The 1,153,433-nt window shown below is 48.2% G+C and overlaps 3 protein-coding genes and 1 long non-coding RNA gene across 7 annotated transcripts; 1 reads left to right on the top strand and 3 right to left on the bottom strand.

Annotated features, from left to right (window-relative positions):
• Positions 1 to 236,081: 236,081 nt before the first annotated feature.
• LOC135921356 (collagen alpha-1(XVIII) chain-like) lies at positions 236,082 to 1,076,169 on the top strand. 4 transcript variants are annotated; one of them, XM_065455687.1, is made up of 29 exons: positions 236,082 to 236,220; positions 450,007 to 450,249; positions 715,865 to 715,906; positions 734,370 to 734,439; positions 745,624 to 745,662; positions 751,580 to 751,626; positions 752,798 to 752,860; positions 755,975 to 756,061; positions 759,805 to 759,867; positions 774,644 to 774,769; positions 798,536 to 798,694; positions 805,954 to 806,052; positions 872,705 to 872,824; positions 873,687 to 873,749; positions 960,156 to 960,266; positions 965,038 to 965,124; positions 982,601 to 982,711; positions 984,969 to 984,990; positions 986,234 to 986,307; positions 990,775 to 990,837; positions 992,238 to 992,319; positions 1,013,045 to 1,013,154; positions 1,028,305 to 1,028,433; positions 1,032,965 to 1,033,003; positions 1,033,470 to 1,033,535; positions 1,054,001 to 1,054,195; positions 1,056,559 to 1,056,674; positions 1,063,976 to 1,064,115; positions 1,065,075 to 1,076,169. In XM_065455687.1, the coding sequence occupies exons 2-29, from the start codon at positions 450,127 to 450,129 to the stop codon at positions 1,065,317 to 1,065,319; spliced, it is 2,691 nt and encodes an 896-aa protein (XP_065311759.1). In that variant the 5' UTR covers positions 236,082 to 236,220; positions 450,007 to 450,126; the 3' UTR covers positions 1,065,320 to 1,076,169. The 4 variants fall into 4 exon arrangements, with proteins under 4 accessions (XP_065311759.1, XP_065311762.1, XP_065311761.1 ...); XM_065455690.1 differs by lacking the exon at positions 715,865 to 715,906; XM_065455689.1 differs by lacking the exon at positions 745,624 to 745,662.
• LOC135921355 (uncharacterized) lies at positions 480,879 to 483,819 on the bottom strand. The gene has a single exon (XM_065455686.2). It carries the CDS (start codon positions 483,817 to 483,819, stop codon positions 480,973 to 480,975), a length of 2,847 nt encoding a protein of 948 aa, XP_065311758.1. The 3' UTR covers positions 480,879 to 480,972.
• On the bottom strand, positions 607,804 to 617,975 carry LOC135921343 (uncharacterized). Its single transcript, XM_065455671.2, has 6 exons — positions 614,322 to 617,975; positions 613,704 to 613,867; positions 611,634 to 611,882; positions 611,470 to 611,547; positions 611,209 to 611,352; positions 607,804 to 611,086 (listed from the first exon to the last, which is right to left on the bottom strand). The coding sequence occupies exons 3-6, from the start codon at positions 611,716 to 611,718 to the stop codon at positions 610,797 to 610,799; spliced, it is 597 nt and encodes a 198-aa protein (XP_065311743.2). The 5' UTR covers positions 611,719 to 611,882; positions 613,704 to 613,867; positions 614,322 to 617,975; the 3' UTR covers positions 607,804 to 610,796.
• LOC135921357 (uncharacterized) lies at positions 752,331 to 768,073 on the bottom strand. The gene is made up of 4 exons (XR_010570523.1): positions 767,989 to 768,073; positions 767,277 to 767,351; positions 757,482 to 757,577; positions 752,331 to 752,434 (listed from the first exon to the last, which is right to left on the bottom strand). It is a non-coding gene; the product is annotated as an uncharacterized lncRNA (long non-coding RNA).
• Positions 1,076,170 to 1,153,433: the final 77,264 nt, after the last annotated feature.

Here is a 1,153,433-nt window from a genome sequence, read left to right as displayed (position 1 = left end):
TCTTTTCTTCGTGTGTCCGTTCCTTTTTAGCGCTACCATCAGTTTTAAAGAATGCTTGACCTATACCAGTGAGAAGCGCGGTTCCTCGGTATCACTAGCAGGATCAGGCCGCACGCGTGGTTTGATAAAATCATAGTCCTGGAATTTGGGTGAAATTCAGAGATTTACACGTGGTTCTACTCCAGGCACTATTCAAAGACTGCAAATAAAAAGAGCTATTTAATTACAGGCACTCTACATTAGCCAGGTCTGTTTCAGTGATATATATACCGCGTGATATTGCTTGGGTGATATAGCTTGGGTGATATTGCTTCTGATAAAACTTATAACATGCGCAAAACAAATGCACTCACCATTGTATGATCCATGCTTCTTTGTATCCGAGTTCATCCCACATCGAAGACGGTGGCCACGAGCGCCGACTTTTTTTCTAATTGTTGTTTCGCCTATATTAATTCTAACACTCACAAAAATTCGTGGCCATATTGCTGCGTAATTCAATATGTAGGCGTCTCAGTAGGAATGACGAGCGCAAGCGAGCATTTTTCACGAGAGGAGTGCGCTGGCAAGAACGGACGGCAAGCACTCACGCGGTGTTGCACCCAGTCGGTGTGCTAGCGACGCATAGAAGGAAAGAGCGAAAGGAAAGGGTGAACGAAGAATGCGGCGTAAACGCCACTTTCCCCCGCTGAACCTAGCCCGACCGGGTTTTGGGGTGGCAGCGATGGAGGGCGACAAGGAGGACAATAGTGACCCCGCGGCATTCCCCCATCCTTCCGAGAGCACCCAATTCGACACAGCAGCTTATGGCTGTCTGAACGCTTGACTGATAGCATTGACCAGGCTCACCTGGGTGCGTGGGGGAGAGGCAATGGGGGGCTGAAGGACGGAAAGCTAGGCCGAAAAAAAAAATCCGGAATGCGCCGTGCCTACTAAAGGCAATGCAAGAGGTGGTTGACACGCAAATGCCAAAACGTGCAATTAATTTTTTTTTCTGTCAGGGGCATTCATACAAGGAGCTTACTACACATGCACGAACAAACAAATATATTAGAATAGGAGCATGATGTCGCCGCAACATGCCATGCATGCTAAACAAACAAACAATAGTTTCACTAATGCATATGCGCTCATTCTCGATGCAATATAAAACGGTTCCATCAGCTCTGAGGCACTGTAATTCTCGATTCTCCTCAGAATCTTGACCCACTAAAGCCGCGGAGCGTACATGCAAAAAATACAATGCGCAGGCAAATTCGCAATACCGTTGCTTCTTATGTTAAGCTCAAGTTCTTATTCACGATCAATAAAGCAGCGGCTAAATTTATGCGACTTCCCCTGCTTGCTACGTGGTACACTGGCTTTTCTCTTTAGGGGACACATTTCGGTAAAGGAGAAGTGGAACAATGGCGGTGTACCATTCATGGAGTTGACATGGGAGAACATATTTTTGGTTCCTGCGCAGTGTGCCTGTGATCAGTGCGTTAGTTTTCAAAACACGTTGTTCAGTCTCAGCAAGTCGTAGAGCACTAAAAGCCTACAAGGCGAAAATTAGCTTATTACGGGCCAATGTCCTCCAAAGAAATCCAACTAGTAACCCATATTGGCAAATCCATACGAAAGTCGCTCCAATAATTCCCGCCTTGTTGAACGGCAGTGCCAATATTGTTTACTGACTGTGTAAAGTGGGCCAACATTGGATCTCTATCAGAATGGCTCAGCCAATATTGTTTACTGACTGTGTAAAGTGGGCCAACATTGGATCTCTATCAGAATGGCACAGCCAATATTGTTTACTGACTGTGTAATTTGGGCCAACGTTGGATCTCTATCAGAATGGCACAACCAATATTGACACCACGCTGTTAACCTTAGGCCAACATTGGGCCAGGAACCAGAATGGCACCGCCAATATTGGAACCACGCTGTTAATCTTAGGCCGTCATTGGGCCAAGAAGTGCCAATATGTTTCCAACGTTGGCCCAACCTGACGTGCCACCTGGGCAGCTTGTATGCCAGTCAGTAGGCAGGCATGTGCGCATTCCACACTCCATTTTTAACAGGACAAACAAAATTAAGGAAATTGAAGCTTTAATTGCACTCGACATGACCAGATCGGTTTTGTCGTTACATTGATGAAATCAGTGGTGCAAAAGAGCAACGCATAGATGCATGGTGTACTGCTCGGCAGCCACAAAAATAGAGTACGAGATCTTAATCACCCGCTGAGCTTATGAGTTGATGACAAGTCACCGAAAAATATTGTAGCGCAGCCTTCATTCCGCTTCTAACTGGCCCAAGTTTGTGATGTCGCTTATATATACTATATATACATAATATACTCACGCGGTAGCTGTGCTAAAATAGCGGCAATTAGTTTCTGCTCTCCTCGACACTCTTAAGGTAGCGCAACTCTAGTTACTGTGTAACCGTAATTAACATGAGGTGAAGAAATATCATTCACCGATGTACTGCGGAAAGCCACTCGGTTGCTAGTTACCTCATGCATCTGCCGATTTCGGCACCACAAAGGCTAAATAAAAGTAAAAGCACTAAACAAAGACTGATCGCGGTTTCGATTACTGCAGATTTTTCATGAGGTTTTACACGTTCAACTCGGTTAATCGGCTGCGCGGACGTTTTCGTTTCGGACGGTCGTGATGCCCGTAGAAATCTATCTAACCTTTAAGCGCCCTACTGGTGTACAAAAGCTACATGTAAAGGATCTCCAATAAACGACAAGACTCTTAGTGGCATTGGAGGGTTGTCTGTAAGAGTTTTTACATGACTTTTAAGAGCCCTGTTTGTATTGGGAGGGTGCATATAGACACTCTTGACTGACCTTTAAGAACCCTATTGGTATTGGGAGAGTACCTGTAGGAATCCCTGACTGACCTTTAAGAATCCTATTGCTATTGGGAGAGTGCCTGTAGGAATTCCTGACTGACCTTTAAGAATCCTATTGGTATTGGGAGAGTACCTGTAAGAATTCCTGACTGACCTTCAAGAATTCTACAAGTCCATTAAGATAGCCCTGACGGATTTTTTGACCGGGACAGCAGAGGGTTTAACCGCAAGCTTTCGGTGCCACCGTGCCCAGTGGTCGCGTATTCCAATGGGTGGCCCTTTATACTGGATCCGTGCGGTGTCGCCACATGCAGAAGCTGTGTGGCACCCTCTGTGCTTGCTATCGTATGATGAGGTGGTCTGATGCGAGGCAACAGAATCTGAACAGCAGGTTGATGGTAGATGAGATCGCCGTGCTCGTACGTAGCCGCTATGACCACGTTGTGCTCCAGGCAGTACGCAGTGCGCAGGAGGCAGAACTGCACAAAGAACAGCAGAGGGTTTAACCGCATGCTTTCGGTGCCACCGTGCCCAGTGGTCGCGTATTCCAATGGGTGGCCCTTTATACTGGATCCGTACGGTGTCGCCACATGCAGAAGCGGCGTGGCGCCCTTTGTGCTTTCTGTCGTATGATGAGGTGGTCTGATGGGAGGCAACAGAAGCTGATCAGCAGGTTGATGGCAGATGAGATCGCCGTGCTCGTACGTAGCCGCCGTGACCACGTTGTGCTCCAGGCAATACGCAGTGCGCAGGAGGCAGAACTGCACAAAGAACAGCAGAGGGTTTAACCGCATGCTTTCGGTGCCACCGTGCCCAGTGGTCGCGTATTCCAATGGGTGGCCCTTTATACTGGATCCGTGCGGTGTCGCCACATGGAGAAGCTGTGTGGCACCCTCTGTGCTTGCTGTCGTATGATGAGGTGGTCTGATGGGAGGCAACAGTATCTGATCAGCAGGTTGATGGTAGATGAGATCGCCGTGCTCGTACGTAGCCGCCGTGACCACGTTGTGCTCGAGGCAGTACGCAGTGCGCAGGAGACAGAACTGCACAAAGAACAGCAGAGGATTTAACCGCATGCTTTCGGTGCCACCGTGCCTAGTGGTCGCGTATTCCAATGGGTGGCCCTTTATACTGGATCCGTACGGTGTCCCCACATATAAAAGCGGCGTGGCGCCCTTTGTGCTTTCTGTCGTATGATGAGGTGGTCTGATGGGAGGGAACAGAAGCTGATCAGCAGGTTGATGACAGATGAGATCGCCGTGCTCGTACGTAGCCGCCGTGACCACGTTGTGCTCTAGGCAGTACGGAGTGCGCAGGAGGCAGAACCGCACAAAGAACAGCAGAGGGTTTAACCGCATGCTTTGGGTGCCACCGTGCCCAGTGGTCGCGTATTCCAATGGGTGGCCCTTTATACTGGATCCGTACGGTGTCGCCACATGTAAAAGCGGCGTGCGCCCTTTGTGCTTTCTGTCGTGTGCTGAGGTGGTCTGATGGAAGGCAACAGAAGCTGATCAGCAGGTTGATCGCAGATGAGATCGCCGTGCTCGTACGTAGCCGCCGTGACCACGTTGTGCTCCAGGCAGTACGCAGTGCGCAGGAGGCAGAACAGCACAAAGAACAGCAGAGGGTTTAACCGCATGCTTTCGGTGCCACCGTGCCCAGTGGTCGCGTATTCCAATGGGTGGCCCTCTATACTGGATCCGTACGGTGTCGCCACATGTAAAAGCGGCGTGGCGCTCTTTGTGCTTTCTGCCGTATGATGAGGTGGTCTGATGGGAGGCAACAGAAGCTGATCATCAGGTTGATGGCAGATGAGATTGCCGTGCTCGCACGTAGCCGCCGTGACCACGTTGTGCTCCAGGCAGTACGCAGTGCGCAGGAGGCAGAACTGCACAAAGAACAGCAGAGGGTTTAGCCGCATGCTTGCGGTGCCACCGTGCCCAGTGGTCGCGTATTCCAATGGGTGGCCCTTTATACTGGACCCGTACGGTGTCGCCACATGCAGAAGCTGTGTGGCACCCTCTGTGCTTGCTGTCGTATGATGAGGTGGTCTGATGGGAGGCAACAGAAGCTGATCAGCAGGTTGATGGCAGATGAGATCGCCGTGCTCGTACGTAGCCGCCGTGACCACGTTGTGCTCCAGGCAGTACGAAGTGCGCAGGAGGCAGAACTGCACAAAGAACAGCAGAGGGTTTAACCGCATGCTTTTGGTGCCACCGTGCCCAGTGGTCGCGTATTCCAATGGGTGGCCCTTTATACTGGATCCGTATGGTGTCGCCACATGCCGATGCGGCGTGGCGCCTTTTGTGCTTTCTGTCGTATGATGAGGTGGTCTGATGGAAGGCAACAGAAGCTGATCAGCAGGTTGATGGCAGATGAGATCGCCGTGCTCGTACGTAGCCGCCGTGACCACATTGTGCTCCAGGCAGTACACAGCGCGCAGGAAGCAGAACTGCACAAAAAACAGCAGAGGGTTTAACCGCATGCTTTCGGTGCCACCATGCCCAGTGGTCGCGTATTCCAATGGGTGGCCCTTTATACTGGATCCGTACGGTGTCGCCAAATGCAGAAGCGGCGTTGCGCCCTTTGTGCTTTCTGTCGTATGACGAGGTGGTCTGATGGGAGGCAACAGAAGCTGATCAGAAGGTTGATGGCATATGAGATCGCCGTGCTCGTACGTAGCCGACGTGACCACGTTGTCCTCCAGGCGGTACGCAGTGCGCAGGAGGCAGAACTGCACAAAGAACAGCAGAGGGTTTAACCTCATGCTTTCGGTGCCACCGTGCCCAGTGGTCGCGTATTCCAATGGGTGGCCCTCTATACTGGATCCGTACGGTGTCGCCACATGTAAAAGCGGTGTGGCGCCCTTTGTGCTTTCTGTCGTATGATGAGGTGGTCTGATGGGAGGCAACAGAAGCTGATCAGCAGGTTGATGGCAGATGAGATTGCCGTGCTCGTACGTAGCCGCCGTGACCACGTTGTGCTCCAGGCAGTACGCAGTGCGCAGGAGGCAGAACTGCACAAAGAACAGCAGAGGGTTTAACCGCATGCTTTCGGTGCCACCGTGCCCAGTGGTCGCGTGTTCCAGTGGGTGGCCCTCTATACTGGATCCGTACGGTGTCGCCACATGTAAAAGCGGCGTGGCGCCCTTTGTGCTTTCTGCCGTATGATGAGGTGGTCTGATGGGAGGCAACAGAAGCTGATCATCAGGTTGATGGCAGATGAGATTACCGTTCTCGCACGTAGCCGCCGTGACCACGTTGTGCTCCAGGCAGTACGCAGTGCGCAGGAGGCAGAACTGCACAAAGAACAGCAGAGGGTTTAGCCGCATGCTTTCGGTGCCACCGTGCCCAGTGGTCGCGTATTCCAATGGGTGGCCCTTTATACTGGATCCGTACGGTGTCGCCACATGCAGAAGCTGTGTGGCACCCTCTGTGCTTGCTGTCGTATGATGAGGTGGTCTGATGGGAGGCAACAGAAGCTGATCAGCAGGTTGATGGCAGATGAGATCGCCGTGCTCGTACGTAGCCGCCGTGACCACGTTGTGCTCCAGGCAGTACGCAGTGCGCAGGAGGCAGAACTGCACAAAGAACAGCAGAGGGTTTAACCGCATGCTTTTGGTGCCACTGTGCCCAGTGGTCGCGTATTCCAATGGGTGGCCCTTTATACTGGATCCGTACGGTGTCGCCACATGCCGATGCAGCGTGGCGCCCTTTGTGCTTTCTATCGTATGATGAGGTGGTCTGATGGAAGGCAACAGAAGCTGATCAGCAGGTTGATGGCAGATGAGATCGCCGTGCTCGTACATAGCCGCCGTGACCACATTGTGCTCCAGGCAGTACACAGAGCGCAGGAAGCAGAACTGCACAAAAAACAGCAGAGGGTTTAACCGCATGCTTTCAGTGCCACCGTGCCCAGTGATCGCGTATTCCAATGGGTGGCCCTTTATACTGGATCCGTACGGTGTCGCCAAATGCAGAAGCGGCGTTGCGCCCTTTGTGCTTTCTGTCGTATGACGAGGTGGTCTGATGGGAGGCAACAGAAGCTGATCAGAAGGTTGATGGCAGATGAGATCGCCGTGCTCGTACGTAGCCGACGTGACCAAGTTGTGCTCCAGGCGGTACGCAGTGCGCAGGAGGCAGAACTGCACAAAGAACAGCAGAGGGTTTAACCGCATGCTTTCGGTGCCACCGTGCCCAGTGGTCGCGTATTCCAATGGGTGGCCCTCTATACTGGATCCGTACGGTGTCGCCACATGTAAAAGCGGCGTGGCGCCCTTTGTGCTTTCTGTCGTATGATGAGGTGGTCTGATGGGAGGCAACAGAAGCTGATCAGCAGGTTGATGGCAGATGTGATTGCCGTGCTCGTACCTAGCCGCCGTGACCACGTTGTGCTCCAGGCAGTACGCAGTGCGCAGGAGGCAGAACTGCACAAAGAACAGCAGAGGGTTTAACCGCATGCTTTCGGTGCCACCGTGCCCAGTGGTCGCGTATTCCAATGGGTGAGCCTCTATACTGGATCCGTACGGTGTCGCCACATGTAAAAGCGGCGTGGCGCCCTTTGTGCTTTCTGTCGTATGATGAGGTGGTCTGATGGGAGGCAACAGAAGCTGATCAGCAGGTTGATGGCAGATGAGATCGCCGTGCTCGTACGTAGCCGCCGTGACTACGTTGTGCTCCAGGCAGTACGCAGTGCGCAGGAGGCAGAGCTGCACAAAGAACAGCAGAGGGTTTAACCGCATGCTTTCAGTGCCGCCGTGCCCAGTGGCAGCGTATTCCAAGGGGTGGCCCTTTATACTGGATCCGTACGGTGTCGCCACATGCAGAAGCTGTGTGGCACCCTCTGTGCTTGCTATCGTATGATGAGGTGGTCTGATGGGAGGCAACAGAATCTGATGAGCAGGTTGATGGTAGATGAGATCGCCGTGCTCGTACGTAGCCGCTGTGACCACATTGTGCTTCAGGCAGTACGCAGTGCGCAGGAGGCAGAACTGCACAAAGAACAGCAGAGGGTTTAACCGCGTGCTTTCGGTGCCACCGTGCCCAGTGGTCGCGTATTCCAATGGGTGGGCCTTTATACTGGATCCGTACGGTGTCGCCACATGTAAAAGCGGCGTGGCGCCCTTTGTGCTTTCTGTCGTATGATGAGGTGGTCTGATAGGAGGCAACAGAAGCTGATCAGCAGGTTGATGGCAGATGAGATCGCCGTGCTCGTACGTAGCCGCCGTGACCACGTTGTGCTCCAGGCAGTACGCAGTGCGCAGGAGGCAGAACTGCACAAAGAACAGCAGAGGGTTTAACCGCATGCTTTCGGTGCCACCGTGCCCAGTGGTCGCGTATTCCAATGGGTGGCCCTTTATACTGGATCCGTACGGTGTCGCCTAATGCAGAAGCGGCGTGGCGCCCTTTGTGCTTTCTGTCGTATGATGAGGTGGTCTGATGGGAGGCAACAGAAGCTGATCAGCAGGTTGATGGCAGATGAGATCGCCGTGCTCGTACGTAGCCGCCGTGACCACGTTGTGCTCCAGGCGCATTGCGCAGGAGGCAGAACTGCACAAAGAACAGCAAAGGGTTTAACCGCATGCTTTCGGTGCCACCGTGCCCAGTGGTCGCGTATTCCAATGGGTTGCCATCTATACTGGATCCGTACGGTGTCGCCACATGTAAAAGCGGCGTGGCGCCCTTTATGCTTTCTGTCGTATGATGAGGTGGTCTGATGGGAGGCAACAGAAGCTGATCAGCAGGTTGATGGCAGATGAGATTGCCGTGCTCGTACGTAGCTGCCGTGACCACGTTGTGCTCCAGGCAGTACGCAGTGCGCAGGAGGCAAAACTGCACAAAGAACAGCAGAGGGTTTAACCGCATGCTTTGGGTGCCACCGTGCCCAGTGGTCGCGTATTCCAATGGGTGGCCCTTTATACTGGATCCGTACGGTGTCGCCACATGTAAAAGCGGCGTGCGCCCTTTGTGCTTTCTGTCGTGTGATGAGGTGGTCTGATGGAAGGCAACAGAAGCTGATCAGCAGGTTGATCGCAGATGAGATCGCCGTGCTCGTACGTAGCCGCCGTGACCACGTTGTGCTCCAGGCAGTACGCAGTGCGCTGGAGGCAGAACTGCACAAAGAACAGCAGAGGGTTTAACCGCATGCTTTCGGTGCCACCGTGCCCAGTGCTCGCGTATTCCAATGGGTGGCCCTCTATACTGGATCCGTACGGTGTCGCCACATGTAAAAGCGGCGTGGCGCCCTTTGTGCTTTCTGCCGTATGATGAGGTGGTCTGATGGGAGGCAACAGAAGCTGATCATCAGGTTGATGGCAGATGAGATTGCCGTGCTTGCACGAAGCCGCCGTGACCACGTTGTGCTCCAGGCAGTACGCAGTGCGCAGGAGGCAGAACTGCACAAAGAACAGCAGAGGGTTTAGCCGCATGCTTTCGGTGCCACCGTGCCCAGTGGTCGCGTATTCCAATGGGTGGCCCTTTATACTGGATCCGTACGGTGTCGCCACATGCAGAAGCTGTGTGGCACCCTCTGTGCTTGCTATCGTATGATGAGGTGGTCTGATGGGAGGCAACAGAATCTGATCAGAAGGTTGATGGCATATGAGATCGCCGTGCTCGTACGTAGCCGACGTGACCACGTTGTCCTCCAGGCGGTACGCAGTGCGCAGGAGGCAGAACTGCACAAAGAACAGCAGAGGGTTTAACCGCATGCTTTCGGTGCCACCGTGCCCAGTGGTCGCGTATTCCAATGGGTGGCCCTCTATACTGGATCCGTACGGTGTCGCCACATGTAAAAGCGGCGTGGCGCCCTTTGTGCTTTCTGTCGTATGATGAGGTGGTCTGATGGGAGGCAACAGAAGCTGATCAGCAGGTTGATGGCAGATGAGATTGCCGTGCTCGTACGTAGCCGCCGTGACCACGTTGTGCTCCAGGCAGTACGCAGTGCGCAGGAGGCAGAACTGCACAAAGAACAGCAGAGGGTTTAACCGCATGCTTTCGGTGCCACCGTGCCCAGTGGCCGCGTATTCCAATGGGTGGCCCTTTATACTGGATCCGTGCGGTGTCGCCGCATGCAGAAGCTGTGTGGCACCCTATGTGCTTGCTGTCGTATGATGAGGTGGTCTGATTGGAGGCAACAGAAGCTGATCAGCAGGTTGATGGCAGATGAGATCGCCGTGCTCGTACGTAGCCGCCGTGACCACGTTGTGCTCCAGGCAGTACGCAGCGCGCAGGAAGCATAACTGCACAAAAAAACAGCAGAGGGTTTAACCGCATGCTTCCGGTGCCATCGTGCCCAGTGGTCGCGTACTCCAATGGGTGGCCCTCTATACTGGATCCGTACGGTGTCGCCACATGCAGAAGCTGTGTGGCACCCTCTGTGCTTGCTATCGTATGATGAGGTGGTCTGATGGGAGGCAACAGAATCTGATCAGCAGGTTGATGGTAGATGAGATCGCCGTGCTCGTACGTAGCCGCTGTGACCACGTTGTGCTCCAGGCAGTACGCAGTGCGCAGGAGGCAGAACTGCACAAAGAACAGCAGAGGGTTTAACCGCATGCTTTCGGTGCCACCATGCCCAGTGGTCGCGTATTCCAATGGGTGGCCCTTTATACTGGATCCGTGCGGTGTCGCCACATGCAGAAGCTGTGTGGCACCCTCTGTGCTTGCTATCGTATGATGAGGTGGTCTGATGGGAGGCAACAGAATCTGATCAGCAGGTTGATGGTAGATGAGATCGCCGTGCTCGTACGTAGCCGCTATGACCACGTTGTGCTCCAGGCAGTACGCAGTGCGCAGGAGGCAGAACTGCACAAAGAACAGCAGAGGGTTTAACCGCATGCTTCCGGTGCCATCGTGCCCAGTGGTCGCGTACTCCAATGGGTGGCCCTCTCTACTGGATCCGTACGGTGTCGCCACATGCAGAAGCTGTGTGGCACCCTCTGTGCTTGCTATCGTATGATGAGGTGGTCTGATGGGAGGCAACAGAAGCTGATCAGCAGGTTGATGGTAGATGAGATCGCCGTGCTCGTACGTAGCCGCTATGACCACGTTGTGCTCCAGGCAGTACGCAGTGCGCAGGAGGCAGAACTGCACAAAGAACAGCAGAGGGTTTAACCGCATGCTTTCGGTGCCACCGTGCCCAGTGGTCGCGTATTCCAATGGGTGGCCCTTTATACTGGATCCGTACGGTGTCGCCACATGCAGAAGCTGTGTGGCACCCTCTGTGCTTGCTATCGTATGATGAGGTGGTCTGATGGGAGGCAACAGAATCTGATCAGCAGGTTGATGGTAGATGAGATCGCCGTGCTCGTACGTAGCCGCTGTGACCACGTTGTGCTCCAGGCAGTACGCAGTGCGCAGGAGGCAGAACTGCACAAAGAACAGCAGAGGGTTTAACCGCATGCTTTCGGTGCCACCGTGCCCAGAGGTCGCGTATTCCAATGGGTTGCCCTTTATACTGGATCCGTACGGTGTCGCCACATGCAGAAGCTGTGTGGCACCCTCTGTGCTTGCTATCGTATGATGAGGTGGTCTGATGGGAGGCAACAGAAGCTGATCAGCAGGTTGATGGCAGATGAGATCGCCGTGCTCGTACGTAGCCGCCGTGACCACATTGTGCTCCAGGCAGTACGCAGCGCGCAGGAAGCAGAACTGCACAAAAACAGCACAGGGTTTAACCGCATGCTTTCGGTGCCACCGTGCCCAGTGGTCGCGTATTCCAATGGGTGGCCCTTTATACTGGATCCGTACGGTGTCGCCAAATGCAGAAGCGGCGTTGCGCCCTTTGTGCTTTCTGTCGTATGACGAGGTGGTCTGATGGGAGGCAACAGAAGCTGATCAGAAGGTTGATGGCAGATGAGATCGCCGTGCTCGTACGTAGCCGACGTGACCACGTTGTGCTCCAGGCGGTACGCAGTGCGCAGGAGGCAGAACTGCACAAAGAACAGCAGAGGGTTTAACTGCATGCTTTCGGTGCCACCGTGCCCAGTGGTCGCGTATTCCAATGGGTGGCCCTCTATACTGGATCCGTACGGTGTCGCCACATATAAAAGCGGCGTGCGCCCTTTGTGCTTTCTGTCGTATGATGAGGTGGTCTGATGGAAGGCAACAGAAGCTGATCAGCAGGTTGATCGCAGATGAGATCGCCGTGCTCGTACGTAGCCGCCGTGACCACGTTGTGCTCCAGGCAGTACGCAGTGCGCAGGAGGCAGAACTGCACAAAGAACAGCAGAGGGTTTAACCGCATGCTTTCGGTGCCACCGTGCACAGTGGTCGCGTATTCCAATGGGTGGCCCTCTATACTGGATCCGTACGGTGTCGCCACATGTAAAAGCGGCGTGGCGCCCTTTGTGCTTTCTGCCGTATGATGAGGTGGTCTGATGGGAGGCAACAGAAGCTGATCATCAGGTTGATGGCAGATGAGATTGCCGTGCTCGCACGTAGCCGCCGTGACCACGTTGTGCTCCAGGCAGTACGCAGTGCGCAGGAGGCAGAACTGCACAAAGAACAGCAGAGGGTTTAGCCGCATGCTTTCGGTGCCACCGTGCCCAGTGGTCGCGTATTCCAATGGGTGGCCCTTTATACTGGATCCGTATGGTGTCGCCACATGCAGAAGCTGTGTGGCACCCTCTGTGCTTGCTGTCGTATGATGAGGTGGTCTGAGGGGAGGCAACAGAAGCTGATCAGCAGGTTGATGGCAGATGAGATCGCCGTGCTCGTACGTAGCCGCCGTGACCACGTTGTGCTCCAGGCAGTACGCAGTGCGCAGGAGGCAGAACTGTACAAAGAACAGCAGAGGGTTTAACCGCATGCTTTTGGTGCCACCGTACCCAGTGGTCGCGTATTCCAATGGGTGGCCCTTTATACTGGATCCATACGGTGTCGCCACATGCCGATGCGGCGTGGCGCCCTTTGTGCTTTCTATCGTATGATGAGGTGGTCTGATTGAAGGCAACAGAAGCTGATCAGCAGGTTGATGGCAGATGAGATCGCCGTGCTCGTACGTAGCCGCCGTGACCATATTGTGCTCCAGGCAGTACACAGCGCGCAGGAAGCAGAACTGCACAAAAAACAGCAGAGGGTTTAACCGCATGCTTTCAGTGCCACCGTGCCCAGTGGTCGCGTATTCCAATGGGTGGCCCTTTATACTGGATCCGTACGGTGTCGCCAAATGCAGAAGCGGCGTTGCGCCCTTTGTGCTTTCTGTCGTATGACGAGGTGGTCTGATGGGAGGCAACAGAAGCTGATCAGAAGGTTGATGGCAGATGAGATCGCCGTGCTCGTACGTAGCCGCCGTGACCACGTTGTGCTCCAGGCAGTACGCAGTGCGCAGGAGGCAGAACTGCACAAAGAACAGCAGAGGGTTTAACCGCATGCTTTTGGTGCCACCGTGCCCAGTGGTCGCGTATTCCAATGGGTGGCCCTTTATACTGGATCCGTACGGTGTCGCCACATGCCGATGCGGCGTGGCGCCCTTTGTGCTTTCTATCGTATGATGAGGTGGTCTGATGGAAGGCAACAGAAGCTGATCAGCAGGTTGATGGCAGATGAGATCGCCGTGCTCGTACGTAGCCGCCTTGACCACATTGTGCTCCAGGCAGTACACAGCGCGCAGGAAGCAGAACTGCACAAAAAACAGCAGAGGGTTTAACCGCATGCTTTCAGTGCCACCGTGCGCAGTGGTCGCGTATTCCAATGGGTGGCCCTTTATACTGGATCCGTACGGTGTCGCCAAATGCAGAAGCGGCGTTGCGCCCTTTGTGCTTTCTGTCGTATGAGGAGGTGGTCTGATGGGAGGCAACAGAAGCTGATCAGAAGGTTGATGGCAGATGAGATCGCCGTGCTCGTACGTAGCCGACGTGACTAAGTTGTGCTCCAGGCGGTACGCAGTGCGCAGGAGGCAGAACTGCACAAAGAACAGCAGAGGGTTTAACCGCATGCTTTCGGTGCCACCGTGCCCAGTGGTCGCGTATTCCAATGGGTGGCCCTCTATACTGGATCCGTACGGTGTCGCCACATGTAAAAGCGGCGTGGCGCCCTTAGTGCTTTCTGTCGTATGATGAGGTGGTCTGATGGGAGGCAACAGAAGCTGATCAGCAGGTTGATGGCAGATGAGATTGCCGTGCTCGTACCTAGCCGCCGTGACCACGTTGTGCTCCAGGCAGTACGCCGTGCGCAGGAGGCAGAACTGCACAAAGAACAGCAGAGGGTTTAACCGCATGCTTTCGGTGCCACCGTGCCCAGTGGCCGCGTGTTCCAATGGGCGGCCCTTTATACTGGATCCGTGCGGTGTCGCCACATGCAGAAGCCGTGTGGCACCCTCTGTGCTTGCTGTCGTATGATGAGGTGGTCTGATTGGAGGCAACAGAAGCTGATCAGCAGGTTGATGGCAGATGAGATCGCCGTGCTCGTACGTAGCCGCCGTGACCACGTTGTGCTCCAGGCAGTACGCAGCGCGCAGGAAGCATAACTGCACAAAAAAACAGCAGAGGGTTTAACCGCATGCTTCCGGTGCCATCGTGCCCAGTGGTCGCGTACTCCAATGGGTGGCCCTCTATACTGGATCCGTACGGTGTCGCCACATGTAAAAGCGGCGTGGCGCCCTTTGTGCTTTCTGTCGTATGATGAGGTGGTCTGATGGGAGGCAACAGAAGCTGATCAGCAGGTTGATGGCAGATGAGATCGCCGTGCTCGTACGTAGCCGCCGTGACCACGTTGTGCTCCAGGCAGTACGCAGTGCGCAGGAGGCAGAGCTGCACAAAGAACAGCAGAGGGTTTACCGCATGCTTTCAGTGCCGCCGTGCCCAGTGGTCGCGTATTCCAAGGGGTGGCCCTTTATACTGGATCCGTACGGTGTCGCCACATGCAGAAGCGGCGTTGCGCCCTTTGTGCTTTCTGTCGTATGACGAGGTGGTCTGATGGAAGGCAACAGAAGCTGATCAGAAGGTTGATGGCAGATGAGATCGCCGTGCTCGTACGTAGCCGACGTGACCACGTTGTGCTCCAGGCGGTACGCAGTGCGCAGGAGGCAGAACTGCACAAAGAACTGCAGAGGGTTTAACCGCATGCTTTCGGTTCCACTGTGCCCAGTGGTCGCGTATTCCAATGGGTGACCCTCTATACTGGATCCGTACGGTGTCGCCACATGTAAAAGCGGCGTGGCGCCCTTTGTGCTTTCTGTCGTATGATGAGGTGGTCTGATGGGAGGCAACAGAAGCTGATCAGCAGGTTGATGGCAGATGAGATTGCCGTGCTCGTACGTAGCCGCCGTGACCACGTTGTGCTCCAGGCAGTACGCAGTGCGCAGGAGGCAGAACTGCACAAAGAACAGCAAAGGGTTTAACCGCTTGCTTTCGGTGCCACCGTGCCCAGTGGCCGCGTATTCCAATGGGTGGCCCTTTATACTGGATCCGTGCGGTGTCGCCACATGCAGAAGCTGTGTGGCACCCTCTGTGCTTGCTGTCGTATGATGAGGTGGTCTGATTGGAGGCAACAGAAGCTGATCAGCAGGTTGATGGCAGATGATATCGCCGTGCTCGTACGTAGCCGCCGTGACCACGTTGTGCTCCAAGCAGTACGCAGCGCGCAGGAAGCATAACTGCACAAAAAAACAGCAGAGGGTTTAACCGCATGCTTCCGGTGCCATCGTGCCCAGTGGTCGCGTACTCCAATGGGTGGCCCTCTATACTGGATCCGTACGGTGTCGCCACATGTAAAAGCGGCGTGGCGCCCTTTGTGCTTTCTGTCGTATGATGAGGTGGTCTGATGGGAGGCAACAGAAGCTGATCAGCAGGTTGATGGCAGATGAGATCGCCGTGCTCGTACGTAGCCGCCGTTACCACGTTGTGCTCCAGGCAGTACGCAGTGCGCAGGAGGCAGAGCTGCACAAAGAACAGCAGAGGGTTTAACCGCATGCCTTCAGTGCCGCCGTGCCCAGTGGCAGCGTATTCCAAGGGGTGGCCCTTTATACTGGATCCGTACGGTGCCGCCACATGCAGAAGCTGTGTGGCACCCTCTGTGCTTGCTATCGTATGATGAGGTGGTCTGATGGGAGGCAACAGAATCTGATCAGCAGGTTGATGGTAGATGAGATCGCCGTGCTCGTACGTAGCCGCTGTGACCACATTGTGCTTCAGGCAGTACGCAGTGCGCAGGAGGCAGAACTGCACAAAGAACAGCAGAGGGTTTAACCGCATGCTTTCGGTGCCACCGTGCCCAGTGGTCGCGTATTCCAATGGGTGGGCCTTTATACTGGATCCGTACGGTGTCGCCACATGTAAATGCGGCGTGGCGCCCTTTGTGCTTTCTGTCGTATGATGAGGTGGTCTGATAGGAGGCAACAGAAGCTGATCAGCAGGTTGATGGCAGATGAGATCGCCGTGCTCGTACGTAGCCGCCGTGACCACGTTGTGCTCCAGGCAGTACGCAGTGCGCAGGAGGCAGAACTGTACAAAGAACAGCAGAGGGTTTAACCGCATGCTTTTGGTGCCACCGTGCCCAGTGGTCGCGTATTCCAATGGGTGGCCCTTTATACTGGATCCGTACGGTGTCGCCACATGCCGATGCGGCGTGGCGCCCTTTGTGCTTTCTATCGTATGATGAGGTGGTCTGATGGAAGGCAACAGAAGCTGATCAGCAGGTTGATGGCAGATGAGATCGCCGTGCTCGTACGTAGCCGCCGTGACCACATTGTGCTCCAGGCAGTACACAGCGCGCAGGAAGCAGAACTGCACAAAAAACAGCAGAGGGTTTAACCGCATGCTTTCAGTGCCACCGTGCCCAGTGGTCGCGTATTCCAATGGGTGGCCCTTTATACTGGATCCGTACGGTGTCGCCAAATGCAGAAGCGGCGTTGCGCCCTTTGTGCTTTCTGTCGTATGACGAGGTGGTCTGATGGGAGGCAACAGAAGCTGATCAGAAGGTTGATGGCAGATGAGATCGCCATGCTCGTACGTAGCCGACGTGACCAAGTTGTGCTCCAGGCGGTACGCAGTGCGCAGGAGGCAGAACTGCACAAAGAACAGCAGAGGGTTTAACCGCATGCTTTCGGTGCCACCGTGCCCAGTGGTCGCGTATTCCAATGGGTGGCCCTCTATACTGGATCCGTACGGTGTCGCCACATGTAAAAGCGGCGTGGCGCCCTTTGTGCTTTCTGTCGTATGATGAGGTGGTCTGATGGGAGGCAACAGAAGCTGATCAGAAGGTTGATGGCAGATGAGATCGCCGTGCTCGTACGTAGCCGACGTGACCACGTTGTGCTCCAGGCGGTACGCAGTGCGCAGGAGGCAGAACTGCACAAAGAACAGCAGAGGGTTTAACTGCATGCTTTCGGTGCCACCGTGCCCAGTGGTCGCGTATTCCAATGGGTGGCCCTCTATACAGGATCCGTACGGTGTCGCCACATGTAAAAGCGGCGTGGCGCCCTTTGTGCTTTCTGCCGTATGATGATGTGGTCTGATGGGAGGCAACAGAAGCTGATCATCAGGTTGATGGCAGATGAGATTGCCGTGCTCGCACGTAGCCGCCGTGACCACGTTGTGCTCCAGGCAGTACGCAGTGCGCAGGAGGCAGAACTGCACAAAGAACAGCAGAGGGTTTAGCCGCATGCTTTCGGTGCCACCGTGCCCAGTGGTCGCGTATTCCAATGGGTGGCCCTTTATACTGGATCCGTACGGTGTCGCCACATGCAGAAGCTGTGTGGCACCCTCTGTGCTTGCTGTCGTATGATGAGGTGGTCTGATGGGAGGCAACAGAAGCTGATCAGCAGGTTGATGGCAGATGAGATCGCCGTGGTCGTACGTAGCCGCCGTGACCACGTTCTGCTCCAGGCAGTACGCAGTGCGCAGGAGGCAGAACTGCACAAAGAACAGCAGAGGGTTTAACCGCATGCTTTTGGTGCCACCGTGCCCAGTGGTCGCGTATTCCAATGGGTGGCCCTTTATACTGGATCCGTACGGTGTCGCCACATGCCGATGCGGCGTGGCGCCCTTTGTGCTTTCTATCGTATGATGAGGTGGTCTGATGGAAGGCAACAGAAGCTGATCAGCAGGTTGATGGCAGATGAGATCGCCGTGCTCGTACGTAGCCGCCGTGACCACATTGTGCTCCAGGCAGTACACAGCACGCAGGAAGCAGAACTGCACAAAAAACAGCAGAGGGTTTAACCGCATGCTTTCAGTGCCACCGTGCCCAGTGGTCGCGTATTCCAATGGGTGGCCCTTTATACTGGATCCGTACGGTGTCGCCAAATGCAGAAGCGGCGTTGCGCCCTTTGTGCTTTCTGTCGTATGACGAGGTGGTCTGATGGGAGGCAACAGAAGCGGATCAGAAGGTTGATGGCAGATGAGATTGCCGTGCTCGTACCTAGCCGCCGTGACCACGTTGTGCTCCAGGCAGTGCGCCGTGCGCAGGAGGCAGAACTGCACAAAGAACAGCAGAGGGTTTAACCGCATGCTTTCGGTGCCACCGTGCCCAGTGGCCGCGTGTTCCAATGGGTGGCCCTTTATATTGGATCCGTGCGGTGTCGCCACATGCAGAAGCTGTGTGGCACCCTCTGTGCTTGCTGTCGTATGATGAGGTGGTCTGATTGGAGGCAACAGAAGCTGATCAGCAGGTTGATGGCAGATGAGATCGCCGTGCTCGTACGTAGCCGCCGTGACCACGTTGTGCTCCAGGAAGTACGCAGCGCGCAGGAAGCATAACTGCACAAAAAAACAGCAGAGGGTTTAACCGCATGCTTCCGGTGCCATCGTGCCCAGTGGTCGCGTACTCCAATGGGTGGCCCTCTATACTGGATCCGTACGGTGTCGCCACATGTAAAAGTGGCGTGGCGCCCTTTGTGCTTTCTGTCGTATGATGAGGTGGTCTGATGGGAGGCAACAGAAGCTGATCAGCAGGTTGATGGCAGATGAGATCGCCGTGCTCGTACGTAGCCGCCGTGACCACGTTGTGCTCCAGGCAGTACGCAGTGCGCAGGAGGCAGAGCTGCACAAAGAACAGCAGAGGGTTTAACCGCATGCCTTCAGTGCCGCCGTGCCCAGTGGTCGCGTATTCCAATGGGTGGCCCTTTATACTGGATCCGTACGGTGTCGCCACATGCCGATGCGGCGTGGCGCCCTTTGTGCTTTCTATCGTATGATGAGGTGGTCTGATGGAAGGCAACAGAAGCTGATCAGCAGGTTGATGGCAGATGAGATCGCCGTGCTCGTACGTAGCCGCCGTGACCACATTGTGCTCCAGGCAGTACACAGCGCGCAGGAAGCAGAACTGCACAAAAAACAGCAGAGGGTTTAACCGCATGCTTTCAGTGCCACCGTGCCCAGTGGTCGCGTATTCCAATGGGTGGCCCTTTATACTGGATCCGTACGGTGTCGCCAAATGCAGAAGCGGCGTTGCGCCCTTTGTGCTTTCTGTCGTATGACGAGGTGGTCTGATGGGAGGCAACAGAAGCGGATCAGAAGGTTGATGGCAGATGAGATTGCCGTGCTCGTACCTAGCCGCCGTGACCACGTTGTGCTCCAGGCAGTGCGCCGTGCGCAGGAGGCAGAACTGCACAAAGAACAGCAGAGGGTTTAACCGCATGCTTTCGGTGCCACCGTGCCCAGTGGCCGCGTGTTCCAATGGGTGGCCCTTTATATTGGATCCGTGCGGTGTCGCCACATGCAGAAGCTGTGTGGCACCCTCTGTGCTTGCTGTCGTATGATGAGGTGGTCTGATTGGAGGCAACAGAAGCTGATCAGCAGGTTGATGGCAGATGAGATCGCCGTGCTCGTACGTAGCCGCCGTGACCACGTTGTGCTCCAGGCAGTACGCAGCGCGCAGGAAGCATAACTGCACAAAAAAACAGCAGAGGGTTTAACCGCATGCTTCCGGTGCCATCGTGCCCAGTGGTCGCGTACTCCAATGGGTGGCCCTCTATACTGGATCCGTACGGTGTCGCCACATGCAGAAGCTGTGTGGCACCCTCTGTGCTTGCTATCGTATGATGAGGTGGTCTGATGGGAGGCAACAGAATCTGATCAGCAGGTTGATGGTAGATGAGATCGCCGTGCTCGTACGTAGCCGCTGTGACCACATTGTGCTTCAGGCAGTACGCAGTGCGCAGGAGGCAGAACTGCACAAAGAACAGCAGAGGGTTTAACCGCATACTTTCGGTGCCACCGTGCCCAGTGGTCGCGTATTCCAATGGGTGGGCCTTTATACTGGATCCGTACGGTGTCGCCACATGTAAAAGCGGCGTGGCGCCCTTTGTGCTTTCTGTCGTATGATGAGGTGGTCTGATAGGAGGCAACAGAAGCTGATCAGCAGGTTGATGGCAGATGAGATCGCCGTGCTCGTACGTAGCCGCCGTGACCACGTTGTGCTCCAGGCAGTACGCAGTGCGCAGGAGGCAGAACTGCACAAAGAACAGCAGAGGGTTTAACCGCATGCTTTTGGTGCCACCGTGCCCAGTGGTCGCGTATTCCAATGGGTGGCCCTTTATACTGGATCCGTACGGTGTCGCCTAATGCAGAAGCGGCGTGGCGCCCTTTGTGCTTTCTGTCGTATGATGAGGTGGTCTGATGGGAGGCAACAGAAGCTGATCAGCAGGTTGATGGCAGATGAGATCGCCGTGCTCGTACGTAGCCGCCGTGACCACGTTGTGCTCCAGGTGCAGTGCGCAGGAGGCAGAACTGCACAAAGAACAGCAAAGGGTTTAACCGCATGCTTTCGGTGCCACCGTGCCCAGTGGTCGCGTATTCCAATGGGTTGCCCTCTATACTGGATCCGTACGGTGTCGCCACATGTAAAAGCGGCGTGGCGCCCTTTATGCTTTCTGTCGTATGATGAGGTGGTCTGATGGGAGGCAACAGAAGCTGATCAGCAGGTTGATGGCAGATGAGATTGCCGTGCTCGTACGTAGCCGCCGTGACCACGTTGTGCTCCAGGCAGTACGCAGTGCGCAGGAGGCAAAACTGCACAAAGAACAGCAGAGGGTTTAACCGCATGCTTTCGGTACCACCGTGCCCAGTGGTCGCGTATTCCAATGGGTGGCCCTTTATACTGGATCCGTACGGTGTCGCCACATGCCGAAGCGGCGTGGCGCCCTTTGAACTTTCTGTCGTATGATGAGGTGGTCTGATGGGAGGCAACAGAAGCTGATCAGCAGGTTGATGGCAGATGAGATCGCCGTGCTCGTACGTAGCCGCCGTGACCACGTTGTGCTCCAGGCAGTACGCAGCGCGCAGGAAGCAGAACTGCACAAAAAACAGCAGAGGGTTTAACCGCATGCCTTCGGTGCCACCGTGCCCAGTGGTCGTGTTTTCCAATGGGTGGCCCTTTATACTGGATCCGTACGGTGTCGCCACATGCAGAAGCGGCGTGGCGCCCTTTATGCTTTCTGTCGTATGATGAGGTGGTCTGATGGGAGGCAACAGAAGCTGATCAGCAGGTTGATGGCAGATGAGATTGCCGTGCTCGTACGTAGCCGCCGTGACCACGTTGTGCTCCAGGCAGTACGCAGTGCGCAGGAGGCAAAACTGCACAAAGAACAGCAGAGGGTTTAACCGCATGCTTTCGGTACCACCGTGCCCAGTGGTCGCGTATTCCAATGGGTGGCCCTTTATACTGGATCCGTACGGTGTCGCCACATGCCGAAGCGGCGTGGCGCCCTTTGAACTTTCTGTCGTATGATGAGGTGGTCTGATGGGAGGCAACAGAAGCTGATCAGCAGGTTGATGGCAGATGAGATCGCCGTGCTCGTACGTAGCCGCCGTGACCACGTTGTGCTCCAGGCAGTACGCAGTGCGCAGGAGGCAGAGCTGCACAAAGAACAGCAGAGGGTTTAACCGCATGCCTTCAGTGCCGCCGTGCCCAGTGGCAGCGTATTCCAAGGGGTGGCCCTTTATACTGGATCCATACGGTGTCGCCACATGCAGAAGCTGTGTGGCACCCTCTGTGCTTGCTATCGTATGATGAGGTGGTCTGATGGGAGGCAACAGAGTCTGATCAGCAGGTTGATGGTAGATGAGATCGCCGTGCTCGTACGTAGCCGCTGTGACCACATTGTGCTTCAGGCAGTACGCAGTGCGCAGGAGGCAGAACTGCACAAAGAACAGCAGAGGGTTTAACCGCATACTTTCGGTGCCACCGTGCCCAGTGGTCGCGTATTCCAATGGGTGGGCCTTTATACTGGATCCGTACGGTGTCGCCACATGTAAAAGCGGCGTGGCGCCCTTTGTGCTTTCTGTCGTATGATGAGGTGGTCTGATAGGAGGCAACAGAAGCTGATCAGCAGGTTGATGGCAGATGAGATCGCCGTGCTCGTACGTAGCCGCCGTGACCACGTTGTGCTCCAGGCAGTACGCAGTGCGCAGGAGGCAGAACTGCACAAAGAACAGCAGAGGGTTTAACCGCATGCTTTTGGTGCCACTGTGCCCAGTGGTCGCGTATTCCAATGGGTTGCCCTCTATACTGGATCCGTACGGTGTCGCCACATGTAAAAGCGGCGTGGCGCCCTTTATGCTTTCTGTCGTATGATGAGGTGGTCTGATGGGAGGCAACAGAAGCTGATCAGCAGGTTGATGGCAGATGAGATTGCCGTGCTCGTACGTAGCCGCCGTGACCACGTTGTGCTCCAGGCAGTACGCAGTGCGCAGGAGGCAAAACTGCACAAAGAACAGCAGAGGGTTTAACCGCATGCTTTCGGTACCACCGTGCCCAGTGGTCGCGTATTCCAATGGGTGGCCCTTTATACTGGATCCGTACGGTGTCGCCACATGCCGAAGCGGCGTGGCGCCCTTTGAACTTTCTGTCGTATGATGAGGTGGTCTGATGGGAGGCAACAGAAGCTGATCAGCAGGTTGATGGCAGATGAGATCGCCGTGCTCGTACGTAGCCGCCGTGACCACGTTGTGCTCCAGGTGCAGTGCGCAGGAGGCAGAACTGCACAAAGAACAGCAAAGGGTTTAACCGCATGCTTTCGGTGCCACCGTGCCCAGTGGTCGCGTATTCCAATGGGTTGCCCTCTATACTGGATCCGTACGGTGTCGCCACATGTAAAAGCGGCGTGGCGCCCTTTATGCTTTCTGTCGTATGATGAGGTGGTCTGATGGGAGGCAACAGAAGCTGATCAGCAGGTTGATGGCAGATGAGATTGCCGTGCTCGTACGTAGCCGCCGTGACCACGTTGTGCTCCAGGCAGTACGCAGTGCGCAGGAGGCAAAACTGCACAAAGAACAGCAGAGGGTTTAACCGCATGCTTTCGGTACCACCGTGCCCAGTGGTCGCGTATTCCAATGGGTGGCCCTTTATACTGGATCCGTACGGTGTCGCCACATGCCGAAGCGGCGTGGCGCCCTTTGAACTTTCTGTCGTATGATGAGGTGGTCTGATGGGAGGCAACAGAAGCTGATCAGCAGGTTGATGGCAGATGAGATCGCCGTGCTCGTACGTAGCCGCCGTGACCACGTTGTGCTCCAGGCAGTACGCAGCGCGCAGGAAGCAGAACTGCACAAAAAACAGCAGAGGGTTTAAGCGCATGCCTTCGGTGCCACCGTGCCCAGTGGTCGTGTTTTCCAATGGGTGGCCCTTTATACTGGATCCGTACGGTGTCGCCACATGCAGAAGCGGCGTGGCGCACTTTGTGCTTTCTGTCGTAGGATGAGATGGTCTGATGGGAGGCAACAGAAGCTGATCAGCAGGTTGATGGCAGATGAGATCGCCGTCCTCGTACGTAGCCGCCGTGACCACGTTGTGCTCCAGGCAGTACGCAGCGCGCAGGAAGCAGAACTGCACAAAAAACAGCAGAGGGTTTAACCGCATGCCTTCGGTGCCACCGTGCCCAGTGGTCGCGTTTTCCAATGGGTGGCCCTTTATACTGGATCCGTACGGTGTCGCCACATGCAGAAGGGGCGTGGCGCCCTTTGTGCTTTCTGTCGTATGATGAGGTGGTCTGATGGGAGGCAACAGAAGCTGATCAGCAGGTTGATGGCAGATGAGATCGCCGTGCTCGTACGTAGCCGCCGGGACCACGTTGTGCTCCAGGCAGTACGCAGTGCGCAGGAAGCAGACCTGCACAAAGAACAGCAGAGGGTTTAAACGCATGCTTTCGGTGCCACCGTGCCGAGTGGTCGCGTATTCCAATGGGTGGCCCTTTATACTGGATCCGTACGGTGTCGCCACATGTAAAAGCGGCGTGGCGCCCTTTGTGCTTTCTGTCGAATGATGAGGTGGTCTGATGGGAGGCAACAGAAGCTGATCAGCAGGTTGATGGGAGATGAGATCGCCGTGCTCGTACGTAGCCGCCGTGACCACGTTGTGCTCCAGGCAGCACGCAGTGCGCAGGAGGCAGAACTGCACAAAGAACAGCAGAGGGTTTAACCGCATGCTTTTGGTGCCACCGTGCCCAGTGGCCGTGTATTCCAATGGGTGGCCCTTTATACTGGATCCGTACGGTGTCGCCATATGCAGAAGCTGTGTGGCACCCTCTGTGCTTGCTGTCGTATGATGAGGTGGTCTGATGAGAGGCAACAGAAGCTGATCAGCAGGTTGATGGCAGATGAGATCGCCGTGCTCGTACGTAGCCGCCGTGACCACGTTGTGCTCCAGGCAGTACGCAGTGCGCAGGAGGCAGAACTGCACAAAGAACAGCAGAGGGTTTAACCGCATTCTTTCGGTGCCACCATGCCCAGTCAAGGCAATGGAACATATAGGAACCATGATGAGGGAAAAATTTACAGAACAGAGAAATGGTACATGCAGTATGTCGGAGAGGGATAGCTTGGTCAATCCACAGCCTTCCCTTGGACAAAGAGAGTGAGAAAGGGCCAAGAAGAGGGTACCAAGTAGCACATCCATAGGCCCCGATGGTTTTACAATTACGTTAATAAAGAAATTGGGCCCTAAATCTAAGAAAACATTTAGGGAGGTGGTGAACAAAATTCTAATGGATGGTAAATTACCTGACAAATGGAGGCTAAGTAGGATGAGAATGATATATGAGGGAAAAGGGGACAAAGCTGACATAAATAACTACCGGCCTATAACAGTGACGTCGGTGGTTTACGGGGTGGTTATGCAGATTATGAACGACGGACCGCAGGCATGCGTTGAGAATGAAGGGGTACTTGGAGAGCTACAGAATGGGTTCCGGAAGCATAGGAGGCTAGAAGACAATCTGCTCTCATTAACACAGTGCATCGAAATAGCTGAAAAGGAACACAGGCCCCAATGGCTGGCTTTTCTGGATATCAAGGGAACCTATGACAGTGTGCTTCAAGAGGGCTTGTGGGGCATTCTGGAAACTTTAGGAGTGCAAGATGGAGAAACCAATTTCTCAAAAGATATCTATAAATGTAACCGGGTGATTATACAATGGGGAAAGCAGGTTTCGGAGCCTGTAATGATTCGGTGGGGGCTTAGGCAGGGGTGCCCATTGTCACTTCTGATGTTTATGCTGTACCTACATGGTTTAGAGGCCAAAGTACAGCAAAGCGGACTCGGCTTCAACCTATCATTTTTCAAACAAGGAAAATTGATTGAACATTCATTACCAGGACTGATGTACACGGATGATATTGTATAAATGGCTGACAATACAGAAGATCTGCAGGGATTGATGGACATATGTGGTACAGAAAGAGACAGAGTAGGCTCGAAGCTTAGCAAAGAAAAATCAGCAGTCATGATTTTTAATGATAACATTTGCGGCGAGCGTAAGATGCTGGAGGCCACGCTGGCGATAGTCGATAAATACAAGTACCTTGGGTGTGGATAAATAATGGCATTGAGTATCTGACAGAGTACGAAAAATATGTAACGACTAAAAGTAACATAAATGCAGCGATTATGAAGAGTAGGGCACTGTGAAACTACAATAGGTACGTGGTAGTACGAGGGATATGGAAGTGGGATTTGGTTCCTGGCCTGACTTTTGCCAATGCAGTTCTATGTATGAGAGGGGAGACCCGGCAACACTTGGAAAGTAGGCAACGTGGTGTCGGTAGGCTTGCTCTGGGAGCACATGGCAAGACACCAAATCTTGGGGTGCAGGGGGATCTGAAATGGTCTTCTTTCGAGGGCAGAGGGGCTAGTAGCAAGGTAGCATTTGAGGAGCGATTGAGAAAAATGGGGGAAATGCGGTGCGCTAGGAAGGTTTTCAGTTACTTATACGCAAGGAATGTTGACACAAGGTGGAGGAAGCGAACTAGAAAATTGACAAGCAAATACTTGGGTAGCAGTGGGGGGGAACAGGTAAGCAATCATCTGTCAAGAAAAAGCTTAAGGAGACAGAGAGGGGTATGTGGAAAATAGAAATGCAAACCAAATCAGCACAAATCAGCAGGAATAGCCAAAGAAAATACTTACGATAACTCTAAGAGAACCTCATTGCTGTTTGAGTCCACGTGAGGTGTACTGCGGACTAAAACGTACCGAGCCATATACCAGGAGATAGAGTTGTTGGGCGGGGCGTGTGGAGAGGAGGAGGAAACGGCTGAACACCTGTTGCTTGTAAACAACACCCTGCTATTGAATGTAACGGGGAACTATTCAAAGCTTTGGGTTTTAAAGACAGTGAAAGTAAAATACACTTTGCACAGGTAGAAATAACTAAATGGAGGTTATCTGATTGGTGGATAATATCAACGCAAAAGTAAAGGAGTAAATACATAGGTATGCATGCATATAGCCCCATTCAAGGCAAGGTGGCTAGGATTCAGAGGGTTGAGCCTCAATCATCTATCCATTCCTCCATCCATCCATCCATCTGTGGGCTTTCTGCACTCGGGAAGCAAGCGGAAAGCCAGGGGCGTCTGCTACGCGCTGCAGTTTTCTAGCGTTCAGTTTCTACCCGAGACACTTGCAGGCAGTTTAACTTCAATGGTGCGGCATGGAACCTACCCATCTTTAAGCGTTGTCTTAGTGCTGTGGCAGCAAGATAATGCAAAGATCAGGTGGCATCAGCGCGGCCTATTTCCTAGGCTAGAGTTCGGAAACGGTAATGTGGGAGCTGTACGTGCGTAGAAAGGAGCAAAATGAAGTCACACACACTAAGAGAGAACGAAAACAGTTATTCGCATGGGTAAGCAGGTAAAACGGTCATGCATGCAATACTTGAGGGTAACAAACGAAATTAAATTACTCGCGCAGTCATCTGCAGTACTTAGGTACAGTGACAGCTTCGCTCACCTCTACGAGCTTTCCATTCACGATTGCAGTGGTTTAGAGCTACTTCCAAATGTCATCATTCGACAATTTATGAGCCTCGACTAGTACTTTATTATCCAAAGAACACCGAAAGAGAGCTTAAGGAAAACGAGATAAAGAGTAGCGACGGCCGTAGCGACGGCCGACGGCCTGCATCATATTTATCAAGAAGTCCAGTAAGTACACTTGGCTCTGAATTTATAGAAGCGCGGAGGTGCTTAACTATGGAATGGGTGAAGAGAAGTGAGAAAGTAAAAAAACATCGGGAAGGGTGATAATATGTGGGGACGACATTACCTCGCATGACAGCTGAATACAAGAAGCGAGAAAGGTTATTAGAGTGGAGGTGATTATGTAATGCGGAGACGACGTTACTAAGATTACGCAGTATAACTGGAAAGGTGCAGGGGCTTTACTTTACGTATGATAGGTCAATCTAAAGAGAGAAAGAAGCGAGGTCTGGAGGTGATATGACGTGGAGACATCCGGTGATCCCGCCAGAAGCATTGAATCTTACATCTGCGTCATCTGCATCTTTCCAGCCCGTGCTCTTTTTAGAAATTTTGCATTTATACACATTTTCTTTTCTAGATTGAAATTAACATACAGCTATTACTGGCCCAGCCGTTCATGGATTTGTTATGTGAAAGTTTAATTGTTACACCAGCATTATTGTATAAACCGTGAGCCCTCTCTTAAATCATCAACGTGTGACTTGTCTGATGCTGTTATATGCAGATGGCCCGCCAGTGGGATAGTCGTAAGCATAATTTATTGCCTAACGTAGAATTGTTACGTAAACTCATTTATACCACATGCCGATGCTTGCGTTCGCATTAAATTACCACCCTTGATGCACTACAAACATTTCTTTGAACTTTAGTAGCAGTACTGCTACTGCCTTCAATGGTGGTGAAACGTAAAAAGTTTACATCCTTATAATTTAATAAGGAAATATAATTTAATAACCTAATAACTACCGGGCGTATGTTAGCGCTTCCACATTTCCAGTGAGCTTGCGTATCCAACGCGGTTTTCTAGCACCAGGCGTTGCGCTGCAGGCCCCGCTCCTTGCGCAACACTCATATGAGGAGGAGGGGAGGGGGGCTTCCAGCTAATACTAGGAGGAGCTTGCCTATCGGCCCTGCCTGGTTATTCTTGCCTCCAATAGATGACGCCACAAGCAGACGTGCTTCTCCTTGCTGCCCCTTGCCGGCGCTCTGAACAGCTCCGCAGAGCACGGGCCACGCGCTAACAGCTGCACTTTGTCTTTAGTTGTTCATTTATTGCACAATCCATGACAATTAATTATCTGAGCTAGCGTACGCTTAGTGCACAAGCGAGTAGTCACTTGTGTATTTGAGACAATAGAAAGAGTTGTCTTATACGCATTACACTAAAGAAAAAAACGTTAGGTAACAATAAACTACGTAAGCAACGAACGAAGGCGTGCCGTAACAATTGGGTTTGTCCTCTCGAGCACTCAAATGCATCGCGTTAACACTAATGTACAGTCTTGGTCAAAAAACTTGAACCCACCGTGAACGGCCGGGGAGCGGCTGCGCTCCGCTATCGCGGCGCTGCCACCGCCGGTGCGCGCCGCTGCTCGCTTGCGCCGAGGATAAAGAGGGCGAGGGAAGCATGTCTCTTACTCTCAAGCATGCTTTGATAACAGAGCTCGTGAAAAATTAGTGCAGCGTTCGTTCTGCCAGCTGCGAGGTCGTCTTGCGGCCGCCGTGGTACGGCGCTTCGTGCGAGTAAATGCGGTGGCCTGGGCGAAACTGCCTGTATTCCATGCCGCGCATTATAGCATAAAGATTTTCCTAATCATCGAAATTACCTATTACAATTTCATTTTACATATTCAAAGGCGAGAGCCCTCGCATTATGCTTTTAAATAAACATTTTGAATGTGTTTCTGAGTGCGATGAAAACAAAAGATAAAAAATAACTAACATCTCTCATAGTTGTCTAGCGTTGTTCCAGGTTTTATTGTAATATGCGGGCAATTCAATCATCGTTCGTTTAAAAAAAGGTCAGAAGCAGTAATTTCGACTATGAAGGCTCTCTTGGGAAAGGGCTCGTAAGCACCGTTATATTTCACATCCGTTGGCCGCACCTCTCCATTAAGGAACGACCAAACGAGTGCGTTTGGCGTTGAAGTTCTTTATTTAAACCTACAGTGAGATTATGAAAACTTTTCGGGACTAGAAGACGTTCGCCCTGCCTGAGTAGCCGACTGAGTTAGACCCATTCCCTCGGCATTTTGAAAAGTGCCCACTTCCTCATCTTTTTTAATGTCTTCGTGCACACTGCCTCATTGTCGTTAGGGCCCACTTCCATGCACACATGAGGTCAGTGTAAGTTCATCCCGTTTGCATTGGGCATCACGCGTTTGAATCGCGTAATGTAGACCAGTGCCACGAGATAATAGGATTCTCGCATAGTGAAGGCGTCACAGCGGCGGTGGTGTCGCTGTCACGGGTTCACTGTAAGAAGTATTTTATACATAGTTTACTGAGGTATCATTCGTCTCTGCGAGAAATGGCTTCACAAGGAGTTTAAAATATGGGTTATACGTATCGTCCTTTCTACTATAGACCTTGGATAGTTTACAGTCAAGCACATGGGCAAACAGCAATTGTGCGGGGCAGCCACAGACAAAGCCACACTCAATGCCTTGAAGGCATGCTGCCCCCCCCCCCCCCTGTGATTTTGTCGAGGCGCAGGTGCCACCCTGAAGCTTACGCTTTCTTGATTAATTTTCTACTTATGGCATTCATGATTACAAATACTAGGTGCCATTTGGAATGTTATTTAATATATCATGAAGCTGCTGAATTCAGATTTTAGCTACGATCCTCGCAATGTGCCCGTGTTCGAGCATGTGCAGGGCTATTCGTAGCACTGTTCCTTTACTTTGATACCGGAAAACAATAACTGATGATTACGATACTCAGAATTGGCAAATTTTAGTGTATCGCGTGTGACAGCGGTCGCCAGAGACCCCCGCCTTCTGATCGAGCATACGCTGCAAACGGCATACTCGCCAGTCGGGTGGCTTCCGCTTCGCCACCGTCGCGTTCGCGCCGCGCTCGCCGAACTAGATTTTCACGAGCGCTGTTATCAAACGACGCTTGAGAGTAAGAGCCATGCTTCCCTTGCCCTCTCTATACACGGCGCAATTGAGCAGAGGCGCGCGCTGACGATGGCAGCGCCGCGATAGCGGAGCGCAGCTGCTTCCCGGCTGTTCACAGTGGGTTCAAGTTTTTTGACCAAGACTGTACATTGGGAAGTGAAAGTCGACGGCTGAGAAAAGAGAGAAAGGCGAGACGTGTAAATACGCACCACAATATAAATATTTCCGCCAACAGCCAATTTTCAACGAAAAATTTTCTTGTAGAGACGTGGCTGATTTAAAACCACAACACTTACTCATTGTAAGTGTTGCTTAGAGACCAATTCAGTCTTCTCACTCACATGCCTCCCAACTGCACATTCATGATTGTTTGGCTCATTCGTATTAGCTGATACTCCGGGCACTAAAACATTAGAAATATCAAGTAGAGTCGCGCTTTCTAACACCTGCAAACAATCGCCTATACACAGAGCAAATGCACGTGCATATCACGGTAATATGATCGGCAGTGCACGAGCGGTAGCCTTGACATGATGTGTTGACTTCTTCCACTTCTGACTGTTCAGATGATGAAATATCCTTAAATAAGACAATTTGTTGATTTTTTCAACGCGATGGCGATTAGAAGCTCGTTTCGCGCAAAATCCGGTGTCGGCGTCTTCTGTTGGCCGCGAGCGAAAAATTTCGATAAAGTTAATAAAAAATTGGAGGACGCTTAAGCTTCGCCTTCAAGAGTGGAACGCGATAGCGTTATCGCACCCCGTTCGCACCGCCTACTCAAACGCGCTACGCCAGCCAAACGTCGCGATCGGCACAGATAGCCGGGCCGCGAGGCGCCATGAAGGCGGAAGCGATCATGCGGCGAGTGGCGTGCCACGTGTCGGGGCAGCGCCGTACATTTCGAGGAGGGGGCGGAAACGTACTTCGCTACTCGTGAAACTGCGACTTCTGTAAGTTACATGGTCATAATTACCGATATACACCGCAGTATAACTTTCTACTGCACGTTTCTAAGGCAACACCGCATTCACTAGAGGCTATTTTGTCCCGCTTTGAAGGAACGAACTCGTGGCTGAGTGGTAGCGTCTCCGTCTCACACTCCGGAGACCCTGGTTCGATTCCTACCAGCCCATCTTGCAAGTTGTTTTTTTATTTATGAAGTGCCTTCTGGATTTATCGCTCACGGCCAACGCCGCGGACGACGACGACACCGGGTTTTCTGCGACACGAGCTCTTTAACGCTGTCGGTTAATAAATAGACGCTACCTTGCAAATAAAATTGCGGGCCGGGGATTGGACCCCATAAAGTATGGATTGCAAGACCAGATGATGATGATGAAGCAACATTTACTGGGCCCGAAATAAATCGGTGGTGCACGCAGGCACCAGACGGGGTGGTTCCCTAGTTACGGGACCCATATGTTTCCAGCAGCTCCTGGCCCCTGTCCATCAGCGCGAGCTGAATGGGTAGGGCGGGGCTGGATAACAAGGTCTCCGATCACTCAAGGGGTTGGGGATTGGGGTGTTCGTGGGAAGGAAAGGAGGGGAGGTCTTGAGTTCTGTGCACTCTGCCAAGAGGTGCGGCAGGGTGCCCTTTTCTCTTCTTCAAAAAGGACAGAGCATATCGTATTTCGCAAGGACAGAGCATATCGTATTTCATCAGTACGGGATGCGCAAGCGATCCCACCTGCGCTCGACGCAGGATCGTCTGTTGTTGCCTGGTGAGTTTGGGATGCGGTTCTGGCAGTCTGCACCTTTCTTCTCGGTACATCCGGGTAATGTCTCGAAAGCTGGTAACCGGGTGCGGTAGCTCTTCCGGCTCGTGCTCGACCCGGATTGACATTTCTCGGGCATGGTAGTTGGCGATGGTGTTGCCTGCTACCTGCGAGTGAGCCGGGATCCAGATGAGCTCTATGTCTCTTCCCGGAGGCTTGTGCTTGTCTAGAATGGCTCGGGCCGTGCAGGAGATTACCCCCCTGCGGAAGCTTCTGTAGGCTGTCTTTGAGTCGGTGACTACGGTGTCTACGCTTGGCTGTGCGAGTGCGAGGGCCACGGCCGCTTCTTCGGCAACTGTGGGCTCTGTTGTCTTCAGGGACGCGCTGACCATCAGCCTGTCTTTTCAAGTAACCACCACGGCTGCACGGTCACTGTGTTTTCGGAGCGAGGCGTCCGGGTAGAGGACCCTGAAGTTCTCTTCCAGCTTACGGGCTAGCGCTTTGGCTCGCGCGGTGCGCCTCTCGTCATCCTTGCCCGGCGTCACGTTCCGGGGAAGGGGTTTTGTCTGAATGATCGTTTTCCAGTGTTCCGGAAGGGCCGTCATGATGGGTACTGGCCCGGTCTGCCATCCTATATTGCTAGGACAGCTCGTCCGTGTTCCGTGTGACTGAGACGGATTCTCTGATTAGAGAGGTGGGCTTCGATGAGCTCCTCCACCGTGTTGTGGGCGCCCATGTCTAGCAGTTTTTACGTGGACGAGTATATGGGCATGCCCAGTGCTTGTTTCGTTGCCTTACGAAGCATCGTGTTTAGAGTGTCCCTATTCGCCTTCGTCAGCTGGAGATACGCGGCGGAGTAGGTAACCCGCGACACGACGAACGCGCGTACCAGGCGCATGGCATCCTCCTCTTTAAGGCCTAGGTTTCTGGTGGATACCCTCCGAATCATACCAAGTATCTGTTCCGTTGTAGTCTTGATCTTTGTGATGGCGGCCTGTGCAAGAGCAGACGTTAATCCACTCAGCCAATGTCGGTCAATAGTGCGCTCACTCTTAGAAGGGGTTTTATAAGAACATTTCGGACGCTGAAGATGCGCATGCCTTCGATACTGCGTCCACTTCCTCTTCGATAGAGTCCTGCCAACAACAGCGTCCCATGATTTCCGACGCGAACGTAGCACGTTTACGCTATCGCCTTCCACTCTAAAAGAGAACTTTAAACGTCCTTAAGTGTTCTGCTAGCCGTGATATACTCACAGACCTTAATACTCACGTCTACTCACGCACACTCACTCACCTTCGTACTCACGTCTACTAACACTCTCACATTCGCACTCACTAGCTCACGTTCACGCTCCCCTCCGTTCACGCGCGTTTACACTCAGACTCAAGTTCGCACTTACCTGCACTCACTCAGAAACACTCACCACGTTCACACTCATTTCCACTCACAAACACTCACTCACGTTCATACTCACCTGCACTCACTCACAAGCACTCCACACGTTCACACTCACTTCAACTCGCACTCAAAAGCGCTCACTCTCGTTCATACTCACCTCAACCAACACTCACAAGACTCAGTCACGTTCACGCTCACCTACACTCGCACTACAGACACTCACTCACGTTCACGCGCACCTCCAGGCACCCACGTTCACACCCAGACTCAAGATCACACTTACCTCCACTCACTCACAAACACTCACCACGCTCACACTCATTTCCACTCACAAGCACTCACTGTCGTTCACACTCACCTGCACTGACTCACAAGCGCTCCGCACGTTCACACTCACTTCAACTCACACTCACAAGCCCTCACTCTCGTTGACACTCACCTCCAATAACACTCACAACACTCAGTCAAGTTCATGCTCACCTGCACTCGACTACAGAGCCTCACTCACGTTCATGCTCACCTCCACTCACCCATGTTCACACTCAGACTCAAGTTCACAGTTACCTCCACTGACTCACAAACACTCACCACGTTCACACTCATTTCAACTCACACTCGAAAGTACTCACTCTCGTTCACACTCACCTCCACTAACACTCACAACACTCAGTCACGTTCACGCTCACCAGCACTCGCACTACATGCACTCACTCACGATTGCGATCACCTCCACTCACCCATGTTCACACTCAGACTCAAGTTCACACTTATTTCCACTCACAAACACTCACCACGTTTACACTCAGTTCCACTCACAAGCACTCACTCACGTTCACACTCACCTGCACTGACTCACAAGCACTCCACACGTTCACACTCACTTCAACTCACACTCAAAAGTACTCACTCTCGTGCACACTCACCTCCACTAATACTCGCAACATTCAGTCACGTTCACACTCACCAGCACTCGCTCTACACGGACTCACTCACGTTCGCGCTCACCTCCACTCACCCACGTTTACGCTCACCTCCACTCACCCACGTTCACACTCAGACTAAAGTTCACACTTACCTCCACTCACAAACACTCACCACGTTTACACTCATTTCCACTCACAAGCATTCACTCACGTTCACACTCACTCACAAGCACTCTGCACGTTCACACTCAGTTGAACTCACCCTCAAAAGTACTCACTCTCGTTCACACTCACAACACTCAGTCACGTTCACACTCCTCAGCACTCGCACTAAGGCACTCACTCACGATCGCGCTCACCTCCACTCACCCACGTTTACGCTCACCTCCACTCACCCACGTTCACACTTACCTCCACTCACAAACACTCACCATGTTTACAATCATTTCCACACACAAGCACTCATACACGTTCACACTCACCTGCACTCACTCACAAGCACTCCACACGTTCACACTCACTTCAGCTCGCACTCAAAAGCACTCACTCTCGTTCACACTCACCTCAACCAACACTCACAAGACTCAGTCACGTTCACGCTCACCTACACTCGCACTACAGACACTCACTCACGTTCACGCGCACCTCCACGCACCCACGTTCACACTCAGACTCAAGATCACACTTACCTCCACTCACTCACAAACACTCACCACGTTCACACTCATTTCCACTCACAGGCACTCACTGTCGTTCACACTCACCTGCACTGACTCACAAGCGCTCCGCACGTTCACACTCACTTCAACTCACATTCACAAGCCCTCACTCTCGTTGACACTCACCTCCAATAACACTCACAACACTCAGTCAAGTTCATGCTCACCTGCACTCGAGTATAGAGCCTCACTCACGTTCATGCTCACCTCCACTCACCCATGTTCACACTCAGACTCAAGTTCACACTTACCTCCACTGACTCACAAACACTCACCACGTTCACACTCATTTCCACTCGTAAGCACTCACTCACAAGCACTCCACACGTTCACACTCACTTCAACTCACACTCGAAAGTACTCACTCTCGTTCACACTCACCTCCACTAACACTCACAACACTCAGTCACGTTCACGCTCACCAGCACTCGCACTACAGGCACTCACTCACGATTGCGCTCACCTCCACTCACCCATGTTCACACTCAGACTCAAGTTCACACTTACCTCCACTCACAAACACTCACCACGTTTACACTCAGTTCCACTCACAAGCACTCACTCACGTTCACACTCACCTGCACTGACTCACAAGCACTCCGCACGTTCACACTCACTTCAACTCACACTCACAAGCCCTCACTCTCGTTGACACTCGCCTCCAATAACACTCACAACACTCAGTCAAGTTCACACTCACCTGCACTCGAACTACAGGAACTCGCTCACGTTCACGCTCACCTCCACTTACCGCCGTTTACGCTCACCTGCACTAACCCACGTTCACACTCAGAATCAAGTTAACACCTACTCACAAACACTCCCCACTTTCACACTCATTTTCACTCACAAGCACTCACTCATTTCCACTCAGAAGCACTCAGTCACAAGCACTCCACACGTCCAAACTCACTTCAACTCACACACAAAAGTACTCACTCTTGTTCACACTCACCTCCATTAATACTCGCAACACTCAGTCACGTTCACACTCACCAGCACTCGCTCTACAGGCACTCACTAGCGTTCGCCTCCAATAACACTCACAACACTCAGTCAAGTTAACACTCACCTTGCACTCGAACTACAGGAACTCACTCACGTTCACGCTCACCTCCACTTACCGCCGTTTACGCTCACCTCCACTAACCCACGTTCACACTCAGAATCAAGTTAACACTTACTCACAAACACTCCCCACTTTCACACTCATTTTCACTCACAACCACTAACTCATTTCCACTCAGAAGCACTCAGTCACAAGCACTCCACACGTTCACACTCACTTCAACTCACACACAAAAGTACTCACTCTTGTTCACACTCACCTCCACTAATACTCGCAACACTCAGTCACGTTCACACTCACCAGCACTCGCTCTACAGGCACTCACTAGCGTTCGCGCTCACCTCCACTCACCCACGTTTACGCTCACCTCCACTCACCCACGTTCACACTCAGACTAAAGTTCACACTTACCTCCACTCACAAGCATTCACTCACCACGTTTACACTCATTTCCACTCACAAGCATTCACTCACGTTCACACTCACTCACAAGCACTCCGCACGTTCACACTCAGTTCAACTCACACTCACAAGCCCTCACTCTCGCTCACACTCACCTCCACTACCACTCACAACACTCAGTCACGTTCACACTCACGTGCACTAGCACTACAGGCACTCACTCACGTTCACGCGCACCTCCACTCACCCACGTTCACACTCAGACTCAAGATCACACTTACCTCCACTCACTCACAAACACTCACCACGTTAACACTCATTTGCACTCACAAGCACTCACTCTCGTTCACACTCACCTCCACTAACACTCACAAAACTCAGTCACGTTCACACTCACCAGCACTCGCACTACAGGCACTCACTCATGTTCGCGCTCACCTCCACTCACCCACATTCACACTCAGACTCAAGTTCACACTTACCTCCACTCACTCACACACACTCACCACGTTCACACTCATTTCCACTCACAAGCACTCATGTTCACTCTCACCTGCACTCACTCACTCACAAGCACTCCACACGTTCACACTCACTTCAACTCACACTCAAAAGTACTCACTCTCGTTAACAGTCACCTCCACTAACACTCACAACACTCAGTCACGTTCACGCTCACCAGCACTCGCACTACAGGCACTCACTCACGATCGCGCTCACCTCCACTCACCCACGTTCACAATCAGGCTCAAGTTCACACTTACATCCACTCACAAACACTCACCACGTTTACACTCATTTCAACTCACAAGCACTCACTCACGTTCACACTCACCTGCACTCACTCACAAGCGCTCCACACGTTCACACTCACTTGAACTCACACTCACAAGCCCTCACTCTCGTTGACACTCACCTCCAATAACACTCACAACACTCAGTCAAGTTCACACTCACCTGCACTCGAACTATAGGAACTCACTCACGTTCAGGCTCACCTCCACTTACCGACGTTTACGCTCACCTCAACTAACCCACGTTCACACTCAGAGTCAAGTTCACACTTACTCAAAAACACTCACCACTTTCACACTCATTTCCACTCACAAGCACTCACTCATTTCCACTCAGAAGCACTCACTCACAAGCACTCCACACGTTCACACTCACTTCAACTCACACTCAAAAGTACTCCCTCTCGCTCACACTCACCTCCACTAACACTCGCAACACTCAGTCACGTTCACACTCACCTGCACTCGCACTACAGGCACTCACTCACGTTCACGCACACCTCCACTCACCCACGTTTACGCTCACCTCCACTCACCCACGTTCACACTCAGACTCAAGTTCACACTTACCTCCACTGACTCACAAACACTCACCAGGTTCACACTCATTTCCGCTCACAAGCGCTCACTCACGTTCACACTCACCTGCACTCACTCACAAGCGCTCCACACGTTCACACTCACTTCAACTCACACTCAAAAGTACTCACTCTCGTTCACACTCACCTCAACCAACACTCACAAGACTCAGTCACGTTCACGCTCACCTACACTCGCACTACAGACACTCACTCACGTTCACGCGCACCTCCACTCACCCACGTTCACACTCAGACTCAAGATCACACTTACCTCCACTCACAAACACTCACCACGTTTACACTCATTTGCACTCACAAGCATTCACTCATGTTCACACTCACTCACAAGCACTCCGCACGTTCATACTCAGTTCAACTCACACTCACAAGCCCTCCCTCTCGCTCACACTCACCTCCACTAACACTCGCAACACTCAGTCACGTTCACACTCACCTGCACTCGCACTACAGGCACTCACTCACGTTCACGCACACCTCCACTCACCCCCGTTTACGCTCACCTCCACTAACCCACGTTCACACTCAGACTCAAGCTCACACTTACCTCCACTGACTCACAAACACTCCCCAGGTTCACACTAATTTCCGCTCACATGCGCTCGCTCACGTTCACACTCACCTGCACTCACTCACAAGCGCTCCACACGTTCACACTCACTTCAACTCACACTCAAAAGTACTCACTGTCGTTCACACTAACCTCAACCAACACTCACAAGACTCAGTCACGTTCACGCTCACCTACACTCGCACTACAGATACTCACTCACGTTCACGCGCACCTCCACGCACCCACGTTCACACTCAGACTCAAGATCACACTTACCTCCACTCACTCACAAACACTCACCACGTTTACACTCATTTCCACTCACAAGCACTCACTCACGTTCACACTTACCTACACTCACTCACAAGCGCTCCGCACGTTCACACTCATTTCAACTCACACTCACAAGCCCTCACTCTCGTTGACACTCGCCTCCAATAACACTCACAACACTCAGTCAAGTTCACACTCACCTGCACTCGAACTACAGGAACTCGCTCACGTTCACGCTCACCTCCACTTACCGCCGTTTACGCTCACCTGCACTAACCCACGTTCACACTCAGAATCAAGTTAACACCTACTCACAAACACTCCCCACTTTCACACTCATTTTCACTCACAAGCACTCACTCATTTCCACTCAGAAGCACTCAGTCACAAGCACTCCACACGTCCAAACTCACTTCAACTCACACACAAAAGTACTCACTCTTGTTCACACTCACCTCCATTAATACTCGCAACACTCAGTCACGTTCACACTCACCAGCACTCGCTCTACAGGCACTCACTAGCGTTCGCCTCCAATAACACTCACAACACTCAGTCAAGTTAACACTCACCTGCACTCGAACTACAGGAACTCACTCACGTTCACGCTCACCTCCACTTACCGCCGTTTACGCTCACCTCCACTAACCCACGTTCACACTCAGAATCAAGTTAACACTTACTCACAAACACTCCCCACTTTCACACTCATTTTCACTCACAAGCACTAACTCATTTCCACTCAGAAGCACTCAGTCACAAGCACTCCACACGTTCACACTCACTTCAACTCACACACAAAAGTACTCACTCTTGTTCACACTCACCTCCACTAATACTCGCAACACTCAGTCACGTTCACACTCACCAGCACTCGCTCTACAGGCACTCACTAGCGTTCGCGCTCACCTCCACTCACCCACGTTTACGCTCACCTCCACTCACCCACGTTCACACTCATACTAAAGTTCACACTTACCTCCACTCACAAGCATTCACTCACCACGTTTACACTCATTTCCACTCACAAGCATTCACTCACGTTCACACTCACTCACAAGCACTCCGCACGTTCACACTCAGTTCAACTCACACTCACAAGCCCTCACTCTCGCTCACACTCACCTCCACTACCACTCACAACACTCAGTCACGTTCACACTCACGTGCACTCGCACTACAGGCACTCACTCACGTTCACGCGCACCTCCACTCACCCACGTTCACACTCAGACTCAAGATCACACTTACCTCCACTCACTCACAAACACTCACCACGTTAACACTCATTTGCACTCACAAGCACTCACTCTCGTTCACACTCACCTCCACTAACACTCACAAAACTCAGTCACGTTCGCACTCACCAGCACTCGCACTACAGGCACTCACTCATGTTCGCGCTCACCTCCACTCACCCACATTCACACTCAGACTCAAGTTCACACTTACCTCCACTCACTCACACACACTCACCACGTTCACACTCATTTCCACTCACAAGCACTCATGTTCACTCTCACCTGCACTCACTCACTCACAAGCACTCCACACGTTCACACTCACTTCAACTCACACTCAAAAGTACTCACTCTCGTTAACAGTCACCTCCACTAACACTCACAACACTCAGTCACGTTCACGCTCACCAGCACTCGCACTACAGGCACTCACTCACGATCGCGCTCACCTCCACTCACCCACGTTCACAATCAGGCTCAAGTTCACACTTACATCCACTCACAAACACTCACCACGTTTACACTCATTTCAACTCACAAGCACTCACTCACGTTCACACTCACCTGCACTCACTCACAAGCGCTCCACACGTTCACACTCACTTCAACTCACACTCACAAGCCCTCACTCTCGTTGACACTCACCTCCAATAACACTCACAACACTCAGTCAAGTTCACACTCACCTGCACTCGAACTATAGGAACTCACTCACGTTCAGGCTCACCTCCACTTACCGACGTTTACGCTCACCTCAACTAACCCACGTTCACACTCAGAGTCAAGTTCACACTTACTCAAAAACACTCACCACTTTCACACTCATTTCCACTCACAAGCACTCACTCATTTCCACTCAGAAGCACTCACTCACAAGCACTCCACACGTTCACACTCACTTCAACTCACACTCAAAAGTACTCCCTCTCACTCACACTCACCTCCACTAACACTCGCAACACTCAGTCACGTTCACACTCACCTGCACTCGCACTACAGGCACTCATTCACGTTCACGCACACCTCCACTCACCCACGTTTACGCTCACCTCCACTCACCCACGTTCACACTCAGACTCAAGTTCACACTTACCTCCACTGACTCACAAACACTCACCAGGTTCACACTCATTTCCGCTCACAAGCGCTCACTCACGTTCACACTCACCTGCACTCACTCACAAGCGCTCCACACGTTCACACTCACTTCAACTCACACTCAAAAGTACTCACTCTCGTTCACACTCACCTCAACCAACACTCACAAGACTCAGTCACGTTCACGCTCACCTACACTCGCACTACAGACACTCACTCACGTTCACGCGCACCTCCACTCACCCACGTTCACACTCAGACTCAAGATCACACTTACCTCCACTCACAAACACTCACCACGTTTACACTCATTTGCACTCACAAGCATTCACTCATGTTCACACTCACTCACAAGCACTCCGCACGTTCACACTCAGTTCAACTCACACTCACAAGCCCTCCCTCTCACTCACACTCACCTCCACTAACACTCGCAACACTCAGTCACGTTCACACTCACCTGCACTCGCACTACAGGCACTCACTCACGTTCACGCACACCTCCACTCACCCCCGTTTACGCTCACCTCCACTAACCCACGTTCACACTCAGATTCAAGCTCACACTTACCTCCACTGACTCACAAACACTCCCCAGGTTCACACTAATTTCCGCTCACATGCGCTTGCTCACGTTCACACTCACCTGCACTCACTCACAAGCGCTCCACACGTTCACACTCACTTCAACTCACACTCAAAAGTACTCACTGTCGTTCACACTAACCTCAACCAACACTCACAAGACTCAGTCACGTTCACGCTCACCTACACTCGCACTACAGATACTCACTCACGTTCACGCGCACCTCCACGCACCCACGTTCACACTCAGACTCAAGATCACACTTACCTCCACTCACTCACAAACACTCACCACGTTTACACTCATTTCCACTCACAAGCACTCACTCACGTTCACACTTACCTACACTCACTCACAAGCGCTCCGCACGTTCACACTCATTTCAACTCACACTCACAAGCCCTCACTCTCGTTGACACTCGCCTCCAATAACACTCACAACACTCAGTCAAGTTCACACTCACCTGCACTCGAACTACAGGAACTCGCTCACGTTCACGCTCACCTCCACTTACCGCCGTTTACGCTCACCTGCAGTAACCCACGTTCACACTCAGAATCAAGTTAACACCTACTCACAAACACTCCCCACTTTCACACTCATTTTCACTCACAAGCACTCACTCATTTCCACTCAGAAGCACTCAGTCACAAGCACTCCACACGTTCACACTCACTTCAACTCACACTCAAAAGTACTCACTCTCGTTCACACTCACCTCCACTAATACTCGCAACATTCAGTCACGTTCACACTCACCAGCACTCGCTCTACAGGGACTCACTCACGTTCGCGCTCACCTCCACTCTCCCACGTTTACGCTCACCTCCAGTCACCCACGTTCACACTCAGACTAAAGTTCACACTTATCTCCACTCACAAACACTCACCACGTTTACACTCATTTCCACTCACAAGCATTCACTCACGTTCACACTCACTCACAAGCACTCTCCACGTTCACACTCAGTTCAACTCACCCTCAAAAGTACTCACTCTCGTTCACACTCACAACACTCAGTCACGTTCACACTCCTCAGCACTCGCACTAAGGCACTCACTCACGATCGCGCTCACCTCCACTCACCCACGTTTACGCTCACCTCCACTCACCCACGTTCACACTTACCTCCACTCACAAACACTCACCACGTTTACATTCATTTCCACACACAAGCACTCATTCACGTTCACACTCACCTGCACTCACTCACAAGCACTCCACACGTTCATACTCACTTCAATTCACACTCAAAAGTACTCACTCTCGTTCACACTCACCTCCACTAGCACTCACAACACTCTGTCACGTTCACACTCACCAGCACTCGCTCTACAGGCACTTACTCACGTTCGCGCTCACCTCCACTTACCCACGTTTACGCTCACCTCCACTCACCCAGGTTCACACTCAGACTAAAGTTCACACTCACGCCCACTCACAAACACTCACCACGTTCATACTCATTTCCACTCACAAGCATTCACTCACGTTCACACTCACCTGCGCTCACTCACAAGCACTCCACACGCTCACACTCACTTCGACTCACACTCACAAGCCTTCACTCTCGTTCACACGCACCTCCACTAACACTCACAACAATCAGTCACGTTCACAGTCACCTGCACTAGCTCTACATGCACTCACGTTCACGCTCACCTCCACTAACCGACGTTCAGACTCAGAATCAAGTTCACACTTACTCACAAACACTCACCACTTTCACACTCGTTTCCACTCACAAGCACTCACTCTTTTCCACTCAGAAGCACTCACTCACAAGCACTCCACACGTTCACACTCACTTCAACTCACACTCAAAAGTACTCACTCTCGTTCACACTCACCTCAACTAATACTCGCAACACTCAGTCAGGTTCACACTCACCAGCACTCGCTCTACAGGCACTCACTCACGTTCGCGCTCACCTCCACTCACCCACGTTCACACTCAGACTCAAGTTCACACTTACCTCCACTCACAAACACTCACCACGTTTACACTCATTTCCACTCACAAGCACTCACTCACGTTCACACTCACCTGCACTCACTCACAAGCGTTCCGCACGTTCACACTGACTTCAACTCACACTCACAAGCCCTCACTCTCGTTGACACTCACCTCCAATACCACTCACAGCACTCAATCAACTTCACACTCACCTGCACTTGAACTATAGGAACTCACTCACGTTCACGCTCACCTCCACTTACCGACGTTTACGCTCACCTCCACTAACGCACGATCACACTCAGAATCAAGTTCACACTAACTCACAAACACTCATCACTTTCACACTCATTTCCACTCACAAGCACTCACTCATTTCCACTCAGAACACTCACTCACAAGCACTCCACACGTTCACACTCACTTCAACTCAACTCAAAAGTACTCACTCTCGTTCACACTCACCTCCACTAATACTCGCAACACTCAGTCACGTTCACACTCACCAGCACTCGCTCTACAGGCACTCACTCACGTTCGCGCTCACCTCCACTCACCCACGTTCACACTCAGACTCAAGATAACGCTTACCTCCACTCACAAACACTCACCACGTTTACACTCATTTCCACTCACAAGCATTCACTCACGTTCACACTCACTCACAAGCACTCCGCACGTTCACACTCAGTTCAACTCACACTCACAAGCCCTCACTCTCCCTCACACTCACCTCCACTAACACTCGCAACACTCAGTCACGTTCACACTCACCTGCACTCGCACGACAGGCACTCACGTTCGCGCTCACCTCCACTCACCCACGTTGTGCTCTAGGCAGTACGGAGTGCGCAGGAGGCAGAACTGCACAGAGAACAGCAGAGGGTTTAACCGCATGCTTTCGGTGCCACCTTGCCCAGTGGTCGCGTATTCCAATGGGTGGCCCTTTATACTGGATCCGCGTACGGTGTCGCCACATGTAAAAACGGCGTGGCGCCCTTTGTGCTTTCTGTCGTATGATGAGGTGGTCTGATGGGAGGCAACAGAAGCTGATCAGCAGGTTGATGGCAGATGAGATCGCCGTGCTCGTACGTAGCCGCCGGGACCACGTTGTGCTCCAGGCAGTACGCAGTGCGCAGGAGGCAGAACTGCACAAAGAACAGCAGAGGGTTTAACCGCATGCTTTCGGTGCCACCGTGCCGAGTGGTCGCGTATTCCAATGGGTGGCCCTTTATACTGGATCCGTACAGTGTCGCCACATGTAAAAGCGGCGTGGCGCCCTTGTGTTTCTGTCGAATGCTGAGGTGGTCTGATGGGAGGCAACAGAAGCTGATCAGCAGGTTGATGGCAGATGAGATCGCTGTGCTCGTACGTAGCTGCCGTGACCACGTTGTGCTCCAGGCAGTACGCAGTGCGCAGGAAGCAGGACTGCACAAAGAACAGCAGAGGGCTTAACCGCATGCTTTCGGTGCCACCGTGCCCAGTGGTCGCGTATTCCAATGGGTGGCCCTTTATACTGGATCCGTACGGTGTCGCCACATGCAGAAGCGGCGTGGCGCCCTTTGCGCTTTCTGTCGTATGATGAGGTGGTCTGATGGGAGGCAACAGAAGCTGATCAGCAGGTTGATGGCAGATGAGATCGCCGTGCTCGTACGTAGCCGCCGGGACCACGTTGTGCTCCAGGCAGTACGCAGTGCGCAGGAGGCAGAACTGCACAAAGAACAGCAGAGGGTTTAACCGCATGCTTTCGGTGCCACCGTGCCGAGTGGTCGCGTATTCCAATGGGTGGCCCTTCATACTGGATCCGTACGGTGTCGCCACATGCAGAAGCGGCGTGGCGCCCTTTGTGCTTTCTGTCGTATGATGAGGTGGTCTGATGGGAGGCAACAGATGCTGATCAGCAGGTTGATGGCAGATGAGATCGCCGTGCTCGTACGTAGCCGCCGTGACCACGTTGTGCTCCAGGCAGTACGCAGTGCGCAGGAGGCAGAACTGCACAAAGAACAGCAGAGGGTTTAACCGCATTCTTTCGGTGCCACCATGCCCAGTCAAGGCAATGGAACATATAGGAACCATGATGAGGGAAAAATTTACAGAACAGAGAAATGGTACATGCAGTATGTCGGAGAGGGATAGCTTGGTCAATCCACAGCCTTCCCTTGGACAAAGAGAGTGAGAAAGGGCCAAGAAGAGGGTACCAAGTAGCACATCCATAGGCCCCGATGGTTTTACAATTACGTTAATAAAGAAATTGGGCCCAAAATCTAAGAAAACATTTAGGGAGGTGGTGAACAAAATTCTAATGGATGGTAAAGTACCTGACGAATGGAGGCTAAGTAGGATCAGAATGATATATGAGGGAAAAGGGGACAAAGCTGACATAAATAACTACCGGCCTATAACAGTGACGTCGGTGGTTTACGGGGTGGTTATGCAGATTATGAACGACGGACCGCAGGCATGCGTTGAGAATGAAGGGGTACTTGGAGAGCTACAGAATGGGTTCCGGAAGCATAGGAGGCTAGAAGACAATCTGCTCTCATTAACACAGTGCATCGAAATAGCTGACAAGGAAAACAGGCCCCTATGGCTGGCTTTTCTGGATATCAAGGGAACCTAACACAGTGTGCTTCAAGAGCGCTTGTGGGGCATTCTGGAAACTTTAGGAGTGCAAGATGGAGAAACCAATTTCTTAAAAGATATCTATAAATGTAACCGGGTGATTATACAATGGGGAAAGCAGGTTTCGGAGCCTGTAATGATTCGGTGGGGGCTTAGGCAGGGGTGCCCATTGTCACTATTGATGTTTATGCTGTACCTACAAGGTTTAGAGGCCAAAGTACAGCAAAGCGGACTCGGCTTCAACCTATCATTTTTCAAACAAGGAAAATTGATTGAACATTCATTACCAGGACTGATGTACACGGATGATATTGTATATATGGCTGACAAAACAGAAGATCTGCAGGGATTGATGGACATATGTGGTACAGAAAGAGACAGAGTAGGCTTGAAGCTTAGCAAAGAAAAATCAGCAGTCATGATTTTTAATGATAACATTTGCGGCGAGCGTAAGGTGCTGGAGGCCACGCTGGCGATAGTCGATAAATACAAGTACATTGGGTGGGGATAAATAATGGCATTGAGTATCTGACAGAGTACGAAAAATATGTAACGACTAAAAGTAACATAAATGCAGCGATTATGAAGAGTAGGGCACTGTGAAACTACAATGGGTATGTGGTAGTACGAGGGATATGGAAGGGGGATTTGGTTCCTGGCCTGACTTTTGCCAATGCAGTTCTATGTATGAGAGGGGAGACCCGGCAACACTTGGAAAGTAGGCAACGTGGTGTCGGTAGGCTTGCTCTGGGAGCACATGGCAAGACACCAAATCTTGGGGTGCAGGGGGATCTGAAATGGTCTTCTTTCGAGGGCAGAGGGGCTAGTAGCAAGGTAGCATTTGAGGAGCGATTGAGAAAAATGGGGGAAATGCGGTGCGCTAGGAAGGTTTTCAGTTACTTATACGCAAGGAATGTTGACACAAGGTGGAGGAAGCGAACTAGAAAATTGACAAGCAAATACTTGGGTAGCAGTGGGGGGGAACAGGTAAGCAATCATCTGTCAAGAAAAAGCTTAAGGAGACAGAGAGGGGTATGTGGAAAATAGAAATGCAAACCAAATCAGCACAAATCAGCAGGAATAGCCAAAGAAAATACTTACGATAACTCTAAGAGAACCTCATTGCTGTTTGAGTCCACGTGAGGTGTACTGCGGACTAAAACGTACCGAGCCATATACCAGGAGATAGAGTTGTTGGGCGGGGCGTGTGGAGAGGAGGAGGAAACGGCTGAACACCTGTTGCTTGTAAACAACACCCTGCTATTGAATGTAACGGGGAACTATTCAAAGCTTTGGGTTTTAAAGACAGTGAAAGTAAAATACACTTTGCACAGGTAGAAATAACTAAATGGAGGTTATCTGATTGGTGGATAATATCAACGCAAAAGTAAAGGAGTAAATACATAGGTATGCATGCATATAGCCCCATTCAAGGCAAGGTGGCTAGGATTCAGAGGGTTGAGCCTCAATCATCTATCCATTCCTCCATCCATCCATCCATCTGTGGGCTTTCTGCACTCGGGAAGCAAGCGGAAAGCCAGGGGCGTCTGCTACGCGCTGCAGTTTTCTAGCGTTCAGTTTCTACCCGAGACACTTGCAGGCAGTTTAACTTCAATGGTGCGGCATGGAACCTACCCATCTTTAAGCGTTGTCTTAGTGCTGTGGCAGCAAGATAATGCAAAGATCAGGTGGCATCAGCGCGGCCTATTTCCTAGGCTAGAGTTCGGAAACGGTAATGTGGGAGCTGTACGTGCGTAGAAAGGCGCAAAATGAAGTCACACACACTAAGAGAGAACGAAAACAGTTATTCGCATGGGTAAGCAGGTAAAACGGTGATGCATGCAATAATTGAGGGTAACAAACGAAATTAAATTACTCGCGCAGTCATTTGCAGTACTTAGGTACAGTGACAGCTTCGCTCACCTCTACGAGCTTTCCATTCACGATTGCAGTGGTTTAGAGCCACTTCCAAATGTCGGCATTCGACAATTTATGAGCCTCGACTAGTACTTTATTATCCAAAGAACACCGAAAGAGAGCTTAAGGAAAACGAGATAAAGAGTAGCGACGGCCGTAGCGACGGCCGACGGCCTCCATCATATTTATCAAGAAGTCCAGTAAGTACACTTCGCTCTGAATTTATAGAAGCGCGGAGGCGCTTAACTATGGAATGGGTGAAGAGAAGTGAGAAAGTAAAGAAACATCGGGAAGGGTGATGAAATGTGGGGACGACATTACCTCGCATGACAGCTGAATACAAGAAGCGAGAAAGGTTATTAGACTGGAGGTGATTATGTAATGTGGAGACGACGTTACTAAGATTACGCAGTATAACTGGAAAGGTGCAGGGGCTTTACTTTACGTATGATAGGTCAATCTAAAGAGAGAAAGAAGCGAGGTCTGGAGGTGATATGACGTGGAGACATCCGGTGATCCCGCCAGAAGCATTGAATCTTACATCTGCGTCATCTGCATCTTTCCAGCCCGTGCTCTTTTTAGAAATTTGCCATTTATACACATTTTCTTTTCTAGATTGAAATTAACATACAGCTATTACTGGCCCAGCCGTTCATGGATTTGTTATGTGAAAGTTTAACTGTTACACCAGCATTATTGTATAAACCGTGAGCCCTCTCTTAAATCATCAACGTGTGACTTGTCTGATGCTGTTATATGCAGATGGCCCGCCAGTGGGATAGTCGTACGCATAATTTATTGCCTAACGTAGAATTGTTACGTAAACTCATTTATACCACATGCCGATGCTTGCGTTCGCATTAAATTACCACCCTTGATTTGCCACACACTTACAACACTTACCACACACACTTACCACTTACACACTTACCACACACATTTCTTTGAACTTTAGTAGCAGTACTGCTACTGCCTTCAATGGTGGTGAAACGTAAAAAGTTTACATCCTTATAATTTAATAAGGAAATATAATTTAATAACCTAATAACTACCGGGCGTATGTTAGCGCTTCCACATTTCCTGTGAGCTTGCGTATCCAACGCGGTTTTCTAGCACCAGGCGTTGCGCTGCAGGCCCCGCTCCTTGCGCAACACTCATATGAGCAGGAGGGGAGGGGGGCTTCCAGCTAATACTAGGAGGCGCTTGCCTATCGGCCCTGCCTGGTTATTCTTGCCTCCAATAGATGACGCCACAAGCAGACGTGCTTCTCCTTGCTGCCCCTTGCCGGCGCTCTGAACAGCTCCGCAGAGCACGGGCCACGCGCTAACAGCTGCACTTTGTCTTTAGTTGTTCATTTATTGCACAATCCATGACAATTAATTAGCTGAGCTAGCGTACGCTTAGTGCACAAGCGAGTAGTCACTTGTGTATTTGAGACAATAGAAAGAGTTGTCTTATACGCATTACACTAAAGAAAAAAACGTTAGGTAACAATAAACTACGTAAGCAACGAACGAAGGCGTGCCGTAACAATTGGGTTTGTCTTCTCGAGCACTCAAATGCATCGCGTTAACACTAATGTACAGTCTTGGTCAAAAAACTTGAACCCACCGTGAACGGCCGGGGAGCGGCTGCGCTCCGCTATCGCGGCGCTGCCACCGCCGGTGCGCGCCGCTGCTCGCTTGCGCCGAGGATAAAGAGGGCGAGGGAAGCATGTCTCTTACTCTCAAGCATGCTTTGATAACAGGGCTCGTGAAAAATTAGTGCAGCGTTCGTTCTGCCAGCTGCGAGGTCGTCTTGCGGCGGCCGTGGTACGGCGCTTCGTGCGAGTAAATGCGGTGGCCTGGGCGAAACTGCCTGGCTTCCACGCAGCGCATTATAGCATAAAGATTTTCCTAATCATCGAAATTACCTATTACAATTTTATTTTACATATTCAAAGGCGAGAGCCCTCGCATTATGCTTTTAAATAAACATTTTGAATGTGTTTCTGAGTGCGATGAAAACAAAAGATAAAAAATAACTAACATCTCTCATAGTTGTCTAGCGTTGTTCCAGGTTTTATTGTAATATGCGGGCAATTCAATCATCGTTCGTTTAAAAAAGGTCAGAAGCAGTAATTTCGACTATGAAGGCTCTCTTGGGAAAGGGCTCGTAAGCACCGTTATATTTCACATCCGTTGGCCGCACCTCTCCATTAAGGAACGACCAAACGAGTGCGTTTGGCGTTGAAGTTCTTTAATTAAACCTACAGTGAGATTATGAAAACTTTTCGGGACTAGAAGACGTTCGCCCTGCCTGAGTAGTCGACTGAGTTAGACCCATTCCCTCGGCATTTTGAAAAGTGCCCACTTCCTCATCTTTTTTTATGTCTTCGTGCACACTGCCTCATTGTCGTTAGGGCCCACTTTCATGCACACATGAGGTCAGTGTAAGTTCATCCCGTTTGCATTGGGCATCACGCGTTTGAATCGCGTAATGTAGACCAGTGCCACGAGATAATAGGATTCTCGCATAGTGAAGGCGTCACAGCGGCGGTGGTGTCGCTGTCACGGGTTCACTGTAAGAAGTATTTTATACATAGTTTACTGAGGTATCATTCGTCTCTGCGAGAAATGGCTTCACAAGGAGTTTAAAATATGGGTTATACGTATCGTCCTTTCCACTATAGACCTTGGATAGTTTACAGTCAAGCGCACATGGGCAAACAGCGATTGTGCGGGGCAGCCACAGACAAAGCCACACTCAATGCCTTGAAGGCATGCTGCCCCCCGCTGTGATTTTGTCGAGGCGCAGGTGCCACCCTGAAGCTTACGCTTTCTTGATTAATTTTCTACTTATGGCATTCATGATTACAAATACTAGGTGCCATTTGGAATGTTATTTAATATATCATGAAGCTGCTGAATTCAGATTTTAGCTACGATCCTCGCAATGTGCCCGTGTTCGAGCATGTGCAGGGCTATTCGTAGCACTGTTCCTTTACTTTGATACCGGAAAACAATAACTGATGATTACGATACTCAGAATTGGCAAATTTTAGTGTATCGCGTGTGACAGCGGTCGCCAGAGACCCCCGCCTTCTGATCGAGCATACGCTGCAAACGGCATACTCGCCAGTCGGGTGGCTTCCGCTTCGCCACCGTCGCGTTCGCGCCGCGCTCGCCGAACTAGATTTTCACGAGCGCTGTTATCAAACGACGCTTGAGAGTAAGAGCCATGCTTCCCTTGCCCTCTCTATACACGGCGCAATTGAGCAGAGGCGCGCGCTGACGATGGCAGCGCCGCGATAGCGGAGCGCAGCTGCTTCCCGGCTGTTCACAGTGGGTTCAAGTTTTTTGACCAAGACTGTACATTGGGAAGTGAAAGTCGACGGCTGAGAAAAGAGAGACAGGCGTGACGTGTAAATACGCACCACAATATAAATATTTCCGCCAACAGCCAATTTTCAACGAAAACGTTTCTTGTAGAGACGTGGCTGATTTAAAACCACAACACTTACTCATTGTAAGTGTTGCTTAGAGACCAATTCAGTCTTCTCACTCACATGCCTCCCAACTGCACATTCATGATTGTTTGGCTCATTCGTATTAGCTGATACTCCGGGCACTAAAACATTAGAAATATCAAGTAGAGTCGCGCTTTCTAACACCTGCAAACAATCGCCTATACACAGAGCAAATGCACGTGCATATCACGGTAATATGATCGGCAGTGCACGAGCGGTAGCCTTGACATGATATGTTGACTTCTTCCACTTCTGACTGTTCAGATGACGAAATATCCTTGAATAGGACAATTTGTTGCTTTTTTTAACGCGATGGCGATTAGAAGCTCGTTTCGCGCAAAAATCCGGTGTCGGCGTCTTCTGTTGGCCGCGAGCGAAAAATTTCGAGAAAGTTAATAAAAAATTGGAGGACGCTTAAGCTTCGCCTTCAAGAGTGGAACGCGATAGCGTTATCGCACCCCGTTCGCACCGCCTACTCAAACGCGCTACGCCAGCCAAACGTCGCGATCGGCACAGATAGCCGGGCCCCGAGGCGCCATGAAGGTGGAAGCGATCATGCGGCGAGTGGCGCGCCACGTGTCGGGGCAGCGCCGTACATTTCCAGGAGGGGGCGGAAACGTACTTCGCTACTCGTGAAACTGCGACTTCTGTAAGTTACATGGTCATAATTACCGATATACACCGCAGTATAACTTTCTACTGCACGTTTCTAAGGCAACACCGCATTCACTAGCGGCTATTTTGTCCCGCTTTGATGGAACGAACTCGTGGCTGAGTGGTAGCGTCTCCGTCTCACACTCCGGAGACCCTGGTTCGATTCCTACCAGCCCATCTTGCAAGTTGTTTTTTTATTTATGAAGTGCCTTCTGGGATTTATCGCTCACGGCCAACGCCGCGGACGGCGACGACACCGGGTTTTCTGCGACACGAGCTCTTTAACGCTGTCGGTTAATAAATAGACGCTACCTTGCAAATAAAATTGCGGGCCGGGGATTGGACCCCACAAAGTATGGATTGCAAGACAGGATGATGATGATGAAGAAACATTTACTGGGCCCGAAATAAATCGGTGGTGCACGCAGGCACCAGACGGTGTGGTTCCCTAGTTACGGGACCCATATGTTTCCAGCAGCTCCTGGGCCCTGTCCATCAGCGCGAGCTGAATGGGTAGGGCGGGGCTGGATAACAAGGTCTCCCATCACTCAAGGGGTTGGGGATTGGGGTGTTCGTGGGAAGGAAAGGAGGGGAGGTCTTGAGTTCTGTGCACTCTGCCAAGACGTGCGGCAGGGTGCCCTTTTCTCTTCTTCAAAAAGGACAGAGCATATCGTATTTCGCAAGGACAGAGCATATCGTATTTCATCAGTACGGGATGCGCAAGCGATCCCACCTGCGCTCGACGCAGGATCGTCTGTTGTTGCCTGGTGAGTTTGGGATGCGGTTCTGGCAGTCTGCACCTTTCTCGGTACATCCGGGTAATGTCTCGAAAGCTGGTAACCGGGTGCGGTAGCTCTTCCGGCTCGTGCTCGACCCGGATTGACATTTCTCGGGCATGGTAGTTGGCGATGGTGTTGCCTGCTACCTGCGAGTGAGCCGGGATCCAGATGAGCTCTATGTCTCTTCCCGGAGGCTTGTGCTTGGCTAGAATGGCTCGGGCCGTGCAGGAGATTACCCCCCTGCGGAAGCTTCTGTAGGCTGTCTTTGAGTCGGTGACTACGGTGTCTACGCTTGTCTGTGCGAGTGCGAGGGCCACGGCCGCTTCTTCGGCAACTGTGGGGTCTGTTGTCTTCAGGGACGCGCTGACCATCAGCCTGTCTTTTGAAGTAACCACCACGGCTGCACGGTCACTGTGTTTTCGGAGCGAGGCGTCCGGGTAGAGGACCCTGAAGTTCTCTTCCAGCTTACGGGCTAGCGCTTTGGCTCGCGCGGTGCGCCTCTCGTCATCCTTGCCCGGCGTCACGTTCCGGGGAAGGGGTTTTGTCTGAATGATCGTTTTCCAGTGTTCCGGAAGGGCCGTCATGATGGGTACTGGCCCGATCTGCTATCCTATATTGCTAGGACGGCTCTTCCGTGTTCCGTGTGACTGAGACGGATTCTCTGATTAGAGAGGTGGGCTTCGATGAGCTCCTCCACCGTGTTGTGGGCGCCCCTGTCTAGCAGTTTTTGCGTGGACGAGTATATGGGCATGCCCAGTGCTTGTTTCGTTGCCTTACGAAGCATCGTGTTTAGAGTGTCCCTATTCGCCTTCGTCAGCTGGAGATACGCGGCGGAGTAGGTAACCCGCGACACGACGAACGCGCGTACCAGGCGCATGGCATCCTCCTCTTTAAGGCCTAGGTTTCTGGTGGATACCCTCCGAATCATACCAAGTATCTGTTCAGTTGTAGTCTTGATCTTTGTGATGGCGGCCTGTGCAAGAGCAGACGTTAATCCACTCAGCCAATGTCGGTCAATGGTGCGCTCACTCTTAGAAGGGGTTTTATAAGAACATTTCGGACGCTGAAGATGCGCATGCCTTCGATACTGCGTCCACTTCCTCTTCGATAGAGTCCTGCCAACAACAGCCTCCCATGATTTCCGACGCGAACGTAGCACGTTTACGCTATCGCCTTCCACTCTAAAAGAGAACTTTAAACGTCCTTAAGTGTTCTGCTAGCCGTGATATACTCAAAGACCTTAATACTCACGTCTACTCTCGCACACTCACTCACCTTCGTACTCACGTCTACTAACACTCTCACATCCGCACTCACTAGCTCACGTTCACGCTCCCCTCCGTTCACGCGCGTTTATACTCAGACTCAAGTTCGCACTTACCTGCACTCACTCAGAAACCCTCACCACGTTCACACTCATTTCCACTCACAAAAACTCACTCATGTTCATACTCACCTGCACTCACTCACAAGCACTCCACACGTTCACACTCACTTCAACTCGCACTCAAAAGCACTCACTCTCGTTCACACTCACCTCAACCAACACTCACAAGACTCAGTCACGTTCACACTCACCAGCACTTGCTCTACAGGGACTCACTCACGTTCGCGCTCACCTCCACTCACCCACGTTTACGCTCACCTCCACTCACCTACGTTCACACTCAGACAAAAGTTCACACTTACCTCCACTCACAAACACTCACCACGTTTACACTCATTTCCACTCACAAGCATTCACTCACGTTCACACTCACTCACAAGCACTCCGCACGTTCACACGTTCACACTCATTTCAACTCACCCTCAAAAGTACTCACTCTCGTTCACACTCACAACACTCAGTCACGTTCACACTCCTCAGCACTCGCACAAAGGCACTCACTCACGATCGCGCTCACCTCCACTCACCCACGTTTACGCTCACCTCCACTCACCCACGTTCACACTTACCTCCACTCACAAACACTCACCACGTTTACATTCATTTCCACACACAAGCACTCATTCACGTTCCCACTCACCTGCACTCACTCACAAGCACTCCACACGTTCATACTCACTTCAATTCACACTCAAAAGTACTCACTCTCGTTCACACTCACCTCCACTAGCACTCACAACACTCAGTCACGTTCACACTCACCAGCACTCGCTCTACAGGCACTCACTCACGTTCGCGCTCACCTCCACTTACCCACGTTTACGCTCACCTCCACTCACCCAGGTTCACACTCAGACTAAAGTTCACACTCACGCCCACTCACAAACACTCACCACGTTTACACTCATTTCCACTCACAAGCATTCACTCACGTTCACACTCACACACAAGCACTCTGCACGTTCACACTCACTTCAACTCACACTCAAAAGTACTCACTCTCGTTCACACTCACCTCCACTAATACTCGCAACACTCAGTCAGGTGCACACTCACCAGCACTCGCTCTACAGGCACTCACTCACGTTCGCGCTCACCTCCACTCACCCACGTTAAGACTCAGACTCAAGTTCACACTTACCTCCACTGACAAACACTCACCACGTTTACACTCATTTCCACTCACAAGCACTCACTCACGTTCACACTCACCTGCACTCACTCACAAGCGTTCCGCACGTTCACACTGACTTCAACTCACACTCACAAGCCCTCACTCTCGTTGACACTCACCTCCAATAACACTTACAGCACTCAATCAAGTTCACACTCACCTGCACTCGAACTATAGGAACTCACTCACGTTCACGCTCACCTCCACTTACCGACGTTTACGCTCACCTCCACTAACGCACGTTCACACTCAGAATCAAGTTCACACTTACTCACAAACACTCACCACTTTCACACTCATTTCCACTCAAAAGCACTCACTCATTTCCACTCAGAAGCACTCACTCACAAGCACTGCACACGTTCACACTCACTGCAACTCAACTCAAAAGTACTCACTCTCGTTCACACTCACCTCCACTAATACTCGCAACACTCAGTCACGTTCACACTCACCAGCACTCGCTCTACAGGCACTCACTCACGTTCGCGCTGACCTCCACTCACCCACGTTCACACTCAGACTCAAGATCACGCTTACCTCCACTCACAAACACTCACCACCTTTACACTCATTTCCACTCACAAGCATTCACTCACGTTCACACTCACTCACAAGCACTCCGCACGTTCATACTCTGTTCAACTCACACTCACAAGCCCTCACTCTCGCTCACACTCACCTCCACTAACACTCGCAACACTCAGTCACGTTTACACTCACCTGCACTCGCACGACAGGCACTCACTCACGTTCGCGCTCACCTCCACTCACCCACGTTGTGCTCTAGGCAGTAGGCAGTGCGCAGGAGGCAGAACTGCACAGAGAACAGCAGAGGGTTTAACCGCATGCTTTCGGTGCCACCTTGCCCAGTGGTCGCGTATTCCAATGGGTGGCCCTTTATACTGGATCCGTACGGTGTCGCCACATGCAGAAGCGGCGTGGCGCCTTTTGTGTTTCGGTCGTATGATGAGGTGGTCTGATGGGAGGCAACAGAAGCTGATCAGCAGGTTGATGGTGGATGAGATCGCCGTGCTCGTACGTAGCCGCCGTGACCACGTTGTGCTCTAGGCAGTACGGAGTGCGCAGGAGGCAGAACCGCACAAAGAACAGCAGAGGGTTTAACCGCATGCTTTCGGTGCCACCGTGCCCAGTGGTCGCGTATTCCAATGGGTGGCCCTTTATACTGGATCCGTACGGTGTCGCCACATGTAAAAGCGGCGTGCGCCCTTTGTGCTTTCTGTCGTATGATGAGGTGGTCTGATGGAAGGCAACAGAAGCTGATCAGCAGGTTGATCGCAGATGAGATCGCCGTGCTCGTACGTAGCCGCCGTGACCACGTTGTGCTCCAGGCAGTACGCAGTGCGCAGGAGGCAGAACTGCACAAAGAACAGCAGAGGGTTTAACCGCATGCTTTCGGTGCCACCGTGCCCAGTGGTCGCGTATTCCAATGGGTGGCCCTCTATACTGGATCCGTACGGTGTCGCCACATGTAAAAGCGGCGTGGCGCCCTTTGTGCTTTCTGTCGTATGATGAGGTGGTCTGATGGGAGGCAACAGAAGCTGATCAGCAGGTTGATGGCATATGAGATCGCCGTGCTCGTACGTAGCCGCCGTGACCACGTTGTGCTCCAGGCAGTACGCAGCGCGCAGGAAGCAGAACTGCACAAAAAACAGCAGAGGGTCTAACCGCATGCTTTCGGTGCCACCGTGCCCAGTGGCCGCGTATCCAATGGGTGGCCCTTTATACTGGATCCGTACGGTGTCGCCACATGTAAAAGCGGCGTGGCGCCCTTCGTGCTTTCTGTCGTATGATGAGGTGGTCTGATGGGAGGCAACAGAAGCTGATCAGCAGGTTGATGGCAGATGAGATCGCCGTGCTCGTACGTAGCCGCCGTGACCACGTTGTGCTCCAGGCAGTACGCAGTGCGCAGGAGGCAGAACTGCACAAAGAACAGCAGAGGGTTTAACCGCATGCTTTCGGTGCCACGGTGCCCAGTGGTCGCGCATTCCAATGGGGGGCCCTTTATACTGGATCCGTACGGTGTCGCCACATGTAAAAGCGGCGTGCGCCCTTTGTGCTTTCTGTCGTATGATGAGGTGGTCTGATGGGAGGCAACAGAAGATGATCAGCAGGTTGATGGCAGATGAGATCGCCGTGCTCGTACGTAGCCGCCGTGACCACGTTGTGCTCCAGGCAGTACGCAGTGCGCAGGAGGCAGAACTGCACAAAGCACAGCAGAGGGTTTAACCGCATGCTTTCGGTGCCACCGTGCCCAGTGGTCGCGTATTCCAATGGGTGGCCCTTTATACTGTATCCGTGCGGTGTCGCCACATGCAGAAGCGGCGTGGCGCCTTTTGTGCTTTCGGTCGTATGATGAGGTGGTCTGATGGGAGGCAACAGAAGCTGATCAGCAGGTTGATGGTAGATGAGATCGCCGTGCTCGTACGTAGCCACAGTGACCACGTTGTGCTCTAGGCAGTACGGAGTGCGCAGGAGGCAGAACCGCACAAAGAACAGCAGAGGGTTTAACCGCATGCTTTCGGTGCCACCGTGCCCAGTGGTCGCGTATTCCAATGGGTGGCCCTTTATACTGGATCCGTACGGTGTCGCCACATGTAAAAGCGGCGTGCGCCCTTTGTGCTTTCTGTCGTATGATGAGGTGGTCTGATGGAAGGCAACAGAAGCTGATCAGCAGGTTGATCGCAGATGAGATCGCCGTGCTCGTACGTAGCCGCCGTGACCACGTTGTGCTCCAGGCAGTACGCAGTGCGCAGGAGGCAGAACTGCACAAAGAACAGCAGAGGGTTTAACCGCATGCTTTCGGTGCCACCGTGCCCAGTGGTCGCGTATTCCAATGGGTGGCCCTCTATACTGGATCCGTACGGTGTCGCCACATGTAAAAGCGGCGTGGCGCCCTTTGTGCTTTCTGTCGTATGATGAGGTGGTCTGATGGGAGGCAACAGAAGCTGATCAGCAGGTTGATGGCAGATGAGATCGCCGTGCTCGTACGTAGCCGCCGTGACCACGTTGTGCTCCAGGCAGTACGCAGTGCGCAGGAGGCAGAACTGCACAAAGCACAGCAGAGGGTTTAACCGCATGCTTTCGGTGCCACCGTGCCCAGTGGTCGCGTATTCCAATGGGTGGCCCTTTATACTGGATCCGTATGGTGTCGCCACATGCAGAAGCGGCGTGGCACCTTTTGTGCTTTCGGTAGTATGATGAGGTGGTCTGATGGGAGGCAACAGAAGCTGATCAGCAGGTTGATGGTAGATGAGATCGCCGTGCTCGTACGTAGCCACCGTGACCACGTTGTGCTCTAGGCAGTACGGCGTGCGCAGGAGGCAGAACCGCACAAAGAACAGCAGAGGGTTTAACCGCATGCTTTCGGTGCCACCGTGCCCAGTGGTCGCGTATTCCAATGGGTGGCCCTTTATACTGGATCCGTACGGTGTCGCCACATGTAAAAGCGGCGTGCGCCCTTTGTGCTTTCTGTCGTATGATGAGGTGGTCTGATGGAAGACAACAGAAGCTGATCAGCAGGTTGATCGCAGATGAGATCGCCCTGCTCGTACGTAGCCGCCGTGACCACGTTGTGCTCCAGGCAGTACGCAGTGCGCAGGAGGCAGAACTGCACAAAGAACAGCAGAGGGTTTAACCGCATGCTTTCGGTGCCACCGTGCCCAGTGGTCGCGTATTCCAATGGGTGGCCCTCTATACTGGATCCGTACGGTGTCGCCACATGTAAAAGCGGCGTGGCGCCCTTTGTGCTTTCTGTCGTATGATGAGGTGGTCTGATGGGAGGCAACAGAAGCTGATCAGCAGGTTGACGGCAGATGAGATCGCCGTGCTCGTACGTAGCCGCCGTGACAACGTTGTGCTCCAGGCAGTACGCAGTGCGCAGGAGGCAGAACTGCACAAAGAACAGCAGAGGGTTTAACCGCATGCTTTCGGTGCCGCCGTGCCCAGTGGTCGCGTATTCCACGGGGTGGCCCTTTATACTGGATCCGTACGGTGTCGCCACATGTGAAAGCGGCGTGGCGCCCTTTGTGCTTTCTGTCGTATGATGAGGTGGTCTGATTGGAGGCAACAGAAGCTGATCAGCAGGTTGATGGCAGATGAGATCGCCGTGCTCGTACGTAGCCGCCGTGACCACGTTGTGCTCCAGGCAGTACGCAGTGCGCAGGAGGCAGAACTGCACAAAGAACAGCAGAGGGTTTAACCGCATGCTTTCGGTGCCACGGTGCCCAGTGGTCGCGCATTCCAATGGGTGGCCCTTTATACTGGATCCGTACGGTGTCGCCACATGTAAAAGCGGCGTGCGCCCTTTGTGCTTTCTGTCGTATGATGAGGTGGTCTGATGGGAGGCAACAGAAGATGATCAGCAGGTTGATGGCAGATGAGATCGCCGTGCTCGTACGTAGCCGCCGTGACCACGTTGTGCTCCAGGCAGTACGCAGTGCGCAGGAGGCAGAACTGCACAAAGCACAGCAGAGGGTTTAACCGCATGCTTTCGGTGCCACCGTGCCCAGTGGTCGCGTATTCCAATGGGTGCCCTTTATACTGGATCCGTACGGTGTCGCCACATGCAGAAGCGGCGTGGCGCCTTTTGTGCTTTCGGTCGTATGATGAGGTGGTCTGATGGGAGGCAACAGAAGCTGATCAGCAGGTTGATGGTAGATGAGATCGCCGTGCTCGTACGTAGCAACCGGGACCACGTTGTGCTCTAGGCAGTACGGAGTGCGCAGGAGGCAGAACCGCACAAAGAACACCAGAGGGTTTAACCGCATGCTTTCGGTGCCACCGTGCCCAGTGGTCGCGTATTCCAATGGGTGGCCCTTTATACTGGATCCGTACGGTGTCGCCACATGTAAAAGCGGCGTGCGCCCTTTGTGCTTTCTGTCGTATGATGAGGTGGTCTGATGGAAGGCAACAGAAGCTGATCAGCAGGTTGATCGCAGATGAGATCGCCCTGCTCGTACGTAGCCGCCGTGACCACGTTGTGCTCCAGGCAGTACGCAGTGCGCAGGAGGCAGAACTGCACAAAGAACAGCAGAGGGTTTAACCGCATGCTTTCGGTGCCACCGTGCCCAGTGGTCGCGTATTCCAATGGGTGGCCCTCTATACTGGATCCGTACGGTGTCGCCACATGTAAAAGCGGCGTGGCGCCCTTTGTGCTTTCTGTCGTATGATGAGGTGGTCTGATGGGAGGCAACAGAAGCTGATCAGCAGGTTGATGGCAGATGAGATCGCCGTGCTCGCACGTAGCCGCCGTGACCACGTTGTGCTCCAGGCAGTACGCAGTGCGCAGGAGGCAGAACTGCACAAAGAACAGCAGAGGGTTTAACCGCATGCTTTCGGTGCCGCCGTGCCCAGTGGTCGCGTATTCCACGGGGTGGCCCTTTATACTGGATCCGTACGGTGTCGCCACATGTGAAAGCGGCGTGGCGCCCTTTGTGCTTTCTGTCGTATGATGAGGTGGTCTGATGGGAGGCAACAGAAGCTGATCAGCAGGTTGATGGCAGATGAGATCGCCGTGCTCGTACGTAGCCGCCGTGACCACGTTGTGCTCCAGGCAGTACGCAGTGCGCAGGAGGCAGAACTGCACAAAGAACAGCAGAGGGTTTAACCGCATGCTTTCGGTGCCACGGTGCCCAGTGGTCGCGCATTCCAATGGGTGGCCCTTTATACTGGATCCGTACGGTGTCGCCACATGTAAAAGCGGCGTGCGCCCTTTGTGCTTTCTGTCGTATGATGAGGTGGTCTGATGGGAGGCAACAGAAGATGATCAGCAGGTTGATGGCAGATGAGATCGCCGTGCTCGTACGTAGCCGCCGTGACCACGTTGTGCTCCAGGCAGTACGCAGTGCGCAGGAGGCAGAACTGCACAAAGCACATCAGAGGGTTTAACCGCATGCTTTCGGTGCCGCCGTGCCCAGTGGTCGCGTATTCCAATGGGTGGCCCTTTATACTGGATCCGTACGGTGTCGCCACATGCAGAAGCGGCGTGGCGCCTTTTGTGTTTCGGTCGTATGATGAGGTGGTCTGATGGGAGGCAACAGAAGCTGATCAGCTGGTTGATGGTGGATGAGATCGCCGTGCTCGTACGTAGCCGCCGTGACCACGTTGTGCTCTAGGCAGTACGGAGTGCGCAGGAGGCAGAACCGCACAAAGAACAGCAGAGGGTTTAACCGCATGCTTTCGGTGCCACCGTGCCCAGTGGTCGCGTATTCCAATGGGTGGCCCTTTATACTGGATCCGTACGGTGTCGCCACATGTAAAAGCGGCGTGCGCCCTTTGTGCTTTCTGTCGTATGATGAGGTGGTCTGATGGAAGGCAACAGAAGCTGATCAGCAGGTTGATCGCAGATGAGATCGCCGTGCTCGTACGTAGCCGCCGTGACCACGTTGTGCTCCAGGCAGTACGCAGTGCGCAGGAGGCAGAACTGCACAAAGAACAGCAGAGGGTTTAACCGCATGCTTTCGGTGCCACCGTGCCCAGTGGTCGCGTATTCCAATGGGTGGCCCTCTATACTGGATCCGTACGGTGTCGCCACATGTAAAAGCGGCGTGGCGCCCTTTGTGCTTTCTGTCGTATGATGAGGTGGTCTGATGGGAGGCAACAGAAGCTGATCAGCAGGTTGATGGCATATGAGATCGCCGTGCTCGTACGTAGCCGCCGTGACCACGTTGTGCTCCAGGCAGTACGCAGCGCGCAGGAAGCAGAACTGCACAAAAAACAGCAGAGGGTCTAACCGCATGCTTTCGGTGCCACCGTGCCCAGTGGCCGCGTATCCAATGGGTGGCCCTTTATACTGGATCCGTACGGTGTCGCCACATGTAAAAGCGGCGTGGCGCCCTTCGTGCTTTCTGTCGTATGATGAGGTGGTCTGATGGGAGGCAACAGAAGCTGATCAGCAGGTTGATGGCAGATGAGATCGCCGTGCTCGTACGTAGCCGCCGTGACCACGTTGTGCTCCAGGCAGTACGCAGTGCGCAGGAGGCAGAACTGCACAAAGCACAGCAGAGGGTTTAACCGCATGCTTTCGGTGCCGCCGTGCCCAGTGGTCGCGTATTCCACGGGGTGGCCCTTTATACTGGATCCGTACGGTGTCGCCACATGTGAAAGCGGCGTGGCGCCCTCTGTGCTTTCTGTCGTATGATGAGGTGGTCTGATGGGAGGCAACAGAAGCTGATCAGCAGGTTGATGGCAGATGAGATCGCCGTGCTCGTACGTAGCCGCCGTGACCACGTTGTGCTCCAGGCAGTACGCAGTGCGCAGGAGGCAGAACTGCACAAAGAACAGCAGAGGGTTTAACCGCATGCTTTCGGTGCCACGGTGCCCAGTGGTCGCGCATTCCAATGGGGGGCCCTTTATACTGGATCCGTACGGTGTCGCCACATGTAAAAGCGGCGTGCGCCCTTTGTGCTTTCTGTCGTATGATGAGGTGGTCTGATGGGAGGCAACAGAAGATGATCAGCAGGTTGATGGCAGATGAGATCGCCGTGCTCGTACGTAGCCGCCGTGACCACGTTGTGCTCCAGGCAGTACGCAGTGTGCAGGAGGCAGAACTGCACAAAGCACAGCAGAGGGTTTAACCGCATGCTTTCGGTGCCACCGTGCCCAGTGGTCGCGTATTCCAATGGGTGGCCCTTTATACTGTATCCGTGCGGTGTCGCCACATGCAGAAGCGGCGTGGCGCCTTTTGTGCTTTCGGTCGTATGATGAGGTGGTCTGATGGGAGGCAACAGAAGCTGATCAGCAGGTTGATGGTAGATGAGATCGCCGTGCTCGTACGTAGCCACAGTGACCACGTTGTGCTCTAGGCAGTACGGAGTGCGCAGGAGGCAGAACCGCACAAAGAACAGCAGAGGGTTTAACCGCATGCTTTCGGTGCCACCGTGCCCAGTGGTCGCGTATTCCAATGGGTGGCCCTTTATACTGGATCCGTACGGTGTCGCCACATGTAAAAGCGGCGTGCGCCCTTTGTGCTTTCTGTCGTATGATGAGGTGGTCTGATGGAAGGCAACAGAAGCTGATCAGCAGGTTGATCGCAGATGAGATCGCCGTGCTCGTACGTAGCCGCCGTGACCACGTTGTGCTCCAGGCAGTACGCAGTGCGCAGGAGGCAGAACTGCACAAAGAACAGCAGAGGGTTTAACCGCATGCTTTCGGTGCCACCGTGCCCAGTGGTCGCGTATTCCAATGGGTGGCCCTCTATACTGGATCCGTACGGTGTCGCCACATGTAAAAGCAGCGTGGCGCCCTTTGTGCTTTCTGTCGTATGATGAGGTGGTCTGATGGGAGGCAACAGAAGCTGATCAGCAGGTTGATGGCAGATGAGATCGCCGTGCTCGTACGTAGCCGCCGTGACCACGTTGTGCTCCAGGCAGTACGCAGTGCGCAGGAGGCAGAACTGCACAAAGCACAGCAGAGGGTTTAACCGCATGCTTTCGGTGCCACCGTGCCCAGTGGTCGCGTATTCCAATGGGTGGCCCTTTATACTGGATCCGTATGGTGTCGCCACATGCAGAAGCGGCGTGGCACCTTTTGTGCTTTCGGTAGTATGATGAGGTGGTCTGATGGGAGGCAACAGAAGCTGATCAGCAGGTTGATGGTAGATGAGATCGCCGTGCTCGTACGTAGCCACCGTGACCACGTTGTGCTCTAGGCAGTACGGCGTGCGCAGGAGGCAGAACCGCACAAAGAACAGCAGAGGGTTTAACCGCATGCTTTCGGTGCCACCGTGCCCAGTGGTCGCGTATTCCAATGGGTGGCCCTTTATACTGGATCCGTACGGTGTCGCCACATGTAAAAGCGGCGTGCGCCCTTTGTGCTTTCTGTCGTATGATGAGGTGGTCTGATGGAAGACAACAGAAGCTGATCAGCAGGTTGATCGCAGATGAGATCGCCCTGCTCGTACGTAGCCGCCGTGACCACGTTGTGCTCCAGGCAGTACGCAGTGCGCAGGAGGCAGAACTGCACAAAGAACAGCAGAGGGTTTAACCGCATGCTTTCGGTGCCACCGTGCCCAGTGGTCGCGTATTCCAATGGGTGGCCCTCTATACTGGATCCGTACGGTGTCGCCACATGTAAAAGCGGCGTGGCGCCCTTTGTGCTTTCTGTCGTATGATGAGGTGGTCTGATGGGAGGCAACAGAAGCTGATCAGCAGGTTGACGGCAGATGAGATCGCCGTGCTCGTACGTAGCCGCCGTGACAACGTTGTGCTCCAGGCAGTACGCAGTGCGCAGGAGGCAGAACTGCACAAAGAACAGCAGAGGGTTTAACCGCATGCTTTCGGTGCCGCCGTGCCCAGTGGTCGCGTATTCCACGGGGTGGCCCTTTATACTGGATCCGTACGGTGTCGCCACATGTGAAAGCGGCGTGGCGCCCTTTGTGCTTTCTGTCGTATGATGAGGTGGTCTGATGGGAGGCAACAGAAGCTGATCAGCAGGTTGATGGCAGATGAGATCGCCGTGCTCGTACGTAGCCGCCGTGACCACGTTGTGCTCCAGGCAGTACGCAGTGCGCAGGAGGCAGAACTGCACAAAGAACAGCAGAGGGTTTAACCGCATGCTTTCGGTGCCACGGTGCCCAGTGGTCGCGCATTCCAATGGGTGGCCCTTTATACTGGATCCGTACGGTGTCGCCACATGTAAAAGCGGCGTGCGCCCTTTGTGCTTTCTGTCGTATGATGAGGTGGTCTGATGGGAGGCAACAGAAGATGATCAGCAGGTTGATGGCAGATGAGATCGCCGTGCTCGTACGTAGCCGCCGTGACCACGTTGTGCTCCAGGCAGTACGCAGTGCGCAGGAGGCAGAACTGCACAAAGCACAGCAGAGGGTTTAACCGCATGCTTTCGGTGCCACCGTGCCCAGTGGTCGCGTATTCCAATGGGTGCCCTTTATACTGGATCCGTACGGTGTCGCCACATGCAGAAGCGGCGTGGCGCCTTTTGTGCTTTCGGTCGTATGATGAGGTGGTCTGATGGGAGGCAACAGAAGCTGATCAGCAGGTTGATGGTAGATGAGATCGCCGTGCTCGTACGTAGCAACCGGGACCACGTTGTGCTCTAGGCAGTACGGAGTGCGCAGGAGGCAGAACCGCACAAAGAACACCAGAGGGTTTAACCGCATGCTTTCGGTGCCACCGTGCCCAGTGGTCGCGTATTCCAATGGGTGGCCCTTTATACTGGATCCGTACGGTGTCGCCACATGTAAAAGCGGCGTGCGCCCTTTGTGCTTTCTGTCGTATGATGAGGTGGTCTGATGGAAGGCAACAGAAGCTGATCAGCAGGTTGATCGCAGATGAGATCGCCCTGCTCGTACGTAGCCGCCGTGACCACGTTGTGCTCCAGGCAGTACGCAGTGCGCAGGAGGCAGAACTGCACAAAGAACAGCAGAGGGTTTAACCGCATGCTTTCGGTGCCACCGTGCCCAGTGGTCGCGTATTCCAATGGGTGGCCCTCTATACTGGATCCGTACGGTGTCGCCACATGTAAAAGCGGCGTGGCGCCCTTTGTGCTTTCTGTCGTATGATGAGGTGGTCTGATGGGAGGCAACAGAAGCTGATCAGCAGGTTGATGGCAGATGAGATCGCCGTGCTCGCACGTAGCCGCCGTGACCACGTTGTGCTCCAGGCAGTACGCAGTGCGCAGGAGGCAGAACTGCACAAAGAACAGCAGAGGGTTTAACCGCATGCTTTCGGTGCCGCCGTGCCCAGTGGTCGCGTATTCCACGGGGTGGCCCTTTATACTGGATCCGTACGGTGTCGCCACATGTGAAAGCGGCGTGGCGCCCTTTGTGCTTTCTGTCGTATGATGAGGTGGTCTGATGGGAGGCAACAGAAGCTGATCAGCAGGTTGATGGCAGATGAGATCGCCGTGCTCGTACGTAGCCGCCGTGACCACGTTGTGCTCCAGGCAGTACGCAGTGCGCAGGAGGCAGAACTGCACAAAGAACAGCAGAGGGTTTAACCGCATGCTTTCGGTGCCACGGTGCCCAGTGGTCGCGCATTCCAATGGGTGGCCCTTTATACTGGATCCGTACGGTGTCGCCACATGTAAAAGCGGCGTGCGCCCTTTGTGCTTTCTGTCGTATGATGAGGTGGTCTGATGGGAGGCAACAGAAGATGATCAGCAGGTTGATGGCAGATGAGATCGCCGTGCTCGTACGTAGCCGCCGTGACCACGTTGTGCTCCAGGCAGTACGCAGTGCGCAGGAGGCAGAACTGCACAAAGCACAGCAGAGGGTTTAACCGCATGCTTTCGGTGCCACCGTGCCCAGTGGTCGCGTATTCCAATGGGTGGCCCTTTATACTGGATCCGTACGGTGTCGCCACATGCAGAAGCGGCGTGGCGCCTTTTGTGCTTTCGGTCGTATGATGAGGTGGTCTGATGGGAGGCAACAGAAGCTGATCAGCAGGTTGATGGTAGATGAGATCGCCGTGCTCGTACGTAGCAACCGTGACCACGTTGTGCTCTAGGCAGTACGGAGTGCGCAGGAGGCAGAACCGCACAAAGAACAGCAGAGGGTTTAACCGCATGCTTTCGGTGCCACCGTGCCCAGTGGTCGCGTATTCCAATGGGTGGCCCTTTATACTGGATCCGTACGGTGTCGCCACATGTAAAAGCGGCGTGCGCCCTTTGTGCTTTCTGTCGTATGATGAGGTGGTCTGATGGGAGGCAACAGAAGATGATCAGCAGGTTGATGGCAGATGAGATCGCCGTGCTCGTACGTAGCCGCCGTGACCACGTTGTGCTCCAGGCAGTACACAGTGCGCAGGAGGCAGAACTGCACAAAGAACAGCAGAGGGTTTAACCGCATGCTTTCGGTGCCACCGTGCCCAGTGGTCGCGTATTCCAAAGGGTGGCCCTTTATACTGGATCCGTACGGTGTCGCCACATGCAGAAGCGGCGTGGCGCCTTTTGTGTTTCGGTCGTATGATGAGGTGGTCTGATGGGAGGCAACAGAAGCTGATCAGCTGGTTGATGGTAGATGAGATCGCCGTGCTCGTACGTAGCCGCCGTGACCACGTTGTGCTCTAGGCAGTACGGAGTGCGCAGGAGGCAGAACCGCAAAAAGAACAGCAGAGGGATTAACCGCATGCTTTCGGTGCCACCGTGCCCAGTGGTCGCGTATTCCAATGGGTGGCCCTTTATACTGGATCCGTACGGTGTCGCCACATGTAAAAGCGGCGTGCGCCCTTTGTGCTTTCTGTCGTATGATGAGGTGGTCTGATGGAAGGCAACAGAAGCTGATCAGCAGGTTGATCGCAGATGAGACCGCCGTGCTCGTACGTAGCCGCCGTGACCACGTTGTGCTCCAGGCAGTACGCGGTGCGCAGGAGGCAGAACTGCACAAAGAACAGCAGAGGGTTTAACCGCATGCTTTCGGTGCCACCGTGCCCAGTGGTCGCGTATTCCAATCGGTGGCCCTCTATAGTGGATCCGTACGGTGTCGCCACATGTAAAAGCGGCGTGGCGCCCTTTGTGCTTTCTGTCCTATGATGAGGTGGTCTGATGGGAGGCAACAGAAGCTGATCAGCAGGTTGACGGCAGATGAGATCGCCGTGCTCGCACGTAGCCGCCGTGACCACGTTGTGTTCCAGGCAGTACGCAGTGCGCAGGAGGCAGAACTGCACAAAGAACAGCAGAGGGTTTAACCGCATGCTTTCGGTGCCACCCCGCCCAGTGGTCGCGTATTCCAATAGGTGGCCCTTTATACTGGATCCGTACGGTGTCGCCACATGCCGATGCGGCGTGGCGCCCTTTGTGCTTTCTGTCGTATGATGAGGTGGTCTGATGCGAGGCAACAGAAGCTGATCAGCAGGTTGATGGCAGATGAGATCGCCGTGCTCGTACGTAGCCGCCGTGACCACGTTGTGCTCCAGGCAGTACGCAGTGCGCAGGAGGCAGAACTGCACAAAGCACAGCAGAGGGTTTAACCGCATGCTTTCGGTGCCGCCGTGCCCAGTGGTCGCGTATTCCACGGGGTGGCCCTTTATACTGGATCCGTACGGTGTCGCCACATGTGAAAGCGGCGTGGCGCCCTTTGTGTTTTCTGTCGTATGATGAGGTGGTCTGATGGGAGGCAACAGAAGCTGATCAGCAGGTTGATGGCAGATGAGATCGCCGTGCTCGTACGTAGCCGCCGTGACCACGTTGTGCTCCAGGCAGTACGCAGTGCGCAGGAGGCAGAACTGCACAAAGAACAGCAGAGGGTTTAACCGCATGCTTTCGGTGCCACGGTGCCCAGTGGTCGCGCATTCCAATGGGTGGCCCTTTATACTGGATCCGTACGGTGTCGCCACATGTAAAAGCGGCGTGCGCCCTTTGTGCTTTCTGTCGTATGATGAGGTGGTCTGATGGGAGGCAACAGAAGATGATCAGCAGGTTGATGGCAGATGAGATCGCCGTGCTCGTACGTAGCCGCCGTGACCACGTTGTGCTCCAGGCAGTACGCAGTGCGCAGGAGGCAGAACTGCACAAAGCACAGCAGAGGGTTTAACCGCATGCTTTCGGTGCCACCGTGCCCAGTGGTCGCGTATTCCAATGGGTGGCCCTTTATACTGGATCCGTACGGTGTCGCCACATGCAGAAGCGGCGTGGCGCCTTTTGTGCTTTCGGTCGTATGATGAGGTGGTCTGATGGGAGCCAACAGAAGCTGATCAGCAGGTTGATGGTAGATGAGATCGCCGTGCTCGTACGTAGCCGCCGTGACCACGTTGTGCTCTAGGCAGTACGGAGTGCGCAGGAGGCAGAACCGCACACAGAACAGCAGAGGGTTTAACCGCAAGCTTTCGGTGCCACCGTGCCCAGTGGTGGCGTATTCCAATGGGTGGCCCTTTATACTGGATCCGTACGGTGTCGCCACATGTAAAAGCGGCGTGCGCCCTTTGTACTTTCTGTCGTATGATGAGGTGGTCTGATGGAAGGCAACAGAAGCTGATCAGCAGGTTGATCGCAGATGAGATCGCCGTGCTCGTACGTAGCCGCCGTGACCACATTGTGCTCCAGGCAGTACGCAGTGCGCAGGAGGCAGAACTGCACAAAGAACAGCAGAGGGTTTAACCGCATGCTTTCGGTGCCACCGTGCCCAGTGGTCGCGTATTCCAATGGGTGGCCCTCTATACTGGATCCGGACGGTGTCGCCACATGTGAAAGCGGCGTGGCGCCCTTTGTGCTTTCTGTCGTATGATGAGGTGGTCTGATGGGAGGCAACAGAAGCTGATCAGCAGGTTGATGGCAGATGAGATCGCCGTGCTCGCACGTAGCCGCCGTGACCACGTTGTGCTCCAGGCAGTACGCAGCGCGCAGGAAGCAGAACTGCACAAAAAACAGCAGAGGGTCTAACCGCATGCTTTCGGTGCCACCGTGCCCAGTGGTCGCGTATTCCAATGGGTGGCCCTTTATACTGGATCCGTACGGTGTCGCCACATGCAGAAGCTGTGTGCCACCCTCTGTGCTTGCTGTCGTATGATGAGGTGGTCTGATGGAAGCCAACAGAAGCTGATCAGCAGTTGATGGATGAGATCGCCATGCTGGTACGTAGCCGCCGTGACAACGTTGTGCTCCAGGCAGTACGCAGTGCGCAGGAGGCAGAACTGCACAAAGAACAGAAGAGGGTTTAACCGCATGCTTTCGGTGCCACCGTGCCCAGTGGTCGCGTATTCCAATGGGGGGCCCTTTATACTGGATCCGTACGGTGTCGCCACATGTAAAAGCGGCGTGGCGCCCTTTGTGCTTTCTGTCGTATGATGAGGTGGTCTGATGGGAGGCAACAGAAGCTGATCAGCAGGTTGATGGCAGATGAGATCGACGTGCTCGTACGTAGCCGCCGTGACCACATAGTGCTCCAGGCAGTACGCAGCGCGCAGGAAGCAGAACTGCGCAAAAAAGTGCAAAGTGTTTAACCGCATGCTTTCGGTGCCACGTGCCCAGTGGTCGCGTATTCCAATGGGTGGCCCTTTATACTGGATCAGTACGGTTGTCGCCACATGTAAAAGCCGGCGTGCGCCCTTTGTGCTTTCTGTCGTATGATGAGGTGGTCTGATGGGAGGCAACAGAGCTGATCAGCAGGTTGATGGCAGATGAGATCGCGGTGCTCGTACGTAGCCGCCGTGACCACGTTGTGCTCCAGGCAGTACGCAGTGCGCCGGAGGCAGAACTGCACAAAGAACAGCAGAGGGTTTAACCGCATGCTTTCGGTGCCACCAGGCCCAGGGGTCGCGTATTCCAATGGGTGGCCCTCTATACTGGATCCGTACGGTGTCGCCACATGTAAAAGCGCCATGGCGCCCTTTGTGCTTTCTGTCGTATGATGAGGTGGTCTGATGGGAGGCAACAGAAGCTGATCAGCAGGTTGATGACAGATGAGATCGCCGTGCTCGTACGTAGCCGCCGTGACCACGTTGTGCTCCAGGCAGTACGCAGTGTGCAGGAGGCAGAACTGCACAAAGAACAGCAGAGGGTTTAACGCGTGCTTTCGGTGCCGCCGTGCCCAGTGGTCGCGTATTCCAATGGGTGGCCCTCTATACTGGATCCGTACGGTGTCGCCACATTTAAAAGCGGCGTGGCGCCCTTTGTGCTTTCTGTCGTATGACGAGGTGGTCTGATGGGAGGCAACAGAAGCTGATCAGCAGGTTGATGGCAGATGAGATTGCCGTGCTCGCACGTAGCCGCCGTGACCACGTTGTGCTCCAGGCAGTACGCAGTGCGCAGGAGGCAGAACTGCACAAAGAACAGCAGAGGGTTTAACCGCATGCTTTCGGTGCCACCGTGCCCAGTGGTCGCGTATTCCAATGGGTGGCCCTCTATACTGGATCCGTACGGTGTCGCCACATGTAAAAGCGCCATGGTGCCCTTTGTGCTTTCTGTCGTATGATGAGGTGGTCTGATGGAAGGCAACAGAAGCTGATCAGCAGGTTGATGGCAGATGAGATCGCCGTGCTCGTACGTAGCCGCCGTGACCACGTTGTGCTCCAGGCAGTACGCAGTGCGCAGAAGGCAGAAACTGCACAAAGAACAGCAGAGGGTTTAACCGCATGCTTTCGCTGCCACCGTGCCCAGTGGTCGCGTATTCCAATGGGTGGCCCTTTATACTTGATCCGTACGGTGTCGCCACATGCAGAAGCTGTGTGGCACCCTCTGTGCTTGCTGTCGTATGATGAGGTGGTCTGATGGGAGGCAACAGAATCTGATCAGCAGGTTGATGGTAGATGAGATCGCCGTGCTGGTACGTAGCCGCCGTGACCACGTTGTGCTCCAGGCAGTACGCAGTGCGCAGGAAGCAGAACTGCACAAAGAACAGCAGAGGGTTTAACCGCATGCTTTCGGTGCCACCTTGCCCAGTGGTCGCGTATTCCAATGGGTGGCCCTTTATACTGGATCCGTACGGTGTCGCCAAATGCAGAAGCGGCGTGGCGCCCTTTGTGCTTTCTGTCGTATGATGAGGTGGTCTGATGGGAGGCAACAGAAGCTGATCAGCTGGTTGATGGCAGATGAGATCGCCGTGCTCGTACGTAGCCGCCGTGACCACATTGTGCTCCAGGCAGTACGCAGTGCGCAGAAGGCAGAACTGCACAAAGAACAGCAGAGGGTTTAACCGCATGCTTTCGCTGCCACCGTGCCCAGTGGTCGCGTATTCCAATGGGTGGCCCTTTATACTGGATCCGTACGGTGTCGCCACATGCCGAAGCGGCGTGGCGCCCTTTGTGCTTTTTGTCGTATGATGAGGTGGTCTGATGGGAGGCAACAGAAGCTGATCAGCAGGTTGATGGCAGATGAGATCGCCGTGCTCGTACGTAGCCGCCGTGACCACATTGTGCTCCAGGCAGTACGCAGCGCGCAGGAAGCAGAACTGCACAAAAAAGAGCAAAGGGTTTAACCGCATGCTTTCGGTGCCACCGTGCCCAGTGGTCGCGTATTCCAATGGGTGGCCCTTTATACTGGATCCGTACGGTTGTCGCCAATGCAGAAGCGGCGTGGCGCCCTTTGTGCTTTCTGTCGTATGATGAGGTGGTCTGATGGGAGGCAACAGAAGCTGATCAGCTGGTTGATGGCAGATGAGATTGCCGTGCTCGTACGTAGCCGCCGTGACCACGTTGTGCTCCAGGCAGTACGCAGTGCGCAGGAGGCAGAACCGCACAAAGAACAGCAGAGGGTTTAACCGCATGCTTTCGGTGCCACCGTGCCCAGTGGTCGCGTATTCCAATGGGTGGCCCTTTATACTGGATCCGTACGGTGTCGCCAAATGCAGAAGCGGCGTGGCGCCCTTTGTGCTTTCTGTCGTATGATGAGGTGGTCTGATGGGAGGCAACAGAAGCTGATCAGCAGGTTGATGGCAGATGAGATCGCCGTGCTCGTACGTAGCCGCCGTGACCACGTTTCACTCTAGGCAGTACGGAGTGCGCAGGAGGCAGAACTGCACAAAGAACTGCAGAGGGTTTAACCGCATGCTTTCGGTGCCACCGTGCCCAATGGTCGCGTATTCCAATGGGTTGCCCTTTATAATTGATCCGTACGGTTTCGCCACATGCAGAAGCTGTGTGGCACCCTCTGTGCTTGCTGTCGTATGATGAGGTGGTCTGATGGGAGGCAACAGAATCTGATCAGCAGGTTGATGGTAGATGAGATCGCCGTGCTGGTACGTAGCGGCCGTGACCACGTTGTGCTCCAGGCAGTACGCAGTACGCAGGAGGCAGAACTGCACAAAGAACAGCAGAGGGTTTAACCGCATGCTTTCGGTGCCACCGTGCCCAGTGGTCGCGTATCCCAATGGGTGGCCCTTTATACTGGATCCGTACGGTGTCGCCACATGCAGAAGCTGTGTGGCACCCTCTGTGCTTGCTGTCGTATGATGAGGTGGTCTGATGGAAGGCAACAGAAGCTGATCAGCAGTTGATGGCAGATGAGATCGCCGTACTCGTACGTAGCCGCCGTGACCACGTTGTGCTCCAGGCAGTACGCAGCGCGCAGGAAGCAGAACTGCACAAAAAACAGCAGAGGGTTTAACCGCATGCTTTCGGTGCCACCGTGCCAAGTGGTCGCGTATTCCAATGGGTGGCCCTCTATACTGGATCCGTACGGTGTCGCCACATGTAAAAGCGGCGTGGCGCCCTTTGTGCTTTCTGTCGTATGATGAGGTGGTCTGATGGGAGGCAACAGAAGCTGATCAGCAGGTTGATGGCAGATGAGATCGCCGTGCTCGTACGTAGCCGGCGTGACCACGTTGTGCTCCAGGCAGTACGCAGTGTGCAGGAGGCAGAACTGCACAAAGAACAGCAGAGGGTTTAACCGCGTGCTTTCGGTGCCGCCGTGCCCAGTGGTCGCGTATTCCAATGGGTGGCCCTCTATACTGGATCCGTACGGTGTCGCCACATGTAAAAGCGGCGTGGCGCCCTTTGTGCTTTCTGTCGTATGATGAGGTGGTCTGATGGGAGGCAACAGAAGCTGATCAGCAGGTTGATGGCAGGTGAGATTGCCGTGCTCGCACGTAGCCGCCGTGACCACGTTGTGCTCCAGGCAGTACGCAGTGCGCAGGAAGCAGAACTGCACAAAGAACAGCAGAGGGTTTAACCGCATACTTTCGGTGCCACCGTGCCCAGTGGTCGCGTATTCCAATGGGTGGCCCTCTATACTGGATCCGTACGGTGTCGCCACATGTAAAAGCGCCATGGCGCCCTTTGGGCTTTCTGTCGTATGATGAGGTGGTCTGATGGAAGGCAACAGAAGCTGATCAGCAGGTTGATGGCAGATGAGATCGTCGTGCTCGTACGTAGCCGCCGTGACCACGTTGTGCTCCAGGCAGTACGCAGTGCGCAGGAGGCAGAACTGCACAAAGAACAGCAGAGGGTTTAACCGCATGCTTTCGCTGCCACCGTGCCCAGTGGTCGCGTATTCCAATGGGTGGCCCTTTATACTTGATCCGTACGGTGTCGCCACATGCAGAAGCTGTGTGGCACCCTCTGTGCTTGCTGTCGTATGATGAGGTGGTCTGATGGGAGGCAACAGAATCTGATCAGCAGGTTGATGGTAGATGAGATCGCTGTGCTGGTACGTAGCCGCCGTGACCACGTTGTGCTCCAGGCAGTACGCAGTGCGCAGGAAGCAGAACTGCACAAAGAACAGCAGAGGGTTTAACCGCATGCTTTCGGTGCCACCAGGCCCAGGGGTCGCGTATTCCAATGGGTGGCCCTCTATACTTGATCCGTACGATGTCGCCACATGTAAAAGCGCCATGGCGCCCTTTGTGCTTTCTGTCGTATGATGAGGTGGTCTGATGGGAGGCAACAGAAGCTGATCAGCAGGTTGATGGCAGATGACATCGCCGTGCTCGTACGTAGCCGCCGTGACCACATTGTGCTCCGGGCAGTACGCAGTGCGCAGGAGGCAGAACTGCACAAAGAACAGCAGAGGGTTTAACCGCATGCTTTCGGTGCCGCCGTGCCCAGTGGTCGCGTATTCCAAGGGGTGGCCCTTTATACTGGATCCGTACGGTGTCGCCACATGTAAAAGCGGCGTGGCGCCCTTTGTGCTTTCTGTCGTATGATGAGGTGGTCTGATGGGAGGCAACAGAAGCTGATCAGCAGGTTGATGACAGATGAGATCGCCGTGCTCGTACGTAGCCGCCGTGACCAGGTTGTGCTCTAGGCAGTACGGAGTGCGCAGGAGGCAGAACTGTACAAAGAACAGCAGAGGGTTTAACCGCATGCTTTCGGTGCCACCGTGCCCAGTGGTCACGTATTCCAATGGGTTGCCCTTTATACTTGATCCGTACGGTGTCGCCACATGCAGAAGCTGTGTGGCACCCTCTGTGCTTGCTGTCGTATGATGAGGTGGTCTGATGGGAGGCAACAGAATCTGATCAGCAGGTTGATGGTAGATGAGATCGCCGTGCTGGTACGTAGCCGCCGTGACAACGTTGTGCTCCAGGCAGTATGCAGGGCGCAGGAGGCAGAACTGCACAAAGAACAGAAGAGGGTTTAACCGCATGCTTTCGGTGCCACCGTGCCCAGTGGTCGCGTATTCCAATGGGGGGCCCTTTATACTGGATCCGTACGGTGTCGCCACATGTAAAAGCGGCGTGGCGCCCTTTGTGCTTTCTGTCGTATGATGAGGTGGTCTGATGGGAGGCAACAGAAGCTGATCAGCAGGTTGATGGCAGATGAGATCGACGTGCTCGTACGTAGCCGCCGTGACCACATAGTGCTCCAGGCAGTACGCAGCGCGCAGGAAGCAGAACTGCGCAAAAAAGTGCAAAGGGTTTAACCGCATGCTTTCGGTGCCACCGTGCCCAGTGGTCGCGTATTCCAATGGGTGGCCCTTTATACTGGATCAGTACGGTGTCGCCACATGTAAAAGCGGCGTGCGCCCTTTGTGCTTTCTGTCGTATGATGAGGTGGTCTGATGGGAGGCAACAGAAGCTGATCAGCAGGTTGATGGCAGATGAGATCGCCGTGCTCGTACGTAGCCGCCGTGACCACGTTGTGCTCCAGGCAGTACGCAGTGCGCCGGAGGCAGAACTGCACAAAGAACAGCAGAGGGTTTAACCGCATGCTTTCGGTGCCACCAGGCCCAGGGGTCGCGTATTCCAATGGGTGGTCCTCTATACTGGATCCGTACGGTGTCGCCACATGTAAAAGCGCCATGGCGCCCTTTGTGCTTTCTGTCGTATGATGAGGTGGTCTGATGGGAGGCAACAGAAGCTGATCAGCAGGTTGATGACAGATGAGATCGCCGTGCTCGTACGTAGCCGCCGTGACCACGTTGTGCTCCAGGCAGTACGCAGTGTGCAGGAGGCAGAACTGCACAAAGAACAGCAGAGGGTTTAACCGCGTGCTTTCGGTGCCGCCGTGCCCAGTGGTCGCGTATTCCAATGGGTGGCCCTCTATACTGGATCCGTACGGTGTCGCCACATTTAAAAGCGGCGTGGCGCCCTTTGTGCTTTCTGTCGTATGACGAGGTGGTCTGATGGGAGGCAACAGAAGCTGATCAGCAGGTTGATGGCAGATGAGATTGCCGTGCTCGCACGTAGCCGCCGTGACCACGTTGTGCTCCAGGCAGTACGCAGTGCGCAGGAGGCAGAACTGCACAAAGAACAGCAGAGGGTTTAACCGCATGCTTTCGGTGCCACCGTGCCCAGTGGTCGCGTATTCCAATGGGTGGCCCTCTATACTGGATCCGTACGGTGTCGCCACATGTAAAAGCGCCATGGCGCCCTTTGTGCTTTCTGTCGTATGATGAGGTGGTCTGATGGAAGGCAACAGAAGCTGATCAGCAGGTTGATGGCAGATGAGATCGCCGTGCTCGTACGTAGCCGCCGTGACCACGTTGTGCTCCAGGCAGTACGCAGTGCGCAGAAGGCAGAACTGCACAAAGAACAGCAGAGGGTTTAACCGCATGCTTTCGCTGCCACCGTGCCCAGTGGTCGCGTATTCCAATGGGTGGCACTTTATACTTGATCCGTACGGTGTCGCCACATGCAGAAGCTGTGTGGCACCCTCTGTGCTTGCTGTCGTATGATGAGGTGGTCTGATGGGAGGCAACAGAATCTGATCAGCAGGTTGATGGTAGATGAGATCGCTGTGCTGGTACGTAGCCGCTGTGACCACGTTGTGCTCCAGGCAGTACGCAGTGCGCAGGAAGCAGAACTGCACAAAGAACAGCAGAGGGTTTAACCGCATGCTTTCGGTGCCACCTTGCCCAGTGGTCGCGTATTCCAATGGGTGGCCCTGTATACTGGATCCGTACGGTGTCGCCACATGCCGAAGCGGCGTGGCGCCCTTTGTGCTTTTTGTCGTATGATGAGGTGGTCTGATGGGAGGCAACAGAAGCTGATCAGCAGGTTGATGGTAGATGAGATCGCCATGCTGGTACGTAGCCGCCGTGACAACGTTGTGCTCCAGGCAGTACGCAGTGCGCAGGAGGCAGAACTGCACAAAGAACAGAAGAGGGTTTAACCGCATGCTTTCGGTGCCACCGTGCCCAGTGGTCGCGTATTCCAATGGGGGGCCCTTTATACTGGATCCGTACGGTGTCGCCACATGTAAAAGCGGCGTGGCGCCCTTTGTGCTTTCTGTCGTATGATGAGGTGGTCTGATGGGAGGCAACAGAAGCTGATCAGCAGGTTGATGGCAGATGAGATCGACGTGCTCGTACGTAGCCGCCGTGACCACATAGTGCTCCAGGCAGTACGCAGCGCGCAGGAAGCAGAACTGCGCAAAAAAGTGCAAAGGGTTTAACCGCATGCTTTCGGTGCCACCGTGCCCAGTGGTCGCGTATTCCAATGGGTGGCCCTTTATACTGGATCAGTACGGTGTCGCCACATGTAAAAGCGGCGTGCGCCCTTTGTGCTTTCTGTCGTATGATGAGGTGGTCTGATGGGAGGCAACAGAAGCTGATCAGCAGGTTGATGGCAGATGAGATCGCGGTGCTCGTACGTAGCCGCCGTGACCACGTTGTGCTCCAGGCAGTACGCAGTGCGCCGGAGGCAGAACTGCACAAAGAACAGCAGAGGGTTTAACCGCATGCTTTCGGTGCCACCAGGCCCAGGGGTCGCGTATTCCAATGGGTGGCCCTCTATACTGGATCCGTACGGTGTCGCCACATGTAAAAGCGCCATGGCGCCCTTTGTGCTTTCTGTCGTATGATGAGGTGGTCTGATGGGAGGCAACAGAAGCTGATCAGCATGTTGATGACAGATGAGATCGCCGTGCTCGTACGTAGCCGCCGTGACCACGTTGTGCTCCAGGCAGTACGCAGTGTGCAGGAGGCAGAACTGCACAAAGAACAGCAGAGGGTTTAACCGCGTGCTTTCGGTGCCGCCGTGCCCAGTGGTCGCGTATTCCAATGGGTGGCCCTCTATACTGGATCCGTACGGTGTCGCCACATTTAAAAGCGGCGTGGCGCCCTTTGTGCTTTCTGTCGTATGACGAGGTGGTCTGATGGGAGGCAACAGAAGCTGATCAGCAGGTTGATGGCAGATGAGATTGCCGTGCTCGCACGTAGCCGCCGTGACCACGTTGTGCTCCAGGCAGTACGCAGTGCGCAGGAGGCAGAACTGCACAAAGAACAGCAGAGGGTTTAACCGCATGCTTTCGGTGCCACCGTGCCCAGTGGTCGCGTATTCCAATGGGTGGCCCTCTATACTGGATCCGTACGGTGTCGCCACATGTAAAAGCGCCATGGTGCCCTTTGTGCTTTCTGTCGTATGATGAGGTGGTCTGATGGAAGGCAACAGAAGCTGATCAGCAGGTTGATGGCAGATGAGATCGCCGTGCTCGTACGTAGCCGCCGTGACCACGTTGTGCTCCAGGCAGTACGCAGTGCGCAGAAGGCAGAACTGCACAAAGAACAGCAGAGGGTTTAACCGCATGCTTTCGCTGCCACCGTGCCCAGTGGTCGCGTATTCCAATGGGTGGCCCTTTATACTTGATCCGTACGGTGTCGCCACATGCAGAAGCTGTGTGGCACCCTCTGTGCTTGCTGTCGTATGATGAGGTGGTCTGATGGGAGGCAACAGAATCTGATCAGCAGGTTGATGGTAGATGAGATCGCCGTGCTGGTACGTAGCCGCCGTGACCACGTTGTGCTCCAGGCAGTACGCAGTGCGCAGGAAGCAGAACTGCACAAAGAACAGCAGAGGGTTTAACCGCATGCTTTCGGTGCCACCTTGCCCAGTGGTCGCGTATTCCAATGGGTGGCCCTTTATACTGGATCCGTACGGTGTCGCCAAATGCAGAAGCGGCGTGGCGCCCTTTGTGCTTTCTGTCGTATGATGAGGTGGTCTGATGGGAGGCAACAGAAGCTGATCAGCTGGTTGATGGCAGATGAGATCGCCGTGCTCGTACGTAGCCGCCGTGACCACATTGTGCTCCAGGCAGTACGCAGTGCGCAGAAGGCAGAACTGCACAAAGAACAGCAGAGGGTTTAACCGCATGCTTTCGCTGCCACCGTGCCCAGTGGTCGCGTATTCCAATGGGTGGCCCTTTATACTGGATCCGTACGGTGTCGCCACATGCCGAAGCGGCGTGGCGCCCTTTGTGCTTTTTGTCGTATGATGAGGTGGTCTGATGGGAGGCAACAGAAGCTGATCAGCAGGTTGATGGCAGATGAGATCGCCGTGCTCGTACGTAGCCGCCGTGACCACATTGTGCTCCAGGCAGTACGCAGCGCGCAGGAAGCAGAACTGCACAAAAAAGAGCAAAGGGTTTAACCGCATGCTTTCGGTGCCACCGTGCCCAGTGGTCGCGTATTCCAATGGGTGGCCCTTTATACTGGATCCGTACGGTGTCGCCAAATGCAGAAGCGGCGTGGCGCCCTTTGTGCTTTCTGTCGTATGATGAGGTGGTCTGATGGGAGGCAACAGAAGCTGATCAGCTGGTTGATGGCAGATGAGATTGCCGTGCTCGTACGTAGCCGCCGTGACCACGTTGTGCTCCAGGCAGTACGCAGTGCGCAGGAGGCAGAACCGCACAAAGAACAGCAGAGGGTTTAACCGCATGCTTTCGGTGCCACCGTGCCCAGTGGTCGCGTATTCCAATGGGTGGCCCTTTATACTGGATCCGTACGGTGTCGCCAAATGCAGAAGCGGCGTGGCGCCCTTTGTGATTTCTGTCGTATGACGAGGTGGTCTGATGGGAGGCAACAGAAGCTGATCAGCAGGTTGATGGCAGATGAGATCGCCGTGCTCGTACGTAGCCGCCGTGACCACGTTGTGCTCCAGGCGGTACGCAGTGCGCAGGAGGCAGAACTGCACAAAGAACAGCAGAGGGTTTAACCGCATGCTTTCGGTGCCACCGTGCCCAGTGGTCGCGTATTCCAATGGGTGGCCCTTTATACTGGATCCGTACGGTGTCGCCTAATGCAGAAGCGACGTGGCGCCCTTTGTGCTTTCTGTCGTTTGATGAGGTGGTCTGATGGGAGGCAACAGAAGCTGATCAGCAGGTTGATGGCAGATGAGATCACCGTGCTCGTACGTAGCCGCCGTGACCACGTTGTGCTCCAGGCGCAGTGCGCAGGAGGCAGAACTGCACAAAGAACAGCAAAGGGTTTGACCGCATGCTTTCGGTGCCACCGTGCCCAGTGGTCGCGTATTCCAATGGGTGGCCCTCTATACTGGATCCGTACCGTGTCGCCACATGTAAAAGCGGCGTGGCGCCCTTTGTGCTTTCTATCGTATGATGAGGTGGTCTGATGGGAGGCAACAGAAGCTGATCAGCAGGTTGATGGCAGATGAGATTGCCGTGCTCGTACGTAGCCGCCGTGACCACGTTGTGCTCCAGGCAGTACGCAGCGCGCAGGAAGCAGAACTGCACAAAAAACAGCAGAGGGTTTAACCGCATGCCTTCGGTGCCACCGTGCCCAGTGGTCGCGTTTTCCAATGGGTGGCCCTTTATACTGGATCCGTACGGTGTCGCCACATGTAAAAGCGGCGTGGCGCCCTTTGTGCTTTCTGTCGTATGATGAGGTGGTCTGATGGGAGGCAACCGAAGCTGATCAGCAGGTTGATGGCAGATGAGATCGCCGTGCTCGTACGTAGCCGCCGTGACCACGTTGTGCTCCAGGCAGTACGCAGTGCGCAGGAGGCAGAACTGCACAAAGAACAGCAGAGGGTTTAACCGCGTGCTTTCGGTGCTGCCGTGCCCAGTGGTCGCGTATTCCAATGGGTGGCCCTCTATACTGGATCCGTACGGTGTCGCCACATGTAAAAGCGGCGGGGCGCCCTTTGTGCTTTCTGTCGTATGATGAGGTTCGTATGATGAGGTGGTCTGATGGGAGGCAACAGAAGCTGATCAGCAGGTTGATGGCAGATGAGATTGCCGTGCTCGCACGTAGCCGCCGTGACCACGTTGTGCTCCAGGCAGTACGCAGTGCGCAGGAGGCAGAACTGCACAAAGAACAGCAGAGGGTTTAACCGCATGCTTTCGGTGCCACCGTGCCCAGTGGTCGCGTGTTCCAATGGGTGGCCCTTTATACTGGATCCGTACGGTGTCGCCACATGCCGATGCGGCGTGGCGCCCTTTGTGCTTTCTGTCGTATGATGAGGTGGTCTGATGGAAGGCAACAGAAGCTGATCAGCAGGTTGATGGCAGATGAGATCGCCGTGCTCGTACGTAGCCGCCGTGACCACGTTGTGCTCCAGGCAGTACGCAGTGCGCAGGAGGCAGAACTGCACAAACAGCAGAGGGGTTAACCGCATGCTTTCGCTGCCACCGTGCCCAGTGGTCGCGTATTCCAATGGGTGGCCCTTTATACTTGATCCGTACGGTGTCGCCACATGCAGAAGCTGTGTGGCACCTTCTGTGCTTGCTGTCGTATGATGAGGTGGTCTGATGGGAGGCAACAGAATCTGATCAGCAGGTTGATGGTAGATGAGATCGCTGTGCTGGTACGTAGCCGCCGTGACCACGTTGTGCTCCAGGCAGTACGCAGTGCGCAGGAAGCAGAACTGCACAAAGAACAGCAGAGGGTTTAACCGCATGCTTTCGGTGCCACCGTGCCCAGTGGTCGCGTATTCCAATGGGTGGCCCTTTATACTGGATCCGTACGGTGTCGCCACATGTAAAAGCGGCGTGCGCCCTTTGTGCTTTCTGTCGTATGATGAGGTGGTCTGATGGGAGGCAACCGAAGCTGATCAGCAGGTTGATGGCAGATGAGATCGCCGTGCTCGTACGTAGCCGCCGTAACCACGTTTTACTCTAGGCAGTACGGAGTGCGCAGGAGGCAGAACTGCACAAAGAACAGCAGAGGGTTTAACCGCATGCTTTCGGTGCCACCGTGCCCAGTGGTCGCGTATTCCATTGGGTGGCCCTTTATACTGGATCCGTACGGTGTCGCCAAATGCAGAAGCGGCGTGGCGCCCTTTGTGCTTTCTGTGGTATGACGAGGTGGTCTGATGGGAGGCAACAGAAGCTGATCAGCAGGTTGATGGCAGATGAGATCGCCGTGCTCGTACGTAGCCGCCGTGACCACGTTGTGCTCCAGGCGGTACGCAGTGCGCAGGAGGCAGAACTGCACAAAGAACAGCAGAGGGTTTAACCGCATGCTTTCGGTGCCACCGTGCCCAGTGGCCGCGTATTCCAATGGGTGGCCCTTTATACTGGATCCGTGCGGTGTCGCCACATGCAGAAGCTGTGTGGCACCCTCTGTGCTTGCTGTCGTATGATGAGGTGGTCTGATGGGAGGCAACAGAAGCTGATCAGCAGGTTGATGGCAGATGAGATTGCCGTGCTCGCACGTAGCCGCCGTGACCACGTTGTGCTCCAGGCAGTACGCAGTGCGCAGGAAGCAGAACTGCACAAAGAACAGCAGAGGGTTTAACCGCATGCTTTCGGTGCCACCGTGCCCAGTGGTCGCGTATTCCAATGGGTGGCCCTTTATACTGGATCCGTACGGTGTCGCCACATGTAAAAGCGGCGTGCGCCCTTTGTGCTTTCTGTCGTATGATGAGGTGGTCTGATGGGAGGCAACCGAAGCTGATCAGCAGGTTGATGGCAGATGAGATCGCCGTGCTCGTACGTAGCCGCCGTGACCACGTTGTGCTCCAGGCAGTACGCAGTGCGCAGGAGGCAGAACTGCACAAAGAACAGCAGAGGGTTTAACCGCATGCTTTCGGTGCCACCGTGCCCAGTGGTCGCGTATTCCATTGGGTGGCCCTTTATACTGGATCCGTACGGTGTCGCCAAATGCAGAAGCGGCGTGGCGCCCTTTGTGCTTTCTGTCGTATGACGAGGTGGTCTGATGGGAGGCAACAGAATCTGATCAGCAGGTTGATGGTAGATGAGATCGCTGTGCTGGTACGTAGCCGCCGTGACCACGTTGTGCTCCAGGCAGTACGCAGTGCGCAGGAAGCAGAACTGCACAAAGAACAGCAGAGGGTTTAACCGCATGCTTTCGGTGCCACCGTGCCCAGTGGTCGCGTATTCCAATGGGTGGCCCTTTATACTGGATCCGTACGGTGTCGCCACATGTAAAAGCGGCGTGCGCCCTTTGTGCTTTCTGTCGTATGATGAGGTGGTCTGATGGGAGGCAACCGAAGCTGATCAGCAGGTTGATGGCAGATGAGATCGCCGTGCTCGTACGTAGCCGCCGTAACCACGTTTTACTCTAGGCAATACGGAGTGCGCAGCAGGCAGAACTGCACAAAGAACAGCAGAGGGTTTAACCGCATGCTTTCGGTGCCACCGTGCCCAGTGGTCGCGTATTCCATTGGGTGGCCCTTTATACTGGATCCGTACGGTGTCGCCAAATGCAGAAGCGGCGTGGCGCCCTTTGTGCTTTCTGTCGTATGACGAGGTGGTCTGATGGGAGGCAACAGAAGCTGATCAGCAGGTTGATGGCAGATGAGATCGCCGTGCTCGTACGTAGCCGCCGTGACCACGTTGTGCTCCAGGCGGTACGCAGTGCGCAGGAGGCAGAACTGCACAAAGAACAGCAGAGGGTTTAACCGCATGCTTTCGGTGCCACCGTGCCCAGTGGCCGCGTATTCCAATGGGTGGCCCTTTATACTGGATCCGTGCGGTGTCGCCACATGCAGAAGCTGTGTGGCACCCTCTGTGCTTGCTGTCGTATGATGAGGTGGTCTGATGGGAGGCAACAGAAGCTGATCAGCAGGTTGATGGCAGATGAGATTGCCGTGCTCGCACGTAGCCGCCGTGACCACGTTGTGCTCCAGGCAGTACGCAGTGCGCAGGAAGCAGAACTGCACAAAGAACAGCAGAGGGTTTAACCGCATGCTTTCGGTGCCACCGTGCCCAGTGGTCGCGTATTGCAATGGGTGGCCCTTTATACTGGATCCGTACGGTGTCGCCACATGTAAAAGCGGCGTGCGCCCTTTGTGCTTTCTGTCGTATGATGAGGTGGTCTGATGGGAGGCAACCGAAGCTGATCAGCAGGTTGATGGCAGATGAGATCGCCGTGCTCGTACGTAGCCGCCGTGACCACGTTGTGCTCCAGGCGCAGTGCGCAGGAGGCAGAACTGCACAAAGAACAGCAAAGGGTTTGACCGCATGCTTTCGGTGCCACCGTGCCCAGTGGTCGCGTATTCCAATGGGTGGCCCTCTATACTGGATCCGTACGGTGTCGCCACATGTAAAAGCGGCGTGGCGCCCTTTGTGCTTTCTATCGTATGATGAGGTGGTCTGATGGGAGGCAACAGAAGCTGATCAGCAGGTTGATGGCAGATGAGATTGCCGTGCTCGTACGTAGCCGCCGTGACCACGTTGTGCTCCAGGCAGTACGCAGCGCGCAGGAAGCAGAACTGCACAAAAAACAGCAGAGGGTTTAACCGCATGCCTTCGGTGCCACCGTGCCCAGTGGTCGCGTTTTCCAATGGGTGGCCCTTTATACTGGATCCGTACGGTGTCGCCACATGTAAAAGCGGCGTGGCGCCCTTTGTGCTTTCTGTCGTATGATGAGGTGGTCTGATGGGAGGCAACCGAAGCTGATCAGCAGGTTGATGGCAGATGAGATCGCCGTGCTCGTACGTAGCCGCCGTGACCACGTTGTGCTCCAGGCAGTACGCAGTGCGCAGGAGGCAGAACTGCACAAAGAACAGCAGAGGGTTTAACCGCGTGCTTTCGGTGCCGCCGTGCCCAGTGGTCGCGTATTCCAATGGGTGGCCCTCTATACTGGATCCGTACGGTGTCGCCACATGTAAAAGCGGCGGGGCGCCCTTTGTGCTTTCTGTCGTATGATGAGGTTCGTATGATGAGGTGGTCTGATGGGAGGCAACAGAAGCTGATCAGCAGGTTGATGGCAGATGAGATTGCCGTGCTCGCACGTAGCCGCCGTGACCACGTTGTGCTCCAGGCAGTACGCAGTGCGCAGGAGGCAGAACTGCACAAAGAACAGCAGAGGGTTTAACCGCATGCTTTCGGTGCCACCGTGCCCAGTGGTCGCGTGTTCCAATGGGTGGCCCTTTATACTGGATCCGTACGGTGTCGCCACATGCCGATGCGGCGTGGCGCCCTTTGTGCTTTCTGTCGTATGATGAGGTGGTCTGATGGAAGGCAACAGAAGCTGATCAGCAGGTTGATGGCAGATGAGATCGCCGTGCTCGTACGTAGCCGCCGTGACCACGTTGTGCTCCAGGCAGTACGCAGTGCGCAGGAGGCAGAACTGCACAAACAGCAGAGGGGTTAACCGCATGCTTTCGCTGCCACCGTGCCCAGTGGTCGCGTATTCCAATGGGTGGCCCTTTATACTTGATCCGTACGGTGTCGCCACATGCAGAAGCTGTGTGGCACCTTCTGTGCTTGCTGTCGTATGATGAGGTGGTCTGATGGGAGGCAACAGAATCTGATCAGCAGGTTGATGGTAGATGAGATCGCTGTGCTGGTACGTAGCCGCCGTGACCACGTTGTGCTCCAGGCAGTACGCAGTGCGCAGGAAGCAGAACTGCACAAAGAACAGCAGAGGGTTTAACCGCATGCTTTCGGTGCCACCGTGCCCAGTGGTCACGTATTCCAATGGGTGGCCCTTTATACTGGATCCGTACGGTCTCGCCACATGTAAAAGCGGCGTGCGCCCTTTGTGCTTTCTGTCGTATGATGAGGTGGTCTGATGGGAGGCAACCGAAGCTGATCAGCAGGTTGATGGCAGATGAGATCGCCGTGCTCGTACGTAGCCGCCGTAACCACGTTTTACTCTAGGCAGTACGGAGTGCGCAGGAGGCAGAACTGCACAAAGAACAGCAGAGGGTTTAACCGCATGCTTTCGGTGCCACCGTGCCCAGTGGTCGCGTATTCCATTGGGTGGCCCTTTATACTGGATCCGTACGGTGTCGCCAAATGCAGAAGCGGCGTGGCGCCCTTTGTGCTTTCTGTCGTATGACGAGGTGGTCTGATGGGAGGCAACAGAAGCTGATCAGCAGGTTGATGGCAGATGAGATCGCCGTGCTCGTACGTAGCCGCCGTGACCACGTTGTGCTCCAGGCGGTACGCAGTGCGCAGGAGGCAGAACTGCACAAAGAACAGCAGAGGGTTTAACCGCATGCTTTCGGTGCCACCGTGCCCAGTGGCCGCGTATTCCAATGGGTGGCCCTTTATACTGGATCCGTGCGGTGTCGCCACATGCAGAAGCTGTGTGGCACCCTCTGTGCTTGCTGTCGTATGATGAGGTGGTCTGATGGGAGGCAACAGAAGCTGATCAGCAGGTTGATGGCAGATGAGATTGCCGTGCTCGCACGTAGCCGCCGTGACCACGTTGTGCTCCAGGCAGTACGCAGTGCGCAGGAAGCAGAACTGCACAAAGAACAGCAGAGGGTTTAACCGCATGCTTTCGGTGCCACCGTGCCCAGTGGTCGCGTATTCCAATGGGTGGCCCTTTATACTGGATCCGTACGGTGTCGCCACATGTAAAAGCGGCGTGCGCCCTTTGTGCTTTCTGTCGTATGATGAGGTGGTCTGATGGGAGGCAACCGAAGCTGATCAGCAGGTTGATGGCAGATGAGATCGCCGTGCTCGTACGTAGCCGCCGTGACCACGTTGTGCTCCAGGCAGTACGCAGTGCGCAGGAGGCAGAACTGCACAAAGAACAGCAGAGGGTTTAACCGCATGCTTTCGGTGCCACCGTGCCCAGTGGTCGCGTATTCCATTGGGTGGCCCTTTATACTGGATCCGTACGGTGTCGCCAAATGCAGAAGCGGCGTGGCGCCCTTTGTGCTTTCTGTCGTATGACGAGGTGGTCTGATGGGAGGCAACAGAAGCTGATCAGCAGGTGGATGGCAGATGAGATCGCCGTGCTCGTACGTAGCCGCCGTGACCACGTTGTGCTCCAGGCAGTACGCAGTGCGCAGGAGGCAGAACTGCACAAAGAACAGCAGAGGGTTTACCCGCGTGCTTTCGGTGCCACCGTGCCCAGTGGTCGCGTATTCCAATGGGTTGCCCTTTATAATTGATCCGTTCGGTTTCGCCACATGCAGAAGCTGTGTGGCACCCTCTGTACTTGCTGTCGTATGATGAGGTGGTCTGATGGGAGGCAACAGAATCTGATCAGCAGGTTGATGGTAGATGAGATCGCCGTGCTGGTACGTAGCCGCCGTGACCACGTTGTGCTCCAGGCAGTACGCAGGAGGCAGAACTGCACAAAGAACAGCAGAGGGTTTAACCGCATGCTTTCGGTGCCACCGTGCCCAGTGGTCGCGTATTCCAATGGGCGGCCCTTTATACTGGATCCGTACGGTGTCGCCACATGCAGAAGCTGTGTGGCAACCTCTGTGCTTGCTGTCGTATGACGAGGTGGTCTGATGGAAGGCAACAGAAGCTGATCAGCAGTTGATGGCAGATGAGATCGCCGTGCTCGTACATAGCCGCCGTGACCACGTTGTGCTCCAGGCAGTACGCAGCGCGCAGGAAGCAGAACTGCACAAAAAAACAGCAGACGGTTTAACCGCATGCTTTCGGTGCCACCGTGCCAAGTCGTCGCGTATTCCAATGGGTGGCCCTCTATACTGGATCCGTACGGTGTCGGCACATGTAAATGCGGCGTGGCGCCCTTTGCGCTTTCTGTCGTATGATGAGGTGGTCTGATGGGAGGCAACACACGCTGATCAGCAGGTGGATGGCAGATGAGATCGCCATGCTCGTACGTAGCCGCCGTGACCACGTTGTGCTCCAGGCAGTACGCAGTGCGCAGGAGGCAGAACTGCACAAAGAACAGCAGAGGGTTTAACCGCGTGCTTTCGGTGCCGCCGTGCCCAGCGGTCGCGTATTCCAATGGGTGGCCCTCTATACTGGATCCGTACGGTGTCGCCACATGTAAAAGCGGCGTGGCGCCCTTTGTGCTTTCTGTCGTATGATGAGGTGGTCTGATGGAAGGCAACAGAAGCTGATCAGCAGGTTGATGGCAGATGAGATCGCCGTGCTCGTACGTAGCCGCCGTGACCACGTTGTGCTCCAGGCAGTACGCAGTGCGCAGGAGGCAGAACTGCACAAAGAACAGCAGAGGGTTTAACCGCATGCTTTCGGTGCCACCGTACCCAGGGGTCGCGTATTCCAATGGGTGGCCCTCTATACTTGATCCGTACGGTGTCGCCACATGCAGAAGCTGTGTGGCACCCTCTGTGCTTGCTGTCGTATGATGAGGTGGTCTGATGGGAGACAACAGAATCTGATCAGCAGGTTGATGGTAGATGAGATCGCCGTGCTGGTACGTAGCCGCCGTGACAACGTTGTGCTCCAGGCAGTACGCAGTGCGCCGGAGGCAGAACTGCAGAAAGAACAGCAGAGGGTTTAACCGCATGCTTTCGGTGCCACCAGGCCCAGGGGTCGCGTATTCCAATGGGTGGCCCTCTATACTGGATCCGTACGGTGTCGCCACATGTAAAAGCGCCATGGCGCCCTTTGTGCTTTCTGTCGTACGATGAGGTGGTCTGATGGGAGGCAACAGAAGCTGATCAGCAGGTTGATGGCAGATGACATCGCCGTGCTCGTACGTAGCCGCCGTGACCACATTGTGCTCCAGGCAGTACGCAGTGCGCAGGAGGCAGAACTGCACAAAGAACAGCAGAGGGTTTAACCGCATGCTTTCGGTGCCGCCGTGCCCAGTGGTCGCGTATTCCAAGGGGTGGCCCTTTATACTGGATCCGTACGGTGTCGCCACATGTAAAAGCGGCGTGGCGCCCTTTGTGCTTTCTGTCGTATGATGAGGTGGTCTGATGGGAGGCAACAGAAGCTGATCAGCAGGTTGATGACAGATGAGATCGCCGTGCTCGTACGTAGCCGCCGTGACCACGTTGTGCTCTAGGCAGTACGGAGTGCGCAGGAGGCAGAACTGCACAAAGAACAGCAGAGGGTTTAACCGCATGCTTTCGGTGCCACCGTGCCCAGTGGTCACGTATTCCAATGGGTTGCCCTTTATACTTGATCCGTACAGTGTCGCCACATGCAGAAGCTGTGTGGCACCCTCTGTGCTTGCTGTCGTATGATGAGGTGGTCTGATGGGAGGCAACAGAATCTGATCAGCATTTGATGGTAGATGAGATCGCCGTGCTGGTACGTAGCCGCCGTGACAACGTTGTGCTCCAGGCAGTACGCAGTGCGCAGGAGGGAGAACTGCACAAAGAACAGAAGAGGGTTTAACCGCATGCTTTCGGTGCGACCGTGCCCAGTGGTCGCGTATTCCAATGGGCGGCCCTTTATACTGGATCCGTACGGTGTCGCCACATGCCGAAGCGGCGTGGCGCCTTTTGTGCTTTCTGTCGTATGATGAGGTGGCCTGATGGGAGGCAACAGAAGCTGATCAGCAGGTTGATGGCAGATGAGATCGACGTGCTCGTACGTAGCCGCCGTGACCACATAGTGCTCCAGGCAGTACGCAGCGCGCAGGAAGCAGAACTGCGCAAAAAAGTGCAAAGGGTTTAACCGCATGCTTTCGGTGCCACCGTGCCCAGTGGTCGCGTATTCCAATGGGTGGCCCTTTATACTAGATCCGCACGGTGTCGCCAAATGCAGAAGCGGCGTGGCGCCCTTTGTGCTTTCTGTCGTATGACGAGGTGGTCTGATGGGAGGCAACAGAAGCTGATCAGCAGGTTGATGGCAGATGAGATCGCCGTGCTCGTACGTAGCCGCCGTGACCACGTTGTGCTCCAGGCGGTACGCAGTGCGCAGAAGGCAGAACTGCACAAAGAACAGCAGAGGGTTTAACCGCATGCTTTCGGTGCCACCGTGCCCAGTGGCCGCGTATTCCAATGGGTGGCCCTTTATACTGGATCCGTGCAGTGTCGCCACATGCAGAAGCTGTGTGGCACCCTCTGTGCTTGCTGTCGTATGATGAGGTGGTCTGATGGGAGGCAACAGAAGCTGATCAGCAGGTTGATGGCAGATGAGATCGCCGTGCTCGTACGTAGCCGCCGTGACCACGTTGTGCTCCAGGCGCAGTGCGCAGGAGGCAGAACTGCACAAAGAACAGCAAAGGGTTTAACCGCATGCTTTCGGTTCCACCGTGCCCAGTGGTCGCGTATTCCAATGGGTGGCCCTTTATACTGGATCCGTACGGTGTCGCCTAATGCAGAAGCGGCGTGGCGCCCTTTGTGCTTTCTGTCGTATGACGAGGTGGTCTGATGGGAGGCAACAGAAGCTGATCAGCAGGTTTATGGCAGATGAGATCGCCGTGCTCGTACGTAGCCGCCGTGACCACGTTGTGCTCCAGGCGCAGTGCGCAGGAGGCAGAACTGCACAAAGAACAGCAAAGGGTTTAACCGCATGCTTTCGGTGCCACCGTGCCCAGTGGTCGCGTATTCCAATGGGCGGCCCTTTATACTGGATCCGTACGGTGTCGCCACATGCAGAAGCTGTGTGGCAACCTCTGTGCTTGCTGTCGTATGACGAGGTGGTCTGATGGAAGGCAACAGAAGCTGATCAGCAGTTGATGGCAGATGAGATCGCCGTGCTCGTACATAGCCGCCGTGACCACGTTGTGCTCCAGGCAGTACGCAGCGCGCAGGAAGCAGAACTGCACAAAAAAACAGCAGACGGTTTAACCGCATGCTTTCGGTGCCACCGTGCCAAGTCGTCGCGTATTCCAATGGGTGGCCCTCTATACTGGATCCGTACGGTGTCGGCACATGTAAATGCGGCGTGGCGCCCTTTGCGCTTTCTGTCGTATGATGAGGTGGTCTGATGGGAGGCAACACACGCTGATCAGCAGGTGGATGGCAGATGAGATCGCCATGCTCGTACGTAGCCGCCGTGACCACGTTGTGCTCCAGGCAGTACGCAGTGCGCAGGAGGCAGAACTGCACAAAGAACAGCAGAGGGTTTAACCGCGTGCTTTCGGTGCCGCCGTGCCCAGCGGTCGCGTATTCCAATGGGTGGCCCTCTATACTGGATCCGTACGGTGTCGCCACATGTAAAAGCGGCGTGGCGCCCTTTGTGCTTTCTGTCGTATGATGAGGTGGTCTGATGGAAGGCAACAGAAGCTGATCAGCAGGTTGATGGCAGATGAGATCGCCGTGCTCGTACGTAGCCGCCGTGACCACGTTGTGCTCCAGGCAGTACGCAGTGCGCAGGAGGCAGAACTGCACAAAGAACAGCAGAGGGTTTAACCGCATGCTTTCGGTGCCACCGTACCCAGGGGTCGCGTATTCCAATGGGTGGCCCTCTATACTTGATCCGTACGGTGTCGCCACATGCAGAAGCTGTGTGGCACCCTCTGTGCTTGCTGTCGTATGATGAGGTGGTCTGATGGGAGACAACAGAATCTGATCAGCAGGTTGATGGTAGATGAGATCGCCGTGCTGGTACGTAGCCGCCGTGACAACGTTGTGCTCCAGGCAGTACGCAGTGCGCCGGAGGCAGAACTGCAGAAAGAACAGCAGAGGGTTTAACCGCATGCTTTCGGTGCCACCAGGCCCAGGGGTCGCGTATTCCAATGGGTGGCCCTCTATACTGGATCCGTACGGTGTCGCCACATGTAAAAGCGCCATGGCGCCCTTTGTGCTTTCTGTCGTACGATGAGGTGGTCTGATGGGAGGCAACAGAAGCTGATCAGCAGGTTGATGGCAGATGACATCGCCGTGCTCGTACGTAGCCGCCGTGACCACATTGTGCTCCAGGCAGTACGCAGTGCGCAGGAGGCAGAACTGCACAAAGAACAGCAGAGGGTTTAACCGCATGCTTTCGGTGCCGCCGTGCCCAGTGGTCGCGTATTCCAAGGGGTGGCCCTTTATACTGGATCCGTACGGTGTCGCCACATGTAAAAGCGGCGTGGCGCCCTTTGTGCTTTCTGTCGTATGATGAGGTGGTCTGATGGGAGGCAACAGAAGCTGATCAGCAGGTTGATGACAGATGAGATCGCCGTGCTCGTACGTAGCCGCCGTGACCACGTTGTGCTCTAGGCAGTACGGAGTGCGCAGGAGGCAGAACTGCACAAAGAACAGCAGAGGGTTTAACCGCATGCTTTCGGTGCCACCGTGCCCAGTGGTCACGTATTCCAATGGGTTGCCCTTTATACTTGATCCGTACAGTGTCGCCACATGCAGAAGCTGTGTGGCACCCTCTGTGCTTGCTGTCGTATGATGAGGTGGTCTGATGGGAGGCAACAGAATCTGATCAGCATGTTGATGGTAGATGAGATCGCCGTGCTGGTACGTAGCCGCCGTGACAACGTTGTGCTCCAGGCAGTACGCAGTGCGCAGGAGGGAGAACTGCACAAAGAACAGAAGAGGGTTTAACCGCATGCTTTCGGTGCGACCGTGCCCAGTGGTCGCGTATTCCAATGGGCGGCCCTTTATACTGGATCCGTACGGTGTCGCCACATGCCGAAGCGGCGTGGCGCCTTTTGTGCTTTCTGTCGTATGATGAGGTGGCCTGATGGGAGGCAACAGAAGCTGATCAGCAGGTTGATGGCAGATGAGATCGACGTGCTCGTACGTAGCCGCCGTGACCACATAGTGCTCCAGGCAGTACGCAGCGCGCAGGAAGCAGAACTGCGCAAAAAAGTGCAAAGGGTTTAACCGCATGCTTTCGGTGCCACCGTGCCCAGTGGTCGCGTATTCCAATGGGTGGCCCTTTATACTAGATCCGCACGGTGTCGCCAAATGCAGAAGCGGCGTGGCGCCCTTTGTGCTTTCTGTCGTATGACGAGGTGGTCTGATGGGAGGCAACAGAAGCTGATCAGCAGGTTGATGGCAGATGAGATCGCCGTGCTCGTACGTAGCCGCCGTGACCACGTTGTGCTCCAGGCGGTACGCAGTGCGCAGAAGGCAGAACTGCACAAAGAACAGCAGAGGGTTTAACCGCATGCTTTCGGTGCCACCGTGCCCAGTGGCCGCGTATTCCAATGGGTGGCCCTTTATACTGGATCCGTGCAGTGTCGCCACATGCAGAAGCTGTGTGGCACCCTCTGTGCTTGCTGTCGTATGATGAGGTGGTCTGATGGGAGGCAACAGAAGCTGATCAGCAGGTTGATGGCAGATGAGATCGCCGTGCTCGTACGTAGCCGCCGTGACCACGTTGTGCTCCAGGCGCAGTGCGCAGGAGGCAGAACTGCACAAAGAACAGCAAAGGGTTTAACCGCATGCTTTCGGTTCCACCGTGCCCAGTGGTCGCGTATTCCAATGGGTGGCCCTTTATACTGGATCCGTACGGTGTCGCCTAATGCAGAAGCGGCGTGGCGCCCTTTGTGCTTTCTGTCGTATGACGAGGTGGTCTGATGGGAGGCAACAGAAGCTGATCAGCAGGTTTATGGCAGATGAGATCGCCGTGCTCGTACGTAGCCGCCGTGACCACGTTGTGCTCCAGGCGCAGTGCGCAGGAGGCAGAACTGCACAAAGAACAGCAAAGGGTTTCACCGCATGCTTTCGGTGCCACCGTGCCCAGTGGTCGCGTATTCCAATGGGTGGCCCTCTATACTGGATCCGTACGGTGTCGCCACATGTAAAAACGGCGTGGCGCCCTTTGTGCTTTCTATCGTATGATGAGGTGGTCTGATGGGAGGCAACAGAAGCTGATCAGCAGGTTGATGGCAGATGAGATCGCCGTGCTCGTATGTAGCCGCCGTGACCACATTGTGCTCCAGGCAGTACGCAGCGCGCAGGAAGCAGAACTGCACAAAAAAGAGCAAAGGGTTTAACCGCATGCTTTCGGTGCCACCGTGCCCAGTGGTCGCGTATTCCAATGGGTGGCCCTTTATACTGGATCCTTACGGTGTCGCCGAATGCAGAAGCGGCGTGGCGCCCTTTGTGCTTTCTGTCGTATGACGAGGTGGTCTGATGGGAGGCAACAGAAGCTGATCAGCAGATTGATGGCAGATGAGATCGCCGTGCTCGTACGTAGCCGCCGTGACCACGTTGTGCTCCAGGCGGTACGCAGTGCGCAGGAGGCAGAACTGCGCAAAGAACAGGAGAGGGTTTAACCGCATGCTTTTGGTGCCACCGTGCCCAGTGGTCGCGTATTCCAATGGGTGGCCCTCTATACTGGATCCGTACGGTGTCGCCACATGTAAAAGCGGCGTGGCGCCCTTTGTGCTTTCTGTCGTATGATGAGGTGGTCTGATGGGAGGCAACAGAAGCTGATCAGCAGGTTGATGGCAGATGAGATTGCCGTGCTCGTACGTAGCCGCCGTGACCACGTTGTGCTCCAGGCAGTACGCAGTGCGCAGGAGGCAGAACTGCACAAAGAACAGCAGAGGGTTTAACCGCATGCTTTCGGTGCCACCGTGCCCAGTGGTCGCGTATTCCAATGGGTGGCCCTTTATACTGGATCCGTACGGTGTCGCCAAATGCAGAAGCGGCGTGGCGCCCTTTGTGCTTTCTGTCGTATGACGAGGTGGTCTGATGGGAGGCAACAGAAGCTGATCAGCAGGTTGATGGCAGATGAGATCGCCGTGCTCCTACGTAGCCGCCGTGACCACGTTGTGCTCCAGGCGGTGCGCAGTGCGCAGGAGGCAGAACTGCACAAAGAACAGCAGAGGGTTTAACCGCATGCTTTCGGTGCCACCGTGCCCAGTGGTCGCGTATTCCAATGGGTGGCCCTTTATACTGGATCCGTACGGTGTCGCCTAATGCAGAAGCGGCGTGGCGCCCTTTGTGCTTTCTGTCGTATGATGAGGTGGTCTGATGGGAGGCAACAGAAGCTGATCAGCAGGTTGATGGCAGATGAGATCGCCGTGCTCGTACGTAGCCGCCGTGACCACATTGTGCTCCAGGCGCAGTGCGCAGGAGGCAGAACTGCACAAAGAACAGCAAAGGGTTTGACCGCATGCTTTCGGTGCCACCGTGCCCAGTGGTCGCGTATTCCAATGGGTGGCCCTCTATACTGGATCCGTACGGTGTCGCCACATGTAAAAGCGGCGTGGCGCCCTTTGTGCTTTCTATCGTATGATGAGGTGGTCTGATGGGAGGCAACAGAAGCTGATCAGCAGGTTGATGGCAGATGAGATTGCCGTGCTCGTACGTAGCCGCCGTGACCACGTTGTGCTCCAGGCGGTACGCAGTGCGCAGGAGGCAGAACTGCGCAAAGAACAGCAGAGGGTTTAACCGCATGCTTTCGGTGCCACCGTGCCCAGTGGTCGCGTATTCCAATGGGTGGCTCTCTATACTGGATCCGTACGGTGTCGCCACATGTAAAAGCGGCGTGGCGCCCTTTGTGCTTTCGGGAGGCAAGCTGATCAGCAGGTTGATGGCAGATGAGATTGCCGTGCTCGTACGTAGCCGCCGTGACCACGTTGTGCTCCAGGCAGTACGCAGTGCGCAGGAGGCAGAACTGCACAAAGAACAGCAGAGGGTTTAACCGCATGCTTTCGGTGCCACCGTGCCCAGTGGTCGCGTATTCCAATGGGTGGCCCTTTATACTGGATCCGTACGGTGTCGCCAAATGCAGAAGCGGCGTGGCTCCCTTTGTGCTTTCTGTCGTATGACGAGGTGGTCTGATGGGAGGCAACAGAAGCTGATCAGCAGGTTGATGGCAGATGAGATCGCCGTGCTCCTACGCAGCCGCCGTGACCACGTTGTGCTCCAGGCAGTACGCAGCGCGCAGGAAGCAGAACTGCACAAAAAACAGCAGAGGGTTTAACCGCATGCCTTCGGTGCCACCGTGCCCAGTGGTCGCGTTTTCCAATGGGTGGCCCTTATACTGGATCCGTACGGTGTCGCCACATGTAAAAGCGGCGTGGCGCCCTTTGTGCTTTCTGTCGTATGATGAGGTGGTCTGATGGGAGGCAACCGAAGGTGATCAGCAGGTTGATGGCAGATGAGATCGCCGTGCTCGTACGTAGCCGCCGTGACCACGTTGTGCTCCAGGCAGTACGCAGTGCGCAGGAGGCAGAACTGCACAAAGAACAGCAGAGGGTTTAACCGCGTGCTTTCGGTGCTGCCGTGCCCAGTGGTCGCGTATTCCAATGGGTGGCCCTCTATACTGGATCCGTACGGTGTCGCCACATGTAAAAGCGGCGTGGCGCCCTTTGTGCTTTCTGTCGTATGATGAGGTTCGTATGATGAGGTGGTCTGATGGGAGGCAACAGAAGCTGATCAGCAGGTTGATGGCAGATGAGATTGCCGTGCTCGCACGTAGCCGCCGTGACCACGTTGTGCTCCAGGCAGTACGCAGTGCGCAGGAGGCAGAACTGCACAAAGAACAGCAGAGGGTTTAACCGCATGCTTTCGGTGCCACCGTGCCCAGTGGTCGCGTGTTCCAATGGGTGGCCCTTTATACTGGATCCGTACGGTGTCGCCACATGCCGATGCGGCGTGGCGCCCTTTGTACTTTCTGTCGTATGATGAGGTGGTCTGATGGAAGGCAACAGAAGCTGATCAGCAGGTTGATGGCAGATGAGATCGCCGTGCTCGTACGTAGCCGCCGTGACCACGTTGTGCTCCAGGCAGTACGCAGTGCGCAGGAGGCAGAACTGCACAAAGAACAGCAGAGGAGTTAACCGCATGCTTTCGCTGCCACCGTGCCCAGTGGTCGCGTATTCCAATGGGTGGCCCTTTATACTTGATCCGTACGGTGTCGCCACATGCAGAAGCTGTGTGGCACCTTCTGTGCTTGCTGTCGTATGATGAGGTGGTCTGATGGGAGGCAACAGAATCTGATCAGCAGGTTGATGGTAGATGAGATCGCTGTGCTGGTACGTAGCCGCCGTGACCACGTTGTGCTCCAGGCAGTACGCAGTGCGCAGGAAGCAGAACTGCACAAAGAACAGCAGAGGGTTTAACCGCATGCTTTCGGTGCCACCGTGCCCAGTGGTCGCGTATTCCAATGGGTGGCCCTTTATACTGGATCCGTACGGTGTCGCCACATGTAAAAGCGGCGTGCGCCCTTTGTGCTTTCTGTCGTATGATGAGGTGGTCTGATGGGAGGCAACCGAAGCTGATCAGCAGGTTGATGGCAGATGAGATCGCCGTGCTCGTACGCAGCCGCCGTAACCACGTTTTACTCTAGGCAGTACGGAGTGCGCAGGAGGCAGAACTGCACAAAGAACAGCAGAGGGTTTAACCGCATGCTTTCGGTGCCACCGTGCCCAGTGGTCGCGTATTCCATTGGGTGGCCCTTTATACTGGATCCGTACGGTGTCGCCAAATGCAGAAGCGGCGTGGCGCCCTTTGTGCTTTCTGTCGTATGACGAGGTGGTCTGATGGGAGGCAACAGAAGCTGATCAGCAGGTTGATGGCAGATGAGATCGCCGTGCTCGTACGTAGCCGCCGTGACCACGTTGTGCTCCAGGCGGTACGCAGTGCGCAGGAGGCAGAACTGCACAAAGAACAGCAGAGGGTTTAACCGCATGCTTTCGGTGCCACCGTGCCCAGTGGCCGCGTATTCCAATGGGTGGCCCTTTATACTGGATCCGTGCGGTGTCGCCACATGCAGAAGCTGTGTGGCACCCTCTGTGCTTGCTGTCGTATGATGAGGTGGTCTGATGGGAGGCAACAGAAGCTGATCAGCAGGTTGATGGCAGATGAGATTGCCGTGCTCGCACGTAGCCGCCGTGACCACGTTGTGCTCCAGGCAGTACGCAGTGCGCAGGAAGCAGAACTGCACAAAGAACAGCAGAGGGTTTAACCGCATGCTTTCGGTGCCACCGTGCCCAGTGGTCGCGTATTCCAATGGGTGGCCCTTTATACTGGATCCGTACGGTGTCGCCACATGTAAAAGCGGCGTGCGCCCTTTGTGCTTTCTGTCGTATGATGAGGTGGTCTGATGGGAGGCAACAGAAGCTGATCAGCAGGTGAATGGCAGATGAGATCGCCGTGCTCGTACGTAGCCGCCGTGACCACGTTGTGCTCCAGGCAGTACGCAGTGCGCATGAGGCAGAACTGCACAAAGAACAGCAGAGGGTTTAACCGCATGCTTTCGGTGCCACCGTGCCCAGTGGTCGCGTATTCCAATGGGTTGCCCTTTATAATTGATCCGTACGGTGTCGCCACATGCGGAAGCTGTGTGGCACCCTCTGTGCTTGCTGTCGTATGACGAGGTGGTCTGATGGAAGGCAACAGAAGCTGATCAGCAGTTGATGGCAGATGAGATCGCCGTGCTCGTACATAGCCGCCGTGACCACGTTGTGCTCCAGGCAGTACGCAGCGCGCAGGAAGCAGAACTGCACAAAAAACAGCAGACGGTTTAACCGCATGCTTTCGGTGCCACCGTGCCAAGTCGTCGCGTATTCCAATGGGTGGCCCTCTATACTGGATCCGTACGGTGTCGCCACATGTAAATGCGGCGTGGCGCCCTTTGCGCTTCCTGTCGTATGATGAGGTGGTCTGATGGGAGGCAACACACGCTGATCAGCAGGTGGATGGCAGATGAGATCGCCGTGCTCGTACGTAGCCGCCGTGACCACGTTGTGCTCCAGGCAGTACGCAGTGCGCAGGAGGCAGAACTGCACAAAGAACAGCAGAGGGTTTAACCGCGTGCTTTCGGTGCCGCCGTGCCCAGCGGTCGCGTATTCCAATGGGTGGCCCTCTATACTGGATCCTTACGGTGTCGCCACTTGTAAAAGCGGCGTGGCGCCCTTTGTGCTTTCTGTCGTATGATGAGGTGGTCTGATGGAAGGCAACAGAAGCTGATCAGCAGGTTGATGGCAGATGAGATCGCCGTGCTCGTACGTAGCCGCCGTGACCACGTTGTGCTCCAGGCAGTACGCAGTGCGCAGGAAGCAGAACTGCACAAAGAACAGCAGAGGGTTTAGCCGCATGCTTTCGGTGCCACCGTGCCCAGTGGTCGCGTATTCCAATGGGTGGCCCTTTATACTGGATCCGTACGGTGTCGCCACATGTAAAAGCGGCGTGTGCCCTTTGTGCTTTCTGTCGTATGATGAGGTGGTCTGATGGGAGGCAACAGAAGCTGATCAGCAGGTTGATGGCAGATGAGATCGCCGTGCTCGTACGTAGCCGCCGTGACCACGTTGTGCTCCAGGCAGTACGCAGTGCGCAGGAGGCAGAACTGCACAAAGAACAGCAGAGGGTTTAACCGCATGCTTTCGGTGCCACCGTGCCCAGGGGTCGCGTATTCCAATGGGTGGCCCTCTATACTTGATCCGTACGGTGTCGCCACATGCAGAAGCTGTGTGGCACCCTCTGTGCTTGCTGTCGTATGATGAGGTGGTCTGATGGGAGGCAACAGAATCTGATCAGCAGGTTGATGGTAGATGAGATCGCCGTGCTGGTACGTAGCCGCCGTGACAACGTTGTGCTCCAGGCAGTACGCAGTGCGCAGGAGGCAGAACTGCACAAAGAACAGCAGAGGGTTTAACCGCATGCTTTCGGTGCCACCGTGCCCAGTGGTCGCGTATCCCAATGGGTGGCCCTTTATACTGGATCCGTACGGTGTCGCCACATGTAAAAGCGGCGTGCGCCCTTTGTGCTTTCGGTCGTATGATGAGGTGGTCTGATGGGAGGCAACAGAAGCTGATCAGCATGTTGATGGCAGATGAGATCGCCGTGCTCGTACGTAGCCGCCGTGACCACGTTGTGCTCCAGGCAGTACGCAGTGCGCAGGAGGCAGAACTGCACAAAGAACAGCAGAGGGTTTAACAGCATGCTTTCGGTGCCACCGTGCCCAGTGGTCGCGTATTCCAATGGGTGGCCCTTTATACTGGATCCGTACGGTGTCGCCAAATGCAGAAGCGGCGTGGCGCCCTTTGTGCTTTCTGTCGTATGAGGAGTTGGTCTGATGGGAGGCAACAGAAGCTGATCAGCAGGTTGATGGCAGATGAGATCGCCGTGCTCGTACGTAGCCGCCGTGACCACATTGTGCTCCAGGGAGTATGCAGTGCGCAGGAGGCAGAACTGCACAAAGAACAGCAGAGGGTTTAACCGCATGCTTTCGGTGCCACCGTGCCCAGTGGTCGCGTATTCCAATGGGTGGCCCTCTATACTGGATCCGTACGGTGTCGCCACATGTAAAAGCGGCGTGGCGCCCTTTGTGCTTTCTGTCGTATGATGAGGTGGTCTGATGGGAGGCAACAGAAGCTGATCAGCAGGTTGATAGCAGATGAGATTGCCGTGCTCGTACGTAGCCGCCGTGACCACGTTGTGCTCCAGGCAGTACGCAGTGCGCAGGAGGCAGAACTGCACAAAGAACAGGAGAGGGTTTAACCGCATGCTTTCGGTGCCACCGTGCCCAGTGGTCGCGTATTCGAATGGGTGGCCCTTTATACTGGAACCGTACAGTGTCGCCACATGTAAAAGTGGCGTGGCGCCCTTTGTGCTTTCTGTCGTATGATGAGGTGGTCTGATGGGAGGCAACAGAAGCCGATCAGCAGGTTGATGGCAGATGAGATCGCCGTGCTCGTACGTAGCCCCCGTGACCACGTTGTGCTCCAGGCAGTACGCAGTGCGCAGGAGGCAGAACTGCACAAAGAACAGCAGAGGGTTGAACGGCATGCTTTCGGTGCGACCGTGCCCAGTGGTCGCGTATTCCAATGGGTGGCCCTTTGTACTGGATCCGTACGGTGTCGCCACATGCAGAAGCGGCGTGGCGCCCTTTGTGCTTTCTGTCGTAGGATGAAGTGGTCTGATGGGAGGCAACAGAAGCTGATCAGCAGGTTGATGGCAGATGAGATCGCCGTGCTCGTACGTAGCCGCCGTGACCACGTTGTGCTCCAGGGAGTACGCAGTGCGCAGGAGGCAGAACTGCACAAAGAACAACAGAGGGTTTAACCGCATTCTTTCGGTGCAACCATGCCCAGTCAAGGCAATGGAACATATAGGAACCATGATGAGGGAAAAATATACAGAACAGAGAAATGGTACATGCAGTATGTCGGAGAGGGATAGCTTGGTCAATCCACAGCCTTCCCTTGGACAAAGAGAGTGAGAAAGGGCCAAGAAGAGGGTACCAAGTAGCACATCCATAGGCCCCGATGGTTTTCCAATTACGTTAATAAAGAAATTGTGTCCAAAATCTAAGAAAACATTAAGGGAGGTGGTGAACAAAATGCTAAAGGATGGTAAAGTACCTGACGAATGGAGGCTATGTAGGATGAGAATGATATATGAGGGAAAAGGGGACAAAGCTGACATAAATAACTACCGGCCTATAACAGTGACGTCGGTATTTTACGGGGTGGTTATGCAGATTATGAAGGACGGACTGCAGGCATGCGTAGAGAATGAAGGGGTACTTGGAGAGCTACAGAATGGGTTCCGGAAGCATAGGAGGCTAGAAGACAATCTGCTCTCATTAACACAGTGCATCGGAATAGCTGAAAAGGAACACAGGCCCCTATGGCTGGCTTTTCTGGATATCAAGGGAGCCTATAACAGTGTGCTTCAAGAGGGCTTGTGGGGCATTCTGGAAACTTTAGGAGTGCAAGATGGAGAAACCAATTTCTTAAAAGATATCTATAAATGTAACCGGGTGATTATACAATGGGGAAAGCAGGTTTCGGAGCCTGTAATGATTCGGTGGGGGCTTAGGCAGGGGTGCCCATTGTCACTTCTGATGTTTATGCTGTACCTACAAGGTTTAGAGGCCAAAGTACAGCAAAGCGGACTCGGCTTCAACCTATCATTTTTCAAACAAGGAAAATTGATTGAACATTCATTACCAGGACTGATGTACGCGGATGGTATTGTATAAATGGCTGACAATACAGAAGATCTGCAGGGATTGATGGACATATGTGGTACAGAAAGAGACAGAGTAGGCTTGAAGCTTAGCAAAGAAAAATCAGCAGTCATAATTTTTAATGATAACATTTGCGGCACGCGTAAGATCCTGGAGGCCACGCTGGCGATAGTCGATAAATAAAAGTACCTTGGGTGTGGATAAATAATGGCATTGAGTATCTGACAGAGTACGAAAAATATGTAACGACTAAAAGTAACATAAATGCAGCGATTATGAAGAGTAGGGCACTGTGAAATTACAATAGGTACGTGGTAGTACGAGGGATATGGAAGGGGGATTTGGTTCCTGGCCTGACTTTTGCCAATGCAGTTCTATGTATGAGAGGGGAGACCCGGCAACACTTGGAAAGTAGGCAACGTGGTGTCGGTAGGCTTGCTCTGGGAGCACATGCCAAGACACCAAATCTTGGGGTGCAGGCGGACCTGGGATGGTCTTCTTTCGAGGGCAGAGGGGCTAGTAGCAAGGTAGCATTTGAGGAGCGATTGAGAAAAATGGAGGAAATGCGGTGGGTAGGAAGGATTTCAGTTACTTATACGCAAGGAATGTTGACACAAGGTGGAGGAAGCGAACTAGAAAATTGACAAGCAAATACTTGGGTAGCAGTGAGGGGGAACAAGTAAGCAATCATCTGTCAAGAAAAAGATTAAGGAGACAGAGAGGGGTACGTGGAAAATAGAAATGCAAACCAAATCAGCACAAATCAGCAGGAATAGCCAAAGGAAATACTTACGATAACTCTAAGAGAACCTCATTGCTGTTTGAGTCCACGTGAGGTGTACTGCGGACTAAAACGTACCGAGCCATATACCAGGAGATAGAGTTGTTGGGCGGGGCGTGTGGAGAGGAGGAGGAAACGGCTGAACACCTGTTGCTTGTAAACAACTTCACCCTGCTATTGAATGTAACGGGGAACTATTCAAAGCTTTCGGTTTTAAAGACAGTGAAAGTAAAATAGACTTTGCACAGGTAGAAATAACTAAATGAAGGTTATCTGATTGGTGGATAATATCAACGCAAAAGTAAAGGAGTAAATACATAGGTATGCATGCATATAGCCCCATTCAAGGCAAGGTGGCTAGGATTCAGAGGGTTGAGCCTCAATCATCTATCCATTCCTCCATCCATCCATCCATCTGTGGGCTTTCTGCACTCGGGAAGCAAGCGGAAAGCCAGGGGCGTCTGCTACGCGCTGCAGTTTTCTAGCGTTCAGTTTCTACCCGAGACACTTGCAGGCAGTTTAACTTCAATGGTGCGGCATGGAACTTACCCATCTTTAAGCGTTGTCTTAGTGCTGTGGCAGAAAGATAATGCAAAGATCAGGTGGCATCAGCGCGGCCTATTTCCTAGGCTAGAGTTCGGAAACGGTAATGTGGGAGCTGTACGTGCGTAGAAACGCGCAAAATGAAGTCACACACACTAAGAGAGAACGAAAACAGTTATTCGCATGGGTAAGCAGGTAAAACGGTGATGCATGCAATAATTGAGGGTAACAAACGAAATTAAATTACTCGCGCAGTCATCTGCAGTACTTAGGTACAGTGACAGCTTCGCTCACCTCTATGAGCTTTCCATTCACGATTGCAGTGGTTTAGAGCCACTTCCAAATGTCGGCATTCGACAATTTATGAGCCTCGACTAGTACTTTATTATCCAAAGAGCACCGAAAGAGAGCTTAAGGAAAACGAGATAAAGAGTAGCGACGGCCGTAGCGACGGCCGAAGGCCTGCATCATATTTATCAAGAAATCCAGTAAGTACACTTGGCTCTGAATTTATAGAAGCGCGGAGGCGCTTAACTATGGAATGGGTGAAGAGAAGTGAGAAAGTAAAAAAACATCGGGAAGGGTGATGAAATGTGGGGACGACATTACCTCGCATGACAGCTGAATACAAGAAGCGAGAAAGGTTATTAGAGTGGAGGTGATTATGTAATGCGGAGACGACGTTACTAAGATTACGCAGTATAACTGGAAAGGTGCAGGGGCTTTACTTTACGTATGATAGGTCAATCTAAAGAGAGAAAGAAGCGAGGTCTGGAGGTGATATGACGTGGAGACATCCGGTGATCCCGCCAGAAGCATTGAATCTTACATCTGCGTCATCTGCATCTTTCCAGCCCGTGCTCTTTTTAGAAATTTGCCATTTATACACATTTTCTTTTCTAGATTGAAATTAACATACAGCTATTACTGGCCGAGCCGTTCATGGATTTGTTATGTGAAAGTTTAACTGTTACACCAGCATTATTGTATAAACCGTGAGCCCTCTCTTAAATCATCAACGTGTGACTTGTCTGATGCTGTTATATGCAGATGGCCCGCCAGTGGGATAGTCGTAAGCATAATTTATTGCCTAACGTAGAATTGTTACGTAAACTCATTTATACCACATGCCGATGCTTGCGTTCGCATTAAATTACCACCCTTGATGCACTACAAACATTTCTTTGCACTTTAGTAGCAGTACTGCTACTGCCTTCAATGGTGGTGAAACGTAAAAAGTTTACATCCTTATAATTTAATAAGGAAATATAATTTAATAACCTAATAACTACCGGGCGTATGTTAGCGCTTCCACATTTCCAGTGAGCTTGCGTATCCAACGCGGTTTTCTAGCACCAGGCGTTGCGCTGCAGGCCCGCTCCTTGCGCAACACTCATATGAGGAGGAGGGGAGGGGGGCTTCCAGCTAATACTAGGAGGCGCTTGCCTATTGGCCCTGCCAGGTTATTCTTGCCTCCAATAGATGACGCCACAAGCAGACGTGCTTCTCCTTGCTGCCCCTTGCCGGCGCTCTGAACAGCTCCGCAGAGCACGGGCCACGCGCTAACAGCTGCACTTTGTCTTTAGTTGTTCATTTATTGCACAATCCATGACAATTAATTAGCTGAGCTAGCGTACGCTTAGTGCACAAGCGAGTAGTCACTTGTGTATTTCAGACAATAGAAAGAGTTGTCTTATACGCATTACACTAAAGAAAAAAAACGTTAGGTAACAATAAACTACGTAAGCAACGAACGAAGGCGTGCCGTAACAATTGGGTTTGTCTTCTCGAGCACTGAAATGCATCGCGTTAACACTAATGTACATTGGGAAGTGAAAGTCGACGGCTGAGAAAAGAGAGACAGGCGTGACGTGTGAATACGCACCACAATATAAATATTTCCGCCAACAGCCAATTTTCAACGAAAACTTTTCTTGTAGTGACGTGGCTGATTTAAAACCACAACACTTACTCATTGTAAGTGTTGCTTAGAGACCAATTCAGTCTTGTCACTCACATGCCTCCCAACTGCACATTCATGATTGTTTAGCTCATTCGTATTAGCTGATACTCCGTTCACTAAAACATTAGAAATATCAAGTAGAGTCGCGCTTTCTAACACCTGCAAACAATCGCCTATACACAGAGCAAATGCACGTGCATATCACGGTAATATGATCGGCAGTGCACGAGCGGTAGCCTTGACATGATATGTTGACTTCTTCCACTTCTGACTGTTCAGATGACGAAATATCCTTAAATAAGACAATTTGTTGCTTTTTTTAACGCGATGGCGATTAGAAGCTCGTTTCGCGCAAAATCCGGTGTCGGCGTCTTCTGTTGGCAGCGAGCGAAAAATTTCGATAAAGTTAATAAAAGATTGGAGGACGCTTAAGCTTCGCCTTCAAGAGTGGAACGCGATAGCGTTATCGCACCCCGTTCGCACCGCCTACTCAAACGCGCTACGCCAGCCAAACGCCGCGATCGGCACAGATAGCCGGGCCCCGAGGCGCCATGAAGGCGGAAGCGATCATGCGGCGAGTGGCGCGCCACGTGTCGGGGCAGCGCCGTACATTTCGAGGAGGGGGCGGAAACGTACTTCGCTACTCGTGAAACTGCGACTTCTGTAAGTTACATGGTCATAATTACCGATATACACCGCAGTATAACTTTCTACTGCACGTTTCTAAGGCAACACCGCATTCACTAGAGGCTATTTTGTCCCGCTTTGAAGGAACGAACTCGTGGCTGAGTGGTAGCGTCTCCGTCTCACACTCCGGAGACCCTGGTTCGATTCCTACCAGCCCATCTTTCAAGTTGTTTTTTTATTTATGAAGTGCCTTCTAGGATTTATCGCTCACGGCCAACGCCGCGGACGACGACGACACCGGGTTTTCTGCGACACGAGCTCTTTAACGCTGTCGGTTAATAAATAGACGCTACCTTGCAAATAAACTTGCGGGCCGGGGATCGGACCCCATAAAGTATGGATTGCAAGACCAGATGATGATGATGAAGCAACATTTACTGGGCCCGAAATAAATCGGTGGTGCACGCAGGCACCAGACGGGATGGTTCCCTAGTTACGGGACCCATATGTTTCCAGCAGCTCCTGGCCCCTGTCCATCAGCGCGAGCTGAATGGGTAGGGCGGGGCTGGATAACAAGGTCTCCCATCACTCAAGGGGTTGGGGATTGGGGTGTTCGTGGGAAGGAAAGGAGGGGAGGTCTTGAGTTCTCTGCACTCTGCCAAGACGTGCGGCAGGGTGCCCTTTTCTCTTCTTCAAAAAGGACAGAGCATATCGTATTTCGCAAGGACAGAGCATATCGTATTTCATCAGTACGGGACGCGCAAGCGATCACACCTGCGCTCGACGCAGGATCGTCTGTTGTTGCCTGGTGAGTTTGGGATGCGGTTCTGGCAGTCTGCACCTTTCTTCTCGGTACATCCGGGTAATGTCTCGAAAGCTGGTAACCGGGTGCGGTAGCTCTTCCGGCTCGTGCTCGACCCGGATTGACATTTCTCGGGCATGGTAGTTGGCGATGGTGTTGCCTGCTACCTGCGAGTGAGCCGGAATCCAGATGAGCTCTATGTCTCTTCCCGGAGGCTTGTGCTTGGCTAGAATGGCTCGGGCCGTGCAGGAGATTACCCCCCTGCGGAAGCTTCTGTAGGCTGTCTTCGAGTCGGTGACTACGGTATCTACGCTTGGCTGTGCGAGTGGGAGGGCCACGGCCGCTTCTTCGTCAACTGTGGGGTCTGTTGTCTTCAGGGACGAGCTGACAATCAGCCTGTCTTTTGAAGTAACCACCACGGCTGCACGGTCACTGTGTTTTCGGAGCGAGGCGTCCGGGAAGAGGACCCTGAAGTTCTCTTCCAGCTTACGGGCTAGCGCTTTGGCTCGCGCGGTGCGCCTCTCGTCATCCTTGCCCGGCGTCACGTTCCGGGGAAGGGGTTTTGTCTGAATGATCGTTTTCCAGTCTTCCGGAAGGGCCGTCATGATGGGTACTGGCCCGATCTGCTATCCTATATTGCTAGGACGGCTCGTCCGTGTTCCGTGTGACTGAGACGGATTCTCTGATTAGAGAGGTGGGCTTCGATGAGCTCCTCCACCGTGTTGTGGGCGCCCATGTCTAGCAGTTTTTACGTGGACGAGTATATGGGCATGCCCAGTGCTTGTTTCGTTGCCTTACGAAGCATCGTTTTTAGAGTGTCCCTATTCGCCTTCGTCAGCTGGAGATACGCGGCGGAGTAGGTAACTCGCGACACGACGAACGCGCGTACCAGGCGCATGGCATCCTCCTCTTTAAGGCCTAGGTTTCTGGTGGATACCCTCTGAATCATACCAAGTATCTGTTCCGTTGTAGTCTTGATCTTTGTGATGGCGGCCTGTGCAAGAGCAGACGTTAATCCACTCAGCCAATGTCGGTCAATGGTGCGCTCACTCTTAGAAGGCGTTTTATAAGAACATTTCGGACGCTGAAGATGCGCATGATTTCGATACTGCGTCCACTTCCTCTTCGATAGAGTCCTGCCAACAACAGCCTCCCATAATTTCCGACGCGAACGTAGCACGTTTACGCTATCGCCGTCCACTCTAAAAGAGAACTTTAAACGTCCTTAAGTGTTCTGCTAGCCGAGATATACTCACAGACTTTAATACTCACGTCTACTCACGCACACTCACTAACCTTCGTACTCACGTCTACTAACACTCTCACATTCACACTCACTAGCTCACGTTCACGCTTCCCTCCGTTCATGCGCGTTCACACTCAGACTCAAGTTCGCACTTACCTGCACTCACTCAGAAACACTCACCACCTTCACACTCATTTCCACTCACAAACACTCACTCACGTTCATACTCACCTTCACTCACTCACAAGCACTCCACACGTTCACACTCACTTCAACTCGCACTCAAAAGCACTCACTCTCGTTCACACTCACCTCCACTAACGCTCACAACACTCAGTCACGTTCACGCTCACCTACACTCGCAACACAGACACTCACTCACGTTCACGCGCACCTCCACGCACCCACGTTCACACTCAGACTCAAGATCACACTTACCTCCACTCACTGACAAACACTCACCACGTTCACACTCATTTGCACTCACAAGCACTCACTGTCGTTCACACTCACCTGCACTGACTCACAAGCGCTCCGCACGTTCACACTCACTTCAACTCACACTCACAAGCCCTCACTCTCGTTGACACTCACCTCCAATAACACTCACAACACTCAGTCAAGTTCATACTCACCTGCACTCGACTTCAGAGCCTCACTCACGTTCATGCTCACCTCCACTCACCCATGTTCACACTCAGACTCAAGTTCACACTTACCTCCACTGACTCACAAACACTCACCACGTTCACACTCATTTCCACTCGTAAGCACTCACTCACAAGCGCTCCGCACGTTCACACTCACTTCAACTCACACTCACAAGCCCTCACTCTCGTTGACACTCACCTCCAATAACACTCACAACACTCAGTCAAGTTCACACTCACCTGCACTCGAACTACAGGAACTCACTCACGTTCACGCTCACTTCCACTTACCGACGTTTACGCTCACCTCCACTAACCCACGTTCACACTTAGAATCAAGTTCACACTTACTCACAAACACTCACCACTTTCACACTCATTTCGACTCACAAGCGCTCACTGATTTCCACTCAGAAGCACTCACTCACAAGCACTCCACACGTTCACACTCACTTCAACTCACACTCAAAAGTACTCACTCTCGTTCACACTCACCTCCACTAATACTCGCAACATTCAGTCACGTTCACACTCACCAGCACTCGCTCTACAGGGACTCACTCACGTTCGCGCTCACCTCCACTCACCCACGTTTACGCTCACCTCCACTCACCCACGTTCACACTCAGACTAAAGTTCACACTTACCTCCACTCACAAACACTCACCACGTTTGCACTCATTTCCACTCACAAGCATTCACTCACGTTCACACTCACTCACAAGCACTCCGCACGTTCACACTCAGTTCAACTCACCCTCAAAAGTACTCACTCTCGTTCACACTCACAACACTCAGTCACGTTCACATTCCTCAGCACTCGCACTAAGGCACTCACTCACGATCGCGCTCACCTCCACTCACCCACGTTTACGCTCACCTCCACTCACCCACGTTCACACTTACCTCTACTCACAAACACTCATCACGTTTACATTCATTTCCACACACAAGCACTCAATCACGTTCACACTCACCTGCACTCACTCACAAGCACTCCACACGTTCATACTCACTTCAATTCACACTCAAAAGTACTCACTCTCGTTCGCACTCACCTCCACTAGCACTCACAACACTCAGTCACGTTCACACTCACCAGCACTCGCTCTACAGGCAATCACTCACGTTCGCGCTCACCTCCACTTACCCACGTTTACGCTCACCTCCACTCACCCAGGTTCACACTCAGACTAAAGTTCACACTCACGCCCACTCACAAACACTCACCACGTTTACACTCATTTCCACTCACAAGCATTCACTCACGTTCACACTCACACACAAGCACTCCGCACGTTCACACTCACTTCAACTCACACTCATAAGCCCTCACTCTCCTTCACACTCACCTCCTCTAACACTCACAACACTCAGTCACGTTCACACTCACCTGCACTAGCACTACAGGCACTCACGTTCACGCTCACCTCCACTAACCCACGTTCAGACGCAGAATCAAGTTCACGCTGACCTCCACTGACTCACAAACACTCGCCACGTTCATACTCATTTCCACTCACAAGCATTCACTCACGTTCACACTCACCTGCGCTCACTCACAAGCACTCCACACACTCACACTCACTTCAACTCACACTCACAAGCCTTCACTCTCGTTCACACGCACCTCCACTAACACTCACAACACTCAGTCACGTTCACAGTCACCTGCACTAGCTCTACAGGCACTCACGTTCACGCTCACCTCCACTAACCTATGTTCAGACTCAGAATCAAGTTCACACTTACTTACAAACACTCACCACTTTCACACTCGTTTCCACTCACAAGCACTCACTCTTTTCCACTCAGAAGCACTCAATCACAAGCACTCCACACGTTCACACTCACTTCAACTCACACTCAAAAGTACTCACTCTCGTTCACACTCACCTCCACTAATACTCGCAACACTCAGTCACGTTCACACTCACCAGCACTCGCTCTACAGGCACTCACTCACGTTCGCGCTCACCTCCACTCACCCACGTTCACAATCAGACTAAATTAACACTTACCTCCACTCACAAACACTCACCACGTTTACACTCATTTCAACTCACAAGCATTCACTCACGTTCACACTCACTCACAAGCACTCCGCACGTTCACACTCAGTTCAACTCACACTCACAAGCCCTCACTCTCGCTCACACTCACCTCCACTAACACTCACAACACTCAGTCACGTTCACACTCACCTGCACTCGCACTACAGGCGCTCACTCACGTTCACGCTCACCTCCACTCACCCACGTTTACGCTCACCTCCACTAACCCACGTTCACACTCAGACTCAAGTTCACACTTACCTCCACTGACTCACAAACACTCACCAGGTTCACACTCATTTCCGCTCACAAGCGCTTACTCAGGTTCACACTCACCTGCACTCACTCACAAGCACTCCACACGTTCACACTCACTTCAACTCACACTCAAGAGTACTCACTCTCGTTCACACTCACCTCTACCAACACTCACTAGACTCAGTCACGTTCACGCTCACCTGCACTCGCACTACAGACACTCACTCATGTTCACGCTCACCTCCACTCACCCACGTTCACACTCAGACTCAAGATCACACTTACCTCCACTCACTCATAAACACTCACCACGTTCACACTCATTTCCACTCACAAGCACTCACTCTCGTTCACACTCACCTCCACTAACATTCAAAAACTCAGTCACGTTCACACTCACCAGCACTCGCACTACAGGCACTCACTCACGTTCGCGCTCACCTCCACTCACCCACGTTCACACTCAGACTCAAGTTCAGACTTACCTCCACTGACTCACAAGCACTAACCATGTTGACACTCATTTCCACTCAGAAGCACTTACTCACAAGCACTCCACACGTTCACACTCACTTCAACTCACACTCAAAAGTACTCACTCTCGTTCACACTCACAACACTCAGTCACGTTCACACTCCCCAGCACTCGCACTACAGGCACTCACTCACGATCGCGCTCACCTCCACTCACCCACGTTTACGCTCACCGCCACTCTCACGTTCACACTTACCTCCACTCACAAACACTCACCACGTTTACATTCATTTCCACTCACAAGCACTCCCTCACGTTCACACTCACCTGCACTCACTCACAAGCACTCCACACGTTCGCACTCACTTCAACTCACACTCAAAAGTACTTACTCTCGTTCACACTCACCTCCACTAATACTCGCAACACCCAGTCACGTTCACACTCACCAGCACTCGCTCTACAGGCACTCACTCACGTTCGCGCTCACCTCCACTCACCCACGTTTACGCTCACCTCCACTCACCCGCGTTCACACTCAGACTAAAGTTCACACTTACGTCCACTGACAAACACTCACCACGTTTACACTCATTTCCACTCACAAGCATTCAATCACGTTCACACTCACACATAAGCTCTCCGCACGTTCACACTCACTGCAACTCACACTCACAAGCCCTCACTCTCGTTCACACTCACCTCCTCTAACACTCACAACACTCAGTCACGTTCACACTCACCGGCACTAGCACTACAGGCACTCACGTTCACGCTCACCTCCACTAACCCACGTTCAGACTCAGAATCAAGTTCACACTTACCTCCACTGACTCACAAACACTCACCAGGATCACACTCATTTCCGCTCACAAGCGCTCACTCACGTTCACACTCACCTGCACTCACTCACAAACACTCCACATGTTCACACTCACTTCAAGTCACACTCAAAAATACTCACTCTTGTTCACACTCACCTCAACCAACACTCACAAGACTCAGTCACGTTCACGCTCACCTGCACTCGCACTACAGACACTCACTCACGTTCACGCTCACCTCCACTCACCCACGTTCACACTCAGACTCAAGATCACACTTACCTCCACTCACTCACAAACCCTCACCACGTTCACACTCATTTCCACTCACAAGCACTCACTCTCGTTCACACTCACCTCCACTAACATTCACAAAACTCAGTCACGTTCACACTCACCAGCACTCGCACTACAGGCACTCGCTCACGTTCGCGCTCACCTCCACTCACCCACGTTCACACTCAGACTCAAATTCACCCTTACCTTCACTGACTCGCAAATACTCACCACGTTCACACTCACCTGCACTCACTCCCAAGCACTCCACATGTTCACAGTCACTTCAACTCACACTCAAAAGTACTCACTCTCGTTAACACTCACCTCCACTAACACTCACAACACTCAGTCACGTTCACACTTACCTGCACTCGCACTACAGGCTCTCACCCACCTTTACCCTCACCTGTACTCACCACGTTCACACTCAGACTCAAGTTCAGACTTACCTCCACTGACTCACAAACACTCACCACGTTCACACTCATTTCCACTCAGAAGCACTTACTCACAAGCACTCCACACGTTCACACTCACTTCAACTCACACTCAAAAGTACTCACTCTCGTTCACACTCACAACACTCAGTCACGTTCACACTCCCCAGCACTCGCACTACAGGCACTCACTCACGATCGCGGTCACTTCCACTCACCCACGTTTACGCTCACCTCCACTCACCCACGTTCACACTTACCTCCACTCACAAACACTCACCACGTTTATATTCATTTCCACTCACAATCACTCACTCACGTTCAGCCTCACCTGCACTCACTCACAAGCACTCCACACGTTCACACTCGCTTCAATTCATACTCAAAATTACTCGCTCTCGTTCACACTCACCTCCACTAGCACTCACAACACTCAGTCACGTTCACACTCACCAGCACTCGCTCTACAGGCACTCACTCACGTTCGCGCTCACCTACATTTACCCACGTTTACGCTCACCTTCACTCACCCACGTTCACACTCAGACTAAAGTTCACACTTACCTCCACTCACAAACACTCACCACGTTTACACTCATTTCCACTCACAAGCATTCACTCACGTTCACACTCACACACAAGCACTCCGCATGTTCACACTCACTTCAACTCACACTCACAAGCCCTCACTCTCGTTCACACTCACCTCCTCTAACACACAACACTCAGTCACGTTCACACTCACCTGCACTAGCACTACAGGCACTCACGTTCACGCTCACCTCTACTAACCCACGTTCAGACTCAGAATCAAGTTCACACTTGCCTCCACTGACTCACAAACACTCACCACGTTGATACTCATTTCCACTCACAAGCACTCACTCACGTTCACACTCACCTGAACTCACTCACAAGCACTCCACACGTTCACACTCACTTCAACTCACACTCACAAGCCCTCACTCTCGTTCACACTCACCTCCACTAACACTCACAACACTCAGTCACGTTCACAGTCACCTGCACTAGCACTACAGGCACTCACGTTCACGCTCACCTCCACTCACCCACGTTCACACTCAGACTCAAGTTCACACTTACCTCCACTGCCTCACAAACACTCACCACATTCACACTCATTTCCACTCACAAGCACTCCACACGTTCACTCACTTCAACTCACACTCACAAGCCCTCACTCTCTTTAACACTCACCTCCACTAACATTCACAACACTCAGTCATGTTCACACTCACCTGCACTCGCACTACAGGCAATCACTCACGTTCACGCTCACCTCCACTCACCCACGTTTACGCTCACCTCCACTAACCCACGTTCACACTCAGACTCAAGTTCGCACTTACCTCCACTGGCTCACAAACACTCACCACGTTTACACTAATTTCCATTCACTCACGTTCACTCACCTCCACTCAATCACTAGCACTCAGCACGTTCACGCTCACTTCAACTCACACTCATAAGCACTCTCTCGTTCACACTCACGAGTGAGTGTGAATCAGTGCACTGATGAGAGAGTGTGCCGACCTATGCTTGTGTAGATCATCACGAAACATTCAGCCTCAAACATTCTTGTGCTGTCGCTGTAGACACCGTTACCACGCCAAAGATCGTTGATTCCAGAGTGCGCCCATCCACGTATTCTCGATACTGGTCGATAGAGTTGGCGTAGATAGAGTTGTCGTAAGCTTGTCCGTGAGTTTCGGTGGTGGCGTGTAGATAACGCGCGAGAAACTTAAGATGCGAGGAAGCCACTTTACTCCAATTTTGACTGTCTAACTAGCATGCTAGTTCTTACTCTCGATGATGTTCCGCGGTTGAAGTCCTTTTCGTGGAGGTTATTGACACAATGCAGACAGATTGGTCATTCCTTATGTATTTTACAGCGAAGCTGTATATGGTTAGGCTTCCGCCCAGTTTTGTTCTACGCCATTAGAAGCCGATCAATGAGTTAGCGGTAAGAGAGAAAATAAAGGAATTCCATATCAAGGTACAGAACAGGTATTCGGCTTTAACTAAGGAAGATGACCTTAGGGTTGAAGATGTGAACGACAATCTTATGGGCATCATTAAGGAGAGTACAATACAAGTCGGTGGTAACTCCGTAAGACAGGATGCCAGTAAGCTATCGCAGGAGACGAAAGATGTGATCAAGAAGCGCCAATATATGAAAGCCCTTAACCCTACAGCTAGAATAGAACTGGTAGAACTTTCTAGGTTAATCAACAAGCGTAAGACAGCTGACATAATGAAGTATATTATGGATAGAATTGAACATGCTCTCAGGAACGGAGGAAACCTAAAAGCAGTGAAGAAACTAGGAATAGGCAAGAATCAGATGTATGGTTTAAGAGACAAAGCCGGCAATATCATTACTAATATGGATGAGATCGTTCAAGTGGCTGAAGAGTTCTATAGAGACTTATACAGTACCAGTGGCACCCACGACGATAATGGAAGAGAAAATAGTCTAGAGGAATTCGAAATCCCACAGGTAACGCCGGAAGAAGTAAAGAAAGCCTTGGGAGATCTGCAAAGGGGGAAGGCAGCTGGGGGGGATCAGGTAACAGCAGATTTGTAGAAGGATGGTGGGCAGATTGTTCTAGAGAAACTGGCCACCCTGTATACGCAATGCCTCATGACGTCGAGCGTACCGGAATCTTGGAAAAACGCTAACATTATCCTAATCGATAAGAAATGGGACGCCAAAGACTTAAAAAATTATAGACCGATCAGCTTACTGTCCGTTGCCTACGAACTATTTACTAAGGTAATCGCAAATACAATAAGGAACACCTTAGACTTCTGTCAAGGAAAGGACCAGGCAGGATTCAGTAAAGGCTACTCAACAATAGATCATATTCACACTATCAATCAGGTGATAGAGAAATGTGCGGAATGTAACCAGCCCTTATATATAGCTTTCATTGATTACGAGAAAGCGTTTGATTCTGTCGAAACCTCAGCAGTCATGGAGGCATTACGGAACCAGGTGTAGATGAGACGTATGTAAACATACTGAAAGATATCTATAGCGGCTCCACAGCCACCATAGTCCTTCATAAAGAAAGCAACAAAATCCCAATAAACAAACGCGTCAGGCAGGGAGATGCGATCTCTCCAATGCTATTCACAGCGTGTTTACAGGAGGTATTCAGGGACCTGGATTGGGAAGAATTGGGGATAAAAGTTTATGGAGAATACCTTAGTAACTTGCGATTCGCTGATGATATTGCCTTGCTTAGTAACTCAGGGGACGAATTGCAATGCATGCTCAATGATCTGGAGAGGCAAAGCAGAAGAGTGGGTCTAAAAATTAATCTGCAGAAAACTAAAGTAATGTTTAACAGTCTCGGAAGAGAACAGTAATTTACAATTGGTAGCGAGGCACTGGAAGTGGTAAGGGAATACATCTACTTAGAGCAGGGAGTGACGGCGGATCCGGATCATGAGACGGAAATAATCAGAAGAATGAGAATGGGCCGTGGTGCGTTTGGCAGGCATTCTCAGATCCATAAGAAAGGAAGCGCCAAAGACTTGAAAAATTATAGACCGATCAGCTTACTGTCCGTTGTCTACAAAGTATTTACTAAGGTAATCGCAAATAGAATCAGGAACACTTTAGAATTCTGTCAACCAAAGGACCAGGCAGGATTCCGTAAAGGCTACTCAACAATAGACCATATTAACACTATCAATTAGGTGATAGATAAATCCGGCATATAACCAATCACTATATATAGCTCTCATTGATTACGAGAAAGCGTTTCATTGAGTCGAAACTTCAGCAGTCGTGGAGGCATTACGAAATAAGGGTGTAGACAAGCCGTATGTAAATATACTGAAAGATATCTATGGCGGCGCCACAGCCACCGTAGTCGTCCGTAAAGTTAGCAACAAAATCCCAATAAAGAAAGGCGTCAGGCAGGGAGATACGATGTCTCCAATGCTATTCACAGCGTGTTTACAGAAGGTATTCAGAGACCTGGATTGGGAAGAATTTGGGATGAGAGTTAATGGAGGATACCTTTGTAATTTACGATTCGCTGACGATATTGCCTTGATTAGTAACTCAGGGGATCAACTGCAATGCATGCTCACTGAACTGGACAGGTAAAGCAGAAGCGTGGGTCTGAAAATAATCTGCAGAAAACTAATGTTTAACAGTCTCGGGAGAGAACAGCAGTTTACGATAGGTAGCGAGGCACTGCAAGCGGTAAGGGAATACATCTACTTAGGGCAGGTAGTGACCGCGGCTCCGGATCATGAGACTGAAATAATCAGAAGAATAAGAATGGGCTGACATGCGTTTGGCAGGCATTCTTAGATCGTGAACAGCAGGCTGTCATTATCCCTCAAGAGAAAAGTGTATAACAGCTGTGTCTTACCAGTACTCACGCACGGGGCGGAAGCCTGGAGGCTTACGAAAAGGGTTCTGCTTAAATTGAGGACGACGCAACGAGTTATGGAAAGAAGAATGATAGGTGTAACGTTAAGGGATAAGAAAAGAGTAGATTGGGTGAGGGAACAAACGCGAGTTAATGACATCCTACTTGAAATCAAGAAACAGAAATGGGCAGGACATGTAATGAGGAGGGAAGATAACCGATGGTCATCAAGGGTTACTGACTTGATTCCTAGGGAAGGGAAGCGTAGTAGGGGACGACCGAAAGTTAGGTGGGCAGATGAGATTAAGAAGTTTGCAGGGACAGCATGGCCACAATTAGTACATGACCGGGGTAGTTGTAGATGTATGGGAGAGGCCTTTGCCCTGCAGTGGGCGTAACGAGGCGGATGATATATATATCATCAGTATATCATATATATCATCATAGCATTTCATATTATTATCATATATTTTATAAGTATATATATATATATATATATATATATATATATATAGCCGTGCACGCATATTCATATAGATAAATGTTTGTTCGTACCTTTGGTCACGATGACAACCGATAAAAAGCACAAATGTGATCAAAAGTGCAAAATGGGCGAGTTAATGGGTGTGGAAGCATGGCTAAATTCAGAGTGCGAACTACTAGGACACCAGCTAAGGCACAAGAAAAGACAGGTCACGTGTCCTGCCTTTTCTTGTGCTTTAGCTTGACACCAATTTGCGCTCTAAATTTAGCAATACATTTAGCAACCTATTCCAGAAAACACTCAGACTTGCTGGAGAAAATCCGGTAGATATAGGAGGAGACTTTAATGCCCCACACACCACGTGGGGATGCTTATATACCAGAGCAAAAGGAAGGGACTTATGGAACGACTCGCAAGCATTAGGCCTCACGCTCGTCAGAGACCCCGCCACTCCAACCAGAGTAGGCACGGCGCTAAACAGGAACACAACCCCAGACCTAATCTTCACCAAGAATATTGAAAAGGCGACGTGGTACAACACATTGGAAGATTTGGGTAGTGACCATCGCATATTGGAGTTACACGTCAGGAACGACAGATCAAATTAGTAGACTGGGAACTATTTCGTAGAACGCGAGAGAAGACACATCAACGATCAATCGCAGACATAGAAGAATGGACTAAGGAGCTCAGTGATAACGTCAAAGCTGCCACAAAAATGGCACCCCCTGAATCTAACTTGGATAAATGCGACAGCAGACTTCTCCACACGTGGGAAGCTAAGGAGTCGCTTCAGAATAGACTTGGCGGTGAGAAGCACAACAGAAAGTTAAGAAAGCGCATAGCACTCCTCAACAAAAAAATAGAACATGCTAAGCAATTGACGAGACAACAATGGGACGAGATATGTAATTCCATGGACGGACAATTAAGCACCGGCAAAACATGGCACATGCTCAGGTTCATGCTTGACCATGATAATAACAAGAAAAATCACATGTAAGTCATCAATAAAGTAATACACGCATATGAGGGTACAGAAGAGGAATTTCTCAATGAATTACAGCAGAAATACTTAAAACAGGCACCCCCTTGCATCTATTCTAGCTACAATGGGAATACAAACGCAAAATTAGACGAGGAACTCAAGGAGGCAGAAATCCGCGCGGCCCTACAAAAGTTAAACACCAAATCCGCCCCAAGCCCGGACGGTATAGCCAACAAGACTCTCAGGAACCTGGATGATGAATCGATAGCCGAACTAACAGAATACATAAACGAGTGTTGGGTAAAGGGAGAAGTGCCAGCTCAATGGAAGAAAGCGACGATAACGCTTATTCCAAAACCTGGTAAGAAGCTTGAGATAGACAACCTCAGACCAATCTCCCGAACATCCTGCGTCGGAAAATTAATGGAACATGTAATTTTAAACAGAGTTTCTAAAACTTCTTAGAGGATAATAACACATACCCAGATGCAATGATAGGATTTCTCAAAAACCTTTCGACACAAGATGCGATGCTCCAACTTAAGCATCAGATAATCGATTATAACACGCGCTCGACAAGGGCCATCTTGGGCCTTGATCTTAAAAAAGCTTTCGATAATGCCAACCACGCAACCATATTGGAAAACATCGAACGAATAGGACTAGGGCAACGGACGTATAACTACATCAAGAGCTTCCTATCAGATAGGAAAGCAGTCATCTCCGTCGGAGGACTCAAGTCGCCCGAGATCGACATAGGGAGGGCCGGCACGCCGCAAGGCGCCGTCATCTCGCCGATGCTGTTCAATCTCGTCTTGATGGGACTCCCCGAAAAATTAAATCTCATAGAGTCCCTGAATCACACAATCTACGCGGACGATATTACTATCTGGACCTGTGATGGCAGCGACGGATCAATAGAACAACGACTCCAGACGGCAATTAACACACTAGAGGAACACCTCATAGGAACAGGCCTCACATGCTCTGCAGAGAAATCTGAACTTCTATTGTACCACCCCACACTTAGAGGCAGGCTTCCCAAAGGATACGACAGAAACAAGGCGCATGAGGAAATCAAGCTACACACCAAGAACGGGCGGAATATCCCAGTAGTCAACCAGCTCAAAGTGCTGGGTCTGGTAATCGAGAACAAAGGCACAAATAGGGAACCGTAAAGAAGTTAGACCCAAAGGTAACAAATACCATGAGTATAATCAAACGAATTACTAATAAGCACCAAGGTATGAAGAAAGAAAGTATCATACGGCTGATACAATCATTCGTAATCAGTCAGATCACATACATAGCAGCCTTCCACAATTGGTTTGCAGCTGAAAAGCGTGAAATTAACAACATGATAAAAAAAGCATACAAACTAGCGCTATGGATTCCCATCAGTACGAGCACGGATCTCTTGCAAAATGTAGGACTCCACAGCACACTGGACGAACTCATAAAAGCACAACAAACATATCAAGCAGAGCGACTAACCAAAACCAAAACGGTGCGGCATATACTAAGCAAACTAGGAATGAATTATCACAATCTATACGGGGAAAAGAGGATGATAACGAGAGAAATTCGCGACAAACTCCTAGTACCAAATATACCCACGAACATGCATCCAGGTTACATCGACGGCAGACGCAAGAGTAGAGCAGAGAAAATTATCCGAAGCTTTGGGTCAGACGACAGAGCAACCTTCGTAGACGCGGCTGAATACCTAGACAGAAATAGCTATGTAGCAGTAATCGTAGATCACACCCAAAAACCCCTTACAAGCGTATCAGTTAATACCAAACATTCCGAGACCGCAGAGGAGGTAGCCATTGGTCTCCACTAATGCTCAGTACATCATTAGGGATTCTCAAGCGGCCATTAGAAATTATGCAAAAGGTAGGATCTCCCCTGAGGCATGGCATATCATCAGAGTCAATGAAGCAAAGTTCTCCAATACAGAGAAGAACGGCAGGCAATTGCTCTGGTTCCCAGCGCATACGACTCCAGACATTCCCGCAGTCAACCTCAACGAGGTAGCACACCGCGAAGCTCTAGGTCTTACTCGCCGAGCTGAGCAAAGAGTGACTTCCATCGGTCAAGAGAACGCGGAGGAGGAAATTTGGAGAGAAAAAGATATATTAACAAGATTTAGTGATATTACCAAATTCTATCAAAATCGCAGGCGAGTATTACCACCGCCTCACACTAAACTGAACAGAGCTGAGTTTGTTACTTGGAGGCGACTACAAACAGAAACTTATACGAGTCCAGAGCAACTAAAAACCTTCTACCCCGATATATACGAGAGCGATATGTGCAAGCTATGCAAGTCCGTTAGAGCCACCCTTCAACACATGTTGTGGGGATGTGAAATATACCAAAATAAAATGGCAGTCTCCCCAGAAAATCTACGGGTGCGGTGGTCGGCCATGCTGCTCAGCTCAGAACTCCAAGACCAACTTTGGGCCGCCCAGCGAGCCAAGGAAGCCGCACGGGAGCAGCAGCTCCCAGTGGCCATCTAGGCGGCCCCAGGCCCGGGCCTCCCAATCGCCGGATTCCAAATAAAGGTATCACATCACATGTGCTCGAACCTTTGTTCAAAATTCTGCGTCACTGCAGTGCCGTGTGCTAAACAGCCTCGCTGGTCATCCACTTTCATAGAGCGGAACAGCTCGTGATTTTGGGAAGAAAGGCGTTCATCGGCAAGGGCCTGCAACACAATCAGTCCTTGTGTAGCCACGGTCTGTGAACTTGTCCACACAGATTCATTCAATTCCTCAATATAACAAGAGACCAGCTCTGTCGCCAACTACTGCCCAAATCTTTCCGCTGCTGGTTTACATTTTGTAGCTGAATGGAGCCGAGTGCGTTAGCGAACCCCCACTTATATTTCCGAGCGCATATCGTACATTGCCAGGACAGAAGTGGTAATGGTTTCGTATTCGAGCGCTTTCCCTGAGGAAACGTGCGCCGCGCCGCCGGAAGCTCCATCTAGTTCATCTAGAGCAAACTGCTCTGCAATAGCGTCTCTAAGTATTCACCAAAGTTATGATATTCTGTATCATGCTAGCTTAGCGATTCCTGGCTGACGAATGCGCCTTTACGTTTTCAATGAAGAAATCGTCTGTTTCATCACAGGTAGTTTGGTCCCTGCTCTTGCACAACATTGAGCATCCGCGGTATTGCAAGCTGTCTGGCATACCTGTTCTGTTTGTTACTCAGTGGGCAATTTACCTAATGTGCATTACTTTGCTCATGTGACCCAGTGTTTGTTATATATACTGTTATTTATTATTTTCGTTAATACAAACTCGGGTGTTTCTGGGATACCACTGCTTATCTCTTTTGTCGCATGTATGTTCTTGCGGAAACCTGAAATAAAGTAATTTTGTACGCTGACAAATCGATATATCATCTACTACTTACACGTAGACCACGTGCTTACCTGAATATTGCGTGATATCTACTGAAAGAACTTGTGTCGTATTCTGCGATATGCTTTTTTTATTATTAAACCCGTTAGTACCCTTTTTCTATGGGTCGAAACACTTTTTCGGATTTTTTTAGGACTCAATTATTGCATGCGCAAAAAATAAACATATTATCTGATCTGACTACCGTGCTAGTACTAGACTAGTAGAAACACGCAGCTGCGAATTCCTACGTTTCACATATAATGTTGAGCGTATAAAAGTAATGAAGAGGATATAGAGTTGATATTACTGTTTCGAAAAAATTTACTGACACTATGTACAAGAGATCATAAAAGGAATCATATTTATAAAACAATGTATACAGGTACGACGATGGGCAGCTATCAGAACACCTCCTCCGCGTTTGGCCACACGATCCCGCCTAAAGATGTCAAAATCAGGGAGGAAACAATTAAGCTCTGTGTTATCGACGGTGGAATTCAGCCAAGTTTTTGTTAGTACAAGAAGCCTACAATCAGAAGAATCGATAAGGCTACAGAGTGCTTCGCGTTTGGGCAACAAGCTTCTAATGTTAGTATACACGAATGATACAGGGATGCTATCTGGTTTTGCGGTAGTGCGTGATGGTAGCTATGAAGTTGATATAACTCTATTTGTAGTGTTATCATACTTCTAAGTTCTGTTATACATGGTTAGTTTATCGTACCGGAGTTTGAAAGATTTCTGCTGCGACTTGCGCAACTAGATTAGTCGTTTACGTGCACGCCGAGTGTTAGCTGAGTAGTCTTCCGATATGCTGTAGCTGGACCCTCTAAGTTGCTTAGCATTTGAAAGAATATGTTGTTTTACTTTGAAATGTGCTAATTTGATAATTATAGGTCTATTTGTATTAGAGCTGTATTTGCCAATTCTATGAGCGCGCTCGATATCTAAGGGGTAAAACTTGATATTAAGGTTAGAAGTACAAAGTTCCACAATCTTCTCCAATTCTTGTCACGTTTCACGCTCAGTTTCACGTTTCACGCTCAGGCAGGGATATACGATCTCTCTAATGCTATTCACAGCATGTTTACAGGAGGTATTCAGAGACCTGGATTGGGAAGAATTGGGGATAAAAGTTAATGGAGAGTACCTTAGTAACTTGCGATTCGCTGATGATATTGCCTTGCTTAGTAACTCAGGGGACCAATTGCAATGCATCCTCACTGACCTGGAAAGGCAAAGCAGAAGAGTGGGTCTAAAAATTAATCTGCAGAAAACTAAAGTAATGTTTAACAGTCTCGGAAGAGAACAGCAGTTTACAATAGGCAGCGAGGCACTGGAAGTCGTAAGGGTATAAACCTACTTGGGGCAGGTAGTGACGGCGGATCCGGATCATGAGACGGAAATAATCAGAAGAATAAGAATTGGCTGGGGTGCGTTTGGCATGCATTCTCAGATCATGAACAGCAGGTTGCCATTATCCCTCAAGAGAAAAGTATATAATAGCTGTATCTTACCAGTACTTACCTACGGGGCAGAAACCTGGAGGCTTACGAAAAGAGTTCTACTCAAATTGAGGATGACGCAACGAGCTATGGAAAGAAGAATGATAGGTGTAACGTTAAGGGATAAGAAAAGAGCAGATTGGGTGAGGGAACAAACGCGAGTTAATGACATCTTAGTTGAAATCAAGAAAAAGAAATGGGCATGGGCAGGACATGTAATGAGGAGGGAAGATCACCGATGGTCACTAAGCAGTTTACGATAGGTAGCGAAGCACTGGAAGTGGTGAGGGAATACATCTACTTAGGGCAGGTAGTGACCACGGATCCGGATCATGAGACTGAAATAACCAGAAGTATAAGAATGGGCTGGGGTGCGTTTGGCAGGCATTCTCAAATCATAAACAGCAGGTTGCCACTATCCCTCAAAAGGAAAGTGTATAACAGCTGTGTGTTACCAGTACTCACATATGGGGCAGAAACCTGGAGGCTTACGAAAAGGGTTCTGCTGAAATTGAGGACGACGCAACGAGCTATGGAAAGAAGAATGATGGGTGTAACGTTAAGGTTAAGAAAAGAGCAGATTGGGTGAGGCAACAAACGCGGGTAAATGACATCTTAGTTGAAATCAAGAAAAAGAAATGGGCATGGGCCGGACATGTAATGAGGAGGGAAGATAACCGATGGTCACTAAGGGTTACGGACTGGATTCCAAGGGAAGGGAAGCGTAGCAGGGGGCGGCAGAAAGTTAGGTGGGCGGATGAGACTAAGAAGTTTGCAGGGACGGCGTGGCCACAATTATTACTTGACCGGGGTTGTTGGAGAAATATGGGAGAGGCCTTTGCCCTGCAGTGGGCGTAACCAGGCTGATGATGATGATTATAATACTACCGAGACCGATCAAGTTGTCGAGCGCTGTTTATTCCAAAAAGGCAACGCCCCCAGCTGACGTGCGCAGAAGTAGAAGAACAAGGAAGACGATGATGGCTATGTACAAATGAACATGACGAAGTACGTTAATAGTGCTTACACTAACTTCCCCCCGTCATGGAAGCGGCCGGCCTGGCCGCCGATTAGAGAATATCTAAACGGGGAGTGAAGGGCTGCACCGTGATACGTGAACAATTTCGGCATTCCGGCGGCGCCGGTGAGTGACGGAGTCTACTGGTGGACGAGATACTTCACTGCCGATGTTTGCTGCACGACGGTGTATGGGCCAATGTAGCATGGAAGGAACTTCTCACAGAGGCCTGGGGTGCGGACTGTAGTCGAAAGCAGGACTTCGTCTCCAGGGTGAAAACGTAGGTCACGGTGTTTGTTGTCGCAGTAACGCTTGCGCTCAGCTTGGGGAACCCACTATGCACGTAAGAGCGTCACATTTCCCTGCGCGCAGACGAAGCCCGCCGGGCAAGTCAAACAGGCTGTCGAGAATAAAGGGCTTTAAACGGGCGACATGCGAAAGTTCAGTGTTTGCTAACTGTTGGTTATTTGATGTGAGACGTGCTATGCGGTAGGTTAAGTCGCTGATACGCTCAGTAATAACATAGGGTCCAACATAGTGGGCCAGCAGCTTTTCACGTAATCCAGGTTTCTTGGTTGGTTTCCAGAGAAACACTAAATCACCAGGGTCATATATCACGTGTTGGCGTCGGCGGTCGCAGTGTGCCTTCAAGCGGTCTTGTGAAACAAGAGTGCGTAAAGAAGCAAGTCGTCGGGCTTCTTCAGCAAGACAGACTGTCTCTGATATACAAAGATTATCTTGGCTGGAAAACGGGAAGATAGTGTCTAGTGCATAACGAGGCGGACGAGCATAAAGAAGAAAGAAGGGACTGTAACCCGTTACTTCATGCTTTGAGCTGTTAAATGCGTACGTAATGAAAGGTAGCACGCTGTCCCAGTTCTTATGATCTGACGCGACATACATGGACAGCATGTTAGTAAGAGTTCTGTTCGTGCGTTCCGTAAGGCCGCTTGTATGGGGATGACACGGGGTGGAATGTCGAAACCTTGCAGCACATAGACGAAGCATCTCTTCGACCACGTTTGCAGTGAACTGCCGCCCACGATCGCTGATGATGACTCTGAGAGGTCCATGTCGTAGAATGACAAAACGCCGTAAAAAAAATACACACTTCGGTTGCAGCAGCTGTCTCACAGTAGCGTGTCAAGTGATCGGCACACACGATAATCCAGCGACTCCCATCGGATGAACGCGGTAAAGGACCGAGAAGGTCGATGCCAACTTGCTCAAAGGGAGTGCTGGGGGTGGCACTGGATGGAGGTGACCAGGAGGAGCACTCGTCGGACGCTTGTAACGTTGACACTCGCTGCAGCTAGACACATACTGGGCGGTCGTCTAGCGCATTTTAGGCCTGTAGAACCTCTCTTGAAGGCAGTAGAGCGTTCGCGCAGAACCCAAATGACCAGACGTTGGATCGTCATGCATAGCGCGCAAGACGGACACACGGAGACTCTCCGGGACCACCAGAAGATATCGTGGGCCTCTACCAGAATAGTTCTTTTGTAAAGAACGCCATCACGAACGCAGAAACGAGTGGATGGTGCTGATTGCCTTGCAGTAATGAGCAGGGGTTCTAAAGTTCTGTCTTTTTGTTGCTCGACCTTGAAGGTATTTATACCAAGAAATCCCGGCTCCAGTGATGTGATATAGCGGTCGAAGTTTACCGCGTCGCAGTCCGTCGTTGGAAGCGGCAAGCGCGAGAGGCAGTCAGCGTCGGCGTGTCGGCGGCCGCTTTTATAAGAAACAGTAAAGTTATATTCCTGTAAATGAAGTGTCCAACGCGCAAGCCGGCCCGACGTATCACGGAGATTAACCAGCCAGCAGAGAGGATGATGGTCTGTCACCACAGTGAAGGGGCGCCCGTACACGTACGACCGCAGGCGCTGTACTGCGCAAATAACTGCAAGACATTCTTGCTCTGTAACGGTGTAGTAACGCTCGGACTTACTTAAAGAGCGACTCGCATAGGCGACGACGTGTTCTTTGGTATGGACGCATTGAATAAGGACAGCGCCGAGGCCAATGCCGCTAGCGTCCGTATGAACTTCTGTGGGATCCGCATGGTCGAAGTGTCGGAGAATGGGATGGGACGTCAGACGAGACTTCAGCTCACGAAAACTAGCTTCACATTCAGGGGTATATTCAAAGGGATCACCCTTCTGGATGAGGCATGTCAGCGGATAGGCGATGTTGGCAAATCCACGAATAAACCGGCGGAAGTACGCGGAAAGCCCTAGGAAACTGCGTAGCTCTTCTACATGGCGACGTTGCTTGAAAGCTTCCGCCGTAGCAGTCTTCGCTTGATCAGGTCTTATACCGTCCTTATCCACTAGGTGTCCCAGAACGAATGTTTGGCGCTCTCCAAAATTACGCTTCTTCGAGTTGAGCACCAAACCCGCTTTGTCCAAGTATTCTAGTACAAGATCGAGACGTGCGTTGTGCTCACTGAACGTGCGCCCGAAAATCACTACATCGTCTAGACAGCGCATGCATGCTTCCCACTTCAAACCACGCAGGATGTTGTCCATGAAGCGCTCGAAAGTTGCAGGCGCATTACAGAGCCCGAAAGGCATCACAATAAATTCAGAGTCCATCTGGTGTTACAAATGCCGTTTTCTCCTTGTCTTCCTTGAGAATAGGAATCTGCCAGTACCCCGACCTCAAGTCAACAGGCGAAAAATAAGACGCTGATGAGAGGCAGTCGATAGCATCATCAATGCGTGGAAGAAGATATACGTCCTTTTTAGTGATGGTGTTGAGGCGGCGGTAGCCCACAGAAAATCGCCATGTTCAGAATCAGAATCAGAATCCACTTTATTTCCAACACACTGACGCTGCCCACGGACTACATGATTCTTGGAGTACATTCTTATTCAGCATTTTGTAGACTTGGTCATTGATCCCCTTGCGTTGCGATGGTGAGATTCTGTATGGTTTCTATCGCAATGGTTGGGCAGATCGCGTATCTATGCGATGGTGTATACGAGAAGGAAAAAAGAATGGTGCCCCTCTTGCTAGAAAAAGTCAAACAGTCGGGCATGTTTTGGCAGAATATTCGCCACTTCGTGACGCTGCTTAGTGCTGAGTGACTTGCTCACCATAGTCAGAAATGAGGAGTGCGCCGGAGGGCAGGCATTAACGAAATGGCGCTCATCCGTAGAATCAAGGGCCTCTGTAATAATGGTGAGCGATAGCACTTGATTTCATGGTGGGCGGCAAGTTTCAGACCCTGTGGTAGTGTTGCAGGTTCACTCGAACAGTTTACAGTCCATAAGTTAGTGCGTCCCTGAATAACTGACAGCGTGCAATACGGTATCAGTATATTCCTCTTGATGCAACTCAGATGAATGGGCTCCACGGTAGTGCCAAATGTTCCGTCAGTGGTAGGGAAACAGGCAACTGAAACAAACGTGGCGGATAACGGAGGCACAACTGTATCCCGGGATACACAAAGCACACTTTCACGATACGGTGGGCCTTCCATAAACGCAGCAGAAAAGCTTGTACCTACACTGATTTTACCCGTTTTGCAGTCGACGGGGGCACCACACAGTTTCAAAAAATCAAGGTCCAGGATTACGTCATGCGTAGAATGAGGTAGAACAGCGAACTCCGCGTTAAATATTTGACCCCCCAAGCTAACGTCTACATTACGCACGCCCGCAGGATACAACTCCCCACTCACTCCGCGAAACGTATCGGCAAGGTACCAGCGAAACATCACCTTTCGTCCTAGGAGGCTTTTCAACGCAAGACTCATCACTGAAACGGTTGCTTCCGTGTCCACTAATGCTATGGATGAAACCTCGTCAATTAATACAGATACCTTATTCTGAAGGTATCTCTGTCGATATCGAAGATTGTCCAGCGACCTCACCTCCAACGGCCGCGCTGGCTAGTTTTTCGGAGGTGGCGACGGGTAGCGACGCCACCGAGAGGGCGATCGGCTTACGCGAGGAGCGGGTGGTGGTGTGAAACTGCTAGCGGATCCTGGAGAACGGTTCCGCAGCGGCTCCGTGTGCTGGTGAGGCAAGCTTCCTAAATATGTGTGCGAGGGCGAATAATTTTTGCGCAGAGGAGCGCGGTGCCATCTAGACATCATCGATCGGTCGAACCTCGTTCGTTGGCGGCGATTGCAGTACCTGGCAATGTGACCGAAGTCGCCACAGCAATAACATACAGGTAAACGACGATCGATGAACTGCCCTTCGAAGAGCTCAGCCATGGGGGGTCGTGTAGCATAGCGAAGCGGCTGAGCCTGCTGCACAGGAGGAACGGTCGGTCTGCGTGCAAACCTGCTGGGGCGAGTGTGTTCTGCAAGTTGATGTTGGGGCATAAATGTGCCCTCACGTGGCCATGGAGCTCCTTTGTGGTTGACGTCTGTGATACATACTGCCGGTTGCCACGAAGCGCAGGGTGCGGCAGGCGCCATGTGTTGTGGGTAATAAGCATCAGGTTGTTGTATGACGCAGCAGTTCTTTACGCACAAACTGCCGCATAGTAGACGAAAGATCGGCGGACGGGCTCTCATCGACGCTGGCAATGGTTGTCACATTCGCCAGGCGTCCAAATTTTGGCGCAATGAGACGTGTTTTCAACGTCTCAAACGTACGGCAATTACGCACGACATCTGAGACGAAATCCACGTGTTCCCTGCTTATAAGGAAATTGTGGACATTTTCTGCAACTCCTTTGAGGAGATGACCGACTCGGTCTTCCTCAGACAAATATAAACATGAAGAAAGGGACTTAACCGAGGGGCCCGATTTTTATTAATCATATCGTGAGCAGCCAACAAACAAAGACACCAAGGACAACATAGGGGAAATTACTTATACGTAAAAAATTGAATTAGGGAATTTTATATAAATGGCTATGAAAGTAGATGACAAAACAACTTGCCGCAAGTGGGGAACGATCCCACGTCTTCTTATGTGATGCTCTCACCTGTTGAGCTAACGCGGTGCCGTTTCCCCATCTACTTTCCTCTTTACTTATGCTTTACTGTTGTAGAACTAACGATTGATGCCTTGAGGTGGCATGTGTAGGTTTATTGACCAGTTGGCTTCACCCAAACAGATCAGGTACTCATGACACCTGCAGCAGAAAGGATGTTCCACATCTGCCACCAAGGTTTGTGAGTGCTACCAAGGTTTGCCTTTGGATCCGAATTGTTGACAAATTCTACTTTGCCCAGCCATCTACTAGCCACCTTGTTGGTTGAGATGGAAAAGCGGCTGCCTCGGAAAGACGATGGTCCCAGCTTCGAATCCCGCAGCAGGAAAAATTTTTCTTCAACTGCGAGGCTTTTCATTCAAGGAATTCGTATGGGTTCCCTCTGTAGCACTAGCTCCGACCGGGTGGATGTCTGATTTTCCCTTTATTAATTACTTCTCTCCGCCTTGCGGTTTTGCACAGAACTATTACGCCAAAACTCTTGCCTTTGCTACCGGAACTACGAGGCCAGAACCGTTTATTAATTGTTCTATATTAAGTTACCCATCGGGATCAGGAAAACACATCTATCGCGGATACATTAACAAGTTTTTAGGCACGTAAGATTTACGAAATGGGTTGCAGAAATCTCCGAAAGCACTGCCAATATGTCCCTACTGAGATCGTCCCGTTTGCCAGTTCGGCGGCAAACGGGACATCAATTGGTTTCCCGCGCGAAGTGTACAAACAATGTCTAACTGATCGCAGGCAGAAGCTTACGCTGTAGCTTAAAGGTGGCGTCATATAAACGCTTTCAAACCATAGAGCAAGGCCGCTTCCAAGGTCGCCTATTTTACGCGCGGCTCAGAACTGTTCTTTGGCGGCCCGTCTCGCCACTGAGAATTTGTCTTTGAGCAAAAGTCTCTGTCAATGCACCCTCCTCACATTCGACGCCTCAGCCTTGCGTGGCGCATCATTAACAGTTCTGTCTCATTCGGAAAGACTTCTATGCATGAAACAGGCAGCCGATACTATTTTGCTGTACCTCCCTCCAGACGCGACTAGTGAACTCGCGGTAAGCGCTGAAAGCTGTTTCATTTCCTAATTTTCTATTTTTTTTCCACACTACTTGTAAGTGCTGTTCAATTCCTCCGAAAATATATCGTGTATCTAGCCGCGTTTATGGTCGCTTGCGCACGGGAGACTCCAAAACCACGACGTTAGAATCATTGAGAAATACTATGCCGTGCCACCTGCCGCGACCATCAAAACCCGTATACCGCGGATAATTCAAGCATCTTCCCAGGCATTTGAGACGCACTAAATTGACTTAAACTTACTCTACCGGCATGCCTCGCGCTGACTTTCTAAGGAGAGCCCCCTCCCCACCTCCCTCCTAAAAATTGCAGCGCTAAAGGAAGAGAAAAAGTGATGAGAAAGTTTGCAGTAGCACGTAAACAATAAGAAATAAATCACGTAACATCGATAGTTGCGAAGTTCGCATACAGAGTGTCATGAAGTAAAAAATAATGAAAAGCCGTAGTTTGCGTCCATTTATTCCTTCTACATTTGTACTTATATTCGTTTTCACCGGTTTCCATTTGTCCTCCTGTAGATCACGAGCATGAATTCGTAATTGTGAAAGATCGTCGGTACCCCTGTAGTTTTCGGCTAGCCGACTTAACGGCCATCTGGGCATGTGTGATTTCGGAACTACGATGCCAGAACCGTTTAGAAATCGTTCTATATTGAGTTACTCATCACAATCCGGAAAACACTTCTATCGCGGATAAATAAAAGACGTTTTGAGGCATGTAGGTTCCTCTGGGCTGTACTTGTAGGCGATGAGGTAGTCTCTCCGCCTATTGAACAATCTGACTCAGCTATGTCAAATGCTGGTTGCATGGTTGCCATAATCGGAAGTTCGTATCCCTCTATAAGTTTTTTTTACGATGGTGAGCTTGGAATTCGCCTCCTCCAGTGCACATCTGCAGGCTTGCAGTGACGCCTGTCATTGGCAAAAGATGCCAAGAGCGAGTGAGGCTATACTAATCCACGTGCAACCAAATTAGGAAGGCCCACTAAGCTTCAACAAGACACTCCCTCACCAGAGCAGGAATGGGCCTTCCTGGTGCAGTATTTGGCCACTCCCTCCCAAATGACTCACTCAATTACCCAATGGCCTTCAGTCCCCAGCAGATGCGGAGCACCTGACCAAGGCGGTGGTAAGACTTGTAACGCAGCAGAGGGTGCTAAGAATCTCTGGGTCCGGACAGGCGGCGAATGGCAACTGACCCTTGTAACGTTTAACGCCCGAACCCTCTCGAGTTAGGCTAGCTTAGCAGGACACTTTGAGGAACTATCAGGCATTGTTAGGGATATCATCGGCTTTAGTGAGATCAGAACTGGGAAGGCATTTGCACTGCAGAATAACGGACACGTCCTCTGCTATAGAGGTCTCCTAGATGAGAAGCATTGCGGAGTAGGATTCCTAATCTATAACGACATCGCGGGCAGCATTGACGAATCCTACAGCATCAATCACAGGGTATCTGTAGTCGTAATCAAACCTAATAAGAGGTATAGATTAAAGGAAGTAGAAGCCTACGCTCCCACATCCAGTCACGATGAGGAGGAAGTCGATCAGTTTTATGAAGATGTTGAATTAATGACGAGAAAAGTGTAAACTCAGTATGCGGTAGTAATGGGCGACTTCAATGCATAAGTGGGGAAAAACCAGGCTGATGAACAAGCATTTGGCTACTACGGCGTCGATTCTAGGTACGCTAGGGGAGAGGTGCTGGTGGAATTAACACAAAGGAATGAACTTCGAATAATGAACACCTTTTTGAGGAAGCGTAGCAACAGAAAGTGGACCTGGAAAACAACTAATGGTGAAATGAGAAATGAAATTGACTTTATACTTTCTGCTGATTCCAGCATAGTGCAGGATGTAGGTAAGGTAAAGTGCAGTGATCATATGTTACTGGGGGCTAGGATTCACCTCAATTTAAAGAGAGAAAGAACAAAACTGGTCACGAAGAGACAGGTCAACCTAGAGGCAGTAAGGGTGAAAGCAGGCAAATTCAGGCTGGTACTTGCAAACAAATATGCGGCCTTAGAACAGAGAGATGATGATGACATAGGGCTAGTGAACGAAACCATAACTAGGCTGCCTTAAGTAGCAGCAATTGAAGTGGGAGACAAGCCACCAAGGCAACCAGTAGGCAAGCGCTCTCAAGTAACACAGGACCTAATAAAGAAACGACAAAGAATGAAAGAGATAACATAGAAATCGCGGAAATGTAAAAACTGACCAACAAGGCAAAAATAAGGGGTATTCGAAACTACAACGTGAGAAAGACTGAAGAAGCCGTAAAAAATGAGCACAATCTGAAATCAGCGGGAAGGAAACTTGGCATACGACAAACCAAGATGTATGCACTGAAAGATAAGCAGGGTAATATCATCAGCAATCTCGAAGATATAGTAAAATCAGCGGAAAAATTCTATACTGGCCTGTACGATACCCAGAGGAGTCAGAATTCCTCCATTCGAAATAGTAATGAAGAGGACACAGGAACTCCTCTCACTAACGATGCGGTCAAAAGGGCCTCGCAAGACATGAAACGAGGAAGAGTGGCGGGAGAAGATGGAATAACAGTCGATTTAATCAAAGATAGAGAATACCTAATGCTTGGAAAACTGGCGGCTCTTTATACAAAGTGTCTATCGACTGCAACGGTCCCAAAAAACTGGAATAATGAAAACATTATACTAATCCACAAAAAGGGGTATACTTAGAGATTTGTTAGCAACGGGTGCAGGCGAATGGATAGCAGTCACAAGCGTTCGGCCAAGGACAGCAACCACGAGCTCATACCGGTAGCGATGGCGCTGTGGCGAAGGCAGGCTACTCTTCTTTGTTACAATCGCCGTCCGCAGAAAAAGGCGCCATCCTGGCGGCTTGAGGCGAAGAGACTACTATTGGGTCGTAGTACGACTTAATGCGAGAGACCTGGTCAAGTTCGCGGCCGCGATGGCGTAGGGCCGTCGATGGAGTGAGGGGCTCTACGACGTAATTAACGGAGGACGTTTGCTCGAGGACGTGATATGGTCCTAGCTATTTCGCGACAGGTTTTGCGGAGAGGCCGGGTGTGGTAGCGGGTACCCGAAGCCATACAAAAGAGCCAGGAGAAAAAGTTGGTGCAGAACGGTCCGCAGGTTGACGGGATTGCTGCTGCCACTGGTCCTCGGTGGAAAAAGAGCGGGCAAGCTGGAGGCATTCCTCGGCATGATGGGCAGCTTCAGATAGCGGAGTACTTTCGGACACGTCAGGTGCATATGAAAGAATGGTATCCAGCGTAGTAGAAGGTTCTCTTCGGTATAGGAGAAAGTAAGGGTAAAAGCCAGTAGTTGCTTGCGCCGCAGTATTGTACGCATACGTCACGAAAGGGAGAACTTGGTCGCAGTTTGAATGATCAGAGGCGGTGTACATCGAGAGCATATCGCCAAGAGTACTGTTGAAGCGCTCGGTCATGCCGTTAGTTTGCGGATGGTACAATGTACTGGTGCGGTGGACGATTCGAGATACGTCCAGTAGTGCCTTCAAAGCACCGGAAAGAAAGACGCGGCCTCTATCGCTCAGAAGTTCGAGAGGGGCACCGTGGCAAAGAACGAAATGTCCTAACAGAAACGATGTAACGTCGCGGGTGGTGGCAGTCGGCAGAGTAGCTGCTTAAGCATAGCGAGTCAAGTGATCCACTGCAACAATAATCCAGCGTTTGCCTGCTGGAGTGGAGGGTAGCAGTCCGTATATGTCTATACCAACACCATCAAAGGGCCGACTAAGACAGGGAAGATGTTTTGACGGGTAGACTTGTGCGGGAGGTAATTTTCGGCGTAGGCACTTACCACAGGAGCGAATGAACTTTTGGACGTAGCTATACATGCGGCGCCAATAAACTGGGATGCGTAGTCGAGCATAGATCTTGAAGAGGCTGGTATGCGCACACTGAGGGCCTGAATGGAAAGCGTCGCAGATAAGGTCATGGAGATGGCGGGGTATCACAAAAAGCCACTTGCGACCATCATAGAGCCAATCACGACGATTAAGAAGGCTGTGACGAATGCAGAAGTGGGTAGCCTGGCTGCGAAGAGCGCGAGAAGGTGAAGAGGTGGATGGATCAGAAAGGATGCTGATGAGAGCACTGATCGAGAGAACCTTGCGCTACTTCGACAGCATGTTGCGCAGTGCATGAGATGTAAATGTGGGCTCAAGGGCGGATAGCCAAACGCAGTCAGCGGAGACTGGTGAGCGAGAAAGGGCGTCAGCGTCCGTGTGTTTGCGGCTGGAACGGTAGAGAACGCAGATGCCGTACTCCTGTAGCTTAAGGGCCCAGTGAGCAAGAAGGCCAGATGAGTCCTTAAGGGTAGCCAGCCAACAAATGGCGTGATGGTCAGTGACGACATAGAAAGGGTGACCAAACGAATAAGGACGGAATTTCTCAATGGCCCAAATAATAGCTAAACACTCTCTCTCTGTAACAGAGTAGTTAGCCTCGGCCTTTGTTAGAGTTTGACTCGCGTAGGCAACGACATATTCATCAAACGCCGCTTTTCGTTGCGCGAGTACGGCGCCGAGTCCGACGCCGCTGGCATCGCTGTGGACCGTGTGGGGGCTGCAGGATCGAAGTGGCTGAAGATAGGTGGCGAGGTTAGCAGGCAGCGTAATCTCATTAAGGCGTCATCACAGGCGGGCGACCAAAGGGAAATTTCTTTGAGGCCACTTAGAAGGGCTGTCAGGGGTGCACTTATGGAAGCGAAATTTCGAATGAAACGTCGGAAACAGGAGCATAAACCAAGGATACATTGAAGCTCCTTTAACTTCTTTGGTTGTGGAAAGTCGGCGACGGCGCGGAGCTTGGCTGGATCCCGAAGGACGCCGTCTCGCGATACAACATGGCTAAGAGTAGTGAGCGTTCGGGTGCCGAAACTGCATTTCTTTAGGTTAAGTTGAAGTCTTGCGTCAGTAAGGCATTTCAGAACGTGCTCGAGACGGCTGAGATGTGTTCGGAAATCAGCGGAAAAGACAACTACGTCATCCAGGTAGCATAGACATGTGTTCCCTTTGAGGCCGCGTAAAATATTATCCATCATTCTCTCAAAAGTGGTTGGAGCGCTACACAGGCCGAAAGGCATTACGATGAAATCGTATTATCTGTCAGGTGCTACAAATGATGCTTTAGGTTGATAAGATGGTGAAAAAGGGACTTGCCAGTATCCGGAACGTACATCCAGCGAAAAAAAGAACTCCGCTGCCTGCAAACAGTCGAGGGCGTCCTCGATGCGCGGTAATGGGTAAACGTCCGTGCGCGTTATCTTGTTCAGACGTCGGTAGTCGACACAGAATCTAATAGAGTTATCCTTTTTCTTAAGAAGAATGATCGGTTATGCCCAGGGCCTGTTGGAAGGCTGCGCAACGCCACGCTTGAGCATGTCAGCAACCTGGTGGTCAATGACACGGTGCTCAGAGGTGGATACTCGGTAAGGGCGTTGCCGTAATGGTTCATGACTGCCGATATCTATCTGGTGAAAAACGGTGGATTTGCGGCCCAAACCGGAAGCATGGCTTTGGAAAGAAGCGCGGAACTTCTGCAGGATAGCGATAAGCTGGCTTCGTTCTGAAGATGAAGTTCCATCGTCGATGGAGCAGTGGAAAGCGTCGAGTAGTGACTGATAAACCACAGGTTCACAAGTAAGTGCGCCAAGGTCCGCACAAGTAGAAACGGCAGGAGCGTCAAAAATGCAAAAGGTGTCGACCGGTTGAATGAGGCCTTGGCACTCACAATGAAAGAAAGGTAAAGGGCATGCCGTGGGATTCATCATCATCATCAGCAGCCTGGCTACGCCCACTGCAGGGCAAAGCCCTCTCCCATATTTCTCCAACAACCCCGGTCATGTACTAATTGTGGCCACGCCGTCCCTGCAAACTTCTTAATCTCATCCGCCCACCTAACTTTCTGCCGCCCCCTGCTACGCTTCCCTTCCCTTGGGATCCAGTCCGTAACCCTTAATGACCATCGGTTATCTTCCCTCCTCATTACATGTCCTGCCCATGCCCATTTCTTTTTCTTGATTTCAACTAAGATGTCATTAACTCGCATTTGTTCCCTGACCCAATCTGCTCTTTTCTTATCCCTTAACGTTACACCTATCATTCTTCTTTCCATAGCTCGTTGCGTCGTCCTTAATTTGAGTAGAACTCTTTTCGTAAGCCTCCAGGTTTCTGCCCCGTAGGTGAGTACTGGTAAGACACAGCTATTATATACTTTTCTCTTGAGGGATAATGGTAACCTGCTGTTCATGATCTGAGAATGCCTGCTAAACGCATCCCAGCCCATTCTTATCCTCCTGACTATTTCCGTCTCATGATCCGGATCCGCCGTGACTACCTGCCCCAAGTAGGTGTATTCCCTTACGACTTCCAGTGCCTCGCTGCCTATTGTAAATTGCTGTTCTCTTCCGAGACTGTTAAACATTACTTTAGTTTTCTGCAGAGTAATTTTTAGACCCACTCTTCTGCTTTCTCTCCAGGTCAGTGAGCATGCATTGCAATTGGTCCCCTGAGTTACTAAGCAAGGCAATATCATCAGCGAATCGCAAGTTACCAAGGTACTCTCCATTAACTTTTATCCCCAATTCTTCCCAATCCAGGTCTCTGAATACCTCCTGTACACATGCTGTGAATAGCATTGGAGAGGTCGTATCTCCCTGCCTGACGCCTTTCTTTATTGGGATTTTGTTGCTTGCTTTATGGAGGACTACGGTGGCTGTGGAGCCGCTATAGATATCTTTAAGTATTTTTACATACGGCTCGTCTACACCCTGATTCCGTAATGCCTCCATGACTGCTGAGGTTTCGACAGAATCAAACGCTTTCTCGTAATCAATGAAAGCTATATATAAGGGTTGGTTATATTCCGCAGATTTCTCTATCACCTGATTGATAGTGTGAATATGATCTATTGTTGAGTAGCCTTTACGGAATCCTGCCTGGTCCTTTGCTTGACAGAAGTCTAAGGTGTTCCTGATTCTATTTGCGATTACCTTAGTGAATAGTTTGTAGGCAACGGACAGTAAGCTGATCGGTCTATAATTTTTCAAGTCTTTGGCGTCTCCTTTCTTATGAATTAGGATTATGTTAGCGTTCTTCCAAGATTCCGGTACGCTCGAGGTCATGAGGCATTGCGTATACAGAGTGGCCAGTTTCTCTAGAACAATCTGTCCACCATCCTTCAACAAATCTGCTGTTACCTGATCCTCCCCAGCTGCCTTCCCCCTTTGCATATCTCCCAAGGCTTTCTTTACTTCTTCCGGCGTTACCTTTGGGATTTCGAATTCCTCTAGACTACTTTGTCTTCCATTATCGTCGTCGCTGCCACTGGTACTGTATAAATCTCTATAGAACTCCTCAGCCACTTGAACTATCTCATCCATATTAGTAATGATATTGCCGGCTTTGTCTCTTAACGCATACATCTGATTCTTCCTGATTCCTAGTTTCTTCTTCACTGTTTTTAGGCTTCCTCCGTTCCTGAGAGCATGTTCAATTCTATCCATAATATACTTCCTTATGTCAGCTGTCTTACGCTTGTTGATTAACTTCGAAAGTTCTGCCAGTTCTATTCTAGCTGAAGGGTTAGAGGCTTTCATACATTGGCGTTTCTTGATCAGATCTTTCGTCTCCTGCGATAGTTTGCTGGTATCCTGCCTAATGGAGTTACCACCGACTTCCATTGCACACTCCTTAATGATGCCCACAAGATTGTCGTTCATTGTTTCAACACTAAGGTCCTCTTCCTGAGTTAAAGCTGAATACCTGTTCTGTAGCTTGATCTGGAATTCTTCTATTTTCCCTCTTACCGCTAACTCATTAATCGGCTTCTTATGTACTAGTTTCTTCCGTTCCCTTCTCAGGTCTAGGCTAATTCGAGTTCCTACCATCCTGTGGTCACTGCAGCGCACTTTGCCGAGCACGTCCACATCTTGTATGATGCCAGGGTTGGTGCCAGCGTTGGTGAACTGAAAGCGGATTATCGACGACCATTCTCGTGACGCTTCTGTGAAGAGTAAGGAGAGCAATGGGCAGCGGAGAACATCGGCGGCGAATGAACACCTCAGAGGGCGTAAAGAGAACTGTGCCATCAAAAATAGCGGCGCACTACACAGGCCCAAGCAGCGAAGAGCATTGTCTTCGGACACAAACAGTTTAGCACTAGAAGGGCCGTTTTCGATAGTCTAAAGGTCGGGAAGTGCAGAAGTTGCAGGAGCTCGGTGTGACAGCAGTCAATAACGGCGTTATTATTTGCATGGAAATCCCAGCCTAATATAATGTCATGGGAACACGAGGGCAGCACGACCAATTTGACGGTATACAGTTGTCCTTGAACGAAGACGCGAGCAGCGCAGGCAGCGAGAGGCGTAATATTTTCAGCGTTCGTAGTTCGAAGGGAGAAGTCGAAGAGAGGCGTGAAAACCTTTAGTGTGCGGGAGAGTTCGGCGTAAATTACGGATACGGCGGCTCCTGTATCAACAAGTGCCAGGACGGCGATTACTTCGACAGACGCCTCAATTACGTTAGCTGGAGAGGGACGAGGACTGGGGCACTGCGACGTGGACGCAGTTCTTGCCTCGGGAACTGCGGCCATCAGGTTTCCTGCTCGGTGGACATGGGACGGCACCACACCCGATAAAGCGAGCGACGATGGGGAGATGGTGAGCAGCGCGTAGACGCGGTTGGGCGGTCAGGGAAAAGGAAGAGGTAGGAAGACTGGAAGGCGAAGAGGAAAGCGGAGTGAGGAGAGGTGGCGCTCGCCGGATGTTCCGAGGAAGAAGCATGCAACAACGACAGCGGCGCGCCACGTGACCAGCACCACCACAAGCAAAACATATTGGGTGGTCATCGAAGGTACACCACTGGTGAGGGTAAGGTCAGAGTCATGGTTGAGGAGTCGGATAATGCTGTCGGTCGGGCAGCGGCATAGGAGTAAAATGCTGTCGGTCGTGAAGCGACATAGATGGCGGCAAAAGTGTCGGTGGTCGATGCATAGAAGGTGGCAAGAGCGTTTGTGGACGAAATCAGGAAACTGCTTCAGCGTAAGTGAGAGGTGCGAGTGAGAGGCACGAGTGATACGAGTGAGAGGTACGAGTGACTGGTGTCTGCTCAGCGGCTGGAGGAACGGCTTGAGATACTTGCTCTTGAATGAAGACGCGGATCGTAGCTGGCAAAGGGGGTGGTGGTTCCGGCACAGAAGATATCAAAGATAGCTGGCGGGCGAGTTCTGCGCGAACGAATTCATGAATGTTCATGAAGAGTGCCGCATGGTAGTCGTTAACTCCAATGCTTGACAGAGTGTCGGCGGGTGGAGTGGGACGTCGAGTGTGAAGCCGCTGCCTGAGCAACTCGTCATAATTCTGACACAATTCTATCACTTCAATGGGAGTGTGAGGACTCTTTGATAATAACACTTGAAACGCGTCGTCCTCAATACCCTTCATTATATGTTTGATATTCTCCTCCTCTGACATCGACGCGTTCACCCGTTTGCAAAGGTCAACATTGTCCTCAATGTAGCTCGTGCAGTTGTCTGCGGCCTCTTGGGATCGTGTGCGCCAACGTTAATCTGCACGAAGCTTTCGTACTGCTGGCCGACCGAAAACTTGGGTAAAACTGGTTTTCAAGAAGAACCACGAAGTGAGGTTGGTTTCATGGTTTAGAAACCTTGGTGTCGTAACGTTCGTAAGATAGACTGCTACGTTTCTCAACTTGGTAACACCGTCCCACTGGTTATGGGCACTCACTCACTCATAAGAGTAGATCGAATCTTCAACGTCTTTGTCATCTGTGCCGGAGAAGATAGGGGGATCTCGCTGACGCAAGGCACCAGCACAAACCAAGGGGGTCGGCGTCTTTGGAGGGGTTGAAGGAGTGCATGCGTCGTCGGGCATGATGAGGGGGTAGAGTGCGACTCCGAAGTTCCAGGGTGGTCGAAACTCAGCACGTTCACCACTTGCTAAGAAATTTATTAGCAACGGGCGCAGGCGAATGGGTAGCAGTCACAAGCGTTCGGCCAAGGACAGCAGCCACGAGCTCATACCAGTAGCGATGGTGCTGTGGCGTAGGCAGGCTACTCTTCTTCGTTACAGTGACGTTAAAGAACTGAAAAATTATAGGCCCATTAGCTTACTCCCAGTATTACATATTTACGAAAATAATCTCTAATAGAATAAGGTCAACACTGGACTTTAGTCAGCCAAGGGCTGGCTTCAGGAAGGGATGCTCTATAACGAATCCCATCCATGTCATTATATCAGGTTATCGAGAAATCCGCAAAGTACAATGAGCTTCTCTATATGGCTTTCATAGATTACGAAAAGGCATTTGATTCAGTAGAGATACCAGTAGTCATAGAGGCATTACGTAATCAAGGCGAACAGAACCCTTACACAAATACCTAGGAAAATATCTACAGAGGTTCTACATCTACCTTAATTCTACACAAGAAATGTAGGAAGATATTTATAAAGAAAGTGGACAGACAGGGAAACAATCTCTGCAATGCTAGTCACTGCGTTCTTCGAATAAGTATTCAAGCGATTAAAATGGGAAGGCTTAGGAGTAAGGATCGATGGTGAATATCTCAGCAACCTTCGCGTTGCCGATGACATTATTAGTAGAACGACAGAAAGCTGAGCTAGTTGGTAAGGATTCATTATGCAAAAAAGAGGTGAGGTGGGCAGACAGGACACAAGAGCAGAGAAGTGGACAACACGAACGCCAAGAATGCGTTCGTGTTGTCAACTTCTCTACTCTTGTGTCATGTCTGCACGTCTCGACTCTTTTTTTCATAATGACAATTTTCTATTCAGCAACAATGCAGACGAGTTACAACAAATAATTTAGGACCTTAACAGAAGGAGTGTAAGGGTGGGGAAAATTAATATGCAAAAGACAAAGATAATGATGAATAGCCGGGCAAAGGAACAACAGTTCAGGACCGCTAGTCAGCCTCAAGAGTCTTTGAAGGAGTACGCTTATCTAGGTCAATTGATCACAGGTAAGCGTGATCATGAGAAGGAGATTCATAAAAGAATAAAAATGGGTTGGATCGCATACGGCATACATTTTCAGCTCCGGACTGGAAGCTTACCATTATCAGTGAAAAGAAAGGTGTACAATCAGTGCATTTTATCAATGCCCACTTATGAGGCAGAAGACTTGGAGACTGACAAAGAAGCTTGACAACCAGTTAAGGACCGCTCAAAGAGCGATGGAACAAACATTGCTAGGCATAACGTTAAGAGGCAGAAAGAGAGCGGTTTCGATCAGAAAGCTAACGGGTATAGATGATATTCGAATTGACATCAAGAGAAGAAATGGAGCTGGGCAGGTCACGTAATGCGCCGGTTAGATAACCGTTGGACCATCAGCGTAATAGAAGTGGTACCAAGAGAAAGGAAATGCAGTCGAGGAAGGCAGAAGACTAGGTGGTGCAATGAAATTAGGAAATTTGCGGGCTCTAGTTGGAATCGGCTGGTGCAGGACAGGGGTAATCGAAGATCGCAAGGAGAGGCCTTGGTTCTGCAGTGCACATAAAACATACTGATGATGATGATGATGATGATGACAAATTCGACTTCGCCCTGCCATCCGCTAGCCGCCTGGTTAGCTCAAATGGTAGAGCGGTGGCCCCGGAAAGACAGTGGTCCCGAGTTCGAGTCCCGGGCCAGGCAGAATCTTCTCAACGAAGCTGTATACCTCTACCATCCAAGCAAGTTTTCGCGTCGTTGTTGTAAGCACAAAAATTCCCCATGCGTGGGCCGATCACTTAGATAGCGCAATGCGGGGCCTACCCGCGGCGGAGGTGAAGCAGGCGTTAAGCGCTCCCCATACGTGGGCCGATCCCGAAGATATTGCGATGGCGGGCCGAACCGCGGCGGGGGTGCAGTTCGCCATTATTATCCCACTAAAGACCAGCATGACCATATGGTCGCGTTAGTCTGTACAGTGGATTTCAATTAATTAAGATTACCAAAACGGCACCAAAATCGCCTTTGGCATGCCGTTACACAGATTAGGGTTCCATTTATGGATATCAAGTGGCAGCAGGTGTCAATTGTTTTGTGGGAGCCCCTCGCTAGGGCGGGAATAAGCGTTGCTGTGCGACTAGCGTCGCCATGCATCACTCCAAGGGGTAATGTTTTTTTTTCTCATTAGTTTCAGCAATAGTCGGATATCATTACCTCCATATTGCTCTTTGAATATGTGACCTTCGATGAGCATTTGTGAACGAATAATGTTTTATTTTTCCATGAACGAACGTGCTATCTTGCGCGTTGCCATATGGTCACGCTGGGCCTTTGGGCTACCTAACTTTTTATTCTTTTTTTAAAACTGCATTCTCATCTCTTGCACGGCTGCTGGCGCGTTCCCGCAGTGGTTATTTCTTATTTTAATGTCTGAGTAGGTTGATGTTGGAATAAATGGCGAAGATACTCGAAGAAGACGATGACGACGTGTCAGTGAATTATATCGACCCGCGAGAGGCATTCCCAAATAATCTTTATTTCACAACCTGCGTTGTTTTTCGGTGTCATCTGGCCGCGACTACATAACCGCAAATTATATTCGTGCAAAAATTACTTGACTCTTTGGGCGTGCGCATATGCGATGTTCTTCCTATTACCGACAGAGCTGTTGCCACGGATATTCAATTTGATGACATCTTTCCTAATAATGCAAAATTACTTCCACACGGTATTTTAGAAGGTATATTACAAGATCAACTGAAAAACCTTCAAACAAACGTTGTAATTGCTACAGATGCTTCACAATGTGAAGAAAACTCAGGTGTAGGAATATTTCCCCCGATTCTCGATTGGACATGTTCCCTTCGGCTGCCAGATTTCATACCGATTTTTTCAGCCGAATTCATGGCCGTGGTGCTAGCATTACGCAAATTAGGACCATCAATTACGTCAGCCATGATTCTTTATCATTGTGCTCATCCCTTACTGCTTCTAGTGATTCTCGCGTGATGAGGACATTTCAATCATTGGTACCAGGTTACTTGAGAATCGTGCGTTTGATTTGGGTGCCCGACCATAAAGGACTAAACAATAATGAAATTGCAGACTCTCTAGCCAAGGCATCGATAAGTGGCCCGATTCTTCCTTGCTGCCCTTTGACTGCTTATGTAACTGCAGCTAGATTTCGCAGGAGTATCATTATACAGTCAGTATCAGGCTCCGCAAATACTAACTCTGTGGATTACGGACATCTCCTGCACCCTTGGAACAGAGATTTTTGCCGAACACGGAAAATTGAAGTGTCCATCACGAAGCTGCGCTGCCGTATACCTGCATTGAACTTCTACATCCACAGGTCTACTCTGGTCCCCTCACCATTATGCTCATTCTGTGGCGAAGCGGAGACAATCGACCATTTCTTGTTGTCTTGCAGACATTTTGCTATTATAAGAAAGCGACTACTCGAAATCCCGCTTCGCTCTATTGGTCTGACTTTATCAGTGCCTGTGATCCTATCTTTTGGAGCCTCCATTGTTGGGTTCAGCAACAGAAATTTTTGCTTGGCGATCCAAAATTACCTCATTCAAACTAATCGATTTCCATGTTAGATTGATCGTTCTCCCTCCCAACCATAGCTTTCTTTTATTTCTTATCTTTTATTAATTATTTTTGGTATTATTATTATTATCTTATACCCGGTTTTCATCTGATTATTTCTTTTTTTCTCCAAACACAAAACGTTTACTTTTAAACTCACACGCCCAAATTGTTAACTCCCTTGTTATCATTATTATTTTAGGCACCTAATTAAACCGCCCGATTCTTGGCCAATCCCCCACTGTGGGTATGTGCCACGGCCACTCAGGACAACAACAACAACAACGGCTAGCACCTATTCGGATGAAGAGACGGCCGATGAAGACTCAGGTGGGCTCACTGACAATCTAATCGGGCGGCAGCTATAAGCCGGCACTGAAACCGTTTTCTCTGACGGACGCCGCATTGGTGGATCCGACCCGGACGATGCCGAACCCGGCGGACTGCGTGGCGGAACATGAGAGGTTTCTTTTGCTGTAGTTTATGCGGCCATTCCTGCGAAATTATGCACTGCTTCTGAAAGGACGTATGGTGATCTCCAGAAAAGCCTTGGCATGTTTCCCTACCGAAACTTTGCTGCTTACAGGGACTTTTCACGTGTTGAGTTGTTCGAAATCTTTTTTACGAAGCTGTCGTGGAGCTGCTAGTCGAACAAGCAAGAAAATATGCGTTATTTTTCAATATGCCCAATCCGGAGGTTATCAAAGAAGCATTAGGTTTTCTTGGAGTGCTCGTTTTGTCCGGCTAAAACCGCTTGCCAGGGAAAAAGTGCTATTGGGATAGCGGCAAGGATATGCGCAACACGAAGGCCTACAATGCTGTGCGAAGAAATCGCTTCGTACAGATAATGCTATTCCTGCACTGTGTGAAATGCAAGCCTAACGCTTAGTGACAAGTCGGCAAAGTTGTGTCCATTGATGGCACTATTGAAAGCAAGGTTTCTGGAGCACTTTCAACCTGTGCGTCACCTGAGCTATGACGAAAATATGATTGAATATTATGGTCCTCATGGCTGTAAACAGTTTATACCTGGAAAGCCTATCCAGTTCGAGTATAAATTATGGTGCCTAAATGCCAAGAACGGATATTTTGTAAACCTCAAAGTGTATCAAGGCATGCAGAGGATCCGGGAACATCTGAAAAATATGAAAAGGACTTCGGAAAAGCAGCGGCGCGACTTCTTGAAATGTTGGATGAACTCGCAGCAGAGACGCACGACCTTCCTTTCTTTTTCTATTTTGATAATTTATTCACAGGCATGCTGCTACTCAACCACCTCAAGGCACATGACTACGATGGCATGGGCACAGTGAACCAGAACCGTGTTTCGAAAGAGTGCCTTATCGCTCGACTACAATTCCTCAAGCGCGAAACTCACGGCCACGAAGAGCCCGTGCTGAGCGACAATGGGATAATTGTTGTGCGCTGGATAGACAATTCTGTAGTGACGATCGTAAGCACCATTCATGGCGTAGAGTCAATGTCATCGGCAGAAAGGTACTCTCGTGTTCAGAAGAAGCAAATCAAGGTGGCCCGCAAGAACACTGTTGCTCAGTAGAAGTTTTATGGGAGGTATGGACCAGATGGATGCAAATGTAGGCGCCCGTAGTATTGTAATCCATGGCAAAATGTGGTGGTGCCCGATTTTCACTTCACTTTGTAATGTATCTATCAGCAACGCTTGGGCGCTAATTGGTAGCACAGGGTGGAATTCGGCGGGCAAATTGCACAAAGCTACCTGATGCGATGGGACAATAAGCATAGAGGACCTGGTCAACGCAGAATGCCAAAGACTGGTGATGTCCTGACTGGTACACGGTATGACCAAGTGGCCCACTTTGTTACACCAATTCCTAATGGCAAGAGGTGGAAGTGTGCATGAGATAATTGCAACAGCACAGTGCACACAATGCACGAAGTATGACGACGGCATGTGTATTCCATGATTGAAACCATATCACGCAAAATAAGTGCTCGACTATTCGCTACGTGTATTTTTTGTGATGTTTCGTGGCTTGACATAAATGTTTTTCACTTCGCGTATTTTGCTGTAGCGTAAGGGCCCAGTGTGACCATATGGTCACGGGCTATATTTGAAAAACTAATGAGGCAAGAGTAATAATTTTTTGCGTGTAAATTATTAGTACAAAGGCAAGTTAATATACTAGATTTACTTCGAGATAGCAAGAACAAACAGAAAGCGGTCCCTAATGGATTAAGGCGCCCACATACACAGCTTCGCTGGTCATCGTTCTTCACAGAGTGGAAGGGCACTGAGATTTCTTCTTCAACTTCGAGGCTTTTCTTTCGAGGAACCCGTATGGGGGTTCCCTTTGTAGGACTCCCTACGAACGGGTGGATGTCTTATTTTTCCTTTAATATTTTCTTCTCTCCACCTTGCGGGTTTCTGCAGAACCATTACGTCAAAACAATAATGAAAACACGTAAGTTCAGCCGAGTGAAAAACGGATAACAACGCTCTAGCTCACATAGCATGGTACAGAGGTTGAAAGGGCACGCATTATTGGCATACTGCAAATATTGCACGTGCAGTGATTTAGAAAGAGCCACATTTAATTTGAAAAACTGGCGTACCATACTTTTTCAGAAGACGTTGGGCGTGAGCTCTTTGAATAAGTCATCATAAAGACCTCTGCACCCAACGGCATGTCTTCATATTATGCCACATTTCTTAACGAACGATTTTATTTTATTTTCTAACTTCGTCATTGTTTTGAACGTGCTTCGCAGCTCAGACGCTGCCGCATCGCTGTTATCGCTGGCACCACCACTCATTCCTGCGCATGATAGAGAGAGAGAGAGATAGAAAGAGAGAAGTGTTTATTATTCGAAAGAGTCTCCTGAGCGAGGCCCGGTATCACCCTGAGGTGGGGAGGCCCCTTATACCCCTGTTACACGCGCACTTGCAACGGCCGTTAACGCAAACGGCAGTTGAACGCCATAACGGCCGTGGGAACGGAACGGTGGTGGCTGCGCTCACACGGCACTTTCCATGTTCAGTTGGTTCACTTCCATTAGGACAATTTTTCACGTGACTCTTGAACTTTTTACCTCACCAACTCGAAAAAATTTTGCTTCTGGATTCAATCCGATTCATGGCGTTGCAAAATGGCTGCGTTTGTTATGGCTTCAACGTGGTGAAGCGTCCATTTCACGTTCCATCGCTTGTACTAACCGTAGCACTACTGTGCATTTCCTTTTTCATTCGTACCGCGAGTGACCGTCTGCGCGATTCAGCAGGTGCAGTATTGAACGTGGTGCGACTTTACGACGCACACCCTAGAACAGCTGTGGAATGGCCCTTAGCCGGCCGCTTTGTGAATGCGACCGTGATCGTGCACCTGACTTGCTACTCCTGGTTGCGCACTACGAGGCCTCATTGTCTGTAAAAAGGGCTGAACTGCAAGTTGTGGGCATTAAGAAAGCGTCAATTAAGAAGTTGAAGGCGGCCGAGAGGCGATGTCACAGCCTCGCTGCACTCGCTGTGGTGGTGTCTGCCAGGCAAAGGAGTGTGTGCACGCTTTCCAGACCACCGTCTTCGTATAACACCACCGTCCCGACGTTGTCGGATCAAGATTTCAAGGCCAACCTTCGCGTGACCCGTTTCACATCTGCCTACATCGTGAGCTCGTGTACCTTACTAGCACGGGAGGATACGAACATGCGAGCTTGCACACCCCTACACCAGCGCGTCGCCCTCTCGCTGTACAAACTGGCTGAACAGAGCTGGTTGAACAGCGCCGTCATCCTTGCGTGCACGGGCGCATTGTGTTTCTTAGCTCGCAGTTGAGCAAGGTAATCCTGCCACAAGTTGATAAGTAAATGCGTCAGTGACGCTGTCCAGGCGAAGTGTTTTTGCGCAGGCGCGCTCGCCTGCAGCGGGGACACGTTGCTGCTGGGGGCGGCCATCTTGCGTATTTCATGACAAACCGGACGGAAATGGCGGCGCAACGGAGACCGGCAAGCTCCGTTGGTGTCAATCGCCGTTGGATTTCCAACGGTGCTGGCGCTGCCGTGTAACTCCGCCTCATGGCCGTTAAGGCCAACTGCCGTTTTCCTTAGCGGCCGGTAAAGTGCACGTGTAATAGGGGTATTAGCCCCAGAACCATCTGGCTTCGACTGCCCTCTTGGCCCTGGCGACGAGTTGCTGCGCATGATTAAAAAAATACGAATGCAAAATGAAATCCAACGTTGCAAATGGGCAGCAGCAGTTTATGGCTTCCAGGCCGCCATGCCCGCCTCTGTCACTAGTTCATGCGGCTAACAGTGACAAAATGAAATATGAATAAGTCATTGCGAACGTGCAGAAGAACTTCTGTGGCCTTACTGTGAAACTGCGATGAAGTAGCAATGTCAGACGTTGGCAGAAGAATGCAACAACGTCCCTCGGGCGCATTTTACACAATAACGCCGCCGCCGCGAATCGGGCGACGGGGCTTGACTGGGCTTCGCACGTGCTGGGTCCTTCCGCCAGTCAAGGTACTAGCCATGGCGGCAGCAACATTTTTCTTTTATTTTTTTTCTAGGTGTGCTCTGCCATCCAGCGGAATGGGCGAATCTCCATATCTAGGCCACGAAACAGCTCGAGTGTCCATTCTTGTCGTTTACTATGGCTGTGTTCCAATACTCACTGTAGACGGCAAAATATAGGGGTACGTGGACAGCAGCCGTCTTAAGTCTCGTTCAAATTCTCACAAAGAGGTCAACGTAGACACCTTTGCGAATATAGCATCGAAGTCAAAGATGATGCTGGCTACTTTCCTGTCCGAACAAGATGGCGGCTGAGCAGGACGCCTGCAAAGCCGACAGGAAGGTTGTCTGCGCTTAAGAAAACGTAGATGCGATATCGCATGCCCTTAACGTAAAATATATCGTGTTTTTCATCGGTTTGCAAGCGCAAAGACCTAAAATACAGAAATAACCTGCGCTTTTCTCCACTTTTTCTTGTCACCCCGAGGTGGCGGAGTCTCCATCAGATACTCAAGCAAAACCTTGAGCTTGCTCTTCTGTAGAGGGCGCGCCACATATGTCAATCTTGCCAGACGCTGCCGCTTCAGACGTACGTCCATTACGATGTCGTCGTCTATCTTGCGAGCAAGAGTTTACAGTGTTTTCTAAACATCGGTGGGCACGTTCACCACTTGTCCTTTAATTGCAAACTCTCCTTGTCTGCGGGACAGGCGTATAATTGACATGAGCACGATCCTCGATCGGAGCCGCGAAGTGTTCTTCTACGACTTCAACAGAGGGAGGTGAGCCGGTATGGGCGGGTACACACAGCCCCGAGTCGTGGGCAGTACTCGTAACTTGCCCTCCAAAAGAAAGTCCTTGTACGAACTACCAAGCCACGAACGCACTCACGTCAACATGTTGGCCGAACATAGTCTGATAACACTTTCATTGGAGCTTCTCTTTAGACGTCGTGTTTTACACACCTGTCACCGTCGAAAGTTTTTTCAAGGCGTGTTTAAACCAGATTCGATCGCAGACCGAGCAGCTGTGGCCAACCTCCGCGTCCAGAAACGTTCTCTTGAATTTTGAATACGCCCCGGTGAAACTCCAAGGAGGTGCATGGCAACTCATGCATTCGTCCGCTCGGACGCAGACTCGGACGGCCTAGCTTGACGCTTACGAGCGGCCTCCAGTGCTTGATGTTCATCGTGAGTCAGTCATGAGTCAGCGCTCATGTTTCGTCTCTCTTCTTCGTCCATGCTTTTTCGTGCCCGCTGTAAGCAATAATAATGCGATCGTCATCAGTAGTTTGCTCTCGACGCCAACGATTAGATTCTCTCATCTGCTCTCGCCGAGGTGCTTCGTAGGGAAAGTCACTGGCCGCATTGTCCGCTTTCGCACGCGCGCGTTGTCATCGGTTATAGACGCGTGTCTGCTGGTCGATGCCTCTCCTCGTACTGGGCCTGTTCTTCGGCAGTGCGCGCAATGCGTGGTCTTCCCATTTTTCCTATTTTTGTTGGAATCGAACTGTTGCATTGATCTCCCTCTGCAGTGAACAATCCGGCTCTGACACACCGCAGTGCACGTAGCCGTATTTCCTTGCCACATGCGGAAACATTGGACTGTCACGTCCCCGTGTTTCCCTGCCGCATGCAGAACCGTTGGACTGAGTGCAGACGACAGCAGACGCAGCCGGCACCAATGGCGGCCAGCGCGGGTTCACTCCTCCACTGTGTAAGTGCAGTGCGCGGTGAAATCATTTGTCCTTTCTTTCTTCTACGCCGTACTATCATTCGTTATTTTTTTGTTCAATTTACAGACGTTAGACAGGCCAGATAACCCCCCTACGAGACCACGCAGCACCGCCATCGTTTTTGTTCACTTTGCGGACGTTAGCTTGCCTAGACACCCCGCCCACGTTGCGAGACCACGCATACAGCTCATTCATACAGGTCAGTCAGGTAAGCAGCTTTGCTCCAAAAGGAACCTATATGGAGAAAGTCGAACACATGAGCTCGTACTTAGCAATGCAACGCTATAGCCGCTAAGCCACCGCGGCAGGATCAAGTGAGACGAAATGAGAACACTCCAGACACTAGTGTGGTATGACTATTCCGAGAGAAATGATGTATTGCAATAAGGTTCTAAGCGAGTTCGAGGATTTTCATCAGAGTGGATTGGTATGGAAGAAATGTAGCTAATGTTAAGCGTTTTTGTTTTTCTTATTTTCTATCATTCTGCGTTCCTTCCTAAGCTTTTGCTTCCACCAAAATTTTTGTCCTGGGGCGTGGGATGTAGAAGCCTCCCCCCGTCCCCGCCCCCCGGTGGCATGCGAGCGATGGAAGACGGCACGCTTCCTCCCCATTTCCCTCCCTCAGATTAAGCAACGATTTGTTGAGTTGTGTTGAGTTGAGTGGTTGTAGGCTACTGGTGGGATTAGCCTTGCAGTAGCTGCCGGCAATAGCTCCACCGTAGCGACACTTAAAATACATAAATCATACAGATCAAACACAGACCTCACAACTACACATAGTCACTCCTAAGGTCACCATGTGGAGGCCAAATCCATGTTCTGCAGGTAATTTAAAAGATGGCGAGAAACCTCCTTCCTATCTAACTGGTTCCCGCGTGGGAAAACAATCTCCTGAAGAAAACTGTGGGAAATTCCTGTCTTCTTGAGGGAACCGAATCACGCACTCCTTTCCGCGTTATACAGAGTACAGCACATAAGGTAATGTTCTATGTAACCACACACACCACACGTTGAACATAATGGAGACAACGCCAGGCCATTCTTATACATCCACGCAGGGGTACGAGCAGAGACCGTGCGAATGCGGAGCAGTAAAGTGGTTTGGTTTCTTTTGGGACTCTTGGTCACACATGGCTTGTGAGCTGAGGTCCACAAAGAGCTGAAGTGGCACGACACCGCTTCTCTGAAGAGTGTTTTGTCCTCTTCACGCACTTTTCTCAAAGGATTCCCAGAGAATGCTCTATGGAGGAGGCTGTCCGCCATCTCGTTGCCTATGATACCTATGTGCGAGGGCACCCATTGGAATCGTAAGGAGAAGGCTTTGACATGTAGATTGTGCACCGAGCGTAGGGAGCTTAGACATATGGCATCAGTAGGGAACCCGTGCTCTAACCTTTGTAGGGCGGATTTCGAATCTGTAAGAATGACAACAGGTTCAGGCGTACGAAACCGCAGCTTCTTTAGAGCTGCCTCAATGGCAACGCTTTTGCCCGTTGTGGAGGACACGACTGCAGTGAAGCGAACCGACCAATCGTACTTCAAAGAGGGGATGTGAAAAGCAGCTGCATTAGATCCTATGACCTTGTCCACAGAGCCATCAGTAAAAATTTGAAGATGACGTGCATATTCAGTTTCAAGATGTTCCAGTGGCCGCCAAAGGAGAACTCCGCTTAGCACGAATGTGAAGAATCGTCAACGAACAATCGAGGCTCGCGAAAGACTAAGGTGGTTTCAACCTCTTAGTTCGACCACTAGCGTCAAAGACCCAGGTAACCAAGAGTATTAAGGGCCAAGTCGGGACTCAGATCGCTTTCGAAGGCTCTGTAGAAGGGCTCGCCCGCCTATCTTCTGTTTGAGGCGGCCAATTTGCATCAATAACCTTTGTGAAGCGACTAGGCTAAGAGGTCTCAATAGAGACTCATAAAGTACTGCATTGTTAGGAGCAGTCTGCGGAACGCCAAGAGCCCTCCTTAGGCCCTTTCTGTGCAAAACCTCAAGTCGTTCCAGCTGTGATAGTGAGGGGGAAATTAAAGGGAACTGGCACATTATTCGACTCGTCACTCGAGCGTCGTGCAGCCTGATCATTGAAGAAGTGTGATTTCCCCATTGCTTACTTGTAACTCTACGGATCACATTGAGACACGGAGATAGTGATGTCACAATAGAGTCCACAGCTCGCCGCCACTGTAGACGGTAGTCAATAATGATGCCCAGAAAGCGCTTGTGCTTCAATTGATGAAGGCAAGATTGATCAAGGTCTATCTTCAGCCGCGCATACCGTCTTCCTCTACCTGGAAACATGATGAAGCCAGATTTTTCCACCGAGAGAGTGAACCAAAAACCTTGAAGGTAATTTTGAACTGAAAGTAATGCCTGTCGCGCTATCAGAGGTAAACGCTTGTGTTGATATCCGCTTAACCGAATACAAATGTCGTCCGCATATATCGACATATGGATATGCCTGCAATGTTTTTGCACTTCGGCGGGAAGACCAGCCATTACAACATTAAACAGCGTCGCGGAAACAACACTTCCCTGAGGTACGCCTCGCGATGCCGCCCTTTCGGTGCTTATGTATTTCCTAACCGCACTTTAATTTTACGATCACTGATAAATGAGTGAATGAATCGCAGGAGATAGCCCTGTATGCCTATGGCTTGCAAGCTTTTTAGTATTGAGCTCTGAAGGACGCTATCATAAGCCTTTGATACGGTTAGGAAAATAGCTAGTGTTGAGAGGCCGAAAGCTCTTTGATGTACAATGCGGCTTATCAAGTCCAAGACGCTATCTTGCGTGCTTAAACCTGTGCGGGATCCAGTCATGCATGTCGGCAGAGCCCTTCTTTCTTCCATGCACCATGATAAACGCTTACTTGCCATCTTCTGCATGAGATTAGCCGCATACGACGTCAGTGATACAGGACGATGCGAGGCCAAGTCTGTCATTTTTTTGCCGGGCTTCAGCACTGGGACAACACAAGCCACCTTCCATGAAGGAGGAACGTCGCCAGTCTCCCATACTCGATTGAGATAGCCAAGGAGCATCTTCTGATTTTCTAGAGGTAGGTTCTGTATCATCTGGTTGGTAATGCCGTCAGGACCTGGTGCACATCGACGCCGCAGGCTGCTGAGTGCTGTCTGTAGCTCTCGAAGTGTGAACGGCGCGTCCATAACAGACGTAGATGTTGCAGACCGAGCACATGGATGAATTCCTGAGCTTGCACGTACAAATCCATCTGCAAATTTCTCTGCCAAGCACGCGAGAGGTTTCTCTTTGAGCACTGAAAGCGCTTCGAAAGGCTTGCTAGACTCGCCAAATGCTCGCCATCGGTGAAAAAACAGACAAGCTAGCGCAGAAGGACGCCCACTGCGACCTACAGAGCTTGTTCGTACGGCGTCGAATGGCAGACTTAAGCCTGTTGAAGGTCGTCTTCAAGGATCTGTCGTCCTTCTTCCGCATCAGTTATCGTTCCGCAATTCTCCGCGCTGCGCAAAGGTTCCTGAGTTTTAAATCCGGAGTCGTAAAATGAGTAGGCAACTTGACCGCCGTGGTAGCAGCCATCTTACCATAAATAATTCTGTCTATCACATCTCCAGAAAGATTTGCAAGTTTCTCCCTGTATTCGTCGCAATTAACAACATGGCTCATTTTAGCACCGCGCATATGGAAGTCGGCAGTAAACACTAAAATCGGATATTGATCACTTCCCATGCGGTTAGGTGCACTTGACCACTTTACACGGACGTCAGATGAATGCAAGGTTAGGTCTATAGATGTGGCTGAGGCTGGAGGCCAGAAGAAAGTGGGACTTCCGTCATTGGCCATGCACAGGTCCAAACTGTCGATAACTTCTACAAGTTTGCACCCGCGGGAGTCTGTTCCTGTCACCCCAGACAGAGTGATGGGCGTTGAAGTCACCGCAGATAATTCGGGGCGCTGGGCAACGGTCACAAAGCTGTTGGAGAAACAAATCCATTGCTACCTTCTTCCGCGGAGACACGTATACGGATGCAACAGAAAGAGTTCGGAAGCCGAGCCGTATCTTCACAGCCGCTACCTCAATACTATCGGTGCAAAGATCGGTGACGTTCACAGCCACATGAGGAATCTCTCTTCGTATGTAAAGGGCGGCACTTCCTGCGGGAAATGACTTTATGCTGCAATTCTTGTGTGTGACATATCCAGTCAAAGATCTCCCCCTTGGTAGGCGAGCCTCCGAGAGGGCTAATACTGGAACATAGTTTTCTTTCAAAAATAATTTCAGTTCTGCTAATCGACTTATAATCGCAGCGCAGTTCCATTGTAGATGGCACTTTTCGGTGATTATTAGTTGCACGAGGTTGAAGAAAACTAGCCATATTATCAGGTAAAATTCACTGCGAAGGCGGTAATCATGGACTCAAAGGAAAGAACGAGCTGTAGAAAGTTCTTCAGTGTGCCAGTCTGCATTGCTTGAACATATGTGCGGAGGACTTTAAAGAAAACTCACAGAACGCCAGACAGATCCCGATTTTTGAGCTCCTTATTTTGCTGGACGCACTGCCTCACAACTTCAACAAAAGATGCGGACTGGGACTCACTTTTGGCCGCTGCAGCTGGTTTCTTCGTCTCTTTTGAGGCAAGGGAATGTCCTCCTTGTCTTCGAGTCTGGCTGTGATCTGGTCGCTGAGGAACTTGGACACAATTGGCTGAAGCAGATCGAACAACCGACTCACCCACAGAGGACTTGGCCGTCTTGCAAAGGTCAGGTCGCTCACTGACGTTCCTTGTTACCACGCCACGAACTTCCGACTCTAACGCAGGGAACTTGTGACTTCCAGGTATCGGCTTCTCAGTAGGTCGTGGTTTGGGACCACTAATGAAGCACACTCGATGGTGTAAGGCGCTTACACGAAAAGGGCAGCCACCGAAACTCGCTGGATGGTCACCCCCACAATTAGCGCAAGCAAAATCTGCCTTGCAGGCTTTGTAATCGTGGGCGCCACCACATTGTTTGCAACGTTGATCTTTGATACAAACTTTGGCTACATGCCCAAAGCGTTGGCACTTAAAGCATTGGATAGGAGTCTCAACGAATTCTTTGACTGCATGCTTGGTAAAACCGAGGTCGATTTTTTCTGGGCGCTCGGTGTTGGAAGGAAACGTTAGCACAACAGAGTTAATAGGCTTTGCTGCCCATTCTTTTTGTGGAGTCTCCACCCGGCGCATCAGACGTTTCACGTGCAAAACACCTTGCGGTTTCAAGTAGTCAAGAAGGTCGCTTTCCGAATACCACACTGGTACTCCCCTAATAACACATGTGTTAGTCATGTAGGAGTGAGGCAACGGGGCTTTAACTCTTATGTCACCAATCTGAGAGCACCGGAGAAGAACGTCTACTTGCTGTTCCGTTACGATATCTAGATGAAGAGCGCCTTGCGTTGTGAAGCGACTGCGAATCAGAGCAGATCCCAGCAGGACTTTAATGGCATCGAAGAGTTGATAGGGTTCCGCTCTCTCGAATCTACACCTATTTCTGTTGGTAAAACTACCACTGGGATTACGACCATTCTTTGCTTCCGATGACTCACCACCTCGAAGCCGTGCTGTCCACTTCCGCCATATCAACCACTTCCTCGTCAGGGTCGACAATAGTTGAGTCGTCCCCACTGAGCAATGATGACGCACTGGACTGCTGATCGTCCCTGATGACTGGCAGCTCCACGCCTTGCGAAGCCACGGCTTCGCCTTTAAAGATGCCGGCACCGGAGCAGCCGTACCCTTTCCATAGGGACAGTACGGCCTTAAGGATGCGGCTGTTTTCCAGGGATATAAATAACTCACTCAATGTCTAGCAAAACTTATCGAAAAATTACAAAGCTGAGGTGACAACAGATCGAACCTAAGCAGCGATCTCCGGCTCACTGTCGCACGTTTTCACTCGCACATATAGCACACGGCGTGTGGCGACGGTTTTATAGCATTTCGATTTTATACGGAACCTCACGCAGACGCCGACAGTAGAAATCCGCCTAGAGTGTGCATATAATTGATATCGCAGTAATAATAAAGAACCGCAGACACTTTAGTACTTACGAGTTGGACTATACGAAAGCATCGAGTACAATATGTAGAGTTGGAAAGGGAGAAGTCCAGTGTTCAGGTTGTAATAGTTGGAGTGTTGCAGGGAAGCATCCTTGGACCACTCCTGCTCATAATGTTCGTAAACGATATGCAACAAAGTTCAAAACGGGCAAAATTTATTTCTTATGCTGATACAGCAATGTTTATCACTGCTACGTCAGAAACTGCACTAGAGCTTCAGGGGACCAGAGCATTAAGAGAATTTAAAGATTGGGCCGATGGAAACTGTTTGCGAATAAATGCCAGCAAGACAAAAGTTGTTGTCTATATACAAAGAGGCAAAAAGTTACGAAGCACAATTAACATGAAAATAGATACGGATCAATTAGAAATTGTTAACATGAACTCTGTCTTAGGCGTAACATTCGCTAAAGACATAAGTTGGAAACGATCAAGTGGAAAATGTAAGTAAAAAGCTATCTTCTGTTGTAAGTATAATAGGTCGATTGAAATCCTTTCTTCCTGTTAAAATTAAAATTTTACTTTATAATACTTTCGTATTGTCAGTTCAGCAATAGTGTAACCTCGTTTGGGGCACTACAGGCAAGGTAAACCTTACGAAATTGCATTTGCTCCAGAAAAGAGCCGTGTGATACATTGCCAATGTCCCTCGTTTATTTTCTACGACAAATCTGTTCTCAAAGTTTGAAATCTTGCCTGTATTCTCTTTATACAGTTATCGTTTAATTTGGACTACAGATCATACTTGAAATCTAACAACTCTATTGTGTTTACCATGGCTGATTGAAAAGCTAACCGTAGCATCCGTGATACTAGGCATAAAGAGGAATGGCACGTAAGCACACCTCGGACCAATTACGATAAACAACCAGTAACACTTACAGTACCCATTCTACTTAATCAACTCGAACAAGAAGACTTTGTTCATTTATGCAACTCCAATAAAGAAATGAGACTATTTTGTCAGTTATGCCAAATAGACTAGAATGTCATAACATATTTATTCACATATTACAGTCATGAGTGCATGTTAGCACACCTGTCCATATGTGTATATAGATCTGTGTGCATTGCTTGTGCATATAGTATGTAACTGAATGTGTGTATATATGCATAAATGCCAAATTGTATGTGTATATGAGTATGTATGTATTTTGTGTAATTTTATACTAGGTTTTTTCTTTTGTTAAAAGTGCATTTGTTTTCCATATTACTTTGCTGCAAGTGTTGCATCTTTTGTGATGCTTCTGCAGTGCTCTGCTGTCAAACGTATAAGCGGGCGGGACCGTCGTCAAGCTGTACCCCAGCTTCTAGCGCTGTCTTCTCTTTTTCAATGTGTAAATAAATAAAATAAGAAATAAAAACATCATTCATTCATTCATTCATTCATTCATATATTTCCGATTGAATGCCTCTCAGGGGTCCTTCCTGTCATACCTCGCGGGCAAGCGAGTGCGTTGAGACACTTGGCCAACGCCTGCTAGGTAGCAGAACACTTCGATTCGTGATGTCATGCCACCTGCCTGACTGCTACAGAATCTAATAGGGACGCTCCGAAGTAAACCACGGTCACTTTGACGACACCGCTTTCGTCACAACGGGCTTCGCAATGAAAATTTCGGTCCAGGTAAATAGCATGGGGTCATAAAGCAAAGTGCACAGGTCTATCAACAGGAGGTGTTACGGTTGGCGTGTAACACCCCCCGCCAAAGAGGATGCTCAAAGACCATGCCTAATCGAAATGGAGGATTGATTCCTAATTTGCTATGGTTGTGTCGAGTGGTTGCCGGTCTGACAGGGGTCCCTCAGTGCTGACAGGCCACTTTGCGTGTGTGCGACTCTGGGGCAGAACCCTTTTTACAAACTGTGCGACTCTAGGGGAGGACCCTTTCTGCAAACTGTGCGACCAAGCGGAGGACTTTCCGCGAACTCTCTGACTCTGGAGAAAGGATCAGCCACTTATCCCCGACCAGACTCCACGGGTTGCCACCAGAGGAGGCAAGCACGTGCAACATCGCCCAGGAGAAAAGGAGCAGCCGCAAAGCAACGACGGCGACTCAGTGCATGTCACGTGACGCTGACGTGAGCAAGATCCTGCCTACGATTTTAGTGGGCCTATTTAAGGGGCCCCGCAAATTACTTTTTCAGTTCATTTGTTCTCTTCTATTTCCTTCACCAACCGTTGAATAAACAGAGCAAGTGTCACACTAGAAATCGTCTCGTCTCTGCCTGATCGCCTTGGCCTACCGGACGCCTGCTGGGCGCCGTCAACGCCTAGCTACCCAATAGTAACGCCGGTCGAGGTTCGAGAAACGGCGTCTCAACAACTGGTTGGCAGCGATGGGATACGCTACCCAGGAGACCCCAACTATGGATGAAATCCAAGAGATCGTTACTACGACCGTGGCCTCACCCGTCACTGGCTTCAAAAGCGAATCTTCCACTAGTGCTAAACTTGAAGTGCACCGGCTTGAGAGACCGTTTATAGTGTCCCTGTATATAGTGTCCCTCCCACACGAACTCATTGCTTACTCTCTCTCTTATTCCCTCTTTCTATTCCCCTTTCCCCCAGTGTAGGGCAGCAAATCGGATGTTCTTCTGGCTGACCTCTCTGCCTTTCCTATGCTTGTTTTCACTCTAAGAGATCGTCTCCTCTTCGTCCCGGTGACAACGTTCGAAAAGAAGGTGTCAGGATTCACGACTGCATATGGTGAGTGCACCGATTTTCTTCACTAAGATATCACTGGGTTTTCCGTTTTACGTAAGCAGTGATTTTCGTTTAACCGTTGACGGATGTTTTGAGTACGTCGAGGTTGTTATAGAGTGAAGAGTTAGCAACACTAAGAGCAGCTATGAACTGGAAGGCACTAAAAAAGTCGGAGTTGTTTCACTTGGCCAGATAAGTTGGCCTCCAAATTGGCGAATCAAAGAGAAAGCCGGAGTTCATTGAGGCGATCGAAGCGATCGGGACAGATGAAGATGAACTGAAGGAATGCCTAGAGAGCATAGCGGATAAGGAGGAAGAGCGTAAGCACCTAGAAGAAAAAAAAGGGTAAGCGCCTAGAAGAAAAAAAAAGCGTAAGCGTCTAGAAGAAAAAGAAGAGCGTAAGCGCGGGCAGGCTGCTATTGGAATCTAACCTGGCAACGTTTAACGCTAGAACGTTATCTAGTGAGGCGAGTCTAGCTGTGCTATTGGAGGAATTGGAGGGCGGTATCCAGGATGTAATACGGCTCAGGGAAGTTAAGAGGAAGAAAGAAGCATATACAGTGCTGGAGAGTGGACAGTTCCTATGCTACCGGGGATTAGCGGAGAGACGAGAACTAGCAGTAGGATTCCTGATTAATAAAGATATAGCTGGTAACATACAGGAATTCTATCGCATCAACGAGAGGGTGGCAGTTCTTGTTGTGAAACTTATAAGAAGCAAAAATTGAAGGTCGTACAGGTCTACGCCCCTACATTCAGTCATGATGACCAGGAAGTCGAAAGCTTCTATGAAGATGTGGAATCGGTGATGGGTAAAGTCAAAGCAAAATAAACTATACTGATGGGCGACTTCAGAGTCAGTGTAGGCAAGAAGCAGGCTGGAGACAAGTTAGTGGGGGAATATGGCATAGGCTCAAGGAATAGCAGGGGAGAGTTATTAGTAGAGTTTGCAGAACAGAATAATATGTGGATAATGAATACCTTCCTCCGCAAGCGCGATAGCCGACAGTGGACGTAGAGGACCCCGAATGGCGAGACTAGAAATGAAATAGACTTTATGCTATGCGCTAACCCTGGCATCATACAAGGAGTGGACGTGCTCGACAAGGTGCGCTGCAGTGAATATAGTATGGTAAGAACTCGTATTAGCCTAGACTAGAGGAGGGAATGGCAGAAACTGGTACATAAGAAGCCCATGAATGAGTTAGCTGTAAGAGGGAAAATAGAGGCATTCCGGATCAAGCTGCAGAACAGGTATTCGGCCTTAACTCTGGACGAGGACCTTAGTGTTCAAGATATGAACGACAATCTTATGGGCATCATTGAGGAACATGCAATATAAGTCGGTGGTAACTCCGTTAGACAGGATGCCAGTAAGCTATAGCAGGAGTCCAAAGATCTGCTCAAGAAACGCCAATGTATGAAAGTCTCTAACGCTACAGCTAGAAAAGAAGTGGCAGAACTTTCCAAGTTAATCAACAAGTGCAAGACAGCTGAAATAAGGAAGCATATGGATAGAATTGAACGTGCTCTCAGGAACGCAGGAAACCTAAAAGCAGTGAAGAAGAAACTAGGAATAGGAAAAATCAGATGTGTGCGTTAAGAGACAAAGCCGGCAATATCGTTACTAATATGGATGAGATAGGTCAAGTTGCTGAGGAGTTCTACAGATATTTATACAGTACCAGTGGCACCCACGACGATGATTGAAGAGGGAATAATCTAGAGAAATTTGACATCCCACAAGTAACGCTGGAAGAAGTAAGGAAAGCTATGGGAGCTATGCAAAGGGGGAAGGCAGCTGGGGAGGATAAGTTAACAGCAGATTTGTTGAAGGATGGTGGACAGATTGTTCTAGAAAAACTGGCCACCCTGTATACACAATGCCGCGTGACCTCAAGCATACGGGGATCTTGAAAGAACGCCAAGATATTCTTAATCCATAAGAAAGGGGATGCCAAAGACTTGAGAAATTATAGACCGATCAGCTTACGGTCCGTTGCCTGCGAAGTATTTACTAAGGTAATGGCAAATACAATCAAGAACACCCTGGACTTCCGTCAACCAAAAGACTAGGCATGATTTCGTAAAGGCTACTCGACAATCTATATTCACACTATCAATCAGGTGATAAAAAATGTGCAGAATATAATCAAACCTTATATATAGCTTTTACTGATTTCGAGAAAGCGTTTGATTCAGTCGAAACCTCAGCAGTCAAACGAGCCGTATGTAAAAATACTGAAAGATATCTATAGCGGCTCCACAGCCACCGTAGTCCTCCATAAAGCAAGCAACAAAATCCCAATAAAGAAAGGCGTCAGGCAGGGAGATACGATCTCTCCAATGCTATTCACAGCATGTTTACAGGAGGTATTCAGAGACCTGGATTGGGAAGAATTGGGGATAAAAGTTAATGGAGAGTACCTTAGTAACTTGCGATTCGCTGATGATATTGCCTTGCTTAGTAACTCAGGGGACCAATTGCAATGCATGCTCACTGACCTGGAGAGGCAAAGCAGAAGAGTGGGTCTAAAAATTAATCTGCAGAAAACTAAAGTATTGTCTAACAGTCTCGGAAGAGAATAGCAGTTTACGGTAGGCAGCGAGGCACTGGAAGAGGTGAGGGAATACATCTACTTAGTACAGGTAGTGACTGCGGATCCGGATCACGAAACTGAAATACTCAGAAAAATAAGAATGGGCTGGGGTGCGTTTGGCAGGAATTCTCAGTTCATGAGCAGCAAGTTGCCATTATCCCTGAAGAGAAAAGTGTAAAACAGCTGTGTCTTACCAGTACTCACGTACGGGGCACAAACCTTGAGGCTTACGAAAAGGGTTCTGCTTAAATTGAGGACGACGCAACAAGCTGTGGAAAGAAGAATTGTGGATCTATCGTTAAGGGATAAGAGAAGAGCAGATTGGATGGGGGGGAAGAAACGCGAGGTAATGACATCTTAGTTGAAATAAAGAAAGAGAAATGGGCAGGACATGTAATGAGGAGGGAAGATAACCGATGGTCATTAAGGGTTACGGACTGTATTCGAAGGGAAGAGAAGCATAGCAGGAGGCGGCAGAAAGTTAGATGGGCGGAATAAATTAAGAAGTGTGCAGGGTCAACATGGCCACAATTGGTGCATGATCAGGGTAGTTGTAGAAGTGTGGGCGAGTCCTTTGCCCTGCAGTGGGCTTAACCAGGCGGATGATGATGATGATGATGATGAAGCGCCTAGAAGAAAAAGAAGAGCGCGACCATGTTGCTTGCGACGAACTCGGGATGAGGCGCCTAGAGATTGAGTTTCAGTTGACTCAAAATACCAGACTTAGCGCATAGGCACGAGAATGCGAGCGCAGAATAACAAACTTAAAGACACCTTATGCAGTAGGAAAGGACATAGGTCTTTTTCTGGCGCAGGTTGATGGCAAGTGTGCGAAGGCGAAATTCGCAAGAACACATGGCCGCAACGCTTGCTTACGTTAATTCCACGTGAGGTTGCTGATATCATTGCCCGCATGGGGAAAGAAGCAGAGGACTTCGATAAAGTCAAAGCGAATCTGATCAAAAAGTGTGGATTATCTGCAGAAGCATTCAGGCGCAAATTCAGGGAGGTTGGGAAGACGAAAAGTGAGTCAAACTCAAATTTCGCATACACCTTGGAGTTAAATCTGAAAGAATAGCTCAGAGAAGAGGGTGCACTCGGCGACGCCGGAAAGACAATGCAGTGCCTTGCTTTAAGACAGTTATACCGCCGGCAGCCAGAAACCGTCAAGTATTGGGTTGAGGATAGGCCAAGCGTGGACGCTATCACGAGAATGGCCGATATCGCGGAGGAGCACGCAACTCAATGCGCGTTCGAAGGCATCGAAGCTCATAAAAAGTGGATGAATAAATACAGACCCGCCAAGCCAGAGCCATGGTCAAAGTCGAGTCAGTATAAATCAGAAAAATGGTCAAATTCGGTGAAACTTAGTGAAGAGAACAGCAAGGGAAGGGAGGAGTCACCCGAACAGAGGGAGTAAGGCAAAATAAAAAGCTTTCGAAGCAAAGAAACCAGTAGCTTCCTACAACTGCCAGCAAATAGGGCATATCACCGTGGGGTGCAAAAATCCCAAACCAGTGTTGATTAAGTAGTAATGAGGAAAATCTGAAATTGCTAGAACCGTACATTCGAGACCTCATGGTAAACGGCCAACCATGTCGGGTGCTTCGCGACTCGGCAGCCACAATGGACGTCGTGCACCCGTCGTACGTGGAGGAAGGCCAGCTCATGGGAGAATGGGCTTGGATATGGCAACCCGTGGAGGTCGCCAGTGTTTGTCTCCTTGTGGCAAAGATTCGCATCGAAGGCCCTTTTGGAGTGCTGGACACTGAAGTCGCCATCTGGGAACATCTCCCTCCGCAGTATCCGTAATTGTTTTGCAACAAATCCGAGGATTTGCTGCGACACAGGGAATTTGGGTATGGTGAGGGAATAGTACAAGCCCTAACTCGTTCCAAGGCAAGAGAGCTCGCCGCCAAGGCAGTGCAGGAATGTCCAGTCGTGGAGGAAACAGGTTTGACGGAGGATTTGTCAACCAGCACCAAACAGGACAGCGCTATAGCGGATATTACGGAAATTACACTAGCTAATGAAGAGGTTAGGAAAGCACCGGAGCCTGAAATGTCTCGAGAGGCAGAATGCAGAAGAAAGTTATTGAAGGTAAGCCCTGCTACAATGACTGCTTAACAGGAAAAAGATTCCACCCTGCACAACCGAAGGCCAGACGCAAAATAGGGTGATTGCTTGCCCAAACAGGAGACGAAATGTTTCGAGGCCGGTTTGCAAGTCCAATTTCACCGGACCGGACATGGGAGAATAGGCGAACAAGAGCACCAAAAGGACTGAAGAACGACTCCCAGGAATCAATAAGCTAGGCCGATCCCTCGTTCAGTGGCTGCTGGCCCCCACGCGTCGGGAACTTCCTGCCCCGCCAGAGATGCTGTTACGGTTGGCGTGTAACGCCCCAGGCCAAACAAAATGCTCAAAGACCATACCTGATCGAAACGGAGGATGGATTTCTAATTTACTATGGTGGTCTCGAGTGGTGGCCGGTCTGGCAGGCGCACCGCAGGGATGACAGGCCCCTTTGCGTTTGTGCAACTCTGGGGGAGAACCGTGTTCACAAACTGTGTGACTCTAGCGAAGGACCCTTTCCGCAAACTGTGCGACCAATGGGAGATCTTTCCGCAAACTGTCTGACTCTGGAAAAAGGATCAGCTGCCCATCCCCGACCAGACTCCGCCGGTTGCCACCATAGAAGGCAAGCACGTGCAACATCGCCCAGGAGCAAAGGAGCAGCCGCGAAGCAACGACGGGCACTCAGTGCATGTCACATGACGTTGACGTGAGCAAGACGCCCCGTACGATTTTAGTGGGCCTATTTAAGGGGCCCCGCATTGTACTTTTTCAATTCATTTATTCTCTTAAATTTCCTTCCCCAACTATTGAATAAACAGTGCAACCTTCGCCCTAGAAATCGTCTCATCCCTGCCTGGTCGCCATGGTCTACCGGACACCTGCAGCCAGCCGACAACGCCACGCTCCCCAATAGTAACGCCGGTCGAGGTTCGTGAAACAGGCGTCGCAACAGAGGCGCTAGTACAGCGCCGTAGGTGAGACTCGTCTTGTGAGCACAGGGTCGTAGGTTCGAAATTCACGAACACTAGTATTTTGCTGTCGAATGTATTGTTATTCATTTATTTATAAGGAATATATATATATATATATATATATATATATATATATATATATATATATATATATATATATATATATATATATATACACATATATATATAAAGATGATAACGAGTATAACGATTACCAAGTTAGAACGCAGGCGAGACCTTGCGCGGGCGAGGAACGCGCGGATAACACAGGCCCCCGAGAGCGAGAGTAACGTGGCATCGCGGCGATGCCCTCTTTCTTCTTGCAACACCTGAGGCACCTCGGGTGGCAGCACGGAATAGGTGTACCCTTTCGCCCACTCAGCTCCATCCAGGCGCGCACGTCACGTGGCGTCGTAGCCAATGGGAATTTGGGTGCCATTTTCCTGTTACAGACGCCGGCTTTTTCACTCAATGGGCGATTTGATGCTTCCGCATCAATAAAAAATTGCTACAGACTCATCTGTGCAACCAGGTGAGACAACCTAGCGAGACAGATACATCGCAGCGCATGCAGGCTCACAACTGAGTGCACATTGGCATCTTGGTGTTCCGGGAAGTTTGATTTCACACACCCGTGAAATCAAACTTACCGGTTACGGTTAAAACCAAGTTTCTGATAACAAAGTCGGAGCATTATTTCCGGATTTCATTGCGATTAGCATTCTCTGCGACCTTCGCCATAGTTGCAGACCGCGTCCATCGGTCCATCCGTCCATCATTTTTCACACCTATTTTACACCGACATCGGTCACTAGGTAGTTCGTTGTCTAATGAGTAGGTCTAATAAAGTGTACGTTCGTAGTAAAGGGTGCGCTGTTGAAGAAACCGGGTTCAAAACCAACCATTGGACATTAAACATGCTTTCGTGATAACTATTCGAGGAAGCCAGCTGTCACAAGAGGTGGCTTAGGTAAAATTTGATTTGCCGTCGTGGACAGGCCTCCAAAGAGCTCCTGCAGCCACGATCATTACGAAAATTTATTTTACAAAAGCGTGCGAATTATGCACGCATGTGAGCAAATTCACCTTATCTAGAGAGATACCAAATGACAACACTCAAATAGTAAACATAAAACTTTGTAATAGTAGCAAAAAAGCGCGGTCATCCAGCTGTTAGCAACGCTAGCAGTTGTTTGCAAAGCGTGCTTCGCTTTAAAATTAATAAATAATTATGAAGACCCAGTCCCGGTTGCATTCCAAGAATGCGTTGAGCATCCTTCGGGAGGTGGTAACATAATGCTGTAGCATTATGCTACACTATGTGTTGCGCATGGTGCTCTCTTTGCCACCGTGGCTTACCCGTACCCGGAGCCATCTCGTACTTCGAGTTCTAATTCCTCAATGGCCTAATTGGAACACAGTGCAGTGTCTGCGATCGCATCTGCTCGAATAATGTGAGAACGTTCCCCGCGTCACCCAGTGGGAGCACATGGTGTACTGTACAATACTGCGATTTTCAGCGCTCGCCGTGGTGGCTTGGAGCCTATGGTGTTGCGCGGATAAGCAGAGGACGTGGGATCAAATCCTAGCCGTGGCGACCGCATTTCGATGGGAAAGAAATGCAAAACCCTCCGTGTCCCGTACATTGGTGGTACGTTAAAGATCCCCAGGTGGTCAAAATTAATCCGCAGTCGCCCACTACAGCGTGCCTCATAACGAAATCGTAATTTCGGCATGTAAAACTCCCGAATTCAATTCAGCGCTGTGGAAGACTACACTATCTTCATGGTCGGCCCACGAAAACGGCTAGAAACGAATAAATCGCAGTTAGTTCCGAATGAAAGATAACCGCCTTAAAGGTGAAAAAATACCGTTTTCAGTTTCTTGCCAGCTAGGCGTCGCAAGGCGGGTGCTTCTCATGAAGCATTTAGCCAAGGAGTAAATTATGTTCGTCATTTTCATCGACATTCTTTTCATTGTTTTCCTGCCTTGCATCGAAAACATTCACTAAATAAATGACTAATTAACTACATAAAATGAGTAAGAAATGGAACGACTTCATCATTGTAGCCGTATTGTTGCACACGGCAGGGTAAATGAAAAAGAATAGTATAATAAAACGTAGAGAAACTCTAGGATGTGATTGATATAATTCACTTTGCAGGTAAGTGCAAGGACATTTCTTCAGTAGTAATTTGCCTCCATTTTCGCATGCATGTTTTGCAATGATTTGCTGCACGAAGTCGCATGTATAGTTTCGAGAGCAGAACGTTGGGAAAAAGTGAAAAAAATGTGAAAAACTGCGCTCTTCAAGCAGGATGATACAGAATTAGTATGTGGGCTCGTTGCTGTGTGTGAGTGTACTGCGTGCACACGTGTCAGTTTCACTTTCCCGATGAAACGTACTTCCACGTGTTTTCTCAGTGACTGGTGCTAGAGGTGCGACACTCAAGCATCGGAGCTTTGCCGATCGGTATTCACGTGTTACTCTGTTCTGTTGCCAAGTTTGTAAAGTGAAGCGTTCTTTGAACCCAGTTCGTAACCAACCGTGGGACCTAATTCGGTCACTGGGCATGTGCCACTGGGTAGGTGCCGCTGTTCGATGGCACTAAAATTATTTAGAAACGTTACTGGGGTTGTGCAGAATCCAGCCGGCGTCATGCACATTCAGATAATCTTCTTGGAATTGCGACGAGGTGTACTGTCGTTCACAAAGTTGTGGAACGCTAGGTAAAGGCACTGCAAGGGCTGGCCGTAGCTCGGGGCTCGCTGGCGATCACGGCACGGTCCTTCGTCTTCCTCGTCAGTCGGCACATACACAGGGGCGCGTCTGCTTCATTACAGAATATATTTTCAAAAGCGCGTAGGGAGGAGTTCGCGGCACAGCCACCAGATGGCGGTGGTGGTGGGGAAAAACATTGCTGTCAAAAGAGAAGCACATGGAGCTATGCATGAGCCGGTCCTTACGGACCCGGCCCTTACATATACTAGGTGCAGTGGCATAGCCACGATTTTCGTTCGAGGAGGGGGGGGGGGGGGGGGGCTCACGTTGCAGCTCGGCCTCCTCATAAAATTTCTCAAGGGATCAAATACAATAATAATACCTGCATTGCCATTGCAAAAGACACTGCGAACGAATTCTTGAACGCTACGCGCTGTCAAGACTAGTCAAATATGTAGTTTTTCATAAAAGAATATACTCGTATGTCCCAGAAATTGTGCCCGAGATAACTGATATCAATGCTTCCATGTTTCTTGTCTATTTAATAAGAGAAAAAAAAGTATCACACGAAGTTTAGAGCTATATCAATTCAAAACCAGCACAGCAGTGCATGCTGCCCTTATGAAAAATGTAAAGACCATGGAATTAACAAGTCGAGGGCAAACATTTTAATGAAACTTTGTCATTCGAGAACCTTGTTTACATTTTTGTGCATGTGCAATGGCCTGGGAAATATCTCAATGACGCTGTCCTTCGTTCCCATCCCCGCAGGGGCGTCTGCGTCAGCAGGCGTTTGGTGCGTTGCGACACCACGGACCCGAGCACATGAGGGTTGGACCCTCCCGCGTGTAGCCGTGCGCGGCTTAGCCGTGTCCGGGGAAAGGGGGATCCTGGAGGTTGAGCCGATGCCGGGTGCTCGGACCTTTAAGGCCCCCCGGCGGAGGCAACACACCTCTTTGGCCTCTGCTTCACGTAGACGGCACCCCCGGACTGACCCACCCGGGGGAAATCGGCAGTCGCCTTTTCCTGTCCTCCTCTCCAATCTTCGTCTTTCTCTCTCGTCTTTTTCATCTTTCCTGTCTTCTCATCACTTCTCCTCACTTCCTAGTTTCTCGGCGGCAAGGGTTAACCTTGTGTAGCTAGCCAGCCTTGGTTATGCTGTATTTGGTTATAGCAGCGATGTACGGCTGGCGTTGGCAGGGTTTCTATAGCAGGAGCTCCTGTCACGTCCCCCTGTTGGGCTCCATGGTGGGTGGTCGGCATCGCGGTCGAAAACCCAACTATACCTATGGAAAACGCTTTTCCTAAACTCCCTGATCGCCCTCAGAAACGAGGGCGCACCGAAGAGGTCTTTCAGTTTTTCGGACGTCAAGTCCACAATTTTCCTCGCTTTCATGTAATCCACGCAGAAAAACCAGCTAAACAAGTACGAACAATCTCCCCGTTCCTAGTATCTAAGTCCCTTACCGAAGTTTTTGGCCCAGGATATAAGGTGTCGAGGATGGCTAGCGGTGACCTCCTCTTGGAGCTCCGCGACCAGAAGCAATTTGAGAAGCTGCCACAGCTAGTATCATTTGGGGAGACCCAAGTAGTAGTAACCCCGCACCGCACGATGAATACCTCCCGCGGCGTTGTCTCGGACGATGATTTGCTGGAGCTCACTGAGGCTGAGCTCTTGGAGGGCTTCAGCGAACAGAATGTTACAAATGTCAAAAGAATTAAGATAAGGCGAGATGGTAAAGAACTAGCGACCAAACACTTAATACTCGCCTTCAATTCAAGTGTCTTGCCCGAGTCAATCGAGGCCGGGTACATCAAGCTCCGCGTCAGACCATACGTGCCACATCCCCTAAGATGCTTCAAATGCCAGCGTTTCGGCCACAGTTCGCAGAGCTGCCGGGGCCGCCAAACATGTGCAAAATGCAGTGCCCTTGAACACGCCACTGAAGCTTGTGATAACTCTCTCCACTGTGTAAACTGTGACGGGGATCACGCCGCGTACTCGCGGTCGTGCCCCTCCTGGAAGAAGGAGAAAGAAATTGTAACCATAAAAGTAAAAGAGAACATATCGTTCAAAGAGGCACGGAGGCGGGTAGCTTACCTGCCAAAGAAAACCTTTGCCGAAGTGGCGCGTCAGGGGGCAGCGCCACAACGGCCTCCGGCGGCTATCCGACTCGCAAACAGTGAGTCGGCAGTCACGCCATCTGCCCCCGCGGCGGTTGCAGCTAGCGCTGCTCCGTCAACCGAGGAGAAGGCATCACCGACCCCGAAGGTGGGCGCAGCCGAGGCTGCCTCAACCTCCCAGGTCCCTTCCAGCGCTGGCAACAGCCGGCGCAGCCAAATCCCGCAGGTAGCCCCGTCCACCTCCGGGATGGTGGGCGCAGGGGTCTCTCCTTCCGAGGTGAGACTCTCTCGAAAAACTTCTCGCTCTCAAGAGCGCGTGTCCGGCGCCTCACAAGAGGCAATGGACACAACACCTATCCCCACGGCGCCCCAAGCGCCCAAGGAGCGGCGAGGCTCCCTCGAACGCTCCAAAAAAGGCAGAACCCCGGTTACAGGGCCTCGCAAGAGCTCTGTAATCTAAGGCATCACTTCTGTTTCCGTAAACTCAGCACAAATTCACTTTAAATATGGATACACAAATCATACAATGGAATGTCAGAGGTCTTCTGAAAAACCTTGATGATGTACAAGAACTCATCCACCAACACAATCCAAAAGTGCTGTGTTTAAAGGAAACACACCTAAAATCAAAACATACAAACTTTCTCCGACAGTACATAACTTTTCGCAAAGACCGCGATGATGGTGTCGCATCATCGGGTGGCGTTGCCATCGTCATCCATAAAAGCATTGCGTGTCAACGTTTACAGCTACAAACGCCTCTCGAAGCAGTGGCGGTTCGAGCTGTTCTTCTAAACAAACTTATCACTATTAGCTCTCTTTACATTCCCCCACATCACAAATTAACGAAACATGAATTCCAATCCTTTATAGATCAATTGCCAGAACCTTATGTTGTTCTGGGTGATTTCAATGCACACAGCAGCTTGTGGGGAGACTCTCGTATCGATGCGCGAGGTCGTCTCGTTGAACAATTCCTTTTTTAGTCCGGTGCGTGTCTGCTGAATAAGAAGGAACCCACTTATTACTGTCTCGCAAACAGAACCTTTTCTTCAATTGATCTTAGCCTAGTTTCCCCGTCAATTCTGTCTGAACTCGAATGGCAAGTTAACAAGAATCCTTACGGAAGCGACCACTTCCCAATCCTGCTTAGAACACCTGAAGTAAAGGAATATCCACCACAGGCTCCTAGGTGGAAAATTGACACTGCCGACTGGGAAAAATTCCGAACTCTATCTTGTATTTCGTGGGATGACATGTCCTCGCTAGGAATTGACGCTGCTGTCGAATATTTTACAGCCTTCATAATAGATGCCGCATCTAAATGTATATCACAAGTAAATGGCCTGTCGTGCAAACCGCGTGTTCCGTGGTGGAACGACGATTGTAGAATCGCACGTAAAAATCAGAACAAAGCGTGGGGGTTGCTACGCGCCTCCCCCACTGCGGAGAATCTTATTAACTTTAAAAAAGTAAAATCACAAGGCAGGCGAACCCGCCGTCAGGCCAGAAGAGAAAGCTGGCAAAAGTTTTTATCGGGCATCAACTCTTATACAGAGGAATCAAAAGTCTGGAACAGGGTTAACAGGATAAAAGGACGACAAACTTATTCGCTCCCCCTGGTAAACACACAAGGCGATACCCTACTTGAACAAGCAGACTCACTTGGGGAGCACTTTGAAAGTGTATCAAGCTCAAATCATTATTCGCAATCATTCCTGAAATATAAAAAATAGAAGAATGCAAGCCACTTACCAATAAATGCCGACAGAATGAACCGTACAATTGCCCTTTTAGTGCCGCCGAGTTGAAAGCGGCCTTGAGCGCATGCAAGAGTTCCGCACCAGGATCCGATAGAATCATGTATGAAATGTTCAAAAACTTACACAATGACACGCAACTTGCACTACTTACACTCTTCAACACTATCTGGGACGCAGGGTACCTTCCAACGGCATGGAAAGAAGCCATTGTGGTCCCTGTTTTGAAACAAGGGAAAGACCCTTCTTCAGTGGCAAGTTACCGCCCGATAGCCCTCACAAGCTGCATGTGTAAGGTATTTGAAAAAATGATAAATCCGCGACTCATACATTTCCTTGAACAAAACAAATTGCTTGATCCCTTTCAGTGTGGCTTCCGAGAAGGGCGCTGCACAACCGACCATCTTGTACGTATTGAAGGACATATTCGTGACGCGTTTGTACACAAACAGTTCTTCTTATCGATATTCCTCGATATGGAGAAGGCGTACGATACGACCTGGCGCTACGGAATCTTGAGAGATTTGTCAGAAATGGGCATTCATGGTAATATGCTAAACGTAACAAAAAGCTACTTGTCCAATCGTACCTTCAGGGTGAAAGTAGGCAATGTGCTGTCACGTCCTTTTGCACAAGAAACCGGTGTACCCCAGGGTGGCGTGCTCAGTTGCACACTCTTTATTGTTAAGATGACAACACTTCGTACTTCCTTACCACCGGCCATTTTGTATTCCGTCTATGTGGACGACATTCAAATAGGTTTCAAATCCTGTAACCTCGCAGTGTGCGAGAGACAGGTACAGCATGGTTTGAACAAGGTGTCAGGGTGGGCAGAGAAAAATGGATTCAAAATCAATCCTCATAAGAGTTCTTGTGTTTTGTTTACAAGGAAGAGAGGCCTGGTTCGGGATCCCTGCTTAGAAGTGTGTGGACAACAGATACCTGTAAACAAAGAACACAAATTTCTAGGTGTCATACTCGACTACAGACTCACTTTCGTCCCCCACATTAAACATCTTAAAGAAAAATGTCTGAAAACAATGAATATAATGAAACTTCTATCCCAGACTACGTGGGGTAGTGACAGGAAGTGTTTAATGAATCTATATAAAAGCCTCATTCGATCGCGACTAGACTATGGTGCCGTCATTTATCACTCTGCCGCCCCAAGCGCACTAAAGATGCTGGACCCTGTTCACCATCTGGGTATCCGTTTAGCCACAGGAGCTTTCAGAACGAGCCCCGTACAAAGTTTATATGCAGAATCGAATGAGTGGTCACTTCATATCCAGAGAACATACATCAGCCAAACATATTTTTTGAAAGTCCACTCTAATGCAGAACATCTCTGTTTTAACACCATTAATGACATGACACGTGCCACACTATTTCGTAATCGTCCTTCCGTAAGACAGCCTTTCTCGCTGCGTGTGAGGGAGCTTAGCGAAGAAATGCACGTTCCACTCCTCGAGCTTCGCCTAATGTATCCAGCCAAGCTGCTACCTCCTTGGGAGTGGCAGCTCATACAATGTGATATATCTTTCGTGGAAGTCACAAAGCATGCTCCAGAGATTGAAATCAAGATGCATTTCCGGGAACTCCAGCACAAATACTCCTGCACGGTGTTCTACACAGACGCATCAAAGTCACACGACGGGGTGTCCTATGCAGCCGTCGGTCCATCCTTCTCAGAATCCGACGTACTGCACCCGGAAACTAGTATCTTTATGGCTGAGGCCTACGCCCTGCTGTCGGCCGTAAAGCATATAAACAAATCACAACTCCCGAAATCAGTGATATATACGGACTCCCTCAGTGTTGTGAAGGCCTTGATGTCTTTCTGTAATCATAAAAATCCAGTAGTTATTGAACTTTACTCCGCACTGTGCAAATCATATATATCTAACCAACATGTGATCATATGCTGGGTGCCTGGACATAGGCGCATCGAGGGAAACGTTCTAGCCGACCAGATGGCCACATCAATCTCATTGCATGCAGTTAACTCTACTGCTTCGGTCCCTGTCACAGACCTGAAGCCTTTTTTAAGAAGGAAACTACGAAACCACTGGCAACGCATGTGGGACGAAGAAATAAATAATAAACTGCATGTAATAAAGCCACAATTAGGTTTCTGGCCTCCTGTAACAAAATCCCGCCGGACAGATGTCCTAATCTGCCGTCTAAGAATAGGACACACTTTTGGCACACATAACTTTTTACTCACAGGAAACGAGCCTCCAACCTGTGGTAGATGCGGGGAAAGGCTGACCGTCCTCCACGTTCTACTGGAGTGTCGGGAAGCCGAATCTGAAAGAAGGAAACATTTTCTCTTAGCATACCGGCAGCAGATCCCCCTTCATCCGGCTATGTTACTTGGTCCAGAACCACTCTTTGACACCAATGCCGTCCTAGGCTTTTTGAAGGATGTTGTATTGCATGTTATTAGCCCCACACATTCGTAGCGCTTCCTCTCTCCAGAGGATGCCGCTGTGATCATTATTTTGAATAGCACATGCCTCTAGGCCCTTGTGGTTCAAGGGCTCAGGCGAGGCAGCAGTGCTCCAAGTAATTTTACCATCCTATATATTTTATATTTTGCATCATTATTCTACGATGGATTTTAGTGTTTAGAGTATTCGTCATTAGTCATCGCCATAATTTTATAGCACGTAGATTTTACGCACTTTACAGCGACAATTTTTTAGGCCACTTTACAGCCAAGTCACATCTCCATAATACATCGTCAACATCACCACTTGTCATGGAGCTCTTTGGCCAAACCTGGCCCTTGCGCCATTAAACACCACATATCATCATTCGTTCTCATGTATTGCGCAGGAGCAGCTGTCACCGATCGTCTATTGTGAGTAATTGCAGCACCGAAATTATAGACTCAACAGAGAGCGCATATAAAAAGCAGGAGTACTGCAAAAAATACGAGGGCGAGTCAAATGGAATTGACCAAATGGGAATAAAACGAAGTACATTATTTAAAAGTAATCTCCATGAACATTTAGACATTTGTCCAACTGACTAACGAGTCACGTGATTCCCGTCTCATAAAATTCCTTGGGTTGCTGCTTCAAAAAGTCTGTAACTGACTCTTTCAATACATCGTCCGGCATAAATCTGGTCCCCTTGCGTTGTTTCTCTGATTTGCCCCAAAATGTGGAAGTCCCAACGCGACAGGCCTGCGCTGTATGACGGATGTTCCCATGTTTCCCACTTTGTGTTAACCACATTAGCGGCGTAGGGACGGGCATTGTCGTGGTGCAAGATGACCCCATTCGACTATTTTTCACGTCGTTTGTTCTCAATTGCGACACGCAGCCGATCCGGCACTGCAAAATATCGGAAACGATTGATAGTCTCTACAGATTTAGCAAATTCAATCAGTAATGGCCCCAGAGATCGAAAAACAAAAGTCAACAACACCTTTCTGGTGGAAATGACGGCCTTTGCTTCGTTTGGGGGCTTGTAAATTTGAATGTTTCCACTGTAAGCATTCCCGTAACAGTTGCGCCATGATTGCAGACAAAACGTCGTCACCGTCATTGCGATACCGGATGAGATGAGTCAAGACAGCGCCGAACTTCTCCGTCTTCTGGCGGTGGTTCAAAATCTTGGGCATCAACTGCGCACACAAGAGCGGATAACAGAGATGTTCATGAATTATTGAAAAAAAAACGAACTGGGACTGATTTTCACATGCTCTGGCAGTTCATCGATGCTTATCCCCCGTTCTTGTCTAATCAGCTCATAAACCTTTGAAACTGCGTTGGGGGTGATCGCACGGTGTCTTTGGCCCGGTCTTTGCAACTTTCACGTTCATCTTTGAACAGTTCGCTTCAACGCTTCACCGTGGCCAATGAAATGCAATGTTCAACGTACACGGCAGCCATACGCGACTAATTTCTTTTTGGGAAACACCTTCAACTGTCAAAAACCCACGACAACACGCTGTTCAGCTTATGGAGCTGCCATTATGTCACTTAAACAGTTTTAACCAAGTGTTTGAGAGTATTCAGGAACATTTATCCTCGCGCCTGTGTGTCACTTGTCTAAATGAGAGATACCTGTGTGCTATGCGCATGCCTCGCAGATAATTATAAGAACCATTATTGCGCGGGATGGGTTGGCTCACTTTCATTTGAGTCGCCCACATTAGAATTGCGAAGATATAATGGAATATACAAATGTTAAGGTACAGCTTGATAAAGGGCATAAAAGTGTCACTGAAAACGATGTTCATTGCACGTATACACAAAACCTCGCAACAAGATATTTAACTATGCGTATGAGTATCCAATAAATCTACGTATCTAAGAAAAGTCGCTGTATTTAATGCCTCACACAAGGCAAATAAACATGTTGCGCAATCACAGATCCCAAAATCCTAAGGCCCTCTCCCCCCTCCACTCACCCTGATGTATCGCGCGCGACGGAAGACGGCGCGCTTCCTCCCCGCTTTTCTCCCTTGCGCACACAAGACGTAGCCACCATCGTTGGCCCACCCATGACACCCCGCCCCCTTACGCTTTCACTCGAGCATGCAGCATGCGGTGCACGGTCACGGTATTATCGCATAGAACTTTATACGGAACATGACGGTGACGGCAGGATAGCGCCTGGAGTGTCCATATAATTGCTGTCGCAATAATATAATAAGAGTATCCGGCACATGAAGCGTCCCATCGGCAAATAACTTTTCCAAAATAAGTAACAAAATCGAACTTTGACCATGCGACTATTCGCTGCACTGCAACAATGTCTCCTTCTTTTGCGGGGCGGGGCACGGAAATGAGAAAAAAGAAACGCAATGGAAAGCATGTTGGGGGCCATGATCAAACGCCTACTTTGGGCACCTATAATGTGGCTACTGAAGGGATATCGCAGAAAACGTGATACGCTAGCTCCACAGAAATCCATACGCATTCTACTCTGTATCCTACACCGGAGAGACAAGACTTTCCGGAGAGGTTGCGCTCAAGTGAACGTGTTGCCATCCGTCGAGCCCCCACAGTGATGCCGGGGAGCAACCATTGTTGCTTTTTCTCGTCTGCTAGCCAGAAAGCCTTCATAAGTGTGCCAGCCAAAAATCCACTAAGCCAAAGAAAAACGAACGCGTATCGAAGAGCGCCCCGCGGTGGTCGGGGCTGCATAGAATAAAGTTGGAGAAGGGAAACTGTACCTTCCGTATTGGTGTGAAAATAAGCAGTGGAAGCACATGGATTTTAATTAGGTGGACGCCAGTGACAGTGCTCAATCTGGGAGCGGAAGTGCGTTTATTTAGAGCAAAATCTAATAAGGCCGCTTTTCGCCGGTAGCGTATGCTGATACGCACCGTGCTTGCCCTGCCGGCTATGTGGCATACCACAATCCTTGGCTGCCATGTTGCTGGTGCGTTTTAATTGCCAGGAGACCAAGGAGCCTATACTGACGCCCATACAAACAAGCCACAAACAAGCCACAAACAAGCCACGTGCGACTTTATTGGCAGAAGACAAGCAGTGTACATTCTCGTGCAATATCAGAAATGAAATTTGCATGTCAAGATACGCTGGAATCATTGACGGGAGCTCGTAAACGGTTCACCGTCGTCGTCGCACATGGTGGTCTCGTAACTAGCGACAACCAGCGGCGCAAGCAGATTGGACAGGGTGCCCCACCTGTTTGCAGCGGCAGTCGCCGTTAAAGACGAGCGACTTGCATGACGAAGCAATCGGGTGATGCAGGCATCTGCTGCCGCAGCCAACAGAGCAACATGGACTACCCGGCAATTTAGCGTTAACTTCTTTCCAACCTGCACGATTCTTTTCCTTAGAGGGCCGCTAATGTGTGGCTCACACTTCGTGTCCCACTTTGTCTTGATATGGACGAGTCGCTTTCGTGGGCATCACCTTCGGCATCCATTTTTGCGGGCCTATCCAACCATACGGCTATCAACTTCATACACTTCGAACCATGTGAGCACGTATGCTGGTCGCCTTCATGCCTAATCGCGGCCGAGAAACGCCAGAGGCACAATTTTCCTATGGCTGCAGCAGGAAAGGGCGAACAGGGAGCACGAATCACGGTGCGTGTAAATTGGGAGTCTACGTCGCTGTGCAGACTGCAGGAGTAAATGCCTACTTAGAGAGACTGCTTTCCAATTCAACTGACCAGGCCGCCACATTCGATTAGCATAACACGGCGACCGTAACCAAGTGAGATAACCGCGAAATTAAAGAGCAATCAATCGCCGCATAAGGTTGAGACAATACATTATACATTGGCTATGAATAATATGGCAGCAATGAGGATCTTAGGGTACATTCAGCCGCCTAGCTCTTGGCGTAGTGCTTGCCTTCGTCGCACGTGGTGGTCAGGTTAACGGGTGACAACCAGCAGTGGAAGCAGATTGGTCAGAGTGTCCCACCTGTTTGCAGCGACAGTCGCCATTAGAAATGAGCAACTTGCATTGCGAAGCAATCGGCTGACGCAGGCATCTGCTGCATCTGCATCAGCAGGCAGCCTACACAGCGACACGGACTACCCCACATTTTAGCTTGTTCACTCCTTTCCAACCTGCACATTTCTTTTCTTTTGGGGGCCACTAATGTGTAGCTCACACTTGGTGTCTCACATTGTCTCAATAAGGACAAATCGCTTTCGTGGGCATCACCTTCATCAGCCACTTTTGCGGGACTATTGACCCATGTGGCTATCAACTTCATACACTTCGAACCATATAAGCACATATGCTGGTCTCCGTTCAGAGCAAATCATGGCCGAGGTAAGACACAAGCCCAATTTGCCCATGGCTGCAGCATGAAAGAACGAACGGAGAACACCAGTTACAGTGAGTGTATACTGGGAGTCTATGCCACTGTGCGGACTCCAGGAACAGATGCTTACCTCGAGAGACTGCTTACCAGCGCCACTGACCAGGCCCCCACATCCGAGAAACGTAATACGGTCACCACAACCAAGTGGAGCAGCAAAATCAGATTCTGCACTCAATCACTTCAGTGTAGCTTGCGCAAACACCCAGGCTATCAAGGAAGAAGAGCAATCATCAATCAGACTAGAAATATGAAAAATGAGAACGCTTGCATTCAAGACAGAAGCCACTCTGCTCTGCAAGCATTGAAGGCTAAAAACATCAAGAAAAGTAAAATGGTGCATAGCATACGGTGCGTAGGTTAATGCAAGACGCGTGTCGATGCTGCATCAGTTATTTCACGTGAGGAATTGTGCATGACAACATACACTAGAAGATACTGCCAAAGATATGGTACGCTACCAGAGAGTGACTGGTAATAAGTATCAGCGAAAAATCGGTTGACCTTTATGTTGGATTTCAATGAATGATCTCTAAGGAGAAAGGGCAATGAAAAAGTTTGCATTTATAGAAAAAAAATTACACTTGGCCCAAATGGAATTGATATGGCGAGGCAGCTGATTAAGGGCAAACTGACGGAACTGTTTAGGCCAGCGTCGTCCGTGCTGGGTCAGAAGTTGCAGGTGCATCTGAGCACGGAGAATTTCTAGAAAGTCCTTTTTGAGTTACCTGGATGACTCAGCCAATTTGTCCGTGCTGGTGGAATGGTTGCTGAAGCTCTTTTCAGTCTTGACACAGTGCTCTGCAGACTTGATATCTCATGCGAATTCTTCTGCACACGCTTCTTTGTTCGTGGCGTAAAAGCCTTGCAAATTCAACTCCAGCCCATTTCTGTTGGTGTGGATAGGAGCTCCTGCGATGACCAAGATATGCTTGGCATGGACTCTGTTGGGGCAGAACAGTGGCATATGAGTTACAGCACAGATTAGCCAAACTCATGTAATGTTTTCTTTTATGCTCGAACCCAATTATACCGAACCACAAATATGAAAAAAACATTCATATCTGCTGCAAACGAATGACATATACCTCATGACTGGCAAGCCAATACAGCATATATCAAGCATATTTATTTATGAACCAGGTGTTGTTTTCCTTGTAGTAGCAGCCAAAGTCCACACAATGGCCTTGTTGTAGCAGGTAGCAGCTTCTGTTTAGTGCGTGGATTGTGTTGCTAATACTGGTGTCGTCCTCATTACTGCATGCCTGGAACAGCAATTTTGACTGCATCAGAAATTGAAAAAGAACAATATTGCAATATGAAATGCAAAAAGCTGTTGCATATATATTGTAATGGTTTGCGACTACAGAACACATGCAAATGTACGCTGTCTGTTCTAGGGTGCCTAATTAGCCTGTTAAATAAATATTGCTACTGTCCACAAAATTTATGTCTGCCTAACTACAGTGCATGTCAACAGCTGAAGTATTATTAGGATCACAAATGAGAACATTTGTGCGCTCCTTTATACACTGCATGTCAACAGATGAAGTATTATTAAGATCACAAATTAGAACATTTGTGCGCTCCTTTATACACTAGAAGAGATCACACTGCTGGCTCCACAAGCAAATGCATTGATGCCATGAAGCTATTGGAACTGATGCATTATTTTTCTGCACGAACGTAATGCACCACTTCACTACTGCAAAAATAGGTGCCCTGCGGAAAACCAAACTGAACAGCAAAATATTTGTAACCAACCATCAAGCTTGCAACTGTTTAATACAATAAATTCTGTATTTTCACTTCATTTTACCATAGGATTATTCGGTTTTGTGGACGAAAGAAGTTGCCGGCGGACTCGAAAAAGAGTTTTATATGTATATTGATAAGGCTACTCAGTCGCCTATGGCCACGGCTACAATAAGATGAAAAATGCGACGCGAATTCCGATATCGCTCGCTTATTCTTTCCTGATTGCGTGTGTATAACGAAAGCCTCCCAAGTAACGGTGTAATTAGGAAACAGCAATGGAGGATCTCGACTGTCATATGTTGTGCAGGATCTAGTTCGGTAACGTGTTTCCGCCTGTAAGTTAATGAGACGAATATTATATAACGATTCAATCAGCAGTATTAAACGACTCAACGTTATTGTCGTTGTCAGCCGCAGTAGAATGGAGCTCCCGTTTCGATGCAGACGTGTTCCGAATGGCTCACGACCGAAACCTAGCTTTCGGGCTTACATGTCCGCTTGCAAACACGTCACTTCACCCCAAGTTAAATAACACGAGACTTCGAAGCGCAGTGAACTAGTTTTAGCAACAAAGAAGCAAAGTGTACGACCGAATGAATCCGTGCCGCCGTGCACTCAAAAATAAAGGTAAAAATTTTAAATCCAGGCGACGGGTCACATGAAAGATCGATGACGCTGATCGCTACTTGTGTATATAGTGACAAATAAAAAATAAACTTACTAATAAATAATGCAATATCTAATTATCAATGATAATGTTGCCCTCCTTTTTTGTAATAAATATGCTTCGGTAATTGTAAGCGAAAGATTGCAAAATAAAATGGATGGATGGATGTTATGAGCGTATCCTTTGGAAAGGGGCGGTGGGTTGCGCCACCAAGCTCTCGCTATTATACTGCCTGATGTCCTACTTAAGTTAAACAATAAAAAAATAAATAAAAAAATAAGCACTATGAACTCCCACACCCAAATTTTCTGATCCCCCATTGCTAACTGTGCTCTTGTGCGTCTTCGTTTTTTTGTCGTTTCCCTACTTTTCGTTCACCAGTCCTCCAATCACCTCTTACTAATGCCTATTGCGGACATGTTTACTTTTCCACTGCTCCCGCTGAACCGAAGGGCTTCAAGGAGGCCAGTGGTGCCTAAATCGACCGCTGGGTAGATGTCTTCACATTCTAATAAAACATGCTCCACAGTTTCCCTAACTTTACCGCAGCAAGCACATGCTTCTTGTTCCTTCTTATATCATGCTTTATAGGTGCGTGTTCAAAGGCATCCCAGTCTCGCTTCGAAAACTAATGAGCTTCGCTTTGAGTTATCATAAATTGTTTCTTTATTGATTTCATTTTTTCCTCTTAAGTAGTTACTCATGGCAGGTTTCCTTTCCACTGCCGCCACCCATGAGATTATTTTAGTCTCTCTGACTTTCCGCTTGACCGTCTTTGTTGCTGCGTTGCACACCCTACAGGCCACGTACTTGCTGGTAAGCTTCCTAGTTCTTTTCCTTCACTGTGAATCAATGTTTTTCCTGTACAGATACCTGAACACTCTCCCAGCCCACATACTTTCTTCCATATTCCTCAGGCGTTCTTCATACTCAATTTTACTGCGGGCTTCCCTCACTTCAAAACTAGACTAGCCCATATCACCCTGCACAGCTTTATTTGTAGCCTTCCCGTGAGCGCCCAAAGCGAGGCGATGCACTGACCTTTGGTTCCCATCGAGTCCTGATTGTACCCCTGATTTAAAGCAAACAAAACTAAAATTGCGCTTATTACGGCGCCTCTAGTTGGAAATATTGGAACTAAGGTAAGCATCACGAAGTGATTCTATTATGCTGGTTTTATTAGCAGCGGCGCGTGGTCGATTTTTCGCCCTCTGTGGCCATTTGTTCAACTTCAGAGTTTGCGGAGCCTGGGGCTACCACAGAAAAACGCATGCGCTTTGGCTGGGTGTGGCAGCCCGCGCGAAGCCACAGAAAGAAAATTGAAGAGGCTCGATGTGTCCTCGCGAATAAAAGTAAAAGTAGAAAAATAATTAAGGAAGCAGTTACCTTTGATGGTTCTAGCGCCTTGACATGGATGCTTTGGCGCAAGTAAAAAATAATGTTGATATTCTTTTCTGTGGCATGACGGCACAAATGAACCACCACAATGCTTCGTCTCATTGGACCTCACTGCGTGCGTTGTGGACTTGACTGATAGTCTGTTGATTTCGCTTGTGTCATTGTACGGCCCGATGTACGACTTTAGAAAATCAATGCACTCTCGGCGTGAAATGTTTATAATGTAATGGGTGCACTGAACAGTTCCGATGGTAACGTCTCTTCGTAACCGAGGAGGCAGGTGACGCAGAGCAGGAACAGCTGGTAGCTCGAACGGCTCACACTCGTGCCAAGCACTGGCGATCCGGCTAGCCCACTGGTTGCACAGCAGGCATGGAAGAGACGATCTGGCTGGCCTTGTTCCTGTGCTCTTCTTCTCCATTACAATTACCCGCGGTGCAAAAGCGGAGCCATCCTGGCGACTTACGACGTGGAGACGAGCGGGTCATAGAATTGTTTCAGGCGGCGCATGTGAACAACTTCCCGTCCACGGCGGCGCTTGTCGGATGTCGATGTAAGCGGCTCTTTGACATAGTTGACGGGAGAGGTCCGTTCAACGATGCGGTATGGTCCATCATACTGCGAGAGAAGTTTTGTCGAAAGTCCAGGCGTGGTAGAAGGCACGGACAACAAGACAAGGGTGCCGGGAGCAAAGTTCGGATACGTAGCATCGCCATCACGATTGGCTTTTTGTCGTTGTTGGTCAGCGGAGGTGAACTTTCAGGCTAATTGACGGCATTCCTCGGCGTGTCGGGCGACGACGGAAACGGGAGCACATTCTGACGCGTCTGGTGTATAAGGCAAAACCGTATCGATGGTATGGGAAGGATCGCGACCGTAGAGAAGAAAGTATGGAGAAAATCCTGTGGTACTTTGTGTAGCCGTATTATATGCGTACGTGACAAATGGGAGGATGATGTCCCAGTTTGTATGCTCCGATGAAACGTACATGGCGAGCATATCACCAAGGGTGTGATTGAAACGCTCTGTAAGTCCGTTAGTTTGAGGATGGTATGCCGTGGTGGTCCGGTGAACTATGCGGCATTGAGCAAGCAGAGCTTCAACCACCTGCGACAGAACCACACGGCCTTTATCACTCAGCAGCTCCCGAGGTGGGCCATGACGAAGAATGAAACGATGGCGCAGAAAGGATGCAACGTCACTGGCGGTCGCTGCAGGTACAGCAGCGGTTTCGGCATAGCGTGTAAGGTGATCAACTGCGACAATAATCCATCGTTTTCCAGCGGGTGTTAGTGGTAGCGGCCCGTACAGGTCAATTCCCACACGGTCGAAGGCACGAGCAGGGCACGGAAGCGGCTGCAATAATCCGTGGGCTGGGTGAGGCGGAGATTTGCGGCGTTGGCATTGCGGGCACGAGCGGACAAACTTTTGGACAAAAGTAAACAATCTGCGCCAGTAGTAACGTTGCCGCAGGCGCTCATACGTCTTCAAAATGCCTGCGTGTGTACATTGTGGGTCAGTATGGAAAGACGCGCACATGTCGGAACGCAAAGTCTTAGGGATAACCAGGAGCCACTTGCGACCATCAGGCTGGTAGTTCCGTCGATACAAGAGTTTATCCCGGACAGCAAAATGGACAGCCTGGCGACGCAGGGAGCGGGAGATGGGAGATGCAAGCGAGCCAGAAAGGAGATACAAAGGAGAGGCCACCCAAGGATCCTTGCGCTGTTCTGATGCGAACGTGTTGATGTCGACCGAGGATACCGCCTTAATGGTGGAGAAGGAGGCCGTGTCGGCTGGCAGCGGAGAGCGGGACAGAGCGTCAGCGTCAGTGTGCTTGCGACCTGAGCGGTATATGACGTGTATGTCGTATTCTTGAATGCGCAGAGCCCAGCGGGCAAGGCGTCCAGACGGGTCTTTTAAATAGGATAACCAACAAAGGGCGTGATGGTCAGTGACCACATGGAAAGGCCTGCCGTATAAATAGGGGCGAAACTTCCCGAGTGCCCAAACGATGGCCAGGCATTCTTGTTCTGTGACCCTGTAATTGCGTTCCGCTTTGGTCAGCGCACGACTGCCGTAAGCAACGACGTACTCGGAGTAGCCAAACTTGCGCTGCGCAAGGACAGCGTCAAGGCCAATACCACTGGCATTGGTATGCACTTCAGTTGGGGCGGTGGGGTCGTAGTGTCGCAGTATAGGCGGAGACGTCAGGAGACGGCGTAAAGCAGGGGCGTAGCCAGGGGGGGGGCTTATGGGGCTTCAGCCCCCCCCGAAATTTTTTCGTGCTGTCGATGCACCGCCGACCAAAGCGACCCCCGGCGCCGGAAATCACTCTGGATTTTGTCTAGAATGTCTTTTTGACGCTCGAAAAGACATTTAACCGCGCAGATTGCGAACTCGGGCTGAATTTCGTGGCAACGCCCATACACCCGGAGTCACATAACGCCAAGCAGTCCCATTCGAGCACAAAGTTTCAAGGGCGCTTTGATGGTGAGCGGGCTCGCCGCGGCATCTCACTGAGACCGCGGAATCTATGGAGCGCATGGATATCAATTGCGAAACTTTATGGGTATAAATGTCGTAAGCTCTTGATGTGAAAGGTGCATTGACATTTCAAAAGTTGTGCTTTAGATTTTCAATTGCGGAACTTTGTGGGTTTAATGTTGTTATAAACATTTGACGCCAAAGTTCCATTGACTTTTCTAAAGTCTTGCATCGGAACATACAGCGAGACAAGCCAAATCAACACACTAGCAGACGAGTTGACAAAGCACACAGCGAGGTCCAATGAGACGAAGCGTTGGGGAGGTTCATTTGTGCCGTTATGTCACATAAAAAAAAATATCAACATTTTTTTTAACCTACGCCAGAACATCCATGTCAAGACACTAAAGCCAGCCAAAGTAACTACGTTCTTATTTATTTTTTCTACTTTGACTTTTATTCGCGAGGACACATTGAGCCTCTTCAATTTTGTTTTTGTTCTCGCTAGCCTACCCGCGGGCTTTCAGGGGGGAGGACTCTTTCTGGCTAGCAGACGAGAAAAAAAAAACAATGGTCGCTCGCCGCCATCACTGTGGGGAATCGAAGAATTGCACCGCGTTCCTTCAGCGGAACCTTTCCGCAAAGTCTTGTTTCGCTGGTGTAGGATACTGAGCAGTATGCGTATGGTTCTCAGTGGACCAAGCGTCACATGTTTTCTTCGGTATTCCTTCCGTAGCCCCATTAAGTGCCCGAAGTATGCATTCGATTCCGGCCAACATACTTTCCTATGCGTTTCTTTTTTTCATTTCGGTGCCTCCGCCCCACAGAAAAAAAATACATTGTTGCGGCGCAGCGAATTGTCGCATGGTGAAAGCTCGATTTTGATACTTCCTTTGCGGAAAGTAATGGGCGACGGGACGCTTCAGTTGCCGGATACGTTTATTTCATTATTGCGAAAGCAATCATATGGACACTCCAGGCGCATTCCTGCCGTCGCCCTCATGTTTCGTATAAAGTCCAAGGGTGATAACATCGTGACCACGCGCTGCATGCTGTATGTGCGAGTGAAAGCGTAGGAGGGGAGGTGGAATGGGTGAGCCGACGATGGTGGCTCAGTCTTGTGTGCGCAAAGGAGAAAAGCGGAGAGCAAACGCGCCGCCTTCCGTCGCGCGCAATACATCGGGGGAAGTGGATGGAATGGTGGCGGAATCTAGGATTCTAGGATCTAGGATTGAAAGTGGTTGCATTTGAGAAAGTTAAATGCTAGTGTCTGTTGGAAACAGAACTTTGATTTAGGGCCTGAATTTTGTTTAAAATATTTTGAAAAATTCGAAAGTTTGAAAAAATAGAAGCACGACGTTTACAAACTAATAGCATGAAGCATAATAGCATAATATCATGAATAACAGATATTGTGGTTCTGTAAACGGCATATATTATAACAGTCAAAGCGGACAAGTATGCTATGTCCATTTGCATCTTGCGTGAAGTGGTTACGTTGTGTACAAGGGTTCTGCAAAAGCCGTATTTCCACAATACTAAATTTTATTGAGATTCATGTGTAACATATCTATTTTGTCCGCTGTAGATGTACTATTAGATGCAATTCACAGAATTGTGATATCATTTCTGATTGTTGAGTCACAGAGTTTAAAACCTGATAGTTTCGTTTTCTGAAAATTTTCGATTTTGGCCAATTTTTAATAAATAATTGACCACCTAAATGAAAAATTCGAAACCAGCAGTCACTAGAATCAAACCTTTTCGTTTAAATGCAACAAACCTCCTCAAATTTGGTGAAGTGATTGCAGGGAAAAACGAATTCCCCTTCTACACGTATTTAATTAGGAGCACCCGAGCTTAAGCTTCCTCTTAAGGAGGAGGCCGAGCTGCAACGTGCACCCCCCCCCCCCCGAACAAAATTCCCGGCTACGCCACTGGCCCCATGTATAAACATATACATACATACATATATATATATATATATATATATATATATATATATATATATATATATATATATATATATATATATATATATATATGTATGTATATATATATGGGGCCAGTGGCGTAGCCCCCCCCGAACAAAATTTCTGGCTACGCCACTGGCGTAAAGTCACGAACGCGGTGTCGCATGCAGGACACCAGGAGGATAGGTCGTTGGCGCCCCTTAAGAGTTGTGTCAGAGGTGATATTATCGAGGCGAAATTGCGAACAAAGCGTCGGAAGTAAGAACAGAGGCCGATGAAGGCGCGGAGTTCTTTGAATGTCCGAGGTTTCGGAAATTCTGCCACGGCGCGAAGTTTGGATGGGTCGGGGCAAATGCCGTCTTGTGATACGACGTGACCCAAAATCATGAGCTTGCGCGCGGCGAACTGGCACTGTTTCAGGTTCAGCTGCAGGCCTGCGTTGGTCAAGGACGTCAACATTTGCCTAAGGCGAAGAAGATGCGTGCTGAAATCAGGGGTGAACACAACGACGTCGTCGAGATAGCACAAACACGTGCTCCATTTTAGGCAGCGCAAGATATTGTCCATCATTCGTTCAAAGGTAGCAGGTGCAGTGCATAGGCCAAATGGCATCACATTAAATTCGTATAAACCATCTGGCGTAACGAATGCAGTTTTAGGGCGATCAACTGCTGACATTGGGACCTGCCAGTAGCCCGAGCGTAAGTCCAACGAAGAGAAGAATTTAGCGCCTTGCAAGCTGTCCAGAACGTCGTCAATGCGCGGTAGCGGGTAGACCTCTTTGCGCGTTATTTTGTTGAGACGGCGATATTCGACGCAGAACCGAATGGAACCATCTTTTTTTGTGACGAGAACCACCCGTGATGCCCACGGGCTAATGGAAGGTCGAATGACGCCACGCTGAAGCATGTCGTTCACATGCCCACTGATCACCTGATGGTCCTGGGCGGATACGCGGTACGGGCGCTGCCGCAAGGGCGCGTTGGAGCCAGTGTCGATGTGGCGGCTGACGGGTTACGAGCGACCCAGAGTAGGCTGAGCGACATCAAAAGAAGAGCGGAACTGGGCAAGTAGGTGAAGAAGCTGGGAGCGCTGCTCGGAAGTAAGGTCATCGGCAATGAAAGGTGTGAATAAGTCAGGCGATGGCGGAGCAGAAGTGGAAAGTGCACAGAAGCCGGTGAGCTCTGCATACGAAGCATCCGGGACGTCGGTTATAAACATGTCATCAATAGGCTGAACATGGCCAAGTGCCTCGCCGCGAAGAGCCGTCAGGGCTGTAAGAAGCGGATTGCAGACAACGATGGCGCTGAAACCGGCTGAAATGTCAAGCGCGGCGAAAGGCAGGGGAACGTCTTTGCGGGTCATGAAGAGTGCTGAAGGAGTGAAGAGGACAGCGCCTTCATAGACAGCGCCACAGAAGGCGGGAACAACGGCAGACGAGTACGGCGGTATGGCGATGTCTTCTCGAAGAACTAGCTTAGCGGAAAGAGGAGTGGTGCCGACGAGGGGCACGTCACACAGAGGCGATAATTCGACTTCAGCACGTGCACAATTGACGACGGCGTTATTTCGCGAAAGAAAGTCCCACCCAAGTATCACGTCGTGAGAACAGGACTGGAGAACCACAAACTCCACATTTAAGAGAACGCCCTGAATAACAACTCCAGCTGTGCATGCTGCTGAAGGCTGAACTGGCTGCGTGCTTGCTGTGCGAAGACAAAACCCAGAAAGTGGCGTCTAACTTTTCGTAAAGCGCGAGAGAGGCGTTCGTTTAGGACAGACACGGCTGCTCCAGTATCAATTAGCGCAACGGTAGGGACGCCGTCAACAGTAAGATCGACAACGTTCGAAGGCGACAATGGAGGACTTGTACAGATCGATGGTGACACAGTTCTTGCCTCCTGAACTGCGGCGCTTAGTTTTCCTCTTGCGTGGGTGAAGGGCGCCGACGCACGACGGACAACGAGCGGCGACGCGGGGAAGGTGAACGACGTGTAAAGACTGGGCGCTCGGCTGGTGGCCTGTTCGACTGCCGACTAAGATAAGCGTCTTGAAAAGGCTGCACGTTGGCGTAGGAAGGCGACTGCACAAACTCATCAGAGTGCAGCATGCGGCGGCGACAGAGTCGTGCAACATGGCCGGGAATACCGCAGGCATAACATATGGGCCTGTTGTCTTGCGTGCGCCAAGGATTAGTAAAGGCAGGAGCAGGTCGATGAACGGGACTATGAACTGGTGGTGGCGGCCGAGGATGTAGGGCAACGAGTGGTTGACGAGGGGACTGCGCGGCGACGGATGCGTAAGTAAGTGGCGCGGCGGCATTGTACTGCTGGTGCTGCATTGGTAGAGCCTCAGCAACTTGGTCTTCAATAACCCGCCGGAGCGTAGGAGCGAGCTGTGTAGGAGGCTGTTGCGGCAGCGGCTGCTGTAGCTCAGCGAAAGGTAGCAAAGAAAGCTGACGTGCTACTTCCTCCCGCACGAAAGCTGGGATTTGTGTGAGCAAGGAGGGACGATCAGAGAAGTCCGTCATGGAAGAGAGGGCCTCATCAGCCACTGAGGGGTGCCTAGTCAACTCGCGCTGCCTCCTCAACTCGTCCTAGCTTTGGCACAAGTTGATGAGCTCTGCTACGGTACGCGGGCTCTTGGCGATCAACATTTGGAAAATGTCATCGGCGATGCTCTTCAAAATGTGTTTCAATTTGTCATTTTCCGGCATAGACGCATCCACACGTTTGCACAGGTCGAGAACCTCTTCAATATAACAGGTGAATGTTTCACCGGGTTGTTGCGCTCGCTCTCGTAACCGCTGCTTGGCGCGCAACTTGTGGACGGCAGGGCGACCGAAAACTGCAGCGAAACTGGTCTTGAATGCGGACCAGGACTGAAAGTCGCTTTCGTGATTCTTAAACCACAGGTGAGCCACTCCCGCTAGGTAGAATATGATGGCATTTAACTTGGCGGTATCATCCAATCGATTGTGCAAGCTCACCCGTTCGTACGTAGCCAACCAGTCATTAACGTCCTGTTCGTCCGTACCGCTGAAAACCGCTGGATGGCGTTGCGGGACAGCGCCAGAGCAGGAAACGGGTTGTGGTGGCGGCGTCGGCTGGGGAGAGTCAGGCATGATGGGAGGCAGAGTCCGATACCGGAGTTCCAGGGTGTAGATGTTCTTGAGTACCCCGCACCTTCCACCAATTGTAATGGGTGCACTGAACAGTTCCGATGGTAACGTCTCTTCGCAACCGAGGAGGCAGGTGACGCAGAGCAGGAACAGCTGGTAGCTTGAAGGCTCACACTCGTGCCAAGCACTGGCGATCCGGCTGGCCCACTGGTTGCACAGCAGGCATGGAAGAGACGATCTGGCTGGCCTTGTTCCTGTGCTCTTCTTCTTCATTACAATAAGAACAATAAATGCACAAAGTTCCGCAATCGAAAATCTAAAGCATGACTTTGGAAATGTCACTGCACTTGTCACATCAAAAGTTCGGGAACTTTATATCCATAAAGTTTTGGAACTTAAATCCATGCGCTGCGTAGATTCCGCCGTTTCCACGAGATGCGGTGACGAGTACGCTCGCCATCAAAATGCGTTTGAAACTTTGTGCTCGAATGGGGCTCCTTGCGTCAGGTGACTCCCGGTGCATGGACGTTGCTGCGAAATCCGGCCCGAGTGCTCAATGTTCGCGCTGAAATGTCTTTTCGATCTTGAAATAGATATTCTAAACAAAATCGAGAATGACTTCTGGTGCCAGGGGGTTGTTTTGGTGGCGGTGCATGACAGCACGAAAAAATTTCAGGTGGGAAGCTGAAGCCCGATAAGCCCCCCCCTTCCCTCCTGACTATGCCCTTGACTAGGTGGGATCTCTAATTCGGGACCCTAATGGCGTCAGCAGCTGCCCGGTTCGCTCGGCTAAGGCCCTTTGGGCCTGCCGGCCGCAGCAGCCGAGCAGGGTCGCCTCAAAATCCTCCCGAGTGGGGTTGGAGTCAGGCGCCGTAGCTGGGTTCGATGGGCAGGCCCACACCTTGTGGTACATGTCCGAAGACTTCTTCACCCAGTGCAGTGGACAACTACCCCTGAAGGAAGGATCAAAATGTTTGAGTGCTGCCGGGCACAGCAGAGTGTTCGTATAGAGCCGCTCCCCCGCCTGATATAGTCCTTTACTCGGGTGAGGGCAAAGGATATGCCCAGATTGATAATGGAGGACAATCTCTTTAAAAGAATACGCGGCATTGAATTCAAGATCTTTATCTAGGGGGTCGTGAAAGAAAGCTTGGAAAGAGAGCGCGTGGGAGTCGGCATCGGCTGCTTCATTCCCCTCGAGACCCATGCATATGAGTAGGAGCCCATATTATGTTTGATGAGCGGGGTCCACGGTGTAGGTGCAATTTTGAAATAGTCGATAGAGTAAGTATGGAGCGCAGCCCTGCTCGACCTTCCGATAGGCCCTTCGCTAGTCGGAGATAATTGTTTTGAATCTGAGTGGGTAGCAGCCAGTGCAATGGCGACCTCCTCCGCATGAGCTATGTCGCGGGCGCGAAATGTAAGCTCGTTAACTGTTTTATGCGAAGCATATTAAAGTAGGTTTCGGGCCTTCGCGCGACGCCCGGCGGTGGCAACCATTGACCCTGAAGTGAGGTCGCATGACATGACGTCACGTGATGACGTCACACAGGCTGCAGATGGGGCCTCATATCGCGCCGTCGGTCGCCTCCCGGCGGTGGCCACAATTGACCTTCAAGTGACCTTCAAGTAGGTCACGTGACATGACGTCACGTGATGACGTCACACCGGCTGCAGATGGGGCCTCATATCGCGCCGTCGGTCGCCTCCCGGCGGTGGCCACCATTGACCCTGAAGTGAGATCACATGATGTGACGTCACGTGATGACGTCACACGGGCTGCAGATGGGGCCTCATATCGCGCCGTCGGACGTCGCCCGGCGGAGGCCTCCACGCTTCGGTTCGCGCCGTCGCGCGCGACGCGGCGGCGGCGCCACCATCGCTGCATCACGTGATATGTGACGTCACGCCAGGGATGAAGCGGAGCGCGCCCGCCGTCGCGTCAATCTCTGTGCCCGCAACAGCGCCAGCGTCTTTGCTCCGGGCGTGTATGCGATCAAGATGCCTCAAACGCTAAGGATACGCTAAGGTTAAGCCTCCAATTTTTAGACTGGTTGACGACTGCGGCCGTGCACCATCCGCCATGGTGGGGGCCGGAGGCGTTCACGTAATAAGTGCCGGGTTTCGACCTATAACGGCGGCCCAGGGCTTTCGCCCGGGCCAGGTGCCGGCCATTCTCGTCCTCATGTGTCATGTTGTTAGGAAGAGGGCGTACGTGTAGGGCGCATCTCCACACGAAAGGGAGTCGTATTCGCTCTTCAATAAAGGTGGTTTGTTGGATGTGTAGTCTGGCAAGGAGGCGGCGACCCGGCAGTGCCTTAGAGAGACGTGTGTATTGGTTGGTTCAGTGAACCTCTCGGAGCTCCCGGAACGCGTTCACCATGGCCAGGCCCAGGAGACGCTGGTTGGAAGTGTTCGTGGAGAGGTCGCGGGCTCTCTTTATTTTGCGCAGGAGGACTTCGAGTGCATCCTCGTCTTGTTTTCGAAGGTGGAGGTAAGGAGTTACATATAAGATTTGACTGGTCACGAATGCATGCGCCAGCCGCAAAGCGTCTTTGCACCACAACTCCCCACGTTTGTTTGAAATCCGGCGGACCATGCAGCCCACCTGGTCCTCCACCTTACGGAATTTGGCCAGGGTAGTGTCTGACTGCCTACGTTGACAAATGAAAAGCCCAGTACCCGGACTTTTTTGTGTTCAGGAATTGGTCCTATCTCCAGAGAGAGCTCACGCTTTGCCGTACAGTTTGGTGAGGGGCGTATGTGTACAAAAAATAATTTTTAGGGGAGCATTGAAGGCCACAGTGGCGAGCATAACGGTTCACTATGGTCGCCGCTTGTGGCAGGTTGGCCTCAATGTCTCCGAGGGAGCCCTGCGCGGCCCACAGGGTGATGTCATCAGCATACAGCGCATGCTGCACACTAGCGACAGCACCCAATTAAGCCGGCAGGTGCATAATAGCCAGATTGGATAGGAGAGGAGACAGCACTGCACCCTGTGGTGTTACTCTGCTTCCAAGTCGGAACGGGCCATGTTCAGTGTCCTGGATCTTATTGTAGGATTCACTATCTCTCAAAAATTGCTGAATGTTTCTGAACGCGTTGCGTCTGCAGCCGGTTTGTGAAAGATGAGTGAGTATTACCTCATGAGTAACGTTGTCGAAGGCCCCCTTTAAGTCTAAGGCGAGTAGAACCTTATCGTACTGGGGGCATTCCGTCGAGTCACTGATCCATCGATTGAATTGTAGCGAAACATCCTGTGCGGGAGAAATCCGAACATGGAGTCTGCGAAGATGTATTGATTTTCCAGGAACTTGGACAACCTGTCGCGCACCATCGTCTCCATTAGTTTGCTTGCCCACACACAAGGTGTGATACATGGGGCGAAGGTTGTTCGTGTTGTTGGCCTTGCCAGCTTTGAGAATGAAAGGGAGCAGAGCGGTCTTCGAATCGCTGCGGAGTGGCGCGTCCCCGAGCCTGCATGAATTGATGTAATCCAATAAGGACTGGTAGGCCGGGTCAGGTAAGTTAGCGAGTAATTTGTAATTTTGTCCCGACGCGGGGCGGGGCCACCTTTCATTTTCGCCAGGGCCGGCCGCAGATCGTAGAGCCGGAACCTCTGATCCAGCTGAATGGTCTCAGAACCTACATCAAGGTACGTCAGTCGATGGGGGTCCTGGATAGTGCACACGTAATTGACCTGTAAGTTATGCGCTAGCAGAGTTGTGTTGCCGTGAAAGCTGTGTATGGCACGTTGTAGATGTTTCTGAGTTTCTGTAAGTGTATGCGTCGGGTCGACGAAGGTGCGGAAGAGCCGCCAGGAATTCCTGCTGGTCATCTGCCACGCCACCGTGTTGCAACGATCTACCCTGTTGGCGTCTGCGACCTGGGCCGCACACTCGGCCGCCTGCTGGGTGAGCTCGGCAATTCGAGCTTTAAGTTTGCGGTAATGCTTTTGTCGGCGCCACCGGCGGATGAGGCATTGCCGCGCTTCCCAGACTTAAAGGAGGTGGTTATTCACGTCCGATACCGGTTCGGAAAGCTGAATTTGGGCTTCGGTGGAGGGAAGGCTAGAAACTAATTGTTGGAACTATGACTGGTAGCCTTGATCGAGTGTGGATGCCGCTCTGTTGTAATTTCGCCTAAACTTATCAATCTGGGAGTCGCGCCTGTGTTGTGGAATTTTCTAATGACATGGTCCGAATTGTAGTGCTCAGGATGCAATGGTCGATACCGAGGGTTTTCTCGGTGTTGACTCGGTGTTGAATGTTGCGGGTAAAGGTCAAATCCGGACACCTATCCCGAGTCACGGAATCACCTATACGGGTTGGGTGGACGGGGTCTGTGCGAAGAATGAGGCCCAAGGTTGATGCAAGCTCCGCCAACTTGCGTCCCCGTTTCTCTTCACGACAGTACCCCCAGGCTGGACTAGGGGCGTTGAAATCACCCACAATCAAGAGGGGGTCCCGACCCACCATTCTTAGTGCACGGCTAAAGAGGTCCGAGAATTATACATTCGGCAATTTGGATGTGAAGTAGACATTTAGAATGCGCAATGGTGAGTACTGCTTGCGGAGGGGGATGAGAGTCACCATTACATGGGAAAAGTCAAGGTGGAGGTCTAAGTCGACCAGATTTGCAGCGCAATTTTTATGAACGCATACACAAGACGAGGGGTCCTGCTGAAACGTCGTATAGCTTCTTCCTGGCTTCGCAAGGGCCACCACGGTAGGTATACGCTCGAAAGTTGAAAGGAAAAGCCGAAGGTCGACCCGCTTAGTACTATTCAGTTACAGTGACGGGGGAGGCCAATTTAGATAAGGGGGAACGCCTACACCGAGGTTGTCCCGCCATGTTCAGATTTAGGGGTAAAAGAGGGAAGGTAGGTGTCACGGAGTCAGCAACCAGGGGCTGGAAATCAGCACCTGGGAGGGTGTAGCTGTCCTCATTATCGTCGAGGTCAGTTACTCGACACGACAATTTGGAGGGCCAGCCGGATACGTCTTTAAGAGGACTGGCCTGGCGAGACGTGCGGGGGAGATTCGCGACATGTTGGGTGATCATATTAGGAAAGGCCTCCATGACCTTGGCAATGATGCGTTCCATTGCCGCCCTAATAAGGGTCTCGAATTTGGCATTAAGACGGGTTTCAAGATTGGCCACGGAGGCCACTGACGTTACCGGCACCGCCACGTCGCTCTCCATGGCTTGTGCTTGGGGGGATCCGCTGCTTGGGGAGCAGCGGTTTTATCTTCGAATGCTTCAGTTTTTGCAATTAGCATCTCGTTTTGGAACCGGAGATATGCTACCAGTTTGTGAAGCTCGGCGTCGGTTGCCGAGCGAGGGGAAGGAAAAGGGGGCTGGGAGGAGGAGGCAAACCTACCTGAGCCGCTCACCTGTTTTCCCTTTTTGACTTTAGTTGCCCAGGCACCGCTCTCGCCTTGCTTGAGTTGGTAGCGGGTTTGCTTCCTCGTTCCGCCGTGTCGAGGTGATGGTGGCGCTTGGTCGTCCTTGACGTCACGCCCAATTGGGGACGCTTGCTTCTTATGGTTGGTGACGTCACCGTGGGGAGGTAAGTCACCACCGGTGGAATGATGCTGCTGACGTGGCCTCTTCCCCGTCGCGCCAAGTTTTCTGCCCCTTTTGGGCGGCCATCCTTGTGTCAGGGTTGTACTTGGCGGTGCTGTCTCTGGAGTTTGTGGCATGGCTGCCACCACAAGCAGCACATTTCGGCTTGCACTTATGAAGGGCCCGCACCCCGTCCATGAAAGGAGCCTGTAGTCCACACTGGCCGCACTTAAATGTCTTGCCTCAGATTTGGGCATGAGTCTGCTTTGTGGCTCACGGTGCCACACACACTGCATGCCGGGATAGTGCGCACGAAGGGCTGCACTTCGACAACGTATGAATGGTAGGTCACCATCCACGGCTTCACTTTTCCAGAAAAAGTCAGGTGAGCCTTACTGGAAGTTCCAAATTTGGAAATTTCCGAGATGGTGCCATGCCTCCACAGGATACCGTCTTTGAGAGTTTCCGCTCTTTCTTGATTTGCCACAGTGATGACGCCGCAGCAAATTTCTTCGCCATTTTGCTTGAGATTACCAAGCAGGCAGTCCGCCACGTAGGCGTTCTTGGTGCTCGCAATGAGTAGATTTTGCTCACGGGAAAAGACGAAGCTGAGTTTTTATTTATTCCAAAATACTGCAGGCAGCAATGCTGCCCTAGCAGGAGAGGGTTACATCAAGTGCAATGACAAAGATTTCACAAAGGAATCTACATTTGCACAATCAACAACAGACGCTGGCAGACAATTCCACTCTTCAATTGTGAGCGGAAAAAAAGACTTCTGAAACAATTTCGTCCTCGCAAAGTACGGGCGGATAACATTCGAGTGATTAATTCTAGAAGATCTGTGTTGTGAGCGGGAAAGATAAGTTTCGCGCGGGAGACCGATTTTGTTTCGATATATCAAATAAAGCATCTTTAGTCTCGCAATCTTTCGGCGTACACAGAGGGGTTCCAGATTCAGTCGCTGCAACATGTCAGTAACAGATGATGTAGACCGATAGTCAGACACAATAAATCGAGCAGCCAGGCGCTGAATTCGTTCTACTTGTGCGATATCTTTAACGTAGTATGGGTCCCATACTGCGGAAGCGTACTCAAGGACTGGTCGAACCAAAGTGCGGTATACGTCGAGTTTAACACTTGACGGCGAGTCTTTTAGCTTCCTGCGCAAAAAGCAAAGTTTATTGAACGCTGTTGTACAAACGTTTTTCAAATGTTTGTCCCATTTTAAGTTGCTTGTGATGGTTAGTCCTAAATATTTGGCAGACGTTACCGATTGAATAGCTTTATTAGCAATGCGGTACGTATGAGACAGTGGCTTTTTCCTTGTGGTTATTGTCATGGCAACGGTTTTATCAAAATTTATTTGCATACCGTTTCGTTCGCACCAGTCCGCGAGTGTACAGAGGCTATTGTTCAGTAGTATTTGGCAAGAGGAGCTCTTGACAGCACTATACATCACGCAGTCATCAGCGAACAATTTTATTGTAACAGAGTTATCGATGTTAGAAGCAATGCCGTTTATATAAATTAAAAACAACAGAGGACCAAGCACTGAACCTTGTGGAACTCCAGACAATACCGGCAGATCAGCAGACCTAACACCCGCACACTCCACAAACTGTGATCGATTACTCAGATAAGCCTGCAACCATAATATCAATCTCTCAGGAAGCCCGGCATCCCTTAATCTGTCAATGAGTAAAGTGTGTGGCACACGATGAAAGGCTTTTGACATGTCAATAAAAACCGCATCTATCTGCCAACAATTATCTAGAGCTGAAGCAAAATCATGTATAACCGAAATTAATTGTGTAGTTGTTGAGACAGTCCTCCGGAAACCATGCTGATACTCAACGAAGAATTTTTTTGATTCAAGGTACTGAGATATATGGTGAGCTATTACATGCTCCAGCAATTTACAGCATGTGCTTATTAGAGAAATTGGTCTGTAGTTACGAGCTTCTAGCCTGTCTCCCGATTTAAATATGAGAACTACTCTTGCCGTGAGCCAATCTGCGGGTAAGGAGCATTGGTTGAGTGATGCGTTAAACAGAATATAAAGGTAATGGGACACAATCTCCGAGCACCGTACAAGGAAGGCATTCGGTATGCCGTCAGCACCACTTGACTTTTTCACTTTTATATTTAAAAGAAGAGAAAGTATTCCTTCGCGACCAAGAACTAGGTCGGGCACTGAGTTTGCAACGGGCGGTGGGTCAGAGTATTGCGTTCGTAAATGTTGAGCATTTGGTCTTGTAAACGCTTGATGAAAAGTAGTGTTAAATTCATTTACAGCAAGAGTAAGATTTGTACACATGATACCATTAATCTTTAGATAATTTACGCGTGGTTGGGAACCTGACAAGTAGCGCCAGAATTTCTCAGGAGATTCCTTCAAGAAAGCTGTAAGAGTTTGGCCATAAAATTTATTACACGCAAGCTTCAATTTAGTAGCCAGCTGTTCTTGAAGGGCGGTTAATGCTGACGTAGTTTCACCCTTCCTTTTTCGCTTAATACGCCGCTTTAGATGGATTATGTCCCGACTAATCCATGGGTTCCGACGCTTTGTAATCTTTCTACGCAAAGGAACAAACCTGTCAATGCATGATGACACTAATTTCTTGAACTCGTTCCAAAGATGAGAAACATCGCCACCATGCTCAAAATCAAAAAGTGAGAAGTGCATTGCATCTAGGACAGATTCATCATCTGCAGCAGAAAAGTCATGAAAAGTTGCTACCGAGGGAGGTGCTTTTGTGCTATTGATCTTTAGGGTAACTTGAACAATCTTGTGGTCCGAGATGCCATCAGAAGTAATAACTGAGTAATCTTCAGGAAAATTTTTCAGAAAAACAAGGTCGAGAACCGATTGCACAGTTGCAGTGGTGTGAGTGGGAATAGTGACTATTTGTTTCATGTCATGAAAAAATGAAGAATCGAGAAGTAGGCGTGCGTTGTCTGCATCATCGGGCCCCGAGATAGTGAGTACATTCCAGTCTATGCCTGGCAAGTTGAAATCGCCAGTGAGCACCAGCTTGTGATTTGGTTTGAGCATGCGCTCTAGGTAAGCGGCCAGTGCTTCCAGGTATGACACATTGCTTTTTGGTGGCCGGTAAACCACGCCAAACAAGGTACAAATATTTTTGTAATTGATTTGACACCAGACACTTTCATGGTTTCGGATGCCCTCAAGCTCGACACATTGTACTTCATTTTTTGTTATTATAGCCACGCCCCCTCCACGTCCTTCGCGATCGCGTCTTATTATTTTGTGGGAAGGCGGAATAATTTCATAATCATTAATATTAGGTGTAACCCACGTTTCAGTTACGGCAAGTATATGTGGGTTGTGAAGAAAAAGAATATCTTCAAGCTGATTAGACTTATTGGCAAGACTTCTTGCATTAAGCAAGATAATTCGGAGTTCTTTCGTTTCGGGTCAGTTAGATGTCTGTGTAGATCGAGATTTATGAAGCGCGACAACCTGCGAGCTTACTTCGTCCCATTCGTATATGTTGTCGTCTACACGTAGCCGGTCATAGTCAAGTGAAATTTTTCGCGCCTCATCTTTAAATTGCTTACCATACCGCCAAAGATGAGAACGCTTAGTCAGCGTAGCCTTACAGTAATCGTGACAGATTGATATACCTGTTTTCTTGAGCTTAAAGCAATTCTTCAATACAGACACTTTTTCATTGTAGTCAAAGAAATTAAGCAACACAGGTCTAGGTTTATCGCTGATTCTACCTATTCTGTGTATCCGTTCGACTGTATTGGTGGTGACACCTAGTTTTACACAAAATATGTCATCAAGAACCCGCTTTCTCAAGTCACCAGCGCTCTCATTTCTTGGTTCTTCAAGGCCAAAAATCATAAGGTTCCTTCGTCGACTTCGGTCTTCCAAGTCATTTAGCTTCTTCTGTTGATTGTGTAAAGTTTCTTTCAAAGAGTTGACCTCTGACCGTAACTGAGCCAGTTGTTCTGTGTGTTTTGCAATAACACTTAGTACGTCGTTTAGTTTATCGAACCTATCATTCATAGTTTTTTCAAGAGATGTTTGTGAAACAGAAACGCTGGTTATCGAGGCCTGCAAGGTTTCTTGCATGTTCTTTAACATTAGCTCAATACCAGAAGGTCCGGGATTCACTTCTACATCCCCAGCCAGCAGTAGCAAAAGCACATTCCACGCTTCATCAATCAGTGACAAACATACAGCCGGGCACGGCAGGACAATAATGAACTTATTATTGCTACGAATACATATTAATGAGCGTTGTACAACAACCTGTACAAAAAGGAGCAACGGATTCATCGTTTTGCTCACGAAGGTCCCGCCGTGCCCTCTGATGTGGTCCCCGTCGGCGTGGCCTATATATCCTAGTGGCGGCGCTGATGTCATGTCCGGATGGTCTGGCCTCGTCATGAAAGCCCGTCTTCCGTAGGTGAGCACGTGGTCTTGAGCGTCGGCGATCGTTGTCGTTCGACCGCCATTTGCGCGCCGAGGCAGGCACGCAAGGCTAAGCCCAGCTAACCATATTGGAAGGCAGCCCCGATGGCCCCAGCAGTTCAGGGCTTGATGATCACGAAGAAAGTATCGGGATAAAACTTGGGGAGAGCTTTGTGCCTCCATGATGACTTGGGTTGGCGGTGCTTGGCCGTGCGCGAGACGGGACCGTGCTGAGGTGGGGTCGACTTGCTGGATGTTCGTGTAGCGCCTGCCCTCATTTTGGCGTTCTGGCGCTGAGAGCGGCTCTCGACTAGATCGAGGAGATTTTCGTTCCGGAGCGGGTCCGGTGGTGCCGAATTGGCTCCCTAGCTTGACGAACCGTCGACCAGGCCGGGCCGTAGCCGGGCCGTAGCCGCGTTGAGACAGGGAGTTCGCCATGTTGGTGCAGAGAGCGGCTTCCTCGCCGCTGGGTGCCAGCACAGCGGTGGCGCCTCCAAGCGCGAGTGAAAGTACGCTCTCCAATTGGTGAAAATTTGGTCCACCTTGATGAAAGTTACCCTGTGCAAGTTACCCTGTGTGCCAGGTAGCTTGCTCCGTCCGATAGATGCAAAATGGACGGGGTTCGACGAATTGGTCCGTGGCTCCAGTGAAACATTGTCGGAGCCTAGGTGCCACGCAAACGATTGCTTAAAGCTTCCGACGCGTCCCCCGCCAGATGGCACAGCGTGTTCGCAGGGAAGCGCGAAACAGGAGCCCGGCTGCAGTAAACGCGTCATGCATGATGCATTTCGGTGGTGGCTGTACACGGTGTGTCACTACATTGTGTCAGCGCTAATGACGTCTACGTCGACAGGGATCTTGAGATTGTTTCTTCCTTCGGCTTAGATAAAAAATACGGTGATCCCTAAAAATAGCACATGCGTTTCAAGTTTTAGTCGTATACGTACGAGGGCTCTACATGACAAAATATGGTGCCATCAAGAGACTACGGCGGAGATAAGAGGAAGCTTTAGCTCGGGTGCTCCTGTCTAAATACGCGTAGAAGGAGAATGCACTTTTCTCTGTAGCCACCGCATCAAATTTGGCGAATTTTGGTGAATTTAAAAGAAAAACGAATTATCTAGTGACGGCTGGTTTCAAATTTTTAATTTAGGTCGTCAATATCTTATTAAAGAGATGCAAAAAACGAAAATTTTCAGGAAACGAAACTCTCAGGTTTACAACGCTGTAAATGAGCAACGAAAACCGATATCACAATTATGTGAATTGCACCTAATAGTGCACTTAAAGTGGACAGAATTGATATGCTACACATGAATCTCAAAAAAATTACCTATAAGAAAATAGAGCTTTTGCGAAGCCCTTGTACAAACCGTAATGCATTTACGTAAGATGTGAACTGGCACAGCAAACTTGTCCGGTTTCAATGATCTAGTGGATGCCCTTTATAGAACCGCGATATCTGTTCTTGATGCAGAGCTATCAATATATAAAGTTCGTGGTTCCACTTTTTCGAAGCTTTATAGCTTTGAAACTTTTTTAAACAAAATTCAGGCCCTAAACCGAAATTTCGCTTCCAACAGTCAATAGAATTTGACTTTCTCTCTCAAATTCAACAAATTTCATTAAAATGAGACAAGGGGATATATCAGAAAAAAGGTTTTTGCGTCTTACATGCATTTGAATAGGCTGCGTTGGAGTTCGGCCCGAGCTAAAGGTTCCTCTTAAAGAGCCCCTCACCAGGTCTGGCCATTTTGAACTGACAAGCGTAGAGCACACATTGCGGGATAACGATCGTGTCTGCAAAGTCAGCTTCTGCAAAGTCATCTTCTGAAAGTCATTTCTGCAATCGCTACGCGCCATAGAAACATGTGAAATTTTAAACTGAACGCCTCTTTTCCTTCTCCTCGTGGCCGCCGCACTCCAAGCCGGAGGATGATGACGTACTCGTGTGCCTGCGCCTACGTACTGGTGTCCGCAGTGTGACGTCACTCGTAGTGACACGTGACTTTGAAAATTATTCAAGACAACATCTATTATCTATGCGATCTGTTTCTTGAACTGATGAATTGAATTTCAGAGAAATAATAAAACACACAAACGGAATGTCTGCTTGTTCTTTGTTTTACTTCGCACCGAAGCAAGAGAGAAGTACTTCTGCTGCTTCTGCTTGTTCCCACGGTCGTGCGTTCACGTGAGCAGGTACCGAAACTCTGCCACTCTCTACCGTGTCGCAGCACGCGATCGTGCTCTGCGATCCGCTTGTTCTGCCTCAGTATTCGTGTAGTACTGAATTATACCGCTAGTCATGTTTCCCTGTGCACAGCGCGCAAAATCGTGCGTTGCACGAACGAGACGACAGCTCGCGCACGACGCCGTCGGCGGAAGTGCGTAGCGCCGAAAAAAAGAACGAGAAAAAAAATGAAGGCGGGGCCTGTAACGCATGCGCCACGTGATCCTCGAGGTCTGGTATGCGAGAATGCAGGGAAGGAATTTGGCTTGCGAAAGTTAGACGGGCGAGTGGAGAGAGCGTCTTGCTTGGCGGTGGAGCCCGCCTGCTGAAATCCTGGGTTCGCGGCACTGAAATATTTCTATCTCGGCTGTTAACGAGCTGACATGAAAAATTTTAGCGGCACAACGCTCCCTAGAGGACACGTTACAACTTCCAGCGTATAAGCAAACTTTGCTATGGGGCCTGGTGAGGGCCTCATAAGAGCGTTCGTTGTTCGCAGGATTGAGTATTTGAATTTGATGATTCGATCAAAGCGAGTCTTAGACGAGGTGTGTGCCTAGCTAAGTACATGTATGGACTAGCGGCCGCTGTTGTGTACGCTTAACCTCCATGGTGTCTTGGTGGCCAAGGCATTGCGCTGCTCAGCAAGAGTTCGCAGGTTCTACTCCCGGTCATGGCGGCCGCGCATAAATGGCGGTGAGGGGTGGCTCTGGGGTGAGGGCGGCTCTGGGGTACAGTGATTTAGGTGCACTTAAAGTACCCCATGCAGGTCGTCAAAAATTTATCTGGAGACCCTAACTAAGGCGTGACTCGTAAACATATTCTCGTGACGGTGAAGAATTGGACCGTTGCACAACTGAGAGTCGCGAAACTGTTCATTGGGCAAACGTGGACCAACACACACAGGGTACACTCAAACACAGCGATAGCGGCGAGCTCAGGTGTGGATCCTCGAAACCTGATCTATGTGTCAGAAGCGTCGGCTATTTATACATGACTTGGTGTAGATACCCGCGCCATCATTGCTGGCACTCGCGCCCATTCTAGAATGTACTACACTAGTTGCGTCGCACGCGAGATCTGCTTAGACAAGGCTCAGCAACAACACAGACGACAGAGCGACAAAGTTGGAGAAAGGTGAGATAACTAAAGGGGCCTCTTGAGCCGAGCGGTAACATTTCATTGTAGTTAGCTGGTGTAAAATGATCACTGCAAAATATGAAAAATAAACACGTCTCAACTTCTTGTTTTTGGCACCTTAAATTCCAGAAATAAAATATAAACCCATGGTGAAAAGTCTTCCAGAGCCGGTCGCTACGGCTTGCGTCATAATCATTTTGTTATTTCAACGCGCAAGAGACCAGAGTATAATTATTTGTCTTTTTTGTTTTTGTTGTACAGCCGTCGATCTTGAAGTAAGGGAGCGTATAGTTACGTGTGCGCTAGAATGAAATGTGAACAACCTTGCTAGTGGGACATGACCGCACCCGTCTTGGATGTAAAGGAGGTCACCCTGGAGTGAGGAACCATAACTTGGATTATTTGCACTACGGGAAAGAAAACATTAGCGAACATACGTATTTTACAGGTGACAGGCCTAGGAAAATCATCAGTTCACCAATCAAGAGAAAGGACAGGAGCTGCCGCGAACACTGCCCTCAGGTCGCCAGACAGAAGGGGGAAAACTGCGGACACGTGGTTAGCGTACACGAACTGCTGATGGTTTTTTAGAAAAACCTGGATCTAGTTAAATATGAGGGGAAGATTGCTTAGGTGCGATAAGCAAAGGACGAGAGTGCGGCGATTTCTCAAGCGCATTTTTAAAGTCTAATGACAGGGCACTAATTGGAATAGTGCTAGGAATTTTTTAATGAATATCATAAAAAAATAAACATAACTGCGCTTGGAAAAGTCACGCTGGTTTGGGGAAAGTGTTTCACGCAAGATGGGAAGTTTGCCACATTAAAGTCGATGATGTTTCTTGAAAATGTTTTATATATGATAAGTGCGCCCGCGTGCTATAAACATTAAATTTCAATTTATGAAATTGGGGGTGACCAATTGGGGATTTAATGAGAAAGGGACGGAGAACTTGGTCAGGGAGCGCAAGTTCAAAAAGACAACGATGTCGCCCAGAGTCGCTCCATGAGAATGTTCGGGATTCTCTCTCTTTTGTGCGTGTGCAGTGGATGTGCTCGTGGCTTTGTCCATTGCTGGAAATTTGCGGGATGCAGGTTTGCGGGCAGCCTGCTTATAATCTTGCGTCGGTGCACGCTGGAGGCTTTCTACTTCCTATATGTGCCAATCATTAACTTCTGGACGTGTCTTGAGCAAGTGCTTCAATCATTTTTTATGAAAAGGCACAACATCGTAACTGTACAATGAATTCATATTTAATTACGTTGTGATTATGAGTACACACTAGAAGAGGGGGAAACCTTCATTATACCGCTTGAATTTCTTTCAACAGAGTCTATGCGGAGTCAATACGGAGTCTAGCGGAGCCTAAGAAGGAAATTATGCAACTTTGACAAGTTCATCGGCAGTCCATTAGAATTCACGCCTGCACTATATATGCATGGGCAGACACTTCACACAACCACTTGCTTGGGCAGATTACCCCATATTTCACTGCGGTAGAATAAATTCAACTGTGCTGCGTTCATAAAAATTGAAATCGCAGTGCAAGTAAACGGGCCGCTCAGGCTCGAGTATTACAGAACGCTGCAGTAATGACCATGTTCGGATATAACCAAAGATAAGGCAAGGTATGCCATAGATCCCTAATATGAAATCGAATGAAGCCGAACACTGCCTGTAAGAGTCCATTCAACCTTTGTTCAATGTTTATGCGTTGAAAATCCGCAATGTGCTTGAGTTAAAATGTCCCCTGTACCAAATCGACTGTAGCGCTCCAAGCCGCCGGCATTATTACCTGAACCACAATTCCGGTTTCGGTTTTGGGTGCGTGCGCTTTGAACGCCAGCTGGAACGCGGTACGCCAGATGCACTGATCGGCGCGGCATTTTTTTTTTGCATTGGTGGCGCCAGCATTCGTTGTTCTAGTGCTCAAGTCCACAAAGCATACTGTGAACCTCGGCTCATATCGGCCACTATCGCTGAATTCATGCGTATCAAAGTTTATGGAAACACTAATATGTGCGAGGTTAACTTGGTATCTTGAGCAAGGAAGTAGACTGCCATCATGTATGACCGCATTTTGTCCAAGGTTGAGTGCACAGGACAGTGTCTTGCACATAGCCATATCGAGCCCCATCGCGTCGACGGCCTTTCGACACTCGCGATCTTTATGGACGTTACCAAAGTATACGACTGTGTGATTCATAAAGGCATCATGAACGGACTACAAGACATGGGCGTCTGGGGAACTGCTCTTCGATTCGGCCATGCATTTCTCAGAGATCGATGTGTCCAAGGTAAATTCGTAACTATGATAAGCGAAAAGTAACGCATTTCCCTCAGCATTCCACAAGGAAGTGTACGATCTCCCTTGCTTTTTAACTTTGTCATGGCCCGCTTTCCAGGCACACTGCAAGAAGTAGGCTGTTGTTTTAACAAGAATTTACCCGTCGTATTTTGGCAGAATTTTGCCGTAAAATTAGACCTGACCATTTTTTCAGTTTACATCATTTGGTCATGTTCACGTATTATTACTGTTAAAACTACAAGCCCTACACTGTAAAAATTACGTACATTTTACAGCGAAATACCATAAAATGTACGTAGGCCTGTAAAATCAACGGTCACCTGTCGTATTTATTATCGTTATCATGCACTACAATTAACAAGCACCAGTTAAAAATATGAAATGAGATGTTTTTCTGCTCCCCTGATACCCTTCTACAACTTAAAATTCATTACTTGCAATATGCCATAGCTGCCTGCTTTGCAGTCTGCCATGCCTATAATGCAGCAGATAATTCAGTACTAAAGGCATGGCCAGTGTGACAGCCTTCATTTATTGAAAAATAATCAGTACTTGCTGATTCTCCTCTTGGTGAAAGACGACAGTAGGATAAAATTTGTGCAGTGAGCTTTGCCAACATGTCAAGTTGTGGGCGCACCTGAAAAGGACAAAAGTAAGTTGCACTAAAAGGACTATCGCAAGCAATAAAAAAGTTTTCAAAGCAGTGGAACCTAACCTAAGTCATCTTTGAACTTAGTACCACGAGAACGAAAGGCAGTCGTGGGACCAATAATGGTTAGCTGAAAGCCTGGTACAATTTGGTGTTGCTGGCTACATGATGTGACTATTAAAAATAAATTGTGGTTTTACATGCCAAAACCAATTTCTGATTATGAGGCACGCCGTAGTGGAGGACTCCGGAAATGTGACCATCTGGGGTTCTTTAACGTGCTTCTAAATCTATGTACACGGGTGTTTTCGCATTTCGCCCCCATCGAAACGCGGCCACCGTGGCCGGGATTCGATACCCCGACCTCGTGCTCAGCAGCCTAACACCGTAGCCACTGAGCAACCATGGCGGGTGAGGTGACTATATTTATTTACTTTCGTTTACAATGCCCCTAAAGGCCCTCGAAGGAGAGTATTACATAGGGCGGGGGGGGGGTCTACAAGAAAAAACACAAGTGTACATCCAGGTACAGCATACATAAAAAGAAAAACATTTACAAGATATTTCTGTCCCGCTCAACAAGGCAGTGTAGTTATCATATTAAACCAAGAAACCACAAAAAGGAAAAAACAACGTACATAAAAACATCACGAGCAAGCAACAACTCACCAAGCATCCAAAATATCAGGGAAACACACTTAATAAGAAAACACAACATTTTTAACAGCACGTCACAGTAGTGCAAATTGTTTCCTTAAATTTGGCTATCCCAGTTTCCATGGCTATGTATGAGGGTAAATCATTCCATCGATGATAATGCGTGGTACGAAGGATTGAGCGAAAGTTGATGACCGACACAAAATGCGTTTTACTTTGTTAGGGCGATCACGGCGAGGAAAGATAATCGGCGGTGACTGAAAAAAATCATCCCGAAGTGAGGAGTGGTGGAAAATTTTATGAAATAGTGATAAGCGAGAATGTTTTCGACGAAGGCTCTAGGATTGCTAATCGGCACGTTTCTTTAAAGATGTAACGCTGGTGAATGTTGAATATTCAGAAAAAATAAATCGAGCAGCACGGTTCTGCAGGGCTTCGAGGTTAGAGGCTAGATATACCTGATGGGGATCCCAAATTGTTGCAGCATATTCAATTTTCGGGCGGATGATTGTAATATATGCCTGTTTTCGCACGAGTGGTGGCGCTTGCTTGAGGGTTCGTTTAAGTATTCCAAGAGTACGGTTAGCAGCTGCCAGGGTTAAATTGATGTGGTGATGCCACGTTAGGTCAGACTGGAAATGAAGGCCAAGATATTTGTAGGAAGAGGAAGACTCAGTCGTGCTGTTATTAAGGAAGTAAGTGTTTTCAATTTGAGACTTTCGGCCGTTAAATGTCAATAACTTGGTTTTAGAGATATTATATGACATTAGTCATTTGGAGTACTATAAGGTAATTGTATCAAGGTCAGATTGCAAGCATTGGCGATCGGTATCAGAGGAAATTGTGCGCCAAATTACGACATCATCGGCAAAAAGACGAACCCGGGACGTTACGCAAGAAGGAAGATCGTTAATATATATTATGAAAAGTAAAGGACCTAGCACGCTGCTCTGGGGGACACCGTAAGTAACGTGGGCAAAAGAAAAATTGTAGTTGTTAGCGGAAGTAAACTGGAGCCTGGAGAAAATAAAAGCGTTTACCCATGCGAGGCATGCAAGTTGGAGAAGTAATCTCTAGTGCGGAACGCGATCAAAAGCTTTGGAGAAATCAAGGAAAACTGCATCTACTTGTAAACCAGTGTCAACGGATGAGTGTAAGTCATGAACAAACCGTGCAAGTTGAGTTTCACAAGAGTAGCCCTTGCGGAAACCATGCTGATACTGGTATATTATGTTGTGGCTTTCTAAGCACTTGGCAATTTCGGAGTGAAGGATGTGTTTCATGACCTTGCATATGGTACTTGTTAGCGAAATAGGTCTGTATTTGCATGGTGAAGAACGGTCACCTGACTTGAAAAACGGTGCTACCTTGGCTACTTCCCAATCATCGGGGATAGAGCCGGTCGCGAGGGATTGAGAAAAAAGGGCCGTTAGAATACTACAGATGCCATGGCGTGGATTTTTCAGTATAGTGTTATTGATACCATTATGATCACATGTAGAAGAAATTTTCAGTTTACTTAAAAGGGAAAATATGCCCGCTTCTGTTACATCCATTTCTCGCATGTCGATGTCAGATATACAATCCTTCGTAGGTGCGGTAGTAATATCCTCGCAGGTAAAGACAGCCGTGATTGTCTCATTTAGAAGTTCTGCGCATTGTGATTCCGGAAGTGAAGCGTTGCTGCTATCATGAAGAGTGATATCAGGATGTTGCTTGGGATTCACGATGCGCCATAATCTTCGAGAGTTATTTTTAAGCATAGATGTTAGCTTATGGCAAAAGAAACGACGGCGTGTGGTTTTAAGTAATGTTTGCTATTTTTTTATCGCAGGCTTTGTAACGCAGCCAAGACACTGACGTAACGTTTTTATCGGCCCGTCTGTAGAGTCACTTTTTTTTTACTGTTTAAACGCCGAAGCTGCTGCGTGAACCAGGGAGCAGTACGGTTGCTTTTTATTGTAATGGTAGGTATGAATTTTTCTATTAGTTCTTTGAGGAAGTTTTTAAACAGAAGCCAGTTTACTTCAACCATGAATGATAGGTGCCTGTCAATAAAGTGTTCTTAAAAACTCAATAAATCGGAATTCATACTAGCAAAGTTGGCTCTGTTGTAGCATCTGATTTTTTTGTTGGTGGCTTGTCTTGTGTTAAACGGGTGTGTGAGGTCGCCGGTGATAGGGCGTGGTTAGAAAGGCCATCTAAGTTGGTGATATCAGAGCAAAGGTCAGGATTGTTTGTAAGGATCAGGTGGAGAATATTTGCAGAGGTTGCCGATTGCCGCGTAGGTTGATCTATTACTTGTGTTAGCGAGTGGTCTAACCAAGTGTTAAGAAATTCGTTCGCTTCAGTATCTTTGCACACAAAAGTGAGCGTTGATCTGTCTATTGAAGGAAACTTTAAGTCGCCGAAAATAATTAATACCGAGTTGGGAAATCGAATTACCACATCATCCAAAACTCTGCGAAATTCGCTCGCAAACGTCCACGTCACATCAGGAGGGCGATAAAATACACAGATAACAAAAGACGTCGGGCCACATTTGAGGGAAACTAACACGCATTCAAGAAAGCAATTAACAGCGACAGAAACAGCCACTACGCCATGTTTTATGTCAATAAGAACACCGCCTCCCTTTCGCTGAAGCCTGTCAGTACGAAAAAAATTTAAATCTGTACCGCTGACTAAGACACAGTTGTCAGGAACAGTATCATTCGTCGAGGTTTCGGTGAGAGCCACTATGGAAGCTGAACAGGAATCTATGAATGAAGATAGTGGGACAGTTTTCTCGAGAACACTTCGTATATTTCTGTACAAAAAGCCACCATCACTTGAGGCCAATTGCGCGTTGTGTAAAGAAGATACTAATGTTGTAGCGGGGAAAGCATGCGTGCGTCATTCGGTCTTGTCATTAATGGCAGTGACATTTTCTGTGCCCCGTTCGTTGGTGTTAAGACGAACTGCGCAGTTCTTGTCCGCAGTTCGTCAGTTCGTCAGTTGAAGTTCTGCGCAGACTAGCCGAAAATTCGCCTAGTCTGTGCGCTCTTGCAGTGGTGCTCACAGTTCGAGCTTATCGGAGCAAAATTCACTCACATGTTTTTCAGATTGCTGGCACGTTACCGCTTCTTCGGTATCATCAATTCCAAAAAACAGAACATAGGCACGGCGGGAGCGGTTCTCTAAATCATGAGTCTTGTCTTGCATGGCCAAAAATGCTTTTTTGTTAGACTGGGGAACCAGCGCACAAGCTCCCACGCAAGCCTGTGACTGAAGTGCAAGAACTCGCTTTTTAAGTATGTCAACTTCATTTTGCAGAGTAATCTCCATGGTAAAAACTTTGTTGACAGAACCTGAAAGTTGTATGTGGCTTGATTCAAGCGGGTAACGGCGTCAAAAACCGAGTTCAATTTCTCTTCTTGCGCTTGAGTCATTGGCCCCGAGTTTTCCTGAATATTCCCGCAAAGCAATAACATGCTCCAGATACACAGCACTACTTCACGAACAAGTTTCAAATAACCAGGGGGCCACGACACTGCTATCAAGTATACATCATCACTCTGGAAGTTGCACGATGTGCAACAACTGACCTGGAGATACATAATTGCTTAGTGCACTGATACGGCAGCAGTGCTGCAGCCAATGCGCCGAGCAAGTGAGCAGGCTTTTGAAGGGGTGTGCCAAGTGACTCGGTGCCGGGTCACAGAGACAATGGCCGAAGGAGAACGGTGAACAGATGAACGGTTGAAGCTGAGGGGGTAGGCGGATTACCCAGGATAGTCAGCAGCACCAGCTGAAGGTACATAATTGATGAGTGCACCGACACGGCAGCATTGACACAGCCAATGCGCCGAGCAAGTGAACAGGCTTTTGAAGGGGTGTGCCGAGTGACTCGGTGCCGGGTTGAGAGACAATGGACGAAGGAAAGGATATTACTGGCGGCGGAGCACACGCAGCGTCCAAAGAGATGCTGGGCAAAGCCTGGATCCAGACCGTGCAGTGTCTGTTGGCCGTGGGAGGCCTCAGATGAACCGTTGAAGCTGAGGGGGAAGGCGGATGACCCAGGATAGCCAGCATCAGCACCTGAAGGTACATAATTGATGAGTGCACTGCCACGGCAGCAGTGCCGCAGCCAATGCGCCGAGCAAGTGAGCAGCCTTTTGAAGGGGTGTGCCAAGTGACTCGGTGCCGGGTTGAGAGACAATGGACGAAGGAAAGGCTATTACTGGCGGTGGAGCACACGGAGCGTCCAAAGAGATGCCGGGCAACGCCTGGAACCAGCCCGTGCAGTGTCTGTTGGCCGTGGGAGGCCCCAGATGAACCGTTGAAGCTGAGGGGGAAGGCGGATGACCCATCATAGCCAGCAGCAGCACCTGAAGGTACATAAATGATTATTGCGCTGACACGGCAGCAGTGGAGCAGCCAATGCGCCGAGCAAGTGAGAGGGCTTTTGAAGAGGTGTGCCAAGTGACTCGGTGCCGGGTTGAGAGACAATGGACGAAGGAAAGGCTATTACTGGCGGTGGAGCACACGGAGCGTCCAAAGAGATGCCGGGCAACGCCTGGAACCAGCCCGTGCAGTGTCTGTTGGCCGTGGGAGGCCCCAGATGAACCGTTGAAGCTGAGGGGGAAGGCGGATGACCCAGGATAGCCAGCAGCAGCACCTGAAGGTACAAAATTGATGAGTGCGCCGACACGGCAGCATTGACCCAGCCAATGCGCCGAGCAATTGAGCAGGCTTTTGAAGGTGTGTGCCAAGTGACTCGGTGCCGGGTTGAGAGACAATGGACGAAGGAAAGGCTATTCCTTGCGGCGGAGCACATGGAGCATCCAAAGAGATGCCGGACAGCGCCTGGATCCAGCCCGTGCAGTGTCTGTTGTCCAGGGGAGGCCCCAGATAAACAGTTGAAGCTGAGGTCGAAGGCGGATGACCCAGGATAGCCAGCAGCAGCACCTGAAAGTACATATTTCATGAGTGCGCTGACATGGCAGCAGTGCTGCAGCCAATGCGCTGAGCAATGAGCAGGCTTTTGAAGGGGTGTGCGAAGTGACTCATTGCTGGGTTGAGAGACAATGGAGGAAGGAAAGGGTATTCCTGGTGGTGGAGCACACGGAGCGTCCAAAGAGATGCCAAGCAACGCCTGGATCCAGCCCGTGCAGTGTCTGTTGGCCAGGGGAGGCCCCAGATGAACGGTTGAAGCTGAGGGGGAAGGCGGATGACCCAGGATAGCCAGCAGCAGCACCTGAAGGTACATAATTGATGAGTGCGCTGACACGGCAGCAGTGCCGCAGCCAATACGCCGAGCAAGAGAGTAGGCTTTTGAAGGTGTGTGCCAAGTGACTCGGTGCCGGGTTGAGAGACAATGGACGAAGGAAAGGCTATTCCTGGTGGTGGAGCACACGGAGCGTCCAAAGGGATGCCAAGCAACGCCTGGATCCAGCCCGTGCAGTGTCTGTTGGCCAGGGGAGGCCCCAGATGAACGGATGAAGCTGAGGGGGAAGGCGGATGACCCAGGATAGCCAGCAGCAGCACCTGAAGGTACATAATTGATGAGTGCGCTGACACGGCAGCAGTGCCGCAGCCAATACGCCGAGCAAGAGAGTAGGCTTTTGAAGGTGTGTGCCAAGTGACTCGGTGCCGGGTTGAGAGACAATGGACGAAGGAAAGGCTATTCCTGGTGGTGGAGCACACGGAGCGTCCAAAGAGATGCCAAGCAACGCCTGGATCCAGCCCGTGCAGTGTCTGTTGGCCAGGGGAGGCCCCAGATGAACGGTTGAAGCTGAGGGGGAAGGCGGATGACCCAGGATAGCCAGCAGCAGCACCTGAAGGTACATAATTGATGAGTGCGCTGACACGGCAGCAGTGCCGCAGCCAATGCGCCGAGTAAGTGAGCAGGCTTTTGAAGGTGTGTGCCAAGTGACTCGGTGCCGGGTTGAGAGACAATGGACGAAGGAAAGGCTATTCCTGGTGGTGGAGCACACGGAGCGTCCAAAGAGATGCCAAGCAACGCCTGGATCCAGCCCGTGCAGTGTCTGTTGGCCAGGGGAGGCCCCAGATGAACGGTTGAAGCTGAGGGGGAAGGCGGATGACCCAGGATAGCCAGCAGCAGCACCTGAAGGTACATAATTGATGAGTGCGCTGACACGGCAGCAGTGCCGCAGCCAATACGCCGAGCAAGAGAGTAGGCTTTTGAAGGTGTGTGCCAAGTGACTCGGTGCCGGGCTGAGAAACAATGGACGAAGGAAAGGCTATTACTGGCGGCGGAGCACACGGAGCGTCCAAAGAGATGTTGGGCAAAGCCTGGATCCAGCCCGTGCAGTGTCTGTTGGCCAGGGGAGGCCCCAGATGAACGGTTGAAGCTGAGGGGGAAGGCGGATGACCCAGGATAGCCAGCAGCAGCACCTGAAGGTACATAATTGATGAGTGCGCTGACACGGCAGCAGTGCCGCAGCCAATACGCCGAGCAAGAGAGTAGGCTTTTGAAGGTGTGTGCCAAGTGACTCGGTGCCGGGTTGAGAGACAATGGACGAAGGAAAGGCTATTCCTGGTGGTGGAGCACACGGAGCGTCCAAAGAGATGCCAAGCAACGCCTGGATCCAGCCCGTGCAGTGTCTGTTGGCCAGGGGAGGCCCCAGATGAACGGTTGAAGCTGAGGGGGAAGGCGGATGACCCAGGATAGCCAGCAGCAGCACCTGAAGGTACATAATTGATGAGTGCGCTGACACGGCAGCAGTGCCGCAGCCAATACGCCGAGCAAGAGAGTAGGCTTTTGAAGGTGTGTGCCAAGTGACTCGGTGCTGGGTTGAGAGACAATGGACGAAGGAAAGGCTATTCCTGGTGGTGGAGCACACGGAGCGTCGAAAGAGATGCCAAGCAACGCCTGGATCCAGCCCGTGCAGTGTCTATTGGCCAGGGGAGGCCCCAGATGAACGGTTGAAGCTGAGGGGGAAGGCAGATGACGTAGAATAGCCAGCAGCAGCACCTGAAGGTACATAATTGATGAGTGCGCTGACACTATAGCAGTGCCGCAGCCAATACTCCGAGCAAGTGAGCAGGCTTTTGAAGGTGGGTGCCAAGTGACTCGGTGCCGGGTTGTCAGACAATGGACAAAGGAAAGGCTATTCTTGGCGGCGGAGCACACGGAGCGTCCAACGAGATGCCAAGCAACGCCTGGATCCAGCCCGTGCAGTGTCTGTTGGCCAGGGGAGGCCCCAGATGAACGGTTGAAGCTGGGGGGGAAGGCGGATGACCCAGGATAGCCAGCAGCAGCACCTGAAGGTACATAATTGATGAGTGCGCCGACACGGCAGCATTGACCCAGCCAATGCGCCGAGCAAGTGAGCAGGCTTTTGAAGGTGTGTGCCAAGTGACTCGGTGCGGGGTTGAGAGACAATGGACGAAGGAAAGGCTATTCCTTGCGGCGGAGCACATGGAGCATCCAAAGAGATGCCGGACAGCGCCTGGATCCAGCCCGTGCAGTGTCTGTTGTCCAGGGGAGGCCCCAGATAAACCGTTGAAGCTGAGGGGGAAGGCGGATGACCCAGGATAGCCAGCAGCAGCACCTGAAGGTACATAATTGATGAGTGCGCTGACACGGCAGCAGTGCCGCAGCCAATACGCCGAGCAAGAGTGTAGGCTTTTGAAGGTGTGTGCCAAGTGACTCGGTGCCGGGCTGAGAAACAATGGACGAAGGAAAGGCTATTACTGGCGGCGGAGCACACGGAGCGTCCAAAGAGATGTTGGGCAAAGCCTGGATCCAGCCCGTGCAGTGTCTGTTGGCCAGGGGAGGCCCCAGATGAACGGTTGAAGCTGAGGGGGAAGGCGGATGACCCAGGATAGCCAGCAGCAGCACCTGAAGGTACATAATTGATGAGTGCGCTGACACGGCAGCAGTGCCGCAGCCAATACGCCGAGCAAGAGAGTAGGCTTTTGAAGGTGTGTGCCAAGTGACTCGGTGCCGGGTTGAGAGACAATGGACGAAGGAAAGGCTATTCCTGGTGGTGGAGCACACGGAGCGTCCAAAGAGATGCCAAGCAACGCCTGGATCCAGCCCGTGCAGTGTCTGTTGGCCAGGGGAGGCCCCAGATGAACGGTTGAAGCTGAGGGGGAAGGCGGATGACCCAGGATAGCCAGCAGCAGCACCTGAAGGTACATAATTGATGAGTGCGCTGACACGGCAGCAGTGCCGCAGCCAATACGCCGAGCAAGAGAGTAGGCTTTTGAAGGTGTGTGCCAAGTGACTCGGTGCTGGGTTGAGAGACAATGGACGAAGGAAAGGCTATTCCTGGTGGTGGAGCACACGGAGCGTCGAAAGAGATGCCAAGCAACGCCTGGATCCAGCCCGTGCAGTGTCTATTGGCCAGGGGAGGCCCCAGATGAACGGTTGAAGCTGAGGGGGAAGGCAGATGACGTAGAATAGCCAGCAGCAGCACCTGAAGGTACATAATTGATGAGTGCGCTGACACTATAGCAGTGCCGCAGCCAATACTCCGAGCAAGTGAGCAGGCTTTTGAAGGTGGGTGCCAAGTGACTCGGTGCCGGGTTGTCAGACAATGGACAAAGGAAAGGCTATTCTTGGCGGCGGAGCACACGGAGCGTCCAACGAGATGCCAAGCAACGCCTGGATCCAGCCCGTGCAGTGTCTGTTGGCCAGGGGAGGCCCCAGATGAACGGTTGAAGCTGGGGGGGAAGGCGGATGACCCAGGATAGCCAGCAGCAGCACCTGAAGGTACATAATTGATGAGTGCGCCGACACGGCAGCATTGACCCAGCCAATGCGCCGAGCAAGTGAGCAGGCTTTTGAAGGTGTGTGCCAAGTGACTCGGTGCGGGGTTGAGAGACAATGGACGAAGGAAAGGCTATTCCTTGCGGCGGAGCACATGGAGCATCCAAAGAGATGCCGGACAGCGCCTGGATCCAGCCCGTGCAGTGTCTGTTGTCCAGGGGAGGCCCCAGATAAACCGTTGAAGCTGAGGTCGAAGGCGGATGACCCAGGATAGCCAGCAGCAGCACCTGAAAGAACATATTTCATGAGTGCGCTGACATGGCAGCAGTGCTGCAGCCAATGCGCTGAGCAATGAGCAGGCTTTTGAATGGGTGTGCCAAGTGACTCGTTGCTGGGTTGAGAGACAATGATGGAAGGAAAGGGTATTCCTTGCGGCGGAGCACATGGAGCATCCAAAGAGATGCCGGACAGCGCCTGGATCCAGCCCTTGCAGTGTCTGTTGTCCAGGGGAGGCCCCAGATGAACCGTTGAAGCTGAGGGGGAAGGCGGATGACCCAGGATAGCCAGCAGCAGCACCTGAAGGTACATAATTGATGAGTGCGCTGACACGGCAGCAGTGCCGCAGCCAATGCGCCGAGTAAGTGAGCAGGCTTTTGAAGGTGTGTGCCAAGTGACTCGGTGCCGGGTTGAGAGACAATGGACGAAGGAAAGGCTATTCCTGGTGGTGGAGCACACGGAGCGTCCAAAGGGATGCCAAGCAACGCCTGGATCCAGCCCGTGCAGTGTCTGTTGGCCAGTGGAGGCCCCAGATGAACGGATGAAGCTGAGGGGGAAGGCGGATGACCCAGGATAGCCAGCAGCAGCACCTGAAGGTACATAATTGATGAGTGCGCTGACACGGCAGCAGTGCCGCAGCCAATGCGCCGAGTAAGTGAGCAGGCTTTTGAAGGTGTGTGCCAAGTGACTCGGTGCCGGGTTGAGAGACAATGGACGAAGGAAAGGCTATTCCTGGTGGTGGAGCACACGGAGCGTCCAAAGAGATGCCAAGCAACGCCTGGATCCAGCCCGTGCAGTGTCTGTTGGCCAGGGGAGGCCCCAGATGAACGGTTGAAGCTGAGGGGGAAGGCGGATGACCCAGGATAGCCAGCAGCAGCACCTGAAGGTACATAATTGATGAGTGCGCTGACACGGCAGCAGTGCCGCAGCCAATGCGCCGAGTAAGTGAGCAGGCTTTTGAAGGTGTGTGCCAAGTGACTCGGTGCCGGGTTGAGAGACAATGGACGAAGGAAAGGCTATTCCTGGTGGTGGAGCACACGGAGCGTCCAAAGAGATGCCAAGCAACGCCTGGATCCAGCCCGTGCAGTGTCTGTTGGCCAGGGGAGGCCCCAGATGAACGGTTGAAGCTGAGGGGGAAGGCGGATGACCCAGGATAGCCAGCAGCAGCACCTGAAGGTACATAATTGATGAGTGCGCTGACACGGCAGCAGTGCCGCAGCCAATGCGCCGAGTAAGTGAGCAGGCTTTTGAAGGTGTGTGCCAAGTGACTCGGTGCCGGGTTGAGAGACAATGGACGAAGGAAAGGCTATTCCTGGTGGTGGAGCACACGGAGCGTCCAAAGAGATGCCAAGCAACGCCTGGATCCAGCCCGTGCAGTGTCTGTTGGCCAGGGGAGGCCCCAGATGAACGGTTGAAGCTGAGGGGGAAGGCGGATGACCCAGGATAGCCAGCAGCAGCACCTGAAGGTACATAATTGATGAGTGCGCTGACACGGCAGCAGTGCCGCAGCCAATGCGCCGAGTAAGTGAGCAGGCTTTTGAAGGTGTGTGCCAAGTGACTCGGTGCCGGGTTGAGAGAGAATGGACGAAGGAAAGGCTATTCCTGGTGGTGGAGCACACGGAGTGTCCAAAGGGATGCCAAGCAACGCCTGGATCCAGCCCGTGCAGTGTCTGTTGGCCAGGGGAGGCCCCAGATGAACGGATGAAGCTGAGGGGGAAGGCGGATGACCCAGGATAGCCAGCAGCAGCACCTGAAGGTACATAATTGATGAGTGCGCTGACACGGCAGCAGTGCCGCAGCCAATGCGCCGAGTAAGTGAGCAGGCTTTTGAAGGTGTGTGCCAAGTGACTCGGTGCCGGGTTGAGAGACAATGGACGAAGGAAAGGCTATTCCTGGTGGTGGAGCACACGGAGCGTCCAAAGAGATGCCAAGCAACGCCTGGATCCAGCCCGTGCAGTGTCTGTTGGCCAGGGGAGGCCCCAGATGAACGGTTGAAGCTGAGGGGGAAGGCGGATGACCCAGGATAGCCAGCAGCAGCACCTGAAGGTACATAATTGATGAGTGCGCTGACACGGCAGCAGTGCCGCAGCCAATGCGCCGAGTAAGTGAGCAGGCTTTTGAAGGTGTGTGCCAAGTGACTCGGTGCCGGGTTGAGAGACAATGGACGAAGGAAAGGCTATTCCTGGTGGTGGAGCACACGGAGCGTCCAAAGGGATGCCAAGCAACGCCTGGATCCAGCCCGTGCAGTGTCTGTTGGCCAGTGGAGGCCCCAGATGAACGGATGAAGCTGAGGGGGAAGGCGGATGACCCAGGATAGCCAGCAGCAGCACCTGAAGGTACATAATTGATGAGTGCGCTGACACGGCAGCAGTGCCGCAGCCAATGCGCCGAGTAAGTGAGCAGGCTTTTGAAGGTGTGTGCCAAGTGACTCGGTGCCGGGTTGAGAGACAATGGACGAAGGAAAGGCTATTCCTGGTGGTGGAGCACACGGAGCGTCCAAAGAGATGCCAAGCAACGCCTGGATCCAGCCCGTGCAGTGTCTGTTGGCCAGGGGAGGCCCCAGATGAACGGTTGAAGCTGAGGGGGAAGGCGGATGACCCAGGATAGCCAGCAGCAGCACCTGAAGGTACATAATTGATGAGTGCGCTGACACGGCAGCAGTGCCGCAGCCAATACGCCGAGCAAGAGAGTAGGCTTTTGAAGGTGTGTGCCAAGTGACTCGGTGCCGGGCTGAGAAACAATGGACGAAGGAAAGGCTATTACTGGCGGCGGAGCACACGGAGCGTCCAAAGAGATGTTGGGCAAAGCCTGGATCCAGCCCGTGCAGTGTCTGTTGGCCAGGGGAGGCCCCAGATGAACGGTTGAAGCTGAGGGGGAAGGCGGATGACCCAGGATAGCCAGCAGCAGCACCTGAAGGTACATAATTGATGAGTGCGCTGACACGGCAGCAGTGCCGCAGCCAATACGCCGAGCAAGAGAGTAGGCTTTTGAAGGTGTGTGCCAAGTGACTCGGTGCCGGGTTGAGAGACAATGGACGAAGGAAAGGCTATTCCTGGTGGTGGAGCACACGGAGCGTCCAAAGAGATGCCAAGCAACGCCTGGATCCAGCCCGTGCAGTGTCTGTTGGCCAGGGGAGGCCCCAGATGAACGGTTGAAGCTGAGGGGGAAGGCGGATGACCCAGGATAGCCAGCAGCAGCACCTGAAGGTACATAATTGATGAGTGCGCTGACACGTCAGCAGTGCCGCAGCCAATACGCCGAGCAAGAGAGTAGGCTTTTGAAGGTGTGTGCCAAGTGACTCGGTGCCGGGTTGAGAGACAATGGACGAAGGAAAGGCTATTCCTGGTGGTGGAGCACACGGAGCGTCCAAAGGGATGCCAAGCAACGCCTGGATCCAGCCCGTGCAGTGTCTGTTGGCCAGGGGAGGCCCCAGATGAACGGATGAAGCTGAGGGGGAAGGCGGATGACCCAGGATAGCCAGCAGCAGCACCTGAAGGTACATAATTGATGAGTGCGCCGACACGGCAGCATTGACCCAGCCAATGCGCCGAGCAATTGAGCAGGCTTTTGAAGGTGTGTGCCAAGTGACTCGGTGCCGGGTTGAGAGACAATGGAGGAAGGAAAGGGTATTCCTTGCGGCGGAGCACATGGAGCATCCAAAGAGATGCCGGACAGCGCCTGGATCCAGCCCTTGCAGTGTCTGTTGTCCAGGGGAGGCCCCAGATGAACCGTTGAAGCTGAGGGGGAAGGCGGATGACCCAGGATAGCCAGCAGCAGCACCTGAAGGTACATAATTGATGAGTGCGCTCACACGGCAGCAGTGCCGCAGCCAATGCGCCGTGCAAGTGAGCAGGCTTTTGAATGGGTGTGGCAAGTGACTCGGTGCCGGGTTGAGAGACAATGGACGAAGGAAAGGCTATTCCTGTCGGCGAACCACACTGAGCGTCCAAACAGATGCCGGGCACAGCAGGATCCAGCGCGTGCTCTGTACGTTGGCCAGGGGAGGCCCCAGAAGAACCGTTGAAACTGAGGGGGAAGGCGCATGACCCAGGATAGCCAGCAGCAGCACCTGAAGGTACATAATTGATGAGGGCGCTGACACGGCAGCAGTGCCGCAGCCAATGCGCCGAGCGAGTGAGCAGGCTTTTGAAGGGTTGTGCCAAGTGACACGGTGCCGGGTTGAGAGGCTATGGATGCAGGAAAGGCTATTCCTGGCGGAGAAGCACACTGAGCGTCCAAACAGATGCCGGGAAACGCCAGGATCCAGCGCGTGCTTTGTATGTTGGCCAGGGGAGGCCCCAGAAGAACCGTTGAAACTGAGGGGGAAGGCGGATTACCGAGGATAGCCAGCAGCAGCACCTGAAGGTACATAATTGATGAGTGCGCTGGCACGGTAGCAGTGCCGCAGCCAATGCGCCGAGCAAGTGAGCCGGCTCTTGGAGGGGTGTGCCAAGTGACTCGGTGCCGGGTTGAGAGACAATGGACGAAGGAAAGGCCATTCCTGGCGGCAGAGCAAAGGGAGCGTTCAAAGAGATGCTGTGCAACGCCTGGATCCAGCCCGTGCAGTGTCTGTTGGCCATGGGAGGGCCCAGATAAACAGTTGAAGCTGAGGTCGAAGGCGGATGACCCAGGATAGCCAGGAGCAGCACCTGAAGGTACATAATTGATGAGTGCGCTGACACTATAGCAGTGCCGCAGCCAATACTCCGAGCAAGTGAGCAGGCTTTTGAAGGTGTGTGCCAAGTGACTCGGTGCCGGGTTGTCAGACAATGGACAAGGGAAAGGCTATTCTTGGCGGCGGAGCACACGGAGCGTCCAAAGAGATGCCAAGCAACGCCTGGATCCAGCCCGTGCAGTGTCTGTTGGCCAGGGGAGGCCCCAGATGAACGGTTGAAGCTGGGGGGGAAGGCGGATGACCCAGGATAGCCAGCAGCAGCACCTGAAAGTACATATTTCATGAGTGCGCTGACATGGCAGCAGTGCTGCAGCCAATGCGCTGAGCAATGAGCAGGCTTTTGAATGGGTGTGCCAAGTGACTCGTTGCTGGGTTGAGAGACAATGGAGGAAGGAAAGGGTATTCCTTGCGGCGGAGCACATGGAGCATCCAAAGAGATGCCGGACAGCGCCTGGATCCAGCCCTTGCAGTGTCTGTTGTCCAGGGGAGGCCCCAGATGAACCGTTGAAGCTGAGGGGGAAGGCGGATGACCCAGGATAGCCAGCAGCGGCACCTGAAGTTACATAATCGATGAATGCGCTCACACGGCAGCAGTGCCGCAGCCAATGCGCCGTGCAAGTGAGCAGGCCTTTGAAGGGGTTTGGCAAGTGACTCGGTGCCGTGTTGAGAGACAATGGACGAAGGAAAGGCTATTCCTGTCGGCGAAGCACACTGAGCGTCCAAACAGATGCCGGGCAACGCCAGGATCCAGCGCGTGCTGTGTATGTTGGCCAGGGGAGGCCCCAGAAGAACCGTTGAAACTGAGGGGGAAGGCGCATGACCAAGGATAGCCAGCAGCAGCACCTGAAGGTACATAATTGACGAGGGCGCTGACACGGCAGCAGTGCCGCAGCCAATGCGCCGAGCGAGTGAGCAGGCTTTTGAAGGGGTGTGCCAAGTGACTCGGTGCCGGGTTGAGAGGCAATGGATGCAGGAAAGGCTATTCCTGGCGGAGAAGCACACTGAGCGTCCAAACAGATGCCGGGCAACGCCAGGATCCAGCGCGTGCGGTGTATGTTGGCCAGGGGAGGCCCCAGAAGAACCGTTGAAACTGAGGGGGAAGGCGGATTACCCAGGATAGCCAGCAGCAGCACCTGAAGGTACATAATTGATGAGTGCGCTGGCACGGCAGCAGTGCCGCAGTCAATGCGCCGAGCAAGTGAGCCGGCTCTTGGAGGGGTGTGCCAAGTGACTCGGTGCCGGGTTGAGACACAATGGACGAAGGAAAGGCTATTCCTGGCGGCGGAGCACACCGAGCGTCCAAAGAGATGTCCGGCAACGCCTGCATCCAGCCCCTGCAGTGTCTGTTGGCCAGGGGAGGCCCGAGATGAGCCGTTAAGGCTGAGGGGGAAGGCGGATGACCCAGGAAAGCCAGCAGCAGCACCTGAAGGTACATAATTGATGAGTGCGCTGACATGGCAGCAGTGCCACAGCCAATGCGCCGAGCAAGCGAGCAGGCTTTTGAAGGGGTGTGCCAAGTGACTCGTTGCCGGGTTGAGACAATGGACGAAGGAAAGGCCATTCCTGGCGGCAGAGCAAAGGGAGCGTTCAAAGAGATGCTGTGCAACGCCTGGATCCAGCCCGTGCAGCGTCTGTTGGCCAGGGGAGGCCCCAGATGAACCCTTGAAGCCGAGGCGGAAGGCGGATGACCCAGGATAGCCAGCAGCAGCACCTGAAGGTACATAATCGATGAGTGCGCTGACACGGCAGCAGCACCGCAGCCAATGCGCCGAGCAAGTCAGCAGGCTTTTGAAGGGGTGCGCCAAGTAACTCGCTGCGGTGTTGAGACAATGGACGAAGGAAAGGCCATTCCTGGTGGCGGAGCACATGGAGCTTCCAAAGAGATGCTGTGCAACGCCTGGATCCAGCCCGTGCAGTGTCTGTTGGCCATGGGAGGGCCCAAATGAACTGTTGAAGCTGAGGGGGAAGGCAGATGACGCAGAATAGCCAGCAGCAGCACCTGAAGGTACATAATTGATGAGTGCGCTGACACTATAGCAGTGCCGCAGCCAATACTCCGAGCAAGTGAGGAGGCTTTTGAAGGTGTGTGCCAAGTGACTCGGTGCCGGGTTGTCAGACAATGGACAAAGGAAAGGCTATTCTTGGCGGCGGAGCACACGGAGCGTCCAACGAGATGCCGGGCAACGCCTTGATCCAGCCCGTGCAGTGTCTGTTGGCCAGGGGAAGACCCAGATGAAGCGTTGAAGCTTAGGTGGAAGGCGCATGACCCAACATAGCAAGCAGCAGCGCCTGAAGGTACATAAATGATGAGTGCGCCGACACTGCAGCAGTGCCATAGCCTATGCGCCGAGCAAGTGAGAAGGCTTTCGAACGGGTTTGCCAAGTGACCCGGTGCCGGGTTGTCAGACAATGGACAAGGGAAAGGCTATTCTTGGCGGCGGAGCACACGGAGCGTCCAAAGAGATGCCAAGCAACGCCTGGATCCAGCCAGTGCAGTGTCTGTTGGCCAGGGGAGGGCCCAAATGAACTGTTGAAGCTGAGGGGGAAGGCAGATGACGCAGAATAGCCAGCAGCAGCACCTGAAGGTACATAATTGATGAGTGCGCTGACACTATAGCAGTGCCGCAGCCAATACTCCGAGCAAGTGAGCAGGCTTTTGAAGGTGTGTGCCAAGTGACTCGGTGCCGGGTTGAGAGACAATGGACGAAGGAAAGGCTATTCCTGGTGGTGGAGCACACGGAGCGTCGAAAGAGATGCCAAGCAACGCCTGGATCCAGCCCGTGCAGTGTCTATTGGCCAGGGGAGGCCCCAGATGAACGGTTGAAGCTGAGGGGGAAGGCAGATGACGTAGAATAGCCAGCAGCAGCACCTGAAGGTACATAATTGATGAGTGCGCTGACACTATAGCAGTGCCGCAGCCAATACTCCGAGCAAGTGAGCAGGCTTTTGAAGGTGGGTGCCAAGTGACTCGGTGCCGGGTTGTCAGACAATGGACAAAGGAAAGGCTATTCTTGGCGGCGGCGCACACGGAGCGTCCAACGAGATGCCAAGCAACGCCTGGATCCAGCCCGTGCAGTGTCTGTTGGCCAGGGGAGGCCCCAGATGAACGGTTGAAGCTGGGGGGGAAGGCGGATGACCCAGGATAGCCAGCAGCAGCACCTGAAGGTACATAATTGATGAGTGCGCCGACACGGCAGCATTGACCCAGCCAATGCGCCGAGCAAGTGAGCAGGCTTTTGAAGGTGTGTGCCAAGTGACTCGGTGCGGGGTTGAGAGACAATGGACGAAGGAAAGGCTATTCCTTGCGGCGGAGCACATGGAGCATCCAAAGAGATGCCGGACAGCGCCTGGATCCAGCCCGTGCAGTGTCTGTTGTCCAGGGGAGGCCCCAGATAAACCGTTGAAGCTGAGGTCGAAGGCGGATGACCCAGGATAGCCAGCAGCAGCACCTGAAAGAACATATTTCATGAGTGCGCTGACATGGCAGCAGTGCTGCAGCCAATGCGCTGAGCAATGAGCAGGCTTTTGAATGGGTGTGCCAAGTGACTCGTTGCTGGGTTGAGAGACAATGATGGAAGGAAAGGGTATTCCTTGCGGCGGAGCACATGGAGCATCCAAAGAGATGCCGGACAGCGCCTGGATCCAGCCCTTGCAGTGTCTGTTGTCCAGGGGAGGCCCCAGATGAACCGTTGAAGCTGAGGGGGAAGGCGGATGACCCAGGATAGCCAGCAGCAGCACCTGAAGTTACATAATTGATGAGTGCGCTCACACGGCAGCAGTGCCGCAGCCAATGCGCCGTGCAAGTGAGCAGGCTTTTGAAGGGGTTTGGCAAGTGACTCGGTGCCGTGTTGAGAGACAATGGACGAAGGAAAGGCTATTCCTGTCGGCGAAGCACACTGAGCGTCCAAACAGATGCCGGGCAACGCCAGGATACAGCGCGTGCTGTGTATGTTGGCCAGGGGAGGCCCCATAAGAACCGTTGAAACTGAGGGGGAAGGCGCATGACCAAGGATAGCCAGCAGCAGCACCTGAAGGTACATAATTGACGAGGGCGCTGACACGGCAGCAGTGCCGCAGCCAATGCGCCGAGCGAGTGAGCAGGCTTTTGAAGGGGTGTGCCAAGTGACTCGGTGCCGGGTTGAGAGGCAATGGACGAAGGATAGGCCATTCCTGGCGGCAGAGCACAGGGAGCGTTCAAAGAGATGCTGTGCAACGCCTGGATCCAGCCCGTGCAGTGTCTGTTGGCCAGGGGAGGCCCCAGATAAACCGTTGAAGCTGAGGTCGAAGGCGGATGACCCAGGATAGCCAGCAGCAGCACCTGAAAGTACATATTTCATGAGTGCGCTGACATGGCAGCAGTGCTGACGCCAATGCGCTGAGCAATGAGCAGGCTTTTGAAGGGGTGTGCCAAGTGACTCATTGCTGGGTTGAGAGACAATGGAGGAAGGAAAGGGTATTCCTTGCGGCGGAGCACATGGAGCATCCAAAGAGATGCCGGACAGCGCCTGGATCCAGCCCTTGCAGTGTCTGTTGTCAAGGGGAGGCCCCAGATGAACCGTTGAAGCTGAGGGGGAAGGCGGATGACCCAGGATAGCCAGCAGCAGCACCTGAAGGTACATAATTGATGAGTGCGCTCACACGGCAGCAGTGCCGCAGCCAATGCGCCGTGCAAGTGAGCAGGCTTTTGAAGGGGTGTGGCAAGTGACTCGGTGCTGGGTTGAGAGACAATGGACTAAGGAAAGGCTATTCCTGTCGGCGAAGCACACTGAGCGTCCAAACAGATGCCGGGCAACGCCAGGATCCAGCGCGTGCTGTGTATGTTGGCCAGGGGAGGCCCCAGATGAACCGTTGAAGCTGAGGGGGAAGGCGGATGACCCAGGATAGCCAGCAGCAGCAACTGAAGGTACATAATTGATGAGTGCGCCAACATGGCAGCAGTGCCACAGCCAATGCGCCGAGCAAGTGAGCAGGCTTTTGACGGGGTGTGCCAAGTGACTCGGTGCCAGGTTAAGAGACAATGGACGAAGGAAAGAATATTCCTGGCGGCGGAGCACACGGAGCGTCCAAAGAGATGCCGGGCAACGCCTGGATCCAGCCTGTGCAGTGTCTGTTGGCCAGGCGAGGCCCCAGATGAACCGTTGAAGCCGAGGGGGAAGGCGGATGACCCAGAATAGGCAGCATCAGCACCTGAAGGTACATAATTGATGAGTGCACTGACACGGCAGCAGTGCCGCAGCCAATGCGCCGAGCAAGTGAGCCGGCTCTTGGAGGGGTGTGCCAAGTGACTCGTTGCCGGGTTGAGACAATGGACGAAGGATAGGCCATTCCTGGCGGCAGAGCACAGGGAGCGTTCAAAGAGATGCTGTGCAACGCCTGGATCCAGCCCGTGCAGTGTCTGTTGGCCAGGGGAAGCCCCAGATGAACCGTTGAAGCCGACGCGGAAGGCGGATGACCCAGGATAGCCAGCAGCAGCACCTAAAGGTACATAATTGATGAGTGCGCTGGCACGGCAGCAGTGCCGCAGTCAATGCGCCGAGCAAGTGAGCCGGCTCTTGGAGGGGTGTGCCAAGTGACTCGGTGCCGGGTTGAGAGACAATGGACGAAGGAAAGGCTATTCCTGGCGGTGGAGCACACGGAGCGTCCAAAGGGATGCCGGGCAACGCCTGGATCTAGCCTGTGCAGTGTCTGTTGGCCAGGGGAGGCCCCAGATGAACCGTTCAAGCCGAGGGGGAAGGCGGATGGCCCAGGATAGCCAGCAGCAGCACCTGAAGGTACATAATTGATGAGTGCACTGACACGGCAGCAGTGCCGCAGCCAATGCGCCGAGCAAGAGAGCAGGCTTTTGAAGTTGTGTGCCAAGTGAGTCGGTGCCGGGTTGAGAGATAATGGACGAAGGAAAGGCTATTACTGGTAGCGGGGCACACGGAGCGTCCAAAGAGATGCCGGGCAAAGCCTGGATCCAGCCCGTGCAGTGTCTGTTGGCCATGGGAGGGCCCAAATGAACTGTTGAAGCTGAGGGGGAAGGCAGATGATGCAGAAATGCCAGCAGCAGCACCTGAAGGTACATAATTGATGAGTGCGCTGACACTATAGCAGTGCCGCAGCCAATATTCCGAGCAAGTGAGCAGGCTTTTGAAGGTGTGTGCCAAGTGACTCGGTGCCGGGTTGAGAGACAATGGACGAAGGAAAGGCTATTCCTGGTGGTGGAGCACACGGAGCGTCCAAAGAGATGCCAAGCAACGCCTGGATCCAGCTCGTGCAGTGTCTGTTGGCCAGGGGAGGCCCCAGATGAACGGTTGAAGCTGAGGGGGAAGGCGGATGACCCAGGATAGCCAGCAGCAGCACCTGAAGGTACATAATTGATGAGTGCGCCGACACGGCAGCATTGACCCAGCCAATGCGGCGAGCAAGTGAGCAGGCTTTTGAAGGCGTGTGCCAAGTGTCTCGGTGCCGGGTTCAGAGACAATGGACGAAGGAAAGGCTATTACTGGCGGCGGAGCACACGGAGCGTCCAAAGAGATGCCGGGCAACGCTTGGATCCAGCCCGTGCAGTGTCTGTTGGCCATGGGAGGCCCCAGATGAACCGTTGAAGCTGAGGGGGAAGGCGGATGACCCAGGATAGCCAGCAGAAGCAGCTGAAGGTACATAATTGATGAGTGCGCTGACACTATAGCAGTGCCGCAGCCAATACTCCGAGCAAGTGAGCAGGCTTTTGAAGGTGTGTGCCAAGTGACTCGGTGCCGGGTTGAGAGATGTTGGACGAAGGAAAGGCTATTCCTGGTGGTGGAGCACACGGAGCGTCCAAAGAGATGCCAAGCAACGCCTGGATCCAGCTCGTGCAGTGTCTGTTGGCCAGGGGAGGCCACAGATGAACGGTTGAAGCTGAGGGGGAAGGCGGATGACCCAGGATAGCCAGCAGCAGCACCTGAAGGTACATAATTGATGAGTGCGCCGACACGGCAGCATTGACCCAGCCAATGCGCCGAGCAAGTGAGCAGGCTTTTGAAGGTGTGTGCCAAGTGACTCGGTGCCGGGTTGAGAGACAATGGACGAAGGAAAGGCTATTCCTTGCGGCGGAGCACATGGAGCATCCAAAGAGATGCCGGACAGTGCCTGGATCCAGCCCGTGCAGTGTCTGTTGTCCAGGGGAGGCCCCAGATAAACCGTTGAAGCTGAGGTCGAAGGCGGATGACCCAGGATAGCCAGCAGCAGCACCTGAAAGTACATATTTCATGAGTGCGCTGACATGGCAGCAGTGCTGCAGCCAATGCGCTGAGCAATGAGCAGGCTTTTGAAGGGGTGTGCCAAGTGACTCATTGCTGGGTTGAGAGACAATGGAGGAAGGAAAGGCTATTCCTTGCGGCGGAGCACATGGAGCATCCAAAGAGATGCCGGACAGCGCCTGGATCCAGCCCGTGCAGTGTCTGTTGTCCAGGGGAGGCCCCAGATAAACCGTTGAAGCTGAGGTCGAAGGCGGATGACCCAGGATAGCCAGCAGCAGCACCTGAAAGTACATATTTCATGAGTGCGCTGACATGGCAGCAGTGCTGCAGCCAATGCGCTGAGCAATGAGCAGGCTTTTGAAGGGGTGTGCCAAGTGTCTCATTGCTGGGTTGAGAGACAATGGAGGAAGGAAAGGGTATTCCTTGCGGCGGAGCACATGGAGCGTCCAAAGAGATGCCAAGCAACGCCTGGATCCAGCCCGTGCAGTGTCTGTTGGCCAGGGGAGGTCCCAGATGAACCGTTGAAGCTGAGGGGGAAGGCGGATGACCCAGGATAGCCAGCAGCAGCACCTGAAGGTACATAATTGATGAGTGCGCTGGCACGGCAGCAGTCCCGCAGCCAATGCGCCGAGCAAGTGAGCCGGCTCTTGGAGGGGTGTGCCAAGTGACTCGGTGCCGGGTTGAGAGACAATGGACGAAGGAAATGCCATTCCTGGCGGCAGAGCAAAGGGAGCGTTCAAAGAGATGCTGTGCAACGCCTGGATCCAGCCCGTGCAGTGTCTGTTGGCCAGGGGAGGGCCCAAATGAACTGTTGAAGCTGAGGGGGAAGGCAGATGACGCAGAATAGCCAGCAGCAGCACCTGAAGGTACATAATTGATGAGTGCGCTGACACTATAGCAGTGCCGCAGCCAATACTCCGAGCAAGTGAGCAGGCTTTTGAAGGGGTGTGGCAAGTGACTCGGTGCCGGGTTGAGAGACAATGGACGAAGGAAAGGCTATTCCTGGCGGCGGAGCACACGGAGCGTCCAAAGAGATGTCCGGCAACGCCTGCATCCAGCCCGTGCAGTGTCTGTTGGCCAGGGGACGCCCGAGATGAGCCGTTGAAGCTGAGGGGGAAGGCGGATGACCCAGGATAGCCAGCAGCAGCACCTGAAGGTACATAATTGATGAGTGCGCTGACACGGCAGCAGCGCCGCAGCCAATGCGCCGAGCAAGTGAGCAGGCTTTTGAAGGGGTGTGCCAAGTGACTCGGTGCCAGGTTAAGAGACAATGGACGAAGGAAAGAATATTCCTGGCGGCGGAGCACACGGAGCGTCCAAAGAGATGCCGGGCAATGCCTGGATCCAGCCTGTGCAGTGTCTGTTGGCCAGGGGAGGCCCCAGATGAACCGTTGAAGCCGAGGGGGAAGGCGGATGACCCAGAATAGGCAGCATCAGCACCTGCAGGTACATAATTGATGAGTGTGCTGACACGGCAGCAGTGCCGCAGCCAATGCGCCGAGCAAGTGAGCAGGCTTTTGAAGGGGTGTGCCAAGTGACTCGTTGCCGGGTTGAGACAATGGACGAAGGATAGGCCATTCCTGGCGGCAGAGCACACGGAGCGTCCAAAGAGATGCCGGGCAAAGCCTGGATCCAGCCCGTGCAGTGTCTGTTGGCCATGGGAGGGCCCAAATGAACTGTTGAAGCTGAGGGGGAAGGCAGGTGACGCAAAATAGCCAGCAGCAGCACCTGAAGGTACATAATTGATGAGTGCGCTGACACTATAGCAGTGCCGCAGCCAATACTCCGAGCAAGTGAGCAGGCTTTTGAAGGCGTGTGCCAAGTGACTCGGTGCTGGGTTGAGAGACAATGGACGAAGAAAAGGCTATTACTGGCGGCGGAGCACACGGAGCGTCCAAAGAGATGCCGGGCAACGCTTGGATCCAGCCCGTGCAGTGTCTGTTGGCCATGGGAGGCCCCAGATGAACCGTTGAAGCTGAGGGGGAAGGCGGATGACCCAGGATAGCCAGCAGCAGCAGCTGAAGGTACATAATTGATGAGTGCCCTGACACGGCAGCAGTGCCGCAGCCAATATGCCGAGGAAGCGAGCAGGCTTTCGAACGGGTATGCCAAGTGACTCGCTGCCGGGTTGAGAGACAATGGACGAAGGAAAGGCTATTCCTTGCGGCGGAGCACATGGAGCATCCAAAGAGTTGCCGGACAGCGCCTGGATCCAGCCCGTGCAGTGTCTGTTGTCCAGGGGAGGCCCCAGATAAACCGTTGAAGCTGAGGTCGAAGGCGGATGACCCAGGATAGCCAGCAGCAGCACCTGAAAGTACATATTTCATGAGTGCGCTGACATGGCAGCAGTGCTGACGCCAATGCGCTGAGCAAAGAGCAGGCTTTTGAAGGGGTGTGCCAAGTGACTCATTGCTGGGTTGAGAGACAATGGAGGAAGGAAAGGGTATTCCTTGCGGCGGAGCACATGGAGCATCCAAAGAGATGCCGGACAGCGCCTGGATCCAGCCCTTGCAGTGTCTGTTGTCCAGGGGAGGCCCCAGATGAACCGTTGAAGCTGAGGGGGAAGGCGGATGACCCAGGATAGCCAGCAGCAGCACCTGAAGGTACATAATTGATGAGTGCGCTCACACGGCAGCAGTGCCGCAGCCAATGCGCCGTGCAAGTGAGCAGGCTTTTGAAGGGGTGTGGCAAGTGACTCGGTGCTGGGTTGAGAGACAATGGACTAAGGAAAGGCTATTCCTGTCGGCGAAGCACACTGAGCGTCCAAACAGATGCCGGGCAACGCCAGGATCCAGCGCGTGCTGTGTATGTTGGCCAGGGGAGGCCCCAGAAGAACCGTTGAAACTGAGGGGGAAGGTGCATGATCCAGGATAGCCAGCAGCAGCACCTGAAGGTACATAATTGATGAGGGCGCTGACACGGTAGCAGTGCCGCAGCCAATGTGCCGAGCGAGTGAGCAGGCTTTTGAAGGGGTTTGCCAAGTGACTCGGTGCCGGGTTGAGAGACATTGGATGAAGGAAAGGCTATTCCTGGCGGAGAAGCACACTGAGCGTCCAAACAGATGCCGGGCAACGCCAGGATCCAGCGCGTGCTGTGTCTGTTGGCCAGGGGAAGCCCCAGATGAACCGTTGAAGCTGAGGGGGAAGGCGGATGACCCAGGATAGCCAGCAGCAGCAACTGAAGGTACATAATTGATGAGTGCGCCGACATGGCAGCAGTGCCACAGCCAATGCGCCGAGCAAGTGAGCAGGCTTTTGACGGGGTGTGACAAGTGACTCGGTGCCAGGTTAAGAGACAATGGACGAAGGAAAGAATATTCCTGGCGGCGGAGCACACGGAGCGTCCAAAGTGATGCCGGGCAACGCCTGGATCCAGCCTGTGCAGTGTCTGTTGGCCAGGCGAGGCCCCAGATGAACCGTTGAAGCCGAGGGGGAAGGCGGATGACCCAGAATAGGCAGCATCAGCACCTGCAGGTACATAATTGATGAGTGCGCCGACATGGCAGCAGTGCCGCAGCCAATGCGCCGTGCAAGTGAGCAGGCTTTTGAAGGGGTGTGGCAAGTGACTCGGTGCTGGGTTGAGAGACAATGGACTAAGGAAAGGCTATTCCTGTCGGCGAAGCACACTGAGCGTCCAAACAGATACCGGGCAACGCCAGGATCCAGCGCGTGCTGTGTATGTTGGCCAGGGGAGGCCCCAGAAGAACCGTTGAAACTGAGGGGGAAGGCGCATGATCCAGGATAGCCAGCAGCAGCACCTGAAGGTACATAATTGATGAGTGCGCTGACACGGCAGCAGTGCCGCAGCCAATGCGCCGAGCAAGTGAGCCGGCTCTTGGAGGGGTGTGCCAAGTGACTCGTTGCCGGGTTGAGACAATGGACGAAGGATAGGCCATTCCTGGCGGCAGAGCACAGGGAGCGTTCAAAGAGATGCTGTGCAACGCCTGGATCCAGCCCGTGCAGTGTCTGTTGGCCAGGGGAGGCCCCAGATGAACCGTTGAAGCCGACGCGGAAGGCGGATGACCCAGGATAGCCAGCAGCAGCACCTAAAGGTACATAATTGATGAGTGCGCTGACACGGCAGGAGCGCCGCAGCCAATGCGCCGAGTAAGTGAGCAGGCTTTTGAAGGGGTGTGGCAAGTGACTCGGTGCCGGGTTGAGAGACAATGGACGAAGGAAAGGCTATTCCTGTCGGCGAAGCACACGGAGCGTCCAACCAGATGCCGGGCAACGCCAGGATCCAGCGCGTGCTGTGTATGTTGGCCAGGGGAGGCCCCAGAAGAACCGTTGAAACTGAGGGGGAAGGCGCATGACCGAGGATAGCCAGCAGCAGCACCTGAAGGTACATAATTGATGAGTGCGCTGACACAGCAGCACTGGCGCAGCCCAATGTGCCGAGCAAGTCTTCATACGGCATTGCAAGTGTTTATATGCTACCCGCCGTGGTGGCTCAGTGGCTATGGTGTTAGGCTGCTGAGCACGAGGTGGCGGGATGTAATCCCGGCCATGGCGGCCGCATTTCGATGTGGGCTAAATGCGAAAACACCCGTGTTCTTAGATTTTGGTGCACGGTCAAGAGCCTCAGGTGGTGGAAATTTCCGGAGTCCCGCACTACGGCGTGCCTCATTATAAGAAAGTTGTTTTGGCACGTAAAATCCCAATTTTTTTTTTGTCTTCATATGGTAAAAAGCGTTCATGGCAAATACATCTAGCACTCTCAGAAGCCTGCAGCATGCCATTCAGAAGTTCAAGTTTCTGCCTTTTTTTTAGTCAATTGTTTTCTATATTGCTATTTTTTTAGTTCTTGAATACGCCAAGGTGACCATAAAATAAAATTTCGATGCGTAATTCAATTTTTTACTTGTTTGCAGAGCACCACAGTCATTGCTGTCCACTGTAAAAAGTAAGGAGTTCGTCGGGAAATGCAAAAGATATATTTATAGAACTTTTCATCACCAGAAGTATTTGTAATCAACTGGACCTATATACAGCCTGTCCCCATATAATGTCTCTCGCAGCAAGGCTTTTCATCGTGTCAGTAAACAATGGGAGGTATTTGCTTTCTTTGATCATGTACCTTATCTTCACTCCTGAAATGCTTCGAAAGGGAAATGAAAGGCAAGCGATGTTATAAGAAAATGTGCTGACGCAGACATTGCAGTTTGCTCCACAGATTTGGCTTTTTTATTCACTTCGCCGAAGTACGCCGAAGCAAGCAAGCCCCGTGAAACACATCTCAGCGGCGAACACTGCTGGCGGGATGCAAAACAAAGACTACTTGCACACTCGTTGCGGCAACGGTACCACGAATGACCGCACAATGGCCTGAAGTCATTAACGATGGGACTTACCTGCTCATCTACTAGATGGGGAACTTTTCTAATGTTGCCCACGTGCACGATGACAACATTTACAGTTTAACTGTATATCCAATCTTCAACACACCGCGTAACCAGCTCCCCGGCAGCCGCGTTCCCGCCGCATCCGACGCATGGCGACGCTGCCGCACCGCGACGAGATACGCATGCACGTTCATCGCGTGGACAGGCGCCGGCAGATGTGCGCGCGCCGCCGTCGGGCGTGCGACCGCAGAACTCTCTTCTGTTTCAGTATTTTTTCCCTTTCCCCGCCGGACAGCTGACGCGGCCCACATATAAGGGCACGCGACGGTTCTTTTCCGCTACACGCGTAACGCTGTATTTTTTACATTGCGTTGCGCGCGAGAAGCCCAGTACATGTTACAGTGCACATTGAAAGTAGGTTTTACGGTAGCTGAAATGTCCATATACGCATGTGACATCTGCATTTGGATTTCGGGGTACCAACACAAACATTTGCGCGGACAGCCCAAGGCGCAATCTCCACTCGAAGGCCACTTATCGACGCTTGGTCCACTTTTATCAGCGGAAAAATCTGCCTTCATGCTTTTCCTGGGAGTGAGTTGGAAGTCAACACCCCTGACTCTGAATATTAGAGTGCATACAATTCGTGGTGCCACTATAGATAGTGTTCAATTCCTGGGCGTCACCATCGACAGCAGGCAACTATGGCGACGTGCAGTTGAAAGTGTTTTGGCTGCATCAGTGCAAAGAGTCAACGAACTTCTTCGCATGGCAAGTGTACGTTGGAAAAACAATCCTACGTCCATGCTTAAACTGAACGCTGCACTAATAACAAATCGCCTTCTTTATAAGCTGCCGCTGATATCACCGCCACCAACTCAATTCGAGGGCTTGGAGGCAATGCACGGAAGGGGACTTCGCTTGACGATGGGAGTTCTTCAGGCGGCTTCAAACAAGAAAGTTAGTAATGAAGCGGACTCTCATCCACTGCGCCTTTTGGCATCTCAAGCCTTGCTGAGGCTGCTATTGAGGCTGGGCCGGTGCCCCGCAGGCGCAGCACTTCTTCGGCGGCTAAGAGTAAGAACTCGTTCCCATTTCCATGCGATGCGGAACACCTTCCAACTTTTGGGATTACAATGGGCTAAACGGGGTCGCCTCGACCTGCCAAGTTCGTTTTCGGACGATGTTACCTGCAGCCTCAGTCTATCACACCTTCCGGCGAAATGCACCATTTCAACCGCCGAAGCAAAGTTTCTTGAGCTGGACCATTTGAGCACAGCGTTTTAAAGCCACCTACAGGTGTACACAGACGGGTCGGTGTGCCCACAGACAGCTGCGCAGCGGCATTCTGCGTACCCTCCCTTAATGGGTCATGGTCTGGTCGCCTGGATAGCGTAGTTTTGTCTACAGCAGCGGAACGCGCCACAGTTACCGCGGCTTTCCGTAACCTACGCCCCTATACTGCACGAGACGTTGGAGTGCTGACGGACTTAAAGTAGCATTACAACGATTACACCATAGCCTACCTAGAGAGAAGTTTGCAAGGCAATATCTGGGACTCAATAAAAATCTAATGAACAAGGGATTTAACGCAACATTTCACTGGATCCCATTCTACGTATGAATTGAAGTAAATGAGAAAGCTGACGCTTGCACATATAGCGATAACATACGTCCCAAAAGTTAGCGTGCGAATTATTTATGAGAGCTCTAACGATGCAACCCGCAATCACTTTAGTGCGATCCACAAGACTGAATCGTCCTAAACCGACCCATTGACTTACTCGCGAAGAAGTAACGCTGTTGTATCGTATCAGAATCGACTCCGCGTACACCCCGGCATTCAAGACTAAAAGTCACGCCTCTCCGCGCCATGGGACATTTGTGTTAGCTTCTGAAACTTCATCTGCGGCACTTTCACTCTAGCCTTTATCTCTGTTTTCATCTTGTGATAATTTTGAGCCTACGCTATACCTTAATGTCAACGTCACCTTGTGTTCAATGAAGAAAGAAAGAAAAAAAAGAGAAATTGATATATGCAGAACAATCTTAAAACGGCTGCACCCTTTGGGTGCTCTCCCGTCTCTCTACTTCGGTCGACCTGACCGCCCGCTCTTTGCGATGCTAGAATAAACAAGTTGTTCTGTTAGCAGTCGACTCATGCTTTGCTGGGACCTTCGGATGCTTCCAGTGTGCCCCAGGCCGCCAGGCCAACGCTACCCTTGGGGCTTGCGACCCATTTTAAACAACGGGCGCCAACGGTCCGATTGCAACAACGGGGGTCAGCACTGAGGTTCCAACAGGGTGTATATTTGTCCCACAACAATAATCGCCATCTGCCTAGCTTGCGTTTCCTTTCTTGAAAACTCGGCGCTCGCTACTTTCCTGTCGAGAATGCTACGTCACACTGATGACGCGCGTGCCGTTCGTGACTGGGAAGTACCGGGCTCGCAGCGTTAAAGAAAGGAAACGCGGGCAAGAAAGATGACGATTATTGTTGTGGGAGAAATATACACCCTAAAGGGTGTAGCCGTTTTTAGAGTGAAGTCATCAGCAGCAGAGGTTAAAGTGCATCAATAGATCCAAGAAACTGCTCTGTTTAGGCTGTTTAATTTGGTATGGCCACTGTCTCTGCTCAAGACAGCACTTGCAGCTGCCAGCAGGAGACATGGGCGAGTCGCGTCTCAGTGAGCGGAACCGGGGTCCGCCGTGCGCACGAATAGGCCCGTGCACGGCGATGACTAAGCACCTAGGGTCCTACGGTCCCCGAGCGCCTCCGTCTGGGCCGCGCGTGAGGAGGCGCTGGCGACCCTCCTCCTCGGGCTGCAGTGCGCGGCCGGTGGCGCCGCCCCTCCGCGCGCGCGCACTGCTCGGGCCCGCCCCTCGTGGCGGCGGTCGTCCTCGCTGCTGCCACTCGCGCGGGCGGCTTCAAGCGGCACTACACGTGTGGGCCACTGTTGCTGGCCTTGTGCGGCAGAGCGGAACCACTTCGGGAACCTCGTGGCTGCTCCGATTGGGACGCCGGCGGGTGAGCTCGCTCTTCCCTGTCAACCATGCGCTTGAGTGAAGCTATTTACGAAGGGTTATTACTAGGGCTAATGAACGAAAAAAGCCAACAGTCCCAGCCGACTTAATGACAGTTGGCTTGTTTCGTGAAGTGCGCAAAAGAAAGACTGAAAAAAAAAGCCCCACAGAAAGTGCGAAAGTCCCTCATGATAAAACATCAATAATTTTGCTGTGTCATTCCTTATGCGTTGACTACACAAATTTCCTCGGAGATTGTCAGACGCGCGCACAGAAGTATGAGCCTACTGTTAAATCATAGATCTCCCTACTATGATTCGATGCCGCTACGACGTGAGCACTGCGTGATAAAGTGTGATTATGCACATGTGTCGTGCACTTTACTCGCTCCTCTCGACAGAATGAAAGCGGTTTGCTGTTCATGCCGGTGCCTTCATAACTGCAAGCGACTCCGTGTGTTCACGAGCCCACTCAGTCCAACCTCTGCTGCAGACGAGCTGTGACCGGCACTCTTTTGAAGGATGCATGTCATCCTCAAGAATACACCTCCTCAACTGTATTTTATCACGAGGGCAAACATCACCTTGCACACCTACGCGAATTCGTGTAAAATGTCATCCGAAAGCAGCAAATTTCTTACATCGCATGCCTCCGATGAGCAGGTAAACAGCAGCGTTAATAAGACTTACTTCCACTCAATTTTTGTGCTCCGTTTTTTGCAGAATTACGGGCAATTGAAAATTTTCGCGCTTCATACACGCGCGGATGATATTTAGATAGAAATACGCACCATTCATTTGCCGGAACAAGTTGCGGTAAGGTTAAATTGTGGAACGTCTGCTGCCCGAACCTCAATCACATAGTCGAAAGCGCAACAAGAAAAAAAAAAGTACTTTCACTGGTGCGAGTATTCAAGGCAGCGCACTCGCGACCTCCGCTCATCGGCTCAATCCGGAAGGCAGAATAGAAAACGGACACAGAAGTATAATAGCCACCACATGGCCGGCCTAGCTGGCTGTTAGCCAAACCTAGTTGAGCTAACCGGAATACATTAGCCTGGTCCTGTCGCGCGGCGGCAGAAGTAGCAGCTGGAAGCTATCGTGTGGTACTCTCTGCGCGCGAAACTGCAAAGTTGCCATTTAGTCACTCTTGCTGAGTTGATCGTGTTGAATTTCTTCGATGCTCTTTTACTGTAGGCGGAGAAAGTGTAGAGGCATCGTGTTAGACCTGTGATTTGCGTACTGGGCATTGCACCCTCGCAAGTTACGAAAGTCGGCGCTCAGCAGGCCACTTCAACTCAATCATTTCCGTAACCCCGGAGGGTAGTCCAATCTTTTCTGTACGCGGTTTGTTCGTGCTCGTCTCTCTTTCTTCATATCTCCCCCTTCCGCTCTCTTTTTATCCCCCTTAAACCTACCCTCTTGCAGGGTAGCCAACCGAAAGTACCTTTGGTTAACCTCCCTGCCTTTCTATGCATCCTTTTCTCTTTCTTCTCTGGTGTCTAGGGTGTGTTCTTTTTTAAGCGTAGTTTGCTTACCTCGCTGGCGTATAGAGCGGATCGTTGGTTCCTCGCCTGACAGGCACGCGAGCTAGGCTCCAGAATACAACACTGAATGTAACCGACTATACAGTGTTGGTGTGCGCAGCGATGTTTTGAGTAATAAAACAATAAATTACAACACATAACCAGTACATATTGCGTTGGCTCATAGGTATTTACAAAGTACGCAGAACTGCCTCTTAATGCAGTTGTAGCTAAGCTACGAATATGGCGTCAAACTACTTCATCAGTGCTCATGTGTCGGGAACGGACACCTAATATGTTCTCTGAAACACCGATATTGCTTTCTACAACGTATGAGCAAAGTATTGAGCCATTTCTCCAATGACTATAGGAAAGTAAGAGGTCTCAGGAGGGATCATTCAACGAAATACGTAGGCAAGATGGGTGAACAAACGTAAATATTTGAGCCAGAAATACTGAAGCTGAGTGTAAACGGAAAATGTTTGCAGAATGCTCACGTAATAAATGGCAGGGAAGTGAGTAGAACGTTTTACAATTACGGGACCTGAATGAAGGGACCGCTATCGGCCGGGCGTACAAGAGACGGCAACTTGAGAGTAGGTTTTTTGGTACGAAACGCCGCCAGATGACGCTGTTTGTAAAACTCATTAGGATCTTTACCGGCTTCGCAATACCGAATTTTTCTTCCACGATATTCTGCAGGAAATGGGGAGAATTTTGATCGACAGAAGGTCGATTACGCTGCAAATTATAATGGTAAAGTCGTCGTACACACCAGCTCGAGTCAAGCGACCCAATCTTATGTTATACGATAAAGCAGAAAAGAACCTTTCTTCTTTCACAAATAGGCACCTTACTCCTACAATGCAGAAAGCTCTGCTGAGAACTTTGCTGCGTTATACCTAGAATGGGAGCACAAATTCTATGCAAAATTTGTTTCTTAGTGTTTGAATACCGTGGAAAGTATGTGTCGTCCCTTCCATTTTTAATGTATTGCTTTTATTTCTCCGGTCTCTGTGCCAAGAAATAGTAGCTGATGGAATCGTGTTTATTATTCAAAAAATCAGCGAGACACTTACAGATGGGGAAAACAAATAACGGGGCCTGTATTCGCAAAATAAAGTAATTATGGTATAACTGCTCCTAAGTGGAAATGACATACTAGTCGGGATGACGCGCACATTATTTGCCAACCGATGGAAAAGAGGTCTTAATACTAATGAAAAGCTTTATGAATTCCGCATGGTACATTGGTGGGCTATTTGGTACTTCCCTTTACACAACATTTGTGAATTCGGCCTTAGAAGCAGAGGGAGTCTTGGGCCTCGATAATGCAATGATTGTTATTTTGTTTTTTTCTTTTTAGGCGCCAGCAGAGCAGCTCCTAAGATTCAGTGCGGCCGAAATACGCGAGCCTGGGTTAGAATTGGCCCTTGACACACTGAGGGGGAAATATCGGGTAATTGTTCCACTTCGTGACCCGAGGCTGGTCCCTATGCACAAAAAAGTTATTACCCTAAAATTGTTCGTAAGAGCAAATGCCAGCCAATCGGCCAATCAAGTGCTAACGTAAGCCAGACTCTGGGGCCGAATTCACGAAGCTTTTGTTGGTAAGTGTTCGTTGCCATCAGCCGGTAGCCTTCGTTAATAAGGTGTCCGGCAACAGAGCTGGCCCGAATGTGCTCTGACGAACTATTGTGACTGAATACCTTTTTTTGTGTGTGTGTGCGTGAATATGAGTCCTGATTCCTGCGCCCGCAACAGTGGCTGTACTTACAAAGCTTTCTTTTGTTTGTCGGAATTGATGAGGATTTACGAGATTCCTTCGCTAGTAACACATTCTGTATCACCATTGGCTACCGCCTCTTAGAAACCTATCCACTGTATAAGCGATGTGCATACGATCCGGGATACATTTATGGATAATTAGTCAGCTTTCACCACACTACAGCCTTGCTTCCAATAACATGTCGAGCTGCGCAGCTGCCCATGCGAGCGCTAGTAAAATTCCGAACTTTGGTGCATTGAGCCTATTGCGTGCGTGTTGTCCCTCAAGTTACCACACTTTCATGGGCGCGCACTCGCCACGTGTCGGATGGCCATCGACCTTACGGGGAAGCCACCTTGCCCTTTTGATTGGCGATCTCGAGTCGAAGCGGCGTCACTGAAGGTCGTTGAAACGAGAATACGTGTAGCAAGTTTCGTTGGAAGGCGCTCAGAGCTGCCCGACAAAGTAAACTGTGTGCAGTAAATTAGCACAATAGGTGCACGGCGATCAACCAGTGGTGGTTCGGAACCGAAGCTAACGTGGCTGTTTCGTTTTTCGAACTGTGCGCTTTTTTTCGTCTGTCTCCTGAGATTTCAATTAGTGTCTTCCGATAGGCGGTGTACCTAGCACCGAAAGTTCTTTTAAGAAAAAAACACAGCAGTCTGCACAGAAAGTGTTCATTTGGACCACGTTACTCAGGAGCACATTATCGATGAGGCAGGGGCTAGAGGAAGGGAATTGGCGACAAGGAAGGAAAAAAAAGAGATGAGAAGCCCCCTAACAAGCTAGTTTGATATATGTAGTATTTCTGCTGGATTTCGTTTACTCTTTACATAAAAAAGTAAATAACACAGAACGGAGATTCGACACAGAGTGAACGCATAGGATCGTCGCGTAGTTCTTTCACTGTGTGTCCCCCGTCTTTCCTCTGTTTATTTCTTAGTAAGCTATAGCATAGAGAAATGAATACAACAATAGCGGACACTCCCATAGAGCACAGCGGCCGAATTGACTACAGCGCACTAAGCTGTGGGTGTTAAAACCTGAAGCACACATCCGGTTTCGGTTTTGTGCGCGCGTGTTTTGAATACTAGCTGGTGCACGTCACGCCTGCTCCGTTTTTTTTTTGCTTTTGCAGCAAATATTTATTTATATATTTATTTTTATTTAATAAATATTTATTTGCAAATCATTTTATTAAGAAAAATTGATTGCGAACGATCTTCACAAGCCTCCATTGAATATGTGCCACGTGCAATTTCATAAAGACGCAAGACACCTTGTGAAATGAGGAAAAATTAATGTTTATTTTATTATTTGTAAATGCTCGTCGCGGGCTTTTTGTGCATTCATCCGGAGTTTTGGCACCAGGTAAGGAGCAGTAGTTTCCGCACGAAGCTCCACCAGACGACGTGAGCTGGAAAAATTACAAGCGTCATTTTGGTAATAACATGCAAGAATAATGCCTGTAGAGGCGAAGCGTGCGAAAGTGGTGAGTGGGCGGCATTACAAACAAAAGCAGTTCGTATTTACACACCCGGCTTAGAAAATACCCGACTCATCCCAAGCAATACCGTACATACCACAAACATTCTAATTCCAAGCATTCTCCTCTTCCTAATACTTATTTCTTGCACTTTCATAGCACGAATGCGCGGGCAATGGCGCGTTTCCCGAACTTGGCTACGACCGACGCGATAGTACGCTACGAATACACAGAGGTGGCCACAACACAGGCTCTCAACCAGAGCATGCTGGACGCTGTTGCACCTCAGGGCGATCCCTCCGTTAGCAACGCGTTTGTTGCATTGGTAGGCGATCCCACTGCAAGCGACCTGTCTCTTGCGTAGTCCAGGGTAGCGTACTTTACTGCTGCCGAGAAGTAGTGGCGCCTGCCTTTCGAAGCTCGACCGACCTTTCCTTATTGGGTAGCGTGGCGTTGTCGGCGAGCTGCAGGCATCCGGTAGACCATGGCGACCGAGCAAGGGCGAGACGACGATTTGCTAGTGCGAAACTTGCACTGTTTATTCAAAGGTAGTTGAAAGAAAATAAGAAAAGCATGATGTATCAAGTATGAAGTCTCTCACAAGTACATTTCGGAGCCCCTTAAATAGGCTCTCTACAATCGTGTGGGCGGGATCTTGCTTTCGTTGATCACGCATGACAGGCACAGAGAGAAGACCCCTCCTCCAGCAATACCAAGCACGGGAAGGAGAAGTCGATCCTCGTTTCGACGAATCCGGGGAGAGGGTTGGGTGAGTGACCTCTCCGGTAGCGTGGGGTCCGGCCATGAGAAGGGAAGGGGATGACGTCACACCCACGGTGCCCGACCAAGTTGAGAGGGGAAGGGGATGACGTCTCACCCACGGTGTCCGACCAAGTTGAAAGGGGAAGGGGATGACGTCTCACCCATGGTGCCCGACCGATTTGAGAGGGGAAGGGGATGACGTATGGCCCTTGGCGTCTGGCCATACCTAACAGACTCTCCGCTGGGGGAGGAAGATCCCGACGTGTAGGGGCCAGCAGCCGCTGTACGAGGGATCGGCGTTTTCGTTCAGGATTCTCCGTAGAGGTCACGAACCCTTTGTTCGTAGCAGGTAGATTCCGGGGAGTGGTCATCCGTCCTCGTGGCGCTCTTGTGACATTTCTCCCTAGTCCGGTCTGGTGAAGTTGGTCTTGCAAGCAGGTCTGGCCATTTGTCGTCTCCTGCGTGGGCAAGCAATCACCACAGAACAGTGCCGGACCCACAACCACAAAGCAGCGAGCACAAGGCCACTCTCCCCCAAGACACACTCGGCTTTTAACAAAAACGAAAACCCGCTACACCTTTCCCATTTCCAACGCGCGTCCTCCCCCCTTCAACACTAAAAACAGCCATTTCTTGAAAGCGTTAGGACGTGGTTATTAAAATCAGCTAACAATCGGCTTCACTTCGGGAACATATGAGTGCACGAAAGAAAAAAAAAAGCCACGGAAACCCGGATGCGTATGAGGTTTCGATACTCTAGGGGCAACGACTTAAACCGTCGGCATTGCCGTTAAGCTCACCCTTCATGAACCAGCGATATAGCAAGCTGGCTTCTGCATCGCCCAAACTATACGAACCTCATGTTTCCAACCTATCGCAGTGGCGTACTTATCGCACGTATTGGTGCCACTGAACAGTCTGGCCATCTTCACAAGCACGCAATCACAAGCGCGCTAGCCTTGTGGTAACTATTCAGAACGCGTACTTGCGTCGTAGGCAAACTTTTCATTACGCCGACTCACGTTTCTTCCTTTAGTCCCTACAGGACTCGTAGCTTAAACGAGCATCTAAAATTGCTTAATTTACGCAGTCCGCAGAACTCCTAACAAATTGCGTCTGCTAATAACTCGTTCTACGCACGCTCACTAGAGAAGTCAGAATACGGCTGCCCTCAACACACACGAGCAACCCAGTCATAATTCTGCTTCCTTCCGTCCACACAGGACACGCGCTAATGGAACTAAGAACGCTTCTCGGTGCAAATCATGCACCCACTGAAAACTTACGCGCTTAACCTTAGAAATAAAAACGCATAAAAAGAAGAAGGTTAACTGAAACACACACGCGTTACCATAGGCCTCTCAACGATAACCTTGACACTCAGGTTACTTACCCACAAAAATGAAAGCCTATCTACTTATTAATGAACACCTCGCGATACTACGCGTTTACAAAAAACGGCGTCTTTCAAATCTCGAGCTGCTCTAACAAAACACAAACAGAGCTCATACCTTACATATTGAAAGAAACTGTAGTCTCAAATCGCGAAAATTTCCAAATGTCCAAAAATAAAACAAAACACTTCATTTCTACGGAAGCTCCCTTGGTCTCCCCGTTTCAAACGTTTTTTGACTGACTCATACTTTGAGCCGTACTCGAGGGGGTGGCGGACCGAAAGCTACTCTGGCTACGGAGGAACAACAAAAGGGCTGACTCACTATCAGCTCCCCCAAGACGTTAGAGTCCCCTGCCAATTTGCGTCCTGGAACCCCGCTTTCATCATAACCTCGTTTGACCGCGTCGCTACTCCCATCTTGGTCTCGTCTTGCCACCTTGCGCTTCTTTGTACTGCACGCTGAGCCTCGAAAAGAACGACGGAACGACGAGGAATTTAACTGCCCCGCGCCCTTTTTCCGCGTCCGTGCAGAACATGCTTCTCGGTCCCCTTTTGACTGATGGCTCGAACGTGTTTGATGCGTCAACATCGTCCGAGACGATCGCACCTTTCTTTGTGCTGCGCCCTGCCTTTTCGCGCCTGTTGCCGTCTTTGGCTTCGCTACTTTAGCCATCGCATTCCGATCCTTACGGCGCTTCTTTCTGCCGCGCTTTCTTTTTGAATTCTCCTACCTGTCGCCTTCTGGCTTCGCTACTTTAGCCACCGCATTCCGATCCTTACGGCGCTTCTTTCTGCGGCGCTTTCTCTTTGAACTATCCTTCATGTCGCCTTCTGGCGCCTCGTGCTGGCCGTTACACCTCTTATCGGCCTGGATCGGTCTCTTGCCCGCACAGTCTGAGTGATTATCATTTAAATCGACTCTACCTTTGCGTCGACTGGCGGACAGCTCAACCGACTCTGGCACAATGCAGCAGGCTTTACTCGAGCTATGCAACTCGCACTCTTGCGAACTGCCCTCTACTGCATTTCCCAGCTCACGCTGTGCATCGACGCACAGGCCGGGTCTCGAGCGCTGTCTCACACGCACAGTCCAAATGATTCCTAATTAAATCATCCATCTCTAGGCTACCTAGACTGGCGGAGAGCCGCACCAATCCCTGAACCATGCAGTTGTTCTCTCGTGAGCTACGGAGCTCGCCATCCTGAGAACTACTCTCAACTGCATCGTCCAGCTGGCACCTCACTTCGGTACGCAGATCTGATTCGACATGGGTGCTCGCGTCCGTCAAGTCCGCAGTATTCTGTACCTCGCTAACGAACTCGCTACCATGAGATGCGACGCACACGCGTGGTAACTGTGCCAATTTGTTCGCAGCTGGCCTAGCTGTCTCTACAGTCCTCTGTTGGCACAGCACCTCGTCGCTCTAACTCTGGCCTTTAAAGGCCTCTGTTGCCACTAAGGCATCGTTAACAGCTAGCCCTTTCCGTTCGAGTATAACTGGGCCCCTAATCTCACAGGCAATACTTTTCTCGTCGGCTTTTGGCGAAAGTCTGCTAGATCATTCTCATTCTTTAGCTCTGTACTGCCTACAGAATTTTCATACAGGCGTTGTCTTTGTTCCTTTACCTGCTGAAAATATTGTATCTGCTTTTTCAATGCCGCTACCGCTTTTCTCGTGCTTTTGCCTACGTTCTTCTCTTTTCTCTTTCTCTAGACGCTTACGCTCTTCTTTTTCCTGTTGGCGCTTACGCTCTTCTTCTTCCTCTAGGCGCTTACGCTCTTCTTTTTCCTCTAGGCGATTACGCTCTTCTTTTCCCACTTTCTCGAGGCGCTTACGCTCTTCTTTTTCTTTAATGCTCTTGAGGCATTCCGTCAGTTGCTCGTCGTCTGCCCCGGTCGCTTCGATCGCCTCAATGATCTCCGGCTTTCTCTTTGATTCGGCAATTTGGAGGCCCAACTCTTTGGCCAAGCTCAACAATTCCGGCTTCTTTATTGCCTTCAAGATCATGGCTGCTCTTAGTGCTGCTAAACCTTCACTCTATACAACCTTGATGTACTCAAACTTCCGTCAACAGTTTAAAGATAAAATCACTGCTATGTACTTTCCAAAAAATACGTAAAAGCGAAGTGATATCTCAGTGAAGAAAAGCCGTGCACTCACCATATGCAGTCATTATCCAGACACCTTTTTTCCGAACGCTGTTGCCAGGACGAAGAGGCTACGATCTCGTAGTTTTCGTCCAAGTTGCAGTTTCCAGGATTCCGTATCGCAATCGCTGCCAGCCAGTTTGTTGTGCTTCAGGGGGGCGATCCCACCGCTAGCAACGAGTTTGTTGCATTTGTAGGCGATCCCACCCGCTGCCACCAGTTTGTTGCACCTTAGGGCGATCCCTCCATTACCAACCCGTTTATTGCATTGGTAGGCGGCCCCACTGCTAGCGACCTGTCTCTTGCGTACTCCAGGGTAGCGTACCGTACTGCTGCCGAGAAGTAGCGGCGCCTGCCTTTCGAAGCTCGACCGACCTTTCCTTACTGGGTAGCGGGGCGTTGTCGGCGAGCTGCAGGCATCCGGTAGACCATGGCGACCGAGCAAGGGCGAGACGACGATTTGCTAGTGCGAAACTTGCACTGTTTATTCAAAGGTAGTTGAAAGAAAATAAGAAAAGCATGATGTATCAAGTATGAAGTCTCTCACAAGTACATTTCGGAGCCCCGTAAATAGGCTTTCTACAATCGTGTGGGCGGGATCTTGCTTTCGTTGATCACGCTTGACAGGCACAGAGAGAAGGCCCCTCCTCCTGCAATACCAAGCACGGGAAGAAGTCGATCCTCGTTTCGACGAATCCGGGGAGAGGGTCGGGTGAGTGACCTCTCCGGTAGCGTGGGGTCCGGCCATGAGAGGGGGACGGGATGACGTCACACCCATGGTGCCGGACGAAGTTGAGAGGGGAAGGGGATGAGGTCTCACCCATTGTGCCCGACCAAGTTGAGAAGGGAAGGGGATGATGTCTCACCCAGGGTTCCCGACCAAGTTGAGAGGGGAAGGGGATGACGTAGGGCCCTTGGCGTCCGGCCATACATAACAACACTCGCAGAATTCCTTCTACTCACACTCAAGACAAAATGCGTAGGTGCCGTTCAGAAGACAGAATTTTCTAGTTACTAGTTGCTGGCGTTTGAGCTCCTTGGCTTATCTCTTGTGCGTTCTGCAAGCGCAAGCAACGCACTGCCGTGTTACACTCTTGACGATTGCTCGTCGCGTTTTCGACAAGCGTGGGTATCGAAAGAAGGCTTAAGTTGTTGCGGGGACATAAAAATTGCGACAAAGCTGTCGCAGTAAGATTCAGTACGCGCCAAACTAACTGTCATCACGGCCGAGCTGCTTTTCGCTGCGTCACAACAGGCGCGGCGAGCGGGCCTCATAACATAAAAGTACCGAAAATAATTTTCAACAATGTTGCGCGTCGGAGAAAGAAAAGCGCCATGAACTTGTCAGTGCATTAAAGGGCGAAACCGCGCACCAAGGCGGAGCTGATTTTCGCTAACCGAGTCACAGCGCCAGGTGCACCCACTGCGCTCGAAAGGCAGCCCAAAAACTAATGAAATTTGTTTCAATAATGTTGGCAGTCAGAGAAAGCGCCAAAACTTGTCGCAGTAAAATTCAGCACATGCGAAACTGCGTCACAGCACCCTGTGTTACTAGCGTGCCCAAAAACTACCGAAATTAGTTTAAATAATATTGGGGCTCATAGGAAGCGTTGCAAACATCTCCCAGTACGATTCAATAATTCAAATTAACTGCTCCACGACGGCGACGCTGTTTTGCGTTAACTGCGTCGCAAGTCTAGCCTAGGTGCCGTGCAGTAAGCCTAATTGCTGGAAGTGCGTCGCAGACTGTCGAACAAAGTTTCTCACCTTGCCATAGTCCAATAGTGCAGTGCTGCCTTGCCGAAGTTCTGAAAGAACGCAATAATTCGCCGGGAGGCCACCAAACCAGGCTAAATCCCAAAATAGAAAAACAGGCAGACGGGTGCCCGAACATTCCAACGCTCAGATGCACGGCCGGTCTCTCTCGCTACAGCGGTGCATCTGACGAATGACGCAAACATCTGGCTCGTCATACGCCGGTTCGCCTGCCGCTAGGCAACGGAAGTAAGCCGCAAAGTTTAATTTAATTTATACGCAGAGGTTTTTAATTTTTCCGGGAAAGAATAAAAAAATAGGACAATTTCTGTTAATCTCATTTCACATTCTTCTTTTTTTCGATGCTCGCGACCCCAATTCGTCGGCGTTAATACTATAGCGTGACGTGTTTGCTGTTTCCAATTTTCGCCGAGTCCCGCTCTGGTTCTATCCCTTTCTCTATGGCTACAGTATTTTTCATCGCGACTTTCTTGAGCACAGTGAGCATCATATGCATCAATCCATTCCAGTGTTGAATAGTTCATGATACTCCACGCATACAACTCTCCTTCCAAATCTGCGAAGCGAATTCATTATACAGGGTGTTTTTTAGACAATAATTTTTTTATGAATAGGTAATGAGCGCAGCGAGCGCGCGACATTCTTGCATGCGAGTTCCTGGGCGAGGCGGGCATACTTTACTGCTAATAGCATGAGCTTCAGAAGATTAATTATCAAAAACATAATTAAGTTTTTTTATTGTACCTTGGGGCCGCTTCCCAGACGGAAAATTTGAAGGCACTTACATTTCGATGCCGACCCATTTTTTGAAAATCTTGAAAATCGCACCTAAGTTTAGACATTCATAATAAAATTTCGAAGCTCAGTCGAGGAAATCTAAACTGAGCGCGTCCCGCTGGGCGACCGTCGACAAGGCCTTATAAGAAAGTCTGGGCTGAAGTGCGAATGATAGCATGCCACGGCGAATCCTGACCCGACACACTGCCCCAGAAGCTTGCCGAGCAAAGCATGGCAAGCTTCTGGGGTAATCGTGGCAGCTACTATCCAAACTTCCTCGCCCACGTCGCCACGGAGCGTTTAGGTCTTATATGATAGCGGGGCCGTCTTTTCTGCGCTCCCGCGGCCCTGTGTTTCGATGTCGCCTAGATTTGCCGTTGAAGTTCAATGATAAAAACTTGAATGAGGTGCGACTTCCAAGATTAAGAAAAAAAAAGTAGGTTCATTTCAATATGACTGTCTTCAAATTCGCCATTTCTACAACTTCTCCTAAATCACTAATAAAAAGTTCACTTGTTAATGAGTCTTCTGAAGCTAGCTTTTTTAGCGGCAAAGTATGTACGCCTCGCCTAAGAACTCGTCTGCAAAAAACGCCACGTTCTATGCGCTTATGGCCTTTTGATATCAAATCTGCATTGTCTATAAAAAAAGAAAACCTGTAGGTGTTGTTTTTTTCATCCGTCTTCTTCGGTAATAGTCCTGCCTCATATGGCAAATCAGTTCTGCGAAAGCCAGCAAGGTGAAAGGGAGAAATTGTCGTCCACCCGACTGTAGCACAAAGCTACAAAGTAAACATGTACGGGCTCCTCAGTAAGAAAGCTTCACAGTTGAAGAAACATGCGTCCTGGTACGGGTTACGAACCCGGGACTGAGGCCTTACTGGGCCGATCGGTCTACCAACTGAGCTGAGGCTAGCTGATCGCAGAGCGAGGCCCAATTATTCCACCACTCGCGGCACTGGCACACTGAATATGACAAATTAGTTCTGCGGACGCCAGCGACGTAGAGGAAAGTTCACGAAAGGGAGAAATTGTCATCCACCCGTCTATAGCCCTTTGTTTCACTAAAACCGTAAGAACAAGTGCATGAGTGGTGTATGATGTTACACTTCATATCCTCGATGACTTGTAGCTTGATTATAAGGAAGCCTTGCTCCTTATCACAGGCCTATAACTCTTATTGTACGATGTGCCCACGCTAGTTCAATATATAGTTCATATACAAAAGCAACTTTTAGGGCGACTTAAGTAAAACGTGTGTGGGATCATTGAAGGCAGAAGCATGCGACTGCAAATTTCTATCGCGTATACTGCGACTGAGGAATATTTACTTCTTGAATATTTGTTGGGTGACGGCTGAGATTTGTTCGTTGTCAATTTCGCTTCCACTTACAGCACTTTGCAGCAATAGCTGTTGGCACGGGTGGTCTGCGATGTTGACACTGAAAATAACACTACGTACACTTTTACTTAACGATAGACCTGCTAGCGAGAGTGGCCGGCCAATGCTAAGCGCACTTATGATTGCATGTTTCTTTTTTATTTACAAATACTGCAGGCCCAATGTGGGCCCTAGCAGGAGGGGCAAGAACGAAATCAAAGCTATATACTTAGGAATACACAGAGTATAAGAAATATTTCCATAGAGTGCATAAAACTAGTACGACAATATGTCCTAATTCCCACAAGTAATACATAACATAGACAAATACGAACATATATATATATATATATATATATATATATATATATATATATATATATATATATATAACAGTAAACAAAAAACATATTACACTTGAATATCAATCCTGAATGCTTTGAATGACTTTTATACAGCGCGGCGATAGTTTGTGAATACGGCCAGTGATGCGAGGAGCAGGTTCTACGTGGCAACAATCTTTATGAAAAAATGAAAGCCTTTATATTATGTGCAGGATTCTGCGAAACGCTCACCCTGCATAATTTCGCCGTTATCGGAAGCTCCGCCCCAAGCGCAATGAATAGCATGAAAAAAAGATGTTTAAGTGGTTGATTTGTGTTTTACGGTGCAAGAGTCATTGGAACGAAGTGCCGCTAAGGCAAAGATAACGATAAGGATCGCAAACCCGCCGGGACGCACAACCGGTGTCCAAGGCCACTTGATATTCCTAGCTGCTATAGCAGATTTTATCGCTTTGTTGGGGTTGCCGAAGGCAGCATGGCTGCTCTCTAATGTGTGCAACGAAGGCCTTCTTAACATCAACGATTTTACGTATACCCTTTTCAGGCATATCATTTCAATGACCACAATACAAACTAGTCTGCTTGCTCTTTGGCTCCGACAACGGGAGAACGACGAGAATGAGACCCTGGCGAATTCGAACGGTCGTTGGCTTCAGTGGTTGTTAAAAGTGCTTCTGTGAAAGTGGCAGATGTTTCGGTAGGTGCCAAACATTTTTTTGCAGAAGACCTTCAAATTATTTCATGCAGTAAGCATCAGTGCAAGAACAAAAAAAGAGAATAACATAAGTTATAATGGATTGAAGGAGTGTCGAGCCGCTCATTCCTCAAACATGCAGAATAGAGGGCGTGGCGTACTAAGTATACAAGCAATTTCCCGGCTCTTTGTATGCACGGTAATTGGCTGATTGTGAAGCGCTCCAATGCAGGGGCAATTAGCTAGTGATCTTCACACCCGAATGTGGGAGCGTTGACACCGTCACCAAATATAGGATGGAGATGATGTCGCACGGCGATTTGCCAGCTCTAAATGCCTACGACAAAGGCCCCGCAATGGCAAGCCCCATTTACCCAGTCTATGAATAGCACGGAGGCGGTGCCAAAAATTTCCCATTTGAAGAACACCCCAATCGTCAAAAGCTCGTGGAAGCCAGCGTAGTCAAATCGTAGGATTCGACAGAAAAAAACTGCTCCTTTGACGGAGTGCTTGTTCATTGCCGGGGTGTGCGTCACTTCTGGTATTCAATATGAGAGCGGGCCTGCGGAAAAATTACGCAAGAAACATGCTGACAGAAATTAGGGGCACCAAGGCAGCGAGCAGTTGCCGAGAGAGTGGGAATAGGAGAGAGTGAGAGCCTTCTTGGGAAAGAGTGCTAAACGCGTTCCTAATATCTAACAACTCTGCTAACGAGATTGAGCAAAAGCTCGTAGGTGGTTTAAATTCAGTTGAAACCGTATTGGTTGGAGAATATTGAGCCGGGCCAGCATTTGCCACTTCCCCCTTTTTATTGTTTAGTGAAGTGGATTTAAACACTATCTGAAATCAATCTAGGCTGTAACCACTAAACTGATAGATTAGTAGAAATCAGTGCAATGAAACTGTCAAGTCTGCGCCGCAACCACTTCATTAGTCAGTTAGTTAGAAAGCTATGTAGCTTTTTATGGCGCAAAAGCAACTACGGCTGTGATGCGCCATGCGCAATGACCACTTGGTGGTCGAACAGTGGGACTCGGCTGGTCGTATGTAGACAGTTGTCCTAGGCTTTAACTTAGTAAAAAGCAGAAGAATAAGGCGCTTTTCTTGTGTGTTTGCATTTGACTGCGGAAATATTTTCGCTGCAATATATCTCCAAGTTTGTTACCTCCAACCTGCCTCCTTCTTCATCATTGCCGATTATCACCTTAAAGAGGTCTGATGAACTTCACGGATAAAGAACTAATTTTACTGGGAGCGAAAGAGACAAACGACCTGCTAAGAGGGCTTTTCATTTGTCTCTCTTGACGATCCTGATATCATGCACCGTTCGGCGGGAATGGCAGGCCGGTGCGCCGGAATCAGGAATGCTGTGCCGGCATCAGGTGCAGTAGAGCTGGTAAATGGAAGAAAAATAATTTATTCAACAACCCGAAATCAAACGGGTCTTGTGACAGAGGTAGCGGGAGCGCCCTATAGATATCCAGAATATCATAGGTCTAACCACACGTCAGTGGACATATTAAAGCTGCTGTGGCGAAGCACGTGTGTCATTGGCAAATAATGCCAGTTTCTGCAGTGTATAGCTATGAGCCAATCCAGTGCTTCTTTTCATGAGCCTACTTCATCTGTCAGGGAGAAAACACCTGACGTGCAAACGCTGTTTTGCGTCTTCCTTTCTTGAAGCAACTGCAGTTACATTCTCAAGCACGCAGCTAAGAGAGCCTGCTGGGTTTCACAGGCTAGCTCCTTCGCATGTCCTCAAGATAGCTGCGGGGACTACCTGGCTGATCATCCTTGCATCGTACACGTGTCGGCGCGGCACTGACTACCCTGCTGGTCTCGGTGCGCACTCCGCCTAAACCGCCCTCAAGCTGAATTCTACGCAGCCGTGATTCGTGCTATAAAAGCCGTGCTGGTGTAAGCATCACAGCTGTAGCAGCAGCAGTTGCATTCTAAACCACGCAGCTAAGCGAACTTGCTTGGTTTCGCAGTTTAGGTGCATCGGCTGTGCTCAGGATAACTGCGGTGGCTTCCTGGCTGATCATCCTTGCATCGTACAGCTGTCGGCGCGGCATTGACTTCCCTGCCGGTCTCGGCGCGCACTCCGCTGAAACCACCCCCAAGCTACATTCTACGCAGTCCGGATTCCTGCTAGAAAAGCCGTCCCAGCGAGAGCATCACTGTTGTAGCAGCAGCAGTTGCATTCTCAAGCACGCAGCTTAGCGAACTTGCTTGGCTTTACAGTTTAGCTGCATCGGCTGTCCTCAGGGTAGCTGCGGAGGCTACCTGGCTGATCATCCTTGCATCGTACACGTGTGAGCGCGGCACTGACTACCCTGCTGGTCTCGGTGCGCACTCCGCTTAAACCACCCCGAAGCTACATTCTGCGCAGCACTGATTCCTGCTAAAAAAGCCATGCCGACGAGAGCATCACGGTTGTATCAGTATCCGTTGCATTATCATGCAAACAGCTAAGCGACCTTGTTCGGTTTTACAGTTTAGCTGCATCGGCTGTCCTCAGGGTAGCTGCGGTGGCTACCTGGCTGATCAGCCTGGGATCGTACACGTGTCGGCGCGGCATTGACTCCCCTGCTGGTCTTGGCGCGCATTCCGCTGAAACAACCCTCAAGCTGCATTCTATGCAGCATTGATTCGCGCTATAAAAGCCTTCCCATCGAGAGCATCACTGTTGTAGCAGCAGCAGGTGCATTCTCAAGCACGCAGCTAAGCCAACTTGCTTGGTTTCACCGTTTAGCTACATCGGCTGTCCTCAATATAGCTGCGGTGACTACATGTGTGATCGTCGTTGCGTCGCATGCGTGTCAGCGCGGCATTCACTACCCGGCTAGTCTCGGCGTACAGTCCATTTAAACCACCCCCAAGCTACATTCCACGCAGTCCGGATTCCTGCTAGACAAGCCGTCCCAGCGAGAGCATCACTGTTGTAGCAGCAGCAGTTGCATTCTCATGCACGCAGCTAAGCGAACGTGCCTGGTTTCGCAGTTGAGCTGCATCGGCTGTCCTCAGGATAGCTGCGGTGGCTACCTAGCTTGTCATCCTTGCATCATACACGTGTCGGAGCGGCATTGACTATCCTGCTCGTCTCGGCGCTGTTGCAATCCCAGCGCTGGCACCCGTTGTTGCAAATGCACCGCTGACACGAGCTCTTGCATCGGGGTCGCAAGCCCCAAGGGTAGCGTTGGCCTGGTAGCCTGGGGCACAACTGGAAGCATCCGAAGGTCCTGGCAAAGCATGAGTCGACTGCTAACAGAACAACTTGTTTATTCTAGCATCGCGAAAGAGCGGCCGGTCACGTCGACCGAAGTGGAGAGACGGGAGAGCACGTTACTTGGCGGAAGAAATCGGAGCCTCTCTCTTGGCGTCCGGATGCAGCTGCTTTTATACTCTCGGAGGTGGGGGCAAAAAGGAACGTCTTCGGATGAGGCTACGTGACGGCGGGGCACGGGCACGCTGAGAGATACGTTGAGACAAGAAGGTGACGCATCCACCGGCCGGCGCCGGTCAGACCTCCTCGCTTCACACTTGGGGAGCTCCTCTCCCCGGCGGCCGCGCTTCGACAAGTGTGGGCACAAACATGCACACACACACACACGCACACTGGAAGACACGTGGCATCGAAACATGCCTGGACGCGCTTGGCGGGGAGGCGTTGCGGTGGCGCTGAACGGGCCAACATGTCCGCCGCTTTGAACGAAGCCCCGGCGTCCGTTACATCCGCGCCGGCTATACCGCGCGTCGTAGGCGAAACGTATCAGCGCGCACTCCGCTGAAACCACACCCAAGCTACACTCTACGCAGTCCGTATTTGTGCTATAAATCCAGCCGGCGAGAGCATCACTGTTGTAGCAGCAGCAGGTGCATCCTCAAGCACGCAGCTAAGCGAACTTGGTAGGTTTCGCAGTTTAGCTGCATCGGCTGTCCTCAGGATAGCTCGGTAGCTACCTGGTTGATCATCCTTGCTTCGTACACATGTCGGCGCGCCAATGACAATCCTGCAGGTATCGGCACGCACTGCGCTGAAAGCACCCGCAAGCTGCATTCTACGCAGTCCGTATTCGCGCTATCAAAACCTTGCAGTCGACAGCATCACTGTTGTAGCAGCAGCAGGTGCATTCTCAAACGCCCAGCTAAGCGAACTTGCTTGGTTTCGCAGTTTAGCTGCATCGGCTGCCCTCAGGATAGCTCGGTAGCTACCTGGCTGATCATCCTTGTATCGTACACGTGTCGGCGTGGCATTGACTTCCCTGCCGGTCTCGACGCGCACTCCATGAAACCACCCCCAAGCTGTATTCTACGCTCTCCGGGTTCGTGCCATAAAAGCCGTGCCGGCGAGAGCATCACGGTTGTAGCAGCAGCAGTTGCATTCTCAAGCACGCAGCTAAGCGATCTTGTTTGGTTTCGCAGTTTAGCTGCATCGGCTGTCCTCAGGACAACTGCGCTGGCTTCCTGGCTCATCATCCTTCCATCATACACGTGTCTGCGCGGCAATGACTACCCTGCCGGTCTCGGCGCGCACTTCGCTGACACCACCTCCAAGCTGCATTCTACGCAGTCTGAATTCGCGCCATAAAAGCCGTGCCGGCGAGAGCATCACTGATAGCAGCAGCAGTTGCATTCTCAAGCACGCAGCTAAGCGAACTTGCTTGGTTTCGCAGTTTAGCTGCATCGGCTGTCCTCAGGATAGCTCGGTAGCTAACTTTTTGATCATCCTTGCATCGCACACGCGTAGGCGCGGCAATGACTACCCTGCCGGTCACGGCGCGCACTTCGCTGAAACCACTCCAAAGCTGCATTCTACGCAGTCCGGATTCATGATATAAAAGCCACGCCGGCTAGAGCATCACTGTTGTAGCAGCAGCAGTTGCATTCTCAAGTACGCAACTAAGCGAACTTGCTTGGTTTCGCAGTTTACCTGCATCGGCTGTGCTCAGTGTAGCTCGGTGGCTAACTGGTTGATCATCCTTGCATCCTACGCATGTCGGCGCTCCGATGACTACTCTGCCAGTCTCTGCGCTGTTGCAATCCCAGCGCTGGCACCCGTTGTTGCAAATGCTCCGCTGACACGAGTTGTTGCATCTGGGTCGCGAGCCCCAAGGGTAGCGTTGGCCTGGCAGCCTGGGGCACAACCGGAAGCATCCGAAGGTCCTGACAAAGCATGAGTCTACTGCTAACAGAACAACTTGTTTATTCTAGCATCGCAATAGAGCGGCCGGTCACGTCGACCGAAGTGGAGAGACGGGAGAGCACGTTACTCGGCGGAAGAAATCGGAGCCTCTCTCTTGGCGTCCGGAGGCTGCTGCTTTTATACTCTCGGAGGTGAGGGCAAAAAGGAACGTCTCCGGATGAGGCGACGTGACGGCGGGGCACGGACACGCTGAGAGACACGTTGAGACAAGAAGGTGACGCATCCGCCGGGCCGGCACCAGTCAGACCTCCTCGCTTCACACTTGGGGAGCTCCTCTGCCCAGCTGCCGCGCTTCGACAAGCGTGGGCACCAACATGCACACACACACACACGCACACTTGAAGACACGTGGCATTGAAACATGCCTGGACGCGCTTGGCGGGGAGGCGTTTCGGCGGCGCTGAACGGGCCAAAATGTCCGCCGCTTTGAACGAAGCCTCGGCGTCCGTTACATCCGCGCCGGCTATACCGCGCGTCGTAGGCGAAACGTAACAGCGCGCACTCCGCTGAAACCACACCCAAGCTACACTCTACGCAGTCCGTATTTGTGCTATAAATCCGTGCCGGCGAGATAATCCCTGTTGTGGCAGCAGCAGTTGCATTCTCAAACACGCAGCTAAGCGAACTTGGTAGGTTTCGCAGTTTAGCTGCGTCGGCTGTCCTCAGGATAGCTCGGTAGCTACCTGGTTGACCATCCTTGTATCGTACACGTGTCGGCGTGGCATTGACTTCCCTGCCGGTCTCGACGCGCACTCCATGAAACCACCCCCAAGCTGTATTCTACGCTCTCCGGGTTCGTGCCATAAAAGCCGTGCCGGCGAGAGCATCACGGTTGTAGCAGCAGCAGTTGCATTCTCAAGCACGCAGCTAAGCGATCTTGTTTGGTTTCGCAGTTTAGCTGCATCGGCTGTCCTCAGGACAACTGCGCTGGCTTCCTGGCTCATCATCCTTCCATCATACACGTGTCTGCGCGGCAATGACTACCCTGCCGGTCTCGGCGCGCACTTCGCTGACACCACCTCCAAGCTGCATTCTACGCAGTCTGAATTCGCGCCATAAAAGCCGTGCCGGCGAGAGCATCACTGATAGCAGCAGCAGTTGCATTCTCAAGCACGCAGCTAAGCGAACTTGCTTGGTTTCGCAGTTTAGCTGCATCGGCTGTCCTCAGGATAGCTCGGTAGCTAACTTTTTGATCATCCTTGCATCGCACACGCGTAGGCGCGGCAATGACTACCCTGCCGGTCACGGCGCGCACTTCGCTGAAACCACTCCAAAGCTGCATTCTACGCAGTCCGGATTCATGATATAAAAGCCACGCCGGCTAGAGCATCACTGTTGTAGCAGCAGCAGTTGCATTCTCAAGTACGCAACTAAGCGAACTTGCTTGGTTTCGCAGTTTACCTGCATCGGCTGTGCTCAGTGTAGCTCGGTGGCTAACTGGTTGATCATCCTTGCATCCTACGCATGTCGGCGCTCCGATGACTACTCTGCCAGTCTCTGCGCTGTTGCAATCCCAGCGCTGGCACCCGTTGTTGCAAATGCTCCGCTGACACGAGTTGTTGCATCTGGGTCGCGAGCCCCAAGGGTAGCGTTGGCCTGGCAGCCTGGGGCACAACCGGAAGCATCCGAAGGTCCTGACAAAGCATGAGTCTACTGCTAACAGAACAACTTGTTTATTCTAGCATCGCAATAGAGCGGCCGGTCACGTCGACCGAAGTGGAGAGACGGGAGAGCACGTTACTCGGCGGAAGAAATCGGAGCCTCTCTCTTGGCGTCCGGAGGCTGCTGCTTTTATACTCTCGGAGGTGAGGGCAAAAAGGAACGTCTCCGGATGAGGCGACGTGACGGCGGGGCACGGACACGCTGAGAGACACGTTGAGACAAGAAGGTGACGCATCCGCCGGGCCGGCACCAGTCAGACCTCCTCGCTTCACACTTGGGGAGCTCCTCTGCCCAGCTGCCGCGCTTCGACAAGCGTGGGCACCAACATGCACACACACACACACGCACACTTGAAGACACGTGGCATTGAAACATGCCTGGACGCGCTTGGCGGGGAGGCGTTTCGGCGGCGCTGAACGGGCCAAAATGTCCGCCGCTTTGAACGAAGCCTCGGCGTCCGTTACATCCGCGCCGGCTATACCGCGCGTCGTAGGCGAAACGTAACAGCGCGCACTCCGCTGAAACCACACCCAAGCTACACTCTACGCAGTCCGTATTTGTGCTATAAATCCGTGCCGGCGAGATAATCCCTGCTGTGGCAGCAGCAGTTGCATTCTCAAACACGCAGCTAAGCGAACTTGGTAGGTTTCGCAGTTTAGCTGCGTCGGCTGTCCTCAGGATAGCTCGGTAGCTACCTGGTTGACCATCCTTGCTTCGTACAACTGTCGGCGCGGCATTGACTTCCCTGCCGGTCTCGGCACGCACTCCGCTTAGACCACCCCCAAGCTGTATTCTACGCTGTCCGGATTCGCGCCATAAAAGCCGTGCCGGCGAAAGCATCACTGTTGTAGCAGCAGCAGTTGCATCCTCAAGCACGCAGCTAAGCGAACTTGCTTGGTTTCGCAGTTTAGCTGCATCGGCTGTCCTCAGGATAGCTCGGTGGCTAACTTTTTGATCAACCATGCATCGTACACATGTCGGCGCGGCAATGAATACCCTGCCGGTCCCGACGCGCACTCCACTTAGACCACCCCCAAGCTGTACTCTACGCTGTCCGGATTCGCGCTATAAAGCCTTGCAGTCGACAGCATCACTGTTGTAGCAGCAGCAGGTGCATTCTCGAACGCGCAGCTAAGCGAACTTGCTTGTTTTCGCCGTTTAGCTGCATCGGCTGTCCTCAGGATAGCTCGGTGGCTAACTTTTTGATCATCCTTGCATCGTACACGTGTCGGCTCGGCAATGACTACCTGCCGGTCTCGGCGCGCACTCCACTGAAACCACCCCCAAGCTGCATTCTACGCAGTCCGGATTCATGATATAAATGCCGTGCCGGCGAGAGCATCGCTGTTGTAGCAGCAGCAGTTGCATTCTCAAGCACCCAGCTAAGCTAACTTGTTTGGTTGCGCAGTTTACCTGCATCGGCTGTCCTCAGCGTAGCTTGGTGGCTACCTGGTTGATCATCCTTGCATCGTACACATGTCGGTGCGCCGATGACTACTCTGCCAGTCTCTGCGCTGTTGCAATCCCAGCGCTGGCACCCGTTGTTGCAAATGCTCCGCTGACACGAGTTGTTGCATCTGGGTCGCGAGCCCCAAGGGTAGCGTTGGCCTGGCAGCCTGGGGCACAACCGGAAGCATCCGAAGGTCCTGACAAAGCATGAGTCTACTGCTAACAGAACAACTTGTTTATTCTAGCATCGCAATAGAGCGGCCGGTCACGTCGACCGAAGTGGAGAGACGGGAGAGCACGTTACTCGGCCGAAGAAATCGGAGCCTCTCTCTTGGCGTCCGGAGGCTGCTGCTTTTATACTCTCGGAGGTGAGGGCAAAAAGGAACGTCTCCGGATGAGGCGACGTGACGGCGGGGCACGGACACGCTGAGAGACACGTTGAGACAAGAAGGTGACGCATCCGCCGGGCCGGCACCAGTCAGACCTCCTCGCTTCACACTTGGGGAGCTCCTCTGCCCAGCTGCCGCGCTTCGACAAGCGTGGGCACCAACATGCACACACACACACACGCACACTTGAAGACACGTGGCATTGAAACATGCCTGGACGCGCTTGGCGGGGAGGCGTTTCGGCGGCGCTGAACGGGCCAAAATGTCCGCCGCTTTGAACGAAGCCTCGGCGTCCGTTACATCCGCGCCGGCTATACCGCGCGTCGTAGGCGAAACGTAACAGCGCGCACTCCGCTGAAACCACACCCAAGCTACACTCTACGCAGTCCGTATTTGTGCTATAAATCCGTGCCGGCGAGATAATCCCTGTTGTGGCAGCAGCAGTTGCATTCTCAAACACGCAGCTAAGCGAACTTGGTAGGTTTCGCAGTTTAGCTGCGTCGGCTGTCCTCAGGATAGCTCGGTAGCTACCTGGTTGACCATCCTTGTATCGTACACGTGTCGGCGTGGCATTGACTTCCCTGCCGGTCTCGACGCGCACTCCATGAAACCACCCCCAAGCTGTATTCTACGCTCTCCGGGTTCGTGCCATAAAAGCCGTGCCGGCGAGAGCATCACGGTTGTAGCAGCAGCAGTTGCATTCTCAAGCACGCAGCTAAGCGATCTTGTTTGGTTTCGCAGTTTAGCTGCATCGGCTGTCCTCAGGACAACTGCGCTGGCTTCCTGGCTCATCATCCTTCCATCATACACGTGTCTGCGCGGCAATGACTACCCTGCCGGTCTCGGCGCGCACTTCGCTGACACCACCTCCAAGCTGCATTCTACGCAGTCTGAATTCGCGCCATAAAAGCCGTGCCGGCGAGAGCATCACTGATAGCAGCAGCAGTTGCATTCTCAAGCACGCAGCTAAGCGAACTTGCTTGGTTTCGCAGTTTAGCTGCATCGGCTGTCCTCAGGATAGCTCGGTAGCTAACTTTTTGATCATCCTTGCATCGCACACGCGTAGGCGCGGCAATGACTACCCTGCCGGTCACGGCGCGCACTTCGCTGAAACCACTCCAAAGCTGCATTCTACGCAGTCCGGATTCATGATATAAAAGCCACGCCGGCTAGAGCATCACTGTTGTAGCAGCAGCAGTTGCATTCTCAAGTACGCAACTAAGCGAACTTGCTTGGTTTCGCAGTTTACCTGCATCGGCTGTGCTCAGTGTAGCTCGGTGGCTAACTGGTTGATCATCCTTGCATCCTACGCATGTCGGCGCTCCGATGACTACTCTGCCAGTCTCTGCGCTGTTGCAATCCCAGCGCTGGCACCCGTTGTTGCAAATGCTCCGCTGACACGAGTTGTTGCATCTGGGTCGCGAGCCCCAAGGGTAGCGTTGGCCTGGCAGCCTGGGGCACAACCGGAAGCATCCGAAGGTCCTGACAAAGCATGAGTCTACTGCTAACAGAACAACTTGTTTATTCTAGCATCGCAATAGAGCGGCCGGTCACGTCGACCGAAGTGGAGAGACGGGAGAGCACGTTACTCGGCGGAAGAAATCGGAGCCTCTCTCTTGGCGTCCGGAGGCTGCTGCTTTTATACTCTCGGAGGTGAGGGCAAAAAGGAACGTCTCCGGATGAGGCGACGTGACGGCGGGGCACGGACACGCTGAGAGACACGTTGAGACAAGAAGGTGACGCATCCGCCGGGCCGGCACCAGTCAGACCTCCTCGCTTCACACTTGGGGAGCTCCTCTGCCCAGCTGCCGCGCTTCGACAAGCGTGGGCACCAACATGCACACACACACACACGCACACTTGAAGACACGTGGCATTGAAACATGCCTGGACGCGCTTGGCGGGGAGGCGTTTCGGCGGCGCTGAACGGGCCAAAATGTCCGCCGCTTTGAACGAAGCCTCGGCGTCCGTTACATCCGCGCCGGCTATACCGCGCGTCGTAGGCGAAACGTAACAGCGCGCACTCCGCTGAAACCACACCCAAGCTACACTCTACGCAGTCCGTATTTGTGCTATAAATCCGTGCCGGCGAGATAATCCCTGCTGTGGCAGCAGCAGTTGCATTCTCAAACACGCAGCTAAGCGAACTTGGTAGGTTTCGCAGTTTAGCTGCGTCGGCTGTCCTCAGGATAGCTCGGTAGCTACCTGGTTGACCATCCTTGCTTCGTACAACTGTCGGCGCGGCATTGACTTCCCTGCCGGTCTCGGCACGCACTCCGCTTAGACCACCCCCAAGCTGTATTCTACGCTGTCCGGATTCGCGCCATAAAAGCCGTGCCGGCGAAAGCATCACTGTTGTAGCAGCAGCAGTTGCATCCTCAAGCACGCAGCTAAGCGAACTTGCTTGGTTTCGCAGTTTAGCTGCATCGGCTGTCCTCAGGATAGCTCGGTGGCTAACTTTTTGATCAACCATGCATCGTACACATGTCGGCGCGGCAATGACTACCCTGCCGGTCCCGACGCGCACTCCACTTAGACCACCCCCAAGCTGTACTCTACGCTGTCCGGATTCGCGCTATAAAGCCTTGCAGTCGACAGCATCACTGTTGTAGCAGCAGCAGGTGCATTCTCGAACGCGCAGCTAAGCGAACTTGCTTGTTTTCGCCGTTTAGCTGCATCGGCTGTCCTCAGGATAGCTCGGTGGCTAACTTTTTGATCATCCTTGCATCGTACACGTGTCGGCTCGGCAATGACTACCTGCCGGTCTCGGCGCGCACTCCACTGAAACCACCCCCAAGCTGCATTCTACGCAGTCCGGATTCATGATATAAATGCCGTGCCGGCGAGAGCATCGCTGTTGTAGCAGCAGCAGTTGCATTCTCAAGCACCCAGCTAAGCTAACTTGTTTGGTTGCGCAGTTTACCTGCATCGGCTGTCCTCAGCGTAGCTTGGTGGCTACCTGGTTGATCATCCTTGCATCGTACACATGTCGGTGCGCCGATGACTACTCTGCCGGTCTCTGCGCTGTTGCAATCCCAGCGCTGGCACCCGTTGTTGCAAATGCACCGCTGACACGAGTTGTTGCATCTGGGTCGCAAGCTCCAAGGGTAGCGTTGGCCTGGTAGCCTGGGGCAAAACTGGAAGCATCCGAAGCTCCTGGCAAAGCATGAGTCGACTGCTAACAGAACAACTTGTTTATTCTAGCATCGCAAAAGAGCGGCCGGTCAGGTCGACCGAAGTGGAGAGACGGGGGAGCACGTTACTCGGCGGAAGAAATCGGAGCCTCTCTCTTGGCGTCCGGAGGCAGCTGCTTTTATGCTCTCGGAGGTGAGGGCAAGAAGGAACGCCTCCGTATGAGTTACGTGACGGCGGGGCACGGACATGCTGAGAGACGCGTTGAGACAAGAAGATGACGCATCCGCCGGGCCGGCGCCGGTCAGATCTCCTCGCTTCACACTTGGGGAGCGCCTCTCCCCGGCTGCCGCACTTTGACAAGCGTGGGCACCAACATGCACACACACACACACACACACACACACGCACACTTGAAGACACGTGGCATTGAAACATGCCTCGACGCTCTTAACGGGGAGGCGTTGCGGCGGCGCTGAACGGGCCAAAATGTCCGCCGCTTTGAACGAAGCCCCGGCGTCCGTTGCATCCGCGCCGGCTGTACCACGCGTGGTAGGCGAAACGTAACAGACCGCCCCGCCGGGGGAAGGAGATTCCGATGGTCAGGGGACTGCATCCGCTGTCCATAGGTATGTCGCTCGATGATGCTCATAACCGAAGTCGGTCGTCCTTCGGCGTTTCTTGAGCGCAGCGCACAGAGACGGCCTCTTTCTCACGTTCAGTTTCACACAGAACACTGCAAAGTGACTTCGGGAGAGTTGCCATTTTTGTTCTCGTTCCCAGCAAGTGTTAGAACTACGCCGAAACTCAACCGCTCAGTCAGCAAGCACGACACAACCCTCACTAAGCCCTGCCAGGCTCTTTCCCCTTTTTTACTACTGCCTAGTTCCTTACAATAGTCTAGCAGCACCGAGAACGCGTCCACAAGTTGGGAAATTGCACTAGAAAGCACGTCATCACTTTGAAACACTAAACAAAAGCAATATGTTAAAAATCCTGCCTCAGGAAGAAAAACATCCGTAGCAAACAACTCTGAGGCTGATTCCTACGTTAGGGGCTTCGACTTAAGCCATCGGCATTTCCGTTGAGACTCCCTTTTTTGTAACGCACCTCAAAGGCATGTTGTTGCAAAGCGAGGCTCCAGCGCAGGAGGCGGCCATTTTTGGGAGAGATGGTCTGCAGACATTGGAGAGGGCCTGTGATCCGTCTCAATGATAAACCTCGAGCCAGCTAGGTAGCATGGCAATTTCTGAACGGCCCACACGAGAAACGCACACTCTTTCTCGGTGGCGCTGTACGCCTGCTCACGACTGGTCAGCGTACGACTAGCATACTGGACGGGGTGCTCCAATTCTCCATTTTCCCGTTGGCACAGTACAACGCCCATGCCTCGCTCACTAGCATCGCACTGAACAACGAACCCTTTTGTGTTGTCTGGCGATCGTAGCACAGGCTGGCTTGTTAGGGCGCTCTTTGGGGCGCTAAAAGCTCTTTCCTTTGTCTCGTCCCAGACGACTGTTTGGGGCTCTGTTTTTTTAGAGCATCTGTCAGGGGAGCCGCGATGTCAGAGTACCTGGGGATGTACCGCTGATAGTAGCCGGCGACACCTAAGAACGACCGAATATCGGTCTTCGTGCGCGGCTGCGGGAAGTCTCGCACAGCGGCCACCTTTATTTCAGAGTGGCGGCGACGACCCCGTCCAATCACGTGACCGAGGTAGAAAACCTCGGCCTGTGCTAATTGGCACTTGGGAGCCTTGACTGTCAAGCGCGCTTCGCGCAGGCGGGTTAGCACTGCCCGCAAGTGTGCCATATGCTCAGACAAGGATGCGGAGAATATCGCTACGTCGTCTAGATACGGCAAAGCGAATTCTTGCTGTCCCCGCAACACTTTATCCATGAGGCTTGAAAAGCAGTATTTCTTCAAACCAAAACTCAAAACTTTAGGACGGAATGTCCCCATTGGTGAAATCAACGCCGCATACCTACTAGCCTCTTCTGTAAGTGGAACCTGCCAATAACCCCTGACAAGATCTAGGGTGGAAATAAACTAAGCGGTACTCACTTTCTCAAGGCGCTCCTCGATGTTAGGGATCGGATAAATTTGATCCTTAGTGATGGAATTAGGCCTGCGGTAGTCCACGCAAGGACGACGTTCCTTGCGCGGTACCTCAACTAAAATCAAAGGGGAGGTATAATCACTCTCACCCGCCTCAATAACACCGAGCTGTAGCTTTTTCTTTACCTCAGCCTCCCTAATATCGTGCTGGCGGGGTGACACCCGGTACGCCTTGGATCGTACTGGCTCTGGGGAGGTAAGTTCTATATCATGAGTAAGGACAGAAGTCCTACCAGGCCTCTCAGAGAACTGACCTTGAAACTCTTGTAAGAGCTGGTGTAGTTCGGTTTTCTTCTCAGGCGACAGCTGTGCTTTACTGATTAAGTCAGTAATGACTTGATCGGTGTCTTCCCTGTTCGTCACTGAGCCTAGTCCCGGAAGCTGGACCGGAAGCTCTTCGGGAACGTTTACCATCATACACACCACTGCTTCCCGTTGTCTATAGGGTTTGAGCAGATTACAGTGGTAAACTTGCTGTGCTTTCCGTTTTCCTGGCAGACTCACCACGTAGTTAACCTCCGACAGTTTTTGAACAATCCGTGCTGGGCCCTCCCACTGCACGTCGAGTTTGTTTTTTAGCGATGTGTGCAATATCATGACCTCATCGCCCACCTCAAAACGACTGGCCCTGGCTGTCCGATTATAATAAACCTTGGCCCTCTGCTGGGCCTTTGCCATTGCTTCACCTGACAACTCCTGTGCCCTTCTTAAGCGTTCGAGGAGCTTAAGCACGTACTCCACCACGTCTGGGTGGTCGCCCCTGCCTTCCCACTACTCTCGAAGCATGCGAAGCGGAGACCACAGCGAGCGACCGTACACCAGCTCAGCTGGCGAAAACCCTTTAGCCGCATGCGGTGTGGTCCTAAATGTAAACATCGCCCCAGGCAGGCAGAGCTCCCAGTCAGTTTGATGTTCAAAACACAATGCTCTCAACACGCGCTTCATGAAGGAGTGGAGCTTCTGAACGGAATTCGACTAGGGGTGGTACACTGAGCTGTGTAACAGCTTTACCCCGCCCCTTTCGAGAAAGGCTGTCGTCAAAGCGCTAGTAAACACTGTGCCCTGATCTGATTGGATTTCCGCAGGAAAACCAACTCGCGCAAATATGGACAGTAGTGCATTGACTATCTCAACTGAGCTGAGTTCTTTAAGTGGCACTCCTTCAGGGAACTTTGTCGCTGGGCAGATCACAGGCAGAATGTGTCTGTACCCCGTGGCTGTTACCGGCAGAGGTCCCACTGTATCAATAACGAGCCGTCTAAAAGGCTCCGTAATGATAGGTACCAACTTCAACGGCGCCCTCGATTTTTCCCCTGGTTTGCCCACCCGCTGACAGGTGTCACATGTCTTCACAAAGTGGTCTGCGTCCCGAAAACACCCTGGCCAACAGTACTCTTGCAAGAGATGGTCGTTAGTTTTCTTAACTCCTATGTGTCCGGACCACGAACCCCCATGCGACAAGCGCAACAGATCCTGACGGTAGCACTGAGGCACGATCAGCTGATCGAACTCCACTCCCCTGCGGTCTAGATACTTCCGGTAAAGGACCCCACCTCTTTCCACAAAACGAGCATTTTTCTTGGCGATACCTTCCTTGACAATGCAGGGTATCTTTTCTAGGCTGCCACCCTTTTTTTGCTCGGCTATCAAAGCCAACCGGCTGACTTTTAGCAACATATTAAGTCCGTCTGACGTAGGCGCGATGCGCAAATCTGCACATAGCTCTTTTACTTTCCCGTGTCGGGCATTTCCTCTACAGTATCTGGTGCCTTGAACCCTACAGGCTTAATTTTGTTCAGTTCGGACGTGCTCTGAATATCAGCTTGCTGCGCCTCTGACCCTTTTTCATTGTTCGACAACGTCGGCCCCGCAACTACCGCCTTTGCAGCGAGCTCCCGAACCTTCGATCTGGTTAAGGCCTGAACGCTAGCCTCACCAAAAAAAAGCCCCTTCTCGCGCAGGAGGTGATCAGACCTGTTCGAAAATAGGTACGGGTACTGGGGGGGCAGCATAGATGACACTGCCGCCTCCGTCTCAAGTGCTCCGAAAGGTCCTTCAGTAAGCACTTTTGCTACGGGCAGACACACGCTATGAGCTTCCACGCCTTGCTTGATCCATGCACACTCGCCCGTGAACATATCGGGTTCTACGTAAGAGGGGTGAACTACGTCAATTGTGGCTGCGGAATCACGAAGCACTCGGCACTCTTTCCCGTTCACGAGGAGGTCTCGCATGTAAGGCTCGAGAAGCTTCATGTTCTCGTCAGTGCTGCATAATGACAAAAACACGACTTTTGTTTTTGTTTCTGGACACTGCGCCGAAAAGTGACCCGGCTTCTGGCACGTATAACACACACGCACTTGCCTCGTTTCGAACCGCTTTCTGCGTTCGGCTTCGGCTGCCGCCGTCTCCTTACGTTCGGTCGGACTGCTTACACTCGCATCCGCACTACGTGTGTTCCCCCTTGCTCTCATTGGTGCGAACTTCGGCCTCTCAAACTTGGAACCAAATTCACCCTTTTGACCCTCCTTAGCTCCGCGAGCCCGACGCGTCACAAACTCCTCGGCTAGCTCGGCGGCTTTAGCCACCGTACTAACGTCTGTCCTACCCAAGACCCAGTACCGTACGTTCTCAGGTAGCCGACTATAAAACTGTTCCAGCCCGAAACACTGCAGCACTTTCTCGTGGTCACCAAACGCTTTCTCTTCTTTGAGCCACTCCTGCATGTTTGACAGAAGCCTGTAGGCAAACTCTGTATATGACTCACTTTTGCCTTTCCCATTTTCCCGAAACTTCCAACGGAACGTCTCCACTGACAGCCTGTAGTTTTTTAGCAGACTCGATTTCACTTTGTCGAAATCCTCTGCCTCCTCTCTCTCCAAGCGAGCGACTACGTCGGCCGCCTCGCCGGGTAACAAAGTGAGCAAGCGCTGTGGCCACGTTTCCCGAGAGAACCCCTGGTTCTCGCACGTTCGCTCAAAGTTAACCAGGAACAAACCAATGTCCTCTCCAAGCTTAAACGGCCGCATCAGGTCAGTCATTTTGAACAATACTCGTTCTCCTGCACCGTGTGCCTGACTTCCATTACGAGCGCGTTAAATCTCTACCTCGAGACGCTTCATTTCCAAAGCGTGTTGATGGTCGCGCTATTTTTCTTGTTGCTCTCGCTCTTTCTGTTCTTTAGGTTTGCGCTCCTGTTTCTCTTTCTGTTCTTTAAGTTCGCGCTCCTGTTTCTCTTTCTGTTCTTTAAGTTCGCGCTCCTGTTTCTCTTTTTGCTCTTTAAATTCGCGCTCATGTCGTTTTGCCCTCTCCTCGATGGTCTCAAGGCATTCCGACAGCTCGTCATCATCAGCTTCTAACTCAAGAATAGCCCTCAGCAGTTCTGGTTTTCTGAGTTTGTCTGAGACATCCAGACCCAACTCTCTTGCAAGCTCCAGCAATTTCGGTTTGCGCAACGACCTCAAATCCATGGCTGCTTGCAATGCTGCTTTCTCTACTGCCTACTATTGTCTGGCCGCAAACTAACCCGGCAGCAATGACAACCACTATTGCCAGCTCTGTTTCTGACACTAACAAAAGCCTGCGAAAACTCAGAAGAAGAAAGTCCCGCAGCCACCAAACCTCGCAGCCAAGAATTCAGCGCAGTCGTTCCGCTGCAGGCAACCATTCATCACACAGGGCTCGTTGCACTGCTCCCGGATGGTCGTTGTGCTGCTCAGCATGCAGTCAACCGCATATCATCGCTGCTGGCCTCCGTTGTCGCGATCTCACCGCTGGCAGACAGTTGTTGCAATCCCACCGCTGCCACCAGTTGTTGCAATCCCAGCGCGGGCACCCGTTGTTGAAAATGCACCGCTGAGACGAGTTGTTGCATCTGGGTCGGAAGCCCCAAGGGTAGCGTTGGCCTGGCGGCCTGGGGCACCACTGGAAGCATCCGAAGGTCCTGGCAAAGCATGAGTTGACTGCTAACAGAACAACTTGTTTATTCTAGCATCGCAAAAGAGCGGCTGGTTAGGTCGACCGCACTGGAGAGTCGGGAGAGCACGTTACACGGTGGAAGAAATCAGAGCCTCTCTCTTGGCGTCCGGAGGCAGCTGCTTTTATACTCTCGGAGGTGAGGGCGAGAAGGAACGTCTCCGGATGAGGCCACGTGACGGCGGGGCACGGACACGCTGAGAGACACGTTGAGACAAGAAGATGACGCATCCGCCAGGCCGGCGCCGGTCAGATCTCCTCGCTTCACACTTGGGGAGCGCCTCTCCCCGGCTGCCGTGCTTTGACAAGTGTGGGCACCAACATGCACACACACACACACACGCACACTTGAAGACACGTGGCATTGAAACATGCCTGGACGCGCTTGGCGGGGAGGTGTTGCGGCGGCGCTGAACGGGCCAAAATGTCCGCCGCTTTGAACGAAGCCCCGGCGTCCGTTACATCCGCGCCGGCTATAACGCGTGTCGTAGGCGAAATGCAACAGCGCGCACTCCGCTGAAACCACACCCAAGCTACATTCTACGCAGTCCGGATTTGTGCTATAAATCCGTGCCGGCGAGAGAATCACTGTTGTAGCAGCAGCAGTTGCATTCTCAAACACGCAGCTAAGCGAACTTGCTTGGTTTCGCAGTTTAGGTGCATCGGCTGTCCTCAGGATAGCTCGGTAGCTACCTGGCTGATCATCCTTGCGTCGTACACGTGTCGGCACGGCAATGACTGCCCTGCCGGTCTCGACGCGCACTTCGCTGAAACCACCCCCAAGCTGCATTCTACGCTGTCCGGATTCGCGCCATAAAAGCCGTGGCGACGAGAGCATCACTGTTGCAGCAGAAGTTGCATTCTCAAGCACGCAGCTAAGCGAACTTGCTTGCTTTCGCAGTTTAGTTGCATCGGGTCTCCTCAGGATAGCTCAGTGGCTACCTGGTTGATCATCCTTGCATCGTACACATGTCGGCGCGGCACTGAACACCCTGCGGGTCTCGGCACGCACTCCGCTGAAACCACCTCCAAGCTGCCTTCTACGCAGTCCGGATTCGTGCTATAAAAGCCGTGTCGTCGGGAGCATCACTCTTGTAGCAGAAGCAGTTGCATTGTCAAGCACGCAGCTAAGCGAACTTGCTTGGTTTCATTTGTCAAATCCTGCAACTGCTGCTGCTACTGTTGTTGCTGCTATCGTTTTTCTTTGCTGCTGTGCTCACACCGTGTTCATTATTTAGCCATTTTCGTAATGCCGACAAATGGTGAGGATTATACGCGAATGGATGAGCTGAAAGCTATATTCAAGCGTTGGTTGAATAAATTAGTCGGCAGGTTTGTTATTAGCATACAAACTAAGCTTTAGGACAAAGGCTTAGACGTCGACTTGATGAGAACTGAAGTTGGCTTGTGGATGACAGGCTGAAGCTCCTAAATGGAGTAGCGGAGTTAACCCGTTCTCAACAGCTCGAGTTCATTGCAGCAAAACGCGTTCTGAAAGCAGAAAACGACGCCCTTCAAAAGAAAATGGCTCACCTTGAGCAGTAATCAAGAGTAAATAGTTTGGAATTAAAGCGGGTGCCCTGCTATTAGGGGGAGGATTGCACCGCAATCCTGACTGCCATTGGCGACAATATCAACTGTACAGTCTCGGCCACTCATATAGACACAGTTCATCGCGTACCAGCATAGTCTGGCCAAAAGAGTGTAATCGTGCGGTTTAGCTCTCGAGCAAAAAGAAAAAAAGTGAATTTATGAAGAAGGCACGAAGGGCCCGACTGAATACCCGAAGTATAAGGTATTCAGGATAGAACACTCAGGTGATATTAATCAATGAGCATCTATCGCGAGACAATAAGTGTTACGACCTTAAAGAAGGAAAAAGCTTGGCAGTTCATCTGGACGGAAAATTGTCGGATCAAAATGCGGAAATCTACCGACAGTCGGGTATATCGCGTCGCTTCTGATTCTGATCTATCTACTGTTACTTAACTTTGCCTAGGACTACGAACTTTGTCTTTAAGTTGTGTCCAATAGCTTCGTACTTTCTACCTGAAGGACATGAGACCTATTTTTCATAGCGCTGCCATTCACTGATCCCTTTCCATGCGTGAAGTTTGCAAAAAAAAAAGCATGGATGGCAATACAAATTGTTTTATCATCCTCCCGTCTTAGTTTCTCTGTTATTTGCGTTATTGAAAGCTGGCTCTCCGCATCTCAGAATAACTTTTATAGCTTTCCTTCGTACTCTTCTGAATACTGCCACCGTGATAACAGTAACCATGGTGGTGCTGATATTTTTGTATCCTCATAGTTGCGTTTCCATAGGTGATCTGACTTGACACTCAACGAAGGGCACTGGGAATCTGTTTGGGTCGCATTTGACGGTACATTTTTAACGCGATAGCGTTAAGGAGCTCGTGTCGCAGAAAAGCCGGTGTCGTCGGCGTCGGCGGCGTTGACCGTGAGCGATAAATCACGGCAGGCGCTTCATAAATAAAAAGCAACTTCCAAGATTGGCCCGGTGGGAATCGAACCAGGGTCTCCGGAGTGTGAGACGGAGACGCTACCACTCAGCCACGAGTTCGATACTTCCAAGCGGTGCAAACGCGCCTCTAGTGAATGCGGTGTTGCCTTCGAAACGAGCCGTGGAAAGTTATACTGCGGTGTATATCGGTAATTATGAACATGTAACGTACAGAAGTCACAATTACACGAGTTGCGAAGTGCGTTTCCGCTGCATTTCTTCTGCGCTTTCCGCACACGCAGAGCCATCTTGCGGCAAACACAGAAGACCCCCTCCTCTCAATGTACGGCGCTGCCCCGACAGGAGGCGCGCCGCGCGCGCATTGGGACCGCTGCCAGGCACGTCGCGGGACTCCCTCTCCCCTGACGACGCTTCGCCGTGCTCCCGGTTTAGATTACTATCTATCTCTCTGCCCGTGCCGATCATGACGTTTGCCTGGCGTAGATCGTTTCCCCTCCGAGACACCGACTTCTTTGGTTCGTTTCGTTCGCTCAGGCGCACGTTTCGTTGCCGCGCCGAACGCTGCGTTGCTCGACGCTCACCGCGTGATAGGTGGGCGCTAAGTCCGATGCGGGGCGCATCGTAAGTGATTGCTGTGCCGTAGCGCATTGTCTTATACCCTTTGGCGGGTCGACGGGAACGCTGTCGCGTCCCACTCTTGAAGGCGAAGCTTAAGCGTCCTCCAATTTTTTTGTCACAGGATACGAAAAACCAGGAGTTCCAAATTAGTTGTATCTATCGTTCACCTTCATTTGGAAGCGCCTTTTGCTTAGCCCTAGGTGATTAGCTGCGTAATTTAAGATTCAAACAGAAAAATGTCGTTATCAGTGGCGATATTAATGTGAACGTTTTAGATACATACAACCCACTACATCATCATTACGTTAATTGCCTCAATGGTTTGCATATGAAAACCTAATTACTCTTCCAACTCGTTGTCCCACGATTAAAGAGGGCACGCTTATCGACCTCATATTATCCAATCTTACTAGCCCTGACTGTGGTGTTGTCGAAGCGTCAATAACTGACCATTATTCAATATTCGTGCGCTTACCTTCTATTACTGGCACTACCGAAATAAACTTCACCAGCAAAGAGTGTAAATCGTCAATTTTTATTGAAATAATTGCCGCTTCAGACTGGGCCCCTGTAATGGCATGTGATAACCCTGAAACTGCCTATAACACATTTTCAAATATAATTTCTAATGCTATTTTCGATTACACGGTAGTAACCAATTCTAAACTAAAACCTTTTCAGGTCCTCGTAACCCATGTTTATCCACCAGTTAGCTAGATTGTTTACGGAAAAAAAAGATAACCTTATCAGAACAACAAAAAGGGCTATTTAATACTGCACTGCACGAAATATATAATACATTTTATAACTTACTAGGAAAACTGCTCAAACAGGCAAAAACTACGTTAACACACCAAGCTTGGTGAGCTGGTGATTGAATATGTTCCTATGGGTGAGCAGCGCAACACGGACGCAAGACGAGAGGAACTACGTATGGTGTACTTGTATTGGGTACTTATTGTGTACTGCTCTCGTATTGTGTACTTCCTCTCATCTTTCGTCCGGGCTGCACTGCCCAACCATAGGAATAAAAACTGCATATTATGAAAATGAAATTAAGTCTGCCGGTAAGGATGTCAAAGCAATGGAAAGTATTAAACTGTTTATTAGGTCGATCCAATCATAATACCAAAATAAACATGATATAATCGGGGGATCTTCTCCTTGGTTATTCCTTGGACATTGCAAACTCCTTCATTAATTTCTTCTGTACAGCTAATGAAGAGTACGACAGTCCATTGACCGAGATTTACCCCCGTGTGCCTGATAGCTTTATCCTTTATCCCGCGACACCTGAAGACATAGACAGTCATTTCTAGTCTAAAAAATACAGGGCCTGGTCTTCATAACTTCAGCCCGTCTGTTATAAAAATGACAACGTACCTAATATCTGAAATATTCTGTCACATATTGAACCTTATCTTTACGACAAGAATCAATCAATGTTCTTTGAAAAAGGCTGAATAGTCCATTTTTCAGAAGGGAGATAAGCGTCTACGATCGAACTACCGCCCTATTCCGATAGTTTCTTTCTTTAGTAAAATTGATGAAAAAATAATCGTAATATGCTTATCAAGTTATTTATCACTCCAATTTGTGTTTAGGGAGCAATACTCAACTGATTTAGCATTAATATTCCTAACAGACAAGATTCGGCAGGCAATCCACTCTGGAAATTTTGCTGGCGCTATATTTATTGACCTTTCTAAAGCGTTCCATTCACTTGTTCATTACATACATTTTACTAAATTAGGCTCTATTGGTATGACTGTCCCGGCACTGCGATTATTACGTAACTATTTGAGAGATAGAGAATATACTGTATCAATATCTAGCCCTTACTCACACCCTAAAACAACTAACATTGGTTTACCACAAGGATGTGTATTAGGACCTCCATTGTTTTTAATATACATTAACGACCTCTCACAGTGCCTAATGTCCTCTGACTATATCCTTTACGCTGACGAGACTACTATCTTCTCCTCAGACAGAAGTCTTGATGAATTAATGTGCAAGCTTAACCACGACGCGGCTAATATTGTAACCTCGCGCCGACTAAACAGACTACACATTAATACTGCCAAATCTAACTTCGTCATTTTCTCAGCTAAAGAAAGCCTATCTCAGTGTCTCCATCGCTAGCCTTTGCTTCTAGCACATTTTATCCTACTGATAGCGTACTGTTTCTCGGCGTCATATTAGATAAACACCTAAAAAGTGATAAACATGTTTTATCTTAACAAAGAAGGCAGCGTATGAAATTAGAATACTAAAGTTCGCAATTTCTTTAATGTGAAGACACTCATCTCCCTCTACAACGCCTTTATTCACTCGATTAATAATTATTGCACATCATCACGGGGGAACACGTATTTATCCCCGCTACAGCATACCCAAAATCAAGCAATTCGCATCATTACACGTAGCAGCTACACATCGGAAGCGTCTCCATTGCTCAGCGCTAACGCTATTTCATCGTTACAGAAACTAAATAAATACGCACTTGGAATACTTGTTCATAAATCTGCCAACGGAAAGCTCCCATTCCCCAGAATTAGTAGCAGCCAGTATCCACATTCGACGTCTGTCCGTTTCACTTCTACCAACAGCTATTTACTACTAAAACCTAGAACTAATTATGGTAAATTTACTACTAATTTTTCAGTCACACTACTTTTGAACTCATTACCGTGTCACATTAATATACTCTCTCATTTTTACACATTCAAATGAAGCCTTCGTAAATTTTTACACTCAGTAAAATAACATCTTCGTTATCATTACACTTATAATTGCTTTGTGTCATTAACTATTTTACAGAGTTAGCTAGTGACTAACTTTATACAGCGTATTGTGTGTTTGCATATAGCTGCTTTGTATTTACATTTCCTACTTATTTGTAATGGGAGGTTCCCTGTACAGACTGGTGACTATGGGACCTCCCTCTGTATATATGTATAATCCCCATTTGTAGTGATATTACTATGCACAATAAAGAACTCTCGAAATCGGAAAGGGCGAAAGCTGGCAGTTTCTGCGTATTAGTAGTACTGTGCGACATAGGGCCACTCGCATATCCCGTATTTTGCGCCGTTAAGATTTGATAAGGTGGAAGCTTGGGCGATTTGGGGATTCAACATCGACATGTTTGCACAGCGCAAAATACCTTTGTATCAGCATGCCGCCTATTGCCCGCACAAAAACGAAATAATGTATCTGGCTATGATGCAATAGGGTTCATGCGTGACATAATGCAAAAGTTTGTTTTTCCATTACTGTTGCTCATGTATATAGTTCTGGTGATTTCGCAAATAAAGGTCACTTGAAGTCAGCGCCTGTGTTGTGTTCTTCCTTCAGTCCTCTTCTTTTTCGGTGTGTAAACACGCCGTTAAGATGTTTCCACACTAACCATCTCCAAACCAGACCGTAATACGGTACTGAGAGGCGGTTACTTTCACTGTGCGAGACCTCCTGCATGGCTTTACGAGCTGCTCTTGACGCCACGTTGTCCCGCAAGTGTGTCGCGTTCTCACGTTCGACTGTCACCTCTCTTTTTTTTTCTTTATTTCCTTCCTTGTTTCTGCATTCTCCCGTTTGATCTACTTCGGTCATTAACTTTTTCGTCCTTACCTTCCATTTCTCGCGCCATGCGTAGTATATCTTTCCTTGTGTTTCTCAAATTTCCAACTCTTCCGTGTGCATGTATAAGAGGGTGCACATACACTTCCATATAGCTTCCAATGTTTGACAGTGTAAGCTAACAGCACCCAATGATGAGATGGTGACACACACATCACCACGAAGTTGCAACTGCAATCAGGGAGATAGAAACACGCGTACCAGCGAGAGCGAGCAATTTATTCTGCACATGCAATTTATCTCGTCGCTGGCTTTATAGCATACACAGACGTCGCGTCACAGCTGCGTGTAAGTTGTTGCTGGGCCGCTTCAGCCGAGTCTGTCCGATGATTCGCGCCTAATTTCGCCGCGACGGTGACTCCACTGCAGTAGCGAGGAACCCAGGCGGTTTTCGCGAACCACTCTTGGCGTGGAGCGCAGCATCGTTAAGACGGTCCATATAGGCCCACTCATCGCAAAAATTCTGCCGTGAAAATCCAACACCAAAGACCATGCTATTGGCAATTATTTTCACTGCGTACATTGTTTTAACTAAGCATTACAAAGCAGCTTTGTTTTCAATAATGATATTGACGTGAACCAATTATTTGATGGATAAACTACAAAAAAGAGAAAAAAAACTGCAGCGTGAGAGAGTCAAACAAAAGTGCAGCTTTATTTCCGCCCGCATAACATAGTGAGTTTATGCTTGAATGTCTTTTATACCCGCCGAGCTGACTTAGTGAATATGGCGAGCACGAGGTCGTGAGATCTATTTCCGAGGGTGGTGGCAGCATTCTGGTGAGATGAAATAAACAAAACAAAAAAAAGGTTGAAACACGATTCAACCTCTACTTGACGCCAACAAAACAGTCTTCCTGGGTGAGATGGGCGTGATAATTGGGTGTATAAACTATACAATTTATTATGAGGGGTTCGCAGTGTTTAAATGACTGTCATTGTTTTCACCCAGAAGCGCAGCGTTTCTTTGACATCGTCTCATAACGGTAGCTCTCACGAGGGAAGAATGCGAGAATGCTCTGCTTACCGCCAATGCCGGTACCGCCGACCATATAGTGGTAGAACCGGTACCACCGCTACAACTGGCACCACCGCTATCGGCCCACATGTTTAAACTGCACAGTGCAGATCAAGATTGTAGTGCCGGCTGTCGATCCTCTGCTGATTCTTAATGCGCAGGCTGTCGAGCTCCCAGGCTTCTTCGGCTCGCTGGTGATAGGCGGCGACGTCGAGATTCGCTTCGTTAGTGACGTGTGGGAGCATGGCGTCGAGTGTCGTCGCCGGGTTTCGTCCGTAGGCCAGCTTGAACGGCGCGATCTGCGTCGTTTCTCGCACCGCCCCGTTGTAAGCGAAGGTTACGTACGGCAGGATGGCATCCCAGGTCTTGCGTTCACGTCGACGTACATTGCAAGCATGTCAGCGAGGGTCTCGTTCAGCCGCTCCGTAAGACCGTTCGTCTGCGGGTGCTAGGCAGTTGTCTTTCTGTTGCTTGTCTGGCAGTATCGCGAAATGGTTTGGGTCAGCTCTGCAGTGAAGGCTGTTCTTCTGTCGGTGATGAGAATTTCTGGGGCACCATGTCGCAGCGGGATGTTCTCGACGAAGAATTTAGCAACTTCGCCCGCACTACCTTTAGTCAGAGCTTTTGTTTCGGTGTAGCGGGTAAAGTAGTCGGTAGCCATGACGATCTACTTAGTTCCAGATGACGTCGGAACTGGTCCCGACAAATGCGTCCCTATCTGCTGACATGTTTGACAAGGAGGCTCGATCGGCTGTAGTAATCCGGCAGGCCTTGTCGGTGGTGTCTTGCGTCGCTGACACTCTCGGCATGTCTTCGCGTAACGGGCGAGGTCGATGGTCAGGCGTGGCCATTGATACCATTCCTGTATCCTCGATAGCGTTCGGGAGAATGCAAGGTGCCGAGCGGTCAGATCGTCATGTAGGGTGTGCGGTACTTCTGGACGCAGTGCTGAGGGAACAGCAAGAAGGTAGATGGCGCGGAATGGTGAGAAGTTCTTCTTTGCGAGGACGTCGTTTTGTAGGGAAAATGAAGACAATCCTTGCTTAAATGTCCTAGGGACAACGTCGGCGTTGCCTTCCAAACACTGGACAAGGTTCATTTAGCTCCGGGTCTGCTTGTTGCTGTTCAACGAAGTCTTCTGCGCTTGTTGTTCCCAGGAAAGGGTCGTCATCCTCGTCGTCTTACGGCGGCGGGTCAATGGGGACGCGTGATAGGCAGTCCACATCAGAGCGTTTCCGTTAGGATTTGTAGAGGATGGTTATATCAAATTCCTGGACTTTCAGACATTGTGCGAGGCATCCTGAAGGGCCTTTTAATTTTGCCAGCCAACACAAGGCGTGGCGGTTGCTTACGACTTTAGAGGACCTGCATGTCACAAAGGTAATGGCGGAATTTCGTGAGCAGCCCAAATGATGGCAAAGCATATTTTTTCGTCGTAAATAATTGGCGTCCACTTTCGACAGCGACCGACTAAGTTGAGCAGTGACCCTTTCGAATCCGGCTTTAGTTTAGACTAGGACAGCGCCGGGGCCTAGGCTACTACCGTCGGTGTGTATTTAGGTATCGGAGGACTTCGGTGAAGTGGGCGAGCACTGGTGGTGACTGCAGGCGCTGTTTAAGCTATTGGAAGGCTTCAGCTTGAGGCGCTTCCCACTTTAAATCGACGTCTGATTCCGTGAGAGAAGTTAATGCTCTGCTATGCGCGCAATGTTCTTGACGAAGCCTCTGTAATAGGCACACAAGCTAAGGAAGCTGTGTGCTCCCTTCTTGTCGGTGGGCTGTGTGGGAAGTTAGTGATGGCACATGTCTTCTTCGTATCAAGGCGAATTACATTCCAGATTTGTTGCTGACCTCGCGTAAAAACAGCAGCTCGTCGTAAGCGAAGCGGCACTTTCCGTCTTCAAAGTGAGCCTTGATGACTTGATGACCTCTAGTACTATCCCAAGCCGTTTAAGGTGATCGTCGAAATTCCCGCCGAAGACGACGACTTCGTCTAAGTAGGAGAGAAATGTCTGCCACTTCTGTCCTGCAAATACCGTGTCCATCATGAGTTGGAACGTTGCAGGCGCCGAGCACAGCCCGAATGGCATGACCTTGAACTCATAGAGACCTTCTGGCATTATGAACGTGGCGGTTTCGCGATCCCTCTCACGGACTTCTATTTGCCTGTAGCCAGTCTTGAGATCCACCAACGAGAAGTATTTAGCGTTGTGGAGCCGACTTAATGCGTCATCTATCCGTGGGAGGGGGTTACGTCCTCCTTCATGATCTTGTTCTGTCGACGATAATCGACGTAAAAACGTAGGGTTCCATCCTTTTTTTTCACCAAGACTACAGGAGATACCCACTCGCTTTTCGAAGACTGGATGATGTCGTCGTGCTTCATTTCGTCGACTTGTTGCCTTATAGCTTCTTGTTCTCGCTTCGACACTTGGTAAGGACTCTGGCGGAATGGTCGAGCAGATTCTTCGGTTATTATGTGATGTTTTGCAACTGGTGTTTGTCGAATCCTCGATGATGTCGAAAAGCAGCCTTTGTATCGTCGGAGAAGACTTATGAGCTGTTGCTGCTTACTCATGGGGAGACTTCGATTTGTGTCGAAGTCTGGCCGGGGTGGTTTCCACAAATTCCTTCAGGTATGCAATTGCCGTGCCCTTGTTGATGTTCTTGAACTCTTGGCTGAAGTTTTTCTGCGTCACTTGCGTTTGTCCTCCGTGCATTCGAGCGATCCCTCTTGCGAAGTAAATTTCATGGTCGAGCAGTAGAAGTTGGTCGCCATCGACGACGCCTTCTACGTCTGCGGTGTTTCGGTGCCGACTGGACAGACAATGCTGATGCAAAACGGGATGCTGACTTCATCTTCGAGCACATTCAAGGCCTGGCAACTGCAAGCACTCTCCAGTGGTATTGCTTGATCGTCGGATAGTGTTATCAACTTGGTTTTCAAGTCAATGATTGCGTCGTGTTGGTTCAGGAAGTCCATGGCGACAATGACGTCTCGTGAACACTATTGGAGGACAAGGAAGCTGGTAGGGTAGGTCGGGCCATGAATGGTAACTCTTGCCGTGCATATTCCAGTTGGTGTTATTAGGTGTCCTCCATCTGTCCGAATTTGGGGGCCTTCCCACGCAGTGTTGACTTCAACTGGGCGGCGAAGGGTCCACTCAAGATGAAGTAGTCGGCTCCTTTGTCTACTAACCCAGTGCTTGCGTGGCCGTCGAGCATCATGTCGAGGCCGGTGGTTCTTTGTTTAGCGTCGCACTTAGTTTCTGGCGTCGGATCGCGGCTGCATCGTGTTGACCTGTGGATGGAACGTCTCATCATTAGCTCTTCTTTTCTCGGTGTACTCTTTGCTTCCAGGCTTCGTCGGGAAGGCGGCGTCTCGTGGGTATGACGTAAAGATAGTCTTGTCCGCGTCTTCGTCGGTGGCGGAGGATCTTCGTCATTTCGACGAAGAGGAACTGAAACTCCATCGGTTGCTCTTCTTAGTTTTCCGGAAATGGGTTGATGGACTGGCCCCGGCCTGGGCCAATGTATGGTGGGCGTTGCGGGATCAATTAGCGGCCTGGTGATGGCAAACGGAGTGGTATCGCACAGCATTGCACTATCTTCGGGATCAGCCCACGTATGGGTAGCGCTTAACCCCTGCTTCACCTCCTCCGCGGGTCGGGCCGGCATTGCACTATCGTCAGCATCGGCCCACGCGTGGGGAGTGCTTAACGCCTGCTTCACCTCTGCACACGGGTCAGGCCGGTATTGAACTATCGTCGGGATAGGCCCACGTAGGGAAGTGCTTAACGTCTGCGTCACCTACGCCGCGGGACGGCCCAGCATTGCACTATCTTCGTGATCGGCCCACGTGTGGAGAGTGCTTAACGCCTGCTTCACCTCTGCCACGGGTCAGGACGATATTGCACTATTGTCGGGATAGGCCCACGTAGGGGCGTGCTTAACGTCTGCGTCACCTACGCCGCGGGAAGGCCCAGCATTGCACTCTCTTCGTGATCGGCTCACGTGTGGGGAGTGCTTAACGCCTGCTTCACCTCTGCCACGGGTCAGGCCGGTATTGCACCATCTTCGGGATATGCCCACGTATGGGGAGTGCTTAACGTCTGCGGCACCTCCGCCGCGGGTTGGCTCAGCATTGCACTATCTTCTTTATCGGCTCACGCGTGGGGAGTGCTTAACGCCAGCTTCACCTCCGTCGCGGGTCGGCCCGGTATTACACTATCTTTGAGATCGGCCCACGTATGGGGAGTTTTTTGCTTACCACTCCAACAACGACACCACCATTTCCTTGGACGGTAGAGGTATAAAGGTTCGCTGTAAAAGGCAGGTGACAGACATGTTGTGCAAGACAATCCACACGAGCCAAAGGCAGTGATAACGCTGTGGCAAGCAATAATTTTGTTTCCAGAGCTGTTCAACATTTAGGAATGGAAGCCTATGGAAACGACGAAGACTTGTACGCAATTTTCGAGACAAAAACGGTAGCTGTGGTAAAACTACGGCTACTATTGTATAAGTCGATACAACATGTGTCTGTCTGGACTCTCTACACGTAACGTAACTGTGTTCCCAAAAACGATTTTGAAACACAGTCATCCAAGCTTTCACGTGGTATCCTTAAAGGCACGAGCGTATCACTTGCGGAAGCGTTGGAAGCCGTGCCCGAGTCGTTTAATCGCCCACACCTATCGTGTCTGGTCATGTTGGTAACGTTTCGATACCGTGCTGCGTAAATACCTTTTTTTTAACGCCACGTGTAGGACAGTTCGACAGTCGCCCACCAGATAGGCGAAACACAAAACTCAAGATTTGGTTTCAGTTTTGGTTTTCTCAGGAGTACTCTTCAAATATTCGATTTTTTTTTAATTTACTTGCGAAAACGTAGCAATGGGTTGCTTTTTTGTTAAGCCATCGCTTTTATTGTCAGATTTTATTCATTGGACAACATTACAAGCCTGCGCATGTCTTTGCGTTACTGTAAAAAAATATATCGTGCCTTGTAGCATAGACATACTCAGGAATTCTGGACATTATACCTTCACCATCCTTTGGAACTGCACGACAATGCACATGCGTAACGGAGTGGAGAAAACTTTCAACAATTTTATTTCTATTTAATAGCCGAATATAAACAAGTTTCAAATGTGTGCGCCAACAGGCTAATTTCTTGTAACAACATATGCATTTACGCAACTTAGTCGGAACATTGGTGGTGCGTCAAAGCAAGGTTTTGGTCGGGGATGGGCGGTTCTATGACAAGACAGGAGCAAATAGTTTCACACGCACTCAGTAGAGGGCACATTGACTTGAAGAAGCGCCAAATGTAAACCATAAAGTGATTTATTACAGCTGGAGTTTAAACGGCAATTGCACAGCGAGTGTCACTGAGTTTGCACGCGCCTGTATTTCTAAGGCACCCGGGAAGGAGAGGAAGGTTATATGGGTGTGCATGCCTTGAGCGTCTGTGCTTGCATTTGCGTGTGGCCGCATATTTGTGCCTCAGTATTGGAATGTGTTCAGACGAATGCGTGTATGCATGTGCGAGCATACGCGTGGTTGTGTGTGCGCGCAGTTGCGTGTGCGTGCGTACAGTTTTGTGCATGCGTGGGCGCGTTTAAATTTGAATGCGCGTGACATGTGCCTCGTATCTCCGTGCGTGCGTGTCTGTGAGAGAGAGAGAGCGCAAGCAAACAAGCATTTCCCCACTTTCACCTAGACTTGGGGATGAATATAGAGTTTATTCAAACCCATATTTAAATCTACGAGACAAGAACGAATGACATTGCATTTATAGTATTATCTCTTTCTGAAAGCGAAATCATCATCATCATCAGCCTGGTTACGCCCACTGAGGGGCAAAGGCCTCTCCCATACTTCTCCAACTACCCCGGTCATGTACTAATTGTGGTCATGTCGTCCCTGCAAACTTCCTAATCTCATCCGCCCACCTAACTTTCTGCCGCCCCCTGCTACGCTTCCCTCCCCTGGAATCCAGTCCGTAAACGTTAATGACCATCGGTTATCTTCCCTCCTCCTTACATTTCCTGCCCATGCCCATTTCTTTTTCTTGATTTCAGATGTAATTACCACGTGTTTGTTCCCTCACCCAATCTGCTCTTTTCCTATCCCTTAATGTTACACCCATCATTCTTCTTTCCATAGCTCGTGGCGTCGTCCTCAATTTAAGTAGAACCCTTTTCGTAAGCCTCCAGGTTTCTGCTCCGTACGTGAGTACTGGTAAGACACAGCTGTTATAGACTTTTATCTTGAGGGACAATGTCAACCTGCTGTTCATGATCTGAGAATGCCAAACGCACCACAGCCCATTTTTATTCTAATTATTTCAGTCTCATGATCCGGATCCGCGGTGACTACCTGCCCCAAGTAGATGTATTTCCTTACCACTTCCAGTGCCACGCTACCTATCGTAAACTGCTGTTCTCTCCGAGACTGTTAAACATTGCTTTAGTTTTCGGCAGATTAATTTTTAGACCCACCCTTCTGCTTTGCCTCTCCAGGTCAGTGAGCGTGCATTGCAATTGGTCGCCTGAGTTACTAAGCAAGGCAATAGCATCAGCGAACCGCAAGTTACTAAGGTCATCATCATCATCATCAGCCTGGTTACGCCCACTGCAGGGCAAAGGCCTCTCCCATACTTCTCCAACAACCCCGGTCGTGTACTAATTGTGGCCATGCCGTGCCTGCAAACTTCTTAATCTCATCCGCCCACCTAACTTTCTGTCGCCCCCTGCTACGCTTCCCTTCCCTTGGGATCCAGTCCGTAACCCTTAATGACCATCGGTTATCTTCCCTCCTCATTACATGTCCTGCCCATGCCCATTTCTTTTTCTTGATTTCAACTAAGATGTCATTAACTCGTGTTTGTTCCCTCACCCAATCTGCTCTTTTCTTATCCCTTAACGTTACACCTATCATTCTTCTTTCCATAGCTCGTTGCGTCGTCCTCAATTAGAGTAGAACCCTTTTCGTAAGCCTCCAGGTTTCTGCCCCGTAGGTGAGTACTGGTAAGACACAGCTATTATATACTTTTCTCTTGGGGGATAATGGCAACCTGCTGTTCATGATCTGAGAATGCCTGCCAAATGCTCCCCAGCCCATTCTTATTCTTCTGATTATTTCCTTCTCATGATCCGGATCCACTGTCACTACCTGCCCTAAGTAGATGTATTCCCTTACGACTTTCAGTGGCTCGCTGCCTATTGTAAATTGCTGTTCTCTACCGAGACTGTTAAGCATTACTTTAGTTTTCTGCAGATTAATTTTTAGACCCACTCTTCTGCTTTGTCTCTCCAGGTCAGTGAGCATGCATTGCAATTGGTCCCCTGAGTTACTAAGCAAGGCAATATCATCCGCGAATCGCAAGTTACTAAGGTATTCTCCATTAACTTTTATCCCTAATTCGTCCCAATCCAGGTCTCTGAATACCTCCTGTAAGCACGCTGTGAATAGCATTGGAGATATCGTATCTCCTTGCCTGACGCCTTTCTTTATTGGGATTTTGTTGCTTGCTTTATGGAGGACTACGGTGGCTGTGGAGCCGCTATAGATATCTTTCAGTATTTTTACATACGGCTCGTCTACATCCTGATTCCGTAATGCCTCCATGACTGCTGAGGTTTCGACAGAATCGAACGCTTTCTCGTACTCAATGAAAGCTATATATAAGGGTTGGTTATATTCCGCGCATTTCTCTGTCACCTGATTGATACCCAGTTGAAAAACACAACAGGAAATTCTAACAGTCTGTCGTATTTTGGGACGTTGTTTCTGTAGTTCTGTTGCCTGTAGTTCTGTTGTCTGTAGTTCTGTTGTCTGTAGTTCTGTTGTCTGTAGTGTGACGTCCTGTAGTAGAAAGTTCTGTAGTTCTTGATCAATATTTAATTAAAAATTGACAGAGACGTCCGTAAGGTTATGTAAATTTGTTAGTACAAAAAAAGAAAAACATAACAGTAAAAAAAAATTAAAAAAAAAACGTCTTCGTCCAGGATTCGAACATGCGACCTCACGATTCCGAGCCCGGCATCTTACCACTGCACCACCCCTGCTTTTCTTTTTTTATTACCGGCTTGGCAAAAGAAGGTACAATGTGAGTATTACATGTCCATAAAAACAACTAGTCAATGCCGGATCAGTGTGGTGTGATAAGAACGATGTAGGCTAGTCACTTTGTCCAAAGCACTTAGCCAATCAGGAGGGTCACTCTGTGCACAGAAAAATTCGCGTATATATAACACACTTTCAATGAAATATTCATGTGCTGGGGCCTGAACAATGCGCTCATGTCTAATATCCATACGCGTTCGCCACACACTGTGCATGCACAAAAGCATTAACAGATCGACAGGCACTCCCTCTGGTTCCGCGCATGGCAGGAAGCGTATTCCGAAAGCACTTAACGGCAATTCCTTTTTAAGGCTACGTTTTAGAATACCCCACAAAAACACTGCGTCATGACAGTCCAAAAAGATATGCTCAATCGTCTCCGGTTTTTTGCATATAAAGCAATTCACAGACCAAGGTACAAAAATGCCTTTGCTTTGCAGCCACGGTTTCACTGGGAGAGTGCCTGTATGTAGTTGAAAAAAGAAAGATTTTACAGAAGCTCTTACCGGCATTCGTTTAACTCTCTTAAGAACATCTCGTTCTGAACCTAAAACAAATACTGTACGATACAACGGTACAGGCAAGAATACATCAACAAGATCTTTGTACAACTTCTTACTAGTAACAACGGCCAGATATTCACTGGAAAATCTTGCTTTTAGTATTCGGAAAGACGCGACCACTTCACGCAGAAAAGCACTTAAAGGCATTGGCCCCGTATACATGGACGACACTACATAATCAGGCAATGAATCACGCAGTCTAGCTTGAATCATTGTTCTCAGAAAAGCATCCTTTTGATCACGCAAAAAAAGAAACCTGCTTACAATCTGTTTGAGGAACAAATGTGACAACCCCAGCCCCCCATTCAACACTCTATGGAACAGATTACTACGACTTGTACGTTCCCATGTTGAGGCCCAAATGAACATCGCAAATACTCTATGTAGCTTTTGCACAGACATCCTCGTCAGACATAACGCTTGCATCACATAAAAGATTTTCGCGACTAAAAACAAATTACACACTGTGGCTCTTGCAAACATTGAAAATTTATGCCCTCCCCATTTGCCGGTCTGGGTTTTCATTCGCACTACTTCATTGTCCCAATATTCTTTGCTATCTCGATAATGTTCGAGGGGGACACCTAGGTAGGTGCCTGGAGTTACCGCCCATTGCATGTTACAAAAGGTCTCGGGCTTATATTGCCAATTCCCATGCCAAAAACCAAGACACTTGTTCCAGTTAATAGCACTTCCACTTGCAGTACAAAATTTTACAGCCTCTTGTACAACTGCTTTAACACTGTCATGGTCCGTACAAAACACTGCTACATCATCAGCATATGCTAAAACTCGAACTTCAGTTTTATGAAAAGTGTAACCCCGAATGTTTGGGCTCTTCAGCAGCCGCAAACAAAAGGGCTCGAGGTAGAGAGCGAAAAGCAGGGGGGATAAAGGGCAGCCTTGTCTCACAGACGACAGCACAGGAATACCATCACTTAACTGCCTATTAATTATCAGCTTCGCTATACAACCGTTGTACATCATTTTAACACCTTCTGTAATAACAGTTCCAACATTGATATGGTCTAGGATCAAGAACAGAACGTCGTGTACGACTTTATCGAACGCCTTGTGCAGATATAATTGCAACATGGCCACGCGCCCATACATTCCGTCACAGCATTCAAGGACAGTTTTAGCCATGTGAACATTGGTAAAGATTGACCTGCCTTTTATGCCGCATGTCTGATGTGGCCCTACAAGTGACTTAATAACACTTTAAGGCGCCGAGCTAAAATCTTCATGAATATCTTATAGTCCACGTTTGTTAGACTGATGGGACGGTATGATTCAACAGACTGTAACTTAATCGGATCAGTCGTTTTAGGAATTAGTACTACGTGGGACGCTCGGAAGGATGGAGGACTTGTTTTCGTTTCATAGAATTCGCTAATCAGTCTTTCAAGTGCGACTGCCATTTCTGTTCTAAAAGCTTTATATAGAGATGCACCGAGACCGTCTGGCCCAGGTGACTTGTGTGAACTAAGCTCCAGAATCGCTGATTCAATTTCCTCAGCCGTAATACTGGCTTCTAGAGCGTGCACAAGGTCATCCTCTAATCTCGGCATCAGCGATAGGAATTCTGTTCTGAAGTAGTCAGTGTCCGGAGTATTAAGGCTGAAATGCACCACCCCTGCCATGCTTTTCGAGTGTACGTTTTGGCCATGTGAATAGTACGACGTGCTGATGCGCTGATGTTTACATTTGCAATTTGAGAGCCAAGATCCGCTATCACTCCACCGCGTCAAGTGCCGCATCTCTAGAAGAGCAAGAGTGTTCGTACCATCAACAGGTACATCGTGCAGTGCTAGAACATCGATTTTGAAGTACGATATCCATATTAAATAAGGAATTCAGAAATAGACAACGTTGACTTTTAGGGTTATTACTGCTAGTTTCGACAGTTGTCTCTCGTTCTTTACACTTTTGAGCGCGCATATAATTCGTGTGTTCAATGCAAAATAGCTACATAAACATTCGTGGATGAGAGTTCTTTCTGACAGCATACTGGCTTCTCACGGCAGCACTGTACCAGATTAATGAGACCCGAGCGAGACAGCTTTTCACGCAACTTTGTGGAACAACCCAAATCTTCTTTTCCGCTTCGCATAAGCTTGTGAAATATTCCTGGGAAATTAACTAATGTGTCAGTGTAACAGCACATGTAAGTCCACAGGCCTGTGTGCCACATCTTACAAAAAAAAACGGATACGCAGCCATTCCCGCAGATGGTATGATTTTGATCAGCGGCCGATTTTGAGGAGGCTGGTAGGGCGTTGCTGGTGCCGCGTCGTCACGGCACAATTATAACTATTCGCCACGTCGACTTTAATACCGGTGTCGGTGCCATCAGTATTGCCGGCTTCAGAGAAGCGCTATTGAATACCGCGCAAGAGAAAAGTACAGTGTACACAACCGATGCGAAAACATACAATTTTAAAGGACCGCGACGGAAAGCGCTTCTGTTGCGACTTCGGAACTCTTGGCCGTCGCGACCGAATGTTTCTGCTGCGACGACAGAATTGGTGTCGTAACGTCGGAGTCGCTGTCAGGATATAAAGCTGTTGTTCCGACTTCAGAACTCTTGTTGTCGCGACAGAATGCTTCTGTTGCGAAATCAGAATTTCTGTCGTAACGTCAGAAATGTCTCCCAATTAAGAAATGTCAACAACTTCTGTCGTACAACAGAATTTCTGTAGTTGCGACAGGAATACATTTTGTCTTTTTCAACCGGGCACTACAGAAGCTTGTCGCATCACACAATTTCAGTGCACTTCTGTTGTCATCATTGGGTACATGCTGCGGCGATAGGTTTCCGTTGTGGAACAGTTCTCTGTAGTACAACAGAAGTTTGTCCATTACTTCAGGAACACTTCTGTCATGACAACTGGGGGCCTGTTGCAATGATAGGTTTCTGTCGTACAACCACATTTTTCTGTAGTACAACAGAAGTTGGTCGCATTACTTCAGGAACACTTCTGTTGTGACAATTGGGGGCCTGTTGCCACAATAGGTTTCTGTAGTATTTCAACAGCTCTCTGTAGCACTACAGAAGTTTTTCGGGTTTCTTCAGGAACATTTCTGTTGGGACAACAGGGTGCCTGTAGTGATGACAAATTTTTCTGTAGTACTACAAAAATCTGTTGTAGAGCTTCAGCTTTCTGTTGTAACAACAGACATATAACAGACTGTACTTCTGTAGTAGCAACAACAAATGTCTGTTGTACATCAGAAAAGTCTGTCGCTCCATCAGGAATCTGTAGTTACTACAGAAAAGTCCTGTTGTACAACAGAAATTTCTGTAGTACTGAACACAACCTCTGTTGTCATTTTCAACTGGGTAGTGTGAATATGATGTATTGTTGAGTAGCCTTTACGGAATCCTGCCTGGTCCTTTGCTTGACAGAAGTCTAAGGTGCTCCTGATTCTATGTGCGATTACCTTAGTAAATAGTTTGTAGGCAACGGACAGTAAGCTGATCGTTCTATAATTTTTCAAGTCTTTGGCGTCCCCTTTCTTATGGATTAGGATTATGTTAGCGTTCTTCCAAGATTCCGGTACGCTCGAGGTCATGAGGCATTGCATATACAGGGTGGCTAGATTCTCTAGAACAATCTTTCCTCCATCCTTCAACAAATCTGCTGTTACCTGATCCTCCCCAGCTGCCTTCCCCCTTTGCATATCTCCCAAGGCTTTCTTTACTTCTTCCGGGGTTACCTTTGGGATTTCGAATTGGTCTAGACTATTTTCTCTTCCATTATCGTCGTGGGTGCCACTGGTACTGTATAAATCTCTATAGAACTCCTCACCCACTTGAACTATCTCATCCATATTAGTAATGATATTGCCGGCTTTGTCTCTTAACGCAAACATCTGATTCTTGCCAATTCCTAATTTCTTCTTCAGTGTTTTTAGGCTTCCTCCTTTCCTGAGAGCATGTTCAATTCTATCCATATTATACTTCCTTATGTCAGCTGTCTTACGCTTGTTGATTAACTTCGAAAGTTCTGCCAGTTCTATTCTAGCTGTAGGGTTAGATGCTTTCATACATTGGCGTTTCTTGATCAGATCTTTCGTCTCCTGCGATAGTTTGCTGGTATCCTGCCTAACGGAGTTACCACCGACTTCCATTGCACACTCCTTAATGATGCCCACAAGATTGTCGTTCATTGTTTCAACACTAAGGTCCTCTTCCTGAGTTAAAGCCGAATACCTGTTCTGTAGCTTGATCTGGAATTCCTCTATTTTCCCTCTTACCGCTAACTCATTAATCGGCTTCTTATGTACCAGTTTCTTCCGTTCCCTCCTCAGGTCTAGAGTAATTCGAGTTCTTGCCATCCTGTGGTCACTGCAGCGCACCTTGCCGAGCACGTCCACATCTTGTATGATGCCAGGGTTAGCGCAGAGTATGAAGTCTATTTCATTTCTAGACTCGCCGTTCGGGCTCCTCCACGTCCACTTTCGGCTATCCCGCTTGCGGAAGAAGGTATTCATTATCCTCATATTATTCTGTTCCGCAAACTCTACTAATAACTCTCCCCGGCTATTCCTAGTGCCTATGCCATATTCCCCCACTGCCTTGTCTCCAGCCTGCTTCTTGCCTACCTTAACATTAAAGTCGCCCATTAGTATAGTGTATTTAGTTTTCACTCTGCCCATCGCCGATTCCACGTCTTCATAGAAGCTTTCGACTTCCTGGTCATCATGACTGGATGTAGGGGCGTAGACCTGTACAATCTTCATTTTGTACCTCTTATTAAGTTTCACAACAAGACCTGCCGCCCTCTCGTTAATGCTATAGAATTCCTGTATGTTACCAGCTATATTCTTATTAATGAGGAATCCGACTCCCAGTTCTCTTCTCTCCGCTAAGCGCCGGTAGCACAGGACGTGTCCGCTTTTTAGCACTGTATATGCTTCTTTTGGCCTCCTAACTTCACTGAGCCCTATTATATCCCATTTACTGGCCTCTAATTCCTCCAATAGCACTGCTAGACTCGCCTCACTAGATAACGTTCTAGCGTTAAACGTTGCCAGGTTCATATTACAATGGCGGCCTGTCCGGAGCCAGTGATTCTTAGCACCCTCTGCTGCGCCGCAGGTCTGACCGCCGCCGTGGTCAGTTGCTTCGCAGCTGCTGGGGACTGAGGGCCGGGGTTTGATTGTTGTGTTCATATAGGAGGTTGTGGCCAAGTACTGCACCAGGGTGGCCAATCCTGCTCTGGTGAGGGAGTGCGTTACCGGTTCTGGTCACCGGGATCAGGCCACACTCCAGGCCTGTTTGTGCAATTTCATCAACACGCGGATTTTTTTTAATCCGGTGGAAAATTGCCGGCACCGGGATTCGAACCATGGACCTCTTGCACGCGAGGCGGGTGTTCTACCTCTACGCCACCGCTGCACCCCGCTGCACCACAGCGGGGCGGTACCACCGGGAGCAGGTGGGCCCTCGGACAGTGGAGCCCAAGTGTCCCCCCTCTCCGCCTTTGAAGAGCACATTGCAAGTCTGCAAGGCAAGACCGCAGAAAGCCGCCGGGTGTGACACCACGACATGGGCGCCAACCATTGCCCGAAAATGGCGTCATCTGAGTGGACTCTCCCATTGGCCGAACATGACGCGACTTCCAGTCTTCGAAGGGTTTAAAAGAAGCAATTCAGAGATTCCAGAGCATTCCCTGATTGACCTCTCTCGAACTTCTTGCCGCGGGCCGCAGCGGCCGAGTTGCTGCCGGCCCGTAATGACTGTACGACTGTTACTTGACTCTCACCTCTCTGTATATTGTAACCAACAGTTACGACGGCCGTTTCTATGAAAACTAGTTTATTCTGGGCGAACCTGTGCCCGTCAACAAAAACGTCCCTTGAGCTTCGCTTCTTCTAACGTCGTTCTCTTCTTTGTCGCCTCCTGTCGCGTGCCAGTTTGATTCTCGCGCACGAGCCGCCGGTCTGTCAGCACCGGCCCAGCGTTTCCTTGCGGTGCTTTTCTTGACGCTTGCGGTGTGGCGGCTCTTTTAAACGCAGTTGGGATGTGGCGGTCGTCTTGTGTTCTCGCAATGCTGGCGGCATTAGCCCCCTCCGAAGAAGCATCGTCCCGATGCGTAGAAAAGGCCTATAGAGAAGCCAACTGCTTTAAAAGGACAGTGGTCAGGGGATGGCTGGTGCTAGGCTTGATCGTACGTGCAAATTCCGGTTGTCAATGCCTTTCATGGTAAGGTTTCATTCGTACTACGTGTACGACCTCTGGGCGAGTCCTGCGTCGTGTGGAGCACACTTGGCCTTCAGCAGTTACCTCGTAGTTTAAGGGACTTAGCCGGCGAAGTACTCTGTAGGGGCCAAAGTAACGGCGCAGTAGCTTTTCCGAAAGACCGGGCGTACGTATTGGCGTCCATACCCACACTTTGTCTCCGGGGTTGTACTGTACCTCTCTTCGCCCTAGGTTGTACTGGTTTGCGTCGACGTTTTGCTGTTGTATGATACGGTGCCTTGCCAACTGCCGTGCTTCTTCTGCCCTTTCTACGTACTCACTAGCGTTAGGGTCGTCTTCACTGCTGTTGTTTACAGGTAACATCGCGTCTAGTGGCGTTGTTACTGTCCGACTGTAAACAAGTTCAAATGGCGTGAAATGTGTCGTCTCTTGTACTGCAGTATTATACGCAAAGGTGGCATATGGTAGAATACTGTCCCATGTCCGATGCTCGATGTCCACGTACATTGAGATCATGTCAGCGAGCGTTCTATTGAGCCGTTCAGTCAGGCCGTTTGTTTGCGGATGGTACGCTGTGGTTTTTCTATGAGCAGTATGTGTTAGTTTCATAACAGACTGCATCAAACGGGCAACAAAAGCTGTTCCTTTGTCTGTTATGAGTACTTTAGGTGCGCCATGTCGTAACACTATGTGTGTGACAAAAAACTGAGCCACTTCAATGGCGGTTCCTTTTGTAAGAGAAGATGTCTCAGCATACCGAGTCAGATAGTCGGTTGCCACCACAATCCACCGCTTTCCTGACGTTGATACGGGAAATGGTCCAAGTAAATCCACTCCTATTTGTTCAAAGGGTGTTGCTGGCGGCTGTATCGGTTGCAGAAAACCTGCTGGTTTGAGTGGCGGTGTTTTTCGTCTTTGACAATCTCGGCATGATTTGACATAGTGCTGCACTGAATTCATCAACTTCGGCCAGTAATATTTCTGGCGGATTCTCGCCAGAGTCCTACTAACGCCCAAGTGGCCAGCTGCAGGATCATCATGGCAAGCTTCTAAGATCTCAGCTCGCAGCGATGATGGTACGAGAAGTAGACACGTCTCACCAGTGTGCTCGAAGTTTCGTTTGTAGAGGACGTTGTTCCGGATGACATACGAACACAATCCGCGGACGAAAACTCGAGGCACTTTGACTTGTCGACCCTCCAGGTACTCGATGAGCAGGAGTAATTCCGGATCTGTACGCTGGTGATGAGCCATTTCCGTCACATTTACAGCCCCAAGAAATGGGAAATCTTGCTCGTATTCAGGTGACGTAGATTCGATTGGTGCACGTGATAAGCAATCAGCATCATTGTGTTTAAGACCGGACTTGTAAATGACCGTGATGTCATACTCCTGCAGACGCAAACTCCATCTAGCGAGTCTTCCAGAAGGGTCCTTGAGGTTCGCCAGCCAGCACAATGAATGATGATCGCTGATGGCTCGAAACGGTCTGCCATATAAGTATGGCCGGAACTTACTGATGGCCCATATAACCGCCAGGCATTCCTTTTCTGTAGCTGAGTAATTTGTCTCGGCTTTTGATAAGGTACGGCTCGCATAGGCAATAACTTTTTCATCTCCATTCTGCCATTGAATAAGTATGGCACCGAGACCAACGTTACTCGCGTCGGTGTGGATGTCCGTTTCGGCATTTTCATCAAAATGGGCAAGTATAGGAGGACTCTGCAAACGTCGTCCTAGCTCAGAAAAGGCGTCTTCTTGTTCCTTCTCCCACACAAAAGGGACATCTTCATTTGTCAGTCGCGCGAGGGGTTCGGCAATCTTAGAAAAATTTTCTACGAAACGCCTGTAGTAGGCACACAGTCCCAGGAAACGTCTAATAGCTTTTTTGTCTCTTGGCTTCGGAAACATTTCTACTGCAGTGATCTTCTCAGGATCGGGGCGTACGCCTTCAGCACTGACAATGTGTCCGAGAAAGCGGAGCTCGCGAAAGCCGAAGTGGCATTTTTCGGGTTTTATGGTCAATCCCGCCGTGCGAATAGCATCCAGAACTGCTCTCAGTCGCTGCATGTGCTGCTCGAATGTAGTGGAGAAGACCACCACATCATCCAGGTAGACGAGACACGACTGCCATTTCAGTCCGGAGAGAACAGTGTCCATCATCCGCTGGAAGGTGGCGGGCGCAGAACGCAGACCAAATGGGAGTACCTTAAACTCGTATAGACCATCCGGTGTCACAAATGCTGTTTTTTCGCGATCTCGCTCGTCCACTTCTATCTTCCAGTATCCGCTTTTGAGATCCAGAGAAGAGAAGAAGTAAGCATTGCGTAGTTTGTCCAAGGTGTCGTCGATGCGTGGGAGTGGATAAACATCTCGCTTCGTGACGAGGTTGAGTTTCCTGTAATCAACACAAAATCGTAGGGTGTTATCCTTCGTTTTGACCAGGACTACCGGAGATGCCCACGGGCTATTGGATGGCTGTATCACATCGTCTTTGAGCATTTCCTGTACTTGACTTCTTATCGCTTCTCTTTCTTTTGGAGCCACTCGGTACGGGTGTTGGCGCACTGGTCTTGCAGGTTCTTCGACCACAATGCGGTGTTTTGCGACGGGAGTACGACGGACTTTCGATGAAGTCGAAAAGCATTCCGCAAACTCTGTGACCAAGCTCACAATCTTATCTCTTTGTGGTGATGACAGCTCTCGGTCAATGTCGATGGAGGTAAGGACACTGTCTAAAGTTACAGAAGCTGGTGATATTGCATGGAGGGTTGATAAATCCGCGAGTTGTACATAGTCATGAAGAGACGCTATGACTGTTCCCTTCGCCACGTGTTGTGCCTCGTTGCCAAAGTTAGTCAAAAGGACGTCCGCGCATCCGTTACGCCGGTGAACTAGGCCTCTTGCCACGCATATTTGCTTCTCCAGTAGCAGCCCGATATTTCCGTCTGCAAGTCCCTCATAGTCAAGGAATACGTCGCTCCTTACAACGACAGTCACACTGCACCGTGCCGGCACCGTCACGTGTTCATTCACAATACGGAGAGAGGAAATATGTGGCTGTTCTGTATCAGAAATGGTAACAGCATTTTCTGTGGAAAACAACACGCGTGATTCTTGTAAGTCGATAATTGCGCCATTCGTTTGCAAAAAGTCCATGCCCAGTATAAGCTCACGGGAACACTCAGGGAGAACAATAAAGCTGCTGACGTATGTAAAGCCTCTAATGCCGATTCTTGCTGTGCACATTCCAACGGGGTCGACTAAGTGTCCTCCCGCTGTACGTATTGGGGGTCCGGTCCAATGGGTCAATACCTTTTTCAATTTTCTGGCGAGTACACTGCTAATAACTGAATAGTCCGCACCAGTGTCTATCAACGCAGTCACTTCGAAGTCGTCGATGATGACGCGCAACTCAGAAGTAACGGCGTCATCACTGCGCTGGTTCGTCGGTTCGTCACTGCCGTCGTCTTGTCGGATTGGCGATGGAGGGCATTCGGTGTTCCGGGCTTCAGCGGCCTTGCCTCCACAGGTCGCTGGCTCTAGTTTTCCCGTCGCGGATTTTGGGAGCGTCGCCTCGGTGAAACTGAAGCGGGACGTGGACTGGGCGACCTATAACGCATAGGCACTGCCGATCGAGGTTCATGTTGCGGGGGGTTTCGAATACCTTGGCGCGTGGACAAAAATGCTTCGATTTCATCAGGGCGCTCACCGTTTCGGGGGCAAGGTGCATTCACAGAGAAACCACGCAGTCCCACTCGGCGATACTGGCATTCCCGGTATAGGTGACCAGCCTCTCCACAGTGGTAGCAAAGGGGACGCCGGTCTGCAGTGCGCCATACATCGCTTTTACGCGGCCTTCCTTCTGTCATGGGCGGCACATTGCGAGGAAGCATCTGGGGTATTGTGGCCGTTCGTCCAAAGTTGGCGCGTCCTAGGTCCTGGCGTAAAGCTTGGGCGTACGATATCCGCGGCTGACGCTCTGGCTGTGCGCGGGGCCGTACCTGAGGCTCTGGCTCACAAATTACTTGCCGGACTACTTCGCGAATGACATCGGCAAGTGAGGACAATGGAGGAGGGCTTTGAGCGAGCTGCAGTTTCTGCAGCTCTTCCCTTACGACGGACCTCACCATTTCGCGTAGGATGTCCATGTTGTTGGAGAGGGCTCCTGACCCAACGTCAAATGATGCGAGGCTTACATCTCTGTTGTACTGCCTCGCACGCTGCTGCAGCGTCTTCTCCATCGTCGTCGCCTCTGATCGAAATTCGGCTACAGTGCGGGGCGGATTACGAACCAGGCCGGCAAAAAGCTCCTGTTTCACACCGCGCATTAGGTGCCGCAACTTCTTGTCCTCAGCCATGTTGGGATCAGCTCGGCGGAAGAGGTGGTTCATATCCTCAATGTACATAGTCACACTTTCGTTGTTTCTCTGGTTCCTCGCCTGAAGAGCGGCTTCTGCCCTCTCTCTGCGGTCCGTGCTAGGGTACGTAGCAAGCAGCTCTCGCCGGAAGTCGTTCCACGATGATAACGACGCTTCATGGTTTTGAAACCACGTGCGCGCAGATTCCTCCAGGGCGAAGTACACATACCGGAGTTTCCTTGTTTCGTCCCAACCGTTACATCTGGCGACACGCTCGAAGTTTTCGAGCCAGTCCTCGGCATCCTCGAATGTGTCTCCGTGAAAGGATTCTGGCGTCCAGGGTGAATCAACGACGACGTGAGGAGGCATCACTTGAGTAGCCATTGCACTGGTACCTAGGCTGACTGCTGCCGCTGCCCTTGGTGAATCGGTGAGAGGACCAAACTCGGGGGCCTCACCTCGTATGCGGCGGCTCGTGCGTTGGTGGACCGGCGTTAATTCCGTTGGCTCCAAACTTCGGGGATCCGGGCTACCTTCCCTGGCGCGTGTGGGGCTTGAAGTCATACCCCGCACCTCCATCAGATATGTAACCAACAGTTACGACGGCCGTTTCTATGAAAACTAGTTTGTTCTGGGCGAACCTGTGCCCGTCAACAAAAACGTCCCTGGAGCTTCGCTTCTTCCAACGTCGTTCTCTTCTTTGTCGCCTCCTGTCGCGTGCCAGTCCGATTCTCGCGCACGAGCCGCCGGTCTGTCAGCACCGGCCCAGCGTTTCCTTGCGGTGCTTTTCTTGACGCTTGCGGTGTGGCGGCTCTTTTAAACGCAGTTGGTATGTGGCGGTCGTCTTGTGTTCTCGCAATGCTGGCGGCAATATAATGTAAAATAAATCCCCCAAAGATTGTTTTCATCCCGAAGTCCGTCCTTCAACCCCTACAATAGAATGTTTTTTAGGTGCACCAAATTTTTTTTAATTAGAAAAATGTACATCACGGTAACGTTATGTTTACCATAGGAGTGTACGGATTGGCAGCCTCTAGAGACAGAACGATTTCCGCAATTACGTGCGTAATTAGCGAAGTTACGGTAATCAACTTTCTAATTATCAACACTAGGTGGCTACAGCAAATGAGCACTTTGGAGCCCGTCCTGAACGCTACCTATCCCAACGACTACATTTTGAATAGCGGATTTTGTGTGGAAGCTATGAGATCAATTAGTTCCCCTTGGGAAGCTGCTTGAAACCGAAACTGTCTAAAAAAAGAGTGTGTCGTCGATGTTGCCGCCCTCACCCCCGCCTTTCGTCACGTCTCCGAGGTCACCGCTGGTCCCTCCCGCGAGCAGCTTGCGTTATCTCCTTGCTGTGTGCGGCGTTGGCCTAGCACTTCAACGCCGGCGGGCCGCCAAATTTACTAAGTCATTCCGTTGGGCGCCACGTGCCACTTCCACTGACGAAATGCCGTTTCAGGGGCAAAAATTCAAAGCCTTTCACTGGAGGGTGCCTGAGTACTCTGTGTACATTACGTACGACAATGATGGCAAGAATACAACATTATTAGAAAATATGTAATTCGAAAGCAAGATCAAATATTAATTTAGTGTAGTAAAAGGAAGTACCTCCACAGTATAGCTGTGGAGGGCGGAAGTAATGAAAAGGCTGAAAAAAATAGCCGTGTAGGTCTGTAGTCAACTGGATAGACCGTTCGCGTCTTGGCAACAGGATAAGGTTGCTCCTGAAGGCAGACAGTCTAGTGGGGAAGTGGGTCAGTCCCGTGGATCAGTCGATACCGCAAAGGACGCGATGACGCCACGCCACTGTACGCCAACAAATAAAAACAACTTTTTAAAATTGAAGCTTTCTTTGCTTCTTCCTTCCATTTTCACTGGTGCTGTCGCCGTCTTGCATGCCGTGTCGGATGGGGCGTGCAGAGCGTGCATAGAAGGAGCGTGGAAAAGAGGAATGAAGAGGAATTGGCAACTATGGCGTCGATTCTAGGAACGCTAGAGGAAAGATGCTGGTAGAATTCGCCGAAGGGAATAAGCTTCGAATAATGAACAGCTTCTCCAGGAACCGTAGCAACAGAAAGTGGACCTGGAAAAGCCCGAATGCTGAAACAGGAAGTGAAATTGACATCATACTTTCTGCTGATCCCAGCATAGTGCAGCATGTAGGAGTGATAGGTAGGGTAAAGTGCAGTGATCATAGGTTAGTGAGGGCTAGGATTAACCTCAATTTTAAGTGAGAAAGAATCAAATTGGTAAAGAAAAGACAAGTCTACCTAGAGGCAGTAAGGGTAAAAGCAGACTAGTTCAGGCTGGTACTTGCAAACAAATATGCAGCCTTAGAACAGACACATGAGGATGACATAAAGATAATCAATGAAACCGCAACTAGGCTGGCTTCAGAGGCAGCAATTGAAGTGGGAGGCAAGGCACCAAGGCAATCAGTAGATAAGCTCTCCTAAGTAACAAAGAACCTAAAAATGAAACGACAAAGAATGAAAGTGTCCAACTCAAGATATAAGCTACAATTCGGAGAACTGTCAAAACTGATCAACAAGGCGAAAATAACTAATATTCAAAACTATAACGTGAGAAAGGCTGAAGAAGCCTTAAAAATGGACATAGCCTGAAATCAGTGCGAAAGAAACTTGGCATAAGGCAAACCAAGATGTATGTACTGAAAGATAAGCAGGGTAATATCAGTAGCAATCTCGAAGATATAGTAACATAAGCGGAAGAATTCTATACTGACCTGTACAGTACCCAGAGGGAACAGGAGTACTTTATTCGAAACAATATTGAACAGTATGCATAAACTCGTCATATAACGAGATATGAGGTGAGAAGGGCCTTGCAAGACATGAAACGGGGAAAAGCTGCAGAAGATGGAATAACAGTCGATTTAATCAAAGGTGGGGGAGACTTAATGTTTTGAAAACTGGTGGCTCTCTATACGAGGTGTCTATCGACTGCAAGGGTCCCAGAAAACTGGAAGAATGCGGACATTAAACCACTCCACAAAAAAGGAGGCGTTAAAGAATTGAAAACCTATAGGCCCATTAGCTTACTCCCAGTATTATATAAAATATTTACCAAAATAGTCTCCAATATAATGAGGGCAACACTTCACTTTAGTCAACCAAGGGAACAAGTTGGCTTCATGAATGGATACTCTACAAGGAATCACATCCATGTCATTAATCAGGTTATCGAGAAATCCGCAGAGTACAATAAGCCGATCTATAGGGCTTTCATATATTACGAAAAGGCATTGGATTCAGTCGAGATACCAGCTGTCATAGAGGCTTTGTGTAATCAAGGAGTACAGAACGCTTACGTAAACGCCTTGGAAAACATCTACAGAGGTTCTACAGCTACTTTAATTCTACACAAGGAAAGCAGGAAGATACCTATGAAGAAAGGAGTCAGACAGGGAGACACAGTCTCTTCAATGCTATTAACTGCGTGCTTGGAAGAATTATTAAAGCTATTAAACTTGGAATGCTTAGGAGTAAGGATCGATAGCGAATATCTCAGCAACCTTCGGTTTGCCGACGGTATTGTTCTGTTCAGCAACAATGCAGGCGGGTTACAACAAATAATTGACAACCTGAACAGAGAGAGTGTAAGAGTGGGGTTAAACATTAATATGCAGAAGACGAAGATAATCATGAAGAGTGAATCATGATCATGAATCATGAAGAACAAGAGTGCGAGATCATCTGTTAGCCTCTAGAGTCTGTGAAGGAGTACGCTTAACTAGGTCAATAATTCACAGAGAACCCTGATCATGAGAAGCAAAATCATAGCAGAATAAAAATGGGTTGCATCGTATACCGCAGACATTGTCAGATCCTGACTGGAAGCTTACCACTATCATCTAAAAGGAAGATATACAATCAGCGCATTTTACCAGTGCTGACATATGGGGCAGAGAATTGGAGAGTGACAAAGAAGCTTGAGAACAAGTTAAGGACCTCGCAATGAGCGATGGAGCGAAGATTGCTTGGCATAGCGTTAAGAGACAGAAATAGGGTGGTTTGGATCTGATGGCAAACGGGTATAGACGATATTCTAATTGGCATCAAGCGTAAAATAGGAGCTGGGCAGGTCATGTGATGCGGCGGTTAGGTAACAGTTGGTCCATTAGGTTTAGAAAATGGGTACCAAGAGAAGGCAAACGCAGTCGTGGACGGCAGAAGGCTATGTGAAGCGACGAAATTAGGAAATTTCCTGGTGCTAGTTGGAATTGGTTGGCGCAGAACAGGGGTAATTGGAGATCGCATGAAGAGGTCTTCCTCCTGCAGTGGACATAAAACAGGCTGCTGATGATGATGACTACGCAGACAAACAAGATTAGTCCACGTACGGTAACACTTGCCATCAACTCGATCGCTACTCTCGCATGCACTATACAATGAAGACATTACATATTCGCAGACCGCATTACCGCTAATGGTCGTCAATCAAAGCAAATAGCCCAGAAAGCTTCGCTTACATCGATTCGCACAGTGCATGGGATTCGCAAAACGTTTTAGAATGTGAATTGATATGCTGAAGAACGGCGCTCATTAATGCAATATTTTCATTCTTAGTCAGCAAAAGTGGCTGTCGGGTCCACGGTAGAATTTATTTAAACGGCTTCAATGTCATGGCCATTACATCAGTGCCAACTTCCGTGCGATCGTAGGCGTCAGAATGGGATACAAGTGACACGGAAATCAGGAGGTTGACGAACGGGAAGAAGGCAGGAACTTGCAGAAGACCTCAGAAAAATGATATGACTTTTTGACCAGCTAGGTCAGGGGGCCGTGTAATTCCTTCTAATAAAAATCCCCCAACAGATGAACTGAGGCCGACAAAAGTGAGGGAATTTTGGGCAAGATGAAACCGCTGGAAATATCAGAACAATGCTAGCCCAAATCTAACGTATGACCTAAAAATAAAAAAACACAACGCTGACAGGGTGGCCTAATTTCGGGACAAATAAATTGGCTGCTGAAGCAGTTCACTGAAACCCGATGGTTTCAGCTTAACTGAAAAGGCGAGAAAGGCGACAAAGTCGGTGAGAAATGCGAAAAAGGTCGAGTTTTGAGAAAGTAAGGCGAGAAAGTCGCAAATATTGAAGAGAGGTCAAGTAGGTCCTTTGGCCGACGCCAGCGCCCGGCATTGTCAGGCGATTGCACGTATAAGCGAGATGCCTGGTCGTCAGTCGTTACAGGGTGGTTCGGGTCTGAAATATTGGATGAGGATTCCATCACATTAAATACGCTGCACTCTACAGTATCATTCTTCTACGGCTGGCACCGATTCCCAAGCAGTGAGAATGGGAACAAATTGTCTCACGTGCCGACTGTCGCCTTCCTGGAACTGCCAACATTCCTTACCCGCTGTAGTTGCTTAGTTTCTAATGGATGCAGCTGCTAATCACGAGGTCGCGGGATTGAATCCGAGCCGCGGTAGCCGTATTTCGAGGCGTGAAATGCGAAAACACCCGTATACATAGGGTTAGGCGAACGTTAAAGAGCCCCAGGGGGTCCAGATTATTCCGGAATACTTCACTATGGTGTGCCTCATAATGAGATGGAGGTTTTGGCACGTAAATAACTTATTATTTAACGTTCCGTATGGATTGCCTTGGCAGTCACACAGCTGTTGAATGCAAGTAAGTGTGAGTAGTTACGTGCGACGTCTTTGAGTATGTGGGTAGCGTTTATGGCGCTCGATATCTGCTCGTCTACATTGCGGCGATATTATAAAGGCGGAACAGCAACATGGCAGACAGCATGGGGAACAGACACATCCCGCACATATTAGTACACAATAATTTTAAATGGCGGTCTTTTTTCATGCACGTGGATAACCGTGACAGGAGACCACTTTGGGAACTAAGTGCAAGTAATATATATGTGATACCCAAAGGCGTATCTGGCCCGGTGGTCAGTAAATGTGGCGTAATGTTGCGAGCAGCTTCGGCCATAGCATACTAACGGACGACGACACAGAGACAGTTTGCATATTTTTTTTGTCGTGCCTTCTGCCGGGAGCCGCAAAACCAACCTATTCATGCATATATCCTAATACTTCAGCACATTGTTATGATTGGGGGTTCAATCCCATCGTTCGTAACCCGTTGTCAAGATTGGAGTCCAGCATGAAGTAGAAGGTAGCGGGCCCATGCAGTCGTCCAACTTATCCACGCTGAGGACGTTGATGAAGGGAAGGACTGCTTCTTATCAAGAACGAGGAATATGGGTTTATTTACAGTATTTCCATGCAGTTCATCAGTCTAGCATGACTGCGAGAGAAAGTACGTCAGTCTAGCCCGACTGCTTGAGAGAGTGTCTCAGTCTAACATGACTGCGTAACAAAGTGTATCGAGCGTCCGCACAACAGCCGTTTATAAACACTCGGTCCTCCCCCGATTCCAAGGTGGCAGAAACGTTCGTCGTCATCATCGTCGTTCGGAAACGTTCGTCGTCATCGTAAACACGCCACCTCTCCGCGGGACAGTTTACACACACGCACACACACAGGTTCTCGGTCCGAAACCGACCTCACACGAATTTCGTAAAACTCGGGGCGGACCCTCGCAGTGCGCCCTGGTAGTTATTGTCTTGCTTCTTGGTCGGCGCGTGCGATGAGGTCTCCGACGACCTTCCCGCGGCAACTCCCCCATTCATAGCAGATCAGGTCCGCGTTGGTGGGTTCGGCAACAATAGTTGGCCCGCCGAACTCATTCAGTCACAACGGCGACGAGGCTAGAGCGTAACGGTGGCGGTTTCAGCACAAAGCCTGCTTCGTCAAACGCATCCTAGCTGAAGTGACGGAGAGTGGAGGACGCGCGTATTGTTCCCGACACAAAGTCGACTTAGTCACGCCGTGGCTGGAGGTTGGCGGCGGCGTTCCAGGAAAGTTGCGGCCACTGTCGCAACTGGTTGGCAAAACTTGCACTGCAGCTGGCCGTTCTTGACAACATCTCGATTTGCAGCTGATGCAGAAGCCCATGAGTGCGCATAGCGAAGTCGCTGGGGAAATAACTGGGTGCACTTTAACGAAATCGATCGGTCAAAATCAAAAGCAGTCCACGACGGCGTCTCTCGTAGGCGTTCTGCGATGGTCGGAAGTAAAGAATGTGTGCTGACTGAGCAAAGGCTGCCACGGAGTGCTTCTGACGATTACCCAAGCTTGTTTACTCCGTAGCATCAAAAAGATAGAAAAAGAGCGAAATAAAAAGAACGGTATCAAAAGTCCAGAATCAATCATCGGTTGTCGCGACTAGACGCTCGTAGGATAAGTCATTTCCAGGCGAGGATTGGCTACGCTTTATCAAAAACACTGATAACGCCCGCAAGACAAGCATTGTGGTGAAGTTCAATGTGCAGGGATAGCTTTTAATTATTTTAGTTTTGTTCTGTTCACGTCGTCACCGCGGGAAGTTTAAAAAGTTTAAGTTCAGTACGCCACGTGGTGGCACTCATGCAAACCTCGTGCCCATAAAAACTGGATACGGTTAGAGATCCTTTGTCGGCCTCCATAAATTTTTGTAAGGCCCTAACGGTGAGGTTGTTACCAAAGCGACAAGAAACGCCCTTAAGGGTGTAAAAAGTTTAGTGTAGATGAACGCAAAGCACCTCCAACAGATTTAACGTGGTAGCGACGGCCAAGAACACAGTAGCAAACCTGAATGACCGAACTAACTTTTTTCTGGGCGAATATGTGACCAGAAAAACAGGCTACATTCAAAGCACAAGGACACCGGCGAACAGAGTCGTCGATCGTCGAAAATCTGATCAGCTGGTCAAGCGCGTCGGCTTTTATACGTGAGTCATCCAATGCTCCAGAGTAATCGCTGGTGCCCGCGTGTCTTCCAGAAAGTATGCACCTTCCGATACTTTCGATGTTTCCGGGCACGTCCTGCGCTTAGCGATAACATTTGTTAGACGGTGAACAGTGGTCAGCCTAGAAAGATAAAGAAGTGCACGTGTCAATATTCTCTTTTTCTGCGTTAATGTTTACTAAATATTTTTTTCTTAACAGTTCCTAATCTCTGGGTTTTATTTTTTACCTTGCATAGGCGGCCTTACGGTGGCTTCCTTTCGTATGATCTCATCATTTTGCAAACATTGTGTTTGTTCATTTATTATGGCCTATGTTTGTGGACGTAGCTTGAAGTGCAACGATGTTGTATAGAACTTTTGAAGTGCTTATTGGGCTGACCATCGTGCAAAACTTGCGAAATTCTTGAGCTGCTCTCCAGCTTCTATGAATAAGGAATGTGCACGTACTAAATAAATAGAATCATATTCAATGGTTTGCGTTCTTATAAAGTATTTTGTGAGCACTACGTAAAGTTCACCACTATTTCTTCCTTTTCTTTTTTCCTACGCTAATACGTGCGAGCGCACGCAGCTTTCACTACAAGAACGATGCTGATACTGATCACGTGACACCACCTCAAGTTTCATAATTTACTGCAGCGCTGTGACAATGCCAAGTTAATTGACGTCCTCGTTATTCATCCCCCCCCAAAAATAAGAGCAGCGAATTCAACGGTTTTTTGAAGTGACTGCGTTTGCAATACAGGCGGCGTCACGCTTACGCTTTTTGCCTTTCGGCGAGGATTAATGATTCCACTGTGTACGGGTGTCCTTCTTTTCCATACAGAGTTCTGCTGCTTCTTTGGGTATTTGTTGCCAGGCGTGTACCCGCTATACTACTGCTTTCCGTTCATAGCTCTGCTCATTGTTCTAAAACGGCTTTGTTGTCTAAGGAAACAAGAGCAAACTAGAAAATGAACACTGCGCATTTTTCCAGTGCCGTGTGTGCGTATTTTGTGCTAGTTTGAAAGATTCCTTATCACGCACCAACTGACCCAGTGATTTAGTGACCTTGGGCCGTATTCAGAAAGAGCGCTTACGTCATAATTGTTCGTAAAAGCAAAGTCCAGCCAATCCTGATACTGGATGCTATCATGAACGAAGGTGGCCGGCCATTGGCAGGGAGCACTTACGAATGAACAGCCCTCTTGATACGGGCCCTTCACGGCAAGTGATGTTATGCGCATGTTGGAAAGAGGCAGACAGACGCGGCAGATGGCGCACAAGCATTCACACAGTCGTACAGGCAGACGGGCGGTGAGAAAGCACATAGAGACGGACGGACGGGTGGACGTAAATTAGTTGCAAAGCAATCAGAAGATGAGGGGCACCAGGTTTTTATTCGTAAGTGCTTTTTGCCATTCGCAAACTGCCTTCGCTAATAATGTCCAACATTAGTATTCGCTGGCAGCTGATGTTACCAACAGTTCTAGCTTAAGAAGTTATTGGTGGATACCGGCCAAGGTTAGGAGTGCATAGACACTTATAACTCGTGCAGCCAGAAGTTGTCAACAATCTTCCATGGTCGCCCTTGTTGAAAGCTTATTTTTATATTTGCAGTTGAACAAACTGGCATTTCTTTCTATGTTTTGTCTGAGATGTTGTCACTGTTGTTGAACAAGAAAAAAAATAATTACCAGGTTTTACGTCCCAAAACCGGCAACTCAGCTGTGAGGGACACAGTAATGAAGGGGGTAGGATCGATTACAATAACCTGAAAATGTCAAACGTACACAGAAGGCGCGCTGCGCGAAATGTCTTGCATTACTTGCCACCAGAATGTGGCCTCTGCCGCTGGCAGTCAAACCCGGAACCTCGTGGCTATAGCAGCACAACGTCAAATCTGCTTAGCCACCACAGCAGGGCGCACAGATAAAGAAAAGGAAAAAAATGAAAAAGAAAGGAAGCAAAGGCAGTGAAATCCTGATTAATGTACATGACCTGTCTTTGAGCACAAATCTGAAACGTCCATACGCTGTTTTGATACTTCAACATTTTGATTTAAGCACGGAAGACCTAACGAATAGCCTGCAGTATTGTGTTTTTATACTTGGTGCGAGGCTTCAGTTGTGCATAGTTCATCAAAAAAATTGCACATAAATTAGGCACTACGCTAGTTAAGTGCTCACTGAAATAACATTTCATTGTTTTCTGTGCGCAAATGTGCTCTCTATGGCGACAAATAAACGCGAATAAGGTTTTCTCAATTTCATTGACGTGGTACTTCGTTTGGGCATTATAGAGGTACACTCTAAAACAAAATTACACCCTTTGGGTTGTGTCTTGCTACACAACGATAAAGGTCATCCGTCTTGCCCGCATTTCCTTTCTTTAACGCTGCGATCCCGGTACTTGAACGACATGTGCCTTATCGGCATGACATAGCATTCCCGACAGGAAAGTAGCGGGTGCGGCATTTTCATGAAAGGAAACGCAAGCAAGGCAGATGACGGTTATTGTTGTGGGGCAGATATACACCCCAAAGGGTGTACTTTTGTCTGAGTGTAAATACGCGCGCTTGCACATTCTGCTTACGTAGCCGTCTTTGCGAAAAAATAAATTTATACATGCAGAACTTATCAAATAGATGGTAAAAAAACGAGAAATGCAACAAGGCAAGACACCTGATATTATCGAAGCAAGAGGACACTTTTTCCACAGTTTTATCATGGACTCGCCTAACATTTAAAAAATATGGGGTTTTACGTGCCAAAACCACTTTCTGATTATGAGGCACGCCGTAGTGGAGGACTCCGGAAATTTCAACCACCTGGGGATCGTTAACGTCCACCTAAATCTATGTACACGGGTGTTTTCGCCCCCATCGAAATGCGGCCGCCGCGGCCGGGATTTGATCCCGCGACCTCGTGCTCAGCGGCCCAACACCATAGCCACTGAGCAACCACGGCGGGTCGCCTAACATTCCCGATCACTCGTGAAGTCCAAACTTATACATAGCGAATATGTCGAGCAAGGAATGTCCTGTAAATCGCGACTCAGCGTTGCCCACGAAAAGCAGGGTCGATTCTTTCCAAGTGTTTGACGGATGCAGGGTGACGCGGCGCGGTGCTTGCGCGTATCGCCAACGAGAGAAGGTGTCACCTCGATCCCGGTGCGTACAGGCGGCCCCGAGTAGTGTCGCGTCAGCTCGGTGCAGACGCCGCCTCGGAATCACCTTGCATTCCTACGCAGCCAGAGGGGAAGGGCGACGTGGAGAGAGAGGGAGAGGAGCGCTGTGGAGTTTCCGGGGCTCCTTGGCGTGCATGGCCAATGCAGAAGCACCGTCTGCGGGAGGCTAGTTGAGGCACGCTATATTTAGTGAGCCTTGTATTCCCGCGCCGGCTGGACGCTCCGGCGGGAACGGTGTGAGTGTATATGGTGTAGCACACTTGCTGCGCGAAATTCCCCCCCCCCCCCTTCCCTTCCAGCTAAAGACGAGAGAAATGGAAGCACGGTGCTAATTTTCTTGTGACTCAATTTCCGGCGGCTTTTATTACGTTGCCGTGGTGATTTGGTCTGATTAATAAGACTGGAGTTGCTCACACCGCTATACATCGTCTGTTTCTGTGGCAGAATTCGCACATTATGCGCTGGCTACCTCTCTTCGGCGCTGACGAAACGCAGACATTTATACGTGCGGCACAATAACTGCGCGCCGAGTACTTCAGCCTGCGCTGCGGATTTGTGTTCGGTCTTCCTCCATCAGGGCGAGATTCGCAAACCAGCTTTAATTGAATGAGCCGTCATCGTATTGTGTTGTCCACCGAAATTTGCTCTGCGCGTGCTACAACTGATGGGTCGTCGTCCATATATAAAACCGGAATGCACTGCAGGGTTATTAATAACGCAGAATATAGCGACGACCTCGACAAGCAGCATGAAAAAGAAATAGAGGCGAAGGCAAATAGGAAGGAATGCACGGGTCCAGAGTTGGACGACGGGGCCGGATTCCGTTCCCTGCGGTCTTCTGGCTGGCTTCCCACGCCCTCGACCCTGCAAAGCTCAAGCCTACCGGCAGGCTACCCCGCCTCTCGGGGGCCTGATTTCGAATCAAATTTACATTTTCCGCCTTAGCGGTAATGCAATCAGCGGAGATATTGAGATCGCACTTATCGCCGTCGATCAGAGGAAGAATGACGGTGACGGACAACGAGCAGCGCATTGGCGCGCCGTTGCGTCGGCCGTGGTCTTCTCGCGCCCTGTGCGCAGACACACAGTTGTGCGTCTGTCTCTTTGCGTCACTTGTCCCGCGGATTCCTCGCCTGTCACGACCGGTCATTCCAGCCCACGAACACTCTTCCTTCTTCGCTGCCGCTCCAATTCAGGAGAGTGCCCCCAGCTCTCCACGGTGCACGGTCTTTGTCGAGAGTCTCCCTCTGCCAGGACTTCGATCAATGAAGTAACAAACGCAGATGCGGTCTTTCTCTACCAAGTGCGCGACTCTTTATTTCTTAATTCTGTCACGTGTGCACCAGCTCAAGGTGCCTAGTACATCTATCTGTTAGTTGTTTTCCTCTCAGGAAGCAAGAACAGAAACACAAGCGATAGTTTTGAGCCCCTGCTTCCCTTGTTGCGTAGAGAAGGAAGAAAAACAAATGAAAATAAGAAGAGCACCGCGTTGGCTAGACACTACCGCTTTGGGTCGCTCAGCCAGCAGTTCCATAACACCATGATGATTCGTTTCTTTCCGTCTGTTAAAAGTCTATTCGTCTACGCCATCGCGTGTCGTTGGCATCCGTATCACTCATAGTGATGACTACCTCAAACAAGCTGTTGTAAATTAGACATACAGCGCGGATATGCAGAACGGACAGTACAGCATACACTCGCAGGACTGACCTACAACAAATTTATTGAAAAAAAAAACAATGCGCACAGCATGTGACATACACCCAATTGGAAAATTTGGCAACATATAGCACTTACTGCACATGCCGAAGAAAGCATGGCAAGAATATAATGCAAGCCACTGTTCATGACTGGCTGATTCTGGTGCTAACGAAGACGAAGACCACTAAGAAAGCGCCGAAAAGGAATACCAGTGAAATACAATCGTTTAATTACTTCAGCCCTCAATTTCTTTTGCCGATGTTGCAATTGAGGGAGTGCTTACGCACGAATTGCCAACTGCGCGAACTTTCCGGCTTCGAAGATTTTCAATATCAGCCTTTCATCGTGCTCGTTTTGTTATTATTTATTTATAGTATTCATAGGACCCTAAAAGCCCTTTTTGGATGTTGCTCATGTAGGGGGTGCAGTAAAGGTAGAAAATGTACAATTTGTCAACAGGAACACTGATGAAGCAAATAGATGGTGTACTCATGGCGCACTCATTAAATACAGGAGATCACTTCAATGTGGACAGCGAGCCAATATGCGTTTATCATTATAGTAATTCTCGTTCAGTATATTTTTTTTCATTTTCATTTATTTGTTGTTTGAGACATACAGCTGTCTCAGGTGATGCAGCAAAAGGCAGCATTCTTGCCTGACAAAGGCTGCAGCACCCAAAACATGTTGACACTCTGCAGCAAACAATAGCACAACAAGTGTTACAATTTTCAAAATATTATAACATATCAAAACAATAAAGAATTCGAATCTTATTCAGATCATGTTAAAAAAGGAAAACAAAACAATAACATTGAGGTACATAAGGAAATTATACAATAAAGCAGCGAAGAAAATACGTCTTAACAGATTTCTTGAACCTCAAGCTTGAATTCGAGGTTTGTAATTGTTCCAGGATTGTGGGATTATTGTTTAGTAACGCCGATATTTGAAAGTGTAATGCCTGTTTCCTGTAGTTCGTGCGAGTAAGCGGTACAGAGATTGGCTCATGTCTGAGATTATACGGAGTTTCTTTGGAGGCGAAGGTCTGATTAAACTGTATGTGATCAGCTTGACGGAGACGGCACGCCTCGAGCGATAGTGTATGCAAAAACAGGTGGTCTATACGAAGTATGCCAAGCTTATCAAAAAACGGTATAGTATGTGCAAGAACAGGTAGGTTACATATTGCCGTTACGGCTCTTTTTTGCAGCCTATATAGTGACATAAGGTTAGTTTTTGGTAGTAGTTCCCCAGACCAGAAGGGAATAGTGTAGACGAGAGTGTATTAGTGTGTAATATAGCTGTTTCTTTAAATTTATTGGAATAAGATGCTTTAACATGTTAATCATTCACGTCGCTCTACGAATGTCGGCTCTGATGGTCTCTACATGAATGAATCAATACAGGTTTTCGTTAAACCATACACCTAAAAATGTTACACTCTTCGTATTTTCTGTAATGCGCACCACAAACTTTAACTCGTTGTGACCCATCAGCCGCTTTCCTTTAGGTCTAAATATGACATACTTTGTTTTTTCGCAGTTGAGTTGTATTCTATTTGAATTTAGCCAACACTTTAGGTCCCCCATCCATCTATTGGCAGCGTTAAATGCTTCTTGAATTTTATGATCAGAAAAGAAAACGCTGGTGTCATCTGCATGCAAAGTTATGCACGGTGTGTTTGGGAGGTTAACAATATCATTAATATAGAGAAGAAACAAAGTCGGGCCTAGGATTGAGCCCTGAGGAACACCGCAGTTCAAGTCAACAAGTTGGGACTTAGAATCTTTTACGCAAACAAACTGCTTACGGGAGCTGAGATAGTTCTTGATTGAAGCATAAGCTACGCCTCTTATGCCATACCAGGGCAATTTTCGGAGCAAAATGTCGTGATTAATAGAGTCAAAAGCCTTTAAGAAATCCAAAAACACTCAAATAGTGTAAGTGTGTTTTTCAAAGTTCCTAATTAAGTTGTCTTTCGCATGCAAAAGCGCTTGCTCAGTAGACTTGTTTCTGAAACCCGAATTGTGCTGGTACTATTGCTTTGTTTTTGGTCAAGTGCCCAGCTATTCTTTTATTTAAAATGCGTTCAGGAATTTTAGAAAAGATAGGCAAGACCGAGATAGGTCTGAAATTATTGAGGTTATCTAACGCACCCCCCTTATGCAGTGCCACTACTCTCGCAATTTTCATGAGCACGGGAAATTCACCAGTCGATAAGACGAGGTTGCCGACATGCGAAAGCGGGTGACATTATACTTGCGCCACATTCTTTATAGGCTTTGTACTTATTTCGTCCGCTCCGCATGCGCAGTTATTCTTTATGTAGATATGACGTATGCTATTTCGGCTGGGCTTGTTGGGTACAGGAATATAGTAGGCATATCAGAAGATCTATTGTATGCTTCACATCGGCCTACAGGAGCATCGCTACACTGCGCAGCAGAAACCTGGAAATGCGAGTGAAATTTGTTGGCTAGGCATTCCCCTGATAATGTTATCCCGCCGATAACTATTGACTGAGGACAGTTCGCTCTGTTGCCCGTCATTAATTCTTGAAATGTTTTCCAAGGCAGTGAAGGATTGTTTGCAGCCGCAGTAAACTTATTCTGATAGTACTCGCGTTTAGCCTTCTTCATTTTAGAGTTTGTTTTATTTCGAAGCTGCTTGTAGGCTTGCAGGACTTGTGGATTTTTCGATTTAATGAATGTTTCAAATAACTTTTTACGGCGTTCAATTTCTTTATATAGTTCATAGGAGACCCAAGGCTTTCGAGTTTTTCGGTGCGTTTTGCGCGTTTCTAGTGGGAAACAAGTGTCGTAAATTTCTTTAAAGAGTGCTAAAAACTTACTGTAAGCTTCGTCAACATTTCGACCTCTCTCTATTACACTCCTATCGGTGTTAGTTACAAGCTCCTGGAACTTCGTGATGTTATTGTCACCTATTTTTCTACTTGCTCTAGCTTCTTTCCCATTCTGCGAAACACTACGATGGTTAGAGCGCCGTATAATGCAAACGATTGGCAAGTGGTCACTGATGCCTCTAGATAATATGCCTGAGACCATTTCATCACTTAAATGGTTCGTTATACACAAGTCTAACAGTGTACTTGTTTCGACATTCTTGTTTCGAATTCTTGTTGGCGCCTTGATTAAATTCCGGCAGCCATAGGAGTGAATAACATCTAGTAGATCACATTTATGATAGTTCTCAAGAAGGAGGCCAATATTAAAGTCACCAATGAGTAACACTGGCACTTTCAACAACAAGCTGTGCTCCAGAATCTTTCCAACAGTTTGCAAAAAATATTCACACTTCCTGCAGGTGGACGGTACAGGACAGCAAGAAGCAGGCCGTCACACTTAACCACAAGTGATTCGCCATCACCGTTAATCATACTGCACTCTTTTAACTCGTTGCACAATACGTCATTGCGAATATAGAATGCAATCTCACCACCTCTTCGTTTACATCGCGAAATAGGCACACAGCTGTAACCTTCAAGTTTGGGAATAAAATCATTAGAACTGAACCAGGTTTCTGTAAAGGCCAAGAGATTGAAACTATAGTGCAGATAGTCAAGAAGCATGTTAACTTCGTCAAATTTGTTCCTAAGGCTTCTAGCATTCATGTGAAAAACTGAGAAGCATTGCTTGTTATGAACATAGCTGCCCACATCTACTCGGAACGTTGCTTGACTTTACTATTGGTTCTCTCTTTGGCTAAGAAATTCATCCATTTTACATCAGTGTCACTGAAATTGTCAGCTTCTATTCTATCTTGGACAAGTCATCCTCTGATTGAATTCTAATTGCGCGATCCCCATGACGTTTCCTGACGAACAGCTTTCCTTCTTTTATCCATGTAAACATGTAATCCTCCTCAGGTGCCTTTGCTTTCATAAGCCAAAATAGTCGCTTGTTCGTAGCTGTAAAGTTCTTACGTAAACCCACAGTTGATTTATTCTCCCTCAGGACAGCCCTCTTATTGAGCCATTCTTCCCTAGTAGTTCGAGACTGAAACTTCACAAGTATCGGCTGTGTCTTTCCTTGTTTCGCTGGAAGTCTATGAACAGCATCGAGTTCCCTTGTAGTTATAGGCTGCAGAGCGAGTTCACTAGCAAGGATGTTAACTTTTCTGAGCAAGTCCTCATTCTCGGTGAACCTTATGCCGTGCATTTCCATATTGTGTCGTCGTCCATATTGCTCAAGTTGATTAAGGTCATTTCTGAGCTTTTTTTCTGTCTTCATAGTCCACTGACGCTTCAATGGCGGCAACTCCTTTCTCTAACGTTCCAATTTTGTTTTCGTGAGCTGTCATCTTATGCTGTCGCGTATCATACTTCTCGGAAACAAGCGTCACCAAGGACTCGATGCCGTCCACAATGGCCTTCAAATTCAGTAACAACTCTACATTTTTCTTTATTAAGTTTACTTCAAGCAGCTTTTCATTTATGGCAGCTAGCTCATTGAATACATCTTTGATAGTGCGTGCATCTGCTGAGCTATCAGGATCAATATTTGCTTTAGGTTTGCGGGCTTCACAGCTCCATTTTTTTCCTTTTTCGAGTCATGGTTATTTCCTCCTCCCCCAAACAACTTCCTAAGTGATACCGGCAACCACAGCTCACGCATAAAATGGAACGTGCATCGTCGGGAAATGATAGGCTACATGAAGCACACTGAGCAGTATCGGCCACTGCAGAAAATTTGTACACATCCAGCAAGGACACTCGCGGCAGCAGCAGGTGGCAATATCAAGTAGCGGCGGAGGAGGCTGAAGTTGTGGTGTATACTGACCTGCGTTTACAGGAAGAATTCCCCGGTTAGGAATGTAGCCACAGGACTAGTGCCGTGCCACTGCTGCCGCAGAGTGCAAATGCAGTCGAACTTCAGTTGACGTGGCTTCATATACTGGTTCCCGAGAGGCAGCTGTTCCGCAGACAGGCGATGCACTTCACAGCAGGTATGTACGGTGCATCAGTACATAGTGCCCGCCAGCCGAAGTCACCGCGAAGGCAGTCAAGGCACGTGGCAGTGATGTGACTCAACTTGCAGAAAGCCAAAAAACAGTATGCCTGGCAGATGAGTGCAGACATAGGGACCTGCGTTAACAGGAAGCATTCCCTGGTTAGAAATGTAGCCACAGGACTAGCGCCATGCCGCTGCTGCCGCAGAGTGCAAATGCAGTCAATCTTCAGTTGAGGTGGCTTCATGTAGTGGTTTTCGGGCGGCAGCTGTTCCGCAGACAGGCGATGCACTTCACAGCAGGTACGTATGGCGCATCAGTACATAGTGCCGGCCAACCGAAGTCACCGCGAAGGCAGTCAAGGCACGTGGCAGTAATTCGATTCAACTTTTAGAAGGCCAAAAAACTGTATGCCCGGCAGAGAAGCATAGACATAGGGACCTGCATTTACAGGAAAAATTCCCCGGTTAGAAATGTAGCTACAGGACTAGCGCCGTGCCGCTGCTGCCGCAGAGTGCAAATGCAGTCGAACTTCAGTTGACGTGGCTTCATATACTGGTTACCGGGCGGCAGCTACTCCGCAGACAGGCGATGCATATCACAGCAGGTACCTAGGGCGCATCAGTACATAGTGCCGTCCAACCGAAGTCACCGCGAAGGCAGTCAAGGCACGTGGCAGTAATGCGATTCAACTTGCAGAAGGCCAAAAAACTGTATGCCTAGCAGAGAAGCGCAGACGTAGGGACCTGCGTTTAGAGGAAGAATTCCTCAGTTAGAAATGTAGCCACAGGACTAGCGCCGTGCCGCTGCTGCCGCAGAGTGCAAATATGGCTGACACAGTGGCCATATGAGCCAAGGGGTGTCATGTACACTACTTACATTTCCTACATTGTCAATCAACTTCATTTTCTGCCTCCTTTGGCATTTTTTTCTTGAGACTGCTACATTTGGTGTTCGTTGTCTGAGGTGCTGTAACGTGAAGCTATTCCAAACAGTTCTTATACCATATATGCAGCCAGTCCTCCACAATTGTTCAAAAGTTTTTCGGGGCGTCCTGAATTGGCCTGTCTTTCACGTGACGTTGAAAAAACCACGAAACTCTGATATGATGTGTGCGCATTGATTACACACGATTAGACCGAACAACAGAAAAACGTTTCTTTCCGATTTTACGCCTTTCTCACTACTAGCCTTTCGCGATTGATCAGGATGTTTACGGTCTGTGCCTACTTCACCTGCCTGTTATGCATGCGAGGTCACAAAACAGCGAAAACTCACTACTTCAAAGTTACATGCACGCATTAAAATGCATTATTATGCCGAACAAAACGATTTTTTTGCAAGAGCCTAAACTGCACTAGGGCAATTGCTTGCGCTACTTGGTAATTCATGACAAAAACAACGTACAGCGCGAAGGACAACAAAACTACATTCAAAGGAATGGTGTTTGTGCAGGATCATGCCTGGCGCCGGCACTAAGCGATATTTATCTAGCTCATCATGATCGCAATTTTCAAGGTCGACTAGACGCGTCTCCGGTTGTCATAGTGTGCAGGTTTGTGGCCGACTACCTGGTACTTATTTCTTGCACTGATCACGCTTTCAAGTCTACTGCTTAGAGATCTTTAAGAAAGAGCTGCAACCTCTAGAACTTACGCATGAGGTACCCATGGATCATTCCTTGCTCTTTCTAGATCTCAGGCTGTGCCTTGCTAACAAACATGTGTGCTGGTGCTTCGAACCGAGAAGTAAGAAGCCACTCTTGTCCATTAACTTGGCACACTCAAAGCTCGTTAAACGATGTATTATGAAGTTATACCTCCTTAAGAGCCTCAGTAAGTCTTGCTCACATGGGATGCAACATAGTTTTGCCGCACAGGTTGATCGCCTTTCTTGGGCTGCTTGTCCTTTTGCCTTAGTTTAAGCCATAACGGAACAGCTTCTGAGGCGCACAAAACGTGATGAGCCCGCTCAGTCAAGGAGCCAGCCGGCTGAAAGGCGCAGGTTTGCAGTGCTACCGTATGTGCATGATGTCTCCCATAGGCTGAAGAAGACTGGGCAGCATGCAGGAATCAGTCGTTTTCTCAGCCACGGAAAAGCTGGCAAAGCTCTGTAAGCGTGTAATGCACCTAAGTCACGTCAGAGTTGTTGCTCTGTCGCGCACTGGAAACGTTTTGTGACATGCGCAACAAATGTGGTTTGCCAGATTCCCCTGTTTTGCGGCAGTAGATACGTTGGACAGACAGGCAGGTACATTAAACGATCGCTTAAGAGAACACTGTAACAACGTTCATAACACTCTTCAAGGCCACTTGTGCATCCATTGCCAGGACTGCGGCTGCGTCGGCTGAGTGCCCTTCTTGGAAGATACGGAAGTTTTAGCGAGACACAGCTCACGCGGTAACTTATAGAAGCTGATTTCATCAGAAAACTGGGTTGTTCGTGCGTATATATGTAGTGCCCCCTTTATCGCGCTGACACTTAGTGAAGTCATGTATCTCAGCAAATGGAAAGAGTAATGGCGTTTTTTTTTTCCAAGTGACCATGTTCTTAGTACAATGGCTTGCTGTCAGAACACCCCTTGTGACGGCCTTTCATTTTCTGCGCGTGCACCATCTTATATATCTATACACGATGTGGCAACGCAATAAAGTATTATTAGAGGTCAGCGCAGTGTGTGTCGTCTCTCGCAGTCTCTGTCCTTCGCATTGTACATCGTTTTTATGCCGAGACTGCGGAGTTCCGTAAAGAATAAAGCATGCCTACCCACCGAATGCTCTGACGCTGGCTAGTCGGGAATGCCCGTGAGAATGAATTTATTTAAGTGTAATAAAATTTTCTGTGCGGCAGTAACACACTGTCGAGACCGTTCGGCACGTATGCGACATTGCTCGGCAAACTCTTGTTCGCAGGCAATCTGTTTTAGCGGCATTTTGAACCTTCCGTGGCACGTCGCCGTGATTTTCGACCAGCTGTCACAAGCTTAGCAAGGGAAAGCGCGCCAATCACAGACGCAGGTACCACCCTCCTGATCATGTTAATTTCAGTACGCTACCTCAGCCTCACCGAAACTTTATCCACTCCTGCGTGCGTTTCGCGCTTTTATTTTGGTCACGCTCTTGTTTCCGTCTTTACTTCCCCCTTCCCTTCCCCTAGTGCAGGGTAGCAAACTGGAGGATTTAACTCTGATTAACCTCCCTGCCTTTCTCTCATTTGCATCTCTCTCTTCTCTCTCTCTCTCTCTCTCTCTCTCTCTCTCTCTCTCTCTCTCCTGCGTGCTCGTCGCCTCTTTTCAGCCAATTGTATGAAAAACCTGTCAAGGTGGGCGATGCTATACGCTTTGAAAGCAAAGAAAAGTGACCTCCTATAAACGAGGAGGGCGTTTGATTGGGCGGCACGAGCAAAGCTACAGGTCACCGCATGATCCTGGCGTCGCTGGTTGCGTAACTGTGACGTCAGCAGATTGGAATAAAAAACAGATTGGAATAGTTTTGCGTTAAACGGCCTCTGATACACCTACAAATGTTGTTAGGGGCTTTAAGTGTGCAAAATTGAGCTCTGACATTTCACTGTTGTGTGAATTTCTTCATGTTGTGCGATACCTTGTACAAGTATGGTATAGGGTCACTTCCTTTACTTTATTTATGGCGGCTGCATGGTTTTTCGCTGCCCCTACACCATATCTTTTGCACAGTAAGAATTTCGGCGACGTGGCGACTATAATGTGATTATTGTAGCCAAGACTATAGCCGGACGTTTCGACGGTCACTCAAGGGCTTCAGACATCGTGTGCGGGCACGATTTTTTTATGGCACTGACTAAACCCTTTCAAGCAGGGTCGTGTTAGCACTCCCTCGGCAGCCCTATCGAGCAAAGAACTAGGATTTCTTAAAATGTGTGAGGCGGGTGTGAGATGCCAAGCTGCACTTTGTTTTAATTTTCGTGCACGTAATATTTCCCCAATACGGGTGGGTTTAACAAATGCCCTGCAGCAATATTGTGTGGTGTAGCGTACAGCGCATCGAGGTACGGGAATGAGTTTGATTGCAACACTACACACTTTTCTCTGTATCTGCCCTCCTTCCCGACTTGTATCTCCGCGCTGTATTACGCATCACCAACCAGCCCAACTTTCCGCTCTCTTGAAGCGGGTGCAGTCGCCCTGGAGACATTGCGCTGCAGTTTGTAGCTGTCCTTTGAAATGCGTTTCTTCATTTTCTTTGTTCAAGTTCGACCATTCCTTCGTCGATTGCGCTTCTCGATATGCATTCTTTCCCAGCGCCTCGAAATTTGTATTTTCTGTTGATTAAGCCATTACATCTTGATAAGGTCCACAGTGAGATAAAGGCCTCACTGCTGCAAGAACTCTACTCAAACACAATCACTCTCTTCCACCAACCGAGTGCTACCAAAGAGAAATTCCCCTTCCTTCTTCACTTTTTCAACGTTACTTGTGCAAGCGTCCTTGTTATAGACACCTTCCTCGTGCATTGTCGTCAGAGCAGCTCGGAAAACTACAATTTCTTGGAGTCTCCCTGACATATTATACTCTAGCTTGAGTGCGCATAGCCTGTCTTATACGTCACTGTTCTATTCGCTACCAAGAGTAATAATTTTTTTTAATTATGAGGTTTTAAGTGCCGAAACCACTGTCTGATTATGAGACACGCCGTAGTGGAGGACTCCGGAAATTTTGACCACCTGGGGTTCTTTAACTTGCACCTAATCTAAGTACACGGGTGCTTTTGCATTTAGCCCCCATCTAAATGCGGCCGCCGGGGTCGGGATTCGATGCCGCCACCTCGTGCTCAGCAGTCCAACACCATAGCCACTGAGCAACCACGGCGGGTGATACCAAAAGTAGGCTAAAATAGACGTGTCAATGATGAAATGGCCGTTCAACGAATGTGTTTCGACACTATGTTCAGGAGTAGTTAGCATGTCGGTCGGTGCTGTCAATTTCTATTCCCTTAGCTCGTGCCCAGTGCTGTAATACCCATTTTTCACATTTCACGAGTACATCCTAGTGCCAAGCTTGTGCAGGAACATGATCAACAACTGAACTCGCAGGAGGGCGAGAGAAAAGAAAAAACTTCCTAGAGCGTGTTTGCGTCTATTCAACCGTGGTGCAGCTCAACAAACGGGATTCTTCCCGAACCAGAGCATAGACACTACCGAGAAAGAAAACGTTTACTTATTTATTTCGGAACAAAGTTCTTGTGAAGGAAAATGAGAGAGAGAGAGGGGGGGGGGATAGCTAAACGAGTCTTGGGGCGCTGTCTAATCCCGGCAAGGGTCCCCGAGGTCCGCTCAAGCATTTAAATGGGCCACAATATCCTACATCAAACGAAACTGTAACTCTGAGCGATCTGCCCACTTTATTATTGCGTTTACCTTCTTCAACCAGTAAATGCTTTCTTTCTAAATAAGCTTTAAGTGGAGTGCTGCTTTTCTTTTCTGCGTAAGCTTACTATAAGAGTCTGGCGGATTAGTATAGATGAGCCGCCCCGTTTACTGTCGGGGCTGGTCCGTTTATGCATGATCATGGTGTGGTGGTTAAGGCTGTCGAACGGCTAAGATAGCGATTGCTCCAGCAGGGCGTCGAGCGTGCTTTAAAAGCGCGCAGTGCCAACTTTATCCTCGTAGTCGCCACACTGATGGCGGCTTCACAGCATAAACGCGTAAGAGAAAGTAAACTGTGAAGACTCGGTTGGGGCTGGATAAAATCCAAGAACGAGCGAAAGCGTTGTCCGTGTTTCATGCGCGCCGTTGTGCAATAGCCCGCTAGGAAAGAGACACACTGCGGAAGAACCGTTTGCAGCCTGGGGCAAGTGCTAAAGAGGCAGTGGCGATGCACCCAGACCGGTCTAGGATGGACTAGGGGCAACTCGTGGAGCTCTGGGTTCAGACCTATCAAGCGAGTGTAAGTGACGCGATTGCGCCATTGACGCAACGTGTTTACACGGTGTAGAACTAGCTTCACTCGCCTGATATTTGCGTGCACAGGCCTGCTGCAACAAAATCTTAGAACGCGTAAAAAGCCTATAGTTTAGGATCATATAGGATTGCTCGAGGAGCGTCCGTGCAAAATTTGACGTTAGAAATGCGAATGCAAGCGCCATGAAAAGTTTACGAAAACAGCCGCTTTTGATAGCGAAGGTGTAAAAAAAAGAAGAAAGTACAAAATTCACCGCCGATTACAATACTCCCTAATGCGACAGTGGAGCGCAGCTCCGCACGTGTTTTCATTTCGCGTGTCAATATTTCCTATTATGTTTATATAGGAACACGGTTTCTGTTAGGAAGAGAATGGAGTGAGTAGCTTAGCTGGCGCGGACAATCAGTCTCCAGCGGCACATTGCAAACGGAGCGAAGTGTGGCGCGACTGCCTCGCTAATCGGTAGATCGCGAGAGGCAGCGCGTGGGTGACGTGTGGGTGCGATTTACAGCAGCCGCCATGCAGCTCATGCAGCGCTTTGTTTCCATACAGACGACGCGTGCTACTCTGGTGCCATATCGTATAAATCGTCGCCGCACAGCACGTCTTGCGTGGCATTGTGCTTTCCTTTTCACGCTTTCGTTCCACCAAGGACGAGTGCGGCCCCTTCGTTGCGGGTAAATCGTGGCACTAGTGTCAGCGGCGACAACACCCAACGGAGCGTCACATCGAGCCTTACTCGTAGCCGCTCGACATCGCTCCCATGCAGGAGCAGTGATCCCCGTCACACAAGCTGGCATGGGCACCGAGTACGGGGCACTCCGGGGCCCGCTCCCCCTCCGGAGATTGCGGGGCGCCACCGGTGGGGCAGAGGAGGCCCCCGCCCCCCACACACACCTAAAATTTCCTTCCCAGAGTTTTGTCCCCCACGTCATTTGAGGTTTATTTTGACTTGTCTCTACCTGTGCACCTACAATTTTATGGGGCTAATAGCTTACTGCATCACTGTTGGCGTGGACGTGGACGTCTTTTATTTCATACTTTCGCTTTATTTCTTCATATCCTGACAATAGGATCGCAAATGCATTGGAAGCATCAGCGGCAGCTTCCTCGTCCGTATTCTTTCACTTGAACATTGTTTTAAATTTCCACCATGAACACCATGCACATAAACAATATATTTAATTATATACACAGGACAAAGTTTAATATACTTTTGAAACAGGGAGACCTAGCCAATCAAAAATTATTTCTAACGCTTTGACTAAGGCTATGCCTAGAGAATAAGTACGCTGCTGTACGTTCACCTAGCTTCAAATTTCTTTGCGTGCTTTTTTGACCCTTAAAACAACCTGCAGGCTTTAGTGACCCCTTCGGCAGAGACTTTTATCAACAGCGTGTGAAATACACGTAAATGTTACGTGCTTCAGTATTGCTTCTCTTTCTAAAATTAAATTTTGGTGTTTTACGTGCTAAAACCACTTTCTGGTTATGAGGCACGCCGTAATGAAGGACTCCGGAAATTTTGACCACCTGGGGTTCTTTAACGTGCACCTAAACGGCGGCTGGTACACGGGTGTTTTCGCATTTCGCCGCCATCGAAATGCGGCCGCCACGGCCGGGATTCGATCCCACAACCTCGTGCTCAGCAGCCCAACACCATAGCGACTGGGCAACCACGGCGGGTAACTTCTCTTTCCAGTGAGCAATGCTAACGACTCATGTAAAAAAACTATATTTATTAACAATTTACAACATTTATTACTAATGGAAACATCGTCACTTGCACGTTTCAAGTGACGATAAATAAACCCCGGGAAATATATAAAATACCACCTGATTGCACCTTCACCCGGATCATAAAGCAGCGCCCTCGAGCAGGCTCCCTCAGAGTTAGTGAGAACGAAATAAAGGACATAAAAAAAAAACAAATCGTTATCGAGCCTTATCAGCCGCACCTCGGCGGAAGTAACATGTCGCGTTTGCTGCTGGTCCGAAAAAAAGCCGTGATAGCTATTGTGTTAGCGTAGATAAAGTGCACGGATGCTTCTTTCTTTATGGCGAAGGCTATTGTAGACTCGTGGTGAAGTTTGTGTCAGCAGACCTGGCCGCCGGATTGTCCGCCGAAGAGTCATCCCGCCATATGAAGATAGATTAAAGACAGAATAAAGAATAAAAAATGATTGATAGTGACAGTTAGTAAATGATAACGTTATAATACAGATTGGTAGATGTTAATAATGACTAGTAATTACAAAAATGACTACTAATCACTTGTAATAACTACTTATGACTTCAAAATGATCAATATGTCTAACGAATCCTTGTACTGACCCAATTGATTAGAAATGACTACAAATTTCTAGTAATGAGTAGTAACGACTAAAATGACTACTAATGATTTGTAATCACCACTAATGACTACAAAATGACCAATATGTCCAACGACGGCTTGTAATGGCCACAATTGATTCATCGTCATCATCATCATCCTGGCTACGCCCACTGCAAGGCAAAGGCTTCTCCCATACTTCTCCAACTACCGCGGTCATGTGCTAACTGTCGCCATGTTGTCCCTACAATCTACTTAATCTCATCCACCCACCTAACTATCTGCCGCCCCCTGCTACGCTTCGCTTTCTTGGAATCCAGTCCGTAACCCTTAATCACCACCTTTTGTCTTCCCTCCTCATTATATGACATGCCGATGCTCATTTCTTTTTCTTGATTTCAACTAAGATGTGATAAACTCGCGTTTGTTCCCTCACCCAATCTCCTTTCTTCTTATCACCCCATTAACGTTACACCCATCATTCTTCTTTCCATAGCTAGTTGCGTCGTCCTTAATTTAGGTAGAACCCTTTTCGTAAGCCTACAGGTTTCTGCCCCGTGCGTGAGTACTGGTAAGACACAGCTGTCATACACTTTTCTCTTGAGGAATAAAGGAAACCTGCAGTTCATGATCTGAGAATGCCTGCCAAATGCAACTCAGCCCATTCTTATTCTTCTGATTATTTCAGTCTCACCATCCGCATCAGCGCTCACTACCCGCCCTAAGTAGATATATTACCTTACGACTTCCAGTGCCTCACTACCTATCGTAAACTGCTGTTCTGTTCCGAGACTGTTAAACATTACTTTAGTTTTATGCACATTAATCTATAGACCCACCGTTCTGCTTTGCCTGTCCAGGTCAGTGAGTATGCATTGCAATTGGTCTCCTAAGTTACTAAGCAACCCCGCAGTGGCGTCTGCATCAGCAGGCGTTTGGTGTGTTGCGACACCACGTACCCGAGCACAAGAGGGTTGGACCCTCCCGCGTGTAGCCGTGCGCGGCTTAGCCGTGTCCGGGGAAAGGGGGATCCTGGAGGTTGAGCCGATGCCGGGTGTTCGGACCTTTAAGGCCCCCCGGCGGACGCAACACGCCTCTTTCTCCTCTGCTTCACGTAGACGGCACCTCCAGGCTGACCCACCTGGGGGAAATCGGTAGTCGTCTTTTCCTGCCCTCCTCTCCAATCTTCGTCTTTCTCTCCCACTTTTACATCTTTTCTGTCTTCTCTTCTCTTCTTATTACTTCCGTATTTCCGGGCGGCAAGGGTTAACCGTGCGTAATGTATCCAGCCTTGGGTATATTCATTAGGTTATAGTGGCGGTGTAAAGCTGGCGCCTGCATATTTTCGGAACCTGCAGCGTCCCCTTGTTGGGCTCGGCGGTGGGTGGCTACCACCACCGCCAAAATTTGAAACCATGTTATGGCAGAGCCTTTCCCCCGCCTTCCAGGTCGGCCTTCGAAACGAGGTCGCACCGAAGTACCTTTCGATTTCACATTCAAAGTAAATCCAGACACATTACTGCGTTACCATGTCATGCACAGCGAAGGAACCACCCCAATGCGACAACTCTCCCCCTTCTTAGTGTCAAAATCCCTCAAAGAAAAAATTGGAGAAGACTACAAAGCCTCTAAAATGACAAGTAGAGACGTTCTCCTGGAACTTAAAAAGAAAGAAGAATTGGAAAAGATGTCCGATCTCACCAGCATTGGTGACATCAAAGTAACGATCTCACCACATCGATCACTAAATACATGCAGGGGCGTGATCTCTGAAGAAGATTTTCTTAACTTAAGCGACGAAGAACTGCTCGAGGGTTTCCAAGAGCAAAACGTAATCAAAGTGCAGAGAATAACAATCAGGAGAAACGACGAACAAATCCCAACGAAACATGTGATACTTACTTTTGGCACAAGCATTCTTCCCAGTTCAGTCGAAGCAGGGTATGTAAAAATCAACGTGAGGCCATACATGCCGAACCCAAGACGGTGCTTCAAGTGCCAAAAGTTCGGGCATGCATCACAATCATGTAGCGGAAAGGCGACATGCGCAAAATGTAGTGCCAATGATCACCCTTCGGACAACTGCAATGCCCCTCTACGTTGCGCAAACTGCAAAGGAGAGCATGCTGCTTATTCGCGATCTTGTCCACTTTGGCGGAAAGAGAAATAAATAATTGCACTCACAGTGAAAGAGAAAATCTCCTTCTATGAAGCAAGGAAGAAACTATCTCACCTACCTCAAATGAGCTATGCCAGTGTGGCGCGAGAGGGGGCAGCACCACACCGGTTCCAGGGGTCTGCAGCGGTCACAGCTAGTGGACTAGTAGTACCTCCATACGCCCCCTTGGTGGCGGTGGCCAGTGCTGCGCCATCGTTAGCTAAGGCGGGCCCCCAGACTGCTGTGACGCAAGGCCCAAGACTTAATCGAACTCCGAGCCCTGTGACGAGCGTCTCACGGTCTCAGAGCCTCGTTCGATCCGCCAGCGCCTCGGAGAAGGCTATGGAGATCGACCCAAAAACCACGGCGTCGTCGACGCCAAAGGACCAGCACTCCCTGGAGTGCACTAAAAAAGACAAACGTCTCGTAACTGCGTCATCAAAGGGTCAGGTAACCCGAACAGTTACCGCCCTTGTTTAGACTAGCTATCTTATCATTACATGTCACCTATAACCTTCTAAAAAACACACATATAAGTGAACCGTTCTAATTGTTTGACAATGGCTTCCATCATCCATTGGAACTGTAGAGGTCTGCTACATAATTTAGGTGACATAAAAGACATAAATAAGTTCTCATCAGTGGCATTCTGCCTTCAAGAAACAAACCTAGGCCCCAAGAACAGTCAAACCTTTAAAGGTTTTACCGTTGTCCGAAAGGACCGCGAACGCTCTAGCCGTCTGTCAGGAGGAGCCGCAATAGTCGTCCAGGGCGGCGCCCCTACACGAAATGTTCAGCTGAATACCTCTTTCGAGGCTGTTGCCGTCACCGTTCTTTCGCATAAAACCATCACCATCTGTTCACTTTACATGCCACCCCATACACATTTTACTACCAGACAATAGGAAAATCTAATACACCAGTTACCGGAGCCTTTTGTTTTAGTAGGAGATTTTAATGCCCACTGTACCCTCTGGGGCAGTGATAGAACAGACCAAAGAGGGCAAGTAATCGAAGATTTTATTTTGTCTAACAGCAGATGTCTTTTAAACTCGGGTTCACCAACGTATTTTTCACCAAGCTCACGCAAATTCAGTTGTCTCGATTTAGCCTTCTGCTCACCATCTGTCTTTAGTGATTTTAAGTGGGAAGTCCTCGACACTTCATATGGAAGTGACCATTTGCCTGCATTTATCAAGCTAACATCCCCATTACCTACCCTAAACTCCAAGCCACGTCGCTGGAAAATACATCTTGCCGACTGGCCGCTTTTTGTGAAACACGCAAAACTCGAAGAAGTCTTTTCAAATGAACTCAGTGTAAATAAAATCAATGAAATGTTCACTGCGGTTTTAATTTCAGCGGCAGAAAAGGCAATACCACAAACATCCAACCTTCTGCGCAAAAAATCTACCGCTGGCGGACTCCCCAGTGCACAGAAGCAAAAAAGTTTCAAAATAGGGCCTGGGGCATGTTACGAAGACACCCCACCTACACCAACCTTTTACGCTTTAAGCAGGTCAAAGCCAAAGCACGATTTATCAGAAGGCAGGCAGAAAAATCATCGTGGAAAAAATACGTATCGTCCATAAACAGTTCAGTCACGTCCAAACGCATGTGGGAACAAGTAGGAATGTTTCGGGGAGATTACTCATCTTACACAACACCGTTACTTTAAAGTCCAGACACACAGACAACAATACAAGAACAGGCAGATATACTTGGCGACAATTTCCGTGATGTATCCAGTTCAGCAAATTATACAAAGGAATTCTTACTGTACAAACAGTCTGCTGAAAAACAGAGGCTGCCCACTAATGGGGCATCAAACGAACCGTCCAATTCCCCCCTCACACAACCAGAAATAAACAGAGTCCTTTCTGCAGGGAAAAACACAGCGCCAGGACACGACCATATTCACTACGCCATGCTGGCTCATCTATTCCAGGCGTCTGTAGAAGCTCTCCTTAGGTTTTTCAACATAATCTGGGAGTCAGGTATAATGCCCGAAGAGTGGAAAAAAAGCTAGAGTAGTTCCATTTCTAAAAGCCGGTAAATCCCCAACATCCGGAAGCAGCTACAGACCCATTGCCCTCACAAGCTGTTTGGCAAAATCATATGAAAGCATTATCAATATCAGACTCTCATTTATTTTGGAATCAAGAAACCTCATAGACCCTCACCAGTGTGGATATAGAAAGCGTTGTTCAACTACTGACCATCTTGTCCGTCTTGAACATGAAATCCGGCATGCATTTTCACACAAACAACACTGTCTTGCAGTTTTCTTCGATTTAGGAAAAGCCTATGATACACATTGAGATATGGAATCTTAAGAGACCTGGCTGACCTCGGCATCCGTGGTAAAATGCTGAAATGCTTAACTGATTTCATGTCTAATAGAACATTTCAGGTACGTCTGGGTACAGTTCATTCTAATACATTTACGCAGGAAAATGGTATTCTGCAAGGCTGTGTTCTCAGCACGACGCTGTTTATAATAAAGATGAATTCAGTTAATAAGATTATACGGTCGTCTCTTATGCACTCTGTTTACGTAGACGATCTCCAAGTGGCTTGCCGTGCTTCAAATTTGACAACCTTTGAAAGGCAGCTTCAAATGACAATAAACAAACTTACACAATGGGCCAACAAAAATGGTTTCCGTTTCTCCACACAAAAAACAGTTACTGTTTTGTTCTCTCAGAAACGAGGGCTACACAGCGATCCAGTCTTAAAACTGAACGACACCATACTGCCGGTGAAACAAGACCATAAGTTTTTAGGAGTCACCTTTGACACCAAACTTAACTTCCTAACTCACATAAAAGCACTAAACATTAAAGAAAATAAAGCTCTAAATATCCTTAAAATTTTGTCTCATAAGCACTAGGGTTCCGACCGAACGTGCCTTTACGTGTTTACCGGTCTCTTGTGCGTAGCCTTTTAGATTACGGCTCCGTGGTTTACGGCTCAGCCAGACAGTTCTACATCCAACGACTTGACCCAGAATATAACCTTGGACTGCGACTGGCAAGTGGTGCCTACAGAACTTCACCTATTCAAAGTTTATACGTCGAGTGCAATGAACCCTCCTTACAGCAGCGCAGAGCATTACTCACTTTTTCTTACGTACTCAGAATTCAGTCATCAGCGCAACACATATGCTACAGCATCCTCACCCAATGCAACTCACGCCTACACTATACAAATAAACCGAACATGATTAGGCCACTCGTCCTGCGGTATGAGCAATACTGCCGGGATTATGATATTCCCCATGAAGTCCTCCAGGATGCCAAGAAACCACAACGGTTGGCCCCGTGGTACGATTTGACACGGTTGTGCGACTGGACAATGACACATTTAAAGAAGAAAGACACCCCACACGAACACATTATACAAGAATTCCGTGCACTTCAGGACAAATATCAAAATAACATGCAATATTACACTGATGGCTCTAAAACAAAAAATCACGTGGGTGTGGGGGCCGTTACGGAAAATTGGGAAACAAGTATTCGATTGCCACCACACGCCTGTTTTCACGGCCGAAGTTTACGCTATATGGGTTGTTGTTAAAAAGATAATCACTGATAAACACAAACATGCACTCATATACACTGAATCTTTAAGCACACTGAATGCTCTACAGCTGAAATCTGAGTGTGAACCCCTGATAGGAGACATTTTAAATATGTTGGCGCTTAACAAATATGGGAGGTCAATTCGGTTCTGCTGGGTTCCAAGTCATGTTGGGATACCAGGCAACGAAGCAGCTGATAGATGTGCATCGATGGCAACGTACAAAGAGATAATAAACACAATACTTCCATACAAAGATAGCATCCGTGCAATTAGAAAAGCCTTAACGGCAAAATGGCAATGCGAATGGGACCGTTGTACCGACAACAAGCTACATCTCACGAAACCCATAGTTGGCGAATGGAAGTCATGTTGTCATCAGGAGCGGTTCATCGAAGTAGTTTTATGCCGACTACGCATTGGGCATACACACCTCACACACAACTACTTACTTACGAAAGAATACACACCAACATGCGAGAAATGTCAACAGCCACTAATAGTTATGCACATATTACTCACATGTACGCAGATTGAAACACACAGACGAAAATTTTGCACAAATTATATGAACTACACATACCTCTACACCCGGCTCTAATTTTAGGGGATGATCCGTTAGTCCCATTATTTGACGTCCGCGAATTTCTACACGACACGGGATGGTTACATAAAATATAGATTACTGATAGAGCTTTCTCCTTCATAAACTAGATTTTAAAACACCTCGTGTTTGGCGCAGCATAGCCTTAGTTGCTTTTGCGCCATTAAACCCCATTTAACTAACTTACTAAGCAAGGTAATATCATCAACGAATCGCAAGTTAATAAGGTATTCTCCATTAATCCTTATCCCCAATTCTTCCCAATCCAGGTCTCTGAATACCTCCTGTAAACGCGCTGTTAATAGCATTGGAGAGATCGTATCTCCCTGCCTGACGCCATTCTTTATTGGGATGGTGTTGCTTTCTCTATGGAGGACTGCGGTGCCTGTCGAGCCGCTTTAGATATCTTTCAGTATTTTTACATACGGCTCGTTAACACCCTGATTCCGTAATGCCTCCAAGATTGCTGAGGTTCCGGCTGAATCAAGCGCTTTCTGGTAATCAATGAAAAGTATATATAAGGGTTGGTTATAATTCACAAATTTCTCTATCACCTGATTGATAACGTGAATATGGTCTATTGTTGAGTAGTCTTTACGAAATCCTGCCTGGTCCTTTGGTCGACAGAAGTCTAAGGTCTTCCTGATTCTATTTGCGATTACCTTAACAAATACTTGTAGGCAATGAACAGTAAGCTGATCGGTCTATAATTTTTCAAGCTTTTGACGTCCCCTTTCTTATGCATTAGGATTATGTTGGCGTTCTTCCAAGATTCCGGTACGCTCGAGGTCATGAGGTATTCCGTATACAGGGTGGTCAGTTTTTCTACAACCATCTGCCCACCATCCTTCAACAAATCTTCTGTTACCTCATCCAGCCTAGCTGCCTTCTCCCTTTGCATAGATCCCAAAGCTTTCTTTAATTTTCCGGCGCTACTTGTGGGATTTCGAATTCCTCTAGACTATTCCCTATTCCATTATCGTCATGGGTGCAACTGGTACTGCATAAATCTCTATAGCACTCCTCAGTCGCTTGAACCATCATATCCATATTATTAATGGTAGTCTCGGCTTTGTCGCTTAACGCATACATCTGATTCTTGCCTATTGCCACTTCCTTCTTCACTGCTCTTAGGCTTCCCCCGTTCCTGAGAGCATGCTCAATTCTATCCATATTATACTTCCTTATGTCAGCTATCTTGCGCTTTTTCATTACCTTCGGAAGTTCTGCCCTTTCTGTCCTAGCTGTAGGGTTAGAGGCTTTCATACATTGGCGTTTCTTAATCAGATCTTCCGTTTCCTGCGATAGCTTACCGGTATCTTGTCGAACGAAGTTACCACCGACTTCTATTGCACCCTCCTCAATGAGGCCCATAAGATTGTCGTTCATTGCTTCGACACAAAGGTCCTCTAGCTGAGTTAAGGCCGAATACATGTTCTGTAGCTTGATCCGGAATTCCTGTATTTTCCCTCTTATCGCCAACTGATAATTCGGCTTCTTATGTGCCAGTTTCTTGTGTTCTGTCCTTAAGTCTAGGCTAAGTTCAGATCTTACCATCCTGTGGTCATTAAGCCTACCGTGCCGAGCACATCCACCTCTTGTATGATGCCAAGGTTAGCGCAAAGTATGAGGCCTATTTTATTGCTAGTCTTGCCACTCGGGCTCCTCCACGTTCACTTTCGGTTATCCCGCTTGCTGATGAAGCTATGCATTATCCGCAAATTATTCCGTTCTGCAAACTCTGCTAATACCTCTACCCTGCTATTCCTAGAAGCCTGTGCCATATTCCCCCACTGACTTGTCTCCAGCCTGCTTCTTCCCTACCCTGGGAATGAAGTTGTCCATCACTATTGTCACGTGGTCGTGACGTCAAAGAACACAGTAGCAGTACTGTGAAAAGAAAAACTAGCTTTTATCGGGCGAACCTGTGCCCACAAATCAGGCTACACTTAAAGCACAACGAGAGCGTCGAGCACAGTCGGCGATCGTCGTAAATCTGATCAGCGGTTTAAGCGCGTCGGCTTTTATACACAATCGTCGAATGTTCCAGACTAATCGTTGGGACCCGCGTGCCTTCCATAAAGTTCTACATCGTTCGCGTCAGGCGAATAAATCAGATAGCACAAGGTTCGGCGACAACAGACTGCGGATAGAAGACGATAACTTTCCAGAAACTTCGGATACATGCAAGCGCGTCCCGCGCTGTGCGATAAGATTTGTTAGGCGGCGAAACCTGGTCGCCCGATAAATATAAATACACGTGTCAATACCCCCCTCTTAAAAAGCATCGTCCCGATGCTACAAAGAGAGCGAAACACAAAGGGACACTTATTAAACATAAGTAACAAACAACGAAAAGAAACAAAGTCCAAAGGTCAGTTACGCGAAGTCCCAAAGTTCGTCAACGCTGGTGGTACGGCTTGAGCCGCACAACGTGGACAATTTCAGGTTGTGAGCGGCGCCGCTGTGACAGCGAAATGCCGTCTGGCACGACCTCGTAGTCCAGTGCACCAATACGTCGGATGATCTTGTACGGTCCGAAATAGCGTCGCAGTAGTTTCTCACTCAGTCCTCGTCGGCGTATCGGTACCCATACCCAAACACGGTCGCCGGGCTGGTACTCGACGAAACGTCGTCGGAGGTTGTAGTGTCGGCTGTCGGTCCTCTGCTGGTTCTTGATCCGCAGGCGGGCGAGCTGTCGGGCTTCTTCGGCGCGCTGGAGATAGCTAGCGACGTCAAGATTTTCCTCGTCAGTGACGTGGGGCAGCATGGCGTCGAGCGTCGTTGTCGGATTCCTGCCGTAAACCAGCTTAAACGGCGTGATCTGTGTTGTTTCTTGCACCGCCGTGTTGTAAGCGAATGTTACGTACGGCAGGACGGCATCCCACGTCTTGTGTTCGACGTCCACGTACATCGCTAGCATGTCGGCGAGGGTCTTATTCAGCCGCTCCGTAAGACCATTCGTCTGCGGGTGGTAGGCCGTTGTCCTCCTGTGCCTTGTGTGACTGTAGTTCAGAATGGCTTGGGTGAGCTCCGCTGTAAAGGCCGTTCCTCTGTCGGTGATGAGGACATCTGGTGCGCCATGTCGCAGCAGGATGTTTTCGACGAAGAATTTCGCCACTTCGGCTGCGCTACCTTTCGGCAGTGCTTTAGTTTCAGCGAACCGGGTGAGGTAGTCCGTCGCCACGACGATCCACTTATTTCCGGTTGTTGACGTCGGAAAGGGTCCCAACAAGTCCATCCCGATCTGCTGGAATGGTCGGGAAGGAGGCTCGATTGGCTGTAGTAATCCGGCTGGCCTTGTCGGCGGTGTCTTGCGTCGCTGACAGTCTCGGCATGTTCTGACCTAACGGGCGACGTCGGCGGTCAGGTGCGGCCAATAATACTTTTCTTGTATCCTTGATAGTGTCCGGGAAAATCCTAGGTGTCTAGTGGTCGGATCGTCATGTAGGGCGTCTACATGATGATCCAGGCTACACTTAAAGCACAACGAGAGCGGCGAACACAGTCGGCGATCGTCGTAAATCTGATCAGCGGTTTAAGCGCGTCGGCTTTTATACACAATCGTCGAATGTTCCAGACTAATCGTTGGGACCCGCGTGCCTTCCATAAAGTTCCACATCATTCGCGTCAGGCGAATAAATCAGATAGCACAAGGTTCGGCGACAACAGACTGAGGATAGAAGCATCGATAACTTTCCAGAAACTTCGGATACATGCAAGCGCGTCCCGCGCTGTGCGATAATATTTGTTAGGCGGCGAAACCTGGTCGCCCGATAAATATAAATACACGTGTCACTATAGTGTATTTTGTTTTGACTTACCCATCGCCGATTCCACGTCTTCATAGAAGCTTTCAACTTGCTGGTCATCATGACTGGATATAGGCGCGTAGACCTGTACGACCTTCAATTTGTACCTCTTATTATTCTAGAGCATTAACGAGAGGATGGCAGGTCTTGTTGGCGACAAGACCTGCCACCCTTTTGTTAATGCTATAGAGTTCCTATATGTTACCAGCTATATCCTTATTAATCAGGAGTCCGACTCCCAGCTCTCATCTCTCTGCAAAGCCCCGGTAGCACAGGACGTGCCGATTTTTAGCACTGTATATGCTTCGTTTGTCGTCTTAAGCTCACTGAGCCCTATTATATCCCATTTATTGCCCGCTAATTCCTCCAATAGCACTGCTAGACTCGCCTCACTAGATAACGGTCTTGCGTTAAACGTTGCCAGATTGAGATTCCAATGGCGGCCTGTCCAGATCCAGAGATTCTTAGCACCATCTGCTGCCTCACAGGTCTGACCGCCGCCGGGGTCAGTTGCTTCGCAGCTGCTGGGGACTAAGTGCCGGGGTTTGATTGTTGTATTGATATAGGAGGTTATAGCTATCTGCTGCACCAGGATGGCCAATCCTGCTCCGGTGAGGACGTCGCACTCTAGGCCTGTTTATGTCATTTTATCAACACACGGATTTTCCTTTTTTGTGTGGAAAATTGCGCGGCACCGGGATTTGAATCATGGTCCTCTTGCACGCGAGGCGGATGCTCTACCTCTTCGCCATCGCTGCATTGATTACAAATGACTAAAAATGCTTACTAGTGAGGAGTAATGACTGAAAATAACTGAAATGACGTGTAATTACTAATAATGACTATGAAATACTCTTATGTCTAACGACAACTTGTAACGACTGCAATTGATAAGAAATGACTATAAATGCTTAGTAATGACCTGTAATGACTAATAGTTACTGAAATGACTAGTCATGACAACTGATGACCAAGAAATGACCAATACGATGAAATAACGAATTGTGGCGAGTGCAATTCATTAGAAATGACTAAAAATGATTAGTAATGACCAGTAATGACTAATAGAGAATAAAATGACTTGTAATGACTACTGATGACTAAGATAGGATCACCATGTCTTACGATGGCTTGGAATGAACTAAATTGATTACAACTGACTAAAAATGCTTAGTAGTTAGCAGTAATGACTAAAATAAAGATGAGAAAGAGAAGAGGCAAAGGGAAAGAGGCGCATGATAAAAGGAGGAAGAGTAGGCTTTCACCATTCACCTCTTAAGCGAGATATTAAGAGGCCCAGTAAGTTTTTCCACGAAACCACCACAAAAGCGAATTAACAACGTTAGTGCAAAGGTTTAAAGGTGCATTTTGTTTCGTCCCAGTCACCATGTCTTTCTCTAATGAGCCGAAGGAAAACATGATCCTTGTCTTGGGGGCTGCAAATAACAGGAGGAAGGCTGCAGATATATATCAATCATGGAAGTGTGGCGGTAGACTAAACTCATCGACTGTAATCAGAAATGATGAAAACCTGAGACAAACCGGCAGCTTCCAGAAAAGGCGGCGGAGGGCCCTATCTTTGAGTCCTAGCCTGCACCCGGATGTTCTATCATTTGTGGCCTTATACCCTCATGTTAGCGTGTGGGACATGGCGGCCCTGGTAGCAATTCCCAAGTCATCAGTTTCGAGGTTTCTAAACCACTCAGCCTCGCACTCATACCACCTTAACCAGCACCAATGCTTAGAAGATAGGGAACTGTCGAATAGTCTAGATTTCTCGAATCGGGTCCTCACAAAATCCGATAAGTCGTCGGACTTTTTGAACATCATCTGCACAGATGAAGCCAGTCTTTGCAGCAAGGCCCAGATAAATTTGCATAATGTACGCTATTGGAGTGACTGCAATCCACACTGGGTAAAGCGCACTCGGCACCTGTAACAGTTCTCGTTTAATGTGTGGTGCGAAATAAACGACGGTGTTAAATTGGTCTCACCTTCTTTCATCACACGCTGACTGGACACCGTTACTTGGACACAATTCTTGAAGGAGTGGTGGATGAGTTTCTCAAAGAAGTGCCGCTGTCACGTCTTCCACTTCTGTAGTACCAGCAAGGTGGGGAGCCAGCATACAGCAGCAGCCGAGCACGAATCTGGCTGGATGCGACTTTTTATGCGCAATAATTTGGAAGGCATGGGCCTGTAAATTTGCCGCCTAGGTCACCTGATCTCTCTCACTATATTTATTTCATTTAGGTTATGCAAAAGTTTGCGTTTACATGATCGACACAACCACGTCAGATGAGCTCCAGGCAAGGATAACGGATTTCTACCATCAAATTCAAGCGTCGGTCATCATAAAGCCACATAAGATGTGACAAACGGGCTCAGTATTTCGTGGCTGCAGAAAGAGACCTATTTGAACGCGTCCTCCAGACGGCAGGTGGTGTTCAACAGCGCTGTCAAATTCACAGATAATAAGGGCCACTGAAATCTGATGGTTTTGTTTTTCTGATCTTTTTTTTGTGCAGACCTGCCTATTGCCGATTCGGCTAATTTAGAAGTGTTACATTTACTTTCTTGAACGAACCGGTTTTTCCTTTTCTCAACATGTGGGTCCCTTCAAGGTCTGTTTATTAACTTTTATTTTTTTCCTTGAGCTTGTTTTTGTAGCAGGTATACACTCTCATGAAAAATAAAACCTCATCTTAATTTGGATTTGGTCCCAAGAAAGTTTCGGGCGCAAAATATAGCCATATAGCTGCGTGCGCACTCATTCGATGTGTGGCGAGCAGAGCCGGGATTCTGAAACATTCTACGCTATTGCATTGCTTTTCGCGTATCATGCGTGGTCAGAGCCGCGCGTCGGCCGCGTTATCAAGGGGCTTTCATTTTAAGTGTGATTCGTCAAGCTTGAGAGGCAGATAAGAAGTGTGACGTAAAAATGAGAGGAAGGAATTGCCATAGAGAAAGGAATACAACAAGAGCGGACACTCCCACAGAGCCCAGCGGCCGAATTGACTGCAGCGCACCAAGCCGTGGATGTTAAAACCTGAAGCACACTTCCGGTTTCGGTTTCGTGCAGGCGCGTTTTGAATTCTAGCTGGTGCGCGTCATGCCGGCCCCGTTTTTTTTTGTTTTTGCTTTTGCAGCAAATATTTATTTACATATTTACTTTTATTTATTAAATATTTATGTGCAAATTATTTTATTAAGTAAAATTGATTGCGAACGATCTTCACAAGCCTCCATTGAACATGTGCCACGTGCAATTTCATAAAGACGCAAGACACCTTGTGAAATGTGGAAAAATTAACGTTTATTTTATTCTTTGTAGATGCTTGTCGCGGGCTTTTTGTGCATTCATCCAGCATTGTGGCACCAGGTAAGCGGCAGTAGTTTCCGCAGAAAGCTACACCAGACGACGTGAGCTGAAAAAATTACAAGCGGTATTTTGGTATTAACATCTAAGAATAATGCCTGTAGAGGCGAAACGTGCTAAAGTGCTTAGTAGGCGGTATTACAAACAAAAGCAGTTCGTATTTACACACACGGCGTAGAAAATACCCGACTCATCCCAAGCAATACCGTACATACCACAAACACATTCTAATTCCTAGCATTCTCCTCTTCCCAATACTTATTTCCTGCACTTTCATAGCACGAATGCGCGGGCAACGGCGCGTTTCGCGAACTTGGCTACAAACGACGCGATATTACGCTACGAATACACAGAGGTGGCCACAACACAGGCTCTCAACCAGAGCATGCTGGACGCTCGCAGAATTCCTTCTACTCGCACTCAAGACAAAATGTGTGGGTGCCGTTCAGAAGACAGAATTTTCGAGTTACTTGTTCCTGGCGTTTGAGCTCCTTGGCTTATCACTTGTGCGTTCTGCAGGCGCAAGCAACGCACTCCCGTGTTATCACTCTTGACGATTGCTCGTTGCGTTTTCGACAAGCGTGGGTACCGAAAGAAGGCTTAAATTGTTGCGGGGACATAAAAATTGCGACATATCTGTCGCAGTAAGATTCAGTACGCGCCAAACTAACTGTCATCACGGCCGAGCTGCATTTCGCTGCGCCACAACAGGCGCGGTGAGCGGGCCTCATAACATAAAAGTATCGAAAATAATTTTCAACAATGTTGGGCGTCAGAGAAAGAAAAGCGCCATGAACTTGTCCGGGCATTAAAGCGCGAAACCGCGCACCACGGCCGAGCTGATTTTCGCAAACCGAGTCACAGCGCCAGGCGCGCCCACTGTGCTCGAAAGGTAGCCCAAAAAGTAATGAAATTAGTTTCAATAATGTTGGCAGTCAGAGAAAGCGCGAAAACTTGTCGCAGTAAAATTCAGTACACGCGAACAGCGTCACAGCACCCTGTGCGACTAGCGTGCCCAAAACCTACCGAAATTAGTTAAAACAGTATTGGGGCTTATAGGAAGCGTCGCAAACATCTCCCAGTGCGATTCTTTAATTCAAATTAGCTGCTCCATGACGGCCGCGCTGCTTTTTGTTAACTGCGTCACAAATCTAGCCTAGTTGCCGGGCAATAAGCCTAATTGCTTGAAGTGCGTCGCTGACTGTCGAACAAAGTTTCTCACCTTGCCGTAGTCCAAAAGTGCAGTGCTGCCTTGTGGAAGTTCCGATTGAACGCAATAATTCGCCGGGAGGCCACCAAACCAGGCTAAATCCCAAAATAGAAAAAACAGGCTGACGGGCGCCCGAACAGTCCAACCAGTCCAACGCTCAGATGCGCGGCCGGTCACTCTCGCTTCGGCGGCGTGTGACGCAAACATCTGGCTCGTCATTCGCCGGTTCACCTGTCGCTAGGCAACGGAAGTAAGCCGCAAAGTTTAATTTATACGCAGATATTTTTAATTTTTCCGGGAAAGAATAAAAAATAAAACAATTTCTGTTAATATCATTTCACATTCTCCTTTTTTTTTCGATGCTCGCGACCCCAATTCGTCGTTGTTAATACTATAGCGTGACGTGTTTCCTGTTTCAAATTTTCGCCGAGTGTCCGCTCTTGTTCAATCCCTTTCTATATGGAATAGCTGTGAGCCGCGAAACCTGCCGTTGGTGCTCCTTCCGTACCATCGTCAAGGTGATGCGCTGTCCGGGCTTGCGTCAGGAAGATCAGTTGCTTTCTATGAGCTTGTTTAAGTGTGCTGGTATTTGATGCGGGTGGGAGCGCAGTCACGTGGTATTTTTAATATTTCGTAGGGGAATCGTTAGCAGTCGGAAAACATTATAAACCATTAGTGGGTCGCTGTAAACACCACAATTAGATGCAATTTGGGGATGCCTGCAAATGCTTCATTGACACTCAGTTAACTAAAACAGTACTTCTCTGGTTAGATAATTAATTACAATTGCCTAAAGAAGTCTCAGTAACGAAAAAGTCACTGGCGGCCACTCCACTGTACTGGAAACAATATGCACTAGTGAATAAATTTTTGCGCTAACAGGAAAATAGAGACTTAGGAGAACAAGTAAGAAACGATAGGTTGAACGCTGTGGTGGCGTGGTGTAGTGGGCAAGAACCGGGCTTGGTAGCTATAGTTCAGGCAATCGAAGCCTGGTCCTGGCATTTTAAGATCAATACATGCAACTACTATATATATACTATACTATACTACTATACTACCATACTACTATATATATATATATATATATATATATATATATATATATATATATATATATATATATATATATATATATATATATATTATAATACCGAGACCGATCAAATTGTCCAGCGCTGTGTATTCCAAAAAAGGCAACGCCCCCAGCTCACGCGCGAAGAAGCAGAACAGGGCAGATGATGATGACTATGTAAAAATGAAAACGACGAAGTACGGTAATAGTGCTTATAGTCGTTAATTGTCGTCGTATTATAGCGGAACCATCGGTTTCGATGCGGTGTGTAGCCGCAGGAGTTTGGCTCAACACAGGGGAACAGCTATCGAAACAGGCTTTGTGTTTTGCCAAGACCACCATTAAGGCTTCGGACTGCGAGGCTGTTAGGTCAGCACCAAGAACGGCTGGAGGAGGAAAAAAATCATCATAACCTGAGGTTGGTGGTGGCGATGAAGAAGGGCAAAGCGTGGCTATAGAGATAGGTTGAGTGTCCGCGAGGGTTGCCACAGTCATCCCTTTGGGCAGCATCACAGGATCTGGGGTCGTGTTGCAAGCAGACAGAAGTAAGCGGCCACGTGAAAACCGGACGAGACAGGTGGCAACGAAAATTCCGCGAGAAGTACAGCGGGAAGAAGGGGCGACTAGGGCCTCTCCGTCGGCGATCTGACTGGATGTTACGGCTAGAACGTCTTCGTGACCAGGACGCAGAACGCAGCCTGCAGCGATGGCCAAGTTCACGCATGAAAGTGAAGGGTCCGTAACAGGTGCAAGCTCTGTATCCGTGATGTGGACAACTTCCTCTCTACATGAAATGACGGCTGAAGCAGAATGTAGGAAGTCCCAACCCAGTATAAGTTCATGGATACACATAGAAAGGATGATAAACTCGATGGGGTGGCGTATGCCGTCGATGAGTACACGAGCAGTACACTGTCCGTCAGGGTGAATGAATGCATTATTAGCACCACGCAAAATAGGTCCAAGATAAGGCGTTTTTACTTTACGGAGCCGGGAACACAGATCACTCCGAAGAACAGAAACGGCGGCACCGGTATCGATGAGAGCTTACGCGGGAACACCTTCGACAGTCACAGAAAGCATGTTGGCCGGGCGAACAGGAGGAATTTTTGAAGACCAATAAGACGCAGTTTCCCCTCCAAAAACTGCAACAGTTGGTTTTCCGAGTGCTTGTCGACAAAATGGCAAGTGGGGCGAAGCGGTGATGTAGAGCGCTCGTAAGGGGATGGAGATCGACGTCTGGCCGAACGGGAACTATGAGGCAGATTGGGAGCAGCTGGTGGAGACGGAGAACGCTGTTGAGAGAACGAGTACGGTCCGGGATAGTAGTCGTCTGATCGGCAAGTGCGGTCTCTTTCGGGCTCAGCATAGCCTCGCCTTTCATCCTGCTGGCGACGGCGGCAGAAGCGAGATATATGGCCGCGCATACCACAGTAAAAACAAACCGGACGATGTGGACGCCGCTGAGGGTACGGTGGCGCAGCAAGTGCTCTGGTTCCCATCGAAGCCAAATGGTCATAGGAAACGCCAGTAGGCACGGAAGTCACGGTAGGGGTGCGTAGCGAAGCAACATCCGCGTAGGTAGGTGTGGGGCGCGCTACGGAGCAAGGTGCGTCGTGGGTGTAGTGATCGCTGTCAACTCCTGCTTTACGACCTCGCGCAAGTCGAAGGTGGGGGTTGGGGCGCAGGCAGCAGGTGGACGCCTTAGGTCTTGTAGTTGAAGCTCTTCGCGGATGATAGTGCGGATAAGAGCACGTAGATCTGGAGATTGGGGAACCTGAGGATCGCTGCTGTCATGTGGAAGACGAATAGACTGCAGCTCGTCGAGGCGTTGACACGTTGAAGTGATGTCTTGGACAGAAGCCGGATTTTGCACGACTAAGGTGTTCAACGCGACATGGCCAATGCCTCTTAAAGGCGGAACCGCATGGCGCGATTTCAGGCGCGATTGACGCGCGGATGGTGGGACGCGCGCGTCATTTTGACGCGTGCCCAGCAGGATCCATCATGAAATCGCGCCGCCGCATGCTGCTGCTCGGAGTAGAAAAAAAATTACCGACGATTACGTTACTTCCTAATGCGAGATTTGAGCGCAGCAAATAAGCTGTTTCACCTTTTCGATAGATTGAGGCAAAGAAATCGAGCAACACATGTATGCGCTATCACAGAATTTTTTTTTATTTTTCACACGTATTCCTTTAACAAAGACTCCACTAACAGTTCTTGACAGTCATGAAGGAAGCTTTGTGGTCGGAGAAATAGACTGATATATGTTCGACTTGGTACACCAATGCTTGATTCTCAAAGAGGTTCACAAAGACGTTCACAACTGGGCCCTTAATGCCATATTGGCCTCCGCCGTGCATCAGTCGTCGCACTTGCATGAATGGGATTCGCGGAGATACGAGTCTTACACTCACCGCATTAAGTTGTGGAAGGTGCGCTGGCCTCGAGGGATATTTGTAACCGTTTGTTGTCGAAATAACAACCAAAACAAGCGCGAACGAGACCGACCCAACAGAACCAAACAGGCGCGGGCGAGAGCTGTGGCGCGAGCAGACGATAGTACGGAACGAGCGGATCGGCTGAGACCAGACACGAGTGCGCATCGAGCCGTAAGGAGGGTCCGCATGACACCAGCATCGCGCGCGCACGTCACTGAAGGGGCCGCTCTCATTGGTCTCCGCCATTCGCGGCTCGTGTCCTTCGTCTCCCACTCCAGCGAAGGGGGGCGGAGCTGGTTACGAGGCCAACGCCGACGACGACGCGAAACCCAGGAACGGACGCCAAAGAGCTGCGCTCTAAAAAAAAAACGCGTCGCGTTCGCCAATCATAGTTCAGGTAAGTCATGTGGCATTTGGTCACGTGGCATTTTGGTTTAGGATTTTGCCACCAGATGGCCCTGCTCTCTGCGCATCTCGACGAAATCTCTCTGGCGCATTTATTTTTTTTCCTCGGCAGAACTGGCGCGTGCGTCAAAGAAAACACGTACTACCGTGATTTCGTTCGCGCATCGTGTTGGTTTGCGCATCGTATTCACCTAAAATGGATAAAGCAACCTTCAACGAGGTCGTAATAACTGAAGTGGAGAAGCGTCGCGTCCTGTGGGACGTACGCGACCGCAATTGCAAGAACATCAAACGTGACCTGGCTTGGCTAGCTATAGCAGATACCCTCAGCGTAGACAGTATAGCAAATGCCCTCAGCATCCCCCTTAATAGTAGCAATCGCTCTTCAACTCGGTAGTAAGCGGCTGACACTCTATTTTCTATGTGAAGTTGTAAACAAGCAGCGGCCTCTCAGCAAACGGAAGGTGCATAGTCGCTGTTTCGCACATAATCTTGCTGCTTGAAATTAAGCTTGATAAATACACTTCGGTCCAAAATGTCGCTTTCTAATTACGCTGAGATTGTTTTTATAGTAGTGTTTTGTAAGTTTAAGGGCCTATTATATATGCGGTGACAGAGACAATTCATGTCGTTGGGAGGTATGTTGTCTGGCAACCCTGAAGACGCGAAAGCACCGCTTCCTTTTTTCGTGCGGGTGCTCGCGTGTCGGCGCCAACGCGGGCGTTTGCCGCGAGTTGCGTTTTTCGCTCGCGAAAAACGCGCCATGCGGTTCCAGCTTTAGACTCTTGGGGAAGTTGGCGGCGCGTTCCCAGCTTCTGTTTGGCGACTTCTGCACGGCCAGACGAGGAAGCGAAGCTTTGCCGCAGCTTGGAGGTAAACGTGGACCAATCCGCGATGTCGGATTCGTGGTTGAAATACCATGTCTTTGCAACACCGATCAAGTAGAAGGCGACGTGCCTCAATTTCTGGGTGTCGTTCCACTTGTTGCAAGAACTCAAATGGTCGTAGTGGTTGATCCAATCGTCTACGTCATCACCGCGGAGTCCCGCAAAGACAGGCGGATCGTGCTGAGGGCTCGTCACAGTCCAAGAGGGTGCCGCAGACGCAGTGGTCTGTGTGGTAGGGTTAGAGGTGCCGGAAGGGCCGGGGTTGGAAGTGTCCATTGTTGTAGGGGTAGCTGGGTGCAGGCGGCGACCGGAACGGAGCTCCAGAGAGGACGGGAAAGCGAGAGGACGTCGCGATCTTGACCTACCTCCACCACTTTATAATATCGAGACCGATCAAGTTGTCCAGCGCTGTTTATTCCAAAGAAGGCAACGCCCCCAGCTCACGCGCGAAGAAGTAGAACAGGGAAGATGATGATGGCTATGTACAAATGAAAACGACGAAGTACGATAATAGTGCTTACAATCTATATATATATATATATATATATATATATATATATATATATATATATATATATATATATATATATATATATATATATATTTATATATATATGTGTGTGTGTGTGTTTACATAGGGCTTAAAAAGCTGGTCGCCCCCCACCCCCCAAGAGAAATGAGAAATTTCCGCCTATGCACGCTCGCACCGTGGACTGACCTGAACAGCTGACGCCGCGGGCGATCGTAGCCCTCCCACACCAAACATGTGTCATCCCCCCCACAGTCCCCCCTCGGAAGCGCAGATGATATCGCCCATGCCGCTGAAGTCACCGTAGCTGCCGCCAATTCAGCGCGTGCGATGGCCATCTCCCCTTCGTTCCTCTTCCACCTTCCTCCTCGCGCGCTCTTATTTCACTCTCCACTCCGCTTTCGCTCGGTTACGAGGTACGACGCCGAGGCACGCCGACGCTCAACGCAGGAACGGGCGCTTAAGAGCTGCACTCTAAAAAAGAAAAAAAAGAACGAAAAGGAAATCGCCGCCTTTGCTGCTCACCGGGAGTGACGCTTGACCTAGAACACGCCGCTCCTACTTATAACCTACGCGATAAGATGGTTCCAGTGACTGCCCGAACGCGTCGGAAAGCCCGGGAGGCAGCGTTCTGGGACTTCCGCGCTAGTGACAACCACCAGGTGCACGCGCGATCTGCTTCTAACAAGAAAACTACACAATTACCAGCCCTGTGGTTGTGCCAAGATTGTTTCAGTTGTATATACTACTCAAATAAATTTCGCCAAAAAGAAATTTCGCTGCACTCTCCGTAACTGAACGTTTTATTTCGGGCGCGTCGAGCGAAAGCTATTCATAAACTATGGTGGAATATAAATTTCGCTTCTCAACAATGAATCGCATGCTAGCTAGGCATTTCCCTTTGGCCGATCGATACGCGGGCGACCAGTGTTTTCTTGTTGTGGTCGTTGGCTCAATCAGTGCAGCTGCGAAAGTGGGAATGCGTGAACAGAAGTAATGGGCACCGGAACCCGTCAGCCGAAACCGAGTCAAGGTCGTTGCTGATCAACGTCAGGGAAATAATCTTTGTTGTTGTGGCTGCAATTGCGGGCGCATGTTTTGGAAAAGCGATGGCTGGTGAATTCTTCGAAACATGCAAATGCCTTTTCGGCTGAGCCTGCTCAAGGAGCCCTGAACCAACACACGTCACTGCACGATTGCGCAGAAACAGGGAGGCGCGTTCGCGATAGAGATAAGCATTGTCCCAAAGAGATCAAAGCGCTACTTCTTTCGGAAAACAAAACGTTCTGGTGATCACTCAGCTCCATAGACTTTGTTTCTACGCGCAAATCTTTCTGCAGCACGAGAGCTACGTCACACCGCGATCCCCTTTTAAAAAGAAAGCAATTTGTCCAAGAAAGATTACTCCGCTAGCACATTTACCCCATCGGACAACGTCGAATCTGAACAAGACCTTTTCAGTAACGCAGTTGTGCAACATTCGCGCGAACGCGGTATAGACACCGGCAGCGAGGAGCAGAATTGACGGGACTATCTTGCAGGAAAGCCGATCACCGCGCAGTGAGCGCAGGCTTCGTCCGCGACTGCATCGCGCGGCGGCTGCGTTCAAGAGCCCGCGACTGAGATGTGGCGGCAACTTCGACGATTCGCCCCCGCCTACTTTCGTGCGCGTAGCACGGTGTCCGACTGATGAACTGCAAAAGCGACGGTCGATGCAGGTTGCTATATTCCGACCAAAGCATCATTAGGGGCTTACGCGCAATCGATGATCGCGCCCATTCGTCGCTTGGTCCCGAATGCCAGTGTGCCGTTTCCTGCCACTGCGAGTATCGAAGATAAATCTCGATCGTCGAGGCAGTGTTTAGTCCGGCCCCCGCGGGGAACGATAGAACCACTTGACCAACCGGAGAGTAAAAAGGCATTCGTAGAGTGAAAGAAACACTAAGTGGATGAATGAAAGCCAACTAGTCAAACAGGCCATATACGGCGTCTGATGCTGCTTTTGCTAAGTTAAATTATGGTGTTATACGTGCCAAAACCACTTTCTTATTATGAGGAACGCCGTAGTCGAGGACTCCGTAAAAGTCGACCACCTGGGGTTCTTTAACGTGCACCTAAATCTAAGTACATGGGTGTGTTCGCATTTCGCCCCCATCCAAATGCGGCCGCCGTGGCCACTACGCAACCACGGCGGGTCATGCTGCTTTTATCTGTTGCGAGGTCATGGATTCGATTCCAGGCCGCGCCGGGTGCATTTTGGTGGCAAGGAAATGCACCAACGCTCGTGTACTTCGATTCAGCTGCACGTGGAGGAAATCGCGAGGGGGAGAAAATTATTTTGGAGAAGTACACTTCGGCAGCCCTGATAGACCGAGCGTTGCGTTGGTACGTGACAACTGACAGACAGACAGACGGACCGACAGACAGACAGACGGACCGACAGCTGGACAGACGGACAGACAGACAGACAGACAGACAGACAGACAGACAGACAGACAGACAGACAGACAGACAGACAGACAGACAGACAGACAGACAGATGGACGGACGCTGTCAAGAACGTTAGGTGGTTAGCGATGGCGCAGCGATGGCGTAAAGGTAGATCATTCGCCTCGCGTGCTAAAGGACCGTGGTTCAAATCCCGTTGCCCCTAAATTTTCCACTTGATGAAAAAAACCCGCGTGTTGCTAAAATTGTGTAAACAGGCCTGGAGCGTGGCTTAACCCTGGTGACCAGGACCGGTAACGCACTCCCTCACCAGAGCAGGATTGGCCACCCTGGTGAAGTACATAGCCACAACCTCCTATAAGAATCCAACATTCAAACCCCGGCCCTCAGCAGCTGCGAAGCAACTGACCAAGGTGGTGGTCAGACCTGTGATGCAGCAGAGGGTGATAAGAATCTCTGGATCCGGACAGGCTGCCATTGAAATCTGAATCTGGCAACGTTTAACACTAGACCGTTATCTAGTGAGGCGAGTCTAGCAATGCTATTGGACGCATTAGCGGGGTTTAAATGGGATGTAATAGGGCTTAGTGAGCTCAAGAGGGCAAACGAAGCATTAGAGTGCTAAAAAACGGTCACGTCCTCGGTAACCAGGGCTTATCGAAGAGACAAGAACTAAGAGTCAGATTCCTTATTAATAAGGATATAGCTGGTAACATACAGGAATTCTATAGCATTAACGAGTGGGTGGCAGGTCTTGTTGTGAAACTTAATACAAAGTACAAACTGAAGGTCCTGCAGGTCTACGCCCCTACATCCAGTCATGATGACCAAGAAGTCGAAAGCTTCTATGAAGACGTGGAGTCGCCGATGGGTACAGTCAATACAATATACACTAGACTGATGGGCGACTTCAATGCCAGGGTAGGCAAGAAGCAGGCTGGAGACAAGTCACTGGGGGAATATGACACAAGTTTCTAGGAATAGCAGGGGAGAGTTATTAGTAGACTTTGCAGAACGGAATAATTTGCGGATAATGCATACCTTCTTCCACAAGCGGGGTAACCGAAAGTAAATGTGGAGGAGCCCGAATGGCGAGACTAGCAGTAAAAAAGGCCTCGTACTCTGCGCTAACCTTGGCGTCATACAAAATGCGGACGTGCTCGGCAAGGTGCGCTGCAGGGACCATAGGATGGTAAGTTCTCGAATTAGCTTAGACTTGAGGAGGGAACGGAAGAAACTGGCACATAAGAAGCCGATCAATGAGTTAGCGGCAAAAGGGAAAATAGACGAATTCCGGATTGAGGTAGGGAACAGCTATTCGGTTTTACCTCAGGAAGAGGATCATAGTGTTCAAGGTATGAACGACAGTCTTATGGGCATCATTAGGGAGTGCTCAATAGAAGTCGGTGGTAACATCGTTAGACAGGATACCAGTAAGCTATCACAACAGACGAAAGATCTGATTAAGAAAACCAATGTATGAAAGCCTCAAACCCTACAGCTAGTAGAGAACTGGCAGAACTATCGAAGTTAATCAACAAACATAAGATAGCGGACATAAAGAAATAGAATATGAATAAAATTGAGCATTCTCTCAGGAAAGGAGGAAGCCTAAAATCAGTGAAGAAGAAACTAGGAATAGGCAAGAATCGGATGTTTGCGTTTGGAGACAAAGCCGGCACTATCATTACTAATATGGATTCGATAGTTCAAGTGGCTGAGGAATTCTAGAGAAATATATACAGTACCAGTGGAAGAGGGAGTAGTCTAGAGCAATTTGACATCCCACAAGTAACACCTGAAGAAGTAAAGAAAGCCTTGCCAGCTATGCAAATGGGGAAGGTAGATGGGGAGGATCAGGTAACATCAGATTTGTTGAATGATGGTGGGCAGATTGTTCTAGAAAAACTAGCGACCCTGTATACGCAATTCCTCATGACCTCAAGCGTACCGGAATCTTGGAAGAACGCCAACACATTCTTAATCCAAAAGAAAGGGGACGCCAAAGACTTAAAAAATTATAGAACGATCAGCTTACTGTCCGTTGCCTACAAAGTATTTACTAAGGGAATCGCAAATAGAATCAGGAACACCTTAGACGTCTGTTAAACAAAGGACCAGGCAGAATTTCGCAAAGGATGCTCAACACCATATTCACACTATCAATCAGGTGATAGAGAAATGTGCGGAATATAACCAACCCTTATATATAGCTTTCGTTGATTACGAGAAAGCGTTTGATTAAATCGAAACATCAGCCGTCACGCAGGCATTACGGAATCAGGGTGTATGCAGAAATACTGGAAGATATTGACACGTGTATTTATATTTATCGGGCGACCAGGTTTCACCGCCTAACAAATCTTATCGCACAGCGCGGGACGCGCTTGCATGTATCCGAAGTTTCTGGAAAGTTATCGATGCTTCTATCCGCAGTCTGTTGTTGCCGAACCTTGTGTTATCTGATTTATTCGCCTGACGCGAAAGATGTAGAACTTTATGGAAGGCATGCGGGTCCCAACGATTAGTCTGGAACATTCGACGATTGTGTATAAAAGCCGACGCGCTTGAACCGCTGATCAGATTTTTCGACGATCGCCGACCGTGTTCGCCGCTATTGTTGTGCTATAAGTGTAGCCTGTTTTGTGGGCACAGGTTCGCCCAATAAAAGTTAGTTTTGTCTATCACAGTATTGCTACTGTGTTCTTCACGTCACCACCACGTGACATCTGGTGGAGGTGCTTTTGGTCCATGTACCGGACGCCCCCGACAAGCCGTGATCCAAGCCCGGAACGCATAGACAACACCAACGCAGTCCCGGACGATCGAGCAAGCCGCCGTCTTCAACAACTGCCCCCGGAGCACGGACTTTTGCCCGAGACGACCAGAATGATTGCCACCAAGTCCACCCCAATGGCAGCCCCAGCATCCCCCGTCGTGCTGCAGCAGCCCAGGGAGCCCCCCACGTTCCGCGGTTCAACATTCGAGGACCCGGAAACCTGGCTCGAGACGTACGAGAGGGTCGCTGCATTTAACAGCTGGAACAGCGACGACAAACTGCGACATGTCTTCTTCGCATTGGAAGACGCTGCCAGGACGTGGTTCGAGAACAGAGAAGCCACGTTAACGACCTGGGACCTTTTCCGAAGCGGCTTCCTGCAGACATTCACAAGCGTCGTACGACGAGAACGAGCCCAAGCACTACTGGAAATCCGAGTGCAGCTGCCCAATGAAACCACCACGATTTTTGCAGAAGAAATGCGCCGCCTATTCCGCCACGCCGACCCGGAAATGTCCGAGGAAAAGAAAGTCCGGCTACTAATGCGTGGTGTTAAGGAGGAATTTTTCGCCGGTATGGTACGAAACCCACCGAAGACTGTCGACGAGTTTCTTCGCGAGGCCACTAGCATCGAGAAGACACTCGAGATGCGAAACCGGCAATTCGACCGCCGCACCAACGCTACAAACTGTGCCGGAGTAAAATCACTGGCCTCCGAAGACCTGCGCGAGGCTATCAGGGCAGTCGTACGAGAGGAGCTTCAGAAGATCTTCCCTTCGTCGCAGCCTCAAGTGGCCTCGATCGCTGACATCGTCAAAGATGAGGTTCAGCGGTCGCTTGGAGTTCCGGAGGTGCAACCTCAATTACCGCAACCCCAACCCGAAGCGATGACCTACGCCGCCGTCGTACGCCGTCAAGGCCCTCCTCAGCGACCGCACCAGGGGCCCTGTAACGCCGCAATTCCGTCGACCACCGCCGCCCTCGCCGACAGCGCGCCCACCCGTCGCCCAGCGGAGCTACCCGAGGAAGACCGACGTTTGGAGCGCTCCTGACCACCGCCCGCTCTGCTACCACTGCGGGGAAGCGGGTCACGTCTACCGACGATGTCCATACCGGGAAATGGGACTGCGAGGTTTCGCCGTCAACGCTCCGCGCCCGCAGCAAGGTGAACGCCCTCGCGATATCGCTGACTACCTCGCGGCTACTCAGTGGAGCTCTCGACGACCGTCGCGTTCACCATCACCAGGTCGCTACCTGTCGCCGCAGCGCCGACCATACACTGGCTCAGCTCGGGGCCGGTCAGCGAGCCCATATCCGGAAAACTAAAAGCAGCAACCGATGGAGGTGCGGTTGCTGTCCGTCGAACTGTCGAAGATCCTCCGCCGCCGACGAAGACGACGAAGAAACCATCTCGACGAGCTAATGACGACACGCCGCCGTCCCGACGAAGTCTGGAAGGAAAGAATGCGACGACGAAAGACGACCTGATGACGTCACATACCAGCCACAAGTCAACGCGACGCAGTCGTGATCCGACGCCAAGACCGAACTGTAATGCAAGACAAAGAGCCACCGACCTCGACGTGCTTCTCGACGGCCACGCAGTCACTGCCTTAGTCGACACAGGGGCTGATTACTCCGTCATGAGTGGACACATCGCCGCCCAGTTGAAGAATGTTAAGACTACGTGGGAAGGCCCTCAAATTCGTACCGCCGGAGGACACCTCATAACGCCGACTGGACTGTGCACGGCAAGAATTACCATTCACGACCGGACTTACCCTGTCACCTTTGTTATCCTCCAACAGTGTTCACGAGACGTCATTCTCGGCATGGACTTCCTCAACCAACACGGCGCAGTCATCAACCTGAAGTCGAAGTCAATAACTCTGTCGGAAGACCATGCGATACCGTCGGAGAACCCTCGTACTCACCACGCCTTGAGTGTGCTCGAAGATCAAGTGAGCATCCCGCCTCGCTCCAGCATTGTTATTTCGGTCGGCACCGAAACACCCGCTGACGTAGAAGGTGTCATCGAAGGCGACCAACGTCTACTGCTAGACCGTGAAATTTGCGTCGCAAGAGGGATCGCTCGACTGCACGGAGGAAACACGAAAGTGTTGCTGACAAACTTCAGCCAGGAGTTCAAGCACATCAACAAGGGCACGATGATCGCATACATCGAGGAAATTCTGGAAAACATCAATGCGTTTGTCCTCTCGGAATCCGCCGCATCTACCCCGACGACCATGGTTGCCGAACCAGACTACGACATTAATCCAAGTCTCCCCGTGATTAAGCAACAGCAGCTCAGAAGTCTGCTCCGGCGATACAAAGGCTGCTTTTCGACGTCATCGAGGATTCGACAAACACCAGTCGCCAAGCATCGCATAATCACCGAGGAGTACGCTCGACCACTTCGCCAGAGCCCTTACCGAGTTTCCCCGCGAGAACGTGAAGCTATAAGAGAACAAGTCGATGAAATGCTGCGCGACGACATCATCCAGCCGTCGGAAAGCCCGTGGGCATCTCCTGTTGTGCTGGTGAAGAAAAAGGACGGAACCCTTCGTTTCTGCGTCGATTATCGTCGTCTGAACAAGATCACGAAGAAGGACGTATACCCTCTCCCAAGGATAGACGACGCATTGGATCGGCTCTGCAACGCTAAATACTTCTCGTCGATGGACCTCAAGTCTGGCTATTGGCAAATAGAAGTCGACGAAAGAGATCGTGAAAAGACCGCCTTCATCACCCCAGACGGCCTCTACGAGTTCAAGGTTATGCCATTTGGACTGTGCTCGGCGCCTGCAACGTTCCAGCGCGTGATGGACACGGTTTTAGCAGGATTGAAGTGGCAGACCTGTCTCGTTTACTTGGATGACGTCGTTGTATTCGCCGAAAGTTTTGACGATCACCTTAGGCGGCTTGCCACAGTACTAGAGGCCATCAAGTCATCAGGGCTCACTCTGAAGCCAGAAAAATGCCGCTTCGCTTACGATGAGCTTCTATTCCTAGGCCACGTCATAGCAAATCCGGAGTACGCCCCGACCCGCAGAAAACAGCTGCCATTGCAAAGTTCCCGCAGCCCACCGACAAGAAGGCAGTGCGTGGATTTCTTGGCATGTGTGCCTACTACAGGTGATTTGTCAATGATTTTTCACGCATTGCTGAGCCGCTGACACAGCTAACTAAATGTGACGTCGAGTTCAAGTGGGAAACGCCACAGGCCGACGCATTTAAAGAACTCAAACGACGCATGCAGTCGCCGCCCGTACTTGCGCACTTCGACGAGCACGCCGATACCGAAATACACACTGACGCCAGTAGCCTAGGCCTCGGTGCCGTCCTAGTCCAGAGAAAAGATGGACATGAACACGTGATAGCTTACGCTAGCCGGTCATTGTCAAAAGCAGAAGGCAATTATTCTACAACCTAAAAGGAATGCCTCGCCATCGTTTGGGCCTCAGCGAAATTTCGCCCTTACCTATATGGCAGGCCATTCAAGGTGGTCAGCGATCATCACGCGTTGTGTTGGCTAGCCAACCTAAAAGACCCTTCAGAACGGCTGGCACGGTGGAGCCTCAGGCTACGAGAATACGACATCACTGTAACCTACAAGTCCGGAAGAAACCACTCAGATGCCGATTTCCTATCCCGCGCCCCCATTGACCCGCCGCCGCAAGATGACGAGGATGACGACGCCTTCCTTGTAATAATAAGCGCGGAAGACTTCGCCGAACAGCAACGAGGTGACTCGGAGCTAAAAGCCCTAATCGAGCATTTGGAAGGGCACACCGACGTTGTCCCAAGGGCATTTAAGCGTGGATTATCTTCGTTCACGCTTCAAAACAACCTACTCGTGAAGAAGAACTTCTCACCAGTCCGCGCCAACTACCTTCTTGTTGTTCCGTCGGCGCTACGTCCAGAAGTACTGCACGCCCTACATGACGATCCGACCGGTGGGCACCTCGGTTTCTCCCGGACGCTATCGAGGATACAATAAAGGTATTACTGGCCGCGCCTAACCGCCGATGTCGCCCGTTACGTCAAGACATGCCGCGACTGTCAGCGACGCAAGACACCGCCGACAAGGCCAGCCGGATTACTACAGCCAATCAAGCCTCCTTGCCGACCATTCCAGCAGATCGGGATGGACTTGCTGGGACCCTTTCCGACGTCAACAACCGGAAATAAGTGGATCGTCGTGGCGACGGACTACCTCACCCGCTTCGCTGAAACTAAAGCACTGCCGAAAGGTAGCGCAGCCGAAGTGGCGAAATTCTTTGTCGAAAACATCCTGCTGCGACATGGCACCCCAGAAGTCCTCATCACCGACAGACGAACGGCCTTTACAGCGGAGCTCACTCAAGCCATTCTGAACTACAGTCAGACAAGGCACAGGAGGACAACGGCCTACCACCCGCAGACGAATGGTCTTACGGAGCGGCTGAATAAGACCCTCGCCGACATGCTAGCGATGTACGTCGACGTCGAACACAAGACGTAGGATGCCGTCCTGCCTTACGTAACATTCGCTTACAACACGGCGGTGCAAGAAACAACACAGATCACGCCGTTCAAGCTGGTTTACGGCAGGAATCCGACGACGACGCTCGACGCCATGCTGCCCCACGTCACTGACGAGGAAAATCTCGACGTCGCTAGCTATCTCCAGCGCGCCGAAGAAGCCCGACAGCTCGCCCACCTGCGGATCAAGAACCAGCAGAGGACCGACAGCCGACACTACAACCTCCGACGACGCTTTGTCGAGTACCAGCCCGGTGACCGTGTTTGGGTTTGGACCCCTATACGCCGACGAGGACTGAGCGAGAAGCTTTTGCGTCGCTATTTTGGACCGTACAAGATCATCCGACGTATTGGTGCACTGGACTACGAGGTCGTGCCAGACGGCATTTCGCTGTCACAGCGGCGCCGCTCACGACCTGAAATTGTCCACGTTGTGCGGCTCAGGCCGTACCACCAGCGTTGACGAACTTTGGGACTTCGCGTAACTGACCTTTGAACTTTATTTCTTTTCGTTGTTTTGTTACCTAAGTTTAATAAGTGTCCCTTTGTGTTTCGCTCTTTGTAGCATCGGGACGATGCTTTTTAAGAGGGGGGTATTGACACGTGTATTTATATTTATCGGGCGACCAGGTTTCACCGCCTAACAAATCTTATCGCTCAGCGCGGGACGCGCTTGCATGTATCCGAAGTTTCTGGAAAGTTATCGATGCTTCTATCCGCAGTCTGTTGTTGCCGAGCCTTGTGTTATCTGATTTATTCGCCTGACGCGAAAGATGTAGAACTTTATGGAAGGCATGCGGGTCCCAACGATTAGTCTGGAACATTCGACGATTGTGTATAAAAGCCGACGCGCTTGAACCGCTGATCAGATTTTTCGACGATCGCCGACCGTGTTCGCCGCTATCGTTGTGCTATAAGTGTAGCCTGTTTTGTGGGCACAGGTTCGCCCAATAAAAGTTAGTTTTGTCTATCACAGTATTGCTACTGTGTTCTTCACGTCACCACCACGTGACAATATCTATAGCGGCTCCACAGCCACCGTAGGCCTTCATAAAGAAATCAACAGAATCCCAATAAAGAAGGACGTCAGGCAGGGAGATGCGACCTCTCCAAGACTATTCACAGCGTGTTAACAGGAGGTATACAGAGACCTGGATTGGGAAGAATTGGGGATAAGAGTTAATGGAGAATACCTTAGTAACTTGCGATTCACTGATGATGTTGCCTAGCTTAGTGACTCACGGGATCAATTGCAATACATGCTCACTGGCCTGGACAGGCAAAGCAGAAGGGTGGGTCAAAAAATTAATCCGCAGAAAACTAAAGTAAAGTTTAACAGTGTCGGAAGAGAACAGTAGTTTACGGTAGGTAGCGAGGCGCTGGAAGTGGTAAGGGAATACGTCTACTTTAGGCAGGTAGTGACCACGGATCCGGATCATGAGACCTAACTAATCAGAAGAATGAGAATGGGCTGGAGTGCGTTTGGCAGGCATTCTCACATCATGAGCAGCAGGTTGCCATTATTCCCCAAGTGAAAAGTGTATGACAGCTGTGTCTTACCAGTACCCACCTGCGGGGCAGAAACCTGGAGGCTTACAAAAAGTGTTTGACTTAACTTGAGGACAGCACAACGAGCTATCGAAAGAAGAATCATGGGTGGGTGTAACACAAAGGGGGGGGGGGTAAGAAGAAAGCAGATTGAGTGAGGGAACCAACGACTGTTAGTTACATCTCAGTTGAAATCAAGAAAAAGCAATGGGCATATGCGGGGCATATAATGGGGAAGGAAGGTAACCGATGGTTATTAAGGGTTACGGACTGCATTCCAAGAGAAGGGAACTGTAGCACGGTGCGGCAGGAAGTTAGGTGGGCGGATGAGATTAAGAAGTTTGCAGGGACAACATGGCCACAGTTAGCGTATGACCGGGGTAGTTGGCGAAGTATGGGAGAGACCTTTGTCCTGCAGTGGGCGTAGCCAGGATGATGGTGATGATGATGATCAGGTGGTCAAAAATATTAGTGAGTCGCCTGCTACGGCGTACCTCATAATCGGGTCGTAGTTCTGGCACGTAAAACTCCACAATTATTTTCTATTGTGTCCATCATTGCTTCAGTTTAAAATCGAACTCTAGACTAATAGCGAAGCTGTTTCCCAATACGTAGGAGACGCTTAGTCGCGTTCTTGAATAATGAAAGAATGTCGTCACTAAATGCCTTATTCCCTTGTTGTGAGGCAGACGCGGTGGAATTCAATTTTATAAAGTGTCAACCACCGTGTAAGCTTCTTCTCTTTCGGTGGCATGTCTAGATCAATGGGGCAATTGTAAATGCTGCATCTGCGAGCCACCGAACTTAATTCGTGCACGGCCATTCTGCATATGAAATGTGGTATGACGACTCGCAAAGCGACCATGAATTGAGTACTTGATTCTTTGTACCACATTCACGAGAAGGCGAGAATAAAATATAAAACAAACTTTGCTAGAAAAGCGGTAACTTGGAAGAGATAGCAAGTGAACGTGTGCGCCAGTGCTTGACGATTATATCCTTCGTTTATGTGATTTTGGTTTAACGACAGTGTAACATTATAAGGACCATCAGCATATGAAATCATTTCAGTTGTCCGCAATGTTCATTTGTGGACGGCTGTTCGGCATGTGAAATTCGACGTGAAGATTTTCAAAGTGACCAAGCCTTGAGAACATTGCTACGTTGTACGGTCGCGAAATGGGACGGAATTATGACCAAAGGATCGCTAGACTATGCCGCGAGATAGAGAAATAGATGGAGTCCCAGAACTGAAGAGTCTAATCGGAAGAACTTGCTGCGCACTTTAATTTCGTTTTCCTATAGTCCAGAATGACAGTGATGACAGATGGAACCAGGTAAACTTGATCATTTCTCTTCCCTGCTTGATTTGTGGTTTACTTGAAAACACACACACACACGGGCGCGCTCGCACACACACATGCACGCACAGACACTTAAGCACATACACGTGCGCTCTCTCTCTCTCTCTCTCTGCTACGAACATACACACGTACTCATAAAGGCACGGCATCCAAACACGCAACGTGTCCGCTGGGGCCAGCCGTAAGCTTTGCTTTGAACCATAGCCTGATCGATTAGACTCCCACGGGCAGTGCGGCGACAGGCAAGCGCTGCGCTGTTGAAAAAAAAAAGTTGAAAACTCGGCAATGTCAACAAGCTTCGATAGCTGCCTCTCATTATTCCTCATAAGCAATTCATGCAGGTTCATCATAACACGACAGCGGCTATACAGAAGTGTACCCGCGGAAGTCACGCGGAAATCTTAACTGCAAATGCAGAGCACCCCGCAGCAGTGAGATTGAGCACCTGGCGTGCGTGCGCGCCGCGCGGCGGCTATATATATATACATATATATATATGTATATATATATATATATATATATATATATATATATATATATATATATATATATATATATATATATATATATATATATATATATATATATATATAAGGAAGATTCGACATGCGATTGGCGTCGTGCACGAACTGGGAAGGACGGATCTATTCGTTCGAATCGAAGTCGTCGCTTCGCGCGACTGTCGCGTAGTATATGGGTGGAGTCCTATACGGCAGCGATCTTTCTCAGCGTCTTCTTCTCACTCGCATAAAGGCAGTCGCTTTCCGTCTGGTCTACAGCGGGTCAGCTGATCGAGCGACTGCCAGTTGGTCGTCAATTCATTATTTATTGTGAGAAGGAGACCGGCAGCCAGGCTTCCGAGACTGCTCCCTGGCGATCTCTGTCAAGAGATACCGCTAGAAAGAAGATGCAAGTGTGATGAGTTTCTTAGTATCTATGCACAGAATAATTAACTCTCATGAAAAGGCTGTAGTAGAAAATTGTTAAGTATAGTCAAGCTGCTGATTTTAGCTTTCGGAACAAACTTCCAAAGAATAATGTGCAATCGTATTCCAGTATCCTATGTGAATTGATATGCTAAAAATGTATGTCTTTAATACGACTCTTACGAACGATAGAAGTGGCAGACTGTATGCATCTGATTACGTGTGAAATAATGAATGTTACTTGGAATTGATATATGCATAATTTACATATATGATTTTAACGATGGGAATGAGAGGATGACGCCAAGAGCTGGCAGTACACTAAGTATGGACAGCTGGGCTAGTTGGTTGTGATTAGCATTATGAAACATCGTTCCAGCGCACAATTGGACACGGACGAGAAGAGAAAGACAACACGAACGCCAGTTACTTCAACTGAATTTTATTCATGAAAAACAGGGCTTTATGTACACAGGGGGAGGGAGGGTCGGCTGCTAGTGCGCAGGACCACCCAAAAATATTTCCTTGGTCTAGGCAACAGTCATCAGACGTGTCAAACCAAAAGAAGAAAGGAATAAAAGCAAAAAGTTTTAAAGAAAGGTGAAAGAACCTTTCCCTGTCTTTTTTACATCACTCAGTACAATCTTGCTCATCTCCCGCCCTTCCTAGCTGTTTCGACACATCCGTTTGCCCTGAGATAATCAAGTTCATTTTTCTCGAGTAAAACAGAAGGAGCACTGACACAGTAATCGTTTTCATTGGAGATACACAATGATACAAAAATTTCTCGGTTTTTCTGATTGCTATATTTGCGCAACACACGTGTTCGTTCGAAAAACACCTTGCATGCTGGCTTTACGAGCAATGTGAATGTGGTCGACTAAATGACCAGCGCCTCTTAGTGAAGTAGCATTCCTGCGATGCTTTAGCACGCGTTCATTCAGACAGCGCCCGGTTTGGCCAATATAGGATTTCCCACAGGCGAGGGGAGTACTATACATAACACCGACGTCACATTCAACGAGGGCTTTGGTGTGCTTTATTTTGCAGGCTGGCTTCTGGGATTCGTTTAATAGGCGACACATTCGTCCCAGCTTTTCCGGTGCTGAAAACACAACACGCACCCCGTACCGGTCCGTGAGAAACATGGTGCCAATAGGGCACTACGACAGGGTGCTTTAGCGGGCGTGCGTCTTTTTTTTATTTTGTTTTCAATTGTGCGCTGGAACGATGTTTCATAATGCTGGTAGTACACATACGGTGAGGAAGCGCTGAAGTGTAAAGAACTTCGATGAGCTTGTTATTCAGTCACCAAGAAATAGTGTAAGAAGCGACCTATTGATACTTTTCATGGAGATATCAGCGACAGCGTTTTTCAATGAGAAGGCGAATGGAGACCTTGGAATGAAATTTTTTGTATGAGAACGTACCGCAACGTGTGTAAACGTTGTGTCATCGTTCTCACCTCAGTTTTGCTTACATGGCTCATTTTTTTTTCGTTTTAAAACACGCCATGAACGTTATCCAGCTCGCGTTTGACGAGGAGGAGGAAAACATTATTACATGTTTTGTTGCAGGAGGAGGAGGAAAATGAAAGGGAACGGCAGGGACGTTGGCCAGTACTGGCAGACTAACCTGTGCTAGGGATAGGGGGGTAGAGGGATAAAAATGGGATAGAAGGAACAAGAAATTAAAGAGAAAAGAAAAGATGTGTGGAATAACGCGGTCCAACGCGCGTTCCCTCTATGTTCGTGGCCATAACTTTGCCGTGTAGCTTCAAATCAAGAAGGTAGGCGGCGTACTTGAGGCAAACAACTATTTGACCATTAGCACCATAGTTAATAAGCCACCATCTGGCTTATTTCAGACCTCGAATAAAGAAATGTGGTGTTTCATGACATAGAAAAAAAGGAAAATTGTTCAGCACGGACATGTTCTCGAAGTATTTGCAAAAATACCCTTTAATTAGCAAACAAACTGCTGTTAGCTTTTCAGTATGTCGGTGACTGTGTTTGGTAGAGATCCCTCATAAAATGTGAAATACAGTAGTCGGAAGTGTGTCGCTTCTAATCTCTCTCATAAACTCTACCTATATACCTACCGACTTACCGGAGCAGAGCAAGCAAATTGCACTTATTGGATGGTCTTTTCACAAAGATTTCGGCAAGTACGTGGGTGGCATGCCACAAACGGATTCCTTGGGGCACTGAGCAGGTCGGTTAATAAACATGTGGCCTATTAACATACCGAGTGTCCGTGAAGGCTAATAAAATTTAGTTGACATTCAGTGCTTGTGTCTCGTCCTTGTTACATTGTGGATGCATATGTTAGCGCTGTTACAATATTCAAATCAAGTATGCACCAACTCACCCAGAAAGAAGTTTTAATGATGTAATACATTAATGGCAGATATTTTGGTAATCCACTGCACAATCGCAGGGCTTCCCACTCAATCAGAACAAGGGGGCATAATTTAAAAGCTGGCGCACCAGAAAAGAGCATACATGCAAATTCTAAAATGGGCTGCGCGTACATTTTATAAATCATTAGTAGTGGGTCTCTCCGCATCCCCGACCGACTGTTGCATAGCTTACGTAGCATGCCAACTGCTATCATTCCTTTTTTAACTATGTGGTCAATATGGCCAAGCCAGCTGAGGGAGCCGTCATAGACTACACCTGCGTACGTTAACTCCACTTGAGGTATAGTCTCGAGACGGTAGGGTAGCAATATATTAACGGGATTGTTGAGGGGGGGCAACCAATATTGAGCATTTTCTCACGTTAAGTGAAATGCGAATCTTGTTTAACCAGCTTTCTATGGCGTAGAGATAGTTCTGTAGTCGATAGTGTAGGGAGGGAATATGTCTGTCTGATTTATAGAAAACACTATCGTCTGCGTATACGCATGTTTGTACATCTGGATGCCGCGGAATTGAACTCATCAGAACGTTAAATAATAATGGAGATGTGACAGCTACGTGAGGAACACCTCGTGATTCATTATATCTGCTCGAAGAAAAGCCTCTTGGAGAGTAGTAGAATTTCCGCCATTAAAAAATTCACATAACCAGTTTGTTAGGTACTTTGGAAGCTCTAGATTTCGTAATAACCATTAAAGTTACGTATTCTACTGCCATATAGGCTTTGTAGATGTCTAGTCTCACAATAGCACCTATCTGTCTTTGGCGCCGCACTACTCTAATGTTATTCTACTCTCTGAGTCCAAGTGAGCATGCCAAATTGAACATGATGGTCAAAATCCAATTTGCCTGGAATTAAGCAAGTCTTTGGTGTCTACAAGTTTTAGCATACGAGCATATAGTATTCTTTCAATAATTTCACCAAATTTTATTTTAGCGCGATTGGTCCAATGTTATCTATTGTACATGCTTCCTCGTGATTTTTGAGAACTGGAATTACTTTAGCAATATTCCATGAAGACAGAATCCATGAAAATCTAACTGAGTGATTTATAATAGGTAGAGGTCCATCTGGAGCATACTTAAATAAAATTTTGATCATGGCATAGGTTACCTCATCTGCTCCGGGAGCTAAATGTGGGAGCCGCTCCACGATTGCAGCCAATTTAATATGGTAATTTCTATAAAATCATCTGATGTCCTTCGCAAGCTGGACCAATCTGGCAAAATTGAAGAAAATCTAATTTATAATCCCTTTGCGATTTCTTCTAGTGACTGTTTAGTTCATTACGACTTAAAGCTATGGAGCCTATATTAATTGGACGCGACAGAACTTTTCTACTGCGGAGAAAACTAAATAAAGCGCGTTTATTTTTATTGTTATATAGGAAGTGAAAATGCCTGCAGTAGTATTCGCCTTCGGCTGTTGAAACCGTATGTTTAAAGACGGCTTAAAAATGTATAATCACTCCAATTTTTGGGACACGGGTTATGTAATAATTTTTTCCAAGCGGCTTTTCTCTTTCTATCATCATGATCGCATTCCTCATTCCACCAAGGGCTATGTGAATTTCTGTTGTTTAGATGAATCTCAAATTGAGACTTTTTGCGAGAACCTTCCAAAGCAGAACAGATAATCGTAGTTTTTTTGCTTAGTGCTAGCTCCAGACAGCGATGAAATAGTATTTCATAAGCATTTTCTAAAAATATTGTAATTATAGGAAGTGCACACCTGATCGCTCATAAACGTTACAGGGCGTGCTACCTCAAAAATTACTGGAAGGTGATCACTGCTTGTCGCATGGTCAACAGTCGACCAAGAAGATACGGAGACACTCGGGCCACAAAATATGAGATCTATTGCAGAGTAGCATCAACCACACATAAACGTAATAGATGCTGACACTAGACACGTTAACCTATCGTCCATAGCCCAGTTCCATAATCTGGTGCCGTACAAATCTGTTCTTAATCTCCATGATTTATGGTGAGAGTTGAAGTCACCTGACAGTAGGATGTCTCGTCCACAACAACTAAGAACCTTGTCCAGTGTGCGTGTGTCCTGTACGCCAAAGGGAAAATATGCACTATAGTATAGCAATATCATCAAGGCATATCATCAAGGCAATTTCATCGCTGATGATATTGCCTTGCTTAGTAACTCAGGGGACCAATTGCAATGCATGCTCACTGACCTGGAGAGGCAAAGCAGAAGGGTAGGTCTAAAAATTAATCCACAAAAAAACTAAAGTAAAGTTTAACACTGTCGGAAGAGAACAGCAGTTTACGATAGGTAGCGAGGCACTAGAAGTGGTAAGGGAATAGATCTACTTAAGACAGGTAGTGACCGCGGATCCGGAGCATGAGAATGAACTAATCAGAAAAATAAGAATGAGCTGGAGTGCCTTTGGCAGGCATTCTCAGATCATGAGCAGCAGGTTGCCGTTACCCGCCGTGGTTGCTCAGTGGCTATGGTGTTGGGCTGCTGAGCACGAGGTCGCGGGATCGAATCCCGGCCACGGCGGCCGCATTTCGATGGGGGCGAAATGCGAAAACACCCGTGTACTTAGATTTAGGTGCACGTTAAGAACCCCAGGTGGTCAAAATTTCCGGAGTCCTCCACTACGGCGTGCCTCATAATCAGAAAGTGGTTTTGGCACGTAAAACCCCAAATATTATTATTATTATTAGGTTGCCGTTATCCCCCAAGTGAAAAGTGTATAACAGCTGTGTCTTACCAGTACCCACCTACGGGGCAGAAACCTGGATGCTGACGAAAAGGGTTCTACTTAAATTGAGGACTACACAACGAGCTATGGAAAGAAGATTGATGGTTGTAACGTTAAGGGGGGGGGGGTATAAGAAGAGAGCAGATTGGGCGAGGGAACGAACGCGAGTTAATGACATCTTAGTTAAATTCAAGAAAAAAGAAATGGGCATGGGCAGGACATGTAATGAGGAGGGAAGATATCCGATGGTCATTAAGGGTTATGAACTGGATTGCAAGGAAAGGGAAGCGTAATAGGGAGCGGCAGAAAGATAGGTGGGCGGAAAAGATTAACAAGTTTGCGAAGGTTCAATACCGTCATTAGAAGAGTGGGTATCTGAACACCTAACACTAGTTTGTGGCGTGGGATCACCTGTTTAGGTCATTTTAGGACTAAGACAGATGGCTTGCATCAAATAAGATAGGTTACTAGAGATGACCTGGGATATATATTCCCCAAGGCTCATTGCCAGCCGTTCCATGACTTTTGTAACTTGCTTTTCTACAGCGGCCTCTATAGTTGCTATCAGTGATAAGTCTGAGGTAAGAGTTTGCCTCCTAGTAACCCCCACATAATCAAGCGCCCTTTCTTTCATGATGCTTACCCCCTGCTTTCTAGAGCAACGTCGTCTGTCAATTATTTCTACCACCTGCAATTTCTGAGCCCCTACAGAGCAGTTAGAATAATTGGCTGGGTGACTTCCACCACAGAGGCCGCATCGCTCATCTTGGGCACTTCAATAGCTTTCGTCGCGCTCTTCCACGCATTTGCAACAACGCTGACTAGACTTGCATCCTGCACTGCTATGGCCGTATCGCCCGCGATTACGGCATTGTAGCGGACGCGCATCCAGGGGTACAACTCTGAACACAAGGGGCCACAACTTTAGTTCTGCGGGACAGTAAGTTCGCGCGAATGTTGTAATCACCGAGTTTGTTGCGGCCCTCTTATTGTCTACCGATCGATTGCAGTGATAAACAGCAAATACTGCAGTCCCAGACAATCTCTTTAATGTTTCTGATATCAATAGATCAACATCGACATATCTGACTATTCCCTTGGGGTATACGAGGTGAGAAGAAATGAAGGCACTCACCGGCAGTGACGCGAACGATGAGCGGTTAAGCAAAAGCGCGGCACAGGCCTGGCCTGGTGATCTGCACACGATAACTCTGCGGCCCAACTGTCTCACTTCTGTGATAGTTTGGTATGCAGAGGTGGCAGTACGGAGTAGTTTCCGGATAACCTGGTGGTTGGTCAACCGTATAGAGCCTCCATTGGAAGGAACCAGAGCCACAGGGATGTGGCTCACGTCACTGCGAGTAAACAAACCCGGGCGTAATTTGTCTGTCGGAATAGCTGCTGTCCAAGGAGAAAAACCCCCGCCGGGGGAGTTTTTGGACATCAATTGACCTAGGATGAAGCAGGTGCAAGAGTAATAGGAAGCTCAACCAAATAGCCTAGAAAGGCCTAATACCACGCAAAACCTGGCCAAGCAATAGGAGCCGCAGACAAGTCCGAGGACCGTTCCAACGAAGCCCAAACGAAGAAGCCGTTGTTTGTTTGGCTCCTTATTCTTCTTCATCATCATGACCATTATCATCATAAGCTCATTCTATGTGCACTGCCAGGACGAAGCCATTTCCCTGCGACCTGCAATTACCTTTGTCTTGCGCTAAAAAATTCAAGCTAGCGCCCGCCAATTTCCTGATTCCATCGCCCCGCCTAGTCTTCTGCTGTCCTCGAATGTGCTTCCCTTCTCTTGGTACGTATTCAGTAACCCTAACGGTTCAACGGTTATCTAACCGGCGCATTACATGACTTTCCCAGCTCCATTTTTTTCTCCTAATGTCAATGAAAATATCGGCTATACCATTCAAACACTCGTGCTTGGAGGCGGATATATTCATACATAGCTTATATTTAACGTTCGACAACAGGAATACGAATACTTGAAGGGATGAACAATGGCAGAAGGAAAAAATGTAGCGGGCTCCATCAACTTTCCTTTTTCGAGCACTGTTTATTAAATTCAATATTTTTTTAACAGCGAAGCTGTATACCTCTACAGTCCAAGGAAATTTTCGTGTCGTTGTAAGCAAAAAAAAACACTCCTCATACGTGGGTCGATCCCGGAGATAGTGCTATGCCGGGCCCAACCGCGGCAGAGGTGCAGCAGGCGTTAAGCTCTCCCCATACGTGGGTCGATCCAGAAGACAGTGCAATGCCGGGCCGACCCGCGGCGGAGGTGCAGCAGGCGTTAAGCTTTCCCCGTACGTGGGCCGATCCCGAAAACAGTGCAATGCCGGGCCGACCCGCGGCGGAGGTGCAGCAGGCGTTAAGCTCTCCCCGTACATGGGCCGATACAGAAGACTGCAATGCCGGGCCGACCCGCGGTGGAGGTGCAGCAGGCGTTAAGCTCTCCCCGTACGTGGGCCTATCCAGAAGACAGTGCAATGCCGGGCCGACCCGCGGCGGAGGTGCAGCAGGCGTTAAGCTCTCCCTATACGTGGGTCGATCCAGAAGACAGTGCAATGCCGGGCCGACCCGCGGCGGAGGTGCAGCAGGCGTTAAGCTCTCCCTATACGTGGGTCGATTCAGAAGACAGTGCAATGCCGGGCCGACCCGCGGCGGAGGTGCAGCAGGCGTTAAGCTCTCCCCATGCGTGGGTCGATCCAGAAGACAGTGCATTGCCGGGCCGACCCGCGGCGGAGGTGCAGCAAGCGTTAAGCTCTCCACGTAGGTGGGTCAATCCAGAAGACAGTGCAATGCCGGGCCGACCCGCGGCGGAGGTGCAGTAGGCGTTAAGCTCTCCCTATACGTGGGTCGATCCAGAAGACAGTGCAATGCCGGGCTGACCCGCGGCGGAGGTACAGCAGGCGTTAAGCTCTCCACGTAGGTGGGTCAATCCAGAAGACAGTGCAATGCCGGGCCGACCCGCGGCGGAGGTGCAGCAGGCGTTAAGCTCTCCCCGTACGTGGGCCTATCCAGAAGACAGTGCAATGCCGGGCCGACCCGCGGCGGAGGTGCAGCAGGCGTTAAGCTCTCCCCGTAGGTGGGTCAATCCAGAAGACAGTGCAATGCCGGGCCGACCCGCGGCGGAGGTGCAGCAGGCGTTAAGCTCTCCCTATACGTGGGTCGATCCAGAAGACAGTGCAATGCCGGGCTGACCCGCGGCTGAGGTGCAGCAGGCGTTAAGCTCTCCCCATGCGTGGGTCGATCCAGAAGACAGTGCAATGCCGGGCCGACCGGCGGCGGAGGTGCAGCAGGCGTTAAGCTCTCCCCGTAGGTGGGTCAATCCAGAAGACAGTGCAATGCCGGGCCGACCCGCGGCGGAGGTGCAGCAGGCGTTAAGCTCTCCCTATACGTGGGTCGATCCAGAAGACAGTGCAATGCCGGGCGGACCCGCGGCGGAGGTGCAGCAGGCGTTAAGCTCTCCCCATGCGTGGGTCGATCCAGAAGACAGTGCAATGCCGGGCCGACCCGCGGCGGAGGTGCAGCAGGCGTTAAGCTCTCCCCATGCGTGGGTCGATCCAGAAGACAGTGCAATGCCGGGCCGACCCGCGGCGGAGGTGCAGCAGGCGTTAAGCTCTCCCCATACGTGGACCGATCCAGGAGACAGTGCAATGCCGGGCGGACCCGCGGCGGAGGTGCAGCAGGCGTTAAGCTCTCCCCATGCGTGGGTCGATCCAGAAGACAGTGCAATGCCGGGCCGACCCGCGGCGGAGGTGCAGCAGGCGTTAAGCTCTCCCCATGCGTGGACCGATCCAGAAGACAGTGCAATGCCGGGCCGACCCGCGGCGGAGGTGCAGCAGGCGTTAAGCTCTCTCCGTACGTGGGCCGATCCAGAAGACAGTGCAATGCCGGGCCGACCCACGGCGGAGGTGAAGCAGGCGTCAAGCTCTCCGCATACGTGGGCCCATCCCATACATATTCCCGAAGATAGTACAATGCCGGGCGGACCCGCGTCGGAGGTGGTGTTCGCTATTAAGGCGCCCACGTACACAGCACCACTGGTCATCCTTCTTAACATAGTTGAAGGGCACTGAAATTTTTGGTGTACTTTATGTACCCCATTATTTCCTGACTGCCAGATTAAACGCATTGTCCGTGCGCATGCAAATAAAAGCGCTCTTCAGCACGTTCGTTAACCTTAACAATCGTTCCCTTACGGACAAAAAAATTTGCTGGGCCCTGTTTCTAGCTGACATCAGCCCTAGTTGTTTAAACGCTCTAGTTTTATTAAAGCATACGGACTGCCTGAAAACTACATAGTCGTTGCCAGTTGCCTTCCTCACGTTTGTGCGCACACATTATTTTCATATCTCCTTTTATGCCCTTTTTTTCCCGTTCCCCACGTTGCAGAGTAGCGAAGAGGACAGCTAGTCTGCTCAACCTGTCATCTTTTCCCTCTCTAACATTCCACGAATGCACGGAACACGTGCGTTTTTTTGCATGTCGCCTTCATCCAAGTGCGGGCGCCACGGCAGGGATTTGATCCCGCGACCTCGTGCTTAACAGCGCAGCGCTATAGCCGCTAAGCCACCTCTGCAGGTCCACTTAAAGATAGGCCGTACTTTTTAGGCCCGAGATAGGCCCGAACTCCCTCTGGAGTTTTCCAGGTGGGGTTAAGCCCCCCGCCCCCCTCCCCCACGGGCGATGCCGAAGCTCCCTCACACATAAAGACACACACATAAAGTGTAATTACCAGATCTTTGTCACGCACAGAAATTGAATTTACTTTTGACTTTCGTTGACCTTTTCACGTGAAATATTACTGCGGCTAATAGTTTACTGCTTCATTGTTGGCACGGACATGCACGGCTTCTAATTCATTCTTACGCTTCATTTTTGAAAACCCTGACAGTATAGAACACGCGCATTAGAAGCGCTAGCGGCGGCTGCCTCAACCGTATTTTCTCACTTCAACATTGTTTTAAATTTCCAGTGCAAACACCATGCATATATGCAGTATATATGAATATACACACAGGAGAAATATTATTACATTTAGGCAGCCAATTTAGGTAGCCAATTAAACATTATTTCTAAAGGTATGCATAGCCTTTGCCTAGAGAACCAATATGTTGCTGTATGTTCGCCACGCTTCAAATTGCTCTGAGTGCGTTTTTGACAACGAAAAAAACATATACACTTCAGTCACCCCTTAGGCAGTCTTTTATCAATGGCGTGTGAAATGCACCTGAATGTTGGGTTCTCAGCATTGCTTGTCTTTCCAGTAAGAAAGGCTAACGACTCATGAAAAAAAATTCTAATAATTTGCAACTTCTGTTACGAATGGAAACATCGTCACTTGCATGCAAAGGTCATAAATATATACAGGGTGTCCTAGTTAACTATCATGCAACAATATTAAATATGGAGCAGTGCGTTACTCGAAGAAAACCTAGTGCATATTCTTTACAGTGCAGTGGAGTAGCTGCCAGTAATATTTTTGTTACTAAGATTTAATTAGGTCATTTTAAATAATTATCTAACTCAGGACGTGCTATCCCAAGGTTCAAAGCGTAAATGAGGCATTTGAAGGCATAGCCAAGGGACATCTAAATTTTGTATTTTCAGCGACGTAATGATTGCGTACTAATTTTTTTCCGACTGATATTTCCGACTTTTTCCGACTTAATACCACGTGACTACGGTCCCGCCCGCATCATAAAGCAGTGCCCTCGAAGAGGCTCCCCCTGAGTTATCGAGAACTAAATAAAGGAAATAAAGAAGAAAACCTCGTGATCGAGCTAGTGCCTTATCAGCCCCACGCCGGCCGATGTAACACGTTGTGTTTGGTGTTAGTTGGAAACAAGCTGCGCTAGCTGTTGTCTTAGCGTAGATAAAGTGCTCGGATGTTTTTTTTCCACAATACCTATAACTGACGACATCAATGCAAAGGCTTAAAGTTGCGTTTTGTTTCGTCCCAGTCGCCATGTCTTTCTCTAATGAGCAGAAGGTGAACATAATCCTTGCCTTGGGATCTGCAAATGGCAACAAGAGGAAGGCCGCAAATATATATATCAGTCATGGAAGTGTGGCGGTATACCAAACGCATCGATTATCATCAGAAATTATGAAAACCTGACACAATCGGGAGCTTCAAGAAACAGCCACGTAGGACTCCATCTTTGAGTCCTAGTCTATTGGCACAGATGTTCTAGCATTTACGGCCTCAAACCCTCATGCTACCGTGCGGGACGTGGCCGCCCAGGTGCCAATATCCAAGTCATCAGTTTGGAGGATTCTAAATGGCGGCTTTTCACCCGTGTTTAAGCAATGTAATATTTCTCCTATTGGGGGTCCTCACAAAAGCCGATGAGTCACCAAACTTTTTGAGCAACATCCTGTGCACAGATGAAGCCAATTGTCCCAGAAACGCCTTGGGAAATTTGCACAATACACGCTATTGGAGTGTTACCAATCCACACTGGGTAAAGCGCAATCGGTGCGAGTCCTAGTGTTCACTCAATGTGCATTTCGGAATTTACGCTGGTGCTACAATCGGTCCAATCTTCGATCACACACTGACTGGACAGCGTTACGGGAACGAAATCCTTGAAGGAGTGGTGGATGAGTTTCTCAGAGAAATCCCGCTGTCACGTCTTCCACTTCTATGGTATCAGCAAGATGGGGCACCCACACACATCAGCAGCCGAGCACGAAACTGGCTGCATGCGACTTTTCATGCGCAATAGATTAGAAGGCAAGGGCCTGCAATTTGGCCGGCCATAGGTCACCTGACCTCTTTTCACTCGAATTGTTTCTTTGGGGTTATGAGAAAGGTCGTGGTTACATGATTGAGAAGGACGTCTGATTAGTTCAATGCAAGGATAACGGATGCCTGCCGTAGAATTCCTGTGTCGGTCATCAAGAAAGCCTGTGTAGATGTGATAAAACAGACACACTACTGCGCAGCTTAAAAAAGACCTATTCGAACAAGGTCTCTAGCCTGGTGTTCAACAGAGCTTACGAATGATGGTCTGATGGTCTTTTTTTTTTCTGTGCAGACATCCTCATCGGCGATTCGGCGGATTTATACGTGGTTTATTTACTTTCTTGAACGCATCGGTTTTGCCTTTTCTCTATGCGTTGGTCGCTTCCCGGTGTGTGTATTTCGGCTTTTTATTTTTCTTACATGAACCTGATTTTGCTGCACGTATACACTTTCATAAAAAATGAAACGGTCACTTAAATAATAGGGTTTTACGTACCAAAACCACTTTATGAGGCAAGCCGTAGGGGAGGACTCCAGAAATTTCGACCACCTGGGGTTCTTTAACGTACACCTAAATCTAATACACGGGCGTGTTCGCCCCCATCGAAATGTGGCCGCCGTAGCAAGGATTAGATCCCGCGACCTCGTGCTCAACAGTCCAACACCATAGCCACTGAGCAACCACGGCGCGTTTCGGTCACTATAATTTGGCTTAAATGCGGAGCAAGTTTCTGTCGCGAAATATAGCTTAGCGCGCACTCTTTCGACGCAGGGCGAGCAAAGCCGGCATTTTGAAACATGCCTCTTACATTGCTGTTCGCATTTTGTGCGTGGTCAGAGCGGCCCTTAGGCCGCTTTATCAAGGGGCTTTTGTTATCAAGGTGATCAGTCGGGCTTGAGAGACGGATAATAAATGCAGTTGCTTTCAATCAGCTTATTTGAGGGCGCTGCTTTATAATGCGGGTGGGAGCGCATTCAAGTGGTATTTTTCATTATTCGTGAGGTTTGTTTGCCAGTCGGCAAAAATTTGTGCGCAATTAGTACGTCGCTGAAAACGCCGCTGTTAGATTTCATTTTGAGGTGCCTATAAATGCCTCATTGACACTTTGAAAATTAGGACAGTACTTCTCGAGTTAGGTAATTAATTGCAATTACCGAATTAAACCTCAGTAGCGAAAGAGTTAGTGGTGGCTACTCCACTGTACTAGAAACAAAATGCACTAGGTTTTCTTCGAGTAACGTAACTGCTCTTCTTTTACGTCTTGGTGCATGATAGCTGGGGAAGACTGCAGAATTCACTCAGTAAGTGAAATGAGGCCAGGCCAGATTCACTCGAAATTTATTTATGTATTTCAGAATACTGTCAATCCCGATAGTCATTATTACAGGAGGGGACACATGGTCGTCAAAAAAATAAAATATGAGCAAAATAACACTGAACAGACAAGGAGTTAGCATAGAAAAATATGGACACCTACATTCATTGAGTAACACATTGGTCTTCACACATTGGTCTTCACACAACTGTGTTGTGATTGCGACTGTTTCTTCTAAATGATTTGTAAATGTTTCTAATATGGGCTGGGCAGTAATAGCAGGATTTAAGCAGTTCCACTCACGCACAGCTCGCCGAAAGAATGAAAAGAAAAATGTATTGTTGATACAAAGACATTATTCTAGCGGGAAAGCGTGTTTATGCTGAGTCGGTCTGGTGTGCTTGTATTTTACAAAGGCCGCGGGATCCAACTTTAGCCCACTGTGTAAAACTAAGTATAGGAACTTTAATCGTTGAACCTTAGGTCGAATTTCAAGGGTAGCGAGGCCTGCCGAGAAATAAGTTCGGTTGGTGAATCTGTGCATTTAAAACGATTATAGATAAATCGGGCAGCTTTTCTTTGTATGCGTTCGAGCCTATGAATGTGGTTTTTGGTATGTGGAAACCGTACTATGTGGAACTATTGGAGTGCCGGTCTGATAAGGCTGACGTAAGTAGGCTGCTTTGTCTGGCTGGTGGAACGCGATAAGGTGCGTTTGAGGTTGAACAGTTTGTTAAGGGCTTTTGTAGCTACGTATGTATGTCCGCATTCCAGCTGAGGTCGGATGAGATGATTACGCCTAAGTATTTATACTGGGTGACGCTTTGGAGAACAGCGCCGTTGAAACCGCGTGGGAACTGCAGACTTGATTTTTTATTTGTGGCCGACATGTAGACAGTTTTGTCGAAATTTATCACCATTTGCCAGTCTGCACACCACCGCACTACCTTATTTAGGGAATTGTTCAATTTTTCTTGATCTTTGTGGTTACTCACAGTGTCATAAAGAATGGAATCGTCTACAAGGAGGTGAATGGTGACGTCGACTTGGTTTGGTATATCAGCTATATACAATAAGAACATAAGTGGGACCGGTAGAGAGTCCTGGGGAACGCCGGACAGAACAGGGACAGCATCAGAAAGGTGATCATTGTATTCTACGTATTGGGAGCGGTTTGACAGAAAGTCATTGATCCAACGAACAAGAGGGCCGTTACCAAGCAGGCGGTTAAGTTTGTGAAGCCATATAACAGGGGAAACACGATCAAACACTTTAGGGAAATCCATAAAGGTTATGTCTACATGTAGTTGCTCATTAATGTTTTGAGTTAAGTCGTCAAGGTTTCCACGAGTTGGGTGACTGTTGAGAAACCGTTTCGAAAACCGTGGTGGTTGGAATGGATTAAATTGTTTCATTCCGTGAATTCTGTTAAGTGTTTCAAGATTATGTGCTCTTGTATTTTGCAGCATGTGCATGTTAAGGAAATTGGCCGGTGGTTAGACAGGCAAGATGTGTCACATGATTTTAGTATGGGAATTATTTTTGCAACTTTCCAATCTGCAGCAAGGCGGCTCTCACGGGGTGCACCCTTAAGAAAATTACATGAAGAAACTTGCTTACTAGTGCTACGTGCGTTTTCAAGAAACTGTTCGGAATTTGATCTGTACCATTGCTTTTCTTTTCATCTAAATTCAACAAGAGAGATAATATGCCAGCTTGTGATATTTTTAGTGTGCCCAAAACGCTTTCTTGGCAGTGGCTAGGGATGTATGGTTGAAGTAACCATTATCGATGGTGTAAAAGGATTGAAAGTACTTTTTAAAGACGTTAGCTTTTTGCTTACTTTCCTGAGCATTCAGGGAGGGTACGTTAGAGCGTTTCACGCTTAGGTAGCGCCAGAATTTTCGAGGCGAGTTTCTTATAAAGTTGTCATGAATTTTTGAGGAAACTGTTTTTGGCACAGCGTATTTACTTTGTAAAAATACTGAAATACATATGTAAAAATACTGAAAAATATCTATAGCGGCTCCACAGCCACCGTAGTCCTCCATAAAGAAAGCAACAAAATCCCAATAAAGAAAGGCGTCAGGCAGGGAGATACGATCTCTCCAATGCTATTCACAGCGTGTTTACAGGAGGTATTCAGAGACCTGGATTGGGAAGAAATGGGGATAAAAGTTAATGGAGAATACCTTAGTAACTTGCGATTCGCTGATGATATTGCCTTGCTTAGTAACTCAGGGGACCAACTGCAATGCATGCTCATTGACCTGGAGAGGCAAAGCAGAAGAGTGGGTCTAAAAATTAAACTGCAGAAAACTAAAGTAATGTTCAACAGTCTCGGAAGAGAACAGCAGTTTACAATAGGCAGCGAGGCACTGGAAGTCGTAAGGGAATACATCTACTTAGGACAGGCAGTGACTGCGGATCCGGATCATGAGACAGAAATAATCCGAAGAATTAGAATGGGCTGGGGTGCGTTTGGCAGGCATTCTCAGATCATGAAGAGCAGGTTGCCATTATCCCTCAAAAGAAAAGTGTATAATAGCTGTGTCTTACCAGTACTCACCTACGGGGCAGAAACCTGGAGGCTTACGAAAAGGGTTCTACTCAAATTGAGGACGACGCAACGAGCTATGGAAAGAAGAATGATAGGTGTAACGTTAAGGGATAAGAAAAGAGCAGATTGGGTGAGGGAACAAACGCGAGTTAATGACATCTTAATTGAAATCAAGAAAAAGAAATGGGCATGGGCAGGACATGTAATGAGGAGGGAAGATAACCGATGGTCATTAAGGGTTACGGACTGGATTCCAAGGGAAGGGAAGCGTAGCAGGGGACGGCAGAAAGTTAGGTGTGCGGATGAGATTAAGAAATTTGCAGGGACGGCATGGCCACAATTAGTACATGACCGGGGTTGTTGGAGAAATATAGGAGAGGCCTTTGCCCTGCAGTGGGCGTAACCGGGCTGATGATGATGGTGATTTTACTTTTCAATGACGTCGTTAGCCGTGTTATTTTTGAGTCAGTTTTTTTTTACACATATGCGATTTTCTTCTTTTCCTAAGTCTCTTTATGTTGCGCTTCAAGTAGATATATTTTGACATATCCAAGGACTGCGTTTTCTAGTTTTTGTTTGAACTCGTAGAACAAAGGCGTTTATACAGTCCGTCACAATGGCTTTGAACTCGGTCCGCACCACATCAATAAACGACTGCTGGTAGGAAGTGAGGTGAAAGACCTTTTGATATTTGTAGGCAAGGTAGGTCATGCTAGTTGCATCTTCAGTATCTTTCAACGAGAGCACTCGCTGTATAGGACCGAGCGATCTTACAGGATTTGGGAATTGTAAAGAAAATGTTATCTTGTGGTCAGATAATCCTTCAAGAGGTTCAACGTGACCACTATTCCCAAGAAAATGGTCGCTAATAAACACAACGTCTAAGAGTGAACTTCAGGTACCGACTACCCTTGTTTGCAAATCGACAATTTGTGTCAGGTTATATGCTAACTGGACATCTGATATGGTGTCAAGCGTAAAATTTGCCGGGGTCATTAAATTTCACCGTATGCCAGGCAAGTTGAAGTCTGCCCCCTTTATTATTTTGCTGCCTTAGGATATGGGTTGTTGCATGCATTCTGAAAGAGATTCCAAGAATGGTGGCTCACCATCAGGTGGCCGATAAACTGCACCTATATGGAACACATCGTCTTTTAGACGGACAGTGCACCAAACAGCCTCGATGCCTGTAGAATCGGGCATGACACTCTAAGATATCCCTTGCCTAAACAGCCGTGCAACGCCCCCACCTCTTGTCTATCTTTGCGTACAATTGCATATTCCGGTGACACAATTTCTTGTTTTAAAATGTTCCAGTTCGAGTGAAGCCATGTCTCTGTAACGACGGCGATAACAGGCTGGTAAGCAAGTAGAACAGCTTCTAGTTCGCGGAATTTGTTCACCAGGCTGCGCGCGTTTATATTTATGATTGCTCCTGATTGCGGTTTTGAGCGCTGCGCGTCCGCATGCTGATGTGTTCTCCGTTTTTTTTTTTTTTACAGTCTACGATATCGTTTGAATCGTTGTCCCAAGTGAAAAGGCGGCCATCAATGCAGACTTTGTCGTAGACTAGAAATACCTTTTCCTTGTGATCACGGTTCGCTGTAGTTTTTTTCCCCACAACTTCTTTCTTCCCGGATAGGTCGCGAAAAATCTTCGCCGATTGAGTAGCCGGACGCTTTTAGCCTAGAACATCGTTTTAGAATAGTGAATTTGTAACGGTGATGAAGTAACTTCCGAATTACGGGTATGCTTTTATCGTCGTTGTTATTCGGCGTTTGGTTTCCGAGGCGATGGATTATTTCGATGCCTGGGGTAATAAAGTCCAGCACTTCCCCGAAAACTCTCTTGGAAACTGTTTTGTGCCAGAATCAATCAGAATCAAATCAGGATCAACTGGAGTCATGCGCAGCAGCTCTTATTCACGGACTCACAGAAAAAGAAAACAAAAGAAGCAGAGACAGAAATGCTGCAGTTTCGCCGGAAGGGTGAAGCAGTATTAGTGATTAGCCAAGGATTTGACAATTACGTGAAGGAAGGTTGCACGACCGAGAGGGCTCAGGATATGAAATTGAACTGCCGCCTACTATGATGTCTTGTATATACTCATGTAACGCCGTCACTTAGGCGCTCAATTCTTCGAGGTCACACGAAGTTTCTTGAAGTGCAAGGCATATATATATATGGGGTTCGGAACGCTCGTGGGGCTCTCCAGCCTCCCCCCCCCCCCCGGAAGAATGAGAACTCTCCGCCTATGTCCACTACAGTTTCAGCGAACAGGTGGCCACTGAAATACAATGTCGTGGCCTCTGTCCACCGCTTGGTTGTAAGGTAATCGTATCTCTGCTGCCAATTGTTCATGTAGGCGGTGGTGCAGAGCTTATAAGAGTAATTACAGGGCGGCCTTAGAGTCACAGAACATAACCCAGCAATTTGGTGACTGTTGCTGCACATATAGCACTGCACTAAGGAGGGCGGAAAGTTCGGACCATGAAATTTTGCTGCATTCTATAAGGTCGCAGAAAGGCTGTTAGTTTTTTTTTTAGATTGTCAAGATGTATCTTGATAATTTTTCAGCTGTATATTAAGAATAATTAGAGAGAAACAGGACGTCTGTAATGCACCTTGTAGCGTTGCGCTTTGAAAGTTTTTGGTGGACACGTCAGTGGTATCTACAGTTGAAACTGGATTTAACGAAGTGATGACCGCGCTCCGTTTATTTCGTTAAATCGACAAGTTCTTAAAATTGAGAAAGAAATTTTTCGGTCCTTCCAAATCTAAAATTGTTACGTAGCGACACGCAAAGGCTATCGCGGCATTATATTTGCCGCTAATCCAGCCATCTGTCCTATAAAGCATGAAATAAAACAGCAGCCACCGCTGCCCCTACCGAGGCAGTGTTGAGTCGGCTGTTCCGTGCACGGGTGCGGCGTGCAGCTTCGTCAAAATAAAGCTGGGGAGGTGACCATGGCGCCTGGATGCTCTGACGCGATAGCTTTAGAGCTCACGCTAGAAGAACCCGCCTGTGTCAAAATTAGAAAGAAATCATCGCCTTTTTTACTGATATATTTCAGGAAAAATTTCGTTAAATCGAGTTTAGCCAAGTTTGTTTTGTTAATTCTGGTTGGTGATAACATTGAAGTGTATGAGTACCTGCCGGGGAATGTAAATTTCTTCGTTAAACCGGAAACTTCGAAAAATCGGGTTTTGTTAGATCGAGTTTTAACTGTACTAATTTATTTATTCTAACCGTTATAGAATTCGAGAAATAAGCAATTAGGGATTTTTAGCCAACTAGACACTCTTCTGATTAACACTCCTGCCTTCTTCCTTTCTTTGTTCTTCTTGCGTCCAAATTGTTTTACAAGCACATATTACGAACCAATATATTATTCTGAATCGTACTTAAGCGGAAGCACCTAGCTCGGGTGCTCCTATCTATCTGCATGGGAAATCGGCAATTCGTTTTCTGAGCAACCACTGCCCGTAGTTTGATGAGCTATTCGAACTTAAAACAAAAGTTTTCAGAAAAAGTGAGAGAAAACAGTGATTTCAGAAAACAAATTTTTTATTTACACTGTCACTACTGCTTTGCTTTAAAAGATAATAATAAAAATATCGCGAAATTTCAAGTAACAAGAGTATAACTTTCTAACTTCCAACCTCAGCAACTAAAAACGATATCGCTATTCTGTAAACCGCAGCTAACAGTACATTAAAAGCGGAGAAAAGTATAATGTACGCCGCCCTGAAATATACCACTAACTTGGGGATATGAGATTTGCAAACCTTTTGAAATGTTGCAACAGATTCATATGTCGTAAATTGATAAAGTTTTGTCGATTTCGATGATCCAACGGATGCAGTTTATGCAAATGCGGTATTTTTTCTCGTGCTGAGTTACGAATTTGTAAACATCTGAATTCTAGCTTTTTTTTAATTTACCGATTTGCGGTAATTCTTGTAAAACATTTTATGAGCAGCTAAATCAAAATTTTTTCTGCTGCAGTCACTGCGATCTAACTTCCTTAAATGCAATAAATTTCATTCAAATCAGTTCAATGGTTTTCTCATGAAACCAATCCTGCGTCTTACATATATTTCAGTAGTGGGAATCGAAGACAGGCCCGAGCTAAAGCTTCTTAATGCATCACGCCTGTTCCAAGGTACATGTAAACTGGTAGCAAAGATTCCATAGAAGCCCACATATCAAGAAAATGGGCCTCGTTGTAACTGTCGACATGTACGTATCGTAATGACAACTAACAAGCAAAAAATAAAAAAATAAATAAAAAGTGACGTCACAACCTGAAATAGCAGTTACGTCAAGATCTTACGCTGCTTGACGCGAATGTTTGAATTTCTTTAGAGTCCGGCATTATGGCCGCTACGACAGCAGTTATTTTTCTTTTGAGGCTGAGACGAGCTTGCGACTCGCCTCAGCGGGAACACCAGCGTTTCCTTAAACTATTAAGAGTGGTGTATATCTTAATGTGAGCGTAATTAGGCTCTTATTGACGGCAGTTGGCCTAGTAGCTTCCTCATGAAGGTGAGCGAATAGGATGGAAATAGATGACACTGCCACAGATCTTTCAAAATCAACTTCACTTTTATTCGTCTTGAATAATGCATCCAATATAACTAACCAAACAAAACATGCTTCATTGAAGAAAAGTACTATGACCAGCACACAGTCGTAATGCAGAGCAGCCTTAAGAACCTTGCGAATCCTTTTTGCAGAATCATTTGCAAGTCCGTGCCACACCATGTAGTCATATACAACAGTTATCAGACAACAATGCCCAACGTTATCATTTAGGAAACATCCGGCTTACTAATTCTGCTGCCTCTTGAACACTCAGAGCCTGTGTTACGGAGAGTAAACAAACATAGCGTGACGTTTCATCGCGGAGCGTTCCGCATTTATCGTCAGAAGACAAGCGCGTCAGATGCCGCAGAGTGAACTTGCACGATAACAAAGAACCTGCACTCACATCTTTCGCCATCAAATGCACTACGCTCGCTCACGTAAAATTGGAAGTGAAGCGGACGGCACACTTTGAAGAAACACGCACAGAAATATTAATAATAATGAAAAACTCGGACGAAACGGCAGAGTTCATGCGAGCAACGCCATTCCTCACCACGTAATAACTGGTTTACACAGCCTTGCCAAGCCTTGCGCCAGAATCACTCTTTGGTAGGGGTTTCCAAGAAATAAATAATAAAATGTCAAATAGAAAATAACATTTGTTCTTTTTATAGTGCAGGAAAAGTGTCTGAAACGGAAAATTTACTCGTATGCCAGTATTCTTATTAAGAATTTTCAAACATTTTCTTTTTCACTTAGGTTTTCTTGTTTCTGTGTTTATCCCCCCTCACCTGGTCGCCCTTCAATCGCACAGCACTTACTGACATCCCTGGCGATATGTTTTGGCACGCTTGTCGTTCCGTGCTTCGCGACCTATTTAGACTGACCCTGTCCGTTCTATTGGAAACCCACGATACAGAACGCTGACTATACGCAATTTCGCGGCCATAGTGGTGCACACGTAGAAGTAAAAGCATTTCAGAAAAGGCAAAATCACCGGAAGCTTCGCGGCAACAGTTATCTCGGCTAGACATCTCATCCGGAATGCCGACGAGCTATCTGGCCATATGTCTAGCAAAATCGTTGATTCATTGCGAGTGGAGCAAATAGTTGACCGTTTTCGATATAAGCTGACATATTAGCGCACTCGTTCCCAAGTGCAGAGGCGAAGTGGCAGCCTCAGAATGTGCTTCTTTTTAATGTGTTTTCTTTGGTTCTGCATCATAGCATGCGTCACGGCCCGGATTTCGAATTCTTCAAGCTCGATACGCCACGCGGGGGCGAAAGAGAGGAACCTGAACGAAATTCCTCTAATTCCTGGGTATGACCTACAGGCACATACCCAATAACCCAAGTTGTTTTCAAAGAGGTTCATTGGCGAGTAGCACAGACCTAGTCGCAGGTACCCATGATAAGCCAAGAGTAAGTATGCAGAAGCTAAGGTTAATAGTGCTAGCGCAACATAGTTCGTGCTTAACCAGGGTAAACCGTTAGCCAGTTTTACCGCGCACTTTCAATTATAATGACCTTATAATTTGTGACTTCAATTAGGATTGCAAAATAATTTCATGTGTGCTTTGCGTCGCTTCATAGTTTGATACGCTTGTGCGTAATGAAAAATTCGACTCCTCGGTTCCCATTCTTCTCCTTTCACCCTAAAGCCAGCCTCGAAGTCACCGAGCTCCAATGCGAGCAAATGCTTCATCACATCGTTCGTCGTATGGCACGGACGCATTAGATGAATAGCGTCCTGCGCAACTATTAGCGATAACTTCTCACTCAGGTGCACGGCTCGATCACATTCTTTTTTTCTTTTCTTTTAGCGACCGGCACATCACCAAGGACACGCTCTGCCGCGCACAATTCCCGCGCTCTAGACAAGCATGCTAGGTACGGCACACACCTCCGCGCGTACTTGTGGGCCTTATGATGTGGCGCGTCGAAAGAAAATGGCTAATATAACGCTAGTGTGGACCGGATATGGCACCGAGACGTCTCTGGTTACACAGACCAACACACATCAGCTTCAGCGTGTGCACTGGGGGCATGCTTTTCAGCCCGTTTGTTTATTATTCTTGTTTTACATCGCTGTGGGGGGCGAGTACCATATATGCATTATGCGAGTTCCTGAACCACGATAGATGTCTATGTCCTCGTGGGCGTTCGTGCACCCGTTATAATGGGCCGTTCGTGGCCCAAGTCCAGATTTGTAGGCAGTCCTTCGGTCTGCTCGCAGATCAATCAGACGCAGAAGCTCATGGTGTATTAAGAGACCTTCGTGGGAGTATTTGGGGGTTTTAGAGTGCAGCGGGTGGGCACAAATCTGCAAAGTTTCGTCATTTGCCGAGCTTGAAGGTTTCGTACACGGAAGAAAATTCTATCGGTTTATCAATGTAGTCAGTGGGGCCAGTGGCCATACGCACAACGGTGACATGAATACACGACGTCTTCCATGCAGCGAGAAAATCAAGCAGCTTCGGGTGTTCCCAATTTTAACGAGACGTACAAAGAGTAACTTTGACTGCCATGCACAAGAAGATCCCGTGCGCTGCGTTGAGAAGGGAGAGGCACAGGCACGTACCCAGGGGGGGGCGCGGTGCCCCCCCCCCCCCGAAAATAAGCGGCATAACTCTCCCCCTACACCCCCCCCCCCCCGCCTTCCCGTCCAAGCCACCAATCCTCACACACATTCCTAAAGCGCCGCCAAATCAATGTTGAGAATTGACAGCTATTCGGTGGTCAACATTTTGCTGCCTTTTTCACTCCTTTTGGATGACGGTATTTATCGGCCTCTCCTGGGGTGTCAAAGCCAGTTTTCTCGTCAATTCGGTGCCCGCGCGATTAACTCGATATGCGTTCGGTTGTCACCATCTGTTCAACGGTCACGCGCATGGCTGTTGCTTCGTTAATTCAACCTTGTTTGTTTAGACTGATTCAGGGACCAGGAAAGAGATTCGGTTCGTAGTCACCTGGTCTGTGTGCTTGGGGAACGAGTTGCAGTTGGAGAAAACGCCAGTTGAGTTTAACTTTTCCCTTTGCTTACCAATTTCCTCGAGTGCCGGCTCGCCGCAACGCTCGCGAATCGTCGGAACCATATACCTTCGATATTGGTTAAATAAAGTGAAAATTCAAATTATGCGAAACAGCGTCAATCATCAAACCGTGCAATAACCCTTAACCCATAAGAAATATGACTGTCGACCACCCGCTTCCTCGAATGGTTTTTCCTTAATTGTACAGCACTTTTAGTGCGACATTGGTAAATGGAAACAAGAGTCGCAAGGAGTTGACAAATTATCCCAGGGCAACAGCCAAGCAGGAAGGACAAGCGAAAATGAACAAATTTAACCATTGTTTATGAAAATATTTATGGATCACCATATTTTTATTTAAAAAGAAAGTAGAGGAAACGCTCCCGGAAGGGGAGAACAATTCTGTGTATTTTGAATGACACTTCTACACATATCAGTCGAGCCGCCTGACATAGCCACTTCTCTGTTGTGCTTATGTAGGCATTTTTCTAACCTTCCGCGGTGAACGCAGTACGTCTAGAACCCCAGCGTCCTGCGCTCTACGTGATTGCACGAGACTGGCGGCCACACATTATTATGCAGCTTTCCAAATAACAATACGAGTTTGTTGTGGCATTGGTAGATCAGTAAACGAGGAATCCAAAAGAACTGCGATTATTCTGCGAATATATATTTCTCTATAATTCTTCCAGAGCTATTAAAAAAAAACGCCACTATAGTCGGATAAAATTTAATTCTGCACTCAAACCCCGGGCATGCCCTCATAACCGCCAGCCGCTGTTCCTCCGCAAGGCTGCAAATAATTCGTATTTCAATGTTTTCCTATTACTCAAATAAGGCGGTAATCCCCGAAATAAAATTATTAGCGCGTAATTTTGTACGTTTTCCCTCGCCTATCATAGTGGAATGGCGGAAGCCTAATTCTTTATTGAAGTGAAATAAAATGCTTGCTTCGCTCCAACCATTTGTTGTCAAGTTCCACTTCAGTTGGCAGTGAAATTTAATGTGTTAAACGGGCTCAGCAGGGAAATTAACTGCAGACTTCAAAAGATTTAATTAATTATGGAGTTTTGAGTACGAAAACCACGATCTGATAATGAGGCACGCCGTAGTAGGGGACTCCGGAAATTTGGACCGCCTGGAATCCTTCAACGTGCACCTAAATGCAAGTGGACGGGTGTTTTCGCATTTCGTCCCGATTGAAATGCGGCCGCCGTGGCCGGGATTTGATCCTGCGACCTCGTGCTTAGCAGCCCAACGCCATAGCCACTAAGCAACCACGGCGGGTAGACTTTTGAAGAGTGAAATGCTCAGGCTCCATACGCTTTGTCCATTTCTGTTGCACACCTCATTGCTTCCGTCGATCAAAATACTCTTCAAGAACAGCAGACGCTACGGACGTATCAAGTAGGACGCCATTTTGAAAAGGCCACATGACGACGATTTTGTTTGCTTCTGTGATTGGCTGGCAGAGGAACACAACCAGGCGCGGTCCGCGTGCCTTGGTTGCCAACTGCTGTTTTTTTTTAAAGTTGTATGCTACTATAGAAACAGGCCTTCGTCATGCAGCGGACATGAAATGGCCTGATGATTAGGAGAGAAACCTGTATTTTGCACTTTCGTTTGTTTACTTGTTCTTCGCAGTGTTCTTCCTGCGCTTCTTTCCTGCGAGTCCATTCGACGTGATTCCTTGTTTGCTAAGTAAAGAAGAGGTGTATCTCACAGGCGTACTACCTGTGAGATACACCTAATGTAATTTCTCTTTTGCGAATTTACGCGCCTTTATGGCAAATGGCGGGCGTTATTCACATTTATACTAGCATAGGTACCCCTCCCCGCCTCATTTGCACAGAAACGGTACCTTGGGCTGCCTGCCCCCCCCCCGAAAGTATATCCTGGGTGCGTACCTGGTGAGGCATCATCCACTAAATTGGAAGTGGCATGGGTCGGGGACGAAGCTCGACCATATCGAACAACCACGCTGGGGTAAAGGCTGAGCTGTGCCGAGCCGGTGAAGGAAAAAACCTTGACGCGGCAAGGTCCTTTAAGTGTACGCCCTAAGTGGTTTCCCACAGGAAGGGCATAGAATGACAGACCGTTAACATGTACGCCGGCATATCACTAAGCGACAACTGTTTCGCACTCCTGCACGAAATGGTTGACGCGCGATTGCTTGAATGACCAGGACGGACATGTTCCGTAGATCGTAAAAAAAGAAATAACCGTTCAACGTGTGGTTCACAAGTTGGCGACGTCGGGAGACCAACCTAACGACGCCTGTCAGCGACGCCTGTCCATGAGCGTTAACGCTCAGCGACTGCGGTCGGGAAGTCGAGTCAGAAGGCAAAGGGTGCTGTGAGCCATCGGAGGGGCCAATTAAGTTCCCATGAAAATCAGATTGGCGCGAGCTATTTTCTTTGCGGCATGGCATTTTATCTTCATTCGCACGACTGAAAGGAGCTGTTGAAGGCTTAGTTTGTTTTAAATCCGCCCCTGTCACAAATTGTCTTACATTGAAAAGGGCGCAGATATTGTGAGGCCAGCGCTATATTGTCTCTAGATGTCTCTGCCGCTTCTATTATAATTGGCGCTTAGTGACAGATCGTTTAAACATAGGTGTTTTTGGAAACAGTTTCATGAATGCATTAACGAAGCGCCGCCTAATGGAACCCCCTTCCTCCCCCCCCCCCCTTTTTTTGTTCTTGCGTTGAGTCAGCCGAGAGGACATTGAGAGGGCAGTGCTTCCAGTCAAACGGGAAGCGTAACAAGCCCCTTGCCTGCGCGCAGACGTCACCACAGGTGTTTCGTCTCCGCGCGCATTAAGCGGATTTCGTCTCTGTTTAATTAGGCACGCGCGCCGGGGGACGTATACGGCGCGCGTGGAACCACCGTCTCATCTCTCTGCGCCTCACCACTATGCCCGAACGCAGCAGTGCCCCAATTTAAGACACTGGTTTCCTTATACAGTCCCTCGACGAACGCGGCACGTGTTACGTTTGCGTTCATTCAAGAGGTCGGCCCGCGTCATACACACACGCGGTCCAAGTGATGCTCCGTTTAGTCACGCGGCTGTTACTCTTGGTTGAAGGCTGCACAAAGCTTTGCGGCGTCCCTCAGGCCCCGCGTGGCCCCCTTTCCCCTGTGTCGCCACGCTCGCTCCTGATGGAGCGCGTTGGGCGCGTGCTCGAGCAGAAGGCAGCCCTCGCCGGCTCATCGCCAGAACGCGGGCCTTGAACTCTGACCGGCGCCGAAGGAGACGCGCTTTTTGAAAGGCCGCTGACCCGCCTTCGTCGTTGTCGCGGGTTCAAAGCACCCGTCGTCCGCGAAGATGCGCGCCCCGCTTCGCGCCGAGAACGGATCGTCCGCGTGGTCGTCAGGCGCTCTGGGCGGAATAATCCAATGAATGGTAGAGAAAAAATGACAAGGGGGTTTGCGTGTTACTCTTTACGCTGCCTTTAGAGCTTGCAGCTTCTCCGCGGCTGGAAGAGCGAGAGATTCATGAAGACGTCAGCTCCGCCAATTGGCGCCAGTCTAATAATGCAGCGCCGAGCGGCAGGGGCTTATGCAACTCACTTCGGAGTAAAATGCACCCTCCTGCACTAGAATAATTAAAAGTGTCAGAGACCCTTCCGCTAAGAGAAGCGTTGCTCATTATGATTTTATAGGCTCCGAAGCCCTTTCTATTTAGGGCCTTGCCAAAGCACGATATGAACCGATCGGGCCGGGCATGATACGGCTTGAGGGACGGCATAAGTGGAGAGCATTCTCTCAATGCGCATTTCCTTGATTCTTCGGACTACGCGGCTTGCTGCCAAAACGCTTGGTCGATGCGCGTTCACCTCCCTCGATGAAAATCAAAATTAGCTTTCGCGCGTTGCACCCACCTGCGTTTAAAGGATGATTAGACATCTAAGTGACAATAACAGCGCTGTTGAAGCAAATCACGTTTCTTATTACCCGTTGCTATATTGCAGGGCTGAACGCTCGATTTCTTCATCGCGCACCGTGTTTTGTGCCTTGGTAGGACATGCATCACAATGACTGGAGGCCTGTAAGCCAGACATTTCGGAGCAAAGCCCTGAAACTCCAATTAGCTCTCTTGTTCACTACACAATCAACGCTTCGCGTACGTAACACGTATACGTACACAGATCAAACGGGACATGAAAAAAATGTGCACGCCATGATTTCGGCCGCCTCACAATTTCAATTTCCAATTCGTCTACCTTTCGTGATATTGTACGGGAATAAAAATGCAATTTCACAGGTTACACGCCTGCGATATCTGCGTATAGTGCTGCCTGGCTTAAGCTACGTGGAGTCAATTTTCCTTTTACCGTAGAAAGTCCACTTGCTGCTACCTTCCTTGAGTCATTCTGGTCTCATGCTTAGTACCCTTAGTGCCTCATCACATACATAACTTCCTGCGGCTTATCACATACTTAGTGATAATTAGACAGGAACAGCTCACGCGCTTACGTGGACTATAGCTGCAACTACAATGCAAGAATGCTAGCGTATTCCCAAGAAAGGAGTACCGTATAAATTACCGATGCTCGACAGACAGAGGTCGCTTTCAGGGAGTTTTCCTTTTTTCTTCTTCTTGTATTCGGATCGGGCCGGCCGAGAAGAGGCGCTCGCCTGGAACGAGTTTCGGCCCACGCTCCCGTCGTCGGCCTGTCAGATGGGCGCGCGCCTTGTGTAGGCGGCCAGCAACACGTGGTGGCCCGCCCGGACATGTGACGCGTCCAAAATGCGCGCCGCCACGTCTGCAACGGAAGGGTCCCCCCTCCGAGCCGCAAGGCCGGAGTTTTGTGCACAGCATGGTTTCAGGCAGTTGCGATTCCGTCAGTGTCCGTGGCACAGTAGCGCAGTAAGCGAAAGAGGTGCGAGAATTTCGCATTTAAACTTTAATGAGAGAAGAGTGGTATGTTCGTGACGAGGAACTGTGTATATGACCCACTACTCCACGAAGAAGCAGGGGGCGGCAGGAAGTTAGGTGGGCGGATGAGATCAAGAAGTTTGCAGCGATAGCATGGCCACAATTAGCCCATGACCGGGGTAGTTGGAGAAGTGTGGGAGAGGCCTTTGCCCTGCAGTGGGCATAGCCAGGCAGATGATGGTGATGATGATGATTATGATGACTCCACAGAGGGCTAGCGGAAGCAAGGATATACAAGGAAAGAAGGAGTGCGAAGAAGAAGAAGAAAATGATGAAAATGATAGTTATAGGATACAGCAAGCCATGATTGTAGGTTTGACTGCAATACATGCCTAGCGTCACAACACACCACACCGAGGTGCACAAGTGCTTCACCACACACGAGTGCTTGACAAGCTGCACTAGAGCCTAAAGTGACTCCCCCTCCCCCCCCACCCAAAAAAAAGAAATAAAAGAAGGTCCTTGTTGCGCGCCGCTAATTCGTAGCGTCATTCCTGCGTCAATTCATGACGACGCTGTAAAGTTGGACAACACAAGGACTCTTTATAGGCAAGAGGTGAACGTGCCTGTTTTGTCGCAGAAAATACTTGTTGTTGCTGCGACTATACGCGAGTGGGGAAATGACGTTTGCCGCGCAGATGTTCCGCTTTGGATATACCGCAGAAATGTCTTCTTGTACGTGAATGAGCTCATTAATATACTGAGTAGTGGTACGTAGCTCATACAGGTGTATACAGGGTGTCCCACATAACTTGAGCCAAGGATTTAAAAATCAAAGGCGTGTCGGAAGCGAATTGAACCGAACGCATACTATTCACAATAGGCGTTTGTAACTCAGATATTATTTTTGTTTTCCCCATACCTCCCTAATTGATTAAGTTTAATCACCCAACTTCGTAATAATTGGCTGAGGACCCCTAGTATGATGCGCACATTTGTAGAGCACCTTCAGAAACCACCAGTCGAGTTGTTTCCTTTACGATACGTCTCACGTAGTCTTTTTTTCCGAGTTGCAAAGAAAGCCGGCGAAATATGAAAAAAGCCTCGTGACGGAGCCCTTGCGCAGTGGTATCGCGCTGCTCTCAAGCCTGCGTTCGGTGAACAATGTCGGCTCCCGTCGGATGACGGCGAAAATGCATGCTGCTGGCAGAGCGCTGCCGATCAGATAAAGAACGTACTGCCGCTTCCTTGTCGCCTGTCACGATGCAGCCGACCTTGTTGACCGAGTGCACACTTGAGAGCAGCAAAATATCACAGCGTAAGCGCTCCGTCACGTGGCTTTCTTCCTATTTCGCCGGCTTTTTTTGCAACCCGGAAAAAAGGACTACGTGAGACGTATCGTAAACAACTCGATCGGTGGTTTCTGAAGGTTCTCTACAAATCTGCGCATCATACTTGGGGTCCTCAGCCGTTAAGTAAAACGTTGGGTGGTTGAACTTAATCAATTAGTGAGTTATAGGGAAAACAAAAAATAAAACGTCTGAGTCACTATAGTCTATTGCGAATAGTATGCGTTCGGTTCCATTCGCTTCCGAAGCGCCTTTCATTTTTAAATTCTTGGCTTAAGTTATGTGGGTCACCCTGTATATGGCGACGCCCCGTGTGATCTAGAAGACTAAATTTATTTTGAGCTCCTTGGAATTTACCTGTGGTGTTCCTGAGAACGGCCCAATTGGTTTCCCCCACTCATGCAAAACATTTCAGTCCTTTTGACCAGTACTTGCTGCCACTGACTGTGCAGGCCAAAGACATCTGAAGCAACGCCGCCACCATCACTTGGCATTAACCGAAACAGAAATGTTCAGAAAGATCTTACATATATACTTTCGTTTCACCTAAATATATGAACAAGATAAACCATGGGCACGGCCATGCAGTGAACGCACTGAACTCTGGATAGGTTAAACTAAGAGTAGACCCGCAAGAAATGATGCAACGAAAAACTCTGGATCGAGACGGAGACTACAGTGATAGAACAACTGGAAAAGAGAAAGCAGGCTAACACTAAACAGCTACATGGTGCCAGCACTGGCATGCACAATGTAGAAAATGCAACACTTTTTTGCACGCAATTCGTACAGTCTGATATCCAACCTACGGGAGAATCAACTCTTCCCCATGCATGTTGCCATACGCTATGTCTGCTGGGATGCGAAACGTGTACTCAAGTTTGCCTCCGAGAGTGGTATAAGACGGGCAAGCAAAATTCAGGTATTATACAGCCTCAGTCGAATCTCACACTTGGGCAGTGTAAAAAGCCAAAGATGGGGCAGGCGGCGAAGCAACGGGTGCGTCTGTCCTTGAGAGTGGTCCAGATCTGTAGTTATCATGAATAAACCTTTTTCCAGGCGTCTTCTCACTAGCTCGTTCAGAATATCGTGGCACCAGTTACCACTGCTCGATATAGGGACCCTAGGCGCCGACTCGCACTGCGGGCGTTGCTGGCCGGACGCTTTAGCGGCGGCCAGACTTGAAAACAAACAACGAAGACCTCGAAATAAGCGCACCTTCCCAGCTTCGCCGTCTGAGCAAGGCGTAGGCTGCAGGAGGGTGGTTGCGGGGGTCCCGCCGTGCACGCGGTGTTGCGCGATCGCTGCCTCGTCGATCTTTCCGCTAACGCACGCGGTCGCCACGCGCTCCCCCGCCCTGTGCGTGTTTAGTCGCACTCAAGCGGAAGGCAGAGTTTGCGTCGAACGCATCGGAAGGCGTGGAGAGTTGATTCTGAACGAATCAACTGTCGCGATGGAGAGAAGGCAAAAGCGGAAGCTGCAGAGAAAGAAATGTAAGCGCCAGGCAGAGGGACCGAGATGGTCTAAATAAATAAATTAAAAAAGTGCAGAAATAGAAATTCCTTATAAATACGACCGCCAGAATAGGTGCGCCTTTTCGCGAGTTGCACTCACTGAGGCTATACGTGACAGCGATTGATGGACATGCAGGGTACCAGTATAAACGACGCCATGTCAAGTATCATTCCTAGGGAGCGCACACCTCGGTACTGTAGTGTGTCTGGTCTTTCCAAACTGTTTCATTGGAGAGGGACAGATCGGTAAAGCCTATTTATCTGTACGTTTCATGTTTGTAAATTCCAATTGGTGAGAGAAACACATGTAGTCACATGAAAGCATAAGTGTTATAGGTAATAGGAATTACCCGTACATGTTGCTTTTAGCTTCATGTTTTCTTGATGAAAAGAAAAAGATGAGGCAACCGTGATACGTCTAAAAGCCTTTATGAGAACTGACCAATCATTCGTCACGGGGAAAATAACTACAATCCCTATTGCAAAAACCAGCGCCACTGGGACCCAGTGCGCAGGATTATGGGCCCAGTGCAGCGCGCTGGACGCTGGAACGCTGGGAAGGCGCGGCGTACTGGCAGGCACTGGCTGCTCGTGCGAAAAGCAGCTCTAGCGCGTTAAATCTGCGGTGCAAGTGAAAATCGATGGTGTGGCACTTCCAAGCATACTGCTGAATACGGACAGCAAATTTTTCTTTCTGGTACAGGCGTGAGTTTTAGTTGCTGGGCGATAGCGCATCAACCATGTCTGTACGAGACGTAGCTCTGCGAAACCAACTGCTTCTCGGCTTTGACATGGCAAATTATCCGTAAATTTCCGTGTTTTGGCGGTAAAGTGACGGGCTTGGGATCTGTAGGTCGGTCGTTCGAATCCTTGTCGGAGCAGTTTTATTTTTTACATTTTCTTTTATTTTATATATTTTATTTCAGAATACTGCCGGCTTCCATTTGGAAGCCCAGGCAGGAGTGGTACAAACATCATGTGATTTCAAACTTTTTCCTCAAGGGGATAAAAAAAAAATAAAAAGAGTAAGAAAACAACCTAATAGGCAAAGTAAACATATGCAAACACACAAAAGAAATACGATGATGCCGTCACATTGCTGCCAATAGGAAAGGCGTAATAAATGAGTCATCAGAATATGTAGCAAGCAAAGGTACAGTGAATGCATGACATTACAAGCACGTCTTTTATTTCTTTTCTTTTCTTTTATTGCACTAAAGCGCTCTTCCTTGCTTTCTGTATTCAAAATATAGATACGGTGTCTAGGCACCGCATATTTAACGCGCTAGAGCTGTTTTTCGCACGAGTAGCCAGTGCCTCCCAGTACGCCGCTCCTTCCCAGCGCCTTCCCAGCGCCCCAGCGTCCAGCGCGCTGCACTGGGCCCATAATCCGGCGCACTGGGTCCCAGTGGCGCTGGTTTTTGCAATAGGGATGTGTTTCTCAGCGAAATTATTTGCCTTTTATTGCTATAGGCTCGACGTTGCCATTTTTATTTTTCAATGTCTTGTTCACAGTCCTCATTGCATTAGCACCAAATAAAATTTTAGAGAGTAACCATTGCGCACACGGTGTAGTTTGATGGACATTTGAATGAATGGGTGACACCAGCCGCTCCTTATTTGCTGTGCGCATTTCGCCGAAACCTGTGAGTCCAGGTAAACGGCCAACTGTGTCTCTACCCAGCAGCGCTTCAACATGTGTGAAGAGAAATTTATTTATTGTTTACTAGAATATTTCCTTAATTGAAGGAGGGTTCACCCTTTGGCCGAATGGGCGATAAGCGAAAGCTGCGACACAGTCAGTGACACACGTAATTTTATATTTGGGCTTTGTGCGTGGCCATTAGAAAGTCTACCACGGCAGTACGTGACAATATTTCGCACGCTTCTTTCACGCGATGTGCGGGCGCATGTACATTGCGTTCTCAAAATTTTGGCTATGGCAAAATATTAAAACTTATGGGTATGGACTGTGGATTCTCCGACCTATTAACAACTACGAAGAATATGGGAGAAGCGCTGCGGGGAAATGCCTGACGGTGAAACAAGACGAAGCAGCCATGCGTGGGGCTCTCATGGAGAAAACACAACAAAAACGCACCCGCACACTGCCTTTCCATCTATGTAAATTTGCTACGCGACATGCGTGGCGAGCATGCACATTCACGTTATTTCTGCTTTCCAGCATGAATTGCTCTTTGTGTCCTTTGACCCACGACACTAACACTTAACGCGAATGGCCACAGCAAAGCACTGCATGCAATTAATCTTTTTTGTTACATGTTCAAAGCAGATTTTCTTACCCAGCTGTGAAATGACTGAGGCGCCTGGCGATGACTCCGCTGCACCTTACAATGTCCATCATATCGTCTTAATGTTCCTCATGCCTTTATAAGAACCGCATTCCGGCAGAGCTTCCGATCGAAACACAAAACACAAGCGCACTTTGACACATCTCTATATTACAGCTCAAACACACGGTCTCCTCGCAAAGTCTGTGAACGTTCCGGTGAAACGTCACCGTCACCATTGTACGGAATTGTGCGCAGTAATGAAATAGCTCTGCACGATGAAACTATTGCAGGATGCATAGGTGGCCTCCATATTTGTTTAACCTTTAACAAGCTTTTGAATAATCACTAGTTAAGCTACTTTCTCTCTTTGTCGCATCATGAAGTATGCGAGTGTCCTTTTGGAATCGTGAAGAGGGTACTTGTTCCGGCATCCGTTTTTTATGCAAAGAGATATCCACTCTTTGGCCCTTCTGCAGCAGAGTGGACACTTGGGCTAGTTGGTAGTCACTTATCAGTCAACACCTGTCCTGCGCACTGACTCTGCGTGTTTTCGTCACGTTTGCGTTGTTTCAAATGTGTTCGTCCTTCTAATAGTTGATCGCCGAAACTCCAAATAGCATGAACATCTGTCATCACTCAAGTGTTATCAGCGTTGCTCGTGTATTGAGAACTGTGATGCCATTTTATGATGTCTGCTAGGACAAGCCAGCGCCTTTCCTTAATTGGAACTTTGTTGAAAGGGGAATAAATACGCATGATTTTCCAACAGGCAGTTCTTTAAAGAATACGCTGAATAACAGCGCTGCAGATGTCGTATAGGGAAGCACCTTAGGTGTGGAAGGACCTGTTAAACGCGGGCTAATTGTCAACATACCAACCTTCTGCAGGAGCTTCAAACTAAGACAGAAATTAGCCTAATCTAAGCTAAGTCAACCTAAAAAAAACTAAAGCTTATACTGCCTAATCAAATCTTTTCAAGGCTAAGTGTAATGGCGCCTTAATTGATGCATGACAATATTTTGCCCCTATGAGTTTTAGTCTGGGTCAAATAAATGCACAGATTAAAGACGAACTTCTAGAAAATAGTATGGATGCTCGCAGCTTCCTCTTAGCGACAAGAAAATCGTGCGGCACCTCAGTGCTGCCAAGTGGGTACAACGTCTCGAAAAACGTGGTCCTCCGTATCTTTTCATCATTAGCCGCTCTTTTTCGCAGCGTCGGACCAGTGCAGGGCCACTTCTTTTCAAGAAGAACGCTACATAACTGCAAGCCTTTCATAAACGGGGGTGGCCTGCAAGAGGTCGCTGCATATGGCAGAAGTCGCCGGGGGGAGTTATTTCACGGAATTTCCGCTGCTATTGTCGCGTCGTTATATATTCCCGACAGTTCGAGAACCCGCTGTGGTTGCTCAGTGGCTATGGTGTTGGGCTGCTGAGGTCGCGGGATCGAATCCCGGCCACGGCGGCTGCATTTCGATGGGGGCGAAATGCGAAAACACCCGTGTACTTAGATTTAGGTGCACGTTAAAGAACCCCAGGTGGTCGAAATTTCCGGAGTCCTCAACCACGGCGTGCCTCATAATCAGAAAGTGGTTTTGGCACGTAAAACCCCATAACTTAATTTTTTTATTAAAGTTCCAGGGTCTGAGAACTGTTCGTGGAAAGAAGACCGACTAGTTACGTAAGCGAGTTTTTCTTTTTGCCTACTGTACCACGCCTACGGTCGCTACTCAAGCGTGGCGATAAGAATGCGCGCCGTTAAATGCCATCATCTTGAGAGTGAGGAGGGATGACAAGGCAGCACACCAGAACAAGATCTTTCTTTTTTTTGGATTCGGCTCAATTACGCAATACGTCACGCATCCGAAGGAAAGGAACCAACGCCACAGAAAGTTCTATCCCGTAAATATGTACACGGTTCTCTTCCGCGGTCGCGGGTAGCCTTAAGCTATGTTCACACTACGGTCGTAACGCGCGTAACAGCTCTTTCGGCGTATCGAACGTAACGGCTGTAAAAAGCGTTACGGCAGTTAAGCCGGCACTTTAGTTCACATTTACTGCTGCTTAAATCACGGCTTTTACAACAGGCCAATCAAATTTGGAGCTGCAGAATCGACGTCACCAGCGGTCCAATACGGCTCCTGTTAACATGCGAGCGCTGGCCGAGATCGAAAAATTCACGCTCAAAACAAACTTCTAGTCATGTATTCAATCGCCCAAAGACGACGAAGGCGATGCAGAAGGGTTTGGGTGCGGCAAGTATTTCTCGACAGGGCCGTGGACGGCGATTTTCACAAGCTTTTCGCCAAGATCCGAGTTGGTGACGCTGCGCTGTTTCATAACTTCATGCGCATGTCGCCCCAGCTGTTCCGCTTCCTTGAAAACCTAATGAGACCACTCATCGAAGTTCGGAACACGCATCTGCGGCCATCGATTTCCTCGGCGGATAAACCAGATGAACTGAAAACAGTCTCGCAAGGCGCACTGCACAAATTTTCACGAACACAGCCAACCTGATCGTGCACACGCAATAGCGGAATGACACTTCCCGCGCCCGGAGCTGTCTGCAGACGGGAGAACGGAAGTGTCGTCACCGGCTGTTGAAAACTGAAAGCTTATCGGTCATTGGCTGTGTCGCAACGGTCGTAATATCACAGTCGTAAATGTTGCCGACCCTTTAACACTCTCACCCACGATTTTTGCGTGAATTGCGCACGTTGGTACCTTTAAGGGCCGTTTATAGTCCGACGCAACGCAGGCGCGCGCGCGCGCGCGCGCACGCTACGTCACGTCGGCGAAAACGACACCTCTATAGTCGGGCGCACCGGCGCAGCTAACGTAACCGGCGGCTTCCAACGCGCGCCGACGGGCCCGGCGCCGATTTGGCTCCGGAGCCATTCGCGCGTCGAAGTCGGCGGAACTCTCGCACCACAATGCATTGCGCGCGAAGAAAAAGGCGCCAACACAACTCCGCAGACGGCTTTTGCGGACGGCGCGCGACTTGGCGAACCTTCTGCGCATGCTCCGAAGATAGCAGCCTACGGCGCGCGCGTTGAAGTATAGAGGGGATGGCATCTAGGCTGGCGCAGCGCAACCGACGTAGCGTGACTGACCGCGAAAGACGCTCGCCCGCGCGCCAATAACGTCGGACTATAAACGGGCCTTTACGTTCGCAGTCTGAACTAGACGCATGCGCTTGTTACGCTTCCGCTTAGAATGTTACGAAAAATCGGCACCTTACGAACGTAGTCTGAACATAGCATAAAGCTATGTTCACACTACGGTCGTAACGCGCGTAAAGGGCCGTTTATAGTCCGACGTAACGCGCGCGCGCACGCTACGTTACGTTGGCGAATACAACTCCTTCTATAGTCCGACGCACTGCAGCGCCGACGTAACCGGCGGCTGCCAGCGCGCCCCGACGGGCCCGGCGCAGATTTGGCTCCTGCTCCATTCGCACGCCGGCGCCGCCGACTGCGTCGACCCACAATGCATTGCGCGCGAAGAAAAAGGCGCCAACACAACTGCGCAGACGGCTTTTGCGGACGGCGCGCGACTTGGCGAACCTTCTGCGCATGCTCCGAAGATAGCAGCCTACGGCGCGCGCGTTGAAGTATAGAGGGGATGGCATCTCGGCTGGCGTAGCGCAACCGACGTAGCGTGACTGACCGCGAACGACGCTCGCCCGCGCGCCGATAACGTCGGACTATAAACGGGCCTTAACAGCTCTTTCGGCGTATCGAACGTAATGGCTGTAAAAAACGTTACGGCAGTAAGCCGGCACTTTAGTTCACATTTACTGCTGCTTAAATCACGGCTTTTACAACAGGCCAATCAAAGTTGGAGCTGCAGAATCGACGTCAGCAGCGGTCCAATATGACTCCTGTCAACATGCGAGCGCTGGCCGAGATCGAAGAAATTCACGCTCAAAACAAACTTATAGTCATGTATTCAGTCGCCCAAAGACGACGGAGGCGACGCAGAAGGGTTTGGGTGCGGCAAGTACTTCTCGATACGACCGTAGACGGCGATTTTCACAACCTTTTCGCCAAGCTCCGAGTTGACGCTGCGATGTTTCATACTTCATGCGCATGTCGCCCCCGCAGTTCCGCTTCTTTGAAAACCTAGTGAGACCACTCATCGAAGTTCGGAGCATGCTCCTGCGGCCATCGATTTCCTCAGCGGATAAACCACATGAACTGAAAACAGTGTCGCAAGGCGCACTGCACAAACTTTCACGAACACAGCCAACCTAAACGTGCGCACGGAATGGCGGAATGGCACATCCCGCGCCCGGAGCTGTCTGCAGACGGGAGGACGGACGTGTCGTCACCGGTTGTTGAAAACCGAAAGCTTATCGGTCATTGGCTGTGTCGCAACGGTCGTAATATAACAGCCGTAAATGTTGCCGACCCTTTAACACTCTCACCCACGATTTTTGCGTGAATTGCGCACGTTGGTACCTTTACGTTCGCAGTGTGAACTAGACGCATACGCTTGATGCGCTTCCCCTTATGCTATGTTCACACTACGGTCGTAACGCGCGTAACAGCTCTTTTGGCGTATCGAACGTAACGGCTGTAAAAAACGTTACGGCAGTTAAGCCGGCACCTTTGTTCACATTTACTGCTGCTTAAATCACGGCTTTTACAACAGGCCAATCAAATTTGGAGCTGCAGAATCGACGTCACCAGCGGTCCAATATACCAACATACGAGCGTTGGCCGAGATCGAAGAAATTCACGCTCAAAACAAACTTATAGTCATGTATTCAATCGCCAAAAGACGACGAAGGCGACGCAGAAGGGTTTGGGTGTGGCATGTATTTCTCGACAGGGCCGTGGACGGCTATTTTCACAACCTTTTCGCCAAGCTCCGCGTTGGTGACGCTGCGATGTTTCATAACATCATGCGCATGTCGCCCCAGCAGTTCCGCTTCCTTGAAAACCTAATGAGATCACACATCGAAGTTCGGAGCACGCATCTGCGGCCATCGATTTCCTCGGCGGATAAACCAGATGAACTGAAAACAGTCTCGCAAGGCGCACTGCAAAAATTTTCACGAACACAGTCAATCGTGCGCAGTCGTGCGCAGTTTACGTTCGCAGTCTGAACTAGACGGATACACTTGTTGCGCTTCCGCTTACGTATATTACCAAAAATCGGCGCCTTACGAACGTAGTCTGAACATAGCATCAGGAAAGAACAAATTCTTGGTACATCCCGCCCTTCCCCCTGTTTCCCCTGCTTGGCCTGGTCTGCTTTCTCTGCACGGTCATATTTTGAGGGCAGCTGTTTTCGTCGGCGCTCGCTGTGAATGGCGGGCTCGGGTTAACCAGTGGAAGCAGGCGCCGAGCGTTTGCCTAAAGATGTCGATACCCGAGTGCACGCTCTCTCGCCAAATGTGGCTGGGCGGAAATCGTGCGCCGCCGCCGGAGCATGTGCGGCCGTCATCTGCAATGCCCCGCGAGTTTACTGTCGCGTTGCCTTGCGCGACAAATTTGCGGAAAGATCGCCAGCAATAGCAAAGACGCCGAGATTCCTGAAGTTGGCCGACGAGCCGTCGCCAGTCGTCTCCTCAGTTATCACGAATTTGGAAGGATTCCCGGAAAATGTTCCTAAGAAGTCGTTAGCGAACTGTCGGTTAAGCTGCACGCAGCTCCTTGAAACTACAACCACCCGAGTAGACGCGGCATTTTTCTTCGCCGGTGTATAGCATGGCCCTTGCAAGTGGGCGGGAAGTGCGAGGAGGGAGGGTAGGGGGCATTGGGGAGGGGCAGGGTAGCGCGGTGCACTATGCGTCTAAAACAATTCAACACGGGATCAAGCTCAGACACAAAAAAATAAGTGTCAGCATTGCCTTCCGATCTTATACTTTGTGCATGCGCCTTGTGCAAGCAGCGGAAAATGTTCGAGGAAAACGTTGACGTTTGAAGACCCGCAGGGGGCGGGGAACTAGGGGGTGCTGAGGTGTAGGCAGGGTAGCGCTTTTCACTAAGCTTCTGAAACAGTGAAGTATGTGGCGGAGCTCAGCCCCAAAGAGAAATTTCAGAGTGCCCTTGCATGGCTAGACGGGACTTCTGCACGACATGCTCGCAATAACTGGTGCGCAAGAGTATCTTGGGGCTGTTCCAGGAACGGGTGTTGCGATTTGGCGTCAAGTCCTCCGAGCGCTGGGGAGCATAAACGCTGCTTCCTCTTTCGCATCCGCGCGAATGAAGGCACCGAGGCCGCCGGACGCTCGTTTGTGAACAGAGGCGTTTTTACCGCTGGCATACCAAACCAACGTTGCGCGCAGACTCATAAAAGAAACTCGCTCATAAACTGCAAGGGGCCATTCTTCTGACGCTGGCTCGGAATGCAGCTCCGATAGTATTTCCAATGGCACCGAATGCAGCGCAATATAAGTGTAACTATTTATATACGGGGCAGTATGTCTTATGTCCACGTGCGCTTACGTCCCTTAATTTCAGCTTGCAACGTTTGGGGAGTCTGAACCTGTCAGAAACTAGAAGCATTTCTTCCTAGAAAATAGATTAACCCCTGCATTGAAGAACAAAATAAGGAAATCTGTTAACCGTAGCCTTTGTGAAAAAGATAGGTTGTTAAAGGAAAATTGAAGACAGCATAGCGCTGAGACCCGTCTTGTATCAGCAGCCATGGCGTTCCGCTGCAGAACACAAGGTGTAATCTTGATCTTCGATTGAACGCAGTCTGATGAGGCCTGCGGGCAAAAAATGGCCTTGTACGTTAAGCAACTCCAGGTGGTGAGCATTATTGCGTAGCACTCTACTTCAGCGCCTTTCAAAGTACCTAGGTTGCTTTGGAAGGTGAAATTATTTATCGATCGAACACCAGCAGGGGTGACTGAATTCCGGGGTGGTGCAAATGTGTCCGTGCAGATATACTTAGGTGCCCCTCTAAATGGCATGGCGTGGCAAAAAATGATTCCGCCTTCAACGCATCTCATATAGGCAAGGTGCAGTTTTAAGGTGTTTTGATTAAGTTATCAAATACGGCTCATGGTGGTGTTGTGGAAAGGTTAGACTCCGGTAGGCCTGCAGTACGGGAGCCTAACCCTTTGCTATCCTTAAGTTCCGACATTTTTGCTCGATTCCATTCGTAAGCGTTCTACTCTCGTGTGTTCTACAACTGCGCATTCTGGTCCGCCAAGGTGGCTGCAAAACTTGCTGTTTTTGGAGACCAGTCGGATGAAGAATGCGTCGTTCATTATACCTGTCAAGGCGAGCCGGAATTGCTGCAGAAACCGTCGTACATAGATTGCGACTAGGCATGGACTACGCAGAGTGCTTCTGGTATGAAACGGGAACAGTTAATTGCCCAATTTTCTCTTGTGTGGAGTCTGACGATGATGTAGAACACCTACTCCTGCGCTGTGGCAAATATTCAGCACGCCGCCAATGGCTCTCAAGGAAACTGCAGATCCTAGAGCGAATACCACTGTAACTGCATATTGGCGGCAAATCCTATGGTTATATTGAAGGGGCTGACACTGTTTCGAGCTCGGCCCGTCGAATGTCGCACCGAATTCACACAGTACATCACCTCGAGCACTTCGCTCTGGCCGCCTTCTACTGCCCAAAGACGCGAGGGGAAACGGCGCTTCTTGTTAAAACTTAGAATTTTCTATTTTATATGCTAATATTAGGAGTATGTTTCTCAAGATACATGAATGAAGCACCCTAATGACCGATTTGAAAGACGATCTAATTGCTCTAACTGAAACATGGCTCAGTAGCCATATACTGAACTCAGAATGGTTTTAGTGGAAAAAAAGTATATTGTCCACCGTAGTGACCGCACAGATAGAATAGGGGGAGGTGTTTTACTCGCACTCGGCGGGCGCTTTGATTGCTACTGCGTACGAGGCATTTCGAATGTTGAATCTGTGTGGTGTTGCCTGAATGTATATTTCAAGCACGTGATTGTTGGTGTCTGCTATCGCTCCCTTTTCAGTGATACGGCTTTCTGTAAGAGCTTGCATGACAGCTTAAATCAAATCAGGGTTCGCTATCCCAATGCACAAGTCACGCTTATGGGGGATTTCAATTATCCTAACATTGTTTGATCGCACATGTGCCCTTTTTCTTACCCACCGACTGCTAAAGCCAACCAATTTATCGGCACCTGCATGGATTTGGCTTAGCACAAATCCTTACTTCACCCACACGTGTTACTCCAACTTCCCTTCTAGATCTAGTACTAACATCATCAGAAGATACCACATCATCCGTTATACATAAGCCTAGCCTGAGCGGTTACCATGTCTTGCATTTAACGTTCAGTTTGTCACTTGCGCCATCATCGAAATGCTCCAAGAACATCAGAGAATATAACAAAACTAATTTTACAGCCATTAATAACCAACTGGGCTATTTTTAGATTTTTAGATTTTTAGATTTCTTAGATTGGGGGGAACCTTCGGTTTCCCCCAATCAAGTTCCTCAGGACACTTTAATAAAGTTCTAGTCACTGTCACTGTCATATCCCTCTTAGGCATGTGTACTGCAATAACCAAGCTCCATGGTATAACAAATATTTAAATCGTCTTTCTAGCGAAAAGAAAATACATTTTTTTTTCAAACTGCGAAGCATTCATTAAAGCTTGGTCACTGGACAGCATACAAGATAGCTGCTTCAGCATATTCACGAGCACTAAAGTCTATTAAATTCTCCTTTTTTAGTGTAACCCTCCCGAACATTCTCAAAACTAATCCAAAACGTTTCTGTAGTATTATGAACCTGTAAACACCAATAAAGTTTCATTACTTGCACCCACCGGCGATCCTGTTTCCGACCGTCTTTCTGCTGCTGTACTAAATGATACTTTTGTCAAGTCGTTTTCTTCTTCATCCAAAGGCACCCAACGCCCGAAGCTTCAATTGTGCAATCATTTTGCTACGGATCCCATCGTGTTCGACTCGCGTGGCGTCATACTGGTTATCGACAATTTGAAACTAACATCTTCTAGCGAATTCTATCAATCTAAATGCACTTTCTCACAATCGTATCAGGATGGCGTACTACCTAAAGACTGGAGGACTGTAGTGGTCATACCAGTATATAAAGCTGGAGATAAACAGAATCCGTCTAACTACCGACCCATATGTCACATCAGTACCATTCAAAATAACGGAACATTTAACATTTACTTCTCTTGTTATTTTCCTGGAGGATAACAGTTTCTTCTCTTTAAGTCAGCATGACTTCCGAAAGTTTTTCTCTTGTAATACTCAACTACATTCCTTCACTAATGACTTGCACTTCTATTTGGACAGTGCTTTTTCAAATGACTGCATATTTCATGACTTTGCTAAAGCGTTCGATAACGTTAACCACTCACGGCTTTTATATAAACTAAGTGTTTTAAAAATTGACCCTTTAAATCTTCTCGTGTTCAAGTCGTCAGCACTAGTTACGCTAATTTTTCTACTGCAAGAGTTGGTTCTGTGGTTCATCAAGGATCTGTACTTGGCCCCTCGTATTCCTAATTTATATAAATGGCTTACCTACTGATATTACCTCTAGAATTTGTTTGTTAGCTGATGACTGTGTGATATAACGTAAAATAACTAACGATTACGATATTCACTCGCTCATTTTGGAAACTTCAGAGTCGTGAAGTTCGTTTTTGCATCGTTCGGCTAGTGTCACCCAAATGAAAACGTCTTTAAATTTCATCCCACTAGCTACCCGCCGAAAGCACACCCGCATTTGTCTGTTCCATAAGATTTTCTGCTTTAACTCTAGTCTTCGCTCCCGACGGATTCGACCAGCACCCTTCATTTCTCATCGCCGAAATCACCTACAAAAAGTCTCAGTGCTTCATTGCGACATCGCAGTATATGCACAATCATATTTTCCAAGAACTAATGAAATTCCCTACCCGCATCAATGAGAAGCATCACCAATTTCATTCAATTTAAGAAGGTCCTTACAATGCTGATCGCGTAATTACCGCTTTTGTGTTTTGTCCATTAACTTATTTTAGTATCCTGTTTTGGTTCTCCGCCTAACATTATTCATCAACTGTTTTATAACGTTTTAAGACAATTGTTAGGATTGTTAATCTTTGTTCCTGTATTGTTTTGTATTCTTGTATGAAACGCGCTTTGTGTTCTTTCTGATTATAGTGAATTGCCCTTTCCCACTGAAATGTACTCTGTACCCTGAGATTAAGATAAATAAATAAATAAATAAATAAATAAATAAATAAATAAATAAATAAATTTCTCCCTTGGGGCTGCGTGGCCAGCAGGAAGATCACAATACAGGCAGCGCGTGTATCCGTGGAATTACTTGAACAGAAATAAATAAGAAAGTTTGAGAATTCCAGGTGTAATTATATTTCAACACTTATTCATCACGTGTATCCACGGTTGCTCCAGTACGCAGTGCCCATGATTCTAAAGATGTGTTTGGACATGTTCTGTATTCCAGTGGCCATAGTGCAATTGAGTAGCTTATGGACATCTTTGCATTTTTTTACATTATTTTTCTCTCATTGACTCAAATGAACTTGTTTCACGACTCCTTCTGTGAGAATGAGCGTTCGTCAACTGTTCGCATGAGCTCTTCTTGAACTGATCTTTGGATATAGCTCCCGCTAGATGCTTTCTTTTTTTATTAGACGTTGGAGCAGAGGAGTAGCCGCCGCCTCTAAAAGGCACGTACGTCTCTTTACATATGTTCATAATTGAAAAAAAGAAAACACGCGTGAGCGTACAGTGGCTACTACATGGAGCTGGGTATTTTTAATGTTCCATGAAAATCCGCAAGCAGCGGTTCTGTTCATGTTCTAGTAGAAACGTAAGAAGCTCTTGAATGGAAACGGAAAACGTTTGTCTGGCGGCCCACCTGACAGGTGACAAAGTACTTCAGGTGAATGGAACGATAACTGAAAATATACGCAAATGACGTGTTAATAGTATTATTATTATTATTACTATTATTTCTTTTCTAAAGAAGTAAACACATAATAAAACTGAAAGACCGTGAGCAGAGAAATGCGGGGCAAATGCCTTCAAAAAACGTGTAATGAGTATTCTGCTTGTATTGACATATTTCAGAGTTCATTTCCTGTGTTTTCTATAAATGTAGGTAACCGCGTTGCATGATTAATTCACTTTTACGCCTACCTTATCGTTTCCTGTTTCCCTGTTTGTTTCTTGATCTCGCATTGTTTTGTCTACCACATATGTCTTCTTTGTGAGGATAATAGCGCGTGGAAAGACAAGGACGAAAGGAAGACCCGCCGAAATTATTGCGAGGCTTGGGGATAACTGCTTCAAAACCATCAATTGCCCTTTCCCGCAAAGAGTTAGCTTACGTACGTAATGGTGTGTAAGGTATTTTTTGCAAACAGTGCACGTATGATGATGTATGCGAAAAAGATGTATATAAGCGTGGGTCCTTTGCTCTAAATAAAGATTGTTGCGAGTAAGCGCCTGTGTGTATCACGTATTCCTTTCGTCCTTGTCTTTTCACGCGCTATAAGGCTCACGATGTCATACCAACAAGCCCAACTCACTGCATTCGAGTCTTCTTTGTACATTTTGTCTTGCTATCATTCTGTAACTGCACCTGTACGAAGGCTGCTAGCTGTTCCTGGGCACTATAAGAAACATTCTATTTATTACTATTGTTAATAATAATAATAATAATAATAATAATAATAATAATAATAATAATAATAATAATAATAATAATAATAATAATAATAATAGTCGAAGTATAAGACTTTTATTCAGCCAAAAATTGCAGGGTGAGCATAATAATAATAATATTATTATTATAGTAATAGTAGTAGCTACTCTGAAAACATATATGCACACCTGAGAGAAGAGAGAAATCGTGGAACAGGCTTGTAACTGCCTCCGAAAATATTTAACATGCATATAACACAAACATACCTGCAATAATATTTTATAAATTTGAGACCATTATCTCACAAACGTTAGGAAGGCCTTCGTAGTGTGGGACGCACAGGTAGCACTAACTAAAAAATTAAGTTATGGGGTTTTACGCGCCAAAACCAAGATTTGATTATGAAGCGCGTGGTAGTGGGAAACTCCGGAAACTTGGATCACGCGGGGTTCTTTTACGTGCACCTAAATCTAAGCACACCGGTGTTTTGGCACTTCGCCCCCATCAAAATGCAGCCGCCGTGGCCGGGAATTGACCCCGCGACCTCGTGCCCAGCGGCCCAACGCCATAGCTACTAAGCGACAAAATTAAGCAGATTAAAAAAAATCATTGTTATCACGGAATAGTTTGTTCCTGGCAACGGAACGTTGCTATGCTGCGCATATGCAACAACGCGTACATGGTCGATTTTCTTCGGAAAAGTGAAATGGCTTCCAAACGCTTTTATGGTCGAGCGATTTCTCCTGATAGGGAAGGCAGCGACCTTTTCAGGAGTGGCTATAACCACGAGTGTAAATGCGTTTTGATTTGATATGCATGCAAGATGTTTTCTGGTTAAATTTCCTTTTTTTTTTCAAAAGAATGCAGTGCATCTGCACGCTGCCATGTCGAGTCGCGATTCGCGCAGCCTTGCGTCTGTGCTTGTACGTTCTAAATTTTGACAATAACGCGAAAACACTGCATTGTTTCCTGGCTGCACGGCAATCTGCATGACGCACTACACGAAGTGTGGGGAAAACCTATGCTGCAAAAGCAAGTACAATTGCTTCTTTTTGTTCCACACTAAATCATAGGTGCACTAGTGATGTCACGTGCCAATAAATATCTGAGTATGAATCGCACTAAGTCTATCTTTCACGCTCAACTTCTTCTTTAGTTGCACGTTATTGCAAATACGCAACATACCCTTTTTCTGCAAATTCAAACGGCACAAATTTGCTAAAGTTAGTTTGCATGGGAGTACAGCTACTGTTATGCTTTCCTACAACTCCTTGGATAATATTTCGAGAAACAAAAAAATTGTGCAGTAGAGGGGTAATTTATTTATTCTTTTGTTAATATTTTAGTGCCATGTTGTCTTCTCAAGAAAACTTCAGGACCACTGAATATCTCATTTCTTCTTTTCTTCTTTGAGGGATCGAGTGTTATTTGGACGTAGAATGTGCTTCTCCTTAACGGTTTGTTAAGCAGTGCAATACACCCTTTCATGAACATAAAGGGCGGTTCGCGGATCTGTTTGCGACTTAGGCACACTGGCCTTGCCCGAATACAAACAGAGCAGTGACTGCAAGCGCTGAAGCTTTGGTGGCGGAAAACAGAAACAACACGTTGGCTGTAATTGAAGTACGTAGAGATATAGAGATGAAAGTAGATGGTAAAGGCAGTAAAATAAGCGAATCGGTTGGTTGGTTGGTTGCCCAAAGCTGGTGAAGTGGTAAAAGAGACAGAAAGGAAGTGTATAAAGGAAATCAAAGTGTAAGGAAGGTAAGATAGCGATGCAGGAGTAAGAGGAGGAAAGAAAGAAATAGGGAAGGTATGTTAATCATTAGTGCGTTTGGACGTTACCCTAGACTCATCATCATCATCATCATCATCAGAAGCCTGGCAAAGGCCTCTCCCATACTTCTCCAACTACCCCGATCATGTGCTAATTGTGGCCATGTTTTCCCTGCAAACTTGTTAATCTGATCCGCCCACCTAACTTTCTGCCGCTCCCTGCTACGCTTCCCTTCCCTTGGAATCCATTCCGGTACCTTTAATGACCATCGGATATCTTCCCTCCTCATTACATGTCCTGCCCATGCCCATGTCTTTTTTCTTGAATTTAACTAAGATGTCAATAACTCGCGTTCGTTCCCTCACCCAATCTGCTCTCTTCTTATACCCCCCCCCCCCCCCCCCCCTTAACGTTACAACCATCAATCTTCTTTCCATAGCTCGTTTCGTCGTCCTCAATTCAAACAGAACCCTTTTCGTAAGCCTCCAGCTTTCTGCGCCGTAGGTGAGTACTGGTAAGACACAGCTATTATAAACTTTTCTCTTGAGGCGGTAATGGCAACCTGCTGTTCATGATCTGAGAATGCCTGCCAAACGCACCCCAGCCCATTCTTTTTCTTCTGATTATTTCATTCTCATGATCCGGATCCTCAGTCACTATCTGCACTAAGTAGATGTATTCCCTTACCACTTCAAGTGCCTCGCTACCTATCGTAAACTGCTGTTCTCTTCCGAGACTGCGCAACATTACCTTAATTTTCTGCAGATTAATTTTTCTACCCACCCTTCGGCTTTGCCTCTCCAGATCAGTGAGCATGCATTGCAGTTGGTCCCCTGAGTTACTAAGCAAGGCAATATCATCAGCGAATCGCAAGTTACTAAGGTATACTCTATTAACTCTTATCCCCAATTCTTCCCAATCCAGGTCTCTGAATACCTCCTGTAAACACGCTGTAAATAGCATTGGTGAGATCGTATCTCCCCTGCCTGCCTGGCATCATTAAGGAGGCATCATTAAGGAGTGTGCAATAGAAGTCGGTGGTAATTTTGTTAGACAGGATACCGGTAAGTTACCCTACACTGCGGGACGGCAAAGACTGAAAAGAAAAAGGATATAGAGGGAGAGAGTAACGGGTGGAAAAAAAAAGCGGTCAGCTAGCTTTCGTGCGTGGAGAGCCCCACCAAGTCAAAGGCGTTCAGACAGCGCATGGTCTTTCTCAATAAAATCATGCAGTGTTACACGTGTACTATACTATGTCTCATTATTCCGTGCATATTTGTGGGCGTGACAATTAAATATCCTGCAATTGATGGCCTGGGTCTAGACTGCGCCAGGGGCAGCACGGAGACTCTGTCTCTCGGTAGCTGCTCGGGCTTGCTGTATGGCCCAAAGTTGCTCCTGGAGATCTCAGCTAGTCAGTGCGGCTCTCCACCGCGCCTCTTGGTCATTCTGGGGGACTCCAATTCTCCCCTGATCAATTGTACAATCGCAGCTCTGGGTTCGCTCCTCTATCATCACGAACTTTACATTTGGCATGAGGGTATAATTCCGGAAACATGCGGTTAAGATGCACCGTGTTCGTGTAAGTTCTGGTTTGCAGGCGCCGCCATTCAACCGTCTGAAACCTGTCCAGTTTTGAACTATGAGGTGAAAGTATACACTTCGACTTTCTGTAGAATTGAGTAATGTCACTGAATGAGAAGGGTCTATCCCTATCTTTCCGTTGCATCTCTTCCTCAATGAGAGCGAACCTAATCCGGCGCGGTTAATGAGTCATCGCGCAAGACGATGTGCAGACTCGTATAGGTTGGTAGGGGGGGGGGTGCGGTGGATTTGCACTCGCTATGGGCTGGGAACCAGATGATTTTCTTGTCATGAACTTCCTCTGATGATATGTGTTTGGCTTTACTGTGTAGGATTCTTGCAACCTCAACTGATATCCTTGCTCTGACGTAATTTCGTATAGCCGATTGAGAGTCGCTAATTATGTATCTATATTTGGAAGAAGCGATAGCCACAGCAATGGCGATCTCCTCCGCAACTTCAGATATCCTGATTTTGATTGAGCACTTGCGTACGCTTTCTTGCTTTGTATTGATCGCTACTACTGTAAACGCCTGGTGATTTGAATACTCCGTGGCGCCGGCAAGTAGTGCTTCCTCGTCATTGCCATAGTGTTTGAGTAGAGATTTAGCTCTGCTGGTTCTCCAGCCCTGATTGAATTCCGGGTGCATATATTTCGGTAAATTTGGTGTTTGAATCCTGCTCCTAATCTCTCTAGCCAAGGCAACATTGGGTACTGGCTGGTTTCGGTAATTTATTCGTAATTTATTGAGTATAGTTCTGCCACTCCAGGTGCCGGGTAGTCTTTCCAGCTGAGCTATCTGATGAGCTTCAATTAATTCTTCTAAGGTGTTATCCATGCCGATCAGCTTTAATCTCTCAGTACTGGTGCTTTCGGGAAGCCTGTGGCCTGCTTAAAAGCTTTCCTGATGAGTGTACTGATTTTGTCCTGTTCTGCCTTGTACCAGTTAAGGTGCGCAGCTACGTAAATGATGTGGCTTATAGGAAAAAGTGAATGAGCCTAGCTATGCTAGCCTCCTTCATTCCCCGATACTTGTTCGTGATTCTCCTGATCAGCCTAATGGCGTTAGTGACCTTGTTAACGAGCTTTCTAGACTTTTGCTGTTAGTTCCCTTTGACTCAATGTTGAGTCCCAGGACCCTAATTTGTTTAACGGTGAGGATGGCGCCGCCATTATTCGTACCAATCTGTATCTGCTCGTACTCTCTCTCTTTGATATATTCCTTGGGCTTTGAGGGTGGGTCTGTAAAAGAGAACCTCTGATTTCACTGAGGAGCATTCAAGCTCCGTGCCTGTAAGGTATTCCTCCACTTTATCTACCCCTTCCTGTAATTCCTGTTCTATCTCTCCATCACTGGCTTGCGAGATCCATATGTTAATATCATTCACATGTAAGGAGTGATTGATTCCTTCGATATCATCGAGCTTTTCTGACAATCCTATCATAATGAGGTTAAAGAGCATGGGCGAGATCACGGAGCCCTGAGGTGTACCCGAACTGCCCATGTCCCTTACCTCGGGCTTGAGTTCCCCCGTAGTGTGGGTATTCGTTATTCGTTATGAAGTCTCAGGTGTAATTGTACGCCCTTTCTCCTAGGTTTAGCTTGCTGACCCGACTGAGTATGGCCGAATGTGCTACTTTGTCAAATGCTTGCTTTATTGAGATCACACCCCAATATAGCTCTGGTGGACCTCGCTTTACTGTCTAGTACTTGCTGCCTGAGTGGCAGCATAAGGTCCTTATTAGAGAGTCCAGCCCGAAAGCCCAACATAGTATTTGGATATATTTCATTTTCTTCCAGGTAATTGTTTATTCTGATAAGGAATGCACGCTCCATAAGCTTTTCTGCGCAAGAGGTGGGAGATATCGGCGGTAGATTTGCGACATCAATTGACTTGCCATGTTTAGGAATAAGTGTAACCTGGGATTCCTTCCCTTGTTGTATTGCGCCATTGGCCAGCATTCCTTTATGTGTTTCGTGATATTCTCGATTGCCTGATCATCCAGGTTTCTTAGCATCTTGTAATTAATCCTGCCTGGCCCCGGGGCAGATTTTGTATTGAGTTTTTGCACTGCTGCTATAATGTCTTGTGTAGTTAAGTCCTCATCCAAGGGCTCGTTAGGCTTTCCCTTATACCGCCCATGCTCGACGACTGGGTTCGGGAGAAGGTATGTAGCGTTTGACTCAGTTGCTCATCTTTTTTCCCTTCGTGCCCGTGCAGAAGCTTTCGCAAATTATGTTTTGAGCTATCTTAGGATTGTCTGGATCTAGTAGGTATTTGAGTGTACGCTACGTGTGGCCAGCAAAAGTTTGTCCATCCATAGCATTGCAGAACTCATGCCATTGTTGCTTGCATAACTGCTTGCTATGTTCGCCAAACTTTTTGGTTAACTCATCTATTCCTTTACGTAGACGCCTATTGCACTTCTGCTGGGACCATTTATGTAACGATTGTTTCGCTTTCCACATATGTGCGAGGCGACTATCAACCTTTTCTACCGGTTGGTCCGCTGTGAGTGTGAGTGGCTACGCTTACGTCTTCGACGAAGTCTCTAGCCCATTGTTCTATCTTGTCGATCAGCTCTTGCTTCGTATTGTCTCGTATTTCGCGAAACTTGTCCCAGTCAATACAATTAAGGAATCCATTATTTTCGGCATCCGTGGCTTCTACGATCTTGATTTCTATAATTCTATGATCACTGCCAAGGTCTTCCAAGGTGTTTCTCCGTTGGAACTTTGCGACGTTGTTTACGATTGTAAGATCTGGAGTGGCACCTCGGTTGAGCCCGGTCCGTGTACGTATAGAGGGGGCGGGCTGATTTACGAGCGTTAACTCTGTATCTTCAATGTCATGCCATAACATTTTTCGCTTCACTCTCGAGTAACCATACCCCCAGGCACCGTGCGGGGGCATTGAAGTCTCGTTCTATGTATAAAGGACTAGTACCTGCCATAACTACAGCCTTTCTAAAGAGAGTTATGAAGCGCTGACTTTTGAGGGTTGGATTACTATATAAGTTTAGAATAAATATACTTGAAGATTTCCTCGATCCTGGAAGGCGCTATATATGTGCGTATATTGGGTGTTTCTTTTTTTCATTGTTAACATAAATTTTGATAATCGCACTGGCCATGTAGCAGAATTTTAATTCCTGAGCTTATACTATATTTACGCGAGTAATGTAAATAAAGAATTGGCCAATTAACAAGTTGTCGGTAATTTACATCATAATTATTATTTAGGGCACGTATTGCAATTTAAGAATCGTTGCCCGTGAGCCCACATGGAGTCCACACATTTTATTCACTTGGAATTAATTCTGAAGATGACATCAGTTTCGAGGTATGCGTTCCTTAGAATTAAGTGGAACGGGCCATGCATTTTTGCAACAAGTTTTACAGCGCTTACGTTGAAACTGGCGCTAGTTTCGATATTCGTTTCTTGAGAATGTACCTTGCATGATCACTGGCTTCAATTTGTACATTGAAATACCATATGGTAAAGTAATTAGTTAAAAAGTAGATTACGGAGAACGTTTTAGATATGCATTTATTATAGTATGCATTTTGATTAACTAAGTAATGTCGGCTTCTTCGAGTAACTCAGCTCAATGAGCAGATGTATGGTATATACCGGAGGTGACATTTAAAAATTTTGTTAGCGTTAAAAAACACCTTTAATATACCGCACGAATAAAATACGTTTCGAACAGTCCTATATTCAAAACAAACTACAGTGTTCATTTAATGGAAATGGCAACTAGATGTGTGTGGCGCTTGTGCAGTCCTAGCTGCAGCGAAAGGCGTTCTGAAGTGTTTCGAGCTGGTGAGACCTAAACTCAAGCTCAACTTCTTCAGTTGGCATAGGTAGTAGCATTGAGCACAAATGCTTGCAGTATGCCGCTACTCATAGGTTTGCCAGCAGCCACTTTCTCTTTGATGGCTTGCAAAATATTGGTCTTGTTGAATAATGCTTACGTGACGTCAAGTGTGCCGGCGAAGGATTTTCGCGCAACAAAACTACCTAATAAGGATATCATAAGAAGCCAACAAGCAAGGTCACGAAGGACAGCATAGGGAAAGTTACTTATGCTTGTCAATTGAACTAGAGAAGTGATAAATTAATGGAAATGAAAGGGGATGAAAAAACAACTGGCCACAGGTAGGGCACAAACCCAGGTGTTCGCATTACACGTGTGATGCTTTTGCTAACTGAGCTCCCGCGGTGCCGTTTTCCCATCCATTTTCTGGGGTATTTATGTTTTATGAACTAGAACTAAACCTGGGAGTGTTAGTCAGCGCAACCATTCAGGGCCTTGACTGCGGATTTGAAACATCCTTTCTCCCGCAGGCGTCACGAGAACGTGATGTTTTTGGTGTAGGCAACTGGTAAATAAACCTACACATGCTACCTGAAGGCATCAATGCTGCCCGATTCCAGGCTTCGCTATGTAACGGACGAGAAGAAAGGAAATAGAGGCCCGATTTTTATTGCTCATATCATAAGAAGCCAACAGACGAAGACACCAGGGATAGCATAGGGGGAAATTACTTGTGCTTTACCTGTACGCTAAAAGGCCGCAGTATTTATTGCGATAACACTCATATGGACACTCCAGGCTCATGTTTGCCGTCGCCGTCACCGTGATGATCCATATAAAGTCCAAGGGCGATATCATCACCCACGCGCGCCGTATGCTGCATGTGCGAGTGAAAGCGTGCGAGGCTGAGTCGACGCTCGCAGCTCGATATCACGCGCAAGGCAGGAAAGTGGGGAGGAAGCGCGCCGTCTTCCGTCGCGCGCAAGGAGCCAGGGGGAGAAGATGGAGGCGGGACCGTGCGGCCACGTGCGGTCGCGGTGGCTTCATCTTGAAAGTGATCTACTTGGGGGGCAGAGTCTAGATGGGCCAATGGCTTGTAGCTTTGCGTGTGGTGTGTCCCCGCAGCTTAGTTTGCGTTGAAGCGATAGACAGCATGAATGTCACTCCGCTCGCTGCTGCTGCCGCGCTTCTTCACGCTAGCGTTTCGAGGGCGAGTGTCTGCGGTCATGGTGCGTGATGTATGCATGTTTGCCTGTGCGCGCTGACAACATGCTTGTTAATTTAGTTAGCAAACGAGTGTTTAGACGTTTATATGGCCGATAAATCTATTATACTTACTTATTATTCTTGTCCACTAATTTGGTATCGCAATCAATGCTTCGCCTTTCGGGCGAAGCTGCGACTTTTTGTATACCCCCGATAGAGCGGTCACTAGGCGTGCTACTCCACAAAACAGTTTCTATATCACCCCTCGCCTAGAGGCCACCGCAGTGAGGTGATAGTGTGCTTGTATTTCAGTGCCATTCTACAAATTGCCCCTTAATTTCATCTCAGTATTATTCTATATACCGATCGCTCATTGTGAAGGTCATTAATGATTGCAGAAACCAATGTAATATGTTTCCATTTACGTAATCAATCTAATGTGGTTGCAGCTGCAGAGCTGTTCGACCGATTTCAGTGTCGTAGTTTGGACTAAGAGCCATGTACACTGCATACTTCATTTGTTTGCAGTGAACAGCAAACCAACAAAACCCGAAGGAGATTGCGGTAGTACGTTGACTTAAAGCACGCCCACGATATCTAGTTCCGTTCTTGCTTCTGACTTCGTGTTGAGAAATAAATGGGAAAAATAAACTTGGTCAACACTAAGAAAGAGATGAGCGTTTACGACGAGCCGACCATTGGACAATGTGGCTGCATCTAAGCCTCAGGACAAGGCCTGCGGGACGTAATGAGGAAGTCAGTAAGGTTCCGGGTGGCCAGACAATAGCTGGTCTAATGAACGGCTACAAACCTAAGACAGCGTTTCAAGCGAAGGACCCGTTCCAGCAGATATATAGAACAAGGGGACAAGCATGCGACGGTGGCTCACTCACGTAAGCTGAATGTGTACGCTGCAATGTTTGGGGTAGCCGGCAGAAGCCTGCGCTATCATGTATGTGCACGATTGGCTGATGTCTGAAGCGGGTCTAATATCTCCGGTCTACAAAACGGTATTTCTTGCTGTGACAAACCTATATTGTCTGTGCGTAATTACATTGCCGTGTTACAAAGTAGTGCACTCACTACACAACGAAACTTCTAAAGCTTCGGAGAAAGCTTGTTGAAGCGTATTTCTGTTTCATGGAGGAACTCGTGGTGTAATTTCTTTACGCTGTTTCAAATGCTTCATATTTTTTGGTGCCTTGATAGCTGTCAGCTCAGAGATTCGAAATAAAATGCATTTATGGCCCATTGGATCTCAGCAGTGCTGCAATTCTGGGAGATTTCACTCACAAAAATTTTCGTTCATAGAGAGAAAGAGAGAAAGGTCATAAGACAAAGGCAGAAAGGTTCACCGGGTTGAGCCCGGTAGGCTACGATGCACTGAGAAAAGGGGGAAGGTTATTGAAAGATGAGGAGGAAGAGAGAATTTCAACACTTTACAGTTACACAATCGATCATCGGCACACAAGCTTTCATCGCTGCGTCAATCACAAGTTGTCATATAGGCTGGTTGATCTCAAGAAACGCAAAAACCTTTTTGTGGCTTTGTTCGTAGCAGCCGCAAGAAGCCACGATACCAAGATCTCTTCTGTGACAGGCTTGTCATCTAAGTTATCTAAAGCTGTCCAAAGGGCAATCCGCTCATCTTCATATCTTGGGCAGACACACAGGACATCGTTTCTTCTACAGCACATGTGTTACAATTGACACTGTCAGCCATTCCAATTAGGAATGAGTAGGCGTTCATGAAAGAAGGTCCTAGTCGTAAGCGGCACAGAAGTGTTTATTCCCGTCTTTCCTTCGAGTAAAACCGGGTAAAAGTCATAATCTCATATGTGAGTTTATGGCATATAGGAGCCGGTTGGTGAAACTCTCGTGTGTTTCGTTTCCTTAGCCTGATAATAAGGCCAAGATCGCTGAGAAGCCGTGCTGCGTCCGTTCTTCACAATCGTATCGAAGTGTTTTACTTTGTGCCTATGCCGTACGGGCAGCTTTGTCGGCACTTTCATTCCCAGTAATGTTGCAGTGCCCAGGTTGTCTCTGAAATATTATATCGTGGCCTCTGTCTACCGCTTGATCCTAGTGTATTTGTATATGTGCCACCATTTGTGCGTGTGGGCCGCGACGCAGGGCTGATACGATTGATCGGGGGCCGGCTTTGAAACACAGAGGATAAAACAGTGATTAGGTGACTGTTGACTCGTATAAAGCACAGCACTAGGGAGGGCGAGATGTTCGGACCCTGTCGATGTTGTGAAGTGGCTTATCTTGAACTTCTTGCAGATTGAGAAGTTATTGAAAGGTCATCGGTCAATATCCAGAAATGACATGGAGGTCTCATTAAATGTTTTGGAAGTGCGTTAAAACTTTTTATTGGCCGAGAAATTGTTTTTTGAAGCAACATTGGGTAATTTCAATTTGAGAACCTCATGCTTTATTGTTGAAACCGTGTTGAATGTCCATATTGAAAGTCAATTATAACACCGTTTAGGCTGTTGTGGATGTCCACATCAAAAGTCTGTTGAAAAACTGTTCAAGTAACCTTGGCCATCGGTATTCAAAAAGGCGTTGAAAATGAATTGAAATATTACGCGAATATCTTAATCGGTGCTCGAAATAATGGAGACTGACCAGGGGCGTAGCCAGGGGGGGGGGGGCTTATGGGGCTTCAGCCCCCCCCCCGAAATTTTTTCGTGCTGTCCATGCACCGCCGACCAAAACGACCCCCGGCGTCGGAAATCACTCTGGATTTTGTCTAGAATGTCTTTTTGACGCTCGAAAAGACATTTAACCGCGAAGATTGCAAACTCGGGCTGGATTTCGTGGCAATGCCCATACACCGTGAGTCACATAACTCCAAGCAGTCCCATCCCAGCACAAATTTTCAAGGGCGCTTTGATGGTGAGCGGGCTCGCCGCGGCATCTCACTGAGGCCACGGAATCTATGGAGCGCATGTATATCAATTGCAAAACTTTATGGGCATAAATCTCATAAGCTCTTGATGTGAAAGGTGCATTGACATTTCCAAAGTTGTGCTTTAGATTTTCAATTGTGGAACTTTGTGGGTTTAATGTTGGTATAAACATTTGACGCCAAAGGTCTATTGACTTTTCTAAAGTCTTACATCGGAACATACAACGAGACAAGCCAAACCAACACACTAGCAGACGAGTTGACAAAGCAGGCAGCGAGGTCCAATGAGACGAAGCGTTGGGGTGGTTCATTTGTGCCGTCATGTCACATAAAAAAATATCAACATTTTTTTAAACCTACGCCAGGACATCCATGTCAAGACACTAAAGCCAGCCAAAGTAACTTCGTTCTTATTTATTTTTTCTACTTTGACTTTTATTCGCGAGGACACATTGAGCCTCTTCATTTTTTTTTGTTTTCGCTACCCTACCCGCGGGCTGCCAGAGCCAGCCAGAGCGCAAACGTTTTTCTCGTATGGCCCCGACCACCGTGCGGTGCACTTCGGTGCGCGTTCAGTTTGCTCTGGCCGAGTGGATTTTCACCGGACAGGGTTTTGGACGCTTTCTGGCTAGCAGACGAGAAAAAAAAAAGGTCGCTCGTCGCCATCACTGTGGGGACTCGAAGGATTGCACCGCATTCCTTGAGCGGAACCTTTCCGGAAAGTCTTGTTTCACCGCTGTAGGATACTGAGCAGTATGCGTATCCTACATGTCTTCTACATGTCTCATGTTTTCTTCGGTATTCCTTCCGCAGCCCCATTAGGTGCCCGAAGTAGGCATTAGATTCTGGCCAGCAAACTTTCCTATGCGTTTTTTTTTTCATTTTGGTGCCTCCGCCTCACATAAAAAAAAAATACATTGTTGCGGCGCAGCGAATTGTCGCATGGTGAAAGTTCGATTTTGATACTTCTTTTGCGGAAAGTAATGGGCGACCGGACGCTTCAGTTGCCGGATACGTTTATTATATTATTGCGAAAACAATTATATGGACACTCCAGGCGCATTCCTGCCTTCGCCCTCATGTTTCGTATAAAGTCCAAGGGTCATAACATCGTGACCACGCGCTGCATGCTGTATGTGCGAGTGAAAGCGTAGGAGGGGAGGTGGAATGGGTGAGCCGACGATTGTGGCTCAGTCTTGTGTGCGCAAAGGAGAAAAGCGGGGAGCAAGCGTGCCGCCTTGCGTCGCGTGCAATACATCGGGGGGAGTGGATGGAATGGAGGCGGAATATAGGATTCTGTGAATTTATGATTGTGCAACATGTTTATTTGCCTTGTTTGACGCATTATATACAGTTACTTCTTCTTACATACATAGACGCATTGGAGACTTATACGTATACTTAAATATCTTGTTGCAAGGTTTTGTGTATACATGCAGTGAACTTTGTTTCCTGTGACACTTTTTTGTCCTTTATCAAGCCGTATTTTCGCATTTGTATATCCCATTGTATCCTTGCATTTCTAATGTACGAGGGCGAGTCAAATGAAAGTGAGCCTAGCCTAACCGCGCAATAATGGTTCGGTTCATTGTCTGCGAGGCATGCGCGCAGGAGAACGGCATGTCTCATTTACAAAAGTGACACGCAGGTGTGAAGATAAATGTTCTTTAATGCTCTCATACGCTGGGTTGAATATGGTTGCGTCACATAATGGACACTTCAAAAGTTGAACAGCTCGGTGTCACGAAGTTTTTGACAGCTGAAGGTGTTTCCAAAACAGAAATTAATCACCATATGACTGCCGTGTACGTTGAACACTGCATTTCATTGACCACTGTGAAGCGTTGGAGCAAACGGTTCAAAGGACGTTGCAAAGACATTGCAAGACCGGGCCAAAACCTACGTGCAATCACCCCCCACACAATTTCAAAGGTTCGTGAGCTGCTGAAACAAGAACGGAGGATAAGCATCGATGAACTGGCAGACCATCTGAACATCAGTCACGGTTCGGTTCACGCCATAATTCATGAGCTTCTCGGTTATCGGCTCTTTGGTGTGCAATGGATCCCCAAGATTTTTATCCATCGCGAGAAGACGGAGAAGTTTCGCGCTGCCTTGACTCATCTGATCGGGCATCACAAAGAGCATGACAACTTCTTGTTTGCAACTGTGATCGGGGACGAACCTTGGTGCCACTACTACGAGCCTGAAACATGACGGCAAAGCTTACAGTGGAAACATTCGAATTTACCACGCCCAAAGAACGTAAAGGCCATCATTTCCGCTGGAAAGGTGTTGTTGACTTTTTTTTTCGATCGTCAGGGTCCATTACTGATATAATTTGCTAAATCTTGAGAGGCTATCAATTGTTTCCGATATTGTGAAACGCCAGAACGGCAGCGTGTCGCAATCAAGAATGAACAACGTGGAAAATTGACGAATGGGGTCATCTTGTTCCACGACAATGCCTGTCCCCACGTCACTTATGTGGTTAATATAAAACTGGCAAAGTTCAAGTGGGAAACGCTGCAACATCCGCCATACAGCTCAGACCTGTCACCTTGCGACTTCTACATTTTGGGGCAACCGAAAAAACAGCTCAAGGTAACCAGATACAGACTTTTCGAAGCAACAATCCAAGGAGTTTTGTAAGACGGGAATCACGCAACTCGTTAGTCAATAGGACAAATGTCTAAATTCTCATGAAGACTACTTTTAAATAAAGTACCCTGTTGCTGGCTCATTCATTTCACTTGCCCTCATATATCTTGCAGAACTCCTGCTTTTTATACGTGCTCTCTGTCGCGACTATAACTTCGGTGCAATTACTCACGATACACGATAAGGGACAGCTACTCCTGCGTAATACATTGGAACTAACGACAGCGTCATTGAGATTTTTCACTGGCCATTGCATATATACAAGAATGTAAGCACGGTTCTTGAATGACAAAGTTTCATTAACATATTTGTCCTCAACTTGTTCAGTTCATTGCCTTTTAAATTTTCATATCAGCGGCATGCACTGCTTTCCTGGTTTCGAACTGATATATTTCTAAAGTTCGTGTGATATTTTCTTTACTTAATAAATAGACAAAAAAACATGGAAGCATTGACGTCAGTTATGTTGGGCACAATTTTTGGCACATACAAGTATAATATTTTATGAAAAAATACATATTTTACTTGTATTTACAGTGCGTAGCTTTCAAGAATTCGTTTGCAGCATCTTTGGCAATGACAATGCAGTTATTATTCATGTATTTGATCACTCGATAAATTGTTTAAGAGGAAGCTTTATCTCGGGCCCAATCCGACGCGGCCTATTCAAATACTTGTAAAACGCAGAAACGCTTTTCTGAGATAATCCTGCTATTCGCTTTTATTGAAATTGGTTGCATTTGAGAGAGAAAGTTAAATCCTAGTGTCTGTTATATACAGAACTTCAATTTAGGACCTGCATTTTGTTTAAAATATTTTGGAAAATTCGAAAGTTTGAAAAAATAGAAGCACGGCGTTTACAAACTAATAGCTATGCATGAAGAACAGATATTGTGGTTCTGTAAACTGCATTTATTATAACAGTCAAAGCGGACAAGTTTGCTGTGTCAATTTGTATCTTACGTGAATTGGTTACGTTGTGTACAAGGGTTCTGCAAAAGCCGTATTTCCACAATACTATTTTTTTTTGAGATTTATGTGTAACATATCTATTTTGTCCGCTGTAGATGTACTATTAGATGCAATTCACAGAATTGTGATATCATTTTTCATTGTTGAGTCACGGAGTTTTAAACTTGATATTTTCGTTCTCTGAAAATTTTCAATTTTGGCCAATTTTTAATAAATAATTGACCACCTAAATGAAAAATTCGAAGCCAGTAGTCACTGTAATTAAACTTTTTCTTTTAAATGCAACAAACCTCCTCAAATTTGGTGAAGTGGTTGCAGGGAAAAGCGAATTCCCCTTCTACATGTACTTAAATAGGAGCACCCGAGCTAAAGCTTCCTCTTAAGGAGGAGGCTGAGCTGCAACGTGCAGCTATATATATATATATATATATATATATATATATATATATATATATATTGGGCCAGTGGCGTAGCCCCCCCCGAACAAAATTTCTGGCTAAGCCACTGAAACTGACCCTATAAACCTTCAATAGCCGAACTGTGATGAGTGAGGCTAGCTTAGCAGGACCCTTTGGGGAATTACCAGACTTTGTTTTGGATATTATCAGTCTTAGTGAGATTACAACTAGTGAGGCTTATGCACTGCTAAATAACGGTGATGTCCTTTGCTATAGAAATCTCCCTGATAAGAAATGATATGGGGTAGGATTCCTAATCCATAAGGACACAGCGGGCAACATTGACGAATTCTACAGCATTTATGAGAGCATAGCAGTAGTCGTAATAAAACTTAATAAGAGGTATAGGCTGAAAGTAGTACAAGCCTATGCTCAAACTTCCAGTCATGATGATGATCAAATAGATCAGTTTTATGAAGATGTTGAATTAGCGATGAGAAATGTACAAACATAGCATACGGTAGTAATTGGTGACTTCAATGCAAAAGTAGGGAAAGAGCAGGCTGGTGAACAAGCAATTGGCAACTGGAGCAAGCGATCGACGTCTATTCTAGGAACGCTAGAAGAGAGATGCTAGTAGAATTTGCGGAAAAGAATAAGCTGTGAATAATGAACACCATCTATAGGAAGCATAGGAACAAAAATTGGACCTGGAAAAGCCCTAATGGTGAAAGAAGAAATGAAATTGATTTCATACCTTCTGTTGATCCCAGCAGAGTGCAGGATGTAGAAGTGATAGGTAGGGTAAACTGCAGTGATCATAGGGTAGTGAGGGCTAGGATTCACCTCAATTTGAACAGAGAAATAGTCAAATTGTTCAAGAAGAAACAGGTCAACTTAGAGGCAGTAAGGGTAAAAGCAGACAAATTTAGGCTGGTACTTGCAAACAAATATTCAGCCTTAGAAGGGAAAGATGATGACGATAGAGGTAATGAATGAAACCGTAACGACACTTGCTTCAGAGGCATCAATTGAAATGGGACGCAAGGCGCCAAGGCAATAAGTAAGCAAGGTCTCCCAAATAACAAAGGACGTAATGAAGAAGCGACAAAGAATGAAAGAGCACAACTCTATAGATAAGATACAATTCGCGAAACTGTCAAAACTGATAAACAAGGCAAAATCAAGTGATATGCAAAATTATAACGTGAGAAAGACTAAAAGGCCGTAAAAAATGGACGCAGCCTGAAATCAGTGAGAATGAAACTTGACATAGGACTAACCAAGATGTATGCACTGAAAGATTAGCAGGGTAACATCATCAGCAATATCCAAGATATAGTAAAATAAGCGGAATAATTATATACTGACCTGTACAGTACCCAGAAGAAACAGGAGTACTTTATTCGAAACAATAATAAACAGTATACATAAACTCCCGCTGTAACTAGATATGAGGTCAGAAGGGCCTTGCAAGAAATGAAACAGGGAAAAGCTGCAGAAGATGGAATAACAGTCGATTTAATCAAAGGTGGGGGAGACTTAATGTTTTGAAAACTGGTGGCTCTCTATACGAGGTGTCTATCGACTGCAAGGGTCCCAGAAAACTGGAAGAATGCAAACATTATACTAATGCACAAAAGGGAGACGTGAAAGAACCTAAAAATTATAGGCCCATTAGCATACTTCCAGTATTATACAAAATATTTACCAAAATGATCTCCAATACAATAAGGTCAACACTGGACTTTAGTCAACCAAGGCAGCAGGCTGGTTTCAGAAAGGGGTACTCTACAATGGATCACATCCATGTCATTATTCAGGTTATCGAGAAATCCGCAGCGTACTATAAGCCTCCCGATATGGCTTTCATCGATTACGAAAAAGCATTTGATTCAGTAGCGATACCAGAAGTCATATAGGCATTGCATACTCAAGGAGTACAGACCCCTTACATTAATTCCCTGGAAAATATCTACAGAGATTCCACAGCCACCCTAATTATAGACAAGAAAAGTAGGAAGATACCTATAAAGAAAGGTGTCAGACAAGGAAACACAATCTCTCCAATGCTATTCACTGCGTGCCTGGAAGAAGTATCCAAGCTATTAACCTGGGAAGGTTTCCTAGTTGAATAGTTTAAATAGAAGGATCCACGGCGAATACCTTAGCAACCTTCGGTTTGCCGATGACTTTGTTCTATTGAGCAATACTGCAGACGAGTTGCAACGAATGATTGAGAACCATAACAGGGAGAGTGTAAGAGTGGGGTTGAAGATTAATATGCTGAGCATAAAGATAATGCTGAGTAACCGGGCAAGGAAAAAAGAGTTCTGGATCGCAAGTCAGCCTCTAGAGTCTGTGAAGGAGTACGTTTACAACTAACCACAGGGAACCCTGTCCATGAGAAGGAAATTCACAGAAGAATAAAAATGGGTTGGATCGCGTACGGCAGACATCATGAGCGCCTGGCGGGACGCTTACCATTATCATTGCAAAGGAAGGTATACAATCAGTGCATTTGGCAGAATGGGTGACAGAATGGGTAACAAGAGAAGGGAAGCGCAGTAGAGGATGGCAGAAGACTAGGTGGTGCGACGAAATTAGGAAAGTTGCGGATGGTAGTTCGAATCGGTTGGTGCAGGACAGGGGTAATTGGAGATTGCAGGGAGGGGCGTTCATCCTGCAGTGGACATAAAATATTATAATCATTATGATAATGATGATGAGAAATTGCACTGCAGGCACGTACCCAGGGGGGGGCACCCCCCCCCCGAAATCAAGTGGCAACCCCCCCCTTCCCTCTGCACCCACGCCACCACTCCTCACATATTCCTAAAGCGCCGCCAGATCAATGTTGAGACTTGGCAGCTGTTCATCGGTCAGCATTATGCTGCCTTTTTCACTCCTTTTATGTGGCGGTAGTTATCGGCATCTCTTGTAATGTGAAGGTCAGTTTTCTCATAGATTCTGCACCCGCGCGATTAACTCGAGATGCGTTCAGTTCTCACCATCTATTCAACCATCACGCGCATAGCTGTTGCTTTTGTTAGTTCAACCTTCTTTGTTTAGGCTGATCCTGGGACCAGGAGAGGGAAGCGGCTGTTACTCAGCTGGTCTGTACTCTTATGGAACGGGTTGCGGCCGGAGAAAACGCCAATTGCGTTTCACTTATCCCTTTGCTTCATTATTTCCTTGAGTTACGGCTCGCCGCGACGCTGGCAGATGCCTGGAACCTTATACAGGTGATATGGGCTAGATAAGGTGGGAAATAAAATAATGTGAAAGAGCGTCCATCATGAAACCTTCAATAACCCTTAAACCCATAAGCAAGATGACTGTCGCCCGTTACCTCGTCTGTTTCTCCCTAATTGTATAGCACTTTTCGTGCAAAATTGGCAACTGGAAACAAAAATTGCAAGGAGCTGAGAAATTAAGCGATCTACTAAGGGAGAGAGCCAAGACAACAACCAAACTGCCAGCAAATGCGAACAATAAAAACGTTAACCGTTGTTTATGAGTATACTTATGGATCAACATCTTTTTATTTAAAAAGGAAGTAGGGAAAACGCCGCCGAAAGTGTAGAACATTTACTTGTTTTGAATGACGCTTCTACAGTTATCGGTGCAACCGCCTCACGTTGCTACTTCTCTGCTGTGCTTACGTGGGTGTTTTTCTAAGCTTTCGCGGTGAGCGCAGTACGTCTAGAATCGCAGAGTCCTGCGCTCTACGCGGTTGTATGGGACTGGCGGCCGCACAGCGTTACGGAATTCGCGGAACTGTCAAAACTGATCAACAAGGCGAAAATACCTGATATTCGAAACTATAACATGTGAAAGACTGAAGAAGCCGTAATAAATGAGCGCAGCCTGAAATCAGTAAAAAGAAACCTGGCATAGGACAAACCATTACGTATGCACTTCAAGATAAGATAAGATAATATCATCAGCAATCTCGAAGATATAGTAAAAGCAGGGGAAAAATTCTAAGCGGGCCTGTATACAGTACCCAGAGGAGTCACGATACCTCACTTAGAAACAGTAGTGAACAGGATACAGAAACTCTCCTATAGCTAGCGATGAGGTCAAAAGGGCCCTGCAAGACATGAAACGATGAAGAGCGGGAGGAGAAGGTGGAATAACAGTTGATTTATTCAAAGATGTAGAAGATACAATGCTTGGAAAACTGGCGGATCTTTATACGAAGTGTCTATCGACTGCAAGGGTCCCAGAAAACTGGAAGAATGCAGATATTATACAAATCCACAAAAGAGGAGACGTTAAAGAATTGAAAAATTATGGGACCATTAGCTTGCTCCCAGTATTATATAAAATATTTACCAAAATAATCCCCAATAGAATAAGGGCAACACTGGATTTTGTCAACCAAGGGAGCAGGCTCGCTTCAGGAAGAGATACTTTACAATGGATCACATCCATGTCTTCAATCAGGTTATCGCGAAATCTGCAGAGTACAATAAGCCTCTCTATGTGGCTTATATAGATTAGGAAAAGGCATTTCATGCAGTAGAGATACCAGCAATCATAGAGGCACTACGTAATCAAGGAGTACAGAACGCTTACGTAAAAAGCTTGGAAAATATTGCTACATGCGTGTGATATTTGTTTCATCTTGGTGCGTAGGCGCCATCACTCCAGAAAAGAGGAGGAAGAACGAACTGGACTCGCGCTGTGAATCTAACCGGTCAGCGCTGCAACCGTTGTTGTAAATATATTCCGTAAATAGTTTCTCGTACTACTGACTCGTCCTTCGCGTAAGAATATCTACAGGGGCCCTACAGCTACCTTAATTCTACACAAGAAAAGCAGGGAGATACCTATAGAGAAAGGGGTCAGACAGGGAGACACAATTTCTCCAAAGCTATTCACTGCGTGCTCATAAGAATTCAAGCTATTAAACTGGAAAGGCTTAGGAGTAAAGATCGACGGCAGATATCTCAGCAACCTTCGGTTTGCCGATGACATTGTTCTATTCAACAACAATGCAGACGAGTTACAACAAATGATTGGACACCTTAACAGAGAGAGTGTAAGAGTGGGGTTGAATAATAATATGCAGAAGATGAAGATAATGATAAATAACCGGGCAAAGAAACAAGAGATCAGGATCGCCAGTCGGCCACTAAAGACTGAGGGAATACGTTTACCTAGGTCAATTGATCACAGGGAACCCTGATTATGAGAAGGAAAGTCACAGAAGAATAAAAATAGGTTGGATCGCATACGGCAGACATTGCCAGCTCCTGACTGGAAGCTTACCATTATTATTGAAAAGTAAGGCGTGCAATCAGTGCATTTTGCCAGTGCTGACATATGGGGCAGAGACTTGAGAGCAAGTTAAAGACCGCGAAAAGAGCGATCGAACGAAGATTGCTAGGCATAACGTTAAGAGAGAGAAAGAGAGTGGTTTGGATCAGAGAGCGAACGGGTATAGACGATATTCTAATTGACATCAAGAGGAAAAAATGTAGCTGGGCAGGTCATGTAATGCGCTGGTTAGATAACCATTGGACCATTAGGGTTACAGAATGGGTACCAAGAGAAGGGAAACGCAATCGAGGACGACAAAACATTAGGTGCAGCGATAGAATTAGTAAATTCGTGGGCGCTAGTCGGAATCGGTTGGCGCAGGACACGGGTTATTGGAGATCGCAGGGAGAGGCCGTCGTCCTGCAGTGGACATAAAACATGATGATGATGATGATGATGATGATGATGGAGGGGGTGGGCCCCCCCCGAAAAAAAATCCTGGGTACGTGCCTGTTGCACTGTGTTTTCATTTAAATACTTTTGAGCTATGTCTTATAGCTTTTTGCGACAGTTGGGTGAATAAGAATTTTTATTTTCATGAACTTTACCTTGAAGGTTCCATGGAGAAAGAGAGAGAAACAACTTCATGTAGTCGCCTGCAGAACGACACCATGACTAGCGCCGTGACGCGGGCCCTGACGTCTTCTCAGCGGGTGGTCTCTACTCAACTCCAGCGCGTGTTACTCCCGCGGTTGGTCGCCCTGAGGGGCAACGTTCCATCGGTTTTGCTTGGCCTTTTTCTTTCAAGAGCCGCCGAGGTTTGGCTTTCGTGGTCGTAGCATTCCGCCGCAGCCGCGAGTCGCGGCGGAATCGTTGTACTTGTCGAAGCTTCATCGAGGAACTTGGTGCAATCCCATAGGATGTGAGTCATGGTGGCCTTCTCCCGCTGGCACACGCACCACACATAACTCACATATAATTTCGGGTGTAGATGAATCATTAACACTGGGGTGGGTAAAGAACCAGTTTGCAATTGTCCGAACAGCACCGCCTCCGCTCGGCTCAGTGCGGGTGCGGGGGTGGGGAAGTCCTTCGAGCCAGGCGGTGGAACTGTGTAAGTTCGTTGAACGTCGTCGTGCGGTCCTTGGCACTACACCACGTTGGACGGTCGGTTGCAGCGGCACGGTTGGTTAGCGCTCGCGCCACTGCGTGTGCCGTCTCGTTGTGGTTATCGTGCTTCTCGGACGCATCGTTACCCGCGTGCGCCGGGAACCACTTGATTCTAACATACCGATTCCCTCGTTGCAGGTCAGCCGAGCACAGAACGCGTACAGCCTCACCACATACTTTGCGCTTTGTATAATTCCGCACTGCACTTCGCGAATCTCACAACACCGTCTGGCACCCGGGGTCGGCAATGGCCAGGGCAATGGCCACCTCCTCCGCCTGACTCACCTCGCGGACCCGTAAGCTCGCTGCTGCCCTCGTCGCGCCGGACGACGCCTCGATGACGGTAGCTACGAACACCGCGCAGTCTTCCTGGTATTCTGCCGCATCCACGAACCTTGCGTGCTCGTCCTTGGCGTGAAAGTCGATGAGGGCTTTGGCCCTCGCAGCTCTTCTCTCCTTGTTATACTCCGGGTTCATGTTTCTCGAGATGAGGTCCACCCGAATCCGGCGCCGGGTTCCGTCCGGGACAGAAACGTCGCTACCCGCCGTTATCGCTGCGGGCGTGAAGCCCAAGTATTGAAGTATGCGCCTGCCGGCTTCGGTCATAGAGAGCCGCTCCAGCTGGGCGGTCCGTTGCGCTTCCGCGATTTCCTCGAGGGTATTGGGTACCCCCAGACTCAGGAGCGTGTTGGTGTTCGTACACTCGAATAGTCCTTGTAAGCTCGGCGTATCAGGTCGTTGATCTTATTATTTTCACATTGCATCCAGTTGTGGAAGGCTGCAACGTGGGTGACGTGGCTGATTACGAAGGAGTGCACAAACCGAATCAAGCTTCCCTCCTTCATCCCGGCCTTGCGGTTGGCGACCCGTCTAATGAGACGTATTGCGTTGGTAATCTTGGCTGTAAGGCGGGAAATAGTCTCGCCGTTGCCCCATCGCTTGTCTATAATCATGCCGAGCACTAGGATTGTGTCGACCTCCGGGATCACTTGGCCCTTCCTCGTCACAATCTTGATGGCCTCGCAATCCCCCGATTCGCTCTTGTTACGTCTGACGTACTTCGGCGGTAACACCAGCACTTCTGACTTGCTCGGTGAGCAGATCAAACCGGAACCGTTCAGCTGGTCTTCGGTCGCGTCGACGGCTTCTTGCAGCGTGCTCTCAATGTGACCATCGCTGCCTCCCTGAACCCACAGCGTGATGTCATCGGCGTAGATGGTGTGCCGGACGTCCTCGACGCGAGAGAGTCGCTTGACCACCCCGATCATAGCGAGGTTGAATAACAACGGCGAGATGACCGAGCCCTGGGGGGTCCCGACACTGCCGAGCCTCTTCTCTTGGAGCCTAGATCACCGGCGCAGAGCTCGGTAATCCGCCCCGTCAGAAAATCCTTCATGTAATTGTACGTTCTTGCTCCCATGTTGAGTCTAGACACCTGGGCTAGGATCGCAGAGTGCTTCACCTTGTCGAAGGCGCTCTGCAGGTCCAGCCCCAGAATGGCCTTGTTGTCTTTCGTTAGGGTGTCATCGTCAATGATATCTTTCTTCAACAGAATCATCGCATCTTAGGTGCCGAGGGAACGCCGAAACCCGATGATCGTGGTGGGGTATAGTCGCGACTCCTCCGGGTAATCCTGCCACCTACAAATGAGGACGTGCTCCAACACCTTGCCCACGCATGACGTGAGCGAGATGGGCCGGAGGTTGTCCGTGTTCGGCGGCTTGCCTGGTTTGGGGATGAGGATTGTCTTGGCAGTCTTCCACTGCTGGAGCAGTGACCCCGCACTCCAGCACTTGATGTAATAACCGGTGAGGTTTTCGATGGCCACATCGCTGAGGTTCTTGAGCGCTCTGTTCGAGATGTGATCCGGGCCGGCCGCCGACTTGCCCTTTAGTTGGTGCAGGGCCGCTCGCACCTCCTCGACGCTGATGTCGCGGTCAAGCTTCTTGTTGGCTTGACCGCCGTACTCGGGATGCCTTTCCTTGGGTGTAACCAGAAGGTACTTGCTGATTATGCGTCTGATTACTTCGGTTTCCCCGTTTTCCTTGACTGCTCTGTGAATGATCTTTGCGAGGCAGTCGCGTTGGTGGGATTTTGTTTTAGTCTCGTGGAGCAGATGCCGCATCAAGTTCCAGGTTTTGCCGCAATGCATCTGCCCGTCCGCAGCATTACAGGTTTCGTTCCACTGTTACGTGCAGAGCAGCCGACAATGAACTTCAATGGTGCGATGCAGCTCCGCCACCTTCTTCCGTAGGCGCCGATTTAGTCGTTGTTTCTTCCACCTGTTTAGGATAGATTGCTTTGCTTCAAATGAGTGCGCGAGGGGGCGGTCAACCTTGTGGACCTGCCCATCCGTTTCTACGATTTTGGTCGCCTCCTTGACCTTCCCCGCGATGTGGGCTGACCATTCTTCTATGTTCTTGATTTCCTTCATCTCCTTTGGTAACAGGCTACGGAAGGCATTCTAATCCGTAAAGTTATGTTTTTCTGTTGTCCTCCGAGGCCTTGACCTCTTCCGGCATGATGACCTCTACGAGGTAGTGGTCGCTGCCGAGCTCTGACCCCGTGTTGCACCAGGAGATATTCCCCTTCTCGTCGTTCTTCACGAACGTGAGGTCTGGCGTCGTATCTCTGGACACAGAGTTCCCAATCCTTGTAGGATCAGCCGGGTCTGTGATGAGGGTGAAGCCCAGGTCTAATGTGTCTTGGAACAGGTCTCGCCCCTTGGCCAATTGCTTGTTATATCCCCATGCCGGGTGTGCCGCGTTGAAGTCCCCACAGGCGACGAGCCTGTGAGTCCCCGCCACGGTGCTGGTTCTGTGAAGGAGCGTCTTGAATTTTTGCTTCCAGTGTGAAGGGCTACTGTAGACGTTAAGCAGAAAAGGGCTGTTCGTTTGTTTTTGCCCGTAACGACCTCGATGAGAGTGTATTCAATTTTACTATTGTGCAACTCGTGTTCAATAAAGGTGAGTCCCTTGCGAACCAATGTGCATATCCCTCTACCGCCGCTGACCTTCGGAGACTTGGCGTATACCCGAAAACCGGGTAGCGACACTGCATCAGTGCGAGTCTCTTGTACCATGATTATATCGGGCTTGCCTGTTACTTGTGTTATGTGTTGCTGCAAGACTGCCTTCTTGCTAGCGAAACCGTTACAGTTCCAGTGCCAGGTCACGAGATCCTTCACTGCTGTAGTTATTGCTGTTGCTGGAGCGGCCATGATTGTTGCTCTTTGCACTGCTGCGTTATTTGCTGTATTGCGTTCGTTAACTGCTGACACGTCCGCTCGATGGCGGCGAACCTGTCATTAATCATCGTGGTGAACGTTGTCTTAATGCAATCTTCGAGCCCGTTGAGGTGTTCCTCGATTTGGTCGACCTTGTCTTTCAGGTTGTCCACCCGGTCGTTAAGCTTGCGCTCCTTCAGGTTCTCGATCGCTCGTCTCTTGGGTGCTGGTTCCTTCTCAGCGGATGTTGATGGTACAGCGCTGCTGATGCTGGGTGTGGGTTCACATGATACCGCTTGGGGCGTTTCGTTATTAGTGGAACGGGTCGTCAGAAGCTTCTTGATTTCCACGATCTCGTTTGCCATCTAGGTAATAGTGGCCTCTTGCCTACTGACTTTCATCTCGAGCTCGTTGTTTTTGCGCCTGAGTGCCTCGTTGGCTTCCTTCAACGTCCTCATTGCCTCGTCTTCACTCGTCGTGCTGTTGTTGTTGTCATCGATGGTCTTGCTGGTGCTAATGGCCTCGGTCGTTGCGGTGGTCGTTGCGGAATCGACGGTGGTGGTGGTGGTGTCACCCCCCTGATCTTTCTTGGCACCGTTCCTTGCTGCATCGGCCCAGCCCACGCGGTCACGTGACTGCAATCGCTTATGGCTAAGGCTACGCTGTATACTCTCGCTGGCCCTGCACTTCGAGACGGAACGTGACGCTCGGTGACCAGCTGGGCCGGCAGGTGTTGCGGTTGCTGACATCAGCGATGGAAATTCCTCAGCTCTGAGAGATGCTCGTTGTGGCTGCACTTGGTGAGAACGGGACCATAGCACACGGACCATGGAGCTTATTTTCCACATTCAGTGCTGCGAGTTGTCCATTATTCGCGCTCGTAGTGCAATCTGCTAGCCTCCTGTTTAGTTCAGGTGTCAGAGTGACCTAGCTTGAAAAGGCATTGGTCGCTGGTCTGATTCCCGGACCAGGACGACCGTTGCTTCAACTGCGAGGCTTCCATTCAAAGAAAGCCGTATGGGCTTCCGTTGTAGCTTTGTGCTACTGTGAGGTGGATGGTAATTTTCTTTTTCACCAGCTACGTCGCTTCGTTTAACCACTGATGCAGGATTGAGATGCTTCTTGTTCATGACAGAACAGGGGAACATTTAAATGTAGGTGCTTGTCGTAATGCACGCCTGGGTCACCCTGAAGCCCGTAGTGCACTTGCCTAGTGGACATACCAATTTTGGGCTGCAGACCATGCTGTTACAACAACCTGTATTTAAAATGTTTGCAAAAGGGGTAACAGCTGCAACTATTACGCTGCTTTTCGGTTGGCTTAACAAAAGTAAAGTTCGCGAAACTGACGGCGAAAAATCCACGTGGACGAAGAACACAGTATATGACGGGCCCTTGTTTTCCGTTGCGCCCCCATTGGAAGGAGGTGCCTCCGACTGGGATAGAACCCGCAACTATGTTTATTTGGTGCTCAGAAGTGCTATCGTCGAACAACTTGTAATCTATTTTGAAAATGTTCTATCAGAACTCTTGCTTTGGTTTTGGCATATGGCTTTAATATGGTCGTTAGTGCTTGCTATTTAAAGAGTTTTTACGTAGATGCTACGAGCATGGAGGCGGTGCAACACAACCGATATTTTTAATATTGGTGGACAGGAGAAGAACGTGTGACCAGCGCAATTCCCCGTTTTCTACTTACTTTATTTTCTCGGCATAGTTTATGATTTAATTGGTATACTTAAAACCGATAACTTATAGCATGTGTACGTATTCAGCCTTTCTGAAACTTTTTCATTTAGATAAAGAACGCATATGCGATTGTGAGCTGCAGTAATATTACACAACAGATAGCGTAACATTATCTATTGAAGACCACCGATAACATGAACAAGCATGCGCAAGAAGAAATATGGTAGATTTTAACATCTCCGCGAATAGCGAACATGCGAGTTTGCATGAACCAGTGTGACACTAAGTTTATTGACGCCCTAGAAGTGCTTCGAAAAATGAATAAAAAACGTGGAAAGTTCGTTCGATACGAGTGTTCCAGATGGCGGCAGTTGGAACTTTACATTGTTACCACACTGGGGCAACAGTGAGGACTGGGACCCACTCGCATTCGCTTTGTCTTGTTCGCTGAAACCCGATATGAAACATGTCTCGAAACAAACTTTTTCGCTGCGTTTGTTGGGACGTGCGTTGAGGTCCTAATATCTGAAAACTTCTCTGTTACGCCTCTTCGTAATCGAAGTTCCTTTCAAGACGTGGCAGTTTGCACAACAGTGGCGCGGACTAACCGCAGCATTTCGCAAGTTGCGCAGAATGCAAGAGGTCGGGATCTTGGCTGCAAGTCTGAAGTCTTGCCAGTCCGGCAGACTTAAAACCCTTTATTTCTGGGCTCAGTGCGTTTTCTTGCTTATTGCAACAGGTGGAGTCTGCAGTCTCAGTAAAGATCTGGACCAACATTTTTTTCTCTCTTTCACTTCTGAATTTATCGTCTTAATATTAACTATGGGAGTTCACGTGCAAAAACCACGGTATACGTTAGTGAGGCATGCCATAGTGGGGACTCGGCGTTATTGTGACCTGTTATGGTTCTGTAACGTGCACCGAAATCTAAGCGAGCCGAGCGTTTATGCCTTTCGCCCCATCATCGAAATGCGGCCACTGCGGCCGGGATTCGATATCGCGACCTCGAGCTCAGTAGTACAACGCCACAGCCACTCAGCCATAGACCTCAGACTCTGCCCAGGTGGCGCTGCAGAAAAACCCGTCACCAGAGCCCCCATCGCAGCCTTGGCAGGAACAGAGCAGTGCAAGGAGAGCTGTCCGCAAGCGAAGGTGCATAGGCCACAATGGACCCTTCTCTTTCGTTTGTGTTGAGGCACAGTTTCCTAAAAATCAAGGACCTGGAAAGCTTCTTCCGGCCATTCACGCTACGGAAAGGATGCGCAGCAGGGCTAAATACGTGTATAATATAAAATAAAGCCTCAAGTGTTATTTCGGCGTGCTGCAACTCGCAAGTACAGAGAGCATCAGGTTTGTCTATAGGCATATCAGCATAAAAATCTAAGCATTTCAAATTGGTTGATATTGAATATATCCTGAACACAAGACTTAAGTATCTCCTATATTTTCATGTATTTTTTAGTAATGTTTTGTCTCGCAAATATTTACAGAGTAAATCCTTTCATAGCCTTTTCCAGGGTAGAAAACAGAAAACGTTTTCTAAGGCAGCAAACGGCGTGCGATCATAACGAAAGTAAACTTCCTAAAGTGCCTACGCGCTGCATCTTTCTTTCTCGCAGGAGCTGCAGCATCGCTCAGTACCTAATTTGAACTTTTCGCAGACCCTTCGAGCAACAAGCGCGCACAAATAAATGTAAATAAACGCGAAATATTTTTTCTTTACACATGTGCGTTACTTCGCAATTACACATGCAGTGCTGCTACAGCAACTTTATTGCTCACATTTGAAAAACTTAGTCGAACAGGCTCAGCACATAGCGAAGCGTGCTTGTTGTATCGGCGCAGAACATACAAAATACCGAAAGTAGAAATGAGCTCGCGATACAACGATGCTCTAGAACAGGATTTTTAATTCATAAATGAACCAAAATGTTTGGTTAAGCTGACCTGCCAAATCTCTCCATTCCACTTGTTGACATATCGATAGCACATAAGCAGGATGGTTCGCAACGTTGTTTTTTCTGTTACCAGCGAAGTGGCGGCTGCAGATTCTTGAGTTTTCGCTTGGTTACCATGGTCCACCGTCAGGGCTACGCAACGCAATTACAGGAGGACAAAATTGTCGCACTTTCTCATGCGAGTCGCTTTGTTGTGGGTAATGCAAGTAATCCGATTACCAACAGGTTGAATGGCCCGTATCCAGCGCTCTCGCCTTTCCCCTTCATACGATGGGGATGGGAATCGGCAAAACTGAACGTTGTTATTCCGTCCTTCACGTTCATGGCAATTTACAACACAACAGTAGCGTCAATTGCGGCGTTTCTTCGTAGCGCGCGGAGCTATCCTGGTTGCCGTCGTTTCTGCGATCAGTCTGAAGAGTGAGCCAGCAAGCGCGGCCCGTCCGACTATCGTAGAAATCCATAGCTCTCTGTCTGGGTGTTAAATGCGCAAATCCCTCGCAATATGGACCAAAATCTAGTTAAATCGTTGTTTCGCAGTCTCTAGCTGCATAGGCAACTTAGCAACAGAGTCGGGCTTCGCACTACTCACTTACTGCCTCTTCGCACCGGCAGGTGGCGCTAAGCGTCTCGCAAAACTCCAGAGTCTGACGTCCATTGCAGCAGGTAGGTAGGTGTTTAGCGCGCTATATCTATCGTCGTTGAGTTTCCAGACGTTGAGTTTCCTAAGAAACTCAGTGTCTCAAAATATTCAACGTCTCAACGTATCAAAATGTTTGACTAAGAAACCACCGTGAAAAGCTCTGAACCGCTTAGGTGGCTACCAGCTAGAATGCTGAATACCCCGTGCTCGGTAATCCCTTTTTTTGGAAGGCTCCTAATAGCACTTACAGGACTCTACGGCTGAAGTGGTGCGCAAATTGCGCAACGCGTCACAGAAATCTCTTATCAAATTCTAGGTTCGGGCCAGTAAAGCGGCGGCGATTTTCTGTTGCCTTTCAGCTTACGTATCACCGATATTTGCGGTTATTTAACGATAGCAATACGTTGTGGCGTTAACCGATTTTTCAATTATTGGAGCTTACATATTCGATGAAGTGGAACCAAAGAATGTGGCCGTTTACTTCTGCGACAGGGGGTGTGGTTTGGCGTGCTGCTGATTCCAATGCATCATCACCAGCGTTCAGAACAGTTGGCTGAAGATGGGAGAAAGAGAGGCGCTGCAATCGATATGCCAAGTGGAATTAAGATTACCTTTGTGTTTAGCACAATACAGCGCTTGGAAGAAGAGCTGGGTATGCGAATGAGCCAAGACGTACTTATTAGATGGATCGCAACTCGGGCGATTTGGTACTAATTTGTGTTATTACAGCGCGAAGAAAAACGTGGTCATGTGAGGAAGCACATAAGACGTACTCAGACTCGCAACTGCTTTATTATGCAAAGTCCTACAAATAAATAGTCAACCGACATACAAGTGCCACCCCGTGTAAGCCAGAACGAGGGGGAACGAAACATTGCTGATACGTCACAAAACTCTATTTTCCAGGTGTTGGCAATGAATTAACGTATCGTGCTACACAGACATGAAAACTCCTGATCTGTGAACGTTATTGATCGTTGGCTTATGCATTCAATTTTTCTAGGCCGCGAGATAGCGGAAGTGTTCTATGGTAGAAAATTAAAAAAAGAAAAATGTAAAAGCCAACCGTTAATAGCCCTCAAAGATGAGCAGTTTTCGCATCTGCGTAGCGCTATACGTTGGATGCCGACACAAGGAAGAGGTTTTGCGTCGTATGTCGATAGGTGTGCTTGTTTAATTAATGAAGCGCCCAGAGAGTAGCACCGCATCAAGAGGTTACACAACTCAGGCAATACAGGCATAACGCTTCGACCAAACTCGTCGTCGTCGTCTTTCTGGAAACAGTGCGTACTGCTCGTTCTGCTCCGGTACACGCATGACAATTTTTGTTTTCCCGTTCATTCCACCTTAGAAAATCACTCGTGTACCTCGGTCCACCATTTATTTGTAGTACTTTTCAAGATACACACGTTGCGAGTCTGCACTTGCTTCCTCCCATGACTCCGCTTTTCTTCGCGCATAATTACATGGAGTGCTTATTACACGCACCAGTATATTTTTAGGAGATACAGCTTTGATGCAAATGAGTTAGCCAGATCGTTGATTAGCGCCTCTTCAGTTCATATCAGTGAGCTTAGCAGGCGACCATATTGATTGTCCCGTGCTTTTCTTTCTAGTTTTCCTGATATCAACCAATGCCATAGATAAAGAAACTGTGATTGGTGAAAAGAACCGGCAATGCAAGACGATGAAAGACATTAACAATGTCTTTCATCGTCTTTCATTAGAATAATTGCACATAAAAAACAAGAACAAAAGGTTCCGCTCATGATCATCGGCTTCAAGCTCCAATACGAGCCGAGCGCTGAGTGTTTATTTTTTTTTTATTCAGAGACTTTTAGAAGACCTCCATTACTGAATTAAATTTGTTTGAACTATGATTTACTGAGCTGCAGCAATGGGCTTCTCGAGAGAATAACACTGATAATGACAGTGGTGATTCCAATGATAGTGACGACGGCAGCAATAGTAATGCCTTTTTCTTATTGTGTAATGTCAGGAAAGGCAACAGTTTCACGTATGCACTAGCGTTCCATGCTCTCACTTTTCAGGAGGCATCATGCGATCGTGATCTTTTACATGTATTTCTAAAGATAACAGCACGTACACACAGTCTTCTTTTGCCGTTCCGCTAGTGTGTGCTGAATATTTTCGGTCCACATGACCATGTGGCTAGCCCAACAGCAAACTCTTTTCCTTTGCATCGTGTGGCCTCATGCGCGGAGGGCCTCGTGCTGCATCTAGATATTGACACGTGTACTTATCTTTATCGGGCGACCAGGTTTCGCCACCTAACAAATGTTATCAGTGCGGGGACGAGCCTGCATGTATCCGAAGTTTCTGGAAAGTTATCGATGCTTCTATCCGCTGTCTGTTGTCGCCGAACCTTGTATTATCTGATTTCATCGCTTGACACGAATGGTGTAGAACTTTGTAGAGGGCATGCGGGTCCCAACGTTTACCCCCGTATTCTTAAACACGCCTTCACTTGAAGCTCCTCCTCGACTCAGCCAAGTCGAGGCAACGGGGCTTCCTTCACTCAAGGCTCCGTTGCGTTTCAATAACACTACTTCACCTTTCCTCCGCCAAGCAATGCCTTGAAAATGCGCCCTCGACTCAAGTGAAGTGTATCGACGTAGAAAAGCGTCTGATATCGAGACTATTCTTCAATGTGCTCATTAAAAGTCCCATTATTTAAAACAAATATGTGTTTCAGTTCATTCGTCTTCCTAATCAAACAACTACACGGCGCAATGTACAACTTTAGCTCGGCAACGCTGCCACTGTGAGCGTTCTACTGATATAACAAGCGGGAGCTGTGTTTGAGGTCTGGCAACAATCGCATCCCAACAGCTGAGAGCATGGCGCATGGTTGAGAACCAAGATAATTTGCGCCGACATTTGTCCGCTGCTCTTTTTTTCCCAGTGTTTCATTGGTGACTGGCGTTGCGGTTGATAATCGCGGTTATGATGGGTGATTCTGTCCTCGTGCGTATGGTGACCGAGCCTGAATGACTTCTGAGACCACAGACGGAACGGCCGATGGGCAGCTTTGTTTACCTTCAAGACCGAGTGGTGCTGTGAGTTTGCTGAAAGCAACAACAGGACAGAATATAAGGGTGAGTGAGCCATTCTTTCATGGAAGCACAGTATGTCAATGCGGTTTTCTTGAGGTTGCCGCTGCGCTGTCGATAAGCCGCTTCCGATGTACACAAGCATGATTGACTGCAGTTGCTCATGCTGCGGGCATTAATTAGTACCTGAAACATATTCGAGGCAGCATAAGCTTGTCCAAAACATGTATTATTTTTTTTTTTTTTGCTAATGGGAACTTGTGCAAGATTCGGCACGACAATCTGTTGTTGGTTTCGCTTTTTTAAACGATAATGTAGAAGGTACGGATCGGCGCCTGCATCCAACGATCATTCCAGTATCGCGTATGAAATCTTTCGGTAGAGGAGAAGCAGTTATAGTATACATGTGGCAGAATGCGTATATGGTTGAGTGCGTAGCTCCGGCAAGTAGAAAAAGAAACAAGCGTCTTTTGAGTCCTGTACATTGTTTTAGAAGCCGTGGTGGTCAGTCGGCTTGCTCAACTTGTTGCACATATGGTCAACGAACCAGCACTGGTGCCTGCATTTCCTGTGCTTCCTCACTTCCCATATACGCTACGCAATGTTTTAATCTTCCGAAAATTCACTTGTCAATACTTCATCACCGCCATTTGTTTTTTCGTCTTAACTCTTTCAGTGTGCTATGTGGTAGCAGCTGATGCACGTTCCATTAGCTGGGCTTTCAAGTTCACGCAATGCCGACATATTTTTAGTTGTGCTACGTTTTTTTCATTTCCGTTGCTTAGGTATACTGAATTTACTTAGCGTGCGAGCGCCCTGTCTACATAAACGTTTTGGCATTCTGGTGCAGGATGTGGGCCTTGGAAGGACCAGCTGATGAAAAAATCAACGCCTGTGCTGCCCAGTAAGGCTTCTGGCAGACCTGAAAGCATCGATAGATATGGTGCCTGCCTGTTGGAATTGCACCAGCTCGCTTCCCTGAAAGAAGCTGGGTGCTGAAGAAGTACTTGACTAGCCTACCCGGTAATTAGTCGGTGCTTATTTTCATAAACTGAGTAAAAACATTCATGTTACTTGTCCCCACATTTACAAAATGGCGAAATGGACACCCTGTTATTTAGAGCCACAAACATGAAACAGCCATGTCAATAAAATTAAATTATTTTTTATTCACTTTAAGCTGTCATATAATTTTTGTTTTAAATCGCATGATTATGATGGGCGAGGTCATCAGTTGCCCGTGGTGCTTTGCAGCTGCGACAGGATCATTTTGCTGCGCACAATTTTTGAAGCAACACTTTCGTAGTATTTGTAGCCAGCACTTCAGTATTTTGTGGCATGCTGAAGCTACTTTAGCATGAGCAAGTGTAGATGAAAAATATGCCTTAGTTTTGATGGTTGATCTCAGCTTTTCTGAAATAACGGTAGTAATGCCCTCTATAATGTATTTTTCAGCATTGTCATTGTGACAGTCTGCATCACCATTAGGCCTATTTGGGGATCCCACAAGACACGCTGCTACCCTGGGTGTTGTACCTCGGTCAAGTGCTGAAGTTCTGCAAGCCCCATTGAAGCCAACTGTCATCCGCATCCAATGGAAGAAACTCATTGTTCGGGCCGTCATAATTTATCTTAAGCTGAAGCTAGAAGCAGGGTAGAAACAGCATATATTCTACAAGAATTTACCACTGCATGCCGTCGGGTGGCTACACCCGACAGACTACTGTCTTGAAGAGAGATGGTGTTTTATTTTAGAATATATTTGTCAGCAGTACTACTCCTTCTGTTTATATCCTTGGAAACAAACAAGCGAAGACACCAAAGACAACAGAGGAGAAATTACTTCTACTTACTAATTGAATTAAAGAAATGACAAATTAATGGCAATGAAAGTGGTTGAGAAAACTTGCCATAGGCGCGCGATGCTCTAACCAATGGAGCTACCGTGGCACCGTTTTCTCATCCACTTTCTTGTGTATTTATATTTTACTACTAGAACTAACTACTACTACTACTAGAACTACATAATTTCCCACCTGCGGCAAGTTGTTTTTTCATCCACTTTCATTGCCACTAATTTCCATGCCATTAAATAATTTTCCTTATGTTGTCTTTGGTGACTTTGCTTGTTGGCTTCTCATGATATGATTATTAAAAATCGCACCCTTCGGTCAACCCCCTTTCATCTCCTTCATTACTGCTTCTGTTTGTAGGATCAGAGTTCACGCTGTATTGCATACTATCAAAGTACAAAAAGGCGAGAATAATGTTAATTTATTGTTTTAGAAAAAAATTGGCACTTGAATTGACCAGAAATTATTAAGGGGTACATTCTGACTTAATAAGCATGACTGAAGAAAGGCCATCTGGATGAAAAATACAATGCCTTCAGCTACAACCTGTCTATGAAGGCAAATACATGCAGTCAAACTGCTTTTAGTGGTGACGTTTGAGCTGGTAGGATATGAGAAAAATGATAGATGCCTTAAGCAGAATATTTCGACGGCTATTATGGTGCAGCAGGACATTAACTGGACCTCTCCTCCACTTGCACACCAATGCAAGCGCAGCTCAAACTGCACAGTTGGAAAGGCAGTTGCTCTTCGTGCGTGTGTTGGCAACCTGGTTCCTGCAAAAAGAAGGGGTTGGTAATAAACATACAATGACGTTAAAGAATGTCCATGAAACTAGCTTAGGTACTGTATTCGTTTTCTTTAGTTTACATTTCGTAATAATACATTAGTTTAAAAAGTTTGTGTTGTAGAGCGCGATTTTTTTTTACATTAATTAGCTCATACTGTTTTTATTTATTTTTATTTGCAAAGAAACATTTTTCAGCTGGTCAACCGCTTGCTCAGCAAGACCGACAACAGCCATCTAACACTTACATAATGAACCCTATAGAGAGCTGGGATGTTCGCAATAAAGGTGTGCGAAATATATCTGCTACCACTTGCTAGCACTGTCTGTATTAGGTACTGTCTCTACACTGCTACACCTTTACTTATCGGAATAAAAAAATAATGTGATGCACAAAACTCTACTCTGTTGTATTGTTATTCTGTCTCTTTTATTCGAACAAAACATTACATTAACCTGTGCATACGTGCAGGTATAATTCTGAATGCCATTTCATGGTTGGTGACTTCCTCGTTGAGCTTGGATCTTCATAGGGATGACAAGCTAATTAAACTGAATGGTTTGAAGCAAGAATTACGTAATTATTGCTTATGACTTTAAATTGCACCAACTGCATATGGTCCGCGCGAAATTACAGTCCATTTCTTTTTTTCCTTAGCGCAACTAGCTGCATCAAATTAAAGAAAATTGCAAGAATTAAAGTGAACGCACCTGCTCGTTTACAAAGGTGCTCGCTTTGCTGCGGTGTGTTTCGCCGTCCTTGGATTAGCGTAGGCAGTGACGATCTGCCCGAGTACAAACAGCGCCGAAGGGGCGACGGCCGGCGCTCGCTTAAGGGACACACGCGCACAGGCAACACACCCACTGGTGACAGGAATCTTCGTAGCTGTTTTCTTTTTGCAAGTTCGAAGTCCGCCGCAGTTATGTATCGCGCCGTGCTTGAACTAATGCGGCTTTTTACGATGAGCCGCAAAAAACACGTGAATGCACTGACGCCGATAGTAGGTTCGGAGCACTGGCACGAAGAATACCAGTGTGCAGGTCATCAACTGGCTCATGCACGGTGTAAGACGACAATCACTGCACTAGCTCGCAGTCTTCTTGACAGGATGGCCGATCTGTCTCGGCGCTGCAGTGGAATAATTCTGCTGCCGAAGCGCTCCAGAGGACTGCAACGGTCCCTAAAACGAAGCCCTTGAAAATGCGCAGCACTGTTAACCCAAGAAAAGCTACGGAGGCAACTGGCGTCCATCGGAAAATGCTGACGAGGCGAGCGACAGATCGCTGCCTTGCAAGGCAGCCATGTTTACGCACTAACTTCACTCGAGGAGCGATTCAAGGTAGCTGCGAGGCTACCTTGAGATTCTCGAGTAAAGCGCTCGAGCTTTCCTTCACTCAAGGCGCGTTTCAAATGGAGGGCGATTTGTGAAATGGAAAACCGCCCTCAAGGAGCATTTCGAGTGGAGGGTCAAGTCGAGGTGCGTTTGTGAATACGGGGGTTAGTCTGGAATATTCGATGACTGCTGTATAAAAGCCGACGCGCTTGACCCGCTGATCAGATTTTCGACGATCGCCGACTGTGTTCGCCACTATCGTTGCGCTTTAAGGGTAGCCTGTTTTGTGGGCACAGGTTCGCCCAATAAAAGCTAGTTTTGTCTTTCACAGTACTGCTACTGTGTTCTTTAACGTCACTACCACGTGACATCTGGTGGAGGTGCTTTTGGTTCATGTACCGGACGCCCCCGACAAGCCGTGATCCAAGCCCGGAACGCAAAGACCACACCAACGTAGTCCCAGACCATCGAGCAAGCCGCCGTCTTCAACAACTGCCCCCGGAGCACGGACTTTTGCCTGAGACGACCAGGAAGATCGCCACTAAGTCCACCCCAATGGCAGCCCCAGCGTCGCCCATCGTGCTGCAGCAGCCCAGGGAACCACCGACGTTCCGCGGTTCCACATTTGAGGACCCGGAAAGATGGCTGGAAGCGTATGAGAGGGTCGCTAAGTTTAACAGCTGGGCAAACGAGGACAAGCTGCGACATGTTTATTTCGCATTGGAGGATGCCGTCAGGACGTGCTTCGAGAAACGCGAATCCATCTTGACGACGTGGGACCTGTTCCGGAGCGGCTTTCTGCAAACATTTACAAGCGTCGTCCGAAAAGAGTGAGCCCAAGCTCTACTGGAGACCAGAGCGCAGCTGCCGAATGAGACGATCGCTATTTTCACTGAGGAAATGAACCGACTGTTCCGCCACGCCGACCCGGAAATGTCCGAGGAGAAGAAAGTCCGTCTACTGATGCGTGGTGTAAAGGAGGAACTTTTCGGCGCAATGATACGAAGCCCACCGACGACCGTAGAAGAGTTCCTTCGCGAGGCCACCAGCATTGAGTAGAAACTCGAAATGCGGAACCGGCAATTCAACCACCGCACGAGCTCGACAAACTACGCCGGAGTTCACTCACTGGCCACCGACGACCTGCGCGAGACCATCAGGGCAGTCGTACGAGAGGAGCTTCAAAGGATGTTCCCTTCATCGCAACCTCAAGTGGCCACAGTCGCCGAACTTGTCAAAGAAGAAGTTCAGCGATCGCTCGGAGTTCCCGAGTTACAACCACAATCATCGCAGCCCCAGCCAGAAGCGATGACCTACGCCGCCATCGCCCGCCGTCAAGGTCCCCTTCCACGACCGCGCCAGGGCCCTGCAACGCCGCAATTCCGTCGACCACCGCCACCACCACCAGCACGCCCACCCGTCGCCCAGCTCAGCTACACGTGAAAGACAGACATTTGGCGAGCCCCCGACCACCGCCCGCTCTGCTATCACTGCGGAGAAGCCGGCCATGTGTATCGCCGATGCCCATACCGCGACTTGGGACTGAGAGGGTTCGCCGTCAACGCGCCGCGTCCACAGCTTGGGGAGCACCCACGTGACATTGCCGACTACCTCACCGCTACTCAATAGAGCCCTCGACGACCGTCCCGTTCGCCGTCACCAGGCCGCTAGCTGTCGCCGCAGCGCCGACCATACACCGGCCAGCCCGGGGCCGCTCTGCGAGTCCATATCCGGAAAACTAAAAGCAGCAACCGATGGAGGTGCGGTTGCTGTTCGTCGAACTGAAGAAGATCCTCCGCCGCCGACGAAGACGACGAAGAAACCATCTCGACGACCTAATGACAACACGCCGCCATCCCGAAGAAGTCGGGAAGCCAAGACTACACCGACGAAAGACGACTTGACGACCCGACGCTCCAGCTTCAGTTCAACACGACGCAGCCATGATCCGACGCCAAGACCAAACTGCAACGCCAGACAAACAACCACCGACCTCGACGTGCTTCTCGACGGCCACGCAGTCACTGCCTTAGTCGACACAGGGGCCGATTACTCCGTAATGAGTGGACACATCGCCGCTCAGTTGAAGAAGGTTAAGACTGCGTGGGAGGGTCCCCAAATTCGGACCGCTGGAGGACACCTCATTACGCCTACTGGAATCTGCACGGCAAGAATTACCGTTCATGACCGAACTTGCCCTGCCACCTTCGTTATCCTGCAACAGTGTTCGCGAGACGTCATTCTCGGCATGGACTTCCTGAACCAACACGGCGCAATCATTGACCTGAAGTCGAAGTCCATAACGCTGTCGGAAGATCGAGCGATACCACCGGAGAGCTCTAGTAGTCACTGTGCCTTAAGTGTGCTCGAAAGTCAATTCAGCATCCCGCCTCGCTCCAGCATTGTCATTTCCGTAGGCACCAAAACGCCTGCCGACGTAGAAGGCGTCATCGAGGGTGACCAACATCTACTGCTAGACCGTGAAATTTGCGTCGCAAGAGGGATCGCTCTACTGCATGGAGGGAAAACTGAAGTGTTGCTGACAAACTTCAGCCAGGAGTTCAAGCACATCAACAAGGGCACGACGATCGCATACATAGAGGAAATTCAGGAAACCAGCGATGCGTTTGTCCTCTCGGATTCTGTCGAATCCACCCCGACGACTGTAGTTTCCGAGCCAGACTTCGACATAAATCCAAGTCTCCCCGTGATTAGGAAGCAACAGCTCGGAAGTCTGCTTCGACGATACAATGACTGCTTTTCGACGTCATCGAGGATTCGACAAACCCAAGTCGCAAAGCATTGCATAATAACCGAAGAGTGCGCTCGACCACTCCGCCAGAGCCCTTACCGAGTTTCGACGCGAGAACGCGAAGCTATAAGACACCAAGTGGAAGAAATGCTGCGCGACGACATCATCCAGCCGTCGAAAAGCCCGTGGGCGTCTCCAGTTGTTTTAGTGAAGGAAAAGGACGGAACCCTACGTTTCTGCGTCGATTATCGTCGATTGAACAAAATCACGAAGAAAGACGTATACCCCCTCCCACGGATAGACGACGCATTGGATCGGCTCTGCAACGCGAAATACTTCTCGTCGATGGATCTCAAGTCTGGCTACTGGCAAATAGAAGTCGACGAAAGAGATCGCGAAAAGACCGCCTTCATCACGCCAGACGGCCTCTACGAGTTCAAGGTTATGCCATTCGAACTCTGCTCGGCGCCTGCAACATTCCAGCGCGTCATGGACACGGTGTTAGCAGGATTGAAGTGGCAGACCTGTCTTGTTTACTTGGATGACGTCGTCGTCTTCGCCGAAAATTTCGACGATCACCTTAGGTGGCTTGCGACAGTACTAGAGGCCATCAAGTCATCAGGGCTCACTCTGAAGCCAGAAAAGTGCCGCTTCGCTTACGATGAGCTTCTATTCCTAGGCCATGTCATCAGCAAGTCTGGAGTTCGCCCCGAACCGCAGAAGACAGCTGCCATTGCATAGTTCCCGCAGCCCATCGACAAGAATGCAGTACGTAGATTTCTTGGCATGTGTGCCTACTACAGGCGATTTGTCAAGGACTTTTCACGTATCGCTGAGCCGCTGACACAGTTAACTAAATGTGACGTCGAGTTCAAGTGGGAAACGTCGCAGGCCGATGCATTTCAAGAACTCAAACGACGCATGCAGTCGTCGCCCGTACTTGCGCAATTCGACGAGCACGCCCATACCGAAATCCACACTGACGCCAGTTGCCTAGGCCTCGGTGCCGTGCTAGTCCAGAGAAAAAACGGAGTCGAACAGGTGATATCTTACGCTAGCCGGTCGCTGTCAAAAGCAGAAGGCAACTATTCTACGACCGCAAAGGAATGCCTCGCCATCGTTTGGGCTACAGCGAAATTTCGCCCGTACCTATATGGCAGGCCATTCAAAGTCGTCAGCGGCCATCACGCTTTGTGTTGGCTAGTGAATTTAAAGGATCGTTCAGGACGGCTGGCGTGGTGGAGCCTAAGACTGCAAGAATATGATATCACTGTAACCTATAAGTCCGGACGAAAACACTCTGATGCCGATTGCCTATCACGCGCCCCCATTGACTCGCCGCCGCAAGATGACGAAGATGCGACGCCTTCCTCGGCATTTTAAGCGCAGAAGATTTCGCTGAACAGCAGCGAGCAGACCCGGAGTTGAAAAACCTCATCGAGTATTTGGAAGGGCACACCGACGTGGTCCCTAGGGCATTTAAGCCAGGATTATCTTCGTTCTCGCTTCAAAACAACCTACTCGTAAAGAAGAACTTCTCACCAGTGCGTGCCAACTACCTTCTTGTTGTCCCGTCAGGACTGCGTCCAGAAGTATTGCATGCCCTACACGAAGATCCAACCGCTGGGCACCTTGAATTGTCCCGGACGCTGGCGAGGATACAGGAAAGGTATTATTGGCCGCGCCTGACCGCTGACGTCGCCCGTTATGTCAGAACATGCCGAGACTGTCAGCGACGCAAGATACCACCGACAAGACCAGCCGGATTACTACAGCCAATCGAGACTCTTTGCCGACCATTCCAGCAGATCGGGATGGACTTGTTGGGGCCCTTTCCGACGTCAACAACAGGAAATAAGTGAATCGTCGTGGCGACAGACTACCTCACCCACTTCGCTGAAACTAAAGTACTGCCGAAAGGTAGCGCCGCCGAAGTAGCGAAATTCTTTGTTGAAAACATCCTGCTGCGACATGGCGCCCCAGAAGTCCTCATCACCGACAGAGGAACGGCCTTTACAGCGTAGCTCACCCAGGCCATTCTGCAAAACAGTCAGACAAGGCACAGGAGGACAACTTCCTACCACCCACAGACGAATGGTCTTACGGAGCGGTTGAATAAGACCTTCGCCGACATGCTAGCAATGTACGTCGACGTCGAACACAAGACCTGGGATGCCGTCCTGCCGTACGTAACATTCGCTTACAACACGGCGGTGCAATAAACCACACAGATCTCGCCGTTCAAGTTGGTTTACGGCAGGAACCCGACGACGACGCTCGACGCCATGCTGCCGCACGTCACTGACGGGGAAAATCTTGACGTCGCTACCTATCTCCAGCGCGCCGAAGAAGCCCGACAGCTCGCCCGCCTGCGAATCAAGAACCAGCAGAGGACCGACAGCCGACACTACAACCTCCGACGACGCTTCGTCGAGTACCAGCCCGGCGACCGTGTTTGGGTATGGACCAGTGGCGTAGCAACAGGGGGGGCCGGGGGGCCGTGGGCCCCGGGTGCAGGAGCCAGTGACGGGGGGGGGTGTCATATACGTCTGAAGACACCCCTCTTTCCGCCGGCTACACCCGGGGGGGGGGGGGCGACAGAAAACCTATGGGCCCCGGGTGCCAGACGACCTAGCTACGCCACTGGTATGGACCCCGATACGTCGACGAGGACTGAGTGAGAAACTATTGCTACGCTATTTCGGACCCTACACGGTCATCCGACGTATTGGCGCACTGGACTATGAGGTCGTGCCAGACGGCATTTCGCATTCACAGCGACGTCGCGCACGACCTGAAGTGGTCCACGTGGTGCGCCTTAAGCCATTTTACGGACGCTAACGAACTTTCCTTATTTTGTTTTTTTTCTTTGCTACGAGTGCTTATTCATTACTTTCGTTTGTTTGCAGCATCGGGTCGATGCTTTTTAAGAGGGGGTATTGACCCGTCTACTTATCTTGATCGGGCGACCAGGTTGCGCCACCTAACAAATGTTATCAGTGCGGGGACGCGCCTGCATTTATCCGAAGTTTCTGGAAAGTTATCGATGCTTCTATCCGCTGTCTGTTGTTGCCGAACCTTGTATTATCTGATTTCATCGCTTGACACGAATGGTGTAGAACTTTGTAGAAGGCACGCGGGTCCCAACGTTTAGTCTGGAACATTCGATGACTGCTGTATAAAAGCCGACGCGCTTGACCCGCTGATCAGATTTTCGACGATCGCCGACTGTGTTCGCCGCTATCGTTGCGCTTTAAGTGTAGCCTGTTTTGTGGGCACAGGTTCGCCCAATAAAAGCTAGTTTTGTCTTTCACAGTACTGCTACTGTGTTCTTTAACGTCACTACCACGTGACAATATCTATAGGATGTGTGTAATGTTTAAAACACAATGTCCCTTATAACCGTTTATGTTCCATAGATGTTCATATAACATGACATTTTAAACATTGCACGCGTTCTATAGACGTCCAGACTTGTCCAAACAACATTACAAATGCACAAACCATGGATAATTCAAGTCCCATCCAGGTGACGTTCACGTTAGTGAGGCATACTTTGGCAGAACAGACCTACTATCAAGAGAAAATTCAGTATATTTTTCGCAGCAGTCGCTGTGTGGCGGAATGCCCACACAGCGAGATCTGATACATCGCGTGTACACTTTAAGGCATACTTCCGCGACGGTGAAGCGTAGTGTGCTCATTCTGCTGGACCTCCCACTTGGGACACTGAGCATAATAAATTTACGAAAGTTTACAAAGTAAATTGTATTAAAAATAGTCACAGTAGATGTATACATATGACGTGAAGACGTGATGGTTTCAAACTATAATTTGAACAAGTGAGGAAGCATAATTTTGTCGCAGGGAAACTGAAAAAAAAATCGTGTGGGTTTGGGAGGCAACTATTCATGTGTGGTCCGAAATAGGTATTTTTGTCATGTTCTTGTAACATACATTAGGCGTCATGTGATCGGCAGTGCTGCGTCATATCCACGGGCTACCACGCTTCGTAATAAAAATTCTGTGAACATTTTCTAGGAGGGTTCACTGCCTTATATGAGCCTATGGTTCCGCCTTTTACTTCTGAAAAATTTCAGCACCACAATAAGTAAGAATGACATTTCATGAGTCATAAAACTTTGGGAATTTAGCGTTTTAAATGACATAGCCACATCAAATTTTAGCTACGAAACTTTAATTACACTCCCCAACCGACACGGTATCTTAACAAGACCTTCCATAAAATTTGTGTGCAACCAACCGGAACGCCGTAGCACGCACATCTCTACGTCGCCAGCGTGTAATGTCCAAAAAGAGTCGAATTTTAAACTACAATGAAGATCAATAAGATATCAGCTACTTGACATTTGCAAAATGCATGTTGGTAGGACGGCCTGTAGATGGTGCAACGAGACGTGACATGACACCTATATGTTTATAGTATATCGGCGTTTCACTGGGGTTCTGTAGTCATCTATGGAACATGAATGGTTACCTGGGGTGGTTGCTTTGTTCGCACTGGATTCTCGCTTGAGCACGTGAATTCAAACTATGTGACTAATATCGCACATGCATGGCCCGTGAAAGCGGAGGACAAACATGATCGGCAGATTGAGGGTCAGCAGTCCATTTGTTCCGTGAGCTGTTTTCCGCCGTTCGCCTGCCCGAGTACCAACGTCTCGCACAAAAGGGCGTCACGCGCATCTTCTCGCTCACTCGCGTTTCATGCAGTGCTTGATTCTTGCACTGGTTTTGCGCTTCAGGAGCTCGTAAGTTGCGCACTCCGCTTTTTACAGACTCTCCGGCGCCAGACACATTGCAATGACACGAGCAACCCTGCAAACGCGCGCTTAGGTGCACTGCATAGCGCGGCGTCTCAATAAAGAAACACCATCAAAGTAGCACCGATACCCAGCAATATGGACCCGAACCTACACATGGCACGAAGACAAGCAAGAGCAGAGTATGTACAAAGAACACTGGCAACTAGACACGACACAGTGTACGTAGACGCCGCTATCTACAGTCAGGACAGAAACCACAAGAAAAGCAAAGTCGCAACGGTGATCAACTCGACCTAAAAGAAATCACCAGCGCATCAATTCGGAACTGTACGGCATTTGAGGCCGAAGAGGCAGCCGTGGCTCTAGCGGCAGCGGAGGGCTACCGATCCAACAGGTCCTTAACCATACTCAGAGACTCACAAGCAGCATGCCGCAACTACCTAAACTGCAGAATCAGCCACGGCGCGCTCCGCATCCTCCGCTGAAGTGGCAAAACCGTCAACAACTAGGCCAAACACACGATAGTTTCGGTGCCGGGACATACCGACATTACGAGAAATCAGGAGACCGATATGATAGCTCGAGGGCACGCAACAAACCGAGCATCCAACAATCCCGACCCCGCTGAGGAAACCGAGCCGGTAGCCCAAAGCTGTTCAGAGATACTAAACTACTACAGAGGCATCAGAAGAAAATACCCGCCCCCTCACAAACAACTAAATAGAGAAGACGCCGTAGCATGGCGACAGCAACAAACGGGAACATTCCCGTGCCTAAACATGCTAAGCAAGATCTACCCCACGCAGTACGAGAGCAAGTGCCCAGGGTGTGGAGAGAAACCAACCTTATACCATACCACATGGGCTTGCCAGAAAACAGAAGGGCTAGCCATAAAAAAAACCCGAGTGCGGAACAGTGGGAGAGGATGCTTTCCAGTGACATCCTGAAAGTCCAACAAGGACTAGTAAGGCATGCACGCAGGGCAGCTACCCTCAGTGGAGCCCTGGACTAGGGGAACCAACCCTGGAGAGAAGATGGAAGGCTCCATCTGAAGCCGCAAAAATCACTGCAAAATAGAGCAAATAAATGTTTTTCATCATCATCATCAATACCAGAGCCGGAAACGGAGAAAAATGGTAACTGCTGAATGCCATATAGAAGTACGGGAATCGAACGCATATGCGAATCCTCTTGCGGAATCTCAGACGCAGGCGAGCGTTCCGTCGGACGCCGACAGGGCGAGCAAGAAGTGAACGCGTCTGCTCTCCACGGTTGCTGCGAACAGCAGGAAGGCGAGGAAAGGCGCCGATTGAAAGTGCGGGTGGCTCTTCACCAATCGAGCAGCGGGAATGGGCTGCAAGGAACGGGGCACTGTGACCTCGCTCGCTCGCGGCTTGGTTCGTTTCTTCCGTTTGTTCATTCGGGCTATTCGATTACACGGACCATCACTGTGGATGCTTTCTGCATAATTTTTTCTCGTATGGCACAAAAAAAGAAAAAGTACTTTGATGTACTTTGACGAAATGTGGCACTCTTCAGTGAACAAGGGACAATAATAAATGCATCTTATGCGTGTTTATGCTATTGTGTTAACTTGATTTTATCTTTTCATTTAGGTGCGAATCAAAATACAATTTTTGCAAAAATCGTGCCTTCTTCTTAGCAGTTTTCTTCGTTGTCACTATGTGCGGAGAATATTTAGGGCAGAATGTGCGTGACGAAACCCGGCACTCGCCCGCGTGGTTGCTCAGTGGCTATGGTGTTGGGCTGCTGAGCACGAGATCGCGGGATCGAATCCCGGCCGCGGCGGCCGCATTTCGCTGGGAGCGAAATGTGAAAACACCCGTGTACTTATATTTAGGTGCACGTTAATGAACCCCAGGTGGTGAAAATTTCCAGAGTCCTCCACTACGGCGCGCCTCATAATCAGAAAGTGGTTTTGGCACGTTAAACCCCATAATTTTTTTTAAAACCCAGCACGTATTTCCTAATCCGTTTGCGAAATTATTTCTTAGGCGCTAAAGTAGTTAAAACGCTTACAAATTTCCAAGTGAGTTGTATATAAAGCAGCAGTGGTGGTCTCACCTAAAAATAAAAAAAAAACAGTTGGGTTCATACAGGCCAGAGAGACTTTCGCGTTGCGAAACAATTTTTCGTACGGATATAAGCGTTGTCCTTGAGCGCCAATTTAAACGAAGCAGATTGCTGAAAAAACAGAGAAAAGAAAAGTTTCCTTCTTTTACGGGGTTGCTGTTTTACACATGTTGCAGTAAACGAGCATACACGAGGAACCTGGGTGAAAAACGTTGTCAGCTTTGGACATTGCTTATACATGCGGATTTTATTAAGACGAAAGCCTTAAGTGGCTTATACCCCCGATGACATTGAAAAAAAAAACCGCGTAATCCGGTCCAATGATACAAGAACTAGCATCATCAGCAATGGCTGGACCTCCCCCCCTGCTTCCCTAGGTAAGCAAAAAATGCAATAGTTCATCTGTCTGGTAATGCAGAGGCTACAAGCGCTCGGCAAAGTGAAGCTTACAGGGCATACATTCATTGGAATCACGCACACAACGTTCAGAAGCGCGGCGTCTAGTGGAGTGGTAAAAAAAAAACACATGACCTTCTCAATGGCTCACACCCCCTTAAACAAAAAAATGCAAAAGCTCATACCCCGTAAGCCTGAGCCCACAAGCGCTGAGCAAGCGAAGGGAATCGTGCATACAATCCTTGAAATCACCAATACAACACACCGCACAGCATACGTTTCAATCCCCTGCTGAGAGAACGCAACGTAGAGTCGAAGAGAAACGTCGCTAGCGCGAGTCCTAGCCCGCTGTACGAGCGCGCGAAGCCGCAGATGGCGTAAACAGCAACGCGGCGATGCGAGACGGCGCCTTACCTGGCGTGCAGCAGGCTTTAGCCTTCACGTGTTATAGGAGTGCAACATGCTGCCGAATTTTTTTTATCCTCTAATTTTGTTATGTCTATTGCCGAAAAATACAAGCGTAGCCTGTTGCCGGCGTTCCCACCAACTCCTTGCTTCGCATATAGCAGTGAATAGCACAGGGAGAACATCGCAGATCAAGCGTAAGAGCAGCAGCTATGCGCGTAACTATGCTTTCAAGCAAGCAGTTTTGTTTTGCCATACCTTCGGCAAGGTGACCATATGGTGTCTTGCTATAAGTCGATAGATAGCGCTTAACATTTTCCATATCTCCTATTCTTTCGTCCCAACCACAAACACGGATCAGAACCATCTTCCCGCCAACATCACCTCCATAATCGATGCCAACAACTTAAAGGCCGTTGTCTCCACTTACTCCATGCAATTATGCGCGCTGTTATTAAACCACTTACGGTTCTCGTGACGCTATTACCTTGAGAGTAAATAAATTACGGGAAATGAAAGAGAATAAAACGTAATAAAAGGACTGACGAGATTTGTAAAATCTGTCTTTCACCGGCGGCGGTTTACCTTTTCGTCTACGTTCGTTTCCATTTTCTTTACAATTGTCTACTTTTCAATTTGAACCACAGCTAATTTTTCAGATGCTTTACTTGGCTTCATTGTCTATTGGCGTTATATGGTCATGGCTAAGAAAAAAATCAAGCCCCTCGGTTTCCCTTCTCTCGTTCATTCACAGTGAGGATTTCGAAGCTTGCGGCCTTGATGTCATTAAGTAGCACACGAGGGTTTTTTAGCCACCTGCTTGCTCTCCTATGTTTACGTGTTACGTGACAACATTGGACATAAAAAGGATGTTCTACATCGGCCCACCATGCTCGGAGTGGCGCTGGCTAACCCTGCCTGGGCTAAATGTAGTAAACCTAAATACCAAAGAATTCATAGCCGTCGCCGTAGCACAAATGGTAGTGCAGCGCACATCTAATGCAATGTAAGAGGTTATTATACTGTATTAATGTAAGGTAACAGGTTGTAGGTTTGGGATCCACCGGTTTCAAGTTACCTGTTCGTTCACACTCGTTTCCCTTGTCTTTATTATTTAATATATTGCAGCGAAGTTGTATATGGCTAGCCAATTCATCCGTCCATCTGTCCGTCCGTCCGTCCGTCTGTCACCTGTACGCCGAAAACTTGTCCAACGCAACCCCATGCGCATTCGCGAAGGACAAATATTTGGAGGACGCTTAAGAGGAAGCTTTAGCTCGGGTGCTCCTATCTAAATACATGTAAAAGGATAATTCGTTTTTCTCGGCAACCACTGCACTAAATTTGACTAGGTTTGCTGCATTTAAAAGAAAAACTTGAAATCTAGTGACTGTTCGTTTCGAATTCTTGAGTTAGGCCGTCAATATTTTTTTTAAAATTGACAATAATTGCAAATTTTCAGAAAACGAAACTATCAAGTTTACAACTCTGTAACTCAACAAGAAAAAATGATATCGCCATTCTGTGAATTGTATCTGATAGCACATCTAAAGCGGATAAAATTGATGTGTTACACATGAACCTCAAAAAATGTAATAATATGTAATTACAACTTTTGCAGAACCCTCGTAAACAATGTAACGAATTCACGTAAGATGTAAACTGACGTATAATATTTGTCCGCTTTGAATGATCTAATGGATTCCGTTTACAGAACCGCGATATCTGTTCTTGATGCAGAGCTATTAGTTTGTAAACTTCATGCTTCTATTTTTTTCAAACTTCTGAATTTTTGAAAATATTTCTAACAAAATTCAACCCCTTAATCAAAATTCTGCTTTCAACAGTCACTAGAATTTATCCTACTCTCTCAAATGCAACAAATTTCATCAAGATCGGTCCAGGGGTTATCTCAGAAAAACGTTTTTGCGTTTTTACATGTATTTGAATAGGCCGCGTCGGAGTTGGGCCCGAGCTAAAGCTTCCTCTTAAGCTTCGCCTTCAAGAGTGGAACGCGATAGCGTTATCGCATCCCGTTCACACCGCCTACTAAAACACGCTACGCCAGCCAAACATCGCGATCGCCAGAGATAGCCGGGCCCCGATGCGCTATGAACGCGGACGCGATCATGGGGCGAGTGGTGCGCCACGTGTCGGGGCAGCGCCGTACATTGCGAGGAGGGGGTCTTCTGTGTTTGCCGCAAGATGGATCTGCCTGTGCGCAGAGCGCAGAAGAAATGTAGCGGAAACGTACTTCGCTACTCGTGAAACTGAGACTTCTGTAAGTTACATGGTCATAATTACCGATATAAACCGCAGTGTAACTTTCTACGGCACGTTTCTGAGGCGACACCGCATTCACTAGAGGCGATTTTGTCCCATTTTAAAGGAGCGAACTTGTGGCTGAGCGGTAGCGTCTGTGTTTCACACTCCGGAGACCCTGGTTCGATTCCCACCAGCCCATCTTGCAAGATGCTTTTTTGTTTATGAAGTGCCTTCTGGTATTTATCGCTCGCGGCCAACGCCGCTGAAGCCGACACCGGCTTTTCTCTCCTTAGCTCCTTAACGCCGTGGCGTTGAAAGAGAAAGAGAGGCGCGCGATTGGCTGCGCCAGTAGTGGCGTCGTTGCTCTCCGTCGCAGCCGAGCGCGCGCGCATCAGTTTCTGTCCAGCTCCGAAATGGCTAGGCCACGCGTCATACGTACTCCTGAGGAACAGGCAGCTTTCGATCATTAACGGTGCGAGTAGAATCGGGTAATGTGCTCGTGTACGCGGTCCCGATGCTGCAGCACGGGCAACAGAACAGGCTCGTGCAGCCGAGTGCAAGCAGCAACTGCGCACCGAAGATCCGGCAGCCTACCAAGCTGTAGTTTGATGAACTGTCGGGATAAACCCAGTGATAAACACCGGGGCTTCACATGTCAGTTTCGCTGGTTAAGCATGTGTACATATTGCTTTGGGGGGGGGGGGGGGTGAGTTTCTTGCAATTTGAATCATAGCTAACTTACCCGATGCTTTCCTTGGCCTCATTGTCTATTACCTTTGTGCTTTATATGGTTATGACTAACCAAAAATCAAGCCCATCTGTTGCCTTTCTTCTCCCGTTTATATATACATATATATAAAGAGGTTCCAGGTTTCGAATCGCCGTGCAATCAACTAATTCGTTCAGCTCTTACGTGAGACGTACCGGACCGAATCACTTTCTGTTCTAAGACAAAAAATGCGCTGCTGGTTCACACTTTGCAGGAGTAGTGGAGACGAGAGGAAAGCGATGCCGCCTGTGGGCTACAGTGCTGGGAGGCCTGAGTAAGTCCAGTGGAGGCTGAGAGAAGAGATATCGGCACTCGTTGCCAATATTAGTATCCTATGATGGCGGCCTGGACGCGCTTCGCGGTGCTTCGGGAGGTGTGCTTGGCGGCCATTTTGGTGGCGGCAGCAGCAGCAGTCTTGGTGGCCCCATTAGCCTCCGCGTCGGACCTTCCTGCTGAGGTAAGCCGAATCCCAATCTGTTTAAACCTCCGAAAGCCCAATCCCCGGCTGTCCTTCCAGGATTTGACTGGAGCGTTATTAAGAAATTTTATAAGTGGAGGAGGAAAGAGTAAAATGAGGGAAATAATGCTAATTAATTTCAAAGTCAAAGTAGGTTACCGCAGAAACTGCGGCCACCAAGGATTGTAATTTCATTTATTATTTTCTGAAAGTGCCCAAGAACGCCCTAATATTGGTGCACCTGTGCTACACGAAGAACATAAAACCGACAAACAAAACAGAATATCTGAAACAACAGTGGTACAACAGTTTTAACACCGAAAGTACCCACGAGTAGGTTTGCAAGTATAATAGCATTGAAAGATGTATCAGCTGTGTCAGCGAGCGGTCCCTCGTCTGCAGAGTTTGAGCCACTATTCCTGTCCAAGCGTTTCTTGCTTTCTCCGGTGGTTTAACCTGCGGTGCTCCGTTGAATTCTTGTTCGTCGATGTAGCCGTCGCTCCTGACGGAAGCATGCAGTGTTTTCACACATGCCACTTAAGCATTACATTTAGCCGCGAGAAACTCGCGCATGTAGGACGCGTTAAGGATTCGTGAAATATCTATAAAACTAATTTGATGCCTCCGGTGGTTGGTGCATGAGCGAGGGGAGTATATATGCTGCCTGAAGTAACGCCTATCCCATGCAATGACTAGTGCATATCGGCTCAAAAGATCGCAATTTCTATGCGACGTAATGCCGGCGCTATCTGTAGCCGCATGGCGTGTTTTGCTATTTTTTTCGTAATAGTGACAAGTGGCACCACCATTCCGTGGTCATGTCACTGCGAGCTGCCCTTGTGTCACCATAGTATAGCCCTTCGTCTTCAGAAAACCGACGAGATAACGCCTTAAGTATGATGCCGATGTTAAATACGGCGTAACGAAAGTCCACAACAACATTAACTTCCCGTGAATGGCCTCCCGGCTACACGTTCGACCTGAAATGGGCCAAATGCCGCCTTGTCAGGCGATGACGACGTTTTCGATTCACTCGGAATACTACGGTGAGCTTTGAAAAAAAACCCTTATAAAATGCCTAATAGATTTGATACCTAATACTAGACGCATAGGTAATAAATGAACATAAAAGAAATGAACATAGTGGTAATGAAAGAAACTGGAACTAAAATGATTTCAGAAGCAGCAGTTGGAGCTGGAGGTAAGGCACCAGGACAACAAGTAGGTAAACTTTCCCAAGTTACAAAGGACCGAATAAAGAAACGACAAAACTTGAAATTGTCGAACTCACGAGATGAGATGGAATTCACTGAATTGTCAAAACTGATAAACGAGGAGAAAGTAAGTGATATTCTAAATTACAGCGTCGGAAAGATTGATGAAGCAGTAAAAAATGGGTGCAGCATGAAGTTAGTGAGAATGAACCTTGCCATAGGAAAGAACAAGTCGTATGCAATTAAAGACAAACAAGGTAATGTAATAAAAAAATTCGATGATATAATACAGGCAACAGATGACTCTATATCGACCTTTGCAGCACAAGAATCTGCCACCCAACCTTGATTGAAAGTATGGACGAACGGGATCCGGAAGTTCCATGTGTAAGCTATAGGCTTCGCAAGATATGTCGCGGAGAGAAGCGGCAGGAGAAGATGAAATAACAGTTGATTTAATCTAAGATGGTAGAAATGGTAGATGAAAGATAACCGATGGTCATTAAGGGTTATGAACTAGATTCCAAGAGAAGGGTAGCGTAGCAGGGGGCGGCAGAAAGATATGTGTGCGGATGAGATTAAGACGTTTGCAGGGACAACATGGCCACAATTAGCACATGACCCGGGTAGTTGGAGAAGTATGGGAGAGGCGTTTGCCCTGCAGTGGACGTAGCAAGGCTGATGATGATGATGGTAAATATGATGGTAGAGATATTATGCCTGAAAAGCTCGCTACCCTTTTTAGGCAATTTCTCGCGACTACAAGTGGGCCAGAAAGTTGGAAGAATGCCAGCATTATATTCATATATAAGAAAGGAGACATTAAAAATGTATAAATTATATGACCATTAGCTTGCTTTCAATATTCTATAAAATATTCACCATGGTGATTTCCGATAGAATTAAGGCAACACTTCCAACCAACAGGCTGGCTTCAGGAAGGGGTGTTGCACACTTGATCACACCCATGTCATGCAATGCTGCAATGTAATGCTGCAGCTTTATAACGCATTGTTCCTCGATTTCGCAAGATACAGCCTCCTTGTGCTTGACCGCACCGATGTGCCCCGTTACTTTCCGCCGAGAAACTTGAGATGTATTATGGTCACTAACCTCATCCTTACGTGTCAACCGTACGGGCTCCATGATAGGTTGCGGTCGATAATTACACCTAAAAAGTGGTGTTTCCGTGCGTTTGCAATTGCTGCACCTGCAAAACAAACCTTCGTGTACTCCAGAGACTACAAGCCCAAGACTTAAGGACGTGCCTCGGTCTTCCGAGGTACGCGTCCACAGCGGCAACGATTGTCATAGCTCGAGATCACCTAATATCAACGTGCTTGGAAACCGACGCTCTCAGGGCGCAGATTCGGCACGTTTCCCGACTACCTTCTTACCATCTTGCCGCTTTACCCGCAGAAAGGCCCCACACAACTTTCAGTCGTATAATTGTTGCCAATCGTACCTACATGCCTGCAGCAACACTATCCTCACCTTTGTGGTGCCTTAACAAACCTGACATACGCCTCACCATCCCAGGAATCACGAAGAAAGCTAACATGCCGTGCTTTCCACTGAAGCAGGCCACATTAGGACTTTTACATGAGGCGCACAGTGGCTGCGTACACGTTTACATCGATGGCTTAGTCACATCTGCAAGTTCAGCTGCCGCTGCGGTGATACCAACAAGATCTGTCAAAATACAGCTAAAAGCGTCACACGTATCATAAATGACAGCTGCTGAACTGGTAGCCCTGTATTCGGCTCTTCATTTTATTCGGGAGGAACCACCCCAAGCATGGTCAGTCTTTTGTGATTCCAAGGCAGCCCTACAGAGTGTACTCTCAGCACTGCGCCATGGATCACATGAGCAGCTCGTCGCAGAGATCAGAGAAGTCCACCATCGTATAAATGACGAAGGACACCATATAATATATCAGTGGTTGCCTAGTCACTCTGGCATACATGGCAATGATCGAGGAGACGCAGCTGCCCTATCTACCCATGACGGCGTCACCTGCGTTGCCATTCCTCTTTCGAGAGCCGACGCAGCGAAAAAACTTTCCGCACTTGCGCGTGACCTGACATTAGCCCAATGGGATTCATCCGAGTTCACAAGTGTACGCCTTCGTACCCTGGACCCCAATTTACAGCTCCGTATTTCGCCCCGAGCTTCCACGACGTAATTGCACCCTTCTAGACCGTCTATGGCTTGGAGTAGCATTTTCAAATGCGTACTGTTTTCTCATTGGAATGGTCAACAGCCTACTTTGTTACTTGTGCGGGTGAAATGAAACAATCGCGCACCTTCTTTGTCAGTGCCTTCGTTTCAACTCCCATTGAACAGTCCTCTCAGCCACCTTAAGCAAACTGGACAAGCGCCCAATGACAGAAAATAGGGTCCTTGGAAACTGGCCTACGCGAACATCAGCACGATCCGCTATGAAGGCGCTGCTGCGGTAATTAAAAGGCACGGGACCTTCTGAAAAATTGTGACTGTACACTGTGAGATGTAGGATTGGACGGTGACACTGCGTAACACTATAGGAACGCCTTTGCGGGCTGCGTGACAGTGCCCACAGAAACAGCTCTTGTGTACGTGTGTGTGTGTGTGTATGTTTTCTTTTTTTCATTTTTAATCCTTTTCTCTCTCTCACCTATCGAATCTCTTTGCACCTCCCCCAGTACAGGGTAGCCAACCGGGGATAAGTTCTGGTTAACCTCCCTGTTTTCCTTTGCCTTTCTCTCTCTCTCTAGCTTCTATCTCAAGGCGCTTCACAAGACGTGTGATATACCACATGCGCTATTATTTGACAAAAATAGGCATCCGCTACGTACTCTGAAACGTATTTATACGTAACGAATTACACGTGAATAACTACCCGTAATCAAATAATTTTTTGGTAACTTTGTAATTTAATCATTGCTTTGCTGACTCGGTAATGATCATTCTAATTTAATTACCTTTTTCGTTAACCAATTAATGCAACCGTTTATTTTATTGACACGACATGCTGTAAGAAGGGAAGCGGATTTGAGAACCTGAATTTGGCGAGAGCTGCACTGGAAGGCCCGAGATCGTGCCACACAGCAGCCTCGCTGCGCATGTAGAGGCATGCAAACCCAGGGGCCCAGTATTTGCTTTCTCATCTTAACGGCTCCACCAGAGGTCGGGCGATGTATTGAACAGGTGATGGTAGGCATTGATAGCGTAGTACGCTTGGGACGTAAATGCTGGGAAATCATACGGACGATTTGTTCAGCTTTTCAATGACACAAACGCGAGTGTCTTCGCCCAACTCCCAGCAACAATGAGGCTCTGCGCTTCATATCTGAAGGACCCAGGTGCTGAGTAAACCCCATGTTGCGCGCAAGGTCCGTGTGCGTTACAATACCGCACACTCAGGGAACTTTCTAACCTCCCTGTTTTTCCCTTTCGTTTACCTTTTCTCCTCGAGCGAGTTTTCAGTGTCACTGCCGATTTCTTAATAACAAATATGAGGAACGATTACAAACTTTTTAGATGCAATTGTGAGTGCAGATAAGCAATGCATGGAGAGCAGCAGACGACGCACTGAAAGACCAGGCCAGCTCCATCTGTTTACCGTATCTAGTGAACATGCAATGTTAATAAGTTCGTAAAGTCACGTATAAGTTATCGACTACTATTGAGTAATTGCCTCATTACTTTCGTGGGACAGTAACTGGTAACTATAATCGTATCGCATCGTTCTGTGGCCCTACGTTAGCGGGCGTCACGAAAAACAAAATGTAGACAGCATTTGGGCACCGTGAGGCGCATGCGAGGCACTACGCAAGACGCGAGGTTGTATATTTTTGGGCGTTTGTCTCTGTATTGCCGTAGAGCGGCAAAGTGGCTTAGTTGGTTGAAGTTCATCATGTAATAAGGAGGGTACTGCGCTACAAACAATTTCAGCAGAAGTGGACAGGACGCACGCAGTCCTGTCCACTTCTGTTGTCCCTCTGTTTGTAGCGCGGTACCCTCCTTATTACGAGACGATTATCACTCATTTTTGTCATCTTTGTTTTTTGTCACTGGACGTTTCCTAGACAGGACACCGACAACGGCTCAGGCGTGACCGACAACTGCGAGTCTAACCCTCGTATTCTTAAACACACTTTTACCCAGAACTTCTCCTCGACTCAGCTAAATCGAGGCGGCGGGCCTTCCTTCACTCAAGGCGCCGTTGCGTTTCGTGAACGCTACTCGACGTTTTTTCCGCCGATGAACACCTTGAAAATGCGCCCTCGACTCGAGTGAAGTCCACCGACCGTGAAAAACGTCTGATATCGAGGCCATTGCCTATCGAGGCTTTTGCTTACCAAAAGACCAATAATTTTAGACGGAGATCTGTTTCCAATATTTTTGTCTTTCTAATCAAACGACTACATCGGTGCAATACACAACTTTAGCTCGGAAACGCTGCCACTGTGAGCGTTCGACTAATAGGTCAAGCAGGAGCTGTGTTCAAGGTATGGCAACAATCGCACCCCAACAGCTGAGAGCATGGCGCACGACTGCGAAACAACAAACTTTGTGCCGGCATTTGTCTGCTGCGCTTTGTTTCCATGGGCTTCATTGGTGGTCCACGTTGTGGTGGTTAATCGTGGTTATTATGGGTGATTTTGTCCATGTGTGTCACCTAGCCGGATTGACTTCGAAGGAGGCAACAGGTGGAACGGCCGATGGGCAGCTTTGTTTACCTTCAATTCCGAGTGCTGCTGAACATTTGCTGAAAGAAACAGCACAACAGAAAATGTGGGTGAGTGAGCAATTTTCGCACTGAATCACATTATGTTGATGCTGTTGTTTTCGTGAAGTTGCCGTGGCACTGTCAACAAAACGTTTTCGATGTGTCCAAGCATGACTGGCTCCAGTTGCTCATCCAGCAGGCATCAGCACCTGAAGCACATTATTCGAGGCAGCTTAAGCTTGTGCAAAACGTTTCATTTTCTTTTCTTCTTATTTGCTAGTGGGAGCTTGTGGGAGATTTGGCATGACAATTTTTTAGTTGTTTCGCTTTTTAAAGAAAAATGCAGAAGTTACTGATCGACGCCTGTGTCCACTGATCGTTTTAGTATCGCGTATGAAATATTTAAAGTACAGGAGAAGCAGTTACAGTATACATGTTGCAGAATGCACATGGTTGAGTGCCTAGCTCCGGCATGTTGAAGAAAACAATTGTTTTTGAGTCCCGCACTTTGTCTTAGATGCTGTGGTGGTTAGTCGGCTTGTTCAAATTGTAGCACATAGGGTCAACGAATTAGCACTGGTACCTGCATTTCCAGTCCTTTCTCACTTCACATATACGCTACGCAAAGTTTTAATCTTCCAAAAGTGCAGTTGTCAATAGTTCATCACCAGCATTAGTGTTTTTTTGCCTTACCTTTTTCAATGTGCTACGTGGTAGCATCTGCGCACGTTCCATAAACTGTGCTTTCAAGTGCACGCAATGGCCACATTTTTTTAACTTGTGCTATGTCTTTTCATATCTGTTGCTTACGTACACTGAATTTACTTAGCGCACGAACGCCCTCTGTACATAAAAATTTTGGCATTCTGGTGCAGGATGTGGGCCTTGGAAGGACTGGTTGATGAAAAAATCAACGTCCGTGCTGCACAGAAGGGCTTGCGGCAGACATAAAAGCATCGATAGGTACGCTGCCTGCCTGTTGGAATTGCACCAGCTTGCTTCCCTGAAAGAACCTAGGTGCCGAAGAAGTACTTGACTAACCTACCCAGTAATTAGTTTGTGCTTAATTTCATAAATTTTTTAATAATATTGATGTTACATCTCCCCACGTTTATAAAATGGCGAAATAGACACCGTGGTATTTAGAACCACTAACATGAAATAGCTATACCATATTGAAGAGTAATATACCAGTTGAAGAGTAATCAAATTCATATTTGATTACTCTTCAACTGCCATATAATCTTCTTTTGAAGAGCATGTATTGATTATTTTGGTGTGCGAAGTCATTAGTTGCCCATGCTGTGTTGCGGTTGCGACGTGAGCTTTTTACTACCCACAACTTTGTGATGCAGCAGTTCCATAGCACTTGTAGCCAGTACTTTAGTATTTAGTGGCATGCTGAAGCAACTTTAGCATGAGCAAGTGTACATTAAGACATATGGCGTAATTTTGATGGTTGATCTCAGACTTTCTGAAATATTGGTAGTAATGCACTCGATACTGTATTTTTCAGCATCGCCAATGTGACAGTCATCATCACCATTTAGACTATTGTGGAATCCCACAAGACACGCTGCTGCACCCTGGGTTTCTTCAAGCCCCATGGAAGCCAACGGCCATGCGAATCCAATTGAAGAAATTCGTTGTTCCGGCCTTCATAATTTACCTTAAGCTGAAGCTAGAGCCATAGCAGAAACAGTATATATTCTACAAGGGTTTAACGCTGCATGCCGCCGGGTGCCTACACCCGCCAGACCACTGTCTAGAATGCAGTTGGTGTTTTATTCTAGAATGTATTTGTCATCAGTGCTACTGCTTATGTTTGTAGGACCAGAGTTCATGCTGTATTTGCAATCCTATCAAAGCAGAAAAAGACGAGCATAATATTGGTTTACTGTTCGAGAAAAAATTTTAGCCCGAATAATGCGACAACTATTCTAGTGCAGCAGGACAGATTAACTGGAGTTCTCCTCCACTTGCCCACCAATGCAAGCACAGTACACACAGCACAGTTCGAAAGGCAGTTGCTCTGCGTCCGTGTGTTGGAAGTCTGGTTCCTGTATAAGAAAGGCGTTTATGATAAACATGGAATGATGTTATAAGGTCAATGAAAATTAGCTTAGGTACTGCATTCGCTTTCTTTAGTTTACTTGTCGTACTAGATACATTCGTTTAACACGTTTTTTCTTTTACAATAATGAGATCAGACTATTTATATTTGCAAGGAAACATTTTTCAGCTGGTCTGACGCTTGCACAGCCACACCGACATACAGCGATCTAACACATAATGAACCCTCTAATAGTTGCAGTGTTCCCAACAAAGATATGCGAGATATGACTGCTACTACCACTTGCTAGCAATGCTTGTGTTAGGAGCTTTCACTGCACTGCTACAGCTTTTTTATCACAATAAAGAATAATGTGACGTATAATATACTCTGTTGTATTGTTATTCTGTGTTTTGTATTAAAATAAAACATTCCACTCACCTGTTTATACAAGCATGTATCATTTTGAATGCCATTTCATGGTTTGTCAATTCCTCGTTCAGATCGCATGTTCATAGGCATGATAAGCTAATTAAACGTAATAGATTGAAGCACGACTCACGTAATTGTTGCTTGTGACCTCAAATTCTACCAAGTGCATACTTTTCACGCAAAATTACTCAACTTTTTTCTTTCCTCGGCACAACTAGCTGCATGAAATTAAAGAAAATTGCAAAAGTTAAAATGAACGCACCTGCTAACTTATAGAGGAGGTCGCCTTGCTGCGGTGTGCTTCGCCGCCCTTGTATTAGCGCAGTCAGTGTCAATCAACCCGCGTACAAACCGCGCGGACGGGGGCGACTGCCGGCGCTCGCGCAGCCAGATCCGCATTCAGCAATCGAACACGCAGGTAATACACGCACTAATGGCAGGAGTCTTCTTTCTCCTTTTCTTTTCAAAGGTTTAAATTCCGCCGCAGTTAGGTATCACGTCGTGCTTTAACTAGCGTCGTGCTTTAGCTAGCCGCGAAAAACACGTGAATGCACTAGCGCCGATAGTAGTTTTGGAGCACTCGCACGAAGAATACCCGTTGCAGGTCAACAATAGGCTCATACACGAAGTAAGACGGCAGTAACTGCACTAGCTCACCGTCTTGCCTCCGACAGCCGTACTACTGGCGAGGAATGTACAGCTACGTTCAGAAGTTCGTTCGCTCTTGCCTTGATTCTCAGCGCCGGAAATCTTCACCCCGCCTCTCTACAGCCATTATGCAGCCATATTTTGCCCTACCTGGCCGTATGGGCGCGTCGGCATTGATTTGTATGGGGCCCTTCCCTTGGCATGGGCTGTAAACCGCTGGGTCATTGTAACAGTCGGCCACCTCACGCGATACGCAGAAACTGCCACCCTCCCGGTAGATACGGCACGCGATGTTGCCTCCTTCCTGTTTTGTACATTCACGCTGCGTCATTGGCCACCACAGGAACTGCTCAGTGATTGTGGACGTGTCTTCCTGTCCGAAGTAGTTGAAGCCATTCTTCGAGTGCCACGTTGCTCATCGTACAACTACGGCGTGCCATCCTCAAACCAATGGCCTTACACAACGCTCCAGCCGTAGGTTCGGTGACATCCTTTTCATGTACGTCACCTCCGAACACACATATTCGTACATAATTGTGCCCTTCGTAACCTACTCGTACAACACCGCTATTCGGAGCACCATGGGCTTTTCACCCTTTTTCTTATTGTATGGCCGGCACCATTCGAGCACCATCAACACAATTTTACCATATTGTCACGTGGTGGCGACATTGACGAACACAGTAGCTATATTGTGCAAGACAAAACTAACTTTTATTGGGCGAAGCTGTGCCCACAAAAACTAGCGGCGAACACGGTCGGCGATCGTCGAAAAATCTCATCAGTGGATCAAGCGCGTCCGCTTTTATACATCAGTCGTCGAATGTTCCAGAGTATCGCTGGGACCCGCGTGCCTTCTACAAAGTTCTACATAATTCGCGTCGCGCACACGCGGGACCAGATTACACAAGGTTCGGCCACAGACAGCGGATGGAAGCATCGATAACATTCCAGAAACTTCCGATACATGCAGGCGCGTCCTGCGCTGTACGATTACATTCGTTAGGCGGTGAAACGTGTCGCCTGATAAAAACAAACAAGTACACGTGTCAATACCCCCCGTCTTAAAGAGCATCGACCTGATGCTGCAAACAAACGAAAGCAATAACTAAAAGCACTCGTAGCAAATAAAATAACAAAACAAGGAAAGTTCGTCAGCGTCCGTAAAAGGGTTTAAGACGCACGACGTGGACCACTTCAGATCGTGCGCGGCGCGGCTGTGAATGCGAAATGCCGTTTGGCATGACTTCATTGACCACTGCGCCAATACGTTGGATGACCTTGTAGGGTCCCAAATAGCGTCGCAATAGTTTCTCACTCAGTCCTCGTCGGCGTATCGGGGTCAATACCCAAACACGGTCGCCGGGCTGGTACTCGACGAAGCTTCGTCGGAGGCTGTAGTGTCAGCTGTCGGTATGCTGCCAGTTCTTGATCCGTAGGCGGGCGAGCTGTCGGGCTTCTTCGGCGCGCTGGAGTTAGGTATCGACGTCAAGATTGTGCCAGCATAGTGTCGAGCATCGTCGTCGGATTCCTGCCGTAAACCAGCTTAAACGGCGTCATCTGTGTTGTTTCTGGCATAGCCGTGTTGTAAGCGAATGTTACGTACGGCAGGATGGCATACCAGGTCTTGTGTTCGACGTCGACGTACATTGCTAGAATGTCGGCGAGGGTCTTGTTCAGGCGCTCCTTGAGACCATTCGTCTACGGGTGGTAGGCAGTTGTCCTCCCGTGGCTTGTCTGGCTGTATTGCAGAATGGCTTGGGTGAGCTCTGCTGTAAAAGTCATGCCTCTGTCGGTGATGAGAACTTCTGGAGCACCCTGTCGCGGCAGGATGTTCTCGACGAAAATTCACCACTTCGGCTGCGCTGCCTTTCGGTACAGCTTTAGTTTCAGCGAAGCTGGTGAGATAGTCCGTCGCCACGACGATCCACTCATTTCCGGAAGTTGATATCGGAAACGGGCCCAGCAAGTCCATCCCGATCTGCTGAAAAGGTCGGTAAGGAGGCTTGACCGGCTGCAGCAATCCCGCTGGCCTTGTCGGTGGAGTCTTGCGTCGTTGACAGTGTCGACATGTCTTTACGTAACGCGCGACATCGTCGGTTAGGCGCAGCCAGTAATACCTTTCTTGTATCCTCGATAGCGTCCGGGAGAAACCGAGGTGCCCAGCGGATGGACCGTCATGTAGGGCGTGCAGTACTTCTCGACGCAGCGCCAACGAAACAACAAGAATGTAGTTGGCGCGGACTGGTGAGAAGTTCTTCTTCACGAGTAGGTTGTTTTGAAGCGTGAACGAAGAGAATCCACGCTTAAATACCCTAGGGACAGCGTCCGTGCGCCCTTCCAAATAATCGACGAGGCTTTTTAGGTCCGGGTCCGCTCGTTGCTGCTCAGCAAAGTCTTCGGCGCTTATTATTCCAAAGAAGGCGTCGTCATCCTCGTCATCTAGCGGCGACCGGTCAAAGGGGGCGCATGATAGGCAGTCGGCATCTGAGCGTTTTCGCCCGGACTTTTAGGTTACAGTGATGTCGTATTCTTGTAGTCTGAGGCTCCACCACGCCAGCCGTCCTGAAGGGTCCTTTAAGTTAGCTTTGAATGGTTAGTTAGCTTTGAATGGCCTGCCATATAGGTAAGGGCGAAATTTCGCTGTAGCCCAAACGATGGCGAGGCATTCCTTTTCCGTTGTAAAGTGATTGCCTTCCGCTTTTGACAACGACCGGCTAGCGTAAGCTATCACGTGTTCATGTCCATCTTTTCTCTGGACTGGGACGGCACCGAGGCCTAGGCTACTGGCGTCAGTGTGGATTTCGGTATCGGCGTCCTCGTCGAAGTGTGCAAGTACCGGCGGTGACTGCATGCATCGTTTGAGTTCGTGAAATGCATCGGCCTGCGGCGTTTCCCACTTGAACTCGACATCACATTTGGTTATATGTGTAAGCGGCTCCGCGATGCGTGAAAAGTCTTTGACAAAGCGCCTGTAGTAGGCACACATGCCAAGGAATTTACGCACTGCCTTGTTGTCGATGGGCTGCGGGAACTTTGCGATGGCAGCTGCCTTCTGCGGGTCGGGGCAGACTACAGATTTGCTGATGACGTGGCCTAGAATCAGAAGCTCCTCGTAAGCGAAGCGGCACTTTTCCAGCTTCAGAGTAAGCCCTGGTGACCTGATGGCCTCTAGTACTGTTGCAAGCCGCCTAAGGTGATTGTCGAAATTTCCGGCGAAGACGACGACGTCATCCAAGTATACCAGACAGGTCTGGCACTTCAATCCTCCTAAAACCATGTCCATCACGCTCTGGAACGTTGCAGGCGCCGAGCACAGTCCGAATTGCATATCTTTGAACTCGTAGAGGCCGTTTGGGGTGATGAAGGCGGTCTTTTTGCGATCTCTCTCGTCGACTTCTATTTGCCAATAGCCAGGCTTCAGGTCCATCGACGAGAAGTATTTAGCGTTGCAGAGCCGATCCAATGCGTGGTCTATCCGTGGGAGGGGGTACGTCCTTCTTCGTGATCTGGTTCAGACAGCGATAATCGACGCAGAAACGTAGGGTTCCATTCCTTTTCTTCACCAAGACTACAGGAGATGCCCACGGGCTTTTTTACGGCTTGATGATGTTGCGCAGCATTTCGTCGACTTGGTGCCTTGTAGCCTCACGTTCTCGCGTAGAAAGTCGATAGGGGCTCTCTCTGGCGGAGTGGTCAAGCACACTCTTCGGTTATTATGCGATGCTTTGCGTCTGGCGTTTGTCGAATCCTTGATGACGTCGAAAAGCACTCTTTGTATCGCCGAAGTAAACTTCTGAGCTGTTGTTGTTTATTCATGGGGAGACTTGGATTATTGTCGTAGTCTGGTTCGGGAACCATGGTCGTCGGTGTAGATGCGGTAGAATCCGACAGGACAAACGCATTGCTAGTTTCCAGAATTTCCTCGATGTATGCGATCATCGTGCCCTCATTGATGTGCTTGAACTCATGGCTGAAGTTTGCCAGCAACACTTTCGTGTTTCCTCCTTGCAGACGAGTGATTCCTCTTGCGACGCAAATTTCGCGATCGAGCAGTAGACATTCGTCGCCTTCGATGACACCTTCTACGTCAGCAGGTGTTTCGGTGCCGACCGAAATAACAAAGCTGGAGTGAGGCGGGATGCTCCCTTGATATTCGAGCACACTCAATGCGCGGTGACTAGGAAGGCTCTCCGGCGGTATCGCTTAATCTTCCGACAGCATTATTGACTTCGACTTCAGGTCGAAGATTTTTTTACTTCAAGAAGTCCATGCCAAGAATGACGTCTCGTGAACACTGTTGGAGGGTAACGAAGGTGGCAGGGTAAGTCCGGTCGTGAATGGTAATTCTTGACGCGCACTTTCCAGTCGGCGTTATGAAGTGTTCTCCAGAGGTCTGAATTTGAGGGCCTTCCCATGTAGTCTTAACTTTCTTCAACTGGGCGGCGATTTGTCCACTCATCACGAAGTAATAAGCCCCTGTGTCCACTAAGGCAGTAACTGCGTGGCCGTAGAGAAGCACGTCGAGGTCGGTGGTTCTTTGTCTGGCGTTGCAGTTAGGTCTTGGCGTCGGATCATGGCTGCATCGTGTTGAACTGAAGCTGCAACGTCGCGTCGTCAAGTCGTCTTTCGTCGGTGTAGTCTTGGCTTCCTGACTTCGTCGTGATGGCGGCGTGTCGTTATTATGTCGTCCAGAGGGTGTCTTCGTTGGCAGCGGAGGAACTTCGTCAGTTCGACGAACAGCAACCGCCCCTCCATAGGTTGCTGCTAGTAGTTTTCCGGATATGGACTCGCAGAGCGGCTCCCGGCTGGGCCGGTGTATGGTCGGCGTTGCGGCGAAAGGTAGCGGCCTGGTGACGGCGAACGGGACGGACGTCGAGGGCTCCACTGAGTGGCGGCGAGGTAGTCGGTGATATCGCTATGTCGTTCGCCAATCTGTGGTCGCGGCTCGTTAACTGCGAACGCTCGGAGTCCCATCTCCGGGTATGGGCATCGGCGGTAGATGTGCCCGGCTTCTCCGCAGTGATAGCTAAGCGCACGGTGGTCGGGGGTGCGCCAAACGTCAGTCTTCCTTGGAACTCCACGTGAGGTGACGGCTTGGCGTGCTGGCGGCGGGGGTGGTGGTGGACGAGGGAACTGTCTCGTCACTGGCCCTGCCGTGGGCGCGGAGGGGGAACGTGACGGTGGGCTACAGTGGCGTATGTCATCACTTGCGGCTGAGGCTGTAGTGATTCAGGGTTGTTGTTGGAGCTCCTGACGTACGGCGTCGGCAATCGAAGCCACTTCAGGCTGTGACGAAGGCCACAGCTTCTGTAGTTACTCCCGCACGACCGCTCGGATAGTCTCGCGCAGGTCGTCGGTTGCCAGTAACGCAACTCCAGTGTAGATTGTCGAGTTCGTGCGGTGCTGCAATTGCCGGTTCCGCATTTCCAATGTCTTCTCGATGCTAGTGGGCTCGCGAAGAAACTATTCGATGGTCTTCGGTGGGCTTCTTGCCATTCCGGTTAAAAGTTCCTCCTTTACACCACGCAGCAATAGGCGGACTTTCTTCTCCTCGGACATTTCCGGGTCGGCGTGGCGGAATAGGCGGCTCATTTCTTCTGAAAAAATCGCGGTGGTTTCATTAGGCAGCTGCACTCGGGTTTCTAGCAGTGCTTGGGCTCGTTCTTGGCGTACTACGCTTCTGAAAGTCTGCAGGAAGCCGCTTGGGAACAGGTCCCACATCGTTAAGGTGGCTTCGCGGTTCTTGAACCACGTCCTGACAGCGTGTTCCAATTCGAAGAAGACATGTCACAGTTTGTCGTCGCTGTTCCAGCTGTTAAATGCAGCGACCCTCTCATACGTCTTAAGCCAGATTTCCGGGTCCTCGAATGTTGAACCGCGGAACATCGGAGGCTCCCTGAGCTGCTGCAGCACGGTGGGGGACGCTCGGTCTGCCGTTGGGGTTGCCTTGGTCTCAATCTTCTTGGTCTTCTCAGCTAGAAGTCCGTGCTCCGGGGGCAGCTGTTGAAGACGGCGGCTAGCTCGATTGTCCGGGACTTCATTGGTGTTCCCTTTGCTGTCCGCGCTTAGATCACGGCTTGTAGGGGGCGTCCGGAACCTGAACGAAAAGCACCTCCAGCAGATGTCATGTGGTGGTGACCTTACAGTAGCAATACTGTGAAAGCTAACATTTATTGGGCGAACCTGTGCCCAAAAAAACAGGCTGCACTTATAGCACAACGATAGCGGCGAACATGGTCGGCGATCGTCGAAAAATCGCATCAGTGGGTCAAGCGCGTCCGCTTTCATACATCAGTCGTCGAATTTTCCAGAGTAATCGCTGGGACCCGCGTGCCTTCTACAAAGTTCTACATTATTCGCGTCGCGCACACATGGGATCAGGAGCTGAATCTTATAACGGTTCGAAATACGAACCGCTCGCTTCGTCGCTTGCGTCACTAAATCTTTCACTCCCAAGCCGGTGGTGGAAGAAGGGGAGGACGCGACCAATAGATGAGAGGGTGCCACCTCTATCGTGTGCGTCATTATATGACGTGCGAATCGAGGAATTGCAGAATGTTTCTGCTTGCTAAATAAATGTAAAATATAAATTAAATATTATACGCCAAGTTATGAAGTATAAACGTGTGGTGCCTGGCGTTTACGCAATGCAGAAGTAATTTATTAACGTCATTTTTTTTTCAATCTCAGCCGACAGGTGGTATAGCAAGCGTAAATACAAATACATTACGCTTGCAACGCTATGTCGCCTGTTACCAGGAGCTCGCACGATGCACACAACAGGAACACACTGCCAGCACTTTTAAGTAGCGAGCGGGATAAAACCGTGAACTGCTTCTTAGGGGCACCTTTAAGTTCCGACTATATCAATTTTCCTTCTTTTTTCGCCCTTCGTCATCGGCTCCGACATGACTCGCTCCCCGCCGCGCTGCTGCCATCCCTTCGATCTCTGCCCCACGGCGCGTCGCGTGATAAAAGCAATCTAACATGAAATCGAACATTACGGTACACGGGCCCTGCATTGCCTGCGCGAAGTAAAATCGAAGAGTGTGGTGCTGAGGGTGCGCGCTGTGCATGCCGTGAAATTGAGGAACAAAGTGTTGCACTCCCGAACTAGAAAAAGAAGGGCAGCCAAGTAAGAGATATACACAATATCTTCCCATCCTGACTGTAAGGTTTTATCAGCCGAACGAAGGAAGCGCTGAACCAGCCTAGTTTGAACCCTTCCGATTGCTGAACGGCAATCTGCGAGCTATTCACGCTGGCGATAGCACGGGGAATTCGATCTCACCTTTCAAATATCCCCTTGGCACTGGCTTTGAAGTGGAGGTCACGGGAAAGCTGACCCAGCCCTTCTGCCGGCAAACACAGTAAATGCGAGAGCAACTTTGTGGACAGTGTCGGCAGCAGAGGTCTAGGTCATTCCGATGAATGATTCACGTCTGACCGACCTCTGGGAGCTGCAGGCCGGTGGCGATGAACCGCAGCGTGCAATATTCTTTCCTCTGCGTGGAATGAGCACTGGTGCGGTTGCACCCGAGACTCCTCCATTTGATAGCGTAGCCTGCAAAAGGTCTATTTAGAAAGCCGGCAGGGGCGTTGCAATCATTATGCTTCATTTCGTCGAACGCGTATCGCACTTCCAGCCGTAGTTGATACTGAAAGAGCAACGCCGCAACGCCAAGCAGACAACGAAGGCAAGTAATAGCCTCCGAAGCAACCAACGCACGAGCGCGCTACGCCCGCGTGTCTCCGGGGTCGCGCGACCAGGGTCGCAAGCCCACAGCCAAGCCACAGCAGCGGAACCCAAAGCGGACTACAACTTCGCCGGTTCCTACTACCGGTTCGCTTTGAAGATGATTGACAGATGCGTGACGTATTCAAAAATTGCGATACCGCCCCGCTGCCTCTGACGACCTGTGACGTAATCAAAATTTTGGCCAATCAGGTGAGGCCAAAGGAACGGTTCCCCAACCAAATCGTTATAAGATTCGGCCCCAGATTACACAAGGTTCGGTCACGGGCAGCGGATAGAAGCATCGAAAACTTTCCAGAAACTTCGGATACATGCAGGCGCGTCCCGCGCTGTGCGATAACATTTCTTTGGCGGCGAAACGTGGTCGCCCGATAAAGATAAGTACACGTGTCAATATGGACACTCCAGGCGTATTCTCACCGCCACCATCGCCTGGATGTTTCTTACAAAGTCCAAGGAAATTGGCATCATCACCGCGCGCCATATTCTGCATGTGCGAGTGAAAGCGTGCGAGAGTGAGCCGACGATGGTGGCTAAATTTTGCGCGCTGAAGGAAGGAAGCGGGGAGGCATCGCGCCGCCTTCCGTCATGCGCAAGGCACCGGGAGGAGGGGGCGGGCTGTTCTACTCTGGCAGCAACTGCGTACGACCAATGCCTCCTAGATAGCACAAGGTTAGCTCACTTCGATCCATGACGTCATGCCACCTTGCCCAACTGCCATAGAATCTAATGTCGATGCTCCCGAGTAAGCCGCGGTGATTTGGCGTCAACGCTTTCGTCACGCCAGACTTGGCAACGGAAATTTTGGTCTAAGTAGCACGACGTCATAAAAAAGAGTGCGCAGGCCTGTTATCTAGGAGGCATTGGTGTCGCGGCCGCGCGTGGTCACGCAGGCCCTATCTTGAACATGATATGGGGGCACGGTCTAGATGCACCGACGGCTCAGAGCTTTGTGTCTGCTGTGTTCTGGCCGCTCGGTTTGTGCTGCAGCGATAGACAGCACGGAGGTCACATCGTTCGCTGATGCTGCCGTGCTTCCTCACGTCAGCGTCTTGATAGTTAGTGACCTTGGTCATCGAGCGTAATGTGTTCATGTTTGCCTTTGCTGACACCATGTCTGTTAATTTATTTAGTAAGCGAGTGTTTACAAGTTTATACGGCCGACAAAACTACTATCCTTAGTTATTATGGCTGTCTACTAATTTGTTGCGCAATTGATGCTTTGCCTTTGACAGATACGGCAATATTGACACGTGTACTTATCTTTATCGGGTGACCACGTTTCGCCGCTTAAGAAATGTAATCGCACAGCGCGGCACGCGCCTGCATGTATCCGAAGTTTCTGGAAAGTTATCGATGCTTCTATCCGGCTGTCTGTTGTCGCCGAATCTTGTGTTATCTAATTTCATCGCGTGACGCGAATGTTGTAGAACTTTGTGGAAGGCACGTGGGTCCGAACGATTAGTCTGGAACATTCGACGACTGCTCTATAAAAGCCGACGCGCTTGACCCGCTGATCATATTTTCGACGATCGCCGAGCATGTTCGCCGCTATCGTTGTGCTATAAGTGTAGCCTGTTTTGTGGCCACAGATTCGCCCAATAAAAGTTTGTTTTGTCGTTCACAGTATTGCTACTGTGTTCTTTGACGTCACGACCACGTGACATCTGGTGGAGGTGCTTGTGCGTTCATGTACCGAACGCCCCCGCAAAGCAGCGATACAAGCCCAAAGCCCGAGGATAAAACCAACGTCGCCCAAGACCAGCGTGCTAGCCGCCGACTGCAAGAACTGCCCCCAGAGCACGGACTTCTACCTGAGACGAGCAGGAAGATTGCCATCAAGTCCACCCCAATGGCAGCCCCAGCATCCCCCGCTTGGTGCAGCAGCCCAGGGAGCCCCCTACGTTCCGCGCTTCAACATTCGAGGACCCGGAAACCTGGCTCGAGACGTACGAGAGGGTCGCTGCATTTAACAGCTGGAACAGCCACAACAACCTGCGACATGTCTTCTTCGCATTGGAAAACGCTGCCAGAACGTGGTTCGAGAACAGAGGAGCCACCTTGGCGACCTGGGACCTTTTCCGAAGCGGCTTCCTGCACACATTCACAAGCGTCGTACACCGAGAACGAGCCCAACCACTACTAGAAACCCGAGTGCAGCTGCCTAACGACACCACCGCGATTTTTACGGAAGAAATGAGGCGCCTATTCCGCCACGCCGACCCGGAAATGTCGGAGGAAAAGGAAGTCCGGCTACTAATGCGTGGTGTAAACGAGGAACTTTCCGCCGGTATGGTACGAAACCCACCCAAAACCGTCGACGAGTTTCTTCGCGAGGCCACTAGCATCGAGAAGACACTCGAGATGCGAAACCGGCAATTCGACCGCCGCACCAACTCTACAAACTACGCCGGACTTCAATCCCTGGCCTCCAACGTCCTGCGCGAGGCTATCAGGGCCGTCGTACGAGAGGAGCTTCAGAAGATCTTCCCATCGTCGCAGCCTCAAGTGGCCTCGATCGCTGACATCGTCAATGACGAGGTTCAGCGGTCGCTTGGAGTTCCGGAGGTGCAACCCCAATTACCGCAACCCCAGCCCGAAGCGATGACCTACGCCGCCGTCGTACGCCGTCAAGTTCCCCCTCCGCGACCACGCCAGGGCCCTGCGACGACGCAATTCCGTCGTCCGCCGCCGCCGCTGCCAACACGGCGACCCGTCGCCCAGCGCACCTACGCGAGGAAGACGGACATTTGGCGAGCCCCCGACCACGGCCCGCTCTGCTATCACTGCGGAGAAGCCGGCCATGTGTACCGCCGATGCCCATACCGGGAGATGGGACTGCGAGGATTCGCCGTCAACGCTCCGCGCCCGCAGCAAGGTGAACGCCCTCGCGATATCGCCGACTACCTCGCCGCTACTCAGTGGAGCACTCGACGACCGTCGCGTTTGCCATCACCAGGCCGCTACCTATCGCCGCAGCGCAGACCATACACTCGCGCAGCCCGGGGCCGGTCAGCGAGCCCATATCCGGAAAACCAAAAGCGGCAACCGATGGAGGTGCGGTTGCTGTTCGTCGAACTGACGAAGATCCTCCGCCGCCGACGAAGACGACGAAGAAACCATCTCGACGAGCTAATGACGACACGCCGCCATCCCGACGAAGTCGCGAAGCCAAGACTACACCGACGGAAGACGGCTTGATGATGCGACGTTCCAGCTTCAATTCAACGCGGCGTAGCCGTGATCCGACGCCATGACACAACTGCAACGCCAGACAAAGAACCACCGACCTCGACGTACTTCTCGACGGCCACGCAGTCACTGCCTTAGTCGACACAGGGGCCGATTACTCCGTAATGAGTGGACACATGACCGCTCAGTTGAAGAAGGTTAAGACTGCATGGGAAGGCCCTCAAATTCGGACCGCTGGAGGACACCTCATTGCGCCGACTGGAATCTGCACGGCAAGAATAACCGCTAATGACCGGACTCACCCTGCCACCTTCGTTATCCTGGAACAGTGTTCACGAGACGTCATTCTCGGCATGGACTTCCTATACCAACACGGCGCAATCATAGACCTGAATTCGAAATCGATAACGCTGTCGGAAGATCAAGCGATACCGCCGGAGAGCTTTCGTAGTCACCACGCCTTGAATGTTCTCGAGAGAGAGAGAGAGAGAGAAACTTTTATTGACAAACGATTTACGTGCAATGGTTGGAGACCCTTTAGTCCAGGGCCCCGTTGGCCTCGGCCGCCAGCTTGACCTGTCTTAAGAAGGACTGCTGTCCCGCCAGGTCTGAGCTGGTTAGCTGTGCCTCCCATTGCTCCATTGTGTGGTGTGTTTTATCAAACGGGTGTGATTCACAATCCTAAGTAATGTGTTGTAGTATTGGTATGCCTCCGCACCACGGGCAGCGGGGCCTGTATCGAGTGGGGAACATGGCATTCTGTAATTTAAGGTGGGGGAATACACCAGTCTGAATTTTGCGCCAGCTGGCGGCTTCCTCTCCACTGAGTTGTGGGTGAGGGGGAGGGTACTCTTTTCTGGTTGCACGCTGATGAGCAAGAATCTCCCGGGCATTCGTTGGATTGGGGTCAATACAGTGGCTACCTGGGACCATCCCAGTCGAGTCGGCCCGGTTAATAATACCTCGGGCTAGCGAATCGGCCAGTTCGTTCCCCTCAAGGCCTGTATGACCTGAATGTTCTCGACGATCAAGTGAGCATCCCGCCTCACTCGAGCATTGTTATTTCGGTCGGCACCGAAACACCCGCTGACGTAGCAGGCGTCATCGAAGGCGACCAACGTCTACTGCTAGACCGTGAAATTTGCGTCGCAAGAGGGATCGCTCGACTGCATGGAGAGAAAAATGAAGTGTTGCTGACAAACTTCAGCCGACAGTTCAAGCACATCAACAAGGGCGCGACGATCGCGTACATCGAGGAAATTCTGGAAACCAGTAATGCGTTTGTCCTCTCGGATTCCGCCGAATCTACCCCGACGACCATGGTTCCCGAACCAGACTACGACATTAATCCAAGTCTCCCCGTGATTATGCAACAGCAGCTCAGAAGTCTGCTCCAACGATACAAAGGCTGCTTTTCGACGTCATCGAGGATTCGACAACCACCAGTCACCAAGCATCCCATAATAATCAAACACTGCGTTCGACCACTCCGCCAGAGCCCTTACCGAGTTTCGCCGCGAGAACGCGAAGCTATAAGAGAACAAGTCGACGAAATGCTGCGCTACGACATCATCCAGCCGTCGAAAAGCCCGTGGGCATCCCCTGTTGTCCTGGTGAAGAAAAAGGACGGAACCCTACGTTTCTGCGTCGATTATCGTCGTCTGAACAAGATCACGAAGAAGGACGTATACCCCCTCCCACGGATAGACAACGCTTTGGATCGGCTCTGCAACGCTAAATACTTCTCGTCAATGGACCTCAATTCTGGCTATTCGCAAATAGAAGTCGACGAAAGAGATCGCGAAAAGACGGCCTTCATCACCCCAGACGGCCTCTACGAGTTCAAGGTTATGCCATTCGGACTGTGCTCGGCGCCTGCAACGTTCCAGCGCGTGATGGACACGGTTTTAGCAGGATTGAAGTGGCAGACTTGTCTCGTTTACTTGGATGACGTCGTCGCCTTCGCCGAAAATTTCGACGATCACCTGAGGCGGCTTGCGACAGTACTAGACGCCATCAAGTCATCAGGGCTCACTCTGAAGCCGCAAAAGTGCCGCTTTGCTTGCGATGAGCTTCTGTTCCTAGTCCACGTAATCAGCAAATCTGGTGCCCGCCCAGACCCGCAAAAGACAGCTGCCATCGCACAGTTCCCGCAACCCATCGACAAGAAGGCAGTGCGTAGATTCCTTGGCATGTGCGCCTACTACAGGCGCTTTGTCAAGGACTTTTCACGCATCGCCGAGCCGTTGACACTTCTAACGAAATGTGATGTTGAGTTCAAGTGGGAAACGCCGCAGGCCGACGCATTTGAAGAACTCAAACGACGCATGCAGTCGCCGCCGGTGCTTGCGCACTTCGATGAGTACGCCGATACAGAAATCCATACTGACGCCAGTAGCCTAGGCCTCGGTGCCGTTCTAGTCCAGAGGAGAAACGGAGTCGAACAGGTGATAGCTTACGCTAGCCGGTCGCTGTCAAAAGCAGAAGGCAACTATTCTACGACCGAAAAGGAATGCCTCGCCATCGTTTGGGCTACAGCTAAACTTCGCCCTTATCTTTATGGCAGGCCATTCAAAGTTGTCAGTGACCATGACGCGTTGTGTTGGCTAGCGAATATAAATGATCCTTGAGGACGACTGGCACGGTGGAGCCTCAGACTACAAGAATACGACATCACTGTAACCTACAAGTCCGGACGAAACACTCCGATGCCGATTGCCTATCACGCGCACCCATTGACCCGCCGCCGCAAGATGACGAGAATGACGACGCCTTCCTTGGAATGATAAGCGCGGAAGACTTCGCCGAACAGCAACGGGCAGACCCGCAGCTAAAAGGCGTCGTCGAATATTTGGAAGGGTACACCGACGTTGTTCCCAGGGCTTTTAAGCGCGGATTATCTTCCTTCACGCTTCAAAACAATCTACTCGTGAAGAACTTCTCACCAGTCCGCGCCAATTACCTTCTTGTTGTCCCGTCAGGACTTCGTCCAGAAGTATTGCACGCCCTACATGACGATCCGACCGCTGGACATCTCGGATTTTTCCGGACACTACCGAGGATACAAGAAAAGTATTAATGGCCGTGCCTGACCGCCGACGTCGCCCGTTACGTCAAGGCATGCCGAGACTGTCAGCGACGCAAGACACCGCCGACGAGGCCAGCCGCATTACTACAACCAATCGAGCCTCCTTGCCGACCATTCCAGCAGATCGGGATGGACTTAATGGGACCCTTTCCGACGTCAATAACCGGAAATAATTGGATCGTCGTGGCGACGGACTACCTCACCCGCTTCGCTGAAACAAAAGCACTGCCGAAAGGTAGTGCAGCCGAAGTGGCGAAATTATTTGTCGAAAACGTCGTGCTGCGACATGGCGCCCCAGAAGTCCTCATCACCGACAGAGGAACGGCCTTTACAGTGGAGCTCACCCAAGCCATTCTGAAATACAGTCAGACAAGGCACAGGAGGACAACGGCCTACCACCCGCAGACAAATGGTCTTACGGAGCGGCTGAATAAGACCCTCGCCGACATGCTAGCGATGTACGTCGACGTGGAACGCAAGACTTGGGATGCCGTGCTGCCGTACGTAACATTCGCTTACAACACGGCGGTGCAAGAAGCAACAGAGATCACGCCGTTCAAGCTGGTCTACGGCAGAAACCCGACGACGACGCTCGACGCCATGCTGCCGCACGTCACTGACGAGCAGAACCTTGACGTCGCTACCTACCTCCAGCGCGCCGAAGAAGCCCGACAGCTCGCCTGCCTGCGGATCAAGAACCAGCAGAGGACCGACAGCCGACACTACAACCTCCGACGACGTTTCGTCGAGTACCAGCCCAGCGACCGTGTTTGGGTATGGGTACCGATACGCCGACGAGGACTGAGTGAGAAACTACTGCGACGCTATTTCGGACCCTACAAGGTCATCCGAGGTATTGGCGCACTGGAATATGAGGTCGTGCCAGACGGCATTTCGCATTCACAGCGGCGCCGCGCACGATCTGAAGTGGTCCACGGGGTGCGCCTTAAACCCTTTTACGGACGCTGACGAATTTATTTTTTTTTCTCTGTGCTACAAGGGTTTTTGATTATTACTTTCGTTTGTTCGCAGCATCGGGTCGATGCTTCTGAAGAGGGGGGTATTGACACGTGTACTTATCTTTATCGGGCGACCACGTTTCGCCGCTTAAGAAATAAAAACGCACAGCGCGGCACGCGCCTGCATGTATCCGAAGTTTCTGGAAAGTTATCGATGCTTCTACCCGGCTGTCTGTTGTCGCCGAACCTTGTGTTATCTAATTTCATCGCGTGACGCGAATGGTGTAGAACTTTGTGGAAGGCACGCGGGTTCGAACGATTAGTCTGGAACATTCGACGACTGCTCTATAAAAGCCGACGCGCTTGACCCGCTCATCAGATTTTCGGCGATCACCGAGAGTGTTCGCCGCTATCGTTGTGCTATAAGTGTAGCCTGTTTTGTGGGCACAGGTTCGCCCAATAAAAGTTTGTTTTGTCGTTCACAGTATTGCTACTGTGTTCTTTGACGCCACGACCACGTAACAATATCAAACCATGTCGCCGCTATCGGTTCAGAAAGCTGCCCGACATGACATTTCTTTTACTCATGAAAAACGTTCATCTACACAATGCAAGACCAACGTACAATTGGATGTTCACCATGAGAAACGGCGCTTGATGTCGGAGCGACGCACATGCCCGCGCCAGAGAGAAACAAATATAACAAGAGGGGACACTCGGCGAAAACTGGCAACAGCAAGTACGTCACGCTAGTATTAACGCCGACCTTTTGTGGCCTCGAGCATCGAAAAAAATGATTGAGAATGTGAAATGAGGTTAACAGAAATTGTTTCATTTTTTAAATCTTTCCGTGCAAAAGCAAAAATATCTGCGTATAAATTAAATTAGGCTTTGCGGCTTACTTCCGTCGCCTAGCGACAGGCGAATCGGCGAATGACGAGCCAGATGCTTGTGTCATTCGTAAGACACACCGCCGAAGTGAGCGGCGCCAGCCGCGCATTAGAGGGTTGGCCTATTTGGTCACCCGTCTGCCTGTTTTTCTATATTTGGATTTAGCCTGGTTTGGTGGCCTCCCGGTGAATTCTTGCGTTTTTTATGAACTTCAACATGGCACTACGGCACTATTGGGCTATGGCAAGGTGAGAAATTTTGTTCGACAGTCTGGGACGCATTTCAAGCAATGAGGCTTACGGCATGGCACCTAGGCTAGATTTATGACGCAGCTAACGAACTGCAGCGCGGCCGTCGAGGCGCAGTTAATTTGAAATAATGAATCGTACTTTGATATGTTTGCAACACTTTCTATGAGACCCATTATTATTTTAACTACTTTCGGTAGGTTTAGGGCACGCTGGTCGCACAGGATGCTGTGACGCAGTTCCGCGTGTACTGAATTTTACTGTGACAAGTTTTGGCGCTTTCTCTGACCGCCAACATTATTGTAACTAATTTCATTACTTTTTGCGGTACCTTTCGAGCGCAGTGGGCGCTCCTGGCGCTGTGATGCGGTGAGCGAAAAGCAGCTCGGCCGTGGTGCGCGGTTTCGCGCTTTAATACACTGACAAGTTCATGGCACTTTTTTCTCTGACGCCCAACACTGTTGAAAATTATTTTCGTAACATTTGTGTTATGAGGCCCGCTCGCCGCGCCTGTTGTGACGCAGCGAAAAGCAGCTCGGCCGTGGTGACAAAGATAGTTTGGCGCGTACTGAATCTTACTGCGACAAGTTTGTGGCAATTTTTATGCCCCCGCAACAATTTAAGTTTTCTTTCGGTACTCATGCTTGTCGAAAACCCGACGAGCAATAGCGAAGAGTGATAACCGGCAGAACGCGCAAAAGATAGTGCGAAGGGGCTCAAACACCAGGAACTAGAAACTCGGAAATTCTGTCTTATGAATGGCACCCACGCATTTGTCTTGAGTGCGAGCAGAAGGAATTCTGCGAGCGTCCAGCATACTCTGGTTGAGGGCCTCTGTTGTGGCCACCTCTGTGTACTCGTAGTGTACTATGGCGCCGGTTGTAGCCAAGTTCTGGAAACGCGCAGTAGCCCGTGTATTCGTGCTAATAAAGTGCGGGAAATAAGGCCTTGGAAGAGGGGAACGCTTGGAAATAGAATGTTTTCGTGGTATGTATGGTATTGTTTGGTATGAGTGGGGTAATTTCTACGCCGTGTGGGTAAAAGCGAACTGCTTTTGTTTTTAATGCTGCCCATTCACCACTTTCGCACACTTCGCCTCTACACGCATCATTCTTACATTTCAATACCAAAGTAACACTTGCTTGTAATTTAATTTTTCAGCTGACGTCATGTAGTGTAGCTTTCTACGGGTACTACTGCTGCTTACCAGGTGCCACAACGTTGGATGAATGCACAAAAAGCCCGCAAGGAGCATTTATATAGAATAAAATAAACATTTCCTCATTTCACAAGGCGTCTTGCGTCTTTATGAAATTGTATGGGGCATATATTCGATGGAGGCTTGTAAAGATCGTTCGCAATCAATTTTACTTAATAATAAAACGATTTCGCACGACGGCCGCAGCCGGTTGAGCTGTAGAAGCAAAAAGAAAAAAATCAGCGCAGCTGGTGTGACGCGTACCACCGAGCATTCAAAACTCGCGCGCACAAAACCGAAACAAGTGCGGTTCATGTATTAATGCCGACAGCTTCGCGCGCTGCTGTCAATTCGGTCACTGGGCTCTATATGGGAGTGTCCGCTCTTGTTCCCGTATGGTCTCCAAGCTGTGGGCATACACTCGCGCCCCTCGCTTTTATGCCGTCTTTGGTTTTTATTTCTCGTGATCTTCTTACAAAATCTATCCCATTAATATTGTTCTGTTCACAAAAGTTCGAACATAAACGCTGCAGGGGTTTATAATTGGAATACTTACAGCCGTATTACAGTCGCGAACACATCGTTTGTAAAGTGCAATACGTTTATTAAACGTATGACACAAAGTGTTGAAGGCTGAACAGTCTATGCGTTTACAATCATGCTCAAACTCGAGAAGGGCTCGTCGTATACATGAGTAGCTCCAGCTTACTAATCCAGGCCACCCAGATTTCAAATGTACGCCACTTAAAGCCTTATCGACCCCGCCCCCCAGTTTACAGCGTTCAACGCCAGTTGGCGTTGCAGAATGGAAACGAACGCTGCAGGCAGCACTCCTATATTTCTGATTAGAGGTCAGCAAATACCATGGAAGGCCGCCGACACAATTTTTGTGGTGGTTTATGCAGCGTCTACGTGCTTGAGCAAATCGAACGGCGCAGCGCGGATCGTAACCACCGGCATGGAACCTTAACCATGGCTTCTTCGACTAGTGCTTGACAGCAGGCTACAGTGAACATGGATACATCGATGCTGCCTGTACACTGCACATTCAGTGACCTAGTTTGTGTTCTGTCTAGAATTGGTGGTGGCCTCGACACGCTTACTTTCCTTGTGCGCGCCTGTTTAGGTGGCCATGTGCGCCTGAATTGCAAGGACAAGCTTCCCTACGCGCACTGCAATAACACTCACCGATGCCGCCACCTTGATCCGATTATGACAACGAAGAAATCTTTTCGCCGTTGAAACAAGGCGCAAGCTGCCCGTGCCGACTACGTAACAAAAATCGCGAACACATACACTAGCGAGGTGACCACGTGTTCTGTGGTTCTCGATAAGTGAGCTCGGGGCAATTGGTGGGAGAAGTTTCATGACATAAGTGTTTCTGGGAGAACCCACTAGAATTGAAGTGAATCCTGGGGTATAAGGTGGAAAAACCATGATTTGATTATGAGGCGCACCGGGATGCTTGGGGGACATTGGATTCATTTTCCACACCAGAGGATCTTTGAAGCTGCCAAAATGCGCGGGACCGGGGCGTTTTTGCATTTTGCCGCCATCTAAATGCTGCCACCATGGCCGGGGTTTGGTACCGGGACCCGGTGCTTAGCAGCGCAACACCAGAGCCGCTAAGCCAACGCGGCGGGTACCCGCTTTGAGCTTTTACTATCAGGCGCTAGAGCTATGCGCATGCAGGCGTATCAACAACGCTTCCGCAAACCTTTACTCACGATTTGTCTTTTTCTGCGCTTCTTCTTGCAAAGGAAATCTAGAAAAGTCTTTAAAATTTTTTCAAACGCACGTTTATGTGTTCCCCGGAGCGGCGCCTGCAGGGTGGAGTGCAGGCGTTCGGTGAGTTGCACCACCACGGATCAAAGTACGTGTAGGATTTAGACTACAATGAAACTGTGGGCTGGTGGGCGTATTTCAAAGGTAAGAATGCTTCAAGTGCTCGTGCACACCAAACAAAGACTACACCACTGGCGCCTAGCCCTGCGTGGATGGGCACGGGACGGCAAGAAGCAGAGACCTAGTGGTTCCATTAAAAGCCCCTTCCATTAGTAACATTGCTCCTTGGTAGCCGCCTGCCGGACACTTGCAGCTTATCTCTCTCACGCGCGCACACACGCACACACACACACGCACACACGCACGCACGCACGCAAACGCGCACGCACACACACGCTCGCACGCACACACACACACATACATACATACATACATACATACATACATACATACATACATACATACATACATACATACATACATACATACATACATACATACATACATACATACATACATACATACATACATACATATGTGATGTGTCAACAAGACAAAGGAAACTGTGGAAACCGCCGTGGGTGCTTCGTGGCTTTGGCGTTTCCTCGCTAAACACAAGGTCACGGGATCTAATCCCGATGGCGGCGGCGGAAATTGGATGGGGGAAAGATGCGAAAGCGCACGTGTGCCGTGCGCTTTCTACGCTACAAAACTTCAAGCGGTCGAAATGAAAACAGAGGCGCCTACTACGGCGGCTCTCATAATCATAGCGTGGCCTTGGCACGTAAAACCACACAAGGTAAAAAAACCGATATCTATATATTTATATATATATATATATATATATATATATATATATATATATATATATATAACCGAGAAGAAAGTACGTTAACCGCAGGGCCCGATTTTTATTAACCATAAGACGCCGACAAGCTATGACACCTAGGGAAATATGGTGGATATTACTTCTAGTTGCTAAATGAATTAAAGCAATGATAACTAAATAGAAATGGAAACTCAATTGGTAGAACTCAAATATAAGAGCATCGCACACGTAATACGAAGACATGAGATCGTTCCCCACCTGCGGCAAGTTGTTTTTTCATCCACTTTTATTGCCATTCATATATCATTTGTTTAATACAATTAGTAAGTGAAAGTAATTCCCCCTGTGTTTTCATTGGCGTGTCTGTTTGTTGGCTTCCATCAGAAGATTTTATATATATATATATATATATATAAACGAGAAGGGGGGTTAACCGAGGGACCCGATATATATTGGTCATATAATGAGAAGCCAACAAACACTGACACCAAGGACAACATAGGGAAAATTGCATGTGCTTAATAAATGAAGTAAAGTAACGGTAGATTAATGGAAATTAAAGTGGATGAAAAAACAGCTTGCCGCAGGTGGGAACCGAACCCACAACCTTCGCATGTCGCGTGCGATGCTCTACCAATTGAGCTACCGCGGCGGCGTTTCCCGATCCACTTTCTTGGGTATTTATGTGTACTAGTGGAACCCTGGGAGTGTTAGCCAGCGCCCCCACTCACAGACCTTGGCGGCGGACGTGGAACGTCTTTTTTGCCGCAGGCGTCACGAGAACGTGATCTTTTCGGGGTGAAGGCAAGTGGTCAATAAACCCACATATGCTACCCACATATGCTACCCACATATGGCAGCATATGTGGGTTTATTGACCAGTTGCCTTATTGACCAGTGACCATGATGTTCTTCATTTTACATTGTGTATTCCATCTACACGTGCACAAAAACGGCTCAAACAAATACGGTACTACAACTGTGGCAATTACGATGCTATTAACATTGAACTTTCCTCCTTCCTTGACAACTTAATTTCAACCTACAATGAGCAGTCCGTCGAAGAACTTTGGAATTCTTTTAGAACAAAAGTAGTTGATCTAACTAACAAATTTATTCCTTTACGAGCTGTTTACGACAACACTAACGCTCCCTGGTATAACAGATATCTCAAGCGGTTATCGAACAAAAAAAGCAGGCTGTTTCGTAGTGCGAAAAAATCGCCTAACCCAGAGAGATGGGCTGTATACAAAGCCGCTTCTACGGCATATTCAGAGGCACTGAAAACGGCGAAATTTACCTTTTTCCATTCAACGCTTCCGTCCTTACTCAAAACTAACCCTAAACGCTTTTGGAACACAATGAAAAGCAGCAATAACAACGACCTATCTCTCAATAACAATGGTGAACCAGTTCCGAACCATCTTTGCGCCTCAATCTTTAATGACACCTTTACAAACTTGTGCTGGGACCCAATATTCACTCTTCCTTCTCATCCGAGACCACATCTTACAGCAGTGGATCCCATCATGCTTGACCCAGCCGGCATTCGTGCTATTATTAACAGACTAAAACGATCATCTTCATGTGGTCGGGATGGCATCAACGAGAGAGAGAGAGAGACAACTTCATGTAGTCGCCTGCAGAACGACACCACGACTAAATGGCGCCGTGACGCGGGCCCTGACGTCTTCTCAGCGGGTGGTCTCTACTCAACTCCAGCGCGTGTTACTCCCGCGGTTGGTCGCCCTGGGGGGCAACGTTCCGTCGGTTTCGCTCGGCCTTTGTCTTTCAAGAGCCGCCGAGACCTGCTGGACGGCCCAGGTTTGGCTTTCGTGGTCGTAGCATTCCGCCGCAGCAGCGAGTCGCGGAGGAATCGCTGTACTTGTCGAAGCCTCATTGGGAAACTTGGTGCAATCCCATAGGATGTGCGTCAGGGTGGCCCTCTCCCGCTGGCACACGCGGCACACATCACTCACATATAATTTAGGGTATAGATGAGTCATTAATACTGGGGTGGGTAAAGAACCAGTTTGTAATTGTCTGAACAGCACCGCCTCCGCTCGGCTCAGCCCCGGGTGCGGGGGTGGGAAAGTCCTTCGAGCCAGGCGGTGGAACTGGGTAAGTTCGTTGAACGTCGTCATGCGGTCCTTGGCACTACACCACGTTGGACGGTCGGTTGCAGCGGCGCGGTTGGTTAGCGCTCGCGCCACTGCGTGTGCCGTCTCGTTGTGGTTATCGTGCTTCTCGGACGCATCGTTGCCCGCGTGCGCCGGGAACCACTTGATTCTAACACACCGATTCTGTCGTTGCAGGTCAGCCGAGCACAGAACGCGCACAGCCTCACCACACACTTTGCCCTTTGCATAATTCCGCACTGCACTTCGGGAATCGCACAACACCGTCTGGCACCCGGGGTCGGCAATGGCCAGGGCAATGGCCACCTCCTCCGCCTGACACGCCTCGCGGACCCGTAAGCTCGCCGCTGCCCTCGTCGCGCCGGACGAAGCCTCGATGACGGTAGCTACGAACGCCGCGCAGTCTCCCTGGTATTCTGCCGCATCTACGAACCTTGCGTGCTCGTCCTTGGCGTGAAAGTCGATGAGGGCCTTGGCCCTCGCCGCTCTTCTCTCCTTGTTGTACTCCGGGTTCATGTTTCTCGGGATGAGGTCCACCCGAATCCGGCGCCGGGTTCCGTCCGGGACAGAAACGTCGCTACTCGCCGCTTTCGCTCCGGGCGTGAAGCCCAAGTATTGAAGTATGCGCCTGCCGGCTTCGGTCATAGAGAGCCGCTCCAGCTGGGCGGTCCGTTGCGCTTCCGCAATATCGTCGAGGGTATTGTGTACCCCCAGGCTCAGGAGCTTGTTGGTGCTCGTACACTCGAATAGTCCGAGCGCCGCCTTGTAAGCTCGGCGTATCAGGGCGTCGATTTTATTCCTTTCACATTGCATCCAGTTGTGGAAGGCTGCAACGTAGGTGACGTGGCTAATTACGAAGGAGTGCACAAGCCGAGTCAAGCTTTCCTCCTTCATCCCGGCCTTGCGGTTGGCGACCCGTCTGATGAGACGTATTGCGTTGGTAATCTTGGCTGTAAGGCGGGAAATAGTCTCGCCGTTGCCTCGTCGCTTGTCTATGATCATGCCGAGCACCCGGATTTTGTCGACCTCCGGGATCACGTGGCCGTTCCTCGTCACGATCTTGATGGCCTCGTAATCCCTCGCTTCGCTCTTCTTACGTCTGACGTATTTCGGTGGCAACACCAGCAGTTCTGACTTGCTCGGTGAGCAGATCAAACCGGAACCGTTCAGCTGGTCTTCAATCGCATCGACGGCTTCTTGCAGCGTGCTCTCAATGTGACCATCGCTGCCTCCCGGAACCCACAGCGTGATGTCATCGGCGTAGATGGTGTGCCGGACGCCCTCGACGCGAGAGAGTCGCTTGGCCACCCCGATCATGACGAGGTTGAATAACAACGGCGAGATGACCGAGCCTTGGGGGGTCCCGACACTGCCGAGCCTCTTCTCTTGGAGCCGTAGATCGCCGGCGCAGAGCTCGGTAGTCCGTCCCGTCAGAAAGTCCTTGATATAATTGTATGTTCTTGCGCCCATGTTGAGTCTGGACACCTGGGCTAGGATTGCAGAGTGCTTCACCTTGTCGAAGGCGCTCTGCAGGTCCAGCCCCAGAATGGCCTTGTTGTCTTTCGTTAGGGTATCTTCGTCAATTATATCTTTCTTCAACAGAATCATCGCGTCTTGGGTGCCGAGGGAACGCCGAAACCCGATGATCGTGGTGGGGTATAGTCCCGACTCCTCCAGGTAATCCTGCCACCTACACATGAGGACGTGCTCCAACACCTTGCCCACGCAGGACGTGAGCGAGATGGGCCGGAGGTTGTCCGTGTTCGGCGGCTTGCCTGGTTTGGGGATGAGTATGGTCTTGGCACTCTTCCACTGCTGGGGCAGTGACCCCGCACTCCAGCACTTGTAGTAACCGGTGAGGTTTTCGATGGCCACATCGCTGAGGTTCTTGAGCGCTCTGTTCGAGATGTGATCCGGGCCGGCCGCCGACTTGCCCTTTAGTTGGTGCAGGGCCGCTCGCACCTCCTCGACGCTGATGTCGCGGTCAAGCTTCTCGTTGGCTTGACCGCCGTACTCAGGATGCCTTTCCGTGGGTGTAACCGGAAGATACTTGCTGTTTATGCGTCTGATTACTTCAGTTTCCCCGTTTTCCTTGACTGCTCTGTGAATGATCTTTGCGAGGCGGTCGCGTTGGTGGGACTTTGTTTTAGTCTCGTCGAGCAGATGCCGCATCAAGTTCCAGGTTTTGCCGCTATGCATCTGCCCGTCCGCAGCATTACAGATTTCGTTCCATTGTTGCGTGCAGAGCAGCCGACAATGAACTTCGATGGCGCGATTCAGCTCCGCCACCTTCTTCCTTAGGCGCCGATTTAGTCGTTGCTTCTTCCACCTGTTTAGGATAGATTGCTTTGCTTCGAATAAGTGCGCGAGGCGGCTGTCAACCTTGTCGACCTGCTCATCCGTTTCTATGATTTTGGTCATCAACGATAAATTCTTGCAAAACACTAATGAGTACAGCTCTATCATTTTGAATTACATTTTCACCAAATCGCTCAACGATGGATGCTTGCCCCAGGATTGGAAAGTAGCCAAGGTCATGCCTTTTTACAAGTCTGGTGACGCACACAACCCAAGCAATTATCGTCCGATATCACTAACATCTGTTCCCTGCAAAATATTAGAACATGTCATATTTACTCACCTAGTTGACTTCTTGGAGTCGAATAACTTTTTTCATCCATCCCAGCACGGTTTTCGTAAACATTTTTCTTGTGAAACACAGCTACTAACATTTACTAATGACCTTCACGTGTTCCTTGATGCCGGCCTCATCACTGATTGCATATACTTGGATTTTACGAAAGCCTTTCATAGTGTAAACCATGAGCTCCTTATACTAAAACTAACCAGCCTAAACATTGACCCTTTAGTACTGCACTGGATACGCGACTTTCTTTCTAACCGGACTCAATTCGTCACCGTGAATGGAACCGATTCCCTGGAGGCACCTGTTTCCGCCGGAGTGCCACAGGGTTCAGTTTTAGGCCCATTACTATTTTTGATTTATATTAATGATTTACCTACTAGCATAGCTTCTTCTGGCTGTCTTTTTGCGGATGATTGTGTTATCTACCGCAACATTTCTAATTACACTGACACAATAATCCTTCAAAGTGACCTAAATAATATTTCTGCTTGGTGTCAAACGTGGAAAATGGAGCTTAACATTCTTAAATGTAAATCAATGAGAGTATCGCGTAATAACATGCCTTGCCCAAACTACCTTCTTCACAGCACGGCATTAGAATCTGTAACTACCTATAAATGCCTCGGTGTACATATTACTAATGACCTTTCATGGAAGTACCACATCGAGCACGTAACATCAAAAGCCAATCGCATGCTTGGTTACCTGAAAAGAAACTTCTCTCTCGCACCTTCTTCACTCAAGCGACAGTTGTATATCACTTATGTCCGATCTAATCTCGAATATGCATCGTCAATCTGGGACCCTGGCCTTGCAACTCTTACTAATAACTTGGAGGCAATGCAGAATCGCTCAGCACGTTTTATCCTAAGTAACTATCATCGAACTTCCAGCGTAACTAACATGAAATCGATACTTAATCTGCCCCCGCTTGCAAATAGACGGAAACTATCTCGACTTGCATTGTTGCATAAGATCTATCATCATAATCACGTTCTTAGGACCCGTCTGATTAAACCGCCTAATTTTGTTTCATCTCGACTTGATCACAACCATAAAGTCCATGTCCCTCACCAAAACACTGCAACATACTCGCACTCTTTCCTGTCCAAAACCAGCCTCGACTGGAACAATCTTCCCGCTTCATTAGTAAACATTACCAACTGCGACCATTTTCGTGAAGCTCTTTCCAGCGAAATTTAATGCATTCTAACATTTTTTTTTTCGTCTCTATGTTGGTTGGAAACTTCATCTTTTAGTGTCTCAATCGGTTGCAATGGTATGTTCTTGGCGTAATCATTGCACAAGCCGTGCATGACAGTGTGAATTTTTGTTATTAGAAATTGCATTCATTCCCATTTTTTGAAATTTTTGATTGTGTATGTGCAAATAACTGAGCTTATGTTGAATGATTGACCCCCTCCCCTCTATAATGCTTGTATGCCTTGAGGGTACAATAAATAAATAAATAAATAAATAAGTTTGTTGGAGAATTGTTGGGTTGAGTGTTGAGGGCTCTTGAATATTGGCCACTGAAATTTAATTTAAACACCATTGGGTATCTCAATGTTGAATAATTGTTAAGTTACCATTGAAAGTCTATTGTGCTTAGACGGTCCGTTGTGTTCGTTTTGTTGAATGGTTATTGGGTTACCATTGATTTTACGTTTAACTGACGTTGTGGTAGTTCTGTTGACCTGTTGAGTTACTTTGCCACAGCACTGAAAAGTACATTGTGGCCCAGTTGAGATGGCATTGAAATTTTAGAAGTCGCCATTGAAATATGATTTATGTTTCGTTGGGCTAGTTGATTTTTATTCATATATTGAAATTGCTTTGCTTTTCGCTTGCATGCCTCGGTGCCTGCTCATAACTTTCCCAAACACAAATAAAAGCAAAGGGGAGACTGATCAATTCGAAGTACCTTTATTTACACTAAAGATGCGTACACATCAAACATTACTACAGTACATAAGGCACCACTACATCGAACCTGGAGACATAGGCTAGTACCTACAGCACTCTAGCATTGTAAATACATCTAAAAAAACCTATACATATGAATTAAATCAAAACGATCATTGTGGTCTTCACTTTCGACTTAAGCTTATGACTAGAAGGCAAAGCGACTCAAAAGGCAGGGCTTAAGCATACCCTTGTGCCACGCATACGTTGACGCCTGGTACGCTAGCTTGAGTGGGCAGAAGAAACACACGAACGCAAGATGCAGCACACACGTAACATTCATTCAATAGGCTATCTTTGCAACAGGAACACACGGTAACATTCAACGCTTATCACACACGGAATGCGTCCTCGCTTGCTAAGCTTTCAGCTCGCACTACCGCGTTTACTAACGTCTGTGAGGCAATCGTCTATTCACTGTAATAGGGGCGCTTACAGTACCGCTTCTGTTCGACGCGGGTATCGGCGTCCTCCGGTCTGTGGTCCATCGTTGTAATCTGGTCGTCTTCAGTCGTTGGTGTCTGGTGTCACCGATGCCCCGGCCGACGTGACGAAGGCACGGTCGCTGAGGGGCTGTCGCGTTCCGGTAGAGCAGGGCTCGTGCCGACTGGCACTCCCGGTGCGCACTGGCCCAGCTTAGTTCACTAGATGGGACGGTGACTGGCTGTAGCCAGCCTATGCGCGTTTACGTTCAGCGGCACAAACACTGACGTGTCCTGACAGGTAGGTCCGGGCCAGCGGTAGTTCCGGGGACGTCGGACATCTGCTCGCCGAGCCTGGTACTCGGGCGGGACGTCGATGTGTCGCCTAAGAACTGGGACAGGACCCAGAGAGGTGATCTCCGGCCATCTTCTCCTGGAACGCTGCGCCCTGGCCGCCACGTCCTTCCCTGCGCGCGCCCCTTCTCCAAGATGGCGGCTCCACGCGCTCGCTCCACTCCTTCTTCCTCGTCTTCTTTCCTTGTTTACGCTTGTCACTCCTGACACCTTGTAACAGCCAACTTCGAACACATGAACACTTGAAGCTGCATGCATGTGAATACACAAAAGACATCTGAATATGTTACATTAAAATGTTTCGCACACTAACACATCACAGGAAGAGCTACGGCTTACTCAGAAAACAAATTCCTTCACGTAAATATATAAAAGCTTTAGGACACGTCTTTCCCCGCGATTAAAATTTAATGAAGTACTAAAGTAGACTTGCCTTAGCTTTTTGTCTTCGAGATGTATTAATTGTCATGTGGCCCAATTATTTTATAAAATAACATCACTCAACTTAGCTATTAATTGACGAGACATCATTTCGAAAGTTGTCGGGCATGGTGAACACCTGAATTATGTTTCTGACAAGCCAGGTTTGCTTTCTTCAGAAATAAACTTGTAAAACTTTTGTGTATTGAATGCATCTTATCTCCCTGGTACAAGTCAAGAACAAACAGTACACCATTTGATTATGTTAATTTGGGGTACAGAAGAGCTTGTTGGTGACATTTCCTCAATTTAGTGAGCTCATTTTCAGGTAATTTTTCTGGACTTGCACAAAGCTAATTAGAGCACGTTTTCGGGCCTTTTTCCCTATACCTAGCAACTAAGTGGTACCTCACTCAATGAAGAGATAAGGCAAGGCTAATACCTTGAACGAGAAGAGAAAAAAATAATTATTTGGCACAGAAAATTGGTAGTAACACACGGCTCACACACTTCCAAACAGCCAAATAAATGGTCACCTGCACTTGCAGTATCAAGTACCCCAGAAATAGTCATAAAGGATGAGAAAAGGTTCCAATGACTGGACAGCCAGATTGGTCAGACAGTGCAAAACGCAAATAAATGCGCATACGAAACACCAATGACCTAAGTTGCGCACGTAAAATGCTATTAAAATGCTACCAAAATTTTATTGCATAAGATACGTAAAAGTTGCATAAAAATTGGGACAATGCAGTAACAAAGACGGAGGGAGATACAGCACCCATGTTGAAAAGAATTACAAGTGATATACATGCATATTTGAGCTCACGACAAATTTTTCTCCAATATGTACAAAAAGAACACATGCACTTAGCGCATAAAAAGGTTCCTGCGCCTAGAGAATGCAGCACAGTACAAATCAGCCTCGTGAGAACCGAAAAGTAGAGTTTAGTATGTTTAAAAACTACGAATGCTTGCACACCTACAAACAGGCATGTCACATGTCATGCCTTGAACGGATGAAATTAATAAATCTTACACACAAAGGAAGTTATCATCAATCTTATTGGCTTCCACAGGGGACTCCTTGAAGTTTAACTAGAAAAATGTACATCAGTGTTAAAAACAAAGAGAAGATAAGAACCTATAGCGTTCTTCCTGGAATAAACAGCACAAATAGCTTAATGTATCAATTCTATGGACACTTTGCCAATTCGGTGTACATTTATATTTGACAACCACCCAAACGGAGACGAGAAGGATGAATTAAGGTAGGAACACACCGGAACGCGGACTCAACTAGAAGTTTAAGACAAAGAATTTAAACACACTGGCCAACTTCACAAAGAAAAAGTCGCGGATGCGCAGCAGAAACAGCCCGGCTCAACAAAAAAGGTCCGAAAGACGGCCTGTAGAATAACCATGTGCGTCAAAAACTAACAAAAACATGAAAACTGAAAGGTTTGTCCTGTAAGTGATATTAACGAGAAGTACTGCAGCAACTCTTTCCCACTAACGGTCACAGAAATCTTTGCTAATGAATTTTTCTTTGTGATCAATACATAAGGCTTCCATAAGTCCTCTTGTTTTCTGGTCTTTGTGATGAAACAATCGTTCTTTCTGCTCTATACCGCAACACCAGAGGAGTTCTAGAAGCAATATTTATTGATCACAAACGAAAAAATGCAAAACCAAGTGATCTGTTGCCCTTATGTGGGAAAAAGTCGCAGTTCTCAAAATAATATTTCTCGTTGGGTAGTATCACTTATCGGACAAATCTTTCGCTTTTTCGAAAGTTTTGTCCGCTATTTCTCGTTTTTCACGCACGTTTATTCTACATGACATGGCTTTCTCATACTTTGTTTCTTGTCGCACGTGGCTGTTTCTGACACGCATGCACGGCTTTTTACCTTTGTCAAGTTGACCCGTGTCTTTAATACCTCTGTAATCAAAAGTAAACATTTAGTTGAGATTGCGCTAGTGTGTGCTCCTACCTATTTCGTCGTCCGTCGTGCGCCTCTGTTCGTGCTGCTGCTTACAGTACGCACGTATCACTTGGTTAGGCTGCTAAACATACTCACAAACAAAAATGAATGCCTCCACTCAAAAGGTAGCTCATCCTTTACTACTAAATGCCCGAGAAAATCGAAAATAAGCCTTCACAGCCTCCATGCGGCAGCTAGTACACCACAGAGCAGCACAAAAAATAGTTGAAAATCCCACTTGATGGAGAGTGGCAACAGAGATGCGAGCTTGTTAGTGAATCAGCCACATATCAACGGGTGTCTCTCGCACGATGCCAAGGTGCTCTTCACGTAGAACACTTTAGCACCTGGGAATTCGCTGAATGCGTAACCTGTGAGAAGGGAATGCGTTCAGAAAATGAGATTACGCGGATTAAGAATCTGCCACACACTGCACATAAATACGCACGAAATAGAAGTACACACTATACTCGCAAGTAAAATTTTGCGTCTCTTTACGAGTGCCGTCGAGAAAAAGAAGAAATTGGTTGCTACGATAAATGTTAGTTAAAACATGCACAGCGATGCTTAACAGCGGGGAAAAATATTCCCGGCTCTCTCGTACAACCAAAGACCACACGACAGTGCATAGCCGATATGAAGCAGATATATAATCTTTGGTTAAATGTTTAGCAGAAGGAATGTCCTAAAGAGATGCCGAGAGCGATGCAACCCAGTTGAAAAACACAACAGGAAATTTTAACAGTCTGTCGTATTTTGGGACGTTGTTTCTGTAGTTCTGTTGCCTGTAGTTCTGTTGTCTGTAGTTCTGTTGCCTGTAGTTCTGTTGCCTGTAGTTCTGTTGCCTGTAGTTCTGTTGCCTGTAGTTCTGTTGTCTGTAGTGTGACGTCCTGTAGTAGAAAGTTCTGTAGTTCTTGATCAATATTTAATTAAAAATTGACAGAGACGTCCGTAAGGTTATGTAAATTTGTTAGTACAAAAAAGAAAAACATAAAAGTAAAAAAAATTAAAAAAAAACATCTTTGCCTAGGATTCGAACATGCGACCTCACGATTCCGAGTCCGGCATCTTACCACTGCACCACTTTTTTTTTTCTTTATTGCCGACTTCAACACGTCAGTTTACAAAATCAGTCCGCGCGAAGAACACAACACGTATGTTAAAAATACGTCACCCTCACTTGGGGTTACGTGATGAGATTAAAATTCACGCATGTGTAGCAAAGCTTCCATTCTTGGAAGCCACTCAGGCACTGGGTCTTGTATCTTGTATCCTTCAATAGCTCTGCTAACAGATTCACAAAAATACTGTCTTATGGGCCTGGCATCAATGTCTGCGTACCACTGCACCACCACTGACATGCTTTTTGACTGTACGTTTTGGCCATGTGAACAGTACGACGTGCTGATGCGCTGCTGTTTACATTTGCATTTTGAGAGCCAAGATCCGCTATCACTCCACCGCGTCAAGTGCCGCATCTCTAGAAGAGCAAGAGTGTTCGTACCATCGACAGGTACATCGCGCAGTGCTAGAACATCGATTTTGATGTACGATATCCATATTAAATAAGAAATTCAGAAATAGACAACGCGTTGACTTTTAGGGTTATTACTGCTAGTTTCGACAGTCGTCTCTCATTCTTTACACTTTTGAGCGCGCATATAATTCGTGTGTTCAATGCAAAATAGCTACATAAACATTCGTGGATGAGAGTTCTTTCTGACAGCATACTGGCTTCTCACGGCAGCGCTGTACCAGATTAATGAGACCCGAGCGAGACAGCTTTTCACGCAACTTTGTGGAACAACCGAAATCTTCTTTTCCGCTTCGCATAAGCTTGTGAAATATTCCTGGGAAATTAACTAATGTGTCAGTGTAACAGCACATGTAAGTCCACAGGCCTGTGTGCTACATCTTACCAAAAAAAAAATGGATACGCAGCCATTCCCGCAGATGGTATGATTTTGATCAGCGGCCGATTTTGAGGAGGCCGGTAGGGCGTTGCTCGTGCCGCGTCGTCACGGCACAATTATAACTATTCGCCACGTCGACTTTATTACCGGTGTCGGTGCCATCAGCATTGCCGGCTTCAGAGAAGCGCGATTGAATACCGCGCAAGAGAAAAGTACAGTGTACACCACCCATGCGAAAACATACAATTTTAAAGGACCACGACGGAAAGCGCTTCTGTTGCGACTTCGGAACTCTTGGCCGTCGCGACCGCATGTTAGTGCTGCGACGTTAGAATTGGTGTCGTAACGTCGGAGTCGCTGTCAGGATATAAAGCTGTTGTTCCGACTTCAGAACTCTTGTTGTCGCGACAGAATGCTTCTGTTGCGAAATCAGAATTTCTGTCGTAATGTCAGAAATGTCTCCCAATTAAGAAATGTCAACAACTTCTGTCGTACAGCAGAATTTCTGTAGTTGCGACAGGAATTCCTTTTGTCTTTTTCAACCGGGCACTACAGAAGCTTGTCGCATCACACAATTTCAGTGCACTTCTGATGTCATCATTGGGTACATGTTGCGGCGATAGGTTTCCGTTGTGGAACAGTTCTCTGTAGTACAACAGAAGTTTGTCCATTACTTAAGGAACACTTCTGTTATGACAACTGGGGGCCTGTTGCAATGATAGGCTTCTGTCGTACAACAACATTTTTCTGTAGTACAACAGAAGTTGGTCGCATTACTTCAGGAACACTTCTCTTGTGACAATTGGGGGCCTGTTGCCACAATAGGTTTCTGTAGTATTTCAACAGCTCTCTGTAGCACTACAGAAGTTTTTCGGGTTACTTCAGGAACATTTTTGTTGGGACAACAGGGTGCCTGTAGTGATGACAATTTTTTCTGTAGTACTACAAAAATCTGTTGTAGAGCTTCAGCTTTCTGTTGTAACAACAGACATACGACAGACTGTACTTCTGTAGTAGCAACAACAAATGTCTGTTGTACATCAGAAAAGTATGTCGCTCCATCAGGAATCTGTAGTTACTACAGAAAAATCCTGTTGTACAACAGAAATTTCTGTAGTACTACAAAAATCTGTTGTAGAGCTTCAGCTTTCTGTTGTAACAACAGACATACGACAGACTGTACTTCTGTAGTAGCAACAACAAATGTCTGTTGTACATCAGAAAAGTCTGTCGCTCCATCAGGAATCTGTAGTTACTACAGAAAAATCCTGTTGTACAACAGAAATTTCTGTAGTACTGAACACAACCTCTGTTGTCATTTTCAACTGGGAATCGTGAGCGTGCCTGTACGAATGAGAACATGTACCGCTTCTTTGAAGCTATCCGCGCCGGCGTGGCTCCGATCATCCCACGCGATTTGTGTGCAGAACGTCGCGTACAAGTCCTTGCGCGTTTTGTAAGGTAGCGTCTGCGCAGTGAGCTACATGCATGCGTCATTCCTCACTGCGCAAACGGTGCTCGAGTGCGACGCTTAGCTCGAGGCGAGGTGTGTGCCAGTCACCACGGAATACGCACGAATCCCTTCCGTTTGCGCCGCTGCCGAGCGCTAAACCTACATCCGAACGTTTTTGGACCACATCGATGTCGGAAAGTCTGCTCCTGGCCAGCCGCCGCACTTGGTCTTGCCTCGCTAATCACTGGTAGCGCACCCACCCCCAACAGCCATGGAGGTGCAATCGCAGGGCGAAGACCTCGACTCGACAACGTTCAGACCCAGTGAGTGGACCACGATACTCCGCGCGTACAAGGGAGGCAAACCAAGCCCGGAAACGCTGGTTGTGCCTCCTCATGCAGCCCCTGTTCGAGATAAGCCTGCCGCGTCCGCCGTCGGTGCTCCGGCCGACACTGCCCCTGCGACCGTCAAGCCGACATACCGTGCTCAACAACAACGGCTGCGCGTGACGCACGCAATCGCATTGCGAAGTAAGCAACTTGTTTCACTCCCTCCCGGCACTATAAGGGTAGTCTTCCGACCAAGAGGAGGCCTCGCTTTGAACGGAGCCATGGCGCAGCCACTCATGAAAGCTCTGCGAGTCACCGCCGCTGACCGGGACCTAGGAGAGTTTCACCTCCGGATTCACCTGACGAATAACACCTTCACGGTCGCTACACCTCACGAGTCAACGGCCCTTCACCTCGTCCAACTCAAGGAAGTGGCCCTTCAAGAAACCAGTTACCCCGTCGCCGCCTACATCGCACCGCCGCCCGCTGCTGCGCGCGGAGTCATCTCGCAAGCCTACTGGGCGGAAGCACCGGAAGAGATGCTACAAGGCCTCCAGACTCGCAACCCGGAAGCTGATATCATCGCAGCCCGCAGAATGGGTAGGACCCTCTCCATATTGATCACATTTGCGCATGGCCCAGTCCCTCACACCATATGCTACATGAGTGTAGTGTATAGATGCACGACGTACAAGGGAAGTCCAGACGCGTGCACAAACTGTCGTCGACCGGGCCACAGACACGACGTGTGCCCCCACCCCAAGAGTGGTCTCTGCCCGCGGTGCGGGGACAGGCATGAGCCGCAAGATGTTCCCTCCTGCATCCCGATCTGCATTCTCTGTGGGGGGCAGCACCTCACGGGCACCGGCTCGTGCAAGGCAAGAAATGCCGCCACCAAACGACTTAGCCCACCGCCCCAGAAGACAAAGTTCCCTACCAAGAAGGACTTTCCCCCGCTTAACACGACCCTCCCGCCTACCTCTACATGGGCTTCCAAGGTTGCCAAGACGAATATCATGACCTCCCAGGACTCGGACGTGAAGGCTCTGCGGGATGAGGTAAGGCAGCTCAAGGCAGCCCTCTCTACCTCCACCCCTGCTCTACCCCCCACTCCACCATCCCCATCTTCCTCATCCAACCGGTCCGACCAACCTCCTCAGAAAAAGAGGAGGCCTGATGAGAGCCCAGTCCAACCTATAGACCTGGAAGCCAAATTTCAGGACCTCGCCCAAAACCTAGAATCCAAGTTCACAGAGCGCATTACTGCGCAGGTCACTGCACAGGGCCAGACTATGATTGAAGCTACCATTACCGGTATAATAGATAGGGTCATATCTAGCATCATGGCCAAGGTTGAGGAGCGTTTAGCTAACCTTATATCTGGACTCTCAGCGGCCTCTGCTCCCGCAGTCCCACCTTCTGCACTCCTCCTTCGCCCCGCCACCCTTCAACATGGCTCCTTCGAGGCACCATAATTCCTTACAAATTATTCAATGGAATTGCAGGGGCTTTCGGCGAAAGCGCGACCCTCTGCAGCAGATTATCGCGAACTCTTTGTCCCCACCAGACATTATCGCTATCCAGGATGCCAATGTTTGCAGGCAACTGTCAGGATACGCTGTTATCCGCTCTGACTCCACTGATCTTCCTCGGGTGGTTACATACGTCTGTAACACCTTGCATTACGCGGAGCACAACGTTACCTCCCCTATTGCTCACACCTTCATCGAAATTTTACCCCCCACCCCTGCACAATCTCCCCTGTTCATGCTTAACTGCTATCTTCTCCCATGACAGCCGATTCACCTACTTGTTCCACTCCTCAAATCCGTAACCCAAATGGCCGGATCAAACCCCCTACTGGTTGCCGGTTTCTTTAACTGCGCTCACGTGGACTGGGGCTATCGACGCACCAACCACAGAGGCACAGTTTTATACAATAATACGCTATTACTTCACCTGACCATCTTTAAGGATTTTAGCCTACCTACGCGGGTTGGTAACAGTGTTACTGCCGATACTAGCCCAGACCTCACGCTTGGTAGAAACTTGGCTCACCTACAGTGGGAAAGAACGTAAGCCACACTAGGCAGCGACCCCCACCTGATTCGCATAGCGGTGAACTATCGCCGACCTCAGCGCAAATTTACCGCTAGGCACACTAATTGGGATCAGCTCCGTAAATTTAGGCAAGCGCAGCCAGCACAGGGTCCCTTCGACCTAGACACCTGGACTACTCAGTTACAGAAAGACATTCGCCAACATACCCAAACGCTCGATACTACCCCAGACACCCCCGTTATCGACAGTAAGCTCGCCCACCTTCTTGAAGCTCAAGAGAACATAACGCGAAGGTGGAGAACTCAAAAGCACAACAGGAAAATAAAACTAAAACTCACCCAGCTTCAATCCCAAATAGAGCACCATAGTGCCACTCTTTGCAAAGCTAACTGGGCTCAGGTTTGTGACGGCCTCCGAGGCAATCTCTCCACAACCCGCGCTTGGCACCTGTTACGCCATATGCTCGATCCCACGCAATCTAAAACTCAGACGCGTCTTAGCATTCGCCACCTCACTCATAATTATCGGCAGGACACCGACGCCTTCCTCGCGCAGGTGAAATGCACCTATACCACCCCAGGTCCTCCTTGCAAACATCCCGAGTACACGGGCTCACCCCAACCACAGCTTGACGCTCCTATTACAGAATCTGAATTTCGTGCAGCCCTATTGAAATTGAGCAATACCACACCCGGGGAAGATCAAATTACGAATGCTGCCATCCGAAATCTTGATGATGCCTCCATATCTCACCTCGTTACCTGCTTTAACGAGTGCTGGGAGGCAGGTACCCTCCCTGCCTTCTGCAAGCATGGAAAAATTATATTTATCCCAAAACCCCACAAGCCCATCACCCTCGAGAACATCCGCCCCGTTTCTCTTACATCTTGTCTCGGCAAGACCTTTGAGCACATAATCCTCGCCCGACTGACAACGTACATGGAAGAAAATCACCTTTTCCCCCACAGTATGGTCGGCTTTCGTGCGCATCTATCTGCGCAGGATGCCCTACTTCAAATTACGCACGATGTGCTTGATGATACCATCCCCCATCTTACTAAAGCCATCCTGGCGGTTGACCTCATTAAGGCATTTGACAGAATTCGACACGCTGCCATCTTACGGGAACTGCAGGAACTACAGGTAGGCACTAAGACCTACAACTACGTTCGCGCCTTCCTCTCTGGTCGCACTGCCTCCTTGCACATTGATCAGCTCAGCACACCCTCTTATACGCTCGGTGAATTTGGAACCCCGCAAGGCGCGGTCCTCTCCCCCATTTTATTTAACATTGCTCTCATCCCCTTAGCCCAGAAGCTCAATCTCATCCCACACCTAAAACATACTCTGTACGCTGATGATATTACCGCATGGACCACTCATGGCTCAGACAGGGAAATTGAGGAAACTCTACAATTAGCAGTCGACACGATCTCCGCTCACGTATCATCTATCGGACTCGAAGGTTCCCCCTCTAAGTCCGCGCTCCTCCTAATTAGACCAAAATCTGCCGCTAACTCACCCATCCAAATCACTTTACAAGGATCCCCTATCCCCATCACTCCCACCCTGCGCATCCTTGGCCTCTACCTGCAGGAGTACGGACGCAATGACCATACCCTTAAAACACTCAAGGCCTCCACGCAATCAGTGTTGCAGCTTCTACGCCGCGTATCTTCCCTGCACAAGGGTTTAGACGAAGCAGACAACATGAAACTTGTACATGCTTTTACGCTTAGCCGCATTCTGTGCGCCACTCCATATCTCAAGCTGAACTGCACAGAAACCGAGCGCGTGAACGCCATGATCCGCCTTGCAACTAAGGCAGCCCTCAACCTACCTCGCAGTACTAGCACAGCCAAACTCCTTGCACTAGGCATGCATAACACGCTTCCTGAACTAGTTGAGGCACACCTTCAGATGCAGTATTTAAGACTTCCCGCGAGCGCCACTGGCCGCCATACCCTCGCCTCCCTTCGCATCAACATACCCGCTAATCAGTCAACCCTTATGGCCATTCCTCGACACATTCATACACCCCTTGTAGGGAAACCCCTTCCTCGAAACGTCCATCCCCAATATCACATCTCTCGCCGCGTAGCTCGCGCAAATGCCCTCCACAAGTATTACGGACAGGTCGAGAAAGCCATCTGGGTGGACGCCGCATGTACAACGCATGAAGCTGTAGCAGTTGCTTACAACCCAACCTTATCCCGACCCCTAACTCACCATCTTCCCTCGGGCTCTACACCTGAGGAAGCAGAGGAGACCGCCATCGCCTTAGCCCTTGCCCTTTCGGATGCTGAATACATCTTTAGCGATTCAAAGACTGCTTTGTCCAACTTTGCCAGAGGCAGAATTCACAACCCTGCCTGGAACTTGTTGAACATCCCCACCCAGAATTTACCACGTAGGGTTGAGCTCCGGTGGGTGCCGGCTCACTCTGGGAACCCCGGAAACGAGGCTGCCGATAAATTGGACCGAGGTTTAATTTGCCGGGCTCAGGACAGCCTCGATCCGGGTTTCTCGAGGGAACGGGTACACAGCTTTGTGGAGCTCACGCAAATACCCCGTTTGGACCGTCGGTCTTACCCTCCTCCCCACTCCTCCCTGACGCACTCCCAACAGATCCTCTGGAGACGCCTCCAGACCCGCTCTCTCCCATCCCCTCAGCTGCTATCCCACTACTGTGGCACCTCCCCTACATGCTCCCTATGCGGAGACCCTCACGCCACACTCTCCCACATCCTTTCTGGCTGCCCTGCCGATCCTCCCCCGCAGGGACAGCCCGCCATCTCTAGCTGGGAGGACTGGGAGGTCCTGCTCTCGTCTACGGACCCGACATCGCAGGTTACTGCGGTGACTCGGGCTGCCGACGTCATGAGCAAAAGGAGCATGAACGTTTCGACGTAGTGCGGGACCGTGCGATGGTCCAGGGACCCAGAAGAGTCCAAACTCCCATGCTATGAATAAAGTTTTTCTCTCTGTCTGTCGAGGCGACAACGCGCTGATTGGCGCTCCTTTCGCTTCTGCAAGCAACGCACATTCGGATCAGTCCAACTCAAAGAGGCAGCAGAGAATGGTGGCATGTTTCGGTTATCGCCTATTAAAATTGTACAGTACGCCTTCAACGGCAACCCGCCGCGCTAGATAAAGATGCTTACTGTGGTAGTTTTGGCGGTGATAGGCGATAAGGCGAGCCCGTCGGCGGCTGTTTTCTTTGCCGACGTCGTCACCAGACCTCTGTTCATTTGCGCTGTGTATCCGGGTGCAGTCACCACGCGGAAGCTGTGACTAATCGGTTGGCCGTGCTCCGGAAATCCCGAAGAGGCGAAATATATTTTGCGGCGCGCCGCATCATTAGCCGCAACCTTAATCGAGGCGCGCTTAACCGCTACGGCACAAATGGTGATCACACTAACCGTATGGTATACGATGAGCCACTACGGATTTTAAAAAAATAAATCTGATGTCCTACGTGCCAAACCAACGATCTGATTATGAGGCAGGTCGTAGTGGGGACTCCGTATTAATTTTAACTTCCTGGAAATTTTTACGTGCATACAAAGCACAATGCACGAGCGTTTTTGCATTCCGCTCCTTTGGAATGCGGCCGCTGCAAGGATCGTATCCACGACCTCGAGCACCGAATTGTCACGGCGGCCGCCATAGTTACGAAATGCGTAAGCGTGAAGTGCAACACTGCCTTCCGGTACGAGTGTGGTACAAGCGTAGCAAAGCTGCACACCTGCTGCAGAATTATTGGTCGCGGTTCTCCTATGGTCGTAGTGCCTGCCTAAATACCTTGAAAGGCAGCGCGCCTCTCACGTATCGGAACGCGATTACAAGCGCCGGCCTATGTGAGCCCCTATGAAAGATGACGTGGCCACTGTACAAAACTATCACTGCGCAGAGAAGCCGATCCTTATGTTCCAATTGTGTTCTCTTATAGAAATTAAGGAAACGTTTTTAGACAGGCACAAATGAAGCAATGAAATTTTACGCAAGTGGGACGCCGCTGCCTCTTCGCCTACCATTGTTTCAAACGAAGTGATGGCGGCACCGAGAGTTAGCATGGCGCGCTTTTGCTTCGGGGCATGCAGTTTGCTTGAAGAAAGCGAACGGTGTTCTTAACATCTCACGCTTGTCAATGTCAAATAGAAAAAAAAGGCTACGTGCTCAAGAAAACGAGATTACTTACCTATCTGCAGAAGTTCGGCTGCGACTGTTTCGGGGTGCCTTCTCTCTAACAGGCATCATAACTTGTGCCGCGCAACTCATCACAACAACCAGGCTCGCACATCAGTCGAAGACTAGTAGCTGGGTGAGCCAACGACTTCAACAGATAAACGTCTCACTTATCGTCGTTAAAGTATTTCACGAAAATGTGCGTCATGATGTCCGAAAAGAAAAAAAATACTTTCATCAAAAAGCACGAGGCGCGAACCAGCGCTCAACTGCAACAAAGTAACTGAGTCCGAAAGCCGTTCACACCTTCACTATCGTATTGAGTTATCAAAACCTTTCAAACACAAAATAACGGCACTGAAAAACCGCTAATTAATTATTATTAATTTTTCATCCACTAACCTTCATAAATCTTAAAGAGTAACCTAATTTGTAACGTAAACAATAAATACTACCCTTACAAAAATTTTTATAGAAAGTCCATAGACAGTCTATAGACATTTGCCTATGAAGTCTACAGACTGTCTATAGACATTTTTTTAGACTTGTCTATAGACAGTCTATAGACTTACGGCCATACACTTTTTATAGACTAGTCTATAAAAAGTCTGAGTCTATAGACTGTCTATAGACATTCCGTTAGACTAGTCTATAGACAGTCTATAGACTTACGGCCATACACTTTTTATAGACTAGTCTATAAAAAGTCTGAGCCTATAGACTGTCTATACACTGTCTATAGACAGTCTACAGACTTATGGCCATACTTTTTATAGAGTAGTCTATAAAAAGTGAGTCTATAGATTGTCCATAGACTGTCTATAGACTTATGACCATACACTTTTTATAGACTAGTCTATAAAAAGTCTGAGTCTATAGATTGTCTATAGACTGTCGGTAGACTTATGGCCATACACTTTTTATAGACTAGTCTATAAGAAGTCTGAGTCTATAGACTGTCTATAGATCGTCCATAGACTTATGGCCATACACTTTTTATGGACTAGTCTATAAAAAGTCTGAGTCTACAGAGTGTCTATGGATTAATTAAAATTCATATTTGTAGACAGTTGTCTGCAGAATGTCTATGGACAAGTGTATAGGTGTACAGTTCTACTTTTGTAGACTGAAGTCTATGGAATGTCTACAGACAAATGTATATAGCTATACTATAGACATTCTATAGATTTCAGTCTACAAAAACAGAACTTTATAATCCAATACCCTTTTTTTCTACGACATTCTGCATACACTTGTCAACAAACATGCATTTTCATTAATCTATAGACATTCTATAGACACAGACATTTTATAGACAAGTCTACAGAGTGTATGAGGCCATAACTCCATAGCGGCTATCTACAAGTTAGTTTACATTTTTCTTTACATGCGGTAGCAAAATGTTTTGAATGTATTTCATTTCATTTTATAGATATGAAATGCATGGAAATGCATGGAATGCAGATGTTATGCATGTGCACCTGTTCCTTTTCATCTGCATTTATGCATTACCGTTAGTAGATTAATAAAGCTCCTGAACCAGCTGTACTTTCATATATGTTGCATAAACAGAAAGAATTTATATAGTGCTGAATCATGCAGCGAAAAAAAATAAAACAAATGTACGGACAATGCATTAACCGCTTTTATTGCTCGATATAATAGATGAATTCCTTAAATTCATGTCTTATGCTATTATGGAAACAGATTAAATATTTACACTACTCCTTGGCAAGCATGGTCGCCAGCCTGGCCTTGACCTTTGTGTCATTAGTCCCAAAGGTGCTGCAGGTGTATGCTGCAAATAAGTAGATGCACCAATATGAGGCAAAAATAACAGATGTGTATTCTTCTCATGTTCATTAAGCAGCTTAATATATTTACTCAAACCATCTAAGTCAATACTTAATGCGGTTTAACTATGACTAATGGCTGCTTGTCAATACAAATCCGTACCGTTATGCAATGTTCTATTGCATGGTATGGTGAACAATTAAACAGTCACAACTGCTGCTCGTGTCAGTAACAGTATGTTCCCTTTTATGACAAGTTCATATATGATGCATTATTGTACTTATCCAAAATGGTCTCTATATTTATTGCGGAAACGTTACCCAGTTGGGCTGTCTGTACAGTTTTTTTGGCTGGTAGTTAAGTATGCCCGTGCAGAGGGATATTTTCAGATGACGTGACTGGAATATTCACAGTATCATGCCTAAGATTGTAATTTATTTTGCTTCGTACACATTTAAATGTCTTTCTCATAATTTTAAATGAATGGGTCATTGGCCATAACTTCAACAGATGGCAGATGGGTTGATTGTATTGATATCGTACCTTAATTTCTTGCAGGTAATGAGGCCTCTTGGGCATGCTAACAGGTTTTCAAGTTAGGTATACCACATGAGCACCCGAAATACCACACCAGCACTTTGTGTCATGGCACGACAGATATGCACCTCCTAGGAAACAGGACTGATAGTATAGTTCGAATGAATTCTATCACAGTAAATTATTTAAGGTGCTTTGAAAGATGAAAATTTTTTCTAGGCTATCGATGTTCAGGACGTTTAGTTAACGCAAAAAAAAACATATTGAGTTAGAAATGCCTTGTCAGTCTGCTTGACTTTTTTTTTTCAATTAGTAGAACCAATTTCCCTCAATTTTATGAAGTGAAACGTTTTAAAAATATATTTAACGCAAAGATTCTCTGGAAACTTTGATATGTAACAAGACAGCATACCTATGTGGCCCTATTAAAATTTCCCGATTTTTTTCCAAGCCTTTCCTGGCTGTTTTCATGAAAATTTTCTGGTAATCTATGACGCCTGCAGCTTAAGTGGAATAAAAAAATATTATGGTTTAATGCTTGCCAAGTAGTGCCAGTCCATATTATTTAGATAAAACGAATAACACGTCAGTCACTTGACATGCAGTATTACATTCAACTGACTTGAATCCCTTGTTTAATAAAGCTGACAAGGGCTTCGGCAAGTTCGTAATTGATGGCCACACGGGTACAGTGCGGAAGACACAGAGACACACGTAAAGCAAATGCAAGAATGCGAGGGAAAACTATAAAATGAGTTATTTTTACGGTTCAATAGTAGTATTCAATACAATTTGCTCTCATCACATATGCCTCTAGTTAACTTTGTTTACCTCTGACTAAAGACTACATGGCAATATTAATCAGTACCATTATGATGTTTCGTTATACTACAGTATGATAAGCAGTTAGACACCGCCGGTTCCAGCAACGGTACGTTTCGTTTCAAGACAGGCTCATGTGACACACAGTGTACTTATAAAAATAAAAGAAATGCGAGAATCGCGAACGATTCCTATAATAATACTTGTTGAAACAAAGATACCCGGCTGGACTGTGCACATTTTTCAGGTGTTAATGCGATATGCCCGTGCCGAACGAACATGCTCAGCATACTGACTTCAGTTTTGAACAATCACGTTAAGATTTGCAATTTATTTCCGCTTAGAACAGTCTGCAATGTCTCTTTTCTCATACTTCGAGATGAATACATTTACCACACTTTCAGTAGAATTCACATGAATGGGGGCGTACTGATCAGGTTACTTATCAACTAAAACATGTTACGATATCTTAGGTGCGTTGATAAGGGTAGAACAAATGCAATGTCCACTGAACTATTTGAATAATCTGTGCGTTATCTACTAAGAAAAGACCACCAAATTTATAATCTGGCTCTTTTTTCTTTTGTACAGCGCATATTGTATGCAGCCTGTCCAAGACGACGGCACCACATGCAACAGTAATGAAAACCGGAACACTTATTACGCACGACAATGGCTTCATACCATGCACGACTGGCACAATGCGAATCTGCGCCAGCAGCTGCCTTGTGATTAAGAGCACGTAAACTGCATAACGCCGAAGCATCGGAAGGCGCTTAACGCTTTTGATATAGCTCGAAAGATAACTTCTGCTGCTAAACTGTTTAAAAAAGAGACAAAAAACAAATCTTCCAACTACCGTCAAACGCAATGCGTTCAGTTTGAAACGTGTAAAGGTGCTTCCCGGAGCGACTAATTTATTGTTCTCCAATTTTTTCGCCTAAGTTGCGAAGCTGCCAGTGACTGAGCTTATCGCAGGTTTCATGCTCCAAAAGCGTTTGTGGTTGCATATAAATAAATTGGGTCAATCTAGAGATTTCTGCTAGATATTTCTTCAAGTCTTGTGTTTTGCTTGCTGTAACTTCCCAAAATTATTTACATTGGTTGCCAGGAACCTTAAAAATATTGCTACTTTTAAACTATGCGAAAACGGCAGCGCACACACTGCTTCTGCATGCTTCGCAAACACGGCCTTTCATCCGAGTACGCTAGCAGTTATTCAACTATGCCTGTCTGTTTGAAAATTCTTGATGCTAACACAATTTCGAGATATATACGTAAAGCGTGTCACGAGAATTTCACTACACATGCGGCGCAGCATTCATCGCGGCCAGATCAAGCGCCACGAAATGAGATCTACCACACTGGCTGCCCAACACACACAATCCGCTTAGTGGTAGCTCAGTATCAAGTTAAAACATGGCGTACTTCCTTTTTTACGCACCTACACTATAATGCTAAAATCAACGAGCCCGAGCGATCACTCGCTGTAAAACATTTCGTATAGTAGAAGCGGGAACAAGAGCGCGTTATCGAACATGTCAACACAAACCGACACTATACCCGAGTCGCCTGCGCTACATGCAGCCGGTTCGCGCTACGAAATACGCTCACATAATCATGAGCTATTGACGCAAAACATCTTTGCTAAAGCTTACCGTTCAGTGTAGTTGACGTGTGATGCCACAAAGAAGACACGCATACATAGACACCAACGTTCAGGGAGACACCGCACGCCGGTACAGCCGTTTACGTGCCTGGCGCACTCGTTGAGACGGCGCACCGCCGCGCATGCGCAAGAGTTCCGAGCATGCGCAGGAGCTCCGCGCGGGAGGGCGTGCGTGCTCGGAGTGTGAGCGTCTTTTCCTCCATTTTTTTCTTTGTCTCTTTCTCTCTCTCTGCGCGTCATGCGCGCCGGAACGGGTGGCTTTTCTTTTCCAATATTCATTTTTTTTTCGTGGACGAAGGATATGCGCTGGCAGGTTGTATGACAAACGCTGTGGGCTATCGTGTGAGACTGGAACGCTAACATGAATGCGCTGTTTGTAAAAGCCGTTACAGGGCCCTTTAGATGTTTCAGACGTATTATTGCCAGCGTCGATGAGTAATACAGCGTATTTGTAGCATATCTTCCAGCGTACCGCCAAATGTGATGCCCGCACGTATGTTAGTGCTAATTTTCTGTTCCGATGATAGGTCAAAGCAATCAGTACAGCGTTGAGGTACTCATATGCGTGGCTACGCAGGCATACCGCCGGCGAAATACTGGGTGGGCTCAGAGAATTTGGCACCTATTTTAAGTGAATGAGAAACTTTGATGAGTTTATAGTGCAGGATATTAGGCAACAAAAAACCGTCCGATGTTAGTGACGCTGCCGGGATATGAAGACAATGTGAAAAGTATCCGAGAATCGGACGACACACAACGCGAACACCACATGCGCGACATCGGTTCATCGCACATTCACAAAGTCCGCGTTGTCAGCTACAAACATTACCTATGTCTTTGCTGTTAGCTTCATGCCTGTTTGGAATCCACTTGTATCTGAAGCTGGCGTTCATAACATCCATTATAACAATTGGCTCGGCGTTTTGCTTTCGTTATTCTACTGCCGCAAAAGTGATCCGACAACTGTGAAGACTGTCTTGAGATTGCCGAGAGCGACTACGTAGATCATATGCGGTCAACAAATGCGGAGGTATACGCTGTGTATACTAAAGTATACAAATAGGCTCTACAGCAATCTCAGCAGTATACAACTTCAGTGGCTAATATCAAACGCAGCTATGTATTATACACCGGTACCTGCGCTTGGTTACAGCGTACACGGGTTGGGCCCAGATTAAATTGTTTGTCTATTGTCAATCTATAGACATGCAAGACCACGACAACTCAGAGGTGGTGAATTCACCACCTGGTTTGCCGGCTTTCGCCACTCATTCACCACCTTTGCCACATCTTCACCATCTGACCTTCACCACCTGGTCTTCGCGAAGTGTACGTCCGGGAAGTAGCCAGGTTCAGGGCCTTCGGGTGCCTGGAAGACCTTGGTGACTCGGACGGTGCCTGCTCCGCCGCGATCCTCACTCGGTGCAGCTGCACCGAACGCAGACTAGCAGTCTGCACGGTTTGCCCACCGCGCCGGGGTTCCGGTGCCGTCGTGCATGAACCAGTGCGATATCATTGCGTTCGCAGAGGGCGGGGGGTATGGGAACTCGGAATTACATATTATCGACTTTCTTCTATAGACATTCAATACGCCGGGAGTACGCGCACACACACACCCACAAACATCCGAACACTACCTTGACGTTTGTAGCGCCACCTAGAAAAAAAATTACTACTAATTTTGCCATGTTTACAAAAGTAACGCTTCTAAATTACTTTGTAGCGCCTTTGCTGATGACGAGGAGACAAGTAAGGTATGATATGAGTCCATTACCTGTATTTCTTTCATTTCCCTTTGGTGTTCCTCTATTTCACTGAACATACGACACCTGCAGGCTTGGGAGATGAGAGGACGACAGTTCGGCGAGGGCTCAAATAAATCGCGCGCTTCTTGCAAGGCGAGAGTCGGGAGCAGCCGCAGATGCTGCGATTAGCTGTGATACTGTTACGGCTGTTGCTGAATCCGAAGCTCTTTGAAATCAGTTGTTATAGTGGCTGCGCACTGCGATCTCAAAGCGCGTTCGTTGTTTCATCTCTAGTACCACGGACATTGGATAAAAAAACTGTATTTGCTTTATGGATAGAGGGTACGTCGCAGGAAATTCGAAGACCTCACACGTGTATGTTTGTAGCGTGTGCGCGCTTGCATCCTACGGTTCCCAGAGCGCGTCCGATGCTCGAAGGTAGCGTCCTCGCGTGTCGGCGCCTGTCTTATCGCCGGCTGCGCTGCCGCCGTGTCTACTTTTGGGGAACTCCACATGCGGGTAGTCAGTGTGTATGCACGTGAATTTCGCATTCTTCTGCTCCCCGAAACGTGCTCATTTTGGATCGTACCAATGGCTATGTTATCTAGTGTATGTTAAAAGGACGATGGCATTTGTACACCGGCGAAGAAATAAATCGTTATGAACTTGGGTGGTCATGAATCTAGACTAACGTTGCAGTTTTTACGTAGCGAAAACGGCTACGAAAGTGGGGCGGTCCCGGAGATAGGCTCTTCAAAGCGCCAGCTGTAGTGACAGCACAAGGAAGTGGCACATGGCGCACGTGCCAAGCTTTTCAGAGCTTACTGGCTTTCGAATGAGAGGAGTATGCGAGCGCTCGTGGCCTATTGGTTAGAGTACCGGGCTCGACGGCCGACGTTCAATTCCACCCCATCGGTCACACATTATTTTGTTTAAATGAAAGCGAGGCCAAAGAAGAACCTACCTGCCACAAAGTGGCAGGAATGAGGTTGGAACGCTACACAATAAATTTTTGGAATGTCTTCATATGCGAGTCCTAATTATTGTATACTGGACTCAACTGCTACAAAACAAAAAAACAACAACTAGAAAAGTGAACACAAATTACCCAATAAATTGTTTATTGAGAGCACTCAGTGGTAATATTGTTGTGCAATGGTTGAGTGAACTCATTTGCTCTTGAAAATTTGTTGAAGTCCATTGTTTCAACAATTGCCCAACAATATCTCAATGGTTAACCAGCAGTCATTTTTGTACGGGGTGCGTGTGCACATATAGGTAAAGATGTCGGCAGTTAGATTTTCATACACACAAATATTTTGAATATCTTGAAAATCGCACCTAATTTGAGATATTCACGTCCCGCTGTGCGTCAGACGGCAACGTCCCATAAAGAAGCGTGGGGTGAAGTTTGAACGATAGCATGCCGTGCAAATCATGGCCCGCAAAACAGCCGCACACGCTTGCCAGACTAAGCGTGGCGTCTCACTAGCTGCCGCGACTGGCCGAGACGTTCGGTTTCCAGCTCTTCCTCGCGCTTGTCGTCATCGGGCGCTTCGGTCTGATACGATGGCGAGGCTGCCTTTCCTGCGCTCCTGCGGCACCGTGTTTCGGTATTGCCTGCATTTACCGTTGAAATTCGATGATAGATATCTCGAATTAGCTGCGACTTTTGACATTTTTAAATCGTGTGGGCGGATTAAATGTGACTGCCTTCAAGTTCACCATTCATACTATTGCATTGCCCTAAGGAACTGATAGAAAAGATAAAAACATTGATTATTCGTCTGAAGCTCGCGATATTAGCGGGAAAGTATCTCCGTCTCGTCGAGGAATTTGTCAGCAATCAGCAAAAGCGTCACATTCGCTGCGCTTATAGCCTTTCGATGAAATTCTGTATTGCCTAAAAATTGAAGAACGCCATATATATATATATGTATATATATATATATATATATATATATATATATATATATATATATATATATATATACATACATACCTATATATATATATATATATATGCGCAATGGATACAAGTACCAGTAAACCAGGCTATGCATGGTGCACCAGCTAGCTTTAGCCATGGTTCAAAAGTATGGTGACGCACTCTAGCAGACTGCAGCCAAATGCATATTGTCGGATATTGTATGGAACAAGTCACACTATTTGTTTTGTATTCCGCCTAATTGCATAAATATTGAAGGTGAGTTAACCAACTTTGCGAGTTTTTACTTTAGGGCAATACACACAACGCGAAAGTTGTAGAGCGTTTAGGAAAACACCAAGCACGTTCAAAACTCCTACTTGTGGTGTAATCATTTTTATGTGTCTAAAGAAAGCCCACAAAAGAAAAAAAAGAAACAGAAAGACATGTGACATGTACGGTACCTCGATATAAGCGCCGCCGGGCTTGGCGGACCATTGAGTGTTTTTCGCGGTGAAAAAAGCTATACAACCGATAGGAACAAAATACTAAGCAAAACGTGTTAGTTCGGCTATGTATTTGTCGACTTAAATTTCTCGACACGAAGCACAAAGCTAACATTGTGCACAATGTGTGACGCTGCAGTCACTGCCACTCCCCAGAAGTCCTAGATAAAGCGTATCATCTCAGTCGCGAAACATAAAAAAATTGATGGCGATAAATGTGCGAGTAGGGTTTGAGTAGAAAATGTAAAAAAATCACATTAAAAAAAAGAAAAGGAAAAGATTGACGCCCCGCCTTGAAGTGATCCGCCAAACTGTGACCTGAAATACCACATTGCTCCCGGATCAGTAGCAGGTGATTGCACTTTGTGTAAAGCAAGACCCTGCACATGCCGAACCAAGTTACTGATGGATATGTTTCGTATAGTTGGGAACAGTTTGCGGATTTCCCTCATGGCCTGGAAAATCGGGAAACCTTTGTGCGAATAAGAGGCGATGCACACTGTGTCAATAGTGAGGGTGACCACGCAGCCTACTCTTCAACGAGGTGAACGTATACAAAAGACTGAAAGATATATTTCGACATTCAAAGTGACAGAAATTGTATGTGTTAAACTTTAGTGTATGCATGTTTAGGTGACTTTGCTCTTTGGCGAAAAAAGGAATTAAAATGAGAAAATACAGGTGACGCGTCAAAGCATCACATCAGAGCCAAGTGAATTTAAATTTTGACAGGGCTTGGAAACAAGTTGTGCAGTGTCATTATCCGCCACTATGATCTATTCTGCAGCGGCTAGAGCTCTATGTAATGAAACAGCAACATCGGATAACTATATGGCTTTCTTCGGTGTCAAATGCTACCTACAATACTGTGCACGTGGGAAGGGCTTGATACTTAGTCACTGCTCTTGGAAAGAGCACGTGACTAAAGTATAAATTTACATTATTTTGATTTAGCAGCATCATTGACAAAGGGAACTGATGCAGTATTTAAAAATACTGAGCATAATGTTCCAAGTGGTCTAGTAATTTTATGAACTGCATCTATTAGAGAGTATTGCACTCTGGATGTACTAAATCCGCATTTGTGGTTCTCGTAAGCCAATACAAAGAACCGAACTGGACAACAAAACGTGTAATCTGGCGCTGTTTCTGAAACTCCGCACGACCGCAAAGTGGCGCTTGTTAGCCAGCTTGCTCCATGATGAAATGCGATTTGTATTGGTTGTTTTCATTTATGACGTAAACGCTTTGCATACACGCGATGGTACGAGGCGTTTGTTTATGCAGTGGACCTACTTTTGAACATTGTCCAGCTGTCGTTCAAGCAGTGCGCAACTGTACAAAACATGGCGGCCAACACACTCAAAATGGTGATTGCTGTGCACTCATTCCATCGTTCTTACATTTGTTCATTCCTTCCCATGTTATTCAGCTCGCGAAAGCGTTGAACAACGTATACGAGCCGCATAGTAATCAACTCCGTCATTGTGCTGGACATCATATATTGTGTGATGGTGCTTTGCCGGACTTCATTGTGCCCGCCATGGTGTAAAAATTTTCAAGCATTTTTGCAACTTGGTAGAGCTGAAGGGCCGTGTGACGATTTCTGGACAAAACGTTTTCTTTTTCACAGCCCGCTGTTCTTTAAGGGCTTCTGAAGACTAGCATAGGAAGTGTCATAAATTGCACTATATATGGCTAGCCGTATCCGCTGAAGCTAAGGACGTGGTATGCTTAAAAAATTTCGATATACTTTCTTGTTCTTCTTTTCACGAAACTAGTTTGGAGTTCACTGTTCCACGAAGTTGTTAGTATGGTTGCCAGAAGAAAGGTACCAGGGCTGCCTCCACTTCCGAACCATTATGCTTTCTTCCATAATTCAGGAAAGAGTTTTGAAGAGTGGCGAACGCTGCCTTCGAGCACTACTAGCTGTGAGAAAGTCACACTGGCAACAAAATCAACCACGTCATTCGGGGTGGAAATTGGAGAAGTGAAATTATCCCCCTACTGGGTAGTTTATCATATATGATACGCATAGAAGTACGTCTACGAACGTACTTGAATAAAGAAAGAACTACTTACATAGTCACCCGAAATATGCGTCATGTCTAGCGATGAAGTACATAGCGACGGTAGCTATGAAAATAATTTTGAGTTAATTTTTTACCCTCAAGGATGTAAACCGGCCGCTCATCGCTAAAAGTTCGTCAGTAAACTGGTTATTTTGTCACTTCCTGCGCTAGAAATCAGCACACACACACACACACACAAAAAGAAAGAATACTTGGGCGTGTGTTAGCTGTTTTTAAGCCTACTGCAATATTTTCAACAGGAAGTATTTTGAGGTTGTTCTGCGAGGCAAGCATTAACTGCTGTATTACAGATGATAAGCTTACAGCTTTAGCGAGTATCAGACAGTGTAGCCAGAGAAAACAAAAGGGAAATGAATCGTTAATTATGTTTAGTTGAAATGTATGAATAATAATGACAGTGGCCAAAGCTTGCTGCCGGTGGGAACCACAGCAATGCCTTCCGGATTACGCACGCGGAACTTTGGCAAAGCAACCTCGTCGTATTCACTTTCCTTGATAATTTGTGTTCATGTGTGCAAGATTACCCTTGGCATTATTAGCCAGCGCCGCTCGTGGTCAAGATGGCGGATACCTTTTAAGCGCATCCCGTATACTACTACTTGATCTTAGGAGCAAGCAGCTGGCCAATATAGGAGGGGATCATTTTTAAGTTTTCCGCGATTTTTAAAGATCGGCTGTTGCAGATAACGTTATTCTAGTGCTTGAGCTCGATTATTCAGAAAGGCGGACATTATTTGCACGAGAAGTCGAAACATATATTGAACTGATGAAAAAAATACGAATTAGCTACTTAGCTAACTACGAGGGTGAATAAGAAAGTTTTTGCCCCTATTTTTTATTTGCCAAAGTAAGGTACATACCGTTAGCACAAACATACGCGCTATTCTACGTATCTTACACTATTATTTCACATAGTCCCCACACCGGTTCAGACATTTGTGCCAACGCAGTACTAAATTTGAGATGCCCCTGTAGGTGGGGCTTACTGTGGAAGCACCGTCGGACAGCTCTCATCGCTTCATCGTTGCCCGTGAATCGCTTCACACTTCTCAAAGCGATATGCCTTTCCCCATACGTGGGCTACATTTCTCTGTGGAGTTCGATGGGCGTTAGTCCTTTGCTCCATAGAACATGAATCACACTTTGTTGCTCGTACGCCATCGGCATGTGAAGCGCAACCGCCATCTTCGACAACTGACAGTAGCGCCGTGCCGGCAGATAAGGCCGGGCCGGTCCAAGAAAGGTCTCCACCACTGGGAATGGGTGTGTTGACTTCATATTTACAGCCGTAATTTGGCTAAAAAACATAGGGGCAAGGACTTTCTGATTCGACTTTGTGCTTTACGACATTTGTTGTCAATTGCGATCTGTAGCCGGTGAGTGTGCAAGACCTATCAACTTTAAATGAATCTCCAGGATGACACCAATTTCGAGGTATGCGCCATCAAACTCGCCGTAAGAATGCACTGTTAATCCACTTACCTTTTAAACTGAACGCTTTTTTGCATTGAATCACAAAAGTAACTGGAACGCTTACGTATTTCGTCTCACACATTGGGAAATGATATCTCGAAACTGATGTCATCCTGCACATTCATTTCAAGAGGATACATCTTGTAAACTCACCTGCTACAATTCGTAAATTGCAATATATACCGTAAAGTAAGTGGTTAAGGAATTAATTAGGGAATTCTTGTTAAGTAATTCAATATGTGTTTCGGTTTCTCGTGATAATAATGTCTGCCTCTTCGAATAACCAATCTCAAGCACAAGAATTATGCCACAGGCGATTTTAACAATTCCGCTATAAACTTATATATCATCCCTCCGTATGCGCACCTCGTGGGGTCTAGACTGCCGCATTCGAGGCCTTCGCTATGAATTTAGCGAGAAGAATATAGGGAGCTGAGAAGCTCATTTTTTTTGCATTGGTCGCCCCCCATATGAAGAAACACAGTGCCGCTCACGGCCAAGGCGACAAGCCTAGAAAAGGCTGCTTGGCAAACCGTCATGTTACGTATGTCCCAGAAAACTTCAACAATCAGAAAATGTTGCCTGTTTTAAGTATTGTACTCTTCCATTAGCTTAACACTTTGCCAAACTGCGAATCCTGTATTTACGTATTTGACCTATAAATTAATTTCGTATAGGGTCAAACCTATTGTAAAAGGTTGGATCGAGGAGATGGCCGCGTATATAGGCTCATGTACACGGTTTTGTCAGCTGCCTCCTAGGGTGTGTTTCTTTAACGAAGTGCCTAAAGCTACGTTGCACGTCCACGCGAACAATCGAATTTGTCGCCTTAAATTTAAGGCGGAATGGCGCATCCCTCAGGAGAAAGCTACGTTCGCAGTACAGAGCTTAAAATACGTAACAGAGCTGCTCATTATACACGCATACATTCCCATCATCATATGTGCTATCTAAAAACCTGCACTAACAAGAAGCAGGAGTACGCGCCATAGGGCATTCCGACGGCAGTCCGTGATAGCGTCGCACAGAGCTAAATGAATGAGTGAATGAATGAATGAATGAATGAATGAATGAATGAATGAATGAACATGAATCGGTCGTGAAAAAAAAACGCCGAAATCGACAAAGAATAATTCGGCAAAGACTCTGACAGTTTTGAGGCAGTCGTTAATAGGACATGTGGAAAAGCCACTTGGCAAGCTTTAGTGGTGGCGATAAGTTAACGTGTCCGCATGCCCCACTTCTGTCCAAGGTACGATTCCCCGTGGCAACGGCCTTTTTGATTGTATTTTTTTCCTCTCTATTTCCTTTCTCAGCAGTGCCTCTAACGTGGCGGAAACACTTTCGCCACTTAGGTCTGAAAAATGACAGCAAGCAACGCGTTCTCACAAGCCGTGTGACAGGCAGATCTAATGCGTTGTTTATTCAGCTGTTGAGAGGAAGAAGTGCCTCGGAAGAAGAGGCACTTCTTCGCCTATAGCTGTGGTCTCTTCATTTTCCTGTGTCCCGAACGTTTTTCGACATCAGAGGCTGTGCAAAGGGCACAACGTCATCCTCCAGGATGGAGGATAGGAATCCCAACCAAGCGTTTGACCCTGGTCGTCCACCACTGGCTGCATCGGGGACAAGGGACCGCACTGGCCCTTCCACTATCGCCCTTGATTCTTCCGACAGCTCAACAGTTGAAGAAATGGAATCGGACAACGATTTCACACCTGCAACGGGTCGCCGCTTGAAGAGAAAACTCAGGAGGACATCAACAGACGTAAATCGTTGCCCAGGCAGGACACTGGTAAGCAATCGATCACTGTTGCTTACGTCCCTACCACAGCTACCAATGACCTGGGTACCTTGAACAGGCAGAGCTTAACAGAGTACTTTGAGCGAATTGCTTAGGCCAAGTCGGCGAGATTGGAATTAACGCACGGAGGAACATCCTCTCGGTTGACGTGAACAAGAAGACAATTCTGGATACGCTAAAAGTTGCCTCACTACTAGGAAACATCCCAGTGCGCTCCTTCTTTGCATGTTGAAAAGTAAACTCGACTGGCGTTACTTCTGACGTGAACAAAGAAATCGCAGACACTGACCTCGAGAAGCTTTTGAATTCCACCACACCAATAGTGCAGATTCACCGCTTCGGTCAATCCCGGTGTATTAAAATAGTATTTGACTCTGAAACATTACCTGACTACCTAAAAGTAGGAAACGTAAGACACCGTGTGCGCCCTTACGTGCCAAAACTGGTACAGTGCCGAAAGTGTTTCAAAATAGGACACGTAAGCGCAGCTTGCAAGGACGGCGTAACATGCCAACGGTGTGGAGGGGCCCATCAAAATGATAGCTGCGATGCTACTGCCCTAAAATGTCCTAATTGCGCCGGCCCACATGAAGCGACATCAAAAGACTGCTAGAAAATCAAGGAGGAAATGTCTGTGCTTCGAAATATGGTGCGGGACAACTCCTCTTATAAACAGGCTGCTACATCGATACGCCGTCGCAGGCACCGATAGCGGCACAGACGACAGCAAGACAAGAGCAGTATGGCCACATGCCAAACTGCTCGCTTGCCAAGTTTGCTTCTGCGTTCAAGATGCGGGCCAGATATGCCTTCTTCAGCAGCAGCACGTGGAACTCATGCGCAGCATAAAACGACGCTTGCGCCGGCCGACTCTGACATTGAATGGCCGTCGCTCCCATCCAAACAAACATGCGTGAATGCGTCGGGTGATGTGTCTGCAAAGGTGGTTGAGAATGATAAGGCAGAAAATGAAAATGTACGAACTGTGCTGAAACACCTGGTAACTACGATGCGTTCACTTCTCTGCTGACTACAGACGCCGGTTGCTAAGACCGCGCTACATGTTCTAGATGCTTGGCAACCGCTCCTCGCGACATTACAATAAGGCATCATGGCGCTATCTTTTGAAAACCAGTTACGAAGATCTACAATACTGCAGTGGAATGCCAGAGGCCTACGAGGCCGCCTCGCGGAGTTTCGCCAATGGATGTTCAAGTACCAGTTTCCCGTGGCTGCAATATGTGAACCAAACATGGCGTCTTTATCAAGCATATCTGAATATGTGCCACTGGAATGACCACAATTTAAGCAAAGTGCTCACTTTTGTGCCTCGGAATTTAATGGGCCTTCGTAAAGACATTCCTGCACATGTTTCCAACGAGTTCGTTTGCATAACGCTGAAGTACAAGCGGCGTACATTCTCAGTATTTGGAGGCTATATACCGCCCACATCGAGCATAGACAGTTCATATTTGCTGTCCATACTGAAAACTTGTCCGGGTCCCCACATAGTCATCGGCGACTTTAATGCCCACCATCCCATGTGGAGCTCTTTTTCGACGAACGCCCGCGGTAGAGACTTGGCTGACTTCATGCTTAGTCAAGGCTTGATAATTATCAATGATGACTCGCTAACATACCTTCGAGGCTCTTACTACAGCAGTTGTCTTGACATTGCATTTGTTTCAAAAAACCTACGGTCTCCTATACGATGGCGTGCTGATGTCAACACCCATGGAAGTGACCATCTACCAATATATATTCAGTTGATATGGTTACATTCCTCAGTTCCGCACACTGTGCGTTCTATCGATTGGCCAATATTTCGAGAATCTGTGAACACCGCATGTCAAGCCAGCCAATCACCATCCAGTATTGAAGATGTCATCGCGACAACATTATGTCACACAAGAAAACACCTCAGCGCAGCTTCACCTAGATCACCTATTGATGACCAGTACGAGTGATTTCGCGTGATATGGCGTCGAGCAGAACGGAAATACAGAAGGACGAAATCACCATTATACGTCACTGCATCAAGCCGGACTCAGCATCATGTCCTGCGCCACCTTGACAAGCTTGACAAACAACGCTGGCGATCATTCTGTGGCTCTCTGGATCTTCGAAAACTTCTCTCTAGAATTTGGAAAATCGTGCGAAGCCTTCGATCGCCTCCACAACAGCTGCACCCGTTCAGCGCTGTGGCCATACGGCAAGGCCGGCTTGATGTTGAGGTCGCCGATGACTTCTGCACATTGCTTGTGAGCTCCTCTAACGGTATGCCAACACAATCACGACTGACTTTTCCACTATCTAGTGATCATCATCTGGAGGCGCCTTTTACCATGCACGATCTTGACGCTGCGATATCTACTTCCCGCTGGTCATCTGCTCCAGGACCGGATGGAATTCCATACTCCGCGATTTGTCATGTTATAGTAGAAGCTCGAGAAATTCTCCTGACGCTCTACAACTCTACGTGGGACACAGCAACTGTGCCTAATCACTGGAAGTGCAGTAGTCTTGTGGCTTTCCTAAAATCTGGGAAATGCCCACATGATCGCTCACATTAACGGCCAATAGCCTTGGCAAGCTGTGTCAGTAAAGTGGTGGAGCGGATAGTTTTGAGCAGACTGGAATAGCTACTCGAGGAAAATGATGGACATCCTGATTTTATCAATGGATTCAGAAGAGGCCTATCGTCCATTGATGGTGTGATCGACCGAGTATCTTCTCTTCAACAGGAAGAGAAACGCCGTCGTCTGGTAAGTGCAATATTTCTGGATATGCAAGGTGCCTACGACATCGTCTTCCACCATTCGATTCTTCGGCCGCTTGAGGATATCGGAGTTGGTGGCCGGATGTATGCACGACTGCAGAGTTACCTCAGTGGCCGCACTATTGTTATGTGCATTTCGGATGACGAGACTGATAGACATGACGTTCGCAGGGGCGTTCCGCAGGGGTGTTCCGCAGGGTGGTGTCCTTATCCCAATATTGTTCAATGTCATACTGGTGGGCCTTGCAGACAAGCTACCTGAAACAACGCATATCAGTACGTACGCGGATGATATCTGTATCTGGTCATCTGGGGTCACACGTCCACAAGTGCGTGCAAGGCTTGAACGTGCGGCTACCACAAAGGCGGAGTACTTGCACCGTAGAGGCCTGCAACTCTCAGGAACTAAGTGTGCAGTGTTGGCATTCACGCGCAAATCGATGTCACAATATTGTCACGTGGTAGTGACGGTGAAGAAAGAAGCAATAACACAGTAGCAATACTGTGAACGAGAAAACTAACTTTTATTGGGCGAACCTGTGCCCACAAAAACAGGCTACACTTATAGCACAACGATAGCGGCGAACACGGTCGGCGATCGTCGGAAAAACTGATCAGCGGGTCAAGCGCGTCGGCTTTTATAGATCAGTCGTCGAATGTTCCAGATTACCTGATGGGACCCGCGTGTCTTCCACAAAGTTCTACACCATTCGTGTCACGCGATGAAATCTGATAACACAAGGTTCGGCGACAACAGACACGCGGATAGAAGCGTCGATAACTTTCCAGAAACGTCGGATACATGCAAGCGCGTCCCGCGCTGTGCGATAAGATTTGTTAGGCGGCGAAACCTGGTCGCCCGATAAATATAAGTACACGTGTCAATACCCCCCTCTTAAAAAGCATCGTCCCGATGCTACAAAGAGAGCGAAACACAAAAGGACACTTATTAAACATAAGTAACAAAACAACGGAAAGAAACAAAGTCCAAAGGTCAGTTACGCGAAGTCCCAAAGTTCGTCAACGCTGGTGGTACGGCTTGAGCCGCACAACGTGGACAATTTCAGGTCGTGAGCGGCGCCGCTGTGACAGCGAAATGCCGTCTGGCACGACCTCGTAGTCCAGTGCACCAATACGTCGGATGATCTTGTACGGTCCAAAATAGCGACGCAAAAGCTTCTCGCTCAGTCCTCGTCGGCGTATAGGGGTCCAAACCCAAACACGGTCACCGGGCTGGTACTCGACAAAGCGTCGTCGGAGGTTGTAGTGTCGGCTGTCGGTCCTCTGCTGGTTCTTGATCCGCAGGCGGGCGAGCTGTCGGGCTTCTTCGGCGCGCTGGAGATAGCTAGCGACGTCAACATTTTCCTCGTCAGTGACGTGCGGCAGCATGGCGTCGAGCGTCGTCGTCGGATTCCTGCCGTAAACCAGCTTAAACGGCGTGATCTGTGTTGTTTCTTGCACCGCCGTGTTGTAAGCGAATGTTACGTACGGCAGGGCGGCATCCCAGGTCTTGTGTTCGACGTCGACGTACATTGCTAGCATGTCGGCGAGGGTCTTGTTCAGGCGTTCCGTGAGACCATTCGTCTGCGGATGGTAGGCAGTTGTCCTCCTGTGACTTGTCTGGCTGTACTGCAGAATGGCTTGGGTGAGCTCTGCTGTAAAAGCCGTTCCTCTGTCGGTGATGAGGACTTCGGGGGCACCATGTCGCAGCAGGATGTGCTCGACGAAAAATTTCGCCACTTCGGCTGCGCTGCCTTTTGGTAGAGCTTTAGTTTCAGCGAAGCGGGTGAGGTAGTCCGTCGCCACGACGATCCACTTATTCCCGGATGTTGACGTCGGAAACGGCCCCAACAAATCCATCCCAATCTGCTGGAATGGTCGACGAGGAGGTTCGATCGGCTGTAGTAATCCTGCTGGCCTTGTCGGTGGTGTCTTGCGCCGCTGACAGTCTCGGCATGTCTTGACGTAACGGGCGACGTCGGCGGTGAGACGCGGCCAGTAGTACCTTTCCTGTATCCTCGACAGCGTCCGGGAGAATCCGAGGTGCCCAGCGGTGGGGTCGTCGTGTAGGGCGTGCAGTACTTCTGGGCGCAGCGCTGATGGTACAACAAGAAGGTAGTTGGCGCGGACTGGTGAGAAGTTCTTCTTCACGAGCAGGTTGTTTTGTAGCGTGAACGAAGACAACCCGCGCTTAAATGCCCTAGGGGCAACGTGGGTGTTCCCTTCCAAGTACTCGACGAGGCCTTTTAACTCCGGGTCGGCTCGCTGCTGTTTAGTGAAGTCTTCCGCGCTTATTATTCCAAAGAAGGCGTCGTCGTCCTCGTCTTGCGGCGGCGGATCGATGGGGGCGCGTGATAGGCAGTCGGCGTCTGAGTGTTTTCGTCCGGACTTGTAGATCACCGTGACGTCATATTCTTGCAGTCTGAGGCTCCACCTCGCCAGCCGTCCTGAAGGGTCCTTCAAGTTAGCTAGCCAACACAACGCGTGATGGTCGCTGACGACTTTGAATGGCCTGCCATATAGGTAAGGGCGGAATTGTGCTGTAGCCCAAATGATGGCGAGGCATTCCTTTTCAGTCGTAGAATAATTGCCTTCCGCTTTTGACAGCGACCGGCTAGCATAGGATATCACCCGTTCATGTCCGTCTTTCTTCTGGACTAGGACGGCACCGAGGCCTAGGCTACTGGCGTCAGTGTGGATTTCGGTATCGGCGTCTTCGTCGAAATGTGCGAGTACAGGCAGTGACTGCATGCGTCGTTTTACTTCTTCAAATGCGTCGGCCTGCGGCGTTTGCCATTTGAACTCGACATCAGATTTGGTTAGATGCGTTAGCGGCTCAGCGATGCGTGAAAAGTCCTTGACAAAGCGCCTGTAGTAGGCACACATGCCAAGGAATCTACGCACTGCCTTCTTGTCGGTGGGCTGCGGGAACTTTGCGATGGCAGCTGTTTTCTGCGGGTCGGGGCGTACTCCGGTTTTGCTGATGACGTGGCCTAGGAACAGAAGCTCGTCGTAAGCGAAGCGGCACTTTTCTGGCTTCAGAGTGAGCCCTGATGATTTGATGGTCTCTAGTACTGTTGCAAGCCGCCTAAGGTGATCGTCGAAATTTCCGGCGAAGACGACGACGTCATCCAAATAAACAAGGCAGGTCTGCCACTTCAATCCTGCTAAAACCGTGTCCATCACGCGCTGAAACGTTGCAGGTGCCGAGCACAGTCCAAATGGCATAACCTTGAATTCATAGAGCCCGTCTGGCGTGATGAAAGCGGTCTTTTCGCGATCCCTTTCATCTACTTCTATTTGCCAGTAGCCAGACTTGAGGTCCATCGATGAGAAGTATTTAGCATTGCAGAGCCGATCCAATGCGTCGTCTATCCGTGGGAGGGGGTATACGTCTTTCTTCGTGATTTTGTTCAGTCGACGATAATCGACGCAGAAACGTAGGGTTCCGTCCTTTTTCTTCACTAAAACAACTGGAGACGCCCACGGGCTTTTCGACTGTTGGATGATGTCGTCGCGCAGCATTTCGTCGACTTGTTGTCTTATAGCTTCGCGTTCCCGCGTCGAAACTCGGTAAGGGCTCTGGCGTAGTGGTCGAGCGCACTCTTCGGTTATTATGCGATGCTTTGCGACTGGTGTTTGTCGAATCCTTGATGACGTCGAAAAGCAGTCTTTGTATCGTCGAAGCAGACTTCTGAGCTGTTGCTGCTTAATCACGGGGAGACTTGGATTTATGTTGAAGTCTGGCTCGGGAACTACGGTCGTCGTGGTAGATGCAACGGAATCCGAGAGGGCCAAGGCATCGCTGGTTTCCTGAATTTCCTCGATGTAAGCGATCATCGTTCCCTTGTTGATGTGCTTGAACTCCTGGCTGAAGTTTGTCAGCAACACTTTCGTGTTTCCTCCGTGCAGTCGAGCGATCCCTCTTGCGACGCAAATTTCACGGTCGAGCAGTAAACGTTGGTCGCCTTCGATGACGCCTGCTACGTCAGTGGGTGTTTCGGTGCCGACCGAAATAACAATGCTGGAGCGAGGCGGGATGCTCACCTGATCTTCGAGCACACTCAAGGCGTGGTGACTACGAGGGCTCTCCGGCGGTATCGCTTTATCTTCCGACAGCGTTATTGACTTCGATTTCAGGTCGATGACTGCGCCGTGTTGGTTCAGGAAGTCCATACCGAGAATGACGTCTCGAGAACACTGTTGGAGGATAACGAAGGTGGCAGGGTAAGTCCGATCATGAATGGTTATCCTCGCAGTGCAGATTCCAGTCGGCGTAATCAGGTGTCCTCCAGCGGTCCGAATTTGGGGGCCCTCCCATGCAGTCTTAACATTCTTCAACTGGGCGGCGATGTGTCCACTCATTACGGAGTAATCGGCCCCTGTGTCGACTAAGGCACTGACTGCGTGGCCGTCGAGAAGCACGTCGAGGTCGGTGGTTCTTTGTCTGGCATTGCAGTTAGGTCTTGGCGTCGGATCACGGCTGCGTCGGGTTGAGCTGAAGCTGGAACGTCGCTTCGTCAAATCGTCTTTAGTCGGTGTAGACTTGGCTACCGGACTTTGTGGGGACGGCGGCGTGTCGTTATTATGTCGTCGAGATGGCCTCTTCGTCGTCTTCGTCGGCGGCGGAGGATCTTCGTCAGTTCGACGAACAGCAACCGCGCCTCCATCGGTTGCTGCTTTTAGTTTTCCGGATATGGGCTCGCTGACCGGCCCCGCGCTGGGCCAGTGTATGGTCGGCGCTGCGGTGACAGGTAGCGGCCAGGTGACGGCGAGCGGGACGGCCGTCGAGGGCTCCACTGAGTAGCGGCGAGGTAATCGGCGATGTCACGTGGGTGCTCGCCAAGCTGTGGACGCGGCGCGTTGACGGCGAACCCTCTCAGTCCCAAGTCGCGGTATGGGCATCGGCGGTACACATGGCCGGCTTCTCCGCAGTGATAGCAGAGCGGGCGGTGGTCGGGGGCTCGCGAAATGTCCGTCTTCCTCGCGTAGGTGCGCTGGGCGACGGGTTGGCGTGCTGGCGGCGGCGGCGGCGGACGACGAAACTGCGGCGTCACAGGGCCCTGGCGCGGTCGCAGAGGGGGGCCTTGACGGCGGGCGACGGCGGCGTAGGTCATCGCTTCTGGCTGGATCTGCGATGGTTGTGATTGTACCTCGGGAACTCCGAGCGATCGCTGGACTTCTTCTTTGACAACTTCGGCGATTGAGGCCACTTGAGGTTGCGATGAGGGGAAGATCTTCTGAAGCTCCTCTCGTACGATTGCCCGGATGGTCTCGCGCAGGTTGTCGGTGGCCACTGATTGAATGCCGGCGTAGCTTGTTGGCTTGGTGCGTCGGTCGAATTGCCGGTTCCGCAATTCCAGTGTCTTCTCAATGTTCGTCGCCTCAAGGAGGAACTCGTCGACGGTCTTCGGTGGACTTCTTACCATACCGGCGAAAAGTTCCTCCTTTACGCCACGCATCAGTAGACGTACTTTCTTCTCCTCGGACATTTCTGGGTCGGCGTGGCGGAACAGACGGCTCAATTCCTCAGTGAAAATCGCGATCGTCTCATTCGGCAGCTGCGCTCTTGTCTCCAGTAGAGCTTGGGCTCGCTCTTTTCGCACGACGCTTTGAAATGTTTTCAGGAAGCCGCTTCGGAAGAGGTCCCACGTCGTCAAGGTGGCTTCTCGATTCTCGAACCACGTCTTGGCGGCGTCCTCCAATGCGAAATAGACATGTCGTAGCTTGTCGTCGCTTGCCCAGTTGTTAAACGTAGCGACCCTCTCATACGTTTCCAGCCAGGTTTCCGGGTCCTCAAATGTGGAACCGCGGAACGTCGGTGGTTCCCTGGGCTGCTGCAGGACGATGGGGGACGCAGGGGCTGCCATTGCGGTTGCCTTGGGCACAATCTTCTTGGTCTTCTCAGGTAGAAGTCCGTGCTCCGGGGGCAGCTGTTGAAGACGGCGGCTTGCTCGGTGGTCCGGGACTACGTTGGTGTTCTGTTTGCGGTCTGGGCTGGGATCACGGCTTGTCGGGGGCGTCCTGTACATGGACGAAAAGCACCTCCACCAGATGTCACGTGGTAGTGACGGTGAAGAAAGAAGCAATAACACAGTAGCAATACTGTGAACGAGAAAACTAACTTTTATTGGGCGAACCTGTGCCCACAAAAACAGGCTACACTTATAGCACAACGATAGCGGCGAACACGGTCGGCGATCGTCGGAAAAACTGATCAGCGGGTCAAGCGCGTCGGCTTTTATAGATCAGTCGTCGAATGTTCCAGATTACCTGATGGGACCCGCGTGTCTTCCACAAAGTTCTACACCATTCGTGTCACGCGATGAAATCTGATAACACAAGGTTCGGCGACAACAGACACGCGGATAGAAGCGTCGATAACTTTCCAGAAACGTCGGATACATGCAAGCGCGTCCCGCGCTGTGCGATAAGATTTGTTAGGCGGCGAAACCTGGTCGCCCGATAAATATAAGTACACGTGTCAATATCCAATCGTTGTAGACGGAACGGCACTCCCTATTGTCACTCACTACAGATTTACTGGCGTGAAAATAGACCGCAGTCTTTCTTGAACCAAACGTGTTACTGCGCTTAGGACTAAACTGACTAACTTCATGCACGTTCTTCATGTAATATCTGGACTGAGATGAGGCCCCTCTGAGCGAAGTTTGCTCTAAGTGTACCAGACACTTTTTGTGCGCTACATACGCTACAGCATGCCTGTTTTATTTAACACGGGATCATCTTGTATACGCACGCTGGAGAGCCTTCAGGCACAAGCACTGCGGATATGCCTTGGCTTGCCACGCCGCACGTCAACCAAGGGCACAATAGCGAAAGCACGGGCTTGTCGGATCGACATATACAGGTCTTGTGAACCTGTGCGAACCTTCGCCTGCTGAGCAGACACTCACACCATCCTCTGTCAACACTTCCAAACACCAAAATTGACTGTAGTTTTTCTAAAGCAATTGCATCTCACGTAAGCATTATACCTGCAAGGTTCCAGGCCACCAACATCCCCGAGACACCTCCATGGACATGCCAAGACCACTAGTGAGGCTTCAGATATCCGAAATTATGAGGAAATCCCACGTTTCCTCCATTGGCTTGCAACTGCTCACCCTGTCCCATATATTTACATTATGTAGTGGGCCTGTACAAGTATATACCGATGGTTCGCTCACGCCATCTGCCACAACGGCCGCATTTGTCATCCCACAACTTGGAATTACTCGACGATTTCGATTAGTCCACAAATCAACGTTTACGGCTGCGGATCTTGTGGGAATACGGGAGGCTGTCTGTTTTATGAGGACGCAGACACCTCATAAATGGATGGTATATTTGCGATGCCAAATCAGCGCTGCAGGTGCTAAAATGCTTTTTAAAGAAAGGACCATATTACCTGGTCGTACTGGAAATTGCCGAACTTCATCACAGTGCCGAGTTAAGTGGCCACGTGAACACCTTTCAATGGGTGCCTAGTCATTGTGGTGTTTTGGCAGTGAACTCGCTGACAGTTAAGCAACACCGGCCTCCTCTTCCTCTGATGAAGTACGTATGGCCTACTCGCGACATGACACCAACTCCATGGTCAAGGCACTCATGCAGGACCTTACAAAGGCATACAGAGCCCACGATGACAACATTCACAGACGCCTACATATGGTCGACCCAGACAGTAAATTCTGTTTGCCCCCGAAGGTTGCACGGAGCAAAACGTCATTGCTACGCAGGATTTTGGCTCGGCGCTGCTTTCACCCGTCGATACGCGCTCCTCATCGGCCAATCTAACAGCCCTGATTGTGAATACTGCAAGATGCCTGAAACACTGGAACACATACTGTGCGATTACCCAGCATATATGCTGGAGCGAAGGACGTGAGACAGCTTCCTAGCCAGCGTGGGCAGGCAACCACTGTCGGGGGAAGCTATCCTCGGCCCATCGCCTGACAATGCAACTTTAATGCGTGTAACTAAAGTATTGTTGAAGTTTCTGCATGACACCAAGCTCAACGAGCGGCTCTAGCAAGGCAACCTCATGTACATAAGCACTCATCACTTCTCTTATCATCATCACTCATCCCAGTAGTTTCACTTCCATTCCCTCTTCCCTAGTGTAGAGTAGCAGACTAGAGCGCACTAGCTCAGGTCGACCTCTCTGTCTTTCCTGTCAATAAATTCTATTCTTCATTGTGTTCAGCTGTTTTACACGCGTTCTGTAGCGCATGCACGAACGACGCAAGAAGCCTAATTTAACTTCTTGACCTGACGGTCAGATTTACAAAATTACATTATGCGGTTTTCACGTGCTAAAACCACGATCTGATTAGAAACACGTTGTAGTAGGGGACTCGGGAATAACTTGGAACACGTGGTTTTTTTTAACGTGCATCTGAATCTAAATACACGGGTGTTTGCGCATTTCGACTCCACCGAAAGGCGGCCTCCGTGACCTGGATTCGATCCCGCGACCTAGTGCTCAGCAGTCCGAAACCATAGCCATTGACGGTCCGATGCGTGTGGCGGCCCGACAGCACTGATGAGGCACTGTTTCGTGTAGCCTTTCCTTGTCATATGTAAGTGGCTGAAAGGCTTTCGCCACGTCACGCCAAACTGCCACTGACGAAAAAAAAAGGAAAACAAATTTCTGTCGACCCTAATCTTTGACTTAGGTGTCTCTTAGTGGCACTCGCACTTCTGCGTTGGTGTTCTTTAGGTTAAATTTAAGGGAACGCAACGCACCAACCGAACTCAGAGGCAACTGTTTTCCATAAGTTAGCCGAGTAAATATCATGCCACCTTCTTGTGAGTGACGCCATTAGTGACGTCATTACTTGTGCTTTCTACTTCCAGGTTTCCAAGAATTTTGCCAAAGTCGAGCTCACGTGGCTGGTCTCTAAAGTCTAGGATTCTGTGCTTTTGGTGTGCGGTAATCAGTGATTTCTAATGAAATATAATTTTTCAGGCACTTCGATAACTCAACTTGTTACTAAACGTAAGCTTTGGTGTCAATCTATAATGAAACCGATGAATTTCGTGCTGTACTGTTTTTTTTTCTTTTTTATTTATTTCGTCTCAGGAGGTGAACGGGAAGTGCTGCGCAAGAACCAAGAGTGTCACTCGATGCTCGTGCCACTAAAAAGGAAGCAATATAACAAAACGTTGCAGAGGCATTTAAGTATCCTGACAGGCACCGAACGCGAACGCGGTATGACCCTACCGCGCGACACTTTTCATTGGGTCATGCGCTCGAATTGGGCCAAGTCAATTTCGAAGGTGGGCCAAGTCACTTTTGGGAGTGGGCAAGGTCAGTTTTGAACGTGGGTTGACACAATTTGCGAATTGGGCAAAGTCAATTTTTTGCGGTTTGGGCCACGCGACACCGTGAATGTTCACCGCGGCATTTCGCAGTGCGACCACAGCAGGTTCCGCGTCGGGAACAGGACGTCATCACTGGGTGAAGCGGGCTTTAGTACCATCGGATGATAACGCCGGATGAACGCCGCATTTTGCGCTTCATGGCGCGTATAATGGTTTCGCATTAAATGTGTAGCCAATTAGTATCGGACGCAGGTACCCAGCGTAGCAATCGGAGATTTTACCGCAACGCTAACAAAACTTACGATTTGCGAGAGTTTCGGCACTTGTAATATTAACCACTGGACTGCAAACTGTTCAGACTTCTGCCGCACAATATTTGCTGATTTCTGCGATCCTAAATACCAATTCTTTTGCTGGTTACGTACGTTATGTATACCGCGTTGAAAACAAACAGACACTGCTCGTTTCCTTCTAAAAGCGAGACCTCAGCCGCGTTGGCTTCGATTGCCATCGCAGTTGCTGCACGCGTTTTCTCAAGCACGCTTGCTCTCACCCCGCCACCCCCCTCCTCGTAGAACCCCATGTTTACAGCATTCACTGTTTTAAGTAGACAAAACAACATTCAGTAGACGTGTGCACATTCTACTGACACGTCGGAAATGCTGTTACGCGTATGAAAAACCACGATGTATTATACGACGCCGTAGTTCACTCTATCAGCTGTTACGATTTTTTATTAGTGAACTGCCTCACTCGATGATAAGAGCAGCTCCCTGAATAAGCGTCAAGAAATAACAGATTTTAGCGATAAAGCAAACTGTACGACAAGAGTCATTCGCGCCTGTTCGCGAACGAAAACTGAACGGGACTTCAAGAGCGGTCCGCGTAGCTAACTGCACGGTGAATTTTGCATCTCCGCTTTCGTTACGTAGTATTCTCCTAATTTGTGGGTTGCAGTTTCTACTTCGACATTGTCGTAATTGTGAAATGCTGCGACACGAACGGATGTCCACTGTTCGTATATAGCGGATCGCTGGCGAACCGTGATTGCAACATTGCCCTATTTGCAATACGCACACGTTGTGGTATTGTACTGTGTCGAGGGGCACCAAATAGAACGCGTTACTCTTGCTGTGGAAACGCGTATCAACGCTGTGGATGCAGATGCGGCAGTTGTTGTTACGGTAATGACGAGAACGCCGACCTACGCGCGCTGCACCGCAACACCCACAGAATAAGCGCTGACGCGAGGGAAGTGTGGGTGTGTGTGTGGGGGGGGGGGATGTACCGTAAAATAGGGAAAACCAACAAAAAAGTTTGGACGTGCTTCCAATGAAACACTGAGGGATCTGTACAACGTACCTATAAAAAATTTGGAGGGAGTTGTCAGACGCACATTTTGTCACAGCCTTTTTAAAAAGTTGCTTGACAACGTTGTCTAGCATTCACGGAATCTTCTTCACAGTACCCTAGCAGGGCTCGCTCCCAGTCTCCTCTGCCAGGCCGCGTGGCGAAGGGAGAGTTCACACAGAACAAAGTCTAAACGTGTCATTATTTCGTACACTTTGCTGAAGCGTGTACAGGACGCGAAAGGGGAAAAGGAACTTACACGCTGGAATTTTGACTGGTCCCAGCTTCGATCCCCTTGCTAACGCTTTTTACAATGTCCGGTGCTTTCCTGATGCCTCCGTTTCTTGGTATTATGATTATTTACGCTAGCTAACTTATCTCATGGGACCAAATCATGGTGTAAATTAAAATTTCTTCACACAGAAGAAAAGGCGCGAAAGAAGGAAGAGACGTGCGCAGAGAGAAGAAAGAGGCGGCACCTTCTAGAACATCCTATTAATAACCGCTCCCAGTATTTCGGCCGGTTCCCCACTGCACAAGGTGGCTGTGCAGGACTCGTCTACCCTTCCCGTTACACCACAAAACGTGTGGGCGGTGCTTTACCACTAAGGTACCAACGCAGTTACTGATTCCGGTATTCCTATACACATATAACTAAGTTTTGTCATTCACACGCAAATCAATATCACAGTATGCAATCGTTGTCGACGGAATGGTGCTCCCTTTAGTCACTCCCTTCAGATCACTCCCTTCGGCGCTCCCTTCAGATTGGGTAGTCACCCACCACAGATTTCTTGGCATGATAATAGACCGCAGTCTTTCTTGGACCAAACATGTTACTGCGCTTAGGGTTTAAACTGACCACCTTCATACACGTTCTTCGTGTGATATCAGGACTGAGATGGGGTCCCTCTGAGCGAAGTTTGCTTCAAGTGTATACCAGGCACATTTTGTGGGCTACATACGCTAGAGCATGCCTGTTTTATCTAACATGGGGTCATCTTGTATACGCACGTTGGAGAGCCTTCAGGCACAAGCACTACGGATATGTCTTGGCTTGCCACGCTGCACGTCAACTAAGGGCACAATTGCGGAAGCACAGGCTTGTCCAATCGACATATACAGGTCTTGTGAACCTGTGCGAACCTATCTTCGCCTGCTAACCAGACACTCACACCATCCACTGTCAACACTTCCCAGAACCAACCTTGACTGTGGTTTTTCTAAAGCTATTGCATGTCACGCAAGCATTATACCTGCAAGATTCCAGACCACCGACATCCCCGAGACACCTCCATGGACATGCCAAGACCACTAGTGAGGCTTCAGATATCCGAAATTATGAGTAAATCCCACGTTTCCTCCATCGGCTTGCAACTGCTCACCCTGTCCCATATATTTACATTATATAGTGGGCCTGTACAAGTATATACCGATGGTTCGGTCGTGCCATCTGCCACAACGGCCGCATTTGTCATCCCACAACTTGGAATTACTCGACGATTTCGATTAGTCCACAAATCAACATTTACGGCTGCGGATCTTGTGGGAATACGGGAGGCTGTCTGTTTTATGAGGACGCAGACACCTCATAAATGGATGGTATATTTGCGATGCCAAATCAGCGCTACAGGCGCTCGTATAATATTTAATGAAAGGACCATATCATCTGCTCGTGCTGGAAATTGTCGGACTTCATCACAGCGCCGAGTTAAGTGGCCACGTGATCACCTGTCAATGGGTGCCTAGTCATTGTGGTGTTTTTGGCAGTGAACTCACTGACAGTTAAGCAAGATCGGCCTCCTCTTCCTCTGATGAAGTACGTATGGCCTACTCGCGACATGACACCAACTCCATGATCAAGGCACTCATGCAGGACCTTAGAAAGGCTTACAGAGCCCACTATGACGACATTCACAGACGTGTACATATGATTGACCCAGACGGTAAATGCTGTTTGCCCCCGAAGCTTACACGGAGCAAAACATCATTGCTACACAGGGTTCGGCTCGGCGTTGCTTTCACCCGTCGCCACGCACACCTCATCGGCCAATCGAACTGCCCTGACTCTGAACACTTCCAGATGCCCGAAACACTGCAATACGTACTGTGCGACTGCCCAGCATATATGGTGGAGCGAGGGACGTTAGACAGTTTCCTAGCCAGCGTTGGCAAGCAACCACTGTCGGAAGAAGGTATCCTCGGCCCATGGCCTGACTCTGCAATTTCAATGTGTTCAACAAAAGTATTGTTGAAGTTTCTGCAGGACACCAAGGTCTACGAGGGGCTCCAGCGAGACAACTGTCTCATGTACATGAGCACTCACCACTTCTCTTATCATCACCCTCCATCCCAATACTTTCACTCCCCTTCCCTCTTCCCCAGTGCAGAGTAGCAGATTAGAGCGCACTTGCTCAGGTCGACCTCTCTGTCTTTCCTATCAATAAATTCTATTCAATTCAAATATTCGTACTTTGAATTTATGTGAGGTAGGCGTATAGGGATGGGGTATAGGGTCGCTGCATTTCGGGGCAATGGTCATGTTTGAGGCCAACGGCTCCTTAATCCGAGCTGGTATGTTCATAAGTACTGTAGCGCACAGCCGGTATTCATAACCAGGAAATATGTCAGAAGACACAACATATGACTGAAGCTTTCCTATTTTGTGGGCGTCCTGCTTGGCGCGCTGGTGGAGAACGGCGCACAGGGCCACACAGACGATGCTGAACGCGATCACTCGCGAAGCTTTGATGATCGGCCCACGGCAACTGGAATCGAGTGTAGCTCATGCGGCAGCTGAGACATTTTCAATGCGTTTAAATGACTTCAAAGAAAGCAACAAAAAAGAAAGAAGGTTTTCTGTCTCAAACTGCATGTCCTTTTCCTGCAGTTTTACAAATCAGGGTTGCCTTCGCGACAGTGAGACCTCGCGAGGCTATCAGAAGAAGTGGCCGAAGATTTTCTGTCCTAGTGAGGCTCGGCCGAAAACGGTTTGCGCGTTCGTTCACTTGAGGTGTTTCTGCAAACGTTGGTTAACCGGTGACTACAATAGTGCGGTATATACGCTAATAGTTGGCTGCCTGCGTCCGGCTGCATGCTCTGGCAGCCTTCAGGGTGCGACCTAGGAAACGCACAACCGATGGACATTGCCAGACGTAAATCCAAGTTTTTATTTTTGAGGCGGGTTCTGACTTTGAGATGGTTATTAATGATGATGATAACTGCGGATGCCTATGATCAACAGTAACAATAACATTATTAATATAATTTATTCGAGTGCGAGTGAGCATTCTATCGATACATATATTTTAATGCGTCAGAGTTCTTAGGGTACTTGACGCACTTTCTGCGGGCTATCTATCTATCTATCTATCTATCTATCTATCTATCTATCTATCTATCTATCTATCTATCTATCTATCTATCTATCTATCTATCTATCTATCTATCTATCTATCTATCTATCTATCTATCTATCTATATATCTATCTATCTATCTATCAACCGCTTTCTCGTCTACCTCACTACCTACTCTATGGTTGATTGGGTAGCGCATTGGACTGCTGTGCTGAGGGAACAGGGTTCCAAGCCAACCATCGGACCAACTTTGGTCACTAAATAAGCGACGATGCATACATGCCGCTCTTCAAGGAACCTCTTTCACGCCGACATGGGCCACTGTAGATGCGAGACGGGATAGGTACCGCAGTTCGAAGAAACTCTTTGACGCCCACTTACCGCGTACGTGCCACTTTGTCTGTGCTGGTTTTCAATTAACTCCTTTGATGCCAACTTGGGTAACTAGGCATGTGACACAGGGAACCTCCCGCTTTACAATGATGAAAAAGAACCGTAGTATTTATCCGGCGCTGCGCGAAATTACTTCCATGTCACGAGGTTCCTCAAGGACAGCAACCCGACAAATTAGCAGGCTGCGCCACGAATGCACTGGATATGTGCCGCTTTTCAATGAAGGTATCGCCAACTTGGCTCACTGAGTATGTGCCACTGAGCGAACGGCAGGCGAGCGTTCTCAGCGTTCGCAGGCACCGGCGCACCACGCTTCTGGTCTCCGAGGCTACGCGCGGACTTCTTGGCAACGTCACTAGATGGTGCAGCGTGTCCAGAGCGAACCCGGTTGCCGCATGAAACCTGTTTCACATGATGGTATTTTCATCGCACCGGACGTGCGACTTCCGTTTCGGCCAACGGGAATCGCAGTCACAGATGCCGCCCTCGGGACTGCGACGATTGCTCGCATGTCCCACTTATCGCAGCAATCGCTGCAATTTTTCGTCGAAGCTGCACCGACAGCCGCGAGAGCTATTTCGCGGTTTCTTTTGGGAAATCGCGTCTGTCGCTCAACAAGCCCTGAACAGTGCAACTAATTGAATCGAGCCGTTGATTGTGCAGGTGGTACATACCATCGCCACCGACACCCCGAACAAGGCAGGGAAGAACTCGTTGTTTAGATTCGGTTCTGTGAATTCAATCCGTTTGCTGACACGCTACGACGCCTAATCAAGTGACGTTCTTTATTCTTTCGTGTTTTTTTTATTGGCTTCGGGCGCTGATAGTAGGTAGTTTTGCATACCTTTCGGCTGTATTTTTCGGCGTACCTTTCAGTTCTAAATACTACAAGGTGTCCCTCACAATAAAGCATCGCCTTCCGATGTCGTCCCGATTTTCTGGTTCGCTGTGTACAAACAATTCTCGCGATGCACGAAAACGCCACAGGTCCAGCGCGGCATGCCCTTATGAACGGAGCAATTGAGTGACTATGCAACTACGGTCAAACGCTCCGTCGAGGCTATACGACGCGATAGCATACCATCCGACGTTTCTACGTGGCGCTCTACGGGCGACAAATTTATTTAGTTGCAGCGTTTTCGTATCGACGTATTTCTCCCGGTGAATTAAGCATCTCATTTCAAGGTTCTGTCACTTACGGTGCCAATTGCGATTTCTTATCAAGCTCGCAAAGCGACCGTGCAAACTATGTATCGCAGTGAATGCTCTACAGCAGCGTATGTAACGCTTTGACTGGGTATAAACAACATCGTAAATTTGCCCTTGAAGTGTTATTCCACGGTAAGAATCTTTTGAACAGCTTTATCTCATTCTTTATGATTTATCGTCTTCTTCCAGCGCGGAAACCAATAGACCTTCAATATGATGCCAATTTTGTGTCCTTCCTGCGCATGTACTAACCCTCACATTAAAGGGGAATTTTATATCGCATCTACTTAGGTGCATTCCACTGTAAATATCCCTGCCTTTGCTAGCTTCTCTCTCTCTCTCCCTCTAGTTTGCGTAAAACACATGCTACAGTGGGGAAAGCAGACGAACACCTTGTTTCTAAATGAGTAGACAACGCATTAAACAAAAGCAAATGAAATATAAAATAGCGCAGTTAAGTAGCCCAGTTGCGTTCCTTCCTGCGAATGGCAGCTTCCTTTTAAGTGCGCACGGTTCTTGCACGTCCACAACTAATCAAGTGTACAGACGTATCACGAGGCATAAGCCGTGCCCAACAATAGATAAGCAAAACTGCTTGTAAGTTTTCAATTGCATGTATTAGTGCAAAAACTCGTTTAACCATACCCTGCCATTACTGCACCTATAAAATAGGTGTCATGCAACTTGCAAGATGTTTGACGTAATTGTTCTGCGGAAACCCGCAAGGTGGAGAGAAGTAATTATAGAAGGCAAAATCAAACATCCTACCGTTCGTAGCCATTGCTACGAGCGTTTGGATGTCTGATTTTCCCTTCAATAACTTGTAAGATGCACAAAGATAACATGACATTTCAGTATGTTGATCTTCTTTTTGCTACATTGTGAGATGCAGCTGCTTACTGATTTATTCCATAGTTTGATATAACGGCATGTGTGTGCAGACTCCCCAAAATTCTGCTCAGCCAAGCTTCCTCTGACTCCTATTTGCCAAAATTCTACTCATACAGGCTCACGCGAACTCAGCCTCACGGTTTGGTACAAGTCTTAGTGAGCTGACTGAACTTTAGGGACCCATAAATATTAAAGTTGTAACTTGAGCGGTGCATAATCAAACCTTGCGTAGGAGTCCGTGTTGCATCGGATAGAAATAAGGACAATTGCACACATTGCAGTTTTTTATAAATAAAATTTTATATTACGAAACGTTCGCCTCATGTGGACTCCAACAAGTGCATGGGATATACCTCGTAATTTTTGTCGATACTGTTGGCTACCTTGACCATTACGCGGTGGCCAAATTTTGAACATTTCAACACAAAGTTGGATAAATGACTGTGGTGCATTATATTGAAAAAAGCCTTACATAACTGGAAGTACAGCAAACAGAATATGATACAAGCACATGCGCCTAATTAGGTGCACACGAAGGCTAAATACATGTTACAAGGAATAAAATTCCGGCAGAGTTAGCCGCCATCTATTGAAAAAAAAAAAAGCCGCTCAGTGCGACACTTCATTGAGGCGACGCGTGGTCATGCCGCTTGCCGGGTTCGAGGGTTACATAGGCTACGGACCCTGGCGCAGTGCGCAGCTGGCCGCTCAACCACTCAAGTGTGTTCAATCGGTACTTAGACACGCTTTCACTGTCTATATCCTAAAGTATCCGTGTGATCTGAAAAAATTTAGATTCTGAAAGTTGCAAAGATAAGCAATTTTATACCATTCTTGTTGACAAAGAAACTCATATAAAAGGTCAGGCCTATTTTAAACGCGTAACACTTTCCCTGTATATATCCTAAAGTATCCGTGTGATCTCAAAAAATTTAGATTCTGAAAGTTGCAAAGATAAGCAATTTTAAACCATTCTTGTTGACAAAGAAACTCATACAAAAGGTCAGGCCTATTTTAAACGCGTCACACTTTCCCTCAGAACAATATGCAGTGTGCTGTTGACATTCGAGCAGCCTTTCAACAGCATGGAAAGGAATTAGTCAATCTGGGGCCCTATAACGTAAAACTATTCCAATATGTTTCTATTCCAATCTCCTGACGTCAAATTTGCGTAACCACCAACGCAAGCACCGGGCGGTCACCCGCCGCATTGTCTGAACAGACCAATGAAACGCTCTCCTTGTTCATAGGAGGTCCCTTTTGTTTGCTTGAAAAACGAATAACATTGCCTACACTGAGCGGCTTGTCGTATCTAATTGGCTGACAAGAGGCGAGGGGAACGTTCAAGTGGAGAGGGATTCGATGGGGACGAGCCACTGCACTGAAATTCGATAACCGGATGAAGAGGGTGGTGCCGTCATCTACGATTGGTCGGCTTTCCCTTACTTAGGTTGCGGTGTCTGGTCGAAAATCGCGGCGGCACGCAGCTGAAACTCAAGAATGACGCTAAAACGGACCCTCAGCAAAGAAGAGTTGGCAGAATGAGGGGGTAAATGTGTCGAAAGTGCTCGAAAACGTTACACGGCCACGCAAGAGGTTTTATTGTACGCAAATACACCTATGCTCGCTGGCAGGTGCGAGTACCCAGCGTCTGAGCGATCGGCGGCAGCCATCTTTAATTCCTTTCGGAACGGCGCAGCCTGCGGATATTTTGAACAAAATTCAGTTTTGTTCGGCATATTAATGCATCTTTATCGCGTACACGTCATTTTGACGCGGTGAGTTCTTGCGGTTTCGTGACGTCGCGTGACAGGTAGGTGAAGTGGGTGCAGCCTGAAAACTTTTGACCAATAGCCGGCAACTAATGGCGAAAAGGGGTCGAATTAGAAATAACTGTTTTTCTTTTTTCTATCAAATCATGCATAATCAGTGTGTACACATCATATCAGATGGGGAGGTATCGCGGTTTTCGTGACGTCGCGTGACAGACAGGTGAAGTGGGGGTGGTTGAAAAAAGTTTTTGACCAATCGTGGAGGAATAGTTCTACGTTATAGCGCGCCTTGTTTTGAGCATTGGTTTATGTACGCAGGCATGCATAACATTTTGCTAACACAATCCGTCCGGGAATACCAGACTAAATTGTAGTTTGAAGCTTTCCTTTCACTTCCTTATTTGCGTCAAATAATCTAGTTTGAAATGGCTCCTACTAGCACGCTTTAACATAGGTATAATACAAGTTGAATCTATGTAACTAGCTTGACCAATTGGAATGCTTGCTTTTACTTGCGCTGAAGGAACCATAACGTCTTCTCCAGTTGGATAGGTTTTTGGTAATCTGGAGTTTTCAGCCCCTCCTTAAGGTATTATGCTGAAGCAAGTAGGAGGACACGTATGTCAACGAGATTGGCCGATAATTCCGATATCTTCCTATTTTATGCTTGCGATTGTGAATACAAAATTCTACTGCTATATTTTCTTATTAAAAATAGAAATGTGCTGCTAACAACGTATTAAATGTTTGCTCTGAGGCTACGCCGCCGTAATGCGTACTGCAGCATACTGATTTAAGCTTATTGATACAGATTCGCAGTGTACTTAGAACGCGAGCCACAGGACGAGAAAGTAGACGGCGTCCATGTTTGTTATAATGGTATGATGCTACGTACAGAAGTAACTGTAGCTCCTAAAAAAATTGTGGCGTCGGCTTTTACTCCGTTCGAAACATGCAAATAGGATGTATGTGCATAATTACAGCACACACGCCGCGATGGAGCAAACAGACTAACGCTAAGATTCAAGTTCACAGCACATTGCAGGTTCAGTAATGACACATATGAATTCCCTGGAGCCGTATAACGTAAAACTATTCCGATATGTTTCTATTCCGATTTCCTGACGTCAAATTTCCGTAACCACCGACGCAAGCACCGGGTGGTCACCCACAGGGTCGTCTGAACAGACCAATCAAATGCTCTCCTCGTTCATAGGAGGTCACTTTTGTTTGCTTTAAAAACGAATAACTCTGCCTACACTGAGCGGCTTGTCGTATCTAATTGGCTGACAAGAGGCGAGGAGAACGCTCAAGTGCAGAGGGATTCACTGGGGCAGAGCCAGTGCACTGAAAATCGATAACCGGATGAAGAAGGTGCTGCCGGCGTCTGCGATTGGTCGGCTTTCCCTTACTTAGCTAGTGATGGCTGGCCGAAAATCGCGGCGGCATGCAACGGAAGCTTAAGGATGACGTTAAAACTGACCCTCAGTAAGGAAGAGTTGGCAGAATGAGGTAGTGAACGTGCCGAAAGTGCTTGAAAATGTTACACGGTCATGCAAGTAGTTTTATTATACGCAAAAACACCCATGCTCTCCGGCAGGTGCGAGTAGCCAGCGTCTCAGCGATCGGCGGCAGCTATCTTTTATTCCTTTCGGAACGGGACAACCTGCGGCTATTCCGAAAAAAAATCAGTTTTGTTCGGCATATTAATGAATCTTTATCGCGTACACGTCACTTTTACGCGGTGAGTTCGTGCGGTTTTGTGACGTCGCGGGACAGGCAGGTGAAGTGGGTGCAGCCCGAAAACTTTTTACCAATAGCCGAGGGTTAATGGCGAAAAGGGGTCGAATCAGAAATAACTGTTTTTCTTTTTTTCTGTCAAATCATGCATAATCAGTGTGCACACATCATATCAGATGGGGAGGTATTGCGGTTTTTGTAACGTCGCGTGAACGACAGGTGAAATGGGGGGTGGTCGAAAAAAGTTTTTGACCAATCGCGGAGGGCTGATAGCAGAATTGGAATAGAAAAGTTTGGAATAGTTTTACGTTATTGCGTCGCTGCTTTCTTCAGGGGCAGATGCTTTAGCTTTCGCATTGGTGCTTGCTGCTAAGTTTGGCGCAAGAATAGGGTTAGCAGCAAGAAGAGCTTATGCGCAATCACGAGCAATATGCACAAACAATTTCTTCAGAATCTTACGCTAACTAAGCACGCGTAGAGCGAGGGTCTCTCTGCGCTGACACGACAACTTCGCTGCAGCTGAATTCCGAATACTGCCTATGCGACGAGGGTAGCTACATGGACTTTTTTACATGTCGTCTTGTAATTTGTTGTAGCGCAGGCAGAACGACACGGACATAAAAGGCACACGAGACAGCACACAGCGCTGAACTACCAGCTGCGAACAGGTGTTTACGTCCGCCATGTAGCCTCGCACTAAACTTCCAGAACAGCTGTTGCGCAACCCAAAACAAATGTAAAATTCGAAGCGTTTTTGTATTACAAAACACGCGTAAGAGTTGCTCTTATTAAAGACGACTCAATAATACCGCCAGACACAGGTATTTCATTACGTGTGAAAAGTTATGCGGCGTATGTCACAAAACCTGCCAGCAAGCAACCTTGGGTGTCGCACCTGTCACTCTGTTGAAATCGCAGTAGTGTGAAATGAGCCCTCTCAAAATCGCAGTGCGACACGCGTGCGACTTAGCCGATGTTTTTCTCTCCAATCGCAGCATGTGAAACAGCCTGTACACATTTCTGAGCGTTCGCATGCACCGGGGCGCCGTGCATTTCAAAGGCCACCAGCAGGCTTCGCTGTGGCGGCGCTGGGTCGCGTCGACTGTTCTTCGAGAAGCGCGAAAGAGAATTCCCGCTGCAGTACACGCATCGTACTTAACCCGTTTCGACGGTGGCACTGCGTTGTGTCGCTATATTGATTCGCTGCTAAATGCATTATGAACATCTTGGGCTATTCGCAATATTCCAAACTTTTCTATTACAATTCTGCAGTCAGCCTTTAGCGATTGGTCAAAAACTTTTTTGAAGCACCCCCACTTCGCCTGCCTGTCACGCGACGTCACTAAAACCGCGATAGCTCCCCATCTGATATGAGGCGCACACAGTGATTATGCAACATTTGACTGAAGAAAAAAAATTTTTATTTCTGATTCAACGTCTTTTAGCCTTTAACCTTCGGCTATTCGTCAATAGCACTCTGGCTGCCCCCACTTCACCTGCCTGTCACGCGACGTCACAAAACCGCGAAAACTCACCGCGTTTAAGTGACGTGTACGCGTTAAAGATGCATTAATATGCTAAAAAGACTGAATTCTTTTTCTGAATAGACGTAGGCTGCCCCGATCAGGAAGGAATAAAACATGGCTGCCGGCGATCGCTCAGTCACTGCCTACTCCAACCTGCCGGACAGCGCGGACTTATTTGCGTACAATAAAGCTTTTTTCGTGGCCGTGTAGCGCTATCGAGCACTTTCGGCGCATTTACGACCTCGTTCTGCCAACTCTTCTTTACTGAGGATCCGTTTTAGCGGCATTTTTAACCTTCCGTTGCATGCCGCCGCGAGTTACGACCAGCCACCGCAAGCTAAGTAAGGGAACGCGGACCAATCGCAGACGCCAGTACTACCCTCTTCATTCGGTTATCGATATTCAGTGCACTGGCTAGGCTCCATCAAAGCCCTCTCCACTTGAGCGTGCTCTTCGCCTCTTGTCAGCCAGTTAGATAAGACAAGCCACTCGGTGTAGACAATCTTATTCTTTTTTCAAGCAAACAAAACTGACCTCTTATAAACAAGTAGACCGCTTGATTGGTCTGTTCAGAGAACCCTGTTGGTCACCGCCCGATGCTTGCGTCGTCGGTTACGCGAATTTGACGCCCGGCGATTGGTATAAAAGTCTATAGGAATAACTTTACGTTATATTTTATTTTTGTACCATAGTGTCCATACAACGTGTGCACCACGCACAAGACGTCTCAGATACGCAACGGCGGCTGCGTGCCTAACACAACCAGCCTACCTGATTTTTCGAAAAAACCTGACACTTGTGCATTTTTTTCTTGGACTTGTGTTTGATCCTAAAGGTGTCTTTGCTCCGCATTAAACAGGTAATAAAAGCAACATGTTTATGTAGATGAATTACTCAGGAAATCACTCGTGAAAAGGAAATTTAGTGAATAACAAGAATGGGTTGGAGTTCACTTGGCAGGCATGACGAAATCCTCTCTGAGAGCTTACCACTGTCGTTGAAAAGAAAAGCGTACAGTAATTGCACTCAACCCGTGATAACATATTGCGCAGAAGCTAGGAGTTCACAAAGAACCTCGAGAACAAGTTAAGGACCGCACGAAAAGCGATGGAACGAAAAATGTTGGGCGTAACGTTACGATACAGAAAGAGAGTGGTGTGGACAAGAGAGCAAATTCTAGTTGACATTAAGAGGGCAAAATGGGGGTGGGCATGCCATGTAATGCGCAGGATAGCTAAGCGGTGACCATTAGAGTTACATATTGGGTGCCGAAGGAAGGGAAGCGAGGACGGCTGTAAATTAGGTGGGGTGAATAAATTAGGAAATTTGCAGGCGCAAATTGGAATCAGCTAGCGCAAGAGAGGGATAATTGGAGATCGCTGGAGAGAGGTCTTCGTGTTGCGGTGGACATAAAGGTAGGCTGATGGTGACAAAAGAAAGCGACCGTGGTATACTAACGTTAGAGCTCCGGGGTGCTGTGTGTTAAAGCAGGGGTAAGATGCCGCATTCAGCCTCAAATTTATGTTCAGTATAACGAGTCTATACAGGGACCTACCTATACAGGGTGTCCCAGCTGACTTTAGCCAGAATTTAGAGAAATGGGAATGCCACATAGCTGGACAGAACCTAGGTAATGTTGTTTGCCATCGCTTAGAGATACTCAAATATCTTTTTTTTCATTCCACCTAAATTTCATCAGCTTCTCAAATAATATAGTTAGATGAAAAGTGCCAATGAGGAAATTTTAGAGCGACATGAAAAAATGCGGATACAGCTTTCTGTCGCTGAATACATGCTACATGAAAGCGGTTTTCCCAGTGTGAAAGGAGCCCACAAATGCGCACAAAATTACCGCGGGACTGCCCACTCGAGGCACTTTGCGGGTATTCGCGGGCTTCTTTCACACTCGGAAAAACGCTTTCATGTAGTACTTATTCAGCAACAGAAAGCTGTATCGGGAGTTTTTCATGTCGCATTACAATTATCTCTGACACTTATCATCTAATTATAATATTGGAGAAGTTGATTAATTAAGGCTAATTATCACATTAGGCGCAATGAAAAAAGGAGGTTAATACCTCCAAGCGACGCCAAACAACATTACCTTTGCTCTGCCCAAGTACGTGGCATTCGCATATTTTTAAACTCTGGCTAAAATTTGCTGGTACACCCTGTATTCACTACTACAATGTACTTAGAATGTGGCAAGGAATGCTTCGCATTTATAAAATCCAGTGTACTAAAACGGAAAATCAAGAAAGATTTGTTACGTTAAACACCCACGCTCCTCGCGACCCTCTGATTTACCACCGCAACGCGGCCTCTCAGTGTTATCGCCGAGGTACTGGGATGTATAACTGGATGTTTAAATGTGCAGCGGATTTCTGGCAAACCTTCGCATTACCTTCCGTTTTGACCTGTAAGTTTCCGGGTTCCGGGGTGCTTCTTTGCAAAGCCCCTTCCATTAAGTAACATTGCTTCTTGGTAGCCGCCCACAACACACACACACGCACGCACGCACGCACGCACGCACGCACGCGCGCACACACGCACACACAAAAACATACGCGCGCGCGCACGCACGCACGCATATATATATATATATATATATATATATATATATATATATATAGAACTTGAGTGGTGCTACAAGGTAAACAGAACAAGTATTTAATTTCGACAGTTTCGATCGGTGGACCGATCTTCGTCAGGGTTTACAAAAAATGGCAGTTCGGCCGTAGTAGGGAAGACACCAGACCGGGTACCCGGTCGTTCTTCCATACATCAAACCGAGAGGAACAGTTGTGACAGTGATTGATTTTCGGCGCCTTGGCAGATTTACAGCGGCCTTTGGCAGCTATGCAGGGCAAGAGAAAGGCGGAGTCACAAGTATGTAGAGCAAGGAGGTAAGTGAGGAAAAAAAAAGGAAAAAAGAAAGAAAACGGAAAGAAAAAGAAAAAGTTGTTCGCCACCTTGGTGCTGCCGAGAACACCAAACCGCCGCCGAGCGTGTCGCAACAGACGGCACATCGAGCGCTTCAACAAGGAGGCATGCCACTTCAATGCCTTGCTGCGAAATCACTGCCGGCGGACAAGGAATGCCATCTACCTTGACCACGAGTTCCAGTGGCTGCCCCCAGGCAGAGTACTCGCATCTGATAGGTTGCACCCCAACTTCTAGGGGGTGGCCATCATTGCCAGTCACCTGAGGTGCGTGCTCCTGCGGGGCGGCGGACGGTTGCATGGATCTTGGCGTGATCACACCTCGAATGGTTACGCCGGGCCCACGCGGCGGGGCTCTCCATACCATCCGAGCGATGCCCAGGCTGCCCCCTGTGACGGGTCGGACCAACACGCTGCACGTGCCCGGAGCTCAGGCACGACCAGGGGCGCCGGTTGCAGGGGGGGCAGCGGACACCGCGGAGATCGCCCCACCTACGCCGAGGCTGTCGGCTGCGCAGCGCCAACGCCGAGAGATTGACTGGCCAACACTTCAGGCACGGCGCGATCCGGCACTTTTTGGTCCCGCGAGTTCATGGCGTTGCGTAAGACAATTGACAAGCGTGTGCGATTTGAGATGCATGCCTCTAATATGAATAAATATTTAGCCTCGGGCGTCGCACCGAAGGGTCTCCAGGTAAAACAGGAGCTGGCAATGGACACCTTTGACGAAAAAGAAAGAGAGCAGTGGAATGCTATACTACGGGAGACCTCAATTGGGCTCACTCTTCTGGTGGCACAACATAGCGTGCGTAGAGCATCGCAGCTTAAAAACGAGGAGCAGCTTCTTTTGTGTCAATCAAAGCTCACTGAATTGGAAGCGCTGGAACTGGTAAAGTACGAGGGAAGGAAAAATTTAAATATCCAAGAACAACAAAGAAAGAAACGGGAGCGTGACAATATCCCAGCGGCCATCAGAGCTGATTCTCAAAGCCAAAACCCTGAATCCGAGGCGACCGATTGTTCTGAAGTAATCAGTGGAAAAAAGCACGAGACAGTGGGCAACGCCTCAAATGTCATAAACTTGTCGAGTAGCCCATTGTCGAGTGCGCAACTAAATCTCCTTTCGAAAGGTCTAACTTTTTGTCCGGCGTCAGGAAGGATGAACGAGTTTCAATTGTTTCAAGATTTGGATGACTTCGCGAGAAATTTGCGACTACGGGAGTACTTTTATGATAGAAAAACAACAGAAGGGTGTCTTGACCACCTACCTGAACTCTCCGAAAAATCATGGACACCTGGCGAGGCACGCGACAAATACTTGGACATGTATATTTGTGCAGTTCAAAAAGACATTATAAAAGAGTACGACACGCATCGTCCCATCCGCAGTAACCTCTCAAAAGACGAAGAGCAGGCACTGCGATCTCTACGTGATGATCAGACAATTGTCATTAAGCCAGCGGACAAGGGTGGTGCAGTGGTGGTACTTGACCGGAATGTTTACATAGCCGAAGGTTTCCGTCAACTGGGAAACTCTAAATTTTACAGAGAACTCCCAAGCAATCCTACCGAGAAATTTGAAAGCGAAATAAAGGACGCCCTAACCACTCTGCGCAAGGCAGGGCAGATAACCGATAAGACGCTCAAAGCATTGATACCAAGAAACTCTGGCCCCGGCCGTTTCTACCTACTACCCAAAATCCACAAAATAAACAATCCCGGTCGGCCTATCGTTTCCAGTAATGGAACAGTGACTGAGAAAGCGGTGGTTCGAATCCCGGTGCCGGCAATTTTCCACCGAATTTAAAAAAAAAGAAAGAAATCCGCGTGTTGATAAAATTGCATAAACAGGCCTGGAGTGTGGCCTGATCCCGGTGACCAGAACCGGCAACGCACTCCCTCACCAGAGCAGGATTGGCCACCCTGGTGCAGTACTTGGCCCCAACCTCCTATATGAACAACACAATCAAACCCCGGCCCTCAGTCCCCAGCAGCTGCGAAGCAACTGACCACGGCGGCGGTCAGACCTGCGACGCTGCAGAGGGTGCTAAGAATCACTGGCTCCGGACAGGCCGCCATTGGAATATGAACCTGGCAACGTTTAACGCAAGAACGTTATCTAGTGAGGCGAGTCTAGCAGTGCTATTGGAGGAATTAGAGGGCAGTAAATGGGATATAATTAGGCTCAGCGAAGTTAGGAGGCCAAAAGAAGCATATACAGTGCTAAAAAGCGGGCACCTCCTGTGCTACCGGGGCTTAGCAGAGAGAAGGGAACTAGGCGTCGGATTCCTGATTAATAAGAATATAGCTGGTAACATACAGGAATTCTATAGCATTGACGAGAGGGTGGCAGGTCTTGTTGTGAAACTTAATAAGAGGTACAAAATGAAGATTGTACAGGTCTACGCCCCTACATCCAGTCATGATGACCAGGAAGTCGAAAGCTTCTATGAAGACGTGGAATCGGCGTTGGGTAGAGTGAAAACTAAATACACTATACTAATGGGTGACTTTAATGCCAAGGTAGGCAAAAAGCAGGCTGGAGACAAGGCAGTGGGGGAATATGGCATAGGCACTAGGAATATCAGGGGGGAGTTATTGGTAGAGTTTGCGGAACAGAATAATATGAGGATAATGAATACCTTCTTCCGCAAATGGGATAGCCGAAAGTGGACGTGGAGGGGCCCAAACGGTGAGACTAGAAATGAAATTGACTTCATACTTTGCGCTAACCCTGGCATCATAAAAGATGTGGACGTGCTCAGCAAGGTGCGCTGCAGTGACCACAGGATGGTAAGAACTCGAATTAGCCTAGACCTGAGAAGGGAACGGAAGAAACTGGTACATAAGAAGCCTATCAATGAGTTAGCGGTAAGAGGGAAAATAGAGCAATTCCAGATCAAGCTACAGAACAGGTATTCGGCTTTAACTCAGGAAGAGGATCTTAGTGTTGAAGCAATGAACGACAATCTTGTGGACATCATCAAGGAGTGTGCAATGGAAGTCGGTGGTAACTCCGTTAGGCAGGATACCAGTAAACTATCGCAGGAGACGAAAGATCTGATCAAGAAACGGCAATGTATGAAAGCCTCTAACCCAACAGGTAGAATAGAACTGGCAGAACTTTCGAAGTTAATCAACAAGCGTAAGACAGCTGACATAAGGAAGTATAATATGGATAGAATTGAACAGGCTCTCAGGAACGGAGGAAGCCTAAAAACAGTGAAGAAGAAACTAGGAATTGGCAAGAATCAGATGTATGCGTTACGAGACAAGGCCGGCAATATCATTACTAATATGGATGAGATAGTACAAGTGGCTGAGGAGTTCTATAGAGATTTGTACAGTACTAGTGCCACCCACGTCGATAATGGAACAGAAAGTAGTCTAGAGGAATTCGAAATTCCACAGGTAACGCCGGAAGAAGTAAAGAAAGCCTTGGGAGATATGCAAAGGGGGAAGGCAGCTGGGGAGGATCAGGTAACAGCAGATTTGTTGAAGGATGGTGGGCAGATTGTTCTAGAGAAACTGGCCACCCTGTATACGCAATGCCTCATAACGTCGAGCGTACCGGAATCTTGGAAAAACGCTAACATAATCCTAATCCATAAGAAAGGGGACGCCAAAGACTTGAAAAATTATAGACCAATCAGCTTACTGTCCGTTGCTACAAACTATTTACTAAGGTAATCGCAAATAGAATCAGGAACACCTTAGACTTCTGTCAAGCAAAGGACCAGGCAGGATTCCGTAAAGGCTACTCAACAATAGATCATATTCACACTATCAATCAGGTGATAGAGAAATGTGCGGAATATAACCAACCCTTATATATAGCTTTCATTGATTACGAGAAAGCATTTGATTCTGTCGAAACCTCAGCAGTCATGGAGGCATTACGGAATCAGGGTGTAGACGAGCCATATGTAAAAATACTGAAAAATATCTATAGAGGCTCCACAGCCACCATAGTCCTCCATACAGAAAGCAACAAAATCCCAATAAAGAAAGGGGTCAGGCAGGGAGATACGATCTCTCCAATGCTATTCACAGCGTGTTTACAGGAGGTATTCAGAGACCTGGATTCGGAAGAAATGGGGATAAAAGTCAATGGAGAATACCTTAGTAACTTGCGATTCGCTGATGATATTGCCTTGCTTAGTAACTCAGGGGACCAACTGCAATGCATGCTCACTGACCTGGAGAGGCAAAGTAGAAGAGTGGGTCTAAAAATAATCTGCAGAAAACTAAAGTAATGTTTAACAGTCTCGGAAGAGAACAGCAGTTTACAATAGGCAGCGAGGCACTGGAAGTCGTAAGGGAATACATCTACTTAGGGCAGGTAGTGACTGCGGATCCGGATCATGAGACAGAAATAATCAGAAGAATACGAATGGGCTGGGGTGCATTTGGCAGGCATTCTCAGATCATGAACAGCAGGTTGCCATTATCCCTCAAGAGAAAAGTGTATAATAGCTGTGTCTTACCAGTACTCACCTACGGGGCAGAAACCTGGAGGCTTACGAAAAGGGTTCTACTCAAATTGAGGACGACGCAACGAGCTATGGAAAGAAGAGTGATAGGTGTAACGTTAAGGGATAAGAAAAGAGCAGATTGGGTGAGGGAACAAACGCGAGTGAATGACATCTTAGTTGAAATCAAGAAAAAGAAATGGGCATGGGCGGGACATGTAATGAGGAGGGAAGATAACCGATGGCCATTAAGGGTTACGGACTGTATTCCAAGGGAAGGGAAGCGTAGCAGGGGACGGCAGAAAGTTAGGTGGGCGGATGAGATTAAGAAGTTTGCAGGGACGGCATGGCCACAATTAGTACATGACCGGCGTTGTTGGAGAAATATGGGAGAGGCCTTTGCCCTGCAGTGGGCGTAACCAGGCTGATGATGATGATGATGATGATGACTGGGAAAATATCCAGCTTTATTGACAGTACCATTAAGGACATCCCATCTTCATTTCCCTCGTACATTAAAGACACAAATCATTTCCTTCGGGAGGTATCAAACGTGACGGTACCGGCGGGGGGTTACTTGGTCACTGTGGATGTCGCATCTTTGTACACCACCATACCTCACGCCGAGGGCATAGCTTCCGCAGTTTCAGCTTAGGCTGGCTCCAGCCAACCTCGGCAATTAGATAAAGACACAGTTGAGACTCTTTTAAATCTAGTACTGAAATATAATCACTTTGAGTTCGAGGACAAGCATTATTTGCAAATCAGCGGAACCGCCATGGGAACAAAGATGGCGCCAAATTATGCAAATATCTTTACGGCATCTTTAGAAATACCCTTCCTCGCAAACTCGGCCGTAAAACCAATATTTTATAAGCGATTCCTGGATGACATTTTCTTTGTGTGGGCCGACAATGAACAAAGTCTCTTAGACTTCATTTCCAATTTCAATTCTCTGCACCCGTCAATCTGCTTTACGCAAACTTCTCCCAAAATAGTATTCACTTCCTCGACGTCACTCTGTCACTGAGTGGCGGTCGCATTTCCACGTCCCTATACAAAAAGCCGACAGATCGTCAGCAATATCTGCATTGCTATAGATGCCACCCCCATCACTGCAAAACAGGCATTCCCTACTCCCAGGCCCACAGATACAGAAGAGTCTGTTCCGAATCTGCGCAATTTGAGCGACACGCGGAGGAACTGAAATCTGCACTCATACGCCAAAAATATCCTCCAAAAATAGTAGATGATGCCGTTGAACGCGCCCGCAGCTTAGATAGAGCACAGATAATGGGAGAAAAGGTTAGCAATACCAATACACAATCAGATCCAAACTTGGTCCTCACATACACCACCGGTGCTCCGCGGGTCAATGCCATTCTCACCCGCCATTTTAATATCATGAAACAGAGCATCCGACTCGCTACTATCTTCAAGCAGCCGCCTCGGGTTGTGTATAGAAGAAACAAAAATTTAAGGGATTTGTTAGTCAGGGCGAGGACACAGAAGTCAAACACGCCCAAGGGCTGTCGACCGTGTGGGAAACCTCGTTGCAAGGTATGCCGTCACATGCCAACAGCAGACACGGCTGAAGCATCGAACTCGCCCTTCGTATATAAAATTACCGAAAATCTTGACTGTGATTCCAGCAACGTCGTGTACAAAATTCGATGCGAGGAGTGTAAGCAGGAATATATCGGCCAAACAGAGACCCCTTTCCGCCTGCGGTTTAACAATCACCGCGCGCATGTGAAAAGTCTCCCCAATTTACCCTTCTCCAGGCACGTTCGGCTGCCAGATCACTCCTTTGAACGCGTGAGCGTTGTGCTCTTGCAATCTGGTTTCCAACACACCCGTGCACGCGAGCAGAGAGAATCTTTTTTCATCCATAAATTTGGAACGTACACTAAAGGAATTAATGAGAGTCCGGGGCGGATGACGTACCTCCGGGATATGCCGTGAAAGTGCATGGGAAACGCGAAAAGATGCTATGTACTCTAAAATTGAGACGCTGGCTATTCACTGCTTGCTCACCCCTCCACATGCGCCTCAAGGGGGCGAGCGGAAAACCAATAAATTCAGTTTCCTGGACCCTGCCACTGAAGTGGTCATTCTGAGTGACCTATTGCCCTTCCTGAAATACGCACGTGCTGACTTGATGTCAGTTGTCTGTTAAACGTTCAAAAACTGGACCACAAGGAGGCTATTTAACTCGACTCCCTAAATCTAAGCCCATGGGCGCACTTGCTTTGCGAATCCCATGCATATATTCTTTTTTGGAACTATTTTTTTCTTTTTTTCGCACCGTAGCTGGACCACAAAGCTGCCGGAACGGGCCGTGCCTTGTATATTTGTACTGTGACACTGTGTTTCTTTCTACAACTTGCCGCTCTTCTGTCTTCCTTCTGGGCCCCTTCTCTATTTTGCCCCCCGCCACCCGCTCCCGCTACAACGGCAGCCCACGCACTGGAGCTGCGGAGTGACCGCTTTCTCCCTCCTTGCCTCGGGTGCACGGGAACCTAGCTGCCTAACCTAACATCCCGCCCCCCTCCCTCTCCGTCTTACGTCTCCCTCCTCCTGTGTGCTTTTTTCTTTTTCTTTCCGTTTTCTTTCTTTTTTCCTTTTTTTTTTCCTCACTTACCTCCTTGCTCTACATACTTGTGACTCCGCCTTCCTCTTGCCCTGCATAGCTGCCAAAGACCGCTGTAAATCTGCCAAGGCGCCGAAAATCAGTCACTGTCACAACTGTTCCTCTCGGTTTGATGTATGTAAGAACGAACGGGTACCCGGTCTGGTGTCTTCCCTACCACGGCCGAACTGCCATTTTTTGAAAACCCTGACGAAGATCAGTCCACCGATCGAAACTGTCGAAATTAAATACTTGTTCTGTTTACCTTGTAGCACCACTCAAGTTGTTTACGTTTGAAAGGTAGCCTGAAGAATCCCTCTTTGCCTACTATATATATATATATATATATATATATATATATATATATATATATATATATATATATATATATATATATATATATGAAGGCCTCTCCCTGCAATCTCAATCACCCCTGTCCTGCGCCAACCGATTCCAAGTAGTGCCTGCGAATTTCCTAATTTCGTCACCCCACCTAGTCTTCTGCCATTCTCGACAGCACTTCCCTTCTCTTTGCACCCATTCTGTAACCCTAATGACCCACCGGTTATCTGACCTACGCCGTGCCCAGGGTCGTTTTTTTTTAATGTCTATAAGATTATCGGCTATAAGCGTTTGCTGTCTGATCCAAACCGCACTCTTTCTCTCTGTTAACGGTACGCCTAGCATTCAGCGTTCTGAGCAATCTGCATCACTGTTTACGCGGTCCTTAAAATATTTTCGAGCTTGTTTGTCGACCTCCAAGTCTCTACCCCATATTTTAGCACCGGTAAACTGCACTGGTTGCACACCTTCCTTTGCAATGATAATGGTAAGCTTCCAGTCAGGAGCTGACAATGTCTGCCGTATGCGATCCAACCCACTTTTATTCTTCTATTAATTTCCTTCTCATGATCAGGGCTCACTGTATAATTGACCTAGGTAAACGTACTCCTTGACAGACTATAGAGACTGACTGGCGATCCTGAACTCTTGTTCCCTTCCCTGGCTATCCAGCTTTATCTTTGTCTTCTGCATAATTATCTTCAACCGCGCTGTTGCACTCTCTCTGTTGAGATCCTGAATCATTTGTTGTAACTCGTCTGCAGTGTTGCTGAATAGAACAATGTCATCGGCAAAGCGAAGGTTGCTGAGATATCAGCCATCGATCCTTACTCCTAAGCCTTCCCAGCGTAATAGCTTGAATACTTCTTCCAAGCACGCAGTGAATAGCATTGGAGAGATTGTGTCTCCTTGTCTGACCCCTTTCTTTGTAGGTATCTAACTCCTTTTCTTGCGTAGAATTAAGGCGGCTGTGGAATCTCTGTAGATATTTTCCAAGATATTTACTTAAGCGGTCTGTAGACCTTGATTACGTAACGCCTCTATGAGTGTTGTTATCTCTACTGAATCAAATGCCTTTTCGTAATCTATGAAAACCATGGTTTAGAGCAACATTCATTTCGCCTGGATGATGCATACTTTAATTTGGAAGGAACAGTGCCAACTAAGACGATCACGAAAGGGAGCTCGACACAGGACAAGCGCCGGACAAGCGTTTGTCCTGTGTCATTCTCCCTTTCGTGATCGTCTTAGCTGGCACTGTTCCTTCCTAATTCAAGTATGAAAGCCATATAGAGAGGCTGACTGTACTCTGCAGATTTCTCTATTACCTGATTAATAAATAGGATTTGATACATTGTAGAGTATCCTACCCTGAAGCCTGCCTGTTCCCTTGATTTACTAAAGCGCAGTGTTGCCATTATTTTATTGGAGATTATCTTGGTGAATATTTTATATAATACTGGCAGTAGGCTAATGGTCCTATAATTTTTCAATTTTTTAACGTCTCCCATTTTGTGGATTAATATATTATTTGCATCCTTCCAGTTTCCTGGGTCCCTTGCAGTCGATAGACACTTCGTATAGACAGACGCCAGTTTTCCAAGCATTTTGTCTCCTCCATCTTTGATTAAATCGACTGTTATTCCACCTTCTCCTGCCGCTCTTCCCCGTTTCAAGTCTTGCAAGGATGTTCTGACCTCATCACAAGTTATAAGAGGAGTTTCTGTACCTTGTTCATTACTGCTTCGAATGGGGGTATTCTGATTCCTCTGGGTATTGTACAGGTCATTGCAGAATTCTTCCGCTACTCTTTCTATACTGTCTAGATTGCTGATGATATTGCCCTGCTTATCTTTCAGTGCATACATCTTGGTTTGTCCTATGCCAAGTTTCCTTCCCACTGATTTCAGGCTGCGTCCATTTTTTTACGGCTTCTTCAGTCTTTCTCACATTATAAGTTCGAATATCACTTGATTTCACCTTGTTCATCAGTTTTGACAGTTACACGAATTTTATCTTATCTCTTGAGTTGCACACTTTCTTTCTTTGTCGTTTATTAGGTCTTTTGTTACTTGGAAGAGCTTGCCTATTGGTTGCCTTGGTGCCTTGCCTCCCACTTCAACTGCTGCCTCTGTTGCCATCCTAGTTACGGTTTCTTTCATTACCTCTATGCCATCTTCATCTCTCTGTTCTAAGCCTGCATATTTGTTCGCAAGTATCAGCCTGAATTGTTCCGCTTTTACCCTTGCTACCTCTTGGTTGACCTATTTCTTCTTGACCAATTTTACTCTTTCTCTCTTCAAATTGAGGTGAATCCTAGCCCTTACTAACCTATGATCAGTGGACTTTTCCGTGCCTATTACTTTAACATCGTGCACTATGCTGGGATCAGCAGAAAGTGTGAAATCAACTTCATTTCTTGTTTCACCATAAGGGCTTTTCCAGGTCCACTTTCTGTTGCTACGCTTCCTGAAAAAGGTGTTCATTATTCGAAGCTTATTCCTTTCTGCGAATTCTACCAGCATCTCTCCTCTAGTGTTCCTTGAATCGACACCGTAGTTGCCAACTGCTTTTTCACCAGCCTGCTTTTTCCCCAATTTTGCACTGAAGTCGCCCATTACTACGGTGTACTGAGTTTGTTTTTTCTCATCGCTAATTCAACATCATAAAACTGATCTACTTCATCATCATCGCTACTGGATGTTGGGTCGTAGGTTTCTACTACCTTAAATTTATACCTCTTATTAAGTTTGATTACGACTACAGCTACTCTCTCTTTAATGCATTAGAATTCGTCACTGTTGCCAGCTGTGTCCTTATGGATTAGGAATCCTACCCCGTATTGCTTCTTATCTGGGAAACCTCTATAGTAGAGAACATGTCCGTTATTCAGCAATGTATAAACCTCACTAGTTCTCCTAATCTCACTAAGGCCGATGATGTCGGAAACCATGCCTGATAGTTCCTCAAAAAGTCCTGCTAAGCTTGCCACACTCGAGAGGGTTCGGGTTTTAAACATTGCAAGGGTCAGTTTCCATTGGCGGCCTGTCCGGACCCAGAGATTCGTAGCACCCTCTGCTGCGTTACAGGTCTGACTGCCGCCTTGGTCAGATGCTCCGCAAGCTGCTGGGAACTAAGAGCCATGGGTTAATTGTAGGAATCATGAATGAAGGGGTGGCTGAATACTGCACCAGGAAGGCCATTTCCTGTTCTTGTGAGGGAATGTCTTTGTTGAAGCTTAAAGGGCCTTCCTAAGTTGGTTGTACCTGGATTAGTATAGCTCCACGCGCTCTCGGCATCTTTAGCCGTTGTCAGTCGTGGTTAAAAGGGTAAACAAAAACCCGGGGCACTTCGCCGACCAAATAAAGATTTAAAAGAAAAGAAGACGTTTCGGCTCCCACACGGGAGCCTTGTTCACAGGTAAAATAAACAAAGGTGCTCGAGCAGCGTCATTCCAAGCCTGCAGATGTAGTGCACTGGAGGAGGTGAAATGCAAGCTCGTGGTCGTAAGATGAATATATATATATATATATATATATATATATATATATATATATATATATATGTATCGAGCGAATAACAAGACTATCGTCGAGGCCATGGCTATTCACAAACACACACCACTTACTTAACATCAATTTTGTTACCACTTGACGCAATTCGAGCGCACTGCGGCCGCTTCCGTTGAAGCGCTAGCGCATCGTCACAGGATTCCCGCGAATGACTCCAGTGCCGACCTTACAGTACAAGGCTAAACTTTACACAATCTATGAACTGCTACATCAGCCTCGTTTTGCGGGTTTGCTTAAGGCCTCAGTGTTTTACTCAGTCGCCGCATTAGCGCCGTACATGGGATATGAAGAGTCAGATCTTAATTATGGTACATATATTACCCCAGCCCCGTAAAATAGTGTATTTATTGACAACAATCCAGTTGGCCGTCTCCGTCATCCGGTTGCTCAACAGGCAACTGCGCTAGTAGCCGCCTCCCTCGAGATGATGACGCTCATGACGCTGAAATGATTACTGCATACGTAGATGCCAGTAAACACTGTACCTGTTTGCCCACAGCGGCCTCAGGTAGATCAGACCTGCTCATATGCGGCCAAGCACCATCACATTCTTGAAATTGATACTGTCCGCGACGGCTTGACCTAATTCCTGTCTTTTCCTGAGATCATTCCATATACGAAGACCATCATTCGCACGGACTCTTACACAGGCGATACACGATGTTCGCAGAGTAACTCATTCTCCGTCCCTCGCTGATGTCATCCACGTCTTGCCACCACAACGTCCAAGTGCCGGGGTGTCCCAGCAAATGCTTTCAAACTTTTTAAAACATTTCCTGTGGCAGATAGCACAAATCTAGTCCATGAGCTCGTCTACTCAAAGAGGCTGACATTACTTGCATAAAATGTTGAAGTGCATAATCGACCAATTAAGCTTTAAATGGTGCACGTCGCTGATTTATGGTACACACTGTAATTCACAAATTCTAGCCGAGGAGTTCGCAAGGCGGATCTACTTGAAACGAGTTCTCAGGATTACACCAGTTTCGAGATATTGATTCCTGAAGGAGAATTTAAAAAAAATGTTTGAGAGTGTTCGCTGAAACACCCTACAGATACGCGTTCAGTAGGTTCTCCATGCAGTTCCAGCCCACAATATCCTGGTGGACCCGGCTAGTCGCCCACCCTACCGTGCCTCGCTCGCTCTCTAATTTTATCGAAGACAAAGTAGGACATCTGCTTCGGGAGAAAGAACACCTCCGGCGCACCACACGAGCACTTAGACCCCCATGTGGTGGAAACCTCCCTGGCGGTCGCACTCGCCAAGAGACTCGCCGAGAGGAGGTGGTGTTACGGAGGCTGCGCGTCGGGGTTGCACCGGCTGTCACCGCCTCCTGGCCGCAACAGTAGCAAGGCTCACATGGTTCACGCTGTCGGTTCTGCGACACCACTTTCGAAAACGTGAACACACTTGCTGCCAAATTGTCGACGACTTCACCACGCCCGTGTTCGCCAAACACGTGCGACAGGCCATCGCATAGGAAGTCCTCCCGACAGAAGACATTAGATCCGTGGACCTTACTATCGTTTAATGTTGGTCTACCTGCACCATACAAATATGTTTGTGTATTTGTAACCATGTATTTCCTATGCCTTTAAGCAGACTCCTGAAGTAAAAAAAATTTTTTTTCAGGGAGGAGCTGTAGGATGTGTAGCGTGCTTGCTGGCGCTAAAGTGGTTCTTGAGATACAAGGCCTATTCTTCTCAAATAACAAGTCATTTCAGCCTTGTGAGCCGATCAACGCACCACAGTTACCACAGTGGGAATTGATAGTCAGTCCAAGAAGGCACCGGCAACTTCTGGTGAATGCGGCATCTCAAGGTGACAGGGAAGCTCATGTGGAAATGTTGATTTTAAGACGGGGTCATTGAGTGCAAAAGAAAAAGGATGTTTGTTATTTGGGTTATACTTTCTTTTTTCATTCACTCTTCTGTACATACAGCGGCATCACATACTTACCCGCCGCGGTGGCTTAGCGGCTATGGCGTCGCGCTGCTATAGGCACGAGGTCGCGGGATCGATACCCGGCCGCGGCGGCCGTATTCCGATAGGGGCGTAATGCCGAAACCCTCGCGTACTTTGCAATCGGGTGCCTGTTCAAGGTGGTCGAAATTAACCCGAGGGCCCCACCGCTGCGTGCCTCGTAATTGTATGGTGGTTTTGGCACGTGAGACCCATGAATCTATATTTTTTAATCATATTTTTTCTTGTCTTTTCTTTACCTGCCCTCACCTTCCAGCTGCCATTCTTCCCCGACCCCTTTCCCCACGCAATGTATCACGTAGGTGGTTGCATACACGCCGGCTATATTCTTTACATTTATTTAAAGAGCTTTCAATATCTCTCTTTTTGTACTTACTGCAATATAGCGGATGTTTCTACGCTTACATACTCTGCTAATGATTTAGCGACAACAAGAAAGATAAAAAAGAAAAAAACGAAAGAAAGAAATGCAGTCATGATGAAAAAAAAAACACTCGGTACAAAGCATGTAGATGCACTTACAATGTGTCAAAGGCAAACAATTTCAATTTTTACTCAACATGCGTTAAACTGCGCTGCAAATGACTTACAAATGAGTCATGATCATGTATAGAAACAATTTTATTTGGCAGATTGTTCCAGTGATAAACAGCAAGAAAGAGCGGTGTTGTGGAGGGAGATTCGTACACGCAAACATGGGACGCACTTTGAAGGGATGGTCGAGGCGGGGGAAAATTTTTTGTGGGGGTTTGATATGGGGTGCCCTAAAGGATGACGTGGTATGATACAATCTGCGAAAGTGGGAAAGCAGTGCTAACAGTCGCCGTGTTTCTAGAGAAGGTAATTGGAGGGACTCTTTGATAGCCGTGATGCTGGATGTTCTAGACTAGGTTCTAGTGATGAAACCTGCTGCTTTATATTGTAAAGATTCAAGCTTGTTTATTAGGTAGGTTTATTATTCGACGACATGGGGGACTTTGAGTGTCCAAAATATATGACATCTGAATGAGATCTGCCGCAACCTATTATACTTTACACGAATCAGTAGTGCTGGGAATTTTCAATGTTTGGGTGCGTGTATGAACTTTTTGAACGAGGAACTTAGTCTCGCATGAAAATATGCTGTCTCACCCTTTTGCTAAAAAGAAAAAAATAATTCCTTCGACTGCTCTATTCACTTGTCTAATTACTACGTGAGTCATTTTAAAGTGTATGCCACTACAACGAGAGCAGTCCCGAGGAAATCGGTCAAACTGCGTCACCTTGCCTATTTGTACAAAATATCATACGCCCTTTTTGAAACACCCCCGTAAAGTACACAAAAGATTGTTTTTCTCAGTGCGGCCGCTTTCCAGCGACGGTCACGCTGTTCGGGCCGCTTCCTCGTTACCGCAACAAGCCCTCCGAGGAAGGCGAACCGGCGTTGCAAGCCCCAGTTCCACGGAGGGCTCACGGAGAGCGCGAACAGCATCGTGCTACACCAGAGGCGTTCCGCTTCCCTTTTACTTACCCTCACGGGACCACGAGGTGGCCACGACCGAGCAGTTTCGACCGCAAGCACTCGAAGCCAATTATCGGCCGTGCTGTGCTCTCTGCAAGCTCGACGCGGATGCGCTGGGGCGCGAGTTTGGAGCGCTCTTTTCGCTTTGCCCGCTTCGCGCGCACTGACCGCATCTAATTGGCGTGAACGTCGTTACTCCGGAAATTGGCGCGAGTTGAAAGACAGTGCATCGGATTATCGGGCGAATAAACTCGCACTCGCCGGCGTGCTCCCGCGGTGTATCTGTTATTAACACGTGCGCCATTGTCTAAGCTGAGGGAGGTGAGGACAGAGAGAGGTGGCGCTGAGGAGAAAACAGGCCGGGAGCGAAGTGGCGAACGCGTCCTGGACGAAAATAAATTGTTCCCCGGCGTTTCAAACGCAAGTCGACACAGTGTGAACCAAATATGCGACACGCATTCGTTGGCGCTGGTGAGGTCCTATGGGCGTTCGGCAATGACGTCTTTGTCTCGTTGCTGCATAGGCTTACAGTCACGCTACAGATCTGTTTCAAAATGGAGTAACCAGCAGCATATTGCTCTGTGTGATCAATACTTAGCACATTATCATATTATCAATTAGCACATTATCGTACTATAAGCGCGCACTCTTCATTAGCACGAACAGCCTGCGCCATTATTCACAAGCGCTTGGAGATGGTTCTATAACTGCGAAGGCACCTCCACTGCACACCGTGATTGCTTACCAGCGAAAGCTAGCTAAATCGCGAGGTAGACGACTACGCGCGACAAATGAATCCGAGAAGTTGACCTTATGGGTTCTTCGGATCTCACAGGAGTACCGACCAGCGCTGGTTAGTGAGCCACAGGGCTGCGACAGCCTCTAGCGCCGCTGCGCGCGAGCTCAGGCCACAAGGGGCTACCGAGCGATGCACTCAAGAACACAGTATTGGCCATAGTTAGCAGAAACCGTTTATTGTATCCGAAGGCAACCGACACTCCACAGACGCCCGGTCCTGGGACGGCGGGGAACCAAAGAGGTCCCGCACTAAGGGTGATAAGTACAGTCAGGGGCACCTGTAGCACGTCGCTGCGAGAGCACAGGCTCAAGCTGGGACACTGCGCTAGGTAATGTCCCGGCGGCTATGCTACTTGCTCTCAAGATAAACAATGGGTCAACTCGCGCGAGCTCGGGCTATCTTCTTCGGTTTGGGCCTCCGATGAGTGTGGCTTGGTGTGGAACAACCTTGCGCGAGCACTAGGCACCCGATCTTCGGCTTGGCGTCGGGACAGGATCAACACGAGGTGCGCGCTTCCTGCACGGGCAAAGGCTCCGTGCGTGAGCTCAAAGATGTCGGCGGACGAGAGGAAGCATACAATGTACGTACCCGGCGCACTCCCAAGGGAGAAGAGCCGCGCTACCGCCACGAGAGTAACCGCCATGGGCCGCTTCGTGACGTCGTAGCCCGTAGTAAAAGGCGATTGGAAGGTTGGTGCAAGAAAAGTAGGGAAACGACAAAAAACGAAGACGTACAAAGGCAAAGTTCGCAATATGGGGTAAGAAAATTTGGCTGTGGGAGTTCATACAGGTTTCTTTTTTCTTTTTTAACCTAGGTAGGACATTAGGCAGTATAATAGCAAGAGCTTGGTGGCGCAGCGCACCGCCCCGTTCCAAAGGGGACGCTCATTACATCCATCCATCCATCTAGCCCCGCGCTCACCGCCAACACTCGCGAGTGGAGCGCCACCACTGACAACTGGTTCGGAGCGAGGAGGAAGTGAGGCGTACGGATGACAGAACAGGTGAATGCGCACGGGCAATGGGGCGTCGAATTCCCCAAATCCCCACAACTTGCATGCAGATCCTTGCATAAGTTGTGTATGTACATACATGTCTTCATACGTGGGACTCTTGAAGATGGTACAAAGTTATAAATTTTGCAGAAGGTATCCTCATGTGCACAAAAGGTTTCCACGTCACTGTATCTCGCTGGTACAATGTATGTCGAATCGCATAATGCTGGACTGCTACGAATGACTTTGCTGTTCTCTGAGAAGAAAGGGGGTTAACTGAGGGGCCCGATTATTATTAGTCATATCATGAGAAGCCAACAAACACTGACACCAAGGACAACATAGGGGAAATTACTTGTTCTTAATAAATGTAATGAAGAAACAATAAATTAATGGAAATTAAAGTGGATGAAAAAACAACTTGCCGCAGGTAGGAACCGAACCCACAACCTTCGCATTTCGCGTGCGATGCTCTACCAATTGAGCTACCGCGGCGCTGTTTCCCCATCCACTTTCTTGGGTATTTATATATACTTGTAGAACCCTGGGAGTGTTACCCAGCGCCATCACTCAGAGACCTCGGCGGCGGACGTGGAACGTCCTCGTTGCCGCAGGCGTCACGAGAACGTGATCTTTTTGGGTGAAGGCAACTGGTCAATAAACCCACATATGTTAATGGAAGTCAAAGTGGATGAAAAAACAAAACTCATGATATGACTAATAATAATCGGACCCCTCGGTTAACCCCTTTTCTTCTCGTTTATTACATTACGAGGGTCTCGAATCCGGCAACATTGATGCCTTCAGGTAGTATATGTGGGTTTATTGACCAGTTGCCGTCACCCAAAAAGATCACGTTCTCGTCACGCCTGCGGCAACGAGGATGTTCCACGTCCGCCGCCAAGGTCTGTGAGTGACGTCGCTGGCTAACACTCCCAGGGTTCTACTAGTACACAGAAATACCCTAGAAAGTGGAAGGGGAAACCACGCCGCGGTAGCTCAATTGGTAGAGCGTCGCACGCGAAATGCGAAGGTTGTGGGTTCGGTTACCAACTGCGGCAAGTTGTTTTTTGATCCACTTTAATTTTCATTAATTTATTGTTTCTTCATTACATTTATTAAGCACAAGTAATTTCCCCTATGTTGTCCTTGGTGTCAGTGTTTGTTGGCTTCTCATGCTGTTCTCCGGTCACTTTCCTGAATACCAATTCGATTGCATCACATGATGAGATAAAAACTTGCGGTTTCTTCCATAAAGCCAAGCCGTGACGTGATAGCGGGCGCAACATTATGCCCAGCAAGTCTTGCACTTTCTCTTGCGACATCAGTTGGGGCAAATATTCGCAATTGCACGAGAACAATCTGTCTTTGAAAAGAAGAATCAAGAAGCCCCCGGAACTGCGGGATGAGGACATAAAAATGGCGCTGGAGGAACCGACGTCGCCAGCGCCATTCAGTAGAGAGCAGAAGGAGATGGGGTATAAGCCAATTATTGCAGCTGGAGCATACCCTCCGTCCATGTAGGGAGCCACATGCGAGTCTGGCATGTACGCTCCCTACGTGCGGACGGACACCGGCGACCGTGGTGGGCATCAAAGCACCTAGAAGAGTGAGCCTATCACAGCTATCGGTGTAAAAAGAGATCCTCCGTCCATCTCCCAGTTCCTTACCGATACCAGACGGGGCATTAATATACATTACCATATCGAACGTGATACTGACGAGAGTCGTCACTTCTACTTCCTCTAGGAAAAATGTAATTGATGAACTGCTCGGACATTTATTTCTGTGTTTTTATGCTGCGCTCGTGAATGTGAACTTTAAATAAGCTGGTACTCTTTTTTCCCCCGTATTCCTCGCTTGAAACTTTTGTATTGTTTGGTGCACATCTTTCAACTGAGAGAAATGAGCCAAACCGGCATGGTCTACATGCACCAACATCTCCATAGGCACACATAACAATAGAGAAAAAGCCAACTGTCCCGACACGTGTCAAGAAGAAAACTGAATCGCTCCTTTCTTTGCCAAGTTGCTACAGGCGAGGGATCGCGGCCGTAGTTAACTTTGATTCTCTGGATCTAAGTGCGTCTTTATGTATTTGTGCGGCGGTGACACCAGTGGCATACAATGTAATGTGCGGAATATAACCATCCCTTATATATAGCTTTTATTGATTACGAGAAAGCGTTTGATTCAGTCGAAACGTAAGCAGTCATGCAGGCATTACGGAATCAGCGTGGATACAAGCCGTGTGTAAAAATACTGAAAGATATCTATAGTGGGTCTACAGCCACCGTAGTACTCTATAAAGAAAGCAACAAAATCCCAATAAAGAAGGGCGTTAGGCAGGGAGATACGATCTCTCCAATGCTATTCACAGCGTGTTTACGGGAGGTATTCAGAGCCCTGGATTGGGAAGAATTGGGGATAAGAGTTAATGGAGAATACCTTGGTAAGTTGCAATTCGCTGATGATATTTCCTTGCTTAATAACTCTGGGGACCAACTACAATGCATGCTCACTGACCTGGAGAGGCAAAGCAGAAGGGTGGTTCTAAAAATTCATCTGCAGAAAACTAACGTAATGTTTAACAGTCACGGGAGACAACATCAGTTTACGATAGGTAGCGAGGCACTGGAAGTGGTAAAGGAATACATCTACTTAGGGCAGGTAGTGACCGCGGATCCAGATCACGAGACTGAAATAATCAGAAGAATAAGAATGGGCTGGGGTGCGTTTGGCAGGCATTCTTAGATCGTGAACAGCAGGTTGCTGTTGTCCCTCAAGAGAAAAGTGTATAATAGCGGTGTCTTACCAGTACTCACGGACGGGGCAGAAACCTGGAGGCTTACGAAAAGGGTTCTACTTAAATAGAAGATGACGCAACGAGCTATGAAATGAGGAATGATGGGTGTAAGGTTAAGGGATAAGAAAAGAGCAGATTGGGTGAGGGAACAAACACGAGTTAATGACATCTTAGTGGAAATCAAGAAAAAGAAATGGGCATGGGCAGGTCATGTAATGAGGAGGGAAGATAACCGATGGTCACTGAGGGTTACGGACTGGATTCCAAGAGAAGGGAAGCGTAGCAGGGGGCGGCAGGGACTCTCCGGGCGGCAGAAAGTTAGGTGGACGGATGAGATTGAGAAGTTTGCAGGGCAACATGGCCACCATTAGCACATGACCGTGGTTGTTGGAGAAGTATGGGAGAGGTCTTTGCCCTGCAGTGGGCGTTGCCAGGCTGATGATGATGATTATGATGACACCAACGGTGGGACTCTTCCTTCCTCAAATCACTTACACCTGCATGTTGTGTAAATGACTATGTCGCTTCTTGTGTAATCCTTCTCGTACGCAGGATAATGGTCGCTTTAGAGGCTGCAGGGAATGCAGTGTATGGAGACAGATGTTCGATTCAGGCCATTCAAGGAAGCGGCTTTTGAGGGGTCGTGTGAGTGACGACACAGCGCCCGCGCTTTCGCATCTAAAAAACACCTTGACTGGGTTGAAGCGGTGGCAGTGCCTTCACGCAGTTTCGTGGGATAGACCATTTTGAGCCGACGTCAGCAGCTCATTGGGGATGCCCGAGGTATATAGGTTCGTTGGGAGTGCCCACTGAGAAGAAAAAAGACCTCCGCCGCTCTCTTCTCCCCAGAGGCGCATGCAGTGTGTACGTTCAATGAAAGAGAGCCCGAGGCACCTAGAGGGAGCAGTTGCTAAACATGCTACAGGGCTGCTCTCCGTCACAATGTGGCGACAGCGGAGACAACCCAACCGCAGAGCAGGGAAAGCTCTCCATTTGTCTCCCGTTGCTGTCTCCGTTGACAGAGACAGGCAAAGCGGTCTGTGCCTCGATGGATTCGTCTTCGTATCAAGGTTTTGTTACGTATTTTGCGAAGCTACAAGTCGTTCGAATGCCTCGTACAAAAGGGAAACATGACAAGAAGGATGTCCGACGAAGACGCCATAGCAAACACTATAAACTGGAGTATAGGCGGGAGCACGAAACGCACGACGGTTGCAAAGAAACGCAGCGGCCATCTCTCCTGCCGCTTTAATTCACCGACACAATAACACGGGGACACTAAAATGCAAACACATAATATTATAAACAGAGTTGTTGCTACAGGCTTTATCGTAAACCGAAAAAAAGAGAATGAAAACCGCAAATCAGAAGCGCGAGTATAAAACTGCATAATACTCCCGTCTCCTGACTTCTTGAAAAAAAGGAGCGGTAAAAACGAAAGTTTGGAATGGGGAAAACGCGATTAAAAAAAATTCACCGACCTAACGAAGTCAGAAAAGGACCCTGATATAGCCTGCTGCTTCGCAGTACAAACGATGCTACAGCAGCCGCTTGGTGGCACACGTAACTGCAGAAAGGCCAGAAAAACGGATATATACGCGTGGGGAAGAAGGAACGCGGCTAGCGATGACGAGCGGTCTGGGCCCGGAAAGGCTTCTTGAGGCGGCGGGCGAAGTCGTGGGTGCGGCAGCATGAAGGGGCCCTGCGCAAACAAAGGATCGCCGGCGGACAGCGAAAGGCTTCGCCTTCTTCCGATGACGCAGGGAAAAGAAAACGGCTTGAAGCTGGCCGAGCGTGGCACGGGCTCGCGAGGCAAAAGGGAAGCGTAAACAGCGGCGGCTGACAGCGCCATTTGACGCTGGCCCGAGTCACCCATCGAGAAGCGACACACGACGGGAAGAGAGAGAGAGAGAACTGGGAGATTGGACAGCGCGCAGGTCAACGCGTACAACGAGAGGATCTCGCAAAAAGGAAGCAGCTCCTTCGCTGACTGGGACGGCGTTCCCTTCTGTTCTGCCATAATAGGAACACGACGAGCCAAAGGTATGGCAGGTCCGGCAAAATTTTATTCGGACTGTCTATGGGAACTCTATGCAGACTGTTTTTCCTGGGATGCCCAAAGATTTCCATAGAAAAACTAGAAACTTGTGGCTTTGCATCTTTTGTCCACTAATGTCAAGAGACTATGCGCAGACAATTCGAAAGTCCGCAAGTAGACCGCAGGGAGGATACCTTTTGATGACTCTCTCCTCTAAATGGCCTATATAGACCTCATGTAGCCGAAAGTACAACTCTAGCAGAAGGCAAAGGCAATGCGCAATTAGATTATTACGACCGCAATACTGCGCAGAACTACAATGTGTTCCGCCTAAATCGTGAAAAAATTATAATATATATATATATATATATATATATATATATATATATTTACGTACATACATTCAAATGGCACGTAGCTGGACAGAACCAAGTTAATGTTATTTGCCGTCGCTTGGAACAAGCCAGACTCGTTTGTGTATTTCGCCTGATGATATAGTTATTATTATTATGAATCCACTCTTCCAATATTATTCAGAGCAAAAGTGTCAGGGAAAAGAATTCTAGACCATCCTGAAAAATTCCCGATCCAGGTATCTGTTGGTCAGTACGTGAAACATAAACGTTTGTTCCAGGGCCGGAGGAAATCCCACGAAAGGGAGAAAAGTGCCGCGTGACTAATCATTCAGCATGCACATAATGAAGAACAGGAAAGCTGGACTGGGAAATTTGCCAGGATGCATGACCTACGATTTTCTTGTTGACACTTTTGCTCTGAATATATTATTCGAGGAGTTTAATTATTAATATTAAATAATTACGTAGTTGGGCGTAATACAAAAATTGTCTGACTTGCTCCAAGCGATGGCAAACAACATTAACTTGGCTGTGTTCAGCTACGTGGCACTTGCCTATTTCTCTAATTTTGACACATTTTACCTGGGGTACGTGGTATAATCGTTTCGTACATTTTTATTTTTTTATCTTTCTTTTTATCTTTGATGCATTCACTAGGATCGCCAGGGTATCAAGGCATTCAGGTTTTGCTTGCTTCTTCAGATCCTCGGTTATCGGGTCGTTCATTGCAATGGCAACCCGGATTTCCCTTTAGTAATTTTGTACACTTCGTATTTCTGGCGTTCTAACAATCAGTGCATTAGCTGACCTGCGTTAGAGTTGCGTGTACGATAAGGAAAGGCGCACGGTTTCAAATGAATGGCGGTGCTGGTCTACTCGTAAGCTCTCGGAGCATACAGAAACCGATGTAGAAGCAAAAGTGACATAGCCTGTGCCAAAAAGCGGCTTGAATTGTATAACGTCCAAGCGCAACTTTCTGACATCGAGCCTATGGCTGTTAAACAATATTTTAAAAAATGTCATCAAGAAAGGCACATACCACACCTCAGGAAGCCAGTCATGGTGACGCCTTTGTGGGGCTTCGTGGAGCAGTAGTTCTGTATATTCGGCGTCTAGCTGCTTAGATCTAACACAAACATGAAGCAGCGCAAGTACCGCGATTATTGCCGCTTATTTGACTCGAACACTCGAGATCGGCTTTCAAGGCGCAGCTCGTCGGCCAGACGTGAAGCACTTCGCGGAGTTCGCGCGCGGCTTCACATCTGAACGGCTATAGCGTGGGTATCGCGGACTGTGAAAGTTTCTCGGGAAGCCCGGCAGTTCGCGCGCGTAGCATAGAAAACAGTGGCAAAGAATTCGTAAGCAATGTAGAAACTTCCGCATTACCTCCAGCAACACGCTACATCTAATCGTTCAATCCAACCGGTCACTTTACGACAAGTAATCTTTTGCTTCCGTTTATCACGGCTTGGGAACATGGCCACATAGCCTTTCTTACGCGCTGGTTCAGCCACAGCAGCGACGTGGCACCGACGTCTGAGTCATTTCGCAGCAAAAAAAAGGCATGCCAATAGCACTAGCCATTTAGCATCTAATGCTCGACGACCGCTAGAAAGATTGCACAAAATTTGTCAAAGCAGAAATTGGGCACCTGTAAGCAGAGTATACGCCGACACTTTATGTAAATTTTATCTTTACATGCATGGACTTCCGAGAACATGCCGACGTGCATTCATGCGTAAGTATAAGAACAAGTCTATTTTCACTAGACGCAAAGCGCCTATTTTTGTCGTGATAGACCTTTTCAAAAGTGGCTCACGTAGCTGCTGTTTGGGCTGCGCCAGCCGTGTGCCGCAGCGTGCAACCTGTCGTCTTTCAGTTCCCTGCAACCAGCAGACCTCTGCGGCAGTCCAGCTTTTCTCATGGCGGCGTACACAGGGATTTTTTACCGCTCACCACAAATGCAGCACGTCACGCAGCGAAAGCTCCCTAGGGAGCGCGAAGCTGCGCCGCCGGAAACATCGCCTCTTGACGCCGACTCCTCGCACGCGACGGGAAGCGGAGGACGCACGTGTGTATGTTTGCCACAGGGATGCCTGGCTGCAGACGACTGATTGGACTCATTTATTGTTTGGTTGACTGGAGGGAGTTTACAGCAACACACGGGCTGTAACCGGCGCCGTATATTGGTAATTTCGGCGTTCGCAAACTTGCACATGAAGCGGCGGTGCACTTCAGAGTCTGAGGAAAGCTGAGGAAAGTGCACCGAATGATGCAAAATAAGAAAAACGAAAACGCTGAGCTTAAGCTACATTTGTTCCGCAGCAATCCACTCTGATGAAAATCCTCGAACTCGTTTAGAACCTTATTGCAATACATCATTTCTCTCGGAATAGTCACACCACACTAGTGTCTGGAGTGTTCTCATTCCGTCTCACGGGATCCTGCCACGGTGGCTTAGCGGCTATAGCGTTGCATTGCTAAGTACGAGCTCATGTGTTCGACTTTCTCCATATAGGTTCCTTTTGGAGCAAAGCTGCTTACCTGACTGACCTGTATGAATGAGCCGTATGCGTGGTCTCGCAAGGTGAGCGGGGTGTCTAGGCTAGCTAACGTCCACAAAGCCAACAAAAACGATGGCGGTGCTGCGTGGTCTCGTAGGGGGGTTATCTGGCCTGTCTAACGTCTGTAAATTGAACAAAAAAATAACGAATGATAGTACGGCGTAGAAGAAAGAAAGGACAAATGATTTCACCGCACACCGCACCTACAGAGTGGAGGAGTGAACCCGCGCTGGCCGCCGTTGCTGCCGGCTGCGTCTGCTGTCGTCTGCACTCAGTGCAACGGTTCTGCATGTGGCAGGGAAACACGGGGACGGCAGTCCAACGGTTCGGCATGTGGCAGAGAAATATGGGGACGCGCGCCGCGGTGTGTCAGAGCCGGATTGTTCACTGCAGAGGGAGATCAATGCAACAGTTCCGATTCCAACTAAAATAGGAAAAATGGGAAGACCACGCATTGTGCGCATGGCCGAAGAATGAGCCATGTACGAGGAGAGGCATCGACCAGCAGACACGCGACTATAACCGATGACAACGTGCGCGTGCGAAAGCGGACAATGCGGCCAGTGACTTTCCCTACGAAGAACCTGAGCGAGAGCAGATGAGAGAATCTAATCGTCGGCGTCAAAAGCAAACTACCGATGACGATCGCATTATTATTGCTTACAGCGGGCACAAAAAAGCACGGACGAAGAAGAGAGACGAAACATGAGCGCTGACTCACGACTGACTTACGATGAAGATCACGCACTGGAGGCCGCTCGTAAGCGTCAAGCTAGGTCGTCCGAGTCTGCGTCCGAGCGGAAGAATGCGTGAGTTGCCATGCCCCTCCTTCGAGTTTCACCGGCGCGAATTCACAATTCAAGAGAACGTTTCTGGATGCGGAGTTTGGCCTCAGCTGCTCGGTCTGTGATTGACTGTGGCTTAAACACGCCTTGAAAAACTTTCGACGGTGAGAGGTGTGTAAAAGAAGACGTCTAAAAGGTAAGCTCCAATGAAAGTGCTATCAGAGTATGTTCGGCCAACATGTTGACGTGAGTGCGTTCGCGGCTTGGTAGTTCGTACAAGGGCTTTCTTTTGGAGGGGAAGTTGCGACTGCTGCCCACGACTCGGGGCTGCGTGTACCCGCCCATACCGACCCACCTTCCTCTGTTGAACGTCGTAGAAGAACACTTCGCGGCTCCGATCGAGGATCGCGCTCATGTCAATTAGACGCCTGTCCCGCGGACAAGGATCGAGAGTTTGAAATTAACGGACAAGTGGTGAACGTGCCCATCAATGTTTAGAAAACACTGCAAACTCTTACTCGCAAGATAGACGACGACATCGTAATAGACGTACATCTGAAGCGGCAGCGTCTGGCAAGATTGACATACGTGGCGCGCCCTGTACAGAAGAGCACACTCAAGGTTTTGCTTGAGTATCTGATGGAAACTCTGTTTTAAAGATACAACAACACACTCTTCGATCAGCAAATATTTCAAGATCTCCCTGTAGACACTGATGTTCTAAACTAGGATGAAGTCGAGCATTTTGAACACGCCGATGACGTGAACGACCAGTTGCACAGCGTGAAAACGCTGAATGCGACGTACCAGACCATGGTTCTTGACGAACAGCTGATCGCGAACATGATTTCGAACACACGTATTTTGAATGTGGTAAATGGGAGCGAGTACTTGGTCGCCGCTTCTGGCGAAGAGCAAACGCCGATTTCTTTTATTGCATGACGCGAATGCAGAAGAACGTGCGTTTCCTCAAATATATCTGGGGCCTTCGCGTAAAATTGTGAGTCATCGCGTAACTCCGTTCTCACTGGCTACCACTGAGATTTGGCGTAATGATCGGTAAGGCGTTCAACCCACTCACGTCTTGTATATGACAACGAAGGTGAGTCGCGCTAGCGTGCTGGAAAAATTGGCGACGTTCCGGAGTAACCAGGCTACGGACTACATGACTCGCGATCAGCTTGTAAACGGAGAGTTCATAAAGTTCGTAATCGACGAAGACCTTGCGTTCATGCGAGGTGTGCCGAACACGGCGCGGTACTGGATGGACAGGAAAAATGACTAGTTCGCTATAATCCAACAACTCGGAAAGTCCACCGCCTTTCTTACCTTGTCCGTATTTGAACAGCACTGGGGTTGGATGCTCGCAATTCTGGAGAGATTGCGAGTGGAAGGTAGTTAGCAATTGGAACGGACACTGGAGGAGTTGAATCTCATGAGGAGCGCAGACGTTGTGAATAACGATCCGGTGACCTGTGCGCTTTACGGCAACCGAATATTTGATGTTGTTCTCTTCCTTCTCAAGGAAAAGACCGTATCCCCCTTGTATCCCCCGCGCATTTTACACAAACAAACCGTAAATTAGAAGTGAGTGAATGTATTCAATCTTTGGATCGTTTCGGTCTTAAATTCCAACATTGACTGGCAGATCGTTCTAGAACACTACGCTTGCGCCACGTATGTGGTAAATTACGTGCACAAGGCAGACAGAGGCATTTCGCACCTTCATAAGGCGATACTTCGCAGCATGGATATTAAGTAGGAGATACGTCACGCCGATGCGTTGTTGGCTCTAGGTACCACCATGCTTAGGAGCATCGAGCTGTCCGCTCAAGAAGCCGCCTCCATGGTTTCTCCTTGAACAAGAGATGTCAGAGAAGAGCCAGTTGGTGGTGTACATACCCACGAGCCTTCCAGAAGAACGTACGAGGGTTCGAAAAAGTCGCGAACAATTGACAATGGTAGGCATGGACGGAAGCTCGACGCAAACCTGCCAGCGCACCATCGTCCAGAAGTACGATAATCGCCCATCAGACCTGGAATACGTACGCTTAGCCGATTTATTGTCCAAGTATACGTGCGATCCCAAGACGAACACCGATAAACTCAGACAGAAGCCGTGCGTCACACGCTACAGGCAGTATGGTAGTACGACGAACGAAATTACAAGAGAGATCATGCACTACTATCCCATGCATTTAGGCAAGAAGTCGACATTCTCGATGGTAATAGGTTGGAAACCGTGAAAGGCAGAAAAGTTGAAAGCATAGTGACAAAAATAACGAATACATAATTGGAATGGACTTCGCCAAGATTTTGGAAAGTGCGAGAACCTTCATTTGCAAGATCAACAACAAGAACAACAACGAGCGGAACCTCAGTTTACATCGATTTGGATCGAGATACAGACATTCTTGGAGACGTGAAGTACTAGGTCTTGCTCAACAGTGACACACCTGGCGCTTCTGTCCGCAAGAGGACTGACATCTACACCACGGAAGAGATGTATGCGATGATGCGATGGACTAACCAAGAGCACTATGAAATAATCCGAGAAGTTATACATCGAATTACTACGCCTGGGTCCCGTACACTTCAAGTGTTGCAGACAGGAGGATGCGAGACAGGACAGGTTGCGGGACAGGATGCGGGACAGGATGCGGGACACGTTGCGGGAAAACTTTCGTTCTTCGGCTTATCGTGGACACCTATAATCGATACTTTAATGCAGTTTCGGACAGGAGGTATGCCACTAATGCGTACTGCGCGTGCGCTAGTACAGGTATGGCACTGGTTGCGACCGGAGGCACTACGGTGCATGAGGCTGTCAAGATGACTACGTCGAATGACTGAGGTTTGTCCGATAGCAATCTTGAAACATATCGGGTCGCCGCCAGGAATGAGTGATCATTGACGGGGTTGGTATGATCGCCAGTGACATGCTGCCAGAATAGACGACCAATTACGTCAGGTCATGTACAACTACGAGGAACACTTTGGGTGGCTCCATCCTTTCATGTGTGGTGATTTGCGGCAATTACCACCCGTTAGGGCGAGCCCCATCTACCCGCGATCACGCGATGCCAAACAAAGTTATTCAACACCGGGGTCAGGGGCCATTTTCTCGACTACTTCCCACTACGTACGGTGGTGCCACAGAAGGACACCACGTTCTCCGCGATTCTGACGAAGATCGGAGATGGGGCCGAGCTGGACGCCTTCGGAGTGGATCGCATCGAAAGCCGCTTCGTGACCGCCGACCGCGCAATAGTACTCATTCCCACCGCACTGCGCATATACTGCTCCAATCACGAGGCGCGAACGTTTAACGAGAAAGTGGCGTTGAGTGGGATGGGCAGTGTCGTTGTGGCCGTAGCAAAAGATCAGTACCTGGGCTGACGCAATAACGAGCCGTTCGACCGGGTGGTCGACATCGTCATGAACAGGATCATCATAGAAATGGGTAATCTGTCCCGCCTTATTATTCTTGCCGTGAGAAAGCTGTACATGATTGCGTTCAACATCGACGTGAAAGACGGACGTGTGATTGGTGCCGTTGGTGTCCTACGTGTTCTGGACTTCGTTGAGGATTCGATTAACACTCCCCGTCTACTGTGGTTGACGTTAAGCGCCAACGACAGCGGTAGGTTGGCCCGTCTCAAAGCAAAGCTACTCAGGGACGCGGCGAAAAGGCGCGGCTTGCGCATCAAACCCGATCTTGTGCCCACTGAATTACGGACGACCGCCGTCACCATCGACGCTAAGGAGAATGTCTGCTGTAGGCGGACACAATTTCCGTTGGTGCTGGTCAACACCTTGACCGTACATAAATCGCAGGGGTCTACGTGCACCGAAGTCGCCTACACTGTAAAAAATTACACATATATGGTATTCATGGAACGCCTTACAGGTTACTGCAAAGCTACTTGTCGAACCGCAGCCTGCACAAGCGACTAAACTATGCTGTATATCCCACTTTGAAATAATAAAATTCGGCTTTCCTCACGGATTATACTGGTGACCCTTCTCTTTACACTATATATCAACGACATAGTAAACCTTTCATCTTATTCTAACATAGTTTTAAACGCAGATGATGCGAACATATTTTTTTTGCCGGTTTTGATCTTCGCGAACTCTAGCGTTGTTCCAACTCCTGGCCACGTGATCTGATGATGTGGCTTGTGGTGAATAAATTGAAATTTAATATTAAGAAAATAACATTTGTGCTTTTTCGGCCTAAAAGTAAGCCTACGGATTATCCTATCCAACTCCAGTCCAACGATAACCTGATTGAATCCGCAAACTTTTGCAAATTTCTAGGCATATTTTTTCGTAGTTGGGGGGACCTAAGTTAGGGGGACAATGTAAATCACGTCCGTTTACATGTAGCTCGAGCTATTGGTGTAGTCCATCGCATCAGGTACCTGTTGCCCTATGCAGATTAAAAAGCAGTTGTGTTTTTCTCTTATACATTCACAACTGGTGTACTGTAGTTTCATCTGGGACACATGCAAAAACACTCATTCAGCCAGATTATATTCATTACGAAAAAGAACTTTGCGCGCTTGTTCTCCAAATTCTCTCCATGGGTGACTGCTTATTTCAGGCCTTTCATGTTCTCCCATTCCCATAGTGCCATAAGTATTGTTTCTATTCGTATTTATATTAAAATTAAGCAGGACATCACTTCTTTCCGAAACACATACCTGAACAAAAATATAAGCTATAGTCTACGAGTTACCTATTTCGTTTCTACTTGCACCCGGACTAACTACGATGCCCTCACATAGATAACCAAATTGTTACAGTATTCAATGTGTATCCTTCACTAATTGACGACGCTGTAACCTGTAAAGCTATTGTTCAATTTGAAAAGAAAGTGAAGATGCTATTTTCGCTTAATATTGATGCACCAAATACTCGTCATAGGTATTGATTGCAGTGCTAGCCTTATTTTCTCTTATCTTTTATATCCTGCATTGTAGCGTTACTGACGTATGTTCTTTCTTTTATAAAACCATGTGTATTGATTAATGTAAAACCATGTCAAAAGTAAACCGCAGAATTTTTTTAATGAGCATGTTCACCCTTCTGCCATTGATGTATAGCCCAGGGCGGGGCCTTGTCATGAAGTATGCTACTAGCCCCTTCCTTTTGGCTCACTCCGTGGGCATGTTCTGTGTAGACGCGTTCATGTCCGAATAAACTGATTTGATGATTTGAAAACCACGATCTGATTATGAGACACGCCAAAGTGGGGGACTCCAGAAATTTGACCATCTGGGGTTCTTTAACGTGCACCTAAATCTAAGTACACGGGTGTCTTCACATTTCGCCCCTATCGAAATGCGGCCGCCGTGTCCGGGATTCGATCCCGGAACCTCATGCTCAGCAGCCCAACACCATAGCCACTAAGCAACGACAGTGGTTTCTTGCCAGATTTTGTCCCAAGAATCCCCGAGATTGGTTTATGCAAGTCTAGAGCAGTTTTCAACTTCGCATAATTTCACAAACAGCAAAGTACCTACATGTCATCGCCGCGCTATCGTCCGGCATGGCCGATGCCACAGACAACTTGGATATGCCCTCGGCCACAGCATACGACGACCTGAAACGCATGGACCTGCAGCGCCTCGAGCCATCGCAACAGAGTAGGCTCAGAAAGCTCCTCTCCGAGAAACTCGGCGACAAACGACCTGCACAACTCCTGCACCGGTTGCGTCAGCTGCTGGGTGGCCACTCCGCAGCCGAGAGCAAGCTTCCAATTTTGAGCAAGCTGTGCTTGCGGCGCCTTCCACAGTTCGTACGCATAGTGTTTGCGGGTTCCGACGAGACAAGTCTCGATCGGCTAGCTGCACTCGCTGACAGCATATGTGACTGGTCCTATTCGGCACAGCTACCTATAATCGCTGCGAATCTCAGAACCAGGAGACCAACTCTTGCGCCTGGAGGTGCCTCTCCCCTACACAACAACATTGGTCACGTGAGACAAATCGCAGGCAGCACCTTGCCCGTTCGCGCCCCATCAGTTTCGGCGGCTAATATTCGACTCAGTGCACAAGCGAAGCCATCCCTGCATCAGAGCGACACAGAGGCTAATCACAGACCGCTTCGTCTAGCCAGGGTTCAAAAAAGATGCTCCAAGCTGGGCATTAAGCTGCCAAGCCTGTCAAGCCATGATAGTTAGCTCGGCACACGCGTTCAGTGGTGCAGCCGTTTCGTCCACAAGAGAGCCGTTTCGATCACGTGCATTTAGATTAATGGGGCCTCTTCCGCCCTGCCAAGGTTTCAGGTACCTTCTCACTTGTCTCGGCGACACCTGTACATTACATCACGGCCGAAACTGTGGCGGAAGCATTTGTTCTTACGTGGGTATCGCGGTATGGTTGCCCTTTGCGAATAACTACTGGCCGAGGCCGAAAATTCCAAAGCTCGCTTTTTTCTGCCCTGGCGATACTGCTCGGCACGCGCCTGCATAACACCACGGCTTACCACCCACAGAGCAATGGCATGGTCGAGCGCCTCCACCGACAACTGAAGGCGTCATTGACCGCCACACTCGACAGACAGCACTGGGTGCAAGGGCTACTCTTAGTATTACTGGCGCTACGAATGACAACTAAGGATTACCTCGAAGTCACCGCATCAGAGATGCTCTATCTGGTCATCAGTCCGTGTTCCAGGCCAGTTTTCGGCACCGAGCAAGGCACTCCGCCAGCGGCAGCGCACCACTTAGGGAGGCTAGATTCCTGGCTCGACCAGTTTCCACACACACCTCCCCCGCTCCTCTGCATATCGCATTCGGGCAGCCTGTGTTTAGTTTCCCGAGAATAGTCACAACCACGCACGTCTTTCTGCGACGCAGCTCTATCAAGCCACCATTGACTCCTTCATACGAAGGCCCATGGATTTAGTGTGGTTTCGCATTCAGAGAAAAATTTGAAAATTGACGTTGGTGGCAAAGAAGAAACGGTGTTGTGCGACCTCGTACAACCAGCCTATTTTAGACATTAACTCTTCATTCCTTTCCTAAGCCTCAGGCATTCTAGGCGGAGGGGGGAGAGTCCTTGTAGCGAGCGTCCGTCCCTACGTTGTCCCAGCTCCGCGGAAAGCCAGTTTACCTCGCCGTGCCTCCCCGTGGGGGTCATTGCCCCCTGCTTCTTTCTTGGAATCTAGGTGTCTCCACAACTGGGGTGCCACCACAGGCATTCGGCAAACATGCTTTACCTTTGAATAAAGCCAGTCTACTCCCCGTTATCAAGCGGTAAAACCGTGTATTCCATGCCTCCGCTAAACCGACCTCCCAACAACCTCGTTGTGTTGCACTCGTGTACGCTAACGGTGCAGGTGTTGCGTTAACAGCACCGTGTGCGATATCTTGGTCAAGCCCGGATGCCGAAACTCGTGGACCTATAACGTAAAACTATTCCAATCTGTTTTTATTCCATTCTCCTGACGTCAAACGTATGTGACCACCGACGCAAACATTGGGCGGTAAACCGCAGTGTTTTGGAAAAGCCAAACCAAACACACTCCTCGTTTATAGGAGGCCACTTTTTTTTGCTTTCGTAACGAATAGCGTGTTTCTTATCTAATTGACTGGCAGCAGGTGAGGAGTACGCTCAAGTGGAGAAGGTTTCGATATTGCCTAGACAGTACAGTGAAATCAGATAACTAGATGAGGAGGTAGTGCCGGCGTCTGCGATTGGTCCGCTTGCCTTACTTAGCTTACGGTGGCTGGTTTAAAATCCCGGCGGAGTGCAACGGAAGCTTAAAAATGCCGCCAGAACGGATCCTATACAAAGAATAGTTGACACAATGGTATCGCATACTTGGCGAAAGGGCTCCATAATGTTATAGCGTCACGGGAAAATATTTATTATACGCAAATAAATCCATGCTCCGCGGCCACTCTCAGTAGCTAGCGCCAGAGCAATCGGCTGGCAGCCATCTTCTATTCCTTTCGCAACGGGGTAGTCTTAGGCTATTCAGAAAAAGAAATCAGTTTTATTCGGCATATTAATGCGTCTTTAACGCGTACACGTCACTTTGACGCGGTGTGTTTTGCGGTTTTCTGACTTCGCGTGACAGGTGAAGTGGGCGCAGCCTGAAAACGCTTGACTAACAGTAGAGGGCTTGAGCACGAGGTCGCGGGATTGAATCCCGGCCACGGCGGCCGCATTTCGATGGGGGCGAAATGCGAAAACACCCGTGTACTTAGATTTAGGTGCACGTTAAAGAACCCCAGGTGGTCAAAATTTCCGGAGTCCTCCACTACGGCGTGCCTCATAATCAGAAAGTGGTTTTGGCACGTAAAACACCATATATTATTATTATTATTAACAGTAGAGGGCTAATGCGAAAGAGGCGTCGAACCAGATGTAATCATTTTTTTTTCGTTCGATCTAATCATGCTTAATCAGTGTGCACATATCATATCAGATGGGGTGTTGTCGCGGTTTTCGTGACGGCGCGTGACAGACAGGTGAATTGGGGGGGGGGCGAAAATTTTTTCACCAATCATGGATGGCCGATTGCAGAAATGAGGCCCTGTAAGGTAAAACGATTTCAATCTGTTTTTATTCCGAGCTACAGACGTCAACTCTACATAACAGCCGACGCACGTATCGTGCGATGTCCTGCAGCGTTGTCTGGACAGCCCAATCAAACACTGTGATCGTTCATAGGAGGTAACCTTTGGTCGCTTTTAAAACGAATAACATTGCCTACACTGAGCAGTTTTTCTTACCTAATTGGCTGACAAGAGGCGAGGAGCACACTCAAGTGGGGATGGTTTTGATGGGGCCGAGTCAACGCAGGGCAAATAGTTAACCGGTTGACGAGGGTGATGCAGGCGTCTGCGATTCGTCCGCTTCTCCTTTCTTTGATTGCGGTGGCTGGTCGAAAATAGCTGCGGCATGCAACAGAAAGGCAAGAATGCAGATAAAAAGGATCCTCAGCAAGGAAGACTTTGCAGAGCGATGTTGTAAACGTGCCAGAAGAGCTCGATAACGTTTTACTGTCACGAAAAGGTTTATTATACGGAAATAAATCCATGATTACGGGCAGGTGTGAGTAGCGAGTACCTGAGTGAACGGCGGGCAGCCATCTTCCATTCCTTTCGGAAGAGGGCAATCTATTCCGAAAAAAAAAATCAGTTTTGTTCCGTATAATAATGCATCTTTAAAGGACTCCTCACCAGGTCACATAGAAAAGTTCAGTTATACGCTGGAAGTTGTTAGGTGTCCTGTAGCAAGCGTTCTGCACTAAAACTTTTTTCAAATCGGCTCGATAATAGTCGAGATAGAAATATTTCAGTGTCGCGAACCCGTGATTTCAGGAGGCGAGCTTCACCGCAAATATAGACGCCTTCTACACTTGCCCCGTGTAGCTTCAGCAAGCGAAATTACTACGCTGCGTTCTCTCACACCGGACCTCGAGGATCGCGTGACGCATAGGTCACAGGCCCCGCCTTCATTTTTTTCCTCCTCCCTTTTTTGCGGCGCGGCGCGGCGCACATTCACTGACGGCGTCTTGTGCGAGCTGTTGCGATTGTCTCGTTTCGCGCATCACATGATTTTGCGCCCTGCGCACGAACACACCAATTCAGTGCTACATGAACAGACACAAGCGGATCACAGAGCATGCTCCCGAGCTGGAACAGGGCAGAAAATGACATAGTTTTGGGGCGCTATAACGTAATACTATTCCAAACTTTTCTAGTCTGTAACCAGCCCTGTAACCAGCCCTCCGTCATTGGCCAAAAACTTTTTTGGACCACCCCCACTTCACCTGTCTGTCACGCGACGTCATGAAAACCGCGATAGCTCCCCATCTGATATGACGCGTACACACTGATTATGCATGATTTGACCGAAAAAAGAAAAATAGTTATTTCTGATTCGACGCCTTTTCGCCATTAGTTGCCGGCTATTGGTCAAAAGTTTTCAGGCTGCACCCACTTCACCTACCTGTCACGCGACGTCACAAAACCGCAAAAACTCGACGCGTCAAAGTGAAGTGCACGCATAAAGATGCATTAATATGCCGAACAAAACTGAATTTTCTCTTGAAGAGTCGCAGGCTGGCCCGTTCCGAAAGGAATAAAAGATGGCTGCCGCCTATCGCTCAGGCGCTGGCTACTCGCATCTGCCGGAGATCATGGGTTTATTTGCGCATAATAAAACTTCTTGCGTGGCCGTCTAACATTTTCAAGCACTCTCGGCACGTTTACGACCTCATTCTGCCACCTCTTCTTTGCTGAGGATCTGTTTTAGCGTCATTCTTAAGCTTCCGTTGCATGCCGCCGCGATTTTCGACCAGCCACCGCAAGCTAAGCAAGGGAAAGTGGACCATTTGCAGACGCCGGCACCATCTGCTTCATCCGGTTATCGACTTTCAGGGCACTGCCTCGGCCCTATCGAATCCCTCTCCACTTGAGAGTGCTCCTCGCCTCTTGTCAGCCAATTAGATACCACAAGCCGCTCAGTGTAGGCAATGTTATTCGTTTTTCAAGCAAAAAAACTGACCTCCTATGAACGAGGAGAGCGTTTGATTGGTCTGTTCAGACAACCCTGCGGGTCACCGCCCGGCGCTTGCGTCGGTGGTTACGCAAATTTGACGTCAAAAGATTGGAATAGAAACGTATTGGAATAGTTTTACGTTAGAAGGCCCTTGGTGTCTTCGCGTCCGACTGTGCCACATGGGAACGAGCACAGGAAACGAAACTACATCTCTCTTGCTGCGGTACGATGTATAAAAACAACATGCAGGCATTCGGTTTGTGAGTTTTACTATTTCTCTAAGCTTTAATTCGTCTGTTCCAGCAACATAACACACAAATAGCAGATGTTGGCTTGAATAATTCTCGAAGTCACGTGTCACCGCGAGCGATGTCACAGCGCGAACACGTGTGCGTAGGCGCAGTAGGACGTGTACGTCATCCTCCGGCTTGGTCCACCGCGGCGGCGAGGAGAAGATAAAATAGTGGTTGGCTTGAAATTGCAGGTCTTTCCGCTACGCGTAGCGATGTAATACTTTGCAGACATGATCGTAATCGCACATTGTCTTCTCTGCGCTTGTCAGCTCAAAAATGGCCAGACCTGGTGAGGGACTTTGACGGGATGAGTTTACGCGGTTTTTTTGACGCCGCAAAGTGCACGCAGGCGAATTGCACACATCCCGAAAGCTTTCGACCAATAGCAGAGGACTAATGGCGAAAAAGCGTTGAATTAGAAAGAATAATGTTTTTTGTTTGGTTTAATCATGCATGATCAGTTTGAACACGTCATATCACATGGGAAGCTATTGCGGTTTTTCGTGACGTTGCCTGACAGACAGGCGAAGTTGTGGGTGGCCCGAACATTTTTTTGACCAATCATGAATGGCTGATTGCAGAATTGGGGCAATATAACGTATAACTATTCAAATCTCTTTTTTATTCCTATCTCCTGACGTCAAATTTACGGAACCACCGACGCAAGCATCGGGCGTAAACAAGCCGCGTTGTTTCAAAAGTCCAATCAAATGCCCTTGTCGCTTATAGCATGTCACTTTCCTTTCCTTTGAAAGCGAATGGCATCGCCTACATTGAGCCATTTTTTCTTATCTAACTGGCTGAGAAGAGGCGAGGAGCACGCTCAAGTGGAGAGACGTTCGACGGGGCTGAGCGAGAACAGTGAAAGTAGATAACCGGATGAGGAGGGTGGTACCGGCGTCTGGGATTGGTCCGCTTTCCTTACATTGCTTGCGGTGGCTGGTCTAAAATCGTGGCGGCGTGCAACGGAAGGTTAAAAATGCCGCTAAAACAGATACTAAGCAAGGTAGCGTTGACAAACCGATGTCGTATACGTGCTGAAAGGTCTCGATAACCTTATACGACCACACATCTTTTTCATTATACGGACATAAATCCATACTCCACGGCAGCTCCGAGTAGCCAATGCCACAGCGATTGGCGGGCCGCCATTTTCTATTCCTTTCGGAGCGGGGCAGTGCCCAGCTATTTAGAAAAACTGTCAATTTCTCTCGGCATATGAATGATGGCACGTTACTTTGACACGGTGACTTTTTCGCTGTTTTGTGACGTCACATGACAGACGGGCAAAGTGGCCGCAGAGAAGGTTCGACCACTGCAATTGGTAAAACAACGGCTTTTTCGCTGATGGCGAGAAAGACGTCAAATCAGAAATTATTTTTTCTTCAGTTTGGTCTAATCGTGCATAATCATGTTCGCATATCATAATAAATGGGGCGTTTTCGCAGTTTTTGTCAGGTCGCGTGAGAAACAGGCGCCTTGGTGGTGGCTCCAAACCTTGTTGACCAATCGCGTAGGGCTGATTGCAGAATTGAAATCGAAAAGCCTGGAATAGCTTTACATCATAGCACCCTTGGAATAGAAAAGCTTGAAATAGCTTTACGTTATAGCACCCTTGTAATAGAAAAGTTTGGTGTGGCACTCCTTATGCCATCACAACTTAAGCTTAGGAAAGTTGTTGGGTGAGTGATACAAACGGCGCGTAAGGTATAAACACAATTTTCTTTTGAAGTTGTCTGACCTTTTGCGCTGCTGCAGTCATGATACTATGCGAGGACGGCGAGATCCCAGCTATTTCGGGATGCCTAGCAGATATGTACTCTCATATTTGCAAAAGCTCTCGGGCCAAGTAGGTTATCCTGTCTTAATGCGTTGATGTAGTTCATTCTTTAATTCTTATAGGTTGCTTCGTACTATTCGAGGGCGAGCTGTGTGTGTATGTAGGTCGATATCTATATATATATATATATATATATATATATATATATATATATATATATATATATATATATATATATATATATATATATATATAGTCATATAATGAGAAGCCAACAAACACTGACGCCAAGTACAACATAGGGGAAATTGCATGTGCTTAATAAATGAAATAAAGTAATGGTAAATTAATGGAAATTAAAGTGGATGAAAAAACAACTTGCCGCAGGTGGGAACCGAACCCACAACCTTCGCATGTCGCGTGCGATTCTCTACCAATTGAGCTACCGCGGCGGCGTTTCCCCATCCACTTTCTTGGGTATTTATGTGCACTAGTAGAACCCTGGGAGTGTTAGCCAGCGCCCCCACTCACAGACCTTGGCGGCGGACGTGGAACGTCACGTTCCACGTCCGCCGCCAAGGTCTGTGAGTGGGGGCGCTGGCTAACACTCCCAGGGTTCTACTAGTGCACATAAATACCCAAGAAAGTGGATGGGGAAACGCCGCCGCGGTAGCTCAATTGGTAGAGCATCGCACGCGACATGCGAAGGTTGTGGGTTCGGTTCCCACCTGCGGCAAGTTGTTTTTTCATCCACTTTAATTTCCATTAATTTACCATTACTTTATTTCATTTATTAAGCACATGCAATTTCCCCTATGTTGTACTTGGCGTCAGTGTTTGTTGGCTTCTCATTATATGACTAATAAATATCGGGTCCCTCGGTTAACCCCCTTTCTTCTCGTTTATATATATATATATATATATATATATATATATATATATATATATATATATATATATATATATATATATATATATATATACGTGCCGCTCTTCAACGAACCTCTTTCACCCACCACGGACCACTGTAGATGCGAGACTGTGTAGGTACCGCTGTTCAACGAAACTGACCACGACTTGGAACACTGGGTATGTGCGACTGCTCTGTGCTGGTCTTCGATGAACCTCGTTGATGCCAGCCTGGGTTACTGGTTTTGTGCCAGTAGGTTTGTGCTGCACTTCAATAAACGTCTTTGACGCCAACGCTTTAGCGAGCTGCGCCATAAATACACTGGGTATGTGCCGTTCTTCAATGAACCTCTCGCCAATTTTGAATCACTGAGTATGTGGCAATGGGTTTGCGGCAAGTAAGAGACCAATTCTCAACGTTCGCAGGCGCTCGTGCGCCGCGATTCTAATCTCGCAGGCCACGCGCGGACTTCACGGCAGCGCCACTAGATGGCGGAGTGCGTCCAGAAAGAAGCTCGAGACAGGATTTCGGTTGCCGTATGACGCGTTTTTAAGCGTTCGCAAGCACCGGCATGCCATGCATTTCGGAGGCCATGCGCAGGCTTCCCAGAGGTGGCATAAGATGGCACCCACACGTTTTAGAGAAGGGCGAAAGAGGAGTCTCGCTGCAGTACAAGCCTCATACATAACTCGTTTCGACTGGTTTCGACGATGGCAATACGTTGTGTCGCTCTATTGATTGAATGCTAAACGCATTACTGTCGAGAAGAAGAAAAAGACACTTTATTGTACCAAAGAACTCCGTGTGGTTAATCTCGCGTGGAGCCCTCTTGTAGAGCCCCACTGGCCGTATCGGCTCGCCGGGCCTTGTCCAGGGTCGCCAGTTGTCTTCCCAATGCCATCTGGGAAAGGCGTGCCTCTAAGACCACGTCGTAAGTGTTTGTCATGAGCTCACCAGCCTGTATGCTGCCTGGGCTGGGCGCTCCGTACACTTGTATGTAATGTGTGTTATACCTGTGTCACAAGGGCACATTTGGAAGGCCTTCCAGTCGACCGCCTTCGAAACGCCACAACTCTGTCGACTCAAAGGAGTTGTCGCGCTGCTACACGGCACTTTTGAAAGGGCCTTGAGTGGTTTAGGCGTTTCTCGCAAAATTGTGTGTCGCTGCGGATACTTATTTTCGTTTTCATGTCACGACAGATTAAATAACATTAAAAATACTTAAAAGCACTATAATTTCTTCTATGTTTGTTTATACATTTCAAAAAAATTTTTCACGCATTGCCATACATGTATGTTTAGTTTTTAAGTTCTCGAGTAGCGAAAGTGCGGCAACGTTTGCGTCGCTGCACGTCGCCGTTGTCGAGAGTACGTGCAGTTCGCGCATATCAAGTTGCAAAAATACTTTATTGAATAATTAATAACACTCATATATAGCATCTTAGAGCATTTTGGTTTGATTTGTTCTTTCTAACCATGAGTATGAGCACACTGCGAACGAGAGGGCATGTTCGCGCGGTTTCCGTTTCCGTTGCTCAAAGGCCATCGACATTTCGATGGAGTTGTAAGGTGCTCCGTTGACTCGATAGACTATTGACTCGGCGGCCTTCGAAACCACCCGTGTAGCAGCTGAAACTTGACCACTGAGTCAACTGCCTATCGGTTCGAAGGCCTTCCAAACGCCCGTGTGACACGGGTATTAGTTTGGCTGTGGGGCCATTGCACCAGGGACATGTATACCTCTGGAAAGATTTCGTGCAGTCTCGATATGTGCGGGTATGTGTTTGTTTGAAGGTGGCGCCAGTCCCTGGCTTGTTGGCTGCTTAAGTTAGGACGGGGAGGAATGCACTTCCGTCTTGTCAGGCGCTGGTCGTCCAAAATCTGCCTGCTCGTGATGGTTTCTTCGTGGTAATCTGAAGGGGATCCTGAGGAGGGTTCTGTGGCTCGGCCAGCGAGTCCTCGAGCTACGCAGTCTGCCTCCTCGACAGTCATCGCGAGATAGGCTGTACCGAATTCCCCAGCTTTTTTTTTCTGCCAGAGTTCCTAAAAAACTCTGTGTGAGCACTGCGTTCGCTGCCACTGGTCTTCTTCATGAGCGCGGGGACCAGTAGACGCCTCGACGACTCGAGTAACAGACTGCCCGGTGAGAGACTAGGAAGCGGGGAGGAAGAAAAAAAGGTAGGAGGCAGCGTGACGTGATTCTCCTAGCCTCGGCAAGCCAACCTTCACTGCAGCCGCACCTGACCCTCGCCGGGCCTTGTTCGCGGTGCCTTTCGGGTAGCAATAGGTCCACACTGTTGCCGGACCATTCATGTTTGTTTAGTACTGGTAACGACTAGGAGCTCAGTGGCGCCTGCCGCCAAAGGCACGGAGGCATGTAGGAAGTACAACGCGTGGGTTGCTGCTACGGCGCGCGCGTCGTTCTTTGGTTCACATGCATTGCCTTGAAAGGTGGAGAAAGACTTGGGAGCCAGACCCATGGCAACATAAATTTCAAAGCGTCACTTGCGCTTACCACCGCAATTAGCGCTCTCACCTCGAAAACCGTACTCAGTATGCGGGCCCGAACATGGTCTATTGTTTCGTGAAATGAGCTGTTGTGTGCCTGAAACTCCGTTGCGTAGTCTCTTGCTTATTTTTGTTCCGCTGTCTAGCTTGTATATAGGATGAGACAAGATATTTCGCGTAATAGTTATTTGTCGCGTGTTTGTTTAGCAAAAAGTTCTGCTGCGGGTCTTTCTTTGTAAAATAAATAAGGCCTGCACTATAAACACCGAATTCGTCGCCTTTGCTTGAGATTTACGCGCACTGTTTTGTAAGATTGTGTGGCGCGACGTCCTTACGCTGTTGAGACGTGCCTATTGAGTTCTCGCCGGTCTGTCGAGAGGCAGATGGCATTGAGCAGAAGGACCCTTATGAAAATGGTTATGCCCTTTATGTTTACTGTATGTTTCCCGCAGTTCACATGAGGAAATGTCCTTTATGTTTCCTCCATGTTGAAATTTGGCCACTGCTTTTATGTTTCCGTCATGTGTCCTCCCTTTATGTATCCCTTATGTTACCGTACCTTATGTTTCCTCCATGTTGAAATTTGGCCACTGCTTTTATGTTTCCTTCGTGTGTCCTGCCTTTATGCATCCTTTATGTGGCCGCAGTGATTAAATCCTGTATTTTACGTAAACATCCATAGATGATGAGTTCCGTGCGCACATTTTATTTTTATAAACATTTCCTGAGTTAAAAAGTTTTGCATTGGTTTTCAGTGTAAGGTTACTGTTCCCTACATGATGCAGCGCACGGATTGGAACTCTGCTATGGCACAGAAATTCATGCCAATTTGTTCTAAAATTACGAATTAGACTTCATAGATTATTTCAGTATAACACTTGGGGTGCCACTGTACGTTCCACTGCCACTGTAGTGCTGCTGTTCTAGTTATGTCTTTGTTACTAATATAAAATGTAATGTTTGGATAGAAAGATCAGGTTGGATCAGTGCTCGCACTTTTAAAAGAAAGTTTTGACTATACTTTGCGAAGGTTTTTCTGAAACTACGAACAGTTTATTGGACTATCTGGATGTTACTGCAATTTGCCACGTCTGCTGACAGCAGACCTCTGGAATGTGGTGCTTTGGACCTGAAAAACAAAACAAAAGCCAATCTTTTTCACTTATTCAAAAATATTCATATAAGCAAAAACAGCCTGGCCTGTATGCACACAGCTAAGAAACGTGGAGCAGTCAAAAACAGCTCATAAAAACATCAGGGCAACACAGAAGCTTTTAACTAATTGTTGTTTGAAACACACTGAGCTGCCAGTCCACTCAGGTATTAAACTGCTCACAAATTCTTTTAAACATTTCTGCAGCAGCTACTAAGTAGTACATGACCTTTAGGAGTAGGCAACTGGCCAACAAATCTTTGTGTGCCTGCTTGTACAGATGTTTCGTAGTTATATCTCATGTGGTTACACTGTTATATGGTAAAATTCAGGCGGAAATAAAACCAGCAGCAAACATCATACTACCTGGGAAATTATCACCAAAACTTAAATATCTAGTAAATCACACGATCAATAGATTACGAAGGGTCTAAAACCTAGGCCGCGATTTTGTAGCGATTCCTTTTCCGATGCTACTCCTTTTGCTCATTGATCTGACCGACATTCCGCTATCGTTATTAACTATAACAGCCAGCCATCGAAAGTGGGTTATAAGAGTGGCAAACGTCGAGCGGAAAGCATCGCAAGAAAATCGCATCCCTTATTAGGCAGTGCTACAAGCCACTTTTAACAATCGCAGGCACTGACATCCTGTTCTTCGGATGAAAATAATAGTGAAAACGAGCGTCTCATTGACATGCCTCGATTAAAAAGAAATTTCGCTGTTATAATGTCGGTCTATATTTGCCCTACAATATAAAAGACAAATACGCGAGCACGTCGAACACAAACAATGCAGACAAGTTCTCGCGAAGCTGGACTTCAAACTGAATACTATCAATAAAGTAATCTTCACACAAGCTAATATCTGTTGAAGTGTCAAACATCGCAGTCGCGTGCCAACTCGCGATGCCCGTGACACATCGACATGCATTACACACGTAACTTGCGGAAATTCATATCTACGGAAGAATTTCTTGCCGGGAAACTACCGAGAAAACAGTAACTTTCAGCGTTTACGTAAATATTTGCCCATTAAGTCCCAAGGATCAGCGGTGGTAGAACATCACTCCATAAAGCAAGTAAGCGGTAAGAACTACATTTCACGGAAACTCCCCTCGTGAAACGCTTTGCTAAATGTGCACAGCAACATGGTGAACGTACGCTCAGAACTTGTTCTGTTGTCGTTGCACAAAGCTTACTATATGAACCAAAAGCTGCGAGAATGTGCGCAAGCATCAGACCTGCTTACCTTCAATGTGGTCAGCAAACGGCTCCTTCGTCTCGCGGGCACCACGCGACGACGCTCCTTCGGGCGCGAACACTGTCGAATTGCCGATGAACACCAGCGCACGAAAGCACAACTTTCAACAAATTCTTCCACGCAACATAATTCGAAGCCACAGCACCAGGTATTCCACGAGCGAATGCGGACAGGCGAGAACAAAGGCAGCTCTGACGGGCGCTGTTGTACACATAACACACTGGCGTATCACAGGAAGCATATGGCGAACTAATGGCGTTACACGAGTCCAGAGGTTGCCTGATGGTTAATGCACACGGTACGGATCACAGTTTGTTTAGGCACTTCGAAAATATGATTAAATTACCGTGTAACTGCAATGAGCACTTTCACTGCACACAGCAACACAACGTGGCCCAGTTCACGGCAACCGTCACACTGCGGCAGCGCCGCGCTGCGATTAACAAGTGAATTCAACCTCCGAGATCTGCATTTCCTTTTAGGGCATGCATGTTGAAAAAGCACGGCCTTCGAGATAAAAAAAAATTGTAGCTAGAAAGAAGGCTGGTATTTAAACACAAATTATTGAGTTTAAAGTGTTTTGGTGCGCTGCCTTGTTTTTTTAAGTATATACAGAGATTTTAGACGAACTATGCATGAACTTTTACCGGCGGACACGAGCCAATCAGCGCGCACCTTGTGCAGCTCCGTCTGCTTGAAATGGCGCATGGTGTGCGGGCAGCCGCGATAGCTGTGACACCCACCGACCAGAAATTCGGAATCGCCACACATATACACGCTTCTTATGGCGCCCAGTGGCGTGTTTTTGAGAATGTGAGGCCTTATCTTGAATCAGTGGAACCATATTTCCCGTCGCGTAAGGAATAAAGGCAACAAAATGTGTCGATGGCTGGCTTGCAGCGGCAGTGGAACTTCGGTCAAAGTGAAGCAGGCGTACTGTTTGCATGCTCGCTTAATCAAATACGGCCATACCCCGCACACAACTTTCATACTCAGCCAACTCACAATTATAAATTATTCAGTTGTACGCCCAAGCAAGCATTTACGGGACCCGCGCTGCCCTTCTTCTACGCGTGCTAATATCGACACAGCAGTTAATCGTACTTGTGGTCAGCGCGAAAGCGACGAGAACAGCTACTTAAATGGTTGTATAATCGTATGCGCTCCCTAGCAAAGCGGCAGATTGGCCGCGGAGGCGTCCGCCTCTTTTGCGGTTCATGTAGCGCAAGCCATCGAACACTGCGCGTCGTGCCACCGCGTCTCCAGCCGCCGCGCAATTGTTATTTGTCGTGAGGGATTATTCGCTGCATGAGGCTTTGATGTACGTATGTACTGTTGATGGCGCGTGGTGATCAATACGGCCAAGATAGACAGGGAGGGGGAGGCAGGTACACCCCCCATTTTTTTTTACTTTGATACGCCAGTAGAAGTTAAGACATCTTTCAGGTAGACGATCTGTCTGTAGCATGTGTAAAAAGATAATAATCACTGAGCGCACTCTATGTTACCTGGATGTGCACTCGAGGGAGTACACAGCCAGCTAACATAGAGTGCCCACACAGGTGACATAGTGCTAATATATATATATATATGTGTGTATATATATATATATATATATATATATATATATATATACACCATCCTATTTCATGGCATGCTTGATTTTCCGCACAATATACCCACAATTAGTGCCGGTCGCCATGTCTAGTGCGAGGGGTGCAAGCAGTGCTTTTTCCATGAATCTGCCAGGGACTAACATACAGTACAGATAGCTCTAACTGTACTATTCGCAAAAGATGCTTACTGCGCACATTCTGTTACCTATATGTGCACTCAAGTGCACATGTAGGTAACATATAAAGAGTGCATGAGCCATATATAGATTAATGCTCTATGTTACCTACGTGTGCACTGAAGTGCACACCTAGGTAACATCCCGCCGTAAACACAAAGGGCACATACTACAATAATTATAATAAGGGTTGTTTTCTTGGGGCAAAGGAAAAGACAAGTCAAGATTTAGTACTTACAATGACTCTGCAGAGTGTATCAACGGCTGTCACAAAGTACAGATGTATCTGCCTGTATTATATGTACAGACAGTTGTTATGTGCACTCTATGTCACCTACATGTGCACTCAAGTGTACACTCAGGTAACACACAGTACACACCCAGTTAACATCCTGCCGTAAACATAAAGGACACATCCTAGAGGCATAATAAAGCTCACTTCCTCGAGGTATACGTTAGGATGGGTAAACATGTGGTACACACAAAGTTGGCGTCCCGGAGGTCACACAAAGGACAAGGAATCATAAAGGTCACATAGGGCACAAGAAGGAAACATAAAGGAAACATAAAGGCAATGACCATTTTCATAGGGGGACAGCGTCGACTGGGACCGTCGGCCGCTACAGTGGGCCTGAAATATGGTCCGGGTCCCTGGCTCACCATTCCGTCGTTTGGCACAAGATGGGAGAATTTTTTTCACGCGGAAAAGCAGTCGCTGCGGACCCTGGACGCTCGCTCGTGCGCCTGCACGTGTTTGCAGGGGCGAAGGACACCATAATATTTTCCCAGAAGATGCCGCCAAACACGATGAATCGTCGCCGGAAGGGCGGGTCAGTTGCCTGCAGACGTTTCGAGGGTGAAAGGTTTCCTCGTTTCCTTGAAACCGCCCCGAAACGCGACCAGTATTCCTTTAGGTGGTGGTCGCGAGTTGGGCGTAATGCCGACGCCTTCGTTCATTACTACAGTGGCGCCTGTCTGCTGCTTGGTTAATATTAAGTCAACGTGGACTCTTGAAATACCATCCCAGAAACCTCGAAACGCTTGTTTCCTGCGAAGCAGAGACTTATTTTAAGAGAAAATGCGTTCTGAAGTGTCCGCGTGCCTCTAGTGCAGTTCAAATCACCCGCCCTTCGATCGAGGAGTGGTGCCTTCATGGTCTCATAGTGACGTTGCGCCGTCGGTGTGCAAAACGACGCCCGCAGACGGTGCTACGACTTTTCTGCGCAAAACGCAAACGCGCGGCCAGAAGCAGAACCAAGACAGAGCCGACAGTGGTGTGAAAGCGCAACTGTGGTGGCTAGGGGAAGGGAAAGCGCGCGACGATAAGCTGGTTCTTTGACGCTCGTTACAATGGACGACCCTGACAACGACCCATTGGCTCGAGATGCTGGGCTCGACTTTAGTGATTTAAGCACTGATGAACGTGAACTGCTGCTAACGGCTCGCGCTGCCGGCGTCGTTGCGTACTACTACGACGGCAACTGTATGTCATGGCTGTACATATTCACACATTTGTAGCTTTTCCTTCGTGAAAATCAAATGCCGCACTCACCACCTCGTCTTCAACCTGCAGTTGTTCTTGCGCTTCGGAGAATGCAGGCAAGACCGACGGAACAACGCTACGGGAAAGCATTGCTTTCAAAAGCATTCCACACGACCTCAGTAAGTCGGCGTTGAACTCGTAATCCCCTGGACGAAAGTGCAGAGAGCACACTATGCGATTTTTCGGCTTTTTGCCAATGCTCTGTAACCCGCCGTGGTTGCTCAGTGGCTATGGCGTTGGGCTGCTGAGCACGAGGTCGCGGGATCGAGTCCCGGCCACGGCAGCCGCATTTCGATGGGGGCGAAATGCGAAAACACCCGTGTACTTAGATTTATATGCACGTGAACGAACCCAACGTGGTCGAAATTTCCGGAGTCCTCCACTACGGCGTGCCTCATAATCAGAAAGTGGTTTTGGCACGTAAAACCCCATAATCTAATCTTTTATTTTTCAATGCGCTGTGGCAGAGGTACGGTGTTTAACCACTTCGAACTGAGAGGTTCACTCGTTGGCACACAGTGATAAGTAACGTTGGATTCGCCGCATCAACGTCTCTTGGCCAAGTTCCGCGGACCGTTCGCGCATCCCACGACATCACATGGACGTGGCATTCTCGCTGCCTGTTCCAAATGCAAGTTTTGCGAGCCAGCAGAACCCGCGCAGCACAACGCGATCGCGAAACAGCTGAAACTACAAAGCGCGTGCGGCGCAGAGTCGAGCGAAAACTAAACCTTTCGACCACCCATATTACTCAGGGGTAACGTGAAAATGTTATTTTTTCTGAGAATCGAACAGAAGTAGACAAGTAGCATTTTCTTCCGTCTTATAACCTAATGAAATAATCTTTTAAATACGAGTAGTTGAGTACTAGTGACAAATTATGATGAGGAGTGCCTTCGTCATCGGGCTAGTACCGGAATGTCGCTGGGGGGTCTCAAATTGTGTCATGCATTTACGTCAATTTCTGGGTTACTAAAGCTCTGTTCGCGATTATATTGACGCCTTAGACGTTCTAGAGCATTGCCTTATCACGCTAACTTGACTTCATAGTAACCTTTGGTGTCCCTTTAAGCGGCGAAACGCATGGTGGTTCGGTGCTTTACCTGACTACCGTAACAAAGACTCGACTGCTTCACGCACTTGAGTTCCTTCACTCAAACTCGGCGTGCGTTTGACACGCCGACAGCGTGCGCATATTCCAAAACCCCCGCAGCAGATGCAACCAAAGCGAGCCGACTGAAGCTACCGCTTGCCTGTCACGTGAGGGCCCATTATCCCATTCCTCTGAATCTTTTATGACTAGGCTTCAAAATTGTCACGTGACGCTCCCTCCTAGTATATTTTTCTTCTTCCATGCTGGGAAGTAATCAGCCTTGTGCATGTTCCTGTGCTACCCTCCACAGCAGATAACACTGCCAACCGTCTCAAAAATCAAGGGCGCGGCTTATGCACACGTAATTTTTACATGTTTCTTTTTTACGTTTTTTCATACAAAGTTCTGGGAGCGGCTTTTACATGGGTGCAGCCATTAACGAGTATGCACGGTAAGTGAGGGTGGCTGTTGTTGATGCTTCTGTGCCGAATGCGTCATCTCTTGCTTTTGTTTGATGCAGAGGTAAACCGTGCATCTCTAGAGTTAAGAAATGTGTCAGCATAATAGCACGTACAAGCCCGCCTATATACATGTTGCGAATGCGACCGGCAGCCTTCGGGAGCGGGTACGTGCAGTTGTTGGCGCAGCGCTGCGTCGTCGCTTGCCACTTGTTGCGTACGTGCCGTGCGAAGTAAAAACTAGTTGATTTCAAATCGCTAAGGTCATAACTGAACTATAAAAACAATTTTGTTCATCCTAACTGTTTATACTTAAGTTCAGGTCCAGCGGCGGCGGGTGCAAGAACTCGACGACGCCAGGCCGGCCAACCTTGCACTAAGCAAGATCAACAATGGCTCCGATTTCATGAGCACGGCTTGAGAGGGCTAAAGCTTGTGCATTTTAATTTCGAAGGCATGTACCGACTCATTTTGAGCACGGTTAATTATATATACATGCGTAGGCACCGCGGCTTTGTCGGTTTAACGGCCGATTTCGCGAGGTTCGGTCAAACGATGGTCGGCACGCTGATTTTTTCAGTGCCGTCGACACGAAAGCCAGTCGCAGTACGACAACTTCGCGCTTGTCGGTTGCGTCGTCGTCTGTCTGGTATGGCAAGCAAGGTTCAGTGACACACTGTACTGAATACTTGGCCAATCGTTGGTGTAAGCTTATTGTCGGTCTCGTATCAACCCAGTGTTGCCACGTCTCAAACGAGTAAGTAAAGTCAGGCACCCGCTGCCTTTACCAGCAAGTCACAGCCGACACTGTAAGAAGACTTCGTCAGCAACGTGTTTTTGTAGTGCCGCCCAAGTGTAACGCAGGTGTTTATCAATAAGATTGCTAGCCATCAATGAAGGGCGGCAGCTACGTGGTTCGCGGTGCAGTCGGGACGAAGCCCTCGGCGTGTTCTGTTTTAAACGTGGAGTTGCAATTGTTCGCTACGCATGTTTTTGGCACCACACTGACGTAGACCTACTAGTGGAGTTGCAATGCAGTACACGGCGTGAATGTTTGCAGCAGTGTGCGTCCGTGCGCTTTTTTTTTCCCCGGGGACATTACCCCCAGACTGAGCCACGCGGCATAGCGCACGACCCTCCCAAAGCGTTTTGCGACTTATTCGCTGAGGCAAGGCGCATGCGCCGTCCGCTGGGGATTCACGAGTGGTCCCAGTGTCAACGACCTCAGCGTCTCCACATGGACGGGTGCGCCGTTTGCCAGCAAGCTGTCTGGCCTGGCAACCTTAGCGCAAAGTGCTGTGCCCACGGGGCGTCACTAACAGTTACCAGATGAGATACAATTCACTTTAATCGCGCTCTGTGTTCCATTTGTTTCATTCCGTTTTACCGTCTCCGTGTGCTTTCCTCGCGTACAAACTCGCGAGCAGGCACAGGTTCCCATCTGGGTTGCCAAAAGAGAAGTGAGGAGCGACGTCGAAATGTGGGCTGAAGTTGAAAATTCGAAGAGATATAGAGATGGATTTTACATTTACGCTCAGTAACTCGCCGAGCAGGGTACAGGGCCGTGATACCACAAAATGATTGATACACACACTCAGTATGGACGGAGAAAAAGAGTGTAGGTCACTGTCTGCGTACACGGGTGTGCTTAAGTCAGTACGAACCCCGTCACGAATGAGTCCGATTCTGCTGGAGTCTGTGGCGCACAGACAGCGACCCGAAGCATAAAAGGACCCAAAGCTGTCATGAAAGAGAGAGAAAGAGAGAGAAAGGAACAAGTAGTACTCGGCTTGCTAGTAATGCCGGCTTCTTTGCTCACTCGAGCGCGCATATCGATATAGTATATGCCAAATACACCCGGCCTTTAACATTCGTAAGATGCTGAAACAGCGCCTATAATGCTCCACTTGATTCCTGCTTTTCTTGTTTAGCTACGCTTTAACGTTACTTACGGAAAGGCGTTGTTTTATTCAACGGGATCGGGGTTCTTCGATCCGCTGAGCAGTAGGCGGCGATCCAGAAAGAGCCGGGCCCATTTTAATAATCCTCCCCGCAACACCTACGAGCAGAAGGCCACCTAAAACGCCTTTCTGATCTTTCCTGGTGCGTCGTTTTGTTTGCCTGCTCCCTCCCTTTTTTTTTGTGTGTGCGTGTGCGTGCTTCTAATTTGTTATTGTTTCTTCACCAGGCTTAGGAAAGAACGATTGAGCGCTTTGCAGCGCCGCACTTGCGCAAGTACAACACTCTCTTGGAATATTTCGACAAGCCCTATCTCCAACCTGCACTTTTTGTGGCTCCGCGTACTTGTTTCTTTTTTTTTTCATTTTTTCTGTTTCGAAATTCCTCTTGGGGGACCATGCGACGAGTCTCACTCCAAAGAGCACTGCCATCTTCGTGAACAACGTGCACGATGACGGCGAACAAGGATGCGCGCACGCGTCTTTACACAGAGAGGACAGAGTTGCACAAACCGGCAATGGAGGGATGCGAGCGACCGAACAATGCCATGGGGTCAGAACGGGAGCAGTGACTGCATGCTACGGGAGAGAGCCGAATGCGGGTGGAGTGGTAGAGTTCGAACACTTGCGGAAGGCACTCGATAAAGGCGGGCTTGTTGTTTATTTCGTGTATCCACGCCACGCCCTCATCCTTTGCAGCGTTCTCGCAACGACGCGGACATTTCTCGAAGTGCCAGCTATGTCAGGACGAAAGCGGGAGGGACGGTGGTGGAGGGGAAGGTGCATTACATATTGCGAAGCAACTATCCAAACAAGCGCCGTCGTCCAGTTTATGCACCCTCCCGCAGTACAAGCCTGCTCTCTGTCATACGGCACCCGCCGGCCGCCATACACGTAGCGTTATTTCCTTTCTTGTCGCTCTTCTCCTCGGAATAGAGAAAGACTGCCGTTCTATTGTCACGTGGCAAAGCGCCCGCATGCAGAAACCTCTCCCCCACCCCTTTCTTGCGGCATCTCTTGTAGCGACGCAGGCGGCTGCAGACACCGCCGCAGTAGATCCCCTCTTCTCTCCCCCCCCCCCATCTCAGTCACGTCGGCAGGATTTGATCGTCCGGTCCTCACGCCCCAGGCCCATCTCCTGATTTTCGATGTCACGCAGCTACCGCTGCTTGAAGTTGGGGGTCGGCGTGGAGGGAAAGGTAAAAGACAAAGCGTGGCAAAACTGAAAATGCAAAGGAAGATGGAAAGACGCGCTCTGAGAAGCTTCAAATAGGTGCACGCACGCACGCACACGCAAACACACACATACGCACACACACACAAAGAAACAAACTTGTCCTTGTCCAACCATACAGGATATGTGTACTACTATCTTGGCGAGAACCGGCGTCCGTACTCACAAAACTGCTGTGGCATAAGCGCAGTAGTGACCAGATGAAACCAACACACAATGAAGCCGAGGAAACCATCAGGGAAATTAATTTTGGTTAAAGGGGTTGGGACACTAAATTTTGAGGCTATAAAAAGTATGTTGTAGGCTGCTACCGAATGCAAGGACACCCACAACGAGGTATTGGACGCTGCAAACATTTAAAAATAAATTTAATTCAGCTCCACAAAGTTATTAAAAGCTCCTTCTCGTGGTCGAGACCCGTCGTTAGCGCGGCAGTTATGACGTTACAGCAGAGGAACGAAAATATTGACGCCATAGCACACTAGCACAAAAACGTGACGTATGATGAGTAGCGATGAAATGCCGATTACGGAGCCTGCTGAGCCGAGCGACCAGGCATAGCCTCCACTATGACCGAGCTACAGGCATATAGAAATCCTTTCTTAATGCAAGGAAGGGGTAAGGCGTGCAGACACGGACACAGGAGGAGAGAAGTGGACAACACGAACGCCGCACGGCAGCCCGCGAACGGCAAACTGCATGCGACGAGTTGCCGTGAGGACGGGCCTTTACGCGTTGAGTGTCCGGCCGACTCCGAAAGGGACCAGCATGTGCGGCGTTCGTGTCGTCCGCATCTCTCCTCGCATAGTCTCATAGTTCGGCAGCTCGTAGCGGTATCTCGTTCGCTTGGCCTTGTGGGACGACGACGAAGTGTCTTTTGATACAGCGCTGTTCTTTCTAGCTCCGGGTTATTTCTGTGAAAACCTAAGTTCATCCGCTGGTCCTCGCTCCCTGCTCAGTCGCAATGGAAGTGGACGACCCCGCACGTCTGCCGGCGACGGCGGCGTCAGCGGCGGCCGCCTCCAGGAAGCGGATCGGTCAGCAGAGCGACACCGACAGCGAGGACACTCATGTCTACTCTCTCAGCAGTGAGGACACTTCCGATGATGACTTCCAGCTTGTACAGAGCCGCAGAGCAAAGAGACGGAACACCAGGACGTCCTCATCGTCAAGCACGCAAACAGTGAGACAGACACAGAGGCCGGACGCCAATACCATCATCTTTGTGCCCCTGCTTCCCAACGTCAACATGAAGCTACTTAACAGGCAATCTGTGTCGATGTCACTGGAAGCCTTGGTGCCAAATGAAATATCGGACATTCGAGTGAACACCCGAAAAAATCTTCTGGCGGTTGATGTCCAGCAAGCGGCTGCTTTGACCACTCTACGCAGCGTAACGGACCTCGATGGCATTCAGGTGCGCTCTTACATCCCTCTGGGCTCTGACGTAGTCATCGGCGTTATCTACGACGTAGACGTCGCCATCCTTAATAACGACTTGCCGATTCTTATCAAGCCAGCCAATGATGAGGTCATCGTTGATGTTAAGCGGCTAGGCAGTTCACGCTGCGTGAAAATAGCATTCAAGGGCAAACATATACCCTCGCATGTGAAGGTTGGACACTTCAGACATGCAGTGCGGCCTTCCATTGCGAAACCTCTCCAGTGCCGCAAATGCATGAAACTGGGACACGTGAGCAGCGTCTGCGAAAATCAGGCAGCATGCCCGCGCTGCGGAGAGCCCCACGCTGCAGATAAATGTGGCGCGACTGTGGTGAAGTGTTCAAACTGCGGAGGATCACATGAAGCTTCATCGAAGAAATGCCCACATATTAAGAAGGAAATGGCCATCTTGAAAGAGATGGCGAGAGATCATTCATCTCATTGCGAAGCCGCCGAAAAAATCAGGAAGCGACGTTCACGTCACCGGCGCTCCTCAAGACAGGCTTCTCAAGGAAGTCGCATGCCACTTCCTACAACACCACCTCCTCCTCCACCGCCTAGGCCAGACAATGTGGAAAGGACCGCGAAGAGCAAGTCCACTGAGAAGGCCGCATCTGCCGAATCTTGGCCGGCTCTACCAAAACGACAACATTCACCAACAGAATCACAGCAAACTTTCGCTGGACAACCCCCAACGTCTACTGTCGGCGATGTGTGCGACCAAGACAGGCAGGTGGCTGATATGCTGCAATCGCTAATTAATACAATGCGCATTATACTGAACAAGCTGCAAACACCAGCAGCTCGAAGCGCTCTGCAAATACTGGATGCACTAAATCCAGTGCTTGCTAGCATCATTTAAGCACCATGGCTCGACCAATAGTCCCCTTCCGCACTGAACTTAAAAGTGCGTAGATCTTTCAATGGAATGCCAGGGGTCTAAGGACCCGTATATCAGACTTTCGCCAATTCATTTTCACAAATCGCTTCCCCATACTGGTCATTTGCGAACCAAATACATCAACTCCACTCAGACTGTCCGGTTATGAATCTTTCGTCTCGTCCACATGCGGTGCGAGCACGAAAGTGATCATCTACATCCGCACGGACTTCACATATGTCGCTAACGCAATAGAGCCTCATGACGACAACCGATATGTCTGCCTAAATGTCCAAAAGGAGAATGTGTCATTTACACTAATTGGTGCCTACATATCCCCAACGGGTCACTTTGACGGCGAACGACTTAAGAAAATATTACTAATGAACAATGGTCCCTGGGTTATCACAGGTGACTTCAACGCGCATCACCAGCTATGGGGAAGCACTAAAATGGACTCCAAAGGCAGGAGCCTTGCCTCCTTTGCTGCCGACCATGATTTGTGCTGTGTAAATCACGGCAGCCCTACATTTCTGTGAGGCACGAGCTACAGCAGCTGCTTGGACTTTACTTTGGTGTCACGGCGCTTTGCCTCGAGCGTCCAATGGTTTACAGACGCAGAAACACATGGAAGCGACCATATTCCAACATACATAACGATTAGAGGAATTGAGCAACGCTCCTCTACTGTGTTGCGTACAGTTTATTGGACAAAATTTAAGAAGGATATGGATGACACTTGTCGGGAAGGCCTCTCACACACTATCGAAGAAACAATCGCAGAGGCATTGAAAACGTCCATGTGCTCGCTTACAAGGTCAACAAGGCGAACAGACTTGGACGTGGAACTGGATAGGCTGCGTGCGGCACGCCGACAGGCGGAGAGGAGGTATCGGCGCACGAAGTCCGTCTTGGATCTGAGGGCTTCACGACGCATACAAAAGAAAATCCAGCGTCGCATGGATAAATTGGAAGATAAGCGATGGAAAACATTCTGTCAGTCGCTTGATCCCCGAAAATCGCGCTCGCACATATGGAGAACGGTTAGGGGTCTTCGCTCATCTCCGCATCAAAGGAAGCCCTTCGCTGCTCTGGCCCTCTACCAACATCGCTCGGAACTTCAATTGGCTGAAGAGTTCTGCGCACGGATTGCTGGGTCCGTGGCCATCATTACTGACGCAGCATTGAATGAGATCCCTGAGGCACGTGTACCAGAAATCAACGTGCTCTTTTCACTCGAAGAGCTCGATGCTGCGTTGGCGACTTGCAGGCGTTCTTCCTCACCAGGACCTGATGGCATCACGTATGCTGCCCTATGCCACCTTGGACATGAGGCACGTGATGAGCTTCTCAACAACTACAATGAGTCTTGGCAGAACGGCGCCGTTCCTAAACAATGCAAATCGAGCCGCTTGATCCCCATTCTGAAACCTGGAAAGTCACCGCTTGAGATCTCATCATATCGTCCGATTGCGCTTTCGAGCTGCGTCGGCAAAGTGATGGAAAGAATGATTCTTGCCCGATTGGAATGGTACCTAGAACGATTCAACATCTATCCGAACGCCATGACCAGTGGCGTAGCTAGGTCGTCTGGCACCCGGGGCCCATAGGTCTTCTGTCACCCCCCTCCCCGGGTGTAGCTGGCTGAAAGAGGGGTGTCTTCAGACGTATATGACACCCCCCCCCCTCACTGGCTCCTTGCACCCGGGGCCCACGGCCTCCCGCCCCCCCCCCCTGTTGCTACGCCACTGGCCATGACAGGCTTCCGTCGAGGTCGCACGTCCATAGACAACGTCATTGACATCGTAACATGGGTCCAAAATCCAAAAAGCCTCAAGCGCCTGTCTGCGGCACTTTTTCTGGATATAAAAGGAGCCTACTATAACCTCGCCCATGAGGCCATACTAAACTCACTTCAGGCTGTTGGAGTTGGTGGCCGGATGTATCAATGGATTTGACTGAAAGGCGTTTTTTCTTACAGACCGAAGACGGCCCAACTTCAGACCATTACATCTGCCGTGGTGTGCCGCAAGGTGGAGTGTTGAGCCCTATTTTGTTCAACCTCGTCCTGGTAGGACTTGCGGATTACCTACCGCAGACAGTACATGTCTCAATATACGCCAACGACATTTGCATCTGGGCCTCTGCGGTGACTCGCCCTCAGCTAAGAGCCAGGCTTCAGCGGGCGGCAACCATGACGGCTTCTTATCAACGAGAACAAGGCCTCAGTGTGTCTACTGAGAAGTGCGCATTACTTGGTTTTACGCGGAAACAAATGTCATCGTATCCTGTTACCATCAATGGTCAAGCTGTATTCTATGTTAAGACACATCGCTTTCTGGGCGTCATCATTGACCGCAACCTCTCGTGGAGCCCTCACTGCGTCTATCTGAAGAAGAAGCTAGTCGCCATTGCTCAGGTCTTCGAATTTCTATGCGGGAAAAACTGGGGTACACCAGTCCATTCTATGTTGCAGCTGTACAGAGTTTTGTTTCTCGGACTCCTACGTTACAGCCTACCAGTGTTGTCAAATGCATGCAAGACGAACTTTCGCACCTTGGAGAGCATACAAGGTCAAGCCCTACGCACGTGTTTGGGGCTGTCTCGGTGCACGTCAACAGCAGCAACAATTGCCATCGCAGGAGACCATACAATCCAGACACATGTAGCTGTCGACTCTCTCAGAGCGCACATTCGCCATCTGTCAAGGATCCCCGACCACCATTTGGCCTCCCTTCCAGCCGAGAGACCTCAAGCGACCTTTTCACGAGTGATTAACGCTCATCAAGAGTACATACCAGCAGGTTTTACACCAGCGGCGAAGCCTTCCTCCCCGCTGTGGTGCCTGCGACAGCCTCAAGTGAATTTTGATATTCCTGGAATTACAAAAAAGTCCAATCATCCATCGCCGGCTCTGAAGCAACTTACACTCCTATTACTGCACCAGACGTATCATGACCGCATACACATATATACCGATGGTTCAACCTCACCTACCAGCTCAACTGCCGCATTCGTCGTTCCAGCCAAGAACGTTACAGTTAAATTGAAACTGTCGCACACGACTACATCTACATCGGCAGAACTTGCAGCTCTCCATGCCGCTATGATGTACATCACCGAAGAGCCAACAGAGAAGTGGGTCGTATTTTGTGACTCTAAGGCAGCCCTTCATAGCATCAAGTCCGCGTTACGTCACAGAACTTACGAGCAAATGACATCTGAAATCAGGGAACTGCACCACCATGCTCTGGAAAGAGGACACCACATTGTATTTCAGTGGATTCCTGCTCACTGTGGCATCGTCGGCAACAACCTAGCTGACAAGGCTGCCCGGTGTGCCCACGAAGATACAAAGACGCGTCCAACACCTTTGGCGAGGTCGGACGCTGCCAGAGAACTTCGCCTACTTGCGCGCAAGAAGTCCCAAGATCTCTGGACATCTAGTGGCTTCAATTGCAGATTACGTCAACTGGACCCCACGCTACGGCTACAACTGCCACCTAGCCTTTCCCGCGGCGAAGCAACCTTGTTGTGTCGCTTGTGGTTGGGAGTGGCGTTCACGAACGCATACTCCTACCGTATGGGAATGGCCGAGAGCCCGATGTGCGACTCCTGTGGGTGCGAGGAGTCCATCGAGCACGTATTGTGTACCTGCCCTCGCTACGATGTCCAACGCCTCTCTCTGCGGGCAACTTTACACAGACTAGACTCGAGACCATTCACCGAGTCAAAGATACTCGGACCGTGGCCACAACCGTCACTGGCTCGAAAATCGATTCGTGCACTAGTGCGGTACTTAAAGTGCACGGGCTTAAGAGACCGCTTATAGTGTCATTGTATAAGGTGTCCCTCCCACATGTACTCAGTGCTGACTCTCTCCCTTTCTTCCTCTTTCTATTCCCCTTTCCCCCACCCCCAGTGTAGGGTAGCAAACCAGATGCTGTTCTGGTTGACCTCCCTGCCTTCCCTGCCCTTGCTTTCTCTCTCTCTTGGCCTTGTGAAGGCCCGTCCACGTTACCGGCCCGAAAACTCGCCGCACGCCGTTTGTCGTTTGCGGGCCGCCGTGCGACGGCGGTTTTGCTCGCGAACGGCGGGATTTCCTTGCCGTTGAGAGGACGGGCTCGGGACCTATTTATGCGGCAGCCATACGGCAAAACGGTGACCGAGGAGTGGTCACTCTGGCACCGACGGCAGCCTCACCGCCTCTGATCGTTCGGCGCCTCCGATATCGTCGCTAGGCCTCTTCCGGTTCACTTCAAAGCTAAAGCTTACGGCGCTTCCGATTGAATCACCGACTCTCACAAGCCGCAATATTTTCTTACCGTTGTTGTCGGTTATTGCAATAGTTATCATCGCGACGTGCACTTCGTATCGCCAGTTGTTTACCTCTGCTGGCAGAGCACGCGTATGCGCGAGCAGACGACGCAGCATAGCTTTTCGTCACTATTTTTGTGACCCACGTGACCAAGCCGTGTTGCGTTTCCTCTCCTATGACGTCATAGCATCACCCGGAGCCCAGAAGCCGAAACCGAAATCGCTCGGTATAATAATGTTATTATTAAATTATTTATCGGGTCTATATGAATCCCGCGGTGTGTATTGTGCTTCCTGAAGCAGTACGCAACACTTGAATTGAAGAACGCACGAGCGAAAACTTTCATGTCTCCACCCCTTTAAAGTTGGCATGTAGAAAATAATGAAGAAAAGGAAATGAAAGTGGACGAAAGGATAAGTTGTCGCCGGTGGGAGCCAAATCCACAACCTCCAATTGCCATCAAGCAAAAAGGAGATGTTCCACATCGGTCCGCCCTGGCTCTGTGTGGCGCTGGCTAGCACATCCAGGCCTAAGTATACTAAACATAGATATCTAAATTAATGGATGAATCGATAGCCGCTGCCGTAGCACAATTCGTTGTGCAATGCACGTGTGATGGGTATGTTGTGGGTTCGGCTCCCACCGGCGAGCAGTTATCTTTTCGTCCACTTTCATTTTTCCTATTTTTCAGTATTCTCTATATTTTAGTTTCAACCAGTATTAATTTCTCCGGTGCTTTCCTCGGCGTCATTGTCTGTGGGCTTTATAGGGGTCACGACTAACAAAATCGAGCCCCTCGGTTCCCCTTCTTCTCTCGTATAAGCACAGCTGGTGATTAGCGATTGCCGCTATCATCGCCTTTTTATCAAGCCGATCGCTATCGTGAACGACGTCCGCTTGAACGTCGGCCTACGAGAAAAAAAAGGGAAGAAAATTGCGTTCTCCCTTACAGAAGTTTCGTGAATAATGAACATATGAATGGTGCCTGCGTGTCGAGACAGGCAACGACTAGTTCGCGTCGCTGCGGTGGCACACTGTGCCACTACAGGCCGCTTGCATTTGCCCTGCTTTTTCGTACGGCGATTTTCAGCGCAGGTTCCTTGTGAGGTGACAAGAGACGGCGCCGTGCAACGCAGAGACCGTGGGCCTCCGGCGTTGGAGTCGTCACACGGTAGTTGGGCGGTGGCACGCGCCCGGGGAGTAGTTTATCGGGACGTTGCGGAGTAGATGGGCTGATCGCTTTTGGTGTGCTGGCATTGCACGTTGACCGCGCGCGCGCGTGCGGAGTTTACAACTCTGCAGGCGGCTGTATACGATTTCTCGTTGGGCCGCATTTATGTACGGGGCTTCCTTCTTTCGGTATGGTGTGCCTGACGTGTGCTCGTTTTTTTTCTTCTTCTTTCTCCTCTTTTGACACCGCATACATCGCCACGAAGAGGTGAGGTGTAGAGAGGGCTCGCCTTAACTGCCATCGATGTTTTATCTTCGGCGTTTCGCGTGCGCCCTGCCTTTCGCCGTGCTTTCATCGCCCCCACTGGGCGCCCGCATAGTCCGAGCACGTTTCAGATTTCCAATAGTGCGACGCGACGGCCGCCAAGTGGCGACGATCTTTTGCTTCGACTCTACGTTTCTTCTGACGACTCCCTCTCCCGAAAAAGAAAAAAAAACGAAGAAAGAAACAGAAGGTACATAAGAATGGGAAGAAGCGCGACCTTTCTAGTGCTTTTACTACCTCTGACCAGAGGGGTATATCCGGTAAAGAAACTAAAATTATGAGATTCGAATAAAAGAAAACGGGGTGGGGGGGGGGGGGGAAGAAACATGGGACGTGGGACGGAGCAAAGCGGATTGCCTTCTTCCATTGTCTTTTTCGCGGGGCTAGTTTAAGCCGATAGCCCGCAGGGCCGGCACAAATGTCGCGCACGTTCTGGCGCTTCATCTTCGCGACGACGAGGCGGCCCGAAGCGATGTGTCCCTCTGTATCCGGCTGTCGTCGTCTTTTCGCCGTCTCTGTTGCGTCTGTCGCGCGCAGAGAGAGACGAGATAGCACAGCTACTGCGACCCCAACTCCTCCTTCCCCACCATCTCCCGGAAAACCGCGTCATTCGCGACATTACCGTGCCGGCCTCACCACTGGGCATAAAGAAAGAACGCCGTGGCTTGCGAGAGCGAGAGAAGCCATGAAGAGAAGCGTGCGGAACGTGGTGGGCTCGGTGAAAGCGTTCCAATCGACAGGGAGAAGAGTACAAAGTGAAACGAACAAAAAGCGGCAAATAGGAGTCGTGGAGAAGAAACAGAGAGAATTGACAAAAATAAGAATTAAGAAAAAATAAGACCGTTTATTTTCATGAAAGTTAACTACCCGCGCTTGTAACGCAGCGGTCACGCCGCGACGAGATATCCGGGATAGCAGGAGGGTGGTTTAGGGTAGGGGGTTGCAGAAGAGCATTTTGAAGACATGTACGCTATAAAGGAAGCCGAAAGATGAACTAATGAACGAAAATCGCTGCTGCTGTTCCTGTTTACTAGCATGAAATGTGTGGCACATATTAAAGTAAACGCACTGCGCGAATAGATGCCAGCGGACTACAGCGAGACTCGCCATGACTTTATTCGTTGTGCCCCTTGTCTAGCTTGTGGCGTGCGAGCAGGATGTCAGGGCCTGAAAGAGCTTCTTTTCTTTTGTTTTTCCTTTCTTCCTTTCTTTCTTTCGTTCGCTTTTTTTTTTCTTTCTTTCCGAGAGACGACTTCTTCAGCTTGAGCGATCGCGTACCAGCGAAATAACGCTGACTCCAGCAGGAGAACTAACTTTCAACGTGCACATTCACGGCACTGCTGCGCAATACGCGACAACCATCAAGTGGTAATTACAATCGACTCATATACATGGTTGTTCAATTTCATGGTGCAAAGGTTGGGAATTCATTGCCACTTACAATAAAAAATGCCCAAAACTTCAAATTATAATACAGGCTATTTCACATAAGTCATCAAAGTATTCCCGAGTGACCTACCAGCATGCTTACACGGAGTTGTATTTTTGTCACTTGAATGCTCATGACCAAATTGTTATTGCATATTGAATTATTCACTTTTTTGATGTATCTCACGCCTCCCTTTTTTTCTGTTGTTTTGTAATTTTTCCAAGATACAATTTGCTTTAAAGTGGCAACTGGACTCATGACTATCTGTTCAGTTATTGTGTACGCATTTTGCTATGTTCAACTGATAAGGCTGTCTGATTTATTTATTTATTTATTTATTGAAATTCTTCGAACCAATATTAGCGAACATTGGGGAGATAACGCGAAACATGTGGTTGACTATATCAAACGTAAGTAGCGTTTCTGTCTTGTCAGGTGGCGCAGCTGTGTGTATACGAAGCTTTCTTTAGATATGCGGTATTTCCTGAAACACTATCGTTCTCTGAAGCTTGATGCCATCGGAAACCTTGAGCTCGTCCACGCGCTATAGGAAACAGCTCTGTACCCACCGAAGCCTTTTTTTGTTTTATGCATCACACCCCGAGGACGTGCGTTACCCACATGAGAAAACTTACGCTTCAGCGCACTTGCATTTCGCGAGCCGGAGCAGTCATGTGCATCCTGCACGATGGACTGCTGCTAATCGCAATAGGAAAAAGAAAATCGGTAGACTGTATTTCTTATTATGGTGCTTAAGACATGCTGTCGCCTTTAATTGGCTCCTGCTACTCCTTTTCACATAGAGATATGAAAAGAGAAAGAATGAACCTAAAGGCATTAAAGGTAAGAGTCAACTTGAAACCACAATAACACCAAGTGCAGTCACATAAAGGCACTCAAGTGCATAAACGCCATCGAAGACCATCTTTCTAGTCACATTACCTAACCTGACACGCTGTTTTTTCAATATGTGCCCACCCCGCTTGTGATGTCCGGTTCAGGCACCTTTGAGGTATAATAAATAAATAAATAAATAAATAAATAAATAAATAAATAAATAAATAAATAAATAAATAAATTAGTAAATAAATAAGTAAATTAATAAATAAAATCAACAGAATGTCCGGCCACATAATTACACTAAACTCGGGGAGCCTAAGAGAACGCGGATTAGATTCAAACGAAGGTACTTGAATCCAGATCTTCAATGGGCCAAAGTCAGATCGAATAAATCACATAGAGCGAGCTTATTGTGGACGCAGCCGCAGTGGGGTACGTGAAATGTCTCGTGCGCGCTGATGAGTTTGTATATACAGGCACGAGGGTACAGAAACGACGCAACCAGATGCACAACCTTCAATAATTCACGGTCCGCCATAGTAGTTTTGTGGTGATGGCGTCGCGCTACTAAGCACAAGGTCGCGGAATCAAGCCACGGCGGCAGCGTATTGAAGGAGGCTAAATGTAAAAATGCCGTGTATTGGGAATTGGCGGTCTGTTAAAGAAACCGAGGTCATGAAATTTAATCCTACGGCGTGCCTCATAATCGCATCCTGGTTTTATCACGTAAAGCCTCGGATTTTATTTTATTCACGCACTACAAAACTTGCGTGCTTAACATATGATACAGCAAGAAAGGGTACTAACGCGGGGGTGCCATATAACCAAGCAAATAGGACGTTTCTGCGAAAACTTGCACATTAGTAAGATCTTGATGATGGCCAGTTGGTTCATACTTAGAAATACCACAGCGCTTGTCTGTGGTATTTGTTTCCTTGTGTGCTCGTCTTTTTCGCGCTGTTTCACCTCAGTTCTAACATGCACATGTCTAGGCCTCGTAACTCCTAATAAGCACAGGTTTGAGTTTGGTGGATTATACCTACTACGCGAGAGTAAACTATCTCAGACGTGACCACTTATACGCTCGGATCGCCTGCCGAGCTGAGCCTCTCTATAAACGCCGAGCGAGAGACTGTAGTCATCCGATAGCGTCATGCGTTGCGTGACAGCGGCGTCGTCTGTGCACGTGGCATATGCACGATCGAGCGATGGCTTCCTCTCTCTTTACAACGATATCTAAGTAACGTACGTAGATAGTACGGCCGCAAATGATGTAAGCAATAATCTTATAGCATGTTCTCGTTGCGTGAGGATCTAGCAAGCGAACCCGCGATTTGATTATGAGGAACGCCGTAGTGGGGCACTCTACTATAATTTCGACCACTCGGGGATCATTAACGTGCCCCGAATGCTCGGTACGCGGGCTTATTTTAAATTTCTCCCCCATCGAAATGCGACTGCCGTGGCCGGGATTAGATCGCGCGACCGCGTGCTTAGCAGCGCAACGCCATGGGCGATAGGGCACCAAGGCGGGCAGAACTTATAGGTTCTACCCGCCTTATATATATATTGAAACCGCGTGATAAAAACCACAAAAAACAAGAAAGTGAACAAAGACAAACGCTACTCACAACTGTTTATTGAAAGGATTGAATCGTACATACATATCCGCTTGTCGCGCTTGTGCATATCCTTCCATTAAACAGTTTTGTGTAGTGCTTGCCTTTGTCCACCTTTCTTGTCTCTGTGGTTTTATCGCGGTAGGATACTGCTTCAATTATGGAAAACCAACTAGCCCAACAATCTACTCTTCTAAAAAGTTTGTAGATCCAACTCGCATGTTGGCATCTATGTTCAGTGAACCTTTATTGAAGCAGGCAATTAACAGTAATTCAACCACTGACGATGCCTAGAGTTGCACTTGCTTTTACCCAGTGCAACGTTTAATCTCATGAAATCTCATCACTTCTGTTATATCTTTATGGCCTTAAAAGTACAATCACTGAACATGAAAAAATCCCGGCCATGTCGGCCGCATTTCGATGGGGGCGAAATGCGAAAACACCCGTGTACTTAGATTTAGGTGCACGTTAAAGAACCCCAGGTGGTCGAAATGTCCGGAGCCCTCCACTACGGCGTGCCTCATAATCGGAAAGTGGTTTTGGCACGTAAAACCCCATAATTAAATTTTTTTTGAACATAAAAAAAAATGTTAAGGTTTATACACCACAAAGTTTACAGCTTTCAGATCAAGCGATATTTATGTTTATGCACAAGTTACAAGCTACTGGTAGTGTCGAAATTCAGACACCAAATCAGCCATTGCACAGAGAGACGTCTCCGCAGTATGTCACGAGGACAGAGGTCACATGTGATGCTTGTCGACGGAAGAATGGCGATGACACGTGTATGCAAAGAGCAATACAACACATATCTAGCGCCATTTCATATTGCGTACGTCTTGTGTGAAGGTGGCAAATACCCATTCTTGAGGATTGGTCAAGTATAGGCGCACACTCAGTGGCGCATACCGAATGACTAACTCAAGGAAGATTAAGTAAATCAAAGAATACGTTGAAAATAATGCCCCATATCATTAACAAGTCGGTGTGCTTTAGACATACCTCTGCGCCAAAGTATACGTTCATGTGTTATGAAATAATTTATTATTTTTTAGTTACACAAGACCAAGGTGCGCTTATACTGGCACTATATGTGTGTTCTGTCGGCGTACTGTGGCTATATTAGCCCGTTTGCTGCTGCTTGCGTTTCGCGCACGCAGTATGACATTCAGATGTATATATATATATATATATATATATATATATATATATATATATATATATATTTGCCTTGTTTGCCCTCAGGTACGATGAGAGTCGCTCGTCGTACGACGTCCAGTCACTGGTCGAGTCGTCAAAAGGTTCCATCTGTCCCAGCTGCGAGGCCATTTCGCAGTATTGTCGGTTCCGAAGAAAAGACTGCCAACTTAGCTGCAGGGTCCCGCTGTCGATGCGTTGATCCTCGTCGCCATTATGTGGTGTTCTTCCAGGCAGGCAGGAACCAGGCGGTTGCAGGGAAAGGTACGCAAAGGGAATTGCTTCGTTCCATTGACAAGGTGACTGGCGAGCGCCAGCACGGCTGGGCCGCCGGCTGTGATAAGCTAGGAAGAAGTGCGCCGGTTACGCTCGGCGCCGCGGTATATATAAGCTCTTATCAAAGGGGCGTGTCGCAGTAGCGCACGTGTAAGTTATCGGCAGACGTGCAGCCACTACACTCCCCCGTTCTTATTGTAGTTCAGGCGCATGCACTGAAACAAAAAGTAGTTCATGGCACATAGCGGTCTGGAGGGCGCCGCTGCCTTGCAGGATAACTCCGCTCTGCCGTGGCTGGAAGAGAAGACGAAGCTGGCTGCACCGGGTCGGGGCTCTCGGTTCGCGGCTGCTCGGGGTCGTCTCGCTGTTCAGGGATGTACGGAAAGTCCATATCACTGGCTTGAATTATGTGGTTCTGGTGGCGCTTCCAGGCAAACGCACCTCGACCGGTTTATACACGAACTCTGTATGAAACAGCTCCAGTCCTCCCGAACACAATCCCAGGCAACCACTTTGCACCGCGTCTGAAATTTCGCACAAGAACACTTTCACTCACAGCGAATTCACGTGCGCGCTGCTTGCGACGCACTGTCTGGACGAACTGCCGCGTCGAAACCTTCTGCTGCAGCGAGGGCTTGACGGCATCTAGACGGGTGCGGAGTCTACGCTGCAGCAGGAGAGTGGCCGGCGCCTCGCCCGTGGTGGCATGCGGAGTGTTCCTGCAAGACAACAAAAACTCTCCCAACGTGGTGCTTAAGCTCGTGGCAGTACTTTTCCGCAGTGGTGCTTTCAAAGTTTGGACAAATCCTTCTGCTTGTCCATTACTGCTCGGATGGTAGGCTGACGTTGTTACATTGCGCGTTCCAACGTTCTTAAGGTAGTTTGAAAACAGCTGAGATTAATTGCGGTCCATTGTCAGATACTACAACTTCAGGATAACCAAACCTGCAGAAGATTTCGTGGAGACAGTTTACTGTGTTTTCCGCGGACGTGTCTCGCATTTGGCCGACCTCCAGCCACTTGGAGTGAGCGTCGACCACAACAAGGAACGTGGCACCCTTGAAAGCTCCGGCAAAATCGATATGCAGACATTCCCATGGTCTGGTTGGCCATGCCCACGGGTGCAAAGGAGCCGGGCAAGGCATCGCGCGTTGAGTTAAACAGGGGTTGCAAGAACGCCCTTGGGTCTCAATGTCGCGATCGTTGCCTGGCAGCCACACGTAACTGCGTGCTAGTTCTTTCATCCGAACAATTCCAGGATGTCGCTGGTGCAATTCTTCGAGCATCTGCGACTGGTGTTTCCGAGGAATAACGACACGCATTCCAAGAAAAAGACACCCTAGCTGTGCAGAAAGTTCACAGCGTCTGTGAAAAAACGGCTTCATTTCTTCACTCACGAAGTTCTCAGGCCAACCGTTCATTACATGCTGCATGACTATCTTTAGAATCGGGTCTCGGGCCGTTTCGCGTGCCACATCGCGGCAGTTAATTGGCAAGGACTGCATGCGTATGAGATAAAACTGGTCATCCGAGCATTCTTGCACTTGGCAGAGGCAATCGAGATAAGTAATCTGCTTCGGCGTTTTGACTCGAGGGCTTATACTTGAAAGTAAAATTGTAAGCAGACAGAACTAAAGCCCAGCGTTGCAGTCTAGCCAAGGTAGATGTACTGGTAGCGAAGGCTCCATAGACGCCCATTGGTCCAAAAAAATGGCGGCTCGTGGGCACTCCAGCGCCCCCTGGATTTTGGGGGGCAAACTACGCAAACGTGACGTAGAATGACGTCACGCATACGTATGCTTTTGGCGCGAATTATAAAGCGGTCTTTCTGTAGAATCCGCGTTTTCGAGCCCGTACCTCTCGAAGGTTGCTGCCTTTCAGCGCGCCCCAACCTTTGCCAGTAATATGTGCTTGAGTTCCTGCTAGTTATGGCTTTGTTAATGTGCAATTGGGAACGCAATGAAAGTGACTGGTAAAGGACGGGCAGCATAGAAAGGCAGCAACACTTCCAGACACTGGCGAAGCATGCATGATTCGTAGTGCAAATACTGGTGCTAGTACTTTTGGGAGCTTTTGAGTACAGCGAGGTATGATGCACAAAGCACTGGCTCAAGTGCACAGTTCGCAATAGAGTGTACGGCAAGTATGGTTTTCATAGTTTCATATTCATTGTTTATTGCAGCAACCAAACAAATACAGTCACAAAGCACACCCTTGGCACACAAACAAAAAATACATGTCGCAGGCAGTACAAGCAGTATTGTTTAAGTTGGCTAATCATCTCAATAGTCACAGTGCAGATAGGAAAAAGCCCTGAAGTGCCACGAACGTTGCCAGTTAGGAAATTGAAAAGTATAGAAAACAATGCTACGACAGCTTCGCTTGAAGCAAACATAACATGACATAAGTAGGCGCTTCAACACAGACCATAGAGCACACTGGGATTATTCTTCACATTTAATTTCTTCAGCTGAAAGAATATAGCACGTGCGCTTACATCTCCAAGGCAATATTAAAGCCAGCTTTAGCACCCTCAAACGTGCTCAACGTAGGAGCAAATACCATACATTGAGCCGGCGTACCATCTCCAGAGTACTAGTCGTTATCCGGATCAATTTGAATTTTACGTCAACAAAAGTACACATGAAGTACAGCGTACAGTGAAGTGCAAGCACATTCGCGGGGCAGTAAAGCATGTAATCAGTGTACTGTACGCTACAATATAGCCAGATAAAAGTCCAGCGCTGTTCTGTTCGTTGCGCTGACAAAGATCCTACTAAAAACTCTGAGATGCAACTAGCCTGCTAAAAGGTGGCCTGGTAGCCAGTGGTGCCGAGTGGTAGTTATGATGACAATGGTTGATTTCATTATACCTGCCAGCACGGAACTGCAGTGGGGGCGAGCAGGTGGAAAAATTAATCCCAGCGCCACGGAAACTAGGTTAATCCATTGCCTAAAAAGTCTCCTTTCAGCGGCATTCGCTTTATCGGTATGGCGTTTTATCTGACAATATTGCACAAGTACATAGGTGACACTTGAACAGGCTGTACATGGCATAAAAGTACCCTAAAAGAGTGACATAGTGGAATGAACGATGAAAGATGCTACATTGTTAAACCATTGCCCCTGTGAGCAACCACGTCACATCCTAGCAAATCAAAATACACAAGTAAAAAATAAAAGAATAAAACCAGGCTGTGAACCAGAAAAAAACCCTTTGCAACCGTTAAACCAGACTAAGCTGATTTGTTGCACAGGCTGCATAATAGCCTGCAACTTCACTAAATATTCAGCCTACAGCTCGGGAATTACATCCTTTTCATTTGCTTAGCCTCAGTGCTTGCTTCGTGGCTTTCCGTTTAGTAGTTTGACTGTGCAGTTCAAGATTTTTTTCTGCGTGCAAGCCAATGCAGCCTCACCCTGACGAACAGGGCAAACAAACCATCATAAACGTCATCACCACACACAGTCAGCGATTTTTCTACCTTGGCATGAAGCAACATGCACAGATCATGCCCTACTTGTTCTTTTCCCACAATATTGGAACTAAATGCGACAAAAAGCTGCTCGCAAGCATTGATGAAAGCTACAAACGAGGGTGTAGGAACTGACAGGCTCCCAAAGTCACCTTCTCCAGGATTTTTGACACATAAGTACAAGAGAACTTGGCTCTGATCGGCAAAGGCGGCATTTTCTAGCCTCACCTCGCACGTATGTGGCCCTGTAACACACCTGCGATCATTCATAAACTTGTAGCCAAGCCAGCCAGCAAAATAGACAATGTTGTTCTCTAGTATTGGAGACTGATAATCATATGGCAAAACTTCTACTGCAACTGGCAAAGATGCGGCAGCTGTACAGAGAGAAGGAGCAGACTTAGATAAACAAACTGGGAGAGTGGCTAGAAGGCTAGACATGTCTTCAGCACAGTTGCTGCTTTCCGACAGTTTGAAAAGGTTGCTAACTAAAAGATGCCTAAATGCTGCTTGAAACTGCCGGCAAGACGAGTTGCTGTTTGATCCAGATTTCGACCTAAGAATAGCAAAGGTGTTTTCAAGTGCATCCTGGTTCAGGTGTCTGGTAAGGAGGTATGTCAAACCATAGCGAGAGGCCAGGTGGTTCCATAACAGCAGCACAGCCCTCGTAGTTTGGCAGAAGCCACGGATGCAAAGAGGCTGCCACGCACAGCCTAGAACTTCGATGTTTTCGAAAACTGCAATACACTCTTCCAAAAACTATTCATGCACAGATCCTGCACAAATTGCAGACGCATACGGAGACTTTCCCCGCTTCTTTGAAGTATTTAGACTGTCAAAGAGTCTATCGATCCTTTCAACAAATCTGGCTGTGTGGATAGCCTCTGATGGCAACTGTTGGAATGTTACCAATGCGCACAATGCAGCACAGGTATTGCTGAATACCTGTGCTGCGAGTTTCACAGACATCTTCGAAGCAAAAGTTAAATTAAAGTGCCGAGCACTCAACTTTGGGATGGACCGAATTTGCATTTCTCGAGCCTTCTCATAAGCCTGTCGTATGTACGAGCTTTTAATTGTGTCACTGCCTACCCTGAAGTCATACTTGAAGCGCATATTGCGCAAGCACTTGAGCAAATGCGGTGGATCAAAAATAAAGAAAAGTGGTTCACCATTCACACTTAAGTACGGCTTTTCAGGGGTCACAAGTTTCGAAAACAGAGAAACATTTTGGTTCCCCTGATCACAAACCACTGCCACAGGCTGCAATCCAGCTCCAACCAACATTTTGTGTCATTTGAAGAGAAGGTCATGTAGAACAGTTGCAGGCGCTGCCTTATCTGCAAAGAAGTAGCCAAGAGGCTGCTTCCACGGCGTACATATTCCTTTGGCCATGAACACAAGCGCCTCGTTTGCAAGATTTGGACCTTGTGCAGCACTGTACTCTTCAAGGCCTTCAAATCTGTCCGACACTGGATTGTACGACAGCTCCTTTGAAACATGCATTTCATCAAAAATTATGGTGCAAGCCCTGTCTTGCCGTGGAAAAGACGCTGCCCATTTCTCGATCAAATCAAAAACTTCAGGATAAAATCCAACCCTCAATGGTACGCGTGCAAGGCACAGCTGCAGTGACCTAACAGATGGAAGTTTCAGGAGTTTCCTGCAATATCTAACCTTTTGGGCTGTGGAAGTATAAACCTAAAGCAAAGGTTTTGTTTTGGCTGCACCATCGACGGCCAAACCTGCTGACATTGTGCATCTTTAACTGAGCGTCAACAAAAGCAGCAACAGCTGGTGTTAAATGCTCACGCAGACTATCTACCAATTCGGCAGTGGTCTTCATGCGACGGCGCTGAAGCAGCAGTCCTTGCAGCCTCTTGTAGCGGTTACGCAGCTGCCTGAGCTTGGCTCGAAGTTTCTGCAGTGGCCGCCTTTCATTGATGGGGCTGGTGAAAGATCCTGCAACGTACAGAGTCGACGGAAGAGCAATAAGTTGCTACGTCGGGTTTAGTCATAGCTGCATGTAGTCCTGTAGCACCAAAAAGTGCGCAATATTGCGAAAGCGTTGTAAAATTGCTAACCTTCATAAGAAAGAGGCGAACTGCTGAACGGAGCTCCTGGTGACAGATCAGCACTCGCTGACAGTGTTGCGGCCACCCCTGCCGTGCCAGGTTCCAGAGATGAAGCGCTTGCTTCAGTGCTTGGTCCTGCATATGTGTGGTCAACTGCGTCCACAGAATATAAAGAACAAAATATAGTGACAGCACAGTTCTGACAGGGAAGCCAGCAACCCAACAATGCACAAATAATAACTAAGCACCACAGGCGGAATTAACACTTACACTGAACCATTATGAAGCCACTGGCGTGGGAACAAGCTTGGTTCAGCGTAGAACCAGTAGGGCTGGCACCATCTGCATCTGCACAGCGCACAGACAAGGAATTGTAGCATATTTCTGAGCCATACCTCCTCAGGCTGTTCGAGCAGATACGAAATAACAATCACCTTCTTGGAAAAGTAGCAGCGACTGGGACGGCCGACTCTGGACGTACCCCTTGGAAACAGGTTCACCGGAGACAGCAGCTATCATAGGAAGCAGTCCAATGAGCTTTCAGTCGTCACCATTTTCAAAAGATTTATGTCAGTTATGCATACAACCCTGCTCACCTGGTTCTCCAGCCCGGCGCACTGATGCCGAAGTTTCGCTCAGAGATTATGAACAGTCCATGGCGCTGCTGCATTCACTTGAGGTGTCTGAAATGGCAACATTATTGCGGAGAGAAAAGAGAATTCAGTCCATTTATAGTAAATAATTTCCAAAGAACTATAGCTTCCACAGCATGCGGTTCACATTGTCATCACTCTAGAAAGAAAAATGCTTATCCAATGAAATAAAATTCTGTTTACCACCCTTAATCGTTAGGCACATTAGTTTGATGTCATCATCAACTGTGGAGCACCAGTAAATCATTTGCAATTTTTATATGCTATGTTTTACATTGAAGAGTGCGAAATTCGCCTATCACACAAACAACGATAGCTCGCAAATCAAGTAATGTGCCCCATATTGTCTACAGATTAATGCAGGTCAGCCTATGGCCTACGCAATGAGATGCAACAAGAATGAATTCGTAAGCAATTATCGCAAAAAATAAAAACCTGTACAAACATTGGCTTTCGCTAGCATGAATATTGAGGTAAAAGGCAAAAACACAAACAATTATTAGTGCATTTCTATAATCGTTCCGTGCGTGCTTTGATACATAACACATGAGCACACAATATCTCGAGAAGCTTTTCACCAAGCGTACCTTGCCCAAGTCGGCGTAAGATTCCATCCCGATAAGACTGAAGGTGAAAAAAGAAGCTCTGCATACAAGAAAGCAAAGTTCTGGAGTACTAAAATTCATCACACATTTAGGAAGGCTCACCCTTTTTCCCCCTCACTTCTTTTGAGCTATCAAAGGAAGGACAAGAATGCCCTCTGGACACGACAGGGACCGTTCATGAGACAAGGTTTCACGGTGAATATGAAAGATTCAACTCCCACTTGCTGCAAAACATGTAGAGTCGCCTGGTTTCCGTTGCTGAAGTGGCTAGCGGCATCAAACAGCCTGAACCGGAAGACTGACAGACTCACGTTAAGATCCTTTGGAGCCCTTTGCCATACCAGACTACCAAATATCCCACTTCCATTATCCTTTTTTTACCGGAAATATCAGGCAAGAGTATTCACACCGTCAGTGTACTTTTTCCGCACCCGTGCCTAGAAATTCGCTTGAGCACCCTTCGCCTACTAAGCTTGTGCCATTAGCTTACCACAAGCACAAACCTAATTCTATGCTATGTTGGACATTTGTCACGAACCTCACATACAGTGTACAGCGCATACCGGGAGAAAAGAAGTTTCGATCCCAACAGCGGAAAAATACGCCTTGTAAAATGTCGCACGGCATACAGAAAGTACACAAATAAAAGGGCTGGAGCACCCCCTTGTGTGAGCGTCTAGTTGGTTCAAATACTGACAACTGTTGAATCGCTAAACTTGCATGCAAGAGACGTAAAACGAATACTATATAAATATATATATATATACATATACATGCATATACATATACATACATACGCATACACATATACATACATACACATATACATACATACGCATACACATATACATACATACACATATACATACATACACATACATATACATACACATACATATACATACACATATACATACATACACATACATACACATACACACATATACATACACATACACACATATACATATATATACATATTACACACACACACACACACACACACACACGACATGTATATAATTATATGTGCTCACGTGAAAGCGATACTTCCATTTTCGTTTTCGCTTAGCAGGGTGCAGGTAAAAATTTACTGTAATTTTTAAAGCCACAAGACAGATACATAATTCGTTTTGCAAAAGACGCTAGGCTGTTCACGGTTACGACAAAAAGGAAAAATTTCATTTTTTCACAAAACCTGACATTTCAATAGCGGCGAATGCCTTAAAAGTTTGATAAAAATTACCGGCAATGCTTGCTCGAGTAGGCAAAGCATCGTGTCGCAGCCTTCCTGACGGCAGATACACAGATGGTTCGAAGTGCCTCGAGCAAATCCTGAGTTCTCGTAGCTGCGACGGCGCCTTCTTCTCCATGCTGACGTTGCGGCAGAACTGCGCCCACGCTCGGCACCTGGACGTGATGCAACATGCACGTTAGATACAACTGCGCCAAAAGGAATACGCATACTCGAAACGGCAATGCGTCATTATTCCTGTCACTGCTAACTGCAGTAAATTATACTTGCATTACATCTGAACTATGGTAGTAAATGCTCACGCCAAGCTCTCTGCGCCTCAGAGTGCGGTAACGCTCAGCCTCATGCCACGCGGCTAGCTGCTTTTCTAAGCTCAACGAGTGACGAGAGTGAAGTGCGTTTAAAATTACCCTGACAGTCATGTATATGTAGGACAGCAATACCAAGACAGGCAATAACTCCTGAGCGAATCCAGTTAAAGCCTCCTCAAAGCCGCGCACATACACGAGGCTGAGTTTCGATACTCCCAGTTGCGAGGGGATCCTCAAATTGGCTTCATGGTTTTGCAAAACTAAACAATGTCGTACTCAGAGCTGTCAGGTTGCAAACCTTGTTCTAAATGGGCCTCCCGGTCAGTAGCGTGCACGTGGTTGCTCCTGAGAGCCCGGTGTGAAGTTCACGTTGGTGACAGTCAGCTGCATGAAACTCACTATAAATTAGAAAAATGTGGGCCTCTTTCGCACACCTCAGCACTGAAAGTGTGTGCCCTGCAGTGTAATACATAAATATCCCCGAAAACATGAAGCCAAGTACGCACGAACGGGTTACAGCTACGAAACACGAGCGAACAGCCCGGCGAAACCATATCGAAGCTATCGCGCATACCTAGAGCAGACGACACTGTCAAGAGCTCACCTGTGAAAGTCCAGCGGGAATCGGTGTAGCGTGACACCAATGGTACTATCCACGCTGTCGCAGTGTACCACGGAGCATCGTTTCTTCACATGCCGCAAGCTCATCTTGAAATGAAGCGCTAAGCGCTTCAAAAGAAGAGCGCGAAGCGTGCAAAGACGGAAAAAGACTTCGCACTGGCCGCACGCCGAAGGAAACGACAAAACCGAGAAAACTGCCGCAGCGTTGCAGCGGGCTGCAAATCTTACCGAACGGTGACAAAGAAGCGACGTGCAAGGACGACGAAAACTTCGCAAAAGGAGCATTTTGAGACAAGCGAGCTAAATTTATACGCTTTACCAGGCGCGCCATCGCAGACACCTGGCGATAAGAAATCGCTTCGTAAGCTCCCGCCACTGTGGCCGGGTTAGCCGGGTATCGAAACAAGGCCTGCAAAGACGCGCTGTAATGCACCGCACACTCATGAATAGGGGGCAGGTCAAGAGTGTTGCAAAAATACAAAATTTGCCAGGTTTTAATAAAATGACTTACCTCTTTCATAAAACAAAGTGCTAATGTATTTTTTCTTTTCTATTGGCAGATTACATTCCAATTTTGTAGCGTTATTATTTCTTTATATGAGTGTTTTGCCCCCCCATCTTCTGGTTGTGCTGCAGTCGCGCTAAACCACTTTTCGGCCCAGCCTTCGCCACCACTTTAAATCCGCCTTGGTCTAGCTGCGGCAGCAGTTGGTATCCCCGTCTTGGGATCGAAAATTTTCTGCAAGGGTTTGTGGTCAGTAACGAGAACAAATGAACACCCGAAAAGATAGTAGTGGAAACGTTTGACGCCGAAAACTAGAGCCAGCGCCTCTTTTTCCAGCTGACTATAATTGACCTCCACTGAAGATAAGCTACGTGATGCGTACGCAACCGGATGGCACAAACATTTGGCTCCACATGAGAGATGACAGCTCCTTTACCGTATGCCGATGCATCACACGACAGTTGCAGGGGCGCACTGGTCTCGTAATGAGCGAGAACCGGTGGCTGCGACAGCAGCTGCTTCATATCCGAGAAGGCAGCTTCGCACTCGTCACTCCAGGCCCAGGGAACATCGAGCCGCAGCAATCTGTTTAGGGGTAACGCTTGACAGGTTAGGAACAAACTTGTCATAGTAGTTTATCAAGCGCAACAGTGAATGTAATTGCTGCTTGTCCGTGGGACGCGGAGCCTTTGCGGTGGCTTAGCTTGTCAGCTGCCGGTTCAATTCCGTGCGCGCTAATGACATGTCCCAAGTACTGCAACTTGTCCTTGAAAAACTCGCATTTTTCTTTCTTTGCCCTGATGCCTCTGTCTGATAACTGTCAATACCGCCTCCAAATTTTTTGAGGTGCTCCTCTTCAGTCTTTCCGGTGACCATGATGTCATCGATGTAACAAGCAACTCCGTCAAGGCCCTTCAGAATATTATCCATGATCTTCTGAAAGATCGCCGGTGCTGAGGCGATGCCAAAAGGCAAGCGGTTAACAACATATAAGCCCCTGTGCGTGTTCAAGGTCAGGTAGGCTTTGGATTCCTCGTCCATCTCGACTTGCCGATAAGGCCGACTTAAATCAATTTGAGAATTTCTGACCGCCCGCTAATGCTGCCAAAACCTCATCCAGCTTTGAAAGCGGGTACATCTCGACATCTAGGATTGGGTTCAGCGTGAGTTTGTAATCTCCGCAGATTCTAATCGACCCGTCGCTCTTTACTACTGGAACAATTGGCGTAGCATACATGCTACTGGCGACACGAGAAATGATTCTCAAGTTCTCGAGCTTTTCCAATTCAGCCTCTACCCTTTTCACAAGAGAGAAAGGCACACTCCGTGCTTTTAGCAAGCGAGGCACTTGGTCATCCTTAAACTTGAGGCTTGCCTGCTCTCCTTGTATGGGCCCTAACTCATCCTTAAACAGGTCTTCGTTTTTCCGTAGCAGCGTTTCTAGTGCTGCAGGTGGACTGCCTGACGCAGCGGACACCTTGCAAAGACCTCAAATGCCACCCCAGCCTAGCCCGATATTCTGTAGCCAGTTGCGACCTAACAGCGGTAGGTCGCCTTGCGGAATAATGTAAAGTGGCAATCGTGCCTCTTGGGTATTGTGGCGGACCAGCACATGCATTACTCCTGCAGGCCTTACGGTTTCCCCTGTGTGCGTCTTCAGTTGCATCTTTGTTGGTTGCAAACGAACACCAGGAAAGTACACTGTAGCCTGATGGTGCGACATGACCGATACTGCTGCTCCAGTGTCGAGCTCCATGTTTACGGTAGTTCCTTCTACATTTACGCCTACCATTATGGGTGCCGCTTGTGACACGTCGACACTGTTGAGCTTAGTGTAGTCGTGCTGGGTCTTGCACTCAAGCGTGCGAATACACTGCTTCTGGTGTTTTGGTTCCACTCTTGCTCTGCACATTCTGCGTATGTGCCCCTGCCGGTTACATTCGAAGCAAGTAGCTCGTACGTGCGGACACGCTTGCGCATCGTGCTTAAAAGAATCACAGCGATAACACTGCTGGGATTTGGCACGTTTACTTGCGTACTTATTTTTCTGCTTCCCGCTCTGCATTCGGTGAAATAGGCCACCGCTATCTGATAAATCATGAGCTGTTGCTGCATTATTCATTGCGGCCTCGGACCCCAGAGCACGGTCAACTGCCTTCTGGAAAGTTAAGTGCTTGTCCTCCACGAACAGCTGTCTCTGGATGTCTGTTCGCCGCATGCCACACACAATCTTGTCGCGAAGCGCATTGTCGAGAACAGAAACGAAATCGCAGGTTTGAGCTAGCCTGCGTATCTCTTCTACAAACTGAGTTATCGTCTGCGTTTCGCCCTGCACGGCGCGATAAAACTTGGCTCTCTCGGCAATAACGGCTGACTTTGGCAACAGGTGTTTGCTCAAAACTTCCCTTAACTCGCTTAGCGACTTTGATGTAGGCGTATCGGGAGCAGTCAAAGACTTTAACAGTTGGTAGGTTTTCGGAGCAATGAGACTCACGAAAACGTCGAATTGAAGGTCGGCTGGAACCTTGTTTGCCCTCAGGTACGATGAGAGTCGCTCGTCGTACGACGTCCAGTCACTGGTCGAGTCGTCAAAAGGTTCCATCTGTCCCAGCTGCGAGGCCATTTCGCAGTATTGTCGGTTCCGAAGAAGAGACTGCCAACTTAGCTGCAGGGTCCCGCTGTCGATGCGTTGATCCTCGTCACCATTATGTGGTGTTCTTCCAGGCAGGCAGGAACCAGGCGGTTGCAGGGAAAGGTACGCAAAGGGAATTGCTTTATTCCATTGACAAGGTGAATGGCGAGCGCCAGCACAGCTGGGCCGCCGGCTGTGATAAGCTGGGAAGAAGTGCGCCGGTTACGCTCGGCGCCGCGGTATATAAGCTCTTATCAAAGGGGCGTGTCGCAGTAGCGCACGTGTAAGTTATCGGCAGACGTGCAGCCACTACAACATATATATATATATATATATATATATATATATATATATATATATATATATATATATATAGGGGTTTTTCTTCAAACTTTACCAGCCGAAAACGTTAAGTACAGACGTCTTCCAAAAAGTTCGTCGTCTCTTTCCTGCGTATGTTGCGTTGGGGCCTGCGTGCTAAAGTTTGAAGAAACACCCCTATATATATATATATATATATATATATATATATATATATATATATATATATATATATATATATACATATATATATATATATATATATATATATATATAGGGGTTTTTCTTCAAACTTTAGCACGCAGGACCCAACGCAACATACGCAGGAAAGAGACGACAAACTTTTTCGAAGACGTCTGTACTTAACGTTTTCGGCTGGTAGAGCAGCCTTGGTCGGCGTACTGTACTCTGACGAAGGCTGGTCCACCAGCCCAAAACGTTAAGTAAAGAAGTCTTCCACAAAGTTCGTCGTATCTTTCCTGCGTATATACATATATATACACACACGCGCGCACACACACACACACACACAGGGTGTCCCAGCAAACTTGGACCAAGATTTTGAAAAATACCTATGCGTTCTTCAGAACAGAAATCGCGCGTATGTTATTGACGTTTATCTAAACTTACAGTAGGATTTTTCGCTCGTCTTTCTATAGAGTAATTAGATGAGATAAATTAACTGCTTAAATATAACTTGAAACGTTCAGGCGTCAATAGGAAAGTTGTGGATCTTCACAAACATTGCCCAACTCAGGTATTTCCAACGAGATAGGCTTGGCGTGGCCATTTTTATTCGGGAAGAACAAAAGCCTGCGGAGTAAAAAAAAAATACCACGTGACAGCGCGCTCTGTGCGCCCGAATAGGCCGCGATTACAGCGCTCTCATGAGTGATTTTTAAGAACATCACCAGCGCCGCGCCTTTCCTTCACTTACGAGAAAGGGCTTCAACCTTTGCTCGGCTCTGACATTACCGGCAGTGGCTGGCGACGGCGCTCCGAAAAAGCGCTTCGTCAGGAGCCGCTCGCACCTGTCGCCAAAGAACGCGCCGTCATCAGCCGTTTATTGCGATGTGACGAGAAGAGCAATTTCTTTTCCCGTGTTCAAGTCGATGCGGAATAGAAAAAATACACACAAAACATGCATCATACATCTGGAAACTGTGCGAGAGAGAGCATCATTTGTTACAGCGCCGCTTTTCTTCCAAGCTGTGCGAGCGCCTCGATGCATGTGAGCTCGACTGTCAATTACTGTCGTGCCGCGCAACCGTTTCGAAGAATTTGTTTGCAGCGCCTAAAGCATGCCGTACTCAAGCGAGCAGAAGGCAAACATAGTCTTAGCCTTGGGGGCGGCACGGGGCGACAAGAAGCTGCCAAGGTATACCGAAATTGGCAATGTGTGGGAAGACTTAGCGCGAACACAATTATAAGGAGTTACTCCCAAGGGAAGGGAAGCGTAACAGAGGGCGGCAGAAAGTTAGGTGGGCGGATGAGATTAAGACGTTTGCAGGCACGGCATGGCCACAATTAGTACATGACCGGGGTTGTTAGAGAAGTATGGGAGAGGCCTTTGCCCTGCAGTGGGCGTAACCAGGCTGATGATGATGATATTGATGATGATGATGATGACTTGACGCTGAAAGAAACAGGTAGCTTCAAGAAGTCGCGGCACAGAAACGGGACCATCAGTGGAGAGGCTGAAGGAGACATTTTGTCTTTCATGACGGCAAACCCTCATTCCAGCCTGCGTGATGTGAGTGGTGAAGTCGGCATCTCAAAGTCTTCAGTGTCAAGAGTTCTTAGGAAGGCTGAAATGCATCTGTATCACCTCCAACTGCATCAAAAGCTGCAAGAAAGAGACTTTCAATGGCGGCTTGATTTCTCAGATTGGATCCTTGTGAACAGAGACGAAATACCGGATTTTGTTGACAAAGTGGTGGAGAGATGAGGCAACCTTCTCCATAAATTCTCAAGTCAACATCCATAATGCGCATTACTGGAGCAATACGAATCCGCATTGGGTGGCGCAGACAAGACACCAGTACCAATGGTCATTCTGTATGTGGTGCGGCATCTTTGACGGAATGATTATTGGCCCCATATTTTTTCACCATATGCACACTGCTCAGCGGTACGTGAACGACATCTTGGAAGCCCAGACGAAGATTTTCGCTGTGATCTTCCTCTTGCGTTTTTAAAGCGAACTTGGTATCAGCACGACGATGCACCAGCTCACAGCAGCAGCCTTGCGGAGCCTGGCTTCACGAAGCCTTCAAACGCCAGTGGGCTGGGTGGCATGGACCAGTGGCATGGCCTGCAAGGTCACCGGATACCTCTTGACTTCTTGTGGGGACATGTGTATGACCGAGTGTACCGCAAACCTACAACTACCCCAGAAGCGCTAAAGGCAGAGATTGCTGAGGCCTGCAGCGAGATGCCGTCTTCCGTCATCAAACAAGCTACATCAGACGTACTGAAATGATGCCAATACTGCATTATGGCAGAGGGCGACTTGTTTGAACGCATTCTTAGATAGCCATCACAGCGAATAAATCTATACAACCGTTATCCACGAAAAGAGCCATCTGTGTGAAACTATTGTACGACGTGGAAAAGGCTCGTAGATAATATGAAATTACAAATTCTCTGCCGACAAAGAATGAACAGGAAGCTAAAAAGCAACGTACCTTCCGTGGCAGTTTACAATTCTTCCTTTTGTGACAACCAGCATAATTCACACGACGTTATCAAGCTTGTTGTAATGCGTGTTTGCTTGTTGGGTCCTGCTCCCAAATTCGAACTCATGAGCATTCATTTCTCCTCCGCATGCAATATGCTAGCGTGAGACTGCAATTATCGCCGCAGGAACGGGAGCAGCACTGTATGTCAACTGCCGCCTGAACCCACTGGTGTTAATTCATCTCAGAACCAAGCACAACGCGAAGCTATGTCGTGGGCAGCAGGAAAGGCGCGAAGCTAGCGATGTTTTTTTACAAAGTGCGGTCTAGAGCGCTGTAATCGTGGAGCATTCGGACGCACAGAGTGCGCTGTCACGTGGTATTTTTGAAACTCCGTGGGCTTTCGTTTATCCCGGAAAATAATGGCGACGCTAAATCTATATCGTTGGAAGTCCCTGGGTTGGGCAATATTTGTGGAGCTCCAGAACTTTCCTATTGACGCTTGAACGTTTAAACCTATATTGAAAAAAAGTTAATTAATTTTATCTCGGTAATTACTCAAAAAAAAAAGACGAGCTAAAAATGGTACTGTAAGTTTAGATAAACGCTAGCATCATCCACGTGATTTCTGTTCTGAAATCGCATAGTTTTTCAATATCTTGCTCCAAGTTAGCTGGGACACCCAGTATATATTTGAACTGCGTATGTGCGCATACATTATTAGATTCGTCGGACGATCCTACGGCTGTCAAGCAGATGTAGGAGTCGTCGGACTACCTCGCCGCTGCCACCATTTGAAGGAGTCGAAGGTCGTAGAGATGAATTCGGTGAACAGGATTTATTTACAGATTAACATATTTTAAGACAAGACATACATCGGCAGTCTAGCGCGACTCCCATATGGAGCTCGGAAGATTAACATTCAGCAAACAGCATTCGAGCACACAGCTCACTACTACATTTTCAGCATAACAACGAGCACTCAGCTCCCAATGACGAGCACGACACGAGCACGAGCACACTCTAGCAGCCGGCAAACGCTGCTCATAAGCCTCCGCTTGACGTCATCGTTCGGCGTGGACGGAGCACGAGTGGTCGGGAATGTTCGTCCAATCAATGTAAACTTGCCAGCGCCCCGCCGTTTGGCCCACACACACTAATGCACACAAGTTCGAGTCCACACACAAAGGCTCCGGAGTCGACGTCAGAAGGCTTTGTAGAACTCTCGGTACAGCATAGCTCGCGGTGTCGGCGACCGAGGGCCTCGTAGAACTGTGCTCTCCGTCCCGGGTGGCGCGGCGGCGTACCACAATCCAGAGCTGACCGCACGCCACCTGGCTGGCGGTCATCCGCAGTTCTCAGAAGGCGCCTCGTCAGGGGGGCTTGGAACACGCGCAGCGGGCTGAAAGCTGGCACGTTGCCACCCCGTACGGCCATTCCTAACAGCTCCTCCATGGCCCGGGAAATCTCGCCTGGCCAGTGCTGGCAACCGCTGGGCAGGAAGAGAATGGCTGGCGAGCAAGTTGACGACTTTGCTACCCCTGCGTACTTGGAATGCCTTCAACCATCTTACAACAACTGGCACAGAAGAGTCGACCCGGCAACACAATACCGCTCAGCGTTCAAACGCCCGGAATTAGCTGCTAACCCACCAGGCCTCCTATCACAATCTCCATGCAAGTCACTCAACTGGGAATCCCAAATTTTGCCCCCAAATTTCGTGCCACCAAAGCGAGCGTTCAGGTTCCTCCTGAGTTCGACCAAACCCGACCGTCGCGCTGCAGAAGCGTAAAGGTTTACGGAGAATTAAACCGAAGCCTTTCAAACACCAATACTCAAACATAACTTCAGCAGCCTAACTTCGCGAACAGCCTGTTCCTACCCTATCACAGTGGCGTACATATCTCATGTACTGCTGCCACTGAGCCGTCTGGCCAACTCCACAGGTACGTCATCACAAACGCGCTAAGTTTGTGGTCCCTATTCCGAACACGTGCTTGCATCATACAAAGTTTTCATCATGCTGACTCGCATTTGTTCCTTTAATCCACACAGGACACGTTCCTTAAACAAACAACCACTCTTGCGTAACTTACGCAACACAGAGGAATCTCTTAACAAATGTGTCTTTTACTAACTAGCTCTTCCCACGCGTATTAGAGAAGTCAGAATACGGCTGCCCATGACACACTCGAGCAACCCAGTCATCAACGTTCTGCTTCCTTCCGTCCGCACAGGACACGCGCTAATGGACCTAAGAGCTCTTCTCAGTGCAAATCACGCACTTACTGAAAATCTACGCGCTAAACCTTAAAATTCAAAAAACACTTAAAAAGAAAGAAGGTTAAATAACACACACGCGCGTTACGATAGGCCTCTCAACGATAACCTAGACGTTCAGGTTACTCACGTGCACAAAAAAAAGAAAGCCTATATCCTTATTAATGAACACCTCTCGAGACTACAGGTTTAAATAAAACGCATCTGTCAAATCTCGAGCTTCTCAAACAAATCATAAACAGAGCTCATACCTTACATATTGAAAGAAATCCTAGTCTCAAATCGCGAAAATTTGCAAATGTTCAAAAATAAAACAAAACACGGTTCACTTCAACGGAAGCTCTCCTGGCTTCCCGTTCCCGACTGCTTACGACTGACTCATACTTTCAGCCGGACTCGAGGTGGTCGCGGTTTACAAGCTACTCTGGCTACGGAGGAACAACAAAAGGGCTGACTCACTATCAGCTCCCCCAAGACGTTACGGTCTCCTGCCAATTTGCGTCCCCGCGCCCCGCTTTCAACATGACCTCGACTGACCGCGTCGCTCCTCCCCACCTGGTCTCGTCTTGCCACCTTGCGCTTCTTTGTACTGCACGCTGAGCTTCGAAGAGAACGACGGAACGACGAGGAATTTGACTGCCCCTTGCCCTTTGTCCGCGTCCATGCAGAACAAGCTTCTCGGTCCCCCTTTGACCGGTGGCTCGAACGTTCTGGATGCGTCAACATCGTCCTTGACGACCGCACCTTTTTCCTCGCGCCTTGCCCTTTTGGGTTTCTCGCCATCTTTGGCGGCGCTACATAAGTTACCGACTTTCGGTCTTTACCGCGCTTCTTTTTACGGCGCTTTCTCTTTGCACTCGCTTTCATGTCGCCTCCTGCCTCGTGCTGGCCGGTACACATTTCGTCGGCCCGGATCGGTCTCTTGCCCGCACAGTCTGAGCGATTTACATTTAAATCAACACTCTCTCTGCCTCGACTGGCGGACAGCTCAACCGACTCTGGCACAATGCAGCAGGCTTTACTCGAGTAAGACAACTCGCACTCTTGCGAACTGCCCTCTACTACATTGCCCAGCTCACGCTGTGCATCGACACACAGTCCGTCAGTATCGATCGCTGTCTCGCGCGCACAGCCCGAATGATTAATAACTGAACCATCCCTATCTAGGCTATCTAGACTGGCGGAGAGCCGCACCGATCCCTGCACAATGCAGTTGTTCTCTCGTGAACTACGGAGCTCGCCATCCCGAGAACTACTCTCAACTGCATCGTCCAGCTGGCACATTACTTCTGCACGCAGATCTGACTCGACATGGGTGCTCGCGTCTGTCAAGTCAACAGTACCCTGTACCTCGCTAACGACCTCGATACCATGAGATGCGACGCACACACGCGGTAACTGTGCCAAATTGTTCGCAGCTGGCCTAGCTGTCTCTACCGTCCTCTGTTGGCACCGCACCTCGTCGCTCTCACTCTGGCCTTTAACGGCCTCTGCTGCCACTAAGGCATCGTTAGCTGCTAGCACTTCGAGTTCACTTATGAACGTGTTGCTATTCTCACAGGTACTACTACTCTCGGCTTTCGACTGAAATCTGCTGTCGACATCCTGCCACTTTTGCTGCGTCCAGCCTACAGATTTTTCAAGCCTCTGTTTACTTTGTTCGAATAACTGCTCGAAACCTTCAATCTTTTTGTTCAATGCCTCAATGTACTGCCTTCTTACTTCTGTTAGGCCTTCTTCCTGTGAAATGCTTTTCAGTTCCTGCCTAGCTTTTTCCTGTTCTTGCTTAAATTCTTCCTGCTCTTGCCTAATTGCGTCCTGTTCCCGCTTTTTGCTTAGAATTCGTTTGCCCATTTGTTCTAAGAATTTTGAATCATTGTTACTTTCTAGAATTTCCTTACGAATTTCTGTTTCCGTCAAGTCCTCCTCTACGTTTACCTGGATCTCCTCACACAACCACAACAGGTCAGCGCTCGTCAAACACATTAGGACCATGGTCGCTACTTTAAGCTTTGGCTCTGCTGTCACACAATACTTGCTGCGATACCCACGCAAATCAAAATACAAGTAAAAGATCTCCAGCGAATCAAATCCAAAAACACAGTGAAATTGAAGCCTGGTAAATCTTACAGCGAAAACCAAACGCTTACCCACTGAAGCAGCACCATATCACCAGTCCTTCCCCGCCGTAACCAGTCAGTTGCAAGAGGTGGTCGCCCAAGTCGCCTGCAACTTGATCAGGATGCCGGTCGGTCACCATGTGCCAGCGTCCGTCAGCTGCCGTTGCTGTCTCCGAGTCGTAGGCCGATCTAGGAGCCGTAGTCGGATCCCTCCGCTGCCAACCAGATATTAGATTTGGAGTCGGGCTTGCAGGACGATCGGAGAAACTTGGGTCCACAGGACTAGGCGAGCAGAATTTAATGGCAGTATTTATATTTTAGGCAAGATACATTGGCTGGTCTAGCGCGACTCCCATATGGAGCCCGCAAGATTAACATTCAGCAAACAGCATTCGAGCACACAGCTCACTACTACATTTTCAGCATAACAACGAGCACTCAGCTCCCAATGACGAGCACGACACGAGCACGAGCACACTCTAGCAGCCGGCAAACGCTGCTCATAAGCCTCCGCTTGACGTCATCGTTCGGCGTGGACGGAGCACGAGTGGTCGGGAATGTTTGTCCAATGATTGTAAACTTGCCAGCGCCCCGCCGTTTGGCCCACACACACTAATGCACAGAAGTTCGAGCCCACACAAAGGCTCCGGAGTCGACGTCAGAAGGCTTTGTAGAACTCTCGGTACAGCATAGCTCGCGGTGTCGTCGACCGAGGGCCTCGTAGAACTGCGCTCTCCGTCCCGGGTGGCGCGGCGGCGTACCACATTCCAGAGCTGACCGCGCGCCACGTGGCTGTCGGTCATCCGCAGTTCTCAGAAGGCGCCTCGTCAGGGGGGCTTGGAACACGCGCAGCGGGCTGAAAGCTGGCACGTTGCCACCCCGTACGGCCATTCCTAACAACATACATATAGGGTATTTCAGCTTTCGCGACCAAATGCATGTTGCTCACTTTTGTATGTAGTGTGTCACGCTATCTTTTGTATTTTGCCTAATTTGATAATTAGTCAGCATTAATTAGCGTCCTTCCGAAGCAATGAAGTTAGGCAAAATATTCCAATCCGAAAGCTGTAGGCGCTTTGCAAAACTTCCGATTAGGCAGTTTCTTTCTATTAAGTATTAGTCTTTGTCCACTTTCTGCGGATGCCCGCGAAAAGAAAAAAAAAAAGACATGTGACATGCCCGCTTGCGCGTCGTGATTGCAGCACTCTCGAACGTTTCTTGTACAGATGAACACAGCATTCAGCAGTGCGTGCAAGAGGCGAAAGGGCAGCGATGAAGGCGTTGGCTGTGCGATTTACACCACCGATGTGCTTCCCTCGCGGCGGTTCATGATAGCGATAAGCCGACGCAGTGGCAGCACACCCTGTTGAATGCTAGGCTCGGTTGTACGCGGAGCGTTTGTCAGCGCTGAAACCACGGCGCGCAAGCGGACATGTCACGTGGTATTTTTTTTTCATTTCGCGGGCATCATCAGTAAGCTGAAAAGCACCAATACTTGACAGAAAAGCAGAACCTGTTTATTCGGACGTTTCGCAAACTGCTCTGCAACTTTCTAATTGGAATTTTTCCCAAGCTTGTATGCTTCAGAAGTTGGTTAATTATTCTTGACTAATTATGTAATTAAGCAAAATGCAAAGAACAATGTGACACACTACCTACTGCTGGATATTCCCCCTTCTACTTGCTTTTCAATCGTGACCCGGTATTACCCTTGGACACTTCACTCCCCTTGAAACAGGATTCGAGGACCGAGTATGCCCCCGACGCCATCGCCCACGCTGACCATGCCCACCAGCTTGCCCGTACTCGTCTGTTGACATCGCAGGAATCTCAACGGCACGCTTACAATCGCCGCCATTGTGACACATATTTTCCACCAGGCTCTCTTGTGCTACTTTGCTCCCCTTGCCGCTGAGTAGGGTTCTCCGAGAAAGTTTTTCCGTGCTACAAAGGCCCTTACCGTGTTCTTCGTCAAGCGACCAATGTCACTTACGAGATAATCCCCGAGACCTCCGCCATGCCACCCGGTTCCACATCACCTGACGCCGTACACGTCTCTCGGCTTAGGCCTTACTATGCCCTTAGGGACCACCCAGTGTGAAGCACAGTGACGGTGCTTTTTCTGCCGGGAGTCGTGTTGCTGTAGGAAAAACGAAGATCGTCGAAAGTGAAGAGGACGGAGTGGCAAGAGCCTCTCATTTTTGCATCTGCAAACGACATACACACGCTATACCAACGACTGCAAACTTACCTTTATGATCTGGAGAGGTGGTTAGATGCTTGTCACTTCACCCTCAATGCCAGCAAATGTGCTGTTCTCGTATTTCCGATACGTGACATAGTGCACATTTCATTGTCTTACCACGTTCAAGACATACCACAGGTGGAATCTGTTAAATACCTCGGAATTATTTATAACGCTTCTCTCAACTGGCGCTCACACATAGATCCTTTGACTGGGAAAGGTACCCGTGCAATTAGCATATTGCGTAGGCTGAGCAGTCGTGGAATAGGATTGAGAAGAGATACACTCTTAATGATATATCGTATGTACGTTCGCCCTGTATTAGAATTTGGTTGCGTGCTCTTCTCTGGAGCTCCAGCCTACATGTCCCGTCCTCTAATCCTCTTAGAAAGAGAAGCATTACGTCTGTGTTTAGGTCTTCCTAAATTTGTTGCAAATTCTATTCTTTATCTAGAATCCCGTGTTCCGCCACTTTCGTGCAGGTTCCGGCTTTTGACGGTGCAGACGTTCTTAAGGATTTACGAATCACCACTGCGTCATCCCCAAATTATCTTTATTTCACAACCTGCGTTGTTTTTCGGTGTCATCTGGCCGCGACTACATAATCCGCAAATTATATTTGTGCAAAAATTACTTGAGTCTTTGGGCATGCGCATATGCGATGTTCTTCCTATTACCGACAGAGCTGTTGCCACGGATATTCAATTTGATGACATCTTTCGTAATAATGCAAAATTACTTCCACACCGTATTCTAGACGGTATATTGCAATATCACCTGAAAAACCTTCAAACAAACGTTGTGATTGCTACAGATGCTTCACAATGTGAAGAAAAGTCAGGTGTAGGAATTTTTTCCCCGATTCTCGATTCGACACTTTCTCTTCGGCTGCCAGATTTCATACCAATTTTTTTAGCCGAATTCATGGCCGTGGTGCTGGCATTACGCAAATTAGGACCATCAATTACGTCAGCCGTGATAGTCACTGATTCTTTATCATTGTGCTCATCCCTTACTGCTTCTAGTGATTCTCGCGTGATGAGGACATTTCAATCATTGGTACCTGGTTACTTGAGAAGCGTGCGTTTATTTGGGTGCCTGGCCATAAAGGACTAATCATTAATGAAATTGCAGACTCTCTAGCCAAGGCATCGATAAGTGGCCCGATTCTTCCTTGGTGCCCTTTGACTGCTTATGTTACTGCAGCTAGATTTCGCAGGAGTATCATTCTACAGTCAGTATCAGGCTCCGCAATTACTAACTCTGCGGATTACGGACATCTCCTGCACCCTTGGAACAGAGATTTTTGCTGAACACGGAAAATTGAAGTGTCCATCACGAAGCTGCGCTGCCGTATACCTGCATTGAACTTCTACCTCCACATGGCTGGTCTGGTCCCCTCACCATTATGCTCATTCTGTTGCGAAGCGGAGACAATCGACCATTTCTTCTTGTCTTGCAGACGTTTTTTCTATTATAAGAAAACGACTACTCGAAATCCCGCTTCGCTCTATTGGTCTAACTTTATCAGTGCCTGTGATCCTGTCTTTTGGAGCCTCCATTGTTGGGTTCAGCAACAGAAATGTTTGCTTGGCGATCCAAAATTACCTCATTGAAACCAATCGATTTCCATGTTAGATTGATCGTTCTCCCTCCCCAACCATAGTTTTTTATTTCTTATCTTTTATTAATTATTATTGTTATTATTAATATTATCTTATACCCGGTTTTCATCTGATTATTTCCTTTTTTCTCCAAAAACAAAACGTTTACTTTTAAACTCACACGCCCAAATTGATAACTCCCTTGTTATCATTAATATTTTTAGGCACCTAATTAAACCGCCCGATTCTTGGCCAATCCCCCACTGTGGGTATGTGCCACGGCCACTAAGCACAACAACAACAACATTCTCGGCAGCTGTGTATATACGCTTTGCAAATACAATGTGTAAACTGTGTTACACTCGCAACAATATATATATATATATATATATATATATATATATATATATATATATATATATATATATATATTGTAACCAACAGTTACGACGGCCGTTTCTATGAACACTAGTTTATTCTGGGCGAACCTGTGCCCGTCAACAAAAACGTCCCTTGAGCTTCGCTTCTTCTAACGTCGTTCTCTTCTTTGTCGCCTCCTGTCGCGTGCCAGTCCGATTCTCGTGCACGAGCCGCCGGTCTGTCAGCACCGGCCCAGCGTTGCCTTACGGTGCTTTTCTTAACGCTTGCGGTGTGGCGGCTCTTTTAAACGCAGTTGGGATGTGGCGGTCGTCTTGTGTTCTCGCAATGCTGGCGGCATTAGCCCCCTCCGAAGAAGCATCGTCCCGATGCGTAGAAAAGACCTATAGAGAAGCCAACTGCTTTAAAAGAACAGTGGTCAGGGGATGGCTGGTGCTAGGCTTGATCGTACGTGTAAATTCCGGTTGTCAATGCCTTTCGTGGTAAGGCTTCATTCGTACTACGTGTACGGCCTCTGGGCGAGTCCTGCGTCGTGTGGAGCAGACTTGGCCTTCAGGAGTTACCTCGTAATTTAAGGGACTTAGCCGGCGAACTACTCTGTAGGGGCCAAAGTAACGGCGCAGTAGCTTCTCCGAAAGACCGGGCGTACGTATTGGCTTCCATACCCACACTTTGTCTCCGGGGTTGTACTGTACCTCTCTTCGCCCTAGGTTGTACCGGTTTGCGTCGACGTTTTGCTGTTGTATGATACGGGGCCTTGCCAACTGCCGTGCTTCTTCTGCCCTTTCTACGTACTCACTAGCGTTAGGGTCGTCTTCACTGCTGTTGTTTACAGGTAACATCGCGTCTAGTGTCGTTGTTACTGTCCGACCGTAAACAAGTTCAAATGGCGTGAAATTTGTCGTCTCTTGTACTGCAGTAATATACGCAAAGGTAGCATATGGTAGAATACTGTCCCATGTCCGATGCTCGATGTCCACGTACATTGAGATCATGTCAGCGAGCGTTCTATTGAGCCGTTCAGTCAGGCCATTTGTTTGCGGATGTTACGCTGTGGTTTTTCTATGAGCAGTATGTGCTGGTTTCATAACAAACTGCATCAAACGGGCAACAAAAGCTGTTCCTTTGTCTGTTATGAGTACTTTAGGTGCGCCATGTTGTAACACTATGTGTGTGACAAAAAACTGAGCCACTTCAATGGCGGTTCCTTTTGTAAGAGAAGATGTCTCAGCATACCAAGTCAGATAATCGGTTGCTACCACAATGCACCGCTTCCTGACGTTGATACGGGAAATGGTCCAAGTAAATCCACTCGTATTTGTTCAAAGGGTGTTGCTGGTGGCTGTATCGGTTGCAGAAAACCTGCTGGTTTGAGTGGCGGTGTTTTGCGTCTTTGACAATCTCGGCATGATTTGACATAGTGCTGCACTGAATTCATCAACTTCGGCCAGTAATATTTCTGGCGGATTCTCGCCAGCGTCCTACTAACGCCCAAGTGGCCAGCTGCAGGATCATCATGGCAAGCTTCTAAGATCTCAGCTCGCAGCGATGATGGTACGAGAAGTAGAAACATCTCACCAGTGTGCTCGAAGTTTCGTTTGTAGAGGACGTTGTTCCGGATGACATACGAACACAATCCGCGGTCGAAAACTCGAGGCACTTTCACTTGTCGACCCTCCAGGTACTCGACGAGCAGGACTAATTCCGGATCTGTACGCTGGTGATGAGCCACTTCCGTCATATTTACAGCCCCAAGAAATGGGAAATCTTGCTCGCATTCAGGTGACGTAGATTGGATTGGTGAGCGTGATAAGCAATCCGCATCATTGTGTTTGAGACCGGACTTGTAGATGACCGTGATGTCATACTGCTGCAGACGCAAACTCCATCTAGCGAGTCTTCCAGAAGGGTCCTTGAGGTTCGCCAGCCAGCACAATGAATGATGATCGCTGATGGCTCGAAACGGTCTGCCATATAAGTATGGCCGGAACTTACTGATGGCCAATATAACCGCCAGGCATTCCTTTTCCGTAGCTGAGTAATTTGTCTCGGCTTTTGATAAGGTACGGCTCGCATAGGCAATAACTTTTTCCCCTCCATTCTGCCACTGAATAAGTATGGCACTGAGACCAACGTTACTCGCGTCAGTGTGGATGTCCGTTTCGGCATTTTCATCAAAATGGGCAAGTATAGGAGCTGCAAAAGAGTACGCATTTGGGCTGGTTGGTTCATGATTACGAGCGATAAAAACAGCGCTAAACGACGGGACGAGTGAAGGGACACAGACAACGGCGCTGACTAACAACCGAAGTGTGTTTATTCCGTCAGTCAGCTTATATATGCTCCGCCGCTATCTGAAACCACGGAATCTACAGGATAGGGCATGCGCAGGGGGAATGCAATTAATGTGATAAGAAGGCAATCTCCTTTGGAAGGAGAGAAATGGACGGGAGGCTTACACATGCATCACCACTAACGTGAATGTGGAAGGCTTCGGATATAAGGCGTGCGCGGTCATCACGATATTTTGACAGATAGGTTACACCTTCGAAGGATGGCTTGCAACCGCATTCATTGCAATGTAGTGACAACTGACTATCTTTTGCCCGTTTTTGAAATTTGTTGAAGTGCTCGCGCATGTGGTCGTTGATGCAACGCCCCGTTTGGCCGATATAAAAACGTTCATTGCATTCCCCTGCGCATGCCCTATCCTGTAGATTCCGTGGTTTCAGATAGCGGCGGAGCATATATATGCTGACTGACGGAATAAACACACTTCGGTTGTTAGTCAGCGCCGTTGTCTGTGTCCCTTCACTCGTCCCGTCGTTTAGCGCTGTTTTTATCGCTCGTAAGTATAGGAGGACTCTGCAAACGTCGTCGTAGCTCAGAGAAGGCGTCTTCTTGTTCCTTCTCCCACACAAAAGGGACATCTGCTTTTGTCAGTCGCGGGAGTGGTTCGGCAATCTTAGAAAAATTTTCTACGAAACGCGTGTAGTAGGCACACAGTCCCAGGAAACGTCTAATAGCTTTTTTGTCTCTTGGCTTCGGAAACATTTCTACTGCAGTGATCTTCTCAGGATCGGGGCGGACGCCATCAGCACTGACAATGTGTCCGAGAAAGCGGAGCTCGTGAAAGCCGAAGTGGCATTTTTCGGGTTTTATGCTCAATCCCGCCGTCCGAATACATCCAGAACTGCTCTCAGTCGCTGCATGTGCTGCTCGAATGTAGTGGAGAAGACCACCACATCATCCAGGTAGACGAGACACGACTGCCATTTCAGTTCCGGAGAGAACAGTGTCCATCATCCACTTGAAGGTGGCGGGCGCAGAACACAGACCAAATGGGAGCCCCTTAAACTCGTATAGACCATCCTGTGTCACAAATGCTGTTTTTTCGTGATCTCGCTCATCCACTTCTATCTGCCAGTATCCGCTTTTGAGATCCAGAGAAGAGAAGAAATAAGCATAACGTAGTTTGTCCAAGGTGTCGTCGATGCGTGGGAGTGGATAAACATCTCGCTTCGTGACGAGGTTGAGTTTCCTGTAATCAACACAAAATCGGAGGGTGTTATCCTTCTTTTTGATCAGGACTACCGGAGATGACCACGGGCTATTGGATGGCTGTATCACATCGTCTTTGAGCATTTCCTGTACTTGACTTCTTATCGCTTCTCTTGCTTTCGGAGTCACTCGGTACGGGTGTTGGCGCACTGGTCTTGCAGGTTCTTCGACCACAATGCGGTGTTTTGCGACGGGAGTACGACGGACTTTCGATGAAGTCGAAAAGCATTCAGCAAACTCTGTGACCAAGCTCACAATCTTTCTCTTTGTGGTGATGACAGCTCTCGGTCAATGTCGATGGAGGTAAGTACACTGTCTAAAGTGACAGAAGCTGGTGATGTTGCGTGGAGGGTTGACACATCCGCGAGTTGTACATAGTCATGAAGAAACGCTATGACTGTTCCCTTCGCCACGTGTTGTGCCTCATTACCAAAGTTAGTCAAGAGGACGTCCGCGCATCCGTTACGCAGGTGAACTAGGCCTCTTGCCACGCATATTTGCTTTTCCAGTAGCAGCCCGATATTTCCGTCTGCAAGTCCCTCATAGTCACGGAATACGTCGCTCCTTGCAACGACAGTCACACTGCACCGTGCCGGCACCGTCACGTGTTCATTCACAATACGGAGAGAGAAAATATGTGGCTGTTCTGTATCAGAAATGGTAACAGCATTTTCTGTGGAAAACAACACGCGTGAGTCTTGTAAGTCGATAATTGCGCCATTCCTTTGCAAAAAGTCCATGCCCAGTATAAGCTCACGGGAACACTCAGGGAGAACAATAAAGCTGCTGACGTATGTAAAGCCTCTAATGCTGATTCTTGCTGTGCACATTCCAACGGGGTCGACTAAGTGTCCCCGCGCTTTACGTATTGGGGGTCCGGTCCAATGGGTCAATACCTTTTTCAATTTTCTGGCGAGTGCACTGCTAATAACTGAATAGTCCGCACCAGTGTCTATCAACGCAGTCACTTCGAAGTCGTCGATGATGACGCGCCACTCAGAAGTAACGGCGTCATCACTGTGCTGGTTCGTCGGTTCGTCACTGCCGTCATCTTGTCGGATTGGCGATGGAGGGCATTCGGTGTTCCGGGTTACAGCGGCCTTGCATCCACAGGTCGCAGGCTCTAGTTTTCCCGTCGCGGACTTTGTGAGCGACGCCTCGGTGAAATGGAAGAGGGGCGCGGACTGGGCGACCTATAACGCATAGGCGCTGCCGATCGAGGTTCATGTTGCGGGGGGTTTCGAATAGTTTGGCGCATGGACAAAAATGCTTCAATTTCATCAGGGCGCTCACCGTTTCGAGGGCAAGGTGCATTCACAGAGAAACCACGCAGTCCTAGTCGGCGATACTGGCATTCCCGGTATAGGTGACCAGCCTCTCCACAGTGGTAGCAAAGGGGACGCCGGTCTGCAGTGCGCCATACATCGCTTTTACGTGGCCTTCTTTCGGCCATGGGCGGCACATTGCGAGGAAGCATCTGGGGTATTGTGGCCGTTCGTCCAAAGTTGGCGCGTCCTAGGTCCTGGCGTAAAGCTTGGGCGTACGATATCCGCGGCTGACACTCTGGCTGTGCGCGGGGTCGTACCTGAGGCTCTGGCTCACAAATTACTTGCCGGACTTCTTCGCGTATGACATCGGCAAGTGAGGACACTGGCGGAGGGCTTTGAGCCAGCTGCAGTTTCTGCAGCTCTTCCCTTACGACGGACCTCACCATTTCGCGTAGGATGTCCATGTTGTTGGAGAGGGCTCCTGACCCAACGTCAAATGATGCGAGGCTTACATCTCTGTTCTACTGCCTCGCACGCTGCTGCAGCGTCTTCTCCATCGTCGTCGCCTCTGATCGAAATTCGGCTACAGTGCGGGGCGGATTACGAATCAGGCCGGCAAAAAGCTCCTGTTTCACACCGCGCATTAGGTGCCGCAATTTCTTGTCCTCAGCCATGTTTGTATCAGCTCGGCGGAAGAGGTGGTTCATATCCTCAATGTACATAGTCACACTTTCATTGTTTCTCTGGTTCCTCGCCTGAAGAGCGGCTTCTGCCCTCTCTCTGCGGTCCGTGCTAGGGTACGTAGCAAGCAGCTCTCGTCGGAAGTCGTTCCACGATGATAACGACGCTTCATGGTTTTGAAACCACGTGCGCGCAGATTCCTGCAGGGTGAAGTACACATACCTGAGTTTCCTTGTTTCGTCCCAACCGTTACATCTGGCGACACGCTCGAAGTTTTCGAGCCAGTCCTCGGCATCCTCGAATGTGTCTCCGTGAAAGGATTCTGGCGTCCGGGGTGAATCAACGACTACGTGAGGAGCCATCACTTGAGTAGCCATCGCACTGGTACATAGGCTGACTGCTGCCGCTGCCCTTGGTGAATCGGCGAGAGGACCAAACTCGGGGGCCTCACCTCGTATGCGGCGGCTCGTGTGTTGGTGGACCGGCGTTAATTCCGTTGGCTCCAAACTTCGGGGATCCGGGCTACCTTCCCGGGCGCGTGTGGGGCTTGAAGTCATACCCCGCACCTCCACCAGATATGTAACCAACAGTTACGACGGCCGTTTCTATGACGGCCGTTCTCTTCTTTGTCGCCTCCTGTCGCGTGCCATTCCGATTCTCGTGCACGAGCCGCCGGTCTGTCAGCACCGGCCCAGCGTTGCCTTGCGGTGCTTTTCTTGACGCTTGCGGTGTGGCGGCTCTTTTAAACGCAGTTGGGATGTGGCGGTCGTCTTGTGTTCTCGCAATGATGGCGGCAATATACATACATACATATATATATATATATATATATATATATATATATATATATATATATATGTGTGTGTGTGTGTGTGTGTGTGTGTGTGTGTGTGTACATTTACGATGTACGATCAGTAATTTACAATGCACTCTATGCAAATGTAATGATAAAATAAGGTTATTAAGAAATGATGAGGGCGTAGTAAACACTGCAACAATACAATAATATTGAGGAGAAAAATAATACAGTGGTTCAATAGGGGCTACTTCCCTTTGTAACCATATTCACTAGAATATTTTATACTTTCTTTTTGTTTTCTTGGTACCTCATAGCAACGCTTTTTCATGCACTTTGCTAGCTGATTCCGTTATGATGGGAATTAAATGATGCGATTTCAAGTGTGCCGACAACGAATAAGCATTCTCTGCTCCTTCCTTCGACTTTCCTACTGCTGCGGCTGCTGCTGCAGCTGCTATGCCTGCTGTGCCTGCTTCGGCTGCTGCTGTCCGGCACACCGCGTCGAGGGGTGGTTAAGAGCGTGTGCATACATGACAGGAGCGAGTCAGAGAAGGCGACGCGAGAAACTCGTTTTCACTCCACCGCGTCCAATGTGCACAATGCCCTCTGGAGCTCCCTGGGCGTCGCCGCAGTAGCCTCTTGACAGCTGTGATTATTCGAGACCCCCCTCAAAATCATTGCAGAAACTTTAACGTTTTCCTTTTTACTAAGGTGCAACTCCAGAGGGGACGTAGACAGAACAGTAGATAGGAGGGAGGAGGAGAGGCAGTTCCCACACAATGAGGGGTGTGTGTGTGTGGAGGTTATGTGTGAAGGCAAGGAAATAGCGGTTGCGGGGAAATTGGATAAGCTTAAATTCAAGGTACGGTACAGTACATTGCTGCTGTTTCTGAAAAATAAACACCATGCAAATATGTCAAGCGGACAATCTACGCAAGGCGTGCAGAAGCAGAGCTGCATTAATTAAAGCGCACCGCAGGGTCCAGGCGACACCACGGAAGCGGTAACAAGTCAAATTAACACTTCTCTGCCCTCCGCGGTAGCTTTGCGGCTATGGCATTGCTAGAGGTCGTGGACTTGATCCCAATCGCGACAGCCACATTTCGACGCGGGCAATATAGAAAACTCACGTGGACTTAGATTTAGGGACACATTAAAGGACATCATGGTGTCAAAATTAATCCTGAGTCCGCCACTGCAGCGTGCCTCATAATCCGATTGTGCTTTTGGCAAGTGCAGCCCCATAATCCAATTCAATGTTAGAACTTCTGCCACTGTGGGATGTGCCGTGTGAGGCAATGACAACGCTGAACCTTCTCCGAGGGTATGAAATATGGTGCACCAGAACGCCTCAAACAAACACCTCTCCCTGTGTGTTCTCGGTACTACGCAGACAAACAGCAGTGGTGCACGCAAAGTAACGTTTAACATCAACTCCCCCATCTAGTGGTAGCCTTAACGTTGAAGAAATCAAGCTTTAGCAGTCAACGTCACCGCTAATTATCGTCAATCAAAGCATCCAGCACGGAAAGGTTCGCTTATATTGATTCCCACAGTGTGTAGGTTCTGTATTTTCTTCCTTTCATATGTTGTATCGCCCGTTGCGGTACTCGTCGTGCATAGGCATAGCACCCGAGCCCTAGAAAACGACGGGTGAAGAGAGTTACACCACAGAGCCCTCGTCTTGGGCCGCAATAGTTACCAAGTTACAGGCACGACGAAGGACAACGAACACAGCCACAAAAGCGGACGCGTCCCCCATGCGCTTCTTATGCTATGTTCAGACTACGATCGTAAGGCGCCGATTTTTCGTAACATACGTAAGCGGAAGCGCAAGAAGCGTATGCGTCTAGTTCAGACTGCGAACGTAAAGGTACCAACGTGCGCAATTATCGCAAAAATCGTGGGTGAGAGTGTTAAAGGGTCGGCAACATTTGCGACTGTTATGTTACGACCGTTGCGACACAGCCAATGACCGATAAGCTTTCGGCTTTCAACAACCGGTGACGACACTTCCGTCCTCCCGTCTGCAGACAGCTCCGGGCGCGGGAAGTGCCATTCCGCCATTCCGTGCGCACGATTGGCTGTGTTCGAGAAAATTTTTGCAGTGCGCCTTGCGAGACTGTTTTCAGTTCATCTGGTTTATCCGCCGAGGAAATCAATGGCCGCAGATGCGTGCTCCGAACTTCGATGAGTGGTCTCATTAGGTTTTCAAGGAAGCGGAACTGCTGGGGTGACATGCGCATGATGTTATGAAACATCGCAGCGTCACCAACTCGGAGCTTGGCGAAAAGGTTGTGAAAATCGCCGTCCACGGCCCTGTCGAGAAATACTTGTCGCACCCAAACCCATTTGCGTCGCCTTCGTCGTCTTTGGGCGATTGAATACATAACTATAAGTTTGTTTTGAGCGTGAATTTCTTCGATCTCGGCCAGCGCTCGCATGTTGGCAGGAGCCATATTGGACCGCTGGTGACGTCAATTCTGCAGCTCCAAATTTGATTGGCCTGTTGTAAAAGTCGTAATTTAAGCAGCAGTAAATGTGAACAAAGGTGCCAGCTTAACTCCCGTAACGTTTTTTACAGCCGTTACGTTCGATACGCCAAAAGAGCTGTTACGCGCGTTACGACCGTAGTGTGAACATAGCATTACATGCACGTTCTGAAAGCCGAAAACGTACCGCACGCGAATACGAAAGGCTCAACCGAGCAAAGGCAAGCGTCGCGACCGGACGTAGCAGATAGAGTACTATACATGGAGGGACCGAAACAGGTGGGCATGCACCAGTCTCGACGACGAGGGCCTCGCGGCTGCGGACGCAGCGGCGGCGAGCGATGTAAGACGTAAACTCGAGAACGAAAGTGTGTCCGTCCGGCGAAGCGGTGCCTCTGCTGGGAGAGCTGTCGAGACGACGCTGAGAGGGACGAGGGGTAGAGGGGCGTCATCGACGCCGTTGCCCGCGTTCAAGTACACGCCATGTCAGCTATACATCTTTCTCTCGGAAAACTTCCGTGCAGTAAAACACTGAGGCCGTAAACGAAAGCGGGGTAGGCGCGTTTTTGATTTTACTGTCCAGGTTGACGGTCCAGCGGAGCCGGGCAATGCGCCGTATCGCAAGCCGGGAAGCGAGCTGCGCTAACTCGCTTGCTTGTTCGTTTCTCGTCTACTTCAGATCCGCGACCGCTTTCTCTGCCTCCAACAGGTCGGCGCTTGTTGTGGCCGCGTTCGTGTATACGTGCGGACAGTCACAATCACACCCGGCTCGTGCAGCCGAGGTCGGTGCTGCTTCCGCGCTTTTCACCGCTTCCTTGGTCCTTGGTCCTTAACAAATTCATCTATTGCTGATCATGGGGGTTGTTCGGGACGCTCATAGGCATATGCGAGCGCGACGAACCATTCTTTCAAATTGCGCAGTGTTCGGCTTTTTACAGCGTGAGTCTAGTAGCGCATGCGCGCCTCGCTTGCTGCTTCGCTTGCATGGCGTAACTGGCGAGAAACGAACGGAAAATTTGGCGTGCGCGCTTTATATGTGAGGGCAACGAGCCCTGAAGCTTCGCGTGCCTTCAGCAGTGCCGTTTTACGCAGCCTTGCGAGGGGTAGACACAGTTTCCACTAGAACATGCAGTGATATCTTGTGAGCAAATTCACCGATTGCCTTGAGACACACTTTTCACGGCTCCTCACATGACAGGAAACCGACGAGCTAGAAACGTATGCGCTCAACGCAACGCGCATGACCGTGGACGGAACTTGATTGGGCGCAATGTATAAACGTTGATCCAGGCGCGCCTATGTTGTCGTTAAATATGTAGTGCGGTCTTCGCAGCCTCCTTACCGGATGGTATCAGCATAATTTTTTTGCAGAATAAAGCTGTCGTAGCGTTTCCTGGCCAGCGTTGATTCCCCACAAAGACCTGCACTATGGGAGCTTACTGCTTTGTCTTCGAGTGAAGGAGTTACTACGAGTGGCGGGTTGACAGAACTGAGATGCTGCTACACGCGGCGCATGGAGGCTTGTGGCGCGGCGTGCCATGTCCTACGCTGGAAGCAGCTGAGAGCCGAGGAAGCGCGTTTGTTTGCGGGGCGCACGTTTTAATTCCGGAAAATTAAGTGTTTGGAGCATGCCACTTGTTGTGTGGCACCTTTTGAGACCGCACGTCGTCCACTATGTATAGTACCATTCGGGCGTTAGCGGTATCCATAATTCTGCCCTAGTGTCTTCTCCATGGACCAAACATAAAGCAACGAATGCTTTTCAATGGCATGAGCGCTGGCTGAAGCAATGGATAAAAGACTCGCTTAGAAATAGGGCCAGAAGACCACCTTTTTACGATTTCCGCAATGATAATTCTGCCTAGAACATCGCTGAAGCGATTATTAAACATCTTCGACATAGAATAGCACAGCATTTTAACTGTGTGAACTTCTTTTCTTTTTTTTAAGGAGGTTACAGAAGAACTAATGTGGTATACAAGGTCACTTCACCTATTAGCTGGGCAATACAGTGAATTTGATCATAAAGGTTATCGTGATGGCGAACGCGTTAGCGAGGGAGTTCGGCAACTGGCCTAGAGTGCTTACCAACTACAATTTATTGGTCCTTATAAAAAACTGCTCTCGGCCGAATGCCTCTCAACCACGAAGAGAGCCGCCAGTCGGGATTTAAAAAATAGGCGGATTAGTGCTGCCAAGCATTTCTTCACCAACTCATTTCAAAAGCGACGGACGGAAGTTTCCCTCAGTCTATATCTGTAAAAAATATCCGAGCACATCTTAGCAATGATGAGTTGTGAATGCGAAAGAATTAATGCCCAACTGAACGCCGCTGAGCAGTCATTCGAGTTATGAACTCCTCACAGGAAAGCGAACGCGTTAAGATGCTTGGCCAAGGCCTCCTAGATAGCACAAGGCCGGTGAATTTTGACCCCTGACGTCATGCTAGCTTGCCCGAGTGCCATAAAATTTAACGAGGGCACTGCCCAGTAAGCCGCGGTGATTTTGACGTCACCGTTTCCGTCACGCCGGACTTGGCAATGGAAAGCTCGGTCCAAGTAGCATGATGTCATAAAGCAGAGTGCACAGGGCCGTTTCCTAAGAGGTGCTGCTTTAGCCCAGTGAGCTTCTAAGCGTGGTGTCGTAGGTTCTAAGCTCCTTACCGCCGACGTTTTCCTTCTCAAATTAATTTTGCATTCTTGATATGTTAATTTCTTTATAGCGATTACTGAGGCGAAGTGAGAACGCAAGCAAGAGCTTGCGCAGACTAGGAACGCGCGGATACCGCAGACTTCCGAATGCGAGGGTGACGTGGCGTCGCGGCGATGCCCTGTCCCTTTACGCAACACCTGGCGCGGCTGCATGCGTTCTCTTTCGCGCGCTCTGCTCCGTAGAGGGGCGAACGGCACGTCGCGACGCAGAAAACGGGAATTTAGGTGCCGTTTCGCTGCTCCAGACAACAGACACCGGAATTTTTCGCTCAATGGGTAATTTATGCTTTCGCATCAAACATAACATGAGCAAATAAGTCCTTTGCATATGACGCGTTTTGCCGCATCCGAATCTCACGAGGCACTCCCCAATAAAGTGCATGGCGCGCAAAAAGTGCGCCGTAGGTTAAAACACGCTGGCGGGCTAGTTGGTTAGAATCCATGATAGAGTGTGTAAGCGCGACTGAACGAGGACGTAGAAAGAAACAGATACACATACGCATCGCTGTGTCTTTGTATCTGTTTCTTTCTACGTCGTCGTTCAGTCGCGCTTATACACTCTACCAAGGCAACGTAGGTGCCATTTTACCGAGCGCTTAGTTCTGACCACGGAGTAAGATTAACAGGAGCGCCGACTCCGACGCCGCGCAACGCATTCACACGGGACAAACCATGAAACGCCGACGCCCGGGGTCTAGCTGATTCCTTTGCTTTCTCCCTCCGCTACTCGTCACGCTTTCGCACATGGTTTCTCCTTACCTTCCACTTTCCGCCGACTGGAGGGATGGATGGATGGATGGATGGATGGATGGATGGATGGATGGATGGATGGATGGATGGATGGATGGATGGATGGATGGATGGATGGATGGATGAATGTTATGAGAGTCCCCTTTGGAACGGTGCGTTGGGTTGCGCCACCAAGCTCTTGCTATTATACTGCCTAATGTCCTACCTAGGTTAAACAATGAAAAAAAATCACTGTGAACTACCACACGCAAGTTTTTTGATCACCTATTGCGAACTTCGTCTTTTGTTGTTTCCCTACTTTCCTTCCACCAATCCTCCAATCGCCTCTTGCTAATGCCTATTGCGGACATGTTTACTTTACCACTGCTCCCGCAGAACCCAAGGGCTTCAAGGAGGCCAGTGGTGCCTAAATCGACCGCTGGGTAGGCGTCTTTACATTCTAATAAGACATGCTCCACAGTTTCCCTTGCTTTACCGCAGCAAGCACAAGATTCTTCTTCCTTCTTATATCTGGCTTTATAGGTGCATGTTCTAAGGCATCCCGATCTCGCTTCGAAAAGTAATGAGCTTCCCTTTGAGTTATCATAAATGGTTTCTTTCCTGATTTAGTTTTTTCCTCTTAAGTAGTTACTCATGGCAGGTTTCTTTTCCACTGCCGCCACCCATGAGATTAATTCAGCTTCTCTGACTTTCCGCTTGACCTTTGATGTTGTGTTGTCCACCCTACAGGCCGCATACTTGCTAGTAAGCTTCCTAGTTCTTTTCCTCTACTGTGAATCAATGTTTTTCCTGTACAGGTACTTGAAGACTCACACCGCCAATTTACTTTCTTCCATATTCCTCAGCCGTTCTTCATACTCAATTTTACTGCGCGCTTCCCTCACTGCAAAACTAGTCCAGCCCATATCACCCTGCACAGCTTCATTTGTAGTCTTCCCGTGAGGGCCCAATGCGAGGCGACCCACTCACCTTTGATTCCCGTCGAGTCCTCATTGTACCCCTGATTTAAAGCAATCACCCGCATTTCCTAAAGTAGATCCTGCAACCATTACAGCTTTCCACATACCTCGGAGGACCTCGTACCTATTGTATCCCCATAGCGCTCTGCGCTTCATTATGGCTGAATTTCTCTTCCCCTTCACTGTTACTGTTTTTTCCTGTGTTTCCATATATCTATTGCCTTCGTTTATCCATATACCAAGGTATTTACATTATGTTACCAGAGGTATTTCCTGGCCCTGTATTACCAGTGTCTGTTCACTGTTTTCATTGAATACCATAATACCTGATTTTCTAACACTAAATTTTAAACATACATTGTTGCCTTCCTGTCCACAGATATCAGCCAGACTTTGCAAATCACTTTGCTTGTTAGCTAGCAACACAATATCGTCTGCATAAAATAGGTCTGGGAGCTGCTGCTCAACTACTGTACCCGCCTGTTTGTATGAGAGATTAAACCCGATATTAATTCCTTCTAGCGCCCTCTCCATCCTCACCATGTACATTATTAACAGCAGCGGGGATAAAGGGCACCCCTGCCACAGTCCCTTGTTGATATGAACTTTCTCCTTGCTCCTCATCTCTTCCCATTCAAGGCAAACGGTATTTTTTAGGTAAATCTCTCTCAAATGCTGTAGACAATCGTCACTAAAACCTTACCCTTTCAGAATATCCGACAAGATGTTGCGGTCTACGCTGTCATAGGCTCCTGTAATGTTTTAAAAGGCCACAACAACGGTCTGCTTTCTGCTTTTGATATTTCAATACACTGAGTAAGAACAAACAAGTTATCATGCAAACGCCTACATATTCTGAAGCCATTCTGAAGCTCTCCCAATATGCCATTATTCTCAGCCCACGCTTGAAGCTTTGATTTGATTGCCTGCATTGGTAGCCTGTATATTACCGATGAAATGGTCAACGGTCTATACGAGTGAATTCTGTCTTTCACCACCTTACTTTTATTAATTAAATTCATTCTACTTTGTCGCCAACTGTCTGGTATTCGTCTATATGTTAAAGTTTGTTCTACAGCTTTCACCAGAGCTTCTTTACTTTTTGGTCCTAGTTAATTAATCAGCCTAAGGGGAACCTCGTCTAGCCCTGTGGCTGTGCGCTTAGGAATTTTCTCTTCCGCTTTCTTCCAGTTTTATTTTGTGAGCACCAGCTTCTTTTCCACTTCGGTCTCTTTTATGCTCTTTTTTTCTTCAAATACAACCTCGTCATTGCCTTGGCTGTAACTTTTCGGTTGCACTTTTTTGCCGCTTCTCCTTCCAGTCTGTTTTCATCTTCGTCTAGGATATGTTGTTGTATTGTTGTTGACTTGCTGCCTAATAATTTTATGTGGTTCCAAAATATTCTAGGTGGGGCCTTCTTTTTCTCACGTATTTCTGGCAACCAACGTTCACTTTAACCATTTCATTTTAATTGCACCAGTATTTGAACTATATTCTTTTTCTCCCGGTATATTTCCCGTTTACTGGTTACATCATCCTGCGGCAACTGCGTCTTCTTTGCCTGCTTGTGCTCTCGAGATGCTTTCTGTCGTTCGGCGATCGTTTCTCGTATCTCCTTGTTCCACCAGCTTTTCTGTTTCTTTTTTCTTTTCCAACGAACATGTTGTTTCTCTTTCCGTACTTCTGTCGTTAGTACACTTAGAAACTCATCATATTCGCACTGTTTAGTTGGCCTTTTGCCAAGTTCTTCCTCGACTCTAGTGACTATATTTGCTATTTGTTGAGCGTTCAAATTGGGACTGGCTATTTTGCGCTCCTTGCTCTCTTTCCCAACTACATATCCCATTTTCAAAATGATGCGTTTATGGTCACTCCCTATGCTGCTAAACCCTTCCTAATCTATGGCAATTTCTCTCAACTTATTATGAATACCTTCTGTCATCAGACAGTAATCAATGGTCGATTGCCGGTTTCTCACTTCCCACGTTTTCCGCCCTTCACACTTAGGCCCTGTATTCACGATAACGAGGTTGTGTTGCAATGTTGTTATGTTATGTTAGGTCTAGCATCGAGTTCTCGTTGTTGTTGGTATAACCATCTAAATCCTGTAAGTGGGCATTCATGTCACCTAATAGGACAAGTTCAGCACCATTCCCGAAACCCTTAATATCAGCGCTTACGCATTCCACTAACTCTTTATTCTTCTCTGTGCAATTATTTCCGGTCCACAAATACGTAACGCACAGCCAAGTTTTTTTCCCACTCATTGTACCTGATAACGAAAGATGCTCTTGACATTGTGAATTTACTCTTTTCCATTTGGCTCCCTGATGGATGAGCATTCCGACTCCCCCTCCCTTTCTTTCCGACTTAGTTCTGTCGCACCCTTCCCAAACATAATTTTCAATAACTGGTGGCTCTTCTGAGTCTCTAGGGTGTGTTTCTGTAACCGCATACACCCCTATTTGTTCTCTGTGTAACTGCTCCTCAATCTCTGCCCACTTTTCCTTTCTTCTGCCACCCTGCATGTTTATGTAGCCTACTGCATGGCGAGCACTCTTTGTTGCTTTCCTCCTTTTTCTGTTACCGACGGTGATGCTGTTCGGAGGGGGCCTTCTTCATTACTACCTACTCTGGCCTCCTGAGCGCCCGCGGGCCCCCTAAAAAAGCTACAGCACGACCACCAAGTCGCCAGCCCACTTCTCGTGCCAGCCTGTAATTGAAGCGGATCCCGTCTCGTTTAAAACCACCATACCTTTTTTTTTATTGAGATGAATATTAGGAGAGGTTGGCGCCTTTATGGTGGCACCGGCTACTCCTTGTCACTTGGCAAAGGAAACAAGTTTGCGTAAAAAGGGAGAATAGCGACACGAAATATGGCACTCAGTAGAACACTGGATGAATAAAAATATACAGTCCAACAGTACATGAGTCGCAAAGTTCTCTGCATTAGTCCAGTCCACGTACGCATATATAAAGTCAGATATTTAGAACAATCATTACACACAACACATGTAATGCACTGCAAGTACAGAACAGAATTATACATATTGCATGAAAGTTGCGATCGCCACATAAACCAATAATGAATCACGAACAACGTTTATGTTACTCATTTAGCGCATTCGGATCATCTGATACCTAATATTTTCCCAAAATGTTGGTCTCCTAAAAACTTTTTCAGAGCAAGGAGCGCTCTTTTTTGAAGGCCCGCAGTTGGCCATGGGCCAAGTTTTTTTTTCAGAGTGAAAGGTCTTCGGTCTAATATCAACAAATTTGCTTGCAGTACCCTTCTTTGTGAATTGTATTTAGTGCACTCGAGGAGAAGATGATGCACATCTTCGTCTGCATGGCCACAAGAACACTGTGGACTAGAGACACGTTTTATCTTGTACAGGAAGTGTTTAGTGAATGCAGTACCAAGACGCAGGCGGTGTACCAATGTTTCAAATTTTCTGTTGTCTCTTGGATTTTCCGGCATTGCTAAGTTTAAACATGGGTCTATAAAGCTATAACTCAGAGTTTTTAGTTTGCTGATCAAACCAGGTAGTTTTGCCGAGGCGACAAGAAAGCTGTCTCAGGAGCAGACGGACTTCACTACGCAATAGAGGAAGATTGGTTGTCTCCACGTTATTGTGCGCCCGATTCGCAGCTGCGTCCGCTGCAGTATTTCCAGGAATATTGCAGTGCCCAGGTATCCACTGGAATGCAATTACGTGGTTCATTGCGCTTGCTTTTGTAAGTTCTTTGAGTGTCTCATACAATAGCAAAGCGTTCAAATAATTTTTCTTATTGCTCTGTAGTAATGTAAGAGCGGCTTGCGAATCGCTAAAGATAACCCATTTTTGCGAATGTTCTTTTGATGCTATGAACCACAAAGCACACAGGATTTCAAACAGTTCTGCCACGGTGGAAGATGTCTCTCGGGATAATTTAAATGTTTGCTCTAGCGCTAAATGTGGAATGACGAATGCTGAAGTCGAGGAATTTTTATGACACGAACCATCTGTATAAACGTGTATGTACTGGGGATATAAGGAGTAAATTTGGAAGAGTGCCAGTTGTTGGTCGGCTACTATGAACATGTCTCTCTGAGATATAATCCCGTCAACCGATAATTCTATTTTAGGACATGTTAACATCCAGGGAGGGTAACAAACATCCACTTTGCATATTTCAAATCTTGGTAATAATGCTTTATGTTCTCGAACAACATCGTGAATTTTGCTTTTGTTTCTTTCGGTAAGCGCGAGGTTTAATGGATGATTCTCGTGTTGGGTTAAGATGCGATAAATATGTCGGCATGTTTCAACCATTCGTATGACTGGAAATGGTGGGTGACGAGCTTCAGCAATTACTAAAGAACTCGAGGTAGCCTGCGGAACCCCAAGACATACTCGCAGCCCTCTTGCCAGTAAACGTTGAAGACGTTCATCAGAAGTTTGTGATAAACCATGGAGAATAGGAGCCGAGTAAGCAATTTTTTGTTTTATGAGTGCGTTATGAACTTGGAGTAGCGAAGAGACTGATCCTCCCCACGTTGTACCTGCGAGTCGCCGAAGTACGTTTATTACTGCATTGGTCTGCTTTTCAATTGCGCGGGTGTGTGAAGCCCATGTTAGCTGGCGGTCAAGAATAATTCCAAGAAATTTATGCTCTTTCACAAAGATCAAAGTTTGCCCATTAAGCGTAAGTTGGAAATCATTCAGCTGTCGTCTAGTAAAAGGAAGTACCGCTGTCTTTGCGTATGAAAGACTCATGCCTCTTCTGACTTCCCTGTTTACTTCGACGAACCCGAAGCCTTGCTCTCAGCTCATTTTCCATATCGCCTCATTAGCAGCCACTACGGCTTTTTGTACGTGACTATCACGCACAGGCACCTCTGGCACCGTGCACACCACAATTTGCACCTGAAGGGACAGCTCGCACAAGTCATCCACCCCCTTCTCCAAGCGCTGGCCTAGTCCTGTCCTGTTCCTGTTTAGGACGTCATTTAGCCCACCTGCTACTATGAAAAGGTTGCGCACGTGGGCATTTTCTGCGAGCTTTTCTTTTGCTCGCTTCATGACAGAACCCAGTGTCCGCCCTGGAAATGTCCCTACCGCCATTCTTTTATCGCCTTCTACCCTTTCCACTATTGCTTACGAGCACCCAGCCAGGTTTGAGTTGCCGGCGATTATCACCCTTTCTCTCTCTCCTACCTATCCCTGCTTCCCTTCGTCCTTTTCCGGATGATACGAACTCGACAAGGGGCATTGTACCCTGGGCTCCTGTCTTTTCCACGTGGCGGCCTCAATGTAGGTGCCGCTCTTTCCCGCTAACTCATCAGGCTGCACGCATTCCATGTACTTTGCTGACACTCCCTCTCCTGTCGCGTCGGGGGTCTGCGTTCCATTGTCATGCACATTATCTTTCACAGTGGCGGCCCTGTTCAGTTTTTCCTCGGCTGCTTGAAGTCTCTTTTCAACTACCTTTCGTGCATCACATTCCCTGTTTAGCTCATTTTTGAGCTCTTGCACCCGTTTGACAAGCTCTTCGTGGAAAGCCTCCATTTTCTGCAGCCTAGTATCAACATCACATTGTGTGCCGGTCGATTCGGCGCACTCTCCATTTTCATCCCTCTCCTCTTCTGCCTTGAGGGAGCCGCAGTGCACTGCCTGCTTTCCCGGCTTTCTCGCCATGTATTGCACGGCTTTTTGCAAATACTCTAATGCTGTAATAATGCTGCTACTGATGCAAATACTATAATACTATACCAATGCAGTGCACGTGCCTTTTAGCAGAAACCGATACGCAGAGTATCCAAATCCTCAAAATGCCGCAAAGCTACTCTCACCACTCTTTCAAAAGCAATCAATGCCGCGGAGACCGAAGGTATGACACGCTCTCGCACGCGCTCAACCACGCAGCGACGCTCTCACTTTTCTACGAAAACACACACACTAAAACCACTAATAGCTTTCAGTCTTGCCACTTCCAAGCTACCATTAAAAGACTACAAACACATAACGTCCCACCCGGCTGCACGTGTACAAGCACTTGGCGCGAAAGGACGCCATAACTATCCTGCAAAACCACATCTACACGAAACACTCCCGCTCACCCGAATTACGAGAGACAAAGGAATCGTGAGGCTTATAGCGCGTTAAAAAGACAAGGACGAAGGTGAGACGTGACACACACAGGCGCTATAACGCGCTATAAGCCTCACGATGTCTTACCAACAAGCCCAAATCACTGCTTTACAGACAAAGGAAAACGAAAGAAAGAAACAGAAAACCACCCAATTACTATTTAAAGACAAAAGTATCAGCAAATCAAAGACAGAAGCAAGCTCAAAGCACGCACAAAAACCTATGATTTCGTCGCCGCCATGGAGCCCTGAAAAGCACGTCCATTGACCACAATATCCAAACCCGAACACGACTACTCTTAAAGCCCCTTAAACTTCGTAATGTAGCGACACTCTCCTCCTCCGCCTTCACCCCTCCTCATTTCTCCTCTCTTTCGCGCTGTCTCCTTGACCGTGGCGCCGCCTACACTGCTCGAGCGTAGCAACGGCGCCAACATGCTCTCCTCGCCACTCTGTATACGCGTCTCGAGCAAAAATGGCGCTGGTGCATGGCGCGAGGGCCGACGTGATGCTATTAGGCCAATAGTGACGCGGCGTCGGTCAGAGCGCGCGAGGAGGGGGCGGCATTATTCAAAGTGTGGCAGTACTTTACGAAGTTTAAGGGGCTTTAACTGGATTGATCGATGGATGGGAGTTATGAGCGTCCTCTTTCGAGCGGGGTGGTTGGTTGCGCCACCAAGCTCTTGCTACTATACTGTCTAATATCCTACCTAGGTTAAACAATAAAAAAAACACTATGAACGACCACGCCCAAATTTTCTGCTCCCCTATTGTGAACTGTGCTTTTTTACGTCTCCGAGTTTTGTCGTTTCCCTACTTTTCTTCCACCAATCCTCCAATAGCCTCTTACTAATGCCTATTACGGACATGTTTGCTTTACCACTGCTCCCGCTGAATCCAAGGCATTCATGGAGGTCAGTGGTGCCTAAATCGACCGCTGGGTAGACGTCTTCACATTCTAATAAAACATGCTCCGTCATTTCCCTAGGTTTACCGCGGCAAGCACATGCTTCTTCTTCCTTCTTATATCTCGCTTTATGGATGCGTGTTCTAAGGCATCCCGATCTCGCTTCCAAAAGTAATGAGCTTCCCTTTGAACTATCATAAATGGTTTCTTTCCTGATTTCGTTTTTTCCTCTTGAGTAGTTACTCATGGCAGGTTTCTTTTCCATTGCCGCCACCCATGAGATTATTTCAGCCTCTCTGACTTTCCGCTTGACCGTCTTTGTTGCTGTGTTGCCCACCCTACAGGCCGCATGGTTGCCCACCTGTACAGGTCCTGAAATACTCCCATCGCGTAGCGCCATCTGCCGAGGCGCGTAGAGACCATTCAAGAGCTTGCTTCCAGGTGTGCATGTGCTGAGTGGCGGAGGCCGGCGACCACGGGGCTGCAGAACGGGTGGTGTGGCGCTCGTAGAGCGTGTCCTCTGCTAGAAACTTTGACTGCAATCAAACACAAAACTATCTGTGTACAAAAAATAAAAGTGCAAATAAACGCATGGTACCGCTTTTTCGGCCCGTATGCGAAACATTTTTGCATGTGTTTAGAGGAAACGGACGAAAAGTAAGGCTGCACAAAAAGACCCAACACCTACTTGTATTTCATGCTTCAACGTCTGCGCGAAAGATTCGAAAGTTTCATGTTCCTCGCTTTGTTTGCCATGTGTGCAGCAGGTTCATACATGCCTGACGGAACAAAGTATCATGATACTTATGCGTGAAGAGACGGAGCAACAGGACAGGAAGTGATGAACGGCGTTACCGGCTGTAAATATAGGTAAGACAAATGCTTGTATAAGTATTCGCTCAGCACGGCGCCACCTAATCCGCAGCTGCTGCATCAGTGAAGACAAAAAAATTCCTGAAGGTCAGCGACCATTTGGAGCAAAAGATAAAATATGTGCGTGAAACTTCGAGATGTACCTTACTTTTGACAGGTACTTCAGCGATATAAAGAAATTGGCTCAACTTCGCAAAGCAACCGTGCCTTCAATGTTTTGAGGGAAACCTGGGACTACTCCAAGATGCCGAATGCCAGTAGGAATCAGAAGATGCCGATGAGAAAGGACAGGAGGAGATGAATTTGTCTACAGTACACGCTATAGGTGCCTTCCCTTCTCCAGACACATACCGTAATGAAAATTCTCAGCCTTTGAGAAGAGTCCTTATGTTGGCAGCCTGGCAGGAGTCTATTGAGCAAAGAGAGCGTGCCTTCAAAGCAAGAATCAGAAAAAAGCGGCACAAGCAACACAAGCAAACGGCAAGACACACTCCCTGAACAGAGATCGAAATTCACTTTTGCAGGAGCTCTTTCTGCATCCAGAAAGAGTCAAGCTTCCGCCTTCGTGGGGCCACTAGAAGGTACGAAAAATTGCAAAATCAGATAGTTGGGTGCTGCTCCATACGCAAAACGCAAGTTTTTGTAAGTGGAGATACAGTTCCTTCTGTAACGAAGTGCATCTATGTCACGGAAGGCCTTCATGGGGAAACATTCCAGGCATTTATGCTCAACTGCAATTTGAATACCACAATCGACCTTGAAGGACAACCGACTACCATCGAAGACTTCGAGCGCATGGTACAGGCTACTGACAAGATAAAGATGTGCGGGAGTTGTCCCGCAAAGGAAAAGTACCCCGGCGTGAAATCTCAGTGTGCCTGCGTGGATGTGTGGAGGCACAGAAGGGACAACATTTACGACACTGACCAGTGTTCGCACTGCGAAAGACTTGCGGGCACATTGCGTTGCCACGCGATGCCAATTACAACTTTCCTTGCCATGCAAAGTCGACGAATGTATACCAAGCAACAATTCACCATACGCTGGAGACACATAATCTCAGCTTCTCTTATGAACTTTATGAGCAGGAAGCACTAGCAGGATTTCTGCGTTATTAAGTTTCAATAAGAATGCGGCAATGTGGCTCGAAAGCAACCGAGCGACACGGCAAGCTTCGCGAGAAAAGAAGCAAGCGAAGCATCTTTGCAGTTGGTGGATGCTTACATAAGTGATAAATGTCACCTTTGCGTTATAAACTTTCTTTCGCTGTCGTTTCTCAGTGGTTGAGACCGCATGAACTGCTGTTATATTCACCTCCCCTTTTCCTACTTTTTCTTTTGGTCTTGGTTTCCGTCGTAATTGGCACATTTTCTGTTCATTTGTCTTGTATAATTGTATGTTGCCCACCTTACAAATTTCCTACATTTCGCCTATATAAAATCAATAAAATAAGATGATACGAACTTTTGATCCTTCTGATAACGTCACTCCGTGAACCGCAAGTGATATGCGCGCTAATAGCATCACGGCACATGCGGAGCATACAACAAAACGTATAGGCAAGAAGCAGGCGCGGGAGCACGTCTAAACACGACCATGCACCGCTGCTATAGCAACGACAGAGACACCCGAGCTTGGTCCGCAAGCGCCTCTATTTCTTTGGTTTGTTGCATTATGTTTCTAAATAAATACCCTAAAGGGAAATTTGGCGCTAGTGTCTACGGGAATTCTCCTGTCCGTTGCCTCAACCTACATGGGAACGATGGGAAGTACAGGCTTCGGATTGACTTAAATTTTTAGACTATCGGCGTTTGCTTGCAGCGCACTAAACGAAGCTATACTCAAATATTATCGCGTAAAATCTAATTTTATTTCTGCAGTATCTTATGTAATGAATAACACGGTACATAAACATTGTATGACTTTGAGATGGAAGTGCGGTTTACTATGGTTTATCACCAGGGAACACCAGGGTATGCATATTTGGGCGACTTTGTTCCCAATTTAACGCCAGAGAATAATTATTTATTTATTTTTACAACAGCAATAAAAACCGCGCATGTACTTATATAAAAATATTCGTCAAGTATTTATGGAAATAAAAATTTTGTATTGTGACAAAGTGTTGCGTCCTTGAGAGGAATGCTACAAGTGTCGACTGCAACGACGCCTGCTCGCTGCAAACGCGAGACTTCTCTCGCAGACGACAGGCACTTGCGAACTCTCTCCCTTTTTCGAAAGGCTGCGTCGGCTGTCACGATGGCTGAATGTCTTCAAGTACTTTTAAGTACATCTGCTGCTGTGATAGCTATGACGCTTGTGGCCTCCTACGAGTATGCTTTATTACATTTTATATTTACCCATTTCATTACATTTATATTTACCCATTTCGCGACACTAGTCTACAGCCAGGAAGCAGCTAGCAACTTTTCCTACCACAACAAATTTTGTGTTCTCAAATTCCTAAAACACGCATTTCAATGAGTACATAAACGAGCAATGCATAATGATGACCTCAATAAAATTTTATTGTCAAGCCACTAGAAGTACAGCTGTCTATGTCTTGTATCAGTAGTGCCCTCTTTCTCCTATTCTCAAGTTTCGTAAAGCACGTAACGCTACAGCGCCAACCTAACACACTTAACAAACCAAGGTCTAAGCGGTCAAAAGATGTTCTTTCCACGTTTAGGATGCCGCCGCTTTTTCGTCAGGGCTTCCACACCACACCGCCAACACCGCGCCGCAAATATCGTCCCAGCCGCTGGCCCAGCGCGCTATCGCCACTTCAAGCAAAAGAACAAAGGTAGGGAGCTCTGCGTTGAAGCGTCCCACTGCAGGTTGTAGCAGATGCGCTTAAAGCAAAACCAAAACTGCCAAAAAATACTTGTTGACTAGTTTGTTAGTGAACAGAATGCCAATTCGTAGCCTGTACTTCCCATCATTCCCATGATGGTTGAACAATCGGAGCGCGAGATTTCCCTCTAGTAATGCTATTATGAAACTCTATTGTTTGTTGGAAGAACAGCCTCTCCGACCCAGCGTTCTTGCCTCATCCGTAGCGCCATCTGGCGAATACGCTGTGAAGCTGGAGCCGGCGTTTCATAATGGGTCCCTTCCAGACGAGCGGAGTTGGCGCTCCTGTCTCATATTACTCCGTGTTTATGACCCAAGCGGCTGGGAATCCCATTTGTAAACACTCATAGGTCCCATAACCTCACATCCACTAAACTCACGTAATTACATAGTTTAATCCAAGGAGTGTACATGTTTTTATGCAAGATTTTATATGATATCAGATTATTACTGGAAGTAGGGATTATGATTGGATTTGTACTAAAGAAAGAAAAGTTATGAGCAGACGAGCGAGCAGTCGGCGCCGATGCAGTCATTTATAATGATGGACAGATGTCATGTTCGCATGTATTATTCACTCATCCAATCCAATCTGCATAGGTTGCGCCCGTTACGTGCTTTGACGAAGGACGGTAAGTAGGTTTCTCCACCGCGTCGACACTTTACATGCGCAAATCTACATTGGTAGTAGCGTTGTTACACAGGTGCGGGTGGTCACATCGCCCTTTTAGATGGGGTGTTTGCCTATAGGCCATCATGTTCCTCTATAGAGGAAAGCGCCGCATATTCAAAGGTAAAAAAAATATGTACAAGAGAACATTATGAATATCAGCGGAACAGAAATATTGTCAGCTCACTAATTTCATTTCTTCATCAACATACTTGAAATGCATAAGGAAATGGTTGCAGCTTAGTGCGGCACTCACCGTTTAGCGCTGAGAGTTAAGTTGCAACAAGAATTACAGAAGTCGTTATTCGACAAAATGGTCCCAGTATTAGGTGTGCCTAACCAAAGCGGTCTTAAAAATAGCGGGCTTACTTATACCCATCATTGATGCCGTCAGACCGCTGTAGTCATTGCATGTATTGAGTAAAAATGTTTGTGAATGCGTGACTGTGTTAGAGCGAAACACGTCAACGTTATGTAGGTGATCCGGATGGGAAGATATGAATAAGGCTGGATTAATTCATTTTGACAGCAGTTGTGCATTCTGCTAGTATACTTGATGGAATAAATACTAGCGCCATTGTTTACTGCGGTGTTAGAGGTATGCGAGGATTACAGTGGCCTTCATTTCACTTCTATACTACAAGTTCTATTTGACCGTAATTCTCTTTATAACTATAAAGTGATAAGAATGATGCTTAACGCTTTCGAGGCAGTCTATTAAGATGGTCTGATGTGACTTAAGGCATATTCTTTCGGCGAACATATGCGGGGCTGCAATTATGATGCTGAGAACTCCGCGGTATATTGTCCTGCGGAAAATATCGAGAGAGCTCCTGCGGAACAGAAATAACTAGTTGTAATTATGGAACAACGCTAAGTGGTTCTCCCGCAATCAGAAGAAGCATGAAGCTTGCAGCTTGCAAGTCACGTTCCTTCTTCAGCAACATATATACAGGGTCTTTTTTTTTTAGACAACACAGATTTTTTTTCATAAAAAAGTAATGAGCGCAGTGAACGCGAAAATCTTGCAGAGGAGTTCTTAGTCGAGGCGGACATACTTTGCCGCTAATTACGTAAGCTCTTTTGGGCTAATTAAAAAAATGCAGTAACTGACTTGTTCTAATAGAGCATTGGTGGAGCTTGTCTAAATGGCAAGTTTGTTGGCAGTGGCACTTTCATGCCCACCTATCTTTTAAAAAATCCTATTCACAATCAAATTCTCAAGCTCAATCGAGGCAACATCGACACTGAGAGCGTCCTGCTGCACGTCAGACGGCAACACGCCGTAAACAAGTGTAGGGCGAAGTTTGAATGATAGCATGTCGCTGCAAATCCTGACCCGACGCACAGCTGCACCAAGGAGGTTACAGAAAAACTGCTGGAGTGGAGGTAGCGCCCATCAAGTGAAGCAGCCGCGTCGCCATATTGCGGGAGTTGAATGCACGCCAGTCGCCGCAGCTTGTGCGTTTCATGTCGTATGTTACCGAGCGTGGTGCTATGTGGATCTGAAAAGTGCTAGCGCGCTCAGGTGTGTTTCGGAATGTTGAGCACAAGCAGTTGACCGGTTGGCATTATCCTTCTCATTAAAATAAGGTTGAACACTATCACTGCCTTGCTCTAAAATGAAAGAAAATTTTATACTTCAGGCTGAAAGGAAACAAAAGCCCCCAAAGTTCAGCGACCCTCTATGCAATGAGGATGATAAAGCACCGGCAACACCTGATGATAATGAATATAATAATCAATACTTAGGGCTTGTTGTATGTACTGTTACTTCTAATGCTTCGCTTTCATTTTTTAAGTGCTTTTTGTTCTGACAGCTTTCATACTCGGCCAATACATACACTTCATTAAAGAAAGCGAATAAATGCTAATTATTCCACGAATTTTTTTCCACTATGCTTTTTTCCACTATTAATCTTGACCACCTGCGCTTTTTAGGGAGCACCCAATGGACGGTACGCGAGCGTTTTTCGCATTTCGCCTCCATGGGAATGCATCCACCGCAGTCGGGAATCCAACTAGTGACCTGGGGCGTAACAGCGTAACGTCATATCCACAGGGCTAGCCACCGGGGCGGGTTGGCGGGCGCTCGTGATGGGCCTCAGTGGTGCTGTGTGCTGTACTCCTCTTCTTTGCGTTCGTAATTCTCTCCCTTCCTGTTCATTACCCAACTGAATTTTATTTCGGTTCGTTTTCCTGTTGCCTACAACCTGTCCACCGCGTCAGTTTGCGGAACAGCCCGTCACAGCTATCTCGGTTTCACCATCTTCCGCAATTTCTTCCCCTCTCGATCTAGAAGCGTGGTAGCTCTCGGTACACAAACGTTCGTTGCTCTTTGATGCGCTTAGCATTTACTGCGGACGCCCCTAATAAGAGCTCACCGTGTAGCAAACAGGCTGCTCGAGGGCAGTGGGAAATGGATGCCGTCAGCCGCCGTCGAGGAGGAAGAGAGCTCTGACAACGCGACTCGCTGTGATCGAGATATTACGGAAAGGGCCGCTCGTTTCGAGACAATTTTTACTGAAAGTCGCAAAAAAAAAGGAGCAATTGGATAAGGATGCTTTCTTTGTACTTTCCGCGGTGCCGCACGCAACTAGACTCAAGCGAACAACAGCTCCACCGCTTTGGTAACCGAAAAAAAAAGAGAAAGTAAAGAGTGAGCGTCGAAAGCGGGGTTGAATTGTCCGGGAGACTAAATCCAATCGGGGTGCCCGCTCCCTGGGGGATCACCGCCGCAGCTTGGCAAGCGACGCTCTAAGCGCTACGCTGGACGAGAGCTATGGCTCGGTGCGAGCGAGTAAGCGCCGGGGAGAGAGACCGACAGGAGGAAAGGAATGGGCATCGGCGCGGAGGGCATCTCCGCCTCTTCACGCTCCGGCCGCATTGCGTCTCGGAGCCCAAATCCTGAGCCCTGATCTGGGGCTCACCGCGATATCGATGGGTTTGGTCAGCGGAGTCGACGACGTGAGCACGGCTCCATGAATCTCCGGCATCCACGAGGAGACGCAACCATGACCCGCCTGGAGGGTCCGAAACCAGTGCGACCGCCTCCCCCCCACCCCCCCCCCCCCTCAAACGGTATCCGCTCTCGTTGCGCACTTCCTTCTCTTTTTCACGGGTGCCTACACGAAGCTTACGCCTGCCCTGGCACAAATGGCGCCCCGAGCAGTTGTGCTTGGTTGTTTGCTCGCTGCTTGTCTATAAGCTCGTCACTGCTTTCATTCGGGCAAACGTATTCACGGCGTAAGCGCGAAAACGCTGTGCGCGATTGTCAAGCACGCGACAAGCACGCTTGTCGCGTGCTTGTCGTTAACAGTGCACACGCGTGCTTGTGTGTATGTACCACGTGTCCTCCCGTGGCCACAGGCTGCTTGGCCGGCTGCATCATTTGACCAGCTTGTGCCGGTACGAGGCGTGACTTTGCAAGCTAACTGCACGTTTGTCTGAGGTCTCCACATATTGCGCATCGCGGTAGCAAATCGATTAAATGGGCGCGGAAAATCTAGCGCAGTGTACGTTTACGTGCAACTGCAGTACCTACGTTGGTATGTTTCTTAGCACTTTAGCGTATCCAATCGGGAATCGATATTGAACGCCTATGAACGAGACCAAAGCTGGAAAGTTCAGCTTAGCACACATGCCGCCCTCACGTCCGCCCGACATGTGGAAAGAATCGAAGGTAGCACGGCTTAGTTTGCACAATGTGGGAAGTAGTCGGGAATGGGCCGTCGCGGGAGTTGTTCCAAGTAGGTGACACAATATGTCGACTTAGAGGGTGGGCGTCATTCCTCCGACCACTGTAGCGTCGCCATTTGCAATCGAGATAACGGCGTGGCTTTACTTCGACATGCTTGCGAACGAATGTAATATAACGCGAGAAAAGACAGCGGCTATACTCTTTATGTGTTAGTCTACTCCGAGAACCATGGATATCCTCTCCATCTTCGTGCCGTGATTCATGCAGCGTTGCAATAGTTTCTGAGGCCGTCTGTGGCGGTGCTGCTGCAGCTACCGGCTTTCGACACAAAGACGTATTTTGCCTTTCTGATGCGACTGTCTTGTGGAGCTTTACAGAATCCGGCTGACAACTTCACGATATGTTCGCGCGGCGTCGTGTGTAATGTAACGTAACAAAACTTTGCGAGAAAGGAACTTAACTTGCTCGTATATCCGTCTCCTCATGTCGTTCGTGTCGGGTCCAGTTCCACACCACGGTAAGATAACAGACAGCTTTAGTTTAGCGCTTGCAACCAAATGTAAACGCACTACGTGCGTAAAGAAATGACGCTGTCATCACTGCGCATGCTGTGTATGCTATTGGGTTTCTCCAGTTTGCGTGCGCTATGATAACGTACGTTATTTGGTGAGTTTAATGTTCGAATGTTTACGTACGGTAAGAAATATTGTTGTCGAACATGGCGGCAGCTATGGCTGCCGCTTCGGCGTGAATCCTCGGATGGCTAAGCTCTCACTCGCGCTGATCGCCAGTAACTACTGTAATGAGCTTTTGCTTCCTCTAAACTCACCTGAAAGGTTAATTATGAGCACACAGCGCGTCTATTTTCTGAGATCGTTCGGCGATTCTGACCCCCGTAGGCCTAACTAGACGCGTCCACATAGCAACAGCAAGAAGGTTGCTAATAGATTGTTTTGGCTTGGATACGTTTGCCGTGAGCCACCAGGCAGCGCCCTGTTTTATAACGTCTTGTTTACGTTTGCGTTTCCGTACGGTAAACAAAAAGACTTGAAAGGACGCGCCCCGTAACGTCCCGCAAAGGTGCTTACATTTAACGTACGTAAGGCGACAAACGCTGTTCTAAAACTTTATATCACCGTATTTTTAATGCGAAGCATTATTTACGATCTTCAAGCGTTTTCAATGTGTCTAACTATCTAGCCTACGTTGCGGTGGTGGCGGTGCCTACCAACTTGAGCCCCTGGAATCACGATGACGTCTCGGTCGTTGCATCGTCGTCATTTGAGCTTCGTCATCTGACTCTCGCCTCTGATTCTCGCCTAATACCTTCGCTCGAATCAGGTTGCGCGCGTAATATTCGGGTACCCCGGCTACTGAACACTGGGCGGTGGTTTCCTCCGTACGAACAGCGATTCCAGAGGAAGTGTCCCACGAGCGTTGATATCCGACCGCCGGAAAGCGATGTGCCGACTCGCCACGCCGAATTGCACTTTCATGGCCCTTCTCCTATTGATCAAACCGTATAATGACAACCATGCTCTTTTGTGCAACACGTGGAGTACAACGCAGTGCCGAATACCAGCATGGCAGCATCATTACAGCGATTCAGATCGACGACGCAGATTTTCGCGTTAGCTCTTAGAGGACCGCAGCATTGTCAAAAAGTGCGTGAAATCAGTCTACTTTCCTCAGGGGATTACTTGAGCAACTCGAGGATAGCGCACTACTATGCTACAAAAAGGGCGCGAAGGAAGAGGAATGTATTCGCAATGATCGAGCAGCTAGGCAAGCCCACGCTTTCGTCACCCTCAGCATGTCCGAGATCCATAATGAACACCTGCTCTTATGCATCGAGAGAGTCAAAGAGCTTGTCGAGGCAACCCACCGCCGGGTTCACGCCATATTATTTGGCCTTTCAGTCGGTTTGCGGGGGTATCATTAAACTCTGTATTGTAGTCCATAAAGCAGCAATGTCTTAGTGAACAGGGCATCGTCACTTCTTTCACAGCGAAGCTGTATATGGCTAGCCGATTCGTGAGTACGTCCGTCTGTCTCTTGCCTGTACGCCAGAAACTCCTCCGGCGCAACTCCATGCGCATGTACAAAAAAAAAAGAGAAAGAGAGGCACGCAAATGGCTGAGCCAGTAGTGACGTCGTTGCTCTCCATCGCAGCCAAGCGCACACGCTGCAGTTTCTCTCCGGCTCCGAAATGGGTAGGTCACGCGTCATACGTACGCTTGAGGAGCAGCAGCTTTCGATGAGCAACCCCCGCAGGGGCGTCTGCGCAAGCAGGCGTTTGGTGTGTTGCGACACCACGTACCCGAGCACATGGGGGTTGGACCCTCCCGCGTGTAGCCGTGCACGGCCTAGCCGTGTCCGGGGAAAAGGGGACCCTGGGGGTTGAGCCAATGCCGGGTGTTTGGACCTTTACGGCCCTTCGGCGGCGGCAACACACCCCTTTGGCCTCGGCTTCACGTAGACGGCACCCCCGGACTCACCCACCCGGGGGAAATCGGCAGTCGCTTCTTCCTGTCCTCCTCTCCAATCTTCGTCTTTCTCTCTCATCTTTTTCATGTTTCCTGTCTTCTCATCACTTCTCCTCACTTCCTAGTTTCCCGGCGGCAAGGGTTAACCTCGTGTAGCTAGCCAGCCTTGGTTATGCTGTATTTCGTTATAGCAGCGATGAACGGCTGGCGTTGGCAGTGTTTCTATAGCAGGAGCTCCTGTCACGTCCCCTTGTTGGGCTCCATGGTGCGTGGTCGGCATCGCGGCCGAAAACCCAACTGTACTTATGGAAAACGCTTTTCCTAAACTCCCTGATCGCCCTCAGAAACGAGGGCGCACCGAAGAGGTCTTTCAGTTTTTCGGACGCCAAGTCCACAATGTTCCTCGTTTTCATGTCATCCACGCAGAAAAACCAGCTAAACAAGTACGAACAATCTCCCCGTTCCTTGTATCTAAGTCTCTTACCGAAGTTTTTGGCCCAGGATATAAGGTGTCGAGGATGGCTGGCGGTGACTTCCTCTTGGAGCTCCGCGACCAGAAGCAATTTGAGAAGCTGCCACAGCTAGTATCATTTGGGGAGACCCAAGCAGTAGTTACCCCGCACCGCACGATGAATACCTGCCGCGGCGTTGTCTCGGACGATGATTTGCTGGAGCTCACTGAGGCTGAGCTCTTGGAGGGTTTGAGTGAACAAAATGTTATAAATGTCAAAAGAATTAAGATGAGGCGAGATGGTAAAGAACTTGCGACCAAACACCTAATACTGACCTTCAATTCAAGTGTCCTGCCCGAGTCAATCGATGCCGGGTACATCAAGCTCCGTGTAAGACCGTGTTTTCTCCGTGTTTCCCCGTCCATACTGCCCGAACTCGAATGGGAAGTTACCAACAATCCTTACGGAAGCGACCACTTTCCCATACTATTAAGAACACTTATTAAACAAAACGAATATCCACCACAGGCTCCTAGGTGGAAGATTGACACAGCAGACTGGGAGAAATTCCGAATCTTAGCTAGTATATCATGGGATGACTTGACCTCGTTAGAAATTGATGCTGATGTGCACTATTTTACAGCCGTCATAATAGATGCCGCATCTAAATGCATACGTAAAGTAATGGCTCGGCATGCAACCGACATGTCCCGTGGTGGAACGATAAATGCAGAATCGCACGTAGGAATCAGAACATAGAGTGGGGATTGCTAGGCGCTTCACCCACTGCAGAAAATCTTGTCAACTTTAAAAAAGTAAAATCCCAAGGTAGGAGAACCCGCCGACAGGCCAGAAGAGAAAGCTGGCACAAGTTTTTATGGAGTATTAGCTCGTTTAGAGATGAGGCCAAAGCCTGGAACAGGGTTAATAGGGTTAGAGAGCGGCAAACATAATCACTCCCTCTAGTAAATACACAGGGCGATACACTGCAAGATCAGGCCGACTCACTTGGGGAGCACTTTGAGAGTGTATCAAGCTGAAATCATTATTCGCAATCCTTCCTGAAATATAAACAAGTAGAAGAACGTAAGCCATTAACAAGAAAATGTCGAGAGAATGAGCCTTACAACCGTCCTTTTAGTATTGCCGAATTGAGAGCTGCCCTGAGCGCATGTAAGAGCTCCGCGCCAGGATCTGATAGAATCATGTATGAAATGCTCAAAAACTTACACAATGACACGCAAGTTACACTACTCACACTTTTCAACACCATCTGGGATGCAGGGTACCTTCCAACCGCGTGGAAGGAAGCCATTGTGGTCCCTGTTTTGAAACAAGGCAAAGACCCTTCCTCAGTGGCAAGCTACCGCCCGATAGCCCTCACAAGTTGCATTTGTAAGGTGTTTCAAAAAATGATAAATTGGCGACTCATTCATTTCCTTGAACAGAGCAAAATGCTTGATCCTTATCAGTGCGGCTTCCGTGAAGGGCGCTCCACAACCGATCATCTCGTACGTGTTGAAGGGAATATCCGGGACGCATTCATACATAAACAGTTCTTCCTATCGATATTTCTCGATATGGAAAAGGCGTATGACACAACGTGGCGTTACGGAATCTTAAGAGACCTGTCAGAAATGGGTATCCACGGTAATATGCTTAATATAATAGAAAGCTATCTGTCAAATCGTACCTTCCGGGTAAAAGTCGGCAATGCACTCTCACGTCCTTTTACGCAAGAAACGGGTGTACCCCAAGGAGGCGTGCTCAGCTGCACGCTCTTTATCGTGAAGATGAACACGCTTCGTGCTTCATTACCACCCGCCATCTTTTACTCTGTCTACGTGGACGACATTCAAATAGCTTTCAAATCTTGTAACCTCGCAGTCTGCGAGAGACAGGTACAGCATGGCCTGAACAAAGTCTCAGTGTGGGCAGACAAGAATGGATTTAAGATCAATCCTAAAAAGAGCTCTTGCGTTCTTTTTACAAGCAAGAGAGGCCTGGTTCCGGATCCTTCCTTAGAACTGTGTGGACAACGAATACCTATCAGCAAAGAGCACAAATTCCTAGGTATCATACTTGACTACAGACTCACTTTCATTCCACGCATTAAATATTTGCAAGAAAAATGTCTAAAAACAATGAACTTAATGTAACTTCTATCCCAGACTATATGAGGTAGTGATAGGAAGTGTTTAATGAACCTCTACAAGAGCCTAATTCGGTCTCGATTGGATTGTGGTGCTGTAGTACATAACTCTGCCGCGCCGAGCGCGCTTAAGATGCTAGACCCAGTCCACCATCTAGGAATCCGACTGGCCACTGGCGCTTTAAGAACGAGTCCCATACAAAGTCTATATGTAGAATCAAATGAATGGTCTCTCCACCTACAGAGATCATACATCAGCTTTACATATTTCCTTAAAATACGCTCTAATCGTGAACATCCATGTTTTGATACCGTTACCGATATGACGTGCGCTACACTTTTCAGCAATCGTCCCTCCATAAGACAGCTTTTCTCGCTGCGTGTGAAGCAGCTTAGCGATGAAATGCATGTCCCACTCCCTGAGCATCGCCTAATGCACCAAACCACGCTCTTACCTCCTTGGGAGTGGCAGGTGATACAATGTGACATATATTTTATAAAAGTTACAAAGCACGCTCCTGAGGCCGAAATCCGAATGCATTTCCTAGAAATCCAGCACAAGCACTCCTGCGCAGAGTTCTACACAGACGCTTCGAAGTCAAATGCCGGGGTATCCTATGCAGCCGTCGGCCCATCGTTTTCGGAATCCGATGTACTGCATCCGGAAACAAGCATCTTTACGGCCGAGGCCTACGCAATACTCTCTGCTGTAAAGCACATAAGAAAATCGAAACTTCCAAAAGCAGCGATCTATACAGACTCTCTCAGCGTCGTGAAGGCCTTAATGTCACTCAGCAAACATAAAAATCCCGTATTTAATGAACTATATTCGGTCTTGTGCAAAGCGTACTCATCTAACCAGAATATTATAATATGCTGGGTCCCTGGCCATAGGGGAATCGAAGGTAACGTTCTGACGGACGAGATGACCACGTCAATCACATTGCAAGCTGTAAACCCTACCGCTGCGGTGCCTGTCACAGATCTGAGGCCTTTCTTGCGAAGGAGGCTGTGAGATCACTGGCAACACATGTGGGATGCGGAAACGGATAATAAGCTCCACCTGATAAAACCACAGTTAGGATTTTGGCCCTCTACTACAATATCGCCCCGAACAGATGTCCTATTCTGTCGTCTCAGAATAGGACACACGTTTGGCACCCATAATTTTCTACTCACCTTAAGTGAACCTCCAACCTGTGGCAGATGCGGGGAGAGGCTGACCGTACTCCACGTCCTCCTGGAGTGTCGGGAACCGAATCTGAGAGAAAAAGACATTTTTCATTAGCATACCGACAGCACATTCCCCTTCATCCTCCAATGCTTCTTGGTCCAGAACCGCTTTTTAATACAGACACAGTGCTAGGTTTTCTTAAAGATGTGGTCTTACATGTTATTAATCCCATGAATTCGTAGCGCCTCCTCCATCGAGAGGATGCCACTGCGATAACTGTTTTGCATAGCACATGCCTCCAGGCCCTTGTGTTTCCAGGGCTCTAAGGAGGCAGTAGTGCTCTAGGATTTTTTACAATCATATATATTTTACCTATCGTATCATTCTTTATAAATGCATCTAAATGTTCATAGTACAAGTCATACGTCATCGCTATAATTTTATCATACAGATTTTACGCACTTTAGAGCGTATATTTTAAGGCCTCTTTACAGCGACCTCACACGAACTTCATAGTAATCATAATTACACCGCAAACTCATTAGCACAGACATGGCGCTCTTTGGCCATACCTGGTCCTTGCGCCACAACACCCCATACATCATCGATGAGCAAGGCGCCAGCAGAACCGGGAAAGAGCTCGTTTATGCCGTGCCGATGGTGCAGCCCAGGCTCAAGAATAGGCTCGTGCAGCCGAGCGCACGCAGCAACTGCGTACCGAGTATCCGGTGGCCTACGAAGCCTTAGTTTAATGAACCGTCTGGATTCAACCAGTGGCAAACACCGGGGCCAACCGTTTCAGCTTCGCTGGTTAACCATCTGTACGGAGTGCTTGGGTAGTGATATTTTGTTTTGGCGCTTCTTCTTGAACCGGATAAGCTAAGCGCAATCCATTCTGTCGCTGCGCAATCGTCGAACAGGGTCTCCCGTCAATGTCACTTAAATATGGTATGGTATTCCTGAAGATCAACCCTTAGGTTGACAGGCGGCTCCCACGTCGGGACAGTAAGGTTTAACCTTACCGCCGTATCGTGGGCCTTCTGGATGGCCTGTACTTCATCTAAAAGAACTCTTCTGTGAAGGACTCGTCGCCACTTGTCTCTTTCCTTGTCAGAGTCAGCGTAAGATACAGGACACTGCTAAAGCATACGATCCAGAGTAATGGTGCCATTACACTTCTCGCAATTGATTGATACCTCGCTTTCTAGATATAACTTGTTAATAAGGTTTGCACTCGGATAAGTTCGTGTATGGAATAATCTCAGAGGCACTGCTTGAGCTCTATTGAGCTTAGCGTGTGACACAGGAAATTCCCTTCTGTTCATGTAGTAATGCTGCGTGATTTCATTATATGTAAGTAATTGATCCCTGTGCTCGTCCTGTATATTATTATGGTCCTGATATCATAGTGCATGGATAGTAAGTCCTCGTGCAGCTGCATTAGCCATCTCATTAATATTTTTGCGAGCTGGATCGACAGACCCCATGTGTGCAGGAAACCAGCGCATTTCGATCCCTTGGCTGTCCATCTCACCGATCTGCTGGGTAGCCCTTTTAGTTACGAAGCCTTTGGCAAAGTGCCTAATAGCCGTCTGAGAGTCACTGGAAGTTCGCGTACGCCTATTATTACTTAAAGTCAATCATATCACTACTTGTTCCGCGGCTGTCGTGTCTATAGTTATGACTGTAATAACATCCTGAGTGAGGCCATCTGCATCTACTACTACTGCCGCAACGACAGTCTTTCCTCTGACCCATGCAGCATCTACAAAAATCGCATGTTATCTGTCATGTCCTGTCTCTTGCAGGAGAGCTTTGGCCCTTGCCTTTCGTCATTCAAGGTTGTATACTGGGTGAATATTTCTGGGGAAAGGAGTCGGGGGGGGGGGGTCTTGATTACCTGTCTTATGCTATATTTTAGTTCTACTGTGTCTTCACCTGCTGTAAGTCGGGCCGCCTCAACGATCGCTTCTGCATTATCTGTGCTTACCTTGTTCAGTGAGGCCTCCCCAAGGCCTAACGATGATTTTCGTGCGTTCCTCCGGTAGTTGCGTCATCCTCGATGCCTTCACAGTCCGGCGCTTGAGCGTGTTGACCCCGGCAGCACTTTTCTTGGCGATCTCCTTTCCTTGTGATTCCTGGGTCAAATTGCCAGCTCCACCAGCTCCCCAGGTCGTTTTCGCAGTTCGCGATCTTCGGTTGGTAACCACCTGCCAACCCATTCTTTCCTCACCGTCTTCCGTCTCCGAGGAGAGTTCGTCGTCCATACGTAAAGCAGCCATGCCGGCTTGGCGGGCTCGCTAAGCCTACGTGGCGTTAGGCCCAGCCTGGCGCCCACGTGCGAGGCAGAGAAAAGAGGTGATAAAAGTAAAAAAAAAATGCTGGCCTACTTTGTCCAAAGGTATCCGCCGATTCGCGTCAACCTCGCGAATCCGATGTTGGGCTTCAATGCCAGTTAAAGTTTCGCGGCTAATTACTTTTTGTTAATTCCATAAAGAGCCGCTGGTAATTCAAGCTCACCCATTCCGTAAAATTCAGTGTATGTGGCGCATCGCTTGTTTGGCCAAAGTAGGAGTGCTTTTTGATCGTAGGTGATGTTTTTCGTAAGTGATTTGTGCCAACCTCTCTGATGTTACCTACATTTAACCAATAGCCCTCAGTCCCCAGCAGCTGCGGAGCACCTGACCAAGGCGGCGGTCAGAGCTGCAACGCAGCAGAGGGTGCTAAGAATGTCTGGGTGCGGACAGGTCGCCAATAGAAAGTGATCCTTCAAATGTTTAACATCCGAACCCTCTTGAGTCACGCTAGCTTAGCAGGAACTTTTGAGGAACTATCAGACATTGTTTGGGATATTATCGGCCTTAGTGTGATTAGAAGAACTGGTGAGGCTTACAAATTGCTAACTAACGAACACGTCCTCTGCTATGATCTCCTCTATAAGAAGCAATATGGGGTAGGATTCCTAATCGATAAGGACATAGCGGGCAACATTGACGAATTCTACGGCATTAACGAGAGGGTAGCAGTAGTCGTAATCAAACTTAATAAGAGGTATAGGTTAAAGGCAATACAAGCCTGCCCTCCAACATCCAGTCACGGCGATGGGAGGTAAACCAGTTTGAGGAGATTGTTAAATTAGCGATGAGAAAAGTGCAAACTCGGTATACAGTAGTATTGGAGCACTTCAATGCAAAAGTGGGGAAAAAGCAGGCGGGTGAGCAGGCAACTGGCAACTACGGCGTCGATTCTAGAAACGCTAGAGGCGAGATGGTGGTAGAATTCGCATAAAGGAACAAGCTGACAATAATGAAGACCTTTTTTAGGAAATGCAGCAACAGAAAGTGGACCTGGAATGGCGAAACAAGAAATGAAATTGATTTCATAATTTCTGCAGATCCCAGCATAGCGCAGGATGTAGAAGTGATAGGTAGGGTAAAGTGCAGTGATCATAGCTTAGTGAGGGCTAGAATTCACCTCAATTTGAGCAGAGAAAGAGTAAAATTGGTCAAGAAAAGACAGGTCAACTTAGAGGTAGTAAGGGTAAAAGCAGACAAATTTAGGCTGGTACTTGCAAACAAATATGCAGCCTTAGAAGAGAGAGATGATGATGATGACCTAGAGGTAATCAATGAAGTCGTAACGAGGGTGGCTACAGAGCCAGCAATTGAAGTTGGAGGCAATGCACCAAGGCAACCCGTAGGCAAGCTCTCCTAAGTAACAAAGGACCTAATAAAGAAACGACAAAAAATGACAGTGTCCAATTCAAGAGATAAGATAAAATTTGCGGAACTGTCAAAACTGATCAATAGAGCGAAAATAAGTGATATTCGAAAGTATAATGTGAGAAAACCGAAGAAGTCGTAAAAAATGGATGCAGCCTGAAATCAGAATGAAACTTGGCATAGTACAAACCAAGATACATGCACTTAAAGATAAGCAGGGTAATATCAGCAATCCCGAAGGTATAATAAAGGAGCGGAAAATTCTATACTGACCTGTACAGTACCCAGAAGACTCAGGAATACTGTATTCGAAACAATAATGAACAGTATACAGAAACTCCTCCTATAACTAGAGATGAGCTTAGAAGGGCCTTGCAAGGGCATGAAACGGGGAAATGCGGCAGGAGAGCAAGGAATAACAATCGATTTAATCAAAGATGGAGGAAGCATAATGCTAGGAAAACTGGCGGCTCTCTATACGAAGTGTCTATCGACTGCAAGGGTTCCAGAAAACTTGAAGAATGCAAACATTATACTAATCCACAAAAAGGGAGACGTTAAAGAACTGTAAAATTATACACCAGCTAGCTTACTCCCAGTATTATATGAAATATTTACCAAAATAATTTGCAATAGAATGTGGGCAACACTAGACTTTAGTCAACCAAGGGAGCAAGCTGTCTTCAGGAAGGGATACTCTACAATGAATTACATCATGTCAATAATCAGGTTATCGAGAAATCCGCAGATTACAATAAGCCTCTGTATATGGCTTTCATAAATTACGGGAAAGTATTTGATTCAGTAGAGATACAACCAGCCACAGAGGCATTGGGTAATCAAGGAGTACAGACCGCTTACGTAAATATCCTGGAAGGAGGAAGGAAAGAAAAAGTGGAGAAGGGAAGGCAGGGAGGTTAACCAGTTTAGCTTAACCGGCTTGTTACCCTAAACATGGGAGCGGGATGGGGGATGATAGAGGGATAGGAGAGAGAGAGAGCGAGAGAGCACATAACACAGTACACACGCCCTCAGTTACAGTCCGTCACTCTTGCGGGGTACGTGACATCGCTGTCACAGCCGCTTGTCCAAGGCCGTCTTTTTCAAAACTGAAGTAGCCCCTTCGCGGCCTTCAGCTGCGATCTCCTCTGTCGGCGACATGTGAAAATAGTTGCAACTTAGAATTGTCTATTGTCAAGGTGCGCTAGAACGGAGGCTAGGGACTGTTTGTGAACATTATATTCAGGACAGTCGCACAGAATGTGTTCTACCGTCTCCTCGCAAAGAGAGGCATTGCAGAGAGCGTTGTCGGCATTTGTAATGCGAAATGAGTAAGATTTCGTGAAGTAAATGCACTGGAAAATATCTACAGATTTCACAGCCACCATAATTGTACACAAGTAGGAAGATACCTAGAAAAATAGGGGTCAGACAAGGAGACACAATCCATCCAAAGCTATTCATTGCGTGCCTGAAAGAAGTTTTCAAGCTATTAAACTGGGAAGACTTAGGAGTAACGGTCGACGGCGAATTCGATGGTGAATATATTCGATGGCGAATACCTCAGCAACCTTCGGTTTGCTGATGACATTGTTCTATTCAGCAACACTCGGGACGAGTTAGAACTAATGAGTGAGGACCCTGACAGGGAGAGTGTAAGAGTGGGGTTGAAGATTGATATGCAGTAGACAAAGATAATGATAAATAACCGGGCAAGGGAACAAGGGTTCAAGATCGCAAGTCAGCCTCTAGAGTCTGTGAAGGATTACGTTTACGTAGGTCAACTAATCACAGGGAACCCTGACCACGAGAAGGAAATTCACAGAAGAAGAATGGGTTGGATCGCACACAGCAGACATCGTGAGCTCATGACTGGTAGCTTACCGTTATCATTGAAAAGGAAAGTATACAATCAGTGCATTTTACCTGTGCTGACATATGGGATAGAGACTTGAAGACTGACAAGGAAGCTTGAGAACAAGTTAAGAACCGCGCAAAGAGCGATGGAACGAAAAATGCTAGGCATAAATTTAAGAGACAGAAAGAGAGTGGTTTGGATCAGAGAGGAAATGGGCATAGCTGATATTGTAATAGACATTAAGAGAAAGATATGGCGCTGGGCATGTCATGTAATGCGCAGGTTAGATAACCGTTAGACCATTAGGGTGAGGATATGGGTACCAAGAGAAGAGAAGTGCACTAGAGGATGGCAGAAGAATAGGTGGTGCGATGAAATTAGGAAATATGCGAGTGCTAGTTGGAATCAGTTGGCGCAGGACCGGGGTAATTGGAGATCGCAGGAAGAGGCCTTCGTCCTGCAGTGACATAAAATATGCTGCTGATGATGATTATGACTGCCGTTGGCAGGCCACCTTCGCTAACATTATTGCCGGCATCAGAATTCAGTGGAATTCTCTTTTACGAACAAAGAGCTTTGTGAATTCGGCCCCAGCTCCTTTTGCATCATCTTCAATTACTGTGTCTCGCGCTTTGTCGTTGGGTGTAGCTTAATTTATGACGGTAGTTATCTTTGCAATCTGCAGTCATGAGATATTTTCATCGTATAGAAAATGCGGACCATTTCGCCAATTTATTGGAGAATTTTGGTAGAGGCATCGTCAACATTTTTGTGCTGGCATCAGAGGTCAAGGGCCTGGCTTCCTTCTCCTGCTTGGGACCGTCAGCAGATGGCGAAGAATGAGCCGGCGCTCTAGCTGTCCACATCGCACGAATGCTACGGTGACAATGAAGGCGCCAAATAAATGACGGACGAAGGAAGACGACATGGGACAGCCACGTAGGCGTCTACGTGGTTGTAAATATCCGTGCCCCCTCCCCCCCCCGCATAACCATTGTAGAAACTGGAGTACTGACCTTTATACTAACGTGCTACATTCCATACGTGAGGTAGCTATAATGGTAGAGATGAGGCAGGGAGAGGAGGCAGATAATGAATTGAACCAACGCAGTCACGAAATGAATAACAGCCTTCCAACCCTTCACTCGCAGATATAATGTAGCACTACACGGTCCGTGCCCGGGTGCGCTTTATGAAGCCCGACCCCAGCTCGGGCCTGTGATATCAAGCCCGGGTCCGGGCATACATGACCGAGCCTCGCCCGGGCCCGCGTGTGCATGACCAGTCCCGGCATATTAGTAAAAATATCTCCTTTTCCTTACGCATTGTACCGTATATGCCAGTCTCACTTTCTCGGGGTTTAATCAGCAGCAATGTAAAAGCAATAAAAGGCCAAAACCTTTGTTTCTCCAATTGGAACATCAGTGATCTGGCCCATTGCCAGTGTTGGTATTTTCGCACTGGTGTGTTGAACGCCTGTGATTGGAACGCCTTGTTTGTTACCTGTTTTAACGTGGTAGTGTTGAGGGCACCATGTCACAGAAAACCTGGCGTTCAGCGTCTAGTGTCGGACATCGTTTCGACAAAAAGGTTTTCGAATCACCCATATTCAGGCACAAGGAAGTTACTGAACTCATTCTATTTCTCAGGCTAAAATACGTAGAAAAATCGTAAAGCACGACTTGCACACAACCTACAGACATGATAACGTCGTATTGTAATTTGAATATACGAGAAAACATAATTCTGTTACAAGAAAACTTAAACATATGCCTTTTCCAGCGTTTATGCCATACAAAGACAGGCCAGGGCGTCCGCCATTTGCGCGCGCCGGCACCTGAATGTCTCGCAGTCCACGGAGCGGCAAGCCTGTTTCCTTGAAACACTTCTAGATGGCCGCGTTTCTACCCGAAAGCCTGCCTTCGTACATAGCATTCGCGGCGAGCGTTTCCCATTAAACTCTACGGTTACATACGCTGCAGTTGCCGTGAAGCGTGAGGAGCAGTCAGGGATCTTTGGATGCTATCGTGTTCCACTCTTAAAGGAGAAGTGTAAGCGTTCTCCAAATATTTCTTCTTATTGTTTCATTTTTTCGCTTCTCGCTCTTTGTCGTCGTTACAACCCCTATATCTCCCACGCAAGTTCAGGGTAGCAAACCGGAAATTCGCCTCTGGTGAACCTCCCTGCCTTTCCTCTCTCTCTTTCTTTCTCTCTCTCTCTTTCTCTCTCTTTCAATCGTGTGCATGCCTGAATCGTACGATTTGGTCCTTTGAGGTCCTACATCCTAGTAGCAAGCCAATGTATATGTATATATTGTTACGGGGAGAAAGGACGCTTGACAACATGTTTACAAGATATATACAACGGGCAAAAAACAAGCATACCAGATGGAGCCCGTGCTCCCGACTATCGGCCATCGTCGTCTTCGTCAATGCTCTCATCAGTGTTCGCTACTGCCGCGCCTCGTAGCATGACCTCCGACAGCGAATGCGCTGTACCGGCGCTTGGTGCGTTTGAGTGATAGCGCTTGAGTCGAGCGACATGAACGATATAGGAGGAGGATCTCGGTGTTGAGGTATCGAGAAGCTGCAATTCGTAGGTCACGTCTCTCACTTGACGCAAGACATCATATGGGCCTGAGTAGGGCGAAATCAGCTTCTCACAAAGACCAACTCGCCGTGCAGGTTTTCAAAGGAGCACGATGCCCCCAGGGTTAAAGTACGCATCGCGGTGACGACCGTCATATATGCGTCGTTGCTTTTCTTGGGAAGACGTCAGATGCAGGCGTGCAATCTCACATGCCTCGGTAGCTGTATATATGGCACCACGGACATATTCTGACGTTGTATGACGAGAACGGCTGAAAGGATCGTGTTAAACGGTAGTACAGCGTTTCGTCCATAAAGAGAAAAAATGAAGGGAAACCGGCTGAATCATGGAGGGACGTATTGTAGGCGAACGTGACGAACGGTAGAGTGGCGTCACAGTCACGTTGGTCGGTAGAGACGTACATAGCGAGAATTTATGTGATAGTTCTATTGAGCCGCTAGTGAGGCCGTTGGTCTGACGGCGATACGCCGTTGTAAACTTGTGTTTTGTAGCGCAGGCGTGCAACATGTCCTGGACAACCTGTGAGAGAAAGTAGCGGACCCGGTAGGTAAGGAATTGTCGGGGAGCACCGTAGTGAAGTATCACAGCGTCGAGAAAGAAGTCAGTGACGTCGGTGGCACAAGTGGTAGGGAGAGCATGCGGGATCGCGTACCGGGTGGTGTAGTTCGTAGCAACTGCTATCCACTTGTTCCCACTAAGCGATAGAGCAAAAGGGCTAAGGAGATCAAGACCAACCCTAAAGAGTGGCGCAGATGGTATTTCAATGGGCTGGAGACAGGGCTGCCGTTTTTCTTTGTTTTGTTTTAGTACTGACAAGATTTACTGTAGGCGACGTAACGGCAAACAGAACGGTAAGTACCAGGCCAAACGAAATGACGCCGAACGCGGTAATATGTGTTTGAGACTCCCAGATGACAAGCGGTTGGGGCATCCTGCCACTGCGCGAGTACAGTCTCACGCATGTGCTTGGGAACGAGCCGTAGCAGTTCAGGGCCATGAGGGTGCATGTTGTAACAGTACCATATCTCAAGGTTGCAGCACAAACATACGCGATGAGGTGAAAGTTGCACGTCCATCAGGCTGAGAATACTGTCTCTCCAGGTAAGGAAGGGTCGCGTCTTTGCTCATCGGTGATGTCACCAAACGCGGTAAGCCCAATGACGCAACTTGACTCGCCAGTTTCAGGGAGGTACGATGGGTCTACTGGGTGACGTGACAAGCAATCAGCGTTTTCGTGGAGTCGGCATGTCTTATATACCACTTTGTAAGAGTACTCTTGGAGCCGTAGAGCCCACCGATCGAGAGGTCCAGCTGGATCTTTTAAAGACGAAAGCCAGCATAGGGCGTGATGATCGATGATAACCGTGAAAGGCCGTCCATAGAGGTAAGGCGAAATTTACGAAGTAATATGAGCAAGCGTCGCTTCTTGCCTTGCTGCGATAGTTTTGTCATAGTGGAGGCTTAATTGTGATTTTTCGACACGAAGCCATCCGAGGCGATGACAAGTGTAAGGCTTGCAAAATAGACATGGAAATGACCGGTTCCTGTTTCTCCAACAGCGAGCCAATGGACTCCGACAATGACTGCACCGTCGTGGAGGGCAGGCGAATGAAAAGAAAATACCGCAAGACAACCAACGACGTAAGTGAGCAGGGCCCCAACGGACCGCGTACTCCGTCCTACAGGATCGCTTTTGTGCCGCTCGATGTGTCTAAGAAGTTAAATTCTGTACACAGACAGATTCTTAACACTTACCTTGGTAATGTGGCTCCGAAAGGAATTCACGAAGTGCGTTTTAACACCAAGAAAAACGTAGAGTGGAAGTTACGATGCAGGCTGCACTAGAAAAATTGAAAACCGTGCGCATACTAGGACACATAGAAATGCGGTCGTTCATCGTGCACTGTGGTCGCACTAGGGAAGGTGTTATTTCGATGTCGTGATTGACATCAGCGACGAAGAGCTACGAAGGCTTGTGTCTTCAACAGTGAAGGTCATCGATTTTCACCGCTTCTGTTGATCGACGAGCTTCAAGGTTCTTTTCGAGGGAGACACGCTACCTAATCATGTCAAGGTGGGCAACGTGAGACACCCGGTGCGCCCTTATGTACCACGGCCACTGCAATGCCACAAGTGCCTAAAGCTAGGCCATGTCAACGCTGTATGCACCGGCCATACGGCATGCCTCCGCTGTGCCGGCAGCCATGACGTATCTTCATGCACAGGGAAAGAAATGAAGTGCTTGAATTGCGATGGACCCCACGAGGCCAATTCCAAGGATTGTCCTAAACAAAAAAGGAGAAAAAGTATTGAACGAAATATGGAAGACAAGTATGTCCCACAAGGAGGCGGCAGCGTCAGTGCAACAGTGGAGGAGAACAACGCGTCATCGGCGTGGGCAAGCTGTAGGTACAAACGAGAGCTCCCTGGCTCCAATTCCGCAGGTCCAGGAGAAGGTAGTTGAATGGGTATCGACTAATCTATCTAAGCCATTGCTTCAAGCGAGCCGCGCAAGCCCGGAATCGAGTGTATGGACACGCTTGCCACCGCGCACATGGGCCTTAGACTGTCAGCGCGAGCAACGACAGCGCACTCAGATGGCACCATCGGACTCTGTCATCATAACCATGCTGTGACAAATAATCGCCGCCCTGCAGCTGCTACTGTCCGGTTTAAGTACGCCAGTGGTGCTAACAGCAGTAAAAATTATGAACGCTATAGACAGTCTCCTGGCTACATTGCAGTAACTTCTACCTATGCTCGCTAAGATGACTGTGCTGTGGTGTGAAATGTACACGTACACAATGCACAGATAAGAGTATGATGTGCAGCCCTGATCGTATTTGCCGTACCACCACCCTCCTTCCTCTTCGCATCGCACCTCTGTTATTTCCCAAACCCCGTCCCCAGCGTGGAGTAGCAGGCTAGAGGCACTTCACTCAGGCCGACCTCTCCACTTTTCTGCCATTAAACATTATCTCTCTCTCTACCCACTGCCCAAACGAGGGCGAAGCATTCACGTTCGGTGATCGAGCAATTGCTTTCGCCTGGTGACAGAGGACAGATAACGTACCCAATGACATGGTTGCAACCATGCTGTCGTTGTGCCAAAACAGCGCCGATACCGTGGCCGCTGGCATCGGTGCGAACCTCCATTGGGGTGTGCATGTCAAAGTGCCCGAGATTTGGTGGCGAGGTGAGTCGCGTCGTCAGCTCAGCGAATGCACTAGCTTGGTCGGGGCCCCATACAAAAGTAGCGTCTTTCTCAAGAAGTTCCGTTAGAGGGCGTGCGATGTCAGCAAAATTTCTCACTAATCTGCGGGAGTAGGAGCAGAAGCCAACAAAGCTTCGAACGTCGATTGCGCTGGTAGGCACAGGGAAATTCTTGACCGCATGAACTTTCGCTGGATGGGGACGAACACCGGAAGAGTCGAGGAGGTGTCCGAGCACAATAAGTTGCCGGCGGCTGAAGTGAACTTTCGTCGAATTGAGCGGAAGTGTCGTCTAGGGAACAGGGAAAGAACCGTCGAGAGGTGCTCAACGTGTGTGGCAAAAGTCTGCGAAAAGACAGTGACATCATCGAGGTACAACAAGCAGTTTCACCGCTTTAAGCCGTGAAGGAGGCCGTCCATCATTCGTTCGAATGTGGCGGAAGCATTGCATAGCCCGAAAGGCATAACCTTAAACTGATAGAGCCCATCAGGCGTAATAAACGCCGTTTTTTGACGATCCATGTCGTCAACTGCAAACTCTCAATACCCCGGAACGCAGCTCTATTGAAGAAAAAATTCTTGGAACCACTGAGACAGTAAAAGGCGTCATCTATCCGCGGTAAGGGGTACACGTCTTTTTTGTTACTTGGTTAAGATTCTAGTAGTCGATATAGAAGCGCCATCTGTTGTCCTTATTTCTAACGAGCACTGAAGGAGATGCCCATGGGCTCGAAGAAGGTTCGATGATATCATGGGCAAGCAATTTATCAATTTCCTTTTGTATGATTTGGCGCTCAGCGGAGAAGACACGATAGGGACATCGGTGTATGGGTTTGGCATCGCCTGTGTGAATCCGATGTTTAAGAACTGTTGTTTGGCCTTGCGGTTTGTCAGTGAGATCACAAATGTCCTGGTGCGACATGAGCAGGCCCTGAAGCGCGTGTACGTGTTAGGTCGGAATGTCAGTGGTGATCATCTTTGTGGTTATCTAACATCGTGGGGTTGGAATCAATGGCAGCACGAGGCGGTGCAGCAGGACCAGTTAAAATGGAAACATGATAATCGGAGGCTGGAGCTATGGTTGCAAGAGAGATACCTTGGGGTATCACTTGACGGCATAGTCCAAAATTCACAATGGGGAGATATGCGGTATTGCCCTTTATACTGACGACTGAGTGCGGGAACATGACATTCTGCGAACAGAGGACGGTAGCGTTGGGCGGCGTGATGTAATCACCGTCGTACACAGGGATATCAGGGGAGACGTTGATGTACGTCCCGGCTAGATGTGGTAGACGAATGTAATCGGCGGAACACAGCCGACTCGGCGCAGGAAGGCTCAACGACATGAGGTAAGGCAAGCGGGATAACCCCTGCAGAGCAGTTAATAAGAGCCGAATGTGTCGAGAAAGTCAAGTCCTAAGATGATTGCATGTCGGCACTGATCCAAGATGTAAAACAAAACTGAACTGTGGCGTCCGGCAGCAGTGACACGGGTGGTACACAACTCAGAAACAGCCGGAGTCACACCATCGGCTACGCGGACTACAGCAATCGGAGCAGGGGTAAGAACTTTCTTCAGGCGAATACAGAGGTTTGAGTTCGTGGCCGATATTTGGGCGCCGGTGTCAATGAGTGCGATCACAGGTGTACCGTTTACGTCGACGTTGATAAGTTTGTGATGTCCAGGTAAGGTTAACAGAGGAACCTCGGGTTGGGTCGTCGTGGCAGGCTCACCTCTCAGAGCTGCGCCTGTCAGTTTTCCGTTGAGCGGCGGAAGTATGAGGCAGAAGGAGTGCGATGACATAGAGGTGAGCTGGGCAGGTGTCCGAATAGCGAAAGGGGGCAGTTTGATCGTGCTGACGATGATACCGGAGGGCTGTCGTCGTCATTGTGCACAAGCACTCGGAAACTACCACCTGGACGTCGGATGTCTTGATAGCTCAGCCAAGGCTACGAGTTACAAACACTGCGACGATGGCGTGAAATGTGTCCAACGCGTTCACAGTAAAAGCAGATTGGCATGTCGTCGGAAGTTCACCATTCTGCTGAATTCTGTTAAAGAGGACGAACGGTTCGGCGTCTGTTAAACTCGGGCGTGGGGAGCGGGTGGTAGTCAGGTCCGTTGACTGGGCAAAGCGTTTTTAATCCTGCGTTTCCTAGTTCTTGACGCACAACGGTTTGGATAAGGGAAATGCTTGCGTGGAATTCATCGGGGCTACGCACCTGAAGGGGAACTGTAGAGGCAGCTGCAATCTCGCGGCGAATATGATGCGCACAATATGGTCCGGTGCAGCAGGACCGAGTGGAACAGGAGTACCTCCATCAAAATGTTACGACGCTTGGCAATATATATATATATATATATATATATATATATATATATATATATATATATATATATATATATATATATATATATATATATATATATATATATATATACACACACACACAAGATATATACAACGGGCAAAAGACAGGCATAGAAGATGGAGCCCGTGCACGCGACTATCGGCGATCGTTGTCATCGTCAGTCCTCTCATCGTCGTTCGTTACTGCAGCGCCTCGTAGCACTACATACAAATAGACGAATTCGCGAGCATACAGCATAAAACAAACAAACAACTGAACAAACAAAAAACAAACGTAAATAAATAAATAAATAGGCGCTAAAACGTAGCGCTCCCCGCGTAGGTTTGCCGGTAAAAATTCGTCATCATCATCATCAGCCTAGTTACGCCCACTGCAGGGCAAAGGCCTCTCCCATACTTCTCCAACAACCCCGGTCATGTACTAATTGTGGCCATGCCGTGCCTGCAAACTTCTTAATCTCAACCACCCACCTAACTTTCTGCCGCCCCCTGCTACGCTTCCCTTCCCTTGGGATCCAGTCCGTAACCCTTAATGACCATCGGTTATCTTCCCTCCTCATTACATGTCCTGCCCATGCCCATTTCTTTTTCTCGATTTCAACTAAGATGTCATTAACTCGCGTTTGTTCCCTCACCCAATCTGCTCTTTTCTTATCCCTTAACGTTACACCTATCATTCTTCTTTCCATAGCTTGTTGCGTCGTCCTAAATTTGAGTAGAACCCTTTTCGTAAGCCTCCAGGTTTCTGCCCCGTAGGTGGGTACTGGTAAGACACAGCTATTATATACTTTTCTTTTGAGGGATAATGGCAACCTGCTGTTCATGATCTGAGAATGCCTGCCAAACGCACTCCAGCCCATTCTTATTCTTCTGATTATTTCCGTGTCATGATCCGGATCCGCCATCACTACCTGCCCTAAGTACATGTATTCCCTTACGACTTCCAGTGCCTCGCTACCTATTGTAAATTGCTGTTCTTTTCCAAGACTGTTAAACATTACTTTAGTTTACTGCAGATTAATTTTTAGACGCAATCTTCTGCTTTGCCTCTCCAGGTCAATGAGCATGCATTGCAATTGGTCCCCTGAGTTACTAAGCAAGGCAATATCATCAGCGAATCGAAAGTAACTAAGGTAATCTCCATTAACTTTTATCCCCAATTTTTCCCAATCCAGGTCTCTGAATACCTCCCGTAAACACGCTGTGAATAGCATTGGAGATATCGTATCTCCTTGCCTGACGCCTTTCTTTATTGGGTTTTTGTTGCTTGCTTTATGGAGGACAACGGTGGCTGTGGAGCCGCCATAGATATGTTTCAGTATTTTTATATATGGCTCGTCTACACCCTGATTCCGTAATGCCTCCGTGACTGCTGACGTTTCGACAGAATCAAACGCTTTCTCGTAATCAATGAAAGCTATGTATAAGGGTTGGTTATATTCCGCACATTTCTCTATCACCTGATTGATAGTGTGAATATGATCTTTTGTTGAGTAGCTTTTACGGAATCTTGCCTGGTCCTTTGCTTGACAGAAGTCTAAGGTGTTCCTGATTCTATCTGCGATTACCTTCATAAATAGTTCGTAGGCAACGGACAGTAAGCTGATCGGTCTACAATTTTTCAAGTCTTTGGCGCCGTCTTTCTTATGGATTAGGATTATGTTAGCGTTCGTCCAAGATTCCGTTACGCTTGAGGACATGAGGCATTGCGTATACAGGGTGGCCAGTTTCTCTAGAACAATCTGTCCACCATCCTTCAACAAATCTGCTGTTACCTGATCCTCCCCAGCTGCCTTCCCTCTTTGCATATCTCCCAAGGCTTTCTTTACTTCTTCCGGCGTTACTTTTGGGATTTCGAATTCCTCTAGACTATTTGCTCTTCCATTATCGTCGTGGGTGCCAGTGGTACTGTATAAATGTCTATAGAACTCCTCAGCCACTTGAACTATCTCATCCATATTAGTAATGATATTGCTGGCTTTGTCTCTTAACGCATGCTTCTCATTCTTGCCAATTCCTAGTTTCTTCTTCACTGTTTTTAGGCTTCCTCCGTTCCTGAGAGCATGCTCGATTCTATCCGTATTCTACTTCCTTATGTTAGCTGTCTTACGCTTGTTGATTAACTTCGAAAGCTCTGCCAGTTCTATTCTAGCTGTAGGGTTAGAGGCTTTCATACATTGGCGTTTCTTGATCAGATCTTTCGTCTCCTTCGATAGTTTACTGGTAACCTGCCTAACGGAATTAACACCGACTTCCATTGCACACTCCTTAATGACGCCCACAAGATTGTCGTTCATATCTTCAACACTAAGGTCCTCTTTCTGAGTGAAAGCCGAATACCTGTTCTGTAGCTTGATCTAGAATTTCTCTATTTTCCCTCGTAGCGCTAACTCATTATTCGGCTTCTTATGTACCAGTTTCTTCCGTTCCCTCCTCAGGTCTAGGCTAATTCGACTTCTTACCAGCCTGTGGTCACTGCAGCGCACCTTGCCGAGCACGTCCACATCTTGTATGATGCAAGGGTTAGCGCAGTGTCCACTTTCGGCTATCCCACTTGCGGAAGAAGGTATTCATTATCCTCATATTATTCTGTTCCGCAAACTCTACTAATAACTCTCCCCTGCTATTCCTAGTGCCTATGCCATATTCTCCTACTGCCTTGTCTCCAGCCTGCTTCTTGCCTACCTTGGCATTAAAGTCGCCCATTAGTATAGCGTATTTAGTTTTCACTCTACCCATCGCCGATTCCACGTCTTCATAGAAGCTTTCGACTTCCTGGTCATCATGACTGGATGTAGGGGCGTAGACCTGTACAATCTCCATTTTGTACCTCTTATTAAGTTTCACAACAAGACCTGCCACCCTATCGTTAATGCTATAGAATTCCTGTATGTTACCAGCTATATCCTTATTAATCAGGAATCCGACTCCTAGTTCTCTTCTCTCCACTAAGCCCCGGTAGCACAGGACGTGCCCGCTTTTTAGCACTGTATATGCTTGTTTTGGCCTCCTAACTTCACTGAGCCCTATTATATCCCATTTACTGCCCTCTAATTCCTCCAATAGCACTGCTAGACTCGCCTCACTAGATAACGTTCTAGCGTTAAACGTTGCCAGGTTCATATTCTAATGGCAGCCTGTCCGGTAAAGATTACTGTTGCGCAAACTGCCGCAGCGATGGCAGCTTGCGAAGTGGGGAGTGGTGTGCCTGCCCTTTTGCAAAAGCCAGCGTCTTCCAGTGGCATCCAGTTTGAAACCAGTGCGTTTTTTTTTTACATTTAATCGCACTGGGGACGCTGGCGCTCGCTTGGGAGTGCCTGAGATGCCAGTGAGAATGATGAATAAGAAGAGCTGGGTCACATTGGACGAGACGATGGTTTCACTGTTATGACGCGGAGGAGCCGTGGTTTGTGCTGCCGTCTCCTCCTAAAGGCGCTGCTGTACACGCGCTGGTTCTCTCTGCAGTTCGCTGGCTTGCACTGAAAACTGCGCTGGTTGCGCTTGGGCCGCACTACTTCTGGTACGTAAGGAGTGCAGGCGTTGCTGAATATTCATTGTTGAATTGTTAATTAATATCTTGTCCTAATAATGCTATATCTTGGAGTCATAAAGTCAACTTCGTGTGGCAGCTTGGAATAGAGGTGTTTGATTACGCACCTTGAGGGTGCAGTGGTGGCGTAGAGGTAGAGTATCCGCCTCACGTGCAAGAGAACCGTGGTTTGCATCCCGGTTCCGTGTAATTTTCCACGGGACTAAAAAAAATCCAGCGTGTTGGTAAAATTACAAGCAGGCCTGGGGCGCTATAGCGTAAAACTATTCCATACTTTTCTATTCCATTTCTTCTACAGCCCTCCACGATTGGTCAAAAACTTTTTTCGACCACGCCCTCTTCACGTGTCTGTCACGCGACGTCACAAAAACAGCGATACCTCCCCATCTGATATGATGTGTACTCACTCATTATGCATGATTTGACAGAAAAAAGAAAAACAGTTGTTTCTGATTCGAACCCTTTTCGCCAATAGCCCTCGGCTATTGGTAAAAGGTTTTCGGGCTGCACCCACTTCTCCTGCCTGTCTCGCGACGTCACAAAACCGCACAAACTCACCGCGTCAAACTGACGTGTACGTGATAAAGATGCATTAATATGCCGAACAAAACTGTATTTACTTCGGAATAGCCGCAGGCTGCCCCGTTCCGAAAGGAATAAAAGATGGCTGCCGCCGATCGCTGAGACGCTGGCTACTCGCACCTGCCGAAGAGCATGGGTGCACTTGCGTATAATAAAACTTCTTCCGTGGCCCTGTAACGTTTTCGAGCCTTTTCGGCATGTTTACCACCTCATTCTGCCAACTCTTCTTTGCTGAGGGTCAGTTTTAGCGTCATTCTTAAGCTTCCGTTGCATGCCGGCATGATTTTCGACCAACCACCACAAGCTAAGTAAGGGAAAGCCGACCAATCGCAGACGCTGGAACCACCCTCTTCAACCGGTTATCGATTTTCAGTGCACTGGCTCTGCCCCAGTGAATCCCTCTCCACTTGAGCGTTGTCCTCGCTTCTTGTCAGCCAATTAGATACGACAAGCCGCTTAGTGTAGGCAATGTTATTCGTTTTTCAAGCAACCAAAAGTGACCTGCTATGAACAAGGAGAGCGTTTGATTGGTCTGTTCAGACAACGTGGCGGGTGACCGCCCGGTGCTTGCATCGGTGGTTACGCAAATTAGACGTCAGGAGATTGGAATAGAAACATATTGGAATAGTTTTACGTTATACCGGCCCTGGAGTGCGGCCTAATCCCGGTGACAAGAAGCGGCAACGCACTCTCTCACCAGAGCAGGATTGGCCACCCTGGTGCAGTACTTGGGCACAACCTCCTGTATGAATATAACAATAAGTGTATAACAGCTGTGTCTTACCAGCACTCACGTACGGGGCTAAAACGTGGAGGCCTACGAAAAGGGTTCTGCTTAAATTGAGGATGACGCAGCGAGCTATGGAAACAAGAATGATGGGTGTAACTTTAAGGAATCAGAAAAGAGCAGATTGGGTGAGGGAACAAAGGCGAGTTAATGACATCTTAGCTGAAATCAAGAAAAAGAAATGGGCAGGACATGTAATGAGGAGGGAAGATAACCGATGGTTATTGAGGGTTACGGACTGGATTCCAAGGGAAGGGAAGCGTCGCAGGGGGCGGCAGAAAGTTAGGTGGGTGGAAGAGAGTAAGAAGTTTCCAGGGATGACATGGCCACAATTAATATATGACCGGGGTAGTTGGAGAAGTATGGGAGAGGCCTTTGCCCTGCAGTGGGCGTAACAGGCTGGTGATCGTTCATGCCCTGTTTTTGCATTCATGCGTATGTGACACTGAAGATCACTTTCGTTTTTTGCATTTCACTTTTGACTGGGTGGACAGGTATATCCATATATAGAGATAGCTATATTAGATGACGCCTCGTTTATTAGTAGTTTGTGCACAACCGATGACTACGAGTTGTCACTGTGGTCGCAATGTTGTGGAGTCGACACAAAACACAGATGTCGTTCAGACGCGCACGAACGGACTCCTATAGGAAGCCTGCCGCTGATTTATATTATTCCACCGATAACAAAGCTGAGACGGTTCGAGCGCTTCCACTTTCCCTAGCGTACTAAAAAATAACAGATGAAAGGCTCCGAGGCTCAACTCGTCCAGTACCCGCGCCGAGATCGTTCGCTTTCACCGAAGCTTAGGCCTAGCATACCCGCCGTGTGCGTCTAGACGCCATCGGTCCGTCCTAGCAACTACCTGGTCCGGTAGTTAGTGGAAACGTCCTGGTACGGTAGGTTTCCGCTATATCTAAAGAAAAACGAGGACACATAAGCACTTCTTATGAGTTGTGAAAGCGAAAGCGTTACCGTCCAAATGAACGCCACTGAGCGGTCCTTCGACTTGTGAACTCCTCGCGGGCAAGCGAGTACGTTGAGATGCTTGGCCAACACATCCTAGATAGCACAAGGTCGGGGCACATCGATCCGTGACGTCATGCAACCTAGCCCGACTGCAATAGAATCTAATGGTGACGCGCCCGAGTAAGCTGCGGCAATTTTGACGTCACCGCTCTCGTCACACCGGGCTTCGCAATGGAAATTTCGGTCGAGGTAAATAGCCTGGCGCCATAAAGCAGAGTGCACAAGCCTCCTATCTAGGACACATTGGCTTCGCGCGTTTTGATTTGGCCTCACTAAGGCGCAGTTGAACGCAGGTGAGAGCATGCGCGGAGAAAGAACGCGTGGACAACACAGGCTTCCGAGAGCGAGAGTGAAGGTGGCGTGGCGTCGCGGCAATGCCCTCTCCCATCACGCAAAACCTGGCGTGCTATCAATGCCATCTAGGGGAAATTCTTCCAGGCCGGAGTGCTCCTTTGGCCACGTGATCATACGTCATTGGCATGGGGCCTTGGTCCCCGGCGCGGCGGCGGCAGCAGTGCTTGAACGCGCGTTCACGGGGCCAGAAAACGCACATGGTCGCCACAAAACGTGGTTGTTTGCTTGAATCTTTATTTCTGTGCGTGAATCGGCAACTGGCATCGGTGCTTATCGCGTGTTACGTGTGCCGAATTAGAAGAAGCTGTGAAATGCCTGGGAAGTGTTGTGTTCCGTGGTGCAATGGCAATTACAAGACAGGCCCCAAGGTGCACGTCTTCTCGTTCCCTAAAACCAATGAAGCAAGAAAAGCGTAGATACGTGCCATTCCACGGGGAAAACCTGGTCGTGTCAGCTAACTCCAGGGTGAGAAATTTTGAATGCTTATTATTTTCTGAGCATTTGCTTCTATCGTTGGTTTGCAAGCCTTGCTTACAACCCCCTGGAACGCGTAAAGGCTAAATGTGTCACACATAGCCCGCGATGTCAAGTAACCGCACTTACGCATGGATATATTTATTTTGTTTAGGTGGGCGAGCGCCACTTTAAAGCTGGAGGCTTCGTTCGAGAAACAAGCTATATTGACGAAGCCACCGGCCGCACAGTGATAGCGTCGTTCTCACGTTTACGGCTTTCGCCCGACGCCGTACCGACGGTATTTCCCGATTGCCCAAGCTACCTGCCCAGAGAACGAACTAGATGAGAGGACCCAGAGAGCAAGCGAATGCGCTTAGACTCCGCTGCCCTTGAGAAAGTGCTTGCGGAGTCAATTATCACTGCTCAGAATGAGGACGAAGCAGACAAGCTTTGTGATCTGAAAGAATTGGTTCGTTCAAAAGAACTTTGCTCGAAGCAAGCAGCTGACATTTTGGCATGTCATCGAATGCAATGAACACGTCATTTTGGCTTACATTTTTGACAATCAGGCTTCTTGGATTAACTACTCTGTTGTTATAAAAGCAAACCTAACTCTAACAGTAAATGTCGCAAAAGCATCAGTGAAGGGGCTCGACTCCAAATTGCTAGTTCCGTCGGCGGTCGACAGCAAACGACGGTTGCTGGAGTCGCTTGAGGGAGTCCAGGGGTTCAACAGTGCCTTGAGTTGAAGTTCTGAAAACTCAGATGTGGACAGTCTGCGAGACTCGTTTCTGTTCTGAGCAAAATATGTGCAACACAAGGAGACGGTAACTTCCCGGCGATTCAACTGCTCACCGAGCCAGTGCAGCTGATGTCAACAAGAAAAGAGCGACGCCGCTCCCCTGTTGACTTTATGGTGTACTGTTGTATACTTTCTACATTATCGCCCCATGCATACACGTACATGTTCAGTCATGGGAGCACCATCATGCCACAACCAAGGACCATTCGGTCAAAATGTTCATGATTCGGGACGAACCCGCAAATGGAGCATCAAGACGGTACATTCCTCCGCTAAATGGCCAAGAATATATCCGAGTTGAATGAGCAGCAAAATTACGTGAGCTAAAGGTCCAAAACCAGCGCCAAGTGGCCACGCGCTGCTCCAACTGCTCAACGATGAGGAGCTTTCACACTTTGACGTCTGTGAAAAGGGATACACGAGTGACGTGGTGCTGAAATATGTGTTGCCGTGCAGCACAAACATTTTCCTAAAAATTTCTGCCGGCGATTGAATGACAAGGCGTCTGACCCGGACAACAAGGCTACAAAGCGGAAGCTGCAAATTCTAACGAAATAATTAATAGAACGACGGTGTGTGTAAAAGACACCTGTCTCTCTGGTTTATATTTCTACCTAATTTTATTCAAAGTACTACACGCGTAGCCGAAAAAAGAAAGGCAGCCAAGCGCACGACTATTATGCGGACTCGTGCTGAAGCGTTCCAACGCTTCTGCCGGAGTCGGCCCCGTCCGGCTGACGTCACGGAGGCAGCACTCCCGGCCTTGAGGCAGTCTAGGTGGCGTTGACGCTATTGCAGCAGCAGGTGTTCCCTATATCGGCCACCCTGCTCCGTCAAGGCGCGTTTGTGACGTGGCGTGGTAGCCAATGGCAATTTAGGTGCCGTTATTTGCTTGTCTAGGCGACAAACGCCATTTTTCGCTCACTGGACCGTTTGATGCTTTCGCATCAACAAACACCATGCAAATTTGTCAAGAGGACGACTGAAGCAGAGCGTGCAGGCGGAACGCCGCATGCTCTGCGCGCCACTACGGAAGGTGACACTACGGAAACGGTCAACCGTCAAATCACCACTTCTGTGCCTGCCGCGGTAGGTTTGCGCCTATCGCGTTGCTTGAAATCGGGAGTTCCGTCCCGACTACGGCAGCCGTATTTCAACGGGGACGAAATGTAAAAGCGTCCATGTACATCGATTTAGGCACACGCTAAAGAGCTTCGGCGGTGAAGATCAATCCGGATTAGATTATATTAGATTATGGGGTTTTACGTGCCAAAACCACTTTCTGATTATGAGGCACGCCGTAGTGGAGGACTCCGGAAATTTCGACCACCTGGGGTTCTTTAACGTGCACCTAAATCTAAGTACACCGGTGTTTTCGCATTTCGCCCCCATCGAAATGCGGCCGCCGTGGCCGGGATTCGATCCCGCGACCTCGTGCTCAGCAGCCTAACACCATAGCCACTGAGCAACCGCGGCGGGTAATGGATTAATCCGGAGTCCTCCACTACGGCATAATGCAATTATGATTTTAGCACGTACAGCCCCATAATTCAATTAAACTTTAATCCTTCTGCCACGGTACGATGTGCCGTATGAGGCAGTGACAATGCGAACCTTACCGGAGGTTATCAACAAGGGCACACAGCAACGCCTAATGCAAACACATCTCGCTGTGTGTTCTGTTTACTACACAAACAAGCAGAAGTGGTTCACGCAAGGTTACCTTTAACATCAGCTCACTACTCTAGTATTGCGCTAAACGCTTAATAGCTTAAACATTCGCGTCAACAATCAATGCGACCAGCACTGAAAGCTTCCCTTACACCGATTACCAGGCTCCGTAGGGTCTGCGTATTTTTTTCCGCTAAGTCCGGATGCTAGAAAAAAAACAGTGCCGCTCTCAGAGAAGCTCGGGTAGACATCGGCTGGGACCACAACTCGGGAATTCTGAACGGCTGCAGGGCGTGGCGAAGAGTGCTTTTCCTTGTGCACTGAAATATGGACAACCACACAGAAGGTGCGCAATCGTCTCTTTGCACTCACAATCTTCACATTCTGGAGTCCCGGTAATTCTGATGAAGACGAAGTAACTATTTGTTAATGCTACTCCTAGCAATAGACGACATGTAGGAATCTTTTAATGAACGACCGGGTTCACGTTATTGAGTGGCATCGGCAGCATAGGTAGACAGGATAAGCGGATACTCCCTTTTGCGTGCTCACTAATCTTTTCGCAAGCTATGTACTTGCGGGAAGTGGCGCGAAGAGGTGGCCGCCGTAGCCACGGTTTATTTAGACCGGCCAGCCATGATGCAGCGGTATCTCGGGAGCGGCCGACACCGGAGCCGCTTAGGTAGAGCACGCTAGCGTGCTTTACTCTTGCGCTACCTGCACGTGAGCCCATGTTCTTCGCCTGCTTTGGAGGTGATAGTCGCGCCACTACAAGGGCCCCTTTTTAGTGCGAAGTGCGATTGAAATAAAGTTCCATGGTAAAAGTAGGTAAAGTATGCAGATTATATCGTTGTTGGTAGTGCTGGGTTCACGCAATCCGAGAGAGATGTATCAGGCAGCACCAGAATCGTAGGTTGTGAATGAGGTGCAGCCATAACCATATTGCGAAATCGCGACCTGCCGCAAGTTCTCGCAGATTCCCGAGCTTGTAGAATTCGGAGCTCCAAAAGTAGACGGTCTGGCAGCTCTGAACTTGCGTGGAGATAGCGCAAGCGTTGGTCACTCATGTTGTTGACGTAGAAGTGATTCTCGTGTAGAACAAACTAGGTGGCGCAGCTGCTCCTGAAAACCACAGTAGGCCATGCGTCCGCGAAGGTACAGAACATCGGAACGCTTGTCTGCTGTGCTGCTTGCGGTGAAATCTCAAATGCCGATAGCATCAGGGTTCTTGTGGTGGCCGCTGCATGCATCGCGAATGTTGTGCTTCTGGCGTCGTCGTCCCTGCGAGTGTTAAACTTGCGTCTTCTAGAGCCGGTGGCAGAGCCTCTGTATCAGTGATGAGTGAGGTGGCCTCGAATGGAAAGCTGACAGCTTGCGTGAACGTCTAAGGAAAGGGAGCAGCGGGCCGTAGAATAGCCGAAAGCACTCGCGTTTGGCCCAGTGAATTCCTTGGAAAGAGTCGTCGCGCAGCTGCTTTTGAGCTGGGGAGGAGGCTCAAGAGCCGTGTCGAGGTCTGATCCTTCGGCCGTCGCGTGCTAACGATCTGCACGGATGAACGCAGGCGATGTGAGACGACAAGACGCAGAATGACGCGACGGTTCAACTGGCGAGAGCGGTTGTGACTGAGCGCTCGAGGTGGCATAGTGAGTAAGGACGTCGGCCCGCAAGTCGTCTTAGAAGTCGGGGCCGGGGGTCGCAACCGGACCCTGGAACGCAGCCAGAGCCGGTAACCTTGTTGAGAAGGAAGTGGCTGTCCAGCTGGATGAACCAGATATCCGGCATGTCGTCCCGGGCACCCTACCAACGCGGGACGTCTGCCGGACTGCGTGAGGCCGCCTCACTCGCCTTGGTAGAGTCGGTGCGCTAACGCTAGCAAGGCTGTATTCGGCCGTACGGGCCACCCATTTGTGGGAGGCGGTGCGAAGAGGTAGCTGCCGTAGCTACGGTTTGTTTAGGCCGGTCAGCCACGGTGCAGCGGTAGCTCGGGAGCGGCCGACACCGCGGCTGCTGAAGTTGAGCGCGCTAGCGTGTTTTATTCTCGCACTATACCTCCACTTCAGCCCATTTTCTTCGCCTGCTTTAGAGAAAATAGTCGCGCCGCTACATGCTCCATCCCATTAAGGTGCAATCTGATTCTTCAGCAACGTAAGCCTCAGTAAACAGTCTTCAAATTTTACACCAGGGAGAGTTGTGCAACACAAGAAAATTTATCTTATCACATATTGTCGATGACTCGCCACTAAAGATGCTTCCCCCAATCAGGATTGCTTCATTTAACATAACAATTGACGTCACGAGGAGTGGCCCTACGGGTTACTTGGTGGAGTGTTGATTTGGGTTCAGTGTTTTCAGTTTATTGGAAGCAATTTATTTGTTTTTATGTAATAAATTTGTGCGTGACAGTAAGTCACTCCCACGTAACCACGTCCCCTATACATGCTTAAGGGAATTGCCTGGAGTCGTCCTAATATTAACTGCATGTGATCCTGCCGTGCGTGATTTCGTCTTCTGCATGCTGTTAAGCAAATGAGAATGCTTACCGCAGACACTGATCGTCGAATGCTCTCTCCTTTCTTGCCCATTCAAGTTTGCCTCTATACACTCAGAGTTAAAGATGTCATAATAGTGCAACTAAGCACATACATTCCACGTTGAAAGCGCGTGATGCCTAAATCACACTTTTTCATACCAAAAAGGCGCTCACTTGGTAGTTATCCACAATTTCATAAACACTAGCGGCAATGTTTCCCTCACGTATCGAAATATATTGGCGCATCTAGAGCTCTCAATTACTGTTCCTAATTATCAGTTGCTTGATGTAGTCTGTTTAACTTATGAAATTGCTCGAAGGTCCTTCATAAATCTGAAAGCTGTTCTTACAAGCGTGTACGTTAACACAAGGGCATCACACTGTCGTTTGGCTGGTCAGCTCCTACACTTACTGTATGTTCGCAGCTTCCCGAAATAAAAGCCATAATTACGACACCTATTAACAGAAAAGCTATTCCACGGAAAAAGTAAGGCCAACCGATGTATTTATCGAATGGTAAGGACATATGTTTTACGTCCCGAAGCTGCGTACTAACTGTTGGGAACGCAGGAGAGGACTGCCCTAGATTAAGTTTGACTAGCTAGGGCTTGTAAATATGCTCCGACGTCTATGCTGAGGTGCGCCTTAACCTTCCATTCTTTTTTGGAATGTGGCTGATGCACCGGGAGTCGTGTAACCGCGGCCTTGTGCCCATGACTTGAATACTAAGGCACGGAACAACCACGGCGGGTTTGTCTGTCATTGTAATGCGTGCAAACTCAGATGAGAGCTAAATGCAGGGAAGAGGCGGATCGTTGCTTTCGTCGTTCACCTGTTCAACATTGTTTAGAGTTCGACGCAACCGGGAAGTATAAACTCGCAACAGCTCTCTTCTGATAAGCGTTGTCTGTAACAATCTGTATATAGCGGTACTTTCGAGTATACAGCGGCAAACTTTGGAGCTGCAAATTTCTTAGAGTACGCTGATTGGTCCAGAAATAACTTCTGCAGTTCTTTCATTACACCAATTGTTATGTTCACATTTAATATGTCTTCGCGGTGTCCCAGTGGCCCAGGGACGACTTAGCAGCTGAGCAGTCTATTCCAAGAAGAGCACAGACAAACGTGCTGACACACTGGTTCAAAAAGGAACTGCGAATGAGAACGAAAAACAAAGAAAACAGAAAGAAGGAAACCCAGGATGCAGGTGAATGGCGGACTCGCTCAAATCGTGGCACCGCCCGCGATCTGGCATCGAACAAACCGACTGTCCCGTTATGGAGGGGTATGGACCGAAATACCTCCGCATTTATCAGACAGGCCGCACAGAAAGCGTGAATACAGACAGTGATGCCAAGATAACGCGCCACTGCCAACATGTGCCACAATCTTGTACATGTCAATTCGGGTAAGGTAAGCTGCACTAGAAGGCAACACATATGTATGGCCAGAACCCCGCATGCATGCAGGGACATCAGTAACATTTTCTGGTGAGAGTCTTCTTGAACTCACGTGCAGAAATCTGAAGGATAGTCACTGCGCAGGCCATTCGCTCTGAACAGAGGCTCCCTGATGTGTCGTGTGCCTGCTTAACTCTATAACAGGTTGTATGTATGTGCGTTGTGTGCCAGGTCATACTATTGGAGCAGTTGGCGCCGCCCTTCTTGAAGTCCTTCCGCTTGCAGATGGCAGCAGTGGTGAGGTATGCCGCCGCCTAAATCTTCCTCAATGAAGCTTCCTTCATCCATGTGAGGTTAGCGGGGAAGGAGCGGTCGCAATATACAGACAAAAAACAAAAATGCAGAGAATAGCGTAATCATTGGAAACTTTAAAATTAGCGGTCCCGTTTATTTTCCTCTCTATCCTTCTTTCCAGGTGGCAGGCCTACAATAATTCTCGCAACTGACCTCAAATGCTATCCTTACATGGGGTTCCAAAGACAGTGGATACTCAAACACTTTTTTTGGAGTAGAGTGAGACGCAGTCGCCAAGTCAGCATGGATCCACATCTGTTCCTCAAAGTTTTCGCCCACTCAACGGAACCTTCCCCGATAGTACTCCAAACTTGTGCCAGGAAGACGTCTCAAGGTGCCCACCTTCCGGCGAGACGAACATTTCATCGTTTCTGCGCAAATTATGGAGGAACTTAGCCGAATTTGCCGGCTGCCGGCCGCTAAGCCTAGTCCTTGGCTGGACGCTACCTCGACACCACCGACGCCACGTGCGTTCGCGGGCTTCTGAAGCATGGAAATCGAGCAAGCAGCGGCGTCCGCTACGACACTCGGCCACTGGCGCACCGCAGGGACAGCACCGTGCCAGCAACAAGCGACCACAGTGATCGTTAAATTGACGGCATGCATGAACCTTGCCGCAATAGACGTCGGTATCCTCAGCAACGCTATCCGCTCGGCGGGCAGACTCAGCACAATGGAACACAGCGACGCGTACTTCAAAATCCGCACCACGCTAAACCTTGTGGCCCTTGACCTCTATGGTCGATCTGCTGCCGACAAGCTCGCGGAACTAAAGCGCATCCCTATCAACGATGGAGCTTACGAGACAAACACCTACGCGGCCACTGATCCTATGAACACGCGCGGCGTCATACATGCAGTACGCGCCTTGGTCTCCGGCGAAGAGCTGCAAAGTATTGTGCAAGTAGAACAAGCGAAACTGACAATTCGCCGAATAGGCTCGTCCAACACCGTGACGTTGACGGTGGAAGGCCCACTGGGCCGAGACGTGCCCTTATTAATCGCGTTATCCAGTGCCTCTACCCATTTGGACAGACAAGTTCGCTGCGCTCGCACTGCTTCACGCTTGGTCACGGCATGCCCAAATCATTCGACGTATTTCATGTGCCACCAATGCAGTAGAACATTTCCCAGTGGGCAAAGCATACCCCCCAATGAGTGCTTCCCCTACTGCCATAATTGTGGCGGTGAACATCGCCGACTTCGAAAGACTGCCCAGCAAGAAAAGAGGTGGACCGCGCGTTGCGTTCGCGGCCATCCAATCTACGTCGCCGAAGAATACGCAACACAAAGCCGTTGGATTTCCCTGAATTGCCACAAGGGACACACCGTCCCCGTCAACATGACACGAGTCACCATAAACAAGAGGACCCCAGACACCTCCACCGCCATTTCCAACCGGTTTGCCGTGCTTCGCCAGATGAGTCGCAGCCGGAGTCGCAGTCGCAGCCGCAACAGCAGCCGAAGTCGCAGTGCCAACCAAACCATCAGAAGAAACCTCCAAAAGGAAGCCCGCCGTCTAAGGCCGCCAAGCTGTCTACCACTCTGGAGCGAAAATGTCCCAGAAATGACAAAAGCCAGCTAGCCTCTGATATCGGTGAGCTGGTCAGTCTAAACGTACCTACAAATTCCTCACAACCCTCACCTAACACTTCACAGTCAACCCGTTCTGTTTTACGGACCCCATTTCTTCATTACTCCTACTCTCAAGCTATTCAGCGCCCTATAACACCATCTACAACACCATCGCACATGCCGGACCGAACAAGCATGCAGCGCCTTGAACAAGTGGTCCAGGTCTTAGCAGCTAAGTTAGACAGCCTCGCGAATGAGGTTGCGGTTTTTCGCATGATACAAGCTGAAATGCAATCTCTTAAACAAGAAACCGCCCGTACTGATGTCTCGTTCAACAGCTAGGAGCCAACCCGCAAATATTCACACGTGCACAAACATCCACGCAGTTCAAGATCGATGAGCCCTCCGGCTCTGCAATTTTGTAATATGGCAAGTCCTTATCGACTTCTAGTAATATTGCAATGGAATTGCAGGAGCCTTCGAAGGAATACGGCTCTCTTACAACAATTCATGTACCGAGAAACGCAAAAACGAGATATCCCTTTAATTCAAGAAGCTTGCGGACTTATATCAATACCGGGATAAGAACACTTTACCTAAGGAAGTATTACTAAACGGGACAAAAGAGCCCCACAGTGTGTGACCATTCCCATTACCACTGTAACATAGGTGGGCAAACATACTCCAGCTATACCCCACCTTCCCCCAAATAGATTCTGATTCCATAAACAATTCGACTCAGGAGCACCTTATTGTACAATGCCGCTTCGGCAGCTGTGACGTTCTAATTATCAATGCATACTGGGTCCCAAGGCTCGGCTGTCCTCTGAAATGGTTGGACACGTACACAAAGCTACATAAGGATAAATACATCATTATAGCTGGGGATTTCAATACACATAACACATCATGGGGCTACCAGCGCACAACGAAAGCAGGGTAGCGCCTCGAACGAACAATGCAAGATAACAAGTATACGTTCCTTAATGATACAACCGAGACCACGCGCCAAGGAAACAGTATCGAACGTGTCTCTAACCCGCACTTAAGCTGGTACCGCGGAATTGAAAATGTACCTTGGGCGAATCTTCACGAAAATCTTGGATGTGACCATCACATCATTTAAGTTACTCTAAGCATTCCTCGTTCTAAGGCTCGCCTTGCTTATGTAGCTTCCGATGCACAACTTACTTACTGGCACCGATTCCGATTAGACCTAGGAAGGGCTGATGAACAGCAGGACCTACGTTCATGGGTGAAGAATACTAGCGACAACAGGAAAAACTACACCAAAACGATTGCGCCCACTCCTGAAAACGCACACATAGACTCTCATGTGCTTTACTTATGGGATAAAAGACACAGAATAGTGCAGAATTGGAAGAAACATAAGCAGAATCATGGCCTTCGCAAACTTATTGAGCAAATAACATTAGAAGCGCAAGAATACGCGACAAATTTTGCACCGAAGACTGGGTAGAGACATGTGACAAGCTCAATGGTCGCCTTCATAGGCGAGAGTGTGGAATATCTTAAAATGACTTCTGGACCAAGGGAAATGGCGACACACCATGGACAAGATAATGATGAACTCCGGCCAGACACGCGAAGAAACAGTTGATGAAATTCATCAAATGTTCTATTCCTTAGACCAAAATGCAGGACAACTTCCGGATTACCCAACTGAGTCAATCGAAGAGAGTACAACAGGCATATACAGCCTGCTTACTTTAGCTGAGCCACATACGGCTCGCTCTTCGCTGAAATGAAACACAACGCCTGGCAAAGATGGCATTACTTATAATACAATTCGTACTTTACTCTCTTCTCAGTTAGAGCAACGTTTAGAACACATCAACAATATTTGGGAATCCGGAATCCTTCCAGAGGAGTGCAAAACAGCAGTAATAATACCAATCCCGAAGCGCGGAAAACCGGCCTACTGTATCAAGAACCTACGGCCTATATCTTTAACGTCGCGTGAAGCAAACTGATGGAACGCATGGCTCTTAACCGTCTCAACTGGCACTTAGAAAACAGCAGTGCTTTTCCTTACAAAATGACAGGCTTTAGATCACGTGTTAGCACTCAGAATACCATGCTTTGTGTCTCAGAAGATGCGTATCAAAATCACAGTCTCGCGCAAACCAGAGTAATCGGAGTTGTAGATATTGACACAAGGCGTTCGACCATGTGAAACACTCCGCTATCCCCACGACCCTCTTGCCCTTAGGAACCGGCGCTCGCCTCTACAACAATATCAAATATTTTTTACCGGTACAAATTGAAATCAATGGAGAGCTTTCAGCGCCATACACTCTTAGTATTGGAGTCCATAAAGGCTCAATCCTATCACCCACTCTCTTCAATATCACTTTGGTCGATCTGCCTGTCCAGCTCTCTTCCATCGCACGACTCGAACACAATATTTATGCAGACGATATTACTATATGGAGTTGAAAGGGGTCTCTAGGAAAACAGGCGCACACCATACAGTCAGGCTTATACATTCGCGAATACGTTAATGGCATCGGGCATAAGTGTTCAACAAAATCCGAGTACATAGTAGTAACTAATCAAATAGGCCGCCGCGCGGTAGAGCAGCGCCAGAATATTTGTCTTCGTATTGAGCACACCGATATACCACGCCTATGTAACATAAAAATGCTGTACTTCGTCCTCCAAGGTGACCGTAGAGCCGAAGCATGGTTGGAAAAAACAATCCGACAACTAAATCATATTTACTACATGTTATCTAGAGCAACACGCAAACACACAGGACTAAAAGAGCAAGAGCTTCGAATGTTGTTTGAGGCGCTTGTCTACTCCCGTGTGCTCTACCAGCTTCCATATCAATTCCTCACCAAGAACCAGCACTCTGAATTAGAAACGGCGCTCCGCAAATATACCAGTTTAGCTTTAGGGGTACCTCGATTTGCCGCAAATGACCTTGTGGCCGCCACTTGGCTTTTCAACACACTTGAACGCATTGCAGTTTTCAGACAAGCTTAAATTGAAAGGCTTCAAGCATCTTCACATGGGCACAAACCGTCCGAACATCAAGGATACCAGGCAGGTGCCCTACTCCCTTTTCCACCGCTGTATTCACCACCATGGGACTCACTACCCAGATTTACGGTCCTACCCATACCACAACATATGCAGCCACACAAACACGAAGCTTGCCGCTCCCTAGGGAATAGGGAAAACCGACAACCCGACACTACGTATTACTATATGGACGCTAGTCACTGGGAAGGTAGATGTCTAACTGCAGTAGTCAGCCCTGGATGCGAGCATGTAAACACACACAAAGGAGTCCCCGACCCATCCGACGCAGAGGCTCTTGCTATTCTCGAAGCAGCCACCTGGCCTCATCATCCTACTCAACGCATGTTTATTCGCTTTATTCGCACCGATAGCCAAGATGCGTGCCGCATGTTTCGCGACAACCGCCTACTTGAGCATATACACAGCCTACTTCAATGTCACCTGGATGCACACTCTTCACTCTATGTTACCTTGCAGTGGATACCTGGGCACCAAGGCAGGGGGGGGGAGGGGAACTCCCGAGCTCATGAGCTCACCCGCCTAGCTTGTTTTCCGGGTCCTCCGTGCCTATGGCCATCCGAATATAATCCAGGGCAACACCGACAGGTTTTGGACAAGGAGCGCACATCACTTCTAAAGGAACTTCACGCCAATTTTCGTCGCCTTCATTTCCCCTCCTGCTAACCTCTCGTGAGAAGACATCGCTATTCTCCGACGACTTCAAACAAACTCAATAGTGACTCCCCTTTTCCGTCACTATATTCACGGCCTACTTGGGCAACCGAAATGCCCGAACTGCAGGCAATAACCGTCCCTAGAGCATTGCCTATAGCATTGCGCACACACTCAACTCAAGTTGCAGACCGCACTCTCCACCAATCCCACTGACATCCAGCCACGCTCATGGACGGACTAGCTCACTCCACCAATCCATGCAACTAACATTCTCCTGCCGGTGCTTATCCAGCACATCAGAGACATGTTCGGTGAGGACTGGTAGCTGACTGACCAGAGGTGCGCGCCAGACGCTGGCGTAAAAATAAAAGTTCTTTTGGTTTCCATCCTTACATGCGCGCGTAGCCCGCTGAAATGTTTTGCAAAGCTTGCTTCACCTAGAACAGAATTTATGTGACTCACAGAATTTATGTTCACTCACAGAATTTATGTCAGTCGAAGCCAACTTCACACGTTGACTTTGCTTTGCTTGTACCTGCTTGAACTGGCACAGCACGTTTAAGAGTGTGTAACCGAGAGCGTTGTAATGAGAGCGTTAAAGTGCGAGAACAGCACTTAATATTACATAAATTAGTACAGACTACGGATTCACTCCTCGGGAACTCCATTGCCATTTATTTGGCAGAAAAAAATGCTGATAAAGCTGATTAAAAGCTGATTCAAAAAAGCAGCAGTTTCGCGCAAAAGGTGAAGTAGTGATAGCTGTAGCAAAGTATTGGACACTTATCCGAAGTAAAATTCGTAATTTTATTGGTCCAATGAAGTGCAGTAAACATTCGCGTACTAATTAAATACGCAAGCACGTTGTCACACGCGCAGAGGCACACATTGACAGATCTCACTCGACGACCACGAACGCTCGCTGTCACAACGCTGACGTGAAGAGCGCCGGCCTCGGGGAGCGATCGCTTCAGGCTGCCTTTCGCTTTGCGGCTCCTAGGAAACTTCAGGGCTACGCGACCTCCAGCTCTAGGCGCGCGGGAAGACAGTGCGCACGAATACGCCAGTTAACTCGGCTTTCCCTATAAACCCATCCGCACCCATCGCAGATTACCTCCAAGACTGAGATCGCCTCGGCCCAGCTAAAGGAGGGGACGCGCGCTCACCAGCTCCCATTAGCGCGCCCCTCATCCCGTGACCTCCAACGCTCAGAGCGCGGGAAGATGGCGCGCATCAAGCCACCATCCTCCTCGACTCGACTCACCATCGCACGCTTTTCTTCGCACCGACAGCGTGCGGCGCGTGGGATGAGATGAAGTCTTATCGCACTTGGACTTCACACGGAAGGTCATGGCTTGTAGTGTCAATATAATTTCTATCGCAATACAACTGAGAGATGTGAGGAACCGCTTCAACGACGCCACGATGACCTATAGGTGGCACTGCTGACTTGACGGCGCGCTTAAGTCAGTACGCCACGGCATGCAAGAAATATTTATTGCACATATTTTACATCAGTACCGGGAAGCGGCACCACGTTCTGACGCTTCTGGATTCTGTAAGTGGCCCGGGGCGCGTGTCACGACTCTAATAAGCTGCTGTTTCAGTCTTGGCAGTTGGTTCCTGGCCAAACTTGTTTTTCATGAAGAGCAAGGTATAAACGTGCTGACGTCTTCTGCTGTGCATAAAAGAGGATGGGGAGGGGGGTTTTAGCACGAGGCTGTGCGGGTAGCACAACTTGCACTTATACATCATTTCAGCTTTAGTGCAGCGACATAATTATTTAAATATTGTTATGGTTAGAACTTGATACTTAAGTTTAAAGCATAAATGTGCAGTCTCTTTGCATAACATAACCTCTATCTTCACAGAAACCACATTGACAACTTGAACGACCGTATGCTACAAATATCTAGGAAAATCTAGGAGTTACGCTTCAGTATTCGAGTTAGGGGAAAAGTGGCTTGTGAAGTTGGTAGCCGTGTTCAGTTGTCGCTCACAACGTTCTTTGAAGTACACTGCAGGACAATGCAGCTGTTTTATTTCGTGCAGAAGAAAGAATTTGAAGAAGTGGTAATCATTGCCGTGTAGTACCGTAACAATTTTGCCATAAGTTTCCACGTAAAAAAAGAAGAAACCTAAGAGAGTGGGAGAAAGAAAGAGAGGTCGAGAGAAGAGCTCGCTGTGAAGGTAGAAATTCACGGGCGATTACTGCCTGCTTAGCCCTACGTAGTTCATGTCAGATATGTTAGGACATTATCAAAAATCACGTTTGCGACAAAAAAAAAAGTGTGTTCTGCCTTGGCGCACTTTCGTGGCGAGTCGTGGTGCCCACACTATAGTACACAATAAGCTGTTAGATATGGAGCTGTTTCCTGCGATTACTTCGAGTTCCCCAAACCACTTCGAAATGCAGCACAGCTAATTGAGGAATGCAGAAGCAGGAAAGCCCATTCCAGAGGAGCACCAGACAAGTGCAAACAAGTTTGGCGGCCCCCAGGTCGTGCGCCGCCGGGATTAGAAGGGGGCCTCGGACAATGGAGCTCAATCGTCCCCCTTCGCCTTTGACGAAGGCATTTGCCACCACTGCGGAGCCGAGCCACCGGGAGCAGGTGGACCCTTGTGCAATGGAGCATGAGCGCCCCCCCCCCTACTTCTCCACCTTAGAAGAAGTGTGTGCAAACCAAGACGGCGGTAATGCGCCGTGACAGCCAGACGTGCCGGGAAGGCCCAAGCGTACCTCTTCATCGCCTTTGAAGAAGACAATTGCTACCGCTGAGGGGCCGCAGCACCGGGATCAAGTCATCAAGAGAGGAGGACCAGGTGCCGACTCTCTTCGCCGGGTGATGACACCATCGCACGGGCGCCTACCATTGGCTGAAAGTGGCGTCATCGGAGCGGACTCTCCCATTGGTCGAACATGACACGACTTCCAGTGTTCGAAGGCTTTATAAGAAGCCTTCCAGAGAGACCAGAACATTCCCTGATTCCCTGATTCACCTCTCTCGAACTTCTTGCCGCGGGCCGCAGCGTCCGAGTTGCTGCCGGCCCGTAATGACTGTACGACTGGTACTTGACGTCTCACCTCCCTGTATATAATGTAAAATAAATACTCCCAAGTTTTGATTTCCATCCCGAAGTCCGTCCTTCAACCCCTACTTCTGGTTGGCAGCGGTGAGATCGCCTCCGAATGCATCAACTGGTGGCAGCGCTACGGATCAACCTTCGTCGAGAGAGATCATAAGGAACCGGGCAGAGCGAAGAAGAAAGAGCCTTCGTCGAAAGAGGTCCGAAGAAACTGGGAGTAGCGAAGAAGGAGCGAGCCTTCGACCCAGGGAGTCCGGAGGAACCGGGAACAGCGGACAAATGAACCGGATGGCAGGGTGCTGCAACCGTAAGTGAGCGCGTGGTTTTTTTCCTTTTGATTCGCCAGACTCAAATGTTGTGTGTTCATTTTGATAGTTCTGGGAATCGGGAGTTTGTTGCGTTGTGTATTTGCACAAATTAATTAAGGAAAACAGTTTTAACCACCTGTCGGGGCAGCTGCTATGGATCTTAGAAGGTCGACGAGGTTAGATTTGTTGTTGGTGTGCGACGATTTGGGAGTTGAGGCGGACGAACGGATGAAAACGCCAGCTATCATAAAGGCGATTAACGATAGTGGCAATGATGGCAAAAGCATTAAGCTTGCTTGGGAGGTGATACAGGAACCACGAGAGCGTGTGCGTCGTGTACGTTTGCGAGAGCGTCGTGAACTTAAGAGTGTGAGTAAGCGTGAAGAACGAGAGAATGAACGGAAGCATGAGCTTCAAGAACTTGCTCTTAGGTATGAGCATCATGAACGTGAGAATAAACGCGAACGTGAGTATCAGGAACGTAAGCTTGAGCGTGAGCGAAAGTATGAGAGAGAGAAGGCAGCACTGATCAAAGAGATACAGCATTGTGATCAGTTATTGGCACAGAGACAACGGCTGTCTGAGAATTATGTAAGTAGTACAGAGCGAAAGAATAATGAAGCATCTAGCAGATTTTCGCCAGAAGCCGACGAAAAGAGTAGTGCCTGTGAGATTGGCTGCAGATTCATAAGTGAAGGGAAAAGGCTAGCTGCTAACGATGCCTTAGTGGCAACAGAGGCCGTTTAAGGCCGCAAGGAGAGCGACGAGGTGCTGTGCCAACAGATTACTGTAGAGACAGCTAGGCCAGCTGCGAACAAATTGGTACAGTTACCGAGCGTGTGCGTCGCTGGTAATGTTAGCGAGGTTGCTAGCGAAGAAAAGGGTACTGTTGGCACGACAGAGGCGAGCACCCATGTAGAGCCAGATCTGCGTGCAGAAGTGAAGTGCGAACTGAGCGATGCAGTTGAGGGTAATTCTCAGGATTGCGAGCTGTGTAGCTCAAAAGAATACAACTGCATTGTTCAGGGATCGGTGCGGCTCTCCGCCAGTCTAGATGGCCTAGATAGCGATGATTCAGTTGTTAATCATTCGGACTGTGCGCGTGAGACAGCGATCGATACCGACGGGCTGTGTGCCGATGCACAGCGTGAGCTGGGCAATGTAGTAGAGGGCAGTTCGTAAGAGTGCGAGTTGTCTTACTCGAGTAAAGCCTGCTTGCATTGTGCCAGAGTCGGTTAAGCTGTCCGCCAGTCGAGGCAGAGAGAGTGTTGATTTAAATGTAAATCGCTCAGACTGTGCGGGCAAGAGACCGATCCGGGCCGACGAAATGTGTACCGGCCAGCACGAGGCAGGAGGCGACATGAAAGCGAGTGCAAAGAGAAAGCGCCGTAAAAAGAAGCGCGGTAAAGACCGAAAGTCGGTAACTTATGTAGCGCCGCCAAAGATGGCGAGAAACCCAAAAGGGCAAGGCGCGAGGAAAAAGGTGCGGTCGTCAAGGACGATGTTGACGCATCCAGAACGTTCGAGCCACCGGTCAAAGGGGGACCGCGAAGAATGTTCTGCACGGACGCGGACAAAGGGCACGAGGCAGTTAAACTCCTCGTCGTTCCGTAGTTCTTTTCAAAGCTCGGCGTGCAGTTCGAAGAAATGCAAGGTGGCAGGACGAGACCAGGTGGGGAGTAGCGACGCGGTCAATCGAGTTCGTGAGGAAAGCGGGGTGCCAGGACGCAAATTGGCAGGAGACCGTAACGTCTTGGGGCAGCTGATGGTGAATCAGCCCTTTTGTTGTTTCTCGGCAGCCAGAGTAGCTTTCAACCCGCGCCCACCCCGAGTCAGACTGAAAGTATGAGTCAGTCGAAAACGTTTGGAAAGGGAGGCCAAGAGCCCTCCCGTAGAAATGAAGTGTGTTGTTTTTTATTTTGAGCATCGGAAAGTTTTCGCGATTTGAGACTAGGATTTCTTTCAATGTGTAAGGTTTGAGCTTTGCTTGTGTTTTCGTTTGAGAAGCTCCGAGATTTGAAAGATGCGTTTTAGGTAAACATGTAGTCTCGCGAGATGCTCATTAATAAGTAGATAGGCTTTTTTGTGTGTGTGTGAGTAACCTGAAGGTCAAGGTTATCGTCGAAAGGCCTATGGTAAAACGCGCGTGTTTTAGTTAACCTTCTTTTTTTATAAGCGTTTTTTTTATTTTCTAAGATTAACCGCGTAGATTTTCAGTGAGTGAATGATTTGCACGGAGAAGCGTTTTTAGTTCCATTAGCGCGTGTCCTGTGTGGACGGAAGGAAGCAGATTTATGACTGGCTTGCTCGTGTGTGTTGACGGCAGCCGTATTCTGACTTCTCTGATAAGTATGCGTGGAAGGAGTTATTAAAAGACGCATTATTTTAAGGGTTCTGCGGAGTGTGTAAGTCCCGCAAGTTTAATTGTTCGTTTATGTCACGTGTCCTGTAGGACTTTCAGGGAAGAAACGTGAGTAAGCGTAAATGAAAAGTTTGCCTACAACGCAAGTACGCGTTCTGTTTAGTGACCACATGGCTAGTGCGCTTGTGATTACGTACTTGCGAGGTTGACCAGATTGTTCAGTGGCACCAATACGTGTGATAAGTACGCCCCTGCGGTAGGGTTGGAAACATGCTGTTCGTGTAGTTAGGCCACTTAGGTTATGTTCGGCTGTTTTCATTTGTTGTTTGCATCGTCGACGACCCTTTTGTTTTGCAACAACAATAGTACTCTGGTCTTGTCGGCATTCGAGGAGAAATGGATGGCTGTTTAGAAGGGTGGTTACAACTGTTTTGTCAAAATTGGGGAACTAAAAGATCAGGGTTGATTTTGACTCAGTTAGCCTGGCGAGTCAGGGGTGAAGAGCCTGCGCTTACGCGTGGTGCAGCACTGTGTTGTTTGGTTTGTTTGACGTATGTTCTCCAGGGCCCAGGATCCCGAGGGTTGTGAAACGAGGCTCGACCCCAGTACCCTGCAGCTTCTTTCAGCGTTCCTCATGGCCAGCGAATTGAGTTCACCGGCCATTCAGAACAACCGGGGCGAGGACGAGCTGTTAGATATGGAGCTGTTTCCTGCGATTACTTCGAGTTCCCCAAACCACTTCGAAACGCAGCACAGCTAATTGAGGAATGCAGAAGCAGGAAAGCACATTCCAGAGGAGCACCAGACAAGTGCAAACAAGTTTGCGGCCCCCAGGTCGTGCGCCGCCGGGATTAGAAGGGTGCCTCGGACAATGGAGCTCAATCGTCCCCCTTCGCCTTTGAAGAAGGCATTTGCCACTACTGCGGAGCCGAGCCACCGGGAGCAGGTGGACCCTTGTGGAATGGAGCATGAGCGCCCCCCCATCCTTCTCCACCTTAGAAGAAGTGGGTGCAAACCAAGACGGCGGTAATGCGCCGTGACAGCCAGACGTGCCGGGAAGGGCCAAGCGTACCTCTTCATCGCCTTTGAAGAAGACAATTGCTACCGCTGAGGGGCCGCAGCACCGGGATCAAGTGATCAAGAGAGGAGGACCAGGTGCCGACTCTCTTCGCCGGGTAATGACACCATCGCACGGGCGCCTACCATTGGCTGAAAGTGGCGTCATCGGAGCGGACTCTCCCATTGGTCGAACATGACGCGACTTCCAGTGCTCGAAGGGTTTATAAGAAGCCTTCCAGAGAGACCAGAACATTCGCTGATTCCCTGATTCCCTGATTCACCTCTCTCGAACTTCTTGCCGCGGGCCGCAGCGTCCGAGTTGCTGCCGGCCCGTAATGACTGTACGAATGTTAATTGACGCTCACCTCCTTGTATATAATGTAGAATAAATACTCCCAAGTTTTGTTTTCATCCCGACGTCCCGTCCTTCAACCCCTACAAAGCCACTTCCCTTTCATTTTACAAAGCTGCGGACATGGTCTTAAACCCCCTGGTAGCATACGTTATAGGTCGCTGATATAGTCCACTCATCCGTCGAAAGCCGCTGCATAGTTCGAGGGTTTAATCGATATCGAACGTAAAAGCGATATATAGCGACCTTTGTATATATAGTATTTTTTGTAACATGTATTCTGCCTCTTCATAGCTATTTTTGCATAATTAAAAACATTGTGCTGCTTGTTCCTGTAGTTAAAAATTTGTTGTTTTCCTGTATTTTAGCCACTCCCCTCTGTAATGTTTTGTTCACCCTGAGAGTATAACAAATAAATAAATAAATAAATAAATAAATAAGAAAAGAGATAAGAACTTCGTCACGTGCACAGCGCAGGATGCGCTACAAACTCTCTAAACGCAGAGCGTCACGTGAACTAACTGAATGCAGTTGTGTTCTGGGCTCTGTATTATGCGCGAGGCTTAAAGAGAACAGCAGTGCCCGCAAGAGCTTGAGAGATTCGGGCTAACGCCCGAGGTCTGTGAGCTAAAATAGCGCTGTGGCAAGGGGCACGGAGGCCGAAAACGAGACAGCGCGACTTAAAGGGAAAAAAAGGAAAGAAAACAGAATCTTGCTTCTTTTCTGCCGGCGGAAAGAAAATGATCAATGCCATGCGGCTGTTTTAGCGGCTGCCACTAAAACAGATGCAAATTGAACGCGCGGGCGCACATTTGCAATGCCTGAAGCGTGCGCATTGCCGTTATCTTTTCGCGCTCCTTTTATTCCGCTTCCTCGCCTAGGTAACAGCGGAGTGGGCCGAACTCGTTGGGGCCACCGCTCGCGTTGTCTTCTTTGCATAAATGCCTTTGCCCTTCACTTGACATATGACGAAAACGAGATAAGGCACACCGTCCCCGACTGCATACCTGAGGCGGTGGCTGCGCTAGTGGAAGCCTGGGCGTTTGTCGGACGTGTGTAGCGTGCGATGGAGGCTCAAGCGCAGCCATTCTGCCACCGCGCGTGCGTATACACTCTCGGGCCGCGTTATTGGCAATGGGCGCGTTATATTGCTCATCCCATTGGTCGTTCCACAAACTGCTAAAGATTTGAATTGAGCGAGCAAGCCGCACGTCTGGGAAGAAGCAACCAGTTGGTGCAATCGGCGGATCAGACAATTGCGCCACGAAAGCTTACGAAGGCCAATACCCAAAAAAGGTAAATCAGGGTCCGTATCCGCACCACAATTGTTCGTGCGAGCAGATACGATCTAATCCTGAAGCTGGACATATTAGCGAAGGTGGCCGACCAATGGCAGTTACGAACAGAAAGCTTCGCGAGTTTCGACTCCAGGGCTGGTATTTTGTAGCGATGCCTTTTCCGATTCTATGCCTTTTCAGGCTTTTCGCGCTTGGCCAGTGGTCAGAGCGACGGTCTGCCGACATTATCAACGAGATCAGGCGGCCGTGTGTGGTGGATGATAAGAATAGCATAGAATGAGGCATAAGGCATCGCTACAAAATAGCGGCCCTGGTATCTAAATGTCGAAGAGTGCAAAGATATAAAATGGCACAAAAAATAGCTCAAGTTAATCGCATTGACGCTGCGTTCGTGTAACAACAGCGACCGTATCCGCAAAACATGTAAGAACAGGCCCCCTCCGGTCGTGATAGCGGACGTGTTGTTGCTGAAGGCGGCCCGATACTGGCGCATAGTTATGAACTAGAGGTCGAGTTTACAAAGCTTTACGTACGCAATGAAGTGCTGTTTGCCATTGGTCGGCCACCTTTGCTCACATCTCCGGCGTCACGACTGGCTAGCATCTGTTCCTACGAAATGTTCTAGCAGGATAACTTTCTTTTTGCGCGTGTGTGAATAGGGGTCGCGGAGCTTAGCTAGTCGATTCGGCCCCAAATATCCCGGCTTCTTCGTGTGCCTGTTTCTTCCATAACTCGCGTTCGCGTTTCCCAGATACGTGCCACGAATGATGGTCATCGCATTGGTAAAGTATGATTTCACGAGCAAGATGACGGTGTCGGTGCGATAGATGATGCGATAGTGAGGCACCAGGCCTGGTTGTGACAGATATTGGCAAATATAGTACAGTGAAATGCCGCGAGTCTGATAACTTCTGACGAGCGCTGTGTTATAGGTGCGGGTTAACTACGAAGGTGTCCGTAGGGCAAAGTGCACAAGAATATCAACAGCAACAGTAAAAGATAACGTTTAACCATCGAGCAACGAGGTTGCAGTGAAACAATCGTTCAACTGTATACGTCCTCGACAGGGCGAAGACGTATTCGTGGGCGTACGACTGTAGCTGATGCTAGTACCGGGAAAGTGATCTCTGCGTGCTGATATTGGACGAAAAATAGAATGCATCTGTGGCAGTTTTTGTTTGCTGCCATTTATGACTGAATGAACAGAATTTCAGAACATAAATCATTCTCGGCATTTAAAAAATCTAGGGGCATTGAGTGTGGCAAGTGACACTAGTAAATTATTTATGGAAAGGTAAATGAGGTTTATCCGTGCTTGCGCGCTTTTACCTGTCACTGTGCACAGCGGACTGGGAAAGGGAAAATAAAAGAGGGATGGATGTTGATGATAACGTCAGCGCGGTAAATCATATTTAGAGTCTTGAGCCTATAGTCATCTCTCGTGTAAGACATTGTAGCATGGCCAATATAGTTACTGGAGCATATATCGGTTGAAACCAAGGAGCCAAAATTAAATCATGAGAGAACGCCCTGGCATCGATGTTTGCCAGAGAAGAGGCTAAACTCGGTATACCCTGTATGGATTGTGGGGAGACAGAAAATATATGCGTCAGCGTACGTCTCTCGTACATGGCAGCGGTGGCAATCATGGTTGTTCATATGGCCGATAAGTCGCTCATACCGCTGAGTGAATGCCACAATGAGTCGTATCCTGCGCACCAAAAACTGTAGCAATACTTTAAAGATAACAAACATTTCAAATTTGTGCATCTTCATCTCCCACTGTCTATTTCCTGGGATCTTGATTAAAAACATCAAAGGCATACTCCGCGTCCATTATATTTATGGGTACTTCGTGTAGGTGGGGTAATGAACTTCACCCCTCAGATCGAGATGCCAAATTCACAGAAGTCTGTTAGGCTGGAATCGTTCGCAAGAGAAAATCGCAGGCAATCTCGATACTGGCCGTACTATTATCGAAATCGGCCGACTGATGACACGGAGCACTTACGAACGCGAAACGTTCGGCCCCAGACTCGGCTTCGTGCATGGTCGCCTGCGCTGTAGGACACCAGCGGTCACTACTTCTAACAAAGTTTCGTTGAGAAGCGTAGGTATTTAAGAAATCTCTCACCACAGAGCGGCCTTCGTTTCAACTTTAAATTAAATTTTATCGAGCGTCAGACGGATGTCTGGAGGCGCAGGCTAAAGGTCCATGTAAGATAAGCTCTAGAAAAAAAAAACATGTCAGAAACAAGAGCCGAGACGTATTTTTCGTCACAACGAAGCTTTCTTGGAGGACTCGGGTGTTTTTCCTTCAAATGTGATGCGCTTGGTGGACGGCACCTTTCTGTTCCTCTTTCAAACCCCCTTTGAGGATTTTCATCGAGCTAATTTGATGAAATACGAGGTTGCAGCGTAGGCTGAAGGTTTTAGCTTTCATAAAATTGGGAGCCTGCTTGACTGGAGAATGTAGGTGGCTGCTGGACACGGGCCGTCTACCTTTGTTCTCGCTGGCTATTTAGCAGTAGCGACTGGCCAGAGCAGCACCATGCCGTCGTCCTGGCCCGATCAGCGGGTAAGTTGTTGTTGTTGGTCGCGCTTGGCCGATCGTCGTCCTTCTTTGCGGAATGCGCAAGCTTGGTGAGCGGGCGCTAGTGGTGCCGCTATATTATCTCCCCTCCAGAGCGCAGCGCAACGAAGAAAAAGGTGAAAGGGACAGTCCTATAAACACCTAAAATATACTTTGCAAAATTCCTACTACGACTGCATGTTTTGTTAGTATTTATTCTATTTTTTCTGCAGTTTATCTTCATATGTTACTCTAAAATCCATTACTACGACAGCAGCCAAAAAATCAGAATGTGAGTTCACTGTGTCGTCCGTCCTGTCCATTACCAACTCATCATCGCGTCGTTCTCGGAACCCTCAGCTTCCACGTCAGTTTAGGGCGAGAAATAAAAACAAAAACAAAAAAAAAGAAAAAACCGGCGCTGCATCTTGCACCCCTGCGGCAATGCGCAGTGGGGAGCTAGACGCGCTACCTATAAATGCACTTTCATGCAGCTTTGAAGCTGAAAGTCGCGGTGTCTGCGTATCTATTTCGGAGAGCATCGCACGTGACACTTTAGGGGACAAAGACAACATGTTCAGACAACAGGTTCTTGATTTTCCCGCAAATAGTTTTTAATGTCTCGCCCGTATTCTAATACTTAAAATTTTATCTTGTTTGTAATTCAAGGGCGCTGTAACGCAAAACTATTCCAAACTTTTCTATTCCAATTCTGCTATCCGCCCTCCACGATTGGTCAAAAACTTTTTTCGAGCACCCCCACTTCACCTGTCTGTCACGCGACGTCACGAAAACCGCAATACTTCCCCATCTGATATGATGTGTAGACACTTATTATGCATGATTTGACAGAAAAAAGAAAAACAGTTATTTCTGATTCGACCCCTTTTCGCCATTAGCCCTCGGCTATTGTTAAAAAGTTTTCGGGCTGTACCCACGTCACCTGCCTGTCACACGACGTCACAAAACTGCAATAACTCACCGCGTCAAAGTGACGTGTACGCGATAAAGATGCATTAATATGCCGAACAAAACTGAATTTTCTTCGTCATAGCCGCAGGCTGCCCCGTTCCGAAAGGAATAACAGAAGGCTGCCGCCGATCGCTCAGGCCCTGGCTACTCGCGCCTGCCGGAAAGCATGGGTGTATTTGCGTATAATGAATCTTCTTGCCTGGCTGTGTAAAGCTTTCGAGCACTTTCGGCACGTTTACTCCCTCATTCTGCCAACTCTTCTTTGCTGAGGGTCCGTTTTAGCGTCATTCTTGAGCTTCCGTTGCATGCCGCCGCAATTTTCGACCAGCCACTGCAAGATAAGTAAGGGAAAGCGGACCAATCGTAAACGCCGGCACCACCCTCTTCATCCGGTTATCGACTTTCAGTGCAGTGGCTCGGCCCCATCGAATCCCTCTCCACTTGAGCGTTCTCCTCGCCTCTTGTCAGCCAATTAGATACCACAAGCCGCTCAGTGTAGGCAATTTTATTCGTTTTTCAAGCAAAAAAAGTGACCTCCTATGAACGAGGAGAGCGTTTGATTGGTCTGTTCAGACAACCTTGCGGGTGACCGCCCGGTGCTTGCGTTGGTGGTTACGCAAATTTGACGTCAGAACATTGGAATAGAAACATATTGGAATAGTTTTACGTTATAGGGCCCCAAGTCACACTATCTAACCTAACACACCGTCTTTTCGTTATGTGCCCGCCCCGTATGTGATGTCCCGTTTAGAAACTTTTGAGGTATGATAAATAAATAAATAAATAAATAAATAAATAAATAAATAAATAAATAAATAAATGCCAATAATTAAAAGAACAAACTAGCAAGAACTTGTTGGCCAATACCCTGTAGCGTGTAAGAGTCATTGCTTAGAAACGAAACAATTCACAGAGGCCGTGTTCACAAAGAGAGCCTGCTGCTATCACGATGAATGGGTTTGCGTAGCCGGAAGCATCGCTGATGTGCGCTGCTTTTAATTATCTGATTAATGAACTACACCTTTGTTGTTTGTATTTTGTTAATGCAAATAATGAAAAGTTGCGCAGTTCTGCAGTCTTGCGAACGCGAGTCATTCGTTGAACTTGTGCGAGCTACGAAGCGTGCACGGGGACGCGAGACTGTGCTTAGTGCTGTGCTCGAGACGATAGTTTGATGCGCCTGAAAAATGCGGCGTATTGAATCGCACGCTTCCAATCGCGTGATAGCGTTCGTCATTGGCTCCAAATCCTTCGTCATTGGCTCCAATCCAAAGCCCTTGCTATGACGAGATGGAGAGCAAGAAACAACGATTGGGTCGAAGAGTTCAATATGCGGTTCGAAAAGCACGCGTGTACGCTGCCGTCTCGTGCCAGCTGAGCTGATCACTATACTCTGGGATGATCGCCCGCTCGAGGGTGTGACAGCGCTTGCCGAAGACCTCGCTCGGCCCTGGAAGCTAAGACACTTTCACACGTCGACGTCCTTTTTCGGAGTGTGTTGGCGCTTTTTTCTTCGTTTTCTCTTATTCTCTGGTTGATGCTGCGACGTACAATGCCAGAGCTGATTGTTTGTACAGGTTTGCTTTAATATTTCTTACATGTTGTTTCGGGTATTAGTAGCACCGACAACGATGATGAGTCATGACTGCGGGGGCGGGGAGGAAAGCCACGCAGAAATAAATGAGCCACCCACGGCGAAGAAATGCATACGCGCGAAGAAGAAGGAACGTGTATAGGCCAAAGTAAGCGAAAACAAATCTAAAAGACAAAGTCATGGCGTAAATATTTTCTTCTGAGAACACCTTACGTGTGGCTTTTCTTTACATCTTCATTGCTGTCGGCACCTGCAGAGCACCAGAGAGAGGGCTCACTGTCTGTTCCGCAAAACGAGCTTAGTTTTCATTGATGTAATACACTAAAAGCTCGTTAATTCGAACCGCAAGGGGAAGCCGCTTCAGTTCGAATTAACGAAAGTTCGAACTAACGAAAGTGAAGGAGGGCAACAGTACACTGCGATTTGGAAGCAGTAGGGCATGTCAGAAATTTGTCGTGTCAGAAAGTGATGGCGTGTGCCGCGGGCACACGCCATCTTCAAGTCGAAGCTCTGGGTCCGACTGTGCCACACCACCGATGTCCACCGAAACGAACGTTAGCCAAGGCTTAACACCATCACAATGAATCGCGACGGCCGATACCTCCTAAGCTGAAAACAGAGGTGCACAACCGATGAAAACTGCCGAGACAAAGACGCTGAACATGTGAATGTGGCGAAGGCCCTGATTCGTTGGTTCTTGATTGCAAGCGCTGCTGCGACGTACTTGATTCGCTGTGTTTTGGAGCTTGCCGTGCCATCTCCGCACAACATTAGCAGCTGTACAAGATTTGCAAAGCCTCCGAGATTCGCAATGGGCAAGAAGTCTCGGAGGTTACGTAGAACGGAGAGGCGGCAGCCGCCGCTGCCTTCTGGCTGACCCCGCGTCGGGTAGTTTTTTTTCCGATTTTGCCTTCTCTCGCCGTTCTCTCCGTTTCGGAGGCAATACAGCCTTGTGAGCAGGCAGTAGGCGCGCTTCTCTGGGCGTGTGTCAGGCGAGCGTAGTTCGACTTATCCGTGAGGGAACCTTCTCGCGTTCGAATTAACGGACTTTTTTATACATAGACTTCTGTGGAGCTTGGCCGGACCAAATCGTACAGTTCGTATTATCCATAAATTCGAATTATTGAAGTTCAAATTAACGAGCTTTCACTAGTATTAAATGTCGCTGCTTAAACAGAACTATTTCGTGTTCGTTTGTGCATTGCAGAACTATTTCAGCACCGCCGTGCACCGGTACAAGGCAGGTTTCACCGCAACGGGTTCTGTGCTACAGAAAAAGCTTTTTCTCTCTTTTTCGCTCTTGTGAAGGCTCCACAAAACCCGTGCAACTCACTCTGAATGAACACTCGCAGGGACTAGCACAATTAAATCTCACAGACTGGGTAACCTTGGACCGGGTGGAGACAGAGGCTCGTGGAAAAAGTCGCAGTTTCGCCCAAAAGGCGAAGCATCGATTGCTATAGCATATTAGTAGACAGATTTATCGGCCTTATAGACTCGTACACATTCGCTTACTAACTAAATTAACAAGCATGGTGTCAAACGCGCACAGGTGAAGGTAAACTCATCTCACCCGACGAGCGCGGACACTTGCGGTCAATACGCTGGCGTGAGGAAGAGTGGCAGCAGCATCGAGCGAATTGACCTTCTCGCTGACTGTTCTTTCGGCGCTAACGAAACGTCGGAAGCACAGGTCATAAGAAACTGTCAGCCCTCGGCGCACCTAAACTGCCTAGACTCTGTACCCACTGTAGATCGCTTTCACGATAGGGCCCGCGCGGCCACGCCATGCGCAGCAGCCGCTGGATAAGAGCGGAAATGCGTTTGAAGTGTCCATATAAATGCTATCGCAATAAGACGGCTGGGTTCAACATCCTGAGTCAGCACAGCAGGTTTTGAGGAGCGCCGTAGTGTAGAGCGGCGTATTAAGTTTGACCTAATGTTATTCTTAAACGTACACCTAAAGCACGCTGCCCGACCGTTCTTGTACTTCGCCGCCCCTACCAGAATGCGGTTGCCATGGTCGGAAATCGAACACGTTAGTTCGCGCTCAGGAGCGTAGTGCCATAACCACTAAGCTACCGCGGCAGGTCGCGAAGCCCTTTTCCAATATCCAGGAAGCGCTTAGTCGTATTCCTGAGGACTGCAAGGGTGTTGTGATGAAATAGCAAGTCCCCTTGCCTCTTATGGCAGGCATGGAGCAGTTCACATTTGTGAACTCTAAACGGCGACGATGCAGGCCTCAACTTCTGAGCCTACAATTACAGGTCCTCTATGATGAGGCAAATATAAAAGTTATAAAACAATTATAAGTAAGCCATTGATCCGCCGCGGCGGGTTTAAATCAAACCAAATGGCAGTTTATTGTAAAAAAATGGGCATAAGTATTTACAGAAATACACTGAACAGTTAGCCTCTATGGCTGGTTATCGGTCCAATCTGATGCACATATTCACGTGAACCAGGCTAATGAGCAGAGCTAGCTGCAATGAGTACGTCATACATAAGCCTGCATAAACATAACGATAAGGTCACTTGACAATCACATGAGAAATGCAAATCACAATCAAGACAAATACAAATCAATATCAGTACAAATAGAAAATAATCAGATATGCTTACTGAAAATAATTCTGATGCTTAAATTTAAAACAATGTGAAACATACAAAGAAAACTGCAAATTCCGTATGCATTCGACGCTACAAACCGTCCCAGTGGAAAACATTAGTAATGTGCTATAAATAGGACACGAAGGACTTAAGCTTAGTATTCACGGGCCGTATTCACAAACCTTTTCGTTCGTAAGTGCTGTTTTTCATTGGGTGATCGTCTTCGCTAACAATATGTCCTGCTCACTATAGGCTGGCACGAACGCTTTTAGCGTAAGACGTTTTTGTGAATACGGGCAATTATTAGTTTAATTGCTACATGACTGATCTAAAAAACGTGCCTACATTATATGACAATTTAAGGTTGCTCGCAAGTTTTATTTGCAGTGCTATTTCCAGTTTTATTTCCAGTTCCCAATTTTAGTGCACCTGTATTGGATTAACCTTTCGCCTTATACGATTCTGCAGATAGGAAGACTGAAGTTGCCGTTGGCTGTGTTCCTTGTGGTACGAGTTGGTAAATCACTAGAAGGGCCGAGTTCGCGAATCTTATCGCTCGGAAGGGTTGTATGGCATTGGCTGGCTACCACCTCTAATTAATGTAAAGCATTAAGGTTGGCCCACCACCCTTCCCTCTCCCCTCACAAAAATAAGATTTTTTTTATTCCGCCTAGGCGTCTTGTCCTCGCGTAGCGGTAAGAGCGTGATCCTTGGTAATACATCAACCTGCTCTGCGGTGCCATGGGACGAGGCGTTTACCCATGCTTCTTCTTCCCAATCCTGCGACGTATCCGGTGGCTGCTGCGTTTGGTGCGTCCACGCGAGCCCTATCTTATACTTGAAGTTGTTGCCACGGGAACGCAATGAAAGATTGGGGCCTTCTTGACAGCTGTTTCTTCACGCCATTTTACGGTGCCCAAGGCGTCGCAGCACAGGCCCTGAACAATAAATAGTGGAAGGTTGTTTGCAAAGGCATGCGGTGCGTTTTCCTTTGAAGAATACTCGTCTCTTCCAAATAAATATCTGTCTCAGAAGACAGCCAATCTCGAAGAGAATATTGCTTGGTTGCCCTCCTGCTGTTAACGACAGTCTAGGCACGCACCTATTCTACCATTGTTAGTCCTAGCGGTATGCACGGTACTCAGGTGCCTCTTCTTTAAATATCAGCCCCAGTCACCACGAGATGCCCATTTCCTCCAGGTAGGCACTTTCTTCGCAATTCCACGTCCCGTTTTCTTAACCAGCCTTAACGTGGAGTAAAAATACAGTCAAAAACAAAAACAATATGCAGCAAGCACCCTAAGCGTGCAGGAGAGCGAAAATTTAGTATCAGGAGAGAACCAAGTACCCGCCTAGCCGTTTCCTACGGAAACGACGCAAGAACATTGACGAAAAAAAGTCATCAACAAGAATCTGAACGCCGGTTGGCACATGATTTTCCGCCGAGTCACCTAACAGCTATACAGCGACGATGATATTCCCAAGATGATCGCAAGACCAGGCGACAAGTAGGGAAAGACGTCTTATACGACACGTCTCTTGCCGATCGAAGACTTCATTTCCGGCGTCACAGACAGCGTCCCTTTCGACAGCGGGGTGTCTCCTTGAGCGCCGTTCAATGGGGCTTGTCCGAAAAGGACGCGTCGCCGGTTGACCTCCCCCTTCACCGCCTCCCCTTCTTTCCACCACTGAAGGCCGCGGAGGCCATCTTTGTAATTCAAACGAGGTTCTTTCCAGCTCCTGATGGATGGCTTCATCCCCGGTCTCCACTTGCTGGTATATCCTCCGACGCCTCAAGCCACGTCGGGGACTTATAGTCGCGCTGACTCAGCATCGGCGTGTGTCAGCCCGTTTCCTTCGTTTCTGCACGCACTGCCTCCCCTTTTATTTTTCTTCTGCTCGCTATCTAGTAGTTTATCTTTGCTTTACTTGACGGTTGCGTGTGTTTAGCGTCGAGTAGCCGCGCCTTTCGACTCCGCCGTTCAGCGCGAAAAGAGAAGCCATTAATACCTCATGAATGGCAACAAAAGCGGTGCTCTTCTGTGCCGTTGACAAAGTAACTTGGTGAGAGAGAACGATAAGAAATGCGAACGGTGCCATTGAAAGCTGAACTGTTTGGTGATTAGGCGGCGCAGAAAAGGGCACGATTTTATACTCGCCGTCTGGCATTTACATTCATCGCTCAAGGTGTGTTAGCGTTTCGTTCGGATTAGTGTTTTATACTGCAGGTAGACGAATGAAGCTGTCAGCCTTTGTCGGTGGTGCTTAGTTGTCCTTGACTATTTCAACTACAGGCCATGAACCAGCTGGACTAGTGACATTTATTTATTTATTTATTTGATACATACTGCCGCCCTGAGTGTCAGGCCTTGGGCAGGAGTGTTTTGTCTTCTGTTCAGACATGTTCTGTCTTTCACTGTGTGGTGCACAATAACTAGTGAAAAAAAATAACGCATATTTCTGTAGGTCATTTTACATACCTGTCAATGAGTAGACGAGATTACCCCGTTTTTCCCTTTAATTTCTCAACAATTAGTGATATCATTGACAACCTTTTGTTTCCGCAGTACGTCTGTGTGGGTGTTTTTAAATGCCATTTAATGAATCTGCACAGTTAAAACTATATATCGCCACTGTCGTGCTCTCTTTAGATGTCATTGTGCTCGGTTTATTTACCCTGCGAAGCATTGACTTACATCTGTAGCTCGACTTGGCGCAATCAGCTAACACTTATTGGCATTTCTGCTGGACACGGCGGACTTCTCCCAGCTGCGTTCATTGTTCTACCATTTCACTTCACGCATAAGGCGTGACATGCCGTCGCCGTCGGGTCGACGTCGTAGTGACATGGTAAGGTATAAAGTTGTTCTAGTTGGAATGGATGCGCTGACTTAAAGTATGTAGTCACATGGTGAGTGAATTGCCGGCTACTGCTAACCGCCGATACTGCTTTGTCTGAGAATCAGTGGACTCCAGATTGATTGATATCTTAATCTGTCTCTTTCTCTCTCTCTCTTCTTACTCACAGCCGGTTGGCAGCGGGGAGTACTCGGAGGCAGACAATGGTGACGTGAGTGACAGCAGACCGTTTTCTTTCCCGTTCTTTTCTTCCATCTTTAGTAGACTGTCCATGAATTTGCATCGTTACTGACCGTGCGCGCATTATCGCAGTCATTCCCTTTGTTTCTATTTCGGCGGGTGCGTACAGCCATGTACGAATCTCACACTCCAGCTCTGAGCATTTTTCATTGATGTGGATTCGGCTACGACTTCGTGTTGGCATGTAAAAACGATGTAATTCTGTTTTTGATGCGGAAAAGAAACGGGATAGGAAGGGTGATGTACGTGCACACGAGCTTAGCAATACGCTAAACTCGACTCGCCGATGTTGCTTACTGGCTATGGTGTTGGCCTTCTGAGCAGGAGGTCACAGGATCGAATCGCGGCCACAGCGGACGCATTTCCATGGGGCGAAATGCGAAGAAACCTGTGTACTTAGATTTAGGTGTACGTTAGAAAACCGCAAGTGGTCTAAACTTCTGCAGCCCCCGCTGCGCGTGCTTCATATTAAGATCGTGCTTTTGGCACGTAACACCCCATAATCTATTTTTTTATTAAGCTATACACGTGCAAGCTCGTGCACAGATGACCACAGAAAGTCCTCAATACACCTGGCGCACACATGGAACATAGGTTACTAGTGAATACAAGGAAATCAGGCATCCACCCGTTCGTAGCAATTGCTTCAAAGGAAACCCATACGGGTTCCTCGAAAAGAAAGCCTCATAGTTGAAGAAAAATTTGTCCTGGTCCGGGACTCGAACTCGGGACCACCGCCTTTCCGGGGCAGCCGCTCTACCATCTGAGCTAACCAGACTAGACTAGACTACTCTTGTGCTCGAGCTCCGAACCCGAGCTTTTATGGCTCCCTATCATAGCGCTGCGCAGCTTGTTGCGTCACTGTCAATACTTCCCGCAGGTCGCAGGTAATGGCTTGCTAAATGATGCCCATTTTACTACACCTAATGTATTATTTATTTTGCGCTTGGTATCGCTGTGACTTCTTCGCACTTAATTGTCGTAAAACAGCGATATGCTAAGCTCACGCTTGTAGACCATTGCATCGCGTTTTATTTTGCCCTAGCGTGCATTGCTCGTTATTAACTATCTGAAAACACGGGACACATTTCATGCAAGGTGCCTTTGGTCTACGTGGTGAGAATGTTATGTGTTTGAAGTTATGTGTACCATTTTCATCCTTTTCAACATGCATTGAAATATTTCTTTTCTTCTCTCTTTTTTTCTTGTTTTGGAGGAAGGGGAGCTTTTTAGCTTTCTTTTCTTTTTTTCGAGGCTGGAGGAAACAAAAAAGGGTAAGGGGAAAGATGAAGGGAACGGCGCGCGTGCGAACATTAGCCGGTGTGCAGTAAAACAGGCGTAATTCGTTTTCGAAGATGTATGTTTATATTTTGCTCGAAGGAAAGGTAATGTTATGCATGGTGCGCGGAAAAGCACATTTAGTCTATCGCGTGGAGCTCGAATACAAGTTCTCTAAGTCGATTTATCGATTCGAGTGTACCTTCGTGCGATAGGAATGGCACTAGTTGATCTAAAGATAGCCGGAAGAGAAAAATGAAGTGATAACCCGAGTCCGTTTTCAGAAGTTCTTGCTTTAGATTTATTTACCTTTTCGCTCCAAATTGAGAGAGTAGTGACAGGGGCATCTAAGCGAGGCAGACTTTTTTTTTATTTCTTTTCCTAACAAAAGCGATGTAGGTCACTTGATTGTTTGCACAAAAAGTTCAAGCCCATGGCAGTTCTTCGGGCCGTGCGCAGACAAGACGATGAAGCCACTGGCCGCCGTTTTGCCTGAGCTGTTATATATCCCACAATTCAATATCGAACGCGGCGACGGTTATAGAAAGTATGACGGAAGCTGTTTGCCAGGCTGTTCTGTTATTGTTACGTGACGGTAAAAAAAATTATGCCCTGCAACGGAATCTGAATAAAATATATCAAGAAAAAGCGGCAAATGCGTCGCCAAAGTTGCTGCTTAAGTAGCGTTTACCAAAGGCATAAGGTTTGTACGTTAGAAAACGACTGATGGCAGAAACAGCGAAATTCTGAAACATAGGCCTGATTCACAAAGCCCTTCGTTTGTAATGTTCTTTGTCATTGGCTGGACGCCTTCAATAATTGTAAGTCCAACGTCAGGATTGGCAGAAATTTTCTCGTACAAACAATATTAGTGCAAGAGCGTTTTTGTGGAAAATGGCACAGCCTTCCATGGCGCCACCACAGATGGTAGAAACGACTTGCCTGGAGTAGTGAGTTGCTCCTTATTACCGGAAAATTTTAAACTGCATTTGATGCAAGCCAAAGCCGAAACTGATGGCTTAATAGAGTTTTCCGGCAAGGGGGAGAAAAAAGAGACGACAAAGAATAAAGAAGCATCTGAGTCCGTCTGAGTTTACTAGGAAGTACTAATAGGGCTACTGTTGGTCAGACCAGATGCCCAGCAATCGTGGCGCTTCACACATGATTAGCGAAGGCGACGACCAATGATGAAGCAGGAGTTACGAACGCAAACCTTCGTAAACTCGGCTTCTGGTATATGTAGCCTGCGCCTTTGTTCGGCGACGTCTACGCGTGGCGGCTTGATCGTCAAATTTCGTTTTTTCGCCGCTAAGGCTTCACGTTTTTCGAGCCACAAGCGCTCGAAGAGCCAACTTTCCAGCTATTAATTTGCCTGCTTAATGTTTGCCGTTTGCAGCTTGGTCAAACATTGGTCAAAAGCTGCTTATACCGATCGACAGCGCAATCTGTTCGGGCTTCTAGTACCCAGCTAAGTCCTGGATGACCTCGTTTATTTTCTTTACAATTTCACTACTGGTCTACCTGATTGAAAGTTGACTATGTACAGCGAGTAGCAGCGTACGATGAGAATACAGCACTTTGAGGGCGATTTAGCTAACCGCACAAGTGTTCTAAGGTAGCTGGGCATATACATATATATATATATATATATATATATATATATATATATATATATATATATATATATATATATATATATATATATATTTATATATATATATATATATATATATATATATATATATATATATATATATATATATATATATATATATATATATTCTACACCTATTTTCAATAGGCCAGATAAAGGATACGGGCTAGCCTGCACGAGAAAGCACTTGCCACTAAAGCATCGTGCAAGAGCAGGGGCTACTGAACCCTGATGTTCGACATATTATTAGCGAAAGCGGCACGCCATGGCAAATAGCGCTTTCCACTGAAGGACTTTATGAGTCTTGCCTTTGCTGTTAACGGTACGACGTACTGCGTATGTCGGCTTATATAGTTCAAGAAATCTCATGTCCACAAACACAACAGCAATGTAGTCTTATACATTGCCGAGAGTATAGTTATTCCCACTGTATACCCGAGTGAAATGCATGTCATCATTCGAAGTTACATTTGCCTTCGACAATGACAAAAGTAACCGGTAGAAACCGTTATGTAGCGTAATACTGGGCACAGAAACCCCCTTTGTTGATTGTGACTACGCATGGCACAAAGTTATTGTGTCGTGCGGCAAAGTTAGTACATTTAGTATTACCACTTTCTGCGAAAAGGAAGTCAATTATAGGAAACTTTCGATAGTGAACACTTCTTACGACACAAAGCAGTTCCTTGCAGGAGTGATCTAATTTATTAGCTTCGGGGACTGTGTTATTAAGCACCGCAGGACTTCTCGAGAGAATGAACGTCGAAGGCCACTTGTTTTTTTTTTTTTTGCCTGTGAGCTTCCGTGCGCTGTTTAACGAAGTTTCAAATATCAATCTAATGAAGTTCACTGACGGGACAGTCTTCTTGAGTGGGATGACAGCGAAATCAACTCACCGATCGCCTGTGCAGACAGTTTAATGCTGGTATTTTTAGCTTATAAGCGGGCGTTTGCCTTTGTGAGAAAACTGGGGTAACTGACGCGTACTGCCACACTCGTGTCTGTTATTTGCAGCCCTTTTTCTGTGCCCTGGAGAAATCGGCAATTAAAAGTTGAGGAATAGCAATTAAGATTTGCATAGCGCAGAGATATTTCCTAGGACAAACTAAGCGTGATTTAGACCTGCCGTGCATTTTTCTTCCTTTCTAGTTCACATCTCCTTTCGGTTCTTTACTATACACTTATCAATGCTCTAAGCCATAATCAGCCTAAGAACGACGCGACTCTGAATAGCGTACTGAAGGGGGCAAAAAATACATATCAAGGGTGCTATGCAGGATGCGTCGAGTTTGGCGAAACTCGGGATCTTCACGAGCTCTGGCGACACCCCAATATGAAAGCACGAATGGTACCGAGACACAGTTTATCTTTCGACAAGCCTCCAGTTTCATTGGTTTATCAAGATTCACTCTGGCTGGCTATCATTCCTTGGGCGTTGCCTTCTGGGCGGTCGACAAACTGGGGCTCACGTGATCATACCGTCGGTGCATGGTCGTGCCTTCTTTCACTTGTTTGTCGTTCCACCGAGTGCATTACATGCAGAAGCAAGTTGTAAAGCAAATGCATTTAGTACAGTATTATAAGTTACTTTAACGTGGTTTAGAAGTATTTTGAAGCTTACGAGATGTGCACTGAATGCGTCTTAGACTTATTTGTAATTTAGTACGCTTCGCATTATACCACGAGGGAACGCTGTAGTGGCGTCATCACATCCATTCAACGGGCAAGCATGGCGGCTAAGCATCAGAGAGGCCCAGTGTAAACAAACCCGTACAACGAGCTTGCAGTGCGCGACGTAGTGATCAGGCTCGACGATGGCCACTATTTCTTGGATAGTTCTGTTCCTCCGTGGGCAATCTTCCCGTGCACCCGGTAAGACTGCCAATAGCTTCGGCGATTTTACATATCGCAACGCGCACCTACTGTTCACGGCGAAGTGCTGAAGAAACAACTTGTCCGGTGCTGCTTCTGCGAGTGCGCTGAGTTCCTCCACTCTGTGTGACTGCGAGCGTCACGAACATTACATAGTGTGGGCAAAAGGCAGAGATCCTATATAGCGACGATGCGACAAGGAGGTGGTACCGACGATGGATCTCGCTACCAACACAGTGAAGGAGACATCGACAAACTGCAGGTAAGTATATTTCTACTGTTTCATATTTAGCATAATAAGAGTGCACGGATTAAACCACTTTCGTAGTAACGAACTGAATGTCTAGCAGTTTAAAGAAGGCAGTGAGAACCAATGAGTGTTCGTGCTTTTACATGCAAGTGGGCCCGCGAAAATATGGAAAAGATGAAGGTAACCCTCACTAACTTGATGAGATAACAGAAATTCATGAGTGACATTAAGCCAGCAAAATTTATGGAAGAGTATCTTTATCCAAGTGAAATATCAATAGCAAGTACTGATATAAAGCTGGAAACTTATACAAAAATTTCATGGGTTGAACAGCACATGGAAGGCATTACCGAATCGTGATCACCATGTGACCGATATCCTTGAAAAAAGTCTAGAATCATTGCATTCCACCGGTTATGCAATATGGGACATAAACCTGGAGGTTAACAAAGAAACTTGAGATGTCAAGGACTGTGCAGAAAGCGAAGTAACAAAAATTGTTGGAGATAGCATTAAGGCAGGAAGACAGTGGCGTAGTAAACCATGGCAACTGATATGCTAGTTGAGATTAAGAAAAAAGAAAGGAATCGGCAGGCAGGCCATGCACGTATTCGATCACCTGTTGCCAATTCATATCAGGTGATTACATAAGCATGACAGAATGGATGTCAAGGAGAGAGAACTACAGCCGAGGATGGTAGAAAATTGCGTAATGAGACAAAAATATGATGTTTGTAGGCATAGGATGCAATCAGCTCGTATAAGACGGGATTGTAGGGTGAGGCATTTGTTTTGCAGCGAACAAAAATAGGTTTGTGGTGCTGACAGTAGAGACTCGTGAAGGTGCGGTGCCACCTCAGCTGCTGGCACACTAATCAACATGACAATTGGCTCTGAAAAAGAAAACCCCAGTTATGAAAAATAAAGCAACGTTGCCCCAACGCATTGTTTTATTATGCATACTACACTAGAGGCTTCCACAGTTAAGGGCACTTAGTACTAATAGTGAAACGAGCATTTTTCTTTGTAAATAATGGTTTGTATGCGGCTGATTCATTCCATACACTTTTTTGCAGCAAAACATTCTGCTGCTGGAGGCACTCAATTGCCTGGTGGCAGTAGGCGAGCACCAGGCACGTGCTCTTGAGAGTGTGGCAGAGGTCCAGAGGGCTGCTCTGCAACAGTAGTATCGGTGCCCTCACTGCTCTCCTGTTGAGCCCACAGAAGGCACCTTATAAAGGAGCCTTCAGTTTAATATTTTGTTTATTATTCAAGAACATGAATAAAATTATTGCAGTAAACATTCTGCTGTGCATATTAGGAGACTTGTAACATGCACTTGGTGTCCCTTTAAAATAGGCAGAAACGTAAGACAACCTGTGCCACTCTTGGACCATGTAAATAAAAAATACACCAATGCAGCATACACGTCATTGTGCTGTTTCTTCTTTCTATGTGCAAGAATACAGTGCGTGTTGATTAGCCACAAGATGAACGGTGTGTGTAATTCACAATGAAGACAGAAAACAGCAGGAGCTTAATAATGCTATCACCTATAGACTGTGCATATGACTGCCAAACTCCCTGATTCAAATGTGCCATTACATGCATGTTCGATACCACATATTCTTTAACATTGTCTTATAATTGCATGTACCATATTTCACACATCTTAAGCCCTTGCATAGCACACTTCTGATGTATCCATTTCATAGGCCAAGTAATTGTACACTTTGTCCTTTTGTGTTGTATGAAAAGCAGCAGCCTTTACAGTCGTATAAAACTTCAGGAGAGAAGGAGAGGCCCCACCCAGATGATCAAAGCGCAGCAGCCGATTGCTTACACGTCTAAAGAAATAGTCCCTCTCCAACCAGCAGGTATTAGTCTGTCCGGCGGCACGATGTCAGTCTAGATTGCGTGCCCATTGGTGCAGGCTTGTGTTCACCTGCCTTCTGTCCGGCGGCACGATGTCAGTCTAGAGTGCGTGCCCATTGGTGCAGGCTTGTGTTCACCTGCCTTAAAGTGCAGATTCCGCAGCCTCCTAAAGTTGTATCCGACTATAGAAACACGTAATGCCTTGCACCAGTTGCATAGACTTCTGCAACTTGATAGCACACAATGATCAGGAGCAGAAATCTATAAAGGCATCCAAGCAAAGCTGGCTGGCCACACTTCCATTATGAGGGGCTGGAAAAGGTCTCGCCAAATATTCCCATGACATCCTTGAAAAAGAGATGGTGTTTGGCACTTCTTTAGAATCAAAATCAGATTACACTGAATGTTGTGTAGCACGTCAAAACAAACCGAGCTTGGTTATTTGCACAGCATGTAATGGGAGGTTGTGCTTCACATCGGAAACAAACTGCTCTGTCGAGTACAATTTTAAGGCCGGTATGGCACCTATTATGTTAACAGTGCCTATATACGAATTACACTTTTCACAGGCCATTGATTTCAGCACTATTTTTGTATGATGCTTCTTTCAATCAGTGCTTGTATTACATTAGCAGGTGGATTTGAAAGCAAAGCTTTGTTTGCAAACCTTCCGACTTCCATAATTGTGTGGCAAGGCACTGGCATGTTGTCGAATAGCTCACACTTCCTCGGTCCTGCACCAAAGAAGCCCAATGCTCTAATTGAAGTTGGATCGCACAACAATTCAACGGCACACAAAGAAGTGTAACACACACAGCAAAGCATTCTCCTGTGTGTATTTCTCTTTGTGTCCCGTCAAATTCTTGTGCAATTAAACTTCAAGCTTCGATACCAATACACCGTCTTCAACCTCACCAATGCTCTAGTTATTAGGCCACAATGGTGCACATCTTTGAAATTTCGCAACACAAATTAGCTCTCCAAAAAATCACAAATGTTAAATTTTGCAGCACAGCTGTATGTATGCACGTGCCGTATTCTCTACCACTAAACTGACAAGAATCAAAGAGGCAAGCATTAACCAGCCTTGCTGCTGCCGTTACCATTATCATCATGACGCCAATGGAAAGACAGTGCCACGTTTCAGTAAAGGGAGTGCTGGAGGGAAAGGTGTGACAGCGAGGGCTTACAATAAAAATAACGGTTACGAGACATGTTCAATGCCAATATATGCTGCATGTCGCTCAGCCTACTTTGGCATTGCGGCAAGCGTTTACTCGTTTGGGCATAGACACGTATTGTGTAATCATTGCTCTAAAGCTGTACAAATGGTCTATTTGCTCTGCAATTTTTATTTTTATCATGGTGGCTTAAAGACCCACTTTTCATTGGCATCTGCACCACATTTCTCCCGATATGTAATTTTGCCTTGGTGGTTCATGACATCTTCACGTAGAGAGTTCGGCAGAGTATCAGATGTGCATTGTTCTACTGCTTAAGAATTAGAGCCCCATTATGAGACGAAAATATACAATTTATCCATCCAGAATAACGCGGCCCCCCGAAAAAAACGAAGATGCACTGAACCTCTGGCACATGCATCGACAGTGAACAGAGCAAACAATCTGAAGTATTTGCTTCATGCAAGCCAACACACAAAGATCCTCAATGCATTTTCATTTCACCACAAATGCATAAGCACAACCGGCTTGGCGCAACATCCACATCTCGCGCTGCAACAAATTGTGCAATGCCTCGCTGTTTCATAGTGCGGCCGATAGATTACGCATGACCAAAATTCAGCATTGTGCATACTTAATAACTTCACCAATGAAGAACCCCAAGTTCTTTATGAGATTAGGATTCATAGGTTACTTCACACAATTTGTGATATCCATTTATCTATTTATACTTAAATAACCTCTTTCCCAAGAAAATGAGCCATTTGGAAGGCACCCTGACAGACAATTAGAACAATCCGCAAAAAGTGATCAACCAGCGAAAAAGTCTGTTAATCACAGTAACGCTGATATTGAAGGCGCCTTAATTCCTACGTACGTTCCGTCGACACACCCAACTACGTTCGTAATGTTCCCACGAAGTAGGAAGCATTCTTTTATATATGCCCGCTCCGCCGAGGTATTCTGGAAAGCTGGCCACAGTTTACGCACTGCCGCATCGATAAGCGCGTCCGACACAACTCTGACACAGTTGCTAACAGTAGTTTGATGGCGTCCAATGTAACGCTCGGCGCCGACGCTTCCCTGAAATCTCCCAGTCCCGTAGAAACGGAGGCCGCAGATGACTTGCTCTACGACGGTGAGCGAATGAAGCCCGCTACGTTGTCTCCGCAGACGAGAGTCTTCGCCTAGCTCGTCACACAGCCAGCACACTGATGTCTTCGACAGGCGAAAATGACGCTGAAAGTCCCCGTCGGTCATGCAGGTGAACGGGTCCGGACGGTCATACTGACGCTTGCTGCCGCTGGATGCAATGAAACAGGCTGCTGCTGCCGCCGCCATGTTCCCGAGTTGAACTCGGAGGGGGTATCGCGATGTACGAGTTTAGCACGAGTTCGTCTGTCAATCAAAACCAGAGGTCACGCCCCGCGCGAGGCATGTAACTATTGCGCGCGCACCCACTACAGTTGGGCCACGCCCAACTTTTATTCCGGCAACAGCGACGCGGTGTCGAGCTGAGAGGCATCAACAATCTTGACCGCCGACACAAAACACGCACAATGCACTGTCGTCGGTGATGTACTGAGCACCACTATCAAAAACAAAGCGTTGACTGTCGCTGGCTTATGCATACATCTTCTCGGGCTGAGATGGCCGCACAACACGGTTTCATTGCCTGCATTGTGGCGCGTAGCGCACAGTAAATAATTATCGGCACGTCACTGTAGCTGCTTGCAAGGCGTCGATGCGTCGAGGGGGACGACGATGCTGAGGAGTGCGTATTTCGGCAGTCGTTTGAGATGGCTGCTCTGTCATCGGTGATGAAACGGAGCCACAGCGTCGTAAACACGATCAGCGTCCGAGAATCGCTCGCTCTTCTAGACCCAGTGCCATGGCATTTCTTCATCACAAGCACTGCGCACTCAACAGTTCCAACACCTCTCTCCGTTCGAAATCTGATTTCATAACTGCACACAAGAGCCCTCACCTGCCAAAATGCGAGTGCTGCGGTGTCGTTACGATATCCATCTGCGATCGCTGCTGGCTCCAGCAGAGGTAATCCGATAGCACCTTCGACTGCACAACACACTCATATACTGCGCACAAGCGCTCAGAGGCGCCTTCACTGGGCAAGCGATGACAAGCGATGAATTGTGTCGCTGGGGCAGCACGCACTTTTCGCAATGTATCGCAGAGGCTTGGCGCACAAAGATAAACAGGAACATTTTCACTGAACTGCGTCACTACGCACTCTAAAATAACATACCGCCATTTGGCAGCGACAGCTGTTGTGTCGTTTTTAGTCGGTAAAGCGGGGGATTGCCTAGTGAAGCGCCTGCGATGAACAGCCGTACCGCGGCGCTGCGTTTCTATTCCCCTAATAGAGAAAGAGTTGCCATGACCCTTCATGGATGAAGACCGACTTTATTGCGAATTAAAGCCCCTTAAACTTCGTAATGTAGTGCCACGCTTTGAAGAATGCCGCCTCCTCCTCCAGCGCTCTGGCCGAAGCCGACACCGCGTCGCTATTGGCCTAATGGCATCACGTGGCCCCTTGCGCCGGCTTCGTTTGTTTACAGTCGGGCTTCAGTGCCATCTTTGCTCGAGAAGCGGCGCTTGTTGTCGGCATTCCTTCCGTTCCTCTTCGGTGTTGTTTTGATCTTGTGAACGCCTTGAAGGATGTTTTGTGGCAACTGCGACGTCGCTTCACGTCATTTTCTGTTACCATGACCTGCTGCGCGTTTGGATGCCAATATAGTTTTAGCAAAGGCAAGAATATGTTCGCGATACCGTCCGGTAAGCACAACGGGTTAAGAAAGACATGGCTTCACCGAATCGGGAGGGAGAACTTGCGACCAACTTCCTCCGCGCGACTATGTGATGTAAGTTGTGGCTCTCTCAGAGTATTGTATGTGCCCGGCTTGTGTATTGTGTTGCGGGCAATAACGTAGTAGATATTGCACAGTTCACTGTGCATGTTGTCATTTGTACGCACGCTTTAACATGATTTTTACGCAACGTCTGCTTTGCTTATATGCGCACTACGTGGTCGTGTTAGTCATATTTAGTGCGCTTAATCGTTTTGAACGCCAACCGGCTTGAGTTCGCGGGCACGGGTGGTTGCGTGCGATAACGTGATTACGAAATTTTTAAGATTCAGCGCAGTCCTTTTGATAAAATTTCAGTCTCGATCATGAAAGCGCCTCAGGAGAGCAACTCTGCCTTTTGTGGTTACTTACTCGCCTTCTTTAGATAGACTAGCTTTGTTTGCCACATTTGTTCGTGTTCTTCGTTGGCGGTCGCCCGGTGGATTTGCAATACAGAGGCACCGATGAAAAGCGTGCGTGCTCTCCCGAAACCGTGTTACGCGGTGCGTTCGTCGTCGAGCGACCGCATCATAGGTAATTGAGACGTATGTGCTAATTGGCGTGAGCTTTAAAGTGTGCGAAGCTTAAGATGCGGCGGTGCAGCACTCGCAAAGAAAACGTGCGGTCGCCCGCCCGTTCGCTGGCTGGATTAGTCGTCGTTCGTGCTTAGTCGTTTGCTCGTTCGTTCGCGCGCTCGTTTAGTCGTTTGCTCGCTCGTTTAGTTCGCGCGCTCATATAGTCTTTCGCTTGCTCGTCTATGCTACCATTAGTTTCTACGGTCACTATGCCTAAATGAGACGCGCTTGCTGTAGGACTCTTAGGCTGGTGCGTTTATTTACGCAATGAGACAATAAATGGTGCACACGGACTTGTGACTGCAAAGGCAAATCTGTAATGCATCTATGTGAAAATAAACTGTTGCAACTCGAATGCCGTTTCATATCATTCTGACCTATGGATAAAACATCATTTCACTTGCCGCAATTTCGGCCGCGTCATGGCGGGGGGATTCTTTGCGCGATCATGACTTCACTAATAAAGTCATATCTCGCAAATGTTACTTCGAAGGGAGTGCAACCGTCCTCAATGCATGCACCTCAGTACAACTCGGTTCGCGACAAGTACGTCACTTAGTAAACGGACGAACCAACGCTCAATGAAGTGTTATTCGTGATAAGTCATTAACCTAAAAAAATTACTGAAGGCCACAGTAGTCTTGTTTGAGATTGGGTCAAGCATTGTTATCGCACTCGCGCTTCGCGCACGAATGCTAAAAACTCATTTTATTTTCTTGTGTACGCACAGTCCCGACTCGATGATCGGCCGCGGTATTTCTGTCGGCGTTGAGACACGAGAAACATAATAGCACCAGCGCCCACCTCTGAGGCTTTGCGCGCGCTTAGATTGGCAAGCACGCACGTTGGCGGCACTGTAGCTTGTAATACACTTTCGAGCCTCCAGAGCAGTGATCTCCGTCAGCCTTTGTACGTAATAGCTGATACGCGCCGCGAATTTACATGGCAAGGGCGGCGCGGATTCTTTAGGCTGAGGGCTTGCTGGAAGCCAAGAGGTTGTCATTCGATGGTAAACGTGTTATTTACAACCATTCGCAACAATATCTTGCGACACGCCGTTGACAAATGTTGCGTACCTAATTGTAGGGCACGCGATACATTCGCAGTCGTCAACGCACAGCGTTAACACTCCGTCAGATACTTTTTAAGAAATAGTTATCAAAAAATGAAACAAAAGCTGCCGTTACTGAATTTGTATAAGCATCGGACTCAAAATTCTATGCTGTACACGAAGTTACGCGGAGCTGGAAAGCCAACGTGAACGTCTAAAGGCACTGCCTTGCTATGCGTGCATTCACTCTGCGAAAGGTCATCTGCTGCGCTCGAGCAAGTAGGCGGTGCCACGGTCGAGGAGGGAGCGTGAAAGAGAGGAGAAACGAGGAGGAGTGAAGGCGGAGGAGGAGAGTGGCACTACTTTACGAAGTTTCAGGGGCTTTATTGCGAATAGCACTGCAGCGCCCCTAGGCGACTTATCACCGTATGAACGCCCTCGTGCGTGCGACCCGCTTCAATGTACCGCTTCTAAGCTTTCACCTCCCTGTCGCCCCTCGCGGCAAGAAGTGCAAAATTTAATAATTTGCTCGATCCCCGTTTTTCATCACAAATTTCTAGCGTTGAAAACGAAAAACAGATACCTAAAGAAATAAAAATGTTTGTTATTTTATTTGTTGTATTTTAACGTATTCGTTTGAGTGAAAGTGTAGGTGCAAGAATGCGCCGCATGTACCCTGTCCGCATTCGATGCAGAATAGAAAGACAGTGCGCGAAAGATGAGGCACGCCCTTGACGCGCGCCGGAAAGGCGTGGCAAGCGGCTCACGGCAAGGGTGCAGACAGACAGCGGGACAGTCACGGTATCGCTAAGTTGCGATAATCCGTTGATAACAATACGCGGCGCTGGCGCGTTTCGTTTTGCAGCCTTCTGCGCTTGAAACGTGGAAGCAGCGTGCCGCGCAGGGTGCGCTCATGTTGTCATACGCGGCTTTTTGTCTACATAATTTTTTGCCTGCACCTTCGGCGCGTTCCGCGCTATCTCCGTTCACTGATTGCCGTCGAGCAAACTCGGGTAAAACTCGGGTGAACGAGAAACTCGGCGCATCCTGCATAGCACCCCAAGTCAGATTTTAATAACTGAGTCGTAATTTCTTTTACTATTGAATTTAATGAAGAACGGATGTCGTAGGCGGTAAGCTTGGAGCGTTCTTTCTGAATGCAAATGTCAGAAAACGAAGCATTTAAACAAGCAAACAAATAAGCAAACAAGCTTCTGTGCATGCTTCGTTGTATTACGTTTAGCTAATTTCAAATCTGTTTAGTGTTCGCAGTTTTCCTAGGTCCTCTGGTAACTGGGGTGGAGCGTAGAAAACCTTCATTCTTCTAATGCCCAGCTGCCATGAGAAACGACGCTTTGTAAACAGATGAACACTCAGCGCAGTATATATAGCCTGGCAAGGTATATCAAATTTGTGTTGTAGATTTACTCATCACCCGCATACCTGGTCAAACCCGCTGGCATTGTAAGCCAGTTAGGAAAGCACTTGTGACGTTCGCCTCTGAGAGCTAGGGCAGTAATACTTTCAGGAACCTAGGTGTTTAGCACTGTTGTTCTGCGCGTTTTGTAGAAGAGGGTGTGTCCCTACTGTTAAAAATCAGGGGGGTGAATTCACGCAGCATTTCGTTCCTAAATGCTCTTTACCATTTGCCCTTGGCTAATGATGAGTCCAGCCATTTTAGGATTGCCTGGAATATTCTCTTACGAAGAATTCTGGAGTGAGAGCATTTTGTGAACTCGGGTCCCAGAGTTGTGAGACATTGTAGCAGTGAAGGCAGCGCTATAAGGTGTAGGTAGAACGGTATAAAACTTGTAGCGTTCCAGCGCTGCACTTCAGGTGCTTGGCGAAGGGTAACAAAACGGGGCGGAAACGTGTGAATCGCTCTCTGCCAGCCTCCAATCTGTGCTTAAGCTTCGTAAAACATGGCTAGTCCGAACACGGCTGATGAATCCTCCTAAGATGGAAAGGTATATTTATTTGACATAAAAACTGTTAAAGCGCAAACACATGCAACCACAAAGTATGAAGGACAGGACACAAGCGCTGACTGTCAACTAAATTTTATTAACGGAAGACGGATACCTTATATAAGGGGAAAGGCAGAAGTGAAGGCGGAAGGGAGTAATAGAATCGGGGAGAATGACAATGCGCATCGATGAACGAACGTTCCAGCAGTCAACGCAAACAGCCACGAAAAAACAAGAAAACGAAAAGCTAAAAAAACACTAGCAAAAGGCGAGGAATACTAAGATACAATTAAATCAGTAAGCAGTCGCTTCCAAAAAATGGAGCTCTGCAGCAAAAAGCGATACAGAAGGGGTGCTTACGCACTTATTGCTGCCATATTTGTGTATGTGGAACGCTTCCAAACTGACGCGCGCCGTCGCGTCGGCACTCTTGCCGAGAATCTTCGTCTCTCCCAAACGAGCCTCTCATCCTGTGCATCCAATTACGTGCGCGACCAAATGTGCGTACTTTTACTTTAAGTTTCTTAAATTTCGGGCATGTTCCCCCAAGCGTTCATTAATGCAGCGGCCGGTTTGGCCGACATAAGCCTTTCCACACTTCAAGCGAATGACGTAGACCACTCCTGTGGAACACTTGATGAACGGCTTCTCATGTTTTAGCTGGCAACCTCTATTTTTAGAGTTGCAGATGCGTGGGCATAACTGTGCCAGCTTGTTGGGTGCCGAAAAAACAACGAAAACACCATGTCTGTTGGCTACTTTCTTAAGACTGTGCGAAGTCTTGTTCAGGTACGGCAAAACCAAAGGCTTGTCGGTCTTCCGACGGTCATCTTTTTCTCGTGTTCCCAGTTTTAGCTTCTGAAGGAGGGTCTCAGACACCGCAATCAGTGCCGAATGGGGGAACCCCGGCGCCTCAAGTCGGCTGGCCTGATTCTCAAAACTATTCTGCATCAGGTGCGAGCACGACTTCTGAAGAGACGATTCCAAACAGTGCGACGCAATGGCTCTTTTTACAGTTTTGGAATGCGCTGAATCATAAGGCGGCAAGTTCTTTTTTGCGCGAGGTAAGTAGCCCCAGCAAATGTGCTTTTCATGAAAGGTTAGTCTCAGGTCTAAAAACTGCAAGACATTTGCGTCAGGTAGTTCGTGGGTAAAATTTAGCCCAAGTGCATGCTTGTCAAATGTGTTTGAAACGTCACCTACTGTAGAGAGGTAGGTGAAGGTCATCTGCTTTTTTAAAAGCACTAAAAAGTCATCTACGTATCTAAAAACCTTTAAAACGAACCCCCCCCCCCAAAAAAAATGACCTATCTAAATATTTATCTACTTTTGCTAAAAAAATATCGCAAAGAATAGGAGCCATGCAGGACCCAATGCAGATGCCGTTGCGCTGGAAAAAAGGCACGTTGTCATAAACAATAAAAGTAGATTTGAGGTAAAACTGCAATAACGATATAGAATTATCTACTGAGAAGCCTGTTGAATTCCGGAATGACACTTCGCCGTTTGCTTCTACGCATTCTCTAACAGCCAACAAAAGCTGATCTTGAGGCACAGAATGAAACAAGTCTTGTACATCTACGGAAAAACCAAAGGCATTGTTGTCTGTGCTCTCAAGAAACAGCGCGACATCCGTCGATTTCTTTGTTAGGAACGGATCATCCAAAGCAAGCGTTTTGAGATGCTTTTGCAGAAACCGACTAACGTTTATTTGCCACGAACCTTCTTCTCTGACGATAGTCCGGAATGGAATATCTGGTTTCGGGGTCTTGGCTGTAAAAAATGCGTTTAGGCTACTACCTCTGCTATTAGCAATATCCCTCGCAAGTTTCTCAAGATTTAATTCCCTGCAGAAGTTAATAAACTTCGTCTTGACCCTAACGGCACTCTTCTTAATAGGCTCAAAATTCTTATTGATTGCCACTTGCGCTTTTTCATTGTACATTCCCTTTGGTAGAACAACAAACCCTGTCTCTTTGTCTGCTTGAACAAGCATAAGGTTATTTTTTTAAACAAAGAAACCACACCATTTAACACATTTCTACGATTCTGCGCGTCAAGAACGTTTGGTGAGCCCTTTCGCAGACAGTCTACACCCTCAAGAAGACAGCGGTCCCGGGCCCCTTCATTTCTTGCTTTCATGGCCAATTTCTTGTTCGTTGCAATCAGCTCATGGGCTGAGACACCAGGCTTCAATCCATTTTCTGCAGCGCAACGGTATCTGCATTGGGTCCTGCGAGGCTTCTATTCTTTCCGATATTTTTTTAGCAAAAGTAGATAAAATTTTAGATAGGTCATTTTTTGGGGGGTTCGTTTTAAAGGTTTTTAGATACGTAGATGACTTTTTAGTGCTTTTAAAAAAGCAGACGACCTTCACCTACCTCTCTACAGTAGGTGAAGTTTTAAACGCATTTGACAAGCATGCACTTGGGCTAAATTTTACCCACGAACTACCTGACGCAAATGTCTTACGGTTTTTAGACCTGAGGCTAACCTTTCATGAAAAGCACGTTTGCTGGGGCTACTTCCCTCGCGCAAAAAAGGACTTGCTGCCTTATGATTCAGCGCATTCCAAAACTGTAAAAAGAGCCATAGCGTCGCACTGTTTGGAATCGTCTCTTCAGAAGTCGTGCCCGCACCTGATGCAGAAAAGTTTTGAGAATCAGGCCAGCCGACTTGTGGCGGCGGGGTTCCCCCATTCGGTATTGATTGCGGTGTCTGAGACCCTCCTTCAGAAGCTAAAACTGGGAATACGAGAAAAAGATGACCGTCGGAAGACCGACAAGCCTTTGGTTGTGCCGTACCTGCACAAGACTTCGCACAGTCTTAAGAAGGTAGCCAACAGACATGGTGTTTCCGTTGTTTTTTTCGGCACCTAACAAGCTGGCACAGTTATGCCCACACATCTGCAACTCTAAAAAAAGAGGTTGCCAGCTAAAACATGAGAAGCCGTTCATCAAGTGTTCCACAGGAGCGGTCTACGCCATTCCCTTGAAGTGTGGAAAGGCTTATGTCGTCCAAACCGGCCGCTGCATTAATGAACGCTTGGGGGAACATGCCCGAAATTTAAGCACCTTAAAAGACAAGTACGCACATTTGGTCGCGCACGTAATTGGATGCACAGGATGCGAGGCTCGTTTGGGAGAGACGAAGATTCTCGGCAAGAGTGCCGACGCGACGGCGCGCCTCAGTTTGGAAGCGTTCCACATACACAAATATGGCAGCAATAAGTGCGTAAGCACCCAATCTGTATCGCTTTATGCTGCAGAGCTCCATTTTTTGGAAGCGACTGCTTACTGATTTAATTGTATCTTAGTATTCCTCGCCTTTTGCTAGTGTTTTTCTAGTTTTTTCGTTTTCTTGTTTTTTTGTGCCTGATTGCGTTGACTGCTGGCACGTTCGTTCATCGATGCGCATTGTCATTTTCCCCGGTTTTATTACTGCCTTCCCCCTTCACTTCTGCCTTTCCCCTTATATAAGTTATCCGTCTCCCGTTAATAAAATTTAGTTGACAGTCAGCGCTTGTGTCCTGTCCTTCATACTTTGTGGTTGCATGTGTTTACGCTGTAACAGTTTTTATGTCAAGTATGCACCAACTCGCCCAGAAAGAAGTTTTAATGAGGTATGCTTATGTATTCCACTTTTCCTTTCGAACATCTTTCAATCCTAGTAACGATAACACAGTCTGGCACATAAGCCGTGCAGTTGCTTACTGGTCGCTGTATAAGCGAAGCCCAATGTATGATGACGCAGCGATAAAAAAAAATCGCGCTCCGGATATGACCTGGGTTATAGCTTGGACGTCAGTACGTTAAAAACAGTAGCGGATCTTGAAATTTTCCGTTTCCATCTCCTGTTTCGCAGTACGCCGAGGAAGATTCTAAGGATCCCAGCATCTTTGGCTCGGACTACGACGAAGGAAGCGGAGATTTCGGTGAGCTGTGCTGCCTTGCTGCATTCAACCCTCTCTGCGAGTTTTTCCGTTTCTGTATGGTAAAAGATAGGTTTTATCGAAATCGAAGAACTTTGGGTAAAACATATATTTCAGTTAATGACTCGCATCAGACTGGCTAGGCCATTTATTTTCCGCATGACCGGTAGGAAAATTGCGCAGTATACACCGACGACTGCTTTATACATTCGGAATGATGATGAGTAAGCTTTGAAACTCAATAGCTGAGCTGGTCGCTGTGAAATTTTATTATTAAGATGGGTCACTGTCGTTAAGGCAAATAACCTGTCTATATACTAAACGGTGTAGCTTCCTAAAAGTCGTTCGCCATTCCCAAGAGCTGATTAGGGCTAATGTTTCTCGTTCTACTGCATGCTGGTACATTTGCACAGGAAGCCACAATATGCTACTAAAGTTACGCATCGACTTGCTGGGACCTGGCTGAGCCCGGCTGCAGTTACCGTCTTTGACTTTGTCCACGCTCTTTAGCACGGCGTGTCTATAATGGGGCGTCAAGAGTAAAAATTGTGGAGACGAATTGAATTGTCCGCGAATGTTCTTCTCGTTTCTGGCTAGAACATTCGATGTTTATAATGTTTGAATATTTGTTTACTGCTGAACATACTAGACAAAAGCTGTTATCGGAATAGAAATAGAGTAGGAGTGGCGGTATTGTAGTGGGTCGCTTAACGTGAATGTTGTTTAGCAAACTCGGACGGAAATGCTTAGAGATTACGGCAAGTTTTGTAGCGAATGAGTCAGCTATATGAGGCGCATGGATCATGCCCATTGCTGGCTCGAGAACTTGTGGTTATACGATTAAGGACAGTTTATCTTTAGGCCGCTTGCGATTTTGTTACACTTATTTATTGAACTAGTTTAATTATTTGCGACCGTGCTTGTGCCTAAACCTGTTTTTTGCTGGCCTAGTATATATAGCATAATGTGCATATTTCCTTTTTTTGTATTGTATAGACATGTAATCATTGCGGCATCTTTTTCTCGCTGTTTTAATTGCCGGTATCGTACATCATGCACGCGATCTCATTTCCCGTGTTTATCAAATACAAGCTGTGAAATTGGTCCGAATGGCGTTCTGAATGATACCGACGTTGTTAGCTGTTATTAGTAAGCGGCGCTTATCACATAGGTTCTATCCAATCGTTTAGTTGAAGTTTCTCAGAAATGAGGGAAATTTCGATACTCAAAGTGATGTCTCAGACTAGGTATTTCCAAATGTTCCTATTGGTCTCTATTTGAACATATCGCTTTCGAAGCAACCCCTAGCAATATCTAATTCCGCATTCACCGCCCCCCCCCCCCTCCCTAAGAAAAAAAGGCAATTTCAGCCAATCTAGTTGCTGGACATATCGTAAGCCAATGCGCCCGTCTAACGGCGAAAAGCACCTGCAAATGAAAACCGTCAGGAAATAGGACTAGCTTTCTTAAACCTGCCTTGATAGGATAAGATAGAAGTAGAATAAGGAATATATTTTCAAGATGACGCGCTATCAATTGGTCCACAAGATCAGTTTGAAACGCAGTGTAACTAAAACAAATACGTCGCACATTCACAAATATTGAGTCGAATTTGAGCGCGCACATATACACGTACGCTAACGCACACACACGTAGAGGCCATCAGGGCCCGTATTCACAAAATTTTGCGTTCATATGAACTCTTTGCCACTGACCGGCTGCCTTCACTAATAATGTGTCCAGCATCACGATTGGCTGCAATTTGCCCTCCCGAAAACTTTAGCTTTAGAACGTTTCGTTAATGCAGGCCCACAATTTCTAAAAAACCCGCGTGCGGGTATTATTTGTTTGACATATACTCGTACGTGCAGACATTGGGTGAAACTCCTAAAAGAGCGGACCTTCTCTTTACAACGTTGCGAGTAGAACTGGGACAGTACTGACAATAAGCTATTAGGATATATCATTGTTCACAAATTACGCCAATCCTGACGCTGTACGTATTATTATCGAAGGCGGCTATAGCTAATGGCGCAGTTCACATACGAATGAAAAGTTTACTGAATTATGCCATTGAACAGCGCAAGCCCAGGCGGAGGACAGCGACGTCGTGTCACGCACACTGCGCTGAAACAAAATATAGGACACTTATTACTATCATTTTTTTGAGCCTGCTCTATGTTCGAAAAGTGCTTTACCAAGACGCCCAAATGTTAGTGCTTAATTTTGCCAAATTTTTATTGCACATTTGGCTACAACTCAGAGGTTGCAGCACAGGTCAACCTAACTACCGATTCATTTATAAGAGGGAGTTGATTGGGATTGGGAACTAGAGACCTCGTAAATTTTTGTAGGCTGCGAATACAGTGCCGCGATGATCATAAGTGACTCATGTTTGGTTGAGAGCCCAGGATAAATAACACATACTACGGGGTCCGCAATGAGAATAAATAATAAATAATAATAGAGGTTGATATAGATTAAGATATATGGGTAAATCTCGCCAGACTGTGTCGTGCCGCACTGTTCAAAAAAGTTGGAAGGCGATTCAATCTATAGTTGAAGTCTATGAAAGACCAAGTATCCTGGGGGAGTTGGGAGTTAGCCTGCGAGATAGGAGCAAAGTTACTGCGCTTTACACTCTTTCGCGTCACCCCTCTCGTGAGGGTTGTAGGAGGAGCGTCGCACTCTTAAAATTCGTTGCCTGCACAAACTTCGGCATCGGCTTATATTGTTACACTGCGCTTATTTTTGGGATCGGCCCTCATTGTGATGCGTACACTGTTTAAAGTAAGTTCGTTGATTTTACATGCTGTCCCTACGATCTGATTACGAGGCATGCCGTTTGGGAAAGGGGGAGGGGACGATGCGGAGTCCGTGTCATGATACAGGGCTAATTCGCAGCACGAACTTCTAGGACAAAAGCAAAGGCTCGAAAAGAAATGAGGAACAGCGCTGTGTCTCGCCTCTTCTCGTGTCTTTGCTTTTCCCCTTGCAGTTGGCGCTGCGAATTAGCCATGCGTGCTTACTAAGTCACCCATTTTTCGCTTGTGATCGTGGCCTAATGATTACAGTATCGCGCTTCTATGCTATAAGTCCTCAAATCCATCCGGCGGACAATATTGCTACGGGGTCGTATTCCCACTGATGAAGAGCCGCGCAGGAAGAAGACGAAGACGACGATTGAAAGCTAGCGCGGGCTGTTGCCTCTTGGTCAACTGCGACGTGTTGCCTTGTAAATATACTTGTAAATAGCTTTTCGTCGGTGTCTTCCTACGTAACATATTTGGTGGAGGTGGACGTTCCCTGTACCTCGTCACGGAGCTTCGCAGTGGACGGTCCGTCGAGCCTACCTTCATGGCTCCCGGCGACGCCAACCCGACTCCACCGGCTCCGACACCTGCTGCCACTTCGACGACCTACATCACCCTCTCCGCTCCCCGTGATCCTGGCGTATTCTCGGCAAAAGATGGGGAAGACGTCGAGGACTGGATCAGCCTTTACGAACACGTCAGCCGCAGTAACCGGTGGGACCCAACTATCATGCTCGCCAACGTCGTCTTTTACCTCGGTGGCACACCTCGAGTTTGGTATCGGACGCACGAAGATGAGCTGACCAGTTGGGATTCGCTTAGCAAAGGCTTCGAGACTTGTTCGGCAACCCCTACGGTCACCAACTTGCCGCGCAGAAGGCGCTTTCCGGTCGTGTGCAGACGTCAACGGAGCCCTGCGTCACGTACATTCAGGACGTCTTGGCTCTATGCCGCAAAGTTGATGCACACATGACTGAGTCCGATAAGGTCTCCCACATCCTCAAAGGCATTGCCGCTGACGCCTTCAACTTGCTCGTGTTTAACAACGTCGCGACGGTGGATGCAGTTATAAAAGAGTGCCACCCGCCTGGAATTCGCTAAAAGCCGACGTATCGACCAACAGTTTGCCCGTCTGCCCAACACCCCAGCGACATCTTCCTGTGCCGACGCTCCTCGTCCCAACAACACTGGCGATGTTACCAGGATTGTCCGGCGTGAGATCGAGGCCGCCTATCCGGCTGCGTTCGACTCCAGCCCCTCCAATGCACCTGCAGTCACTGTTTCCCTGATCCAGGCAGTTGTCCGCCAGGAGTTCGCCAACATGGGTATTCACACCATCTGCTCGGCCCATCGCCCTGATCCCCACCCGGCATCTTCGATTCCACCCCGTCCCGCACCTTCTTACCCTCCACGTTTCCGCAACCCCTCTGAATGGCGCACTGCAGACGACAAGCCAATTTGTTTTCACTGCCATCGCATTGGACACATTTCTCGGCACTGCCGCAGTCGCTGGAGTTCCCTGAACCAGTATACATATACTGCCTACTCTCGCCCCCCAGGTTGCCTTTCTCGTCCCTATGCTGCCCGCTCAGATAATGCCGCCACCGATTCTCCTGCGCCGAACCGCCCCTATTCTCGTTCGGCTTCGCCCCAATGACGACAATCTCGCTCTCCCTAGCCCCGTCGTTCCTATTCGCCGACTCCCTTCGGACGCCGCTCACAGCCGGAAAACTAGACGATGCAGCGCCTCGAGGTGACGCTGCATTGCTCCCTACGCCGCCAAATCCTCTCCTGACGTTGCCCACCCATCTGAACCTTCTTGACGTGCAAGTCGACGGTGTTCCTGTATCAGCTCTCATAGACACTGGGGCGCATTTGTCGGTAATGAGCGCGGATCTTCGTAACCGGCTGAGGAAAATAATGACGCCCGCCACGACGCCTGTTGTCCGTGTCGCCGATGGCGGCCCAGCCCCCGTAATTGGTATGTGTGCCGCCCGCGTCTCCTTCGCCGATCGCTCCACTACCGTGCTATTCACAGTCATCGCTCACTGTCCCCACGACATCATCCTCGGCCTCGACTTCCTCTCCGCACATTCTGCTCTCATCGATTGCTCCGCCAGTACTCTCCGCTTCGACCTGCCTGTTCTGGATCCCGATGAAGAACACCTTCCTCGCCTCAGTTCCGTCGACTTCGTTCGCTTGCCACCTTCGGCACTGACTTACGTTGACTTCGTGTCATCCCCGCCAGTGCCCGACGGTCACTACATCGCAGCTCCTATGCAAGACGTCCTCCTTACACACGGGATCACACTACCTCATACTATTTTATCTATTACGGCGAATTGCGTCTGCCTGCCAGTGGTCAATTTTGGCTTGACGACACAAGTGCTGCCACGCGGGATGTCTCTGGCCCAACTTTGCTCATTCGAGGATCACTCTGTAGCATCGATTTCAATAGACGACAATTCAACCGATCCTCCTCTACCATCGCAGTCGGCGACTTGTACCATTGCCACCTTACAGAAAATGATTGCACCCGACATGCCGTCCGAGCACGCTCGTGCGCTCTACCGCGTTCTCTGTTCCTACCAAGATATTTTTGACTTTAAAGATCGTCCTTTGGCCCAAACAACAGCTGTTAAACATCGCATTAATACCGGAGATGCCCCTCCTATTCATCGCCGCCCATATCGAGTATCACCGGCTGAGCGTCAAGTGATTCACACCGAAGTTCGCAAAATGCTTGCCAAGAACATTATTGAACCGTCATGTAGCCCATGGGCGTCACCGGTTGTGCTGGTAAAAAAGAAGGATGGCTCATGGCGCTTTTGCGTGGATTATCGGCACCTTAACAGGGTTACAAAAAAGGACGTGTATCCCCTACCTCGGATTGATGACCCCCTTGACTGCCTCCACGGTGCTCGCTATTTCTCCTCTATTGACCTTCGCTCCGGCTATTGGCAGATTGCCGTGGACGATCTCGACCGCGAGAAGACTGCCTTTGTAACACCCGACGGTCTTTATCAATTCAAGGTGATGCCGTTCGGCCTATGTAACGCTCCTGCCACTTTTGAACGCATGATGGACTCCCTTCTTCACGGTTTCAAATGGTCCACGTGCCTGTGCTACTTAGACGACGTTATAGTATTCTCCCCAACATTCGCTACGCACCTCGAGCGCCTCTCAGGAGTCCTGGACGTTTTTCGGCGAGCCGGTCTGCAACTCAACGCATCGAAGTGCCAATTCGGCCGTCGCCAGATTACCGTCCTTGGACAGCTCGTTGACGCGAACGGAGTGCAACCGGACCCAGGCAAGATCCATGCTGTTACGCACTTCCCTGTTCCGAAGTGTGTCAAGGATGTGCGCAGCTTCATCGGCCTTTGCTCGTACTTCCGCCGTTTCGTCCAAAATTTCGCGGCCATGGCACGACCACTAACCGAGCTTTTGAAAAAAGACGCCCCTTTCCAGTGGGGCGATAACGAGGCCTCTGCATTCTCGCTTCTCATCGATCTTCTCACAACGCCCCCCGTTCTGGCCCACTTCGATCCTTCTGCGCCTACCGAAGTCCGTACTGATGCCAGCGGTCACGGACTTGGCGCAGTACTGGCACAACGCCAGCGTGGCCACGACCGTGTTATCGCTTACGCCAGCAGGCTCCTCTCGCCCGCGGAGCGCAACTATTCCATCACTGAGCGCGAGTGTCTGGCCCTAGTTTGGGCGGTTGCGAAGTTCCGCCCATACTTATATGGCCGACCCTTTTCCGTTATCACAGACCATCACGCGCTTTGTTGGTTATGCTCATTGAAAGACCCTTCCGGAAGACTTGGTCGCTGGGCCTTACGCCTCCAAGAATATTCGTTCTCTGTCACCTACAAATCTGGCCGACTACACAAGGACGCTGACTGCCTGTCTCGCTACCCGGTAGACGAGCCTCACGACGCCGACAGTAGTACCGCCGACGGCATTTTCTCTGTGTCTGCCTTCGCTAACATCACCGATGAGCAGTACCGAGACCTATCGCTGCGAGTACTCATCGAGCGTCTGCGCTCTGCACCTACCGACGCATCCGTTCGCCGATATGTCCTCCAAGGCGGCATTCTGTACCGAAGAAGCTTCCTCCCTGACGGCCCTGATCTTCTTCTTGTCGTGCCACAACATCTACGACAGACTGTGCTCTTTCAGATGCATGACGCACCCACTGCAGGACATCTTGGCGTAACCCGCACGTACGACCGCGTCCGCCGCCGCTTCTATTGGCCTGGTCTTGCTCGCTCCGTCCGACGCTATGTTGCTGCCTGTGATCCCTGCCAGCGTCGGAAAACACCTCAGGTGCTCAGGTCCAATATTATTGACTGGTTTATTTAAAAAAAACACAATTTCATCGCGTGGCAATGAATGCGACATCAACATGTTGGAATGTTACGCGAAGCAAGGCTCGTAACTTCAGTGGCAGTATGAAACGCAGTGAACATAAGCTGGCTTTACAAGTAAACACGCGTGGTGTGACGTGCAAAGACGCATACGAATTTATAGAAAGCTGAATGATGGCGAGCAGCATCGGCTATAAACTACAGGGCCTTGTCGGCGCTGTCGCCTTTCGTCGTCCTCGCGTTCCGGTACTGCGGCATGCTCACGGTGGGTACGGTGAGCATTGTAAGGGCTGGGGTCGTACATGAACCAGATGGTAGCTCGCACATGCCGTCGTCCGACTCATCCACGCTGAGGACGTTGTTGAAGGAAAGCACTTGTTCTCATCGATAACGAGGAATATGGGATTCATTTACAGTATCAACATGAGAACGTTACAGTTCATCAGTCTAGCATGACTGAAAGAGAATGCGCACCCAGCAGCCGCGCAACAGCTGCTTATAAACACTCTGTCCTGTGTAGATCCATAGGGGGGGGAAAATGGCCGTTCAAACTTCGACCGATTCGGAGCGTCCAAAGTCATCTTATCTGACCCGCCTTTGAGGGGGAGGGTTTACACACGCACTTCTGCACAAGTTTCACTGACTACACCGAGGTGAGAGGGTTTTCGCAGACACCGGTCTTGACCCAAGCAGGCGCCTCTTGATCCCAGAGTTGACCCCGCAAGCATTGGAGGCCGCCACTGTCTGCCTGACTGACTGACGCACTGACTGAAGACTTCTAAGGCCCGTGAGATGGCACGGCAAAACATCTTCCAGAAGTTCTTCCACTCCAACCAAACCGTCACGGTGACGGTCGGTGAATCTACTAACAATACTTGGTCTGCCGACCGCGTCTAGATATCCCGGCGCCGTTTAGCTAGGAACGCTGCGCATTGTCACCCTCACAAAGCGAGTCGCCACAGCGGGCCAGGCAGATTTCGACGGCCGCTCCCGTGAATATCACCAGCCCTCGCAGGTCGAACGTATACAGCATCCGTTCCATGCTTTTGAACTGCATGGTTTTGTTGGCGTTGTCGCTTCGCCTCGGCCTTTTGTTCCCGCAGCGCCACGTGTGATCGCCTCCGGAGTTGAGCTGTAGCCTGTGCCGCACACGCAGCAGCACATCGTTTCTTCTTCTGGAGCAGCGGAGTAGTCTCGGCACGTATGCGGGCCCTTCTTGCTTCGCTGCAACTACCGGTTCATATCGGCTTCTCGGTGTGTGAAAGCACGTCGGGGCATGTTTGCGCGGTGCGAGGGACGTGGTGATTCGCTGCAGAAATCCCGCACCGGTAGGTGCTATTCTAGTTACCGTACCATGGCTGCCACGTGCGGGAAAACGGTGGCACAAGCTGGCAGAGTCTGCATAGGCTGTGTTACAATTCCTTCCAGCAAGCAAAATTGTCTAACCGGAGGCCTTAGAGATTCCTTTGTGCACCGTCCTCTGCGATTGGGACGGGAACACGCCTATACACATTTCGCTACCTGGCGTTTTAATTCTGACGCAAAGGGAAATCGTACAGTTAATGCGAGTAATGTTCTTCATAAAATGTACTAAAAGTAATGTGTATTTCATTTGGACTTGTCCACGATGGTGAACAGTCACGTGTAGTGTCCATGTGATTGATTTTGCAATAAAACATGCCAAGTGCCTCAACACGCTGGCTTGGACGCGGGAAATTCTTAAGGATGTTCTACTGGCGCCTGCCGATGCGTGCGCCCGTGGTCTAATGGTTGCAGTATCGGGCTACTGTGCTAGGGGCTCTCTATTCGAATCCTTCCGTCGGATAATGTTACACACACACACACACACACACACACACACATACATACATATATATATATATATATATATATATATATATATATCCGGAACATCATGGCGGCGAGACATCCCAAGCACACCTACCCACTAACCCACGATCACCCACGAGATCGGCCCACCAAAGAGGTTAAAAAAAAACCCAATGGTCAAAAGTGGTGGTAACTAGCTAAGAAGGACTTTGTCTTTAAAAAACAACCATTCCACTCTGTGAAGATAGAATGTCAGCGAAAGCTGACGACACTGAAACCTCTCAAATGGAAAGCAAAGTGCTTTCGCTGCCATTCCAACTTCGCAGAGTGGAATGGTTGTCACTTCTTGCGTTATGAGTCTGGCGTCCTTGCTCGTTCGGAGGTGGCTGGGATCGTGATTGTTTTCGTTCGGCATCGCGAGAACGTTCTTCGTCGGTGGTCGTTTTGCACCGGCGCCTTTTACACCCTCGTTGCTGCTCCCTCCGGCGCTCCTCGTACGCATGTTCTTCTTCGGGTGTACGAACTATACGTGTCCGGCCCATCGATAAACCAGCTGTTTTTAGCGCCGAAAGCTCTCCGGTTTATATAATGCGATAACGATGACGTCGCGCTACAGTTCACGGCCAGCGTTCTAATCTATTCCACATTTTGATATCTGCGCTGCCGCACTACATGCGTATGGGTTTGTTAGAAATCGCCAAATCCGTTTCTGTTGCCGGACGCCGAAAAAGCTATGGACTATGGAAGGTTAGTCATATACAGCTTTCGCTGTGAAAAGGAATGCTAATCCAGTAAGTCCTCGTCGCAGCGCCTTTCAGTTCTTTACTCGATGGCACTCAGTATTTTCGTACTGGTCTCCGGCACTGAATCTCTACATTCTATGGGCGGCCTCGCCACATGGACCTGAAAAGGGATCGTGCAGCTCTCGGCACTGTGCCGGTTTGTTGAACGCATATGAAACGAGCGTCTGCTTACAGGATGCCCACACATAAAGCCTCAGTGGTCTGTGTTGTTATAAGCAGCCAAATTTCAACTCGGCCAATTTCGGAGACCCGATATCCATGGGGCTACGCACGGGGACGCGCATCTACGCACTCAAGGCCGGGGCGCTCCGCTTGTGTTGAAAGCGGTGCGTCGAGTTGCGACTACAGCTGTTGAATGAAATCCTGCCATTAAAATTGTGACCCTGTCTTCCTAGTATCCTAACGTAGCCTCACGGTCAGTAAGTTTTTATTTTCTATGACTATTATACTTTGATGCTCATTGTCTGTAATCCGAACGCTTGTACAGGAGCACACGCCGAAGTTGACATGGCAACGGTTTAATGCGAGAATAATTTGCCTGGCGACCGGTCCTAAAAACGACACGAAAAACACGCCACGTTCACGCATTTCGTACATGCCTCCCTGGGGTCCACTGCTGACGCTATGCATGTGAAAAAAGATAGACATAAAAAAAAGAAAATGGCGACAACAGACTCGCGAGACAGGTGTCACACCCTTGCGATAATCATGTTGATGCAGCGTCTCACGCGGCGCACGAGTACTACCCTCAGTGTACTTTTACTAGTGGCTTCATAGAAGCATTCTTTTCTATGTTTCTACTTCATTGCTAGTTGCTGGCGGACGGTTTTCGTATGGGTGACATTTGGCCTTAGCGCCGATGCTTTTAATGTGAATAAAAAGGAGGCTCCCGGTCTTCGCACGGCTTGTCTAAAGCTTCGGTGGCCTGCACCGTCGCCTGCGCCACTTTCGTGGTTTCAACCATTTTTAGCGTCTAAACGCACGTCTTCCGAGGAAGATGTGTTAAAATTTTCAATTATGCACAAGCAACCGGAACCGTGCATCGGATAGATACAATGGTAACTTGATTTGTAGAATATAGCGTACGTTTATTATCTAGATTTTCGAGAATATGCAGTTGAAATGACGTCTCAGGTTCGAGGACCCCGCTTCCTTGAAGCGCCGCCAGAAAATAGTTCCACACCTCTTTCGGTCCGTCCCTTTGGGCCGGGCTTGCGTCGCCATTAGAGAGTGCGTATTGTTGCCGCGCTTTGCTTTGTTGTGAGCATTTTCTGTTGATGAAGCATTTCTTGAACACACTTTTTCAACGCGTACTGCTCTTTTATTTACGTTTTGTTTATATTTTGTTTCCCTACACTCGCGTCGAAAAAGACAACCTGCCACCAATTCTACCACCCTTGATACCTTATGGTGAGTTTACGCTCATTTCCTATTTTATGTTTGCTGTGTTTATTTTTTATGTCACTATGCAAGCAAAGGCGGCAGCCGGCTTTTTAGCTCGTTTTGTTCATTTCCTATTTTATGTTTGCTGTGTTTATTTTTTATGTCACTATGCAAGCAAAGGCGGCAGCCGGCTTTTTAGCTCGTTTTGTTTGCGCTCCAGCCCTGAGTTACATTGAGTTGCCGTATAGCGTTATGGTAACAACGGGTTTGTTGCCGAAGTGGTAGTGCAGGCCACGACGTATCGGGAAGTTGGCAGCTCTACGATTTAAATGAGAAAAAATAAAACTGATCCATTTTGAAAAGACTTTCCGCACTTGTTCATACGAACGTGACATAGTTTATATAGTCCTGCTTTGGTTACGTTCATGGCGCTCAAAACCTGTACTTCAATTTTAGCTCAACAGCCAAATTCGAGGCATTGTGGCAGCGCCTGCCTGTCTGAGTAGCACTGCGAACAAGTGCACTCCAGATTATTCAGAAATAATGTAAACAGCTGCTGCCGCTTCACGCTCTGCTGCTGCGGCTACTACTACTACTACTACTACTACTACTACTACTACTACTACTACTACTACTACTACTGCTACTACTACTACTACTACTACTACTACTACTACTAATAATAATAATAATAATAATAATAATAATTACATATATGGAGCGCAAGAGTGTCCTTAATCTACTAATGCTCAACTGCTCGTGCTCGTTATGACTAGACGTGGTTGCACTCAATCACGCAAGCACAAGCGCTCCCAAGCTAGGCCTTGGTATCAGCCATCTCCATTTCAAACCTGTGACGATAAACTAAACAATCACAGCGCCATCTCGCGATACAATATTCTTATACAGATCAGTTGCCTGGAATCTTGCATGCAGCGTGGCCCAAGTTTTATTCAACGGGAGACTTGCAGTTTTTATGTACAGTTCTTGGTTACACTTTCGTTACAAAGTGTTGCTGCACAGTTTAAAAAAGATTCATCAGCCCTTCCACTCTGTGAAGAAATACGAGCTGTGAAGCTGTAGTGTGTTTTACCTCAATCGACGCATCTATGTACAGGGTGTTTCAACTAACATTAGCCCGAGTTTCAGAATATGCCGATGCACACTACTAAGTATTATAGTCTTTGTCCGCGTTCTGCGGATGCCCGCGAAAAAAAAAAGACACGTGACATGCCCGCTTACGCGTCGTGATTGCAGCGCTCTCGAACGTTTGTCGTACAGACGAACACAGCATCCAGCAGTGCGTGCAAAAGGCGACAGGGCAGCGATGAAGGCGTTGGCTGTGCGATTTACACCACCCATGTGCTTCCCTTGCGGCGGTTCATGATAGCGATAAGCCGACGCAGTGGCAGCACACCCTGCTGAATGCGAGGCTCGGTTGTACGCGGAGCGTTTGTCAGCGCTGAAATCACGGCGCGCAAGCGGACATGTCACGTGGTATTTTTTTTTTTCATTTCGCGGGCATCCTCAGTAAGCTGAAAAGCACCAATACTCAACAGACAGAAAAGCAGAACTTCTTTGTTCGGACGTTTTGCAAACTGCTCTGCAACTCTCTAATTGAATTTTTTTCCAAGCTTGTATGCTTCAGAAGTTGGTTAATTAATCTTGACTAATTATGCAATTAAGCAAAATGCAAAGAACAATCTGACACACTACATACAAAAGTGAGCAGCATGAATTTGGTCGGGCCGTCTTAGAGTGGATCGGCATATTTTAAACTTTGGCTAAAATTATGTGAGAAATCCTGCATATAAATAATAATAATAATAATAATAATAATAATAATAATAATAATAATAATAATAATAATAATAATAATAATAATAATAATAATTATGCACCACAAGAACAAATACATAGTAAGCGGGCCTGTCGAAGCCTAAATGACTTGTGTGACCAGGCCCGGCAGCGCCCGCAACAGCGCTGAGGTCAGTGTATGTACTACATACAGGCGCTATTTTAGTGCCGATGAAGCATTGTGCAAACGAAAGGAAAATTAAATACATGTTAATACAATGTAGCGTGGACATATTTTCACGCTTATATAGATCAAAAACAAAAAAATAAATACATGTTATTCCAATGTAGTGAACATTTTTTTCGTGCTCATACAGAACAAAAAAACTAAAATTAAAGACCGGTTATGGCAACGTAGTGAACATTTTTGTCAGCTCATATAGATATACAGGTTAAGACAACCAAATTACTTCAAATAAACACATACCCATACATAAAAAAACTCAAATGGAAAATGACATTTTCTTGAAAACCTTTTTTGACTGAACCGACAAAATTCGTCAGGTAGATCATTAAAGATTTTCGGCACATAGACACATCGTCGTGCCTCACCATACCTAGTTGATGAACGAGGAACATTGAAACGAATGTTGTCCCTCAAAAGTTGAGGGGCTATATATTTCTTTCTGAATTGATCGTTCCAAAAATGATGAACAACAGTTTGCTTAAATAAGGACTGAAATGAAGGAAAGCCTAACGCTGAAAATGAATTCTCACCTGACATCTGGCCACAGCCACAGGCAACACTTTTCAATATATTTTTTAGCAACCTGTCAATTCTCGTTTGCCATCGCAATGCGCAGAAAGCGAAAACGGTAATTCCGTATCGCAAGATGCTGTATGCGAGTGCATGCACTATGGTTTTCTTTACCGATAATGGCGTGAAACCTTTTATATTAAAAAGCAACCAAGCGACACTCCTAAGTCTGCCACATAGATGGGCCAGATGCTGCTGCCAGACATGCTGCTATCAGTAAATAAACCGAGATATTTCACACAGTCTACATACTGAACAGGTGCACATGTACATGAAATGCAGTGCTGGCCATGCACGAATACTGGAATGTTTATTGCTGTGGTCTTTAAGGGATTTCTAAAACATATTAACTGTGTCTTCCTGATATTTATATTAATACAATTTTTCGCAAACCAGTGCATTATTGCACAATTGTCTCTAGCAGGGCGCCTATAGCCTTTTCAGAATTTATATGCTTTGTTAATATTACCGTATCTTCAGCATACTGATAAATAGTGCCTTTAGAAATTACTAGAGGAAGGTCGTTTACGAATATGTTAAATAATAGAGGTGATAAAATCGAACGCTGGGGAACACCGGCTGTAAGCCATTGCTTGCTACTGACGGTTTCCTTGTTGGCCATAACTATCTGCGACCTACCACACATGTATATTTTGCAGTACAATGTGGAATGGGTCCTCTTAATTCCAATAAAGTTAGTTTCTCTAGTATATTGTTATGATTCACTGTGTGAAAAGCTCTTGCTATGTCTAGAAATAGCGCACAGGTGAATAAATTGTTTTCAAATGCTAAATATACTTCACCTGAGAATTCTTCTAATAGGACTGTGGTACCTCGATTCGCAACGAAGCCAAACTGCCTGGGGTATATAATAATAATAATAATAATAATAATAATAATAATAATAATAATAATAATAATAATAATAATAATAATAATAATAATAATAATAATAATAATAATAATAATAATAATAATATCTGTTATTATTACTCGTTTATTGTTATTCTTTTATGAAATAGTGTGCAAGTACCTCCGCATGTCACACGGGAATTCTACAATGTTTAGAACTTCACTGTGAACTACGTAATGAATAAAAGTAGATGAAACTCGGCGTAATGATACATTCGTTTTAGCGGCCTGTTTCAGCGTGAATTACTTCAATATACTTACAATAAATTGAGACCTACAGAGTATTCCCGAGAAACCGTAGACGAAAACATTTTTTCGTGTCGACGCGACGCGTAGACACACAGAGATAGACCATACACCGCCGCCGGATAGCTGTATGCAGCTTCGCTGCAAAAATCATCGTACCTCATTTGGAAAGAAATTATCAAAGCCAACAAGCTCGGCTTTTGGGAAACTGGTCGCAGCTTCGTGGACACTATGCCGTGCCTTTCACCGTCTGTTGTCCATTGTGCGTTGTTACTGGTTTCCCAATAACTGCCAGCGCACTCAGCTCTCGGTTCTTCTGCAAGAACATAGCTTCGTAAAACATCACTGTGAGTAAGCTCTCACTCGCGACTGTGAAATGTGAATTGCGCTGTGCAACCTTGCCGTCACTTGCATGTAAACCACATTGCCGTTCCACACAGTGTTTGTGTCTTGTGAACTTTTCCTTTCCGATATTTTACGCTGGCGTGTCAGTGTGGCATATCGAGGCTCTCTCGCTGCATGTGAGTTCGCGTTAGGGGGCAAGAAACGGAATACAGAAAGGAGCGTTGTGGAAAAGTTGGAGGACACATATCATGGGCGCTTCGGAGCCGCTTGCAGTATTCCTTTGTTTTCGCCACAACGTCCGGGGCGCTAGCCACTGCATTTATGCATACTCATCGTGCAGCTGGCGCGCTGCCTTTAGTTTTTTATTTCCTCAATGACCCCCTTTTTTATCTCCCTCCTCATAGGAAGTGTTACAAAGGAAGTATGTGTACATGCACAATGGTAGATATGTGATACATTTCATTGCGTGTAATGACTGTGCAGACACTGGGAAAAATTCGCTGAACAAGTATTTCCTTAGATTCTGGCGGGGCAGCTCGTACCAGTCTGAAGATTACTGGCAAAAGAAAGCAAGGGGTGGCGAAGGTTTTAGTGCAGTTGCGTGGACAGTGGGCCAAACGCAAACCCTAATTCCACGCCGTGCTTTGGCTTCGGCGCATCTACAGCGTCGGGATCGACGCCATTTCTTACAGTATAGGTGCCGTAAGCGTGGGTAGCACTATTGTAAAACTGCCAATTCCCTTAGGGGCAAGGTTTTTAGTGAAACCTAGGGTGCTATAACGTAAAACTATTCCAAACTTTTCTATTCCAATTCTGCTATCAGCCCTCCGCGATTGGTCAAAAACTTTTTTCGACCACCCCCCATTTCACCTGTCGTTCACGCGACGCTACAAAAACCGCAATACCTCCCCATCTTATATGATGTGTGCACACTGATTATGCATGATTTGACAGAAAAAAGAAAAACAGTTATTTCTGATTCGACCCATTTTCGCCATTAACCCTCGGCTATTGGTAAAAAGTTTTCGGGCTGCACCCACTTCACCTGCCTGTCACGCGACGTCACAAAACCGCACGAACTCACCGCGTCAAAGTGACGTGTACGCGACAAAGATTCATTAATATGCCGAACAAAACTGTTTTTTTTTCGGAATAGCCGCAGGCTGCCCCGTTCCGAAAGGAATAAAAGATAGCTGCAGCCGATCGCTGAGACGCTGGCTACTCGCACCTGCCGGAGAGCATGGGTGTATTTGCGTATAATAAAACTTCTTGCGTGACCGTGTAACGTTTTTAAGCACTTTCGACACGTTTACTACCTCATTCTGCCAACTCTTCTTTGCTGAGGGTCAATTTTAGCGTCATTCTTAAGCTTCCGTTGCATGCCGCCGCGATTTTCGACCAGCCACCACAAGCTAAGTAAGGGAAAACCGACCAATCGCAGACGCCGGCACCACCCTCTTCATCCGGTTATCGGTTTTCAGTGCACTGGCTCTGCCCTAGTGAATGCCTCTCCACTTGAGCGTTCTCCTCGCCTCTTGTCAGCCAATTAGATACAACAAGCCGCTCAGTGTAGGCAATGTTATTCGTTTTTCAAGCAAACAAAAGGGACCTCCTATGAACGAAGAGAGCGTTTGATTGGTCTGTTCAGACAACCCTATGGGTGACCGCCCGGTGCTTGCGTCGGTGGTTACGCAAATTTGACGTCAGGAAATTGGAATAGAAACATATTGGAATACTTTTACGTTATAGGGCCCCTATTTTCCTCTCGGGGCGACGTGCTCACAAACCATTGTTATAGAGCGTGCTCACATCGTTCTCTTTTTGCAGGAATCATGGCGAAAGCAGCTGAGGCTACACAAACCTACGAAGCTACGGTAAGAGGGCCATTTCAACGTAAAACCAGCAAATTGAGACGATAAAAGAGTGACTATATCTAAAAGGTAACAGACGCAGATCTCAAAGGCTATACATTTGCTGGCTGCATTGGGAGGAAGCGATTGCAGGGAGCCGGAACACGTCACAGTCGTGATGTTCTGGACACCGCTTATTTCCAAAAGGAAGGAGATGGAATCGGCAGCTTATGGTGGTCCAGAGTGGGCTGGGCTTCAGGGCCCGTGTTCAAAAAACAGCAGCTCCTGCAGTATAATTTTTCCTCAGAGTGAATGCTAGCCAATGCTGATGCTGGGCATACCGTTAGCGAATGTGGCCGGCCGATGGCAAAGAATACTTTCGAGACAGAAGCTTCGCGGACTGGGCCGCACATTCCATGGCGGAGGATCGCCGCTGGCGACTACTGTGCGGGTCGTGTGGGCGTTGCGCAAAGGTACGCAGAGTGATTGCCCAGTAGACCAAATTCAATTCGGTGACATTGGCCGGAATAATGTAACAATTCTATTCCAATGCTATTTCTCTTCGCGCATCGTCAGTGGTCCAAGTGGCACTCTCAAGTTATTAGGAAAATCGGCAGATCGTGAACGATGAAAGATAATAAAGGAATAGAAGAAAGCGAAATAAATCATTGCACCATACCGTCCCCAGACAAGACAGGGAGCTGTGTCTCTTATAGCCCAGTGTGTAGCTTTGGAACCCATAAGACGCTTTCAGATGTCATCGATTTGTCGTCACAAACCTTGAAGACAATCGATTCAAGTACCCATGGTGTTAATCCAGGGGGTCAGTACCCTGTAAGGGTAAAACATTATGATGTTGTAGCGCAAATGAACTGTAAGATTTTGTGTACTTCTCTAAACAGTATCTACTTGAGGGTGTAGATACACCTATGGAACGCAGGAGTTAAGATTTTTTTAGAGCTCATACAAATAACGACTGTTTGCTTTCTGAATGAACTTCTTCAGTAAAGAAACGATACTTTATCTCAAACTTGAAGAACTCGTCTCTTCCGTTTATTTTTTTTTTGTACTCGATTCCTTAGAGCTTTGTTGAAGTGCAGGAAATTTCTTTGGAAATGTATATTTTAGTGCTTCACTCAGTTGCCTTGCCTACGTGTATCTTATCGCTAACGTCTACTTTTTCTACTTTTTAAAGACTCCAGACGCCCACTATGCCGATAGGACGTCTGCAAAAACAGAATTTGACGTGATTTCAGAGGTAAGCTTCCTTTTACACTGAAGCTCTTCAGGGAAGTTCCACCGCCTTTCTCGGGCGGTGGTGTAGGCCGGCGCGCGACGACATGCCCGGATTTCTGACGTCATTCAATGAGCACAACAGAATCCCAAGTTATTGCATTCGAACATAATTATCCTTGATTACAAAATAAAAGTTGCCTTGCGTACACCTCATTCGAAAATACAACTTATTTGCACGGTTTTCTTGAACACTAATATGTAATTTTGGTTTCTGGCTTCGCGTTTTACTGGCTCCACGTTTTAGGTCAGCTCGATGTTCTCAATGCTGCTGAGGTGAACGCTGACGCTGAGGTGCAGCAACGCAGCCTCCGTGTGAGCCGTCGCCAAGAACAGCCAGAAAACAGATGCGTAGCACTTCGGAAGGGTGTGCAAATTCAGTGATACAGCATCCCTGTCTTTAATGTATCAGTTGCTATGATTGGCATACATCTGCGAAGGCTTCTTTTTTTTGCATGCCCATATGAAAACATTAACAGCGCATCGCTCGTACTTTTTCTTGTTCATACACTCCCATGCACTTCCCTCCCTATCAGTGCATTTTTGTGTCGCAGTGACCCCCATGTGTCTTAATTGCGTTTCCTTGCTTCCACCAGAATGTTAGATATCTCTTGCTTATCGGTAGAACAATAATTGTCTTTCGTTAAGGACACCGCTTTCGTTGAGAAGCTACATAGGCAATTTCAGGGGACAATTTAACAAAGAGATACTTTATTATTGTTCTCACGCAAGGATATCAACCGTTATGTTCTCTTTCTTTTGCTTTCTTTCCTTTCTTTCTGCTTATCGCTGGTCACAAGCAGGCGGCAGAGGGAGCGCTGCTAACTTTCTCCATCGCCTAAATAATACTGTTGATATTATCATGGTCATTAACATAGTTATATTTTAGGCCAATCCGTCGTTCCATCTTCTGGCACACTCTCCAAAATAATCACTGCATAGAAGCTGTAGCGTAGAGTGATCCGGTGGAACGCAGAGGCAAATGCGTGCTTAGCTGCGTAACTGTGTTTGCGTTGTAATGGACGTCAGACTGGAGTTTTGCAAGACGCGTAGCGCCACCTGCTGGTGCGAAGAGGCAGTAATTGAGTAGTGCGAAGCCCGACTCTCTTTTTAAGTTGCCTATGCAGCTAGCGACTGCGAAACAACGATTTAACTAGATTTTGGTCCATATTGCGAGTGTTTTGCGTGTTTAACACCCAGACAGAGAGCTATGGATTTCTACGATAGTCGGACGGGCCGCTGAACTGCCATAAAGCGCTTCAGACTGATTGCGGAAACGACGGCAACCGGGATAGCTCCGCGCGCTACAAAGAAACGCCGCAATCGACGCTACTGTTGTGTTGTAAATTGACATGAACGTGAATGACGGAATAACGTTCACTTTCACCGATTTCCATCGCGATCGTATGCAGGGGAAAGGCAAGAGCGCTGGATACAGGCCGTTCAACCGGTTGGGTAATCGGATTACTTGCATTCCCCACAACAAAGCGGCTCGCATGAGAAAGCGCGACAATTTTGTTCTGCTGTAATTTTGTTGCGTAGCCCTGACGGAGGACCGTGGTAACCAAGCGAAAACTCAAGAATCTGCAACCGCCACTTCGCTGGTAACAGAAAAAACAACATTGCGAACCATCCTGCGTATGTGATATCGATATCTCCACCTTTTAACAGACGTCCGCCTCCGCTTGACTCAACAAGTGGAATGGAGAGGTTTGGCAGGTCAGCTTAACCAAACATTTTGGTTCGTTTATGAATTCAAAATCCTGTTCTAGAGCATCGTTGTAGCGCGAGCTCATTTCTACTTTCGGTATTTTGTATGTTCTGCGCCGATACAACAAGCACGTTTCGCAATGTGCTGAGCCTGTTCGACTGCGTTTTTCAAATGTGAGCAATAACGTTGCTGTAGCAGCACTGGATGTGTAATTGCGATGTACCGCACGTGTATAAAGAAAAAAAATTCGGGTTTATTTACATTTATTGTGCGCGCTTGTTGCTCGAAGCGTCTGCGAAAAGTTCAAATTAAGTTACTGAGCGATGCTGAATGCATCGTTCTTTCTCCTGCGAGAAAGAAAGATGCAGCGCGTAGGCACTGTAGGAAGCTTACTGTCGTTATGATCGCACGCTGTTTGCTGCCTTGGAAAACGTTTTCTGTTTGCTACCCTGGAAAAGGCTATCAAAGTATTTGGTCTGTAAATAATTGCTAGACAAAACATTACTATAAAATACATAAAAATATAGGATATACTTAAGTCTTGTGTTCAGGGCATATTCAATATGAACCAATTTGAAATGCTTAGATTTTTATGCTGATATGCATATAAACAAACCTGATGCTCTCTGTACTTGCGAGTTGCAGCACACCGAAATAACACTTCAGTCTTTACTTTATATTGTACACGTACTTCGCCCTACTGAGCTTCCTTTCCGAAGCGTGGATGGGCGGAATAAGCTTTACAGGTCTTTGATTTTTAGGAAACCGTGCCTCAGCACAAACGAAAGAGAAGGGTCCATTGTGGCCTGTGCACCTTCGCTTGCGGACAGCTCTCCTTGCACTACTCTGTTCGTGCCAAGGCTGCGATGGGGGCGCTGGTGACGGGTTTTTCCGCAGTGCCACCTGGGCAGAGTCTGAGGTCTGTATCCTGACGTGTTTTCCCGGGAATAAATTGAACAAAGGAGGTCTGGTTGGTTGCAACTAACAGTGTTGGGCACGATATCCTGCAGCGGAGACATGTGGACTCCACGAGTAGTAGTGTGTTTCCGCTGAATCGTGTTAATGTTTCTCTTGGTTGATGCGCAGCGTGGGAGAGCATTGATAAAAGGCAATACTAAGCACTAATGTATCACTTTTTTGCGCTATGTTGTGAGCTTAGCTTCTCGTATCAGTGTATATGTGTCCTTAGGAAATGAACAATTGAGTTTGCACAGTCATACTTCCTGACAGAGTGCTTAACTCTGCCGGTCTCTGTGGATACGGAATCGTTTCTGTGCACACTACCACCCACATTTCTAAAGAATCTTTACTGTTGATCAAGCATTCTTCTTTTGATCTGTTCTATGCTCCGGCCGCGTTGCTTCCCAGCTGGACATGTGCTACTGTACCACCAACTCCACTACTGCACGGGGTCCTGCTGGTCAGGATGGCAAAGATGGTCCTCCCGGCTTGCAGGTGAGCGAGATGGTTGGGCAGCTTCTGACACCAACCGCCCCTCCTAGCCTTCTGAGCGGAGGACAGCATTCAGCAAAAGGGGCGCACAGGAGCCACCTATATGATCATGAATTGGTAGATTTATGCTGTTCAGGATCTTCGTGCATAATGTGATCATGCCAGTGGCGTAGCTACGTCGTCGGGCACCCGGGCCCCATAGGTCTTCTATCACCCCCCCCCCCCCCCCAGGTGTAGTCGAGGAAGTCGAGGATATCAACAATTTCCGAGTGTCTTCAGACTTATATGACCCCCCCCCCCACTGACCCCTTGCACCAGGGGCCCACGGCCCCCTGCCCCTCCCCCCTCCCCCGTTGCTACGCCACTGGATCATGCCGTCCGTCTAATGTTTCTGTAAGCGACGGTCAAGTCCCCCAAAAGGAATGCGTAAACGTAAATGGACCCCACCTGATCAAGGGGATTTCGCCACTTCATCAATCACGTCCACGATCATCAATGCGTATTTTCGTAACTTGTGGTTACTGTTTACTGTTAACGTTTCATAGCCTTCACTGAGTGACGTATGCTGTTGATGAAGGTGCCTTGCATTAAGCCATCTATCATTTAGGTACACACAACATATAATGTTGCCCTTACCTAAAGCGAGCATGATTATTAGCTCTCTACGTCTGCCCATAAAGATAAGTGGTGCGGCACTTTTTTCCCTTTGTGTCCTTTAGTCACGCAGGCAATTCATCTAGGCTAGCAGTACACCGCATGCATAAAACATTCCGACATGTTACCTCCCTTCCCTTCAGTCTATTTTCTTCTTAGTGAATGAATTGTGCATGCTGAAGCATATGAACCGTCAAACCTCCCTCTCTCTATGTTTATTTTTACTGTCCTTTGCAATGGAGGTGAGACAGTGTAAGAAGTGCCGTTATATTCAACGGCGATCACTTCTGCGTCTCACAAGTCGTACAATACGTTTGTTTCGAGATAGTGTCGCGCCATCAGCACGTAGCGAATTCGCGCACGTGCCCTCCTGGTCACCGTGAGCACGTTGATCTTTATGTCTATGTTTTTGGTACATCTGATGTGGCAGAAAGTAGGACCAGTTCCATGATCTCGTTATATCTGTTTCATTTTCAGACGGTCTGCAAGTGGGCAGTGTAGTGTAATCACGTCAGAACTTAGCAACGGGTTTCATGTAGTGAATGGCACGAGCGAATTGATCTGTCACGCACTTTTTGAGGTGGGATTCCAATCGCATTCTCAATCAGCGGCCTATTTCACAGCCCACTGCAGGGCAAGTGCTCACACAGCTATGCTAAGTTACAGCTGTCCGCGCCACAATCCTCGTGAAACGTAATGTGCATTATATGGCACGTTGTTTTTATTCATTTTCAAAATTAATTCGAAAGCGATTGCGTAAAACACTCACCCTAGATATAATGTCCGGGGCATGCGGAATTGTGTGAAACCGCATAATTATCTATCTGATACGACCACATGTCTTGGCGTCGTTCTTGACTCGCATCTGAAATTTAACAAACATACCATATCCCTTGTTAAAAAATGGTTTTGGTTTACGTGTATTGATAAAATCGCGACATTACTTTCAGCAGCACATCTTACGGTCACTGTATTAAGCATTCATACATAGTCACCTGATATATTGTCTTACTAATTGAGGAAACACGTATCAAACACACATGTCATGCCTTCATTACTTACATAACCAAGCAGTACGCCTGATTACATTTAGTTCTCACCTGGCATCTGCCCTCCCACTTTACCAAAATCTAAAAATACTTCCCCTCACTTACTCGTTACAGCAAAAACTTGGTCTTTTAATTTATCGCATCCAAAATCAATGTACTGTCATTAATAATATTTCTGCCTCCCCCCCCCCCAACTACTCAACAGTAATAATACAAGATTCTCGGAACAAAATAATATGTCATCACTTAAAGTACGCACGGATTACCGCAAGCAGACAGCATTCTTTTCGAGAATAATGTTTTGGGATTCATTGCCCATGAACATCAGGTGCGTCCATTCAGAACACTCATTTCATAAAGCATTGAAAATTCACTTGTGGTCAACAGCCTGTTAGTAATAAATAACCTTTATTGACAACGAGCCGTGCTTTATTTTTTACACATTAGATTACGTATAACCGTCTAGCACTTAATTCGGTTTATGTATTTCTCTGTATAGTGATGTTCTAATGCAGTTATGTATTCTCGTTATTTAATTTATTTTTGCTAATACTTTTTCACTGATATGCAACACCACTATCTGTCTGTATTTGATTATTTTTTGTAATTAGCACAGGAGGTCCCCTCGGCAGTTTGCACAGTGAGACCTCCCTCTGAGCTAATATTTGCCATATACCTTTCTGTATTCAAATATTTTCAATAAAACCTTCAAACCTTCAAACGTGTTAAATTATTTTCTTGTTGGCGCCTATAGAGAAAATTGGCACCAACTGTGTATGTCACTAAATGACTGCTGCGCTGACACAGGCGATGAAAAACAGCCGTGAAATGCGTTTCGAATAGCGCGAGTTCAACGCCCCATCGGGCGTTGTAGCGGAGTACAACGCCCCATCCTCCTCCACTCGGCGCCTTACGTGCGACGGAAGACGGCGCGCTTCCTGCCGCTTTCCTCCCTGGCGCGCGTGAGATTGAGCCGCCATCATCGACTCACCCTTGCACGTTTTCACTCGCACATACAGCATACGGCGTGCGTGGGCGTTGTTATCGCCCTTGCACATTATATGGAACATCACGACGACAACGACGGAAGAAATGCACATGGAGTGTCTATATAATTGCTATTGCAATAAAACGTGACTAGGTGGTTACCTTCTGCACGCTTAAGGAAATGCGGCCTTCAACGTATAATCGTGCTGTTTAAAAATTGTTTTTTTTGCGCATTCGTTACGTACTAGTCGGTAATACGAACTGGCATGAAGAGTTTTTTACTTGTCCGCGCTTTCAGAGTGGAGGGTCTGCAAGCTAAATTCGTATTCTCTATCAGACAACATTTGCTACCCTCGGCTGTTTCTTTATCGCCAGTTCTGGTACCCAAATAGATCACGGTTGATTGTTATACAGATTACATAGCCACTCATTCATTTGTTTCCCTTAAGCTCAAGTAAAATATTGCGTAGTTGCGTTGGCTGTTCAATTTCTACTGCCGTGTTCCTATCTCTTCAGATGACACCTATCATTTCCCGTTTGATCGGTTGTTGGGCGAACCTCAGCTTTCTGGCAAGTTCCTAGTGATATTCTGCCAAGTTTTGTGCCCCGTAGGATAGTGCTCGCAAAATGCATTCATTATCTGTACACTCATCCTATCGATAATATTGGCGAGTCACCGTTCATGAACTTGGAGTGCATGCTTTACAACTAAATACCATTTGTTTAATGATACTGAATGGCGTCTACTTCGGGCATCTGCTTCGAAATACGTGAACAAATTGGCGCCAGCACTTATTACTTTCCACTCTTGTTACAGGAAAGGGAAGATTAAGACAGGAAAACACGAATTCAGCTTAATGTGGTACATGATGGGAGAACCAAAAAGCCATGGAAATGGAGCTCGAGATCGGGCAGAGGATGTGTGATTTCACAAATCATGACATTTGCGAATCCTTGCTTTGAGCGTACCGAATCACTTGTCGATCACAGGCTCATATTAGCAGATAGTGCATTAACAGAGTGTGCAACTCCTGATGTACCGTCAACACATTGCAGGGTCATCCTGGTCCGATTGGTTTGCAGGGTCCACCCGGAGCGCAAGGGCCACAAGGACCACAGGTAATAACTATTGTCTCCTCTCAGTGAGCTGGCTCGGTATAAATATGTCTTTAAGCATTACCCAACTTCATGGTGCTCTTGGGCTGTGATTGGCCCTTGCGCCATAAAACACGTCTTCATCATCATCTCCTACTTCACCGGCTTGCGGATTGTCCTTGTGGAGAGTATTGCACAATGCTCCAGTAGTTGGGAGTACTTGTGAAGGCTATTTCGCTAATGGTCATATGTTCTTAAGCAATAGGATATTATGTACTTGTCCCGGCCAGCGCCTACAATCTTTCTTGTTTTGTGTATTGGTGTGGTCTGCGTTCTTTTTCTACTTCTGTTTCAGTTATTTGCTGCTCGTTTTTTTTCTTGCACTACCACGCTTTAAACGTAGTGCAAAATAAATCAGGCTAACCTTATGTTTACTATTTAAGTACCAGTTTGGTAAAACTCTGATTAGTAAACTAGGAGCGTAAACACAGTCAGAATTATACGATACTGTTGGAAAGAACGGGCCAACAATGTGTTTTCTCTAAAAAGCACCGCTTCTATATATTTTGAAACCACTATTGAAGTCATGCCAAACAGCCACTATGCCTATGAAAGATTTATGAACTGTCGCTCATCATTAATGGATGAAGGAAATCACGCGATCTAGTCAGGTGAAAGGCAATCGGATACGGTGGCCAAATGACCTTGAAGGCAGGGAATTGTGCGTTTTGATTAGACTATTATAGAACTATATATATATATATATATATGTATTGTGGGCAATATGCATGTGGCGCTGGGCAGACTTCCCCCGCTGCAGAGCGAGACCCGAGCTCGGGCTGCTGATGTGAAGAGCTAGGACACGTGATCAACAGCTACTTGTGATCCCTCGAACGAGCTGCAACATACCCCAATAAACCCCCGTGGCGAAGAGGAGCCATCCTGGCGACCTAAGGTGATGACACGACAAGGGGGTCGTGGTACGGCTTCAGGCGGCTGATGTGAACCGTCGCGCGGCCACGGCGGCGTTTGTCCGAAGATGGCGTCACCGGTTCGACCTCATAATTCAAAGGCGATGTACACGCGACGATCCGGTATGGTCCCTGATATTTCGGTGCAACCTTTGGGCTGAGCCCGGGGGCTTGGAATGGGCAGCCGGAGCAAGCCGTGAGAGCCCTCGGCGAAGCACTCTTTGGGCTGGTCGTCGTCGCGGCGATCTTAGTGGATTCCTCTTGTATCCGACGTGAATGAGTGAGCCAGTTGGTGACACTGTTCAGCATGGCGAGCAACTTCGGAAAGAGGGATGAATTCAGAGGCATCCTGATGATATGGTAGTACGGTGTCAAGGGCAGTGGATGGTTCACGTCCCTAAAGAAGGAAAAATGGTGAGAAGCCTGTGGTAGCCTGAACGGCGGTATTATATGCATGCGTCACAAAAGGGAGGACATCCTCCCAATTGGAATGATCAGATGCAACATACATGATGAGCATGTCACCAAGAGTGCGGTTGAATCGTTCCATTAGACCGTTAGTCTGTGGGTGATATGCCGTAGTGGTGCGGTGAATAGTGCGGCACGCTGCGAGTAGCTCATTAGTAACTTCGGACAAGAAGACATGGGCTCGGTCACTGAGCGGTTCTCGCGGTGCGCCGTGCCGCAAGATGAAATGCCGTAAGAGAAATGCGGCGACGTCGCGAGCAGCAGCTTCGGCATATCTTGTGAGGTGGTCTACTGCGACAATTATCCAACGATTTCCGTTAGCAGTGCATGGAAGACGCCCATAAAGGTCGATGCTAACCCTATCAAAAGGACGTGCAGGACACTGCAAATGTTGCAGAGGTCCTGTCGTATAAGGCGATGTCTTGCGCCACTGGCAGGGTGCACATGACTGAATGTATTTGCGGACATAAGAATACATGCCGCGCCAGTAGTACAGCTGGCGGAGCTGCTCGTAGGTTTTCAGGACGCCAACATGAGCTTGTTGTGGGTCGGCGTGGAAATACGTGCATACGTCGGAACGCAAATGGCGAGGGATGACTAGCAGCCATTTGCGACCGTCTGGCTAATAGTTTCGGTGGTACAAGATGGCGTCCCGTAGCACGAAATGGATGGCTTGGCGAGGAAGGGCTCGAGGGCATGTAGCCGCTGAAGAACTGTTAAGAATATCAATGAGAGATGAGAGACAGAATCCACGGATCTCTACTCTGTTCAGACGGCATGTGAGTAACAGCAAGCGTAGCAACCGGGCACTCTATGGGTGATGGTGGCGTTCCGTCGGATCGCACGCGCGCTCGGGGGTGCGCATCTGCATTAGTATGCTGACGCTCGGATCGATAGATGACGCGAATGTCAAATTCTTGGAGCCGAAGAGCCCAATGTCCAAGACGCCCTGACGGGTCTTTCAGTGACGCAAGCCAGCAGAGTGCGTGGTGGTCGGTCACAACGTCGAATGGACGACCATACAAGTAAGGGCGAAATTCGTGTAAGGCCCAAACCATAGCCAAACATTCTTTTTCTGTGCAAGAATAATTGGTTTCTGCCTTCGTGAGGACATGACTCGCATATGCAACCACACATTCCTGAAAGCCAGGCTTGGGTTGCGCAAGGGCGGCTCCAAGACCAACGTCGCTGTCGTCCGTATGAACTTCGGTCGCTGCACTCGGGTCGTAGTGGCGTAGAACAGGCGGTGAGGTAAGCAGACGAAGCAAAGTGGTGAAGGCTTGGTCACATGCCGGAGTCCAATCGCAGAGGTCACGAGGACCAGCCAGGAGCTTCGTCAGGGGAATGATGATGGAGGCAAAATTTCGCACAAAGCGTTGAAAATAAAAGCAAAGGTCGACAAAACTTCGGAACTTTTTCACTGTAGTCAGCCGCGGAAATTCTGCGACAGCACGAAGTTCGTCAGGGTCGGGAAGAACGCCGTCTTTTTAAATGACATGGCCAAGTATGGTCAGCTGGCAGGCTCCAAAGCGGCACTTTTTCAAGTTTATTTTTTTATTTATTAAGTACTGCTAGCCTGAATTCCAGGCCTTAAGCAGGAGCGGGTTACACTTCGGTACAAATGTACCTGAAGAACAAAAATAGCACACATACAAACCAATGGAACTAGAGAAAAGTGAATGGTGTGTCAAGTACGTGAAGTTAAGTGGAAGGCCGGCGTTGGCAAGGCAAGTAAGGATTTCGCGTAGACGAGAGAGGTGAGTGGTGAAATAGGGGGAAAAAACTTTCACGTCGTCTAAATTACACAAGCAAGTCTTCCGTTTGAGGCCTCGCAGAATATTGTCCATCATCCTTTCGAATGTCGCGGGAGCATTGCAGAGGCCGAATGGCATTACTGTAAACTCACACAGGCCATGAGGCTTAATGAAAGCTGTCTTCGAGCGGTCGGATTTGTCCACTGGCACTTGCCGATAGCCCCATCGCAAGTCCAAAGAAAACAATTCGGCACCATGTAGGCAATCCAGGGCGTCATCTATGCGCGTTAGAGGATAGACATGTTTCTGTGTAATCTTTTTGAGGTGGCGATGGTCCACACAGAAACGAATCTAGCCATCTTTTTTCTTAACAAGTACTACGGGAGATGACCAAGGGGCCCAGGATGGCTTGATTACACCACGTTCAAGCATGTCTTCGACTAGCTCGGTGATGACACGACGCTCGGTGGATGACACGCGGTACGGACGCTAGCGTAATGGTGCCTGATGTCCCGTATCAATGAGGTGAGAGATGGCACTTGTGCGGCCTAATGATTAATGGCAAGGTTTGTAACAGCGCACCCAAGACAAGGACAACAGAAGGAATAAAACAATGTTATCTGTCTCCTGTTGTCCTTGTCTTGGGTGCGCTGTTACAAACCTTACCATGAATCCCAACCAACTAGCCCAACTCAGCGTTCTGATGCTGCCTGATGATGCTTGGTTCTAGTCAAAAGAAGAGTGAAAATTATTTAACAGAGTAGTTAGCCGCTCACGTTGTGTCGGCTCGAGGTCATCGGCAATAGAGCAGCAAAGAAATATCCGGTGATACTTGGTAAGTTGGCGCATGGGGTGTCAGTGCTGTTACGTTGGCAGAATCCACGTCGTCGGCAGCAGGGTAATGCAGAATAACGTCAGCGTCGACAGTCTGGATGGTACCAATAGTCTCGTCACCGTGCAAAGCCAAAGTGTACGAATTTGGGTTAGAAATCAGTATTTGTGCAGCACCATGGTGAACCGTGAGGAGGGCGAAAGGCAACAATATAGGCTGGCGGCGAATGAAGACGGCAGCGGGTGAAAACATGACCATCGCTTCGGCAAGCGATGCGCATGAAAGAGGGACAAATACAGCACTGTGAGGAGGAAGCTCAGTATCTGAAGCTACACAGATCCTGCTAACATCATGAACTTGAAAGTCGTGAGATGGCAAATCGCACAGAACGGAAAACTGAATCTCAGCACGTGCACAGACAATGATGGCATGATGGCGCGACAGAAAATCCCAAGCGAAAATCACATCATGGGAGCAAAAATTAACACAAAGAAATCAATCGAATACAGAATGTCTTGAATCAGCACCCTGGCAGGGCACATAGGGACTGGCTTAACGTGTTGTGCACTGGCTGTTCTAAGCAATGGTACCGAAAGCATCATGGTCACTTTCTGTAATGCACGACAAAGCTTCTCACTAATCACGGATACAGCAACACCTGTATTGACGAACGCAAGAGATTTGATGCCATCAACTTACAATTCAATAACGTTAGCAGTGGATAAACGAGGATTTTGATGTTCCGATGCTGACGCAGTTCGTGCCTCAGAAACTGCGAAAATCAGTTTTCCGCCTCAGTAGTACTGGCACTGGGCCTACCACGCATGGGTGAGAGTGAGCGCCGATGATGGGAAGGCGAGCGACGAGTACCATAGGGCCGTAACTGCAGTGCTGGTATGTCATCACCAGCGTAGACTTCCGGTGGTGGTCGTTAAAGCACACGGAATGGTCGGAAGCCGGAGCTGGCTGCTCGCGGGGTGCCTACGAAGGCCGGAAAGTGCTGGCGGCGGAAGCACGATACATGTCCCGGGGTGCCGCAGGCATAGCATATTGGGCGGTTGTTAGCAGTGCGCCAAGGATTTGTAGCCTGCTGCTATGCACTGAAAAAGAGAGCCGCCTGCTGGCGAGGCGAAGGTGCAGGACAGAACCCCAGCAGACGAGGCGCCCGTATAACGGCTTCAGCATAGGTTAGAGGCGCGGCCACGGGAGCCGGCTGACACGGACATGAAACAGCTTCGGTCACTTGCTCTTGAATTACCCGTCGGATCTCTGGAGCCACGTATTGAGGAGGCTTCTCCGTGGTAGGCAAAATCGAGAGGTATCGCGCGAACCCCTCGCGCACAAATTCTTTTATTTGGGTCAGGAAAATTGTGTCATCATCATCATCATCATCATCATAATAATCATCATCATCAGCCTGGTTAAGCCCACTGCAGGACAAGGACCTCTACCATATTTCTCCAACTACCGCGGTGTTGCAAAAATTGTGGCCATGTCGCCCCTGGAAACTTCTTACTCTCATCCGCCCACCTAACTTCCTGCCACCCCCTGCTGCGCTTCCCTTCCCTTGCAATCCAGTTTGTGACTCTTAATGACCATCGGTTATCTTCCCTCCTCATTACATGTCCCGCCCATGCCCATTTCTTTTCCTTGATTTCAACTAAGATGCCATTAACTCGCGTTTGTTCCCTCACCCAATCTGCTCTTTTCTTATCCCTTAACGTTACACCCATCATTTCTTCTTTCCATAGCTCGTTGCGTCGTCCTCAATTTATGTAGAACCCTTTTCGTAAGCCTCCAGGTACTGGTAGGACACAGCTGTTATACACTTTTCTCTTGAGGGATAATGGCAACCTGCTGTTCATGATCTGAGAATGCCTGCCAAACGCACCTCAGCCCATTCTTATTCTTCTGATTATTGCAGAAGAAGTTGGCAGCGATGGCGTCGAGGTAGAGCATCCGCCTCGCGTGCAAGCCGGTGCCGCGCAATGTTCCGCCGGATTTTTAAAAAAACCGCGTGTCGATCAAATTACACAAACAGGCCGGGAGTGCGGCCTGATATCGGTGAGAGCCGGTAACCCACTCCCTCACCGGAGGAGGATTGGCCACCCTGGTGCAGAACTTGCCACACCCTCCTATATGAATACCACAATCAAAGTTCTGTGCTTGTCGCCAATAACGAATGCTGCCAACGAATCTACCATAGGTGGTGGGCGCCGAGCTAAGATGCGTTGCTTCCGTAGCTCGTCAAAACTTTCTCACAAATTGATAACGTCGGTCACGGTACGCGGATCCTTCGCTAACAACATTTGAAAGGCGTCCTCATCAATGGCTTTCATATTGTGTTTTATCTGGTCCTGTTCTGCTATTGACGGATTCACGCGCTTACACAGGTCAATGACATCTTCGATGTAATTTGTGAAAGTTTCACCTTGATGTTGCGCACGCCCCCGTAAGCGTTGTTCGGCGCGAAGCTTGCGCACAGCGGGGCGCCCGAACAGTTCTGCGAAACTTGTCTTGAATGTGCTCCACGTTGTGAAATCGTGTTCGTGGTTTCGGAACCAGGGGTTCGCGACACCGGTTAAGTAAAACAGCACGTTGTGCAACATTGTGGCGTCATCCCACTTATTATGCTGGCTCACCCGTTCCTAAGGTGACCACCGATCCTCCACGTCATGATCATCGGTGCAGCTAAAGATGGCAGGATCACACTGGCGCAACACACAAGAAACGATGACCGCCGGGGACTGTGGTGCATCTTCCTGGGTGGTTTCATCAAGCATGGTAGCAGCAGTCGGTAGCGTGCGGCTTCGGAGTTCCAGTTTCTGGGGTTACCCAGCACCTCCACCTAATGAAATGGGGTTTATTGCAGCTCGTTCGAGGGGTTGCAAGGAGCTCGCGATCAGGAGTCCTGGCTCTTCGCATCAGCAGCCGGAGCTCGTGTCTCGCGCTGCAGCGGTGGCAGTCCCCACAACGCCACATTTGCACCCCACAGGGGCGTCTGCGTCAGCAGGCGTTTGGTGTTTTGCGACACCACGTACCCGAGCACGCGAGGGTTGGACCTTCCCGCGTGTAGCCGTGCGCGGCTTAGCCGTGTCTGGGGAAAGGGGGATCCTTGAGGCTGAGCCGATGCTGGGTGTCTGGACCTTGAAGGGCCCCCGGCGGAGGCAACGCACCTCTTTGGCCTCTGATTCACATAGACGGCACCTCCAGACTGACCCACCTGGAGGAAATCGGCAGTCGCCTTTTCCTGTCTTTCTATTCAACCTTTTAGTTTCCCTCTCGCTATCTCTTCTTTCCTCTATTCTTATTACTTCTTCTCACTTCCGAATTTTTTGGCGGCAAGGGTTAACCTGGTGTATGTATCGAACCTTGGGTATGTTATATTAGGTTATAGTGTTTACGTACAGCTGGCGTCTGCGTTTCCTCCCGGACTCGTGGCGTCCCCTTGTTGGGCTCGGTGGTGGGTGGCTGGCGTAGCTACTGAAATAAATGAATTTTGCATGGCTAATACGTCATTCCCCCCGCTTTCCTATCGTCCTCTTTCAAAAAGAGGACGCACCGAAGAAACTTTTCAGCTATTTAGCCATCGCAAAGAAACTTCCCCCGCTACCATGCAATACACAGTCAAGATCCTGAAAGGACAGTCTGAACTATCTCACCTTTCATCGTAGCTAAATGCCTTAGCAACACACTAGGTGCTGACTACAAAGTGACAAAACTAAGCAGTGGCGACCTTCTTTTTGAGGTCCGCGACACTCTACAGCATGGTAAACTCTCCAATCCCGTAATGTGACAATCACTGTTACCCCCACCGATCACTGAACACGTCGAAAGGAGTCATCTCTGATAAAGATCTCTTGAGCCTAAGCGAGGATGAGCTCCTGGAGGGCTGGAAGGAACACAATGTGATTCAGGTCCAAAGAATAAAAATCAAGCGAGACAACCAAGATATCCCAACTAAACATCTCATCCTCACCTTTGCGTCCAGCGTTCTACCAGAAACGTTAGAAACAGGATATACCAAACTTCGAGTCCGGCCTTACATCCCAAACCCCCGAAGATGCTTTAAATGTCAGAGATATGGCCATGGTTCGCAAAGCTGCCGTGGCCGCCTTACCTGTGCAAAGTGTGGCGAACACGAACACGAATTCAACAACTGTAATGGCACACTCCACTGTCCCGACTGTGACGGTGGACATGCAGCATATTCTCCAACCTGCCCCACATGGAAAAAAGAAAAAAGACATCATCACAATGAAAATCAAAGAAAACATCTCATTTCAAGAGCGCGGAAACGTGTTTCCTTTTTCCATACCTCAGGGTATGCTGGTGCTGCGCGCAAGGGGGCAACGTCGCAGCAGACTCCGGCTCCGGCCCGCCCACAACGAGTGTGGTTGCGGCCTTGCCACCAGCCCCCCTGGCGTCAGCAGCCAGTGCTGCTGCGCCGTCTCCGAAAGAGGGCCCATCGACCTCTGGGTTGGTGGCCTCCAAGGCCCTGCTTTTCGAGGCAAGGCCTAAGGTGAAAATACCCCGCTCGTGTGAGCGGAAGTCCAGCGGCTCCCAAGAGTTGATGGACACAACCCCGAGCCAGAAGGCGCATCTAGCGCCTCGGGAGCAGCGCGAGTCTCGCGACCGCTCCAAAAAAACAAAACTCGTACCATAATCACGGGGCCTGAAAAGGCTCCGTAAGTCATTTCTCTGACTTGACTCCTCTTGACACACAGCATAAGACACGAACAATATGGCTGCACAATTAAAACACTGGAACGTTAGAGGTCTTATCCGCAACCTCGATGACATTAAAGAACTCTTACACAAACATAACCCAAACGTGCTGTATGTTCAGGAGACACATCTCAAATGTACACAAACTTTCTTTGTCAGTACGCCATCTACCGTAATGGCCGCAACGAGGCGAATGCCTCATCTGGCGGTGCTGCAATAGTTGTCGACAAGTACGTAGCTTGTCACCATGTCGCCCTTCAGACGCCCCTTGAGGCAGTGTCCAATTCGAGCAATTCTTAATAATAAATTGTTCACGGTATGTTTCTTATACATACGCCCTAATTATAACCTCGGAAAAAGCGATTTTTATAACCTAATTGATCAGCTGCCAGACCCCTGCGTACTCGTAGGCGATATTATTGCTCACAACACCATGTGGGGAGACTCGCGATGTGACGGGAAAGGCCGTTTCACTGAAAATTTTCTTATGAACTCCGGTGCATGCCTCTTGAACAAGAAGGAGCCAACGTATTATAATATCCATCATAATTTATATTCATCAATAGACCTGTCGATTAGCTCTGCAACAATGTTCCCGGACTTGCATTGGCATGTAATCAAAAATCCCTGTGAAAGGGACCACTTTCCCGTAATGTTCAATTCAATAGGTCAACACGAATGCCCCCCACATATCACCCGGTGCAAACTAGCCTCTGCCGAATGGAATAATTTTAAAGAATGAACTCATTTATCCCGAGATTTTATCACTGATTTTAACACAGACGAAGCAGTAGCATATTTTACTTGTTTTATACTCGACGCAGCTGAAACGTTTATTCCCTAAACAGGTTACAGGTTTATCTTGTAAAAGAAGGGTATCCTGGTGGAATGAGCAGTGCGAACTGGCGCGACAGAAACAAAACAAAGCGTGGGGTTTGCTGCGTCGCTACCCGACTGCAGAAAACCTCATTGAATTTAAAGTGGCCAAATCGCAAGGAAGGCGCACGCGTACACAGGCAAGGAGGGCTAGCTGGGAGAGGTTTCTCTCGGGCATCACATCCTACATTCAAGAGTGTAAAGTTTGGAATGGCGTACGAAAGCTAAAGGGGCAGCACATCCACCCATTGCCCTTAGTTGACCCCCAAGGAACTACCTTGGAAGACCAGGCCAACGCTTTGGGCGAACACTTAGAGTATGTATCAAGTTCCACACACTACACACGATCATTCCGAAAGTATAAACAAACAGCTGAACTTAAGACACTTGATCGTAAATGCCGTCCGGATGAACCATATAACCGTCCTTTTAGTATTGCCGAGCATAAAGCTGCATTGAGCACAAGACGGGTACCCTGGTGGAATGAACTGTGCAGACTGGCACGAAAGAAACAAAACAAAGCGTGGGGCTTGCTGCGTCGCTCCCCGACTGCAGAAAACCTTATTGAATTTAAACTGGTAAAGTCACAAGGGAGGCGCACGCGGAGACAGGCAAGGAGAGCCAGCTGGGAGAAGTTTCCCTCGGGCATCACATCCTATGCTAAAGAATCTAAAGTTTGGAATGGTGTAAGAAAGATAAAGGGGCAACAAATCCACCCTCTGCCCTTAGTGGACGACCAAGGGACTACCTTGGAGGACCAGGCGAACGCTCTGGGCGAATACTTCGAATATGTATCAAGCTACACACATTAGACAAAATGATTCCTCAAATACAAACACTTAGCTGAACTTAAGGCACTTGATCGTAAATGCCGTCCGGATGAACCATATAACCGTCCTTTTAATATTGCCGAGCTTAAAGCTGCATTGAGCACATGTAGAAGCTCTGCTCCGGGAGCTGATAGAATCATCTATGACATGATTAAGAACTTACACGAAGACACACAAATGACACTTCTGGCACTTTTCACCTCTCCTTGGGCTGCCGGATACCTCCCATCCTCATGGAAGGAGGCTATTGTTATTCCCGTCTTGAAGCTCGGCAAAGACCCTTCCTTGGCGGCAAGCTATCGCCCGATAGCTCTTACAAGTTGTCTTATAAGCTATTCGAAAAAATGATTAATCGTAGACTAATACATTTTCTGGAACTGAACAATATGCTTGATCCCTATCATTGTGGCTTCGGAGAAGGGTGGTCCACGACTGATCATCTTGTACGCATTGAAGCAAATATCCGCGATGCATCTGTACATAAACAGTTCTTCTTATCGATATTCCTCGATATGGAGAAGGCGTACGACACGACCTGGCAATACGGGATCTTACGAGACATGTCGGGGATGGGCATCCGTGGAAATATGCTAACATAATAGAAAGCTATCTGTCGAAACGCACCTTCCGCGTGACAATCGGCAATGTATTGTCGCGAACTTTTATACAAGAAAATGGTGTACCTCAAAGAGGTGTGCTTAGCTGCACATTCTTTATCGTGTAAATGGACACCCTTCGTGCTTCATTACCGCCAGTCATTTGTTATTCTGTTTACGTAGATGATATACAAATAGGTTTCATATCCTGCAACCTTGCAGTGTGTGAGAGGCACGTACAACAGGGCTTGAACAAAGTATCTAAATGGGCAGACGAAAACGGATTTAAAGTGAACCCGAACAAAACTTCTTGTGTGCTTTTCGCAAGAAAGAGAGGCCTCGTTGCAGATCCCTATATCCAAATGTATGGCCAGCAAATCCCTGTGAACAAAGAGCACAAGTTCTTAGGTATCATACTTGACTCTAAACTAACATTTATTCCACACATAAAGTATCTCAAGGTGAAATGCTTAAAAACAATGAACTTACTGAAAATTTTATCCCATACAGCATGGGGAAGCGATAGAAAATGCTTGATGAATCTTCACAAAAGCCTCATTCGATCACGATTGGACTACGGTGCCGTGATTTATCATTCTGCAGACCCGAGCGCGCTAAAGACGCTAGATCCGGTTCACCATTGCGGAATTAGACTGGCCTCTGGCGCTTTCAAAACAAGTCCCACTGAAAGTTTGTATGTCGAATCAAATGAGTGGTCGCTCCATCTCCAGAGAACATACATCAGCCAAACATATTTCCTGAAAGTCCACTCTAATCATCCGTGAACATCCGTGTTTTAATACCCTTAACGATATGACATATGATACACTTTTCCGTAATTGTTCCTCGGTAAGACAGTCCTTCTCACTTCGTGTGAGGGAGCTTAGTGTTGAAATGGATGTCCCAATCCTCAAACATCGCCTAATGCCTCCAGCTAAGCTGCTAACTCCTTGGGAGTTGCAGATGATACAATGCGATATACCTTTCATGCAAGTTACAAAACACGCTCCAGAGATTGAAATCCAAATGCATTTCCGGGAACTCCAATACAAACACTGCTGCATGGAGTTCTACACAGACGCACCGAAGTCACGCGAGGGGGTGTCCTATGCAGCCGTCGGCCCATCCTTCTCGGAATCCGATGTACTGCATCCGGAAGCAAGAATCTTTACGGCTGAGGCCTGCGCACTGCTGTCGGCTGTAAAGCATATAAGGAAAACAAAACTAAATAAAATCTGTTATATATACGGACTCCCTAAGCACTGTGAAGGCTTTGATGTCATTTTGTAAGCACAAAAGTCCAGTAATCAATGAACTATATTCTGTCTTATGTAAAGCGTATATATGTAACCAGCATGTCATCATATGCTGGGTGACGGGTCATAGGGGCATCGAAGGTAACCTTCTGGCGGACCAGATTGCCACATCAATTGCATGGCATTCTGTTCATCCTACCGCTGCAGTCCCTGTCACAGATCTGAGGCCCTTCTTGCGCAGGAAACTGCGAAACTACTGGCAACGTTTGTGGGACAGGGAAACAAATAATAAGCTCCACGTAATAAATCCACAATTAGGGTTCTGGCCTTCTGCAATAAAATCACGTCGGACAGATGTCCTATCCTGTCGTCTTAGAATAGACACACATTTGGCACCGATAACTTTTTACTCACCGAAAATGGCCCTCCAACCTCTGGCAGATGCGGGGAGAGGCTCACCGTGCTCCACGTCCTCCTGGAGTGTCGGAAAGCCGAATCTGAGAGAAGGAGACATTTTTCCTTAGCATACCGTCAACAGATTCCTCTCCATCGTGTAATGTTTCTCAGTCCAGAACCGCTTTTTAGTACAGACGCTGTCCTAGGTTTCCTCAGAGATGTTGTCCTACACGTTATTAGTCCCATACATTCGTAGCGCGTCCTCTCTAGAGAGGATGTCGCTGTGATTGTCATACTGTATAGGACATGCCTTCATGCCTTGTATTTCAAGGGCTCTGGCGAGGCAGTAGTGCTCCAGGTAATTTTACCATCTCACATATCTTTTATAATGCATCATTCTCTCACGATGGATTTTATTGCTCATAGAACATGTCATTATCATCGACACAATCTTATAACAGATAGATTTTACGCACTATAGAGCGACTATTTTTAAGGCCCCTTTACAGCCATGTCACATGAACCTCATTGAACTCATAACTACATTGCGAATTCATCAACACTGGCTTGGTGCTCTTTGGCCATACCTGGCCCTTGCGCCAATAAACTCCAAACATTCATTCATTCATTCACATGTGCATGTGGCGCCAACACAATATATATATATATATATATACATATAGTCATATCATAGGCCAACACACACCGACAACATAGGGGAAATTACTTGTGCTTAATAAATGAAATGAGGAAACGATAAATTAATGGAAAATAAAGTGGGTTAAAAACAACTTCCCGCTTGTGGAAACCGAACCCATAACCTACGCATTTCGCGTGCGATGCTTTACCCATTGAGCTACCGCGGTGTCGTTTCCCCATCCACTTTCTTGGGTATTTATGCGTCCTAGTAGAACCCTGGGAGTGTTAGCCAGCGCCACCACTCACCGACCTTGGCGGCGGACGTGGAACGTCTGGAACGTCCTTTTCGCGGCAGCCGTCACGAGAACGTGATCTTTTTGGGTGAAGGCAACTGGGTCAATAAACCCACATATGCTACCTGAAGGCATCAATGTTCCCAGGGTTCTACTAAGACACACTCCCAGGGTTCTACTAGGACACACAAATACCCATGAAAGTGGATGGGCAAGTGACGCCACAGTAGCTCAATTGGTAGAGCATCGCACGCGAAATGCGATGGTTGTGGGTTCGCTTTCCACCTGCGGCAAGTTGTTTTTTCATACGCTTTATTTGCCATTAATTTAAACATTTCTTCATTTCATTTATTAAGCACAAGTAATTGCCCCCATGTTGTTGGTGGTGTCGGTGTTTGTTGGCTTCTTATGATGTGACTAATAAAAATTGGGCCCCATGGTTAACCCCCGTTATTCTCGGTGATATATATATATATATATATATATATATATATATATATATATATATATATATATATATATATATATATTCGCCAGCTTCAATTGCTGTAGGGCAAGTGTCAATGCTTCGTAGTGGAAGCACTATTTATGTGGAGCAGTGCTCACTGCATAGGTGGAGTTGAATGATGGTGCTAGCTGGTTTGTTACCGGGCATAGAATGATGGGGCGCATATCTTAGCGTTCGAAAAGTTCAGGTTGCTGCCTTTAGAGAACTGGAAACACAAATATCTGTAACATCCTATAGGCAACCCAGGCTTGAGTCATGCGGAGTTTCCGCTCCTTCAGTCTCTAATTGAGATCGACCGACGCTAACCGCATGCGCTTGGACGAGAAAGCTATCATTCTAAACTGCCAGCGAAGTTCACCTGTTTAATCCCTTACACCGAGCGGGTGTGCACGACGTAGTTGCACACTCATGCAGGACACGTGCCACAGTGCCTTCCGAGACCGCTAGGTACTCGTAACTCCGGACACGCGATTGCGGGCGGCGTCGTGACCTACAATTGAGTAGATGAGATGAACTTCCTGCGCTTCCTCGGCTCCGCATGGTGGTACTGGTCTCCGCGCTGAAACCATCGGCGTTCGTTCGCCGTTGCTGTCGCAACGGCGAATTCCTTAGGGCACATGACACCGACTACTGATGCCAGTCGTCTGTTACAGGGCGTTCCCGGACAACAAGGTCCACCAGGACAGCCCGGAATAGATGGTTTGCCAGGCACACCCGGGCCCAGGGGTTTGCCAGGTCCCCCTGGACAGCCAGGTCCTTCGGCACCGAGAATATTTGAGGTAATGCATTGGTTGACTTCACTCCACCTTTCTATTTGTGTTATGTCACGAAATATGTCTTCCTTCCTCTATTGTTACTTGTTATGATGCGTAGAAAGTAGTCAACTGGACACCGACGAAATTAGAGACCAATGTGATACTTTATGTGATGATGTAGTAGAAAGCGTCTGCCTTTGTTGACACCTGAACATATTGCACATGCTTGCCGTTTACAGTACGCCGTACACCGTCTTTTTTGAATAGACAGCTACAAAATAGATATGTGTGGAAGGTTGAAGGTCCAAAGAGTTTGTCATTTGAATTTTAGATTTTATTAACTATCTGCATACTCTTACATGCACATTTTCTTTTTATACTCACCACTTCTCTTATCCCATCCCCATCTTAACCCATCCTAGTACTTTGACTCTTCCCTCTTCCCAACGCACTAGCTTCTTTCCTGTCAATAAATTCTATTCTATTGTATATATTATTTTTATAGACAAGTAGTCCCGCAGTAAAGGCTCTCAAGGGGACCTCCGATTAATGGTGGCAACAGGTAACACATCTGGGGTAGACGAAATGATGCAACAGCACAAGAATAATCAACAAGGACCAGAATACAACTGGAAGAAGTAAAAACACTGCCTTGGAAAATCCCATGTTGTTGTACATGTGTGCAATACAACTTGCGCTCATGATGTCACCATTTAAACATTGCCAACATGATTCTAAGTTTTCTTAGGTGAGGCACTGGCAATACACGAGTAACTACGAAGTCATGCAGAAATCTCCGTCAAGTGTCTCTTTTCCAAGTTAACCATTTTGAAAGTTATTTTCCGAGTACCGTTATTAGCAACCTTGTTAAATACTGGGACATATGTCACCGACAATTGTGCGGTATTAAGGCTTCAAGGGCTCTCGATTTCGGAGCATCATTCACTCATGTTGGCCTCTTCTCTGCGTTCGCAAGCCGGGACCATTATTTGAAAAGATGGTGTTCGAGCTTATGCACTATGCGCGCCTAGTCTCGCCACGTCGGGAAACGGCGATGTTCAGGCTTCAGTGATCATATCATGGGTCTTGTGCCCTCGTTCTACGAGGTATGTGGCAAAGTGCGAGCTCCAGCACGTACTGCGCTGGCACACGCGCTGTCTGTCATGGGTGGCGAGAGTCACGCGCGTATCAAAAGTGCAGTTTGTGGTATGCCTCGAGTGTCGAGTGGCAATGCGTTCATCGCAGGTCAAAAACGTTGGCGTCAAATCAAAGAAGCCGTTAAACATGATGCGGTCTTATACTAAGAGTTCCGTCTGCTTTACAGACACCTGTGAGCCAATATTGCGTGCATGTACATGCCTTTGCGTTGCGATTTGCTGTGCAGAATACAAGGGCGCGCACTGGCTCTGTTTTATGATTCAATTACGTGCAATGCGACCTTGTTGGCTGGGTCCGACTCGACGATGCAGCATGAAAGGACACGAAACCCGGACAGTCTGCAATTTAGAAAAAAGCTGCGCTTAGAAATTTTTACGGCAGTTCAATGCAGATGCCAGTGCCTTCATTTGTATAAACAAGTTTCTACAATGGCGGCGGACATCGTTAATTGTGTGATAATAACCGACTGATTATGCAGTTCTCGCGAGCAGCGACACGAAGTTAGAAGGCACCTAAGTTGAGCCTCAGACCTTGAGCATTATGCCAGACTGTTCGCGTTGGTGACATTTGAGACTCGAGGGCTCTGGCTAGTTGATCGCACAGGCCTTGGCTGGTCTTCTACGCCTAAATTTAGAATATAGTGCTGAACATGCCTCAGCTCAGGTCTTTCCATTAGCGGCGACCGGGACGCGATTCAAACAGGCAACCATCTTCGCACGTAGTCTACGGAAATGCGTTGAATTGTTTCTCAAATAAATATTTTAGGGTACTTATGTTGCTGCCACTGAAATGTAGTCCGTCAGTGCTCAGTGAATGTACAAGGTGTCCTGACGGTTGCACAAGCTTCGAGAGATCCCTTCCTAAACTTAGTAAGAGGTACGAAGTTGTTAGCGATTCAATACTTCCGCTACGCGCCTCCCTCGCACCATTTGAAGCAAAGCTAAATGGATCATCTGAGTAAGTTGAGATACAGCTTGAGGACGAATAGCTTGAAACCGGTGCCAGCCTCAAGATTCCTACTAAGTGTCTCGAGAACTGTCCCATTTCGATTCTGCAATTGCAGCATGTTTCACTGAGTAAACCATTAGAAAGTAGTTCGGAATCCTTAGCTCCATTATTTAGTTAATTAGTGGTTTTCACACATCCGCGATGCCGCTAGCATCGCGTTGTCAAGAAGAAAACATATTTTTATTTCCGTTGCATTGTCTTAAAATTTTTTGGATCTTGCCACTTGAAGCAGCTGGTGAAACTTGTCAGTGCGTGTGCACACAGACAAACAACTTCGTTTATTGATGAGCGAAAAAAAGGACCTAAAGACTTCCGAAACAAAAGAATGAGCTTGGCCGTGGATAAGCGCAACTGCGTCACTGAGCTGTGCAGTCGTTAACTATGTCGCCATGGCACTAGGGGGGAAAATAACAATATTGATAGGAGCACAAGGAGGGAAGGGGAGAAAAATGAAACTTATATGAAACTTACCCGAAAGTTTCATATAAGGACAGGTGGTGGCACCGGAGGCACTGGCGTAAGAAAAAGGTTAATCTGCCGAGCCAGTTGGCCGCGCTGCGCGATCATGCAAATTTTTGACGACGAAAGGCGCCTCTCCCACATTTATTTTTGTATGATTGCAGAGTGAGCATGCAATGACAACTGTTGGCAAAATAATTTAATGTGCGATGCGTTTGTGCTTAACTTATACACGGCACCATTTTATGACTGACGTCGCCCTTTCCTGCCTAGTAGCTTTCCTTGAACAAACCTTTTCGTTCGGCCGTCTCCATTTGCACTTTGTCTGGTTTGTTAATTGGATAAGACAGTCACATTTGGTTAGCTGTGTTAACTGGTTAGCTAGCTGGCTAGTTAGGTTAGTTAACTGCTAGGTTAGCTAGCTGGTTAGGTTAGGTTAGTTAACTTAGCTGGTTAACTGTGTTAGTTATTAGTTGACTAGTTACTAAGTTAACTATATTTGCTGAGTTATAGTTAGGTAGGCTATTAGAGAATAATATTGTAATGTCGGTGAGGTAACTTAGTTAATCAGTCGGTTAGCTTTGTTAGTTTGATTAGTTAATTAGTTTTGTTAGTTACCTTATTTATTTAGTTACTTACTATTCAGCTTAGTTCGTAAATGTAGTTGTTACATTAGTTGGTAAGCTACGTTAGCTAGTTCATAATTTGATAATTCATTTAGTAATTACCTATTTGTTTGGTTAGTTAATGAGTTGGTTAACTAAGTTAGTTCGAAACGCAGGTTTCTTTTACGCGCAATTACATAAAAGGCGTGACGTGAACTTGCTGTGTGGTCGGTTTCTAACGATGGGGTATTCCCAAGGTACACTTTGAATTAAAAATTAAGCCGCTGTTGCGAGCGCAGTTTTACCTGGGAATTAAACAAGGCGTTGTAGATGTTTCGAAATTGTTTGCGTTTAAGTCTCTGAACACTGTACAGAGCGGCAATTTGCACGTGGTGTCAGCAATATTCACACGCCGATACAGGCAGTCCACCGTTGCGCAATAGCCAGCGTACGCACAGAAAACCTGTGGCGTTCGTTTGGCGTCTGGTGCAGTCCACCTCCACTTGCGCCAGCGCCGCGGTGCGTACACTGCGGGCAGCTATATGAAGCTCTCCCACAGCGTTACGCGGAAGGCTCGCGACCAATTGAAATGTATTGAAAGACCGCCGAAGTACTAATAAAATAAATACAGTAGTATGTGTTGCAAAATGGCGTCAATATATTCCTTTTCACTGGGTTTTTAGGTAAGATGAATACGAAACAGCAACAACTTTCAAACAATCTTGAAATGCGATATGTCAATGCTGATCTAACGCCTCTTGCACAATGAGGACGAAATACACTACGAGGTAGCCCGAAAAGATAGCAAGTAATCAATGCTTTAAGTCACCCAGTATCCCAACGCAGTTTCTTCAGTGCCCTGGCCACAGAACTTGTATTATCTGAACGCGACGTTACTAATACATATTGTGAGATGCTCACAGAAATCGGACAACCTGGCCCGACTCTGAGTACGTTAGCTACTTCTGTAGAGAAGAGGGAGAAAATTCAAATGAAAATTAGGGAGGATAACCCCAGATTATCTCCGCTTGGCTACCTTCTACCGGGAGGGGCAGAGGGATAGGGTAGGTGAGAGAGAGAAAAAAAGAATGAAAGAAAAAAAACGGAAGAACACACACGCACACACACACACACACACACACAATACAGAGCCATTTCTGTGGGCATTGCCATGCAGTTTGCGAAGATGTTCCTAGTGTTACACAGTGTCACCATCACATCCAGAGAAGCAGCTTTCAGATGTTTGTGAGCTACCTCATGTTAGGCTAGACAGTGCGTAGTCTCCACTATATTATTGCAAATCTGCATCAGAAGAGTGACTGGCTCAGACAATATATTGTACTTCGTTTTTGAAAAATCCCTACCCCACCGGGAGAAGCCATGGAGTGCGGATGCACGTTGCGTCAGCTACGAAGTTTCTTATGATTCTCGGAGGAAAATTGCATTTTGTGGAGAAATCCATTGATAATGAAAAGAACAAGTGCCAAGGACTCCAAGGATACTATTCTCTACCAGGTGGGCCCGTTTTTCGGCCATCAATTATTCTTTCCTCTCACTGGGCGTGGCAGGAGAGCGACGCCTAACGCGAACGCCTCCGCCGCAGCGGTGGCTGAGAGAGCTCGGCCTAGCGCACCGACGGAGATACCCAGTCGCCACTCCATGATGGCAGTCGTGAGCATGGAAGGCGAAGAAATGCAACCGGAGGAGTTCGGAAAAGAATCAGGTTGGTGTGAAGTTAGAAGAGGCACAAAGAAGTGTGGTATCGGATTGGCGGGACACAAGCAGTAGGGAAAAACCTTCGTCGGGGAAGCAACTAATGGAAACAAATGAAAGAAGGAGCGCAAAGTGCAACAAATCAGCAAAGCAAGTAGGCTGTCTAATCTGCCAAAGAAGATTTCAGAGATATCGCACGTCCACGTGGCGGGCTTAACGTATCGGACTACAAGCTGTATCGCGTTTACTGCTGCCTACGCAACGCAGCCAGGGTCGGTCGAAAGACAGCGGAGGAAGACAGCATATGCATAAACAGCAAGCGAATTTTAGTGGTGCTGATCACGTCTTCTGAGGACCGGACCAGGAAATATGGGGCTATCATTAAGCTCCGCTTTAGAGAACAATCATTTGAAACAAGTGCTTACAGAGCCGCTCCTGATAACACATCCAAGGGTCTCATGAGAGCAATATCCAAGGAGGAGGGTCCGGAGGACATAGTGACCAGTCTGGTCACGTCGCACAATCCTAGAGAATGGGTAACACAGACAACGTGATTGTTTTATTTGCAGGTTTTAACGTCCCAAGATATCCGAGATATGGAGCGCTGCTTATCCAATGATCCTTGTACAAAAAGCACATCGAAAGCATTTGTGCCCCTACCCTGAAGACATGATTTGTCAAGGGTGTGGGTGCGAAAATCCACAGAAGGATCACAACTGCGAAGCGGAGTGCCCACTCTGCGGCAAGGACCACCTCACGGGAGACAAGAAGTTCAAGGCAAGATACAAGATACCGTACCTGGTCAGGAGACCCCGCTGGGAGCGACAGAGGAGGGAAGAAAAAGAGGCGGAAGAGGAAGAGTACTACTACCTCAACTACAAAGAAGCCAGAGGGAGCAACAACAATAATCATAAGACTGTAGCTAGCAAGCAGCCCTCAACCGTCAATGAAGAAACAAGCAGGAAAAACTATCGAATAGACCGGTCCGGTTCCTTCCCGTGACTGCCCGGGGAAGCCGGTTGCGGACGCTCTAGGTTCAGGGCCAGATCGTCGACGAGATCAAGGTCGAGGTCCGGTTCGAGAACTGATCGAGGGGGAAACGGGGGCAAAGCACAGATGAGCTGGCGAAGCTCGGCACTGCTACTCAATCGCCTAAAGCTAAGGGATCCGCCCTAGAACAGGAAATGACGAAGATTAGCAACATGTTAGAATAAATTGCCCGTGAGAATGCAACGCTTAAAGATGAGATCAAGCAGCTCAAGGCAGAAAACACGAAGCTACAGCAACAAAGAAAGAATAGCAACACACCCTCCACCAGTAGGGCTTCGACCCCAAGACGAGCTCCAACACCAGTTCCCATACAAACGAATGGGGAAGCACCACCACACAAAAGGAGGGCGCAAGAAACGGTTGAGGAAAAGAGCGTCTTTGTAATCAGCGAGGTTATGGGAATATTTAAAGAAATGTTTGGTGGGTTACAGCAACAAATGGCAAACATGTATGTAGAGATTAAACAACAATGCGATGGATTAGATACTACAGTAGCGGTGCTAGAAAGCACACCAAAGGATATTAGGCCGGCAGGCGCAGGACCGGTTAAAAGCAAACCGTATAGCAGGCCGAATGCGTTAGGAAAAAGCAAGGCCACCGGGGAAGAACAGATAAATCAACATGGCGCCGCGTAACCAATACGTGGTTTGGCAAGGGAACTGCCGCGGGTATCGTCGCAAGCGGGGAAACCTGCAGCAGTTCGTAACAAGTAAGGAAACGCCAGTTCTCATTGCCCTCCAGAAGACCGGGGGATGGCAAAATTATGGGGGTGTAAATCCTACAGTGCTTCTGGCGACAAGGTAACCATCACGACGCTGATACACAGAAACCGCTCGGCTGTCGAGCACGACACCGGCATGCGCGGCATAGACACCGTCGAACTGAAATAATCCCCTCTTGTAAAGAAGAGAGAAGTCTATTTATTCTTAACATACGCAGTCCACCCGAACACAAGCCCAAATTCGGTCCCCTATTCCGCAAAGCGTTAAGCTTAGCGGAAAAACGGGCGCTAGTCATGATCGGCAATTTTAACGGGCCACACGCAGCTTGAGGATACTGCATAGAGAACAATAAGGGCTGAAGCCTATGGCGAGAAGCTCAGCACGAAGAACTAACGCTCATGACTGACCTGCACGCCCCAACCAGAATAGGAAACAGCGTTACCAAGGATGCGACAGCAGATATCGCATTTACAAAGAATGTAGCAGATTCGCAATGGACAAACATGCAGGAAAGCTTAGGTAGTGACCACGATATCATCACAACGGGACAAGCAGGCCTAAGGAATAAGACGGGTAGAGAACTGAAACTTGTAGAATGGGACTCTATCCGCAAAATTCTACAGGAAGATGCGGAAGACGCTATAATGGACATAGAGAGATGGGCAGAGGAACTACAAGAAGGCGTTAAACGAGCTACCATAACAGTTGCAGAGGAGCCATGGATAGAGGAAATGGATAGCAGATTATTGCACATGTGGGAAGCGACAGGCAGCATGCTGGGAAGATGAAAAATGCAGAAAACATAATCGGAAATTAAGGTAGAGTATTTTGGAATTAAACAAGGGAATCGAGATATATGCAAATGGTTAACCTAGCAAACGTGGCAAGCCACGTGCGACTTGATGGAAAGGCAGATAGGAATGTGCAAGACCTGGAACATTCGCTGTACCTCTTGCACCTGGGCAGTACAAAAACCATACAAAGACACAATCTGCAGAATGGTATACACAGCGGCGACGGTACAGAAGAAGAGCTTTTTCGAGAGCTCCAAAAAATGTACGTTGGAGATGCCGGTAAACAACGACTACTGGATTACCTAGTTAACGAGAATCCTGATCTCAGTGCCTCCATTGCGGAGGCAGAATTAAGATATGAACCTAAACAGACATGCACCCGAAATCTGCACGAGGACCTGATGGGATAGGCAACAAAACACTCAGGAACCACGACGTTGTATCCACCTGAGCTCTAACGAACTGCATGAATAACTGCTGGGCGCAAGGTGGCATTCCAAGTCAATGGAAATCAGCCCAAATCATTTTTATACCGAAGCCTGGAAAGAAACCACAACTGACGAACTTAAGGCCCATATCACTAACATCCTGCGTCGGTAAACTCACTGAACATGTGGTCCTCATACGCCTCTCGACATACACGGATGATGGAGGGCTTTACCCACATATGGTTGGATTTCGACTCAAGTTATCGACGCAAGATATTATGCTTATACTAAAACATCAGATCATAGATGCGGGCGAGAAAACTGTAGACACCAAGGCGATACTAGGTCTCAATCTAACTAAGGTCTTTGACACTGGCACGCATAAGGCAATACTACAAAATCTCCAGAAGCTGGGTGTAGGACGTAAAACATACGCGTACATCAAAGATTTCTCAATGGACCGTACCGCAAAAATTTCAATTGGAGAATACAGATCGGAGGTACTCAAACTAGGCAATTAGAGTATCCCGTATTGTTCAGTTTTATCTCCCTTTCTATTCAACGTGGCAATGATCGGTCTTCCTACGAGATTCGAAATGATAGGAGTCGGACACAGCCAATACGCGGACGACATCAGCCTTTGGGTGGTGGGTGGAAGCGATCCTCGAAACAGCAGTAAAGACGGTCGAAGACTGCATCAGAGACAAGGAACTGAGATGTTCCTCGCAAAAATCAGAACTGCTCTATAGACCCACATGCAGGGGTCGAAAAAGCAGTAACGAAAGGCCGGGCACTGTGGTCACAGTAGAAGGCACCACGATACTGATAGTGGCGAGCCTGAGAATACTGGGACTTCGCATTTCCAAAAACGGCCACAATGGAGAAATCATTGGACTACCGGACAATAGTGTTCAAGAAACAATCAGAATAATAAAGCGGATATCCAACATGCACTATGGCATGAAAGAGCACCACCTCATTCGATTAATAGAAACCTTCGTAATCAGTCGTATTGTATATGTGGGCCCTTTGCTCAAGCTCTATGCTGCAGAGAAGGACAAGATAGAATGCATTATTAGAAGGGCGTTAAGCAAGCCTTGGGACTTCCGGTAATTACGTCAAATGAGAAATTCCTGGCGCTCGGCGTGAACAACACATTAGACGAACTTATTGAGTCCCAGAGAGTAGCGCAGTATGAAAGACTTACACAGAGTTTGACGGGGAAACACATCTTAAATGACATCGGAATAACCTACGAAGCACAGCGTGGAGTGCGGAGAGACATCGCAAGAAACATAAGGGAACGTCTATCAATACCCCCAATTCCTAGGAACAGGCACCCGGAGTTTCACCAAGATAGAAGAATCCCAAGAGCGAGAGTTCTCCACAAAAGATTCCGTAGTGCCAGGCACGTGGTCTATGTGGACGCGGTGGAGTGCGCAAATAGACAGAGTATGTCGATAGTTGGTACGAGTCTAGAGGGTGACTGCAGAGTTAGTGGCACAGTAAAAGCAGGAAACGCGGAGGTGGCGGAGGATGCAGCCTTAGCACAGGCAATAGCCTCGACGGAGGCTAACATCGCAGTAAGCGACTCCAATACAGCCGTCAAGAACTACGAGAAAGGAAGAATCTTGCCGAAAGCACTGATAATTTTAAACAACTTTCACGAAGATCAAGACGTTCACATTATATGGGCACCCGCACACTCCTCCCTTCCTGAGAAGAAATAGCGCACAAGCTGGCTCGAGAACTGACGGGACGCGCAGGTTAGACGCAACAAATACTGGGAACGGAGAGAGACCGGATGGCCAGCTTTAACGAGATCACCAAACACTATAAATTGGGAAGGACCCATTTCCCCCCGGCACACTCCTCGCTGAGTAGACGGCAAGCGACGGCATGGCGCCTCTTACAAACAGATGCATATCCGAACCCGGGGGCCTACCACCGCTACTACTTCGACCTTTACACGGTTCGATGTAGATTCTGTCAAGAAAGGGCAGACCTACAACATATGGTTTGAGCTTGTCCTAGGACACTGACACAGAATAATATAAACAAGACCAGAGAGCAGTGGGAGACCGCGTTGCTCAGCTGTGCACCGGAAGACCAACTCCAGGCAATCCAGCAGGCCGAAGATGCCACCAGGGCCCAAAGGTTCAAGGCCTAGGTGGAGAGGCCTGGGCCTCAAATCTGCTGTCCGAAAATAAAGGTTATTCCGCCTCCTTCCACCGGTACGCTGATACAGACAACATACCGAATGCTTTTCTGCGCAGATACGCTGAAGCGTTAGCCCCTTTTCTTGTTGTTATCTTCCGTTCCTCGTAATGTTCGGCTAATCTTCCTACAGACTCGCTAACTACACGTGCCCTTCCCATACTGAAAAAAAGTTGACAAAACCCTAGTAACTAGTTATCGTCTGATATGATTAACTTCATCCTGTTGCAAGTTAATCGAACATATTATAGCTAATGAAATAACCAAATTCCTAAGTGACAACAATGTACTGTCCCCTCATCAGCATGGTTTCCGAAGGGGTTTCTCTGCTGTGACACAATTAACCACAATTATTCACAACTTTGCAAGTGCTCTTGAAGCCTAATTAACGTAATATTTTTAGACTTTAAGAAAGCGTTTGACCTTGCTCCTCACATTATACTTATAGAAAAACTACAGTCGATAAACCTTCCAGCCTACATTATTAACTGGGTGGTGGCTTATCTGTCTAATCGGTAGCAGTTTGTTTCAGTTGATAATTACTCTTCTAACGAACTTTCAGTAACCTCTGGAGTACTTCAAAGTAGCGTGCTAGGACCTTTACTATTTCTAATATACATAAACGACATTACTAATGAAATTTCTCGTCCTGTTCAAGTTAGCCTATTTGCTGGCGATTGTGTGTGGTTTAACGAGGTTACTTGCTACGAAGATCAATTAATGTTTAACTCTGACCTTCAAAACATTATTTCCTGGTGCAGTTGGTCCGGCATGGAATTGAACAGAGAAAAAACTGTGTACCTGTCCATAACAAAAAAAAGTCGTTTGTCTATAACCTTGACTCTGAACCGCTGACCAAAGTCAGACAGTACAAATATCTTGGAATCACAATAACCAGTGACCTCAGCTGGAATAGCCACATTTCTAACGTATGTAACTCGTCTTTCAGGAAGCTTTGTCTCCTCAAGCACAAACTAAACCACGCTGCCTCTGGTACTTGATTAGTGGCTTACACTTCACTCATCTGACCGAAACTACAATATGCATGCATTCTGCGGGATCCCTGTAACAAAATTAACATTAACGCTTTAGAGGTGGTCCAACGTAAAGCTGTCAGGTTTATTTTTTCTAAATATAGACTGAGTTACTCTCCTACTAACCTAATGAATCAACATAATATTCAAACGCTACAACTATGCAGGAAAATACACTGAAGTTTCTTTTCTTGCTTAAAAACAACTGTTTGACCGTCGACCCACAGGCTTATGTTAAATTACTTACAGCGCGCCGAACACGGCATCGTCACGCTGATTCTTTAACACCTTATAACACCCGAACTAACCTCTTCAAGTTTTTCTTCTTCCCACGCACTGTAACAGATTGGAACAGCCTGCCATTATCACAATTGATAAACACCGATTTAACTGAACGCGTGTGTCTTTACTACTAGGGGTATTGCCATGTCGGCAAGCCTCGTTACTGTTTTCTTTTTTTTTAGACGTGAATTTTGTTTGATGCTTTCCAGATCTTCCTTATTCTATTATTATCAGTATTTTGCAATGGTCGCTCGTTCAACTTCTGGCATTTTCTTTTTCTCTCTCGATAGTGGTTGCAAGTGCTCATATATGCATGTGATACTGTTCTAATTTTCGTCAAGTTGTCTCCCTTCAGTGCACCTTCTCCTATTCTTATTGGTCGTCGCTTTCATTTTTTATTTCCTTTTCATGTATATATATATATATATATGTGTGTGTGTGTGTGTGTGTGTGTGTGTGTGTGTTGTGCCCCTCCTGCTTGGGCCCCCATTTGGGGGCCTGCAGTATTGTATACATAAATAAATACTACTAGATATATTCACTCATACGTGGATGGAAGCATACATTACCTAGTGTTACAAGAACCCGAACGTTGTTGCACTACTGAAGCCAGGTAAATCACCTCTATTCCTCGACTCGTTTGTTCAAGTCAGTATTACCAGTAATATCTAAAGTTATGAAGAACATTGTTGACATTAGGTGGGTGGCACTAGTAGAATGAGTCCAGTAGTAGTCTTCCAGAGCAAATTGCTGACTTTTGAAGATGCCTTTGCGCTATGAACTATATTCTTGACCTGGTGACGTTCATGGAAAATCAGATGAACATTGGGAACGTCCCAGTCACCGTGCTCATCGCCATTTGAAAGGTCTAGCGACCGTCCTTCAACTCACCGCGGGGGTCGTTGCCCCCTGCTCTTTCTTGGGAGTGACGCCGCATCCGACTTGGGCAACCACTAGTCCGTTCTGCGTGTGCTTGCCTTGTTGCAGTATATGGCCGTATTCCAAAATGTACGGCAACCTTTCTGCGAGGCAGCCAGATTTTCTATTTCCATCCTTCCGCCATCCGACGATGGCAAAAACGACAGATACAAAGATAGCAAAGGGTCGCCTCATGGAGGTGTATTAAGGCTGCTTCTTTTCAATGCTGTAACAACAGGGCTTCCAGTGGTGCTGCCTAATGCCCTGGCTGTACGCAGACGATATATGCATATGGACATCTCACATCTAGTTTGAGATCGCCAAGCACCGTCTTTTAGCAAGAGTTAGGTGTAGAGCTGTAGAGTTAGAGCGATTACGCCAAGGAGTGAGGCGTGAATATTTATCAGGCCAAGGCAGTGGTTTCGTCGTTCGCAAGAAAGGAAGTGAAGTTCTTGAAACTTTTCCCATATGGCCAGGGCGCAGGGGGAGCAATGAAGTTGTACTCGTGCATTGTCTTCTTGGTGTGACACTAGACCACCAGCTTTCAAGGACGCAACACGTATCTACTCTTGGAAGACAAATCAACTATACCATAAATCTTCTCCATCGCAATGCGGAGAAGAAGTGGGGTGGAATAACGGCGCCACTACTTCAGGCCTGTAATGCCCTCATCCTATAAAAGATGGCCTATTCAGCACCAGTTCTTCACAGCATTGTAATGCCATCAAGCCCTGAGGGTATATTAAGTGAAACGAAGCAAAATAAAATCCACGATGCGCTTGTTCTCGTTGACATTCTCCTCTCGCTTGCCGGGAATATGTACCGTCACAAAAGGTCGTTTTTTGAACTCTTACTCTCTTCATTTCTCATCACTTTGTCACTCCTTGGCACCATACTTTTTTTTTGTAACCAGCATAGTCCTAACCGAAGTCGAGGACACGGTGGGAGTGCCGTTCTCACAATGGAAAAGATTTACTTGTTTCGCCTTGTTACATGGGGCTATGTTCATAGAACATGATTGCCGCTAGAAAACAAAAAAGGCACGATCCGTCTTCACAAACCTACCCGTTCATAAGTTGAGGATTCACGCAGAAGCGAAAGCCATGGGTGCTGTCATACATGCGTAAATATTACGTATGGTAAACTCGCGAAATAACGCACTTTACGTAGCTCACGTAAACCGCAGAAACCCAATAACGCTCGGGGCATGCGCAGTGATAACAACTCTATTTCGTTACGCACGTAATGCCTTTACATTTGGTAACAAAAGCTATTCTAAAGCTGTCTATTACCCTGGAATTAATCGGATGAGAAAATTCCAGCCAAACCTGATGCTTCACATATTATTAGCGAACGCGGCAAGCGAATTACGAGAAGCACTTACGAAGGAAAAACTTCGTGAATTTGGCCCAAGTGTGATAAAAAGCTTGGAAACTGAATTACACTGCGAAAATATAAACCATATGCTGTGTGGGTACAATGTGTGGCGACTCAGCACTGTGGCTACACATTCTTGGAGGGTCCCACCACCCCCGCTTTTATAAACACATTAGGTTCTAAGTTACTACCAAACAGGCTTCCCGGCAACTGGGACGAGGGGATCAGTTCCGCACAAATACTGACACACACACACACATGTATGTATGTATGTATGTATGTATGTATGTATGTATGTATGTATGTATGTATGTATGTATGTATGTGTGTGTATATATATATATATATATATATATATATATATATATATATATATATATATATATATATATATATACAGGGTTTTCAATCTTCAACATTCTTCGTTTTAAAATAAATGCGAAGAGGAATACACAGAAGCATTTTTTATGCGGCCAGGCGGTCGCAACCTGTGCGGATAATTGTCGTAATGTCAGTATTTTATTAAAGTCAATAATTAAGTTTTTATTTACTTCGGTTAGCATGTATATCTATATTGAAAACTCAGAGGCGGTCCCATTTGGTGACTATTCCATTGTGTACAATTTGAGTAACGCGCCTGTGTCCCCAGATATGCACGTCTGAAATTTCACCCCAAGCCGTCTAATTACGCATGCCAGACGGCGGCACCCGTATGAGGCCCCTCCATACTATGTCGCAGCTATTGCATATGACGCTCCGTCTGACAAGAATGCGAGGTGACAGGCGACGGTGATTAGTATTCGTTCTTGGCCACCGTTTTCGTTCGTGGCGAACGAAACCGAAGGATGACTGTGCGTGGCGGCTTGGCCGAGTTCTTTTTTGAAGCAATGACTTGTAGAGTTAGCGACAAAGCACGGTGCCACCATACACGTAGTTTCGAAGCATTCAAGTGCAGGATTATGACACTGGCTCTGTTTTTTTTTTTCGGAGGCTCAAGTTCATGCAAGCGCTAAGCATAAAACAAAGGTGACAGCTGCCGGGCAGCACCGTAGTTGCCAGTGGTGTTCCAGGAACGCTGTACCTGTCCGAAGTGTGTGATCAGTGGGCCTTGCATTGCCTACGCCTGAAAAACTGCTGTGAAATCGAAGGACGACTGTGAACTGGCGTAAGCAGTGCATTTCATTGGTATATGCCTGCCGATTTTTTTTTTTATTTTTTGCGGTTTTGCGAAAGTACCGAACAGATCAGGCATCGCCTTGCAAGCGCATCGAGTGAACCCCTGAGCTTCCATTACGTGCCTTTGCCTTTGCCACTGATTGCCTCTACTAAGCTGGGCCGTTGGAAGAAGCAATCCTTGCAGTTAAGTTTTTGATTGTTCTTTTCTCCTTCAAGTCGACCAAAGTCTCTTCAAGGTGTTTATCGGCGTTGATGAAGCAGGAGGCAGGTTGGAGGTAACAAAACTTGAAGATATATTGTAACGGAAATATTTACACAGTCAAATACAGAGTTAGCAAAAGAACACTGATGCAAAACACATAGGTAAACAGCGCCTTACTCTTCTACTTTCTCTTAAGTTAGAGCCTAGGACAACTGTCACTGCATACGACCAACCGAGTCTCACTGTTCTACCACTAAGTGGTTACGGCCCAGACTAGCGTTGCATCGTACGGAGTCTTACTGTTCTATCAGGTTTAGTGATTACAGCCTAGACTGAGGAACAAGCACCTCGTCTCAGTTGTTATAGGGGAAAGAGACAAAGAAAAAGGGCGGTAGGGTCGTTAGCCCATCCCACGGAAGCAATTGCCAATGAGAGTTGACAGTTTCTTAAGCCACAACCCAAAGGGATGGGCTTACTCTCATAAGTGAATCTATTGGAAAACCACCCTGTTTTCCCTCTTCCCACATCTTCTTCTCCCCCTCCTGTTTCCACGTGGTCAGTGACGGCCTCGGCAAACACGCCAGGCATGCACGATTTATTGAGGCCATCTCGCACCTCAGCGGCGTTTCTAGCCAGCAAGGGGGCTCGGGCGCTGGTGTCCCAACACCGCGTACCGTAGTCCCCCTCAAGGTTTTTCCTGGTAGAAAAATAATTACCGCTGGCGGCATTCGGACTCGGGTGCTCTTAAAACGACATTCTCCGAACGCGGCCTCCGCATGCGCACCGCGCCCCTCTCTACGGCGCGCACTGCATGTTGTAACACGACACCAAGCGGGCTCTCCCCAGCGCTCAAAACAAGATGCACGTGGCTGCCGCCCGAATGCGTAGGGGCGTGAACCCCCCGCTCCGTACGCGCCAGACGTGGTCAACATTGCTAACAGCTGCGTCTCTAATTAGCAGGGGACTCAAGAGCCGGCGCCACAACGTCGCGTATACAACCGTCCCACTCGAGCTTTGTCCGCGTGGCCCTATTGTGACCATCGGCGGAATGTCAACACAGCGCGCGTAAAAGCATTTTCTCCGAATCCGTTTTCCGCCTCTGCACCGCGCCCCCCGCGGCGGCGCGTGCCTCGGCTCGTTACCCGACACCACGCGGGCCGTCCGACCCCTCAAAAACAGAAACGGTTGCCGCCGGACGCGCTGGGGGGGTGGACGCTTCCCCATTCACAAAACGCCTGGGCAACTCGCGGCACTGCAAAAGTACATACAAAACAATCATGCAGCCCTACGCCGTCCATTCTGCCTGTTAGAGAGACGAGCGGCCTAACACGTTCCCCCTAAAGAGTATACTGGGCTGATTTTCGCTCAGTGATACGATAAATCACTGCCGCGATTACGTAATGAACATTGTAATCACACGCTAGCCTAATTACATCACAACAACAAACACTTTCAAATAACACAGCAAGAAGAGAGTAAAAAGAAATACACAATACATGTCATCAAACTATTAAGCACACGATTGCAGTTCCAAACTGTAAGAGCACTCTAGTGTCTCTGTATCTTGAATCGGCACTCACAAAGTCCGCAATATACAGCGCCAAGTGAGCAGGAACATTCACGCCCATCCAGTTGGCATGGCACTATAGTATTACTCTGGCTTCCATGAGCTGTTGTGAAGCCTGGACAAAGCATCCGCGTTACCATCACTGACACCCTTCCGATGTCGCACTGACACGTGATATCGCTGTAAAGCCAGCGCCCATCTTGTCAATTTTGCCCCGTGTGGAGTCGAAGTTGTAAGGTACGACAATGGATTGTGGTCGGAAACAACGTTTATCTCGGCACCAAAAAGCCAGTAGTCAAACTTCTTTAAGGCCCATATAATAGCAAACGCTTCCCTCTCAATTGTCGACCATCGCGTCTGAGTCGGCGTGAAGCGGTGGCTGGCAAAGGCAATAGGCCTCTCCTTTCCCTCGGCTGTCATTTGCGCCAAACAAGCGCCCGCCGCCGTAGCTGACGCGTCTGTGAAAATCCAGTAGGGCTCAGATGGGTCTGGAGTGCTGAGCGCCACGGCCTCGCACAGGGACTGTTTCAGTGTCTTAAACGCCGTCTGAGCTTCCTCTGACCAGGGTATGCTATTGGGTACCCCCTTCTTTGTTAACCGCGTGAGCGGGCTCGCCACCTCTGCACATGCTCGGACGCACTCGCGATAGTAGCCGCACAGTCCAAGCAGGCTGCGTAGCTCCTTTTTAGTGCGTGGTGGCGCCACATTCTTAATTGCAGCTATTTTCTCTTCGTGTTCTGGGGTTGAGAATCTTGACGCGCAACCTAATTTCTCGAGCATCGACTGTGTGAGCTGTGATTTGAAATTAGTGCCCGGGTCGGAACAGATCATTTCCGGAACGCCAGTGCGACTGAAAATTTCAATCAACGCGTCGCAAGTCGCCTTAGTTGTCAAAGAGCGCAGTGGGACAACCTCTGGCCACCGTGTGCAAATGTTCACCAAGCATAGCGCGTACCTATGACCTTTCGCTGACGGTCTGTCTAAGGGTCCAATGATGTCTGCATTGACAATTTGAAAAGGGTGATTTGGCCTAGTGGGAGGAGTTATAGGTACTCTGTCCGTGCGACGCCTGTCAGAGCGAATTTGACAATCATGGCACGAACGACAATGCTCTAATACCTCCTTCTCCATGCCAGGCCAAAAAAAATTACACCTAATACGCACTTTAGTTTTCCTTGGCCCTAGGTGCCCTCCGCATAGTGACTCATGAGCTAAACGCATCACCTCACTGCGCTTGTCTTTGGGAACAACTAGTTGTCTCACTCGGGTGCCTACTATTGAGTCCCAGTGGTGTAAGAGTCCATCAGAGACGAACATGCCGGATTTCCCACTCCGAGCATCTTCCCAACCTTTCTTTAAGGTAGCGTCAGCTAGCTGCACTCTGCGGAATTCTCCCCTCTGGCTTAATGACGCATCCTTCTCATCATAAATTAGCTCAACTTCCCCAGAAACACCTTCCTCCTCCAAAGTAACGTTGCAGGCCACTACCTCGGCTTTCTCATTTGATCGCTCTATCCTCTGAGTAGGCTCGGCCGGTGCTACAATGGATTCCAGAGAGCTGCTGGCCCTGAATAAATGTTCCCAATCTTCCTTGGTCAACAAACAATTTGTGCCCTCGACGAGCTCATTAGTCAACGCGCAGAGTAGGTCAATGTTCTGGGGCTCCGCCGCCATTTGCGGGCTATTTAACTTTACCGGCAACGTTGCTAGCTTTGCCTCGATAGTTTTACCAAATGCAGACACCAATCTTATTGTGCCTGATGGCTCGACGATACTTTTCGGAAGGAGACTCTCGCGTATGACAGTTATTTCACTTCCCGTATCTAGAATCGCATCTGTGGATACGTTTCCGCATGAGATAGGGATCAACTGCAGGTTAGTCATGCCTTCGCCTTTGTGTTTCAAGGCCTCTACCTTTACAGTGAGGACTCCATTCGGTATCTCACTTCCCGTCTCGTGGGCTATCGACACCCTTTGTGCCCTCTGCCTTGGCTCGATAGCCTTCTTTGGCTGATTTTCCTTGTCACTAGACGTCGGGCAATCCTTAGCGAAATGGCCTGAGCTGCGACATACGTGGCACCTGAGGGCGCTTTTCGCTACGCGCGTCTGCTTTTGCCCCATCTCTGCCACTGATGGCTTTGAGGCGTATCCTTTGCCTTTGGCTTGTTCCAAAGTTTGTAGTACTTTGGCAATCTCAGGTGGCTTAAGCCATCCCTCGCCTTCTCGTAGCATCACGTATTCAAGACCCTCTATACTAAGGCCCGCTTTTATACGATCCGCTACCATGAGTTCTGCCATAACTTCTACAGTGTCGGCTCCTCTTACTTGAAGGTAGTAGGAAAAATACGTTTTCACTCGCGACGCGAACTGTGACCACGTTTCCTCCTTCCGCTTCACTGCTCTCTCAAACCTTTGCAGATACTCTGCCGGAGAAAGCTTCAGTTCCACCAACACTGCCTGTTTAACTGACTCGTAATCTGTACTCTCTTCCTGGTTGAGGTTACGCAGTAGGTAGCGAACGCGCTCAGTTAGAGCTGGCATGACTAAATGCACGCGACTCTCATACGGTACCCCGTAAGTAGCAAAAAGTCTCTCTACCTCCTCAAACCATAAGGGTACATCCGCGTCACACGGCAGGCGGAACCCTTTCAGCACTTTTGCGCATTGCTCGACGGAGTCGAAGCCCATTCGCCTCCGATCGCCCCGCTCCGACTCAGCGCTGGACGACGTGCCATTGAGACGTTCAGCATTCGTCCTTGCCTGCAACAGCCTTTCGTACTCAATCTGAAGCTGTATACAGGTAGTCTGAGCATTGAGCCTTTGAATTTCAAGTTCAAGCGTTCTTGTATCATTCGGAATCTGCAAAGGCTGAGATGCCTGCTGCGAAAATTCCTGGCTCTGACTGGGTTCTCTCAATTCATTTGACTTATCGGAATTTAGCATATTGTTATTTGATAACTCCCGATTCCGATCCATTTCCGCCACAGTCACACCCTCAACTCCATTAGACTCAATTGTCTCTGCGCCCCCGCGTGTCCTCACCATTTGCTCTACACATCTACTGCCATGCCAACTTGAGAAAGATGCAAGAAATCCTGCTCACCCTTTGCTGAATGCACTGTCGTTTCCGGATCTCCTCCACGGTGCCGGGCTTGGCTGCTGTGGGATCTTCTCAAAGGTGCAGGAGGTGCTCGTTGGATGACTTGATCTTCTCACCACTGGTCCAGGATTCGATGTTGTAGAGCTCGCCGATCCTGTCGGCTGCGCCAGTAAATTTTTGATTGTTCTTTTCTCCTTGAAGTCGACCAAAGTCTCTTCAAGGTGTTTATCGGCGTTGATGAAGCAGGAGGCAGGTTGGAAGTAACAAAACTTGAAGATATATTGTAACGGAAATATTTACACAGTCAAATACAGAGTTAGCAAAAGAACACTGATGCAAAACACATAGGTAAACAGCGCCTTACTCTTCTACTTTCTCTTAAGTTAGAGCCTAGGACAACTGTCACTACATACGACCAACCGAGTCTCACTGTTCTACCACTAAGTGGTTACGGCCCAGACTAGCGTTGCATCGTACGGAGTCTTACTGTTCTATCAGGTTTAGTGATTACAGCCTAGACTGAGGAACAAGCACCTCGTCTCAGTTGTTATAGGGGAAAGAGACAAAGAAAAAGGGCGGTAGGGTCGTTAGCCCATCCCACGGAAGCAATTGCCAATGAGAGTTGACAGCTTCTTAAGCCACAACCCAAAGGGATGGGCTTACTCTCATAAGTGAATCTATTGGAAAACCACCCTGTTTTCCCTCTTCCCACATCTTCTTCTCCCCCTCCTGTTTCCACGTGGTCAGTGACGGCCTCGGCAAACACGCCAGGCATGCACGATTTATTGAGGCCATCTCGCACCTCAGCGGCGTTTCTAGCCAGCAAGGGTGCTCGGGCGCTGGTGTCCCAACAGCGCGTACCGTAGTCCCCCTCAAGGTTTTTCCTGGTAGAAAAATAATTACCGCTGGCGGCATTCGGACTCGGGTACTCTTAAAACGACATTCTCCGAACGCGGCCTCCGCATGCGCACCGCGCCCCTCTCTACGGCGCGCACTGCATGTTGTAACACGACACCAAGCGGGCTCTCCCCAGCGCTCAAAACAAGATGCACGTGGCTGCCGCCCGAATGCGTAGGGGCGTGAACCCCCCGCTCCGTACGCGCCAGACGTGGTCAACATTGCTAACAGCTGCGTCTCTAATTAGCAGGGGACTCAAGAGCCGGCGCCACAACGTCGCGTATACAACCGTCCCACTCGAGCTTTGTCCGCGTGGCCCTATTGTGACCATCGGCGGAATGTCAACACAGCGCGCGTAAAAGCATTTTCTCCGAATCCGTTTTCCGCCTCTGCACCGCGCCCCCCGCGGCGGCGCGCGCCTCGGCTCGTTACCCGACACCACGCGGGCCGTCCGACCCCTCAAAAACAGAAACGGTTGCCGCCGGACGCGCTGGGGGGGTGGACGCTTCCCCATTCACAAAACGCCTGGGCAACTCGCGGCACTGCAAAAGTACATACAAAACAATCATGCAGCCCTACGCCGTCCATTCTGCCTGTTAGAGAGACGAGCGGCCTAACACTTGCGTTGGGACCTTATGCGTTGAAAAATGGCTGCTTCGTCTGGTCGAGGTACTATTCTTCGACAGAAACAAATGATGTAGTGCTATCAGTGGCGCAGATGAACCGACGCCTCATTAGTAATGAGTCTGTACGCGTCTCGCCATCCGGATGGGCGAGTTCTAACCAAAGCGACATTTGTTAGCATTTTCAGACGTTATCGTACATCAGGCTCAGTTCACCAAAGAAGACAGCCCAAGAAGAGCATCACTGATGAGGACTTTGAAATTCACGTCCTTGCCTGCGTGCTTGCAATGCCAAATGTAAGCATCAGAGAGATTTCTAAACAATGGGGGAAAAGCGTGGGAACAGTGCACAACGTTCTGACGAAAGCACGAATTTCATCCATGCCATGTGAATCTTCATCAGGATCTAAGTGCGCCAGATTTTGAAAAACAGGCAGACTTCTGTAATTGGGCCCAAATAAAAATTGACCAACATAAGGATTTCGTACAAAGAGTGTTCGGACTGGTGAGGCTCGATTTTGGAGGAACGGCAGAGTAAGCATTCACAATGCGCTCTATACTGGTCAAAAAAAAATCCTCACTGGCTGCGGCAACACAACCACCAAATTCGCTGCGGTCTAAATGTATGGTGTGGCATACTTGGGGACAGAATCATTGCCCTCACTTCTTCGAGGGGAACCTCGATGGAAGGAATTATGTGCAAGAAATTCTTGTTGATGTCGTCGATAACTTTGCCTCGAGTCTCCCTCTCAATGAACTGCGGTAAGTTTGGTTCCAGCATGACCCAGCCCCACCACATTTCTCCTGCACTGCAAAGAACTCGTTAAACTAATTTTCCGCGGCAGTGGATAGTGCACAAAGGGGACATGTTTTGGCTGCCGAGATTCCCTTATCTCTCTGAACTGGACTTATTTTTGTAGGTCTATGTGAAAGATCGCGTTTACGCAGTTGAGCCCACCGATGTCAATGGCGTGAATATGCGGATAATTCCCGCCTGTAAAAGCAACGACCCGTAAAGGCTGCGCAGAGTTGTCGACTCGACGCGAGAGCAGTTCATGTGGTGTGATACGGCGGAAGGCAAGCATTTCGAACTTTTTTAAACCGGTGGTTTCTTGGCGATTGTCGTAATTCTAAGTCGAGTAAGATTTCATATCAGTCAACACTAATATTGTGTAAGGAATGGGGTATTTGAAGCAAATTTCTCAAAATGTGAGTATGTTTTGTTTGCATGTAGGCCGTGCACTTACACTACTTGTTTCTGTTTTTTTTTGGGGGGGGGGTTATTCCTACTTCTTTCGAAGTAATGCTGAATCGGAGCTGTCTGTAAACAAATAAATATGAATTTGACTACGTTGGCATAATTTCATGCTGTGTCATGAGGAGGGGTAGATGCATTCTAACTTTTAAAAGGTGACAGAAAATGCGGGCCATTAACCCGCATTTACTAAGCGCTGACAATGCCTGGTCGTAAATTTTCTTTACGCATATGCAAGGCGTCCTGGCATCTCTAGTGGTTAGAAATGTGCTGTATGGCAGCTGACGCTGCCACTTTATGTTGTGAGATGGCAATAATTTCAATGATTCTGCAAAGTTTCCATTATTATAAAAACAGAAGAGCAGTGTCGCTGCACCTGAATGCATAAGAAGTCTTATGCGGCACTGCGTCTTGTCACCCACTCTAGTAGCAATTGCTCAAAGAAACAGGGCTCGTATCACGTCACCCGCAAAGTCATTCTTCAGTTTCACTGGCCAATGGAAACGCTGGCTAAGAAAGAAAACTAATCACCGTCGCTTATCGCCCCACATTCTAGTCAGACGGAGCGCCATATGCAACAGCTGCGTCACACTAGGGAGGGGCCTCATGCGGGTGCCGCCGTCTGGCAAGCGTAAATAGACGGCTTGGGTTGAAATTTCAGACGTGCATATGTCGGGACACAGGCGCATTACTAAAATTGTACAAAATGGTATAGTCACCAGTCACCAAATGGAATAGTCTGAATTTACAATATAAACATACATGCTAACTGCAGTAAACGAGAAAGTTAATTATCGAATTCAATTAGATACTGACTTTAGGAGGACAATTACCCTCACAGTTTACGACCTCCTGGCCGCATAACCTGCTAGAATATGGCTTCCTTGTACTCCTCTGCGCATGTTTTTTAAAACCTGGCAAGTCTAACTTTGAACACTTTATATATATATATATATATATATATATATATATATATATATATATATATATATATATATATATATATATGTGTGTGTGTGTGTGTGTGTGTGTGTGTGTGTGCCCGCGGTTGCTGTTGGAGCACATCAAGTATGTGCTGGGCCAAGACGACTGAGCCTCTATACTAAGGAGGCCCGACTGGGGCGTTAGTTTTCTTTAAAATAATAGGTGTTATTTCCTCTTCCACTTGGTCATCAGTGTTTGCGCGTTTGGGCTTTTTTTGGCAGTTGGACAACGGCTACACGTCGGGACTGTTCAGCGGTGCAGGCCCGTTCAATGGCAGACCCGGCCCGGGTGGGCCGCAGGGCTTGCCGGGACCTAGAGGTCACCAAGGTCCAAAGGGCGACCAAGGGCCTCCTGGACCGAGAGGACGAGACGGGCATCAGGTGAGCCGTTTTTTTTTCGAAAGGTTGTTATGAACTTTTTATGTGGATTGAAATGTTTCTGCGATGGGTATGCGAGCATAAATGGATGTCCTAAGAAGAGAACTAAGGAAAGGCAGGGAGAATAATCAGACGCATGCCGGTTTGCTACGCTGCACTAGTAGAAGGGGATAAAGAAGTAAACATAGTTTAAAAAGAGAGACAGAGAGATGGCGCTGGTCGCGCGCATTATTGAAGAAGCACACCAAGTCGACTTCAAGTACTGTAGCAACGCCTTTGTTGCTTTTCTTGCGCCAGCTACACGCACAGCCGCGGTAGAAGAGTACTGTCTTCTGCAAACGGCCTTGAGTTCAGCTGGTTTAATGCTGTCCCGAAAGGGCGGCGCTAGGCATCATAGCGAGAACAAAAGCACAGGACGTGTTCAGTAGTTTCTACGGCTCCGCAGGAGTCTCAAATAGGTGTGTCAGCCATTCCCATGCGCAACGCTTATGCTATCGCGAATGTAACCCTGATCCAGAGATTGTGGCATAACAACGTTGAATTAGAGCGGGAAATTCATGATGGCAGTTCCAGTTTGAGAGAAAAATTGAGTTTACGTAGATGACACTTCCGGCAAGTAGGAGACGACGAATGAATGTGCGTGTTAATCCGACCCAGAAAATAAGGTTTTCTTACAGCGCAGGTTCTTGATAGCAGGATCGGAACCACTCGATTTCCTTAATAGGCAGACTGGGGTGCCTCATCGGCGAAGTCATTACTAGTATTACCGGTATGTCCTGCCAGCCACTGAAATACTATGTTGTCTTTTCTCCCGATCTTGATGGTGACCATTCCTTATATCCTGAAACAAATGCTCGTGAGTCGTGTGCCATAGGGCAAAGTGCAAACATTGTAGGGGTGCCTTTGGATCACAAGATATGACTCGTTTGCGTAGCCGTTCTTGTGGGACGTGGTACATATCAGTATGCAGGGAAGCAAGGTCTGCCGCCGTTGATATTATATGCGAGAATTTAAATTTTATTCTATACTTCACAAATACTAGATATCGCATTGAATAGTCACACGATGGTACTATAGCTTGCTTCTATTATTTATAATTATTAGCACTTGTAAAGTACGTGTTATACTTTTATTGTATTCTGTGCGTGCATTACTTTAACTCTATGTAATTCCTCATTTTTTCATATGCTCATGGCAGTCTTCATCACGGTTGCTCGAATATCTTTGTGACTTTGTTTACAAACTTATTGTGGTGCAGCTTGCATTTGCGTTTTATATGTGTATGTTCGTGGGTATACATGACTGTGTGCTGTAGATATTTGAACATATCACGCAGTTTCCTTTCATTTTCTTACATACATCTTTTATGTTGTTGTTTCCACTGTGCGAAAAGGCGCAGCCGTCGCAATTATAAGGTGTCTACGTCTCTTCCTTTCGTTTTCATTGCAATAAAAAATTGGTTGTCACTAGCGTAGCCGCAATGACAACGGAACCTGCTGCGCTGGTGGACTGTACCGACCAATCAGTGTAGATGTGCATACATGCTTCATTATAATGCCTATCGCAGATAACCGGTGGACCATTAGAATTACAGGATGGGTGCTGTGAAAAGGAAGGCGCAGTCGAAGACCGCAGAAAATTAGGAGAGGTGATGAAATCTGCCTTTTCCATGTTGCTGTGCTGCCCTCTGCCGCACGCCGCAAGAAACGTTGTGGAAAGGTACCGGGGCGCGCATTTACAATCGCTAGTAGGTACAGCGGGACGTAGCATTTGCGCATACGACGGACGCTTGCGCGCATGCGCGAGTAAGAGCAGGTGCGAGAGAGAAAATGTGGGGGCTTCTGCTCCTTGAATATACGACTCTGTCTAGGCACTACGCAGGAGTTTTTAGCACGTGTTGTATGCGTTTGCCCCTAGGCTTCCCAGAAGAAGTCGCAGGGCGTGGTAGTGCTGAACTTAGCATCGTAAGTTGGCGGCTAGACGTAATTATATTCATTCAATCGTCTTTTGTACTGATTGCAACAACGTGTCATTATTTCGCGCTATTGGCGGCACCTCCAGGACACCAAAGCAGCAACGGGGACATCAAAGCTGGAACCCGGACTGGTCTGTGGGATGGGGCTCGCCGAGGCCTGCCCGTGCCAGAAATGTGTAAGATCGGCTGTCCGCTATCGCGGACAGCCAATTTTTATGCGAACACCTCCTGGCACGCTTCAGCCTCTACGGCCCCAACCCAAGGGTTGCCCTGCTTCCAGCTTTGATCCCCCCGCTACCCCTCGGGTGCCCTGGAGATCCTGTGCCGCCTGCTTTATTCTAACCTCAGGTGCTATCCTGAGGCCTGCGTTTGCCGGTTCCATGTGCCCTCCTGGAGCAGTGCTTGTAAAAAATGGAATCTTCCGTCGCGACGAAAAAAGCGACCGGCGCCTTATACAACACCAGTCAGAACCTTGCCCCTTCAGACACAGTGATTACCAAGTAGGATGTCCGTGCCCACTGCCTCACCGCACCGGCAGCCAGCGGCGGAGCGTAAACAAACTGAACCGCAATCCGCAATGGCGGCATGCCCACGAGACAAACGCATACAAGACGCGTTAGGAAACCTTCTTCGTTGTGCCTAGGCAAATTCACATATTGAAAGAGCAAAGGCCCCCAGACTTTCTCTCTCGCACTCGCTCTTACTCGCGCCTGTGCGGAAACGTCGAGCGCCGTGAGAAATGGCACGAACCACTGTACCTACTAACAATTGTAAAAACGCTGCCGCAGCTTTCGCCGGTTGACTTGTGCACCTGCGTCCACGTTGAGTGTGCGTCGATTGTGCGTTTGGTGGATTGCGATTAATTAATAATAGTTGCACCGGGGCAGCATGTCGTTCACTTAGCGACTACTGGGATAGGAGGTCTGAGTGCGCTGTGTTGTGCTAACAGTGCAGCCGATACAGGCACGCTTAGTTCCGTCTGCCGATGTGGCTAGCTGCCTTGGAGTTTGTTGTCGCTGATGTCTGCGCTTGCACATCGCTTTTTGTATTCCTTTTCAAAGTCATTAAACATTCCGCATATTCAAGAAGCCTTCAAGCGCAGCACTCCACGTCGGATTTGCCAAAGCAGTGCATTTGTTGACATTGACACCTACAGTCGCAGATCGCTGTTAGCTTCGGATATTGTTAAAAAGATGCATCACTGATAAGAAGTACTGTCAAGACGTAGCAAAACACATATCTGGGCATGTAAGGTGCATTGTTGCACCTTGAGACGAGTCAATACGAGAGGCCGGTTGAGGCACCTAAACAACGGCAACTGCGATCCAGATAAATATATTACGGACTGTTATTACTGATTCTCGCTTTTTTTAACATTATCCTACTTACAGTCTGCGCGTGCCATGATGTATTATTAGAGAATTTTGTGCTCGGAATAAGCCCTCACTTACAGGCCGTGTTGTTCCCTCGCAAAAATGGGGATGACATCGCTGACACCTTTGGTAACTGAGCGAGTTTACTCTGCGGTATGGAATGCACTGTCTCTTTCCCGTTTGACGCAGAGGTAAACAGTGCTTCTCTGGAATAAAGAAATCTGTCTGCATAACAACACGTACAGACCCACTATCTACGTAGTGAATGCGACCGGCTGCGTTCAGGAACGGTGACGAAAGTACAACGACAACCTAAACAACGGCAACTGCGATCCAGACAAATATATTACGGACTGTTATTACTGATTCTCGCTTTTTTTAACATTATCCTACTTACAGTTTGCGCGTGGCATGATGTATTATTAGAGAATTTTGTGCTCGGAATAAGCCCTCACTTATAGGCCGTGTTGTTTCCTCGCAAAAATGGGGATGACATCGCTGACACCTTTGGTAACTGAGCGAGTTTACTCTGCGGTACGGAATGCACTGTCTCTTTCCCGTTTGACGCAGAGGTAAACAGTGCTTCTCTGGAATAAAGAAATCTGTCAGCATAACAACACGTACAGACCCACTATCTACGTAGTGAATGCGACCGGCAGCGTTCAGGAACGGTGACGAAAGTACAAGATGGCACTGCGCTGGTCTCGTCGCTTATTGTGTAGTCGCCGAGCGAAGTGAAGAGTAGTTTATTTCAAATCGCTATAGGGCCACAAATTAACTATCAGAGTGGCCTCCTTTGTCTTAACTTCTTATTTTTTAAGTTCATGTCCATCGGCAGCGGGTGTCAGAGCTCGACGGAGCCTGCAGGACTAAACAAACTTCGCTAGACAGCATCAACATTGGCTCAAACTTCGTGCGCGGGGCTTGGGAGGACTGAAACCTGTGTATTCGCACTTAGAAGGCATGTTTCGACTTATGATGGGCGCGAGTAATTTATATACAAGCGAAGCCGCTGCGACTATTGCTTTGTCGTTTCGACAGCTGATCGCGTGCGCTTCGGTCCAACGATCGTGGTCACCAGGGGTTTATCGATAGATTTGACAGCCGTCAATGCAAGGCGGGAACTACGTGGTTAATGGTCCACTCCCTGACGGCTTTTCGTTTTAAAGTGGAGTGGCAGGCACATTTTCGGCACCGCGCCGACGCAGAGCTATAGACCAGTGGAGTAAAAACGCGGTACACGGCACAAGTGTTTTACGTAGTAGTTCTGGGGAAACACACAAGTTGGAGCGAAGTAATTAATGAAGGCAAAATAAGACATCCACCCGTTTCGTAGCAATTGCTACAAAGGAAACCCATATGGGTTCTTCGAAAGAGGAGCCTCAGAGTTGAAGAAAAATTCGTCCTGGTCCGGGACTCGAACCCGGGACCACCGCTTTTCCGGGGCAGCCGCTCTGCCTTTGTAGCAAATTGCTACAAAACAGGTGGATGTCTTATGTTGCCTTTATTATTACTTCTTTCCACTTTGCGGGTTTCCGCAGAATTACTAGGTCAAACACTGGCCTTTGCTTCGTGTTGTCGACAAATTCGACTTCGTCCTGCCATCTGCCTCGTTAGCTCAGATGGTAGAGCGACTACCCCGGAAAGGTGGTGGTCCCGGGTTCAAGTCCCGGACCAGGACGAATTTTTCTTTAACTCTGAGGCTCCTCTTTCGAGGAACCCGTATGGGTTTCCTGCAAAGGAAACCTGCAGCGTTGTTTAAACAGACCAATCAAACGCTCTCCTCATTTGTAGGAGGTCATTTTTGTTTGCTTTAAAAACGAATAACATTGCCTACACTGATCGGCTTGTCTTAACTAATTGGCTCACAACAGGCGAGGAGCAAGCTCAAGTGGAGACGTATTCGATGGAGCCGACCCACTGCTCTTAAAATCGATAACCGGATGAAGTGGGTGGTGCCGTGTCTGCGATTGGTCCGCTTTCTCTTACATAGCTTGCGGTAGCTGGTCGACAATCGCGGCGGCATGCAACGGAAGCTTAAGAATGACGCTATAACGGATCCTCAGCAAAGAACAGTTCTCAGAACGAGGTCGTAAACGTGCCGTAAGTGCCCGAAAACGTTACACGGCCATGCAAAAAGTTTTTTTACACGCAAATAAACCCATGTTCTCCGGCAAGTGCGAGTAGCCAGTGCCTGAGCGATCGGTGGCAGCCATATTTTATTCCTTTGAGAACGAGGCAGCCTCAGGCTATTCAGAAGAAAATTCAGTTTTGTTCGGCGTATTAATGCATCTTTAACGCGTACACGTCACTTTGACGCGGTGAGTTTTTGTGGTTTTGTGACGTCGCGTGACAGGCAGGGGAAGTGGGTGCAACCCGAAAACTCATGGCCAATAGCCGAGGGCTAATGGCGAAAAGGCGTCGAATCAGAAATAACCATTTTTGTTTTGTTCAGTCGAATCATGCATTAACAGTGTGTACACGTCATATCACACAAACAGATATACATGTGTGTGTGTGTGTGTGTGTGTGTGTCTGTGTGTGTGTGTGTGTGTGTGTGTGTGTGTGTGTGTGTCTGTGTCTGTGTGTGTGTGTGTGTGTGTGTGTGTGTTTGTGTGTGTGTGTGTGTGTGTGTGTGTGTGTGTGTGTGTGTGTGTGTGTGTGTGTGTGTGTGTGTGTGTGTGTGTGTGTGTGTGTGTGTGTGTGTGTGTGTGTGTGTGTGTGTGTGTGTGTGTGTGTGTGTGTCCACGAGAACGGAAACCGTCACTCACAACTGGCCGATCCATGTGCTTAAGTTGCCGGTGCGGCGCACACGTATCACGGACGAAGTCCGAAGAGGTAAAGAATTGGAATAGAATTGCTAGGTTATCCCTGCCCAGCTCTCTTATCTAGCGGTTGCTCGTATAGTGTAGTATAAGGGGCGCCGAATGGTGCCATTGTGTTACAGGATGTGGCAGGCGCTGAGAGATCCCCGGAAGCGTACCAGACGGAAAAGTATCTCGTGACGGATCGTCTACTTCATCGTGTTGGGCGCCGTGCGAGACACAGCGCGCTAGGCAACGCTCAAGATTGGGCAACTGCGGTCAGCAACTGAGGCCAAATATGCTGCTGCTGCACATGCGGGTGACGCGTTTACCGATGCGCGTGCGAAATCTTCGGAGCCTCGCAGCCTACAACTTTCACTGTGCACCAATTTCGTGTCAGCTAGAAGCCATATAGGCTATACAGCTGACGCGTTGGTTAGCACTTAAGGCCGTCGCATTCAATTCACTTTTGTGTATGCATTATACGTGCGACAGAATTGGAAATACGAGATGATAACTTTTACTACGAGGTGAGTTGGAAATGTTGGAGGCCGTGCGCTCGTTGCTAATCCATTTCACTTAAACGATTTCGCCTAAGGCGCCTACGCGTGATGATAATTAGTCAAAATAATACTGATAAGGTGAAAACAAATAACCGAATGGTGGAATATCTGTGATGTCGCACTGAAGCACGACGCTGAAATAAAACGAATGAAATAAAATTCAAACGCATTCGCACTCAGTACAAAATACAAAAAAAATATGTGACTACAATGTCATTGAAGATAGGAAGTGAGGAAGCGTAATGCATGTGTTGTACGAAGCCTCGCGGCAGTAAAGTACGTTGCGCTAACCTTTAATAACAACGGCTGAATCTCGTCGAGGGCAGTTTCCCAAATCACGTTTCTCGTCATACAATCCTCGTGTTCAACACAATGGTATACGGATGCATTATAGGCGGGCGTTGGAGCAGGTGCACGAATAGCCCTACGATAAACATTGACGCGCACTATTTACTACTGACGTTTGCTGTTGGCGACACTTGTTTCCAGCTCCGTTTGCGCACGTGTTCTGCTCCCTTCTGTCACTGCGTTCCTCTTCATATCGTAGGGATCACCCGGTCCACGCGGGGAACAGGGTCTGGCGGGCTTACCTGGTCATCCTGGACCGAGGGGACCCGTGGGACCAGAAGGACAGCAGGGACCGAAGGTGAGACTAAATGAGGTCACAACAAATTTAAAAAAAATATACAGAAAGAGTTCTTTCAGGCGAAGGTGAGTGATCGTCACCTGCAAAACTACGCGACAACAGTATAAGATGACCAACATCTCTTTCATAATTACCAATTCTTAATTAACAATTTGGTTACATAGTTGTTTTTTAATAAGTAATGAGACACCGCGGGAAAATAGGCCACCTAAGGGCCGACTATCCCAGTCATGGAAAATATAAGTTATAGCATAGCAAGAGAAGGCACCGCAAAAAGGAAGGCGCATGACGGACAGAGGCACAATGGAAGAAGTGAGAGGCTGCCTTATAGGTTTTGTGCGATGCTAAAATTCCATTCGAATTGAAAGGACAAAATTTCAAGCGTGACTAGTAACGATGCATGAACCCAAAATGACTGCGATGATCCAGTCTATCCTTCAGAAAGCATTATTCATAGCATTATTCTTATCATTCATTGTGCCATGAGAAACCCACATTATACCACATAACATGGGCATGTCACCAAACTGACGTTGTCCCGCTCATATCATATCCAAATGCCGGGCGGTTGGAGGAACTGATGTCCATCGACCTCTGGGACGACCAGCTAGGTCTAGCGCGGTGTACATGACGGACAGCAGAAGCCAGCGCAGTCCTGGACTGAGGACAGCTGACCATTGCGATAGAGGATGGACGAAGCAGCGGGTGAAGACCTCAGGGGAAGACGTAATAAGGAAGATTCCCCTGAGGAGTATGCCCCAGCCGCAGAAAAACAGAATTACTAGAGCTCAATGAAGTTTTTACTGACTGACTGACTGACTGACTGGACTGGACTGGACTGGACTGGACTGGACTGGACTGGACTGACTGACTGACTGACTGACTGACTGACTGACTGACTGACTGACTGACTGGACTCACTCACTCACTCACTCACTCACTCACTCACTCACTCACTCACTCACTCACTCACTCACTCACTCACTCACTCACTCACTCACTCACTCTCATAAATTGAAATAATTTCCTGAAGCAAAAAAGAGAACTTATATAACTGCATTTACAATATATAAGTTCACTTCATGTATAAAGTTCAGCGAATCGACGGTCAAAGGGCCTACGACGCGACGCAGAAATAGAAGAAAAACAGAAGTAAAGGAGCGGGAATAGTATACGTGTGACTAGCTACTTTAGATTTGGGCAAGACTGGACGAAAAGATAACAATCAGTGTGTATTCCTCATCTGCTTACTTCCTCATCGCTGCCCACATAGCGGCTGCATGTGTGTGTTTGTTACTTTCTTTATAAAGTAATTTTTGTACGGGTTACCTTTGCCATTTATATCTATACGTTTGTGCGTCTATAGGACTGTGTGCTGTGGATTTTTGACCTCATGACGTTGTTTCTCTTCCTTTTCTTACTACATATATTGTTTTATATTGTTCTTTCTGCTGCGCGAAAAGTCACGTCGCTTTGCAATCCGCAAGAGTTCTACGCGCCACTGTCATTTCAACTCATTTCACAGGGGACAATCAGAGCGAAACCCCACTTCATGAAGGTGTTGAAAACGGGCTCACCGGTTCAGGCAAATTCAAAGCGTAATGATGATAGTGTTACAAAACGGGCGTCAAGATTCATTTCGCGTTTGTAGTTGGAGCAGAGCAAAACCACACCCAACGCCACGTCTCATCCTCTTCCCTTCGAGACCGCAGCTCTTATGCCCAAACCACTGGCATGCGTCGGTACGCTTCGGCACGCGCTGACAAACGAACCCGTCGCTTAGTGCTGGTAGGAGGAAAAACGCACGCAACCAGTAGGCACAAAGCTCGGTTGCGGCACACTGCTGCTGGACTATTTAGCCTCCAAGCGTCCAAGTCCGGCCTAAAGCAGCCAGCTCTAAACTGAGCTTGAAACAATAAGTTACTGATCTGTATGCTCTCTCAGATATAAAAAACACGTTTGAATAATGAATGTACGCCTGGAGCAACGATTTCTTTTTACCTTTGAAGGAACAATAGTGCACAAGCTATAGACATGAGCGCTTGCGCTCACGCCATTGTCTTTCCAGAAGATCGCGTTGCAAACACCTGCACGACCGTGCCATATATCATATCAAAAGCTCTCGCACGTTTTCGCCTTTGGGGGCTCATTGCACAGCCAACTAAGGAATTTGGCGTTCAACTTATCATTGAAAAATCTGTATTAGAAATATTGTCACGGCGTAGTGACGGCGAAGGACGATGCAGAGTCAAAACTATATATATGTATATATATATTTATTTGTTTATTTATTTGATACTGTCAACCCCGTTGTTGGGGTCATTACAGGGAGGGTGATGTGTCAAGAATACATGATACATAATTTTCTTTCTATGTAACATACAAATGCACTGGCGCTCTTGGAAGTTAACAAAAGCAAATAACAGTAGTTATACAAAGAAAAGTCAACGAAAGTGCTCGCAGCAACAATTTAGTATACATTCTCGTAAAAGAAAGTATCCAACGCATTTTCAAATTCGGCAGAGCCCTCGTTGCTCACAACTGCATCAGGCAATCTGTTCCACATTTCAATTGTGTCAGGAAAAAAGGAGAAACGAAAAGCATCAGTACGTGTTAAATAAGGTTGAAAAGCTCTGCTATTGTTTAGACGATCGCATCTTCGTCCTGGGGGTTGTAGATATAGATCCTTGTTTATTTTCGTTCGCCCACTCATGATTTTAAAAAGAAACTTTAGCCTATGCTTACTTCTGCGTTCCTCCAGAGGCTCTAGTTCACACGATTTTAACAAGGCTGTAACAGACTCCATGCGTCGGTATTTACCGCATATGAAACGGACTGCCAATCTTTGTATTCTTTCTATTTTTGCTTTCAGGACTTTCTGATGAGGGGACCACACAACACAAGCGTACTCCAAGACTGGTCGTACAAAAGTTTTGTAGGCTGTTAATTTCACGTCCCGTGTAGCGCATTCCAGTTTTTTCTTTAAAAAGTATAGTTTTTGGTTTGCCTTAGAACATATATTATCAACGTGTGAGTGCCATTGCAATGTGTGCATAATACTGACTCCTAAGTATTTGAAAGAAGCTGCATTATTCAGAGGATGGTTTCCGATGTGGTATATGAAGGAAAATTTGCTCCTGCTTGAGCGAATATGCGTAAATGTTGTTTTGCTATAGTTTATTTCCATGTCCCATGTTAAACACCACTCGTCTAATGCCTGTAAGCATCTATTTAGATTAATTTGGTCATCTTCGCAACCTATTGGCGAATAAATCAAACAATCATCAGCAAAAAGTTTCATTTTAACAGGCGGTTCGACTAGTGCACCGATATCATTAACAAACAACAAAAAAAGTATTGGTCCCAAAACGGAACCTTGGGGAACCCCAGAGTACACACGCAATGGATTTGAAATGCAATCCTCAATCCTTACGGACTGTTGACGCATAGATAAATAGGCCTCTATCCATTGTATTACTTCTTTACCTATTCCTATTTTATCGAGCTTAAAAAGTAATTTACGGTGAGAAACCTTATCGAAAGCTTTCCTAAAATCAACGCTTATTACGTCTGTTTGTAGATGTGCATCCATGTTCAGGTAGAAATCATGGAGTGTTTCTGTTAACTGTGTCACCGTAGAAAGACCGCTCCTAAATCCATGCTGAATTGTGGAGAGTAACTCGTTAGTGTCAAGAAAACTAATAATATGCTTTGCAATAACGTGTTCTAGAGCCTTGCAGCAAACTGACGTCAGGGATATAGGTCGGTAATTGTTTACTTGCATACGGTTGCCACCTTTAAAAACAGGGATTACTATTGCATTGCGCCAGTCTTGTGGAAGTGAACGAGTTTCAATTGACTTCGCATATATTATCTCTAAGTAAAAGGAAACCCATTCGGCATATCGTTTCAAAAATTCAATTGGTAGACCATCCGGTCCGCTTGCCTTCTTCGCGTCTACTTCAAGAAGCAATTGTAAAACACCTTCACGGCTGACAATAACTGATTCCATTGCGGTCCTCATGTCGCCGTTCATGTATTCGCCTATCTTATCACCTTTGTCTGTCGTATAAACAGATTGAAAGAAGCGATTGAAAGCATCAGCTAAGTCTTCAACTCGTGTCAGGACTTTCCCTTCATGTTCGATCTGTTCAACTTTTTCCTTTCTTTCACTGAAGTAACGCCAAAATTTGTGTGGTGAACTTTTAAGAAAGTTGGCAAGCGTGTGATCAAAGAACTGTTTTTTCGATTTCACAAGAGCTTCTTTCATCTCAATTTTTATAGCTGCAACTTCCATCGCTCTCACTTTCTGTTTTCGTAGTCTTTTAATTTTCCGTTTCATATGGATAATGCTGCGTGTTATCCAGGGGTTTCGTTTGCGCGTTTTCTTAATACGAGTTGGAACAAAGTGCTCGACGCAAGCTATGATGCTACTTTTAAATCTTTGCCACAGTTGTTCCACAGACTCGCTCTTCGATGCCTGCTCGAAGTAACTAAACAGTAATTCTAAAAAATCTATGATGGCGGTGTCATCTGCATTTTTAAAGTCTTTTACTTTTACCGGTAGAAACGGTCTCCCTATACTGCCCACATTGGTCTGTATGTCCAAAGACAACATTTTATGGTCTGATATACCCTCCAATATATCTAATGCATAATCTATTATGTTGTGCGATAGGAAAACAAGATCCAATAATGACTTTGACTTTTCTGTAACTCTAGTTGGTTTTTGAACAATTTGTTCGAAGCCATGACAAAATTTTATTTCCAAGAGCTTTTCCGAGCTAACTGTTTCTGTCTCGCCGGGCAATAAACTTTGCCAATTAATGTGCGGCAAATTAAAGTCCCCAGCCATTATCAGCCTCGTGTTCCTGTTAACATGGTCAACCAAGAATTCGCTTACCAGTTCCAGAAACGCTGGCGAAGACGCAGGTGGTCTGTATACTAGGCCAATGAAGTACGTTCTGTTTTCGAATGTAAGCTTACACCATACACTTTCTGGAACATTAGATTCAATCGTAGAAGCATGGACGGAATTTTTAACTATGATGGCAGCACCACCGCCTCGTGAATCTCTGTCCCACCTAAAGAATTTGTACCCGGAAGGAACAATGCAATCACTGCGTATTCCCTCACGCAGCCATGTTTCTGTAAGTAGTATTACATGGGGACTATGCGCCAGTAGAATATATTCTAGTTCTGTGACTTTATTAACGATGCTACGGGCATTTTGCACAAGAATTCGTAGCTATGAGTGGGGCGGTTTTCTTGAACTGCTGGCAGAACTATCCGAGTCAAAGGATTCATGCCGGTCATGCGCACTTGCTGTTGGAGTTGTTACGTCTTTATCGATCTTGTCACTCCGGCTTTTATACAGACGCCGTTCATTTTTCTCTTGATCCCAAACAAACATGCGTCCATTTATCTTTAATTTATCATACACGAGTGATACCCGTGCCCCCTTAGCTCGGTCCGGCGCACTACTTTCCCATAGTTTCTTTCTGAGATCAACGGTCTCTTTTGAGTAGTCATTATTGATACTGAAAGAAGTGCCCTTTAGTTTTTTACAGTTGCGCATTACTTTCTCTTTTTCGCGATAATCCATGAACTTCATAATGACTGGTCTTACCCGGCCTTCGCTTTGTTTACCAATGCGATGAATTCTTTCTATCGATTTAGTTTCTACCCCCAACAAGCTTCTGACAATGTTATCTACGACAACTTTCCGCATATCTGTTTCCGTCTCAGTTCTGGCCTCGGGAACACCAAAAATTAGCAGATTATTTCTTCTGCTTCTATTTTCATAATCCACTAGTCGTTCAGCTTGTTGTTGGGCTATGTTTTCTAGTCTCTCAATTTTCATTTGCATTTCCTGCATGGCCATGAGATGCCTGTTCATTCTTTCTGTCTTCATATTAAGTTCAGCGCCTTCTTTTCTAATCGTGTTCATCTTGTCATCAGATTCCTTCTGATTATCCAAAATTTGTTGTAACAATTCAGCCGTCTTCGGGCCCGGGTTTTCCTCTACATCCCCTGAAGTTAACAATAGCAATAATGTCGACCAACAGTCCACCACAATAGACCAACACATGCGAGGGCACGGCACTACAATCAAGAATCTGTTGTCGCTTTTGCAACAAACTGCATACGTTTGTACACCAACCTGCAAAGGTAGGAGCGGTGGTTTAGCCATCCTGCCAGCTTGACAAGTGCCGTGCCCTCTGCTGTGCCCATCGTCGTGTCGGTTCTTCAGTAGGCTTGTGGTTGCTGACGTCACCGTCGTCCATCGAAGATCATCCAATGAGCTGTCAGATGCCTTGTTTCCCAGATGTATATATATATATATATATATATATATATATATATATATATATATATATATATATATATATGTATATGTGAATATATATATATATATATATATATAGGTCATGTTCACGTTTTATACTGACAATCAAAAAGATACCACCACACACAAAAAAACACTTTATTCTTTTCAGCCTACTATGCTCTTTTAGCTGAGATATACATTCCGCTTGTTCTGCCAGGCATATGGAATAATCGCTGTGGTATATAGTTTTATTGCACAACACTGGATACGGTAGCCAGCCCTTATTAAACTTCAGAACAATTTAATAACACACTGCATATGATCAGGCACATAGCATTTTATTGCACTTCTTTAATTCATGCTTTTTTTAAATTGTCACACTATCACAACATAGCTACTGCAATCAAATAAGCACTAGTGGATCTAAAAAAACAGAATTTTATACTACAATAATAACCAATGAATCAATCAATCAATGTTTACTATAGTGCCCATGAACATCCGGAGACCCTTCATACTGGTGCTCTTAAAAACAATATGCGAGCCAAAATGTGTATGGAACACAAATGAGGCTGACAAAACAATGCGAGATAGAGAAACAAATAGGTAAAAAGAAAACGAGGAAGCGCAAAAGGGATACACAAAACACAGGTAATAAACTCTGAAATATGCCAGTAAAGGCACAATTTCTTTTGCTTCTTTTGATGCGAGCCATATATAGGATAGTATTTAATTGCACAAGTTGAGGCCGAGAATGCGCCATGGTGTCTGATGTACTCTTGCAGCACGAAAAATTGCATACGATCAAGAATCTCTGGGGAATATATGATGAAATTGACCACCTTATGCAGGAACAAAAGTCTGAATTATTAAGTCTCGAGTCTAGACGAGCGAGTTGAGGTATATTCAAAAACTGAACTGTGCTTGCCAGAACGGCAAAAGGGGTGCATGAAGATAGATATCAATTTATTTTGCACGCATTCAAAAATTCCTTTTCGGAGGTCGACGTAGTGGTGAACACTGTTGACTGTCTCAAACAGCTTTATGTCATTGGCACACAAATCTAAGCTGTTCATTTATTAAAATGATCTTAGCGCTAACAGAAAGCGAGGAATGCAATACCGTTTCAACCACTTTTGACGCACTGCACAGGATAGATATAGGTTCGCAGTTAGTAACTGCCCATCTACCACCCGATTTGTGCACGGGCAGTGTCCATGCTACTTTCCGAATGTTAGAAAACCCACTAGACTTTAGGCAACTGTTGAAGATGCTTGTGAGAACAAGGAACAAGTATGCTTCCATACGTCTCAACCCTTTCAGACACCATTTTATCCCGTTGGTTGAATACTTGCACTTGCCACCCCTTCCTGCATCTTCGAAATCATAGAAAGCGTAGAGCTACAGAGAATATTAAAAATTGTCTATTGTTTATTGAATTTTGTCAAGTTTACAGAAAGTGTAGTCCATGCGAAAGCTCACTACAGGAACATCAAATTTGAGAATATACACGGTTTCGTGTTTTTAATGTTTGCAAAGCACTTATCCAGCCACTTGAAAATGATGCCTGGTGCATGAAATTGTGAGAAACATGTTGACACCAAGTAAAAGTACCCAACCACCTGCTTTCCCACTCATATTGCTAAAATATTCTGTACTATAATCAATATTGCAGCACTGTTCCAATAATAAGTGTTTCAAGATATATGCAACACACTTTAAATATCATTACTTTGATCTGTGCTTTTGCTGTTGATGCACTAACTTGCTGCACAATATTGTGTTGACAGCGTCTGAAAGTGTTAAGCAATGCGGAAGGAATACCATCAGCACCACAGGAAAGGGAAGGTTTGAGGAGCATCATACACTTGAAAACAAGGCCTTCATTGACTGATACCGTACGCACCGTGCCATGCTGAGAATGAAGGTTATTTGAAGTATACTTTACAACATATACATAACAAAACTGTTCTGCAAAAGCATCAGTAGTGTTCGAGGGAACACCGCCAGTTTCACCAAGAATACATACATCTTTGGCGCTCACATTAGAAGAGTGAGAGCGCATGAAGCTCCAGAAACATATTGAATTACATCTCACGCTTGCTTCAACACATTCAATATCGTCGTAGTGATGATTCTAATAATAATAATAATAATAATAATAATAATAATAATAACAATAGTAATAATAGTCTTAGTCGTATCGTGACAGTAAACAGCTTGCAAAACAAAAAAAAGGCTGATGCCTGTACGCTAGAGCGTCTGATAGCCAGCCATCTACAACAGGAATTTGCAGGGTGCAGAAGACACCCCTCTGCACACACACACACACACACACACACAGACACCCACCCACACACACACACACACACACGCACACGCACACACACACACACATACACACGCTTGCTCAATCGCAGAGCACGGCACACACGCGCACAGTCGACGGGTACACGACACGGAGGAGCGCCATTCAGTCCAGTCGCAAGGCAGGGGAGTCCTAATGGCTAGGGGGGTGCATACTCTGAAAAATGTAATACCCCTAAGGGTGTAGTTGACTTGTCCCATGGGTGACACCCTTTTTGGGTGTATTGCTACGCCCCAAGCAAAAGGATGTGAAGTAACAACCCCCAAATGAAAGGGTATTAAAATGACGACCCCTTCGCTATGGGTGTTACAAGAAGCACCCTTTAAGACATGGGTGTAAAAGAAGCGACACCTTTCCTATATGGGTGTAACACAGACAACGCCGTTTCAATATGGGTGTAGCATCTTCCAAAAGGGTGTTATCACTGCAAGTATTTTAGGGTTCACTACAGCCATGTAATTAATGGACTGCTTAGCTGTTGCGAATGCTACCTAACCTTAGCGATGGTACATTCTTGTTCAGTATGAGCCAGAATGTTTGAGGCGTCGCCAAATCGCGCTTCTGGTCTATCATGTGGTGGTATATGTAATGTGCGACCCTTTCAGGCAAAAATTTCATGATCGCAGCAATGCCCACACCCAATGCTTTTCGTCGTCTTCCTCTGCAGTGATAGTACACTACCGGCAGGATGCAGAGTGCAATAACAAAGCGTGCTAAAGACACAAGATGTCCCGTTCCTTGGCGCACCAGTACTTATCACTCCATGAAAAAAGCTCACAACTAGAAGGATGATGTTCAAGTTTATTCGTCAACGATGTCAGTTTTACAAAGAATTGTATGCAAAGTAAGCACTACACAGGGCGTCCCAAGCCTAGAAACTGTCAGGGGGACTCCCATACATGAACAAAATGAAAACAAAACGAGATACAGATCGAGCATTGGTTACTGTGGCTTTAAATTAGATTTGATAAAATATGGAACAGCACGAAAAAAGATGAAAATATAAAGCTGTTTAGTAAGACAAAATTTGGAAGAAAACTTCTGTAGCGACCAAGCAATGCAAATTTACAATACAATAAAGATAGGAGTAATATAACATGTAGTATAATAGCTAATTGAATTATGATTACAATCACAAAAGTCAATTGTTAGGATAAAGAGAGTTGCAGCATAAAGTATTTCTTAACATGATTCTTGAATATGTGCTGTGCGGGGGATGATTTAATGGTGTGTGGAATAGAATCCCATAACTTTATTACCGCAAATGTGGTAGCGAACTTACCTTAGTTTGTGCGCACTTTAGGTAAAAGACGAATATCGCGTTCAGAGGATCTAGTAGTCTTAGTATTTACAAACGTTTCAATGACAAAGCCATCTATGTGTGCAATATTACGAAATAACTTATAGATCACGATTGCTAGCTTTAATTGAAAGAGCTGATGAAAAGGATTAATGTTTAAACTGCAATAACATGGCATTGCATTCGATGGAAAATGGCTGGAAGTCATGAGGCGAATCGCCCGATTCTACAGGCGTTGAAGTTGGCTGAGGTGAGCGAGGTAGGTGTTTCCCCAGGCTGATATGCAGTAAGATAAATGGCTGTGAATGTATGCCCGATAAAGGAAATGAATAGTGTGTGGCTGAAAATATGAGCGGGTTTTGATTATGGCGCGCATTCCAAACGATATCTTACGCACAAGTGAATGCGAATTAAGATTAAGTTTTAGATGCCTGTCTAAAACTACGCCAAGAAACTTAGTGCCATCAGATATTGGTATTAAGTTGTTTTCATGACACACCGATATAGAGTTCGAAATTAGTGTCGGGAAGGAATGAAAAATAATAAAAACTGTTTTTAGCGGATTGATGCACAACATGTTCTTTCGACACCAGGAAGTTATGTTATGCCGATCAACGTTAACAATTCGCTGTAGCTCGTGGACATTGTTAGCGCAAGTAAAGATAGTCGTATCGTCTGCATATAATATGCAGTCCGTAGTGGTCAGAACATTAGGTAGGTCGTTAACAAATAGCAGAAACAGCAGCTGGCCAAGGATCGAGCCCTGAGGAACGCCTTGATATATTGACACGTGTACTTACCTTTATCGGGCGACCACGTTTCGCCGCTTGACAACTGTAAACGCACAGCGAGGGACGCGCCTGAATGTATCCGATGTTTCTGGAAAGTTATCGATGCTTCTACCCGGCTGTCTGTTGTCGCCGAACCTTGTGTTATCTGATTTCATCGCGTAACGCGAATGGTGTAGAACTTTGTGGAAGGCACACGGGTCCGAACGATTAATCTGGAACATTCGACGACTGCTCTATAAAAGCCGACGCGCTTGAACCGCTGATCAGATTTTCGACGATCGCCGACTGTGTTCGCCGCTATCGTTGTGCTTTAAGTGTAGCCTGTTTTGTGGGCACAGGTTCGCCCAATAAAAGCTAGTTTTGCCTTTCACAGTACTGCTACTGTGTTCTCTCTTCACCGTCAACACCACGTGACATCTGGTGGAGGTGCTAGTGCGTTCATGTACCGAACGCCCCCGCAAAGCCGCGATCCAAGCCCGAAGCCCGAGGACCAAACTAACATCGCCGAAGACCAGCGTGCTAGCCGCAGACTGCAAGGACTGCCCCCAGAGCACGGACTTCTACCTGAGTCGACAAAGAAGATCGTGGTCAAAACAACTCCAATGGCTGCCCCAGCGTCCCCCGTTAACCTTCAGCAACCTCGGGACCCACCAACTTTCCATGGAGCAGCAACTGAGGACCCGGAATACAGGCTGGAGACGTACGAGCGAATCGCGACTTTCAACAACTGGGACTCCGACGACAAGTTGCGGCACGTATACTTCGCCCTAGAAGACGCCGCCAGAACGTGGTTCGAGAACAGAGAGTCGACATTGACAACATGGGACCTGTTCCGTACCCGCTTCATGCGCACCTTTACAAGCGTCGTGCGCAAGCAAAGGGCCGAAGCCATGCTGGACGCCCGAGTGCAACTACCGAACGAGAACGTTGCTATATTCACGGAGGAAATGAAGCGTCTCTTCCGCCACGCCGACCCGGATATGCCCGAGGAGAAGAAAGTCCGCCTTCTCATGCGTGGTGTGAAGGAAGAACTTTTCGGCGCAATGGTACGAATCCCACCGAAGACCGTAGAAGAGTTCCTTCGCGAGGCAACCAGCATCGAGAAGACACTCGAGATGCGAAACCGGCAATTCGACCACCGCACGAACGCGACAAACTACGCCGGACTTCAGTCACTGGCCACCGACGACCTGCGCGAGACTATCCGAGCTGTCGTGCGGGAGGAGCTACAAAAGCTGTTCCCATCATCACAGCCTCAGGTGGCTTCGATTGCCGATGTCGTGCGTGAGGAACTCCAACAACAACTTGGAGTAGCCCCTGAATCGCCGCAGCCCGAGCCGCATGCAATGACCTACGCCGCCGTCGCACGCCGTCAAGGCCCCCCTCCGCGACCACGCCAGGGCCCTGTCACGCCACAGTTTCGTCGTCCGCCGCCAGCACGACCACCCGTCGCCCAGCGCACCTACGCGAGGAAGACGGACATCTGGCGTGCTCCTGACCACCGCCCGCTCTGCTACCACTGCGGAGAAGCGGGTCACGTCTACCGACGATGTACGTACCGGGAGATGGGACTGCGAGGTTTCGCCGTCAACGCGCCGCGTCCACAGCTTGGCGAGCGCCCACGTGACATCGCCGATTACCTCGCCGCTACTCAGTGGAGCCCTCGACGGCCGTCCCGTTCGCCATCACCAGGCCGCTACCTGTCGCCGCAGCGCCGACCATACACTGGCCCAGCCCGGGGCCGGTCAGCGAGCCCATATCCGGAAAACTAAAAGCAGCAACCGATGGAGGTGCGGTTGCTGTTCGTCGAACTGACGAAGATCCTCCGCCGCCGACGAAGACGACGACGAAACGATCTCGACGACATAACAACGACACGCCGCCGTCCCGACGAAGTCAGGAAGGCAAGACTACACCGACGAACGACGACTCGACGACGCGACGTTCCAACTTCAGTTCAACACGACGCAGCCGTGATCCGACGCCACGACCTAACTGCAACGCCAGACAAAGAACCACCGACCTCGACGTGCTTCTCGACGGCCACGCAGTCACTGCCTTAGTCGACACAGGGGCTGATTACTCCGTCATGAGTGGACACATCGCCGCCCAGTTGAAGAAAGTTAAGACTACGTGGGAAGGCCCTCAAATTCGAACCGCTGGAGGACACCTCATCACGCCGTCTGGAGTCTGCACGGCAAGAATTACCATTCATGACCGGACTTACCCTGCCACCTTCGTTATCCTCCAACAGTGTTCTCGTGACGTCATTCTCGGTATGGACTTCCTGAGCGAACACGGCGCAGTCATCGACCTGAAGTCGAAGTCAATAACGCTGTCGGAAGATAAAGCGATACCGCCAGAGAGCCCTCGTAGTCACCACGCCTTGAGTGTGCTCGAAGACCAAGTGAGCATCCCGCCCCGCTCCAGCATTGTTATTTCGGTCGGCACCGAAATACCCGCTGACGTAGAAGGTGTCATCGAAGGCGACCAACGTCTCCTGCTAGACCGTGAAATTTGCATCGCAAGAGGGATCGCTCGACTGCATGGAGGGAAAACTGATGTGTTGCTGACAAACTTCAGCGCGGAGTTCAAGCACATCAACAAGGGCACGACGATCGCGTACATCGAGGAAATTCTGGAAACCGGTAATGCGTTTGTCCTCTCGGATTCCGCCGCATCTACCCCGACGACCATGGTTCCCGAACCAGACTACGACATTAATCCAAGTCTCCCAGTGATTAAGCAACAGCAGCTCAGAAGTCTGCTTCGACGATACAAAGACTGCTTTTCGACGTCATCGAGGATTCGACAAACCCCAGTCGCAAAGCATCGCATAATAACCGAAGAGTGCGCTCGACCACTCCGCCAGAGCCCTTACCGAGTTTCGACGCGAGAACGCGAAGCTATAAGACACCAAGTCGACGAAATGCTGCGCGACGACATCATCCAGCCGTCGAAAAGCCCGTGGGCGTCTCCAGTTTTTTTAGTGAAGAAAAAGGACGGAACCCTACGTTTCTGCGTCGATTATCGTCGATTGAACAAAATCACGAAGAAAGACGTATACCCCCTCCCACGGATAGACGACGCATTGGATCGGCTCTGCAATGCTAAATACGTCTCATCGATGGACCTCAAGTCTGGCTACTGGCAAATAGAAGTCGACGAAAGGGATCGCGAAAAGACCGCCTTCATCACGCCAGACGGCCTCTACGAGTTCAAGGTTATGCCATTCGGGCTGTGTTCGGCGCCTGCAACGTTCCAGCGCGTCATGCACACAGTATTAGCAGGATTGAAGTGGCAGACCAGTCTCGTTTACTTGGATGACGTCGTCGTCTTCGCCGGAAATTTCGACGATCACCTTAGGCGGCTTGCCACAGTACTAGAGGCCATCGAGTCATCAGGGCTCACTCTGAAGCCAGAAAAATGCCGCTTCGCTTACGACGAGCTTCTGTTCCTAGGCCACGTCATCAGTAAATCCGGAGTACGCCCCGACCCGCAGAAAACAGCTGCCATCGCAAAGTTCCCACAGCCCACCGACAAGAAGGCAGTGCGTAGATTCCTTGGCATGTGTGCCTACTACAGGCGCTTTGTCAAGGACTTTTCACGCATCGCCGAGCCGTTGACACGTCTAACTAAATGTGATGTTGAGTTCAAGTGGGAAACGCCGCAGGCCGATGCATTTGAAGAACTCAAACGACGCATGCAGTCGCCGCCGGTACTTGCGCACTTCGACGAGTACGCCGATACAGAAATCCATACTGACGCCAGTAGCCTAGGCCTCGGTGCCGTTCTAGTCCAGAGGAAAAACGGAGTCGAACAGGTGATATCTTACGCTAGCCGGTCGCTGTCAAAAGCGGAAGGCAACTATTCTACGACCGAAAAGGAATGTCTCGCCATCGTTTGGGCTACAGCTAAATTTCGCCCTTATCTTTATGGCAGGCCATTCAAAGTCGTCAGTGACCATCACGCTTTGTGTTGGCTAGCGAGTATAAAGGATCCTTCAGGACGACTGGCGCGGTGGAGCCTCAGACTACAAGAATACGATATCACTGTAACCTACAAGTCCGGACGAAAACACTCCGATGCCGATTGCCTGTCGCGCGCCCCCATTGACCCGCCGCCGCAAGATGACGAAGATGACGATGCCTTCCTTGGCATGATAAGCGCGGAAGATTTCGCTGAACAGCAACGGGCAGACCCGGAGCTAAAAGGCCTGGTGGAATATTTGGAAGGGCACACCGACGTTGTCCCCAGGGCATTTAAGCGCGGACTATCTTCCTTCACGCTTCAAAACAGTCTCCTCGTGAAGAAGAACTTTTCACCAGTCCGCGCCAACTACCTTCTTGTTGTCCCGTCAGGACTTCGTCCAGAAGTATTGCACGCCCTACATGACGATCCGACCGCTGGACACCTCGGTTTTTCCCGGACACTCTCGAGGATACAACAAAAGTATTATTGGCCGCGCCTGACCGCCGACGTCGCCCATTATGTCAGAACATGCCGAGACTGTCAGCGACGTAAGACACCGCCGACAAGACCAGCCGGATTACTACAGCCAATCGAGCCTCCTTGCCGACCATTCCAGCAGATCGGGATGGACTTGCTGGGACCCTTTCCGACGTCAACAACCGGAAATAAGTGGATCGTCGTGGCGACAGACTACCTCACCCGCTTCGCTGAAACTAAAGCACTGCCGAAAGGTAGCGCAGCCGAAGTGGCGAAATTTTTTATCGAAAACATCCTGCTTCGACATGGCGCCCCAGAAGTCCTCATCACCGACAGAGGAACGGCCTTTACAGCGGAGCTCACCCAAGCCATTCTGAAATACATTCAGACAAGGCACAGGAGGACCACGGCCTACCACCCGCAGACGAATGGTCTTACGGAGCGGCTGAATAAGACCCTCGCCGACATGCTAGCGATGTACGTCGACGTCGAACACAAGACCTGGGATGCCGTCCTGCCGTACGTGACATTTGCTTACAACACGGCGGTGCAAGAAACAACACAGATCACGCCGTTTAAGCTGGTTTACGGCAGGAACCCGACGACGACGCTCGACGCCATGCTGCCCCACGTCACTGACGAAGAGAATGTTGACGTCGCTAGCTACCTCCAGCTCGCCGAAGAAGCCCGACAGCTCGCCCGCCTACGGATCAAGAACCAACAGAGGACCGACAGCCGACACTACAACCTCCGACGACGCTTTGTTGAGTACCAGTCCGGCGACCGTGTTTGGGTTTGGACACCGATACGCCGACGAGGACTCAGTGAGAAACTACTCCGACGCTATTTCGGACCCTACAAGGTCATCCGACATATTGGCGCTCTGGACTATGAGGTCGTGCCAGACGGCATTTCGCATTCACAGCGGCGCCGCGCACGATCTGAAGTGGTCCACGTGGTGCGCCTTAAACCATTTTACGGACGCTGACGAAATTCTTTATTTTTTGTTGTTGTTTTCTTTGCTACGGGTGTTTTTATTTCGCTTGTATGTAGCATCGGGTCGATGCTTTTTAAGAGGGGGGTATTGACACGTGTACTTACCTTTATCGGGCGACCACGTTTCGCCGCTTGACAACTGTAATCGCACAGCGAGGGACGCGCCTGAATGTATCCGATGTTTCTGGAAAGTTATCGATGCTTCTACCCGGCTGTCTGTTGTCGCCGAACCTTGTGTTATCTGATTTCATCGCGTAACGCGAATGGTGTAGAACTTTGTGGAAGGCACACGGGTCCGAACGATTAATCTGGAACATTCGACGACTGCTCTATAAAAGCCGACGCGCTTGAACCGCTGATCAGATTTTCGACGATCGCCGACTGTGTTCGCCGCTATCGTTGTGCTTTAAGTGTAGCCTGTTTTGTGGGCACAGGTTCGCCCAATAAAAGCTAGTTTTGCCTTTCACAGTACTGCTACTGTGTTCTCTCTTCACCGTCAACACCACGTGACAATATGTTCTTAGCAGATGAGAGTTTGCCGTCAATCTGAACAACTAGAGTACGATTGGTTAGGTAGCTAGATATAGGCTGAAGTGGCGGGCCAGTTTTGCCGTGAGATTCAAGTTTATATATTAGAATTTTGTGACTAATGATGTCAAAAGCTTTTGTTGATTCTATAAATACACTTCCAAACAGCAAGCCTTGGTCAATTGCCTTCTTGACTTTATGGGTGAAGATTAGAAGCGCAAGCGCAGTTGAGCGACCCTGCCGAAAGCCATACTGTTTAGGTGATAGTAGGTTAAATTTTGCTAGGTAGGATGATAAACGTGTACGAACTGGTCGTTCAAAAATGAAAGAATACAAATAGGCCTGTAGTTATTCAGAAGTCGACGATTGCCTTTTTTGTAAACAGGTGTTATTTTACCAACTTTCAGAGAACTAGGAAATATGCCTGCTTTAAACATTTTGTTAACAATATCTTCTATTATAGGAGACAGTTCATTGGAAACTAACTTGATACGATATGGGTGAACAGAGTCTAGGCCAGGATCAGCAGACCTAAGCGAAGATATAACATGAAGAACTTCCTTTGCATTCGTAGGTCGCAAGTACAAAGAATGAAGATGACGAGGCAATGTCGATAATGCGGGATCTGTCTGAGAATCGCAAGTACTACTAAAGTACTCACTGAAGGCATTCGCGATATCAGCTGGGTGGGAGTATGTGTTTGTCTCAGTGCTTATTTTTGTTAAATGCTCACGGAATTTATTATTTAAGAATTCGTTGATTACCTGCCAGTTGCCCTTGGTATTATTGCCATTATTCAAAATCTTGTGCTGAAAGTAATCTCGTTTAGCACACTTAAGTGAGGCTTCAAGTGTGTCAGAATATTTTTTGAGACAAGATTTAAGTTCGCAGTTAAATGGCTCACAAATTACCCTTTTGTGGACCCGATTTTTCTTCAATATACGTCGAAGTAGCGCTTTCGTGACCCAAAGTTTTCGAGGGGAAGTGCAGAAACGAGTTGTGATAGATGTAGTGGTGCATTCATGAATGCAGCGTGTAACTTCAGCCAAGAAAAACTGATAAGCCTCTTCAGCGGAAGATTCACAGAGCACTGCGGTCCAGTCATTTGACTGTATCGTAGAGATAAATTTTTGAGAGTCAAAATGTACTTTATCTTTCGTTTTAGTCGATTTAGAATTTTCCCTACCTAAAGTAAAAACAATATACGGTAGTGGTCGGTTATGCTGTGCTCGATGACTCCTGTCGTATGATCTGTAGTAAAGCTGGTTAATATGTGATCAATTAACGTATTAGATCCTGTCATGTCGCATTTAGTTGGAGAAGTAATTGAAGAAGCAAGGCCATAGCTAAGAAAACACGCGAAATAAAGAATTATGGGGTTTTACGTGCCAAAACCACTTTCTTTTTATGAGGCACGCCGTAATGGAGTAGTCCGGAAATTTCGACCACCTGGGGTTCTTTAACGTGTACCTAAACCTTAGTGCCACAGGTGTTTTCGCATTTCGCCCCCATAGAAGTGCGGCCGCCGTGGCCGGGATTCGATCCCGCGACCTCTTGCTCAGCAGCCCAAGACCATAGCCACTGAGCAACCACGGCGGGTAGCACGCGAAATAATCAGAACATGATGGAATATTAGGGTCGAATATGTTTATGTTGATGTCTCCGCAGATAATGACATTTTTGTTTTCGTTCGCAACAGTGTGCAACAACTTTTCAAAACTGTAGACAAACCTCAGAGCATGACGATGATGGTGAACCATAAATGCACGCTGACAAGGTGTTCCGGCCATCAATTGAAAAAAACACTCTGATCAAATTCTAACCATATAGACTCGCAGAGCAAATTAGAAAAGGCAAGATCATTGCGGCGTTTGTATGACAATGACGATTTAATAAATATGACAGATCCGCCGCCACGTAGCGCACCACAATAGCAGTATTCTGCATTGTATCCTGGCAGGGCATATAAATTTCTATCGTCCAGTGACAACCATGTCTCAGACAGACAGATAAAAGAGAAGTTGTTAATAAATATATAAAGAAATGCTATGAAGCTGTCATAGCTTTTTCGTAGACTACGAACATTAAACTGTATCAGCGATAACTTGGGAATTTCATCACTGAAATACTTTTTAATATCCTGACAAGAAAACATTCTTGCGCAGGTTTACAATACGCAGCCGCAAACACTAGTAATCTTGGTGGAAACCACAGGATCACCCGCATTAGAGATCAGGTAGACATGGCCGTCATCTGTGTTTCGCGCCTTGATTACGCAGTGGTCTGTCCAGAGGTGTTTCCAGCCTATTGCTTTTTCAGCTCAAGAGCTTGTGCGAACAGCCGCTTTTTTTCTGGCGTAAGATGTTCGTCTACATACAAGGGTTTCTGATCCTTTTGTGGAACCCAAGAGTCGCAGTGGTCAAGCGAGCTTTGCGTGCTTTTTTCACGAACCCAGCTCTTTTTTCTCGGAAGAAAAGCGTCCAATAATATTTGTTTCTTTTTAGCTGGTACACGATGCGCAGTGTCGACATCCTCGGGAGCGATATTGCATCCTATAGCATCACCCCTAAACTGAACAACCGCAAGACAGCTTTCACCTTTGGATGCAGGGACACTTTTTATTTCCACGTTGTTTAGTCGGGAGTACTGCTCCAGCTGAGAAACCCTGCGTGCCAAGTGGCCATTTTCATCTTCCAGAGCCCTGTTTTCAGCAGCAAGATCGGTGTTCCGCTTCTTAAGGGTCTCGAAAAGTTCATTGAACATGTTAAGGCTGTCATGCATCACAGCAACATCACCGCGTAAAGCGTCCATTCCTTTGCCAACTCAGAATCGGTCGGCATTGTGTAAACAGCACGCAGTTTGGCAGCACCGGCAGCGGTATACACAGAGAAAAATATTGTTGGAAAGCAAAGGAAGAAAAAAACCAACCTGTGGCAAAAGTAGAAGTAGATTAGCGACTAGCTGCTGCCAAAAGTGAGCCACAGCGTCAAGGATGCCTGCTTAAATGTTGGAACTTGGCCGGTAGGGGGCAGACGCAGTAGACCAGTCACTGTCGTGACGAGATGGTCAGCTGGGCACCGCGCGTGCAGAGGTGATAGCCTTTCCTCGCATCGGCTCGTGAATTGTTCCGCGTATGCTGTCCTTTGGCAAAAGTAAGTGTTGATTAGCGCCCTGCTCGCGACAGCAACCGCTGCTGCGAAAAGTAAGCTACAGCGTCAACGATGCCTGCTTATATGTTGGAACTTGGCTGGTAGAGGGCAGATGCAGCAGACCAGTCACTGTCGTGACTAGGTGGTCAGTTGGGCACCGCACGTGCAGAAGTGATAGCCTTTCCTTGATTCGGCTGGTGGATTGTTCTGCATATAATGCCATGTGGCAAACGTAGGAGCAGATTAGCGACTTGCTCGCGACCGCAACCACTGCTTCCAAAAGTGACGGCAGTGTCAATGATGCCTGCTGATATGTTAGAACTTCGCCGGTAGAGGGCAGAGGCAGCAGACCAGTCACTGCCGTGACGAGGTGGTCAGCTGGGCACCGCACGTGCAGAGGTGATAGCCTTGCATGCTTCAGCTGGTGGCTTGTTTCGCATATGCTGTCCTGAGATAAATGTAGGGTAGATTAGCGACTTGCTCGCGAACGGAACCGCTGCTGCCAAAAGTAAGCGACAGCGTTGACGATGCCTGCCTATATGTTGGAACTTGGCCGGTAGAGGGCAGATGCAGCAGACCAGTCACTGTCGTGACGAGGTGGTCAGTTGGGCACCGCACGTGCAGAAGTGATAGCCTTTCCTTGATTCGGCTGGTGGATTGTTCTGCATGTAATGCCATGTGGCAAAAGTAGGAGCAGATTAGCGACTTGCTCGCGACCGCAACCACTGCTTCCAAAAGTGACGGCAGTGTCAACGATGCCTGCTCATATGTTGGAACTTCGCCGGTAGAGGGCAGAGGCAGCAGACCAGTCACTGCCGTGACGAGGTGGTCAGCTGGGCACCGCACGTGCAGAGGTGATAGCCTTGCATGCTTCAGCTGGTGGCTTGTTTCGCATATGCTGTCCTGAGATAAATGTAGGGTAGATTAGCGACTTGCTCGCGAACGGAACCGCTGCTGCCAAAAGTAAGCGACCGCGTCGACAATGCCTGCTATGTTGGAACTTCGCCGGTAGAGGGCAGAGGCAGCAGACGAGTTACTGCCGTGACGAGGTGGTCAGCTGGGCACTGCACGTGCAGAGGTGATAGCCTTGCATGCGTCAGCTGGTGGCTTGTTTCGCATATGCTGTCCTGAGATAAATGTAGGGTAGATTAGCGACTTGCTCGCGAACGGAACCGCTGCTGCCAAAAGTAAGCGACAGCGTCGACCATGCCTGCTATGTTGGAACTTCGCCGGTAGAGGGCAGAGGCAGCAGACCAGTCACTGCTGTGACGAGGTGGTCAGCTGGGCACCGCACGTGCAGAGGTGATAACCTTGCATGCTTCAGCTGGTGGCTTGTTTCGCATATGCTGTCCTGAGAGAAAAGTAGGGGTAAATTAGCGACTCGCTCGCGAACGGAACAGCTGCTGCCAAAAGTAAGCGACAGCGTCGACGATGCCTGCTATGTTGGAACATGGCCGGTAAAGGGCAGGCGCAGCGGACCAGTCACTGTGAAAAGGTGGTCAGCTGGGCACCGCATATGCAGAGGTGCTAGCCTTTGCTTGCACCGCCTCGTGGATTCCTCCGCGTATGCTGTCCTGTGGCAAAATAAGAGTAGATTAGCGACCTGCTCGTGACCGCAACGGCTGCTGCCAAAAATAAGTGACAGCGTCAACGATGCCTGCTTATATGTTAGAACTTGGCCGTTAAAGGGCAGACGCAGCAGGCCAGTCACTGTCGTGACGAGGTGGTCAGCTGGTCACCGTGCGTTCAGAGGTGATAGCCTTTCCTCACATCGGCTCGTTGATTGTTCCGCGTATGCTGTCCTTTGGCAAAAGTTATGCTGTCCTTTGGCAAAAATAAGAGTTGATTAGCGCCCAGCTCGCGACAGCAACCGCTGCTGCGAAAAGCAAGCGGCAGCGTCACCGATGCCTGCTCATCTGTTGGAACTTCGCCGGTAGAGGGCAGAGGCAGCAGATGAGTCACTGCCGTGACGAGGTGGTCAGCTGGGCACCGCACGTGCAGAGGTGATAGCCTTGCTTGCTTCAGCTGGTGGCTTGTTTCACATATGCTGTCCTGAGAGAAAAGCAGGGCTAGAATAGCGACTTGCTCGCGAACGGAACCACTGCTGCCAAAAGTAAGCGACAGCGTCGACGATGCCTGCTATATTGGAACATTGCCGGTAGAGGGCAAAGGCAGCAGACCAGTCACTGTCGTGGCGAGGTGGTCAGCTGGGCACCGCACGTGCAGAGGTGATAGCGTTTCCTTGCTTCGGCTAGTGGCGTGTTCCGCATATGCTGTCCTGTGGAAAGAGTAGGAGTAGATTAGCGACTTGCTCACGAGCGCAACCGTTGCTGCCAAAAGTAAGTGACAGCGTCAACTATGCCTGCTTTTATGTTGACACTTGGCCGGTAGAGCAAAGTTGGTTGTTCTAAACAGTATTTCTTATCCTGACCTGGTGTTATAGCCCAGTTATTATGGTGCCATGCTGTTCAGTCATGCTGGTTACAGCTTCAATCTAGACCATGGCAGCTGCCCTCCAAAGGGGGTAAAGTGCAATAACGCTTATGGCACTTAGATTTAGGTGCACATTAAAGAAGGCCAGGGGGCCAAAACTTCAGGTTGTCACTTTGGCATGTAAAACCCCACAATTTAATTTAAAAATCAAAAGGTGCTTTATTAAGAGCAGGGCATCATCTTGAGCTTTTACTGCACAGCCATGGCACCAAGAATCTCCGAGTAAGTAAAAGATATTTCTTGGACAATGTCAATATCTTGCAAACATTTACAAACACATCTCTGCATGCACCTCTGTTGCTGTTATATTTAGTTCCGCATGCCAAGGGGGGTTGGGATGCTAGAACATCTTACAAATATAGTTTTGTTTGTTTTTTACTGCTTTAAAGTTTTTGGTTATTTTGCATCTTTTTTTGTGCCGAATGCACATTTCAGTGCATCAATTTCTTCAGAAAGTGCCCTCCTCTTTGTTTATGTGTGCACGCAAAAAGGTTCAGATGAAGTGCTTTCTGGAGATCTGTATAACAAGCAAAAAAAAATTATTTGTAGGCTGCACAAAGAGAAAGGATTGTTTTGTAAATATGCAGTTTAGTTCTTCAAAAAGAAAGGCAGCTGCCAGTATTCTGTTCCAAAGTGAAAGTTGCCCCTACCTGCTCTGCTTCATTTTCTGAAGTTGATCGTACATACGGAGGCATTCAACTGACAGGCTGCACTTTGGCCATGTCGAGTCTGCTGTCACCAGGCCAAAGGTCGATCCACATCCTCACCAAAGGTCGAGTTCAAACTCTATAAAAGAAACATCTGATCATTTTGCTATCAGTTTTGGCATCTTGTGTGTTTCACACACGGCCGTCACTGAAATATTCCGTCACTTGGATACTAAACAATTTCTAGCATTTTCTGGCAGCCAAGCTGAATACGCAATAAATGGAGAACATTAATCAGCAAATACAGTTGTCACATTAGATTGACCAAGTACAGCAGAAATGTAAATAGATCAGGGATACTGTGTGCGTTGGCTTTGAATGCAAGAAACGTAAAAATAGGAACTTGCAGCCACGCCACTTTGAATTTCCCGCGTTTGCTACACCCCACAACAAGTTTGGCATCGTCCCGTACTCGGGGCTAGTAATCGCTTAAAAATAAGATGAACGAGTGTCGGCATAAATTACCAGGATAGTTAACCAGGCAATATTTGCGCATAAAACGACTCACGTAGCTAAGCTACTGTCAAATACCCGTTGACGTATTTGCCAGGGGCGGTGCGGTTTGGGCGAATAATTCAAAAAGGAATGCGAGTTTCCCTTGTTTCACCCCTACTAAGCTAAGATAGAATTTGAGTTTCCTGCTAAACAATACTGGATATTTACGCTCCGAATAAAACGCTGGAAATTTTCTTAGGTCACATTCCATGCGTATGAAATGAGGAAATTGCTTTTATTGTATTCTGCCCAGGCCGCATGTAGCAGCTACCAATCTCGTGCAATAAAGACATGAAATTGGTACTCGCGGCACGAAAAACAAACACATACGGCGCCAACGTGACGTCCCTTGGCGCTGGAACTAAGCACGATCAAGCCACTTAGTTTTATAGCCTTCATAACGGCAAGAACACGACCAAACATCGAGCGAAACAACTGTCTGCTCTCGAAAATTATTACCGCTTCCATTTATATACCTATCGCTGCCACGAGCAAATGTCGATGGGCTAGTTGTCCACAAGCCGCAAATTAGACTGACAGCAACATATTACGGTAAAGTAAAACAATTTCCATGCTGACATAGCAGCCGTGGTGTGCGCTAAGTGCCACAGTTCTCGTTTGCCGCTCGAAATTCACACCATGATGACGGGCACTGCATGTTTCACATGAAATATTGCACGCTTTGCTCCGGAGCTCAATAGGAGGGCGAAACGCATTTGCACGTACAGTCGCGGACAGGTTAAAATGGACCACGGCGAAGGCGCCCGTGGCGGCAGCGGCGGGCTTCGCGCACTCACAACGAGAGTCCCCGAGTGAGGTCAAACTTCTCCTCCGACCCTCGCTCTCGCGCTGGTGCTTGCGATGCTTGATAAACTTCTAGTGCGACGTTCGCCTGCTCTGCTGCTGAGAGTCGGGACGAAGGGGCGCGTGAATTGCCAGTAGTTCACCACTGTGCACTGTCTCGCAGTAGCGGACGGCCGCAGGCCATCATACCGGCGCACCCTGAAGGAACCAAAACTCGATGTTTCTTTTTTTTTCAACGATTTGCAGTCGCGGACACAATAAAATGAAGCATGGCTTCGGTTAAAAAACTCGGACCAGTGTGAACTAGTGAAAAAGGCGCTTGGTGTCGAGACGTCTGCTCTTGCATGCGCGTCCCTATTAGCCCGCAGCCTCTGCAGACCTTTAGCATCGTCTTTGGAATGACTGACGTCGCAACGTCTGATGCGCTGCCGGAATGCGTTGTCGGGGGTGCGAGTGTTCTCTGCGTCCAGCTCACGCTGCAGCTTACGGCTGTCACCTTAAAGACGTAGGCCCTATACATTTTTTTTTTCTGCCGCATGACCACGATACTGCGAAGGCAAAAGATCGCTGCTGCGTCTCGTCTGGTAGACTCGGAATTATCCACGTGCGACAGGTTGTTGGAATGACGGTGCGCAATCCACTCTTTATATTTGCCCATGGTATATCGTGCTGCTGGGTTTATTCGCAGTAGATGAAGCGGCTTCGGAAGGCATCGTCCTATAGTAACTGCCATCATCGAATCTTGGACGAACATTCTTAATACCATGCGCCAGAAACAGAGGTAATTTCATTCAACATAGTCGCCACCTTAACAAGGCCCCTTCAATTCAACTGTCGCCTGGAACATGCTGGAGTAAAAACTGCCCGCCAGCAAGATCGACACCGGCCGCCACCGGCCAAGCAGTCTGCTTATGGCGAGCCGCTGGTGGTATAGCATCAAGCCGCATGGTTTGCACGGCGTGAAGCGCTCCACGTTCCAGCAAAAAGAGAAAAAAATCCAAGGTTCGATGATGGCAGTTATTATAGGAAAAAACCTACCGAAGAACGGTTGATAATGTTCGACGAGGATGAGTGAAGCGCGAAGGAGCGATAACGGCTCAAAATGAACGGAACGTCATTAGCCCACCTGGCACCGCCACCTGCAGTACTTTGCTTGCGTCATTCACTTCGCGCCACCAGCCACAGCAGCTCGTGTCGCCGCAGCGCTGTCGCTTATACTCGTTGGATCAAGTCTCATATCATTGATAATGACATAGGACTGCGTGTAGATGAGCAAGTGTCACAATGATTACGCATACTTTGACAACTCCCGGAGGAGTTTCTGTGTGATTTTTTTTATCGGAAAGGTGCAGTCGGCGGTGATCCAGAGTTGACAATGCATGTAAGAGGGGTGCGAAGCTTTTCTTTTTATGAGATTCTTGCCCAGCTTCCAAAGACCTGCTCAACCTAAGACTTGCTGGTGGCTGTATGTAGTTTTTTTCTTTATTTATTGTCACATGCCCTAGAACCGCCGTGAATCCTACTATGTAATGGCATTAGAGCAGTATTCACGTCGAAAAGGAAATGCAGCCGGTAAGTTTTCCGTGCACATGTAATGGAATACGACTTGAACATGCAATCAAGTATCTCGGAATAATATTTGATGAACATATAACATGGAATGATCATGTGCAGTATATATGTAACAGGCTTAGAGCTGTGTCTGCGGTGATGTACAACCTAAGAGGTAAAACTTCGATGCAATTGAGGCGCACCATACATGGTGCTGGCTGAATCTACTATAACCTACGGTATTACATTGTATGGAACTTGTTCTGATCACAAAATGGGAGCCATAAACCACATAATTAAAAGAATAGTAAACAGTGTAACCTACGGAACTATGCTGCAACAGGCTGACAAGGAGGAACAATACAATAGGTTTGGCATACTGGAAATGCGTGAACTATTTTATTACACTGTGCTCACACGTCATTACTATGCAAATGATTTCAAAGTACCTGTCAAGAAAAACGTTGCCCTAAGAAAGACAGAAACATACATTAAGCCTCGATGCTTTACACATTACGGGAAAAAAGTAAGGCGAGATTACGTGCCACAGATATATAATGAACTTGGAGAAGCGCTTGGAAATTTCAAAACTAAGCAAAAAATGACTAAATCAATAAGGAAATGGTGCTCACCATTGCAGATAAATCACTGATGGCCTCTTGCATGTGGAAGGTTGTTTTCCTGGATTTGCTCCTTAGATGTTCTGTGAGTTTTGATATGGCTCATTGTCAAGCTATTATGATGTCCTTTATTTATTTACTTAGTTTTCATTTTGCTCGAGTTGTGCTCATTATATCTCTATAATTTTGTATAATATGGTTAGTATGTACTAGTATGCCTTACTTCATTGTTTTGTAGTACACGTTCGGTGATTCACTGTCGCGCCTGAACAACCAAAAAGCACGCTGTGCTTAGGTTGGACAGGAAATGAAAACCTATGTATCAAAGGAAGATGAATAAAATTTTGATTTGATTTGAGTGTAAGTGGGCTGCCTAAGCTTCGCGGCCCGGTGGCTGCTCCCCTCCCCCGCTTCCGTTGACAAGCAAGAGGGAGGGGTCTAGAGCAACCTTAGGCCCTCCTCCCCACAGTGGCGTAGCCAGAAAATTTTTCATGTGAAGGAGGGGGGGGCTGCATTTACTGTGGAGGAGGAAGGAGCTCGGCCAGTGCCATAGTGGCAAAAATTTTACTCTTAGTAAATGTTACATGTGCCCGGCGTGTCCCCCTTGACTACTCCGCTATCCACCCCCCCCCCCCCCGCTATCACCGCAATCGAGCTATCAGAACGCGCATGACACGCATGCATGACATAACATGAATGACGCATGCCACGAAGCTGGCATGGATATCGTGACATCATCATCATCAGCCTATTTTCATGTCTATCGCAGGACGAAAGCTTCTCCAGCGATCTCCAATACCCCTGTCTTGTGCTAACTGGTTCCACGTGTCTTCACATTTTCCAATTCAATCACGTCCACCTTATTCTCTGCCGTCCTCGACTGTGCTTCCCTTCCCTTAGCACCCATTCTGCAAATCCAATAGACCAGCGGTTCTCCCTTACGCATTGCATGGTATGCCCAGCACGACCTCTTCCTCTTATTGTCAACCAGAATATCAACTATCCCTGTTTGCTCTCTAATCCACATCGCTGTCTCCCCGTCTATTATCGTCACGCCTAACATTTTTCATTGCATCGCTCATTGCGCAGTCCTCAACGTCTTCCGAAGCTTCTTTGGTAACTTCCAAGTTTGGGCCCCATATGTTAGTAACGGTAGAAAGAAATAATTATCAGTAAGATCCATAGTCATGATTGAGTAATTCCTGGCGTAAGCTCTCCAATTCATATTTCATTTTGGTTAATTTCCGTGATCAGAGGCCCCTGCGAGTAATTAACCTCAATAAACGTATTTCTGCGCAGGTTCTAGAGGCTGACTGCCGATCATGACATTCCGTTCTCTCGCCAGGCTGTGGAACATTACTTTTCTCTTCTGCATACTGACCTTCAATCAGACTCTTACACTTTCTTGGCAAAGGTCCCTAAACGTTTGAAACAAATAATCTGAAGCGTTGCTAAGTATGCGAATGTCATCTACAAACCTTAAGTTGGTGAGGTATTCACCGTTAACCCTCACGGCTAATCATTCCCAGTCTAACTGCTTGCACACCTTTAAGTATTTAGTGACATCATAGTAAATATTTTGCCATTGATCATGCTAAGCCTTTTGCAGATATCTGCCCATGCAAAGTGGGCGCGTTAGTGTCATCCGTTCGAAATCAATATTCGTGGCAAACTTCATTTATGACCGCTGTTTAGAGTCAGTGCGCTGCTGCCTAGATGCCCCGATCTAATCATTCCAGCTACCTGATTCAAAAGCAGGTACGAAGCGCGCGTTTCATGTATAGCCAATATCAAAGCGTAAACTGCCAATGTTCATTTATCATATACTGTAAGCTTGTTCACATACTCCCGTAAAATTAGGGTGTAAATTAGAAAGACTAGGGCGTTCTAAGGGTGTTTCCTTATTGAACAGCCTTTTACGTTAAGAAAGGGTGTTTCAAGGGTGTTTGCAAGGGTGAAAAAATAAATACACCCGCATTACACCCATAATGGTGGGAAAATTTTAACAGTGTGCAGAGAAAGCTCTGTATGGCAGATATAATCATGGAGTTGTGGTGTCGGACCGTACAGGCGTGATGGGGCTGAGGCTGTGCTGACCACTAGTTCAGAAGAACTGAAGAAGAAAGATGATTGCTGTCCAGAGAGCTGTCAAGCACCCTGCAGAATAGACCGACTACTGCAATGTTGCACTGCTACTGCATGGTGTGCCACTCGAGGGCTTTGAGGCAATCCTCCTAGGCTGGCATGAGCTTGCGACGACCGAAAAGACCGGAGTCGAGGGAGCGTGTTGCCGGGCACTGAACAAAATCAAGTTTGTCAGCGACGTAAGTTTGGTACAGGTACTATACTGATGAGCAGTACCCAAGCCGTGGCAGATTGCTAGAAGTGTAAAATGCTCGGAAAACCACAGCTCCACAGGGAAGGGAGGCACGGGACACAAGCCCAAGAATGCGACGGTCCTTAGTTACAGTGCTGGCGACATATGCGGAAAAGTATTTATTTCAAGCGCTTATACTGTACATCGGCATATTGTTGCAGTGGAAGTCAGGAACACTAAAGGCAAATACTAAGTCAAGCTAAAGTGATAGATCAGTGCTCCAGAATCTCTGAGGCGTCAATATTATCACGAACAGGGCCTTAATAATCGAGAAAGTGAGGTAAGTGCACGACATGATTAGGGACTCCCCCGGGACATTCAAGTAATTGCGCGATGACGAAAGCACTCCTCAGTTAAATTTTGTCACTAGTACTGAACCACTCGCTGCAAGAAGTATAATTGTATTGTATTATACGACGAAATAAACTGCTACTTTCTTACTTCTATTTCATTTTTAGAAAAAGAACTCATTGAAATTGCCCTCGACATCGCCGTGGACAGCCGAAAGGTTTCGTTTTCACCCAGCTCTGCGCCGCCCACGCTTTCGCGTTTCAGCAGTTTCGTTATTCCGTAGTGCTGCACTAGGCGGAATCTTATAACGATTCGGAAAATGAACCGTTCACTTCACCGCTTACGTCACTAAATGGACAACTCTGAAGCCGGAGGTGGAAGAAGGGGAGGATGTGACCAATAGACGCGAGGGTGCTACCTCCGAAGTGTACGTCATCATATGACGAGCTAATCGAGAAGCTGCAGAATGCTTCTGCTTGCTAATCAAATATAAACTATTAATTAACTATTATACGAGAACTTCGAAAGTATAAACATCTGGTGCCGGGCGTTTACGCAATTCAGAAGTAATTAACGTCATCCTTTTTTTCATTCTGGGCCGACAGGTGGTGTCGCAAGCCTAAATGAGTTGGAAGAGCACATCGCTATGTCTCTGCTACCAGGAGCTTGCACGATGCACGCAACAGCAACGCACTGCCAGTACTTCCCAAGTAGCAAGTGCGACAAAACTGTGAACTTGTTCTTAGGGTCACCTTTACTAGCCGACTATACCACTTTTCCTTCTTTTTTCTCCCTTCATCATAGGCTCGAACATGACTCACTCGCCGCCGCGCTACCGCTATCCCTGCGGTCTGCCGTACGGCGCGTCGCGAGATAGAAGCAATGGAACTTGAAATCGACCATCACAATATTCGGGCCCTGCATTGCCTGCGCGAAGTAAAATCGAAGAGTGTGGTGCTGACGTTACGCACTGTGCGGGGGGGGAATTGAGGAACAAAGTGCGGCAGTCCCGAACTAGAGAAAGAAGGGCAACCAAGTAAGAGATCCCCACAATCCTTGCGTGTTTGATTCCACTGCTTGCAATTATACCTGTTTTTTTTTTGTCTTGTCCGCTATGCCTTGTAACCGCTTCCTGCGCCTTTTGTCAAGCTGTTCTAGCAGCTTTTAGCCAGGAAGCCGTCCAGATGCTTCTGGGAAATAAATTGAATTGAATTGAATTGAATATGTTCCCTTCCTGACTGCATAGTTCTATCAGGCGAACGCCTGATAGGACGCCTGACCTGGGCTGGTCAGGCGAACGCCAGACCAGCCTAGGTTGAACCCTTCTGATTACTGAATGGCGATCTACGAGCTCTTCACGCTGTCGATAGCACAGGCAATTCGATCTCACCATGCAAATATCTCTTGGCATTGGCTTTGAGGCGGAATGAATGAATGAATGAATGAATGAAGTCACGGGAAAGCTGACCCAGCCCTTTTACTGGCTAACACAGTAATTGCGATATCAACTTCGTGGACAGTGTCAGCAGCAGCGGTCTAGTCCATTCCGATGAATGCTTCGCTTCCGACCGATCTCTAGGAGCTGCAGGCCGGTGGCGATGAACCGCAGAGCGCAATTCGTTCCTCTGCGTGGAATGACCACTGTTACGCTTTCACCCGAGCTGATAGCGTAGCCTGCAAAAGGTCTACTTATAAAGCAGGCAGGGGCGGTGCAACTCATCGTCCTTCATTTCTTCGAACGTGTATCGCACTTCCAGCCGCGGTTGACATCGAAAGTGCAACGCTAAGCAGAAGATAAAGGCAAGCACCAGCATCGGAAGCAACCGACGCACGTGCGGGCACGCCCGCGTGTCTCCGGGCTAGCACGACGGGCGCGTGCGGCCAGGGTATCGAGCCAACAGCCAAGCCACAGCAACGGAACTCAAAGCGGGCTGCCCCTTCGCCGGTTCCGCTCTTAGCCAAAGACGGATTCGCTTTGTGAATGACTGACAGATGCGTGACGTGATAGTAATTTGCGCTGCCACCCCGCTATTTCTGACGCCCTCTGACATAAGCAAAATTTTCACCAATAAGATGAGGCCAAATGAACTGTTCCCCTCCCGAACCGTTATAAGATTCGGTCCCTGGTTTTGCTGGCTCGATAAACTCGCACAAACTGCAAGTAGCAGAGAATTTACCTTCTATGTCTTGTCGCGGGAAGCCCGAATGGTCTACGCCACTTGACCGAAAAGCAGCTGCAGCGACGAATCCACCTCTCTGTCTTGGCTCGGTTCCGCCGTATGTCGGGCGCTGTTTTAGTCACCGCGGGCAGCGAAGGGTGCTAATGGCGTATGCAACGTCACCACTCCCCCTGTTAGATGGCCGGAGATTTGAATTAAAAAAAAAAGTGCTTGGACCAAGATGCAATTTTCTCGTAAATTAGATCTTTCCTTAGTGCGAAGCAAGTGTTGCGAGGTTTATGGAAGGGTATTTAGAGTCTAAGTCAACTTAGTATTTGCCGTTAGTGTGCCTTTAACCTGTTAATCAAACACACTCTGCGAAGATGGATTGGGAAAATGGTTTTGAGTTTATCTATATTTCCTGACTACAGTTTATAAAATCGCAGCGAGAAGTATTTTAGTGGAAGCTGAAGAGATCTGGACAGTTTAAGCATACCGACTGCACAAAGCTCTGATGAAACTTTTCACCTTTCCCGCAATGAACTCACACCATCTGCTCTTTCCATAAACAAAGAGACAAAAAAGTGATCAAAGGCCACTTACGATTTGATTGACTCCGTGCATGCTGATTCTCAAGTAGCCATGGAAGCAATCCTGGTATACGTGGCTGCATGCATAGGTCTTGCTTGATACAGGTCCTCCTATACATTGCACTTGTTACACATATTGCAAACAGATCATTTTTTGCAGTGCTCAACTATAAGGACACACTGACTCAAACACGACTGCGCTTTGTCATGTTTCCTTCAGTGCGTCAGCGTTCTTGTGTGATGCACGAGCGATTTATCCCCAACTAGCCCATGCACTTAAAAAAGTGAGTGAAAGAATACTGTGAACATATTGACACGTGTACTTATATTTAACAGGCGACCAAGTTTCGCCCCCTAACAAATGTTATCGCACAGCGCGGGACGCGTCTGCATGTATCCGCAGTTTCTGGAAAGTTATCGATGCTTCTATCCGCTGTGTTGTCGCCGAACCTTGTGTTATCTGATTTCATCGCGTGACTCGAATGTTGTAGAACATTGTAGAAGGCATGCGGGTCCGAACGATTAGTCTGGAACATTCGATGACTTCTGTATAAAAGCCGACGCACTTGACCCGCTGATCAGATTTCCGACGATCGCCGACCGTGTTTGCCGCTATCGTTGTGCTATAAGTGTAGCCTGTTTTTGTGGGCACAGGTTCGCCCAATAAAAGCTAGTTTTGTATTCCACCGTATTCTTGCTTTCTTCACCGCCACTAGGCCGTGCCATCTGGTGGAGGTGCTTTTCGTTCATGTACCGGACGCCCCCGACATGCCGTGATCGAAGCCCGGAGCACAAAGAGAACGCCAACGTAGTCCCGGAGCATCGAGCAAGCCGCCGTCTTCAACAGCTGCCCCCAGAGCACGGATTTCTACCTGAGAAGACCAAGAAGATTGTGGACAAGGCAACCCCAATGGCAGCCCCAGCATCCCCCATCGTGCTGCAGCAGCCCAGGGAACCTCCGACGTTCCGCGGATCAACATTCGAGGACCCGGAAACCTGGCTCGAAACGTATGAGAGGGTCGCTAAGTTTAACAGTTGGGACAGCGACGACAAGTTGCGGCATGTCTATTTCGCATTGGAAGACGCCGCCAGGACGTGGTTCAAGAATCGGGAAGCCACCTTAACGACGTGGGACCTTTTCCGAAGCGGCTTCTTGCACACGTTTACAAGCGTCGTGCGAAAAGAGCGAGCCCAAGCTCTACTAGAAACCAGAGTGCAGCTGCCAAACGAGACGATCGCAATATTCACGGAGGAGATGGCCCGTCTTTTCCGGCACGCCGGACCGGAAATGTCGGAGGAGAAAAAAGTCAAGCAAGACCTTTTCGCCGGACTTATTCGTAACCCACCGAAGACTGTGGCTGAGTTTTCTGCAGAGGCATCGACGATCGAGAAAACTCTGGAGATGCGCACCCGGCAATATAACCGCCGGGGGCACGCGCCGCAGTATGCCATCCAAGGACTAGGTTCGGACGACCTTCAAGAGACCATCAGGGCCATTGTGCGCGAAGAACTGCGCAAGGTCCTGCCTTCGTCACAGCCTCAAGTAGCTTCGATCGCTGACATCATGAAAGATGAGGTTCAGCGATCGCTTGGGGTTCCTGAGGTGCAACCTCAATTACTGCAGCCCCAGCCAGAAGCGATGACCTACGCCGCCGTCGCACGCCGTCAAGGTCCCCTTCCGCGACCATGCCAGGGCCCTGCAACGACGCAATTCCGTCGTCTGCCGCCGCCGCCGCCAGCACGCCCACCCGTCGCCCAGCGCACCTACGCGAGGAAGACGGACATTTGGCGAGCCCCCGACCACCGTCCGCTCTGCTATCACTGCGGAGAAGCCGGCCATGTGTATCGCCGATGCCCATACCGGAAGATGGGACTGCGAGGTTTCGCCGTCAATGCTCCGCGCCCGCAGCGAGGTGAATGCCCTAGCGATATCGCCGACTACCTCGCCGCTACTCAGTAGAGCTCTCGACGACCGTCGCGTTCGCCATCACCAGGCCGCTACCTGTCGCCGCAGTGCCGACCATACACTGGCCCAGCCCGGGGCCGGTCAGCGAGCCCGTATCCGGAAAACTAAAAGCAGCAACCGATGGAGGTGCGGTTGCTGTTCGTCGAACTGACGAAGATCCTCCGCCGCCGACGAAGACGACGAAGAAACCGTCTCGACGACCTAATGATGACACGCCGCCGTCCCGACGAAGTCAGGAAGCCAAGACTACACCGACGAAAGACGACTTTACGACGCGACTTTCCAGCTTCAGTTCAACACGACGCAGCCGTGATCCGACGCCGAGACCTAACTATAACGCAAGACAAAGAACCACCGACCTCGACGTGCTTCTCGACGGCCACGCAGTCACCGCCTTAGTAGACACAGGAGCCGATTACTCCGTCATGAGTGGATCCATCGCCGCCCAGTTGAGGAAAGTTAAGACTGCATAGGAAGGCCCTCAAATACGCACCGCTGGAGGACACCTGATTACGCCGACTAGGATTTGCACGGCAAGAATTACCGTTCATGACTGGACTTACCCTGCCACCTTCGTTGTCCTCCAACAGTGTTCACGAGACGTCATTCTCGGCTTGGACTTCCTGAATCAACATGACGCAGTCATCGACCTGAAGTCGAAGTCGATAACGCTGTCACAAGATCAAGCGATACCGCCGGAGAGCTGTCGTAGTCACCACGCCTTGAGTGTGCTCGAAGATCAAGTGAGCATCCCGCCGCGCGCCAGCATTATTATTTCCGTCGGCACTGAAACACCCGCTGACATAGAAGGCGTCATTGAGGGCGACCAACACCTAGTGCTCGACCGTGAAATTTGCGTCGCAAGAGAGATCGCTCGACTCCACGGTGGGCAGGTGGAAGTTATGCTCACCAACTTCAGCCAAGAGTTCAAGCACATCAACAAGGGCACGACAATCGCATACATCGAGGAAATTGTGGAAACCAGCAATGCCTTTGTCCTCTCGGATTCAGCCGCGTCTACCCCGATGAGCATTGTCCCCGAACCAGACTTCGACGTGAATCCAAGTCTTCCTATGAGTAAGCATCAACAGATCAGAAGTCTTCTCCGACGATACAAAGACTGCTTTTCGACGTCATCGAGGATTCGACAAACACCAGTTGCAAAGCATCGCATAATAACCGAAGAGAGCGATCGACCACTCCGCCAGAGCCCTTACCGAGTTTCGACGCGAGAACATGAAGCTATTAGGCAACAAGTCGACGAAATGCTGCGCGACGACATCATCCAGCCGTCGAAAAGCCCGTGGGCCTCTCCTGTAGTCCTGGTAAAGAAAAAGGACGGAACCCTACGCTCCTGCGTCGACTATCGTCGACTGAACAAGATCACGAAGAAGGATATGTACCCCCTTCCACGGATAGACGACGCATTGGATCGGCTCTGCAACGCTAAATACTTCTCATCGATGGACCTCAAGTCTGGCTACTGGCAAATAGAAGTCGACGAGAGAGATCGCGAAAAGACTGCCTTCATCACGCCGGGCGGCCTCTACGAGTACAAGGTCATGCCATTCGGACTGTGCTCGGCGCCTGCAACGTTTCAGCGCGTCATGGACACGGTGTTAGCCGGACTGAAGTGGCAGACGTGCCTTGTTTACCTGGATGACGTCGTTGTCTTAGACGGAAATTTCGACGATCACCTTAGGCGGCTTGCGACAGTGTTAGAAGCCATCAAGTCATCAGGGCTCACTCTGAAGCCGGAAAAGTGCCGCTTCGCTTACGATGAGCTTTTGTTCCTAGGCCACGTGATCAGCAAATCAGGAGTACGCCCCGACCCACAAAAGACAGCTGCCATCGCAAAGTTCCCGCAGCCAACCGACAAGAAGGCAGTGCGCAGATTCCTTGGCATGTGTGCCTACTATAGGCGCTTTGTCAAGGACTTCTCACGCATCGCGGAGCCGCTAACACATCTAACCAAATGTGATGTCGCGTTCAAGCGGGAAACGCCGCAGGCCAAGGCATTTCAAGAACTCAAACGATGCATGCAGTCACCGCCGGTACTTGTACACTTCGACGAGGACGCCGATACCGAAATCCACACTGACGCCAGTAGCCTAGGCCTCGGTGCCGTCCTAGTCCAGAGGAAAGAAGGACTTGAAAGGGTGACATCGTATGCTAGCCGGTCGCTGTCAAAAGCGGAAAGCAACTATTCTACGACTGAAAAGGAATGCCTCGCCATCATTTGGGCTATAGCTAAATTCCGCCCTTACCTCTATGGCAGGCCATTCAAAGTCGCCATTGACCATCATGCATTGTGTTGGCTAGCTAACTTAAAGGACCCTTCAGGACGGCTGGCGCGGTGGAGCCTCAGACTAGAAGAATATGACGTCACGGTAATATACAAGTCCGGAAGAAAACACAACGACGCCGACTGTTTATCGCGCGCCCCCATCGATCCCCCGCCGCAAGACGACGAGGACGATGACGCCTTCCTTGGGATAATAAGCGCGGAAGACTTCACTAAACAGCAACGAGCAGACCCGGAGCTAAAAGGTCTCGTCGAGTATTTGGAAGGGAACACCGACGTTGTCCCCAGGGCATTTAAGCGTGGGTTGTCGTCATTCACGCTACAAAACAACCTGCTCGTGATGAAGAACTTCTCACCAGTCCGCGCCAGCTACCTTCTTGTACCGTCAGCGCTGCGTCCAGAAGTACTGCATGCCCTACACGACGATCCAACCGCTGGGCACCTCGGATTCTCCCGGACGCTGTCGAGAATACAGGAAAGGTATTACTGGCCGCGTCTGACCGCCGACGTCCCCCGTTACGTCAAGGCATGCCGAGACTGTCAACGACGCAAGACACCACCGACAAGGCCAGCAGGATTACTACAGCCGATCGAACCTCCTCGCCGACCATTCCAGAGATTGGGATGGATTTGTTGGGGCCGTTTCCGATATCAACATCCGGGAATAAGTGGATCGTCGTGGCGACGGACTATCTCACCCGCTTTGCTGAAACTAAAGCTCTACCAAAAGGCAGCGCAGCCGAAGTGGCGAAATTTTTCGTCGAGAACATCCTGCTGCGACATGGTGCCCCAGAAGTCCTCATCACCGACAGAGGAACGGCTTTTACAGCAGAGCTCACCAAAGCCATTCTGCAGTACAGCCAGACAAGCCACAGGAGGACAACTGCCTACCATCCGCAGACGAATGGTCTCACGGAGCGCCTGAACAAGACCCTCGCCGACATGCTAGCAATGTACGTCGACGTCGAACACAAGACGTGGGACGCGGTCCTGCCGTACGTAACATTTGCGTACAACACGGCGGTGCAAGAAACAACACAGATCACGCCGTTCAAGCTGGTCTACGGCAGGAACCCGACGACGACGCTTGACGCCATGCTGCCGCACGTAACTGACGAAGAAAATCTTGACGTCGCTACCTATCTCCAGCGCGCCGAAGAAGCCAGACAGCTCGCCCGCCTGCGAATCAAAAGCCAGCAGAGGACCGACAGCCGACACTACAACCTCCGACGACGCTTCGTCGAGTACCAGCCTGGCGACCGTGTTTGGGTCTGGACCCCGATACGCCGACGAGGACTCAGTGAGAAACTACTCCGACGATATTTCGGACCCTACAAGGTCATCCGACATATCGGCGCACTGGACTATGAGGTCGTGCCAGACGGCATTTCGCATTCACGGCGGCGCGGCGCACGATCTGAAGTGGTCCACGTGGTGCGCCTTAAACCCTTTTACGGACGCTGACGAACTTCGTTATTTTTGTTTTCTTTGCTACGAGTGGTTTTGTTTATTAACTTCGTTTGTTTGCAGCATCGGGTCGATGCTTTTTAAGAGGGGGGTATTGACACGTGTATTTAACAGGCGACCAAGTTTCGCCGCCCAACAAATGTTATCGCACAGCGCGGGACGCGTCTGCATGTATCCGAAGTTTCTGGAAAGTTATCGATGCTTCTATCCGCTGTGTTGTCGCCGAACCTTGTGTTATCTGATTTCATCGCGTGACTCAAATGTTGTAGAACTTTGTAGAAGGCATGGGGGTCCGAACGATTAGTCTGGAACATTCGATGACTGCTGTATAAAAGCCGACGCACTTGACCCGCTGATCAGATTTCCGACGATCGCCGACCGTGTTCGCCGCTATCGTTGTGCTATAAGTGTAGCCTGTTTTTGTGGGCACAGGTTCGCCCAATAAAAGCTAGTTTTGTATTCCACCGTATTCTTGCTTTCTTCACCGTCACTACCCCGTGACAATATACTGAACTGGATTCACATGCCGAATAGAATAGCGCAGTGTCAGCTGAAACGCACGGCATGGCTGATGAGTTACGTACTTCCCACGGTTCGGCTATTAGTGTTTCACTTTCGAAAGTTATCTTTGCCACTGGAAACAGCGCAGAGCTCGCCCGTTAAACTTGAGCCACCTGAGACCACGCGAAACAAGCCGCGGTTTGCCACCCAAAGTTCCACACGGTTCATTCACCGCATCAAACACCACACGAAGTCAGGAGGGCCATATTTTAAATCGCTGCAGCGCCAAACCGAACTGAAAATTCGTTTTCTTCGACAGAGTTTTTCAGCTTGGCTCGTACACTGGCCACTTACGAACTCGATGAATGCGATAAGCCTACGCGTAGCGTAAACAACATCGGCGGTAGGCGAGTGCCGATTATGCAGGCTTTGGAGTTCGGAAGCCTGCTTCCATTCGTTTTGAGCACAACAACATACACATACACCAAGCACAGATGTTGGAGCCATCGTGATTCGGTTGGATCTTTTAGCAGACGGTCGCACTGAGACCGGCGGAATACAGCGCAGGTTGGATTTGTCAGCGTCGTTCGAAGTCGGTTCAGATCTACGTCGTACTGCCACAACTCACGGTTGTCAGTCGTGTAGTTGTCGGCCTACTATTGCAACACTGTCTTTCAGGAACACTGTCGCATGCATCGTGCGTCCAAAGAACTCGGACGATCGGTTGTGTAGACGTCTTCGCATCGGCGGCCATCATAGGCATAGCCGCCGGAGGCCCCGCAGCCTCTGATTGTTTGATTCCGGTGACGCATCGCAGTCTCTGATTGGTGCACGCCGGCGAAGCGTTGCCTCCCATCGTCGAACTTCTAGCATCGGCAGTTGACAAAATCTCAGCGCGTCGCCACGCGTCAATCTCTTCCCGACCGACCCTTTTGACGCTTTTAACGCATTCGCACGTGTCGAAGCTTGCCGACGCGTCCAAGCGGTTAGGCCTTTAGGCGCCCCGTCCTGCCTTGTACGTCGGCGTGCCTCGGCGTCGTATCTCGTAACCAAGCGAATGAGCACAGCGAAAGATGAAAGCGAATGCGGAGCGCAGCGGGTAGTGAAAGAGGAGGAAAGTGCAGGAGCAGCGGAGGGGAAACTGCTTTCGCATGCACTGAGTTGCTGGATGCCATGGCAACCGCAGCAGCGTTGGTGATCTTATCTGCGCTTCCGAGGAGCGGCTATAGGGTGGCGTGAGGTGAGAACGGCTACGCGCGTACGCGGCGTCAGCTGCTCAGGTCAGTCCACGGTACCAACGTGTTTGACGGGGATCACTGCTGCTGGAAGGGGCAATGGTGGCTACGAGTAAAGGTCCAACCACTGGCACGCTTCGGCAAGCTTCGGCACGTGCCAATGCATCAAAGGAGTCAAAATCGTCGGTCGGGAACAGAGCGAAGCGTGTCGATGCGCAGAGATTTTGTCGACTGCCGATGCTAGAAGTTTGCGGATGCTTGGCGACACTTCGCCGGCGGGCACCAATCAGAGGCTGCAACGCGTCGCCGGCGTCAACCAATCGGAGGCTGCGAAGCCTATGGCTTTTATGCCTATAACGGCCGCCGCTGCGAAGGCACCGACACCAACGATCGTCCGAGTTCCTTGGACGCACGACGTGCACGACAGTGTTCCTGAAAGACAGTGTTGTGATAGGCCGACACCGACACGACTGACAACCGTGGATTTTGGCAGTGCGACGTAGATCCGAACTGACTTCGAACGACGCCGGCAAATCCAACCTTCCCACTGGGTTCCGCCGGTCCCAGTGCGGTCGCCTGCTAAACCATCCAACCGAATCACAACTGCCGCAAAGTCTGTGCTAGGTGTATGTGTATTTTGCCGTTGCCGAAATGAATAGAAACAGGCTTTCGAACTGCGCAGCCTGGATAATCAGCACTCGCCTACCGCCGATGCTGTTTACGTTACGCGTAGGCCTAGCGCGTCCATGGAGTTCGTAAACGGAGAGTGAAAGAGCCCAGCTGAAAAAACTTTGTCCACGGAAATGAATTTTTACTCCCGTTTGGTGCTGCAGCGATTCGAAATATGGCACTCCTGACTTCGTGTGATGTGATGAATGAACCGAGCGGAATTTTGGGTGGTGAACCGTGACGTGTTTCGTGTGGTCTCAGGTTACTCAAGTTTAACGGGCGAACTATTAGACAGGGAATGATTCTATTCGGCATGTGAATCCAGTTCAGTACAACTTCACAGTACTCCTTCACTCACTTTTTTTAAGTGCAGGAGCTAGTTGGGGATAATTTGCTCGTGCAGTACTCAAGAACGCTGACGCACAGAAGGAAACATGATCCAGGGCAGTCTTGTTTGAGTCAGTTTGTCCTTATACTTGAGCACTGCAAAAAGAAATGATCTGTTTGCAATATGTGCACCGTGTGCAATGCATAGGAGGGCCTGCATCATGCAAGATACTATGCATGCATCCGCGTATACCAGGACTGCTTCGATGCCTGCAAGAGAAGCAGCACATACTGAGTCAATGAAGCTGTAATTGGCTTTTCTATCGCTTTTTTGTTTTTGGAGAGAGAAGGTAGTGCGAGTGCAGTGGGTTGAAGGTGCAAGGGTATCATCAGTGTTTTGTGCAGTCGCTATGCTTAAACTGCTCAAATCCCTTCAGCTTCTACTAAAATATTACTTGCTGCGATACCATAAATTGTGGCAAGGACAAAGATCTACTCAAAACCAAGTTACTAATGCATCTGCACATAATGTGTTTGATTAACAAGTTAATACTTCCACAGCAACATTATGCCAACGCACCGCATGTGTGCTTCAAATAAATACACTCCCTAAAGGGGAACGACTGGGCCTACAATAACAAACTTTATAGTAGCACTGCAGAAAGTGTTGCCATGCTTCTCAGCCGCAACTAAACAGCTGCGTGCACAACCTACTTTCTCGGAGACACCTTTATGAAGACTGTGGGGCCCTTCCCATTGTGGGTGTAGCATTTGGCCCTTCACTCGACTTTGCCGCATATGTCACCAGCACTGTATCTAAGGATCGTCGCATTCTGGGGCTTGTGTCCCGTGCCTCCCTTCCCTGTGGAGCTGAGGTTTTCCGAGCATTTTACACTTCTAGCATTCTGCCACGGCTAGGTACTGCTCATCAGTATAGTACCTGTACCAAACTTACGTCGCTGACAAACTTGATTTTCTTCAGTGCCCGGCAACACGCTCCCTCGATAATAATAATAATATTATTTGGGGTTTTACGTGCCAAAACCACTTTCTGATTATGAGGCACGCCGTAGTGGAGGACTCCGGAAATTTTGACCACCTGGGGTTCTTTAACGTGCACCTAAATCTAAGCACACGGGTGTTTTCGCATTTCGCCCCACGCTCCCTCGACTCTGGTCTTTTCAGTCGTCGCAGGCTCATGCCAGCCTAGGAGGATTGCCTCAAAGCCCTCAAGTAGCACACCCTGCAGTACCAGTGCAACATTGCGCTAGTCTGTCTATTCTGCAGGGTGCTTGATGGCTCTCTGGACAGCACTCATCTTTTTTCTTCAGTTCGTCTGAACAAGTGGTCAGCACAGCCTCAGCCCCATCGCGCCTGTACGGCGCGACACTGCAACTCTATGATTATATCTACCATACAGAGCTTTCTCGCCATCCCCCCTCTCCGCAGGGGCGTCTGCGTCAGCAGGTGTTTCGTGTGTTGCGACACCACGTACCCGAGCACCCGAGGGTTGGACCCTCCCGCGTTTTACCGTGCGTGGCTTAGCCGTGTCCGGGGAAAAGGGGATCCTGAGGGTTGAGCCAATGCTGGGCGTTCGGACCTTTAAATCCCCCCGGCGGAGGCAACACACCCCTTTGGCCTCGGCTTCACGTAGACGGCACCCCCGGACTGACCCAATCGGGGGAAATCGGTAGTTGCCTTTTCCTGTCTCTCTCTCCCTCCAGCCTTCGTCTTTTCCTCACTTTCCACCTTTCCTGTCTCCTTCTCTCTTCCATTTACTTCCTTTCTCCGTGGCGGCAAGGGTTAACCCTGTGTGGTTATCCAACCTTGGGTACACCATATTTGGTTATAGTGACGGCGTACGACTGGCGTCGTGCAGACTTGCATGCAAGTTCTGCCGCGTCCCCTCGTTGGGCTCCGTGGTGGGCGGTCGGCGCTGTTGACGAATGTATACATTTTTTCATAGAAACTCCTTTCCCCAAACTCCCTGATCGCCCTCAGAAGCGAGGGCTCACCGAAGATTTATTCCAGTTTTTTGGACGCCAAATCCAAAACTTCCCCCGCCTTCACGTTATTCACTCTGAAAAGACAGACAAACCAGTGCGAACCATTTCACCGTTCCTTGTGTCAAAGACCTTGACTGATGTTTTTGGTCCAGGTTACAAGGCGTCGAGGATGGCAAGCGGCGACCCCCTCTTGGAGCTCCGCGACCAGAAGCAATATGACAAACTACCAAAGCTAGTGTCATTTGGGGAGACCTGCATAATAGTAACCCCGCACCGTACAATGAACACCACCCGCGGTGTTGTGTCGGATGATGATTTGCTTGAGCTGACTGAAGCGGAACTCCTGGAGAGCTTCAGCGAAGCAAATGTGATCAATGTCAGCGGAATTAAGATGAAGCGAGAAGGTAAAGAGATTCAGACGAAGCACTTAATAATCACCTTTGGTTCAAGTGTCTTGCCCGACTCAATCGAAGCCGGGTATAACAAGCTCCGTGTCAGGCCGTACGTGCCAAACCCACTCCGTTGTTTCAAATGCCAGTGCTTCGGCCACAGCTCGCAGAGCTGCCGAGGTCGCCAAACTTGTGCTAAATGCAGTGCCCATGAACACACCACTGAAACTTGTGAGAACGCTCTCCACTGTGTAAACTGTGATGGGGAGCACGCTGCGTACTTGCGGTCGTGCCCCTCCTGGAAGAAGGAAAAAGAAATGGTAACCATCAAAGTAAAAGAGTCCTTGTGTCCAAAGTCCAAAGTCCAAAGTCCTTGTGTTGCCCCTATTCTTCGTCCCTGTTTGTTTGCGCACAAAAAGTATCAAAATGAATATGTTCCAACTAGGCCGACTCGCAGTTATGCGTAAAAGAGAACATATCGTTCAAAGAGGCACGCAGACGGGTTTCTTACCTGCCCAAGAAAAGTTTTGCCGATGTGACGCGTCAGGGGGCAGCGACACAATGGCCACCGGCGGCTGTCCGACCCACAATCAGCGAGTCGGCAGTCACGCCATCTGCCCCCGCGGTGGTTGCAGCTAGCGCTGCTCCGTCAATCCACCAGACGGGGCCACCGACCCCGAAGGTGAGCGCAGCCAAGGCTGCCCCAACCTCCGCGGCCCCTTCCAGCGCTGGCAACAGCCGGCGCAGCCAAATCCCCGAGGGAGCCCCATCGACCTCCGGACTCGAGGGTGCAGGGGTTTTGCCCTCCAAGGCAGGGCCCTCGCTGGTAAATTCTCGCTCGCAAGAGCACGTGTCCGGCGCCTCACAAGAGGCAATGGACACTACACCTCTCCTCAAGGCGCACCAAGTGCCTAAGGAGCGGCGAGGCTCGCTCGAAAGCTCCAGAAAGAGCAGAGCCCCCGTTACAGGGCCTCGAAAGAGCTCTGTAACTTAAGGCATCACCTCCGTTTCTATACGCACAGCACTTATTTACTTTCAAAATGGCGACACAAATTATTCAATGGAACGTCAGAGGTCTTTTTAGGAACCTTGATGACGTGCAAGAGCTTATCCAAAAACACAATCCAAATGTGCTGTGTCTACAGGAAACACATTTAAAACCACAACACACAAACTTTCCCCGACAGTATGTCAAGTTCCGCAAAGATCGCGATGATGCTGTCGTACCATCAGGCGGTGTTGCCATTTTTATTCATAAAAGTATTTCCTGTCAGCGTTTACAGCTACAAACGCCCCTTGAAGCAGTGGCGGTTCGAGCTGTTCTTCTAAACAAACTCATCACCATTAGCTCTCTTTACGTGCCCCCACACTACAAATTACCGAAACATGAATTCCAGTACTTTAGAGATCAATTGCCAGAACCTTATGTTCTTCTTGGCGATTTCAATGAGCACAGCTCCCTGTGGGGCGACTCTCGTATAGATGCGCGAGAGCGTCTTGTTGAACAGCTCCTTTTTTTCTTCTGGTGTGTGCCTGTTGAATAAGAAGGAACATACATATTACTCTCTTGCAAACAGAACCGATTCTTCAATAGATCTTACCATAGTCTCCCCGTCTGTACTGCCTGAACTTGAATGGGAAGTTACTGACAACCCTTACGGCAGTGACTACTTCCCTATACTGCTAAGGTCACCTAAAGAAAACGAATATCCTCCACAAGCTCCTAGGTGGAAGATTGAGACAGCTGATTGGGATAAATTTCGAAATCTAACTAGCATCTCATGGGCTGACATGTCTTCTTTAGAAATTGATGCTGCGGTGGAGTATCTTACAACATTCATAATAGACGCCACATCAAAATGCATATCCGAAGTGAGTGGTTTAGCATGCAAACGGCGCGTCCCGTGGTGGAACGACGAATGTAGGACCACCTGTGAAAAACAAAACAAGGCGTGGGGGTTGCTACGCCCCTCTCCTACTGCGGAGAATCTTATAAACTTTAAAAAAGCAAAATCCGAAGGCAGGAGAACCCGCCGACAAGCCAGAAGAGAGCGTTGGCAGAAGTTTTTATCGAGTATTAACTCGTTTAGAGACGAGGCCAAAGCCTGGAACAGGGTTAATAGGATTAGAGGGCGGCAAACATGTTCACTCTCTCTGGTAAACACACAAGGCGATACTCTGCAAGATCAGGCAGACTCACTTGGGGTGCACTTTGAGAGCCTGTCGAGCTCAACCCATTATTCTCATCATCATCAGCCTGGTTACGCCCACTGCAGCGCAAAGGCCTCTCCCATATTTCTCCAACAACCCCGGTCATGTACTAAATGTGGCCACGCCGTCCCTACAAACTTCTTAATCTCATCCGCCCACCTAACTTTCTGCCGCCCCCTACTACGCTTCCCTTCCCTTGGGGTCCAGTCTGTAACCCTTAATGACCATCGGTTATCTTCCCTCCTCATTACATGTCCTGCCCATGCCCATTCCTTTTTCTTGATTTCAACTAAGATGTCATTAACTCGCGCTTGTTCCCTGACCCAATCTGCTCTTTTCTTATCCCTTAACGTTACACCTATCATTCTTCTTTCCATAGCTCGTTGCGTCGTCCTCAATTTGAGTAGAACTCTTTTCGCAAGGCTCCAGGTTTCTGCCCCGTAGGTGAGTACTGGTAAGACACAGCGATTATATACTTTTCTCTTGAGGTATAATGGCAAACTGCTGTTCATGATCTGAGAATGCCTGCCAAACGCACCCCAGCCCATTCTTATTCTCCTAATTATTTCCTTCTCATGATCCGGATCCGCCGTCACTGCCTGCCCCAAGTAGGTGCATTCCCTTACGACTTCCAGTGCCCCGCTGCCTATTGTAAATTGCTGTTCTCTTCCGAGACTGTTAAACATTACTTTAGTTTTCTGCAGATTAATTTTTAGACCCACCCTTCTGCTTTGCCTCTCCAGGTCAGTGAGCATGGATTGCAATTGGTCCCCTGATTTACTAAGCAAGGCAATATCATCAGCGAATCGCAAGTTACTAAGGTACTCTCCATTAACTTTTATCCCCAATTCTTCCCAATCCAGGTCTCTGAATACCTCCTGTAAACATGCTGTGAATAGCATTGGAGAGATCGTATCTCCCTGCCTGACGCCTTTCTTTATTGGGATTTTGTTGCCTGCTTTATGGAGGACTACGGTGGCTGTGGAGCCGTTATAGATATCTTTCAGTATTTTTGCATACGGCTCGTCTACACCCTGATTCCGTAATGCCTCCGTGACTGCTGAGGTTTCGACAGAATCAAACGCTTTCTCGTAATCAATGAAAGCTATATATAAGGGTTGGTTATATTCCGCACATTTCTCTATCACCTGATTGATAGTGTGAATATGATCTATTGTTGAGTAGCATTGACGGAATCCTGCCTGGTCCTTTGCTTGACAGAATTCTTAGGTGTTCGTGATTCTATTTGCGATTACCTTAGTAAATAGTTTGTAGGCAACGGACAGTAAGCTGATTGGTATATAATTTTTTCAAGTCTTTGGCGTCTTCTTTCTAATGAATTAGGATTATATTAGCGTTCTTCCAAGATTCCGGTACGCTCGAGGTCATGAGGCATTGCGTATACAGGGTGGCCAGTTTCTCTAGAACTATCTGTCCACCATCTTCAAAAAATCTCCTGGTACCTGATCCTCCCCAGCTGCCTTCCCCCTTTGCATATCTTCCAAGGCTTTCTTTACTTCTTCCGGCGTTACCTTTGGGATTTCGAATTCCTCTAGACGATTTGCCCTTCCAATATCGTGGTGGGTGTCACTGGTACTGTATAAATCTCTACAGAACTCCTCAGCCACTTGAACTATCCCATCCATATTAGTAATGATATTGCCACGTTTGTCTCTTAACGCATACATCTGATACTTGCCGATTCCTAGTTTCTTCTTCACTGTTTTTAGGCTTCCTCCGTTCCTGAGAGCATGTTCAATTCTATCCATATTATACTTCCTTATGTCAGCTGACTTACGCTTATTGATTAACTTCGAAAGTTCTGCCAGTTCTATTCTAGCTGTAGGGTTAGAGGCTTTCATACATTGGCGTTTCTTGATCAGATCTTTAGTCTCCTGCGATAGTTTGCTGGTATCCTGCCTAATGGAGTTACCACCTACTTCCATTGCACACTCCTTAATGATGCCCACAAGATTGTCGTTCATTGTTTCAATACGAAGGTCCCCTTCCTGTGTTAAAGCTGAATACCTGTTCTGTAGCTTGTCCTGGAATTCTTCTATTTTCCTTCTTGCCGCCAACTCATTAATCGGCTTCTTATGTACTAGTTTCTTCCGTTCCCTCGTCAGGTGTAGGCTAATTCGAGTTCTTACCATCCTGTGGTCACTGCAGCGCACCTTGCCGAGCACGTCCACATGTTGTATGATGCCAGGGTTAGCGCAGAGTATGAGGTCTATTTCATTTCTGGTCTCGCCGTTCGGGCTCCTCCACGTCCACTTTTGGCTATCCCGCTTGCGGAAGAAGGTATTCATTATCCTCATATTATTCTGTTCCACGAACTCTACTTATAACTCTCCCCTGCTATTCCTAGCGCCAATGCCATATTCCCCCACTGCCTTGTCTCCAGCCTGCTTCTTGCCTACCTTGGCATTAAAGTCGCCCATTAGTTTAGTGTATTTACTTTTCACTCTACCCATCGCCGATTCCACGTCTTCATAGAAGCTTTCGACTTCCTGGTCATCATGACTGGATGTAGGGGCGTAGGCTTGTACAATCTTCATTTTGTACCTCTTATTAAGTTTCACAACAAGAGCTGCCACCCTCTCGGTAATGCTATAGAGTTCCTGTATGTTACCAGCTATATTCTTATCAATCAGGAATCCGACTCCTAGTTCTCTCAGCTAAGCCCCTGTAGCACAGGAGGTGTCCGCTTTTTAGCACTGTGTATGCTTCTTTTGGCCTCCTAACTTCACTGAGCCCTAGTATATCCCATTTTAACGCGATAGCGTTAAGGAGCTCGTGTCGCAGAAAAGCCGGTGTCGTCGGTGTCGGCGTCGGTGTCGGCGTTTGCGGCGTTGACCGTGAGCGATAAATCACGGCAGGCGCTTCATAAATAAAAAGCAACTTCCAAGATTGGCCCGGTGGGAATCGAACCAGGGTCTCCGGAGTGTGAGACGGAGACGCTACCACTCAGCCACGAGTTCGATGCTTCCAAGCGGTGCAAACGCGCCTCTAGTGAATGCGGTGTTGCCTTCGAAACGAGCCGTGGAAAGTTATACTGCGGTCTATATCGGTAATTATGAACATGTAACGTATAGAAGTCACAATTACACGAGTTGCGAAGTGCGTTTCCGCTGCATTTCTTCTGCGCTTTCCGCACACGCAGAGCCATCTTGCGGCAAACACAGAAGACCTCCTCCTCTCAATGTACGGCGCTGCCCCGACAGGAGGCGCGCCGCGCGCGCATTGGGACCGCTGCCAGGCGCGTCGCGGGACTCCCTCTCCCCTGACGACGCTTCGCCGTGCTCCCGGTTTAGATTACTATCTATCTCTCTGCCCGTGCCGATCACGACGTTTGGCTGGCGTAGATCGTTTCTCCTCCGAGACACCGAGTTCTTTGGTTCGTTTCGTTCGCTCAGGCGCACGTTTCGTTGCCGCGCCGAACGCTGCGTTGCTCGACGCTCACCGCGTGATAGGTGGGCGCTAAGTCCGATGCGGGGCGCATCGTAAGTGATCGCTGTGCCGTAGCGCATTGTCTTACAGCGTTCCCGTCGACCCCTTGGCGGGTCGACGTGAACGCTGTCGCGTCCCACTCTTGAAGGCGAAGCTTAAGCGTCCTCCAATTTTTGTGTCCTCTAATTCCTCCAATAGCACTGCTAGACTCGCCTCACTAGATAACGTTCTAGCGTTAAACGTTGCCAGGTTCATATTCCATTGGCGGCCTGTCCGGAGCCAGTGATTCTTAGCACCCTCTGCTGCGTTGCAGGTCTGACCGCCGCCGTGGTCAGTTGCTTCGCAGCTGCTGGGGATGAGGGCCGGGGTTTGATGGTTGTGTTCATATAGGAGGTTGTGGCCAAGTACTGCACCAGGGTGACCAATCCTGCTCTGGTGAGGGAGTGCGTTACCGGTTCTGGTCGCCGGGATCAGGCAACACTCCAGGCCTGTTTGTGCAATTTTATCAACAGGCGGATTTTTTTTAATCCGGTGGCAAATTGCCGGCACCGGGATTTGAACCACGGACCTCTTGCACGCGAGGCGGGTGTTCTACCTCCACGCCACCGCTGCACTCTCAGTCCTTCCTCAGTCCTTCCTCAAGTATAAACAAATAGAAGAATGTAAGCCAATAATTAGAAACTCCAGACAGAATGAACCCTATAACCGGCCTTTCAGTATTGCCGAGTTGAGGGCTGCCTTGAACACATGCAAAAGCACTGCACCGGGATCTGACAGAGTCATGTATGATATGATCAGAACCTTACATACTGACACACAAGTTACACTACTCACACTTTACAACACTATTTTAGCTGCGGGATACCTCCCATCTTCATGGAAAGAGGCGATTGTGGTTCCTGTCCTGAAGCAGGGAAAAGACCCCTCCTTGGCGGCAAGTTATCGTCCAATAGCGCTTACGAATTGTAAGCTCTTTGAAAAAACGATTAACCACAGACTCGTACAATTCCTTGAATTCAACAATATACTCGATCCCTATCAATGTGGCTTCAGACAAGGGCGGTCAAGAACAGATCATCTTGTGCGCATTGAAGGATATATTCGCGATATCTGTGTACACAAACAGTATTTCCTCTCCATATTCCTTGATATGGAGAAGGCATATGATACAACATGGCGCTACGGGATTTTGCGAGATTTGTCGGGAATGGTCATCTGTGGAAATATGTTGAAAATAATTGAAACCTATTTGTCCAATCGTACCTTCCGTGTAAAAGTCGGCAATGCACTGTCACGTCCCTTTACCCAAGAAACTGGTGTACCCTAGGGAGGCGTGCTCAGCTGCACTCTGTTTATCGTTAAGATGAACACACTACGTGCTTCACTACCACCTCCCATTTTTTATTCCGTATACGTAGACGATATACAAATAGGCTTCAAATCCTGCAACCTCACAGTATGCGAAAGACAGGTACAGCAGGGTTTAAACAAAGTGTCCAAATGGGCAGACCAAAACGGATTTAAGGTCAACCCCCACAAAAGTTCTTGTGTTCTCTTCACAAGAAAGAGACGCCTGGTCCCAGATCCCTTTGTAGAATTGGACGGACAACAAATTCCTGTCAACAAAGAACACAAATTCCTAGGTGTTATTCTTGACTCCAGGCTCACTTTCATTCCTCACATAAAACATCTTAAAAAATGTCTTAGAACACTGACCTTACTTAAAATCCTATCCCACACAACGTGGGGTAGTGACAGACAGTGTTTATTGAATATTTACAATAGCCTAGTTCGATCACGGTTAGATTACGGTGCCGTAGTTTATCACTCTGCGGCACCGAGCGCGCTTAAGATGTTAGACCCCGTTCACCATCTGGGTATCCGTCTGGCGACTGGCGCATTTAGAACAAGCCCTGTTGAAAGTCTATATGTAGAGTCAGATGAGTGGCCACTCCATCTTCAGAGAAGAAACATCAGCTTAACGTATTTTCTCAAGGTTCGCTCTAATAAGGAACATCCGTGTTTCGCAACTGCTAACGACTTGACGTGTGAAACACTTTTCCATAACAGACCCTCTATGAGACTTCCTTTCTCATTGCGTGCAAGAGAACTTAGCACGGAAATGGATGTCCCAGTTCTCGAACAATGCGTAATGCCTGCAGCTAAGCTAGTACCGCCCTGGGAGTGGCAACTGATAGAGTGTAACACATCCTTTGTAGAGGTCACTAAACATGCACCAGAGACACATATCAAAATGCACTTCTCGGAGCTCCAGAACAAGTACTCGTGCACAAAGTTTTACACTGACGCTTCTTAGTCGCATGCCGCGGTGTCCTACGCAGCCATTGGTCCATCCTTTTCGGAATCCGGTGTACTGCACCCAGAAACAAGTATATTTACGGCTGAGGCCCATGCACTATTGTCGGCTGTGAAACATATCAGAAAATAAAATATTCAAAAAACAATTTTATTTACAGACTCCTTAGGCGTCGTAAAAGCCTTGAAGTCGCACTGTAAACACAGAAACCCCGTAATTATTGAGCTGTTTTCCATTCTCTGTAGAGCGTATAAGTGTCATCAGCGTGTCATTATATGCTGGGTGCCTGGACATAGGGGCATTGAGGGAAACGTACTAGCGGACCAGATGGCCCCATCCATTTCATTGCATGCAGTTAGTCCTACTGCTTCGGTCCCTGTCACAGACCTGAAGCCTTTCTTAAGAAGAAAGCTGCGAAATCACTGGCAACGTATGTGGGACGCAGAAGTAAATAATAAACTGCACGTAATAAAGCCACAGTTAGGTCCTTGGCCCTCCGTAACAAAATCACGGCGAACAGATATCCTATTCTGTCGCCTCAGAATAGGACACACGTTTGGCACGCATAACTTTCTACTCACTGGAAATGATCCTCCTACCTGTGGTAGAGGCGGGGCGAGGCTGACCGTCCTCCACATCCTCCTGGAGTGTCGGGCAGCCGAATCTCAAAGAAGGAAACATTTTCCCCTAGCATATCGCCAGCACACCCCCCTACATCCCGTAATGCTACTCGGCCCAGAACCTTTATTTGACACCAACGCAGTCCTAAGTTTTCTGAAAGATGTTGCCTTGCATGTTTTTAGCCCCACATGTTCGTAGCGGGTCCTCTCTTCAGAGGATGCCGCTGCGATACCTCTTTAGTATAGCACATGCCTCTAGGCCCTTGTGTTTCAAGGGCTCTGGCGAGGCAGCAGTGCTCCAAGTAATTTCACCATCCTATATATTTTTTTATTTTGCATCATTCTTCTACGATGGATTTTAATGCTCGTAGTATTCGTCACTAGTCATCGCCATAATTTTATAGTACATAGATTTTACGCACTTTACAGCGACTATTTTTAGGCCACTCTAGAGCCAAGTCACATCTTTCATAACACATCGTTAACACTACCACTTGTCACGGCGTTCTTTGGCCAAACCTGGCCCTTGCGCCACAAAACACCACACATCATCATCATCATCTCCACCCCTTTGGCCATTCAGGCTCCCCTTCCTTGCGACCGGACTCAATTGGCACCCCTGTTTGTTGTGCACCCGCTGACTGTGTGCGTGTGTGCCGTGCTTTGTGATTGAGCATGTGTGTGTGTGTGTGCGTGCACGTGGAGGGGGCGGGTGTCTCCTGCACCCTGCAAATTCCTGCTCTAGATGGCTGGCTATCAGACACTCTAGCGTATAGGCATCGCCTTCTTTAATCTAGCGAGCCATGTTACCACTAAGACTTTTATTATTATTATTATTATTATTATTATTATTATTATTATTATTATTATTATTATTAGCATCACTACGACCACATTGAGTGTGTCGTTGCCAGCGTGACACGTAATTCAATATATTTCTGCAGCTTCGTGCACTGTAGGTCTTCTAAAGAGAGCGCGCAAGGTATGTAGTTTTGATGAAAATGGTGATGTCTCGAACACTGCTGATGGCTTTGCCGAACATCCATATTTGGTATATGGTTTAAAAGATGCTTCAAGTAACCTTCCTTCTTAGTCTGGCACGGTGTGTACGCTGTTAGTCAATGAAGACCTTGTTTTCAAGTGTACGAAGCACCTCAAACCTTCCCTTGTGGTGCTGATGGTATTCCTTCCGAAGTGCTTAACCCTTTCAGAAGCTGTGTACACGAGAGTGTGCAGCAAGGTAGTGCATCAACAGCAAAATGCCCAATGACTGTAATGATATTTAAAATGTGTTGCATATATCTTGTAACGCTCATTATTTGAACTGGCAATTTTGAATAACGTGCAGAATGTTTTAGCAAAAGGAGTGGGAAAGTACCCGGTTTGGTGTTATTATTCTGTTTCAGCATGTTGTATGTGGCGGGTTCCCTTCTTTCACTGTTTTTAACAATGCCATGCACGAGGTACAAAATTCAAATAGCTGGATAAGTGCTTTTGAAGCTTTTGAAAACACGAAACCGTTTATGTTCTCATATTTGATGTTCCTGTAGTGAGCTTTCGCATAGAGTTTAAATTCTGTCAGCTTGACAAAACTCCATAAAGACTAGACAACTCTTAATCTTCTCTGCAGCTGTACACTTTCTATGATTCTGAAGATGCAAGAGATTTGGCAAAAGCAAGTTTTCACTCAACGGGATAAAGTGGTATCTGAAAGGGTTAAGGCGTATGGACGCTTACTTGTTCCTTGTTCTCACGAGCACCTTCAATAGTTCCCTAAAGTCTAGCACGTTTTCTAACACTCGGAAGGTAGCATGGACACTGCCCGTGCACAAATCGGGTGCTAGACGTGAGGTTACTTACTGTCAACCTATATCTATCCTCTGCAGTGCAAAGTATTTGAATCGGTATTTCATCTCCAGCAAAAGGGAGAGACCTTTGGCAGAACGCTGCGGAGTTTGACCTTACGCTGGTCACTGACCCTGCCTTTCCGACACGTATAGGGACGTCGACGTGTAGGGATACTACCCCAGACCTCTGCTTTGTAAAGAACGCAGCCAAGCCTAGTTGGTGAAATCTTGCCGAAGACCTAGGTAGTGATCATTATATTAACCAAGTCGTTTTTGAGGTTGAGGGTAGGCGCCCTAGGGCGTTAACGTTTATAGACTGGGATAAGTTTCGGATGATCCGGGGGGAGAGAGGAGAAAAGGGGAAGGAATTCGAAGGCCTGTACCGGCCGTCCCTGGAGGATTGGGTCACCCAGGTGAGGGAGCATGTAAAGGAGGCTAGGCAGGAGATAACTACGGATTTGGAGTTGGATAGTGTTGATAGCAGGCTGGCCCATCTGATTGAAGCCAAGCGGTCTATGCTGGCTAGGTGGAAGAAGCAGAGGCTTAATCGCAGGCTGCGTAAAAAGATTTCCGAGCTGAATAAGCTGATTGAGGAACACTGTTAGCTTTTGTCTAGGCAACAGTGCGATGAGGTATGCAACTCGGTGGATGAGCAGGTGCGCAAGGGCAGGTCGTGGGGCTTGCTTAAGCATTTGCTGAACGACTCCAATACGAGGGTTAGTCAGGGGCACGTCCTTGCTAGAGCTGTACACGAAGCAGTGGGGTCTGCCTCGGAGGAAGAGCTGGTTGAAAAACTGGCCAACAAATACCTTCCTGTTGCGGACCCAGATGCGTTTCTGACGGAGCAGGCCTACACGGGAGAGGACAACTTTTCCCTCGATGAGGACTTTTCTGTGGAATAGGTACGCATGGTTTTGCATAACCTTAAGAGCAAGTCGGCTCCCGGAGTGGACGGGATTTCGAACAAGCTTTTGAAAAATCTTGACGATAGGTCAATCAAGTACCTTACCGGGGAGGTTAACGCTATGTGGAGAGACGGGGTGGTTCCGGAGCAGTGGAAGACAGCTCTTACGGTGCTGATTCCCAAGGCTGGCAAAGTCCCGAGCATAGATAACTTAAGGCCTATTTCGCTCACTTCGTGTGTGGGCAAGGTAGCCGAGCATGCGGTGCTTAATCGGCCCACAAGGTACCTTGAGGAGAGTCAGGTCTACCCGCACACTATGATTGGTTTTAGGGCAGGGCTGTCGACTCAAGACGCAATGAAGCTCATCAAGCATCAGGTCATTGATGAAGATGGAAGGGGCGTTAAGGCCATCCTAGGGCTGGACCTGCAGAAGGCTTTTGACAACGTTCGGCACTCTTATATTCTTAAGTCCATTTCAGATCTTGGCCTCGGCGCGCCCTTTCATGACTATGTGAGGTCCTTCTTGTCAGACAGGGAGGCTACCTTGAAGGTTGCGGAGCTGGAGTCAAAGATGTTCAGTCTCGGAGACAGGGGCACTCCTCAAGGGGCCGCCATCTCGCCCACATTGTTCAATCTGGCCATGGTCGGATTGAACAAGAGGCTCTTGGAGATTGAGGGGATTAGGCACACCATGTATGCAGATGATGTGACCATATGGTGTCCCGGTAGTAGTGAGGGCTGCATCGAAAGTGTTCTGCAGGAGGCAGTCGATGTAATTGAGAATTATTTGGACCAGACGGGCTTAAGGTGCTCCCCCTCCAAGTCGGAGCTGTTGCTGTACACTCCCACTACAAGGGGACGCAAGCCAAGGGGATGGATCCCCATGGACCAGCTGAGCATTCAGCTTCGTACAAGAAATGGCGATCTCATACCTAGGGTTGATAAGATTAGGGTTCTGGGGATGATTATTCAGTCGAACGGCGCCAACACGCTGACGATCCAGAAGATCATTGCCAAGACAGAAAATGTGGTACGCCTAGTGAAGAGGGTGGCCAACAGGCAGACGGGGTTCAAGGAGGACAGTATCATTAGACTTATGCACGCATTTGTATTGTGTCCCTTTACTTATGTGGCGACCATGCGCAAGTGGAAACCATCGGAGAAGGAGAAGCTTGACACGCAGATTAGGAAGATCACGAAGAAAGTGTTGGGAGTGCCAATGTGCACCAGCACCGACCGACTTCTCCAGCTGGGAATTCATACCTTGGATGAGATAGTTGAGGCTCAGGAGAGGACGCAGATGGTGCGTCTCTCTACGACTAGCACGGGTCGGCAGATTCTGAGAGAGTTAGGTGTTCCTCAGGAGAAGATTTCGCAGCTTCATGTCGCTATTTCCGTGAAGGTCCGTAATCGGTATCACGTCAAGCTTGTTCCCAGGAACATGCATCCGTAGCGAAATGTTGGTAGAAGAAAGGCAAGGGGAGCTTGCCTACTGAGACACATTCGTTGTGCTGACTCGCGTCCATTTCAAGTTTCCCGCCCGGGCGCCGCCCTCGTCTGCGAACATTGGACTCCTCTCCCGTCCCTTGTTCTTCCTTCTCCCCGTGCGCCCTCACTCTCGTTTTCTCCCTCTTGGAGTGCCTTGTTTACGGAACCTTCGCCTCTTTTGTTCTTTTGCGCTGCACGACTGTGGCAGCACCGCGTTTTTACGAGTTTGTAAATGCACATGATAAAGTTTTAATTTTCCTGGTGTTTGTGACTCGTTAACTATCTGAGGAGTGGCCGCAGCCCCAACGCGTGCCACGGAATCAGAACAGTAAAAACGCGATGAACGCCGAGTCGGCGTCTCACGCGCGTCTCCAAAGCGCCTAGGCTTAGGCGGCTCGGCTCGCTGGCTCCGCGCTTCGAAGCTCCGTTTTCGCCTCGTAGCCACACACGGCATGGCGTCGCAAGACCGCAAGTCGCCCGCTGCTCAAGTGAGTCCGGGCCAATCTCGTCTCGCATGCTCTGAGAAAATGGCAAGCTCTGTGCAGTCGCGGCATTCGTCGCGCTCAGCCCGTTCGGAGCGTTCGACCGCCTCGACAACGCCAAGCATGCTCGCCGCCAGAGCAAGAGCGGAGGCCGTCACGGCGCGAGTGCAGGCTTCTCTCATGAAGAAAGAAGCCGCGGTGAAATTGGAAAAGGCCAAACTCGAAGAACAAGGAAAAAAGGTGGCCGCGGAGATCGAACGCAAGAAAGTCGAGCTAGACACCGAGTTACATGTGTTGCAGTTGGATAGAGAAGCGGCCGCCGCGGAAGCACAAGCAGAGATCCTGGAGGCTGCCGTAGATCAGCACGGCGGGGAGCATCACATCTGTCGGACTGTCGAGGAGGCATCCGAAGACCGCGCTCAACGTACCTTTGACTACGTGCTTGACCAGGCTCACGTGCCATTGGCCCGCGCCAGCAATCGCAGCGGCTTGACGGCGGAGAGCATTACGTCTTTCAGAACGTTGATAAAGCACCTGAAGACCACGCTCCACGCCCTCCTAGCGCTCACAACCAAGGAATCGCCCAGAACATTGCTCGTCAGCAAGGAGATGAAGCTAACGCCCCAGAACTGACCGCCACGGCAAAATATCTGATTCGACGCGACCTTGTGAGTACCTCACTTGCGAAGTTTGACGACTGCCCTGAGAACTACCGGGCGTGGAAATCTACATTCAAGGGAATGACACGGACTCTCGAGGTCACGGCAAGCGAAGAACTTGACCTTCTCGTGAAATGGCTTGGTACCGAGTCGTCGAGCTACGCAAAGCGGCTGCGTTCCGTGCACGTCGACAGCCCCGAAGCCGGGTTAGAGGTAGTTTGGGAAAGACTTGAGGAATGCTATGGTCGTCCGGAAATTATAGAAGAGGCCATCTTCAGGAGAATCGCAAGTTTCCCCAGACTGTCCGACAAGGACACCGAGAAACTGAGAGAGCTGGGAGACCTGCTTCTTGAAGTTGAGGCTGCAAAATGTGACCCTCACCTGACTGGGCTTTCCTATCTGGACACGGCAAGAGGAGTAAACCCCATTGTAGAAAAACTGCCGCAGCGCTTGCAAGACACGTGGATAGCGAAAGGCTCGAAGTACAAACAAGATCATCGGGTCGCCTTTCCCCCTTTTTCGTTCTTTGCCAGCTTTATTAGGGCCAAGCGAAAACGTGAAACGATCCTAGCTTCAAACTCAGCACCGCAAGTGGCACCCCTTCAAGGCTCCCAAGAGCAGACAGATGGGCAGCGAATGGTGGCACGAGAAGAACGCCCATCTCAGTGCAACTGACGGACGTGGAGGCAAGCACCGACCATCCGCCCTCAAACGCACCAAAGCGTCAATATACAACCAAGTATTGTCCTCTGCACAGAAAGCCTCACCCCCTCCAGAAGTGTCGTGCTTTCAGAGAAAAACCGCTGGATGAACGAAAATCTCTGCTGAAAAATTATGGGATATGCTTCAGGTGCTGCGCTTCAACAGACCACTTTGCAAGAGACTGCAAAACAGTTCTCAAATGCGACGATTGTGGTAGCGAGAGGCATGCCACAGCACTTCATGCTGGCAATGTCAACCATAGGTCTGCTGTGGCTCATCACGACTCTGAAGATGTAAGTCTAGACCAAGATTCCGCACTTGAGGTGTCATCTAAGTGTACAGCGGTCTGCGGTCGAAGCGGCGGTGGCAAATCCTGCTCTAAGATCTGCTTGGTGAAAGTTAGTCACCCGACTCAGCCCCACAACACTGAAAAAATGTATGCCATCTTAGACGACCAGAGCAACAGGTCCCTTGCAAGAACAGAGTTCTTCGACATTTTCGGGCTCAATGGTGACAGTTCGCCCTACACACTAAGGACATGTGCTGGGACTACAGAGGCGATAGGAAGAAGAGCATCCGGCTTTCTCATTGAGGACATTCATGGCTCCGTGAAGCTACCCTTGCCAACACTCATCGAGTGCAACGAGATGCCTAACAACAGGAACGAGATTGCCACACCGGAAGTGGCATCGCATCACGCTCATCTCAGAGCTGTAGCTAAATTCATTCCACGTTTGGACCCAGAGGCCAAGATTCTACTTCTCCTTGGGAGAGACATCCTCAGAGTACACAAGGTTCGACAACAGCGCAACGGACCGGCTGATGCTCCATTTGCTCAGAGACTGGATCTGGGATGGGTCATCGTGGGGAATGTCTGCATAAGTCGAAGTCGCACACCGGACTCTGTGAGCAACCTCAAAACAAACGTCCTTGAAAATGGACGTCCCTCCCTTTTCGAGCCATGCCAGAATCATTTTCTGGTCAAGGAGAAGCTCGCTGACACGCAAGGGTCGACACAATGCTTCCAACCAGCTCAGAACGCTGCTAGGAATGACCACTGTGACGATGGGGTCGCTGAAACGCTGTTCCACACAACGAAGGATGACAACAGACCTTCCCTTTCCGTCGAGGACAGGAAGTTCTTGAAGCTGATGGACGAGGAGTTCTCAAGGGACGAATCCAACAGTTGGGTAGCGCCTCTTCCCTTTCGTTCTCCAAGACCTTGGCTTCCGAATAACAAGTGCTTGGCTGAGTCACGCCTCACTGCTGTCCAACGGACCTTGAAGAGCAAGCCAGAACTGAGGGAACAGTTCGCGAGCTTCATGGACAAGATGTTCAAGAACGGCCACGCCGAGGAAGCTCCACCGGTTCGAGAAGGAGAAGAATGTTGGTACCTCCCCATCTTTTGTGTTTGCCATCCACGAAAGCCCGGGGAAACGCGAGTCGTGTTCGACTCCAGTGCACAGTTTAAGGGCGTGTCTCTAAACAGTGTGCTGCTTACCGGTCCAGACATGATCAATGGCCTGCTTGGAGTGCTCATCCGATTCCGGAAAGAGCCCGTAGCCATTACTGTGGACATTAAGCACATGTTCTACTGCTTCTTGGTACGAGACGACCACCGAAATTATCTGAGATTTCTGTGGTTCCGCAACAACAACATCTATAGTGACGTGGTGGAGTACCGAATAAAGGTACACGTGTTTGCAAACAGCCCTCCACCAGCAGTTGCAACGTACGGGCTGCAAAGAACAGCACGAGAAGGAGAGGAAGAATTTGCAGCGACATCAGGCAGTTCATCGAGAGGGATTTCTATGTCGCCGATGGGTTGAAGTCTCTCCGCAACGTCAAGGACGCCATCAGCCTAATACGTCGCACGCAACAGATGTTGGCCGCATCAAACCTCAAGCTCCACAAGATTGCCTCTAACTGCCTTACAGTGTTGGAAGCCTTTCCAGAAGAAGACCGTGCCAAGGATTTGAAGGATCTTGACTTGAGCAATGGCTCACAGCCGATCCAACGCAGTCTGGGAGTTTCTTGGAATCTGAAGGAGGATGTCTTCACATTTACGAGTCCAGACCAAGAAAAGCCATTCACTCGGCGCGGTGTCTTGTCAGTGGTGAATAGCCTGTATGACCCACTTGGGTTTGTTGCTCCAGTCATCGTTCAAGGAAAGTCCCTCCTCCGAGAGCTAGTCGCTGAGACATGCGACTGGGACTGCCCACTTCCTGACGAAAAGAGAGCCGCCTGGGAGGCGTGAAAGGACTCCTTGCAAGTACTCGAGCAGCTGCACATACCTCGCACCTATGCCCCTGCCTCACTTACTACCGCAGAGAGGAAGGAACTGCACATATTCTCCGACGCATCAACCAAAGCTGTGGCTGCAGTGGCGTACCTCAGAGTGACATATCCAGATGGTGCGTGTCATGTCGGGTTCGTCATAGGAAAGGCTAAGCTAGCACCGCATCCGGAACACACCATCCCAAGGCTTGAACTGTGCGGCGCGGTGTTGGCAGTGGAGCTAGCAGAGCTTATCAGTCGTGATATAGATATGGAACTTGATGCTGTAAACTTCTATACTGACAGCAAGGTCGTCCTAGGCTACATACATAATGAGACGCGAAGGTTTTTTGTGTATGTCAGTAACAGGGTGGAACGCATAAGGAGCTCTACACGGCCAGACCAATGGCACTACGTTCCTTCTGACATCAACCCTGCGGATCTCGGAACCAGGTCTGTGCCAGCAGCCCAAATGGCAGGATTGACCTGGCTGACAGGCCCGGACTTTTTGCATCGTCAAGAACGCTGCTCGCAGGTATTGAAGGGCAAGTTCGACTTGGTCGATGCGTATTCCGACACGGAGGTGCGGCCTCAGGCATATGTTCTCGCAACCAGTGTGGGCGTGAAACAACTCGGCAGCAAGCGGTTCGAGCGCTTCTCAAGTTGGATTACGCTGACTCGCGCAGTTGCAACGCTTGTACGGCTAGTGGACAAAATTCGGGGCACTTCTGAAAACGTGTCAAACTGCCCGCATAACAGCTCATCTCACCAACTCCGACCTTCTGCAGAACACCTAGCCCGAGCAAAGGCAGTCGTCATTCTATCTGTCCAGAAGGAAGCCTTTTCAGAGGAGTTGAAAGGCTTGCAACGAGGAAAGCGACTACGGAAGTCAAGCCCTCTGTGGAGACTGGATCCATGGGTTGATTCCGATGGTCTTTTGAGAATCGGTGGCCGACTAGGCAGGGCCAACCACTTGGACCAGCAAGAGCAGAAGCCCATCATCATGCCAGGGCGACACCACGTCACCACCCTGGTTGTGCGGCACTATCACGAAGAGGTCAAACATCAAGGACGCCACTTCACTGAAGGAGCAGTCAGGGCAGCTGGGTTCTGGATCGTCGGAGCTAAGCGTAGCATCGCCTCATATATACACAGTTGTGTTACATGTCGCAAGCTCAGAGGAAGGCAGTTACAGCAGATGATGGCAGACCTGCCCACAGAAAGACTAAGCACCGAGCCACCTTTCACTTATGTCGGACTAGATGTATTCGGCCCCTGGCAAGTCACGTCTCGTCGCACCAGAGGCGGTGAGGCCAACAGTAAACGGTGGGCCGTGCTCTTCACTTGCATGAGTATCCGTGCTGTTCATATTGAAGTAATCGAGAGCATGGATACCTCATGTTTTATTAATGCGCTCCGCAGATTCTTTGCCATAAGAGGCCCGGCAAAGCAACTGAGGTCTGACTGCGGGACAAATTTTGTTGGAGCATGCACCGAACTAAAGGTGAGCACCAGTGGCCCAGACCACGAGAAGCTAGGAACTTTCCTGTCAGACCATGGATGCACTTGGGTGTTCAATCCCCCTCATGCTTCTCACATGGGAGGAGTGTGGGAAAGGATGATAGGAGTCACACGGCGAATTTTGGACTCCATGCTTCTTGAGAATACCTCTCGTCGCCTTACTCACGAAGTCTTGGTAAACCTCTTGGCAGAAGTCTCAGGGATTATAAATTCCTGACCCCTCGTTCCTGTTTCAACGGACCCCGAGTGCTGGGAAGTGCTGACTCCGGCAACGCTTCTGACCCAGAAGGTCGGCGGCAACACAGTGCCACCAGTCTTTAATGACAAAGATATATATAGGCGACAGTGGCGGCAGGTTCAGTGGCTGGCCGACGCCTTTTGGTGCCGCTGGCGACGCGAATTCCTTACCACCCTGCAGAGTCGTCGCAAGTGGCAGGGCCCAACGCGGAGTCTCAAGGCAGGTGACCTCGTCCTCCTGAGAGACAGCCAGGTTCACCGCAACGAGTGGCCCATGGGACTCATTGTGAACGTTATTGCGAGTGGGGACGGCAGGGTGCAAAAGGTGGAAATCAAGACGGCAACACGGGGAGTGATCAAGACGTTTCTCCGTCCTGTGACTGAGACAGTCCTGCTTATTCCTTGTGAGGACTGAAAACATCATATAGTGGTTATATGTATAACCAGACGGGGAGTGTGCTGACTCGCGTCCATTTCAAGTTTCCCGCCCGGGCGCCGCCCTCGTCTGCGAACATTGGACTCCTCTCCCGTCCCTTGTTCTTCCTTCTCCCCGTGCGCCCTCACTCTCGTTTTCTCCCTCTTGGAGTGCCTTGTTTACGGAACCTTCGCCTCTTTTGTTGTTTTGCGCTGCACGACTGTGGCAGCACCGCGTTTTTACGAGTTTGTAAATGCACAGGATAAAGTTTTAATTTTCCTGGTGTTTGTGACTCGTTAACTATCTGAGGAGTGGCCGCAGCCCCAACGCGTGCCACGGAATCAGAACATTCGTGATTAGAATCAGAAGGTTGGGTTCGTCGATGCTTCTTTTAACGAGGAAAGAATAGTGTTTACCATAGTTGTCGTGGACAATGAGGGCAGTCTCGTTAACGCCGCTACCGTTCGGACTGATAGGCCAGAGGTCGCGGAGCAAGCGGCTATTGCGCTCGCCCTGGTTGACAGGCGCAGGTCTTTTGTATATAGCGATTCAATGTCGGCCGTTAGGGCTTTTGAGAAGGGCTCGGTGGCTAAGGTTGCTTTTAAAATTATGCAGACATTTGGGAACTCTCAACAGTACTTATGGTGGTTCCCTGCTCACCTTGGGATGATCGAGGGAGACCCTCCGAATCTCAATGAGTCCGCTCATGAGGCAGCGCGAGGTCTTACCCTCCGCTCTGCCCCGCGCAACGGCGTGGTGGTACTCCCCGAGAATAGAGACTCCCCTTTCACATACAATGAAATCACGAAGTATTACCTTCTTAATCGCAGGGTTTACAGTTTTCCGCCTCCTAAACTAAACAGGGCTCAGGCACTTACATTACGCTTACTACATACTGGTACTTATCCTTGCCCATGGAGACTGAACATGTTTTATCCAGAGACGTATACAGAGCCTTATTGCCAAGATTGTGGTGCTTTCGCCACGCTCGAACACATGCTCTGTTCTTGCGAAAGAATTGAAGACTCGGCGATCAAGGATGCGTCCAGGTGGGAGGCTGCACTTCGCAGCCCGGACCTGGATGAACAATCCTGGGCTGTCCAGCAGGCTCACGATGTGGCCGTGAGGCTTGGCCTTCCGGTCCCGACGTCGGAGCGGCCCGCTTAGTGATTAATTATCACTACTTGCAGGACCAAATACAGTTTTCCTTCCTTCCTTCCTTCCATTCCTTGCTTTCTGGTAGGGCTAAGATTATTTTAATAAATGAACAGCTTAGCTTTGTGTGCCGACAACTTAAAAGCATTTGAGACTGTCAACAGTGTTCATGACTGCAATGACCTCCAAAAAGACATTTTTTTTCACTCTCAAAACAGTGCAGAAACAATATGGTACTCTTAAAGCTTCCAAAATTGTGTTATTTAGTTATGTGTGGCAGATGTATCGTGTGCAATTTTCATACGCTGTTTGGGTTCCTCCACTGCCCAGGGTCGATAGAATGAAAGATCTTGGTGCAAGCTTCGACAAAATGCTAAGCTTCATTCACACGTTAAATATGCACAACGTGGCCTTTATACTCTTGGAACTGTATGTTATATATTGCACGATTTCTACTCACTTCTTCTGTTTCTGAAATTGTATTCTGCTGTGTGCCTACCACTGCTAGAGTATACCTCTGTAGATGAGAGTGCAACGTGCAAATATAATTCCGGTCTTATTGAACGCTCCCTGAATAAATTGATATCTATCTTCAAGCACCACTTTTGCCGTTCTGACCATAGTTTCGCCATAGTTCATGCCTCTCAATTACACCTCAAGTTTCACCTCTAGACTCAAGACCTAATTAATCAGATCTTTTGTTCCTATATAAGGTGGTCCATGGCTTTATACATTCTCCAAAGCCTCTTGATCATATGGAATTGTTCGTGCCGCAACAGTATACCAGGCAGAATTCCGCATTCTCGGCCTGGATTTGCGCAATTAAAGACTATCCCATATGTGGCTCGACTCCAAAAAACATGTAATCTGAATTGTGCTTGCTTTAACATACCTCAGAGTTCATTTCCTGTGCTTTGTGTATCTGTAGATAGACAAATCATATATGATCAATCCCCTTTTACCTTCCCTCGCTTTCTTTTTTCCTATTTATTTCTATGTCTCACATTGTTTCGTCTACAACATTCATGTTTTCTGTACATTTTGTCTCCCATATTGCTTTTTAAGTGCAACAGTACGAACACTCTCTAGCTGTTCCTGGGCACTATAAAAACATTTGATTGACGCTGTGGTATTGTAGTATAAAAACGTGCTTTTTAAGTATCTATTAGTATGTTATTTCAGCGCAGTAGCTTTTGTGCGATTAGAGAAAGGCATGAATTAAGAAAGTGCAATAAAATGATATGTGCCTGATCACATGCATTGTGCTATCAATCGCTTCTGAGATTTAATAATGGTTGGCTACTATATCCTGTACTGTGCAATAAATTAATATGCCACAGCAATTATTGCGTGCCTCAAAGAACAAACTGAATGTCTTTCTCAGTCAAAACATCATAGTAACATAAAAACAATATAAACTAGTACTTCTTGCGGTGGCTTGAAGTACATAAATTGTGAAAATAACGTTTCTATGTATATTTATAATATGCAAATGAGCTGCCCCCATACATTCAAATAAGTGCTTCAATAGTACGATTTGGCAAACGGCAACTAAAGACGCCTATTAAAGCCCTCCGATTCTGAAGCTTGTATTATTCGACGGTATGTCGCGTCATTAATGTCCAGAAAGACAAACTTGACACGTTGAAGCCAGTTACAATAAACATACTCTATGCACTGAAATTTTTTTCTAGCAATACATTCAATGTGAAGGCCTCGCGATGCTGTGCTGATGCCTCAAAACAACCTAGAATAATAAATCAGGTGCTCCATGGGCATGATTTGACAGAATGAAGAGGAGAGAATTACGTAAATATTTGCTGTTCTAGACGGCTTTTTTTGTGAGTGCTGCAGGTGTTTTAATTCTTTTTGCAGATTTTCTCATAACCCACTTTTTCAGGTTTCTTTCTTGCACGAACAAGCATAATTATATTTACACGAATGCTTCTTTATCTGTATTCGGTGACCGTATTTCACCGGCTAAGAAATGTTAAACGTTATCGCTCGGTGCATGACGTGCCTGCGCATATCGGAAGTATCGCGAATGTTACCGTTGGTTCTATCAGTTGTCTGTTGCCGACGAACCTTGTATAATATGATTGCATACGCGACACGAATTTTTTAGTAGTCCTGGAAGGCACGCGGGCTGGAACTGAGTATGCTGGAACTCTCGACGACTGATGTAGGAAAGCCGGCGCGCTTCGACAGCAAAAACGGACGCCGTCTTTGCTCGCCGCAATCGCTCCGAATGAGTGTTGCTTTTGCTGGGCACAAGTTCGCCTAATAAATGGTCAAATTTGTAGCTACCAGTTCTGACTTTGCATCATTTTTTACTGACACTACTACATTACAAAATTTCCAGCACATATTTTTTTCAATGATGCTTTGCACGCTCAATTCTTACATAGTTGGCTGTGCAATGAGCTACCAAAAATGAAATCGTACAACAGCTTGCGATAGGATATGACATGGTTGCGCAGGTGTGTGCAAAGGTATCTTATGACAGACGACGCGCGAGCGCTGATGTCGATATTTTGTGCACTGTTGTTACCTTTAAGTTAAAGAGAAACTGTTGCGGCAAGCGTACGTTCATTAATCAAACGTGTTTTTCATATCTAGAAGAGTATACAGATAACCAACTTATTGTTTCAAGCTTAGTTTACAGCAGGCTGTTTTAGGTTGGACTTGGACGGATGGAGAAAAAATAGTCCAGCAACAGTGCGCCGCCGCCGAGCTTGTGCCCAGTGGCTGCGTGCCCTTCCGACCGACCCGTAGTGACGCGTTCGCTTGTCGGAGTGTGCCGGAGCTTTCTGACGCGTGCAAGTGGTTGGGCCTTGAGGCTCGATGTGGCACTCCCTTGGATGTTGTCGCCGCTGACACTGGTGGCACGATTTCCCCGAAGGGCCGCTCTCGTCGTTGGTGGAACGAAAGCGCGCGAAGAAAAGCGTAGTGCTACGCAAGAGAGGCTGTGCGGCGACGATGGATACCATATGTCGCCAGAGTAGCGCGCTTCGTCTGTATAGAAAGAAAGCGTCGCATGAGCGGAGGTCTGTGTGTGGCGGCTGCTGTGAATTGCCCCCACGCTTAACGACGCCCTGTCTCTTGCAATCTCCCGATTATCGAGGCACTTGTGCCACACTTCGCTCCGTTGGCAATGTGCTGCACGAAACAGATTGTCCGCGCCAGCTACGCTACTCACAGCCTCCTCTTCCTAATATACACCGTGTATCTGTATAATCATAATACAAAATATCGACAGGCGAGATGAAAACACGTATAGAGCTGCGCACAAATTTCGCATTAGGGAGTGTCGTAATCGTCGGTGTATTGTCCAATCGGTATTAACGGCTCTACTAGTAAATTAGTGCGTCCGATACGTGTTTTTTGTCATTTTTTATTAAAGGAAAAGTCGGTGAACTCACTGCGTTTTCACAAAATTATGTACTTCATGTTATTTTGGTATGTCCATGCTCAATATGCTACGTGAGATTTTTCAATTGCAGGGTGAGCCCGGAGTGGGCCTGCCAGGACCTCCTGGTCCACCAGGTAGTGTGTATGCCGTGCCACGGGACAGCGAGCTCGAGTTTGGCAGCAGCAGCCTCTCATACCTACCTGGACCAAAGGTGAGCGCATCGTTCGTGGCACACGCGCTGATGCAGTTGCTCATCAATGCTGCACTTCGCTGAAAGCAGTCACGTCGCACTTCAGTGAGATACCTGAGCCTCAGAGCCTCAGAGACGCCTCTTGTCGTCTCAAAGTGAACAGTCTGTTGAAATCATGCGTACTGGTCTTGCTGTTCGAGACGGACAGACGGAAAAACGAAGGCTTTGAAGCTAACCTGTGTGCGCTTGCCGTGACTTGTGCCTTTTTCTCCCGTCGTGCTTGCGCAGGTGAAATCCCAGCTCATTGCTTGCGTGCGTGTGTCAAGTTGTACGATGTAAGAAGATGTCTTAAAAAATATTGTAATTACGCGCCGAAAACATCACATTATGGCTTAATGTGTGTATCCATGGCTAAACAGCCATCCCTGTGACATAATTTTTCTATGAAAGGAACTGGTAGCTATCAAGTGGATCTGTGTGGCGTGGGATTAGTGCATTAACATTACGAGTTCCGCTAGACATAAGCACAAAAATTAGGCGAGAACACTAGATGTGGCGTGTCGCTTATTGTATTTCTGTATCGGGACCAAGTCTTTTGGCTACGCAAGCAGAAAGTATGGCATGCGCAAGATAAGAAGTAGTTGTGCATAATATACCAGGCTATTGAGGATTTACAGATACTAAGGTCCACGGCACAAGGTAAACTCACACTCGTCGCTAACACTGGCACATAAATGCATGCACGACGACGTAGACTCACACTTTTTTCCTGCATTTACTTTCACTTTAGGTTATTACTGTTCGTTCGGACTTCAATAAAAGCTCTATAAGAAGCGAGCTTTTTCTAATGAATTGCACAGTAAAATATGTGTGTTTCTTACAGGGCGATAAAGGAGACAGGGGATTCACTGGACCGCAGGGACCACAGGGAAGAATGGGCCCCAAGGTGACCAATTTGCACGCACAGTTTCTGCCTCTTATTTTGCGCACATTCGAGCTATTTCTTGTAGCGCTTGTTGGTATTTTGTGATTTCGACGTCTCTTGGTGTTTGCGATCACTTCGCGTTAATTGTTGCTAAACTAAATCTCATCGTCATTAAAGCATTTTCATTTGGCTGGGGGAAATTCTCGAGATAATTGAAATCCACAATACCTCGCACTATGTAAGAAAGAAACCATTGTTGCTATTCTGCGCGATAATACCTTTCACCTTGGTGTTTGCTTACAGTGAGCGCTTTCTTTCCTTTAATTCACCTTGCAAGCTCCACGTCGTGTGCGAGTGGAGCAGCAAACGAGGGCATAGCCTATCCGTTGCTGGGCAGCCCACTATGTGCCTATAGAAAAGGCTACAGCTGCACTGCTAATTCGGAGCGCTGCGCAAACGTCCGCTATCATCTGCGACCGTACTTGAACATTAACTTTATTAGCGCGGACGGGTGCTAAAAATATCAGCGACAACTTCAAGCACAGCGACTCGCGTTTATTGTTATTGATTAACGTTTTTTCCTCTTGTAGGCGTACTTAAGTGTCATTATTATTATTATTATTATTATTTTTACGCAGTTGGCGGCGATTCAATGACCGGACATTAACGCATATATTTTACAGGCTCGCACGTGTTATCATCCCAGAACATTCTCCTGCTGGATTGGACCTTCATCCGGTTTTCAAGCCATCACCACTTCGCAAACGTCACCGCAGAAGGCCTTTGCAAAATCACACCAGCCTCTGGAAACCCTGGCAGAAACGCCTACTTAAACAGCCTGCAGCACGGGACGCTCTACAGTCGGCGGCGATTCAACGACCGGACATTAACGCACATATTTTACAGGCTCACACGTGTTATCATCCGAGAACATTCTCCTGCTGAATTGGACCTTCATCCGGTTTTCAAGCCATCACCACTTCGCAAACGTCATCGCAGAAGGCCTTTGCAAAATCACCCCAGCCTCTGGAAACCCTGGCAGAAACGCCTACTTATACAGCCTGCAGCACGGGACGCTCTGCAGTCGGCGGCGATTCAACGACCGGACATTAACGCACATATTTTACAGGTACTGTGCTTACCTTGTGAATATAACTAAGGCTGTTGGCCGCCGACTGCAGAGTGTATCTTGTTGAGTGTTATTATAGATAATTGTATTGCTTGTAACAAACTTCTACCCGATGATGGTCGTTTCATTACTTGTTCGGAGTGCGGGAACCCATATCATTTGGGTCAACATTGCTCAGGTGTAGCTCAAAATACTTTCGCAGCGAAGAGTCAAAGTAAACGTGAATCATGGGTGTGCAAAACGTGTCGCGCGGTAAAGCAACGAGGGGGGGCGGGCTCACAGTCTGCGAGTACGACTCTACCAGACGAAGACACTTCCGAAGCCACATTAATGTCAGAGCTGGCAGGTATTAAACAAACTTTGACCTCTTTGCTGACTTTACATGGAAAAGTAGATTCTCTCCTCCTCCTCAAGGCAGAATTCACAAACTTGAGCATAACAATGAAAGACCTAGAAGAAACAGTCTCCTTTTTGTCTAAACAATACGACATGGTGTTAGCACAGCTTTCCGCCAGTAAAGAACGGGAAGCTGCGCGTGAAGCACAAATTGCTGACATGAAAATGCAACTGGAAACACAGGCGGAACAGCTGCAGCAGCTGCAACAGGATCTAAATGAGAGCTAAATGAGATCTATATGAGATCTAAATGAGTATGGCAGAAAAGTAAATATGGAAATCGAAGGGCTACCTGTCAAACACAAGGAAAACCTAAAAGAAGTCTTATCGAACATAGCCAGCAAACTGGAGCTATCAGATTTCTGTAGCTCTGATATCGAGGCGGTGCATCGCTTACCAAACAAACATAAGGTGAACCCAACAGTTCTAGTACGTTTTTCTTCCGTGACCGCAAGGAATGCGTGGTTTGATGCGCGGGGCAGGCTAAGACGCTTGCATCAAATTGGAGAACTGCCGAGGCTTTTCATCAATGATAATCTGACAAGAATGAACCGAAATCTGTTTTGGCGAGCTCGAACTACAGCAAACGAAAAGAACTACAAATTTGCATGGGTCAAGGGCGGAAGTATTTTCGTGAAGAAGAATGAAGATGCACCCCTGATTCGAATTAAGAGTCTAGCCGATATTCTTAAAATTTCATAAGCAACATGGCAACGAATTTTTCCTCTGTCTCAGATTTCAAAGAGTTCAAAGATATATTTGCTACCAGCCGTGAACACGGTTTCACAGTAATTAGTATTAATATCAGAAGTCTACGAAAATATTGGGAGGAATTTAGACAGGTAGCGGAATCAGTCGCAGATATAGTAGATGCATTTATAATAGTGGAAACAAATGTACCAGAGGACTGCACTAACATTTACAATTAAAAGGGTTACAAAGCCCATTTCATGTCACGACAGAAACGACGAGGAGGGGGCTTAGCAGTGTTTGTTAAGATAAGATATGACACTGTGGTCACAGACATTTCTTTAAACCACGCCGAAAGTTTGACAGTAAAAATTACGCTTACGAACACAGAATTATTGTTGATAGCAATTTATCGTCCACCTAATCACAGTGTCACACGGTTCTTGCGTGAACTTGGGGAAATTTTAGAAGGCCACAAAGCAGCAGATCCGATTTGTTTGGCGGGTGACCTAAACATTATTATATTGAACATCAGTTCGACTACTGTGTCGGATTACCTCTCCATCTTATCAACCTATGGCTTACAAGTGACTATAAATCAACCTACAAGAGAAGAACTTTTACAAAATAGACTAGTATCCTCCTGTCTAGACCATATAGCAATAAGAGCACCGAATTATTCTTTAGAGTCATCTATCATAAGGCAAAAGATAGCGGATCACTATTTTGTCGCATGTCGCCTTAAGACACTTCTACCCCTGCCCGGAAAGGACAAATCAGAAGAAAAACTTGACAGTAATCAATTAAAAGTGCAGATTTTAAACAAGAGAACATTTGATCATTTGATCGCACAGTTTAACTGGGCGGAAATGATTAAGGATTGATTATGCTAAAGTTTATGAAAAATTTTGTGAGCAGCTGAAAAAATTTGAGCCTTCTAGTATGTACACAATAACTAAAAAACAAAGGAAAAGTTACGCCTGGTTCACAGCCGACATAATGAGAGCTATTTCCAACAGAGACTGGTTGTGGAAAAGGAGCAGGCGTGCGCCAAAAAATCAAGATTTGAAAACTGAATATAAGATTGCGAGGAATAGGGTCGTTGCCCTCTTGAGATCAGCAAAACGGCGGTATTTCGTAGACAGATTTAATCAAGCACACAAAAATTCTGCAAAAACTTGGGCTTTAATAAATACGCTCCGAGGCAGTACTGCGGCACCTGCGAATTTCTTGGAATCTTTTTCAGAGAAGCCAGATGTAGTTGTAGATAATTTCAATAATTTTTTCACGCGTTTTTCTAACACTGCGCAGTCGCAGAGACACACTTGCTCACTCAAACATACTGTTCAAGCATCTGCTTTTTTGCCCACGTTGTCGAAGGAAGATCTGAGGCGAATAATTTTTAGTTTCCGACCTATTAAACAACCGGGCATAGATGGGTTGGCTGTGGCCACACTAAAAAGAAATTTTGATACATTAGCAGACGTAGTGCTTTTTATGATTAATGGTTTTATAAGCACCGCATCAATTCCGGAGACCTTAAAAACGGCGATTGTTAAGCCACTGTATAAAACAGGAAAAAAAGATGAAGTTGAAAACTATAGACCTATTTCTGTTTTGCCTATACTCTCTCAAATACTGGAAAAGTTTCTGTTTGATTGCATGACTTCCTTCTTAAAGAAATTTTCAATCCTAACACCAAGACAGTTTGGATTTGTTGCTGAGCGAGGTACTATTACACTGTTAGAAGAGTTCACAGATGAATTATATTCTGCTCTAGATAAGAACCTGTATAGTTGTGCCTTGTTTTTAGATTTAGCAAAAGCGTTCGAAACTGTAAATCACGATATTTTATTGGAAAAGTTGTTTCGTTTGGATTTCAGGGGACCCTTTTTTGATATTATTTGCAATTATTTACAGGATAGATCACAGGTCGTCATGGGCAGTAAAGAAATTTTTAGCGTTAGAAAATATATTACAGCTGGTGTTCCACAGGGATCCGTCTTGTCCCCTCTTTTATTCAATTTATTTATGAACGACTTTCCCACGATAATTACAAAGGCCACTGTGTATCAATATGCAGATGATACAGTTCTACTCACTCGTCATATGCATTATGAAGAAGCAATTAGCGCCCTACAAAATGCAGTCCATAAGGCTATGCAATGGTTTGAAGAAAACTGTGTTTATATCAATGCTAAGAAAAGCAAAATCATGTGCTTTCGTAGTCCACTAAAAACTCAAAAAATGAACTTGCCAATATTTCTGCATAATGAACATTGTATTTCATGTAAATGTACTGCTATAGAATATGTGGAGACATTCAAATACCTGGGTATAACGTTCAACAGCGGCATGTCTTGGCAACATCACATGGCGTTTTTGTGTGGGAAACTACGCAGTGTTGCATATTTACTTTTCAACATAAAGGGTTTAGTACCTCTACCAGTCAAGAAAATGATAGTGCATGCCCTTGCGTACAGTGTGCTGAGGTATGGGATAACGATCTTCGCCTTTTGTACAGAACACTGGAAAAATCGGATTGATAAACTACTAAAAATATATTAAGAAATGTGGCTTATGGTAGTAAACTTAACGACAATAATATTTTTGAGGAATTAGGATTTTGCACATTGGATGGTTTATTTACCAGAACTGTTATTATGCGGCATAATTGGAGCAATGAATTCAAAGAGGCATACGATACACCTCGTTTGTTAAGAAATAAAAAACGTTTTAAGGCACCCTATTCCACTACTAAGTATGGTGAAGCGAGAAGAAGTGTATATATCCCAAAAATATTTAACGATTTGGCCGATGAATTCTTCTTGGCAACTTCGAAAAAACAGTTGAGGAAATTATTGATGAAACGGTGAATTTTACTCCTGATCTTTACTTAAGTTGTTGATGTGTTTCTCTTTTATGTCATTGTCTGTTAACGGGTAATACTACCAAACATTCTTCTCAAAGTAGAAAAAAACGTGTTATTATGTATATGCCTACCTTTTCACTTTTTATGTAAATATGTAACCACATCGCTGTACCGACTCTGCCGGGCCTAGTCGCACAAGTCCTCGTAGACTTAGACAGGCCCGTTTCTTTGTATTGTGTTTGGATGTTTGTCAATAAATATATTATTATTATTATTATTATTATTATTATTATTATTATTATTATTATTATTATTATTATTATTATTATTATACTTGTTTCTCTGGGCGCCAGCATCTAGAACTCCGGTTGTTCGTCGACATATAAAATAAAAAAATTATTTAGTTATTTATTTGTTCAATTATTTGTTTATATAGGTATCACCTATATATTTTAGAAGTTTTCTAAGCAAATACATATTTCCATATAAGGTAAATGAACTAGCCGGAAGCGTGCTGCGTCCAACCTTCAGCTGAACCTCTGCCTAATTATCTACAACCACTCCTGTGTGTTCCATTGTTGACGTGTGACATTTGAAAGAGTTATTCGGGACTCATGGGAACGGAGAACTACAAATTTTGCAATGTCACCGATTACCCGACCAGTAGTGCACAGGGGCGTGCGAACGAAGACCTGGGGCCCTATAACGTAAAACTAATCCAATATGTTTTTATTCCAATCGCTTGACGTCAAATTTCCGTAACCACCGACGCAAGCATCGGGCGGTCACCCGCAGCGTTGTCTGAACAGACCAATCAAACGCTTTCCTTGTTCATAGTCACTTCTGCAGTGTTTGCTTCCAAAACGAATAACGTTGCTTACACTGAGTGGCTTGTCTTATTTAATTGGTTGACAAGAGGCGAGGAGCACACTCATGTGGAGAGGGATTCGACGGGGCCGAGCCAGTGCACTAAAAATCGATAACCGGATGAAGAAAGTGGTGCCAGTGTCTGCGATTAGTCCGCTTTCCCTTACATAGCTTGCGGTGGCTCGCCGACAATCGCGGCGGCATGCAACGGAAGCTTAAGGATGACGCTAAACGGATCCTGAGCAAAGAAGAGTTAGTAGAGGGAGGTCATAAACGCGCAAAATGTGCTCGATAACGTTTCACGTGCACGCAAAAAGCTTCATTGTATGCAAATAAATGGTCTCCGGCAGGTGCGAGTAGCCAGTGCCTGAGCGATCCGCGCCAGCCATGTTTTATTCCTTTCGGAATGGGGTAGCCTGCGGCTATTCAGAAAAGAATTCTGTTTTGTTCGGCATATTAATGCATCTTTAACGCGTAGACGTCACTTTGACGGTGTGTGTTTTCGCGGCTCTGTGACGTCACGTGACAGGCAGTTGAAGTCGGTGCAGCCCGAGAAGTTTTCACCAATAGCTGAGGGTTTATGGAGAAAAGGCGTCGAATCAGAAATAACTATCTTTCTTTTGTTCGGCACAGTCATGCATAATCAGTGTGTACGCGTCATATCAGATGGGTAGATATCGTGGATTTTGTGAAGTCGCGGGACAGCCAGGCGAGATGGGGGTGGTTCAAAATAGTTTTTGACCAATCGCGGAGGGCCGATTGCATAATTGGAATAGAAACGTTTGGAATAGTTCAGGTTATAGCGCCCCTGTCTTGAGCATTGCTTGTGTATAGAGGGCTTTGAAGATTTTGCTGCGCGTGTTCGAAAAAAGGTTTTGCGCTCACAGCAGCACTGTTCTTGCTCAATTGTTTCTGAACGATTGCATTGTGGCGTCGATTTTGTTTAGTACAATAACTGACATGGTTAACTGCCTAGTTTTTAAGAAATAAGTGTGAATTTCCCTGCGCTAATTGGTATGCGAGCTGCTGCCGCGACGGCGCTAGCATAAACATGTTTCCCCGGCTCTCGTCATGTGCAGACAGGAGCGTTTCAGGAACTTCTTGCCACTGTAACTTCGGGCAGGGCTGCCACCTGTTGCCTGCTCCTGGAGCAGGCGACTTCCATCCCTGAAACGCTGCTTTCTGTAGATGACGACAGGCGGGAAACAAGTTTATGCTTGCGCCGTCACGGCAGCAACTCACATTCCCATAAGCACAGGCAAATGTGCACTTTTTTCTTAAAAACCAGGCAATTAACTGCGCCAAGAGCCAACTGCGCCAACTATGCTGAAATGCGATCGTTCTGCAAAGTTTGAGCAAGCACATTGCAGCGGTCAGTGCAAAACTTTTTTTCGAACACGCGCAGCGAAACATTCAGAATCCTGTACATTCCATCAGTTGTATCAGAGTCTTTGAATGTTTCTTCTGGTCACACAACTCCGGCCAAACTTTCGTATAGGGACAGCGTGTGCCGCTAGTGGCACAGCTGTCGAGAAGGGGGCACAAGACGGCCGCGCGAGCCGTTCGCAGCGGCTGTTTTTCGGCAAATAGGCTGACATTCGTTAATACTTGTGCTTTCCCTGTGCCGTCGTGGGCGGAGCCATCAACTTGATTGGGGAGCCTTCGGTTCCCTCCAATCAAGTTCCTCAGGACACTCTCATAAAGTTCGTGTCACTGCCACTGTCGGGGGGCTGCTTTCTGTGCGTAGTATGGCGGCTACTATTTAAGATAAAATAAAAGCATATATTTAAACCAAGTTTTTTGAGATAAACGCCGACGTTTCGTAACCGGCTCGCTTCCTTCTTGAGGGTGTGACTGCGGGCGAGGCGCAGCGTGACTTTTTAAATCCACCTGTGGACAACAGCTGGGTCATTGAACACACGCCATGGGAGTAAGACCAGGAAAGGTTCCCTGGGAGCGATTAACATTCCGGTGTGTTTGCGGAATGTGCCACGACTCAAGAAGCAGCCTCCTGCGCGGATTTGGCTCGGTTTCTAGCACAATAGTATTGTTGAAGCCAACCTTGTGGTCAAGCATTTTGCAGTGTTCCGTGACCGCGCACCGTTGGCTGTCCATTTGTTGTTACTTGAAAGCTTGGCTGCAACATCCAGACACTAATAACCCCGCGTGATTGACGCCGGCCGCTAATAAACCTTGCAAGCGGCTGTTTTCTGATCAACAGCGCGCTTACTTTCTGCGGCTGCTTGTTATTAACAGGATATTTTCGTGCATGCGCGCAGCCTGCGCATTACATTGCCGTTCTTTTCACCGCAACTTGTCTGCAATACCACACCGGAAGGTCTAGCGTGACGGTCAGTAGCATTCGTGTTCTGATTGCGGCCGTGTCGGCCAAGTCCTTGCTTTTGTCAAAGTGCATAGGATTATTCACATAAGCTTATGACTGGCACTTACCTCGCAACAAATACTGCAAGCTCGCTGACGCTGAAAACCATATGTTTTGGTGGCATTTGAAGAACTTTGAAGAACTGTAGCACGCTACAGAAGCGATCACATAACCAAAACACAGACAGTTTAAGAAGCCCTTTTTGCTGACACTTGGGGAAGTGGCAAAGCATTACTGAAGACTTCCTACACGGGACATTTATTTGTGCTTTGTCAGGCATTGACGACGAAGACGCTGGTGAGTACGACAGACAGACAGACAAAGAACTTTTATTTTGGTCCTGAGAAGACGATGAGTGTCCCCGTTAGGGGGCAGCGTCTGCGGGCCGCACCCACGACGGAGCCGGGAGGTTGAGACTCTCGGTGATATCGCGGGCTCTCTGGACAGCCCTGAGTCGCTCTTCCTTGGCGGAGCTGGTGACAAGCCGGAGCCAGTCTTCCTCTGAAGAGGGAGACCCTGAGCCCCCGCACAAGTCGGGGCACTGCCAGAGCATGTGCTTAAGAGTGCATCTGGGATGTCCACAGCGCGGACAGCCCGGGTTGATGCCACCTAGGAACTTTGAGCAAATAAATGGAGACGGATACGTCTCCGTCTGCAGCATCCGCAGGGTGATTGCCTGTGGTCTGTTTAGGTGTGGGTGTGGAAGTGGAAAATTCCGACGCCCTAGCTGATAGTGCCTGCAGACCTCGTTAAAAGTAAGGAGAGGGTCCCTGTGCCATTGCCATCCCCCAGCCTCCGATTGCCCACTTCTGGCGCGGCGGGTGAGATCTCGCGCCTGGGAGTGAGCAAGTTCGTTAGCGTTGGGGACGGCTTCATGAGCATCACTGCCCATGTGACCGGGGAACCAGATTAAGTGCTTTTTGCCTGTCCAAGATGCTGCAGAGAGAACGCGAGCGGCTTCCTTGCATACCGAGCCTTTCATGAATGCTCTAACGGCAGCTCGCGAGTCTGTGAAGATAGTGGAACGGTTCGTGGTGGCCATGGCGATGGCTACAGCCACCTGTTCGGCTTTGTCGGCGTTCACATTTTGATGCGTTAGCGACGTCAGCAGCTCCCCGCGCAGCGATGTAGCCACCGAAACAAAATGATTGGAAGCAGCGTATTGCGCAGCGTCGACGAAGGCGACGTTGTCCTCAATCTTAGCCGCCAGGCTAAGGAGGGCCCTGGCCCTCGCTTTACGTCTGCCGTAATTGTGCTGAGGGTGCATATTTCTAGGTATCTGGGATACTGAATACATTTCTCTGACTTTGACGGGGAGCGCGCACTCTCTCTGTTTGGTGATGCATAAACCTTGACCGATATGCGCTAGTAGCTGTCTGCCGGCTTCCGTGGAAGCCAGTCTTGCAACTTGTGACATCTGCTGTGCCTCGACTATCTCTTCAAAGGTGTTGTGGACACCTAGCTCCAGCAGCCTTTCAGTACTGGTGCTCTGTGGGAGACCCAGTGCCTCTTTTATGCTCTTGCGAATTATTGTTTCTACTCTGGCCGCGTCCCTTCTGCTCCATTTATGGGCCAGGGCTATATAGTTAATGTGGCTGATTAGGAAGGCGTGGAAGAGTCGCCTTAGACTATCCTCCGATAGCCCCCCTTTTTTGTTGGCCACCCTCGCGATTACCTTGGTCATGGAATCGGCTTTGGTTGCGATGCGCTCTAAGGTGTAGTCATTACTGCCGTCCTCCTCCAGGAACATGCCCAGGATTCTGATTCTGTGTACTACCGGAATGGCGGATCCGGTCTCGGTGGTGATAGAGATATCGGGAGGTGTCCCTTTCTTTGCACTGATTGTGGGTCGGTATGGTAGCAGTTCCGATTTATTAGCCGACAGGCAGAGTCCTGCCTTCGCGAGAAACAACTGAACGGCTTTGATCGCTGTTTGTAATTTCTCTTCGATGTACCCGTCGCTACCTCCCTCGCACCAGACTGTGATGTCGTCGGCGTAGAAGGCGTGACCGATACCCTCAATCTCGGCCAGCTTTTGGGAAAGAGCTCTCATTGATAAATTAAATAAAAAAGGGGAGAGGACTTCACCTTGCGGGGTGCCTCTGGGTCCGAGATCGAATGTTCTCGAGCCCAGAGCTCCTAGGCGAATAGTGGCTTTTCTATCCTTTAGCAAGGATAGAAAAGATAGAGCTGACGTACTTGTAGAGTGTTTGTCCTAGACCTGCGTCTTTAATCGATTCGAGTATGTGAGAGTGTGTTACCTTGTCGAAGGCCTTTTCTAGGTCCAGTGCCAGGACGGCCCTGGTGTTTCTGGAGGCCTTGTCAATAATCTTATGTTTTAGAAGCAGCATTACGTCCTGTGTGGACATGGATGGTCTGAATCCAGTTTGATTCAACGGAAATAGATTCCTTTCCTCTTTGAATTTAGTGGCCCTATTGAGAATGACGTGCTCGGCGACCTTTCCCACACAGGAAGTAAGTGAAATCGGCCGGAGCGAGCCAAGCTCTAAGGGTTTCCCTGGCTTCGGGATGAGGATTACGGTCGCGTTACGCCACTCCAGTGGTACCTCGCCTGTCTCCCAAACCTCGTTGATTTTATTTGTGAGGAGCTCGATGGCCCCATCATCCAAATTCTTTAAGAGTTTATTTGTGATCCCATCGGGACCCGGTACTGATCTGCAATTGAGTTCGTATAATACCTCTCTCACCTCCGCGTACGTGAAGGGGGAGCCCAGAGGGTCCGTTTCGTTCTCGTGCGTCGCAGAGAGGTAGTCATTGTTTGAGCCGTGTTCGATACAGAGGTACCTCGAGGCCAACTCGTCTGTAATTTGTTTCTTGGTCATACCAGAGTTTTTTAAGTTATGGATGAGCCTATCAATAGTGAGCCTCTGATTGGCTTTGGATTGTTTGTCCCCAAGCAGATGCTTGAGGACGTTCCATTTTGCTCCGCTACTCATTTGCCCGTCGACGGCGTTGCATACTTCGTCCCAATGCTGCCGAGCGAGGGTTTGGCTATGTTCATCTATTTGCTTATTAAGTTCTGCAATCTTTTTGCGTAGGCGTCTATTTAACTTTTGTGTTTTCCATTGTGCCTGTAGCGCGTTTTTGGCTTCTAGCAGGTGTGCTAATCTACTGTCCATGCGCTCTACCTCTTTGTCCGTCTCTATTTCCTTTGTGGAAGCAGCAACGTCTTCTCGGAGGCGGGCGAATAATTCCTCTAACGAGCTGTATTTAGTCTCGTCCTTCTTTCTGATAGCTCTAAAGAGGTCCCAATTTGTTACTCTGAATTTTCTGAGAGGCGGTGATGACACTCTTATCGCGAGGCTGCTGATGTAGTGATCACTGCTGAGGTTCTCTTGTAAATTGGTCCATACCGGTTCCTCCGCATTCCTAACCATGGTCAGGTCTGGCATGGTATCCCTGCTGACTGAGTAGCCAATTCTGGTGGGGTATTTCGGATCGGTGACCAAGGTGAGACCGCAGGCTGCTATCTGTGCCGCGAGGGCCTTGCCCTTGGCCGTATCTTTGATGTAACCCCAATCTTGGTGCTGTGCGTTAAAGTCCCCTGCTATGATAAGCGGATGATCGCCTGCAATTTGACATGCCTTCTGGAAGAGAGCGTTAAATGTCTCCCTTCTGTCGGCTGGCGAGCTGTACACGTTCAGAATGAAAACGGATTGGTTGAGTTTAGCGTTTTGGATGAGCGCGATCATGATGTGTTCGACTTTTAAGTTCGGCCTAACGTCGTGACGTAAATAGGCGAGGCTCTTTGAGACGAGTGTCGCTACTCCTCTTTTGCCCTCCGAAAAGTGCGCTTCTGCATGGTAGTCGCGAAGAGCGATCACATCGGTGAGTGTTTCCTGGAGGAGGATTACTGACGGCCTTTCGTTAGCAGAGCTAAGTAGTTGTTGCAAGACTGCCTTCCTTTTGCGGAAGCTGGCGCAATTCCATTGCCAGATAACTAGATTGCTTGAGTTAGCCATTTTACTTACGTAGTGGGGGCGTACCGAGCAGCGCAAGCTGTCTGTCGGATTCTAAAATTTGGAGCCTCGCTGTGTGCTCGTTCAGTTGGAGCTTGATGGGGCTCATTTCGGAAACTATGTCCGACCTTAGCTGGTCAAGCAGTTGCTTAATCCCCGAGACGTTAAGCGTCTCCTCGTCATCCATAGGCTCGGGGCTCGCCCTGCGTTTAGCGCCTCTGTTAAGAGAGGCGGCTGCTGCGGCAGCTTGGCCGCCGATCGCGCGTTCTCTCTGCTGCATTTCCTGCAATAATGACTTAATTTCAGACAGTTCCTTTTTAAGAGACGCGTTTTCGCGCTCGAGTGATTGAATTTTGCCTAGCGTTTGCTTTTGGAGTTGCCCTCGTTGTGCGGGAGCACGGGTCTCACCTGTTTTGGCTGCCTTTTCCGCCCAGGTGGGTTGTGAGTTGATCCGGACCCGGGATCTGCTCCTGGATCTCGATCTAGAACGTTCCGCGGTGGCGTTCCTGGGAGCGTTCGTAGTTGGCGTTGTGGCTGGAGCTGGGGTTCCTCAACCCCAGCGTTGCTCGTTGCGTTGTTCTTCTTGTTGCCGCGTTTCCTTCCTCTTCTGCGTCGTCTCCTCACGACATAAGGAACTTGATACCTGTTTTTGCAAGTTCGGTCGCCGGTGAGGTGAGCGTCTCCGCAAAGCGCGCACTTGGGTTGCACACATTCGTGTCCGTTTGTGGTTTGCAAAGTTCCGCACTTTTCACACACTTTTTCGGTCGGTCTGGGGCAAACGTCGTGCCTGTGACCGACCCGTCCGCAGTTGCGGCAAGTGTCTATTTGCCTCTTGTACAGCGTGCAGTGCACCATGTTGGGGCCGCAGCGCACATAGTTGGGCACTTTCATGCCATTGAACAGTATGATCACGGTAATCGACTCTTTTATGCGCCTGACTCCGAGCACCATCGGGTTTCTGGGTGTGACAAAAAGGCTTTGCAGTGCAGCTTCGGGCAGATCGGCATCGACGCCTCTGACCACGCCTCTGCAGGTATTACCCGGAGGCGTAATGTATGCCGCGATAGGGTGCCGTTTATCCGCCAAGATAATCTCTCGGACCTGGGAGTATGCATAGGCGTTCAATTCGGAGGGTGTGCTTATAACAAAGACATTCTGCATTACATTCGCACACACGATATCCTCCTCGGCTGCCACCGGGGGCAGCTTGGCCGCCATTAAAATGGCGTTCGTGACTTTGACCTGACTGCATTTTCGCACGTCCAGCCCTCCCCCCGGGCGGACGACAAATCGAAAGTGGGATTTAGGCAGGCGCGGTATCCTGGAGGCTGCGGCAACCTTTCTTAGCTGGCTGGCTTGTTTGGCGCCAACGTGGGCGCCTTTTTGCTTTGCCTTGCGCGTCTCGTTCTCGACGCAGGTTTTGTCCGCGTTCCGCTTTCTGTGAGCGGCAATCCAGCCGTTGGACTCGGCGTCTTCTTTGGAGATTTGCTCTCCCTCTACCATTGCCTCGTAAGGCATGGCAGAATGTTCTAGAACGCTCTTGGGCGTCGGCTCAGCGAGCGGCCGCGCCTTCCCGCGCTACGGCGGAGCCGATGTCGTGCTAAGCCAAAATAGGCTTAACCCTTGGTGTCGGAGAAAGGACCCACAAAAAAGGTTTCAGTGGACCTACCGTGATAGATGCGCCATCCAATTGCTCCTTATACCTTCCTGGAGTTGTTGCAGCAGAAATTGTGAGGAAAAAGTACATTGGAACAAGTAGGACAACTTCGGTTGGCGGAGCTGATGCAGACACGTCCGCACGTCACGCCGCCATCTAGCGTCCTCTGGTGAGTACGAGAAAGCATAGGAACATTTTTATTCAGTGCTCACGTGCTGACTGTTCTCTAACTACCAAAATAAGACAAGCTGTGGGTGGCCACACATTGCACAAAGTGTATGCAGTGATCGAAAGCATGGGGCAACGTGTGCGAAATAAAAGCAATTGGGACACAGAAGAATAGACCTTTCTAAAAAGCAACAAAACGTCACAAAAGGAGAAGATCCTGTAATATTTAATGATAGTATGATAAAATATTAAATACACTGAGAAACAGTGTGTTTAATATGTGACAATATATTGAAATAACCACAAACTCGTCAGTCCGAATAATATCCGTGTGGTCAAAATTCTTCTCGCAGACACGGAAATGCTTGGAGTAGAAGCTAAAACCATCGGTTTCCTGTCGTGGTATCGCCTGCTTCCATCTTTCACGTTGCTCGGCGTCGCTAGGCAGGCAGAACAGCGAGCCTTTTTCGTGCATACCTCTGTAGCCAGAGCGGCAACCCATCACACAGCAAGTGTTCCGCATCTTAGGTTGGCTCGTCACATCCACTGCACTTTCTCGTGATCGAAGGGAAAATCATGAAAGAAAACAGCAGCTGCCACAACACCGCCGTCGCGTTCCGCCTGTAGTCTCGCGGCTGCACACACGCCACACCATAGAATAAAGAACCAACTTTAGAGACGGGAAGCAGTACCTTCCACAGTGGTACAAAAATAAGAAGCGGCACTGCATGCAACTTACCGGTAGGCCAAACAGATGGCACTAGAAATCAATTTTTTAGTAAGAGGAGATTGGAGGATTGGTGGAAGACAAGTAGGGAAACGACAAACGACGGAGACGTACAAAAGCAGAGTTCGCAATAGGGGATCAGAAAATTTGGGCGTGGTAGTTCATAGCGTCTTTTTTTTTTCTTTTCTCATTGTTGATCCTAGGTAGGACATTAGGCAGTATAACAGCAAGAGCTTGATGGCGCAGCCCACCGCCCCGCTCCTAAGGGGACGCTCATAACATCCATTCATCCATCAATCCTTAGTGCAATATTCAATATGGCCGCTTTTCACCGGTGGCGTACGCTGGGTATGCGCCGTGCTCGTCTCAGCTGCCACGTTTTATTTGCCAGGAGACTAAAGAGCCTGTATACGCCCATACACAGACGCCGCAAGTGAGCGAACACGATGTGTGACTTTATTGGTAGACGAAAAGCAGTGCACCTTCTCGTACAAGAGCAAAAATAAAATTTGCATGTCGAGGTACGCGCGCTGAGTCGCGTACCTCAGGACCTTCATTAAAGTTTTGCATCCATCGATCCATGTTGGCATATGCTGAAACCATAACGCAAGTTCGTAAACTGCTTACTTTCGTCGTCGCACATGGTGGTCTGGTAACTAGCGACAATCAGCAGCGCAAGCAGATTGGACAGTGCCCCACCAGTTTACATCGACAGTCGCCGTAACATGCACTGCGAACCAATCGGGTGACACAGGCATCTGCTGCCGCAGCCAACACAGTGACATGGACTACCCTGTATTTTAGCGTTACCTCCTTTCCAACCCCCACGTTCCTGTTTGTTCTTTTGCGTGCCGCTAATGTGCAACGCACATTTGGTGACCCACATTCTCTCAATATGAACATGGTCGGTTTTGTGTGCTTCATCATGTTGCAGCCACTTTTGCAGGCCTTTCTACCCATGTGACTATCAATTAAATTATGGGGTTTTACTTGCCAAAACCACCTCCTGATTATTAGGCACACCGTAGTGGAGGACTCCGCAAATTTCGACTACTTGGGGTTCTTTAACGTGCACCTAAATCTAAGTACACGGGTGTTTTCGCATTTCGCCCCCATCGAAATGCGGCCGCCGTGACCGGGATTCAATCCCGCAACCTCGTGCTCAGCAGCCCAACACCATAGCCACTGAACAACCACGGCGGGTCATGTGGCTATCAACTTCACACACTTCGGACCATGTAATCACGTATGCTGGCCTCCGTTCACGCCACATTGCGGCCGACGAAGGCCCACAAGCCTAATTTACCCACGGCTGCAGCAGGAATGGACAAACGGGGAGCACCAATCACGGTGCGTGTAAATCGGAAGTCTTTGTCGCTGTGTGGACTGCAGCAGCAGATGGTTACCTCGAGAGATTGTTGCCCAGTGCAGCTGACCAGGTCGCCTCATCCAAGAAACATAACACAGTGACCATGATTAAATGAGACTCGGCATTCAATCACCGCATAAGGTTCAGACAATACACTGTACATTGGCTAAGGTCCGCATGACAACAGTGAGCATTCACGCACCACGGGTCGCTTACAGCACATTCAGCTATCCGACTTCACGCACCGTGCTTGCCTTCGTCGCGCATGGGGGTCTGATAACGAGCAACAACCGGCAGCGCAAGCATATTGGCCAGAGTATCCCACCTGTTTGCACCGACAGTCGCCGAAGATGAGCAACTTGTACTGCGAAGCAATCGGGTGACGCAAGCATCTGCTTCCGCAGACAACAGAGTGACATGGACTACCCGGCATTTGAGCGTCACCTCCTTGCCAACCTGCACGTTTCTTGTTCTTTCGTGTGCCGCTAACGTGTCGTTCACACTTCGTGCCCCACATTCTCTCAATATGGTCATGGTCGGCTTTGTGGGCATCACCATTTTGCAGCCACTTTTCGTACACTTCCGGCCATGTAATCACGTATGATAGTCTCCGATGACACCAAAACATGGCCGAGGAAGCCCCCAAGCAAAATTTGCACACGGCTACAGCAGGAAACGACGGAACGGGGAGCATCAGTGACGGTGAGTGTAAATTCGGTGCCTATGTCGCTGTGCAGACTGCCGGAGCAGATGCTTGCCTCGAGAGACTGTTTCCCAATGCAACTGACCAGGCTCCCACATACGAGATACGTAACACGGTGACGAGTACCAAGTCGGACAGCAGCGAAACAAGATTCTGCAATCAATCACTTCAATGTAGCTTGCGCAAAGACACGGGCTGTCGAGCAAGAATAGCAATCCTACACGAGACTACGAATTAAATATTGGAATGAGAAAGCTTGCATTCAAGAAAAAAGCCAATTTACCTTGGAAGCACTGAAAGCCAAAAACATCAAGAAAAGTTAAATGCTACATAGCACAGGGTGCGAAGGTTAATACAAGGCAAACGCCAATGCTGCATCAGCTATTTCAGGGGAGGAATTGCAAGTGGCAACTTACACTTTAAAATACTGCTACAGATATCTTATGCTACTAGACAGTGACTGGTATTAAGTATGAGCAAAGAATCGGTCGGCGTTTAATGTTTAGATGAGAAAGAGGAATGATCCCTAGCAAGAATGTGAAATGAAAAAGCTTGCATTCATTGAAAACAATATGTACTTGGCACAAATGGAATTTGACAAGGCCAGGAAGCTCATTAAGGAAGGGCTAGCTGACAGAACTCTTTTGGCCAACGTCGTCTGTGCTTGTTCAGACGTTGCAGGTACATATGAAGACAGGGAAATTTTGTTGTTGAGGTACCTGGATGACTCGGCCAATATCCGTGCTGGTGGAATGATGGTTGAGGCTTTTTTCACTCTTGACACAGTCGTCTGTAGACTTGATATCTGATCCAGTTCTGAAATCTAACAGTTTTGGAACGGCTTCTTTGTTCGTGGTGTTCGTATTGTTGAAGCCTTGCGAATTCGGTTTTAGCCGTCTCCTCTTGGTGTATATGGGGGCTCCTGTGACGACCAGGATGTGCTTGGCACAGGCTGTGTTGGGGCAGAACAGTGACACAGGAGATACAGCAGAGATTAGTCAAACTCATGTCGTGTTTTTTTTATGTTCGAACCAATTATGCTAAACTGTAAATATGAAAAAAACGTTCATCTCATTTGCCACAAACAAATGGCTCCTATAACAAGACTAGCAAGCCAATACAGCATATATCAAGCATATTTACTTCTGAACCAAGTGTTGTTTACCTTGTAGTAGCAGCCAAAGTCCACAAAACAACGGCCTTGTTGTAGAAGGGAGCAGCTTGTTCTTAGTGCGTGGATTGTGTGGCTTTAAACTGGTGCCGTCCTCATTACTGCATGTCTGGAACAGAAACTTTGACTGCATAAGGAATTAAAAAAGCAGAATTTCGGAATACAGAATGCGAAAAGGTGCGACATATATATTGTAGTGGCTTGTGACTACAGAACACATGCAAATGTACACTGTTTGTTCTAGCGTGCTTAAGCAGCATGGTAAAGAAATATTGCTACACTCCATAAAATTGATGTCTGCTTAACTACAAGGCAGGTCAACAGCTTAAGTATTATTATTATCACAAATGAGAACATTTGTGCACTCGTTTATACACTAGAAGAGATCACACTGCTAGTTTGACAAGCAAATGCATGAAAGACGTGAAGCTATTAGAAATGATGCATTCTTTTTCTGCATGAACGTGATGCACCGCTTCACTACTGCAAAAATGTCCTCAGGTAAACCAAACAGAACAGCAAGAACATTTGGAAACAATAGGTGCAAAATATTGGTCAATTATCATGCGTGCAACTGTGTAATACATTAAATTTCGTACTCCAGCTTTAGTTTATGTAAGGGTATTCGGTTCTGTGGACAAAAGAAGTTGCCGATGAACTCGAAAAAGAAATATATATTGGTAAGGCTTCTAATCCATGGCTACGGCTAGAACGAGATGAAAGATGTGACGCGTGTTCCGATATCGCTTTCTCTTTCGTGAATATGTCTAGCAACTCAAAGATTATTCCGGAAACAGCAACGGAGGGATACTGCCTATATGTAATGCAGCATCTAGTTCGTTAGCTTGTCTTCGCCTGTATGTTAACGAGACGAATATATTGCATAGCGATTGATGCAGGGATGTTAAACGACTAACCGGTATTGCCGTCCCCAGTCGCAGGAGGGTTCGGCTCCCATTTCAATGCAGACGTGTTCCACATGGCTCATGACTGAAACCTAGTTTTCGGGCTTACACCCCAAGTTAAATAACGCAAGGTATCGAAGCACAATAAACTGGTTTTACCACAAAATAAGCAAACGATGTTTGAACCAATGAATTGGTACCTGCCGTGCATGGGAACATACCACTAAAGCTTTTAAATCCAGGCCGGAGGTCAGGGCGGAGGGCGATGATGCTGAGCGCTAATTTGGGTTTATAACATCAAAAAACAAGAAAATAATACAGAGTACAATGCATGATAAGGAATGATAACTTTGTACTCTTTGTCATGTAATATAAATGCTTCGTTTATTGTTGAAAAAAGTTTGTAGGTCAAAATTGCGCTTCCTACGGCACCTCTAGCGGGAGATGTTGCGCTCACGGGAAAATCTTTTTAATTGGGTGCGCCTTCGTCGTTGCCCTCATGGACGAAGGAAAATACTAGGAGGGAGCGTCACGTGACAATTTTGAAGCCTAGTCATGAAAAGTTTAGAGAATGGGCTGATGGAAAATAGGCCCTCACGTGATAGTGGGCTCGCTTCGGTTGCGTGTGCTGCGGGGGTTTTGGAATATGCGCACGTTTGAGTGGAGGAATTCAAGTGCGTGAAGCAGTCGAGTCTCTATTACGTCAGTCAGGTAAAGCATCGACCCACCATACGGCTCGCTGCTTAGGCAAGCAGCAGACAGCCCCCAATGCAGTAGTGAACGATCGAAGCCGTCGGCATTATATGCCCAACAACTCGCGAGGACCACCTCAAAGAAGACTGGTGGCGTTTCGGGGCGGTATCAGGGAAACTAGGGAATTTTTCGCCCTGCAAACGTGTGAAGGTAACCAAGCCGCCCTCCCGATGGCTATTCGTCGCGTTTGCGGACATCTTCTGGGAAAGAATATGATGTATTTCACCCCTGCAAACATGTGCATGCGCACCAGCGAGCGTCCAGGGTCCGCAGCGACTGCTTTTCCGTGTGAAAAAAATTCTCCGATCTTGTGCCAAATGACGGAATGGCGAGCCGGGGACCCGGACCATATTTCAGGCCCACTGTTGCGGCCGACGTTCCCAGTCGACGCTGTCTTTCTGCTCAGTGCCTTCTGCCTCTCAATAGACCAGCGAGAACTCAATAGGCACGTCTCAACAGTGTAAGGACGTCGCGCCACACAATCTTACAAAACAGTGCGCGTAAATCTGAAGGAAAGGCGACGACTTCGGCGTTCAGAGTGCAGCGTATTGCTATTTATTTCTTTCACAATGACAGACGTATAGCAGAACCTTTTACTAAGCAAAAACGCGACAAATACCTATCTGCGCAAGATGTTGCCTCATCCAATATAGATGCTAGACAGGGGAACAAAAATTTGCACGAAAATACGCATCGAAGTTTCAGGTAAGCGACACGTGATTTGACGAAACATTAGACCATGGTCGGGCCGGCACACTCTGCACGCTTTTCGAGGCGATAGCGCCGACGAACTGCAGTGGTAAGCCCAAGTGACGCTTTAAAATGATCTCGCCATGGGTCTGGCTCTTCAGTCTTTCGTTACATTTCAAGCCAGCGCATTTGAAGCGAACAACGACACCCGCGTGGTGGCAGAAGCGCATGCGTTGTAATACCTACGCGCTTTTGAAGGCAGGCGCCGCTAAGACACTAATCGTTACCACGTACCCATGGAAAAATGAAAACTACGGAGAGACCCTACTCCGTCCGAGCGCTAAGAGAAAAGTGTGGAGGAAATGAAGTAATTTCTTCTGCGTTTTTTGTATTTTGTGTTTTTCGCTGTAGCGGCCATGCTTTCGGGTCACAATGGCGGCTTTCTTGTGGTGGTGTGCGCTCACACGTGTTGCTCCGTAGGTTTCGTGCAATGGCAAAGGCGCCGCGTGTGGGCAGCTTTGCGTTAGTCTCCGTGTTTTGTTGCGCTTTGTTATCTGGACCGTGCTCTTACGGATGTTGCTGTGGCCAGGTGGGACCATAGGAACTGAAGCTCGTGAAATAAACGCGCATGCAACGCTGTACGCAATGTACCGCGCCACGAAAATGGCACCGGACTAAGGAATATCCGCGGGAAATATTACCCTCATTGGCGGAATTATGCTCACGTGCCATCCCAGGCCGGAACGGATGCGTTTCACAATCGGTACAATGAACGCATTGCAGGTCACTGATTCCTGCTTTTGGCAGCGCATGGTGCATTTGCGGCACGTATAACGTACGTTGTGCAAGCATGCATTGTCCTGGTTTTGGAGCATTCGTATTCAATAATAACTTGCTTTTGTGCACATTACAACACATGTAGCTTAACTGTTACTTGTTTCTCGCAGTACACGCGACAGCACGAAGACTTTTAAACAGAGCGGGTTCGAGGGTCATACACACCTGCAGAGGTGTGCCACAATACACGTGCTGATAGAGCGTTACGCAGAATATGTGCATTTTGCTGCATTCGGCACCGTGCGCCATCCAGTCGACGCTTCATCCGGGAAGATGGGAAAGAAGCGGATGCTTTGACTTAAGAACCGAATCCTCCATACCGCAGGCGTATCTTATCTGTGCGCGTGAGAAGTGCAGGGAAGTGAATGTTAGGGGAGGCGCTGCAAGTGTGAGCAAGGCTCCACAGAACTTACGCCCGCGAGCGCATCAAACAGCTGTTCCATGGTCGCACGTAGGCTCATTCCACGCGCGTACGGTCCTGCACGTGCGCCGGCTATCACTAAACTTGGGTTCCGTGAAGCTTCACTTATTTAAGGTAAGTGAAGCTTCACTTGCCGTCGGAAGAAGGCACCTCAGACAGCAATCAATGAATCTATATAGACGCGGAGTCAGAAATGACGTTCTGCCTCCTCGCCGGTGTGCTGTGGTAGTGATGTGCGGCAACATCGAAGTTTGTTCAATATAGCACGACGATTCCTCAAGCCACAGCGAGAATATGTGTGCTCATTAACTCCAAAAGGATCGCAAAGGGGTCAGTGTGTCGTACGTTTCTCCAGTGCGGTCTTGCAGTGCAGTGAGGATGCGTAAATTTTTTTTTTCGTATGGCCAGACGTCTCGCTCGCAAGTCCGTCTCAGAGCCCCACAAAGCCCAAGGAGGGAAAGGCAAGTAGATGGCATCCATAATGGTGACCTTTCTTTAAAAACACGCAAAAACTGGGCAGCGGCTGGTTGATGCAAACGGTTATGTTGGCTGGCCGTATAAGGCATGTTTATTTTCCTAAAAGCCGGTAAAAGCAGCAGATTCGACCTCACTGCGGAATCTGCGAATTCATCATGAACTTCTTTCAACATGACTTCGGCAACACAATGAAATGACAGATCGCGATTGCATCCTTTTGTTCAGTATTGCTGCGGAGCGCGTACGTCCAAACGGCTCGGTTGCGCCCAGCGTGGCGTGATTTCGCGAGAAATCTAAACAAGCGCCCCATCTCATGGCGGAGCAACGCTAATTTCCGGCTTCACTTTGCTTCACAAAGAGTGACGTCAGGGATTTTCTTCAGTTTTCCTTCCTCCATGCACGTACCAAACAAACACGAATGGTCCACCAACAATGCGGGCCTATAGACAAGATCGGCACCGAGAGCGGCGCTGCTGCGCCGGCGTTGAGAGCGCCGCATGCGGGGCAAAATTCAACTAGCGGGTGGTACGACTCTCCCATCTCTCGTTGGTACCGCCTTGATTGCCTCTTGCAATCCGCGTGTTTGGGCACGTTTCGTTTCGCGCGTGGTGTGTACCTACGTGTGTGTGCGTGGATGTTTTATTCGAAGGAAGATGTACAGTCTGTTTCACACTTAGGGGAAAACTCGGAGCGCATTGCATCGCGATGCGGCGAGCGCTTGAGTCAGGCGGCGGCAGCAGCTCGTGCAGGCGCAGGTGCTCGAGGGGCGGGGTCTTGAACGGCGTGGTCTGCTACGGCGGTGCGCGCTGGCCGCATTGTCGGGACGTGTTCTGCTGTCAGTTGCAGTGCGCCGATTTCACCGTTACTGCGTGAAATGAGCCGGTATTCTTTATTAAGCGTTGTGCGACGCCCACTGATATGCCTCGAAGGTAAGTTCATCGCTGAAAAGTGACGGCAGTCACAGACGACGTACTGATTCCATACATTCTTGACGGCGCGTTCCTGGAAGGCGACTATACATTCTAACACAATAGGCTGCCGATCCACACTGCTCGAGTTGTGCAAGAACTGCTGGAAGAGCGCGCCGTCACTATCTTGGAGTGGCCGCCTCAATCCTCATACAGTCTTACTCCTCATAAATAGAGGACGTATTGGCTCCGTACCGCCGTGCGAATCCTAGCATGGCGGAGGCCGAACGCGTTAGCCACATTTTAAAAGGCATTGTGTCTGTCGCGTTCAACGCCTTAATCGTGCAAAAACCGGCTGCTGTCCAAGACATCACTTCAATGTGTCAACGCCTAGACGAGCTGCAGTCTATTCGTCTTCCACATGACAGCAGCGATTCTCAGGTTCCCCATTCTCCAGATCTACGTTCTCTTATCCGCACCATCATCCGCGAAGAGCTTCAACTACAAGACCTAAGGCGTCCACCTGCTGCCTGCGCCCCAACCCCCACCTTCGACTTGCGCAAGGTCGTAAAGCAAGAGTTGACAGCGATGACTACACCCACGACGCACCTTGCTCCGGTAGCGCGCCCCACACCTACCTACGCGCATGTTGCTTCGCTACCCACCCCTACCGTGACTTCTGTGCCTACTGGCGTTTCCTATGACCATTTGGCTTCGATGGGAACCAGAGCACTTGCTGCGCCACCGTACCCTCAGCGGCGTCCACATCGTCCGGTTTGTTTTTACTGTGGTATGCGCGGCCATATATCTCGCTTCTGCCGCCATCGCCAGCAGGATGAAAGGCGAGGCTATGCTGAGCCCAAAAAAGACCGCACTCGTCGATCAGACGACTACTATCCCGGACCGTACTCGTTCCCTCAACAGCGTTCTCCGTCTCCACCAGCTGCTCCCAATCTGCCTCATAGTTCCCGTTCGGCCAAACGTCGTTCTCCATCGCCTTACCGGCGCTCTACATCACTGCTTCGCCCCACTTTCCATCTTGTCAACCAGCACTCGGAAAGCTAACTGTTGCAGTTTTTGGAGTGGAAACTGCTTCTTATCGGTCTCCAAAAATTCCTCCTGTTCGCCCGGCCAACATGCTTTCTGTGACTGTCGAAGGTGTTCCCGCGTCAGCTCTCATCGATACCGGTGCCACCGTTTCTGGTCTTCGGAGTGATCTGTGTTCCCGGCTCCGGAAAGTAAAAACGCCTTATCTTAGACCTATTTTGCGTGGTGCTAATAATGCATGCATTTACCCCGACGGACAGTGTACTGCTCGTGTTCTCATCGACGGCATACGCCACCACATTGAGTTTATCATCCTTTCAACGTGTATCCATGAACTTATCCTGGGTTGGGACTTACTACATTCTGCTTCAGCCGTCATTTCATGTAGACAGAAAGTTGTCCACATCACTGACACAGAGCTTGCACCTGTTACGGACTCTTCACTTTCATGCATGAACTTGGCCATCACTGCAGACTGCGTTCTGCGTCCTGGTCATGAAGACGTTGTAGCCGTAACATCCAGTCAGATTGCTGACGGAGACGCCCTTGTCGCCCCTTCTTCCCGCTGTACTTCTCGCGGAATTCTCATTGCCACCTGTCTCGTCCGGTTTTCACGTGGCCGCGCCCTTTTGCCTGCTTGCAACACGACCCCAGATCCTGTGATGCTGCCCGAAGGAATGACTGTGGCAACCCTCGCCGACACTCAGCCTATCTCTATAGTCACGCTTTGTCCTTCTTCATCGCTAGCACCAACCTCAGGTTTGGATGATTCTTTCCCTCCTCCAGCCGTGCTTGGTTCTGACCTAACAGCCGCGCAGTCCGAAGCCTTAATGGTGGTCTCGGCAAAGCACAAAGCCTGTTTCGATAGCTGTTCCCCTGTGTTGAGCCAAACTCCTGCGGCTACACACCGCATCGAGACCGATGGTTCCCCTATAATACGACGACGCCCCTATCGTGTATCGCCGTCCGAACGAAAGGTCTTTAAACAATAGGTTACTGACGTGCTTGCGCGGAAGATAATACGACCTTCATCTAGCCCATCGTCTTTTGCCGTGGCCCTGGTAAAGAAAAAAGATGGCTCCGTTTGCTTTTGCGTCGATTATCGAGCGCTCAATAAGATCACACGCAAGAATGTATATCTAATACCTTGAATTGACGACGCCTTGGACACACTACAAGGGGCGGAGTATTTCTCCAGCCTTGATCTTCGATCAGGATATTGGCAAATTCCGATGAACAAGACTGACAAAGAAAAGTCCGCATTCGCTACACCAGACGAACTTTATGAATTCAACGTGATGCCTTTTGGCCTTTGTAACGCTCGTGCCACATTTGAGCGCATGATAGACAACGAACTTCGTGGTCTAAAATCGAAGACCTGCCTATTTTATATGGACGCTATTGTCATCTTTTCGTCTGACTTCAGCGAACATCTTCATCGATTAGACGAAATTCTCAAGTGCCTTGCAAATGCTGGTCTCCATATCAATACAAAAAAATGCGAATTCGCAAGCAAGACGATAAAAGTATTGGGTCATGTCGTCTCAAACGATGGCATCCAGCCAGACCCCGAAAAGATTAGTGCCGTTCTCCAGTTTCCTCGCCCCCAGCAACAGAAAGATGTACGCAGTTTCCTCGGCTTGGCGTCATATTTTCCTACATTTATACGCAACTTCACAGCAATAGCAGCTCCTCTACACAAGCTACTGGTTACCGGTGCCTCTTTCACGTCGACTAGCGACTGTGATTCGGCTTTTCAAGCTCTTAAGCGGCATCTTACTTCCGGACCAGTGCTTCGCCACTTCGATAATCGAGCCCCCACCATACTCCATACTGACGTAAGCGCACAAGGTATTGGCGCAGTACTCCTGCAACGTAATACAGCCACTAACTTCCCTCAACGGCCCGATGTTCAACACGGAGATTACACTGGAGAGACAAATGTGACACTCGATGAAGAATTTCTCGAGTCAGATCCGCACAGCTCTCCACGACCTTAATGGCAAATCAGCACCTGGCCCCGACAAGGTTACAAACAAGACTCTAAGAAACTACGATGATGCCTCGATAACCACTCTTAAGGCATACATCAACAAATGCTGGTGAGCAGGTCGCATCCCAGAGGCGTGGAGACGCTCTAAAGCAGTCTTGATACCGAAGCCAGGCAAGCCGTCCAGCTTCGATCACTTGCGGCCCATTTCCCTCACATCCTGCGTTGGCAAGGTGATGGAGCACGCTTTCCTCTCCCGCATCAACCACCACCTCTAGGACACTGGAGCCTACCCACCCACTATGGTGGGCTTCCGGTCACACCTCTCCACTCAAGACGTCATGCTCCAGCTCTACCACCAGATTATCAATGACCCAACTAGTGGCGACCGGGCCATCCTCGGCCTAGATCTGGAAAAGGCATTTGACAATGTAGCACATGCAGCAATCCTGAGCCGCATAAACAAGCTCAACTTGGGTGAGCGAAGCTACAACTACGTCAGAGACTTCCTGTCGCGCCGCACAGTCACCCTCGCGGCCGGCAGCATGACATCCGACGAACATACACTGGGAAGCACCGGCACTCCTCAAGGATCGGTCATATCCCCGCTCCTTTTCAACCTCGTCATGCTGGGTCTCCCGGCCTACCTCGACGAGATCGATGGCCTTCATCACGCCTTGTATGCAGATGACATCATCGTGTGGGTCAACAAGGGCAGTGACGGTCAGATAGAATGCACCTTACAAGCAGCGGTCTCTGCAGTCGAAACCTACCTCCAAGACACAGGTCTCCGACTATCTCGACTGAAATCGGAGCTGCTCGTCTACCACCCGCGCCACCAGCCCACGCCTACAGCCTAATCGCGCCAAATGTGACGACATAATCCTATATACGCAAGACGGCTCCTGCATTCCCCGAGTCCCGAAGATACGCATCCTAGGCATGCATATAACAGCCAGCGGGTCAAGCATAGAAGCTATTCGCAAAATCGAAAGCAAGGTTACAGCGGCTACCCGCCTGATCAAACGCATTACAAACAAGCACACGGCATGAAGGAGGACAGTGTCATGCGCCTCATACACTCTTTCGCAATCAGTCACATCACTTATGTGGCTGCCTTCCATAACTACAATGGTACAATGACATCACCAAGCACTACCAGCTAGGCAGGTGGTTGCTGCCCCCACCTCACCCTATGCTGAAACGTCGCAGGCAGTCATCTGGCGACAATGGCAAACACAAACATTCCCCAGTCCGGTGCGATTGCAGCACATTTTCCCCGCACAATACCCGACTGCTCTTTGCAAATTGTGTCAGGAAAATAGAGCGACGCTGTCACACATGTTGTGGGAGTGTCGGGTTACATCAGCTACAATTGCAGTAGCTCCGGAGGCTGTTGCGTCGAAGTGGGCCACCGCTCTGCGCAGCTCCAGCCTCAAGACACAAGAGTGGGCTGTCCAGCAAGCCCGAGAGGCGGCGACGAGGCAAGGCCTCGAAGTCCCCTAATGGGAGGCCTGAGCCCGGGTCGTCAAATTTGCCGGATTCAAAATAAAGTTGTTTCCATTCATCCATACCGCCTCTAAAGAGCAAGTCGCATATGCCAGCCGAGCACTTTCTCCAGCTGAACGGAACTACACAATTACAGAGCAAGAGTGGCTGGCTATCGTTTGGTCGATTGAGAAATTTCGCCCAAACCTTTACGGCCGCCACTTCACCATCGTCAGCGAACATCATGCTCTGGGTTGGCTGTCATCAATGAAAAACATGTCAGGACGCTTGGCACGCTGGATACTCCGCTTGCAGGAATATGACTTTACTATAACGTACAAGTCTGGAAAAAGTCATCATGATGCAGACGCATTGTCTTGCTGCCCACTCTCGCTCTCTCCCGGTAACGCGCCGTCATCTTCCCCACCAAGTCATTCCGATGCTACGCCTGCCTCACACCAGCTTTCGATAATGCCCCTGGACCAAGTTACGCTTTCATCACGCTCTGATTTCGTCTCGCTTCAGCGGGCCGACTCCTACTGTCGAGCTCTCATGGATCGCCTTGGTGGGTTCGCCGAACCACCCAACAGCCACTTGCGACGCCAACTTCGACAATTCCGCCTTCAAGGTGGCGTGCTACACCGCTACGTTTACCACCCAACAGGTCACCGGTGGGTCGCAGGTCTACCTCGCTGCCTTCGCTTGCGGGTATTAGAGGCACTTCACGACGACGTATCGGTTGGCCAGTTAGGCTTCCACAAGACTTACGACCGCATAAAGACCCGCTGCTTCTGACCTGGTCTATCGACAACGGTGGCCAAATACATTGCCTCTTGTGCGTCATGTCAGCACCGCAAACGCTCGACATCCCCTCCTGTCGGTTTACTACAACCTCTCCCTTGCCCGGACGCACCTTTTGAATTTGTTGGTATTGATTTATATGGTCCCTTGCCGTTGACACCCTCCGGTCACCGTTGGATTGTCACTTCAGTCGACCATTTAACAAGATATGCCGAGACTTCCCCTCTGCGATCCGGCGCCGCTTCTGAGGTCGCCGACTTTTTCTTGCGCTCCGTCGTCTTGCGCCACGGGGCTTCTCGCGTTCTTCTCAGTGACCGTGGCAAGGCGTTCATCTCACAAGTTCTCGAGGAAGTTCTTCGGGCCAATAATACCGTCCACAAATCTACATCTACCTATCATCCGCAAACCATTGGCCTTACTGAGCGCTTCCACCGTCCGCTGTCTGACATGCTTTCTATGTACATCCATCCTGACCACACTGACTGGGATAAAATTCTTCCTTTTGTGGCATTCGTATATAAACTGCTATTCACAGGACTACCGGCTACAGCCCTTTCTTCCTTGTGTGTGGACGCTCTGCTTCCACCATATTCGACAGAAAACTCTTTTTCGCACCTCCTTCGCCTAACGCGTCGCTTCCAGAAGATTTTGCTGCCCGAGTTGCACATTGTCGTTAAATCGCCCGGCAAAGCACAGAAGCTACCCAACCTGAGCGCAAGCGTTACTGCGACAACGAACGCCGTGACCTACGTTTTCACCCTGGAGACCAAGTCCTGCTTTGGGCTCCAGTCCGCACCCCAGGCCTCTGTGAGAAGTTCCATCCACGCTGCATTGGCCCATACACCATTGTGCAGCAAACATCTGCAGTGAAGTGTCTCGTCCGCCCAGTATACTCCGTCACCGACCGGCGCCGCCGGAATGCCGAAATTGTTCACGTCTCGCGGATGAAGCCCTTCACTCCCCGTTTAGATAATCTCTAATCTGCGGCCAGGCTGGCCGCTTCCATGACGGGGGGAAGTTAGTGTACGCACTATTAAAGTACTTCGTCGTTTTCATTTGTACATAGCCATCATCATTCATCATCTTCCCTGTTCTTCTACTTCGTCGCGCGTGAGCTGGGACGTTGCCTTTTTTTTGGAATAAACAGCGCTGGACAGCTTGATCGGTCTCGGTATTAGAATATGTACGATTTCCTTTGGCTGTAGAGTGTATTTTGAGGAAGGAAAAGTGGAGATTCCTGCAATACGTAGGATGACAGAGGCAGGAGGTAAGCGGTACTGGAGCTTTCAAAGCTTTGGAATGGAGATACTACGTTCCTTCGTGTAATGCGTATTTTTCTGATCTAACACAGCGATTGTCTCTGGTAGTATGTCATCAGAAAGAATGGCTGTCTAGGAAGCACTGTAACAAATGCCGAGAAACAAGAAACTTTCTACAGTAAGGACTCCATACACAATGAAAACGTGAAGAACACGTATTTTCAGCGCAGTGCAAAACAGCTAACAACATTCGAACGCACATAGCCAGGTATAGAGGTTGAGAGTGCGCGTTACAGCCATATTTCAAATATTGCACGCGTAAGGCTCTAAATATAGCCATATTTCTTTTGCAAAAATGGCACACCATGCTGTTTCAGAAGCTGTTGCGCGCAACCTTCTCGAATATATCAACACAAAGCCCCCTGCACCGAATGGCACGTTTTCATAGGCATTCCATTTCTGCATCTAGCGCACAACACAAGATGGTCTTCACTCTGTCCTTGTCTACCGATGTGCGCTACATGCAGAAATGAACCATTTTGTTTTATTTTCGAGCTTTGTCATTGTTTTGATCGTGCCTCGCAGCTCGGACGCTGCCGCGTCGCTGTTATCGCTGGCATCACCACTCACTGCTGTGCATGATAAAAAAAAATGCAAAACGGAATGCAACGTTACAAATGGGTAGCAGCTGTTTATGGCTTCATATGGCCGCCATGCCCCTCTCCGGCTCTCGTTCATGCGGCTAAGAGTGACACTGCCAAATACGCAGAGAATAAGCATTTAACAACGCTCAAAGGATCTTCCTGTGGTCTTACCGGGAAACGACGACAAAGCAGTAGTGCCAAACGTTGGCAGAAGAACCTGACAATGATCCTCTAGCGCTTTTTACAGAGTAACGTACGTACGCCGTCGCGAGTCCGGTGACGGGGTCTGACTGGCCGCCGCCTGTCAAGCCGCTAGACACGACCGTCGCAGGCACATTTTTCTTGATGTAGGTACTCTGACACCTAGCAGAATCGTTGAATCTCCGTAGCTCGGTTGTTGAACAGCTCGAGTGTCCATTCTTGCCATTTACTATGTTACTGTGTGATTGACCGAAGAACGGAACCAAGCTTGTTCTTGCAGCTGAAGAGTTTTCTGAACAAAAGGAATTGCTACATTGTGAAAAAGGGAGGCTTGCGCAATGCTACGGCATTTTCAACATTGAAAAAATGTGGAGGAAAAAGCAAGCTCTTTTCTAGTGCTTGAAGCGTCTTTTTGCCGGACGTAGAAAACAACCTAAAATAAACAGGCGTAAATGCGGATTTCCGCTAAAACCGCCCACCTGCCACGCGCCTATGGTCGTTTGAGAATCTACAGACATCGAAGGCTGGTGCACAAATTTCGCTTTACACTGGGTCTTGACAAGCAGTTTAAACCGAGAAGTTTTTCACCTGTGAGCGACATGTGCAGTTCTCCACACGACCGCATGCGTGCGGCAGGGGTGCGGTACGGCGGGCAGTTTGAGCGTTTTTAAGGAGCCTCTATTTTAGTACGTCGCCAGGTTTCACGACAGCTGCTGCTTGTGCATTAACTTAAAGTTGACCCGCAATGGTACAGGGCAAGTATAGGTGTTTATTTGAAGCAACGCTTCAATTACTATATTGTTACGTGTAGAAAGACACAGACGGAAGAGGCTATTTACAGGCTATTTACACTGGACTGGAGCCAGAGCGCCAGGCCGACATTCGCTCGCGCCAAGGGCACTGACCCACTTCGTCGTCGTTCTCGCGGCGGCTCGTCTCTTGAGTATCCCCCGATAATATCGTAATACTAAGCCCCGGCGGCAAAAGCGCCGTCACGGTGCTGTTAAATATCCAAGGCACGTGGAGAGTTGTAGGGCTTGAGTCGGGCGACATGGAAAATGTCACTGATTGTCACAGCGGAGGCCGTAGTGGGCGTGGCTAGAGCGATTTCATAGGTGACATCGTTCACTTGGCGCAGCACGTGATATGGGCCTGTATAAAAGGGAAGCGGTTTCTCACAAAGGTCAACTTTACGTGATGGTGACCAAAGCAATACGAGGGTGCCGGGCACAAAATGGACATCACGGTGACAGAAGCCGTAGCGTTGGTTCTGTTTCTCTTGAGACACTTGTAGACGAACGCGCGCAAGTTGACGAGCATGGTCAGCACGGGCGATTACATCAAGGGCTTAAACGCTAGTTGAAGCTGCGATGTACGGAAGCACAGTCTCTAGTAGTCGCGTCGGTTCTCGGCCATACAAGAAGTAAAACGGGGAAAAGCCAGCAGTTTCGAGACGGGAAGAGTTGTACGCAAAGGTAATGTAAGGTCGAAGCAGGACCTAGTCACGGTGATTCTCTGAAACGTATATCGATAGCATGTCTGTAAGGGTGCCGTTCAAACGCTCAGTGAGGCCGTTCGTCTGAGGGCGGTAGGAGCTGGTAAATTTATGCTGTATGGAGCAGGCCCGCGTGATGTCGTCAATGACTTTGCTCAAAAACGTACGGCCACGGTCTGTTAGCGATTGACGCGGAACATCATGCATCAAAATGATATCATGTAGAAGGAAGTTCGCAACATCAGTTGCGGAACTGGTCGGAAGAGCGTGGGTTACGGCGTAGCGGGTAGCGTAGACAGCCGCCACTGCAACCCAATTGCTTCCTGATGTAGATTCGGAAAATGGGCCGACAAGGTCTAAGCCAACACGATGGAAGGGCTCGGCAGGGATGTACAGCGGCTGCAGGTAACCAGAGGGGAGCTCAGAAGGTTTCTTGTGTCGTTGCAAAGTTCACAAGCGGTGACGTAACTACGTACGGAACGGGCTAGGCCCGGCCAGAAAAAACGGTGACGTACACGGTCATAGGTTCGAGATACGCCGAGGTGTCCTGCCGTTGGTGCGTCGTGAAGCTCTTCTAGAACGGTTGAGCGGAGGTGTTTAGGTATGACAAGTAGGAACTCAGAAACGTCCGGATGAAGGTTACGATGGTACAGAATACCGTCGTGGAGAACGAAGAGGCGTAGAGTAGCATTGGCCAACGAATGTTCAAAACGGTCGATGAGTGCTCTGATGTAGGCGTCACGACGTTGCTCGTCGGCAAAAGGAAGCAGCTGTGACACAGAGAATACGCAAGCAGCACTGCTAATATTGGAGGAGTCAGGGTCGTCAACAGGGTAACGCGACAAGCTATCAGCGTCTTGGTGCAGGCGGCCAGACTTGTAGACGACAAAATACAAAAATCCTTGTAGCCTCAAAGCCCATCGACCAAGCCGGCCTGTAGGATCTTTTAGCGATGAAAGCCAGCAGAGAGCATGATGGTCAGTGACTGCGGAAAAAGGGCGACCGCAAAGGTAAGGACGAAACTTCGCAACCACCCAGACAACAGCAAGGCATTCTCGTTCCGTAATGGAATAGTTGCGCTCCGATGGTGCTAGGAGGCGGCTCGCATAAGCAAGAACGCGATCCTAGCCACACTGACGCTGGGCTAAGACGGCACCTACGCCATGACCGCTGGCATCTGTACGCAATTCTGTAGGGGTATCAGGGTCGAAGTGGGCGATAATGGGTGGTGAGGTTAGAAGAGTGACGAAACGAGAGAAGGCGGCGGTTTCTGAAGTGCCCCTAGAGAATTGTACGCCTTTTTTCAAAAGATTAGTGGGGGGTCTAGCAATTGCCGCAAAATCTTGAACAAAAAGACGGAAGTACGAGCATAGCCCTACAAAACTTCGAACGTCTGCGGCTGTCTTCGAGCTGAAAGTCTCGGACAGCGCGAGTTTTGGCGGCATCAGGCTGTACTCCGGAAGCGTCAACGAGATGGCCCAGAAGAGTAAATTCAGGGTGTCCAAAACGACATTTGGACGAGTTAAGTTGCAGCTTCGCCTTTCGAAATACATCAAGTATAGTTGGTAGACGCTCAAGGTGAGTGTCGAACGTTGGGGAGAAGACGATGACGTCGTCGAGGTAGCAGAGGCATGTGGACCATTTGAAACCTCGGTGCAAGGAGTCCATCATCAGCTCAAAGGTGGCAGGAGCGCTGCATAATCCAAACGGCATTACTTTAAATTGGTATAGGCCATCAGGTGTGATGAACGTGGTTTTTTCTCTGTCCATATCGTCAACAGAAATCTGCCAGTATCCAGAACGAATGTCAATAGAAGAGAAACAGCTGGAACCGTGGAGGCAGTCAAGGGTGTCGTCGATACGTGGGAGCGGGTAGACATCCTTCTTAGTAATGTTGTTCAGATGACGGTAGTCTACACAGAAGCGCCAGGTGCCGTCCTTATTCTTAACCAACACCACAGGTGACACCCAGGGACTCGAAGAAGGCACAGTGATCCTTTTATCTAGCATTTTGTTCACTTTGAATTACTCGGCGTTCCGACGCAGAAACTCGATACATCCGTCGGTGAATAGGCGTAGCATCGCCAGTAAGAGTCCGATGCTTGACCGCGAGCTTCGGGCCTAAAAGGCGATTGTCGAAGTCGAAAATATCTCTGTAGGTCGATAATAATTGGCAAAGGTCTTCAGCCTGCGCAGAGGACAGGTCCGTCGCAACCATGTTATTTATGGTGAGATCGGCGCACGAGGCTGGCGCGAGGGGCCTGCGAAGCTCGCAAGAACCATCGGTTGATAACGTTCCCGCATGATGGTCGCCGAGACAATCAAAGTTGGCAAGGCAAATACCTTGCGGTAGAATTTGCTTTGCCAATCCAAAGTTAGATAGGTATACGAGTGCGGTTCGCAGTAATAGTAAGTATAGTGTTAGGCACAATAACGTCATAATGTAGTAAAATGTCGGGCAGAGGAGTGACGAGGTACTCGCCACCAGGAACTGGTGGGGAAGACAACAGTTCAATAGAGGCTATTGACTTTGGGGGCAGGCGAAGAAAGCCGGTGAAGCGTAAGCGGCACTGGGGTGCGTCATAAGGTTCTGCGAGAATCGGCAATTCAAGGCGAAGGGTACTGGCAGAGCAATGAATAAGGACAGAATGCGCGGAGAGAAAGTTGAGGCCGCGAATTATTAGTTCGTGGTGGCAATCAGCAATCACGGTGAACAGGACAGGAGTGTGTCGGCTGGCGATGGTGACACGTGCCGCACACATGCCGACGATAGGCACAGTACCGATATCCGCAACACGGACGCATGCCGACGCTGGGGTGAGGAGCTTTTTGAGTCGTCGTCGGAAGGCAGCACTCATAACAGAAAGATGTGCGCCTGTATCGATAAGTGTAGTGACAGTATAGCCATCAACGTCAACGTCAAGAAGGTTTTTGTTCGTAGGTAACGTGAGCAGAGGATTTGAGGGCATGGTCGACAACGCAGCTTCACCTCCAGAAGCTGCAGTGCCTAGTTTCCGGCTGGGTCCGGGAGGTGATAGGCGGCGAAGAGAACGGTGGGTTGGCGCGAACGAGACTGATGGCATCGAGGTGAGGGCGAGCGGCTGTAGCGAAGATTCGGAGCAGGGACATTAGCGGCAGTGGGTTCATGGCTGGTGGCATAGGAAACAGAAGGTCCAAAGGTGCGGGAATAAGTGGCGGCGTATGTCCGATGAGGTGGTGGCCATCGGCTGCGGCAGTGGCGAACGACGTGGCCGATGCGACAGCAGTGGAAGCAGATCGGCCTTTCATCAGGGGTACGCCATTCGGACGGGTTGCGGCGAGATATGGCAGAAAAGGACTGCCGGGGATGAGGAGAGCCGGTAGAGAAGTGGGGAACGCTGGGTTGAGACGTTGAACACATGGAGTTCAAACCCATGTTCTCAAATTCTGGTCTGACTATGGCCTGAATCATCGCAATCGTGGTTGCTGGCGGATCGGGAGGCGTCGTGGCGAAAGCTGGCGAATAGGCGGCCTCGAGCTCGCGGCGAACAATACGCTTTACGTCGTCACAGGTGGTGGCGTGACGTGGTCGTACCTCACATATCGACGTAGCAGCAGTGTTGGGTAGCCACGTGATGTGGTGTGTGATACGGCGGCTCTTAGCTTGCTCAAGGCGACGGTATTCTTTAATAGTGGCGTCGATTGTCGAGATGTTGCCGGTGACAAGCAAACTGAAATCGTCGTCAGCGATGCCTTTTAGAACATGTGACACTATGTCTGCTTCATACATAGTATCGTCAGCTTTGCGGCATGGAGCCAAGACGTCGAGGTTGTATGAAATGTACGGCTCTGTAGATCTCTGAACACGAGACGCAAGAGCCTTTCTCGCGCAAACCTTGCGGCCAATGAGTCGCCGAACAGTTCCCGTAGTTTTTCTTTGAAACTATACCAACTGGTTATTTCGTCCTCATGCATCTGGTGCCACACGCGTGGGGTGCCGCCGAGACAAAAGATGACATTGGCGAGCATAATGGTTCGATCCCACCTGTTATTAGCGCTAGTATGTTCATGTAGCTTCATCCATTCGTCAACGTCCTGTCCATCCAGGCCAGAGAACACACCACGGTCGCGCTGTTGGGCAACCGTGACGATTGGAGCAGTCGGACAAGCCGAAGCCATCGCTGAGGTGGCCTGGTTACCGGGAGGCATGGTGACAAGCTCGATGTACCGACCACTCCGGAGTTCCGTGGCGAGGACGAGGATCGCTCGCCTCCACCAGAATGTTGCGTGTAGAAAGACACAGACGGAAGAGGCTGTTTACATGCTATTTACACTGAAGTGGAGCCAGAGCGCCCGGCCGACATTCGCTCGCGCCAAGGGCGCAGACCCACTTCGTCGTCGTTCTCGCAGCGGCTCGTCTCTTGAGTATCTCCTGATAATATCGTAATAATATATACGTTGACTCGGTATCGAGGGTGTTCTGCTACTGAGCAAGACGTCGCGGGTACAATTCCAGCGCTCATCGATTCTGACTCCGCCGATGAATCAAGTAATTCCTACGCAGCGTGGAAGATGTATCACAGAGTATAGTAAAGGACAAGAGTGCACACTCGAGCTGTTTTGCAGCCGAGCTACGGAGATTCGCCGATTCCGCTAGGTAGCAGAGCACATCAAGAAAAATCTGGCTGCGGCTGTGGCTAGTAGCGTGACAGGCGGCTCGACTCGATGACCCACCAGACTTTCATTAGAGGGATCGCCCGACGTTTGTGCGGAGGTGCCAATAAGAGCGGGCGCGAGAAAGAAAATCGGGGGGGCTTTTGAGCCTTGAATATATGACTCTGCTTAGGCACTAGGGAGGAGGTTTCTTAGCGCGCGTCGTATGCATTTGTCTCAAGGAGACCATAGTACAGGCGGGGCCGCATATATTGAAGATCTAGAAGTCAGACCGCCTTAGCAACCACGTTTGAACGCAATCGGCTGAAAGGCCGCCGGTGGCGCTTGATGCCCCTGCAACTGCTATGAGAATACGTCGCGCTAACCTAACGCCTCTAACGCTAACCTTACCTAACCTAACCTAGCGTTATCCTAACCTTACGTTGACGTAAGCAAACTTGACCGAGACGAAAAGGCAACAGTCCTGACGGCATAACCGCTATAAGATTACGTCGCGCCACCCTAACGCTTTTTACGCTAACGTAACCTAACGTAAAGTTAGGGAAACCTAAGCTAACCTAACCTAACATGGGCGAGACGCCAAGCCAATAATCCTAACGGCGGGACATCAGGCAGTGACTTTCAACCGCAGTTGCTAAGGCGCTTTGCATTTATTTCACTCAATGGGGGCCACTCAAAATTCATTTCAAAAGTCCCGGACAGCAGTATACGAAAAGCCTGCCAAGAGCGAAGATAGTGTACGGGGAGAGCAGGCCGGGACACCGTTACAGCCTCTACTTCACCCCCGGAAAAATCAGGAATGTTTTTTTTTTTAAGGTAGAGTGCCGTAAGGGGCAAGCAATGTTTAATCGGGCCTCGCTGACAAAGCACGAGCGTCGCAGGTGCGAGAAAGTCGGTCCGACATACCTTCAGACGTAGCGATCACCTAATGGGGCGTCCGTGCAGACTGCCTCACCGTGCGGGCAGTCAGCTTCGGAGTGTAAATAAACTCTGCCCTACACCGTAATCCCGGCATGTAAAGGGGACAAACGCATCCAACACATGTAGAGTGTACTAGAATACGATAGTCTAGTACACTCTAAACACGCGCTAAGAAACCTCCTCCGTAGTGCCTAGGCAGAGTCATATATTCAAAAAGCAAGAGCCCCCAGATTTTCTCTCTCGCGCCCACTCTTACTCGTGCCTGGGCACAAACGGCAATGTCGGCACGCCTAGGGACCAACGCATACAAAACGGCAAAGAAACTTCTCCGTGGTACCTAGGAAAAGTGATTCATTCAAAGCGCAAAAGCCTCCAAAATTTCTTTCGCACCCGCTTGTACTCGCGCCTGCCTACAAACGACTAGCGATCCCTCAAATGAACGTCTCGTCGCCGCCAGCCCGGCAGCGTATTTACAATTGCTAGTAAGTACAGCGGGGCGTGGCACTTCCGGAGACGACGGACGTTTGCGCGCATGCGCGAGTAGGAGCGGGTGCGAGAGAGGAAATGTGGGGACTTTTTCTCCTTGAATGTACGACTCTGCCTAGGCACTACAGAGGAGTTTCTTAGCACGTTTTGTATGAGTTGAGTTTGTCCCTCGGCTGGCCGGCAGAAGTCACGGGGCGTGGTTTAGCGTCGCAAGTTGGTGGCTGTACGTACACTCTAAACGAAAATAAACCCACCTGGGAGTTTTTAACAGGCGATGTGCCCTAAAACCTCCCCTCCTCGATTATTTATGGGAGAAAAACAGTGTCATTCCCGCGTTTCGCTCCGTTGGCTAGAAGCGGGAGTATTAAGGTGACATGGCGCAATTTTACTCCGCTTCAAAATCTTGTTCTCCTGTGAAAACGACGACAGGGAGTTTTAAAACACTCCCGTACGCCGAAACAGGTTGGTCACGTGCCGCTTCCCATGAGGCTCTGCGCGTCGCCAGCGACCGGGCGCATTCGGCGGAGTCGGCAGTGCTCATGGCTGACGGTTTGTTTACATCTGTGAACTGTCGTTCGGTGATTTGTTTCCCGTATTTCCTTCCAGAAAGTGTTATAGGCGTGCCTCAAGCTCACAGTATCTCAGCTTCAAGTACGTTAGCGCTGATCACTTTGCCGACAACGATGAATGCAAAGCCGACAACGATGAATGCAAAACCTACTTACTAGCAATTGTAAATACGCCCGGGCGCATTCGGCGGAGTCGGCAGTGCTCATGGCTGACGGTTTGTTTACATCTGTGAACTGTCGTTCGGTGATTTGTTTCCCGTATTTCCTTCCAGAAAGTGTTATAGGCGTGCCTCAAGCTCACAGTATCTCAGCTTCAAGTACGTTAGCGCTGATCACTTTGCCGACAACGATGAATGCAAAACCAACGTTTTCAAGTGCGGAAAAAGGCTTAGTTATACCTCGAAGCTGCTCACTGTCTCGTGATGTCGGCTATATGCAGGTTCTCACTGCGTCTTCGTGCTGCGTGACCGTGGCTTGTGTTCTTCAGCACGTGAAACGTGACTTTTGTGTCCTTTTGGGTACATGCTGACAACGTCCGGTGTAATGTTTGAAAGGACCGCGTAGCAATGTCAACAGCAGCCACTGTTCGAGCGATGACGTCCGTGCTAGTCACACGCGAATGGCGTACCCAAGGTTTGTTGCGGTGCTGTGTTGCCAGTGAGAAAGACTGGTGTGCAAGCAACTGTTTTGTGTATCTGAAAAGATATCCTCGCCCGAAGAAAAACGGTAGGACATAAGTATGCGTACCGCAAATAAAGTGTCTTATTGAACGATGTCAATCGCATTGTTATCGCGCATATAGGTTTTGCTCACGTCGTTGTTTCCGATATTGCATTAACATTACGCTCTATCCGAGACATTGATTTATGCAGATGCCTGCTGGCTCCGAGTTATAGATTCACTCGACAGATCAGCGATGTAGCTCCTTTTCACAACTGAGAGAGATTGCTTGGACGCAGAGCAAGTAGTGCGATGTATAAAGTGTATAAAGTGTACTGCGCATTTTTCGGTGTTACGTCGGCTGCTGCGGATCATGCTCACACGTACTAATTTCTTGATACGCTACCACTATATCGCAAAAATTTAATTTTGCTATGAAGCATACGCACTTATATTTTTCTTGCTTACTGTAACTAACGCACTACTTTTTGGTCGCGAACGCCAGCATTGTGCGAAGTCGCTTCAGCACTCACAGAATGACATGATAATTTTGAAAAATTACGCCATTAACTTTTTTTCTCTCACTATTCTGAATTAACAGACTTGCGTTGATGAAGGTATACTGTTAATTTCAGAGAGGCAGATCTCGTATGAACGAGCATATGAGCCGTAATTCTGAAAATAGCACAGCTGCTCCTTAGGCGGTTTTTAGGCACACTGTATCGTGGTTATATATGCTGGCAGCGTTGCTTCTTGAGTAACGCGTGTACGTGGGATGTCTTTCAAATTTCTGCATTGGGCGTTTCTGAAATGTTTATGTACGTCATGATATATGTGCTTTCATTGAATTGTTTCGTCGAATTTGACGCGGTCTCATGTGCATATTTCGAAATTTGACCAGCAGCCGCTGCATGTAAAGGTGTTCGCGAAAACTCACGCGATGCCTCTTTTTATACTCCCGTTGCACCTCGAAAAAGCTCCGTCCATTGCAAAGCAAAAAATGAAAAGACAGAAAAAAAACTCCCATAGTTCCATGTAAAAATTCCGCTCGCACAGAGTAAAAATTCTATTCCGATCATAGGGAGCATAATAAACTCCGAACCGGGGGGTAGCTATAGGACAAGCATTATACTCCCACCTGGGAGTTATTTCCGTTTACAGTGTAGGCGGTTTCGAGGCACAGAGTACCGAGGCTATATATACTCGGAGCGTTGCTTCTTGAGTATCGCGAGTACGTCGGATGTCGTTCAAGGTCCTGCATTGGGCGTTTCTGAAATGTTTATGTATGTCGTGACTTACGTGCTTTCATTAACTTGCTTCGTTCAATTTAACGCGGTCTTGGGGTATATTTCGAAATTTCAGCAGTAGCCTCTCCATATAAAGATATTCACGCGAACTAACGCTTTACGTTTTGTTATACTTCCCATTGCACCTTGAAAAAACTCCGTCCATTGCAAAGAAAAAAAATAAAGGCAGAAAAAACCCCCCATGGTTCTACGCAAAAATTCCGCTCGCACGGAGTTAAAATTCTACTCCGACAATACGGAGCGTAATAAACTCCCAACCAGGGGTCGCTAGAGGACGAGCCTTACACCCCCACCTGGGAGTTATATAAGTTTACAGTGTAATTATATTTATCCAAACATGTTTTTTACTAAATGAAACAACGTGTCATTATTTCGCATTATTTGCGGCGCCTCCAGAATACCAAAGCGGAAACGGGGACATCAAAGCTGGAACCGGGACTGGTCCGTGGTTTGGGGCTCGCCGAGGCCTGTGCGTGCCAGAGGAATATAAGATCGGCTGACCGCTATCGCGGACAGCCAAGTTCTTATGCGAACACCTCCTAGCACGCTTCGGCCTCCGCGGCCCCAACCCACGGGCCGCCCTGCTTGATGCTTTGATGCCCCCGCTACCGCTTGGGTGCCCTGGAGATCCTGCGCCGCCTGCTTTAATGTAACCTGAGGTGCTCTCCGGAGGCTTCCGTTTGTCGCTTACATGTGCCCTCTTGGAGCAGTGCTCGCAAAAAACGCAATTTAACGTCGCGACCAAAAAAGCGACCTGTGGCTCATACAACACCAGTCGGAACCTTGCCCTTCCAGACACAGCGATCACCAAATGGGGTGTCCTTGCCCACTGCTTTACCGCGCGGGCAGCCAGCGGCAGAGCGTAAACAAACTGGACCACAATCCGCAATGCCGGCATGCCTAGAGGACAAACGCATACAACACGCGTTAAGAATCCTCGTCCGTTTTGCCTAGGCAGACTCACAAATTCAAGGAGCCACGGCCGGTCTCGACGCGCGTGGAGAGGGCGCGCGCGCGTCGACACCGGCCGTGCCGTGAAGGAGCAAAGACTTTCTCTCTCGCACCCGCTCTTAGCGCCTGCGCAGAAACGTCGAGCGCCGTGAAAAACGCCACGCCCCCGCTGTACCTACTCGAGACGCAGCCCGGCCTCGTCGTCGGGCTGGCGGTGACATTGCCGTATAAAAATTTCGAGAAACATTTTTTAGACCGTCTTTAGACTATTGTTACTAGAACCTACCGACAGTCAGTTGAAATCCTACCAGCTCTCTTTATACATCCTAACGACGCTCTAGGAACACCCTAGAAACAATTGGCCACAAACTCCCAATAGAAACGTGTTCATAGAATGTCTTTAAAAAAATTAAATTATGGGGTTTTACGTGCCAAAACCACTTTCTGGTTACGTGGCATGCCGTAGTGGGGGACTCCGGAAATTTGGACCACCTGGGGTTCTTTAACGTGCACATAGAATGTCTTTAGCCTTCCTACCAATTTCATAAGGACAGTTGTCTTTATACACCCTAGTAACATTCTTTCAAAAAAAAAGAATGTTCATACATTTTCTGCCAACTTCCTACCAACCACCTATTAACATTCTTCCGATTAAAGAACGTAAATGTTCTGCCAACTTCCTACCCATCCCCTATTAACAGGCCTTCTCCATACACCATATTAACATTCTTTCTATTGAACAATGTTTGTAACCGTTCTGCCAGCTTCCTACCTAACCCCTATTAACATTTGTCTTTATACACCCAAGTAACATCATATCAAGAATTGCCCGCCATACTTCAATTGAAGCATGTTCATAGATTGTCTGTAAACATTCGACTAACGGTCAACCAACACAAGTCTTTAGGCTCTGTAGTAACACTCTGGCAATATTTTACTTACATGTGCTTATGTACTTGCTACTGTCGTCTTACTATCCCCCTAGTAACATTTGTCCTACATACGACCTAGTAGCATGGTGTAAAAATTTGTCAGTATGTGTGAACATGTCGGTAAACGGCAGTATGCAGCCTAGAAGGTGCGCGTACATGGAAAACAGATGCAAGTTTGCACGAAAAAAAGTTTATTTACACAAAAAATTTACACAGAATTGTGAGAGAACTATTAGAGAAATAATAAAAATAATAAATGAATAATTACTTAGTTGATTACGCATGGCAGCTTTCTCATAATCTCTAGCAAGCATCGATTATGATGTATTTTTCACATTCAGAGCTGATTTCTCTCAGAATGTTCGCAAAGTGAACCCTGCACAGAAACAAGATAGCCATTGTTAACAGCGTGTTCAAGTGAGCACATCACATACATAGAAGAGCTTTTTAACAAGGTTCCCATGCAAGTTCACATGAATGCTAAAATTTTAACTGTCATTCCTGTTTACTTGCAGTGGAAATGGCAAGAATCGGGCACATTTTGCAATGCATATCCTTTGCTGCGTTGTATTTGCTACGTGTTATTACAATTTTGAAAGTGTGCAAGGTCGTTTCCGCAAAAAAGGGAACATCCTAAAACTATTGTTATAGTCCCCAATGTTGTGGCCTGAATAAATTCAGTTTACCAAAATGTTTTCTTAACCAGTTATCGACATAAAGAATTTACTCACTCAAAAAGTCATTACATGGTTTATTCATGGCGAAATTTGTAGCGCGCATAATAGACACGGACGCAAAGAAGGTGGACACGTGAGCCCTTACTCACAACTGTTTATTTTTGGAAAGACAGAACGTAAAAGCGCCAGCTAGCTGCAGCAAGTATGTGCAAAACGTGTCGTCCATTTTTATATGAGCAGATTACAGAGCTTGAAGTAGTATTCAAGAATACAAATTCTTTGTCAGTGATAGCAACCAATGGTTGACTGGCGCATTTTTAAGCACGCCTCATTATGTGGAATGCTTCTGTAGTTTGACGTGATCGTTTATTTTTACTCGAAAACAAAATATCAGTGTGAAAAAATACCGGTTCACAATGACATAGGTTGCAGTTGTTAGACAAGTTCGAATGATTTTCTTTCACATTTGCACTTGTCTAACAAGTGCAACCTTTGTCATTGTGAACCGTGAAACTATACGCTCAATATTTTACTATCTCTCATCCTGTACAACCAGAGTAGGAAAGAGCAAAGAATGAGGTCATGATCAGACAATATTTACCACACCTTAAGTCATTGCGAACGCCGTGAAAATGAAGTATTTGTACGCTTCGTGTTTATAGCAACTTCAAGCGAAACGCACGACGCGGCGTAGTTCAAGTATACAAGAAAATCGTTGTTAAAACATTTCACGTCTTACAGTTCGCGCTATAAAAACCTGGCAAAATGCCGCATAATAAACTGAAATCAAAATAACATCAAAATAATATGTTTATGAAGAATGATGGAAAAGAACATACCTTTCATTATAATTTAGAGACAGACAGAACTTCGACGCAGTGCTGTCTTTAGGAACAGCTGTTCGCTATTTGTGCAGTGTGCAGTTTAAAACACGGACAGTGCCAATATTAAATCACTTCACACGACACTGCATCGCACCTGTCTGAGAAGCTACTGTTTACACCAAAACATGCTCCCCCCCCCCCTACCTTGCGATGGTTGACTCACACCTAGACATTCATCGCCTCTGGGTGAAAGTTTTGGCCGGCCTTTGTGTGCTCACCCCTTTCTGGGAACTGCACTTAGCGGGAGGAATGTACCTTGTGGCCGAGGTTGAAAAAAAAAAACTGACAAGACAGCCGGCTTAATTTTGTTGTGCATTTAGGGACTGTATAGTTTTATCTTTCGGGACAATTATTGTTCTGAAAACCGGCTTTTTTTCTCCAAATATAATAAACATAGGAAAATAATATTATATTGGGTAAATTATGTGGTTATTCTATTTTCTGCAAGAACATCCTTTAGCACTTGCCGCTATTAAAGACAAAACTTTGCTCCATGGCGCCCAGCGCAATAGAATGCTGCAGCCTATTGTAGTAGTATTTTTACAGTCAAATACATGTCCAAAGAGTGGCGGCTATGATGTTAGCAGTTTTCAAACTCCCTTAGCACGGCAAAAGCATGGTTTTTGATATCCTGGCTCTTGGTATCCGGAATGCCATAATTTCGGATGTCATGATGGGCCCTTGTCGGAGCTCAAAATTTTGTCGCCGTGTTGTGAAGCGAAATACCTGAATATTAAGAGTGCATAATTATTTCTTTTCAATCTGTTTTAACACACAGCAAGCTACCATCGCCGTAAAGCAGGTCAGTTGACATTGTTTGCTTTCACTTTGATGCAACATGCTATTAGTTTCCTTTAATGTGCAGAAACCGTCAGTAGGAGGCAGGGACGAAAGCGTGCGAATAGAGACGCGTACAAAGCTTTTTTATAGAGTACGAGTAATTTCATCCTTTTTTCACAGAAATGTGTTACTTGCACAGAGTTCAGTTTTCCTTTCTATTCGACCTGTGCGCTTCTCAGGTCAATACTCGCTGTCACTCAGCAGCAGCTGTATTTTGCAGCCTTTTGGACATCTGAGCAGCAACGTTCCAGCGCCGTGTTACCCCATGTTTCGGCGCTTTTTCTTCTTTTTAACAAATATGGTGACGCTATACTATGCTGACAAGTTCCAGCTTAGGACGTACTATGTATATCGCGGAGTGCACTGACCTGATTATCTCGTTCCAAAGCTAATTGGTGGCCTTGCAATAACAGTGCGTGGTAAGGGCCGGTTTACGCTCGAGTCCCACGCCACACCACCCGCCTGCCCGCACGCGTGTGGTCGGGTGAAAATTTGCACATTTCCCAGACTGGTACGCACATTTCAGTTTACACTGCATGTGCGAGCCCAGTGTATACCAAAATTTGTGAACCAGTGTGCGAAATGTGCAGCGCCTTGTCCGTCGTACTTGTTGTTCTTTTAGTCGGCGTCTTCGTAGCTCTCTTTTCATCAACTGCCCGACAACACGCGTCATGGCTCAAGCGTTATTCGGCTTTTAATTAACCCGGCCCAAGGCCGGGATAAAGCTGTGCAACTGGTGCGCGGCCTGCACAGTACTCCATTATCACACCGGTCAGGTGTTGTTGCTTACGCAAATTTTCTTGGAGTGTGCTGACGTCACCGCACGCTCACGTAGTCGAGTAGAACCTTTAAAAAGATTAGTTCTAACATTTTACGAACATATTTCTTTACAGATTTTAGTAGCACTCCGTCAACAATTCGCAACGGTCTTGGACAGGGACTATGATTTAAAACATGATTTAACTTCATTCCTGAGTGTCATATATTGGCATTACTGTGTGTTAGAAAAATTTATTAAAAACTCTCATGTTACTTGCCATTTTATATATTTTTCGGCAAACAGTAAGAGCTGTGGACGTACTGAGAATACATGTCCTTCAAAAAAAAAATTTGATGATGTGTAGTAAAACATTCTTTGCACAAAAGTAACGAGGCCTTTTGACGGAGTACTAAAGTTGATATATAGACAAAAGCTAGAAGAAGACATGTTCACGGGGCACTTAAAATATTCTATGTGCAAATGTAAGAAGGAATGTCTTTCAACGGTGTATTAAAAATATTCTTTATACAAAAGTAAGAAGGAAGTCTATTAATGGTGTATTTAAAATATTCTTTATACAAAAGTAAGAAGCAAGTCTTTTAACGGTGTACTTAACATATTCTTTATACAAAAGTAAGCAGGAAGTCTTTTAATGGTGTACTTAAAGCATTCTATATACAAAAGTAAGAAAGAAGTATTTTGACAGTGTATGGACAAATGTTACTAGAATGTAGATGTGAATAGACTGTCAATAAAGAAAATAGTAAGTTTGTAGAAGTTCTAAATAATGTTAATACGCATTTTGCAAGGGTTATTTTGTCAAATGCGCCCGAGGATCGTTGTCGGATTCTACTGCCAGCGTCTGACACTACTACTTCGTCGCCGTTTCGCGGTAAGTTCTGCGGAGTGTTTTTACAGACTTATTCTCTTCCTATTTTATTGTGTCACCGTTCGCCGTATGAACGAGAGACGGAGGCGGGCATGGCGCCCATGAAGCCATCAACAGCTGCTGCCAATTTGTAACGTTGAATTTCATTTTGCATTCGTATTTTTTTATCATGCGCAGCAGTGAGTGGTGACGCCAGCGATAACAGTGACGCAGCAGCGTGCGAGCCGCGAGGCAGGTTCAAAACAATGACAAAGTTCAAAAATAAAATTAAATGGTTAATTTCTGCATGTAGCGCACATCGGTAGACAAGGACAGAGTGAAGACCGTCTTGTATTGTGCGCTAGATGCAGAAATGGAACACCAACATGGCCAAAGAGACGTTATTTGAAGCAAAATTCTTCGTTAAGAAATGCTGCCTATGAACACATGCCGTTCGGTGCAGGGGGCTTTGTGCTGATATATTCGAGAAGGTTGCGCGCAACAGCTTCTGAAACAGCATGGTGTGCCATTTTTGCAAAATAAATGTGGCTATATTTAAAGCCTTAAACGTGCAATATTTGCCATGTAGCAGTACCGCGCTCTCTCAACCTCTATACCTGGCTATGTTCGCTCGAGTGTTGTTAGCTGTTTTTCATTGCGCTGAAGATACGAGTTCTTACGTTTTCATTGTGTATGGAGTCCTTACCGTAGAAAGTTTCTTGTTTCTCAGCATTTATTGCAGTGCTTCCTTGACAGCCATTCTTTCTGATGTCATACATTAATACCAGAGACAATCGCTGTGTTATATCAGAAAAATATGCATTACATGAAGAAACGTTGCATCTCCATTCCAAAGCTTTGAAGGCTCCAGTATCGCTTTGCTTCTGCCTCTGTCATTCTATGCATTGCAGGATTCCCCAGCTATTCCTTCCTGAATTTACACTCTACAGTCAAATGACATCATGTATATTCAAGGGCACATTTCGAAGTATCAGAAGACGATTGCATCGCTTCGAAGACAGCAGGAGAAGAGCCCAGCACTGTCGAAGTGCTTAATTGGCCGAGATGACAGTACCCTATAGCTATTTAATGAGGGACTCACTGGATTACGCATTAAAGATGATGATGTTTCTGCGTGCCCGATTGCCTATGTGTCTATGTAGCCACTTTATTTTGGCACCCAACAATTCACATAATTTTGCTACTTTTAATCACTTTCCTTCGTAGAAGTACAAAAAATAAAGCGCCATATTTAGCCCTTCTGAAACAATCGATATTGAGTAAATTATTTGCTGGCTCATCTGTGTATTTTTTTTATTATGGTGGTACTTACAAAACGTCTTATGTGTGTGTTGTTATGCTTGTGTGAAGTTTATTGCCCTCGCGCCATTAATTTGTTCCATTGGCATGTTGGTCTACTGGTCCCGAACTGCGTTCACGAGCGCTGAGCAAGATGGCATCCTTTAAGACAGCCGATACGCTCGACCCATTCGCACAGCCGGAGCGAGGTAGGGTTGCAACCACCCGAAAGTTTTATTTGGTATATGTGCGTCCATATATATATATATATATATATATATATATATATATATATATATATATATATATATATATAAATATATTATGTATATATATACAAACACAAACAGCTCAGAAGTGCTCGTGCAAACACGCACCACCTTGAAACAGAAAGCGCTAGAATGTTGTTCAGCATGCATATGAAGTTTTCTCGACGAGGTTGGAAGGCAAGTAACGTTTTAAAGGATGTTTGAAGAAAACTTCACAGACGTAAGGTGGATAGTTATGTGAGCGCAATTATGAGAGTGCAGTCTGTCCGCACAGCACCGCGTAAAACGCCATGCCACTTTCCGTGTGGTTTGTGCGCTTTGGTGCGAACCCCGCAATACTGGTATACAATTTTCAATATCACGTGTTTCGTATCAGTTCAACAAGATCGTTGACTTTATATCGTCGAATACCGTACCTACAGCCCAGAGCCAATGACTGCAACGCACGCCCTACGGTCCCTTGATTGTAAAGTGGACGGCACTGACGGAAACGACGAGCTGGCTTCGCGCCCGTAAAGTTCGCTTCGCAGCGGCGCAGTTGAACATTTGGCGTCATTTTGCACGACGTGATAGCTCCCGGCGAATAGCGGTGCGAGCGGCGCCGGAAAAGTTATGCGCAACTCTGCTCTCTGTGGGAGCATAAACAGGAACACATAAGTCCGCCGCAGGGTGCCCACTCTTAACGTTTACTATGTTACCGTTTGGATGTATATTCTGGAGTGCCATCACAAATTCGTATCCGCTTTTGTTGCCGCCCGATAACCCGCAACACATATTTGTTAGTCCATATTGGTTTATTGCAACGCGTAAGCCACATCACTTGTTATTTATTATTGTGAGTACTAGGGGCCCTATAACTTAAAACCATTCCAATATGTTTTTATTCCAATCTCATGGCGTCAAATTTGCGTAACCGCTGACGCAATCATCGGGTGGTGACCTGAAGGGTTGCCTAAAAATACCAATCAAAGGCTCTCCTCGTTTATAGGAAGTCATTTTTGGTTTCTTTAAAAAACGAATAACGTTGCCTACACTGAGCGGCTTGTTTTATCTAATTGGCTGAGAAGAGGCGAGGAACTCGTTCAAGTGGAGAGGAATATTATGGGGCCGAGCCACTGCACTGAAAATCGACAACCGGATATGGTGGCTAGAGGGGGAGGTGTCAGCATCGGCTGGCCTGCGCCGCGTACGGCGGTGCGGCATTTTTTCATGACAGCGACAGGTGGCGCGCTCGTCGTCTCCGAGATGCCTCTCCGGCTCCAAGCGCGCGTCGTGAAGTCTGCCTGCCCCGCTTTTGTTTGCTTTTCGTAAGGACTTCTGACTAGCCTTCTTGACCCACGCCACTAAAAAAATTTGGTCGGTATGCAGAGTAAGCTGGATGATTTCCTGGATTTGGGCCACCTAAATGAAGTTCACGAGATGGGAAAGCATTGTGATGAGATGCCAGATCATCGTGAAATGGTGGGATTAAATAGCGACTCTCGCATACCCTACTGCGTTAGCGGGTATGTTACCAGGAAAGTGCTAATGAGAACAAAGTGCGATGAGTGTTCTCTAGCTGTTGCTTCAAGCAAAAGACTCGCGCTTGTTTCCGGAAGAGTCGTGCGCCTTACCAACCACATGGATAGAGGCGGCCTACTTTACCCATCTCAGGCACTAAAGGACTTGGTTGCTGCGATGGAAGATGCCTTCACGCATCGTTTCAGCTTTAACAAGTTGAAGGCTGACAGCATCATGGGCCTTATTTCCTGCCTGTCAATAAATAAGCTGGATAAGGTTGGCTGTGCGAAGCATAGCGCTTGCTCGGAGACTCGCGCTTGCTTCCGAGAGAGTCGTGCCTTACCAACCACATAGATAGAGGTGGCCTACTTTACCCATCTCAGGCACTAAAAGACTTGGTTGCTGCGATTGAAGATGTCTTCACGCATTGTTTCAGCTTTAACAAGTTGCAAGGCTGACAGCATCATGGGCCTTATTTCCTGCCTGTCAATAAATAAGTTGGATATGGTTGGCTGTGCGAAGCACAGCGTAGAAATCACCAACCAAGTGATACGGTTGTTTGTCATGACGAGGTTGCACGTCCTTGTCGCAGGAGAGAACGCATTGAAGCAACGGAAGCGAGAAAAAATGAAGTACCTCAAGTAGAGGCGCACAAGATAACTGCATAACTGCAAAGTTTATATCAGCAAGACCAACATAAAGCGTTTGTATATGTAAAACAGGAATTGTTCACGTCACATTGTATGCCCAGAAATATCTGCATATCTGAGCAGAATTTCCCACCCGACAAATTATTGTTTGCATGCACTGCACTTTGTTCACCGTTTCTAGGTATATACCTCCATTATTCGCGCTCCATTTCGTGTTATATTGTTTGTTTGAGAGCTAACAGCCATGTATTTAGAGTCGTGTGTATTATTTTATTGACAATAAATATTCTTTTTTTTGTAAGGCATTTTCGGCATTATATTAGCGCTACTAAATACGCGAACTTAGTTCTTTGCAGGTTTCTAATATTGGAAACCAAATTCCCCTTAGCGCTCTCATTATGCTGAGTTTTGACAATTGGTGCCTACAGTCCTACCTTTCATTGCAAAATTAAAGAAACTTGAAATAATCATGGTTCACTCGAGCGGCCCGTTTCTACTGCTGAGGCGCGCACCAACCACTAGACGATTAAGACAAGCGCCTGTAGCTCAATTCACTAATAAAGCCACGCCAGACAGAACTGCATGCGGCAGCCCATAATAGTCCCTTAAAATGTTAAAGCGGCACTGGCAAACTGCAAACAACCGCCTACTGCGGAAGCTTTCTCTGTTGGGTGCAATTATGGGTTTCACAAGTTGCACTGAGCGCGAAGCTAAAGCGCGGCGATAAAATGACCAAAATTTAGTCATAGTACGTTAGGCCAGCTGCAGTGATAAAGTCGCCTAGCCTTTAAAATGATTTTCCGATGGGCGTATTGCGCCCCAAGAAGCCGCGGTGCGAGAAAGCACTTCACAGCGGAACCAAATAACCGCAGCGAACCTAATTAGCCAGCGTACGGGAGGTATCTCGGAGCCGACAGCAGCGCCGCCGCATCGTCCTGAAAAAATGCTGCCTCTCCGGCGCTCCGATGCCGACACCTCCCCCTCTAGCCACCATAAACCGGATGAAGAGGGTGGTGCCGGCGTCTGTGATTGGTCCGCCTTCGCTTATACCCCTGTCACACGGGCACCCGCGAACTCCATTGAACTCCTTCGTCTTTTAGCTAATGGAGTTGCGCTCCGTGTAACATGGACTCCTTGCGCCAAGGAAGTTAAATGAAGATTTTGGGCAAAGGCAGTTCGGCAATGACCATTACGTTTGGATGGAGTAATCTCGTTCCCTGGTAGCTACAAGTCCACAGAAAACCACGTAGAAAAATCGTCGTAACTGGTTCATTTACAAATTTTAGTATTATTTTTTTTTTCGCCTTGAGATATATGCCACATAAAGAAAGTTTTAGTTTGCTTTTAAGGGCATCAGCGCCTGTACCCCCTACATCAGTACTTCGCCACGCCGCATCGGGAAACGTCGCTCCGCCATTTCGTTTGTTTTTATACGCACACTAGCCGCACGTGGTGTCGTTCAAGCCGTACGGGTAAATTCTCCGAGGGACACGCACCATGAGCAATCCCGGCGCATTATCGTCGCGAACACACAGACACGCACGATTACACAGCGGAATCACAACTAGAAGGGCACCGGCCCAACAACGTGACCCGCGCTACCCACGCACGAAAGCAAGAGCGCAGTGTGGCCAGCATCGCTTGCAACTTCGCCATGTTTGGAAAAGAAAAGTCTTGCGGTAACGTACCGCAAAGTTTCTCGCTGTGATTTTATATTATACCATACTGCGTTAAAAAAATGCACATAGATTACTTTAACGGCGACCGTATATGTGAACAGTTGCACGTGGAAGCCGGCGCAGCAGCGCCGTTCCTATGCCGTGCGGCGCCCCTCGAAAGCTCGCACTGTGCCGTGTAGCACGGCCGCAACTCCATTGCCGTCAATCTCCGTTAGGGAGTTTCATGCTCAACGGAGTTCGCGGGTGCCCGTGTGACAGGGGTATAACAAAAGGGATTTACTGCAAATGACTTTTGCCCGTGTGTCAGGGGTATCAGGGCCGATTTACGCAAGAGACGCCTATGGCCGTAAGCCGCACCGAACGCGGGCAGTTTTGGAAAAGCGGGTGGTCGGAGCAAGCAGTCACGAAATTGCATTTATGCTGGGACCGCCCTAGTTCACTGTAACCTCACGGTGCAATACGGTTCGCATGCGCTCTCTGGTTGTCCAAACAGGTAACGAGCGACCGGCAACATGCAACAGCGAGCTGGCAGCCTCATGTGCTGCCGACCAACAAAATTTCGCGCCGTGCCAGAATTTTGTTATTATGTTTGCTTTCTTATTCGTTATTTTTTATTAGTTAGCTCGAGTGGTTCGCATGCGCCGGCATCTGCACTCCGATTTGTGGACACGATGTCTGATGAGAGCTGGCAACCGTTCGGCAGTGGACACAGCAAAGCTATCGCAAACAGCAGACGACGCTGGCATATTTTTGCCGATGTAGGTTGAAGCTTCCGCGTCCTGGCGAAAACGCGACTCTTGCACTGTCACTTTCGGTGCTGCATGTGTGGCGTTGACGCGGTGACCCGCCTTTGAAACTCTGGGCCGTCATCGCACGTGTGCCTCTATTTTTTTATTGCTACCACATAATGTTGCAACATACATTAATATGTACTACTCTGTTGTGTTCATATAGGAGGTATAGGAGGTATAGGAGCTATGGAAAGAAGAATGATAGGTGTAACGTTAAGGGATAAGAAAAGAGCAGATTGGGTGAGGGAGCAAACGCGAGTTAATGACATCTTAGTTGAAATCAAGAAAAAGAAATGGGCATGGGCAGGACATGTAATGAGGAGGGAAGCTAACCGATGGTCAAAAAGGGTTACGGACTGGATTCCAAGGGAAGGGAAGCGTAGCAGGGGACGGCAGAAAGTTAGGTGGGTGGATGAGATTAAGAAATTTGCAGGGACGGCATGGCCACAATTAGTACATGACCGGGGTTGTTGGAGAAATATGGGAGAGGCCTTTGCCCTGCAGTGGGCGTAACCAGGCTGATGATGATGATGATGACTCTGTTGTGTCTGGCGCGATGACGCAGATTTTGTAGCTGTGCTAGCGAAAGCTTGTGTTGTGGACAAGCGACGCACCACCGCTCCTCGGCTGCACGAAGCACCAGCGCGGAAAAAACGGGAAGCGACCCCATCCCGAGTCGAGTTCTGCTAATCCTCCGTCGCCCGCAGCGTCTTGGCTATGGTGGCTAGCATATCTCGGCTACCGGACAGGGACCGAGAGTTTGCCTCGTAGAACACATGCGGCTCTCGCCTGCGTGTTTTGCAGAAAATAAACTCAGTCTAATTTCTGCCACCAACCAATGCACATTCCTTTCACGAACGGGGCTACACCCCGTGCATAACACTGGCAATGAGGCAGGAGTTGCGAAGTGGATAGGTTTTCGAAGTTAAGGCCATGGCAACAGGAGGAATGCACGGCGCTGTCGAGCCTTTCTTGGGCAAATTGTGGGCATTGTGGATCCAGCACCTCGGCTTTTACTTCTTGGCGAACAATTTCAGCGACGAAGCAGACACTTACTCATGCTTTGTGGAGCCTACACTTTCGATGCTGTGCGCGCGCTGATAGTGCCGAAGACCCTGGGAGAAGTCAACTTCAACAATTTAGTCACAATTTTCAAGCGGCACTTCGACCCCAGGACATCCAACCTTTACAGCCGCTACGTGTTTCGGCTGTACAGCCAGACGAATCGATCAGCAGCTGCGCTGCGGCCGTCAGAACCTTGGCAGCCGACTGCAAATTTGGAGGCCAGCCTTTGGCTGCAACATGGACGACGTCATCTGAAAGCTAAACCACCGCGGGCGCTATAATATAAAACTCTTCCAAACGTTTCTATTCCAATTCTGCAATCAACCCTCCATGATTGGTTGAACAATTTTCGGGCCACCCCTACTTCGCCTATCTCTCACGCCACGTCACGAAAACCTGGAAAACGCCCGATTTGATATGATGTATGCACATTGATTCTGCATGATTAGACCGAATTAAAGAAGAATTATTTCTCATTCGGTGGCTTTTTCGCCATAATATTCTCTCATTGATCAAACGTTTTCGGGCTGCGCCCACATCGCCTGCCTGTCACGCGATGTCCAAAACCATGAAAACTCATAGCGTCATAGCGACGTGTACGCGTTAAAGTCGCGTCAATATACCGAACAAAACCGATTTTTTTTTCTGAATAACCGGAGGCTGCGCTGTTCCGCAAGGAATAGAAGATGGCTGCCCACTGATTACTCTGGCACTAGCTACTGGGATAGGCCGTGGAGCATCCATTTATTTGCGTATAATAAACATTTCCCCGTGGCGCTATAACGTTATGGAGCCCTTTCGGCACGTTTACGACATCGCTCTGCCATCCGCTTGAGTGGCATTCTTAGCCTTCTGTTGCACGCCGCCGCGATTTTCGACAAGCCACCGCAAGCTGAGTAAGGGAAGCGGACCAGTGGCAGACGCCGGCACCACCGTCCTTACGTGGGGATCTATTTTCACTGTGCTGGCTCGGCCCCATCGAGTCCCTCTCCGCTTGAGCGTGCTTCTCGCCTCTTTTCAGCGAATTCGATAAGGGAACCTGCTCAATGTAGGCAGTGGTATTCGCTTTGAAAGCAAAAAAAATTGACCTCTTATAAATGAAGAGCGTATTTTGATTGGGCTTTCCAAACAACGCTGCGGGTTAATGCCCGATGCTTGCGTCGGCGGTTACGTAAATTTGACGTTAGGAGTTTGAAATAATAACAGATTGGAATAGTTTTGCCTTATAGGACCCCGCTTCAGCAGCTAACCCAAATATGCTGTCCCTATAGATGTGATGCTCCCGCACAGGTTCGTCTGCGGCGTCCGGGACGGCATCTGATGCAGAGACTTTTCGCACAAAACGACGTGACCTAATAACATGCCCTGGACGTAGCCCTGTCAGCGGAAAGTGCGTCAAGGCATCAGCGAGGAATCTAGGAAGTGGCAAACGCAGGGGAAATTAACAGGACGTCGCAAATAAAGTCAGGAGGCAAGCATATGTCAGCACGACATTGCTATCAATACGACGGCTTGCACGACCCTGAAACATGCAAATCCATGACAGCCGAGTAGCGTTTCTGCTCCAAGAAAGGTCACATCGGACGTGCCTGCATCTGGAAGAAAAAGAAAAACACTGAACCACACTCCGACAACAAGCAGCAACTGGCGCACAGTGGCAACGCACTGCCTGTCACTGAGTCCTGCTTTGAGCTTCACTCAGTGAGTGTGCGTACGCACTGCCACAAATTTCTCGTGGACTTGAGAGCGAAGGGGAAGCGGCTCCAGTTTCTGGTGGACACAGGTGCGGCATGCACCCTGATAAGCGAGGACACGTACTGCAGAACGAAGAAGAAAAATGCTCCGTGGCTTTCAAGCGTGCTGCTCGATTGGCACGTATGGTCAGGTGAAGAATTACATGTCCTGGGCTCCGCACAAGTTCGTGTGAGGTTCAGATCAAAAGATTATCTGCTGCCGTTGTTGGTTATGAAGGGCACCGAGTACAACCTCCTAGGAAGAGAATGGTTCTCGGCACTTCACATTCAGGTGAAGGGTATCAACCACGTTGGAGAGCCAGCGCCAGAGATTACAGAGGTCCTCGCTAGACACCAAGATGTCTTCAAGGAAGTCGCTGCCAGCTATACGAGTTCTTTAGTTCACCTGCAACTTGAAGACGGCACGGCGCCGAAGTTTTGCAAGACTCGTCCGGTTCTACTGGCGCTGCAAGGGACTGTGGAACACGAGCTTGATCGTCTACAACACCAAGGCGTCCTAAAACCAACGCAGGATACCAAATGGGCAATCTCCTTGGTACTTGTTCGGAAGAACGACGGTACAGTCAGTGTCTGTGGTGACTACAAGAATCCAAGAATCTGTTAATCCAGCAGCGAACAAAGCATCCTACCTGCTACCCAACTACAGACGGAGTGTTTGCAAACCTACGTGGTGGAACCCTCTATTCAACGTTGAATTTTTATCAAGCATATCAACAACTGAAAGTTGGCGAAGAAACAGCAGCACTGCTCACAGTGAACACCACAAAACGACTATTCAAGGTGGAACGCTTCCCGTTCTGAATTTCCCCTGCACCAGCTATCTTCCAGTGCATGATAGAGACAACGTTGGCTGGAATTCCAGCGGTGAGTCTTTACCTTGGCGACATGATTGTCAGCGGGAATGGTGCAAATGAGCAGGCACAGCGTCTAAACCAGGCTCTGTCGACGCTAAGTAAGAAAGGCCTACGCCTCAAGAAGTAGCTTCGAAATCACGTCAGTTGAGTTTCTGGGACATCGAATGTACGCCAATGGTGTTTGCACTACTGAGAAAAAGGTTGGGGCTATATTTCAAGCGCCCAAACCATCTGACAAGACGTCCCTAAGGGCTTGTCTTTGTCTTATTTCATTTTACGACCGCTTTTTCGAGAACAGAGCGACGGCCGCGGTGGAATTGTATAGGACCCTAGAGGATAGCACGTCCTGGATGTGGGAGAGCAAGCATTAGGCCGCTTTCGAGGCGCCTGAAGAGATGATCTGGGCATCTACTGTGCTCGCTAACTACGATAACGTCCGTGGATGCATCGCCGTACGGCGTCGGTGCCGTGCTCGCTCACGAAGATGCTTTTTGCCGAGAGGCGCCCATTGCATTCGCTTCGCGAACACTTGGAAGCGCCGAAAAGAACTACTCTCAACTCGACAAAGAAGGCGTAGCAGTAATCCACGGCATCAGTCGTTTTCATAAGTACATCGCTGGCGGGCCTATGACCATAATAACGGATCACCAGCTGTTGATTGAAATCATGGGTGAAACAAGCCAAGTACTCCGGGTCCTTTCTGCAAGGATGACGGGATGGTGCCTTAAACTAGCGACATACGATTACAAGTTGGTGTGCAGGCCTGGCCGACTGCAGCAAAAGTCGGACGCTCTAAGCAAACTTCCGCTACCAGCATAAGTTGATGAGCTTTATCCGCCGGGAGACGTGCTCATGTTGGCTACCACGCCCAGCTTCGAGCTTTCACCGCGTCAACTCGCGCGAATAACTCAAGAGGACTCGGTTTTTTCCCAAGTGCTGGAGGCTATCTCAAACGGCGACGTTCATTAACCGCCAAAAGAACAGTTTTCATCGTACCAGAAACTGGAGACAGAGCTTTCAGTGCAGGAAGGGTGCCTTGTTAGAGGCTCCCAGCATGGTAACTCCAACAAAGGCGAGAAGTGACCTTCTTAATCTCGTACATGCAAACTACCGCAAAATTGTGGCCATGAAGGCATGCGCACAAAGTTTCTTTGGCTGTCTAGGCGTTCACGCAGATATTGAACGGCTCGCTAAAAACTGTGCAACTTGTCAACCCAAAGGACACCAGTCCCTAAATGGGAACGCGCAAGTACGCCTTGGGACACTGTTCACGCAGACTTCGCAGGTCCCGTAAAGGGCAGAATGATGCTAATTGTTGTGGACGCATACAGCAAATGGATGGAAGTGCGCACCATGCGCAATACACAGGCTGCCACATCGATTGAGGAACTGCGGCACCTTTCTGCAGCTTTTGGACTTCCCAAGAAGCTTGTGAATGAAAATAGACCTTCCTTCGTTTCAGTAGAAGTTGAGAACTTCCTAAAGAAGAATGGGGTGACCCATGTAACAAGTGCACCGTGTCATCATGCAACGAAAGGCCAAGCAGAAAGGATGGTTTTTGAAGCAAAACAAGCATTAGCCGAAAACAAGGACGAAAGATCCGCGTGTAGGCTGGCCCGGTTCTTGCTAAAACAACAGACCACGATCTCCACATCAATGACCAAACGCGAGCTGCACTTATGTTGGGGCGTGAGCTGGATACATCACTCACGTGCATTCAGCCCCAAGCGAAATCGAACGAAGCCCCTACCATCTGCATCAGGGACACAGTCGGACAAGCAGGTTGCTTTCGAAACTTTGGAGGGAACGCGATCTGGACGGAGGGAACGGCTTTGGAAAAGCTAGGGCACAGATTGTGGCTCATTAAAGGCCCTAACGGCTTAGTGCGACGCCATTGTGGCCACGTCAAGCCTGGCGCTTTAAGACACCACGTAGAAGATTCAGCGACACAGGACAATGGCTGTACGCTAACTGCGAGCAGTGTCCCGCTCCAATTTATGGTTGGGATAGAAGCAGATAACCCAGGTCGTCAGAGGCCACTCTCTCAGAAACGCTAGAGCCTTCGCAATAATCAATCACTAAAGCAGAGATTGGCACTGTCCCTGAGACAGAGCCGAACACGACTGCAGTCACAACCGCAGCGGGAACGACGCCCTCCGGATCGCTACGGCGACTCCATCTGTGAAGGGAGGAAACTGTTGTGTGCAAGCAACGCACCACCGCACCTTGGCTGGACGAAGCGCCAGTTTGGAAGAAACAGGAAGCGACCCCACCCCGAGTCAAGTTCCGAGAATCCTCCGTCACCCCCATCGTCTCGGCCACCAGACAGGGGCAGAGTGTGCTCCCTCGAACACATGAGTCTTTTGTAGACAATAAAGTCTGTTGTTTGCCACCAACCGATGCACATACCATTCATGGATGCGGCCAGACCCTGTACGTAACGGCTTGCGAGAATGCGCGTGCACACGAACACGCGTGCGTCTAAGCCAATGAACAAGAGATCTGTCGCAGCAGCAGCATGGCACGCTGAAGCGCCGCAGCGGTATTTATTACCATACTCCTCTACAGACGCCTCTATATCGTGGAATACAGCTTTGTTGATGGGCAAGTCACTTCCATTTATCACCGAGCACGCGTGTGAATCTTCAACAACGGCTTGATGATTTAGTTGCACTTTGCTGCTGATGTTTTGTTTAATATCTGCCAAGTTAATAATGAGCCTACAGTTGATTACATGGTGTATTCTGGCAGCACACTTATAAACAATGACGTACCAGAGAATGAACGAACAGGAGCGCTTTGTGACAAACACACACGAAACTAATGTTTGTTCGTTCAGTGTTACGTCACTGTTTCGGACTGCGTTGCCATATTACATCGTGACTAACCAACTAGCCCAGCAGTACGCCTTAAGCGATTGATTACAATTACGACAGACATATCATAGTTACTTTAGGCACAGATGCTTATCAGATATGTTTTCCAGAGTTTATTATTTGCGTTAAAACAAAAAATAATTCATATTGCTGAAAATACACCTCATATAGGCGTGAAACCACGTAATTTTTACATTTGTTGTTGGTGCTAAAAATGTCCCTGCAAATTGAAGCAGTGTTATCTCATTCATGCCTTAAGTGACGACAGGTTTACGGGGGCATACAAGGCACTGATGCCCATGCAACAAGGCCCGGGTGGCCAATCTGCTCCCCCTTCAATTCTTATTCATACCTCCATCAGCATTTAAACAATGTACAGGCTGTGATCAAAGTGCACGCAGGCATGCTTCTTCTCTCAGGAATAGTGACAATCAAGGATGATTGCCTTTAGACCGTTTGCTGCTATCAACATCATTTATGCTTGTATCCTCTTTCTGTTCTTTTCCCTAGATAAAAAAGAAGCTTGCACAGGATACATGAAATCAGTGAGCTATAGGAAAGTAATGTTATTTGATTGAGTAGGGATGGACCAAATGTCCTTCCTCTAGTGACAATCTAGCTAGCTAAAGCACAGCACCATTAATAAGAAAAAGATGCTGACAGAGGCTAACAAACAGGTGCACAGTACCTGTATTTTATCTCAAAGCAAACCAAGATTATCAAGCCGCTAGAGAGATTTCGATTAAGGGGACGCATGCGTTGAGGCCCTTTAGTACTTGGGGCCCCAACGATTGCATCCCCCTGATTTAAAGCTCTGTAATAGGCTTTGCAATGAGTGCAGTGATCTTTACTTCGAAATGGTTGACGTAGTAAGTGATTTTATACTTGCATTTTTTAATCAATATCTGCATAAACAGGTACACGACGATGAAATGAAATGCTGGCTGATGCACAAGGCAGGTAGGGCAGAACATTTGCCTTGCCTGCTGATACACCAATTCCTACATGCAGTAGATTGTAGGGCAGGAATGCATGTTCATTGTGTTAGTGCAACTTGCACCTACCTCTAATGAAAGAACAGAATGTTTCCATTGTAGACATTAGTTCATTAGCACCATGTGTGGGGCAGCACAAGAAAGTAAGGGAATGTTTGTTGCCATTTTTTTTTATTTTCATAAGCAACAGACAGTTTCTTGGGTGGAGCTTTGTGACGAATTCACAATATGTTCTATGTAAATCTGTAATGCGTGCGTGTTCTATGATCCAGTCACTCCTTCAGTAGTCAGACGAATGCGGATAGCCTCATGAGCACTGTGGAACGGAAAACAGAAATTTGCAGTTAAGAAGCCACAGTAACCCAGACTCTGTGCTGAACATAACATAGAAAAGATGCGTAGTGGCAAATCGGGTGCACATTCACGTGTAGCATATAAATCCATATATTACTAGTAATCTTTCACTTCTCGTGTTGCTTACAGTTGCACGAACCTTACTGCAGAATTCTCTGGGGAGTGAAATAACCTCACAAGTCAGAGCTACTTGCTCAGTATAGTAACATATATTACGCCCCAGGCTCTCTTGTATTCCTTCACTCATGATACAATTACATTGCTGTGCGCAATCACCTCTTTCCATTCCTCTGAAATGAACGTGGCGTGTATTTGTTACCAAAATGTGCCTTAAAGCATAACTGTTTATTATTCTTTAAGCCTCTGAAAAGTAAGGATAGATGTTCAGCCAAGCTGTTGTGGGATTTCATAGGCTCTAACCAACCATGATATTTCTAAACAACCAATGATAAAATTATGTGGTCTAGCCGTACTACCAGTACCACCGAGGTATTGCTTCACCAAGGAATCTCACTGGTACTACCCCAATTTCGTAAATATTTAGACACGTGGAAGTGAGCTACACAGCCTGGTTTAATGCAGCAAATATACCATATCAACGCACCAGCGCATAAATCATTTTCTGAATGAAAATATATATGTGACTTGAAATACTAACTAGCACATGGTATGTAGTCATATTATAGTCTGTTTGTACATTTGGTGAATTGCACACATCATTTTTCTCACCCTTGCAGAGCTGATGCTGTCTTTTTTTATAAAATTAAGTAATAGCCTTACTTGGTACATTGCTGTGATAACTATCACTTGCTTCACAGTAGCACTGCACACATACCCTGAGACCTTGGCACCAAGAAATTTTTTATTGCGCTGCGTATACAGCGTCCCGACTTGGTAAAGTTTTTTCGAAGAGAATGATCATTAGGTAACGATTCTATTATTAACCATTACAAGAGTTTGAAATTTAGTAGTGAGGAAAACGGTAAAATATTTACTTTTTGAAAGAGCAGCGTTCTGTTAGCATTGTAATATGAGAAAGTCATAAAGCGGACAGCCCTCTTTTATAGTTTCATAACTGGCGCCATGTATGAATGGCCCTAAGATGTAACACAGTACGACAGATGGCTATGGAATAGGCTGAAATAGATTTCTCGGAGGATTCCTGTATCAAAACAATTTTGGCACTTCTGCAGAATGTAACAAGCATTGCTCATATTTCTGCAAAGCATATCAATGTGAGGCATATCGTAAAGCCACTCATGTTATGCAATCAAAAACCCTTTGCCAGTGCCCTAACATAAGCATACTCCGTAAGTTGTAAAGTATCTTTCAGGGAGTGTTTTACCGCAAGAATTCTTTAAGATGGTATAATAGCTGCCACGGAAGCAAAGAATATGTAGTATGAGGAGGTGACCTGCTCTTCGTGCACAAAGGCATTTTTCCGTTCTTGTCCAGCACACAAGGGACCTTTTTCTCTTGCCTATTCCCAAATAAAAGACGCGGGTTCATCGTTCCCTTGTTTGCAAAGCACCTGCCGCGCCTTTCTTCTTTTTTTCTCATTGGGATCATGACAATGACGTAATACACACCTCTTACATTCACAAGTTGACATGCGATGAGTTTGTTGACATGATGGCAGATAATTAACGTAAAGAGAGGGATCGTTGAATTGGAGTAAGAAGCTGAATATTGCTGCCTTGTCAATTCCGTACCATATGTGTCTCATGTTCACCAGCTTTCCGTTGTCTTTTGGTACAGGCTACATGGTGACGTTCACAAAAAAATTAAGTGGCTTTGTACCAATTCCACACGGGCGAACTTCTGGTAACAACTATCTGTTTTCTTCAGAATAACGGCATTTCCATCAATAGCTATCATGGCCAATCCTACAACAATGCCAGCAAATGGATAGAGCGTACTAAACGACAACCATGGCAGGGAAATTCAAGGGCCTGCAGGTCCATATAAAGAACTCACTGGTCATGCATGCACAATGCTGCGATAACTCTGTAAACCTGGTAGGTGCTTCCACTGTAGACTGTAGAAAAGGCAGACAAATCTTTTACTCCGTAAAGTTGTGCGTGTTCTCTATCGCGTCGGCAAAGCCTAGGAAGTACTTTGTGAACATCTTTGAACAACATAGAAAGCCTTGTTTTCTTAAACGTTTGTCCAATACAAGGTAATTTCTACATGCTGACTCGTGCAAAGAGATTTTTCCGAATTTCCGAGGCATGAAATATTCTCTTTATAGTCAGGCTCAAGACAAAAAAACTGACAAAACCCGCATTGACGAACAATCATTAGCAAAAAAGCTGCCCATGGTTAAAAATTTTTAATGCTATTTCCGCGAAACAAGGTTTATCAGCGGTTTGAAAAACCATGCACTGTTGCTTCATAAGCCTAGTTTACACGTTCCACGATTGTTGCCTCACTTTAGATGACTATGTTGGCTCTCCCTGCCCCAAGTATCAAAATTTTGAGCCTATGAGTAGTGTGCGGAAACCACCAAAAAGGCCAACAAATTATTCGCAATGTACAGAGTTGATTATGTCTCGACATTTTCTGCTAAGGTCGCACACCTACGCGAGACAGTGCCCCTCGTAGCCTCCTGAAAAGCCGGTAACTGTGAGAAGAAACATTAATTTTCCAACCTTTCCTTGATTAAGAATTGCTTGTGTTCCAAGCTCAACAAGCTGCGCTCTCTAGCTATTATGTCCATTGAATGGGACTGGTTGAGTACTTCTTTTGACGAATCTAAAGCAGATTTCGCTGGCAGCAAAATACATACAGTGAATTTTTTAGAGGCGAAATTCGTTTTCAAGTTTCAAGTTTATTGCTTTATTCATTGAAGTTTAATTTCTGTATGTGAACAATATCAAGTGTCACAAGCCTACCGTTTATTCTGGGAGCCTAAGTAGCACTAGAAATACAAGAGCAGAAAGAGACAGGACAACACATAGTGCCATGTGTTGTCACCATTATGTCCATCCTTGCCCTTTAGTGCTAATAAGATTGCAGTATTAGAGACCAACTAACCTAAATTGCCGCCTTTGTCTACTTGTTTATTGTCACCTTCTTTGATTGTTTACCTCTGTGAAAATTTTTTGACCATTTGCATTGTTTTCTGTACCAGGTCTTAAGTGCTTGTCAGAATTGCACACGCTATAAAGCTCCAATTCCACTTTATAATTCAAGGTAGAGTCGTACAGCCTGAGTCGTACTTGTCGTGGTCGAGTGGTATGCTGTGGACTGTGCCAGTGTCCAAAGTTGCTACTTTGTGGTACCTGCTATGTTGGACATGTTTGTACTACAGCAAACAGATTTAGCTTGTGGCATGACCATGCATGGTGTCATAGCGATGCCAACCTGTCATTTTTGCTTTTGCAAAGCGTAGCAGCCAATTCAACACTCTAGACAAGTGTGTGTGAGTGGTTTTAAAGGGGAAAAGGAAGAGATAAGTACAGCGCTGTTACTGCCTCTCGTGCGAGTGCGTGTTTTGGCACGTAAAACCCAATAATTTATTTAACTTCCACGGCGCTGTACGGGTGAGGGGGGAAGGGATAAAAAGGGTAGCGAAGAAAACAGGGTGTAGAAGTGATAGATATCTCTAGACAAGTGTGACTTACACTGTACATGGTATTTCTGGTATTCACCGGCATTTAAAAGACAATGTGCAGAACAATTTAAAATGTCCATGTACAACTAAAGGGTTCGTTGCTTTACCACAAGCAGTTCTTTTTTCCCCACTGATGGCAGTGCAGCAGTTAATCAATTTGAGACTAACATCACAGTTACATGAAAGCAATGTGCCCAATAAACCATAATAATTACATAACAATATAACCAAAGAAAAGAAACACGTTTTCACACAGCAGACATGTTCGAAATGTTAAATCAAGACGCATAATGCCCTGGTATACGTACGTTCATAGGCAACTAACATTTCATCTAAACATAAACTTGAGAACCGTATGCAACCCTGGAACAGCTTAAATATTTGGCACCTTAACTGACCGCCGTGAACGTCGTAAGCATTATAGCCAGCATTGCTGCTGCCCCGAAGCAAATATAGCAGCAGGCCTCAATATTTCTTTATCTGGCACTGGATACTGCATGCTTTATTTAAGGCATGTAAACAATTTCATGAACGCCCGGAACATCTTGAAGTCATAAGGTTGATTTCAAAGGCAGACGCATCCTCTGCATTTCCACGATTATATTCTTAAATGAAAGAGGTGTATGTAGTAAAAAAACGCTATATATGTGTGTGTATATATATATATATATATATATATATATATATATATATATATATATATATAGTCATATAATGACAAGCCAACAAACCCCCTTTCTTCTCGTTTATTACATAACGAGGGTCTCGAATCCGGCAACATTGATGCCTTCAGGTAGCATATGTGGGTTTATTGACCAGTCGCCTTCACCCGTAAAGATCACGTTCTCGTGACGCCTGCGGCAAAAAAAGACGTTCCACGTCCGCCGCCAAGGTCTGTGAGTGGGGGCGCTGGCTAACACTCCCAGGGTTCTACTAGTACACATAAATACCCAAGAAAGTGGATGGGGAAACGCCGCCGCGGTAGCTCAATTGGTAGAGCATCGCACGCGACATGCGAAGGTTGTGGGTTCGGTTCCCACCTGCGGCAAGTTGTTTTTTCATCCACTTTAATTTTCCATTAATTTATCATTACTTTACTTCATTTATTAAGCACATGCAATTTCCCCTATGTTGTACTTGGTGACAGTGTTTGTTGGCTTCTCATTATATGACTAATAATTATCGGGTCCCTCGGTTAACCCCCTGTCTTCTCGTTTATATATATATATATATATATATATATATATATATATATATATATATATATATGCAGCCACCTATTACACAGAGATAGAAATGACAGGGGAAAGGCAGGGGGTTAAGCCGGTGTTTAGTTGGCTACCCTACACATTGGTATGGAGAAAAGATAGATGAGCACAAAGGGAAGATGAGAAAAATAATAAAGCGCCAGTCAGTGTGAATGCATCTGAAGAGGGATGCTTGCCAACAGCCACAGGTGCTCGTTTAGACCAGCTGCCTTTGAGAAGCACACTAGGCCTTTTGTAGCCTCCGAGAGCAGTCCGTCATACAAGCTGCTCAGACTATATCTCATAAGTGACTTGCAGCACCGCCGAATGTACGAGGCGTAAACAAGAAATATCTTTATTTGAGGCTTTACCGTCTAAGTACTGGATTATTTAGAGAGTGTTTTTTTTTTGCTTGACATATGATATGTTACAGTGATAGGCAAGGTGTTAGGCCCTTTGTGCACGCACGTCATATACCCGCAAATTACTGTGCCGGTAAACACCGATAACATTACCAGCTGCTTTAACCGCGATTACGCAGAAACATTGCAGGTGTCCCCGTGCCAGCCCAGCTCACCCGCTTCAATCCCAATTCGCGCTTGTTACTTGCTCTCCACCTTGACGGCAACAAATAAATAGTAATAACAAATAAATCATCTCTTAGCCTCATTTCAAGCTGAGGACAAAGCAGTAGGTATTTTTTGGCGATATAATTGAAATCAGGGGCGCTATAACGTAAAACTATTCCAACTTTTTCTATTCCAATTCCGCATTCAGCCCTACGCATTCAGCCCTATTCGACGCCTTTTTGCCATTAGCCCTCGGCTATTGGTCAAAGGCTTTCGGGCTGCACCCACTTCACCTGCCTCTCACGCGACGTCACAAAACCTCAAAAACGTACCTCGTCAAAGTGACGCGTACGCGTTAAAGATGCATTATTATGCCGAACAAAACTGAATTTTCTACTGAATAGGCGCAGGCTGCCCCGTTCCGAAAGAAATAAAAGATGGCTGCCGCCGATCGCTCTGGCACTGGCTACTCGCTCCTGCCGGAGAGCATGGGTGCATTTGCTTGTAAAAAACTTTTTCCGTGGCCGTGTAACGTTTTCCAGAAATTTCGGCACGTTTATAACCTCGTTCTGCCAACTCTTCTTTGCTGAGGATCCGTTTTAGCGTTATTCTTAAGCTTCCGTTGCATGCCGCCGCGATAGTCGGCGAGCCACCGCAAGCTAAGTAAGAGAAAGCGGACCAATCGCAGGCGCCAGCACCACCCTCTTCAACTGGTTATCAATATTCAGTGCAGTGGCTCGACCCCATCAAATCCCTCTCCACTTGAGCGTACTCCTCGCCTCTTGTCAGCCAATTACATAAGACAAGCCGCTCAGCGTAGGCAATGTTATTCATTTTTGAAGCAAACAAAAGTGAACTCCTATGAACAAGAGGAGCATTTTATTGGTCTCTTCAGACAACCCTGCGGGTGACCGCCCGATGCTTGCGTCGGTGGTTACGCAAATTTGACGTCAGGAGATTGGAATAAAACATATTGGAATAGTTCTACGTTATACGGCCGCTGCCCCGTTCCGAAAGGAATAAAAGATGGCTGCCGCCGATCGCCGAGGCAGCGGCTACTCGCACCTACCGGGAAGCATGGGTTTATTTGCACAAAATAAAGCTTTTTGCATGGCCGCGTAACGTTTTTGGCACTTTCGGCACGTTTACGACCTCGTTCTGCCAACTCTTCGTTGCTGAGGATCCATTTTAGCGTCATTCTTAAGCTTCCGTTGCGTGCCGCCGCGATGTTCGACTAACCACCGCGAGCTAAATAAGTTGCAGCGGACCAATCGCAGACGCCGGCACCGCCCTCTTCATCCGCTTACCGATTTTCTGTGCAGTGGCTCGACCCCATCAAATCCGTCTCCACTTGAGCGTGCTCCTCGCCTGTTGTCAGCCAATTACATAGGACAAGCCGCTCAGCGTAGGAAATGTTATTCGTTTTTGAAGCAAGCAAAAGTGACCTCCTATGAACAATGAGAGCGTTTGATTTGTCTGTTCAGACAACCGTGCGGGTGACCGCCCGATGCTTGCGCTGGCGGTTACGCAAAGTTGATGTCAGGAGATTGGAATAAAAACATTTTGGAATAGTTTTACGCAGTTTTATGGTCCAGGGGCCATATAACGTAAAAGTATTGCAATATGTCTTTATTCTTATCTCCTGACGTCAAATTCGCATGGGAATATAGTTAGTTATACAGTGCCGGACAATGCTTTTAAAATGTAGCCACAATGCATCCACATCACTAGATGCCTGAGATGCATTGTGCAAAATAGAAGTGCGTGCTTAAGTCAGCCTTCGCTTGCTTTACACAAGGAAGAGATTAAGTGCATTAACAGTTATCTCTCACGTAGACCGGCACGCGTACCCGATTGACACGTGGTGTTACCATTCCTGAGCATGCGCAGATGAGTTTTGTGTCTTCTTTCTTTTTTTCGCCTCAGTGCTCCCTTCAGCTGTTAGTCGGCGTTCGTGTTGTCCACTTCTCTACTCTTGTGTCCTGTCTGCACGCCTCACTTCTATTTTGCATAATGAATCCTTGCCAACTAGCCCAGCTTTCTGTCGTTCTAAGCCTGAGATGCTTTATCTAAAAAAGGGATAGAATTCATGTGACAGATAAATTAGTATGCTCACGTCATCTGCTTTATGAAAGTTTCACTTTTCAAAACCTTTTCACTGTAGGCAGGGTAGTAATACAATGATCAAGCTGGAATGTGCACATAGGTATGCTGTGATCAGATATCCCTTCAATATTGTCCATTTGTACTTGACTTGCAAAAAAAAAATGGTTGCTAAGAAATATGAGGTCGACGATATTTTTCGTTGAGCCTTGAACGTGAGTAGGACGAGTGACAAGTTGATCTAGTTTAAAATTTAGCATTAAGTCTGTTAGCATCTCTGAAGCTTGTGGTGTGTGATGCATTGTGGGCCAGGCTATGTCAGCAAGGTTAAAGTCGCCCGCAAGGATAATCCTGGATTTAAGGACTCATGACGCTGCATATATTCTTGAATTGCTAAAAGGCATGCACTGTCAGAGGAAGGGCTCTGATAAACGCAACCGGTTACAATTGACGTCCCGTCACGCAAAAGTTTGCAGAAAACGGCTTCAGCGTTGTCCACCTCGGGAAGAAGGACAAAGCGAAGACAGTTTTTTATCAGTAAGGCCACTCCTCCACCCCGTGAAGGGCGGACTTTTCGGATGATTGTGTAGTTTTGCGGAGCAATCTCGTGGTCGAATAGAGCGGGTGATAGTCATGTTTCCGTGATGGCCACAATATCGGGCTCGTAGTCGACTGGAAGGCTTTCCAAGGCTTCTGTTTTATTGAGTACACTGCGGGCGTTTACATTTATCAATTTTAATTTTTTGATTGTGCAGCTTGTGCCGCTTGTGCCGCTTGTGCGGCTTGTGTGGCTCAGCGGGTTATTCGGTGGTTTGTTTCGGTGTCGTTTTATTGCATTGATATTTTGTCATTCTCTTCGTCCGAAATATATGCGCGTTTGTTGTGTAAAGCTTGTCAAACGAAAGTGATACTTTTTCCTTTTTTTCACGGTTTCATTTTGCACTAACCCAATGTTGCTTCCGTATGTCTCTTATTCTTTTAGAGAAGTCTTCACCAATTGAGTAGTCAGTTGTTTTGGTTTGAAACCTCGGCTTAAGATTGCTACTTTTTCTCTGTAGTCAAGTAACTTCATTATTACCGGTCGAGTTTTATCTGTGGTGCGTTTCCCCAATAGCGTCGAAAACATTTTTTTTGCGTGAATCCACCAACATGTTGCATGTACTGACAGGATAGCAAGCAGACACTAAGAAACGACGCGTTGCAAATGAACGCATCTTGAGGGGCATTCATCCTTCCTATTGGCTAAGGAGTCCTGCAGCTTCCCAAGTGCTGCAAGCAACTACTGAGATGGAGTACAGCTCGCAGAACATATTTGTAGCGTGAAAGGTTGTTCAGCGGCAGAAAAGGCGCTTTGGCTGTGTCGTCCCATGCGCAAAAAATTGCTTGCGACGCATTTGCGTAGTTACCATTACAGCATCTTACACCTAGCGCAACGTGAGTAATTGCAATACGTGGAGAATTGGCATAATTTTTAGGAATTCATAAAGTGTAAAATGTGCAGAGACAGCTCTGGAAGCAAGCGTGTGCAAGGCAAGGAATCTGGTTTGATACAATACCCATATTGATATGCATAGAAGCATAAGCGACCAGCGACGCTTCTGCAATGTTTATTACTTCAGAGCACATGCAGGTGACACAAAAAAATCACAGACTATTACGATACTCCCTTATGCGAAATTTGAGTGCAGCTCTATACGTGTTGTAAGTTCGCAATATACTGGCTGGCGTGGACAATCAGTCTCGTACGGCACGGTGCTAACGGAGCAAAGTGTGGTGCCACTGCCTTGCTAATCTGGAGATCGCGTGAGCCAGCGCATGGGTGACACATGGGCGCAACTCGCAGAAGCTGCCACCCACTAACCTCCCAGACAATACGTGCTAATCTGGCGCCATCTTGTAGCTACCGTCACAGCACCACGCTTCTCACACTTTCGCCATACACTCCTATGCTTTCCGCCTCATGGTTCTGCTGCATCTTCGTCTCCATTTTCCTCCTCGCGCCTATTCTCTCTCACCGCGTTTTTTTATCCTCTGCTGCATGCTGCTTTTGCTCGCATTTTTCGCTGTGCTTGTTCGCTCGGTTAAGCCTAACAACGAGGGGTCCTCACAACGCCACAAAAGCTAAACGAAATGTGCTGAAAAGTAAACGGAAGGACCAGTGAAAGAAATACCCTGAATGCATGCGCGATAAATCACGTTAAATGATTGGTCGAAACCGTGACGGACATAGTCTACAACATGCCTTTAACATGTGGGGCTGATTATGTGGGCCAAACAGGCGTCTGTGCGAAAGACTGACTCTGCGAACATCGATACAACTGCAGTCTGGTACAAGCAATCGGAGAGCTTGCCACACATTGCGCTTCACGCAAGTGCAAACCTATCTTCCACAGGACGGTGATCTTGCTGAAATGTAGAAGCCAAAGAAAAAGAGAAGCTATGGAAGCCTACAGCATCAAGATGACCCCACGTCATCTACATCACTCAGCAAAGAGATTAGCTGAATCACTGACAATAGATGGTGTGAATAGACTGGCAAGAACATCTTTGCACTTGCGAGTAGGCTATATGTATGCGTCATTTTCTGAAAAATAAAACAGTTGTTATTTGCACTCGGGTGTCATGTGTTGTTTTTATCGCGTAAGTACCGACCCTTTGTCAAATTGAGCAACAATGTTGATTGTGTTGAACCTAGTAACCCACTGCAGAATTTTCGTTGTTTACATCAAATATGCTTAGAGTTCACGTTTATGTTAGTTTTTTTTTTAATGCACATGTGAAAGACAGCACATTTCCAATATTAGAGGTGTGCAAATAGCCTTTTTTCGGACCGAATTGAATACTTTTCTAAAAATGAATAGCCGTTATGACAATTAATATAAGCTGATGTTCACATCCTAGTATTCTTGAAGTTAGCAAGTTTCGGTCTATATAGTGCGTTATTAAGTATTGTATTTGAAAAACACAAACGGAGCATTAGCAACAACCAAGTAGTTTCTTTGCATGCACAGGGCTCTTGAGGGGGTGCAAAGGCTCACTGTACAACATGTAAAGTGGGCTAGCTAATTGACTTAGCCGGCTCCACTACGCAAGTTCTCATGTTTTATGCCTATACTATGCCCGTGATGGTGAAAATTTACCTTACTTTTCCTAATGATTATGTGGGTGTGGCCATTTTGAAGTACTTAATGGGTATGAAAAAAATGTTAACATTTACAAAAAGTTACGACCGAATCAAATGGGTCACTATTCGATGCATTATTCGAATGTTGCAAATATTCGCACATCCCTATGTAATATCGACAGCTTCAAATATTGATTTCGGTGCTTACGTACACACTACAGGCTCTAGCTGCCAACAGAGTATCATATATTGATAATACAAGTTTTTTTTGTCGTCTTCATAATTTGTTCAATGTATATGGCTTTTTAACAAAAAAGGCAAATTTCTCAAGAATCAAAAGGAAGCGTCTAGTTCTCATACATAATATGCTCATCATGCCGTGTCACAGGTGTTGGCACAAACAGTGTGTGTACTCAGTCACTAACAAGAAACAAGCAGTTCAATTTCTTCCACATGGAAGGCGCTCCCATCCATCAATATAAAACTGCATACTTCGCTTAATCTAGCAATCCACCTCAGGAGTTCTGCTGCTCACACCCATGTCCACATGACAAAAATGAAGAGTGCCAGAAATTAGTGTTCATGAGAACAGTGCGTAAGCCTGTCCACATTTCACGACAGCGCGCATGTACGCATGCAACACTCTTAACCTGTTCCCTATATTGTCCTCACCGATTATAAACACCTTGATAGCCCATAAATAACTTCTGAAAAACATACAATATACGTGAACGAGGAAGAAAGGGCCGGAACCAAAACTCGCCCGCAACGCTTATGCATGATTCATTTCAGAGCATATTCATATTGCATAAAAGGAACACTTATACGCCTAGCACCACTGTGACACATTGCAAGCACACATCACACTACACTTACATTTCCTAAAAGCAAAAAACCTAGCAATCAAACGTCCTGTACGGGTTCGCCGTCACCAATGCGCATCGCAGCCCGCAATACAGCTCACACGAAGCAAGACACAAAGAGCACATTACGAATGACTGCGATGACACGATAATGAAGCTCATCGCTACATATCGTGTAATCACTGCTTGAACACAAACCAGCACTGCATAAACATACAACCATCGCAGAGATGAAGCGCGCGCACACAACCTCTACGAACACCATATGCTGAGGCGGACTATCGCGGTCTTTTCATTTTGGCCCAGGCCGAGCATGTGTCATTCTGAGAATGTACGTGTATACGATGGCCTTCGATTTTGTAATGCAAACACAAAAAACGGCTTAAAACACATGAAATCGGTGGCTTCATTTCTTGGGACCATTGGCGATCGCCCGTACGGAAGAGGTCAGGAAGGGTACAGTGGCTTGCTGCTTTCGACAAATATCTTTGCAGGCGCTGAATAGCTCTTGCAATGATCACAAAAACCACACAAAAAACAAACTGCAGCTGCAGCCTAGGCCTCCCGCTCGGCTTCACTTCGAACCAGTGCCATGTTTGTGTGGTCGCCGCACGCAGGCCTGACGTCACGACCGCTCCTCGGGACGTCAGCTCGGCCAATAATAGCGGACTGTCTGCTTGCGGTGCGGCTTGCGGTGATGGGCGGCTCCAGCGTGTACAGGCCCTTAGACGGTGTCGACAGCGGCGTGTTGGTACAGGACACGGCCGAGCAGGTTCGCAACGACATAAGGCACGTGGAGAAGACGGATGCATTGCTATTCTTCTTTTTCTACTGTGATTGGAACAGCAATCTTAAGCGAACCAAAAATTTGAAACTTCCCGTTTCTTGAGACCCCGGGGAATTCAAGCATGTTGAGTTCTCCAAAGAACTCCATTTTTTTTCTTCGTGAACCTCGACCCTAATGCCTTACTACAACTCCATCTCTTCTTCCTGACGTTGGTCTAAGCATCCCATTTAACCATTATTCAAGCATTTGGGCCAGCATAAATGGCGCACAATCTGAGGAGTAGGTTTTCTGTGCCTGTCCGTCTTTCCTTCCTGCTGCACCATCGTCGTCATCAGGCCGGCTTATACCATTGTCATCCTCACTCACAGCATATGGTAAAGAAAAAAAAGAAGTGAACTTTGTCCATCACCACTAGCTGTTTCCTTGTAAAACGCGAACACAGTTCCGCACTAAATAACAGTAGAACAACTTATTCACAGTTATTTCTGGTCATGGAGAGCACATTTGTAACAAATGCAATGGCATAGAAACTGAAAACCCAATTAATACGGCAAATAATTACTAGAAAAATTGTTTTGCGGAGCTATCCTCAACTAAAGGCTCGTTCCGGCGTTATCAAAACCACAAGTGTACGCTACTAAATAAATTTATTACGCAAACTAAAAAAACTACGATCATGCATACACGGACAACAGGTCATCGAAACTTCAGCTTTTGCAGCTCAGGGCTGCCCGACGTCGAGCGTATCTGAGAGTAGAGCGCTCGCAACGAAGATCTGGACTTCGTTGTGGCGTTGGTAAGTATGGACCGGATTTTGCAGTATGGCTGAAGCAGATTTCGCCCTTAAAGGGCCTCTCACTAGGCGTCGCCATTATGAACTGACAAGCGTAGAGCAGATAATGCGCGATTACGACCGTGTCTGCAAAATATTACTTCACTACGCGCAGCTGAAAGACCTGAAATTTCAAACCAAACGCCATTTTCTCTTCTCCTCGCGGCCGCCGCGCTCCAAGCCGGAGGATAACGTGCACATGCTAGTGCACCTACGTACACGTATTTGTGCTGTAATGACAGTCGTGGTCATACGTAACTTCGAGAATTATTTAAGGCAACGTCTGGTATTCGTGTAATATGTTGCTCGAATAGACGAATTAAAGCTAAGAGAAATGGCACGCAAACCGAATGTCTGCATGGTTTTGTTTTACTTCGCACCGCAGCAAGAGAGATGTACTTCTGTTCCGTCTACTTGTTCCCACGTCGTATAGTCGCGCGCGAAGACACCAAAACTATGTCATTTTCTGCCCTGTTCCAGCTCGGGAGCATGCTCTGTGATCCGCTTGTGTCTGTTCATGTAGCACTGAATTGGTGTGTTCGTGCACCGCACCCAATATCATGTGATGCTCGAAACGAGACAATCGCAACAGCTCGCACGTGGCGCCGTCAGCGGAAGTGTGCCGCACCGCGAAAAAAGCGAGGAGAAAAAAAACGAAGGTGGGGCCCGTGACGTCAGCGTCACGCTATCCTCGAGGTCCGGTATGGGAGAACGCAGGGAAGGAATTTCGCCTGCAGAGGCTAGACGGGGCGAGTGGAGGGAGCGTCTTGCTTGGCGGTAGAGCTCGCCTCCTGAAATCATGGGTTTGCGGCACTGAAATATTACTTTATCCACTATTAATGAGCCGATTTGAAAAACATTTTAAGCAGAACGCTCCCTAAAGGACACGTAAGAACTTCCAGCGTATTACCACTATTTGCTATGGGGCCTGGTGAGGGGCCCTTTAAGCGGAATCTTTATCCCGGACCCAACTCTGATGCTGCCTGAGATACATGTAAATGCAGGAACGATTTTCTGAGATAACCACAGGGCTGACTTTGATGAAATTTGTGGCATTTGAGAGAGAAAGTTACATTCTAGTGAACGATAGAGCAGAATTTTAATTGCATCAGAATCTTTTAGAGGAAATTTCAACAATTGGTAAGCTTGAAAAAATAATCGCGATGTTTACAAATTTGTAGCTCTGCTCCAATAACAGACGTCGCGGTTGTGTAAGCTGCATCTCTTAGAGCAGCCAGAGCGTACAAATGTTTTATGCCAATTTATATGTCGCCTCAATTTGTTACACTGTGTACACGGATGCACTATTAGATGCAATTTAGGGAATTGTGATTTCGTTTGTCATTCCGGAGGTACAGAACTGTAAATTAGATAGGTTCATTTTCTAAACGTTTGCAATTTCGAACCGTATTTGTTAAACAATTGATGGCATAAATCGAAAATTTGCTACTATCAGTGACTGTGTGATAACGTTTTTCTTTTAAATGCAAAAAAAGACCTTCGTAAAATTTAGTGCACTGGTTGTCGAGAAAAATGATTTCTCATTTCCCATACATTTAGATATTAGCCCGCGAGCTAAAGCTTCCTCTTAAGGTGTTGCCCCACGCATTACGTCTTTTGAAGCGTCATACTGCTCCCGGAGAGCACAATGTAAGATATCAGGCGTTACGGAATATAGACGACGCCTTTGACCGGCAAATCTTTGACTAACATAACAAATTCCAGAATAATGTAAATAAACTCTAGTAAAGACCGCTGAAAAACGGGCGTCTAACAAAGTACGCCGACTCCTAAAAGACCTATTTCGCTTACATCCAACGTGGTGAAGTTAGTAGAAAGGATAGCGTCCTTACCTTTAGATGATAGGCTCCAAGAACCGCATTTTTTCTGGACGTTATGAGTGGTTTTTTAGACGTCGGTCGCTGGTTCACAGCACTGGGGATCTTGCATTGCCACCCGAAAAATAAGTGTTCTGCGTTCATAATCATCCTAGACGTTCGACAAGCATTTGATTCTCGCCTGCAGGCAGTGATTCTTTCTACCCCTGCTGGTGCGGGCATAGGCTGTCGCCTGTAGGAATTTCTGCAAAGCTTTTTGTCTGGTCGCCTGATGAAAGCATGGATTAGAAGTTTGACGACAGACATGATGCCTGTAACACTGTAACATGTGGCCTGCAGCAAAGCAGCGATCTCTCCCCACATAATTTGAACTGCGCTCTTGCTTCTGTTCTAAGCCATTTGCCGCAAGAATGGAACTATCCTTTATCGATCGCAATCTATGCCCATAATATTGTTCTATATATCGGTAGACCTTCAATCCACGGTCCACACCTTCGTGCAAAACTGCAAAACGAACTTCATGTGACCTTAGTGAAGTCGGCCCGCAAGTTTCCTCTCGTAGGTCAGCGGTCAGCGGCCATAGCTCACCATCCACGACAAGGCGCTCATCGTGATATGAGCCGCTTGTACCTCGATAAAACACCTATAGCCTGTTTCACATGATGCGATTTTCGTCGCACCGGAAATGCGATTTCCTTCGTTTGCGATGAAAATCGCAGTCGCAGTGCCGACCTCCCCATTTTCGGCTGCGACCAACCGGTTGGTCGCACAGTCGCACCGTGGCATCGATTGCTGCGATTTGCCGTCGAAATTGCGCGGAGAGCTGTCAACACAGCTATTTCGCCGGTTTGTTTTGGAAAATGGCGTCTCGCACGACAAGTGCAATGTGCGGAGACGTGGATCCTCGAATTCGGTACGTACGCGAAGGGAGAATAAAAAACTTGTACCGCAGATTGCATTCTCCGATTGCTATGCGTTCGTTGACACGCTACACAGCAAATGAAGTGCATTTTCACGTTTGCTTCGTACGACTTTGCGAGTTGTCAGTGCTAGGAAGTGTTCGATCCCCAGCAGAGGACGAGGTCGTCACAATTTTCTTTTGTTGAGTAGCATGCAAAAATCGCGCTTACGGAGCAGCTTGAATTATTTCGACCTCGGCAAGGGCAAATGACAAGACAGCAAAGTACCCGAAGTTTCACCGTTGCGCTGAACGCGGTACCGTTCAGTTGAATTTTCTTGTCGGTTTTCAAGCACGAATTTCCCGATGAATCCTGAAAGCTTATCTTGCCTCTTATTAAATTTGACAGAGCAAAAGTGCAGGCTATGGTAATGAATTTGCTACGATAGCATTAAATCCGTGGCTTGAATAAAATATTACATGCACGTTAAGTTGCACCTCTTCTCTGGAGAATTTTTTTTCTTGCACACAAACCAATGAACATTGACTATGTTGCGGACTTTGTATCCTTACTGCATCTCTATGAACACTTGCTCTGCAAGGTAATTAACTGTACAGCTAGTAGATTACGTAAATTGCTTGCTATAGTGGCACAGTGACAACGTACCCTCCTGCACAATTATATAGAACTCGTGCAACAATGCGAAAAGCAGGCAAACGGCCTGTTCTTGTGGGGATAAAACAGTATAAAACGACACGCTGAAGAAAAGTAAATCAAAACTGTGCAGTGTAGTCAGCCAGTACAAGCAGTTCTTGCACGTTCGCAGCTGATGAAGTGTGCAGAAACATTCATGCCTTACATATTTCTAGCAAGTTTCTAATAAGTTTGTGATCACATATATTAGTGTGTAAACCCATATAACAATATCCGCTGCGACTACTATCTTTACAAGTAATGAAATACCATGCTACTTGCAAGAACATAGATCACCTGAGGATTTTAGAACAAATTTCTGCATTTCAACTATACAGAATATGTGGTTTATTCAATAAAAGACCACAAACTGGGCTTTTTCGCAATGACAAACTTATTCCAAACTTGACTTACATACAGGCAAAGAAAAAAATTATCGACAGAAATATTGTTCTTCAATTTGTTCACCTGCCACTGTGGCTATAGCATTCTGCTGCTAACACAAGGCGAGGGATTGATTTGCCAGCCGTGGAAGTCGCATTTCGATGGGAGTCATAGGTGAGAAAAAAAAGCTCTTGCACTTAGATTTAGTTCATCACCTTTTATTGAACCCTTACACTTCAAAATACTATTGCATAGGGGAGCATGCTTATGCAAAATCTAACACCAATAGAAAGCAAAGGGCAGAATTGTAAAACAACCATCTTTCGTGATAATTCGAGTGTGTAAATGTTCATTGCATCAATATGTATTGTTCAACAGCACTGCACAAATAAGCATGATCAGGTATAGCAAGTACCCTGTCAAGAAGCTGGTTTTACAGAGGTATAAATGTCAAGGCATAAATGCTCATACTACGTCGCACACATAGCACAAAGAAAACCTTTTTCAAGAGTTTTCCCTTCTGGCAGATATGAGTGGGCCATAAGCAGCAGAAACTTTATTGCAGGACATTGTGTAATACCGCTTATGAAAGAATGAAGAGAGTGAAGAGGCTTTTAACAGCAGTACCTCATGCTGCTCTAATAAGAGGAACGATGAGCAAAAACATTTGTGGTAGAGCACTTAAACAGTAACTTTCTGAAAGACAGAAAATTCCAGGTGAGAGTTGGAGGTACATTTAGCCCACACACACCAACAACACGGACATACTACAAGAAACACTACAGCCTATGGTGTGTTACAGTCTATGGAAATGCTATCTTATACAGAAATCAAGAATGATGCAACAAGCCCTCGACAACACTGCAGACTTTCTTGGCCAGTCTGGCCTCTCGCTTTCTGATAAGTCGGCTCATATCGACGTCAGAAAAAAAAGAAAGACTAGAATCAAGAACTACCTCAGATTGCACATTGTGATCCACATACCTGGACAAATATGCCCGCAAGTCAACATCCACAAATCCTCAGCTAGTATAAGCCCATGACGGCAGAGCCAGCATGTGGGTGAAAAAATTATGCACCTGCAATTATGCAACTTCTACACCTGGTAAAAAGAAAAATCTCGAAATAACGGGGGTGGGCGAGCGGATACTATAGAAAATCGCAGATGCTGTGCTTGTGTCCAAGGTATGGTACGGTATGAATTACCAGCAGCACATAAAGACAACTCATCCAATACAGGCATCGGGTAGTAATAACAGGTCTTTCCAACTGTACCATGCTTCAAGACCTCTATGAGAAATAGCTAAAGAACAAGCACCTAGACAGAGTAGAGTTGCAGCCTGCAGCACAAATTCTTTGTCTCAAGAGCTCAGAACCTCGTCCCAAGATACTATGCCAGCCATCACATGAGATGCAAAGACGACTACCCCTCCCTTCAGAAACATCACCTCGGGAGAACCTCAACTTGAAACACAACAGGCCCATACCATGGAATATGGGGGCAAACAATTAGGCCAGGAGACTATATGCAACTGCCAAACACACAGAGGAGGTTGCAAATCATGAAGATGCAAGCAAACATAAGGCACATATAGCACACTGATCTGGCAATAGCAGTGTAACAGTAGTATAACACTACATAAAACTGAACCCCATATAAGTGAGTACCATTCCAGGTCATCCTACACCTAGAAAAGCTGAACTGAAAGTAATCAAAGCAGCACTTGTAATGCAGATTACACCCAGCACAACACCCTGCATGGATTCACCAGAAACTGTCTGGGCCTGCACATCACACAAGATTGTCAGGAAAATCAGGAGATTAACACGCGACTTGCCCGCACATGGCGAGAAGTTAAATTACAGGACACATAGCCAAGCAAATATTCCAGGACACAAGCGGGCTTATAAGTCTGACATAATAATTGAAAACTAAATGAGTTTGTGTGTATTCATTTTTAGCTAAAGTGCAGCGGATAGACAACAGACAAGAACGAAGCGCTCTGTGTGTTCACTTCGTTCCTGTCCATCGCATTTCTGTTGCAATATAGTTAATGAATTCATAAGGCTGCACAGGAGAACAATAATACCTCTGCCCAAGGGCCCGATCTCACATCCAAATCCACGCGTGTGCACACACACACACACACAAGTGTTGCAAGAGTGCATAGCATGAAGCAGTATCAACAGGATAACACTAGATATGGATGAGGACTAACTTTCAACTGAGGTTCACTTGTAAAAATGTGGCGAGTTATGTAAATTACCAGAAAAAAAGGGCGATGAGCAAAACGAGAAGAAGGTGAAAGCAGGAGCCAACGTTTTGACACGTGGACTTGTCTTCTTCTAGGTCCACGTGTGGAAACGTTGACTCCTACTTTCACCTTGTTCTCATGTTGCTCATCGTCTTGAATTTCCATCTCCTGCCTTCCCCGAGTTTTCCCCAGAAAAAGAAAGACATCTTTGAAGGATAGATAAATATTGGTGCATGATGCAGCCAAACATAAATAAAAATGCTACAGAAAGAAAAAATTGAAAAATTCCATGTGCAGCAAAAAATTATTACAATTGCCAATCCCGCATACGAGCACCTTTCAAGAAACACTGCTATTCCAATAGACAGACTGAGAGCTTGCTTATGCAAGCACATTCTTCCAGTTCCATGCCATTGGGAAAAAAATGAGTTTCCTGGAAGGTAGCCACATGCACACTTGGTGATCACAATGTTTTTTTCCCTGGACTTGTATATCTATATGTATTTTCTCCCTTTCCTGCTTTTATGTTTGGTTTCATCAAGCACTAGTCTTTATCAGGTTTTATTACTGTACTTCTTTGTGGTAACCTTTATAGATCACTGGATTTTCACAATAAACCTTTTAATTAGAAGTTAGCATACCCTGTTCTTACTGCTTCACACTGTACATTCTTGCTACATTGGCCAAATAAAAGATTTCATAAGGTATCATGAGGGCCATTAAAGTGACTTGTTGCAGTTTAAAAAAAACGAATAGCCTGGCTGCAAATGGCACCAAAGAACACATAGGACAAACAAGAAAACCGAGATGATCTAACAACCAAAAGATTAATGTACACACCGAGTAAATGCTCGCTGACAAGCAATAGACTGAACATACACGAAAAGGAGAAGCAAAAATTCATGTGCGTTTCCTGACAGGAAGGGCATCCATTTCTAACGGAGGCCGTGATGACAAGATTAACAAAGCATTTTTAGATCTACAGCTTCCGTAATTTCTCTAGGCAGCCGATCTGCACAGAATGCTAGCTTCTTCCTCTACAATGCACGCTCAGATGTGGAGAGTGCATTGTAGAGGAAGAAGCTAGCATTCTGTGGAGATTGGCTGCCTAGAGAAATTATGGATGCTGTAGATGCAAATACACTGAGAGAATCTTGTGTCAGCATGGCCGCTGTTACACTTTCAGAGATGGATGCGTTTCCTGTTAGGATCTGTATGGACACACATCAGATCTTGCGTCTGCTTTTTGTGTAAATTCGATTTATTGCTTGTCGAACAGCATTTACTCGGCATGTTCAATAAACTTTCATTTGTTAATACACCTCATGATTGTCTTGGTCTCTAGCGAAAAGGTGTTCATTCTTTTTACAGTGAAGCTGTGTATGCCTAGGCGAAACACTCATGGTCCGATCCCAAAAACCCTAGTGTAGGGGTATGAGCCATTGTTTAAGGGATTGTGAACCATAGAATTCGTCTTGCATGATGGACGGATACATTTCTTGTGGGGTAGACATAGAAATGCTTATGCATTTCAAACATACATTTATCTGCGTATTATTGCACGGAAGGGACACAGAGGGGGATGGGATTAAGACAAGATCATGATGTCAATATTATATCACAGCAAAGGAGTAGTGGGCCATTGGATAGACCGATAGTGACGTCGTTTCTCTCTAGCAGCAGAGCGCGCGTGCAGCAGTCTCTCTTCGACTTCCAAATAGGTTTGAAAATGTGTCCCTGTATTTAATTAAATAAAATGTGCAGCCGCGGTGTGTCCCTTCTAACCACAGTGCACAACTGAGTCATAAACATTATGATTAACGCATTACAAAACACAAGTGCGTAACATAATTCAGAAAGACTTTGATGGACCCGCTGGATTAACACAATGAACCACTCATTGCACTTACCATGATGGTGATCTTGCAAAGTGCAATGTGCGGCATTCCAAATAAACAATGTGATAAACCCAAGCCAAACATGTGCATAACCTCAATGAGAAACACAGGCATAACCAATAATATAGAAAGACTTGGATAAACAATTGGAATTAACCCAGTGATAAACACCAGGGCTGCACATTTCAGCTTCGCTGGTTTACCGTCTGTACAGGGTGCATGGGCAGTAACTCTTTCTGTTATTGTTTGTGAAGTATTGTATAATGTTGTGCCAGTAAAACACGTTGGGCTAGTTGGTGCAATGTATTGCTACTGCCTTTTTTGCATTTTTTTTTCTTAATGTTGTGCCCTTCTTCCTTTTGTAACAACTTTTTTATTCCCCCTTGCATAGTACTCCTACCTTGCAGCCTGCGAGGTATATAAATAAATAAGTACATAAGCACGTCATTCATTCATCTGCATACACCTCGCACCATTCCTTGCTCAACAAACGTCACTGTGTTGATGTCTCGCAGCGTGCATCTACATTACCTGCCGTTTGCGTTTCGGTATGGTTTGTGTAGAGTGTAATGCATAAATATTACATGACATTAGGGTGTGACCCATGCGGTGTATAAGCAAACCTTGCAAAAGATGACAAGTTGCATTGTTGAAAATAAAACAAATTGTATATATCGCAGTTACTTTAACAGCATATAATTGACCACTTGACAAGAACTTCACTTCGCATAGATTCCAACACTTACACTGAATCTGCAGTTTTCTTTTTTGCTTACTAATGCAGTCGTTACTGCATGGCCACATTGTAGATTTGAAAACAAAGTGAAATAAATTTGTTTGTTGCAATATAACAATATTTGTAGATCACTGCTATTGTAACCCCAGAACTTGATACAAACATGCACACTATAGGACGCGGACAAATGCTCAGGACAAACTTCAGAATGTTTGCATCCTGATACCTATGAAAGTGAACGGTTTCATTTCATGGCTGTCAATAAGAGGGAGAGAGAAAACTTATTTGTGTTCGTTGAACAAAAATGCATTGATAAGCTGAGACATATAGTCATTGCTTAACACTTTCGAAATGAATAATTATAGCTTGCTATCGACATTGAAACAGCCATTCGACAGCAAGAAAAGGAATCAGTTTTTCCAGCTCTGTACATTGAATTACAGGAAATGCAAGCAGGCATATAATTCTGCCAATATAATGTTTAGGAATACCAAATTGCAATAAACATTGAGGCTTGCATTTGTACTTTCTCTGGCTGAGCAATCTAGTTTGAAATGACTCCCATAAGCATGTCGTAACAATGTTGATCTAATACAGGTGAAATACATGACTGGCTTAAGAAATCTGGATGATTGCTATAAATTACAGTGAAGAAACTATAATATCTAATAACATTATAATATAATAATAATATTTATTTCCACGATACAGGCTAACCGTGAGAGGCGTGCGAGGCTGAGCAGAAAGCTGAAAAATTCTACGGCAAGTGCGCCTGCCGTGGGCCTACGATCCTGCATTATGAATAGCGCGTATTGATAAGGTCTTCTTGTTAGAAGTTCCGAGTATACTAGCAGTGCGAGACACGGGACAACAAAGTGGACTAGAAGCCTATCTTTTAGAATGCTATGTTACAACGTACAGTTTCTACAAAAGTGATGGTAACTGCTCGAAACATTTGATGCGTCGGCTTTTGCGCCTTTAGAAATATTGAGAGGGGGCTCCCATATATATATTCGCAGCGCAAGCACGGCGATAGAAGAACCAGGATGGCGCTAAGGTTGAATTTCACAACACAATGTTCACTCCACGTCGTAATCACACAGATCGTTTGAGGCTTCGTTCAGGAGCACACGTGGGCGTTCAGGTTGGTGCTTCTTGTTGCGTTTCGCGTAAGAATATGGCTAGGAGCAGGCACCACATATGCGCAATGAGAGGCAATATACACGCATCATTTCTCCAGAAGCTGACGCCGAGCACGGGTAGTGCGAGGATCTTGTTGGGCTGACACGACGACTTCGTGGCAGCCGAATTTCAAATACTGCATACACGGTGAGGGTAGCTATATGAACTTGTCGATAGGTCATCTTGTAGGTTGTTGTAGCACAGGCAGAACGAAACGTTCATAGAAGGTAGATAAGACAACACACAGCGCTGAACCATAGAATAAAGAATCGCTGAACCACCTGCGAACAGCTGTTTACGTGCGCGATGTCGCACTGAACTACAGAAACCGCCGCCGCGCACCCCAAGACAAATCTTAACTAACGTTTTTAAATTATTATACTTACATATTATTTGCTTCTAATCAAGAGAAGTCAATAATATTATAGTGTAAACGTTTTATTCACTACAATAAAAGAATTATGCAGCGTGTGCCACGAAACCTGGCACTAAGCAACCCTGGGCGTCGCAACAGTCGCATTGTTGAAATCACAATCATGTGAAATGAGCCCTCTAAAAATCGCATTGCGACGTGTGCGACAGCACCGATTTTTGTCGTTGCAGTCGCAGCATGTGAAACAGCCTTATGTCTTGGGTGCGATAACATCGGTACTTGGTGACGATCGTATCTCTTCGCGGTCTGTTGTAAAATATGTAAGGCAAAGTTGCGTTCCCTTCTAAAGTTTGTTGTGGCACACTGCTCGAGGAAGTGGACGTGATCAAGGATCCGTGCTGCAAGTCTATTAGGCTGCCATACTTCCCAATGTTTTGTACGCTTTACCACTACTGAACATACCCTTTATCCCGTTGAAACAGTAGGGACGCGACCAACCGCATTGCTCTTCGAGCGGTGCTTGGATTGTCCCGTAGAGCCCAGTCTACACCTTTGCTCACAGATGCGCAGGCGATGACCTCTAGCCTACACGCAGCTGAGTGAGCAGAAAGGAAGTGAGGCGTGCAGACAGGACACAAGAGTAGAGAAGTGGACACGGCACGTGTAGCCGATTGTAGCCGACTGTGTAGCCGACTGTGTAGACTGTGTAGACTGTGTAGCCGACTGTGTAGCCGGCACGTGTAGCCGACTGACACTTGGTGTTACCTTTCCTGAGCATGCGCAAGTTTTGTGTCTTCTTTCTTTTTTCGTTTCAGTGCTCCCTTCAGTCGATAGTCGGCGTTCGTGTTGTCCACTTCTCTACTCTTGTGTCCTGTCTGCACACCTCACTTCTTTTTTGCTTAATGAATCCTTGTCAACTAGCTCAGCTTTCTGTCGTTCTGAGTGAGGAGTACGACGTATCCAGCGTCTTCACGGGGCACCGGATAGAAGCTCCTTGCTCGCTTAATTAGCGGTCCCTCGTCTCGCATAGGAAAAGTTTCCAACATTATTGGTGAGCATGCCTCGACAGCTGCTGTCATGAATAGTTTAGGGGAAGTTTGATTGACCGTACGCTTTCATGTTCCCGGCATTGAGAAAAGTTGCGACTTTTAGTGCCAGCTCTGTACCAGTTAACCCTTTCCCATATATGTGATGAATATTCTGGAGACGTACAAGTGTAGACTGACGCCTTAGTACATGTGCAACATGCCCACATCTGCAGCGTTCTTCTGCCCTGTAACAGGATCCCGACGTCCATATTCCATATTCAACCTGAATTGCTACCGGTGAGTTAGTGGCCATCGAATTAACGCAGAAATGCATAGAGAAGGAATTGACCGCTTGCAAGATGGTTCCCTTGAGAGACTCACGCGCCGCGCTTCGTCGCCTACAGCAACCACACAATGACAGCCTTACCACTCGTTGCGTTACCAATTCCGTTTGCGCAGTTGCATCTCCCGGTGTATTGTGAATCTGTCAGTGGATACCGTTCCATGTGGCAATATTGCCAGCAACGAAGAGGCGGACCGACTGACATGTCGGACTAGTGAGTGCGGTCATTCGTCCAGAAGTTTCCTGCCAACAAGATGATGCTCGTCTGCTGATTCACCCCACGTTCTCGGACCCTGATCAGCGAGTTACAGTTGCAAGATCATTTCCTCCACGTGTTCGTGGGCGTGGTTTACCTCGCGGCTTTAGAGCTTTGCTAACGAAGCTTAGGGTAGGGCGTTTCATGGCGGCTGAACGATTGCACCGACACGATCGGGCACTCAGTGCATATCGAGCTACCTGCGGGGCAACAGAAACACTGATTTAATATTTGTCTGTCCCTTCTTCAGTACGCAGTGGTATGAGCTTTACAGAAACTACTGGTTATTTGGGTTATCGAAAGCTACAATGGTTAACATTATAATACCTATTGATCGTGCGTCCCAACACCATCAAGCACACAACACATCTATAATTATTGAAGGCAAAAAATCTAGGCTCCAGACTCGAGTCTACTGTGCTGCTCCAATTTTTGTGCTAACTTGTGGACCGTTTGCCGGGCGTTAAGTGCCGCCCGATGAGTGTGTGACGCACATGGATATTTTGTTCTTGTGTTGTTCTTCACCCACCGTCTCCCGCCATTTGTTGTTATTTTCTCTCTTTCTTAACGTCCTACCTATTCTTCATTCATTATTGTTTTTTCATGTGCCTTTTCTCTTCGAGAGCCGGCAGGCGTTGTACGCTTCCTAGTGGCAGTTGCCAGCTAGCTGTCTTCCTCTCCTTTGTGATTGTTTTTTGTGTGCAAACCAAATCGAACTAAAATTAAACACTTGCTTGTGTGGTTGTTTCGGCACGCGACTGAAACTCTTTATTTTGCAGGGTGAGCCTGGACTGGACGGCATCCCCGGTGCACCTGGGTCTAAAGGGGATCGTGGTGAACCGGGTCTCATCAATTACCAGGAATTTGATGGGAAAACTGTCATTTTAGAAGTAAGCATCTAAAATGCTTCTTTGATCATTGAAATTAAAGTGTTCTGTTTATCACAGTGCCACAAGCGCCAGGTTATTCTTATATAGGTTGTTAAACGTTACGAATGTAGACAGCGGGAGCTTCGCTGAGCACTCGAAACGATACCAAGTGGAACATTTTCATGTTGCGCGTTGATTCAGAAAACATTTCGTCCGCAAGGTCTGTTTGTCACTGGCTGGTTTATTTCTTTTTTTTTACAAATTCTTTCTACCCGATTGGCTTCGTTGAGTCGTATCGTGGGACCGGATCGCATAGCCATGCATGTTTCGTTTTAACTGAATGCGATCGTAACTCATTCTGTTTACGAGAGCATGAATTTAATGTAATGCACCAGCTTTTGCATGAACTGCAGGTAATCTTTTGCAGTGTTCAAGGAGAGCAACTGCCTTGCCCTATTGTTGCTATGCGTTAGCTGTTTGTATACGTTCTCCCGAGTCACATTATCCTTCTGGGTGACGCAAGCGCAACACGTGTATAGCGCAATAATAATGGAAGATAACTCATTGCATAACAAATACATTTACTAAGCGCACCATCCTCGTTGAAAATAATGCGAGTCACTAGAAAGATGATGATGTGCACTTTAGTCGCTCTATTGTAAACGTGGCGCTGTATTTACAAGAGCGGTTCGTCAGAACAGCCGGCAGGAGATGGTGATACGCAGTGAAATGACACTGAATGTGCCAGTAAACGGTTAACTCTGAACTGCTCTCAATAACGAAAATCTTTGTGCATTCTACCGAATTCCTGGGGCCCTATAACGTAAAACTATTCCAATATGTTTCTATTCCAATTTTCTGACGTCAAATTTGCGTAACCATCGACGCAAGCACCGGGCAGTCACCCATAGGGTTGTCTGAACAGACCAATCAAACGCTCTCCTCGTTCATAGGAGGTCCCTTTTGTTTGCTTGAAAAACGAATAACATTGCCTATAGTGAGCGGCTTGTTGTATCTAATTGGCTGACAAGAGGCGAGGAGAACGCTCAAGTGGAGAGGGATTCACTAGGGCAGAGCCAGTGCACTGAAAACCGATAACCGGATGAAGAGGGTGGTGCCGGCGTCTGCGATTGGTCGGCTTTCCCTTACTTAGCTTGTGGTGGCTGATCGAAAATCGCGGCGGCATGCAACGGAAGCTTAAGAATGAAGCTAAAATTGACCCTCAGCAAAGAAGAGTTGGCAGAATAAGGTAGTAAACGTGTCGAAAGCGCTTAAAAACGTTACACGGTCACGCAAGAAGTTTTATTATACGCAAATACACCCATGCTCTCCGGCAGGTGCGAGTAGCCAGCGTCTCAGCGATCGGCGGCAGCTATCTTTTATTCCTTTCGGAACGGGGCAGCCTACGGCTATTCCGAAAAAAATTCAGTTTTTTTCGGCATAATAATGCCTCTTTATCGCGTACACGTCACTTTGACGCGGTGAGTTCGTGCGGTTTTGTGACGTCGCGTGACAGGTAGCTGAAGTGGGTGCAGCCCGAAAACTTTTTACCAATAGCCGAGGGCTAATGGCGAAAAGGGGTCGAATCAGAAATAACTGTTTTTCTTTTTTCTGTCAAATCATGCATAATCAGTGTGCACACATCATATCAGATGGGGAGGTATTGCGGTTTTTGTAACGTCGCGTGACAGACAGGTGAAATGGGGGTGGTTGAAAAAAGTTTTTGACCAATCGCGGAGGGCTGATAGCAGAATTGGAATAGAAAAGTTTGGAATAGTTTTACGTTATAGCGCCCCTGAAGCAAGTGCTGAACACGTGGGCTGCACTGAGGTTTTTAGAAGAATGAAACAATGTTGGCCTGAATAATGCTGGCGGATTCGAGTACAGTAAAACGACAGCTGTCAACCTGCAATGCGCAGGTTGACAGCTGCATATTGCAGCGTATTTACTAAGTGTTCGTCCAGCCTTGATCCAGGGGCGCTATAACGTAAAACTATTCCAAACTTTTCTATTCCAATTCTGCTGTCAGCCCTCCGCAATTGGTCGAAAACTTTTTTCGACCACCCCCATTTCACCTGTCTGTCACGCGACGTTACAAAAACCGCAATACCTCCCCATCTGATATGATGTGTGCACACTGATTATGCATGATTTGACAGAAAAAAGAAAAACAGTTATTTCTGATTCGACCCCTTTTCGCCATTAGCCCTCGGCTATTGGTAAAAAGTTTTCGGGCTGCACCCACTTCACCTGCCTGTCACGCGACGTCACAAAACCGCATGAACTTACCGCGTCATAGTGACGTGTACGCGATAAAGATGCATTAATATGCCGAACAAAACGGAATTTTTTTCGGAATAGCCGCAGGCTGCCCCGTTCCGAAAGGAATAAAAGATATCTGCCGCCGATCGCTGAGACGCTGGCAACTCGCACCTACCGGAGAGCATGGGTGTATTTGCGTATTATAAAACTTCTTGCGTGAACGTGTAACGTTTTTAAGCACTTTCGACACGTTTACTACCTCATTCTGCCAACTCTTCTTTGCTGAGGGTCAATTTTAGCGTCATTCTTAAACTTCCATTGCATGCCGCCGCGATTGTCGACCAGCCACCACATGCTAAGCAAGGGAAAGCCGACCAATCGCAGACGCCGGCACCACCCTCTTCATCCGGTTATCGGTTTTCAGTGCACTGGCTCTGCCCTAGTGAGTCCCTCTCCACTTGAGCGTTCTCCTCGCCTCTTGTCAGCCAATTAGATACAACAAGCCGCTCAGTGAAGGCAATGTTATTCGTTTTTCAAACAAACAAAAGGGACCTCCTATGAACGAGGAGACCGTTTGATTGGTCTGTTCAGACGAACCTATGGGTGACCGCCCGGTGCTTGCGTCGGTGGTTACGCAAATTTGACGTCAGGAAATTGGAATAGAAACATATTGGAATAGTTTTACGTTATAGGGCCCCAGCATACCAAAGTTGATGTTTTCGATAATTTTTTTTATAAAACGAAATGAAGACAGCTGACATTTCTGACCTAGGCCTGTCCACTCATCCATTTAGGCGTTGTGAAATGGCTGCACGGTGCAAGGAAATAACGTCGATAGCCACAATAACACCGCGTGTGTATTCTAATGCTACTCCAAACCAACTACTTTCTGCATTGAATCAAGTTGTGCCCTGATTAAGTCATCGCAATCATTTGCTAGGCTAATTAAATGATCATATAAATATTTACCAGGACATGCAAGAACGGATCGCATTACAGTGGTTCACGTTATTAGTATAATACTCATACTGCTTATAGGAAAAAGTACTGCTGATTACACTCGGCTGGTCGTTTATTCACTTGCCCGACAGCAGGTAACTCTTTTTGGCTGATTTCGAGCAGGTCTATTTGGTCTATAAGAAACGATGGCCCGGGTTCACAAACTAAACATAAGTTTGCAGTTACGTGCGAATGGCTCCGCGAATGCATTGCAAGGGCTCTGAAAATGTCTCCCGTAATGTATTTCTCAACTGCCCCAGACACCCTACACTGCACAAGAGCTACACTCAATTAATCCGCATGGACCGTTCTGATTCGCAAGACAATCGAAAACAGCACAGTATGAATCATTGAACGCACTCGTACATTTCATAGAATACATAGGCATACTTAACCTGTACTAGGTGCCCCACTGGGTAGCAACCACAATGTAATTACAACGCACTGCCATTATTTGTGTCCACGTAAATTATGCATGTCGCTCTCTTTATTTTTTTCTGTGATGAAGTTCGCTTTTGACTCTCGTATCCCTGGGTGTGCATTATTCCATATGTGCATCTTAATCTGTTCGCCTGCTCATCTCAAACTGCATCGCGACTTTGTGTTGGAACTCTGCATACGCGTATATGTAAGAACTAAGTGTTGTCCAACTTGTCCTCGCCGCCTATCTAAACGCGTTCGCATGTGTAAAGAGCTGTACGTATGCTCTACTTTTACTGACTCGATAATGCTTTTTATCTTACAAGTTTTTTTTGATTGAGTATTATGCGAAAAGAAGCAGTCATCACCATTTTAGGGTGACTGCACTCGTTCGCTTATTTTGTTTTCAATAAAAAAAGTTCATAAGCTTCACATGTACTACGCCTAGGCTTGACTACAAAAAGAGCACAACAAGGTAATACTACATCACAGTCAGCGCAAAGTACAATTAGTAACCATGATATTATGTTCATATTTGTATGCACAAAAGACAGTCTAATATTTGATAGTGTAACACCTTTGTATTCATGGGTACGCCGTTTCGTTCTTTTAAAAAATCAGAATATCTGCAAAGAGCTTATGTGTGACAGCCCCTTGAACCCGCCGTGGTTACTCAGTGGCTATGGTGTTGGGCTGCTGAGCATGAGGTCGCGGGATCGAATCCCGGCCACGGCAGCCGCATTTCGATGGGGGCGAAAACACCCGTGTACTTTGATTTAGGTGCACGTTAAAGAACCCCAGGTGGTCGAAATTTCCGGAGTCCTCCACTACGGCGTGCCTCATAATCAGAAAGTGGTTTTAGCACGTAAAACCCCATAATTTTTTATTTTATCCCCTTGAATAGAGAAGAGGGATAGAGTGGTACAAGGAATTAAAGAATATATTTGGATAATTGTGTCCGCTTTCTATTTGTCGCTTCTGCGCTTCCGCATGTATACAAGAAGGATTACGTGCCTCAAAAGAAAGCAAATGATAACTTTATGGTTACGGGAAATGCGTATCAGTGGAACATGGCATTCACGTCAAATAATGTCACCTCTTGGTCTCGCAGAAGGGCGAGAAAGGCGAGCGCGGCCGCCGAGGACGCAGGGGCCCGCCTGGACCTCCGGGAGCCCTCATCGACGAACACGGAAGAATGGTGAGTCTGCTTGCGGTGGCCACTGCAGGGCGTCGGTCTCGTCATTGGCTACTCTTACTGGCTATAGCAGTAAGGTGTCCAGCTTTTATGTCAATCGGCCTGTCAGCTAAATAAGAGCATTTCATAAGAAAGAAAAAGTTCACAAACACTGATAAAGTGCAGCTGACTGATGGTCGGAGCGCAGAGAGTATGTGCATTGGACCTGCTGGCTTTCCTGCGGTCCGTGCCTCGCAATCGTAGTGCAGGGAAATCAAGAGCTACTGGCCGCCATTTTGTCAAACTCGACATTAGGTCGTGCTTTTTGCCTTAACGTTATAGGCGAGTATGGCGCTTTCGGGTGCGCCCGTTACCTCGAAATACATTTACATGACATTAAGGTTGGCAGGTGCATGTGAATTACGTTATCTACTTACTCACCACTTTGATGTGACAGAGTAGACAACGAAGACGGAGGCATATTATGACTGTTTATGGGGTCGAACATAACAAACCGGACCGGTATAGCACCCTTCTCGGTTGATAACATTTCGTGCCCTAAAACCTGGGTGTGCGACCTGGAGTAGGAATATCGATAGCTGTAGGGGAGCAGCTGCCTGCGTCTTCTGAAGCTTCGCAATTCACTTAGGGGAAAGTCGTCGTATGCTTCTACTATGGACTGACCTTAACCACGCTGTCTTTTGGGGTCACAGAGTATTCCTGTTGGCCTACGCACCTATAGGCTTTCAAAATATTGCGTAAATGCCCCGTATCTATGCACGGAAAAAAAATGTAGATGCTGGGGTTGCGTATCGAGTACCGCTGCATGTAGGCACATACGAAACCTGGCTTGGGCCATAAAAGCACCAATCCTAGTGACTTATCACAGCCGAGGCAGGATGATAAAACCACACCATTCAGTGTCATTTTCTGTAGATGGATCCGCTGGATGACCCAATCTTGTAAATTATGTTTACAAATGTCGGCGACGATTTCGCATATCCTGCCTCTTTTCAAGGCCCACCAGTCGCGGCACGCGCTGAGAAGCCATTGCAGTTGTCGGCGCAATACTGACCGTTCGCATGGCACTGTGTAGAAAGCTTTCTCGCTTGAAGTACAGTACGTAGAGTTGGGCGCATGGCACTACGTGTGAGTGGATAGCAAGTTTTGTCATTATGACATGGTTCAGATAACTCCATTGCGCCAAACAAGAAGACCGCCACGCTTTTCAATATTGCCCTATTGCAATGTCAAAGGCCCTGAGAGAGACTATTAGTCGGCGTTGCGTCCGCAGGGTAGGCTTCTCCGTGGCACGGAGGGTTCTTTGACGGCCTTTTATAAGCCGCCCGATGGCACTCGGCGAGTAGCTGCGGCAGTAGTGCAGGGTAAACAGTCGCGGAACGCTGCGCTGCTGCGCTCGACTGCCGCTGAATGCTCCGTTTTGCAGTTCTACTACAGGCTGGGAGGAAAAACTTGAGAACGTTTAAATAAAGGAAACCTCTCTTATCACCTTTGTTTTTTGTAGTGATATTGTAGACTAACCAGTGCAAGCTCTGAGCAAAGTGCTTCACCAAACATATTGTAATGTTACTATTATTTTAGATTTTATTTCTATAACTGTTCAAAGCCGGTATTAAGGCCCAGACCCACTATTCGGCTTATGTGAGATAAGGAAAGAATAGCTTGCAAACATCCTTCGACGTTAATTGAAATGAATGAAAATCAACGTACAACAGAAACTTGAGCGCTCGACGTGGCGTGTGCGCCGAAGCCAACTTGAACAAAAATATATACAGTATATATTGTTGGGAGTTAAGCTGGCGAAACTGCAGAATCATGTACGAATTATGAGTAGGCTTCAGCGTTTTGATTTGAAGGGCGATGCGGGCCGAAATCAGCAACTGTTCTTCCGAAAATAATATTTTTGGTTTTAGTTGCAAAACTGCGCTGCAACATTCTATTTTCAAGTGGGAAAAAATCAAGTCGCTTCGCCAACCAGAACAGTGCAAAAAATGATCCTCATGCGGACATTGTAGCTGAACCTAACTGTGCTAAGCTCAGACATTGTAGGAATCATTGTTGGGCGAAGCACTTTGCAAGTACCTGGCTACCCTGCATTGTTGGGGATTCCTCAAAACGGTACCAGGTAGACGGACGTGTTCCTGTAAATTGAGTAGTTGTGTGTCTCGGCGTACGTAGCTGCGACGACAGCAGCATGACGACGACCACGTTGTAGACAATCGTATGGCGGCAATGACATGATTTCGTCGCCAGCCGTTCGACGTGAGTCTACGACATGACTATTGGGTCCTACATAGTGAACGAGCGTAAGCGAGAGAAACATCGATTGTCGCGTCGTCACCCGATACGTGTTACACAATTGTGCGTATACAGTCTTGGTCCAAAAACTTGAACCCGCTGTGAACAGCCGGGGAGCGGCTGCGCGCCGCTGCTCGCTGACGTTGAGGATAAAGAGGGCATCTTTTGATAACAGGGCTCGTGAAAAACTAGTGCAACGTTAGTTCTGGCAGGTGCGATTTCGGCGGCCGTGGTACGGCGCTTCGTGCGAGTAAATGTGGTGGCCTGGGCGAAACTGCCCGGCTTCCATGCAGCCCTTTATACTATAAAATATTTCCTAATCATCGAAATTACCTATTACAATTTTATCCTACACATTCAAAGGCTAGAGCCCTCGCATTATGCCTTTAGATAAACATTTTGAATGTGTTTCTAAGTGCGATGAAAACAAAAGATTAAAAACAAACTAACATATTTCAGTGCTGTCTAGCGTTGTTCCAGGTTTTATTATAATACGCGGGCAATTCAGTCATCGTTCGTTTGGAAAAGACCAGAAGCAGCAATTTCGACTACAAAGGCTCTCTTGGGGAAGGGCCTGTAACCACCGTTGTAATATTCGAAATACGTTGACCGCACTTCTCCATTAAGGAACGACCAAATGAGTGCGTTTGGCATTGAAGTTTTTTAATTAAACCCACAGTGAGATTATGAAAACTTTTCGGGACTAGATGTTTGCCCTGCACCGGTAGCCGATTGAGTTAGACCCATTCCCTGGATATTTTGGAAAGTGCCCACTACCTCGCCTTTTTTCATAACTTCGTGTATACTCCCTCATTGTCATTAGGGCCCACTTTCATGGACACATGAGGCCAGTGTAGCTTCATCCCCTTTGCATTAGGCATCACGCGTTTAAATCGCCTAATGTAGACCAGGGTCACAAGATTATAGGATTTTCTCATAGGGAAGGCGTCACACCGGCGGTGCTGTCGCTGTCACGGGTTCACTGGAAGGAGTATTTTAGATATAGCTTACTGAGGTATTGTTCGTCTCTACTACAGAGGGTTTCACAGGCAGTTTAAAAGAAAGTGCTCTACGTAGCGTCCTTTCAACCAGAGACCTTGGCTAGTTTACAGTCAAGCACATGGGTAAGCTGCAATTGTTCGGGGCAACCACAGACCAAGCCACACACAATGCCTTGAAGGCATGCTACCCCCTGTTATTTCGTCGAGGGACGCTGGTGCCACCCTGAAGCTTATGCTGTCTTGATTAATTTGCTACTTGTGCCATTAACGATTACAATTTACAGATGCCATTGTGGCACGTTATTTAATATATCATTAAGCTGCTGAAGTCAGGTATCAGCAACGATCCTCGCAAGGTGCCCTTGTTCGAGCATGCGCAGGGCTATTCACAGCGCTGTTACTGTAATTTGGTCCCTGAAAACAATCACTAATGATTACGATACATCGAATTGTGAAATTTGAGCCTATCACGTTTGACAGCGGTCGCCAGAGACCCCCGCCCGCTCATCCAGCATACGCTGCAAACAGCTTGCTAGCCGGCCGTGTGGCTTCCGCTTCGCCACCGTCGCGTTTGCGCCGCGCTCGCCATACTAGTTTTTCACGAGCGCTGTTATAAAACGACGCTTGAGAGTGAGAGACATGCTTCCCTCGCCCTCTTTATCCTCGGCGCAAGCGAACAGCGGCGCGCGCCGACGGTGGCAGCGCCGCGACAGCGGAGAGCAGCTGCTCCCCAGCCGTTCACAGCGGGTTCAAGTTTTTTGACCAAGACTGTAAATATAGATATTCCATGTGGTAGATGTTCAAACGACTGTGACACTTGTACTTCGTCGAAAAAAGTGTTAAAATAACTCAGGGGATAATAAAGTCTATGCAACGTCGCTCTCTCTCTACATTGCTACGAGGCGAGGGCGCGGGTTTAAAATTCGGCCACAGCAGCCGCAATTCGCCGTGTCATGGATGTGTCCGGCAGTCAACGCGTGGTCGACCCTGTCTTCCTGCCGATAACAACGGCAGATTGATCCTCGCGGCATCGGTCCATATCCCGCATGCTCCGCTGGAAAACATAAGCGTTACAGTCCACCGCCCAATCATCGACAGACCAGGTTCCACGACGATGTGGTCTACGGCTATAAAAGCGTCCCCGGCAGTTCCCTTCTTCAGTGAACGAGGCAACAGCGGCGCGGGCACCATGTTGATCGGCTGTCTGTTCATCGCGCATGTATGTTACCTTGGCAATTCTCGGTGCATCTGTTCTGATGACCGATATATGCTGCTGTTCCCTCGTCCACATGACTCCAACCAGGGTTTTCTCTAAATTTCTTTGTATTCTGCTCTGTTAAATGCTGCTCGCAGGCTTTTATTGAGTGGCGATGTGGAAGTTGACCCTAGTCCCAACGCTCGTTGTCAGCGTGATCCGGCCTCCCAGACTCAGTTGACCGATGTTGATAAACAACCCGAAGTAGCTCAAATGCTCCCCGAACTCCTAAATGGCCAAAAGAAACTGGCTCTGGATATTGCTGAAATCAAAATGTTTCAATCGTCTGTCAACACGAGGTTTGAGACTTCGAAAGCTCATGCATCTCCTCTAGAGTCACCCTCAACGTCTATCGGTGCACAGGATTCTAAAGACAACCTACAAACTCGAATCCAGCAATTAAATATACGCTATATTTACCTCACTCTTGCAGAAAAGACAATTTCGAAAACAGGCCTCCTAGAAACAACATTATTATTCATGGTCTCAGCGAGGGCCTTAACGAGAATTATTACGAACTTTCTTCCAACATCAATATGTGGTCGCATAACACTGTTAAGATCACATGTCCGCGAATCGAAAGGTGTCATATACTCGGCAATAACTTCAGAGGCCGGTGACGTCCCGTTATTATGCAGCTCCATGATTTTCGGGATAAAGTGCTGGTGCTGAGGAACTGCTATAAACTTCGAAACACTATCTTTCATGTTTCAGAACACTTCTTGCCATAGGTTAGCAATATTCGCAAGAAGCTCTGGGAAGCATCCTGCTCTTATATGGATAGTGGCTCATCAGTCCAACTACGATTTGATCATGTATTTATTGACAGCGTACGATACCATTGGGATAGCACATCCAATACTCTCGTCAGGTCATCTGCTGGCTCAACTAAACCTGCTGTAACACTTGCTTTTACCAAATCCCCTTGACTTCACGGTACTGGCAATACACTTTCCATTTTAAACGCTAATGCGAGCAGCCGTGTAAGCAATTAAACTAAATTTCTTTCCTCCATCTCGTCTTACTCCCCACATATTATCGGTTTTACTGAGACCTGGTTACAGGATGGTGTGCATGATTCTAAGGTAACCCCCCCCCCCCCCGGTTTCAAAGTGGTTCAGCATGACAGAAAATTCGGGAGAGGAGACGGTGTTGTCCTATTTCTTCAATCTCACCTTCACTTTTCATTACTACTTGTCCCAGCTGATACTGAGTGTGTGGTGTAAAGTTCCACTCGAAAATATGTCTTTGATTATAGGGTCGTTTACCATCCGCCTGGTTCTAACATTGAGCATTTACACAATTTATGTGAATTTTTGCAAAGTTATAATACTTCTTCATCCAACGTCATCTGCATAGGCGATTTTAATGTTCCTGGTATTGCTTTTGTCTTCTATGAAAGTAAGCGGACACGAAGTAGCTAACGGGTGGGAGTTGGTTCACATTTCATTGTCCTGTGACCCGGACTAGATAGTTCAGTATATCACTCGGCAAACTTCTGTCCTTGATCTTGTCTCTGTTACTGCATCTCTTTTTAATGCCGGTTACGAATGCGATGTTATTGATGGAATATCTGACCACAAGGCTGCGTTAATTTCAGTTCCTGGCATCGTCCCTAAATTTCGCTATATATACCACACATTTACTGACTTTTGCCGCGCAGATGATTTGGCAATAACAGACGCCCTATGCGATTCTTTTCATGACTTTGAACTAATAAGTACCACTAGTGATACTAATACCTTGACAAGTTCCTTCGAAAATCATGTCAGTAAGCGTATCAACCTTTTTATTCCTTTAGAAACAAAGAAAGCAAACACTAAAATTCCTTGGATGACTGGGGCCCTTTTGTATTCATCACTTCGTGTGGCCAAATTACGTCGATCGAAACGCTCTGGTGACTCAACAAAACTCATACAATTCCATAGCAATGAAAAGGAACCCTGTTCTAATATGGTTGCTACAAAATAATTTTATTACAAGGTAATCTTGCCGAAATTATTGCTGCGTAATCCCCGAAAATTTTGGAAAGCTATCCTACCACCTGGGTCATCTTCGGACATGTTATAATTAACAATGTTGCAGTTTCTGATTTGCAGCCAATAGCTTCTTCATTTAACTCCTTCTTCCACTCCGTCTTTACGACTGATAACTCTGTAATTCCTGTTTTTAATTCCGAACCATACCCTCCTATCGAGGATATATCGCTGTCTACTGAGGGTGTACTTAATCGTAAACTTAGACACCAAGAAGCCGTGTGGTCCCGACGGTATCCCGGCTGTTTTTCTCGTTCGATGCTCTCTGTGGCGCAGCATATATCTAACAATTTTATTCAAAAAATCTCTCTCAACCGGCACCGTTCCTCCATCGTGGAAACTTGCTTCAATTTTCCCCTTTTTTAAGTCGGGAAACGTTCAATTATTCACTAGGATAATCTCCTTAACAGAACCCTCATGTAAATTACTGGAACACATTATCTTTAAACATATCATGGAATTTCTTGAAACTAACAAAGTTTTATGCACTTTCCATTGTAGTTTTAGACGTGGTCTCAACACTATAACACAAGTGACAAAATTCATTCATGACAACAGCAGCTTTTTAGGCATTGGTGACCAGATTGATGCTGTTTTTATAGAGTGCAAAGGCCTTCGACACTGTCTCACACCCTACGCTTATGCACAAGCTATTCGCTTTGCTAAAAATGCATCTTTGGTTGGCTGGATATCGGACTTTCTTTCCCAGCGTTCGAAATATGTATGCTTCAACTCTACTAACTAACCCTTGATGTCTGTTTCATCAGGGGTTCCCCAAGGCTTAGTACTGGGTCCTCTTTTATTCCTGCTTTATCTTAATGATCTCCTCCTACACACCTCAGTTTAAGTGCGCCTTTTTGCAGATGATTGCATTGTATATCATACCATTAAATCTCCTACTGATCGTGTAGCCCTTAACAATTATTTTGCTGACTTCTGTAACTGGTCCGAAGCATAGAAAATGAATCATCATCATAATAATAATCATCATCTCCCTGTTCTATGTTCACTGCAGGACCAAGGCCTCTCCCTGCGACCTCCGATTAACCCTGTCCTGCGCCAACCAATTCCAACTAGCGCTCTCGAATTTCCAAATTTCATCGCTGCACCTAGTCTTCTGCCGTCCTTGACTGCGTTTCCCTTCTCTTGGTATCAATTCTGTAACCCTAATTGTCCAACTGTTGTCTAACCAGCGCATTACATGACCTGGCCAGCTCCATTTTTTCTCTTGATGTCAATTAGAATATCGTCTATACCCGTTTGTTCTCTGATCCAAACTGTTCTCTTCCTCTGTCTTAACGTTATGCGTAGCAATCTTCGTTCCATCGCTCTTTGCGCGGTCCTTAACTTGTTGTCTAGCTTCTTTGTCAGTCTCCAAGTCTTTGAGATATGTATTTGAGATTTTATTTTTTTATTTTAGACATTTTCTTGTAAGTAAGAAAATTTTATGCACTTACCAGCATAGTTTTAGGCGTGGCCTGAGCACTATACCACAACTTACAGAATTCAGTGTGAATTTTATAAAATAAAAGAAAATATTTCAAGAAAGTTGATATCTTTTCCAATATTGTCCAAACACGATGCCCATCCACTTCCTTCTTTGGCGATGCCTTTAACCATAATACTTTAAATAGGGTCTTCGAATTCAAATATTCAGCTATCCTATAGACGCACGATTGGTCATGGTCGAAACACATTGATGTCACCTGTAACGAGGCCCTTAAAGGACTAGGTTACTTACATCGTACGCTGCGTCTTGCTCCCCAAGAAACTAGACTTCTTACATATAAAACTCTCCTTCGCCTCATCCTCTAATATGGCTGCGTTCCATGGAACCCATACAAGCACTATGACGTGAAAAAAACTAGAATCAGTGCAAAGAAAAAGGCAGTGCGTTGTGTTTGCGGGAGATATGACAAGGGATTTTCGCCGTCTCTCTTTCCCTACTTGGTTTCACTCCTCTTGCAGAGCATTGCAAACTTGAATGCTTAAAATTCCTTCACACGTTAATCAATTCTCCTCGCCTCTCCACTCTAGATAACTACTTGACTTTTTCCAAACCCTCATGTACGAGAAGTCACCATGCTCTAAATATCTTAACCTTCTTTGCCCGCGCTGATTCCTTTACACACAGTTTTTTCCGTCAACAATTGAAGTCTGGAATTCATTACTGGGCAACATCCGTTCACTACCGCTGAAACAATTCACCCAAGCTTGTTTATGAATGTTGTACACTTGTTGTTCATCCCACTCCTGCAATAGCCTCATTGAGGATTTATTCAATATTTCTCTCCACCTTGCGGGTTTCCGCAGAACTGCTACGTCAAACTCTTGCCTTTGCTTCGTGTTGTCGAAAAATTCGACTTCGCCCTGCCATCTGCTAGCCGCCTGGTTAGCTCAGATGGTAGAGCGGCTGCCCCGGAAAGGCGGTGGTCCCGGGTTCGAGTCCCGAACCAGGACGAATTTTTCTTCAACTATGAGGCCTCTCTTTCGAGGAACCCGTATGGGTTTCCTGTGTAGCGATTGCTACCAATGGGTGGATGTCTGATTTTCCCTTTATTCATTACTTCTCTCCACCTTGCGGGTTTCCGCAGAACTGCTACGTCAAACTCTTGCCTTTGCTTCGTGTTGTCGACAAATTCGACTTCGCCCTGCCATCTGCTAGCCGCCTGGTTAGCTCAGATGGTAGAGCGGCTGCCCCGGAAAGGCGATGGTCCCGGGTTCGCGTCCCGGACCAGGACGAATTTTTCTTCAACTATGAGGCCTCTCTTTCGAGGAACCCGTATGGGTTTCCTTTGTAGCAATTGCTACGAACGGGTGGATGCCTGATTTTCCCTTTATTCATTACTTCTCTCCACCTTGCGGGTTTCCGCAGAACTGCTACGTCGAAGCAAAGAATGCTTCGCATTAAAATCTGCAAATTTACGTGCTTAGTGCTACGTTGGGGAACTACGCGATTCGACATCACACGCCTCTTTCGCTATTCCTTTTACCCTAAAGAGCAGAAAAGGCCTCCTTTTGGTTGATTGCACAGTCATCATTTTCGTGATTAAAGAGTGGATAGCCAAAAAAAAGTAAAGGCAGGGTCGTAGTTGCGAAAGCAAGATTTGCTTCGCGCACTGTTGTGCGAATGGCCACTTCTATTCCAACAATGTTGTTCAGTAAAGACTTCGAGGACGTTTTTCAGGATTTAGGCGTCCTTGCACATCCGGAGGTGATAGAACTGAGCAACGACTGAGACCACAGACGAATCAAAATAATGAATTAAGCACTGACAGGTGAAACAAAATCTTGTCGTCGCAGTACAGCCAAGAAAGCCCACCGACAGGAAGAAGGTCGCAAGAGTTCCAAGGCACTACTTATGCAGCAGAATAGTTTTGAAGCTTTACACGTTCTTTGAAGACAGCTCCGCATTGCAAGTAAATTTTATGCTGATTGACTTTCTGCAATGTTTGCATATCATCTGCTTAGAAACTTTCCACTTCGTTTTTCTCTGTTTTCGACTTGAGGTGGATGTTACTGCTTGTGCACAAGAATTCTTGCACGAAATTTAACTTCTGTGAATTTTCAACACATCAATGTCGAAATTTTATTTTCCTGTGCGCCCTTGAGTCAGTAATTCATAATGCGCACCAATCTTTTAGCATCAAAAGAGGTGAACAACACTGTCGTTTTCCCGACGGTTATTGTTTCACTTTTTGTAAATTTTGCAGGGTGAACCATGAGACCGCTATCCCACACTTTGTCCTCACCTTTGCATGTCATACTTATAACAAAAACTTTCATCTCAGATACTGATACTTAACACAAATATTGCATCACTTCGAGCCCTTTTCAGAAGTTCAGCAGGAATAGTGGGTCTTGTTTCTTTCTGCTCGTCTGTCAGTGTGTGAAGGACAATATTTTTTTTGCATTCAGTTTCCATTTTGCTAAATGGTTGCGTACGATCTGTTGACACGTACCGCTGGTTATTTTCAGATCTTTGGGTATCATGAGCATAGTAGGACGGCGATCTCCATGCAGTAGCTGCCTCAGACGTTGTGCATTTGCAGTGGTATCTGATGTCAGGCGGCGCTGACTGCGTCATCGTCTTGCACCAAATATCTGCCCTCCTGAAACCTTTGGTGCCATTTGAAGACGCTGCTTCTAGATAATGTCTCGTCAGCATAATCGGGTTGAATCATATTCCATGTCTAACTATGTGTTTTCCCCAGACTAAGGAAAAGCTTGAAGTTAATCCTCTCCTCGGAATTTGTGTTCATCCCGTCACTCGTGTAACGTCCAACTGAATACAATTACGAGACAAAAGTGCGTTCCTAAACCCAGCACTGCTGCCAAGTGAGTTTGCATAAAAAATGCTTCTAAAGCAATATCTGCTCTGAGCACATATGAATTGACTGGAGCGGGACAGTCATTTATTGAATTTGAGCATAATGAAAAAAGAAATAAAAAAAACACTCTTAGAACTTTCCTTACAAAGAACGTCAAAATAAAAAAATAAATGCAAGGTTTTGCAACTAACCGGGTCAAACAAGTTAAAACATGGTCTACGTGATACGAGGATGGAACGAACAGTCTATTGTTAGCAGTCGCGTTGTGCAAACTAGATAAATTTTTCTGGTATCATAGATGAGCTAATTGCCCTGGATGGTTTTTACCATAGGGGCATACAATTGAAAATGACTCAAGTTGGTGATTAGCTAGCGCCCTTATCAAGCCGAGATCTCGCTCGCTTCATGCTCACCCGACGGAGAGGCAGAAGCAATCCCCTTACTCATCGGCGTCTACTAAAGGCGTGACAGTTGCGCTCTTGGGCAGTTCAGTTTCATTCTGCTGTGTGAAGTGGGCCCAGATCGACTGCGCTGCAAAATTTATTAATGTCAAAGTTTTGCATTACTGCAAACGATTACCTGCTCTTGCAATGACCCGTATCAAATCCTCCAGTGGGATCAATCGCATGCCTCTTTTTGTTAAAGATTTTATCTAATTTGCATAAATACGTCTCTAATTACTACTTCGGATAATTTTCAGGTGTATGCCTCTGTGATAAAAGCAATCCGGAAGAAATCGTTTAATTATCTCGCGGGTGTTTCAGCTAAACTTGGCCAGCCTGTTAAAGAAAACTTTCAATGCACGATTAAGAGGTTCAGAGTGTGAACAGGCGTTCCGAAATCATTAGTCGTCAGCCACAAGGATAATATTTGTTTACCAACTGCATTTAGACGGTGGGCGCGAAGTGCGAGAAAACCCGTGTATTAGATTTAGGTGCGCGTTAAAGAGCCCCAGGTGGTCCAAATTTCCGCAGCGCCCACTATGGCGTGCTTCATAATAATATCGTGATTTTGGCACGTAAAACCACATCATTTAATTTTTTGCCAGTTACCCGGCTTATCAGAGAATATTATTTAAACAAATGAAATTCCTGGAACATTCTATTCAATAGTTTTAAGTTTGCTAGTACTTACGCTGTTATTTATTTATATTTTTGTTCTTCACTCTTGGCTGGCAAAATACGAACAGTGCCGCGCGACACCATTGACCCCAAAAGTAATTTGAAGGAGCTCACGACGCTCATTGTCTGGCTCGGCTGCAAGTTGTCGATGTTACGCATGTACTGACCAGGTCGCAAGCAAGCATATGTGCGTGTAGCAAGCAATGCGTTCGACAAGCTTTCTTCTTTGCCTATTCTTTGTTTTCTGTTTGTTGGGTACTTGGACGATAAAGGCATTTATTTACTGCCAAGTCCGTTATTTCGGACTTCCGTTTATCTGGACCTGTAGGCGGTCCCCGGCGAGTCCAAATTATCGGCTGGTGACTGTACCAGTTCCAGAATAAATTTTGTTATAGCAGTGCTAAAGCAAGTTGTCATTTCCTCAGTTTTTTTTTGTAGAAGTTGGCTACCACATTGACTCCTTGGTGCTCAACATTCTTCCAGCATTATGAAAAGTGTGTGCGACACTGTGTTGTGCATCTGCGCATTGTTATCAGTTAACGGATCTCCTGTTAATTGAAACGTATTTCTCTGTTTCACTGGAGTTTCATTTAACAAAATTGTACTGTATACTATATATGTATATACGTTTCCGCGCAATTCAGTTGAGTCACAATATTTCTTTCACGAACTAAAATTATAAGACCACGGACACTCTCAGAACAAATATTCAAGTGTAGTTTTTTTTTCTCTTAGGCCATTACCGACATTGCTTCGTCATCTTCATTCTTTCTACTTGCCAGCTACGAATGCAAAGGAAGTCCTTCATGTTATATCTTCGCTTAGCTCTACTGGACCTGGCCTAGACTCCATTCACATATCTCGTATGAAGTTAGTTTCTAATGAACTGTCTCCTATCATAGCAGATATCGTCAATAAAATGTTTAAAGCAGGGATATTTCCTAGTTCTGTGAAAGTTGCTAAATAACACCTGCTTACAAAAAAGGCAATCGTGAAATTCTGAATAACTACAAGCCTATTTGTATTCTTTCATTTTTCAGTAAAATCATTGAACTAGTTCATACACGTTTATCATCTTACCTAGCAAAATTTATTCTACTATCACCGAAACAGTATGGCTTTCGGCAGGGTTGCTCAACTGAGCTTGCGCTTCTAACCTTCACCGATAAAGTCAGGAAGGCTATCGACCAAGGCTTGCTGGTTGGAAGTGTATTTACAGATTTAAGCCTTTGACACCATTAATCACAAAATTCTAATACATAAACATGAATCTTACGGCATAACTGGCCCACCACTTTACTTATTTTTCGCTACCTAACTAATCGTACTCAAGTTGTTCAGATTGACGGCAAGCTCTCATCTGCTAAGAGCACATATCAAGGCGTTCCTCAGGGCTCGATCCTTATGCCGCTGGTGTTTCTGCTAGTTATTAACGACCTACCTAATGTTCTGACCACTACGGACTGTATATTATATGCAGATGACACGACTATTTTTACTTGTGCTAACAATGTCGACGAGCTAAAGCGAAATGTTAACATTGATCTGCATAACATAACTTCCTGGTGTCAAAAGAACATGTTGCGCATCAATCCACTAAAAACGGTTTTTATGGTTTTTCATTCCTTCCCGACACTAATTTCGAACTCTATATCGGTGTGTCTTTAAAACAGCTTATTACCAATATCTGATAGCACTAAGTTTCTTGGCGTAGTTTTAGACAGGCATCTGAAATTCAATCTTCATGCGCAGTCACTTGTGCGTAAGATATCGTTTGGAATACGCGCCATAATCAAAACCCACTCATATTTTCAGGAACACATTATCCATTCCCTTTATCAGGCACACATTCACAGCCATTTATCTTACTGCATATCAGCCTCGGGAAACACATACCTCGCTCACCTCAGCCAACTTCAACGCCTGCAGAATCAGGCGATTCGCCTCATGACTTTCAGCCACTTCCTATCGAATGCAATGCCACTTTATTGCAGTTTAAACATTAATCCTCTTCGTCAGCTCTTTCAATTAAAGTTAACGATCGTGATCTATAACTTATTTCGTAATATTGCACACATAGATGGCTCTGTTATTGAAACTTTTGTAAATACTAACACTAATAGGTTCTCTGAACTCGATAATCGTCTTTTGCCTAAAGTGCGCACAAACCATGGTATGTTCGCTACCACACTTGCGGGAATAAAACTATAGAATTCTATTCCATATACCATTAAATCATCCCCCACAGAGCATATATTCAAGAATCAAGTTAAGAAATACTTTATGCAGAAACTCTCTTCATCCTAACCACTGCTTTTGTGATTGTAATCATAATTGACTTAGCAATTGTACATGTTACATTACTCCTATTTTTATTGTACTGTACATTTGCATTGCTTGTTCAATACTGAAGTCTTCTTCGCATTTTTGTGTCTTACTAAACAGTTTTATATTCTTGTTTTTTCGCGCTGTTTCTCATTATTTCGAATTGTCTGTGAAGCCACCGTAAACAATGCTTGATTTGTATCGTTTTTCTTTTCATTTTGTTCATGTATGGGAGTCCCCCTGACCGTTTGTAACTATGGGACTCCCTGTGTAGTGCTAATTTTGCATACAATTCTTGTAAAACTGACATCGTTGATGATGAATAAACTTGAACTTGAACTTGTGTCTAGTGGTAATGGCGCTATCTTTTACGGAAAGGAAACGTTGTCGGCATTCGTTTATTGCAAGCTTAGTCGCTACACCTTTCTTAATCACTACTAATCTAGCACGTAGCTACCCCACACGTGTTACTCACAATGAAAGGCACACGTGAATGAATTGCACATGCAATGAATTGGTTCGTCGTACTTGACGTGCGAGCGGATGATATGTAGAGGAGAATGATCCGGGAGGGGAAAAGAAACGTAAGGGGGGTCAATCAGACGCGCATCCGGTTCGCTAGCCTACGCAGGGTGAAAGGGCGTGAAGAATTATTTAAAGAAATGCAGTGAGAGAAGCATTAGTCGTACGAAGACGCTCGGCTACTCATCATGCCTACTATCGCTTAGTGATGGGACAAGCAGATTTCATAAACTGTTGTAATGATCCGCTTCTTTTTGTAGACCTGTGACGCGTTGGTGCCATGGTGCCTAACTACACTACAGTGTTAGTGTGTGATGGAGGACAGGAGGGTTGCGTTTTATCGCAAAGCATTCTTTGCACTTTACGGTAAGTAGGTAGCTGGATTCCAGGGTCGCCACGCTTTACTAAAAGGAAAATAATGGGCGACCGACGGTGGTATCGGACCTCCGCCATCGAGCGCAGCAGTCCGGTGCTCTAACCAGTAGACCACGATCGCACGTACAATTCTCTCCTGCCAAAGGCAGCCAGCTCTTTCAAACACTTGGCGCGTGAGTTACGTGTCACTTTGTCGTCTTCTTTCCATGTGAGAACTTGCCCTTTGAGCACCGTCGTAGACTGCACAATTTATTTATTTATTTATTTTATTTCCACATACCGCAGCTCCTGGTGGGGCTATAGCAGGAGTGGATAATACAATATAATACAGAAAAGAAATAGAATAGGAACAAACAAAGAAAGTTAAGCGCAATGTTGAGGCAGCACAGACAAGAATTCGTTTAATGGGAGGGAAAGGTTGGTTCCTAGAAGCGAATTCCAAATTTCAATTGTTTTAGAGAAAAACCTGTACTTAAAAGCATTAGTGCGTGAAAAAAACGGTGTAATGTTAAACGCGTGATGTCTCCTACTAGAGGAGATTTTTGCAAAGGTAGTATATGCATTACTCAAGAGGCAACAAGACGAAGGAATAATGCCTTGAAAAATTTTTAAAGAATTAACGTGTCGCTGTTCGGCGAGAGATGTTAGGTTGAGTGAGGACATGACTGACGATGGTGAGAACTGGTGGTCATAACGTCGGTAGATAAATCTTATGGCTTTCCTTTGGGCGCCCTCAACTCTGTCTATTTAGTACTGCTTCTAGGGATTCCAAACGATACTACCATACTCATGTTTGGGGGCAACAGTAGTTTTATATAACAATAATTTACTGTCGCGTGGAGAATTAGACAGCGTACGACGTAAATAACAGAGTTTTTGTAGAGCTTTAGTCGTAATGGAATCAATGCGTTTTGACCAGCAGAGGTTAGTGGTGGACGTGAGACCAAGATATATATATTCAGAAACGCGTTGAATTAAATTATCATTAAATCCGTGGCTGACAAAGAACGCGCTAGCTTTATTTGAGAAGAACATAACAACAGTCTTGCGGAAGTTAATATTCATTTGCCATGTTTCACACCATTTGGAAAATCTGACGAATGATTTAGTAAGGCGAACATGATCAAAGGGAGATCAAATGATGTCATACAATACGCAGTCGTCTGCATACATTCGGATTTTAGATGATATCTCGCGTGGTAAATCATTAATATATACTCACAAAAGAACAGGGCCCAGGACAGATCCTTGAAGGACGCCTGATGACACATCCACCACCGAGGAATTGATCGAGTGAAAGATTACGAATTGAGAGCTGTGGCACAAAAAACTCTCTATCCAGTTCACTAATAGAGGGTTGTTAAGAATGGCATTTAGACTAGACAGTAGTTTTGAGTGAAGTACAGTATCGATAGCTTTGGAAAAATCTATGAACATAGCGTCCATTTGAAATCCCTTTTCCAGGTTAGAAGCTATGTCATGCGTGAACTCGACAACCTCCGAGACCGGCTCACTTTTCCCAGAAATTTCCTCGGAGCAGTGATGATGTTTTAACTTTTATTCACCGAAGCACAAACGCCGTCGTCGCTTTAATATACATCTCATGAAATGGCATTGAGTACGTGCGATTGCAGAACACGTAGTTGCAATCCGCCGTAGTTGCGTAGTGCCTTTGGTGCCCCCTTGTGCTGTGCACTGGGTGCGCGTTAACGAATCCCTGGTGCTCTAATTTAATCCAGTCCCTCCCACTACGGCGTGCCTAATAACCATATCGTGGTTTCAACAGACAAAACCCCATGATTTAATTGAATATTTATGCGTAGTCGCTGATGCCGTCTCAATAAGTGTTTTGTCGCTTACTTTTGTCCACTACCCATCCACAACGCCACTGCCGTCATGTAGTAAGCTCACGTCGAGCGGCCCGTGTTGATGTTCCTTCGCGGCCGCACGATCGTCTTCGACGTAGTCGCTGTCGTGCTGCTGTCGTCGCACACATGTTTTCTCGCGACGCACAAGCTCAACTATACTCACTTTTCACAAAACACCTTGGTTCACCTGCTAACGGTCTGCGGGGCTTCAAACAATACTGGTTAGTCCGGTACATGCGAAATGGTTCGCATAATCTCGATTCCCACACTGCGTGCGATCGGTACAATTTTTTTTATTTGGGTTTGATGGCGACTTCGGACTCAATGTGCATGTGTCACGGCTGAAGGTTGCCGAAGGACCACCTGGACCCAAAGGAGAGCCCGGAGAATCGGTGAAAGGAACCAAGGGCGAGCCAGGCCAGCCGGGACCACCGGGGCTGGGCACGTTCCTGGGAGCGGTAAGCTTTGAGGCTGGCACTGCAGGCCTGCCCTACAATGTATTTATGTTCATGTCGTCCGACGCGGTACGGTTATTTTGTTGGCTGCTACTTTGTTTCAGAGGTTGAGCAACCGACGGCTCATAGCATACGGCGTATTTCTGTGTATACGAGAGATCGTTCTTCTTTGACATGTGTCATACCCTGTGATACCCTGTTTGATTGTGCTTAAACCCTATATGGTCGTCTTATATGATCACCATAGTTATATGACTGCCATAAACTTTTGTTCCAGTATGGAAATGGGATGGAAAATACATCGATCAGTGTTCAATTTCAACACGGATGTTACTACCAGTCGAGAAGGAAACGTCATACATATGGTAGTTTTAAGGTTTCGTCGAATATAATAATGGTGCACGTCGATAATCATTAACGATTTCGCCTTCAGAAATATCTCGGGTGCGGAGGGGCGGAGGTTAAAGAATTTCATAACTCCCATATGTCCTTATAGGATGACATTTCGCCCCAAACCACAAAAAGCATTTGTCACACAGTCATTTCAATACATTTTGAGAATGCTTTCCATCTTCCCCGCCATATTTTTTCTCATTACTGTTTCCAGTGTAAGCGCAGTGCGATTTTTCCCTATTTTTCTTGCATATGTTCATAATTATGGTATACTTCAGCGAGATTTCTATGCGGAAGAACAGCGTTGGCTCGGCCTGCGTGTCTCCATAGATACATGCGTATTATAGCTTGGCAGTGTGATTGATATTATTCTTTCAAACTTCATTATAATTTTCCTGTTAACTGAGGTTTCACGCACCTTAGAATTATGTGCAAGCTGTGGACGCTGAAACAACATTGACTCTCTTGATAATACGCGTGTATAGCTAGTATGAGGGCCATTTACGGTGTGAGATATGGAGCTAGCTGGCACACATTAAAGGAATTGTTCGTGAGGTCTAAAGGATATGTAGATGCAAATTTGAAACAGACCTGTGTCACGTCCTCCTTTAAAAAAAAGGAATAATCTAAGCATGATGGAGATGAGTGCACCTCGTGCACCTTCGAGCAGACCACTGCTCGTTGGAGGTTTCCAGCAAGATGCAGAAATGCAACATGGGAATGGTTCAGCTAACAGAAGCTCCGCGAATCTATACACAGAGGCTCAACCAAGATGACGGGTGGTCCTTTTGTCAGGGACATAGATATCTGTTACGCACAATCATCGTTGCTGAGCAAAATGTCGTGCATGAGGGACACCGAAGGTAAGCGGTCAGACAGACAGATGTTTAGGTTTTAAGAGCCGTAAGCGCTGCCTTCAATGGTCCACAAGCGTTTAATCTTTTTTTATGTCGAGTGTTCATTGGTCTGATGTGTGTAAACCTGTCGCTGTGTGCGCTGAGCCTTTCGGCTAAAGTTAGTAGGCTGTGGTAGCTTTACTTGTGTCTGCACATGCTTGCCTGCATAGGCTTTCTTAATGTGCAAACTGCGAAAAAGATCAAATAATTTGCAGCCGCGCAACTCCAAAATTAACAGGTTCCACACTTGGTTTGGTTCACTCCCAACTCCTCCCCCTTAAAGAGTACAATACGTTGGTCCATTGCTGAATACACATTGAGGATACTAAATATTTTAATTTTTCATTCGCAGTCTTGCGCATTCGTGAACAATTGTGACTATAGGTGTGCGCTCACAGTAGAGAGAGTAGCATCGGTAATCGCTAGCTTTTCTTGTCTGAGGAGTTTTGTAAGACCGCTACATTATATTGTGCTCCTATTGTGAATTTGAATGCATGTGCAGTCCCCTACTAAGAGCGGGAAAGAGGACCAGAAGAGAAAGAAGGGCCATCATACTGTACTGTCAGCAAAAATAAAACACGAAAAAGTCTTAACCAACTGCGATGCTTCCTTGAGATGTCACATTCGTCAAGGCCTTTGACGATGCTGTGACTGAGGTGCTAGCACGATTTTTTGAGGCTATAGAAGGTTTAACAAGTGCCCGCGCTGGGATTATACGCTCTTCCCATGCTTAACATGTATTATAGATGTTCTGTTTAACAATATCCTCTACTCGCGGTTCTGTTTATGTTACCAGTATGCATGATACACTAAACAAAGTGTCGCTCCCAACATACATACTATATATACATATATACTATATAGGCTGTGATTTGGCTTTCTAGTTTGCATGTAGTACACACGCATATGACGAAAAAAATCTTTTTTGACTCTCCGCTCTTGTGTCTCCTTTTTTTTTCTTCTGTTTACAGGATGGCCTTACATACGTGACAAGCAAGTATTTTTTCTTTGTGGCTGCAATAAGAATATCCACGTTGGCCTGCTTTTCAAGGTTTCTCCCAAGTAATCTAATTATGGGCGAATAACGAAGCAAGCAGATGACGTACGGCGTGATTTTCAGAAAAAATATGCTTATGCTACCCCATATTACCAAAGACAGAATTACTTGAGGTAGTAGTTTTGCGGAAACGCGCAAGGTGGAGAAAATTAATAAAGGTAAAACCATACATCCACCCGTTTCGTAGCAATTGTTACAAAGGAAACCCCATACGAGCTCCTCACAAGAAAATCCTCAGAGTTGAAGAAAAATTCACCCTGGTCCGAGACTCGAACCCGGGACCACCGCCTTTCCGGGGCAGCCTCTTTAGCATCTGAGCTAACTAGGTGGCTAGCAGATGGCAGAGCGAAGTCGAATTCGTCGAACAACACGAAGCAAAGGCAAGTGTTTGGCGTAGTAGCTTTGCGGAAACCTGCAAGGTGGAGAAAATTATTAAAGCAAATAATTATTGAAGAAAACTAATAAAGCTCTTGTAGCAATAGTTACGAAACGGGTGGATGTATGATTTTCCCTTTAATAATTTTCTCCACCTTGCGGGTTTCCGCAGAACTACTACGTTAAACACTTGCCTTTGCTTCGCGTTGTCGACAAATTCGACTTCGCCCTGCCATCTGCTAGCCGCCTGGTTAGCTCAGATGGTAGAGTGGCTGCCGTGGATATGCGGTGGTCCCGGGTTCGAGTCCCAGACCAGGACGAATTTTCCTTCAACTCTGAGGCTTTTCTTTCGAGGAACCCGCATGGGTTTCCTTTGTATCAATTGCTATGAAACGGGTGGATGTATGATCCCCCCCCCCCTTACGGAATTACTTGTTTCATATACGGATGGTCGATTTGCTAATTGAGAACACTTCCTTCGCCGTAAACGGGAATATCTTTTGTACGATCTTGTTGAGCATTTTTTACACTCATAAATTTAATAACCATGAGGCTTAACGCTGAACCAAGCAAAACTTAACACATCGACTGGCCATCGTAAGATTGACAAATTCGTAAGAGGCGCAACAACTTCGCTTAGGCTCCCCATCTTTTTCTCTCCCCCACCCCTTCCGCTCTCCCGAGCCTTAGTGAAAGGCAAGAATGTTCAGATATAGAAAGGTGTACTTATATTTGTGTGGGTAGTGACTAACGAACATGTTTGCAAGAAAGGCGTTCAAACGAGTCTTTTGCCGCATTACTTAGGGAACGAACAGGGCGAACCTGGTCCACGTGGGCCTCCAGGAGACCGAGGACCCATGGGATTCCCAGGGCTCAAGGCAAGTGCTTCTGATCTTTTGATGCATTACGCTTCATCTCACTCGGTTCATACATCACTCGGACATTGCAGGAAGCATACTTTGTATAGTCCTGCATACAGGAGGCATTTGAACGAATCATAGCTAGGACTTCAGGCACTGTTTTATTCCACCATAATTTCCGTGTATTAACTTCGAAATCTTTCAGTACCTTTGAAATAGCTAAAAACTTGACTGCTGATTGCCTAAAGTGTGCGACTTAGTACGAGTATTTTCTGGCATATCTTTGGCGTAATTCTTGCTGCGGAGTTGGTGTGTTGCAAGGCTCCATTTTATGGAGATGCAAAGCACGTCATACCTTAGTAAAGTTCACGAAATGAGATAGCCTCATAATATCACAGACTGCAACTCACCAATCGAAATGTAGGAATTACAAGATTACTAATGGGAAAGTTAATTAGCAATACATTGTTAATGGCTACTGTGAACAAGAGCATTGAAATCAGAGATGACCTTCGTGTCGTCGGCTATTCAAATAAAAATATGGTTTCAGCTGACTGACACTCTTTATTGACATTACCGTATGTTAAGCCGTTATATAATCAGCACACTAATTAATAATAATAATATTAATTAGAATCCACTATGTGAGTTCTTGGTAGTAAAGTTAAAGTTTTCAAACGTTCATCAAAGAACCCAATGGTAGTTTTAGCAAAAGTTTATGTGGCTCATGTAGGCTCGCTACATTTCTCGATGTTAACTATTGACATTCCTAAACAACCGCTATTCATACGGGCTATGCTGCCTTAATTTCTTCGGTGATTTGGTGTTTATTTTTCTAAGAAAATTGGGAAATGAGGTGTGCGGTACTTTCGCTCTTGTGCGTCACTCTTGTGCGTCGCACTTGACTGATAAGTTTAATTGCCGATAGGCGTTATGAGACTATTCATTTAGCTATTTACTTTTTGCTAACAAGTTACTTTGTATGCATGGTACTCTTACCCTCCAAACATGGATTGTTGAATGCAGAGAGAGAGAGAGAAATAGCTCATTAATCGTTCTTGATATGAATGAACTACATTCAACAACGATCCATTAAGATGTGGCCGGTGCTCCTAGAAATATTCTGAGCTAGCCATGATCTGCAGTTCGGAGTCTCGTGCCTCACTCTCGACATAGTGCGAGCAAAGTCAGCAGGTCATTAGCGCTTTCAAGTTGAAGTTGAAGTTGAGATTTATTTGCATCATCACAATGCGGGAATGCACGGGCAAAAAGGGAAAATCAATTCACTTGAGAGGCGACCGAGCGCCAAATATACAAGGCATACAATAAGAGCTACAACATACATTAACAAAGCATTTTAATTGTTTATCTTTTGAGGTCAACCTCTAGTGTAATACAATGTAATATAATACGAACAGCTTGACAGTAAACATAAATACATAAAAAATACTAACAGCAGTGGAAAAAGAGTACTGACATCATGGAATGAAAAACTCTCGTATGTTACGTATGCTGCACATTTCCATATGAATGTCTTAGAAAATTAGTCTGTTCAACAGAACTGCAAGTGCATGACGTAACATTTGCCGCCCATGCTCAGTACGACAAAATGGCACGTGCATATTCTTTACTGCGGAATGGATATATAATGGCGTTCGTTTTCCGCAATGATATGCTAGGAAATGAATGCTCGCAGCTATATATAGATTTTTTGTATCTTATGCATAGAAAATACTCGGAATGTTTGGGCACGGGAACAATTTTAAACTGACGAAACAGTTCAGCAGTGTGCGCATTGTAATCAGCACTAGCGATATGACGTAATGTCTTCTTCTGTAGCGCATGCAGTTTGCTAGTGTTGGACGATGTGGTATTTCCCCAAACCAAGAAACAATAGTTAAGATGGGATAAGAAGAGTGTGTTATAAATTAACAATTTTACGGATGCGGGAAGGTATGAGCAAAATTTTGCTAGAACACCAACACACCTGTTTAGGCGAGACATAACTAAGCTAACGTGAGGATTCCAGCTCATGTTTTTATTGAAAAGTATTCCTAGCGTTTTTACAGTATCAACTATTTCAATGTTGCAGTTGTCGAACTTTATCACTGGTTTTACAATAAGCGAACTTTGACGCGCATGGAATAACACAGCTTTTGTTTTTTTGGAATTTGCAGCGCTCCATGTACTAAGCTTTTCCATAGTTTCGTTAATAACCAAGATCATGTGCTGCATGTCGCTGCTTTTAAATAGAAGGCTTGTGTCATCTGCATACAAAATATAACTCGGGTCGTTGCTAATAGTTGTTATATCATCAATATATAGCGAAAACAATAATGGGCCCAGGATACTTCCCTGAGGCACTCCTGTGGTGATATTCTGGTAAGTGGGCACGTGGTTTCTTATCGCCACGAGCTGGCATCGATATTGTAGGTAAGATTTTAGGAGGAGGGCTGTGATTCCACGAATACCATATACTTCCAGTTTTTCCAAAAGTATTTCATGGTTGATCCGATCGAACGCCTTGGAGTAATCTACAAATACACCGATGCACAATTCTTTGTTTTTAATGGACTCAAGAATTAATTCTTTTTGCTTTAGAAGAGCTGTGTCTGTGGACCTGTTGGATAGGAAGCCATACTGCGATGCAGTAATCAAGTTAAATTTCATGCAAAACTTCATTAGTCGTGTATAAATTATCTTTTCTAGGCCTTGGAAAAAATGGGTAGAATCGAAATTGGCCTAAAGTTAGCTATGTCATTTCTGTCACCACTTTTAAAACGCATGCTGACTTTAGCTACTTGCATCAGTTTTGGAAAGCAACCTGAAGATATTGATAAGTTATATACATAAGCCAATATTGGGGCTGTTATTTCAACCACGTGTTTAACTGGAGCTATCTCTATACCATGGATATCACGTGCTTTGCTGCTTTTAACTGAATTAAATATGGCACATATTTTGGCCTCTATAGTTGGTTGGAAATACATGCTAGATGAGTTGCTATTTATGGCATGTTTAGACCTATCTGACCTTTGCGTACCTGACACAACATCTCTGACAAACGTATTAAATTGTTCAGCAAGCTCGAATCCCTCAATACGACGTCCATGATGGTTTAACTCCGTGACTGTTGGCGAGACTGGTGTGCGATTTAGCAGACTGTTGAGCTGATTCCACATTTGCGCACTGTCCCTATATTGCTCTTTACTAAACTGATCGTGAAGAAAAGAGCGCTTTTCATTTTTTTAAAAAGGTGATAAGCTTATTACGATATTTTTTTATAAATATCGAGATCCTCTGGTGATCTGGTCTTAAAAACTTTTTGTAACAATCTTGCTCCCTTTTTATTCTACGCAGGCACTCGCGGTTGATCCACGGTTTCCGGGTTTTGTTACATTTCCGCAGTATTTTTTCCTTAAAATGTTCGAAATAGATACGTTTAAAAGCAGCAATGAAAACCTCGATTGCGGCGTCGGCCGTCAATAATGGTAAACGTCAGTCCATGTTTTACTTTCAAGGCATGCGTAGAAGGCGTTTAAAGCAGTAGGATCGACATTTTGTACCGTCTTTCGATCGTTCATTTGCGCATATGTAAGCTTATCTTCAGCCCTGATAAACCAATAAATTGGCAAGTGGTCGCTGATATCACAATTCAGGGCACCAGTTGTCAAACTTTCGGTATGAATATTTGTAATAAAGAGGTCGACGAGAGTCTCTGTGTGGGATGTAACCCGCGTTGCCGTATCTGTTATGACAGCGTGACCAAATGACTCTACTGCCGAAAAGAGTGTTTCTTTAGTGCGGCAAGATTTTGAGATATCAATATTTAGGTATCCGCGAAGGATTAGTTTCGCGTTTTTGGAATTAACATAATTTAGAAGCTTTTCAAGGTATTCGATGAAATGTTGGATTTGTGCCTTCGGTGGCCGATACATGACAGTGAAAATACATACGCACGATAATAATTTCATACATTTTATGTCCTCGGATATTATGGGAAACTCGGTATCTATTTCGCATTCTAGCTCATGTTTCACGAGAACTTCTAAACCCACACCTTGCTTTTTTTATGTTGCCTATTAAGAAAGAAGCTTTCATAACCTCCGCGGTTGAAAATTTCAGTATTTGCAGAACACCATGTCTCTGTAAACATTATCACATCGAAATTGAAAGCAAATTCATTTAAGAAAACTGACAGTTAATCCTTCGTGTTTCTCAGGGACCGCACATTCAGGGGAAAACACGTGAAATGGTTTTTAGGAAGGTGAAATGCATTATTACCCTTTTGTGGGGACACAGCCATAGCAAAAGCACTGAATACCAGAAAAAATATGCGCAGTTGACGCAAACTAGTTAATTCTTTCTAGATCACGCTCACTGCGAATGTGCACAATTGGTGACGTTTTATCTTTCCTGGCCAAAATCTTGCCGCTGCTTGACCAAACAAATCGCCAGTTTTTTACAACGGCCGTGCTTTTTCAGGGCGACAGGGGTGAAAGTGGACCGCCTGGACCTCCAGGTTATGGATCAGTCCGTGGAGAAAAGGTATGCCGTCATCGTCTGCCTAAATAACTTCACGGTGCTACTTTCATGAGTCAGTGCAACCTGCAGCTGAATTCGGTGATAGAGGGGTATATATGTGCTTTCAGAAATGCGCATGCGCCATCTGTCGTAAACCGCTGCTTCGAGATGGATACATCTGAGTGTCGTTATTGTTTATGAAATGATATTACAGTGAGAAAATAGACCACTGAAGGATCGGCTAAACAACAAGTAAACTGCAAGGACTAAGGAATGTAAAAGAAGACAAAGCAAAGAAAAATTTTACCACGATGTCACATCACGGGCAATCGTGCCTCAAGCTTCTCGGCAGCTTACGCGGGAGCTCGTTATTATTGACTTCTCCTTAGTCAACGCGAGTCTTGGCAATAGCTAAGCTGTGACATGTAGACTTCCTTTGTCGTTACACTTCTGCCATAAGGAAGCGAACCTAGCCCAAGCCAGCGCTATGACGTTTTCAGTCCGCATTTCACCGCTTTAATGAGCGTAATCGATTCTAGAAAAAAAATTCATGCTAGATTGCAAAATACAGGTGTATGTTTTGTCACGGATGCATGATGTCGAAACTACGGTGCACACACCGATTTACAGATGCCTCTAACCTTAGACGAAACACGTCGTGAGTATTCAAGCGGGGATCGGGGCTTATATTTTCCACAGAACGTTGCAGATTAGGCCTGGAATACTGGCTACCATTGCAAGGGTGATATACTCCACAGTTTTACAGTAAATTTAATTGCTTGAATCACGTAATATTCTATACAAGCATAGTGCACATACATAAATGGTCAAGATAGTGGACGTTGGGATGGCTGCTGCAGTAGCTGAATTGGTACGGCATCAATCGTGTCGTGCGGAGGTTGTAGAGTTGGCACTCACTCGCGTCAAGTTGTCTTTTATTCTACTTTATTTACTTTTATATTCCAACATTTCATCTAAAAAACACGGTCAATTTTCCGTGTACTTTCCGTGGCTTCATTGTCTTGTAGACTTCATGCGGTTGCTATGAAGAAAATATTGAGCCCCTTGGTCCCCCATATCCTCTTCGTTATTTACAGCTTGAAATTGTCACTTAAGTTACTGTTGACTTAACAAATTCACATCTGCTTATAAAATACCTGTAATAATGCGGTAACGATGGGCTTACTGTAATAGTGTCGTCAACTGTCGTCAACGGCAAAGCAAGAGTTAAGCGCCTATGAGACCATGAGGTGGCATAGGCGCGTAAATTGTGTTGGCATTTTCCCTGTGTCGCTTTAAATTAAATGTCGAGATGGAACAAACACCGTTAAAGGTTTGACTTTTGGAACAAACGCAGACATCCAAATAGTTTACGTCATTCAATTTATCTGTGGCGCCTTTACACAGATACTCTGACTTTGCAGGGAGAACAGGGACCCCCAGGGCCACCCGGACCCCCTGGGTTGAGTCATTGGTCCGACACTTCTAACACGATCAACACGAGAGGTATGGATATTCACCTATCTGCACGTGCACTTTTCACAGTTATGCCAGAAGTGACGCGAATAATGTTAAAAGCAAACATATGTCTTGGTCGCCACTCAGCATCCATCCTGTCAGCTTTCTTTTCGCAACTCCCCTTCGCCCCTCAACCTTTTACTGAAAGTAATGAGGAAACGCAGTACAGCTCTCGTTCCTCTCCTATCCACGCTACTGTGCGCGATTCAATCTTAAGCCGGCAACGAGGTGAAAGACAAGCAATAGTGGAGGCTGTGTTCTGTTAACAGTGTGCTGCGGATGAAAGTTGCATACATAATTAGGTGAGTAATTGCACGAGCAAGAGCAAGTTACAGTGCCTGCTCTCGTTCATAAACCCTTTTGTCTAAGTTTCTTGCTTATCGTATGGGCCTCAGAGACCTGCAATGACCCGCCCAATTTTACTTGCAATTGAAAGGTATGGATAGTTTTTGTTCTGGTTAGTATCATCTTGTATAAAGCGTCCTGTGTGTCATATGTGTTGTCCCGCAAAAGGCGACGGCAAAAAAGGCAAAAAATGGCATTTAAATCTTGGAGGCAACAGCCGTCTATCTCCAAGAGCATGCTGGATGGCGTCACAACTCCGCGCCGCCGAGAATACAGAGGCTTTATCAAGGCACGCTATAATTGTACGTTGGGAGCGCAAGTTCGTCAACGTGCTTCTGTACCGGCTTTTGATGAGCAAAAGCCCCCCAATCACCGATCAGTAGCACCGTACGCAGGACATGCGTTCGCAAGTAGTTTCAGACTCAGGGCCGTTAGTTATCTTCCTTCCCTCCAGCCCGATTAAAAAAAGAATACGACAAATAAAGTCCTTTCTTGAAACCTACGTTAAGCGAAGCATTGCTGAAACAAAAATTATATGCCGAAGAAAGAGACAAATAATGCCTGCAATTTTATTTGAACAACGCAAAAGCAACTGTTCACGTTTTTCACCATATCAAAAGTTCCAAGGCGAAGCATTTCCTGTCCGAGTCAACGCAGCTTTTGTAGTGTATCTGGCCGCCTTCGTGGGCCGATCCCAAAGATAGCGCTCTAACAAACGCAGCCAGTAAAGAGAAGGAAACCATGGTTTGCGTAGTCATTCAACATGACTTCTGCCCGCATTAAATGATTTGCCTACTGAAAGAAAGTGCGTAAAGCTACGCAAATAATCGTTGTATAGTTGCGCCTCTTGAAAACGTGCTTTGCATTAAAGGCCGGGCACCTCTTCCTTTAGATTTGAGGTTTCACTTGTAATAGTGCTAGGGTCTGCTCGAGTGTAGTCCCGCTCTGCTCATGTTGCATCCATAATGCTCTACAGACGCGCATTGTGATCTCTCCACCTTGGATGACTGCGGGTTTCTAGAGGCGCACGTACTCATTGCCACTGCGTATGTGTCACTGGCTATGTGCCCATACATATATATACACAGAGATGCAGAGCCATACGATCCGCACGTCGCAAGAATAGCAACCGTCCGCTGCAAAACACTTATATGATTCATCACAAACATTCTCTACCAAAGCAAGTATGCTTCGCAATACATAGTTGTCAATTGGAGGTGAGTCTGCTTAATTTTTTTGCCATCTGGCTTCGCGATAACGCCATGCGGCTGTTCGTGCTCGCTACCACATCTGGCACTATAGCAAGTACGTGTCTTCCCGCCGTTACAGTGTTCTCGACTTTGAAAATTTGCTTCGGTCCCATGGCGCAGATGAAAATAGCACACAGTCTAAGAACCTCCCCCCCTCCTCAGTTTTCTGCTGTTGTTTAGCCTTACCTAGGTTCCCCCACCCAAATGCCCCAGCGACGCCGCGATTGCGGAGACTTTTCCGCGTGACATTGGATTGCAGTCTCCGGGAACAGCTCAGTTTATTTAAACATGGCCTCCGGGTACTCAGGGGGAAACATGCCCGGCAGACGCGCAAACCCCGAGGAATAAAGCAAAGAAAACCACACTCAAAAAAGAAAGAGAAAAGAATAAATCATGGCATTGATTGCAGATATCTGTGGCAGTGAGTACATTTAGGTAGCGTTCGATCTATCATTTCCTAGACGCTAGAGCTATACTATGCCCGCGCAACCTTGAGCGATCGGAAAGCGCGTTTTACACTCTTGGCCGGCGGAGAGGGGAGGCTTCGTTCCAGCCGCGAAGCTCTCCACATCTCCGTAAGGTGCCTGTTGGTGGTCTCGTGCTGACGATGCCCTCTCGGTGAGCGCATATTTCCCCCCTCATCTTTTAAGAGGTTCAATACATACAAGCATTTCTCTCGCAAACCAGATTTATTTCAAGGGAATTTTCCACGTCTCAATAATTTCTCTCGTCGTATTCGAGTGCTGATTGCCGTGTTATGGTTTGTTAACGAAGCTTTCCCTCAAGTCTAAATATTTTAAGGCAGTTTGTCGTGTGCGTATGATGGCCACGCACGCTTATATCGCCTTCCGTTCCCCTACCACGGTTGCGCTTTAAAACCACGGCGCTGCAATATCGCTTTCCTCTCCTTCCTTCTTCTCCGCCCTTAAACTGGCTCTCTTAACTACTACACGCAGAGACAAAGCAACAGCGCACGCATGCGATCCCACAGATGAGATGAATACATATGTATAGAAAAGTATCATTCATAGCTCTAGTAGTATAGCCTTCTGAGCCGTTTCCTTTTTTTCTTTTCTTTTTTTTCTTTGAAAGAAGTCCTATTAGGGTTCTTATAATTACACGAAGGTATTTCGCCCTCGCCAGCAGCACTACTTGAGATAGCTATTCTGGCGGCTAGCTTCCCACGCTATGCGTGCCGCCCTCGCACCTGTTTAAGCTTTTCCTAGACGCTAGAGCTATACTATGCCCGCGCAACCTTGAGCGATCGCAAAGCGCGTTTTCCACTCTTGGCCGGCGGAAAGGGGAGGCTTCGTTCCGGCCGCGAAGCTCTCCACATCTCCGTAAGGTGCCTGGTGGTGGTCTCGTGCTGACGATGCCCTCTCGGTGAGCGCATATTTCCCCCCTCATCTTTTAAGAGGTTCAATACATACAAGCATTTGTCTCGCAAACCAGATTTATTTCAAGGGAATTTTCCACGTCTCAATAATTTCTCTCGTCGTATTCGAGTGCTGATTGCAGTGTTATAGTTTGTTAACGAAGCTTTCCCTCAAGTCTAAATATTTTAAGGCAGTTTGTCGTGTGCGTATCATGGCCACGCACGCTTATATCGCCTTCCGTTTCTCTACCACGGTTGCGCTTTAAAACCACGGCGCTGCAAGTATGCTTCAGAGACTTTCCTTTCCTTCCCTCTTCGCCCTTAAACTGGCTCTCTTAACTACTACACGCAGAGACAAAGCAACAGCACGCGCATTAGATCCTACAGCGGAGATGAATATTTACAATTATTATGAGGGGTATAACTATATTCGAGTGCTGATTGCCGTGTTATAGTTCGTTAACGAAGCTTCCCCTGAAGTCTAAATATTGTAAGGCAGTTTCTCGTGTGCGTATCATGGACACGCATGCTTATATCGCCTTCCGTTTCCCTACCACGGTTGCGCTTTAAAACCACGGCGCTGCAAGTTTCCGTCAGAGACTTTCCTTTCCTTCCCTCTTCTCCGCCCTCAAACTGGCTCTCTTAACTACTACACGCAGAGACAAAGCAACAGCACGCGCATTAGATCCTATAGCTGAAATGAGTATTTACAATTATTATTAGGGGTATAACTATATTCGAGTGCTGATTGCCGTGTTATAGTTCGTTAACGAAGCTTCCCCTGAAGTCTAAATATTGTAAGGCAGTTTGTCGTGTGCGTATCATGGACACGCATGCTTATATCGCCTTCCGTTTCCCTATTACGGTTGCGCTTTAAAACCACGGCACTGCAATATCGCTTTCCTCTCCTTCCTTCTTCTCCGCCCTTAAACTGGCTCTCTTAACTACTACACGCAGAGACAAAGCAACAGCGCGCCCATGCGATCCCATAGATGAGATGAATAGATGATATAGAAAAGTATCAGTCATAGCTCTCGTAGTATAGCCTTCTGAGCCGTTTTCTTTTTTTTTTCTTTGAAACAAGTCCTAATAGGGTTATTATAATTACACGAAGGCATTTCGCGCTCGCCAGCAGCAGTACTTGAGATAGCTATTCTGGCGGCTAGCTTCCCACGCTATGGGTGCCGCCCTCGCACCTGTTTAAGCTTTTCCTAGACGCTAGAGCTATATTTTGCCGGCGCAACCTTGAGCGATTGGAAAGCGCGTTTTCCACTCTTGACCGGCAGAGAGGGGAGGCTTCGTTCCGGCCGCGAAGCTATCCACATCTCCGTAAGGTGCCTGTTGGTGGTCTCGTGCTGACGATGCCCTGTCGGTTAGCGCATATTTCCCCCCTCATCTTTCAAGAGGTTCAATACATAGAAGCATTTGCCTCGCAAAGCAGATTTATTTCAAGGGAATTTTGCACGTCTCAATAATTTCTCTCGTCATATTCGAGTGCTGATTGCCGTGTTATGGTTTGTTAACGAAGCTTTCCCTCAAGTCTAAATATTTTAAGGCAGTTTGTCGTGTGCGTATCATGGCCACGCACGCTTATATCGCCTTCCGTTTCTTTACCGCGGCTGCGCTTTAAAACCACGGCGCTGCAAGTTTGCTTCAGAGACTTTCCTTTCTTTCCCTCTTCTCCGCCCTTAAACTGGCTCTCTTAACTACTACACGCAGAGACAAAGCAACAGCGCGCGCATTAGATCCTATAGCTGAGATGAATATTTACAATTATTATTAGGAATATAACTATACTCGAGTGCTGATTGCCGTGTTATAGTTTGTTAACGAAGCTTCCCCTCAAGTCTAAATATTTTAAGGCAGTTTTCCTAGTCACTAAAGCCACTCGAGTTCACGCTGCTCCTCCGGCGGCCATTTTACCAAGAAATTATGCCTTCCAACCACACTGTCGTGGACTGACTGTCGCGGACATCATCAGTCCCTTTCCACATAAGTATGAGGCTCGGAGCAGGAGCTATAGCGCTTGAAAGTAACCGGTGGCTTGACGAACCAACCAACTGAGCTACCTTTCCGGGCATCATTGAAGGGTCACGAGTTCAAATCACATGTTGTGTTGCTTTTTTAACGGGATAGCGTTAAGGAGCTCGTGTCGCAGAAAAGCCGGTGTCGTCGGCGTCGGTGTCGGCGTTTGCGGCGTTGACCGTGAGCGATAAATCACGGCAGGCGCTTCATAAATAAAAAGCAACTTCCAAGATTGGCCCGGTGGGAATCGAACCAGGGTCTCCGGAGTGTGAGACGGAGACGCTACCACTCAGCCACGAGTTCGATGCTTCCAAGCGGTGCAAACGCGCCTCTAGTGAATGCGGTGTTGCCTTCGAAACGAGCCGTGGAAAGTTATACTGCGGTGTATATCGGTAATTATGAACATGTAACGTACAGAAGTCACAATTACACGAGTTGCGAAGTGCGTTTCCGCTGCATTTCTTCTGCGCTTTCCGCACACGCAGAGCCATCTTGCGGCAAACACAGAAGACCCCCTCCTCTCAATGTACGGCGCTGCCCCGACAGGAGGCGCGCCGCGCGCGCATTGGGACCGCTGCCAGGCGCGTCGCGGGACTCCCTCCCTGACGACGCTTCGCCGTGCTCCCGGTTTAGATCACTATCTCTCTCCCTGCCCGTGCCGATCAAGACGTTTGGCTGGCGTAGATCGTTTCCCCTCCGAGACACCGAGTTCTTTGGTTCGTTCCGTTCGCTCAGGCGCACGTTTCGTTGCCGCGCCGAACGCTGCGTTGCTCGACGCTCACCGCGTGATAGGTGGGCGCTAAGTCCGATGCGGGGCGCATCGTAAGTGATCGCTGTGCCGTAGCGCATTGTCGACCCCTTGGCGGGTCGACGGGAACGCTGTCGCGTCCCACTCTTGAAGGCGAAGCTTAAGCGTCCTCCAATTTTTTCTTTCTTTTTAATGTCTTTTCTTTCATTTTATCACTGTACCGAAACCCTCCTAAAAAAATTATATATCCTTAATTATGTGTGGCCACACAAGTGCAGGTCATAAATACCAGGTTCTCCAGCCGAGTGCCATCCATGCGGTATAACCGAGCTCAGATTGGTCCACCTTGACTGATCAAATAGGGCACCACTGTAGGTTAAATGAGGCGTACAACTCCTGCGGGACCTGCCCTGGTTGCTCAGTGGTTATGGTGTTAGGCTGCTGAGCACGGGGTCGCGGGATCGGACCCCGGCCACGGCGGCCGCATTTCGATGGGGGCGAAATGCGAAAACCCCGTGTACTTAGAATTAGGTGCACGTTAAAGAACCTCAGGTGGTCGAAATTTTCGGAGTCCTCCACTACGGCGTGCATAATCAGAAAGTGGTTTTGTCACGTAAAACCCCATATTTTAATTTTTAATTTAACTCCTGTGGGGATGGTAGAGTATCCGTCTCTAGTGCAAGAGGACCGCTATTCCAATCCCGGTGCCGCGCAATTCTCCACCGGAAAATACAAAAAAAAACGTGTGGTGAGAAAATTGCACAAACAGGCCTGGAGTGCGGCCTGATCCCGGTGACTAGAACCGATAACGCACTCTCTCACCAGAGCAGGATTGGCCACCCTGGTGCAGTACTTGGCCGCAACCTCCTATATTAATACAACAATCAAACCCCGGCCCTCAATCTCCAGCAGCCGCGAAGCCACTGACCACGGCGGCGGTCAGATCTGTGACGCTGCAGAGGGTGCTAAGAATACCTGGCTCCGGACAGGCCGCCATTGGAATCTGAACCTGGCAACGTTTAACGTTAGAACGCTATCTAGTGAGGCGAGTCTAGCAGTGGTATTGGAGGAATTAGAGGGTAGTAAATGGGATATAATAGGGCTCAGTGAGGTTAGGAGGAAAAAAGAAGCATATACAGTGCTAAAAACCGGGCATGTACTGTGTTACCGGGGCTTAGCGGAGAGACGAGAACTAGGATTCGGATTCCTGATTAATAAGGAAATAGCTGGTAACATACAGGAATTCTATAGCATTAACGAGAGGATGGCAGGTCTTGTTGTGAAACTTAATAAGAGGTACAAATTAGAGGTGGTACAAGTCTATGCCCCTACATGCAGTCATGATGACCAGGAAGTCGAAAGCTTTTATGAAGACGTGGAATCGCCGATGGGTAAAGTCAAAAGAAAATACACTATACTGATGGGCGACTTCAATGCCAGGGTAGGCAAGAAGCAGGCTGGAGACAAGTCAGGGGGGGAATATGGCATAGGCACTAGGAGTAGTAGAGGAGAATTATTAGTATAGTTTGCAGAACAGAATAATATGCGGATAATGAATGCCTTTTTCCGCAAGCGGGTTAGTCGAAAGTGGACGTGGCGGAGCCCGAATGGTGAGACTAGAAATGAAATCGACTTCATACTCTACGCGAACCCTGGCATCATACAAGATGTAGACGTGCTCGGCAAGGTACGCTGCAGTGACCATAGGATGGTAAGAACTCGAATTAGCCTAGACTTGAGGAGGGAACGGAAGAAAATGGTACACAAGAAGCCAATCAATGAGTTAGCGGTAAGAGGGAAACTAGAGGTATTCCGGATCAAGCTACAGAACAGGTATTCGGCTTTAACTCAGGAAGAGGACCTTAGTGTTGAAGCAATGAACGACAATCTCATGGGCATCATTTAGGAGCGCGCAGTAGAAGTCGGTGGTAACGCCGTTAGACAGGAAACCAGTAAGCTATCGCAGGAGACGAAAGATCTGATCAAGAAACGGCAATGTGTGAAAGCCTCTAACCCTACAGCTAGAATAGAGCTGGCAGAACTTTCTAAGTTAATCAACAAGCGTAAGACAGCGGACATCAGGAACTATAATATGGATAGAATAAAACAGGCTCTCAGGAACGGAGGAAGCCTAAAAACAGTGAAGAAGAAACTAGGAATAGGAAGAATCAGATGTGTGCGTCAAAAGACAAAGCCGGCAATATCGTTACTAATATGGATGAGATAGTCCAAGTGGCTGAGGAGTTCTATAGAGATGTATACAGTACCTGTGGCACCCAGGACGATAGTGCAAGAGAGAATAGCCTAGAGGAATTCGAAATCCCACAGGTAACGCCAGAAGTAAAGAAAGCCTTAGGAGCTATGCAAAGGGGGAAGGCAGCTGGGGAGGATCAGGTAACAGCAGATTTGTTGAAGGGCGGTGGTCAGATTGTTTTAGAAAAACTGGCCACCCTGTATACGCAATGCCTCATAACCTCGAGCGTACCGGAATCTTGGAAGAACGCTAACATAATCCTAATCCGTAAGAGAGGGGACGCCAAGGTCTTGAAAAATAATAGACCGATCAGCCTACTGTCCGTTGCCTACAAACTATTTCCTTAGGTAATCGCAAATAGAATCAGGAGCGCCCTGCGTCAAGTAAAAGGGCCAGGCAGGATTCCGTAAAAGCTACTCAACAATAGACCATATTCGCACTATCAAACAGGTGATAGAGGAATGTGCGGAATATAACCAACCTTTATATATAGCTTTCATTGATTACGAGAAAGGATTTGATTCAGTCGAAACCTCAGCAGTCATGGAGGCATTGCGGAGTCAGGGTGTACACGAGTCGTACGTAAAAATACTGAAAGATATCTATAGCGGCTCCACAGCCACCGTAGTCCTCCATAAAGAAAGCAACAAAATCCCAATAAAGAAAGGCGTCAGGCAGGGAGATACGATCTCTCCAATGTTATTCACAGCGTGTTTACAAGAGGTATTCAGAGGCCTGGAGTGGGAAGAATTGGGGATAAAAGTTATAGAGAATACCTTAGCAACTTGCGATTGGCTGATGATATTGCATTGCTTAGTAACGCAGGAGACCAATTGCAATGCATGCTCACTGACCTGGGGAGGCAAAGCAGAAGGGTGGGTCTGAAAATTAATCTGCAGAAAACTAAAGTATTGTTTACCAGTCTCGGAAGAGAACAGCAGTTTACGATAGGTAGCAAAGCACTGGAAGTGGTAAGGGAATACATCTACTTAGGGCAGGTAGTGACCACGGATCCGGATCATGAGACTGAAATAACCAGAAGAATAAGAATGGGCTGGGGTGCGTTTGGCAGGCATTCTCAAATCATGAACAGCAGGTTGCCACTATCCCTCAAAAGGAAAGTGTATAACAGCTGTGTGTTACCAGTACTCACATATGGGGCAGAAACCTGGAGGCTTGCGAAAAGGGTTTTGCTGAAATTGAGGACGAGGCAACGAGCTATGGAAAGAAGAATGATGGGTGTAACGTTAAGGGTGAAGAAAAGAGCAGATTGGGTGAGGCAACAAACGCGGGTAAATGACATCTTAGTTGAAATCAAGAAAAAGAAATGGGCATGGGCGGGACATGTAATGTGGAGGGAAGATAACCGATGGTCACTAAGCAGTTTACGATAGGTAGCGAAGCACTGGAAGTGGTGAGGGAATACATCTACTTAGGGCAGGTAGTGACCACGGATCCGGATCATGAGACTGAAATAACCAGAAGAATAAGAATGGGCTGGGGTGCGTTTGGCAGGCATTCTCAAATCATAAACAGCAGGTTGCCACTATCCCTCAAAAGGAAAGTGTATAACAGCTGTGTGTTACCAGTGCTCACATATGGGGAAGAAACCTGGAGGCTTACGAAAATGGTTCTGCTGAAATTGAGGACGACGCAACGAGCTATGGAAAGAAGAATGATGGGTGTAACGTTAAGGGTTAAGAAAAGAGCAGATTGGGTGAGGCAACAAACGCGGGTAAATGACATCTTAGTTGAAATCAAGAAAAAGAAATGGGCATGGGCTGGACATCTAATGAGGAGGGAAGATAACCTATGGTCACTAAGGGTTACGGACTGGATTCCAAGGGAAGGGAAGCGTAGCAGGGGGCGGCAGATAGTTAGGTGGGCGGATGACATTAAGACGTTTGCAGGGACAACATGGCCACAATTAGTACATGACCGGGGAAGTTGGAGAAGTATGGGAGAGGCCTTTGCCCTGCAGTGGGCGTAACTAGGCTGATGATGATGATGATGCTGCTGATGATGATGATGAGCTTTCATTTCTTAATTTCCTACTGGGTCGAGCCGGTCAACACCACATCTGTAGGGCCAGTACAGATGGCGGTGTTTGCCGATTCGTCTGCCTCTCGACGCCTTTGTCGTCTAAACATGACGAGAAAGACACTCACTCACGACAATCATCAGGAAGGTTGAAGTATTTTAAAGAAATCTACTTTTAAAGCAAGAACAGTGGTGCATTGTGTGCTTCAGTTTTACACCGTGTCTTTTTTGCCACAACACACAGCTCAGTAAACCACAATTATTAAATGATGGCCGTAGGGTACAGCGCTCCTGTCTATTTATTTTGCTCGGATCCAACTTGTACTGGGGTGGCGCTGCTGCGCTGAGAGTGGACGGACTCATTTCATATGCTCTCCGTGTTTTTTGGACAATTTCTCTTTTTACCGACCACTTACTCTCACTTTTCGTGCCGTGGACTTGCTACCGCTGCTTCGGACATGGTGTTGCGCTTTCCATACCAAGGCAAGCAAGTTTTCATGTTTTTTTTTACCTTTTTCTTTTGGCCAAACCTGTTGTGACAGCTAAGCCTAAGAGCTGCCACGACCTTGATGCGTTCGCGCGCAGCTGCGGCAGCGACGCCGCACCCTGCCGTACCCAACGCCGCATCGAAGATGCCTTACACCGTAGAAGGCTCCGATATCACCGCCGAGGAGTTATCCGACGGCAGATGGACGGCGTTCGAGATGCAACGCCGCTACCGACGCCCATCTCCGCCTGAACAACAACCTGCCGGAGCCCAGGCGCCGGCCACGACGCTGTCTGCCCGGAATGCACGGCAACGCGGCAACCCTCCACCACCGACCAGGAAGCGCCCGCTTCCCCGCCTGCCCTCGGACGACCTCAAGATAAATAGTCCTTCGCCCGCAGGGCACACTGAACCTCCACACCATCGGCCCCACCCGACTGGCTGTTGCCATTTACGCAGCCGCAAATGTCGACCAATGCCTGGCAGTTACTGGCGGTCAGGTTAGAGTGCACCCTACTAACAACACATGACAGTGAGCACGCCTGACAGTGCTCATGCAGTGTCTTACGCCAAGGTCCGTGCCATAACCATCGACACCAAAGAAGTCCCGGTCGCCGCCTACGCCCCACCCCAGACAACTCCGTGCGGGATTCTGTAGCGGGCTTACAGCTATGAAAGCGACGCCGAAATCTTCGCCGAGCTTCGGGCTCGCAATCCCGACATCCCTATCGTTGCTGCATGGCGTATGGGCCAGACACGACACTTTGTCGTCACATTCGCCAACACCAAGCTGCCCCGATACATGCGGCATTTGGGCTTCACTTTTGAGGTCGTTCCTTACAAGGGGCGCCCGGAGGCTTGTTTCAACTGTCGCAAACTAGGTCACAGAACAGATGTGTGTGTGTGTGAGAACATTTATTGGAATGAGGCCCGGAGGCTCGACTTCTTAAGTCAAGGCGGGCCGCTCCCACGTTGGCACTGTCAGGCCAAGCCTTTCAGCGACATCATGGGCCCTCTGGACGGCCCTTAGTTGGTCCTGAAACAATGAGTTTTGAATCCTTTTCTCCCACTGTGTCCATTCTTCAATGAGGTTGGGGAGAGTCGCGGGGCACCCCGCCAGCATATGTCTGATTCCAATGATGTCATTACAATCGTTGCAGTCCATCCTAATCTCCCTCTCTGGATATATTTTATTAATGGTGTACGGTGTGGGATATGTACCTGTTAGCAATAAGCGCAGATCCATGTTTGAATTTTCCCAATTGGCGCCTTCTGAGTTGTTTACGAAAGTAAGATCTGGTGTGGAGTCCCTGCTTGTGGACGTGCCACAGCGGGTGGGATACGCCGGGTCAATCAATCAATCAATCAATCAAGCGCACCTGTGCTTCCCTTGACTTGGAGCGCCTTCTCTCCCTGGATTGATTGATTGAATCAATCAATCAATCAATCAGTCAATCAATCAATCATTTTATTTCGGTATCAAAGACACATGGTGGGTACAGACAAAAAGCCATTCATCAGGCTTGACAAGGTCATGACAAGGTCAGTAATCAAGCATAACCCCAGATCCATGGCAAGACTCCATAGCTCTTCTCCCTTCTTTCTGTTCCAAGCGTATCCCCACGTGTGATAGGGAGCATTAAAGTCCCCTCCAATAATGAGCGGGGAGTTTTTGGCAACCGAAAGCACCTTGTTGAAGAGTGCTCTAAACCTCTGTCTCGTGCCGTTAGGACTGCTGTAAATATTCAAACAGAAAACGCTTTGCGTCTTACCTCTGTTCCTTTTAAGTATTATCTCAACTAGAATAAATTCAAACCTGGAATGTCTAAGATGAATATCATGCTCAATGTATGGCAACTTTTTGTCAATGAGGGTCGCCAACCCCCTCCCCGTTTTTTTGTCTCTACATATAACTTTGTACCCAGTAAGCATAATTTCGTCCGCTAAGGTTTCCTGCAGCATAATTACTTTTGGCCTGGCCTCAGATGACCTGATCACCTGTCGCAGTGCTGCTTTTTTGTGTTGAAACCCGCGACAATTCCATTGCCACACGTTAAATCCATGATTACTGTCCTTTCTTATTAGGTGAGCCTGCCTTTCTGTTACCCACTACTTTCTTCTTTCTGATGGCCCCCGATAGTCCAGGAATGGACTTTATACTATCCGCCTCCGATGGCAGATACTCATCGTCGTCATGCCCTCGCGTCTCAATTTTCCTAAGTCTTTTCTCCGCCGTTAGTCTCCATTTCCACAATTTGTCCACTTTAAAGTTGGTCATTTCCACTGTCTGATGCTTTAATTGCATCTTTCATTTCACTGAGGGCTGAGAAGAATGACTCATCCTCGGAACTCACCACCCTCTTTTTAGGGGCAGGAGAGCTGGATTCTCCTGGATCGCTGCTTTTGCTTACAGGTCTATCTATCTCTACTCTAGCAGGGCTCGACTGCTCTTTTTTACGAAGCTCTGCTACCTGCCTTGTCAATTCTTCATTAGCTTTTCTTAAAGAAGTTACTTCTTTAATTAATTGCTCTATTCTGGCATCATTGTCATCACCCACAGCAGCCGACGCGCCCCCAACAACTCTCGTCACACCTTTTACTTTGTCAGCCCAAGTGGTTCCTGGCGTCTTCTCTCCAGGTGTTGAGCCTCTTTGCACAAAGCGCGCCTGTGCTTCCCTTGACTTGGAGCGCCTTCTCTCCCTGGATAGTGAACGATGCCTGGATCTGGTGCGACTCCTGGAGCGTGAGTGCTCCCTGTCCTTGGGGCGATGGTTGGGCGCCAGGTGTTGCGCTTCCGACTGCACCCCGGTTGACGACCCATCCCTGTTGCGCTCTCTTCGATGACGTCGTACTACGTAAGGGATTCGAAATCTTTGCTTACAAAACTTGTCGCCGGTAGGGTGATCGCCTTCACAAAATTTACACTTAGGTACACGCACATGTTCATCTCCTGGGTTGCGAGTTCCATATCCCCTGCACTGAACAATGTCAGGTGTTGGACACACATCAGAGCGGTGCCCGACCCTTCCGCAAGTGAAGCAGACGTCGAATCGCTTCCTGTAGAGGTAGCATCCCACTAGTGTGCATCCGTACCTGACAAAATTGGGCACTTTGAGTCCATCGAAAAGTACGATGACCGATCCCGACGTCTTGATGCGCTTGGCAGCCAGCTCAAGCGGGTTCAAGTCATGCACGATGTTTCTTGTTATAGCTTGCGAGTCTCTGATGTCCACTCTTCGGATGACGCCTTTGCATGTGGCATGGGGTGCCGCTTCGTATGCATTTGCCTCGTATTACGCTCCCATAATCTTGAAAGACTTGATTCTAACCTACTTCGCAGCATGTTCGATCTTAGGCGTGCTGACTACGATGATATGTTGAATGAAAATCAGGCAGACAACATCTTCACGGGCTTCCTCTTCCGTTAGGCCGGACGCCTCGATGACTGCGGAACCAATCGTGGTGGTGCTCACCTTGTTCAAATTGAGCTCTCCTCGAGGTCGTATAATGATCTTTGTGTGCTCCTCGGGCAGTTGAGGCATCCTCGAAGCTTTGATAACCCGATTCTTGACCATTCCACCGACGGCGGTTCCCTTGACTCCATGCTCTCGCTGATTACGTGGCAATGTGCTGTCCTCATCCACAGCCTTTGTGCTAGCTCGTGATCTCGGCCAGCCACTACTAGCCAGCCGTAGTCGTCCTGACCATTGTTTCTTTCATTTCCAGTAAAATCTTCATCTTCCATGTTTGTATCCGCCATGACTGCGGTCAGGTGGGCTTACCAGGCCCAGCAAAGGCCCTACTCCTCACTAAGGAGCAGAAAACGTTCCGTAAGATTGTGAAAAAACAATCCCCACCTCGAATCTTGGTGTCAGTAGATTCGCCGTCGCTTCGCGGATCCAGTGGTATGCTTCTTTTCGTTGCTCTCAAAACTGACGAGCGGAGCATGGAAAAAGAAATGGAGCCGATGCTTCCACGCCTGCACTGCTCGGTAATTCTTCTTCTTCAGAACAGATGTGTGACCAGAAACACGCCAACCCACCTGCCGCCGCTGCGGTGTGGCCCACGAACCTGAACCAGTCGGCCGACCACCCACTTGTCAAGCCACGTGCATCGTATGCAAAGGCCCACATCCCACTGGCAGTAGAAGCTGTAAATACCGTTTCGTGCCTTCCCACCGACCTAAATCTTCCAAATCCTCCACGGACACTGAAACTGACCCCTGCACCTTGTAACGTGGCCATCACTCTCGCTCTCGGAGCCGCGGCCGCCAACAACGACCCCCAGAAGATGACGCTTTCCCACCACTGCGAAGCAGTGGCTCCAGTCACAGCAGCCCTAGCCGCTCCCCATCGCGCTCTCGGGATACCCGAGCAACCTCCCAGGACGGGCCGGATACCAAGTCCACCAAACAGGTCGCGTGGAAGACCCCTCCACCAGCCACAAGCCAACTGCTCAACCCCCAGGTAAGGGAACTGGCAGATATGGTTAAACAACTACAGCTACAGCTAGCACAGGCAAATGCTAAAATTCATAGCCTTGAGTTTGCACAGGTGCACCCACAACCGCGGCCGCAGCAGGTGGCTCGCGCTCCCACCTCCGACCCCAGCAATGACCCCAACATGGACACCGACCAGCATAAGTGCAATAAGCGCAAGGCACCTCCCCCCCTCCTCTACCTTTGACCTTGATGCAAAATTTGAAACCTTTGACGCCCGCTTATCTAAAATAGAGGATGTTCTAAAACGGCTGACCCCCACTATCTACCACGTCATTGAACGCTGCACCAAAATGGCAGCCAATATTCCCACCCTAACCACACGCCTCGACCGCCTCACGGTCCCTCCGCAATCTGACGCCGTCACTACACCAAAGCCCACTCAGTCGCCTGGTGTGCCTCCCTCTACCGAGAGAGCAGCCGCGCGCGCCTCTGCTGGTGGTATTATCAAAACCGACGTAGCGTTTCCGCAGCGTCCCGAACCTTACAGGAAACGCGATGGCTAGTGCGCCCATCACAGTATGGCAGTAGAACTGCAGGGGCTTCAAGGCAAAGCGGAGAGCCTTTGAATATACCCTGCAGGCCCAGCCATTTACACCCCACATTATAGCGCTCCAGGAAACATACAACGACACCAAAGTCGCCAGGTATACCGCTTACATCCAATCGGTGGCGCCGGATCTCCGCCCGAGCACCGCCATCCTTGTACACCACAACCTCACCGCCAATCAACTCGATCTTGACTACTCCGAAGTCCCACACACTTTCGTGCAGGTCCTTCCAATCAGCCGAACGGAGTCCCCACTCAACATCCTAAACGTGTACAGCCCCCCAAGCGACAAGAGCACTAATGTAGCCACTCTCCTCCGCAAGTCGTGTGCGACCGCGCGGAACGAGATGGTACTTATAGTGGGTGACTAACGCACCACACGCCGAGTGGGGCTACCCCAGCAAACCTTGTGGTCGTAAAGGAGCCAAGGTTTGGGACACTACCCAGACACTGGCTCTGACGCTCCTCCTCGACCCCGAACGGCCCACCCGTTTCGGTAACAGCATCACGAAAGACAGCTGCCCCTACCTCACTTTCGCCCGCAACTTCCCAGATGCGTGCTGGGACAATCTCGGTATGAACATAGGTAGCGATCACTATGTTCTCAGCACTACCTTCGCAGCCACACACAGCAAGGGCGCCCACCGCACATTCAAACACACCAACTGGGACGCTTTCCGATACGTAAGATCTCGACCACCGCAAAGTCCCATAGACGACCTCGACACATCGACAGATACTCTGCTCCGCGACACAGCCAATGCCACCTCCACAGTCGCCCAGGAGGAGGGTGGCCAAACCCCAGATGCTAAACTCATGCATGTGTGGGAGGCCCAGCGCAGCCTCCACGCTCGCTGGCTCCGACGCAAACACAACCGCCCTCTCAACCTTGGCCTCACTCGCCTCGAACGAGAGATCAAAGCCTACTCCACAAAACTTAGGAACAATGGCATCAGACTTGCGACCGACTCGATGGGCAGTTGGGATGCAAGCACACATGGTTTCTGCTCAAGCACTTGCGTGATCCGACCCACACGAAGTCTGTATCACACAAGAATCTCAACCGCGTCATACACGTGTTTCTAGGCACGAACCTGGAACTCCTCGCTACCTTGAAAAACAAATACATAAACACCTCCACCGACATTCCCACCGCCTTAAATTACAAAGGCTCCCAGAGCCAAGACATGGACAGAGACATCATGGCGTCGGAAGTCCACGCCGCTCTCAACCGCATCAAGACTACCGCGGCCGCCGGCGATGACCATATCACCAACAAAATCCACCGCAACCTGGACGACCAGTCGGCCGCAGCACTTGTGAACCTTTTCAACCACCACTGGCATGAAGGTCGCCTTCTAGACTCCTGGAAGTATGCCAAGGTAATCTTCTTACCCAAACCAGGCAAACGACTCGATCTGGGCAACCTCCGGCTTATCTCGCTCACGTCTTGCCTGGGGAAGGTTATGGAGCACGTAGCTCTGAACAGACTCCACACTCACGCAGACAAGGAGGATCTCCTCCCATCCACCATGTTTGGGTTCCGGGCTGGACTCTCTACCCAAGACATCATGTGGCAGATACAACATGACATACTCGACCCGGCTCCCATCCGGGTGACACGCACCATTCTCGGCCTCGACGTCAGTAAAGCATTCGACAACGTGTCGCACGCTTCTATACTGACCAACCTCTCGCAGATGAATGTAGGCACTCGCACCTACAACTATATTGCCAACTTTCTTCACTACCGCACTGCTGAACTCCACATTGGAGACATCTGCAGTGACAAAGTCACCATGGGCACCCGAGGAACACCATAGGGAGTTGTTTTGTCCCCGTTCCTATTCGACATTACTATGCGAGGCCTTCCCACACTTCTCGACGCCATATCCCACATTAAGCACTCAATATACGCCGACGATATTACCCTGTGGACAAACTCTGGCTCGGACGGGGAGATACAATATTCACTTCAACAGGCAATCGACACCGTGCACACTTACGTGCAGGCAAACGGTCTCGTTTGTTCGCCCACCAAGTCTGAACTGTTAGTTACACGAGACAGACGTGTTCGTCGACCCGTCCCCGGCCCTCAAGAGCCGATCACGCTCCACATTGCCACCCACCCCATAGCCCCCGTACAGACCATCCGCGTGTTAGGCATGCTGGTGCAGAACAACACGCAGAACTCGGAAGCCATCCAACGCCTCCTAACCACAGCCCACCAAATCAACGCCCTGATCCGCTGCACTGCCACTCGCCGCAGCGAAATGCGGGAAACCGACCTCTGCCGCCTCACACCAGCCTACCTCATTACTAGGATTGTCTACACATACCCTCATTACCACCTCCACCGCAAAGACGAAGAGGCGGTAAATAGCATCATCCGCTCGGCGTACATGGTGGCAATGGGACTGCCCCAGTCCGGCAGCACACAGCGTCTCCTCCAGCTTGGAGTATACAACACCCTCACAGAGCTGATAGAGGCACACAAGACTGCACAGATACACCGTCTTTCTCCCACCGAACACGGTCGTTACATTCTTCATCGTCTTAACATCAACCCTACAGGTGACATCCACCTCACTGCTCCCCTCCCAACTGGAGTCTTCAGTCGGCTGGTCATCAAACTCATGGCCAAGAATATGCTATCCGGCCGTCATGATAGGCGCCGCCAACTGAAGGCACAAGCCTTAGACGTCACCTACTCCGCCGACGAACATGCCATGTACGTGGACGCGGCGAAATGCGACTCTAAAACATACGTAGCCTGCGTAGCGACGCCAAACACTACTCTCATCAGTGCCACTACAGTGCGCACACACTCCTCCACCGCTGCCGAAGAGGTCGCGATCGCGCTAGCCATCGCGGATCCTCGCGGATCCCCGCACAAGCGCGGTTCTCAGCGACTCTACACAAGCCATCCAAAATTTCTCAAAAAACTCACTCTGTCTCCCCGCCGCACACATCCTCCGCGGTTGCGCTCTCGACAGAACTGTAAGCTTAGTGTGGGTGCCTGCTCACGCGGGTAACTCTGGAAACGGAGGGGTCGACTGTTTAGCCCGAGGTCTAACTAACCGGGAGGCCGGCCCCTCGAACCCAGATGCGCTCGCAGAGGCCCCCAAATCCTATGCTGACATTACCAACTTCTACAAGGAGACGAGACGCGTGTACCCGCCACCCCACCCCAACCTCGAACGAGCGCAAGCCACCATGCTTCCCAGACTGCAGACCGATTCAATTCTCAGTCATTCTAGGCTTTATTTAATCACTGGAGGTGATTACGACCCCATCTTTACTAAGTGCGACCATGGAGTGTTTGCCACTCGGGCACACATTCTCTGGGGATGCGAGGGCAACCCTCCCTCACAATCATTACTGCCAGCTCCCTCCGAAGAGGGTTGGAACCAGCTGCTGACAAGAGCAGACAAGAAAACGCAACTCGCACTAGTCTCGTGGGCCCAGGACGTCGCCCCACCTGGGAGCCCCACTAGGCCTACCTGCCCTAACTTCCTACCCTGCAGTGGCAAATAAAGTTCTCTCTCTCTCTCTCTCGAACTTGAACTATACTGACCGGCACCCAAGGTTTGAGATCTCACTCGTCTGTAATCCCAATAGTCTTTCCATTTCACAAGGCACGGATGATCCCCCCTCAGCTCAAAGCACATGACGGCGTGGCTGTACGAGAAGATGGAGCAGCGTTATGTGTTACGTAAGACAAGGGAATCGCTTGCGGTTTAGCATTATTTCCGTGCCAACGTGCCAATGCGTGGGGTCGTCATTTTCAGAGCAAATGCAGGTCCGCAATGAACAAGAATCCATTTGGATCTGTCCCAGTTCTTGCAGATCTCCATATTGCTGTTTATTCATTGGTGTGGCGATGCAGGCTGCGCATGAGATTTACGATCTGTGCCGCCTCTCATCGTAATCTCCTCTCATTTTGTGAGATCGCCACTTAAGCTTACTTATTATATAATGTGGCAAAGAATGCAGGTGAGGCTCCTCCTTAAAAAAAACGCCGCGTGCCTACACTCCGTCCTTCCGCGCTTTAAGAAACAGTTTTCTTACAGATGGTGTCGGCGCGAAGAGGGTGTGCCCTAGTTCTTAGCGAACAGTGAGCGCGGTGATGTCACCTACCGCATGGAGAAACAACTAAAATTATGAACTGTATGGATGATGAGAACTGTTGACAGCTGAAACATCTCATTTGAATAGGAGAGGGACTTCACCGACCTTCTCTACAAATTATAATCTCGCATAACCAATCCCCCTCCCCCCAACCCCTTATGTGTGAGTGCACGCCACCACCTCGGTCTACCAAGACAGGCCGAATGGTCTGGTTCATCTCTTCGCAGACATGCATGTGACTTGCACTCGCCACACAAAGAGCTCCCATCGCAGGGTGACGCGTTTCGCGACAAGCAAGCGCCAAGGACAGGGGAACGGGAAAAAGACATGGATGGTCCGATTCGCTGGCACATTTACACAAGTTCAATTTGAAAAGCCCTTACGGCTGCATTGTCGATTTCATATTTAATATTAGTACAAATATATTATGAATTTCCGAGTTAGCGAGCAGTTAAGCAGCATTCACTTTCGATAGTTCAGAAGCAACCCCGCGGAGGAGTAACTGTTGGAAGGCTGTTGCAGGACAAAAGGCTGCCGAGTTACAGCGTGAAAGGCCGATCTAATTGGGAGCGCTCAGAAAAGCGAATAATGCGTTCACATAATGTGTCGAAAAACAAGCACTTCTAAGAAGACATCGCTGGAATTTATTAACAGGGAGAATACGGAATGTTACAGCGATGATGAAAGAACAAAATGTATATCTACTAAAATGTGTTCACAATGGCCCATATTGACCTTAATGTAAACAAGCTATCCTTGCAGTCACGTCGTTTTCCTTGATATCCAGTCAAAATAATCAGGCTGTGCACTCTTTTAGAGAAGCTCATATGGTAAAGGACAAAATTAAGTAAGCGGAAGTGTCATGATTCATGAGGTACTTATCATTATAGTATTCGTCATCTTAACCCGAGATGCAAAAAAACTAAGTTCACTTACAAGCATAACACAGCACATTTACAGACGAATACTTCTGTTTGTTGTTGTTGTTGTTGTTGTTGTTTTTGTCACAGGGGGACAGATCGTTCCTGGACCTCCAGGACCTCCAGGCCCTCCGGGACCGCCTGGTCCTGCATATATGCCACCCAAGAACACCGTCCCTCCGCCCTCCATTGTCCCAGGGGTGAGAGATGTTGCTCTTTATATATAAATAAATAAATAAATAAATACATGAAAGAAACAAATACCAACCACAAAAACAAGTAAAGAAATAAAGAAACAAGTAAACGAACGAACCAACAATGTGGTTCACTGGTTATTTATCATGTTCTAAAAGCTATTTCAATACTATTCTTGAATTCACGTTTCTGTTACATGCAGGACATAATGCCTACAAAGTTTTAAATAAAAAAAGCTCTCGAATAGTTTCCTTGCACTACATTTATCACATCAAGATGGCAAGTTGGGCCAGTTGGTTGGGATTCATAGTAACATTCGTTACAGCGCAACACAAGACGAGGAGAAAAGAAGGTATAAAACGACGACACGACTCGGACTCTCAACTGATATTTTATTGAAGATATGTGTAACATATATGTAGGTGCCATTTGATAACCATGACAAGCGCGAGACACAGAGATGCATCGAGGCAACTGTGACCAACTAACCCATAATGAAAATTGATATAGGTAACGTAGTTCCTTGTCATGAAATGCGATAGACGGTTCGCTGATACATGCCTTGACCCTAATTTTTATATTGTAAGCCTCAGCGATTTCCCTTGTTATTCGGCTCATCTGTTTTAAAATGTATTAGTTTTTTTTCTAAATAGGGCGACAAGCGCACGATTTCCAATGCTGCGGGAGAGGAAGGGGCGCAACCCCTTTGAAAGATGGCTCATGCTCCCTAAGTCGAACATACACACAGCGCTTCGTCTACCTCACGTACTCTCTACCATAACATAATGGAATGGCACACACAACCTGCTCAGCGCAAGTGATGTACCTCAGCGATGATGATGTACCAAAGTGATGATTTACATGTTTGACAGATCACTTTTCCTTTACTTGCTTATCCTTCGTCAAATTATCAACTAACGGGCATATGCGACCTATGTTATCTTTGGCAGCAGAACGAACATCAATCCTGTACCTTGAACCAACGTTCTTAAGCCCATGCGCCAACTTGTGTTCATACGGTGCTACTGCGTGTCTTTTTTTTTGCTTTTCTCTTCTAATTTAGTTTTAATACCTTGGTCATCTACGCTCCTGACGCCGCGAACCATACTTTCATTCACATAATAAATATTCACTCCGGGGTAATCAGCGTCCAGTAAACGATTTACCGTATCAGAAAAAAGCAGCTTCGATATATGAAAACATGACTTCCTTAATGCAGCATTTAGGACAGTCTTGGCTTTAGCCCGTTTGACTAGTTTAGAATGACCGGATTTATAGTTCAAAGTGGGGTTAACCGAGCTGGGATCATATTCCAAGAACACATATTTTTTACCAAAGGTTAATCTCAGGTCCAGAAACTGCAGTTGATGATCCTTAGGTACTTCGAATGTAAAATCAAGTCCCTTGCCCTGCTGCCTGAAAATCGTCAAAATTTCATCAACACCCTCGGGTCACTGGTAAAAAATATAACGAAATTATCAACATAGCGAAAAGCCTTATTGGAAAGCTTATAAAGGTGGCCCTCTAGTTGCCTATCGATATAACCTAGAAAAATGTCCGTAATGATACGAGCTATGCACGGCCCAATGCATACCCCAGATTTTTGTATAAACAGACCCCCTATCACGAAGCAGAGTTAGATTTCAAGTAAAAGGACAGAAGTTCAAGAAAGGCTTCTACTGAGATACCGCAACCATTGATGAAGGCTTTTTCATCATTCTCACACACTATGCAGTCCTTAACAAATTTGATAACGTGGGCATGTGGAAGGGAGTAATATAGGTTTTCCACATCTACTCTGAAGGCATACCGGATGTTCAACCAACTGTCTTGCAGGTACTTGGACACATTATCCGAATCGGCTATCCGGAACGGATACACTGTTCTTAAGCGCACTAGATTCTTCTGTAGAAATCGTGACACACTTAACTGCAAGCTGTCCTTTTCCGAGACTAAGGCCCGGAACGGCATGACATCCTTGTGCGATTCACAGTAAAGAAAACCTGTAGTTCCAGAATTTTGCTTTTTTTTGCTTTTTAAACGTTGCAAATTCATTCCTTCTAACAAAGCTAGTGCTTGCTGCTTGATTTTGGCAGCCTTAACCTTTACACCTTTGAAATTTTTCTGAAATGCATCCTCAGGCATTTGTGAATCACATCAAAATTCATGACAGCGAAGTACCCTTCTGTTTCTGCTACTAACACATGTAAATTCTTCTCACACAGAAAATGAACTAAGGGTCTAAGCACGTCCGTGCCAACCCTCCCTCTTCCTGTCCTAGCAATAGCATCTCCACACTCCGAAACACACCTTGCACGTTCGTCCTCTTTGGCACACCTTGAGCCCGACCTTGATGTGGCCACCTTCTCAAAGGGGCTCAGGTGAGATTCGATGCAGTACTTCGGGCCGAGATCCAATAACCGCTTGTGTTCCTCCGGAATAAGCGTCGTGCTCAGGTAAAGCACATTGCCCTGAACACGTCGCTTTTTCTTCACCAGGAGCCTAGGTCGAACTGTGTGCCAAAGGAATTCACTGGTGCAATCGACCATGTTGCACAACTGCCGATATTGGCGTGAAGATGGGCGTCTCTCTAGAGAATTTTCAAACGTGATTATGGATTCGAAGTAAGACTTTAGGAGTTCTCACCGGTCGCCACCACTCAGACTTGAGAATTTTGCACAACCTTAGTGAATGTCCAGCGGAAGGCTGGAGCCATCCGCACAGCAGTGTATGCAGTATAATTCTAGTATATACAGCTATTTTATTTGCGTCAACTCAAAACTTCAAGACCCAGTCTTTATGGCAGTCATGAGAGTCGTGTGTGTATGTAGGGCCAGAATTGCGTCCTGGCACGTCAGACAACGAATCTGCCCAGCCGAAGTGCAGTTGCTGTGCGAGTGGCTCCAGCCTTTCGTAGGGAATTCACGAAGGTTGTGCAATATTCTCAAGTACGAGTGGTGGCGACAGGTTAGAACTCTTAAGGACTTACTTCGAATTGCGTGTGCAAATCCCCTAGAGAGTCCCCAACCTTCACGCCAATATGGGCAGTGGCCCAACATAGCCGATTCCACCAGTGGAATTCCTTCGGCACATGGTCGACCTACGCCCCCGGTGAAAAAAAAGGGTAACATCTTAAGGGCCATGTGCTTAACCTGAGCACGACGCTTATTCCGGAGGAACACAAGCAGGTATTTGGACTCGGTCTGAAGTACTGCATCGAATCTCACCTGAACCCCTTTGAGAATGTGGCCACATCAAGGTCGGTCTCAAGGTGTGCCAAAGAGGACGAAAGTGCAAGGTGTGCTTCGGAGTGTGGAGATGCCATTGCTAGGACAGGAAGAGGAAGGGGTGGTAAAAACGTGCTTAGACTTTCAGTGCATTTTCTGTGTGAAAATATTTTACATGTCTTAGTAGCAGAAAAAGAAGGGTACTTCCCTGTCATGAATTCTGATGTGTATTCACAAAAGTCTGAGGATCCATTTCAGGAAAATTTCAAAGGTGTAAAGTTTAAAGCTGCAAAATCAAGCAGCAAGCACTATCTTTGTTAGAAGGAATGAATTTCGAACGTAGAGCGGTCAGCGTAAAAAACAGCTAAATTCTGCAACAACAGGGGCGCTATAACGTAAAACTATTCCAAACTTTTCTATTCCAATTCTGCTATGAGCCCTCTGCGATTGGTCAAAAACTTTTTTCGACCACCCCCCATTTCACCTGTCTGTCACGCGACGTTACAAAAACCGCAATACCTCCCCATCTGATATGATGAGTGCACACTTATTATGCATGATTTGACAGAAAAAAGAAAAACAGTTATTTCTGATTCGACCCCTTTTCGCCATTAGCCCTCGGCTATTGGTAATATGTTTTCGGGCTGCACCCACTTTACCTGCCTGTCACGCAACGTCACAAAACCGCACGAACTCACCGCGTCAAAGTGACGTGTACGCGATAAAGATGCATTAATATGCCGAACAAAACTGAATTTTTTTCGGGATAGTCGCAGGCTGCCCGTTCCGAAAGGAATAAAACATAGCTGCCGCCGATCGCTGACACGCTGGCTACTCGCACCTGCCGGAGAGCATGGGTGTATTTGCGTATAATAAAACTTCTTGCGTGACCGTGTAATGTTTTTAAGCACTTTCGACACGTTTACTACCTCATTCTGCCAACTCTTCTTTGCTGAGGGTCAATTTTAGCGTCATTCTTAAGCTTCCGTTGCATGCCGCCGCGATTTTCGACCAGCCACCACAACCTAAGTAAGGGAAAGCCGACCAATCGCAGACGCCTGCACCACCCTCTTCATCCGGTTACCGGTTTTCAGTGCACTGGCTCTGCCCTAGTGAATCCCTCTCCACTTGAACGTTCTCCTCGCCTCTTGTCAACCAATTAGATACAACAAGCCGCTTAGTGTAGGCAATGCTATTCGTTTTTCAAGGAAACAAAAGGGACCTCCTATGAATGAGGAGAGCGTTTGATTGGTCTGTTTAGACAACCCTATGGGTGACCGCCCGGGGCTTGCGTCGGTGGTTACGCAAATTTGACGTCAGGACATTGGAATAGAAACATATTGGAATAGTTTTACGTTATAGGGCCCCAGGTTTTCTTTACTGTGAATCGCACAAAGATCACATGCCGTTCCGGGCCTTAGTCTAGGAAAAGGACAGCTGGTAGTTAAGTGTGTCTCAATTTCTACAGAGGAATCTAGTGCGCTCAACAATAGTTTATCCTTCCCGGATAGCCGACTCGGATACTGTGTGCAAATAGCTGAACGACTGTTCGTTGAACATCCGGTATTCCTTCAGCGTAGATGTGGAAAACTTATATTACTCCTTTCTACATGCCTAGGTTATGAAATGTAATAAAGACTGCATAGTGTGTGACAATGATGAAAAAGCCTTCATCAATGGTTGCGGTATATCTGTATCTTTGTTTCGTAGAGAGGGGGTCTGTTTATACAAAAATCTGGGGTATGCATTGGATCGTGCGTAGCTCCAATCATTAGTGACACTTTTCTAGGTTATATTGATAGGCAACTAGAGGGCCAGCTTTCTAAACATTGCAATAAGGTTTTTCGCCATGTTAATGATTTCGTTATATTTTTTACCAGCGACATTCACCCCGAGGGTGTTGATGAAATTTTGACGTTATTCAGGCAGCACGGCAAGGGCCTTGATTTTACTTTTTAAGTCCCTAAGGATCATCAACTGCAGTTTCTAGACCTGAGATTACCCTTTGGTAAAAATCGTGTGTGCTTAAAATATGATCCCAGCTCGGTTAAGCACATTTTGAACTACAAATCCGGTCATTCTAAACTAGTGAAGCGGGCTAAAGCGAAGACTATCCTAAATGCTTCATTAAAGAAGTCATGTTTTCATTTGTCGAACGCTGCTTCTTCTGGTGATGTAAATCGTTTACTGGACGCCGGTTACCGCGAAGTGAATATTTAATCTGTGAGGGAAAGTATGGTTCGCGGCGTCAAGAACATAGACGACCACGGTAGTAAAACTTAATTACAAGAGAAAAAAGAACACGCAGTAGCACCGTATGTTCACAAGTTAACGCATGTGCTTAAGAACGTTGGTTCAAAGTACAGGATTGATGTTCGTTCGTCTGCGAAACACAAAATAGGTAGCATGTGCCCGTTAGTTGATAATTTGATGAAGGACAAGCAAGTAAAGGGAAAGTGCTTGGTCAAACATGTGAACAGGTAAATTACTTGTGCTAAGCAGGTTGTGTATGCCATTCCATTATCTTATGGTAGAAAGTACGCGGGACAAACGAAGCGCTGTGCGAATGTTCGACTTAGGGAGCATGAGCCATCTTTCAAAGGGGTTGTGCCACTTCCCCTGCCGGAGCACTGGAAGTCGTGCGGTTGTCGCCCCTATTTTAATGAAACGAATGTCATTTTTAAATACTCGAGCGAATCTTCAAGGGAAATCGCTGAAGCTTACAATATAAAAATTAGGGACAAGGCATGTATCAGCGAATCGTCTATCGCTCTTCACGACAAGGAACTGTGTTACCTATATGAATTTTGATTATGCGTAAGTTGGTCACAGTGGCCTCGATGCATCTCTGAGTCTCGTGCATCTTATGGTTATCAAAGGCACCTATATGTGTTAGACTCATCCTAAATAAAAGTTGAGAGTCAGAGTCGTGTCGTCGTTTTATACCTTCTTTTGTCCTCGTCTTGTGTTGCGCTGTAACGAATGTTACTATGAACTTCATTTAACTACATATTTAGCGGCACGTCCCCAAACATCGCCATGCTCCTTGCTTTTTTCGGTCTTTGTGCACACAGAGGCTACGCCTGTCGTGCTTATTTAGTAGGGGGCAATTTGATCCTGAATAGACAAAATTCGAAGTCATCTTTACATGTCATCAAGTGATAGTAACGTGCCACAGGAGTTAAGTGCGGTACAGTCATTGTGGTATTGACCGCTGATAAAACGAAAGCGCGACATAGTCTAAACGGGGGCTAAAAAGGAGTGTTACGTTAACCTGAATTGCTGATGTGAACTTCGGAATACCAATAATGCTAGTTTTAGGCAGGAGAAGGCCTCATCAGGGGGAAAAAGACGTAAAAACAAAACGCTACTGGCGATGCCGCCTTGAAGGTCATGCACCCGGATTCCATAAACATGGTGCGGGTTTTGACAGTAGTGGCTGAAGACTCATTTTTGCTATTTCTGAAGATGGTGGTTATGTTATTGCGTCCTCCGGACGTCTAAACCAACTCTGGCGCTTCCCGCACTGGCCTTTGCACTCTCTCCCTCGCTGCGCGCCTGTGATCACGTAGTGAACTGGTCAGGCGAGTTAAGAAACAATAGTAGAGCTTCGCTCCCCACAGCCGCATAGGCGGTGCAGCGGCTGCAGCGGATAGGGGCACACGTGCGCGCACTTTTTGGCATTATACATACCCACTGGGGTCGTTTAGGGGCTATGACGTAGCGCTGCCGAGCCCGAAGTCGCGGTATAAAATTCCAACGACGGCTGCCACATTTCGACGGGGGCGAAATGAAAAAAAATACCCGTGTACCGTGCATTGGGTGCACGTTAAAGAACCCCAGGCGGTCGAAAGAATGTATTCCGGAGTCTACAGCGAACCTCATAACCGAACGCCGCAAGCCCCTTCCATGCCTGCCTCTGAGCTTCTGCATCCGATCGCCATTCCTACTGAACGTTTTCTTGTGTGTGTGTGTGTGTGGCGGGGGGGGGGGGCGGCTCGATATACGTCGCCCTTACCCAACGTCAACTGCCGTCAAAAAATGGGTTGCCGTTGCGACCAAATATGCCACCCGCTACGCCAGTACATGATCCCTGATCCACCTACTGCGCTGCGGACGTCGCTGATTTCGTTCTGCACACTGTTCTACTGCACCATAACGTTATACTCCCCACCCATCGCGGACGCTACTTCTTGTCAAAGTAATCGATGACATCCTTCGCTCATGCTCTACTGCACACTAAGTTGCCACTGCTGACAACCCCCAGACAAACGCCCTTACCGAACGGCTCAATAGAACAATCACCGATGTGCTTGCAATGTTCATCTCCACGGACCCGACTAGGTTGTCGTTCTGCCATACGTCACTATTGCATATAACTCGTCGCGTCATGGCACCAGGTTACTCGCCGCTTTATGTACTATTTGGCCCTGATCCTATTTTGACTCTGGGCACCGTACTTCCAAATGCAGTGCAGACGCCGAGGCCTTATATATGTTCGCGATACGATTTCTCTGGCTGCCAAAGCTTGTCATATTGCGCACGCCCGCCTCGCGGAATTAAAGGCTCACCAAAAGTCCCGCTACGACAAGCACCATAGGGACATGAAGTTTTTACCTGGATCCCTCGTGCTTCTGTGGCTGCCATCTCGTCGATTTGGCCTATCTTAAATACCCTTGTCGCGTTATTCTGTTCCCTACAGGATTGTTGTAAAACTTTCTGAAGTCATGTGTGAGACTGCTGCTGCCGACTGGGTGCATCGTCCGTTCAAACAAAAACGGACGTTGTTCACGCTGGTCATTTGAAGCCCTACGTGCCCGCTTTCAGTGTGTCACCGTAGCTTGCTCCGGGACGGCGCATCATTGCCGGCTGAGTAGTGGCATGGTCACTAAGACGACTAGTGAACCGAAACAAGTAGGGCGAAGTTCGGTATCATGAGCTGGCGGTTGCCGGCGTTACGTTTCAAGAAGCAGTTCAACCATCCGTGTTGGTCGCGTTGCCTTCGGCTGTGTCAAAAACTAGCACCTGCTTCGGCCTCGTAACAATATCATGGTTTTGGCACGTAAAACTCCAGAATCTGATTTTTTTAGAAAGTTGTGGATTACGTTGCATTTTAAAACAATATTCAAACTAATCAATTCCTATAACGCTTCTTTTGAACAGAAGCGGCTTAATTAGTCGAGTACGCTTTGCAACCTGGGGTGCCAGACTTACGTAGCGACGCTGCTATTGGGCCGCGAGATCTAAGAAAAATTAAGTTTTGTCTTCATTTTTTCTCTCGTGATCAACGTATTCGCACCTAAAAAATACAGCAACCTTTGGAAGAAAATTTTACATATTGTGGAACATTACACTGCCCCTTCATCTTCTTCATCTGTATATATTCATCATCATGACAGCCTCATCGTCTTCAGCGCGCGACGTGCAAAATAAACCGTCGAGGCTTAACAGTTGTCTCGCAAGTGATAGATACTGCTCTCGATCCCTTGGTCCTCTACGCCTTCGAGTTTCCCTGGAGCTTCATTCAGGTCGCCGCATTCTCCGCCTTTCTGCCACCATGCCCCAAGAAGATCCTCCAGGAGCCTCCGGCGTCACCGTCTCTGCCCCACCGGCCGTGCCTTCATGGACCGTCAGCACGCGGCAGCGTCATCCCGCCATGTTCGCTAGCCTTCGTAGTGACGACGTTGACGACCGGCTGGTCCGCCTTTTTGACGGCGCGACGGCACATGTGCCCTGCCCTAGCGGATTAGTCGCGAAACGTTTTGGAAGGAACGCACGCACGGCCGCGCGGCCAGATATCGGGGGAAAGTACCCCTGAAAAAAATAAAGCGCTTGGACGCGCGCTGATGCAAACGATCGTGCCATGTACTGGGTAGAAATCCTACTGGTCGCTCGACGTCGGTGTGGTGCCGAAAACGTGCGTAAGACTGCAACTCCATTTTGAAACAGAAAAGGGCCAGGGCTTGGTCCGGACTGCACCATGAACCACGTAGTTACCGCCTTGCATTGACGGCTGTCAAATGTATCGATAAACCCCTGCGTTACACTTTGCCTACACTTCAAAAAACACGTTGCTGACGCAGTCTTCCTGCAGTGTCGGCCCACTGTTGCTGGTGGTGGCAGCGCGTGCCTGAGTTCATGTACTCTTTTAAGGCGGGGTAACACTGGGTCGATACGAGACCGACAAGACGCTGACGCCGACGATTCGCCGAATATTCAGCACTGTGTCACTGAGACCATTTGATCGTAATAGTACGACAACAACGCAGCCGACGGGTGCGAGTTGTCATAAAGCGCGACGGGCTGTCGTGTCGACGGCACCGAAAAAATCAGCGTGCCGACCGTGATAGCTTGACCGAACCCTACGTGATGAGTCATCGAAGCGACAGCACGATAGCTGCAACTCATTCACTTGTAAATAAAAATTCGCGCTCAAAATGCGTCGACATGCCTTCGAAGTTGAAATACATGAGCTTCAGTCCTCTCAAGCCTTGCACGTGAAGTCTGAGTCAATGTTGATCCTGTTTAAGGAAGTTTGGGGTAGGCCTGACCCCGTCGAGTTCGTGCACCCGCTACAGATGGAGCTCGACTTAAAAAATAAGCAGTCGGGACGAAGGAAATCTCTTATAGTTAGGTGGTGGCCCTATACCGATTTGATAACTACTCTTCACTTCGCATGGCACGTACATAATAAGCGGCAAGCGGCGACACAGCGCTGTGCCAACATCTTGTACTTTAGTCACCGTTCCCGAACGCTGCCGGTCGCATTCCCGTAGATGGTGGGTCTGTGCATGTTGTTATGATGACATTTCTTAATTCCAAAGAAGCACTGTTTACCTCTGCGTCAAACAGAAAAGAAGAGACAGTGCATTCGGTACAGCAGCATAAACTTGCTCAGTTGCCAACGGTGTCAGCGATGGCATCCGGGTTTTCGCGAGAGAAGCATACGGCCTATAAGTGGGGACGTATGCCTAGCACAGTTGTCTCTAATAATATTTTATAGCACGCGCAAACTGCAAGTATGATGAAGTTGAACAAAAGCGAAAATTAGTAGTAACAGCCTGTAATGTGTATGTGTCTGGATCACAGTTGCAGTTGTTTAAGGAACTCGGCCACTCATACTGATTCGTCTGTATTTTTTGCTACGTTTTGAGATCATTTCACATCAGCTATGCGCCGTTTCTACAATAACCGTAGCTAACAGCGATCTGGGGCTGTAGAGGAAACAAATGCACCGCTTTGGCTAATCCCACATGGAAGGCTGCGCTCGAAGGCTTCTTGAATATGCGAAATGTTTAATGAATGTGTAAAAGGAATACAAAAAGCGATGTGCAATCGCAGACATCAGCGACAACGAACTCAAGGTAGCCGCGTCGGCTGACGGAACTCAGTGCGACTTTATCGGCCGCGCTGTTACCGCAACCGCGCACTCATGCCTATTCACCCACTATACTCGATGGCTGAACGAGAAGCTGCCCAGGAGAAACCACTAATAATTAATCGCGATCCACGAAACGCACAACCGACGCACTCTCAACATGGGTGCAGGTACACAAATCAACCGGCGAAATTTCCGACACCCTTTCAAAACATTTCCAGCGGTGTACGTCAGAGGGCAGCACAGGAACATGAAAGAGGCGGATTATGACCGCGTGAGTGAGTTTAACTGGCGGGATGATATGCACAACCTTCGCAACGTCGCATTCTACCTCACTGACATTATCAGGACTAAGTTTCTTAACCACGAGAGCACCTTGCCTGACTGGGCGGCATTCAAACACCAGCTTCGGAACATTTTTGGCGCGCCCAACGTCCACTCTGAGGTCGCCAAGAAGAAGCTTGATGGACGCACGCAACATCTCGGGGAAATATACACCTCTTATATCAAGGACGTCCTCGCCCTTTGCCGCCGTGTTGGCGCCAACATGACGGAATCTGATCGCGTTCATCATATCCTAAAGGGCATCGCCCACGTCGCATTCAACGCACTGGCGATCAAGAATCCGAATACCGTTAACGACGTGATCGCAACTTGCGAACACCTGGACGCACTGCAGGCCACCCGTTTACAACCTGTCGCCAGTGACGTGCCTCTTCCCTCGGATACGGACCTGCGTATACTGATTCGGACTCTCATACGCGAAGAGGCCCAAGCGTGTGGCCTGCTGAATCCTCCCGTTCTCCAGCCTCAACCTGCGGTTCCCGGCCTGCGCGACATCATCAAAGAGGAGCTGTTCTCCATGATCTGCGCTGCGAGCTGTGCCCCTCCTTCGCCGTCAACCTCGTATGCTGAGGTTGCGGCTATGCAACCAGCGTTCGTTCGGACAGTGCCTCCTGCTCCTGCTACTACTCCCAACCATCTGGTGACTCTAGCATCCCGTCCGCCTGCCACGGCATTTTATACTACCCGGTCTACGCCCCGCCCCATTAGGTATTATTGCGGTATTCGCTGGCACATATCACGTTTTTGCCGAAGACGACAACAGGATGAACGCCGTGACTACGATGTTTATGAGCGAGACCCGTTGCTTCCTCCGAGTCCCTACCAGCGCTGGGTTTCCCCACGCACACTTTCTCCACCTCTCGAAGCGCCTCGCAACTACCGTCCAGGGCACCGCCGCTCGCCCTCCCCTCTCCGACGCTCGACATCATCCCTGCAACCGGCCACCCGCAGTCATGACTACCTATCGGAAAACTAGATGGTGCAGTTTTTGAAGGGAAAGCTGCATGTCTCGCACAGACTACAATTCCTTCAACGTGCCCGGACAATACTTTATTCGTGTGTGTAGAAGGTGTGCCATTCCTAGCATTGCTTGATACGGGAGTAGCTATTTCTATTATTCACGCTGGCTTGTGCGCTCGTCTACGCAAAGTTACTACACCTTGCAGTGGAGCTCTTCTTCGTGGTGCAAATGATGTTTTGATTCGGCCATCGGCGCAATGCACCGTTAGAGTTTCGATCGACGGGATACGCCACCATATCCAGTTTGCAGTGTTCACTTCCTGTGCTCACATGCTTATACTAAAGTCCCTCAATCATTTAAAAGTACCGCCAGGCTTTGATCCAGCCGACAACGCCTGCGATAGGCTGATCGGTGACATGTGACCTTGCTCCGCCCCTTTGCCGCCATGAAAGTTCCTGCGCGCCGGGCGAAGAGCGCGCGTTTCGCTTGTGCTTTTCACATCGCTGCGATAATTTCGTTCCGGGAGGTCCGAAATGCCTTGTTGCTGAGCGGTTGGGTGCCGAAACCGGACGAAGGATGGCAAGAAGTTATTTTGCATCGCGCGCGGCAACCAGAACCTAACCAGACGAAAAGTATGGTTGCACAGAATTGCACGGACAGACTTTGAACCGTCGGTAACAGCACGACTATGCGAGGCAAGTAACATACAACGATACAAAGGTGCCATAGAAAGTATACACGTGCGTGTGTCGAGCGGTGATAGTATTTCACTCACGTGCATGAATGTTGAGGGCCGAAGTTTGTGGAGATTATTTATTTTCGTTCACTGTGAGCCCGCTGAATAGATCGGCATGACCTAGGATGCGAAGGACCGAAATGCCTTGTTGCTGTGCGGATGGCTGCCGAGATCAGACGGAGGACGACAAGAAGTTATTTTGCATCCCGCGCAGCAAACAAAACTTAACCAGAATGGACGGGAAGACGGAACGGTCGGTAACTGCACGACTATGCGAGGAAAGTTACGTAGAGCGATACGAAGGTGCGAGAGAAAGTATACACCTTTGTGTGCAGAGCTGCAGTATTATTTCATTCGCGCGCATGAATGTTGACGGCCGAAGTTTGTGGAGATTACTGATTTTAGTGCATTACGAGCCTGTTGACTTAGCAAGTGCAGTATGACCTAGCCTGCAAGTAAATAGTGTGGCAGAAACGCATTAACTCGCTGACAAATATCCGCATTGCGTTACGTGCGATAAAAAATAAAATTCAGCAGCGAATTCTACTTTTACACTTTCCTGTGTTTGTGCGCGCGTTGTTAACTGCGCTTTACAACATGTCCAAAATGTAATTTCCAATATCCTAATCGTATTTTGTGCATTGCATATGTGAATAAATATATTGCTAAGTGTCTGCATTACTCTGTTTTTAAACACGAATACTGCATAGCCACAGCTACTGGCCGTCAAATAATAAAGCGTAATACAGTATATCAAAGTACATTACATACAGCTGCGAGCTCGTTCCTTCCAAGTTTCCCTTACACTCGAAGATGTTTCAGTAATCGGCAATGCCATTTTACTGATGAAAAACACACAACTGCAAATGAACATAAGAGAAACGCCACAAGCGATACGCGGATTGCCAGCAAAACACAGTGCAGTAATAGCTCGGTCAATCCGCGTGCGTTTCGTATAAGGGCCCTCTAATTCTTACGGGGATTTAGCGGTGAACGGAGGCGAAAAGGGATAAACACAACAATGCGCGTCATGATTCGAGTTTACGCGGCGGCGTCGCACGGTTCACGAGAACAGTCAACCACATTCACACACGCGCACACACTACGCTCGATGTTAGTGTGCCGCGAGATCAGACCGCGCTGGCGGACCGAACACGATCGAGGAGACACACTGACACGGTCCATACCACCTCTTCATCACGTCACGACAGTTGCACTGGCTAGTAGCACTGAACCACAAGACAGCAGTCGTCGTGTAATCGCTACGCGACAGACACACTCAGCCACAGGAAGACTGTTGGCGCAGTCGTTTCCACAAACACAAAGGATGTTGTTTAGTTGCCGTGAGGGTCGCGCGCTTTGAGAATCGCACGTTTGAGCGACGTTATGTCGAAAGTTTTCCGGTCCAAGCGACTGTCAGCCTTCATTTTTACACGACTCCTTCGTTCATTGCAACCGCTATGTGTACGCAGCACACTTACACGCAAAAGATTTCACAGAGCATACGGGATTAAGCGTAAGCAATCACCAAGGCTCGCGCGGCGATTGAGCGCAAACGAACGAAATGTAAACACGCGGAATCGAGGCGATCAAGCCCTCATTACGCTTTCATGAGCTATTTTCTTGGAGCGCTCATTTGTAATTAAAGGACTAAATTTAGCAGTTCGGGTCCTTCTTTCGTTTTTCGCCACAGTCAGGCACCAGTAGGTTTTATTTCCGCGCGTATGCAGATATTTTTTCACCTCACGAATGCCGCGGCGCCGCGGTTTAGCGTGGGCGCCGTCTGCTACAGGAACTTCGTAGGTGGCGCGCGCGGCAGATGGCGCTACCTTGGAAATTATAGAGAGACCTTAGCTTATACTAGGGTAGGACTTTCTCTCTTCGGCGTCTGCTTTCATCTCGTGCCGTGAACGCCTCGTTAACTTGACAGAGACCGACAATTCCGACGACGTGCACGAACCGCGCCTTCCCTTATGAACTGCTTACGAAAAACTGACTTGTGGTTGGTGTTTAGTGTTTCTTTAGACTGCGAAATTCGCAGTCAAGGGCAGGCAAGGGACTTGCAGGTTACGTATAGGTGACGACGGATCTAGGGGAAAACAAAAGAAAGCAAATTTAGTCCGCGACAAAACGAAATGGACTACAAGGCGCCCTTTCTGCATATAATTCCGTCGGCATGCAAGCATCACGGAAAGCATTGCGTCGCAACAAATGGAGTGATTGTCGCATTTCGGTGCCTACAGATGTCATCACAATATAAATTCTTCTCCTAGCTCACAAGAAAGTCGACTCTATCGTAGCGCTCACAGTTTATACGCCTAATTAGCTGGTGTTACAAACCCAGTGTTGTGGAGACGACAAAGCACTTGATCGCCGCGACAAGACAACAGGCTTACGAAATAATTTTCTGCAATATTTTGTGGACTTTCTCTGTCGTTCTTTTCAGCTGAAAAAGAGAGGAAGCTACTAAGACAAGCGTAGCTGCTTGCCAATGACGTTTCCTCGCAGGCGGTGACGTTCAAGAACATGGAGTCGCTACTGCGCATGTCCGACATCAGCCCCCTGGGAACGCAGGCGTTCGTGCTCGACGAGGAGGCACTACTCGTCCGTGTCAGCAGTGGCTGGCAATACGTGGCTGTGAGTGCACCCATGCACTCAAATGTGCACGCTTAACCTTTAACTTGTGATCTACTGCCGCGCAACGTCTGTCGTTTGCAGAGAACGATTGCGATGCTTTCGCGCCAATGCAGGTACCCGCATTCTTGTTTTTTTAAGATGCGAGCATTGTAATGCTTACCAATTTATTGACCTGTTTCGATTATTTCTTTGGTCACGTTGTTTGTCATGTCATTTGTCATGTGTGCTAAGGTCTGCTTTCCTTAACATCAAGAGCAAAGCGCAAAAAAAGAAAAGAAACGAAAGAAGAGAAAAATATTAGTGCGTATTTAGACCTTCCTAGACCGTCTTGCGTAATATGTCTACATTATTATGTAAGATTGGCTGTCGTTCACTCGGTAACTGTGAAACTACACTTGCTAATCTGAACCAATAGGCGATGATTATAGTGATGATATTGAGATATAACAAGTAACTGTTAAGGTGGGCAACGTATCGCAAGATTAAATTTTAATTTCGGTACTCTACGACTTCATCGCTTATCAGCTTCAGTCATCGTAAGGAGTTACGCTTTGATAGCGCCTGACTAGTACCTTCATAAGCCGCTCTCGAACTGACAAAAGAATCACATAGCTGTAGAAGTGAAATATCATTCTATTGTAGAACGCCATGAAGCTATTTACGAGTAAGAACAATGCGGAATTACATGCTACATGCTGCCCCTCTTGGCTATACTCAGTTGGAGTGGAAGACCTAAGAGGTTTTGAGAAGACGTTTTGAGGTAAGAGAAGGCATTGAGATTTTAGAGTTGTGTGATTTAACGCGTCTGCCCGGGGTGCGCCAGGATAGTGTCGAATATCCACTTGCGCTGACAATAGCCTCTGCTAGGACCACTTTGACATCTTCGTCCACCACTGACACCTTCTGATTTTATGAACAAGGAAGAAATCAGCACTCATCGCGAGCAGTTGGCCGCCTTATTTTTTGCGCAAGGCTGTTGTGATCTTATTGACCGACATTCACTTAGCAGTCCCGCTGAACAAGGTTACGCACCTCATAACTGCCGCCGAACGTACTCGCTAGGCATTTAGATTTAGCGACTTCGCAAGTCAGTCCTGCGGAAATTGGCAACGTGAAGAGAGTTTCTCGAAAGCAGCAACTGACATCCACCGGAGAGTAGCACAACTCTATAAAGGCAATTTATCTAAGAGCGCGAAAAAGTAAGGAAGGGACGACGATAGAATGATAGAACGATAGTGCCAACAGCAAAGGGAAAAAAGAAAGTTAAAAGAACAGCAATCAGGGGCGCTATAATGTAAACCTATTCCAAACTTTTCCAATTCTGCAATCAGCCCTTCGCGATTGGTCACCTGTCTGTCACGCGACGTCACGAAAACAGTGATAGCTCCCCATCTAATATGACGAGGGCACACTGATTATGCATGACTGGACCGAACAAAAGAAAAATACTTATTTCTCATTCGACGCTTTTTCGCCATTAGCCCTCGGCTATCGGTCCGTTGTCTACAAAGTATTTACTAACGTAATCGCAAATAGAATCAGGAACACCTTAGATTTCTGTCAACCAAAGGGCCAGGCAGGATTTGGTAAAGGTTACTCATCAAAAGACCATATTCACACTATCAATCAGGCGATAGAGAAATGTGCGGAATATAACCAACCCTTATATATAGCTTTCATTGATTACGAGAAAGCGTTTGATTCAGTCAAAACCTCAGCATTTATGGAGGCATTACGGAATCAGGGTGTAGACGAGCTGTATTTAGAAAGACTGAAAGATATGTATAGCGGCTCCGCAGCCACCGTAGTCCTCCACAAAGAAAGCAACAAAATCTCAATAAAGAAAGGAGCCAGGCAGGGAGATACGATCTCTCCAATGCTATTCACAGCGTGTTTACAGGAGGTATTCAGAGACCTGGATTGGGAAGAATTGGGGATAAGAGTCAAAGGAGAATACCTTAGTAACTTGCGATTCGATGATGATATCGCCTTTCTTTATAACTCGGGGAATCAATTGCAATGCATGCTCACTGACCTGGACAGGCAAAGCAGAAGGGTGGGTCTCAAAATTAATCTGCAGAAAACCAATCTTTACATTCTACGTTTTTTTTCGTTTATTAGTGTAAATATATTCACACTAATAAACGAACATGCTTGCAACTACAAACACCCCACTCTTTTTCACGCAGATTAAATAATCAGTTCAGTTTCATGCGCATATACGGTAAAACAAATGCATTTAATTCATCTGCACTACCAGGTGCGATTCGTCGATAACGTAGCCTCCATATTCTATCCCGACAGGGTCCGCTCTCAGTTACTCATGCTTTTCCCATTAATACCGTTCACGAGTGGCCAATTTAGTGTATGTTATTGCGCATTTTTGCCATGTTGTATATCATTTTCATAAACGGTATTCCTTTACTCTGTTAACAGTAACTAGTGTTCGTGTGCCTTCAGATGTCGCTTTGTATTCCTTGTGCCTTCAATATTATGTAACACGGTAATCTTTTCATAGCACTGTTCCTGTTTGAAATTTGTACTTTTTATACCTCTTCTGTTTAATATGCCCCCTTACTTTATGCCCTGTCATAGGGCCTGTAAGGTTCTTTTGAATAAATAAGAGTCGCGAAAGAGAACAGCAGTTTACGATAGGTAGCCAGGCACTGGAAGTGGTAAGGTAATACATTTACTCACGGCAGGTAGTGACCGCGGATCCGGATCATGAGACTGAAATAATCATAAGAATAAGAATGGGCTGGGGTTCGTTTGGCAGGCATTCTCAGATCATAAACAGCGGGTTGCCATTATCCCTCAACAGAAAAGTGTTTAACAGCTGTGTCTAACCAGTACTCACTTACGGGGCAGAAACCTGGAGGCTTACGAAAAGGGTTCTGCTTAAATTGAGGATGATGCAACGAGCTATAGAAAGAAGAACGATGAGTGTAACGTTAAGGGATAAGAAAAAAGCAGATCCGGTGTGGCAACAAATGCGAGTTAATGACGTCTTAGTTTAAATCAAGAAAAAAATGGGCACGGCAGGACATGTAATCAGGAGGGAACATAACCGATGATCATTAAAGTTTACGTAGTGGATTCCAACGGAAGGGAAGCGTAGCAGGGAGCAGCAGAAAGTTAGGTGGGTGGATGAGATTTAGAAGTTTGCATGGACAACATAGCCACGACTAGCACATGACCGAGGTAGTTGGAGAAGTATGGGAGATGCCTTTGCCCTGCAGTGGGCGTAACCAAGCTGATGATTCCGTTGATTGCTCAGAAGTTTTCGGGCTGCACCGACTTCACCTGCCTATCAGGCGACGTCACAAAACCGCGAAAACTCACCGCATCAAAGTGACGCGTACGCGTTAAAGATGCATTACTATGCTGAACAAAACAATTTTTTTTTTCTGAACAGCCGCAGGCTGCTTCATTCTGAAAGGAATGAAAGATGGCTGCCGCCGATCGCTCAGGCACTGCCTACTCTCACCTGTCGGAGAGCATGGGTTTATATGCGTGTAACAAAACATTTTGCGTGGCCTTATAATGTTATCGAGCCCTGTCGGCCCGTATACGACCTCGCTCTCACAACTCTTCTTTGCTTAGGATCTGTTTTAGCATCGTTCTTCGAACGCAAGCTAATTAAGGGAAAGCGGAGTAATCGCTGACGCCGGCACCACCCTCTTCATCTAGTAATCTATTTTCAATGCGCTGGCTCGGCCGCATGGAAACCTTCTCCACTCGAGCGTGCTCCTCGCCTCCTGGAAGTCAATTACAAACGATAAACCGCGCAATGTAGGCAATATTACTTCGTTTTGAAAGCAATGTGACCTCCCATAAACTAAGAGAACGTTTGAGTGGTCTGGTAAGGTAACGCTGCGGGTCACCGCCCTATGCTTGCGTCGGCGGTCACGCAACTTTGACGTCAGGAGATTTGAATAAAAACATTTTGGAATAGTTTTACCTTATAGGGCCCCAGCATGAATGGCGCAAGGTGATGTCATCATGGTCCTAATCACGACCATCCAAAAACCTTCGCTCTTCCTTGGTCAATGTAAGTGGTGGCATGCTTACACCTCTGCTGTACGAGCAATCTTGACCGCCTCGATTATCTCGCTGATGCACATATCGTTCTGTAGAACCTTGCAAGGGCTCACCGCAGAAATCTGATAAAGAAAGCTGCCACTAGGGAAATTGGTGTCACATTTACTAGGATCATCGATTCGAACACAAGAATTAGAGTTGAGAATGACTGGTATAAGTGTTTCAGTTTACAGATTTGCTTCAGTTTTTGTAACAGCGGCATGTTGCTGGCTTAAAAACGTCATTATGGGACTATACTATGCATCGGAAGCGGCTACCGCGGATTTCATGTTACGCTCTCATTAATTTATTGGTACGTAGCAAGCTTTTTGATAAGTTCATTTTATTGTTGGCGCCTAAATTTATGCTATATGATTTCCACTCTCTTTAGATAAAGATTAGACGAAGCCCCTCTCCCTCTTGGGGCTCAAAGCTTTTCTTTCCTTTGCAGCTCGGATCTCTGGTACAGCTACCCAAGAAGACGACAATGGTATTTGCCCCACTTTATGCTTCCCATTCCGTTTATTGTGCGCTAGGAGGCCGGCAACGAAACAAAAGAGGCACTTTTGAATGCATGGGTTTTCGAATGCTTGCATTTTCACTCAGGTAAACGCCTTCATTCGGTCTTCCTAGATGTCAGTGCGGCAGAACTTCTTCACACTTTTTCTTTGTCTCTGTAGTGTTCCCTACCACATTTGTGCTATCGTCATTACTTTGCCTTAGTTTTTTCCTATGTTGTTATATTTCTGTTTCTATGCTATCCGAGTACAGTATATTATAAAGATTTTCGTCATCGTAACAGTTGCGAAGACTCAAATAAAGAATAGCGAGTAACAATAGACGCGTAATTTCTTTTTTGGTTTCATTATGCTAGCTGTTTCACAAGTGGCCTTGAGAATTGTACAAGCTGTCTCCCCTCATGTAGTGCCCTCGCCGTCCTTTTTTCACTTCGACAGACTACGTCAACAGCATCGCCGCTGTTGCCACCAGATAGTCTGCGACTCGACGGATCTGTACCAAAGGTAGGTGATGCGATTCGACCACTTACGCGCGTTGTTCAATGGCTCAGCTACATGCCAGCTCCGCACCGTTTCCTTCAGTAATAATACTCAATACCTATTATTGGTTTTACATCCAGTTTTCTACACTTTAGCTTTATTTTGCCTCCCCCCACGCCCTTTCTTTATTACCACGAACTACATGGTACTACGTCTTCGCTGCCTTCGCAAAGGACCATAGCGAAGTGTGCTACATCTATGACAAGCAGATGGCTTGGAAGCGACAAGGGCACATGCCTTAAATTTTTCTGCGTCAGTTGCTTCGGTACATAGCTTCTTTCTTTACACCGTTCGCGCATCTGTTCTCTCATAGGCTGTACGTACCGACATTTAAAAGAAATCATGCCGCTTTCACAAATACAAGCTTTCCAAAATCTAAAAAAAATCAAAAATGTTGCTCCCCTCTGGTAAGCGAGAACAGAGGCCAAGAACAGCGCGTCGGCAGTACGCGCACGAAGTGAGCACGCGCCTTGTGAGCTGTTAAGCGAGGTATTCCCATATGGGATCAAAGGTCAGGGGCGCTATAACATAAAACTATTCCAAACTTTTCTATTCCATTTCTGCAATCGATCCTCCGCGATTGGCCAAAAACTTTTTTGGACCACCCCCACTTCACCTGTCACGTAACGAAAGCCACGATAGCTCCCCATCTGATCTGACGTGTGCACACCGATAATGCATGATTTGACCGAACAAAGGCAAAATAGTTTTTTTTTTTCTGATTCGACGCCTTTTCACCATTAGCCCTCGGCTATTGTTCAAAAGTTTTCGGGTTGCACCCACTTCACCTGCCTGTCACGCGCCGTCACAAAACCGCGAAAACTCACCGCGTCAAAGTGACGTGTACGCGTTAAAGATGCATTAATATGCCGAACAAAACTGAATTTTCTTCTGAATAGTCGCAGGTTGCCCCGTTCCGAAAGGAATAAAACATGACTGCCGCCTATCGCTCAAGCACTGGCTACTCGCACCTGCCGGAGAGCATGAGTTTATTTTTGTATAATAAGCGTGTCTGCGCGGCCGTGTAACGTTTTCGAGCACTTTCGGCACGTTTACTACCTCGCTCTGCCAACTTTTCTTTGCTGAGGATCCATTTTAGCGGCATTCTTAACCTTCCATTGCATGCCGCCGCGATTTTCGACCAGCCACCGCAAGCTAAGTAAGGGGAAGCGGACCGATTGCAGACCCCGGCACCACCCTCTTCATCCGGTTATCGGTTTTCAGTGCAGTGGCTCGGCCCCATCGAATCCCTCTCCACTTGAGCGTGCTCCTCGCCTCTTGTCAGCCAATTAGATAACACAAGTCGCTCACTGTGGGCAATGTTATTCGTTTTTCAAGCAAACAAAAGTGACCTCCTATGAACGAGGAGAGCGTTTGATTGGTCTGTTCAGATAGCCCTGCGGATGACCGCCCGATGCTTGCGTCGGCAGTTACGCAAATTTGACGTCAGGAGACTGCAATAAAAACATTTTGGAATAGTTTTACGTTATAGGGCCCCAGGTTACGTTACTCACAAAATATGTGTGGCGTAAGTGTCATCCGCGTTCGGACATTGCCAAGGCGGTCGTCTGGCCACCAGGAGGATCTATATATTGGGGGACAGGCGCCCGAACGCTGGGCAGGATCGAAACGCTTTTACGTAAGAAACGTTTCACGAAGTCCAATCAAGGTTGAGCAGCCTTTTATTATGCGCACAGCCACGAATTCATATTTTTGTAGCGAACGGCAGAATAAAGGCACAACATCATAATGTATTAGCCTTCTAAAAATGAATAGTTCTCACAATCCTGTTTTGTAGAGTATAGTTAAAATAAATTGACTCATAACTATTATCCAATATAGCGTATACATTTGTATACAACGGTTCATTCATTAAAACCGAACGGTATTAGCACTCGGAAGTAATCGCACCATATTAGGGAAATTCCAAGCATGTCCAGCAGTCCAAACCAGTAAACAAGCTGGGCTATTCAGGAAAAACGGTGATTTTTCAAACGACTGAGAAGCGTCAGCAGCCCCTTTCCTCGTGGAAGTGGTTTCGCCCCGTTGATTTGAACACAACCCACGTTGCAGTGCTCTTCACAGCAAACTCTGTGTGTTCGACAGCATAGAAAGTTCTCTATGCTCTCTTAGTGCATAATAGAGAAATCACCGAAACATAGGGAACGCGTTAGTGCGCGCAAATTGAGCGCACGGCTTCCGAAAGTGAGTACTACGAGATGAATCGAAAATTTTCAGCACGTTCCAGCAAGTTGTGCGATTCGGCTTTCGCTGGCTACGAGAGTGGCCGTCTCCGAACGACCCAAAGTGGGAAATAAGTGCACTTTGAACAAGATTGTCCAAAAACGTAACGCCCGAGTCTATAATGTATCTTGCGCTTGGGGAAGAAGAAAACATTGATTTATATCTACATTTGCATATACATTTATATTTATTAATAGCGCTTGAGGAGATGCGCTCTTTTGGGGTGCGGCCCTGTGATCAAGGCGACTGCATGTGAGGTTCCCTGACCGCTTTCTTTCACAGCGAAGCTGTCTTTGGCAAGGGGAGATCGCCAGGGGGCGCCGAGAAGTGCGGACGCGCAAACATCGGCTCCCGTTTCCTAAATGTTTTCGGTGGTGCAGTACGCGAAAACGCTTGAACACTGTGCATCATTCGACGCAGTTTGTTGCGGGGATCAAGCCGATACCGGATTAATATCGGTAGGTGCTTTTCTGGAACGTTTATACGACCTTGAACTTTTCGCCACGCCGGGCGGAGCTAACCCTAACGGGTCAACGCCGGTGAGGAGTACGGGCTAGGCCTTGGCCTAACTCCGGGGTGGTGGGGCATCATGCCCGAAGTCGAGATGGTGGAGGGGGTGGCAATCACCCCCGAAGAAGCAAGGTGCCCCGGCTGGACCACGGCAACGGGCAAGACTAAGAAGGCAAGGCAAGACACTTCCAAGTCGACGCCGGGCCCGGTAAAGCAGGGAGGCGGCAGGGGCGGCCGCCGCACGGCAGCCCAGCGGAACGCTCTGAAGAAGCTAGCCGCAGCCTCAAGGCTCCCGAGACTGCCACGGGACCATATTCGAGTCATCGTTAGGCCAAGGGGTGGCCTCGACGTGAAAAAGATAAGCACTATTAGAGTGGCACAGGCGCTGGCTATGGCGGCGGCGCTTTCACCCGACGAGGTTGGCGAAGACATCGTCTGCCCAAATAGCGTGCAAAACATCTACGTCGTCTCAACACCAGAAGAAAGGAACGCGCGTGCTTACGCAATGGTTCAACAGATACACCTGCGCGAAGGGGTCTTTGAAGTGGCCGCGTACATGGCCGCCTCGGACAATACATGCAAGGGTGTTGTGAGAGGCGTCGACGTCGAGTTCACCCACGCTCAGCTCCGCGCAATGATCGTACACCGGCGGAACCCCACCGCGTTGGAGGTGCGTCGCATCAAGACCACCACTACGGTTATCGTCCTATTCGACGGACTGAGGGTGCCGAACTTTGTCATGTGTGGAGCAGGCATGCTGCCCTGCTCTCTATACAGAAGGCAAGTTGATGTGTGCTACGGTTGTGGGGAACTGGGCCACAGGGCCGATGTATGTCCGACCCCGAGTGTGAAGAAGTGCAGGGGATGCGGAGCCACATCCCCCACTGAAGGCCACCAGTGTGAGGCGAAATGCGGCATATGCGGCGGCCCTCACCCAACGGCTGATCGTAAGTGCGCGCAACGCTTCCAAACGCCGTATGTCGTCAGGCAGAGACGCCGGAGGCGCCGGCGGAAGAAAACTGGCGACGCCAAGAAGGCCGGCAACGCGGCACGTGAGATGAGCCAGGCACTGACGTCAGCGCTACGGAAGAGGAGCTCTTCGAGGGGACGCTCCCGCTCGCGCAGTCTTTCCCGCTCTAGAACGCGCTCCCGCTCATATGAGCGCTCCGTGCAACGAGGGCGCTCTCAATCTAGGGGCCGCTCCAAGTCCAACGTGCGCATCGCAGGAGGTGCCACCTGGGCCGACAAAGTGAAACAGACGAAGCAGACGGGCCGGACGCAACACGCCGCCGCACAGGAGAGCGAGCGGGCGCATGATCCCAGGATTGCGCAGTTGATGAACGAAAACGCCAGCCTCAAGGAGGAAATCCGGAGAATGAAGGCCGACTTTGAGGCCTTCCGAAACGCCAGCGCCGTTCAAGCGGCTGCGCCAAGGCAAATGTCTACGGAAGAAGGGGCCACAGCAAGAGCGGTCAAGCGCAGAGCCACCTCCTCCCAGGGTACTGTTGAGGACGTGAGCACGGCGGAGGCTGCCATGCAGAGGTCCTTGGACCGCATGCAAAAATCCTTTGCCGAGCTGGTACAGAGTAACCAGGCCCTTCTACTCCGAGTGCAACTGCTTGAGAACGAGCTTGCCAAGCGATGTGACGTACACTACGGCGACGCCGCCAGGCCGGAGGCGGTGTCCAGTGAAATGCTACAAGACCACCAGCAGTCGTGGGCTGACGAGCAAGATGGCATCTCAGCCCGGCTCCGGTCCAACATGCCCAACCATGGCCAGACCGGATAGTAAGCTCATCGTGTGGCAGTGGAACTGTGCCAGCTTTCGGAGGCGCAGGCCTCAACTGGTGCAGTTCATCAAAGCCCGGGAGCCGCAAGAGAGGCCCCACGTCATTTTGCTACAGGAAACGGGAATGGAAACGATTTCCCTCCAGGGGTACCGAGCTGTCTCCTCGTTGGCGGAGAACGGGTTGGGCATCGCGATACTTATTGCAAATAAGTGCGCCTTCCAGGAGCACGATCTCCGTCTTGGCAACACCAAGCTGGAAGCGTTGCTCGTCGAGATCATACCAAACAGTTGGCTCAAGAACAGCGTCTACGTTATCAATGTGTACTGCTCGCCTAGGGACAACCGGCAGACCTTCTACAGCCTAACAACCAAGGCATCGTCCAAGGCGAGGGAGACGCCGCTCGTTCTGGCTGGAGATTTCAACGCGCCGCACGAAGCCTGGGGCTACGTGAGAAGCATTCCCAAAGGCTGCAGACTCCTGCAGGCAGCGACTGACAGCTCCCTAGAACTGATAACCGACCCCCATTACCCCACACGCATGGGAAATTCGGTCTCAAGAGACACCACCCCAGATCTGGCCTTCGTCAAGAACGCGCCGGGAGCAGAGTGGCACAACTTACAAGAGAACCTGGGAAGTGACCACTACATCGTGGAAATCTCCCTACCGGTCAGCGCGGCCCCGCAGAGGTCCTTCGAAATAGTCGACTGGGACGCCTTCCGAAAGAGAAGGAAGGACGACCACGAGAAATACGAGTCGTTTGCGGACCTCGTGGCGCAGCTCAAGAAGGATGTAGCTGCGGTCACCAGGACCGTCGAAACAGACCTCAAGCTCGATCGCATGGACGCTCGATTGGCGCACCTGCTCGAAGCGAAGAATTCCCTCACGGCCAGATGGAAGACGCAGAAGCTGAATCGCAACCTCCGGAGGAGGATTGCGACCCTCAACCGCGAGACCGAATCGCACTGCAAGGAGCTCGGCCAGCAGCAATGGAACGAAGTGTGCGCGTCCGTCGACGGCCAGATGCGTGCGGGAGGCAAGTGGAACCTCCTCAAGCAGTTATTGGACGACACCCAGTCTAAGAGAAACCACACTCTGGCTATCGATAGGCTGGTCCACAAGCTTAATAGCGAAGGCGCATCTATGAACGAAGTGATGGACGAAGTCGCGCGTCGCTACCTCCCCATCGGGCAGTCCGGGCCAGAAGATTACCCGGCCTATGGCGGCAAGGCAGACGAGGAGCTCGACGCCCCCTTCTCCGTCTCGGAAGTCAGAGCGGCCCTTCAAGGCCTCAACGGAAGATCGGCGCCCGGGCCGGATGGAATCTCGAATAGACTCCTTCGAAATTTAGACGAAGGCTTGATCGAACTGCTCACCAAAGAAATAAACAATGTCTGGGAAGCCGGCATCGTACCGGATGCCTGGAAGGAAGCCTCGGTGATCCTAATTCCGAAGCCGGGCAAGACACCAGCCATGGACAGCCTGCGACCCATTTCGCTCACGTCTTGCGTGGGCAAGGTGGCGGAGCATGTCATCCACAACAGAATATCGAGGCATGTCGAGGAACGACACCTCCTCCCGCCGAATATGGTCGGCTTCAGACCCTCGCTGTCCACTCAAGAGGTCATGCTGCTGATCAAGAGGCAGATAGTCGACGTGGTCACGAGAGACGTCCGAGGCATCTTGGCGCTGGACATCGCCAAGGCCTTCGACACGGTCAAGCACAAGCACGTCCTCGACTCTGTAACGAGATTGAACCTCGGCGAACGCTTTCACGCGTTCGTGAGCTCTTTCCTAAGGGATCGCAAGGCCACGATCAAATTGGGCCAGGTCAAGACGGACGGATACGCGCTGGGAGCCTGCGGCACACCGCAGGGTGCGGTGTTATCTCCACTGCTTTTCAACATCTCCATGAGAGACCTATCAGTCCGACTCAACCGAATCGGGGCCGTCAATCTCAATCACGCTATCTACGCGGACGACATCACCATCTGGTGCGGCGGTGGGTCGGACGCAGCGGTGGAGCGGGCCCTGCAAGAGGCCTTGCAAGTCACGGAAGAATTCCTCGAGGGGACGGGACTGGTCCTCTCGCCGACTAAGTCGGAACTCTTGCTCTATCGACCCGACAGAAAAGGCCGCAAGTTCGACACGACGCTGGACCAAGTACCGATCGAACTCAGAACGAAGACGGGTCAGCGCATCCAGAGGGTGGATTCTCTCAGAGTGCTCGGACTGGTCCTCAATGCAAAGGGCAACAACGCGCAAACGATCGTGCGCCTGAGTGCGAAGACGGAGAAGATGCTCCGACTTGTTTCGCGAGTGACGAGCAGGAGGGGGGGCATCAGCGAAGCCAACCTCATAAGGATCTACCACGCCTTCCTTATGAGCCATATCAACTTCGTGGCTTCTGCGCTAAACTGGTCACGTTCGGAGGAGAACAAGATCGACGCACTCATGAGGAAGAGTATCAAACGAGTCCTCGGCATCCCCATGACGACCAGCACGGAGAAGTTGATGCAACTCGGGGTCCACAACACCCTGAGCGAAGTCGTCGAAGCGCAGAAAACGGCACAGATCGTTCGCCTCTCTACCACCAAGGCCGGCCGCCGAATACTCGAGATGGCGGGTCTGGCAGCCATGGCCGAGGAGTCGTGCGCCGTCCCGCTTTGCCAGAGTGAAAGGGAAACCTTTCGAGTCTCCCCCTTCCCGAGGAATGTTAATCCACAACACAACGAGGCCCGGCGCGCAGCCAGAGCCCGAGCACTCATCAAGACTGCCCTGCAAACCCCAGAGCTCTCGTCCTTTGTCGACGCGGCTCGGTATCCCGGATCAAACTCGTACGTGGCCACGGTGGTTGACCCCCAGGGCAAGATCCTGAATGCGGCGTCTATACAACGTTCGACGGCGTCCGTCGCAGAGCAAGTCGCAGTGGCGCTGGCTCTGTGCGAACCCGGGCGCACGCATATCTTCACGGACTCCAGGTCGGCGGCGATGGCCTTTCTCGCCGGCTCTGTCTCGGCCGAGGCTGCGGCGGTGCTGAGGACCCGCAAGACAGGCACGGCCCGTCATGTCATCACTTGGTTCCCGGCTCACATGGGCCGGAACGTCTCCCCCGGCTCGATCAACCCTAATGAGCTGGCCCACGACCAGGCGCGAGGTCTCATCAACCGCGCCAGTCCGAGGGGCCCGGCTTAGCAGGGGATCGACCGAACCACGGACCCGCTGCTTACTTTCCATGAGATCACTACTCATTACCAGCTGGCACGCAGACAGTATCCGGCTCCTCACCCGAAGCTGGGCAGACCCCAGGCCTCGGTGCTGAGAATGCTGCAGACGGGCTCCTTTCCGTCTCGCTCGAGGCTGAGCCACTACAATCCGGGTGTGGATCCCCGCTGCCCAGACTGCGGCGAGGAACGGTCGACCTTGAATCACATGCTGTGGCAATGTTCTGCTTTGCGCCACTCGCCTTTAAACCGGCAAGAAGACTGGGATGAAGCCGTCCAGAGCAACGACCTTCAAGTCCAGCTTCGGGCTGTCCAAAGGGCCTGCGACAGGGCTGAAGATCACGGTCTGCCGCCCCCGGCGCAGGTGCGGCCCGCGACTACGACACGGTAGTCCCTTAGGACCAATTAAAGTTTCTTGTCTATCTGTCTGTCTGTCTTTGGCAAGGATCCCGGCTTCTTCGTGGCGTAACGTCGGCAGAAAACTGTCATCATTGATGGCTCATACCCCCCTACATATGCACTACCTTCGGGACCGCCAACGGTTTTTCGTCTACGGACATCAATTCGCTGGAAATTAGCCATATACAGCGTCGCTGTAAAAACCAGCGCGAAAAAGACGTGGGCGAGCAAAGAAACGACAAACACAAGCGTCTTTTTCGCACTGTTTTCTTTTTAAGATGAAAGGCAGCTTGACTAGCATACGACGCAGTCAGTGACGTAACTAAACATTCGTAAGTAAAGAAATAACCGCCTAGCAGCTGATCCGTGTTGCGGCAGTGCTAGTGTTTAACTAATTAGGGGGGGGGTGTTAATGGATCACAACTACGATCTTATTGCGCGGCACGCCGTAGTGGGAGCGGGGGGGGGGGGGGGCTCCGGATTGATTTGGACACCACCCGAGGTCCTTTAACATGCACCTAATTCTAAGTACGCTGTTGTTTTCGCTTTTGGCAGTGCTATTGGGAAGGCCACGTGTAGTAAGGGCTCCTGAAGAGCGGCGTACATACTGTTGCGTACTCCAGGGTAGCGTATCGTAGAGCTTCCGAGTTGTAGCGACGCCTCTTTATCGAAGCTCGACCGACATTACTATTGGGTAGCGTGGCGTAGTCGGTGGGCTGCAGGCATCCGGGAGACCATGGTGACCAGGCAAGGACGAGATGATTTCTAGTACGAAACGTGCACGGTTTATTCAAAGGTTGGTGAAAGATGAGAAGAGAATGAAGTGATCTAAAAGTACATTTCGGAGCCCCTTAAATAGGCTCTCTAAAATCGTGGGAGGGACCTTGCTCCCGTCGACGTCACGTGATAGGCACAGAGTCTGGTTTGTGGATGGGCGTCCCGCCTCCGCAGATACCAAGCCTGCAGCAAGGAAAGAGCATCCCGCCTCCCTAGATGTCATACCTCCATAGACACCAAGCCGCAAGTCCGGGATTGTAGACGCTTATCCTTCTTTTTTGCGCGTTGCTGGTTCGCGGAAGTTCTCCTGTAGAGCTTGACAGTTCGAGGAAAGGGTCCCTCTAAAGTCGCACACACACAAAAGGGGCCTGTAAACACTGCGGGGTGTATACACTGCGAGTGTATGCCAGACCGGCATACACTCCACTCGAGGCAACCACGGCGAATTAGGAAGTCACACTTCTTTTCGATAAGGCATGGTGGTCGAGAATCAATTTTGCGCATCATCTCCGCCGGGGGAGGAAGATCCCGACGCGTAGGGGCCAGCAGCCACTGTGCGAGGAATCGGCGTGTCAGTAGTAGAATTCACCTCAGGGGTGACGAACCCTTGGTTCGCGGCTGGTAGATTCCTGGGAGTCGTTCATTAGTCATCGTGGCGCTCTTGTGTCTTTTCTTCCTGCTCTGGTCTGGTGAAACTAGACTCGCAAACAGGTCTCGCAACTTTTCGTCTCCTGTTTGGGCAAGCAATCACCCCAGAACAGTGCTGGAACCACAACCGCAAAGCAGCGAGCACAAGGCCAGCCTCCTCCAAGATACACCAGGCTTTACAAAAAGAAAGAAAACCCTGCACTGCTTTCCCATTCCTTTCGCGCGTCCTCCCCCCCTGAACACTAAAACCAGCCAGTTCTTGAAAGCGTTAAGACATGGTTATTAAAATCAGCTAACAATCGAGTACAACTTCGCGAAAAAAAAAACACATGAACGAACGTAAAAATGCCGCGCAAACCCGGGTGAGCATGAGGCTTTCATTACTCTAGGGGCAACCACTCAGACAGTCGGCATTGCCATTAGGCTTACCTTTCTTGTAGCAAATATCGAAGGTGTACTTTGGAAGAGCCAAGCTCCAGCGCAAAAGACGACCGTTTCTCGTCGCAACGGACTGCAGCCATGTGAGGGGACAGCGGTCAGTCTCTATGGTGAACCTTGAACCAGCGATACAGCAAGCTAGCTTCTGCACCGCCCATACTACGCAGGCGCATTCCTTTTCTGATGCACTGTATGCTTCCTCACAAACTAAAAGCTTTCTACTGGCGTACAGTACAGGCTGTTCGTTCTCGTCATCTCTATTTTGATAAAGCACCACCCCCATACCCCTGTCGCTGGCATCACACTGGATGACTCGTTAGTGCTTTCTTCAGCATACTAAAGACCTTTTCTTTTGCGTCATACCACTTTACCGTTTGTGGTTCTGTTTTTCTGAGGGCATCCGTTAAATAACTCGCAATCTCGGAATAACGTGGGATATATCTTCGGTAATAACCCGCCAAACCAAGGAATGACCTGATATCCGCTAGGTGCGTGGTGGCGGGAAGTTGTCTATTGCGGTCAGTTTAACCTCGGAAGGCTGACGATGGCCTTGCCCTATTACATGACCTAGATAAGCTACCTCCGCGTGCCCTAATTTGCATTTGGGAGCCGTGACAGTTATGTTGGCCTCTCGTAGACGACCCAGCACGGTTTGCAAATGTTGCATATGGTACACCCATGATGAAGAAAAGATTGCTATCTCATCGAAATACGGAAGTGCAAAGTCCTCCATTCCTCGTAGTACGTGATCCATAAGGATAGAGAAGCAACATGATGCATTCTTCAATCCAAAGCTCAGGACTTTCGGCCGAAAGGTTCCCATCGGGGAAACAAATGCCGCAAGCCTGCTTGCCCTTTCGGTCAACGGAACCTGTCAGTCCCCTCTGACTAAATCAAGCGTAGAGATGAAATTAGCACTGCTCACTTTCTCAAGCCTTTCCTCGATAGGCGCTTTTGGATCAGTCTGGTCCCTCGTGATTAAATTGAGCCTGAGGTAGTGGATACACGGTCGTGGCTACATTCCTGGGACCTCAACCAAGAGGTGAGGTATAATCACTCTCTCCCGGTTCGATTACACTTATCTCTAACATCTTGTTTACTTCAGCGGCCATGACTAGACGTTGACGAGGTGAAACGCGATAAGCTTCCGAACGAACTGGGTCCGAAGAGGTTAACTCGATGTCGTGAACGATCGCAGTGGTCCTGCCCGGTGTGTCTGAAAATACGTCTTTAAATTCAAACACAAGTTCCCTCAGTTCGGCCCTTTGATTGGGAGTCAACTCCGCCTGCTCTATTAGCTTGTCAATGGTCTCGTGAAGGCCTTTTGCCTGCGTTACTGATGTTAACTACGGAAAGTAGACAATCATCTCCTCAGGTTTGTTAAGGGACATGTTCACAATGGCCTCCCTCTGCCGGTAGAGTTTAAGTAGATTACTGTGGTACATATGTAGTGTCATTCGTTTTCCCGGTATCATGATTACGTAGTTTGTTTCAGATAATTTTTGAATTGTGTCAACCGGTCCTTACCAATGAACCTCTAGTTTGTTTTTCAATGAGGGTTTCAGGATCATTACGCTTTCCCCAACTTCAAAGCGTCGCGTCCGAGCCATCCTGTCATGGTAATCCTTAGCATTGCTTTGTGCCTTACGCATTTCCTGCTGAACAATCATTGTGGCAGGACTTACGTTCACTAACTTTCTCCTGCTTTCTGCCTCTCGACACATCTCAGGCTCCGGCGCTTGCCTGACCTCTTCATTACCTTGTGTACCTTCCGCACTATCTCCTATGGCTGTCCTCTTTAGTGCTGGTTAACGAATCTTCCATCAAACCTTTTTCCTCCACCATTGGACATTCGTACACTGCTTTGGCCGCGAGCTCCCTTTCCTTGGAACGAGTTAGCGCTTGCACTATCCCTTCACTAAACCCGGTTCCCCTGTGTCGCAGCAAATACTCAGATTTGTTAGAAAACAAATATGGATATTGTGGCGGAAGATGTGCCGAGATGGCAGCTTCAGTGTCCTGTACTCCAAAAGGGCCTTCGATACGAATCTTTGTCACAGGAACACAAATACTTGAGGCCTCTACTGCTTGTCTTATCGAAGGACATTCGCCCGTGAACTGGCCTTCCTCCACGTATGACGGGTGCAGCACGTCCATTGTGGCTGCCGTGTCGCGAAGCACCCTACACGGTTTGCCGTTAACCATAGGTCTCGAATGTACGGTTCTAGCAATTTCAGATTTTCCTCGTTACTACTTAGTGACATCAACACTAGTTGGGGGTTTGTGCATCCCACGGAGATATGCCCCGTTTGCTGGCAGTTGTAGCAAACTACTGGTTTCTTTGCCTCGAAAGCTTTTTTCTTGCCTTTCTGCCCTCCGTTTGGGTGACTCCTCCTTTCCTTCGGTGTCCTCGTAACTATTTTTCACCGAATCTGACCTTTCCTTTGATTTATACTGATTCGACTTCGACCATCTCTCTGTCTTGTCGGGTCTGTATTTATTCCCGTCCTTCTTAGGAGCTTCGGTGCCTTCGAACGCACGGCGAGTTACGTACTCCTCAGCGAGATTGGCCGCTCTTGCGATAGTGTCTACGCATGGCCTATCCTGAAGCCAATATTTGATGTTTACTGGCAACCGGCCGTAGAACTGTTCTAAAGCAACGCACTGCATTGTCTTTTCGGCGTCGCCGAGTGAACCCTCTTCTCTGAGCCATTCTTTCAGGTTTACCTCCAAGGTGTATGCAAGATCTAAGTATGACTCACTTTTGGTCTTCTCGACTTCCCTGAATTTTCGCCTGAATGCTTCTGCTGATAATCTATACTTTTTAAGCGCATTCGCTGTGACTTCATCGATGTTCTCTGCTTCTTTTCCCATGCGGGCAATGATATCAGCTACTTCATGTGGCAGTTACGCAAGCAAACGTTACGGCCACGTTTTCTCGTGAATTTTGCCTTCTCACACGTGCGCTCACACTGCACCAGAGAAAGACCTATGTCCCCTCCTACTGCGTAGGGTGCCATCAAGTCTGTCATTCTGCGCTCGCTTTCGCGTGATTTTGTGCCAAGTCTTTCCGTATATTGAGCTTTCAGGAGCTCAATCTCTAGGCACTTCATTTCGAGATTGCGCTCGTCTTTGGCCTCATTTGCTGCCCGCTCGCGCTCTCCTTTTGTATCTAGGCGCTTACGCTCTTGTTTATCCGCAATGCTCTCTAGGTATTCCTTACAGTTGATCGCCGTCTCTCCCGGTCGCTTCGATCACCTCTATGATCTCCGGCTTTCTCTTTGATTCGGCAATTTGGAGGCCCAACTTTCTCGCCAAGCTCAACAATTCCGGCTTCTTTAGTGTCCTCAAGTTCATGGCTGCCCTTAGTGCTGCTAACTCTTCACTTGTAACAACCTCGACGTACTGTAAACTTCCGTCAATGGTTAAAGAAAAATCACTACACTATACTGTCCAAAAAATACGTAAAGCCAAGTGATATCTTAGTGAAGAAAAGCCATGCACTCACCATATGCAGTCATGAATCCAGACACCTTTCTTCTGAACGTTGTCACCAGGACGTAGAGGCTAAGATCTCGTAGATGTCGTCCAAGTTGAGGTCTCCAGGGTAGCGTATCCCAGTCGCTGCCAGCCAATTTGTTGCGTACTGCAGGGTAGCGTATCGTACTGCTTCCGAGTTGTAGCGACGCCTCTGTATCGAAGCTCGAGCAACGTTACTAATCGGTATCGTGGTGGTGTCGGTGGGCTGCAGGCATCTGGTAGACCACGGTGACCAGGCAAGGGCGAGACGACTTCTAGTTCGAAAATTGCACGGTTTATTCAAAAGTTAATGAAAGATGAGAAGAACAGAATAAAGTAATCGAAAAGTACATTTCTGAGCCCCTTAAATGGGCTCTCGAAAATCGTGGGAGGGGTCTTGCTCCCGTCGACGTCACGTGACAGGCACAGAGCCTGGTTTGTGGATGGGCGTCCCGCATGCGTAGATACCAAGCCTGCAGCAAGGAAAGCGCGTCCCGCCTCCGTAGATACCAAGCCTCAGGTCCGGGATTGTAGATGCTTATTCTTCTCTTTTGTGAGTTGTTGGTTCGCGGAAGCTGTCCTGTAGAGCTTGACAGTTCGAGGAAAGGTTCCCTCTAAGGTCGCACACACAAAAAAGGGGCCTGTATACACTGCGGGGCGTCCGCCAGACCAGCATATACACGAGACAACTATGGCGAACTAGGAAATCACACTTCGTTTCGGTGAGGCATGGTGGTCGAGAATCCATTTTGCACGAGGTGCTAGACGCCAACCGTAATAATACGAGGCGCGCGAATATCTATTTTTCTCTGGTCCATTCTTTGTAGGCAGGTGCGCGAAGTAGCGTCGCAAGCCATGCCGCAGGCCGTCAAGACGTCTTAAAACAATTAGGTAAACTGGATGTGAATGTCGCCACGTGAACGATTTCAACCTACGTCGACATGGGTACTCGTCCTAGTTATCGTTTGCAGCTTTCATTGTCCAATCACGTTCATAGCATGGCCTGGAGGCAATTTTTTTAACGGTAATGCCTAGTCCCTTGTCGTTTTTGCAGACAGTCCAAGTGGCTAGGTGAGCATTAGCAGCAACAAAAGTGTCAATGAAAGTTTAGCTAATCACAGAAAATGTGCGAATTCACTGCGATTATTAATTCTATAGGGCACATGATGCAATTGCGAAATTGTAGCGGATAGTCGTCAGCTTCGCTCCTCACTTAATGACTTGGAGTCATTACTCGTCGGCTTCAATTTTACGATTACAAGATATACGCTGAAGTTAATAATTAAAGATTAGGTATCACGCTAGAGGTAATTAGCAAAATTACCGCAGAAATCTCGCTTGCTGCTAATGTCGGCCAAGCGACCTATAACATGTCTGGAATAACTGCAAGGGCCTACATATTAAAGTTTCTCTTACTAGAAATGTTCCGCATAAAAAAATGACCTGGTATATCTATGCCCTTTGTAAATTGTGCACTCTTTCGGAGTTACTTGTGCTTTTAAGGTTACACAGTTCTAACGTTCCGCAACGCTGCTTCTCGTATGTTCATTGTGCAGTCATGTGTTCTGAATGAATCATGAATATTTCTCATTTGCTGCATTGTCTTACACTTTTTTGTCTCTACTCTTTCTTTTGCAAATGGAAACCAGATTAAAAGAAAGGTAAGATGAGGTTGCGTTCTTCTGCACGCATATGTTAAATGTTCCTTGACTACGTTGCTTTATCCTGCTATAGGAACCTTATCGTCTAAAAACACATAATCGTGCACAAAGTGGCGCCTATGTGATAACACAGACACGACCCTTTGTTCAGTTGAGGTCCTGTAGTCCGGTCGTCCTCTAGATCAGCACAGCTGCACTGTGCTTGCATTGCGATAGTTTTCATACATATTGGATTGTATATAATAAGACTTTTGGTTAAAGAAGCAGGCGGACGAACTAAACAATGCTGTATGTACCGCGCCTTCAACGTAACTGGTTTTGTTTGTGCGTCATATCAACATGATCAGCCCATGTGGTCCTCAATCTGTGGTCTTTGAATTCTGACTACATTTGAGCAGTTGGTTGGATTTACTGCTTACATGACATTTTTGTAAAGTGCTAAAGCGAATATTTTCGGCCATTCTCGTCGGTATAACCCTGCATCAATTATCAACTCCTTTTTTTTAATTTTATGAACTGTCAACGTCCTAATGTTTTCTTGCCACAGCGTACGCCTTAGTGTACATGGGTATTTGGCAGTCACACTCTAAGCCAAACTGTAGCACCTCGAGTGGCCAGGCTTTGCCTTTCTTTTCAAACCTGTCTAGCTATCGTCATTTCAAATGCGTTGGGAGAAACTGCTTTTTACTGTTAACGACAGGAGCTTCCATCTTTTAGATTCTTTGTACGAAAAAAAAAGCGCGTTCAGCAGTGCATCTCTAAGAAAGAATTAAGAAAAAAAAAGTGTTTTGAGCTATGATGGTGCAAGCAACGTAATATATAAACGACAGCCACGCTTGTTTTTGCACGCGCGTTTCCGGCCCGTGCCATGGTGCTGCATTTGTCGATTCGTGCTGCTGCGCGTCTGGCGCTGCAGCCGTGATGAAACTGAGTGTGGCGTTGTACCAGTCACACGGCGCATGCACCGCCGAGCATATAGCAGATAATCCAAGCAAAGGCGGCACCCGTAAACATCGTGGCGGAATTGTTGAGTCCCGATGCCAGCAATGAGGAATTTTATTTTTAAGGTGCAGCTTACTTACAGCGTACATCTAGACTAAAAAATGCTTACACGCTTAAAGGCGTTTTCTTGTCGCACTGGTAACATCCTTACCGTTAGGGCCTTACAAAAATTTCTCGAGAACGACAACGGAGCTCTCAATAGACGTGCGATGACAAACGACGCAGTCAGAAACTATGTAATCATTCTGACAGTTTTGGGAGCAGAGAGATGTCGGACAAAAGAATTTTATAGGCAGAGATATGAAACTCTTCTGTCGGATCTATTTGTGTGCGGCCAAGGCTGTCATAATGATTACATAGTTTTTGACTGCGTCGTTTGTCATCGCACGTCTAGTGAGAGCTCCGTTGTCGTTCTCGAGAAATTTTTGTAAGGCCCTAACGGTAAGGATGTTACCAGTGCGACAAGAAAACGCCCTTAAGTGTGTATGCATTATTTTCCAATGTACTATAAAAACTTCTGATTAAGTCTTTGATTTCAACGCACATTTAAATGGTATTTCGTTCGAAAAGGGTATTTTGTTCAGACGAACAAGGCTTTCACTGACTTCACACCTTTCGGCTTCCCGTAGAACAGGGAGGAATGATGTGAAAGCAACTACCGTTCGACGGAGCCCACGTTCTGGTGCGTTGACGCACGCCGCTACAAGGCGGAGCCACCAGCGGTGCCCGCGTTCACGCCTCCTGGCTGTGCGCGCGCAGGGACTCGCTCTGTATTCGCTTCGGCAAGGATATCAGCCGTGGACTTTTGCTGACTGCTATGCCTTGCATGACATTGCTTCGTTTCTATAAACATTATGCGGTTTTACGCGCCAAAACCACTTTCTGATTATGAGGCACGCCGTAGTGGATGACTCCGGAAATTTTGTCCACCTGGGTTTCTTTAAGGTGCACGTAAATCTAAATACACGGGTGTTTTCACATTTCGCCCCCATATAAATGCGGCCACCATGGCCGGTTTCGTTTCTATAGCTGCCCATACAACAATTGATCCTTGTTTACGCGACCTGTACGTTGCCCGCCGGGGTAAATCAGTGGCAATGGCATTCCGCAGCCGAACACCAAGTCGTGCACGCGTTAGATTTTCTCCCTCGGTGGCAACGTTGGAGATAGGCTGAACTCGAGAACACAAGTGCACCGAACAGTGCCGAGTTCAGTTGTGCGTTATCGGACACCAGATTGTCACCAGAGAGAGGCGTTAAAGAATTGAAAAATTATGGGCCCATTAGCTTACTTCCAGCATTATATAAAATATTTACCAAACTTATCTCCAATAGAATACAGGCAACACTGGACTTTAGTCATCCAAGGGAACAGGCTGGCTTCAGGAAGGGATATTCTACATTGGACCACAACCATGTCATTAATCAGGTTGTCGAGAAATCCGGAGAGTACAATAAGCCTCTCTATATGGCTTTCGTAGATTACAAAAAGGCATTTGATTCCGTAGAGATACCAGCAGGCATAGAGGCATTACGTATTCAAGGAGCACAGAACGCTTTGCTTAGTACCTTGGAAAATATAGAGAGGTTCCACAGCTACCTTAAATCTCCCCATGAAAAGCAGGAGAATACCTATAAGGAAAGGGGTCAGACAGGAAGACACAATCTCTGTAATGTTATTCACTGCGTGCTTGGAAGAAGTATTCAAGCTATTAAACTGGAAAGGCTTAGGAGTAAGGATCGACGGCAAATATCTCAGCAAACTTAGGTTTGTCAGTGACATTGTTCTATTCAGCAACAATGCAGACGACTTACAACAAATGATTAAGGATTTCAACAGAGGGAGTGCAAGAGTTGGGTTGAATATTAATATGCAGAAGACAAAGATAATGATAAATAGCCGGGCAAAGGAACAAGACTTCAGGATCACCAGTCAGCCTCTAGAGTCTATGAAGGGGCACGTTTACCTAGGTGAAATAATCGCAGGGAACCCTGATCATCACAAGGAAATTAATAGAAGAATAAAAGTGGGTTGGATCGCATACGGCAGACATTGTCAGCTCCTGACTGGAAGCTTACCATCATCATTGAAAAGGAAGGTGTACGACCAATGCATTTTTTCCAGTGCTGGCATATGGGGCAGAGACTTGGGGACTGAGAAAGAAGCTTGAGAATAAATTAAGGACGGTGCAAAGAGCAATGGAACGAAGATTGCTAGGCATAACGTTAAGAGAGAGAAAGAGGGTGGTTTGGATCAGAGAAGACGATATTCTGATATCGTCTGATTCTGATATCTGTACTGCTCCAGGAGGGCACATGTAACCGGCAAACGGAGGCCTCAGGAGAGCACGTGACGTTATAATAAAGCAGGCGGCGCAGGATCTCCAGGGCACCCAAGGGGTTGTGGCGGGATCAAAGCTCGAACCCAGCCTGGTCCGTAGGTTGGGCTTCGGCCAGTCCCAACCCACGGACCAGTCCGGCTTCCAGCTTTGATCCCCCCGCTACCCCGTGGGTTGGGCTTCGGATGCCAGTCCGGGTTCCAGCTTTCATCCCCCCACTACCCCATGGGTTGGGCTTCGGCGAGCCCCAGCCCACGGACCAGTCTGGCTTCCAGCTTTGATCCCTCCGCTACCGCGTGGGTTGGGCTTCGGCGAGCCCCAACCCACGGACCAGTCCGGGTTCCAGCTTTCATCCCCCCGCTACCCCGTGGGTTGGGCTTCGGTGAGCCCCAACCCACGGACCAGTCCAGGTTCCAACTTTGATCCCCCCCGCTACCCCGTGGGTTGGGCTTCGGCGAGCCCCAACCTACGGACCAGTCCGGTTTCTAGCTTAGATGACCCCGCTGCCCCTTTGGTGTCCTGTAGATGCCACCAATAATGCGAAATAATGACACGTTGTTTCAATTAGTAAAAAAACACGATTGCATATATGTAATTACGTCCAGTCGCCAACTCGCGAGAATAATTGCAGCACTAGCGTGCCCCTCGACTTCTGCCGGCACGCCTAGGGACAAACGCATACAACACGCGCTAAAAAACTCCTCAGTAGTGCCTAGGCAGAGTGATATATTCTAGGAGCGAAAGTCTCCAAATTTCCACTCTCGCATGCGCGCAAACGTACGTCGTCTCCGCAAGTGCCACGCCCCGCTGTACCTACTAGAAATTGTAAATACCCGTCCAGGTTGGCTACCCTTCATCAGGAGAAGGGGCCAGGGTAGATGAAGAAACTCATGTGAAAAAACAAAGAACCTGTGTGGCGCCAGACGACAACCAATGTTTATTATGCAGTTCCGGTGCTTTACAGAAGAAACAAACACACGAAAAAGGCTATAGCAGCAGTGACATTGGAGCACCTCGGGATGACGTCGGCTAGGATCAGGATGCAAGAATTCGGGTTTCCGTTGAGTTTTCCCGGAGACCATTGAGGTCTCGCAGGTTGGGGTGTTTGAGATTCTGAGTTATATTTATCGAAAATTTGCAGCGCACTACAATAAATTTTAAGTTGGTTTTTTTCCCGACATTCCTCGCTAGAAGCTTTTTGCGGAAACGTTCGCTGAAATGTCAGCGTGTTTCGTAGGACACTTCGAGGAAAGGCATTTCTAAAAAAAAGTAGCCATTCCCAGGATTTTTTCTTAGGAAAAAAATTAATTATGTGGTTTTACGTGCCAAAAGCACTTTCTGATTATGAGGCACGCCGTAGTGGAAGGCTCCGGAAATTTCGACCACCTGGGGTTCTTTAACGTGCACCTAAATCCAAGCATACAGGTGTTTTCGCCTCCATCTAAATGCGGCCGCCGTGGCCGGGATTCGATCCCGCGACCTCGTGCTCTGCAGCCCAACACCATAGCCACTGAGCAACCACGCGGGCGATTTTTTCTAAGTATATATGACTACATTGCCGAATTAAAGGCGACCACTGCATTAGCGATTGCCTTCGGTTCGGCATTGTCGACACGTTCCCTGAACTGCTTCACTGAGATGTCATTTAGATGGAAGTTCGTTATTAGCCAACTTAACATTGTGTTTTGTTCAGCTAGTAATGTCCACCTGAAGTCGATCTGGTCTTGAAAAGGTGGAATCGCACTATGTACCGGCGATGATTAATACCTCTTTGGGAGCTGTGCGGAAAAATTAAGGAGCAAAAAAAATATTTCTGTTGTATAGGCAGCAGGCTTTATTCGCGGGCAGCGTATTTCGAGCCTTTGACTTTGTGTGGCCGCAGCTTCGCGTGGCGGCACTGAACCAGCCATGGACGGGCGACCTGCACGGGGTGCGGGGCGCCGACTACGAATGCTACCGCCAGTCCCGGCAGGCGCATCTGCGGGGAACGTTCCGCGCCCTGCTGGCGTCGCGGGTTCAGAACCTGGACAGTATCGTTCGGGCCAAGGACGCCGACCTGCCGCTGGTCAATCTCAAGGTACGCACCAGCTACCATCCGCTGCTCGACAGACGAGCGTAGTCGCTCACATTTACCCTTAATTGTGCTCACTGAGCTGCATGCTATTCATCATTCTTGTGGCTATTTTCTGTCATGTCCACAGGTTGGAGAAATATGACGAGACGGCACTGAATTACCGCATTATTACTTTACGGCTTTCAGTAGCAATTCTGCGTAACTCAGTGATGTGAATTAATTAGACCTTTTTCCCGTATAATGACTGCGTAATTGACGCCGCACCGTGCTGATTAGATGCAATTCGGATGCAATATATAGGGTGTCCCATCTAACGCTTGTTCAGAGTACAAAGCTTTGCTCCGTGTTTCTCTGTGCAGGCGCAATCGGTGTTGCGCCCAATAACAACGGGGCACGTGCGGTCCAGCTTTTTAGTGGCAGAGATAAAAACAGGCGCACCACGTTTCCGCACTCTGATGCCACCTTTTTCAGGTGCTGCGAAAAGCCCTTAATCTACGGCAGTGTCTCTGGTCTCGTAGATTCGTGACTCTTATGGCAGAGCGGTCAGCACAAGAAGCACTGACATTCCATGTGGCCGACCACTAAGAACAAGTTACCAAAGTCACCTCGAACCAGTGGTCTACATAAGACGGCGCAAACGTGTTTCTGGGCAGATTTCACTCACGTGCTCTGAAAGAGTGTGCTGAAGGCTGTGCTATAGAATGGCCAGAAAACGCGCAAATCTATTAGGAACTATAGTTTAACGTGTTAGTTTCCCGGTCTACTCCTGGAATTCCGATCGCCTGTATTTGAAGAACACTAAAAACCAGAGCACAGAAAGACTGACATGGACAGTGCTGTTGATGTGTGCTTCTCTGCCGTCCATGTTATTTTTTGTGCTGTGGAAGTCACTTCAATGATGACAGCAAGACTGTCTTCTGCCCGTTCCTCCATAAGTTTGTGCAGGAACTCTGAAGCTTTCCATCTATACAATGATGCGTGGAAGGAGTCACTGTCGTTGGAACTCGGAGATGCGGCAACATTTAATAAATATATAATGTAGCTGATTGGGTACTGTGAGCAGCAAAAAAGAGCATTTACACAACGCTCATTTCACATAAGTTTCATGCGTATGCGTATATCTGAGTTTCGTTCGTTGGTAAGCCGATCAATGTTTCCTAACAACTTTTATAGAAATTAAATGAAATGCTAATTCAACTTCTTGTATAGGTTGAAAAAGCAACTAGCTATTTTAATGAAAAACCCAAGTTCATAATGTGCTTTTCTAGAAGGGTTCCTCACAGGCGTTAAGGAAGTTTCATGCCTTCTTATGCTCCAAACCAGCCTTGTTTTGTTGGAGGTGTAGTGGTCTTGCCTATAGACACAATACAAGCGATGCTGAGGCTGATCATTGTTCAGCCTCTGTCATGAGGCTAAACCGGGCTGTAGCTACCAACACCACTATAAACACCACCAGCCCCACTACCAAAGTCCAATTGCGCAGGCGGATAGAAGAACACATGCTTTGCATAAAAAAGTCCGCACCGAAAAAAGTAAGCACCGAAGAAGCAGCGCACACCAAGCTATCACCACTCAGCGTTCTGTCCGCATAGCAGGTAGCTTTCAAGGTAGGGCCCGCGTGGCTGCGCCATACTAGCAGCCGCTGGAGTAGAACTCACTGGTGACGGCAGAACGCCGTCGGCGATGGCAAAAGTACGCCTGGAGTGCCCATATAATTGCTATACCGATAAAAGTCGCCGACGTGTCCCATAAAGAAATGTAGTTGCTCTTGTGGAATGATTGGTGAAGACAGTTTGGAAACCTTGTTCAAAGCCCATCGTGTCGTGATGAAAATACAGTAAACTAAAGTCATATGCCGTGCGTGTCTAGATATCCTCAGCTCTGCTTAAGTAGAGAAATTATTTGAATAGTTTAGAAATATTCTTATGATGGTGAAACTTCAAATTGGCAGACGCAATTCTGCTTATCATTGAAGGAAAGTAAACTAATTAAAAGCACGACCCAGTGCGAAAATGCCAGCACAGCAGAAAATCTGCAAAACCAGCAGGTAATGGGAGCCGACTTGAATTTAACATTGACTAGACTTCAAACACGAAATGAAGAGACGATCCGCGTGATCCCCAATGACATCGAGAATGATGAGCGCTCGTCATTGCTGCTTTCTATTTCTTGATCCTACGCTCGAAGTATATAGCAAATACGTAACTGAAGATGTGTCAGGCTAGTTACCGTTTACTTTCCGGTCAGCTTGGCTTCGTGAAAATTGCCAGGTTTTATTGGAGTTCTAAAGAGAGCATCTGATGACTGGCTCAAGGTCGAGATGTAGAAGCGTCGCTAATACTAGGTGTTCACCGTTTATCTTGCAGGGTGAGGTGGTGTTCAACTCTTGGAGAGAACTCTTTTCCGGCGGTGGCGGTATGTTCCCTTATCCGCCGAGGATCTATTCATTCGATGGCCGCAACGTCCTGACCGACAGTACCTGGTAAGGAGCACAAGCTGCCACGAGGGTCGATGTTTTGCGAGCACCAGTTCATGCCTAGCGATGGTTCCTTAAACCAAGAGGGGGAAGAGGGATTAGGAGCTGCGCTTTCGACGGCTTCGCGTGCATTTGCTGCTTCATGATATCTCCCGTTGTGTGTTTGCACGTGCAGGAGGGACGCCAGACATCCCCTGTAGAATGCGGGAGCATTGGCGTATGGCTTTATTTAGAGGTTTGCTTTCTTTTTGCCTAAAAAAGAGAAAATGAACACATTCTTGTGTTCCTATGAATGCGCCCAAGGAATCGCTGAGGTATTTATTTATTTATTTATTTATTTATATAAATACTCTCAATGACATTGCAGCGTTACAGAGACGAGTGACTAAACATGTTCAAAATGGCAGTCTTGAATGTGGCATGCTCAGGGTTGCTGGCGATAGAGGCAGGGAGGTGATTCCGTTCGGATGATGTCTTCGGCAGGTAGGAATGGAAGCACATGTTGGTCTGGCAGAACCGCACTTGAACTTTGAAGTTATGGTCGACGCGAGATGAAAGGTAACAAGGTGGCGAGAACAATGTGTGTTTCAGTTCCGGAATAGTAAAGAAGATCTTATGAGAGAGACATAGGGCGGGCCTCCTTCTTTCTGATAGAAAGCTTGGGAAGGTTCAAAGAAGTCTTTTGTGAGGTAATACTGGTGGTGCGAGAATAATTAGCAACAAGGAACCGAGCTGAACGATGTTGGATGGCTTCTAGTGTGTTTACAAGAATCCCAGATTAAAGAAGCGTACTCGAGCTTCAATCTGACTAATGCTTTATAAAGAAGTTTTAAGGAAACACGAACCAAAGCAATGTTAGGTCACAAAAAAGCAAGAGTGCGATTCGCATTGTTAGTGACGTAGTTACTATGAGTATTCCATGATAAATTGTTAACTATTTGGACACCTAGGTATTTACAGGTATTGACAGATTGCAACTGAAGATTAGTAATCTAATGAACAGGGATAGTACAGTCAGCAGTTCTTTGGTAAATCCTCATTATTCTGCATTCCTTAACATTCAATTTTATGGACCAGAGTGAACATCAAGTAATGCTGTCAAGATGAGACTGAAGTTGAAAAGAATTATAAGGGTTCAATATTACGCAGTAGATGACACCATCATCGGCAAACAGCCTGATTGTTGGTTTAATGCGGGTGGGAAGGTTGTTAATGTAAAGAAAAAGCAATAACAACAGGGGTCCGAGGACGCAGCTTTGCGGTACGCAGGACGTGAATAAACAAGTGCACAAGTTACGGCCGTAAACAGTTACATGATGGGTTCTGTTAGATAAGAAACATTTATTCCACTGTAATAAATTCGAGTCAATATTTAGCATACTTAGCTTTAGTAAAAGCAAACGGTGAGAAACAGTGTCGAAGGCTTTTTGGAAATCAAGAAAAATACCGTCGATAATAGAACCATTGTCAGATGCCGAAAATAGATCGTCAGTAAAGAGAAGTAGTTGAGTTTCGCATGAGTAGTGTTTCCTAAATCCACGCTCACTGTTGTGGAAGAAGTTATTTTGTTAGAGAAATGTGATTAGATTACAATATCTAATGGTGTTCAAGATTAGCTTACACGGAATACTAGTCAAAGTGATCGGTCTGTAATTAGAAGTACTAGATGAGTCACCTGGTTTGTGCACAGGCATCACCTTTCCCGCCTTTCAATCGCTGGGCATTGAAGTATGTTGCAATGACTGTGAGAAAAGCTGCGAAAAAATGACCGAGCAATAAATGGCAGTCTGCTTCAGGAATCGAGGATAGATTCCATCCATGCCAGGTGCTAATGTTTTCATTTCAAGTATGACACTAGAAAGCCCTAATTGATCAATAATGATAGGTTCCATACAAGAAAGGCCACGATCAGCTATAAATGGTAAATCATAACAGTTATCAGTAGAAAATGCGTTTATAAAGATGTCCTGCAAGATATCGGGCTAATAACGGCAGGCAGCACTGATTATACTTGACTGTTATTTAACTTTCAGCGTCAAGGAAAATTTAAAAATTTAGCGTATGCTAGAGATATATTTGCAAGGGTAAAGGCTTGCCCTAGACTAAAATTGTTTACAGCGAGTCACTTCATTCAGTTTCAATGTAATATGCTTTAGCAGGGTACTATTTTGGGCGCGTTGGTTCCCACCTGCCTTTCCATTGTGCTTCGTGCGGTTGCGCACCGCCATTTGGAGATACGCATGTGTTAGGAGGAAGCTGAGAGGCATTGGCCCGAGAGGTGCTCCAAGCCTATCACATAAAGAAGAAACGGTCTGTATCAGTGTTCCATCCATTTCTCTTTAGAAGAATTAATGTCAATTTTTTTAGGTACTGCTTTAAGATAGGCTGTCTTCACGTGCTCCGTCGTCGTTGTGTGCGCATCTTTGGCGAGCATGTATATTTCGGTGTTATGCTTGAAATAAAATTAGTTGAAAGCCTAGCGCTCTTTCTGTCGTCTCCTTTTTCTTCCGTATGATATTTTACAGTGCGCCGCCATACCTTTATTAAGAAAGAATCTAAATTCACTTTTATGTGAGGCGTGCCACGCTTCCCACAGGAGGTGCAGGAGCACTTCATTTGTTGCCGACCTAGACTAACCATGAAAATAAAAGGTAAATGCAAACGGCTATTGAATGGCAGACCCCCCGAATCTCTCATATGCTTCTGGGCTTGATCGCCACATAGCTGAAGTAACTTGTACTTTCAGCGTTAGAATATCAGCCGCAACGGACATGCATCTGAGCTTATGCTCCCGGTGAGAAGTTACTTTTCGTGCCATTAGGCGAGATCTAGGGATTGAACTGCGTCGTAGTTCACAACACACTACTGCATAGGAGCCTGCACAGCCTGATGATGTAGGATGTCGAGACAACAAATGCGGTTTCTCTGGGGTACATTCTATATTCAATGTGAGGAACGCTTTTAGGCACAGTGCGATCACTAAGCACACACGTCTTTCATTTGCTCCTTCTATGATGGCGTCGCTTTCTTAAGTGCGTATCAAAGTGGGAATTGCAGGCTTCAATAGTAGAATAACCACGAGTGAGTTCTTCGTAGTGGCGTAAATTGACGTAAGTGCTTTGCAAAACGCTTTTGTAAACGCATTTATCGGAGTAAACGCGGGTTACCCTAGGTATAGCCATTACGTCTCCTTCACTCTCGAAGGTCAAATGTTTCCTAGTCTTCGTTTAAAAGAAAATTGTGAGGGAAGGATGGAGGGAAGAAGAAGGCGTCCTACCGTGTGTGGGGAACCCTCGAAACTGCAGCGTCAGTGTCAGGATACCTAATGTGGATACATGTCTTATGAAGTGACTAGATTGAATCTATAAATTTATCGGACACTCGGTTTAAAACTCTGGGCTTTTACGTGTCAAAACCACGATTTGAGTAAGATGCGCACGCCGTATTGAGGGACTCCGGATTAATTTTGACCACATGGAGCTCGTTAACGTGTGCCCAATGAACGGTACACGGGTGTTTCAGCATTTCACCCCCATCGAAATGTGACCGCTGCGGCCGGGATTAGATCCCGCGCCCTCGAGCTTAGTAACGCAACTCCATAGTAACGGTGGGTGTCAGATATTTTCAGAGTAAATAATTTAAATTAGGAACTAAATTAGGTTATTTAGCAGATCCACCAGTGACTACCGTGTGAATTCTGGTCGCCACCAGCGTGAAGAATGTGTCACCGAAATAATAACATCTTAATATATCTGTTGAACATTTTTTTAAAACATTGCTTAATGTATTCGTTGAAAGACAAAGCACAAGAAGACGTGACAGCCAGCTAATGAACTACTCTTTTTGATTAGATCTCCCCAAAATTCTGTCCAAATAACGATGAGCAAACAGGCATGTTCTAACGTACAGCTATTCCAAACTATTTCTATTCGATTTCTGCAATAAGCAATCCATGATTGGTCAAACATTTTTCGGGCTACCCCCACTTGGCCTGTCTATCACGCGACGTCACACAATCGCGACAACCCGCCACGTTAAAGTGACGTTTACGCATTAAACATACCTTACCATGCCGAACAAAACAATGTTTCTTTAATAGCCGGATAATACCCCGTTCAGAAAGGAATATATGTCTGCTTAGCGATCGCTCGTGCACTGGCTACGCAGAGCTGGCAGCGAAAAGAAATTTATTTGCAAATAATAAAAAAATTAAGTGTCAGTATAACGTTGTCGAAGCTTGTCGGCACGCATGCGACATCGCCCTGCCAACATTTTTTCGCTGGGGATCCATTTTAGCGGCATTTTTAACCTTCTGTTGCATATCGCCGATATTTTCGACCAGTCACTGCAAGCTAAGCATGCGGAAGCGGGCCAATCGCAGACGCTGGCAACGCCCTCTTCATAATCCTCGTCATCCAGGGAGGGCTTCGTTGGGGCCGAGCTAGCTCAGTGAAAGTACTTTCACTGCGTTAGTTCGGCCCTAACGGAGCCCTTTCAACTTCTGTATCCTCGTCACTTCTTGCCAGCCAATAAGACAAGAAAACTCGTCAAGGTAGGCAATGCTATTCGCTTTGAAACCAAACAAAGATTACTTCCTATGAACAAGGAGAGCGTTTGATTCGATGGTTCAAACAACGCTGCAGGTCTTCGCCCGATACTTGCGTCGGCGGTTACGTAAGTTTAACGTCAGGAAATTGGAATAAACACAGATTTGAATAGTTATGCGTTATAGACTACTTTATAGTCGCTTCATGGGTGCCAGCATCTTGGGCTGTTACACAAACAATTTCTATGTTTTATTAGAAGTAAAGTGACGTAACACGGTCATGAAACGCTGAATGCTTTTATACAACTAATTTCGTGCTTGCGAATCGACTGTAGTAACGCACACTTCGTCGTTAAAGACAGAAAACAGCAGCGTTAAGAGTCCAAGATGGCGGCATCTAAACGCTTCCGTAAAATAGTCTATAGAGCTCCTGAACATCTTCGGCCCTCAAAGATAGCTTTCGTGAGATTTAAATTTACCTTTTTGCTGATTTTCCCACGGCAAGAGTTCGTATTCGTATCTACTGCTTCATGCGCTATTCTCATGACACGGAAGGAAAGCCGCAAGTGTGCCGTATGTTCGGGAAGCACATTGAACGTACGAGTGAAAAAAAGTGCAGCAAGGGTGTTCATTGTCTTGTGTGCTTAGGAGGAAGCTTTAGCTCAAGAGCTCTTGTCTAAACACATCTGAAATGGGAAATCGTTTTTCTTGGCAACCAGTACTCCACCAATTTTGATGAGGTTTGTTTCATTTAAAGGGGCCCTGAATCCCCTTTTTCTGAAGCCTCAAAAGCACCTTCGGACGAATCTTGTACATCCCAGGAACATATAATCGAAAGAGTTTTTTAAAAGATCTAGCAAGAGCGCAGATATAACAAACGGAATATTGATCTCTCTCATTCTTCCTTCACATCCTCCGTTCCGTAGGAGGGAGGTACAAGTCACCAGGCTCGAATGTTTTGTTTCTTCTTTCACTGTTATTTGTTGCGCAAATCAGCGAGTGCCGGGTGCTGTTGGCAACATGGTATTTCCGGTCACCTGCTTCTGAGTGCGCGCGGCTGTGCAACTGGTCCTCCAAACCGCTCTTTGTAACGTCGTCTGTGCGCGGCTTCCTTCATAGTGTTTGAATAGTGTTGCGTCGGTAGCGCGCCTAAGAGGTCGCCGATGGACCCCGCGCTCCGTGCTCGCATGTTATACTCAGTGTGCGCACTGACCAGCACGGAATCCGCCGCGTTGGGAGTAAGCGGCAGTGCCGCATTATAAGCTTCGTATGGTTTAAGACTACTTGTGGTGTTCAAAACCACTCGAAACAAACGAGGCATGAGGGCGGCGATGCCGAAAAGGCAGTGCGGTCAAGAACAGTTCGGACATACGTGGGTGCGCTGGCTCAGAGCGCCGCTGAGCCATGGCTGAGCATCAGCAGACGACAGTTGGTTTCGGCCGGAAGTGTGCCATCTATATGAAAATTTAAAGCGAAGTTTTCGCTTACTTCAGCTATATTTAGTTAACTGTGTCAAATAATATCCACGGTAACTGTAGGAACAAGTTCACTGGTCCAAACACCCTTCTTGATTGATGTCAGCGATCGGCAAATAACAGCCGTCTAAGGGAATGTGCTTTGTGACGCAGTAAAGCACACAAAAGACAGTGAGAATATGGCTTCCTTTGAAACTAGAGCGTTTGAGAAAAAGGTGACTTCACGCTCCGCTTGTGAGCCCCACGGGTCGCGCACGAGTGCAAAATCTGGCTGAGACGTTCACAGCAGCATGTACCATCCGCTTAACGTGTTTTTTTCGCAAAGTCCGAGGGGTGCTTCAGGGCCCCTTTAAAGACATAATTAATATATATTAACTGTTTGTACAAAATTTACGATGTAGGCCGTCAGTTTCTTAATACTTCTTGTTGAAATTTCCAATTTTCAGAAATTTCATAACGCAGTAACTCAGCAATGAAAAAAGATATCCCAAGTGTGTAAATTGTATTTAATAGTGCATCTAAAGTAGACCACATTTACGTATTATTTATGGTTCTCAAATATTTCACTAATATATGAGGAGCACGTTTTCAAAACTCTTGTAAACAGCGTAACAAATTCACGTGAGATATAGGTTTGATATACCAGTTGATATACCAGGTTTGTCTGCTTTGAAAGCTCAAATGGGTGCATGTTAGAGAAGTGCAATATCTGTTCTTGGTACAGAGCTACGAAATTGTAAACGTTGTGCTTCTATTTTTTTTTCAGATTTACCAATTTTGAAGATTGCTTTTTAAAACTTCAGACCTTAACTTGAAATTTCGCTTCCAGCAGTAATTATAATTTAACTTTCTCTCTAATGCAACAAACTTCAGCGATGTCGGCCCAGTGGTTAACTCCCAAAAGAGTTTCTGCACTTTACAACCATTTGAAAAGGCGACATTGGAGTTGGGCACGAGCTAAAACTTCCTTTTAAGTGGACGGCAGCTGCAATGCATGTTTGTATTGCGCTCATTCGTAAAAAAAAAATCCGTACTGGAATGTCTAGTGGTCTCGTCGATTTTAGCCTATCTGGCTTCTCTTTTATCGGTGGACTTTTTTAGGCGGCTCTTCTGTCAAGGTAAAAAAGAGATTAGACGCATTGCTGTACTATATACGTCACTGCTATTGACCATTATCTCAGGCTAAGATTACAATGGCTGATTACGCCCAGCAATGTTATCAATCCTACCGCGGCTATGTTTTGTAAAAAACTTGCCTAACATTCATGCTGCCATCCACTTCGCAGGCATCGCAAGATGGTATGGCATGGCGCTGACGTGCTGGGATCCCGCGACATGGAGAACTATTGCGACGCATGGCACTCAGGCGCACCCGCCCGATATGGCCTCGCCTCCTCTCTTTTGGGATCGCAGGCGCGACTGCTTGGTAAGATAGGAGGCTGTGCTGTGTCCAGCCCAGTTCAACAATACCTTTGCGAAGGGGGCGCGTTCACACACGCAAACACGACAGCAATGAATGCCATACACAAACACACAAACAAATAACGAAAATGTGCTGCCCGGCAAAGTGACTTGTGCGTAACGAACGCTTGCTTCTGGCGCTCTTCTCCAACCGATCGCAATTCAGGCGACACACGCACAGTTCGGAACCGACCGCTCGACTCTCGACAAGTATGATTCGATGTGTACAAGTGTACATGTAGTGGTGGTGTCAGTTTCAAGCAACTAATGAAAATATAAGTATGCTATGACAAGCGAATTTATTCCTCAAAGCTCAAAAAAGAACACAGCTCTAATGTTATATACATAGACACGATCACAATTGGTTATGAATGCAGCCACAGTTTTCATGACAGGAGGAAATCGTGTTGAGAATAGCCCAAGGCAAATCCGATCAAGCATGACTGTCTTCCCCGCAGAAGATAGGACTTCACCGCCTGTCACCCCACTGCACTGTTACATTTCCTACCACCCTACCCTCCTACTATATATCATTTTCGATGCATTTTTCTTCATTCTAGCCTCCTTTCCCACATGCACCAGTGCATAGTTTACATGATTTACTGACACTCATCGTTTTTTTCGTCAGAACTAACTGCAGTGATCGCCAGTGGGTGAAGGAGGAGGCGAGATTTTGACAAGGGAACTGATCCCTAAAGAAGACGAGTTTCCTTCTCCAAACGTTGGCTCGAGGCTGAGGCGTCATTTTGCTTTCGAACTCTTTCACCATTGCAATTTCTCCGCCGTCCTGCGAAGCTTTTTTTTTCTTCTAGTTACAGCAATCACTGCACTCTGTTATGCCATACTTGGCCGTGTTACTGACACAAGGATGAAATGTTAGGCAGCAGCTTCTCACCAACTTTCCTCACGGCCTTACCCTCGCAGGTCAGGAACGCCACTCGTGCGCCAGCAGCTTCGTGGTGCTGTGCGTCGAAGTCACCAGCCAGCAGCACGACCAACTGGAACAGCAGCATGGAAGGCGGCGCAAACGCCACTCGGGTGGCGGCGAAGAAGGCAACCGCTCGCTCACATCCCACCAACCGGTCGCGGCTGAAAGCGACAGTTCGGAAAAAGAGCAATCGGCGCTGCGTTCTACTTGGGAGGAATGGTGGAAGTCTCTGTGGCACTGAGGACGGAACAGCGAGGACCGAAAGATTACGAGCAACGATAAGGCCGCGTTTTCATCCACTGCACAGTGGCATGAACAGTGGTCTTTCTGTTCTTGATTTATTTCTCAGCTGGATAGATAAATCTCCAGAAGGGTCACAATCATTTAATTGCGCACTGAAATACCGATTTCAAGTTGGACAAACTATTACAAAAATGATATGATAAATCATGCCGTTGGATGAGAAAGCACTGCGTACAGAGCTTTCAAGCACCTGTATTTTCTCCCGAAGGGAGCTAAGCGTTGCGATGTGAGCAGTCGTTCGGCGGTATAAAATTAAAACTTCATATTGGGATATACGTATGAATGAATGAATGAATGCTTTATTTTCAACAGGCCTAATACAGAGCCTGCTAGAGGAGCAGAGGCTAAAGGCTCAAAATGCCTGACAAATGCGTATGGAAACCGGCAATCACGTAACGGGAAACGAGGGTGATTAAGTGCAGCTGAATATTTACCAAGCTGACAGCTGCGTCAACAAAATGGATCGTTTTAACGTAGCATAGTTCAGTCGAAGGGATTCGTGGCCACATTGTCGAAGACTTACTGCGCCGATGATCTCACATAAGTGTTAGCAATTGGATTTCCACGCACCCACGAACTTGATGCCGAAGGCCTAAAACTGGATTACAGCAAATTCGCAAGCATTCAGCGTAACTTGTACAGCTTGCCGCGTAATTTTCTCGCCAACATGCGAACTCTAAATAATAATATTGATGAGCAGGTGACTATTTGGCTGGTTGATCGCCCTCGTCGGTTCATGCATCACTTGTGAAGTGAAAAGCAATCAGCGTGTAGTTGTGACAATGTGTTCGCCAGTTCATTTTTCTTGCTATGTTGCACGATAAAACCATGAAACGTTCGCCCCAGTGGCCACAGATGTGCTTGCTTATATTTAATTATTTCGCTCAGGTATGGCGATGCCAGGCCTACGAAGAACGCAAAGAAAGTAGCTAACAAAAAATACGAATGCGTTCTTTCCGCTGGCCATTTTTTGTACTTTCTTATATCACCAAAAACAAAAAGATGCTTTTTATGAGCGCTGTATCGAGGGGATACCTAATGCAGACGTTGCTACAGCTGCCTGTAGGGAAACTATGTCCAATTAAACGAGCGATGTGCACAGTGCCAACGCACGTCGTGGCGAACCTCCTGCGAGTATAATCCACGGCCTAGTCTCATGTGTGCTGTGCTCTGCTATACGCGTGGCACACTGCGAACGTTCGCCGATTGCCGGAAGGTAATGTGTCGAATAAAACTTCGAGGAGTTTTCCCGTCGCTCTGGCATAATTTGTCATGACACACATAGGAGGGTGACGTTACTACTCAACACCAATGAGCTCGTCTTGAAACCGTTCGAGTGATACGAGCTTTCGGTGAAAAAAGCAAAAAACAGCGGGAGCTAAATACGGACAACGGATGTGCACTGGACAAGCGCCTGTCCTGTGTTCCTGCCTTGTCCGCACTTATTTCGCGCTGCTTTTTTCACCGATTCATTCGTACAAGCTAGCTCGCATTCATACCCTCTTGAGACACACGAGCTGCCCACGGAAGCTGTAGAAAGGCAGAAACCACGAGAAAGAAAACAGAATTTTAATGCACCCTCATGCGCTCAGCAAAATGGGATATATATACTGCGCATCCTCCGCTACACAGTCCTGGCACTGAAATTTTCTCTGCGCGTCATTACGGTGTTCAGATAATTTCTGCAAGTAGCTGCAGGTTCGTTTATTCTTGTGCCATGCCACGTAGACCGCTTTTACAGACGCTCGTTTAGCTGCACGCAGGGCGAATTCTAGCAGTGTGGTCATCGTATTCTTTGACCGAATCCGGTTCTCGATGTTTCTTTTTCCCGAGTAAATGCAAGCCGTATTATGCGGTACGTTGTGCGACGCTTTCCTTGCCTTTCTAATTTATTGAACTGCAGGTTTATTTCCTCCTGTGAGCTATTCTGTCTCTGACCTTGCTGAGTTCACCGTAGCGTCGCATCTAAGTTGGCTTACTTGTTCAACAGCTTTGAAATATAAGTTAACATAAAAAGAAAACAGTTGTCTCACCGTACCAGTTGTACCCACAGGAAGCTCCTATATCTGAAGTGAAAGCTTGTCAGTGAGTTCTTTTGTTTTTTGCTTGCTTTTAACACACTGTGCATCGCGGCCGTGTGAACCGGTCGGCCATTCTCAGAACATGCGAAGAAAGTTTGTACGGTTGTCGCCCTAATTAAAATTGAGATTACCCGCAGTCTAAAGAATTGGAGCTTATTGTACGGTGCAGTATTACTTGTTCATAAAACATACCTGTCTGCACAAGGCAAATGGCAAGGCTTCTGCACGTCCATTCATTGTCATAGATAGCACGACATGGCAGGCATCCAATAGATCACAGGTGGAAATGTGTATAGCGTTTGCGTTTTCCTGTTTCTTGCCATTCGATGCAGTTCGTATGTTTCATTCATCTCGCACCTTTACGTGTTAACATGGAAACCGGAGTTGACGTTTCACTCGAGATTTCACGATTCCCTAAAAATGCGGCCACACAAGTGCGTAATTTGTGTGGATGCGGCTAGCGTGGTCGATTCCATTTCTTTTTCCGTCCCCTTAACGTAATTAAAGCGCATTTATCAGTCGAGACACAAGCACTGTTCGCGTTATGAAAAAGCGACATCTATACAAATACCCTCGTTTCGCGTTGCCTTATCTTCCCTGCGTTGCACCACATGTCGCGAGACATCGTATCTCTAGTGCACAAAAACGCGCGTCCTTTCTTGGAACTCAACGAAGCCTTTTTTGCACTATTCCCAAGACCTTAGGTGATGCTCCCCCTTTGCTGTAGAGATCAAAACAGGACAAAAGCTTTCTTGGTCTGCTTCATCTGAAAATAGCAATCTGTCAAATATTTGTAGCAGCTGCTGGGACAGATTGTGTGCTCTGTGTTTGTATGTGTGGTTGCCATGGGATGTCAGTATTTTGTGTCAGACTTCTGGAGGAGCATACTAACACGTGCCACTTTGACGTATTCTGGTTAAGGTGCTCTTCTTGATATGATAACAATCGTCTCACAGGACTGAAAACACATGGGATCTAGTCTTTCATACCTGTGCAAATTTCCAACCACTGACTTGTAGTTTGCTATCAGTCCTCTGCTAATGTTTCAATATCAGCGGTAGTAGAAATTATGCGATCACAGGTGGCGGAAGGACATATTATCTGCGGTTGGAGGCGAAGGGAAGCGACGCTACAGACTTGCTGAGGCGAAATTTTCTTCACTGATGATTCAAAGTTGCAATTTTTCCTTTCTATCGCTAAAGGCACGTCCATGCTAGCGGCAAACATGCCGTAACGGTGAACCAGCCTCCAGTGCCGTAGAAGGTCTGCCACGCGAGAGATGTCTAAAGTAGACGGCAGTTCGGCGGCCGCACGACCGACGGGCCAATCGACGACCGCGGTGGTGCGCGCCTCCGCCACCGGCGACGCAAACATCGGCTGCAGCTTCTGTTCCAAGGAAAATAATACCCGCCGGATAAAGTGATGCGCAAATTGTACACTTTGTGAAAATACAATGTCCACTGTCAAACGTTAAACACGAACCAGAGCTCCGATACTTGTCGAGCTCAGATGCAGTGCGCGGATACCGATAGCAGACGACCGAGCCTCGGCTATGCTCGCATTGCAGCCGACGGCGCCGCTAATGTTGTCTTCTTTGTGTATTATTATTGCGAAGAGCGACAACATCGGTAAGAAAATATTGCGGCTCGTAAGCGCCGGCGATTCATTCCGAAGCGCCGTCAGCTTTAGTTTCCAAATGAACCGGAGAAGGCATAGCGACGATATCGGCGTCGCTGAGCGATCAGCGGCGGCGAGGCTGCTGTCGGTGCCAGAGTGACTACTTCTCTGTCGCTGATTGGCCACTTCGCTGTATGGCTGCCGCAAAAACGGGTCCCGATCCCGTCCTCTCCACGGCAAGGAAATCTCGCCGTTCGCGAGCAAAACCGCTGTCGAACCACGCTCCGCGAACGGCAGATGGCATGCGTCAAGTTGCCGTGCCGCTAACGTGAACGGGCCTTCACTGTTCTCGTTTTTGTATTAAACTTTCTATCTAGAAATTATTCTATATAGCTTTCACAGTTACATTTGCAACGAACGTTTGTTGCCACAATGTCGATAACAAGTTACATTGCGAAGAAGAAAAAAATCCGCTAAATATCCATTTTAACTTTCCCCTCATGCATCGATATGCTAAATTATATGAACTGCGAAAAACAAATGTTTCCGCAATTTTTAGCCGTAGCTTTCATGCATGATAGTACTTGCTACTGAAATTTCAGGCGTCAGTTAAAAGGGCATTAATTAAGGTGCTCTAAAAAATTGAAGGTGCTCTAATTTTATAACTGAAGTTGAAAACATAGAAAGGGGCTGAGAGATGGAATAGCACACTGTGGTATAAAGTTTGTACACAGGGATAAAGTGCCTCTGAAGGGCTGGCCAACGTTTCGATAGGAGGACCTATCTTTGTCAAAGGTGGGCTTGTCATCCTCGGCATGATAGTTTTAAAGGGTTAGTGCAGTGACGTCACGTGCGTTTATTGTCGGTGGCGGTTGGTTATAAGGGACAGACTTCAGAGATAATGAGCGTCGCCGCCTGACGTCTATAAGCGTCGTTGCCAAGACGAGGTGACAAGAGCGGGAGAGTGGGAAGGCGGCGAGAAAAGAAAATAATGAAAAGTAGAGAGAAAAGTGGGGGGGGGGACACCAAGAGGGAAAAAAAAGGCCCCCTTTGACGAAGATAGGTCCTCCTATCGAAACGTTGGCCAGCTTTTCAGAGGTACTTTATCCCTATTTACAAACTTTATAACTGAAGTTGGATGCCAACATCGAGATATGTGAGCATAAAGCTTTCGAGCCAAATATTGTTGTTTCAGGATTTCAGGAGGTCGCGTACGAAAGAAATGCTGTTAGTGATATAAGTGGCAGCAACGCGAACATGACAAGATTAGTATTACTAGTATTACATATCGGAACAAAAAATAAATCTTGGTGATATGAAGATGCAGTTATAAATTAAATTGAGGTTTTCAATGTTAATCAAATATAATGTGTGACTACAGCAACTGAGTATTAGTGTTTCGATTATTGCATAGCACCAATGTATGCTATGGTCGGAATGCCGAGCGAGGCGGAAATTTTGGGGGGAAAAGGTGCGATGACGCTTTAGTCATCTCTTTTGTCATCTTGCTCTAGGGCTTGCGCTGAAGGAGAGCAAGAATTAAGAGGTGCGGTCAGCCGACCTATTTTATCGCTGGCTATTAACCTCTTTAGATACGTCTCGTAGCATTTGTCGAAGCTGTGAGGGAATTTTATTTAGCGAACCTGACTCGTATTCACAATACTTCTCGTTCGTAAGTGCCGTTCACCATTTGCCATCGCTTCACGGATGGTCTCGTCTTTACGTCGACCGCTATCATGCGTAAAGGGCGCGCTAACGCCGGCCAATGAGGCGGTGATCTCACGTAAGAGATATTTTGTGAATCCAGGGGCCATGTAGCATAAAACTATTCCAATATGTTTTTGTACCAATCTCCTGACGTCAAATTTGCCTAACCGCTAACGCAAGCACCGGGCGGTCACCCGCAGGGTTGTCTGAACAAACAAATCAAATTCTCCCCTCGTTCATAGGAGGTCACTTTTGTTCGCTTGAAAAACGAATAACATTGCCTACACTGAGGGGCTTGTCTTATCTAATTGGCTGGCAAGAGGCGAGGAGAACGCTCAAGTGGAAAGCCACTGCACTGAAAGTCGATAAAGGCCGATCCGCACGACGGACCAAATTGTGCTCTTTTGGACCGTGCCCCAGGCCCTGCTTTGTTTCGTGCTTATATGGTGAACTTTTCGACATAACGCGGAAAGTTCATTATTGAGGTATGAATATAGGTGAAAAGTCAGTTTTGCACGCATCGCTACAGTTGACGCAGTAAGGAATTTGAACTTGAAAGAAGTGGTACATATCATCTAGAATACATGTGCTGTAGAGCATGCACACATTCCTAATGCGTACTGTATTTGTGAAGAGTTCTTCACACTACTTTGGAATAACTGTCCACTACGAAGCAGAAAAATTTCGCGTTCTAAAAAATCTGGCTGATAAAGTTTTGCGTGAGGATTCATGGAGCCGTCAAGGACGGAGTGAAATTTTCTCCTTAAGATTTCTCAATGATTCAATGAAAAGGATAAGATATTATGTCACAAGTTTCAACCTATAGTCGTCGTCAGTGCAGTAACAACTATTCATTTCGGTGGAGAGCTACATTTGAAGAGGTGAAAACATACATTTCAGAACACATGCCATAATTGTGCAGAGTACCTTCATTCAGTTCTTGAGTACAACAGTTGAAAAGAAAACGACAACATATCAATGGCAGAACTTCAAAAGTGCGGGGCTAACGTCTCGGAAAATAGCATTTTGTTGCATTTACAAAAAAGTTGTTTTGCATACTGTTGTGCATGGTGAAATCACACACGCTCTGTTGTACTCTTTCAAATTTTATAGATGCACAGGGCCTGTATTTATACCATTAGAGCGAAAACTTACCCAAGTACATGTAATAAAGTGACCACTGTACACAAATAAAATTTCGGCGCTATGATGCCCAGCAAGAGTGCGCGTTTTCTTTAGTTAAAGATGTGGGTAGGCCCAATTTTTTTTTTACTGTAGACGAGACGGTACACAAAGGAAGTGTGCCGCCATGCTTTTTTCGTTATTTGTGCTCGTCTTGTGCACGAGTACAGACAGACTGCTGGAGGTCCGAAAGAGGTGTAGCTGTTCGAAACATACAAACAATGGTTTCTATGAAGAAACTGTGGTATAACGTTTCAGGGGAGCCATGAGAAAGAAATCGCAGCTCAATTCATTCTTTTGAGAAAGTTCTCATGAAATTAATAGGAGTAAGTGGGCTCTTGCTGCAGGTAGCTGAAATACAGTTCCTAACTTTAGCAAATGCTTCCAAGGGAATCGCATATCAGATATTCTATTGAGATTGCCAAGGAATAAGGGAACGACAACGTCCAAGAATGGTTGCTTTCTCTTGTGTCGTAATGATATGGACTAATGGAATTGCACCCATGATGCAAAACAATAGATGTTTCCGATGGGTCCGAAGGTTATAAAATGATATGAAATAGCCTACCGTCCGCCTACGTTGTTCTCTATTGTTACACGAACAGACGTTTGGCCTGAGGAACAAAAACGTTCTTAATGATTTCACTTTGGTTTAAATATTTATTTCTGCTCAAAAAACGCAAACGCGCGTTTTTTTTTTTTTTTTTTACCGGAATTGCTGACTAAGCTGGTCTGAGGATGCAGAAGTCACCGTCACAATATGCTCGACGCGTTTTAGAGAATTAGAAATAAAAGAAAACTAATGTTGCGAATTAGCTTAGAGACATAATACGCTGCGACTATACTTCTGAGACCAGCACGTTTTTTTCCTGGAGTCATATTTGGGAAGCTTTCGCCATCCTACTGCAAAACAGCGCCTGCGCATTTTTTAAACACGGCACACTGTAGATCAAGCAATGATGAGCAAACCGTTTTCAAACAGCAGGCAACCGAAGCATTGTTCACACAGTTTCTCGTCAACGCATGCTGCTATTGGTGTGATTCATATCGAGCCTAAAATAATGTGACCATTGCATTTTTCTAAACCGCCTTGCAGTTGGTGTGTCAAAAAGAGTGTTAATGACGCATGTTCTGAGAATTACGAAATGTAGCAGTGACCTTGTTTTAATCACCCTCGTCTACATGTGTTCACTGACAATTAGAATTATTTCCAATAATTCAGTCAAGTGCAGTGGTGCTCAAAACTCTTCGTCTCATTTTCCGCCTTCACAACATTTCAGCGAGTCCAAGGCTACAATTAGGATAGTAGAATGAATAAATAATTATTTCATCAGTGACGTTGCAGCCCATACCGGCCGATTCTGTCGGCAATGAAGCGCGAGAATGTATTTCTAATCGTGTGCGTCACTTGTTCCACAGGAACTGTGCTGCTAAGAGCGAATTAGGAAGGCTACTGTATATGGCAGAAAAAAAAAAAGCTATTGGCCAAAGATTTTTAACCTCCTAACGGCTAATTGAGCTAGTAAGTGAGAATGGCGGCACTGGCCGTATTAAGGCTACTACGGCGCGCGTTTACCACGAACTTTTCAGCCTATTAGAAAGTGAAAAGCTTTGATCCCTTCACAGCTGCCCTCCTCCTATCGTGTAATAGTTGTTTCGCACGATTACTTCTGAAGAGTAAGCAAGAGCCTAGGCTGAGAAGCTGTTTCCATGGGCATACAGTTACCTCGTACAAATTTCAACATTAAGACACTATCACGTTGACTGCTGTATGCACGCAGTTGATTAAAATATGTCTCCAACGCGGAAAGAAAGGTAGTGAGAGGAAATATAAAATTTAGCTTATTTTGGCCGATCAGATATCACCGCCCTATGATATCTTCAGAAATGTTAACACCTGCTCTAATCCTTTACCTGATATACTTTTACCATGTGTTAGGAAAACTAATTGAATGTTAACCCAAGCTTCAGGCTTATAGCGAAAGAAATACAATTTCGCTGATTGAATACGAGAAGTGACAATATAGGTAGATTGGCTCGCCTCTCATGATTACCAGTATTGTTTTATACCGCATTCGCTTCCTGCAATTCGCTTGAGAGCCGCGTACAAAAATGCTGTGAGCCAATAATCATAATCTGATTTGTGAGAGTCGATGATGAAACCACAAGAAGGCGCAAGCAATGAAGCCAGCGGAATTGTTTCAAGTGTCCCAGAAATGCGCCTTTTTACGGCAATCGACATCAATGCAACTTGACATGTATGTTTCTTGCAACCCCGCAGCTGACATAGTATAGCTATTCAGCACATCGCAGACACGGAACATACACTTTTGAAATACGGTTGCGTCGTTCGCTATGCTTTTCTTTAAACTCTACGATTGAGGTGACAGAGGACATTTTATGCACAGACAAGCATATTTCGTGGAAGTGGCACCACTAGGACAGCATCGTATGAATGCTTACTCTAGTCGATAGCCTATGGTGATGAATCATTGCTGAAACAACTCAAAACCAATGTTTAGGAAGCGCCAAAGTTACAGCATCGCTACTGGTAACTGGCCTTGATAAGGAAACTCACGAAATTTGCTTGAACGTTTTCAGTACAAATTGACGGAGGAGAGATATTTGTGTAATAATGGTGCAGTTGGGGACTCCAGAAATTTTGACCACCTGGGGTTCTTTAACGTGCACCTGAATCTAAGTACACGGATGTTCGCGCCCTTCGCCCCGATCGAAATGCGGCCGCCGTGGCCGTTTAGTACGTTGTTGCTGCCACCTACACTTTGTGGAAGCCGATAAACGCGCTAATCTTTATACAACCATTTCCGGCTTTTTGAGAAGTGTTTTACATGACTGAACAGAATTTTGTACACGAGCGTCCTTCTTGAGGAAAGCTATACAGCAGAAGGCGGGATGGGGGGCACGTAAGTCTTTCCTTTTTTGCACGTGTTCCTTAACATTAACCATTACACTGAGCGAACAGCAATCTACTAGAGCATCTTTAAAACTTGTGTGTATGTGTTTTGTCCATCTTGAGCTGGAGGGGTTAATCGTAGACAGCAGCCTGTTTGTGAGCCATAGTCAACATTTTTCGGCTACGCACTGTTGCTTTGCTTTCTTATCTCCAATACGTGCCAAATTAGTTCAATGCTGTTTTTTTTTCACTAGCAGGTGATTACTTTCTGCTGTACACAACCGTCTGCGACAATCAGGGACGCACTTGGGACGGAACACTATTGAGCCGATAAATCCTTGTGAGCATTTCTTTCCTATCGCTCATTTTTACTGACTGGCATGCAATCCCTGCATACCAAAGAAGCCAACTATGGGTAACCTTTAACGCATGGTTGAAGTTGTGAAAGGGCGCCTACATAACAATCAACCAAGTGGGGAGTGCTTGACCTAAAAGTTTAATTCCACTCGTCCGATCTGCATGGTTACGCATTTGGCACACGCTTAGTTTAACTCCCTATTATCAGCTGCCTGGGGCTAGAAAAAATACACAGCCAGAATTGAGCGAGAGAGATAAGACTGAGGTAAAATAGACTTACATAAGCAACCGATTTTCTTTTTTTGCTTCGCATATCAATTTTGCTTTGCAGAGTAGAAATCGTCAAGAAAGTGCCCCCCCCCCTCCCCCAAATCCGTACTCCAGCCATGCATCTACAGTTCCTACTTTTAGCAAATTTACTTCAATATATAGCACTCCGCATAGGATAGCCCTTCAAACATGGTTGCAGTTTTCTTTTCTTTTAAACAGCAGGCGCAGCAACCTATTGAAAAAAAAATATTGTTTTTGCTTCAATGCATCTAAGTGGCGTGTAATCTATGAAAGCGCTGTTTGTATGTACACGTGAGGCTATCGCACATTAGACAAGTGCGCTTTATGGCAATTTGAGTCACTTTGATTGAAGCATATATGATATTTCGGAATGAGTAAGATGTAATGTCCTAAAAACAGTTACATTAGCGCGGTGCACGCTTGGCGGGGAAAGTTCACTTAGTGTGTGCATGTATAGTTGTGTCCGTGCCCTGTTTGGTTTCGACGTTTTTGTTTTTTGAATGTGATAGTAGGTCACCGTAGAAGTGAGTAAACGCCAACACGTAAAGCAATATTGATCCTTTAGTCGTTTAGGAATTCAATGTCTGTAATTTGTGTTTTGCTGTGGAATAAACATCCCTTTTATGAGAAACCTCTCAATGAAGGCCTATTGTGTCGCTTCCTCAAAATTAGTGCCACGCGTGTAGTGCGGCAGTCCAATAATACAATGCTGCCACAAAATGATTTCTCCAATTTAGAAGCTGTCTTACACTCGCACGTCTGAACGGAGAGTAGTGGTACACAGGTAAAAAATAAGAATTGCTCTGAAGTTATGTAAAAATTTCAAGGCTCACCGGTGTAATGCCTGCCGTTATAGAATGAGTGCTCTAAATTCAGATGGGTCAGTAAATGAAATCGCGTTTGAGTGTGAAGCAATGTTCTGGCGAATATTTTCACTAATTTATGCTACTTTTGTACTGTTGTGTGCTTTGTGTATGTAGTAAGTGCGATGTGATGTGAGCTGGTGCTGTAGAAGACTTGGTGCAACAAGCCTTTAACGTCAAATGTTGTGCCAGAACTCAAGCTCCTGATAGTAGCCTGCATACCTGGTCTGTCCATGTCGCTCACATCTTGGATATCCAAGTTGACGGAGAGGCTTCTTACGCATAATGTTAACGTGGTATGTTGAGCAAGGAAGAACACTGCTGCCGTCTGTCAATGGATGTCGTTACCGGCTGAACCCTCACGACAGTGTTTCGAAATTCTTCAACCTTATTGAGTACTACCGAGTCGATGGCGTTTCGACATCTGCCGTCATAGAGACGTTGCCAAAACATAGATTTCGTGCTTGAGGCAAGCTTCTTTAACGGACTCCAAGCCACAGGTAGGCAAACTGACTTAGCGGGCGACTTACTCACGCTCACTCATTCCCACCGACCCGTGAGTCTCAGTCCGATTGAGCTCGGCTGAGTAAAAGTTTGGTGCGTCTGAGTCTCACTGAGCCAAAAAATATATTTTGCGTGCGAGTTCGAGCGAGTTCTGTTTATTTTGCCCGCCTATGCGCAGCACGATGGGAGACCGAAAATACAGCGCACAGATTACGCCTGCTTTACGAACTGAAGCTGAGTTCGAGCACATTGAACAAGAACAGAACTAGTACTTTTTTCGCGTGTGCGCGTGTGCGTGCGTGTGTGTACGAAATAGGAGATGGTAGGTGGTCGCCGTGGCTTTTTTTTCGTTTACCTTTTTCTTTTCCTGCCTTTTCGAACAAAGAACGAATCGGCGCAAAGGCTGCGTAAGTGCAGAGCGCGAGAGTAGCGCTTGCTGGAGAAGTGCGCTGGGAAAGACCTGGGGTGCTATGCAGGATGCGCCGAGTTTGGTGAAACTCGGGACCCTCACGAGCTCTGGCGACACCCCAAGATGAAAGCACAAATGGTACCGAGACACAGTTTATCTTTCCACAAGCCTCCAGTTTTAAGGTTTATCTAGATTCACTCTGGCCGGTTATCATTCCATAGGCGCTGCCTTCTGGGCGGTCGACAAACTGGGGCTCACGTGATCATACCGTCGGTATGAAAATAGCAGTTGCAAGACATGTTCAGTGCCAAAATATGCTGCATGTAGCTCATCCTACTTTGGCATTGCGGCAAGCGTTTACACGTTTGAGCACATCACGTTTTGTGTAATTATTGCTCTAAAGCTGTACGAAAGGTATATTCTCTCTGGAATCTATTTTTTACCAATTTTCATTGGCATCTGCACGACATTTCTCCCTATATGTAATTTTGCCTTGGTGGTTCATGACATCTTCACGCACACCGAGTTCCGCAGAGCATTGGATCTGCATTGTTCTACTCCTTAAGAATTAGAGCCCCATTATGAGACGAATATATATGATTTGTCCATCCAGAACAACGCTGCCCCCCCCCGCCCCAAAAAAAATACACTGAATCTCTGGCACATGCATCGAGAGTGAACAGAGCAAACGTTCTGAAGTATTTTCTTCATGCAAGCCAGCACACTAAGATTGTCAATGCATTTTCATTTCGCCACTAATGCATAGGCACAAGCGGCTTGCCGCAACATCCGCATCTCGCGCTGCAACGAATTGTGCAATGCCTCGCTGTTTCATAGTGCGGCCGATAGATGACGCATGACCAAAATTCAGCATTATGCATAATAAGTAACTTCACCAATGAAGAACCCCAATTTCTTTGTGAGATTGGCGTTCACAGGGTTCTTCACACAATTTGTGATATCCATTTATCTGTTTATACTTAATTAACCTCCTTCCCATGAAAGTGAGCCATTTGGAAGGCACCCTGACAAACAAGTAGAACAATCGGCAAAAAGTCAGAAACCAGTGAAAAAGTCAGTATCATAGGCAGCCGCATGAGAGATCTCGGTAACACAAAATTTAAGTCTGCTACACAGAAGTGACAAATTTGGCAATATGGCGTGTCTAGACATTGCTTCAATGCTAATCACTGTAACGCTGTCATTGAAGGCGCCTTAATTCCTAAGTACGTTACGTCGACCGACCCGCCTACGTTCGTAATGTTCCCGCGAAGTAGGAAGCGTTCTTTTACATATGCCCGCTCAGCCGCAGTGTTCGGGAAAGCCAGCCACCGCTTACGCACTGCCGCATCGATAAGCGCGTCAGACACATCTCTGACACAACGGCTCACAGTAATTTGATGACGCCCAATGTAACGCTTCGCGCCGACGCTTCCCTGAAAACTCCCAGTCCCGTAGAAACGGAGGGCGCAGAGGACTTGCTCTTCGACGGCGAGCGAATGAAGCTCGCCACGCTGTCACCACAGACGAGTCTTCGCCCAGCTCGTCACACAGACAGTGCCACGATGTCTTAAACAGGCGAAAATGACGCTGAAACTCCACGTCGGTCATGTACGTGAACGGCTCCAGACGGTCATACTGACGCTTGCTGCCGCTGGATGCAATGACACAGGATGCTACTGCCGCCGCCATGTTCCCGAGTTGAACTCGGAGGGGGTTTCAGGATGTATGAGTTTAGCAAGAGTTTACCTGTCAATCAAAACCAGAGGTTACGCTCCGCGCAGGCATGTAACTCTTGTGCGCGCACCTACCACGGTTGGGCCACGCCCAAGTTATTTTTTCCCAACAGTGACGCGGTGCCGAGCTGAGAGGCATCAACAATCTTGACCGCCGACATAAAACACGCACAACGCACTGACATCGGTGATGTACTGAGCACCGCTATCGAAAACAAAGCGTTGGCTGTCGCTGGCTTATGCACATGTCTTCTCGGGCTGAGATGGCCCCACAACAGGGTTTCATTGCCCGCATTGTGGAGACGTAGCGCACAGTAAATAATTAACGGTACATCACTGTAGCTGATTGCAAGGCGTCGATGCGCCGAGGGGGACGACGATGCTGAGGAGTGCGTATCGCAGCAGTCGTTTGAGATAGCTGCTCTGTCGTCTGTGATGTATCGAAGCCACAGCGTCGTAAACACGATCAGCGTCCGAGAGAGAGAGAGAAATAATGTTTATTTGCACCCGCGAAAAGAGCCCCGAGGAGTCAAGAATCTTCCTGTCTCTTCGGCTTGCTCCTCCCTTTTCAGCTGGCTGATGCTCCTCGGAGCTCAGCGGTGTCCAGGGCCATGCGGATGACTTCTATTTGATCATGTTCCTTCGAGCTGGTCATTAAGGTCTCTCAGGATTGTCTATCCCTATCTGGTTTATTGTTTCTAGGACCTGCCCATATTAAGTGGATCATGTCCGCCTTTGCCCCGCAGTGTTTGCAGTTCATGTCCTCAGTGTTATCGTGCCATCTCTTCAGAATGTAGGGTTTGCATAATCACCCCCGCTTGGAGTTCCCTCCATGTTATCTCTTCTTGCTTACTTAGTTTCCTATGCGCCTCTGGCAGTGTTGTCCTACCCATTCTATAATAAGTGAGAATTTCGCTCTAAGTGTTTATGCCTTCTTTCTGTTGGGGCTCCCTGGCTGGAGAGGCTGCACTGGTTTACCGGTAAGTAAGCTCTCGGGCCAATGCGTGCGCTTTCTGGTTGCCGGACAAGCCTTCGTGGGCAGGAGTACATATAAGGTTTACTGATTCTTCTGGAATTGGTCCTTTCTCCAATACGTTTAGCGCTTCTTTGGAGACTCTCCCTGCGGTATAATTCCTGATGGCTGTTTTGGAATTTGACACTATGATTTTGAGCCCTTTTTGAGTAAAAGCTAGGGCTATGGCCACCTCCTCTGCAACCTCCACTCTGTTTTGCGTGGTACTGCAGCTCTTTTACCTGTCACCGTAAACCTGTGTCGTCACTGAGACGTAACCTGGTCTGCTGTCATATCCTGGTGCATCCGTGTAGAACACCCCTTGCTTTTTATCTAGCAATTTTGGTGATTCTTTAACTCTGTCTTTCTTCCTATCCTGGTGGTGACTGGGATGCATATTTTTGGGGAGTGGTGATATGTGCATACTGTTTCTGATTTGTGACGGAATGACTTCTGTGTTTCTTACTTTGTAGTGGGTTTTGTGTCCTAGTTTCCCTAGAATTCTCAGACCACCTCTGCTCCTCATTAGTCTCTGTTGCTGGGAGACTAGTGTGGCTTCGATCAACTCTTCTAGGGTGTTTGAAATGGTATGGTATGGCAGGGTAAAACTTTAATGAAGTCCTGCAGATCCTGAGTCTTCACGAAGCGGGCCGCTCCCACGTGGGAATCGGAAGGCCGAGCCTCTCGGCCGCATCATGGGCCTGCTGGAGAGCCCAGAGTTCGTCAGCCAGAAGAGGGCTGTGAAGAACCGCCTTCCATCTGACCGAGCTGTTCGCGATGATAGAGCGTGACCGGGTACACCGCCAGAGCTTATGGTCTAACGTGGCTATTTCTCCCCAATCGTGGCAAGTAGCATTGGTGTAAGTATCCGGATAGAATTTGCGTAAGAGCGACGGATTCGGATGGTATTCGGTTGTAGTAGACGGAGCGTTAATGCTTGCGCTCTATTGAGGTGCGGTTGAGGAAAAAAGTAGGTTCTACGGCTGAGATAGTAGTGTTTAGTAATCTCGTTGCAGGTGGAGGGCGTGTCCCTGTTCTCTGGGGAGTCGGCTTCCGATTGGTCGAGGGTAGCGCGGTGGGAAAGTTCACGTGCAGCCCCGTGAGCCGACTCGTTGAGGTAGGGAGGAGCACCCTTTCTCTGACCCTGATGTGCGGGAAGCCAATAAATGAAGTGGTGCGTGATTGCCTTGCCCCCATTAAGTCTGAGGGCCTGTTTGGAACCGGTGCCTTTTTCAAATGCTCTGACTGCAGATCTTGAATCGCCATCGATGACATCCCTTGAGCTATCCAGCTGGGCTAGTGCAATAGCCATTTGTTCAGCTATTTCGGAGTCCCTCTTCTGAACCGAGGCAGCATTGGTGGTTCCTTGCCGACCATCAACAGTGACGATGGTGAACGCCCGACGTCCCTTACCAGAAGCGGCATCCACAAAGCTGACCTGCCGCTGATCACTGTGTATTTGCCTAAGGAGGTTGGCCGCCCTTGCCCTCCTTCTACCGTGATTATGATCGGGGTGCATGTTCCTACGTATTGGCGCGACCGTAATGTTCTCAGGAATCGACGGAGGAACGTCAGAGAACTCCTCCGCTACTCTATCGGGGTGATATCAGAGTTCCTGCAAAATGGATCTCCCTGCATTCGTTGTTGTGAGGAGAGTTAGCTGTGCGCGCTCCTGGGCCTCTGCAATCTCTTCAAGAGTGTTATGAATGCCAAGCGGCATTAAGCGCTCTGTACAAGTGCATACGGGTAACCTGAGAACCTGCTTGGTAATCTTCCTAATGCCCATGCTTAGTATGCTCTGCGTAGATGTGAATAGTGGCAGGTTTAGGGCTTTTTTAACTCCTTTCCTAGTGAGGATTTCTACTTTGTTTTTCTCGGCCCTTGTTAGTTTAAGGTGCGGTGTCGCGTATGTGATCTTGCTGATCTCGAAGGGCTGTACTATCCTTAATAGGTTAGCCTCCCTCATGCTCGTGTCTCGCTTCTATACACCCAGTGCAACAGCATTTCTTCATTACAAGCACTGCGCACTCAACAGTTCCAGCACCTTCCTCCGTTTGAAATCTCGTTTCATAACTGAACACAAGTGCCCTCACCTGCCAAAATGCGATTGCTGTGGTGTCATCACGATATCCATCGGCGATAGCTGCTGGCTCCAGCAGAGGTAATTCGCAAGCACCTTGGAGTGCACAACACACTCAAATACTGCGTACATGGGCTCAGAGGCATCTTCACTGGGCAAGCGATGACAAGCGATGAATTGTGTCGCTGGGAAGCACGCACTTCTTCGCAATGCATCGCAGAGGCTTCGCGCACAAAGATAAACTGGTACATTTTCACTGAACTGCGTCACTTAGAGATAGAGTGTACGGACCCTAAAATAACGCACCATCATTTTGCATTATTAAAGTTTCGCATCCATCCATCCATCCATCATTTTGCAGCGACAGCCGTTGCTCCCGTACGCGTTGCAACCTGCATTGAGCGAAGACTAGGCCGCGCACGCACGTGGCACAGAGCAACGTCAGAACGCAGAACGGCTTGCTCCTGTCACTTACAAAAAAAAAAGTGCGAACGTCAAATTTCACTCCACTTGCTCTGGAGGAAAGCAGACCATTACAAACGTATGTCATGTAGCGCATCGCAGAGAGCGCGCGCACATGACTATATACTATAGATGGATAAACAAACAAATACACTTAACGAAGATACAAACTTCAAAATACCCCAAGGAAATAAATTAGGCACCTGCACAAAAGCTGCTCTTCGCGAAACAGATGGAGAAAGAGAAAACAAAGGCCCGCAAGGCATAAACAACTGCCTTTTTGGAGACACACTGCGAAACAATTAAAAAAAGACCGAGATATAATGTTGTGTTTAAGCGTCATTTGCTCACGATGAATGAGAACAAACTTAATAAAGCTGTTCCTCACCCTTATTGTTCGGGAGCACCAGGTGCACGTACTCCGGCTCGAAGTTGTGCGCAGCGATCTGGTGCCCCGAATACTTCTCCATTGTAGGCAGGGAAGGGCCACATACGTCGCATTTCATCAATTTGTTGACATGCATGGCCATTTTGTGAACGTCCTCGATGGCAGCTCGACCAAAGACGTGCGCCATTCCGAAGCGGAGTAGGCGGCGTTTGGAAGCGCGCGGTTTCCGCGTGCCATTGCACGCACGTGGGTTGTTGTATAATCCGGCGGCCATACAGGGAAGAAACCTCTCCAATCAGGTGACACGCTAGGTATTCAGTGGTCCCATAGGGACAGTTAGAAACCAACTTAGGGAACCAACATCCGGAACGCAGGGTCACGTGGATGCTGCCTTCTGTTGTTCACCGGCCTCAGCCGGCCTGCGGGGAGATGCATGTTCCCAAACTGCATCGACGCGCCGTCTACCGGCGCGGTGCCTGCTGTCGAGAGGGCCGCTAGAGCAGCGGTGCGCATGCACGTCCCACCATATCTGCTGGCCTGACATGTAGCTTTGCCTGTCGTGGTTTTGGTGGTCGTAGACTAAACGTCCACTGGGCATAGTTTTCTCTACTTCCACGCATCTGGGTCGTTGCTATGCGCAATGGCTGCGTCTGGGCTGGCACGCGCGTCCACTTCGCATCGCCTACATTCTTTCCTTGGGCGCGTTATCGTGCGCCACACTGCCTTCTCTGACGCCTTTAGATGACTCGCGCAAAATGCCTTTCTGCGGCGTTCTATTATCTCGAACTGTTCCAAAGTTTGCTGCCGCAAGTTGAAGCAAGGTTTTGCAATCGGTGTCCGCCATCGCGTTAAGAAGTAGAACTGAGTCGCAGGCGCTACTATGCTCCGCAAGCAGCAGGATGCTAAAAGGAGAAATTAGAGGCAGCTGCCTTTATTTCTTCAAACCCTTCAACAAGGCTTGAACAAGAAATGCACGTGAGGGTGTCATTACAGGCAGCTGCGGAACGGTGACACATGCGCGAGAATATAAAATCAGGCGCAACTATGCGGTGCACGCTCCCATGAAGTTCCAATTACAGTTGCCCCCTTGAATTGATGCTACTGATATATTTTTGGCCCGGCGGCGTGTTCTTCTACCTAGTGACATTACTTTTTTTTTAAATTGATCAGGTTCTCGGCATTCGCAGATTCGCGAAGGTGACTCGAAGCCTTAATTTGATTTCTACAAGCTTCCTTGCACTCCGCATTCCACCAGGGAACACATCGTTTGGAGGGCGATCCATTTGATTCAGGGATACATAGTGACGCCGCATCAACAATAAATGCTGTCAGATAAGCCACTGCATCATCAATAGGAAGTGTAGAGATGTCTTCTCAGGTCATGCGGGTGAGTTCTTTATAACATTTCCAGTCGGCTGACTCAACTTTCCAGTGGGGGACGCACGGAGAGCATTCATCATGTTTCCTTTATTTTATGACAATCGGAAAATGGTCGCTCCCATATGGAGTGTCAAGCATGTTCCACTCTAGATACTGTACCAGTGTACCCCCAGCAATGCCTAAATCGATCGGTGTAAATGTTTTGTTCGCCACGCTACAGAATGTAGGCTCTTTATTATTTAGTAAGCATGCACCTGTAGAGAAGAGGAGGTTTTCTACTAAGCCTCCCCTGGCATCACAACGACAACCTCCCCAAAGGGTGTTGTATGCATTAAAATCTCCCCACGACAATATAAGGTTCGGGCAGTTCATAAATGAAGCTTTGAAAGTCTGTTTTTGAAAGGTGGTAGGTCGGGGGATGTATAGGGATGCAATTGTTACCAGTTTAATAAACAGTACCGCGCGGATTGCAACTGCCTCTAAGTGTGTTTTGAGTTGTAATTACCGGTAAGCAACACCCTTATCTATAATTATTCCCACTGCCCGACGAGGCAAGGGCCTCGTTGCGGTCTTTTCGGTAAATGGCATACTGCCGGAGAAAGTTTGTGAAGGTTTAAGATGTGTTTCTTGGACAGACAGCACCTTTGAGTGTACCTATGTAAAAGTACCTTATGTCGTCTAGGTTGTGGAGTAAACCCTTGATATTCCACTCTGATATCTGTGTGTCCATATTATATGTGTATTTTGCTGTAGCGCTGCGCCCCGGTGCCACATAGGTGTACGAAGGACTGGTCTGATTGTGGAGAGCGAAACGCTTACGTGCCTCTGGAAAAGACAAGTTTAGTTTGACTTTCAGTTCTATGATTTGTTTCTTTTTTTCACGAGAGACACGATCGCGAGTAGGATGGGTGTTCTCCTTCACAGTTGGCACAGTGCATTGCTGAATTGCAGATGTCTGAAGCGTGTTCTGTTGAACTACACTTAGCACAGGTATCACGCCCTCTACAGGTTTGCGACCAATGCCCAAAACGCTGACACTGAAGCATTCACGCTGATTTGGGATGTATGGTCTAACGTGAAGCTTGAAATAGCCGGTTTCTATTGTTTCAGGCAGGTTGCTGGTTCCAAAAGTACTGACTATGTGTTTGGTCGGTATTTGCTTTTCATCTCGCCTTAATGTTATCCTTTGCACTTTTACTATGTTCTGGTCTTCCCATCCTTCTGGTAGTTCGCTTTCATTCAGTTCGAGGTCATCCTCTGAGACGACACCGTGCACCGTGTTCATGGATCTGTCTGGGCCCACTGAGACTGGAATTTCCCCAAATGCTACAAGTTTCGAGAGTTTTTCATATTGTGCTTTCTCGTGAAGTTCGAAAAGAAGATCGCCGCTTCCCATCTTCGTTACTTTATAGCCTGGGCCAATTGCTTCCGTGATACATTTCGCTACAACTAATGGGGAGATCATTTTGTCTTGGTATCGTGCTGACTGCGTGCAACGTGGTACTTTGGAAAAAATTGTTTGGGTTTCATGAAAAATGTGAAAGTTTCATCGGTGCGCCCGCTCTTGAGGGAGCGATCAGGTAATGGTGGAAAGTCGCTTGCCATATAGCGTCGGAAATTTCGGCGGCGATGGTGGCCACCCACCACCGAGACCAACAAGGGAACGCTACCAGGTTGGAAGAATACTTGCAGACGCCAGACATGCATTGGAGCTATAACGCCCAAGGTTGGATACATAAACCAGGTTAACCCTTGCCGTCCAGAATACGGAAGTGAGCAGAAGTGATAAGAAGACAGGAAAGAAAAAACAACAACAGAAAAAGCAAAATATTGAAGAGGGGGACAGAAAACGGCGACTGCCGATTTCCTCCAGGTGGGTCAGTCTGGAGGTGCCAACTATGCGAAGCAGAGGCCGAAGAGGTGCGTTGCCTCCGCCGGGGGGGCTTGAAGGTACAAAATCCCAGCATCCGCTCAACCCCGAGGATCTCCATTTCCCCAGACACAGCTAAACCGCGCACGGCTACACAGGAGAGGGTCCGAATAGGGTGTCTATCAAGTTGACATTTCTAAATTCCCTGAGTTTTCCCGGTTTTGCCTGAGTGCCTTTGTGAAATTCCATCAGTGACGCAGAACCATGTTTTATGTCAAGACGGCGCTGAAACCACGTCACCCGATGCTGTCACTCTCTCGTAAGCATACGGAAAAAATAAAAAAAATTACTTATTCCAGTTTTAATACTAACATTGTTAGGTAGGAAGACGCAGACGAAAAGCTATATACAAGTATATTTACAAGAAAATACGCTGCGCTTGGCCAAGAGGCTACAGCCTGCGCTAGCTTCTAATCGTCGTCGTCGTCTTCTTACTGCTCGGCTCTTCGTCATTGGAAATACTATCCCGTAGCACTATCCCCGGTGGCGAAAGCGCCGTCCCGGAGCGACTAAAGGCCGGAGTCTGAAACAGTGTAGTAGGTCTTGAGCCTACTGACGTGCACGACATCTCTAGATACCAGAGTAGATGACGAGGTTGAGCTCACAGGAGCAATTTCGTACGTCACAGGCGTCACCTGGCGCAGCATGCGGTAGGGCCCTGTGTATCGCGAAAGAAGCTTTTTTGAAAGTCCGACGTGGCTAGAGGCCGACCAAAGGAGCACGAGTGCACCAGGCGAAAACTGTACGTCACGGTGGCGGGCGTTGTACTGACACTGCTGAGTGGTTTGTGAGTCCGTCAGTCGAGCACGGGCAAGCTGGCGTGCATGGTCGGCGAGGGCGATGGCGTCGCGCGCATACTCGGTTGTTGAGATCGCAGCAGGAGGAAGTACCGTGTCAAGAGGCAAGGTCGGTTCGCGACCGTAGAGTCGATAAAATGGAGAAAATCCGGCAGTGTCGAACCAGGAAGAATTATAAGCAAATGTGACGTAAGCAAGGGCAACGACCCAGTCGTGGTGGTCCTTCGAAACATACTTGGACAGCATATCGGTAAGACTACGGTTTAACCGGTCTGGCAGGCAGTTGGTTTGAGGATGGTGTGAGCTTGTGTTGAATGGAGCAGGAGCACACAATGTCGGCTGTAATTTTCCAGAGGAAGTTACAACCAGGGTCAGTAAGCAGCAGTCACGGGGCGCCATGAAACAAGATAATGTCACGCAAGAGAAAGTAAGCGATGTCAGTGGCGCAACTGGTAGGGAGAACCCGCGTGATAGCGTATCGGGTGGCGTAATTAGTTGCGACGGCTACCCATTTGTTCCCAGAGGATGATGTGGGAAAGGGACCGGTGAGGTCTAATCCAACACGAAAGAATGGTTCCACAGGGACGGTGATCAGCTGGAGATGACCGGAAGGTAGCACCTGAGGTGTTTTCCGACGCTGGCAGGTATCACAGCCAGCAACATAGCCTCGGACAGAGCGAGCGAGACCGGCGGCGGTGGACGTGGTCGTAAGTGCGGGTTACCCCAAGATGTCCTGCACTGGGTGCGTCATGCATCTCAAAGAGCACAGTCTGTCATGGATGTTTCGGCACGACAAGAAGAAGATCGGATCCGTGAGGGAGGAAGTTCCTTCGGTACAGAATGCCGCCCCGGAGGACAAATTGGCGAACGGATGCGTCAGTAGGTGTAGAGCGCAGACGCTCGATGAGTACTCGCAGTGATAGGTCTCGGTACTGCTCATCGGCGATGTTAGCAAAGGCAGACACAGAGAAAATGTCGTCGGCAGTACTACTGTCGGCGTCGTGAGGCTTGTCTACCTGGTAGCGAGACAGGCAGTCAGCGTCCTTGTGTAGTCGACCAGATTTGTATGTGACAGAGAACGAATATTCTTGGAGGCGTAAGGCCCAGTGACGAAGTCTTCCTGTAGGGTCTTTAAATGAGTATAACCAGCAAAGCGCGTGATGGTCTGTGACAACGGAAAAGGGTCGGCCATATAAGTATGGGCGGAACTTCGCAACCGCCCAAACTAGGGCCAGACACTCACGCTCAGTGATGGAATAGTTGAGTTCCGTGGGCGAGAAGAGCCTGCTGGCGTAAGCGATAACACGGTCGTGGCCACGCTGGCGTTGTGCCAGTACTGCGCCAATTCCATGACCGCTGGCATCAGTACGGACTTCGGTAGGCGCACAAGGATCGAAATGGGCCAGAACGGGAGGTGTTGTGAAAAGGTCGATGAGAAGCGAGAATGCAGAGGCCTCGTTATCGCCCCACTGGAAAGGGGCGTCTTTTTTCATAAGCTCGCTTAGTGGTCATGCTATGGCCGCGAAATTTTTCACAAAACGGCGGAAGTGCGAGCAAAGGCCGATGAAGCTGCGCACATCCTTGACACACTTTGAAACAGGGAAATGCGTAACAGCATGAATCATGCCTGGGTCCGGTTGCACTCCGTTCGCGTCAACGAGATGTCCAAGGACGGTAATCTGGCGACGGCCGAATTGGCACTTCCATGCTTTGAGTTGCAGACCGGCTCCCCGAAAAACGTCCAGGACTGCTGAGGGGCGGTAGAGGTGCGTAGCGAATTTTGGGGAGAATACTATAACGTCGTCCAAGTAGCACAGGCACGTGGACCATTTGAAACCGTGAAGAAGGGACTCCATCATGCGTTCAAAAGTGGCAGGAGCGTTACATAGACCGAACGGCATCACTTTGAATTGATAAAGACCATCGCGTGTTACAAAGGCAGTCTTCTCGCGGTCGAGATCGTCCACGGCAATCTGCCAATAGCCGGAGCGAAGGTCAATAGAGGAGAAATAGCGAGCACCGTGGAGGCAGTGAAGGGTGTCATCACTCCGAGGTAGGGGATACACGTCCTTTTTGGTAACCCTGTTAAGGTGCCGATAATCCACGCAAAAGCGCTATGAGCCATCCTTCTTTTTTACCAGCACAACAGGTTACGCCCTTGGACTACATGACGGTTCAGTTGTGTTCTTGGCAAGCATGTTGCGAACTTCGGTGTGAATAACTTGACTCTCAGCCGGTGATACTCGATACTGGCGGCGATGAATAGGAGGGGCATCGCCGGTATTAATGCTATGTTTGACAGCTGTTGTTTGGGCCAAAGGACGATCGTTAAAGTCAAAAATATCGTGGTAGGAAATCAGAACGCGGTAGAGTGCACGAGCGTGCTCGGAAGGCATGTCGGGTGCAATCATTTTTTGTAAGTTGGCGATGGTACAAGTTGCCGCCTGCGACGGCAGAGGAGGATCGGCTGAATTGTCGTCTACTGAAATCGATGCTACAGAGTGATCCTCGAATGAGCAAAGGTGGGCCAGAGACATCCCGCATGGCAGCACTTGTGTCGTCAAGCCAAAATTGACCACTGGCTGGCAGACGCAATTCGCCCTAATAGATGAGACTGTGTGAGGTACTGTGATTCCGTGTGTAAGGAGGACGTCTTGCATAGGAGCCGCGATGTAGTGACCGTCGGGGACTGGTGCGGATGACACGAAGTCAACGTAAGTCAGTGCCGAAGGTGGCAAGCGAACGAAGTCGACGGAATTGAGGCGAGTAGGCTGTTGTTAAGCGGGATCCAGAACAGGCAGGTCAAGGCGGGAGTACTGGCGGAGATATCGAACAGAGCAGAATGTGCGGACAGGAAGTCTAAGCCGAGGATGATGTCGTGGAGACAGTGAGCGATGACTGTGAATAGCACAATTGTTGAGCGATGGGCGAAGGAGACGCGGGCGGTACACATACCAATTACGGGGGCTGTTACGCCATCGACGACACGGACAACAGGCGTCGTGGTGGGCGTGATAATTTTCTTGAGCCGGTTACGAAGGTCAGTGCTCATCACGGACAAATGCGCTCCAGTGTCTATGAGTGCAGACACAGAAACACAGTCGACTTGCACGTCAAGAAGGTTCAGATGCGTGGGCAACGTCAGTAGAGGATTTGGCGGCGTAGGGAGCAATGCAGCGTCACCTCGAGGCGCTGCATCGTCTAGTTTTCTGGCTGGGGGCGGCGACCGAAGGGAGTCGGCGAATAGGAGTGACGGGGCTGGGGAGAACGAGATTGTCGTCGTTGGGGCGAAGGCGAACGAGAATAGGAGCGGTTCGGTGCAGGAGAATCAGCGGTGGCGTTATCGGAGCGTGCGGCATACGGACGAGAAAGGCCACCTGGGGGGCGAGAGTAGGCAGTATAAGTAGGACGGGTCGAGGAACTCCAGCGACTGCGACAGTGCCGAGAAATGTGCCCGATTCGGTGGCAGTGGAAACAAATGGGCTTGTCGGAAACATGGTGGGTAAGAAGATGCGGGACGGGGCGCAGTCGAAGAAACCGGGCGGGTATCAGGATGATGGGCCGAGCAGATGGTGTGAAGACCCATGTTTTCTAACTCTTGGCGGACAACTACCTGGCTCAGTGAGACCGTGACTGCAGATGTGTTGGTGGGACTGGAGTCGAAGGCAGCCGGATAGGCGGCCTCGATCTCACGCCGGACGATCCTGGTAACATCAGCAGTGTTGTTGGGACGAGGAGTGTTGGCAGAGGAAGATCTCGCTGGGGTGTTGGGCAGACGGGCAAAATGCTGGTCAATACGTCGGCTTTTAGCGAGTTCCAGGCGGCGGCACTCTTTTACAACAGCATCCAACGTCGCTACGGTGTTGCAAACGAGCAAGTTGAAGGCGTCATCGGCAATGCCTTTCAGGATGTGGGCAACCTTGTCGGACTCAGTCATGTGGGTGTCAACTTTGCGGCACAGAGCCAAGACGTCCTGAATGTACCTGGCATAGGGCTCTATTGACGTCTGCGCACAGCCGGAAAGCGCCTTCTGCGCGGCAAGTTGGTGACTGCAGGGGTTGTCGAACAAGCCTCGAAGCTGTGTCTTAAGTGAATCCCAACTGGTGAGCTGATCTTCGTGCGTGCGATAAGAAACTCTAGGTGTGCCACCGAGGTAAAAGACTATGTTGGCGAGCATAATAGTAGGGTCCCACCGGTTATTGCGGCTGACGTGTTCATACAGGCTGATCCAGTCATCGACGTCTTCCCCATCTTTGCCCGAGAATACGCCAGGAACACGGGGAGCGGGGAGAGTGATGTAGGTAGTCGAGGTGGCAGCAGGTCTCGGAGCCGGTGGATTCGGGTTGTCGTCGCCGGGAGCCATGAAGGAAGGCTCGACGTACCGTCCACTACGTAGCTCCGTGACGAGGCACAGGGAACGTCCACCTCCACCAGATATGTTATGTTAGAAGACGCAGACGAAAAGCTATGTACAAGTATATTTACAAGGAAATATGCTGCGCTTGGCCAAGAGGCAACAGCCCGCGCTAGCTTCTAATCGTCGTCGTCATCTTCTTACTGCTCGGCTCTTCGTCATTGGAAGTACTATCCCGTAGCAATAATAAGGAGTAGTGTTTATGTTATTCAACCAGAGAATAGAAAGGAAGGGTTAGTAAAATGTACAGGAAATAAAATGTCTTCGGAAAAAAATGCTAATCGAGTCGGACATCCTCAAATACGAATAAAAATTAGATGCATACAGAAGCAAATATTTCCGAATATGAGCTTTTTCTATCAACTGATAGCAAGCACAGGCCCGAACTTTGTCACAATTGAGACATCCTCTCAACAGCTCGTAATTCAACCTCAGCTGTCCTGACATACTGTCAGCCCGCGCACGACACCTCAGTATTGTGTTTCACTTCTTTAACGAGATTATTTTGGTTTGGATGAGGGACACCTGCCTCTCGGCATCAGCCAACACTTTTTTTTTAGCTCCAGCATCTTTAAAACGGCGGCAGCACGCTTCCTTTCCTGTTCATTCCCCAATGCGCAGGTTCTTTATGTTCGTGTCCTCCTTCTGGCACTCGTTCGGCGCGCGGATCATTTGAAGCATCTTCTTGGTCAGTTGCACAGTCCACGTTCGATTTTTCGAGCTCCCTAGGGGCCACGAAAACGTCCGAAAAATCGGCCAGTTGGAAAAAATAAATGTGTCATTTACTGCACTTAAGAGCTCAAACCGCCACAGGCACATTCGAAAATGCTCTGAAGGCCTGTCGGTACGCGTATTAGGCATATTGGTGCTCGTAGTGTAACGGGAGATACCGGTTGCATGCGTCCATAATTAAGAAATACATAATAAGTCCCGTGGCAATAGCCCCTTACCACGCTTGTTCTGCTTCACTGCAATACTTTTGCGTATGCTTCACCAAGCAACATTTCTGTAAAAACCGCGAAGCTGACTTTCGGGAACCGGCATTATGCAACGCACCGTGCTTTCCAAGCTTCTAAGCCAATCGCGAGGACCACAAAGGCGCAGTCGGTGCCATTGCTGACAGCAGCGAATTCTTTCAATTAAAAACACGGCACCACCCAACGGCAACAAGCTTCATAGCGAACGTCCAAGCAGCTAGGCCTAGCGTTGCTGCAGTGGTGGCTACGGCTGCGAGCAGATATGCGTGCGAGAGCGCCGGTTCGAGGCGGCGAGGTAATTAAAACGGCAGCGGTGGTGCCTTTCATTAATGCCGTTTCGGACCTGCGGTTACGGCAAGAAGCGCAGAAAATCGGACAGCTAAAGTTTATTGCGTCCCGAATTTCAGACGTTCTTATACATTGGCTCTATGGGGTACGTGGTGGTGCCGCGTAGGCGTCTAAGTTATCGGGCATCCGGAAACTCGGTCGTTAACTGTACGCTGGCAACTTCTCCAGCTGACGACAGGGCATCAAAGATGATTCATTACGATTCCTGCCTGTTACTCGAGCCAGCATTACCGCGAGTTTCGACTCATTCAACAAAATTACTGCTAATTTTCCCTGATAGAGGCACAAATTCCCTGAGTTTTCCCTGAGTTTTTCCAAACTACTGAATATCCCTGAGAATTCCCCCTTTTCCCAGTTGGTAGACATCTTGTCCAACTCTCGTGTGCTTGAGTACGTGGTGTCGCAACGCACCAAACGCTTGCTGATGCAGACGCCCCTGCGGGGGTCTCGTGCTTGCGTGTTCGCCATGGTCTACCGTACGCCTGGAGCCCGCTACCCAATAGTAACGCCGGTCGAGCTTCGAGAAACAGGCATCGCAACAAATGGTTGGCAGCGGACGGATACGCTACCCTGGAGACCCCAACTGGACGACATCTAAGAGATCATCGCCTCTTCGTCCTGGTGACAACGTCTGGAAGGAAGGTGTCAGGACTCATGGCTGCATATGGTGAGTGCACGGCCTTTCTTCACTAAGATATCACATGGCTTTACGTATTTTGGCGGTAGTGCAGAGCAGTGATGTTTCTTTAACCGTTGACGGAAGTTTTGAGTAATTCGAAGTCGTAATAGAGCGAAGAGTTAGCAGCACAAAGGGCAGCCATGAACTTGAAGGCACTAAAGATACCGATTGTATAGCTTGGGCGGAGAATTGGGCCTCCAAATTGCCGAATCAAAGAGAATGCCGGAGATCATAGAGGCAATCGAGGCAACCGGGGCAGAAGACAGTGAACTGAAGGAATGCCAAGAGAGCATTGCGGATAAGGAGGAAGAGCGTAAGCGTCTAGAATAAAAAGAAGAGCGCGAGCAGGCAGCATGTGAGGCAAAAGAAGAGCGCTAGTGGCTAGCACCTCAGGCCAAAGAAGAGCGTGACCTCGAAGTGTGGCACCTAGAGGTTGAGTTTCTGAAGGCTCAAAATACTGGGAGACCTAGCACAGAGGCACGAGAAAGCGAGCACAGAAAGACAGACTCGATGGCACCCTATGTAGTAGGAGAGGACATAGGTCTTTTTCTGGTGCAGTTTGAGCACGTGTGTGAGAAGGCGAATGTCGCAAGATACACGTGGCCGTCGCCCTTGATTACGTTGCTGCCGCGTGAGGTAGCTGATATTACTGCCTGCATGAGGAAAGAAGAAGCAGAGGACTTCGATAAAGTCAAAGCGAGTGTGCTTAAAAAGTATAGATTATCAACAGAAACAGTCAGGTGAAAATTCAGAGAGGTCGAGAAGACGAAAAGTGAGTCATACTGAGATTTCGCATACACCTTGGAGTTAAACCTGAAAGAATGGCTCAGAAAAGAGGGTGCACTCGGTGACGCCAAAAAAATTCAGTGCGTTGCTTTAGAACATTTCTACCGCCGGTTGCCAGAAAACATTATTTGGGTTCAGGATAGGCCAGGCGTGGACACTATCACGAGAGCGGCCGATATCGTGGAGGACTACGTAACTTGCCGTGCGACTGAAGGCAACGAAGCTCCTAAACAGGAGATGAATGAATACAGACCCGGCAAGCCAGAGCACTGGTCAGCGTCGAATCAGTACAAATCCAAGGAAAGGTCAGACTCCGGGAAAATTAGTCACAAGAACAGCAAAGGAAAGGAAGGATCGCCCAGAGGGCAGAAAGGCAAAAGAAAATAGCTTTTGAGGAAAAGCAATCAGTAGTGTGCTACAGCTGCCAGCAAACGGGGCATATCTACGTGTGATGCGAAAATCCCAAACTAATGTTCATGTCACTAACTAATAACGAGGAAAATCTGAAATTGCTAGAACCGTACATTCGAGACCTCATGGCAAACGGCAAACCGTGTCGGGTGCTTTGCGACTCCGCAGCCCCAAAGGACGTAGCACGCCCGTCGTACGTAGAGTAAGGCCAATTTACGGGAGAGTGTGCTTGGGTAAGGCAAACCGTAGAGGCCTCCAGTGTTTGTCTCCCTGTGAAAACAAATTCGTATCGATGGCCCTTTTGACGCACTGAACACTGAAGCCGCCGTCTCAGCACATCTCCCGCCACAGTATACAAATTTGTTTTCTAACAAATCCGAGGATTGGCTGTGACGGAGGGGAATCGGGTTTAGTGAGAGAATAGTGCAAGCCCTAACTCGTTCCAAGGCAAGGAAGCTCGCGGCTAAGGCAGTGTACGAATGTCTGGTGGTAGAGGAAACAGGTTTGAAGGAGGATTTGTCAACCAGCACCAAACAGAAAAGACCTATAGGGGATAATGCGGAAAGTGCCTATTAAGATTGTTCGTGACTTTGCCAAAAGGAGACTCCCCTACCCCTACTATTTTCGCTATATTAATCGAACCACTGAAGAGCGCCCAGCAAAATTAGTACTTGCACAACTTTACTGAAGTAAGCTCAAGAAGATTGTCTATTAGATGGAAATACATTTTGTATACCCCTTAATCTGTCTTACATTTTTTATGCGAAGCATATTACGAGGGCTCAACCCAGCTCCTCAGGCGCGGCGGTGTCGCCTTGAATACCACGTGACACCGTGACGTCACGACAGAGGAGAAGTGGCTTTGGCTCAACTCTTGCAAGATGGGCTGGGTGGGAATCGAACCAGGGTCTCCGGAGTGTGAGACGGAGACGCTACCACTGAGCCACGAGTACGATGCTTCAAAGCTGTACAAAAGCGCCTCTAGTGAATGCGGTGTTGCCTTAGAAACGAGCTGTTTCTAAGGCTCAGGCGTGCGTCGCTTGCTCAGGCGCACATTTCGTTGCCGCGCCGAACGCTGCGTTGCTCGACGCTCACCGCGTCCAATGCGGGGCGTCCAAGGCGAAGCAGAGTAATGCATGAGTTGTTTCTTCGTCTAGCCGAACTAAATATAGCCAAGCAACAGCAGTTCACCAAGCTAAACAGTGGTTCAACAACTAAAATAAAGGCTAGTATGCTTCGCATCCTGGGCTTAACCTTACCTAAGCCACAGCCATTTTTTCTTAGTAGATACAAGCGTGCCTTTACAAACTTCGTTCAATTTTATACCCCAATCCTAATTTTGGCATTTTATATCTCTTATGACATACATCTCGATAATAAAGCTTTTATGCTTGAAAAGTGCATTCATTCTCCCTTTTGTTGATGTATTACATAAAAATTTAGTGCACTAGTTCCTTCAGAAAAAGTATTGGCGTAACCTGAAAAAACACCTACTTTCCCCCCAGTACAGAAAGATTTCATGGGAAGCAACAGTTGGAGGTGCATTCTCACAACAATCTTGCAGTTGATTCACTCCTATTTGTCATGTGAATACTGATATCGATTGATTGATGTGTGGCGTTTTATGGCGCAAGTGTGAGGTATGACCAAAGAGCACCACGACAACATTAGCCACGAGGTTAATGTTCTCGCGGTTAATGTTAATATTAACCACGAGGTTAATGTTAGATGAATTACTGATGGCATGGAGTATGTTTTCTTCATGGCACATGTGGCATGGCTGTAAAAGGGCATAAAATACTGCCACTGTAAATGGCGTAAAAGATATAGCAACTAAAATAACGACACTGACTAGCTAGTGATGTGGGTGATGGCAACTGGGTAATATTAAAAAAACACCCATGAAACAAAACATAAAAGTTATACAGGAGCTTGAAAGAGCTCTTGCATGCCAGGGCTGTTAATCAGGTGCTAAAATTACCTGAACAAATTATTTTCAGAGTGTCTCTTCCAGTTAAACACTCTAAGATAATTTGCAGATTAAATAGCAGTTCATTGCGAAGAAAAAATGCCTGGTCTAGAGGTACGTTTTTGCAGTGCGCAGATGGTAAATACAATTTCCTTTCTGCTTCTACTGCAGGGCACTAAATAAGAACATGAAGAACTGCGACAATGCGGCCACACTTGCTGCAAGTCGGAGGATCGCTCCCAGTCGAGAGGTAAGAGTGCATACTGTGTGTCCTACTCTCAGTCGGCAAACAAGTACTTCTTTGTACCATTCTGTTTTCTCACTTATCAAGTTCCCTAATTTTGTTTTATCATGTGTCGCTTACTCAATACTTAGGTATTATTTCACTATCATTGCCAGTGCTTCCTCAGCATATGGCGTAGAAAAGACTTTAGGTCTGGGGCAGGAAGAAGAATATTCGCATTTGTATCGCTAAAAGTTACAGACGTAGCGTTTTTATCAGCAGCTACATTGCCTTTGATACTTTTGTGGCCAGGTGCCTAGCACGTGAGAATCACTTGATTGCACCTATATGCGGAGCACAGCAAGCTGTCCACCTAACGGAGTTATGGTTTCGTAGACTAATTAGGGCTGTGACTACACTTAATGAATCTGTAAACGCAATCTCCCAAGCAACATTTGTGAGCCTTTTGTGTTCAACTGCTGAGGGTATAGTATAGGCTTCTGCTGTAAAGATGTATGTGTGCAGGTTTACTGCCCTGAATGTTGAAAATGAAGGTTCAAGAGCTGCGCACGAAACACCAGTGGAAGACATGGAAGCATCTGTATTCAAGTATATTTACCAGGAAATACGCCGCACTTGGCCAAGAGGCAACAGCCCGCGCTAGCCTCTAATCGTCGTCGTCGTCTTCACACTGCTTGCCTCTTCGTGATGGCAAATGCTGTTCCGCAGCCAGAGCCTGGCCCTAGTTTGGGCGGTTGCGAAATTCCGCCCATACTTAAATGGCTAACCCTTTTCCGTTGTCATAGACCATCACGCACTTTGCTGGTTATACCCATCTAAAGACCCTACAGGAAGACTTGGTCGCTGGGCCTTACGCCTCCAGGAATATTCCTATTCTGTCATCTACAAATCTGGCCGATTACACAGGGACGCTGACTGCCTGTCTCGCTACCCCGTCGACGAGCCTGCCGATGCCGACAATCGTAACGCCGACGGCATTTTCTTTGTGTCTGCCTTCGCTCACGTCGCCGATGAGCAGTACCGAGACCTATCGCTGCGAGAACTCATCGAGCGTCTGCGCTCTACACCTACTGACGCATCCGTTCGCCAATTTGTCCTCCGGGGAGGCATTCTGTACCGAAGGAAATTCCTACCTGACGGATCTGATATTCTTGTCGTGCCAAAACATCTACGACAGACTGTGCTCTTTGAGATGAATGACGCACCCACTGCAGGACATCTTCGGGTAACCCGCACGTACGACCACGTCCGCCTCCGCTTCTATTGGCCTGGTCACGCTCGCTCCGTACGACGCTATGTTGCTGCCTGTGATCCCTGCCAACGTCGGAAAACACCTCAGGTGCTACCTGCTGGTCATCTCCAGCCGATCACCGTCCCTGTAGAACCGTTCTTTCGTGTGGGATTAGACTTCCTCGGTCGCTTTGCCACATCATCCGCTGAGTACATATGGGTAGCCGTCGCAACTGATTACGCCACCCGATACGCTATCACGCCGGCTCTCCCAACCAGTTTCGCTATTGACGTCACGGACTCGCCTTTGCGTGACATTATCTCGCTTCATGGCGCCCCGCGACAGCTGCTTACTGACCGTGGTCGTAACTTCCTCTCGAAAGTTATCGCCGACATTGTGCGCTCCTGCTCCATTCAACACAAGCTCATACCATCCTCAAACCAACTGCCTGCCAGACCGGTTAAACCGTAGTCTTACCGATATGCTGTCCGAGAACGTTTCGAAGGACCACCACGACTGGGACATTGCCCTTCCTTACGTCACATTTGAATACAATTCGTCCCGGCACGACACCACCAGATTTTCTCCATTTTATCTTCTGTACGGTGGTGAACCGGCCTTGCCCCTAGACACGGCACTTCCTCTTGCTGCGAACTCAGCATGCGAGTATGCGCGCGACGCCCTCGCCCTCGCCGACCATGCAGGCCAGCTCGCCCGTGCTCGACTGACGGCCTCGCAAACCACTCAGCAGTGTCAGTACAACGCCCGTCATCATGACGTACAGTTTTCGCCTGGTGCGCTCGTGCTCCTGTGATCGCCGTCTCGTCACGTCGGACTTTCAGTGAAGCTCCTTTCGCGATACACAGGGCCCTACCGCATGCTGCGCCAGGTGACGCCTGTGACGTACGATATTACTCCTGTGAGTTCACCCTCGTCCTCTCCTCTGGCATCTAGTGATGTCGTGCACGTCAGTAGGCTCAAGGCTTACTACACTGCTTCCGAGTCCAGCCTTTAGTCTCTCCGGGACAGCGCTTTTGCCGCCGGGGGCAGTGCTACCGAACAGTATTTGCCATCACTAAGAGGCGAGCAGTCTGAAGACGACGACGACGATTAGAGGCCAGCACGGGCTGTTGCCTCTTGGCCAAGTGCGGCATATTTCCTTGTAAATATACTTGTATATAGCTATTCCTCTGCGTCTTCCTACGTAACAAAATATACATCAGCAGTCATGGAGGCATTACGGAATCAGGGTGTAGACGAGTGGCATGTAAAATTACTGAAAGATATCTATAGTGGCTCCACAGCCACCATAGTACTCCATAATTAAAGAAACAAAATCCCAGTAAAGTAAGGCATCAGGCAGGGAAATACGATCTCTCCAATGGTATTCACCGCGTGTTTACAGGAGGTATTCAGACACCTGGATTGGGAAGAATTGGTGTTAAGTGTTAATGGCGAATACCTTAGTAACTTGCAATTCGCTGATGATATTACCTTGTTTAGTAACTCTGGGCCCAATAGCAATGCATGCTCACTGACTTGGAGAGGCAAAGCAGAAGAGTGGGTCTAAAATTAATCTGCAGAAAACTAAAGTAACGTTTGACAATCTCGGAAGAGAACAAGAGTTTACAGTAGGTAACGAGGCACTGGAAGTGGTAAGGGAATACATCTACTTATGCCAAGAAGTAACCGCGGATCTGCATCATGAAACTGAAATAATTAGAATAAAAATGGGCTGAGGTGCGTTTGGCAGGCATTCTCAGATCATGAACAGCAGGTTGCCATTATTCCTCAATAGAAAAGTGTATAACAGCTGCGTCTTACTAGTTCTCACGCTACGGGGCGGAAACCTAGAGGCTTACAAAAAGGGTTCTGCTTAAGCTGAGGATGACACAATGAGCTATGGAAAGCAGAATGATGGGTGTAACGCTAAGGGATAAGAAAAGAGCAGATTGGGTGAGGGAACAAACGCGAGTTTATGGCATCTTAGTTGAAATCAAGAAAAAGAAATGGGCATGGCAGGACATGTAATGGGGAAGGAAGATAACCGATGGTCATTAAGGGTTACGGACAGGATTCCAAGGGAAGGGAAGCGTAGCAGGGGGCGGCAGAAAGTTAGGTGGGCGGATGAGATTAGGAAGTTTGCAGGGACAACATGGCCACAATTAGTACATGACCGGTCGTCTGCTGTGCGGTACTCTTCACGTGCGTCATTGCGCTCTCGACACACATTTACCTTTCTAAACAAGTGGAAATTATTCAGATGACGCCTGCCCTTCTTACAATATATGCAGCATTTTCTCGCTACAACGCTTGTATTTCAGCTCCTCAGCGTCTGAAACATGGGATAATGTGGCCAGACATTTCTGATTGTAAGTGAATAATATTAAAACATCAACTAGTATATGTAGCTGAACAATTTTCTGGTATCAGTGCAACTACCGTTAGAATCCACACGGCGCTAGCGTCGCCTGCGTGAACCGGCCCCATTAGTCCTAACATGATGTTCATTTGAGAGATCGCCATCCGTTTGTGCGCAGGCACAAGTAAGAGCTTTTGCTCCTTGAATATCTGACTCTGCCAACCCAATGGAACTTGACCTATGGCCTGCAGCCTGCAGGTCGGTATGGGAGCGCGGGCCAACCTCGTTATGAGGTTGGCGGCCAGCCAATAAGCTCGTGAATGTTAAAAATTGCATATGTTCCCAAAAATATAAGAAGCGTTTGCTGGCCGGATTTTAACAGTGTTCCACCAACTTGAAACCCGATACTCTATAACCACTCGGCCCCGGACGCATGCCTCAACAAGTCGCACGCGAGCAGGCGCATTGAAATGTTGGTATGTCATTTAAAATAGGCCCGTAAAATGTCATCTGAGACTTTTTAGAAAGCTCAGCGTTCGTAACGCGAGGTCGGAAAAACCTAGTTTTAAGGTGTGGGGTCACCACTTTCTCTGGTCCCTTGGAAGAAGCTAGATCAATGCATCAACTGGCGATGTATTGGATACGTTCTCCATAGGATTTGTCTCGGGAGGTTTTTAAGCTTTGTTTCCCTAATGTGTGGCATGTAAGTTTATTGTTGCAGTTCATTTTACTGCACAACGGCGGCTGCTGCTGCTGATGTGGGAAACCACTTGGCAATCACGGCGGCTGGATCAGTTAGCCAGCATGCCAGCATCATGAACGCTTCTACGACGCCCCGCCGTTTACCCCGTCCACAAAGGCAAAGTACTCCTAAAGTAAAATATCTGCTCAAGCGTTAACAGATTATTATTCCTACCTGGCGAAGGGGCAAGACGCACCCATCATCCTGTTGCAGCTAAGCTTGAGACGTCGGTGTTTTCAGTAAAGGCTACTTTCCGTGTTGTTCCGAGTCATGAAATGTAGAATTTTCTCGCTGCAACGCTTCTACTTCAGCTTCTCTGCGTCTGAAACATGGAATAATGTGGCCAGACAGTTTGACATAAACAATTCTAATGCTTTTTCTCCTTGATTTGCAGGCTCGCAGTCTAAATGCGAGATGTGAGCTTCGCTTTGATGCACAGGATCTTTAGCACCGAAGAGGATGCACCGAAAGGCTGCAGGCAGGTTAGGCAGGGTGCAACGGAATTGACTGAAACTTATTCAATTTATTTTTGATGTTATCAGCGCATATAGCCTTTATACGGTACATATTTCACATCATATTTATTTTTAAGCGGTACTTAGAAAACATCATTATCAAATAAGGTATCCTTCCTAATTTCTGCAGTACAGTTTTCAGTCTACTCACGTGCTACAAAACTTGTCACAAGCTTGAGTGCTCCTGCCACGTATGATTTGCAGATATTCGTTCAATAAACGGATCAAAAGCAGTTGCTACATTCTGTACTTGTGTGTACTGACCTTACACTAGTGTGCATGTGCGGTTGCTTTACAAATACATATAAGGTGCTTTTTTTTTGCTGCACCGAATTTCTAACAATTGCCTGTGGCAGATAGCACCATTCGTACCATCGAGATAAATTACTCGATTAGTGCGGCCATTACTTCTATCAAAAACTCTGAACGCTTAATAGAATAACGTAATTAAACCAATCGACTTTGTAATTAAATACGTTACAGCACACATTTCACTTCTAGAATAGTAGCTCGTGAGTTTTCTAAGCATATCCACTTGGAACGAATTCTGAGAATGCACCAGTTTCGAGATATGCGCTGTCAAACTTGGGATAAAAATGCTCTGTTATACCAATTACATTGTTACAAAAGCGCTTTTTAATGCATAAAAGGCAAAAGTAACTGGAAAGCCAATTTATTTCATTGGATACTTCAAAAATTAATATCTCAAAACTGGTGTAGTTTTGTGAATTCGTTCCAAGTGGATACGCCTTGTGAACTCGCCTGCTACAACTCATAGATTGAAACGTTCCGTAATGTGATTATTTAAAAAATTTAATGAGTGCAATTATGTTAATTATTCAATTAGGCATTGTGATATCTCATACAAGTAATCTTCACCTCATTGTGTAATTTATCTCAAGGGTTAGAACTGTGCCATCTACAACAGGCAATTTTTTTAAATTTTGGTGCAGCTAAATAACACCGGGTGTAAAAACAAATTGATTCACGATAAATTTAAAATTGACAGAGACATATATCTGGAATGAGAATCAAAATGTAAGAGTAAAAATGACAGATCACCTAAATTATCAGGCAGAACCATGACGCGATACTGCCCTTGAATGGAAAATGATCCACCTGTTAAATATGAATGCCCGCAGCATTAAAAATAAAACTCAGTTGCCCCTTGTCTTGTTTCAACTTCTTCCATTTGCAGGCCGTCAAAGGATTGCTTCATGAGTTATTGGAATTTACTCCAAATGCAGCAAGATCGGCACATTTTTATTATACCAGACACTTGGCTTCATACTGAAATATCTGATGACGCGATGTTTCCTCCTTCTTATACTCTATTACGCCGGGATCGCTTAACTAGGGGTGGTGGAGCAGCGGTACTTATTAGAAATGAAATTGATGCTATTGTACCGAATTACATTGCAGAACTCGAATGCTTGTGCAACAGACTCTCTTTTTGTAGGCAGACGTTTATTCTCTACGCTTTATACAGGCCTCCCGACGCCGCTCCAGAATTCTTAGCCAAACTACAGGTTCAGATGCACCAGCATAAAAACAAGAAAATAATTTTTGCTGGCGATTTTAATCTCCCGGGTAATAATTGGGATTGGCTTGACGTCGGAAATGACCCAAATGGTATTTTCTACATATTAGAGCACGATATTATACAAGTCATTAACCAGCCGACTCGGCTGCATGGCTCTTGCAGTTGTTTTAGATTCAGTGTTCCTTACCACTGTATTGTTGATTACACTGTAGATATAGAACACAAGCTAGCTGAACACAAACTAGTCAATGTTTCTAAAGCCGATTTCTTGCCATAAAGTGCAAAAAGAAATTGCTGTACATTACTACGAAGATTACTCACGTGAAGATGATGCCTCAATTATATTGATCACTTGAAGGCATGTCTTACCGATTTTGATAGCGCTGATGTTGGTGTTTTATGAGAACGTTTTAAGAGCATGTGCCAATATTGCCTTGATACGTTTGCCCCGAACAAACGAAAGTACACAAGGAAACGCCCTGGATGGTGTCAGACATCATTCATTTAAAACGCAAAGTGAAAAGATTAAAAAAGAACCGATCAACACTTAACGTAGTAGCACAATCCAATGGAAGCCTTGCAAGAGCATTATTTCAGTACAACACTCCCAAGCTTTATTAAAACCAACCCAACTAAATATTGGAACTAATTGAGTGAGAAAAGGAAACCAGTTTCACAGATTTATGCTAGCGGCATTCTTATTAACGAACAAAGAGGCATTGCCAAACAATTCAATATATACTCCAACAGCATATTTTCTGCTGCAACTGGAGGCCTTCCCGCTGCCACAGACACTGCAATTACAAGTTTTTCAAATATAGTTAGTTACCCTGGAGTGCTCTCAATGCTACTTAACTTGAAAACTATGGTTCCTTCTGGATCCAATACCATACCAAATGTTTTTCTTCACCGATATGCCGAACCTCTCGCAAAGTACCTTGTCATCGTATTTCATGCTTCCTTGTCACGTTTGAGTTTGCCGAAGGAACGGAGGTCAGCCCGTGTGGTGCCCATTTTTTAAAAAAGGCGACCGACTACTTTTAGAAAATTAATCCAGCATATTAGTGCAAAAGCCCTCCATGAATTTGTCGAGGAGAACAAATTTCTAACCAACTCTCAACATGGTTTCAGAAAGGGATATTCTAGAGTAACACAACTAATCACGGTCATTCACACTTTTGCTTCTTCCATTTAAAATAACAACCAAATTGATTTATTTTTCTGGATTTTAGTAAAGCCTTTGATAGGGTACCCATTCCAAACAAATAATTAAGCTAAAAACTATGTCATACCAGAAGTACTTATTTCTTGGATCGCTGAATACCTAAGTATTCCAAACAGTTCCGTGGATGTAGGTGGGCAACACCCGGCCTGTCTTCCAGTGACAGCTCGAGTACTACAGGGTACTGGGTCCTTTGTTGTTGCTCCTGTACGTGAATGGCATTGTCGATGTTGTAAAGCCGAATGGTCAAATAAGACTCTTTGCAGATGATTGTGTCTTGTCTAAACAAATTACCCACAGTAGTGGCAAAGATGATCTGAATGATAACCTCAGTGGAATTTTCTATTGGTTTACTGAATGGGCTAATGACCTTGAATGTTGAAAAAGTGTTTTTATTCCCATTCCCCGCAAGAAAACATCTCTCTCTTATAGTTATATGCTAGGCTCCTCTTCCCTCAAAGGAGTTACTAAATATAAATATTTAGGTGTCAGCCTTTGCAGCAATCTGTCCTGGAACCTTCAATTGCAAAATATACCTTTCTTTGCTTTCCGTAGACTGTGCTTTCTCAAATACAAGCTTAAAGCTCTATTAAACTGCTCGCTTATTACTGCTTAATTCGACTGAAGCTTGAGTAAACCTGTATTATCTGGGATGCCTACACTCAATGTAACACAAAAAAAAACTTGAACGAATCCAAAGACAGGCTATCCGGTTTGTTTACAACAAATTTGCGACATCTGAGTTGGCAACTGAACTAATGAGGTCTAATAATATTCCTGCACTTGAATCACGTCGAAACAAAATTACGGCTTGACTTTCTTTCCCAGGTAATTAATAACAAATTGGCACATGACCCCGCTTTGTATGTAAGTCTGCTTGTAACAAGACCTACTCGCCAACATCACCAAAAATGCTCTAACCCTCTATTTTCCCGAACCAGCCTATTCAAAGTGCAGCAATGGCATAGAGGTAGAGCTTCCGCCTTGCGTGCAAGAGGACAGTGGTTCAAACCCCGGTGCCGCACAATTTTCCACCAGATTAGAAAGAAAAAAAGATAAATCCTCGAGTTGAAAAAATTGCCTAAACAGGCCTGGAGTGAGACTTGATCCTACTGACCAGAACCGGTAACCCACTCCCCCACCAGAGTAGGATTGGGCAGCCTGAGGCAGTACTTGGCCACAGCCTCCTATATGAATACAACAATCCAACCCCGGCCCTGATTTCCCAGCGGCTGCGAGGCAACTGACCATGACGGCGGTCAGACCTGTGACGCAGCAGAGGGTGCTAAGAATCTCTGGATTGCGACCGGCCACCATTTGAACCTGGCAACGTTTAACGCTAGAACTTTATCGAGTGATGCGAGTCTAGCAGTGCTATTGGAGGAATTACCGGGCAGTAAATGGAATATAATAAGGCTCAGTGACGCTAGGAGGACAAAAGAAGCAATATACAGTGCTAAAAAGCGGGCACGTCCTGCGCTACCAGTGCTCAGCGGAGAGACGATAGCTAAGAGTCGGATTCCTGAATAATAAGGATATAGTTGGTAACATACAGGAACTCTAGCATTATTGCCAGGGTGGCCGGTCTTGTTGTGAAACTTAATAAGAGGTACAAATTGAAGGTAGTAGAGGTCTACGCACCTGCATCCAGTCATGATGACCAGGAAGTCGAAAGCTCCTATGAAGACGTGGAATCGGCAATGGGTAAAGTCAAAACAAATTACGCTATACTGATGGGCGACTTCAATGCCAGGGTAGGCAAGAAGCAGGCTGGAGACAAGTCAGCCGGGGAATATGGCATAGGTGATAGGAATAGCACGGGAGAGGTATTAGCAGAGTTTGCAGAACGTAATAATTTGAGGATCATGAATACCTTCATCCGCAAGCGGGATAACCGAAAGTGGACGTGGAGGAGCCGCAATGGCGAGACTAGAAATGAAATAGACTTCATACTCTGCGCTAACCCTGTCATCATAAAAGATGTGGGCGTGCTCGGCGAGGTGCGCTGCAGTGATCATAGGATGGTAAGAACATGAATTAGCGTACACTTGAGGAGGGAATGAAAGGAACGGGTACATAAGAAGCCGATCAGTGAGTTAGCTGTAAGAGGGAAAATAGAGGAATTCTGGATCAAGCTACAGAACAAGTATTCGGCTTTAACTCAGGAAGAGGATTTTAGTGTTGAAGCAGCGTACGACCATCTTATGGGGATCATTGAGGAGTGTGCAATAGAAGTCGGTGGTAACTTCGTTAGACAGGATACCGGTAAGCTATTCCTGAAGGCGAAAGATCTGATTAAGAAATGCCAATTTATGAAAGCCTCTAACCTTACAGCTAGAATAGAACTGGCAGAACTTTCAAAGTTAACAAGCGTAAGATAGCTGACATAAAGAAGTATAATATGGATAAAATTGAGCATGCTCTCAGGAACGGAGAAAGCCTAAAAGCAGTGATGAAACAAGGAAAGAATGAGATGTATGAGTTAAGAGAGAAGGCCTGCAATGCCATACACTAATATGGATAAGATAGTAGATGTGACTCAGGAGTTCTATAGAGATTTGATTGAAATGGATATGAAAATATGATTTTATTTTATTTTATTTTATTTTATTTTATTTTATTTATACAGTACCAGTGGCACCCACAATGATATTGGAAGAGGGAATACCGTATACACTCGCGTAAGGGCCGCACATCTTTTTCGCGATTTTGATGGGGTGCGGCTCTTCAACGGAAGTGTGAAATTTTTGTTCAATTTTCGATCCACGTATGGAAAAGTGCTCGGCCCGAAACTACCAGCTCACCGCTCTAGTTAGTGACCACAACGAAATAGCAACAAACAGTGGGCCATGCGAGTAAGCAAACCTGACATAATAAATAGGTAGCAGCAGATGTTTTTTTTTAAATATAATTCGAGTGACTTCGGCGCAGCGCAATGTACGTGACCATGTGGCGACCGAAAGTGACACGACAAAGCCGCACCGTCTCAGACAACTATGCGCGTGCGAGGACGGGAAGGCGGAAGTATGCGCCATCATTGCATTTGCTGCTCTTGCTATATGAAATGCAATGTCTCGTTTTCGCCTGTGTGCGCGTCTCGCGCTGTGCGAAATAATTTTAAACGTGTAATTAGTTTTGTGCGCGGTGTAGAAAAAGATGTGGCCCGTGCTTTGTGTATTACTCGTGTCCCACTTCAAAGCAAAGCGTTCGTACGCCCTGGAAGATGGATCCACGGAGGCTGACACGAGCAGTTGCAACGTGGCCGGAGTCGGCGGTCGGTAGTACTGCCACAATGAAAATTTTCGGGCAAGTGCCCCTTTCTTTGGTATTTGTTTGGTGGGTTACGTGGATTCGTTCGCTCTAGAAGTATCTCACTGTGATCTCGTAGCATAATTCACTAATGTAAGGGCAAGAGCAGCTGTGCTCGTAGTAGGGCAAGTTAGCTACCTCGATTGCGCCCCGTGTGACTAATGTTTGTCAAACCCACATCAGGCGTGGTGCACCTGCATAGTTCTGCTTTATTTCTTAACGCTCGAACATTCATAGATGCTATTCTCTTGTGCGTTCAGCGCGGCTTGTTGTAATATGGTCATTAGCCCTTAAGGGAAATGTGACCGACCACTTTTGCGTCGCGTAGAAAAATGGACGGCTCGCTTTGCCACCTTTCGAAAGAATCGGCGTGGTATTGGTTCTCCGTGACGTTGTCGCGTGCTACTGTTGCTGCTTGCCGGAATCCTTCAGCACGTTTTCGCCTCGTTTGTGCGTGTGTGTGTGTGCGCGCGCGTGTGCGCGTGTGTGTGTCCGCGTGTGTGTGCACGCGCGCGTAGTACATGCCGGTTTATATGTGCCGGCGTGTTTGCGTGTGTCTAGTGCGTACGTGTTTTGTGAGCGTATTTGTGTATGTGTGCGTGTGCGCGCATGTTTCTGTGTGGGTCGCTGTGTTTGCGTGCACGTGTTATCATGTCCGCCTGCAGGTATGTGTGATTGTTTGTATTAATATGTGTGCGTGCGCGCTTTTGTGTCTGCACTTTGAGAGTGCGTATATTTGTGTGTGCGTGCCAGTGTGTTTTGTGTGCGTGCGTACTTATTGCATAAGGTCCGGCAGAGTTCTACTTGCAATAAAACTCTTCAAATTTGGTCCAGCGTGTGTTCCACTCTGAAAGCCGAGTTTGGTTTCAAGCCACCCTGGACAACTGCTGTATGAGGCGCCGTTTCTCAGGAAGACCAGTGGGAAGGCGTCAGGTGTACGCTATCTCCTTTTTTCCCTCCTCTGCCTTGATGAATCCATATTGACACGTGTACTTATCTTTATCGGGCGACCACATTTCGCCACCTAACAAATGTTATCGCACAGCGCGGGACGCGCCTGCATTTATCCGAAGTTTCTGGAAAGTTATCGATGCTTCTACCCGCTGTCTGTTGTCGCCGAGCCTTATGTGATTTCATCGTGTGACTCGAATGGTGTAGAACTTTGTCAATGGCATGCGGGTCCCAACAATTAGTCTGGAACATTCGACGATTGCTGTATAAAAGCCGACGCGCTTGACCCGCTGATAAGATTTTCGACGATCGCCGACCATGTTCGCCGCTATCGTTGTGCTATAAGTGTAGCCTGTTTTTGTGGGCACAGGTTCACCCAATAAAAGTTAGTTTTGTCTTTCACAGTATTGCTACTGTGTTCTTCAACGTCACCACCACGTGACATCTGGTAGAGGTGCTTTTCGTTCATGTACCGGACACCCCCGACAAGCCGTGATCCAAGCCCGGAGCGCAAAGAGAACACCAATGTCGCCAAGAACCAGCGAGGTAGCCGCAGGCTGCAAGGACTGCCCCCGGAGCACGGACTTTTGCCTGAGACGACCAAGAAGATTGCCACCAAGTGGACCCCAATGGCAGCCCCGGCGTCCCCCATCGTGCTGCAGCAGCCCAGGGAGCCTCCGACGTTTCGCGGTTCAACGTTCGAGGACCCGGAAAGCTGGCTTGCGACATACGAGAGGGTCGCTGCTTTTAACAACTGGAACAGTGACGACAAACTACGACATGTCGTCTTCGCATTGGAAGACGCTGCCAGGACGTGGTTTGAGAACCGAGAAGCCACCTTAACGACCTGGGAGCTATTCCCAAGCGGCTTCTTGCAGACATTCGCAAGCGTCGTACGCCGAGAACGAGCCCAAGCGCTGTTAGAAACCCGGGTGCAGCTACCTAATGAAACAACTGCGATCTTGACAGAAGAAATGAGCCACCTATTCCGCCACGCCGACCCGGAAATGTCCGAGGAGAAGGCAGTCCGTCTATTGATGCGTGGTGTAAACGAGGAACTTTTCGACGGAATGGTACGAAGCCCACCGAAGACCATAGACGAGTTTCTTCACTAGGCCACCAGCATCGAGAAGACACTGAAAACGCGGAACCGGCAATACAACCGCCGCACGAACTCGACAAACTACGCCGGAGTTGCGTAACGGGCCACCGACGACCTGCGCGAGACTATCCGAGTGGTCGTGCGCGAGGAGCTACAGAAGCTGTTGCCTTCATCACAGCCTCAAGTGGCTTCGATTGCCGACGCCGTACGTGCGGAGCTCCAACAACAACTTGGAGTACGCCCTGAATCGCCACAGCCTCAGCCGCAAGCAATGACTTACGCCGCTGTAGCCCGCCGTCACGTTCCCCCTCTGCGCCCACGGCAGGGCCCAGGGACGACACAGTTCCGTCGTCCACCACCACCCCCGTCGCCAGCACGCCAAGCCGTCCCCTCACGCGGCGTTCCAAGGAAGACTGACGTTTGGCACGCCCCCGACCACCACCCGCTTTGCTATCACTGCGGAGAAGCCGGGCACATCTACCGCCGATGCCCATACCTGGAGATGGGACTCCGAGGGTTCGCCGCTAACGCGCCGCGACCACAAATTGGCGAACGACCTCGCGATATCCCCGACTACCTGGCCACCACTCAGTGGAGCCCTCGACGTCCGTCCCGTTCGCCGTCACCAGGCCGCTGCCTGTCGCCGCAGCGCCGACCATACACCGGCCCAGCCCGCGGCCGCTCTGCTAGCCCATATCCGGAAAACTAAAAGCAGCAACCGACGGAGGTGCGGTTGCTGTTCGTCGAACTGACGAAGATCCTCCGTCGCCGACGAAGACGACGAAGAGACCATCTAGACGACATAATCACACGCCGCCGTCCCAACGAAGTCGGGAAGCCAAGACTGCACCGACGAAAAACGACTTGACCACGCGATGTTCCAGCTTCAGTTCAGCACGACGCGGCCGTGATCCGATGCCAACAGCTAACTGCAACGCCAGACAAAGACCCACCGACCTCGACGTGCTTCTCGACGGCCACGCAGTTACCGCCTTAGTGGACTCAGGAGCTGATTACTCCGTCATGAGTGGACACATCGCCGCCCAGTTGAAGAAAGGTAAGACCGCATGGGAAGGCCCTCAAATTCGGACCTCTGGAGGACACCTCATAACGCCGACTGGAATCTGCACGGCAAGAATAACCATTCATGACCGGACTTACCCTGCCACCTTCGTTATCCTGCAACAGTGTTCACGAGACGTCATTCTCGGTATGGACTTCCTGAATCAACACGGCGCAATCATCGACCTCATGTCGAAGTCAATAACGCTGTCGAAAGATAAAGCGATACCGCCGGAGAGCCCTCGTAGTCACCACGCCTTGAGTGTGCTCGAAGATCAAGTGAGCATCCCGCCCCGCTCCAGCATTGTTATTTCGGTCGGCACCGAAAGACCCGCTGACGTAGAAGGCATCATCGAAGGCGAGCAACGTTTACTGCTAGACCATGAAATTTGCGTCGCAAGAGGGATCGCTCGACTACATGGAGGGAAAACTGAAGTGTTGCTGACAAACTTCAGCCAGGAGTTCAAGCATATCAACAAGGGCACGACGATCGCGTAAATCGAGGAAATTCGGGAAACAGGTAATACGTTTGTCCTCTCGGATTCCGCCACATCTACCCCGACGACCATGGTTCCCGAAACAGACTACGACCTTAATCCATATCTCCCTATGGTTAAGCAACAGCAGCTCAGAAGTCTGCTCCGATGATACAAAGGCTGCTTTTCGACGTCATTGAGGATTCGACAAACGCCAGTCGCCAAGCATCGCATAATCACCGAGCAGTGCGCTCGACCACTCCGCCAAAGCCCTTACCGAGTTTCGCCGCGAGAACGTGAATCTATAAGAGAACAAGTCGACGATATGCTGCGCGACGACATCATCCAGCCGTCGAAAAGCCTGTGGGTATCCCCTGTTGTCCTGGTAAAGAAAGAGGACGGAACCCTACGTTTCTGCGTCGATTATCGTCGTCTGAACAAGATCAAGAAGAAGGACGTATACCCCCTCCGACGGATAGATGACGCATTGGATCGGCTCCGCAACGCTAAATACTTCACGTCGATGGACCTCAAGTCTGGCTATTGGCAAATAGAAGTCGACGAAAGAGATCGCGAAAAGACCGCCTTCATCACCCCAGACGGCCTCTACGAGTTCAAGGTTACGCCATTCGGACTGTGCTCGGCACCTGCAAAGTTCCAGCGCGTGAGGGACATGGTTTTAGCAGGATTGAAGTGCCAGACCTGTCTCGTATACTTGGGTGACGTCATCGTCTATGCCGGAAATTTCGACGATCACCATAGGCGGCTTGCAACAGTACTAGAGGCCATCAGGTCATCAGGACTTACTCTGAAGCCGGAAAAGTGCCGCTTCGCTTATGAGGAGCTTCTATTTTTAGGCCACGTCATCAGCAAATCTGGAGTCCTCCCCGACCCGCAGAAGACAGCTGCCATAGCAAAGTTCCCCGAGCCCATCGACAAGAAGGCAGTGCGTGGATTTTTTGGCATGTGTGCCTATTACAGGCGATTTGTCAAGGACTTTTCACGCATCGCTGAGCCGCTGACACAGCTAACTAAATTTGACGTCGAGTTCAAGTGGGAAACGCCGCAGGCCGATGCATTTCAAGAACTCAAACGGTGCATGCAGTCACCGCCCGTACTTGCGCATTTCGACGAGCACGCCGATACCGAAATCCACACTGATGCCAGTAGCCTAGGCCTCGGTTTCCAGAGAAAAGATGGACATGAACACGTGATAGCTTACGCTAGCCGGTCGTCGTCTAAAGCGGAAGGCAATGATTCTACAACCAAAAAGGAATGCCTCGCCATCGTTTGGGCTACAGCGAAATTTCGCCCTTACCTATATTGCAAGCCATTCAAAGTCGTCAGCGACCATCACGCCTTGTGTTGGCTAGCAAATTTAAAAGATCCCTCAGGGCGGCTGGCACGGTGGAGCCTCAGACTACAAGAATACCACATCACTGTAACATACAAGTCCGGACGAAAACACTCATATGCCGATTGCCTATCAGCGCCCCCATTGACCCGCCGCCGCAAGATGACGAGGATGACAACGCCTTCCTTGGAATAATAAGCGCAGAAGACTTCGCCGAACAACAACAAGCGGACCCGGAGCTTAAAGGCCTCGTCGATTATTTGGATGGGCACACCGACGCTGTCCCTAGGGCATTTATGCGTGGACTGTCTTCGTTCACGCTTCAAAACAACCTACTCGTGAAGAACTTCTTACCAGTCCGCGCCGACTATCTTCTTGTTGTTCCGTGAGCGCTGCGTCCAGAAGTACTGCACGCCCTACATGACGATCTGATAGCTGGGCACCTCGGTTTTTCCCGGACGCTATCGAGGATACACACACGGTATTACTGGCCGTGCCTAACCGCCGATGTCGCCCGTTACGTCAAGACATGTCGATACTTTCAACGACGCAAGACACCACCGACAAGGCCAGCGGGATTTATACAGCCGATCAAGCCTCCTCACCAACCTTTTCAGCAGATTGGGATGGACTTGCTAGGACCGTTTCCGACATCAACTTCCGGAAATAAGTGGACCGTCGTGGTGACGGACTATCTTACCCGCTTCGCTGAAACTAAAGCTCTACCGAAAGGCAACGCAGCAAAAGTGGCGAACTTTTTCGACGAGAACATCCTGCTGCGACATGGTGCTCCAGAAGTCCTCATCACCGACAGAGCAACGGCTTTTACAGCAGAGCTCACCCAAGCCATTCTGCAACACAGTCAGACAAGCTACAGGAGGACAACTGCCTACCACCCGCAGACAAATGGTCTCACGGAGCGCCTGAACAAGACCCTCGCCGACATGCTAGCAATGTAGGTCGACGTCGAACACAAGACCTGGGATGCTGTCCTGCCGTACGTAACATTCGCTTACAACATGACGGTGCAAGAAACAACACAGATCACGCCGTTTAAGCTGGTTTCCGGCAGGAACCCGACGACGACGCTTGACGCTATGCTGCTGCACGTCACTGACGAAGAGAATCGTGACATCGATACCTATCTCCAGCGCGCCGAAGAAGCTCGACAGCTCGCCCGCCTACGGATCAAGCACCAGCAGCTCACCGGCAGCCGACACTACAATCTTCGAAGACGCTTCGTCGAGTACCAGCCCGGTGACCGTGTTTGAGTATGGACCCTGATACGCCGACGAAGACTGAGTGAGAAACTACTGCGACGATATTTCGGACCCTACAAGGTGATCCGACGTGTTGGCGCACTGGACTATGAGGTCGTGCCAGACGGCATTTCGCATTCACAGGGGCGCCGCGCACGATCTGAAGTGGTCCACGTAGTGCGTCTTAAACCCTTTTACGAACGCTGACGAACATCCTTATTTTGCTGTTTTCTTTGCTTCGAGTGCTTTTCTTTATTGCTTTTGTTTGTTTGCAGCATCGGGTCGATGCTGTTTAAGAGGGGGGTACTGACACGTGTACTTATCTTTATCAGGCGACCACATTTCACCGCCCAGCAAATGTTATCGCACAGCGCGGGACGCGCCTGCATTTATCCGAAGTTTCTGGAAAGTTATCGATGCTTCTACCCGCTGTCTGTTGTCGCCGTCCCTTATGTTATGTGATTTCATCGCGTGACTCGAATGGTGTAGAACTTTGTGGAAGGCATGCGGGTACCAACGATTAGTCTGGAACATTCGTCGACTGCTGTATAAAAGCCGACGCGCTTGACCCGCTGATCAGATTTCCGACGATCGCCGACCGTGTTCGCCGCTATCGTTGTGCTATAAGTGTAGCCTGTTTTTGTGGGCACAGGTTCGCCCAATAAAGGTTAGTTTTGTCTTTCACAGTATTGCTACTGTGTTCTTCAACGTCACCACCACGTGACAATATCCTTGATTGTTATTGCGAAAGGAACGTTACATCAAGGGCATAAATCAATGTTTAAGAAATCTGGTAGTGTGTTTCGCCATTACACTAATTCAGATCTTAAAGACGTCGATTTCGCAGTAGCCCACATTTTCTTCGATGTAGACAACCACTGAAATTTTGAATGATAGCTTATTCGAGACGTTCTACGTATATAGCAATTGGCTACAGAAGGTTTATTAAATTTTGAAAATTTGAAGTGCTGTGCTTTAGAGGTATCATACACAAGCTTGAGGTCTCTCTGGGTAGTTTGCATGTCTTTTGAGAGCTGTCGCCTATACCTCTATTGCAATTTGTAACTACAGTTTGGAACACTGTGAAACTACAAAGCGTGCCCTGCCTCTCGAGAAAGTGTTTAAGCTGGAAGTGTAGGTTGAGGAATTTGGGGTTGGTCACACAAAGGCATTTTTATGCCTCAGCATAGGAGTGTCAAAGGATAAAAAAGTGCATGTGTGTCAAACGTGGGAAGCGGCTCATGTGGTAGAGGCGTGTGTGTGTGTGTGTGTAAGTGAGCTACATCGCTGCTGGTGCCGTTTGCCAAGAATTGGCAAACATCAGTAATAACTTGAAACAATAAACTATATACAAAGCATGCAGGCACAGTGGCGACAGCAGCATATGAGCATACAAACATGCAGCTGTGTGACAATCTCAATGCATGACTGCAACATCTGGAAGGAGGCTTGCTGCTTTTTCAGTAAGCAGCACAAGGTCCATACTTTGGCTTCTCTAGCGCAAACCACAACGAGGCTCACTGCCAGTGATCTCGTCTTTTGTTCTAATAGCATTTGTTTATCGTGAACCTAAAACGTCGTTTCTCGCAGGTCATGCAGATGATAGCAGCAGTTTTAGAATGACCAGCCTTGGTGCCCTACATCAAGAACAAGCCACTTGCGTTCGCCTTCAGACAGATGGTTGATGTCTTGTTGGACGCAGTTGTGAAGACAATATTGTCCGTAGATATAGGTGTGTAGTGTAATATAATAATTCAAGTTAAAATTTAAAACTCTGAGGCTCCTTGGCGGCCTAAGCTTGATATCATGTGCAGTTGTGTGTGGTTTTAAATATTGCCAATGGTACAGTGCATACTGCAGGTATGACTGCTCATCCAAAGTATACACTTGCATTTTCTTGATGGCCTTTCATAAGGCGGATTTTCCTTGTGCAAGGATATTCACAGAATGGGGCATTGCAGCATCATAATCTTTATTGTGCATTCAGTGCTAATTTCGCGTGACCTTCCTGCTACGAATGTATTTACAGGAAATGAATATTTGTTTACTCTCTGCAATGAGGTTGCTATTTGCTCATTGCATTACACTCTTCTACGTTTAATTTATTCCCATATAACTTTCAAAACCTTAAAATTTGAGTGGTTTTTATTCTAAATACAATATCAAAATCAAAATACGCCAGATCGCAATCTAGACGGCAAAAGATTTGAAGAAACTACAAGAAAGCAGGACCTCTTGTGGGCGTTAAAAACGCTTCAGCAGGCAATGTGCCTATTTCTTGTGCTGAGCTAGCTGCTCATGAAAATTGGAAGAATATTTCATTTCACACAGTCTTGCAGCAAATAGCAGGCCTATCATTGTCTCTAAGCGCAACGTTTACTCGTTTGAATCATGAATGTCTCTCTCACGCTTAATTTGAGACAAGTCCTGAAAAATAAATGTCACATAATTTTTAAACTACACAAAATAGTGGTTGGGGCTAGACAACTTTCAGACGGCTTGACCATGTTGAACCTAGCCATTACAAGACGAGAAAAAAAATGCACAGGAGCATTCATTCAATCAAATGCAATGCTTGTGGTCATTTTCAACGTGGCAAAATGTACTTCTGAGCGAGAGACAGCGGGTAGTCAATTTACAATCATTGCGACTTATGCGGGTAGTGGCAACACAGGATGAGAAATGGTTGTGGCTCTGCGGTTCATTGAATATGTAAACACTTACATACACTACTCCCCCCCCCCCCCCCGTAAGGGGTAAACGTGCAATATGTTTTGGGCCGTAAATATTAATTTTTACGAGACAAGAAATTTAAGCTCTTGTTGAGAGTGTACAGAAACAAGGACCATCCGTCTAAATAGTCGCAGACCGACATAAACTGCGTAGGAGGGACATCACACTTTAGAGCAGGAAGTAGAAATTGGGAGCATGAGGAAGGATTATAATATTACGACATCATCGAGCGACGCTCAAGAGCCGAGCCGCCGCGAGAACGACGATAAAGTTGGTGCGCTTGGCGTGAGTGAGTGTCGGCCTGGCTGCCTGGCTCCAGTGTATATAGCCTGTAAATAGCCTCTTCTGTCTGTGCCTTTCCACACGCAACATTCTGGTGGAGGTAAGTGATTCCCGTACTCACCACGGAACTCAGAAGTGGTCGGCACACCGAGCTTGTCACCATGCCTCTCGGTGACGCACCCACCTCTGCAACGGCTTCGGCTTGTCCCACTGCTGCAATCGTCACGGTCGCCCCACATCGCGACCCAGGTGTGCTCTGGCCTGGAGGGTCAGGATGTTCACGACTGGATCAAGCTCTATGAACAGGCCAGTGCTAATAACAGGTGGGACCCAACGATTACGCTCGCCAATATCATCTTTTATTTCGGCACCACCCCACGCGTGTGGCCCCAAACGCATGACGACGAGATAACCAGTTGCGACAGTTTCAAACAGAAACTACGGGAACTGTTGGGCGACCCCATTGGGCGCAAGGCTCCCGCCAGAAAGGCTCTTGCGTCTCGTGTTCAGTCGTTTACGCAGCCGTGCGTTTCCTACATCCTCGACGTCTTGGCTCTATGCCGCAAAGCTGACGATGCTATGTCCTAAACAGATAAAGTGTCACATGTTCTAAAAGGCCTCGCCGACGACGCTTTAAATTTGCTTGTTTTTGGCAACTTCTCGGCTGTCGACGCCATCATCAAAGAATGCTGTCGCCTTGAACAAGCTAAGAGCCGCCGTATCACACACCACATAAGTTTTAATAAGGGAATACTACTTGTCAGCACCTTGCCAAGCTAACCCATTGAAAGAAGGCGGCATGCTCTAAGGAAAATAGTTGACAGCACATGGTAAAATTTCCACAAGGGTAGCCCGAAATGTCTGTTACTGAATTAGTAAATAAGAAATACACCATACATTTTTGGATACAGAAAGGGCGTAATAAACTGCATTTGAGAGTTGGAGATCTTTAGGCGGGATGCATGTATTGCAGGGCAAATGAGAATGCCAGTGGCCGTTTCCTCATTTTCATTTTCTGTGCACTCTGTAAAATAGTACTCTTTGACTCCTGGTGTAATAGTGTTGTGTAAAAACAATTATTTTTTCATGTCTTGTGTATCTCAGTCTTTATGTGCCATATCCCATAAGGTTGTCAGCTGCAGTACATATAAAGTGTAAGGCACAGATATATTGCAGATTTTATAATGTGAATCTTATATTAAGGTCACATACACGCTCCTGGACAAATGTCTCCTGTTGAGAGATGTCGTTGGTACTGTATTTAAATTTTATTCACTCTTCTTTTCTGTTGTCAAAAAACTACTGTATATTTCTTTGCTTTTGCTGCTGTAGGTGCAATGTTGTATTTACAACGACAAAGAGGTTTAGCCTTCGCGGTCACATGAAATTCCTAAATTTGCAAAGTAGAAATTTCTCCCACCTTTCACTTGTCTTGCCCTGTTACCTAAGTTGTGCATTGTGCCCGGTCAGAATAATTAAGATTGTTGTGTTCAGGAGTTTGTTGCCTTATCGAATTTTCTGTAGTGTACATGTGTAATTGGACAGACTGAGCTCTCATGATTCTCTTCTTATTTTGCTAATGCGGGACGCAAGACTCCACCTTAGCCAGGCGCTGCATTTATTGATCAAGTTGCTCAGAGAATGGAGTCCCTGCACCTCGTGGTTAACCATAAACATTAGTTTTTTGTTTTGAAACTAAACGCCATTTGCTGCACCAATTGCATTTTTGCAGCTGAAATATGTACCTTATCTTTTCTAATTTTGAATAATTTAGTATACACTGTTCAGTATATTTATACTGTTCGATGCAACCATTTCTTGTTGACAAATGTTAACAGTGTGATATTTAACTTGAACTTTGTGGGGATGCGCGACCCTCGCGCCTCCCCTGATGCGCGTCTCCTGTAATCCCGCTTCGCCGCGTGGCCTGCGTGACGTCCGCGCTGCTGATGTGGTTGAAGCACAGTCCGAGAGATGGCGCTAGTGTTGCGCTGCTGCGGGGTTACTTGGGTGCGGGAGAGACGAGGCGCTCTCTTGGGTTCGAGACAGCAAGCAGCATGGACGTGCCGCGCGTGCAGCGACCCTCTTTCCCGGCGGGTCGGCGCGCGGCGAGGACGTCCCGCGCAAGCGCGTGGCGACCCATGCTTCTGCGAGACCGCCTCGCGTGGCCGCCTTCGAACGCGCCACGATTCGCGTGACTATACACGCGAACGACCAGGCGTTGGGATCCAGCATGGGGCGAACATATTCGCTCGCTTCTGGTCGCGGTGAGTCGGACTTCTAGATTTGTTGCGCGCCCATCGGCATGTTTTGTGGACAGCAACTCGGCTAGCAGGCATTGATCTATGAAAGGTGCAATAAATGCCCTTTTGATTGTTTGCACTACTGTGTTGTCGTTCCTTTGTCCCAAGGGCACACGTAGGAGAACCCCATATCTCCCCACAACTTATGCCTGACTGCCTGTGCCTGGTGTTTTTTTAGCAACCAGAGTACGCCTGATTTAATAAACCATATTTGCTCATTTGCATACTCATATAATACAGCAAACCCTAATCTTGCATTACCGCATCTAAGGGCAAATATTCTAGAAATTTCCAATGTATTTTAATACACTGTGCACCGTTCGCGCTCAGCAAAATAGCTTAATCAACAGTGGTTTGTTTTTATCAGGCCTCCGTTGATACTGCACTGTGCACCCACACAGTAGTAAATGTGGAATATTCAGCATTTTGTTTTCTATTAAGAAAAGAACGCATCTTCCAATCACATAGTGTGTAACAGACCAGTGCCTTCGGATTACATAAGAAAAATTTAAAGAAACCGGAATTGTAATTAGAAAATCTCTACAAAGCACTTTTCGCCCGGAGAACTCTCGTTTCACAAAAGAAAAAAGAACTATTTAGGCACCAAAAATTCTACATATGTTTCGTGCTCAAGTAATCTTGTTGGAAAGAGACAATTACCAATAATGCTCCTGGCTTAAACCTAATTTAAAGCACGTCTATGCTTGGAAAATGTTGTTACAATCTCAAAAATGTTGGCCAGTTACGCCTTACATCGACTTTCCAAACTTATCATAATGCTTTGCCATGACACTGGTGCACAAAATAGCAGGTGTGTTTCTTGCGTGTTTGTTCTGTATTTCATTTACTTCTCTAATTGACCTTTGCAATATCCCATTTTTTTATGGCATCAAAACTTGAATTTTCGCTCATTGTAGCTTAATAGGGAAAATGTATTCCTTTATGTGGCCCAAAACACTGCGAGGTAAACTCGGGATCTTTCAGTGCTGCTATACATATGTTGAATTCCAATGGTAGATCGCGAGCGCTCGGCCGGATCACGAACGGAGCGCGTCGCTCCGACTGAGATCGCTGTCATGTGCGCGCACCATATCTGCCAAGGGAATGCGTGCGCTCCCGCGGGGGCACTTAGTACAGGAAAATCAAGTGAGAGGGCGCTAGAATAGAGAGAGGAACAAGCGCTTGGAACCACAACCCACCACCCCATTTCACTGTGCGTGTCAGAAGAATCATCACTCGACTTGGAAAGTGTTCTGTCTGAGTCGGAGCTGTCTAGGAGCGCGAACAAAATCGCACGGCGCGAAGCGTCGTCCACGTTTCCCATGTCCGCGACCGGAAACAGGCGACCGGGACAGGAAGCAGAGGCGGGTGAAGGAAATACGTCACGAGGACTTCCGGTCAAATCTGCCGATTTCGGCGGAGCAAATATTTTTACTCCACGGAGAAATCCGGGATCAGCGACTGGTCACAATCTACCATTGGAACACACAGCTCACGCTTCCATTCTGCCATTGGAATAGTATTGCTCCATACAGAGCAGAAAAACTTGATCTGGATCTGCCATTGGAATTCAACAATAGTTTCCTCTCTAATAAGAACATATTTGATCAGTACATATATGTTTAAATACGTTTGTGGGAAATGTACATGTTCTTCTGCTTACCAATGTGTCTGGTGATTGTGCATGATTAGATTTCATGTGATTTATGTATATTTTGTACTCTCCATTGTAGCATGCAATAAATATAGTTAAATTTTTCGTGAAAATGCAGCATATGTCTTACCAGTCTGTGTTGCATGCTATATGGATCTGGAAATCGTGATAACAGTTGGTGTAGATATATATGTTCAAAAGTGTCGAATTTGCTAGGTTGTATTTGTGCAGCGAAGACAGATTTTGCATATACACCGTGAATTACTCATATATAATGTGATCCACACGTATAGGTGTGGTGTATGCCCATCAGCTTCAAGGCCAGCTGTTGGACGGTGCGTTTGGTAACCAAACTTGAAACTTCTGGCACACACGAGAGTTACGCGTAGATCGCTGTACCTAGTAGTAATTAAAGGCGTGTACTGCCAAACCTGCCTTCCATGCACACCAGAAATAAGAGGGTGTACACTCTTCCAACACCCACATATGATGGGTGTTAATGTGGACTAGTACCATTACATCCTATATTTATTTTGCAGAACAGCCTTCCTCTAGGGTGCTATAGTTGGACCCCAACTGTACGGTGTCGACAACAGCACCCTTAGGGTGTCCATCTGGCCACCAACAGATTGACACCAAGGGTACATGTTAAAATGTTTAGTGTGTAGCGCGACCTAATGGACCAAAATAAAGCTTTTTTCATCCATACATATCAATGGGTTAAGGTAGTCATGTACATAACCTAAATTAAAGAGAATGAGAATTCCAACCAAAATTTATTTTTAAAGCGCGACGTTACCGCGCCCGACTGTCTCCATCTTCAGGGGTGAAATGGCGTGAGCGAAGTAGTGTTTGTACGCGTTTCTAGCGATTTGACAGGCGCACAGACACTTTTCGTCGATCTGTATCAGAGCAATGTTAGAGCGCGCTAATATAAGCTATTTCAAACTATATTATTCGACCAAAATAAGAAAGCGCTAGGAAGGCCTCAAGGTACACGATTGAATCTGGTATTCACGAAAGGATTGCATTGGCAAAATGTTATGCCTGTTTGAATTGCCTGCATTAGAGGAATCCTCGAAACAGGAGAAACTTATTGATTTTCTTGATACTGAAAATCTGCTTGAATATCAATATCATACTGCATATTGTTATGAGGCTAAGTGTTAAGCATTGCCAATATCTCCAAGCTTCTATACGGGCTTTCTTCATGAACAAGAATAGAATAAAACCGTCTACCGTTGCATGTTTCATAATCCAAAATTTTTGAGGATGCACATTAAAGCTTTCAGATAGAGACAATCAAACCGTGCCTAAATACTAGTACAGACTGAATCACACTCATCCAGAGTAGTTGCGTGGCCGGCTGTGTACTGCGCCAGCCTGCGTAGCTGCTACCGCGCGCTAACAGCTAAGTGCTACGTGTGTTTTTCCGATACACCATATACTCTGCAAGTGGCATGACCATGCGTGGTCTCAATGTGGTGTCAGCCTGTGCTTCTTTTGAAAAGATGGTGGCCAACTCGGCCCGAGTGCAACTGCGTCTTCACATGTATTTAGCGTTCGTGTTCACCCTATTATGCGATTTGTGTTTTTACCATGTTCTTATTGTTGGGCTTGCACTGAGGTAAGCTTTCTTTATATATAGATATATTGCACCACAGTCATTTATTCAACTTTGCGTTGAAATGTCAAAATTTCATCATCCACTAATGGCCAGGATAGCCAACAGTATCGGTAAAAATTATGATTAAGATCCAATGAACTTCTTGGAATCAACATGAGGCGAAAATTACATGGAATGGTCAATTAGATTTTAAAAAACTAACTGCAATTTATACAGGTGTCCTTATTTTCATCCGATGCAACACGGACCCCTATGCAATGTTTGCTTATGCACTGCACAATTCAAAACTGTAATGTCATGTACAGCATACATGAGTCGGTGAATTCACTCAAGGGTCAGTTCAGACTCGGACCGATCCGTGAAGCTGAGTTCGTGTGAGCCCGGCTGGGTAGAGTTTTGGTGAATATGAGTCCGAGCGAGCTCTACGTAATTTGCGTCAGTCGGGATAATAGGAATTTTGGTGAGTCTGCGCACACACGCCATTAAATCGCATCATGGAATAAACCAGGAAGCAGCTGCATCATACAATCTTACATGATACCTTACATTTATCGGTGCAGTAATGACAGGATATGGTTATACGAGTTTTTGCACTAATACATGCAATCGCAAACTTACAAGCAGCTTTGCTTATTTCTTGTTGGGCACGGCTTATGCCTCCTGATACGTCTGCACACTAGATTAGTTGTGGACATGCAAGAACCATCCGCACTTGAAAGGATGCTCTCATTCACAGGAAGGAAAGCAACTGGGCTACTTCCCTGCGCTATTTTCATATTCATTTGCTTTTGTTTAATGCATTGTCTACTCTTTATAGAAACAAGGTGTTCGTCTGCTTTCCCCACTGTAGCATGTGTTTTACGCAAACTAGAGAGAGAGAGAAGCAAGCAAAGGCAGATATATTTACCGCGGAATGCACTAAAGTAGGTGCGATATAAAATTCCCCTTTAATGTGAGGGTTAGTACATGCGCAGGAAGGACACAAAACTGGCAACATACTGAAGGTCTACTGGTTTCCACTCTGGAAGAAGACGACAAATCATAAAGAAAAGAGATACAGTTGTTCAAAAGATTCTTACCGTGGAATAACCCTTCAAGAGAAAATTTACGATGTTGTTTATTCCCAGTCAAAGCGTTACATATGCTGCTGCAGAACATTCACTGCAATACATAGTTTGCATGATTGCTTTGCGAGCTTGATAAGCAATCGCAATTCGCAGCGGAAGTGACAGAAGCTTGAAACGAGACGCTTAATTCACCGCGAAAAATACGCCGATACGAACAGGCTGCCGCTTAAATAAATTCGTCGCGCGTAGAGCGCCACGTAGAAACGTCGGATGGTATGCTATCGCGTCGTATCCCCTCCACACAGCGTTTGACCGTAGTTGCATAGTCATTAAATTGCTCCGTTCTTAAAGGCATGCCGTGCTGCTACTGTGGCGTTTTCGTACATCGCCAGAATTGTTTGTACACAGCGAACAAGAAAATCGGGACCACATCGGAAGGCTATGCCTTATTGTGAGGGCACTTGGTAGTATTTAGAACTAACAGCGCGTGTGAATAACCGAAAGGTACGCAAAAGTACCTTCTATCAGCTCCCGAAGCCAAAGCGCAAAAAAAAATATCGAAAAAAAAGAACGTCACTTGATTAAATGACGTAGCGTGTCAACAAGCGGCTTGAAATCACAGAACGCAATCTGCATGAACAACGAGTTCTCACCTGCCTTGTTCGGCATGTCGGTGGCAATGGTATGTACCACTTGCACAATCAAAGGCTCCATTCAATTAGTTGCAGTTTTCTGGATTTATTGAACAAGTATTTCCTAAAAAAGGCCCGTAACCAAAAGAAAGAGCGAAACAGCTCTCGGCATAATTTCGACGAATCTTGTCCCCTCCTTCCCTCCTTTTTTATGTGCTGGCGTCCTATAATAGCACCGGTCACTGGGATCTGTGCGACTAAGCAGTTGGTCGCAGTCGCAGAGGGGAGTAAGGGGGGTGGGGGCCCCGAGTGGTCCACCCCTGCGACTGTAATTTCCGTCGCATAAGATGGAAATCACATTTCGGTGAGTCGAAAATCGCACTAAATGAAACAGCCTTTACGTAGTCATCTTTTTTGTGGCACGTTATGCGGTGAGCGTCCCTTCATTACGTTAGGCTGTTTTAGAATGTTTCCTTTAGTTTGTGTTTAATTTAGAATGCGTTTTCAGTTTATTTTATGTGCCTGAAAGATTAGGGGCCCCTAATGTTTAGCGTCTCGCCACAGCGCATGCGCCTAACCCAAACGGTATCTTTGTGTTTTGGTTTTCACGCGGCCCTGCCGCTAAATGTGAAAAATAGCGTGTGTGCCCCACACGCACCAAACCTGCTTTGTGTATTCTCAATGTCGCCGCGAACATCTCAAAAACGCGTCATAGCCTTCCCATTGAAAATAACAAACTCTGAAGTATACGTTTTATCCTGTAAAATATTGCGGATTGCATTATTAGATTTTTTTTCACTGGCATTACGTTTTCATATTTCTTCCGCGTGCAAGAATAGCACTGCAATCACGTGACCCTAATGCAAGCCGGGAATCCTATTCTAAAGCACCTTGCCGGCGAGGCAGACTGCAAACGCAAAGCGGTCGCTTGGTGGGGCACCTTAAGCTCTAGACCCCTATTCTAAACCTTCCTATTTGAGTCTAACATAAGGTAACGCATATGTAAGGAATACCTTAGAAGACAGGGCACCGCCTGGATTCTCGTGGCAAACATATTCAAGCAAAGACAATCTATTAACAACCATCCTGTTGTTTCTATGCCGAATGAGGAGGTTACATAAAATTCTTGGAGTGAAAGCCCCTGTAGCCGCTTACGGGAGCGAGTGAAGCGGTGGTGGCAATGTTGATACAGGCAAAATAGGGCGCGTCCCAAGCATAAGCGACCGCGCAATACGGTTAGGATTCGGCTGCGTTTGTAGTTACGCGATAAAAACTTGAGAAGAAACATATTTAGGATATATATATATCAGTTCAGAAATGTGTGTTGTCGAAAAAAAAAGATCGTTTGCGTCCAGCTCTTGCCGCAGGATTCCAGAAAAGTAACCGGCGGGACACTTCGCCAAAACGCACTTTTTCGCTGTGTTAAATTTCGAACGGTATCTCGTGTGATGTGACTGCATAATATTCACCACTGATTACCCGCTGGTTGGCGAAAAACATTGTCAACCACTTTTGTAAAGACCTAATACACTTTCCACGTGGCACCGCTGATTATATGCGTCGCGAACACCATCTTATTTTAATGGATTGTTGTATATCTCGGGAGTGCCATACAATATGGCTGCGGACATGCGGAGAAACTGCCTTTTTATTTTGTATCTGCTCCCTGTAATTTCAAGAAGACCTTCAGGCCATTCGAGACCTTACTTTATTCGCAGTACTTTATTAGGAGCACTTTGTTTTTGTATGAAACTTCCAACCTGGTTTTCTGAAGAAAAGCACTTCAGGTCGTACATTTACCATCCTGAAACACCTAATATTCGCGCACTTATTTTCTGATATTCGCTTACTTCATTGTAGAGGTTCCCTTGTAACCTATATGCACCTAAAGAACTTTATGCCACTCGATCCTCAATCATGTCGGGAACATTTGTTAATGTAACAAATACACATTGTGATGGTACAGTTGGAAGTATTCAGATATCATAGACATATCAGGCACCAATAATACACAAACGTAGGAACAGCAGGAAACCGTTTTCAGTGAGGCTAAAACTTTTCAAAACGTATATTGGCATATTGGTACAGTGGTAATGTAAACTGAGCTTGTAGTGAAGCACAGTTTGGATTTTACCTTCTTTGTCAATTCAATCTTAAATCAAACAAGTCTCAAAAGCAGTGTTGGCGCTCTTCACGATGCGCTCGAATACATTTCTGAGTGATGTGGCGTACCCGAAACATTATACAGCAATCTGCCACTTTGTAATTGGAGTTGAACACAACCGCTCCGGTGGTCAAGTCACAATACAGCGTAAAGTTTTGCAGGGTGAGTTGGTGCGTATTCGCGAATAAACAGGAAACCTTTGAGACACGCAGACGCATTCACAAGAGAAGAAATTGAATGACTTTCAGTTCGCTTTACTTACCAGATAGTTCTGGCTAGATGAGCAACGCCTGCATTTGTTGTCACAAATTGAGCGCTCATTTTTCTTGTGCATGCGTTTCGCTGGTCTTTCTATTACAAATAGAGGCATAGCACGATACGTGCGAACAAAGTAGAGAAGGTCGTGAAAAATGCGCACTGCACGTTACAGCCCGAGCCAGATGCGCTACAAATACCACGCAGAGTGACGTGCTAGCTACTTCTTGACGCATAATGCTATGTTCACACTACGGTCGTAACGCGCGTAACAGCTCTTTTGGCGTATCGAACGTAACGGCTGTAAAAAACGTTACGGCAGTTAAGCCGGCACCTTTGTTCACATTTACTGCTGCTTAAATTACGGCTTTTACAACAGGCCAATCAAATTTGGAGCTGCAGAATCGACGTCACCAGCGGTCCAATATGGCTCCTGCCAACATGCGAGCGCTGGCCGAGATCGAAGAAATTCACGCTCAAAACAAACTTATAGTCATGTATTCAATCGCCCAAAGACGACGAAGGCGACGCAGAAGGGTTTGGGTGCGGCAAGTATTTCTCGACAGGGCCGTGGACGGCAATTTTCACAATCTTTTCGCCAAGCTCCGAGTTGGTGACGCTGCGATGTTTCATAACATCATGCGCATGTCGCCCCAGCAGTTCCGCTTTCTTAAAAACCTAATGAGACCACTCATCGAATTCGGAGCACGCATCTGCGGCCATCGATTTCCTCGGCGGATAAACCAGATGAACTGAAAACAGTCTCGCAAGGCGCACTGCAAAAATGTTCACGAACACAGCCAATCGTGCGCACGGAATGGCGGAATGGCACTTCCCGCGCCCGGAGCTGTCTGCAGACGGGAGGACGGAAGTGTCGTCACCGGTTGTTGAAAGCCGAAAGCTTATCGGTCATTGGCTGTGTCGCAACGGTCGTAACATAACAGTCGTAAATGTTGCCGACCCTTTAACACTCTCACCCACGATTTTTGCGAGAATTGCACACGTTGGTACCTTTACGTTCGCAGTCTGAACTAGACGCATACGCTTGTTGCGCTTCCGCTTACGTATGTTACGAAAAATCGGCGCCTTACGAACGTAGTCTGAACATAGCATAACTTTCACATGTGTACGTACGAGTACCTTCCTAAGCATTCCAAATTTAAAAATCATGCCCGCGCACTCGTGAGCAAACAACGATAGCTTATGTTAAAGCCGGAACGTTACACCATGTGCGCCTACTTTACGTGACTGGTGCACTCATATTATCTACTAGGGTGTCGTAATGCCCTCGGAAAGCATTCCATAATCAGTTAAACACTGTTGCAACTATATATGTACAATCAACAAGCACGACGAACGCCCTCCACGCTGAACAATGGCAGCTATCCCCTCTCAGGCTATTTCCTCTAGTGAGATGACGGCGAGCTAGCTTCCCTTTCGAGACCCACCTCCACTCCAAAAGTCTAAGCATATGACTTAGCGTGAAAGCTTGGGGTTGTTGGTGATTCAATGGAAAAAGGACACAGCGCAAAAACAGACAAGGACACGAGAGAGCAGCATGGACACAGCGCTGACTTATAACAGGGTGCTACCATGCACATTATGTGAATGATCGTCAAAAAACGTAGAACGTAACTTGCAATGTTAATAATGATAGCGATGTACATACAGAGCACACGGAATGCTTGCCATTTAAACCCCTCAAGATACGCCATTTCCTGAGATGAAAGTGCAATCAAAGGAGAACTGACGCACGAGCTGTCAAACTTTCTAATGAAATCCGTCTCAATGATTTCACGTGTCTGCTTTGAACTATATATGTACGCTATGAACTATATACTTCGCTTTTTTTCAAAGTGGGACATACAGCCATGGTCGCGGAAATGAATACCCAGATGACCCTGTACCATTTTGTACACATTGTTATGGTGCTCTCTGAAACGATCATTTAAGCACCTTCCTGTCTGTTCCACGTACTTTTTTCCACAAGAGAATCACATACACCACGCCAGTGATGCAGGAAACTAAACCTTTTCTGTGTTTCAGTGTACAATGGCACGCCTGGCCTAATTGTGAAGCAAACTTGCACAGCTTTGGTAGTCTTTCTGGAGCGGAAGAAGCCACCGCAACACCAGCGCGTTGCCTTACCTTCTTCATTTTGTGGGACACATCATGTATATGCGGAAGTACTGCAAAATCTTTTCTTTCCACTGGCGGACGTGGTGGTCGATCATCTTCGCTGTGGTTGATTTGCTTAAAAAGCTTTTCCGCGACAGCTGATACTAAAGCCTTCGTGTATCCAGTAGACAACAAGCGGCCAACCCGAGCATCAAAACATTTCTTGCATAGAATGCGGAGATGACCTTCTCAGGACACTGACAAGGCACACAAAACCATTCCATTTTTGAATTATTTCGAATGTGCCGACTGGAGGGCGAGAAGCGGTTTCCCGCTCCTTGGTTCGAACGACCAGCACAAATGCCAACTGGACATGCGCACTTGACATCCAGAAAAGCTTAAACAGTTATTTTTCGGTTAGCTGTGTGCGTCTCGCTCCCTCGTGTCCTTGTCTTTTTCGCGCTCTGTCCTGTTTTCAAGTTTTGAGCTCTTTGATGCCTACACGTCTCGTTAGGCCTGCGGACGACATAATCGTCGAACGATCGCATAAACTGCCTGCGCGACGTACTAATATGTAAGGTTTCAGATGAGTTAAGACGAAGCGAAACGTCATTTGAACTATTGCTGGTGATCAACGATAGCGAAAGCGTCACCTTCGCGAGAAAGCACGCTGATGCTGGAGCCGAGGGTGCCACCATCTTCGACAACGCCATTTCTGATCACGCGTATACATTACCTACGCTAAACTCGACACATACACAGTTTTAGTTGCACATACGCATAAGGCTGGCGCACGTAGACGTAAGAGTTCTATGGGCGCTACGCGCTGCATGTGTCGGATGCTTATATTTTCGCGCACGCAACAGTCTGTCGTAGGAGGCACGGCGGCTGGATAAAAATAAAAAAATATATAAAAGCAATAAAAAAATGGAAAACATGCGGCCTGCCGCGTCAGGTGGACTGCAATAGGAGCGAACGTGACAGCCGTAGTTGCATACTCGGCCGCATGGCTGGGCCGTACGGCGCTGGCTGTCGGTAATGGGACGCACGGGCGACGGCATTCCAAGCGCATTACTGACGCATTTAACGCAACAGCGTTAAGGAGCCCGTGTCCCAGAAAAGCCGGAGTCAGCGTTGGCCGTGAGTGAAAAATCTGGGAGGCAATTCATAAATAAAAACAACTTGCGAGATGGGCTGGGTGGGAATTGAACCAAGGTTTCCGGAGTGTGAGGCAGAAACGCTACCACTCAGCCACGAGTTCGATCGTTCGAAGCGGGACAAAAACGCCTCTAGTGAATGCGGTGTTGACTTGCAAACGTGCCGTAGACAGTCGTACTGCTGTGTATATCGGTAATTATGAGCATGTAAATTACAGAACTCGCAGTTAAACGCGTAGCGAAGTACGTTTCCGCTACATTTCTTCTGCGCTTTCTGCACACGCAGAGCCATCTTGTGACAAACACAGAAGACCCCCTCCCCCCAACGTACGGCGCTGCCCCGACAGGTGGCGCGCCACGCGCGCATTGGTGCTGTGCGGGGACCGGTGCGAGGAGCGTCGCCGCCCGGTCAAGGTCGATTAAAATAGGTCGCGAAGCTTCGGGCGAAAAGCGGTTCAGTACAGATTGTCACCGACATCAGCATGGGGGGTTATGGGAGCAGCGATTGAAGCGCGACTTTGTTTAGTGGGAACAAACATTGGGAAAGAAAAACGCGTTTTTTAATTCAAACGAGACACAGTTAGATTCATTCAACGAAAATAAGATTCCTAGTCACTTTTATATATTCGTGATGAGTTAAGAAAATACAAGTTTAGTTTTATTATTATTAATGAATGCATTTCTTTTCAGCGCCCATCGCTACAGGGGGCGTTGACGCCACTATCACTCGGAATGCAGTGCACGTCTTGAAATGGGCAGAAAGGCGCACTCGTATCACCTGTTGAAATACGGCCCCTTCAATGTTTGTGCTTTCTTGCTTGTCGAAGTTTGTCTGAATTTGGTGACGCGGGTAGCTTCATTGCTTCTTAATCTATTCAGTCAAAAGTAGTGAGTTACGACCGCCAGATAATTGTGTAGTTGTTTTCGCGCGACTGCACTGGCCGATGGGCTTGGCATCCAACAATAGGATCAGCACTTTACACCTAAAGCTTTCGTCGGCCTCCAAAGAAAGTATGTTCTGTGCAGGGATGCGATTTCGATAACCGTAGGGCTGGCCATTTCCTGCATCGCTTTCCACGCTGAAAGCTCGAAACGCCCATCAAGTCGAATGTCGGGGCATTTGAATATATAGCTCCAAAAACAGGCCAACAAAACAAATGTCGCGCCTTCGAAAACAAAATGACGTCACTTCTGCTTTTAACGGACATGGCGTCACATTATTTTTTCTTCCGCCGGAAGTGTTCCCACCACATACAGATGGCGCTAAGCCCCATTTACCGCCGATGGACTGCCATGTTTTGAACGCATGGGCTCCTATGGAAGCTTCGCTACCAGGTATATTTACCTTGGCCCAGTTGTCCGTGCCAATCATGACGTTCCGAGACACCGAGTTCTTTGGTTCATTCCGCTTGCTCAGGCGCACGTTTAGTTGCCGCGCCGAACGCCACGCTGCTCGATGCTCATCGCGTGATTGGTGGGTGCAAAGTCCGATGCGGGGCGCCTCGTAAGTGATCGCTGCGCCGTAGCGCATTGTCTTACACCCCTTGGCGGGTCGACGGGAACGCTGTCGCGTTCCACTCTTGAAGGCGAATCTTAAGCGTCCTCCAATTTTTCTATGCCGATCCCATAGAACAGTCCCCTATTGGTGGCGCCATGGCGGATCACACGGTTTGGATGCACGCGGCAGGTTCCGATTTTTTTGGAGGCCTCGCAAACGTATAGATCATTGCTTCCACATGTCTACTGGCACCCCTACCAAGCATGAACGCTACGCTAGCCAAGTTCGTTCAAGACGAGCCGGAATCTTAGCCAACGCCTTGCGAACTGCGCGTTCGAGCTAGCTGGTGTTCATAGAGGAAGGAAAAACCTACGCTTCAAAATTGTCACGGCACGCTCCCTCCTAGTCATAAAACATTTAGCGGAATCACGTTGCGCTCTCTCATATTCTTTTTTGTCAGCCTACGTTCGGCACATGCGCATTTATATTTGGCAGGACATGACAATCTAGCCGTATTAGACAGTTTTAGAATAATGTTTTCAACCAACCGTAAATTCATTACGTAAGTAATAGCGTCGGCTACACTGCGCAGGCTTAGAGCTTCATTGAGTTTCCGTGGTTTACGTGCGCTATGGTAACGTGCGTTATTTGGCGAGTATATGTTTGTTATGCCTATGCGCGCTAAAATATAGCGTTGGCGAACATGGCGGCACCCATGGCTCCCGCTTCAATGGGAATTCTCGTAATGGCTACGCTCTCATTCTCGCTGATGGCCAGTAACTACACTTCGTATTCTGATGACGGTTGAAACTGGTCGACATTGCTTTCGCGTTTCAGTGCAGCACAAAATGCACCCACTAGCAAGATCACTAATTGAGAGAGACAGGGCGAAGATCAATTCGGTGATTCAATTGCACAAAGATATACTGCCACATCACGAATTTCGGTTTCACATATTTCCTACCCGGCATGGCGACTCGTCGCTTCAGGAATTCAACTTTCGGTTGAACGAATCATTCGCAAATGAGATATGTTTATCCTAGCAGCGCAACAAGTAGCAGTATACCAGACATACTTTTGATACTCCGCCTATATACAATCGTATACAGATTGTTCTTGCCAAACAAGTTCTTCTACAGCTGCCTTTGTCATTACAAAATGGAACCAAATACAATCGTTTGAACTATATCTCAGAAGAAGTTATCAACAACAGCAAAGCTTTTTGTAATATTGTCTTTGCTACGCTACAGAAATTCAAAGCAAAAATGGGTACAATGGGTCATCCTTTGTGACTCGCAGGCAGCTTACCTTCACTTCATAGTGACATCAGCAATTCGGAAAACATGGTGTTAATTAACGAGACACTAAAGCAACTCACCAAAGTAGGCGAAGACAATTGCACAATAATGTTCCAATGGATACCTGGTCAGTGCAATATTGCTGGGAATATTGCAATAGACAAGACAGCTGGACAAGCGCATGCTAAAATCGCTCCATAAGGTCTCCCTAAAGCACAAGACAAACTCCGGCACGTACAAATAAAATAGCCCATGGCTGCAAAGCGACATGGTTGCCGCGTGACTGGCCGCTTGAGGCACTTTCCGTCTATTCGCGGGCTTCTATCACGCTTCTTAAAACACTTTTATGTAGCACGTACGTAGGAACGGAAACCTGTACTGGGAGTTTTTCATGTCGCTCTACAATTTTCTTCTTGACACTTTCCATGTAGGTATAATATTTGAGAAGTGGATTAAATAATTAAGGCTAATTATCTAATTAGGAGGAATGAAAAAGAGATCTTGAGTATCTCTAAGTAACGGCAGCCAACATTACCTTTGTTCTTTTCAGCTATGTAGCATTAGCATATTTTTAAACTCTGGTTAAAATTAGCTGAAGCACTTGTATAACGTTCTTGGTGTATATCTTAGGCGCAATGAATTGAGCGCGAAGCTTTGAGACTGCCGCGATGCAGTTTTAATACTAACATTTCAATGTTTACGGCCCATAGAAAAGCACATACCGAATACGTGTAAAGTGATAGCTTTCTTGGCTTTCTCTTCTACACTTTTTGGTTTGTTAGCTGCTGACCGTTTATGGACAACATGGGACACTAGATGTCACTGGTTGCGACCAGAAACTACATTGTTTAACAAAAACGTCCGGTGGTTGCTTTCGAGCCACGATCCCTTAGAGCCCGTTGGTCTAACCATTCGATCGCGGGTACATGCCTGAAATGCGCGAATAACTTCGTGCAAGCCAGCACTTGAGACGACTGGGCGTTGGGCGCGTCGCATGCCAACTATTTACTTATCAAAAGTGAGCGCACGCTTCTTCTAACTGACGCTGAAGAAATAAGTTGCGGGATCCTGGTGATGTACAGATTTGATTTGATTTGATTGTTGTTCCACTAAAGCCTACGCTTTGCGCATCAAAATGACCGAGACGACTGCGTGTGACCACTGCGGTGAAGAGGAAACTAGAAGTCACATTCTACGCCATTGTGCGCAGTACTCTGTACGGAGACTGGCTCACAACCGCTGCGCTAAATGAGTTCGACGACCAACTTCTGCCAGAAGAGATAATCCTACAACATAAAGGTAGCTCCATATCCTTTCAGAAAAATTAACAAATTAAATTATGGGGTTTTACGTACCAAAACCACTTTCTGATTATGAGGCACTCCGTAGTGGAGGACTGCGGAAATTTCGACCACCTGGTTTTTTTTAACGTGCACCTAAATCAAAGCACACGGGTGTTTTCGCATTCCGCCCACATCGGAATACAGCCGCCGTGGCCGGGTCCTTTCAGAAGACCGTAAAAACATTATTGTGCTTTTTGCGACACGCCGGAGTAAGTGAACGCCTATAGTGAAGACTTGATATTTTTCTTTCTCCTCCTCTCTTATTTTAACCTACTTTTCCTCCACCACCGATCATTTTCGCTAATCGGAAACTTCCATCTCTTGAATTTCTCCGTCTTTCCTCTCTCTCTACGCGAGGAAATCTTTGTGAATTCGACCCTAGGTCCATCGTAAGACAAGATGCTGTCATCCATGGTACCTTATTCATACACATTCAAATTCAAATTTATTTTTTCATCTCAAGGATGAGGGTAGGCTCAGGGAAAACTGTGACGTTAGTCACTTGAGGAGAATTCGAGCCTTCCCGATACATGGAAAAACAACGAGGACATAAAGGCGAGTTCATTGAACTTCACAACACATGCAAAAGTTTTACACAATACAGGTCATAACATATATGGGCGACAATATACACACTACAATGTACAATATTACAATATGCGCAAACTGCAGTATACACAGCCAGTTTTCTTGAATCCTTAATTAACGTTGCATCTCTTTTCACAATAAAAGAGCTTCTCTCATATCACGCGGACTGCACTGCTGAATTTTTATATTTTTTGGAGCAATTTATTTAGTAACACAGCAACAGCCAACCGTAGAATTTGTTGCCCAAAGTGTGTTCTACAGAGTGTAACAAGAACACATGTCCTCACTGCAATGCATTAGGCACCCTTCGGCACGTCATAGGAGAGTGCAATTTTTCCATAGACCACTCCCCACCTATACCCACAACTAACCCCCTTGCTATCCCCAGCCTTTACGAGCGATGGGAGATGATGCTGTCCAGCCCCGCCCTGGAAGACCATTTCTGACTGATCCACAGGGGCCAGGTGGCCCTGGAAGCATATGGAGCCCGCGAAGAGGGAGCCACCCCATCAGACGCTTAACGCGTTTTGTTTCATAATGGGCCAGTAAAGTTGTCTCTCTCTCTCTGTTGGAGGAGAGTAGGGCATGGAATTACATAAGTTCCCAAAGCAAAGATATCTAAGAATACGAGCAATAAAAACAGCGCTAAACGACGGGACGAGTGAAGGGACACGGACATGTGTCCCGTGTCCCTTCACTCGTCCCGTCGTTTAGCGCTGTTTTTATTGCTCGTAATCATGAACCAACCAGCCCAAATGCGTACTCTTTTGCAGTTTATATCTAAGAAAGCGCGATTGTTTTTTAATATTTATTGCTTATACCTTATTGCTAGATAATACTCGAAAAGTTTCTGAACTGGAACAATGTTAAACCACTTAAAGAGTTCGCGGGTGTGCGCGTGATAGTCGACATCGGCTATAAACCTGATCGCTTTCTTTTGAAGTCTGTGTGTCATATTAATATACGTTGCCGTTGTACTTCCCGATACTAAGAAACAGTTGACCTGCCAAAAAACAACAACAAGCTGTTATTAAGTGTTGCCTTAACAGAAAGTGGAAGAAAGGAACGCATTATTCCAAGTATACTAATACATTCTGAAAGATTACTTGTTAAATTATTAACTTGAGGCTCCCATGACATAGTACAATTAAAAATACTCCTAGAGTTTTCACAGTCTCTACATTTTCAACTGCCACGCTATTTATGCATAATCTGTTCTCTGGAAAAAACAACCTGTTTCCGGGAGTGAAAAATGACAGCTTTGGTTTTCGTTTCATTAATTACTAATGAATTTTGTTGACTGCATGCGTTTAGATTTTAACGTAATATTTATCAGTGTAGTTGAGGCACCCATACTGTTACCGGTGAAGAAAATGACTGTGTCGTCACATTACGTACTTACGTTGATCACTGATCTTGACAATGTCATATATATATATATATATATATATATATATATATATATATATATATATATATACGTTAAAAAGCAACGGTCCTAAAATGCTACCTTGCGCAATCCCAGTTATTGCCTGGACAGAAGAGAAGGAATCGTTAATCTTTACACATTAGGAACGGTTCTCGAGGTACGATTTCAAGAGCGAAAGTGGTATGCCGCCAAAGCCGTACATATTTAGTTTTTCAATTATTGTGTAACGGGAGAGACGTTCAAAGGCCTTGGAAAAAATCTATGACGACTCTAATGCACAGCTGTTTGTTTTCAAAAGATTTCAGGATTATTTCTTTCAGAGCTAGTAAAGCAGTCTCTGTTGATCTACCCTTCATAAAACCATATGGAGATCCAGATATTACGCCAAGTTTAATGCAGAAATCCACGAGTCTCTTGATAATTTTTCCAAAGCCTTTGAAAATATGGGTAATATAAAAATAGGTCGATAGTTTGTAAGTTCATTTTGTCTTCTTTTTTATGGAGCGCTATGACCGCGGACATTTGCATTTATTTTGTGAAACAGCCTGTGGAGAAGACAAGTTATAAATGTGAGAGAGCACATGACCTATAATATGGATTGCATGTTTGATCGGAGATATACCGTTTATATCACTCGCACTGATGTTCCTTAGCGCTGAAACGGGTAAAGCTATTACTTGATCATCGGCTGGCCCGAGAAAGATGTTATTCGTTTATTTGGTCACTGCAAAAGGTACGGTTCTCATAAATGCTGGCTGTACAACGTTTATGAGAAAGTGATTGAATATTTCTGCAAGTTCTCAATTATTCACCACGCGAACATTTATGTTCATTTTAGTAATTGCTGGTGAATTATGTGTCCTGTGAAGCAAAGCGTACAGTCTCCTCCAGGTTCCGCACTCCCATTATAGCAGTCTGCACAAAATTTATCACTCAAGTAATTCCTTTTTTTCTTTCCTAATATAGGCGCTGACCTTATTGCGGTATTCTCTAAATGTTTTTAGGTATGAAATATCTTTAGTTCTTCAAAACCTTCGAAATGGTGTTGTTTTCTTTCTGATCATTTTTAAATATTCGGGATTTATCCATGGCTTTCACCTTTTACAGTTTTTGTTAAAAACTTTTTCTTTGATATGTTCAAAATAGGTTTGTTTAAAATAGGAATGAATGTTTCATAAGCTGAATCGGCGGTTTCTGATAGATAGATTGCATTCCAATCTGTTTCAGAAAGGCTTTTGGTAAATGCAGTTAAGGTAAGAGGAGTGATGTTTTGGACTGTTCTAGTCGGTAATTGCGCGGATTTTTCGATAGCACAGTCCGTAAAAAAAAGAGTGCCATATAGTCACTAATGCTACAGCATATTACCACTCCTCGCGTTATCCTTGTTCACATTAGCAATAAATAGATCAATTAACGTTGCCGAATTAGGTGTGACACGTGTGGGAGTTCTGTTGCTATTTCATTATCACTAGACTCGACTGTAGCCACAAAAGCCATGGCGACAGTGGACTCGAGTATGTTCATGTTAAAATCAGCGCCTAGAAATAGTTTTAAGTTGTCATTTACATAATTTAATAATTTTTTACGAGAATTAATGAAACTTTTTACACGTGGAGCAGGCGGTCTGTCCACCGCAAAATAAACGTAATCACGTAATGTAAGAGTTAGGCATTCAATATCATCTTTGACATAAGAAAACACTGGCACTATTTAAGAATTTATCGCCGTCTTTTACTAGAACTGCGAGGCCGCTACCTCTTTTCTTTATTTGGTCAAAAAAGAAATTATTATAACCATCTCGTTTGAAAAATCTCATCTACAGTATACCAAGTCTCCGTAATCACTATTAGGTCAAAAGGAAAAGAAAACGCATAAAAAATTGTTCATCTTCCTTGTGTCGTGCCGAACGAATGTTTAGATGAAGGCAGCACAGTTTGTCGCGATACCGACTTCCTACAAGGATTAGAATTTTGGCGAAGATGTCGGTACTCACAAGAAGAAGGTCCAGTATTGATTGGCATTTGTTGCGCACATTAGTGGCTAGTTACAACAAATTTTGCCAACGTGAGTGAAAGCATGATGTCCGTCAAAGAATCGGCGGTCAAGGAACAATATTCTGCCAAGTCCCAACAGCGGCCTTCTGAAGAAAGGCTTGCGTTACCAGAAAGCAAGATATTGTTGCAAAGTTTGCCCTTTATGCAAAAACAAATTATAACAATTATAACAAAATAATTAACAATATAGCAAAGATGAGCGACAATTTGGTGGTTGGTAGAATCCTCGCAACTACAAGCTGGAGAGATAGAAAAAAAGCAGTGTAAAGAAAGGGAAATCATTGAGATGAGTATCCAATTTGCTACCCTCCAATGGAGATAACGGAAAATGGGAATGAAAAGAGGGAGACAGCAAACACAGCGTGCACGCCGGGGGATGAGCCGGAGAACTTGAAATGGTCGCTCGGATTAGGGTACTTGGACTGCACTATATAGTGCTTGACCCACTAGTGCACTATTTCAAGGCGGACCTTGCTAAAAATCAGTTTGCCCAGTGCCACGACTGCACTCGTTGTCCTTTACGTTACGTCTTGCGACAGGCTTAAGCGATGCCGCACAAACGTAGTTTCTGTACTCGCGGAGTGCTTACTTTTCACTGTATTTTATAAGCTGCGCTTTGACAGAGTAATTGCCGTCAGGAGTCTCTGCAAGTCTAAGTTTGCCTGCAGCTTCGCTTAGGACTTTTTTTTCTGCTGAAATAACTTCTGCTGAAATAGTACTGGGTAAGTGCACGGTCCTATCCTAGACTTGACTGAGAGTGTACGTTTCTCAAAACGAGCACGATGTCCGCGTTTGAGAGAGCTCACTCTGGCATAGCGCGTATGCTCCAGTTAATTCCAACCGGTCCCTCTTTAATGAAGTTCCTCTTGGACTTCATGAGATTCGCAAATCTTTTTTCCTTCATTTAATCATCCTTAATCACCCCCATCCCATACACCTGTAGGCCCTGAGGCATTTACCTTCGCATTAAAAAAAAATCGAACCATTGGCCATCAGGAGTCATAAGGCCCAAATGTATGCAATTTGTTGCGGAAATTTCACGCGCCCTTCGCTGTGGTGCCCCTGTGTTCGACACGTAGGGTCCAGAAACGGCATGAAGAGACTCGTGCAGCAAGGTGGAGAAATGCCCAGCCCCTTTGATCACGATGGAACGTCTCCGTCGCCATAGGGAGCACAAGCACAGGAGCCCCAACCTTCTACGAGTGAGTCGGGTTCAAGCGGCGCAGGGCAATCTTGGACGATACCGATAGAGGGGTCATTTCTGTACCCTAGTGTTCAAACGCTCTTTGCAAACCAAACGGGCCCACTACCAATAGGAGGCGAGCACTGTTGCAAAATTAGACTGCAAGAGCCCCGCTACCTGTAACATAACTTAACCATGTAAGCTTTTCAATACGTGAATAAAGGTAACTGTTGTATTTGGTTATGTCATTTCGTTACTCTAGTGCCAGTACAGCCTCTGCAGCACGCGCAAGGTGCTTCACGTACCCCACAGTGGCTGCGTGCCTACTACAGCCTACAATTTCTTTTCAGGCAGCGTAAACAGAGCGAAAACTGGGCAATGTACACACACAATTTTCAAAAGAAATTTCCTTTTTCTTGCACGAGCAGATTAACCTGAATCATAAGTGTGCTTTTAATTTAAAACGCATAAACTGCACAACGTAGTAACAATTAGGTACCACTAGTATTGCGGTAACACTTGGAACCAAAACTCGCGTGGAACGATTCATTCTCACGCAAAAGCAGAAGAATGACAAACAGTTGGTATTACTTTTCTGTGCGTCATGAGCAGTCCTGGCATGAGAATTTCGGCGATCGAGGTGTCGTTGTCCATCCGGATGTAGAGGCTGCAGTACTGCGCTCTGACCAATTCTCTGCCCGAGTCGTCCCTCACGGCGGCCACAAGGCACTCGTCGAAGGATCCCAGTTCGGTGACCGTTCCCGTGAACACTCCTGTTGGCATCTTTCCGGTGTAGTCGAACACTGCGTCGACAGACATGCGGCGAATGCGCTTAGAATGTTGTCCTTATGAACGACATAATGTTTTTTTTTTCTTTTTCAGCCCACTCCTGAATGGTTTTAGAAATAGGATTCATCATTATACTGAAAGATCATTTTTACGTTTTCGCGTATTTTTAACATCGCTTGTGGCAGGTAGCATAAGTCTTGTCCTTATTGACCTAGATAATTCGAAGAGGCGGACATTAACTACCACGAGAAATCTAAATATATGTTCGACTAATTAAAAGGAATTCACTCATAAACGTTTTATTCATTTACTTTACAGTACATATTGCAAGATACGCATGGTAGCCGGTGAGTTTGCAAGATGTATCCATTTGAAATTAACTTCCAGGATGACACCAGTTTGGAGGTACAATTTTCCAAAATGTGGGACAAAATGCATGGGCCTTCCAGTTACTATTGTGCTGTAGTGCATGAAAGAGCGTTTGGGTTAAAAAGTAAGTTGAACAACAATGCATTTTTACGGAGATTTCGATGGAACATACATCCAAAGCGGTGTCATATTGGAAATGTATTCTAAATGAATACGCCTTACAAACTCACCGGACGCAATTCGCCAATTGCAATACATGTCACCATGTAGTTAATTAAAAAGTTAATGATCTATTTTTTAATCAGTTGAATATGTACTTCAATTTCCTGTGCAAGTAATGCCCGCCTCCCAGAGTAATGCAGGTTAGAGACTGCAATTATATCGTCTGCAACAGGTGACTCTTAAAAAATCTGGGAAACTTAAAAATGATCACCCCGTATATAAACTAATCTATGTCGAATAAAATGCATAGGTATCCAAAGGAGCTCAATGTGACTTCTGGGGAAGTCATCAGAAATTTATTAAATTCTGGGGTTTTACGTGGCGAAACCGTGGTATTATTATGAGGCATGTCGTAGTGGGAGACTGCGCATTAATTTTGACCACCTGGGGTTCTTTAATGTGCACGCAATTCACGGTACAACGGGCGCTTTTCCATTTTGCTCCCATCGATGTACGGCCACCGCGGCCGCACTTCGAATGAAATGGAAATCCTTTATTTGCCGCGTGGCCTTATGAAACTCTTTATGCTGGAGTTGATTCAGTGATCATACGTATGTGCCAATGAGGGACCCCTAGAGGTACATTTTGATGAGCTCATTATAATGACCTTCAGTTGGCATTTTACGATAAAAACTGAGCTCTGTGGGTTTGCATGGTGAAGCGCAGTCACAGCGCGAAAATTGTCCAGAGTGGAGTGCGAATCAGAGAAGCGACAAACCAAGCAATTTTGAGATCCAATACTGGAAAAAAAAATATAAACTGGATTGGAAAAACTTTATTAAAGGTCACGTGGTCGGTACTGCAGGACGCGCGTCAGCGGGTGTCTCCCACGCAGGGACCGACAGGGGGCACCTGGCGACCGCTGCGCGTGCCTGCTGGACGGTCCATCGCTAGTCTTGGAGTAGCGGGCTTCGTAGGGTCTTCTCCGACTTGTACGTGGTAGAATCGGGCGGAGCGTTTCTGCACTCCCAGAGCACGTGTGCGAGTGTCGCCGTGAGCCCGCACGAGATGCACCCGTCATCGGGGTAGACGCCGGGTAGATGATGTGTAGCGTTGCGGGGTTTGGAGATGTATGTGTCTGTAACAAGTGTAACGTTAGCACCTGCGGCCTGCTTAGTTTGGGGTGCGGGGGTGGAAACAGACGTCGTCCCAGGTAAACGTGTTTAGTGATTTCGTTGTACGCTATGGGGGCGTCTCTGTTCGCCACCAACTCGACGAGACGTGGTCATCCGGGGGTGACGGCACGGTCGGTATGCGCGCGCGCAGCGTCGTGGCCTGTCTCGTTGAAGTTGGGCGGGGTGCCCGGGATCCGACCAAGGCGGGCGAGAAACAAGATGGCGGTGTGGTGCTTGAGGGTGCTCGGATCAGCGCCGCGGAGGACACGTAACGCATGGTCGGAGACGACTCCGCTCTCGAACGTTTTGATGGCCGGTCTCGAGTCGCTGAATATTACCTCTCGCTTGTCGTCGAGCATTGCCAGGGCTATGGCCACTTGCTCCGCCACCTAGGGGTCACATGTAAGTAGCGTGCCAGCGTTTAGGGTCCACTGCGAGGACGAGACTGCGACCGCGGCGAAGGCTCGGTTGCATCGGTAGGCGGCGGTGTCCGCGAAAGCGACGTCGTCCGCTTTCTTATCTATGCGTTTGAGGAATGATGTTGCCCGGGCTAGGCGCCTGCCTCGATTGTGTTCCGGATGTACGTTTCGCGGAATGGGTGCGAGGGTGATCAGGTCGCGGAGCACGCCGGCAACCGGCGTAAACTTTGGTGGACCCTGGGCATTCGGTGGGAAGTAGCCAAACTAGCGCAGGATGTGGAGGCCCGTATTGGTGGTCGTCAGTCGTATCACCTGCGCTCACGCCTGAGCCTCAGCAATCTCTTCGAGCGTATTGTGCATCCCGTGCTCGAGTAGTAGACGCATCTGTGTGGTGATCGGGAGCCCGAGGGCCCGCTTCACTACTTTTAGAATGAGTGTACGGAGCTTGTCATGCTCCGATATTCTCCACTTGTGCATTGATGCGACGTAGGTAAAGTGACATAGGACGAATGCGTGTACGAGACGTTGTAGATTGTCTTCTTTAAGGCCGTGGTGATGCTTGGTCATTCTGCGTACGAGTCGTATCGCGTTGTCCGTCTTTGTAGTCAACTTGTGGACTGTTTGAATGTTTGATCCGCCCGCCTCGATTATCATTCCCAGTACTCGGATGGAGTCGACCCTTGGGATGGGGCGACCGTCTCTGGTGCGGACGGTGATGTTGAGCTCAGTCGGGGGTTTCCACCTCTTGGGCTTTTTGCCCTGTTGTTTTGGACAGTACAGCAGCAGTTCCATTTTGGCGGAGGGGAGCACTTGCGGCCCGTGGGGTCGAGGTAGGACTCGGCGGCTTCGACTGCCTCCTGCAGGGCGAATTCGATAAAGCCGTCCGACTCCGCGGTATACGCGGATCATGTCGTCCGCGTATAGCGCATGCTTGAGGCATTGTATCTTCGAGAGGCATTCGGAGAGCCCGGCGAGAGGGCGGAGCCCTGGGGGGTGCCACGCTGTCCTTCCGAGGGTGACTAATGCGATTTTTTTTTCTGGCAGCGTCCCTTCAGTCATCCATGAGGCGTGCTAAGGCACCACCGCGTGCACTGCGCGGAACCCATAGTACGCACTATGATGTAGTTTCGTGCTTCGGCATGGCTTATACTGCCAATGCATCGGTTAATTTAGCATTGTGAAGTGCTACATAAATGTACGCCTGTGCAGAGTCCTGCATATTTCCTTTAGCGTCTTTGAAAAAAGATTTCACGCTTACCGATGCAACTGTTCTTCTTGCAACTTTGCAGAAGGATCCCGTTTTGGAGTCTACGTCGTTCAGTATACAACTTTGCACAGTTACTTGCCTGATTTTTAAGAGGAAAGTGCTAATTCGACTTCGCTGATGCGGATGCGAGCTGTTGCTGCGACGGCGCAAGTACAGACTTGTGTGGCGGGCAGCCGTAGGAATCAGTGTTTCAGGGAGAGCTCATGCATTTTCTCGGAGCGGGCAACACGTGGCAACTCTCTGTGACCGGTTGCTTTCTGTAGCAGCCGGCAGGCGGCAACACAAGTTTATGCTTGTGCCGTCGTGGCAGCAGCTTGCATCCCTATAAGCGAAGTCGAATTTGCACTTTTCTCTTAAAAATGGACACCATTGTTATACCATCTCAATCGGTCGTCATTAAGTTTAAGACTTCACACGTAACGACATCTACAGGTTCCGAACTGCGCGCTCTTATCGCTACTGTCGAATACATTGAAAAAGAGCCGCCTAACAAATGGGCAATATTTTGTGATTCGAATGCAGCCCTCCACAGCTTGCGCGGTTTACGACGTGGCAATCATGAACAGCTGGTGTCTAAAATCAACGAAACTTGCCATTGCGCTTCTGAACGAGGACATGATATCATGTTTAGTAAGATTTAGTAGGATTTGCATTTACCTAATGTATCGATAGCTTTTATTTATTTTTTATTCCATATCTCCCTTTGTCTTCTTTTTTCTCCTTTTTTAGGTGTCTTAAATTTTTTGTCGTATAGTCTATATAAGCTTTGCACTTTGCGTATCGTAAGCATATATTTGTTTCTAATTATCTGTTACATTAACCTCGTGTTCTTTGATATGTGTCCTCCTATGTTTCCATAACGTGTCAGTTACTACATATTTATTTATTCATACGCTGTATTGGTTTCATTCGCTTGTGTTTTGAACTTCAATTATTGTAAGCACCTTTCTGTATTTGTTTATTTGCATCATAGTTCGTGTTTTATGATGTCTGTCGATGCAATGCTACCATAATGTATTAGTCCTTGCTTTGTTAAATTACTAATACGAGGCCCCCCTGACGGTTCTTTTAACTCCGGGACCTCCTTCTGTACTAATGATGAATGACGAAATAAATTCCCTTTTAAAAAAATTCCTTTCAATGGCTGCCGGGATATTTTGGCATCGTTGGTAATCACCTCGCAAGTGATGCTGCACGACGTGCCCTGGCTGGCACACCCACACTCCTTATACCTTTATGGAGAGTAGAACCTGCAAGAGACATTCGCAGTCTCGCTCGTACGATCACGTTAAGTTACTGGCATACACCACGGAACTCAAAGCATCGTTTATACAGCCTCGACCCGTCACTGCAACTTAAATTACCAGCAAACCTTTCACGACGTGACGCAACCTGCTGTGTCTGCTGTGAGTAGGAGTAGCATTGACCAACTCCTAAAGGTATCGTATTGAAATGGCGGACTCACCAATGTGCGCTAAGTGCAAGTGTGAAGAGACAGTCATCTTGTGTGCCACTGTTCTCGCTTTGCCAACCAACGTCAGACTCTCCCATGTGCCTTGAATAGACTGGATGACAGGCCATTTACCGAAGCAAAGGTCTTTGGAGCCTCGCCTCACAGTTCATTAGCCCAGAAAGCAGTTCGAGCGTTTCTTCACTACCTGAAGGCAACAAACTTGAGTGCCCGACTATAGACATCCCACACCTAAGTACGTGTGCAAGTGCCGTATAGGCTCGTGTTTTCTCTCTCGCTCTTTCACTCCCCATTACCCTACCCATGTATAGGGTAGCAAACTAGACTCAGTCTGGTTAACCTCCCTGCCTTTCCCTCCTCTCTCTGTCTCTCTCTCTCTCTCACTCTCTCTCTCAAATTTGCCCTTTCCTCCTAAACACCAGGCAAGTAACTATGGAAGGTGTCATACTGAACGACGTAGACTCTAAAACGGGATCCTTCTGCAATGCTTCAGGACAAATAGTGGAGGGGTAAGTGCGATATTTTTTTCGAACACGCTAGAGAAATTATGCAGGACACTGTATACATGCTCACGTCTTAAATAGCTGCTAGTAAAATTTTTTTTTTTTGCAGAAAGTGATATAAGCATGGAACCGGTCATAAATACGTTCCTTGGCGAATTTGCCAACAGCTGAACACATTTCTTTCTTTATTTGTTTCCATTGCTAAAATACAATGACGAGGGCTAAGATAAAAGCTGCAATGAGGCAGCTTGAGGTGCCCTTAGCCCCCGTGTTACATGGTGGCAGTGAGTAGCGCAATCAACCGTACTCAAAGAACATTACATATAAATAATACTTACAATCATCAATCAAGAGACTTTTCTATGACGGAACAAACAAACAAGGAACAAAGAAATGGGATAAGGACAAATAAAAGCAATGCAGATAGTAGGCACCTCCACATTACATACACTTGGCAATACATAAATAATAGTTGAAATCGCGTACACTTGACGATGCATAATTAAAGGTGAAAAGAATCGATGGTCGATTATTATTGGAATTATTAAGTGAAAGAAAAGGACGAGCAAAAATTATGTCATTACAAACATTAACAAGACACACATGTGAATATAGGTGAGAAAGGAATTACGCTTGATTCATTATTTAGGAGAAGGTTCTGATAAGTAACGACAGTTCTGACCGTGTTATGTTAATGATGTCAATACCAGCGTCATGTAATGTATTAAGCAGTCTGGGTAATTTATTTTTCGTCATTTGCAAACCGTAGTTAGTTCTTGAAGGGGGTATGGACCAATATTCTCCGCGTCGGGTAATATAGGTAGCTGTATTTCTTTGCAGACAAGGAATTTCATTAAATACGCTGTTTTCAGAGTTTGAGTTTGAGTGCCATGTACGAAGGAGAGAGCGGTTGTATAGAGAGTAGATTGTAGGTATGTTGTATTGTTTAAAAAGGTGTTCACTGTGACTGTGATATGGCACATTTGCAATTATACGTACGATCTTTTTCTGTAGTAAGTGTATTTTTCTGAGGTTAGTTTCAGTTGTTGTGCCTTTGTGCCTAAAGTGTCTATGATAAAATTTGTTCGAATAAGCAGTGAAATCCTTGACAGAGAACGGCATGGTTAGTTAAGAACTCGCGGTTCGCTTAGGACGGAAGTTAGTGCACGAACACGTTCACCGCAACGTGAAGTCTGGTCTAATGGTTAGGATGAAACTTGCCAATGTTGACGACTGGGCGTGTTGGTATAGCATATTAGAGGTTGGATTGCGCAACGTTTTGACGAGACAAACAGAAGAGAAACACACCACAGAGCGCTACTTGCAACTATGGTTTTATTCCCTTGTCAGTGGAATAAATACAGGAAGATACTCAGGAGGGAGGGCGGTAGCGACAAAAAAATTTATTTTTTCAAACATTGCCATCTACAAATGCCAAGTCGGCTTTGTCATGTGATCGTTTTTGCTGCACTCGACATCACAAAACTATTTGTCAAAACTATTTGTCAAAAAACTAGCTTGTTAAAAGTATTTTTTTTTGTTTGTTTGTTTTTTGTCGCTACCGCCCTTCCCCCTGAGTATCTTCCTGTATTTATCCCACTGAGAAGGGAATAAAACGATAGTTGCAAGTAGCGCTCTGTGGTGTGTGCCTCTTCTGTGTGTCTCGTCAAAATGTTGCGCAATCCAACCTCTAGTGGTTAGAATACCGGGCTTTTGGGATGGGAGGTAAAATGCCCGATGGTGGTTTCGAACCCAGCATCGGTCGAATTATTTTCTGAACAGAACACCTGTTACACGTCGTAATTACGATTAGCAGTCGCCGTGTAGCCGATTTCGCATGGAGTAGTTAATCCCCAGCGTACGCCGCAGAATTTGAATAAAGCCAGTCTTACATAGCCACATAGCCACATGTGAACCTGTAAAAGAAACGACGCATCGGAGTAGTTTCGGAATTGTTCACATGTGAATTTATGCTGCGGATACCGTTTCTATCTCCTCACAATGCCAGTACGCTCACACAGCATCTCCTTTTTGTCAAGTAGAAGCTTCATATTTCCGGAGCTGAAGTGCCCAAAACGTAGGTATAAAAAAAATACTCATGCCCACTGCTTTCTTTCAATGCACGTATTAGAAACAAAAGGTACCACTCCTTCTTCGCAGCTTCAATCTCGCCAAAAAAGGAAAAGAAAATAAATTGTCCCACCATCGCCACTGTTATTCGAGTAAACCCCTATCGCCATATGTGCAGCTGGATACGCTAAGCACTGCGTTATGGCGCTGCTTCAGCGCTATAAATAACTTGTGAAGTGTTTTGCGGCCCTATACAAGCATTAAAAGTGGCTGGGTCTATTCGTGTAGTACTTCTGAAAAAAGAGCATGAGATATTGCAGCGGACGAAGACAACACTATATGGATATAGAATTAGTTCTTGAGAATAAATTATATTTTTTCTTAATTCTACCGCCATTGTGTCACATATTCTTTCTTTCTTTCTTTCTTTCTTCCTTTCTTTCTTTCTTTCTTTTTTCTTTCTTTTTTTTCTTTCTTTCTCTCTTTCCTTCTTTCTTCCTTTGTTTCTTTCTTCCTTTCTTGCTGAGTGTAGTTTTCATACGCTTCTGTGCGGCCCATCTCGCTCATGAATATGAGTCAAGTTTTGTGGCCACAACAATGGGCCTATTCGCTGCACGAGAACCGGTAAATGTGTTCTGTGGTTGCAGGTTCACTCAGGTCGTCTAGTCGTTTACCAATGCCGCTAAATTGTTGAATAGCGCGTGAGTATCTGTTCTGTAGGACCTTGTACCACACTAGTGATGCTACCATGCATCGTTGTTGGGGTGCGATCGGCCAGCCCAGTGGAGTCTTCCAATTCTTTTTGACATAACGAATACACGAAAAAAAATACAAAAAAATTGTACTAGGAAAAAGAAACGTCTTAGACATATCACGAGACTCTACAGCTTGCACACAGAGCAGAAACACGCGATCCCATGAATATTTTTGCGGGCAATGGCGTATCATGGGTCGCCATTGGCCCGTGGGTACAAAAACAAGTAAGGCATTCACGATATTATAAGGAGTTGGTGCAATATATTGGAAATAAGGCAAGAAGAATCGCGCCAGTCAGTGGTCTCGTATTCAGGCTCTCATTTCTCATCGTATGCCACGTGTAGGATAGTGACGAACGCCGTATGCGTTTCGCTTCCTCTAGTTTAATGAAATTCGACACGTATATTTTCCGTCTATAACGAAGCAGACAACCACCATGACACCACCAAGCCAAACGCACGTCGTCTCATGCCGTCACCTAGCCGTTCAACACATCCACACGAGTCGGTGCACTGCCTACAGAGCAGCAACAGGAGGCGCAGTACACGTGGCTGGGGATTGAGACTGTTTTCCTGTTGCGCGCGCAATCAATCATCGCTCTTAAGACTGCGTTATTGAGCCACTCTTGCCCACATCTAAGCCCGAGGAAATGTCGACAAAAACACGCGCCGTTCCCCGTCTTGGGTGTTGGTGTGAGATTTAAATGCCGTATCCATTTTATCCAACGCTGGAAATAAGGGCCCCGTATTGGCAAAAAAAGAAGAAAGGTTCTTACGCTAGAACTCTCTGAAGAGCAAATGCTGGACAATTGTGTTGCTAGGAATATGAATGAATGAATGAATGAATGAATGAATGACTGACTGACTGACTGACTGAATGAATGAATGAATGAATGAATGAATGAATGAATGAATGAATGAATGAATGAATGCTTTATTTAGACAAAACATTGTCTGGGACGTAGAGGCTAAAGGCAGATGCAACTGCCTGGCAAAGGCCCCCCTACCCGTACATTGCTCAGGGGTGGAACATCATGAAAATACAGTGCAACAATGTAGAAACAAGAAAAAGAACAAAATGTATGCGGCAAGCAATCAAGTATGCAAAGAAGGAAGACTGTTACACTTCATACACAATATATCATCAGTAATGCGCGAGATCATGGAAATATTTAAACTAGCAAATAATTCTGATCAGTGTTACAAAACATTATATAGCAAATAGGAGAAATAATGTAAGAAAAAACGACTAAAATAAAAAGAAATGTTATCCAGACAGCAATGACAGTTAAGTACCATTAAGAACTTAGCAAAAGATAATTCCTAACCTTTTTCTTCAGACTGTGAGCAGATCTGCATTCCTGAATCATAGTAGCGATTTCGGGATTATTATTTCTGAAATGAGGTACTTGGTAGGCGAGTGTGTGGGTACCATATTTGGTTCTAAAGATAGGCGCTCTAAGACTGTTATGCCTAAGGTGATACTGTGAGTTGTCGGATGAGAAAAATGTGGACCCGGTATTTGGGTCATGCAGAATTTCTCTATGTGTATACATAACAAGCCTTAGTTGGAATAGATGATCTATTGTGAGTATGTTTAGTCTTGAAAAGTATGGTGCAGTGTGGTCACTACGTTGAAGGTTTTCTATGCAACGCACAGCTCTTTTCTGTAGGGTTATTAACCTATCTAAATTTATCTTAGTATTTGTACCCCAGATTAGTAGACAATTGTATATATGTGAATGAACAAGGGCATTGTATGGGGAACGAGCGCTGGAGTTTTCACGACACCTGCAGCGCCACCCTGGCGGTCAGAACGTGCACAATGCAGCCGCTCCGGCGCACGAAAATTGCTGCTGGTCGTGGCGTTGCGTGCCCTGAAAGTCGAAGGAAAACAAATGGACCCTGATGATACTGTTGCGTATACAAGTGCCGCAACTACGTCGGGATGAGGGAGGATGTATCCTTCTGCGTCTTTCCATCTAAACCCTACGAACAAGAACGGAGACGGCGTTGGATCCAAGCAGTCAGGTGAGCGGAGTAAGTTCCCGTCTTGTCGCCCTGTCAAGCGGCGTCGGGCTGGTTTCTAAATCGAATTTTGCGTGTGTCCTTGGTTTATTCGATAGTGAAGACGGTCAGCCGTGGCAGCCAGTACCAAACAGCAGAATCTGCCGTCAGCATTTCGTCGGAAACAAAATGAGCAATAGCGTGCACCATCCGGCATGTGTACTAACCATTTTTCCTTCGCAATACCACCGCCAAGTCCCTTCAGATGCCACCGCACCAAGCGAACGATACGAAAGATAAATAGTTTCCATTCATTGCCAAAAATTATGTGGGAGGGAAGCTGCCTTGTAATACGAGTCGTGTGCGCATACTGCCGGCGCACGCGCGACTAAGGTGTCTATGTGTTTTTAAACAAGCACGTGTGGGTGAGGACTCGGCGCTGAGATGCATCCGGTAAATGTATGTAATTAGTGCTAAATGTAGCCAGGGTTGTTACGGATCAAGCAGTGGAGCACTCACACCCTTGCTTGCGCGAGTCAGCTGATGCGATAAACCTTTCTTCTCCATTGAGTGCTGTGGCGAAGTAACATCAGAATTTTTTATGTCTAGCCAGAGAAGTACGGAATGCTTTCAGGCCAGCTAATACTTCCGAAACCATAGCGCAGCACGACCGGCGTCATGCCTGCTAAATTTGCAAGGCAGGCTGCCACACAAGCATGGCAACGACACATGAAGCAACCGTTAAAGAAACACACGTGCTCGCCGCGACACACTGTGAAAAATATGTAAAGCTTAAAAAGCTTCTTTTGTCATTTCTTCACTTGATGGCGCTAGCTTCTTTACGAAAACTGTTCACTTGAAGCGGCACGAAAACGGAAACATAAGAACTATGAAACGGGCGCGGACGTGTCGTCTGGTCGAGAGGCTGGAATATGCCGCGTTTCGACGCCAGGGCGGCGTGCAACGCACTCTTTTCGATGCGCCGCCTATCCAACGCTGGTTCCCCATAGCTGTATTTTCGACCATTTTGGCATCAAGGTTCTGGTATTAAACAATATAGAAATTAGCCTGCACATATTTATTTGCATGTACCTTGTTTACATGTGGTGTCCAGGTCAAGTTTTCTGCAAAGACGACACCTAGAAACTTATAAGTAGAAACCAGTTGGATAGCACAATTTTTAAATCTCATACAGGTACTATACTCATCAGGCTTATTACGGCTTTTGAAAATAATATACCTGGTCTTTTTACATTGAGTTGAAGTTGATTACAATGCAAGCAGTTTCATAGATTAGTTAACCATCTATTAGCTGTCTTTTCAAGTTCAAGTAAGTGTTTACTTGTAAAAAAAATGCTTCTGTCATCTGCATAGAGAACTATGTCAGGAGTTCGCGGTATGTTCACAAGATCATTTATATAAAAAATAAAAAATAATGGTCCAAGGATAGAGCCTTGTGGTACGCCATATTTTATCAGCTGTAATTGGTAACTGTAACCATTTAGCCTAGTAAATTGCACCCTGTCGAATAGATAACTGCGTATCACGTTTAATACCAAACCTCTAACACCGTAGTGTGGGAGTTTGTGAAACAAAATGTAATGCTAAATCGAACCGGACGCCTTTTTAAAGCCTAGAAGTAATTTATGAATGTATTGCTTATGATCAGTATTATTAACAAATTTTTCTTTAATACCTAAGAGCGCCGCTTCGGTTGATTTCTTTTCACGGAAGCCAAATTGCTGCTTGGAAAGCATTTGGCGGTTGCCAATAAACCTAATTAATTGTGATTTTAATGGATATTCTAACACTTTAGAAAATAAAGGTAGCACAGATATAGGCCGATAGTTATTCAAGTCATTATGAGAGTCACGCTTGTGAATGACTACTACCTGGCTATCTTCATGCCTTCAGGAAAGGTACCCGCGGCGAAAGCTTGACTGTAGATGTGCCGAAGTGGCCCACTTAGTATTTCAGCAACATGTTTAATTGGGTCAGCCCTAATGTCATCATATCCAGCGGCAGTATCTTTATTTAACGATTTCAAGTATGTAACTATTTCTTATTCACTATATGGAGTCAAGAAAATAGATTGCGAGCAGGGAGAAGAAATGTATTGTTCACAGTCATTCGTTGTATTATTTGTCTGACCTGCTGCACCAGAAGTTAAGTAATGATTATTGAATTTGTCCGCTAGGTCGGCTTCAGTGAACTCAACGCCGTCAATGGTTAGCTTCGTAGGAAGGCTAGCCTTTGTTTTCCCTATGAGCAGACGTGCCAAGTTCCAAGCTTTTCTGGGATTACAGCAGACCCAAGCAAATCTTGCCTGATAATATTGAATACGAGCTCTCGTCAAATCTGAGTTTAATTTGTTGCGAGCTTTTTTGTATTCATGTAATAGAGATACGTCTCTTATTCTAATGAAGTTATGGCATAGTTTATCTTGTTCTCTAATTCTATTGTAAAGATATCTGTTAATCCATGGTTTCCTGAACTTGCTGTGCCTTTTATAGTATTGCAGTGGGAAGGCAGCATCATAGCAGTTATTTACATGTTGTAGGAACAAATCATGATACGTTAGGATTTGGTCACTGTACACATCACTCTAGTCGATACTTTCAATACTAGCATGACGTGTCGACAAGGCATTGCTAATAAAGGAGCGATATGCAGGAGGAGCATCGTTAACATCATTTTTTTTTCTTTCTTTGTCGCAGGGAAAAAACAAAACTGATAAATGATCGCTCAGATCAGTTTTTAGCACACCGGCATTGACATTATTTCTATCATGGTTAATTATACATAGGTCTAGTAGAGTTTCCCTTACAGTTGTCATTCTGGTGGGTAATCCTATTGAGTTTGTTCACGAGAATGACTCAATATCATCAAAAAATTATCTACTATGTGGGCTAAGCAATAGCAGATCAATATTAAGATCACCAACAAAGACAATAGGCAAATTTCTTAAGGACGCATATTAAAAAACCATAGTTATAAATCCAAAAAATTCTTTT

The sequence above is a fragment of the Dermacentor albipictus genome, unplaced genomic scaffold, assembly GCF_038994185.2.
Source record: "Dermacentor albipictus isolate Rhodes 1998 colony unplaced genomic scaffold, USDA_Dalb.pri_finalv2 scaffold_12, whole genome shotgun sequence".
NCBI classification, from domain to species: Eukaryota; Metazoa; Arthropoda; class Arachnida; order Ixodida; family Ixodidae; genus Dermacentor; species Dermacentor albipictus.
The sequence above is the reverse complement of the archived record's forward strand: the minus strand, read 5'-3'. Positions and strand labels throughout refer to the sequence as shown.

Excerpts from the sequence above, each read along its gene's own strand:
- LOC135921356 (XM_065455687.1), top strand. The coding sequence starts at position 450,127 with ATGATGGCGGCCTGGACGCGCTTCGCGGTGCTTCGGGAGGTGTGCTTG. Across the intron at positions 715,907-734,369 it reads CGGAGGCAGACAATGGTGAC|TACGCCGAGGAAGATTCTAA; the intron begins GTGAGTGACAGC and ends CCTGTTTCGCAG. Across the intron at positions 806,053-872,704 it reads AAGGACAGCAGGGACCGAAG|GGTGAGCCCGGAGTGGGCCT; the intron begins GTGAGACTAAAT and ends TTTCAATTGCAG.
- LOC135921355 (XM_065455686.2), bottom strand. The coding sequence starts at position 483,819 with ATGACCAAAATCATAGAAACGGATGAGCAGGTCGACAAGGTTGACAGC.
- LOC135921343 (XM_065455671.2), bottom strand. The coding sequence starts at position 611,718 with ATGATAGCTGCTGTCTCCGGTGAACCTGTTTCCAAGGGGTACGTCCAG. Across the intron at positions 611,548-611,633 it reads GCTGCTACTTTTCCAAGAAG|ATGCAGATGGTGCCAGCCCT; the intron begins GTGATTGTTATT and ends TGCGCTGTGCAG. Across the intron at positions 611,353-611,469 it reads TGGCTTCATAATGGTTCAGT|TTGACCACACATATGCAGGA; the intron begins GTAAGTGTTAAT and ends CTGTGGACGCAG.